This window comes from Pectinophora gossypiella, chromosome 23 (genome assembly GCF_024362695.1).
Source record: "Pectinophora gossypiella chromosome 23, ilPecGoss1.1, whole genome shotgun sequence".
NCBI lineage: Eukaryota > Metazoa > Arthropoda > Insecta > Lepidoptera > Gelechiidae > Pectinophora > Pectinophora gossypiella.
Window position 1 is genome coordinate 7,499,952 of NC_065426.1, and position 1,142,474 is coordinate 8,642,425.

The following is a 1,142,474-nucleotide window of genomic DNA, read 5'->3' on the forward strand; positions in this document are numbered from 1 at the left end:
TGCCACAGCCAGACACATACACATTTACACAGACACGTCAAACTTATAACACCCCGTCGTTTTTGCGTCGGGGGTTAAAAAAGTAACGTTCATACGTCACCTCCTCTCTTATTGCTCTGTGGTCAAACCCACACTCGAGGACTTCTTGGAATGACTTCCATGTACCTACTTCTATACGTAAACACGGGTTTATTTTCAGTATATAACTTTGTTGCCTTTTATCGGCTCAACTCACGCCCGCAATAAATTGGTGTGGGCAGAGAAGAAAGTCACCAGAAGATAATTGGAAAGAAAGAAGGAAAATATTACCGAAACACCATAGTCACGTCGACAACGCTGCCACACAATTATTGACAAGTATTAACACTTAATAATTTTATTTATTTAGATGTTATTACATCCACAAGTTACGTAATGAAAAAAAATATTGTAGGTTTGTACTGAGACACTTCAAAAGACAAATGCATTTTTGTCCAGCGCCTCAACATTCCATAAACAGACTTACCAACTGCTTCAGGATGTTGTTAGGGCTGCCACGCAGACGACCCAAAAATGATACTACTTTATATTGAAATGGCTTCGTTGCCAATGCCTCGCCAAAAGTCCCCTGCAATACATTGCACAAGGAATTGTTTGCCGATCGACTCCGGCGAAGTGGGCATGGTGTCTTGGTGAGTATTATGGTAGGTAAGTACGTAATATATTATTCTTTTTTTTTATTTCTTTATTTTTGTCCGAAAGTAAGACAATCCGTGCTTCGGAAGGCACGTTAAGCTGTTGGTCCCGGTTACTCCTTACTGATGTAAGTACGTAGTCGTTAAATTAGTCATGTCAGGGGCTTTTGGCGGCTCAGTAGTAACCCTGACACCAGGGATGATAAGGTTGGTAATCCGCCTCACAACCAACACGATATAAGAGAAGAAGATTCTTTATTTCATGGTTTTGACCCTATATTTTTAACATTCTATATACATATTATAGCCAAAGTATAAAGTTAAAGTCTGTGTCCAGTTATGTTATGTGTTAGGTACTTACATGTTTTTTTTTTGTGTAATATATTGTTTTTGTATTGAATGCCATACATACGTACATAAAATGAAATTAAATTAGTAAACATAGACCTCGCATGAGTTTAGAGTACGTTAGCGACCCGTTCAAAATGGATAAAGTTCTACCACTAACCACCGCTTTACATAAACTAACAGGCCCTGGTTGGGATGCCATTAATGTGGCTCAACTAACAACGACACACGACACTGGCCTATAGTTCATATAAAGGTCAAGAGCATAAAATAAAAAAAAAATAAAAAAAATATAAAAAAATGAAAAGGATGTAAAAGGAAATCTAATTCCCCGCAATAATTTGTTATTGGTTATTTTATAAATGATATAACGGCCTCCGTGGTCCAGTGGTTGAGCGTTGGGCTCACGATCCCGAGGTCCCAGGTTCGTATCCCGGTGGGGACATATCACGAAAATTACTTTGTGGTCCCTAGTTTGTTCAGGACATTACTGGCTGATCACCAGATTGTCCGAAAGTAAGACGATCCGTGCTTCGGAAGCGACGTCAAGCCAGTGGTCCCGGTTACTACTTACTGATGTAAGTATGTAGTCGTTACATGAGTCATGCCAGGGTTGATGAGGTTGGTAATCCACCTCACAACCCACACGATAAAAGAAGGATGGTGTAATTTACCTTTGAAAAAACCCACCGACCAGCAACCACAGTAACTTGTAACCCATTGGTGCTGATTCTTGTAGATACCTAATTTTATATTAAGTTACACCTGTCATTTTCTTATCCGCCGAAAAGGAAAAGGAGGGATGATTGAGAGCTGTTAATTTGAAAATAAATGGACCAATGTAATAAGTATCTTGGTGGTATGCAATTTTGTCGGGTCAATAGTAGGCAACCTCAGGGTTGATAAGGTCGGTCGTTGATCCAAAACTCACAAGAGAGAAGAAAAAGATTTTAACTTCAAAAATCATCCTATAGCTTGAAGCAAACTTCATATCGTAAGTAGAAGTAGTTCTAAGATTAAATTACTCTCATGTTCTCATTTTCACTTCATACAAGAGGCTTTTCGTGTGTCCTCCCTAGAGGAGACCCGGCCAACTTGTTAATATACACATAATTTTGCCGGCTTGCCTAATATTGTACAGGTAGCAATTCAATTTTATTGATCCCGAGGGACATACGGCTCAAAATCATGTTAATTCTCTCGGGAACTGCCTCGTCAAATAGTGTAAGTAACAAAACCCTTTTAAGAGGCAAAAACCATGTGGCTTTATTAAATTTTAGTTCTCATAACATAAGATCGAGGAGCTCGGTGGCGCAGCGGTAAACGCGCTCGGTCTGCGATTGTTGAAGTTAAGCAACTTTCGCAAAGGCCGGTCATAGGATGGGTGACCACAAAAAAAAAAGTTTTCATCTCGAGCTCCTCCGTGCTTCGGATGGCACGTTAAGCCGTTGGTCCCGGCTGCATTAGCAGTCGTTAATAACCATCAATCCGCACTGGGCCCGCGTGATGGTTTAAGGCCCGATCTCCCTATCCATCCATAGGGAAGGCCCGTGCCCCAGCAGTGGGGACGTTAATGGGCTGATGATGATGAACATAAGACGATACGACTATATCCCAATGGGGTAGTCAGAGGTACATCTATCGCAAGATGAACTAAATAACCACACTCAAGAACGTCAAACTAGGGAATGTAGGTGCTCTTCATAATGTTTTCCTTCACCACTGAGCACTTGATAATCATTGATGGACAATAATCATTGGTTTCTTCAGCCTCCGTGCTGGGATAAGAACCTGTGTCCTTTTTTTTTTGTTTTGGTTTTCCCCGAAGGGTAAGGCAAAGGGGACTATGCCCATACAGCCATGTCTTACGTATTTTTTTTCTTGATGATTAATGAAATGATGAAAGGTAATGATGATGAAACCTAAGCCCCCACCCTCGGAGTAGACTCCTACTCCGAACCCCAAACGAATTAACTCAAAAGTCTGTTTGTTTATTGAATACTCCGATATAATAACACTCGCGAATGTCTTCCGACTAACTTAATGCGATCATTAACCACAAAACACCACTTCGTATTAATTATTTAGATTATTCAATGAAGAAAGCAACTGTCCCGTTCCCGTTTCCCGCCAAAAAGCCAACCTGTGTCCTTATAGTGAGAGTCAAACTTCCAACTGGATTACCGCGGTTCCTTGAAATGAATTCGGATTTTAATTTCAAACCCAAACCGCAGATTAGGTACAGCCAGTATTTTCAAGGCAGATACAATCTCTTTTGTTCATTTCGGGTTCATAGCAATCATCTTTTTAATTAGGGGTCCACATCAAAGCAACCAGTTTTGCGATGAATCTTGTAATAATATGACGGGAATATTTGTTCGGATCGGAGTTTTCATTTTCAAAAGGAACAAATGCAATAAAAGATTAATATGTTCCTTTTATAATTTGTATTATGTGCATAATTGAGTTGTAAACAATAAACAATTAACATTTTCGTTAAAACTTTTTTTGCTCATATTTTTTTATTTGTTGTTTTAAAAATCTAAAAAAAATATTTGTTTAGGTAGGTACTGAATAGGTACTAAATTTGTGTATAGGCGAAATTACATTTCGGAGCCTTTTTGTGGAGATTCTAAATGTGGGTGGTCATTCAGACATCAGAATGACTGGCCATTTTTTAAATAAATTTTCTTATTTATTAATTAGGTAGAAAATATCTATACAAAGGTATTAAATAGTAGCTAATAGGTATTGGATGTTAGTAATATTTTAAAACTGATCTGTCGCATTGGGCAGTCATTCTGATGCTCACGATTTTGGTGATGAGGCCTTTTCAACCTCCCTGGGCACCCTTAGACCTGTTTGTTATCTTAATTTTTTCGTACCGAGTGAGTCCTTAGCACTCCCTATTTATCCGGCTAAGTAGTAAATGCCATTTGCGGCAAATCACACAAATAAAAAAAAACAAAAAAACATTTTAGTCACGTAAAAGAATGACCAAACAACAACAAGGCGCCAGTTGAAGTAGCATTTATACTTACTTTGCATATATTTGTTGGTAGCGCGTCTCTGGTCACGTCACTTAGTTCTAGGAGTCTTGTGCTACTTAAGTAGGTAGGATTACTTACCTTAGTCCAAGGAAAATCTGCAAAGAAACAGACAACAAAAGTGCTGAAAGTAATGAAAATATGAACTTGTTAAACTAGCAAAATATTGAGACAAAAACAGTTAGGAAGAATTTGAGCAAGAAACTTTGCAAATAAATTTTCTTGCGCTGTGAATTCTTTTCCAACAATTTAATTAGTTTGGCAGCCTTCAAAGGGTAATTGAGAGACGTTAGGATGTAAAATAATTTATAGGGTCGACAGGAGACGGACAGTGGAAAATATGTGGCCATAGGAAAATATTTAGGTGGTTCGAGACCTTGCGGCATGATGGGTGGGTATTAATTTGTTGACGTGCAATTTTTATTATGAATAAAGAATTAAATTGAATTGATGTAGTCCCGACATGCCGGCAGAGTAGTGTATTACTATTTATTTATTTATTTTTATTTGCTTTTTTATTTATGGATTACTAATCATCCATTAGAAATAATGACGAAAATAGTAACACCAACAGGAATATCCAGTTTATTAGTAGCACTTCACAAAAAAATTATAACGATGCTTAGATATAAGATACAGTGAAGAATTAATTATCACAATCCAAAATTAGAGGGCACGGCCAGAACTAAGCAGAAATATATGTTGCTCTTATGAATTATGTCGGGGATGCAATGAGTCAGCGTAAAATGAATGGAAATGCGGAATGGAATGAGAATTTCGAAATTTAAAATGATTGACGGTCAGAAGAAAAGGCCAGTATGTGCAGAGTTTGTACTCTGCTACAACCTGACAGAGCCTCTCATAATACAGTTTTTTTTTTTTTTCGATTAGTTTACGACCTCCGAAATATTATACCTAATTAAATTTTTTTAAAATGTCGTTTACGGCCACCCATTAAATGTATGAGTTTTATGTGGCCGCTAAGAGGTCTAATTCACAGGGCGGGTGTGCCCAATCCAGTTACTCCCCTGTAGATCCCGGGCTGCCTGCCAGGGTGGTCCCATCTTGGCTGATTTTGGCGCCCCCCCTAAAACGGCGCCCGGTGCAATCGCATCGCTCACACCGCCCTAGGGTCGCCACTGATCAGACGGAGCTAAGGAGTTTAACTACTAGAGGTAAATAGGTAATACATGCCATAATCTTTCATTCCCTGGGATTATTACCTACCAGCGTCGGTGGTATGGTGGTTAGAGCGTTAGGCTTACGATCTGGTCGGGTTCGATTCCCCATGGGGTAATTTTTGAGGCCTATTTGTGAGACTATCCTTTGTTTAGTAAAGACATTGCAGGCTTGAATCACCTGATTGTTCGAAAAAATAAGATGATACCTGAAAGAGCGTGTAAATTTTAATTTAGGTATAAGTTTCTGTGTTCGTTTTCCATATTTCTATATTAGAAAATATTTCGTGTGTGCGTTGACTTCTGATGTGATGTCATTATAATGTATATATAATGTAATCCGTGTCTGTGGTGTCCTAAATAATAAATGTTTCTTTCTTTTTTTTCTTTCTTTCTAAATAGCCCAATCTTGTGTGGGTGATTTACCCGAGCAAATTAATTATAACTTTAAGATTATGTGGGTTGCTTTAAGTCACACAAAACAGCCTCCCGTGCAAGTACAAAGCCACTCACTCACCTGCCTTGACAAGTGCTGCCTTATAGCTGCAGGAGGCGAAGATTCGACTCCTCTTCAAAGTAATTTTAAAGAAACTCGTTGCACAGTCACAGCGTGTCACAGCGTGGAAGCCGGTGACGAAAAAGTCAGGAAGATTGCGAGTACCTCGTATAATAACACACCACACACACGAGCACAAGTTTAAAAAGTTATTTGAAAGAAATCCGGTGGCTTTTTAGTCAAAGAACACTAAAAAATATTTATTTATTTGACGGAGCTAAAATTACAGCCGCCATGAAGCACACGAATTCGAGAGACCGCGTCGATCACGACCAATCAGCACGCAGTTTTTCATTGGAAAATGGTGTAACTAGCGCCATCTCTACGAGCCAGCCAGCAACACTCGCTACTCACCGTCAAGCGAGCGCCGTGCACAAACGGCGGGAATTTTAATAGGAAATATTTGAAAGAATTAATCGATCCTAGTGAGTCGATAGCGATAAGAGCTGAATGAGGGAAATCCTCAATCACGCCGGCTGGGTCGAAATCGGAGTTCTGAAGTGTTTGGTGTCGCGAGCTGATTGGCCGCCACTTAATGGTGCTTAACCAATACCGTTGATGTTTTTGACGTGACTTATTGGTTTGCCTCTGATGTCATTAACTTGACCGGACAAATGGGAAGCGCTGAGGGCTCTCACCCGGTACAATAATTTAAAACAAGAACAATCCAGGTTCTTGTTTTAAAGGTTCTTGGTTTCTCTAGTACAATAAAGGCACCTACATACATAATATACGTACATAAACTCACGCCTAATTCCGGGGTAAGCAAACACTATGGAATTCCATTTGCTTCGATTCTGACACACTTCTCTTGCTTCCTCCACATTTGTCAGTCGTTTCATACACGCACGCCGGTTCAGAGTAGAAAGAAAAGCACCTAAATATAATAACAGGGTACTTTCCAACTAGTCAATTCACTTATTTTTTACTAAACGTCAATACACGAAATTACTATGGAATTTGTATGAAAAAGCAACCTGTGACGTCATAGAAAAATGTGACAATAGGTCGCACTTATTATTATATATTTCTTTATTAAAATTCATAAATAAGTTAAATAGAAAATAAACGTTTTTGTCACCTTAAGATCTATCTTTATTTAGTAATCAGAATTTCATACTTAAGCTTTAACCTAGGAAAGTACCCAATTATGATTTTCGGAAAATAATATTCAAGATTGCCCGGAAAATAATAAGTAAGTATTCAAGATTGCCTCGCCACATTATCCTGCCTTAGCTATTTGCTCGCATATTTTCATTTCATATTTAGCCGCATTCTCGCTACGGGATTTGGCCTTGAAAACTAAATTAAATGTTTTGAATTCCTCGTAACCACCCCCAGGTGTGCTCGGGTAAATTCTTTAATAATACGCGCACTTCGTTAAGGCGCACGACTAGCTTCGGGAAAAGGGAAAATTTAAACTTTTTATTTGGTAGTCTTATTATGAAATCTGTGATGGCCAAGTTCGGAAAACGTAGTGTAACGGGTTCGAATCCTGTCATGGCTCTAAACCACTGAATTCGACTTCAAGAGTTGAGTTTGAGAGCAATGATCGACCTGATGAACCCACCAGGGTTAAGATTATTACTGAGCCACCAAAGACCCCTGACCCATGGCATGGTTCCATGGCTCATGTAACGGCTACATATTTCTCTCTCTCTCTTTATTTAAGAGCTGCGCTCTTGTCGGTGAAGTAATCGCCTTCATTACTCCATAGATAGGGCGTGTAGAACACCGAGCAATTTCTCAATCGGTGATGTTCTAACTAGAGCCCTTCCAGTATCCATTTCCTCGTCCTCCAACCAGTACTGATTCCGCTGCTGCCTGGCATCAGGGGTGCGCTTACATACATACATATTTACTTAAATTAAATAGTAACCACGACCGACTGCTCCCAGAGACTATACAGAACACCTTTATTTTACATAGACACTACACATTGACGTTATCGTAAACGCGCGTGTGTGTGTGTGACCTCTGACGCCTTACGATTGAACACTAAAGTAAGACCGAGGGGGGTAAACCTAGCTTAGCCGCTGGTGGGGAGTGTCTCCACTCCCTCCATTACTATTCTGTACGTTCCTCATTCTATGACGTAACCTCCGAAGCACAGATCGTCTTACTTTCGGAGAATCGGGTGATCAGCCTGCAATGTTCTAACCAAACTACTGGATCACAAAGTGATTTTTATTGTTAATGTCGCCAATAACGACCTCCGTGGTCCAGTGGTTGAGCGTTAAGCTCACGATTCGGAGGTCCCGGGTTCGAATCCCGGTGGGGACATATCACAAAAATCACTTTATGATCCCTAGTTTGGTTAGGACATTACAGGCTGATCACCTGAAGTATGATGATCATCTGCGCTTCGGAAGGCACGTTAAGCCGTTGGTGCCGGTTACTACTTACTGATGTACGTAAGTAGTCGTTACATGAGCCATGTCATGGGCCTTTGGCAGCTCAATAATAATCCTGACACCAAAGTTGATGAGGTTGGTAATTTACTTCACAACCCACACGATAGAAGATGAATGTCGCCAATGGGATATGAACAGGGACCTACGGATGATGAGCTATGGTTTGATTTTTGAAACCAATCATCATTATTATAAGTACTTTTAGACGTGATCTACCTTGTACTTACCTACACCTATGTTTCATCGTCTTGTAATTCATCGAAAAGAAAAAGGAAATACCGTAGGAGCAATGTACCACGCTCCTTCCAACCGACACGGGAATAGATGTTTATTTGGCTGCCCACCCTTTTTACCTTTCCCGGTCATTAGGGGTGTCGCAAAAACACATTAAGCGGCAAATTTAAGTGTTTTTCAACCCCTAATTACTTACCTCCCCTAACGCGCTTTCAGATTAGACAGCATAAATCGCCCGCGGTTACCTCGAACGATGTTTTTTACAAGAATTAGAACACCTTTTGTTTGAATCTGAGGGTAGATAATTTATGATCTAGATTCGAAAGGTGTGCCGTGGGTACGGAATTTATTATCGAGTTTGCTTGAATTCACTGTTACGAGTATTTAGGCTAACCGTCGATTAAAGAATAATACCTACGTATAGAACGGTAACTCTCCGCGCCACACTAATAGGCTAGTTTCCAACTAGTCAAATCAGTTCTTCATCATCACCAGCCCATCAACGACGCACGGCACGGGCTTTCCCTATGGATGGATAGGGAGCTCGGGCCTTAAATCACCACGCGGGCCCAGTGCGGATTGATGGTTATTAACGACTGCTAATGCAGCCGGGACCAACGGCTTAACGTGCCTTCCGAAGCACGGAGGAGCTCGAAATGAAAACTTTTTTTTTTGTGGTCACCGATCCTATGACCGGCCTTTGCATAAGTTGTTTAACTTCAACAATCGCAGACCGAGCGCGTTTACCGCTGCGCCGCCGAGCTCCTCATTGAGATATTGGCTGCTTTTATTTTTTTAAATATTTCTTGTACTCTGCTCTTATCTACCTAAAGGTTAGGTTAAAGCTCTCCTTACATAAGTATTCCGTCATTTACTGACGGGAACGTTCCCAAAGTAGGAACATTCTCAGGAACAGCACATCACTGTGGATGACGCTTTACGTACAACATAGTAGGTAGGTACTAGACATTTTTTTTTAAGAATGTCGACATATGCAAAAGCTAAATTAATATCTATAGGTTGATATTATCCCATGTTCATCTTGATCAAATACAAATATTCTTTATTGCACACACAATGGTTCTACAAAAAATACATTTATGTAAAAGTTGTTGGAGTATGCTTCATATCCGGTTGATTGAGGGGAGACCTATGCCCAGCAGTGGGACGTATACAGGCAGTTTGTGTTATGTTAAAGTTGACAGATTCAACGTGTAAATATGTTACCAAATGAATAGATATCTTTGAGTTTGTATAGGTATAGGTGTACAATGAATATTATACCTACCTAGCTACTACTTACTACTGAAGCACCTCTAAGAAGTAGGTTTCATAACTAGACAGCCAAGTATGACACCATCAGACAATAATTATTATGGAGCCATAAAATACAAGAGCGATAAAGTGATACTACTAATTTTTACTCGGCAAATGGCTGAAATATTACTCTGGTTTCATTCTATCTTATTACAAATGGACGACTAATGATAATTCCAAGTTTAAAATACAGTCCTCGCAAGAAAAAGGTGGCGTAACTAGACGAATCGCTTTCTGGAACGGTGGCACGGGGAACAGTAAGGAGTGAAAGAAAGGAAAGGGGCATTTGACCTGCAGTGGGACACAGATGTCTCATAATAATATTATTATTATGTTATCATGCGACACGAGCCACGCTTCTACACGCGCGTATGTAATATAGTAGGCTCTATGCAAAATGTATATTTACTTATACTTAAAAAATTAAAAAAAGCCAAATAACAAAAATGGTAGGAATTTTATTTTTTTCTTAAATGTTGCCAACATTTAGAAACTATTGAAAGAAGGCAGAAACGTGAAAATAACGTGGAAATATGTCGCAATACTCGGGCGCAGTAGGTATGTATTTTTTTCAATTTTAATTATTTTTGAATTATTACCCATGTAAACGTGAACATAATCGAGTTATTAAAAAAAAATGAAAAATACAGTTCACTCGCAAGACACCTAAGGCAAATTAAAAAGTAGTGTTACATTATCGTACACGCGCATATGTGCGTGTGACGTCTGACGCCCATATGATTCAAGTCTACACTATGTTCGAAGGAAGGTGAGATAAACCTAGCTCAGACGCTGGTGGGGAGCGAAAATTTGCTGTTCTATACGTAGTTTTGCTGTATTATTCCTTATTCTATAACATGGTGCCAGGAAGTGACGTTCTCAGAAAGTGACCTAGTCAGAAAACGACCGGCAAAAAAAGTGACATACATATAAAGTGTCTTAGGTCGCCAAAAGGATTCTACCTACTACTCGCACTTCTCGGGGCCCGATAGAAGTGCCTACGCTGTATGTCGTCAGCACATTAAAGTGATTTCGAGAGTTTGTTTGTTCGTCAACTTTGCCCCTGTCTCACATTACTCTGTCGTCATTATATTAATTCAACTTACCCCTGCCGTACTCCGAACTTCAAGACTTCAGCTTTATTGAAATATTCTGAGAAAATTACCGACTCGGATGCAAGTACCTAACAACATAGAGAGTTCGCACCAATTCATCTTTGTTAGGTAACTTCCTCTTAATATGTAGCTACCTGTTCCTATATTAAATATGTATTTATGACGAATTAAATGCTAGTTTTATTATTTTGATTATTTGAACGTTGATGATAATGATGATTATATTAATTCGCTAACGGCTGGGGCCATGGGGTAGGAAGAGTGGAGTTGAAATGTTCCTTTTATCCCACCTGGGTGGGAAGAGCGGCCGTAATAATCTCCCAGGTGGGATAAAAGAACATTTACAATTCCTCCTCTTCCACCTATCCCACCTGGGAGGGAAAAGTGGATTATTTTTTCCACTCTTACCACCCAGGTGGGATGGCCAAGTGGGATAGGTGGAATAGGGGCGTTTCACTAGCATTCCGCCCGTGACTGTCTCCATAGACTTCGGTTATCAGAAATAGCCTACATCACTCAGGAATAATGTAGCTTTGCTGAAAGATTTTTTCAAAATTGTTTCAGTACGTGACTTAGTCGAGACGATAAACCACTGAACGCATTTACATGTACAAATTATCATAAAATAAATGAGATGTTCACCCAAAAACAGGCTCGAACTTGCCTTAAGGAAGATCGGGTAAATACCCGATGAAAAAAAATAAAAAAATACCCGATAGTTCGGATGCCTGGAGGGCCGGTCACCGTCGGACAGTTGGTCTGGCTGCTGGCTCGTTCGTTAGACTCTACTATCATCATCATCGTCATCATTGGCCTTATACGTCTGTTTCAGACAATTTATGACGTCATTGACCAACCATTGTCAACCATTCCTGGTTTAGCGATGCTATGCGTCAAAACTGTATACTCAAAGTTTATCAAATAAATAAATTAAAAAAAAAATTGCCTCGAAGAAATGCACTTTCTTTCATGGCTGTGCAAGCCAATCCTAGAGCGGCAAACTCTACCGCACACTCTGCAAGAGAAGTCTCCAACTGGTGGATATCATCAATTTAAGAGCTACGCTCTTGTCGGTGTAGCATTTTCCATTCCAGTCTATCAAATACTCTCCATGCTACTTTTTTAGGGAAAAATAGGGCAGTGGTTTCCCTGTTGCCTTCCGCCCCGCAGTACTCTATCTGACGCAAGTGGGATGGCGCCCAGAGTAGTCTATTACAAAGCCATACTAGGACTCCTGTCCTCCGCCTCTGAATAGTACTACTATACTCACCTATATATTTTTTTTAAATGCAAGCAATCCGTCGGCTTCGTCACTTCATTCCCGTAAATCTATTCAGTAAATTTGGGGTAGTTTATGTTTAAATATCTCCTAATGGACAACCCGAACAACCAACCCGGACAACGGCACGGTACCACTAGCACGCCCCGGACACTTCATACAACAAACTTCGCTGTACACTGTTTTAGACACTACATATTGACGTTATCGTACACGGGCATCTATATGTGTGACGTGTCACGCCATACGATTGAAGACTAAAGTAAGACCGAGGGGGGTGAGGTAAACCTAGCTCAGCCGCTGGTGGGGAACGGAGAGTTGCCGTACTATACGTTATTATTCCTTATTCTACGCCACTAGTTCATGTTTGTGGTGACGGCTGAAAGATACCAGTGGTAGTAAGTCGTTTAGGAGTTTATTATCCCTCACACGTCGAGGGCGGATCGCCTCTCAAATCGGGCCGGTTTCAGGTCTCACAGGCCTAAAATAGATACTCATATTAACAATTCATGGTACAGTTCTACGAGGAGGTACTATACTTCCATTTGCAATAACTTAGCGAGCATGAAACTGCATCCAACTGCGAACTGCTAACTCGGCTGCTCGTTTCACTCTGAGCAAGTTATAGCTAAGTTAACACTTGCCATCTATCGCATACTTGCTTCACTGCCCGAATAACTTGAGCGATCAAGTTATAAATTATAATATTCTAAAGACGGGAACGAGTTATTTCTGTTATGTCTTTATTATTTGCTTCCAAGGGGAACTGGGAGCGAATAAAAACATAGCAAACATTTAGCATGCCCGGCATGTAAAAACTAATAATTAATGAATTGAATTTCAGAAGTATGTGATAATGGGACCTAACCTGAAATAGGCTGTTTTTCCTTCGCGGGTTGGAATTTCTGACGGGCAGTCGTTTCTATAAAAAACTCAACCTGTCAAATCAGGTTAGGTTAGCGGACCCTGTTGTAGAAACTGATGATAGAAGAATCCTTTCCTGCTCCTCTTTCGTTAGTTTTTAAATATACTTAAAGAGGAGTGCGCCCGCACTCCGACCGGCTCGTTGATTCCGCCGCGAGCGCATCGCATTATCTCACTCTAGCAAATGACAAATCTGAGTGACAGAAAAGGATACAAGCAGATGAAAGTGCGGTTTCGTGCTGCTAGAGGCGGTTCAACCCTAATTGAATTCCAATAGGTAAGCAATCTGGGGCGTTATTTTTGAATCGCGAGCATTCAAGCCACGTTCGAAAATATACACCCATTTCACGTAGCACATCAGAACCTGTCATTTACAAGATGAGACAGGTATATATTTTCGCACGCGAGTTGAAGGCGGGCGATTCAACAATAAGACCCTAGACCACGAATTCGAGAGGAACAAGTCAAGAACAATGGTGCTGATGCCAGTACCTTCTCCACAGCATCTCATTTTAAGTTATACCTATCATTTTCTTATCCGCTGAAAAAGAAAGGGACAGATAATCGACAGGCATAAAATTTATGGAACATAACGTCAATTTAAAGTGATTCGTTTTCCATACAAAAGTTGATGCAGTGCTACAGGAAGACGGATAGAGGAATATTGTTTTAAAACCGATAAATAGTAATATTTTGATATATTATTTTCGCTAACTAACAAAAAAATAGAGTCCAAATACGAGAAGTACCATATTTCAGACCCTCAATTTTGATCAATTCTACATTAGTAGTGGTGCAGATTACAGTGTATTTGCTAAGCGTGTAGAGGTGTCAATGTTAGTTTGTGTGCGTGATAGTTTTTTTTTTTCTCTAAAGGCTTTGACTGCTTGACAAGTGTAATACACTTCTCATCAAAAAAATCGAAACACCTTGCAAGTTTACGTTTTGTCAGGATTATCAGAAAAATGTGTACATTTAGGAATAAATGTTAAATGTCGTTTAATAGTGAGTAATATGAGCTTATCAAATCTCAATGTTAATGTTCTAAATTTAAATGAATTTTTCATAGGTTTCGTATTTTGTTAAATGAGTCATTTTTATTCCGTATGGAGTATAAAGGAAATGGATAAAACAACACACGTAAATGAAAAAAAAAGCTAAAAAACGTTTATTTAATAACTTGTATTCCCTCCCCGAGCTCTAATTACTGCTTCCATACGGTTCTTCATCGATCGGATGAGAGTCACGATCACATGCTGTGGTATATTGTCCCATTCCTCTTAGATTGCATCTTGCAGCTGGCTAAGTGTTTCTGGGGCAGGATCTCTTGCTCGAATTCGTCTCTTTAATTCATCCCACAGATGTTCAATGGGATTCATGTCCGGGCTTCTTGCTGGCCATTCCATAATAGAGATATCGACTTCGTTAAGATAATCTCGTACGACGCCCGCGGTGTGAGCCCTAGCATTGTCGTGCATGGATATGAAGCCGTTGCCAATAAAATGTGCATAGGGCATCACATGAGGCTCGAGACACTCTTCGACGTACCGATGACAGTTTAGTGCAGGCAGACGTGGCCCAGACACGAAAGCAAGCTCTGTCTTACCGTCGGCGCTGATTCCTCCCCAAACCGTCCACGAACCGCCACCATAGCTGACCTTTTCTTCAATGCAGCATTGTGCATAGCGTTCTCCGTCTCTTCTGTAGACCTTGTTCCTTCCGTCGTTACCATACAGCATAATTTTACACTCATCAGAAAAGAGAACTTTGCTCCACTGTAGGTATGACCAATTTAGGTGCTCACGTGCAAAGTTAAGGCGCGCTCTTCGATGGTCTGCAGTTAATTTCGGCCCATTTGCTGGCTTATGCGGTACCAGTCCACGATCCTTCAACCTTCTTCTAATTGTAGAGTCACTTACAGCCACCCTTCGTACAACACGAAGCCGCTGCTGCAGTTGAAAAGCGTTAAGGCGTCGATTTCTTAAAGAAGTTGTTACAATAAATCGATCATCTCGCTCAGAAGTGACCCGATTCCTGCCAGATCCTGAACGGCGCGTGAACAAACCAGTCTCCTCAACTCAGTCCAGTTTATAGACTCTATGAACAGATGACAGGCTTAGATGCAGTCTTGCAGCCACAACACGCTGACTAAGGCCAGAATCCAGCAATGCCACAACTTGGGCGGCTTCTGTGGGTGAAGTATCCATACGTTTTAGAAAAAAAACCTTTTTCCAGACGTCCCAAAGTCACAGTATTGAAATAAAGAACAAAAAGTTTAAGGATAGGCGCCAATTTTTAGTTTTTAAACGCTAAATGTACTCCAACCCTAAACACACATTTGTCTCAAAACAGTGATTCATTTCGTTTATAAATGAAATTCTAATTTTGAATTTAGAATTTTCGCTTATTACTGTAATGGCCAAACTGCCAGCTATACATTTATGTATTTTTTTTCATCGTATGAATTCTTTTTTGTGTTAAATTCGGACAGAAACAATGAAAACGGAAGTGTTTCGATTTTTTTGATGAGAAGTGTATAATGTCAGTGACAATTTATAAAGAGATTTTGTAAGAAGATAATAAATATAAATAAAAAACTAAAAATACTACAATCTGAAAAAAGGAATATTGGAAAAATATTTTTATTTAAACGCATATTATTTTAACATTTATAAATAATGGGTAAGTATGTACCGTGTTTTAAAAGAGGACTGTATGGGGACATTTAAAAAGCCACCGACAGAATTAAGTTGGTGTCAACAAGACAGCGAGATGTCTATTTTATTCGTTGACAATTGTTGTCAGTTGTCAATCATCCGTCCCTTTCCTTTTCGGCGGATAAGAAAATGACAGGTATAACTTAAAATATGTTTAGGATGTGTCTGCAGGAATCGTATGTTCACTTCGGCAAGGAAGTTGTTTGTTCGATCTAACAGCCAACAATAACGAAACTACGTGAACAAACTCGCAAGTTAGCCAGTTAGTTACCAAGCTATAATCACTGTCTAGACATTGTATAACAAGCATAACATTGCTTTACTGTTTGAGTTAATTTCTAAGAGCCAGCGGTTGCCAGACCTTCGTTATTAAAAAACCTGAAAGAAGGCAATGGTTATAGTTTTGTGTAATATTGTGCATCGATGTATACAGGGTGTTAGTGACATCGTAACGAAAACTTTGAGGGATGATTCAGATCATGAGTCTGAGTTGATATCAAATAGAATTTTCCATCGCAAAAGTATAAAACTGAAAATAATAAAAAACACTAAAACTTTCATGACCTTCCGACAGCGACTCTCGTAACGAATACTGAGGGGGATGATTCATGGGGGAGTTAATATCAAGTGGAATATTCCATGGCAAAAGTATAGAATTGAAAATAATTTTAAAAACTCAAAAAGTCAAGAATATTCCGACAGGAAATTCCACATCATATTAACTCAGAATCATGGTCTGAATCATCCACCTTAGTAGGTAGTATTCGTTGATGTCACTAACACCTTGTATTTTTTGCTGACACTTTTCATTTTCACATTTGAACACACCCGTAACGGTAACTCTTACCCGTTATCCGCCAAAGTTGCTACCGGGTTCAATAAGGAAGGTCTGGCGGCCGCTAACTCTTAGACTATAAGGTCTCCGAGACATACCGCTGGCACAACCTGGACACTCCATACAAAAATCTCATTTTTATCGTGTGCCGTTTAACGCGTAAGAGCGAGCGAGACAGACAGTCCGCGTGCTCGCCCATACTTCTACGTATGACGCGGTGGCGGTCGACGCCCGACTCAAATTGGTGGGGGACGGAGAATTGCCGTTCTATACATAGTATTATTCTATATTCTATAGTACTTACGCCAAGCTGCAGTAAACCATATAGATGTAATTCATTCATATACAGCTTGGCGTAAGTCCCCGGGACATACCGGCGGCATACTACGGGCACACCATACAAAAATCGCATTCTCATTCTTCTTAAGAGCGAGCGAGACAGATAGTCAGCGTGCTCGCCCATACTCCTACGAAAGACGCGGAGATCGACGCCCTACTCGAATTAGTGCGAGGCGGAGTTACCGTTCTATACATAGTATTATTCTTTATTCTATAGTCATACTTACGCCAAGCTGCAGTAAGAAACTGTAATGTAATTCACGCCCATAAACATCATCAGGGTGGGCTGAACTACAAGTTAACAAACTTGCAGCTACGCTTTGAACTGTGCTTTGATGAACATCTAAGACTATGGTCAGTCATGTCACGGCATAAGTTAATGAATTCAAAAATAGAAATTCTCCATTTTAATACTACTTATGTTACAAGAAAACAAACATTATAATGTAGTTTGACAGCGGTATGTGTACCTAAAAACTATGTTCTGAAAAAGGATTTTGTTTTTATAGCACTTGCCTAATCAAACTCGTAAAAAAAAACCGCGTTCGAGTCAGACTTCTTCGATTACATTTTCTCTATAAGTTCGTTGAAATTATTCTGAACTGTTCTAGAAATTAATTTTTTTTAAACTAAAACTGAATATTATTTACCCAATTTACTATTTTATTCCATCTTCGTCTATTTTATCCAACTTGGCCTTTACATAAAGGTGCCCTAGAGTGAACACCTCGTAATCGCCTTTTCACAAAATCTGTTTGTGTAATAAATATAATTTTGTATAATTTTCAATAACAATAAATATCATCTGTTCAATGTATGTACCAATATATTTTTTTAATATTTGCACGCTTGCACGCAGACCGAACACATCACAACTCTGTTATGCAACTTGTACTACCTGTTTGTATTTTTGTGTTCTCGCAAATAAATTGATTTGATTTGACCCGAGGGCGTATACCTTACCACAACATTTTCATAACAAAAACTCTCGGTATAGAACCACAGCTCAAAAATTAAATTATCTAAAAAAAAGCTTTTGCCTCAAGAGTGATACTCTTGTAAAAATGTGTAATTCCCTTTTTTATTTGATATTTTACACCTACACCTTTACCTATTTTTATATACCATGGCACAAACAACATCCCTATATATATTTTTTTTTAAGAATATTTTGGTGTTGGCTTTAGCGAATAAACGGGTTTTAAAAAATTAAAAAAATAAAAGTTGCTTATTTTTTCCGTGTTCGGGAACCGGATATTTTTTGTGTTTTAACATTGTTTTATGTTGTATCGAATGTACGGTCATATGGGAAAGGGTGTAATGGTTACTACAGTATACAGGGTGTTAGTGACATCGTAACGAAAACTGAGGGATGATTCAGACCATGATTCTGAGTTGATATCAAGTGTTTTTTTTCCGTCGCCAAAGCATAGTACTGAAATTAAAATACTTAATTAAAAAATACACTAAAATTTTCATGAATTTTCCGACAGCAAATTCCACTTGATATCAACTCGGAATCATTGTCTGAATTATCTCCCTCAGTATTCGTTACGGTGCGGTGTCACTAACACCCATACGTAATCGTACGCACTTGTACGGGGTGTAAGTGACATCGTAACGAATACTGAGGAGGGTGATTCAGCTCATTATTCTGAGTAAATGTCAAGTGGAATTTTCCATCGCAAAAGTAAAGCATTGAAAATAATTTAAAAAACAGAAAATCATGAATTTCGCGACCGAAAATTCCACTTGTTATTAACTCAGAATAATGAGCTGAATCATCCCCCTCAGTATTCTTTCCGATCCACTCTGTTTAGCCACGAGTAAGTTTAAAATTACTCGTGATCCACTGCCGTCTACGGGAGGTATATCATGTTTGCTGCACCTTCAGGGCGCTTAAAAATTCATAACATCTGTATCCTCGGAGGGTTAGGCAGAAGTGTATAGTGTATGCTTACACCCACTTCTCGCCAGATGTTTTAGTCCCATGTAATAGGAGGCGTGTCGTGAACCATACATAATCATGTAAGGTCACGAATTATCTGAATTCTGAATCACATTCCAAAACTGAAAAGTGTCATAGTTATATGAAATACCTATGGGGCAAAATACCCACAAATGGGCAACGTGCCCATAGCTGTCTAAATATAGGGTAAAAAACCAACGATGTTAGAATATGTGATTAGAATGTGATTCAGAATTCAGATAATTCGTGACCTTACATGATTATGTATGGTTCACGACAAGGCGAGCCTATTGCCACTAACCGGGCACATATCTTGGAAACCACGTGAAATCAATTATTTATGATCCAAACATGAATTCAAACTCAAAGTCTAATTAATAAATTAGCCATTTAGCCAAGCAATAAATTCGTTTTATGGTAAATTAACGAAAGTAATAAGCAGGTAATTTTATATTATACTAGTTTTTATTCCACCAACCCGTAGTGGAGCAGCGTGGTGGAGTACGTTCCATACCCTTCTGAATATCGGGAGTCTCATATCCCCATTTAAACGCGGTAAGAACCCGTTATTATGTGCTTTAATTATTATACCCTTCTGGTTGATTGAGGGGAGGCCTGTGCTTAGCAGAGGGACGCATATAGGCTATTGTTAATGGAAACAATGTATTCTATGAGGATTTTGAAAGAATTAACGTTAAAGTGATTTGTAACAATGGTGCTGATTGCAGTAAACACCATCTAATTTTATTTTAAATTATACCTGTCATTTTCTAATCCGCCGGAAACGAAAGGGACGGGTAATCGACAGGAATAAAATTTATGAAACACGTCAATTTTAGGCAGATATTTTAAAAAATCCTTCCGAAAGTTTATATTTGCCAATAACCCGACAGAATTAAGTTGACAGCACACCAGCCTGAAGTTGCATATCAGCCCGGGTTATTCATTAATTCACTGATACATTTAAAAAATAACAGTTGTCAATCATCCGTCCCTTTTCCTTTCATCGGATAAGAAAATGACGGGTATAATTTAAAATAAAATTAGGAGGTGTCCGCAGGAGCCGGGCCATAAGTCATTTTAAAATTTCGGTAAAAATCTACGTAAACCTGACAAGAGACAAAATAATATACACCCTTATTATTAAGCTTTATTATAGTAAGCAAAAAGCATTTATTCTACTCCATACCGCTGTCAACCTAGCCAGTATTGCGAAACATAGCGAATTTCTATTTTTTTTTTATATTAAACTTTAAACTATATCTTGACTATTATCTAACTATAACTTGACTATTTTACAACTTTTCCAACTATAAAAAAACTCTTTATTTTACAATTCTAAAATAAAGCCTGAAATCGTTAACTTCAGGCTATTACATAGTAAACTATTTTTAACGGGTCGATAAGGATTGAACGTCAGGAAAACAAAATTAGTAACGATCAATGACGTATCGACCCGTTAAAAATACTTTACTATGTATAAAGTGCGTGAAAAAGTGACTATTTCAGTCTAAAAGGAAACACTCTTTTACTCAACAATACATTTTGTAAACTATAAAATAATTCGAGACTATATTTTACAAAGGACTTTACAGGCTACGGTCCTCAAAAACAATATAGATGGCGCTGTATAGATTTTCCTTCGTTTAACCTTCTCATTTCATGTATAACAGACATATGCATCTTTTATCTTTGTTTTTGGGTATAAATGATGACCTTTTTTATTACACCCAAGCACAATTACATCTTCCACCCATTATTACATAAACAGCCTATATACGTCCCACTGCTGGGCACAGGCCTCCCCTCAATCAACCCACCCATTATTATTCTGATCAAAATAAAGAGAAGCAATATAGGTAGCAACATGATTCTATACATAATGTGATCCAAATATCAAACAACAATTATTTTTATACAGGGTGTTAGTGACATCGTAACGAAAACTTTGAGGGGTGGTTCAGGCCATGATTCTGAGTTGATATCAAGTAGAAATTTCCGTCGCAAAAGTATGGATTGGAAAATAATTAAAAAGAAAAGAAAAATTTTCATGAATTTTTTGACACAAAATTCCACTTGATATCAACTCAGAATCATGGTCTGAACCATCCCCCTCAGTATTTGTTACGGTGTCACTAACACCCATACCTACTTATATGGCTACCGTATGTACTTGTACGAGGTGTAAGTGTCATCGTAACGAATACTGAGAGGGATGATTCATCTGATTATTCCGAGTTAATATCAAGTGGAATTTCATGTCAAAAAATTCATGAAAATTTTTCTTTTCTTTTTAATTATTTTCCAATCCATACTTTCCATCGCAAAAGTATAGAATTGAAAATAATTTAAAAAAAACTATAAAAAAGTCATGAATTTTGCGACGGAAAATTCCACTCGATTTTAACTCAGAATCATGGTCTGAATCAACCCCCTCAGTATTCGTTACGATGTCACTAACACCCAGTATATATATTATGCTTCTGCCATTAAATTATATTGTATTAATTATGTACCCGACTAATGAGAAAGTAGGCAATTATCACGTTAAAACTGTACAACGCCATCTATATTGTTTTTAGTGAACGTAGCCTGGAAAGACCCTCATTAGGCTGACACTATCGGTGAAGACAACATAATATTTTATCTTTAAGTACGCACCAGTGCGAGCGAAAGCATCATAATTCTATCTCACTCGCACTCGTGCGAAATTAAATCCTTCATACAAAAATACTATATTTCCACAGAATGTGACAGGTATTATACAACAAAAATAGAATGGTATATCTAACTCAAGAATTTCCACTAATCCGCTCGTGTTGTAGAATTAGGAACATAAAAATCGCAAATTGACAAGTATACGTTCCACAATGGGACTTTCAAAACAGTCTCTATAAAATAGTCAAGCGTGTGAGGGCATTTACAGAAAAGGAAAACAATTTTTCAGGAAACAATATTTTAGTGTTTAACTCACATACAACCATAGGTTGCGTTCCAAAACATTCAACCATCTCCGTCTCCCTAGCGTTATGCCGACATTCACAAGATCCGCTTACCTAACCTGAAGATTTGGTAGGTCCGGTTTTTTATACATTAGTGCGTTTCAACACATCAAATAAACAATATTCCACACAACACATACACATTTAGAAACGATTAATGATAAAAATTTATTCCCTGTTAAACGCAACATGATTATACTCCCGTCTCTTTCGTACTAAGCTGTATACCATTAGTGCGAAAGAGACGAGAGATATATCTCTTTCGCACTAAGCGATGCACTATATGTCTATCCTGCTGTCGTTCTTATCATGTTACGTTTAAGTATAATAAGTCTTGAGTCTTACAAAAAAGTATAAAATTAATGGTTTGACTACGGATACACATTTTTTTTACCCAGTGCGGTTTTTATGTAATCTGTCTTTTTATACTTGTCCTATGTAAAATATACACCTTAACGATGCTGAGTCCAGAACACACCATCTAAGTTTATTTTGAGTTATACCTGTCATTTTCTTATCCGCCAAAAGGGAATGGGACACGTCAATTTTAGCCAGAAAAACTAGATCCTCCCAAAATTTATATTGGCCAATAACCCGACAGAATTAAGTTGACAGCAAAAGTCAAACGGGTTACATATCAGCGTGATGCCTTATTTGCCCGATTTATTTATTCATTCATACATTCATTTTGAAATTAATTTAATCATCCGTCCCTTTCCTTTTCGGCGGATAAGAAAATGAGGGGTATAACTTAAAATAAAATTAGGTGTCTGCAGGAATAGAGGGCCAATGTCACTATTAAAAGTGCAGTTTTGGCCGAATAGGCTACTTGACAACCTACTCAAATAAGATATTTTTTACGAAACATCATAACGAAAGTTTTCTTCGGAGTTTGTATGGAAATACTGTCCTGTGACGTCATCAATAAAAGCGGTCAAACGTCGTACTCATTGTTACAATTGATAATTAAAAATCGAAAATAAGTCGAAAAGTTAAATGAGATTGATTTTTGATCATCTTAAGACTGGCTTCTATTTCTTGATTAGCATTTTATATCTTTGACCCAGTCAAATACCCTATTGTCTTTAAACAAATACTCGTAAAATCCAGTAAACTTTGCATTTCATTGCGAATCTAGTGGTTGATATGTTTGTTTTGCTTGTGTATTTTGATTTTTTTCCCAATTAATTAAGAAGCATGTCAGATTTAAAACACTATAAAGAACATTACCATATTAAGAAAATTATTGTCTCTTTCCATCAACTTTGAAGCATAATCATATTCGATATTTTTTTTAAAGTTTAATAACTGAGATTATCAAATCAACTAGTATAAACTTTCCCGTTGCCAAATAACATTATGTAAAATTATACCGTCGCATTATAGCGAAAACCACGCAAGCGCCTTTTTGAAAAATCACATTGTGTTGTAATTTTCTGCAACAAAACCTTGATTTCTTTTAATTAATTTTATTCCGGGTGTATAACGGCCTCTGGGGTCCAGTGGTTGAGCGTTGGACTCACGTTCCGATGGCCCCGGGTTCGAAACCCGGTGGGGATATCACAAATATCACTTTCGGATCCCTAGTTTGATTAGGACATTACAGGCTGATCACCTGATTGTCCGAAAGTAAGATGATCCGTGCTTCGGAAGTCACGTTAAGCCGTTGGTCCCGGTTAGTGGTACTGATGTAAGCATGTAGTCGTTACATCAGGGGTGTTTGGCGGCTCAATAATAATCCTGACACCAGGGTTGACGAAATTGGTAGAAGAGAAGATTCCGCGTATAAATTAAGACCACAAACTTTTACCTGGATTGTAAATAACGCGTCTATTTTTCTCACATCCGTCTGTGATTTTGCAAAAAAAGGTTACACGGTTTTCCACCCTGCCTGTGGGTTTGTGTTCCAAATGTGTATATCGTACTATACCATACTCACATATCTGCATCACTAAACTGCCTTATTTGACTAACCTAATTTATAATTAATTTATTTACAACTAAATATTGCAGTAAAAATACGCTGATTTTGTTGCAACATTTATAACATGTTATTAAACATTGATGACTTTGATGTATGTATAATATGTTACATATTTGCTTATGTTATTTAAAAATGGGTATCAAATATTAAAGTATATAAGGCTTTGTTTATTATTAGGCACTTCCGATTTAGAATATGCTACTCGACAACTTAGCCAAATGAGATAGTTTTTACGAAACGTCAAAACGAAAGATTTCTTTGGAGTGTGTATGGAAATACTGTCCTGTGACGTAATTAATAAAAGCGGTCAAACGTCGTACTCATTGTAACTTAATTCATAAATAAAATTCTCGAATAAGTCGAAAAGTAAAATGAGATTGATTTTTGATTATCTCAGACTGGCTTCTATTTCTAGATTAGCATTTTATAATTTATCTTTGACCCAGTGAAATAGCCCTTTAAAAGTAGTGGGCGCCAACTTTAGGCTATCCCACAGAGATAAGGAGGGTTAAAAAGGCCAAATTGAAACTATTCTTCTAAGAAAGCAATATTGTTATTTGACACTTGTTGACTGTCAATTGCAATATTGCTTTTTAGATGAATTGTTTCAATATGGCCTTCTTAAGCTCCAAAATCGAACATCTGACTGGGAATCCGAAACCGGGAATCAACATACTGACTTTACAGATTTTTGATCAAATAATTCACATGGACAGAATGAGGACTGCAGTGGTATAATGGTTACCAGACTCATCCCGGCTTGGCATTGCGGGTTCGAATACCGTCCGAGTCAGAATTATTCCAACTTTTCTCTTGTAGGGTTCTCCCAAACACGAGTAAGTCTTATAAAAACAAAAATAACATCTGTTGAAGTATTACCATTTTGTACTTGGTTATGCAAGAGCAAGAGAGTAGTATATTACCTCTCTCTTTCTATGGGCAGTGTATCTATTGCGTTTCTCATATCTATCCCCCAATATACCTTACTATACTCAACCAATTACCAGACCTAATAAATTGTATACTCATTCTCGTATAGATCCTCCTTTTGCGGCATTTTAACATGATACAACAACATGAACAGATTGTAGTGTTGTTTACTCTTGTAATTTTTTTGTTTTCTAAAGCAGTTTTCTGGAGGAAAACTCAAGTTAATAACTCGCCTTAATAATGATTGAACCTCTTTTCCACACGCCGGACACTCCATTCAAAAAAAATATTGCTACCGTGTGTCGTGTAACGCGTAAGCGCGGAGACCCAGTCCCTTACTCCTTAGTGGCTTTCTGCCATTTAAGACTAAAGTAAGACCGAGATTGGGTGAAATCGGCGCCCGATACGAATTGGTGCGGGACGGAGTTACCATCCTATACGTTATATTATTCTTCATTCTATGCCTTTGGTGTACAATATAGAATAAAATCTACAATTAATAAATCTGAACTAGATCTGCAACGTTTATTTACTGCAATATTTCCACTTCAATACTATTTTACACTACACTTTACAATCACAGATCACCAAAACCTTTGCCGCGGGCCCATCCATCTGTTCGGGGGCCTAGGTCCGTTCCTGGGCCACATTTGGGGGCCAAACGGGGGTCTAAAGTTAGTCCTCGGCCCCCAATTTCTAGGGAACCTTTGGTTATTAAAAGGTCTTTGTTGCCACTCACTTTCATTGAAGTTTTCGAACTCTGGTGAGGGTTGATTCCTGCCCTCCAACTGGAGTTCGAGCCTACGTTCTTCTTCGTAGGCACTGTCGTTTGAGTTATCTTCCTTTTCTTCTCTCGGGAAAGGAGGGAATGACTTGTTGAAAGGTAATTGCATACTAGGCATGTTGAGGGTTTTGAGTCCTACAGGCATATTGTCGAATGGGTTAGATAGTGGGGGTAAGATCGGCGCTGAATGCGGCGCAATCACCGGGTCCCTATCAAACTGGTCACCTTCAAACTCCCTGTTTATTTGCACGAGGCTATGGTTCTCCTTATGATTCTCCCTATGAGTCTTCCCATTATCGCCTCCGACAAGAACCTTGTTGTTGTTGAAGCTATTGCGTCTGTGTTCGTTTTGATTCTGGTACATTCCTTCTGAAAAGAAGATGCAATTAGAATTATAAGAGTTGCTTCGAGGTTCTATAAGTCACCACACATAGAAGCAGTACTGTTCCGAGGCGGTAAGCGGGAGTTCGTATATCGCTCCGTTCGTATTCCATTCCGAGGCAGGAAGCGGGAGTTCGTATGAAAACTGAACTCTGAAAGTGTGTATACGAACTCGATCGGTACAAACTCCGCCTCTAAATACCTTAAAAGGTGTAATTATTCGACCACATACATACAGTTCAAGTCCATAAGCCCGACTGAAATAGGCAGAGGCAGATTTCAAAAAGAAAATAATTGTATACTGAAGGATATAATACGTAAAACAGAAGGTGCCCTTGCGAAAAGTTGCCGCTGAAACGCGTGCAAAGGCAGCGCCGGTAGCGAACACTTGTACTAACTGTTAGTGTTCATAATAATACGACATACCGTCACTAGATGGCACTTATTTCCATATGTAAGCTTATAAGGTAAGCGACATCTAGTTATTCCATGGCGAAGTAGATACTACGGATCCTACAATGCTACACAAAAAAGGGCGCGTAAAGAGCATTGGTTCTAAATCTAAAACGTATGTAAGAGGCCAGATATAGTAGGACTTACGTTGGTCTTCGTCTTCTGAGAGATCCATGTCCACACTCTCGACAATGTCGCTCGGAGGCACCATCGGGGGAACTCTGTAGTCCTGAAACATATTACATGTTAGCTTGTAGAACTGGTGAAAACGGATACATTGAAGCAATTCATCTAAAAACGGAATGTTGCTTTTTGACTTTTTTAGATGTATAGCACAATTTATTTATTTATTTATTACAACGTGGGCTTTTTAGCCCAAAATGAGTTTATATGGGAATGTTCTAGATATATATTTATTATGGATAAGACAACCGCGCATATTGATAGCTCGGTTGCGCTCAAACGGAGACGCACTCTATCTCTGTCGCTCCACTCTGTCTCTGTCACGAGCACAAAAGCCCCTATTACATCTTTTGTGCCGACGGAGTTCCGAAAAATCAACGTTATTATTACCGCACTGTGTTTCGTTATTTATGTGGATCGTGTACTGATGGCCAAAAGATTGACCACAAGCCATAATCACGGGCGGACGTTGATGATAAGATGGATATGATGAAACTTATGGTGACAAGGGATCAGCCCATCGTTAATTACAACTGCCCATCATGTTAGAAAGAACACATTCCCTCTGGGGTGACTTTTTGGTTGTTTTTTTTTTTTTTTTTTGGAATTCGCACAGACAGGCAGCCGCTTCTGTAAAAAACCGGACCTGTCAAATCTTCAGGTTAGGTAAACGGACCCTGTGAAAAACGGGATGACGCTAGATGGACTTCTTCGTCTATCGTGTGGGTTGTGAGGTGGATTACCATCCTTATCAACCCCGGTGTCAAGGTTACTATTGAGCCGCCAAAGGCCCCTTACATGACTCATGTAACGACTACGCACTTACATCAGTAAGTAGAACCGGGACCAACGGCTTAACGTGCCTTCCGAAGCACGGATCGTCTTACTTTCGGACAATCAGGTGATCATCCTGTAATGTCCTAACCAAACTAGGGATCTCAAAGTGTTTTTTTGTGATATGTCCCCACTGGGGTTCGAACCCGGGACCTCCGGGTCGTGAGCCCAATGTTCAACCACTGGACCACGGAGGCCATTAGGGATATGGTGATGAATGTTTTTGTCATTATTATAGAAAAATAAGCAAATGTGAGTAATAGGTAATTGTTTTACACTCGCATGGTCACTTACTTGGTCTATTTTTGGTGCAGCGGGCCTGAGATCAACGACCGGGGCGATCGGCCGAGGCGGCTGATGCGTCAGGGAAATTAGATTCCTATGGTCCACGTCTGGAAATATGAAGAATTAGTTTATTCGCAGTGCGAGCGAGACACAATCCGCGAGCTCTTCCATTTACTCTTTAGCGTGATACCTAGTTATAGCTAGAGGGGGTAAGGTAAATTCATAATTCATTTATTCGCCTTAAAAATGAAAGAACGAAACATTTATTATTTAGGACACCACAGACACGGTAAAAATGGTAGGTACAGTTTGCAGATGGTCAGCATTTAGCATTAGGTCAACATTTTTAATTATGAAAATTATAACATGCAAATAATAATGACAAGAAGATATTAAATTATTAAACTAAAATAAATTAACGAATATAACAATTATTATTTCCAAATCAAAAAGTCATTCATTACAAAACAATACAGAAAAACAATGTCATAGAATAAAATCGATAAAATAATAATAATTGACCGGCATTATCGATATCAACCGATCTTAGTTCGGTCTTATTCGTCATTCGGTAACATCTACGGCTGAACCGAGGCTTTTCTTGCAGCTTCTAGGATAGTCTCAAACTAGACAAATTAGTTACTTCTTACTAAACGTCAACACACGAAATTACCATGGAATTCGTATGAAAAAGCAACTGTGAAGTCATAGAAAAAAGTGTCAAAACTTCGCACTTATTATTACATAAGTTGAATAGAAAAGTCTGCCTGCGCAAACCTTAACGGAAATAGGCGTGAGCTTATGTATGTATATAAATAGCAAGTTATCAATGTACCTTGTTGTCCTGTCGGGTGTCGCACGGCCGCGTTAGGAAGCGGCGGCGGCGGCAACGTCGGCAGTAGTCTATGGTCGACGTCTTCCATATCTATAACACATGTACTATTCACAACGAGAAAAATACTACGCAACCATTAACGCGCAACATGTCACGCTCAACATGTATGGCAACGTTGCACAACAGCGCGCGACGTTGCCAGCTGAAGCGCAACATGTCACGCTCAACATGTATGGCAACGTTGCACAACAGCGCGCGACGTTGCCAGCTGAAGCGCAACATGTCACGCTCAACATGTATGGCAACGTTGCACAACAGCACGCGACGTTGCCAGCTGAAGCGCAACATGTCGCGCGGTTATTTGTTTAGAGATCATTGTTAGTTGAGCATCAGTTGTTGTCGAGAGGAGACGTGACGCGCAACAACTCTAGTTCCTCTGGCGATATATTGTCGACGACAGAAGTGTATGAGATGCGTAGAGAGACAACGTTGTTAAATAAGTTTCGCGCTAACTTTCAACATGTTGGGCAACATGTTGCGCGCCAAATGTTGCTAAGTGGAAACGCAGCTTAAATGGTGTAGGAGCCCGTTCTTAGTTTAAGTCTGAACACCCACTTCTCTTAATATAGTTGATAAGGTAAGTTAATGAAAGACGATAATTATTCAGTTATTTAGTTTACAAGATAGAATTAAGGTAGAGTATCGCTTACGTTGAGATTAATTATTACACTAATGATTATTACTAAGTAAGTGAAATAGTCAAGCAGCCTGAAAGTAGGTTGTGCGTGACGTAGGTAAACTGTGCAGTTCGAGACCGTACAAATGGAAAAGTCTGAATCGGAGGGTATTTGAACGCGTAGCTCTTGTCAAGCCGGGATGAGAGTGTACGTGGCCAAATATTCTCTAGGAGGTAAGAACTATGTCGCGCTGCGCCGCGTGTGCGTTTCGATACTATTGTCTAGTCTATATATATATAAAATCGAAATGTCACGGGCTGACAGTTTCATCACGAAATCTCAGAGACTACAAGTGCTAGGAGTTAAATTATACTTATAAGAGGTTACTTTGAGGACGTAGATGCTGGACTAATACGGAATTTTGAGAAATTCAACTAGTAAGAGAGTAAAAATGGGGTGGCAACGTTTGTATGAAACTTCTATAGTTTTAAGAGAAAGAATATTTAGCCGCGCCACACCGCGCAAGTGCGAATTGAGCTTTACACCACCGCCTCATATTGTCCATGTGATTTTATTTCGGCCAACGCTAGTGCCATCTATACGAAACATTAAGTATTAAGACTTCTTGGATCGATAACTTACACGTCGATTTCAACCTTTCAACTTATCGCATTTCCGGACTCGGTGAATATGTTTTTCTCTGTTATGTTACGAGTTTTGGCAATATTTCTCACTATATGTACTTACTCCCTAATAAAGGCAAAACGGGCGGCGGCGGCGGCGGGGGCAGAATCCCTCTATGATCCACGTCTGCTGGAGGTATGTCCTGAAATATATAACAGTAATGATAATCTTGAAAGTAGCATTGCGCACTTACTTTATATGCGCAAATGTCAAAGCAATATTGCTAATATTGCTTTTTAGATGAGTTGCTTCGATGTGGCCTTTTTAACCCCTGTTTTGACAATTCTTTAAACAAAAAGACTTGTCTTTTTCGCCTAAATAAGTACCAACGCAGCTGTGAAAATAAAGAATTTTAATTTGTGTGTCATGCACCTATCACGTTGGTCTTACAGAAATTTGAGTGTGGTGTGATCTAAGTACCCAGATCATTTTGGGATGGATGACTACCCCAATTGGGATAGTCGTTAGCTTATGTTCTGTTATTAAAAAACGTAAGACGATCCGTGCTTCGGGACGCACGTTAGCTGATGTAAGTACGAAGTCGTTACATGAGCCATGTTAGGGGCCTTTGGCAGCTCAATAATAACCCTGACGCCAGGGTTGATGAGGTTGGTAATCCACCTCACATTGAAGAGAAATAAACGTAATAATACCTACCTGTGTGTGAGGGTAGACGGGCGCGCGCGGCGGCGGTGGCTGCGGCGGCTGCGGCGGCGGGGACTCCGGCGTGTCGGGGAACACGCCGCGCAGCAGCGGCGGCGGCACCGGCGCCGGCTGCAGGACATGGTGACTAGTGACGGGCAACATTGTGGCTAATGGCGGGCAACATTGTGACTAATGGCGGGCAAGATTGTGACAAATGGCGGGCAAGATTGTGAAAAATGGCGGGCAAGATAATGACTAATGGCGGGCAAGATTGTGACTAATGGTGAGCAAGATTGTGAAAAATGGCGGACAAGATTATGACAAATGGCGGGCAAGAATGTGACATATGGTGGGCAACATTGTGACAAATGGCGGGCAAGATTGTGACAAATGGCGGACTAGATTGTGACTAATGGCGGACAAGATTGTGACAAATGGCGTTCAAGATAATAACTAATGGCGGGCAAGATTGTGGTAAATTTTGCTTGCAGCAGTCCAGTCGGTGAGATACAGGCAAGTTTATGGATCCAAAGTAAGTACGTAGATACATGAGCTATGTCAGGAGCCTTTGACGGCTGAACCAGTGGTGAAGTATAAACAATTTTGAATTTATAAAGTGAAGTAGACGCGTTATGATCATCACGTTGAAAATAATTGTACAAAGTATATAACGTAGATGTAGACACAAACCGGAATACTCCACGCGCTGTTATTGTTCCATTGAGTATTCAGTTCAGGGTGGTAGGGCTCTGGATCATCTGCAATCAAAATACATAACTGACAAGCGTTCTTCAACTGGATACGGCTCTACACTAATGAAGCTGATCATCATCATTGGCCACAACATCTCGACAGACGATGGCAAGATTGGTACTGGTCTCTTGGCGTTAGCAATTTATCAGAGCATGACGTCACGTGGCAACCGATGGGGGGCGATACGATGAACATGTCCAACGAACAACTAATGAAGCTAATGAAGTATACTTACCAGTGATGGTGGTGGTACCGTAGAAAGACGTGGGCGGCGCCGGATTGGGCGCCCCATCGGGGGTGAGCAGATCCAGCCCCGGCAGTGAAGCCCCCTTCTGTGGTAGCGTCGAGCTATGCACTACAACAACAATCGTCATTACAATAAATATTTTAGACGAAATGTATACAACGCTAATAATGACTATGGATTACTTTGATTTAGAACCTATATTATTATACAGCTTCAAGAGAAGATGCTTGCAATTTTGGCGGCGAGGACTTCTTTTGGCGGGGGGGGGGGGGGGGGGGGTTGGTATTTTGGTATGGTTTGATTATTGAACCAACATAAGCGGTAAAATATGTTGTATAATTAAGAATGGCTATGGAGGAGCGGATCCTGTCGTCACAGGTGTTTTTGCACTTACTAGCAGGCTCCAACCCTGATTATTGTTAATTAAGGTTATTGTAAACGAAATAAACTTTATTTTATTTTATAATGTGGCGCCATCTGTTGCGTGTAGGCGGAACTTGCTCATCAACTAGTTGGGTCCGCCACACACACAAGTATTAGATGTTAATTTCAACTTGATACCGCCACGCGTTCCCGAGAAAAACAGACATACGGACAGACGGACGGACATAATACATACATACATAAACAGCCTATATACGTCCCACTGCTGGGCACAGGCCTCCCCTCAATCAACCGGAGGGGGTATGAAGCATACTCCACCACGCTGCTCCAATGCGGGTTGGTGGAGTTGTTTTTACGGCTAATAGCCGGGACCAACGGCTTAGCGTGCCCTCCGAAGCACGGGATCAGACGGACGGACAAGTGATCCTAAAAGGGTTTCGTTTTTCCTTTTGACGTTCGGAATCCTAAAAGTAGATGGACTTACCCATTTCCTTTTATGAAAATAAATTATCACAACATTCTAGAAAAGGGCTTTACTAGTAATCTAAGTAAATTAATTACCTGAACTATTGTCCGAATTCGACTGGTTACTTTCGTTCGGTACTAACGTCTTCAAAAAATTGTTGATGTCAAAATCTTGCTTCTCATTTGGCCTTGAATTTATTACTTCTATTTTGTTGGCTGTAAAATAAAACAAATATCATTTTAGTATATTTAAACTTGCTTAGGTGGCTAAATAAAAATTTGCTAATCGCGTTTTGTCGCGTTATCGCGCCAGCCATATACGTATGGCTGTTACTCCGATTGTGATCAAACTCCAAGTCGTAAAATCTGACAGAGAGATTGTGTCCTCTAACATGATGGACTAATGTTATGGGCGACAGGCTGATCCCTTATCACCATAAGGTTCATCATATCCATCTTAGGACTTCGTATCAACAGTGGCTGCAAGTTGTCTTTGATTACTTGTGGCTCTGCCCACCCCATTAGGGATTACGGGCGTGAGTTTATGTATGTATGTATACAGGGTGTTAGTGACGTCGTAACGAAAACTTTGAGGGATGATTGTGACCATGATTCTGAGATGATATGAAGTGGAATTTTCCGTCGCAAAAGTATGGAACAGAAAATAATAAAAAGAAAAACAAAAATTTTCATGAATTTTCCGACGGAAAATTCCACTTGATATCAACTCAGAATCGTGGTCTGAATCATCCCCCTCAGTATTCGTTACGGTGTCACTAACACCCATACCTACTTGTATGGGTACAGTATGTACTTGTGCGGGGTGTAAGTGACATCGTAACGAATACTGAGGGGGATGAAACAGATGATTATTCTGAGTTAATATCAAGTGGAATTTTTCGTCGCAAAAGTATAGAATTGAAAATAATTAAAAAAAAAATAATTAATTTTGCGACGGAAAATTCCACTTGATATCAACTCAGAATCATGGTCTGAATCATCCCCCTCAGTATTCGTTACGATGTCACTAACACCCTGTATAAAGCTTTTTCGAGAAAATAAAATATTTTAAGACGTATAAAATAAGCATTTGTAATTTTTAAAATACTTATCCGAAGACTGCCAACTAGCCAATTATATATACACCTGATGCTCTGTTGCGGGTTGGTAAGTGACGAATTTGTCCCAACATTCTACGTATTGATAAACACTCTTACCACTAATATCAGAGTCATTGAAGATCGCCATGGGGTTGTCTGAGGTGAGGAAGGAAGAGAGGCCCAGGTTGTAGAGAGACCCGTCCGCAGACATAGACGTGTTGAATGTTTGATCTATGTTGTATGATACTGAAACAATACAATATTGTCATCTTATAAATAAATAAATAAAAAGAAGTTTATTCAACCACAAATATTTTTACAAAATTGCTTAAACCTAATTACATGTAACACATTATCAGTTGTGGCCGAAAAGGAGTAGCCTCAGCATTGCTGCTGCTTTCAGTCACCCCCTGTATGTAATCAACAGAGTCGCTACACTGGACGCCGCGAGAACATCTTACCAAAACAACAACACAATTAAAATTTAGACAGAAACATAAATATAAACCATGCCGCAATTTGGTCGACCAACTGGCGAGGAATAAACGGAAGTACTTTTCGGGGAAATCAGGTTTTTATTTCCAATTGCTTGAGGTTTTTTGAACCTCAAGTAGCCACTGTTTACACCTTATTTTAAAAGAAAGTATAGTACAAGCCTCGTCATCACTAATTTATGAGCCACGCTTTTGTCGATGTAGCATTCTCCATTCTTTCTCTATTCTCAATTTTGAACAAGGTTTTGAACACCCTGATTGTGCCAGTTTCATAGATACTTTCGCGTAGTCCTTACGCAAAGAATTGATCAATAAGATGGTATCAGTTAAAAGCTTTGCTTCATAATGGCTATCATCATCATCAGCCCATTAACGTCCCCACTGCTGGGGCACGGGCCTTCCCTGATGGATAGGGAGATCGGGCCTTAAACCATCACGTGGGCCCAGTGCGGATTGATGGTTATTAACGACTGCTAATGCAGCCGGGACCAACGGCTTAACTTGCCTTCCGAAGCAGGGAGGAGCTCGGGATGAAAACTTTTTTTTTTGTGGTCACCCATCCTATGACCTTTGCGAAAGTTGCTTCAACAATCGCAGACCGAGCGTGTTTACCGCTGTGCCACCGAGCTCCTCCGTAATGGCTATGCCAACCGTCAATTAACTTCTCCACTGCCAAAGGTCATGTGGTACACCAACTTGCTTCGAAGCCTGGTATCAAACTTGTACTAAAGAGTTATTAATTTATCTTAAGTGCAGTTTTCACTAACACAGTTGGCTCGACCATTATAGACGGCGATACGGCTCACCTATCACTTTGATCTACCAGAAATCTCGGTGAGGTATGGGTACCTAGTTCACCTTACGTAGGATGTACCTTTGACTATCCCATTGGAGTCGTGAAGTTATGACATTTTGACTTGGCTACGTTTTTATTGGAAGTATCAACTTACTGTCGTCCTCGCCTTCATTCTCCCCAGCGGTGGGCAGGTCCAGGTCCTCGTCAGGCCCGGGCGACGGCACGTCCTCATCCCGCTGAGGGGGCGAAGGCGCCGCGTTCGGCAGCGTCGGTATCAGCTCGTCCAACTTACGCTTCAACGCTCGAACGCGCGCGCCAAAGTTTTTATACGCCTGTGGATTTAAAATGCATAAATTCAAGTCGGTAAAAAGAAGACAGCCTCAGTGGTCTAGTGGTTAGTGCGTTAGGCTAGGAGGTCCGGGTTCGATTCTCGATGGGGACATTGTCGAAATCACTTTGTGAGACTGTCCTTTGTTTGGTAAGGACTTTTCAGGCTTGAATCACCTGATTGTCCGAAAAAGTAAGATGATTCTGTGCTTCGGAGGGCACGTTAAGCCGTTGGTCCCGGCTATTAGCCGTAAAAACATCTCCACCAACCCGCAGTGGAGCAGCGTGGTGGAGTATGCTCCATACATCCTCCGGTTGATTGAGGGGAGGCCTGTGCCCAGCAGTGGGACGTATATAGGCTGTTTCTGTATATAAAAAGAAGACTGCAACCACTTTGGATGTGAATGTTGGTATAGGCATATACTAAAGATTGCAGGTTCGAGTCCTGTCACGGTCGCCAAACTGTTAAGTACCTTCCTACTTGCTGGATTGTCTGCTTGGTGAAATTAATAATAACTCCAAAATATGTCTTCAAAACGATTATAATCGATTCTTAGTAATGCAAACAATGGTTTCAACTGACACTGGATGGTAACTGGCCATGTAGGGAACGGAGAGGCGCGCAGGCGCGGGTTGCAGTGCGCAGGCGCGGTACGGCGGCGGCGGGGCGGAGCGGGCGGCGTGTGCGACGACGGTAAGTATATACTTTATAACATTAGCTATGTATTTTTGTTCTTTACTAATTTTAATCTTTTTCTTTTCAGGTTTTCTTTCTTACAGGTATTTTCTTCTCTTGTGTTAACAATTCTACTTTGATACATTCATGATAACCCTAGCATTATCCCGTTTTTCACAGGGTCCTCTTACCTAACCTGAAGATTTGAGAGGTCCGGTTTTTTATAGAAGCGACTGCCTGTCAGACCTTACAACCCGCGAAGGGAAAACCAGCCCAATACAGGTTAGGTCACATACCTCCGAAAATGCATTTCTCGGGAATGTGGGTTTCCTCACGATGTTCATCAATCATTTATGATCCAAACATGAATTCGAAAACAAATTCGACAATCATTGGTGCAGGCCTATTCTGGATTCGAACCTGGGACCTCAAAGTGAGAGGCAAGAGTTCTACCAACTGGGCTACCACGGCTTCACACAGTCAGTTTAGTCAGTCAGTGTATTCAGTTGGAAGCACAGATAAAAAAAAAAAAAAAAAAAATTGTTTATTGTCATAGAAAAGATCGACACAAGATTGGGTACTACAGCTAGGACACACAAATGCTACAGAAGTATAACCCTGCTACCTGAACTAGGAGACCTGTATCTCAGGGAGCAGTGTTCAGCAATTACATCTTTTATAACATCAGTTTAGGCAGACCATTTTTAAACTGAATTTATTTGACAATAAACTGTGCTTAAATAAGAACAAATAAACATGCATTTTGTATGTAAATTGGGTTTGTGTGTGTGTGTGTGTGTGTGTGTATGTGTATATATTAGTGTGTGTGTGTGTTTGTGTGTTGTGTAACTGTGTGAGTGTTTGCGATAGCCCTACGACTTAAATGTTGTCTTGGGTTCAGAAACTGCTATCATGCTATAAGCAGCTTCCACTAATGCATGTACGTGTGCAATTAAAAAAGATTACTGCTATAAAAATGATTTTATACACTTACATAAGCTACAACTTTGACTTCGCCTCTCTGCGTGGAATAGTATTGATTAGCAGTTGTCAGGAGAGCTAGCAATGCTTCTCTTGCCACTATCTCCCTCTGCAACGCCTGCGTGTACCGCTCCACACATTGGATTCCCTCGTTTAATTCTTTCTCCACATCGTCTTTGTTACTTCTATCTGTATCGGAAGGAAGTTACAGTAAATATAATTTGAATAAAAATTAAAAACATAATGGCACCCACGTTGCCAGCACAGCACAGAACACAGGCAAAATTAAAGTTTTCAAATACTATAGAATACTCAGCACACCCATAGTTGAATTTCATGACTCAAATAAATTATTTTTTAATATATTGTTATGTATGTTGTTTCCATATCTCGAGACTCTAAGAGTCCATTAGTATATAGAGACCATTTTGGTAGGTGTGTGTGGGGCCGAAGTATTATAAATCAAATAACTTTGCCACCTGTTAGGGCCAATATATAACTCGAAGTTTATAAAAGCTGCATGTTTTATATTAGTAAACTAACATCTGAGACTTTTCGAGCTTATGATGAGAATGCTGACTGCAAAAAGATTAAAATATATTTAAATCCTTAAAACTTTTAATACAAATTAAAGAATATTGTATAAGAAAAGAAAAAATAAGAAAAAAAAGGAGAACCTGCTTACTAAAAAAGTTAGTAGATTAAGAAAATCTCTTACCCTTAAGACTAGCACAAAGAGCATCAGCGTCAGAGAGCTGTAAATGGCTCTCATGTATATACTTCAGCCTCAGGTCAGTGTCCGCTTCTAGGACTGTGCATTGCTTTATTTTGTTAACTAGCTGCTGTGGCTGAAAATAAATTAAAAAGTTTTTACATACATACATACATAAACTCACGCCCATAATCCCTAATGGGGTGGGCAGAGCCACAAGTAATCAAAGACAACTTGCAGCCACTGTTGATACGATGTCGTAAGCTGGATATGATGAACCTTATGGTGATAAGGGATCAGCCTATCGCCCATAACATTAGTCCATCATGTTAGATGACACAAAAAAGTTTTTAGTTATTCATTTATACCTGGTTCAGTTCATGGTTCATCAGAAACATGGAAGTACATGAAATACTGAAGGCAAACACTGTGCAACAGGAAATAAGATCTACTGCGGCACAGTACAAACCCCCTGGCTGAAACGCTCACAAAGCCTACCCACCAAAGACGACTGAAAAAAGCCGCAGTAATGGACTTGAGCAAATAGACTGCATTACCTTAAAGAAGAGAGCGTTCCATTGAAAATATCTCTGCACTGCCCTACCAACACCTGATCTGCTTATAGTCGACTGACTGATCGCAGATAAAAACGAAAAAAAAAAATTATACCTACATAAACATTTCTCAACTCTCTTCATTCCATACATGAATATATTATATACCTATGTCACATGAATGGAGAAAGTTAAGAGATGTTGCAAATTAATTTATTAGCCAAGTAATTTGGGAATTACAATCATCTCGAAAGAAGGAAGGAAGGAGTTATAAAACTGGCGATTTTATATATTTTGGACTGCTCTTTTTTTCAAAATTTGAACTTTGCCACTTCATATCTTTGCCTTTTGCTTTACTTTTTTGTTAGTATTTCTTTTCCTTTAATGTAACTCGCCTAACACATTAATTTATTGTTATGATTTATGATCGATAATTGCTCTAATAAAACATATACTGTGAAAATTATATCAGGACACCTATTATGAAAGTCACAGCTCTTCAAAGTTTGTCATACAAACAGTTATAAACCACCCACCTATTCTCCACAATATATCTCAAGAGATATATGAAATGGGCACTATTTCATATATTTAACATACAGAAATATAAAAAAAGTAAAAATAATTTGAAAATTTAGTCCTCTACAACTTTAAAATATACTCCACGGCCAGTTAAAGGATTAGACTCACCAATTTACAAACATCAGGTTAACTTTCGGCAAAATTATGCGATATAGATGTTACAATTACAACAATTACTATGTCAAACTATGGTTTGTAAACATAAACAGCCTATACATACATATACGTCACACTGCTGGGCACAGGCCTCAATCAACTGGAGGGGGATGGGGGAATGGCTTACACATCAAGACATTATAAATGACAAAGACATAAAATTTATTCAGCGGCTCCCCAGTTATATCTAATATTATAGATTTATTTTATAGGAGGCAGGACATCCATTTAAGGATGTTAAATCATAAGTACTCCGTGTTTTTTTAGTATGTGAACCTGTTTGGAAGGATAAGGTGACTCAATATTTGTAAAACATCCAACAAGACCTTTGTAAGTTAACTTTTATCAAAAGTTAGTACAATATTACATGAGAAGCTGTGATCGTGAGTTTAAACTTTCTGTATTGATCTTTTCATACAAAAATGTAACTTCTTTTCATACAATAATGTATACTTGCCACATATAGTTGTTTTCTTTATATATTTACTTTGGCTTTGGCTTTTATATATTAACATTTTCAGAAAACAGAAATCATTTATTCGCTTAGGATAGGTAGGTACAGAGTCACAATATGGTATAAAGCAGTGTTACAGCATCTCTATCCTGCTAATTATTATTAGCATGCAAATGTCAAATATTCAAAAATTCTCTAATACTATAAAAACTATTAGTAATAAGCCATTCGCGTAATTTAAAAGTCATAACTGTAGTGGGTCCGTTTTTAAATTTAACAGGTATCTTATTGTATACTTTTATGCACATGTTATGAGGACTTTCTAAACAGAGTATAGTTTTAGGACAGTAGTCCCTTGCTAGTTCGTGTGGTAGCTGTCTCCTTCTAGGATTAATATCAGCTGCTGTCTTAAACAAATGTCCATGCTTTTTAACAAATTTAAATACTTCTAGTATATACATACAAGGGACTTTCTGAGAAATTCAACTCACTTGGAAGTCTAAAGGATCATCATCTGTCTTCTTAACAGCTCCAGCACTGAGAAGGCCGGTCAAGTCTGACAGGAACTCCTCATCGTACACCGACCGTTGCTCCCATATTTTAAAGATGCGTAAGATTTTATGCCGTACCTTCTCATCCCTGAAAAGTAATAAAAGAACCATCAATAAAAAAAAAGGTTACAAAGAACATCTTTAAAGTCATAAGACCGAATGTTCTTTTAAAATCCAAATCCCATTGTTTAACTATTGTGTCTGGAAATCTCGGCCTTAGGAGGTTATATTTGGATAAGCTTGAGTAGCAACTAATCTGTCACTGTAATATGTTTATATTCATATCAATGTCTTGTGGCTGCAATATTCACTAATATGACTCTCTGTATATAACTAAATTATCATAAGCTAAAGTTCTGCATAACTATTATAATAAGACATACTACTTGACAATTTAATCAAATGAGATACTTTTTTAGAGACATCAAAACTGACAAAATTGGCCATTGTACTAGGCAGTTTACGTTATAGCGGGAATGAGGTTATAATAATTAGATCCGTAACTCACTAACCTGACTAAAGGTGTAGCCTTTTGCAAATTCAGGCCCCAACTTTCCACAAACTCATAGTTCTTCCTCTTACTGTACTGTATTACATCGTTTGCCAGGTAAAACAGTACCAGCCTCTGTTCTACCTTCACACGCTTCAATACGTTCAACCAACTCGCCACTATTTTCTTATGGTGCTCGCGTTGTTTCAAACACCAAGAAGACAAGGACTGTATACTCTCCTGTGTGTCCTTCAGCTGCGCCAGCCTCTTCTCAAAGGCTAAAGTATTGAATTCCTCAGTGTCACCCATTGTTATCAAACGAAAGACCGGATTTAACACACTTCACCCATTTGTATATCAAATACACGTGAACTGGAAATACTTAATTTACACAAGTATAACTACCGTTTTCAGGTTTTTTCAAAACAAAACCACATGTCGTACATAAATTCATACACAAATTATACACAGAACAAGTCGATTATTTGATAAAAGCTACAGAAAATTGAGTTTGTGTTTGGAAGCTTGATAAGGCATTTAGTTTATTATTCACTCAGCACATTCAAGTCACAACCATTTATATTTGAGAAATATAATTGGATTAATAAAAAGAAGATGGAAATAATACTTTTCGCTACTTTTATACATGGAAATTAAGTAATTATCCCGAAATATTCGCCAAGACAACAACCGCCATTTTCTATTAAGATTTTTTTTTTAATCCAACCGAGGAGCGCCGACTCTTTGGAAACGTCTGTTTAGTAGTCACATGATTCTCACTCGTTTTTCACTTATGTTAAAACGTTTTTGTATTTCAAGCGGTTTATTAAACGCCACATGCATGTACTTCTATTTTTACTTGCATGGCATGAAAAGATTGTAAAAATAATACCTTAATTAAATACAAAAAAGCTTTTGAAAATTTCGTTTTGAGGGTGGTTTATTTTTGCTACTTTGAAATCTGTGCGACAGGAAATCTGAAAAATCTAATTTCATTCGTTCACATTCACTCATCTGTCAAATGTTGGTCAAATCAACAAATGATCAAATGACATTCTGATTCTGTCAAATGAAAATTCCTTTCATTTTCATTCAGTTTTCATTTCTTTCATTCATCGGCCTGAGAGGAGTAATAGTGTTCTGTGCTGAGAGGCCTGAGAGAGGGCAGTTCAGGCGTAGTTAATTTGATATTTCTGCACTTGTTCTCAGTCAAACGTAGTGAAATATTTGACTTTGTCTCAGTCAAGATAAACGACTCCACGGTAAGTTTTTACATGGATCTATCAAGGTACATTAATTCAATATTTTATTTCACAACGTCTTGAAATATGTTGCATTACAAAAATAATGATACCAAAAATAAAAGGAATAGGTACCTAAGTCACTTTCGTCGTAGCCACGCCCAAATGACATCATTCTACTGTTGCCTATCGATATTTGAATGAAATCCAATAGAATCGATAGGAACCAATATTTCGATATAAATACGAGAGACTTTCCAGGCTACGTTCACCAAAAACAATATAGATGGCGTTGTACATCTTTTACGTCATAATTAGGTACCTATTTTACATAATTATTCCAAAATACAATAGGCAGAAGCACATACCTATAAACATAGTTGTGTCTTGATAGGTATTTGAATCACATTATGTATAGAATTATGTTGCAACCTAGGTACCTATATTACTTCTCAGATCAGAATAATAATGGGTGGAAGATGTAATTGTGCCTGGGTGTAATAAAAAGGGTCATCATTTATACCCAAAACAAATAGGTATAAAAGATGCATATCTATGTCTGTTATCCATGAAATTAGAAGATTTAACAAAGGAAAATCTATACAGCGCCATCTATATTCTTTTTGAGGAACGTACCCTGGAAATGCTTCTGACTATTGCAAGAACAATCGATAATCCATCAACAATAGTGTAAGTACACCGATTTGAAGAAAAAACTAAAATTATAAACTTTATATGTATCACACTCACGAATCACCATTAGATGGGAGATTTGTTTCACTATTTACCTCTTTTTTGGGCACAGATTAATCGATCGAGTCGATAAGGTTGTTGTTTTCCCTAACATGCGTGTCACGCTACGAAATTAATTACGCCGGGAAACAGATGTAGCCGTTATGTAAAATAAAATATTTTTTTTATTTTTTTTGGTTTGCCATGTTAGCAACAATCGTTAATCGTCAACATTTGTTATTTTAATCTAATATATATATATATATATATATATATATATATATATATCATATTAATCTTGATTTAAATATGTACCTAGATAGGTAGGTATACATATATACATATATGTTATTAGATGTATACGATGTTTTAACATTATTGTCTCTTTAATTGCAGATAAGCAAAAATGATACTAATCGGGGAGACACTAGGCGCGAGACAAAAATATCTAAATTTTCAAGTGAATGACGCTGCATCGAACAATGTATCCTTCCAAGAAATTAAAGAAAACCCCGAAGAGAATGATGCGGACAAATTGTTCAAGATCGACTTAGCTGGTAAATATAAAAATGTGGACTACATCATCGAAGTATTGAAGTGTGCCGACAGTTTATACATCTCAAGGGCGCTGAAATTCACTTTTCTTTACGACGATGAATTTGCATCTATCATCAACCCAGCAAATCTGCACGATAATATACTCCCATTTATGTCGAGAAAAATGAAGAAAAAGTTGCTATCAACAATTTCCATGAACGTCAGGAATGAGGAACGTGCTAAAGCCTTTCACCAGTACTGCATTAAAGCCAAACTGCAAAAGATTGCGTCCAAATTTCTTATTTTTACATCGGGTGAATATAAAACCAGTTTTCTTGAAAATGATTTCAATACTTTCCAGACTAATTTTCAAGAAGAAAATGATATTAAATTTTTCATCGGAAATAATACTACCTTAGCAGGTCTTTATCTAGAAAAGATTCACGAAAACCGAAGGCCCAGGGCGCTATATATACTGCGATACCTTTATTTAATCGATCCTAATCTTTACCTGAATTGGGTGGAACAATATTGTCAAAAAAACCGTTTAAATACTTTGGGGCTCAGAATTTCTAAAGATATCATGAAGAATCACAAGAATCGGGTTATTGGAAATTTTCCCATGTATTGTAATGTTGTGAATAAAAACATGCTGGTTAAATATATGTCATCCGACGATGCTAAAGTTTGTATACCCACTCTTTTGCCAGATACAGTAGAAAAGTTTTGGAATAGTAACTTGGGAAATAGTTACGAATTCATTATCAATTTGATTCCTACTGATGAAAGGTATATGTTTATCAAATCCATGTTTGTTAATAAATATCCAGGGAAAGCGTTTGAAATGTCATCTGAATTTTACAACTCGAAGTATTATAGATATATGTCCGTCGAGGAGAGAGAAACTTGGGCACTTCTTAAATTATCCAGGCAACACATACCAGATTATAAATTGTACAGATTTGTAAAGTATGACAAAGCTATCATTGAAATCAAGAAACTCATATATAAAACACCCAGTGCCGACAAACGATCTGACATCATAAACGTTTTGGTTGAATCTGCAAATAATCAACGCGATTTGGAAAACCTTTTTAAATATTACTACGACAGACACGTGAATGAGAGACAAACGTATAAAGAACAATTCTTAAAAAAAGTTATTTACAAGCACAAGACGTTTGAGTTCGATGAAAGTTGCTGGGCTGCCTTTGAAAAATTTATTGACAGTCTTGATATTTACAATTCCGAGAAAGGCCTTAATCACTATCAAAATAATATGTATAGGTTGTATTTACAAGTTTCTTTACTTTACTATATTAGCAATGGCAAAGAATTGACAGAGAGATTAAAGAATTATGTTTATTCATATGAATTTTATCTAAAATCAATAAAAGAACATGTACAAGCAATGGATGAAGACAAAGCAATCCTGGTTTATCGTTATTTGCTAGAAGAACAAGTAGATATACTCAAGCAATTAGAAAGTAAACCGTACGATTGTAATATTCAGGACCGTGCACGTAATGTCATAAACAATATTGAAGATATAACCGCAATACTTGAGGAGAAGGAACCTGATATTGTGACAAAGTTTAAACAGCTTGATTCCAATTACTTTTTCCCAAAAAAAATTTCACTATCAGTGACCGAAAGTGATTTATTAAAGTTATTGAAAAAAGATCCCTCATCGATTAAGAATAATCTGGAAAAAATTAAACACAGCATCACCAATTGGCCTTACATAAAACTTAACGTATTTCTAAAGAAGTTAAAAATTTACTTCACAAATGATCTGGCTCAGGATTATTTAAAGTTTTTAATAGATATACTGTCAACTGAGGAGTCAAGCAGCACAGAAATTATGGCGGCAGTATTCGGTATATTCCAATTAGCAGATGAAACATACAAAGCTGAGTTCATGGCAGAGAAAGCTCCTTCTGATGGTAAAATTGATCACAGCAGTATAAACAGGAATCTCTTGTATACTCAGGGGGCCATATGCCGCTTTGCGGGTTATTCGAGAAAGGAAGTACCTCAATCTGAATTGTTGAAGTACATAAAGAGAGACTATGTTAGTTATTGTTTACCTCTTTTCAACATGTATCCGGCAAACTTTCCATTGGCAACTTGTTTGAACTTCGTAGAATCACTACTCGATTCAGCTGTGTCTGTTCAGAAGCATGCTTTGCGATTAGCCTTTCAATGTTTCAGTATTGAAAACTTAAAGAATCTTATTCAGAAAATTTGGAAAACGTCTAAAAATATATCTTTACGTATGGTTATATACACTTATCTTTTCAAAGACATTTTGGGGAGAGATAACGAGAGTCAATGTGATATGTTTGATCTCTTGTTGGCTTTAACCCTGGATTTGAATAAAGACGATCATCCAGATATTATAGATGTAGTCACTACTCAATATAATAGATTACCATGTACCGAACGCTTACGTGGTGCATATGTTGTAGCTGCTTGGAAAACACTCTCTCGATTTTCGACTGCAAGTAACCCTGGAATTAAAGAAAGAGCGATACGCAATATTCAGGAGAACATAAATTTGATAAATAAAGAAATAATTCGAGAAATTCTAGATGACTATTTCAACACAATCTTCAAGAAAAATTACATAGCACCAGTACAAAAGGACGTAAATACTATTGAACAAGGTCAAGGCGATGGGTCAGTGTGCGATGACCGGGGATCTATATTCGACCCGTTGAATATGCGGAAGTTTGATCTTGCCGTAACGTATATTAAGGTTTATAATGACGAAGAAAACTTTAAAAGCAGTGCAGACTATGTTAATTTGGTTGTAAGTAAATGTCTGGAATATTGGAATGTAACATTCGGATACTCTTACTTATACCGGGATTATTGTCGGCGCTTTATAAATGCTCTTGTCCTAGAAAGGTACTTACATGGTAAATCCTCTTACACTGGTATGACCAAAATATTTGAAAACATTTTACATTTACTACAACAGTCTTTACCTTTACATAAAATTTATATAATTACATGGAGTCTTCGTCTTGTAATAAATGGTAACAAAATATTAGTGAAATGCATAGAAAACAAGGACAAAGGTCGTATTGAAGTAGCCAAAGAATTTGCTAAAGAATACGCCATTGCAATAAATGAAGCGGTGACAGAATATGTACAGACAGATACATTCATCTGGTTGATGGTGAACGAAATGGTTAATGAAATTCAGAAGGTAACTAATGAAATTGTCAATGAATTATATTACCCGTTTATTCGGAATGAGTTGCCTGCTGAATATCTACAAACATACATAGCTTTGGAATTGTCTGCAGTCAATACTAATAAAACTATAGCTGCTGTATTTGCACTTAAACTCGTAAGGGGTAAAATGAAAGAGGCAGAAGCCGTCTATAAGAATCTTAAGGCAATGGATGACATCACCATCCAAACTTTGTTGTATATAAATAATAAATAATCTGTATAAGAATAAATATTATTACTGACTTGTGATAAGTAAAAGGTTTTACAATAAAATATAATTTACGATTATTATTTAGTTTTATTATGAACAAACTTGAATATGACGTAACGCTTAAATGTAACAATTATGCTTTTCTTCTCGGTCTTTATTTCGTAAAAACCGACAGTGGGCCTCTCTAACATGATGACTGATCACCTTTTCTGATTACTTGTGTGGCATCTGTACTTTTTAAAGCACATCTACAAACACGCAGCGGACAGCCAATCAGAGCCCCCCCCCCGCCTACTTGATTGAATGTTTGTTGGCACTACTTACTACCTTTTCCGGTTGTTTTCCGGTACCATGTTTTTTTTTTCTTTTCCTTTTGTTGTAATGCGTACTTAGAGTTCATCGGATGTGTTATTGTTTTTAATCTTGTCAGATCTTGCTCAAAAGCTATTGAAATTAATACTTGTGGGGACAACCTAAACTTGTGGCGCTGTGTGTGAGATCAGAAAGGTGATCAGGAACTGCCCACCCGATTAGGAATTACGGGTGTAAAATGTATGTTTGTAAGTAACCAATATGATGTAATTCAATTAGACTGTTCTTCCCTTGTGAGGTCAATGACCGACTTCGTCAGTTCTGGTATCAGTATTACTATTTAGCCGCCGTTACGCTCCTGTCTCTTGTGACGACTACAGATAGCCGGGTCCGCCCGACTGCTTATCGTGCTCTCCGAAGCACGTATCATCTTACTTTCCGACCATCGGGTCATTAGCCTAACCAAACAAGGGATCTTAAAGCGGTTTTTGTATCTCCAAACCGGATCGTTGGCCCATTGCTGAACCCTGTGGCTCAAGTCGGCTCAACCACTGGACCACACCACACAGACCATTGTAATACTGTTGTAGGCAAAATACATCATACCTACTAGTCTTAAGTTTTCTAGTTCACAATACGACTATATTCAATACTTTATCCCAAAATGACTATACCCTACATTCTGTGAAACAAGGAACAACTTATACTTGGTATAAGTGGTGATTAAATAATTTGTTTTATTTTTGTAGGCAACACTGACTTCTGATCATTCATTCAAAATCTATACAAGGTCTTTGTTCCAAATTCATTCACTTCATTGGAGAACGTTCATAAAATTTTTGATAAGTACCTAATAAATAAAAGTTATCACGAGTGATTTTCAGACTAATTGTGTTAAAAATTAAAACATTACAGCATTTAATGCATTGAAAAACATGTTCTTGTGGTGATCATCAACGAATAATTGTTTTATTCAACACGAATTGGAGTAAGACCGCTTTTTTATCTAACTACCTACAAAGTTCAACTTTTACTTTAATTGTTTGTATAATTATAATAATTATAGTGAAAATTACATCGATTAAATATTTTTTGTAAGTAGGTACCTACCTATTAACATAATACCTATCGGCATAGAATAAAGAATAATAGATATTACGCTGCTATTTATACGAACATAATTTAGGTAGGTAGGTTACTGTATTACCGGGATATGAAGATGTGGAGACCTTCAACATTATTGTCCGATTTCTAACTATTACAATAAATAAAATATAAAAAGAGGCAAGTTGAATAGATAACGACATTGTCCTAGGCACATGGCGCCGTCGACACTCCATCATCAGACGTTTATTTCAAAATTACGAATAAAGCGCCAGGCAGGATGATGTGCCTCAAACAGGTCACATCATCACAGTAATGTGTATTCCTCCGTAAGTTGTAGGGACTGTAAGTCTTTCATCAGTCCGTCATGAATAACGAAACTACCTATAACGGCTTCCGTGGTCCAGTGGTTTGAGCGTTGGGCTCACGATCGGGAGGTCCCGGGTTCGAATCCCGGTGGGGACACAACACGAAAATCACTTTGTGATCCCTAGTTTGGTTATAGGACATTACAAGCTGATCACTTGGTTGTCCGAAAGAAAGATGATCTGTGCTTCGGAAGGCTCGTTAAGCCGTTGGTCCCGGTTACTACTTACTGATGTAAGTTAGTAGTCGTTACATGAGCCATGTCAGGGGCCTTTGGCGCCTCAATAGTAACCCTGACACCAGGGTTGACGGGGTTGCTAATCCACCTCACAACCCACACGATAGAAGAAGAAGACGAAACTATTATTGTTATTCAAAGAAAAATCGCAGTTATTACCTATTATATTGTAAGTACTATACCTAACTTAATAATTATTTGTATGGGCCGTATACTGAAATTTGGGACTGATCAAAGACTGTAATTTGATGACAGTCTTTTACGGCGCCGACGCGATGAAGTTACGACAAAACTGCGCACCAATTACAACCTGCCGAGAGTGTTTGCCAAGACAAAGCAAACGAACTCAAACACGATAAGGGTGCGTTGTTTTATGACAAGAGTTCCGCCTTCCGGTTCCATCTTCAAATTCGGGATATCATTTAGCACCAATTTCGAATAATTAATTTCACCGAGATCTATATCCATCGGAGAGCGCCATCTCACGTTCAGTGGCGGAATTAAAATATTTTTTAATGTTTTCTATGTCATCACTTTAGAGTAGAATATTATAAGTCTATACCACACCTATACCTAGTACTATTATTCCTTATTCTATGCTTATACGTATTATTATTCTCTATTCCATTATTTACATACGTAAAGACTGTAAAACATTGTCATTCATCATTCCATTTCGCAAGAGGTTTCTTCAGGTTATGTCGCTCCCGATAGGAATTACCAGCGTGAGTTTATCTATGAATAAACAAAATTTAAAGTAGGGTTTTCTTGGTTAATTAATACGAACAGAAGATCACGCCTATTTCCCATAGGACTGGGCACGGACTACGGAATTTCATTTACTACGATCCTGACACACCACTTTCTTTTTGATTCAAGGTAATCCAAAATGCTTCTAATCGGAGAGACTCTAGGCGCGAGACAAAAATATCTAAACCTTCAAGTGAACGAGGCTGCATCGAATAATGTACCCTTGCAAGAAATTCGAGAAACACCAGAAGAGAATGATGCGGCCAAATTGTTCAAGATCGATTTAGCTGGTAAATATAGAAATGTGGACTACATCGTCGAAGTATTGAAGTGTGGCGACAGCTTATACATTTCAAGGGCACTGAAATGCACTTTTCTTTACGATGATGAATTTGCAAATATCATCAATCCACAAAATCTAAACGATAATATATTTCCGTTAATGTCTAGAAAAATGAAAGATAAATTACTTTTATGCATTTCCTTGAACGTCAGGAATCAGGCACGTGCTAAAACCTTCTATGAATATTGTATTAATACAAATAATCCAAAATTCGCGCGCAAATTTCTTATTTTTACGTCTAATAATTTCAAAATCCATGTTCTCAAGAATGATTTCGTTACTTTTACGTCTGTCTTTACGGATGATGACGACATTAAATTGATCATCGGAAACAAAATTAATCTAGCAAATCTTTACCTAAGGCTCACAAATTCCTCTAGAGGACATACGTTGTACCTGCTGCGATATTTCTATACGATAAATGCTGACCTTTACTTGAACTGGGTGGAAACAAAGTTAGAGGGATAGGTACAATATCAAACTGAAGCCCATAGGGCTGCGTATGTCTAAAGATATAGTCGAAAATCACAAAGATCGCATTAGGAAACATATCCACTTGTATGTCAATTTGGTAGAAAAAAAAACGTTGCTTAGACATACTTCCGTAGAAGAAGCTAAAATGTACATAAAAGATCTTTTACCAGCAAAGCCTCAATGGTTTTGGAACAATGATTTCTGTACAAAATACAAATTTCTTCTTGATGTAATTCCCTTAGAAGAAAGATACAACTTTGTGAAATCTATTTTCTCTGAGAAATATCGCAATCAACATTTTGAAATGACCAGTAATTTTAACACCTATAAGTACTATAATATAATGACTGTCAAACAAAGAGAGTCATGGGCACTACGTTATCTCGCCAATCAACCGGAACCAGATTACGAATATTATAGATTCGTAACGTACAACAAAGCTTTTGTTGAAATAAAGAAACTAATATTTATAACGCCCGACGCGGAGATAAGATCCGGGATGGTCAATGTTTTAGTAGAATCTGCACGAAATCAAAGCAATTTAGAAGATCTTCTCAAATATTACTACGAAAGACATATAAACGAGAACAGATACAGAAAAGACAGTTTTTTAAATAAAGTTATTAACATACACAACGTGTTTGAATTCGGCGAAAGTTGCTGGAATGCGTTTGAAAAAATACTTAACAGTCTCGATATTTATAATCCTGATACCTACTATCAAAACTGGACGTATCTACAAATTTCTTTAGTTTACCACATTGCCAACGACAAAGAATTAACGGAAAGTTTAAAAAAGTTTGCTTATTCAAATGATTTTGGTAATTATTGGTTTAGATCGTTATTAGCGATTATAAAAAACAAGTTGAATGAAGAGAAAATGGACGTTGTCTATCGGTATTTACAAGACGTACAGCTAGATAAACTGAAAGAACTAGAAGATAATAAGCAGGACACGTCAGTAGAAGATCGTGCAGCAGACATTGTCCGTGTTTACGATGAAATAAAAGCAACTCGCAAATTACCGAAAGATGAACCTGAAATCGTAACAAGATTTAAACTATTACTCCACGACGGTGAAAATATTAAAGAAATTATGTATTTAAATGAGGCAGATTTGCTAAAATTTTTAAAACAAGACCCGTCATTGATAACGAGCAATCTTGAAAAAATTAAGTACAACATCAGTAACACATATGACTTTAAACCGAACAAGTTCTTGAAAAAGTTGAAAATATACTTTCCAAATGACCTAGCGCAAGAGTACTTAAAATTTCTGACGGCGTTACTGTCGGATGCTGATCCACGAAGCGACGATATCAAACCGGCGGTGTTCGGCATATTTCAATTAGCAGACGAACCATACAAATCGGAGTTTATGGCGAAACACGCTCCTGCACATGCGAAAATTGATCGTGGTAACATAGAAAGAAAGCTGTTGCATATACAAGAGTCCATATGTCGCTTTGCAGGCTACTCTCGGCCGGCAGTGCCTCTTGCTGATATACTACAATACATAAAAGGTAACTACATCCATTACTGTTTACCAATTTTCAACATGTACCTAGCCAACCTTCCGTTACCAAAGTTTTTCAAGTTTGTGGAAGCACTGCTAGATTCGGCCGTGTCCGTGCAAAAACACGCTCTCCGGTTGGCCTTCCATTGTTTCAATGCTGCAGATTTGAAAATTCTTATAATGAAAATTTGGAAAACAACTAAAAATATAACAATACGCTCGGTCATTTATACTTCTCTGCTCCAAGACATTGAGACGAAACGTAATGATAAAGCTAGACAAGCCGGAATGTTTGAACTTCTACTGACTTTGACTTTAGATATAAACAAAGATGATCACTCGGAGATTATAACTATATTAACTAGTTTTTATAGAATACCCAATATTGCAACATTCCGTGGTCGCTATATTGAAACTGCATGGAGAACCGTTTCCAAGTTTCCAAACGAAGGCGCAGTGAACCTCGAAAGAAGGGCGCTAGTATTGCGTAACTTGAAATTGTACGTAGAAGTAATTGATAAGAAAATGATTCGAGAAATTGTTGATGAGTATTTTCATACGGTCTTGACTAAAGACTACATAGCACATACTTTGGCTGAAGTCATGTTTGAAGGGCAACAGAATAGTAGACATTTATTCAGTGATTTGAATCAAGCGAAATTTGAACTTGCAGTTGCATTTATTGTCAAGTTCAGTGACGAAGAGGACTACTGCGCAGAATATGTGAATTTTGTCTTGAACAAGTGTTTGGAGTTATGGGATGAAACATATGGCGATACGTATATCTTTCGTGATTATTGCCAAAGATTTATATACAATATCATTGATTTACATTATGAATCTGGCAAGCCTAGCATTGCTATGAACCCGGTGTTTGAAAATATGCTGAAACTTTTGCAAGACTCTTTGCAATCTCACGAAATTTACATGATCACATGGGGACTTCGTTTGACAATAATGACAAACGAAATTTTAGATAATTATCTGAAACACAGACAGGTCAGATGTTCCAAAGATTTAGAAAGAGAAATAGCATTAAAATATGCGACTGCGGTGAACGCAATGGTGTTAGAATATGTTGAGAAGAAGATATTTTATTGGTCAATGTTAGACGAAATTGCGGGGGAGATTAAACACAAACTTCATAAAATGGCTGATGCGTTAGAGCGTTCTCCTGGAGGCAATTCTTTGCTTAGAAGGAATATAGAAAGTCTAACGGTATTAGAATTGTCCAAGATTAATCCTAATGGAATTGAGACCGCTGTGTTGGCGGTCAAATTGATACCGGCACCGTGTTACACATCGCCGCTGATGAATATGGACGAAATTTTAGCAGATATTTATAATAATCTTAAAAAATTCGGCAACCTTGAGGTCCAAACTTTCCTGTACAAACAGTTTGTACGGAATGGCTTTAAGCATACAACATAGTCCGAGTAGAATTGGAGTCTGCGCAATAGACATTTTTACTTATTCTTTTTTTTTAGTTTTATATTATTAAGTATTGTTTTATTGTAAATGTAGCATGACCAGTGTGTTACATTCTTCATTACCCGACTGCGGCGAAGCAAAAAGGAGGGTTATGTGTTTTTTTTTCAATTAGCTTTATAGTAGTCGCATAATATTTGTAATATAATATATATTATATAAGTCTTGTCTCTATGCTTTGTTGGCTAATGAAAAACACTTTTTTACCTACCATTTTCTGTTTTTGTTAAATTTTTTTTTTTTTTTGAGTTTTATATTGCATGCGTTTATTCTTTTTAAAATAAATCTTTGTTGTATTTTAATGTGATTTTTATTTTCGTTCACATTTAATTGTATTATTTACTTAATTTAACAACATAAATAATCTATAAATAATAAAACACGGTAATCATTTTGCAAACTTAATTTTAATCTACTAAAAATGCAACATTTATCAATATTCCGTATAAAAAATAAGTGGATAACAACGAATATTCAATTTGCTACGGACACAATGCTACGGCAAAGCAGCTTACATAATTATTAATTCACCCCTCTTAGGTACCTAAGTGCACCAGATTTTTCGTAGTATAGTTTTAAAGAAAACTTAATAGGTAATTAATTACATTTAAAGTAAAAACTAACTTTTTTAAGATTTTTTAAATTAAATTACTTAAAACTTAATTTATTGCCCGAAAACTAACTTATTTAACTTTTCGTAAAATACTGCTAAATATTTTTAATTGAAGGAAATTAAGACTAGAAACATAAAATACTACAGTAGGTAACGATTGTATTGCTACTCTGCAGGATTAATGGTAGGTACTTATATAAAATTAATAGATGCGTTTACCTGTTTACCTGGTTCCCACCCCATGTATGTCGCGAACAGTGATAAAGCGGGAATGTTCCGTTGAACATTTAACTTTAATAGAAAGGACACTGGCTGCTTTTTTGAAATTGTTCTTTCTTGTACTCTGGTCTTATCTGCCTAAAAGTTAGGCAATAAAACTTTTTTTACATAAGTATTATTGTGGGATGAGAAGGAATATTGTTCCTATCACTTTCATAGTAGGTTGGTATCGATCGACTGCCGAAATGAAATTATTTTTTGTTAGTAATTAACTAATTACGTAATGTAATGAGTTTACTATTTACGTCGTGTGTAGCTTGTTCTATAAATGCATATTTATCAAAAACAAACTCAAATTAGAAAAATATTTATGTTACAGATAATAATTGACTGCTTTCATGCGTTTGAGCAAACGTTTAAATTAAATTATTTAATGCATTATATTTAATATCAAACAAATACATTGATATGATTTTTGGTATACAAGGTTTGCAATTTATAATTGTACGTATTTTCGTGGCAACACTTAAAATTTTTCTTAAAAAATGTTTTAAAAAAGCATTTTTTAATGACGTTACCCTATTTGTAACATACATAACGGATGAAACACGTACATTTTAAAGAGTTAAAATAAACACAGTTTTTTTCGACCAATTAAAGCTACCAGACCAGTCGAACAACATCGGCCGACGTTGATGGATGCCGTCAGTCGATGGTAAACACCCTTACGCTACCGCCTCGATGTGGATTGACTATAACAGTTATGAAACAAAAGTCTTTCTGTAAGAAATAATCGTAGAGGCCGAGCCACGAAAGAAGTAACGCGGCCGAGTCGCTGGCGTCGTACTATCTCCATAGAAAGATAAAAACTGCCCATTTCTCACATCAGGTGTCGCTACTGTTGAGTGTTCTTAAATTTTGACAGTGCTCCGTACTATACGTATTTGAGTAAACAAACAATATTGTTTTGGTTATATGTTTACACTATAACCCTTTGCGTAGCGTTTGATTGCAAAATCATAATTGTTATATTTATTCTTAAAACTTACTTTCAAACAAAACTGCTGTTTTCCAACTGATGGGATACACTCCACGTTGCTTTACATTTTATAGTAGTCATTTATCATGTATGTCAGTTGGACAGTTTGGAGAACTGTCACAATTCAGGAACACTCATCAGTGCTGCCGCTTACATTTGAGCATCTAGTATTTTTTCTCATTATTATGACAATAAATAAATAAAATAAAATGACTTGTAATTTAGTTCCGCTGAAATCCGCGGGACTTCTTTCTCAGGGCGCACTCTACAATTATCTCTTATACTTTAGCTGCCATCACACTAGTCTGTACCTAACAGTATCGACATTTTAACTATACACTAAGTTTATTAACATTTGAGTATCATTTTGTACCTGTCGTTTGGTTACATGACATGACGTCACAAAGAAATGGAAGACTTCGATTGAAAAACTAATTTCTACTTCAAATCGTTAGAACCGTTTTATTTTTCTTTAAAAATATGTTTTTATAATAATAAGAAATCCATAACTTCTTAGCTGTCAGTAGCCTAGTATCACTAGCTATAGCTCCGATTCGTGCAGACATCCCTTAATTTTAATTTAAGTTATACTCATCATTTTCTTATCCGCCGAAAAGGAAAGGGACGGATGATTTACAACTGTTAATTTGAAAATGAACGAATATCCCGGGCGAATAAAATAGGCATCTTTCTGATTTTCTACCTGCTTAACGAGCGCTGTCAACTTAATTCTGTCGGGTTATTGGCCAGTATAAAATTTTGGGAGGATTTTTTGAAATTTCTGCCTAATTTGACGTGTTCCATAAATTTTATGCCTGTCGATTATCCGTTCCTTTCCATTTCAGTGGATAAAAAAATGACAGATATAACTTAAAATTAGATGGTGTCTACAGGAATTAGCACCTATATCAATCTATAACTTTCTATTTATATCCCCCTATGACGTCACTAGCATATACTATCATTATTAATTTATCTTAAAAGTGCAGTTTTTACTAACACAGTAGACTCGACCATTATAGACGGCGATACGGCTCACCACCTATCACGTCGCGTCGGTCTAACAGAAAGCTCGGTGAGGTGTAGGTACTTAGTGCATCTTGCGAAGGATGTACCTCTGACTACCCCATTGGGATATAGTCGTGAGCTTCTGTTATGTTGACATTACTAGCTATGTAACAGTCTAAAATATCGTTGACTGTTGAGTTCGTGTGACAGTTGATAACACTTAACCCAAATAGAGACTTGGCTTAAAGGTTATGTAACCAGACCAATAAATTAAATAAATAAATAAATAAATAATATATAATTAAAAAAAAATATATATAATAAAATAATAAATAATTAAAAAAAAAGAACTATGTGACGTCATAGAGGGCGGCATAGAGGGATATAGCTCGTGACATCACTAAGCCACTAACAGCGAAGGCAATTCCTTTTCATAATTTGTTACGTAACTAGACAATTAATTAATTAAATTGACGTAAACCACAGACCTCTGTCCAATAACGTTGCTCTTTGACGTATTGTAAAAGTAACTGACGTAAACACAAATAGTTCGGCCAAAAAATGTAGAATTGTGATTCTCTATATCATGACATGTAACCAAACGGACTACCCTACAACAATTAGGAAAGTGAAGAATCTAGCCGTTTAGAAAGATCTATAGGTCTTAGACAGTGTAGACAATACAGAGTAATAAATTCAAGCTAAGGTAAACATGTTTTGGAAGAAAATACTTGTGGGTATTTTATCAAGCACCATAGAGTACAAATCGGTTTTTTTTAAGTGGCTGCAAAGTGCAAGTTCTCTTGCCCTTCTTGTTAGCGGACGAGAGCTTATGTTTTTTTTTAAATAATATTGACATTAATTTTATTTCCTGACTGCCAGGAGTTACGTAATTTTAGAATAAAACATATATTTTTGTAGCTCGGTGAGGATACTCAGTTCATCTTGCGACGAAGGTACCTCTAACTACCCCAATTGGGTCGAATACTAGGTTCAAGATAAGTTATATTAAATTGTGATTAATACTAAATTAAAACAGATCTGAAACCAAAATCATTTTCTTTTTTCTATTTAACTTATTTATGAATTTTTATCTAAAAATAAGTCCGATATTTTATTACGTTTTTCTATGACGTCACACTGTGCATTTCTATGATTGTGTCACATGATTTGACTAGTGGAAACTAGCCAATTGGAATATAGCCGAGAGCTCATGTGTTATGTTGTTTTGCGTTTCCTAATGGCGGTAATTAATTAGTACTCTAACTCTTTAGTACATTTACATTTCACAGTTTTCCACCACACAAGTAATTTCTTCTCGCACAATAAAACTTCTAGAAGGTTAAATATGTAAATAAACTTTAAATGCCTCACAAACACATTCGAAGAAAACATTAAAGATTCTGTACACATTGTTACGAAGCGACGATAGAAAAGTATTTACCTATTGTACTGCTACATACTATGTGATGTTTATGAAGAAATTATTGTCAAATGATTGCTTTTTTTATCATTCTTATTAAAAGCGAAGTGACGTAATAACAGTGATGAAGGCGTTAACACACTACATCCGAATGACGTGTGAATAAGCGTGGGAAGTGGCCGTAGAACTTGCGCCACGTTGATGAACCACGTTCATCAGCACCTCATAGCATTTTCCTACCTTCTATCGTGTAGGTTGTGAGGTTTACTAACCGCATCGACCCTGGCGTCAGGGTTACTACTGACCCGCCACAAGCCAATGACGTGACTCACGTAACGATTACTTACATCAGTAAATAGTAACCGGGACTGGCTTAACGTGCCTTCTTAACACGGATCATCTTACTTTCGGACAATCAGGTCATCAGCCTGCAATGTCCTAACCAAACTAGCGGGCCTAGCACCATAAGCACGCGACTCTTTCTCGCCGCGACAAAGATCGCCTGTCTCTTTCTGTGCAGTACTGTGAGAGAGTGACGGGTGATGCATGTCGAGGCGAGAAAGAGTCGCGCGCTTACGGTGCTAAGCCCGCACACATTTGATTTTTAGTGACGTCTTTACTGAATCGTTACTTATGCTACTATCCTTTTCTGTTACTCAGAACAGTCATTTGGTAGAGCGAGAGAGTGCGATCGCACGTGGCAGAATCAACGAAGCGATAGCGTGCGATCGCTCGCTCTCACTCTAGCATTTTTTTTTGTGATGTGTAATTTGGATAATGACATTGTAAATATTTTTATTATTATTTCATAATTAATGTTAGGTACATGATTGACATTTTAATTTTAAATTTTATTTTGTTTAACTATTTGCATGTTATAATTTGAATAACTAAAAATGTAGACCAAATGTTAAATGCTGACCATCTGCAAACTGTAATACTATTTTTATTGCGAATAAATGATTATGAATTATGACTCTGAGTAACACAAAAGGAAATAGAAGTACAGGAAACTGCAATGGGAAACTGAATGACCCTTAGTACGTCAGTATATAATTCTACGACCACATCGAATCCCTTATTTCACGCACTTGGATCAGATAAGAATCAGAGTAGTGCGGAAATACCCCCTGATGCTTTGCGTTTACCGACGATAAAATAATAGATATTCTTCTTGAAACATGTTTATCATTTTTTCGCCCTCACACCGCTACAAACAACGGTGCAAGATAAAAGGACAATATAATAGAAGACCTTTTCGCAAAATGTGTCTTGTGTTCGCGTATGTATCTTTACAATACATATACCGAAAATTGCAAAAGGAACTTTCCGCAAAAGGGGCCTTTTTAAAAGGGACTTTCTGCGAAAGGTGCCTTTTTACAAAAGGGACTTTCTGCAAAAGGTGCCTTCTTAGAAAGGATTGTTGTGAGACGAAGCTCATTTATCGCCGGTATACGGAAAACTCAAAACGGAAAACTTTAACAGCATTTAAAAATTTCTTCAAAAATCTGTAATAAAACATATAAAAGCTTAATGTTGCTAACAGGTACGAATAACGCCATAGCAACGTATTTTAATCGTTAATACTAACACAGGTAAGTCTAATATCCAATGTTCAATGGTACAAATACAATACATGTCTCTGTACAAGTAAAAATGTAGCAACATTTATAACTACTGCGTTATTAATGTTGCCAATTAATAATTGTAATAATGCGACATATTATTAATAATAACAATTTGACAATAATTATCAAAATTCATTTAAATAATAGTCGTTTTTCATATGAATTTCGATAACTAGTTTCACATATTTATTTTCCAAAGTATGTTAAATATGAAGAAAAAATAATGAAGTATTTTATACCATTTGTCCGGCCAAGTAGTTAATGCCATCGGTGACAAATCTACTCTATAAGTCACGAAAAAAAAGAAGTATTTATCAGTTATCACGTATAAATACAGTACTAAAAGTAAGTTGTACATTTATTAGCTATTGAAAGAAATAATTACGATTTCGATTTTACGAACTATTTCTAAGTTCTAAGTTTATCAGGCGTTAACAGGTATTACAGTGCTTCTAATTTCCAATTTCCCTCGGCAATAATCGTATTTTCGATTACAAACGAATGCTAATTTTCTTTCTTTCAAGTTCACATCAAAACAAAACAACAATAAAGTACTTAGTTCTGAATTCAAATTCTGGTACACGATAATAGTATTTTATGCAACAGTTGTATAAGAAGGGTCAAAAAATGCGAGTGGCGTGAGTTGCGATGTGAGCCTTGGCGAACATCGCAATAAGAGACGCCACGAGCATTTTTTGACCTACTTATACAACGTTGCATACAATACTTTTTCTACGACGACGTAATTTTAAATGAAACAAAAATTTTCCAATTTATTTTCCAACGCGCGGGAAAATGGCGGCAAATGTATACTTTTTTTTTATAGTATATCTATGGCACCAAACAAAGTAAAGGTGCCAGTTTCCAGGCCAAAAAAAAAAAACAACAACAATGCTTTTTTGGCGACATTATAGTACAGTTACACTTTGTAAACAATGCTTTTATAGGCCATAGAGCGTACACTTTTTCAAAGAGTTTAATTATGTATGTACTTATATTAGACTTTTTGGTTATTTAAATGCCAGATTAAAGTAGAAGAGTAGAAAAATATAATAATTGATGGACATTACTGACCCCTAATAGACGAACAGAACCCGGCAGCAGTAACTGTCAGTACTATTCAGAGGCGGATGACAGGAGTCCTAGCACGGCTTTGAAATAGACTACTCTGGGCACCATTCCACTCGCGTCAGACGAGCAGAAGGCAAGACGGAAACCACTACTCCATCTACTCCATTTTTCCCTAAAAAGTAGCACGAAGGACGCTACACCGACAAGAGTGTGGCTCTTAAATTAGTGAATAGATGAACATGGAAATTAGCATTCGTTTGCATTCGGAAATACGATTTTTGCCGAGGGACATAAAAAAGTAGAAACAGTGTACTATGGTGTATTGCTAACTAGAATGTTGTACTTTATTTTACATTGGAACTATCTTTCGTTTCAACTTTCAACCGACATACCGACGACTTAGAATTTCTAACGTGTTGAATACGTTCTTGAAACGCGGCTACTTAGGAAGTACCTTCGACTAGGCCAATAGGGTAAGTACTGGGTCATAAAAGGTAGAATTATTTATTAGACTATAGCCGAAAACGTACAACTATGGAAATTCTGGGTCGTTTCATCTTGTACTGAAGTATAATTTGGTATTGATTCTAGTCGCGCAATGAATTGATACATGTCCCTAGAGTAAAATTAAAAAAGTAAAAGTAATAATCTTCTTCTATCGTGGGGTTATCGTGAGGTTGTGGGTTGTGAAGTAGATGACCAACCCCATCAACCCTAGTGTCAGGGTTACTATTGAGCCGCCAAAGGCCCCTGACATGGCTCATGTAACTACTATAATACTAAACTTACTTCAGTAAGTAGTAAAGTAATAATAAAAGCAAGAAATTAAATAAAATCTTTAAAAATTAAAAGTAAATAAACTTATTTATTTTTTTCTGTTAAAAAACGGCAACTTGCGTCTTAAACCAACGAAAAAGACCACATCGTTATTGTATTTCAATTTTAAATTACATTTTTACTCCATCAACCAGCAGTGTAGCAGTGTGGTGGCGAATGTTCCCTACCCTCTCTGGCTGATTGAGGCTGCTTTATTTATGTTATGTTATAATGTTACATAAGTTATGCTATGTATCAACTCTCTGCGCGACTACAAATATTAAACTAATGTTCCTCGAATTATTATAGCCAATAGCAATACGAACAGTGGACCTTATTCGGGAAAACATTTCCTATACGAGGCCTGAGGCCTTATTTTTAAATCACTAGCTTGCGAAAATATAAACCTGTGTCATTTTGCAAATGACAAGTTCTGATGTGATACGTGAAATGGGATATGTTTTAGAGCGTGAGTCGAAGGCGAGCGATTCAAAAATAATGCCCTAGGCCTCGTATGGGAAATGTTAGCCGAATAGACGCCAATTTCTTCGTATTGCTATTGGCAAAGAATTCGATGTACACGAGGCCTCAATTTCTTACGTAATTCAGCAATGTCTGAAAGTAAACCACTGTTTCATGCCGCTTTAATCATTGTAGAAATCTGCCAATGATAAGAGAGTATAGTCAAAGTTTCCACTAGCGCTAACGCCTGTAGAAAACAAAATGTATAGGACTGACTTTGATCACATGACATTTCCATAGAATAAAGAATACCGCGTAGAACGGACATTCCACGCCCCGCGCCAATTCGTATCGGTGCCGAGCTAGATTTACCTCACCCCCTCTGGGTCTTACTTTAGTCTATATAGCCGTAATTAGCTAAGGAAGCGCAGACTGTCACGCTCGTAGTTTCGTGGCAATGCGGCACATGGTAAAAACGAGATGTTTTGTATCGCGAGAAATCTTACCGTGTGCCGTCTCACGCGAAAGTGCGAGTGAGACACAGTCCTCGCGCTCTCTTCCTTACTCCTTAGCAGCTTATAGCCATTTAAGACACACAGGGGGTGAGGTCGGCGTCCAAAACAAATTGGTGCGGGGCGAAGAGTTACCGTTCTATACGCAGTATTATTCTTTGTTCTAAGATTCTACAGACGTCAACGATCGGTAATCGAAAACACTTTTTCCGTGGAGTTGGTAAGACTCATTCAATGCTACCAACGTACCGACCTACGTGGGTCGTTTGCTGGCCTCTGCGTTGCGTTTCACGTCATCAACTTGAATTAACTGCTCGATCGGTATGAGGGACAGTTCGCCGCCTAACATTGGAGCTGGTAGGCCCTGAAATTTGAAACAAATTAAATATATAAGTAATAATGCTTGGATACACTGCGCTGCACACAAAAACCAGTACAGCTGACGTTGGCAAGAAGACCGCCAGGCTAAAGTGGGACTGGGCTGGACACGTGTGCCGCATGCATCCGGAACGATGGGCAAAGATCATCACGCACTGGGTACCACAGGACAAACACCGTAGACGTGGTAGACCCCGGAAACGATGGCGCGATGATCTCGACGGTTATCGAAAAGACCGGATAGAGCTCGCACAGAACCGGGATGCTTGGAAAGACATGGGGGAGGCCTTTGCCCAGCAGTGGCCTCACTCGGCAGGGCCCGCAGAATACCAGCGTCGTGGCTCACGCCGCGACTTATGCTGAGCGAGGTCCTTTTATTCCGGACTCCACCGCCGATGATCGGGCCGTCAGTGCGTTGCATTTAGATACTTTGTTTTATTATTATTGTTTTTATGAATTTGGTTTGTTTTTCTTTTTGTTTTGGTATTTTTTTATTTTATATTTTTTTTTTGTCTGTGTACTTATTGATTTCCGTGTGGTTTCTGTCCTGTGTTAAATGTAATGTACCTGTCTGTCTGTGTCTGTGGTGTCCGGAAGTAATAAATGTTTCTTTCTTTCTTTCAGTGGGATCATACAGGCTAATAATAATAATAATGCTTAGATAACGTTTCTGTTCAGGGAGCGAATAAAAAAGGTATGGAATCCTAATAACAAAGCCTATATTCGTTCAGTTGCTCGTCAAGTTCCAGGGTATCTATAACCCAGTACGTTTTTTTTTAAAATAGGTTTTGTTAATTATTGTAAGTTTGTTATTTTTTTTATTAGATTTGTATTAGGTTAGTTAAGTTAGTAAATAGATTTATATTAGTTAATAAAGTACCTACTTACCAACTAAATTTTCGCACTAAATTTCGGATCATGTGATACTTAGAACATAAAACCTACCAACTGTTGACAAAACCATGAATCCTATGCGAATAAATGATTTGATTTTGATTTGGTACCTATAAGTCGTCGGAGTCACCAGTTTACCGTGCTGTCGTCAAAGGATGTTTTCGAGGTACCGAAGTGAGCGTAGTACCCCGCTAGTTGGTAACGTAACTAGGGATCGACGACCCATCGGTGATGTTGGTAATTGTATCTGCGCCGCGCATTGTAAACTTCGTTAGCGCGTTCTATGACTGCACTGAATGTGCGCGCCATCTGTTGACTATGGGCGGAACTGTCTGATCGAGTAGTTGCGTCCGCCACTGTATTATCATAAAACACTTCGTTACAGACACTACCCATTGACGTTATCGTCCACGCGCGACGATGCGATGTGTGACGTCTGACGCCCATATAATTGAAGACAATGTAAGGCCGGGGGGGTGAGGTAAACCTAGCTCAGCCGCTGGTGGGGAGCGGAGAGTTGCCGTTTGGTATTATTGAGCTGGAAAACCCTTACCAAGGAGTTGAGTTTATCCGGCGTGTGCGGGGTGTGCGCCGCCTTCTCCGCGGCCGCCTCGCGCGCCTTGCGCAGCCCCAGCGAGAACACCGCCACCGAGCGCACGCGCTTCACTAGCGCGGCCTTGGCGCGGGAACGACCTGTACAATAACTTAGCATCACGCCTGTATCACCGAAGGGGTAGGCAGAAGTGTATAGTATACCTACTCATCGCCAGTCTCTTTCATCTATAGATCGACCTAAATTAAGTAGTTAGGTTAGGTAATATAAAGGACAGAAAAAATGGAAAACATATACAGGGTGTTAGTGACACCGTAACGAAAACTTTGAAGGATGATTCAGATCATGATTCTGAGTTCATATCAAGTGGAATTCCTGTACACATCATCTAATTTTGTTTTAAATCATACCTGTCATTTTCTTTTCTTTTTGTCGTACGGGTAATCGACAGGCATAAAATTTATGCTATACACGTCAATTTGAGGCAGAAATTTAGAAAGCTCTTCCAAAAATTTATATTGGCCAATAACCCAACATAATTAAATTGACAGCACACACCTATTTTATCGGTTTAATAATTAATTTTAAAATTAACATATGTCAATCATCTGTCCCTTTCCTTTTCGGCGGATCAAAAAATGACAGGTATATAACTTAAAATCAAATTAGGATGTGTTCGCGGGAATCGGGGCCAATATTAGTACTAATATAACTTACTGCCTTTATCCTTGGTTTCCTTGGGCTTGTCGTCCTCGCTGGAAGTGGCACTGACGTCGATGGGCGCCGCGGCCGCCAGGTCCGGCTCCGACCCGCCCGCACTCACGCTGCCGCACAACTCCTGACAGTTACACAAATATTTGTGTCAACATAAAACACTTTCTGACAATGCGGGACTCTCCAGGTTATGTTCAAAATATATAGATGGCGCTGTACAAATTGCCTTCGTTTAACCTACTAATTCGAATTCAAAAAATCTTCATTCAGTTGGTAACAGTTCAACTTTGAATCGTCATATTTTACATAACGAACGTCTCATCCGCCTAAAACTACTGCAGCTTCTCACAACCTATAAAGCTCGGGAAAAGAAGCTCCATGAAAAACCTCGGCACAGGTCCCTAGACGTTCTTTTACTTTAATTACATGGATAACAGACATATGCATCAATTGTCTTTGTTATTAGGTATAAACGATGACCCTTGTTATTACACCCAGGCACAACACATTTCCCATCCATTATTATTCTAATCCAAAGAAAGGCAATATATAAGTATAGTAACATAATTATGTACTTGAGCAATGAGAAAATAGGTAATTATCACGTTAAATCTGTAGACTCACAGATTCTAACTTTAAAAATAACAGATTTTGTATGAAAATTTTCAACCCTTTTTTTAACCCAAATAGACTAAAAAAAGGGTCCGACCGTGTTGTAAATACGTATACATTAAGTTATGTAGATAGTATAAAATCGTTCCATCAAATTATAATGTTATGGCTGTTCAAATAAAGTGCAATATCGGTTGTACAGTGTCGTTACACGATTGTGATTGTGAAATTGGTTGTTTACAGGGTGTTAGTGACATCGTAAAGTAACATAAACGGAATGATTCAGACTATGATTCTGAGTTGATATCGTGTGGAATTTTCCGTCGCAAAAGTATGGAACTAAAAATAATTTAAAAAAGCACTAAAATTTTCATGAATTTTCTGCCCTGGAATTCCACTTGATATCAACTCAGAATCATGGTCTAAATCATTCACTCTGTATTCGTTGCGGTGTCACTAATACCCTCTATTAACATAACCATAACAAATACTTTATTGCACAAACAGGAAAAAACAAAATACAAAACAAAAGAGAAATATAATGAGTACAATAGGCGGCCTTATCGCCAAGTAGCAATCTCTTCCAGGCAACCTTTAAGTATAGGAGATATCCTCCATACCTCGATCCATTTTTTCCTCTATTGTTATATATAGTTTGACTTTGCCAGTCACATTCGAGCGCACGAGAGAAGAGACTGAGGTCGCCGTTGTCGTATACGACAAGGACGAAAGGTCAAAGCGAAGATTTTATATGGAATTTGTATGCAAAACCTAGTTGTGCTATCATCAATAAACTTGGTCCAATAGTCGTACTCATTGCGACAAAATGGGCGATTTTAAATTCGTAATTGGATCAAAAATAAATGTGAGATTATCATTTATTAAGCTGGCGTCTATTTCTAGATTACCACTTTACAACTTATCTTTGACCCTGTCGTCATCTCTATTAACACCGAGATTTCCAGACACAATAGTTAAACAATGGGTTTTGGATTTTAAAAAGAACACTCGGTATTACGACTATATTACTCTATTTCATATTTGATTCCACCCGCACTGTTTTTACTTTTTTTTACTTTCATGCTCCTGTCAAGCAGGCAGGTAGATGACACTTACCCCTCGTTACATATATGTTCAATTTTATTTAATAATAATATGTGTGTAAACCTTTGTATTTATTTTTTATCTATTTTTATATTCGTAGTCTCTAACCTATGCCCTAATGCGAAACAGGCGTGATCATATATTATGTACCTAAGTATGTATCCATTTTTAGTTCGATTTGTTTGCGCGCACGTACTACTCGCGACAGGTACTAGCAGAATAACAGCGCTGCGACTCGTTCCGCGTTTCCGCAGCAAATGCTGAGCTAGGGCCTATTTTGGGACGGCGGTACTTAACTAGATTACTCTTTCTGACTTCTAAGTGGTTTGTTATTGTTATATTTCAAACTGTATGTTTTACTGATTGTTTGTAACCTACTTGTACTGTTGTCCCAAATAAACGTTTTATCTATCTATCTATCTACCTATATAGTCCACCCCTAGGTGTTAACCCCCGTACCTGCAAGGCGGGGTGCTGCGGCGCCCTCGTTGTGGCGGGGTGCGGCAGGCAGTGTGCGGAGCGGTGCAGCGGCTCCGACCGCAGCCCGCGGACGCCCAGCAGCGACAGCGGCGCTCCCGGGACCACCTCCTGCGTGATTTTACGTTTCATCCGGAGGTCCCGGGTTCCATTCCCGGTGGGGACATATCACAAAAATTACTTCGTGCTCCCTAGCTTGGCTAGGGCATTACTGGCTGATCACCAGATTGTCCGAGAGATGATCCGTGCTCCGGAAAGCACGTTAAGCCGTTGGTCCCGGTTACTATTTACTGATGTAAGTAAGTAGTCGTTACATGAGCCATGTCAGTTGTCTTTAGCGGCTCAATAGTAACCCTGACACCAGGGTTGATGAGGTTGGTACTCCACCTCACAACCCACACGATAAGAAGATAGGTTACATCATAAAGGCGATATAGATCGACTTTTTTCTGACGTGACTTACTGTATTTGCCGCAAATTGTATTAACTATTTGGCCGGACAAACGGGGAGCGCTGAAACCTCTACAAAATTTAAGGCAACAGGCGTGAGGGTTGGGCGCGAACTTCGCCTCAGGGCGTCAAAATTATTCAGTACCTAAGCCTATATTCATGAAATACAGGGCGTAAGTGACATCGTAAGACCATGATTCTGAGCCGATATCAGGTGGAATTTTCCGTCTCAAAAGTATAGAACTCAAAATAATTTGAAAAATACCAAAATATACATGACTTTTCCGACAGGAAATTCCACTTGATATTAACCCAGAATCATGGTCTGAATCATCCCGCTTAGTATTCGTTACGATGTCACTAACACCCTGTATTGAAAATGTACTCAAAAACGTTCATACCTTACGACGTATAGGCTTGGTAGGGCTAACATCCTGGAGTATTTGCAGAGATCCAGTATTGACTACCGGCTCGGTTATCGACGCCGCTTTCGGTCTGAAACCACCATAACAATATCACTATATATAAGAGAAACTCGCAAGAGAGAAGAGAAGCTAAAAGGAGATAGAAAGAAAAAAGAGAAGATTGGTCTACGAGTTACTTGGTAAAAGATGTGCCGTGATGGAAAATAAAGAAGAGATATTTCGTAGAAGAAGACTCTAGTAAACGAAAGATGAAAGAGTTTTTTTTTATTTATCCGTAGTTCTATGATATAAGGAGATTATATGTAACGATATGATTGGTTTTGTATTGGTTTATCAATCCGCACTGGGCCCGCGTGATGGTTTAAGGCCCGATCTCCCTATCCATCCATAGGTAAGGCCCGTGCCCCAGCAGTGGGGACGTTAGTGGGCTGATGATGATGATGATTTGTTTAATGTTATATGAGTGTTAACGTTTTAATTTGTGAGTGTTTATGATATAAAAAAACCCAAAATTTCTTGATTCTACATCTATGGGAAATAAAAATCTGCGCACTCCTTATTTTAATAGCAAACATATTTGTAACGATAAGTACTAGGCATAAGTGTATATTATCATTTTAGAAACCCAAAAACAGATTTTTTTTCCTCCGGACTCGTGGTCACACCAGGTTGTCACACCAGTATGACAAACAGGAATTTTTTTCTTGTTTGTCACACCGCTAACAATGCAACACCTTTTATCACACCATTGTTTGTTGCACAGGAATTTTATTCTTGATTGTCATACTGGTGTGACCACGAGTCCGGAGGGATGTTTTTAATGTAATGGTACAGTTCAGTCATTAAACAGGGGGTCTAAAAGGGCCACATAGTTGCAATTCATCTAACAAAGCAATATTGCTATTTGACATTTGTTGATATTGCGCACTTACTTTTATATGCGCAAATGACAAATTCCAATATTGCTTTTTAGATGAATTGCTTAGATGTGGCCTTTTTAACCCCCTAGACAGCTTATTTTTGTAATAAGATTCCCATTGACATTCAGAATTTGCCTTTCAACTGCTTGATTATTTAGAAGATATGAATGCATGGGATTAACTGTCTGAGAACTGATATTAGGCAGCTAAATTACTCAATTGTATATCAATATTTTATGTTTATATTTATTTTTTTTAAAGATCGTCTAGGGCCCTGTGCCGAGGTTTTTCTTGCAGCTTCTTTTCCCCGGCTATACAGGTTGTGAGAAGCTGCAGTAGTTTTAGGCGGATGAGACGTTCGTTATGTAAAAATTGACGATTCAAAGTGTAACTATGTTACCTACTGAATAAAGATATTTTTGAATTTGAATTATTAAAAAGCTTATGAAAAATGACATCAATTGTTACAACATCAAAAAAACTGAAAGGACAGAAAAAGATTTAAAAAATTAAAAAGCTTGGCAACCCTAAGGCTATTTTAAATTCTACGACTTTCCAACTTTCGTTTGATCCATTATTTAAGGGACACCCTGTATATTTCAAGAATAATTATATTTCAATTACATCCATAACTTCTAAACGAATGTTTACTGCGTTTTATTACAATATATTTAACAGATGGAGTTATGTTAAGCATATTCTTCACAACTTTCGTTTACTAGACATGAAAAAAATAGCAAAAGCGAAAAGAATAAAAAATATAAATTACCTTCTTCCTTTGAAAAGGACGCTGGAAAAATTAAAGCGAATAAAACTACATAATATTCGACGTTTAAAAAGTTTATTGCAAATAAAACTTTATAAAATAAAAATATTACTAAAGCATTATGAATACTGATTGGAATGAAAATATGTGCTCTTAAAATGTAAGTTATTTTTATTTTTTACAACTACACACCCATCCAGGCACTATACTTGTCAAATTAACTGAAAACAAAAAAATGAGAACAAAATTATGATCTTAAATATAATAAAACAGAAATTATTTATTATAAAAGGACGCCACACACAAAAACAAGACAAAAATATCACTCAAAATTTTCACAAAAACAAAATAGCATAAAAGATGTTCCTCGGAATGATCATAAGGTGGTGGTGGATCTTCCGAATAAAAACTAATATAAAGCACATTCCAAATGTATTTAACTAACATGCATTGTAAACGTTGCTTTTATGTTATGTGTGTTGCATGGGAATGATAAAACTACCTATTTCTCCCCTCAGGTGTCGCTACTGTTAGGTCTCACAAAATTTTGACAATTCCCCATAATAGTATGAAATAGTTGAGTAAACAAACATATTCTTTTGTTTATATTTTTACTCAGTAACCATTTGCGCGGCGTTTAACTGCAAAATCGTAGTGTTATATTTATTCCCTAAAGATCGGAAAAAATAAAACTTAAAAAAAACTTATTTCCAATAAAAGAAGCCTTTCGTTTTCGTAACTCAACCTTCAGACGGGATACACTCCACGTTATTCCACATTTTAAAGCAATTTATCAAGAATTTTAGCTAGAAACTACCCTAATGTAAAAAAGCAGCTCTGTGCAAAAGGGACTTCTTACGGAAGGTCTGCTAAGGGACATTTGGGACAATTATTCAGGAAATCTTCAGAAAATAACCATGCTTAAACCACAAATATTCGTCTTACATCTCAACTGACCTGAAGGGCGGTATCTCTGGTATCTTGCCGATGTTAATCTTCTTCTTGTCCTGTTGTTTGGGCGTGGTCGGCGTGCCTGTACGCGGGGTGCTGCGAGCTGAAGGCCTGGAGTCGTCTGACGGCAGGTCGGTGAACAGCTGCTCGCTTGACTTCTGGAAGCCGGGATTCATAGGTCATTGCTGGCTGGAGTTCTTATAGAGTTGTAAGGGGGATGACAGACAACAACTCATCAACGGCCTCCATGGTCCAGTGGTTGAGCAAAAGAACAATACAACAGGATCCTCTTACTTTTCAGTCTTCAATTTTCCAACTAAACAAAAGATACGTCTATAACTCTGCATCGGGAACCGAGCCCGGATTCCTAGGTAACAAGCCCGCACGCTGTTCACCAAACGATCCGAAGAGCGGAAGTCTGTTGTTCGAGCTGTACATTCGAGCAGGGGATAACAAAATAAAAATGAAGAAAGAGACATATAATACGTTTCTTTCTCACAACAACTTTTCTGTTTCTTCCTTTTTCGTCGATCTTCTGTTATAGAAGAAGAAAGCAATTGTTACCATGAGCGGCGCGTGCGCATTCTTGATGGCCTCCCGGCGCTGGAACTCCACCTTGGCCATCTCCGTGGCCAGCCAGCCCGGGATGGAGGGGATGGCGATGCGCAATGCCAGCACTATCACCAGGACCACGTGCTGGAACGTTTACATTACAATATGAAGTTTTCTAAAAGAAAAACGTTACAAAGAGAAATTTAATAAAAAAAAAGTCTGACTAGGTTGGGACTTGAACCCGCAGCTCTTGTCAAGCCGGGACGAGCATGTAGACCATTACACCACCGGGTCCATGCGAAATTCTTTGGATCTATGTTTCGTCATTAACACTCTCATTCACACATCATTCGTCATTAACGCTCCTCCCGGCTTGACAAGTGTTTCCCTAACCACGTATAAGTGCTATAAAAACAGAAATCATTTCAAAACGTTACATACAAAAGTTAGTTTCCAATTAAGTCAATTCAGCTACTTTTTACTGAACGTCAAAACACGAAATTACTATGGAATTCGTATGAAGAACCACACTGTGACGTGATAAACTGTCGGACTTCTTATTACATTTTTCTTGATTCAAATACATAAATAAGCTTAATAGATAAACAATTTATTTTTCGTCAGATTTAAATCTGTCTTTATTTAGTAATCAGAATTTCACAATTTATATTTGAACTAGGAAACTACCCAATTGTGTCGTGAGCTGTGTTGTCTAGTTTGTCTGTAGTGGTTACCTCCAAAGCGACGATGAAGAGTATCGTCTGTGCGGACGTGGCGTCCGGCAGCAGGCGGTGCACAGGCCCAGACAGCCCTATGAGCGCGCAGTTTACCAACACTGCCAAGGCTACCATCGCTTCCATTGCATGCTGGAACAAATTATTAATACAAATGACCGACTTCTTAACGCCTACAGGGATGGACTACTAGAGCATATAATAAAGAACAATACTACGTATAGAACGGTAACTTTGAAAAATTAAGAAAAAAAGCAGCACCGTAAGATTTGGATCAATGCCAAGGAGAAAGAGAAAGTGAGAGTGAGATAGAACTCACCCCCTCTGGGTCTTACTTTAGTCCAAATGGCCGTAAGCTACTAAGGAGTAAGAGAGCGCGCGAACACTTCACGTTACTTTTTATTTTTATTTTATTTATTTAAGATACACCATCGGTATATACATAAAAATTACATGAATAAAATTCAACGGACAATGACCGTATGTTATACCATTACAGGCGTACACAACATTCAAGTTAGTTTTAAACAAATAATAAAACAACACGTACACGTGTTTGAGTTAACTTAAAGCTAGAAGATAGAGAGAAAAAAATTGGATAAAAAGTATATACGTAAAATTATAGGAAATTGAGTGAATTTATATAATATTTGTAATTTTATATTTAAAGATGGTGAGGGTTTCGTGGAAGATGTCGATGTTATTTTTACATGCTTCATTATACGTTAGCATACAGCGGTTTAGTGGAGAGTATTTGCCAAGATTAGTACGATATCGGGGGATGTACAAACTGTTGCGAATAGGGAACCGTTACTCCACATTTTGTACCAATTTTTTATCACGAACTTTAACTGGACAGTAAGAGAACTGTCAAAATTTAGGAACACGCAACAGTGCTGCCTCCTACATTTGAGCTTCTAGTTTTTATCTCACCTGCCAGCTTCCGATGCTATTGACCCGCTCCCCGAAGGGCCTCTGGGCCACATGGCACAGCTTGAAGGCGTCTGCGCGCACCTCACACGCGTTGTTGACCAGCGCGCACAGCGCCGCTAGGGGGAAGGCAGACGAGAACAGCACCACGTGGCCCAGCTGCGTCAGCATCTCTAGGTACTCCGCGAATGTGCCTTCGTACTGGAACAAGAGACAATCGGGTAACCCCGCGGGATAATCTATAACAAATCAGGTATATCGACCACCGAAGTCTGGTCTTCGTAAATATCCGTAAGCTACTAATACTAATTTCGATGGAAATGGGTAAATTTGTCGCAGATGACCCCTTGTGCAAATGATCCCCGTAGGTCACTTTCGCAAATGATCCAAGTTGATCCCATTCTTATTGCAAATGATGGGGTCATTCTAAAGAAAAAATATTTTCAAATGATCCCCATTTTCAAATCTTTCTGTTAAAAAGAAGACAGATTATGATATGCCGATTCTAGATCAATCCCGGTCGCCATCGATATGGCGCCACCGTTTATTACAAGTCTGTCTGCTTAAATCGTTAGTCCTCATATTGAAACAAGTCGGTCCCTTACGCAAGTGATCCCAGTTATACCGTTTTGCTAATGATCCCAGTTAGTCCCAATGATCTCAATTATCCAATAGGAGATCATGAACTAAAATCCACTTCAGAATAGTCTGAAGTGGCCTTAAAGTGGTATCAAACACTTGCGCTCATAGACAGTTCCTGATGCGCAGATCCTACCCAATAGCTCACCTTAAACAGCTGTGACTCGAGCTCTGCCTGGTGTATGAGTTTCTGTGCGAGCACGGGCTCAGAGTCTCGGCGGTCCCCGTCCTTGTCCGCGCTACCGTTTATCACGCTCTCTGGAGGGTCGCCAGAAGAATCTGTCTTCTTCTCGAAGAGTTCTGTCAGTTGTGCTGATGTTGGCACTGGAATAGGTATTAAAATATATTCAGCATCCTCCCTTGTCCCACTCTTATTGGGGTCGGCACATCATGTAATCTTCTTCCATCCATCTCTATCAGTCGTCATCGTACTTATGAGTACTGTGACATGACCTTTCACACACATATTCTTCTTCACACAATCCATCCACATCAATTGATATTTTATTTTGGTATTCAAATATATTACAAGAAATAATAATGAGTGTCTTAGCGAATCCAAAACTCTTGAGGTCTGTTTTGTCTTGGTACTTCTTTAGCTAGCCTTGGGTAGCTGAATAGCCAAAAGTTATCAATTTATTGCAACCGACAAGTGTCAGCAATATTGCTTTTTGACATTTGTTAGCGTTGGGCACTTACTTATTAAAGTAATATAAATGCGTAAATGTCAAATTGCAATATTGCTTTTTCCAGATAGATGAATTGATTTTAGCAAACACATTTTCTTCGTCTTTTGCTACTTTTGACCCAATTCGTTGGCCAATTGAGACAGAGGATTGGTCAACGACAACAATCATCGACCTTTAAAGGGCTTTTTGAGATTTGCCGCAAATGGCATTAACTACTTAATTGAACAAATGGAGAGCGCTGAAATCTCCCAGCCGGTACAAAAATGAAAACAACAGGCCTGAGGATGCCCAGCTGGCCGCGAACCTCAGCTCAGGGCATCGTACACAGCAAGAGCACAGATAGCCATGTATTACCTTCACTTACTTTTATTCACGTACTTACTTTTGCTAGGACTCAACGCTCCGAAAACATCCTGACAAATCTTGGCCAGTCGCAAGTTTTCGATCAAATAAGGCAGCGCGGATTCTTTCAAGTTTCCTATGATTTGCCTTGTTATTAACAATACGGCCAGTTGCTGAAATCATATAAACAATAAGCAAGATGGCAACCCAATCAAACTTTTAACGAAACCTCAGAAGGAAACTTTCATGGAATATTGGAATTAGTATGGAAACAGTTATAATGTAGTGTTGCCCGATAATCGACTGTATATCGATTTAATCGATTATTTTTTAAGCCCCTAAATAATCTAAATATCAAAATGCCTATCGATAGTATTCGGGGTAAATAATCGATTAATCAATAATCGATTATTCGGCGACACTAGGACAATGTCATTCATAAACATGGACATTAGTACTCAATGGTGCCTATTCGGGCGGACACACACATAAACCTAACATTAGTTCGACAGCTCTTAAGTTAGTGCCGTCCTTCACTAACAATAAGTGCAAGAAAGAGATGGAGATAGCTTTAGTCCTAACAAATTAAGTTGGTGGTTGCCCGAATCGGCACCATTATTTACTAAGTGTTGATTAAAATTCGTTAATAAATAAAAACAATCTAGAGTATGCTCCATACCTCCTCCAGTTGATTAAGGGGAGGGCTGTGCCTTGCAGTAGGACGCATATTAGGCTATTATGTTTATATATGTTTAAGTATAAGTATTGCTGTATGTGTACCTAAATAAATAAATAAATAAAGTGAGAATTTTTTGGCATCTAAATCGAGTAGAGTAAATTAATAATGTATTTAGCTGCATATGACTTAAAAATCGATCCTGAAATAAAAACAAGCATAATAAACATAAAAAATAGTATCTATAACTCACCTCTTTTAACTTATCCATATCCTGAAGATAGAACGCAATGTAGAACAAGCTCATAAAAGAGTTGACGAATTGAAACTGAAAGAAAACGTACCATAATTTATAACTGTTTATTTCAAACAATTCTACACCAAAAGCGATTCTAGAAAGGTGTATATAATTGTGTAAAATTGTGCGTGAAATGAAACATAAGTGTACTTGGTCATGGAAAGCGATGCAAATGTTAAAAATAAATATATTTCAATAATTTTCGGAAATGATTTTATTCAGAATTCCATAACAGTTATAGTCGGAAGGCAAGAGGGAAACCACAGCCCTATTTAAGCCAAAAAAGTAACATGGAGAATGCTACACCGCCAAGAGCGTGGCTCTTAAATTAGTGATGTGAACAGTTATAATAAGGGAAGAGTTAATTAACGCCTGTTTCTACAAAGGGGTAGGCAGAGGTGTATAAATCTCGCTCCGAACAGGGCTATCACGGAATCATTTATTTGCCCAATAGTTTATTGTAAACAAAAGGCAACAAAAACAAAAAAGGCTTATTTCGAGAAGAAATTTCTTCCAGTAGACCTGAGAGAGTGATATATTCAACTAGGGGGAATCTAGTCATCATTGGTTAACCGATTGGATCCAAAAACGCATTTGCAACAATTTCCAAGACGAAACAGTATTAGTGATGAAGTGTACGTAAGAGTTACAACTGAAAACACATGAAACAATTGTAGAACAACTCATTGAGTCATGCGCGATATTAAACATTTACTTTTTAATAATGAGGGTCTATCCAAGCCACGTTCCCCCAAAAACAAAATGTAAATGGCGCTCTTTGACTCCAACGGGATAATTACCTATTATCTCATTGCTCAGGAACATAATTATTCAAAAATAGAATGTAATGGCAGAGGCATATATAAAAATAAACGTTGCCGAATTATGTTGTTACTTATAAAGAAAGAAAGAAAGAAAGAAAGAAACATTTATTACTTCCGGACACCACAGGCACAGACAGACAGGTACATTACATTTAACACAGGACAGAAACCACACGGAAATCAATAAGTACATAGACAAAAAAAAATACCAAAACAAAAAGAAAATCAAACCAAAATTATAAAAACAATAATAATAAAACTAAGTATTCTAAATGCAACGCACTGACGGGGGGTTATATTGCTTCTCTTTATTTTGATAAATGGTTGGAAGATGTGTTGTGCCTGGTCTTGTGTGCTACACACAAGGGTCAGAATTTATACCCCAAAAACAACGACATCATCATCACCAGCCCATTAACGGCCCCACTGCTGGGGCACGGGCCTTCCCTATGGATGGATAGGGAGATCGGGCCTTAAACCATCACGCGGGCCCAGTGCGGATTGATGGTTATTAACGACTGCTAATGCAGCCGGGACCAACGGCTTAGCGTGCCTTCCGAAGCACGGAGGAGCTCGAGATGATTTTTTTTTGTGGTCACCCATCCTATGACCGGCCTTTGCGAAAGTTGCTTAACTTCAACAATCGCAGACCGAGCGCGTTAACCGCTGCGCCACCGAGCTCCTCAAAAACAACGACATAAGAAGCATATCTAAAATCCATTAAATTAAAAGGTTAAACAAAAGTATCGCTATACAGCGCCATCTTTACTTTTATTAGGGAACGTGGCCCGGAAACTCCTTCATTTAATTAATACGTCGCATGCGAGCCGAATATCTAAACCCATAATGCGTGCTCTGACGTCCCTGGTGCTTTTTTAAAACAAATTAATAAATATACCAAACTCTTTGGTTAATAACCTGTTCCGTAATGGTAGTCTATGGTAGCGAAAGCGTGATGAAGCTTTGATAAGCTGGTTAGCGTGGCTTTACGGATTTTTTAAATACAAACCAATGCTATTTTCACAATCAGATGGTTCTCATACTTGGTCTCGAGTCTGTAGTTTTCTGTCGGTGTTACCATTTAATTAAATTACGTGTTTTTTTTGGAGTCCATTCCGTTTTGGGGTAAGCGTTAAAGAGAAAATTTGCGCTATAGTATTTTGACTACAACTGTGTTTAAAGCTATTGGTTTTGGTCTAACAGGCGCTGATTGGACGAAATTTGCTGTTGGATAGTTTTACGTGAAATTAGATTCAATATACACAGATCATCTGCCTAGCGTTATCCCGTTTTGTACGGGGTCCGCTTTCCTAACCTGAGGATTTGACAGGTCCGGTTTTTTATAGAAGCGACTGCCTATCTGACCTTCCAATACAGGTTAGGTTACGCATTTCTCGGGAATGTTGGTTTCCTTACGAAGTTTTCCTTCACCGCTGAGCACGTGATAACATTTAAGATCAAAAGCTAAATTCGAAAATCATTGATTTTGGGTCCGTGTCGGGATTTGAACCTGCGACCTCACAGTGAGTCGAACGTTCTTCCGACTGGGCTACCACGGCTCACGGCAGACTATAAAAAAACAAATGCGTGTATAAATTATAGCAAGCTGACAGAGATGTATGAACGGTCACGTATAATAATACGTATATGTATTTTAGAACCTATTTAACAAACTTTTAGTGAGACTTAGATACTGATTCCAGTCATCATCATCATTATTAGCCGTACGACGCCCACTGCTGGGCATAGGCCTCCCCCAAGGATCTCCACGATAATCGGTCCTGCGCTGCCCGCATCCAGCGGCTTCCAGCGACCTTCACCAGATCGTCGGTCCACCTTGTAGCTATTCCAGTAGACACCTTTTATCATTTTATGTTACACCCGTCATTGTCTTATTCGCCATAAAGGAAAGAGACGTGTAATCGACAGGGTAAAAGCTATGGAAAATATCACTTAAGTTCAGTTATTCACAAGCAAATTTCGTCTACCCAACGTTCCTCCTAATAAACTAAATCTATTTATTTATACCAATTTAATTTACTATTTACTTTTGAGAAATTAGTTTTCTAATAGAAGTGCTATAGTATAGAGATTTGACTAGAAAATGACTTTTATATAAAAACGGTAAACTATACATGCAACAAATGTTCAAATCTAGAACAGTGTCAGATTTCAGAGAAAAAAACAAACAAAATATCACTCGGGAAAACTTTTGCACAAATATTTAGTGGGCCTTTTTCACAAAATGAGACTCAACCATTTTTCATTTTATTTTGGATGCATTACAAATGTTATCATCACTTACGAATTGTCAAGTGTTTGTATCGTCACTGTATTCTGAAGTTATGTTATTACCGAATGAGGTTAAAAACTGCCTATTTCTCCCATCAGGTGTCGCTACTTTTGAGTGTTCTTAAATTTTGACAGTTTCCCATACTTGAACAAACATATTGTTTTGGTTATATATTTACGCTATAACCCTTTGCGCAGCGTTTAACTGCAAAATCATAGTGCTATACCTATTCCTTAAAGATCGGAAAGAAGAAAACTTCGAAAAACTTATTTTCGTAACTCATCATTCAGACGGGATACACATTTTATAGCAATTTATCACGAATTTCAGCTGGACAGTATGGAGAACTGTCAAAATATGGGAACACTCAACAGTGTTGCCGCCTACCTTTGAGCTTCTAGTTTGAATCCTCATTAATAATGCAAAAAAATAATCATGTAAAAAAGGTCCCCATTAAGTGCTCATATAATTATCATCAAATCGATACAGTGCGCATAAATTGCAAAACGTTGACGATCAATCGCCGGATAAGTCTCTGATAGCAGTGAGATGCATGGATTAAGCATCGCGCGCGACGCGACAAACAGGAATATACGGGATAGATGTACCTACGATGGTAGACAACGCTTTCTGTATCGTAAGCGTTGCTTATCGCATCACGCGCGATAACGTAACCTACAGCGGTCTCGACAGGCTATATATATATTTTTTCTTTTTGCACAGGCTATCAGACAATTATCAGCAAGTGAAGAAACATACTCCAATGCTTCACAAGTAATATCAACCATCACACAGCACTCCACACTCACACAAACTCGTATAGAAACTCACCTTTGTCGTTAAGCCATCTCGCAATGCGGGCATATACCTCCTCTTCAACTGCTATCAGTATGGCGAGGAAGCATCGAGGGATCCATGTCAAGTACATTATGCGACTCTCCCACCAATCCTGAAGATGAAATTGGGAATATTATTTAAACAGAGGGGATTGAACAGTTCATATTGAATCAATAGACTAGTTTCCATCTATTCAAATCAGTTACTTTTTACTAAATGCCAAAACACGAAAATACTATGGAATATGTACGAAAAAGCACCCTGTGACGTCATAGAGTAACGTGATAAAATGTCTCATAAATGATATCCTCCCAGACGTATCCGTCGACGGCGACACCCTTAGCTATTGTTAGCCTGGGATCTTGCATGGGCGCGAGCGTGACTAATAAAACCAAATTTGGTTTTGAAAGTCCTGTTGTAAGAAGCACAATAGAGAGTCCCACTTTAGTTATAAGTATAGTCGAGCCCAAGCCCTCCTATGGCTTGGGCTCGACCCAATCCATTTTCAGATGTGGCGTTTGGAAAAATATATATCCATCGACTGTAAAACTATCGTTATCAAGACAAACCTGAGCCCTCAGCAGCGCGAAGGTGGCAATGGTGGTGAGCGTGAGGCAGCTCAGCATGACGGGCACGGACACCGCGTGCCGCCACACGCGGCGCCGCCACGCCGGGTACTGCGGCTCTGGCCGGCCCGTCACCGCGCTGGTGCCCATTTCACCCTAAACGTACAGCAAACCATTGATGTATAGTCATGAGCAATATAATGTACCCACTTTAGGACTCTGTCGCACTAACATATTTGACATTTAGTGAGACTTACAGTTTAAACATTGTTTTAAGTTTACGCGGTTATTGGCCCCGATTCCTGCAGACACCGCCTAATTTTATTTTAAGTTATATCCGTCATTTTCATATCCGTCGAAAAGGAAAGGGACGGATGATTCACAGCTCTTAATTTTAGGAAGAATGAGTAAATTAATGTGTCGGGTTATTGACTGACGTAAAATTTTTAGACGGTTGGTTTAGATTTGTGCTTAAAATTGACGTGTGTTCCATAAATTTTATGCTTGTCGATTACCCGTCCCTTTCCTTTTCGGCGGATAAGAAAATGACAGATATAACTTAAAATAAAATTAGATGGTATTTACAGGAATTAGCACCATTATCATAATTAAAGCACATAATAACGGGTTCTTACCGCGTTTAAATGGGGATATGAGACTCCCGATATTTCGACACTGTAAGAACCCGTTATTATGTGCTTACAGTTCAATTTGTTCAAAAAGTTAATGTGACATGGTACCAAAGTGTATATATAATAATGCTCACGGTTTGCCGCACATTGCGAATCTAGTGTTACAATAGTATATAGTCATGGATGTATATTTATGTCACTATTGTAACACTAGATTCGCAATGTGCGGCAAACCGTGACCACTAGTTAAAAGCCAAGGCTTCTAAGGTTTCGTTTACCAACTTGTAAACATGTGGTTAGCGTCACTGCATCAAAAATAATAACAGAAGCTCAAGACAGCACAAAACATCCATCGCAAGATGAACTCTTGAGCTTTCTGTTAGACCAACGTGATAGGTGGTGTATCTCCGTCTATGTTGGTCGAGTAAACTTAAATGAATAACTCGTTGGCGCAAGTCCGGTACCAGGGTGCCAGTACTCCCCGTTGTAACATATAGGACAGTTACAACAAGCACATTTTTTTTTTGTTAAGCACATTATTGAACAGCCTCCGTGGTTTAGTGGTTAGAGCGTTAGGCTCACGATCTGGAGGTCCGGGTTCGATTCCCGATGGGGACATTGTCGAAGTCACTTTGTGAGACTGTACTTTGTTTGGTAAGGACTTTTCAGTCTTGAATCACCTGATTGTCCGAAAAGTAAGATGATTCCGTGCTTCGGAAGGCACGTTAAGCCGTTGGTCCCGGCTATTAGCCGTAAAACACCTCCACCAACCCGCATTGGAGCAGCGTCGTGGAGTATGCTCCATACCCCCTCCGGTTAATTGAGGGGAGGCCTGTGCCCAGCAATGGGACGTATATTGGCTGTTTATGTATGTTTACATTATTGCTAAACAGCAATTTTGGCTGAACACATAGTTGAATTTTACTCTACTTGGGTTATTTTCTTCGATACAGCGCTATTCTGGTGTACGAAATTTTGTTAATGGTTTGCCCACATACCTGAAACAGCGGTCTTGGCTCCACTAATAGTTCATCTCTTTGGTCTAATGTACCCCATCTGTATGCCAGCACATTCGAATATCTGAAATGGGAAAACACAGCTCTTACTTCATAAGTCAACAACATCTCCCTGGCGTCATCCCTTTTCACGGAATTTGACATGTATTGTCTTTTCCCAAAAAATATATAGCGTAATATTTATTTTAAATATAGAATCATCGGATGAATCAGATTATAGGATGTACCTCCACCAACCCAAAGCAGCGTGGTGGAGTATGCTCCATACCCCCTCCGCTGGATTGAGGGGAGGTCTGTGCCCAGCAGTGGTATGTATATAGGCTGTTTATGTTTTATGTTATAGAATCATCAATTAGAGGACATTTATTACCTACAAATCTACCACTTACCACTACTTCCGAACGTGTTATGACGGAGAAGTGGCGCGAGAAACTCTTCGACGAGATTGGCTAGCGAAGAAGTAGAATAATGTAATACAATATTCTCTATATACATACCTTTTCCAAGTCTCCAAATAGACACACGCCCACAGAACATTGAACAGAGAGAATAGTACATGAGCTATGTCTTTCCAATTGTCGTTTGCTGTGCCCAACCAGATCTGGGGAGTTGAATGAAATCTTTGCAATGTGTATGGAGCATACCAAGCTTCCTAGAGCAAAAAGGCAGGGTGAAAACAGAGGGGCAAGGTCATTTTAGTCATTTTAGCTTATCATGATAAGCACCACTGCTGAAACCCTCTTGCAAAATCACTTCAGAAAGTATCACGCCATAAGGGCCGCGACTCCCCCAATGCGGAGATGTGCTGACAAGAGATAAGATGTGTTTTTATGTAAGTCCCGGTTTTCCGACCGACTTCACCCTTACAACTTTAAATAACCAACAGAGGATTGAAAAGGCCATATCAAAGCAAATCCATCTAAAAAAAGCAATATTGCTACTTGACATGACATTTGTTTCTATTGCGCATTTGGTTGAATATGCGCAAATGTCAAAAAAGCAATATTGGTTTTTTTAGATGAATTAGAAATAGAAATACTAATTTACCTTTGAAAATGGTACATTAATAGATGGATGTACATAGAAGTTCGTTCTTATCAGCTATCAACATGCAAATATTGTTACAATTTAGGTGGTATACTTGGTATTGCTTTGATGTGGCCTTTTTGACCCCCAGATCTTCGTTATTGACTCCCGTACACATCTATCAATCAATACCAATGAGTTCTTAATTTATCTTAAGTGCAGTTTTTCACTAACACAGTTGGTTTGACCTTTATAGTCGATACGGCTCACCTATGGCGTTGGTCTAACAGAACGCTCGCTGACTGGGTACTTGGTTTAACTTGCGATGGATGTACCTCTGACTACCGCAATCATGATATAGTCATGAACTTATGTTATGCGTACGGTCACGAGTACTAATATGTATACACTTTGAAACCATGTCACATTAACTTTTTTGACAAATTAAACCGTAAGTCTCATTAGATGTCAAGTATGATAGTGCGACAGGGTTCCAAAATGAGTACATGATATTGCTCATGACTGTACATCTCTATCTACAGCACATGTCCGCATTGGTGAAATCCGATCCGAGACAAACAATGAATTCATGTCTTACCCAAAATATAAAACCTACGACGGCGGGCACCGTCAAAGACTGCGTGTAGTGGCCGAGCCAGGCGAAGTACATTGCTATCTTAACACCGAAGTATTCACTTATTTCATCTGAAAACATTAAAAATAGTTTCAAAAATTGGAGATGCCCTAAAAAAAGGTTTTGTTAGATCTTTTCTGAATCGGCGTGCGTGTACAAAACGGCTGATGAAGTATGACAGGACAGAAGCACAGGGGATTCCATAGTCTCTTATCCCGTTGGGAAATGGGAGAGTATGTGTGGTATCTGAATGTCTATCTGACAGATAATAATCGAAGCAGCGCTGTACTAATCTGTGAGCTTTTCCACGTTTCCATTACTACTCATTGACTAATAGCCCTGACATCAGGGTTGATGATGCTGGTCATCCACCTCATAACCCACACGATAGAAGAGATTAATAGCAAAATTTTAAGAAGATCCCAGCTTCGTAAGCCATGCCGTTGGACCCGGTTACTACTTACTGATGTAAGGACGTAGTTGTTACTTGAGCTACGTCAGAGGCCTTTGGCGGCTCGGTAATAACCCTGACAGCAGGGTTGATGAGATCAATAATACACCTCACAACCCACACGATAGAAAAGAAGAAGCAAAATTGTGTACTACTTTTTCCCACGCTCATATTATCCAGTGCTTCACCAGGCCTCAAATGTTCAAATGTTAACTCACCTAAAGGCTGTGGGTTGAAGAAGGTCTTAACCCACTTCTTCCGTAGGCTCTCCAAGGCTTGTCGCTCGTGCAACGGGAACATGCTCGCTACCACGCCGCGACTTACACATGCTGGCACTGGAGCAACAAATAAAGATGTCAGGAATATAGAAGGCAGGATTTGCTGTGGATGGGTTTCCATCTAAGTCTAGAGGAGCGGAACAATCATAGGATGCCAGTGAGCGAGAGAGAAGACGCTGTTATCGCCCTCGCGGTTATTGGTCGACTCCTGAAGACCTCCGCTCCTCTCTCTCTGCTTTTGGTGGGGCCCGTTTTTGTTCCGGACGAGAGAAGAATGGGTGATGAACAGCCTATCACTTATAGATTTTTCGCTGAATATAAACACTCATTGCCGACAAACGGAACCTCATATTCATCGTTTATATTTCAATGTAGATAACATTTTGCAATAGCTTCAATGCGCGGTACGAATTAGATCTGTCAAAGTAAAGTCAGTGTGACGTTCATTAGCATAGTGATGTATCAGTCGACATTAGGCCGATCGATTCTTTTATATCTAACAGTACGTACCAATACTCTGTCCTGGACGCAAAGTCAAAGCAGGCTCGAGAGCATGTTCATCACCTGGCTCCGCTCGCGCCGACTCCAATACATGCTTCACCAACGCACCCCTCTCTTGGGAGTTGAGCAGCTCTCCTGCTGACGTGCCCTGGTGACAAGACAAACATACTGCATTACCAACAGACAGTTACGTCATCATCATCGCCCTAGCGTTATCTTGTTTTTCACGGGGTCCGCTTACCTAACCTGAAGTATTGAAAGATCAGGTTTTATAGAAACGACTGCCTCTCTGAACTTTAAACCCGCGAAGGAAACTTCAAATTCTAAAATATCTTTATTCAGTAGATAACCATTTTTTACGTAACGAATGTCACATCCGTCCATAACTAGTGCAGCTTCTCACAACCTGTATAGCCGGTATAGAAGCTGCAAGACGATCGGCTCTCGGAAAAACCAGCCCAATACAGATTAGGTCACATAAGCAAAAAAGCATTATCATACTAATTATAAAAATCTACTTCAAATTTGGAAGCTTGAAAGAAAATATGTCAAGATGAATTATAACGTCTTCTTTCACGGAGACTTGAAGCTAAAAATGTTCAAACAAAATTTTTTATCATTATTATTATTATTGCGTATGGCAGACAAATATCCTGCTTGGATCAAATATCCAGCTTAAGCTCCCCTAACCAAGTCTCTGCTGCATCCGTCACACAATGCAGTAAATGCAAATGTAGTATGCAGTATGCAATGCAATGCAATTTTTATCATGACACGCAATAACCTAACTTCGATCCCTCGCTACACTAAGGGCTGTTCTTTTTGTGCTCGCGATCCCACTTGGCCAATTGTTGACCTTTATTTCACCCAAAAGAGGGTTTCGAGGGGATATTTCTAAAAGCATTGCCGTATCAGTGCCGAGCTTGGGAATTTACGAAATATTATCTGGCTTTGTTTTTAAATGTAGAAGGCATTTTATTTCAAAATATGCGCCATATCAAGTGGCTATTATGGATAAGGTCTTCTTCTATGGTGTGAGTTGTGAGGTGGATTACCAACCTCATCAAGCCTGGTGTCCTGTTCTTCCTAGTGTATAATTGAGCCGCCAAAGGCCCCTAACATGGCTCTATGTAACAACTACTTACTTACATCAGTAAGTAGTGAAAGTGCCTTCCGAAACACGGACCATCTTACTTTCGTTAAATCAAGTGATCAGCCTGTAATGTCCTAACCAAACTAGGGGTCACAAAGTGATTTTTGTGATATTTCCACACCGGGATTCGAAACCGGGACCTCCGGATCGTGAGCCCAATGCTCAAACACTGGACTACGGAGGGATTAGGCAAGCCTGCACGTTTACACATTTCTTTTTTTTTCGTCCTTGACCATAGACAAAGCAAACATTAAAACCAAAAACCCAGTATACCTACATGCCTTCATAGTAAAAGCAACGATTTTCCCTCAGGACGTGTTGTTTGTCATGTAACGGGGACCGCGCCGGCATACTAGTTCCTAACTTATATTTATGCGATTGAACTAGAGAAATGCATTAGCAAGTTTCAGACGCAAAATAGGCACATCGCGCCCGTAATACCCTTCTGGGTACCTATTACGGGCGCGATGAACACATGAGACACCAGGGATCCCAGGGAGGACAGAAACACAAATCGGCAGAAGGTAATTTAACGTTCAAAAATATATATCTATTTCACGTAGCACATAAGAACTTGTCATTTGCATGATGAGACAGGTATACTATATTTTCGCACACGAGTGGATGGCAAGCTCTCGCGCATCGGTTTCCACACGATGTTTTACTTCACCGCTTAGCTAATCATATATACCAAGCAAGAATTCGGAAATGATTGGTTTAGGCTTGTGCTGGACTCAAATCTGGGACCTCAAAGCGAGAATCAAGCGTTTTTCCAACGGAGCTACCACGGGTCACACAAACAGAATCATCTAGCCTATTTGCAAGTAGTTTCCGTGCAAAATGTGGCTCTAACTAGCCAGTAAAGATAACGAGCGCGATTTTATGTATGTATTCATTGTTCTGTGTGCCACCAGCGCCACCGCAATTGGCTTTAAAGGATTTACATTTTACCAGCGCCGCGTGGCGTGAGGTGTAAATCTACATTCTGTTTCTAAAGCCCTGAAGTTCACTTGATATATACTGGGTGTAAGTGACATCGTAACGAAACCTTTGAGGGATGATTCAAACCATGATTCTGAGTTAATATCAAGTGGAATTTTCCGTCGCAAAAGTATAAAACTGAAAATAAATTAAAAAAACACAAAAAATCCACTTGGTATTAACTCAGAATCATGGTCTGAATCATCCCCCTTAGTATTCGTTACGATGTCCTGTAGGTATATTGCGACTGAAATAAGGCCGCTTATGCTATCTCTTTTGTCTGTTATATATTTGTTATTGATTTATTATTATTTACAACATGACAGTTGCACATGGCGTTATAAATATACAATTAATCTTTTTTTTTATTATTGAACGAATGTCGTATTCGAGACTGAATTAACACACTAATATTGGAAACATCACTATTCTCGTAAAACACTCTGAGGTTGTGTTACGTTATATTTCCGTCATTCGATTCGGTAATGGCTTACCACGGGAATTCGTCGCCCTAAATAAGCCGAAAACTAGAGATTTAGCGCGATAAAAGCGGCGATACACTTAATCCTAAAGGCTGATTGGACTACCGAAACGCGTACTGTAATGTGTAAGGGACCTAAACCAAGATTACTGAGAGATTATCAAGAGTTAAAAAGCACCGTTCAAATTGCTTTATACAGTGCATCAAACTATATAAGTTTATTTTTGTTTAGTTAATGTTTAGTAGTGGTTGCCTGGAAGAAATTGCTCCAGAGCATTAAGGCCGCCCAAATGGTATTCATGTGTTATATCTTGTTATTAAAATTAAGTTCTGTGCGATAAAGTGTATTTGATTTGATTTTACTTATTTTATTTAAATGAAAGCGAATGAAGAACCCAAATTGTCTCCAAAAGCCTGAATATATCACAAAATTCTCTTTGTGATCCTTAGTTTGGCAAGGACATTGCAAGCTGATCACCCGATTGTCCAAAAGTAGGACGATCCGTGTTTCGGAAGGCATGTTAAGCTGTTACCGATTGCTACTTGCTTAAGTAAGTACGTAGTGTTTACATGAGCCATCTATCAAATATGAAAGAAAAAAATAAAGTTTCAGTAAAGAAATAGACTAATTAAAAACTGAAAGAAAAATCAAATCAGAATTTAAAAATATAGATTCATTTATTTATACAATATATAAATCGGTAACAACATAAATATGATCGTAAAGTAAATCTATCAAATAACTTGCATTAAGAATACTTATCAAAGAATGAAAAAGCAGTGCCTTCAGAAAGCAACGCAGGCAAGCATTTATACCTTAAAAGGCAAACGACCTGAACAGTCACTTCCGTTGAGTTCCGTTTCGACATCGTTTCGGCAGCGCGTCGACAATAGGCTAGTTTCCAACTAGTCAAATCAGTTACTTTTTACTAAACGTCAAAACACGAAATTACTATGGAATTTGTATGAAAAAGCACTCTGTGACGTCATAGAAAAACGTGACAAAATGTCGGACTTATTATTACGTTTTTCTTGATTAAAATTCATAAATAAGTTTAATAGAAAAAAGAAAATGTTTTTCGTTAGTTTTAGATGTGTCTTTATTTAGTAATCAGAATTTCATAATTTATCTTGAACCTAGTACACGACCCAATTCGGAAGAATCTTGACGAGCTTTCAGTTTATGAAGTTGTATTGTATTGGGTCGTGTACTAGGTTCAAGATAAATTATGAAATTCTGATTACTAAATAAAGACACATCTAAAACTAACGAAAAACATTTTCTTTTTTCTATTAAACTTATTTATGAATTTTAATCAAGAAAAACGTAATAATAAGTCCGACATTTTGTCACGTTTTTCTATGACGTCACAGAGTGCTTTTTCATACAAATTCCATAGTAATTTCGTGTTTTGACGTTTAGTAAAAAGTAACTGATTTGACTAGTTGGAAACTAGCCTATTGTACGCGCTGTCAAAATTATAGGTTATACAGAGACTTACTAACACTACTCGTATATTACATGGGGGTTAAAAACGCCACGTGAGACAATTAATGTTCGTCCAATCACGTACCTTTCGACGTGTTAAGAATCTTGAGTGAGCCAATCATATCGCTTCATTACCTCGACTAGTTGACAAAATTAAAAGTGTAGTTTCCAACTAGTCAAATCAGTTTTCATTTTCATCATCATCATCAGCCCATTAACGTCCCCACTGCTGGGGCACGGGCCTTCCCTATGGATGGATAGGGAGATCGGGCCTTAAACCATCACGCGGGCCCAGTGTGGATTGATGGTTATTAACGACTGCTAATGCAGCCGGGACCAACGGCTTAACGTGCCTTCCGAAGCACGGAGGAGCACGAAATAAAAACTATTTTTGTGGTCACCCATCCTATGACCGGCCTTTGCGAAAGTTGTTTAACTTCAACAATCGCAGACCGAGCGCATTTACCGCTGCGCCACCGAGCTCCTCAAGTTACATTTTACTAAACGTCAAAACACGAAATTACTACGGAATTTGTACGGAAAAGCAACCTGTGACGTCATCGAAAAAAGCGACAAAATGTCGCACTTATTAAAATTCATAAATAAGTTAAATAGAAAAAAGAAAACGTTTTTTGAAACCTTTAGATCTGTCTTTATTTAGATAGAATTTCGTAATTTATCTTTGACCTAGGAAACTACCCAATTATAACGTAAACTCGAGACACTAGGCGTCTACGTGGTTGTATGGTCTGTGGGGCATCGATTGGGCCAACATTTCGGCAATGTTTGGGCACCCCAGCGTTCGATGCTAATGGCACGAAGGCAGCCTGTTATTTGGGTCAATTATTCGTGATTAACAAGAGTTCGCCTTTAGGAAACTGGGATAACAAACGTTTACGACACAATGGGTAAGTGCTTGTAACGTGTTTAGGTTGTAAATATACGTGTTAAAGTCTAATAGGTAGGTTTGTTTTGGGTAATAATTTCGAACGAGCCGTGGTAGCCCAGTAGCCCGCTTGCCCTTCACTTTGAGGTCACAGGTTCGAATCCAGCACAGGCCTAAACCAATGATTGTCGAATTTGTTTTCGAATTCAAGTTTGGAACATAAATGATTATCACGTGCTCAGCGGTGAAGGAAAACATCGTGAGGAAACCCACATTTCCATGCATTTTCGGATGTATGTACCTAACCTGTATTGGGTTGGTATTCCCTTCGCGGATTGGAAGGTCAGACAGGCAGTCGCTTCTGTAAAAAACTGGACCTGTCAAATCTTCAGGTTAGGTAAGCGGAGCCTGTGAAAAAAGGGATAATGCTAGGAAGATGATGGTTTTAAGTAATATTCTCTACATACAAATAAATATATTTTTAACGTGAATAGGTTTGCTTCAGATGGCATTATTTTAAAGTGTGATAAGATGGCCAGTCGTTACTTGGCTGAACAAATGGGGTTTCTTTTTATTTTTTGTAACACTCACGCGTGCTGGTGAAGAGTGTCAGTGGTGTGTGCTGGGCCCGTTTCATAAAACTTACAATTGTAAATTACAACGACAATTTGGTGTTCATTACGTAGCTAATTTGAAACTGCAAAATATTTGTGATCACACGCTCCGCAATGTACATCAAATTGTCTTTGTAATTTACAATTGTAAGTTTTATGAAACAGGCCCCTGGTGTAATGGTTAACGCGCTCGTCCCGGCTTGACAAAAACTGCGGGTTCAAGTCCCGTCCGAGTCAGATTTTTTCGATTTCCTCTTTTTTTTCAAAGGTGCCCCGGCTCAGGGCGTCTCCTGTATACTTGAAAGAAGGGCGCCTTGAGTGGCGATAAAGCTGCGGGGGAGGAAAAATGAAACTCAAGTTCAAATAACTCTCAACTGCGAGGAGCGGCAGCCATTTTTTGTCGAGGCTTTTCCACTTGTGTCCGTACTTATGCACGGTTCACAGGGATTTTGTTTCGTCGGTAAACAATAAAAGCCCATAGACTAAAGAATAATACTACGTATAGAACTGTAACTCTCCGATTCCGATCCGGTCTGCGATTGTTGAAGTTAAGCAAAAAAAAAGTTTTCATCTCGAGCTCCTCCGTGCTTGGGAAGGCACGTTAAGCCGTTGGTCCCGGCTGCATTAGCAGTCGTTAATAACCACCAATCCGCACTGGGCCCGCGTGATGGTTTAAGGCCCGATCTCCCTATCCATGACACTTTATTGCACCAACATAAAAATAAATAATTAAAAAAAGACTCTTAACTAAGTAAACTCTCTGGGTCTTATTTTAATCTTAAATGGCCGTGCGCTAAGAAGTAAGGTCTTCTTCTATCGTGTGGGTTGTGAGGCGAATTCAACCTCATCAACCCTGGTGTCAAGGTTAATATTGAGCCGCCAAAGGGCCCTGACATGGCTCATGTAACGATTACTCACTTACATCAGTAAGTAGTAACCGGGACCAACAGCTTAATGTCCTAACCGAACTAGGAATCACAAAGTGATTTTTGTGATATTTCCCATCCGGGATTCGAACTCGGGACCTCCGGATCGTGAGCTCAACGCTCATCCACTGCACCACAGAGGCCGTTAGGAGTAAGATGGAGCGCGCGGACTGTCTGTCTCCCTCGCACTTGCGCACTCAGTAAGAATGAGATTTTTTGTTATATGATGTGTCCGGGAATCACTACATAGTATAAAACAAAGTCGCTTTTTCTGTCCCTATATCCCTATGTACGCTTAAATCTTTAAAACTACGCAACGGATTCGGATGCGGTTTTTTTTTAATAGTTAGAGTGATTCAAGAGGAAGGTTTATATGTATAATAACATCCATTAAATAGTGGAGAAATACTGTTATTTTTGAGATTTTTAATGCGATCTCGTAAATAATTACATTTTTCCCTCAGCATTGCACCCGAGCGAAGCCGGGGCGGGTCGCTAGTTGATAATAATTCATAACTTAAGAGCTAGCTTATGCCTGCGTGGTCTTTGGTTTTCAGTTAACTTTATTCGTAACCTACATACGAGCACTTTTTTCTAAAAGTATTGATTTAATAATACAGAACACGGAGCCAAAATATAGTCGCTTGCTCGCTACTATTGTAGAGGCGAAAGTAATAATTAGCAAGTAGTAAGCGACTTTTCTCACGGCGCAAATTGATATTGCATTTAACTACGATATTAAGGTAATATTTTCAGATCATATAAACAGGTTCGTCAAAAAGAAAAAAAAAGTTAACGTCGTGTCTTAAAGGGAAGTCAAGGAATTGGCCTTTGATAGACTGGAATGGAAAATGCTACACCGACAAGAGCGTGGCTCTTAAATTGACGATGATGAAACAGGTTCGTACATTGAACATTAATCAATGACGTCATAACTTATTATTTTATTCGAATTCCGTAGTAACATTTTGACGATCATCTATTCTAGGACCATAATCTGTGGCGTCCTAATAGGTACATAATAAAAGTTCCTTTCTGTCAGACTGTGTATTGTTTCCGTGATCTGTAGTGTTAGTACATGTGTGTGACTAACAACACGCAAGTAGGTGCAGTCATGAGCAATATAATGTACCCACTTTAGGACTCTGTCGCACTAACATATTTGACATTTAGTGAGACTTACAGTACAATTTGTCAAAAAAGTTAATGTGACATGGTACCAAAGTGTATACATATTAATGCTCGTGACCGTACATATAAACACACATCAAGAATGTAATGTATTACGAACAATGCTTGTTGAATGCTTTCGTTTACATATTTTCTTATTACTACGAACTTAAATAATCTGTTAACCTATAAACGCTAATTTATTAACATTAATGTGTAATAAAAATAATAGAGCCGTGGTAGCTCAGTTGGTAGAACGCTTTCCCCTCACTTTGAAGTCGCAGGTTCGAATCCAGCACAGGCCTGAGTCTAAAACCTATGTCCGACAGTCGCTTCTCCGTCGAACGGTTCACCGACAGAACCTTTCATTTGCGGGTGATTGTCGAATTTGTTTTCGAACATTTTCGGAGGTAAACCTGTATTGGACTGCGTTTCCCTTCGCGGGTTGTAAGATCAAACAGACAGTCGCTTCCATAAAACCTGACAATTCTTCAGGTTGGGTAAGCGGATCCTGTGAAAAACGGGATAATGCAAGGGGGATGATGATGTTGTCGAAAAATCGCTTTGTAAAAAGTATGAAACAAGAAAATAATTCTCCGACATTCTTCTGAACAGTAGTAATGTTTAAGAGATACCTGTCGTGGCAGTATGCCAATCTGCATACGAACACATAACCCTCCTTTTTGCTACGCCGCAGTCGGATAAAAAATAAACAAACGTCACTCACCTTTTGAAAACAGTGCATGTCCCGAACTGTAAACTCTTTGTAGCCTCCTCCGAATTCTGGCTTCAGCAGCTTTGGTAGATGCACCTCCTCTGCCGTTTGTAGGAGGCTGAAAATATCAACTATTAAATAAAGAATAGTACGGCGTATAAAACGGTAACTTTCCGCCCCGCACCAACTGGTATGGGGCGCCTACCTCACCCCCTCTGGGTCTTACTTTAGTCTAAATGGTCGAAATTCGCTAAGGAGTACGCGGGGGCATGCGAGGATTGTCAGTCTCTCTCGCACTTACGCGGTAAGGTGGGACACGGTAAGAAATGGTTTTAGTGTAATAAAATATTTTTTGTATGCCAAAATGCGGCAAAACATGAGATTCTTACCTACTTACTAAAAGTTAATATCATTATTGTAGCATGTTTTTTTTGCTAGAACATCACCGCCAACCACCGTTCCACACGCCCTATTTATGGAGTAATGAAAGTGGAGGCGATTACTGCACCGACAAGAGCGCAGCTCTTAAATAAAGAGAGAGAAGATGTTTTATGCAAAATATGTTGCATTTTAATTTAGACTGTTTGAATTTAGATAGATGACCTGCATGCCTGATAAAAACTGATCGCTCGGGTGAAAAAGTGAGGGGGGGGGGAGGCCGTTGCCAAGTAAGCCACCTTAGGTTAGACAACACTCACACTTCATCATCAGCTGTGATGTAGAAGGCGGAACACTGCGAGGAGGCGTGCTGGCGCACACAGACGCGCAGCCGCGGCCGACTCCCACGCAGCTTTTGTAGCAGCCACAGCAGCATGCTGTCTGGCAGACCTGCCGGTAAAGTCAGTGTTCAATTCCCACGCATAAAGATTTTTTTTTATTGTACAGAACTTAGTCGTATATACGCGCCCCCGGCACGGCTTCCGCGCCGATTATACCGTGAGCTTCGAGCAATAGCCGTACGATATTTGTCTACGTAGATAGCATTCGCTCATCTATTGGTTACATCATAACTCGAGGGTTACATCGAGATATAATTCTCGCCATTTCGTCTGTGTTAAAGGTAAGTCGCCTTATAGCGAAAACCACGTATGCGCCTTTTTGAAAAATCACATTCTGAAAAAAAAATTATCGATTCTGACGATATAGATAATTATGTCGTTTTGTCGATTGGTGCATATTAATGTGACCACATATGTATAAGTCATGGCTTTCTGTCAAAATACGAACAAAATCACGTGATGAATTATATCTCGATATAACCCGCGGGTTATCATATGATCAACAGATGCAGCGAATGCTATCTACGTAGATAAATGTCGTACGGCTATTGGTCGTAGCTCACGATAAGGCAACGTACACTTTAGCATTGGAACATACTTGGTTAAGACAGGTAATGGCCCCGATTCCTGCAGACACCGCCTAATTTTATTTAAAGTTATATCCGTCGTTTTCATATCCGTCGAAAAGGAAAGGGACGGATCATTCACAGCTCTTAATTTTAGGAAGAATGAGGGAATGAATGAATAACCCGGGCGAATCAAAAGGTACGTCGCTGGTATGCAATCCGTTTGACGTGCTGTCTACTTAACTGTGTCGGGTTATTGACGGATGTAAAATTTTTAGACGGTTGGTTTAGATTTGTGCTTAAAATTGACGTGTGTTCCATAAATTTTATGCTTGTCGATTACCCGTCCCTTTCCTTTTCGGCGGATAAGAAAATGACAGATATAACTTAAAATAAAATTAGATGGTATTTACAAGAATTAGCACCATTATCACTACATAGTATAAAACAAAGTCGTTTTTCTGTCCCTATATCCATATGTACGCTTAAATCTTTAAAACTACGCAACGGATTTTGATGAGGTTTTTTTAATAGATAGAGTGATTCAAGAGGAAGGTTTATATGTATAATAACATCCATTAAATAGTGGAGAAATACTGTTATTTTTGAGGTTTTTAATATGATGTCGTAAATAATTTCATTTTGTCCTCAGCCGGGGCGGGTCGCTAATACAATACAGGGTGTTAGTGACATCGTAACGAAAAAAAAAATGGAACGCCTATTTTATTGTACTAAAAACGATGGTGGGTGTTTTTCTTGTCGCAAATGTTTAATTAAGATTTTCAATTTTTACTGTGCCGCAATGTAAGTCGAACAACGCGCCACACAGACGCTAAACTTACGCGCGGCTACGTTACGCGTGTGAGATACGATGTTGATATCTAGGTAGGAGTTTTCATTCTCTTGTATTTAGATGCTTAGTAGTGGTTCAACGTTTAAAAATGTTGTTTGTTGAAGTAGAACACCTACTGCCACGATTTTTCACGCACGGTACCTACCTACCAGTTATTAAAACGTTCCTAACTTATTAACAATAAAAACCCTACTCTTGCCTTACCTTAATTGTTATTCCTTCGGATGAAGTACCTAGGTAGGTACCCTAGAACATGTCACGTCACGTAGGTATGCAACATCGCGTTTCCTCCGCGGTAGGTAGGTATCACACGCACTCACAAACACAACACCTTGCTCTTTAATAAACATCAACAATCTTCCATACTTTTGCGCAGTAAATGGTCTATGATCTATCATCATAGTCGACACTACTCATTTACAGAATGAAACAAACACTCACAAACACGAAAAAAATATCCTCGAAAAACATCACGCGATTCGGGTCAAGCTTAGTATTCGACTGAGCGGAAGCGCGCGGCGGCGTTAGCGCAAAGCATCAAAGGCGCCGACTAAGGGCGCCGACGACGCACCGGCCGCGGCCGCGTCGAGCCGACGACTAGAGAGAGAGAGAGAAGTATGTTTATGGTGCAAGTGACAGAGAAAGAAATAGTATCTGTTCGTATGCCTACTTTATTGGCGAGCGTTGCCCTTGACCCGTGCGCCGGCTATTCACCTGCGCATAGCTGAAGTTGTAGATACGTTATTATTATTATTGATGACATTGATAAAATTTAATAATTAGTAATTTTTATTTGTTTATTTTAAATGTGCGTTCTATGCAGCTTAAAACACAATATGGGACTGAAAAAAATCTATTATTTTTATGAATTTGGCGACAGGAAACTTCACTTGATACCTATCAACTCAAAGAAATACCTAGTATCTGTTCGTAATGCCTACTTTATTGCCCTTGATCCGTGAGGCTATTCACGTCCGAGTATCCATCAAGACAGATCAAACAAGCCCTAACTCGGAGGTCTTGCGTCCCAGGATCCTTTAATTATGTCTTAGAACCTTCTTGGCCTATGTGGTCCAGTGGTTGAGCGATGGGATGCGGAGGGTCCGGGTTCGTATTCCGGTGGGGACATATCACAAAAATCTGTTTATAAGGCCTTTGGTTGGGACGTTACAGGCTGATCACCTGATTGTCCGAAAGTAAAATGATCCGTGCTTCGGAAGGTACGTTAAGTCGTTGCTCCCGTCTACTAGGTACTTATGTAAGCACGTAGCCGTTACATGAATATTGTACACAGAACAGGATAGGTTTAATTAGTTCTTTACTGATGATTTAACAATGAGATTTAAAACTACGAATAACTTAGTACTTAGTACCTCGGTACGGTACCAACATGTAACAAGAAAAATAAGATCACTCCACTCGGACAATTTTTTCCTTTGAACATGCCGACATTGCCTACGCGGCGGAGTTGCCGAACTATCGATAGGTAGATTATCAATTGTTGAACTTGAAAATTGTCTAAACTATCGAAAGTAGTGATAGTACATTTAGATCGATACTAGCGATAGTACCGATAGGTCTTGCTTTGTAACAATAATGGGTATTGATCTAAAAGATTTATTTATTTTCGATTTTTGTGTAGCGAGGTTTTGCGTAGGTACTTACATACTAAGTTGGTGGATGGTTGACATAGTAGGTAACTAATTACCTAATCTGTGGGGGTTGTGTTAGTTGGTTGTTAGTTATTCTAATGACAACAAAGAATACAATTATTTACTGTTTCAACTGTTTTAGGTAGATAATGGCCCTGATTCCTATGAGTAAATGAATGAATAACCCGGTCGAATCAAAAAGGTATCTCGCTGGTAACTTAATTCTGTCGGTTGTTTTAGATTTCTGCTTAAAATTGACGTGTATTCCATAAATTTTATGCCTGTTGATTATCCGTCCATTTAAGAATAAGAATAAAATAAATTTATAATTTACGATAGACAGAGAAAGAAATAGGATCGGTTCGTAGTGCCTACTTTGTAGGCCGCGCCGCGCGCCGCCGCCGCGCCGCCGCCGCGCCGCCGGCGTGCGGCGCGGGGCGCGCGGAGCGGGGTGTGCGGAGCGGGGCGCGCGGCGCGGTGCGTGTGGCCGTTGACCCGTTCGAGCAGCTGTTGTCTCCATTACATCGAAAATTTTCGATAATTTGTCATTATTGTTTTTTTTATTGAAATTTGGGTTCTATGCAGCTAAAAGCACAATATGGAATTGAAAATAATTAAAAACAAAACTCAAAATTTCATGAATTTTGCGACGGAAAATTCCACTAGATATTAACTCAGAATCATGGTCTGAATCATCCCTTTCAGTATTCGTTACGATGTCACTAACACCCGGTATAGCATATACGAAATGTACCGTGCCGGTTGAAACTTTGCATCGATACATTTGGGAACCAAATAGCTGACTAGCCAGCCTTACTGCCAAAATCGCATGCCAGATAACAATAAAGAATACAGAGTTGCTTATGAGTATCGTTTTCTGTCACCAACAAACTACGATCAGTTGAATAGACATGCCTAATATCTTTTGAATTGTTACGGACAAGTCTATTTATAGAACTCTGTACTTGAAACTTGGACAAGGAGAAAGTACGCTTGATTTTTAAAATACAAAGTTCGAAATCAACATCGTTCAGGTAAGCGCCAACGGCCTCCGTGGCCCAGTGGTTGAGCGTTGTGCTGGCGATCCGGAGGTCCTGGGTTCGAATCCCGGTGGGGCAAATCACAAAAATCTCTTTGTGATCCCAAGTTTGGTTAGAACATTGCAGGCTGATCACCTTATTCTCCGAAAGTAAGATGATCCGTGCTTCGGAAGGCACGTTAAGCCGTTGGTCCCGGTTACTACTTACTGTAATGTAAGTAAGTAGTCGTTACATGTGCCATGTCAGGGGTATTGGCAGCTCAATAATAATCCTGACACCAGGGTAGATGAGGTTGGTAATCCACCTCTCAACCCACACGATAAGAAGCTCTTTGTTAAAAAGTTATTAACAAAACCTCGTAATAGATGAGGTATGTTTCCAAATAGGTAATAATTTGTGCTTACATTTAGCTAGAACTACGTTCTAGACTACTACGGTCGCAAGATTCCAAATAGGTACCTACATAACGTAAGTTGACCTATTTACACAGGCACTGTCTTTACGAAGCCAACCTTTTGCCAAGAAATAGAACCTACTTTTTGCCTTTTAGTTTATTAAGAATGACTCGAGTAAAATCATTTGGTCTGATTTTTATGATTAGTAGGTACTTACTCATAAAAAATTACCAATAATAATTTTACATTCTACTCGAGTTATTTCTTAAATAGTACAGTCATGAGAAATATCATGTACCAACTTTAGAACTACGTCGCGTTAGCAGATTTAATATTTAGTGAGACTTACAGTTCAATTTGTCCAAAAAGTTAATGTGACATGGTACTAATGCTCGTGACCGTACCTATTAGTGTTTGTTCATTGACATAACTATAAATCGGAAATTCGGTAGCAATGTATAGCTAAATTTGAATTAGTCCATAATGAATTGATATTACCATTCACTGCCTTACTTGACTTTTTGAAAACAGTACAGTATAGTGTGGGCTGTTTTAATGCAGTAGATAGCACAGTGTCGTATAATTTATTGTGCAAATTATTTTTGAGCAAATTATGTGCACATAGCTTTTTCTGCAGTGATTTTATTCGTTATCAAAACGATACAGTAGGTAGTGCAAGTGCGGCACTGTTCCCCAAACGATGGAACATCTGACATCGTGTCCTGCGTGCCCGAACACCTGTACGCAGGAGGATCTGATGAGCGCTGCAGATAGCGCTATACTGGTTGCCAAGTTTTGGGCCGATACAATTTAGTTTGCCATCGCCACGATAAGAAGAAGAAGTAGGTAGGTTAGGTATTTACTTATCAGATCAAAGGACAGATCATTGTCGATAAAAAAAAGAACGACCCATCTATCTAGCTGTTCCAATGTTTTGCATAACACTAATTCAATCTTGCTTAAATGTGTTATAGCTGCTATACCTATAGTTTAGAACATAGTTTTTTCGAAGGAAAACATCGTGCGGAAATTCTTATACCTACCCGTTTATTTATTCAAACTTGTGATGTGAACCTAATTAGTGCAATAAAAGGTACATACATACATACATAAACTCACGCCCGTAATCCCTAATGGGGTGGGCAGAGCCACAAGTAATCAAAGACAACTTGCAGCCACTGTTGATACGAAGTCCAAAGATGGATATGATGAACCTTATGGTGATAAAAAAAAGGTATGGTATGGTGGTATGGTGGTAGGTGTGGTGCTTTTATGGTAATAAAAGGTATTTCTCATCAAATTCGAAAACAAATGTTTCGCATGACGTCACCTCACCATATTTACGATAGGCAATTGTTACATCATAGTACTGTGCTTCATTGCATTCCTCGTTAGTCATATGACTTTAAATATGTTTGACAAGTTACAAACATTATTAGGTAAATCTTTCTACTGAGAAACAGTAAATAAAACAGATGTTTAGTTGGAGGATTTTGGAAGAAGGTCGTCTGTGATATGAGCACCCATTCGTAAGGGTGTTTCCCGTTCGTCCGATTATCGACCGGTCAATCGGCCTAATCAGATCTCTTTTTCCTTTTTAAGCGACGCGTGTCAGATTAGGATGGCGAACGAGAGATAAAGAGTCAATCCGGGTCGATTTATCGGTCGAACGGGAAACACCCTTACGTATTAGTATTAGGGAATGTATTCCCTATTCGAGATCGTAAATTCGAAATCCCGCGGGATTGGAAATATCATTCCCGCGAAATCCCGAAATTTTCGTGATCTCGTCTAGTTCATAAAAAATGTAAAGTAAGGATGGCTGAAAACGATGAAAACTACTTGTTTGTGATAGTGAGGTTAATTACAACAAAATATTTTTTGAGAGAAAACAAAATCCTTTATTCTTCAATATTATTAACTAAATAATTCAGTTTTCTTTGAAAATCAGCATAATCAAAACAAAAAATATAACTCAAGGAGATTCGCCCGATCCCGTCAATTTCGAATCTCGTCATAATTATGCTTCGGGATTGATCCCGAAAAAATAGACGAGATCTTGCGAAATCGGGATTGCATTCCCTAATTAGCATCTACGCGTGGGAGTGCTACACAGTATCCACCTTTTGGGCAAAGAAACAGGGCAAAACTTAGGCTCAGGCACGTAAATAACCAATAAAAGTAAGGGTAAGGTACACACTCTCTCAAGTAATTGATGTATTACTTATCTATAATTGGTGTACTACTAATTGAAATTATACAGTTACTTGAGACTGCATAATGAAACATACAATACATAATTAAGATCACACATTTCAGATTACGCAGAGACCACGGACTTCCACGGATTCTGGTTTAGTACGATCTACTCTGAACCGGCGTTTGTATATGAAACGATTGATGAATGTAGAGGAAGCAAGAGAAGTGTGTCAGGATCGAAGCAAATGGAATTCTATAGCCTCTGCTTGCCCTAGTGCGAAATAGAGTTTATGTCTGGCGCATCACTTTCGCTTTTTCCAGTCTCATCAAAGTCTTCATGCATCCTCGCCGGTTTAGAGTATTTTTGAAAACTTACATCGTACATTTAACATAAGCTCACGACTATACAGCCCAATGGGGAAGTCTTAAGGTACATCCATCAAAAGATGCGATCTACACGAGCTCATTCCACCATCCCCCTTTTATCTTCCGACTTCCAGACGTACGGCCGGGCTCCATCCCTATTTGGTGGATATCCCAACTATTCGCACAAAGCGCTTCGCATCCTTCATTATGCGCACTGCTAAGGAGTGGAATTCTCTGCCGTCTTCTGTATTTCCGAATGCGTATAACCCGGGTACTTTCAAGGCCAGAGTGAACAGGCACCTTCTGGGCGAGGTCTATCTTAGGCCTCGTCAATGCCTTCGGGCAAGTCTGGGGCCAAGAGCAAACCCATCAAAGGTAAAAAAAAGATGTACTAAGTAGGTATCCACACCTGACCGAGCTTTCTTTTAGACCAACATGATGAGTGGTGACCCACCACACATCAACACAGACACGTCACATTGAACATTTCATTTATATATGAAATTGACTACCATCCACCCCTTATAGAGGGTACATATAAAAGCAGACAACGCCAAAGGGTTAATGACCTATATCGACCTGCTTCAGAGTACTAACATTCTTCGTCATTCGTTATTACGAAGGATGTTACTCCTTGCCAACTTTATATACACTAATGTTATAAAGTAACTCTGTCTGTCTGTTACCTTTTCACGCATAAACCGCTGAACCGATTTAGTTGAAAGGAGATCATCGGCTCTCCATACTTTGGCCGGCCCAAATTCGAAAGTGCCGGCCAGAGAAAAAAAATGTGTCGAACCTTTCGAGTACATTGCTGTGAACATTTTTTACTATGACACCAAACGTGTATGACCATTAGTTTGGCTTTAATTGGATTTTAAAAATCTCGATTTTTCATACATTTTGTAAAAAAAAATATTATGTCCGTTGGGAATAAAAGGGATACAAACGTATTACAAAGGACCGTTAGAACATTTATTAGTATGGCGCCAAACTTCTATGACCATTATTTTGACGTTTATTGGATTTTCCGTTTTGGTTAATATGTTAAAATGCCGGCCATCGAATTAAATACGTCAAATCTGTCTAATAGTTGCTTCTCAATATTTTTTAATATGACACCAAATATCTATGACCATTATTTTGACTTTTATTGGAATTTACGTTTTAGTTCAAATGTGAAAACTGCCGACCACCAAAAATACCATGTTGAGAGTATCGAGTAGATGCCTGTTAACATTTTTTTCTATAGCGCCAAACGTGTATGACCATTAGTTTGCCTTTTATTGTATTTTAAAAATCTTGATTTCTTTTTTGTTTTGTTTAAAACTAAAGTACTTTAGGCAAAACTTGCGGTACGGCGGATTACAAAGGACCTTTAGAACATTTAATAATCTGGCGCAAACATTTTTGACCATTATTTTGACTTTTATTCGTCTCTCTTTCCGTTTTGGTTCAAATGGGAAAATGTCAGCCAGCGAAACAAAATAAGTCAAATCTTTTGGTAAACGACTTGAAACGTATTTTTTTACTATATTACCAAATATCGACTTTGGCTTTTATTAGACTTTTTAAAAAAATCTTTTTTTTATATACATTTTAACAATGACAATAAGCAGAGCTTTCCCTATGACTAGTTATTAGTCAAATAAATACTTTGTGTTTTTGTTTTGTGTGTTGTTAGGTGAACTTCTATATTAATACTATCTGATTTTAGATATGACGTTGGCTGTAGTTTTTGCATTCGACTCAACGTTACGGCCTAAGTTTAGGTCGAATTATGGTATTGATTCATCTTGACCGTAGATGGTTACCACCCTCCAAAGATAAGCTTGCCATCTAGTGACGAAACTCGTATTTTGGCATGACGTCTGAAGTAGCTGTTAGGGAAGACAGGAGTCGGGCAGTTGTACTTTGCATGTATGCCGATCACAATGTACCTCACTTTTCTTAAAAAAAAAATAAGCTCACCATCAGGTGAGATAGTGGTCAAACGAAAACCTATTTTTGATTAATAAAAATGTGTCCAAAGACGACCACGATATTACGCCTTTACCTGCATTATCGTCAGATAAAACTTTTTTCGCCAAAGTGTAGGTATCTATTATCTATGAAAACTCCAGATTTTTGAGAAATCTAATTGAGTTCAAAATAGTGGTCATAGACGTTTAATGTCATAGTAATAAACATTCTGACGATCTTTTAAATAACGCGCCTGTCATATTTTATTTTATAACAAAATAAATCAAGAATCGAGATTTTAAAAATCCAACAACAGCCAAACTAGTGGTCATACACGTTTATCGTCATAGTGAATAATGTTTACAGGTATCTTCTCGATAGTTTTGACATGTGTTTTTGCTGACCGGAACTTTTCACTTAGAAACTAAAACGTAAAGTCCAATAAAAGCCAAAATAATGGTCATAGACGTTTGGTGCCATAATAATAAATGGTCAAAGGGATAAGTTTTAGCAGGATATACCAATATTGTTTCTTGGCCGGCACTTCACATTTTCACCAAAATGTATGAAAAATACAAGTTTATTTTTTAATTCGAATAAAAACAGAAATATTGACGCTACGGCTTTGGCGCCATAGTAATAAATGCTCAGATGGATAAGTTCTAAGGATATAAACCATTATTGTTACTTGGCCGGCACTTTACATTTTCACCAAAAATGTATGAAAAATACAGTTCTTTTAATTCGAATAAAACCGAAGATATTGACCCTACAGCTTTGGTGCCATAGTAATAAATATTCAGACGGATAAGGTCTAACGGAATATAGCAAAATTATTTTTTGGCCGGCACTTTGACTTCTGGGCCGAAATCCGATGATCTCCTTTGGCAAAGAGATAGTTCGAAACCTAGGGGAGAATATAGGGTAGCTTTTATGGCGAAAGTGACCCGATAAGAAGTTGAAAAGGGGATGGAAAGACGTGTCGAGCGCGATAACCAATGTCCACGCGGACCAAATCGCGGGTGGAAAGTTATAGATAAATGTAAGCAAGCACAATCCGTCTGACAATGACGCGGGCTTTTTAGGTCATAAATATATAGGTCTTTGTACCTTTTTACCCAAATAGTTATTGTATTGGAAAAAAAAAACCGTTTTGTTGCAGAGTTTTTTGCGCCACTTCTCCTCAACCATAACGCGTTTGGAAATAGCGCTTGATTATAAGGATTGAACTAAATTCTATTTCTATTAGTCGAACTTTTAAAGTCATTTATTTACATTAATATGGCTCTAATTAACAGCAAACCATCTGATAAACACTTTGAACTTGATGGCAGATTGGAAATGAAGAAAAAAATAGTAGAATTTTCACATTCAATAGTGTTCTATTGGATGATACTACACTGATAATAAATAGTTTTTAATTTTTGATTTGATTGCGGATGTGTATTTCAATTTGATTTTATTTTGTACCAGTTTAGCGCCCGTAGTTTATTTTGTGTAAATGTCGTAAAAACGCGGTAGCTCCACTAAGTACGTCTCTAGATCTGTACAACATTTTATCCAAATCAGCCCAACGATTTAGGTGTGAAAAGGAAAACAGTTTAATCATGTCAGTGTGATATTTTTGTTACTTTTTTAGTTTGAGCTCAATAAAGTATTTGTATTATATTATAAGTATCACAACACAACACACTCTACTCTGAGTGCCATCCCACTCGCGTTAGACAGAGTACTGCGGGGTGGAAGGCAAGAGGGAAACCACTGCTCTATTTTCCCCTAAAAAGTAGCATGTAGAATGCTACACCGACAAGAGTGTGGCTCTTAAATTAACAATGATGATGATCACAACACACACATTTCAAACGTCAACCTTACCTTTAGGGAATATAAGCACAACATCCGTGTGTTGTGTGGGAGTGGAGTGAAGAAGTAGCCGTCGAGGGTGTAACAGCTGTGCTCCAAGCTGCCCCGCCATGGGCAGACGTCTTCGAAGTTCTCGTCCCGCTGATGGACATTCAAGATTTTGATATGTATAACACATAAGCTCACGACTATATCCCAATTGGGGTAATCAGAGGAACACTCAATGCAAGATGAACCAAGTACCCACATCTCACTGAGCTTGCTGTTAGCCATAACATGTTTGATTTTTTTTCTTTTTTTTTACATTTTTTTATCATAACACTTCCATGCTTTACCTTATTCAATATGGCTTGCTTAGAATGACAGCAGGACTGAAATGGGTATATGAAAAAATCTAGTAGAAAGGAAAAATCACAAAAACTCACAAAGAGAAAATTAGATGTATTTTCTAACTTAGCTGCCAGCATAAAATTGTACTGTATTAAGAGTAGGTACCTCTAAAAAGTATAATTTAAGCTGTGTCAGGGTAGGGGTAGTAACTATTTGTATTTTACATGTCAACACAATTAAACTTAAATTACTGGTTAAGATTCAAAGGGAAAAAAGTTCAAGATTCTTTTAATACTTAATACATGCAACTTAGATTGTATTAAAATACATTTAGCATTACATGCACTTTCTATGTTCTTATTTTAATTTATAAATTTAGGGCGTATTATTTATTCCGTACGGGACTAAAAGCTATTACTTACTACTGCAATACAAAATTAATTTATTTCTGCTATCATGTGTAAAACAACAAAAACAAATGGACTTTATTTTATGGAAGTTCGTTTTGAGAGCATTAAATAATATAACAATTTCAACATTTGGTTAAACTTTTCGTAGCTACGTTAAAAAAAATGTTTAAGTAATATGTAAACTTACCGCTATCGAGCTTATCTTTTGCGAATTCCGCAAAAGATCGGTGTTCTTGGGGCGTCGAATGAGAACTACTCTCATATTCTTCTTTTTCCGGGCTTCCGAAGCCCCCATCTTCACCCTCCATCGTGAAAACACTCACAGTTCACAAGAAAACAATAAACTGCACACAAAGAGTCCTTCAGTTTCTTACATCATCGACCACAATAGAGTAAACTAAACAAATGTTCTCGTATTTTATAAACATATGCAAATTACGACTTTAAATAAATATCAAACATAATATTACAAAACTTGCACCCAAACACAGCTGCATACACCGATAAACAACACAATACGTCGAGAAAATTTCCGCAATACGACCTGTCACATTTCAAAATTGATTTTTGGCCGCCATTTTTCCGACTAGTGTTGCCATTAAATCTATAACAAATACCTATAAAATATTTTCAACAAATGTACCAAAATTTTCATTATTTTTATTTGATCTCGTAAAACCGCTGGCAAAACAATTCTGCTTCTTGCATGCATTGTAAAACATGCTCAGACTTCGATAGCATGAAAGAGCTATTTGATTGAAGGACTTTTCAGGCTGCGTTCCACAAAAATAATATAGATGGCGCTGTAGAGATTTAATGTGATACCTATTTTCTCATTACTCAAACACATAATTATGAAAAAATACAATATAATGACAAAAGCATATATATAAATAATTGTTGCTTGATATTTGGACCACATTACGTCCTTCTCTTTATTTTGATCAGAATAAAAATAGGTGGAAGATGTGTTGTGCCTGTGTATAATAACGAGGGTCATCATTTATACCCAAAAACAAGGATAAAAAACGCTTATGTCTGTTATCCAGGAAATTAGAAGGTTAAACGATGGCAAATCTGTTACGTACGTAGCCTGAAAAGTCCCTCCTTGAAATAAAATAAAAGAAATGAACTAAACAAAACAAGTTATTGTGAACAAAAACTCAAAAAAAACCTACTTGAAACTTGAACTTCAAACAAAGAAATAAATGACATGGTGTATATTCGAAAGAATAAAAAACCGTATTAATGTTCGATCAGTTTATTTTCTTTTGAATGACGATTGACCCTACGAATACTTTGGAGGAAGAAATCGATATCCTTTCTCCAAGACGAATACCATGTATGGAATATTCGACTAATTATTTTTGGAACAATCGTTCATTACCTTTTATCTTGGATTTTGGTAAATTTAATATGGCTAGCAACACTAAACTGACAAATAAAGGTACACTGATTCTTGGCGGGAACTTCAACAAAGGCGCAACTTTTGAATTTTTTTTGAAAAATTTTATTAATTTCTTTGTTAAAAATTGTATAGAACTTCAGTGTATTATAGTGTAAATAGTGTTTCTGTCCTCCTATCATGGAGGGAAATGAGGATCAGGGGGATGGTCCCCCTAATCCTGCTAAAAAGAGGAAGGACTTGTCCCTGTCCTGTAGCGGCGTCGGCGGTGAGGATAGTGACTTATATAAACCTTACTTGAAACCGAACTATAAAAGACAATATCCAGAAAATAGTTTCATGACTGAATATAAAGTGTTTATTGAAAGTTTGGACAAAGAACGCTTAGGCAATAAAAGTCCAATATACTTGAACCATATTTTTGCAACAGAAGTGAAAGGTGTAATGGCAATTCGCAGGATTAATGCCAATAAAATTGCGGTGGTATTTAAGCAGCACAATACTGCAAATAATTTATTGAACAACAGTGCTTTTTTGGAAAAGTACAAGCTGAAGGCATATATTCCGGCAGCACAAATTGAGCGCGTTGGGGTGATTCGCTTTGTCCCAACAAATATCTCTACCAAGGAATTATACACTAAACTGTCCTCTGTGTACGACATTGTCGCAGTACGGCGCTTCACGAAGAAGGTGGGGCAGAACCGTGTCCCACTGCAGACCGTAAGCATAACGTTTCTGGCGAATTCGCTTCCTGATTGTGTACAATATGATTTATTTTCGTACCGTGTGTTCGATTACATCCCACCTCTGCAGCAGTGTTTCCGCTGCTTTAAATTTAATCATTCAGCCAAAGTTTGCAATGGCAAGCAAAAATGTAGTATCTGTTCCGGGGAACATATTTACAAGGAATGTGACAGGCCTGATGAGCTTTGTTGCTCGAACTGCGGCGGACCTCACCTGGCCGTGTCTAGGACGTGTCCGGTAAAGGTTAAGAAGATGCTTGAAAAGAAAAACAAAATTACTTATGCAAGTGTAGCAAACACGAAAACATATGAAACAGACTTCCCTCCTTTACCAGACAAGTCTAACACTAATAATACTATAAATAATAACAATGTAAATAAACCTACAAAAAAGTCCCCTGTAAATAAAACCAACCCTGTGAATATTGTAAATAAGGCTTTCCCCGAGGAATATATGGTGTCGTCAGCACCCTCCACGAATATTCGAACTCAAATCGTTGAGAATAAAGACGTGTTACAAGCTCTCGTAGCTACAATAGTTCAGTTAGGTAACAAGACTGATAACACGCCGATTACGGCAGTGTTAATACAAGAAATGCTACTAAAAAACTTACCTACTAATAATGGATAATAGCTTAGTATCACAGTCACAATTACGTATTGCGCAGTATAATATTCAAAGTGTTTTTAGCAAAAAAGAACTACTAATAAATTTTCTACATAATAAAAATATTGATATATGTTTGCTTAACGAAACTTGGCTTAAAGATCATCAGCACTTTAGTATACCAGGGTATAACTTTTATAATAAAAATTCTATTAATAGTCATAACGGTGTCGCTATATTAATAAAGCCATATTTAAAATATAATATCCTAAATACTAGATTTTATGAGGACATTCAAACTGTTGCATTGTCTGTCTCTTCAGTAATGGGTAACATTACTATTCTTTGTGTCTATTGTCCACCTACAAGTAGCCATATCAGGTTAAATAGATTGCGCAATATTATAAGGGATCTCCCGAAACCTATATTAGTTAGTGGCGATTTTAACGCACATCATATTGCATTTGGTTGTATATCCACCCAGGGCCGAGGTAGAGATTTATATGATGTAATAGATGATTGTGATTTATGTATTTTAAATGATGGAAATTATACCACTATTAACTATCCTACACGTAATCCATCAGCAATTGACGTTACTTTTGTAAGTTCAAATCTTGCACCCCTTTGTGATTGGTTGGTACATGACGATGCTATGGGAAGCTATCATTACCCTACTATAACTACTATTGCGCTATCTATAGACAGATATCAAATAAATCCCCCTGAGGAAAAATTTTTATATAATAGAACGGATTGGAAGAGATTCCAAGAGCTCTCAGAGTCACATTTTCGGGACATGACGATAGATGAAAGCAATCCTTTAGATTCGTATTTTGATTTTTGCGCACGTCTTGATTCACTGAAACTAATATTGATACCCCGTTTTGTAAGAACAGACAACTTTAGAAGTAGGATCCCCGCCCCTTGGTGGAACGACACATGTCGTAAAAGCGTTATTGCTTCATATGATGCTTTAAAAGTTTACAGGCAGGAACCCACTATAGAAAATTACATTAATTATAAACGATTAGATGCCTTGAAGAAACGAACTTTAAAGGAACAAAAAAGAAATGCATGGAATAATCTTTGTGAAAGCTTTAACAGAACCACTCCATTAAGCAGAATATGGAATCTTATTAAAAGATTTAGGGGTGTTAGGAAGTCTAACAATTCATGTCAGGATGAGTTTATTCAACCTTTTCTTTTAAAACTGTCTGATAATACTAATTTGATAAACTTTAATGCAGTTGGCACCTACTTTAATCTTAATAATGATAATCCAAAATCTAGATTTCTGTTAGATCGTTTTTCTTGGGAAGAATTCATATTTAGTCTACAATCTAGGAAAAATACTACTCCAGGTCTTGATAATTTTCCATATTTACTTATAAAAAATTTACATATTACTGTACAGAAATTATTTCTTAAAATTCTAAATAGTTTATGGCTTCAAAAATCTATTCCAAACTCATGGAAAACGCAATGTGTTGTTCCAGTATTAAAGGCTGGTAAACCTCCTGATCTTGCAACTTCATATCGACCTATTTCATTGTCGTCATGTCTGGGAAAGATATTTGAGAACATGATTAAAAATCGCCTTGACTGGTATGCAGAGTCGAATTGTGTCTTTCCATATTTTCAGTATGGATTTCGCAGAGGGCGTAGTTGTGCTGATAGTTTTATCTCACTTATCACGGACCTGAAAAAAGCCAAAAATGCTAATTTAAATACAATTTGTGTCTTTTTAGATGTGCAAGGAGCATTTGACTCTGTTGATCCTGGCATACTAGTCAAGATTTTGACTGAAAGTATTGAAATACCTGGACAAGTCTCTAAATGGATTTATGACTTTCTCAGTAACAGAACATTATATGTTAAATACAATAATGTCCTTCATGGTCCTAAAATGGCATCCAAAGGGACAATGCAGGGCGCTACACTCTCGCCCTTGTTGTACAACATGTACACATCGGAGATATGTAAATATGTAGATACTAGTAATGTAAATATTTTACAGTTTGCTGATGATTTAGTGGTGTATAGCTCTCATTCAAATTTATTAATTGCAATGCGTAATATTAATACGGCCTTGTGCCAATTGGACAATTACTATAGTAACAGATTACATTTAAAGATAAATGCTTCTAAAAGCAGTTTGATGATATTTGGTGATGACAGTCCTACTGTAGATATTAGGTACAGTGGGGATGTCATACAAAGAGTAAATCAGCACAAGTTTTTGGGTGTAGTTATTGACCAAAACCTTAAATTTGAGGACCATATTAAATATATTAGTAAGAATGCTTTAAAAGGTCTCAATGTTCTGAGATGCCTTGCAGGAGTATCTTGGGGTGCAGACCCTAATATATTGTCAATGTTGTATAAATCCATTGTACGAAGTCACTTTGATTATAGTACTTTAGCATATTTGAATAGTTCTTATGTACATAGACTAGATATTATACAGAACAAAGCTTTGAGAATTATATCTGGAGCTATATGTTCAACACCTATAAGAGCCATGGAGGTTGAAACCAAAATCATGCCTTTGGTTTTGAGAAGGATTGTGTTAGCTGAAAGATACTGTGTAAAATTGTTGTCATCTCAAAACAATTATGTAATTGAAAGAGTGGTTCCTCACCTGATACCAGTCTCGGGTCCATTGGCTGATGCAGTTGACATCTTGCAAAGTGTCTCTCCACATTTGTGTCGTATTTATCTGGAAATGCATAGAAAATGTTCTAATATCATTAAGCAGTCTAAATGGCCTTGTTACAATCACTCTTTTAACAGTATAATACATCCTATCACAGTTATCAAATCCACAGTATGTTGTAATAATGACCTGTTAGCATTTTTAGATGATAACCAACCATTTTATACTTTATACACTGATGGTAGTAAGGGTGATAATTATGTAAGATCAGCTGTTTATAATCCCCAAACTAAGTTTGCTCAAAGCTTTGTTCTTGATAACCAATGTTCTATATTTACAGCAGAGGCTTATGCAGTTTTAGAAGCTATAAAAATGATTCGACTTGTAACTATTAGTAAAAGATTTTTAATTTTAACTGACTCTTTGAGTCTTATTGAAAGTTTAAAAAAGATAAATATCTCCTTTAAAACTAATTATTTGCTGTATATAATTAAGCACTATATATATGAACTATATTTAAAAGGAATAGACATAGCTTTTATGTGGATTCCTTCACATAGAGGAATTTCTGGCAATGAAATAGCGGATAAGACTGCATTTGAAGGGATTAACGCATTAGATGTTAAATGTATTGTAAAGGTTCCATTAACTGATTACTATGGTTTGATAAGAAGCGACGTACAACAGCTCTGGAAGGACGCGTGGAAAAAGGATCAAGAACAAAAGGGCAAATGGTATGGAGAAGTACAAGAAGACTTACCAACTAAGCCATGGTATTCGAAGCCCGAATACAAACGTGCTAGCCGAGAATTCATATGTACCATCAATAGACTGAGATTTGGCCACCATAAGACACCAGCACATCTTACAAGACTGCGAATAATTGAGCAGCAAACTTGTCCGTATTGCAATAGTGAAGACTCGCCCGACATAGAACATATGATTTTTGTGTGTCGTCAATTTTCTATTCAAAGATTAGTGCTTGCGAGTGAAATCAGTGACATTATTCAAATTGACAATCAAGTAACTTCCTCCCGCCGCCTTATTGACCTACTACATAGTGAAAAATGTCTCGCTCCATTATATAAATACATAAAAAACACTGTTGTGAATTTATAAACATATTTTGTGCTGTGCTTGTGCTACGTACAAACTAAAATAATTTAAAAGACATGAAACGAAGACTTGGCCCAAAGGACTTGATTCCAGGCCATAACCCTTATAAAAAAAAAAAAAAAATAAAGGTACACTCAGAAACTGTTTTTATCTTTGTTCGATGATTTCATCTGGATGAACCATTAGAATTTATTTACATTTAAGCAAATGAGTAAATGTTAAAAAAGAATATAAAATATATATTTTATCTGTATTCAAAATATTAAAAACCATTGTGTGGAATTGGAGAAAAACATAAAATCATCTACACCGGCAAAAAAATACTAAAAGAAACGTGTCTTGTTTTTGAACTTTAACTACAAGGATTTAAATAAAATAAAACTCTGTGACCAATGGTTAAAGTTTATTTTAAAATAATATTTAATTTTGTGCTGCGTTTTCACATTGTTAATTATGATTGTTATTTTAACTATTTTGTTTACATAGCGCGCATATTATTCTCACATGGTGAAAATTAAAAGAAACGTACGCATTATTGACTGCAACTGCCGACGGCGGCGACGGGGGGTGTTTCTTGACGGTCTCATAAATTTTGTTGGCGTAGACAGAGAATGGTAATTTTTTTACCAATCTCTAGACAAAGAATGGTAAAAAATTGCCATTCTCTGTCCGCTTGTTGTCCGTACGCTTGTTGACCAGTATTCTATGAGTATTCTTGTATACAGTTGTATCATTTATATCCAAAAACAAAGATAAAAGATGCAATGTCTGTTATAGTTAACTTAGTCAACTTTAAATGACGATATTATATATTTTTTGGGGAACGTTACCTGAAAAGGTCCCTCATTTCGTCAACGCGCGATGTTGGTCGTTCGTTAGTCGCGTGAGTCGAAATAACACCTTTTATTAAAGTGTATGGGCAGTGACGGCATCGCCGAAGAAGCTGGTCAGTATTTATTAATAATTTGAATATGTAACTAGTTTTTTTTTTTATGTGAGACGGCGCTTAGAACTTGACATTTATGTCGCAAGATACATTTTTGGTGTAGCTGTCTAAGTGTGCCTGTACCATCTCATGCACACTCCACACTGAGGACGTGATAACCAAGAGCCCTTAAAAACGTAGTGACTACTTGAAATGAGTATAGTAAGGGGATAATAATTAGCATTAAAAAATATGATATTATTATTGAATGAAAACGAAGCATAAGATTTGACAGTAGCTGCTGACTTGTGATTGGTCGATCGCGCAAACGCACAAAGTATTAGAAAAAGTGGGATCGAATTTTTTGAGTTGTTCGAATCGTTAATTTGCGCGATATTTCGATTTACAATGGACGTGTAGACAACTGAACAGTCAGTGACTTTCTCTTGTTATAATTAGTGCTCTGTTAACAACGTGACTTGTGAACAAATATTTTTCCGTCATAAGAAATCGACAATCCAAGGTTTGTGTTTGACCTTTCTTTGTACTCGAAAAATCGTCGCAATTTTCTTATATTGCACTGTGCAACCTTGAAATGTACTTTATATTTTGTGTAAAATGCTTTTGGAGCGGTGGTAAACGATTTGGATGCAGTACTGATGCTTTTTACGCAGTTTGCGTTAGTTTTTTTATTCAACCCACTTTCTATCAAACAGCTGTTATGTCGTCACTATGCCAAATCAGCTGGGGTTAGTGTTTATTTGTTTCTTATTAGGGCTTGGCAGTTCGGTACTTGAAAAGGTGAACAGGAAATCCCTTTCATTTTGCAGCAGAGCTGTATACAAGTCCTTTCCTTGCCTTATTATTTTTTAATGTAAGTGCGCAATTTTGCAATCGCCTTATTTCCCTTGCCTATACATAGAGTTAGGTAATAGCTATGTTATAATAGTTAATCTAATATATTTTTTTATTATATAAATGTAGTTTTATATCATTATTGATGTTTGTTTGAGTTTAAATATAATCTTGCAGATTTAAGTTAAATATTATTCTAATTCATATCATAGGTACCTACTACATAACATTCAAATTCATGTAAACATTAAGAGAGATATGAAATAAGCTTAATGTAGGTTAATAGCAATAGGCTCACTCCCACTGACATGGAACTTAAACATAGTTGGAGACAAGTGGGTATATACTACGAATCTCTGCCTACCAATACAGGAGTGATGCTAAAAAATAAACAGCTTCTAATTTTAATATTTATTTATTTTCCATTTGAACCAGATGGCATTGGGGTGGGAATCCCTGCCTCTCCTCCCACTGCGGTGTGTGATGGACCACCTGAGTCTGGCCGACACCCTCACAGCCACAGCTGTCTGCCGCAACTGGAGGAATGCGCTGATTATGTTTGAGGGACACAGGTGAGTGCCCCTATTCACCCAACCCTACCCTATTCTACTTACCCTACTCAACTTTACCCCTACCCTTCTTTGATTATTTATTCTTCTCTTATTGTGTGGGTTATGAGGTGGATTACCAACCTAATCATGTGGGTTACCAACCTCATCAACCCATGACACCAGGGTTGATGATGTTGGTAAAGTTATTTATTTATCAGTTATTGTATGCGGAACAGTGAGGTTAAAGAGGCCACATTGAAGCAATTTATCTCAAAAAGCAATATAGCAATATTACACAGCACTTAGTTTAAATGTGAATAACTGAGCTCACTAAAATAAATAAAAAAATAGCCTTTATTCACTGACATTATTACATAGTTTTACTTTATTAATTCCCTAATAATAATAATTCATTCTCTTTTACGTATATTTATATGTTGGGTTGCTCTAGGACATAGGCCTCCTCCTTATTGCGCCTGTCTGTCGCCTGTTGACCTTCTCCAACCTTGTGGTAGATCGTCTTCCCACCTTTTGTTTCATCTCCATTTTCACCACTAACATATCATAAGTACAAATGCCATACAAAAGCTTCCATGTTGCCTTTTTAGACCCTCAGAACAGGCAGAAGGAATTCCCCTTATTAGGGAAGCTTGGTAGGGGAATTCCTCTTGCTTTTATTAGGATAGCTTCACAGTTTTCAATTTACTAATCTGCTGTGTGTCAGTCAATAGCAGATTTACAATGCAAATCATTTCATTCAATGAGGGCTATGTGCCTCAAAAATAATATAGGTGGCACTGTCTAGATTTAACAATGATAATTACCAATTACATATATTGTATATTGTAATACACACTTTACAGTACACACACACATACATTATTTAATCAAATCAAATAATACTTTATTGCACAGAACTTTTTTTTTATTTACATTGTAATTTTTTTTTCCCCTCTAACTTGCGATCGGTTTTCCAACCATAAGCTTTTTTTGCTAAGCAGTATTGGCGTGTAAGGCATGCCCGCCCATTGTTGGAATGCCTGCATGTAGATTACTGTAGATTGCTACAGGTTATCCAAAGTGTAGGATCTCCATTGTAATATTTCAACAATTTTGGTTAATATCTCATCTCTATAATGTATGTATGTATGTTAATGTGACAGATTGTGAATGCTTCAGCATACATACACTTTTACCACTGCATTAAGTAGAAGGCAATGAACCATGGGTAGATAATTTGAATACTGCAGTTCTGAGAGAGAAAAAAAACATACATATAACACTTTCAGCTGCTACTCGTATGTTATTGGCCTCTGCAGTCCGATGGTTGAGCGTTGGGCTCGCGATCCTGAGGGCCCAGGTTCGAATCCCGGTAGGTCCCTGGTTTGATTAGGACATTGCAGGCTATCTCCCGATTGTCGGAAAAAGCGACCTGTTTATATTATGTTTTAGGGCTCAGTTTCCCGCAAACCGATTGCTGAGTTGTGTCCTTTATCAAGTTGTATGATTAGTACTTAAAAAAAATAATTGTTTGTATTAAAATTGGCTGTAAGTTGTCTTTTGAATAAGACCTTCTACATTTACGATACACATATAGAAGAACAATTTGAAAAAAACAAGCAGCCAGTGTTCTTAATATTAAAAGAGTTTTTACGTCGGGAACATTCCCACTTTGGGTACAATCCTGGGAACAGCACATCACCGATTGTGCCCCATCAATCGCGTAATGGCTTTGCCCATTCTATTAGTAATGAGGGTCTCTCCAATCAGCGTTCCCCAAAAACACGATAGATGGCGTTGTTAAGTTTTTCTTAATTTAAACTTTTAATTTCATAGATAACAAACATATGCATCTTTTAGCTTTGTTTCTGGGTATAAATGATGACTCTTTTTATACAACAAGGTACAATTACAACTTCCACCCATTATTATTCTGATCTAAATAAAGAGAAGTAATATAGGTAGGAACATCATTCTATACATAATGTGATCCAAATATCAAGCAACAATTAGTTTTATTGCTGATGTTTTGTGCCTGGGTGTAATAACAAGGGTCATCATTTATACCCAAATTTAGATAAAAGATTATGTCTGTTATCCATGAAATTGGAAGGTTAAACGCAGGAAAATCTCTACAATGCCACCTTTTTTTTTTCGGAACGTAGCGTAGCCTCCTTGTGTGTATGTGTATGTATATGTGTGTACTATAAAATATTATTTATTTTCAGAGACTTAGTTCGCCTGCAAACAAAGCAGACAGAGAAAAACCTGTTCCTCGCGCGACTCTTCAGGAGGAACGTCACGAAACTTCACGTCCACATCGACTGCGAGGGTGAGCAGCTCGACAAGTTCTTCAGCATCGTACTGCCCGAGTGAGTCACAGACAGTTTCAACCTTTCAGTGTAAATTAACATCACATAAGCTCACGACTATATCCCAATTGGGGTAGTCAGAGGTACGTATTTACATTAGTAAGTAATAACCGGGACCAACGGCTTAACGTATCTTCCGGAGCACTGATCATTGTTCAGACAATCGGTCCTAGCGAACTAGGGATCACAAAGTGTTTTTCGCCAATTTGTCCCCACCGGGATTCGAACTCGGGATGTCTGGATCAAGAGTCCGATGCCCAATAAGCGACAAGCTGGAAAACTGCCATTATACGGTTCATCGTGTTTTTTTTTCTTTTATTTTATAGAGGGTTTTTTCTATACAGAATATGCCACCCTCATAATTAAATAACTTATAAAGTGCCTTAGCGTCGTCCGAAGTAGGGGAGGCCAAGACACTATTACATATACCAACCTCGCAGTTGTAATTGATTAACATAAAAAAAATGTATCTCTCAGCCTCATTCCGAACGCACTCCATTATTACGGTTCATCATGTGTCTTACAAACTGTCTTTTAATCTAACCTAACTTAACATGTATTGGGCTGGTTTTCCCTTCGCGGGTTGGAAGGTCAGAAAGTTTCAATCTTGTTGCTTATCACTCTGCCCACCCTTGTACCATTATAGGCGTGAATTGCGTCTGTCTATTCATCGTATTATAGCAACGTTGTTGATAAAACAATCGATCTAATCATCTATTACATCATTGCCAACGATTGCGTACGTAGCAACCAGTTATCGACCTAATATCTAGCGCGTTCTAACTCAATATTGCATAACAGGCTCATTGTTGCTTTGTGAATCATTTTTGTGGTTTATAAAATACTGTGGAAGATGACTTTGACCAGCCCATCTTACATTTATATTCTTATTCTTGCGTTGTAAAGTCATATATAAGTCTTACGTTATATATTTAATATTATATCCATTTTCTTTGCACACACACACACACATTATACAAACATTCTTTAATTGCTTATTTGTAAAACGTAAAGGTAACAAAACTTTCTTACCTATTTACTACTGTTATAGAAGAGCGGGGTCTCCTGGTACAGGCATATTTTGCTTAAAAGGAGGCTCCAGTAACTAGTTTAAGAAAAACATGTAAAAAATAAAATACATTTTTTTTTTTTTGAGCAGCATGTTGGAATATGCTCCATACCCCCTCCGGTTGATTGAGGGGAGGCCTGTGCCCAGCAGTGGGACGTATATAGGTTGTTTATGTGTGTGTATGTTGTATCCGTTTTTAAATGTTTTTTCTTTTATGGCATGCGCACATACCCGTTTTTATGGAAACTCATAAAGAGAAAATTTTAATTCAAATTCAAAAATATCTTTATTCAGTAGGTAACATAGTTACACTTTGAATCGTCAATTTTTACATAACGAACGTCTCATCCGCCTAAAACTACTGCAGCTTCTCACAACCTGTATAGCCGGGGAAAAGAAGCTGCAAGAAAAACGTCGGCACAGGGCCCTAGACGTTCTTTAAAAAAAAAAAACATAAAATATTGGTATACAATTGAGTAATTTAGCTGCCTAATATCAGTTCTCAGACAGTTAATCCCATGCATTCATATCTTCTAAATAATCGAAAAATAATTGTTTTTTCTTTCTTTTCGCATGAACAGGACGATGACCCTGTGGTGTAATGGTTGACACGCTCGTCCCGGCTTGGCGAGAACAGCGGGTTCAAGTCCCGTCCGAGTCAGAATTTTTTTTTCGATTTATATTTTCTCTTTATCCACATTTAATCTTTGCTCCGTTATATATTTAATTATCTGTGATTCCGTGATTGCCCTTTTCAGTGAACGCGTGACTTACATCTAGAGTCATAGGTTTGAATCCCGCCTTGTGCTATAAACCACTGAATTCAACCTTATGAGTTTGACATTTGTCTAGCGTAAATTTTCAATCAATCAATCAATCAATAATACTTTATTGCACAACGACATATACAAAGGACATAAACATACGAATAAAAACATAAGTACAATAGGCGGCCTTATTGCTAAATAGCAATTTCTGCCAAACAACCTTAGGGTGAAAGAAGTTAATGCATTGGAGCATGGGCTGGTGCAATAAACATATAATGACACGAACAATAATAAAAAGAAAAGAAAAAAAGATATGATGTTATTGTCTTTTTTGTGATAAACTATTTCTATTCTATTCTACATTTGAATTTATGTTTAGATCATAGATAATTTATAAGTACTCGTATTACGTGGTTTCCTGGATTTATGACCGGATAATGGCAATGGGCTTTTTTTTGACGTGGCTTATTGTAGATTTGCCGCAGATGGCATTAACTACTTGGCCGGACAAATGGGGAGCGCTGAAGGCATACATGGGACTTAAACATAGCTGGCGAGGACTGGGTGTACTTTACACCTCTGCCTACCCCTTCGGGGCTACAGGCGCGATGTTATGTTACTTACGTAGTTACAATTTCTCCATTATATATTTAACTAAATGATGGATGATTTATTAATTCACTAATTAGCTATTCTTTGCACGCACATTTACACAAGCCTCTGGCTCATTAGCAATTAATTAGGAGAAAGTTTATTAATAAATGGCTGAAATAAATTGGTTTATGCAAATATACATTCAAATTACGAATATTGCAATGTTTTATATGGAGATAAATTATAAGTGTTGTCTGAAAACAAAACAGAAGATTACTACTGTACTTGTACTGTACTTGATTGTACTGTATTCATGTGTTATGTCTGATTGTTGAAATTTTAGTTCTGTGCAATAAAGTATATTTGATTTGATTTGAAGATTTTGCAGACCTTGAGCTTGGACTTTCGAGACTCAATCAATCAATCAATAATTCTTTAATGCACAAAGACATAAGTTTAGGACATGTACAAAACGAATAAAATAAGCACAGTAGGCGGCCTTATTTCTAAACAGTAATTTCTGCCAGGCAACCTTAGAGTGCAAGAACTTTATGTACTGGGCGCGGGATGGCGCAGCGCAATACAATAAATAATAAAATAATAGAAAAATGAATAAATATTAATAATAGGAGGAGGAGCTCGGTGGCGCAGCGGTAAACGCGCTCGGTTTGCGATTGTTGAAGTTAAGCAACTTTCGCAAAGGCCGGTCATAGGATGGGTGACCACAAAAAAAAATAGTTTTCATCTCGAGCTCCTCCGTGCTTCGGAAGGCACGTTAAGCAGTTGGTCCTGGCTGCATTAGCAGTTGTTAATAACCACCAATCCGCACTGGGCCCGCGTGGTGGTTTAAGGCCCGATCTCCCTATCCATCCATAGGGAAGGCCCGTGCCCCAGCAGTGGGGACGTTAATGGGCTGGTGATGATTAATAATAGATAAAATAAACATATAATACCAACGTAAATCACTGACTCCAATAATGACTATGAACCATTACATGACATAGCTCACGACTAAATCCCAATTGGGGTAGTCAGAGGTACATCCATCGCAAGAAGAACTGAGTATCCACATCTCACTGAGATATCTGTTAGACCAACGTGACAGGTGGTGAATAAAAATGAAATTTTGTTTGATTTCTTGTGTCTTTTTACAGATTCTTCGACTCAGTGAAACTAGAGGAAATAATATTCATCGGACCAAGCTACTTACAGCACAATTACAGATTGTCTCCAGCTAAACTAAACAGGTATATATACATTAAATAAATAAATATAAATAAATAAATAAATTGGTGCTGATTCCAATACTCATATAATTTTATTTTAAGTTATACCTGTCATCTTCCTATCCGTCGAAAAGAAAAAGGACAGATGATTAACAACTGTTAATTTTAAAATGAATGAATAACCCGGGCGAATAAAATAGGCAACTCGCTCATATGCAACCCGTTTGACGTGTGCTGTCAACTTAATTCAGATGGGTTATTGACCAATATAACTTCTGCCTACCCCTTAGGGGATGCAGGCGTGATGCTATATTATGTTAATAATCTTTAATCGTGTGGGTTGTGAGGTGAAATATCAACACCATCTACCCTGGTGTCAGGGTAACTATTGAGCCGCCAAAGGCCCCTGACATAACGGCTTAACGTGCTTTCCGAAACACGGATCATCTTACTTTCGGACAATCAGGTTATCAACCTGTAATGACCTAACCAAACTATGGAGCATAAAGTGATTTTTGTGATAGTGTCCCCACCGGGATTCGAACCCGGGACCTCCGGATCGTGAGACCAACGCTTAAACTACTGGACCACGGAGGCCGCTAATTGATGTTAATAATGATACATTTACTTTTCCAGGGTAGTGACTGAGAGTCTTGTGTTCAAAAATTCGCACTGCATATCGAATCTGGCTCTGTTCTGGTGTGAGATGGACGCGGCGAATGACAACGATAGGTATATGGTAAGTAATATTCATACTTACAGCCTCCTTGGTCTAGTGGTTAGAGCGTTAGGCTCACGATCTGAAGGTCCGGGTTCGATTCCCGATGGGGACATTGTCGAAATCACTTTGTGAGACTGTCCTTTGTTTGGTAAGGACTTTTCAGGCTTGAATCACCTGATTGTCCGAAAAAGTAAGATGATTCCGTGCTTCGGAGGGCACGTTAAGCCGTTGGTCCCGGCTGTTAGCCGTAAAAACACCTCCACCAACCCGCAGTGGAGCAGCGTGGTGGAGTATGCCCCATACCCCCTCCGGTTGATTGAGGGGAGGCCTGTGCCCAGCAGTGGAACGTATATAGGCAGTTTATGTTACTTACGTGATCTTCAGTTCGCACCCTGGTATCGGACTTGCACCAAAGAGTTACTAATTTATCTTAAGTGCAGTTTTCACTAACACAGTTGGCTCGACCATTAAAGGCGATACGGCTCACCACCTATCGTTGGTCTGACAGAAAACTCGGGAGGTGTGGTTATCTTACGACAGCTGTAGGTACGTCTGACTACCACAGTTGGGATATAAGCAGCTGAAAAAAAAAACAAGCTAAGCAAAATAGAGGAGGAAGTTGACTGATGGCGATGAATGTTTTTTCACGGGCTCCGCTGGCCTAATCTGAAGATTTTTTAGACAAGCGCCTCTCTGACCTTCGAATCCGCGAAGGGAAAACCAACCCATACAGGTTTGGTCACATACCTCCGAAACTCATTTCTCGGGAACGTGGGTTTCCTCGCGATGTTTTCCAAACATGAATACGAAAATCGTTGGTTTAGACCCGTGCTGGGATTTGTACCTGTGAAGTCACAGTGAGAGTCACCACCGCTCTTAACTGATGATGAACATGAAACTTGTTATATTTGCAGCACGAACAGATAGAATACTACAGTCGTCCGCTGTCGTTCGACGAGATGCCCTCAATCGCGGACAGCGTGCTGTCGCGGAGCAACTCCAGCCTCATGGTCTTCTCCACCTTACAAGTAAGTTAAAAATAGAATGAGGAACTGTCCAGGGGCCTGTTTAATAAAACTTACAATTGTAAATTACAATGACAATTTGATGTACATTGCGGAGTATGTGAACACGAATATTTTGCAGTTTCATATTAGCTACGTAATGAACATCAAATTGTCGTTGTAATTTACAATTGTTGTGTATTAAACATGACCCAGGCCACTTCCCCTAATAAAAATATAGATGGCACTGTATTCATGTGTTATGTCTGATTGTTGAGATTTTAGTTCTGTGCAATAAAGTATATTTGATTTGATTTGATGGCGCTGTTTCTCGTTGTCTTCGTTTAACATTCTAATATCATGGATACCAGACATATGCATCTTTTAGCCAGTGGCAATTTCACTTAAAGAGATTAATAATAAAAAAAAAAAATATTCATGTAAAACCTACGACACACATATACATTTATAACATTAAAATATACACACATTAATATATTATTTATTCTCTTTACAATTATACATTGAAGTCATTAGATGCCAACCAACCCGGGACATCCGGAACCCATTTAGTAAGGATTTTATGTTTCATTCCAGCACATAGCAGTGGACTATGACTACATAAACACGTCAGCGCTGGAGACGCTGTCCCACCTGCCATTGTTCAGCCACCTGTCCCTCGTCATATCCGAGCGAGAAGCTATGCAGCCACTGCGCTGGGACCACATCGCGCCCTGCTACCCTAACGGGCTGGACGTCTCGCTTCACATTGTGAGTACACTATACTGTACACACTGTACTGTACACACTATACTGTACACACTGTACTGTACACACTGTACTGTACACACACATAGCTGCCGATTTTATAGTACCACGAGCCATAGTCCGGCCGACTTCACTTTCTCAAAACTAAAGTCATCAGGCATTTACTAGTTAAGCGTGTACCATCTTAAACCACATCTTCACTTGTGAGATTGTAGGCAGGTACCCAAAACTAATTTTATGAGTAATAAAAAAAACCAAGGGGTATATTTTCGCTTGTGCCCAAAATTATTGTGGGGTCGTGATCGAAATTTAAAAAAAAAACACCTTTACAGTAAACCGTTCTAACGTTCTTTCTTAATACATGTTTATCTCCTCTAACACCTTCTGTCCCTTTCATACTTCACGCTTTTATCCTCTTATTCACTCGCACACGTTCATACGTCATCCTTTTATTCGTAGGTCATCCTAATGTCGTTCCATTATTACATAATTCGCTGTTTGAGTTCCAAATTTACAAAATAGTAATATTTATAAGTTTATCCTGTAAATGTCTTGTAAATTTGTGTGCAATAAAGTGTTTTATTATTATTTTATTACAATAATAATAAAATAATAATTTACAATGTAATAAGGTTGTAATTATTCGTGCGCATTGTTTCCAGGTCTCGTTGCCGTTTCGTAAATTCAGCGAGGTGATAGACAACGTTCTACTCGAGGGAATGTGTCTGATCTCCATCAAAGTATACTTTTGTAAAACTGTAAGTATAGTAAGTAAGTAAGTAAGTAAAATGTTTATTTTTCATGAGAAATACAGAAAATATGGGTACAATAAAAACCCCACAAAACCAATTCCTCAGTTTGTCTGTGGGGGTGGAGTTCGCTTGATGTTATTATGTTTAAGACACCTTTTGCATGAGATGTTTAAATAAAGATTTTCTAAATTTATTTATATTGCACTCCTGACGTATGTCGACCGGCAGCATGTTGTACAGATACGGTATGCGTTTACGAAGTGTTCTGTCACCGAAGTAGTTGTTGACTCGTGGTACAACATACCTGACCGTCGACATCGTCCGCGTACACTGGCCATGCTCAACAAGTTCTCTATGGTCTGGTCTATAGGTGGAAAGGTGTACAAAATGATCGCTCGATAAAATGCCGAGCTGCATTGTGTGACGGATGCGGCAGAGACATGGTTGAGGCAGCTTAAAATGGACATAATTAAATGTGTTTCTCTAGTTATTAAATAACTTGTAATGTATACCTACATTGATTAAAAAAAGATGTGTTGCAGTTTCTTGTCCTATCTTCTCCTCTAAAATATAATTACAACTACTTAACCCTTCATAAAATTACAAAATACGATTAAGCAGTGTGTACCCCCTGGTTGATTGAGCGGAGGCCTGTGCCCAGCAGTGGGACCATATGGGTTGTTTATGTTATTAAGGGAGCTTACGGCCATATTTAAATGTCATTTGGTAAACTACCACAGATGTTAGGAACATTTTTAATATTAGGTAACATTTAGTCTAACCAACGTCTCAAAGCGGTTGAAACCGTTAAACTTGTTGATTTTCCTAGCCGTATATAGCAAATAATTATTATTAACATTGTTGTTGTTGTTATAACTATTATTAAATTGTACTGTATTCATGTGTTGTCTGATGCAAGTATACTGGACGTACGTTGATTGTTGCAATTTAGTTCTGTGCAATAAAGTATATTTGATTTGTAAAGTATAGTTGTATTTGGTCCCAGCTGTACGCGCCGCTGCTGACTGCCCTGGTCCGCTACAAGCACAGCCTCCGCGAGCTGGTGTGGGCGGACTGCCCTTACAACCATATGGACTCCTACCACCGCGTCGTCAAGAATCTCCAATACCCACAAGTTATTAAAACACTATTCTTTTATCCGCAAGTTCATAGTAAATCTTCTATCGTGTGGGTTGTGAGGTGGACCAACCTCATCAAACCTGGTGTCAGCGTTGCTATTGTAGCGACTACGTACTTAAATCAGTAAGTAGTAACCGGGACCAACGGCTTAACGTGCCTTCGGACAATCAGGTGACCAGCCTGTAGTGTCCTAACCAAACTTTTGGACCAGAAAGTGATTTTTGTGATATGTCCCCACTGGGATTCGAACCCAGGACCTCCGGATCGTGAGCCCAACGCTCAACCACTGGACCACGGAGGTCACGGAGTAAATAATCGTTAAGCTAATTTAGAGTTTAAGGCGCCTTGAAAACCCTGGTAAATAAGTTGATTGATTGGTCTGTCTCGTGTGGGTTCTGATGCCAATGACCGACCTAATCAACCCAGGTGTCAGGGTTGCTATTGAGCCGCCAAAGGCCCCTGACATGGCTCATATAACGACTATATACTTAAGTAAATAGACGTCCGACTCCGATTTAATTTTCTCATCATGGACAACAGGTTTCCATCTATATGAAAACTTTATAAAGGACATTCGATTTTAAACTTTGAAATGAAAGTTAAATCAATTGTTTTAAGTTTACGCGCTTATTATTATAGTTAAAACACATAATAACGGGTTCTTACCGCGTTTAAAATAGGGATATCACTTACAACACGGCACACCGCGGCGGCGGCGCCGGCGGCGGCGACTTTTGTCATGGCACTTGCAACAGTGTCGAAATACTCGTATCGGGAGTCTCATGTTCCTACCCAACCCAACCTAAGAACCCGTATTATGTGTTTTAATTAAATCAATTGTTTCAGATTGACGCTTGCAACATCAATCCATTTATATTGCTATGTTGGCAATGCGTCAACCTGAGGAGGCTTGTCATACACGGTATGTATACAGTCAGGTCTTAAGAGATGTCACAGGCGGTCAGGTTAGGTTTCAAGACGTCCTTGTAGCGTCACTGTGTCAAAACAGGGGTGGCCAACTTCGAGCAAAATCGTCTGAAAGAGCTCGACGAAAAACGCCAACCACGCAAGGATCGTCGCAAACCCATATGTATATACTCGTAACTACACTTTCAACTCGGATGGACAGCTATTCTGCCTCCAATGTGACCGTGTGTTTCAAATAAAGTTTGGCTTTGCCAGTCACATTCAGTCATATTTAACTTTTTCATGGGAATTTTTTTTTCTACATCATTGTTCCTAACCCACATTTTTAACTGATTTGGGGTTGTTTAAAAAAACATGTTTTTTTTATTTAGTCATAACTTTTTACTGACAGCATATTTTGACTGCGGTTTGGTATTTATTACTCAGTATTTAGGTCTATTTCGGTACATAGGCCTAGTTGGTGGTGGACATTTGGACCACTTTTGGTCAATCTCCTTTGAGATAGGTAATTTTTAATTTCATGTTTATTTATAAGCTTAACTGAATATCCAATGTTGTTTACTCCAGGTTACTGGATATGGCAGTACGACGTGCTAGGTTTCGTGCGCCTGCGCAACACGCTGCAGCAGCTGGAGATCTCGGCCATCTACGCCAAGCGGACACGCTTCCAGAGCAAGCAGGCGCCGCCCGACGTGGCGCTGCGGGTGCTGGAGCGGGACGCGCCCGGGGTCGTGCAGCAGCACTATGTGCAGGTTGGCATTACTGCGGAAAAGATAGTTCTGCACCATCTACGTCACATAGTTCTTGCCCAACTACGCTAAGTGGACGGCCCAACTGGGTACCTTCAGGCTTGTCCTAAATTTTTGTCCTCAGTTATTATAATTTTAAAAGTGTGACACTTATGTCCTTATTCTAAGATGTTAAGTCGATGCTTCTTCCTCTCTTACCTGAGCATTTTGGTATTTTACGTTGACATTTATATCCTCGACTTAAGGGCTTTTCTCACTGGAGTCGAGCATAATATTATACTGCCAACATAATAATACGAAATTAATGACATCATGCCTTAGTGAAGTAAACTCGAGTTAAGGTTGAGGCGCCGTTAAAGTATACCAATTTTGAGCTAAATGCGAGGAACATGTTGAGGTTGCCTTAACTGAGGACTGAGTACAGGAAGGTTGGAGTCTTCTTCTTCTACAGTTGTAAGGTTGATTACCATCCTCATCAACACTGGTGTCAGTGTTACTATTGAGCCGCCAAAGGCCCCTGACATGACTCATGTAACGACTACGTACTTACATTAGTACGAATGGTCTTACTTTCGGACAATCAGGTGATCAGCTTGTAATGTCCTAACCAAACTAGGGATCACAAAGTGATTTTTGTGATATGTCCCCACTGGGATTCGAACCCGGGACCTCCGGATCAAGGTTGGAGTGCACATCTTTGAATGCGGGTATTAATTTGCAGACCACTGCATATCTAACTTGAACTCTCCCTGGCAGCAAATCAACCAGCTGACAGAATTCGAGTGGCTCCCTCCCTCCTGGTCGTCACTTCACCGTGCGCTTCAAGCTCGCTCCACACCACCACAACGCGCTGAATACATTTCTAGCGAGGTCATGCGTCCTGTGCCGCCACCGTAAGTATGCACTATAAAAATTTCAGTAACACTACCACCATACAAAGAATCTTTCTGTATACACTATTATACAAAGGATAGTTCAGTATACACTATTATACAAAGGATAGTTCAGTATGACACTATTATACAAAGGCTAGTTCAGTATACACTATTATGAAAAGGATAGTTCAGTATACACTACAATATAAACAGATTCTTTGTCATTTCAGGCCGTTATAACATATCATCACGCCTGTTTCCCCGGTGGGGAGAGCAGAGGTGTTTAGTAAAAAAATCTTGTATTTTATCACGTGATTACTTTTTCCAGAGTGCAATCCATTATGTGAACAACTAATGCAAGACAGAGAAGATAAAAGGAGACAATAAGAAAGAGAAGCAGACGCATCAGCGAACAACAAAATTATAAACGAAGTAAGAAAGAGTGTACTTCTTGATTCTTCTTCTAGAAGGAGCAAAAGAAGATCTACGCGATTGAATTCTTATTATCCAAGTAAGTGGAGAATGACTGCTAGATCGAATACTTTGATGAGTTAGCTTATATTGGTTTTAAAAAAAAACATTTATACTGCCATACGACCTTTTATATGACAATCTTCTACACCTTTTATTGCGATCCACCTTAGGACGCTAGGGTTGGTGAAGACGGTAAACGTCCACTTTTCAAACCGAGCGATTATAACGCTTAAGTTTTCATTAGGTTATGTAAAACTCCTGAATTAGAACAAAAATGTAAATCTGTTCGATTTAAATTTTGAATTTATTTGTTCTTAAAAAAAAAACAATCGGTACCGATAAAACCAGCCTGTAATAATTTATTTTTTACGATATAGGATAACTTATCAAAGTCGTATATAATATAAGCTATAACTGCGTGAAGACGATACAATCCCACTAAAAAGTATATCTAAATGTGGACAAGTGGTGACTGAAAAAGTCTATTCCAATCTCAACTATAAGGACTTGTTTCGACTTCGAAATGTAAAAAAAATACTATCTAATAGTTTTTGATAAAGATAAGGGTTGATGGAATGTCGTATATGGTTGTTTGTGGTTACTTTCAATATTAATAGTGAGGTTAAATCCCTCATAACGGGTGCGAAGTTACATTGTCCTAGGTCAAATGTCAATACAGACATGGCTTTATTATACGAAAATATGCCATAATGAGGATAAAAACTACAAGCTTAAATGTTGACGGCAGCACTGTTGAGTGTTCCTAAATTTTGACAGTTCTTCATACTGTCCAGGTAAAATTCGCGATAAATTTCTATAAAAATGTGAAGCAACATGGAGTGTCTCCCGTATGAAGGATGAGTTACGAAAAAGAAAAGCCATCAATTAGTTTTTCTAAGTTTCTTCTTTCCGATCTTTAGGGAATAAATATAACGGTTTGAGTTTCCAGTTCAACGCTACGCAAAGAGTTACGGTGTAAAAAGATAACCAAAACAATATGTTTGTTTACTCAAATAGTACGTGGAACTGTCAAAATTTAAGAACACTCAACAGTAGCGACACCTGATGGGAGAAATAGACAGTTTTTATTCTCACTATCAACGCAAAAGATTTACATTTATGACTTCCCATATCGCTGTGAAAGACTGACAGTAATAGTTGTCTACTCTATGGCGACCGCTTGCCATAACTATAAAAGTGAAGTGAAGATTAAAGGACCCTATTGCCATAACCTATAAAAAGTATGAATGCGATGTTTTGCGCTTATATAATCCTGGTTATGCCGAACGTAACTGAGGAAGACAATAAAAACCAGGCTGAACATGGTTCACTGGCCACTGTCGTATAATATAGCAGGGAAAGCTCCTTTCTTCCATTAAATAATCCATTATTTTCATCCTTTCTTCCATAATATTTACCACCACGCAGGGTTTGCTTGAAGAGATCTCTTTTAGAGATAAGCCAACCTTATGTTATATGTGCTTATTGTCTTGTTTTCCCTTGCTATGTGTACAATTAATAGTATATAAAGCCTTGTTTGTCGACAGTTTTTTGTACAGTGTAAAACAGTTTACAGATTAGGTAGATAAAGTACCGGGGTGGTTAAAAATGTCACATCGAAACAATTCATCTGAAAAAAGCAACATCGCAATGCAAATGCAAAAATTACAAATGGCAATATTGCTTTTTTCGATGAATTGCTTCGTTATGACCTTTTTAATCCCCCTGGTGTGGATTCGGGCAACCATCTAATTTGACGGGACTAAAACTAGCATCTCCTTCTGGCACGTATTGTAAGTGAAGGATAGCAATAATTTAACGGCTGTCAAACTGATAATTGATATTTTTCTTCAGTATTAATATTAAAAGGTAACAAAGGGGGTAGGTAAAATGTATATTATTTTAAAATATGTATTTCTTTTTTTAAAATGTTTAGTAAAACATGTCTTAGGTATAAGTCATGATAAATAGATAAATGTTTAAAAAATATACTTCAATGGACCGTTTAAAATTTATTATTGGAAGTGTTTAGTAGATTTGCACTTTAGTCTGAATATGGCCTAAGCGTTTCGATTTGATCGGAGTTTATCGAATTATGTTACTTTAATAGTACAGGTTTTGTATTCCTGAGACGTAGATATTGCTCAAAGATTTATATTTTTACATCTAGAATGCCATAGATTCTCATAGTACTAAAAACAGTTTAAAATGTGTTTGTTTTTGCAACTAATCAGTACAAAGTATCAAAGTGGAAAGGAGTGGAATCCTCTGCCGTCTTCTGTATTTTCGAATGCATATAACCCGGGTGCTTTCTAGGCCAGAGTGAACAGGCACCGTCTGGGGCCAAGAGCAAACTCATCAAAGGTAAAAAAAGTCTTGGCATTTTAACTTGAAAGATTTTATACATTTTAGATAATGATTATAATATTTTTGCATGACGATACATAACATCACAACAATACGGCTGTATCTGTTATTTTTTCAGACAGAATTGGTTCTAATAACCGCTCGGAACACAAAACCTGTACATATTTAAAATACATCAGAAATATGAATCACAAGTAATCAGAATATAGTGCTTTAATCGAAATATTACGAAGTTCCTCAATAAAACATTGATTAGTCAACTTACGCGCCAATTACTTTGAAATATTTTTACGAGTTGTGATTGCAAAATTATATTTTTTATGATTAGCTCTGATGTGAGGTAATTGGTAAATCTCATTTTTTTTTGTAGATGAAAATATATAATTAAGACTTATGTGAAGCAGGACAGAATATAAAACATTTGAAGATATTATAAGGTTTGTTGCGTGGATACCTTTTGATCTTTTAAATATATTTTTTTTGTATCATAGAGTAGAATATCAAACAGATTTCTTTTAAATATTTTCTTATGTTTTAATCAGCCTGCGTCTGTTGCGAATGTAATATATATAATGTTAATAATTATATTGCACATTTATAATGTATGTGGTAATATCGCATGTAAATAGCTTAAAATACTTTATCCTATTAAGTATTAACAATGATGACAAGTCAAATTTAAAAAATAACGAAATCTTGACCGTCTATGGAGAATATATAGGACTAAATCGTGACAAAGTCAATTTCCACCAAACATGATATATTATTGGATATCTGTATTTATCACGGAATAGAAGAAAGATGTTGGAAGGGCCAAGTGAGCGCAAAACGCGCGCCATACAAGTAGGAACAAATAGTTCATACTTCAACTTTGCACTCCACTCGTCTGCAAACTTACTAACGCACGGAGCTCCGCGATAGTATATTAAAAGGTCGTCTTGTGCATAATAACTGCAGGGCAAAAAAACAAAAATTTACTATCATGCGAGGACATCCCTCCTTATCACAGGAAAGCTAAAAACCTTAGTATGACCGGCTATTTAAAAAAAAAATACTATTGTGCGCAGTATCTTAAAAAAATAATGATACAATTGCAGCTTATCACATAAAATATATATTGCCGGTAAATTGGCTATGGAATTTGAGAATCAGTGGAGCTATCGTAGTGGTCTGTTTGCAGGAGTAGTAGTAAAAGAGAGCGGGAACCGGTAGCATGTGCGACTGCGGTTCTCATATTAAATGCGCGTTTTGGGTCTTTCCATCCCCCGATACCGACTCCGCCGTCGTGGTCGACGATTTCCCTCATTCAGCGCTTATTGCTATCGACCCACTAGGGTCGATTAATTCTTTCAAATATTTTTCCTCTCAGACGACGCCCTGAGCCGAGGTTCGCGCGCAACTGGGCACCCTCAGGCCTATTGTCTTAAACGTTGTACCGGGTGAGAGCCTTCAGCGCTCCCCATTTGTCCGGCCAAGTAGTTAATGCCATCTGCGGCAAATCTACAATAAGTCACGTCAAAAAAAAAGGTCTTTCCATCCTCTTTATTCTATCTCGTGGTATTATAGTAGTTGATATTGATATACAAATATAATATTTGTTAAATTCCCACCTGAATATATTCAACGATAAAATAATAACAGTTTATAAATACAGACGAAATGAAAGCGAATCGTACGTGAATTTTTGTAGTAAATAGTATTCTAATATAAAAAGCATTGAGAAAGGCCGAATGATATGTTACTGGCAACATCTCTCAAAAATCGCGAATTTATCATCTAGTTGTAATAAGTGCAATGTTGAAGGTAATAAATAGCGGGGACCGGAATAATGTTATACTTTTTGTAAAGAAAACTTATACGAACGTAATTCTATTAATTGTTCACAAACACAAATAATGGTACTGGCGTTTCCGGCCCCGTTTTTAAAAAAAGAACAATCTCACGCCAAAGGCAAAATATGAGAAGGTAACTGCAGCACAAGTCCTAAACGATAGCAAACTATCTTAATTTGGCATCGCGTTTATGACTTGTGAGCCAAATTGTAGCAAGAAAAAGTAGATTTTACATCGTAAACAATTAACAAATAGCGCACAATGAACCAGTACTGTTTAAATTCTAAATAACGACAGCGATGTGCGATATCTGATATGATATAATGGCCCCGATTCCTGCAGACACCTCGTAATTTTACTTAAAGTTATACCCGTCATTCTCTTATCGCCCCAAAAGGAAAGGGACGGATGATTTACAACTGTTAACTTTAAAATGAATGAATAACCCGGGCGAATAAAATAGGCATCTCGCTGATATGCAATACGTTTGACGTGTGCTGTCAACTTAATTCTGTCGGGTTGCTGATCAGTATAACATTTTGGCAGGGTTTTTTAAATTTCGATTGCCCGTCGCTTTCCTTCACGGCGAATAAGAGAATGACAAGTATAACTTAAAATAAAATTAGATGGTGCGTACAGGAATCAGTACCAATTGCTATGTATTTGTACTTTAGCTAGAAAGCTTTACCTTGCGATAAAATCGACTTATGACTTATATCTTTTGGTGTGACGTTATGTAGGTAACCATCTAGTCAGGGATCCGTATTACTGTAAATATATTAGACCAAGATGCGTACGATACGGGTCCATTAAAACATTGCACAAAATAAGAACGAAGTATTACAAATACATATTTATATCATCCTGTATAGCTTTAAGACAAGTATGTCGCGATACTGTATATGATACAGTCGTTTTATATGAAGTGCCACTCTGCTATTGCAACAAAGAAAGAACTAGTTTTTTTTTTCAACTCGCGAAGTGTAAAGAAACGAATGTAGTGTTGTTATGATAAAACTATTATTGTGATCACCGAGTGAATAATACAGACTTATTTAGTTAAAATTTAAGATCAAATTGTTATGCGACTAAATAATAAAGTAATATAATACTACTTAAAAATGGAGTCGAAAATATCGAAATAAAACGTATAAAATGCAGACCATAAAATTTTAAATATCGAATAAATAAGCTACTTAATTTCATGTTAGTTTGAAGACCATAATATATAGAAAATACAAAACGATAACTTGATAATAAATGACTACATATTCTTTTAAAATATAATTTTATAGTTTACCGAGGCAAAGTTTAGTTTTTAATTAAAATTTACTTTTGATCTGAATTTAGCACCAAGCAAACTGAATATTCTGATAATTCAGAGGACGTATTTTAATCAGGACAGCGAAAAAGAAAAATACTTATCCAAAAATACAAGTATCTTTAATATTTTACTTTTGATATCTTTTTAACTTGGTTTAGTCACATAAAAAAATAAGTAGTCTGTATATAGTCGCCTTGTAGTGATATTACATGAGCGCCTTTTTGAAAAATAATAACGATTTTTTTTCAATTTATTTCTTTCTTTCAATCCGACCGAATATTTATACCTTATTTTTTTATCTGCGACATTTTGTTATCACAAATCACACCCGAATGTATTTTTTTAAATAGATGTTTACAAGGTTTTCTCTATAGGTTGACAATATATGTCCTACTGCTGGGCACAGGCCTCCCTCTTTCAACCGTAAGTGGTATGGAGGGTATTCCTCATAGGGTTTATTTCACTGCCACATAAAAGGTTTTGCTATTTCTTCCATAAATCTGTTCACTCCGAAAGACCTTTTATGACAAATCAGTTTGCTTGGAGCTACCATAAAATCCAATCCGTCCCTTGCGTTCTTTGCATTTGAAATATTTAGACTGATCCGCTTATTAAATTATGTTGTCAACAAAACCGCCACACTTTATTTTTTTACTAGTCATTTGCAAATTAACATCACCAGTCGTCACCTGGATATCTAAAAAGGTTGCAACGGAACAATTGATTTAAAAAGCAATATTGCTATGTGACATTTACGCATATTTAAAAGTAAGCGCGGAATGTTAGCAACTATCAAATGGCAATATTGCTTTTATAGATGAATTGCTTCAATGTGGCCTTTTGACCCCCGTTATGATTTCGTGATACAAATTTTATTACAGGAAATAATTGTAATGCCGCAAAAAATAGGTATATAAACAACTATGTATAAAATATGTTCGTATTGTAAAGAAGTTAAATGCAAATTTTATAATCATACATAAAAATGTCACGCACAAAAATTGTGATCCTAATTATGCATAAATGCCAAACAAGTAACTTGTCGTTGAACTACAGGAATGTCGTTTAAAGTGTTGTTGTAAGAAAAATACTTGAGGTTTTATTTACATACATACATACATAAACTCACGCCCGTAATCCCTAATGGGGTGGGCAGAGCCACAAGTAATCAAAGACAACTTGCAGCCACTGTTGATACGAATTCCAAAGATGGATATGATGAACCTTATGGTGATAAGGGATCAGCCTATCGCCCATAACATTAGTCCATCATGTTAGAGGACACCATGCAATCATCCATCGTCCATCATGTAAGGTTTTATTTTTGTGTACAAATACACATTGTGCCATCATTTTTCACCGTTGAGGTGCTCTTTTGTTCAATAAAATCCTGCGTGACCCGTGGTACAACTGCTTGGTATAACTCGCCGTACCACAGGGATGTATTCTCCCGATGGGCCAATCGTCCGATGGTACAACTAAACAGGAAAAAATAAATCAAGGGCCATAGTATAGAGAACGAAGTCAATGAAGCCATTCTATAATAATGATAAGGCTTTGTCTGTTTCCACTACCAGCATATATTGATTGTTCCATAGGGAATGTGTTTAGTTGTACCAAAAAATCCCTATGGTACGGTCACGAGCATTAATATGTATACACTTTGGTACCATGTCACATTAACTTTTGTGACAAATTGAACTGTAAGTCTCACTAAATGTCAAATATGTTAGTGCGACAGAGTCCTAAAGTGGGTACATTATATTGCTCATGACTGTACAACCAGTTGTACCAAGTGGTTGTACCACGGGTCACACAGGAATAAAATTAATAATGTGGACAATGGATATATAATACTTACACACTTACAGAGGTGACTTATGCCGCTTATTTGAACCAGGCCAGTACTTTTTACGTCTTGTTCAAGCCATGCCATCATTACAGTTTTTCAAACGGCATTTCTGTACTCACGCATCCAAAAATGTTACAAATTCCAAAGTATTACTAATTCTTCATGTCTTCTCAAACTTCTTACAAGGCCGATATGTAATTATATACTTAATTTTAAAAACTATATTAAACATAAAGCTTGACATAGTGAGTAGTTTTAAGTGAACCTTTAAAGAGAATTGTAGGAAAGTTAATCACATGAAGTGTACATATAAAAATGGTTTCCTTCAAATATTTTTTATGATATTTATAATCGTGAGACAACAATATATTTTGTAAGGCAACGAAGAGACTTACCAACATACATTCCCTGAGACTGAAACGTATAGAAGAGGCTAAGATCAAACAACAATACGTTACAAAGTAATAGTAAGAACAAGAACATAAATACTTATGACTATATGAACTAGTGGACGATATTCATATTATATTAAATTTCATATTCCTTCGCGGGTTGTATTTAAGGTCAGACAGGCAGTCGTTTCTGTAAAAACCGGACCTGTCAAATCGCATTTGTTTTTTGAAAGAAGACACTAGACAGTAACTGCTGCTCCCATAAATGTAAATAAAGTATTTGACTGAAAAATGATAAATATAATCTAATCTAAGATGAACAAAAATCAATCTCATTTTACTTTTCGACTTATTTCCCAATTTTTTTATGAATTAAGTAAGAATGAGTACGACGTTTGACCGTTTTTATTGATGACGTCACAGGACAGTATTTCCATACAAACTTCAAAGAAAACTTTCGTTTTGAGGTTTCGTAAAGAGTATCACATTTGACTAGGTTGTCAAGTAGCCTATTAGATAAAACTTCGGCCTGGGAAGCATATCTCATCTGCAGTGATTTGCAATAACATAGCATCATGCCTATATCCTCGGTGCGTTAGGCAGAGGTGTGTATACATAACTACTCCTGGCCAGTTATGTTGGGGTCCTATATAATAGGAACGAGCCTATTGCCATAACACATGAAAAAAAAAAAACTATTTGCAATACTGACTATCGTCCACTATTTCATTTAAATTTTATTTTACTTGACTAATATACAAAACATCGTATTATTAAGTGAATGCACACGGATTTCATTCCCGCCTCTTGTTTTATTGTTATCATTAAAAACTCTGTCCTATGCGTATATTATACATAAAGACAACACAAATACAAGCTTTAACATCATCAAAACTTAAAAATAAGGACAATAGTAACGTTTAATTATTAAAAGGTCGTAAGGGACTTAATCGCGAACAGAGTGACATTTTCGGCGGAAAATTCCACTTGATATTAACTCAGAATCATGAGCTGAATCACCGTCCTCAGTTTTCGTTACGATGTCGCTAACACCCTGTATATATACATATATTAAAATAATATATAGTTATATATCAGCCTAAACGTCGAGGTAAATACTAAATATAAAAATGTGTCTGTTCGTGATTCAGCCCTCTTAGTAATGTTGTACCTATTCGTAACTAAATACATAAGCTTGCAATAATATTTTTGAGTGAAGTATTTGGGTAGAAATTGCTATAAAAATACTTAGTAAACTTACAAGGAGTCGACGTGGACCTTTACAGTTGCTGTTATGCAAATAAAAACTATAATGCAACAACATAAAATGATATGACAATATGTCACTAGTAGTGACTCACTGCTTAAAAAAATTAAGTTTCAACTAATAAGTTTAAAATCTATATTTCATCCACCCCTCCTCCTTCCTTTATTGAGGATAAAATATAGATTTGACTTACGGAAGAAAGATACGTGGTCCACATCATTGTATAAGAAGATCAGGTATGCTCAAAAGTGACAGCTATCATTTCAAGGTTAACCCAGCTGACGTTATCCGAAGCTGCGTTGCCATTTAGTAAAAAATAAATTACCCACGACCATTATTTTTATATTAACTATGCAAGGAAATTTTGAACATTTAGTAAAAGAGTTACTTACAATTTTAATGATTTTTGTATAATTATGTGACAAGTAGTAGTAATTAAATACATTAGTCAGTAATTCACTTAATTTTCAATAATGAAAAATATAATAAACGTCCTTGGAATATTGGAGATACCAATTTAATGGTAACACAGTGGTAAGAGATACGCCATCAAAGGGCTAGCAATGGCGGCTTGTCATAGGATTGAGCATACCTGGTTTTCTTACACCATGGGCCACATTTCGGCTCTAAACGAAAGTAAAACAAGTCGGAAAATAACGCGTTTCTGATAATTATTTATATGAAAATATTTTGGATTTGACATTTTATAAACATTAATCGTATCGTATCAAATGTTTCATCGTATTCTACACGTAGTTTAACGATCATCGTTCAAAAAACACTACGTAACATTTGATGTGCCGTTAGCAACATTTAAAACGACTCAATGAGGGACTCTCCTACGTTTCTCAAAAGCAATACAGATGGCGCTGCAAAGATTTCCCTTCGTTTATTTGTAATTTCATGGATAACAGACATATGCATCTTTTATCTTCGTTTTTGGGTATAAACGATGAACAATGTAAAAACGATTCTATCCCACTCAGACACAATTATATCTTCCACCCATTATTATTCTGATCAAAATAAAGAGAAGCAATGTAGGTAACAATTATATACCATATCTGATCCAAATATCAAGCCATAATATATGGCTCTGCCATTAAATAATGTTTTTGAATAATTATGTACGGTTACTAGCATTATACAGGGTGTTAGTAACATCGTAACGAATACTGAGGGAGATGATTCAGGCCGTGATTTAGAGTTAATATCAAGTGGAATTTTCGATCGCAAAAGTATGGAACGGAAAATAATTAAAAAGAACACTAAAATTTTCAGGAATTTTCCGACAGGAAATTCCACTTGATATCAACTCAGAATTATAGTCTGAATCATCCCCTTCAGTATTCGTTACGGTGTTACTAACACCCATACCTACTTGTATGGCTACCGTATGTACTTGTATGGGGTGTAAGTGTCATCGTAACGAATACTGAGTGGGTGATTCAGCTGATTATTCTGAGTTAATATGAAGTGGAATTTTCCATCGCAAAAGTATAAAATTGAAAATAATTAAAAAAAAAACTAAAAAAAAAATCGTGAATTTTGCGACGGAAAATTCCACTTAATATTAACTCAGAATTATGGTCTGAATCATCCCCCTCAGTATTCGTTACGATGTCACTAACACCCTGTATATACACTTTTTTGACAAATTGAACTGTAAGTCTCACCTAATGTCAAATATGTTAGTGCGACAGAGTCCTAAAGTGGGTACATTATATTGCTCATGACTGTACCTGAGCAATGAGAAAATAGGTAATTATCACGTTAAATGTGAACAGCGCCATCTATATTGTTTTTGGAGAACGTACCCTGGAAAGTACCTCATTATTGTCAATGAACTAAATAAAATAGGACAGAGTCAAGAATCGACTAACCAAGACTTCATAAAGGCTGTGAAACAACTTGAATTCGGTTTGGCGGGTGATCTTATGATAAAAAAAATATCACTTAAATGATAGGGACGAATTTTTGTAATAAATAGATACTTATGCATATAAAAATCCTTACACAATGGATAATCTTGGAAAATATAGCTTGAAGCATTTTATAATACGAAGACAATGTACTCGGGGCTCAAAGAGCGAGAAATAAACATTCGTTTGTACTAGTTCCTATGTGTAAAACTCAGATTGAAAATAATATGGATTCAGAAGTCATATTTGGCTAAAATATGTAAATAATACAGTTAATAAAGCTCTCTTCATTCGATTAAGTGTGAACACATTTCGGTATTTGACAAATTAGCGAAAATTAATCAGACTACTGCTGCACAGATCATAAATATTTTTAAGGAGCTGGTATGTTAATTGAAATGTAGTTCGGAGTTAGAAAAATCTTGTAATACAATAATAAAGTCACAACGACCGCAAACTTCTTTAACAAAAAGCCATATAATATATAAATGTTATTATAATTATGTAAGTGTAAATATTTTAACTTAAACATTGCGTTTATGATCCGTTCGGCAGTTTTTCTGAAATTCGTTTATATGTCCTAACTACTCTTTGTATTTTACACCACTAAATCTATGATATTATTGATCTGAGTTCTAACTAAAGCCATATTAACCAACGTGTGAGGAATAATTGCTGAACCGAATTGCCTAGAATTAGACCAAAATTGTTGTACTTATCCATCTAATAGTGATAAAAAAGGGAATGTCAAAGGAGAGTTATGGAGATATTGTTATAACAGCTGTTATGTATGTGAGTTGAAGGTCCACTTTATATATTTTGTTTCTTATTTTTATAATATTTATATATATTGTAGTTAGTCTACTTGAGCGGAATACGAGCGGACGGACCGTACGAAGCGTCCTGGCCGGCATTTTCTAATTGAAAGAAAGACACAAGATACATTTATTATTTACGGACACCACAGACACAGACAGGTACATTACATTTAACACAGGATAAAACCACACGGAAAATAATTTAAAAAAAGAACGCTAAGATTAAAAAATATTAGAAAAAAAAACAAACTATAATCTTGAAAAATAATAATATAAAGTATTTAAAAATGCAACTGACGGCCCGATCATCTGCGGAGGCATCCGGTATAAAAGGACCGGACCGGAGGATGGAAGGAAAGGAGGAGGAAACCTTTGGAGAAGTTGGTGAAAGGTTTTCTTGCGATGGATGTACAGTCCTAGCCCAATAGGGAATACAGTCGTAAGCTTATGTTAAATACTGATACTCCGTTCGCTCTTATTCCGCTGAAGTGACCGCAGTTTAGTGTTGCATATAATCGAATTTGGTAGAAGAGTCAATGCTATTGAGCTACTTTGTTTGTAAACCAAGTAGTATTTCTACTAATAGTATTCCTGTCGATATATACTAGCTGATTAATAAGCTATCAATGCAACACAGTAGCTTTTATATTCACTATATTGTTAAAAGGTTCTGCCTTAGCGGCACAGCAACCGCGCCGCGGCGGCTTCGACCAATAGACGCGGCGAATGGTCTGTACGCAGAAAAACGTCTCGTGCGGCTATTGGTCGAAGCCTTCGATATAATTAGCGCCGCGAGCGACGCAGTTGCTGTGCCGCAAGGGGTGGACTACCAAAATAAATAAAGGACCCTCTTTTTGTACAACTGACAACGATACTCGTAATAATAATATGAAGTAGGAAGTTTATTTTTTCTTATTATATTATTGATATTATATATTATATAAGCAATAAAAAGTGGACCTTATTTTTTTATGAAAAATTTTTATGACCGTTCATTTGCGTTTAACAATTTCATGTGTACCTTGTGTTGATCTGTTAAAAATATCCGTTCTCTACTTATAATTTTAATATTCAGTTTTAATTGTTAAATAATTATGTAGATCTTTATGGCGAATGTTTTTGATTATTTTAGTTAATATATAAAATTTAATGTACTAGTATTAGATTCGAATTGAATATGCTAAAATTATTATATATACATAAGTGACAAGAGTCTATAACAAATACTATGAATAAATGTACAACCACCTTGCCTTGGATCGCTTCTAATAAAGTAGATATTTCTATAAATATATGTATAATCAATATTACAGTAATACTCCTTACTGCTGTTGTGCTCAGTTACAGAAAAGATATTTGTATGTGAATTATATGTAGCTAGGTTACAATATAGCACTTTTATATTCCAAAATTGAGTCGTTTCTGAAAACTGCATGATATAATATACCTTTGTATTTCTAACACTCTCATTGTTAACTTCTTATACAATTAATATATATAGTACGTTAATTGCCGCATTGATGTTAACGTGATATAAAAAATATGTATATATAATGCCATAGTAACGTAAAGAAAGATGTAAATCGTGTATTTTTTTAATCATATCAATCAGTTTTATTTAAACCACTAGCGCCGAGAATTCTTATTTAAATAAGGTACAACAGTTGAAGCAGAATTTGAGAACGTGATATAGAAAAGAAAGAGTGCATTGTAATGAGTCATTTAGTGATTTTATTTTCAAGATCTTTTTTTCTTTTAAAATGAATACTTAAAATGTAAATTACTTATCCTATTTTTTTTTGTCAGTTTTCACCAAGCACTTGTTTAACCTTCGACGAATATATTATATATTCAATACTATATTTTATCGTCAAGTTAGCATCAATGTGGTATTTTTTTTAAACCGTGTTCTGTACCCAAGGCCTGTACTTATGATCCACCTGAAGAACTCTGTTGCTCGATGTATAACTGAAAATATTATATAAATAAATATGTATTTCACGATTAAATATATTCGTATGTGTAGGTATGTTGAAGTTTTATTTTTTTAGCAGTTCCAAAACTAGTTCTCTATACTTGTGGAACCAAAATCAATGAATTTACAATGTATAGACGAAAAACTCAAAACCAATTTACGCGGATTTCGACGCCAGCTATGCCAACCAATGAAATAATGTAACAAAATCAGGTGATCAGCCTATAATGTCCTAACCAAAGTAGGACAGTAGGTAGTAGTGTGTGTTGTTGTCACATTTTAGTGATATGAACCCGGGACCTCCGGATCGTGAGCCCAACCCTCAACCACTGGACCACGGAGGCCGCTAAAAAGTAAGATGATCCGTGCTTCGGAAGGCACGTTAAGCCGTTGGTCCCGGTAACCCAACCACTTACACCTGTTTATATGAAGGGGAAGGAAGAAGTGAGAGAGATTTCTCTAAGTTTCCTCGTACACCTGCTAATAAAGAGAATTGCGCAAAACGTCATTGACACAATTCAACGGAACTCTTTAGTTAAACCTGCCTACACACATCAAAATTAATTGCAGATTGTCTGTATCCACCTTCTAAACAAATTATAACCTTAACCTAAACTTGAATGTGGGCGAGGATTCCACCTAAGTTAAGCCCACAGAACGTTGGTCTCTAAACCTACTTAGATCAAAAACAAAATAGTTTATTTGCTTTACATAGTACATCAAACATATGACCATTATTGGGACTTCCTAGTAAGCCTCATATAAAGACATGAGTGTGTCATGTGTAAGGAAGCCCCGCTCTTCCTAATTGCTATTACAATTTTGATAGTATTTATAATCTATTTATTTCTAAGTCACGTCAAAAATAAAAAGTAATAATGATAGCTAAGACCAGTTCACTTTCCCTGTTTCTCAAACATAATATCTCCACATGTTGGCAATTTCAAAAAAGGAACGTCACGTCACTTTTTAAGAGAAAAACGTTTTGGCGGGTGTTCCGTCTGGGACTACGAAGAAAAAAACAAGTGAAGACGATTATTGTCGAGAGAAGCGAAAACCGAAAGACTAGTTGCTGTATTCTTTTGTATAATATTTCTTATTATAATTTGTAGTTATAATATTTGGTTTCCGTAATAAGAGTGTTATTTGTGGTACTTAATTACTGATTAAAACTGGGTATGTTACTAATATTTACGTTTTAGCACGTAGTGTAGAGTTTTCTAACACACATAATATCAGCGTCGTGGTTCACGCCGCGACTTGTGCTGAGTGAGGCCCTTTTATCTCAGGACGTCCACCACCACCTTATGATCATTTCGCCAAACATCCTGCTTTTTTGTAATTGTTTTAGTGGAAAGATATGATGTTGTTGTCTTTTTTTTTTGTGTGTGGCGTCCTTTTATAATAAACTTTTTCTATTCTTTTCTATTCAAACTACCTCTTCATATATTTACTGGTAAGCAACCTAAATACCAAGTTCTGAGGCTAGTAGCTCCGACCGCAACGTAACGATGTGACATACTAGTCTCCATATGACATACGTCTACGTGCCAAGCATACGTGATACTACGTGACCGGCCAATATCGCCGTTTATGGCCCAGTTACCATCGCCACTTCCTTCGGCCATATCTGTCTGTGACATTAAAAAATCTATCCTTATTATTGTTATTATAAGGTAGGTACAGTCATGAGAAATATAATGTACCCACTTTGGGACTCTGTCTCACTAACATATTTGACATTTAGTGAGACTTAACAGTTCAATTTGTCAAAAAAGTTAATGTGACATGGTTTCAAAGTGTAACGTCCCCATTGCTGGGGCACGGGCCTTCCCTATGAATGGATAGGGAGATCGGGCCTTAAACCATCACGCGGGCCCAGTGCGGATTGATGGTTATTAACGACTACTAATGCAGCCGGGACCAACGGCTTAACGTGGCTTCCGAAGCACGGAGGAGCTCGAGATGAACATTTTTTTTTTGTGGTCACCCATCCTATGACCGGCCTTTGCGAAAGTTGCTTAACTTCAACAATCGCAGACCGAGCGCGTTTACCGCTGCGCCACCGAGTTCAAAGTGGCCGTATATTAGTATTCGTGACCGTACGTGTATATCTCACGCCCGTTATGTTTGTTAGGGTAGGCAGAGTCAGAAGTTCGTTCATCATCTTCCTATTGTCCCGTTTTCACGGGCTCCGCTTACCAAAGACAGAGCAGAAGTTAGAAGTAGATGTGAGTTCATTTGTAACTCTTGGCGTGGCTTTTACTTTATCAAGAACTACTTAATTGTTTTTTTATTTGTATATATTGCTTGTTGGGATGAGCAACATTACAACTTTTGAATTGAGTATAAAGCCTAAATTTTGTTATCTATTTTTATTTGAAGCAGAAATGATCAAACAATTCGCGCAGACAAAATTTTTACCGTATAAGAGCCATCAGCGCTCTCTATTTGTCCGGGCAAGTAATTAATGCCATTTGCGGCAAATCTACAAGAAGTCTAAAAAAAAAAGTTTGTAGAATGGTACCTATTTTAGTTAAAACAGCAATCATTAGTAAGTACATCTATCCTTGAATATTACACTTAGAGCTTAAATAAAGTGTGAAGGTTACAAGCTATTTTCCTATATTGCATCCAAAATGACTCAGTGTTTTCCCACGATTCAGAACAATACTATCTTCTATCCTTTTCTGTTTCACTAGTCCCAGTAAATAAGAAAGAGAGGGAAACATGTAGGATTCACAATTGCATACAAACACTTACTTACCTTGGCTTGTAAACGACGAGTCTGAGAAAACATTAGGTCTTTGTAGGAGTACTTTGGCCCACTTGTACGTACATACCAAGGTCCTAAGAAGGAGAGGAAATGGACACTGAGGGGGAAATCATTTCGAAATTTAAAATCCCGACAAATTCCAGGACATTTCGTGTGTGCGTTGACTTCTGATGTGTTGTCATTATAATGTAAGTATATATATTTATGTAATCTGTGTCTGTGGTGTCCTACATAGTGTTTCTTTCCTCTATTTAAAAAAAAAAACTAGCAATAAATCAATAATATCTTAAGGAATCCCTATTTTCCTTACTCACGCCATAACTTTACCGAGTTCATGGGGATTTCAAGTTTTTTAATTATTTGTAGACGGTTCCTACGGAGAACAAATAAATACGAAAATAAGAAAATGAAAACCAGACGGAGTCGGCGCCATACATACATACACATACATACATTAACTCATGCCCGTAATCCCTAATGGGGTGGGCAGAGCCACAAGTAATCAAAGACAACGTGCAGCCACTTTTGATACGATGTCGTAAGCTGGATATGATGAACCTTATGGTGATAAGGGATCAGCCTATCGCCCATAACATCCATACTAGTCTATATTGACTGAGCCCAGGAAGACGATACCGATAAAAATAAACTCATGTAGTCGTAAAATTTTAAGAAAATTGCACCTTAAAACTACTTACTGATTTATTCACTAATACAGTTGGCTCGCCCATTATAGATGGCGATATGGCTCACCATCATGTTGGTCTAACAGAAATCTCGATAAAGCTTAGTTCATCTCGCGATGGATGAAGGTACCTCTGACTATAGTCGTGAGTTTTTTATGTTAAAATAATCATAATTTACAAAAATATACTTAATAAAATTACTTATGAACACGTAGTACGTAGACCAGTGACCTGTGACAATGCCGAAAACTTCTCACGACCATTAGTAGGTTCAAATGACTTATTTTTTGTACAAAGGCAAAAAAGCTGGGATAATATTCCGCTTCTTAATTATTCATTCACTCGTAATAGATTAGACGACGTATTTTGTACGGTGTGTTTTTATTACATCATGTACGCAAATATATATGTAGAAGAACGTAATTACGGCTATCCACAAGCGGTCGACAAGGTAATATGGACTTGTATAAACCGTGAGACCCGTGGTAGCCCAGTTGGTATAACGCTTCCCGTTCACTTTGAGGTCGCAGGTTCGAATCCAGCACAGGCCTAAACCAATGATTGTCGAATTTATGTTTGGATCGTAAATGATTATCACGTGCTCAGCGATGAAGGAAAACATCGGGAGGAAATCCACATTCCCGAGAAATGCATTTTATTCATACTTCTGTAAAAAACCAGACCTGTCAAATCTTCAGGTTAGGTAAGCGGACCCTGTGAAAAACGGAATAATGCAATGAAGAAACGGGCCCCAAATTGAACATGGGAGGTCTCATTATCGCTAAGTGTAGCATTCTCCGTAGGTACTACTTTTTAGGGAAAAATAGGGCAGTGGTTTCCCTGTTGCCTTCCGATCTGCAATACTCTGTCAGACGCTAGTGGGATGGCGCCCACATTTAGTGTAGTCTATTCTACGTTATACCCCGTAGGTCTGGCCCCCTATCCGAACTCAGCCACTATCTGACTACGGTATATTGAAATAAGAGGCGCCCACCCCCGCGGCAAGGACTCGCCCAATAGGAATTGCCCCAGTAGAGGGCAGAGGAGATGACTCTGTCCCCCTGGGGTCGGGTTAATGGTCTTGTATGAAACCAAAATCAAAGGCAAGGTCTAATCTATGTAACTTACGCATAAAACTCAAAGTCGAGAAGAAAATACTTAAGTTGTCAGATATTTTCGCTTTAAGTATTAACGTATTGTTATTTGGATAGTTACTTATCTATTCAAATTATTTACGTAGTAAATATTATTACGCGGGTCCGTTAGGTAATATTACTCATTTACAGTTAGCATAAGCCAGTTTGCGTGTAAAGGTGTACAAAGTATGTATCATTGATTTACTAGCCCGCTGTGGGTGATGTTATGACTCAACCTTTTGGTGTAAGTAGGTAAGTTATATTCTTCCGCATTATTCGTACGGTCACGAGCATTAATATGTATACACTTTGGTACCATGTCACATTAACTTTTTTGACAAATTGAACTGTAAGTCTCACTAAATGACAAATATGTTAGTGCGACAGAGTCCTAAAGTGGGTACATTTACATTATATTGCTCATGACTGTACATACATATACTCACGGCGTCACGGCCATATTCACTATTGGGCTGGGCAGAACTACATTTAATCAGAAGACAACTTGCAGCCATTTTCGATACGTGTATGTTCTTTGTCTACTTAGTAAGTTCAAAAAATAATACATACATACATAAACTCACACCCGCAATTCCTAATAGGATGGGCAGAGCCACAAGTAATCAAAGACAACGTGCAGTGCAGCCACTGTTATACGATGTCGTAAGCTGGATATGATGAACCTTATGGTGATAAGGGATCAGCCTATCGTCCATAACATAGTCCATCATGGACACAATCCCTCTGTCGGATTTTACGACATGTTCGGGAAGACAAGCAGCTGTACGTGTTCTATGTTTGTATTTGCCCCCTGAACAGTGTGCGTCAAGCTAGCGGCCTCAAAAAAAAAATGGACACGAAAAAATAATTTGACCATACCAAAAAATAGTACTCTTATTGAAAAAAATAGTACCTGTTGTAAAAAAATTAGTACCATCACGGTTCTGGATTTATAGCCATGTTTTATTGCACTTGCTAGCTTGACGGTGAGCGAAATTTGGCGAGAGTTAACGACAAGGTCTTTCGGTTTGATTTAAACGCCAAAAAATAGTACCGAAATAGTACTCACCCCCTGCAAAATACCGAAAGTAATACTTCAACGGTTCCAAAGTTATAAAGGCAGTTCTTTGATCCCGCTAGCTTGACGTTTTGAAAATACCTATTATCTGGGGAACGCTTGCATACTTCAGTTTGTAACTAATGTCAATAAACTCGTATGAAATAGTACTCCCTACCATCATAATTTTGATCCGATTCTCTTTGTAGAAATGTTAAAAAATCATCATAACCTATGCCATACATTTGTTGTTGATACAGTCACGTAGACAATTACATAACCTCACAATTTATTCGTAAGTATTGCCATTTTAGAGGTCTACCCTACCATTTCTGTGCACTTCAGAGTGCTGCTATTACAAAAAATTCCTATTGCATACACCCGTATGTATTAATTTTAATAGAAAAGGCTGCATGGGTCTAGTTCTTATCGAAAACAATCTGTGATTTTAATACATCATAATACATTTTTAATCTGCTGTTTTATTTTATAATTCATACCTTCATGTTGAATTTGTTACGGATCGAAGTGTTTGTTAATAAACAATTTGCAGTATTTGTAGAATAACTCAAAGAGTTTCAACAATGATATTACTTTCATCTGACAACCCTGGCACTTCACCAATTTTTACCCAAAAATGGGGAAAAATACTAAAATCTGACAACATTCTTGAGCATGTGTAATAATTTTGTTCGCGACTGTACTTGTCTTGATAAATGTATGACATAGGTTATAATGACTTTTTGACATATTTCTACAAAGAGAATCAGGTTCAAATTATGATGGTAGGGAGTACTATTTCATACGAGTTTATTGACATTAGTTACAAACTGAAGAATGCAAGCGTTCCCCAGATAATAGGTATTTTCAAAACGTCAAGCTAGCGGGATCAAAGAACTGCCTTTATAACTTTGGAATCGTTGAAGTACTACTTTCGGTATTTTGCAGGGGGTGAGTACTATTTCGGTACTATTTTTTGGCGTTTAAATCAAAGCGAAAGACCTTGTCGTTAACTCTCGCCAAATTTCGCTCACCGTCAAGCTAGCAAGTGCAATAAAACATGGCTATAAATCCAGAACCGTGATGGTACTATTTTTTTTACAACAGGTACTATTTTTTTCAACAAGAGTACTATTTTTTGGTATGGTCAAATTATTTTTTCGTGCCCATTTTTTTTTTGAGGCCGCTAGCTTGACGCACACCCCTGAACAGCATAGAAGTAAAAAAATAAAATAATTTAGTTATTAAGTATTTGACCTACTTCCATTAACGAAACTAATAAGTGGGTTTTTTGTTACTTTTGTATTTCGTACATGTAGCAAACTAATAAGGTACCTACTTTAATCAGGTGTTTTACTTTTTTTCTAGCTGTTGTCAAGTTTTTATATTGATTAGTAACTAAACTGATAGTTTCAATTTCAACACTGACCGACTGCTCAACCGATTTAGATCAAAGGAAATTCAGTTCAGCTTGCAACAAATAGTTTTTGTGTTACGCCATATTCATTTACATACAAACCTGTTATAAACGTCATTTTGACATGTGCATTCCCGCGCTTTGAACACCAATCGCGCGCCAGTACCGTGGTAGTCGCTACAGCGCACGCGCGTTCCGCGTAAAAAAGAAAAAGTTTGAATTCTTTTGTTTTTAAATCCGTACAGCCAGTGTAGTCGTTCTTTTTTCATTTACCTTTTTAAATGAGTGAACAAAGTTTTTAATACAATAAGGTTGGTTGTGATTGTGATGCGATAGAAGATTTTTTCGGAGGGATTTGCACAAGTGGAGCTGTCAGTTGCTGTATGAGGTAATGCAAATATAAAATTATTCGTTTGCGAAATGTTTTTGTTGTGACCGGTCTAGGCTTGGTCGGAAAGGGTAACCTTTGTTAATGTAAAAGTAGGTTTTAATAAATTATAGCGAGGTTACGCATTTGATACAACCACTGAACAGAGATAATAAGGTCGATTTTTCTCTAAATATACAACTGATACAAGGCGGTCATATAAAAGACATCAACGCGCTACACGACGCTAAAACCTTTGTTTTTAAAATGTGGTCTGTTTCATCACTTGCTGAAAAGTGTCTGATAGCCTATTCAGAACTTACTTATCTATGTTATGGTTTTAACAGTTATATCAGACGCTTTATCTGTCAGGCAAGCTATAATGCTGAAGACCGAAAGGCACAAACTATGTTGATTTGTTTATGCCTTGTTTAACTCATTTTTTATGGCATGTCACTTCCGGGGTGGAAAGAGGTGTGCGGAGTGAGAAACTTACGATGTTTCAATAGATACACAGGTGCCTAGGAACTGAATTAAACAGGCTTGCGGTATAAAAGGGTTCATTCCTAAGGCCGAGATTTCCAGACTCAAAAACAGACCAGGACATTCAGTCTTACTACTTTATATGGACAGGCTTTCCACTTGTCACCAAAATATCAGGACTCAGGAGTGACTTGACGATTTGTATTAACTACTTGGCCGGAACATACAGGCGTTCTTTATGTATAATGCTTCTATTTTCATAATGGCCCTCGGCAATCATTCCATTAAATACATATAATGACAAACAAATTAAATTTCCATGTTCATCAATTATTAGATTTATCTTGTATCACGCTTTGAATTCAGAACTAGACATAAACTCACAATAAACCTTCCAAAAAAGGTACCTAAATGGCCGTTATGAAGTTTGTCCCATCTCTCTCTGTCGTTTGGCTTATGAGCAATATAATATACCCACTTTAGGACTCTGTCGCACTAACATATTTGACATTTGGTGAGACTTACAGTTCAATTTGCCAAAAAAAATAATGTGACATGGTACCAAAGTGTACGAGTATACATATTAATGCTCATGACCGTACGGGACCGCGTGTCTCCCAAGCACCGCTATTGATCATTATGGCTTCATTACAACTCGTTAATCGGCCTGCTGGTATAGAACGTAACAAATACCTATACATGGCTAATGACTACGTTGTGGCTTTTCTTGCGCTGATCTCAGCAGGCGTGATGCTTCGGAAACTGTAGAATATAAACGTGTATTTATAACACAAAAACATACATACTAGTCGTGGTGGTTTTCTATTGATACATACATACATACATAAACTCACGCCTATTTCCCACCCGGGTAAGCAGAGACTATAGAATTCCATTTGCTTCGATCCTGACACACTTCTCTTGCTTCCTCCACGCCGGTTCAGAGTAGATCGTATTAAACCTTTTCTAAGGACATCTCCAATTTGGTCAATGTAAGTCCTCGGTCTTCCTCTGCCAGCCCTACCATCAACTTTCGCTTTATATACCGCTTTTGCAATTCTATTATCCTTCATCCGCTCTACGCGTCCAAACCAACCTAACATTATCTTCTCAATCTTAGTTACTATATCGCCTTTTACACCACATTTCTGTCTTATCACACTGTTTCTCACTCAAACAGCCTATATTCGTCCCACTGTTGAGCATAAGCCTCCTAACCGGAGGGGGTATGAAGCATACTCCACGACACTGCTCCACTGCAGATTGGTACTATGTGGGAGCAATGGCTTGATGTGCCCTACGAAGCACGGAATCATCTTACTTAATGTGGACATATATTAAATATACTATAGATGTAATCCAACCAAATAGATTGTCCGTTACTTTAGACAAAACATAGGATCCAGTACTGAAATGGATACGTATATACTTACATACATATATTAATATATACTAACTTAATTAATATATTATTGCTCGTACTCCTGACAGGTATTCGCTTGTGTAAAAAACCGGACCTGTCAAATATTCAGGTTACGTAAACGGACCCTGTGAATACAAAAACGTGTATATTGAAACAGATGTTTTTTTATAGGACTTCGATGCGTTTATGTTTGTCGTTGTTCTTGTATCACAAAAAAATAGGTATAATGTTCTAGTTATATAGTCTTTCAATTTAAATATACGCTTTAAAGTAGGTTTGAGTTTATGTATTACATTGAACATCGAAAGAAAATATATTTTACTAATTACTTAATCGATTTATTTATTTTATCTACCTACCATAATGGTTTCAAAACTTTAATTGGTCGATTAAATCAACACCCACGTTTATATTTGTTTAAAAACAATGGTGTTAACGTACTATACATAATAATAATATAGGTATGTATACTTGTGTATCTTCTATGTAGAGTCAATCAATACCTACTATTAATAATCGGCGATGGATGATTCATTGAATATATTATTACTTCTATATTTGGACGAATATCAAGACTGACTGCGAGTTGTCTTATAGCTAAGTTGTGATTCTGTTCACCCCGATAGGGATATGGCCATGCCGTAAGCGTGGCCAGCAAAAATTTAGTATCGATCGCCATCTACTCGCAAAGAAGAAGAAGTGAAGTGAAGTTCGCTCAAACTTAACGTAGGAACGTAGGAGGTAATTCACTAGTAGATAATATAAAAAATCATTTCATTTTTTTTAATGTTATGTTTTTTTTGACGTGACTTCTTCTCTCGTGTGGGTTGTGTGGTGGATTACCAACCTCATCAACCCTGGTGTAAGGGTTACTATTGAGCCGCCAAAGGCCCCTGACATGACTCATGTAACGACTACGTACGCGACTTATTGTAGGTATATTTGCCTCTAATGGCATTCACTACTAGGTCGGACAAATGAAGTGTTTCTAGGTATCCATCACCTATCCAATTATGAAAATCCAAACGGAAGAAGTCGAAGGGAAAGCTTGTTTTTTATTCCGTGTAGATATACCATCGTTTGATGACTCATTGAATAACTGAATAAATTTTACTTATATAAACATTAATTATGATTCAATGTTTTGCATGCGATTACTTGATTAGACATCGGATGGCCTTCGAAATGTTTTCCTTATGTGTTACGTATGTGTGGTGCCGTGTTGAAAGAACTCTCGACTCTCAATGTGAGGGCGCAGGGTCGAATCCCAACACGGGTCTGAATAAATGATATTCTAATTTTCGAATTCATGTTTGGAACATAAATAATTACGTAGTTGATCACGTGCTCAGCGTTGACGGAAAAGATCGTAAGGAAACCCACATTCCCGAGAAATGCGTTTTGGTGGTATATGATTGTTTTCCCTTCGCCAGTTGGAAGGTCAGACAGCCAGTCGCTTATGTAAAAAACTGGACCTGTCAAATATTTAGGTTAGGTAAGCGAACCCTGTGAAAACGGGATAATCCTAGGATACACTTAAAACCGCTTTCGCCGTTCGCGTCGGTGACGGTGATGCGTGAAAATTGCCTCATGTGATTCGGGTTTCTATCTTGCTGTTAACTGTCTGATAGACTATTTAGAACTTATCTGAGAGATAGACTTATTTTTGTGTTTCTACGCTAGACTGGGAGCGCAATAAACTTGGCCTCCGTGGTGGATAGAGTGTTTGTATCGATCTGGGGGCCCAGATTCGATTTCCGGTGTGGATATATCACAAAAATCACTTTGCCGATGATCCGAAAGTAAGATGACCCGGGCTTAGGAAGGTGCGTATTAAGCTATCGAACTGGGCTGAATGTTTGCAACCGCATGAGCCATGTTAATGGGCCTTTGCGAGCCAATAGTAACCGGGTTAAGGGTTGATGAGGTCAGTTATTATCTCACAGCACCCCATAGAAAATTAGGTCTTTCATGAACCAGTAGCTCCTCCATAAGTTTTCTACTATTTAATAGATTAGGCATTATTACTAGATTTTCCCGCGACATCTCGTGAGTTTCTGTCAATAATCCACAAAGAGCAGATAAATCCATTCAATATCTTAAGCCGCAGCTGAACAGACAGACTGACTTTTGTATTATACAGCGAGAGAATAGAAATCACTAGTTTAATTGTTGGTTTATTCATAGGCAAAGGCTTATTATTCTTATGTATGCAGATGACGTAATTAATGGAACAGGAAGATGTGAAATTAGTTTCCTCTTCCGAAAAAAATATTAAATTATTTATTCGTACATAATGATTACATAAGTTATCAAGTTTATTTGTAACCTACGGTCACGAGCATTAATATGTATACACTTTGGTACCATGTCACATCAACTTTTTTGAGAAATTGAACTGTAAGTGTCACTAAATGTCAAATATGTTAGTGCGACAGAGTCCTAAAGTGGGTACATTATATTGCTCATGACTGTACATGCATAATAAATAATTTTGGATAGAGAAACATTCTTACTATATTCTGTTACTTAAGTGCATAATATTGTCATAAAATAAACTCACGCTGTTAACCCCTAGTGGTGTAGACACATGTAATCGGAGAACTAGGTACTTGCAGCAATTGATGATATTGATAGTCATTTATGATCATGATGAACCGTGTGCTTCTTCTTCTTCTATCGTGTGGGTTGTGAGGTGGATTACCAACCCCATCAACCCTGGCGTCAGGGTTACTATTGAGCCGCCAAATGCCGCTGACATGGCTCATGTAACGACTACTTACTTACATCAGTAAGTAGTTACTGGGACCCTGGGGCCTTCCTAAGCACAGATCATCTCACTTCCGGACAATCAGGTGATCAGCCTGTAATGTCCTAACCAAACTAGGGATCACAAAGTGATTTTTGTGATATGTCCCCACACGGGATTTGAACCCGGGACCTCTGGATCGTGAGCCGAACGCTCAAACCACTGGACGACAGAGGCCGTCTGTAAGTACTTGAGGGAGTGAAATAGGTATGAGAAATTTTCATAATCTCGGCTCAAAGTAAAGTAGAATCTTTCTGTACTTACTTATATAATATTTTATTAAAATATTTGATACATAGACGGTCCTGATGTTCACCGCAATTTGTGAAAAATCGTTGCGTTAAAAATATCAACAGCAGTATATGTTACCTTTCTTCTTATTTTATTTGAATTTCGTGCGTGGGTTTGCGATGACATTAAAAATGTAATGAAATGCAGCTTCGAATGGTAATAATAAAGCCAAGGTTTTATTGACATTTTAAACGAAAAAGTACCGCTTTATTTGACTTTAAGCTTGTAGTTAAAGGTTTACAAAATACTTGAAGATTCCTGTTTTTTTTTAAAAGGAAACATCAAAAACGTTGCTTTGAATCTTTACCGTTACAATACAAAACAAAAATTAATAAAACACCAAAAAAGGTCCAAACAAATCACTATTGTCTCTGGGTGTATGCGGAATGTTAAGGTGATGTGTTTCAGTCAGCTAGGTAACGCTGCGTCAGTAGATGGCGTTACTTCTGCAGTTTTCGTATTTTTTTCCATTTATTCGTTTAGTGTTGAGTTCTGACCCAGTGAAATGTTAGGTGGCGAAATCTTACATACATTATCTTTAAGTTAAGCTACAATTTTGAAGTATTTACTGAAGATATCATATTGAAACATTGCATCAAAAGTTGGTGTCATTTCAATTTGTGTACAAACACGAAGCTGTCACACACACATGCGAACTAGGTTAGCTATTAAAAGAGATGCATAATTTGAAGTCTACTTCTAACTTCTAAATGGCGCATTTGGTAAAGCAGTCGCCGCCATTCTTAAGGTTCACGGTTCAAACCCAACTGCATGTTTTAATTGTTTTTACTTTTTGTATTTTTTTTTACAATTGAATTTGGCGAACCCGTCTATTTGTTACGGAATTTTCAAAAAGTATCACTTTTACCAATAATATTATAATTAAGTATACAATGGTGCTAATTCCTGTAAATACCATCTAATTTTATTTTAAGTTATATCTGTCATTTTCTTATCCGCCGAAAAGGAAAGGGACGGGTAATCGACAAGCATAAAATTTATGGAACACACGTCAATTTTAAGCACAAATCTAAACCAACCGTCTAAAAATTTTACGTCAGTCAATAACCCGACACATTAATTTACTCATTCTTCCTAAAATTAAGAGCTGTGAATCATCCGTCCCTTTCCTTTTCGACGGATATGAAAATGACGGATATAACTTAAAATAAGATTAGGCGGTGTCTGCAGGAATCGGGGCCACAAATTTACTTTGCACTTAAGTACCTTCCGTAATTTCCGTATTTTTTATTTTGTAAAATTCTAACAGGCATTAATCGCATCAGTGAACATGCGGCTAACTAAAAAACTACTGAACGGATTTTCATACGGTTTTCACCAATGAGTAGAGTGATTCATGGGCGTGCTTTAGGGTTTATAATTTATACAAGTATTTTTTTTTGTATAAAATGGTTCAAAAATGATGATGAATGTCAAACATAATTATCGTTACAAATATAGCCGACTTGGAGCTTTCGGCGAAAACGCTGCCTGAGCCCATTGAGATATAACAAAACAACGTATGGTTGAATTGTTCCTTTTTTGTAGGTATACCGAAAAGTCCACAATATGTCATAATAATTATATTGTGTATAAAGAATTGTGTATATGTATTGTATGATTTTACAAATAACGATCACAGTACAGTAATAATAAGGTAGATTTTTCCTAAATTGCGTAGGTTCAAACTTTGTCGCATCGCGTTTGAAAGATGTAATAGCGCTTCAGGACGTCCCGCAAGCACGGCGCTGATGTCGCAGTATCCGCATATAATTATTATGACTTGTCATTTAGTTCCAATAAAATCCGCGGGACTTCATACGTATGTCAGTGACAGCTGGTGATAGCATGCGGGACACTTAGCACCTAATCGAATTCTATGTTGTTTTCGCGCCCAGTCCAGACGACTCACAGCGCATTTCTGGACATATATTTACGCGTGGTGTTTATTGTTAGGTTAGTTAGTTCAGGTTAGGACGTCTTTTTATAACGAGGACGTTAAAAAAAGACGAGGCTGGGACGTATTGAAGTAGTATTTCCATATATACGCGGCCTGAAATGGGCTGTTTCGGGGACTTGAACTGGTTGCTGTCGAACTTATTATCACGTTTTCTTGATTAAAATTCATAAATAAGTCAAATAGAAAAAAGATTTTATTTAGTTTTAGATCTGTCATGATGTCTGTGATGTTTGTTTATTATACATAAGAATTTCAAAATTTATCTTATTTTTTTTCCCAAAGGGCAAGGCAAAGGGAACTATGAACATACAGCCATGTCTTGTGTTTTTTTTTCTTGATGATGATTAATGAAATGATAAAACCTAAGCCCCCACCCTCGGAGCAGACTCCTACTTCGAACCCCAAACGAAGTAAGCGGCTTGTTGGCGCAAAGCGAAAAGAGATAGGTACACTTTGTTTATTGAATATTCCGATTTAATAATACTATCGGGAATGTTTTCCGACTAATGTGATCATTAACCACAAAACACCACTTCGTATTGATTATTTAGATTATTCAATGAAGAAAGCAACCTTCCCGTTCCCGGTCCCACCAAAAAGTCCGCGGCAAAGAGAATATAAATAAATCTGTATGTTGGATGGAAAAACAATTAATTATAAATGACTACTATTTAGGCCGACAAATGCAACAACTTCTTTTTTGATTTGGTTTTCCCCGAAGGGTAAGGCAAAGGGGACTATGCCCATACAGCCATTTCATTTTATGTATTGATTTTTTATTATAATATATGTCCTCTTTTAAAACACGGTATTTACCCATTATTTAAAAATGTTTAAATAAGATACGTTATTACAAAAATATTTTTCCAATATTCCTTTTCTCAGATTGTAGTATTTTTAGTTTTTTATTTATATTTATTCTCTTCATACAAAATCTCTTTATAAATTGTCACTGACATTCTATTACACTTGTCAAGTAGTCAAAGCCTTTAGAAAAAAAAATCTATCACGCACACAAACTAACATTGACACCTCTACACGCTCAGCAAATACACTGTAATCTGCACCACTACAAATGTAGAATTGATCAAAATTGAGGGTCTGAAATATGGTACTTCTCGTATTCGGACCCTAAATTTTTGTTAGTTTGCGAAAATAATACACCAAAATATTACTATTTATCGGTTTTATAACAATATTCCTCTATCCGTTTTCCTGTAGCACTGCATCAACTTTTGTATGGAAAACGAATCACCTTAATGAGATTTTTATAGGTATTTAACACAAGAGTTCTTATTAAGTATATATAAACTTGTAGCTTTCTTCTCTTCTTGTCAGCGCCCTACCTCATCAAGCCTGTCAGGGTACTGAGCTGAAAGCCCCCGACATGACTGACGTAACGACTACATACTTAAGTAAATTGTACCCGAGACCGACTGATTAACGTGTCCTCCGAAGCACGGATCATATTACTATCAACAATCAACTGACCAGGCCGACCTGGAAATCTTTAAATAGACTCCGCACACAGGTTGGCCGAAGTAAAGATAACCTGTCCAGGTGGGGTTTTCTCGTCGGGTCGGATCTGAGCTGCGTGTGTGGTGTTACGCCACAGACTATGGCTCATCTGATAACTTGCCCCGCGTGCCCTGATACCTGCACGCGAGAGGGGCTGATGAGTGCCACCGAGGATGCTGTTCGAATGGCGGAATACTGGGCTGAAGAAATCTAATGCCATCGAAACGACAAGAAGAAGAAGATCAGCCTGTGCACAATCAGCAATGCCCTAATCAAACCAGGGATTGCATAGTATTTTTTGTGATGTCTACCGGGATGCGAATCCGGGACTTCCGGATCGTTAGCGCAACGCTCAACCACCCGACCACGATGCCGTTTATCTAGTAGTAAGTATGATAAGATAATATGACAAAAGTGAACCAGAATGCGAAATATACGTATGTTTAGAACATAACCCGCATAGTTTGTTTATGACACACGCGTTTTAAAACGGTATTCATTTGGCAGTTTACCTAAATACCTTTGCTTTCTTTTTTAAAAGTAAAAACGTCGATTATTGCCACAAATATAGCGCTCTTACTGTTTAAGAAAGATTTAATCAATAACAAAAACGTTTAATTCGAACAAACCACAAGACAGACATACATTTAGGTACTTTTCAAGTTAACGACATTGATTACTTAACCTAAGAATGAAATAAAAAAACACAAAATATAAATGTACAATCAAAGTGCAAAAGTGCAGTCACTGAGCCCAGCGAATTATTTGTAAACAGTGGTGATATTATAAACCATTAGTTGTCATAATTATAAAATTTATGTTTTTGGTCTATTACAGAAACGACACGTAATCAGGACTACTAAGACGGTAATTTTACGATATTAATCCCCTAAGGGGTTACCCCCTAAGGGAGTGTTTTATGAAACTTCTACAGGCAGTTATAATAGTAGGCATTTCACTCGATCGAAGTCGCGAGTTAGTTACTTACCTATTATACAGGGTGGCCCAGAAGTTCAGGATCAAAATGAAAAATTAGATAGAGGGGCTCATTAGCTACCAGAAACACCCCCATGTATGTTCAGCAATTATTTACGGTTTAGGAGATATGACCCATTTTGTACCTTTTTCTAGATCTTCTACCTTACTTCAGAAATAATCATTTTGTCGCTATCCCTTTCTTAATAATTATTTTATTTTACTTCACAACTATGCCTAAGGCTATGTACCGCTCAATCAAAGATAAATCAAAGTCAAATTAAGTATAAAAAAAAAGTTATCGGAAGTCAAAGTGAGAATTCGACCAAAATTGTTACAGTTGTTAATACTTCGCCGAAGAATAATAAACACATGAGATTGTCATGGACCCTAAAAGTACTTCTAAAAACTGCTCCATTTAATAGGCTTTTAGAAACATCCAAAAAAAGTACCCTTAATACGGGCAAAAAACTAAGTAATTAGCCCTCAAAGGTTGCAAGACAGACAGATTTGAAGGAAAATTTGACATTCTCATACAATGTAGCTGCTACTTTCTAACGTTGTTAAAGGTGCTCAAAGACACATTTTATTTTAGTATCTAATAGTATGAATCACCAACAGTGTTTGGGGATAACTTTTTCCTTGAAATCTATGTACCTTCATTAAAATACGAATACCAAAAGTGACTGCAAGTTTTGTCTTCGGATTTTTGCTATGTCTACCCTGTTAGCGATTATAAGCGTGATTTTTATTTACTTTTAATTGAAAATGTGTCTTTGAGCACCTTTAACAACGTTAGAAAGAAGCAGCTACATTGTATGAGAATGTCAAATTTTCCTTCAAATCTGTCTGTCTTGCAATCTTTGAGGGCTAATTACTTAGTTTTATGCCCTTATTAAGGGTACTTTTTTTGGATGTTTCTAAAAGCCTATTAAATGGAGCAGTTTTTAGAAATACTTTCATGGTCCATGACAATCTCAATGTGTTTATTATTCTTCGGCGAAGTATTAACAACTGTAACAATTTTGGTCAAATTCTCACTTTGACTTCCGATAACTTTTTTTTTATACTTGATTTGACTTTGATTTATCTTTGATTGAGCGGTACACAGCCTTGGGCATAGTTGTGAAGTAAAATAAAATAATTATTATGAAAGGGATAGCGACAAAATGATTATTTCTGAAGTAAGGTAGAAAATCTAGAAAAAGGTACAAAATGGGGCATATCTCCTAAACCGTAAATAATTGCTGAACATACATGGGGGTATTTCTGGTAGCTAATGAGCCCCTCTATCTAATTTTTCATTTTGATCCTAAACTTCTGGGCCACCCTGTATATAGAGTTAGGCTGATTCAGGCTATGATTCTGAGTTGATATCAAGTGGAATTTTCCGTCGCAAAAGTATAGAATTGAAAATAATTTTAAAAAGACATGAATTTTGCAGATAGATAGAATCTTTATCTTTCTCTTTTATCTTTTTTTCTTTCTTTCTATCTTCTGTATATCTATAAACTCGTGAGTCAAGCTCGTTTGAGTCCATACAGCATATTAAGACAATAGGCAGTATATAATATTCCATCCACGTTCGTCCAATGAACCTTAGGACTCATTCGGCTCTGTCATACTCATGTGAGTCATGTCACGTCTCAATCCATAATGATGGAAAACTAACAGTACTGCGAGGGGAAGTCAGCCTTTTGGATCTAGAAATTGGGTTGATTATCCAGGTTAACGGGTTAGCGATGGCTAGGCTCGTGTCTGAATTTTTGGGGTTATGATAACGATATATTTGGTGGGTGAAATGGTTTTGAAGGATGGCTATGATAGGCACAAAGTACTAATAATGAAATGAAATGAAAATTTATTGTCATAAATGTGATAAGTATATCGATGGAAGTAAAGCTTATAGCGCTCAGCACATTTTTTAATCATGTTGTGAAATACAATAATAACTACTTACATAAAGTACTGAAAAATATTACAAAAATGCTTATCTATATAAAAAAAATGAATGAATTTGTGATTGATGAATTTTAAGTTGTTGTAGCGTCCTTACAGGGTTCCTGTTTGTACTTACCTCTATTTTTAAGACCTGTGTAAAAACATCAGGAATGCAATAATGATTAAATATGTATATCTACTTTGTTCATTTTTATCTCATCTAATTTGGTCTGGTTGGCCACAAGGAGATCTTTACGATGGGTTTGATGAACTTTAATCCTACTCATAATATAAGCTACATAATATGACTATATCCTACCGTTACCGTTATACCGTTTTTACTTTATTTTCACATATTTTCTTTTTTTATTTTTTCTCAATTTTCACCATAGTATATGTTTCTTTTTGTAACCTTAGAGTCATCATTTATATCCAAGGCACGGGGCCTGGTTACTTGTAGCACAGGCGTAAAGCCTTTAACAAGAACCAGCTCCCACAAAAATTTTATGTTCTAAGCCAAGACAGCACGAAGTTGTACATTTTTGTGGTGAGAGTAATAAATATATTTTTTTTAACCTAACTGGGGTAGTCAGAGGTATATCTATCGCAAGATGAACTGAGTACCTACGCCTCACCGAGCCTGTACCCCCACCTAATCTTACACTTGTTTATTATTTAGACCATATGAATGATAACATCAGCTACTGCCCAGCAGTAGTAGAACGTAAAAGACTACTTTATGTTAACTTTTATGATGCTTGCTTTGTGTTATATTGCAAAGTAAAGTCAGACAAGAAATATATCTAAGTACTTACAACAAACTTAAGTAGGTCAAACACTAACTCACATAGTTAACGAGTGCCCTCTACACCGGTTCCCAGGTGGCATAGCCGAGCTGCATCGTGTGACGGATGCAGCAGGGACTTGGTTGAGGGGGCTTAAGCTAGATATATGATCCACTCAGGATATTTCTGTTTTGCTGATTTTGTTTCGACAATAAGTATAATAATTATTAATTAATAATTATATTGACTGAATTCAAATATCGAATTCGCAGTGCCCTAACACCTGCACTATTAAAGACCTTTACGAAGCCACTGAGAATGCCGGAAGCGTGGCCAATTATTGGTCAGCAAAAATTTAGATCGATCGCCATCGACTCGCAAAGAAGAAGAATAATTATTTTTTCTTTCTTTCTTTTTTTCCTACATACTTATAAACTTACTTTACGAGATTCAGGACGACTTACCTATTAGATTTTATTTTTAAAGTACTTAACTAGGATTTTATTATAATTTTTTTTATCGTAAATTCTACTTTGAGTGTATGAATTACGCCAGCGATGCGAATTCGATATTTGAATTCAGTCAATAGAATTATATATCACTTTTGTCGTACAGCCAAAAGCGTTTGTTCACATATCGCGACGCCAGCGATATGCGTGCTCCATGTTATGGCTACTGGCCACTATAAGTAATTATGTTTCCTAAACTTTTTTTCCGCCATAAAAATTAAAAACAAAAGCGGGCAAGTGCGTTCTCATTGTTCATAACAAGTTATTAATAGCGTTACGCAGAATAGAGTTATTTAACCGTTACCGCTATGCCTTCCGTGTCCGACGTAATCTGAAAATATATGTTCGGAACTTTATATTACGATTGAAATGTAGAATATTTGTAATGAACGTGCTACTGTTGATGAGGTAATACTAATGATCGTACATAAAGTCACGAACGTAGTTCCTAACGGGGTAGAAGACGATAATATAGATCGAAAATTTATCGATATCAACGGTATAGATCGCATGGACAGGAAGAGGACCCGGTGGTGTAATGATGAATCTTTTTACGTTGACATATACTATATAACCAGAGATGTATTTTAATATTTTACTATAGTCACTACATAGTATAAAACAAAGTCGCTTTTTCTGTCCCTATATCCCTATGTACGCTCAAATCTTTAAAACTACGCAACGGGTTTTGATGCGGTTTTTGTAATAGATAGAGTGATTCAAGAGGAAGGTTTATATGTATAATCTATCTATCTATATCAGCCTAAATTTATATCCAATTTTGGACGTAGGCCTCTTCCATGTTTTTCCATTTCCGACGATCCTGGGCTATCGACATCCAGCCATATCCTGCGTGCCGCACAATGTCGTCCTTCCATCTCATTGGTGGTCTTCCTCTCGGTCTTGTGAATGCTCGTGGGCGCCACTCTAACAATCTCCGGGTCCATCTTTCCTTGCTCATTCGAGCAATGTGTCCCGCCCAAATATGTATAATAACATTCATTAAATAGTGGAGAAATACTGTTAATTTTGAGGTTTTTAATGTGATGTCGTAAATAATTTCATTTTTTCCTCAGCATTGCACCTGAGCGATGCCGGGGCGGGTCGCTAGTACCTAATAAAACTCACAATAGTGATGTGCCTTTCCCGGGAATTTTCCCAAAATGGGAATATTCCCGTTCTTCTTCTTTGCGAGTCGATGGCGATCGAAACTAAATTTTTGCTGACCAATAATTGGCCACGCTTACGGCATTGTTAGTGGCTTCGTAAAGGTCTTTAATAGTGCAGGTGTTAGAGCACTTAGGACAGCACAAAAGATGAGCCATAGTTTGTGGTGATACTCCACATTCGCAATCATCGCAACCATCAGATGAGCCATAGTTTGTGGTGATACTCCACATTCGCAATCATCGCAACCATCAGCTAGGTATCCCCACCTGCAGAGATTATCCTTTAATTTTTATAATTTAAAGATTTCCATGTGGGCCACGCTAGATTACTTCCAGGCGGGAGGCCCGTTGTAAAAACTCTTTACTAGGTTAATAGTAGTACTGGCAGCTTTTCTTTTTCAAATTGCTCTTTCTTGTACTCTTAGTCTAATCTGCCGTTTACTGCTCCTAGTTTTACGCCCTTTTACTGCCAGGAATGTTCCCGTTATAAAAAATCTTTACTATATTAATAGTAAAATAGAATAGAAATAGTTTATTATAAAAGGGCGCCACACACAAAAAAAAAAAACAAATTCCCACTAAACAATTACGAAAAAAGCAAGACGGATGTTTCTTTTCTTTTTCAAATTGCTCTTTCTTGTACTCTAGTCTTATCTGCGTTTGCTGCTTCTAGTTTTGCGCGTTTTTTACTGGGAATATTTGCAGGAACTGCACATCACAGCTCACAACGCACCACGCTGCTTATCATGCGGGCTTGTTAAGTAATCACATTAGATAACACAATATCTTATTCAGATCGAGTTCATCGCACGCACCACGCTAAGATAAGGACTTTCGTTTAAAAAAGCTGTGTCGATAACGTATCTTAAGTAGGTAGGTTTGTAGGTATATCTAGATATACCAGGTGCGTGCTTTGTGTTATATTACAAAGTAAAGTCAGGCAAGAAATGTATGTTTGTTTTAAGTGTAATAAAGAGTTTTTGTATTGTATTGTATGTACTTAAGTATAACATACATACATAAACTTTTGCTGCTGATATACGCTATGGTGATACGGCTCACCACCTATCACGTTGGTCTAACAGAAAGCTCGGTGACGTGGTAGGTGCTTAGTTCATCTTGCGATGCGTAGGTGTACATATCATCATCATCATCACCAGCCCATTAACGTCCCCACTGCTGGGGCACGGGCCTTCCCTATGGATGGATAGGGAGATCGGGCCTTAAACCACCACGCGGGCCCAGTGCGGATTGGTAGTTATTAACGACTGCTAATGCAGCTGGGACCAACGGCTTAACGTGCCTTCCGAAGCACGGAGGAGCTCGAGATGATTTTGTTTTTGTGGTCACCCATCCTATGACCGGCCTTTGCGAAAGTTGCTTAACTTCAACAATCGCAGACCGAGCGCGTTTACCGCTGCGCCACCGAGCTCCTCAATACATGTACATATGTATTATTCTATGACGTAAGTATTCTTTATTCAATGACAGCAGCTACATTACTTACTATCTCAGTCAATCTGTCGTCTAGGAAATGGTATAAGAAAGTTAATGTTACAAGGTGAAAGTGAAAGAAAATTAGCCAATGTAGAGTACCGATTACCGACGCGAGATTTTTTATTAAATCCTAAGCAATCCAGAGAGAAAATTGTGTTTTCTCCGTCGTTCATGAGCCTATAACACGCATTAACTTTTCTTACCGTAAGAGTTTTGTCTACGGTAAGTATATACACTACGAGCATAGACATTTATAGGATTCTTTTTTTAATAAATAAATAAAATAAAAAGAAGTTTAATTAAACCACAAATACTTTTACAAAGTTCCTTAAAGTGACATGCAACATACTCAAAAAATTGTGAGTTTAAAATGAGTTTGTTTTTGCAACTGATAGCAAAGTCTTGCCAATTTGACTCGAGATTTAACATTCAACATTTTACACAATAATGCCGTAATTATTGTAAAGATATTGCATGAGGACACAACGTAGCGACACTTTTATCATTATGCCTATATCCCCGAGGTGTATTGTATAGTACACCCACTTTCCGGCCAAGTAATTAATGCCATCTGTGGCAAATCTACAATAAGTCACGTAAAAAAAAAGTACATCCACTTCTCGCCAGCTATGTTTAAGTTCCATGTAAGTAAAAGAGGGCGAACCTATTGTCATTAAGCGGGTACGAATTCTGTAAACCACGTGATATCAATTATCTAAGATCCAAACATGATTCAGACTCATAAAACCGAATTCTAAATTCAACATTTTTGTTTTTTTAATTTTATTCTGTCGCTAAATGTTTTTTAAATGTTTGTGTGCAATAAAGTATATTTGATTTGAATTCTATTAAGTATAGAACCTTTGGCCTTAAAGGTGTACCGATGTAGGAACCGCCACGCTGAATAGACAATGCAAGGGCAATGCTGCCTCAATTTGTCACAGGTTGTCTTTGACAATGACATTCAATGTGTTGAAGTCGAGACATTAATTAATATCAATCAATGGTAGAATACACCTTAAAAAATATATAAGTATAAAGCGTATCTTCTATATTAAGTTTAGTTTTATTTTTGTTGCACCATCCCGATGTTAACTGGCTGCAGTTGAGTTGCCTAGTTAAAATTGCTTTGTAGCAATACGCCTGACTACTGGCACTGTAATACATGCGTTGTCTTTATGTTTCAATTAACCTGTGCAATAAAATATATTCGATTTGATTTGAGCTCCATATAAAAGACATCAACGAACACTCGAACCTCGTGAAGCAATCGCGAGTAGCAATTACGTGTTTTAACTACGCGATTTAAATATATTTTTTACGTGCGTGCGATAAATAAGACCACTACATAGTAATACATTGAGGTTGCTATAAAACCAATGAGAATTGCAGTCGCTGGCAATTTGAAAGGTTTGATATTTAGACCACTCGGAGTCTAAACAACTGAATTCGACTTTATGAGTTTCAATGAGGCATTTTCCAAGCTACGTTCGTCAAAAACAATATACGTGGCGCTGCAAAGATTTTCCTTCTTTTAACTTTCTAATTCCATGGAGTTACAGACGTATGCAAAAAATGAATGAATGAATGAATGATGATGAATGTTTTATATTATTCCTTATTCTACGCCAATACATACATAAGCTTTATTTTATTTTAGGTAAGTACTTATACAAGGGGGTTAAAAAACCCACATGGAAGCAATTCATCTAAAATAGCAATATTGCTATTTGACATTTGTTTGCATTGCGCACTTACTTTTATATGCGCAAATGTCAAATTGCTTTTTCAGATGAATTACTTCGATATGGCCTTTTTAACCCCCACAGTTCTAAAACTTATCCTCAATGTTGGATTCATTATGAGAGAAATACGGCTCTATTTTAGAGTTATAAAACTAAAATTAAATTAAGCACTTTAAATTAAGCACACGCACACGCACCCACACATACACACACACACACACACACGCACCCACACACGCACCCACACATACACACACACACACACACACACACAATATCACTTAATACACTACACATATTACTTACTACATACCTAATACTTCTATTGTTACATGTCTCTTTTATAACTTAAAATTTTGTTGTATTTTCATCTTGATCTCAATATCTTTTAAGATTGTTCTAAATGTTTTAGATTCTAAGATTTGTTATGTCATATCTTTCTTAATATTATTTTTAACTGTATTATTCTACTAGTAAGTTAAGTTTCCACCGGACTTAATGTATAATTTTATTAATATTAAGCGAAAATTATATCTCACTGAGCCACTGCGATACAGGGTGATCCTAGTGCAAGCCTCGCTGTTAACTGTTTAAATTGTACCTTGTTTGAGTAATAAATAATTTAAAAAAATAAAATAATAGAATGTCCAATCCATAGTAATTTTGTTAATGCGAAAGTGTGTGTGTCTGTCTGTCCGTTGGTCCATCTTTGACGCAAAACAAAGCGACGAATTGTCGAGATAGTTGAAGGGATGGAGGCTGCCTTTTGTCTCTTTAACCCCTCGCTTCCTTAAAATGGGGGGTGGAAATTTGTATGGAGTGACGAACAAAAAATGGTGCATAATATTTTTTTTACATTGCCTCCAACTTCTTCAAAGGGGGTGAAATTTTAACGGAAGCTAAAATCTTTATATCGCGAGCAAAACAACACACAGCTTTAGACATACGTATATTCCCAGTAATTTGGAGCCAAGCTTGGGACATTGTACCTAAGTTAAAAGAATAGAATAGCGGTTAACGATTTATCCCACATGGTCAACGTAAAGAAGTTATGGTCCCCTACTGCTTCGTTCACTTTCGCACAATATTTCTTCTGAAATTTCTCAGTAATTTACATTCCAAAGGTTTTAAATACAAAGGCTTATGAGAATAGTTCTTTAACAGACGTGTTCTTAGGCAAAGGGCACTCAAGCATAAAGCTCAAGGCACATAGACGCGGGACCCGAAGGTTCCGGGAAGTTATAACCACGCCTTATTTCCTATTAGGGTTAGCAGAGACCACGGAATTTCACTACAATCTTGACACAACACCTTCGCTTATTTCACTGGATTTTTTCGTGATATGTCCCCGGGATATGAATATATTATATAATGAATTTATTTTTGAGTCCGAAAGCCCGAGCGGTGATCAAACCCGCAACTTAGTGCAGTTTCATACAAATTTCCATTCCGGGCCCGCAACGCTCACGCGCCTCTGTCTACACTAGACTTAGTCTCTCAGGAAGCCATGAGACCTACGCGACCCCGTGAGAATCGTCAAACTGGTCTTTATAAAGCTCATTAATTGCATTCTTTGCTATTCATTGTCCTAGGAACTGAATAACAGATATAATGAACTAAAAATATAATAAATGTGTGGAAACTTCATGCTCACATGAACACACTCAGGTTTTGGCCTAAGGGATATTAACTTTTTTGATTAATACAATGAGCGACTTTCCAGGTTACGTTCCCCAAAAAAAATAAAGATGGCGCTGTACAGATTTTCCTTCGTTAAACATCTGTATCCCCGAAGGGGTAGGCAGAGCTGTATATATGTCGCAGGGATATGATAAAAACGGGGATTTGATTAATTCCCTAAGGGATTTCACCTGATTATCATAATTATGTAGGTAAATCTTACCAAATAAACCTTTAATATACCAAAGCAAAATTATTTTTGTCATTTCACTGAACCAATTTAGGGATTTGTTCAATTCACTAGATTTGTTTAGGGAAAAGATAAAATCGTGTTGTTATTTTAACATCCTCCGTGATTTGATCAAATCCCTTAGGGAATTGATCAAATCCCCGTTCTTATCATAACCCTGCGACATATATATACCCGCCCGTCACCAGCTATGCTTAAATTCCACGTAAAGGGGGGGGGGGGGGGCTATTGCCATTCTTCTTCTTCTATCGTGTGGGTTGTGAGGTTGGAGTACCAAGCTCACAAACCCTGGTGTCAGGGTTACTATTGAGCCGCCAAAGGCCCCTGACATGGCTCATGTAACGACTACTTACTTACATCAGTAAGTAGTAACCGGGACCAACGGCTTAACGTGCCTTCCGAAGCACGGACCATCTTACTTTTGGGCAATCTGGTGATCAGCCAGTAATGTCCTAACCAAACTAGGGACCACAAAGTAATTTTTGTGATATGTCCCCACCGGGAATCGAACCCGGGACCTCCAGATCGTGAACCCAATGCTCAACCACTGGACCACGGAGGTCGTTATTGCCATTAATCGGGCACGAATCCTGGATATCACGTGCTATTATCCACAGCTATTGTCTATGATCCAAACATGAATGAAGAACTGTTCAGGTTACGTTCCCCAAAATATATATATTTATATATATATAACTAAATATATATATATAAAGCTATATATAATAATAATAATATAGATGGCGCTGTTGAGATTTAACGTGGCAAACGACGCCCTGAGCCGAGGTTCGCGCCCAACTGGGCACCCTCAGGCCTGTTGTCTTAAACGTTGTACCGGGTGATAGGTAGTTAGTGCTATCTGTGGCAAATCTGCAATAAGTCACATAAAATAAAAACCATTTATCCTTTTTATACCCGTTCCTTTCCTTTTCGGAGGACACGACAAAGACAGGTGTAGGTATCTTAGTAGTTGATAGTAACTAGTAACCTTCCGGTTTTCTATACATCATCAAAGATTCATAGGTTTGTATAGTAACATTGGACCCTGGGAAACAGTAAATGGTGTTCAATAGTGGGAACCTACTATTGTTCTGCTATAAACGTGTTGTGTACAGTTTATCATGTTATTGTTTTTTAAAGATTCCTGATAGAATAGAAATTGCAGGGTTCTGTCGATAACAGAGTATAAATAATGTTTTTATTACCTAAGTAACAGACCCTTGAAGATTGTTTATATTACAGGCATTGCGTACCTATTCACGCGGTGAAGTGAGTATTGTACAGCCCTACGTTATATTCAGGGCCCTGGCCAGTGGAGACCGTTTTGGTGATCTTCGGATGGGTAGAAGACCTATACATTTTAGGATTTCACCAAGTTTTCTTTTTATTGACTCTTGGTAAAAGTGGCTACTGTTTTACATGACGTGTGGCTCTGCTCACCCCGACTAGGGTTACGGGCGTGAACTCTGAGGGGAAAAACCTACGTTGAAGCAATTTATCTAAAAAGCAATGTTGCTTTAATGTATGCATCGAGACAAACTTTTGCAGGTTTACCGATGTCTGTATTCCAATGTTTGTAACATTGTTTTTATAAGAAAATAAATAAATAAAAAATTTAAAATGTAATGTATGATATTTGATGACATTGCGCACTTACTTTTATAATAATTATGCAAATGTAAAATTGTTATATTGATGCGGCCTTTTAGATCCCCTGTACACTTTCCCTGCACTTGTAACTGTCGCTGGCAACACCAGTAAAAAAAATATAGAATATTTTTATGTAGCAATATTATACCGACTTGAATGGTGGACGCATCCCGCGAAACTGTAATAATGTGTTTATAATAACTAAGCTTAATAATAACCTTGACACCAGTGTTGATGAGGCTGGTAATCCACTTCATAACCCGCACGACAAGAAGAAGGAGATAATTTAAATAAATAGTGATAAGGAACAAAGTGGTGTTTACACTTGAAGTAAGAACTCTCGACCTCTGACCATCTACTATACTACACCAAGTCCACAGAAGAAGATCTGATAAGTAACTAACGACCTCGGTTCAGCTAACCACAGCTGGTATAAATGTTAGAAACTTCTCAGTTCACCGAACTGACGGCTCAACTGGGCCAATGCCATAACACTTACACTTAACAAGGTCAAACTAGATAGGTATATTGCATATTTTCCTTTTTAAATGGATACTTAAGAACATGTTAACTGCATGTAGGTACCTACTTAAGTAATACCACCATGGAAGCACACATAAACTTTTGTTTATGATCCTTAATGAGGTTCACGGAGCAATGCATGGCAGGAAGTGTGAAGCCAATGTGACTCGTGCAACAACGTTTGCACGTACCTTTTCAAGAAATGAAAATCTTCAGATTTCGATTTTTAAGAACACAGTGGCCCCGATTTCTGCGGACAGCTCCTAATTTTACTTTAAGTTATACCTGTCATTTTCTTATCCGCCGAAAAGGAAAGGGACGGATGATTGACAGCTCTCAATTTTAGGAACAATGAGTAAATAAAAGAATAACCCAGGCGAATCAAAAAGGTAGCTCGCTGGTATGCAAACCGTTTGATATGTAAACTTTATTATTATAATTATATGTGCTGTCAACTTAATTCTGTCGGGTTATTAGCCAATTCATATTTTTATCAGGGTTCTTTTAGATTTCTGCTTAAAATTGACGTGATTGTGTGTTCCATAAATTTTATGCTTGTCGATTACCCGTCGCTTTCCTTTTCGGCGGATAAGAAAATAACAGGTATAACTTAAAATAAAATTAGATGGTGTTTACAGGAATCAGCACCATTGCCTTTTAACCGGGAGAAAAAAAAACTGTGCCCTAACGCGCATTTAGTGTTCAACCCTGCTGCTGCAAACAGATATAAAACTACGATAGCTCTACTGCTTCTCGAATTCCATAGCCACTTTACTGGAAATATATATTTTATGTGATAGGCTGCAATTATATCATTACTATTAATAAATTAATTAATAAAGTAATATACTGCATACAAAAATATTTTTTGATAAATAGCTGATCATACTAAGGTTTTCAGCTTTTCTGGAGGAGGAGGAGGGATCTCCTTGCATGATAGTCGATATTTCATTTTTTGGTCTGCAGGTTATAATGCACGAGACGACCTGCGCGGAACTCTGTGTGTCGTAAAGTTTGCGCACGAGTGGAGTGCAAAGTTGAAGTGTGAACTATGTGCTCATACTTGTATAGCGCGCGTTTCGTGCTCACTTGGCCCTTCCAACCTCTTTCTTCTATTCCGCGGTTGTACCACAGAGTTTTTTTTTCTACAGATCAAAAGGCAATTTGCTCTTAAAAATGTAACTCTTAAGATTTATTGTGATTTCCTGAAAAGGTTCGTGCGAACGTATAACACAAAGCCATGGTGCTGATTCTTGTCATTCATTAGCCATATATCTTATACAACCCTCTCATAATTTGACATTGGCTATTGGGAGATATATCCAGGCTGTTTATGTAAATGTATGTATAAAATAATTCTAACCACATCGTAAGGTTATTATTATCTTCAATCAAACGTCATATAACTCAAGCGTTGTGGCGTTCAGTAGCAATAAGGAAGTTGAAGTAACTTGCGCTTTCCCAGGTTTACTCGGCTTTTCTATTGAGTATATTTTACTCTTTGTACGTCTGTAGTTGGATTGGTTGTAGAGACTGTTAAATAATAGTACTTAACAATAATTGCGTCATTATCTAAATAGTGGCCCCGATTCCTGCAGACACCTCCTAATTTAATTTTAAGTTATACCCATCATTTTCTTATCCGTCAAAAAAGAAAGGGACGGATGATTGTCAACAAGTTAATTTTAAAACGAATGAATAACCCGGCCGAATAAAATAGGCATCTCGCTGGTATGCAATCTGTTTGACGTGCTGTCTACTTAAATCTGTCGGGTTTTTGGCCGATGTAATATTTTTAGACGGTTGCTTTCGATTTCTGCTTAAAATTGACATGTGTTCCTTAAATTTTTTTTGTTGCCTGTCGATTATATGTAATAATAATAATAAAATGTATTTATTGTTCCAAACAACTTAAAAACTAATGGGTACAATTATATGATAATGCTAGAAGATTAACAATTTTAAAGCACTGCTGGCACTTACAATAAACAGGTACAGTCATGAGCAATATAATGTACCCACTTTAGGACTCTGTCGCACTAACATATTTGACATTTAATGAGACTTACAGTTCAATTTGTCAAAAAAGTTAATGTGACATGGTACCAAAGTGTATACAATACATATTAATGCTCGTGACCGTACAACCTGTGCTACTCTTACCCGTCCCTTTCTATTTCAGCGGAAAGAAAATTAGAATATAGGTAATTATCACGTTTAAACTGAACAACGCCATCTATATTGTGATTTTTTTTTATTTATTTATTTATAAAGTACAACCACATCACATATATTTAAACATTTTACACATTTTATTTTTTTAGTGTTTTTTTTAATGGTGAACGTAGACTGGAAAGTCCCTACTCACAATGTTACTCATACATCGTTCTGTTTGTTACAGGTTCATCGAAGAAAGCTACCGTCTCAATGACTTGAGATGATGTAGCGTTTTCAAGACTTCACCCGAATTGACAATCCCACAAGTAGATAATGTATTCAAAAACAAAATATAATTAAACAAATCTCAAAGTTAATTAACAGACATGACATAACAATGATATCCTACCTATTGTACCTACATAACACAAATATAATGAAAGACACGAATTCAAAGTTACGAACTCTGTGAATTTATGACTGTGACATAAAGTCATGGTAAAGTATTTCTGTCCTTGTTCAACATATAGGATATAAAGAACAGACGTCAATTTGATAGAGTATCCAGGGATGAGATTATAAACAGACAGGGAAATAGGTAGAATAGTAAAGATGTCGTCGAGTAATGAGATTAGTGATACGGAGACCCCTAGTAAGCTGAGGATGAAGCCTGCAGTCAGCAGGATATTTTGCTGTAGCGTCACCGCCGCCTCTGGATTTATTGCTGCTTATGCTTTGGTAAGTTCTTTGTTTGAGAAACTTTACTTCCTCTTATTGGGTCGTGTACTAGGTTCAATATTTTATTTTATTTTATTTTATTGTCTTAGGGAAGCTTATATTTACAATACAAGCGACTTAATAATAACTATAGGCCAATTACAAGCTGCCACAAATGATTGAAAATAAATTTAAACTAAGTAAGAAAGTAGCCTATTATTTAATTATATTCTCCGTAATTTATACCTCGTATACGCACTACCGTTTGTTTTGCAATGCATACGTAGCAGCTATGTTACTTCCTTTATTTCTCTCAATCTTTATTTTCTACACCAATTAATAAGACTTTTATATTATATGGTTCAGCAGTCGCCGTGGCCTAGTGGATAGAGCGTTGGGCTCACGATCTGGAGGTCCGGGTTCGATTCCCTATGAGGACATTGTCCAAATCACTTCCTTTGTGTGGAAGCTTCGGAGGGCACGTTAAGACGTTGGTCCCGGCTATTAGCCGTAAACCACCTGCACCGACCCGCTGGAGTTTGTTCCATATCCCCTCCCGCAATGGAGGCCTGTGCCCTTTACCATTATAAACATGTTACCAACAAACATAACAACAAAAAACAAACAAAACATATTATATGGTGTGTGTCATATTGGTGCTAATTCCTGTAAATACCATCTAATTTTATTTTAGGTTATATCTGTCATTTTCTTATCCGCCGAAAAGGAAAGGGACGGGTAATCGACAAGCATAAAATTTATGGAACACACGTCAATTTTAAGCACAAATCTAAAACAACCGTCTAAAAATTCGCCCGGGTTATTCATTTATTTACTCATTCTTCCTAAAATTAAGAGCTGTCAATCATCCGTCCCTTTCCTTTTCGGCGGATAAGAAAATGACAGGTATAACTTAAAGTAAAATTAAGAGATGTTTGCAGGAATCGGGGCCATTGTGTTGTTATAAACATATTATATGGTTTCCCATGGTCCATACCCCCTTTTATGTTATTCCCCAACATTCAGGCATTCATCAGTTAAAAAAAATCAGTCATTCAGGCAAAATGTATTTCTTTTGTGCATTATTATTGTTGAAATCTAGCTCGGCGCGGCAATACGAAATAACGAATTATTGCGGGAGGATAGTTACAATTCTATGTGTATTATTATTTATTCTATCGTTTAGGTAGTATGAGATGTCGGGACTAAGTAAACGGGTGTCCGCATATGGCAAGCACGGTTATCTGTCGATGACGAAACCTTCCTACTCGGTTAGTGAGAGTGAATAGCAACTGGTTCCCCGACCATAAGTTACGTCGTTGAGTACCCTAGTTTTTGCTTCGCCTCTTAAGATGTACTGTGGATAACTGACCGGTTGAATGCTTGTCGATCATACAATGTATGAATGTATAGAGCTACATATTACGGGTGTATGTTTGGTCGTGTAGGTATTAGGTTCAAGATAAATTATGAATTTCTGATTACTAAATAAAGACAAATCTATCTGTTTTCTTTGTATGTTTCTTGTGTCTGTTTCATTGTGTACAAATAAAAATAAATAAATAAATCTAAAAGTAACGAAAATCATTTTCTTTTTCTCTTTAACTTATTTATGAATTTTAATAATGAAAAACATAATAATAAGTCCGACATTTTGTCACGTTTTCCCATGACGTCACAGTGTGCTATTTCATACAAATTCCATAGTAATTTCGTGTTTTGAGGTTTAGTAAAAAGTAGCTGATTTTACTAGTTGCAAACTAGCCTATTATTTCACGCGCGAAAACGGTTGGTCACATGACATTTTGCCCAGTTTTTTTTTATCGTGTGGGTTGTGAGGTGGAATACCAACCTCACCAACCCTGGTGTCAGGGTTATTATTGAGCCGCCATAGGCCCCTGATATGACTCATGTAACGACTTCGTACTTACATCAGTAAGAAGTAACCGGGACCAACGGCTTAACGATCACAAAGTGATTTTTGTGATTTGTCCCCACCGGGAATCGAACCCGAGACCTCCGGGATCGTGAGCATATCGCTCAACCACTGAACCACAGGGCCGTCAAGTCACAGTTCAACAAACAAAGAAACTGTCAAACAGTATCACTTGAAAAGTTGAAACCTAACAGATAGTTTTTATTTTGTGAAATGTGACGTCACATGAAGCTGAATCATGGCCACCCGTGTTTCGGGTCTTGTAATACACAGATAAAAAACGCATTCTTATTTTCTAAAAATAAAATTATTTAAAAATGATCTTAATAAAAAAGAACTACTTATTGGATAATTATCGTTAAATGATAAACTACCATATCCGACATATTTCATATTTTATTGTTACAACTGTCAAGTAGCCAATTATACTACTTTTAGCTTCGCCGCTGTCGGGTTAAAAACCGGACCTGTCAAATCTACCAGGCGAGATCATGATGATGCTTATTGAGGAGTTTCTTGCGCGGCTTTATCTAGGCAGTCATAACTATAATTGGGCCATCTGTCCTTATTTTTAATAGAGAATCTTTCCAAAATCGCGAAGATTGTCCATTTAATAGCCCTCCCTAAGTAAGGGTAGATTATATATAGATACATAAACTCACGCCTATTTCCCACCGGGGTAAGCAGAGTCTATAGAATTCCATTTGCTTCGATCCTGACACACTTCTCTTGGTTCCTCCAATGGTCTTGCTTGTTTTAATGATAGATTATGGTTAAACATAATCATCATCATCATCATCATCAGCCCATTAACGTCCCCACTGCTGGGGCACGGGCCTTCCCTATGGATGGATGGATGGAGATCGGGCCTTAAACCATCACGCGGGCCCAGTGCGGATTGACGGTTATTAACGACCGCTAATGCAGCCGGGACCAACGGCTTAACGTGCCTTCCGAAGCACGGAGGAGGTCGAGATGAAAACTTTTATTTTTTATGTCACCCATCCTATGACCGGCCTTTGCGAAAGTTGCTTAACTTCAACAATCGCAGACCGAGCGCGTTTACCGCTGCGCCACCGAGCTCCTCAATATAAACTGAAATATAATTTTGATTTGCGAAAAGTGTCCTCCCCTACATATACTTACAGAAACTCAAAGTGGGCAGAGCCGCAGGTAATCCGAAGATAACTTGTAGCCTTTGTGATACGAAGAACCTACCTATGTACCGTATAGTTTTCATCCTATACTCTCAGACGACGCTCTGAGCCGAGGTTTGGGCACCCTCAGGCCTGTTGTCTTAAACGTTGTGCCTTCAGCGCTCCCCATTTGTCCGGCCAAGTAGTTACTGCCATCTGAGGAAAATCTAAAATAAGTCACGTCAAAAAAAATCACAAACTTACTTACGTGAAAGTTATTTTACACCGACACTACACATTGACGTTATCGTACACGCGCATCTGTGTGTGTGACGTCTTACGCTCATACAATTGAAGACTAAAGTAAGACCGAAGAGGGTGAGGTAAACCTAGCTCAGCCGCTAGTGGGGAGCGGAGAGTTGCCGTTCTCTACGTAGTATTATTCCTTATTCTATTGTACAAGATTTTTAATGTAAGCCGTGTTATCTTCCAGGTGGCGTATGCGATAGCGCTGATCTACGAGATAGTGTGGGTGGTGGAAGCTCAGAGCGGGCTGCCGGTGCCGTCGGCGTTGCTGATGATATGCTACTGCATCGTCATCGCGGCTACCGTCACTCTTGTTCATGGACTTATCTCCGTAAGTGACGTGCGATGTTTCATTGTTATTTCAAAGGCACCTTTGCATCAAGCAGTCGGGTAAATGACATGGCAACGTTTTGGAACGGTCAGACTAAAGAGCCGTTCCTGGGAATTTTCAAAAATTGAGAATGTTCACGTTACAAAAACTTTATAATAGTAAGAAAACTGGCCGATTTCCTTTTCAAATTCTTCTTTCTTGTACTCTCGTCCAAGTAGCTGAAAGATAGGTAATCCTTGGCACAAGGCTATTATTGGTTTTCATTTTTTTTGACGTGACTTATTGTAGATTTGCCGCAGGCCAATTGGGCTTGAACCTCGGCTCAGGACGTCGTCTGAGAGGAAAAAATATTTGAATGAATTGGGTCCCCTAGTGTGTCGATAGCGATAAGCGCTGATTGAGGGAAACAAGGCTATAGTCAGACGTTCTTATCGGTATGTAATTGATCTAAACATTTTTTTTTCTCAGAAAAACAACAGATACCTGCTAGCGTGGCTGATAGCAGTCATCCTAGTGCTGATACCGGAGTGCGTCCTGGTCTTCTACATGTCTATCTATTACTGGGTGAGCCTCTTATACTTTCATAACCCTATCGTTGCCACTAACCCGAGAGCAGCGTGGTGGAGTATAGGTACTCCATATCCTCTCCGGTTGATACGTGGCCAGCCTATGCCCAGAGGGACGTATGTAAGTCGTTATGTTATAGGAGTTACATGACTTAATCGGGATTAAAACGAAAAACGATGTTGATAGTTCACGGTTTGTGCATCAAATATAGGAACGCCTGATATAAATTAAAAGCAACTACAAGTTACAATGTTTTGCGTAAACAATTGGTACAGGCGTTTAATATAATATTGATAACTAAATATTTTTTGTGATGTTTAACAGTATTACTTCTGTGATGGAAGACGCATTAGGGGACTTTCCAACCCTCCCGCCCCTTCGAGGGAAAGAGATAGTTCATTGCGGTGAAGACAGTTGGAGGAAACAAGCATTAGACGGTCCATACAACTGATTATTTTTTTCTTATCTGAGAATATTGTGAATGGGTTATTTTTCATTTATTTTAGCCCAGCCTGTATCCGTTATCTGCACGAATCGGAGGTCGATGGGATATAATATGGGCGATGAGCTGCTCATCTCTCACCATACAGTTCATAGAATCTGATCATCTATTCCTAATCATCTTCATCAATCATCAATGGCCAATGACTAAAGGCCTTAGACGTGTCTGTCAGAAGATTTAATCTATGTCTCGTCCCAATATAAAGTTTAACACCTTGATACATTCGGTATCACTACATAGTATAAAACAAAGTCGCTTTTTCTGTCCCTATGCCCCTATGTACGCTTAAATCTTTAAAACTAGGCAACGGATTTTGATGCGGTTTTTTTTAATAGATATAGTGATTCAAGAGGAAGGTTCATGTGTATAATAACATCCATTAAATAGTGGAAAAATACTGTTATTTTTGAGGTTTTTAATGTGATGTCGTAAATAATTTCATTTTTTCCTCAGCATTGCACCCGAACGAAGCCGGGGCGGGTTGCTAGTGCTAAATAAAAGGCAAATCGAATGTTTGCCACAATATCGGAAATTAGGGCACACGCACGACCGACAAGTGATCGACCTTGTCGTGTCTGTGGCATATACTCTCGTGTAAACTCCACGCAAGAAATTACCATATATTGCAATACTTACTTAGTCATGTATATAGATGTAAGGCCGGTTTAAAACCATTTAAATCAATCCATTTAAAACAAAAAAAAACCGTTTAAAACCGAAATCAACCATTTATTTCGGTTTAAAACGGCTGCTGCTGATGACTATGTTTTTCTTAATTATATAAAGTCGTAACGCCGATAGTCCTTTTAAAATCCAAACTCCATTGTTTTACTATTGTGTCTGGAAACTTTATTGCACAAAACTTAAGTTTAACAACCAGACGTAACACAGTACAATTTGGGCGGCCTTATTGCTCTAGAGCATTTTTTTCCAGGCAACCACTATTTTTTATTAAATAGTGGTATTATGTCTAAGTGTGGGTACTTAGTTCACCTTGCAGTGGATGTACCTCTGACTACCCCGATTGGGATATAGTTGTGAGCTTATGTGCTATTTATTCAGGGTCTGCAAGGCGTGTACGGGGGCGCGGAGCTGGCGTGCTACGTGGCTCGACTACCCGCCATCGTGATCGGAGTAGTGCTGGTACAGTCTGCGTACGCGCTGAGGGAAGCCAGGTAATGTAGCTTTTATACATACCCCCTTCACAGTGGTCCTGAGGTACACACGGCCATAGAATAAACAATACTACTATGGAGCTCGGTGGCGCAGCGGTAAACGCGCTCGGTCTGCGATTGTTGAAGTTAAGCAACTTTCGCCAAGGCCAGTCATAGGATGGGTGACCGTTAATCCGTTGGTCCCGGCTGCATTATAAATAATAAACTGCCTATATACGTTCCACTGCTGGGCACAGGCCTCCCCTCAATCAACCGGAGGGGGTATGGAGCATACTCCACCACGCTGCTCCACTGCGGGTTGGTGGAGGTGTTTTTACGGCTAATAGCCGGGACCAACGGCTTAAAGTGCCCTCCGAAGCACGGAATCATCTTACTTTTTCGGACAATCAGGTGATTCAAGCCTGAAAAGTCCTTACCAAACAAAGGACAGTCTCACAAAGTGATTTCGACAATGTCCCCATCGGGAATCGAACCCGGACCTCCAGATCGTGAGCCTAACGCTCTAACCACTAGACCACGGAGGCTGTTCCCGGCTGCATTAGCAGTCGTTAATAACCATCAATCCGCACTGGGCCCGCGTGATGGTTTAAGGCCCGATCTCCCGATCCATCCATAGGGAAGGCCCGTGCCCCAGCAGTGGGGACGTTAATGGGCTGGTGATGACTATGGAACGGCAACTCTTCCGCTCCCTACCAGCGTCTCTAGGTATACCTCCCCCCCGGTATTACTTTAGTCTTCAATCGTATGAGCGTCACAGCGGGGTGTGACACGGCGCTAGTACCCGACTTGCACCAATGACTCATTTATCTATCTTAAGTGCAGTCTTCACTAACATAGGCTCGACCATAATACACGGTGGTACGGCTCACCTCACCACCTATCACGTTGGTATAACAGAAAGCTCAGTGAGGTGTGGATACTTATTTCGACCAAGTAATGTACAATAAGTCACGTCAAAAAAGAATGGTAAGTACTTACTTGCCCTGCCCCTAGTTCATCTTGCGATTGATGTACCTCTGACTACCCTCTGAGTTACGGAGCACGAAATTATCTGTCTTTTCAGAGGATTTGTCCATTAACACGTTCACTGTGTAACTTAAAATAAGATATCGACCCCTTACGTGCCATGTTATTTTTCGATAAACATATTGGATTTTATGTACATGAAAATAAAAAAACAATCTGCAAAACCTCCCGTCGAATTTGCCCATTTTCCCCAGTGCCCCACATATGGGACACCGTGGCTCACATATGGGACACAGTGGCCTACATATGGGCCATGCGTGTATGAGTTTCAAATGTATTGCGTCATATGTGGGTCATACAATGGACGTGTTAAAAGTGATATCGTTTTCTTCCCAGGAAAGCAGGGTACGGTCCAGGCGCGGCGGTGAGTGGCAGTGAGTTCGATGCCAGCCATTACGTGCCCGACGCCCCGAGTGCCTTCACTAACGACGCCTTCTTAGCGGACAATGGTAATTTCATCTCTTTGGAGCTTTTAAGCATTTTTCTTCTTTGCGAGTCGATGGCGATCGATACAAAATTATTGCTGACCAATAATTGACAACATTTCATTTTTACTAAGGTGCCTTAAATCGAAAACCATTTCGAGATATTTCTATGATTTACACAAAACACATTTTTTCAGATTTTTTAATTCAGTAATAATAGAAATATATTGAAAAATCCACGAGGTCAGAAGAGAAAAGCATAATAAGTTCAGACCTTTACATAAAAATTATAAAAAAAGTAAATGTCATATATATATTTTTTTTGTTTTGTTTTTCCCCGAAGGGTAAGGCAAAGGCAACTATGCCCATACAGCCATGTCTTACGTATTTTTTTTCTTGATGATTGATGAAATGATGAAAGGTGATATGATGAAACCTAAGCCCCCACCCTCGGAGTAGACTCCTACTCCGAATCCCAAACGAATTAACTTCAAAAGTCCGCATAAACTTTCGAGTTATGAAGCGGCTTCCTGGCACGAAGCGAAAATAGGCAGATACACTTTGTTTATTGAATACTCCAATATAATAACACTCGCGAATGTCTTCCGACTAACTTAATGCGATCATTAACCACAAAACACCACTTCGTATTAATTATTTAGATTACTCAATGAAGAAAGCAACTATCCCGTTCCCGTTTCCCACCAAAAAGCAATGTCATATATAACATGACACTTTGTTTGCGACTTGTTTTAAATACGCATGCAAAGGTACATTACATTATACTGCCTTCATTCTATCAATGGCAGAATCCAATTTTCAAAAAATATTTTTTGTAACTTCTAGTGGAAAAATCTTGAAAAGAAAAAATACGTGTCTTCTATTTAAACAAGTACTTTCGAAATAGCACAAAAAAACCACGGCTTAAAAATTTGAAATGTTGTCAATTGGCCACGCTTACGGCATTGTCAGTGGCTTCGTAAAGGTCTTTAATATTGCAGGTGTTAGGGCACTTAGGACAGCACAAAAGGTGAGCCATAGTTTGTGGTGTTTTAAGCATAACTACGCCAAGCGGCCGGTGGGAAGTAGCGTAGACACATTTGAGAACCAATTACAGAATTTTAAAGTGTGCGTGCATGAATGGTCTAACAGAAAGCTCGGTGAGGTGTGGGTTCTTCATTCATCTTGCGATGGATGTACCTCTGAGTACACCATTGGTATATAGTCGTGAGCTTATGTTATGAATTATATTGGTACTAATTCCTGTAAACACCATCTAATTTTATTTTAAGTTATATCTGTAATTTTCTTATCCGCCGAAAAGGAAAGGGACGGGTAATCGACAAGCATAAAATTTATGGAACACACGTCAATTTTAAGCACAAATCTAAAACAACCGTCTAAAAATTTTACATTGGCCAATAACCCGACAGAATTATGTTGACAGCACACGTCAAATGGTTTGCATACCAGCGAGATACCTTTTTAATTCGCCCGGGTTATTCATTCATTTACTCATTCTTCCTAAAATTAAGAGCTGTCAGTCATCCGCCCCTTTCCTTTTCGGCGGATAAGAAAATGACAGGTATAACTTACAGTAAAATTAAGAGGTGTCTGCAGGAATCGGGGCCACTATCTACCTCAGTACAGAAAATAAATATCTGTGGTGTCTACTGTACTGTCATGCCGATTTTATGCGGGAAATCGCGTACGAAGATTGAAGCTTTACAATAATAGTGCTCGTCGACCAAATTATTTTTAAATTACTTACTTATATAATCGTGTTTTTCGTCGTTATTTTTATCTTTTTTTCTCACGGAATAAGTGGGGACATATCACAAAAATTACTTTGTGGTCCCTAGTTTGGTTAGGACATTACAGGCTGATCACCTGATTGTCCGAAAGTAAGACGATCCGTGCTTCGGAAGGCACGTTAAGCCGTTGGTCCCGGTTACTACTTACTGTGTAAGTACGTAGTCGTTATAAATGAGTCATGTCAGGGGCCTTTGGCGGCTCAATAGTAACCCTGACACCAGGGTTGATGAGGTTAGTAATTCGCCTCAAAACCCACACGATAGAAGAAGAAGACGGAATAAGTAGGTTATTAGCTACTTATCGTTGTTCAGCTTATGTAGGTTAGCAGAGTTTCCGATGTTACCTAAGTGGCACCTAAAATAATAGCTCATGAGATGGCAATTGGTGCTGATGATTAGGTTTCTAATAACTTAGGAAGTGAAAGTTTGGGGAGACGTCTATGAGTGTATTACACTAAGTATATCGGTTTTCTGGCTTAAAGGCATCGTCTGGGATCTTAGTCCATCTGTTAACGTTCTAATGCTTGCTGCACATCACACAGAAACTACGCATTCTGTGTGCATGATGCATACTGCTTACATTTTTATTTATTTTACTAAGTACAGTCATGAGCAATATAATGTACCCACTTTACGACTCTGTCGCACTAACATATTCGACATTTAGTGAGACTTACAGTTCAATTTGTCAAAAAAGTTAATGTGACATGGTACCAAAGTGTATACATTAATGCTCGTGACCGTCATATTTACGTATTAAACCGGCGCTGGATGATGCTATAGCATGGTTCTATCACAGCACAAGCTGAGCCATTTCCTTTTGCCCGAAACAAAAACAAAGAAAAAAGACAAAAAAGTAAAGTTTTTTTTTTTAAAGAAAAAGTGAACTGTTACTGGCAATATTTATACATTTATTTTATTATTATTCTCAATCTTATGTTCTGTGCAATAAAGAAGTATTATTTAAAGAATCTTATCAATTTCCAGGCAAACCCGGCTCGATGCCAGACCTCCGTCGCCACCTCGCTTCACGGCAGTCCATCAACATGGGGTATCCACAGATGATGTTACCGCAACCACCGCCAGCTTACTGGCAACATTTAGCTGACAGACAATACGCTGCCAGCTTAAGAGGATACCCGAAAGCGTTCAGCGGACCACAAATGTACGGCACCTGGGTCGGACCTAGATCAGGACCTTACGATAACCCTTACAAACGGCGACATTCCATAGTCGGGGCTTTTGATGAATACCCCGCGAAAAACTACGATGTTTACGAAGACAGAATGGACTGTAAAAGCGAAATGGCGTATCCATATTACAGACAACAGTACTACGACCCAAGAATGTATCCTCCAGATTACGACCCAAGGTTTTACCCAGAATACAAACGTGAAGATGCATCTTATGGGGTCAACCTCTTAAGACATGACCCTTACCACTTCGGGTCGAGAGAACGAGTGTTCTACGGCCTAAGAAACAGTCATACCTCAGTCGGGAATGAGTCTGACGACTTGACGAAATACAAAGACGTTGCTTTGTGAAGTGATTTTTAAGGAAATAGTGTTTGAAAATGGAATGTTGGTGCTGTTACTAGAGATTTAGGCTCAGTTAAGTGATATAATGTAGGTACGTAAAGTACATATTGGTATGGCAGTAGGTATATGCCTACACGCAAATCAGGAACATAGAGTTCTAGATTGATACCTTTCTCTATAGATCGTTTTACTTTCTCAGGTTATTAAGACATTAAATCACTCATAAGGTTTAATTCATAAATTCCAAATACCTACCTAATCTGTTTCTTGACATCAGGATAAAGACAAAATTGAAAATCTAGATAGAGAGTAGGAAAATTTACTTATCTACTAGAATAGACACTTCTTTGAGTGTACACTTCTTAGGCAATAAGCGTTTATGAAAGGAATCGATGTACCTATTGCATGAGCCTGAAAGTTTTGAATAGCAATAATTTAATCTATTGTATATTATTTCAAGAATAATAAGTAAAATGTTAAACATTGCGATTGCGACAACGTAGCGATCTCGAATATTTATCTGGCATTATTTTTTTAAAATTAAATTAGTATCTTTAGCCATAATAAGTATAATGCATTATAATGTTTATAACTTACTATTATGAGAAATAAGCTAATAATATTCCGTAAATAATATACGTTCTACGTAGTGTTATGGAACACGAAAAATAAAATAATTAGTTATAGTTACCTACCTAATTAACCAAAGGTGTAAATATGTTTTGGAAAAAATACTTTAATGAATTGAGTCACTAGGTACTTGTAAAGGAATTTAAATTCAGTAAACTATTTTCGTATGACTATTGTGTTTTATTGCTATGTAACCTTGTGTTCAAATAGGGTGGGAGTTAACCTACTTTTCTTCTTCTAACGTGTGGGTTGTGAGGTGGATTACCAATCCCATCGACCCTGGTGTCAGGGTTATTATTGCCATAGGCCCCTGACATGACTCATGTAACGACTACGTACTTACATCAGTAAGTCTTAACCGGAACCAATGGCTTAACGTGCCTTCCGAAGCACGGATCATCTTACTTTTTGGACAATCAGGTGATCAGTCCGTAGGTTCTAACCAAACTTGGGATCATGAAGTGATTTTTGTGATTTGTCTCCACCGGGATCTCCGGATCGAGAGCACAACCCTCGACCACTTGGTCTACTTTATTTAAGGGATATGTATTCCTATATCGACTTCCTGAAAGTTATTCAGTAAGTAAGATACACTCTAAAAAATACATTTATCCCAAAACGGCTGCTGCTAAAATAAACATAGTTATAAATACTCGAGGGCTCGCTTTACTCCAGAGCTTCGTGATAAACCAAGTGGTGACCTTCTATTCTTCGTCAGAAGAAAACAATATCAATAAAACAGTAAATGACGTAAGTAATAATAATCACTTCAATTCGTATTTTAGCGATCCCTCCGAAAAAAAAATTGAATGAAAGCGTTTTATTGTGTCGTTGTGCACTTATTTAATTTTACTTCGCAATCAAGTATGTTGAACTTTGATATTATTGTTTTACTGTAAATAGTTTTATCAACTAATAAATAATCCAGCCCGATTTAGTGTCACCTATCATAATTACCTAGGGTTGATGAGGTTGGTAATTCACCTCACAACCCACACGATAGAAGAAGAAGATCACCTATATTAGGATCTCAATGTCAAATATGTCAATAAATATCAAGCCTAGCCAGGTGAATATTAAAATACCTATCTCCCTCTTCTAATACTGTTCTCCCCGGTTGTGATGTAAGGTTCAAATAATAATGACCTTCTATTCTTCGTCAGAAGAAAACAATATCAATAAAACAGTAAATGACGTAAGTAATAATAATCACTTCAATTCGTATTTTAGCGATCCCTCCGAAAAAAAAATTGAATGAAAGCGTTTTATTGTGTCGTTGTGCACTTATTTAATTTTACTTCGCAATCAAGTATGTTGAACTTTGATATTATTGTTTTACTGTAAATAGTTTTATCAACTAATAAATAATCCAGCCCGATTTAGTGTCCGAATAGTAAATAATCACTATTTAGATAATCATTGCTTGAAAAATGTAAATTACTTTCTAGGAACATCAAAACGCATTACGTTTAGTGTTGCTATAACAATAAACCGAGATACCTTTACTTACAAAACTCAATGTTAAAAAAAAAGGCAGAATTAAAAAAAATCCCTTGGATTTCGTGGCAATAAGCAGTATTATTATAACACCAGAGATGTATTTTTGTTTTCTGTTGTTATGTTCAGTTCGGTTAGTGGAAAGAGGGACTTTCCAGGCTATCTATAAAAAAAGATAATAGCGTTGTATCTTTACAACGCCTTTGCCTTCGTTTTACCTTCCAATTTCATAGATAACAGACATACCTATGCATTTTTTATCTTTGTTTTTGAGTATAAATGGTGATTCTTGTTGGTAGCTCTTAAATTAGTGATGATGAGTCTGGAAAGTCCCTTTTTAGTTCACTATCTATTTTGTTGTTTTGGTCATTGTCTTGAAAAGGTACCCTGAAGTTTGAGATATTTTTGTGCAACGGCAACACTACACGGCGTTGGCTGTCATCGAGAAAAAAAAATAGAACGAAGTCGTCGACATTTCTAAGTTTCAAAGTTTTCAATAATCCTATTAAAAGTTACTTTGTAGTGTAGGAATAATGTAATAAAGTAAATATTTACGAAATCGGACATAACTTCTATCGTTGAAGTTGAAAAAAGTGAGTTTTGTGGTGTGATGAGACATAACTGTTTATTGTTTCGTGTAGGTGGCTACCATGGTTTGTGTCAATGTGAAAGTGTTTTAGCATAAAATTTAGACCCCATTGTTCAAATCTTTCCGGGTGTCTGTTGGGAAAAAGCCGCACGAGTGTTGCTTGCGCAAGATACGGTGGCATAGGAGACTTTTTCTGTGATGTGCCAACTTTGAAACATGTTAAGTTGATCCACTCAGATAAACCCCGTAAGTTGTAAATTATGTTTTCTTTCTGTTGTTATTACGTAAAAAGTCGGATTCGGTGTCCTTGTCCAATGAGGACACTTATACCGGTGCTGTAAAGTGAGAATCTTCCTTCTGGTGACTTTCTTTTGTTCAAAAGTATATATAAAATGTATAACCTAGATGATGTGTACCCCTATGCATTGAATGTTATTTATAAGTGTAACTTGGAAGTCTTTATAAGTGTCTAAAACACTATATCTACCGATAACAAGATTAACGTAATGAATATGTATTAGATTTTCATACAATAAACCATTAAATAAATATAAGCTACTCTTACACAATTCTGAGATTATGTTAATATAGTGTGTTTTTTAATATTTTCAGTATACCAATAGCAAGAATGAATGTGCCATCACAAGAGAATGTCGCCCTTCTGTCTTCAGGTTAGTATTTTTTCTTTCAATTTTTCAATCAACTTTCCTATGTTCATTTTAGTATTATTGCTTTTTTCGAATATTTATTGAAATTTTCCTTATCTTATTTATGATTTCATAAAGTACATTTTAATCTTAAAAATATGTTATGATAAACAAACAAATATATACTATATTTTTTAACTATATTTTCGCATCCCAAGTGAAATGACAATCAAAAACCAAACATTATTTAGTTTTTTCAAATAAAATTGGGAATATATTCTTGTCAGGCCCTTTGTACTTTTCTTGAGATTTTCAGTTGAGAACCAAATAATCTGGCAGAGCTAGTCTTAGTCCTGAACAATTAGGATAAAATTAAGTTGGTGGTTGCCTGAATGGGCACCAATTTGTCACAGTACATAATCACCTATCTTAGGATTTCAATATTAAATATGTCAATAGATATCAAACCTAGCCTGGAGAATATTAAAATACCTATCTCCCTCTTCTAATACTGTTCTCCCCGGCTGTGATGTAAGGTTCAAATAACAGATTACCAATCATCTCTATATATTGTAGCATCTGTAGTTTGCTTCCGTGACCTATAAATGAAAAAAAAAAAAAACAAAATCAAATGAAAACCGTTTTTGATTGGCAATTGAATGATTCTATTCTATACAGATAAAGCATAATTGAAAAAAAGTACCATCTGCTGCACAATAAAATTATGCCTACAAGAGTTATATTATAGAAATTCTAAGGATTCTTATTGTGGATTTCAGTTACTATCAAACATGTAATGTTTATAATAACCATCTATACTGGCTCCCTAGTAGTAGATGAGTCAGTAATGTAGTAATGTCTTTGTAAGTATGTTTGTATGTTTTGTAAGCTTTTTGCAATCGATAGTATCAATATATATATAATCAATTATATCTAACAATTATTAGATTATAATCGATATAATTGTGGAATTTGTAGCATCAATAGTAGTCTAGGAACTGATATTAGCTAGGCAAATGACTAAATTGAATAACAATATTTTTTGTTTATTATGTTTACTTATCAGCAGCCATAAGCAATGCTATCTTAAAAATGTACAACAACTTGATTATCAGCCTGAACTTTGTCACATTATTTTTCTCTTTTTTTTCTGAGGATTTTATTGCAGCTTCTTTTCCCCGGCTATAAAGATTTTGAGCAGCTGCAGTTTTTTTAGGCTGATGAGACATTTGTTGTGTAAAAAGTGACTATTGAAAGTGTTCAAACTAACTAAACTAAAATGTTACCTACTGAATTTTCTTCTATCGTGTGGGTTGTGAGATGGATGACCACCCTCATCAACCATGGTGTCAGGATTATTATTGAGCCGTCCCCGCTCTGCAGGCCCCTGACGTGACTCAAGTAACGACTACATAATTACATCAGTAAGTAGTAACTGGAACCTACTGAATAAAGATATTTTTGAATTTGCATATCAATATTTAGATTATTTAGGGGTAAATAATCGATAATCAATTATTCGGCAACACTACATCGGGGTTGATGATGTTGGTCATTGATCACAAAACCCACATGAGAGAAAACCATCTATCTCCACTTTGAATGCCAAGTTGTTTTTAGGTTCTGCCTACCCTAGCTTTGTATGTGAGTGTAAAAAATAATATGACACGGTTCACAGCAAGATCCAGCCACAAAACAGTGTTACAAGTTAACTAATTACTTGTCGCATTGCCTAACAATTCCTAGTGTTATACTTCCCACAGCTAATTACTTCATATTGTGTTATATTTTCACGCGATTCTCGTCTTTGTATTACTGTCTATAAAGCCTATGTAACCGTGAAATTTTTCGCGTTATCGACGCCTAATGATGTACAGTCGGTGAGAAAAGTAATGTGACGAAGTACAGACTGTGAATCAAGTTGTTTTGCATTTTTCGGATTGCATTGTTTATGGCTGCAGATAAGTAAATGTATAAAATAAATGCCTTTTGTCACACACTCATATAGCATACTAATCTGGCAGCTATGCTATAGTATGCTAATACTATGCCTGTCTTTGACGAGAGTGGAAGAAGGGAAAGTGGCGTGTCAGGATCGTAGTAAGTGCTCGCGACACCAAACACTTCAGGACCCGCCGTGGTCGACGACATCCCTCAACCAGCGCTTATCGCTATCGACCCACTAGGGTCGATTAATTCTTTCAATTATTTTCCCTCTCAGACGACGCCCTGACCCGAGGTTCGCGCCCAACTGGGCACCCTCAGGCCTGTTGTCTTAAACGTTGTACCGGCCAAATGGGGAGAGCCTTCAGCGCTCCCCATTTGGCCAAGTAGTTAATGCCATCTGCGGCAAATCTACAATAAGTCACGTCAAAAAAAAAGTAGAAGAAGCGAAAGTGGCGTGTCAGGATCGTAGTAAGTGGAATTCCGTGCTCTCTGCCTACTCCAACGGGAAACAAGAGTGTCTTATGTATGTATGTATATAGCATCACGCATATTAGTGGCTGGTAGTTCTTATCCTCATTAAAAACGAAATATTATATCGTAAACTATAATATTATGGTGTTTACCACATACCAGCCAAGGCCGAATAACTAGTACGTAATCTCAAGTCAATGTATCGATGAGATCATTGGCTTTTGTTAACAAAAAAATATTTTTAAACATACTTGTTTACGTTTACTAAGTTATAATCCCAAACTAACATCGTCCGTTGAAATATTTTCGTGTCTAGCAGTGATGGATGCATTTATAGACCAACAACTCGCCTGGGTTTTTATATGTTTCCGAAAGATTAGTAAATGACGTAACGGTTCAATATTTTTGCATATTACACTTCTCATCAAAAAAATCGAAACACCTTGCAAGTTTACGTTTTGTCAGGATTATCAGAAAAATGTGTACATTTAGGAATAAATGTTAAATGTCGTTTAATAGTGAGTAATATGAGCTTATCAAATCTTAATGTTAATGTTCTAAATTTAAATGAATTTTTCATAGGTTTCGTATTTTGTTAAATGAGTCATTTTTATTCCGTATGGAGTATAAAGGAAATGGATAAAACAAGACACGTAAATGAAAAAAAAAGCTAAAAAACGTTTATTTAATAACTTGTATTCCCTCCCCGAGCTCTAATTACTGCTTCCATACGGTTCTTGATCGATCGGATGAGAGTCACGATCACATGCTGTGGTATATTGTCCCATTCCTCTTGGATTGCATCTTGCAGCTGGCTAAGTGTTTCTGGGGCAGGATCTCTTGCTCGAATTCGTCTCTTTAATTCATCCCACAGATGTTCAATGGGATTCATGTCCGGGCTTCTTGCTGGCCATTCCATAATAGAGATATCGACTTCGTTAAGATAATCTCGTACGACGCCCGCGGTGTGAGCCCTAGCATTGTCGTGCATGAATATGAAGCCGTTGCCAATAAAATGTGCATAGGGCATCACATGAGGCTCGAGACACTCTTCGACGTACCGATGACAGTTTAGTGCAGGCAGACGTGGCCCAGACACGAAAGCAAGCTCTGTCTTACCGTCGGCGCTGATTCCTCCCCAAACCGTCCACGAACCGCCACCATAGCTGACCTTTTCTTCAATGCAGCATTGTGCATAGCGTTCTCCGTCTCTTCTGTAGACCTTGTTCCTTCCGTCGTTACCATACAGCATAATTTTACACTCATCAGAAAAGAGAACTTTGCTCCACTGTAGATATGACCAATTTAGGTGCTCACGTGCAAAGTTAAGGCGCGCTCTTCGATGGTCTGCAGTTAATTTCGGCCCATTTGCTGGCTTATGCGGTACCAGTCCACGATCCTTCAACCTTCTTCTAATTGTAGAGTCACTTACAGCCACCCTTCGTACAACACGAAGCCGCTGCTGCAGTTGAAAAGCGTTAAGGCGTCGATTTCTTAAAGAAGTTGTTACAATAAATCGCTCATCTCGCTCAGAAGTGACCCGATTCCTGCCAGATCCTGAACGGCGCGTGAACAAACCAGTCTCCCGATAACGTTTATAGACTCTATGAACAGATGACAGGCTTAGATGCAGTCTTGCAGCCACAACACGCTGACTAAGGCCAGAATCCAGCAATGCCACAACTTGGGCGGCTTCTGTGGGCGAAGTATCCATAAGTTTTAGAAAAAAAACCTTTTTTCAGACGTCCCAAAGTCACAGTATTGAAATAAAAAACAAAAAGTTTAAGGATAGGCGCCAATTTTTAGTTTTTAAACGCTAAATGTACTCCAACCCTAAACACACATTTGTCTCAAAACAGTGATTCATTTCGTTTATAAGATAAACAAATGAAATTCTAATTTTGAATTTAGAATTTTCGCTTATTACTGTAATGGCCAAACTGCCAGCTATACATTTATGTATTTTTTTTCATCGTATGAATTCTTTTTTGTGTTAAATTCGGACAGAAACAATGAAAACGGAAGTGTTTCGATTTTTTTGATGAGAAGTGTATTTGAATTCATCCCCATAACAAATGTTTATCAATCTGTTGCAACTTCAAGTCATGAAAATTCAAATTCAGAATTCGTTACTTCCGAACTTCATGTGATTCGTGTAACAGCGTACACGAGCGTGTCGAGCGAGTGATTCTGAGAACTGAGTGAGACTAGGTACTGGAGGGTTTCTGGATCGATTTCGCGCATGCGCCATGCTCGCGGCCCGTCCAAAGGCACGGCTCGAACGAACCCTGTCAAAATAAAACTTGCGATTTTGCGAAATTCGCACGCGATTCCCGCATTTAACTCCTTTATTTCAGTTTAATTACAATCGATAGTCTTTAGAACTATTTTCGTGTGACAAATTTCTTTTGATTTTAAATTATATCTATTGATCGTTCGTTTTGGGTTCGAAAGGAAAAAAGAAACAGTTTATTTTTTTATTGAAATATGTTTTCGATGTAAATTAAAAATGTGCGAGTGTTTGGTGGCCAGTATTTTAATTTGATTAGTGGACCCGTGCAAGATGTAGCCATTGCACCGCTGGATAGGTATGTATGGGAGACTTGTAGCATTCCTTTACTTGTTGCGCTCCTTTTACTGTTCCATTACGTAATGCGACATTTTAAAGCGGTTTTTAATCACTTGAACATTTCTATGAATAGACCTAATACTACGTTTTTGAGTAAGTTTAGATTTATAGTAATAATTCACGTGCACGTACTTGATTTTCAATATCAAAATGCACCGACATTATATGGCGCCCAACATGGGGCCTTCATTATCATAACATTTTACAGAAACTATATTGATTTTGACTTTTATAATATTAGTATTAAGGTTATTTGACCAGTCGACAATATTTTTTGATAAACGACTCTTCAATTCATATTTTTCTGAATCTGTATGAGTGCACTTTGCACTAACAAGCTCCAAGTAAAAAAGAAATGAAAAGTATCAGCCATTCTGTGTTTAGTATAGTACTAAGAGTAATGAATACATTAATCAATACTAGACTGTTCGTTTTAGTGTAACTATTTTTTTCTTAAACAGCTAGTGATGTTTCTTCAATACCACTACAATACGGAAATTATTGTATTGTAATCGTAAATAACGATCGATATAAATACAATACAGTGATCGTTATAGACAGGGTGACCCCTATTCGAGTGTTTAATAATCGGAGAAAGAGTAGCATATCATGTAATATATGAAGGTATAACTAAAAAGAACGTCTAGAACCCTGTGCCGAGGTTTTTCTTGCAGCTTCTTTTCCCCGGCTATACAGGCTGTGCGAAGCTGCAGTAGTTCCTTATGTAAAAAAAAAATCTCGATTCAAAGCTAACTATGTTACCTACTGAATAAAGTTATTTTTGAATTTGAATTTTACAGCCGTAATATAATGCATACACTTTAAAAAAAAGATAAGATATGTATTTATTTGGTCTCACTTGTTAGTTACAATCACTTAACCCTTTCACGGACAGAGACCATGGGCCATTGATGGTTCATAATAGGTAGTATGGAATCGGAACGTCCGCAGACGTGTCCTTGAAAGTGTTTAAAACATGTTCGTCACAAATTTAAAAAGACATACCATAGTAGTTAGGACTGCACACGGAATAGAAGAAAGAGGTTGGAGGAGCCTTGTGAGCGGGAAACGTGCGCCATACAAGTATGAGCAAATAGTTCATACTTCAACTTTGCACTCAACTCGTCCGCAAACATTACTACACACGGAGCTCCGCGATAGTATATTAAAAGGTCGTTTTATGCATTATAACATGCAGGGCAAAAAAAAAAAACAAAAAACGACTAAATAAACGACCATATAGTCAGAACAGCCCTAAATATCCCGACGTCAAAAAGAGGGCGTGGAAGACCCCCCGCCACATGGTTAACGACGGTCCAAAAGGACCTGAAACAATTAGACCTGGACGCCAAACTGGCCCAAAACCGACCAACCTATAGAAATAGGATAAGGAGAGCCGACCCTGTATAAGCGGGACAAGGCTTAGGAAGAGAGAGAGAGAGAAAAAACGACTATTATGCAAGATCTTTTCTTATCACAGGAAAGCTAAATTCGCCTAGTAAAACCTTAGTATGATCGGCTATTTATCAAAAAAATACTTTTGTATGCAGTGTCTTACGAAAAGGTTATGATAAATTTGCAGACTATCACATAACATATACGTGGCCGGTAAAGTGGCTATGGAATTTGAGAAGCAGTAGAGCTATCGCAGTTACCTGTTTGCAGGAGTAGTGGTAAAAGAAAGTGAGGTTGAACTGGCGACAGCGGTTTTCATACAAAATGCGTGTTAGGGCCTTTGCAACCTCTTCTATTCCATAGGACTGCCTCACCAACGAGTCAATTCTATAAGAAAACACCTTCAGAATGCTGTAAAGCTTAATTACCTGGTGAAATAGATAATTTAAAAAAATGTTGCCATATATACACGTGATTACTCCTATTTTTCTTCAGGGAAATTGGATAGTGTACATTTATCCAAATCAGTCACTTTTAACTAAACATCAAAACATAAAATGACTATGGAGTTAGTATGAAAACGTACACAGTGGCGTAATAAATAATTAACTTTAAAAAAAAAAAAGATTTTAAGTTTTGGATTTTTTTCATAATTATTTTTTGATCTAGGAAACTACCCAATTCTACTCGCTGCAATTTTGCCTCTTATCACTTTCGCCATATCAGAATATATTGTAAGGTGGTCAGAGTATGTTGTAAGGTGGACTACCAACCTCAGGAATCACGATATCAGGATTATTATTTAATAGGAGACACTAAAACACATGAGTAACGAATTTACCAACATAACAATATTAAAGACAACATAACAATGTTATAGTAAGCGATAAAAGTGGTCTTTCTATTACAAGCAGTAAGAGCCCTTTAGTGTCCTCGCGGGGCGGCATCGTGTTTATTATAAGAGTGAGTATAAATAGAGCGTTTTATGTAATACGACAATATTTAACCTTAAAGGCCTATGCCTAGTATACCGTATCATACTACCACCACCACAGTATCATAGTATCACAGTATCATAGTACTACTGGCCACACGATGCAGCTCGGCTATACCCCACCTGGGAACTGGTGCAGAGGGCACTCGTTCATTATGTGAGATATGGTTTGATCCGGGTGACCACATTTACAGTATGGCGACTCCTTTGAGCCCCATTTATACAGCAGAGACTTGGTTAAGGGAGCTTAAGCTGGATATTTGATCCACGCAGGATATTTTATTTGTGTCTGCCATACGCAATAATAATAAGTACTACTCGCATCGCCCGTGTTTCGGGCCTTAGGTCCGTATCACCGAAAGGTTGGTAGGACCATGGGAAGGTGGTGGGTTATACCGTATCATACTAGGACCGTATGGCCCACTGCAACGGAGCAACCTCGTTAGAACGGAGGAACTGTGTACTGGGAATTCTGGCCGGTCTGAGCATGGCACGCTACGGTTTTGGTCGGTGATGAAATGGTCTAGTGCGCCATAGAAATACATACAAAGAATATTTTTTTGCCAGTGTTGGGACGGATACAGTCCTGGTATGATACGGTGTAGTGGGCACGGACCTTTAACCGATAGGGATTGTGTCCTTAATAAGGTCGACCGTTGTATGGACGAGGGTTCTGATTCTGATCACCTGTCAAATATAAACTCACGCCTATTTCCCACCGATCGGGGTAAACAGAGATCCTATACTTCTCCTGATTCCTCCACATTCATCAACTGAATCATACACGCACGCCGCCGGTTCAGAGTAGATCTTACTGAACCTTTTCTTAGGACATGTCTAATTTGGACAATGTACGTCCTTCTAGGTCTTTCTCTGCCAGCCCTGCCACCTACTTTCGCCGACATACGGCTACCATACCTATTCAAGGACTTCGTCCAAAGACGTCACGTCACGTTACGTCACGTTGATCTAACTGCGATTCCCGAATTTGGTTGGTTCCAGAAAATTAAGGGAATTGGGTCGTGTACTAGGTTCAATATAAATTATAAAATTCTGATTACTAAATAAAGACAGATCTAAAACTAACGAAAAAACATTTTCTTTTTTCTATTTAACTTATTTATGAATTTTAATCAAGAAAAACGTAATAACAAGTCAGACATTTTATCACGGTTTTCCATGACGTCACAGTGTGCTTTTTCATACAAATTCCATAGTAATTTCGTTTTTGACGTTTAGTAAAAATTTACTGATTTGAATAGTTGGAAAGTAGCCTATTTGGTAGGTGAACAGTAAGCTCAGGAAATGTTGGTATTTAGTCCACCTTGCGACGGATGTACCTCTGTCTAGATTGGTTATGTTCGCACCAAAAGTGGCTGCAAGTTGTCGTCTGATTATTTGTGGTTCTGCCCACCCTATTAAAGATTACGAGCGTGAGTGTTACCTCTTATAATACTTACTTGGCTCTATGGAGGAATGTCCATCGCCTGTTTTATAGGTTGGCCTTCTGTTCCGTTTTATGTTTTCTCACGGGATTATTTACATTGTGGTCAGTTTTATATTCGTACTTGGAATGGAATGTAATTTTATTATGTAGTTTAATATCCCATACATCGTTTTGAATGAAAAGATTGACATCTCCTTGAATCCCGGCTCGGGTTCCATTGAATTCGAATTTATGAGTTTGAATTCATGTTTGGATAATTGATATGACGTGGTTACCAGGATGTGTGTCCGGTTAATGGCAATAGGCTCGCTCCTTGGGACTTGAACATAGCTGCCGAGGAGTGGATCTGTATAAAACACCTCTGCCTACCTTTGCGGGGATACAGACGCGATGTTACGTTAAATAAATAATGTTTATTCCAAGTAACCATTGATTTCTAGTGTTAGTGTATAATAAAAAGAACAGAACAATATCAAAAACTTATAATGCATTTGGGCGCGTGTAGTCTACTGCAGTGACGCAAATAGGGGCTCTCGTCCCCAATCGAACAGAGAGCAAGGTTGGGGCTGTCCCGTACGCGGGACGTATCCCTTCCATGACTTTCATTACTTTTTTTACCTTAATTGTGCAACTCTTTCATTGTTAAGGATTCCGACGACCCGATTACTCTAGCCATAGAGGCAACCAATCAGCTCGCGACACCAAACACTGCAGGACCCCGATACCGACCCCGCCGGCGTGGTCGACGATTTCCCTCAATCAGCGCTTATCGCTATCGACCCACTAAGGTCGTTTAATTCTTCCAAATATTTTTCCTCTCAGACGATGCCCTGAGCCGAGGTTCGCGCCCAACTGGACACCCCAGGCCTGTTGTCTTAAACGTTGTACTGGGTGAGAGCCTTCAGCGCTCCCCATTGGTCCGGCCAAGTAGTTAATGCCATCTGCGGCAAATCTACAATAAGTCACGTCAAAAAAAAAACAATGTTAAGGCGCCTTAACGCACCTGTAAACCGGCGTGTAAATCCGCCTTATACCTTCAATTTGCGTTGTAAAGCCTCCTCTAACCGGCACGTCCGACTATCCGTGTCATGAGCTGTCAGTAACGGTTAATTAGATTCCGGACGGATTATGACGGGTACGACGTCACGTCCGATTGGTGTCGTCCGACGTAATACGAGTTTTCATATTGTTTTATCAGCGTCACTTTCTTGTGCACTTCTTTGGCTTTTATGATGACAATATTTTTCTTGCTCTGTCATGATTATCATCTCGCTAACGATAATGCGAATAAATATTCCCATTACCTCTATAAATCTAGGTGTATTCCTCTTCCATCCATCTCTGTCAGTCGTCATCTCGGTACTCACCTTTCACGCACATCCCCCTTCACACAATCCATCAACACTTCCTTGGGTCCGCTACCCCCATAGCTGTAGGAAAGTGAGAATACTATGGAAGGATAATGAATGGGAATTTGATTGTTTATGGTATGAAAGGAGGATGGTTAATGAATGGTACGTAAGGCAGTTTTTTTTTAAATAAGAGAGGCGAGTCGATGGTGCAATGATTTGTGTAAAATATAAGGAGTAAAGACATTTAAAATAACCCGTGTTATTTCTCTATATACTCACACACATACACATAATATAAATAAAATAAAATAAATTTATTTTGTATCGACGCATATACAAAACATAAATATCTCATCATCTCCCTAGCATTATCCCGTTTTTCACAGGGTTCGCTTACCTAACCTGAAGATTTGACAGGTCTGGTTTTTTACAGAAGCGACTGCCTGTCTGACCTTCCAACCCGCGAAGGGAAAACCAGTCCAATACTGGTTAGGTCACATACCTCCAAAAATGCATTACTTGGGAATGTGGGTTTCCTCACTATGTTTTCCTTCATCGCTTAGCATGTGACAATCATTTATGATCCAAACATGAATTCGACAACAAATCCGACAATCATTGGTTTAGCACTGTGCTGGATTCGAACCTGCGACTTCAAAGTGAGAGGCAAGCGTTCTACCAACTGGGCTTCTAGGGCTTCATGACAATTGATAGTGATAAAAATATTATGGAATGGACATGTCACCTTATGTCAATTCCATTTTATCATTGCCACTGTCGATTGACGCCTGAAGGACGTAATATACGATCCCGACGACCCGATTACACTAGCCATAGAGGCGGCCAATCAGTTCGCGACAACAAACACTTCAGAACCCCGATACCCATTTCCGTCATTCAGCGCTTATCGCTATCGACCCACTGAGGTCGATTAATTCTTTCAAATATCCTCTTAGAGGACGCCCTGAGCTGAGGTTCGCGTACAACTGGGTACCCTCACGCCTGTTGTCTTAAATTTTGTACCGGGTGAGAGCTCTCAGCGCTTCCCACTTGTCCGGCCAAGTAGTTAATGCCATTTTCGGCAAATCTAAAATAAGTCACGTCAAAAACAAACTGTCGATTGTTAATCGTTCACGACTTGGTTAAGGCCCCTGTACCCAGCAGTGGGACGTATATGGGTCATTTATGTACGTTTAAGGTATTTTAAACTGCGTCACACCAGTCTTAACCCAAGCACTCAAATATCAAGTCACCATAACATATACAAATGCATGTAAATAAGTTCTCCGTTGTTCCCGTTTGGGAGCTGTCCGTTTTCCGAAGATCGGTGATCCGGTTTCCGGTTCCGGGCTTTTGTGCGGGTGTCGCGTCCGCCTACGAAATGGCCTTGTTTTGTGATAGGGGTGCGAGTATATTCGAATTGTTTGATTTTCTAGTCTTTTTATTTTACTTATTGCACTTAGAAAGAAAGTAACTTGTTTGATAAACTATGCGTAATTTTGCTCCTCTATGGCGCTATGGAGACAAAACGCGTGAACTGATATTCAATTACTTTTTTTTTTAATTTTAAAAATCATAAATTCACGTTCTTTATCTCTGTCACTCGAAAATCTACTCGTGACTTCTAATTATGATCCTAAGATAAATAATGACGAATTACAATTTACAATACACTACTACTTACTACTACTGGTTACTACTTACAGATGTTAGTATGTAAGTCGTTACGGGCCATGTCAGGGGCCTTTGGCGGCCCAATAATAACCCTGACATCAGGGTTGATGAGGTTAGTAATCCACCTCACAACCCACACGATAGAAGAAAATTTACAATAGCTACCAACGTTTACAATAGGACAAACGCAATATGATTTATGGTCTAGTTATTACCGCCTGATCATCTATAATTATTCCATCACCGTAGACAATACAGATTCCTTTAGCCCTTGGATGTACATTGGCGCCCAACATGGGACTATGGTAATCGTACCTTATTACTGTTGAGTCATCCTAATACCTCAACGGTATACAGGATTTTAGTGACATCGTAACGCCCAACATGGGACTATGGTAATCGTACCTTATTACTGTTGAGTCATCCTAATACCTCAACGGTATACAGGATTTTAGTGACATCGTAACGAAAACTTTGAGGGATGGATTAAACTATGATTCTGAGTTGATATCAAGTGGAATTTTCAAGAAATTCTAAGTGATATCAACTAAGAATCATGGTCTGAATCATCCCCGCAGTATTAGTTACGGTGTCACTAACACCCATACATACATGTATGGGTACCTGTGTGTACTTGTACGGAGTGTAAGTGACATCGTAACGAATACTGAGGGGGATGATTCAGCTCATTATTCTGAGTAAATATCAAAAGGGACAATCTTTTTAGTAATTAAGCAGAATCAAAAATATTTAAAATTGAAAAAAATATTTGGCACCCCTGTTTCACTTTTTCACATTGAAACTTTGAGCAAAAAAGTCAATAAAAGCTTTTCCATTACGTTTCAGAAATTTTACCTGTAAAAGGGAGTAGGGAAAACCAATTCAATTATCATGCCAACTTTTGTAGCTGTTCATGCGATGTGTCACTTTGCAGGGGTGGCGCTGGCGATGTAGCCGGGATGTTGGGAAGTCGAAATTACTTACTAGTTTTCTTTTTTAATATTCAGTTTTTTGTTGGGTTTGAAGAGGGGTCCGATAGCACATATAGAGGGCATATCACATCAAAACATCTTTGCCAGCTATGATCTTCGTTAAGCTGTCAGTCCTTACTATTTGGTTAATGAAGCATGTAGTCGTTACATGAGCCAAGTCAGGAGTGCTTGACGGCTCAATAGTAAACCGGACACCAATGTTGATGAGGTCGGTCATTGAACTTACAACCCACACGAGAGAAGATAGAATAAGTAGCCAGTAGTGTTATATATTATTGAATCTGAGCAAGTAGTAGTGTTGCCAAAGAGCAATAAGGCCGATTGTGCTATAATCTTTCTTGTGTATGTTTTATAATGTTATGTGTATGTGTGTGGAGTAAAGAATATATGGTTTGAGTATAACAGAGTTGCCTCGACCATTATAGACACCACCACGATAGATGACGACGACGATGATGGTGATGACGGTAAATGGCTCACCTATCGCGTTGGTCTAACAGAAAGCTCGGCGAGGCGTGGGTACTTAGTTCCTCTTGCAATGGACGTACAGTCATGAGCAATATAAACCCACTTTAGGACTCTGTCGCACTAACATATTTGACATTTAGAGAGACCTACAGTGCAATTTGTAAAAAAAAACATCATGTGACATCGTACCAAAGTATTGATGTAGGTACCTTTGACTACCCCAATTGGGATATAGTCGTGAGTTTATGTTATATGAGTATACCGCACGCCCCTGACACTTCAGCCTTGACCTACTGTGGTTCAGAGGCCGGTGCAGTTTCCTCGTGTGCTATGGATTACATACTTTCTTTGTTCTCTCGTATGAGGACCCGATTACTCTAGTTGTAGAGGCGGCCAATCAGCTTGCGACAACAAATACTTCACCTTAGCCCGCCGCGGTGGTCGATGATTTCCCTCTTTCCTCGCTTATCGCTATCGGCCCACTAGGGTCGATTAACTCTTTCAGATATAATTTCCTCAGACGATGCCCTGAGGTTCGTGTCTAACTCGGCACCCTCAGGCATGTTGCTGAAATTTTCTTCCGGGGTGAGAGTCCTCAGCGCTCCCCATTTACATAATAATAATAAAAAAGTTTTTTAGGTAAAACCTACAACGCACATATACATTTACAACATTAAAATACTCGTATACACACATTAATATTTTGTTTTAAGTTTACGCGGTTATTATCATAATTAAAGCACATAATAACGGGTTCTTAACGCGGTAAGAACCCGTTATTATGTGCTTTAATTATTAATATTTTGTTGGAAAACATAAAGGTATATATATGGGTGCCGCAGCTCACCAATAAAGGCCAGGGTTTAGTAAAAAAAACAGAAAAGTTGAATGTCATCTGTCGCAAATCTGCAATAAGTCACGTCAAAAAATCAAGGAATTCATCAACCCAAAAGTATTACTATTGAGCTGGTAAAGTCCCCTCACGTGGCGTATCGTTACATCTTGTAACGACCTCGTCTTCGGCGGATAAACTTAGATGGTGTACACTGGAATCAGCACCATTGTATGGATATGACCCACTGTTCCCCATTTCCTTGTCTTACCGCTTGTCCTTGACCCAGATTCCCTACTCAACCCATCCATGCATTTTACATGCCCGCTAATGTGCTTGCAATGTACACATTTTGTACGTTTAACCACGGGCGTTTGGCTTGCCCGCGCTAGGTCTTTAAGGTCATTACGTGCAATTGGTATTTTGTATTAGGGTCATTCTTCTTTTTTATCGACAATAAAAATACATTTTCTCGATATATCGGATTTAACACCTTTAAAATTATAACGACAATAAGTACTTTAAAACATCATATAAAAATGTGTCTATAAAGGACTATTTAGAGTTTCTCTTTATCTTGTTAACATACTTTTCTTTGCAGGGGCATTCAAAAAAAAATTGTGACAGAGTGGCCCTTTTCATCGGAGACATCATTTTGATTTACCAGTCTGTCACAGAATTTTGTGAAAAACAATCAAGCTAAGTTAATCACTAATCAAGGTACCGATTAGTATTTTGCTAGTATTTTGAGTATAATAAGATTACCTATATTTTTGGACAATGGAAAGATTAAATAAAATTCTAAAACATATAACCTATCAGAACTAAGTACAGATCATTGTCGATAAAAAAGAAGAACGACCCATTAGCATTTTAAATAAATAAATAAAAATAAAAAAATAAAAGTAAAAATCATTTATTTGCAGACAAAAAAGTCCATAGATGGTTAGTACAAAAGAAAATCTTACACACTATGTTAGATACAGGGTGTTAGTGACATCGTAACGAATACTAAGGGGGATGATTCAGACCATGATTCTGAGTTAATATCAAGTGGAATTTTCCGTCGCAAAAATTCATGATTTTTTTTTAGTTTTTTTAAATTATTTTCAATTCTATACTTTTGCGATCGAAAATTCCACTTGATATTAACTCAGAATAATAGTCTAAATCATTCCTCTCAGTATTCGTTATGATGTCACTTACACCCCGTACAAGTACATACTGATAGCCATACAAGTAGGTATGGGTGTTAGTGACTAAGTAACGAATACGAAGGGGAATGGTTCAGACCATGATTCTGAGTTGATATCAAGTGGAATTTCCTGTCGGATAATTCATGTTTTTTTTTTTGTGTTTTTTTTTAAATTATTTTCAGTTCCATACTTTTGCGACGAAAAATTCCACATGATATCAACTCAGTATCATGGCCTAAATCATCCCTCAAAGTTTTCGTTATGATGTCACTTACACCCCGTAGTATAATATTGAAAAAAATAAAATAAAATGTGAGTACACCCCAGTTAGACACCGGGACAACGAGAAGCCACTCACCGGCAGCTCACCGGCCTGCACAATAAATATGTAGGTCCGTGAACCGCCTGAAAACGGCCGCGTCCATCCTGTCCGCGATCATCTTCAAGATCACGTTGTCACGTCACGTTTTAGGACTATGAGAATATTCTAATATGATATGAGCCGTGGTAGCCCAGTAGGTAGAATGCTTGCTACTCACTTTTAAGTCGCAACCAAAGATTGTCGAATTTGTTTTCGAATTCAAGTTTGGATCATAAAAGATTACCACGTGCTCCGCGGTGAAGGAAACCCACATTTCTGAGAAATGCATTTTCGGAGGTATGACCTAACCTGTACTGGGCTGGTTTTCCCTTCGCGAGTTAGAAGGTGAGACAGGCAGTCGCTTCTGTAAAAAACCGGACCTGTCAAATCTGCTGGTTAGGTAAGCGGACCCTGTGAAAAACGGGATAATGCTAGGAAGATGATTATCTTGGAAATGACAAGTTCTGGTGTGCTACGTGATATGGGTATGTATTTTCAAACGTGAGTTAAAGGCGAGTGATTCATAAGTAAGGTCCCAGGTCGTTAGATATCGTCAAAATCCTAAGTTATGAACGTCCAAGCTTCGTGTGCATTTGCAAAGATTCAAATCTTTATTAAGGCTTACGTAAATATGCCCTATACTTTTTAGCTTTGCATACGTTCTGTAATCTCTAAAAGCGGTAGGTAGATCCCATTCTTTGCCCGTGGTCCTACTGCGTAGTCCTACTAGTAGCTGTCCAAAGGTAACTTGCAGCCCAACTTGGTATGATTCAAACTTAAAAACAAATTCGACAATCATAGGTTTGGGCCTGTGGTGGATCCGAACCTGCGACCTCAAAGTGAGAGGCAAGCGTTCTACCAACTGGGCTTCCACGGCTCCCATCCATTGTCATTTGCAGGATAAACTGGTATATATTTTCGCAAGCGATTGGAGGCCCGGGCGATTCAAAAACAAAGCCCCCTCTACGTAGAACATATCCATCATACGAATTATCATATCCATCGTGGACATCATACCTAGTATACCTGAAGGACGATGTGTCTTATGATGGTGATGTGATCCAGCCGAAAAAAGCTCTTCAAGTTCGGGAACACTAGGCATCACCCCCGGTTCTGCAAATATCCATAGGTGGCGGTGACCTCTTATCATCAGGTGGCCTGCCCGCCTGTGTATAGACCATGTAACATAAAAAAAACCGGTCAAGTACGAGTCCGACCCGCGCACCGAGGGTTCCGTACAAACTGCCTTCAATTACCAAACAATGAATCTTAAGGAGGCTTTGACTTTGACATAGGTTGAGATTAGTTTACTAACAGCAAATAAGTTTATAATTGCAATAACATGTTATATTGCGTTTAAAAACTCTTGTCTCCGTACATCGACATATGTCGCGAAGCGCTCCCCATTTGCCCGGCTAAGTAGATAATGCCATATGAGTCAAGATAAGTCACACAAAAAAAAGATATAGGACTTCTTCTTCTTCTATCGTGTGGGTTTTGAGGCGAATTACTAACCTCATCAACCACATATGATATAGGACTTATACACTCGCACTGGAAGTCAATATCCTTTTCCTGCTTCAGTTTCTATTGGCTCTTCTCTTCACATAGATGTACTTACCGCTTCAAATAGGTTTTGTGTTGGAGCTTTGACTTCAAAGGAAGTGCATCGCTGGTTCTTTGTGACTTTATGCCTTTATCCCATCACTTCAGAGCAGTAAGAAAGAGGATTCGGCTTATTAAATATGGAAAGGAAATCGCCGTGACGTCATTTCTCATTGTTTCGCGTACTTTATTTGTAGGCGCGTGGATTATTTGAGCACCCTCTAATAAAATAATAGGAATAAGGTACTATAGAATATAGATTAAAATATAAATAGTTTATTATAAAAGGCGCTATACACACAAAAATAAGACAATAAAATCATTTAAAATTTTCACAAAACAACTACAAGAAACAAAATGGATGTTCGTCGAATGATCGTAAGGTGGTGGACATGAGAGAAAAGGGCCTCACTCAGCACAAGTCGCGGCGTGAACGGCGACGCTGGTATAATGTGGACCCTGCTGGTTGAGGCACATAAATACGCGTTAATGGTGTACAAGTAGATAAATTATATAATACCAAATTACTTAATAGGATTAGTCATCATCAGCCTATTAACGTCCCCACTGCTGGGGCACGGGCCTTCCCTATGGATGGATAGGGAGATCGGGCCTTAAACCACCACGCGGGCCTGTGCGGATTGGTGGTTATTAACGACTGCTAATGCAGCCGGGACCAACGGCTTAACGTGCCTTCCGAAGCACGGAGGAGCTCGAGATGAAAACTTTTTTTTTGTGGTCACCCATCCTATGACCGGCCTTTGCGAAAGTTGCTTAACTTCAACAATCGCAGACCGAGCGCGTTTACCGCTGCGCCACCGAGCTTCTCAAATAGGATTAGTATTAGTAGTTAACTAAAACAAAATGCTGCATGACAACCAGTGCCTTGTCTATCAAAACTTACAAGCCCTGTATTACAAGAAATTTTCAAATTTACCCTTACCGGGTCCATGTTGATACTATAATACTTACTTCTGTATTTTTATAACACCACAATTTGTACTAACACATGGTCGCAATAAAACATTTCAATTTCTATTTCTACACGTACTTGTGAGTAACTTGTACTGTTGAGTAACGTCATGAATATGAGCGGTCAAAAGTCGTACTCATATCTAATTAAAATTCGAAAATAAGTCGAAAAGAAAAATGAGGTTGTTTTTTTTTTATAATTTTAAGATAACAATTTTATAATTTATTTTTACTCAGTTAACTAAAATAAAAATTGTTAAACCAATAATCTTATTATAAGGAAGATTAGATTAATCTAAGCTGATTTAAATATTTTTATTGATTTTGTGAACATATTAATACTCAATCAAGAAAATCGTTTTTAAATTAGTATTTTGATGGATGTTAATTGTGATCTTCTACTGACATAATTCTGATGAAATATTAATTAATTTATCATTAAAAATTGCAATCTGTAATAACCCAGTTCAGAAAAAACGTGACTTACATCGTAGAGTCACAGGTTCGAATCGAACCCCAGCTCGCAAACTACACTGAATTCGACTTTATGTCTTTGAATTATTTCGGTTGTAGGAGTTTGCTTTTGTATGTGGGTACATGTAAGTAAAATTGTGAGTGTATTTTATTTTATTTTGTATTTCTTTTGGAAACAAACAGCTATAACATTACAATTACACATTACATCTAAACTTTAGCATAAGCCAACAAGGTTTCCACCACCGAATAGAACAATTGTTAAAAGTGTACAATAAAAGTGCAACAGAATAAAAAGTATAAAGGGGTAGTTATTAATAATACAATTACCATATTTAAACTAATTAGGTCAAATTACGGACTTTGTTAAGAATAACTTTAATTTATAGTTGTCACAATTAATTCATGTTCCTAATTGACGAAAATATATCTGAAATGTTTTTTTTGCAGACGAAGGTGGCGGCAGCGAGGACTCGAGCAGTGAGGACGAGGTGACGGAGCACGTGACGTGCACGCCACCACCAGACATGGCCGCTGCCAGGGCGCAGGTAATAACTGTCGCTATCGGACCGCACACGCACACACACACACGCACGCACGCACGCAAGCACGCACGCAAGCACGCTCGCACGCACGCACGCTCGCACTCACGCACACACATGCACACGTGATGGCCAGTACACACTAAGATGGCCGTTTTGACGTTTGTCCCGCTCATAAGCATAAACAGTCTATACGTATATATACGTCCCACTGCTGAGCATAGACCATCCCTCAATCAATCGGAGGGGGTATGGAGCATACTCCACCAGTGCTGGTTGGTAGAGGTGTTTTTTACGGCATCAACGGCTTAACGAGCACGGAATCATCTTACTTTTCCGTACCGCCAAACAAAGGACAGACTCGCAAATTGGTAATCGAACCCGGACCTCCAAATCCTGAGTCCAACGCTATAACCACTAGACGGAGGCCGTCCGCTCATCAAGTTTCGTATTGATTAATAACTCTGTTTACGGAGCGTTTTTTTTTTTGACGTGACTTATTGTAAATTTGCCGCAGATGGCATTAACTACTTGGCCGGACAAATGGGGAGCGCTGAAGGCTCTCACCCGGTACAACGTTTAAGACAAGAGGCCTGAGGGTGGGTGCCCATTTGGGCTCGAACCTCGGCTCAGGGCGTCGTCTGAGACGAAAAATATTTGAAAGAATTAATCGACCCTAGCAGGTCGATAGCGATAAGCGCTGATTGAAGGAAGTCGTCGACCACGCTGGCGGGGTCGGTGTCGGGGTTGACGGAGCGAATTGTTGTACTTTATTATGTCAAAATGGCCGCATTAGTGTGCCGCTTGTTTAATTTGTATTGTCACTTTGCGACAATGATAGTCATGAATGGTCGGGAACAGACGTCTAGGGCCCTGTGCCGAGGTTTTTCTTGCAGCTTCTTTTCCCCGGCTATACAGGTTGTGAGAAGCTGCAGTAGTTATAGGCGGATGAGACGTTCGTTATGTAAAAATTTACGATTCAAAGTGTAACTATGTTACCTACTGAATAAAGATATTTTTGAATTTGAGACGTATGAGGCCCATGATGATGATGATGTGTTGTCGCGTAGGTGCCGACGATCAGCGTGACGCCGCACAGCCCCGGCGTGCTGGAGGACAGCCTGCAGCAGCTGCGCCGCCTGCACGCCGCCGTGCAGCGCATGCGCGCCGCGCCCGCACCGCTGCTGGTACGTTGCTCGTGTTACTCACAGGAGTCTCAGGGGGTAAATAGATGCATTGGAGGGGGACTGATCGGAACGTCGTTCAGGACGTCCACTACATCTTTTTTGTTTATCGTTATTTAAAAAAAAAATATAATGGAAAATTAAAAAGAAAAACAAGGACAGGCATTTGTAGACAGAAGAGTCTTTAATTAGGCTACCCAGCAGGGTCTGCACGACAATCGCGCCGCGCGCGACTCGAATTATATTACGGCTTCGATTCGACTAATAAACGCAGCAAAATAAATGCTATCTACGTAGATAGACGTCGTGCGGCTACTGGTTGAAGCTCTCGATATGTGCAGACCCTGCTGTATTTTATGTGATTTTTTTTAAATAACGACCTTTTTTAACTTACACCCCACAGAGCACAGGCACGAGTAGGCTGAGCACGTCGTGTCCGTCGCTGTGCAAGGACGGCGTCGAACCCGACTGCTCCTCGCCCACTCACCTCGACTTCTACCCGCAGAGCAGGAAGGGCAGCGGTAAGTATGCTTTACCTACTTTCTGGAAAAGGAAAGTCAAACCATCACCTACATAAATGGGGCTTAAAGGAGTCGCCATACTGTGAATGTGGTCAACCCTGGTGTCAGGGTTGTTATTGAGCCGCCAAAGGCCCCTGACATGGCTCATGTAACGACTACTTACTTACCATCAGTAAGTAGTAACCGGGACCAACGGCTTAACGTGCCTTCCGAAGCACGGATCATCTTACATTTTGAACAATCAGGTGATCAGCCTGTAATGTCCTAACCAAACTAGGGATCACAAAGTGATTTTTGTGATATGTCCCCACCGGAATTCGATCCCGGGACCTCCGGATTATACTAACCTAACCCAACGCTCAACTACTGGACCACGGAGGTTGTCAGCACTTGATATAATGTGGAAAAACAAAACAGAGGCTTAAATGTTGTGCAACAAGGCAAAAAAATCCAAAAAACCTATGTGACGTCATAGATGGCGGCATAACATTTTGATTGTTGTATGGTCCGTCCGGCAGGTGAGTCCCGACAATGGGGGCTGTGGGAGCGGCGCGACGAGGGCCGGCGCAGCTCGTGGGCGGCGCTGGAGCCCGGCGCCAGGCAGCCAGAGTCGCACCGACCCAGGAGGTAACACGCTGTTTGTTATATATGATATTTTTTTGTTTCTGCTCTACCGAACCCACACCGCCTCCTAGTGTTTCAAATAAAAGACAAGAGTGAAGGCGCTTTTTCTGCAGGCATAACTTGGAAGTGGTTTTCTTATTCTCCTTATATTATGTATTACATATATTGTATAGGCTATTTGTATGTATGTTTATGTATGCGTGTATATATGTGTGTATGTTTATATATATATATATATATATATTTATATATTATTTCTTTAGATAAGTATATATTATTTATTATTCTTTTTTTGTTATGTTGGTATCATTATATGTTTATTGCACCAGCCCGTGCTCCAATGAATAATCTTCTTTCACCCTAAGGTTGCCTGGCAGAAATTGCTGTTTAGCAATAAGGCCGCCTATTGTGCTTATGTTTTATTCGTATGTTTATGTCCTTTGTTTTGTTGTTGTGCAATAAAGTATTATTGATTGATTGATAAAGTCAAATCAGTTACCTACTTGTGATTTACTATTATAGTTCCTTGAAAATCTAACATCCGTATCCGAAACTTCATATCCGTAACATCTAAAGTCTCAAGTCAGCTGCACTCGCCTAGATGAGAGGATGATCAGTCAGTTCTTTCCCTCACTCTCTTCTTTTTTTATGAATTCTTTACTCTTAGGTTTAACAATAATTACTTAAATGTCGTAATGTGTATGTATTTGTCGTTTAATTGGGTTCATTTTTGGTTTAACAGTACTTTGAACGGGCACAGCGCGTCTCTTTCCTCGATGGAGTCGGAGGGGGAGGTGCCGCGTCCAGTGCGACACTCCACGCATTCGCTCAATGACAACGATCTCGCTGTAAGTACCAGCATAGAATAAGCAGCAGAGGCTTGGTCATCAGACCAAAGCCCGCGAAGATGCCTGCCACCTGGAATATGCGCCATAGAATAAGGAATAAACCGACAACTCATATAGAACTACTTGTATAGAACTGCAACTCTACCAGCGTCTGAAGGATTGTCAAAGATTAAGTAGGAAGATGAGGAGCTCGGTGGCGCAGCGGTAAACGTCTGCGATTGTTGAAGTTAAGCAACTTTCGCAAAGGCCGGTCATAGGATGGGTGACCACAAAAATTTTTTTTTCATCTCGAGCTCTTCCGTGCTTCGGAAGGCACGTTAAGCCGTTGGTCCCGGCTGCATTAGCAGTCGTTAATAACCATCAATCCGCATTGGACCCACGTGATGGTTTAAGGCCCGATCTCCCTATCCGTCCATAGGGAAGGCCCGTGCACCAGCAGTGGGGACGTTAATGGGCTGGTGATGATGAAGTAGGAAGATACCATCACCGATTTAAGTTAGTCTCCTGTAAAAAAATATAAAGAGAAAATTTTAATCGAAAAGAAATTCTGACTCGTATGATTCTGACTTGATCCCGCAGCTCTTGTCCGGGACGAGCGTGTTAACCATTACACCACCGGATCCTCCCCCTGTCCATGTGAAATTCTTTCGATCTATTAATATAATTTTTAACTGTATTATTCTACTAGTAAGTTAAGTTTCCACCGGACTTGATGTATAATTTTATTAATTTTAAGCGAAAATTGTATCTCATTGAGCCACTGCGATACAGGGTGATCCCTAGTGCAGGGCTCGCTGTTAAGTGTTTAAATTGTACCTTGTTTAAGTAATAAAGAATTTTATTATTATTATTATGTATCATCACGTCGTTAAACCGACACCGGCGCCATCTAACTAGAATATTGAGTACTAATATTACTTTAGACCGACAAGTCTACAGTTATTATGTAGATTTAAACTTCTCGTAAAGATGACACCTTAAGCTATTTTTTTTTATTTATTTTTTTTCATTGTGGGTTTCCCTAAGAATGAAAAGAAAAAATATTTAAGAAATAAATACTCGTGGTCGCAGAAGGACTTCGAGAAGGTGACAGCGGCGCTGAGGGCGGGCGCGCCCGCGGCGGCGGCGCCGGGCGGAGCGCGGCTGGCGGCGCGGCTGCCGCTGCAGAAGTCCGTGTCCACGCCCAGCATCGTGGCCGCCGTGCAGCCGCCGCAGCCGCCGCCGCCGCACGTGTGAGCACGCACCTCTACATGCTACAACACACGCACCACCATACGCACCACTACACGATACAACACACGTACCACTACACGCACCGCTACACGCACCACTACACGATACAACACACGCACCACTACACGATACAACACACGCACCACTACACGCACCGCTACACGCACCACTACACGATACAACACACGCACCACTACACGCACCGCTACACGCACCACTACACGATACAACACACGCACCACTACACGCAGCACTACACGTATCACTACACGCACTACTACACTCATCGCTACACGCACCATTACACTCTTAATTTTATTGAATTTTATTCAATTTAACGGACTTTCAACTCACACTTTCAACGGAAACAAATCATTTCTATGTGTTAGTGCAAAATATTCACCGAAACATAATATTATATTTGCATGATTTTTACGAAACTAAGGATTGTTCATTTCATCGTTGCGTTATAAAAATATATTTGTAAAAAATGGCACGTTCTGTAAAAGACAAGTTTATTATTATTAGTAAAAGTATTCCTTAAAGCCCTAACATCCAATGCGATGACATGAACATTCCCCGTTTTACCCGACTTAAGAAAAAGGCGGTTCTTAATACAGGTTTCGACACACAAAAGTGGCACCGAGAGATTTTGTTTAACTTTTTTAAAATTTTTGACTTGAACCAAAGGGCCGGGTGATCAGCTCACGACAACAGACACTACAGGACTTCGATACCAACTCTGCCGGCTTAGAGACGCATTCCATCTGTCAACGCTTTCGATTCTTTAAAATATAATCCTCTCAGTCGATGCCCAGATCTGAGGTTTGCGTTTAACTGAACACTGTTGTCTAAAATGTTGTACTGGGTGAGAGCCCCCGGCACTCCCCATTAGCTGGCTAAGTAGTTCATACCATCTGATGATGAAAAAATGAACTCTCTTGACACTGCTTCTGTGTGTGGATATCCAAAACTAGATTCTCTTTTTAATTTTGTGAACTGTGCATGGGATTCAATGTGTTTTCATTTATCAGCACTGTTCGCTTTGCAATAATTTCAACTAGCACTAAAGTCAATCAGGATTGGATTATATTTTTGTTGTTTTGTTTATGCAGTTTGCACTTTGGAGTGAAACTATCGCGATGTTTTATTGTTTATTACGGTCTTGTGACTCAATTCTTGCAGAATAATTCGAAGAGTTTTGTTTTAGCTTTTGTATAAGAGATTAAACGCAAACACCCCAAACACCTCTATCAATCCGCAGTGGAGCAGCGTGGTGGTATGCTCCATACCCCCTCCGGTTGAATGACGGGAGGCCTGTGCCCAGCAGTGGGACGTGCATAGGCTGTTTATGTTATGTATGTATAAGAGTTTTAGTTCCTGCGCCTCGTTTAATAGCGCGGGTCATCGAGAAATTGAGGAGCAACAGGTTAGCATGGTTTGGGCATGTAATGAGGAGGGATGAAAGGCATATTACGAGGAAAGTTGTGAGTATGAATGTGGATGGATATAGTAAGACGATCCAAGAAAGCCGAATGTGGATGGATTGTGTATAGAAGGATATGTGAGTGAAATGTGTGAGTACAAGTACAAACAAGTACAAGTCAGTCGATTACATAAGATTACTAAATCTTTTAAGGGACAATGTATACGTTTTTACAATAAGATTCCCATTGACATTCAGAATTTGCCTTTCACTGTTTTAAGACAGTAGTTAAACAAAAACTTTACAAAAAAGGTTATTATAAAGTTAGTGATTATTTTGAAGATATGAAAGCACGGGATTAACTGTCTGAGAACTGATATTAGGCAGCTAAATTACTCAATTGTATACCAATATTTTATGTTTATTTTTATTTTTTTTAAAGAACGTCTAGGGCCCTGTGCCGAGGTTTTTCTTGCAGCTTCTTTTCCCCGGCTATACAGGTTGTGAGAAGTTGCAGTAGTTTTAGGCGGATGAGACGTTCGTTATGTAAAATTGACGATTCAAAGTGTAACTATGTTACCTACTGAATAAAGATATTTTTGAATTTTGAATTTGAATTAGAATTTTAGAATTTTGAGTACCGAGATGACGTCTGACAGAAATGAATGGAAGATGAATACATGTTGTGCCTACCCTACCCAGAGTGGGATAAGGGCAGGAGGATGATGATGGGTTCCTGCGTCTCGTTCTGTTAATTGGACTCAATCAACAACTATGCCCCAATTTGGGCATATCTACTCCATTTGAGTTAAAAAATATGTTCCGTTAGTGAGACATATTTGCCTTCTTTAAACAAGAATTGCGTCACAAACAAAACCACCAAATCAAAAAACGGATAAAACACCGCGACAGTCGCGCTCCAGCATTGTATGTTCGTCTCGCTCGGTGTTAGTTTGACGGGTGTGTGTGCGAGCGAAACGGAGAGCGACGAGGACACGTCGGCGACGCTGCACACGGCGCCTGCGCGGAGGACCAACGCGCACCAGGAACACTTGGGGCTGCATCGGCTCGCGTTCTTGGAACAGTGAGTACTTATATGGAAAGAGGTCATAAAAGGCGCAGGAGGTCCGATTTAGGTGTCACGAACAACGCGAGGTCACATCACAACAGACATCTTCCAGAGAACTAGCGGGCAGGAGAAGTAACTTAACCTGTTAAAAAATATGTTCAAAGGTCTAATAGGAATTAGTTTTCTTTTTGGGTTCCACTATCTGGAAGTCTGGGTGCGATTCCCGATGGGGACATTGTCGAAATCACTTTCCGAGAATGTCTTTTGTTTGGTAAGGATTGTAGCCTTGAATCACCTGATTGTCTGAAAAAGTTCAGAAGAGCTTCGGAAGGCCTTTAAAAAGTACCAGCAATGGAGCACGTGGAGTATCCTCCCCCTCCAGCTGATTGAGGAGAGGCCTGTGCCCAGTGGGACGTTTATAGGCTGTTGATGTATGTATATGCAAAGCAGTTGAGGCAGCATTGTTATGGTAAGTAGACGCTCCTGAAAGGTTGAAAGAAATGGGAATTGCATGGTGCCGGGAAGCCAATATCTATATCCAGAACCACAAAAGTAAGTGTACTATAATTTATGCAAAACCCATGGTCCGATGGATTCTATAACTAAGTAAGTAAAACCGCAACTGTTACTACAGAACAATACTTTAACATCTAAACAATGCACTTAAATGCATAGTTATAATTAATTACTCAATGGTGCTAATTCCTGTAAACACCATCTAATTTTATTTTGTTATTTCTGTCATTTTCTTAACCGCCGAAAAGTAAAGGGACAGGTAATCGACAGGCATAAAATTTATGGAACACACGTCAATTATAAGCAGAAATCTAAAACAACCGTCTAAAAATTTTACATCGGCCTATAACCCGACAGAGTTAAGTAGACAACACATCAAACGGATTGCATACCAGCGAGATGCCTATTTTATTCGCCCGTGTTATTCATTCGTTTTAAAATTAACTTGTTGATAATCATCCGTCCCATTCCTTTTCGGCGGATTAGAAAATGATGGGTATAACTTAAAATAAAATTAGGTGTCTGCAGGAATCGGGGCCAATGGCATGTCAAATGCACAAAGCTTAGCTTTTTGTGTTCGTTTGTTTCACGAGTTTCGAGTCAATGGAGATTTTAATTTTCGCTTCAAGTTCTTCAATGTTTTTGCATGGAATAGATGAGGGTCGTATGATAGCTTTGTAGGGACATCGATGGTTTTATGTATATTGATGATTGTTTAAAATGTGCTTTGTTTATGGTACAGAGCGGCGTACGACCATCACGCTGAGAAGAGGCGGAAACGGGGTAGTTTGTTCTTCAGGAAGAAGAAGGTTTGTAGATAAATATTGCGTCATAGTTTTCTAAATATAACCGCTGGAGTGGAAGGAACAAAAATTCAGTTGAGTTGTTTATTACTTCAAAATTTAAGTAAGAATTTGATGGAATATTTACATGAGCGATACATGAAACCTGGATAGCAAGTTTGTCTCAGTAATGTGTCGTTCCCACTTTGGGAATATTATCGGCAGAAACAAAAATGTTACCTAACCTTTAGGCAGATAGGATCTAAAGAACAATTGAAAAAAAAAGCAGCCAGTGTTTTTACTGTTAAATAATTATACACCAGGGACATTACCACTTTGGGAACATTTCCAAGAACAGCACATCATTACAGGTCTCACTTATTGCATTCTCATTTATCTAACCAAGTTTCATTGTTTTTGTTTGAAAAAGTCTGTCTGTAATAAAATAAAAAAGATTTGCTACTACTGTCATTCCTCCACACCTGCTGCTGTCATTTGTTTTTTGTGTCCTCGGATGAGATGGCACGACGACTTGACGCTTGCCGCTTACCTAGAGGTACTGGCCAGAATACGCATAGGACCGCGAAAAATGGAAAGAGGAAGGGGAGGACTTTCCCCAGCAGTTGGATCTTGAAGGCTAAATTGTCATTCATTACATTACAATCATTACATCTTCCAAAGAAAGTGGTTTTCATAAAAGTATCTCATTTGACTAGAATATTACGTAGCCTATTAAAGTATTGATATGCAATGAGATGTGCGCGTACGCAGGACAAGTCCCGCAAGGCGGCGCATGCGTGGCAGGCGGCGGGCGCCGGCGGGGACTGCGACTGGTGCGGCCGCGCGCTCGCTGACAAACCCTCGCTCTACTGCGACAGTATGGACTTTATCTTTTATTTTTATTACAACATAAGTCAGAGGACAGTCAGAGAACATCCATCGGAAGATGAACTATGTACCCGCCCCATTGAGCTTTCTGTTAGACCAACTTGATAGACGATGAGCCGTATCGCCGTCTATAATGGTCGAACCAACTGTGTTAGTGGAAACTTCACTTAAGATAAATGAAAAACTCGTCGGTTTAATTCCGGAAATGGGGTCGAACCGGCGCACCCCGTTTGAGAAGCAAGTCGGTGGTCGGTTGGTTGTCGGTTGGTGTCGTCGGGTTGATGGGGTTGGTAATTCACCTTACAACCCACACGATAGAAGAAGAAGAAGCAAGTCGGTGTAACACAAGACCACAGTGATTAAACCCCTCAGATCTGTGAGGTAGGTAGCCAGGTGATGCTATGGTATACAGGGTGTTAGTGACTCGCGAAAACTTTTAGGGATGATTCAAATCATGATTCTGAGTTGATATCAAGTGGAATTTTTCGTCGCAAAAGTATTAAAATAAAAATAATTTTAAAAAATACTGATATTTTCATGACCTTTAGGTAGGTGTGCGCTTGGCGCTTCTCTCTCTCTCTCTCTCTCTCTCTCTCTATGTAAGAGCTGCGCTCTTGCCGGTGGAGTAATCGCCATTCCTCTCTTCTTCCCGCCAAAACCTTCACCTCCGCTTGGCGCTTGCAAAACAAAAAATAACCAGGAATACTAAGAAGTCTACTGACATGTCTTATTTACCTACGACAAATAAGTTACAAAGAAAGATGCAATGTTACAAATTTGAAATTATATCTTATTTATTAGTTATAACCTTAAAAAAATGGCGGCTGTATTAATATTTACATTATGTATTCTTTTCGATTTCAGATTGTACAATGACAGTTCACCAAAACGTCTGCAAAGACTATATTGTTGAATGCAACAAGCCTAAATCTTCAAAGGTATGCTTATTCACTTTATTTACACTAAAAGTCAAACCACATTTGTGAGTACCTCATCGCACTTTCCTATACTTCTATCCTTTTCTGTAACGGCCTCGGTGGTCCAGTGGTTGAGCGTTGGGCTCACCATCCGAAGGTCCCGAGTTCGAATCCCGGTGGGGACATAACACAAAAATCACTTTGTGATCCTTAGTTTGGTTCGGGCATTACAGGCTGATCACCTAATTGTCCGAAAGTAAAATGATACGTGCTTCGGAAGGCACGTTAATCCATTACTATTTACTGATGAAAGTGAGTAGTCCTTACATGAGCCATGTCAGGGGCCTTTGGCGGCTCAATGATAACCCTGACACCAGGGTTGATGCGGTTGGTAATTCACCTCACAACCCACACGATAGAAGAGAAGAAGTGAGTAATAGTTACATGAGTCATGTCAGGGGCCTTTGGCGGCTCGACGATCGACGTTCAAATATTGCTTCCGATTTGTTTAATAATTACACACTTCTACACACCGGAGATGGACGTTTTAAGTACAGAAGAATACTAAACATAACGATCTTTTTTACAGACTTCAGTCGGAAAATCGCTAAGCGCGAGCAGCGGGAAAAACAGCAAGCGGAGCTCAGTCTCCGGCCAATCACAAAACTCGAATAGGTAAGTGCACTCGATATTGGCCCGTTCGAAAATCGAATGCAACCATTCAAAAATCAAATAAAAACGAAACGCAATAACTGGCACGTTTGAAAACTAAATAAAATAATAAACGCTAATAGTGACATGCATTTTACAAGGCTTTTACGATTTTGGTTTTGTTTTAAGAATTTTAAGTATTAAGCTGGCTTATATCCTAACATACCGATTGACAAGGATGGTATAAGAAACGCTTTTACCAATTTTGTCATTGCAATTCTTTATATTTAATTCTTAATATGCGTGTAAAATGCTTGTTTCATCGACTCCCTTCTTTAGTTCGCATCGACATTATACATTATCTAAATTATCTGAGTAAAAACAAATGCCATCTTCCGCTGTCCTGTCACCTTTTGTTTTTTAATTCCAAGAATAATTTGATTTCGTGTATGAAAAATAAAAATAAAACATACGAAGTTGATGTCAGATTTCTAATAGAAATTAAAGAATGTCGCTGCGTCCTATTGAACACTCAAACAGGGAGTCTTCTAATGTGAAGTAAAATTTTCTATGTATAAATGGAGAAAGCCATGAGAGACGGGCATAGCGTTTTGGGTTATGTATGGCGTATATTTTGCTGCTTAATTTATTTGTCGACGCAAGGAAGAAGTGATTTTACGCTGATGCATTTTCGATTTGATTTGCGAGAGGCGCGACCTTTGTGGGCCGTATTAGTGGGCAATCGATCTGGTTCAAACCTGATGCTTGTGTAAAAACCCGATAAACAGTAAGTGAATTGTTACGGGTATTGGTCGCGTTCTTACCCAAATACCGGGTTTAAACCCGGGTGAATTGCCCAATTACAGTCTTGCTACAAAAAAAGTGTTATTACAAAACGAAGACTGAAATATAAACTGGGTTTAAAATATGGTCCGCGTTTTGTAACAACACTGTAAGTGTTTAAGAAAACTGACAGCTTAGCAAAATTCTACATTAAAAAATGGATTAAATATAGCTTAGCTGTCATTCTCGTTAAACGTGTAAACTAAATACAGTTTTGTAGTAAGAATACGTATATCTCAAGAGGGAATTTGACAAGTTAGCGCAGAGATTCGAATTGCAGAGCAGTTTTAAATCGCGTATTAGTTTATGCAACATAGTTTAGAATGTAGGTATAGCAATTTCTAGATCCCTTCCGCCTTTTTACAAAACGAAGAATAAAGATAATACCAGGTTATAAAATATAGTCCGCGCTACGAAATGAGTATCGTGGCCGCCGCGATAGTGTCTCATTTGCTCGTCACAGTGATAAAGTAAGGGATTAGTGCTGTGAACCTGTAGCTTTTTGAGCGTTCCTACTCTTTGGAATCCGGTTCTGTAATTGCTTCTCTATACTGGAATCAACTTCATTTAATAAATAAAATCAAACCGTTCTATATTTGAGTTATCTGAGAATGAGTATTTAACTGAAGTCAACAAAGCTCAATTTTAAATACACGATTTAAAACCTCTGCATCGTAAAGGTCCGCGACGCCAGTTTTTAAAATGTCAGGTGTAATGATTTAATTATAAGAAGATACACAAGTACATAGACACAGAATTTACATGTATTTTAAATTAAAATACACTGTTTTGATACTACACCATGTCTCGTTTTGCTTTATCATTGCTAGATTTCCAAGTTATTTTTTATTTTGTTTCTCTCTTAGGTTGATTTATGCTGTCCTCTTCGTTTTGGTTTTCTTTGAGCTGTTTTTGTTAATTTAATTTCGGTGAAAGAAATGTCTTCTTATAAAGAAAATCATACTGTGGAGATGTTGAGGTGACATTTTAAAAAGTATTCTTTCGGGTTTTTAATTTAGTTACGATAAATAATCTATTGAAATGTGTATCTAGTAAAAAAGTAATTCGTTATTTGATAATCATACAAACAGCGTTTCCGAAATGATAAGTAAGTTGCGTCAGGATGAAATCGTCCGAAAATCTGGAGTCAAAATTTTCACAAATTAAAAATATTTTTTGGCATATGAAAAAAATTGAAATGCCACCTCGATGTATTGTACACACACATAGATTATTACACGTGTGTTGTTGGTGTAATCCGATCGCAGCAAGAAGTCCGGATGCTACTCACCGTGGCGCCGCGTCGCGACCAAACTCGGCGTGCAGTAAGTTGAGCGGGAATGTTGCGATATCGCGCTGCCTCTTTCTTACTCTCTCATCATACATACATTCACCGTCATCGTCTGTCTCTTTCTCTCTCTGAGATCACCTGCGGCGTTATCAACTCCTGGTACTCGATTGTTTCGGCGTTTTTTTACAGGTTTTTTGGTTTGTTTCTTTTTTGTCGTTGTGATGTTTTAAGTTTTCAGGTTAGGAGATTTGTATTTTTCGTTTTTGTGTTCGATTAGTTGGTGATTTTATTCGCTAACACGACATGTTATTCAATTCTTTTAAAGTCTACAGTGATAAATTCACTTCGTTTTCAGTAGCAACGGGCTACTTAACCATTCTGAGTACACAATCAAATAAATAGTCAAAAACTTATCACATCCTGTTTATTTCACGAACATTATGCTTCAAAATTAATAGTGAAATACGCCAGTATTTATTAACAACACAATACCTTCTTATAGATTACAATTATTTCATAATTTATGTGCAATCGTCTCCGACCGCGCGAAAGTAAATGCGGCAAAACACAGAAACTCTTAATGCATATTCAATCGTGGGAACCAAGTCACATCGAAACATCGAGACATTCTCTACTGTTGCGCTTTATGTTTATATTCAGCCCACTTATGGAGCAGTGAGTAGAAGAGTTGGCTAATAAATGAAAACACGACACGTAAGACGAGTGTCCGCCAGTGTTTCCACTATAGTCTGCGCTAGTTCTTGTCACTGCCCGAAGTATGCTCACGGCATGACGAGAGTCTGCTGGACGCTGATTGGCTAACTTAGTCAGATTGACACTTAGTCCGCCAATCATACTATCTCACCGCGAGCATAGTTCAAGCGGCGACACCAACTTGAGCGCGGGCTATAGTTACCGCGTTTGTACGGAAATCAAAGGCTTCACTTTAAACGCGGTCTTAGGCGTCAATCGACCATAAAGCCATAAGACCAATTATCCTTTTAAAATCCAAACCCTCATTGTTTAAATATTGTGTCTGACAATCTCGACCTTAGGAGATTAAACGAAGTAATCTCACGTTAGCACTATACTGGTGTATTCCACATCTGTCCTCATCACACATACAGAAACTCTAGTAGTTGTCGATTCATCCACAAAGCCTTACTTGTGTATCTTTCTATCTACTCGTATGGAGGTAGTATCTTGAGAAGCGTTGTCGTAGAATTGATTTTATTTCGCTCAACTGTTCTTTGTAGGTCGTCTGTTTGGGAAGAATGGGTTTATGGTTAAAGGAGATGGTATACGTCGTTCCACGCATATACATAAAAAGAACCTTCTGAAGAAACTGGCATAGCGTCCATGTAGTGTTGCCTATCTATGTAAAAAAAAAAGTTTTTTGCAGTAACATTTGGTACATAGCATTAAGTAAGGGTTGGAACCTCCTTTTAAGCAGGCATATGCTTGTATTAGGAGACTCCGCTCTACCGTAACAGTATATACCACTATCGATAGTTCTGCAACACACAACACAACAAACACTGCTATATTAAATTACAAAAGCCAAACCAAATTGGAAACGTCCTTAGAAAAGGTTGATCTACTCTGAACCGGCGTGATTGTATGAATCGATTGATGAATGTGGAGGAAGCAAGAGAAGTGTGTCAGGATCGAAGCAAATGGAATTCCAAAGTCTCTGCTTACCCCTGTGGGAAATAGGCGTGAGTTTATGTACGTATATAACTAATAATTTGTTCAATAAATGATGATGATTACTTTAATATCTTAATGTAATTTCTGATGAACAATATCACATTTATAAAGTGGAAAGACCGATTGTCCTTTTACAATTTAAACTGCATTGTTTTACGATTGTGTCTTGTAATCTCGGCCGCAAGGAATACAATACAATACAATACAAATACACTTTATTGCACCAAAATAAAAATATATAGATATTTAGAAATTACTCTTTTTCAGAATAACTGTATGACGCATGTTGTTTTCGATGACTCTCTCATGAGCTCTGGGACATCAATAAAGAATATAATATACCTTAGCAATAGAGACACATGAAGAAACACTTCTACCAGTGTATCGTTTCCTTTAATCATAATAAGAAATCTTCCTCGAACAGTCTGCTTTTCTATTCGTTGGAAAGAAAGAAATATTATAATATTATCTGTTTAGGCAAACTTTTTCGCTGTATTGGAACCCTAAAAATTTTCGTACTATGCATGTTATATGGTGTGACGTCTTTTATAATTCGCTTCTTATTATTATTTAGCCTTTGCTGACTGTTAACTTAAACGATACTCTAAACCTGACTCCTTTAAACAAACTGTTTATCCTTACTTATGTATGTTGAATCTACTTTATTATTGTACGGTGTAAAAGGATATTTATGAATAAAGTGACCTAATGTTTCGCAAAATCATTTGTAATGTCGATCGAATATGACCCTGTCGTTACCTTTGTTAGAATTACCACAGCAGCATAGAACAACTTAGTCTTACAAAAGACATTCAAAAGTTTTTCTATGTAGCATGTGTTTGGGGAGTAAGATGTAATATGACACGTCTTTTTCAGCACAAGTCACACGTATAATGACGACAAAGACGGATCCGATCACAAACACGATCAGAGCAAGTGAGTATGGAACTTACACATAACAATTTTATTCAATGACATCTATCTAATAATGTCCAAGACCGATTGTACAATACAATACAAATACACTTTATTGCATCAAAATAAAAATAAATAATTACAAAAACACTCTTAACTAAGTACATGGCAAATGGCGGCCTTATCGCTTAAAGCGATTTCTTCCAGACAACCATAAGGTGAGGAAAAAATTGAACAACAAAATTGAATTTTTTTTTTTATATTGTTGATTGATTGGAATTGTATAATAATCTGCCGAATTACTTGGCTAACCAGTTTCAAAAAACGGATGTTTTGTAATGCGGCGGGTCAGCGATTAGCCAGATTGTGATTGCAACAACTTAAAATAAAATTAGGTGGTATAGGTGTCTGCTGTAATCAGCACCAATATCAGGTTTCAGTAGTTTGAGATTTGTGGCACATCCTTCAAACCGCGTTGTCAAAGGCGCTAAGCTACTAGTGGTATCAAGTCGAAGAAACCACTTCCCTAATATATTTTTAAACATTCCAGTGCATCAGACGAGGCCGGGTCAGTGGAGTGGCCTGAGGTATACTTGACGGCTGACCAGCTGGGAGACGAGGCGATCCGGCTGGGGTTGGGCGCGTCAGAGCCCGACACCTGGGCCGCTGGTGCACCTAAGGGACTCGCCAAGTAAGTGGAATATGGCAGTGCATCAGACCATGGTATAAGAAAGCCAGGTATGCCCAAAAGTGACAGCTAACATTTCAAGGTTAACCCAACTGACGTCATCCAACCCTGCGTAAAAATAAATTACCTACGACCAATGTTTTTATATTTACTTCGCAAGGAAATTTTGAATTTCTAGTAAAAGAGTTACTTACAGTTTTAATGATTTTTGTATAGTAATTATATACATTAATCAGTAATTCACTTAATTTTCAATAATAAAATTAACGTCCCTGGAATGTTGGAGATACCAATTTAATGGTAACACAGTGGTAACCTACCACCCTACAACCTATACCTGATTTTCTTATTTATACCATGCATCAGACGACGCCAGGTGAAAAGGCCCGAGGTATCCCTATATGGGACTCGCTATGTATTAATGCCAGACGTGAACTTTACACACTTTAATGTCGTAACACCGAATGTCCTTTGAAAATCCAAACCTCTTTGTGTAACTATTGTGTTAAATCTCGGCTTTAGGAGGTCAAACCCATTAAGGGAATGGAATTTTGTATTTAGTTGTAATAAAAGGAATAGATAGCTGAAGGGTGGGTGTTAGTGTAACTTATTGGCTATCAACACGATGTCATCACAGAATAGGGTTTCTAAGGTAGAAACTGTTACACAAACGCCCCATTGATTGCAGTGCATATAATGAAGTGGCTCTAAGTTGAAGGCCTATTCGTCGCAAGAATATCCCGTGGTTGCAGAATGTCCATACAAAAAGGTTGTCACAGAAATATGTCGACCAAAATTTTCTCAGTCTTGCGAATTCTGCTACGAAGTCATTTTAAGACAGCGCAGGGTGTTTAGACGTTATTCTTCTTTCATCAACTGCAACAAGGATTGTTATCAAATAACACATTTGTTCCAGACAACTCGGCGACAGAGAGACTAAACGACAAGAGCACATATACGAGCTCATTCTGACGGAGAAACATCACTGTCTTACAATACGACTTATGCAAAAGGTACAATATTTCGTTTCTTCATTGTCTTTCAATAGATACTAAAATGTTATATGTACTATGACGTCATAAATAAACGCAGAAAAATATCGAATCTATAATTATGTAATCAAATTTCGGTAACGCAAAGAAGTAAATACAAAATGATTTTACTTTTTATTTCTAGATTAGAATTTGTTGGACGCGTAGCTTAGCGCAGTACAAATGAAAATTCCAATGTTTTTATTTGATTCTTGTATTGTAGTCCGCGTGGTACATCCATCGCAAGATGAACTAAGTACTTCACCGAGCTTTCTGTTATACCAACGTGACAGGTGGTGAGCCGTATCGCTGTCTATAATGGCTACAAGAACCATATACTCCTCAAAGTTGTCCAGAAGACTGCTAAGTTGTTAGTGCTAAGGTTTTTTCTATGAACCTTGAACTTTCGGGAGCAATAAACTGTGACGTATTATCCTGGTGTGCAGATGTTCGCGGAGGGCATGTCCCGGCTGGGCGTGGTGTCGGCGGCGCAGGTGTCGCGCATGTTCCCGCGGCTGGAGGAGTTGTGGCAGCTGCACGCGGCGCTGCTGGGCCGCCTGCGGGCGCGGCAGGCGCGGGCGCCGCACGTGGCCAGCGTGGCCGACATCCTCGCTGACGCCTTCGCCAAGCCCAACATGAACAACCTCAAGGCGGCCTATGGTGAGTGCCGGTTGCTCTTGTGAGGTCAATGACCTGCACCAATCAAGTGTCCTGACGAGGCTCAAAGAAATAGCTGGCAAGAAATGGGCATGTTGCTATGTTATATTTTGTAAGTTTTACCATAGCGTCAGGCCTGTATCCCCGATGAAATAGACAAAGCTATATAAATCCCCCCCCCCCCCCCCCCCCTCTCTTTGCCACATATTTAAGACCCATGTAATGAAGGGCGAGCCTATAGCCATTACCCGGACATAAATCTTGGATTTCACGTGATATCAATTATCTATGTTCCAAACATGAAATCAAACTCATAAAATCCAATTCAATGGTTTAGAATCCGAGCCGGGAGTTGAGCCAAATCACGCGTTCTCCGAACAGAGCTATCACGGATTTTAACCAAATAATTATTGCCCGTAGGCGAATTCTGTTCCCGTCACCGCGACGCGGTGGAAGTGTTCAAGGAGTGCTGCACGCGCGAGCCGCGGCTGGCGCGCTTCATCAGGAAGTGCCAGCAGAACCCGCTGCTCAGGAAGAAGGTATAATACTAATAACGGTGGAAAAAAATAAAAAATTAAAGCAATCTTCAGACTTGCTGCAGTTGATCATTGACGCACACACTAACAGTCGCAATTGACTACATGACAGTTGTAATAATAAAAAAGGAAATATGTCGGATATGGTACTTTATCATTTAACGATAATTATCCAATAGTATTTTTGTATTAAGATTTTTAAATATTCGATTGCGATTTTTTCATCTTTGATACAAGACCCGAAACACTGGCGACCATGATTGAGCTTCGTGTGACGTCACATTTCACAAAATAAAAACTATCTGTCAGGGGTCAAGTTATACTGTTTGACAGTTTGTTTTTTTGTTGAAATTTGACGTCAAAGTTATTGATTTTATGTCGCTATTGGTCTGGGCTTAGCCACTTAAGACGTTTCGTAAATAAGTTGATATACCGATAAGTGACAAAAGGCGTGTGCCGATTTATGAATCACAGAGTACATATATATCAAAAAACGTGAATTTTGCGACGCAAAATTCCACTTGATCAGAATCATGAGCTGAATCATCCCCCTCAGTATTCGACACAGTGTCACTAACACGCTGTATAGAAGAACTAAAGTATGACGTCATCAATAAATATCTTTATCTTTATTTCGTACCATTAAAGCCTTAAATATAAAATTGTGGGATGGGGCAAGAAGAAAACGATTACTATTTCTAATAAACTTTGTTTATTTTGCAACGTTGTATGAGTTTGTACTTTTCCGTTATTCAAAAACACCCGTTCGCCATTTTTCTGTCATTCTCTACATTGTATCTATCATTTCCATTTATTCCTGTTATCTTGTAGGGTCCCAAATATTTTGCTTTTAGCTTCATAGCTGTTCCAAACTGTGTTCTTTTAATAGCAACTAAATCTCCTATTTTATACTTTGTGCTGTCTTTTCTTTTCTTATCAAAATTTCTTCTATTTTCTTCTTGTATGTTTAGTATTTGTTCTTTAGCTCTTTTCCTTGTTTCTTCCCTCTGTTCTATAAAATTACTAATATATTCTTCTTTTAACATATCTATAAGCTGTAGGTCTTCTTTCTGTCTCATTTTAACTCCAGTATGTAGAAAGATTCTACAGAAAATGATGTGCCGAATATTCCAAGTTATTTTCAATAGGTATAAAATATTGGGGGTAAGCTAACATTACTCTACTCGTTGCAGGGCGTACCAGAGTGCGTGCTCTTCGTGGCGCAGAGACTGACAAAGTACCCACTGCTATTAGAGCCGCTACTGAAGACAGCGGGAGACGACATGACCGAACGAGAGTTGCTGCAGAAAGCTTTGTGTGGAGTCAAGGTAGGTTTGAATATCAGATGCATTGATGTACAACTATACTGTCGTGTAGCTAAGTTACGTAACATAAGCTCTCGACTAATTCAAAATTGGTTTGGTCAGAGGTACATCCATCGCAAGACCATGTGGCAGTACTAATTAAATAAATAAATAAAGACGAACTATATACCCACACTTCACCGAGCTTTCTGTTAGACCAAATAGTTGGTGACGTATCGCCGTGTAAAATGGTTGAGCCAACTGCGTTAGTGAAAACTGCACTTAAGATAAATGAATAACTCATTGGTGCCAGTCCGGTACCGGGGTTTGAACCGGTGCTCCCATTTTAAGAAGCAAGCCAGTGTACTACAGGAAAACAGTGACGTACAGGATATATCTAAGTTAGCGTCAAGTGTTAGACGTATTTTCGTATGACGTGGATAGATAATAATCAGATGTTTCTATGCTGAGTAAGGACTGTCCGTGTAAGTCGATTTCTATCGTGACAGATTGAAATGAACATATTGATTAACCAATTATTCAAAAACTGAATGAAGATCAGCTGCTTAGGAAATTTTTCCCAGACATATTGTGAAAATCGACAGAATCGTCCTTTCTTACCTGAATCATGTTAGCATTGAGCTGATCTACTACTACTATCCGGTTCATGATATCTTAGGACTTCGCATCAAAAGAGGGTGACAGTACCAATATCAGAGATTACAGGAATGTCACATACTGAAAATTATTGTGTGTATAGGAAATCCTAGTGGATGTGGACAACCAAGTGGCGGCGAAGGAGCGCGAAGACCGCAAGTTGGAGATCTACCACCGCATCGACGCGAAGAGCTTCGCCAACTTCCGCGGACGCAAGTTCAAGAAGAGCGACATATTGCAGGGGAACCGGAGCCTCAAGTTAGTATTTATATTTCAACAGCCTCCTGCCCTTATCCCACTCTAAATGAGGTCGGCGCAAAATATATTCGTGTTCCCTTCATCTTTGTGAATCATCTCAGTACTCACACCTTTCACATACATATACTTCTCCCCACAATCCATCCACACTTTCTTAGGTCGTCCCCTGCCTCTATATCCGCCCACATTCACACTCACAACTTTTTTCGTAATATGCCTTTCATCCCTCATTACATGCCCATACCATGCCAACCTATTGCTCCTCAATTTCTCACTAACCAACGCTACTTTCAGACTTCCTCTCATATATTAATTCCTAATCTTGTCAATTCTGGTCACATCACACATGCATCTTAACATTCGCAACTCTGCCACGTATACTTTTCTTTCATTCGTCTCCTTTGTCGACTAACACTCGGAACTATACAGCACGACAGATAACAGATCATGGGAAGCAAGCAAAACTGAACTTTCTAATTGAACAGTTACGCATAATTAGTATGCAACAGGCGCTTTTGTGACAAATTTTCAAAAACAAATATGTGCTCCCGACCTCGCAACGAATCAATTTTAAAACTGATAAACCTTTTCGGGCAATGACTGCACCTACATATTGTATGTATTTGTTACAGGTTTGAAGGCGTAGCGACGCTTATGCAAGGCCGCAGTAAGATGCAGACGTTGCTGGTGATAGTTCTGACAGACGTATTGTTCTTCTTGCACGATAACAACAACAAGTATACCTTCTTCACGCCCGATAATAAGGTAACTCCACGCTCTTCTTTGTTCTTCTGTCGATGGGTTTCTGAGGTGACAGACTTCCTAAACCCACGTATCGGGGCGCCGAAACGCCTCTCTCCTTTGCAATAAAAAGCTGTTCCTTCTGTATCTTCTTGTGATCATGTAACTGGTGTTGTCTTGTATGGCATGTAATGTCCCTAGCATAATTCCGTTTTTCATGGAGTCCGCTTACCTAACCTAACCTGAAGGTTTGACAGGTCCGGTTTTCACAGAAACGACTGCCTGTCTGACCTTCCAACCCGCGAAGAAAAAACCGGCCGAATACACGTTAGGTTACATATTTCCGAAAATGCATTTCTCGGGAATGTGGGTTTCCTCACGAATTTTTTTTTGTATTGTACAGAAAAGTCTCCTGTGTACATGTTTTAGGCCGCTAGAATTCAGTAACCGCTTAACGTGCCTTCCGAAGCACTAATCATTTTACTTTCGGATAATTAGGTTATCAGCCTGGAATCCTCGTAGTAATTCCTAACCAAACTAGTGTTTACACAAAGTGATTTTTGTGATATGTCTGTGCCCAACGCTCAACCACTGGGGCCGTATCAAGGACTCGAGGGATTAAAGCGGGATCCAAAGATATGTGGTATATTCCAGACAGGAGTGGTGTCGCTTGTGAAGCTGCTAGTCCGCGAGAAGGCTGGCGCTGAGGGCCGAGGGCTGTACCTCATCTGCAGCGGGCCATCGGAGCCGGAGATGTTCGAGCTGAGAGTGCACCGCCCCAAGGACATACACACCTGGATCACTGCTATCAGGTAGGGTATGCAATCCCGACTCAAGATCGCAAATTCGAGATTCCGAGGGATTGGAAATATCAATCCCGCGAGATCCCGAAGTTTTCGGGATGCATTGGCTGAAGTCCTACGACGCCCACACCTAGGAGCTGGAAATTTAAAGAATCGTGTAAGTAAATAAACGAGTCATAATTCTTACCATTACTAGGCACGTCTAAGGTGGACCCGCCTATGTGTCCTACCATCTTCATGTGGAGCGCCATCTTCTCTTCGAGAATCGTCGCCTGTTCCCTTCAACCTGCCTCTGTTAAATAAAAATATACATTACATTTGTAATGTAATCCTACCATCTTCATCATGCGGTTTTTTGTACGAAGTTTTCGGGGTGTGCTCATAGACACTCTGTAAAAAAAACTGATTTGTACTGTATGCCGCCTTACCTATTGTAACTGTTTTGTTGCGCAGGGCGGCGGTGGCGGCGTCCCCATCGGAGGCGGAGGAGGGCGAGGCGAGCGCGGGGGCTGCCAGCGCCGAGGACCGCCAGCGGCTGCTCGACGCCCGCCACCAGAACATAACACTGATCACTGGTAACTATACGGCACCGTGCCAACTGTATAGCTCGGAAATGCGGTGCCATATATACCTAAACTTAAAAAAAAGGGGTTTTTTTTTTAAACAACATAAAGTTACGAGGCAACCCCAGGAAGCAAGGTTAATGCTTGAGTTGGGGACTTATGGAAACTTAGTAGTCCATAATAATAGAGTTGATATTACCGTTGATAACATCACGATGTTTCCAGGATTTATGCCCGGTTTATGGCAAAAGAGGGTATTTACTGTACACCTCTGCCTACCCCTTCAGAGATACAGGCGTGATGCTGTTATGTTATTACCGTTCACAGCCTTATCTGACCTTTTTGTTCGCCAGATGTTTGGACAGCGAATTTTTCATCGGCACGGGAAAGATTCAATTTTCTTTCTTTGTAATTCCTTATACAAAGGCTACGTGTATTCGAGCCGACTAAAGTTATTTTTTTTTTATGTACTCAGTACAGGAGGTTCCTACAACCTATATATCTGTAAAGTATAGCATTTTATCTTGCAGAAATTAGTAGTATTAACATTATATTTGACATAGCTACAATAAACATACGCGTTAACGAAATTTACACATTTTTTTTTGACGTGACTTATTGTAGATTTGCCGCAGATGGCATTAACTACTTGGCCAGACAAATGGGGAGCGCTGAAGGCTCTCACCCGGTGCGAAATTTACACAGTACGATGCACATATATAACTTCCAATGTAACACCGTCGGATCGTCGATCCCTAGTCACACTACCAACTTTCGGTACCTACCTTGAAAAAACCTTTGGTGATAGTAACATCTCTGCTGCCAAATATATAATTTACACCCCATACAAGTACGTATGGTTGTTAGTGACACCGTAGCGAATACTTAGGCGCATGATTCAGGCCATAATTCTGAATTGATATCAAGTGGAATTTACTGTCGGAAAATATATGAAATTTTTAGTGATGTTTTCAGTTGCATACTTTTACGACGGAAAATTCCACTTGGTATCAACTCAGAATCATGGTCTGAATCATCCTTCAAAGTTTTCGTTACGATATATGTTAGGGATTTTGTTTTCTTCTTTCTTTTTAGGGTATAAAATTACATATTTATACCCTAGTATAAAATTACATATTTCATTAAAATTATCATATAAAATTAGTATTATTAGCTTACGCCCCTTTCTATAGCCGATAGTATAATCCCGTATAGCTTCCAAAAATACTATTTACATACGATTTGTTTTATCATTAAACAGATGAAACTCCGTGGTGGCAAATAGAAGGTGATAGACTTTATTGATAAGTAATAAAACCTATGTTCGCATGACAGATTGCATGTGCCGCAGACGTTTTAATAGTTGGGAATGTATCTTTTATAAATGCGTATTTAAAGGTTTTGGTTTTTGAATATAAGGGGCTCGATCTTGGGACTTATGTACCAAAGAATGATCAGAAATCTAAATTGTTTCACCATATTCTACATTCTTCTTCCTTATAAACAAAAACCTCCGACCTCCGTGGTCCAGTGGTTGAGCGTTGGGCTCACGGTTCGATTCCCGGTGGGGACTTATCACAAAAATTACTTTGTGGTCCCCAGTTTGGTTAGGACATTACTGGCTGATCACCATATTGTACGAAAGTAAGATGATCCGTGCTTCGGAAGGCACGTTAAGCCGTTGGTCCCGGTTACCACTTACTGATGTAAGTAAGTAATCGTTACATGAGCCATGTCAGAGGCCTTTGGCGGCTCAATAGTAACCCTGACACTAGGGTTGATGAGGTTGGTACTCCACTTCACAACCCACACCATAGAAGCAGAAGATAAACAAAAACAATATAACATCATCATTAATTTTAGAGCCAAACTCTTGTGGGTGTAGCATTCTCCATTCTTGTCTACATAACATTCATAAACATAAACAGTCTATGTACGTCCCACTACTGGACACAAGTTCTCCCCTCAATCAACCAGAGAAGGTGTGGAGCTTACTCCACCGCGCTGTTCCACTGCGGATTGGTGGAGGTGTTTTAACGTGCTTTCAAGTACCAATTCTTTGACTTCTTTATAAGACACGTTCGTCTATAACAATATAAAAAAAAAACGAAATTGTTTCAACGTATCATTTTGTCTTTGCTTCTTCTGTCGTGTGAGCTGACTGACCACATCAATCCTGGTGTCGGAGTTATTGAATCACCAGAGGCCCCTGCTATGGCTGATAGTATATTTCTAGACTCGCATTTTTAATTTATCTTTGACCCAGTCACCTGTGCATTGGATTCAATTTTGCTAAGCTGTAAACAAGAAACATTTATTGAGAAGCTGTCAAGTACTTACACACGTTCAAGGCTTGTTCAGTTTTTATTGGTGAAGCGGTCAATCTACAGTTCTTCCAGATCGTGCTCCTTCATATATTATAATCTAAAATATTTACTTAGTCAAAACATATCTTTGTATAGACACTTAGTTGTACTTAGTAGAAGTTTAGCTCATTATTTTCCCCAATTCCTGCAGACACATCCTAATTTGATTTTAAGTTATACCCGTCATTTTCTTATCCATCAAAAAGGAAAGGGACAGATAATTGACAACTGTTAATTTCAAAATGAATGAATAACCCGGGCGAATAAAAGAGGCATCTCGCTGATATGCAACCCGTTTGACGTGTGCTGTCAACTTAATTCTGTCGGGTTATTAGTCAATATAAAATTTTAGGAGGGTTTTTTAAATTTCTGTCTAAATTTTACATGTGTTCCATAAATTTTATGCCTGTCGATTACCCACCCGTCTCTTTCCTTTTCGGCGGATAAGAAAATGACAGGTATAATTTGAAATAAAATGATATGGTGTGTACTGGAGTTAGCACCGTTAGTTGCCTAGAGACACACACATAACCCATCCCCTGCTTTCAAAACTTTCTATACCCTTCGTTTTATTTCAATACAAAAGTTAGTGATATTCTATGTTCAGAGAGAAATAAAAAAACACGTGATAAACCTCGTAAGGCCCAGATTTCCAGAAATAATAGTAATAATGCAACTGATGCCTTTGTTTGTTTGTATACTCTTTATTGCTTTAAAATACAAAAAAGAAATACATATAATTTATCGTTAGATAAAGCATAGGCGAGCTTATCCCTAATTGGGATTTCTTCCAGCTAACCTTCCAGCTAGCCTTTCATATTGAGAAGAGATTATATAATCTGTAACATACAGGTGAAAGCTCAGTGTGGGTACTTAGTTCATCTTGCGATGGATGCACCTCTGATGTCAATTGGGAAATTGTCGTAAGCTTGTGTTACGTAACTTAGCTATACACGGCGATATACTTGTACGGTCACGAGTACTAATATGTATACACTTTGAAACCATGTCACATTATCTGTTTTGACAAAATAAACCGTAAGTCTCACTAAATGTCAAATATGATAGTGCGACAGGGTTCTAAAGTGGGTACATGATATTGCTCATGACTGTACATCAATGCATCTGATATTCAATCCTATCTTGACTTCACACAAAGCTTTCTGCAGCAACTCTCGTTCGGCCATGTCGTCTCCAGCTGTCTGCAGTAGCGGCTCTAATAGCAGATAGGCTCTAATAGAGAGATATTTTTGCGTTGACGTTTGAAGAACTTCGCTTTTACCTCTTAAAACGTAGCATGATTAGAATGACAGCAGGACAGAGGTATAGTACAGAGACTAGTGCAAAAGAGACGAGTGATATGTATCTTTTGCACTATTGGTAGACAGCTTAGTACAAAAGAGACAAAATATATGTCATGTTTTTAGAAATATAAGACTATTTCTACAAAATTCTCTCTGATCATAGACTAAATCTAACTTTTTATATAGAAGTGACGAGAAATTATTTTTATATTATACACTTCCGGACACATGTATCGAGCAACCCTGTGTTGTAATGTTTAAAGAACTATTATCATAAAAATATTTTTTATCTCTTATTTTCTCAAAAGGATGCACACCGCTTATCTTTTCTTTTGTTTTTCAATATTTTGAATTCAAATTTGGAACAACAGGACATTAAAATTTATTTTGAATATGGCAGCTTCAAATCTGCATAAAAACTGTTTCTTTAACCAAACAATATTTTTATGATCTAGTACTTTGAAAAAAAAAACACAAAACAACACAAACAAATGTACTGTTACAAATGTAATATATTTTTATTTAACAGAGGCACTAAGGTTGAAGGACAGGGAACACGCGACGATTCTCGAAGAGAAGATGGCGCTCCACATGAAGATGGTAGGACACATAGGCGGGTCCACCTTAGACGTGCCTAGTACTGGTAAGAATTATGACTCGTTTATTTACTTATACGATTTTTTACATTTCCAGCACCTAGGTATGGGCGTCGTAGGACTTAGCCAAAGGCACACCCCGAACACTTCATACAAAAACCTCGTTTTACCAAGATTTCACATTGACGTTATCATACACGCGCATATGTGTGTGTGACGTCTGACGCCCATACGATTGAAGACTAAAGTAAGACAGAGGGGGTGAGGTAAATCTAGCTCAGCCGCTGGTGGGGAGCGGACAGTTGTGGTTCTTGTAAAAGACTTCCATCGTGTGTGCTTTGTACTGTTACTAAATGTTTTATATTTTTGATTGCCAGGGTTATTATTAAGCCGCCATAGGCCCTTGAAATGGCTCATGTAACAATTACTAACTAACATCAGTAATTAGTAAACCGGACCAACGGCTTACTTAACGTGCGTGGATCATCTTACTTTCGGTCAATCGGATGGTCAGCCTGTAATGTCCTAACCAAACTAGGGATATTTCTCCACCATAATTTGAACCCGGGACCTCCGTGTGCCCAATGTTCAGACAGTGGACCGTGGATGCCACGTGTGGGTAGTTCATCTTGCGATGAATGTACCTTTGCCTTCGCCATTGGGATGTATTCGCTGCTGCTCTGCTCATGTTTTGTTGTTATTCTATTTCCAGGCATAAACACAGTGTTCCCGGGCGGGCTGGTGTTCCCAGACTACGTACGGCTGGCGGCGCCGCCTGCCGACACGCATGCGCTGTGGCAGGAGGTCTGTCGCGTCGTCAAGGTGAGTACAGTCGTGACACAAGTCGCGATTTGAATACAGGGTAGGGGACAATACATACTTTTTATTACAGATAGTCAAAACATGTCGATAGTATTAAAATACATAACCCTCATTTTTGCTTCGCCGCTGCTGTTAGGTAAACCACGCAATTGGCAATGCATGACGGAAAAGTCGAGTCACAGGGACTGTAACCTAGAACCTGACAGAGGGCAGCAATAACTGTCAGTACTAATCAGGAGCGGAGAACAGGAGTCCTAGTGCTGCTTTGAAATATACTACTCTGGGCGCCATCACACTCGCGTCAGACAGTACTGCGGGGCGGAAGGCAAGAGGGAAACTACTGCCCTATTTTTCCCTAAAAAGTAGCATGGAGAATGCTACACCGACAAGAGCGTGGCTCTTAAATTAGTGATGATGATGCAGTTAAAAATGAGTTACGATGTCTAAGTTGAACTTTCTGTAACATCGCACTTCCCATACGATTTGCAATTTCCTATTTCTGTCTTCCAGGATGCCCTGGACGCGTCCAGCGGCACGTGGGCCGGCGGCGTGGGCCTGGGCCGCAGCACCAGCTCGGCCGGGGAGAGACACTCCTCCGCCTACGAGAGCCCCGCGTTACCGCGCCGCGCCGACACCTTCGCAGGCTTCGACGCTAACAGGCATCGCAGTGAGTCTTGGCATCCTGTAGGAACCACTCCTCTAGACGCCTCAAGCGACCCGTTAAACAGTCAATTCTGATGGTTAATTTATGTTAATTAGTGAAGTCACCGTGGTTCTATGGTGCACCGTTTTGCTGCTCAAATGGGGAGTGCCTGTTAACCGTGGTACCGAGTTATGTATTTATCTTAAGTGCTAACACAGTTGGCGCGACCTTTATAAACCGCGTAACGGCTCACCACCTGTCTCGTTGGTCTTACAGAAAGCTTGGTGAGGTGTGGCAATAGGCTCGCCCCCTGTTATATATGGGACTTAAACACAGCTGGCGAGGAGTGCGTGTATAATATTAAACCTCTTCCTCTACGAGGATACAGGCGTGTTGATATGTTAACAACACAGCCAGATAACAATACAGATGTAACAGTAATGTGTCCTGCAGGCGTAGTGCCCCGCATGTCATCAGACACGCCTCCCGAGGCGTCGGAGGCGGCGGAGGCGAGCCCCGCGCTGGGCGAGGCGGCGGGCGCCGACGTGGCGCTGCGGCTGCAGCACGCCATATACACGCTCACCTGCATCGCTTGGCAGCAGCTCACCACTATACACAGGTATCATAATCAGCATCCTAGCGTTAACACGTTTTCTACAGAAGCGACTGCATGCCTGACCTTTCAACCCGAATCAGCAATATTCTTCTATCGTGTGGGTTGTGAGGTGGATTACCAACCTCATCAACCCTGGTGTCATGGGTTACTATTGAGCCGCCAAAGGCCCCTGATATGACTCATGTAACGTCTACGTACTTAAATCAGTAAGTAGTAACCGGGACCAACGGCTTAACGTGCCTTTCGAAGCACGGATCGTCTTACTTCCGGACAATCAGATGATCAGCCTGTAATGTCCTAACCAAACTAGGGATCACAAAGTGATTTTTGTGATGTCCCCATCGGGTTTCGAACCCAGGACCTCCGGATCATGAGCTCAACGCTCAACCACTGGACCACGGAGACCGTTGAACCAGCAATGGGAAGCGCTGAGGATCCGGCACAAAATTTCAGATAACCGACCTAAGGGTACCTAGTTGGGCGCGAACCTCTGCTCAAGGCATCAGGTGAACGAAATCAGACACCTCTTGGACGCAGAGGTAGAGGCAGATGCAGGAAGCGTTAGAGATATGATCTGGATGCTTTTGAGAAAGAGTAAAGAGAGATCGCTCGAGACAGAGAAGGAGGGTAAACTAGGAGGGAGATCTTCTTGAACTGTTTAGGATAAAGAGACATGACATTTGTTTTTTCTGTTTTGAGGTGATACAGGAAAAAAAATATAAATTTCAATATTTTTGCTATTAACTTTGACTGTTCTGACAGAAAGCTCCTTGACGTGTGCGCACTTAGTTCATCTTGCGATGAATTTGCCTCTGACTATCCCAATTGGGATATAGTCGTGAGTCGTGCGTCTTTTGTTACGTTAACTTTGACTGGTTATATCTCCAACACTTTTCATCGTAGAGATTTGAAACAAACTTGGAACCGTTTGTAACCGAAGTGCTTCCTCCCCGTGCAGCCTGGAGGCGCAGGTGTGCGCGTGGCGCTCGGCCAGCAGCGGGGCGCACGCGGGCGCGGGCGGCGCGCGCGCGCACGACGCGCAGCTGGAGGAGCTGCGCCACGCGCAGGCCAAGCTCACGGCCGACCGCGCCGCCTGGGAGGCGCAGCGGGCCGCCGACACACGGGCGCTGGCGCACGGTACGTACGCCGCGCACACGGCCCGGGTCACACGGCACATATATCATGTCACACGTTAAGTTTACCATCTCACACGGTATGTATATCACGTCACACGGTACGTGTATCTCATCACACGGTTCGTATATCTCGTCACATAGTACGTATATGCCGTCCCACGGTACGTATATTATGTCACACGGTAACGTAATTCACGTCACACGGTACGTATATCACGTCACACGATACGTATATCATGTCACACGTTAAGTATATCATGTCACACGTTACTTACATCACGTCACACGGTACGCATATCATATTAAACGGTACGTATACTACACATATATGACACACACACACACACACACACACACACGACGCTTACTTACTTATTTTCCCAATTTAACTAGTCAGATGACATCCATCGCTTCCAAATGGTAGAGGGCGCCTATTACTTACAAATCAAATCAATTTATTTACGAGAACACATAAAATACAAAAAGGTGGTAAACACACAAGAACTATAATATCTTTTATCTACACTCCATAGAGAGGCGGCAACTGCAAGCAGCGCGACAGGAGCTAGCAGAACAACAGAAGGACGTGGAACAACAACGGGAGAGGCTGTACCGACGGCTCGAGCGGTTACAACAACATGGTGACTATTTGATATTTGTTGACATGGCGCATTTACTTTTATATGCACACATATCAAATTGCTTGTTTGGATGAATTGCAACATTGCGGCCTTTTTAGAACCCCATATTTCTATCATAAAACAAGGTCAGATTTCTGTAAAAAACCGGATGGAAGGAAAACATCCTGAGAAACATCCACATTTCCGAGAAATGCATTTTTGGAGGTATGTTTCCCTTCGCGGGTTGGAAGGGGAAAAACCGGACCTGTCAAATCTTCAGGTTAGGTAAGCGGATCCTGTGAAAAAGGGGATAATGCTATGGAGATGATTATGATGATTTCTATCATCAATTCCGGGATTTTTGGGTTTGATACCTCTAATCGTGTTTCAGGGGGATCGCAAGAAGAGATCGCGAGTGTAGGCACGCTGTCTCCAGACTCCAGCGTGAGTGACACTACGCGGCGGAAAGAACCAAAGTGGAGAGGTAAGTTTATACAGATTTATATTGCTAAGTCAATGACAATTGGGTATTCCTATTCATATTCTTATTACTAAATAAAGACGGATCTGAAGGTGACAAAAACGTTTTCCTGTTTCTATCTAGCAGTTTAGAATAATTAAGCATAATTCCCTGTGCAACAGGCATTTATGTGATAAATTTTCAAAAGGTGATTTGGTGCTTATGTACTCTCCGCAATTAATGAATTTGAAAACTGACGAATCTTTTCGGACAGTGACTGTACTTTTTCATGTTTATCTTACGATGGATGTATCTCTGACTATCCATTGGGGTATAGTGGTGAGCTTATGGTGAGTGCACACGCTTAATGCACTCCTTGCATTAGCGTGTGATCTGTTTGTGAGCGAGTGGATGAATGATGTGTAAATTATGTTTTGATGATGTTTGTTTTGTTTAAGTATGCATAGTTACTTAAGTCTGCGTACTTATATTATTATAAAAGTTTCACGGCGCATTGGCGCTTCTGCATTGTAATGTCGTGAAATGTAAATAAACGGTGGTCCGCAGGCAGCCGCGGGTCGACGGGCTCGGAGGCGGGCGGTGCGCGGCCGGCCGCGCTGCCCCCGCCGCAGCTGCTGTCGGCGCACAACGAGACGCGCGCCGCCGTGCGTGCTGCCGCGCCCGCCATACAGGTACCAACATCAGCCCACCATACAGGTACCAACATCAGCCCACCATACAGGTACCAACATCAGCTCGCCATATAGATACCAACATCAGCCCACCATACAGGTACCAACATCAGCCCACCATACAGGTACCAACATCAGCCCACCATACAGGTACCAACATCAGCCCACCATACAGGTACCAACATCAGCCCACCATACAGGTACCAACATCAGCCCACCATACAGGTACCAACATCAGCCCACCATACAGGTACCAACATCAGCCCACCATACAGGTACCAACATCAGCCCACCATACAGGTACCAACATCAGCCCACCATACAGGTACCAACATCAGCCCACCATACAGGTACTAACATCAGCCCACCATACAGGTACCAACATCAGCCCACCATACAGGTACCAACATCAGCCCGCCATACAGGTACCAACATCATCTCACCATACAGGTACCAACATCAGCCCACCATACAGGTATCAACATCAGCCCGCCATACAGGTACCAACATCAGCCTGCAATACAGTGTGTGGCAGCTATGTATGTATGTTAGTATGTACTTCTGTTGCTTCTTAATTTCCAAACCATCTGTCAGAATTTGACAAATGTTGTGTTACTAGAAATGTCCTGATTGTCCGCTTGTTATAGGCAATGTGACGTCACGCTAAATTCAATGTGGCCCCCTCTAGAGGACATAACCTGAGGTAGTTTTTTTATTTTTTGTCATCTCATCCTTCATCTGGATGGCTTTCATCGTAGTGTCATGAGTTTGAATTCATGTTTGAGTCATAGATACTTGATATCACAGTTTCGAGGATTTGTGCACAGTTAAAGATAATAGGCTCGCACCCTATTATATGGAATTTAAACATAGCTGGTGTCCTATATTGTGGAAAATTTCACTCCTCTTCTTCTATCGTGTGGGCTGTGAGGTGGATTACCAACCTCATCAACCCTGGCACCTCCACTCCCATCAATTCATCAATTCCAATTCCACTTTATATTAACTGAATAATCTGCGTCATTCGTATTCGACACGGCGTCACTAACATCCTGTATACCATAAACCTTCAGGGTAAAAGCATGATGCTATGTTATCTAATATCAATGTGTCAATTTCAGCAAATAGTGAAACAGCAGTTGCCACTGAAATTAGCGAGCGGCAAGACCCAGCAGCAACCGCCGCCCGGATACCACCGACTACACGAGTCTCCTAGCGAGGTAAATTATATCTCATTATATCATATTAAATACACACACATTTTGTTCAGTTTTAAGATTTAAATTATTTGTGAGAAAAAAGAAGTAAATATTAGAAGAATAATAAAAAATATATTTACTTATTAATATGTCAGACGCCACATTATATACTTAAACGAAAACACAAAAGAAAATAAACAAAATACCTAATAACACAATAATACAAAAAAGAAAAAGAAAAACACTTAACAGGTGTGTGTGGAGGGCGTCCAATATAACAAAAGGTCATACTCTGCAAAATGTCGTAGCACGGACCACGGCGGTTGTATTATATGAGTCCTCAAACCCAATGATTGCCATTCCCGGAAATTTTTCCAAAGTGAAAATGTTCCTGCTGTAAAAAGTCATTAATAGTATAGAGACTAGATGCTTTTTTGTGCAAATTGTTCCATTTTGTCTCAGATAGGATCTACGTAAAGAATAGCTAATAGAGCTCATTTTATATAATTTTTGCGCCATTTAATCTACTTAAATGACTGTTATTCTTCTCAAAACGTATTTATTTCGAGCATAATTGCGTCGATCAAACTCCAGTGTTGGGTAGAGAGTGGCATACGTTTATTTTAATAAAGCTACCAACATACAAGAATAATAATAATGAAACCACCTACATTTACTGTCTCTCTTTGGAAACATTTCCGGGAACGCAACATAACTGCTCACACCACATATTGGCCGTGATTCCTGCAGACTCCTAATATATTTTTTAAGTGATACCTGTTTCTAATCCGTCAAAAAGGAAAGCGACGTAAAGAGTGGGAGTGCTTCAATTCCGCCGAGCGATCACATTATTTGGCTCTAGCAAATGTCTGAAAACTGATATAAGGCAGCTAAATTACTCCATTGTATAAACATATTTTATGTTTATTTTTTTAAGAACGTCTAGGGCCCTGTACAGAGGTTTTTCTTGCAGCTTCTTTTCCCCGGCTATACAGGTTGTGAGAAGCTGCAGTAGTTTTAGGCGGATGAGACGTTCGTTATGTAAAAATTGACGATTCAAAGTGTAACTATGTTACCTAATGAATAAAGATATATTTTTTTAATTTGAATGACGATTGCGAGGAGTGGGAATCTGTTATTCGACCCCTACATCCCAGGGGACAAAAGGATTAAAAGAAGAGAAGAAGAAATTACGGTTCTGTGTGACCGAAAATGATAGAAGCATAGGGAAGTGCGATGCGGTACAGCAGATGTAGTTCAACCCGAGAGAAAAACACTAAACAGACTTTTTCGGAGTTGTTTATGGTTGTCAATCATCCGTCCCTTTCCTTTTCGGTGGATAAGAAAATGACAGGTTTAACTTAAAGTAAACAATCATAGCTGCATTCGCCTGAAGTAACGCATTTTTAATTCTTGACCAGATCAATCTTTTATAGTTACATCACGCTCAATATACGGCGACTCCAAATCCATTAAAAAAGTTTACATTGTAGACTGACTTTGTATCAGTTTAGCTTAAAATAACTCGATTCCAAACCTTAAAAATAATGTAGTCAACAGATAAAATGGTTGCTTGGTGTTTCAGGATGCAGAATATCCGAACGTATTTTAACAAGAGAATAGTTCTTTATATATAGTGTAAGTAGTCATATGTTTTGTAGTTAGATATTCCAAATTTCGATGTTGTCTGTATATAACACTATCGGCTTCGCGACAGGTATATCGGATATGAAAGACTAAGAGAATTGTGGACTCTTAAATTTTTACCGCTTATCAAACTAACATATTAGACCACTTAAGTTACGGGCCGAATGGAGTAAATACGGGTAGAATTACGGATAGTAAAAAAGACTGAGATACCGGCTGGATGTAGTGTACAAGCTAGCGGTAACCGAAATTAAACATGGAAACAAACTCTTCATACTCGCTGCAGTTGATTATTGACGCCAAAACACACTCGCAGTAGCAAAATAATATTCAAAAACACGTTAATGTTATAGATATTTCGCTGTTTCGTAAATAAGATGATATACTGGAAAGCAGCAAATGGCGCGCGCCGATTTATACCTTTATACCGCAATAAAAGCCAAGACGATTACGGAGGCGGTACGATTTCCTTTGCGTCATTTTTGACCCACAAAAATGCTTCCGTGTTTTTTTTTCCGTTCACCGCAAGCTAAAATACAATGGTCCTTTGAGACATCGGTTCGGAACATCGGCCTCCGTGGTCCGGTGGTTGAGCGTTGGCCTTCGAATCCCGGTGGGGATATATCACAAAAACACTTTGTGATCCCTAGTTTGGTTAGGACATTACAGGCTGATCACCTGATGGTCCGAAAGAAAGATGATCCGTGCTTCAGAAGACACGGTAAGCCGTTGGTCCCGGTTACTACTTACAGGGGCCTTTGGGTACACAATAATAGTCCTGACACCAGGGTTAATGAGATTGGTAAACCACCTCATAACCCACACGATAGAAGAAAATGATGCGATCGGATAAGAATTGGCCATGCTCGGTTTTTGTAAAAGTACAGAAAGCTGAAAACCATTTCGAGATAAATGAATTTGAAACAACTCCCTATATTTACTTTTCTTTATTTTTCAGTATTTTTGAAGATATTTTATTAAAACGATTGACCTTTATTTGACCTTTGTAGCAAGATGTATAAAAATATGCCTTTGCCTGCTTACAAAAAGTTCATTTATGACAAGTGGTATTGATAGTTGACACAAGTTGTTGATGAGGTTATATTCAAACGAATAACAAATTCGGATTATCACTGCTGTTATTCGTGCATGATGGAACAAAGCATTCTCTTCCTCCCATTTTGAAAAAATAAATATGTAATTAGGTACACATAAAGTAACGTTTCAACAAGTTTCATCTGAGTTTGGCGAGATGGACTGAATTGGACTGACACTCACTGACAGTTCAGTATTGAACTGACAGTATTGATATTGACGCTTTTTTTTTGTAGGCAAAGGCATTTTTTAATTCTTGCTTTAATGACGTCACCAAGGGTGAAATTTTAAGTGTTTCTAAAAAATAGATAGGATTGATAAAACACAAAAATATCGAAATTGGTTCCTTAAAATGGACTATATTTTCAAAACAAATTATAAAACAAATACATAAAAAAATCGTAGCATGGCCAATTGGAGTTGTTCAAAACGCCAATGGAGTCCACAGTTCTCATAATCTCTAAGCTCCTTGCAATATATTGGCTTTAAACTCTATTCAGTAGTTGGTTTTACAATGGTGCTGATTGCAGTAAACACCATCTAATTTTATTTTAAGTCATACTTGTCATTTTCTTATCCGCCGAAAAGGAATGGGACGGGTAATCGGCAGGCATAACATTTATGGAACACACGTCAATTTTAGGCAGACATTTAAAAACTCCCAGCATTTTATATTAGCTAATAATCCGGCTAATTAAGTTGACAGCACGCGTCAAACGGGTTGCATATTAGCAAGGTGCCTATTTTAATCGCCCGGGTTATTCATTCATTAAAATTAACAGTTGTCAATCATCCGTCCCTTTCCTTTCCGGCGGATAAGAAAATGACGGGTAGAACTTAATAAAATTAGGTGGTGTCTGCAGGAATCGGGGCCATTATTGTAATAATTTAATATAACAATACAACCATTTCGTCTGTTTGGCTTTTGTTTGTTAGAGCATGTTATTTTGTAAGTAATTAAAAGTAATTAGGAATTGGGTCTCAGGCTCAGGGAGAAAACAGGTGACTCCCGCTCCGGCTCGTTCCTGGTCCAAAGGCTGGCCATTGCCATTCAGCGCGGTAATGCGGCTAGTGTTGTGGGCACCTTTGCTCGGGGAACAGTGTGGGGCGGGTTATTTAATGACTAGTTTTTATGTTTGTATTTGTGACGTATTGTAAGAAATGTAACATGGAAATGTAAAGTAAGATTACGTATTGTACAAAAAAGGGAAATAAATAACATCCGTGATGATCACGGGATGACTGATGAGATTGGACTGGAGTAGGTAGATCCATAATTTTCTACGGGCAGACATATCTGTCTACCCTCTTTCTTTGCCGCTTGTTTATGTTTTTATCCGTGATAGTCCTGTTCGGAGAACTCGTGTGTCACGGGTTCGAATCCCGGCTCAGGCTATTATAAACTATTCAATTCGGCTTTATGTTTGAAGCTTAAATACTTTATATCACGTGGTTTATGGCCATTGTCTCGCCCCCTCATATATGTGCCTTTAACACAGCTGGCGAGGAGTAGATATGATTACTATACCTCTATTTATATACCTCTGCCTACCCCTTTGGGGATACACGCGTGATGCCATGTTTATCATTAATTTAAGAGCCACGCTCTTGTCGGCGTAGTTCTCCATGCTACTTTTTTTAGAGAAAAATAGGACAATGGTTTCCCCCTTGCCTTCCGCCCCGCAGTACTCTGTCGACGCGAGTGGGATGGCGCCCAGAGAAGTCTATTTCAAAGCCGTAGCAGGACTCCTGTCCTTCGCCACTGAATAGTACTGACAGTTACTGCTGCCCTCTGTTAGGTTCCAGGTTACAGCCCTGTGACTTGCCCCTTCCGTCCTACATTACCAAACCGATGGCTCCCATCTCCGCCTCTGCAACCGTTGAGGTCTTCACCCGTATCTTTGGCCAAGGGTTCTAAGTTATATCTACCCCGTAGGTCTGGGTCCCTATCCAAACTCAGCCACCATCTCATTCCGGCCTAACACATATTTTTTATCGTGTGGGTTGTGAGGTGGAATACCAACCTCATCAACCCTGGTGTCAGGGTTATTATTGAGCCGCCAAACGCCCTGACATGACTCATGTAACGACTACGTACTTACATCAGTAAGTAGTAACCGGTGCCTTCCGAAGCACGGATCATCTTACTTTCGGACAATCAGGTGATAAGCCTGTAATGTCCTAACCAAACTAGGGATCACAAAGTGATTTTTGTGACGTGTCCCCACCGGGATTCGAACCGGGGACCTCCGGATCGTGGGCCCAACGCTCAACCTGTGGACCACGGAGGCCGTTATTATAATTAATTATAACACATACTTAGAACATGTAACATAAGCTCACGACTATAATGTAAAGGCTAGTTAGAGGCACATCGTCCATCGAAAAAAAGCATCTACATTATAACAGCCTCCGTGGTCTAGTGATTAGAGCGTTAGGCTCACGTTCTGGAGGCATTTTATAAATAAATACACATTTAAATACACAAGTAATCAAAGTCAACGTGCATCCACTGTTGGTACGATGACCTAAAGATGCACATTTTCGTCATCTCGTCACCCCACACGAGTTACCAGGAGCACATGAGCTAATGAGCGTGTGTCTGCGACAGAGCCAGCAGCTGGTGGCGTCGCACCAGCGCACGGGCAGCTCGCCGGCGCCGCTGCCGTCGCCGCAGCAGCTCCCTAACAAGGCCACCAGGTAACAACGTAAATATCACGCTTTGCATTCAGTCTTACCGTACAATAAGGAATAAATACATACATAAACTCACGCCGGGTAAGCAGAGACTAGAGTTCCATTTGCTTCGATCCTAACACACTTCTCTTGCTTCCTCCATTCATCAATATTCATTAAGGAATACTACGCATAGAATGGCAACTCTCCGCTCCCCACCAGCGGCTGAGCTAGGTTTACCTCCCCCCCTCGGTCTTACTTTAGTCTTCAATCGTATGGGTGTCAGACGTCATACACACAGATGCGCGTGTACGATAACGGCAATGTGTAGTGTCCGTGTAAAACGAGGTTTTTTGTTTGAAGTGTTCGAGGTGTGGTCTTACGCTATTCCTAAGTTTTATCTAGAAGATAATAATAGACCAGTTTCCAACTAGTCAAATCAGTTACTTTTTACTAACGTCAAAACACAAAATTACTATGGAATTTGTATGAAAAAGCACACTGTGACGTCATAGAAGAACGTGATAAACATGACTTATTATTACGTTTTTTTTTTTCGATTAAAATTCATAAATATTTTTTTCGTCAGTATCAAATCTGTCTTTATTTAGTAATCAGAATTTCATAACTAATCTTTGATCTAGGATACTAACCAATTGTTGTGTGTATTTCAAAATCTTTCTTGAATGTTGGGGTTTGATTTGATTTTGATCGTTACAGAACTAATACGTACCCGAAGCTCCCCGACAAGTTCCGGGTGCGGCCCGAGAGCGCCCCCGCGGCCGCCGCCGAGGAGGAGGTCATCTACTTCTGACAGCACCGGGACTCCGCCCCGCACACGCGCTCCTGAGACTGCCGACTGTCGTAGGCCGCCGCGGTACATATGGACTCCTGGTACACTACTCCCAAATTGCTTTGAAATCGTCGTCTTTTCCGTTGTTTCTGCTCTGTGTAATAAGTAAACCAAGGTCTAGAGAGATAACTTATGTCACTTATATCAGAGCCGTGGTAGCCCAGTTGGAAGAACGCATGACTCGTATTGTGAGGTCGCAAAATCGAATCACAGAACGGGCCTAAACCATGATTTTCGAATTCATGTTTGGATCGTAAATGATTATCATGTGCTTAACGGTGAAAACCCACATTCCCCAGATATGCGTTTCGCAGGTATGTGACCTAAACTGTATTAGGCTGGTTTTCCCTTCGCGGGTTGGAAGGCCAGACAGGCAGTCGCTTTTGTAAAAAACCGGACCTGTCAAACCTTGTGAAAACAGCATAACGCTAGGGAGATGTACAGAAACTGTAGTATAAAAAGAGATGAACTATGAACACTGCCGACTCTCATAGACCACTCACTAATAAAAAAAACGGGTATTGGCCCCGATTCCTGCAGACACCTCCTAATTTTACTTTAAGTTATACCTGTCATTTTCTTACCCGCCGAAAAGGAAAGGGACGGGTGATTGACAACTCTTAATTTTAGGAAGAACGAGTAAGTGAATGAATAACCCGAGCGAATCAAAAAGGTATCTCGCTGGTATGCAAACCGTTTGACGTGTGCTGGCAACATAATTCTGTCGGGTTATTGGCCAATGTAACATTTTTAAGACGGTTGTTTTAGATTTGTGTTTAAAATTGACGTGTGTTCCATAAATTTTATGCTTGTCGATTACCCGTCCCTTTCCTTTTCGGCGGATAAGAAAATGACAGATATAACTTAAAATAAAATTAGATGGTGTTTACAGGAATTAGCACCATTTTGTCTCTAAAGTACTTATTGACTCAAAGTACCTTGGTATCACGTTAATATATTAAAAAAAAATCCCTCTCTATATTTTAAGATCTTAAAGTCTCGACTTTACTAGCATATTACTGTATTAAATGTGTGACGACTTTAGTACCATGCAGCGGGCGGTCTACCTATCCTATAATTAGTCATATACATATTTATCAATATCTAATACTAATACATCTCCGAACGCATTTAGATCAAATCATCAGAACATTCCACTCGAATATGATCTCTTTCTAACGTATATACAACAAATATTATTTTTACTATAACAGTATTCTAAAGGCAGCTAGATAGAAGCGACTGTTTTAAAATCCTATTTTAATCAAACTTCTTCCTTTTTGGAAAGAAATTTAAAAATCATTCCATATTGTCTCAAAAGTAAATTGATATTTTACTTAGGAATAAGGTAATATTAAAATATCGGATGTGGTATAAATAAGGCAAGTTTCACAGGTTAGTTGCAACCGTTACCTAAGGCATGTTTTATATTGTAGAATGAAAATGATGTAAATACAACGGTTGGCTAACTTGTGGCATGCTCAAACCCTGAAATTGGGAACCTTGCTCACTGTAAAGAGTAAAAGACGTAATGTTATTACTGTTCGTGTTATAGCAATATGTTTTGTTTCAAAGACGAGAAATGTATAAATCGATTTCAGATGTTTGTAAATAAATTGTCTTAACAAGACGTAGGAATAATTATGAAGTAAATTAAATTTGAAAAACCAACTGGCAATGAGAATATTCACATTCGATAGAACATTTAAAAAAAGTAAATTCAACGGATGTAACACTCGGTCGGCTCAAGTAAATTAATTGTGTAAATTCAAACCTAAGAAAATTTCTTGTTTTTACCGAGTTCTATGCAAATAAGTTATTTGACGTTCGCTGTATCGTATTATGTTATGATGCGTGTATGTAACATCGTGTTATTAGACAATTCTGAAAATAACGAACAATACTCTATCAACAATGTTTTTATCGAAAATAGTAACGGAAAATTTGAATCAATCTGAGTATGTAGTCGATAAACCTACAGCGCCATCTGTGATCAACTCTAGTAAAAAAACACCTGACGTAAAAGATGGACAAGGTTCACACTAGATTTCGCTACAGGTTCGTGGATGACCGAAATGCTACGTTACAACTTAATGTTGATATTTCCGTTAAGAAGTAATTTCAATCGGATTTTAACTTATAGACGCGACATATACAGTCGTTTCGTAAACCACATAAAATAAATAATAAAATTAGGTCTTCGGACTAACCATTATAATGCACGTACGGTCACGAGCATTAATATGTATACACTTTGGTACCATGTCACATTAACTTTTTTGACAAATTGAACTGTAAGTCTCACTAAATGTCAAATACGTTAGTGCGACAGAGTCCTAAAGTGGGTACATTATATTGCTAATGACTGTAAATCTAATAATTTCTTTACATTAACAAATCAAATATATTTAATTGCACATGTTTTGCTCTAATGAAATATTGATTGTTTCTACAGAACCTGTTTGCAGTACGTACACGTGTTGTATATGCGGTGTCTTACCATTTAATGGTGTACTCTCTTTGAAGTTATAATACTGTTACATAACATTTTATACATAACAAATGCTCAAGACCACTTATATACTTGATATATACTTTAACAGCATAATAATTTTGTTAGTATCCAGAAAATTTGTAATATTTACTGACTGTGTTTGGGGGCTTGTTATGTAATGTTATATAACAATTTATAACTTCGATATAGGAGCACCATCTGACAGGACTGGCTATTACCAGATAAATAATAGAGCTTATATTAAAGTTGTCGTCTAATAGTCTATAGTGAGGTAGAAATTGTTATTATACATAGATGTTTTTGGCATAAAACAATTGATTCTTGTTGTTGACTTATATACTTACATTGAAATGTTATATTCACATTTTAGGTAATGGGATCGGTTGTGGTTGACGTGTGTACGTCCCACTGTTGGGCACGAGCGAGTTTCTATTTGAGATTAGATTTAAAAAAGAAATTATTGCCTCTCCGTAAGAGCTAATAAGAATTGATTCCTTACTTATAGAGGGTACAAATGAGGACACGTCAAACTGGGCCTGAACTTGGGCTAAGACCAATACACACGAGATATTGTTTTTGGGATAGGTCATTACAGGTTGTGAGAATCTGCAGTAGTTTTAGGCGGATGAGACGTAACTATGTTACCTACTGAAAAAAGATATGTTTTTTAATTTGAACACATACCTAACAAAAAAATAAAATAAAAAAATTAATCAACCGGGTTCTTGTACAGTCAAGGTAAAAAGTTTTATTTATTTCTCTATTATTTTGCAAACAATAATGGTCTTTTAATTCGAGTGAAGTAAATATAAGCCTAAATATATTTCCCGTAATGTATGTGTTATGATCTATCATAAAAACTCAAGTTCAGGCCCAACTCCCTAAAATACCCATTCTCCTTTAAATACCGTTTGAAATGTATTGCTGTTGGTATCAAAAAGGTTTAATACAAGAATGAAAAATCCGTTGCTGCCTGCCCTTATGGGTAGAATCATTCCAATAGAACTAATTCGATACGAATAGTATATTTAAAACAATTTTACCTATCATGCAGTTTGACTATCGCCGATCTGTCGATTAGTAATATAATATCATAGAATACATAATAAAACTACGTATAGAACGGTAACTCTCCGCTCCGCGCCAATTCGTATCGGGCGTCGACACCCCCCCGAAACCCCCGCCACCTGGTGTTTGTCACCCCCTTCTGGAGCTTAAATTGCCGTAAGTCGCTAAGGAATAAAAGGGAACGCGTAGTCTGTCTCCCTTACACTTTGATAGGTTAGGCGGCACACAAGTAGCGGCACAGTCTACAACACAATTTAGGAACTGTGTTAGGCCAAGAATCAATATTTATTTTTTTATCTAAAAGGTTCGTAATACAGCCTCTAAGGTTGGATACTTGTTGTGGCATTGGGACTATTAAATGTTAGATGTTATCATGTGTACATTCCTACGGTAAGTGTATAGAATGTGTAAAAATCGAGGAAAAGTGTGATATTGAGGCAGTTGTGCCTTACTTATAGTGTACTTTTAGGAAAATCTTGCAGCGGGCGTACATACGACACTTATAAATATAATCATATAATAATTAAAACCGTTTCGACCACCACCGATCCCATATAATAGTAAATATAAATTAATGTCTGTGGAAATAGGTTTAAAAACATATTATTGTCACTCAAAATTTTATCTTTCTGATATAGCACGCTATTTTTCAATGGGACATGTCTAATGCAATGCACACAAAGGCGGTGCCGGAACAGCGCGGAGATATTTATAATATTCGAGTTGTATGAATCCGTTAACACAGACATGTAGATAGGATGAATGTGTCATGTTTTTAAACAAATCAAACATATTTTGTAACACTTGTCAAGTTATCAGTTATTAATCTATGCTCTAACAATGGTATTTAGTTATAAATCTGCGGTATTTAGTCTATGATTAGCAGTGGCGCCATCTGTAGGGATATTAACTGTGGAGGTAGCACGCGATTGGCGAGTTACATTCCCGTCAAAAAAGTTACATAGACCAGACTGCGCAACGTAATCAACAACCGCTGTATTTTTCAATCGCTGTTCCGTCACGGTTTCAAGAAGTATCTAATTGGTAGATCGCCGGGAACTTGGGTCTAATCAAGTTGGCCACACCTGCAGTATACTATACACCTATGTTATGTTACGTTCGTACGTCGTATAAAGATGTTGATAGACTTGAGCATTCACTTGTAACAGAACATCGAGCATTCGCCGTTTTTATATTTGTCGAACTGAACAACGAGCCAAGCCAAGCATAGAGCCAAACATTGCTATGAACGTTTTCATGAGCAAGAACGCTCGATAGAATACTCGCTATAATGTTCTCGTATTTTTCTCGTGTTGTAACATTCGCACAAATGCTCATTACAAGTGAATGCTCAAGTTTATCAGGACCTTTACGGTCACGAGCATTAATATGTATACACTTTGGTACCATGTCACATTAACTTTTTTGACAAATTGAACTGTAAGTCTCACTAAATGTCAAATATAATAGTGCGACAGAGTCCTAAAGTGGGCACATTATATTGCTCATGACTCATGACTGTACGTATGTTACGTTCGTCGATGCGGTTTCATACGACATCCGACCGCAACGCGCAACGGTCTTGGTACTGCACAACAGCCTCTGTGTGAATTGTGTTTTATATTGGGTTTTGTACTATGAATTATGTAAAATGTACTTGTAAATACAATTATTACGACAGTTTGAATGTGAGGCTTTTCGATAATTTACGCATGTTTATAATGTCTGTTGGCGTCAGATCTGGCAACCTCCGTTGCCTAGGTATTGTTGATGATATGGCGCATAGCAACGGGGGTGTAAAGTAAGGTTTACACCCAAGTAAGGTTTTTTGAGGACCAACTGAATTAGCGAGCGAAATCAAAGATGACCTACTCAGTATTAACGTATAATAAAGAGTAAAAGATCACAAAATTATAATAATGTAAAAACCCTTACTTTACACCCCCGTTGCCCGTTAGTGGAAGCTACAATAGCATGATAGCAGTTTCTGAACCCAAGACAACATTTAACTCGTAGGGCTAACGCAAGCACTCACACAGTCACACACAAACACACACTAATATATACACACACACAAACACAATTAACATACAAAATGCATGTTTATTTGTTCGTATTTAACCACAGAGTCCCACAGTGATATTGTCAAAATCAGAAATCAGAATCATTTATTCAACGTAATTATCATGGATAAACTTGTTGAACGTCAATGTAACATTTTTGAATCTACGTCATTTCGCAAGGAGTTATGGCTGAGGAGAAGAAATGACAAGAAACTACAACAGCAACACATCTTTTAAAAACCAATGAGGATAAACAATACCAGACATTTTTATCATTTAGGTAGTCATTAATGTTAAATAAATTCAGTTTAACAATGGTCTGCCTCAACCGACGTTATAAAAGATGTAATTGCTGAATACTGCTTCCTGAGATACAGGTCTCCTAGTTCAAGTAGCAGGGTTATACTTCTGTAGCATTTGTGTGTCCTAGCTATAGTACCCAAAGTTGTGTCGACCTTTTTCTATGACATAAACAATTTTTATTTTTGCTATGCGCCATATAATCAACAATACTTAGGCAACGGGGGTTGCCTGATCTGACGCTAACATATGTCTATGAACGTGGAGAATTATATACTAGCTCACATGATCCTAATGCTGGGCAGGCCTCCCCTATGTCTTTCTACAAGTCGCTATCCGTGCGCGAGAAATTTATAAATTATCATTATTTAATTATATTTATGAATTGAATATCAAAATTCGTTGTACAAAACTCGACGGGAATTGAATTCGGATTGTTGGAACTAAATAAAATATATACATACATACATACATAAACTCACGCCCGTAATCCCTAATGGGGTGGGCAGAGCCACAAGTAATCAAAGACAACTTGTGTATAAATAAAATATATAAATAATAAAAATATATCCTTTCTCTATGATTAAAGTAATCGATACGTTGTTCGATGTAAATATGTTGAAGCGTTTATTAAATTTAATAGGATGTTATATTCACAACTGGGTAGTTTCCTTAGTCAAATCAGTTATAACTGATAAATGTGCAAGATAGCACAACTTTTAATAGAATTTTACCTCTTTTTATATAGTTTTTTATGCTTTTTATTGTCTTTGTTTTTGATAATCACTTTTGTTGTTTCTTCTTCTTGAAAATATATTAAATTGCTGCTTGCACGAGAACCGTTTTTATTATTGGTAGATCGCCAATAAGTTACTTAACGTCAAAACAATAAAAATTAGGGGATTTGTATGAAAATTATAATTGCGTGTTTTTCTCATTAAAATTAGTCAATAAATCAAATATAAAAAGAATAATGTTTTTCAAATATTTTTTTAAAATTTTAGACTAGTATTAATATATATTTCTTTTTTTTTGACGTAGGAAGCTACCCAGTTTTATTACTATTTACACTATGATGTTTGAGTAGCGATCGTATATACGGACTGCTAAGATCGATAAGCGAGCTGCACCGTACAAAAGCTCACGACTATATACCTAATTAGGGTAGTCAGAAGTTACATGTCATCACAAGATCAACTGAGTACTCGCGCTTCACCAAGCTTTCTGTCTTAAAACACGTCTTTATGATTTTTAAATTTGACAGTATATAAAGATTTTAATTTCTATTGCATTAATTGTTATTATATTTTGTTAAAAATTATTAATTGGTCGTTTTCTCAAATATTATTCGGTGCCATAACAAATGCGAATACGATACGATTCTGCCTAAAAAGGTTGAGACGTTGACGTAAGTCTACATTATACGGTTGTTATCTCAATCCGTTACTCTAGGATTGTGTGCAGACATTCTGAAGAAAGATTTTTAGCATTATCAGTACCTTAAAGTCTTACCTACTAAATAAAATATACCGAAAATAATATTAAAATGGACATGAATAACTTAAAGGCTGTTCAATTAATGAAAGTGTATATGTAAAAGTGGTCCCTGGGTCTCTATATTCCGCGGCGTATAAGTTGAACAACCTTGAATCGCAGTGGCAAATTATTGGGTCCCAATTGAACTGCGGCAAGAGGTGAGACTTGAGGGGCAGCGCGTTACCATGACAACGTAGAAACGCTATGCACGCATGACCGCCATTGTTAGTCTTGGCTACGCTTCTTTCCTTTTCTGTCACTCAGAAACGTCATTCGGTCTAGTCGTATTGCGGTCGCACTCCCGCTCTTTATCTCACTCTAGCAAGTAACGGTTCTGAGTGACAGAAGAGGATAAAAGATAGTGCAACCCTTAAGCCGCGGATTATACGAGTTTGCTTGTACATATTCGACTAATGTCTGCACGCAACAGTTGTTTAGATCACTAGAATACTGTTGTTACAAGAACCCATGAGACTATGTAACTATTTTTCGTGCATTTACTGTAATCCTTTTTACTATTTAGATCTTTAGAAATGGTGATATTTTAACTATTCTCTCGTTTAAGATACTTTTCATACTGTATGTATATAAAACGTTGATGTTTGAATATAATGTAAGATGTAACTTAACTGAATGAATTATTGGATAGGGCGGGCGGATCTTAATTCGCAATAAATTGCTTAAATTATTTTCTAAAAACTAGTAAAATCATACTTAGTCTGTACTTAAAATGAAATGTTTGTAAATTTGGCAAATGGTGATTTTATAATTTTTAACGTTCGTCGGACGACGTGTGACCGCAAAATATCATGACAATAAATATATAATGTTCTATTTTTCTGGAATATGAGAGGCATACGGATTATTCTAGTTTATATATTCAGTGTCAAAGGAAAAGTACTTAATGACTTTGACATCTGATTTGTTTCGTTTGGAACTATGTTTGTCCTCACGTCACCAAACTACGACTGAACCTTATAACTCAGATTCGTGTTAAAGTATTTTGTTACCCCCCGTATGAGAGTTAGTAATAATTTGCACTTTACGTTTATAAGACAAATTAATGATATCTATATAATAAAATAATAATCTTAAAAGTTACAATTTTCTTGTTATATAAAATTATGCTGTTTTGGGGCGCGTATACATAAATACATTACTGTACGGGACTTTTCCGGGATTAATGTCCCGTTTAGTCCCGTAACAAGTGCATATTCTCTACTTCCTTTTATATTTCGGATCTAATTAATGTTCACTATCAATGGCCAGAGTTAATGCATTTAAATAATTGTTCCTTAATAGGATAAAGTTTTCTTATTCATTGGATACTTTTTCTAATAGATATCTAAGCATAATAATTGCATTTAGCTAATGAACGCATTGCAATGTAACAGTGAGTGTGATATTTTACGTCGTGGGTAGAAATCGAGACGGGCATTCATCAGGGCTTGTATGTTTTAAATTTAGGCTATGTGAATTAAAATATATACATATATGTAAATAATATTAAACCTGCATTATACTGGCTTCCAAGAACACACAGGATGGTATTGTGATATATTGAATAGGCCTTAGAAATGTTGAATATAATTAAAGCGACCTAAAATATCAGTCTCACTGTATCTACAAACAAATAATACGCTTCACAAAGTGCTTCTCAATATTTCAATAATTCCTAAAGTTGCCATTTAAATTATACCAGCACCATAATATAGATTCCCGATTTATTTATTTATAACTTCGGGTATAAGTCTCGTGTATGACTTTCCGTGCCTTCTAAACTGTATGGTTTCCATTTACAATATAGAGGATTTTCTTTTATAAGATTTCAATAGGTCGATGTATTCGTTTCACGATAATATTCAGTATTTTAATCACTAGATTTATGTGTTTAATACGGCACAAATTCTCAAGATGGCGGATTTCGGGTTCGCAGTGGCAAACTTTGTTCCGTATTGAATTCATATTAAAAGTTACTTTAAAACATAGATTTACTTTAGTGAGAGAATGTACTTAATAAAATGTAGCCCGTAATATAAGTTCTTCGTGGCAATATAAATGATGTATAAGCTTTAAAACGTTTAGTTTAAAATTTAAATTCCCTCCAAGTTTATTTTACTTATCGAAGACAATACACTCTTATGTATTGCTCAAATTATGCTCATTTCATGATATTATTGTATCTGTTTTGCTTTTAAATATTTTGATATTACTCAAAATTCAGTGGAATAATGAAATTTCGAGCGAGATCAGAATATTTGAAGGTTTTGAGCGTGTACTTCTGCTGAATGTTTAGAATCAAATATATTTTGTCTGACCTGTGACAGTTAAGGCTATGCCTGCTCTGTATTTAGAATAGAAAATGAAATAAACATTTACTTAGAATCACATTTTGTTTTACTTCCGTTTACCTTATTTTATTGATTGTTCAGTGCATTAGTTGAGTTGCGTGTGAGACCAACATATCTACACTCAAATCAACGAAATACAAAAAGAAAACAACAGGGTATTCGTGTAATAAAAACATTTTATTGTTTGAAGTAGGAATGAGTAAATTTTGGATTGTGAACACAGAACTGGGGGGTTAAAAATGCGACATCGAAGCAATTCATCTAAAAAAGCAATATTGCTATTTGTCATTTGTTTGCATTGCGCACTTACTTTTATATGAGCAAATGTCAGATTGCAATATTGCTTTTCTAGATGAATAGCTTTGATGTGGCCTTTTTAATTCCCCTGTTTAGTGAGTTATAATTTATTGGCAATACTTAAGACTAGATTTATTTGTGACCAAAGAGCATTATGTTAAGAAAATGTTAGGCTCGAGACTGAGATCGTCCTGTGGACTTTGCGTTAATATATGACCTTTGTTGACCCTTTCTGTGCGGCGGCGTTGTACTAAAATATCTGTCCCACATACTGATTAAGCGAAAGTGTAAATTCGTTCACCACATATAAGTTGACATTTTTAGGAACGAACACACACCTCCATAGCATTGAAAGGGTTAACGATGAAAAGAAGCTTTATTTCAAAACACCCGTAAGATGACCCTAAGATGTTAACTCCCTTCCTCGAAGGAAGACCTCAAACTCTGTTCAAAATCCGTTTTTTACGCGTCGCCTCAACCTTACTTCCTGTTTACTCCAGTGAGGTTTAGTGGAGGCATGAGGAGGAGGCGTCATTATCGACGTATTATTTTGTTGACAATATATGCATGACTTCAGTGAGTAAAATTCTCGAATTAAAATACCAAAATGCTCAGCCGAGGCCGAGTCGAGTGGAGGAACTTTCGAGTTAATCTTACGGGTGTTTCTTACGTTTGATTTGACCAACAGCGGGCCATATCATGTACCCACTTTAGAACCCTGTCGCACTATCATATTTGTCATTTAATGAGACTTACGATTTAATTTGTCAAAAAAGTTAATGTGACATGGTTTCAAAGTGTATACATATTAGTACTCGTAACCGTACATAAGGCCGTGTTATGTTCAGTAGCTTTAGATCTCGTCTAGGACTATTTAAATTATTTAGATATTCTCCTATTTTATAATAGAGCAGGCACACTCTGAATTCCATCGTTTTACAACGTAACTATTAACTAATATCCTGCTTTATACGTTAGGGTTGAACTACATCTCTATTCTTTTTTGTCACTTAGAACTGTCATTGGCTAGAGCGAGACAATGCGACCGCACGCGACCGAACCGTCGGGGCGGCAAAACATGTGGTTCAACTCTTAGTCATTGCTATAATTAAGAATTTCTAATAACTAACAATAAACAATTCACTGAGTAGGTAACTATGATTATTAATATTATCATTAATTCATTACTAATATAGGCAAAATAGTTCTTGGCGGAACTTTTATTATGGGTAGGTTACCAATGGTTCCGATCCCTGAAGACACCTCCTAATTTTATTTTAAGTTATACCCGTCATTTTCTTGTCTGTTAAAAAGGAAAGGGACGGACGATGGACAACTGTTAATTTTGAAATGAATGAATAACCTGGCGCCTAAAATAGGCATCTCGCTGATATGCAACCCGTTTGACGTGTGCTGTCAACTAATTCTGTCGGGTTATTGGCCGATGTAACGTTTTCAGAAGGTTGTTTTAGATTTCTGCTTAAAATTGGCGCGTGTTCCGTCTCTTTCTTTTTCAGCGGATAAGAAAATGACAGGTTTAACTTAAAATAAAATTAGATGGTGTGTATAGGAATTAGCACCATTATACATGGGAGTAATTATAATAATAGTCATCCGTAAGCTCGGCCGGCATAGTATGTGCTTATACATGAATATTTACCTAATAAGCAGTCTTGTTTACGCGAGAAGGTATAAATGGGATAAATTTAGAGCCATACCTCAGCTTTCATTTAAAGCTCATTGCACATAAAGTCGGTACCAGGAACGTTCCGGAGTGCGGGTATTTTGTGATGTTTCCACTTTCCCGCACTCGCTTTGAGCCTCGGTATCTAATCTGTGCAGATCTATCTTATTTTTTTTCGTATATCTACAGTCCAGATTGACTGCAAGGCAATAGCAACACTGAATTCTTAGAGCAATTTTGGACAGATAATTAAAAAATGGTTTTTCACATTTTAGCAGAAAAACTAGTCCGTATACAATTATTAGAACTGTCCAAAAATATGTTTTATGAATGATGAATGACTGATCTAGAATGTGCAACCATTTTCGATGTAGGACTTCATAATTGCAGGAAAACTGTAGTATTGCACTTGCCTTGCAGTCAAAAAATTCTCAACCACCCTCATACAATCAAGGCACTACTTTCAAAATTATCAACAATCCAAAATATAATCTTTAGTCTTAAATGCAACGATACATAAGCATAAATAAAGAATAATTTACTACTATGTAGAGAACGGTAACTCTGCCCCACACCAATTGGTATCGGGCGCGGATCTCACCCCCTCTGAGTGTTGTTTTAGTCTTAAATGGCCGAATCCACTAAGGAGTCAGGGGGAACTTGCGGAGCGTTTGTCTCCCTCGCACTTGCGCGTTAGATTTTTGTAAGGAGTAACCGGGGACAGGACACAAAAAGAAAAATAAAATATCCAATAGGTACTTCTACAATGTAAAGGAAAAATAATAGACAATAGAGAGGGAAAGAGAGCCTAATACTCTAAACATAAAGTTAAATTCTAACTTTGCTCACAACATATAAAAATATTCTAGCTATAGGTAAATAAAAAAATAATCTTGTACAATCTTACTGCTTGTTCAACACAACACAACCCTTACATTTTATGATACTTTGACCCTCAAATGCTGAGAATTAACACCATTTTAATTATCATAAGTTATCCTTCTTTCCTGGATTTGTTCAACAAACAATTCACTAACCATTTTGTTTTACAACATGTCCCTTACAGTTTCACTTGATGTTTTTTCCCAGATTTGACCGGAACGGTACAACCTGTACACCTTATCTGTCACTAAGGTTTGATCAAACTTCAACATAGCACCTTCGAATTTGTGCTGGAACACCTGCATTTGTGTTTCATTGTATCCCGCACCGTTTGTATGGTAACTCTTTGGATCTCTACATACCATATACTTATGCAGTCCTAGTATTTCCAAAGGTACTATTTCACTAGCGCCTAGTTCAAATATGTCATCAAAACTTGTCATAGAATCTAAATTCCTGATATATACTGACTTCAGATCCTGCTGCAACATAAAATAGTGAGTTTTCCTCATGATATCAGGATGTCCAACTTCAGAGTTATCATCGTCAGCTTGGTTCAAACAGAATAGTAAGGGCTGTATTTTAATAGATCTCATTTTTCTTCTTGGATCAAAATCATCAATAGTTGCTTTCAAATTGGTATGAATTCTTGGTACCATGAACTCATCCCAAGATAGTACCATCACATGACTTGCTTTATCAGTGTCTTCTTTGTCAATTCTGAAGTGTCTGAACAGACAATCAAGTTCTATGGCGTTTCTTATTATGCTGTATGACTTCGCGAAAATGAAAGGGTAGTTGAGTGGAAAGAATTGAATGTTCCATTGTGTGATGTCTGCAGGCAACAAGTTGAGCCTCCGGATTATGTCTTCGGACATCATGCTGTCATATATCGTAAATTGGTTCACTCCCATCATGTGGTGAAAGACTAAGAACTCTATAAACGAGTCTCTTGCAACTAACGGTACCTGGTTTGGTATGACACACACAGCTGGTTCTATACTATTAACAAATTTAATACTACTGTTCTTTCTTACTTTCCTCTTTGTATTGACTTGAATTAACCTATTTATTGGTGCATGAATAGGATTTATGTTGTAATCATTGAGATAAAAACTTACACCTTTAGGTTTACCCAAATTTTGATTCAAAGAGCATTCAAACACATATAAGCGGTATTCATTAATTGGTTCAGACATGACTTTGTAAGTAAATCGGCCCGCTTTTGGTGTAGCTAAGTTTTCCAGCCAAATATTACATCGAAAGTTAGGTCTAAAATGCGCTTTTCCTATAACTATAGTGTCTATTATGTGTGCGTGGGTCGGCGTGAGTTTTTCGTATTTCTGATAAGATCTTAAAAATGAGGAGTAAGAGTAGAAGTTGTCATCAATCTCTTGGAACAGTGGCGGTGTCTCACGGACCTCCATTGAAGAGTTCCGCAGTATCTCTGAGAGCATCGTCGCGTTAAACCCGGGACCGCAAAACTCAATCTCCGAAAGGCCGGGTTTGCCGAAAAAGTTGAGCACTTCGAGTACATACCTCAGCCTATAGTATTCGTGGCGGTAGATGAGCAATGTAACTATACTGATACAACACACTATGACGAGAATCAGCTGATAATATTTCCTCATGTTCCCTGACGATTTTCGAGGAGTCTTCATTTATTAACAAACATCTGTAGACAATAATAAAGTACGTAGGTAAAAGGCTATTATTTGACTTATGAAGTTATAATGTATAGCCGAAGAATAATACTCACAAATTTGATTGTAATTTCTTAAAAACACAAAGTAAAAATTATCTACTGCGGCTGCATTTATCATTGAACGTCAGTCAGTTGTCAAAAGAATGTCAAAACAAAACAATAAAAACTCGGATACCTACTTCATTCAACACTTCTCGCACTTTCTGTATTTCTTGTTTGATTTCAATTTGATTTGTTTTGATGATTATTTTGTTCTTCTTTTGTTTCAATATTTTGAAATTGCGTACGTTGCTGCCGTTGCTGCGGCAAGAAAAGTATTTTTGCCCTACAATTTCTGCCAAAGACTTTTCTATTAGTAGAATAAAGAGTAGCACTTCATCATATTAAGAGAAGTGTATCCGAACAAATTATTAAAGTGACTTATATTTTCTAGATATTGGCTAAACTGAATACCGCAATAGAGTTGCTCAAGTCGATTTTCACACGAAAGTTACATTAGTGGATTTTTATATTTTAAAGTTACATTTCATTATTTTTATTTATTTCGTTTTGTGCCTCATATATATAGTAAAGTATAAAACATGAACCTAATAATATAGGTAAGTTATTTGTAAAAAAAAAAACAATGTAGTTAACCGCTAACTAACCGGTAATAAGATTGTTTTGTATCAGCTCTATTTGATATTCACGATCGCCAACATAAGATAACGAATGAAAACGAAAAGCAAGCAAGTCAGGCTTTTCGGCGGGAAACGGGAACGGGACAGTTGCTTTCTTCATTGAGTAATCTAAATAATTAATACGAAGTGGTGTTTTGTGGTTAATGATCGCATTAAGTTAGTCAGAAGACATTCGCGAGTGTTATTATATTGGAGTATTCAATAAACAAAGTGTATCTGCCTATTTTCGCTTCGTGTCGGGAAGCCGCTTCATAACTCAAAAGTTTATGCGGACTTTTGAGTTAATTCGTTTGGGGTTCGGAGTAGGAGTCTACTCCGAGGGTGGGGGCTTAGGTTTCATCATCATCATTCATCACCTTTCATCATTTCATTAATCATCAAGAAAAAAAAATACGTAAGACATGGCTGTATGGGCATAGTTCCCTTTGCCTTACCCTTCAGGGTAAACCAAAACAAAAAAAAAAGCAAGCAAGTCATCGGCGTTTTCATTTTCTGACTGACTAATTTCTTGAGAAGATTTCATAGAAAATTCGTAGAATTCATTAAATTCCCGATGTCTGTAAACAAGGATGATACGTTGCGGCAGTTCTGTGATGTCACAGGAGCTGACGAAGCTCGAAGTCGATTCTTCTTGGAATCTTCCAATTGGCAGCTAGAAGTAAGTGCAACGCATGATTTTGATTATTTTTCATTGTTTGCATCACTATAATTTGTATTTCATTAAATTTGTAGATATTCGTCGTAGTTACTGATGATTCGACCTGCCGATCACTGGTTTACATGCTCTACTATCATAGTTCAAGATGTTTCTGTGATACACACAACTATGTAAAGGGGTTTTACTCTTTTAATTCAATTTAAACGTTTGTTTTCCTAATCTACTACACCTCCAACGCTCGCTCTAAAATGGGACACCTTCAGCCAAATACTAATACTATTTAACCTATTTACCAATAGATATTTTAAAAAACTTTATTAATGTAGGTGGCTTTGTCAAGTTTCTACGAACATGGTGGAAACGCGGACGAAATGGCTCCGAACCCGGCTGCGGCACCGCCATCCATGCCCGTGCTCTCAGATAGTGACATGGATTCACCACCTGGGTCCCCCCTAAGGGTCCAGAAGAAAGATAAGAAGAAGTCCAACACTAACTTCGCTACACTGGGGTCCCTTCAACAAAATGATAGCTCCAGTGAAGATGAAGAAGGTAAGAAAAAAAATCTGTAAAAATAAATAAATAATAAATAAGATGATGAATTGATGAACTAAGTGTTTAGTAGCCTATCAGTGATGAATCAAACAAGCCTTAACTGACATTAGATTGTTATTTTCACAAAGTTTTAGTTGTAGAAAGGATATTGTAAAAGCATCACACATTTAGTTCTTCAGTACTAGCCCCTATAATACAGCCATTACATTCTACAAAATATTATTGTTCAATTAAAGAAAAATATTTTAGATGGTAGGTAGGTATACAATTTTATTTGCAATTGCAAACTTATAGATCACACTTGATTTTTTTTAATAGAATGAATGGAAATTATTTATTGTCTGACTAAGTAGGTATGTATATATAAGATGGTAATCATTAATTAATATTTTGATAAAGATTCAGCCACATCTTTATGGCTATTATGACCATTTCATGTCAATAAGATACTACAAGACAATACTTATTTCTATGAGACTACAAACTTCACATAAAATGAGAAATTACCATACTTTAACTATTATAAAAGTGTGAAGTAACATTATATTTTACATCTCTGCAACCATACTCAATAATGAGACATATAGCAGATACTTTTTTACAATTAAACAATTTTATTTTTGGCTTGGCTAGCACGCAGAAGAAGAGCACTCAAAGTGGACAAATATTTCTGCGATGAAGCCTCTTGTTCTAAAAGTCTAAAAACCAAGAAAAATACCTCACAGTATCAATCTGAGAAAGAAGATGTGGATAGTTTGAAAAGAGAAATTGAAAGGTTAAAAAGAGAGAATAGTGCTTTGAGGAAAGAGATAGCAAGCTTGAAAGGGATGCAAGATGTGAGTGATCAAGGTCCGTGGTTGACTGTAGGTTGAAATGTCAAGGCGTAGATTTTGTTTAGATGTGTTTGGGTGTTGATAATGTGTGGTGACAGCTGGTACTAAGTGCCAAATTTTGCCTTACGTAGACAAGACTGTTTTTCATGTATAAGCTTTACAAATTTATTAAACATCTCATAAGTAGTCCAAGGATTGTACATTACATATATGTGTAAAAACTACGTATTGAAGTTTCAAGTATAGATGTATGTTAGAAGTATTTACATGTAGATGTATGTATGTATAATTATTTATTTATACAGTTATATACATTCAGCCATTATTGTAAAAATGAAGGTGATTAAAAAACAATCATTTTACACAAATAGATATGTATAGTTATGTCAGTTTGGTAAGTTGTGTAAGTTGAGCATAGGCTTGGCAATCTTTGATCGTTCTATTCATACATAGATAAGCTCACAACTACATCCCAAATAAATAAAAAAAATCTGTTAGACCAACGTGACAATAATGTGGTGAGCCGTATCACCATCTATAATAGTTGAGCCAATTGTTATGAACACTGCACTTAAGATAAATTAAAGTCTGGAACTGGGGTTGGAACCGGTGTTCCACAGTGACTATACCATTCTACAGTGTAATATTATTCTTCAATCTATGGCTGCACTATCAACTGAACTCGTGTTGTGAGAGACTATCATTAGGGTAACCAATTTCTTTTGTCTATGGTTATATTCATAAATGTGTTTGTTGGTTACAGGACAAGCTTTCTACGCTGGAGGATCTGAGCGTTCTGGACAACAGATTCTGGGCCCTGGCAAAGGTCGGAGGGATATTGTCACTGAGATGTTCAAGAGTGTCAGGGAGTAAGCATCCTTATTCACTTGTATTTAAATAATCACTTTATATGTAGAAGACTATTTTTTCGGGTTGATATTTTATACTTGATTAAATGTTAAATAAGGTGAAAATTACTGTTCGGCCCGTCCTCGCCGCAGGGTGGGCGCCTCTTACTTCAGTAGGAGATGTTGGATGAGTTCAGATAGGGACCCAGACCTACTGCATTTTCCATGCTTTTTTTTTAGGGAATAATAGTGCTTTCCCTCTTGCCTTCTGCCCAGCAGTAGGTACTCCATTTGACGCGAGTGGGATGGCGCCTATTTCAAAGCCGTATTAGGACTCCTGTCCTCCGCCTCAGAATAGTACTGACGGTTACTGCTGTCCTCTGTCAGGTTCCAGGTTACAGTCCCGGTGACTTGCCCCTTCCGTCCTGCATACCGTACCGATAGCTCCCATCTCCGCCTTTGCAACCGTTGAGGACCGTAGTATTATTCTATGTCTCATCTCACGCCGTACGTTTTATACCTACACCTTTCACTACACCATCTGCGTCAAACCCGATGAATCGCGTAATGTAATAAGCCCTTCAAACGTTGTGCAAAGTGCGAAGGCTGAATTTCCCCTTACGCGAAGACTTGATTGGCCTAAGACTGACTGATATCATGTGTTCTGTATCGTATGTTTGGTAGGCAATGCAATGCAAGTTATATCGTGCGGGTACGCGATGTTAACTTCAACTTTTTCTTCTTTATGGCTGCATCGTTCAGAAACGATGATTCTGCCAACGTGAAGGTTCTAAAGAAATTAAACATTAAAATATAATTTTGATCAGTTAAATTAAAATAATCGGTAAATAGTCCATGGTTGTAGAGAATAGAAGAGATGTCATAGACAAGATAGACCGCCGGAACCGGAACGTCGGTGTTGCCGTCGGTCTAGCAGTATAGAATAAACAAAAAAAAAACAACAACAGTCAACTAAGTCTAATGAGATACTTGTTACGAAACGTCTAAACGAAAATTTTCTATGGAATTTGTATGGAAATACTGACATATGACGTCATCAGTAAAAGCAATCGTAGTAAGGGTGGTATTAATAAACGAATCTCAGCTGAGACTGCCCTCAAGATCATGCTCAAGTCTCTGTGTTTATATGAGAACTGTCACATTGACATGATCTTGAGGGCAGTCTCGAAGCTGAGGTTAGTTTATTAATACCAGTGTTATTGTTACTTAATTCAAAATAAGTCACCCTTGATTGCACACGGTAGGAACAGAGTGTCCTTGCTGGGACGTTAGCGTGAAGAAGCTCTGACGCTCTTTTCCTTTACCAAAGCAATTATAAAAATAATGAATAATATCCATACTTATTTCTATTATATCACTGGCTGACTTATGATTGCTAGAATTGTGTAAATGTCAATGTTGTCAATGACATTGCAATTTTTGCAAGACGCGTTTTGTATAAGTCACACTAGTCCCCGAAAATGTAGTTGCGAAGTATTCAAATTTATCTTTACATGCCCACCCGTTTTTAATACAATTTTTTACATAACAAAATGGAGATCCCTTCTAATCAAAGATAAATTCTTTTTCCATACATTAGCATCAAAATTGCATTCAAATCGACCTTCTTTAAATCACGAAACTTTCGAAACAGCAATAACATTAAAAAACCATAGAATTTCCTTATAAAGTCATTCAAATACTTATATAAACAAAGTGCAATATTTAAAAACATATAACCCACCTCGCAGTCGGGTAATAATAGTTTATCATGAAGAAAAAGGTGAAGAAGAATAATAATAATAAGAAAATTCAGACTGCAGATTACCCGCTACTAATACTGTTCTATCCAAATGCCAATAAAATTAAGTATGTATTTTATAGATTATCCATACCTACTAATATTATAAATAGGAAAGTGTATGTGTGTGTCTGTCTGTTTGTCCGTCTTTCACGGACAATTACACGGACAATCTTTGAAAACTTAATATATGTAAAAAAACATATAGGACTATTTGCAAAAAATAGCGATCGGCACATTGTTAATACCCGGAATAAAAATAAACTTGCTTTACAAGTCAGTCGATTACATAAGATTACTAAATCTTTTAAGGGGCAATGTATACGTTTTTACAATAAGATTCCCATTGACATTCAAAATTTGCCTTTCAACTGTTTTAAGACAGTAGTTAAACAAAAACTTTACAAAAAAGGTTATTATAAAGTTAGTGATTATTTAGAAGATATGAATGCATGGGATTAACTGTCTGAGAACTGATATTAGGCAGCTAAATTACTCAATTGTATACCAATATTTTATGTTTATTTTTGTTTTTTTAAAGAACATCTAGGGCCCTGTGCCGAGGTTTTTCTTGCAGCTTCTTTTCCCCGGCTATACAGGTTGTGAGAAGTTGCAGTAGTTTTAGGCGGATGAGACGTTCGTTATGTAAAATTGACGATTCAAAGTGTAACTATGTTACCCATTGAATAAAGATATTTTTGAATTTGAATTAGACGTGATTTTTAAGTGGAGATAGTTTGATGAGATGGAGAGTGACATAGGCTACTTTTTCCATAAAATGGGGGGTGGGAGTTTGTATGGAGCATTCTGCAATCTTCAAGGTAGAAAGTTAAAAATTGGTATGCGGACTAATTTACTTATATATATAACCGACGCCAAGCCAAGCAAGTTGTAGCTTGGTTTTTATATTTTTTTAGTCACTATTCTAACTTTATTATTTTTTTAAAGTTAGTATAGTGACGCAGACGAAGAGAGAATAATACTTTGTTCCACCAGGCGAGGGGCTGTGGTGTTCGAGGATGAGCCGTCCACGGCGGGGCGGAGCCGCGGGGTCTTCTCTGGTGTCGGCTACAGACTTGGTAATATATAAATTATTCTTTCGTTTTTATAGAACTTTATCGTGCTTATTCGATTAAGAGTACCACATCTAGATAACGAGTTAAATCGTTGCTCTAAACTCGGTGAGGTGTTGGTACAGTCATGAGTCATGAGCAATATAATGTACCCACTTTAGGACTCTGTCGCACTAACATATTTGACATTTAGTGAGACTTACAGTTCCATTTGTCAAAAAAGTTAATGTGACATGGTACCAAAGTGTATACATATTAATGCTCGTGACCGTGCGTAGTTCATCTTACAATGGATTTTGTAATTATTATTTTTTAATGTGTAATGAATGACACCTAATGAACTATTCTACTAGTAGAATGTAACCTAGATTATATACGAAATATAACATGTAATATTTACCCGACCCGACAACCTTAGACAGAATGTCATGGCGCCGCAAAATTAGGAGAGCCGACCCCACTTAAAGTGGGATAGCGCAAGGAAGAAGATATAACATGTAATATGAACTACATATTATGAATAAATGAATATGAATATGGATGTACTACTGAATACCCCAATTGGGATATAGTTGTGAGCTTATGCCAACAGTACTACATCTAGGTAAAGAGTTAAATCGTCAAGAATTGCTTGGGAAATAAGATCCCACTGAGGAATAAGAATTTAGCATTTTTGAACTAGCGGTAGTAAATAAATAATGGTGCTTATTCCTGCAGACGCCATCTTAATATAAATATAATAATAATCTAATTTTATTTTAGGTTATACCTGTCATTTTCTTATCCGCTGAAAAAGAAAGAGATGGGTAATCGACAGGCATAAAATTTATGGAACACACGTCAATTTTAAGCAGAAATGTAAAACAATCGTCTAAACATTTTACATGACCCGACAGAATTAAGTTGACAGCACACGTCAAACGGTTTGCATACTAGCGAGATACTTTTTGATTCGCCCGGGTTATTAATTCATTTACTCATTCTTCCTAAAATTTTTACGACTGTCAATCATCGGTCTCTTTCCTTCTCGGCGAATAAGATGACAGGTATAACTTAAAGTAAAATTAGGAGGTGTCTGCAGGAATCGGGGCCAATGTCTAGTTTTGTTTTGGTTTTTGGCATTTTCATTTAGTTTACTTATTTTATACGATATTTCAGGTCCTCTCAATCAAGCCCAGCAGTGGTGGTTGAGGAGGCCTGTGCCCAGCAGTGGGACGTATATAGGCTATCTATGTTCTGTATGTTATGTATTTCAGGTCAAACGGCAGACGACCACGAACAAGTGACGCCGACAAATACCACAGGAGGGCAGCAGGTGATTATTGTACCACCCTATACGGATATTACGGAGTTTGAATTAAGACTTCGAAAACTCAGACTCAGGCACACTCCAGACACTTCATACAACAACCTCGTTTTACACAGACACCACACATTGACGTTATCGTACACGCGCATCTGTCTGTGTGACGTCTGACATCTGCTCATACGATTGAAGACCAAAGTAAGAGCGAAGGAGGGCGGGGGTGAGGTGAGGGGGGGAGGGGGGGGGGGGAAACCTAGCTCAACCGCTGGTAGGGAGCGTATAGTTGCCGTTCTATTCAAATTCAAAAATATCTTTATTCAGTAGGTAACATAGTTACACTCTGAATCGTCAATTTTTACATACCGAACGTCTCCTCCGCCTAAAACTACTGCAGCTTCTCACAACCTGTACAGCTGGGGAAAAGAAGCTGCAAGAGAAACCTCGGCACGTAGTCATCATCATCACCAGCCCATTAACGTCCCCACTGCTGGGCCACGGGCCTTCCCTATGGATGGATAGGGAGATCGGGCCTTAAACCACCACGCGGGCCCAGTGCCGATTGGTGATTATTAACGACTGCTAATGTAGCCGGGACCAACGGGCCTTAACGTGCCTTCCGAAGCACGGAGGAGCTCGAGATGAAAACTTTTTTTTTGTGGTCACCCGTCCTATGATCGGCCTTTGCGAAAGTTGCTTAATTTCAACAATCGCAGACCGAGCGCGTTAACCGCTGTGCCACGCTGAGCTCCTCAATGAGTATTATCCCTTATTCCATGCCCCAGGCGAAGATACATTCGCCGCAAGCAGGGATGTGCTATAAAATAAAATTGTGTTGCAGGGACAAGAGCAGGCCCGATCGGTGCGTCTGCGTCTGTACCGCGAGGGCTTCACCGTGGACAACGGCGCGCTGCGACACTACACCGACCCCGAGAACGCAGAGTTCCTCAGCTGTATAAGACGCGGGTGAGTTTATTCCCTTTGCGGCAAGATGGGTGAGGATGGAGTCCCGCCGTGCCGGCAGAGTAGTGGTATTATTGGTAATAACGACGACAAAATAACGTTTTAAATTCAACAGAAATATCCAGTTTATCCAACACTTCACAAACAAATTATAACCATGCTTAGATATAAGATCAAATCCAAAATTAGAGGGCACGGCCAGAGCTAAATAGTATAATATTATGTTGTTCTTATGAAGGTCGGGAATGCAATGAGTCAGTGTAAAATGAAAGGAAATGCGTAATGGAATGAGAATTTCGAAATTTAAAATGATTGACGGTCAGAACGAAAGGCCATATGTACAGAGTTTGTACTCTGCTACGCCTTCATATATCGACTGTCTAGATGTGACACCTCGAATACACCTCGGAACAGGCGTGTTATGTTTGCTAAGAAGGGTTACGTGCAATAAAGTATATTTGATTTGATTTGATTTACGTACGTGTATGACGCGTAACTCAAAAAGTTACGCGTCACGTAAAAAATAAATAAAAGAAAACACCGAATGCCCTTTTAAAATGCAAACGCCATTATTTAAATACAGTTATATTTTATTGCACCAAAATAAAATGAAATAATTACAAAAGACTCTTAACTAGGTACACTAACACTACACTACACTAAGTAGAGTTTAACTATTGTGTCTGTCAATCTCGGCCTTAGGAGGTTATAACGTGTTTGCAGTGAGATCCCGCCGGAGTTGTCTGGCGGCGGCGGCGAGGTGCGCGTGAGCCTGGAGGACCGCCGCCACGAGGACTGCCCGCGGGCCGCCAGCAGGCAGCACGTGTTCAGCGGGAAAGGACAGATGCTGGGCAGGTACCCCAACTAACTATCATTATTCTAAACCTGACCCCCGCGCCAGCTCGTTCCTGGTTCAACAGGTTTCCTTAGCAATAGTGCGCGGTAACGCGGCCAGTATAATGGGCACCTTTGAACCAGGTACGAGAGGGGGCGGTATTTTGAGACTGACCTGCAGTGATTGTACTGACTAATGTATTTAATTACTATTTTCACATGAATAAAAAATAACCTCTTTTTTAGGCCTTAGAGAAGTTATAGATTATAGTTGCCAAGCGCATACGTTCTCTGCCGAACTACGTGAGCGATAAAAGAAAAAAACATAACATAAACAACCTATGTACGTTGTTTATACGTTGTAGTCTCATATCCTTGATTAACGCGGTTAGAATCCGGTATTATGTGTTTTAACTTATTTACGTTCCACTGCCGGGAACTGACCTCCCCTCAATTAACCGGTCCCGGTTGGTCTCTGTTACTACTTACTGATGTAAATAGTCCTTATATGAGTCATGTCAGGGGCCTTTGGCGGCTCAATAATAACCCTGACACCAGGGTGGATGAGGTTGGTAATTCACCTCACAACCCACACGATAGAAGAAGCCGGGACGAGCGCGTTAACCATTCACCACCGGGTCCTCCTGGCCATGCGAAAGTCTTCAAACCTATGAATCTTCATTCAGTCGAAGCAGGAGGTGGACCCAGTGGTGTAATGTTTAACACACTCGTCCCGCCCAGACAAGAGCTTCGGGTTCAAGTCCCGTTCGAGTAAGATTTTTTCGATTTAATTTTCTCTTTGTGAGTTTCCCTAAGCACGGGTAAGTGGTATACAGAAATATTTCTTTATGTTATTCCCAGCCCCACGCCGGCCGTGGTGGGCGCCACGTCGCCCATAGCGGCGTCCAGCACGGACCGCGCGGCCAACATGCGCGCGGCGCAGCAGGCCGTGAGGCTCGACGAGACGCAGCCCGTCACCACCGTGCAGGTAATATAGGGCCTTACGACACCTTGGCTGACCTACTTGGGCGAGCCGGCCCGGCCAATGTACACTGCAAAGCCAGCTCGGCCATCGTATACTGGGACCACAGACCGTGGCGAGTCAGCTCGGCCAACGGACATTGGGACTACAGACCGTGGCGAGTCAGCTCGGCCAACGGACATTGGGACTACAGACCGCGGCGAGTCAGCTCGGCCAACGGACATTGGGACTACAGACCGCGGCGGGCCAGCTCGGCCAACGGACATTGGGACCACAGAGCGTGGCGAGTCAGCTCGGCCAACGGACATTGGGACTACAGACCGCGGCGGGCCAGCTCGGCCAACGGACATTGGGACCACAGAGCGTGGCGAGTCAGCTCGGCCAACGGACATTAGGACTACAGACCGTGGCGAGCCAGCTGGGCCAATGTATACTGGGAATATAGACCGCGGCGGGCCAGCTGGGCCAACGTATACTGGGACCACAGACCGTGGCGAGCTAGCTCGGTTAACGTATACTGGGACCACAGACCGTGGTGAGTCAGCTCTGCCTACGCACTCTGGGACCACAAATCGTGGCCAAGCAGCTCGGTCAACACATACCCCCATGTCATACGTTTCACACATAGATGCGCGTGTACGATAATGTCAATGTGTAGTGTCTCTGTGAAACGAGGTTGTTTGTATGAAGTGTCTGGGGTGTGCTAAAAGTAATAGAAATCCCTTTTTCCAATTCGCAGTTCCGTCTGGTGGACGGCAGCCGCATAACGGGGCGGTTCAACCACACGCACACAGTCGCCGATCTACAACAGTACGTGTCGCGAGCAGAGCCCTCATACCAACTGCAGCAGGTATTATATTGTCATCATCATCATCATCATCATCATCATCAGCCCATTAACGTCCCCACTGCTGGGGCACGGGCCTTCCCTATGGATGGATAGGGAGATCGGGCCTTAAACCATCACGCGGGCCCAGTGCGGATTGATGGTTATTAACGACTGCTTATGCAGCCGGGACCAACGGCTTAACGTGCCTTCCGAAGCACGGAGGAGCTCGAGATGAAAACTTTTTTTTTGTGGTCACCCATCCTATGACCGGCCTTTGCGAAAGTTGCTTAACTTCAACAATCGCAGACCGAGCGCGTTTACCGCTGCGCCACCGAGCTCATTATATTGTATAAATTATTATTACTAAGCCCCTATTCCGTGCATGGTTGGTTGACATGACAACCAACATCAGCTCACCATACAGGTACCAACATCAGCCCACCATACAGGTACCAACATCAGCTCACCATACAGGTACCAACATCAGCCCACCATACAGGTACCAACATCAGCTCACCATACAGGTACCGACATCAGCCCACCATACAGGTACCAACATCAGCTCACCATACAGGTACCAACATCAGTCTGAAGCATTTGTCGGGAATGTGGGTTTCCTCACGATGTTTTTCTTCACCGCTGAGCACGTGATAATCATTGGATTCGAACCTGCGACTTCAACTACTTACTGATGTATACGTGTAGCATTATTGTTTATTGTATGGTGAGTCACCTTTATGCAGATTCTGCTTAGGGGAAGATGAGACGCTACTACATTGCTGTGCAGCTGTGAGGCTCTCATACATAGTAGAAGCCGTACACTTGGGGGCCACATGATGGACCCCCAGGATGTCATGGAGATTTCTCCCAAAAAGGCGTTGGATCTCTTCGAACGGATCGGTCTAGAGGAGGATTTTTTAGATTTAGGTCACAATAGATCTGACAAGGTCGCAGTGATCTCGCGGGATGTATTCAGTTCGGCCCTCACAATTCTCAAATACTAATAATAATAGTGTGTTTGTCGGTGTGCCAGTTCTCGCTGCTGGCGGGCTACCCGGGCGCGGAGCTGGCGGATCCTTCGGCGTCCCTGGCGCAGGCCAACCTGCTCAACTCGACCGTGCTGCAGCGGCTCAAGTAATGACCTGGCACAGGTAGCTCCCTTCGACGACTCACAGGCGCCTGGCTAAACAGTGCTACCTACTAACGCCTACGTACAGATAGCTTAAGGCCTTGTTACACTACCCAATCCATCTGGCGTTTTCTTTTTATATAATATAATCTCGCGTTTGACCACAATCTCACCTGATGGTAAGTGACGATGTGGTCTAGGGTGGATCACACTTACCTAGCAAATGCCTATCCACTCTAGCCTTGAAGACTCCCAGATTATGTCGAGTTGGAAAAACAGACGACGGCAGACATTTCCTGTCCTTTGCTGTTCGCATCAAAAAAGAAGATGCAAAACGTTTAGTGCGGATTGGTGGTATATCCACAATAAGCGATAAGAACACTCCTGAGAAGACTCTTAGTTTAGAGTCTTTTTGGAATTATTTCTTTTTATTTTATTTGTATTGTAAGCGATGCGTGTGCGATACATTTGTACCTACACCCGATGGATTGGGCAGTGTAATAAGCCCTGTACCTAGCTCTACTTGCGTTCAGCGGGAAAGTTGTAATACGTGGGTCCATATTTCCATGATTATCTTCACAGGCGTTTAGATAACGCGCGTTATATCGGAACACGGGTTTGCCGTTCAAAGTAACAGACTTAACGCTGCCTGTCTACCGGATAGAAGCGACGCAGCGGAGCGGAGAGACGGAGTAGCGAACTAGTATATCGTCGTTGCCAATTTAAAAGCTCTTATGTGTCTATCTTATAAGCTCTAAATTTCTTTTTTGTCAGGATCGAATAGTATTTTGCTCCTAAAACATTCAGTACAAACTCTTATGTACTTAAATATCAGTTGTCTTTCAATATTTTTTAACACACAGTCCATACACTAAAATTTTTTTTTAATTCGGTTTTGCAAGCGGTTTTTTTTAATTTCTGTAAAATTTACCCGATTGCACATAATAGACTTTAAATTGCCAACGAAGATATGCAATCCTATTGGTTAATATTTCTCCGTTTTTCCGCTCCGGTGCGTCGCTCCGCTCCGATGGTCAGGCTGCCTTAGAACCGCTTTATTACTCTACTAAAGGCCCAGGCGCTAAGTAAGCCTGGCAGTTCGGATGTAGCCTCATGGTCTAAAACGCCAAACACCTTTAAAGCTTGATGTATACAGACGTGGTACCGCGAGCGTGGTAAGGGAAAGTGTAAACGCGTGCATACAAAAAAAGTTTCCTTATTTCAAAACTCTTAGGTGGCTAAGAGTTCCCCTTTATGTAATCCTGTAATCCTAAGATACTTATGGTGACAATGTCCCTCAACTTCCTTGGGCTACAGTATGATACAAATTCGAACATTGCAAAAGATACTTCTCATCAAAAAAATCGAAACACTATCGGGAAAACATCGAGGTCTTCGAAAATTGCTCCGCATCAGACACCCTTCGGCTTGACGAAATTATGACTTTTGGATCATTTCTTTTTCACATAACCTATTTAAACCTTGGTTAAATTCTATTGCTAGTGAAAAACAAAAACAAAATGTCGGAAAAACAAGATGGCCGCCATACAAATTGTATATTTGCACGGTCACGTTTTTAACAACAACAATTACAATTTTACCATTTTTTGGTGGCGGCGAGCGCATCGAGGACCATCTAATTCAGAATTATAAACCTTATAACACTCACTGTAAAGTGACATTTATTTTTTAATTCAAATACTTGTATTTGCTACTATTAATACTTGTTACTTTAATACTTGTCTTTGTTTTTTTTTTTATGATAATTATTATGAAACGTGAACTTGCAAGTGTTGATTTTTATGATGAGAAGTGTTTTTCAAGCCAGTACCGCCTATGGTGCCACTTCTGTGCGCATTGCCTTAGAAGATTCATAAACATAATAACAACGCACATAATAACGGGTTCTTACTGCGTTTAAAGCAGGGATATGAGACTCCCGATATTTCAGTGACCCACAATGAGTGCGGTTTGTCGTAGTGAGTTTGGTGCGAGTTCAGATGATTCCGAACACTCCGATATCAAATACATAAACAAGCTGCAAAGAGGGTAGACAGATAAGTCTGAAGAAGGGCAGAGGTGTACTTTTCCCTACTCTGCTACTAGCGAAAACTGGGTATTTAGTGTAGTATACTTTGAGATTTTATATCGTGGTCTATAAAACAAAAAAAACTATTTCTTATAGGGCAACAGAACAAGTGGGAAAAAATATGACAGATGAAGTGACAGATAATAAAAGTAGTGTCATAGAGATGCTTTTTTTTATTTTATACAAACTACCAATACTCCCCCCACTCCTCGCCGGCTATGTTTTAGTCCCATGTAATATAGAGCGAGCCCATTGCCACTAACTGGGCACAAATTTGATTGCATCTACACAAATATCTATTCGAAAATCGAATCAGGGGGGTTAAAAAGAACACATCGAATTAATTCATATAAAAAGCAATATTGCAATTTGACATTTGCGCATGTAAAGGTAAGTGCGCAATGCACGCAAATGTCGAATAGCAATATTGCTTTTTTAGATGAATTGCTTCGATGTGGCTTTTTTAACCCCCTAGAACATGTGTATGAAATTTGCTGACGTACATATTTTAGACATTACTGTACAGTCATGAGCAATATAATGTACCCACTTTAGGACTCTGTCGCACTAACATATTTGACATTTAGCGAGACTTCCAGTTCAATTTGTCAAAAAAGTTAATGTGACATGGTACCAAAGTATACATTAATGCTCGTGACCGTACAAACAACCTTTATCAACAGCGCAAGTAATGCCACATAGTCAACTGATTAAGAGGTTCAAGAGCGTCTACTTCGTCCTGAGTGCCACAACGTAGCGACGCATCATATAATGTCGTTTAGAAAAATGTTTTTCGGGACTTAAATATCATGCTGCACTCTCGCAGATGAATCATACAAGGGAGTATCCTTTGGGCTAGCTTTACACTCCATTTTTTCTGCCACTTTTTGAAGTAAGTGGAAGTGAAAGTTTTAAATCGGTTGTTTTACATCTATACATACGACACGAGGGTGTCAGCGTTATCGACGACAACGTACGGCGCGTCTGACGTTCAATATTGCTCCTCTATAAATAAATATTATCAGAAATACATTTCCTGTCGTTTGCATTTGCGATAACGTTACGGTCACGTCTAAAATTATGTTTATACTTAATAATATTTGACATTTACAAACCTAGCTGGAGAGGAATTTTATACTATACACCTCTGCTTCCCCCTTTCGGTATACAGGCGTGATTTTATGGTATGTTTGTGTTTGATTTTAGCTCCTATTGGTTCATGTTAAAGATCAGAGGAGGTTAACGGGCCACATCGAAGCAACTCGCCTAAAAAGCAATATTGCTTTTTGACATTGCACACTTTTATATGCGCAAATGTCAAATTGCAGTATTGCTTTTCAGATGAATTGTTTGGATGTGGCCTTTTTAACCCCCCCAGGTCTCAACTACTACTTTTAGCTTACTTAGATTTTGTTTCAATTTGTCACAAAAGTTAGTGCAAAATCAGCTTTAACCTTCGGAATCCTTTATCACCCTGACCCTTAATATTTTTAGACGTGAACGTGCCATTAAGCTAATACACATGTTATAGAAAATGGGCTATTTTAGTTGGTATGTTTATCGGATTGCGAGCTTTGAAAGACTAATATCAAGTTCTTTATTTGGAGTCTAAAAGCGGATCGTAAGATATCAGGCAGTCCTATGGATTTGATTTGGAGAGATCCATTCCCATGGCTAAATCCACATGTCGGGAAACAGAGGCAAAAACTTGTACGTTTAGTAATAAAACGTACACATTTTCAAGAACGTTCTTTGTCTGCTTGGGCTACATTACTTAGTCCCTTTTTTGTACTTGTAGTATATTACGAACGCACCGACAGGCCAGATGCGCTCCTCATTTTTTATTGTAAACTATGAAACATTAGAATATTAATAATAATTTTTGTATTCATTAAAAATGAAATGTTCGTTTTTAATGCATTGAAGATTATCATTTTTTTGTTTGTTATTTGCGGGCTGTAAGTGTAAATATGTCGCAATAAGATACAGCCACTTATCGTGGTCTTCGTTAAATTAGTTAAAAAATAATAATAGAGCGACAAGGATCTTCTGAGCCGTGGCCATAACGACGTCAGTTTTGATAGTTCTAAATGGAGAAAATAGTCACCGTTTCGCTGTGACACCGGGTTGTTTCTCAAACGGAGAGCTCCGGATCGAACCCCTGTACTGGCCTTGCACCAATGAGTTATTAATTTATCTTAAGTGCAGTTTTCACTAACACAGTTGGCTCGACCATTATACACGGCTCGCGCATTGGTCTAGCAGAAAGCTCGGTGAGGTGTGGAGCGGGTAGTTCACGGTTCACCACTGATCACGTTGGCCTAACAGAAAGCTCGGTGAGGTACTTCTTCTTGCAATGGATGTACCTCTGACTACCCCAATTGGGATATATTCGTGAGCTAATGTTATGTTTTAGCCGTTGTTGGCAGCTGCTCCGACTGTCAATGTCATTGAAGTGCCATAAGATGCTTGTCGCTTTATCATTTGCTCTTTCTGGGGTAATATGGTTAAGATTTGCCCCATTTTTAGGGTACTTACGATTTAAATCACTATTGCACTTTTAATACATTTTTATTATCTATAGCCAATCGCGGGAACGATTACTTATTGCGACGTACGTACAATGTGATGCGCTGAGAACTTTTAAATGTAATAACTTAATATGTACACAGTCCGAGACAATGTATAATAGTGACTGTCAAACTGTAAAGTTTAGCTATAGTACGGGCCTTAATTTTAATAAATAAACGTTTTTAATTCAATAAACAACCGTTTTATTCGTTATACTCAATATATCAACTAGTTTAGATGGTAACTATAAAAACAGTACCTATCCGTTTATTATAGTGACAGCTAAATATGAAAACAATGGGAGGTTTTCTTTTTTAGAATTAAAAAAATATAGTTCTCAAGAACTCGTTATATGGCGTTTAATTCATAAATAAAATGCGAAAATCAGTCTAAAAGTAACACCTCGGTGCTATAGGCTGCATTTAAGGAAATGTATCAGTAGACGACTTCCAGCTGACATGACAATGATTTGTATTATTTAATCTGTTTGTATTTACTATTAATTTTCTTGCAGTCGAATTATTTAATTCTCACTAGTTCGACGATCGAACTAATGAATCGAACTAGTGAGAACAAAGGTATTTTTGATCGTGTTAGACTGGCTTCTGTTTCTAGATTAGCATTTTACATACCGGGTGTTAGTGACATCGTAACGAATACTGAGAGGGATGATTCAGACCATGATTCTGAGTTAATATCTAGTGGAATTTTCCGTCGCAAAATTCATGAAATTTTGAGTTTTGTTTTTAATTATTTTCAATTCCATATTGTGCTTTTAGCTGCATAGAACCCAAATTTCAATAAAAAAACCAATAATGACAAATTATCGAAAATTTTCGATGTAATGGAGACAACAGCTGCTCGAACGGGTCAACGGCCACACGCACCGCGCGCCGCGCGCCCCGCTCCGCACGCCCCGCTCCGCGCGCCCCGCGCCGCACGCCGGCGGCGGCGGCGCGGCCTACAAAGTAGGCACTACGAACCGATCCTATTTCTTTCTCTGTCTATCGTAAATTATAAATTTATTTTATTCTTATTCTTAAATGGACGGATATTCAACAGGCATAAAATTTATGGAATACACGTCAATTTTAAGCAGAAATCTAAAACAACCGACAGAATTAAGTTGACAGCACACGTCAAACGGTTTGCATACCACCGAGATACCTTTTTGATTCGACCGGGTTATTCATTCATTTACTCATAGGAATCGGGGCCATAATCTACCTAAAACAGTTGAAACAGTAAATAATTGTATTTTTTGTTGTCATTAGAATAACTAACAACCAACTAACACAACCACCACAGATTAGATAATTAGTTACCTACTATGTCAACCATCCACCAACTTAGTATGTAAGTACCTACGCAAATCCTCGCTACACAAAAATCGAGCGAGATCGCGTCTAGAATTCGCGGCGGACACTCCGCCAGAGTGTTGCTTATCGATATTCTATCGATACCTAGTTAAAAAAAACCAATAGTAGGTACCTATCGATAGATCTTTTAGATCAATACCCATTATTGTTACAAAGCAAGACCTATCGGTACTATCGCTAGTATCGATCTAAATGTACTATCACTACTTTCGATAGTTTAGACAATTTTCAAGTTCAACAATTGATAATCTACCTATCGATAGTTCGGCAACTCCGCCGCGTAGGCAATGTCGGCATGTTCAAAGAAAAAAATTGTCCGAGAGGAGTGATCTTATTTTTCTTGTTACATGTTGGTACCGAGGTACTAAGTACATACTAAGTTATTCGTGTTTTAAATCTCATTGTTAAATCATCAGTAAAGAACTAATTAAACCTATCCTGTTCTGTGTACAATATTCATGTAACGGCTACGTGCTTACATAAGTACCTAGTAGACGGGAGCAACGACTTAACGTACCTTCCGAAGCACGGATCATTTTACTTTCGGACAATCAGGTGATCAGCCTGTAACGTCCCAACCAAAGGCCTTATAAACAGATTTTTGTGATATGTCCCCACCGGAATACGAACCCGGATCCTCCGCATCCCATCGCTCAACCACTGGACCACATAGGCCAAGAAGGTTCTAAGACATAATTAAAGGATCCTGGGACGCAAAACCTCCGAGTTAGGGCTTGTTTGATCTGTCTTGATGGATACTCGGACGTGAATAGCCTCACGGATCAAGGGCAACGCGCGCCAATAAAGTAGGCATTACGAACAGATACTAGGTATTTCTTTGAGTTGATAGGTATCAAGTGAAGTTTCCTGTCGCAAAATTCATAAAAAAATAGATTTTTTTTAGTCCCATATTGTGTTTTAAGCTGCATAGAACGCACATTTAAAATAAACAAATAAAAATTACTAATTATTAAATTTTATCAATGTCATCAATACTAATAATAACGTACAACTTCAGCTATGCGCAGGTGAATAGCCGGCGCACGGGTCAAGGGCAATGCTCGCCAATAAAGTAGGCATACGAACAGATACTATTTCTTTCTCTGTCACTTGCACCATAAACATACTTCTCTCTCTCTGTCTAGTCGTCGGCTCGACTCGGCCGCGGCCGGTGCGTCGTCGGCACGCCTTTGATGCTTTGCGCTAACGCCGCCACGCGCTTCCGCAGTCCGCTCAGTCGAATACTAAGCTTGACCCGAAACGCGTGATGTTTTTCGAGGATATTTTTTTCGTGTTTGTGAGTGTTTTGTGTTTGTTTTATTCTGTAAATGAGTAGTGTCGACTATGATGATAGATCATAGACCATTTACTGCACAAAAGTATGGCAGACTGCTGATGTTTATTAAAGAGCAAGGTGTTGTGTTTGTGAGTGCGTGTGATACCTACCTACCGCGGAGGAAACGCGATGTTGCATACCTACGTGACGTGACATGTTCTAGGGTACCTACCTAGGTACTTCATCCGAAGGAATAACAATTAAGGTAAGGCAAGAGTAGGGTTTTTATTGTTAATAAGTTAGGAACGTTTTAATAACTGGTAGGTAGGTACCGTGCGTGAAAAATCGTGGCAGTAGGTGTTCTACTTCAACAAACTCAACATTTTTAAACGTTGCACCACTAAGCATCTAAATACAAGAGAATGAAAACTCCTACCTAGATACAACATCGTATCACGCACGCACGCGTAACGTAGCCGTGCGTAGGTTTAACGTCTGTGTGCCGCGTTGTTCGACTTACATTGCGGCACAGTAAAAATTCAAAATCTTAATTAAACATTTGCGACAAGAAAAACACCCACCATCGTTTTTAGTTCAATCAAATAGGCGTTCCATTTTTTTTTTCGTTACGATGTCCCTAACACCCTGTATAATTTATCGTTCACCCAGTCAAACACACTATTGCCCATAAACTGCACTACTTATAAAAATGAAACTCCTGAAGTGAGCAAGCAAAGTATACATTTATTTCTAACACATTACATTTCTTTTCCTACCAAAAAATATATATCAAAAACAAACTTAATTTAAAAATAACTTGACCTTCGAGTGCACTCGGACTTAACTAAAACACGTTTAATTTTTACAATATATTGACTGGCAAGTGATGAAGGCTTTGAGTTTCTATTTCTACAATCGTTGACGTGTGCGTGCGAATTAGCCTTATAAGCCTTTATAGAATTATTGAGTGTTAGCCCAATGACGTCGATCTGTGTGCCATGTTTATCAAAACTTACATTCATACATAAACTCTCGCCCGTAATCCCTAATGGGGTGGGTAGAGCCACAAGAAATCAAAGACAACTTGCAGCCACTGTTCAAACGATGGCCTAAGCTGGATATGATGGACTTTATGGTGATAACAGTGATAAGGGATCAGCCTAACGCCCATAACATTTAGTACATCATGTTAGAGAGAGGACACAATCCATCCTCTGTCGAATTTTACGACATGCTCGGGAAGACAAGCAGCTGAACATGTTCTATGTTTTTCATTCGCTCCCAGAACAGCATAGAAGCTATCAAAATCAAAATTTACAAGCCCTGTATTACAGGATATTTTTGCTATCCTGTTTTCGCTCGACCAACCAACGCGGCCTATGTTTACGTACACCACTGGAAGCTATCTCGAAGCTATCTTTACCACAACACAAACAAATAGCATGGGTTAGCTATTGTAGAAATAGAAAGCGTTTACAATTTGTCATGTAAAAGAACAAAATAAATTTTAGAGATAAGCCCACCTGTTGTTGTGTATTTTTATTGTTTTGTTTTATCTTGTTATTTTTACAATAAATAATAATTATTTATTAGAACTTGTGGGTTGGGAATCAAGTCTCAAAAGGCACTAATTTCAACTTACATGAGTACAATGTGGACCGACGCGACGTGTTGTTCACTTGAATAAATGCAAAGGACAATTTTCTAGACAAAGAGGTGCATATTTAAATATATGATACACATTTTTGTGGCAGAGTCCAGGGGGATTAAAAAGGCCACATTAAAGCAATTTCATCTAAAAAAGCAATATTGCTATTTGACATTTAATTTCGTTGACAATGCGCTAATGACAAATTGTAATATTGCCATTTAGATGAATTGCTTCGATGTGGCCTTTTTAGGCTCCGTGATATCGAGAATTATTTAAGGAACATACATGTATAGATTCGGAAGAATGTCTAGGCGAATATCGCGATCAAATTCGGGATGACTTATAGAAAGGTCAGGTCGAGAATAGTACCTCAAGAGTAGGTGCTCTAAACCGCGCGGGCATGTATGAAGCCTTTGATAAGACAGTGAATAATGAAGTATACCTAGAAGAAGAGAAAGTGCTGTGTCTAGAACTATCTAGACTTGCAACTACGCAAGTAGAATTAAATGGTCTGCCTATATCTAAATAACAGCCGTGGTCTTATGTAGGTACGACCTGTAAAACGTAACATGATTAGATTGACAGCAGGACAGAGATATAGCACGTCTCTTAGTGCGATAGAGACGGGATAATGACTCTTTCGCACTAACGGTATACAACCCTAGTACGAAAGAGATAGTCGCTGTGGTACACCCCAACCCTCTCCGGGTATCGGAGTTGCACCAATGAGTTATTAATTTATCTTGAGTGCAGTTTACACTGACACAGTTGGCTCGACTATTATAGAAGGCGACACGGTTCACCGCCTGTCACGTTGGTCTAACGGAAAGCTCGGGCAGGTAGTTCATCTTACGATGGATGTACCTCTGACTACCCCAATTGAGATATAGTCGTGAGCTGTGCTATGTTACGAAAGAGACAAAAAGTATGTCATTATAATTATGTTACAGTTTACAGGTTTGACAAAGTTAAATATCTGCACAGCTACTGCACCGCGCGAGCCGCGAGATATATCAAGGCCTCCAATAGACGCAGCAAAAGCTATCCACGCAGATAAAATGTCGTACGGTTATTAGGCGAAGCCCTCGATATAATTCGCGTAGCGCGCGGCGCCGTTGCTGTTTAAACCCCACTGGTTTTTTCTATCGATGCTACTATACCTTCTTAAGGCTTAAATATATGAAATAGGAAGTCCAAATTCACGGTAATTCCACACTTCTTGAATTTCCTGAAAAAATGCTTCTATTAAGGCATTTTTCAAGACTCAAATGCAGGTATAATTTTAATAATTATGAGTAAGTATAAGTAGGTAATGAATGAACTATTAGTTAATAAAACATAGAACTATAAATTTCAAACACCGGAAATAAATATTCAAAAATATTCGAGAAAATCTTGTATAGTTTTGGAAATATCCCGTTGGAACTTCTAAAGTTTCTTTGTGTACTTACTTTGGACAAACGTCACAATCTTTAGGACATACCATCCTGAAACAAGATAAATTCAAATCATAAATGTCAGTAAAATGCAGGTAAACGTTTATTTAACTGGGTGAATTTACGCCACCGAATGTACCTACACGTAATGTCGGTGGCGCAAATTCTTTTGGAATGATAGGATCAATATTGTGCATTACTTAAATGGATATATTTTTGCCTGTCGAATCTTATTGTCAATGAGATTAAACACATGCTAAAATGCGCCACCGAAATTACGCGAACTTTCGATGGCGCAGACGCCCATTTTATTACTAGCTTGACTTGTCTTACGGTGGCTGCGGTTTTTTCTTAAAGAAAGATTTCTTCGGTTTCGGTGGTCCGCAATCGCAGTCAGCGCCTTTACCTTTTTTCCCTTTTTTTGCCTTCTTTTCTTTTTTACTTTCTTTTCTGTACAAAATACAAAAAGGCGTAATTAGTTATGACTTATGACCATTACTTTTAATGTAGCTTGACTAAAGTTTAAATAAAAGACCTTTCGTGTCTTTCGTACTAAGGTCTATATCGTTAGTGTAATATTGTTTTTTAGATGAATTGCTCTTACTTTTTTTTGGGTTCCTTTTCTTTTTTCTCCTTTTTCCCCATTTCCGAGAAGGTGGTGTTCTTTCAAACCTGAAAACAATACAACCACTTTATTTTGATCAGAATGATAATACGTGGAAGATGTAATTGTGCCTGGGTGTAAGAACAAGGGTCATAATTTATACCTAAAAACATAGAAAAAGAGATGCATATGTCTGTTATTCATGAAATTAGTTAAACGAACAATTTGGCCAGGCTTCTTAGATGCAGATAAGATGTCGCAGACGAAACACTTCCCTAATTAGGATTTTAACTATCAGTAAAAAAATCTTTTTGTATAATATGAAATAATTAAAACTAGACTACTGAAACTAAAAACAAAAAGAAACAAGTACACGCAAGAGGGCTCAATTAAAAATGCTCCCTTTTACCGCCTCTCGACCGAATGTGCCGATCACGCTCGCAGCGTTACCCCGTTGGATGGCGAGGGAAATATGCTGCGCTAAGTAATGCCCGGACCGGGAGAAAAAAAAAACATACATCCACGCCTGTTTCCCGTTGCAGTAGGCAGATACCACAGAATTCCACTTACTATGATCCTGACACACCGCCTTTGACCCTCCACTCTCATTAAAGCATGCATGCTTGTCGGTTTAGAGTACTCCTGATCTGGCGTTTCTTCAAACATCATCATCATCATCGCCCTAGCATTACCCCTTTTTTCACAGGCTCCGCTTACCTAACCTGAAGATTTGACAGGTCCAGTTTTTTACAGAAGCGACTGCCTGTCTGACCTTCCAACCCGCGAAGGGAAAACCAGCCTAATACAGGTTAGGTCACATACCTCCGAAAATGCATTTTTCGGGAATGTGGGATACCTCACGATGTTTTCCTTCACCGCTGAGCACGTGATAATCATTTATGATCCAAACATGAATTCGACAATCATTGGTTTAGGCCTGTCCTGGATTCGAACCTGCGATTTCAAAGTGAGAGGCAAGCGTTCTACCGACTGGGCTAGCATGGCTTAGAACACCATAATTACTATTTAGAATATCATACGAACCACGGAACTGTTTCACAGGCGAATCAACTGTTCTTGGCAGTACAGCTGCGCTAACCTCTATTGGAAAGTGCACTTTCAACAGTGCGCAGGTAAGTTTACAGTTTTTGTCAATTAATAGAGATTTCTTTGCAAACACCTTGTTATTTTTGTTATCAATATTACATCATAATGTTACACTATCAGCTTAGTTTACCATTATTTACATTACTCAGTAGTTTAAGTAAATGTAACATAGTTTGTTTGAGGTTAACAAAAGCACATTTAATTGTAACTTTTACATGTTCTCCAGTTAATTTTGTGTTCGGTTAGTGTTGTATCATTTTAAATTGTAGGAAACGTAATTTGGACGCGAATACACGGATATTGAAGTATTGACTGACAAACCAATGTCAATTTCAAAATGTTATCGTGAATGTCGTGAAAGAAGACTTTTGTACAGTTCATAGAGTTGTTAATAAAGTGGCCAGTTAAAATGTGATTTTGAAAATGATGTTAACAGACTTCAAAAAAAAAGGAGGTTACCAATTTGACCCGTATGTATGTAATATCGTATATTATGTTAGTCTTTTTTGGGCTTCTAAACACGTGTGCCAAATTTTACAGGTGTATGTATCTTTGTATGCATTGTTGTATGTTTGTCCACGCATTTCTCAGAAACTACAAATCTGTACAGCGCCATCTGTATATTGTTTTCGAAAGAAAACGGAGAAGTCCCTCCTTCTTGTCATTTCATTAATATTTCCTCCACTCCATTTTCTTATTTTTTAAACTCTTTACTAAACGAATTTTTGAATTTATCGTTAGTTCTTTTATCCTTCTCGCTCCAGACAGAAAAGTTGTATTGACAACTAACGCTACAATTCTTTTCAAATAAAAAACCTCTTATTAATAGGTAATTTTATTGCAAAATGTAGAAATAAAGCGAATTTAAAAATACAGATGCTAAAAATTAAGTTAATCCTATCAGATTTGTTAAAGATCTAGCTGTGATACAGTTAAAATCGTTGACAAAACTGACTTATTCTGTAAAGTTGTCTAAATTCTAATAGGATCAGATGCCGACTGCATTGAGATTCTCGGTAAGATATTAGAATCATTTTTAGACCCTTTATGACGTTAGTAGGAAGGTAGGTAGCAATTTAACCCCAACATGTATTACCACAATCTCAAGTTTGGTTACCTACCATAATCATGCAGTCGGCTCTCTGCCTATAAAATAAAACTACACTTATCACAATTTCTATAATCCCTCAAGTAAACGACAATAAAATAACCTTATTAGTAGTACAAGCTAACATAGCTAATTTTGAACTGCTTATCGTTACGGCAGCAAAAATAAGTCGAAAAACTCCCTCGCGAAGACATATGGCGCGCTTTTTCGGGCGCCATCTTGTCGTGACGCGGACGCGTAATGGCGGACGCTAGCTGCAGCAGGCGGCGCGCGGGAAATTACACGTGCAGGGATCTGTCGCTATGCATTGCGCCGGACACACACACGGACAAGCTGGAAAAACGAACCATATTTTAACATCATTTGAAGGGTGGCATGACAGGGGCCTATGGCGGCGCAGTAATAACCCTGACACCAGGGATGCTCAGGTTGATCATCCACCTCACAACCCACACGATAGAAGAATGGCATGGTATTCCACGGCTCAACTGTTATCATAAGTACGATTAGTTCGACATCTTTTAGATCTTTGAACCTGGATCGTAGATCAAAAAAAGACCCTACCCTCATTGTGTTTACGTTTAAATCTATACGATTACGGTGAGTTTACATAAACTCACGCCTATTTTCTTTATACATATGTATAAAGGCCTCCGTGGTCCAGTGGTTTGAGCGTTGGGTTCACGATCCGGAGGTCCCGGGTTCGATTCCCGGTGGGGACATATCACAAAAAAATACTTTGTGGTCAGGACATTACAGGCTGATCACCCTGATTGTCCGAAAGTAAGATGCTCCGTGCTTCGGAAGGCACGTTAAGCCGTTGGTCCCGGTTACTACTTACTGGTGTAAGTTAGTAGTCGTTACATGAGTCATGTCAGGGGCCTTTGGCGGCTCAATAGTAACACTGACACCAGGGTTGATGGGGTTGGTAATCCAGCTCATAATCCACACGATAGAAGGATGTATTTATGTGTGCTTACGTTTGCAGTCTCCGTATTGGCAAGGGTCCATGTATTCTGTGCAGTCCTCGCCGGGAGGCAGGAATGATGAGCGGTATATTGTCGTAGCTTCCAACTGGAAATAATTATGCTTGGTTAATACAACTAATAGGTAAAGAACATTTATTAACACGTACCTACACTGTGTATGAACCACATCATCATCATCATCATCAGCCCATTAACGTTCCCACTGCTGGGGCACGGGCCTTCCCTATGGATGGATAGGGAGATCGGGCCTTAAACCATATGGGCATTAACAGACTGCTAATGCAGCCGGGACCAACGGCTTAACGTGCCTTCCGAAGCACGGAGGAGCTCGAGATGAAAACTTTTTTTGTGGTCACCCATCCAATGACCGGCCTTTGCGAAAGTTGCTTAACTTCAACAATCGCAGACCGAGCGCGTTTACCGCTGCGCCACCGAGCTCCTCATGAACCACATATGAGGCGATAATTTTGAAACTCATACGTGCATGTCCCATATGTGAGGCATTAGGGAAAATGGGAAAATCCGACTGGAGGCTTTTCAGAATTTTTTTTCTTGCCATAGTGTGTACTTGTACTTACATAAATTTCAATGTGTTTATCGAAAAATAATGCACGTGAACGTGTTAACATTAGACCTAAACCATAGAATAAGGAATAATACTACGTATAGAACGGCAACTCGCTGCTCTCGCCAGCGTCTGAGCTAGGTTTAACTCACCCCCCCTCTAACAAAGTTTAGACTTGAATCGTATGGTATTAGACGTCACACACACAGATGCGCGTGTACGATAACGTCAATGTGTGGTGTCTGTGTAAAACGAGGTTGGTTGTATGAAGTGTCCCGGGTGTGCCTAAACATAATTCCCATATAATAAAGAATAATAGGTACTGCGTATAGAACGGCAACTCTCCGCTAAACACCAATTCGTATCGGGCGCAGAGATGAATAAGGCTGAAGCCATTTTTTTGTACCGGATGAGAGCCCTAAGCAGCCATTTGTCCAGCCGAGTAGTTTATGCCATCTGTGGCAAACTTACGTCACGTCAAAAGAAAAAGCAAAGACCATTAGATGCGGGATAAATAGCAAACTGCCATTATGCCTTTGGCGGCTCAGTAATAACTCTGACACCAGGGTTGATGAGGTTGGTATTCCACCTCACAACCCACACGGTAAATAGAAGAAGAAGAATAGCAATGTCTTTACTGAGAACTAGACGGTATATAGGTAGGTATATTAGATATATTGTTCTACTTCTTTAAAAAATAATATGATAGTCTCTCGAAGGTCGTAAAACGTGTAAACGTGGACGTACCTTCTGGCACGGTTTCTGGTACTGTCCCTTGCAAGCCCATGGCGGCTTCTGCGGCGTTGGGGCGCACACTGGCTGGTAAGACATCTTCTGCACTGTCTCGCAGTCCATTTTGGCTGTTAAATAATACATCATTGTGAATAGTTGTTACAATATTATTGCGTATGGCAGACAAAAATAAAATATCCTGCGTGGATCATATATCCAGCTTAAGCTCCCCTAAAGTCTCTGCCGCATCCGTCACACAATGCACTCGAATAGGATAGACATTAGTAGGGGAGCCCCGAAGAGGGCTGTTTGTGGTTGAGTCCTGAAAAGGACTGTCACCTGTGGAATATTATACTGAGTTTATACTCTATGGAACAACACTAATTACATTATCTATGGTTACGATGTAAGCACGGTATTAGGGTGTATCTCTGTTTCGTCCTACTGCTGAGGCCTCCCCTCAATCAACCCGAGAGGTTACGGAGCATACCACCACGTTGCTCTCCGCAGATTGGTGGAGGTGTTTTACGTCAGGACCAACGGCTTAAAGTGCCCTCCAAATCATCTTACTTAGGTATCTGAGCAATCAGGTGATTCAAGCACGCATGTCTTAAAAAAACCCATAAAATTATAATTCAAAAGAGGCCCTATAAATTAGCAGAGAGCTCGGTGTTAGCAAGCTTCCCAAGCGACAGGTTGGGTCATGGGTCACTACGGAGAAGAAAGTCTAGGGCCCTGTGGCGAGGTTTTTCTTGCAGCTTCTTTTCCCCGGCTACGCAGGTTGTGAGAAACTGCAGTAGTTTTAGGCGGATTTAGGCGTTCGTTATGTAAAAATTGACGATTCAAAGTGTAACTATGTTACCTACTGAATAACTATGTTACCTACTGAATAAAGATATTTTTGAATTTGAATTTGAGATAGGTTTTCTGCGACCTGGTGGTTCCCCCTCCCCCAGAGACAAATGTGCTGGATCTGCTCCTGCCGCCACCAGACTGGTCGGTAGTGAGTTTTAATTTAAGGCGCTGTTGGGTGGAAGCTGCGTTGGAGTACAGTCATAAAGTGTATAGTTAAACACTTCTTACCAGCGGGTTTCTCGTAGCATTTGATGGGAGCATAGCTCGGCGGGATCGGATTGCGTCCGGGGTCCAAATAGGACATCCGATTCACAGTGCGATCTGAAACAAATAATAAATGACACTAGTCGTTTCGAAGAAGTCGCTATGGTGAAATAAGAGAGCGTTACCTTCAAGTTATGTGTAAGTTTCTAGCATTTGTGCTAAGAGTTCTAGCAAAGTATAATCATGTGAATTAACTACACCGAAATGACGTGTAGGTAAGTATTTCTTATACGGTGGCAAGAATGTTTATGGATGTAGGAAACTAGGAACTACCACTTAGGTCAGGTCACTGTGATCCATGGTTCACCAGCTTGCTTCTCAGAGGAGCGCTGCCGGTTCGAACCAAGATACTGTAACGGACTTGCATCAATATGTTATTAATAGTCGACGGCGATACGGCTCACCACCTATCGCGTTGATCTAACAGAAAGCTCCGTGAAGTGTGTGTACTGTGTTCATCTTGCGATGGATGTACGTATGTTATAGACATAATGAACGCACATGTCGCCGCGAAATAACCTGTAATTAGGTACCTACCTAAGAGTTGTTTTAAATAAAACTAACACAAAAATATTTACACCTTTTTTACCTTCAAGGGTTCAGGCGTGACGCTATATTATGTCATAGAAAAATAATACGATGAGCTTAAAGTACCAGGAGCACATGAAAAGCAGCGACTTACTTTCAAACGGTTGCTCGACGCCGTGGAACTTGTGTTCCGGCTTGCACGACTCCCTGATTGAGCAGGGCTTCGGCACGTAGTCGTGACGCTGGGTAGTGAGGTTCTGCATAGGACCCTGACCCCACATGTCGTGGTTGCACGGTCGGATCGGCTGCGTCGTGCACACGGGGTTAGGAAGGTACGAGAGCTGGAAAGGAAAATGTTTTTTCAGCCACATTTCGGACATTTCCCTCATTCAGCGCTTATCGGTATCGGCCCACTACGATCGATTAATTCTTTCAATATAATCCTGTCAGACTATGTCCTGAGCAGAGGTTAGAGCCCACCCTCAGGCCGGCCTCAGGTCTTTTGTACCGGCTCAGAGCTCTCAGCGCTCCCCATTTATCTGGTCAAGTAGTTAAAGCGATATGCGGCAAATCTACATTAAGTATCGTAAAAAAAGTACCTTCTGTACGGTGTCGCCCTCCATCTGCGCAGTAGAAGGGACGAGGTTCGGAAGAGGCTTCACAGGCAGCGGTATAGGCGCTGATGCCGGCAGGTAACTACAAACCAAACATGTTTTACCAGAGATAGTTGCAACCCAAAACATGTTTTACCACAGATAGTTGCACCCCAAAACATGTTTTACCACAGATAGCTGCTCTCCAAAGCATGTTTTACCACAGATACCTGCTTTCCAAAGCACTGATGCCGGCAGATAACTACAAACCAAAATATGTTTTATCACAGATAGTTGCAACCCAACACATGTTTTACCACAGATAGTTGCAACCCAAAGCATGTTTTACCACAGATAGCTGCAACATAAAAAATGTGGCCTTTTTAGACCCCCTGTACCTGTTTTTATAGACTGTGCCAGAGTCAAATCTCCTGGACGGTGTGACGGGATTGAAGCACGTGTTCGGGATGATGGCACGCCGACGGCAGTCACTCTTGGCGTCCAAGTAGCTGCAAAGTAACCAGGACAAATGTGAGGAGAATCTCTCGAATCTTTGTCTTCTGCTGCTTTTATCCCCTGTTGGGATGTAGGGTTCGAATAACAGATTTTCACTCCTCGCAATTGACTGGGCGAAATACTGTGGAGGCTGATATTCCACACACGGAAATGGCGATGGATTGGCCATGCCCTTAGAAGACCTACGGAACACCTGTCTCGACGAGTCCTGACGTGGTGTGCGCGTTGAAAACAAAAGGGCTCCCAGAGAGACCTGGCGGTTTACGGTTGACCGAGAATTAAAAACTGTGGGCATATCTCGAATGAATATCTGAATGAAAATGTGGATGCTTTATAAGTTTGATGGCAATGGTGTTGGTGCCGCCAAAGGTTGTGATATCCATAACGGACTTTATCAACCCTGGTTTCAGGGTTACTTTTGAGCCAACAAAGGCCCGTACGGTGCGACTAGGTACATACGATGGAAAATTCCACTTGATATTAACTCAGAATAATGAGCTGATTCATCCCCCTCAGTATTTGTTACGACGTCACTTACACCCTGTACAAGTACATACACGTAGGTAGGGTGTTAGAGTTAGTGACATCGTAACAAATACTGAGGGGGGTGATTCAGATCATGATTCTGAGTCGATATCAAGTGGATTTTCCTGTCGGTAAAATTCATGAAAATAGTGTTTTCTAATTATTTTCAGTTCCACTTGATATCAGCTCAGAATCGTAGTCTGAACCATCCATCAAAGTTTTCGTTAGGATGTTACTAGATTGCGGCCACATTATACGTCCCACTGCTGGGCACAGGCCTCCCCTCAATCAACCGGAGGGGGTATGGAGCATACTCCACCACGCTGCTCCACTGCGGGTTGGTAGAGGTGTTTTTACGGCTAATAGCTGGGACCAACGGCTTAACGTGCCCTCCGAAGCACGGAATCATCTTACTTTTTCGGACAATCAGGTGATTCAAGCCTGAAAAGTCCTTACCAAACAAAGGACAGTCTCACAAAGTGATTTCGACAATGTCCCCATCGGGAATCGAACCCGGACCTCCAGATCGTGAGCCTAACGCTCTAACCACTAGACCACGGAGGCTGTTAACGATGTTACTAATACCCTGTATATACCTCATGCCGTAAGTAGTGTTACACTCCAGACTTTGGCACGGCTTCTGGTATTGTCCCTTACATGCCCACGGCAATGGCTCCTTCGCCTGGATCTGAAGAAAAAATATAAGAAATAGGGAGTTTCTTTGAAGCGAGATGACTGATAAGGTTACAACAGCAACAAAGACTGATCTAAAACTAACGAAAAACACTTTCTTATATCTAAAAAGCACACTGACGTCATAGAAAAACGATAAAATGTTGGGACTTATTTTTTTTTTATGAAAATTCATAAATAAGTTTAATAGAAAATATAAAATGTTTTTCGTTAGTTTTAGATCGGTTTTAATTTAGCAATCAGAATTTCATAATTTATCTTGAACCTAGTACACGACCCAATTGACAACATTTCAAATTTTTAAGCCGTGGTTTTTTTGTGCTATTTCGAAAGTACTTGTTTAAATAGAAGACACGTATTTTTTCTTTTCAAGATTTTTCCACTAGAAGTTACAAAAAATATTTTTTGAAAATTGGATTCTGCCATTGATAGAATGAAGGCAGTATAACGTAATGTACCTTTGCATGCGTATTTAAAACAAGTCGCAAACAAAGTGTCATGTTATGTATGACATTTACTTTTTTTATAATTTTTATGTAAAGGTCTGAACTTATTATGCCTTCCTCTTCTGACCTCGTGGATTTTTCAATATATTTCTATTATTACTGAATTAAAAAATCTGAAAAAATGTGTTTTGTGTAAATCATAGAAATATCTCGAAATGGTTTTCGATTTAAGGCACCTTAGTAAAAATGAAATGTTGTCAATTGTCGATCACGCCGGCGGGGTCGGTATCACCTATTCAACAAAGTTCAACTATAAGTTCAACCAATTGAACTATCTGCACCAAAAATTGCAGTTATTTCGACTCTTCTTCTTCGTGTGGGTTGTGAGGTGGAATACTAACCTCATCAACCCTGGTGACAGGGTTATTATTGAGCCGCCAAAGGCCCTGACATGGCTCATGTAACGACTACGTACATCAGTAAATAGTAATAAAAATAATAATAATTTATTCAGAAAAAGCATTAAGTACTTACTTATAACTATTTTCAAACAACCATCTTCAGACAAAGTATTGGTACTGTTATTAAACATTCTTACATGATTAGCTGTTACTCCTGCACTAGGCTAAAGCCCGTATCGCAGAAGTCACGTTCAAACGTTATCATTATAGTTAGAACATATTGGTGCTAATCCCTGCAGACGCCATCGAGACGAGAAATAGTAACCGGGACCAACGGCTTAACGTGTAAGTTATTTCAACTTTGATACTTTTTTTGTAAAAGTTGAACTCATCATAGAGCCACGCTCTTGTCGATGCAGCATTTTCCATGCTACTTAAGGAAAAATAGGGCAGTGGTTTCCCTCTTGCCTTCCGCCCCGCAGTACTCTGTCTGACGCAAGTGGGGTGGCGCCCATAGTAGTATATTTCAAAGCCATACTAGGACTCCTGTCCTCCACCTCTGAATAGTACTGACAGTTACTGCTGCCCTCTGTCAGGTTCCAGGTTAAAGTTGAACTATCGGGGTTGAAATACGCACCGGGTTAGGCATATAGCTCATCTTATGCGTGGTACACACGTCCATCTTGGCCGCGGGCCGCTCGTAACACCGCTCCGGCGCATACGACTTCGGCAACTCATACTTCTCCGGCGGGAGATACGACAGCTTGTTGATTGTACGGTCTGGGAATATAACAAGACATAACATAACGTAACGTAACATAACATAAATACTTTATTGCACAAACAGGAAAAAATAAAATACAAAACAAATAAGGCGTAGGGATGTGACGACCCCATCGCCCCCTGGTGAATTCATCAGCGAACCTGGTGAATTCAACAGTGCAGTCAGTCTTCGCAGGCCAGCTTGTGCGAGCTGTTGTTGAGTGACGACACCACGGAGCTGAGATCCCCCGAGAGTCGGTCAGGCGCTCCGTCTCCGACTTGCCTTCACTGGCCGGCCGGAGTGGACCCCAGCGGAACCGCAGGACTCTCACCTCTGGCTTGCCTTCATTGGCCGGCCAGAGTGGGGCGTTAGAGCTATACGCTCGCAGGGTGGAAGTGAAAGATGCATAAGTCGCGAGTTGGTGAGGCGGGTAAACCGCCTCGCAGAAAGCGGTGTACACCTCTCGACTCTCTGAGCTGCTCACGACCATGTTGCTGTCTTGCCATCCAGTCGCGTCGGCTAGATAGGTGGCCCATCCAGTGAGTGGCGAATCACCACCTGCTCATTGTATCCATGTTACCAACATTGGTCGAGCAGGCGCCATAGTCCTCCATAGCCCCAGTATCCGGTCCACTAACCCCCAACCCAATAGCCCATTTCCCTTTGTTCCCATAATCTCCAATAGTCTTACACGAACCGGGGATTGTCTTTGGGTGCACTCCCATAGTGCATACAGAGATAATCGCCGGTTGGTGTCACACAACATTTAGATTAAATTGTCTTAAGGGGCCTCTACTTGTTGGCTTCGGCCCCACGCATGCCTTCCAAAAACCCGGGACTCCATAGTCCCGAGATATGGAAATGACAAACATACATAATAATAATATTATTAATAATATTTTATATATTTTTTTTCAAAACAAAAGAGAAATAAAATGAGTACAATAGGCGGCGACATAACAAAGTTCGACTAAACATCTTCTATCGTGTGGGTTGTGAGGTGAATTACCAACCTCATCTACCCTGGCGTCAGGGTTGTTATTGAACCGCCAAAAGCCCTGACATGGCTCATGTAACGACTACATCACATACATCACGTACATCAATAAGTAGTAACCAGGACCAACGGCTTAACGTGCCTTCCGAAGCACGGATCATTTTACTTTTTCGACAATCAGGTGATCAGCCTGTAATGTACTAACCAAACTAGGGATCACAAAGTGATTTTTGTGATTTATCCCCACCGGTATTCGAACCTGGGACCTTCGGATCGGGACCCCAGCGGTCAACCACTGGACCACTGAGGTTGTTAATCGGACTATAACATAACAAGCTCATGACGATAACATAACAAAAGTTTACGACTCGCTTTACCGATCTGTCGTTAGATCATTCACTCACGTGAATGTGTTGAGCCGTATCGCCGTCTATAATGGTTGAGCCAACTATGTTAGTAAAACTGCACTTAAGATACTAACACATTGGTGCAAGTCGGGTACTAGGATTCAAACTGGTGCTCCCCGATTGAGAAGCAAGCCAGTGTACCATAGGACCACAGTACTCTCTTGGGAATTCATTATATGGGAATCCCTCGAGTTTAAACCGGGGAAATCAAATTAAAGTACGTATTATTATTTTTACTTAAGTATTAATGTTTTATTTTAGGTTTAATTTGAACTTAGGACGACAAATCTCGGATCGAGCAACATATTTTAAAATCTCCGGCGTTCCAATTCAAGATAAGTAAGTAAATTAATTTACCATTGTGGTCTAATAATAGCCATAAACGTACATCACTTGTAGTTTGGGAGTAGGGAAATGAAAAATTAAAACAACTTCATTTAATTCTTTTTTTTAGTATAGTATTTAATATGCCACAAACTTTTCAAACGTTACGATTGCAGGGAAGATATCAAAGTGTAACATAATACTCGTATGTATTATTAAATTTTTAGTGGGATGTTTGGCCCGCAAATTTAAGAGGAGTTGATTTCAGGTATATAGGAGCTTTAAGCTTAAGACTCCCGGCGCTTGAATACCAGGCTTTCATAAACTCCAAGAGACTCACTCTAATAAGTATATTATATTTTTTGTGGGATGTTTGGCCGGCTAACTTAGGAGGAGTAGTAATTCGAAAACGGTAATTTCAGGTATATAGGAGCTAAAGTGTCTAAACACACTATACCGAAAGTACGCGACCGAAGATCCGCGGCTGAGTTTACGTTCCGACCATGTTCCGACGTATTCGGGTAATATGACACACCATAAGCGCCGAACTTACACGGCAGAAATTCAGTTGCGTAAACTTGCGTAACTTTGTTCAGTGTCTCTAGCGCTGTCGTGGCGTTGTGCCGTATTATCTACACGGACAGACAGACGGGAAAACAAAGTGATCTTGCGTTGGTTCCGTTATTACTTTTGATGTGCGAAAAACGAAAAATGGACTATTTTACAGTAATAGCAATTGCTGAGGCTTTAGAAGAAGACAAATACAGGAAAGAATATTGGGTGCACCCATTGAATTCGAACCGAACTTCGGTCGCGTAAACTCGCGTATAATGTGTGCTCTACAGACTAAGTTGCCGCTGAACTTACGCCCGACCGAAGTTCGGCTGTACGCTATAACGCAACGTAATTTCGGCATAATGTGTCGTCGTTCATTCAAATATCATTGCTGGCGTAATCGTGCCGAACTTCGGTCGCGTACTTTCGGCATAATGTGTTTAGACACTTAAGCTTAAGACTCCTCGCGCTTGAATACCAGGCGTTCATAAACTCGAAGAGACTCACTCTCAAACGGTTGCTCGACGCAGTGGAACTTCGGCGGAGGCTTGCAACTGGTTCGCAGCACACACGGCTTCGGCACGTAGTCGTGGCGCTGGGTGGTGAGGTTCTGCATCGGCCCTTGACCCCACATGTCGTGGTTGCATGGACGCATCGGCTGCGTCACGCAAACCGGATTGGGCAGGTACGACAGCTGGAGAGCAACCCAATTGTGTAAGGTTTATGACTGCTTGAAGACTGATTTGACTGCGGCAGACTATATCGTGGTTTCTGGACTTGGAGAAGAAGTAGGTACCTATACAGACAGTTCTTGGATGTCGGCAGGGATTTATTGTAGATCTTTGGTCCAATGGCATGAATGATTTTAGTTACGCTAAGTCACGCTAAAAGAAAAGGCGTTACCTTCTGAACAGTGCAGCCCTCCATAGGCTCGCAGCTGGGCACCAGGTTGGGCGGCGGCTTGCGGGGCACCCCGCGCAGGTTGGCACAGCCCTCAGTGGGGAGGTACGACAGCTTGTACGTGGTGCACGACTCCACTGGGGCGGTGGGCTTCATGTAGCACCGCCGCGGCGCGTACGAGTCTGGGATCCTTGGCTGTTTGTAGCACTACAGCAGAAACCAAGAAAATAACAAAACATTTCGTTTACTTACAATAACATAACATACGAACGGCCCCTGTGTCCCAGTGGGAGAGCGTTGGTAGAGCGGCCCAGGGGAAATATCACAAAAAATACTTTGTGATCCCCAGCTTTGCTAGGACATTACAGCGGCTGATCACTGATCGCCCGAAAGTAAGATGATCCGTGCTTCGCAAAGCATTTTAAGCCGTCGGTCCCAGTTACTAAGTACTTACTGATGTAAGTAACTAGTCGTTACATGAGTCATGTCAGGGGCCTTTGGCGGCTCAATAGTAACCCCTGACACCAGGGTTGATGAGGTTGGTAATCCAACTCACAAACCACACGAGAGAAAAATAACATAACATAATAAGCTCACGACTGTATGTACTAACACCATGTCTGCCAACCATTACCCAATGGCTCAAATTAGCTTCAAAACGTTTTTTCGATTCTGCTCCGCACCACCCAAATCCCCTGGTAGTTGCGGCCTCCGAATACATCCCGCTCAGGGACGGTACGGAAAAGTATCGGCGTCCGAAGGACGTAATATACGATCTCGACGACCCGATTACTCTAGCCATAGAGGCGTCCAACCAGCTCGCGACACCAAACACTTCAGAACCCCGATACCGACCTCGCCGGCGTGGTCAACGATTTCCCTCATTCAGCGCTTATCGCTATCGACCCACTCGGGTCGATTAATACTTTCAAATATTCTTCCTCTCAGACGACGCCCTGAGCTGAGGTTCACTTGTTGTTTTAAATTTTGTACTGGGCCCTCAGCGCTCTCCAATTGTCCGGCCAAGTAGTTAATAGCAAATCTACAATAAGTCTCGTCAAAAAAAAGGTGTAAGTAAGTAATAACACCCTATGTACTTATTTCAAGGTGTGATATGTTATCGTAATTTGTATTTGACTCATGATGTAAATACTTTTATCGCTTTGGGCAACTGTAATGATAGTGATGTAATAATAAAGAAATATCAATGGCATAACATAACATAAACAGCCTATATACGATCCACTGCTGGGTACAGCCTCCTCTCTATCAACGGGACGGGGAATGGAGCATACTCCACCACGCTGCTCCAATGCGGGCTGATGGAGGTGTTTTACTAATAGCTGGGACCAACGCCTTAATCCCTCCGAAGCACGGAATCATCTTCCGTTTTCAGACAATCAGGTGATTCGCAAGCTTTTAATATCCTTACCAAACAAAGGACAGTCTCACAAAGTGATTTGGACAATGTCCTATCGGGAATCGAACCCGGATCGAGAGCTTAAAGCTCAAATTACTACACCACGTAGGCTGGCATCACATCACTAATTTAAGAGCCACGCTCTTGTTGGTGTAGCATCCTTCATGCTACTTTTTAGAGAACACTAGAGCAGTGGTTTCCCTTTTGCCTTCTGCCCTGTAAGACGTAGGCTGGCGGAGGACAATAAATGCCAAAGAGAGTGAGAGAAAGAGATAGAGTGTTAAGAACGCACGCACTGGTTTCACGATGCAGGGCTTCCCACAGCAGCACGAGCGGCACCGACACTGGCCGTCGTCTTGCTTGCCGTCGATGGGGTGGATGTCCCGAGGGCCCGACTTGATCCCCGCCGACGGGGCACACGGCGCCGCCGCTGGGCACGGCTCACAACACCTGTCAACATCAGCGTATTTTTTTAAAACATAACAGGCTCGCGTTTGCCACAATCTCACCTGACGGTAAGTGACGATGTATTCTAGGCTGGATCACGCTTGCCTATTCACTCTAGCCTTGAAGACTCCCAGACTATAGCGAGTAGGTAATACAGATGACGGCAGACAGTTCCAGAACTTTGCAGTTCGCATCAGAAAGGAGGAGGCAAAACGCTTAGTGCGGATTGGTGGTATATCCACACCATAAGGATGAAATGCCTGCCGACGTCTAGTTGTCCATAGATGGATGCAGGGGGTGGAATTAACTTGTGAAGTTCCTGCGCACACTCACCGAAGTGTATCCTGTAAAATGACTCATGTAACGACTACATAAACTGCCTATATACGTCCCACTGCTGGGCACAGGCCTCCCCTCAATCAACCGGAGGGGGTATGGAGCATACTCCACCACGCTGCTCCACTGCGGGTTGGTGGAGGTGTTTTTACGGCTAATAGCCGGGACCAACGGCTTAACGTGTCCTCCGAAGCACGGAATCATCTTACTTTTTCGGACAATCAGGTGATTCAAGCCTGAAAAGTCCTTACCAAACAAAGGACAGTCTCACAAAGTGATTACGTGAATGTCCCCATCGGGAATCGAACCCGGACCTCCAGATCGTGAGCCTAACGCTCTAACCACTAGACCACGGAGGCTGTTAGACCACATGTAACGACTACGTAAATACTTACATCAGTAATTAGTAACCGGGACCAACGGCTTAACGTGCTTACCTAAACACTACTTTTGGATAATCAGGTGATTAGCATGCAATGTCCTAACCAAACTATGGATCATAAAACGGAATGGAACGGAACGGAATGGAATGGAACACAAAAAGTGTTATGTCCCCACCGGGATTCGAACAGGGGCCTCCGGATCGTGAGCCCAACGCTCAACCATTGGACCACAAACAAATTCGGGACTAGTAGATCACTTTAACAGCATTACCGAAGTATCTAATGATTTGTTGCTAAAATGCTCCGACAGTCTAGTCAGGCCTCTGTGGTCCAGTGGTTGAGCGTTGGACTCACGATCCGGAGGCCCTAGGTTCGAATCCCGGTGAGGACATATCAAAAAAATCACTTTGTGGTCCCTAGTTTGCTTAGGACATTACAGGCCTGATTGTCCGAAAGTAAGATGACCCGTGCTTCGGAAGGCACGTTAAGCCGTTGGTCCCGGTTACTATTTACTGATGTAAGTGAGTAGTTACACGAGCCATGTCCGGGGCCGTTGGCGGTTTAATCATGACCCTGACACCAGAGTTGATTAGGCTGGTATTCCACGTCACAATTCACACGATAAGAAGAAGTGTAGTCAGGAGGCCGTTTTTGTTAAAATGCTCTTCTAAGGTCAATGACAGACCTCATCAACCCTGGTGTCAGGAATTATTGCACCGCATTATCACGACGACTAAGTATATGGTCTTAAGGCCCAAAGTCCTTTTAAAATCCAAATCCCATTGTGTCTTTTTTTTTTTTTTTTTTTTTTTTTTTTTTTTTTTTTTTTTTTTTTTTTTTTTTTTTTTTTTTTTTTGACGTGACTTATTGTAGGTTTGCCGCAGATGGCATTAACTACTTGGCCGGACAAATGGGGAGCGCTGAAGGCTCTCACCCGGTACAACATTTAAGACAACAGGCCTGAGGGTGCCCAGTTGGGCGCGAACCTCGGCTCAGGGCGTCGTCTGAGAGGAAAAATATTTGAAAGAATTAATCGACCCTAGTGGGTCGATAGCGATAAGCGCTGAATGAGGGAAATCGTCGACCACGCCGGCGGGGTCGGTATCGGGGTCCTGAAGTGTTTGGTGTCGCGAGCTGATTGGCTGCCTCTATGGCTAGGGTAATCGGGTCGTCGGGATCGTATATTACGTCCTTCGGACGCCGATACTTTTCAGTACCGTCCCTAAGCGGGATGTAATCGGAAGCCGCAACTACCAGGGGATTCGGGTGGTGCGGAGCAGAATCGAAAAAACGTTTGGAAGCTAATTTGAGCCATTGGGCAATGGTTGGCAGACCTAGGTCAATGTGCAGATTTTCATTGCGAAGGAACCACGGAGCTCCCGTGGCTTTCCGCATGAAACGATTTTGTATTACCTGTAGACGGTGGATTTGAGAGGGACTCGCATGAGCGAAAACTACCCCTGCATAGGTCATGATCGGACGGATGCAAGTCGTGTAGATTTTCACCTTATTCCTAAGGGACAATTTACTTCGCTTGTTAAGGAGACAATGAAGACGGCCCATTACAAACGCGGCGCGATCGCGCACACGTTTGATATGGGCCTTGAAAGTAAGACGTCTATCTAAGACTACGCCGAGATATTTGACTTGCTCCTCCCAAGGGATCGGCTTGCCAAACATCTTAATGATTTTAAGTTGACGGCGTGACCGTGGCGTGTTATAATAGCCCTTTGAAAAGTACACCGCTGCACTTTTCTCCGGGTTTACCTCGATTCTCCATTTGCGAAACCACTTGCCCAAGGCATTGGCCGCGCGTTGGAGGATTCCGGTCATCATAACTCGACCACGGCACGAAGAATAGATGGCTGTATCATCCGCAAATAAAGCTAATTCGGTATTAGGGGATTTGGGAATGTCACTAGTATACAATGAAAATAGTAAAGGGGAGAGAACGGAGCCTTGTGGGACTCCGGCATGTATAGGGTGCGGTGACGAGAGCGTCCCTTCCACGCGGTAGCGAAAGGTTCGATTTGAGAGGAAGTCTCGTATGATGTGCACGAGACGGTCTGGCACTCCCAGTGAATAAAGCTTGTAGATCAAGCCGTTGTGCCAGACTTTGTCGAACGCTTTCGCCACATCGAAGAAGAGCGCTCCCGTAGCGACAGGTTTTTTTAAGTTTAATCTACTAGAGATATGTTCAACAATACGGTGCACTTGTTGAACGCAGGAGTGTTTGGTTCTAAAACCAAACTGCTCTGGTGGAATAAGACTATTGGATTCGGCGTAGTCCCGTAATCTAGCAAATATGAGCCGCTCATAAACCTTCCCCATGGAATTGAGGAGACTTATGGGGCGGTAACTCGAAGGTTCGTTTTTAGGTTTCCCAGGCTTTGGTATACCAATTACAATTGCTTCTTTCCACTGCTGTGGAAAGACGCAGTTGCTCAAGGCGACGTTGAATATTGCCGTTAGTAAGCAGATGAGGGGAGCACCGAAGTTTTTAAGGACACGATTCGTGATACCGTCTGAGCCAGGGGCTTTTCGGGTATGAAATCTTTTGATAATACCTAGGACCTCTTCCTCAGTTACCTGTGGAAGAGGAGGATCGGTGGGAGGTACAGAAGCCCTACGCTGAACTTCAGAGTTCACCGTCGAGAGGTGCCTACGATCGATAGGGAGAGTGCTGGGCGAGCATTGGGCTTCGAGACTGTCGGCAAGGCATTCGGCTTTTTCGTCATCGTCGAAAGCGGGGGGTTGGTTAGGCCTATTGAGAGGGGGAGTAGGAACAACCGTATCCTTTTGAAGAGACCTAGACAGCTGCCAGATGGCCTGGTGGTGGGGCTCAATGCCGCTCAAAAGATTATCCCACCGATTCTGTCGCATGTCATTAATACGTTTTCTTACAGTATGCTGCAAGAGACGCAAATGACGGCGACATTCCTCGGTGCGATTGGAATCATATGCGCGAGTGGCTGCGTTTTTCTCCGTTAGCAGATCACGGATGTCGGTAGGCAGTTTCCAGCGATGGTCTTCCATCTCCGGAACCTGTTTTGAACTTTCGTTCAAAACCGACCTCACGTGATCCGTGAGGGAGTTAATAGCTGTCGAGGCCTCCTCTAAGGAGGTTATTTCTACTGGGATACTATCTAAGTACACTGAACTGGAAGACTGGAGGCCTTCGGCCACCTTCTCCCAGTCCAGCACTGTCTTAGGGGGTGCTGGATTATCAGGGGCGTCTAAACGGGAGCCTAGTTTTAATATAACAGGTCGGTGGTCGGATTGTAACTCGTGTAGTACTTCTATAGAACATAAACGTAAGTTTATGTTCTTTAGAAGCGCCAAGTCGAGTATTTCTGGTCTGTGGTTCAAGTCAGGGGGATATCTAGTGGGCTGCAATGGTGTTATTATATCATAATAGAGGGGCTCGGCTAGAGTTTCTAATACCCTGCCTCTTGTGTTTGTTGTTAACCCATTGTGTCTGGAAATCCGAGGATATAATTACTTAATCATTTTCGCACAATCAAGTGATCAACCTGTAATGTCGTCACAAAAGATATTTTTGCCCGACTGCCAAAGGGGGTAAGGCTTTTTTAATCATTATTTCCCCACTGGGATTCGACCCTCCAAATCGAGAGCTGGAAGTACTAGGCCGTGGAGATCGTCGGTATCGGTAAGTGAGTATTAGTAGATATTCGTGCAGGTAAGTACTATAATTAAAAAAATACTTACTCGGGCATAATTTAGCTAATCCCCTGGATCTTAGATAATAATGCACCACATAAAAAATAATAAAAATAAAACTAAAACCTAATCTAAAAATTAACTGAAAGGAATTTTATAAAAACATCTCAAAACCGGATCATAGAAAAAGTGACAGATTGTGGAAATTCATTTGTTCCATCGTATATTTGTTTGATACTTCAAGTTGGTTTCATTCTCTGTTTGAATGGTTAGTGAAAAAAATTGTTTGATTACTGAAAAAAGTTTATAAAAAAAATTATTTTGGTTTGAGGACATCCATAGAGCAACACGGACCTCCGCGGGAGGACATCGCAGACCATAGAGCAACACGGACCTCCGCGGGAGGACATCGCAGACCATAGAACAACACGGACCTCCGCGGGAGGACATCGCAGACCATAGAGCAACACGGACCTCCGCGGGAGGATATCGCAGACCATAGAGCAACGCGGACCTCTGCGGGAGGAAATCGCAGACCACAGAGCAACACGGACCTCCGCGGGAGGACATCGCAGACCATAGAGCAACACGGACCTCCGCGGGAATAAATCGCAGATAATAGAGCAACACACACGGATCTCCGCGGGAGGACATCGCAGACCATAGAGCAACACAAACCTCCGTGGGAGGACATCACATACCATAGAGCAACATGGACCTCCGCGAGAGGACATCGCAGACCATAGAGCAATACGGACCTCCGCGGACCGGTCGCAGACCCAGACCTATTGATGATAGTCCGAAAAACGAAGATAATTGGGTAGTTTCCTACATCAAAGATAAATTATGAAATTCTGATTACTTACTAAATAAAGACAGATCTAAAGGCGTCAAAAAACGTTTTCTTTTTAAGTAACTTATTTATGAATTTTAATAAAGAAAAAATTAATAATAAGTGCGACATTTTGTCACGTTTTTCTATGACGTCACGGGTTGTTTTTTCATACAAAAGTAAAAAGTAACTGATTTGACTAGTTGGAAACTACCCTATTCCGTGTTTCGGAAGGCAGGGCTGCTGGTTGTTAAAGAACAACGTTAGATGGAAGTAGCTGCAATGTATGAGAATGACTTTCCTTCTTTGTCTGTCTTGTAATCTTTGAGGGCCAATTACTTCGTTTTTGCCCCTATTAAGGGTACTTACTGTTTTTAATTTTTAAGATATCTCTAAAAGCCTATTATTAAAAGGAGCCTATTTAATGTTGTTGTTTAAGTAGTCAAATACTTTTTACGAAACGTCAAAACAAAAGTTCTCTTTGGAGTTTGTATGGAAATACCGTTCTGTGACGTCATCAATAAAAGCGGTCAAAAGTTTTACTCATTGTTACTTAATTCATAAATAAAAAAAAGCAAAATGTCGGCGTCGTTGCTGCAAAGGGTACGGGACAGCAGCAACTCTCTACTGAGAGCTATTACTGATATGGCTGATAGTCCGCTGATACGACACTTTGTTGCCATCACCAAGTCAAATCTAGTTTTACTTTACTAACATAAAATGAAGCAAATACTAACAACAAATAGATCTTGTTATCTTAAATAAATAATAATAATAAATAAAATTCGGATATAAGTCGAAAAGTAAAATGAGATTGATTTTTGATCATCTACGGCTGGCTTCTATTTCTAGAATATCATTTTATAACTTATCTTTGACCCAGTCAAATACCCTATTATTATAACGACAGTATAGTACGGTCACGAGTACTAATACTTACTACTAGAACTAGTACTAATACTCACGAGTACTAATACACTTTGAAATCATGTCACACTAACTTTTTTGACAAATTAAACCGTAAGTCTCATTAAATGTCAAATATAACAGCGCGACAGGGTTCTAATGTGGGTACATGATATTGCTTATGACTGTACTCTTATCTAAGCCATATTATTACTAATGCATTATTATTATATCTACTACCTATTAGATAAATAGCCTCGTAAGTAGTTCCATTCATTACGCGACGTTATCAGATCTGTGTCAGTGTGACATTTAGTGTTGATGACGCCAGTTCTGTGTTAAAACAATGGAGTGAGTAGATAATAATTATTAATAAGATACTTATTTTGTAATAGCGGTATTTCAGTTTTGGACCGTGAACCTAACGCTCAAACCACTAGACCACAGAAATTGTTGTGCGTATTTATGTTAATTAAAAATTGCTTCAGTTTCGATGCTTGACTGGGATCGAATAAAAACAAAACCCATTTTTTTTCTCGCTAATAGGGTATTTGACTGAGTCAAAGATAAATCATAAAATGCTAATCCAGAAATAGAAGCTAGTCTAAGATTTCAAAAATCAATTTCATTTTACTTTTAGACTCATTTTAGAATTTTATTTATGAATTTAATAGCTATGAGTACTACGTTTGACCACTTTTAATTGCAGTATATAATCAAATACAAAACTAAAGGAACCTTTCGTTTTGACGTTTTGTAAAAAGAATCTCATTTGACTAGTATATCAAGTAACCAATAGAGTAGTTCCCAACTAGTCAAACCAGTTACTTTTTACTAAACGTCCAAACACGAACTTTAGGTCTGTCTTTATTTAGTAGGTAGTCAGAATTTCATCATTTATCTTTGACCTAGGAAACTACCCAATTCCGTGTGTTAATTTTATGTGTATTGTTGTATTGTGTAAGTACATAAATAAATAAAATAAATAACAGACAAAAAGAAAAATGTAAAAAAAAGATAAAATAATAATTAATGATAATTAATAATTAATAATGATTTGTATGTGATAAAATATGTAATTTAATTTAATATCTCGTGGTATTATGGTGAAAAAATAATAGTCAATGTGGGGAAGACCGACTGGGCTGGGACCAATGGTTGAGCGTTGGACTCACGATCCGAAGGCCCCGGGTTCGAATCCCGGTGGGGAGATATCACAAAAATCACTTTGTGGTCCCTAGTTTGGTTAGGACATTACAGGCTGATCACCTGAATGTCCGAAAGTAAGACGATCCGTGCTTCGGAAGGCACGTTAAGCTGTTGGTTCCGGTTGCTATTTACTGATGTAAGTGAGTAATTTTTACATGAGCTATGTCAGGGGCCTTTGGCGGCTCATTACCCTAACACCAGGGTTGATGAGGCTGGTATTCCACCTCACAACCTACACGATAAGAAGAAGACTTACTTACTTCTTATGTTACTTTTACAGCGACAAAACAACCAATGTGCCATGCGATTGTGATACCACATTTCCGTGTTCTACAAGTACGGAAAAGCACTATGACAACTGTATCTCCAAATGGCAAGGACCTCGCGAGAAATATCCAAGGTACGCAGCTTCACGACTTGTCTTCTTCAGGGTAGCCAGAATAAATGGAGTACTTACACTTTTTATTACATACCTATCGTCTTGTTCAGTACGAACAAGGAAAGCATTGATTATTATTATTTTTATTTTTTTGTCTTGAGTTATTGTAGATTTGCCGCAGATGGCATTAACTACTTGGCCGGACAAATGGGGAGCGCTGAAGGCTCTCACCAGGTACAACGTTTAAGACAACAGGCCTGAGGGTGCCCAGTTGGGCGCGAACCTCGGCTCAGGGCGTCGTCTGAGAGGAAAAATATTTGAAAGAATTAATCGACCCTAGTGGGTAACCGATCCTGAGACCGACTTCGTGCGTTTCTTTCGTAAAAACGTGAAATCGTATCGACCGATTTTGATGTAATTTCTTGCATGCATATAAGTGACTGAGGATGATTTTGATTTGAAAACAAAACAATAAAAACCGCAATCAAATACTCTAGATTAGTCCCAACATGCAAAGGGCAGACTTCGTATTGTAATGAGTAGGTATGCCATGATTAATAATGACTGATTACATATGATATCATATCATGATATATCATGATATATCTTTCCAACGATGGTATTTATCATATGTTTTGGAAATTGATTTTGCTAATCTGATGATAACGACCAAAAACGAAACTTTGGTCAATTGGTTTCCTACCTAGGTCAAGGACAAATTGTGAAATTCTGATTAAGTACTAAATAAAGACAGATTTAAAGGTGACAAAAACTTCTTCATTTTTCCATTTACCTTATTTACGAATTTTAAGAAAGAAAAATGTAATAAGGGCCGCTGTTTGTCACCTTTTTCAATGACGTCACAGGTTCGAATCCTGGTGGGGACATTATCACAAAAATCACTTTGTGATCCTTAGTTTGATTAGGACATGACAGGCTGATCACCTGATTGTCCTAAAGTAAGATGATCCGTGCTTCAGAAGGCACGTTAAGCTGTTGGTCCCGGTTACTCCTTAATGACGTAAGTAAGTAGTCGTTAGATGAGCCGTGTTAGGGGCCTTTGGCGGCTCAATAGTAACCCTGACACCAGAGTTGATGAGGTTGGTATTCCACCTCACAACCCACACTATAGAAGAGAAGACCGATTTGATGGATGCGCCATCAGATAAAGTTGGGTCTAGCCGATATCGTTCTAACAATCCTTTGACGTATCGGCGCGTGATACAGTTTTGATAGAGAAGATTTCAATATACCTCATTATCATCATCATCAGCCCATTAACGTCCTCACTGCTAGGGCACGGGCCTTACCTATGGATGGATAGGGAGATCGGGCCTTAAACCATCACGCGGGCCCAGTGCGGATTGATGGTTATTAACGACTGCTAATGCAGCCGGGACCAACGGCTTAACGTGCCTTCCGAAGCACGGAGGAGCTCCAGATGAAAACTTTATTTTTTTTGTGGTCACCCATCCTATGACCGGCCTTTGCGAAAGTTGCTTAACTTTAACAATCGCAGACCGAGCGCGTTTACCGTTGCGCCACCGAGCTCCTCAATACCTACCTCCTATATACCTAGTTTAAATTTTTCCCGGATGTAATAACAGGAAAACCGTACATAAATTAACAAACAATAAAGTAACATAAGTTTTGCCCTCAGCGCTCCCCATTTGTCCGGCCAAGTAGTTAATACCATTTGGGGCAATCTACAATAAGTCTGGTCAAAAAACTATGTGTGGCTATTTATTTATAGTACCTATTTCACTGCAATAATATATCTCTCTCTTTATGTAAGAGCTGCGCTCTTGTTGGTGGAGTAATCGCGTTCATTACTCCATAGATAGGGCGTGTAAAACGGTGGTTGCCCCAATCAATTCAGTGCAATATGGCGACTAAATGCAATGTGGGATTTTGGGTTTGCTCAATTAAACAGTCAAGTACGGTTCAAGCACTTATTTTTATTTTAACCTCCGCGTATTGTATTTCACCACCATCGTTTTCCGTCCGCCATCCGCTCTCCCCTCTCCTTCCCTTCTCACTCCTTCTATCACTCTGACTCATTCACACTCCTTCACTCAATCTATCATTTCTCTATGCATCCCTTCTATACTCTATACCTCCTGTACTACTCATGTTTTTATAAGTATTCATTTTGTAAAAAAGGCTGTAAGCTACCCAAATAAAATAAAATAAAAATAAATAAATAAATGTTTCAGAGATGTAGACGGCAACATACGTCTTCAGAATGACAACTTGTTATCACTTGAGAACGATGTGCTGTACCATCTCGGTATGGACACACAGAACTATGATCTGCCTGCCCTGTTTGGTGACGTTAAGGTGAGAGCGCGTTAAGATTTTTTTTAGAAAAAAAAATATTTGTGTGACTTTGAATCTATACTAAATCCACACTAACCGCTTTTTTTTTTAATTCTTCGTTCTTGGTCATGGCCATGAGAAATATCATGTACCCACTTTAGAACCCTGTCGCACTATCATATTTGACATTTAATGAGACTTACGGTTTTATCAAAAATCACTTTGTGATCCCTAGTTTTGTTAGGAAATTACAGACTGATCACCTGATTGTCGGAAAGTAAGATGATCCGTGTTACGGAAGGCATGTTAAGCTGTTGGTCCCGGTTACTACTTACTGATGTAAGTAAGTAGTCGTTACATGAGCCATGTCAGGGGACTTTGGCGGCTCAATAGTAATCCTGATATCAGGGTTTATGGGGTTGGTGCTCCACCGGACGATCCACTTTTTTGAACATTTTTATATACAGATTTTTTAATTACTTATTTTAAAATTGTTTTTAATAATGTGTGTGTTGTAACAATTGTAGTTGAATAGAATGCCTTTGTTTATGTATTTTAATTTATACTTAATAAAATATTTTATTGGTCAAAAAAGCACATCATGAAATGATCAATTCTAAGATCTTATGATCCTATCTGCCTAAAAGCTAGGTCATCATCATCAGCCCATTGACGTCCCTACTGCTGAGTCACGGGCCTTCCCTATGGATGGATAGGGAGATCAGGCCTTAAACCATCACGCGGGCTCAGTGCGGATTGATGGTTATTAACGACTGCTAATGCAGCCGGGACCAACGGCTTAACGTGCCTTCCGAAGCACGTAGGAGCTCGGGATGAATTTTTTTTTTGTGGTCACCCATCCTATGACCGGCCTTTGCGTAAGTTGCTTAACTTCAACAATCGCAGACCGAGCGCGTTTACCGCTGCGCCACCGAGTTCCTCAAAGCTAGGTATTAAAGCTGTTTTTACGTTACTTTGCGCCATGTTTCCAAAGTCATTGATACTGTTTCAGTTCGTCTGCATGGGTGGCACTAAGTATCGGATGCGGGAATTTGCTGACTACATGAGAGGGATCCTCGACTTGCCACGCGACACCAAGCTGGTCAACCTGACTAAACATTCTCATCGCTATGCTATGTACAAGGCCGGACCGGTGCTGTCGATCAGTGTAAGTTGTTGCCTAATAATTAAAATTACGTAATCGTGGTCTAGTGGTTAGAGCGTTAGGCTCACGATCTGGAGGTCCGGGTTCGATTCCCGATGGGGACATTGTCGAAATCATTTTGTGAGACTGTCCTTTGTTTGGTAAGGACTTTTCAGGCTTGAATCACCTGATTGTCCGAAAAAGTAAGATGATTCCGTGCTTCGGAGGGCACGTTAAGCCGTTGGTCCCGGCTATTAGCCGTAAAAACACCTCCACCAACCCGCATTGGAGCAGCGTGGTGGAGTATGCTCCATACCCCCTGGGGAGAGGAGGGGAGGCCTGTGCCCAGCAGTGGGACGTATATAGGCAGTTTATGTTATGTACGTAATCGTGGCTTGTACCCTGTTTATCAAAACTTACAAGTCTACACGTTCACAAGTTACAAGTTACTCACAAGTACGTGTAAATTAAGTTTATCAAAAAATTAGAGAGATTGTAAAATATACTAATGAAATAAATATTGACACTTGTAACATGCTTGTAGCGAATAAATTTCATTTCATTTCATGTAATTTACATGTGTAGTTTGATAAACACATTCTTGTAATAATAAAAATTCTTACAAGAAAATTTCTTGTAATACAGAGCTTGTAAGTTTGATAAACAGGGCACTGGTTAAAAAAGCCACATCGAAGCAAGCCTAAAAAACAATACATATTGCTATTTGACATTTGTTTGCATTGCGCGCTTACTTTTATGCGCGCTAATGTGAAATTGTAATATTGCTTTTACATGAATTGCTTCGATGTGACCTTTTTAACCCCCTCGATGTGATTTTCAGTTCCATACTTTTGCGACGGAAAATTCCACTTGATATCTTAGAATCATGGTCTGAATCATTCCTCAAAGTTTTCTTTACGATGTCACTAACTCCCTGTATATTAAACCGAAAGGATACTGACTGTCACATTCATCACAAAATCTCAAAAACTACGAGTGCTGGGAATCTCAAATTTTGCATGTGGGTTTCTTTTTAGGAAGTAGGTGCTCACTAAGATAAGAGTTTGTGAAATTCCCAAGGGGTTACAAAAAAGGTATTGAAAGTTTTTATGAAACTTTCTCATTTATCACGAAAAAACACGAAAAACGAAACGAAATAAGCACAAAACACGAAAACCAAACGAAATCACGAAATTTCGCGGCCGATGTCGCGAGCGCGCGGCTTTTTATCATAAAAATGATATTGTTTTCAGCACGGCATCGGTATACCGTCCATGACGATTCTTCTCCAAGAAGTGATCAAGCTGATGTACTACGCGAGGGTCAGGGACCCTATATTCTTCAGGATTGGGACCAGCGGAGGTCTGCAGATACCACCAGGGTCTGTAGTCGTGTCCTCGTGGTGTCTCAATGGAACCCTGGAGAAAACCTACGACATTGTAAGAAAACTAAAGTCATCATCATCTTGCCCATCAGCCCATTAACGTCCCCACTGCTGGGGCACGGGCGGGCCTTCCCTATGGATGGATATATAGGGAGATCGGGCCTTAAACCACCATGCGGGCCCAGTGCAGATTGGTGGTTATTAACGACTGCTAAAGCAACCGGGACCAACGGCTTAACGTGCCTTCCGAAACACGGAGGAGCTCGAGATGAAAACTTTTTTTTGTGGTCACTCATCCTATGACCGGCCTTTGCGAAAGATGCTTAACTTCAACAATCGCAGACCGAGCGCGTTTACCGCTGCGCTACCGAGCACCTCACTTGTCTACTACCCTTTTTTATGTTATGTTATGTATTTATCCCAAAGTGTGCGTCGCGGCACCCTGGTGCGCCGTAGAAAGTAAAGAGGGGCGTCGTGAGTTCTACATTAATTTAATTTTGTATTTGTGCTATAACATTAGCTCACGACTGTATTCAATTGGGGTAGCCAGAGGTACATCTATCGCAAGATGAACTAAGTCCCACATTTCACCGAGCTTTCTATTAGACCAACGTGATAAGTGGGGGGTTAAAACAGCCACATCAAAGCAATTCACCTAAAAAAGCATTATTGCTATTTGACATTTGTTTGCGTTGCGCACTTACTTTTATATGCGCAAATGTCAAATTGCAATATTGCTTTCTTAGATGAAATGCCTTTGATGATGTGGCCTTTTTAATCCCCCGTTGTTTTATGCAGGTGTCATGAGTTATGTGTGTCTATGCCATGTTTGTATCGTGCTTACTGTCTGTGTGGCGTCCAGAAGTAATAAATGTATGCTTTCTTTCTTTATTTATTATTATATGTTTTCATAACAGCCAGTATTGGGCAAGATGCGGCACATTCCAGCATACTTCGACAAGAGGTTGGCTCAAGAGGTGTCGTCTGCGGCGGGGTTGGACGGTTTTCAGGCCTATATTGGAGGAACTTTGGCCGCCGATGACTTTTATAGAGGTATCTATATTCAATTATCATTTTAATCCATCTCTTTGACCAAGGGTCTGTTACATAGACACATTTCACAGGAGACTTTCTTATAGAATTATGGCTACCCATTAAGACTGCTGATCTGGAGGTGGAGGCCTGGAATCCTATAATACAGGGTATCCTACTTTAGGTTCCAGCCTTTACACATGATCACCTGTTGTGTTTAATCCTATTGTCTAAGATGTATATGTACACTTTGTATCATGTTGTGAGGGAAATAAATAATAATTATTATTATGTTTGTCATTTCCATATCTCGGGACTATGAAGTCCCGGACTTTTGGAAGGCGTGCGTGGGGCCGAAGCCAACACGTAGAGGCCCCTTAAGACAATTTAATCTAAATTATTATTATAGAACAGAATAGAAATTGTTTATTATAAAATGACGCTACTCACATAAACAAACATTAAAATAAATATAAAATAAACAAGAGAATGGTGCTAATTTCTGTAGATACCATCTAATTTTTTTTAAGTTATCCGTTGAAAACACTGACCGCCGTAAAAAGTGCTTTATTACCTAACCTTTACGCAGATGAGACCAATGTAAAAGAACGGACAAACTGTAAGGTCTGAATCATCCCCCTGAGTATTCGTTACGATGTCACTAACACCCTGTATAGGATGTTCATAACATTATTATTATGTATTGTTTTAGGTTTACGCGGTTATTATCATAATTAAACTACTTACATAATAACTGGTTCTTACCGACGGGGTCATCCCGTGATCATGGCACTTGCAACAGTGTCGAAATATCGGGAGTCTCATATCCCAGATTTAAACGCGGTAAGAACCCGTTATTATGTGTTTTAATTATTATTATTATGTTATATTACCTAGTGTATTATTATGTGAGGAGCTCGGTGGCGCAGCGATAAACGCGCTCGGTCTGCGATTGTTGAAGTTAAGCAACTTTCGCAAAGGCCGGTCATAGGATGGGTGACCACAAAAAAAAAGTTTTCATCTCGAGCTCCTCCGTGCTTCGGAAGGCACGTTAAGCCGTTGGTCTCAGCTGCATTAGCAGTCGTTAATAACAATCAATCGGCACTGGGCCCGCGTGACGGTTTAAGGCCCGATCTCCCTATCCATCCATAGGGAAGGCCAGTGCCCCAGCAGTGGGGACGGTAATGGGCTGATGAAGATGATGATTACAGGCCAAGCCCGCCTCGACGGTCCGTTCTGCGATTACACCGAGGAAGACAAGATGAGTTTTCTCAAGAAGCTGGCTGGTTTAGGAGTGAAGAACATTGAAATGGAAGCAACAGCGTTCGCTGCGTACACCAGGGAGGCAGGAGTGAGAGCCAGCGACGTGTGTGTCACATTGGTGAATAGGCTAGAAGGAGACCAGGTTAGTTCAAAAAAATAATAACCTGAATTAGGGAACTGAAGTGGGATTGGGCTGGACACGTTTGCCGGATGCATCCGGAGCGATGCGCACGATCAGCGGAATATACCCACTTTAGGAACGTTCCCTGCAGTAAAAAGGCGCAAAACTTATGTAAAAAGTGCTTTATTACCTAACCTTTACGCAGATGAGACCAATGTAAAAGAACGGACAATTTTAAAAAGAAAAGCAGCCAGTGTCTTTACTATTAACACTTTCAAGGACAGAACGTCTACGGACGTTACGATTCCAAGGTGTCATACTATCTATTATGAACCATCAATGACCCATGGTCTCTGGCCGTGAAAGGGTTAAACAGTCTTTGTAACGGGACCATTCCCGGAGACGGCACATCACTTGGCACGAGTTACCCACTGTACACTACAAGGCGGGCATAGAAGTCGAGGCAGCTCCCTGTTTGAGAAGGAAGCCGGTGACACACAGGACCATAGTACTATTATTATCAAATAATAATGTACTTATTTATTTTTACTGAAAAGCATTAATTATTTATCTGTTTGTGTGGAAGGCCTAGAAGGACGTACATTCACCAAATTGGAGATGTCCTTAGAAAAGGTTCAGTACGATCTACTACTCTGAACCGGCGTGCGTGTATGAAATGATTGATGAATGTGGAAGAAGCAAGAGAAGTGTGTCAGGATCGAATCATAGTCTCTGCTTACTTCGGTGGGAAATATACGTGAGTTAATGTATGTATGAATATCAATATTTGCGTCGTCTGAGAGGAAAAATATTTGAAAGAATTAGTCAACCCTAGTGGGTCGATAGCGATAAGCGTTGAATGAGGGAAATCGTCGACCACGCCGGCGAGGTCGGTATCAGGGTTATAAATATTTGCACACCTGTGTAGATTGAATACATGCACTTTTTTACTTAGAATAAGATCTTTAACTTTGGGTTCTTGCAAATAAATGAATGATTATGACTATGTATTTATATGTTTCAGGTCACACCAAGTAAAGCGACACTGCTGGAATGGCAACAACGCCCCATGTTAGTCGTTGGAAAATACATAAAAAAATACCTTTCCTATCAAAATAAATAATGGAAATATCTATACAAAAAATTCTGACTACAGAAACTGGCAGATGTAACTTAAAATAAAATTAAACGGTGTGTACAGGAATCAGCATCAATGTGTCTTGCGAAATCATCGACCAAGGGTTGCGGTATTTGTAGCGCTAAAATTAGAAACACTTCCAGAATACACCCACACAATGTTATTACAAACTCCCAATCTCCTTCGAGAACTTTTTTTTTAATTCACGCAATAAAACCTTTTAATTAAGCCTCCATGGTCCAATGATTGACCATTCCTGGTCCCGGGTTCGAATCCCGGTGGGGAAACATCACAATATAACACTTCGTAATCCCTAGTTTGGTTAGGACATTGTAAGCTTATCACCAGATTGTCAGAAAGACAGATGATCTGTGATTCTGAGTGCACGTTAAGTCGGTTCCGGCTACTGTTAACTTAAGAACGACCTCCGTAGTCCAGTGGTTGAGCGTTGGGAGGTCCCGGGTTCGATTCCCGGTGGGGACATATCACAAAAATTACTTTATAGTCCCTAGTTTGGTTAGGACATTACAAGCTGATCACCAGATTGTCCGAAAGTAAGATGATCCGTGCTTCGGAAGGCACGTTAAGCCGTTGGTCCCGGTTACTACTTACTGATGTAAATAAGTAGTCGTTACCATAAGCCATGTCAGGGGCTTTTGACGGCTCAATAGTAACCCTGACACCAGCGGTGATGAGGTTGGTACTCCCCCTCACAACCCACACGATAGAAGAAGACTGTTAAATTAAGTAAGTAAGTAGCTAGACGTTACAATGAGCCATGTCAGAGGCCTTTGGCGGCTCAGCAGTAACCATGACACTGGGGTTGATGAGGTTGGTCCTTGGTCTCACAACCCACACGAGAGAAGAAGTTAATTGAACTGAACTACAAAAGGCAGCTGCAGCACTAATATTCACAAGCGTAAAGCGAATGAGCGTCCTACGCAACCTGAAGTCCACTTTTACACCGGCTGCACCAAACGCAGCGATTGATGTTTTAGAGAAAAGCCAGTCGATGACAATCACGTTACCTTCGACGTAAGTCAGTCCCATACATTTTTGTGTTATGACACTGTCGCTTTTCCTAAATGGGTAAGCCCCAGGTCGAACGTTTAATTACGTTGTCTTACACCGCAAATGTTTAGCCTCATGTAAGTGTCCAATTCCTGATGTAACAGTTATTTTAATTAATATTTTATTATAATATTATAAGCTGTTGGTGTAACTTTTATAAATAAATAAATAAACGTCTAATCGGCGAGCATGTACGCCTATTTTTTATATATACTTTACATAACGTATATACACGCCTATTTCCTGACGCACATCTACACTAAACACACACTCACACTTTAGCGGCAATGGTGTGCTGCCGCCAAAGGATGTTTTCGGGGTACCGAACAGAGCATAGTACCCCGCTAGCCACAAGTAGGTAGTGTGACTATGATCGACGATCCAACGGTGTTATGTTGAAAGTTGTATATATATGCCTCTTGCTGTGAAAACTTCGATATCGCGTTTCACGACTGCTTGAAAACTGCATTATTGAATGTGGCGCCATTTGTTGCATGTGAGTGGAACTAGGTGGCCAACTAGTTGGGTCCGTTGCACACACTACACTTTTCGCTATATTTATCGGAGTCAAAAAAGCGAAATTGCACTTTCACTTCTTCCACCCTATTATATTTCCCAATGGGGTAGACAGAAATCAACTATAAAACCACCCCTACTCACTACCACCACTACGATCCTCATGTATCAGGACACCGTGGTATACCATATTCAGCGCAGGCCAAACGAAAATATTTTTTATTTTCATTATTTGTTTTCAATGTATTTTCATTAGATTTTTTGTTTTCGATAATTATACAAAACCACAAATATAGATTAAAAAACAAAGAAGTATTAATCCAGACGCTGCGTAACGCAGCGATTACGAGCCTTCTGTGTGAAAAAGGCGTAGCTGTGCGCAGTAGCTACCTCGCGCGCTACGCCAGTTCGTAGCAACCCGTCGTAACGCCCGGTCGCTACGTTACATCCGTAACACCCTTTTGTTATCACAACCCAACGTTTCTTTAATAAAAAATATTAAATAACACTTTATAATCAACTTTTGTTATGTTATTATTAATAATTTAAGAGTGACTTTAATAATTGAGCAGATTATTGTCATAATTTGAAGCACGTTACCCAAAATATAGCGGTTTGCTAATCGTGGAGTGAGATTAGGTGATTTTTTTTGTGAAATTTTGTGCTGTGCTGTTTATTCAAGGATTGTGTTGTGCTAATGTGTTGGAGGGAAATGGAGAGTGAGTATTGAATGGTTGTAAATTCGTCTACTTCACATGTATTTTTAACCGACTTTTTGTAACCAAATTTCGGCTGAATCGTTTTTTTTATAGAAGTGTCGTAATTTAGGTAATTTGCTGTTTTCATTATGATTGTATTAACATGACGCTTTTAAAAAAGAAGCTTAAAGGAAAAATAAATGAATATAAGTTAGGTTAGGTCATTCAAAAATATTTATCTAATTTATATTTCGGATTAGCTTCTTCTAACTTGTGGGTTGATAGGTTGACCAACCTCATCAACCCTGGTGTCAGGGTTATTATTAAGCCTGACATGACTCATGTGCCTTCCGAAGTACGGTATACCTCATATCTTCGCCTTATACTGAAAACCACGTAAGCATCAGCATCTATCTCCCTAGCGTTATCCCGTTTTTCACAGGGTCCGCTTACCCAACCTGAACATTCTATATAACACATAAACAGCCTATACACGTCCCACTGCTGGGAACAGGCCTCCCTTCAATCAACCGGAGGGGGTACCGGGGGGAGGGGGGTCTCTATATAAGTACCTACTTACTGTTTATTATTCCAAGTATATCGTAGAGTTCAGCAAAAGGATCACGTATAAGGCACTGTGATGGATTGACAAGCTATACGTAAATGATGTCAATAAATATCACTATTCGGAAAACTTTCAATGAAATATTTTGTTGATTCGTACCTTTTAAAGTTTGTCTGTACCCTGATTCCGGCCAAGTAGTTAATGCCATTTGCGGTAAATCTAAAATACGTCGCGTCAAAAAAAAATATTCTCTAATTTTTAAATAACAAAGGTTCATATAGAATCTACATTCTACCATCATCATCATCATCATCACATTCTACAACTACTTATACTCTTTGTGCCTTCCCACTTTTACCTCATGTATCATGGTATGAACCATGCGGTTTTGACGGGAAGAGATTCCTTTTAGAGATAAGCCCACCTTTTGTAACTATTTATTTTTGTTTACAAAAGTAAATGTGTACAATAAAGAGTTTAAAAACTTAGAAAACAGAGAGCTCTTTTAGACAAGAGCAGTTTTATTACTGTTTTTTGCTTTACATTTGAAACAGGTTAAATAAGGTTAAATAATTGAGGAGCTCGGTGGCGCAGCGGTTAACGCGCTCGGCCTGCGATTGTTGAAGTAAAGCAACTTTCGCAAAGGCCGGTCATAGGATGGGTGACCACAAAAAAAAAGTTTTCATCTCGAGCTCCTCCGTGCTTCGGAAGGCACGTTAAGCCGTTGGTCCCGGCTGCATTAGCAGTCGTTAATAACCATCAATCCGCACTGGGCCCGCGGGATGGTTTTAGGCCCGATATCCCTATCCATCCATAGGGAAGGCCCGTGCCCCAGCAGTGGGGACGTTAATGGGCTGGTGATGAATTGTGGACAGAGTGAACAGGCACCTTCTGGGCGAGCTCGCTCCATCTTAGGCCTCGTCAATGCCCTCGGGCAAGTCTGGGGCCAAGAGCAAACCCATCAAAAGTAAAAAAAAAATAGATAATAAAAAACTTTGTACGATTGGTCTTATAACAGCTTCCGTGGTTTGAGAGTTAGAATCATGATCTGGAGGTCCGCGTTCGATTCCCGATGGGGACATTGTCGAAATCACTTTGTGAGACTGTCACTTTGTGTCCTTTATGTGGTAAGGACTTTTCAGGGCACGTTAATAATAATAATAATAATTTATTTATTTCACGAAACATGTCTCATATGTGTTAGTAAACTTATTCTAGATGTTAGTAGCTTTATCTAATATTAGATGCTATGACATGCAAGTCACAGCATCTACGCAGATACGGGCAGTCGAGTCGCGCACCTATCATCAATCATTAATCAGTTGGTCCCGGCTATTGTTGTGGAGTATGCTCCATACCCCCTCCGGTTGTTTAAGGGGAGGCCTGTGCCCAGAAGTGGGACGTATATAGGCTGTTTATGATTATAATGATATGATTATGATTGTTTTTTATGGAAGAACCATAAAATTTTAAAATATGGACTCCCCTTTATTTTAATCCCGCGCATTTTGTTCCAACCTCTCTGATTGGAGCGATGTTAAATTTTCATTTTAGGTAGAATGTTTCCAGTAAAAAACAAGCTTCATTTTTCTGTAAAATGGAATAATTTAGTTTTAAATCCAGGTCATGTGTAAATCAGTTAGCTGTGTAGCTGCGTACACTATTACATACCTGTACATAATAGGCTAGTTTCCAACTAGTCAAATTAATAAATAAAACGTCAAAACACAAAATGATTATGGAATTCGTATGAAAAAGTAACCTGTGATGTCTTAATATTAAAGTAAATTAAATGTGTTAATATTAAATTTGTCTTTATTGAAATTCATAAATAAGTTAAATAGAAAAAAAAATTCGTTAATTTTAGATCTATCATTATTTGCGTTCTCTAACATGATGGACTAATGTTATGGGCGATAGGCTGATCCCTTATCACCATAAGGTTCATCATATCCATCTTAGGACTTCGTATCAACAGTGGCTGCAAGTTGTCTTTGATTACTTGTGGCTCTGCCCACCCCATTTGGGATTACGGGCGTGAGTTTATGTATGTGTGTATGTATCATTATTTAGTCAGAATTTCATAATTTATCTCGAATCTAGTACACGACCCAATTGTAACTTTGATATTTCCTGATAAAAGATATATCTTCGAGTAAGTATTTCATCCCGATATAAATTATACTCATAATGGTATGTTAATACAATACAATACACAATTATTTATTGCACAAAATGAATATATAACACAGGAATATAAATTATACAAACCGAGAAAAGGCGGCATTAATTAACTAACTTTATTAGTTCACTTCTATTCTGTTTCTTAAGTATGTCAGATTGGAAGCAGATGGACTTCCAGTCGAAAAAGGCGTGAGTTTAATACAGGATGTTAGTGCATAGTACCGAATACAGAAGGGGATGGTTTAGCTCGTAGTTCATTAGCTTTGCAATATTGCTTTTTAGGGACGGTACTGAAAAGTATCGGCGTCCGAAGGCCGTAATATACGATCCCGAGACGACCCGATTACTCTAGCCATAGAGGCAGTCAATCAGCTCGCGACACCAAATACTTCAGGACCCCGATACCGACCCCGCCGGCGTGGTCGACGATTTCCCTCATTCAGCGCTTATCGCTATCGATCCACTAGGGTCGATTAATTCTTTCAAATATTTTTCCTCTCAGACGACGCCCTGAGCCGAGGTTCGCGACCAACTGGGCACCCTCAGGCCTGTTGTCTTAACCGTTGTACCGGGTGAGAGCCTTCAGCGCTCCCCATTTGTCCAGCCAAGTAGTTACAATAAGTCAGGTCAAAAAAAAAGCAATATTGCTTTGTTAGATGAATTGCTTCGATTTGGCCTTTTTAATCCCCCTGTTCGACGTTTAATATTTTTTTGACTACGTCATATCTTAATAAGCCGGTTTGACACGTATACAATAGTGACGTAAAAATTCGATTTATATGTATATCGCAACAATATAATCAGTTAGCTTTTGAATTTAGAACTGCTATTGTAAGAAGATAGTACTGTTAAAAAGTTTCGATAAATTTTATAACCGATAAACAATAAAGTTCAGCTATTTGCTCCTTTAATTATTAATTAATACGAAACTTGAAAAGCGGGACAGGTGTTAAAACGGCCATCATGGCGTGCCGGTAGATGACAACCTGCTATATTAAATATTACTTACTTAACATATTTAATGTAGCAGGTTGTCATCTAAAATTCATAATTCATAATCATTTATTCGTAATAAAAATGGTATTACAATTTTCAATTGGTCAGCATTTAACATTCGGTCTACATTTTTAGTAATTTAAATTATAACAATGCAAATAGTAAAATAAAATTGATAATTTATAATTTAAATGCCATTAGGTACATTAATTATGAAATAATAATAAAATGAATCATTCTATATTTAAAATGTTACATTAAATTGTAACAACGATAAATAAATAAATAAAATAAAAATTCACATTGCACATCACAAAAAAACAAACAATACTTACACAAAAAAGAGGAAAAAATAAAATAAAAAGAAAAACAATGACATGAAACATCCAACGATTCATTCGATCGTTATAATAATCGATATAGTCATTATTCACATCGTCACTTGTTTCGGTATCGCACGAATTACATCGCGCTATCGTGGGGAAGTTCGCTTACATACATACAAAGGGGCCTAAATTATAAATACGTCCTACTAGACTCAATCCCCATATCGATCGGATGGACAGACGATACAGATGCAACTTAGAACACCTCTTGTCTTCAAGGGTAGGCAGGTATTGAAGTGCGGAATTCTTAAGACTAATATGACGAACCGTGCTTCGGAAGGCACGTTAAGCCGTTGGTCCTGGTTACTACTTACTGATGTAAGTAGTCATTACATGAGCTATGTTAGGGGCCTTTGGCGGCTCAATAGTAACCCTGACACCAGGGTTGATGGGGCTGGTAATCCACTTTACAACCCACACGATAGAAGAAGTATTTAGAAGTAATACAATTTTAATGGATACATCTACATGTACAAGTAGAAGTCAAGTCCCTTCTCAATTATTGTTTAAGTGGATACCTATCTACTTATATATAATATAAGATATGTACACAATAGAAGAAAAGCGATTATATCCCGTTTGGGGTAGTCATAGCTACATCCGTCGCTAGATGAACCAAGTACCCACACCTCACTGAGCATTCTGGTACTCGTAAAACTACGTGATAGGTGGCGAGCCTTATCGCCGTCTATAATGGTCGAGCCAACTGTGTTAGTGTACAACTGAATAGAACAAAATATAAGAAAGTAATTCTGTGAATAATTAATTTATTTATTTTAAATTATTTTATTTTTTTATTATTTTATTTTATTTATTTTTCAAGATTTTAGCTTCTTTTAGCTCTTTTTTTATTTAATTGAGATATTAGTAGTAGTTTGTAAGTTTTTGGAATGTGGAGTCCCGACGACCCGATTACTCTAGCCATAGAGGCAGCCAATCAGCTCGCGACACCAAACACTTCAGGACCCCGATACCGACCCCGCCGGCGTGGTCGACGATTTCCCTCATTCAGCGCTTATCGCTATCGATCCACTAGGGTCGATTAATTCTTTCAAATATTTTTCCTCTCAGACGACGCCCTGAGCCGAAGTTCGCGCCGAACTGGGCACCCTCAGGCCTGTTGTCTTAAACATTGTACCGGGTGAGAGCCTTCAGCGCTCCCCATTTGTCCGGCCAAGTAGTTAATGCCATCTGCGGCAAATCTACAATAAGTCACGTCAAAAAAAATAAAAAATAATGGAATGTGGAGGAAGCAAGAGAAGTATGTTTCTGCTTACCCCGGTGGGAAATAGCCGAATTTATGTATGTGAGTCTGTAACCTTACAACCCACGCGATAGAAGAAGACGAACCGTGGACAACATAACATAACATGAGCTCACTACTATATCCCAATGATCAAATGATCAAATCATTCACATCACAATCCAAACTTATACGGAAACAACAAATATAATACTTCCAATATTATTATATGTATCTATAATTACGACACGGCTCACCACCTACCTACTTTGTTCTAACAGAAAGCTCGGTGAGGTAAAGGTACTTAGTTCATCTTGCGATAGATGCACCTCTGACTACCCCAATGAGGGAGTTTACAGGCTACGTTCATCAAATACAGTATAGATGGCGTTGTAGGTACAGCTTTACCGTGATAATTACCTCATCATCACCAGCCCAATAACGTCCCCACTGCTGGGGCACGGGCCTTCCCTATGGGTGGATAGGGAGATCGGGCCTTAAACCACCACGCGGGCCCAGTACGGATTACGGTTATTAACGACTGCCAATGCAGCCGGGACCAACGGCTTAACGTGCCTTCCGAAGCACGGAGGAGCTCGAGATGAAAACTTTTTTTTGTGGTCACCCATCCTATGACCGGCCTTTGCAAAAGTTGCTTAACTTCAACAATCGCAGGCCGAGCGCGTTTACCGCTGCGCCACCGAGCTCCTCAATAATTACCTATCTTATCATTAATCGGGTACATAATCATTCCAAAAGACAAATGTAATGGCAGAAGCATACATAAATTATTGTTAAGTACTTGATATTTGGATCACTTTATAAAAAGAATTATGTTGCTACCTATATTGATTCTCTTTATTTTGATCATAATAATAACGTGAAGATGTAATTGTGCGTGGGTGTAACAAAAATGGTCATCATTAATACCACAAAACAAAATAAAATATGCATATGTCTTATCTATGAAATTAGAAGGTTCAACGAACGAATACCTGTACAGCGCCATCTGCATTGTTTTTGAGAAACGTAACCTGGAAAGACCCTCATTGGGTAGTCAGAGGTACATCCATCGCAAGATGAACTAAGTACCCACACCTCACCGAGCTTTCTGTTAGAACAAAGTAGGTGGTGAGCCGTGTTGTAATTATAGATACATATTGGCCCCGATTCCTGCAGACATCTCTTAATTTTACTTTAAGTTATACCTGTCATTTTCTTATCCGCCGAAAAGGAAAGGGACGGATGATTGACAGCTCTTAATTTTAGGAAGAATGAGTAAATAAATGAATAACCCGGGCGAATTTTTAGACGGTTGTTTTAGATTTGTGCTTAAAATTGACGTGTGTTCCATAAATTTTATGCTTGTCGATTACCCGTCCCTTTCCTTTTCGGCGGATAAGAAAATGACAGATATAACCTAAAATAAAATTAGATGGTATTTACAGGAATTAGCACCAGCATTATTATAATATTGGAAGTATTATATTTGTTGTTTTCGTATAAGTTTGGATTGTGATGTGAATGATTTATTCGTTTGAATTATCTATTAACTAACTTTCTACTCGTGACTCTGCCCGCGCGGACTTCAGTTGTCGTGCTCTCCACGTCATTTTGTCCAGGGATTTCGGGGAAAAAACTATCTTTCCTGTTTTCTTTTTATGTATTCTTCCCTTCCTTTCTGTTGTCCTTTGTTTGGTAAGGCCTTTTCAGGCTTGAATCACCTGATTGTCCGAAAAAGTAAGACGATTCCGTGCTTTTGAGGGCACGTTAAGCCGTTGGTCCCGGCTATTAGCCGTAAAAACATCTCTATCAATCCGCATTGGAGCAGCGTAGTGGAGTATGCTCCATACCCCCTCCGGTTGATTGAGGGGAGGCCTGTGCCCAGCAGTGGGATACTTATATAGGCTATTAATGTTATGTTATGTATTTTTCCCTGAGTCTAATACTATATCCGTATCAAATTTCATCTGAATAGGTTAAGCGGTTTAAGCGTGAAAAGGTAACAGACAGACAGACGGAGTTATGCACTATATTAGTAGCTATAGATATGGACAGTAGGTTCTATTGATTCCAAATTGTGGATTGTCTATTTATATTTACGACTGACGGATTGGGATTCTAACGCCAAGTGTGGACAGATATTCTTTTGATATTCTTTCTTCTGCATATACAAAACTACTTAGCGATCAAACGCATAGACTTCTTTTTGCGTCACCGTGGTCGGTTATGAAGCAGGGATGTTATGGATATGAAATAACGGATACGGATTGGATACGGATTTAAGAATGATTATTATACCGGATACGGTTACAGATAATAAGTTATTTCGAATTATCCGTTAGTTTCGGTTACGGTTATTATTTTTTTAAGGAATTTCGAAAGTAAAATAAATAGGTAATACAGTGATTTTATTTATAACAACTAGTTTTATTATGTTATGACGACATCTGTACGAATTAAGGTGAACTACGTTGACATTCGCTCTAGCGGAACGTCGTCTTGTCAGTGTCACAGTTCGGGAGACAGCCGCCTGCGCACCGTACCCGCGACGGATCGCTTTAAATCCGAGGAATCCTTAACCATTTCTGTTGATTAATAGTGATTTCTGTACCTTAATAATGTGATGCAAATACTGTAGAAGTTCATTTTTGTTTCAAAGTACTTTTAACATTAACATGTGATTAAGTAACTATTCAATTGTTTTAACTACCCACGTCCAGTGCTACCTTAGAAAAATGACTGATTCCGATGAAGGCCCTCCTGCGCCTTTATAGGTATGTTTGTCTTTTATTGTGTTTTTCATGTGTGTTTTTATCATCATCATCAGCCCATTAACGTCCCCACTGCTGGGGCACAGGCCTTCCCTATGGATGGATATTGAGATCGGGCCTTAGCCCATCACGCGGGCCCAGTGCGGATAGATGGTTATTTAACGACTGCTAATGCAGCCGGGACCATCGGCTTAACGTGCCTTCCGAAGCACGGAGGAGCTCGAGATGAAAACTTTTTTTTTGTGGTCACCCATCCTATGACCGGCCTTTGCGAAAGTTGCTTAACTTCAACAAACGCAGACCGAGCGCGTTTACCGCTGCGCCACCGAGCTCCTCGTGTGTTTTTATTATTCAAATATTTTTTTGCTAACCTCCCTTATGTTATTCCTTATTCAATGCTACTGCTACACTACCAAACTCGGACACTTCATACAAACGACCTCGTTTTACACAGACACTACACATTCACATTATCAACACGTGCAACTGTGTGTGTGACGTTTGAGGGCTGCCGATTACAATACGTCATATAACCGTCATTACTTGTTTAGGTACTTGTTTAGGTAGGTAGTACTACTTACGAAAGATGCTATTAAAATAATCAGTTAATTTTTATTTACTGCACAAATAACAAACAAGAAATTTTGAACAATGAAGGTTATAAATAAATTTACACTTGACTTAAAACTCACTAAAACGAATTAATTTCATTCCCTTTATTTTTACATTAAGCACTTAGCCTAGGTTTAAAATTATTGCGAATGATTATCATGTTTTAATGAACCATGAAAAATAAATATTTATAGGCGCCGCGCATGTGTACAGTCATGGGCAATATCATGTACCTACTTTAGAACCCTGTCGCACTATCATATTTGACATTTAATGAGACTTACGGTTTCATTTGTCAAAAAAGTGAATGTGGCATGGTTTCAAAGTGTATACATATTAGTACTCGTGACCGTACCCTGCGCGGGCAATTACTGTGAGATCAAATATTCGAATCCGATGAATGAACATCGGCGTTCAATTTCAAATTTCGAACATATAAACTAAAAAAAATAAAAACTACGGTCCGCGCGCAGTCTTCACGATTCAAGTCTAAACTGTGTTCGAGGCGAGTCGAGGTTCCTTATTCTATGACACTACTAATACCGCTACATCGTATACTATTTATACTAGGTTATATAGTGGGTTTATTGAATTGTATCGAATCAATTTGAATTTACTACAAGTTAAATTGCTGTGACCTCGATAACGACGGGGTTGCGAACAAAAACGCTTTTGTGTCATAGACTTTTTGAGTGACACTTAATTAAAAAGCGATTATTAAACTGATGGAAATAAAGTCTCAAAGAAAAATAAGTTTAAAAATAAAAGTATATTTAAATTTAATGGACAATCTTTCTGTTCCCTAGTAAGGTGTGAGACGAAAAGGGTTGATCTTCTATCGTGTTGGTTGTGAAGTGGAAGTGGATGACCAACCTCAACAACCCTGGTGTCAGGGTTATTACTGAACCGCTCCCCATTGGTCCGGCCAAATATATATACGTATAAACTGCCTATATACGTCCCACTGCTGGGCACAGGCCTCCCCTCAATGAACCGGAGGGGGTATGGAGCATACTCCACCACGCTGCTCCACTGCGGGTTGGTGGACGTGTTTTTACGGCTAATAGCCGGGATCAACGGCTTAACGTGCCTTCCGAAGCACGGAATCATCTTACTTTTTTTCGGACAATCAGGTGATTCAAGCCTGAAAAGTCTTTACCAAACAAATGACAGTCTCACAAAGTGATTTCGACAATGTCACCATCGGGAATCGAACCCGGACCTCCAGATCGTGTGCCTAACGCTCTAACCACTAGACCACGGAGGCTGTTAGCTAATGCCAAATGGCTAATGCCATTTAAAGCAAATCTACAATACGTCGCGTCAAAAAAAAGCTTTTCATTCGGCTGAGTACTGATGTTACTACTTCCAATCTTCTATCGTGTGCGTTGTGATGTGGATTACCAATCTCATCAACCCTGGTGTCAGGGTTACTATTGAGCCGCCAAAGGCCCCTGACATGGCTCATGTAACGACTACTAACTTACATTAGTAAGTAGTAACCGGGACCAACGGTTGAACGTGTCTTTCGAAGCACGGATGATCTTACTTTCGGGCTATCGGGTGATCAGCTTGTGATTTTCGTGATGTCCCCACAGGGATTTGAACCCGGGCCCTCCGGATCGTGAGCCCAACGCTCAACCACTGGCCGTCGGGTGATCACCTGCAATGTCTTTATCAACCTAGGGATCACAAAGGGTTCAGATCCCGGTGGGGACACATCACGAAAATCACTTTGTGATCCCTAGTTTGGTTAGGACATTGCAGACTGATCACTCGATTGTCCGAAAGTACGATGATCCGGGTAGGTAGGTGGTATCTATCACAGTCTCTGAGGCATTGTCTACTTGGCTGGACAAATAAGGACGTCACTGTATTACTCATGCTGAAACATTGGGCATTGATCTTTTGCCAAGACCCCGGCCTACTGAGGCGATAATAAAAAAACAAAGACAGATAATAACACCTCCCCCGGGTTAGACAGAGACGAAAAGAGGTTAAGATGCTGCGCTGTTGTCATGCGGTACATGAAATCAGGACGAATGTTAATAAAAAAATAAAACGTTAACATAACATACGCGGCTATTTTAAAAGGGTTTTCTAAATGTCTGCCTTAAATTGACGTGTGTTCCATATTTTTTTTGCCTGTCGATTACCCGTCCCTTTCCTTTACGACCTCCGTAGTTCAGTAGTTTGAGCGTTCGGCTCAGGATTGAGATCAGGAGGTCCCGGGTTTGAATCCCGGTGGGGACATATCACGAAAATCACTTTGTGATTCTTGTTTGGTTAGGACATCACAGGCTGATCACCTGATTGTCCGAAAGTAAAAAGATCTGTGCTTCGGAAGGCACGTTAAGCCGTTGGTACCGGTTATTATTTACTGATGTAAGTTCGTAGTTGTTACATGATCCATGTCAAGGGTCTTTGACGGCTCAGTAATAACCCTGAAATCAGGGTTGACGGTGTTGGTAATTCACCTCTCAACCCACACGATATACGAAGTAGGAAAACGACTTAATTTTCCGAATTATTTATGCCTTCGTAACATCAATTGATGGTAATCTCTGCTTAATGATGATGTTGATTTAGTGAACGGGGTTGTTGACTTGTTGAATAAATAACAACTATTGATTAACTTAAGAATATATTGCTGTGGCAATGAGGGTTCCCGACGACCCGATTACTCTAGCCATAGAGGCAGCCAATCAGCTCGCGACACCAAACACTTCAGGCCCCAGAACGGCTTAACATGGCCTCCGAAGCCCGGAATTATATTACTTTTTCGGACAATCAAGTGATTCAAGCCTGAAAAGTCCTTACCGAACCACACACCACTAACTACTTACCTAATCTAAAGATTGAAAATATCCAAAATTTATTACAAAAGCTCCTGCTTGGCTGACCTTCCAACTCGCGAAGGGAAAACCAGCCCAATACAAGTTAGGTCACATACCTCCGAAACTCGGATAAGTAGGTATATGGGTTTCTTGACGATGTTTTCCTTCACGTCATAATCATTTATGATTATGGTCCAAACCTGAATACTTAAGTATATATAATACTTAAGTAAGTAAACATCTTTGGATATGATACATTTCAAAGATAGGGGAAAGATTTTTTTTAATCTTCTTCTATCGTGTGGGTTGTGAGGTGGAGTACCAACCTCATCAACCCTGGTGTCAGGGTTACTATTGAGCCGCCAAAGGCCCCTGACATGGCTCATGTAACGACTACTTACTTACATCAGTAAGTAGAAAGAAAAAGAAAAAAAAAGATTAAAAAAAGAAAGTTTTTTTTTAAATGTGACTTAAGTACTAGATTTGCTGCAAATGGCCACCACGAAGTCCACGCTCCTTTTATTTTGTTTTTTCGTCCTCCAATATAACGTGAAACGAAATTGAATTCACAAAATATCAAGTAGGGGAAGGCTGGGCAAAGTGAATACCCCGGGCAAAGCGAATACTCTCCACTACTCCTAAAATATTAGATGTTAATTCAACACACCACTACTGTTACGTCGGGCCATCTTGGATTAATACGCGGCAAACATAGAAGCGAGAGGCCGCGTCATGTCCCATCCGCGGAGTGGAGATTTGTGTTTTCGTAAATAAAAGATTGATTTTACGCGGTAAGTACATTGATTAATTCTCCTATATTACTAGTTCTTGATTCTTAGGAATGTCTTAATTCAGTAGCATACCAAAGTAGGTTTTTATGGTATAATTAACAGAAAGTCAGAATTATTCGTTTTTGCATGAAATGTGTTAACCTCAAAATTTACCTAGTGGGGCAAAGTGAGTAGGGCAAAGTGGATACCATATCCACTGATGACTTATTATGTAAAAAGGTCTTTTACTAGTTTCAGTTGATGAATAAATATAAAAAAACTGTTTTCACCGAAGATTAAGAAAATATATATAAAAGAAGACGGTAAACTAATTGAAAATTGGATTCGATGTGACATTTGTCAACAATGGTGTCACGAAAATTGTTCTGTTTTTGATGGCACATAAGGGTATACCTGTGACAATTGTCAATCTTAATTTTATAATTTTATGGTCAATAAAAGTTATTTGTTTCAGTTAATCAAAGTTATTTCTATATTTTCAGAGTCTGATTAGGGGTATTCACTTTGCCCAAGTACTGTATCCGCTTTACCCGGGGTACCGGGCAAAGCGAATACAATCGTACTTTTTTTATTTGAACTGCAGTTGATTATTGTTTAAATATTCTTGGTTACTGAAGTTCGTATTTGTAAGAGCAATAAATAAAGATTGATTTGTGATAATTATTTTGTTTTTGTATTGTAAACCTTTTCTGCTATAACCTTAAATACCTTAAGGTATCCACTATGCCCGGCCTTCCCCTAGGTAAAATCCGAATCCGTCAAAATCCGTAAACGTATCGAAAATCCTTTTTATTTATTCCGACCCAAACCGCATCACTTTATATATAGCAACCTACAGAAACCATTCCCTTACCTGAATAACCTCTCAAGAACATCCGCCTCTTTTGAAAGAGGACCAGTTTTCCAAGACCCGTAGTGTTGAAAGAAAATAAGTTTTTTTTAATGAATAGACTTTAAAAGATTTTTTTTATGCACTCACCCTAGGGGCCACTCACAAAGTCCCAGACTTGGACGAATCACACTTTTTCGAATTAGTTTTCTCTTTTTGAATATACTTTTCTCTCTTTTTTTCTTACCTTTTTCTCTTTTTGAAGAGATGGCGTGACGACTTGGACGCTTGCCGAAGGGACTGGCCGGAGCACGCACAGGATCGCGAAAAATGGAAAGAGGAAGGGGAGGCCTTTGCCCAGCAGTGGGATCTTGTAGACTAGATTAGATTAGAATATAGTTTATCTGCGTTTTGAATATAGGTACTTCTTTCGTCTATACATATTTATATTATAAAGCTAAGTACCAAGGCGGTATAATATTATTAGGTACTTTAGGTTCGACTAACCTCATGACTATATCTCAATTGGGGTAGTCAGAGGTACATCATGAACTGAGTACCCACAAATCACCGAACTCTTTACTTTATTAACTAGAATCTCACCTGGTAGAGTGTGTTTCTAAAGGACATGAAGAAGTATTTGACTCACATTGGAAATCATTTTATCGACGTAATTATCAATGTAAAATGTACTTGACGATAAGAACATAACATAAGCTAGCTACTATATCGCAATTGGGGTAGTCAGAGGTGCATGTACATCCATCGCAAAATGAACTAAGTACCCAAGCTTCACCGAGCTTTCTGTTAGACCAACGTGATAGGTGGTGAGCCGTATCCTCTAGCCAAAGAGGCGGCCAATCAGCTCGCGACACTAAACACTTCAGAACCCCGATACCGACCCTCATTCAGCGCTTATCGCTATCGACCCACTAAGGTCGATTAATTCTTTTAAATATTCTTCCTCTCAGACGACGCCCTTAGCCGAGGTTCGTGCCCAACTGGGCACCCTCAGGTCTGTTGTCTTAAATTTTATATCGGATGAGAGCCCTCACCGCTCTTCATTTGTCTGGCCAAGTAGTTATGCCATCTGCGGCAAATCTATCTACAATAAGTTACGTCATAAAAATAGGTGAGCCATATCGCCGTTAGGAATGGTCGAGGCAACTGTGTTAGTGAAATGTTTTTTTAATATATAAACTCATTGATACAAGTCTCGTTTCTAACGACTTTTGTCTGAAGACCCTTAAATGACTGCGGGTTTGTTTCTGTACTTAAACAGGCGTGTCACTTCCCAGGGTACGAAAAGGAGTAAAAGTCCAATCAGTTTCTTGCAAAGTAATAAATTAACTCTTTGCACTTAAGACCTCCTGGTTACGTGTTGTTTCTGTAGTAATAGACCAAAACCATCAACAAAAACGTAAATTTTATAATTATGACAACTAATGATTCATAATTTCATCACACTTTATAAATAATTCGCTGGGCTCAGTGACTGCACTTTTGCTCTTTGATTGAACAAGTTATATTGGCAAAGTAGGAACGATAAAGTTTTGTCGTTTTGCGGAATCTGGTCACGAAACGATGTATTAGTCTCCAAACTGTCCAATTTAAAACGACAATGGCTTATTCTATGAATAGAAGCTACGAGGTCGAGCTTAGTGGGTAGTGGTAGAGACTATTTATGAAAATTCACACACATTAATATTTTATCCTCGACCACATTGTCACTTTCCATTGGGTGAGATCGTGATCAAATGCTTGCCTATCTTCCATAAAAATAAATTCGTAATATCAAAAAAGTTTATAAAAATCATCATTTCCGTTTTTACCTAACCTGAAGATTTAACAGCTCCGGTTTTTTTACAGAAGCGACTGCCTGTCTTACCTTCCAACCCGCGAAGGGAAATCCAGCCCAAATACAGTTTAAGTCACAAACCTCCGAAATTCATTTCTCGGGTATGTGGGTTTCCTCACGACGTTTTCCTTTCCCGCTGAGCACGTGATAATCATTTATGACTCGAATATTAATTCGAAAAACGGTTTCGAAAATAATAGGTACTTACCTGCAATCTTATAGTGAGAGTTAAGCATTCTTTCAACTGGGTTACCACGGCTCAAAAAATTTATAAAAATGAAGAAGTTAATTGATAGGCTGATTCCTTGATACTATAAGGTTCATCATGTCCATCATAGGACTTTGAAAAGGCGTGTATATATCCCCTTCTATCTTGGGGGGATGGTTTATCCTAATAAAAAAAAAAAGATTATGTGGATTGCTTCAAGTAACACAAACAGTGGATGTAAATTGTCTTTGATTATTTGTAGGTCCGGTCACCCCATTCATTTATAACAAACATCATAGAAGGAAAAATTAAAGGGAAGAGAGGAAGGGGTAGACCTAGGAGAACGCTTATGAAACAAATAAAAGAGAAGGTGCAGGTCGTGTCGTATCAGGAGGTGAAGGATTTGGCGGGAAGAAGAGAGGAATGGCGATTACTCCACCGACCAGAGCGCAGCTCTTAAATAAAGAGAGAGGTCACCCCATAAGGGATTAGGGACAATAATAAAAAGCAAAAAAAAAATACGATAAAGTTTCCTTCCAGACCGACAGAATCCGCGTCGGAATCCAAATAGTTTTATTTGTACCGCCAACTTTTCCATTTAGACCGATATTGGATTTCCTATACATAAATGGAGTTACAGTTATCTGTATTGGGGTGATCCTTATATTTATGGATATTTGTCAAGACGAATATTGATAAAAATATACAGATAAAACACGTATTCGCGAAGGAAAACATCGTAAGAAAACCCACATTCCCGAGAAATGCATTTTCGGAGGTATGTGACTTAAACTGTATTGGGCTGGGTTTACCTTCGCGATTTGAAAGGTCAGACAGGCTGTCGCTTCTGTAAAAAAACTGGACCTGTCAAATCTTCAGGTCAGGTAAGCGGACGCCGTGGAAAACGGGATAATGCTAGGGAGATGATGAGTAATGTGTCCGGTGTAGACAAAATGAATAAAACTTTATGATTAATGCATGTTTCTTCAACTGTGCTAATAGCGGTACTCAGTGGTACTCACGTAAATTGCCAACAACACGTGACGTCGCGTGGAATTGTGTACTGGCTGTTTCTAGTACTCACCTTCTAGGTCATCTAGTTATTTGCTGGTCCGCACTCACTGAAATAGTATGTTTTTGTATACGTTACAACTGATTACCGAACTATGTTTAAGTTAATGTCTAAAAAACATTTATTTATTCATAAAATCATAACAAACTTCGTTCAAGACTCGCAACCTCCCTTTGGATGGTACAATCGGTGAATAACAAAATAAAAACCGACTTGAAACTCGCAAAAAGAAAAAAATGCATGCAAAATTTTAGTGTGTGTGTGTGTGTGTGTGTGCGTGCGTGTGTGTGTGTCTGTGTCTGTGTAGAAAATCTTCAGGTTAGGTAAGCGGACCCTGTGAAAACACAAGATTATTTTCACAGGGTCATTTTCACACACCTCAACTAACTATTAGGGTTAGTAAAGTTATCTAACTATGATGATGATGATATAAGTAGGAGTAAAGTGCTGGTTAGTAAAGTTATCTAACTATGATGATGATATAAGTAGGAGTAAAGTGCTGGTTAGTAAAGTTATCTAACTATGATGATGATGATATAAGTAGGAGTAAAGTGCTGGTGCTAGCTAGATTATTTTCACAGGGTCATTTTCACACACCTCAACTAACTATTAAGGTTAGTAAAGTTATCTAACTATGATGATGATGATATAAGTAGGAGTAAAGTGCTGGTGCTAGCTTCTATAATAGACTGGAACCATACCGGTCATCATCATCATCTCCCTAGCATCATTCCATTTTTCACGGGGTCCACTTATTTAAACTGAAGGTTTGACTGGTCCGGTTTTTTACAGAACTAAGCGACTGCCTGTCTGACCTTACTGTCTGACCATCATATTATATTTTATTTTAAAGTAGGCTTGCGTTCACAGTCTCACTTGATGGGAAGTTACGATGTGGCCTAAGGTGGTACGTCACTAACCTGTATACCTATCCGTACATAGTAGAATGACGTACTTATATAAAACTGAATCTTTTTTATTATTGTTATTAAGTAAAAGATTTGTGTGAGTTTGACCAGGATCTCGCCAGGTGATGAGCAGTCAATGGTGAGCAGTGATGTGGTCTAAGGTCTAAGAAGGAACACGCAAACTGATATAAGTAGTGCTTATTCACTCTTGCCCTGAACATCCTCAAATTGTATGAATGGGAGAACAATATCTCAGTAAAGTTGTCTGTTAACATTTTGTGGTTTTGCGTATTCCGCTATTTACGGTTTGTAGATAGGCGTGTTGAATATTACATCGGATGGTAGAATTTGGTGGAGAAATCGTTTAGGAAAGGTTCCATTAAAGGGTAAATTGGTTTTTAGGCCCGAGCAAAATTTGTTCGCTCCGGCTTAGCGATAAAAGCAGTGGTATTTGCCTATTTTTAAAACCCATCAAGTTCTTAATACATTCTTATTTGCGTTATTATTAGGGTAGAAGGCTTGTTATTGGCATTTCATATCTTATTTAGTTACTGGTGCTAATTCCTGTAGACACCGTAAGTTGTATCATTTTCTTATCCGCTGAAAAAGAAAGGGACAGGCATAAAATTTGTGGAACACACGTCAGTTTTGGACAGAAATCTAAAACAACCCTCTAAAAATTTTACATTTGCCATTATTGGCAAATTTTAATCTATGACAGTTGGGCTATCCCAAGATTAAAATTACCTATTTGATTCGCACGGGTTATTAATTCATTCAATCATTCATTTAAAATTAGCATATGTTAATCATCTGTCTCTTTCCTTTTCGGCGGATAAGAAAATGACAGGTATAACTTAAAATAAAATTAGGAGGTGTCTGCAGGAATCAGGGCCACTTTGTCGATAAGGCTTGTTCTATGCACATTATTCTGGCGGGCAGGCGTATTATTTTATAAGTAAGTGAATCTTTGACTACTTATATGAACGTCTTGAGCAGAAAAACAGGCCTTAGGGTATCCAGTTGAGCGCGAACCTCGGCTCGGGGCGTTGTCTGAGAAAATAATATTTGAAAGATTCTATCTATCCTAGAAGCGCTGAAAGAGGGAAATCGTGGACCACTCCAGCGGGGTGGTACTGAGGTCCTGTTTGAACAGAATCTAAGTTGAAAGTAGGAACCTACGGCATTTAATGGCTTCTCCTGATACACTAAAGTAAGTACCTAGTGCTTACCTATAGTCCGTAGACTAAACGTATGCTAAGCCTTTTAAAACCTTCCTCTAAGTCTTCGTAAGAGTGAAGGCGATAAGTTGCAATTGCAAGGAGAATGTTTCATTGTTCTACCTGTTTTTGCTACTATATCTACACTTTGTATTGCTCACGCTGTATGTGGCCATTTTAACCCCCCCCCCCCCCAGGGGGTTTAAAAAGGCCACGTCGAAGCAATTCATCTAAGAAAGCAATATTTAAATTTGACATTCACGCATGTAAAAATAAGTACGCAATGCCAACAAATGTCAAATAACAATATTGCTTTCTTAGATGAATTTGCTTTGATGTGGCCTTTTTAACCCCCCCCCCCCCGTGGTAAGTGGACTTTGTGAAAAACAGACTAATGCTAAGGAGGTGATAAATACTTATCACTGCTGAGCACAGGCCTAGAGGATATTTTGGCTTAGCAAGCCAAGTAGGACTATTTAGCTATTTTTTGTCGCAGGAAGTTACCCAGTAGGCTTGAAATAAAGATATCGACAAAATCTCCTTTGGCACGAGGCCAATGTTCACAAGTGCCGACAAACATGTACCTAAGTTGTGCGCTTGCCTAAAACTGTTTTTAACTTTTTACATGAAAATCTACTTATCGCCGTTAACATTCATTTTGTCAAGTGACACACATAAAAATAGAACCATGCTGCTTTTTTCTCAACTAACGCTCGAAATTATTCCTCTGTGAACTCGTTAGTCGTAATAAATATAAATAAGTTAATACAACATAAAATAGAAAATAACATCATACACTGATAATTGAAATTGGTTTGGTTGTTGACATTGGTTTTTGTAATTGTTTTTAGTGTTGTGTTTATATGTACAATAAAGCGTTTTTGTATTATATTGATGTATAATAATAAATATGTTACCTAAGTACTAATTTAGTGGATATCATAAATTAAAAATAACATAATACATCCAACCGACTTTTCGAACACTATAGTAACATAATAAACATCAATGTATCGAAGAGTTTAGTTTAGTTGTAAGTACTTACTTTAGTTTCGTGTGGCATATAAAAAATGACTTGGTTTAGAAATTTGAGAAATATTATTTTCGTTTGTTGCAGGTGCAATCTCGAGTTAAGAGGTTAGCCTGCACGCATTCATCCCGCACGCGTTGGCTTCAGAACGCGTGCTCAATGATCGCGTGCGTGCGCTGCGACAGCTGACAAGAGCTGAAACACATCATGTCTACCAAGAAACATTCGCCGCAACCAAGTATGATTATAAACATTATAACCTTAGCTTAAACCCTTTTTTCTTCTCTTTTTTAGCTTTTTTTTGTTATTAATTAGACATCTACTTCCTTTATATTGTAACAAACATCATGAGCTTTCTGTTAGACCAACGTGATGGTTAGTGAGCCGTGTTACCCTTTATAATGGTGGACCTACATAGCTCAGGAGAAGCGTGGGTACTCAGTTCACCTTACGATGGAAATACAGTTGGGAAAAAGTCATACACTTATGTTATGTCATAATTAATCAGTTGATATACGCCCCGACACACTGCTTGGCTTGCTTACAATGTCCTAACCAAACAAAGGACAGTCTCACAAAGTGGTTTCGACGATGTCCTCATCGGAAATTGAACCCCGTTACAACTTGTAACAAACGTAGCGATTTTCATTAGGTAACAAGTGAAGCTCTTTGGTAAAGTTTGTTTGTCTGTTTCTACAGTGGAATTGGTTCACTGGAAGCGAATAAAAAATATAAAACGCAATCAGCAAGGAGCAGGAAAGAATAAAAGTACATTTATGAACTCCATTGTAACCAAAGGTTCATGTTTGACTGTACTACTACTTTTTAAAAACAGGCTCATGTATACAAAATGAGAATCTAGATTTTTTACATACAATGGAACACCTACACTACTGTTTATAAAGGAAAATACAACAAAGAACTCTGCAGGAAAAGAGAAAGCGCAATATTTAAAAAAAAAAAGAATTGCCTTTGTCAGACCAATGCATTTCAGATACATACGTCAACACATCTATTCTTACACGAAAGCATAGTATAAACAATAATGCACGAAAGCGTGCTAAGATATGCGTGTCACGAGATCGCGTGTGGGATAAACGCATGCTTACGGCATAACGACAGGGAATTCAACGAAGGGACTTTAAAAACATGTTTTTATGCAGTGTTTTACCCACTTTGCATGCATAATAGGTTTTTTTTACAATGCACTTTATTGCCTGCATATTAGTATAATAGAGGTTAGTATATTTTTGAAACTAATTATAGTCTTTCTTCTACCTGTGGCTTATATTTCGTAAACAAATTGCTCTATCATTAAAAAACGTACGCCACTGAAATTCTATAAAGAATAATGTACTTAGTTACTTAAAACCCACCGCGCGCGCGCCCAACATTTGCCCAAGGTTTTGGGCGTTGCGCCCATGGGGTCCAGAAGCATATCAGTTTTTAAAGACGATTTCAACTCGCCCTAGAACTTCCGACCCTAGAGCTGTCAGTTATTTTGCCCCCAGAGGGTCAGTTTGGCGGTACAGAGAGGCAAAGTGGCCAGTATCCTGGGGACTTTGCCTCGATTTGGTGAGCTGGAGGACATTTTTTGAACAACATACCTACACATTATTATAAAATTTGTTTTATAATAATGTGTATTATGTTGTTACAATTGTAGTTGAATGGAATGTATTTGGTATTTAAAATAATTTTTCGTTTCATTCCTTTGGGTCCAAGGCTCAACTTTATTAATTAACATAAGCCCGAGGCTTAACTGAATAATCCCTAGCTTAAGTACACTTTTTCAGGTAAAACAAACAAATTAGGTTAAAACGGTAGAACATTGTCCTCATACAAAATTAATTTGTTTTAGTGACCTCAAAAAAGCCTACAAGCCACCCTGTTTTTTTACTCTCATACCACGGGGGAAACATTGAATATACATAAACTCACGCCCGTGATCCCTAAAGGGATAGGCTGAGTTAAAAGCAATCACAGGGAAGAATGGAATGTGTCAGGTGATCAAACCCACGAGGTTAATTAAAACAAAATATTTTTTGAAAGAAAACAAAAGCTTTTTTTTATTTTTAAATTATAATAACAGAGTTTCAAACAAAATATCAAATACGGTGTCTCATAAAGCGGAGTAGGTTTTTCTGTACAGTCATGAACTCATGAGTAATATCATATTACCCACTTAAGAACCCTATCGCACTATCATATTTGACATTAAATGAGACTTACGGTTTAATTTGTCAAAATGGTTAATGGGACATGGTTTCAAAGTGTATATTAGTACACGTGACCGTATACACTTGTAAATAAAAACAGACCAGACGTGTTGTTTGTCTGTCCCCATTAATTCCTTAGGGTATAATAAGTTCACGTTTATAATGCGTGTTGGATTGTAATTTACTATGAGTAGGTACTTACAGTATATTTTTTCTGTTTCTGTATGTAAATTCCGTGTTTGACCACGCTCACGATCTGAAGGTCCGGGTTCGATTTCCGAGGGGGACATTGTCCAAAATCACTTTGTGAGACTGTTCTTTGCTTGGCTAGGACGTTTCAGGCTGAATCATCTGGTTGTCCGATAAAGTAAGATGATTAATACTAAGATTAGGTATAATAATATGTTAGTAATAAACAATGATGATGTTTTGTTTTTTCCTGTTTGTGCAATAAAGTATTTGTTATGTTATGTTGTTATGTTATGATGATGATGATTATGTAAGCAATAAGTATATTAGCTTAACAATATTTTCCATTCATCTAACGAAGGAGTGTTCTATGCAATGGTTCCGCAGCTGGGAGTAGGGTCCTTGAGAGAGTGACACATTGACGATGACTGGACAGTTTCATTTGAAAGCAACAGAGTGGCGACACAAGGGCTACTCTAATAGCACTATACTAAATTAACATTATAAGTAATTATTATTTGTATGTCATTTCCATATCTCGGGCCCATGGAGTCCCGGACTTTTGGAAGGTGTGCGTGGGGTCGAAGCCAACACGTAGAGGCCCCTTATTATTATTATTTATTTACATTTCACAACTTTACAGAGCAGAAGCGCCAATGCGCCATGAAACTTACATTAAACAATAATATAATTAAGTAGATATATGAAACTTAGATGTAAACAATCATCATTATCAGCCCATTAACGTCCCCACTGCTGGGGCACAGGCCTTTTCTATGGATGGATAGGGAGATGGGGCCTTAAACCATCACGCGGGCCCAGTGTGGATTGATTGTTATTAACGACTGTTAATGCAGCCGGGACCAACGGCTTAACGGCCTTCCGAAGCACGGAGGAGCTCGAGCTGAATTTTTTTTTTTGTGGTCACCCATCCTATGACCGGCATTTGCGAAAGTTGCTTAACTTCAACAATCGCAGACCGAGCGCGTTTATCGCTGCGCCACCGAGCTCCTCAAAACACTCTGTTAATTTAGTGTCGAATAAACGAAAAAGTTATATGCTAAATAAACTGGTGAACGTTATACTAAGAGCTTAGGTGCTTATTACTTTAACACATACACGCCTATTTCCCACCGGGGTAAGCAGAGACTATTAGAATTCTTATTACTTTAACTGACTTACTTTTATGTAAAGCGCGTTTTTTTTACGTTGATCTAGACATGGATTCGAAAATCATTGGTTTAGGTCCGTGCTGGGATTCAAACCTGCGATCTCAAAGTGAGAGACAAGCGTTCTTCCAACTAGGCCACCACGGCTCGGGGCTCGAAGTAAATTAAGTTGTCCTATACTAAAATTGTTGTTTAACGACTTTACGCCCTGCTAAATTTATTTCGCAACAGAAGTTATAAATCACAACTTTCTTCGCTTGAGTGTAATAATACCCGATAGGCGTGTCGTAAAACCCGACAGAGGGATTGTGTCCTTTCTGACATGATGGATTATTAGGACACCTGAGGTGAAATGGCGACCAACAGTGCGGTCAGGCTATTAACAAAATAACGGCCTCCGTGGTCCAGTGGTTGAGCGTACTTTGTGATCCCTTGTTTGGCCAAAAGTAAGATGATCCGTGCTTCGGAAGGCACGTTAAGCCGCTGGTCCCCGTTACTACTTACTAATGTAAGTAAGTAGTCGTTACATGAGTCAATTCTTTCAAATATTTTCCCTCTCAGACGATGCCCTGAGCTGAGGTTCGCGCCCAACTGGGCACCCTCAGGCCTGTTGTCTTAAACGTTGTACCAGGTGAGAGTCTTCAGCGCTCCCCATTTGTCCGGCCAAGTAGTTAATGCCATCTGCGGCAAATCTACAATAAATCACGTAAAAAAAACTAGGTTTGTTGCGCTGTGTTCTTTCCTAGTGAGATAGGGCTCTTATATGGGGCGATGGTCACCATTATAGTTTACCATACAGTCATGAGCAATATCAGGTATCCACTTTAGAACCCCGTCGCACTATCATATTTGACATTTAATGAGACTTTCGGTTTAATTTGTCCAAAAAGTTAATGTGACATGGTTTCAAAGTGTAAATTAGTACTCGTGATTAGATCCTTGAGTCCGCAACTCACTAACGTATTCACTTGTAAATAAAAACAGACCAGACGTGTTGTTTGTCTGTCCCCATTAATTCCTTAGGGTATAATAAGTTCACGTTTTAATGCGTGTTGGATTGTAATTTACTATGAGTAGGTACTTACTGTAATTTTTCTGTTTTATGTAAATTCCGTGTTTGACCACGCTCACGATCTGAAGGTCCGGGTTCGATTTCCGACGGGGACACTGTCCAAAATCACTTTGTGAGACTGTTCTTTGTGTCCGATAAAGTAAGATGATTCCGTGCTTCGGCAGGCACGTTAAGCGTCCCGGGCAGTAGCCCAAATGCGTCGACCAACCCGCACTGGACCAGCGTGATGGAGTTCCCCCCTTCAGGTTGATTGAGGGGAGTCCTGTGGAAGCCAATCGAATTTCATAGTCTCTGCTAACCCCGGTGGGAAATAGGCGTGAGTTTATGTATATAATAATAATAATAAAGATCTTTTTATTTGTTCTCCACAATGTACATAGGTGGGTTACATAAAATAATGCACAATTGACATACCCTTATGTACCAGTGGAGACTGGTGCCCGAGATAAGCCAGAGCCTGTGTTTCGGGATCACCAGTGCTCCAGATGTACTTCCCGGGTCTTAACATTAATAGAAAGTAAAATTATTTATTAAGAAAAAATACATTCCATCCAACTACAATTGTAACAACACACATATTATTAAACACAAAACATAAAGAATTAATTTGAATTTGAATTTTGAATTTGAATTTGAAAGCTATAAATTAAAAATGTCCTCCAGCTCACCACATCGAGGCAAAGTCTCCAGAATAATGGCCACGTTGCCTCTCTGCACCAAAATAACACAACAACACAACATAACATAACATTAATTATATGTATACTATACATGTTTATATAATATGTATTTGGGTGTATCACCACAAAAACAGCAGCGGGGCGGAGTGGTGTGGAAGTGTCCACTGTCTAGATTTACTTAAGTATAAAAAAAATAGTTAGAGTAAGTCGGTAGTTACCGCTGCCAATTAATTTAGTATTCCTATTTCATGCTGCGGTTAGACACGGCATGTTGCGTGCTCAAAACGTTATTAGTTTAAAGTTTACGATCGTTTAATGACAACATTGACAGCATGTTCGGAAAACGCGTGTTCGAGTCCTGGCTTGAGCTCTAAACCACTAAATCCGACTTTGGCCCCGTATCCTGCAGACACCTCCTAATTTTATTTTAAATTATACCCGTCATTTTCTTATCCGCCGAAAAGGAAAGGGACGGATGATTTACAACAAGTTAATTTTAAAACGAATGAATAACGCGGGCGAATAAAATAGGCATCTTGACGGTTTGACGTGCTGTCTACTTGACTCTGTCGGGTTATTGGCCCATGTAACATTTTTAGACGGTTGTTTTAGATTTCTGCTTAAATTTGTCATGTGTTCCATAAATTTTATGCCTGTCGATTACCCGTCCCTTTTTTTTCAGCAGATAAGAAAATGATAGGTATAATTTAAAATAAAATTAGGAGGTGTCTGCAGGATACGTGCAATGTTATTTTTCGATAAACACATTGAAATTTATGTACCACACACTATGGCAAGAAAAAAAAAACTGAAAAGCCTCACGTCGGATTTTTATATTTTCCCTAGTGCCCCACATATGGGACTTACTTTCAGTTTCAAATTTATTATGTCTCATTTGTGGTTTATACACAGTGAACGTGTTAAATACTGCAACCATTTTAAAAAGTCGTCGCTTTCAAGGTCCTTGGCGTAATCCCATTTAATTACCGTCGATGATAATTTAAACGGCGCTCAAAATTAACTCTAGTTACATAATCCTTTCAGATTTAACAGACAGGATAACTAACGCTTTCAACCGGGATTACTTATCTTTTCATTTTAATTCAAATTCTAATTCAAAAATATCTTTATTCAGTAGGTAACATAGTTACACTTTGAATCGTCAATTTTTACATAACGAACGTCTCATCCGCCTAAAACTACTGCAGCTTCTCACAACCTGTATAGCCGGGGAAAAGAAGCTGCAAGAAAAACCTCGGCACAGGGCCCTAGACGTTCTTTAAAAAAAATCACTAATCATTTGTAATTGTGAGATTACAAAAAGGACATTGCTTAAGTTCGGTCTCGAATTTGCCGTCTCAAAGTTCATGTTTTTTTAGGTTTTTTAAACTATTTTCAATTCTATACTTTTGCGATACAAAATTCCACTCAAAATAATGCTCAGTATTTGTTACGATGTCACTTACACCCTGTACAAGTACATACAAGTAGCCATACAAGTAGATAGGGTGTTAGTGACATCGTAACAAATACTGAGGAGAATGATTCAGACCATGATTCTGTGTTCATATCAAGTGGATTGTTCTGTCAGAGATTTGATGAAAATTTTTTGTGTTTTACGGAAAATTCCACTAACACTCTGTATATCGCTCTCTTATATTTTTGTGACTTTATTGTAACAACTGTAACAATACTTACCATGTGTCTTGTCGAGTAGAGTCAATGAAGGGTTTCATTTCTAATTTGCGAGGGACAGGACCGATTTTGATGATTTTTTCTTTTGTAGGCATTTATTTGAAATCAGAAAACGACCTCCGTGGTCCAGTGGTTGAACGTTGGGCTCACGATCCTGAGGTCCTGGGTTCGATTCCCGGTGGGGACATATCACAAAAATTACTTTGTGGTCCATAGTTTGGGTAGGACATTACTGGCTGATCACCAGATTGTCCGAAAGTAAGATGATCCGTGCTTCGGAAGGCACGTTAAGCCGTTGGTTCCGGTTACTACTTACTGTTGTAAGTAAGTAGTCGTTACATGAGCCATGTCAGGGGCCTTTGGCGGCTCAATAGTAACCCTGACACCAGGGTTGATGAGGCTGGTATTCCAGCTCACAATCCACACGATAAGAAGAAGAAATCAGGAAACATCTTGAGTAGGGAAAACATATTTTTTATAAGTACTTACACCCTAACTGGGGATAATAGGATAAGAAAATGAAGAAGATATTTTTCATTGCTTTCTCCGACAGAACGCTCAGAGGCGCTCAGCGGGCGGCTATCAAAGTCAGCGTCGGAGTTGTCCTGCGCGACCCCCCCGCACTCGCCTCCCCGCGCCCGTTCTGCCCACCACGCGCCCCTCTCCGTCGTGCACAGGACACAACACTTCTTCACCAACTTGAAGGTAAATACTTTCGACATGACTTAATGTAGAACTGGGGTGTTAAAATGGCCACATCGAAGCAATTCATCTAAGAAAGCAATACTGCTATTTGAGCACTTACTTTTACGTGCTTTTACATATTATGTACGGTCACGAGCATTAATATGTATACCTACACTTTGGTACCATGTCACATTAACTTTTTTGACAAATTGAACCGTAAGTCTCACTAAATGTCAAATTTGTTAGTGCGACAGAGTCCTAAAGTGGGTATATACATTACATTGCTCATGACTGTATATGCGCAAATTTATGTCAAACTGCAATATTGCTCTCTTAGATGAATTGCTTCGCTGATATTCGTCAGCATTGCAGTCAACACCTCAGATAAATTTTAGCCATAGTCACACACAGATACACATTCACACACACACACACACACACACACACACACACACACACACACACACAACGTAATTATCATGGATAAACTTGTTGAAGGTCAATGTAACATTTTTGAATTTACGTCATTTCCCAAGGTGTTATGGCTGAGAAGAAGAAATGACAAGAAACTGTAACAGCAACACATCTTTTAAAAACCAATGAGGGTATACAATACACACACACACACACACACACACACAGAACACACACAGAACACACACCACACACACCGAGTTTTACATACTTACACTACTTAGGTATTGAAGTTATCGTACTCGCGCAACTGTGTGTGTGACGTCTGACGCCCGTACGATTGAAGACTAAAGTACCTAAGGCCGACGGGGGGTGAGGTAAACCTAGCTCAGCCGCTGGTGGGGAGCGGAGAGTTGCCGTTCTATACGTAGTATTATTACTTATGCCTATGTGTGTAAATTGTCCACAGAGCCGCTGGCAGCGTAGCAGGAGTCGCGAGCGGTGTCCAGCTGGTGCTGTGCTCTCACTGGCTCCGGACAGCAGTGGCACCGAGTATGCAGACAGCTCAGAGAGCACGCCTGCCAACTCCCCGAGGCATCGCGGCAGGGCCAGAGGTAAGTCATCTATACTGGGTGTTAGTGACACCGTAATTCATAATTCATTTATTCGCTTTATAACCTACCTAGGGGGTTAAAATGGCCATATCAAAGCAATTCATCTCTCTCTCTTTATTTAAGAGCTGCGCTCTTGTCGGTGGAGCAATCGCCTTCATTACTCCATAGATAGTGCGTGTAGAACGGTGGTTGCCCCAATCGCCTTCCGTTCCGCAGCACACCGACCAATTTCTCATTCGGTGATGTTCTAGCTAGAGCCCTACCAAAATCCAAATCGGCCTTCAACCAGTACTGATACCGCTGCTGCCCGGTATCAGCGGTGCGCTTTTGAAGTAGCGGCGCCTACCTGCCTGCCTGCCTGCCTGCGGTTGCGGGGTGAATTCATTTAGATAGCAATATTGCTATTTGACATTTGTTTGCTTTGCACACTTACTTTTTATGCGCAAATGTCAAATTGCAATATTGCTTTCTTAGATGAATTGCTTCGATGTGGCCATTCTAACTCCCCAGGTACAGTTTGCAGGTAACGAAACCGAAACGAAAACTTTGGGGTATAATTTAGACCAAGTGGATTTTTTAAATTAGTTTCAGACTCTTATGCTTTAAGCTGCATACAATCCAAATTTAAAATAAAAACGATTATTAAAAAACCATCTAGGGTGTAAATCGAACAACGCGAACAGTCAGTCACACTATGAAAGAAAGAAAATCAATTATTTTAAAAATTAGTAGGTAAAAAATAGGTACACAGAATAGAGTAGTGAACAAAATAATGAATTTAAACCTTATCTCGAAAAAGGGACGTCAGTTCAGCGAAATGTTGATGACGTATATAGCGAATTGTTCGTGTTCTATTTCATTCGGCGCAGAAAAAAAACTGAAAATCTTAATTAAACATTTCCCACAAGAAAAACACCAACCATCGTTTTTAGTACAATCAAGTAAACTTTTTTTTTCGTTACGGTGTCACAAACAGAAACGTCGTCGCGAGAAACTTAAGCGCCTTTTTGTTGGGAAAAAATGAGAAATTAAAGAAACAATAACTTTTAATAACGTTCCTGCAAAGTACTTCTACCCCATTGAGAATATAGTCATGAGCTTTATTTTTTTAATGATTAAAGCTATGGAAATTCATAAATGATTATAACGTGCTCAGCGATGAAGGAAAACATTACATAACAGTGCCGCTAAGCAGAGGCTGCATAGGCCTACGGGTCTCCACCAGAAAGGGGTCATCAACACAGATAGACTCTTGTCATAAATGCGTACAATTGATTAAAAAATTGTGTAGGTACTGTGCAATGAGTGTCGAATTTGTTTTCGAATTCCTGTTCGGATCATAAATGATTATCACGTGCTCAGCGGTGAAGGAAAACATCGCGAGGAAGCCCACATTCCCGAGAAATGCATTTTCGGAGGTATGAAGACTTAACCTGTATTGCGCTGGTTTTACCTTCGCCGGTTGGAAGGTTAGACAGGCAGTCGCTTCTGTAAAAAATCGGACCTGTCAAATCTTCAGGTTAGGTAAGCGGACCCTGTGAAAAACGGGATAACGCTAGGGAGATGATGATTAAAGCTATGGAAATTCACGTCAGGGAAATCTCTTCAGCGCCATCTATATATTTTTGGGAGAACGAAGCCTGGAAAGTCCGTCTTTGAGTCGCAAAGACATTGAGATAGTTAAAAAGGAATAATTACGCCCAGAAAGTGTATTAGTCCTTTGAATTCCTGATGAGAAATTCAGAAAATCATTTAAGTAGTGCTTTTGTTTAATTTTGCTTGTTCAGCGAAATGTTAGCTGAATTTGCAAAGTTTATCACAATAGAACAAAAGGAAGGAAAACTGAGCGCCTATTTGATATCCATAGTGACTGTTAGAGATAAGCGAATGAATCGACAAGCAACTTGGCACATAATTTAATTCAGTGGTGGAGCGTTGGACTCACGATCCGGAGGCCCCGGGTTTGAATCCCGACAGGGAGATATTACAAAAATCACTTTGTGATCCCTAGTTTGGTTAGGATATTACAGGCTGATCACCTGATTGTCCGAAAGTACGACGATCCGGGCTTCGGAAGACACGTTAAGCCGTTGGTCCCGGTTACTATTTACTGATGTAAGTGAGTAATCGTTACATGAGTCATGTCGGGGGCCATTGGCGGCTCAATCATAACCCTGACACCAGGGTTGATGAGGCTGGTATTCGGACAATCAGGTGATCAGCATGTAAGGTCCTAACCAAACTAGGGATCAATTCAGCGGTTTAAGCATGAAAAGGTAACAGACAGACAGCGTTACCTTCACAATTTACAATATTAGATTTTAAACTGAAGAAATTGCGCTGATTACAATTCCCCTTCGGGCGGAAAATAAAATAAAGTTTTCTGTAATAACTCTCTTCGTCTCTTGTGAGTTGTGAAGTATCATTAGGGCAATCTTTGAATTTATTCAAGCGAAATTCAGTTCGTTCACGATGATTAGAAGTTTTTCGTGCCAAATCAGCTTTTTCTACATTTAAAAGGTAGTGATTTTGTAAAAAGAGTCGTAAGAATTTATCCGTGGTTTATATTAGCCCCTAAAGACACAGCAAGACAGCTCTCTTCCTTAAAGGAGGCGTGTACGATGCCATGACCATTCGATTCCTGTCACATAGGTAGATTAGTACTGTAACAATGCGACCCGTTTAACCTCCCCCCCCCCACGATCCCGACGACCCGATTACTCTAGCCATAGAGGCAGCCAATCAGCTCGCGACACCTGACACTTCGGGACCCCGATACCGACCCCGCCGGTGTGGTCGACGACTTTCCTCAATCAGCGCTTATCGCTATCGACCTTACGGGACTTACGATTCAACTTTCGTTTATCACATATTTGATTATGCCAATAGATAGAGCTAATCAAACACAATAAATGTTATGTTAGGTCATTTTTTCCTAAACTTTATACTTTGGTCAGAAAAAAACATTTTCTGTTTTTTTTGTATGAAACGTATCAAAGACAGTTAAATTTCTGCCAAGTCCATACCGATCCAGCCGCGAGACCTTATTTTCTGTAATCTTTGTCTAGTTGACTACTCAAATGCAAAATCAGCATCAGCCTAAAGTTGCAATTCTTTGAAAGAAATGGGTCAGAAAAGGACAAAAAATTCAACATTTCAAAATTCAGTTTTATGTTTTATTAATTTATTATAAGCTTAGTTCTATGTTAAATACTATACAGAAATACATTACAAAACAAGTGACAAAGTTAAAATGAACAAAAAATTATTTTGAAGGTACCTACCCAGAACATATAATTAATGAATAACCTTTACTTATGTTTTTTCGTTTAAAAATTTCTCAAAATTAATTAACCTCTATATATCACTATTGCTCGTCATAAATTTTGACAATACATTCTTACAACTCTTATGAATTGATTACCTACATAAGTTTTAACAAAATAATAATATAATCTTAAGAGATAAACAAAAATATACTACTTAACTTGTAAAAGACAAAAGATATTAAATACAAAAAAGTTAGCCATTATTTTAAAATGCTATTCACTTCACTATCACTAGAACTATCTTGTAAATTACTTATGTCTATAAATTCTATATCAGATTCAAGCGGATAATGCAGCAAAAGCTCTCTGGCTTCGGAAGAAAGAATCATTCCCTTTTGCTTTGTCATTCGAGGTCTAAGACTCGTTATCACTGGATCAGAAGACAATAGAAGATTATGCAAAATGTCTTCATTTGTCGCTGTCCTACTTATTTTTCTGGAATGGTTCTCTCTGTATTTCCGGAAATCTTTGTTACGAGCTTCTGCTGCTTCTTCAGATAGTTTTCCTATGGGCATAGCACCAAAATGTTTAATTATATCTGCTCCATGGATCAATAGCTCGATGGCATGTAATACCATGGATAAAATTCCACATACATCTTTGCAGTGTTTTTACAGTACCTACTGAGAAAATTTTGAATTTTATCCATTTTTTGGTGCTATGCCCATAGGAAAACTATCTGGAGAAGCAGCAGAAGCTCGTAACAAAGACTTCCGGAAATACAGAGAGAACCATTCCAGAAAAATAAGTAGGACAGCGACAAATGAAGACATTTTGCATAATCTTCTATTGTCTTCTGATCCAGTGATAACGAGTCTTAGACCTCGAATGACAAAGCAAAAGGGAATGATTCTTTCTTCCGAAGCCAGAGAGCTTTTGCTGCATTATCCGCTTGAATCTGATATAGAATTTATAGACATAAGTAATTTACAAGATAGTTCTAGTGATAGTGAAGTGAATAGCATTTTAAAATAATGGCTAACTTTTTTGTATTTAATATCTTTTGTCTTTTACAAGTTAAGTAGTATATTTTTGTTTATCTCTTAAGATTATATTATTATTTTGTTAAAACTTATGTAGGTAAGTAATCAATTAATAAGAGTTGTAAGAATGTATTGTCACAATTTATGGCGAGCAATAGTGATATATAGAGGTTAATTAATTTTGAGAAATTTTATAACGAAAAAACATAAGTAAAGGTTATTCATTAATTATATGTTCTGGGTAGGTACCTTCAAAATAATTTTTTGTTCATTTTAACTTTGTCACTTGTTTTGTAATGTATTTCTGTATAGTATTTAACATAGAACTAAGCTTATAATAAATTAATAAAACATAAAACTGAATTTTGAAATGTTGAATTTTTTGTCCTTTTCTGACCCATTTCTTTCAAAGAATTGCAACTTTAGGCTGATGCTGATTTTGCATTTGAGTAGTCAACTAGACAAAGATTACAGAAAATAAGGTCTCGCGGTTGGATCGGTATGGACTTGGCAGAAATTTAACTGTCTTTGATACGTTTCATACAAAAAAAAACAGAAAATGTTTTTTTCTGACCAAAGTATAAAGTTTAGGAAAAAATGACCTAAAATAACATTTATTGTGTTTGATTAGCTCTATCTACGAGTATTAGCATAATCAAATATGTGATAAACGAAAGTTGAATCGTAAGTCCCTGCAATAGCACTTTCGACCCAATGTGCGCTAGGGTCGATTAACTCTTTCAAATATTTTTCCTCTCAGATGACGCCCTGACCCGAGGTTCGCGCCCAACTGGGCACCCTCACGCCTGTTGTGTTAAATTTTGTACCGGGTGAGAGCCTTTTTTTTCAGCGCTCCTCATTTGTCCGGCCAAGTAGTTAATGCCATCTGCGGCAAATCTACAATAAGTCACGTCAAAAAAAAATGTTTAACCCCCTCATTCATCATCATCATCATCAGCCCATTAACGTTCCCACTGCTGGGGCACGGGCCTTCCCTATGGATGGATAGAGAGATCGGGCCTTAAACCATCACGCGGGCCCAGTGCGGATTGATGGTTATTAACGACTGCTAATGCAGCCGGGACCAACGGCTTAACGTGCCTTCCGAAGCACGGAGGAGCTCGAAATGAAAACTTTTTTTTGTGGTCACCCCCTCATTATCAAATTTAAATTCAAAAATATCTTTATTCAGTAGGTAACATAAGTAGGTAGTTACACTTTGAATCATCCGCCTAAAACTACTGCAGCTTCTCACAACCTGTACAGCCGTCTCATCTCCCTAGCGTTATCCCCTTTTGCATAGAGTCCACTTACCAAACCTGAAGATTTGTCAGGTCCGGTTTTTTACAAAAGCAACTGCCTGCCTGCCTGCCTGCCGAAAAATCAGCCTAATACAGATTAGGTCACATACTTCCGAAACACATTTCTCGGGTGTGCGGGTTTCCTTCTGAGTTCGTGATTATTATTTATGATCCAAACATGAATTCGAAATCAAGTTCCTTAAAGTGCTTGACCTCAAAGTGGGAGTCAAGCGTTCTCTGACTGGGCTACCACGGGTCACTTCTTTAACCTCCTTAGGCTGAGACTTCCAGACACAATGGGGTTTGGATTTTAAAATGACATTCGGTCATATATGTCTTTACAAAGCACGTCGTCTAGCTAGTAGATGCGTTATTTTATATCATCATTTAAAGAATGTTGGAAGCTTTTGTAGAGGTTACATTCCTTGGTTTAGTTTCTCTACGTTTATTAGGAATATTAACCGTAAAAATACTAAATTAAACAATTTATTCGATACTATGTAGGCTACATAGCCGGTATAGATACCTACCACCAAGTGTCTATCCTTACTAAGCACGATTTGTAATTTTTGTGTTTTTATTCCATTCACGCATGGAACGCTAAAAAAACATAAATCTCCCTAATATGAGCCACGTAGCAATCAACTTATTCCGTTTATCTACAATCGGACCCTTTCCGTGAAAAGCAGATCTCATTCAGATGGTTATCGTGTTTGACTCGCTCCGTGGTCATAATAGGAATCATTCCGATTTTCATACAAGCTAGCGCCATCTATGTGCAAAGATACATAGTTGAGTCACGCTGAGGGAAAGCTTCAATAACTTACCGCTAGGTGGCGTAAGTAAGTTTCAGCGCCATCTCTTGATGTAATATGATAACTACGGAGACGTTTTTAAGAACGGCGCTTCGGAAAGCTAAAAAACGCTGCTGCCATAGATGGTATTTCTTAAGTAAAGGAAATTGATACTGATTTTATTAGGATAATGAGATGTTCGTGAGTAATACGTCAATGCTGATTAAAACTAATTAATATGTAATTAATTGATGGACGAAAAGTAATTAATTAATTCAGTGCCTCAGAGAACACCACAAATTGGACACGGCTACTATCTGTACGCAAAACACCAACCCGCACTGGAGCCGTGTGGTGGAGTATGCATTGCTCACTTAGGTACTGTTATATGCGCAAATGTCAAATTGCAATATTGCTTTCTTAGATGAATTGCTTCGATGTGGCCATTTTAACCCCCCTTACTTTCTACTTAATTTTTTTTTTAATGCAGTATCCTACCTACACAATTTGTTTCGTTAAATTATCTTAGTCAACGTTCCTTTTTAGTGCGCTCGTAACATTTTTAGGTAACTACCGACCTAATAAAGTCCCTAATACAATTTACTAAACTAGGGTTTTACGGTACGGAATATGAACTGCGTGAAATTTTAGAAGTGAGGTCGTTATAAATGAGTATGACATAAGATTTCATAGCCGCGCGTAATTTTGATTGTATGCCAGGGGTGACAAATCTTGTATACTTACTCTTTTTTAAAAAAGCAATACAAAAGATACAAAAGAGTAATACAAGGTTTGTCACCCCTGGCAGACAATCAAAATTACGCGCTGCATGGTAGTCAGTAGTGAAAAACCTTGTAAGTATACTTACTCTTTTTTAGAAAAGTAATATAAAAGACACTAAAGAGTATACAAGGTTTGTCACTCCTGACTTATAATCAACATTTCAAAAAAACCTTTATACTTACTTAACATTGGTTGAAAAAGTAAAACTAGTGCTGTCCTTCATTTACGACGAGAGTTAGACAGAAATAGAGCTAGTTTTAGTACTGTCAAACTTAAAATTAAGCCAAGTCGGTGTGCGCCACAAATCGGTACTTTTCATGGGCCTTTGGCGAACTTTGACACCATAATGAGGTTGGTAATCCATCTCATAACCCAGACGACAAGAAGGTACTCTTCATACTTACAAAACGTAAAATCTTATATACATTACACATAGTACAAGAAACAGTCAAGTTAAAATTAGTTATACATAAACATAAATATAATGGCCCCGATTCCTGCAGACACCTCCTAATTTTACTTTAAGTTATACCCGTCATTTTCTTATCCGCCGAAAAGGAAATGGACGGATGATTGACAGCTCTTAATTTTAGGAAGAATGAGTAAATGAATGAATAACCCGGGCGATTCAAACAGGTATCTCGCTGGTATGCAAACCATTTGACGTGTGCTGTCAACTTAATTCTGTCAGGTTATTAGCCAATGTAAAATTTTTAGACGGTTATTATAGATTTGTGATTAAAACTGACGTGGGTTCCATAAATTTTATGCTTGTCGATTACCCGTCCCTTTCCTTTTCGGCGGATAAGAAAATGACAGATGTAACTTAAAATAAAATTAGATGGTATTTACAGGAATTAGCACCAATGTTAAATTTATGTTGTTTAAGATTTTTTTTACAAGATTTTAGAAATTTCTTTTGCTTCGAGCCATTAGGTTCGCCACACCTGTCGCAGACACTTTTTAAGTAGTTTAATTGAGTGTTAAGAGATGCCAAGGTGACATTCAGTGATTTGATTTGTGCAAATAGGAAGTCGTAAACTGATTAGGTACCCCATTGTGTCAGGATATGATGACAAGTAGAATATTTTGGTCACCATTTAGGTAGGTATTTCACTCCCAGAATATAATAACCACTTATTACTATACTTGTCCTCATAAGTAATACATTTAACATAACATCGCACCTAGCAGAGGTGTATAATATGGTTGTCTTAGCAAAATTATAGAATTGAAAATAATTTGAAAAACAACATTAAAACATGAATTTTGCGATGGAAAATTCCACTTGATATTAAGTCAGAATCACGAGCTGAATCATCCTACAAGTACTACAAGTAGCGATATAAGTAGATAGGGTGTTAGTGAAATCGTAACAAACACTAAGGGGAATGATTCCGACCATGATTCTGAGTTGATATCAAGTGCAATCCTGTCGGAAAATTCTATAAAATTTTTGTGTTTTTTTAAGTTGTTTACTGTTCCATAGTTTTCCTACGGAAAATTCCACTTGATATCAACTCAGAATCATGGCCCGAATGATCCCTCAAAGTTTTCGTTACGATGTCACTAACACCCTATCTATCCATATTGTATAGGTATACCTAATCGCCAAAGACATTCGCCCTTTATGACGCATTAGATTGTCAAGCCCTCGCGTATAAAACCATAAAGCGATTAACCCTGGTCAATTTATACAACCCGACATTCCTGGAATAATTATAGATGGGACAAGGAATGTATATAATCTTCTCTTTCCGTTCCAATGAGGGATTTTCTAGGCTACGTTGTCCAAAAACAATATAGATAGCGTTGTTCAGGTTTACCGTGATAATTACTTATTTTCTGGGATAACCAAAGGCCATGGTAGTATCGATCCTGACGTATTTCTCTTGCTGATTCTATAGAAGCATCTTCAGCGCACCCCGGTGGGAAACAGGCGTGAGTTTATGTGTGGATGTAGCTAGAGCTAGGTCCTAGACTAAACAAAGTGCTTCTTTAAAAACAAGTTGTAGTCATAGGTTAAGTACTCGTAGAGCAATTTAGTCTCGTTCGAAACAATTTAGTGAACAGTCGAGTTTTGGCGCATTTGCGTTTGTTTAGTGCTACGTAATCCTCTTTTTTAAATATAAATAGTGTTGGCTAAAGACAAAACTATAATATAGTAAAGTAAACGACATTGTTATCACAAGTTACCTATATTTAATTAAGTTATATATAGATAAAATGTACCTAATGTTATAATGTAGTCTTTTTTATTTTATTTTTTTGACGTGACTTATTGTAGATTTGCCGCAGATGGCATTAACTACTTGGCCGGACAAATGGGGAGCGCTGAACGCTCTCACCCGGTAATGTAGAGTCAAAAGTGATACATTTTTACTTAAAAACTACTGCGCTAGTGATACGACCGTTCAACATGGATTTTTTAAAAGTTTTCAAAGAAATAAAAGGTATTTTTTTTGGTATTTTTTATCTGTAATAATAATTCACACCCGTAATTCCTTGCGATTTCATCATCATCATCATCAGCCCATTGCAGTCCTTTGCTGGACATAGCGCCACAAAGCCCTATCCTCAGCCTTACGTATTCAATTGCTTCCAGCCACCTTCTTGCCAGGGGTTGACATGCACTGCGACGTGGACCCCTGGTCCCTGGACGTGGTCTCCACTCCAGAACACGCTTCTTTTTCTTATCGTTGTCAGGTGGAACACCAACCTCATCAACCCTGGTGTTAGTGTTATTACTGAGCCGCCAAATGCCCCTGACATGGCTCATGTAACGACTAAGTACGTACTTACATCAGTAAGTAGTAACCAGGACCAACAGCTTAACGTGCCTTTCAAAGCACGGATCATCTTACTTTCGGACAATAAGGTGATCAGCCTGTAATGTTCTAACCAAACTAGGAATCACAAAGTGCTTTTTGTGATATGTCCCAAACGGTATTCGAACCCGGGACCTCCGGATCGTGAGCCCAACGCTCAGAATACGCTTGCAGCAGCGGTTGAAGTGTCGGTGGGCTGGCCACATTTATAGCAGAACAAAAAGTATACTTGTTTGCCTTGCATCATCACATTATCACAGTCATCATCCCCTTAGCATTATCCCGTTTCTCACAGGGTCCGCTTACCTAACCTGATGATTTGACACGTCCAGTTTTTTACAGAAGCGACTTTCTGACCTTTTCCGACCAATACAGGTTAGGTCACATACCTCCGAAAATGCATTTCTAAGGAATGTGGGATTTCCTCACGATGTTTTCCTTCACCACTGAGCACGTGATAATCATTTTATGATCCGAACATGAATTCGAAAACAAATTCGAAACCATTGCACAGTACCTACATAATTTTCTAATTTATTTTTTTTTTTTTTTTTTCTTTTTATTTTGGTGCAATAAAGTGTATTTGTATAGTATTGTATTGTTTTCTAATCAATTGTACGCATTTATGTCAAGAGTCTATCTGTGTTGATGACCCCTCTCTGGTGGAGACCCGTAGGCCTATGCAGCTTCTGCTTAGCGGCACTGTTATGTAATTACTAAGGCAGAATTTTTTCAACCAAGTTATGAAGATCTGCAAATCAGTATCGCTAAAAAAATCAGATACGTCGTTTAAATTATAGGAGGTCGAATAGATTTTGCAGTTTTCCACTTCGTAGACAGTGGGCATTGCAGTACCCAAGGTGTAGCGACGGACTGTTGGTCCTGGGTACTAGAGTGACCAAAATGAAGCGAGCGGTTACAAAATGACCCACCGTTCTGGTACCGCCTCTGTTAAAGTTCAATATTTACATAACCCACATACGTTTTAAATTTCTAAATGTAAGTATAGGTGTGTGTACTTATTCTAAAGCAAATATTGAAATGTTTGTTTTAAGGACTTCTCTAGGAAAATAAACCGTCAATTTTTAAACTTTAGAATGAAGGCCCGAGAGAAAACGTGTATACAAGTACTAAACTGGAAAAAGTCTAATGAGGGACTTTCCAGGCTACGTTCTCCAAAAATAATATAGAATAATATAGATAGCTCTGTTGAGATTTAACGTTATAATTACCTATTTTCTCATTACTCGGGTACATACTTATTCAATAATACAATGTAATGGCACAAGCATAATATGAAAATAATTGTTGCTTGATATTTGGATCATCACCAGCCCATTAACGTCCCCACTGCTGGGGCACGGGCCTTCCCCATGGATGGATAGGGAGATCGGGCCTTAAACCATCACGCGGGCCCAGTGCGGATTGATGGTTATTAACGACTGCTAATGCAAACGGGACCAACGGCTTAACGTGCCTTCCAAAGCACAGAGGAGCTCGAGATGAAAACTTTTTTTCGTGGTCACCCATCCTATGACCGGCCTTTGCGAAAGTTTCATATATTTGGATCACATTATGTAAATTATTTTGCTACCTATGTTGCTTCTCTTTATTTTGATCAGAATAAATCTGGGTGTAATAAAAAGGGTCATCATTTATAAGTACCCAAAACAAGTATAAAAGATGCATATGTCTGTTATCCATGAATACACCTATACTTACATTTAGAATTTTAAAACGTATGTGGTTATGTAAATATTTAACGTTAACAGAGGCGGTACCGGGACGGTGGGTCATTTTGTAACCGCTCGCTTCATTTTGGTCGCTACAGTACCCAGGACCAACAGTACACCTTGGGTACTGCAATGCCCACTGTCTACGAAGGTGAGTAGCCTGGAGAGTCCTTTTTATTTAACTTTTTTATTTACCAATGCACAAATTCGCCTTTGTGCGTCCCACTGCTGGGCACAGCCGCCCCTTCGCCTTTGTGCGTCCCACTGCTGGGCACAGCCGCCCCTTAATCAACCGAAAGGTATGTACAGTCATAAGCAATATAATGTACCCACTTTAGGACTTTGTCGCACTAACATATTTGACATTTAGTGAGACTTACAGTTCAATTTGTCAAAAAAGTTAATGTGACATGGTACTAAAGTGTATACATATTAATGCTCGTGACCGTATTACTCAGGACCCTTCAAAGCTCGGGGATAATACGAAGATATTTAGCGTCCAACTGCCATCGTAAGCGGATTCTTAAGACAGATTGGTATAAGCCCACAGCTATTTCCTAAACTACACTAAATCGGAAGAATTTCGGAGAAACAATTTCTTGTTTCATATGTTTTAGAGCGGAATTTTTCCGTAGATGCGTTTTAATCTTCTTGTACTTATTTATTAATTTTAATTTCGACCGATTAGCGCAGCGAAACCTGTTTCCATATTATTATTTTTTAATATTATTTTATAAAACATACAATCTAAATCACAGGTTTATCTCCCCTGATGATGTCGTCTTCCTGCCGTACATTTTAATCCTGTGGAATTACTTGTCCCTTTCCTTTTCGGCGGATAAGAAAATGACAAAAAATAATTAAATTATTAGGTATCCATAATATCTTCTGGTAATAATAATAAAGGTTTGCATTATGACGAGTTTGGCTCAGCTTAAATCCTAAAAGGAAATTATGGTGTTTATATCTACATAAATTATACCTACACTCTCTATAATATGTATAAGCCAGACTCAACCAAATAAACAAAGCTATTATAGTTCGTCAAAGCCTAGTTTTTAAAGGGTAACCTATAATAAGACCATCTATAGTCTAGTGGTAAGGCAGCGACATTGATTCGGTGTTGCCAGACGGGGAGGAATGTTACATTTTGGGAGAACGTCCCAATTTCTCTGTCCTTGGCATAAATTGCATTATTCAATCAATCAATATAACTTTATCACACAAATTACATATAAGACAGGTACAAACGGATAAAATAATACAGTAGGCGGCCTTATTGTTAAATAGCAATTCCGCTAGGCAACCTTGGGTGAAAGAAGTCGATGTATTGTGGCGCGGCGGGATGGTGCAACAACTAAAATTAATAAATAAGAAATTGGAAAATAACCAAAATATTAAATATTACGTGATAGAGGGGTCTGCTTTTATGGTTTCTTCTTTCCACGCACACGATACGTCAGACAGAGCGTGACGTGTGCGGAAACGTTGCATAGACAGAAAATCTTTATTCCAATTGTAATACTTATAAAAAATAATAATAATTAATAAGTATTGTATTGTTGTGTTTATTGTATTGTAATTCTTTATTGTATTGTAATTGTCGTTGTATTGTTTTGTTTATTCGTCATTTTGTCGTTTATTTCGTCTGTCATCTTAGGTCTTACTCGTCTTCTTAATTTTGGGGAATGGTTCGACATTATAGAACTTTTAGAAGTTATAGATTTTTAGCTACTTACAAAACATGTCTCCTCACCACCGGGGCACAGCATACAATACACACATATATCAACTTACTTACGTCCAGTCAGCACAGCCACAAATAATCGGAAGACAACTTGTGGTCACTTTTAACAACATTGTTAAAAGATGACTGGCTAATGATGAATTATATGACAACATGTGATCACCCTGTCGCTCAGGATAATGGTTCATTATGTTAAATATTTTTTTTTAAACTAATTTGATATCTAAATGTGGAGGAAAGAAGAGAACAGATATAATTCCATAGTCTCTGCTTATTCCAGTGGGTTCAATGGGCGTGAGTTTATGAATGTAAGTTTACTGGAAAATAAAATCTAGTGTGCGAGGTTTTAATTTTCTACCCCTGGCAACACTGTCAGTTTTCGTCGCGCCAGCGCGGGAATAGGTCGCGTTCCATTTTCAAATAAATTACCCATGAAATTTCCCGCCTCGCCTTTGCCGCGTATACTATCGCTTTTTCTTTTTCTTTCGCTGTGAGATGTAGAAGTGATTTCGTAGGTTATTGTGCCAGTATTTATGTAGTGGTTTTAGTTTTATTTTCAGTGATCGAATAAAAAAGTTTGTATTTCATTAGGCTTGAAGTTTACTTATTGGTACTACGTGAGATACGTGATGAGATTGGAAAACGTAACATTAGCTCACGACTATATTACCATTTGGGGTAGATCATAAAAAAAAAACATTTAGTGTATTTTGGCTTATAGTTTATAGATTTCGGTTGTTATTCGATGAGAAACGCTTTCGAATATGAAAATACCTTATATTTTTTTTAATTTTTAACTTAATAAAACGCAGTGGAGCAGCGTGGTGGAGCATGCTCCATACCCCCTCCAGTTGATTGAGGGGAGGCCTGTGCCCAGCAGTGGGCCGTACGTAGGCTGTTTATGTTTTTTAATTAAACCTACTGATAGCGATTATCTAGAAGATAAGTACTCGTATGCATGGGCTTAACTGTCTAGGAACTGATATTAGGCAGTCAAATTACTAAATTGTATAACAATATTTTATGTTATTATTTTAAAAGAATATCTAGGGCCCTGTGCCGAGGTTTTTCTTGCAGCTTCTTTTTCCCAACTAGAAGCTGCAGTAGTTTTAGGCGGATGAGACGTTCTTTATGTAAAAAATGACGATTCAAAGTGTAACTATGTTACCACCTACTAAATAAAGATATTTTTGAATTTGTATTGATAGTAAAACAAATCCCTCTCGATAAAAAAATGTCGGTCCCAAATAGATAACCAACCGGAAAGCCTTCTATCTAACAGTTTTTATTTATACAATGTAATCATTACACAATACGTCATAATCACGCCCATTATCTCTATGAGGGTGGATAGATCCGTGTAGTAATCAGAAAACCAATTGAAACCACTTTTGATTCGAATTCCTGTGATGTATATGAATCAAATCAAATCAAATATACTTTATTGCACACAACAACACCCTCCGGTTGATTGAGGGGAGACCTGTGCCCAGCAGTGGGACGTATATAGGCAGTTTATATGATTTTTATGTATGCACACAACATGCAATATAGATTTACACAAATGGATCATTAGATACAGTATAATCTGGCGGCCTTATTACTAAACGTAACCGTAGCGTGACATGTGATCGAGGTGGCTAATAGGCCACATTTAAGCCACAAACATTTTACCTAAAAAGCAATACTTATTGATTTTTTATTTATTTTATTTATTTATTGTTGAAAACATTTTACATAATGATACAATTGAATCGCATTGCTAAACCTTGCAGGTTTGTCTCAATGCAATATTCCGCTATTGTTACAGTTTGTACTTCGAAAGTATACTACTAATTAATTACACTATTGAATAAATAAAGTATTATAAGTTAGTAAGTCAATCGCATACATGGACGAAAGAACCTGTAGAGAGTAGATATTTCAATTAATCACTTAGTTACTTACAGGATATCAAATATTGCTTTATATGACCTTTTTAGACACCCAGCTCTACCTATAATGATTATACGATTTTATATCAAAAACGGTTTTATATGTTGATATAATTATTAAAATGACTGTATTTAATATATTGCACCTCTTTTTATTCTTCCGCAGTTACTCTAATACTACCTCTGGGATGGCTGGAAGAGATCTCTCTTAGATATAAGTCCACCCTTGTAAATGTCCATTTCTTGTTTGTGATGTAACTAGTTGTTAAGTGCAATAAAATATATTATTATAGAATGGACACAATGCCACACGCAAAGATTTATAAATTATACATTACACCTCTGCCTACCCTACGGGGAAACAGGCGTGATGATATGTTTATCCGTCGGTTTTGTAGTGCCAGGAAACGATTTTTATGTTTCTTGAAGTAAAACAATAACATTAATAAGCTCACGGCTATATCCGAATTGGGGTAGTCACAGGTACATCCATTGCAAAATGAACTAAGTACCCACACCTCACCGAGCTTTCTGTTAGACCAACGTGATGGGTGAGCCGTGTCGCGGTCTATAATGGTCGAGCTAACAAAAGTATAACATAAAATATTCATAGGGTAGCTTCCAACTAGTCAAATGAGTTATTTTTTACTAAACGTCAGAACACGAAATTACTATGGAATTTGTATGAAAAAGCAACCTGTGACGTCATAGAAAAACGTGACAAAATAACGCACTCATTATTACATTTTTCTTTATTAAAATTCATAAATAAATTAAATTGAAAAAAGACAGCGCCTTTAGATCTTTCTTTATTTAGTAATCAGAATTTCATAATTTATTTTTGACCTTGGAAACTACCCAATTATCATTATGTTTATAACGGCCTCGGTGGTCCTGTGGTTGAGCGTTGTGCTCACGATCCCGAGGTTTCAGGTTCGAATCCCGGTGGGGACAAATCACAAAAATCACTTTGTGATCCTTAGTTTGGTTAGGACATTACAGGCTGATCACCTGACTTTCGTTTTTGAATTTCATAAGTAGGTACGATTTTACCACATTTATTGATGACTGTTAGCCATAGAGGCAGCCAATCAGCTCGCGACACTAAACACTTCAGGACCCCGATACCGACCCCGCCGGCGTGGTCGAAGATTTCCCTCAATTAGCGCTTATCGCTATCGACCCACTAGGGTCGATTAATTCTTTCTAATAGTTTTCCTCTCAGAGGACGCCCTGAGCCGAGGTTCGCGCCCAACTGGGCACCCTCAGGCCTGTTGTCTTAAACGTTGTACCGGTTGAGAGCCTTCAGCGCTCCCCATTTGTCTGGCCAAGTAGTTAATGTCATCTGCGGCAAATGTGAAAATATAAGTCACGAAAAAAAATTTTCACGAAAAGAAGAAGAAGAACAGAACTTTCGTTTTTGAATTTGATAAGTAGGTACGATTTTACCACATTTATTGATGACTGTTAATGCTTGCTGTTATTATTAGGTACATTTTATTTTGAATCTGAACTCCGCATAATCTGCCCTTTATGTAATCTTTCTTTCATGGTTACTAAGACACGCGATGCTCGTTTCCTGTTTATTAATTCATTAATACGTATCTATTCCATAACCATATTATCAATGCGATAGTAAGGCGAACGTCGTGTCTTATAAGGAAGTGAAGGAATTGGTCTTTGATAGACAAGAATGGAGGATGCTACACCGACAAGAGCGTGGCTCTTGAATCTTCTTCTATCGTGTGGGTTGTGAGGTGAATTACCAATCTCATCAACCTTGGTGTCAGGGTTACTATTGAGCCGCCAAAGGCCCCTGACATGACTCATGTAACGACTACGTACTTTGTAAGTAGTAACCGGGACCAACGGCTTAACGTGCCTTCTGATCATCTTACTTTCGGACAATAAGGTGATCAGTCTGTAATGTTCTAAAATCTCCCTTAAATTAGTGAGTAAGTAGTAACGGCCTCCGTGGTCCAGTGGTTGACCCTTGGGCTCACGATCCGGAGGTCCCGGTTTCGAATCCCGATGGGGACATATCACAAAAAACACTTTGTGATCCCTAGTTTGGTTAGAACATTACAGGCTGATCACCTGATTGTCCAAAATTAAGATGATCCGCGCCTTGGAAGGTACGTTAAGCGGTTGGTACCGGTTACTACTTACTGATGTAAGTAAGTAGTCGTTACATGAGCCATGTAAGGGGCCTTTGGCGACTCAATGATAACCCTGACACCAGGGTTGATGAGGTTGGTTATTCACCTCACAACCCACACGACAGACGTCAGTCCGTTATCTTTTTACTCTTTAACGCTGAACCAATTAACGGTCACGAGTACTAATATTTACACACTTTAAAACCATGTCACATTAACTTCTTTGACAAATTAAACCGTTAGTCTCATTAAATGACAAATATGATAGTGCGACACGGTTCTAAAGTGGATACATAATATTGCTTACGACTGTACATGAAAGGACATAGAGTAAGTACGAGTAAAACAGTGAGGGATTTTCGAGGCTACGTTTTTCAAAAACTATATAGATGGCGTTGTGCAGTTTTAATATGAAAATTACCTATTTTCTCTTTGCTCGGGTACATAATCCTTCAAAAATGCAATGTAAATAGCAGAAGCATATATAAAAATAATTGTTGCTCGATATTTGGATCAGTTACGTGTAGAATTATGTTGCTACCTATACCTATTGCTTCTCTTTATTTTGATTAGAATAATAATGGGTGGTAGATGTAATTCGAGGAGCTCGGTGGCACAGCGGTAAACGCGCTCGGTCTGCGAATGTTGAAGTTAAGCAATTTTCGCAAAGGCCGGTCATAGGATGGGTGACCACAAAAAAAAGTTTTCATCTTGAACTCCTCCGTGCTTCGGAAGGCACGTTAAGCCGTTGGTCCCGGCTGCATTAGCAGTCGTTAATAACCATCAATCCGCACTGGGCCCGCGTGATGGTTTAAGGCCCGATCTCCCTATCCATCCATAGGGAAGGCCCGTGCCCCTGCAGTGAGGACGTTAATGGGCTGATGATGATGATGATGATGTAGTGCCTGGATGTACTTAATATAAAGGGTCAATATTTATACCCAGAAACAAAAATGGATTTGTTCGTTATCCATGAAATTAGAAGGTCAAACGAAGGAATTTTTTTACAGCGCCATTTACATTGTGTTTCAGGATCATAGCCTGGAAATTCCTCTTTCTTTCAGGTCCGTACTTTGGTATATTTTAGTATTCCATTCAGTATACTTAATATTCTCGGCTTGGCATCTGAAAGCTGTTACATAATCATGAGAATGTAAAATTTTCTGAACTTAAATATCTGTCGAGTTCCGTTATTTCAGGATGCCATCACAATAACTTCATCCAGGCATCCTTACGTATATGGTATGGTGTCACATTAACTTTGTAGACAAATGAAACTGAAAGTCTCACTTAAATGGCAAACATATTAATGCGACAGGGTTCTAAAGTAGGTACTTTAATCATATTTGACATTTAATGAGAGTTACGGTTTAATTTATCAAAAAAGTTAATGTGACATGGTTTCAAAGTGTATATATTAGTACTCGTGACCGTACATGACATTATAAAAGATTAAACTTAAAACACAAAATTATAATTTAAAAAAAATAATGATGCTGGTCCAAATGGACATAAATGGTGGTGAACGTCTTCAATAAAAGGACCTCACTCAGATAAGTCGTTTCGTAGTTCCAAATAATATAAGTCACATTGCTTTTGACATGACTTTATTTTACAGTTGCCGCTGGCATTCAAGTAATGAATAAATAATATGAGTAAGTAATGAATAATGAGTAAGTAGTAATTATTTCTTTTTATTTTGGTGCAATAAAGTGTATTTGTATTGTGTATTGTATTGTATTGTAATGAAGTACACCTGGTACAAACAATAGTCTGCAAATCTAAAGGGAACCTAAAAAAAAACACATGAGAAGGCATACAGGGTATTATTCCTACTCTCTCTCTCTCTCTCTCTCTCTCTCTCTCTCTCTCTCCTTGGCATTTATTATTCCCATCTGATGGTGGGGTCTGCCTTCTTCGTACTTCTCTTTCACTTCGCTCTATCGGACGTGTCGTTCAGTTTTCAGTTCAATTCAGTTCAGTTACAGGGTATTATTCCTACAAATGTGACTATTGCGAAAAGCAATTCGTGAGTTCGACGCAGTAAGGCTGGGATTCCACTGACGCGGAGACGGGCGGAGAAGAGCGGATATGTAAGGATTTTATCAATCACAGCGTTCAGAGCGAAAAACGAAGACGCTCTGTCACTCTCTCCCTCACGGTGATTGGTCGATTCCTGCACATCTCCGCTCCTCTCCGCCCAGCTCCGCGTCAATGGAAACGCAGCCTTAAGCACATTCGAGTGTTTACACAGGCATTTTGTACCAGGGCGATCAGCAACTCTAAGTAAAATTTGCAGTCACTTTTGATAAGAGTAAGAAGCGAAAATCTGTTAGGTACGTAGGCTCGTAGCAAGCGGAATTCCGTGAATACTACCAAGCCCAAATGGTAATAGGCGTGTTCTTATGCATAATAATTTCTCAGCTGAAATTCGTGACCATATTGTTATTTAGAATGCATGACGGCATGTATTAAAATATTCGGTCTCGATATACCATAATTTGAGGTCAAGGAAAAGCCATATTTTTTTTATTTTTTTTTATATGGAGGGGCTACACTGGCATTGGCGCTGCGTTGCGTCGTTGTAACGCATATTACGCACTGAGTGCCACGACACGTCACAAACTGGGCACCCTCAGGCCTGGCGGGTTAAAAAAGCCACATCGAAGCAATTCATCTAAAAAGCAATATTGTTATTTGACATTTATTTGAATTGCGCAAATTTCAAATTGAAATATTGCTTTTTTTAGATGAATTGCTTCGATGTGGCCTTTTTAACCCCCCTGATCGTTATTCGGTTAAGTGAACTATCCTCATCATGAATTAAGCATTGCTGTTTTCAAAAAAAAAAAAATAGAAAGTAATAAAGAAAGTATTTCTTATTAGAGGACGCCACAGTAACAATACAAACACAGTAGGAAAAAAAACACAAAATCACAATTATTAACAATTAAAAAAAAATAATTCGCACAGAGTATAAAACACATTTTGCAGCCATTCGTGTAGCGTTTGGAGAACTTATTAATTGTAGGTAGTAGGTTCTTATTTTGCTTTTAACAAAATTAGGCCTTCGTCGCAGAATGTCTCTTTCGCAAAATGTCCCCGGGTAGCAATATGTCCCTTTCTCAAAATGTCCCTAGATACAAATTATAATCTCAAGTGCGCGGTGTAGTGTATGCAATGGGTCTGCTCAACCCGTATGGTAAGTAAGCGTGATTATATAGATATGTAAAGGGAAGTATTGCGAAACGGACATTTTCCGAAAGGAACGTTTTGCGAAAGGGACATTCCGAAAGGGACGTTTTGCAAAAGGGACATTAGGTACGCGACGAAAGGAAAATTAGTTGGGTTACTTACTAGTTTTCCATACATATACGTAAGTACGTATAAATCTAAATAGACATGTAGAAATTGGGTATTATAACGAGAAGCTTCCATTTTCATTATGTAGAAATAGGCTAATATGATATTAATAGCAGTAAATTATGTAGCAACGTAGACCTTATTATTATCACGCTACTCGTACGTCCGCTTCGCGAACATGCCATCTTATACATCTTTAGCTGCCCAGCCCATTAGATCAAGGGCGTGAGTTTATGTAATATACCTACATGAATACCGAAGCGATACATTCTACGAGATACGCGCAATACATATTTTTCTGATATTTGTGACGTTTCACGTTTGCATCCAATTTGCATACGTTGTTGGTAGGAAACTCAATACTGAACTCGACAAGGTCGAAGGTTTCCCGCCATCAGCACTTCAGTATCGATCCACTTCGGGTCTCTTATCTTGAGCTCAAGGTTCTAAAACCATGGGCCCTTATATTTTTTTTTGTACTGTGTTTTGGGTGCGGGATGGTGCAACAAGAAATAAATATATTGTTTTAATTAAGGCACATAATGGTGCTAATTCCTGTAAATACCATCTAATTTTATTTTAGGTTATATCTGTCATTTTCTTATCCGCCGAAAAGGAAAGGGACGGGTAATCGACAAGCATAAAATTTATGGAACACACGTCAATTTTAAGCACAAATCTAAAACAACCGTCTAAAAATTCGCCCGGGTTATTCATTTATTTACTCATTCTTCCTAAAATTAAGAGCTGTCAATCATCCGTCCCTTTCCTTTTCGGCGGATAAGAAAATGACAGGTATAACTTAAAGTAAAATTAAGAGATGTTTGCAGGAATCGGGGCCAATAACGGGTTCTTACCGCGTTTAAATGGGGATATGACACTCCCCATATTTCGACACTGTTTCAAGTGCCATGATCACGGGATGACCCGTTATTATGTGCCTTAACCTCTCATATGCCGAGATACCAGACACAATAGATTTTACATTGTGTCTGGTCGAGATCCGCGTTCCGGCGTTCGAAAGATTAATTAAGAAATCAATACCTAAAAGTAAACTAAAGTTAATATAATAAATACTCTATACTCTAAATACTCTATACGTCTGATCCATCCAATTTTATTTTAACTTATACCTATCATTTTCTTATCCGCCGAAAAGGAAAGGGACGGATAATTGACAACTGTTAATTTTAAAATGAATGAATAACCCTGGCAAACAAAATAGACATCCCTCTGATTTTCAACCTGTATGACGAGCGCTGTCGGGTTATTGGCCAATATAAGATTTCGGGAAGGATTTTTAAATTTCTGCCTAAAATTGATGTGTGATCAATTTTATGCCCGTCCCTTTCCATTTCAATGGATAAGAAAATGACAGGTATAATTAAAAATTAGATGGTTCATACTGGAATTAGCACCATTGTCAACAAAATGTCAAATAGTACTTAATATTACTTTTTTACATTAATGGTCTCCTTTCGTCTCCTCCGGAGGCCTTTTTAGCACCGCAAGTTTCTGTTTTGGTTCAGGATCAGTGCAGATCTAAATCCTAATGCATTCTCGAGTATACCACAATAATATAATCAAAGTTCTCTTTAGTACTTATAGTCCAGCATTCTTTTCGTCACAGCCAAGTATCTTGTCGCGGTGAACCCACGCGAAACTATACTAAAGCACTCTGTGCGAATAAAACTATCAAGTACTTATCATAAAATCTTCCCATCTTCTCTGTTTTTTTGCATTGACTCTGTATGAACTACAGTTTATAGCCCATACTTATATCTGAAAGTTGGTTAAGTTGAAGTTAGTTTTCGAATGCTCACAAAGTTGAAAAAGTAAACAAACGTAGGTATTGTCACTATGAAGTTTTATTGCACACAAATTATAGCCAATTTACAATATCGCGCGGTGCCTAAATGTCCGCCTAAGCATAAAGTTATGTTCGGACATGTCCCGAACAGACTCTATGCGTTGAATTTCTTCATAAATCCTTTCACTTTATCATAATGGGCATATGGGGACTTCAGAGTATGGATGCAGTGGCAGTGTCAAGTAAATGTGTTCAGTATGGCGCGAGAGAGTTATACCGGCGATCCTCAACTGTGTTCTGATGAAGAAACTCAAAACAGCTGTCAGGAAGTGGCGAAGAATGCGCCTCTTCAGAAAGAGGGACGGTGAGTGAGTATTATAAAGCTCACGAGTATTATCAGAGGTACATAATTGCAAGATGAAATAAGTACCCACACTTCACCGAGAATTCTGTCGCGTTTTTCTGTCAGGGAGTACTAAATGATGCGGTGCATTTTCAATAAGCTGACTGAGTGTTTTTCACGTGGCTAGGTCATCAGGAAAGTTAACTCCGGTGTTTTTGAAATTTTGTCGCTGTCTTATATCGTCGACAAACTCCTGTCTCCATAAAAAGTCTTAAACTAGTTCGTAGTACTTTCAGCTGACGCTAGGATGTATATTAGCGCCAATATAACGTCACCTTATAGTGAAAACTTTTTTAAAAACTATAAGTGAGTATCTTCAGTGTGGTGTTTGTCCGCAGATGTGTCGCGGCAAGTATCGACGGATCCGGCGCCATCCACGTCAGGCACTCCTGCGCATCACCCGCGACCGCCGCCCGCCGAGTTGTTACAACTGGTGAGATTTATTTTATATACATACATACTCTTACCATAGAATAAGGAATAATACTACGTATAGAACGGCAACTCTCCGCCCACCAGCGTCTGAGCTACACCCCCCCCCCTCGAACATAGTTTAGTTGAGCTTGAATCGTGAAGGCAGCGCGCGGACCATTTTTACTTTTTTTATTTTTTCTTCGTGAGCCCATCGCTCAACCACTGGACCAACCACATAGGTCGTCGACATTTGACATTTTTTTTCCTGCGATCAGTCAGTCGACTATAAGCAGATCAGGTGTTGGTAGGGCAGTGCAGAGATATTTCCAATGGAATGCTCTCTTCTTTGAGGTAATGCAGTCTATTTGCTCAAGATCATTACTGCGGCTTTTTTCAGTCGTCTTTGGTGGGTAGGCTTTGTGAGCGTTTCAGCCAGGGGGTTCGGAAAATTCGGACATTTGACATGACTTATTTATAATGTTTGCCTCAGATGGTATTAACTGCTTGGCCGGACAAATGCGGAGCACTGAGGACTCTCACCAAGAATCAATCTGTCACTTACCCATCGACCTACTTTACCCTCAATTCTTCGGAGAATGGAAATCGTTTTTTTTGTCTTCCATTCATTGTTCAGCCAATAGTACTTACCTACTTCCACTTCAAAAGTATTCTTACATAAGCGATTTTAGATAATTTTATGCTCCCTTGAGTTTTATTGGCTTTCAAACCCTGGTTTTAAATTTAAAGGTTTCCAAATTGATTTACCACGTCAGAGTCACACTTTATTAATGTAGGAAGGGCAAGGGTCTTTTAACGCGTGGTCGTGGAGTGCTGGGCTCATGATCTGGAGATCCTGGGTTCGTCCCAGTAAGGGCTGACCACCCGATGGTCTGAAATTAAGATGATTCGTGCCTCGAAGGGCACAGTAAGCAGTCGGCTATTGTTTACTTGAGTATGTATTCATTACATGAGCCAGTCTGACACCTGGGATGATGAGCTTGGTCATTTTGATCTCACAACCCACACGAGAGAAAAACTACGTGACTATAATAAGAACTAACGACGATAACAACAGTTATTGTGTTTTTCTCTTTGTGGATTATTGTTGTTTGTTTATTTGACTTCTGATTTTAAATAACATTAAAAATCTACCCCTACAAAAGAAAAAACATCAAAGTCGGACCTGTCCCTGGCAAATTATGTTACTTAGGAAGCTCCAGCATTATTGACTCCACTACTACGAAATATTATGTATAGATAACTTATTAGCAAAACGCCTGCAAAATACATTCGAGCAATGTTACTGCGGTGCGTAAGTGAATTGTACAATTTGTCAGGCGTTGAGTTGGCGTACTGGCGTCCTACTGGCGGCACGTTAAAATGATACGTCTATAAATCATAATATTTCTAGATTTCGTACACTTATAGTCGATTTTCCTACATTGTCTTGCTCTTTTGCTTTTATTGATCTCTCGCACCATGCGGGGTTGGCTGGCAGAGATCTCTACTTTTTGTACCTATTTCTTTTTGTCATTAAAAAGTCCCTCATTCTCGAAAATAAATTATTCGATTCTCGAAAGTATTTTTAGGTGTGTATGGTCAATAGCATTACCTACACTTTAGTACTATGTCACATTAACTTCTTTGACAAAGTTACTGTAAGTCACATCAAATGTCAAATATGTTAAAGCGGCAAGGTTCTAAACTGAATACATGATGTTGCTCATGACTGTACAGGATTAAGTGTTCAACTGCTGTAGGCTGATCCATTCACATTGAAATCAATTTTTAATGACGTTCTTTCACGTTGAAGACAATGGAGTGGCCAGTTACTATGTTACATTCATTTATTTTTCATCCAATTAACACTTAATTGTTCCACTCCTCTGGACTTTGCGTTATCTCCGACCAATCCCTCCAATAGTAATTGAGGTCATGAATGTTCTATAATACATAGTCCGGCCAAGTAGTTAGTGCCATCTGCGGCAAATCTACAACAAGTCACGTCAAAAAAAAACCCCATTGCCATTATCCGGTCATAATCCAGGAAACAGATCCAGTGGCTGCAAGTTGTCTTTGATTACTTGTGGCTCTGCCTACCCCATTAGGGATTACGGGCGTGAGTTTATGTATGTATGTATGTAATCCAGGAAACCACGTGATATCAATTATCTATGATTCAAACATAAATTCAAATGTAGAATCACGCCGTAACGGCCTCCGTGGTCCAGTGGTTGAGCGTTAGCCTCACGATCCGTAGGCCCCGGGTTCGAATCCCGGTGGGGAAATATCACAAAAGTTACGTTGTGATCCCTAGTTTGGTTAGGACATTACAGGCTGATCACCTGATTGTCCGTATGTAAGATGGTCCGTGCTTCGGAAGGCACGTTAAGCCGTTGGTCCCGCTTACTACTTACTGATGTAAGTAAGTAGTCGTTACATGAGTCATGCCAGGAGCCTTTGGCGGCTGAATAGTAACTCTGACACCAGGGATGATGAGGTTGATCAGGTTTACAAACATGTTGGTTTATTTCGCCTGTATCCACCCACTGTTGGGTTATGGCCTACTCTCTTTCACGACACCCTGTCCAGTCCAGAGCTTATAAAACTGAATAAAAAAAACGAAATAGCGTCTTTTCATCTGCTATATTATGACACTTATTCCCGCCATTGCGTATGTTTTCATTGCGTATCCGTTTCCTCTCGGTCAAGGATACGACTTTTTTAGAAAATGCCGCATTCACGCAATTATTATTATTCGGTCTAAGAGTTTACACATTTCTCTGTTGGTTACCAGGTTTGATTTCTTAGTGGTCCCCAACTATCCGGTCAAGTAATTATTATGCCACCTGAGGCAAATTTACAATTCATAGTGAGATTCGGGATTTGAAGTTTCTTGTCATTTCTCCTCAGCCATAACACCTTGCGAAATGACGTAAATTCAAAAATGTTACATTGGCCTTCAATAAGTTCATCCATGATAATTACGTTGACTAAATGATTCTGGTTTCAGAAGGAAACTCACGCAGTTTAAGGAAAAAGAGTTTTATTTGCAACACACAGGGTACAGGATGGTTTCAGCGACACTTCACTTTCCACTTCACTGAACACTTCACTACAATGTTACTTCAATCACGTCAAAAAACTCCGTTTTAAATATTGTTTATGGAAATCTGAACCTTTTAGGACTCAGGAGGAAATATACTATAATATAATATTATGCTATATTATAGTATATTTCCTCCTGAGTCCTGTATGTTATGACATAAGCTCACGACTATATCCCAATTGGGGTAGTTAGGGGTACATCCAACGCAAGATGAACTAAGTACTCTCACCTCACCGAGCTTTCTGTTAGACCAACGTGATAGGTGGCTGTATCGTAGGTGGAGAAATGATATTAGGCAGCTAAATTACTCAATTGTATTACAATATATAATGTTTATTTATTTTTTTAAAGAACGTCTAGGGCCCTGTGCCGAGGTTTTTCTTGCAGCTTCTTTTCCCCGGCTATACAGATTGTGAGAAGCTGCAGTGGTTTTAGGCGGATGAGACGTTCGTTATGTAAAAATTGACAAAGACTTGGACTTTGAAATTCACTTTTTTTTTCAAAGTGTAACTATGTTCTCTCTCTCTCTCTCTCTCTCTCTCTCTCTCTCTCTCTCTCTCTCTATTTAAGAGCTGCGCTCTTGTCGGTGGAGTAATCGCCATTCCTCTCTTCTTCCCGCCAAAACCTTCACCTCCCGATACGACTCGACCTGCACCTTCTCTTTTATTTGTTTCATAAATGTTATCCTAGGTCTACCCCTTCCTCTCTTCCCTTCAATTTTTCCTTCTATAACTATGTTACCTACTGAATAAAGATATTAAAATCGCTATTATCGTGACAGATAACTTAAATAATGTTATTTTTCAGGAACCAGATGAAGGACAGAGGTTGAGAGAGCAACATTTGAGACAGTACGCGTTCTTCCAGCTTAGAATACATTTGAAACGAGGCCAAAACTTAGTAGCAATGGACAAAAACGGTGAGTTTCCACAATTTTTCACCATCCATCTCACACACACACACACAGTCACTCACAATATATCTTTTCGAATGTCACTTTAAAACTATTAACAAGCTTTTCACACGAAATATTTAATAATATTTTATATCTATTCTTTAATTGTAATTATTGAGATTACTTATATTATTTATATCTAGTATACTTATTAAAATTTCAAATTTAATAAAAGTATTATTCACGTTCACTTTCGAATATAATTTTATGAGAAGCTTCATTACTTAACACGTTTACATTAATGATTTATTAAATTGTTCGACAACTCACGCAAATAAGAATTTGAATAACTTTACAGCCCAACTGATTTGTTTCATGTCCATTTCACTTTATGCACATCAATGGCGGGCTTAACGCCTTCGGGCGATTTCCACCAGCCAACTCAAAGGTGATGGCGAATGTCACTCGTTAATAGCCTAGGCTTTATAGAAAACCTATCACTGATTTTAATTTCTAGGTCTTCTTCGAATAGAAAAATGATTTTGCTATTTTACAAACACAGCAACACAAAGCAGATTTGAATTATTTTTCTTTGCATGTTAATAGTTCATTTACCCGCAATTAGTGTCCGCTTTTAAGTTACAATTTGCATTAAGGTATGTCCTGATTGTTTGCGTTCTTCAGAAAAAATAACTTAATATCCATTTCGACAGGATATTAGTGACACCACTGACATCGTAACGAAAACTTTGAGGGATGATTCAGACCATGATTCTGGGTTGATATCAAGTGGAATTTTCAATTGCAAAACTATTCAACTTTACCATAAATTTTATAGCGTCAAATAATTTTTATCCCAAAAATATTGAATTGTAAAATGTGGTGTAAATGATATAAATGATAATTATTGGAAATGTTTCTAAACTGTAACAATATATTTGCATACTATTGTTGATAGCTGATAAGAAGGGACTTTTATGAACATCCATCTATTAATATACTTACCCTTTTCAAAAGCAAATATAGAGTACATTGTTTTAAGTTTACGCGGTATTATCATAATTAAAGAAAGAGGGTAGACAGATATGTCTGCCCGTAGAAAATTATGGATCTACCTACTCCACTCCAATCTCATCAGTCATCCCGTGATCATGGCACTTGCAAGTGTCGAAATATCGGGAGTCTCATATCCCCATTTAAACGCGGTAAGAACCCGTTATTATGTGCTTTAATTATTAAAATAAAGAGTACTTATCTCTATTTCTATTAGATTTAAAAATAATAATAATAAAAGACTTAATATTAACTCAGAATCATAAGCTGAACCGTCACCCTCATGAGGTGTCTACAGGAATCGTTGCCATTTTCTAATTATAATTTATTTGACCTAGAGCACTATATTTTATTTTACTATTTATTTACAAAAACAAACAGGACGTATCTTATTATCCAATAATTAATAACTTCTTATACTTACCCTATTATTATTGTAAAAAGTATATGTATATGTATGGACCATATTAACAGGGTGGTCGCAGCAATTCATCTTAAAAAGTAATATTGCTATTTGACATAACGACGCTCCCTACGTACACTACGCTAACTGAAAAATCGTCACTTTACAGGAGAGCCAGAAAACCGTAAAACAGTCATTACTTTTTTCGTAATCGAGCTACAACCATAAAACTCATACAGTGTATACTTTTAACAATTTCCTGATGAATAGTTAAGTTATATTTTACTAAAATTTATTATTTTTGGATTTTTTGTAGATAGAATATTTTAAGGGACAATAAATTGCGTGTATACCATTCTAACTACCACATAGCATTCTATACGTGGATGGTTTTTGTGGCCCTTTTTTACGTAAACTATTCTATCTACCACAAAGAATAGTATTCTTTGAATAATTTTACTATTTTTTTAACGAAACTATTCAATGTGACACGTAGACTGATATACATAGGACTGAACAAGTCATTTATTTTTACATGATGTGATTAATTAATTGTGACGAAATTGTGAGTTTCTGTGTATTTTTTACTTTTTACTACTAAATATAAATTAGAAGGAAATAATTACTCAGATATCTAATATTTTCTGTAAATAGAATGGTATACATTGTAAAAATAAAAATAAGGCTTAAGATGCTAACAATTCTATTTGTATAAAAACGCAGTTGGTGAAGGGGAAATTTTATAAATTAAAACAATTTTAATAATCACGAAGCTTTTGTTATATTTTTTATTCTTAGAAACAGAAGTAACATTGAAAAAAGATACCAACAGTCTTTTTACGAAAGTTATTCTTAAGTATAGAGTATTTTTTTTGACATCACATAAATCTTACCCATCATAACGTTTAACATAGAGTAAGTAGAAAACATAAACATTATCAAAAATAACATGAAATTACAGGTGTTTATTTTTTTATTTACTTATTTATAGTTTAAAGTACTTGAGACAAGAAAAATGTTTACAAATACTTGTCAATTTTTACTTTAAATTTTAATTTGCAATATTAATGTAACATAATTTGTACTTCTCTCTCTTCTTTTGTTAGGTATTTTATAATCAAATCTAACATATTATAGTTATAGGTTGTTAGGATAGACAAAAAAACGTAAAAAACGTTTTTTTTCTATTTAACTTATATATGAATTTTGATAAAGTAAAAATAAGTGGTGTGAGTAGATGAGGGGCTCTTAAATTTAAGATAATCAATTGATGATGATGAAAAATAAGAATTTATTAAATCTTAATACTAAATATATAATTTATCAATAAAATTATTAAAAAATCTTAGTCCATAAATAACCCGCCCCTGACCGTTCCCGGTGCAAAGGTACCCATAACGCTCGCCGTATTACCGCGCTGAATAGCAATGGCGAACCTTTGCTCCAAGAACGAACCGGAGCGGGAGTCACCCGTTTTTTTCCCTGAGCCTGCGCCCTAACTCTGAAATGAGGATTCTGGTGTCTGCTCCCCAGCAGCCAAAGGTCTCCTCAGTGCTGCGTATTTTTCTCTTTTCTTCTCAGCGGCGTCCTCAGCTGCTGCTGAAGGAGAGTGGACGGTGCGACTAAGGTGACTGGAAGCGACAGTATTGACGCAGGTAGCATCCCAAACTAGGCACTTGCCATTTTTCCAAGGCACCAAAGTCAGGCCTTTCCCGTCGGACCTACATAGGTCCGGAGGCTCAAGCACGCAGGGAACACTCGCTGATACTAAGGCTCTCCGCGCAATATCATTGAGTGCATGGTGACGTGAAAACCTCCCCGCGCAACGTCGACAACTCAGTGCGTGATGGCCATCAGCCTCCACCATGGAACCGCAGGTGCATATATATGTGGGGTTCACACACCTTGCAACCCAGGCGGAAAGCGACCGCCACACGCAACGAATCATCGTCTAATAAGTGCTTAAGTGAGGGGAGGGTAATGCGTGCAACCATGCCCCAGATTCAGGTTGTGAAACCGCCCGGAGTCTAGCCAAATATGCCCCACTAGCATGAGCCAGGAGCTGACGCTCGATCCGCTTTGCCCCAACATCATCCCACGCACGCTGAATAGGGCAGATAACAGGGGCCGATACACCCGGATTCAGGCCACCCCAAACTGTCAAGGCATCGGACACATAAGGCAAAATTTCCCCGCCGCCATTAGAATAAAGGATAGTAGCGACAAGGTCCGCAACCCCATGCGCCGACGCCAAAAAAGCCGGCAAACCCACATCCCGTGCACACCGCACTCCTAAACCGCCATAACGAATCGGAAGAGCCTCCTGCACCCATTGATCTCATCAAAGGATACGTTGAGGACGGACTCAACCGCCGTTTTTAGGACTGCATCAAACGAAGATACCTCTACTGGACACTTTAACGTGGGGGAGGTCCTTATTTAAAAACTACAATTTTACCAAGAAATAAATAACATTTTATTAACGACTACAATTGATCGAGTTAAAAACACTGTGCTGCGCTCAAAAACCGGTATAGCTGATGTTGGCAGGAAGACCGCCAGGCTAAAGTGGAACTGGGCTGGACACGTGTGCCGCATGCATCCGGAACGATGGGCAAAGATCATCACGCACTGGGTACCACAGGACGGACACCGTAGACGTGGTAGACCCCGGAAACGATGGCGCGATGATCTCGACGGTTATCGAAAAGACTGGATGGAGCTCGCACAGAACCGGGATACTTGGAAGAATATGGGGGAGGCCTTTGCTCAGCAGTGGGATCATATAGGCTAATAATAATAATAATAACGACTACAAATTAAGAAAGTCATGAAACCCTAAAAATGTATCCGTCTCAAATAAATGCATTATCTCTCGAAAACTACCCTACGTATTTTGATAGTGCATGTTATTTATCACTTGTTCCGTTACATACACCGTGTTTTGTATGAAGTGCATTGAAACAGATTTGTTTACGGTACTTACCTATAGTACTTACTGAACTGTTTCTACTATGGGACAAATATATACATTTAATTTACTTTACGTAGCAAATATTGTTCAGTACCACGGTCTAAATAGCTAGCTAGCGTTTTTTTGTCCTTTGTTTCAAAGTAACGAATTGTTCAATGCGGTAACCTGAGTATGCAATGAGTCTAATTGAAATACACTTCCTGTATACTAATCCTACTAACCTGGTGTGTACTAATCTATTTGTCACTTAGAATAACTTATGTGGCTATATAAATATGAACCTATAAGGCACAGAATTCAATTTACTTACCAGAAATAATAATGCTCCTCGCTCGTCTGTGAAATCTCAAAAACGTAAACTATTCGCTCTACCAGATAGAATACTATTTTTTATACATTTACTACAAACATATTATAACACATACTATTCTATCTACCGGATCGAATAGTGTAGTTTGGCAATTAACTTAGACCCAAAAACGTATATTATTCTATCTACCAGGTAGAATAATGTACGTTGTTTTAGTACAAAATATAACATTAAAAGCAGTTACAGATTACCTAAAGCTAAAACGAATTAAATTTATATTAATTTGGTACTTACCATTACTTTTATCCTTGTGACGGTTTCTTAAAAAGCGATCTTGCTCTGTTTTCGAAACTTGAGACTTCTTTTTCGAGTCGTCCATAAAGCCTTCTTTTTCCCGCCATTTTTATTCCACGTAGACACTAATCATACGTAAATTTAAACTGAATTTTACACTTTAGCCATAAAAACAACCAATACAAAATATTTTTCTCGTAAGCTAACCTGTAACGACGTGTTCCCGCCAAAAGTGTTCGAAGTGTCAAATGTCGTAGTGTGCGTGTGAGTGAAAGGGATGGCATACGCGGTACTCCATTCTAAGCGGCAATTTGAATACTCTTTAAATTCCTTGATGCACTTAGAATGCACTTAGAATTATTTACGGGCTATTTAAACTCTAAACTATAACGAATTACGAAAAAATAAAAATGCCAGGAGATGTGATTTAATGTGTACATTGTAATGCAGTTGCCAGTGCAGTTCGAATTTTCTTTCACTTTGACTAGTATACGTAGGGAACGTCGATAATGTTTGCATTTGTCATTGCAAATGTCAAATTGCAATATTGTTTTTTTAGATGAATTGCTTCGATGTGAGCTTTTTAACTCCCCAGTATATACATATAAGTAATTACTTATAATCATGTTAAGTACCTGTATCCAATTATGAAAGTAGATTTATTTATAAAGGGACCATCATTGTAATTATGTAGAAGTATTACATTTTATTTTGGGTTGGGTTCTTATTACTTGATTACGTAAGTACTACCTATTGTAGATATTTGTTTTAAAATATACATATGTAATTATGTACATATAAATACAGGGTGTTAGGGGACACCGTAACGAAATCTTTGAGGGATGATTCACACCATGATTCTGAGTTTTTAGAACTCAAAATATTTTGAAAACACTAAAATTTACATGATTTTTCCGACAGAAAATTCCACTTGATATCAACTCAGAATCATTGTCTGAATTATCCCCAAAGTTTTTGTTACGGTGTCACTAACACCCATAAGTACCAGTATGGCTACCTCTAAGTAACTTTACATGGTGTAAGTGACATCGTAACGAATACTGAGGGGGATGATTCATGTAAAAAGTACGGAATTTAAAATATTTTAAAAATCCTTAAAAAAAGATGAATTTTGCGACGGAAAATTCCACATGATATTAACTCAGAATCATGGTCTGAATCGTCCCCCTCAGTATTCGTTACGATGTCACTAACACCTTGTATAGAATCGACATACCGTTGGTCCTATTTGCGTACATTTTTAAAATACCTATTATTACAGGTACCTAAAATCGTAGTTTTCAAATTTAATGACGTCAATTTACATAATGGTGTTAAGATAACAGCGATGCATTTAGGTGTAAGTAGGTTACGTATTTCGAACATATCGGTACCACAATTACTGACACTCAGTAGCGGCCTTAGGCGATGCGAGCGGTGTGATAAGCCCTTTAGCGTTATCCCGTTTTTCACAGGGTCCGTTTACCTAACCTAAAGATTTGACAGTTCCGGTTTTTTACAGAAGCGACTGTCTGTCTGACCTTCCAACCAAGACGATCAATGAAGACGGGACCACCCGGTTTGGGCACACCAGGGGCATGTTTAATAAAACTTACAATTGTAAATTACAATGACAATTTGATGTACATTGCAGAGTGCGTGATCACGAATATTTTGCAGTTTCATATTAGCTACGCAATGAACATCAAATTGTCGTTGTAATTTACAATTTTAAGTTTTATTAAACAGGCCTCTGGTCTGCCCATGAATTCTATTAGCTTCTTTGCGGCCACATACAATACAACTCATACATTTAATCGAAGGCCGTTAACGACATAAAAAAAATAATTCGGAAACACCAAACACTTCAGGACCCCGATACCGACCCCGGTTGCGGGTCGACGATTTCCCTCATTCAGCGCTTATCGCTATCGACCCACTAGGGTCGATTAATTCTTTCAAATATTTTTCCTCTCAGACGACGCTCTGAGCGTATTGTCTTAAACGTTGTACCGGGTGAGAGCCTTCAGCACTCCCCATTTGTCCGGCCAAGTAGTTAATGCCATCTGCGGCAAATCTACAATAAGTCACGTCAAAAAAAAACAAAAAAAACTGCATAGGTACATAATATGCATATCCTACATACGTCCCATAACTAGGCACACGCCTCCCCTCAGTCAGTCGGAAGGGGTATAGATAGAGCATACGCCACCACGCTGGTCCACTGCGGGTTGGTAGAGACATTTAGGCTACTACCCCTGGACCAACGGCTTAACGTGCCTTCCGAAGCACGGAATCATCTTTCTTTTTTTGACAACCCGGCGATCCAGCAATATCCTAGCCAAATAAAGTACAGTCTATTATACTTCAAAGTTATTTCCGACAATGTCCCGTCGGGAATCAAACCCGGACCTTCAAATCGGGAGCCCAATGCTCTAACCACTATACCACGGAAGCTGTTACTTACATACATAACCGCACTATTCCTATCCGCGGTTAGCAGGCACTACGGAATTCAATTTGGTTCGATCTTGACATACTTCTCTGTTCTTGCTTCCGCCACATTCAGCTTAACATTACTTTGAACAATCAGACCGACAGAGGGATTGCGTCCTCTAACATGATGGACTAATATTATGGGCGATAGGCTGATCCCTTATCACCATAAGGTTCATCATATCCATCTTAGGACTTCGTATCAACAGTGGCTGCAAGTTGTCTTTGATTACTTGTGGCTCTGCCCACCCCATTTGGGATTACGGGCGTGAGTTTATGTATGTATGTGTTGAACAATCAGAAGACTTCATCCAGTAATTTCCGAACCAAAATTTATTTATTTCTTTTATTCAGGTAGTCAACAGCTTACAATTATAATTGAGGTATTAACAGTGTTTAGTTTATTGAGGACAGTCACGTCACTTAGAAATAAAGGACCCGCGGTCCACTGGTTGAGCGTTGGGCTCACAATCCGGAGGGCCCGGGTTCGATTCCCGGTGGGGACATATCACAAAAATTACTTTGTGGTCCCTAGTTTGGTTAGGACATTACAGGCTGATCACCTGATTGCCCGAAAGTAAGATGATCCGTGCTTCGGAAGGCACGTTAAGCCGTTGTTCCCGGTTACTACTTACTGATGTAAGTAAGTAGTCGTTACATGAGCCAGGTAAGGGGCCATTGGCGGCTCAATAGTAACCCTGACACTAGGGTTGGTAAAGTTTTTACGTAATTTTTCGAAGTATAGAATTTATTATTTATTATTTTTTAGAAGTATAGAATTTAAAATTATTTAAAAAACTAAAAAATATCACTAATTTTGCGACGGAAAATACCACTTGATATTAACTCAGAATCATGGCCTGAAATCCCCCTCAGTATTCCTTACGGTGTTACTAACACCCCTACATATTTGTATGGCTACCAGGTGTAAAAGTACGGGATGTAAGTGAGAATAAAAAAAAAGGTACTAAGGGGGATGATTTACTTCATTCTTTTGGGTCAAGTGGATTTTTCCATCGCTATTAACTCAGAATCATGGTCTGAATCATCCTCCTCAGTATTCGTTACGATGTCACTAACACCTTATATAGTTCATGCGCTCTAAGATCATGCGTTAGGACAGTTATAATATGGCTACGTACGTATAGTTATTGACTCATTTTTTGACAGCTGTCAGAATACATAATATATTTTCTTGTTCTGTCTCTTTCGTATTAGGATGAGTTCTATCTTTCTGTCCTATGTATCATGCAGCGCACAAACTGTAGCACCTAATAATAGGTAGTACGTAATAGTATATTTTTTAATATTTTTGTTCGAGTGTGCGTACCGTTCCATCTGTGACCTGTATCATCATCCTCCTGTCTTTCCCCACTCTAAATGGGTTCGGCATAATACGTATTCCTTTTTCATCCATCTCTGTCAGTCATCTCAGTACTTACAACTTTCACACAAATATCCTTCTTCACACAATCTAACCACTTTCATGGGTCGCCCCCTACCCTAATCCATCCACATTCATACAAATCACTTTCCTCGTAATAAAGGTTTAATCTCTCCTCTCTGTGATCTGTGACCTGTAAATCTACTTTATTTAGATAGCCATAGTAATTATCAATAGGTAGCTATAGTTTAGAAGCTTTTCTTCTTTGATTTCGCTTCTTCTTTCTAACACGTTTCGTGTGGGTTACTCCAGGTTTGTTATCAGGCACGAGTGACCCGTATGTCAAGTTCAAAGTGGGTGGCAGGCTCCTGCACAAGTCCAGAATAGTGTACAGAGATCTGAACCCGGTGTGGGATGAATGCTTCACGGTTCCTATCGAGGATCCCTTTCAGCCAGTGCAAATTAAGGTGAGTAACTTTACCCTTCCCACGTATCTATCCTTTTCTGTCACCCAGAACTGTCATATCCCAGACCGAGATAAACTCAAACCGCCTCGTGGTTCCACCTGTGAACTAGTTCTACAGAACAGGCATCCACGCGCTACGCTGCATCACTCGAGTTTAATCCAGTAAGGTGTGACGTCATTAATTTTGTATTATTATGTTGGCAGTATGATATGCTCGACTCCAGTGAGTAAAGTCCTTAAGTCGAGGACGTAAATGTCAACTTAAAATACCATAATTCTCAGCTGCGCCTGAGCAGAGTGGAGGAAGAGTAGAGTTAACACCTCAGAATACGCAAGTAACAGCAATGGTTACTTCCAGGTCTTCGACTACGATTGGGGTCTTCAAGATGACTTCATGGGCTCATGTCTGCTAGACTTGACGGCCTTAGAGCTTGGTCGTACTCAAGACCTGGTGCTATGCCTCAAAGACCCGAACAAACCCAACCTGGATATGGGGGAAATAGTCATCAATGTTACACTCTGGCCGAAGTCACAGGAGGATAAGGAACAGGTAAGATACATAAACAGCTTAAAACCCTACTATACCCAGGTAGCAACGATAAACAACTATGAAGTTTAGATCATCGTGGGTTTAAAACACAGAGTTCATGTAGATAATTATAATACTCTTGAATCAGTACTATTTGTCTATATTTATTGATGGCGTCACAATTAAGTCACTAATTTAAGAGCCTTGTCGGTGAAGTATTCTTCATGTTAAGTATTTTTTTTTAGGGAAAAATAGGGTAGTGGCCTTCCGCCCTATATTGCTCATGACTGTACCGCTACTTTTCCGTTGTTCCGGCCTGTTTACATCAACGGTTGTAGCTAATAAGGTAATAAACGTGATGAGAAGATAGTCAAATGAGATACTATTAAAGAAACGTAAAACGAAAATTATTTATGGGTTAGGTTAGGTTAGTTAGGTTTTTTTTGACGTGCCTTATTGTAGTTTTGCCGCAGATGGCATTAACTACATGGCCGGACAAATGGGGAGCGCTGGAAGCTTTCACGCGGTAGGTACAACGTTTAAGACAACAAGCCTGATGGTGCCCAGTTGGGCGCGAACCTCGGTTCAGGGCGTCGCCGCGTCGCCTGAGAGGAAAAATATTTGAAAGAATTAATCGACTCTAGTGGGTCGATAGCGATAAGCGCTGATTGAGGGAAATCGTCGACCACGCCGGCGGGTCGGTATTGAGGTCCTGTGGGTGTAATAAAAAAGGTCATCATTTATAGGTACTCAAAAACAAAGATAAAAGATGCATATTTTATGTATGTTATCCATAAAATTAGAAGGTTAAACGAAGGAAAATCTTTACACCGCCATCTGCTTCTATTGTTTTTGGAGAACGTAGCTTGGAAAGTCTGTCATTGTTAAAATATTATACATTCTGTTCTCGTATAGTAATCTATTGGCCACAATAAAAATGGCTCGATGCCAAACCAACATTATACGCAACATTTAGGTATGTTTATGTGAACTTTTTTGATGTGACTTACTTATTGAACGGTCACCGCAAATGGCATTAATAACGGCCTCCGTAGTCCAGTGGTTGAGCGTTGGGCTCACGGTCCGGAAGCCCCGGGTTCGATCCTAGTGGGGAGTTTTGGAGTTTGTATGCAGATATTGTCCTGTGACGTCATCAATAAAAGCGGTCAAACGTCGTACTCATTGTTACTTAATTCATTAATAAAATTCGAAAAAACGTCGAAAAGTAAAATGAGATTGATTTTTGTTCATCGTAGACTGACTTCTATTTTTATATTAGCATTTTATAATTTACCTATGACCCAGTCATATACCCAATTAAAATAAAGTAGACTATGAAATGAGTTACAATATCAAGTGGCGTCCATTATATTTAGTACTTAGTCATTACCCCGAATTAAAGACTGTCTCAAAACCAAGGTCAACCCGTATTAGCATTATTCAAATGGGCTATTAGTGATAAAATTATTGACAATCAAACCTTGACCGAACATGACCTCACTATTTACAAGCTCAGTTGGTACTGTCTAGTTTATGTATAGGTACCTAATTACTTCACTTCACTTTTTAATGTTTATGGCTTTAGAAACGATGATTCAGCTTTTTTTTTGACGTGACTTATTGTAGATTTGCCGCAGGTGGCATTAATTACTTGGCCGGACAAATGGGGAGCGCTGAAGGCTCTCACCCGGTACAACGTTTTAAGACAACAGGCCTGAGGGTGCCCAGTTGGGCGCGAACCTCGACTCAAGGCGTCGTCTGAGAGGAAAAATATTTGAAAGAATTAATCGACTCTAGTAGGTCGATAGCGATAAGCGATAAGGAAGTCGTCGACCACGCCGGCGTGGTCGGTATCGGGGTTCTGAAGTGTTTGGTGTTGTGAGCTGATTGGCTGCCTCTATGGCTACAGTAATCGGGTCGTCGGGATCGTATATTACATCCTTCGGACGCCGATACTTTTCAGTACCGTCCCTACATCCCACGATGTATTCGGTAGCCGCAACTACCAGGGGATTTAGGTGGTGCGGAGCAGAATCGAAAAAACGTTTTGATGCTAATTTGAGCCATTGGGCAATGGTTGGCAGACCTAGGTCGATGATTCAGCCAACGTCAAGGTACTGAAGAAAAAACAGTATAAAAACATTTAGTCGGTACCTAGATACATTTAAATTGTATTGAAGACTGTTTGGTGCGAAGTCCAATAATGTATTCCAGAAGTTCCCTAAAAAAAAGACAACACAATGGTAAATTAACTTCACAGACATATAGGTGAATAGTGCGCCCTTGTGCACGTGACATTATTACTGACCATTGACATTTTACAAAATTCCCAATAGGCTACTTTTTATAGTTATTATCAAACACGTTGTGACGTCATCAATTAACGTGGTCCTTGGTCTTGGGTACTCCGTTTTTTTTTTTGACGTGACTTATTTAAGGTTTGCCTCAGACAGCCAGGCATTAACTACTTTATAGGTAAGTTCGTAAAAAAGGATTGTTCTTTGATCATTTAAGACTGCCTCGTATTTCAAGATAAGCTTTTATAATATTTATTTTTGACCCAGTCAATTCTTCGAATGATTATGAATAATCGTTTAGATTAAGTAGGTACCTATTCATTTCACTAACGAAGTCGTATTAAATTAAAAGTCAACCCCATTTTAAACGGAATAAATGTTAGGTCAAAGTAAAGTTAATTACTTACCCTTGTTCCGAGGGTCCTCCTATAATAATGATTTGAGCTTTTTTATTGAAAAATATAGGTGTAAATGGTACTTTTATTTTAGCTGCAAAATGACAATGGTATTAACGTGATGATCTTACAATTTAATAAATAATTATGGCAACCCAAACCTAAACCAATCTATTCATTAGAGATTGGACATCGTGGGTCATCTTTTAGACATAAAATAGTATCTACTACCATAGATGAACTCATTTTGATCTTTTAAGTTTTTCTTCGAAACCTTGACATTGGCAGAATCATCGTGTCTGCAAGAGGCAATGCAGGCATACCTATGTAGAAAATGTTGAATTTTTTGCAAGTATATATACTTAGAATTAGGCGGAAGGCAAGAGGGAAACCACTGCCACACTCCGGACACTTCATACGCACAAACCTCGTTTTACACAGACACTACACATTGACATAATCGTACACGCGCTGTCTGGCACCATACGATTCAGGTGTCTAAACTTTGTTCGAGGGGGGGGTGAGGTAAACTTAGCTCAGCCGCTGGTGGGGAGCGGAGAGTTGCCGTTTTATACGTAGTATTCATTATTCTATGCCACTGCCCTATTTTCCCTAAAAAGTAGCATGGAGAATGCTGCACCGACAAGAGCGTGGCTCTTAAATTGGTGATGATGATATTGAATTAGCTCAAAGAATAATTTCTCTGAGGGAAATAAGGAACACGTTCAATCCAGTAGCACTTTGGTATTAGTATTCGCGGGCCGGTTTCCGCAACTCGACGTCTGTGCGCCTATTATGCATGATACCTGAAACGGCTGGATTACTCCAGCCAGCCTAATTCCCCAAGGAAGTCTAACAGTCCTTTGACGTTGCTGACCACCTCAGGGAGGCACCCCGTCAGGCCGAGGTGCCTGGCCCGGTAGCTGGCGACTCCTCCACACTCCAGTAGAACATGAGCCGCTGTCTCCTCCGCCTCCATGCAGGCTCTGCACAGGGGGCTGTCTGTGACACCTAGTGTGAACAGATGTTTGTTGAAGGCACCGTGACCACTAATAACAGCTGTTACCTGTCTTAGTTGAGACCTCGTAGCACTTAAACAGCTGCTACTGCCACTGACTGCATCCTGCAGAGAGAGCGATGAGAAAAAGTGCCTCCTAAAGATGAATGAGGTGTATAATGATAACGCTAACAAAGAGTACTAACCTATATTTCTTGCCGGCCAGCGATTTGTGTGTTACTGGTCGTTGTGCACAGTGCTTATCCGAATATCGCAATATGGACCATGTGAACATAGCGCATAGCGTTACATACAACTTTGTACAAGCATGATTACTAAACTCGTTTCGTATGTTTAGTAAGCGGACGCAAACGGCGCAAGACGCACGCGGCCATGCCGCCATAATAAAAACAAAAACTATGTATAAAAGATAACCTCGCGCTCTAAGTAAATAAATAAACGTGAAGACAGATAAAGTACACGTACACTATTTCAAAAAGAGAATGAGTGAATTTGCGCGGGAATTAAATACGCCATTTTGTGTTTGGATACAGTTTCTTCTTTTTTAATCGCCAGTGATTTCGACCAGTGCGCCGGTACAAAAGGTCTTTTATTGTTACAAGTTCTGTATAAAGTAGATTTATACTTAGGTTACATGTTGTCACAATTAATTCCAAAGGGATTTGAAGGTTATTTTAATTACGTGTAGTAATTGTTTAAACGTGGCTACCTAAGTGTTTAAAATATGAGTAATTTCAGATGTAGACACTGATTTCATGGGGTAAAGTACCTATGAGTCATTGCAAATGAAGTATTGTTGTAATTTGTATGAATAAAAAACCTGTAACCAAATACTTCATACCAGAAGTGTCTGTAGCATTGTCTTTTGGTTACTTGTGGCTCTGATTATTTTTAGATTAAGACTGACCAGTTGGAAGCTACCTATACTTAAATAGTAGGTATCTATATACCTCGGACCTATATACCTAGGTACCTGTATACCTATATACCAAAATACATAATAAAAAAAAATAAAAACCGATCAAAAATATCTGCTCGACGAAGACAATATTGGGAGATATAGGTAATGGATACAATATATACTACCAATCAATATATCTACTTATAAATTCACGCCCGTAATGCCTAATGGGGTGTCTTACAACATACTTAGGGTGGTATTAATAAACTAATCTCAGCTTCGAGACTGCCCTCAAGGTCATGTCATTGTGACAGTTCTCATATAAAAACAGGGACTTGAGCATGATCTTGAGGGCAGTCTCAGCTGAGTTTAGTTTATTAATACCACCCTTAGATACAAACAGAAACTCAATTTCATAATAGAGATTCGAGTTGGTAAAAGTCACGGCGTGCGGGTATCTATGTTGATCTTTGTCACTAGGGCACGAAGTCTGCAACAAGTCTTTAACATCATACTTGCATAGTACCACAGTACACAGCCTCAGGCCTGTTGTCTTAAACGTTGTACCGGGTGAGAGCCTTCAGCGCTCCCCATTTGTCCGGCCAAGTAGTTAATGCCATCTGCGGCAAATCTACAATAAGTCACGTCAAAAAAAAAAAAAAAAAAAACAGTACACACTTATGAGCACACATACATACCTACATAAAAATCGAGTAGCCGCTCTTCATATTCCAAGATAATTATCAGAATCGCCCAATTACATTTTTTATCCACCCTGTCATTAAGACAATGGCCTATCATTAAGGCAAAAGGGATAAACAAGATAAAAAAAACTAGCCTATCGTGTCCCATTGCTCCCCCCTCTTCTAAGGAGGAGTACAATTCCTAATCCTGGCTGATTTTTTGCTAGTCCCCCTCAAAGATCCAGACTCCGTTTCCATCTTCTTTTGGGCCTGCCAAATACTAGGTCTTTACCTATAAAATTGCCGTTTTGTATCAAAAAATGTAAACTAATTTTTTTCATGTTACATCAGATAAGTAGTTCATAAAAATAAAAAAATAAACAGCCTATATACGTCTCACTGCTGGGGACAGGCCTCCCCTCAATCAACTGGAGGGGGTTTGGAGCATACTCTACTATGCTCCACTGCGGTTTGGTGGAGGAGATAGTTCATATATGTTTTTAAATGAAAGGGCATTGCAACCATGTTTTTTCAATTGCCTAGTCTCCTTTTGGTTTCACTTAGCACAGTTTCGTAACATAAACATCCAAATGGAGATCTAATTGACAGTAACTCTACTAATTTTCTTAATTTTTCATCTTTGCAATTAGAGTGAAGCAAATAACGTAACCTTAGCGATAGCATTATCGATAATAAGTCTTAGAGTTCATTCGGCTTTCTACAGATATGGCATAGGTACTAATATGTAGACACTTTGAAACCTTGTCACATGAACTTTTTTGCCAAATTAAACCGTAAGTCTCATTAAATGTCAAATATGATAGTGCGACAGGGTTCTAAAGTGGGTAAATGATATTGCTCATTTATTTATTTATTTTATTTATTTATTATTATTAATATACATTGCAACATAACAGTACACGACCAAATCGTTACAAGTTTACACACAAAGAAGTATACTTAACATTAAAAAAAAAGTTAAACAAATTCAATTCAAAACATAATTCCGAACTATTGTATCGTACTTGCAGGCATCATACTTTCAAACGTTCTCTTGCATTCATTCATCAAGCATGAGAGTGAACTAAAAAACACATCACAGTGAGGTGCACTGTCAAGCATGGAGCCAAGAAGTACGATGGCACGCGGTACGGGAGTCTGACTGTGGGTCTCCGTGTGTGAGAAATGCTGCGCGAATAGGCTCTGGTGGCGCAATCTTCGGTTTGGAATATACAGGCAGAGCAGACGCTGCAGCAGGTAGGGACAGTGCACTTCGCCTCGGATAATATACAGCGCCCACCTGACGAGCGCCAGATGCCTACGCAACTGAAGTGAGTCAAATCCCAAGTGACCCTGTAAAAATAGTGTAGGGTACATGAATGGATAGTACCCAAACTGCCTTTTATACAACTGTCTCAAAAAGCGTTTCTGGACTTGCTCCAGCTTAAGGGCATACTTTTTCTGATACGGATTCCATACAGTGGAAGTGGTCTCAAGTACACTGCGGACCAATGCTGAGTATACCGCTTTAACCGCTTGGTCGGACATCTGTGAGCAATTTCGAAGCACAAAACCAAGGCGGCGAAACCCGGCCTCAGTTACGGACACGATATGGGGGTGAAAGGTGAGCTTCTCGTCGAAGAGGACTCCAAGATCTCGTACCTGCTCCACTCGAGGGATAATCGTACCCCCCAGGGTGTATTGGAACATTATTGGCGAGCGTTTGCGTGTGTATGTAATTGTTGCGCATTTTTCAGGGTTGAAATAGAGCTTATTTGATAAACTCCATTGGAGTATGCGGTCTAAGTCACTCTGTAATGCGAAACAATTGTACTGATCTTTAACGGATATTGCCAATTTGATATCATCTGCGAAGAGCAGTACAAGCGAGTCCTTTACCACCTCAGGAAGGTCGTTTATCAGCAATATAAAAAGTAATGGCCCCAAATTAGAACCCTGACTGACTCCAGAATGCACTCGATAGGGATCTGACACGAATGAACCGTACTTAACAAATTGCTCTCTCTCTGAGAGGTAGCTAGCAAAGAGTTTTAGCAATCTAGGCGAGAAGCCCATATTTCCTAGCTTCATTAGTAGCACGTCATTGTTCACCCTATCGAATGCCTTCCTGAAGTCAAGATAGATTACGTCGACCTGCCTCCCCTTCTGCTGCTCCACTGAGATGAAGTCGAGAAGATGGGTAAGATTAGTTGCAACCGAGCGTTTGGGGAGAAAGCCGTGTTGGTTATCTGTAATAAAGGGAAGACATTGGGGCATAATAAAATTGTGCATAATAACCTCGAAGACCTTAGGCAATGCACTGAGGATAGCAATCGGTCGATAGTTCTCCACTGCGATTTTGGAGCCAGTCTTCGGAATGGGAGTTACACGTGACTGTTTCCAGGCCCTAGGATATGTGCCAGTTTTCAGCACCAGATTGTATAGGAATGTAATAGGTTTGATAAGAATGTCAACGCAGCCCTTTATAATCAGTGCAGGTATGGCGTCCGGTCCAGGTGAGGATTCAGCTTTCAGTTTTGCAATAGACTTTTTTACGTCGGTTTCAGTAACATTAGGTATATCTATATACCTAGCATGAGACAACGTACTTGCGCCTACAGACTCCCAGTCAAGATTCGGTTCATCTGCTAAGAATACGGAGCTAAAGTACTCAGCAAAGGCCGCTGCAGCTTCAGGACCTCGATACTCCTTGCCACGCATGGTAACTTCGGTCTCTATGCCACCCTTACTACGCAAGGAGTTAACAAAAGACCAGAACTTCTTAGGATCGGCGTGTAAGTCATTGGAAACATTACGTACATAGCTGGTATACGCGTTATGTATATTGAACTTAATTTCCCTTCGCAGTTCCGAGAACTTATCATAGGCCAAAGCATCACCGGTACTTTTCCAAAGACGATGGTAATTAGCTTTTATTTCGATTTGCCGAATAATATCTTTGGTGTAAAATACAGGATATACCCTACTAAGTGATTTTTTACGAAGTTTTTTAGGCACGCATATATCAAATACAGAGTACAAATTACCATTAAATCTTTGAACAGCAGCATCAATATCCCTCTCTTCGTATATGCTTTGCCAATCCAAATTCAAGATCATATTATAAAGCTGAAAAAAATTTGCTTTGGGGAAACACCAGTCCCGCCGGCGGTCGATGTTGGAGGCCTCAATCTTTAAAGCGGTTTTGGTACAATAATTAAATTGTATTACCAAGGGCGGATGATGATCGTCAATTTTTGTGAGCACCTCGTGCATAGCAGCCTCACGCACAGCGACTGCATCATCACCCAGCTCCATGCCTGTCAGAACCACATCCAACTCTCTACCATTCCTGTTACTAATCTTATTGTATTGATAGAAGTCACAAATAGCCAAGAAGCAATTAAAATACATATTCACATTATCACTAGCGCTATACAAATTCAAATCACCAAGAACAATGATTTTTTCACTTGAGTGTTTTGCACAAACTTGTTCAACGCTTTCGAACCATTCAAAGTAACTTTGGTCACTAGATGTAGGATTTAAATAGACAACGTTAACGTACATGTAGCTGCCATTTACCACAAATCTGGCCCAAAGATCTTCACCGCTCGCCGTTTCGTAGTTGGAGATTCGCTCGAGATGAAGTGGGGAGCGCGCTGCCAATAATACTCCGCCCCCGTCGCCCGTCATACGATCCTTTCTCAGCAGTCCCCATTCTCCAGGATCACACACCTCAGCATCATAAAACGACTTATTCAGATTGGTTTCAGTGATCGCAACCAAGTCAATATCGTTTGACAACGATAAGTTAGACCTGAATGTGAAAAGTTTAGTTCTAAGCCATCTTGAGTTTTGGTAGTATATTTGTAGACGAGACCCTCTTTCTACGCATTTAGCGACTTTTTGCGTTCGCCTTTTCTGTGCGTTTGCTCCCACGAAAGGGCTGAGACCAGGGTTTGATGCAAATGCCTACTGGCCAGCTCTCCGCAGCCATTACCATATCGGCTGTTGTTGAAGATACGCTAAGTTTGAAAGACGAGTAGTTCCCTCTAGCTTTCAGAGGTTCAATTGACTTTACATTGTCTAGCCCACAAATGTTAGTTAGGTGGTTTAGAATTTGTTCCGAAGTTGTGCCGATCTTAACGAAATATAGATGTAGATGTCGTATTCTATCCGAGGCTTCAATCTGAGAGGAACCTGGTGAAGCATTGCCACGGGTGATGCGAAGTCGCTGGTGTGTACCTTCATCCGATTTTATCGTCGCTTTTCCACGTGCTTGCCTTCTTGGACCTTTGGGCTGAACAGTCCTCCAACCATCCTGGTCATTATTTTGGCCATCAGTTACATTATGATCATCGTTGGCAGGAGACTGCGGTTCAAGTACTCGTGTTCTTATAGCGAAATTCCCATCCACCATACTTGGGTTGAAACTATGGTCTGGAATAGGCAAACTCACATCAGGTACAACGGCATGCTTCTTAACGGTTTCCCTGGGCTTAGATTTACTGCCGGTCTTAGTCGAGGGTTCTGTCGTTATTTCCCTATGAGTTGTAGTTTTGGCTTCGACTAAGGAAGGGGCCTCATCAACTTTCTCAACCGTATCTCCAGATAACTTACCGTTATTTGAATGCTTTGCAAATCCATTATTCGTTTTAGTAACTTCATCTAATTTTGCCTCGATTACAGTTAGTCTCTGACTCAGATCCATAATTTTATCACATAATGATATTTTAAAACTATCAAATTTGGAGGTAAAGAACTTTTCCAATTCATCGTGCATAATATCTCTAAGACTCTCAAGTTCGAAGAAGGTTTGGTTACGAACATTAGGAGTATTGTAAGTTCTTGCTCCTCTGGTCTTAGTGACGTTATCTGTACCTAGGTTGTAAGTATTTTCAAAGACATATGACGTGTCCGTAATATTATTTACTGATATCTCATTAACGTTCGTACCAGGATTCCCAATCACCAAATCACAAGGCATACTGCTGGATGTTTTTGTTACAACAGGAACAGACGGACTATCCTTTCGTATAGGTGTGTCGTCACTCTTAGGCGTGTACGTCTTAGCATTTAGTTTACATTGAGGGCAAACCCACAACCTATCCAGATTATGACGTTCTTTAGTAAAAATATCTTTATCCATATTCAAGCAGCCAAAATGATAATGCGATTTACAAGTAGTGCATCGTAGTCGTTCCATCACCGTAGTATGGCTACTACAAGCACCGCAATTCATTATCTTAGACATATTTATGCAAATATTCACTTCAAACTGGATATTATCTTATAGTGATTGACATTCCCGCGCTCAGAGGCGCGTAGAGTGTAGGTACAATCGTCCGCGCTGAGTGGACTACGTATTCTTTGGCCGCTCGTACGACGTCACACACTCGACATTAGCACACATTCACGCAAAAATCACCTGTTCGCGCTATGCGCGTAGAGGAGGGATTCGCTCGATCGCTTGTGGCAGACGAACACGTGCAGGCACACAATTCACTTGACCACCGTCAGATTGTAAAAAACAAATATAACTGGGAAATTACCTTTTAGCTAGTAATCACGATATATATTCACTAGTTGTTTAATTGTGACACTGTTCTCATGATTGTTTTACTATTAACGTCACGGATTTCCAGTTATGGACAATTTATATTATTATTTTTGATCCGTATGTGCAAATCCCTGTACCAACTTTCGGAGGTCTAAGACTAACTGAACTTTTATAAAAGCTCATGACTGTACTCAGCCACGGAATACTTAGAAGAAAGAGGTTGGAAAGGCCTTTATTTTTTTTTATTTGACGTGACTTATTGTAGGTTTGCCGTAGATGGCATTAACTACTTGGCCGGAAGTTGGAAAGGCCCTAACGCGCCTTTTGTATGAGATCCGTTGTCGCTGGTTCTACCCCGCTCTCTTTTACTACTACTCCTGCAAACAGATAAACAAGACAGCTCTACTGCTTCTCAAATTCCATAGTCACTTTACCGGCAAAGTATATTTTATGTGATAGACAGCAATTTCATCATTACTTTTCGTAAGATACTGCATACAAAAGTGTTTATTTGATAAATATCCGATCATACTAAGGTTTTTAGCTGTCTTGTGATAAGGAGGAATTTGTCGATATTTGATTTTTTGCTCTGCAGGTTATAATGCACAAGACCACCTCTTAATAACTATCGCGAAGCTCCGTGGGTCGTATAGTTTGCGGACGAATGGAGTGTAAAGTTGAAGTATGAACTATTTGCTCATACTTGTATAGAGCGCGTTTCGCGCTCACTTGACCCTTCCAACCTTTTCTATTCCGTGTTCTCAGACACAACTATCATCTAGTCAATTTATCAGAGTCCGTCAAGTGTAAATTGGTAATAAATTGGTTAGCGATTGACCACAACCTCATTCTTAATGAATCGTCTAAGATTAAGAGAATCTATATTTTTCGACTGACTAATGACGGACTCAGCATTCATTCCGGCCAAGTAATTAATGCTATCTGCGGCAAATCACATGCTGGGCACCCTCAGGCAAAATTTGGTGTTCTCCTGTAGTAGTGCATCAACTTTTGCATTGAAAACGGATCACCTTAAGCACTTTGCAATTGTCATCTGAGTCGATAATAAGTACGTCAGAAAGGAAGAGACAAAGTAATAAATTTACTTTTCTTTATGATCCAAATTATATAAATAACTCATTCTAGAGAATGGTACAATAGGGTAGTTTCCAACTAGTCAAATCAGTTACTTTTAATTAAACGTCAAAACCCGAAATTACTACGGAATTTGTATGAAAAAGCATCCTTTGACGTCATAGAAAAACGTGAAAAAATATCGCACGTATTATTAGGTACTTTTTCGTGATTAAAATTCATAAATAAGTTAAATAGAAAAAAATAAAACGTTTTAGTGACCTTTATATCTGTATTTATTTAGTAAACAGAAGTTCATAATTTATTTTTGGCCTAGGAAACTACCCAATTTCCATATCCAGGCTTTCGTCATGGTGATATCATTAGTTAAGCTTAGTTAATCCTAGATAATGTTATCATGATGGGCGGACTTTTGACTAATATGACAGAGACATAGATCAGTATTTATTTAGTAAACAGAAGTTCATAATTTATTTTTGGCCTAGGAAACTACCCAATTTCCATATCCAGGCTTTCGTCATGGTGATATCATTAGTTAAGCTTGGTTAATCCTAGATTATGTTATCATGATGGGCGGACAATTGACTAATATGACAGAGACATAGATCAGAGGGGTTAAAAAGACCACTTTAAAGCAAATCATCTATAAAGCAATATTGCGTGCTTATTAGGTATCCCCTCCGGTTGATTGAGGGGAGGCCTGTACCCAGCAGTGGGACGTATATAGGCTATTAAATTTATGTTTATGTATTAGGTATAATATGCGCATATGTCAAATTGCAATACGGCTTCTTTAGATGGATTGATTCAATGTGGCCTTTTTAGACCCCCGGAGTACCTAACCAATTTTAACGCTCTGCTAAGGAGAAATTGTATCGGAATGACATTAAGGATATAATTTACCGACATGTCACGTGATTCGCTTGTTTATTTATATAAATAGTTTGAGATTTACGCGGTTATTATTATAATTAAAACACATAATACCGGGTTGTTACCGCGTTAAAATCAGTGGGAGTCTCATATCCCTAGTTTTAACGCGGTAAGAACCCGGTATTATATGTTTTAATTATAAAAATACATTCTATATATATTTGGATTCCATAAAGCATTGATGTATAATAAAAACGGGATGGGTTTTGTATGTATGTAAGTTTTCTTTTGCATCTATGTATATGAAAATCATTAATTTCAATTTCAATCTTTCAATTTTTTTTTTACATTTTTCCTCACCTTATGGTTGTGTGGAAGAAATCGCTTTAAGCGATAAGGCCGCCATTTACCGTGTACTCAGTTAAGAGTATTTTTGTAATTATTATTTTTTTTATTTTGGTGCAATAAAGTGTATTTTTATTGTATTGTATTGTAATTTTGAAACTTCGGTTTGGTTAGCATGTTCTTTGTGCGGGTACTGTGACATTAAAGAGGAAGTCAGTTGAGCGATAACTCGAGTATTATGCTTATCTGTAATACGTTACCTATTTTCCGCGTAAAATATACGAACGCAACGTAAACATACTCTATTCTAAGTACGTGTAAGTACTTTTGTGTCCAAAAATATCTTTCATGTGAATGCAAGTCTGAAGAATCTACAAGCTTTATAAACAAATTTGTAGCTATAAATATCAAGATTGATTTTATTGCTTAGGTACTAAGGCCAGAATTATAACCTGCTTAACATCACTAATTTAAGATCCACGGTCTTCTCGGCGTCGCATTCTCCATTCTTGTACATTAAGGGCCAATTCTTTCACTTCCTTATAAGACACTACGTTCAGCTTCTCTTTAATCGGTCCCATGTAAGCTCTTCTTGGTATTCCCCTTCCTCTATTTCCTTGTAGCTTCCCTTCTATGATGTTTTTAATAAATTCGTCGTATCTTATTGAGTATCCAATCATCTTGTCTCTTATGTCCTCCATAACTAACCTGCTTACAATTGAGTCGTGTACACGTACAGTCATGAGCAATATAATGTACCCACTTTAAAACTCTGTCGCACTAACATATTTGACATTTAGTGAGACTTACAGTTCAATTTGACAAAAAAGTTAATAATAATAATAATAATAATAATCATTTATTTTCAGATTTACAATCCATAGTTGTTAGTAAAAAATGCAGTCTTAACCTATTGTTAGTAGAAGACACAAAATAAATTAACGATATTGATACATTATTTTAACGATTGCTAGATGTGTGCAATCGCATCCACCGCGCGAACATAGGCGCGTCCCACCTGCCGACCAGCACACCCAGACATGTGACATGTGTTAATGTGACATGGTACCAAAGTGTATACATATTAATGCTCGTGACCGTACTCATTGGCTTATACGTCTGTTTCAGACGATTTATGACGTCATTGATTTTAATCCATAAAAATGTAATAATAAGACCGACATTTTATCACGTTTTCCTATGACGTCACAGGGTGCTTTTTTATACAAATTCCATAGTAATGTCATGTTTTGACGTTTAGTAAAAAGTAACTTCATATTTAGCTTATTTGATTAGTTGGCAATTAGCCTATTGCTCACATATCAGGACTCATAGAAAGTATTTCGTATTTAATGTTCTTATTTCGTGTCGATTGTAAATTGAAAGCTCTATGTTATGATCGACTTTAGCAGTCTTAGTTTAAGAATAGGTACATATTGTACAAATTGTAAGTAATTTATATTATTGACATTAGAAAGAAAGAAAGTTTATTCAGTACAACAAACAAGTAACAATTATAAATAAGGTTGTATAAATTGTATTGTATAAATCATCTGGAAAAAATTTATGAGGCTTGATGTGATTATTGAATCGCCAAAGATTTTTAACGTTTAGAATGGTACTCGTTTATTTGAGCCCTAAGCTAACAACTCAGAATCCAGATTGCTGTTCGCAGCCAATACCAAGACAAACACTTATACAGGGTGTTAGTGACATCGTAACGAATACTGAGGGGGATGATTCAGACCATGATTCTGAGTTGATATCAAGTGGAATTTTCCGTCGCAAAATTCATATTTTTTTTTTAGTTTTTTAAAATTATTTTCAATTCTATACTTTTGCGATGAAAAATTCCACTTGATATTAACTCAGAATAATCAGCTGTTTCATCCCCCTCAGTATTCGTTACGATGTCACTTACACCCCGCACAAGTACATACTGTACCCATACAAGTAGGTATGGGTGTTAAGGACACCGTAACGAATACTGAGGGGGATGATTCAGACCATGATTCTGAGTTGATATCAAGTGGAATTTTCAGTCGGAAAATTCATAAAATTTTTTGTTTTTCTTTTTATTATTTTCTGTTCCATACTTTTGCGACGGAAAATTCCACTTCATATCATCTCAGAATCATGGTCTCAATCATCCCTCAAAGTTTTCGTTACGACGTCACTAACTCCCTGTATATTGATTGAATCCAATTCCAGAAGTTATTTGCGAAGTTTCGAGGCCGACCGAACGCCACGATTCCGATAAAGAGTTTGGTGCAAAATTCGACGGAAAAGGAAATTACGTACCTTTTATAGATACCTAACAGGGGGTAGAGGGGGGGGGGGGATAAAGGAATAGAAGAGGAAGAAGAGATGGATACCTTACCGGCTTTTCATGCAGAGTGTGTGGTAGAATTTGCCGCTCCAGAATATGAAAAAAAGTGCTTGACCCCGAGACAATGATAGTCATGAATCGTCTGATACAGACGTATGACGCCTATGGTGATGATAGATACCTAAAGTAGCATCGAGAATGCTACACCGACATGGCTCTTAAATTAGTTATGACTGTAGATACCCAAGTACAATCAAAGAGCAAAAGTTCAGTCACTGCAAATTATTTGTAAACAGTGGTGAAATTATGAGCCCTCAGCGCGGGTGAGAGCCCTATCACCGCTCCCCATTTGTCCGGCCAAGTAGTTAATGCCATCTGCGGCAAATCTACAATAAGTCACGTCAAATAAAAAATGATTAAAAAATAAGGCCTATTACAGAAACTACATGTAACCAGGAGGTCTTAAGTGCAACCAGGTAATAAATTACTTTCTTTAAGTTTACGCGGTTATTACCATTATTAAAACACATAATAACGGGTTCTTACCGCGTTTAATCCCGCCGTTTACCGCGTTTAAACCGCGTTTAAATTATATATTTTAATAATTTATTACTTTGCTAGAAATTGATTGGACTTTTGCACCTTATCGTACCTTCATACATAAAAATCGTCCTGTTTTTGCAACCAAGCTATAAAATCGCTGTGCAGTCAATTATGTAGTAGCGTATAGTTCAATTCTTCCTCTGTAATTACTAATGAGAATAAGACTAAATAATTTGAGAACTTACAGTCACTTCTGGTATACCTACAGTTCTAAGATGGATATAGGTATAATGATGAATCGTATGGTGACGGGCAGCCCATAAATGATCTATGTTTACAAAGACCGCAATTCCTCTGCTGCTTTTTACCCTTTTCTGTTTTTTATTCGCTCCCAGTCGAACATCGAAGTTAAAATTCAACAATTATAACTTACTTTAGAATATTTTGTGGTTTGCCTACAATAGCTACCGACATAATTCAATTGCGCAAAATGTAAGTGTAAAAGTGTAATAGGAACAAGCATAAGAACAAACACAACACTAAAACAGTTGTTGATAGTGCAAAACGATTAAAAAATTAAAAAACAATGACTGAAAAAGAGAAAAGAATGGAAAAAATAAAACTCCGTCTGCAAAGACTACAAGAGAAACTACATGACAAAGTCGAAGATTTCCAAGATCAAGTTCAAACTAAGATAGAAAAGGAAAAGTCAAAGCTGTCTAAATTCGTGTCCCATTTATCTGAAGACAAAAGCTCTGTTGAAGACCAAAACGAGGATGCATCTGATAAAGAATCTATAACAGAGACTGTCAAAAAAGAAGAGAAATCAAACAGTATACCTTCAGTAGTAATCGATGAGCTGGTGACGGATGTAGCTGTAGATGTGACGCAAGATCCCAAGGAGATATGCAAAGACTTCATCAAGATTGAAAAGAACGGAGTCCTGTTTCAAAGAAGATGTTTGTCGGCTACGAACTTAGCGTATAATGATAGTACAGATGCAGGCAGTTCTTCTGACTCGTGTTTCTCTTGCATGTCTTCAAGTGATGAAAGGTATTCATTTGTTTATTTTATTTAGTTGTGATTTTTACGTTCTTTTTTTGTTCTTGAAGTAAATTATGCGTGATGATTATGTCATCATCAATTTTAAATAAAGTAACTATAACGAGATCCACCGTGAATTTTTCTTAGGTTTTCTTGTCTATCTTGATTCATGATGTTGTATTGTATGTAGTTTGAGTCAATATAAGGAAAGTTTAGTTTTAATTTTGAATTTCATCGCACATCTAGTTCTTAAAAGTCATAAATGTCAAAAAATCTGAAATTGAGTTAACTAAGTAATTAACGTAGATATGGCAAAACACAAATCATTAAAGCGCTCTACTGTAAAATTTAAAAAATTACATTTATGACTTTAAAGAACTAGATGTGCGATATATTGTCACTCATTTTTTTTAATAACAATATACTTAAGTACGTAAGGAAAGAGATGAATGTCATGAGTGCGGAGGCATATGGACGATCGGAATACATGTCATGCCGACCGATTCGAGTGGGATAAGTACAGAAGGATGATGATACTTACATAAGTAAATAAATAAGTATTAGGAGTAACAGCTTAGCAAAGTTTTTAACTGTGACAAATAAAATTTATCAAGAGTTTCATCAGTAAAATATAAAAAAAATAAAGTATTCCAAAAATGTAAACGTCTTGTAAAAGCTTGGTTCCTGCTTAAACACCTTTTTTTTCCTCGTCAGAAATTCAGAGTTCCGTCCTCGGTCGGGCAGCTTACCCCCAGGTCCACAATTGGATCTTCTAACTTCGTCTGCGTCGGTATTCAGCACCTGCACAGATCTCGTGGAACGAATAGGCAACAGGTTCCCCAGACTCAAGAGTAAGAGTGATAGAATACAGAGGGTACTTAGTTTTGAAGATTTTCTCTATGGTACCTACTAACATGGGATTGGTGTTGGTGTTCGAGTTTCTAACAGTTTTTGTCTTTGGTACTAACAAAATTACGTTTCTAATCTCGATTTCTAACTGTATTTTATTTGTGGTAATAACTTAGAGGAATTATGGTTATAACAACATTAACTTGCCTCAAATGAAAACCACGTAAATAAGCGCCTTCTTAAAAAACACATTGAGATATGATTTTTGTCAACGAAACCTCAATTTATTTCAAGTCATTTCATTCCAAGTATAAATTGAGACCACTTTTTTACCTAGATTGAAACTAGCGTGTCTATTGGGATTTTTTTTTTAAATCACATCATAATGTGATTGTTTACAAAATCCCCTAACGTTGTTTTGGTATAAGACGATGATTTGAAGATAACGTTGGTTTTTATGATTATGCTATTTTCTGTGGTACTCGCATTTCGCACTAAGTTACCTACTAAGTATCTGTCTTACTGTCTTTCAAGCTACAACTTTACTATCTAACGAAGTAATGATTACTTTTATGAAAGGCTAGCTCGCCGGTGTATTAGAAGTGTTTGGTAATAACAAATATTCAGGACCTCCGCGATTCAGGGTTTCCCTAGTGCGGGATCCGCCAGTAATGTATACATGTTTAAGTTTTTTGAAAATAAACATAATTTCTATTCTATTCTATTTGTGGTGTTGGTAATTTTTATGCTCCACGCGTATTATATTAATACTTTGTTAGATTCTAATTATCTGAAAAATGTGGTGATCTGTGGATTTGAAAAAATTTATTACTTTTTCTCGTTCACCTAAAATATAACTATTTAATATAAATTTATTACTTTCTTTATTTGACTTGGTTTACTTATATGTAAATTACTTGGGGTATTAAATAGCAAACCAACCATAGACCTAAGAACTAAAAAAAATTATCTAAATAACAACTTAGCTTACGTTATATATTTTTTTTTGAATAACATTTTTGTTTCAGTACCTGCTAAAGAATACAAGACTAAGTGACGTGAACAAACGACTTAAGGCTCAAATTTGGAGTTCTGTGGTGACGATAGTTCTGGTGGAAGCCAAAAACCTGCCGGCTATGGACATGGATACTAGATCTAGTGACCCTTATTGTAAATTTAGGTGAGTTCTGGAGCGAGCAGGAACTTCTACGTGCCACTATTTATTTATTAGGCTCACAAAACAGGTTGGGATTACAACACTAAAATAGGTACCAAATAATTGTTTTGAACTAGATCCCAGCCGAAGATGTGTTGATCTCGCTTGCGCTTACTAGGCAGGCGACATACTAAGGCAGGGGTGTTAGGGAGCTCCGTAACCGTAACCGAAACTATCGGATATCTGATATAAAAAATCATCCGTAACCGTAAACAAATCTGAAATAAAAGTTTCGGGTAATATCGGATAGGGGCGGAGCCTAATTGAGACACATTATGACATATTTATGTTTTGATCGGCTGTCCGCTGCCAGTGCCGACTGCCGACACACAAGCCGCGCGCATTGTTTGACTTTTCTTCTTTTGTCGTCATAACATAATTATAATAAACTTAATAATAATAATAATAAACTTGTTGTTATAACTTTTGATGGATTATGATTTGTAATACAATGGTGACAAGATGCTTTCTATAGAATAAAACTGTAGAAAGAAGTCATCCCTCAAGTAAATTTCAAGGATAGGCTCGGTCCCTGATCATGCCAATATCATGGATCTATTGGTATTGGTATTCGCCGGCCGTTTTCCGCATATTTTGCCTGATACCTGAAACGGCTGAATTACTCCAGCCAGCTTAATTTCGTAAGTAAATTTAAGAGTCCTTTGATGTTGCTGGCCACCTCAGGGAGGCACCCCGTCAGACCCGGTAGTTGGCGACTCCTCCACACTCCAGTAGAACATGAGCCGCTGTCTCCTCCGCCTCCATGCAGGCTCTGCACAGGGGGCTGTCTGTGACACCTAGTGTGAACAGATGTTTGTTGAAGGCACCGTGACCAGTAATAACAGCTGTTGCCTGTCTTAGTTGAGACATTATGGATCTAACAAAGTCATATGTTGTTTTTCAGGTTAGGTAATGAGAAATACAAAAGTAAAGTGGTATGGAAGACACTGCATCCATCGTGGTTAGAACAGTTCGACTTGCATCTCTATGATGACCAGGAACAAACGCTGGAAGTTACTGTATGGGACAAGGACAAACAGACGAAAGATGATTTTTTAGGAAGGTAAGTGGCGAAAAATTTAAAACTGATCTCCCCGGGCAAGTAGTTAATGCTATATGTGGCCAATTTACTGTAAGTCATACCAAAAAGAAAAGACACATGAATACTTAGGGAAAAGAATTGTCGTATCTTTTCGTTAAAATATAAGCCAGAAAGATCATGAACGATGAAGCAATCACAAATTAAACAAGTCTAACAATCACAAAGCTAAAAATGTAGACAGAATTTAATTACCACATAGATATACATACCACGGAGTTCACCTCACTTAACTGAATAAACCATTTCCCGTGGTATGCTGCACGCATATCGCGCGATATATGAACCAATTCAATTCAATTCAACCATGCAATTCTATTGGTGGTAGCGATATATACATACGTACAGCACGCTATGGGGCTGAGGGGTTAAAGAGGCCACATCGAAGTAATTCATTTAAAAAAGCGCTATGAATATTGCAATTTGTCATTTGCGCATATAAAAGTAAGTGCGTAATGCAAACAAATGTCAAATAGCAATATTGCTTTGGAATTACCCCCAGATTCCATAATACTGCACTAGGGAAATCTTTGAGAATTAAAAATAATATTTTAGTATAGTACACAAATGCTTAATATAAATTGCAGATGTGCAATAGACCTGTCGAAATTAGAACGAGAGAAGACACACAGCATATGGCAAGAATTGGAGGATGGTAATGGTCAGATCTTCCTCTTGCTGACCATTAGTGGAACCACGCAGTCAGAAACTATCACAGATCTCACCAGTTACAAAGAAAACCCTAGAGATATTGAAATAATTGAGAGGAGATATGTAAGTATTTCTCATATATAAAGTAGCCACTTATATACCAAAGGTTTCTAGGGGAGAGAACACGAATAGTTGGTAGACTATCAGTCAGATAGAAGGTCTACTTTAAAGAAGCAGCTGGTGAGCCGTAGATGAAAAGACAACAAGAACGAATTCGAATACAAATTCGGAGTTAAAGAGTCCGATGCATGATTAAAATCCGTGAACTTACTATGAAAGTCTCGTTTTCTCCTTTTTACCACATGCATGACATAAACATGCACCTCCTCTCGATCAACCAGAGGATGTATGGAGCGTACTCCTCAACTCCTACTTCACCACGCTGCTACACTGCGGACTGATGGAGGTTTTTAACGCTTTAATTAAAAATCATGTCCTATTTAGAGAAAGTACGTGTCGCCATTATTATAATTATTGCGTATGGCAATTAAAGAATTATTAATTCAGAGAAATTAGACTCCTCTGACTATGATGTTTCGGTCTACCCGCGAAGCTATTAGCATCAATCCCATCGCTAATCACCGAGACAATGTCTCGGACATCATAGTCTAGCTCCAAGGGACTGATGGAGAGCCACTACAAGAAGATGTGCCTTCGCATCAAAGGCCGGTGCTACTGACCATCAAAGATCAGCAAACCATCGTTCTCCTTTTTTTCACATTTGGTCACATTCAAGTTTCCTCAAGAATCTTCAAGAACCTTAAACCCAAGGCTTATTTTTCATTTGAAGATGCAATTTCATTCTAATTTCATACCGTTTTAGGCGTGGCACCGCCTCAACGAAACTGTCAGTGGAGTAGGTTGGCTCTGTGTGAAGGTGTACGGAGCAAAAGGATTGGCTGCAGCTGACTTGGGCGGCAAGTCTGATCCGTTCTGCGTGCTGGAACTCGGCAACGCCAGGCTACAGACTCACACTGAGTACAAAACCTTAACGCCAAACTGGATGAAGATATTCACTTTGTAAGTTTTTTTGCTTTTCCAGTTATTATATCGCGCAAAAAATCGATAGTTTCCCTAATTATCTTTGCATAGTACATAAGTACGGGCACGAGTATTAATATGTACTTATACACTTTGGAACCATGTCACATTAACTTTGTTGACAAATTAAACCGTAATTCTCATTAAGTGTCAAATATGGTAGTGCGACAGGGTTCTAAGGTGACTGTACTCTCATGACTGTACATTTAACAAAAATCTTCCCGGGCATGTCGTAAAATCCGACAGAGGGATTGTGTTATTTCTAACATGATGGACAATCGTTACGCGCGATGTATCCCTTCCCTTCCTTCCCTTGTTGTGGCTAATCCCTTGGCACTAAAAGGTTCATCATATTAATCTTAGGACTTCGTATCAAGAGTGGCTGTTTCTGTTTTGTTGTCCCGATTACTTGGCTAAGCAGAGACCGCAAAACTCCAGTTCCTACGATACCGATACTCTACAATGCTTCGTATCAAGAGTGGCTGTTTCTGTTTTGTTGTCCCGATTACTTGGCTAGGCAGAGACCGCAAAACTCCAGTTCCTACGATACCGATACTCTACAATGGCTTTCATTAAATTGCGTACTTACCTACATTTTTAGCGCAATTTCACTTTATTGTCTGTTGTTTTGTTTTTTGTAGCTTATTTTTATGTTGTCGTCTTTCGAATTTGTTACTAAATACTAGGTTAAGCGTTCTGTTACTAACATAATATGGACTAGTTTCCGAAATAAATATTTTGAATTTAAAACTGAATCACTTTCTGTTTCTGTTTCTTTGTTTGTTTCTGTTTTTGTTTGTTTGTCTTTCTGTTTATATTTCGTGTGTGCGTTGACTTCTGATATGATGTCATTATAATGTAAGTATATATATGTAATCCGTGTCAGTGGTGTCTTAAATAATAAATATGTCTTTCTTTCTTTCTTACAGCACAGTGAAAGACATAAGCTCCATATTAGAATTAACTGTGTACGATGAGGATCACGATCACAAGGTGGAATTTCTTGGGAAATTGGCGGTGCCACTTCTAAGCATTAGGAACGGCGAGAAACGTTGGTTCGCATTGAAGGATAAGAAGATGCGAGCGCGCGCGAAAGGGAACTACCCTCAAATACTGCTAGAAATGACTGTGATATGGAACCCGGTGAGTAAACTTACCGATCTTGAACCTGCTTGCAGATTGAATACATGAATGCATTTTGTAATCCCTAGTTTGGTTAGGACATTACAGGCTGATCACCTGATTGTCACCTGATGTGGAAGGCACGTCAAGTACTGTGTAAGTAAGTAGTCGTTACATGAGCCATGTCAGGCCTTTGGCGGCTCAATAGTAATCCTGACACCAGCCTCCTCACAACCCAACTGATAGAAGAAGAAGGATCTACAAACTTATTTTGACCTTCTGCCGCCCAGATTTCCAGACACAATAGTTAAACAATGGGGTTTAGATTTTAAAAGGACTTTGGGTCTTATGGGCGCAAACTTGCGGATGGACGGACTTTCCCCGCAGACGCATTTACCCGCATTGACCATACTGAAACTAAAATTAACCTTCTTTGCAGCTAAAAGCGGCTATTAGAGCGGTAAATCCGAAGGAACCCAAGTACATGCACCAAGAAGCGAAGTTTAAACGACAATTATTTATTAGGAATGTGGTGAGACTGAAGGCTATCATAATGTGGTTTATTGAAGTTGGGAAGATTTTACAGTAAGCCCCTTTTTATGAAGTGATTTAAGTAGAGCGCTTTCGCATACTTATCTAGTTAGTCGCATTGCAAACGATTGTGGAAGAGGAAAGTTCCACATTACAGAGACTGCTTTTGGGTTCATCATCAGCCGTACGACGCCCACTGCTAAGCGGCTTTTGGGTTAATTAAATTCAATTCTTGATGAATGAATAGCTTTTGTGTGATCACAATTATTCTGCCAGTATCAGCTTTTAGGTTAGTAACATCTAGCATGGAATTGCACTTTCATATGCTTCTATTCTATCCTTTTCTGGTACCTAGACCCGTCTTTCGCTAGAGCGAGATAAAGCGACCCGTCCCCGCTCCTGGTCTTTGTCTATCTAAAAAAGGTCTACCGTCGAAATTTTTGTTTCATGTTGTCTGTTACTGACAACCTTACCTTAAAATCGTACATACGATACCCGATTACGCCATGAGGAACGTCAAACCTTATTGTCCATTTACCTTAAAAGCATTCAATACTTGAAGATAATCAAATTGTAATTTCTTTCAGAGATTGTTTTGAATGGGAGTCAAGACTGCTTTCGTTTTTCGGCGTGTTAATTTGGCTGGCATTTTGCTACTATTATGAAATGTGGATGTTACCCTTTCTTATTCTCATATTCCTCGGAAGAAATTGGCTCATATATAGACTCACTGGTAAGTAATTAAAACACATAATAACGGGTTCTTACCGTGTTTAAAATAGGGATATGAGACTCCCGATATTTCGACACTGTTGCAAGTGCCATGATCACGGGATGACTGATGAGATTGGATGATAATAACCGCGTAAACTTAAAACAATCACTGGTAAGTATTTTGAAAGTCTGGCAAGCCTTCATATCTGCCGAATGAAAGTCAGCAGCACTTTCTTATCTGACTTTATTTAGTAAACAGAATTTAATAATTTATCTTGAACCTAGTACAGTCATGAGCTATATCATGTACCCACTTTGGAACCCTGTCGCACTATCATATTTGACATTTAATGAGACTTACGGTTCAATTTGTCAAAAAAGTTAATGTGACATGGTATCAAAGTGTAGATATACTTGTTAGTACTCGTGATCGTACACGACCCAATTATTATGACTTCTCATTTAACGTAACACATAACATAAGCTTGCGTCTACATCCCAATGGGATAGTCAGAGGTACATCCATCGCAAGATGAATTAAGTACCCACACCCCACCGAGCTTTCTGTTAGACCAACGTGATAGATGGTAAGCCTTGTACACGATCTTGAACCTACTACACGACCCAATTGTAAAAAATCGAGGTTTTGAAGAAGAGAATCACATTAGACAATTTTCCAAAAGGCGCTTATTTGGATTTCACTATAAGCGACTATTTTCTATTGTTTTTTTTTTTTAAATCGACTGCTCCAGAAGTAGCGTTAGTTATATTTATTTTTTTATTTTATTTCATTTGTTTCTCTTTTAGTTCGTATAAAACATTTGGCTCGTAGATTTCGGAATGATCCGAAGGCCTACGTGTTACATGTGTTTCGTAGTAAGTTCTATATTTATTTGGGTGTTTTTTTTTGTAGTTCGTATTTTAATGGATGTTGGTATTGTTATGTAGTGATGTACTAACCGATTGCAAGTCGCTACTTATGTTGTAGGTGTTCGAATTATTATTTTATTAATATTTTAAATTCTATAACAACTAAAAACTATGGGTACATTTTTACTTTAGATGTACTTAAGTAAAAATAAGAAAATATTTTTCTTATGACGTTAAATAGGTATGGAACTCTATATAAAGCTCTAGGTACTAATTCAGTCTGTTAGAAATGCATGGATATTAACATTAACGTAACAAGCACAAAGTGCATTTTAATTTAGTTTGACAGTCTTGACCAGACTGACAGTTGCTACTGCCCTCTGCCAGGTTCCAGGTTACAGTCCCTGTTTGTCCCTGTTTCCATTGATGTATAAATGGTTACCTATTTCAGGAGGAAATCCCTTACTAAACCCAGTTGATGATGAAGATTTATTAGCAGAAGAAGATGATGAGGATGAAGCAGATAAGGTACATAATAATAACATAAAGCTTATATATATACGTCCCACTGCTGGGCACAGGCCCTCAACCAACCGGAGGGGGTATGGAGCATTCTTCACCACGCTGCTGCACTGTGGGTTGGTAAAGGTCTTTTGCGTGAGTGCCCTCCGAAGCACGGAATCATCTTACTTTTTCGGACAATCAGGTGATTCAACGTCCTTACAAAAGGAGAGTCTCATAAAGTCTTCTTCTTCTTCTATCGTGTGGCTTGTGAGGTATGACCAACCTCATCCACCCTGGTGTCAGGGTCAACCCTAGTCTCATAAAGTGATTTCGACAATGTCCCCATCGGGGTGGATAAAGTACGGGATTAAAAAAGCATTTATTCTATGCTGGACTGGGAGAAACTCTGTGGTTAACCAGCTCGCCTTTTGACCAGACTTGCTGATAAATTAATAACTTAATGGAATGAGTTATTACATCAACCGGAGCCGCGGGAGGATATGCGATAGGTAGGCATGTCACCACGCGACAAAACCGGTTGATGTATATAAAAAAGAAATTATGTTTCAGGAGGAAAAGAAATCTCTAAAAGAAAGACTGCAGGCAATACAAGAAGTGACGCAGACAGTTCAAAACGCAATTGGATACGTCGCGTCGTTAGGAGAGGCTGTTAAAAAGTAAGTACCTAATTCGTTTGATAGTCAAGTATTTTGGACCCATAATATTCAAATTAAAAAAAAAATAATTATTCAGTAGGTAACATAGTTACACTTTGAATCGTCAATTTTTACATAACGAACGTCTCATCCGCCTAAAACTACTGTGGCTTCACACAACCTGTATAGCTGGGGAAAAGAATCTGCAAGAAAAACCTCGGCACAGGGCCCTAGACTTAAAAAAAAAGATCACAGGTACCTGAGCTATGCATAATAATATGATACATAGGTACTTACTAAGCGTGTAGTCGTTATATGAGTTATGTTAGGGGCCTTAGGGGGCTCAATAGTAACCCTGTCATGGTTGATGAGATTAGTCATCCACCTCACAACCTACATGATAAAAAAATAGTGACATAATGTTAGTATATTAAGTGGGTAGTTATAAGTTATTAGAATAAGATGCGGGTGGACTGCGTTTCCCCCGGCCTGGCAGTCGAATACAGCTTTTAAACGCGTATGGTTGTATCCTTTGTGTCCTCATCGGCTCCCTCCCCTCGCGGTCTTAACAGTGGCGACGAGCGCAAATAAACATTAATTTCGCGTGCAAAAATGGCCAAAGTCTCGATTGGTGCGTTAGCAACGTTCAATCACGAACAGCAGGAGTGGTCTATATATAAGGATAGATTAGAACAATGGTTCCTAGCGAATGACCTTGGGGAGGTCGAGGACAAAGCCGGTACCAAACGTCGTGCTATTTTGCTAAGTAGTTTAGCGGAATCTACTTATAGGTTAGTGCGAGATTTAGCATTACCAGCTTCGGTCGGGACCTTAAATTATGGAAAGGTAGTGGAGTTACTGGATGGACATTTTCAAACAAAGAAGTGTGGGTTCGCGGAACGGTTTAAATTCCATAGTGCGACTCAACAGCCAGGCGAATCAATGACAGAGTGGGCGGCTCGCGTGCGCGGACTAGCGATCCATTGCACGTTTAGTGCCGCCTGCTTACCGGAAATTCTGCGCGACCGATTCGTACTGGGAATGACGATGGGCCCCGAGCGCGATAAGTTGTTTACAAAGGACTTGTCGGACATGACGCTAGCTAAAGCGCTGGACATGGCAGAGAGCATGCGCACAGCGCGCATGGGCGCGCAACAAACGGTGGCGCACGACGTCGCTGACGCGGCGCGCGACCCGCTGCAGGTCATGACGGTAGCGGCGCGCGCGCAGCCTCGCCCGCGCGCTCGCGAGCAACGCGGCGGTGGCGGGAGCGCTGGCGGCAGCAACGGCCGCAGCAGCGGCGGCTGCGCCGTGTGCGGCTACGCGAGTCACCAGGCGGCCACGTGTCGCTTTGCGGGTTTTACGTGTCGGCGGTGTGGAGAAAAAGGACACTTGAAGCGTATGTGCCCGAAAGGAGTGACTCGACAACATTTTGTCGAGTGTTGTGCGGATGATGATGATGACGACGGTAAGCGAATAATTTGTAATATTCGTACGTTGTATGGTGAGCCCATGAAGGAATCTGTTGTAGTTAACGAAAATGTCTTGAATTTCGAAGTAGACACGGGTTCTGCGGTCACAGTCATATCCGAAGAAATATACAATAAGTTGTTTACGAATTTTAAATTACAGCCAAGTAAATACATTTTGCAGGCTTATAATGGTGGACGCATCGAATCTCTGGGCACAATTTCATTGCCATTTTTATATAAGCAAATTAAAAATGATGTAATCGTGTATGTTGTTCGCGGTAATGGCCCGTTATTGTTGGGACGAGATTTCATTTCAAAATTCCGTCTGCAAATATGTTCAATTAGTTTGGGTGAAAAACATTTAAATGAACTATCAGCTAAGTTTCCAAAATTATTTTCTGACAAACTAGGATGTTGTAAAAATGTTATTGTTGAACTAAAATTAAAAGAAGGGTCGAAACCAATTTTTTGCCGAGCGCGTCCGCTACCTTTTGCCCTTCGAGAGTCAGTCGAGAAAGAATTAAATCGGCTGGTCGAGTTAGGTATCTTGGTGCCAGTTCAACACTCGGAATATGCAAGCCCTATAGTCCCGGTCCTTAAACGAGACAAATCTATTCGTTTGTGTGCTGATTATTCCGTCTCACTAAATAAGCAGTTAATAATTGAAAAATACCCACTACCCAGAATTGACGAACTGTTTACAAAATTAAGTGGCGGTCAGCAGTTTTCAAAACTAGATTTGTCGAGAGCGTATAACCAGTTTTGTTTGTCAGTTGACTCACAATTATTAACTTGTATAAATACGCATAAGGGATTGTATAAATACACAAGACTGGTATTTGGCTTATCTAGTGCACCGGCCATATTTCAAAGAGCCATGGAGACTTTGCTCGCAGGACTTGACGGGGTTCTATTGTATCTGGACGATATCTTAATCACCGGCAAAGATAAAAATGAACACTTGGAACGGTTATTAGAAGTATTCCGCCGACTAGAAGAAGCCGGGTTGGTTTTACAGAAGGAAAAGTGCTTTCTGTTCCAGGACTCGGTCTCATATTTAGGTTATATAATTGACAAGCATGGTATACACAAGTCTCCCGAAAAGATAAAAGCTATCGTTAATGCGAAAACTCCAACGAACGTTACAGAATTAAAATCATTTCTGGGACTTGTGAACTATTATCGGAGCTTCGTACGTAATGCTTCGTCAATTTTAAACCCGCTGCACGAGTTACTCCAAAAGCATTCACGCTGGGCGTGGTGTAAACAACATGATGAGGCCGTGGCGTCCATCAAGAGTGAATTATCTTCGGAAAAAAATTTAGCGCATTTTAATCCCGAAGCTAATATAATTTTGACAGTGGACGCGTCACCCACCGGTCTAGGTGCGATATTATCGCAAATAGATGACGGTGTGGAGAAGCCTGTTTCCTTTGCTTCGCGGTCCCTTTCGGTCGCTGAAAGGAAATACAGCCAAATACAGAAAGAGGCTACAGCAATCGTATTTGGCGTAAAAAAATATCACCAATATTTATTTGGTAGATCCGAACCATTTACGTTGCGAACAGATCACAAACCACTTCTATCAATATTTAATCCTTCTAAAGGCGTACCGGAAATAACGGCGAATAGATTGCAGCGTTATGCAATATTTCTATCAGCTTATAACTATACTATCGAGTATGTCAGTAGTATTCGCAACACAGCTGACTTTTTAAGCCGCTCGACTCACGAGGAACAGGTTTCAAATGCACACAGTGACGCGGAGGTCATTGATGACGCGCTGTACGTCAACTTTGTATATGAGGGTGACCGTTTCATATCAATGACGGAGTTACGCGAGGCTACGAAAACAGATGCAATTTTATCGCGTGTCATACAATACGTGTTAGATGGATGGCCTGGGAAATGTAACGACGTCCTAATTAAACCGTTTTATGAAAACCGTTTAGAGTTATCGTGTGAAAATGGTATCTTATTGCGGGGTCATAAGTTAATAATCCCAGAAGAACAAAAACATAAAATATTAGAAGAACTTCACAGGGGACATTTAGGGATCAAAAAGATGAAAGCTGAGGCGCGCGACAGATTTTGGTGGCCTAAAATGTCTTTAGAAATTGAAGCGCATGTGACGACATGTCACATATGTGCTGCGTTGCGACCCGCACCCGCGCACGCGCCGCTCACTCCGTGGCCCTACCCGGCGCACAGCTGGTCCAGAGTGCATATAGATCTCGCCGGACCCATCAATAATAAGACATTTTTAATAGTAGTTGATGCTTATTCAAAGTGGGTGGAGTGTTTCGATGTATCCAGCGGCTATGGTACACGTGTTATAATTGAAAAGCTTTGTGAACTTATGGCGAGATTTGGTATTTTTGAAGCGATATGTTCGGACAACGGAACCTACTTTGTGTCTGCGGAATTTAGTGATTTTTGTTTACGTAATGGTATACAACATATAACTACTCCTACTTATAGCCCTGCGAGTAATGGGCAAGCGGAGAGTTATGTTAAGATAATTAAACGTGCAATTAAATCAGTATTGTTGTCAGGCAGTAAAAGTAAAGATTTAAATATAAAGTTGCAGGAATTTCTTTTCCAATACAGAAATTCAAGACATTCTACCACAGATAGGTCACCATCTGAAATAATTTATGGACATAAATTAAGAAGTAGGCTGGATTTTATTAACCCATGTTTATCATCAACTTCCGATACGGCACTCGACAAAACAGTGAAAGTGAATCAGTCCTTACAGTGTGATCGGTATCGAGGTAATCGGAAAGTGAATTTCAAAATTGGCGAAAAAGTGTTAGTGCAAGTTTACCATAATCAAAAAACTCAATGGGCTGAAGGTACCATAATAAAACAACTTGGAATGTCCGTTTATTTAGTTCACGTAAATAACACTAATAAGACAATAAAAAAGCACAAAAACCAACTTTTGAAGTATAAGGGGGAGGAGTGCTCAGGTACGAATGAGTCATCACCGCCGGTTCCAGCATCGGAAAGGCCATTGGAAGAACAACTACCACCACTAGTTTTATCAATGCCATCGGTACTACCACAACAGCCGGTCACAGTGGAACAGAGCTCGAGACGCTCCGAGGATGAGCGCCCGGCCGCCAGCCCGGCACGCTCAGCGGGCGCCGACCTAGAGCTATGGTCTGAGTGCGACGCAACGGGTGACCAAGTTCTAGAAGTGGCACACCCCCCTCCCGACGTACAACCTGAGACTGTTCCAGCTACAACGAAACGGAACCGTAACATAGTGGACTACAGACGTTTCTTTTAGTTTTAAATAAGGGTGGAGGGATGTTAGTATATTAAGTGGGTAGTTATAAGTTATTAGAATAAGATGCGGGTGGACTGCGTTTCCCCCGGCCTGGCAGTCGAATACAGCTTTTAAACGCGTATGGTTGTATCCTTTGTGTCCTCATCGGCTCCCTCCCCTCGCGGTCTTAACACATAACATAACAAATAATTATATGCACATTATTATAATATATTAATCATATATTTTATCATATTATCATATAAATATGATTAATTAAAAAAATATTATTATCATTATTAAAAATTAAAATATTATTCTTATTATTGTTTATTTTTATATTATTGTTTTATTTTTCATATTTGCTGAATACACAGGAAATACAAAAGAGAAACGAAGAGTACAATAGGCGGCTTTGATACTTAAACATTGTACCTCTTCCTGGCAACCTTTTGGGTACTTAGAGGAGCTTATCGCTATCGACCCACTAGGGTCGATTAATTCTTTCAAATATTTTTCCTCTCAGACGACGCCCTGAGCCGAGGTTCGCGCCCAACTGGGCACCCTCAGGCCTGTTGTCTTAAACGTTGTACCGGGTGAGAGCCTTCAGCGCTCCCCATTTGTCCGGCCAAGTAGTTAATGCCATCTGCGGCAAACCTACAATAAGTCACGTCAAAAAAAAAAAAAGGAGTTATCGACAGATGGCGTTGTAACCTTTGGTCACAATTGATGTAGCTAGGTCGCAGTGGCCATTCGGGCTGCATCAGTTCGAGCCCACTCAAACACACAAATAACAATAACCTAAGTCTCTCTCTCCTTGGTATTTATTATTCCCATCTGATGGTGGGGTCTGCCTTCTTCGTACTTCTCTTCCACTTCGCTCTATCGGACGTGTCGTTCTCGGAGACATTGCACATGCACAGGTCCCTTTTGACCACATCCGCCCATCTTGTTTTTGGTCGTCCTCTTGGTCTAAGCCCTGGTATGAGTATGATAACAAAACCTGGTATGATAACAATAACCCAACGACCTCCGTGGTCCAGTGGTTGAGAGTTGGGCTCACGATCCGGAGGTCCCGGGTTCGATTCCCGGTGGGGACATATCACAAAAATTACTTTGGTCCCTAGTTTGGTTAGGACATTTCTGGCTGATCTCTAGATTGTCCGAAAAGATGATCTGTGCTTCAGAAGGCACGTTAAGCCGTTGGTCCCGGTTACCATTACGTGAGCCATTTCAGGGGCCTTTGGCGGCTCAATAGTCACCCTGGCACCAGGGTTGATGAGGTTGGTACTCCATCTCACAGCCCACACGATAAAAGAAAACAAGAAATAACAATAACCTAAGTATCTTTGTTTTATTTCAGCCTTTGCAACTTCACGGTGCCATATCTGAGTTATATAGCAATAATAATGCTCTTTGGAGCAATGTTAGTTTTGTACGTGATACCATTGAGATATTTACTTATGGCGTGGGGTGAGTATATTTCAATCAATCAATCAATCATAACATACATAACATAAACACGAACCTAGCCAAGCCCGTTAAAATCTTTGGCGGCGGAAGTGTTCTCCCACCCCTTTTATCGCACCATCGGAAAGTCTCCCGCCTGGAAGCAATCTAGCGTGGCCCACTTGGAAGTCTTTAAATAGGCTCCGGACACAGGTTTGCCGCTGCAAGGATAATCTCTGCAGGTGGGGATATCTGGTTGATGGTTGCGATGATTGCGAGTGTGGAGTATCACCACAAACTATGGCTCACCTTTTGTGCTGTCCTAAGTGCCCTAACACCTGCACTATTAAAGACCTTTACGAAGCCACTGACAATGCCGTAAGCGTGGCCAATTATTGGTCAGCAAAAATTTAGTATCGATCGCCATCGACTCGCAAAGAAGAAGGGATAACATAAACAGCCTATATACGTCCCGCTGCTGGGCACAGGCCTCCCCTCAATCAACCGGAGGGGGTCAATCAATCAATCAATAATACTTTATTGCACAACGACATGTATAAAGGACATAAATATACGAAAAAAAGCACAATAGGTGGCATTATTGGCCTTATTTTTTCTTATACAGGGTGTTAGTGACATTGTAACGAAAACTTTGAGGGATGATTCAGGCCATGATTCTGAGTTGATATCAAGTGGAATTTTCCGTCGCAAAAGTATGGAACGGAAAATAATTTAAATAAGCTCTAAAATTTTCATGACTTCTCCGACAGGAAATTCCACTTGATATCGACTCAGAATCATGGTCTGAATCATCCCCTCCAGTATTCGTTACAGTGTCACTAACACCCATACCTACTTGTATGGCTACTGTATGTACTTGTATGGGGTGTAAGTGACATCGTAACGAATACTGAGAGGGATAATTCAGCTGATTATTCTGAGTTAATATCAAGTGGAATTTTCCATCTCAAAAGTATAGAATTGAAAATAATTTAAAAAAACTTAAAAAATAACATGAATTTTGCGACGGAAAATTCCACTTGATATTAACTCAGAATCATGGTCTGAATCACCCTCTGAGTATTCGTTACGATGTCACTAACACCCTGTATATACTTCTTGTTACTATTCTATTGGCCGTTTTTTACCTACTGGACCATTTACACGTTAGCATAAAATAAGGAATAATACTACGTATAGGATGTAACTCTCCGCTCCCCACCGCGTCTGCGCTAGGTTTACCTCACCCCTATCGGACATAGTTTAGTCTTGAATCGTGAAGGCAGCGCGCGAACCATTTTTTTTTTCTATGGACTATGTCTCACAGTAAGAATGAGGTTCGTCCAAATCGTAGATGAAAGGTTCAACATTAAATTAAAAAAAAAATACGCTGATTCTAGAACTGCTGAGATAGATCATTAACCTTGCTATTTACTGCCGCAATGGCCTCCGTGGTCCAGTGGTTTGAGCGTTGGGGTCACGATCCGGAGATCCCGGGTTCAAATCCCATTGGGGACATAAATATCATAAAAATCACTTTGTGATCCCTAGTTTGTTTAGGACATTACAGGCTCATCACCTGATTGTCCGAAAGTAAGATGATGCGTGCTTCGGAAGGCACGTTAATCCGTTGGTCACGGTTACTACTACTTATGATGTAAGCGCGTAGTCGTTATATTAGACATGTCAGGGGCCTTAATGATTAATATTATCTATATCTATAATTAGGAAAATGAGGCATTCGGAAAATAAAGAAATGGTAAAATGAAGACTTTTCTTAAAGAAGAACTCGTCTCGATAATAATTAGCAAAATTTTACATATGGAAATATAGGAACTAGGAACTTGTCGCCGGAAGGTACTACCTACCTACTTACTTAATAAGATTGTTAATATTACAGGTATAAATAAATTTACAAGAAAAATACTGCGGCCTCATACGATTCCTAACAATGAGGTTCTTGATCTACTATCAAGGGTGCCAGATGATGAGATTTTGGTAAGCAACTCCGATATTTAGCATCATGTCTGCCGACTGAAGCGTAAATGCCATCTTAGGCAAATAAAAACAAAACTAGGTAAATCAAAATAAAGCTTCGTCATGGTTTCTTCTGCATGTTTGCTAGGCAAAGGTGTCGATCTGGCCAACCAACAACTTAATTTTAACTTAATTGCCAGGACTAAAATCTCTTTTCTTCTTTTTTATTTTTTTCTTTTCTTTTTTTTTTGCACGTATTTTTGTGCGTGAAGAACGGCACTAATTTAGGAGCTGTCAGGCTTTTCGGCGGGAAACGGAAACGGGACAGTTGCTTTCTTCATTGAGTAATCTAAATAATTAATACGAAGTGGTGTTTTGTGGTTAATGATCGCATTAAGTTAGTCGGAAGACATTCGCGAGTGTTATTATATTGGAGTATTCAATAAACAAAGTGTATCTGCCTATTTTCGCTTCGTGCCAGGAAGCCGCTTCATAACTCAAAAGTTTATGCGGACTTTTGAGTTAATTCGTTTGGGGTTCGGAGTAGGAGTCTACTCCGAGGGTGGGGGCTTAGGTTTCATCATCATCACCTTTCATCATTTCATTAATCATCAAGAAAAAAAATACGTCAGACATGAACGATGAATGAATGATGTGAGATACTAGACACTTATACATCACGTCCACAAGCATCGCACGAATTCAAAATACGCGCGTAAATCGCATCTCACTAACGCGCGAATCATTTCGCGTGAATCGTTTCGCGGTAAATTCGACCTTTGTGGACAAGGTTTTTTACCCGCACGTCCACCGAGCCGGCTCGCCGCGATCGGAGATCGACGGCCAACATTTACTGGAGGAACTGTACAGTTATTTCTATGATCATAGATAAATAGGCACCTAAGTATGTATAAGTACTTATTTTCATTGTTATTTTTGTCCATTTCAGCTCGACTGTCGAGAATTAAAAACACATTCCCCGAATGAACACAGACGCGATGCGAGGAAGAAGCACAAAGCATCGTAACATACCATTACTCTTATCAGGAGACGGGTTAAAACGTTTCTCTCGAAAATATTCTATAGGAAACCATGAAAAACATCGTTGTACGCCTTACAGACAAGCTGCATTTCAAAGCCAACTATTTATAATCCATTGGTACATGTAAAAAACACAAAGAAAACATGAATTTTGCCTGCTGACCGATTTGTTTGTTTCTTTATGTGCACAACACGACGCTCATCTGTTTTAAAATCTAATGACGGACTTTCCAGGCCACATAGATGGCGCTGTTCAGATTTTCCTACGTATAACCTTCTAATTGTTCGGGGTTATGGGTCAGAAGAGAGTAGAAAAACTTCAGTGAAAGAGAAGAGTTAATTAATTTATTACGCAACACACCCTACTACATTATCTGTCAGAGAGGCAGTAGTCAATAATAGACGCTATAGAGTTATAAAGTAATAGGGATGCGTCACAACCAACACCAGTGATGTGACATTGCTACTATAACACTAATTTCGTGGATAACAGACATATGCATATGTTTGTTTTTGGGTATCAATTGATGGCCCTTGTTATTACACCCAGGCACAATTACAACACCCATTAACATTCTAATCAAAATAAAGAGAAGCAATATAGGTACCAACATAATTCTATACATAATTCGATCCGAATATAAAAAACAATTACTTTTATATAAGCTTCTGCCATTTACATAGTGTTTTTGAAAAAGTAAGTAATTATGTTCCCGAGCAATTTAAATTCAAAATATTTATTTCGGAAACTAGTGCATATTATGTTAGTAACATAAAGCTTAACCTAGTATTAGTAACAGATTCCAAAGACGACAACATAAAAATAAGCTACATGAGACCGGCCCGAGTCACCTAAGCCGCGGACAGCTATTCTAAAATAGGTAATTTTCATATTAAAACAACGCCATCTATATTGCTTTTAGGGAACGTAGCCTGGAAAATCCCTCATTACTGAAAAATATGTAAGTAGCCTTATTCCGAAATCGATTCACAGAACTGTAAGATATTTCACTTTTAAGGTAGGTAAGTATGTTAAAAATCTGGCAACACTGTGACAGAATGGGCAGGCAGCAGGCATGTGAAGTCGGAATTCCATCATCATCATAGTAATATCTTATATGAAATGCCTTGTCGGTAGGTAGGTAGGTATCTTTATAGTATCCAAACCTACTCATTTTAAAATAGTCTAAAGTTGTTTGTTATTTGAATATACCTAGATAGATATCCAAAATAACCGTCTCGTCCATAATAATAAAAATTGAAAATTATGACGAAAGAAAATACGACATAGTTTTATTGTTATGAAAGTTAAATGACGTAAATTATATTTGTGTTTTATGAAAATATTAAACTCAGTGGTGCTAATTCCTGTAAACACCATCTAATTTTATTTTAAGTTATATCTGTCATTTTCTTATCCGCCGAAAAGGAAAGGGACGGGTAATCGACAAGCATAAAATTTATGGATCACACGTCAATTTTAAGCACAAATCTAAAACAACCGTCTAAAAATTCGCCCGGGTTATTCATTTATTTACTCATTCTTCCTAAAATTAAGAGCTGTCAATCATCCGTCCCTTTCCTTTTCGGCGGATAAGAAAATGACAGGTAGAACTTAAAGTAAAATTAAGAGATGGCTGCAGGAATCGGGGCCATTATCAATTTAAAAATATATTATTATATAGGTATATTAATTATAAATATCGCGAGGAGTGGAAATCTGTTATTCGATCCCTACATCACAGGATAAAAGAATTAGAAGAAGAAGAAGAATTGTCAAGATGTACCTATATATTTTTAAGCTAACTAGTTTATTGTCATTCAATTAATTGCCTAGTCCGTTAACGAAATAGAGTCGTGATGATGATTTTTTTGAAAGTCTCATGACTTTATATTATTTTTTTTAAAAAATGTCCTATTTAACTGCGCAAGACACAGAAGCAAGCGATAACGGAACGGGGAGTTAAAATGGCGACATCGAAGTAATTCAATTGTCTAAATGACTAAGTATCAAAAACTATTATGTCGTGAGGTAAGTGTAAGTGTCGCACACCATGCATCAAGTCCCAATTTGTACGTGTATAGAATTTGATAATGTTTATTAAATGCATAATAATAAATTTTACGTAGATAGGATTTTTAATGAAATTGTTTTTGTATCAAATGTTAAACTTGTTAAGTTTATATTTATTAGGTTATTAATGAATATCTTGACTTGTCAGATCCATTCTCAATGTCCTTTCAACTCATAGAATAAGACTGTGACCAATCTCATTAAGAAAAGAAGACAAAATAATCGATTTTATAATTAAATTATACATACAACAACTACCAAAATATGATTTTTAAATTCTGTAAATTGAATTCTGAATTGTTTTTATAGCATTTACTCGTGTTTAGAGAAACTCACAAAGAGAAAATTTAAATCGGAAAAAAATTCTCGTCCCTGCTTGACAAAAGCTGCGGGATCAAATCCCGTCCGAGTCAGATTTTTTTCGATTTTATTTTCTCTGTTTACTATCTAAAAGTCTAGTACTCATTAATCATCTAACTTCCATAAGTTGTTAACTTCTTCCTTTATTGTTGTAATGTTCTATGCAACAACTGTCTGTCTGTCTGTCGATATAAAAATAGACACCTAATAGAGTAGTTTCTTACATTTTTTGAAATATTCTTAAATACTATTAATCTCCTGTGTGGATAGTGTCTAAACTTTTCTCTCAACAATCTATTATTCCAGTTTATACAATTTTATCTTTACTATTGTGATGTAATTATTCTAGTATATATTTATTGAAGAAATTCTTCACCGTAATTTAGTCAATGGATAATGGACAGCGCAGAGTTTACGACCCGCCGCTGTTTGAGGCCCGCATAATCAATTAAAGAACTACTTCGTATTTATTGACGCTATTGGAATATCTTGAACGCGCTCGAACGAAAAGCGTCTTGTTGGGCTGCTATCTTCCAATTGGGTAGTTTCCTACTTAGGTCAAAGATAAATTATGAAACGTTTTCTTTTTTCTATTTCTTATTTATGAATTTTAATCATGAAAAATGTAATAATATTGTGTGCGACATTTTGTCACGTTTTTCTATGACGTCACAGGTTGTTTTTGCATACAAACTCCATAGTAACTTCTTGTTTTGTCGTTTACTTAAAAGAAACTCATTTGACTATTGGAAACTACCTTATTGTTATGCTACGTTTACATTCAATCCACTGCCAGCCAGCACGAATGGCAGAGTGAGTAACACGAGTAGGTATTTTATCTAACAATGATGGTAAAACGACGTAGGCGTAGGTATTGTCGTCTTTAAACACCTACTCGGATTGCCCATTTCTCTGATGGCTCTTCTGAAAGTGGGTATAATTTACACGTAGAGTAGAGATAACTTGTTTCCGGTAGCGATTATGGGGTTAGTCTGGCAAAAAAGGTAGAAATTACTAAGTAGAAAGTTTTTCTGTGATATTATTTTCTTCTATTTTTCGACGGGCTATGGATACTAGGTAAAAAAAAGATTTTTAAATTTGTAAACCAGAAAGTTCCTGCGCAGACAACGGGGCGGCGCGGTCTTTTTGGCCTTGTGCTTTGGCCGCTCTTTGTTTCTTCGTTCGCGGCAAAAATGCCGTCCGCGCGCCAATAAGTAGTGTGTGTTGCTATTTAAAAAAAATACGTAGTCGGTCCCAAAGTTCTGTCATATATGAAAATAGTGATAAAATAAAAAGTACCAATAAGTTTATAAAAATTTATATATCAATTTAAAGTATATTTATTAAGAAATGAAAATAACTTAAAATTATTCGAAATGACCTCCCTTGTTTTTAATAACTTCCCTCAAACGCCGCGGCCAGTCATCTATCGCAGCACGCACCATATTCATGTCTATTTCAGCGACGGCTTTAATTATGGCTGACTTCAGGCTCGCCAAATTTTTGTGGGGTTTAGCACAGACCTTGTTCTCTAAGACCTGCCAAATTTTATAATCCAGAGGATTAAGGTCCGGACTGGAGGAAGGCCAATCTTCGTGTCTAATAAAGTCAATTTTTTGATGGTCGAACCAGGCTTGAGTAGTTTTGGCTTTGTGTGCAGGCGCAGAATCCTGCTGAAACACGAAATGATGTCCTGAAAATAGCGTGTTGGGCAGATCTTTGACAAGCCGATTCAAAACCGTCTCTTGGTACACTTTTGCACTGGTTTTGACACCTTTTTCGCAGAAATGAACCTCCGTTGGCCCATAGTAAGAGACACCTAACCAGACCATCACTGAAGATGGATGATGCCCATGTTGAACCCGCGGAACTTTTTTTCCTGCTTCTTCAGAGTTCTATGCGTACACTCTATCGTTTTGCTTATTGTACTTTTCTTCTATATCAAAAATTTTTTCGTCTGTAAAAAGTATGTCACGGTGTCGGTTTCTCGCGTACCGTTTTAATAACAACCGGGATCTTTTGAGTCTAATTGCTTTCAGGCGGGCATTAAGTAAGTGTCCACTCTTTTTCTTGTATGCTCGCAACTTAAGGTCTTCGTTTAAAACCTTTTTGACTGTTTTTCTACTGACCCCCATCTGCAAAGCCATCAGTTTCTGTTTTCGGACAGGATTTCTTCGTATGCGCGCCTTTATCGCTTTGATCACTGCTGGTGTTCTTGCGGAGCGAGGCCGGCCAGTTCTTTTCTTGTCCTCAACACTTGAGACTTCATTATACCTATTTATGGTACGATACACAAACCTAAGTGTTATTTTCAAATTTTTGAGCAACTTGAAAATGGTACTCGGCGAGTGTCCACAGCGATGCAACGCTAAAATTGCGATTCGGTTTTCTTTCAAGGTCCACTCCATCGTAATAAATCACGGCAAATGATCATTTTTTGTTTTAAAATAATTGTCAAACATTCAAAAATGGAACGCCATAAAATTTTTCTAAAAGCATGTTCGAAATTTAAACTACGTATAATAAAGAATATAATTTTATGATACATAATTCTACTCTTTTTTGTCAAACTAAACTAATTTTATAAATTCCATCTTCCATCATGATAGTAGCACAAATTATATTTATCTATCTGTAGATATAGACGTATCTGTATCCTAAACTACGTATATTTCTAATATTGTAGCACTTTGTCTTGGGAAAACTATATTTTTTTTCCACCATCACGTTTGAATATCATTGCAAACGCTTTTAGGCATATTTTTGTACTTTTGATTGTTATGTATCTTAAAGTCAAGTGACAAGCATGTATGTGAGTGTCTTGTACCTACTTTTTATACTTAAATGCCTAATTATAGAAAAAATATTTAGCCCAAAGAATGAATTCGCTAGGTTGTCTTGACTATACAAGCGCAAGCTATGTAAATAAATACAAGTAGGTGCCTTATTTCATATTTCAGTCGTACGCTGGATCCAAGGTAGATACCTACACAGGTTTATATATTTTGCTCAAAGGCAAAAACTACTGTAAAAAGTTGTTTTTTTTTATAAGAAAAACGTGAGAAGTAGGTATCTACCTGCAACGCTTTTTATTTGTAAACTATATATTTATGTTTCCTGAAAAATAAGTTCCTGGGCAGAATAGGTAGTTCACTAAAATTTTATTTTATTACTCTACATAAACAAGCACTATGCTAAATAAGTACTTACTTACCCATCACTTTATTCTTAAAATATCACTTCTGCACGTAATAATATTTATAAATTTCAAATTATTGTCAAAGGTATTGAAATTAACGCAAAAAAATGTATATATTTGTGTAATAAAATGATACGAGTCATATTTAATTTATTTATAAACTAATATTTGGATATTTGAATTTTATTTAGTAAGTAGATATTTAAATTAACATTTTGTATTTATATAACTATTGTTATAAGATTGATTATTTTTACAGACGGTTAAGGTAAACAAATAATTTCTTCAATAATTGTATAAAGAGTAACTACAAGCATTTTCTTCCATTCTCTTTAATGTAAATTATAAATTATTTTTATGAGCACAAATGATGAGTAATAAATGTTGCGCTTTTCATATTTTAAAGAATAAAAAGTGATGAACATTTATTGTTATTTTTTATCCCAAAGAATGTAGGTGATTCAGTTCTTTTTACCTACATTTAGTAAAATTACCGGACTTCAACCACCGGAACTCAGTATCATTAGTGTTACCATAAAAAATATTGTAGGATTCATGACTTTTTGTAAATATCCAGTTTTATAACTTCTGTAAGTTGGTGACATTGCGCACACAAGTTCAAATCTGTTATTAGGAAAATGAAAAAATGCAGTAAGTATAATTATTTTTGTAGGGCCGCTAATGATATTGATAACCGATACCTACTCTGAAATTCACCTGAATCATCTCTATTGCGGAAAATCAGGTGATTTTGCCTAAATGGACAAGTTAAAAAAATATATGAATATGCTACAAAAGTAGAGTAATAGTAATCAGTTTCCAAGTAACTGATTTTCTACAAAATATATATTATGCTCCCATCGTCGTGGAGATCCTTGGGGGAGGCTTATGCCCAGCAGTGAGCGTCGTTGTACGGCTGATAATGACGATGCTACAAAAATATTATACTGTAGAGCCAGTATATAATGAAGGTATTTTATTCTGAAAGTCATTAATTTATTTTCTGAATCTTTTTTTTTTTAGGTTTCTGGCCTGATTGCAAAAATCTTTAGGCCATGTCTTCATGTTGGTGCTGGTTCCAGCAAACACAGAGTTATAAACGTATACATTTTGAAAGGTCTTAATAAGGTATGACTAAATAGGTAGAAAACACATCACATTTTTTAATAACACGTACTTCGGCGGATAGTGTGCGCTTGCATCTTCAGTCTTTATTGTCTGTGAGTATACAGATTTTATTAGTCCTATTAGCATTTGAGTTCAAAGGGTAAACTTAAGTTTTTTTATGGCAACACCAACATAAAAATGCCAATACCGGCGGCCATTATACTGTCATGTCATTGTCATTTTGTCAATGAGTCGTGGCCGTAGGTTGGTGCCAATCTCCTTTCCGTCAGCCCCTTGAATTAAAACACCATGAGTGCCAAGTTACAGGAGTACCGAGATACGGTCGAGCGCCACCTGCTTGACAAAAGCAAGCCATGGACCAAATATTTCGATAAAGTCGAGGCACAGACTGGAGTCAACAGAGTATACATTTTCGTCGGTAAGAAATTGCTAGTTGAATTTTTTTAATCAAGTTTATTTATATCCTTAGCTTGACGTTTGTTTTTTGTCGGCAGGTTTGGTGGCGTTCACCGGTTTATATTTAGTATTTGGATTTGGAGCTGAACTGATATGCAACGCCATTGGTTTTGTCTACCCGGCATACATGTCGATGAAGGCGCTTGAGTCGCCACAGAAAGATGACGACACTAAGTGGTTGACCTACTGGGTGGTGTTCGCGTGCTTCTCGCTCATCGAGTACTTTTCAGACTTCATTGTCGGCTGGTTCCCGTTCTACTGGCTACTGAAGGTTAGTTCTGCCATTCCATATGTCAGGGAGACGCCGGCGTCTATGTTAGGTCATTACGGATGTAGTCACTTAGCGTGTGACATTAAACTTACATGAAAATCAGTGTTTGTGCCCTGAATATTCAATGTTCTTCATGCAGCCTCATGCTTAGGTAAATCCACGTGACTTGACAGGCTCATAATGTCAAGGGTTACAAAATCTTTTATTTTAAAACCATTTACTGCAACATGGTTCTAAACTAGGTAAGTACACAAAAGTGCTTGTGACTGTGATTAAGCCATATCACATCTTGCAAATTGAAGTAGATTAATAAAATAAATTAAGAAATTTATATATGATAATATTTTTTAACACTTTCACCCAATTTATTTCCTACAAGGAGATTATGTTATCCAGTTTTAAAATCATCTGTTTTTAAATTTTATTTTCTGACTTTTCAATACAATGCTCTATATTGTACAACATGATAAATACAGAAACAATACACCTAGATCAATGAGAAACAAATCACACTAAGCTGCTATATTGCTAAAAAACAAGTAGGTACTTATCACTTTTATTGTACATCAATAAAAAAAAATATTACTTTGGTGTATGATTTGAATTTGGAAAAAACATTGTGTAAGAAACTACTTGTCATCCCAGATATAACCTAAAGATGTGATTCATTTCAGGATGTTATCTGCTCTAGACTATAATGGTACTTTATCTCGTTGTAAATTACCGTAGATATCACTGTTATCTGCCTTGGTAATAGGTTTCCAGTGACCGATATGTGATAATATCAATTCAATAAAAATGAATAATAAAATAAAATATACTTACTTCGTACATAGGTAATTCACTCTACATAGCTATACATAAAATAAAAGGTTTACATACAATACATCCACCTTCAGGAACTTTCATATCATAGCAGTATCGTTAAGGGGTAGGCTGAGGTGTACAGTCATGAGCAATAACTTGCACCCACTTTAGAACCCTGTCGCACTATCAAACTTGACATTTAATGAGACTTATGGTTTAATTTGTCAAAAAAGTTATTGTGACATGGTTTCAAAGTGTATACATATTACTACTCGTGACCGTACAGTGATTATATAATATACACCCACTCCTCGTCAGATATGTTGTATGTCCCATGTAAAACACATATTACAACTATTCAGGCACAAATCCTGGAAACCATGATAGCAATTATCTATGACGCAAACATGAATTCAAACTCACAAACTTTTGTGTTCATAATTTTTGTAGGATAAAGATTCTATTAACATACAAATTGCCAAACATAATCGTTCATTACTATGAAATGTTAATTAACTATTAATATATCATTTAGTCCGACCACAGAGTCATTGATTACTGATAAGTTTCAATTAAAAAGATATCAGCCTACATGTAGGACGGTTGAGTTAAAATGACTTTTAGTAATATTTTAAATGTAAAAATAACAGAAAAATATAAGCAAAATGTTCGACCACGTAATAGCAACAGACTCGCCCCCTGTTACGCGGGACTTGGACATAGCCGGATTCAATTTTATACTCATAGATATTGGTTTCTATTATGGCAGACTGGGCACCCTCAGGCCTGTTGTCTTAAACGTTGTACCGGGTGAGAGCCTTCAGCGCTCCCCATTTGTCCGGCCAAGTAGTTAATGCCATCTGCGGCAAATCTACAATAAGTCACGTCAAAAAAAAAAATATTATGGCAGACACAAAGTTTATTATGTTTAAAGAAAGAATTTTAACTTAACATTATGACACAATTTACCTAATAGGTAGATGACGTTATACGGCCCACAAGGTCACTTATTATGTTATTAACACACAGTGTAGTGTTCTATAGAACAGAATAGTATTAATACTGTTTTTCCTTATCCATACTAGTCCGTAATTATTTCGAAAATAGCTACCTGTTTTACATTTTCATGCCTAAACCGTTGATGAAAATTGGCGCATAAATCGAAATAATCTTACCAGGATTTCACTCAACGTTTACAGAATCACTTACGGTTATTAGTCGGACGTCCGCGTTATTTGTCGCGTCTGCTTTGATAGCGTAATCCATGCAGCTGGGGTCAATAGAATTCAATCTTTATTCAGTAGGTAACATAGTTACACTTTAAATCATCAATTTTTACATAACGAACGTCTAATCCGCCTAAAACTACTGCAGCTTCTCACAACCTGTATAGCCGGGGAAAAGAAGCTGCAAGAAAAACCTCGGCACAGGGCTCTAGATGATATTTTTTTTAATAACAAAAATTATTATACAATCGGGTAATTTAGCCGCCTAATATCAGTTCTCAGACAGTTAATCCCTTGCATTCATATCTTCTAAATAATCATTAACCTTATAAATCTTTAGAAGTCAACAGAAAAAAGACAGACGAATATTACATACCTATTACTTCAGTAATAATATCAGCCCAATATCAAAGGCCATATACCTCCGAAGACACGTTTTCTCGCGATATTGCGTATATGATAATGATAATATGACAAACTCACGAGTATATTCCATCGGAAGATGAACTAAGACCTTTCTGTTAGACCAACGTCGGTGGTGGGTGAGCCGCATCGTCGTCTATAATGGTCGAGCCAACAGTGTTAGTGGAAACTGCGCTTAAGATAAATCAATAATTCATTAGTGCAAGTCCAGGGGTCCGGAACATGAATTCGAAAATCATTTGTTTAGGCCCATACTGGAAAATACTTAACGTTAGTGTTAATTATATCCACAGTGTATCTTCGTGATATGGTGCTACCTCCCGACGGAGTACAATGGCTCGATGATAATATACCACCGCATCATTCGCCCGTACTACCACAAGCATCACGGACGCATCGATGACGTCACCAACTCTGGTAAGAACCTTACTTCGTGTACCATGAATACAAATTTCAAATGAGAAATTAATGGGTTTGACACATTAAAGGCAGAAACAATGCTCCTGCAGGGTCTGCATGACAACCGCACGTCGCGCGGTGCGACTTATATCGAGGGCCTCTACCAATACACGCAGCGAATGCTATCTACGTAGATAGACGTACGGCTATTGGTCGAAGCCCTCGATATAATTCGTGCCGCGAGGGCTGCTGTTGGTATGCCGAAGCCGTAAGTCCACCAAAGCGGACACAATGACAATAGCAAAACATATCACTCAGTTTCGGTGGAGATCGGCCTTAACGACCTTCCTTACGGCGCAATGCAATTCGAGCGATATCGAAACAAGTGACGATTTTAGTATTTCGAATGAGACATGTTATGTCAGACTTGTTTCGCATTGTCTTTTTTTATTGTCATTGTGGGATTACCTATAGTACAATTTTACATTTTTTGTTACGTTTACATACTCAAAATTACTCTTAAAACTATCCAAAGTGTACCTAGTAGTATATATATATATATATATATATATATATATATATATATATATATATATATATATATATATATACACTTCTCATCAAAAAAATCGAAACACTTCCGTTTTCATTGTTTCTGTCCGAATTTAACACAAAAAAGAATTCATACGATGAAAAAAAATACATAAATGTATAGCTGGCAGTTTGGCCATTACAGTAATAAGCGAAAATTCTAAATTCAAAATTAGAATTTCATTTGTTTATCTTATAAACGAAATGAATCACTGTTTTGAGACAAATGTGTGTTTAGGGTTGGAGTACATTTAGCGTTTAAAAACTAAAAATTGGCGCCTATCCTTAAACTTTTTGTTTTTTATTTCAATACTGTGACTTTGGGACGTCTGAAAAAAGGTTTTTTTTTCTAAAACGTATGGATACTTCGCCCACAGAAGCCGCCCAAGTTGTGGCATTGCTGGATTCTGGCCTTAGTCAGCGTGTTGTGGCTGCAAGACTGCATCTAAGCCTGTCATCTGTTCATAGAGTCTATAAACGTTATCGGGAGACTGGTTTGTTCACGCGCCGTTCAGGATCTGGCAGGAATCGGGTCACTTCTGAGCGAGATGATCGATTTATTGTAACAACTTCTTTAAGAAATCGACGCCTTAACGCTTTTCAACTGCAGCAGCGGCTTCGTGTTGTACGAAGGGTGGCTGTAAGTGACTCTACAATTAGAAGAAGGTTGAAGGATCGTGGACTGGTACCGCATAAGCCAGCAAATGGGCCGAAATTAACTGCAGACCATCGAAGAGCGCGCCTTAACTTTGCACGTGAGCACCTAAATTGGTCATACCTACAGTGGAGCAAAGTTCTCTTTTCTGATGAGTGTAAAATTATGCTGTATGGTAACGACGGAAGGAACAAGGTCTACAGAAGAGACGGAGAACGCTATGCACAATGCTGCATTGAAGAAAAGGTCAGCTATGGTGGCGGTTCGTGGACGGTTTGGGGAGGAATCAGCGCCGACGGTAAGACAGAGCTTGCTTTCGTGTCTGGGCCACGTCTGCCTGCACTAAACTGTCATCGGTACGTCGAAGAGTGTCTCGAGCCTCATGTGATGCCCTATGCACATTTTATTGGCAACGGCTTCATATTCATGCACGACAATGCTAGGGCTCACACCGCGGGCGTCGTACGAGATTATCTTAACGAAGTCGATATCTCTATTATGGAATGGCCAGCAAGAAGCCCGGACATGAATCCCATTGAACATCTGTGGGATGAATTAAAGAGACGAATTCGAGCAAGAGATCCTGCCCCAGAAACACTTAGCCAGCTGCAAGATGCAATCCAAGAGGAATGGGACAATATACCACAGCATGTGATCGTGACTCTCATCCGATCGATGAAGAACCGTATGGAAGCAGTAATTAGAGCTCGGGGAGGGAATACAAGTTATTAAATAAACGTTTTTTAGCTTTTTTTTTCATTTACGTGTGTTGTTTTATCCATTTCCTTTATACTCCATACGGAATAAAAATGACTCATTTAACAAAATACGAAACCTATGAAAAATTCATTTAAATTTAGAACATTAACATTAAGATTTAATAAGCTCATATTACTCACTATTAAACGACATTTAACATTTATTCCTAAATGTACACATTTTTCTGATAATCCTGACTGTTCAGAATTGTACTATATTTCGCCTGGCAACATCACAAACATAACTTTAAAAAAAAAAAAAAAATAACTTTTTGAAAATTTAGTTTTGGAACGTCTCCCTCACTCTCTTGCTTTCGTGTCGTTATAGAGGTCAGACGTGTGACCCTCGAATAATTTCGAATCTTTCGAACCATTGTCGTAATTGCCGAAAATATTCCTAGTGCAACAGTGCCTTTAGATTGGGAAGACAATCCATCGCTCGAGTGTTTTGCCACAGTTATAGGTAACTCGGTAATCTGAGGTAAGTCGGCGAGCTGAAGGTACTGCAGGAGCCTCCCTGGCTGTTGGTTCTCGAGCCTGCGTATGTCACAGCAGGACATCTAGGTGAGTCTTTCTCTTTTAAAGGCATTTTTCTCGTCTATTGTCGTATTTTGTATGTTGCACTTTCGTATCAATTGTTTACCCAAATTTAGTATATCGCAATTTTCCCAATACAGTCCACTTTTAATATTCATTTTTTGGTCCTTTGAGCACGATATTTCATTTGTAAGGCGATCTAAGGATTCCATAATCAAATTTTTGTAGTTGAAAATTAATTATAAAAAACTTGAAGGTAACTTTAAAACGACACATATTTTATTTTTTGTTAACCTTCAAAAGATTGAAGACCGTTTTGTTTCAAATATTATTATTTTTAATTTTTGAACTTGCTTCTGAACGCACCTTGTCAGTCTGCTGTCACTGTCATTCGTACGTCAAGTTGACTACTTGTCAATCGAGTCTAAAAATAACCTCATACATATCGCATTGTTATTCATTGTTTTTGTTGGTTTCGATTGTTTTTCGTGTTGTTTTTGTTAAAATAACTTAAATTAACGATGAGTAACGATGATAGTATGTCGGTTACTGGAGACAGGAACCGCATTGCTCGGGATTATGCATTTGCCCGTATCGAAAGTATGGAAAACACGGACTTGGTAGGATATACTTTACAGGACGTGAAAGAAATTACGGATGAGTTTCACAGAGCACAGATAGAAGTATTGGCGTCAGTTTCGAAAGAACATAGACCAGGCGAGTTAAATTTTTCGGCTCAGTTTGAAACAAAAGTGAGGTCAATAAAGTATCGTATGTTGAAGAAGTCGCAAGCTGATATAAAACCTTCAGTTTCAGTTTCGGATAATCAGTGCTTAAGTGTAAAGCTGCCTAAAATAAACATAACGCCTTTTGATGGAAGGATTGAAAATTGGATTTCTTTTAAACAGCTTTATGACTCACTTATTCATAATAGGGAAATTCCAGCAGTGGAAAAGCTACATTATTTATTGACCTATGTTCGAGGATGTGCATTGGATTTAATAAAGAATTATCCAATTTCAGATGAGAATTATTTAAATGCATACAATGTTTTGAAAAATCATTATGAACGTAAAAGAGTGTTAGCGTCAATATTCTATGAAAAATTATTACACTGTGAATCTGTGAAGTCTAAAAGTAGTACAGAATTAAATAGAGTTTTTCGTACTTTTAAAGAAAATATTGAAATTTTAGACAAATACCAGTTACCAGATAGGAATTTTATGCTGTTCCATTTGTTATGGTCCAAGCTTGATGCAGCTACTAGAGAGGCTTTCGAGTTACAATTAGAGTCTGATGTTGATATTCCGGAATATGCTGACTTGTGTAAATTTATAGAAAAGCGAAGTCAAGCCTTGGAAAATTCCAGTAAATTGAATAGTGTTACTACAAAGCCAGTGTCTAAAACAAAGTCATCGCTTATTGTACCACCTGTGATCAGCTGTACGTTGTGTTTAACGGTTGGCCATAATATAGACAAATGTCCCAAATTTTTAAAATTGACACCTCGTGAGAGATTTGCTTGTGTGAAGGATAAACGACTTTGTATTGTATGTCTTCATCCCTCTCATACAGTCAAACATTGTAAGTCTTCAGTTCACTGTGACAAATGTAAGTATAGGCATCACGCGCTACTTCATTTCCACACGTCTGCTGATGAAGACATTTCTCAACAATGTATCGAAGGGACTTCGTCGAATATTCCCACAGCGTTGACTGTTCCTGGAGGTCATTCCCAAATTTTATTTTCGACTGCTATGGTCTTAATTAAAAATAAATTTAATAAATTGACCCCTATTCGCATACTTTTGGACAGTGCTAGTGCCTGCAATTTTATTACTTTGACTTGTGCTCAGAAGCTTGGACTTGACATAAGGGACAATGCCCATTCTGTGAATGGTATTGGTACGGTATCGGCCGATACTCTTGGCACTGTCGAATGTGAGATAGTACCATCTAATGGTGGCTCCTCATGTAACTTTTCGTTTAATGCTCTCGTTTTGTCGCAAATTTGTACTGACATGCCGTCGGGACAAATTGATATTTCCTCTTGGAAACATATTAGGGGATTAGATCTTGCTGATCCATTCTTCCACCAGCCTGGGCCTATTGACATGTTGGTCAACGCCAATATTCTCGCTTCGGCACTTCAACCTGGTCTTGTCAAGGGCGAGTCAGGTCAGCCTGTTGCTATCCGCACTGTTTTCGGCTGGATAGTAATGGGTGAATGTGCAATTGATGTTGACACTTGTCGTTCTCGTTTTCGTAAAGGTTCCTGTGTTGTGACTAAGGACTGTCTTTTAGTGTCGAGTTTGTCTTTGGACAACAGTTTAAAGAAGTTCTGGGAGTTGGAGAATTTAGATCCTCCTAAGCCTGTCGTTTTTTCGAAAGCTGAATTGTCGTGTGAAACCTATATGGAGGCTTCTTATTGTCGTAACCCTGAAGGTAGGATGATTGTCCCGTTGACCTTTGTCGACCTTCAGGAGAAGCCAAGGTTTTTAAATTCTCGTGAGGTCGCACTTAAGCGACTTCTGAATTTAGAGAGGAAGTTTAAAATAAACCCTCTCTTTCGTACTGCTTATATTAACTTCATGGACGATTACCTCAAGTGTGGTCATATGGAAGAAGTTGAGCCGCCTCTGTCGTCTGAAGGCCACTTCTATTATATCCCTCATCACGGAGTTCTACGCCCTGACTCGGTTACCACACCCTTGCGTACGGTCTTTGACGCAAGTGCTAAGGATGCCGCTGGCGTGTCCTTGAACGATTCGTTGCTCCCTGGCCCTAAGTTACAGAAGAACATTTTCGATCTTCTGGTTAGGTTTCGTTGGCATGCTGTAGTCTTCACCGGGGACATCAAGCAGATGTATCGCCAATTCTTGGTCGAGTTGCGAGACTGCGACTATCAGCGCATTCTTTGGCGAGCGTCTCCAGAGGACCCTGTGAAGGATTTTCGCCTCCTTACCGTAACTTATGGGGTATCCTGCGCTCCGTACCAGGCGCTTTGGTGCATCGCTAAGGTAGCTGAGGAATTCTCATCTCGTGCTCCTCAAGGTGCTGCTGTCTTGGCGAGAGATACTTACGTAGATGACATTGTGTCAGGTGCAGACTCTATTGAGAGTGCTCTACTAATGCGCAAGGAGTTGCTGGACATCTTGTCGTCGTCTTGTCTCCATTTGCGGAAATGGGCCTCCAATAGCCCTGAATTTTTGAATTCTTGTCCGGACTCTGACTTATATTCCGACCGCCTCCGGAGTTTCGAAGATATAAGTGATTTATCGCTTAAAATTCTGGGTCTCTCTTGGCTCCCACAAGAGGACAAATTTACTTTTCGTACTTCAATGGATGATTCACGCTGTACTAAGCGATCTATCCTCTCGGATATCGCAAAGATTTTCGACCCTTTGGGTTTATTATCGCCGGTCGTATTTTTTGCGAAATATCTAATACAACTGTTGTGGTTGTCTGGAACCGATTGGGATAGCGAAGTTCCTGTTACTATCGCGCAGGAGTGGCGTAGGTTTAAGTCGCAGCTATCATCCTTGAGCTCGCTTTCCATTCCTCGTCGAATGGTCGAATCTTTTACGTCGTTGCAGCTTCACGGTTTCTGTGACTCCTCAGAAAAGGGTTATTGTGCCGTCATTTATTGTCGTGTCGTTAAAAATGACAGCACTATCGTTGTGCGACTTTGCTGTGCGAAGTCGAAAGTGGCCCCTCTTCGTAGGTGTTCCGTTCCTCGTTTGGAGCTGCTAGCTGCTGTTTTATTATCGAACTTAATCGCTTCGTTCAAAAAAGCTTTAGATGGTTTTTATAATTTTGACGACATCTACTGTTGGTCAGATTCAAGTGTCGCTCTGACATGGATCCGCTCTTGTCCATCGAAGTGGAAAACCTTCGTGGCCAATAGAGTCTCGGATATTCAGGAGAAAGTGTCCCCTCACACCTGGTACCACGTGCCTGGTTCTGAAAATCCAGCGGATTGCGGTTCTCGCGGTTTACATCCTGCTGACCTCATCCAGAACGTAACATGGTGGGCGGGGCCTAATTGGCTTTCTCAACCCCAAGAGTTTTGGCCACGGTCTGAGATACAGTTTGACCACCTTGCATCTGATGAACAGAAGATTTATAGCCTCTTTACAGCTTCTAACATATCTTTCGTAGATGAAATTCTCAATCGATATTCATCTTTTAAGCGGATTTTAAACATCCTAGCTTATTGTTTTCGGTTCAAAAATAATTTGAAAAACTCTTCTTCGAAGGATTTAAAATCACAATTGTCGCCTGAGGAAATAAATAATTCATTTCGCTTCCTCGTGAAGCATGTCCAAGAGTGTGCCTTTGCTACAGAAATTCGTCTGTTGTCGAAAGATAGTTCTTCTCGTCCCTTACCTAAACCCATGAGAAAGTTATCTCCGTTTTTGGATGAACATGGGCTTTTGAGGGTGGGCGGTCGCCTATCTAAAGGAAGGCTGACTTATGACGTTAAACATCAGCTATTATTGCCTCGTGATCATAGGCTCACGAAATTAATAGTTGATGATTATCATCAGCGCTTTATGCACCCTGGACTGCAAACTCTCCAAAACTTGTTGGCCCAAGAATTTTGGATCTTGTCTTCGAAAAGAGCAATACACTCTGTTGTGTCGCGTTGTATAAAATGTTTTCGCGCCCATCCGAAAGTGGCACCACCTCCTCTTATGGGTAATTTGCCAGCCTTTCGTATCAACCAGATAAAACCATTCTCGTCTGCTGCTGTAGATTATGCGGGGCCTTTTGATGTGTGTTTGGGTCGGGGTCGAGGTGTGCGCACGTTTAAGGCATATATTTGTGTCTTCGTATGTACAGCCACCAAGGCTCTTCATTTTGAGCTCGTGTCGGAGTTGACCTCCGAGGCCTACCTAGCAGCCTTGAGGCGTTTCATCGCACGGCGTGGTCGCTGCTCGAAACTCATTTCCGACCAAGGTAGAAATTTCATCGGAGCCTACAATATACTTAGTGACCTTATGAAAGGGGCTTCCGGAGCCGAACGAATCGAGTTCGTGTTCAACCCTCCTGGTAGTCCACACTTTTCAGGCTTGGCCGAAGCTGGGGTCAAGTCTGTAAAAACGCATTTGTCGCGTGTCGTTGGCTCGCAACGCCTAACTTACGAGGAATTTTACACAGTCCTCACGCAGATTGAATCCATGTTAAACTCTCGTCCTCTTTCGCCCGTTAGCTCAGACCCTAACGACTTCTCGGTATTGACCCCCGGTCATTTTCTAACTATGGAACCCCTTACTATTTTACCCGAAAACAACTTCCTTGATGTAAAGTTAGGTTCATTGCAGAGATGGAAATTGTTGCAACAAATCCATCAAGATTTTTGGCGCAAATGGCACCTTGAATATTTACACACTTTGCAACAGCGTCACAAGTGGTATAATAGTCGAAGGGAAATTTCGATCGGTACTCTTGTACTCATTGTTAACGAGCAATGCAGTCCAATGAAATGGAAAATCGGTCGCGTCTCGAAACTTCATCCCGGGACTGATGGTGTCTGTAGAGTTGTCACGGTGCGTACAGAAGGTGGCGAATTCAAACGACCTATCGTTAAACTTTGCCCTCTGCCAATGGAGGATTTGAAATAAAACAGTACTCTTTGTTAACTTGTAATGTCGTAAACAAATATTTTTTCGTTCGTGTCGTTTTATAGTTTTAATTTTTGCTTATATATCGTGTTATAATTTAACTTCGGTTAAAATACAATGTATTTTGGTGGGCGGAATGTTCAGAATTGTACTATATTTCGCCTGGCAACATCACAAACATAACTTTAAAAAAAAAAAAAATAACTTTTTGAAAATTTAGTTTTGGAACGTCTCCCTCACTCTCTTGCTTTCGTGTCGTTATAGAGGTCAGACGTGTGACCCTCGAATAATTTCGAATCTTTCGAACCATTGTCGTAATTGCCGAAAATATTCCTAGTGCAACAGTGCCTTTAGATTGGGAAGACAATCCATCGCTCGAGTGTTTTGCCACAGTTATAGGTAACTCGGTAATCTGAGGTAAGTCGGCGAGCTGAAGGTACTGCAGGAGCCTCCCTGGCTGTTGGTTCTCGAGCCTGCGTATGTCACAGCAGGACATCTAGGTGAGTCTTTCTCTTTTAAAGGCATTTTTCTCGTCTATTGTCGTATTTTGTATGTTGCACTTTCGTATCAATTGTTTACCCAAATTTAGTATATCGCAATTTTCCCAATACAGTCCACTTTTAATATTCACTGACAAAACGTAAACTTGAAAGGTGTTTCGATTTTTTTGATGAGAAGTGTATATGCAAAATAAATAATAGTTAGAATTTCAAGTATTGATATCACTAGTAAGATATACTTGGTTCCTATTTTAGAATTACTGAAGGACCTAGCCAAGAATGTCAACAAACAGATTGACAAAACGATGAAAAAAGTGAACGAGGCCATCGACAAAAAGCTGGCTCAAGATTAAGAGTACGTAGACACGTCTACTACGCTTAAGCCATATGTCCGGCAACCGGCGATTAACCGGCAAAGATATGCCGTGGCATGGGTGGTGCTATCGCGCGCGTCCCAACTTAACTTATACAGGGGGGTTAAAAAGGCCACATCGAAGCGATTCATTTAAAAAAGCAATATTGCTATTTGACATTTGTGGGCATTGCGCACTTTGCTTTTTTAGATGAATTGCTTCGATGTCGAGTTTTTAAACCCCCAGAGCGTTTTGACTAATAGATACTGCAAATGTTGTTTACGTGGATAATCGTGGTACGGCTATTGATCAAAATCAAGAAAAATCTAAATCGAATCGTCTTAAACCTAAATAAAGATTTTTTTATCTAATGTTCCCAAAGTGGTTAACAAATGTTCCTAAAGGTTGGGTAAAAAAGCTCATAAGTTCCCAAAGTGGGAACGTTCCTCGGAACGATACATTGCTGATCGTAATCCGTGATGTACACCGCGCCGCGCGCGACAGCGAACTCGCGCCGCGGGAGCAGTAGGGCAGTGCTGCTATTGTTGTTGACAGACGTCGGTTCAGTACCTTCTTTTTTTTGACATGCAGAACGCAAGCCAATGCTTGCAACAGTCGCCACCTAGGCTATGAGGATCGAACTGATGAATCTTTTTATCTATAGTGGAAAAATGTTGATATAGTATAGAAAAATAAGCAAAAATATCTTCCAAACCACTCGCCAATCGCTGGTATCTGGACAAATGGCTTGGTCTGCATGGTAAATGGCTTTAGTGCAATGTTGTGAGTAAAAGCTTAATTTCGGGTTCACATGTGTATAGAGATACTAACTCAAGACAAAAAGTGGTTCAGCCAATTTCTAGACAAATGCAAATAGCAACTTATAGTCAAAATGCAACCGTTCTATTTTGTTCTTAGTTGCACCTCAGTTAAACCTTTAGGTATAAGCCGGCTAAAATGTGTACTCACTTTTCGGTTATAAAATTGTACGGCTCAGGAGCTTTACCACACTTTACTACCATGTCACAGTGGCTTTTTTGATAAATCGAACTGTAAGTCTCCCTAAATAACAAATAATTAATACGACAGGGTTCTAAAGTGAGTACCTACGTGATATTGCTCCTGTCATGATCACGACTAATGAATGAATGAGTCTGAATCTGAACTAAGTTCAATAGAACATTCCCACTACAGTCTTATTCGGCTTGGCTTTTTAAATATTTTTTTTCTTTTTCTTCATGGGTTTAATAAACACAGGTGTTGGAAGACGATAAGAGCAATGCTTATAGTTTTAATTTCCCATACAATAGCCCCGATTCCTGCAGACACCCCCTAATTTATTTTAAGTTATAGCCATCATTTTCATATCCGTCGAAAAGGAAAGGGACGGATGATTCACAGCTCTTAATTTTAGGAAGAATGAGTAAATGAATGAATAAACCGTGCGGATCAAAAAGGTACGTCGCTGGTATGCAATCCGTTTGACGTGCTGTCTACTTAACTGTGTCGGGTTATTGACTGATGTAAAATTTTTAGACGGTTGGTTTAGATTTGTGCTTAAAATTGACGTGTGTTCCATAAATTTTATGCTTGTCGATTACCCATCCCTTTCTTTTTCGGCGGATAAGAAAATGACAGATATAACTTAAAATAAAATTAGATGGTATTTACAGGAATTAGCACCAATGTCACCACAAGGCTTCTTTCTAGCTATTTTTCGCTCTGTTTTGTCAATTTGTCTGTTCACATTTATAGTCCATGCCTAATGCCATCTATTTGAATGTACAGGGTGTTAGTGGCATCGTAACGAATACTGAGAGGGATGATTCAGCTCATTTTCATTCAGATTCTGAGTTAATATCAAGTGGAATTATCCATCGCAAAAGTATAGAATTCAAAATACATAATTAAAAAACAATAACTCAGAATCCCAGGAAGAGGAAATGACAGCTTGTGCTCCATCGCAGCACAAGCTGAGCCATTTCCTTTTGCCCGTATTCGCAATATTCATTATTATCTAGTTCATATAGCAAATGTAAATTGTTACTGGCAATAAATTTATTTTATTCTTATTCTTATTCATGGTCTGAATCATCCCCCTCAGTATTCGTTACGATGTCACCAACACCTGTATAAATTAGACCAGACGACAAGTCAATATCAACATTGTAGTGTTTTTCTTATCTGAAATGAAATCGCACTTAGCAATTTGAAATATTACATATTCTATTTCTACATTTAAAAATAAAATTATCACATCCTTTATGAACTATGAATGTTTTACAAGCGTAATTCACTCACTACGTCACGTAGCAAACTTCATTTCGATTATTTTTTTGGCACGTTCTATCAAATTAATATCATTACTACTGAACAGAGTTTACCGTGGAGTCTCCATTCTACTATATTTTTTCCTATTACACTTATGTTGTATGTTTCGCGTTTTTGTATAAATAATTTATTGCATATGTCTAATATTTACGTATAACTTTAGGTCTAACAAATAATCAAAGAAATGATTTAAGATTAAGTGTCCAAGAGATGGTGCAAAGCGCTAATGCGAAGATCGACCAGTCAATTCAAAAAATGAACAATAAGTAGAGTCGCGCTGCTCGGAAAGTCATAGTGCATTGCTTTTCTAAGTACGTTGCATTCCTTTTATTTATTTTTGTAGATAGCTTGTAGATGCACTTTAAAGTACACGTATTACATGCTAGAAAAATAAGCTAATAGCTGCAAAAGGGGTATTTGACTCATTCTACTCATAATAGTTTCAGATAGATCTCAGATAGATCTGAAAAGGTTATTTCGAAAAAGGCTATTTCGCGCTAAAAAGCTTTGTGACATCGAAGCAATTCATGTAAAAAAAAAGAATTTTGCTTTTTGTTAATTGTTGGCATTGCGCACTTGGTTTTATATGCGCAAATGTCTTTTTAGATGAATTGCTTCGATGTCGCCTTTAAAACACCTCTGAAAGTCGATTTTCAATGTCTCATATAACGCAGGAGATATTGGAAAAAATCTGTGGTGTGGAAATGCTCTATCCCGCCGTTGCCCCCGCAGCAAAACGCCATCACGTCGAATGACGTCACCATTTGCTTACTATTTCTTTCTAAACCTCTCGATTTCGAAAGAACTTTTTCAACAATTCAACCACTTTTCAACGAATTTCCGTACTGTTCTTACTTGGATTTTGAAATGATAATGAGAATAATGTCGGTAAAAGATAACAATAATTCTTGATAATTGTTGAATACTATATTAAGCTCGGACAACTTTAACGTCATATAGTTTGTTTTTGTACCATATCTATAGTTATGTATTGAAAACAATTCCATTTAAATTGAAAATTCAATTATTGAAACAATCTATAAGTATACTGATACAAAAATCCATTGCCGTGCAAAAAGTTAGTCTCGCTAAAACTAGAAAATGTCTCGATCGAATGTAATAACATAGCATCACGCCTATATCCCCTAAAGGGTAGGCAGAGATGTATAGAATGTTATTCGAATAAGGGTTATCCATGGAGCCATGTCAGGGGCCTTTGGCGGCTCAATAGTAACCCTGACACCAGGGTGGATAAGGTCAGTTAATAATCTCACAACCCACACGAAAGAAGAAAAAGAGCATTATGATTTTCATAGTCTATGTATTTTTTTAAATTTTAAATTAAGGTACACTCTGGCCCTGATTCCCGCAGACAACTACAAATTTTATTTTATGTTACTTATACACGTCATTTTCTTACCCGCCGAAAAAGAAAGGGACGGATGATTGACCGATGTTAATTTTAAAATGAATGAGTAACCCGGGCGAATTAAATAGGCATCTCGTTAGTTTGCAAACTGTTTGACGGCTTTGACGTGTGCTGCCAACTTGATTCTATCGGGTTATTGGCCGATTTGAGAGGGTTGATTAAATTTCTGCATTATCGCACATTGACGTGCGTTCCATAAATTTTATGTCTGTCGATTATCCGTCCCTTTCCTTTTCGGCGGATAAGAAAATGACAGGTACCTAAACCTGCCTTAAAATAAAATTAGATGATGTCTACAGGAATCAGCAGCTTAATTTCAAAATGACACGAAACACAGTACAATAAGTCAATAACACATTTCATCCTCATCTATTTTAGGTAAAAAGGATTAGAGATATCATATACGCTACTGCGGTAAGTCAAGTTCGAACTGAATGCTTGTTAAGACCTGGTTTTTATGCTTGGCTTATTTTTAACATAACATAAACTCACGACTATATCCTAATAGAGCTTATTTTTATTTGATGAAAATAGTAAGTGGAATATGATATAGGTAAGTTCACAATTTCTCGATCCCTATGAAAAGTTAAGGAGACTCAATTACAAACTAAATTAAAATTTTGTTCGTCATAATCAGTAGCATTGTACATTTATTGTTATCGTGTATTTTATAAGTAAATTAGAATCTAACAGGCTTTGCACTAACTTTTGGACGATTTTTTTGTTTCTAATTTTAATGTTGACTGTTGACTAATAATTTTCTGCCAGGTTTACGTGTGTTACAACACACGTCTGTAATTCCTAATGGTTAGGGCAGGTACACAATAATAGCACTATTGGTATCAAGTATTCATGGCCGGAACTAGTGTTGGGTTCTTACCCGGAAAATTCCCGCGTTTTGGGAATTTTCCCAATTCTGAGGGAAAAAACCCGAAAAATTCCCATTTCAAGGGAAAATATTTTTTATCGCATATATTTGTATTAAAAGTAAGGATTTCCAACAAAGACCATTTAAATATAAGGTATGCCTACTTATGCCCAATTTATCTTCTGTCGTAGTGTCGTATGAACTCTTAAAAAACTTAAAGGAGATCATCGGATTTCGGCCTAGAAGTCAAAGTGCCGGCCAAAAAATAATTTTGCTATATTCCGTTAGATCTTATCCATATGAGCATTTATTACTATGGCACCAAAGCTGTAGGGTCAATGTCTTCGGTTTTATTCGATTTTAAAAAACTGTATTTTTCATACATTTTTGGTGAAAATGTAAAGTGCGGGCCAAGTAACAATAATGGTATATATCCTTAGAACTTATCCGTCTGAGCATTTATTACTATGGCACCAAAGCTGTAGGGTCAATATTTTCGGTTTTATTCGAATTAAAAAAACTGAATTTTCATACATTTTTGGTGAAAATGTGAAATGCCGGCCATGAAACAATATTTGTATATCCCGTTAGAACTTATCCATTTGACCATTTATTATTAGGGCACCAAACATCTATGACCATTATTTTGACTTTTGTTGGACTTTACGTTATAGTTTCTGTGTGAAAAGTGCCGGTCAGCAAAAAACACATGTCAAAGCTATCGAGAAGATACCTGTAAACATTATTTATTCACTATGACAAAAATGTGTATGACCATTAATTAGTTTGGCTTTTGTTGGATTTAAAAAAAACTTGATTTTTGATTCATTTTGTATAAAAATAAAATATAACAGGCGCGTTATTTAAAGGATCGTCAGAATGTTTATTACTATGGCATTAAACGACTATGACCAATATTTTGAACTTAATTCGCTTTTCCAAAAGTCAAAAAAAAGTTTTATCTACGGATAATGGAACTATCTTGCTAAAGGCGTAATATGGTGGTCGTCTTTTGAAAAATAGGTTTGCGTTTGACCACTACCTTACCTGATGGTGATACACGCTTAAGAAACTACTTTTTTTAAAGAAAAGTGTATACAAGGAATAAACAGTGGGGTGATAGAGGTACCTACTATGTTATCGGCCGAGTAGCACCAGGACATTGTGATAGGCATACTTGCAAAGTACAACTACCCGACTCCTGTTTTCCCTAACAGATACTACAGACGTCATGCCAATATACGAGTTTCGTCACTAGATGGCAAGCTTATCTTTGGAGGATGGTAACCATTTACAGTCAAGGTGAATCAATACCATAATTCAACCTAAACTTAGGCTGTAACGTTGAGTCGAATGCAAAAACTACAGCCAACGTCATATCTCAAATCAGATAGTATTAATATAGAAGTTCACCTAACAACACACAAAACAAAAACACAAAGTATTTATCTGACTAATAACTAGTCATTGGGAAAGCTCTGCTTGTTGTCATTGTTAAAATGTATGAAAAAAGTTTTTTTTAAAAGTCCAATAAAAGCCAAAGTCGACATTTAGTAGTATAGTAAAAATACGTCGTTCAAGTCGTTTACCAAAAGATTTGACTTATTTTGTTTCGCTGGCTGACATTTTCCCATTTGAACCAAAACGGAAAGAGAGACGAATAAAAAGTCAAGAAAACGGTCAAAAATGTTTTGCGCCAGATTATTAAATGTTCTAAAGGTCCTTTGTAATCCGCCGTACCGCATTTTTTACCCAAAGCACTTTATTTTCATACAAAATAAATAAGAAATCAAGATTTTTAAAATACACTAAAAGCCAAACTAATGGTCATACAAGTTTTTGTCCGGCCAAGTAGTTAATGCCATCTGCGGCAAATCTAAAAAAAGGTCATACAAGTTTGGCGCTATAGAAAAAAATGTTAACAGACATCTACTCGATACTCTCAACATGATATTTTTGCTGGTCGGCATTTTTCATATTTAAACTAAAACGTAAATTCCAATAAAAGTCAAAATAATGGTCATAGATGTTTGGTGTTATTAAAAAATATTGAAAAGCAACTATTAGACAGATTCGACGTATTTTTTTCGATGGCCGGCATTTTAACATATTAACCAAAACTGAAAGTCCAAATATTGGTCATAGAAGATTTTTAAAATACAATTAAAGCCAAACTAATGGTCATACACGTCTGGTATCATAGTAAAAAATGTTCAAAACAATCTACTCGAAAGGTTTGACACATTTTTTTCTCTGACCGGCACTTTCAAATTTGGGCCGGCCAAAGTATGGAAAGCCGATGATCTCCTTTGTAATATATTTTGAATGGAATGTTCGATTTTAATAATTCCATGCAAAGATATCTACATATTATAGGATATATAGGATGCTTTTGGCACGAGAGAATGTCATCATCGAGGAGCAACATGGTTTTGTGCAAGAAATTGGGAGGCACGAATACCTACAGATATTATTTACTTGAACTATGAAAAAGCTTTTGATCGAGTTCCTGTCACACCATTGATTGCTAAATTAGAGCCCTTTGGAATCAGAGGCAATGTCGTGAAGTGGATTGAAGACTTCCTGTCAAATCGCACATTCTCTGTGCGCATCGGAGAATCATACTCTGTTCCCAGAAAAGTCCTCAGCGGTGTGCCGCAGGGATCGGTGTTAGGACCTATTTTATTCAGTATCTACCTTACAGATCTTAAACATGGTATAATGTCTGATATATCACTCTTTGCACATGACACGAAAATAACAGGGAATCCACTTATTAGCCATAATATAATCCAAGATGATCTTGATAGAGTAATTGCTTGGACCCGAGATTGGCTAATCACATTAAACGTAGACAAATGCACTGTGTTGCATGTTGGCAGTAACCACCCCACGTTGAGTTACACCATTGACTCAAAACCTCTCGAGTGTGTTAAAAAACAAAAGGACCTTGGCATAACGATAACACATAATCTAAAGTGGGACGAACACATTATTGGAATCATTAAGAAGGATAACTCCCTCTTATACATAATTAGAAAAGCTTTTTATCATATAGATACGGAATTGTTTCTTAGGCTTTACAAAACTTACTTACGTCAAACCGCTGTTAGAACATGGGTTTCAAATATGGAGACTTTACTATCGGAAAGACATTGCACTACTAGATAGAGTCCAAAGAAGAGCAACAAAGATGGTGACAGTACTGGCTGGCCGGAGTGGACCTTAGCGGGGGCCGCAGGACTCTCACCTCTGGCTTGACTTCATTGGCCAGCCAGAGTGGGGCGTTAGAGCTATACGCTCGCAGGGTGGAAGTGAAAGATGCATAAGTCGCGAGTTGGTAAGGCGGGTAAACCGCCTCGCAGAAAGCGGTGTACACCTCTTGACACCCTGAGATGCTCACAACCATGTTGCTGCCTTGCCGTCCAGTCGCGTCGGCTAGATAGGTGGCCCAACCAGTGAGTGACGAGTCACCGCCTGCCCAATGTATCTCTGTTATTAACATTGGTCGAGCAGGCGCCATAGTCCCCCATAGCCCCAGTATATAGGTTCACTAATCCCCAACCCAACAGCCCAGTTCCTTTTGTTCCCATAATCTGCAATAGTCCTACACGAACCAGGGATTGTCTTTGGGTGCACTCCCATAGTGCATACAGGGATAATCGCCGGTTGGTGTCACAACACATTTAGAGTAAATTGTCTTAAGGGGCCTCTACGTGTTGGCTTCGGCCCCACGCACGCCTTCCAAAAGTCCGGGACTCCATGACAGACCCGACCCGAGACATGGAAACGAGATACAAATAATAATAAGATTAAAAATAATTAAATAAAAAATATTTTCCCATGATTCGGGAATTTTTCGGGTGTTTATTTTATTTTCCCATATTTTCCCGATATTTTTTCTTTCCCACCCAATTTTTTCTTTCCCTGCCCATCACTAGCCGGAACTATAGCAGCTGAACGAATCCTCTTCTTTTTACCCCTCCCCCCGCCCCTCCTTCAGATTTTATATTTTTAATATTTAAAAGGCGGACAACACGTTAAAAAATTAGACAACACTTTACCGGGAAAAACTCACAAGGACTCCATAGTGGCGTAACCACGGTCAACACCAACAAAACGTATTCATTTGTATAAAAGTTGCCTCACCTGGTTCCCTATTTGTCCGGCCAAGTAGGTAATGCCATTTACGGCAAGTCTACAATAAGCTCACAAAAATGGGTGTCTTAGCAAGACACGAAGGGAACGTGGTGGAGTATACCCCATACCCTGGTTGATTGTGGGAAGCCTATGCCCAACAGTGAGAAGTGCTTAGGTTGCTTATGTTATGTAACTTCTTTTTTAAATTAGGGCTGTATTGCCTCATTCATTACTTATTAATACATTGTTTAACCCTTTCACGGACAGAGACCATGGGTCATTTTGATGGTTCATAATAGGTAGTATGAGAGTATGACAACTTGGAATTGAAACGTCATTAGACGTTGAAAGTGTTAAGAAGGATTTTGTTGACCAATGACAAGTCTATTTTCTAGATTTTAAATATAATTGCAAGAGTAAAAAAAGGCTTATTGTTAATGAATACTAGACTTCCCGTTTCACATTGCCATGCATTATGCACATATTGGTTGTTTTAGAAGCTTGGGATTACAATTAATATGCTTACAAATTTTGCAGAAAAACGCAATTTGTTAAGTGGGTGTCGTTTTCTAAAATTATTTCTTTTTTTTTCTAGCTACACGTCTAGTGGCAGATGCTATATGTAAGTTTTTTCTTTTCTTTTTCTTGTATGCTAAGATACTCCGTAGACACCCAATACCGAAGTGTATGGTGACAGGTGATCACCCCATCGCTCAATGCATGTTATAGAGTAGACAATCTCACGTGTCGGTTTAAACGACACGCGAGGTTGTGTTTTTTATTAGCCAAATATAGAAGTTTCTTGATATTTGCATGCTAGCAATAAATAACAGGATAGAGAATCTGTCTTTTTTTTTACTTTTAATGTGACACTTAGTTTAATACCATGTAGTGACTCTGCACCTACATATGAGCGAATAAATGATTTCTAATAACATCATCATCCTCTTGCCTTCATCCTACTCTAATATACATATATAGATAAACTCACGCCTATTTCCCATCGGGGTAAGCACAGACTATGGAATTCCATCTGACATATTTCTCTTGCATCCTCTACGTTCATTAGTCGTTTCATACACGCACGGTATCCTATTCTAAGGGGGGTCACAACATGTATTCCTCTTCCATTCATCTCTGTCTGTCATCTTCTCCGTACTCACACCTTTCACACACATATCTTTCTTCACACAATCCGTCCACACTTTCTTGGGTCATCCCCTACCCCTATATCCATCCACATTCATACTCACAACTTTCCTCGTTATATGCCTTTCATCGCTCCTCATTACATGCCCATACCAGCGATTTCCTCTTATACAATATTCATTCTTAATTTTGTCCATTCTGGTCACACCATACATTCATCTTAACATTCACATATCTGCCACGTGTACACTTCTTTCATTCGTCTGAAGCCTAGTTTCCAACTAGTCAAATCAGTTACTTTTTACTAAACGTCAAAACACGAAATTACTATAGAATTTGTATGAAGCACAAAAGCAAAATGTGATAAAATTTCGGACTTATACGTTTTTCTTGATTATAATTCATAAATAAGTTTATTATAGAAAAGGGAATATGTTTTTAGTTAGTTTTAGATCTGTCTTTATTTAGTAATCAGAATTGATGTTTTTTTCTTTATTTACAGCTAACGTTAGGAAGAACAACTAGATCCGCTTTAAACATATTTGGTAGCGAAAAGTACAAAAATGCACCTGCTACTACCACGAGCTTCGCACCACAACCATTGGCTGAAAATATAAGAAAAATCGATAAATGACATAACAAAAATGACGGAGATTTTGCTATAAGATAACGATAATAACCCTCTAAAACTTACAAGAGGTAGAACCCCTAAATAAGCATCATTAAGATCAATTTCATAAAGAAAATTAAAATTCAATTACCATAATTTGTATGGTCAATCAATATTTTAATTTTCCAAAAATGCTTTTTCGTCCCAATATCTCCGTCTTTTACTGTCAAAAAGTATTTTATAAAGTAACGAACGTATCAGTGGATGGTAATTAAAATAGTTTTGTTTATAATGTTGACCATTTAACAAGGACTGTTCTCTTTGTATTGTAAGAACATTTTCTACGAAAGGTTTTACGCTAAAGCTGGTCTAGGAGCGCTAGAAGCATATAATAACAATGCTCTTCTAATGGCACTATTAATTAACCTTTATATGACCAACATAATACATCACTCAAAAGCAAGACATGGGAAACGTTTATTTAAAAAATAAAATAAAGAAACTCGAAGTCAATAGTGCCTAAATTGATATGACTGACAGCATTCATCAGTAGATTTCTTTACGTCGTATGTTTCTGCGCCTCTAGTAGCAAATACTGTCGTAAAACCAAACTTGTGATTCAAACCCTATAATATACGTTCTAAGTAAGAACTTTCAACCTTATCATCATGTATTAAGCTAAGTTTTTTTTGTACAATCGTGTCCATTTATTTCTTCTTTTTAATTGTAGAAATTCCTAGTTGAATCTATCTTTTCTTTTATTGGGATTAAGTGATCTAATTTTTGGGATTTTAATGTTTTCTGACACTTGCAAGGATTGTGTAAAATTCTTGATGTGGGCGTGGGTTTTGAAGATTCGGCAACTGTTCAAAATCAATGTCGTTATTTTTAAATATTATAAGTACGATCATGCTGAGTTCAAGCAGGTGCTTTCTTTAGAAGAATAAGTGACATACATACAGTCGATTTCATTTTTCCCCTTTTCTAAGATCTCTTCGGAACAATGAATTTCTTTCCAATGTAGTTTAATTTGCTCAAGGAATGTTTGTGTATGTATTTTATTGTTTATATTGTTGGATATTTAGAAAACTGAGGAGTGTATTTACATATACCATTTACACTAAAATGTTCCGCTTTGTTCCAAAACATGAGTAAGTAATATTACTTAAGCTAACAGGAACAGAAGCACTATAGATTTTTGTACAATCCAGCAAAATCTTCGAGCGATTCGCTATTTTATATCTACAAAAGACATGTTTTGTATATTTTCGACCTAATTAGTGTTAGTTCACGTCGTGGTTGCACCATTTCTTCACGAACATTCTGAGTGGGGTTGCCAACAATAAAATCTTCAACATGTTTGTTATGTAAATTTTCGCAAGTCCTTTTTCTGTTATAAAAATCCTCGTTTATAGAAATCGTTCAAAGAATCATATTTGAGTACCTTTTTTATTTTATTTCCAATGGTAACATGTTTGGTGTTCGTGGAGTTTATTTTAAGGAATATTTAAAGACTTCACATATAGCTTGCCTGAAATCTATGTAAGTGTGCCTTCAACTTCGCTGGCGTTGTCGTTGTTAACGTATTTTTTTCACATAATAAAAGGAATTCATTGTATAATATTGTTTTATTTTAAATCATTAAAACTACTGGGGGGTTAAAATAGCCACATCGAAGCAATTCATCTAAGAAAGCAATGTTGCTATTTGACATTTTAACCCCCCTGTTCTATACAATAGACAACTAAATAACACTTTCTTTGCTTCTGGGATTGGTTTACTACCTGATATAAAATCAATATCATATTGCCTAATAATCAACTAATATAATACAAAAAGCTATTATGTTTTTACTGATACAACTGTAATTTTAATTTAAAAAAAATTGGATAAGGTAGCACAAAGAATTATGTTTCCAATAACTAACCAAATGCCATGTTACATTATTTCTGACCCTATTTTGTTTTAAAGGGGGTCGGACAGTTTGGCCTATGTGACCAATAAAGTTATGCGATATATCGTTAGAAAGGTTTTTTTATTTTCTACAACTTCCATTATGGCGGTAAGTTTCGAATCGCTGTGAGAAAAAAGTTATCCCAGCGTAAACACCACGAGTTTCGTAGATAAGCGGCGCGGAGCAACGGGAGCGGGGAGGGGGACGATAGGAATCTCCGTGCGAGACACTGGCTGTCGTCCGCAGTCGTTATTTGATGTTATGGATATCATTATGGACAATACTATGCATTAATATATAAATAACACGTTTAAAATCCTTTATAACAACTTATTATAATCCATAAAAGCTGTAAAGATATTGAGATGAAGTTTCATTTTATTTGCTCATAACGTTTTTCCCACAGCGATTCGAGACTTGCCGCCATAGTAAAAGTTGTAGAAAATAAAAAAACCTTTCCAACAACATATCGCTTAACGTTATTGGTCCATAGGCCAGGGTCCATGTAATTTTGCCGGTCCTCCTTTGATAGCTAAATGTTTTTTATTTATTTTATGAAAGACTTGTTTCAGATTGCTTTGCTTTCTCGGCTTCCTGTTTGGCTAAGAGTTCCATTTCTATCTTTCTGTTTCTCCATGCAGTCATGTAGGTCCTTGGGTGGATTGGGAAGAAACCTGACAAACCTGGACAAAAAATAAAACCTTTTTATTACAGTCAAAATGCTCAATCCTAAAGCCCTTAAAGAATCGCACAGCCCCATGAATATAATAAGCAATGTGTATCATGTTTTGTAATAAAAATTAAAGGATTTAAAAAATAGTGCTGTCCTTTGCTTACTATAGTGCTGTCGTTACATGAGTCATGTCAGAGGCCTTTGGCGGCTCAATAGTAACTCTCACAGCAGGGTTGATGAGGTTGATAATCCACCTCACAACCCACACAATAGAAGAAGAATTGGCCATTAGTGGCTTAAAAATAATGAATGCTTTTATGTTGGACTCAATTCTTTTTTGTTATTTTCAGTCCAGCAATAAAGCTAATTGTTTCACAAATGCAACTTTTATTTTTAGAATGCTTGATCTTACCGAGTAATTCAGCAACAGGAGGAGTGACATGAGCACCTTTGCCAAGCCAATATTTAATCCTTTCGAGGTTCAGTGCTACCAACTTCTCATCAAATGCATTTGGCATCGGGTCGTAGGACCCTAGTTGCTCTATAACTGGCTGAGAATTCAGTCTTTTTCTCTGGAAGATAATTTTAAATAATTAAACAATAGTTTTATTGTTTCAAAAAGTACCATAGCAGCGAAGACTAGGTTATAGCTGAAAAATTGTTCTTATTTACTAAGATTTTTAGGTTAGGTTAGTGTAGTACAATAATAGAATTATTTTTACATAACGAATCTATAAGGAAAGGTTCCAATTACAGTTAATGGCCTAAAGTAGACGTCTAGAATTGCTATTGCAATACGTTTGCTACAGGATAAATTAAATATATCCACTAAAACTTACGTGAGTGACTGAAATATGATAAAACGGCCTATTAGTGCATCCCTGGCGAATCAAGCGTATGGATTTTGCCGCTTTAGCGAAGAATCTGCCTGTGCCACTTGCTGGGGGCAGAGGCATTTTTAAATAATATAATAAAATATGATGAAAACAACTTTCCTCACTATACTTTTGATTTTGAGACTTAACTTTTTTTAGGCGTATCACAATAATGAGCAAAGGCTTCACACATCATACAGCCTTGTCTCTAGTAGCGAGATTTAAGTTATAATTAAATTGATAATTAATTACTTATAGGGTTTTATACACATACTTATACTTAATTTACATAAGTATTTAATGTTTTTCGAAAACAATTATACGGTTTCCCTTCAAGTCGCTGACGTGTATCTTGGTCCTTGATGTTTCAACTTTATTTTTTAAACGAAAACATTAATGTCAAAACTTTTTATACATAAAACAACACAGGCGCAATTTATTGAGCCCAAAAAATTATAAATGGCGCTGTACAGATTTTCCTTCGTTTAATCTTTTCATTTACTAGATAACAGACATACCTAAGCAACTTTGATCTTTGTTTTTGGGTATAAATGATGATCCTTGTTATTACACCCAGGCACAACACATCTGTCACTCATTTTTATTTTGATCAAAATAAGGAGAAGCAATATAGGCAGCAACATAATTATATACGTACGTATCTGATCCAAATATCAAGCAACAATTTTTATATATGCCTCTGCCTATGTAGGTACCCCGAGTTATGAGAAAATAGGCAAGTTTCATGTTAAATCTGGACAGCGCCATCTATATTTTTAAGGGAACGTAGCGTAGAAAGTCCCTCATTGTGTCTTAATAATGCCTTATAAAATGTAAAAAGAAAGTAAGTAGGTAGGTATCTTGTGGTATCTACCTAGGTACCTACTGTCGTGAACCATACATAATCATGTAAAGTCACGAATTATCTGAATTCTGAATCACATTCCAAAACTGAAATGTGTCATAGTTACATGAATACCTATGGGGCAAAATACCCTCAAATGGGCAACATGCCCATAGCTGTCTAAATATAGGGTAAAAAACCTGCGATGTTAGAATATGGGATTAGAATGTTTCATAGTTATATGAATACCAATGGGGCAAAATACCCACAAATGGACAACGTGCCCATAGCTGTCTGAATATAGAGTAAAAAACCCACGATGTTTGAATATGTGATTAGAATGTTTCCTAATTATACACTTCTCATCAAAAAAATCGAAACACTTCCGTTTTCATTGTTTCTGTCCGAATTTAACACAAAAAAGAATTCATACGATGAAAAAAAATACATAAATGTATAGCTGGCAGTTTGGCCATTACAGTAATAAGCGAAAATTCTAAATTCAAAATTAGAATTTCATTTGTTTATCTTATAAACGAAATGAATCACTGTTTTGAGACAAATGTGTGTTTAGGGTTGGAGTACATTTAGCGTTTAAAAACTAAAAATTGGCGCCTATCCTTAAACTTTTTGTTTTTTATTTCAATACTGTGACTTTGGGACGTCTGAAAAAAGGTTTTTTTTCTAAAACGTATGGATACTTCGCCCACAGAAGCCGCCCAAGTTGTGGCATTGCTGGATTCTGGCCTTAGTCAGCGTGTTGTGGCTGCAAGACTGCATCTAAGCCTGTCATCTGTTCATAGAGTCTATAAACGTTATCGGGAGACTGGTTTGTTCACGCGCCGTTCAGGATCTGGCAGGAATCGGGTCACTTCTGAGCGAGATGATCGATTTATTGTAACAACTTCTTTAAGAAATCGACGCCTTAACGCTTTTCAACTGCAGCAGCGGCTTCGTGTTGTACGAAGGGTGGCTGTAAGTGACTCTACAATTAGAAGAAGGTTGAAGGATCGTGGACTGGTACCGCATAAGCCAGCAAATGGGCCGAAATTAACTGCAGACCATCGAAGAGCGCGCCTTAACTTTGCACGTGAGCACCTAAATTGGTCATACCTACAGTGGAGCAAAGTTCTCTTTTCTGATGAGTGTAAAATTATGCTGTATGGTAACGACGGAAGGAACAAGGTCTACAGAAGAGACGGAGAACGCTATGCACAATGCTGCATTGAAGAAAAGGTCAGCTATGGTGGCGGTTCTGTAGGTATGACCAATTTAGGTGCTCACGTGCAAAGTTAAGGCGCGCTCTTCGATGGTCTGCAGTTAATTTCGGCCCATTTGCTGGCTTATGCGGTACCAGTCCACGATCCTTCAACCTTCTTCTAATTGTAGAGTCACTTACAGCCACCCTTCGTACAACACGAAGCCGCTGCTGCAGTTGAAAAGCGTTAAGGCGTCGATTTCTTAAGAAAGTTGTTACAGTAAATCGATCATCTCGCTCAGAAGTGACCCGATTCCTGCCAGATCCTGAACGGCGCGTGAACAAACCAGTCTCCCGATAACGTTTATAGACTCTATGAACAGATGACAGGCTTAGATGCAGTCTTGCAGCCACAACACGCTGACTAAGGCCAGAATCCAGCAATGCCACAACTTGGGCGGCTTCTGTGGGCGAAGTATCCATACGTTTTAGAAAAAAAACCTTTTTTCAGACGTCCCAAAGTCACAGTATTGAAATAAAAAACAAAAAGTTTAAGGATAGGCGCCAATTTTTAGTTTTTAAACGCTAAATGTACTCCAACCCTAAACACACATTTGTCTCAAAACAGTGATTCATTTCGTTTATAAGATAAACAAATGAAATTCTAATTTTGAATTTAGAATTTTCGCTTATTACTGTAATGGCCAAACTGCCAGCTATACATTTATGTATTTTTTTTTCATCGTATGAATTCTTTTTTGTGTTAAATTCGGACAGAAACAATGAAAACGGAAGTGTTTCGATTTTTTTGATGAGAAGTGTATTATTACCTATGGGGCAAAATACCCACAAATGGACAACGTGCCCATAGCTGTCTGAATATAGAGTAAAAAACCCACGATGTCTGAATATGGGGTGAAACCCCGCGAATGGCCTCCAAACCGCCCCTTACAGCCATCCCTGTCCACCTGATTGCCTTGATAAATCCATCTGATTACCTGGTAAATCACCACAACGATATCACCTACTGCAATGTTTTACTGTTTGTTTTACTGTTTACTGACTGTTGTTCTCTTTATCGATTTGTATCGGATAATACAAATATAGCATAACTGATATCTAAGTAATTAGGACAAATATATAAGTATTATAAGACTTAACTGAATATTCTTCCTGCGCATCGACAGGAAGTCTGATAAAACTGTTGTTGATTGTTATACCTGAAAACACACTGTTTCTTCTCTAATCTGTTTCTGAATAATCTGAATATTCACTGACCTCTGTTCTCTCCCCTCAATGCAACCTCACCCGCTCCCTTTGTCGACCTATACCAAACAATACAAATACCTATAGCATAACCGATATCTAAGTAATTAGGAAAATATATAATATCATAAGACCCAATCGAACACTCTTCCTGCGCATCGACAGGAAGCCTGGTAAAACTGTTGTTGACTGTTATATCCGAAAACACACTGTTACTTCTGCTCTGATCTGTTTCTGATTAATCTGAATGTTCACTGATTTCTGTTCTCTGTTCTAATGCACTTTCATTTGTTCTCTGAAAATTATTTAGTTTTTTCGTACTGACAGCCCGCCAAAAGCATCAACTTTTTTCTGGCCAGTATTGTTATGACATACATAACCTACAAATCGATTACTCACTCGAGTAAAAATAAAATCGATATGATGTATTTTAATATCATTATGAATTTGATTATTTAAATTCGAGAACTGATTACAGTTCGAGACACCTACCTATCCATTTACATTTTGTATCCTGAATTTCATACAATGAATTTACTTTGATAAGACTTCTGCGGAGTGCGATATTGAGGAGCTCCGAGGGGCAGCGGTTAATGAGCTCGGTCTGTGATTGTTGAAGTTAAGCAACTTTCGCAAAGGCCGGTCATAGGATGGGTGACCACAAAAAAAAGAAGTTTTCATCTTGAGCTCCTCCGTGCTTCGGAAGGCACGTTAAGCCGTTGGTCCCGGCTGAATTAGCAGGCGTTAATAACCATCAATCCGCACTGGGCCCGCATGATGGTTTAAGGCCCGATCTCCCTATCCATCCATAGGGTAGGTCCGTGCCCCAGCAGTGGGGACGTTAATGGGCTGGTGATGATGAGACTTCTGCGGAAAACAATAAGGTCAAAAATAGCTCGGTAAATTAGGACGTACTTAAAGCTAGTATAAAATACTGCCACTTTAAACGCGGTACAATCGTTGGCGTCAGTTTTACGAGGCGTGTGTTGAGCGTTTCTTCGCTTTTCATTCATCGTTGTGAGTAGTGCCTCAGTAGTGGTATAGGCATGGGAACTGAAGTGGATAAATAGTCGATAGATTCTTTGAGCCATTAACTTCTTAGAGTATTCTAAACACCTGTATTCTAAAATGTTAACTCCAACCTTCCTCGACCCCATACTCGCTTGACGCGACCTTTGGGCCGGGTTTCCACTGACGCGGAGATGGGCGGTGAAGAGCGGAGATGAGCGGATTTGACCAATCACAGCGTTCGAGAGGGCGAAAAACGAAGACGCTCTGTCACTCTCTCCCTCGTTTGTCATTGGTCGATTCCTGTACATCTCCGTTCAGCTCCGCACAGCTTCGCGTCAATGGAAACGCAGCCTTAGGTATCCCTCGAACTTGGTATTCTTAAACGGGACCTCAACCTTAACTCGAGTTTACTCCAGTGCATGACGTTAATTTCATATTATTATGTTGGCAGTATGATATGCTCGACTCCAGTGAAGTCCTCAAGTCGAGGACGCACCTAAATGCCCTTACCAGGTCCATGTTGATAACTATAATACTTACTTCTGTATTTTTGAAACACTACATTTTGTACGAACACTTGGTCGCAATAAAACATTTCTATTTCTAAATGTCAACTTAAAATGAGAGGCCGACTCGAGTGGAGAAATACGGGTGTACCTAAGTCCAAACCTAAGGTCGACAAGGACCTTCTCTAACTCGGATGATATTGACAGCAGGGCTTGTGTGCATCATGTCCATAATATGTACTTATAAGTATATTAGGTAACCAGATTAACTGCCCTTTTTCTTAACGTGACTTATTGTAGATTTACCGCATATGGCATTAACTACTTCATCGCGGATCGCTTTAGAACCCTGAGGGCTCTCACGGGTACAAAAATTTGCCCAGTTGGGCGCGAACCTCGGCTCAGGGCGTCGTCTGAGGGGTTAATATTTGAAAGAATTAATCGACCCTAGTGGGCTGATAGCGGTAAGCGCTGAATGAAGAAAATCGTCGACTACACTGCGCTGGTGGGGTCGGTATCAACTCACACAAACCCTTAAATCCTACCAGAGTGGATAAACTTGAAATTTACCAAGTTATAGTTTACTTATTCTACTTAAGTATATAAAAAAATAGTTGTTCTGTGATAACTTGTGTCTACCCCGTATTGATTACGGGCTTGTATTTATGTTTTACGTGGCAATAATTAGTTTATCTATGGTATATGTATTGTATCCGTGGTAGTGCAGTTGGAAAAATGCTTGACTCCCACTCTGAGCTTGCAGGTTCGAAACCGACGGGCCTAAACTTACGATTTTCGGATTTGATTTCGAATTCATATTTGGATCGTAAATGATTATCACGTGCTCAGCGATGAAGGAAAATATCGCGAGGAAACCCAAATTTTCGAATTGCGCTTCGGAGGTATGTAACCTATCGTGTATTGGGCTGGTTTCCCTTCGTGGGTCGAAGGGCTTGAAGCTCACTCAGGCCATAGGTATTAATGCTTACCTAAGTATTTAGTTTACGCATTCCAAAAACAAATTCGGATCTATCGGCCCACAACGGGATACGAATCTCAGAGCTTAGAATGCAAGCCGCGCTTACTGAGTAATCACACTTCCTACGAAATAATAATAACCATAAAACTACCCACAACTTCCTGAAATATATCGAAATGTCGTCATCTTCACAGCACTACGACTCTTCCCGATTTCTAGTTGCGTCTGACCGACATCGCGTCGACCTTACGACGAAAAGAGACAGTCTTATGTCAATCCCACTCGCTAGAACAGGACGCGAGACGTAAGTGGGTCATGGGATAAGAGGCATCTTGGTAACATTTCAGCAAGCGCTTCAGCGCTGAAATTCAGCAGGGGACACGATAGCTGCTATAAATAGAACGGCTAAGGGTGCAAACTTGTAATTAATGGGGAGGCTTCGCGGGTCCCCTTCTTCCCCTTCTGTGTGAATTTTAGAATGTGTTTTAGAAGGTTTTATATTTTTGAGGTGGTTATTATGTCGGTAAGTAGGTATTAATGTATTTTTCGTTCGCGACTAAGCAAACGTTTAAATCTTGTAGACTTGATCTTGCAAGACAAAGTATGTCTTTAAAAACCATTGTTTGTTATTAATTAAAAACTGAATCTTGGAAAAATTTTACACAGTTAAATTTCAGCACCGTGTCGGATTAATGAAGGGAACGTTCAGGATCAATCGTAAGCGCTACACCGCTTTATTGCTCGTGTGCGCATGCGTGGAGCGCGGATCGATGCGTCCGGCGGCGGGCGGCTCAGTGGTCCCGCGTCCGCACGGCCGATCGGTGCAACATGCCTCGCCACTGACGCGGGAAACGAGCCAAGCTGTATCTACGCGAGTACGCGGGCGAGGAGGAGCGGCCGTCGTGCCGGGAGGAGTGGCGGCGGCAGGAGTGGTCGGGCGGTCGCGGCCGCCTGCCGCAGGTGGACCGCAGCCCGTCGCGGCGCAGCCCCTACCTCGCGCGCGATGACGAGCCCTCGCCCGCGCCCGACGAGCGCGGCCGCTCCGCCTCCGCCGGCGCGCACCACCGCGCGCGGCCGCGGCCCCTGCGCTACCAGTCGCTGGAGCGCGACTACGACCGCTCGTACGCGCCGCCGCCCCCCGAGGATGACTACTACCGCCGCGACCCTCCTCCGCTATTCCTCGGAGAGCTCCAGTCCCAGAACTCCGACCTGCAGCGGGAGCTGGGCAACCTCAAGAAGGAGCTCGAACTGACCAACCAGAAACTGGGCTCCAGCATGCATAGCATAAAGACCTTCTGGAGCCCAGAGTTGAAGAAGGAGCGGGCACTTAGGAAAGAGGAGAGCGCAAAGTACAGCCTCATTAATGACCAACTTAAACTGCTCAATCAGGAAAACCAGGTCAGTGACATCCACATACGTTTCTATATAGGTCATGCTCAGCCCACCTTGTTTTCAATACCAATTTTTTACCCTTGGATTCTTGACTGAAATGTATTGAATACTGCAGGGTATTGAGTAGACCGAAGTAGTCCAAAAACTTTATCAAACATCTTCAATGTAATGGACAATTATATTAAGCGCTCAAATTGGAGCTGCCCTTCTGCGCAGACGACTGGCGTATCGGACGGGGTCATCTTTATATCTTGTCTGAAACGAGCAATTACTTTTGTCATCTGCAAAGCGGGTTGGCCCATTTTTGTGTTTCTCATTTTTTGATAGATTTGGTTTGAAGAAAATCTCTAAGCATTTAAATGTAAGCACTTTTTCCTTCAGGATCTGTTCTGTCCGCAGCACTTTTCTTTCTTCACATACATAACCTGCTAGTGCCCGGTACCTTTGGGTATGCAGTTGTGGAACATGTCCACTTCACGGGATAAAAGGGATGGAATCTTATCTAGTCGAGAGACCATGGTAGACAGGTTGGACATGTCACTCGGGGCTGGTTCCGATTGGGGCGATGACAATCTGATCAGGTTCAACGCTACCGAAACGCAGGCGTGTTTATTTACCGCTGAACGGAGTCCAAGAACTAACTCTGACTTTTCGAAATGTACCCGTTATCTTGATCTTGAGCTACTTGATATGAAAATTTCATCAAATCTGAACTTTGGACACTACATTGCGTCCATGACCAAAACTGCAGCCAAAAAACATGGTATCCTCTCCAAGGTTAGGCAATATTTTATACCGGAAAGCTCCTAAAACTTTATCAAGCACACGATCGATCGATGGAATACTGCTGCCATCTTTCGGATGGATCTGCCAAGTACAAGCTTGCTGTTCTGGACCCTGCGGAGAAACGTACCAAAAAGCTCATCAATGATCCTGCTCTATAGTTGAGGTAAAGCTGCAAAGCCTCGAGCACTGGCAGTGGTTGCTTGCTAATAGATATTTTAACGATTACTTTTCAGCGAGTATGCGTTGGAATTACACGAATTCATTCTGTCCTCCCCCTTCCATCTCGCGCAACTAGACGTGGGCTGGGATACCACCCTCGTCTGTTTAGGTCTGTGAGTCTCTGAGTCTGTTTACCAAAAATAAAACCTGGGTCTCTGTAAGGCAAGATAAGCATGTCATCATTTTTATTGATCACAAATAAAAAGAAGAAAAAATAAGACTGCAAATATTCTCATTAGTTATTGATCTGACCCTATTAAATCCCATGAGGTCACATATAATCCTAACGTCATGCATCAGCCCGTGAAATTGGGGTAAGCACCTCTGGCTATATTGTGATAACATATTGTATAGTAGGACCTACATAAGCTTATGTTCTTATACATACATAAGTACAGGATGTTAGTGACTACGGAGACATTGAATACTGAGAGGGATGATTCAGATCAATTCATGAAAATTTTTGGGCACTTACTTGCAATGTGCGCAATATGCGCAAATGACAAATTGCAATATTGCTGTTTCAGATGAATTGTTCGATGTGGCCTTTTTAACCCCCCTGGTATCTTTGAGCCGCCAAAGACATGGTTCATTTGACGACTACGTACCTACCTACGTACCTACCTACGTACCTACCTACGTACCTACGTATCTTCAACAAGATGTACCTAGAACGCTATAAAACGGCCTTCTGAAGCAAAGAAGTAGCCAAACCCTCAATTCTTTGACATCTTCGTCAAAAAGTACCAGGTGACCCAGAATCGTGAACTTAAGGCCTAAGGCCTTATTAGACTACCCGATGCATCGGGCCCGGTGGATCGGGTGTAAGTATAAAATCTATGGCGTAATCATGTGCGCTTACGCGATGTGCTATTGTTATTACTCTGCTCAATCCCGACGAATCGAACCTAATCCATCGGGTGTAATAACGCCTTTAGCGCTCGAACCACAAGACCACAGACGCTGTTACATAATAATAGTTACCTACTATAGTAGGCTCTATAACCAAGTAGCTTTTGCGGTCAATAACCTATACAAATAAGCAGACAAAAACGAAATAGGCTCAGACTTTGAACTTATGCCAGATATGGATTTGGCACAACGTTTTCATAAATAACGAGACTGACTGAATACCATTAAGATCTCTGTTCTGTTCCTTATTATAACCTAAGTAGGTGATACTCAATAACAAAGTGCCTAGAGAAGTTGATTAGGTACGATAAGGTGCAAAAGAACTCCAATCAGTTTCTTGCAAAGTAATAAATTAACTGGTTGTACTTAACACCTTCTGGTTACATGTCGTTTCTGTAATATACCAAAAACACCTATTAAAACATAAATTTTAGAGGTATAATTATGGCAACTAATGGTTCATAATTTCACCACTGTTTACAAATAATTCGCTAGGCTCAGTGACTGCACTTTTGCTCTTTCATTGTACCTATTTATTTGTAAGTTATTGGCCCTGATTCCTGCAAACACATCCTAATTTTATTTTAAGTTATACCCTTCATTTTCTTATGCGCCGAAAAAGATAGGGACTGATTGACAACGGTTACGATGTCACTAATAGCATGTATTAAGCAGTGTCAAATTCGGACAGTAATTGGATGGGTGACCGTTTAGTAGTTTTTACTGAGAAAGAAATGTGATGAGTAAGGATTTGGATGGGTTTGGCAAGGACGACCCAATAAAGTGTGTGTGGGTTGTGTGAAGAAGGATAATGTGTGTGTATACTGAGATGTGGAATGACAGAGATGAGTGGAAGAACACATGTTATGCCGACCCCACTTAGAGTGCAGGATAAGACCTGGACAGGAGGATGATGTTGCTTTAGGTGATGTATTCCTTGTTTTATGGTGATGGACCCTCCCCCCCAAGCGACAGGTTGGGTCATTGGTGGCCACTGCAATTCTCTAACAAAAAAAACTAAACATCTAAGAAAAAAAATAAACTAACTAGATGAACTGAAATTTTATCTAATTCTCTACGGAGGTCGTCTGCTGCCTGATAATCCCGCCTACATAAAAGCTGGATCCGCTCCAGGTCTCCAGATAATTAAAACCTGAATAAACCTTTTTTTTGTAGATTTATAGATCTCATACAATCACAGGTGCCGAATAAGAACCAGGCAGTTCTTCTAATCGCTTCCAGTCCAGGATAGAAGCAATTAACATTCATGGGGCACAACAGGTGTGCTGTGCACCTAAACTGGCTCCCCGCCAAAACGTTACTAATGGCGGAAAATCGTGCAAACTGCAAACGACCGTAACACATCATAAACTACAAAGCTTGAAATCGCTTGCAAATTGCTGCAGGTGTAACTTAATCATTCGAATGTCGTAGGTAAATGGTAATAGGGTGTGAGTCTAGCCAAAATGTTTTACGCTTTTAACATAACGTAAGCTCACGACCATATCCCGATTGGAGTAGCCAGAAGTACATTCATCATAAGATGAACTAAGCACCGACACCTCACCGAGTTTTCTGTTACACCAACGTGATAGGTGGTGAGCCGTATCGCCGTCTATGATGGCCGAGCTAAATCTCTTAATCTCTTTATCTTAATCTTAATCTCTTTTTTTTGATCTTAGAATGATTTTAGACAACACAGTGTTGTAACTGTGTAGGGCGGTGAAGCCGCAGGGAGGGAGCGTTAGAATGGAAACGTTATTTCACATGATTACATGGATTTATTTTGATTGTATCTAATAGCGACAGAAAATTAATGTGGCACGTCGAGTGCAATTGACAAAGGAGAGAGAGGAATGTCACTTGACATTGACATTACCTGTTAGTGTTGCATGACGTAAAAATATGACACAGAGAATTACCACCTTTATATTCGAATTAGAGAATAATAGCCTTCAGCGACGCGCATCTACGTCGTCCTTCATTACTCTTCTGTCACTTTCTTTTTCATACTTCTCGCTCTTCCACTCTTGTTCAAACGAATACCTACTTCTTCACTCATAATCTTTTCCCTTTGACACACGTATCTTGCATCTGTTTCACATACTTGTCTCTGTCTTACTCGTTCATCGTATATTGGTGCAGATTCCAATACAGTACGCACCATCTAATTTTATTTTAAGTTATACCTGTCATTTTCTTATCCGCCGAAAAGGAAAGGGACGGGTAATCGACAGGCATAAAATCCATAAAATTTATAGAACACGTCAATTTTAGACAGAAATTTAAAAACTCTTCCAAAATTTTATATTGGCCAGAATTAAAATGACAGCACACGTCGAACAGATTGCATACGAGCTAGATGTCTATTTTATTCGCCCGGGTTATTTTTTCATTATAAAATTAACAGTTGTCAATTATCCGGCCCAATTTTCGGGTATAAGAAATTGCCAGGTATAACTTAAAATAATTTTAAGAGGTGTCTGCAGGAATCGGGGCCACTATCTCGATATTTTACCTAAACTTTCATACATCCTACACGTATGATAAATTAATAACTCATTCGTGCAAGACCGGTATCGGGTTTCGAACCGGGGATAAAATATATCGAGAGAGACTAAGTATATAATTTATAGAGCGACAAGCATATGTGTTTTAAACACACGAGGGCTTAGGTAAGTTGCAAACGACCATGACAATTCACAGTAGCAGTGATAAAAAATGAGATTGCCATAATCACCTTATGTTAATAAGCAATTCAAGGATTCAGGATGAAGCTCATTAGCTTTCTACAAATGCAGCCTCAGATTCTATAAAAATGCGCGTTATGGTGTCTCCGGATAATTAAGAGCTGAAAAAAGCTGCTGAGATGTTTGTCCGCTAGATATTTTTGCTTGTAGATTTATAGAGCCGTGGTCCGCGGAGGTCCATGTTTCTCTATGGCCGTGGTAGCCCAGTTGGTAGAACGCTTGCCTCACACTTTGAGGTCGCAGGTTCGAATCCAGCACCAGCATAAACCAATGATTGTCAAGTTTGTTTTCGAATTAATGTTTGGATCATAAATAATTAACACGTGCGGTGAAGGAAAACGTCGTGAGGAAACACACATTCCCAATAAATTTAATGTATTTTCGGAGGTATGTGACCTAACCTGTATTGAGCTGGGTTTCCCTTCGCGGGTTGGAAGGTCAGACAGGCAGTCGCTTCTGCAAAAAACGGGACCAGTCAAATCTTCAGGTTAGCTGTGAAAAACGGGATAATGCTCGGGGGATGATACATTTTATCACTGTCACTGTCGATTGTCATAATCGCTTGCCAAGTAGCTAGCCCCTTTGCCCTTAATCGGAACTAACGCCGGATCCTATGAAAACGTCACTTTTGACAGTTGTTATAAATGGAGAATGTATGGAGATGGTGCTCACTAGCGCCCTCCTGTCAATGTCATTCAAGTGATACATTTTTTTTGACGTGACTTATTGTAGATTTGCCGCAGATGGCATTAACTACTTGGCCGGACAAAGCAAGTGACACAAGATTCTTGTCACTCCAGCGGGCTTAGTACCGTAAGCACGCGACTCTTTCTCGCCGCGACAGAGATCATCTGTCTCTTTCTGTGCAGTACTGTGAGAGAGTGACGGGTGATATATGTCGAGAAAGAGTCGCGCCCTTACGGTGCTAAGCCCGCAGGTATATCTTAGGATTTTATACGATGTTCAAATGTTACGTGATTATGTTAATGTCGTTCATTTCACTCTCAAAAACTCCGGTCAAGTAGTTAATGCCATCTGCGGCAAATCTACAATAAGTCAAGTCTAGAAAAAATTACGAAAGCGAAACATTAGCCCTCAGAAACGCTGACACACTGTGAAAAACCCAGATTTCGTGTTTTGTTAAACACATAAAATTGAGTCAGTGACTGAGTCAGTTAGTGGGTAGCCTTTTACGTGGATTATTCACCCCTACTTTTCAAGAATAGGGTAGTTCCTAGGTCAAAGATAAATTATGAAATTCTCATTACTAAATAAAGACAGATCTAAAACTGACGAAAAACGTTTTCTTTTTTCTATTTAACTTATTTATGAGGCAATTATATGCCTCTTACACAAAATGCTTCAGGATTAGGTGAGGCAACCCTATAATTTTAGAAAGCGTTCATACAGTCTTCTATCGTGTGGATTGTGAGGTGGATTACTAACCTCATCAACCTTGGTGTCAGGGTTATTATTGAGCCGCCAAAGTCCCCTGACATGGTTCATGTAATGACTACGTACTTATATCAGTAAGTAGTCCGAGACCAACGGCTTAACGTGCCTTCTGAAGCACGGATCATCTTACTTTCAGACAATCGATTCAATTCAAATAGAAGAGAAAGAAGTTTCTTGGTTTTCTGTTTTCATTGTGTATAATTTTAAGTTTTTGTTGTAGTGCCCTTAACCTCTACTCTACTTTTAAGACCGCTGTAAAATCATCAGGAATGCAATAAATATCGTATCTTATATATTTTTTAACTCATTAGTACAAGTTCGGTAGGTACCTTACCGAGGATCGAACCAGCACTTCCCGCTTGAGAGGCAAACAGGTGAACTACGCTGGTAACGGTGGCTATCTAGAAAATTCACCCACTAATATTTTATTTTAAGAAATTTATATCCTCCTACAACTTAAGAGAACTGATAAGGAGTGGGCTGAATAAAAGAAAATTGAAGAATAAAAGTAAAAATATTCGGCTCTTTATAAGATAAGTCAATGTGGTGAAGACCGTCTGGGCTAAAAGACCGTATATTGCCAATAACTTCTAAATTGGAATAACTAGCGCCTTACGTCTCTGTCGATAAAACAGTTCCTAAAGAGCCAGTCCGAACTAAAAACCGTACATGGCGCTAGTATGATTAGTTTGGAAAATATCGGTCCTGCAATTTTTTTACCATTTCGCGCTTCAGAATGCAGGGACCAATGGCGGATTTTTGATCAAAAAAAGTGGTAAATCGAAGGATTTTCAGAAGTTTTTCTGATCACTTAGGTTATTTATTGATCCATTAATGTATTCGTTAAACATAATGCAGGAATATAGCTTTTATTTAGAATTTATACCCGTGTGAAATTTTAAATTAGAAAATATAATAGTTGGGAAGACCGTCTACATTAGGAGAGGGAAGTCCGTCATATGCCGATCTTGCCTCAATCCAGATATTGTCAACTATTACAGCAGCGCGTATTTTATGCAAGAGTAGTAAGATAGTATTTTGTGTCCCATTCTGTTAATATTTTGTGTTTGTGTGTGTTCACATTATAAATCTTACTGACTTATACCTAATATTAAGTAATATGTGTATGACACATAGTCTACCACCAGACAATCAAGACGCTTTTAGTGACACCTCATTTGTTTAACTCTGATAAGTGCTTTAGGGGTTAGGAGGGAACAAACGTGTATACGCACATACATACATACGTAGCGCATAACCCTCCTTCTGCTTCACTGCGGTCGGGTAAACAATATGATGAAATGTTTACAACCACTGTCACCAAAGACATGCCGGTCTTGCCTTGTTTTATAAAAATAATCATTATCTGTGTAATGAAAGCCTTATTCATAAATCAGCAAAGTACGTATCAGAATGGCATTGTGGGTTCACCGCCTGAAAGTATTTTCATACGTCTAGGTCTACGATTTCTTACTAATAATGCGTTTTTTCTTTTGTGGACGGACTTGCCTCATACTGCATTGGAAGACCGTCTACTTGACATGTTTTAAAAAAATGATTGTGTATCAAAAGATTACGGCGCTTTGGCGCTTATATTTAGAATTATAAACATAGCCAAGTAAATTCTCAGACAGTTAATCCCATGCATTCATATCTTCTAAATAATCACTAACTTTATAATAACCTTTTTTGTTAAGTGTCTGTTTAACTACTGTCTTAAAACAGTAGAAAGGCAAATTCTGAATGTCAATGGGAATCTTATTGTAAAAATGTATACATTGCCCCTTAAAAGAATCTATGATCCGAATATGATGAATTCGAAAACAAATTCGAGAATCATTGGTTTTCGCCTGTGGTGGATTCGAACCTGCGACCTCAAAGAGAGAGGCAAGGGTTCTACCAACTGGGTTACCGCGGCTCCTCTCCTTCCTCTTCTATCTGTATTGCGCCTAAAATAATAATGGATATTTATAAACCGCATACGAATTTATAATCAAAACAAAGTGAAAGAACTCGGATGGCGAAGACAACGCATCTAAAAACGACTATGAGTCACTCGTATAGAAATAGAATCGCCTAGCCGTGTACAATACTAGTTTTATAGTAAATTAATGTATTAATTGCATCTTCGCTGGAGTGGAAGCGGATAAAAAAGAGATAGCGTTCAGCTGTTTATCTTTCCGCATTATGTCGTAAATAAGTATTATATGCAAATGGAATTCTATAGTCTCTGCTTACCCCGGTGGGAAATAGGCGTGAGTTTATGTATGTAAGTATTATATCGCGTAAAGGGTCTTCTCTTCTATCGTGTGGGTTGATGAGGTGGGTAATACACCTCACAACCCACACGATAGAAGAAAATACCCTTTACGCGATATAATAGTAGCTTTAGCTGGTGTCAGGGTTATTATTGAGCCGCCAAAGACCTCCGACACGACGCATGTAACGACTACGTACTTACATCAGTATCTAAGTAGTAACCGGGACCAACGCGCAACGGCTTAACGTGCCTTCTGAAGCAGGGACTGTCTTACTTTCGGACAACCGGGTGATCAGCCTGCAATGTCCTAACCAAACCAGGATTACAAAGTGATTTTTGTGATCATCGTCATCAATTTAAGAGCCACGCTCTTGTCGGTGCAGCATTTTCCATGCTACTTGTTTAGGGAAAAATAGGGCAGTGGTTTCTCTCTTGCCTTCTGCCCCGCAGTACTCTGTCTTACGCAAGTGGGATGGCGCCCAGAGTAGTCTATTACAAAGCCGTACTAGGACTCCTGTCCTCCGCCTCTGAACAGTACTGACAGTTACTGCAGCTCTGTCAGGTTCCAGGTTAAAATCCCTGTGACTTGCCCCTTCCGATTTTTGTGATATGTCCCCAATATTCGAACCCGGGACTTCCGGATCGTGAGCGCGACGCAACCACTGGACCACGGAGGCCGTTATTATGTAGGTATGTTAACTGTATTCAGTGATACTTGATAGTTTTCATTGGACCGTAATGTTGGTAATTAATATAAGTAATCTTGTTTTATTTAATAATCGGGGTGGAACAATCGACACAGTTTCGATAGATAACTCTGTAGAATTAAGTACCTGTCTGACCTTCCAAGTTTAGACACATAATATACTGGTTAGGTCACATATCTCCGTAAATGCATTTCTTGGGAATGTGGGTTTCCTCACGATGGTTTCCTTCACCGCTGAGTACTTAATAATCATTTATGATCTAAACATGAATTCGAAAACAAATTTGACAATCATTGGTTTAGGTTTGTGCTGGATTCGAACCCGCAACTTTAAAGTGAGAGACGAGCGTTCTACCAACTAGGCTACCACGGCAATTTATTCCTCATAATAATATAATTGGTTGTCATTTGTTTTTTGTTATCGGTGAACATTGCGTTTACGAGACGCCTTAGGTATTTACTGTAACAAAAAGCTCGTTGAAATGTGTATCTCTGGCTAGCCTAGTTGGGAATATAGACGTGAACTTCTGCTCTAGGAATGTTAACGGAAACGTCGCCTATAAAGACGACCTATTTAAATTGTAGACATAATGGTTATTAATACGCTGCAGTCCAAAATAATGTCACCGCCAAAAAGCGCTTTAAAATAGGATGATATAAATATGAGTCAAATTTGACACGTGGATGTGACATAGTTTTTGAATTATGAGGGGGTCAAAAATGGCTCCAAATGGTTAGAGATTGTACTGCTCGCCAGGTCTGTTACTTGAATTTGGCTTGACACACTGCCGTGAGTCTAGATGATAGGTAGATGAACTGTCACTACAGAGAGAGAGAGAGTTCTTATTTCGTTAATTGTGTTCATGGAGAGATGCCGCGCGAGCATAGTCGGCAGAGACGAATTAATGTCCACAAAACGATATGTTACACATGCTTCTGTAAAAAACCGGACCTGTCAAATTTTTAAGTTAGGTAATCGGACCCTGTGGAAAAACGGGATAATGCTAAGGAGATGATGATGAACCAATTACATTATGATATGAATTCCAAATTGCCGGAGTTCGATCATAAGCAAGTTATTTAAAAAAAGAAAAAATATGCTATGAGTATGACGCATGTAACAAAGCTGTATAAGTCATCATCATCATCAGCCCATTAACGTCCCCACTGCTGGGGCACGGGCCTTCCCCATGGATGGATAGGGAGACCGGGCCTTCAACCATCACGCGGGCCCAGTGCGGATTGGTGGTTATTAACGACTGCTAATGCAGCCGAGACCAACGGCTTAACGTGCCTTCCGAAGCACGGAGAAGCTCGAGATGAAAACTTTTGTGGTCACCCATCCTATGACCGGCCTTTGCGAAAGTTGCTTCAATTCAACAATCGCAGACCGAGCGCGTTTACCGCTGCGCCACCGAGCTCCTCATATAAGTACTTACAATAAACTGCACAAATAGTCGTTAAGCTGAACTCACGTTATATTATGCGGGGGCTTATAAAGGTTTTGGTATAAACTTGAAACGGCGTACGTGTATGAAGCGATTGATGAATGTGGAGGAAGCAAGAGAAGTGTGTCAGGATCGAAGCAATTTGAATTTTATAGTCTCTGCCTATCCCGGTGGGAAATAAGCGTTAGTTTATGTACGAGTATGTATGTATAAAATAATAGGTCCTTATAAATACATGGGACTTAAATATATTTGGTGACGAGTGCCGACTTACCCCGTGACCCGAGGTTTTTCTTGCAGCTTCTTTTCCCCGGCTGTACAGGTTGTGAGAAACTGCAGTAGTTTTAGGCGGATGAGACGTTCTTTATGTAAAAAATGACGATTCAAAGTGGAACTAAGTTACCTACTAAAGATATATTTGAATTTGAGTGGGCGTATACTGTATACTAAATTCCACTGCCTAATCTTATGTTATGTTGTTAAAAAATTTAACATAATAAATAATAAAAAAAAACCGAACCACAAATAATAAATTACAAAGAAACTTAACTTATCTAATAGCTACAAGCTGTTTTTTTGTGGATGGCGGATGCTTAAACTAAGTCATCATCAGCCGTAAGACGTCCACTGCTGGGCATAGGCCTCCCCCAAGGATCTCCACAAATTCAAATTCAAATTTAAATTCAAATTCGTTTATTGCAAAAAAATGTGGTACATATATGGCAGTAAAAGTAGTAAAATTATAGTTTCACACAACGATCGGTCCTGCGCTGCCCGCATCCAGCCTAAACTAAGTAAACTTGTAATATAGGCCATCAGGCCTTCCCCTGTTTACTACGTTAACAACTTTAAAGATTAATTTTGAAAATTTACAAAAAAAAAATATATTATACAGTTTTGTTCCTTTCATTACACCTTTTTATGTCAAGCAATGGGTAAGTTTGTCTGAATGGCCGAAGCCTTTGTTACGTAACGCAGTTTATTTTTGGAGGCTCGAGCTTTGGATCAATGAGGGAACACTTGTTCGGTACCGCGCCACCTAGCGGCCGCTCGCGAACTACAAGATATTTATGTACTCCTGGTACTCGGCAGCATAACATAAGCTCACGTCTATATCCTAATTGGGGTAGTCAGAGGTAAACTCAGCTCAAAGTGGAACTAACTACCCACACCTATAATAAAATACCACTAGAAATAAGGTTGTGTAACTTAAGTCTATTTAGAAGAAAATTGAATCAGTTGTTAACTAAAAGATGTTATTATACGATAAATGAGTTTTTGAATGTTAAATTGTAATGACACTAATGTTCCAATTTGTCATGTAAAAAAAACATTAATTTTGTTCTGCAAATACTTAATGCTCAATAACTGTTTCCATTTACTATTGTCGTATTTTTCATGATGCATGTATTTATATAGATAATATACCAGGTTTACTTAAAATTTTGTACGCCGCAAGGCAAACATGAAGAACCTATAATGTGAACACTGTCATCTGTATTTATATTACTTATGTTTAAGCAAGTAAATTATCTTTATCTTATCTAGCTTCGTGGTGGGTGGTAAGCCGTTTAAACTGCACTTAGGATAAATAAAATACTTAATTCATTGGTGCAAGTCCAGTACAGGGGTTCAAACCGGCGCTTCCCGTTTGAGAGGCAAGCCGATGACAAACAGGACCACAGTGACTTTTTTAAATATACTTTATTGCACTTAACAACTAGTTACATCACAAACAGGAAATGGACGTTTACAAGTGGACTTATCTCTAAGAGAGATCTCTTCCAGCCAACCCAGAGGTAGTATTAGAATAACTGCGGAAGAATAAAAAGAGGTTTGGAGGTTTGGTTTGGTTTTGAGGTTTTATAAATGGTTGAAATGTAATAATAAAAAATATAGGTACCTACCAATGTCAATTGCTGTATGGAATGCAGTAGAGAATTTAATATTCGAGACGGTGTAATGGCGTCATTCTTACACGCAATAGCTTAGATTGAATATACGTACATTTATATAGTGGCCAGATCTTAAAATTCATCATTTCATGATGTGCTCGATCATTTTATGAAATGGTCATATTTCAATATCATAAAGTAACGGACTTGCACCAATGAGTTATTAATAATTTATCTCACGTGCAATTTAGGGGGGTTAACAAGTGGAATTTTTCGTCGAAACAGTATCATGGAACTGAAAATATTTATAAAAGACACTAAAAATTTCATGAATTTTTCGACAAGAAATTCCACTTGATATCAACTCAGAATCATGGTCTGAATCGCAGCATTTGTTACAATGTCATTATCACCCACACGTACTCATATGGATACTTGTACGTATTTGTATGGGGTTTAAGTGAGATGGTAACGAATACTGAGGGGGATGATTCAGCTCATTATTCTGAGTTAATGTCAAGTGGAATTTTCCATCGCATAAGTACAGAATTGAAAATAATTTAAAATAAATCATGAATGAAAAAGTATGGAACAGAAAATAATTAAAAAAAAAACACTAAAACTTTCAAGAATTTTCCGACAGGAAAATCCACTTGATATCAACTCAGAATCATGACCTGAATCATCCTCCTCAGTATTCGTTACGGTGTCACTAACACCTATACCTATAGCTACCTGTATGTACTCGTATGGGGTGTATGTAAGTGACATCGTAACGAATACTGAGAGGGATAATATCAAGTGGAATTCTCCATCGCAAAAGTATGGACTTTAAAATAATTTAAAAAATAAAATTAAAAAAAAACATGAATTTGCGACGGAAAAATCCACTTGATATTAATTTAGAATCGTGGTCTGAATCACCCCCCTCAGTATTCGTACCGATGTCACTAAACATCCGTTATATTAAGCTGTTGCTATGTATCGTAAGCAAAGCATCTGTTTAACCCTCAGGAAGGCGACTACGTCAGCTGACTACACGGGTTTTTAACTGAGTGCAAGATGGGAAGGGGTGTGGGGCAACCGCCATCCCCTCTCCCACCCCTTCTCCCCTGTCGTAGTTCCCGTGATCGTAGCATATCGATTTTACGAGCCGGCGCGAGAAGGTCTTCAACCTTTTGAAGTTTATGGATACCTGGTACCTATTCGTCGTTTCATGCATCGTTTGAGATGAAAAGAAAATCAGCCAGTTGCATGCAGAGGTAGTAGTTACCGATCAAATCAAATCAAATCAAATATACTTTATTGCACATGACTAGGGATGGTATTAACAAACTAATCTCAGCTTCGAGACTGTCCTCAAGGTCATATCAATGTGACAGTTCTCATATAAAAACAGATACTTGAGCATGATCTTGAGGGCAGACTCAGCTGAGAATCATCTATTAATACCACCCTAAATTTCAACAATCAGACATAACACATATGAATACAGTACAATTTGCGCGGCCTTATTGCTCTAGAGCAATTTCTTCCAGAAAACAAACCACTACCACACTTGAATGCGGTATGGTGCAACAAGAAATAAATACCTACCTAAAACTAAACTAAAGTTAATATAATAAACTCTATAAGTACATATATTAATAAATACTCAATAAAACATACCTAACCATAATGTAAGGAAACATACATACATACATAAACTCACGCCCGTAATCCCTAATGGGGTGGGCAGAGCCACAAGTAATCAAAGACAACTTGCAGCCACTGTTGATACGATATCGTAAGCTGGATATGATGAACCTTATGGTGATAAGGGATCAGCCTATCGCCCATAACATTAGCCCATCATGTTAGAGAACACAATCCCTCTGTCGGTTTTTACGACATGGCCGGGAAGACAAGCAGCTGAACGTTTTCTATGTTTTTTATTTGCTCCCAGAACAGCATAGAAGTGAAGAAACTATAATAATAAAAAATAGACTACACACACAAAATAAGTATTCTTCTTCCACAAGAAGAAGAAGAATAAGTATTGAAAGGATTGAAAGAAATAAAATACATCATAAATACCGACAAGAGCGTGGCTTTTAAATTGATGACGATGATCACAAAAATCACTTTGTAATCCTGGTTTGGTTCGGACATTGCAGGCTGATCACCCGATTGTCCGAAAGTAAGATAGTCCCTGCTTCAGAAGGCACGTTAAGCCGTTGCGCGTTGGTCCGGTTACTACTTAGGTACTGATGTAAGTACGTAGTCGTTACATTCGTCGTGTCGGGGGCCTTTGGCGGCTCAATAATAACCCTGTCACCAGCTAAAGCTAATATTAAATCGCGTAAAGGGTCCTCCCTTCCATCGTGTGGGTTGTGAGGTGGAGTACCAACCTCATGAACCCTGGTGTCAGGGTTATTATTGAGCCGCCAAACGCCCCTGACATGGCTCATGTAACGACTACTTACTTACATCAGTAAGTAGTAACTGAGACCAACGGCTTAACGTGCCTTCCGAAGCACGGATCATCTTACTTTCGGACAATCTGATGATCAGCCAGTAATGTCCTAACCAAACTGGGGAACACAAAGTAATTTTTGTGATATGTCTCATCGGGAATCGAACCCGAGATCTCCGGATCGTGAGCCTAACGCTCAACCACTTGGACCACGGAGGTCGGTAGAAAGCTAAAAATTGATATGCGTACTATTTGTGACTAAGGGTGGTATTAATAGATGAATCTCAGCTGAGACTGCCCTCAAGATCATGCTCAAGTCTCTGTTTTTATATGAGAACTGTCACATTGATATGATCTTGAGGACAGTCTCGAAGCTGAGATTAGTTTGTTAATACCACCCTAACACAAAAATCGTGCATCATTTTTTTTTTAAACACACCCGCAACTAATTCAAAGAGCTTTTCGAGGCTTTTTGCAGTTCTCAAGGTAGGAACATAAAAATTGGTAGGTAAATTAGGAAAGGAATTCTTTTCACTACGAATTTAATGCGAGGGAAGCTGCGAGCAAAAGCTAGTACCTAAGTACCTAATAATATCGAACTCTATCGTTTCACATTGTTTTAAGTTTACGCTGTTATTATCATAATTAAAACACATAATAACGGGTTCTTACCGCGTTTAAATGGGGATATGAGACTCCCGATATTTCGACACTGTTGCAAGTGTCATCCCGTGAACATGGCACTTGCAACAGTGTCGAAATATCGGGAGTCTCATATCCCCATTTAAACGCGGTAAGAACCCGTTATTATGTGTTCTATCGTTTCACGTTTAAAACATATCTAACGGTTGGCGTTTGACTGGTACTAAAAGTTGTATTCTACCTATAGCCTGTGAGGTTATCGATTCATTTAATTTAAGGAGGAAAATAGGGCAAAGGAACGCATGGGGTCGTTTAGGCTAAGGACTGAGTGACAGAGCGGAGCGGAAAGCGGGCAGACAAAATTCAGCAAAAGTTATACTTCTTTCACAATATACGTATATATAAGATGTTCTCTATTTCATTTACTTATGTTTCCATTTACAACAGCATAATTTATTTATTTATTAATCGTTGTTACAATTTAATGTTACATTTTAAATAGTTAACATCGGAAAACCCTAAAAGGGTTTGTCCCGACATTAATCCCACATATTACGAGTATACTAGTACATCTTATACTAAAGACAAGTATAATCAATCGCGACACCCAACGAAGTCATATTAGGCTGTTGTGGGTGGGGCATGTATAAAATATGTTTTTTTTTTATCGTTTTATCAGTTTAAGTCATTCTTGATCGATGGGGCTGGCATAATAAATTTTATTAAAAGCCCTTAAGTAAATAAAAGACCAAAAAAAAAGATGTTCTCTCGTGATAGCCCTGTTCGAAGACGTGACTTCTTTCGTCGTGGCACAGGTTCGAAACCCGACTCGGCCTCTAAACCATTGAAGTCGACTTTATGAATTCATGTTTGAAACATAGATAATTGATATCACACACGTGGTTCACACAATGAAAGTGTCAACGCATATAGAACACAGGTACCTACTTATATTTCAATCAACGTAAGGTGTTCCATGTCTGCTCAGGATGAAGTATACTTAAATAATAATGTATCCAAATTGAGATGTGTAACTAATAAGCAGGTCCCTTTTAATTTGTAATTAGTATGAGCCGATACGTTTATGTGAAATAGTTTTTGATTTATGAGGGGGTCAAAAGTGGCTCCAAATGGTTCGTGTAATCACACGGTGCGTCTCGCCAGTTCTGTTTCTTGGACTTGGCTTGACACGCTACCGCGTGTCTAGATTATAAGTCTCGGAATGTTTGTAGTTCAATTAGTCAAACTCCAATGTTGTTTAAAACTACTCATATGAAACTGATTGTTTCTCAGTAAGCGAATCAAATGTATTCTTTTTGAGATATAAAGTATCTTAAACCTTAAACCTTGGTTTCCAGAATTCGTGCCCAGTTGATGGCAATAGGCTTACCCCTTATTACGTGTGACTTAAACATAGCTGGCGTGGAGTATACCACACACGTCTGCCTCCCTTAGGGGATAGAGGCGGGATGTTATGTTATGTCATTTTCTCTCGTGCCCACACGAGAATACCAGAGAGGGGGTAGAATACCAGCTTCATCAATTCTGGTGTCAGGGTTATGATTGAGCCGCCAAAGCCCCCTGACATAGCTACACTATAGATAAGGCTATAGATAGACACTGAGAAAGCTGTAAATGAAAACCCTAGGGTCACAACTTATCTTTGGTGGCTTAGTAACCAGCAACCAGGGATGATGTGGTCGGTCATTGCTCTCACAACCCATTGTGGTTTTCATTTACAGCTTTCTCAGTGTCTATGTATAGCCTTATCTATAGTGTAGCTATGTCAGGGGGCTTTGGCAGCTCAATCATAACCCTGACACCAGGATTGATGAAGCTGGTATTCTACCTCACAACCCACACGCTAAGAAGAAGAAGTGTCTATCTAGAACTTATGGCTGAAAGGAATACTGCCATCAGACACTTATCAGGAAGATAGGATATCAGACGAATATCAAGTGCCTCGAAGGTCTTTTAGTTAAAATTAATCTGATGATTTTCAGAGCTTATATATTTCAGTCTGCTATGACCTACATAAGCTGGGGACAGCATCATGAAGTGATATTCTGTTTGGTACTAATTAGACCTAGTCGTGGTTGCCCAGTTTGAAGAACGCTTGACTCTCACTCTCACTATAAGGTCGCAAGTTCGATTTTAGCACGGGCCTTAACCAACGATAATTGGAATCGCGGTGAAGGAAAACATCATCATGAGCTAACCCACATACCCGAGATATGCGTTACGGATGTATGTGACCTAATCAGTGTTGGGCTAGTTATCCCTTCACGGATTGGAAGGTCAGACAGGCAGTCGCTTCTGTTAAAAACCAGACCTGTCAAATCTTCACGTTAGGTAAACGGACCCTGTGAAAACGAGATAACGCTAGGGAGATGATGATGACGAATTGGGCTACTCAGAAATTATCCATCGTAAGATGAACTAAGTACCCACACATCATCGAACTTTTGTTAGACCAACGTCATAGTCATAATCGTCATAGGTCGCCGTACGTGTCGCCGTCTATATTAGACAAGCCAAAAGTTTAAGTGAAAATTTCACTTGAGATAAATTAAACTCATTGATGCGTCACCAGCACAACAGAATGCTCGGTGAGGTGTGGGGTTCTTTACAGAGTTCATCTTGCGATGGATGTACCTCTGACTACTCCAAGGTACAAGTCCAGGGATTGTAAAGGCGGCGTTCCTCATTTGAGTCTTAACAGCTGTCAAAAAGTATATGTTCATAGGATACGTCGTTAATTCCGATTATGGCCACGTCCCTAAAGATGCTAGGTCTGAAGGGCTGTATTCAACTTAAACAATGTATTGAACCGCCGCTTTACCGAACTTCTGTTCTTTTCAGAAACAAGCTATGCTAGTGAGACAATTGGAAGAGGAACTTAGACTGCGCATGCGTCAACCTGCTCCGGAACTACAACAACAGCTAGAGGCCTTGTTCGCTGAGAATGAACACCTGCAGAGGGAGATAGCTATATTAAGAGACACCATAAAGGTAAGCAAGACAGACGTCGTTTTATACTTCGATTAGTTAGTATCTCAAGGCATTGTTTTAGGTACCATTTTTCATAATGAGTGTTTAAATAATTAATTTATTATTATTATTAATAAATTAATTTAGTATCTAGTAGGTATTATTAAAGTATTGATAAAAATAATTTCTACAACAGGAACTAGAGTTGAGGATCGAAACGCAGAAGCAAACGTTACAAGCAAGAGATGAGAGCATCAAAAAATTACTTGAAATGCTTCAAAACAAGGGCATGGGTACGTTGAAATGTAAAATTTATTCTATAAATTGTCAGAGGTGAGTAAAGATCAGTAAAAGAAGAAGTAAACTTGAAATAACTTTCAGGTAAAGAAGAAGAAAGACAAATGTTCCAACAAATGCAAGCCATGGCACAGAAACAGGTAATTATCGAAGTGATAATTGTTGCATGACTTAGATATTTATTTTCTTACGCAAAGTTTCCTATTGTGATAATAAATTACAAAGTTCTGTCACAGTTGGAAACTTTGTCTACAACGTGAATGTTTCCTGCACATTGTAGTGTAGCGCTGCACGTCTCTTTGATTCCTCATATTTCTATAATACTAGTATTATAAACCACATGGGCGTTTTATTTTGTGATACCTTTATCAAGATCACTGTTTTTGTTAGAGTTGCTCTTGATAGTTTCATTTCATTCATTTGTTGACTCTAAGCCGAATGTGACTGTCGCGACGCCTCTTGTATGTGTATGTTCGACTTATCCGTTGGCTTCATAAAACTCTATGTCAACTCCAGCTTTTTGTCCACCGTCTCAAGGCCTGTCTATGACACTGTCAGCTTGCTCCCAAGCACCACTTTCGACTCTTCCCTCCACCACACACGTCGACGATAAATAAACAAATAAAATATTTAAATTCGGCCTAAACACCAAAATTTTTACAAAACGCGACACAAACTCTCGACGACGATATCACAACATCGACCGTCTCGTAAATCATTGGAACAATTTGAGAGTTAAAATTTTGACTCGCCCGTTACCGGGGCTGCGTGGTCGCAACGAGTGAGCTTCTCTCGTCCCGCCGGGGCAGCTCGCAGGCGGCAGTTGCGGGCACGCAGCCCGGCGGGCTCGAGACGCCGGTCGCGGGTAGTATAGGGCTGTGTTCGCCGCCGTCATGCGGTGCGGGGCGGCGGCGGCGGCTGACGCACTGGCGTGCTGCAGGAGTTGAAGGCGACGGCGGACACGCTGCGGGCGCTACAGGCGCAGCTGGAGCGCGCGCTGGCCGCGGCCGGCCTGCCCGGCGGCAGCGCAGGCGCCACGCTCACCGCCGTGCTCGAGACCAAGGAGGCGCGCATCGCCACGCTGGAGCGGCAGGTCGCGCTGCTCGAAGGCGAGTTGGCCGCGCTCGTGTCGCCGCCGCCGCCCTCGCTCGCGCCTTCCCACACCTCGCTTTTCGATAAAGTCGAACCCCCCTTCAAGAGACAAGTAAGTTTTCTGCTGAACGACGTCCGCGTGATGAAGGACGGGCGCACGAGCGCGCCTCCCGCCGCGCTGCGCCCGCGCCGGCCCGCGCTGCGCCTGGCGCCCGCCGCCGCGCCTACGCAGCGCTACTACAGTGCCACCACTCTATAGCTCTGCACTCCAACCGACGACTACCGTGTCAATTTATCGCTTTAAGTCCGAACTTAGCCGATCGTCGACTGTGTTGACTCGTATTTTTATGTGAAAATTGTTCATTGTTAAAAAGCTATATTTATTAAAATATAAGAGAAAGTTTATATTCTTGAAATTAACTGTCATGAGAAATTATTTTTGTTAAATAGGGCCTTAGGATGCGGATAGGTATTTTAGATTTAAATTGTATGGTTAGTAAAGTTGAGAGATCGACTACCTACGTTGACACCAAATCGACGATATAGCGTTAGACTGTTAATAAAAGACTGTTGAGGTCGAATGCATCGAATGAATTCTTCGAGTAAATTAACTTTGAGTTTGTATCATTTGATCATGTTGTGCTTTCGGTGTTCATCGTTGAGTGGCTTGTCCCGCGTCACCCATCCAGGTCACGAACTCTCCATGTAGAATCATCACTACGGTAGATAAATGTATCACAAGTAGGCGCCCGTGCAACATCAGTTCAGTTCCTGTTTGTTTGACTCTTGCAGCTGGAAAACCTTCTACCTGCGACGCGTCACTTACAACACTTTTATTAATTATTACTCTAGAAAGTTTTCCAGCGACTAACCATTTTTCTATTTTAAATGGTTTCGATACGTCTTTCAAACATTTTATACGGTCATTGAAGATTTTATTGGAGTTGCATGTAGTGGTTATTTACGAAATGTCTTCCATTGCACTGTTGTCTTCGTGTGTTTAGGAGTGCTGGAAACATTTCTCAAACATAAACGATATAAGCTTGAGTCGCTTTCATTCCCTAACGAACTAACATTAGTAATTTGACGATCATTTCTTACTCAGTATAAAGTAGATGTGTATTAACATCATATAATTTTCCGCCATCACTTTTTGCCTAACGTAGATAGTAAAATTTTCTCAATCTAAGAATATCTTTGATCCTCTGTCAAGAATACTGTGCCGGTATTCTTTTCATGTGGACGGGGTTGAATGATGTCTTCCTTGAAGTAATGGACTAATGTTTTTGGATTTTTAATTCTATACCGAATTTCGACGAATAATCAGCTGGATGAGTTCCGGTTGGAGATACAGCGTCGCGACCAGGAGATCCTGGCAATGGCTGCTAAGATGAAGGCGCTGGAGGAACAGCACCAGGATTACCAGCGACACATTGCCGTGCTGAAGGAGTCGCTCTGCGCCAAAGAGGAACACTACAGCATGCTGCAGACCGATGTAAGTTTATAATACAATACAATGCGAAGCAATGCAATGCAATGCGATGCAATGCTATGCAATGCAATGCGATGCAATGCAATTCAATGTAATACAATAAAAAGCAATGCATTATGATGCAATGCAATACCAAAACATTTAATTGCAAAAAACATACAACACAGCATTATAATAAAGTTGAAGGTTTAAAGAGCAGCATTATTGTAAAGGTACCATTTTCTCTAGAGTGGCTTTGGCTGTATACCTCTGGTTTTAATATAGGTAAATTATGATAGTTAATATTAAAAGTAATTAATTAAATTAAGCCATTATGTTAGGACAGTTAAATGTTGGGTATTTTGACCTTTAAGATAAATATATACACACGTTTGCAAAACTAAGTACCTACGTAGGCAGGTGAGCCGGTTGTGGCCACCGACCCCTTTGTGGCCATTTAGAACTTCAAATCGTTATAACTAAGGCAAAGACAAATATATTACTCTATGATTTACGGGAATAAAAATATCTAATATTGGCAATACTGATAGCGTTGACCGCTTTGATGTGTCAAACTTCACTTCAATCCAACAAGTCATTATTTTTTCACGATCGTCAATTGTTTTAAGTCTTAGCAAAAAAGCTAAGGCGAGCGGGTGAGTAATCAATCATTATTTTTTTAATCCTTCATATTTTTTTAATGTTTATGTTAATCCTTCATAAATAATACACTGTCTAAGTGGTACTAATGATATTTTATCGCTATTTGTTTATTAAGTGAGGTATGAGAGGTGGCCACTAGTGGAACGGAAATTAATGAATTTTCCCATCTTTGGCCACATGACTGGCCAAAAGTGGTGCTCGTAGAACCCCACTTTTGGCCATTTAGTTTTTATCGTGATTTTTCAACTTAATTACTTAGCTGTTTTGATATAAGTTATCTATTCATTTCCAGAGTTACGATTATAATGTCTCCATCGAAGCCAAATACTAAAAAAATCGGTGTCGTGAAAAGAAAATTGTTCCAGTACTCACCGCATAAAATAACATTAGCTTTGAACGCAATAAAGAATGGGATGCCCGTTGCCACAGCTAGTAGAGATTTTAACGTACCTCGAACGACTTTGCGTTTAAAGTTACTGAGATGGAAAAGTTTTTGCCCAACATTTATTTATAAAATCTTAAAATATAAGTACTTAAATTAAAGACTGCATACCTACCTGCAAGTATTATATAATATTTTTTTGTGATTTAGAACTATATTGATATTAATTTAAGCATAAACTTAAATTTAATAAGCAAATACAAATAAAAGTGTTATCACAAGTGTACCTAATTAATAAGAAGTAGGCTATAATTGTTTACTTTATTGCAAAGATAGGTTGCCAATATTGTTATTTAATTTTAAACAACGAATGTGCATCATACCTAGAGATAATTATAAGAATACCTTTCAAGACTGGTCATTATAATATTATAGATATCTACCTCGTATAGGTTAATGTTGATATCCTCAATTGTAATTTTAATTCAAGCTGAAATATTATATTTCATATTTGTCTTCAATATTATGTTAGCTATTTTTCTCTAAATAAAGACTGTTGGTCGTAAAATATGCGATTTTCGAATAAACTTTTTATTACTTTGAATTACCTGCTTTTTATTTTTGATGAATTTTGATGGCCAGAACTGACACATGACTGGGCCAGAAATGGGGTAAATCTGGCCAAAAATGGCACAAATTCCCATTTTTTTTTCTTTTCAACAGGATTATTTTTCCATTGAATCATTATGAAAAAAAATGTATCCTTAGGCTAGATTTATATATATTTAATCACTTTTTACAAGAAATATGTCCGTGATAACAAAAACTGCAAAATGATATAGCCTCAAAGTCTACAAAAGTCTTAAAATGGCCAAAACCGGGTCACCTGCCCTACTTACCACAATTTTAAAAATATATTTTTTCTAAAGTATAGATCTTAGATATGTAAATGGAAAACGTTTCATAACTATTAAAGAGGGTTTTTTGTTTTTATAAAATTCACCCGTGATTAGGGAAACTCACAATGAGAAAATTAACAATTGGTTAGTTTCTTAGATCAAAGATAAATTATGAAATTATAAATAAAGACAGATCTAAAGGTGACAAGGAACGTTTTCTTTTTTCTATTTAACTTATGTATGAATTTTAATAAAGAAAATGTAATAAAAAAGCCGACATCACAGGTTTCTGTTTCATACAAATTCCATAGTAATTTTCTGTTTTGACGTTTAGTAAAAAGTAACTGATTTGAGTAGTTGGAATTTAGCTTTAAATTTCTCACTTTTAAAAAATACACTTTTTATAACGAAAGTTTATCTTGTTGATTTTAAAAGTCTTGTTGATTTTTAAACTTGTTTTAGGGGTCAAAATACATAATATTTATCGTCCTAAAGTCGATTGTCCTAACATAATATTGTAGAAAAACTCGTGAGTATGTCAGCGGCAGATAACGTGAATTAAATAAAGGCGTGTTCACAGGTGGAGGAGCTAAAGGCTAGGCTAGACGAGAAGAGCAGGATTGTTGAAAAGAAGACAGCGGCAGCGCTGGCAGCGGCGCATGAGTTGGCCGAGCTGCGAGACCATTCCGAGATCAAAGACCGGAAGATCAACGTGCTACAGCGCAAGGTAACCAATACAAAGTTTAGAAAGGCCACATTGAAGCGATTCACCTAAATAAACTGAGCTATTCCACATTTTCTCAACAAATGTCAAACGTTTCATTAATTTGTATTTTGTTCAATTGTTGACAAAATGATAAATATCGCGCTTACTTTTATAATATGCGCAGATGTCAAATTACAATATTGCTTTTTTAAAGAATAAAGAATGGAATAGAAACTGTTTATTATAAGAGGACGCCACACACAAAAACAAAAGAATTACAAAAAGCATAGAGGATGTTCATTAGAATGATCATAAGGTGGTGGTTTTTAGATGAATAGATTCAATGTCTGGTCTTTTAGAGCTCCTGTACCAACTCAAAAAGAGATAGTTTCGAGAAAGTGTTTCAAATTTTACGATTTATAAGGACAAATTTTAAATTAAAAAAAAATTTGACTCGGATGGGACTTCAACCCGTAGCTCTTGTCAAGCCGGGACGAGCGTGTTAACCATTACCTGCGGGTTCAAGTCCCGTCCGAGTCAGAATTTTTGACGATTTAAATTTTCTCTTTATGAGATTCCTTAAGCACGGTGAAGTGCTATAAATAAAAAATCATTAACAATTTATAGTCCGGTATAGAGAAGATTATAGAGTTCCGACCAAGTATTTAATGCCTTCTGAGGCCTACATAGTCACGTCAAAAAAAACATACTTACTAAAAGAAAAATAACTTTTTGTTTTATTTTCTATTTTTTATACTATTATTATTTCTTCAATCGGTTGGGTTGTCGGGTTAATGACCTCCACCAACCCTGATGCCATAGTTATTATTGAATCGCCAGAGGCCCCTGACATGGCTTACGTAACACACTTAAGTAAATAGTATAGTCTCAATCAAGGACTATCACACAAGTGTCTGACAATCGCTAACCTCGGTCGGTCATATACACACGCACACCCATACACACACACACACACACACACACACCCATACACACACACACACACACAAACAAACATACACACACACACACACACACACACACACACAAACACATACATACACACACACACACACGCAAACCCACGCATACACACGTTCACCGCTTGTTTATTTTTTTTTATTGGCAAGGAGGTAAAAGTGTAATGTATTCATTATGCCTCTAGAATCCATGGGCGGTGGTTGCTACGTTAAACTATTGATTATTCATCAATCATGACGCTGGGCAACACAAAACAAATAGTTCAGTCAACAAACGACGAAAAAGGGGGTGGAGAGCGCGTGAGAGGGGACCGAAGCAATTCGTTCAGAAAATATGTTCTTGGTGTTTAGGAAGTAAACACACTAAAAGTCCCAGAGAAGGGGGGGGGGGGGAATATTTTTGGGATTGTGGCAAATAACTACCCGAGAAAAATGTTTTAACTAGCCTATGATAGTACCTATACACTAACCTAGTAAATGTGTAAATTGTCTGTTATTTTCTCTAAAATAGTGGGGGAGATAGGGAGGGTGACACCCGGCTTGGACGTCGGGTGTCACCCCAAGGACGAAAATTACCTTTGAAATTAATGAACATCAAATAATTATGAAGTATATGCCAAATATTCGAGATTAGATACTTATTTCTGAATTCAAATTTTGAAAAAAGATAAATTGAATTATAGGCTACTTTCCAACTAATCAAATCAATTACTCTTAATTAAAGCACATAATAACGGGTTCTTACCGCGTTTAAATGGGGATATGAGACTCAATTACTCTTTACTAAACGTCAAAACACGAATTCACTATTAAATGTGTATGAAAAATCATACTGTGATGTCATAGGAAAACATGATAAAATGATGGAATTATTACGGGTTTTTGATTAAAATACATAAATAAGTTAAATAGAAAAAAGAACATATTCTTTGCTAGGTTTAGACCTGACTTTATTTAGTAAAAATCAGAATTTTATAATTTATCTTTGCCCTAGGATTTTACCCAATTGCTGAATATGGAAAATTGCCTAGACAATGATTGAAGAAGGCAAAGAGTATAGCACTGTATTTTTTTTATTCATTGACAAAAAACTAGTACTATACCTTGGTACCAATAATTTAGTACAAACATTAGCTTATTGATCCTCTTAATGGTTTAGTCTTGAAAACCATTACAATGTGAAAGTTTTTTTACGGGTGTCACCCCCGAACGGTGACGCGGGTGGCACCCGGTACGGGGTGTCCCCTGTACCTCCACCTCCACCCAGCTATAATACGTCACTACGCTATAAGTATCGGGTACCATAGTAACTCACTTTTTAAATGAACGTATGCATTAAATGGGTCGATTGCTTACTTAATTAACATTCTAGAGGTATAGTTAGCAGTGAATACATACATACATACATATGTTGTGGCCAGATCTTAGAATTGATCATTCCATGATGTGTTTGACCATTTCATGAAATGGTCATATTTCATGAAGTAGCCAACCTAAAAACATCATAGAAGGAAAGAGAGGAAGGGGAAGACCAAGAAGAGCTTACATGGAACAGATTAAAGAAAAGGTTAACGTCGTGTCTTATAGGGAAGTCAAGGAATTGGCCTTTGATAGACTGGAATGGAAAATGCTACACCGACAAGAGCGTGGCTCTTAAATTGATGATGATGAGCCAACCTAAGTTGACCATATCGTTGAAACGTTGACGTTTAATGATATTTCAATCAACGTTTTTCCATGATAATTAATGTGGTGTAATAAAAATGCGAGTAGTTGACTAATTTCTTTGGTTACACTTTGAAACCATGTCACATTAGTTTGCGAAGTTCCAAATGCCACTTGATATCTACTTGATACTTGATATTGAATTTTCGTCACAAAAGTATAGAACCGAAAACAATTAAGTACTTAAAAAAAATACAAAATTTTCATGACTTTTCCAACAGGTAATTTCACTTGATATCGGCTCAAAATCATGGATCATCCCCCTTAGTATTCGTTACTCACTAACACCCTGTATACTATACACCCCTACCTACCCCTTCGGGGGTACAGCCATGATGTTATGTTTAAGTTTAATTAAACATATATTTTTAAAGTAAAAGGTTTCTAATTAGCAACTCTATGTTAATATGTGTTTCTAATTAGCGGTTTGTTATAAAGTATAATTATGTGTAAGTACTTTGTGAAGTTTCCCCACTGGTCCGTAGTGGTACAGCTTAGTAAATTGAGCTACATACATTCTCTAATTGAGGGTTGATAAGCAGGACGAGGCGTCCTAAAATATAGTCTCGACTAGTTTGTGAAATGGTACGGCAAGCGTATTAGATATTTTTTTTACGTGACTTATTGTATATTTGCCGGAAATGGAGTTTATGCTATTGTTTAATTGGAGGTCAAAAAGCAGGACATGGCGTCCTAAAACATAGTCTCGACTAGTTTGTGAAGCGGTACGACAAGCGCTTTAGATTATTATTTTTTTACGTGACTTATTGTAGATTTGCCGCAAATGGATTTTATGCCATTCTTTAATTGAGGGTCAAAAAGCAGGACGTGGCGTCCTAAAACATAGTCTGAACTAGTTTGAAAGGCGGATATCTTTTTTTGCAATTTTTTTGACGTGACTTATTGTATATTTGCCGCAAATGGCATTAATTACTTGGCCGGAAGCGTTATATCGAGTAGCGGAGGTTTAAATTGAAACGGCGAATTTCTGTGCGTGTATAAATATACGTACGATAAAATCAATATATATAAGATCATAACTTAAACTAAGTAGTGTCAGGGGTTCGAATCCTTTTTTTTTAACGTTGGGAAATGCGTTACGCATACCACGCCGCCCGGGGGGACGACGTGGTTATGTGGGACTCCCCGGGTGTTGCCACCCGGTATACCCACTAAAACCCAACGGTGTTCCTGCCTGCACCATTTGATGGGACACGGGGGCGCGCGAGCATTCGTCCGCGAAAGGGGTTCGAATCCCTGGTCAAGCTGAAACTACTGAATCTGACTTTATGACTTTAAATTCATGTTTAGATCATAGATATAATAAGTAATTATATCACGTAGTGTCCAGGATTTGTGCCTGGTTAATGGAAATAGGCTCGCTCCCTATTCAAATCAAATCAAATCAATACAGGAGAAGTGGACTTCTTCCTACCTCCAAACATGAGTTTAAGCTCAAAATAAGTCTCTTCTTCTTCTATCGTGTGGGTTGTGAGGTGGATTACCAACCTCATCAACACTGGTGTCAGGGTTACTAATAAGCCGCTAAGGCCCCTGACATGACTCATGTAACGACTACGTACTTACACCAGTAAGTAGTAACCGGGACCAACGGCTTAACGTGCCTTCCGAAGCACAAGTCGTCATACTTTCGGACAATCAGGTGATCAGCCTGTTCTAACCAAACTAGGGAACACAAAGTGATTTTTGTGATATGTCCCCACCGGGATTCGAACCCGGGACCTCCGGATCGTGAGCCCAACGCTCAACCACTGGACCACGGAGGCCGTTAATAAGTGGAATTAAGTGGTTTACCTCGAGCCTGAGTCGAGATACGAACTCGTGACCGGGTCATGAAAAGGTCTATTGAAAATTGTATACAGACTAATCTGATCCGGAACGCTTTCTGTACCGCCAGTGTGTGACATGAACTTTAATTTGCGGTCACACAACTCCGACAACAAAACACATACAGAGCCATTGGGAATCCAATCTGTTAACTTTGGAATGCAAGTTAAATTGGAATTGAGAGAAAACAGAGGAGACGATTTACCCCAAACCACAGCACGGACACTACATACAAAAATGACAGTCTTACACAGACACTACACAGATGTAGTGTGTGCCTCCAGTTTTCAGTCCAGAATATGATCAATTGACAAGTAAAAAAATGTGGCGAAGGTTGTTCTATGTTGGGATATTAGACTAAGTGGAGAGCAAAGTTGAAGTATTGGCTATAAACAAGAGTAATTAAGAGTATACAAACAAACAAACTATTTGCTTAAAGTTATATGGCGTGCGTTTCGCGCTCAATTGGTCGTTCAAACCTCTTTCTTCTATCCCATGTACATAACATATTGAGGTACATACATAAACATACACCCATAATCCCTAAAATACAATGTCCAGACACGACTGACAGTCACTAGTTTTAGAATAAAAAAATATTGTGCCTACCTAGAAAATAATACAAATATAGCACACTGTGCAACGATCCTTAATTACCTATGTTAAGTTAAAAAGCTAATTCCTTCTGAAAAAACCTAATAAATTAAGTATTATGTTTTATTTTTGTGTATTATACATACTTTATTAAGCCCCTTGTGTTTGTGCTAGCTTGGTTTTTATTTATATTCATTTTGTTTAGTTCGTAGTGACGTCTTGTACGTGCTAGTTTTCCAAGGTATGTTTTATTTTATTTATTTACTTATTATTTATTTAATTTTTTGATTTTATTTTTTTAATTTAAAAATAGAATATTCCATTTTTAAGCCCTATACTTTCTTACAGATTGAAAATCTCGAAGACCTGCTGAAAGAGAAGGACAACCAAGTAGACATGGCTCGAGCGAGATTAAACGCGATGCAAGCCCACCATTGCTCCTCTGAAGGTGCTCTCTCCTCACTCGAAGAAGTTATAGGAGACAAGGAGAAACAAATACAACAACTGAGAGAGCAGAGAGACAGAGCTGAACACGAGAAAAATGAAGAGAGAGAACTTCACGAGAGAGAGATAGCCGACTATAAGATGAAGATCCATGCTCTTGAGAGCGAAGTTGAAAAATTGGGTGCCAGGCTTGAAAGGGCTCAAGCGGAAAAAGACAGACTTGAAGCCAAGCTTGAAAGCTCGCAATCTGAACTTGGAAAGTCGAAAGCTGAACTCGATAAAGCTGCTAGTGAAGTTGGGCGGTCTGGTGCCGACTGGGAAGCGGCGAAACAACGCTTAGCACGACTCGAGTTGGAGAATGAGAGGCTTAAACACGAGCTCGAGAGATCTCAAACAACATTTGGTAGGAGCACGTTGACAACGTCGCAAGAGCTAGACAGAGTCCAAGAAAAGGCGGATAAGTCTGCAGCAGAATTGAGAAGGACCCTCGCAGAACTGAGGGTGACACAAGCAGATGCGGAGAGAGCCAGGTCGGAAGCAAGTGGACTTCAGGATAAGCTGGAAAAGTCTCAGGGAGAGGTGTATCGTCTTAAAGCCAAGCTTGAAAATGCACAAACTGAACAGGATAGCCTGAAGGAAGAATACGACAGGTAAACACAGTTCGATTTTATAATACGTGGTCAGTTACAAACTCCTAATCGTCATCTCAATTAGATATTAAGCTAACAATAATTCATAAAAGTAAAGTTTATTTCACCCTTTCACGGTCAGAGACCATGGGTCATTGATGGTTCATAATAGGGTAGTATGACACCTTGGAATCGGAACGTTATTAGACGTTATGTCCTTGAAAGTGTTAAAAGATAAAATGAGTTGGAACACTTACTTACAATATCATTGTTTATAATAATCTTACTTCCGGATTATCAGGTGATTCAGCCTGCAATGTTCTAACCAAACAAAGTCACATTTTACTCTTCTGAATACTATTGCTGATACTTATTATATCGTCCCTTGATGAAGATACATTTTCAACATTATACTTTGTTCGTTAGGATGAATTTTCTTGACAATTTTTCTCCCTTTATTTGTTTTTTTTTTTTTTTTTTAACGGTGAGAAGATAAGGATAGGTGATACGGAGTCCACCGGGTCATCTAGTAAATAATAATCGTTATATGATTTTACAGAATGCAGTCATCGATCAGTCGTCTGCACTCCGAGCGCGATAAAGCAGTGGCCGAGTTAGACAAGGCTAGAGAGGAGCTGGAGAGGACTCAGGCAACTCTTGGGAAGGCGCAGTTGCAGCAAGACAAGTTGCAAGCGTCCCTGGACTCCGCCCACTCGGAGATCGACAAACTGCAGGAGAAATTGGACAAATCCAACGTCGAGCTCAGAAAGGTAAAGATTTTTTTATTAGATAAGTGGGTAGATTTGGGGAGGGGATTCGAAGGGGGATTGGATTCTAGGAATAAAAGGTAGATAAGAAATACCTACATAATCAACCAGTGGTGCTGACAGCTGACATCTCCTAATTTTATTTTAAGTTATATCTGTTTTCTTATCCGTTGAAAAGGAGAAGGATGAGACAATAATCTGGACGAATCAAATAAGCATTAGGTACGCCAACGTTACAATTTTAAAAGGGACTTTTTAAGACTTCTTCCTTAATGCCATGTGTTCCACAAATGTTTAAGCCTGTGTAGGGGTGCTTTTCTTTTCAGTAGAAAAGAAAATGACGGGTTATAACTGAAAATAAAATTAAGGTGGAATTAGCCCCAGTGACTTCAGAAAGTCAACCAGTCCTGTACATAAAAAAGTATATTGAGTATTCGTACCGATATTAGGCAGTCAAATTACTGAATTCTATAACCTAATATATTTTTTTAAGACCGTCTAGGGCCTTGTTCCGAGATTTTTCTTGCAGCTTCTTTGTGAAGCTGCAGTAGTTTTAGTCGGATGAAACGTTCGTTATGTAAAAAAATACTTTTTAAAGTAAGTATAACATGTCGCCTACTGAGTAAAGATATTTTTGAATTGGAATTTTGTCCCAGCGACTTGGTATAGTGATTTCTGTTTGTTACAGTTGCAAGTGGATCGCGAGAAGCAAGCATATGACTTCGAGTCCTTACAGTCACAATTGGACAAGGCCTTAGGTCAGGCTGCGAGGCTGCAGAAGGAACGCGATACCGCTCAGTTAGACGCTGAGCGCTTCCGTGACAAGCACGACAAGGCACAGGTGAGCTTAATATTAAAAAAAAAAACACTTAATAGGGTGGACAGAGCTCCAAGTAATCAGAAGATTGCAGCGACTTTTGGTACAAGTCTTACTTCGAAGTATGCTGAATTGTACTTTTGATGCGATGGGAGTCTTCAAGGCTAGAGTGGATAGGCATTTGCTAGGTAAGAGTGATCCATCCTAGACCACATCGCATCGTCACTTACCGTCAGGTGACGTTGTGGTCAAACGTGAGCCTATATTATAAAAAAAAACATAACAGAATGTCATTTTTCATCATTATCATGGAATTATGAATAATTATTAGTTTGATTACATCGATTTCCAGTATCCTGGGTACCAATTTCATAAATTATCTTACTTATTAACTGGATAATTATATCATTATAAAGACCAAGTCAAGGAACTTTATTAGAAATGGTTAACAATCAGAAATTATAATGAAAGACCAATTAAGTATTTTTCTTTGCTGAGCCTTCAGTGTTCTCTGCCCATTTGGGATGGAAAGCACCACAATTAATCAGAAGGCAACTGCTATTTTAGAAATGATAGCCAAAGATGGACGATTTGTTGGTGTTTACTACAGTCCCGGGAAGCTAAAGCCGTCATCATCTCCATAGCGTTAACCCGTTTTTCACAAGGTCTGCTTACCTAACCTGAAGATTTGATATTTTTTACAAAAGCGACCGCCTGTCTGACCTTCCAACCTGCGAAGGGAAAACCAGCCCATTACAGGTTAGGTCACATACCTCCGAAAATGCATTTCTCAGGAATGTGGGTTTCCTCACGATGACGACAACCTGGCAGCACTTAATAATTTAATATTATATAGACAAATAACATAGTCACTACTGCCTACCCCGCTAGATAAAGTGGGCGTGATGCGACGTTACAATAGGCAATCAATTAATAGAACATGATGTATATGAAGCATCGAGTAAGCGACAAACTGGTTTTAGAGGGAATCTCGCATACGAGGTACGCCGCATTGATTGGCATTTATGCCTACTCGGTACGACAGTGCACTGTGTGTGTTTTTGAGTTCATTTCTTTGAATGTTTTCTGTATTTTTATATTATTATTTTTATTTTATTTTTTATTTTTCTGTTTTAATGCGACGAATAGGTGCCGAGACAAGCCTCTGTGGTTTAACGGCATCATTCAAACCATGTATTTAGATTAAGGATATAAAGAAAAAAATCAACATAATAATAATATTATTAATGGCGGTGATGGTGGTGACTGTGGTTCTGTGTTTCCGCTAGTTTGCAAATGGGGAAGCGCCGGTTCGAACTTCGGTATGGAACTTGCACAAATGAGTTATTATTTAAAGTGCAGTTTTCACTAACGCAGTTGGCTTGACCATTATAAACGGCGTTACGGCTCACCGCCTATCACGTTGATATAACAGAAAGTCGGTGAGGCGTGGGTACTTAGTTTATCTTGTGTTGGATGTATCTCTGACTACTCTAATTGAGATAATATTCGTGAGTTTATGTAATGTACTTACTTATTATTAATGAAGACGTATTTCCTCATGTAGGCTCAAGTGACTCGTATCCAGAAAGAGCGTGATACAGCCTTGGCCGAGGCTGCGAGTTGCCGTGAAAGGGCGGAGGCTGCTGCTGCTGCTGCCAACCGCGCCGCCAGAGACCGGGATAGCGCTGCCACAGAATTGGACGTCCTCAGAGAACGATGGGAGAAAGCACACCAACAACACCAGAAACTCACGGTAGGTAACGATAACATTAAAATAAGGTAACACAATAGGCTAATTTCCAACTAGTCAAATCACTTACTTTTAACTAAACGTCAAAACAGGAAATTACTATGGACTTTGTTTGAAAAAGCTCACTGTGACGTCATAGAAAGACGTGATACAATGTCCGACTTATTATTACGTTTTTAGTAACAGAAGTACAAATAGGACACAGTTAATACTACTTACTAACACAAATACAATAGTGAAAGAGCAATAAAATAAACAAAAGGCTAAACATTAAACGAATAGGTTTCTAGCGCAAGAGTGATTATAATCTAATCGATCCAAAGATGCATACATGTCCATGTAAGTATGAAGTGAAGCATGATCTCAGTAAGAATAATCCTATTTTCTCAGATGGAGCGTGACGATGCCCTGACAGAGCTTGAAATCCTGAAAGAGAAACTCGACAAAGCCCTTTACTCCACGCAGAAAACAATAGAAGAGAAGGAGTCAGCGCACAAAGAATACGAGAAAATGCTTGAAAAGTATGATAGGTACATTATGTTCATGTCGTCTTGTGTTGGTGGCGATGTTGTGCTTGTGGTAGTTGACAGATAGACGTGACAATACACGAAACTAATTCTGCCCATCTATTACAGGTCCCAAAACGAAATCTACCGTCTGCAAAACAAGATAGAAATATTAGAAGCGGATAAAGACCGTCTCGAGCTTGAACTAGAGAAGCACGTACATATGTCAACTAAGACTAGGGAAGACCAGAGGAAGTTGCAAGATGAACTAGCAAGATTACAAGAGATGTACGACCGCGCATCTCTGCAGGTGGCCAGAACGAAAGAACAAGAAGAGAAAGCCAAAGAAGACATGGATAGACTCTGTGTTGACATTGAAATGGTACGAGAGAGATATGAAAAGAGCCAAATCGAGTTAAGGAGGTTGCAAGCTGAAAAAGAGAAACTTGTTGCCGATAATGAGCGCTTGCAGTTCGAATACGATCGTGCGATGACACAATGTGGCAAAGCACAAGCTACTAACGAAAAAACTCAAGAAGAAATGGCTCGAGTGCAAATCGAACTCGAAAAAATGTACGACAAACACGATAAGGTATCTGCAGAGTTAAGAAGAGTTCAGGCAGAACTGGATAAAGTCAAACAAGATGCTAGCGGAGCCAGAGAAGAAGCGGAACGATATGCAGCCCGATATGGAAAGTACCATGACACAAAAGAAGAACATGAAAGAACTAAGATGGAGGTGGAACGACTACGTACACGGCTCGAGAAGACGACGTTAGAATTGGAACGAGCACGCAAGTTTGAAGAAGAAACGACTCGTCTACGTTCGGAGCTCGAACGCATCGAAGGCCTCCGAGGTAAATACCAATTCGAACAGGATAAATGGACTACAGAGCTTAACCGAATGCAGGCAGAAATTGACAAGCATCGCGAACGTTACGAAGCTGCGCAGGTTGAAATTCAACGTCTACAAGGGGAAAAGGATCAGGCGGAGACCAAGCTTCACGAATCCAATATTCAGTTAGAATTGTCTAGATCTGAAGTCACGAAGCTAAATGCGGCACTTGAAAAGCAACGAACAGATCTTGAACGCGCTCATATTGAGTGCGAGAAGTTTAGAGACCGATGTGAAAAACTTAAATTGCGTTCAGAACAGCTGGATAAAGATAACGAAAGGCTCAAAGGAGAGTTGCAACAGATTGAACGGATGAAATTGCAAGCGGTTGCAGGAGATAAAGCTAGGACTGAGGATCGACTTGAAATTGAACGGCTTCGTGACAAATTGGAGAAAGCAATACAAGCAAGGGACTCTACAGAAATGGAAGCAGGTCGCTTAGCGAAGGAACTTGAGAAATCTCAAATGCATCTTGCTAAGTACCAAGAAACTAACGAGACCACGCGTGTTGAATACGATAGGATGACGAATGAACTGGGCCGCATGCACGAGCGCCTTGAACGCACAATTCTAGAAATGAGACAGATCGAACAGGAGAGAGATGCTTTGCGAGCCGAAATACAGAACACTAGACGTAACATTGAACAACAACAGAGGACCCTTGATCATCGAACTCAGGAGACGTTAGTGAAATTGCAACAAGAACTTGCTCAGTCCGTAAGAGACAGAGAAAAGATGGCAGCTATTTTGGAACAGCGCGACAAGCAAGCTGACGCTATAGAGAAACAGATAGTCAAACTGGAAGCAGACACCAAACAGTTGACTATAGAACGTGATCAGCTGGTTGCTCAACTAGAAAAGTCACAAGACATGCTTGTTAACTTCCAGAGAGAATTGAACGCCTCGGAAGCTGAGCTGCAAAAGCAGCGCGAAGAAGTGCGCCGACTGAAAGAAGAACAGAGAAAGATGGCGCAAGATTCAGAACGTGGCACTAAAACCGTCCTCGAAAATCGTGATAGAGAAATCGTTAAGTTGCAACAACAAGTTCAGGGTCTTTCAAAAGAGAGAGATGCTATCAGACAGCGAGCTGAAAAGGCCGAGAAAGATGCTCAGAAAGCTGGCGAAATTGAAAAATGGAAGGTGGCTGTTGAAGCTGAGAAAACTAAAGCAATCGCAGCAGAAAAGGCCTTATCTGAATGCCAGCAACGTTTACAGTCTTTGGAGAAGCAATTCCAAATGCAACAGCAGCAACTGCAGCAACTCCAAGCCCGCGGACCTTCTGATGTGCGGGAAGTACAAAAGCAGCTTGAAGCGGCGCAAGCGGAGGCGCGGTCGGTCGCCGTGGAACGCGAGCGCTGCCAGGCACAGTTGGAGATGCTCGTTCAAGAGCTGGAGAAGAGCCAGGTCAGTTGGAGGATCGCCCCGCAACGCGCGGCTGTCGGGACCGCATCGCGTGGTTGAATCGAGTTCATGTTTCTGCTTGAGTTTGAGGTTACGTTTTGCACACATCGTTGTACCAGACAACGATGAGTTTGAACTCGATTGAATCGCAATCGCGTACGTCGTCTGCTTCAATCATTGCACCGGTGTCGAGTAGTCGTTTTATTTCGATGTTCATGTTTAGTTTTTCTTTGACATCATGATAGCCGGTTACCATCATTGTTGTTCAGTAGCATGCACCCACAGCCCGCAGGGCGTCCTCCAACCCCTCATATTAAATTGTATTTATTTTATTAGTTTCATTAAAAATGTCAAACATCATGGGAATGTCTGTTGTGTTTAAAGAGCAAATTGTTGCACCTGACATTTTACTTGCACAGAATGTAAATGTAAGACTTTGTGGTTGGTGTTTGGTGCAAGGAAATTGCAACAGCTTAGTGTATTTGAAATCGATTGTTAATTTTCTCTTTCAGCGTTTGCTAATGTGTTGTGTATCTTTGCGAATCATTGTTCATCGTCTGCCATTAAAGATGATTTTGGAGACTCATTTCTTATTATTGAATTATTTATTTGCTGCAAGAAAAACAATATATTTTGCCAACTATTTGTAAAAAGTTACGCTTTTGTAATGTACTTAAAGCTTTGGATTTCGATCAAGTACACTTTATAGACTTGGAAAGTAATCAGTATTCAGTATACGTCCAATGCATTAAATCGTTTTTGTGATTGTGACTGCGTTTTTGTTAAAGATATGCTCCTAATCGGATTTTTTTGTAACAGCTGGATCTCCACGAAGCAAACAAGAAGCTTCAAGCAGCTGGCAATCAGAACGCCAAAGCTGGCGAAGATACAGCCCAAGCTAGGCGACAGCTTCAAGAAGAATTCAAGAAGCTAGAAGACGCGAGAAGACAATTTGAGGAGCAAAGGAGAGCGTGGGACAACAAAAGAAAAGAAGTGGAGGAAAAAGAGAAAGCGCTTACAGAAGTAGACCGGCAGTTAAAGAAGAGGAAAGAGCAAATTGACCAAATGGAAGCATCTTTGAGGAAGGTAAATACACATTTTTAAGCAATCGAAAATATTAAAATACTATACTTAAGTATAATTTTAATTCTAAGTAAATACGCACGAATTTGTTTCTTCCTATTTCTATTATTTTCATGGATGAGACTTACACAGAAACGAAAAGAATGGCGTGGAAGAGAGGCTACAGCTTGAGTACGTAGATTTATATATAAGACCAAGAAGGCTCACTTTCTGTTTAATTTCAGACGGGTGGCACAGCCGCAGCGGTGACAGATTTGAACAAGAAGCTAACAGAGACGCAGAGGGAAGCAGAACAAGCGAAACAGCAGCTAGAACAGAGCAAGGAAGAAGCTAAACGACTGACGGCCGAGACAGAGCGACTGTTGCAACTGGTACAGATGTCGCAAGAAGAACAGGCGCAGAAGGAGAAACAAATGATGGACATGCAGCAGTAAGCAATCTTCTATTATACATACTTAACCTTATGACCGTGATCCGTAATGGAGTGGCCCACAAGTAATCCAAAAATAATGTATGACAGACAGCGCCATCCAGCGCGCATTGTTTGAACCTTCAGTTCATTCTTCTTCTTCTATCGTGTGGGTTTTGAGGTGGATGACCAACCTCATCAACCCTGGTGTCCGGGTCATTATTGCGCCGCCAAAGGCGCCTGACATGGTTCATGTAACGACTACGTACTTACATGAGTAAGTAGTAACCGGGACCAACGGCTTAACGTGCCGAAGCACAGATCATCTTACTTTCGGACATTCGGGTGATCAGCCTGTATTGTACTAACTAAACTAGGGATCACAAAGAGATTTTTGTAATACGGATTCGAACCCAGGACCTCCAAAACGGGCGCCCAACGCTTAACCACTGGACCATCGAGGCCGTTTGTTCAGTTCACTTAAATCGTCATACATATATATCAATGTCAAAGATTTTTAAAATGCAACGAAGTAGTCAGGGAAATCGATGTCGCTAAAAACTGACGCCGAAATACTAAGATAGAGCGACACGACCAAGCGATTTATTCTTTTTCCGCTCCCGGTTGAACATCATAATCAATATGCATCGTACTTCTTCATAGCAAGCTTTTAATACTTAGTCCTTAGATGGTTATAATTTAGCGTAGGGCGGGATGTAATCAGTCCATTCAGAGTGTTTAAACATACGCACGAATCGATCTAACTCGTTCAAATGATGTATCCGAAGTGGCATTAGATCTGATATCCGTCATTCGAAATCTCTAAGAAATTTTCTACAATTCATCATTCACGGACTGGGATCAAATGTATTTCACCATCAATAAACCTTCAAAAATATAAGTTCTTCAATAAAATAATATTCAAATTCTATAATAAAATTCGCTTTACAGGTCTATCAGAAACCTTCAGGCCAAGCTGAAAAGTCAACAGCAAGCACAAGCACAAAGAGAAGAGGTATATTTTTATATATTTATTAAGCTTTTATACAAATTAATACACATAAAGGTGGTACCGGGAGCTTTCTGGGGGTGGAATTGATGCCACGGACACTAGAACTGTTTTGTTCGGGCAAACGATGGCTCACCCTTTTTTTGACGTGGCTTATTGTAGATTTGCCGTAGATGGCATTAATTACTTGGCCGGATAAATGGGGAGCGTTGAAGGCTCTCACCCGGTACAACGTTTAAGACAACAGGCCTAAGGGTGCCCAGTTGGGCGCGAACCTCGTCTCAGGGCGTCGTCTGAGAGGAAAAATATTTGAAAGAATTAATCGAACCTAGTGGGTCGATAGCGATAAGCGCTGATTGAGGGACGAACGCGACAGTCAATGTAATTGACTCGAGGCAATTATCGTCAGCGCGCATTCCTTACGTCTAGTGACTCTCGCGGTAACAAATTTCGGGGGTGAGGTGAGGAAGCTCGGATTAGTGCGGGGCGGAAAGTGTGCATTCTATTGTACTTCTTATCGTGTGGGCTATGAGGTGTATTACCAACCTCATCAACTCTAAGGGTTATTATTGAGCCGCCAAAGGCCCTTGACATGGCTTATGTAACGATTACTCACTTACATCAGTAAGTAGTAACTGGGACCAACAGCTTAACGTGGCTTCTGAAGCACGGATCATTTTACTATCGGACAATCAGGTGACCAGCCTGTAATGTCCTAACGAAACTAGGGATCACAAAGTGATTTCTGTGATATGTCCCCACCGGGATTCGAACCCGGGGCCTCCAGATCGTGAGACCAACGCTCAACCACTGGACTACCGAGGCCGTCTATTGTACTTGTTATTGTTGTTTTTATAGTAAAAAATATATTAATATGCACAGGAATACCTGTACAATAGTTGTTTATACAAACTTTCGCTTTATGCCCCTGAATGCTCCCGGTATGGTTATCATCTATAATGCGTGCATTGAGCTTCAATAACCAAAAGGAGTTATTAATTTAATAATTAATAAAAAGGGAATTAATAATTTAATAATAATAATCATTATCATTGGAGTCCCGTGGGTCGTAGGCGTCGTAGCACCTGGCGTAACGGAGGCTACGAAATTCAAATTCAAATTCCTTTATTGCAAAAAAATGTGGTACATATATGGTAGTAAAAGTAATAAAAATTATAGTTTCACACATTTCGCTTAAAGTAGCATGCAAAAAAAAATGTTTACGTTATATGACTCCCCAATCCAATGTAAAAAGAACATTATAATTAAATTAAATGTCAGACGGTAAAATATAGTTTAATAACATTTTGAAATAAAATATTGAAAGATCTGATTTCCTGACTTTCTATAAGATAGGTCACTACCAATCAAACAAGAAACCACACCACTACTACCTATCTAGAAAGTCAGAATATTAAATCTGTATTCTTAAGTTTAGATACTGAACGGGCTGTGTTATCACATAGACATTAATATTATAATTAATTATCTACAACTCGAGCGAATTAACCTACTCGCAGGACATGCACGACACGACAAATAAGCCAATAAAATTACTTAATCCATCGCGTTGCTAATAGTTGTGTCATATATCGAGTAACGCACAAAAAATGCGATAAATGAACCAACGCTATTTTGGATGCGTAAGCTACGCGATAAAGGAGCCAATTGAATTGGTTTATTATTAGATCAATTCATTTATTACCAATTGATAAGCGTAATTTGGGTACTGGCTGAATATCAGTGTTGGTGAGAGTGGGTACTCGTACCATACTCTTAGCAACAATATTCTGAATCAGTCCCATTTCCCTGGGCAGTGTTGGCTACTAGTCACAAATTGTTAATTTTAATTTATGTAAATGCTTTTGTAACCTTCACTGTTTTGGGAATAATGTTATTCTATTATATTTTATTCTAGATTATTGTTTCGTGAGTTGATTCGCGCGGGTTGTACAGTCATGAGCAATATCATGTACCCACTTTAGAACTCTGTCGCACTATCATATTTGACATTTAATGAGACTTACAGTTTAATTTGTCAAAAAAGTTAATGTGACATGGTTTCAAAGTGTATAGATATTAGTACTCGTGACCAGGTAGTAGGTTATACAGGCTTACAATAATAATTAACACTACTAACTTTTCTGTTTCATGCTGCAGACAGGACCGGCTGGCTTCCTCAAAAGCTTTTTCTGAGTTAATCTTTCGCACCAAGACTGTCGTTCGTTTGTTTGCTCTATCCTTTACATTTATTTAACTGTCGACTTCTAAAGCGACGTCTCTTAACTCCACTAACACGTAAGCTATACAAAAAATACGTACAAGTAATCCAGAGATTTAGTCTTGAAGAATGTTATAAGGATTCGTTAAAGATATACGTATTTCATTTACTGCCATCACGCGATGAGTTACAGTAATTCTCTCACGCCGATTCATGTAAAATTTTTCAGGATTAAGTCCAAACCGCTCCTCAGTTTGATCATTGTAACCAGCACACGACTACTAGACTAGATAATTTGTAAGTGATGTTTAAAGAAAAAAAATAAAATTAAAAAATAATCGTGTTCAACGGGAATAATTTTTTAAGTATTGATAAAGACGTAATCAATATTGTAAAACTGTTAAGTAATCATGTATCTATGATAGATAGATTGAGTAAGGTGTCCACTAGTCGACGTTACCAGGCTTTCAATCTTGTTATGCGATATATCAATTATCTTATATAAAAAAATAAAAGAAAATCTATGTTGACTTTTCTCGAGTTATTTTTGACATTGTTAATTGTTTCGTTGTTGAAAGTAAAATGCTGTTTTATTATATTAATTTTTCCTTTTTCGTTACTTTTGTCTGTTTACCCTCGAACTAGGAACTATCGAGAGCGAGACAGAGTGAGATAGCAGCAATAGATGATTTGAATAACGTGCTTAAAGAAAGAGATGACTACAGAGATAGACTTGAGGAAAGCAAGATGAAACTAATTGACTTAGAGATAGAATTGAACGAGTCATCCCTTATACTGTCAGAGGTATTAAAAATATCGGACGGTCACGAATTGACTCAGATACAAAAGAGCAGGAGCTTTTTTGAGCTACAAAAAAGTGGCACGGTGGTAGATAGACTGGACAAGTTTAGCAGATTTAGTAGAAGTTTCAACGACATCAACGTACTTAAACAGAGAAACGGTAGAGACGACCAACCAATGAAAAGACTTACAAGTAAAATAAGTGACTTGTCCAAAGAGATCGGTATTAAGAACTCGAAAATAATTGAACAGCAACGATGTATATCTATTCTAGAAGAAGCTTTGAGGGAGAATAATAATATAGCGGAATTCGAACAACTACTGGCTGTTGTCAGAAGCAAAGATGAAAGAATCAATGAATTGGAGAGAATTGTGAACAAGAAAGGTGGGGTGTCGATCGATGAGAAAGACAAAAGGATAATGGAATTAGAGGAAGCTTTGAAAGAGTCGTTTATGATTGCTGCTGAAAGAGAAAAAGTTTTTTACGAAGAAGAACAGAGGAGAATCGCTACTTTGAATAAGGTAAGTTTTCAATTCAGTAAGTACTTAATAATTTTGTTGTCATTCCTAAATGCGCACAACCCTATAAGTATTTCCTTTAAAAAGTAGCATGGAGAATGCTACACCGACAAGAGCGTGGCTCTTAAGTTAGTGATGATGATGGTTGACTCACAAAGATTTCGTGATTTCAGATGAAGAAAATGGAACAGAGGATAAAATCGTTACAAAACGCTTCAGCGCTGAATTGTGAAACTTGTTCGAGTGTATTGAAGCGATACAAGCAGCTGGATCACGCCCTGCATGCTTGTAGGGAAGAAAAAGAAATGATACTGCGACAACTTTCGCATACAGTGTAAGTTTTTTTTTTAACTTGCTTAATTTTATTTTTTTGGCGTGACTTATCGTAGATTTGCCGCATTCACTAGTCGGCTGGACAAATGGGGAGCGCCGCGGGCTCTCACCCGGTACAAAATTTAAGACAACAGATTCAGATTTAATTATTTCATATTTAGTTGACACATTTTAAGTACAAAAATTCTACAAAAAGGTAACATAAATATGATTATTATTGTTGCGTATGGCAGACAAAAATAAAATATCCTGCGTGGATCAAATATCCAGCTTAAGCTCCCTTAACCAAGTCTCTGCTGCATCCGTCACACAATGCAGCTCGGCTATACCACCTGGGAACTGGTGCAGAAGGCACTCGTTCACTATGTGAGATATGGTTTGATCCGGGTGACCACATTCACAGTATGGCGACTCCTTTAAGCCCCCATTCATATAGGTAACAACATAAATATGATCGTCAGTTCTAAAACATTAAATGCAATTATTATTATAATAGAATGTCAACAATAGAACATAATGTCAACAAAAGAAATCCTATAAAAATAATAATATTATTATTAGATTCAATGTAAGATTCAAATTAATACACGTCATAATACTCATAATTGATAAAATAGTCTTAATTATTAAAATTTATAAAATTACAATAATGTAATTAATTACAATAGTTCAATATAAATATTTAATAAAATCGTCAACAGAATATAGCTCTATATGCAACATAAGGTTTTTTTGACGGTGACCGAATGAAACGTCACATTTCTCATTTTTAATACTAGTAACAGGCCTGAGGATGCCCAGTAGGGTGCGAACCTCGGCTCAGGGCGTCGTGTGAGAGGATTATAATTTGAAAGAATTAATCGACCCTAGTGGGCCGATTGCGACGAGGGCTTTAATTAAGAGATTAGCTTTTGATATAGACACCTATCAATTTGCAGACAAAACATCTTGGAAGCGGCGATTAGCGAAAAGGATGCACAGATAGCTGAACTTGAAGTAAAAGGGGTCCTGGATGAAAACGAGACGCAGCGATGCGACGCTCTGAAGTGCGAGCGAGACAAACTACTAGACAGACTGAAAACTGAGGTACTTACAGTAACGAGATTTTCGTTTAAGCCGCCAAAGGCCCCTGACATGACTCATGTAATCAGTACTCACTTACATCAGTAAGTAGTAACCGGGATCAACGTCTTAACGTCTTACTATCGGACAATCAGGTGATCAGCCTGTAATGTCCTAACCTAGTCCTAACAAAACTAGGGGATCACATGGTGATTTTTGTGATATGTCCCCACCGGGATTCGAACCCGGGACCTCCGGATTGTGAGCCCAACGCTCAACCATTGGACCACAGAGACCGTTAACTGTGTTAGTAAAAATTGCACTTAAGATAAATTAATAACTCATTGGTACTATTTCGGCGATTACCTCTAATATAATTTTAGCATCGAGATAAACTTTATCATGACTTTTGACCATTTCGTTCACAGAACGAGCGCCTAGTGGAGGTTCAGCGTTTGAAGTACCAGGGGCCAATACCTGAGCAGGAGGTTGTAGCCATTGCCCTGGCCGATGACGTCATTGCCGTCTGCGACGACAATGTAATTGTCTGGGTAACACACGTCTCCTGTCGAGAATGCGAGTGATCTGATTAGCTGTTGCACTAATGCCTATGAACCTGTGTGTGTGTGTGTGTGTGTGGGTGTGCTTGTGTGTGCGTGTGAACCTTTTAACGTATTTTAGGTTTTAACTGGTTTTAAATACTATACTATAAATGCGAAAGATCACTGACTGACTGACTCACTCACTCATCACGAAATATCAAAAATTACAAGTGTAAGGAGTCTCAATTTTTTTTCTTCAATTTTAAGCGCTAAAAAGGGGTTTCATACAGACTCGGTGAGACCTTAAAGCGTATTCTCTATTCCTTCACAAAAACCTTTCCTATCCATCGTCCATCGCACCCAAAATTGTAAAGGATATAATAAGAATTTTCTGTATGTGTGTGTGAGTATGCGCGCGCCTTTTAACGTACTCGTATACTTACGTGCGTGCGGGCCGGCGTGTGTGTGTGTGGGTGTGTGTTTGTTTTTTCTGTCAATAGTTAATCAATTAACTAATAGCAACTGATACAGTTTTGATACAGATTAGTAAGTTATGATTTAAAAATATTGAATTGCTTTAACTAATGAAATGAAAACTCTATTTGCGTTCCATGTGGTACGTACATAGAGATAAGGATAGTCTTCACTCATCATCATCAATTTAAGAGCCACGCTCTTGTGGGTGCCGCATTTTCCATGCTACTTTTTTAGGGAAAAATAGGGCAGTGGTTTCCCTCTTGCCTTCCGCCCAGCAGTACTCTGTCTGACGCGAGTGGGATGGCGCCCAGAGTAGTCTATTACAAAGCCATACTAGGACCCACTATTCACTATTTATTTTTGAGTCTTCACTATGTCATGTAAAGTCATGTTATAGTACAATTCCACATTATACTCGCCTGTAATCTGTGAGGTGAGTAGACCCATAAATACCTAATCTTAACCACCTCAAGATGATACTTCGGGTCTACCTAAAATAGCCTAAAACTCTCCATTTAGGCTATATTTACAATGAGTGTCATTATACGTATTGTCTTTAATGCAATGAAGTAATTGTATTGTACTTATTATATTGTACTAAACTGAACTTTATTGCTTTATTGTACTCTATCGTACGATATAATTTGCAATGAAGATAGCTGCCCTCGTGTTGTACTCATCTATTTAGATTTTATTTGTAATTTTGTATTTCCTGTGTGTGCAATAAAGTATTTTTTATGTTGTTGTATGGTATAGTGTGATCTGCTTCGCAGGAGGAGGACATCCCAGCCACGATGCTCTGACGAACGCAGCTAAGTCAAGTTGTTTCATCTGTTTGTGGCCTTAGCTCATCTCGCACTGTCATAGTCATTCGCTATCTAACAAATCATCGCTTTATCACTCCAGCATTATACAGCCAACAAAAAGCCCGCCTGCAATTTCTGAACGTGTCAAATTCAGAATGTTTTATAACCAAAGATAAAAGTCACTTTTTTAAAATTATATTTTTATTTATTTTGTAAACACAAATAAATTATTTTCCAAAGTTTTTCTTTTTCATTTAATTTCGTTCTTTATTTGAATTTAAACGTCTGTTGATATTTTGAAAGTGAATGATATTTTTCAACTGAACGGAACCAAATTTATTATAATTACTACCTATTAATATGTATTGAACAATTACTACACTTGTTAAAATGTATACCTGTTTAGAGCAATAATTTTATCTAAACAATGTTCTACATAGTTAAATCCACATGGGTGTCTATTTTTATCTTTAATACTAGTCAAATCTATAAATTTTTACTGCATCTGTGTTATTAATTACTATTATTTCGAATGTTGAAACATAGTTTAGGCGAATGAACCATTTAGTGGAAGTTGTTTTTAATGAAATCTTATTTTGTGTAGTCGTAAATGAATGAATTTCTGGACATGTGTAATCGTACTTACAAATACATAGACGTAAATCCATAACTATGAAGTTATATTTATACACCTGTTAGTTTACTTGGCAAAATTTACTTGTAGCAAATTGATATTGTGTTACAAATTCTACATATCATGCACAAAGTTATAAAAACACCATTTAAAAAAGCTTACAGACGGCATATCATAATTTATGTACCTACATAATAAAATTTAGCTTCTTATCTAAATCTCCTAGAAAACATGGGTGTTCTAAATATTTTTTTTAAGAAATGCTTGTACAATGTCAAATGAGCACTGCCTTACATACTAAGTAAATTAATGATATTTTTTGTTAAGCTAAAACATCCGTTTTGCTTGACGAAGGGCTTGCCTCGTAGATTGAGGAGTTTGAGTGGGCATTGTGTTTTACACGTATGGTCGTCGTGTTAACAGTTGAACGTACCGCGTCGTGGGTATAAGATGTGCGAGGGAGGGAAAAAAAGGCGAGTTCGAATAATGCTGTAGACAGACAGAGATAGACAGTGCAGGGGGTTACCGCGGAATATGGTAATGGTTCGATTTAGCCGTATAGGGGGGTTAAAAGTTTGACATTTGCGGATACAAAAGTAAGTGCGCAATGCACACAAATGTCAAATAGCAATATTGTTTTTTAGTTGATGAATTGCTTCTATGTGGCCTTTTAACCCACCTGTAATAGCGCTCCACTTTTGAATTCATGTAGTGTAACAGCGGAATTTTGACCGTTTCTTCATAAATAAGGCCATAATATATTGCACACACGGTGTCATAATATATTGCACTGTTACATAAAGCAGAATTGTGTTAGTCTCCATTATCATTTGCCAACAACTTTATTGTAAGTAGTTTACAGTTTAAATTAAACGCTATGACCCTGACTCTAGGGTTGTTGAGATCGGTTATCCACCTCACAATCCATAAGTACGAGAGAAGAACATTATGGAAAACTTATTACTATGCTGCAACAATAAGGTCAGGACATAGCGCCTAGATAAGTCATGGATACCCTAATCAGATAGATTATCAGAAAGTGTTGGAAGAGTCCTTATTTATAGTATTCGTGTCCAGTTGTAAACTTTGACATAGATTGACAGCAGTACCTATGTGAAGAAACAGTTTTATACGTTACCGGTTTACACGGAAGATGTCTATACGGTATAATGTTTACACGGTAGATATCTACACGGTAAAATGTGTACACGGTAGATATCTACACGGTAAAATGTGTACACGGTAGATGTCTGCTCGGTAAAATGTTTACACGGTAGATATCTACACGGTATAATATAATATTGCACGGTAGATATCTACACGGTATAACGTTTGCACGGTAGATATCTACACGGTATAATGTTTACACGGTAGATGTCTACACGGTTAAACGTTTGCACGGTAGATGTCTACACGGTATAATCTTTACATGGTAGGATGTCTACACGAGACACGTTCACACGGCGGCCGTACGGTAAAACACTGGTGACTTTGACAGGATATTAGGAAGTTCATAGGACTTACTCCGTCACTTTACGGCAGCTAAAATAAAAGCCACATCAACTTTTCTAATTATATATTACGAGCTTTATATAATATCTATACAGTATTGCATTTGTGATAAAAATAGATGTGGAAAAAAAATATGAAATAATCCAATTTATGAAAATCATTCCTCAGGTTTCTAAATAATTCAATAAAATAATTTATATCTAGTATAGTTAAGGAATCCTTAATCCTTAAGCCGCGATTTGTATGACCATGTAAAAGCTTATTGCTGTTTTAAGCAATTGTTTTTAATATAATATTTAAAATACCAATTTCATGAATTGGATTATGACCCAAGGAAAAACATCGAAAATACTCGTATTTTCTGTAAAACTCGCTACTCCCTTATATTTTAAGGACAATGGTCAATTTGATAGTGATATTTATAGGTAACGTAAATTCTATGTTTGAATCAGAATGAAAAAAATGAGTTTTTTTTTTTTATTCGAATGACCAATGTCCTTATAAGTTTCCAATAAACATGTTAAACATCCCTTCTTTATTCTAACTTGTCTATTAAAAAACCTTGTTGTATTTTTTAAACTCACAGATAATAAAATATTATATAGTGTTGGCAAATTATGGCTTTTTATACACAGTCGCTGTATGTAGTATGTATTCGTATGGTAGGTGGAATTATAGCTATCGCCGCGATGTTACGACGAAAGAAAAAGAAAAAAATGTGGAAACGTCAAACTTTTCAACTTTTACTTTTTAAACTAATGATTTTTATTTTTTAATTTAGTGTTGCAAGTGTTCTTACTTCATCGGAACGCCGCGGCCTGAGCGACAAACATTTTGTATTGACTCAAAAGTGTGTAGTTGAACTGTATGATCAAGTCACAATAATTAAAGTAAATTATATTAGTTACTTGTTACATTATATTATGGTATAAATTAAAGTGAGTGACATTGTTTCACACGTTGTATTGACCGAAATTATGCTGAGATATATAAAAATACAGTCATGTTCTTTGAAAATATAATATCTTCATATACGGAACTGTATTGTTTGTTTTCTTTAAATCTATACTAATAATAAATGTGAGAGTGTGTGTGTATGTTTGTTTGTTCGTCTGTCACGGAAAAACGGAGCGACGAATAGACGTGATTTGGAGAGTGGCATAGGCTATATTTTGTCTCTTTCTAACCAGTCACTTCCTTATAATAGGTGGTGGAAGTTTGTATAGAGCATTCCGCAAATTTCAAGGTAGAAAGCTAAACATTGGTAAGCGGACTATTCGTAAGTAACAAACAAAATCGTGCACTTCTTTTTTGGAAATCTGCCCCCAACCCTTTCATAGAGGGGATGACATTTTCAAGGTAGGAAGCTAACAATTGGTACACTAGGAAAGGAGAGTCGTGTTACCAATTTTTTTTTGTCGCGGGCAAACGCTAGTTAAGTATAAAATAAACCTAACGTCTGCTTTCATTTAAAAAATACAATACTTGATATGCCTTATTGGATAGTTTCCTAGGTCAAAGATAAATTATGAAATTCTGATTATTAAATACAGACAGGATATGGATGGTGCTTTGGCGGATGGAAGGCTTAAAATAATAAAAACCCTTATAACAGGTAAATAATATATATAATTTGATTTAATTTTATATGAATATAACAAAACATCACGCCTGTATCCCCAAAGAGATAGGCAGACGTGTACAATTCAGGTGTACGGTCACGAGCATTAATATGTATACACATTGCATATCTCTGTTATCGATGAAATTACAAAGTTATTCGAAGGTAAATCTGTACAGCGTCATCTGTATATTTTTTGGGCAACAAAGCCTAGAAAGTCCCATTGATAATAAATCTTTGAATATAAAAGTTATAATTATACTGATACACACAAAATGTTTGCAAAACAGCGCCCTCTGTCGTAGAATATTGTTAACTTAATGTAAGAGTTCTGTTCTAAGTTCCGCTACTCCATGGTAGATGGCGCTGTTTGCTATTTGTAGTTGAATAAAAACTTTAGAAGTGCCAGTTATTTCATTTGTGATGCTTGTTGCGGGAATGCATCAATAACGGATAGGTGACCGTTTAGTTTACTGCCTTTTCAGTCTCCTCTGTGTTTAAAGAGCAGGTACCTATATAAATCAATTGAATACGACGCAGGTGTTGGCTAAATTTTAAGACAAGCAAGAGCGACGCAGTGAAAGATGTGTTGGCTATATAGGTACCTACCTTTATAATAATAAGAACAAATCAATTTATTGCACACAAATTTACAGGATATTTACAGGATTAACTTATTCTAAGGTGGGCAACGGCAGCCTTATCGCTTAAGGGGGCTTTATATTGTTGATGAAGAGACTGATTCACTTCTTCCTTTTTAATGCGATCAGCTAAGGACAGGAACAGCTTACCCCAGTCTTTGCTTTCTATTTTTTGGCAACTTATTGCAGATTTGCCATTTTAATATTGGAGTTTTCAGTGTATAGGCATACGCTGGGTAAGCGTGTCTCACCCCATCATAGTCACATACCCACAAAGGAGATTGTGGTCACGCGGACCTGTTGTACCTATATTATTAAACTGTTGACATAAAAGTAAGAAATAAACAGCCTATAGGTACGTCCCGCTGCTGGGAACAGACATCCCCTCAATCACAGATCATATAATACTAACGTCCTCAATCAACCGGAGGGGGTATCGAGCATACTCCACCACGCTGCTCCACTGCAGGTTAGGATGTTTTTTATGGCTAATAGCCAAGACCAACGGCTAAAAACAACACAACGGCTATTAAGCTGTTGATAACCTGAAAATAAATGAAAAATATCTTTAACACACACATTTACAGGATATATACAAGGAAAACCTTAAAATAGATGAGTAAAGACTCCTTATAATCACGAAGCTTTGGAGAATTTTAGCGCAAATATATCTTTTTCATTAACTAGGTAGCTAGGTGGTTTATTTTGATATTGACAGTAAATATGAACATGATGATGAAGGGATAGAAATCAGAATCATTTATTCAACATAATTATCATGTATAAACTTGTTGAAGGTCAATGTAACATTTTTGGATTTACGTCATTTCGCAAGGTGTTATGGCTGAGGAGAAGAAATGACAAGAAACTGTAACAGCAACACATCTTTAAAATCAATGAGGGTACATTACAAGTTATTTAATAACTAGAGAAACACATTCAATACCAGACATTTTTATCATTTAGGTAATCATTAATCTTATAATAAGCTTTTTTACATAAAGTAAGCTTCACGTGAGCTTACTATTATATATATTATAGGTGTATGATCTCGGTCATAGGATGGGTGACCACAAAAAAAAAGGTTTCATCTCGACCTCCTCCGTGCTTCGGAAGGCACGTTAAGCCGTTGGTTCTGGTTACATTAGCAGTCGTTAATAACCATCAATCCGCACTGGGCCCGCGTGATGGTTTTAAGGCCCGATCTCCCTATCCATCCATAAGGAAGGCCCGTGCCCCAGCAGTGGGGGCGTTAATGGGCTGATGATGATGATGGTGAGGTGTATCTATGTATACATAATAAATCATCACCATCTTCTCCCTCCGTCCCTAATCTCAAGATTTGTCAGGTCAGGTTTTTTACAGACGCGCCTGCCTGTCTGACCTTCCAAACTGCGAAGGGAAACCAGCCCAATACAGGTTAGGTCACATCCGAAACGCATTTCTCGAGAATGTGGGTTTCCTCACAATGTTTTCCTTCACCGCTGAGCACGTAATAGTCATTTATGATCTAAACATGAATGCGAAAACGGTTTCGAAAATCTATGTTTTGCGTCCGCATTGGATTCAAACCTGCGACTTCACAGTGAGGGTCAAGCGTTCTTTCAACTGCGCTACCACGATACTTGCCTTTTCCAAGGATTTTACCTATAAATAATAAATAGGTAGTTATTGTACAGTCATGAGCAATATAATGTACCCACTTTAGGACTCTGTCGCACTAACATATTTGACATTTAGTGAGACTTACAGTTCAATTTGTCAAAAAAGTAAATGTGACATGGTACCAAAGTGTATACATATTAATGTTCGTGACCGTACCTACCTAACTTAGTCTAGTGTATATTATAATATAACAACCTTCGTAGTCCAGTGGCTAAGCGTTGTGCTCACGATCCGGAGGTCCCGGGTTCCAATCCCGGCGGGGACACGTCACAAAAATCACTTTGTAAACCCCGGTTTTGTTAGGACATTGCAGGCTGATCACCTGATTGTCCGAAAGTAAGATGATCCGTGCTTCGGAAGGCACGTTAAACCGTTGGTCCCGGTTACTACCATGTCAGGAGCCTTTTGGCGGCTCAGTAGTAACCCTGACACCAGGGTTGATGAGATTGGTAATCCACCTTACAACCCACACGATAGAAGAAGTAGAGTAAAAATGTATTTTTTTCTATTTTTTTTATTTTTATGTAAAAATAATACCCTTAATGAAAATAACTATTTTTATAGGTAATAACCGATTACCAGTCAATTGTTGGTGTCTCTCAAGACAGAGGTACCCACATGACGTCACAGCCAGACTGATAAGCAGCATGGAAACATTCTAAGTTCGACCCAGACTACGTATGGAACAAAAACCTATACAAGTATATAGGAGAATACGAAAGTTACTGTTATCTTGGCATATCCTCTCCAGCCAGGACGCCCATAAAGTAAACAATTTATTATCTCTTCTCCCACGAACAACGGTACTCGGTACTTCATGCGCGCGTATCTCCCCCCTTGGTGCTATTGTTACGAAGTTCCCATCAAGTACAGAATTCAAGGTGCATATTATTTCCATCTCTGGCGTCGATTTCTAACCTCAATAACTCCTAAAATACTAAGTTGATTGAGAACATTTTTACACAGCCGCATTCTATAAAAAAAGCTGAATTTTTCAGTATAGAAAACTTTGTTGTAAGTGTACGCTTTTGTACGGTAAAAGGGTAGAAGAAATAAATTCCTTATCTCTCTGGCTTGGATTTTAAATGCGCTACTTTATGGGCATGCGCGCCTATCGTGAACGGAGTTACGTTGTATGGCAAGTGGGCGGGAGAAACTCGGTACTTGGCGGGTCTCGGAGCAACCCTTCGTCTTATTCTCCGTCCTTGTCTTGCACGACAGTCGACTATACTCCTCTACGGATTAGGCATGCGATCCACGTCAGAGAAAGTAATATAGTACTTACCGCAATAGAAATAAGTAAGTATACTAATTCTATTATTGTTCTATTATTGTTCTATTATTGTTGTTATTGTTGTTTGTTATTATTGTTGTTATTCTATTATTGTTGTACTAATTCTATTTCTCTTTTGTTTTGTTTTTTGTTTTTTCCTGTTTGTGCAATAAAGTATTTGTTATGTTATGTTATGTATACTTACATTATTGTAACAAATACATTTACGAATATATAAGGCGTCCCGTAATCATGCTTGCCCCCTATTACACATAAACAACCTATAAACGTCCCACTGCTGGGCAGAGGCCTCCCCTCAACCAAGCGGAGGGGGTATAAAACATACTCTACCACGCTGCTCCACTGCGGGTTCTTCGGAGGGCACGTTAACACGTTGGCGTGCGGTACCGGCTATAACCGTTAATTTGGACTCACAAAATAGCACGGTACGGTCTCTTCCGCAAATAGTTGTAGTTCTTATAATCATTGCTACGGTCACTGCAGCCCAGTTTCGATACAATAATCACTTAGGCCACGCCCACTTCTTTTTTACACACAGACCCTTTTGTTGCTACTGTCACAATTGAGTAAAATATTTTAAGTTTCTTTGAGCCATAACTCACACATATGCAGTCTACTCACACATCCACACTACGGTTATGACAGTAATAGGTGTATGCAATTTTGTTCGCCATAATTCGGCTGAAGCTGTACTGAATCTTAGATTGGAGAGATGAGTTTCTCAACCGTGTAAATACGGCCATGACAGCACTGCGGTTGAAGCCGTACTTTGATTCACCTGGATCCTATATTATGCTAGGTAGACACAGTACGGTTATTGCGACTACGGTTTTAGATGTACTGATCCTAAGCAAATATTTTTTCTATATTACCTACCCTCATCAGTACGGTATATGCAGATTACTGTCATAGATGTTACTATCGTTATGTAGTATTTTGATTTCTCATAAATTTAACAGTACGGGATCGATAATTGCTACTGCTAATTTCCGAAAAAGTACCGCGCGCCAACGTGTGCGGGGATCAACGTCTTAACGTACCCTCCGAATCACAGAAACATCTTACTTTCTCGGACAATCAGGTGATTCAAGCTTGCGAAATTCTTAACAAACAAAGGACAGTCTCACAAGGCGGATGACAGGATTCCTAGTACGGCTTTGAAATAGACTACTCTGGGCGCCATTCCACTCGCGTCAGACAGAGTACTGCGGGGCGGAAGGCATGAGGAAAACCACTGCACTATTTTTCCTAAAAAGTAGCATGGAGAATGCTACACCGACAAGAGCGAGGCTCTTAAATTAGTGATGTGATGAATTTAAAAAAAAATAACGAATAAATGAATACCCCGGGGGAAAAAATAGGCATCTCGCTGATATGCAACCCGTTTGACGTGTGCTGTCATCTTAATTCTGCCTAGTAATATAAAATTTGAGAGGCTTTTTTTTAATTTTTTGAATAAAACATGTTCCATAAATTTTATTCTATTAGCCGTCCCTTTCCTTTTCGGTGGATAAGAAAATGACAAGGGGGGTTAAAATGGCCACATCGAAGCGATTCATCTAAGAAAGCAATATTGCAATTTGACATTTGCGCATATAAAAGTAAGTGCGCAATGCAAACAACTGTCTAATACCAATTGTTTCGTATTCGCATTCCTTATTCGAATTTTAAATTTTCCCGCTATTCTAGTAAGTAGGTTTTCATACGCAGCAATCTGGACCACTGATTTATTGTTGGAATGTCACCCAATCGCAGAGTGTCTGGTATGCGACACTCATACGCTCCGTCCAATCACAAGCCGTGTCTGGCTTGCTACACGGCGGTGACGAAATCGACGTCATTGAGAACGACTGAGGCTTTATGGGTCGAAAGATCTGCTCCGAAGCAAAAATCGAATTTATTTAAAAATCCTTAAATATCTTGACGCCGCGAGTGTTACGAATCATCAATGACTGTTTATATAAAGGTGTGGTGTATTTTCACGTGTAAATAACGTAATTGATTCAATCCTCGACTCCTGCTTGTGAGGCACGTGCCCGCCTGGATCCCGCAGCCGAGCTGATGAACGCAGACGCTGGATCGGAGACGTACATATGCTGATCGGGTAAGTTCCCAATATTTCAGTGATTCCCAGACGCTGCAGCCTCTTTACAAAACGTAGCTGCCCCCAAATGTGTATCGACCACGTTGCTGCACACCAATATTGCTTTCTTAGATGAATTGCTTCAATGTGGCCATTTTAATCCCAAGTTATGTACTGGAATCAGCACCCGAATACTAAGCATTTTATTTCATTTTATATAAACATTTTATTTAAATGAAATCATTTTTATTAATAATATTAATTTTATTTTATTTATTAGGACATTAATAATTTTAATTTTATTTGATTTTATATAATTTAATGTTATTTTAAAAATGGAATCTAATCTAATGTATTTATAATTATAGATATTAATCTGAAATAAATAATTTGAAATGAATCGAATTGAATAAGCGCGATAAAATTCCAAGTCTCTGAGTATCACACTATCGCTTGCAGTGTGTCGTGGCGTTAAGCTGTGCCGTGCCGTACTTACGTACTTATAGCGCGAATGTACTTTTGCCCACTTTGAAATATCTCGCCCCCCAAGGAGATGGTCGCTACTCGCACATTTCACTTTCAATTTACCATTTTTTTTATACTTAAAACAACGCGTAACATAAGGTCACGAGTACATCCCAATTGGTATAGTCAGAGGGAGGTACCTACATCGCAAGATGAACTAAGTACCCACACTTCACCGAGCTTTCTGTTAGACCAAAGTGATTGGCGGTGAGCCGTACCAACGTCTATATATGTATATATATAGTTTTTTTTTATAAATAATAATATTATATTGTATAAAAAAGTTATTAAGATCTGGATCTTATGTTGTCCGAATAAATAATTCTTGAATGAAGGTCCACACTTGATAGTTTGGAAAAAGGTACCCGCGAGAGCTTGCTGAGTCGCAAACGTTTATTTGAATACAATAATAATTGCCAACGTAAGTATAACCCATCCAAATTAAATGAAAATCTTGCGACAATGACGATAGGTGCCAACGAGGCGTCTCAAATTATCCGAGTTATACGTACTTTGTCGAGTGCATAATAAATGTTATGTACTTTCTTTTTCGGCGGATAAGAAAATGATTAATGACAGTTATAACTTCAAATACTTACTACTACTACTACTATACTGGTGTTTAGTGGAATCAGCACCGTTTTGGCTCATCAATTGGCACTACTTTCAACTTCTTCGATTAACATTACGTTTTTGGGATTTTTTAGCATTGTTCTTTATTATATTAATTATTAATACTGTATATTTATTTAAATATATTACATTTTTTATTAGCCACTTTCTCCTGGTACCATGTCGGTCTAGAATCGGGAGCTTTTTCCCCCAAGCCCGTCCGTTCGCAGGGAAAACAAAAAAAACTGGATTTATATATTTTTTTTATTATTTTATTTATTTCCCTTAAATTTTTGCATATCGCCAGTGTCTGCCAATTGTTTTTATTTCATGCCACACTTTCGAATTTTATTTTTAAACCGATGTTTTATCGAGTCAGAGATTGGCAGCTTTAACATACATAAAAACACGACGATAGTTCCTACTGGGGTAGACAGAGCTACCACTAGAGAGCTATCCACAAGTGTACCTACTATTTACATATTAACAATAACGGCCTCCTTGGTCCAGTGTGGTTTGGGCGTTGGGCTCACGATCCGGAGGTCCCGAGTTCAAATCCCGGTGGGGACACATCACGAAAATCATTTTGTGATCCCTAGTTTGGTTAGATCACCTGATTGTCCAAAGGTAAGATGATCCGTGCTAGGAAGGCACGATAAGCCTTTGGTTCCGGTCACAACTTACGGATGTAAGTACGTAGTCGTTACATGAGTCATGTCAGGGGCCGGGGCGGCTCAATAACTCTGACACCAGGGTTGATGGGGTTGGTAATCGACCTCACAACCCACACGATAGAAGAAGATCCTATTATCCTTCATCTGCTCTACGTGTCCAAACCAACCAACGATCCACTGATGAAAGTATTATATTTTCAAAATCTATATTAAGTATATATATAATATTTACTATTATTTGTATGTCGTTTCCATATCTCGGGCCTGTAGAGTCACGGACTTTTGGAAGGCGTGCGTGGGGCCGAAGCCAACACAACTATTATTATTAATAGCCCTCAATGTCCCACTGCAGGGCAAAGGCCTCTCTTCCCATATATAATATAACTTATTTAAAGTCTATACTATCTATATTATAATCTATAATAAGTACTACAACCATCTATGGTTGGTTGGCTCTAGCAACACGGACTTCTGCGGACCGAAGGGCAGTAGCCATAGCGTTAGTTGCCAATACAAAATTTTCAAATAGAAGAAGACATCTCTGCATACCTCTTGACAAGCGTGATAACATATTTTATGTTATGTGATCAATCAACAAGTACTGTGCTGTCTACATACGGGCTTTTCCTTCATGGGAATGGTGTGCTCACATTCCCGCTATGTGCGAGGATCTTTTCCAATAAGATTGGCTATTCAGGGTGTAAGTGACATCGTAACGAAAACTTTGAGGTATGATTCAGACCATGATTCTGAGTTAATACTACCATAATTGGGGTATTTATTTTCATGGGATAATAAACAATTATACATGATAATATATTAACAATAGGTGTAGGATTTTTTCACATAAGTACATGTACAATCAACCACATTATCCACGTATTAAGTAAGGGGTAGTCAGAGATAAATTCATTGCAAGATGAACAGAGTACCCACGCCGCGCGTATAAGTAGGCTCTTAACTTAATCTCTATGACCTAACGGAAAAAAGTGTTTTTTTTAATTAATAAATTAAACAATTATTACATACCCTAGGCCAGACTGTCTTGCAAAGTGATTCTCGATAGTGCCCTCACCGGGAATCGAACCCATAACGTCAGGATCGTGAGCCGAACACTCTGTCCACCGAGCTTTAATAAGTACCCTCCCTCTACCCTGTCGGCCATTTTTCATTCTGCTCATTACTTGCAACCCTTTGCTTTTCCAAGGTATTGTAGCGACAGCAGAAAAGATATTTATATATTTTATTATAACAAAAAAATAACTATACTTCCAACGAGGGACTTTCCAAGCTACGTTCCCCCAAAAAAAAAATGGCGCTGCATACCTTCAACTTATTAATTACCTATTTTCTGATTGCACAAGTAAATAATTATTCAAAAATATAATGTAATTTCATAGTTACATATGTATATATTTGGATTAGATAGAATTTGGACGTCTGTCGGATGCCTAACGACTTGTGGGTTAAGATCACCACAGAGTGGTCTCCGAGAAGAGACAGATGCAGGCGTGGCAGACCGAGGAGATGGCGCGACGACTTGGATGCTTTGAGGAAGCACTGGATAGAGTCCTGGAAGAAATGGAGGGAGGCCTTTGCCCAGCAGTCGGACACTTCAGGCCAGAATAGATAAGAAAGTATGTATAGAAATAATAATAATGTTGCTAGTAAGTACTTATAAGTATATTGTTTCACTTTATTTTGTTCGGAATACTTAATAATGGATGGAAGATGTGTTGTGCAAGATGTTATAGCAAGGTTTATCATTTATACCCAAAAACAAAGATAAAAGTTGCATTATGTCTGTTATTCATGAAGTTAGAAGGTAAAAATAGCTTCAATGCGCGGTAAGAATTAGATCTGGGGGTTAAAATGGCCACATCGGAGCAATTCATCTAAGAAAGCAATATTGCAATTTGACATTTGCGCATATAAAAGTAAGTGCGCATTGCAAACAACTGTCAAATTGCATTCTTAGATGAATTGCTTCGATGTGGCCATTTTAACCCCCTTCTTCCGTTCTCTTGTTTTTTTCCAGACAACTCTGAGTTACGGCTTTAAGTATTTTCCTAACTATTTCTCCATTTATTTTGCTGTTGGTACGTTAGTGTTTGCAGCCAAGCCCACAGGCATTTTTCATCCCGACTTGATTAAATCCGCTACGAATAGGTATAATAGTACTTAAATATATAAAAAACTTACATAACAAAGTGTGGATCAAGCCAGCGGCCTCAAAAAAAAATGGGCACGAAAAAAAAATTACCATACTTACCAAAAATTAGTACTCTTATTGAAAAAAATAGTACCTGTTGTAAAAAAATTAGTACCATCACGGTTCTGGATTTTTAGCCATGTTTTATTGCACTTGCTAGCTTGACGGTGAGCGAAATTTGGCGAGAGTTAACAACAAGGTCTTTCGCTTTGATTTAAACGTTTGCGTAGTACTAATTTTTGGTATGGTTTTTTTTTTCGTGCCCATTTTTTTTGAGGCCGCTGGCTTGACGCACACCATAACAAATGATAATAAGTATTAATTAGTTCGGCAATATAAATGGTAAAAATACTTACATCTCTTTTCTGATAAGTTATATATAACATAATATAAACAGCCTATATACGTTCCACTGCTGGGCACAGGCCTCCCCTCAATCAAGGGGGTATGTAGTATACTCCACCTCGCTGCTCCTCTGCAGGTTGGTGGATGTGTTTTATGTTTAATAGCCGGGATTAACGGCTTAACGTGCCCTCCGAAGCACGGAAGAAATATCAATACGTGTATGTACTTATAATTTTATTATTAATTGTATCTGTAGTGATTTCTTCTCTAAGTTGTATTTTCTGTGTCTCTGGGCAAATGCCTCTCACAGTCTTCTACTTAACACGTTCACTGTGTATGAACCACATATGAGCCAATAAAATTGAAACCTATACGTGCATGTCCCATATGTGGGGCACGTTTTTTATTGCCATAGTGTGTTTTGTAGATAAATTCCAGTGTGTTTATCGAAAAATAATATTGCACGTGGTGGGTTGATATCTAATTTTGACTTATACAGTGAACGTGTTAAGTAGAGATAGAGGTTGGTAATAAAAAGGCAAAACTTACTTTCCACTTCTTTATATACAGTACACTTATTATATACAACACATTTGTATAGGTAGGGTTAACATTAAATAGGTATTATGTAATGTACATTATCAATTTGAGTACCTAGCCAAACAGTGGTGGTTTGGACAAACATTTCAAAATCCCGACGAAGTCACACCCCGGACACTTCATACAAAACACCTCATTTTACACAGACACTACACATCGACGCTATCATATACGCGCATCTGTGTAAGTCCTCTGACTCCTATACGATTGAAGACAATTAAGACCGAGGGGGTGAGGTAAACCTAACTTAGCCGCTGGTGGGAAACGGAGAATTGCCGTTCTATACTTAGTATTATTCCTTATTCTATGATCAAGTCTTTATTCCTTTTTAATTATTACAGGCCCCATGACGTTTTAGAATAGCGAACATTTGTGTCTAAATAAATATATATAATTATTCATTAAACCAAATATATGGGCAAAAAATACACACCTAAGTATAATTACAATTTAAGCTTACATTTATTAAAAACACAATAAAGTTACAACTTATAGCTAAAATAAATACTTAGATCATCCTGGAACACAAAAAAAAAGTGAGTTTTTGGTAACTTACAATATGCTATGGAGTTATGTTTAGATAATAAACGTGATTAAATAACTAATAGTTCTATAGCAGCAGAGCTAACATGCGAAACGTGATGAAATTATCGATCGATTTAAAAAAAAAATTGCCGAAATCGATAAGTTTTTTCCCCCATGCCACGTGATTTTGTTCGTATTTTGACAGAACGACATGATTTATTAGGGTTGACAATTCACAAAACGAAAGAATTATATCGTCGGAATCGATAAAATGATCATGACAACATTTTATCATGCGCATGTTAGCCCTACAGATCTATTTCGTAACTCGACAACTAAGATCTGTTAAAAAATAACATCAAATCAATTTTTCACCAAATTACTTGGTAATTACCAAAGTTATGGCCTGTAGAAAATCAATTCTACGTTGTTTTTTGACTTTTGACAGTCTCAGTTGTCCGCCGAAGCTGCGAACTGCACAAAATACTCCAGCCATGGTGTGTGATGCGATAATGAATCCACGCTCTTGGCTACGCGATAAATAAATCAATCCTATTGGTCTAAATATCGCGTCGGGGGCGGTAGCTGAATTCATGTTAGGGCTGCTGATACAAAATAAGAAAGGTACAATATATGTGTGATTGTTCGTCGCCAATATACGCAGATTATCGTTGCCTCGCTCAAATACTCACATTCAAATTAAGAATTTAAATTGTGATGCAAACAGTATCATCGCTTTCTCACTCACTCGTCGATAAAACAGTTTTGCCGCTATTACATTACACGATTTCAAGGGCCCTAGTAAGTGCTAGTTACATTACGGCTACATCGGGATCCTTACTCCCTAAAACACTACCCTAACCCTAACGGTCCCTTGAAATAATGTAGTGTAGGAAAGGTAGAGAGTAAATGCTTCAAATTTCCAATGAAACAGTTACAAAAGTAAATGCTCTGTATAAAGGATTTTGATGCGTACAAACTGAATTTGACACAATCTTTATTTTGTATTCAAAATAAAGGTCTACAACATCGTTAGGACATGATGTACCATTATATAGACAAGAGGCTGATCACTTGGCGCTATCTTAGGACTTCATTTCCATACGAAAGTGGCCGCAAGTTGTCATCTAATTACTAACTTATAGTGTCCTTCCCATTAGGGGTTATAGGTATGTTTATCTATGTGGTTGTATGTATCTACAGGTCAGTTTCATCCATGTTGTAACCTATTTGAAAAAATCACCTCTCGTCGAGGTAAAAATATTCATTGTTGGACCATAATAACGTTCCGTTAAAAAAGGCCTTTCTAATAGCATTTTATTTTAAAGTCATGCTGGTTTTTTTTTAACAATTCATGAACAAGAGAATATCAATTCAGTCTCTTTGCTGTTACACAACAATGCAACACGGAATTATTTTATAAAAATATTTTGTCAATGAGCCTAGAACTAGACAAATAAATTAACACTATTAATTTACAAATACATTAAATATGAATCTAATTGTCAATTTTAGAATTCGCTCGTATTTTTCTGTCGTCAAAAATTATTTAAAAAAGTGAAATTTAGTATAACATGTTTTATCTGTTAAATATCTTAATACAACAGGGGGCTTAGCCAAGTTGCAAAAGATTACGAAACACGACACTAAAGACAGTACGAAAAAAATGTCTGATTGAAATGTCATTCTATGTCATCTTATGTCAATCCCATACATTTTTATCACTGACACTGTCGCTTTTCGAAGTCGTGCAGCTTGGCTAACCCTTCAAATCGACAAGGATTTTGTGGCACTTGTTTGGATGACATTGACATTACGGCGCGTTTTCATTGAACTGTCAAAAGTGATATTTTTATAGAATGCGGCAATAGTAACAATAGGCTAGTTGACAATCTAGTCAAAACAAGTTTTCTTCGGGAGTTTGTATGGAAATATAGACCTGTGACGTCATCAATAAAAGCGGTCAAACGTCGTAAAATAAGTCGGGAAGTAAAATGAGATTGATTTTTGATCATCTTAGACAGGCTTCTATTTCTACAATAGCATTTTATAATTTATCTTTGACCCAGTCAAATACCCTATTGTACATTTTTGATTATGACCACGTGCCAAAAGATCCTTGTCGCTATAAAAATAAAAAATGGCGATTGACTTTTTCTAGAAAACAAAAAAGCTACAAATCGATACATAACACATATATATCTGATTTTTTAATTAAATTACCTATCGTTGCTTGAGATCGAAAACCTCTTTACAGAAAAAAATCCTACATGGGTGATGAACATTTTTCGTTAAAACTGCAAAATTTCTGTTAATTGTCAATCCATTCCAACATGATGGATATGGTGGACGACAGGCCGATCCCCACCTGTCCCCCTTCGATTAGAGCTTTCTACCGTGTTTGCAAGAGGTCTTCTGATTACTTGCAGTTCTCTCCACCCCTTGCAAAATTTTAAATAGTTTTCAACGAGGTCTTCACTCGTCAACCCATTGATTTACCACTACCGTAGATACAGCGCTTGATACAAAAATGCGGCGAAAACATGGCGTTTGTTTAGCTATACATTCGTACACAGCGGTATATACATTCAATAAAATCGTGTCAAATTAAGTAGGCATCGTCTTATTACGTATATTAGCGCGTGGTGCTTCGTAACGTGGTCGGATTATACTGCGACTCAAGATTGACCGGGAGTACTTGTTTTAGTGTCTAAAAATAATAATTTTGGTGGGTTTTTCTGCGAAAATTAAAATGTTTATACTATGATAACATGCACAATGTCTTTACTTATTAGAAATACGATGTTCCATCCTTCTATTTTCGCTTTGAGCTTCTATTGTTGCAAGATTTTACCACGCACTTCCCCGTGTTGCCAGTTCGGCGCTTAATCGCGTAATGAGGTAAAGCACTGTCAACGCCGCTGTATTAACAGTAACTTTGCGTCCCACTGTTTGAGCGCTGATGTTCAATCTACGGTAGTAGTATATCTATGCGTCAACCACTCATCAACGCTATATCATCTGCACTGCCAAATATTATATACAATTATTCATTACTTCAGTATTGAATGGCAGTGCTTCGCTGGCTCCATATTCCAAATTCCATATCTACAATTATCATCATTTTAATTTCCTAGCATTAAATAAAAATAAAAACAAAAATAAACATAAATTACAAATTATTTGAAGTATCATGCTACATAACTTGTTTTACAATTACATCAATTAATTTAAAGCACAAGATGAAATACCTCCTTCGAATCGCTGTCGGGTAAAATGAAGCACTATTAATGACTCCTTACAATATCCACATGAAATCTGAAAGGGTGTGGAGTTAAGTTTCTAACTAAACTTTCAAAATAGATTCTTTCGAATCTGTGTGCGATTCTGTATGTTCCAAATTCAAAAATAATTATGAAATATACACTAAATGTTACTCTGAATAGTTTAAGTACATTTTTCTGTAACTAGATTTCGAATTAAATGATGCGCGCACAAACGGAATATTTTTTTAACCGACTTTAAAAAAGAAGGATATCAATTAGACCTGTGTGTATGTAATATTGTTGGAATTGCATAGTATCTGTATTTATGTTAGACTATGTGGGCTTCTAAATATGTGTGTTAAATTTAATAGGATCATAAAATATGATCGAAGGGTGTACCTATGTATGTTCATGCATTTCTCATAATTCACGTACTAGGTCGACAAGGATCTTGCGTCTCTTGGAAGACATTGCAGTATGACACTTCCATAAATTCTCCATTTCGTGCAAATCAAAGTATTTTTGCTAAAATAATTTGTCTTGTTGACAATAGCAAAAGGTGCAATTCAGATTCGTGAAAAATTTCAGATACATCCAGTTAGCGACGATTTATGGTAACTATGGGTTCCTGTGGTTTGTCGGCTTGATTCTAATGAGGTGCGCCGGTAAGAACCCTATTGCCGTGCCCTTGCAAGGCGTCACATGTAACTTTTACTATGTTCCTCCTTAATTTATGTTTGTGACGTGCAATAAATGAATATGAATATGAACCCCGGTACTGGCCTTGCACTAATGAGTTATTAATTCATCTTAAGTGCAGTTTCACTAACACAGTTCGGTCGACCATTTAGACGGATATGCGGCCACCTACCACGTTGGTCTAACAGAAAGCTCGGTGAGGTGTGGGTACTTAGTTCATCTTGTCCAATCAACCCACCCAGACCAACGTGATAGGTAGTGAGAAGAATGCAATCCCGATCTCGCGAAATCTCGTTTATTCTGTCGGGATCAATCCCGAAGCATATGACGAGATCCCATTCTAGATTGACGGGATTGGGCGAATCGCCTTGAGTTATACTGTTTTGATCAGGCTGATTTCCAAAGAGAACTTACTTATTTAATTAGTAATTAAAGAATAAAGGTTTTCGTTTTCTTTCAAAAAATATATTTTTTTAATTAACCTCACTATCACAAACAAGCAGTTTTCATCGTTTTCAGTCATCCTAACCTTTTTTTTTTCATCTTGCAAAGGATGTACTTCTGACTGCCCCAATTGGGATATAGTCGTGAGATTATGTTATAAAGCAGTTAATGAAGACATTTTCATAGGAAGGAAGACTATGGCTGAAGGCGCCAAAAGATCCTTGTCGCCCTAGGTGTTCATCAAGGTTTTGTGTGGATTTTGAGGGTTGACATCAGCTTACAGGGCACACCACCTGTCGAGGTACCAGGATATCATGGTCTCGCGTCGTTTGATGACTCCACGTCGCTCGAACTGCTTGAGACAGACTTCTTCGGTTTATATTCCGTTATGACTACTGTCACTCCGCTCACGGTTACCTGGTTAACACAGTCCACATGTACTAGGGTTGCAGGAACTTAACGCAGCTTATACATAAACTCACACGCTTAATCCACGGAATAGAAGAAAGAGGTTGGAACGGCCAAGTGAGCGCGAAACGCGCGCAATACAAGTCATCACCAGCCCATTAACGTCCCCACTGCTGGGGCACGGGCCTTCCCTATGGATGGATAGGGAGATCGGGCCTTAAACCACCACGCGGGCCCAGTGCGGATTGGTAGTTATTAACGACTGCTAATGCAACCGGGACCAACGGCTTAACGTGCCTTCCGAAGCACGGAGGAGCTCGAGATGAAAACATTTTTTTTTGTGGTCACCCATCCTATGACCGGCCTTTGCGAAAGTTGCTTAACTTCAACAATCGCAGACCGAGCGCGTTTACCGCTGCGCCACCGAGCTCCTTAATACAAGTATGAACAAATAATTCATACTTCAACTTTGCACTCCACTCGTCCGCAAACTTTACGACACACGGAGCTCCGCGATAGTATACATATTACAAGGTCGCCTTGTGGGCTTATACCCTGCAGGGTAAAAAATCAAATATCGACTATCATGTAAGTATAAAAGTTCTATAGTCTCTGCTTACCCCGGTGGGAAATAGGCGTGAGTTTATGTATGTATGTATGTAAGTATATAATTTATATAATTAGAATATGTCCAGTTGCGAATCTGTCTAGCTACGGAGGACCAATTTGTAACTATTACAATATTTTATCATTTATGTTCTTTTTAAAGAACGTCTAGGGCCCTGTGCCGAGGTTTTTATTGCCGCTTTCTCTGGCTATACAGGTTGTGCGAAACTGCAGCAGTATTAGGCGGATGAGACGATTCGATATGAAAAAAATGACGATTCAAAGTGTAACGATGTTACCTACTGAATAAAGATATATTTTAATTTGAATAAAAAAAGGTATAATTACCTCTCGAGTTTGAGCCGAGCTTCTATCGACATTGCTTAGCCGTGGTGGATGCCGCCGTTTCTTCTTGAGTGAATTGGCAGATCGCGGCCGTTTCTGTGAGCTAGTCGGCGCGGTCCCAGCCGCTTGCGCAGCCACTAGCGCCGGGTTGATGCGGGGTTTGCGCGTCGATGTACCTAACAAAACATTTAAACCCCTATTACACTACACGATTTCAAGGGCCCTAGTTAGTCGCGCTATTACGGCTTGACAAAATCGGGACTCCTTAACTTTTATTAAAAGTTTTAAACCACCCCAGCAGCCCTAACTTACGATATGTTGAATTTAAGTAGCGTAGTGTACTAATTAGTTTTTTATCGATGACTAACCTCATCAACCCTTGTGTTTGGTGACATGGCTCATGTAACGACTACTAGGTACATACACGGATCATCTTACTTTCGGACAATCAGGTGACCAGCCTATGTCCTTACCAAACTAGGGATTACGAGGGATTTTTGTGATGTTTCCCAACCGAGATTCAAACCCAGGACCTCCGGATCGTGAAGCCAATGTTCAACAACTGACCACGGGTTAATACGCGCTATATCCAGGGCACCGGACCCTATCTTACCTCTTTCTTATTACTTGTTGTTAAGGATAAAGTAGTGAGACCCTATTACTAACTTAGGGTCCCTTGAAACTGTTTCATGGCCTTTAAAAATAACTTTACCTTACTTTTTGGCCTTTACGGCTATCTTTAAGGGCTTATCAGAGGGGTTAAAAAGGCCACATCAAGGCAATTTGCGCATATAAAAGTAAGTGCGCAATGCAAAGAATAAAATGTCAAATAGGTAGGTACCTGGAAATATTGCATTCTTAAATGAATTGCAACAATGTGGTCTTTTTAGACCCCCAGGATTCGAATTAATCTGCCCTATTTTTCCCTAAAAAAGTAGCATGAATCTACCTACCTATCTGTAACTAAATTTAAAAATACAGCAAATATTTTTTTCGATTATACCGGCTATATCTAGATACATAAATGTGATAATAAACTAATATCAAGAAAAGGTCAACGGTCACTAACCGAACAAAAAGGAAATGACACTATAATGGAAATATTTCAATATCAGAGATATGTTTTCAACTTAGTCGGGTTACCGGCGAAACCAGCGCCACTTATGGTGTTGGACCGTTTTGGAACTAATTTTACGATGCAATTTGTTTACATTACCGTGACATTACCGTTTCAATGAGAATTATCATTTTTCTTATTATTCGCAAACGTGTTGTAGTACTTTTACCAATTAAGTGACTCATTTAAAAAGTGACTTATTTTGTTCTATGTAGGTAGTAGTTATTACAAACTAACAATTTGGGAATTAGAGAAAGTAGGTAGGTATTAAAGTACAGTCCTATTCGATTTTATTATTACTTCTATGTCTATCAATTTCTAGACAATTAATAAATTAAGCAGGTAGTAAAGTAACAGACTAAAAATCTAACTAGAAATAGGTTCCTAGTAGGTACCTACGAGCAAAAATCAATGCATAACTTGGTTAGCAAATTCGTTCATTGAACTCTGGTCGAATCGAACATCACTTTTAGCTCATATTCTACACCATTTAATATTTCGAAACATACGTTGGATTAGTAATCCAGGTGGATTTGCATGAACTAATACGTTGTTAAAGCCTTTTGGAATTAAAAATGGAAAGATGTTAATCTAAAATGGAACATACATTAATAGTTCATTTACCTTTTCTGACGTCACACATCGAGCATTTAAATGCTTCTGCATTGTTTCTATACGTGCAAACACTGCAGTCCCAATAATTTTCTTCCAGCACTTTGGAAGGCCTTTTGGCTCTCCGGACCGCATTTTTCTTGTCCATTTTTCACTATCACTCACTTCAAAAACTAACTACAACTACAGCACACGTTAATCATGATACTTTTGAGTGATTGTAATTGTTTTTTATACAATTGTTGGAATCTTTCCGTCTTAGAATCATTATTTATAATTTTACTGTACACAAAGTGCACCAATACTCGCCATGACAGCTCGTCAATGCGCGTCGGTAAAACAGCACACAACGTCAGCGCCATTTTGGAAAACTCTGTTTTACCAACAAAGTTATTCTACATGCTCAACAGATGGCGCAACTGACAATATATCTATCCTTCTATTAGCAATTTATATACTACATCCATCACTACTAATTCATAAATAATTTCCATATTTTTTAAAAAAGCGTGTGCCTGTTTGTTTTATTTAAAAAATAAACTTAGATATAATGGTGATATACCGCTGGAGTAGGTAGGATACTGGATACCTACCGCCGCCCCGCCGCCGCCGCACGGATCCCATTCCCATACACCATGTTTTCGCGTAGGACTTAGTAGGAATCTTGTAGGTACCTATTTGCCTGTTTCTTTTTACCAACTTCAAAAAAGGAGGAGACTCTCAATTCGACCGTATATTTTATTTGTATTTTAAAAGTTCTTTTCATTTTAAAAGTACCTACCTACTTAGAGTAGGTAAGTAAGTTACCTACCGAGAATTATTTTTTTTATATATAAATGATAATAGTAGTACCTATCCTATTGATCAGGAAAAAAATGTTAATGAAAGCGTTCGAATTCTCTTGCTACGTAGGGACCAAAAAAGGTCTATAGAGGAGCAAATTCTAAGAAGACTACCTTTTTTTAACGTCATGTCTAAATATGTGAGTTTCTTCGGTCTGGTTACCTGCGCCTATGGGCGTTAGTTCAGCTCTACCCTGTCGTTTTTCAAGTTTAATATCGGTATTCTGTACAGTCATGAACAATATATCTGCGAGGAACTATAATTGGCTTTCTGTTTTTACCATAAGTTGCTACTAAATTAATTATAGCTGTTGTTTCTCCGAACATTAAATAAATAAATAAATAAATAATGTTACCTACTTTAAGACTCTGTCGCACTAACATATTTGACGTTTAGTGAGACTTACAGTTCAATTTGTCAAAAAAGTTAATGTGGCATGGTACCAAAGTGTATACATATTAATGCTCGTGACCGTACCGATTAAATTTAATTTTAATTTAATTTAAAAAAGATGTATTGCTGTTGCACTTTCTTGTCATTTCTTCTCCTCAGCCATAACACCTTGGGAAATGGCGTAAATTCAAAAATGTTACATATTGACCTTCAACAAGTTTATCCATGATAATTACGTTGAATAAATGATTCTGATTTCTGATTTTCCGTTTCTGTCTGTCTAAAAGACAAACAAGTAAGTCTTTCCCATACACCTACCATGTAGGTACCTACCTACTTACTTATTATAAGACAATCAGAAGTGGCGGGAGACTTTGAATAATTACTGATTCTATATCATAAAAACAGCCTAGTGGTGATGATGATGGTGGTAGTACCTGTTAAAGACGTGGACGCGTAATGGTATGTTAATATTGGCCCCGATTCCTGCAGACACCTCCTAATTTTAAATTATACCCGTCATTTTCTTATCCGCCAAAAAGGAAAGGGACGGTTGATTGTCAACAAGTTAATTTTAAAATGAACGAATAACCCGTGTGAATAAAATAGGCATCCCTGGTATGCAATCCGTTTGACGTGCTGTCTACTTAATTCTGTCGGGTTATTGGCCGATGTAAAATTTTTAGATGGTTGTTTTAGATTTCTGCTTAAAATTGACGTGTATTCCATTAAATTTTATGCCTGTCGATTACCCGTCCCTTTCTTTTTCAACGGATGAAAAAATGACAGGTAGGTATAACTTAAAATAAAATTAGATGGCGTTTGCAGGAATAAGCACCATTGTTTTATGTATGCTATGATATGACATAAGGTGAAAATCCATCGTCGTGGAAAGGTTTACATAATCCGACAGCCTAGTTTTGCGAGTACTTACCTATCTAGATGTATACCTAAAATATATGAGTCAGTTGTAGCGATAAAATTGTAAATTCTATTTGATGTAGCTGGTGTGACACACGCCAGCGAAGGCAATTTTGTATAATACCAGGTTTTTAATCGTACCCTCAAGCTCTTATGCAGGTTGAAGGAATAATTGTACTAAACTGGTTGCCACGAGGCGGATAGGATTCTTAAATCAGTCACTAAATTAATAGTTACAGTATATTTCGTGCCGCACAAAACATTCCCGATTTTTTTTTACCTTTACTGACGGATCGGTTAGAAAAAAAATAATTAAAATCAGCACGAAAAGTTTGTACGATAAAATACCACCGCAGATTGTGATTTGAGTCGATTGGAGGGGAAAATAAAATAAGGATTATAAATTTATTTATTTAAATGTTCTCCAACAATGTTCAGTGCAAGATAAGTTTTATGTGCATGTTAAAAGAGTATGTAGGTATTTGAATATATTGTGAATTATGTAACTTGAGGAGCTCCGTGGCGCAGCGGTAAACGCGCTCGGTCTGCGATTGTTGAAGTAAAGCAACTTTCGCAAAGGCCGGTCATAGGATGGTGACCATAAAAAAAAATCATCTCGAGCTCCTCCGTGCGTGCCGGCTGCATTAGCAGTCGTTAATAACCACCAATCCGCACTGGGCCCGCGTGATGGTTTAAGGCCCGATCTCCCTATCCATCCATAGGGAAGGCCCGTGCCCCGGCAGTGGGGAAGTTAATGGGCTGGTGATGAGGTATGTAATGTAGGTAAAGTTATGTATGAGCAATATAAACCTACCCAGTTTAGAACCCTGTCGTTTTAACATATTTGACATTTAGTGAGACTTACACTTCAATATGTCAAAAAAGTTAATGTGACATGGTACTAAAGTGTATGTCTCTATTACGTTTACAAAGATTCTTGCGTCACGTCTTCTCCTGCCATAACGCATTCCGAAATGGTGTAAAAGTTATATCGAATATAGAATCGTTAAGGAAAAGAATATATTTAAAAATAGAATCTTGACTTTCAATAATTGTTAAAAAATGAGATAGAAATTTTGAAAGAAGGTAATATTTTTTTTTTCTATTTTGATTTCTAGATATCCTGTGGTTGCGGAGCATAAACAGTCCGCAATAAGGCAAAGTAGGACCACGACGTGCTCAGTATCTGAAAATATAGAAACAGAATGGGTAACGTAATGTGTCGACCCAATTACTCTAGCCATACAGGCGGCCAATCAGCTCGCGACTCTTCAGAACCCCGATACCGACCCCGCCGGCGTGGTCATTCAGCGCTTATGGCTATCGACTCACTAGGGTAGGGATTATACACTTTCAAGGACAGAAAGTCTAATGACTGACGTTCCGATTCCAAGGTGTCATACTATCTATTATGAACCATCAATGACCCATAGTCTCTGCCCGTGAAAGGGTTAAATATTATCCTCTCAGACGTCGCCCGAGCCGAGGTTCGCGCCCAATTAGGCACGCTCAGGCCTGTTGTCTTAAATTTTGTACCGGGTAAAAGCCCTAGCGCTCCCCATTTCTCCAGCCAAGTAGTTAATGCCATTTGCGGCAAATCTACAATAATTCGTCCCTGACGTCGCAAAGTGACGTATCTCAATTTTTTGGCGGATCTGATTTGCACCTTATGTTATTGTCAATAAGACACAATTTATTTTAGCAGAAAATTGCAGATACGTCTTTTTGCGACGTCAGGGACGAATTACGTCAAAAAAAGGTAGGTATATTCGCAGCCTTTTGCGCTTATAAGTCTATATCTAAGTACTTGTGTTAGTGTCTTACTTAGGTACCTAGGCACCTACTTACTATTGCTTTTGTCGTAAGGCAGTTAAGATAAGCGCAAACTAGGTTACGAACTCCTAAAAATAGTTGTAAAAGAGTTATAATTGTGTAAAAGAGTTATTATTTATTACCTTAGTAAAGGCTGTTAGATTGACGTCAGCATAACCGTAGGCAGTCAACTTGCAAGGTTTCTGAGCTCTGTAAATAGATTTAAAAAGAAATCAGGCCAGGTGACGCCTTGTATGGTCACGAGCATTAATAAATGTATACACTTTAGTACCATGTGACATTAACTTTTTTGACAAATTGAACTGTAAGTCTCACTAAATGTCAAATATGTTAGTGCGACAGAGTCCTAAAGTGGGTACATTATATTGCTCATGACTGTACACGTTGCGTTCGCGCCCTCCAGAGCACTCTCAGCCTTGTTGTCTTAATTTGTTACCGGGTTAGAGCTCTCGGCGCCCCTCATATTTGTCCGGTCAAAATAGTGAATGTCATCCGGATCAAATATACAAGACTTATAATACATACGTGCTTAAACAGCCAATACTTATATGTCACAAGTCGCACTGCTGAGCACAGGTCTCGCCTCAATCAATGGGGGTATGGAGCATACTCCACCACGCTGCTCCTCTGCGGGTTGGTGTAGGTGCTTTACGGCTAATAGCCGGGACCAACGACTTAACGAGCCCTCCGAAGTACGGAATCATCTTACTTTATCGGACAATCAGGTGATCCTGCAATATCCTTATCAAATAAAGAATAATCTAAAATATAAAAAATATCGCGCCATACTAACCTTAATCATATCATTTTCGAATCCTTCCCGACTTTAGGGTTTGTCACATACCATTTGCTACTGTACACAGCATCGCCCACATCTATGCTCTGAGAAAATAAACAAAATAAAAAAAATTAACAGCTGTCAATCACCCGTCCCTTTCCTTTTCGGTGGATAAGAAAATGATAAGTATAACTTAAAATAAATTAGGAGGTGTCTGCATCTGACTCGAGAGCGTCCGAATGGAGGACATTAATAGAAATGGTAAAACTATACGGCTCGTCACCTATACATAATGTCACGTTGGTCTAACAGAAAGCTCGGTTTTCTTCTATCGTGTAGGTTGTGAGGTGAATTACCAACCTCATCAACTCTGGTGTCAGGGTTACTATTGACCCGCCAAAGGCCCCTGACATGACTCATAATAACGACTACGTACTAACATCAGTAAGTAGAAACTGGGACCAACGGCTTACCGTGCCTTCCGAAGCACGGATCGTCTTACTTTCGGACAATCAGGTGATCAGCCTATAATGTCCTAATCAAACTAGAGACCACAGTAATTTTTGTGATATATCCCTACCGGGAATCGAACCCAGGACCTCCAGAAAGCTCGGTGAGACTTGGGTACTTAGTTCATCTTGCGATGGATACCTCTGATCCCAATTGTGATATAGTCGTGAGCTTATGTTAATTATGTTTATAAATAATAAAATTATATTACCGACGTCATCACCATATCCCCAAAGTAACAAAGCGTGAATATTTGTAGCAGATTCAAAAATAGGAAGGCTACAAACGATACCACGTACGGTTTGTCGTCGATAGTCTGTGGAAAACAAAAGATAAAAAATATAAAACCTACTTAAGTTTGTTTCATAGTGGTAGGTACTAATATTTTTTCGTGTTAAAAAGTTAATTTTAACGTGTGCGTTACCCCAACAAGAAAGTATCTCCTAGAGTTATATGAGTAGAACGTATAGTTGGTGCCTTATCTGCTGTAAATGTGCCCCCACATAAAAAATGTGTGCCCCCTGTCGTTTCGAAAAAAAATCGAAAAAACGATTCTTGCTGGGGTAACGTTTTTCTAGCAGGAAAATTCTAAACGAATGATCGGAGAGAGAAAAACTGTGCATGGCCAGATAGCTTATATGTGTGCCAAAATGTGCCCCCAAAAATAAAATCTGTGCCCCTTCAGATTTTCGAGATATTGCATTTCCTGCTGGAGTAACGTTTTGATGAATAGTATATCTCTAAAACCATTGCATGTGCCCCTGTAGAATAAACATACGCGAGTAGCTCTTAATGTGTGCCCCTTTGTGCCCCAATTAGATTTTAGAAAATATTTATAGTTTTCAAGTTATCGCGGTTTTATGAAAACCCGAAAAAACATCGCAGCGCCTAAATGAGACAAGGCATAACTTCGCTGAAAACTGTATTCGGTCTTTCTTGACGCTAATAATAACCATACAAAGTTTCAAAAATGTTCATGCATGCGTTTTTGAATAATCTTGCTAAAAGTAAAAACGATGGTGTCATAACTTTGACGGCAAAATACAAGGAACTGGCACAATCCCAGATGTGTAGGTGTAAACCAAAATCTTGTGCCTTTAGTCAAAAATATATGGTGAAAATATTGAGCTTCAAATGTTACGCATTAAGTAAATATAAACAAAAAACCAAAATATGTAAACAACGGCTGGTTATCCGACCAAATCTGAATGACTACTAAAAAGCGACGGATTCATACTTAACTATTGTGGTGTGGTGTTTACTTTTGTGGTTATTATTAGCGTCAAGAAAGACCGAATACAGTTTTCAGCGAAGTTATGCCTTGTCTCATTTAGGCGCTGCGATGTTTTTTCGGGTTTTCATAAAACCGCGATAACTTGAAAACTATAAATATTTTCTAAAATCTAATTGGGGCACAAAGGGGCACACATTAAGAGCTACTCGCGTATGTTTATTCTACAGGGGCACATGCAATGGTTTTAGAGATATACTATTCATCAAAACGTTACTCCAGCAGGAAATGCAATATCTCGAAAATCTGAAGGGGCACAGATTTTATTTTTGGGGGCACATTTTGGCACACATATAAGCTATCTGGCCATGCACAGTTTTTCTCTCTCCGATCATTCGTTTAGAATTTTCCTGCTAGAAAAACGTTACCCCAGCAAGAATCGTTTTTTCGATTTTTTTTCGAAACGACAGGGGGCACACATTTTTTATGTGGGGGCACATTTACAGCAGATAAGGCACCAACTATACGTTCTACTCATATAACTCTAGGAGATACTTTCTTGTTGGGGTAACGCACACAATTTTAACAATACAAAAAACACGGTGATTTTCCAAAACATTAAAATTGTAAAATGTGTAAATATATGAGAAACAATAAACCTTTCAAATATTACTTAATGTGGTCGTTTAATTAGAATACCAGCACTCAACAATTAAAACTAGAATGCTACATAAAATTATACCCAGTGATTGTACTATATTCATGTGTTATGTTATGCCTGATTATTGTAATTTAGTTCTGTGCAATAAAGTATATTTGATTTGGTTTGATTTGATTTGACGTGTCTTTCCCGGGAATTTTCCCAAAGTGGGCAGTAAAAAGGGGCATTTTTTTTTTAAAAGACCTTTATTACCTAGCCTTTGGACAGATAGAAACGTCATATTTAATAATGCAAACATGAATTCGAAAAAAAAATCGAATCGAATTCGAATCATTTTTTTTACTTATGCCGCAGATGGCATTAAATACTTGGCCGGACAAATGGGGAGCGCTGAAGGCTCTCACCCGGTACAACGTTTAAGACAACAGGCCTGAGGGTGCCCAGTTGGGCGCGAACCTCGGCTCAGGGCGTCGTCTGAGAGGAAAAATATTTGAAAGAATTAATCAACCCTAGTGGGTCGATAGCGATAAGCGCTGATTGAGGGAAATCGGTATCGGGGTCCTGGAATTCGAATCCAAAATCATAAAGTATAAGTGAGAACAATTAAAATATCTTACTGTTACGTTGAAGCCGCTGAGACAGATGAGAAACGAACTGACAACGAAGTTGAAAAGTATCGATTTCGAATGTGGGTCGTTCTTCTTTTTTATCGACAATGATCTGTCCTTCGTTCTGCTTCTGATAAGTTATGTTTTAGAATTTTATTTCATGTTTTGATTGTCCAAAAATATAGTTATCTTATTATACTCAAAATACAAGCAAAATACTAATCGGTTCCTCAATTAGTTATTAACGTAGCTTGATCGTTTTTCACAAAATTCCGTGACAGAGTGGTAAATTGAAATGCTGTCTCCGATGAAAAGGGCCACTCTGTCACAATATTTTTTGGAATGCGCCTGCAAAGAAAAGTGTGTTACCAAGATAAAGAGAACCACTAAATAGTCCTCTACAGACACATCTTTATATGATGTTTTAAAATATTTATTGCCGTTATAATTTTAAAGATGTTAAATCCGATAAATCGAGAAAATGTCTTTTTATTGTCGATAAAAAAGAAGAACGACCCATATATCGATTCCAGTAAGTTAACAGCACTGGAAGATAAAATAAGCCAGATAAATTCGAGTTATTCGTCAACTCGTCCCATATGCCTACGGCCCATTTGGGACGAGTTGCAGAAAATCAAAATAAACAAAAATTTCATTCTGCAACTCGGCCCACGTTAGTATCGACATGATAAAATGTACAATCAGAAGCAAAAGTGTAAGGATAGAAATAATAAACAACTATGTGTTTGTTACAAATTATTTAATCATACCGATTTGTCACTGAATGAACATAATAATAAAAAATTACAAAAGTAATAATTATAAAGCAATAAACAGTTAAAAAAGATTTTCATCACAGAGTTTACACCATTTAAACACACAAAGTAATAATAATCAACAATTATACATAAAGTCAAAAATGAAACAATGAACTATTTTCGCAGAAAATCTTTAAATCTTTAAATTTTATAATATTAATATAATCAAAACAATGTTGATAAAAAAATCTTAAGAAGACAACAGTTTAAAGGAATACATTTTATATTAACACTTGTCTTGCTGACAGTACTCAACGTTGATAAGGTTTAAAGTTCCACACAGAAAATAAATGGGACGAGTTGCACAATAAAAATGACATTTTTTTCTGTTTTCTTCAACTCGTCCCAAATGGGCCGTAGGCATATGGGACGAGTTGACGAATAACTCATAAATTCAGACTGCCTATCGTAACGAAAACTGAGGGGGATGATTTAACTCTCATTATTCTGAGTTAATATCGAGTGGAATTTTCAATCGTAAAAGCATAGAATTGAAAATATAAAAAATCAACAAAAATGTCATGAATTTTGCGACGGGAAATTCCACTTGAATTGGTGTGGGGAGAGTCGCCATTGTATACCTACATGGTAGCTTCCAGTCCAGCATAAAAGCTCCAGTAGATAAAATCAGGGAGGGTAAAAGGCCATATTGAAATAAATCACCTCAAAAAGCAATATTGCTATTTGACATTTGATAAAATTGCGCACTCACTTTCATATGGGCAAAAGTCAAATAGCAATATTGCTTTTAAGATTATTTGCTTTAACCTCTAAGATTTTTAGACCCTCTGTACGGTCACGAGCATTAATATGTATACACTTTGGTACCATGTCACATTAACTTTTTTGACAAATTGAACTGTAAGTCTCACTAAATGTGAAATATGTTAGTGCGACAGAGTCCTAAAGTGGGTACATTATATTGCTCATGACTGTACAACTCACCGTATCAGATCCTGGTGCCATTTTATTAACTCCACAAATCTTATCCGGAATTGATTATCGTCAAATCTAAAGTTTTCTTCGGAGATTAACGTGGATATATCGTATTGAAGAAGCTTGAACTGCATGCAAATGAACGTGTTGCAAACGTAAAATAAGTAATCGACACCACTTATTTCGATAATCACTATAACAGCTACAAAACGAATATAAGTAATTAAAATATTATTGCTGATTCTAGCAGACATCTCCTAATTTTAAGCTAAGTATACCACACCCAGCCGGGTCTGCATGACAACCGCGCCGCGCGCGGCGCGATTTATATTGAGCGCTTCGGCCAATAAACGTTACGAATGCTATCTACGTAGATGGACGTTAAACGGCTATTGGTCGAAGGCCTCGATATAATTCGGTTACCTTGCAGAGTCCACTGGCCATTCTATACATATTTCTAACGTGTAAGTGAGAGGGATACTCAGTCCGCGCGCTCCCCCTTACTCTTTTACACTTCTTTTAATAAAATAGGCTCGCGTTTGACCAAATTCTCACGACGGCAGACAGTTCCAGTCCTTTGCTGTTCGCATCAAAAAGGAAAAGGCAAAACGTTAGTGCGGATTGGAGGAATATCCACAACATAAGTATGAAATGTCTGCCGACGTCTAGTTGTCCGTAGGTGGAATGGAGTGGGTGGAATTAACTCGTGAAGTTCCTGCGCACACTCACCGAACTGTATATCCTGTAAAACTATACTAATGTCAAAACTAAAGTAAGACCCAGAGGGGGTGAGGTTGGCGTCCGATACGAATTGGTGCGGGGCTGAGTTACCGCTCTAATAAAGTAGTTCTATTTACCTGGCATTTTCTTATCAGCGGAAAGCCGTAATGCTAAAAGTACGAGAACATCTTTTGACATAATTTGTATAGCAAAAACACTTACTTTCCCATATTTGCCGCAAGTATGCCATGGGCCAATACTTGATGTCATACGCGTTGAAAGGATACAAGACATGAAACGGCAACTCGAATTTAACTGTCTTAGTGCTGTGATATTCAATAGCCATCAAACTCAAAGGCATAAGCGGGAAAGCCACCAAGAGAATCCAGTTAAAAAAGTTCATATATTTCAAAACGAAATACAAGAAATCCGTTTCTCTCTTTATAATTTCTTCTTTTTCAACAGATTTTTGGCGTTTTCTTAATTTAAATTCTAAATTACGAAGGAGGGATAGGACGTCGTTGACTATATTTTCGGAGTTTACGATGCTTAAGGATTTTGAATTTGCAAGGAAACACATGGTGAGACATGGCGCCACGTAGGTGAGTGTTGTGAAATTGGTTCCTCGCATTGCACTGTCGACAAACCAGCAAATAGAACCGATCACGTCGGTATTCAGCCAGATGAAATTAAAAATATAAAAAGCGAAATATTTCAAATTCTGCGATCGTGTATTTTTACTGCTTTCCAAATTCATCCCGGTCCAACGGAAGGTGTATTCGATTTTCTTTAGTGATTTATCGAAATGCAATTCTTCGCTAGTCATTTTGATTTCTGAGGATCTAAAAAAGCCGCATTGAAGAAATTTATCTATAAAAAAAATTTAATGCAAAATGTCCAATAGTAATATAGCTTTTTAAGATGAATTGCTTAAAAATGTGGCCATTTTAGGCGCTGTTAGGATTTTTATTTTAAACTTAAGTAACTTAGTTCACGTGCATATCCTATAAGCACAGATTAAATAACTGTACAAGAAAAGAAGTCTAAGTTTCGAACAACCAATTACTTAGATAAGCGCATTAAATAATTCACAAACCTATGATTACATATTCCGTTACAGTTTATCATTGTACAAGAAGAAGAAATATTATATCTTAGCATTACTCTGTACTAATTATTTTAACATCTATCTTCTATGTATTCGTGAGGAATGGAAAAAAATGTATGAAGCGAGTGAAAATGTTTTATATTTCCAAAATCTTGTAAAGCAAAAGCTTATAGCAAAACTTAAAAAATATTTTAGGGAAACTAACAGTTTTAGTTTGAATCTTTTTACTTTATTTTTATTTATTTTCTTTTTACTAGGAACAAATAGAATACGTCCCAAAGTATTGTTTTTACTTTTTTGTTAGAACAAGACTCTATAGTGTTTATTTTCCATAACTATATAAGTAGAGTTACAACATTTTGCTTTAGCCATCTTTATTGTGTATTATTATACGTATTTTCTAGAAAAATAGCAAGAAGTCGGCTACAATTTAGATAATGCTTGGTTTATTAACATTACGTTCCTGGCCAATTACTTTGAAGGATTTTTAATATACTAGTTCATGACGTGGGTTTTCTCAGGCTTGGTGGCTTATAATAGTTATGAAAAAAGTGACTCCTAGATACTGTATAAATCGCCTGCAAAAGATATAAAAGGCCTGATGATGATATTGTATTCTAGTGTCATTGAATAAGGAATAATACTACGTACAGAACGGCAACTCTCCGCTCCCCACCAGCGGCTGAGCTAGGTTTCCCTCACCCCCTCGGTCTTACTTTTGCATTCAATCGTATCGGCGTCAAACGTCACACACAAGGATGTACGAAAACGTCAATCAAATCAAATAATATACTTTATTGCACAGAACTAAATTTCAACAATCAGACATAACACATGAATACAGTACAATTTGGGCGGCCTTATTGCTCTAGAGCAATTTCTTCCAGGCAACCACCAAAAGGAAACAAACATTTACAAACAACTTGGATGCGGGATGGTGCACCAAAAAAATCAATGTGTCAATGTGTACTGTCTGTAGGTGGTAGTAAATAGTTTGTTGTATAGTTCTTCTTGTCTGTTAACGAATATGACCCACAATGGGTTAATCTATATTTATCTTACTTACCTTATGAAATGCGTGCAGCTGAATTAATTGTTCAGGTACTTAATTACATCTTCTTCTTTTGTGTGCGTTGTAAGGTGGATTACCAACCCCATTAACCCAGGGTTATTATTGAGCCGCCATAGACCCCTGACATGACTCATGTAATGACTACGTACTTAAATCAGTAAGTAGTAACCGGGACCAACGGCTTGACCTACCTTCCGAAGCACGAATCATCTTAATTACATTATTTTATTTTGAAAGAAGACAAATAAATCAAGTGAAATAAAATATATTACTATAAGAACATTTTAGGATTGCTAACATACACTAAATACATTTCCACACCCTAAAGCTAATCTAGAGAATCACAATTTCAAGCAAGTAATATGAATTTATTTAACTTTAAACAAAGTTGAGTATCTAGATATGCTACTTATTTGTGTTTGTATGTGTGCGTCTGTGTGTGTATTAAGAGAACTACATTTTTTTCTATTGGTATTATTGCTATTGCATATTCTATAGTTGCGGAGTATAAAGCGTTCGCAGCAAGGCAAAGTAGGACCACGAGGTGCTCATTATCTGAAAATTACAAAACAGACTATCAACATCTTTTTATGACAGCCATTTTTTTGACGTGACTTATTGTAGATTTGCCGCAGATGGCATTAACTACTTGGCCGGAGATGGCAGCCCAAAGCTGTACGATGCAACCTCTTTCGCAGGTTTCGACCAATAGACGCAGCGTAACTTATCTATGTATTTAATCGTCGTAGTCTAATAAATTATAATGTCGCGGCGCGCACGCTACGGACTGCATAAAACCAGCGCCTGATATGAACGAAATATATAAAAAACTTGGCGACTCTTATGGAATTTTAAATATAATTAAAATAGTTTTAAATAATTAGATGTGTTTCGTTCGTGATTATATTATTCGAATGACGCAATCTCGTCTTTGTTTTTGACGTTTATGTAAACACAACCGTCTAAAAATAGTAAGAAAAGGAAGGAGCCATTATTACCTTAGTAAAGGCTTTCAGATTGACGTCAGCATACCCGTAGGCAGTCAACTTGCAAGGTTTCTGGGATCTGTAAATAGGAATACTTGTACAGTTATTACACAAACATTTTTAATAAGAATATCGGCAAAAAGATAAAGAGCCATAAGTACATAAAGCTATTCAAATTCAAATTTAATTCAAAAATATAATGTCTTTATTCAATAGGTAACATAGTTACACTTTGAATCGTCAATTTGTACATAACGAACGTCTCATCCAGCTAAAACTGCTGCAGATTCTCACAACCTGTATGTATAGCCTGGGAAAAGAAGCTGCAAGAAAAACCTCGGCAGAGGGCCCTAGACGTTATTTTAAAAATATATATTTAAGTATGTGTGTCTTACCTAATTTGTATCATTTTTAAATCCTTTCCCACTTTAAGGTTGGTACGATACCATAGACTGCTATACACAGCATAGCCCACATCATTACTCTGCAAAAATATTTTGTTTTCTAAATCTTGTCTCTTTAATCACCAATCTATTAAATTAAGTTAGCTTGGCTTTGACAGTCTGAGAAACACAACGAAATATTCTTCATTGTATGTATAACAAAGAATCAAAATAATACAGTAACAGCTGCATCTTCAGCAATTTCGTCCAGACCACCAGAAAGCTCAGTGACAGTATTAAAACATCATCATTTCATACAAGTAAGAGACATCTGTACCTAGTTGTGAACTATTGTGTTTTGCCCACATAGACTTCGGTTATCACGCGCGGTATGTTTTAGTCCAGGCCCTTTTAATCTCCTTCGGGAGGATTTCCGGGATAAAAGCAATCCCTGAGTCTTAATCTATCGCTGTTCCACATTTCACCCAATCGCGCATCGGTTCAATTCAGTGGTTTAAGCGTGAAAAGGTATTAGGCAGAAAGAGTTATTTTCCCATTTGTCATATTATTATCAGTATGGATTTACTTCACACTTAGACCAATCGACAAAACGAATGTTGCTTAGGTGACGTCATAAGTCTATTGGTAGAACCCCACGATATGTGTCGCGTTGTCCACGATAACGTAACCCGTGCCGCAAAGGCTGGACACTCAAATTATATAACTACATTTTTTCCGCAATAAAAAATAAATAAATTACAATACCGATCTCATCACCATGTCGCCAAAGTAGCAAACTGTAAATATTTGCAAGAAGCTCGAGAAAAGGAATGCTGCAAATGATACCACGTACGGTTTGTCGTCTATAGTCTGTGAAAAAAAAAACAAAGAAGGTATTGCCAATGCTACGTGATTGCTTTATTTATTGTAGTAAAAAAAAATGCCACTCACCAGCCCATTAACGTCCCCACTGGGCACGGGCCTTCCCTATGGATGGATAGGGAGATCGGGCCTTATACCACCACGCGGTCCCAGTGCGGATTGGTAACGACTGCTAATGCAACCGGGACCAACGGCTTAACGTGTCTTCCGAAGCACGGAGGAGCTCGAGATGAAAACTTTTTTTGTGGTCACCCATCCTATGACCGGCCTTTGCGAAAGTTGCTTAACTTCAACAATCGCAGACTGAGCGCGTTAACCGCTGCGCCACCGAGCTCCTCATTAAAAAAAATGCATAAATAAAAATATCATGGAAAAAGATAACGCAATGAACTGCAGAGTGATTATCTAGGTACTGTCATCTAGCTTACCTATATGCGGTGTACCTATATGAAATCGACACTAGCGCCCTCCCTGATTTGACAGTTTTCTTTCTTCTCATAGATAAAATTAGAAAAAAAAGTTAAAGTTAGTGAAAGTTAGAGTTTGTCGTTAACGATTCGTCGACGAACGGCTACCGCCAGCGTTGATTTTAGAGAGTAGGATAGCAGGACTGCTTTTTGGAACGATCGCATAAAAATCTGGGAATAGGGAAGTGTAGGAGAAGAGAAGAGAGGTAGTTTCCTACAGCGGTACACTGTCGGCTTTTACCTACCTGACCTAGACGACCACACCGCGATATAATTCAGCATATTTTAAAGAAAGATCAGGCCTAAAGTAGATACTCTTAATTAGCTAGCATGCATGAATATTTTGATGAGAATTGAAGAAGCGAAACTTGTGTGAGGATTGTGATGGTAAGTTAGTGTATTCTCGCGGTCTCTGTTAACCCAATGGGTAATATGCGTGGTATGTTAGTTAAATAATAAAGAAATCTTACTAATACGTTGAATCCGCTCAGACAAATAAGGAACGAACTGGCCACGATATTGACAAGTGTCGATTTTGAATATATTGACTCCAGTAAGCTGACTGCGCTGAAAGATAAGTATAGAAACAAATGTAAGAGTTACTGGAACATCAGCATCCAAGCGTTTTGTCCCATATTTCAAGGGGTTCGCTTAACTAGCGTGAACGATTTGACAGGTCTGATTTTTTACAGAAGCGACTGTCATCTGACCGTCCAACCCGAAGGGAAAACCATCCCAGTAACACAAGTTACGTCAAATTCCTTCGAAAATAAACTTTCTTGGGGTTTCCTCCCGATGTTTTGTGCATCGCTAAGCACATGATAATTATCCACGATCCAAACATGAATTCGAAAAGAAATTCAAAATAATTCATTTACTAAACATGCAACCTCGAAGTGACCGAAACGTTCTACAGCTGGGTTTCCATAGCCGTGCTGCTGCTGCATTGAGCTTAAAGGCAACAAAAATATATATAACATTATCATAACTATAACTTACTGTATAAGTTCCTGATGCCATTTGATTATTTTCATTAATTTATCTCGGACCTGGTTATCGTCAAATGATGTGTTTTCAACAGAGATCAACGTGGTTATATCATGTTGGAGTAGCTTGAATTGGATACAGATGAATGCGTTGCAGACATAGAATAAATAGTCGACCCCGGCCATGAATGTCACCACCAAAAAAGCTAGAAACCAAAGTTAATTATATATAGTTCTTCATGATATTTTTTAGCACTTGTAGCGCTACGAGATGTCTCCAGAAAGCGATCTAAAGGAGACCTTCAAATGGTGGTAAAATTTCTGCTGGGCACATACCTCCCCCCTCAATTATCGTGGTATACAGCTCTACCACGTTGTTTCACTGCGGAATGAGATTTTTGGACTATTTGCTATTTGCTTTGAGCTTCCAAGCCAGTCGAAGGACTCCAACTTTTCATAGCCAAGACATAGAATAAGGAATAATACTACGTATATGCGGCAACTTTCCGCTCACCACTAGCGGCTGAGCTAGATTAACCTCACCCCCTCGATCTTACTTTAGTCTTCAATGGTATGGGCTATTTGGTGGAAGATCTCTATTTCAGACGCAAATGTTACCTATTTCATTCATTCCAATAAAACACTTACTTCCCCATATCTGTCGAACATAAGCTATGGGCCAAAACCTGATGTCGTACAAGTCGAAAGGATACAAGACGTGATACGGCAACACCAATTTCACTGTCTTAGTGTAGTAATATTCAATAGCTATCAAAGCCAAAGGCATAAGCGGGAAACACACCACAAGAGCCCAGTTAAATAAATTTATATATTTCAAAGCGAAATGCAGGAAATCCGTTTCTTTCTTTATAATTTCTTCTTTTTCAATCGATTTCTCGCGTTTCCTGTATTTTATTTCCAAATTACGAAGGAGAGTTAGGACGACGTTGATAGTATTTTCGGAGTATAAGATGCTTATGGTTTTCGAATTTGCAAGGAAACACATAGTGATGCACGGAGCGACGTATGTAAGTGTTGTGAAACTGACTCCTCGCATTGCACCATCAACAAACCAGCACACGGCACAAAAAACATCCATATTCAGCCAGATAAAATTAAAAATATAAAAAACGAATAATTTCAAATTCTGCGATCGTGTTTTTTTACTGCTTTCCAAATTCATCCCGGTCCAGCGGAACGTGTATTCGATTTTCTTTAGTGATTTATCGAGATACAATTCTTCGTCGGCCATTTTGATTTTTGTTCGGTTTTTAATTTTAAAAAGTGTTAGTTTTAAAATCTGTTCGCGTTCAGGATTTCCTGTGCTATGAACGAACCAAATAGGTGTACAAATCACTCTCAAATAGTTGAACCTAACACATTCGGTACAGGGTGTGATCGTGTAGAAGGAAAAGTAATGTAACTCATGTTTTTATAATACTTACTATAACACTTTTTTTTTCTGCAGCGTTTAAAATGATAATAGTTAAAGATACTACCTACACCTACTTGGTAAGCGTCAGTTCTCCGGCCAAGTAGTTATTGTCATCTGCGACAAATATACAATAAGTCCGGTCAAAAAAGGCAAGCGCCATCTTTCTTTTTTGAAAAGGGGCAGTATGTGCAACATCAATATCATACAAATTATTATAAGTAAAATTAAAAAATAAATATTTTGTTTCTCAAGAGCAGAAAATGCGCTTTTACTCACTGTTTTTACGCCCGACAAGCATGCTGAAGAGATAAAAAGTAGAATCATTCTTGCGTTATGATTAATTACGAAGAATAAAAGAAAAAAATATGAAAATTTCAAGGTCCTCAACTTGGTGTGAATTTTTATTCACATTTGAATTCATATTTCATATTTGAAAATGATCCTACAATACGTGTAACTACATAATTTATTTATGGTCACCTTAGAGGAAAAATAACATAGGCGCGTTTTTGAAAGATCAGACCCTGTGATTTTCTTCAAAAAAAAGTCTTCGTTATATTTAAAATTAAAAAATAATAAGATCAGAATATTTTACAAATAAAATTGTATGAAATAAGAATGTGATTTTTCAAAATGGCGCTTGCGTGGTTTTTACTATAAGGAAGGTTACAACATTTTGCGTCAACCGCCATCTTTATTTAATAGGTGTTTTCCAGAAAAATGGCAAGAACTCGGCTACAATTACGATAATAGTGGGTTTGTTAGCACTAAATTCCTGACCAATTATAATAAACGATGTACACACTAGCTCGACTCGGCGGTTTCATACATTTGCCCTCAATTTAAGTGTACTTAAGTATGTTCACACTCTTCTCATCGAAAAAAAATCGATACAAATTGCAAGTTTATGTTTCGTAAATACGATTAATATACAGAATAAGAAATAAACGTCTTTTTACAGTGGATAATAAGATTTTTTATTCCCCTCTAATTTAAGAGCCACGCTCTTGTCGGTGTAGCATTCTCCATGCTACTTTTTGGGAAAAATACGGCAGTGGTTTCTCTCTTGCCTTCTGCCCCGCTGTACTCGTCTGACGCGAGTGTGATGGCGCCTAGAGTAGTCTGTTTCAAAGTCGTACTAGGACTCTTGGTCCTCCTACTCATGAATACTTATTAATGTTCCTAATAGAAGTATTTTTTTATGTGAAGTAGATACATTATATTGTAAAAGGTCGTTTAGACTAAAGTAAGACTCAAAGGGGGTGAGGTAAATCTATATCGGCACCCGATACGAATTGGTGCGGGACGGAGATTTACAATACGCCCGGGATGATTAAGCACTTAAACGCATTCTAAGCATTATTAAAGGCGGATTTACTAAAACATTTCAAAAATAAGTATATTAATTTAAAACACACATTCGTGTCTCATTACATACTTGTCCCCTTTCCATACTTTGGCCGGCCTGAAAGTGCCGGCCAGAGAACAAAAATGTGTCGAAGCTTGCTCTGAACATTTTTTTACTATGACACAGCCGAAATCCGATCTCCTTTGATGGCCAGGCAGTGTCCAGGACAGTCAGTAGTCACGGGTTTGAGTCCAATTCGAGCGGATTATTTAGAATGTCTAAAAGAATATTTCTTTCCACGATAAATACATTTTCATAACGTTATCCCTCGTTGGCTCTTAGCGGACTTTTATAATAAATAAACACATACAAACAAACATGTTTTTACTTAGAATATTATTTCTCTATTCGTAATAGTAGGTACATAAATGTTACCTGAACACTAGAATTATACCACACTGCCTTCAATTTTTCCGCAATAAGTAACAGTTTATTAAATCACTGTTTTCTATACAATGCCTTCAGCTAAATTAGTTCCCAGTGTCACAAATGATACGCCAGAGTTTGTATTAATACCTATATTTAATTTTACTTCAATGACATGATATTGGTGCTAATTCCTGTACACACCATCTAATTTTATTTTGTTATACCTGTCATATTCTTATCTGCCGATAAGGGAAGGGACGGATGATTGACGGCTGTTAATATTAAGATGAATGATTGAGTGAATGAATAACCCGCGCGAATCAAATAGGTATCTCGCTGGTATGCAACCCGTTTGACGAGTGTCGCTGTCAACTTAATTCTGTCGGCTTCTAAACTTTTTAGAACTTTGCCTAAAATTGACGTGTGGTCCATAAATTTTATGCCTTTCTTTTTCAGCGTAAGGAAAAGGACAGATGATTGACGGTTGTTAATTTTAAAATGAATGAGTGAATGAATGAATAACCCGAACGAATCAAATGTTAAGGCGACTCCACATGTTTGATTCACAGCACGGTACGACAGTACTTATTTTATTTGTCGCGTATTCAAAAGAATACGTTAACATGTCGCATCGCTCGCTATATAGGTACCTATGCTTACGAGTAGCGACGGGTAACCACCCGTTCGCCGCTGTGTAGGTAGTACGTCTGAAAGAATCGTCCCGTATCTCAGAGGCACGCAACAGGTGGCTTGAACAATCCCGCTGTGGGCTACCAAAGAAACATTTTTACCCCCACTGTTTCGCTTTACCCTCCATCGCTACGTTTTTACCCTCACTCACTGTTTCGTAGTATGGCTATGAACTTTTCTGTGTAACTGTTTCTGTTTGGCGCTATAAAGTATGTCTATTTGTTTGAATTATCAAAAAATGACTATAATTATCTGACAGAAAATTGAAATTTATTTATTTATATCGTTCTGAGAACGATGCCCAAGACAGAGGGAGAGGCCTTTGCCTAGCAGTGGGACATCAATGAGGCTACAATATTTCAGGTAACAATGACACTTGATATTAACTCAGAATAATGAACAGAAAAACCCCCCTTAGTATTTGTTACGATGTTACTTACACCCCGTACAAGTAGTATGCGTGTTCGTGAAACCTTAACAAATACTGAGAGGGATGATTCTGAGTTAATATTAAGTGGATTACTTTTGAGTTGCTAAAGGCCCGTGACATGGCTCATGTAACGACTGCATACTTAAGTAAATAATAACCGGGACCAATAACTTAACATGCCCTACGAAGCACGGATCATCTTACCTCGACCACTCACCACCACTTGGTATAACATTAGTACAATTATGCAGTCACTACGCCATTTATATAAGAAATGTGCATTCTTAAGTAATTGTAACCGATATTATTATCGACGGGTTATTTTTTGCCAAAGAGAGATGAATTCCAAAAATATTGTTCACAAATCCAGACTCAAACGGTGTTCCTTTTGTGGAATTCCAGCACTCGCAGATAAATCAATATCATCTAGTGACGAGGTGCCAGTTGAGTTGAGTGAATCATTTGAATTTGGATCACTGATCTTATAACACTACCACGATTGGCTCGACCATTATAAACGGCGATGCGACTCACCACCTATCACTTTGGTCTAACAGAAGGCTGGGTGGTGTGTGGGTACTTAGTTCATCTTAGATTGATGTACCTCTGACTACCCTATTGGGATATAGTCGTGAGCTTATATTATGTTATGATCTTATAAATCGTCTTTTGCTCGTAATTATTTTGTAACAGCGAATTGAATAATTTCAATGGATGGAGGTGCCATTGATTCATTGATTTATTAACATTTTAAAAGAGTGAAATGAAAATACTATTTAACGTAAAATAATTAGGTACACCATTTTAAATATGCAATGTCCGTCGTATTCTCGTACAGTCATGAGCAATATAATGTTGAGCAATATAACTTTAGGACTCTGTCGCACTAACATATTTGACATTTAGTGAGACTTACAGTTCAATTTGTTAAAAAAGTTAATGTGACATAGTACCATTAAGTGTTTACATATCAATGCTCATGACTGTGCGTATGTTAGTTAGTCGCATCCGAATCCAGTAAATCACGCCAGAATAGAATAAGTAGCATCAGTGGTTGCTTATAATGTGGTTTTTTTGGCCCCGATTCCTGCTGACATAATGGCTAATTTTATTTTAAGTTATAAGTACCCGTCATTTTCTTATCCGCTGAAAAGGAAAGGGACGGATGATTGACAAGTGTAAATTTTAAAATGAATTAATAACCCACGCGTCTCGTTTGACGTGTGCTGTCAACTTAATTCTACCGGGTTATTGGCGAATATAAAAATTTTGAGGGCTTTTAAAATTTCTGACTAAAATTGACTTGTGATCCATAAGTTTCCATAATTGCGTCGATTAGCCGTCCTTTTCGTTTTCGGCGGGTAAGAAAATGACAGGTATAACTGAAAATAAAACTAGATAGTGTCTACAGGCATCAGCACCATTATAAATGTGACTGTTAAGTTGGTAACCCTGCAAAAAAATACTTACGTTCTTACTATTCTTTCTACATTATAACTAACTCGCTCACTCAGTGAGGTAACTTGACATCACTACAGGCTGAGTTTTTTCGGCCAGTCTCGGCGAACAGGTCGCTCGTGCAATGATTAATACTACGGCATGGCTGGATGCATTCGTAGCTTTGTGCACCTTTTTTATTTCCTTTAAATGCAACTGGTTGCTGCTTTTTGGACCTTCCCGACTTGCGATTACATTTGGACGTTTTTACAGTACTGGCGGTGTATTTATACCAGACAGTTTTTCACATAGTAGATAATATAACAAGAGAAGAGAGGAAGGGTAGACCTAGGATAACATTTATGAAACAAATAAAAGAGAAGGTGCAGGTCGTGTCGTATCGGGAGGTGAACGTTTTGGCGGGAAGAAGAGAGGAATGGCAATTACTCCACCGACAAGAGCGCAGCTCTTAAATAGAGAGAGAGATAATATAACATATTTAAGATATATATATCCGAATGAGGGATTTTCCAGGCTACGTTCAGCAAGAACAATATAGATGGAGTTGTACAGCTTTAACGTGATAATTAAAAATTGAAAAAATATTACAAAATATAATGTGACGACAGGAGCATAAGGTATATAAAAATAATTGTTACTTGATATTTGGATCACATTATGTACATAATTATGTTGCGACCCATATTGCTTCTCTTTATTTTGATCAGAATAATAGGTGCACCACAATACTACAGTGACTATAACTACTACTTAATATACTTACAGATATTATTTTATATCGATATATGTATACAGTCCTTCATTAGGAATATAATTTTATGTTTGTATTTTTGTCGGTATAGGTGTGCGTTTTCAACAGGGTTGAAAGTACTTTCGTCAGTCTGAATCTGTGTGCGTATAAATGTGAATGTGTGTGTGTACACTTGCCAACCGGCGCGACACAGGGGTGCACGCCACGCAAGGGGTGTGAGCAGGCCAGTTAAATAGGGTTGCTGCTGTGAATAACAAAATTATATTAAACACAAAATCAGGCCCGTACGTCATCCCTATAATATTAAAGTGGGTAGAATCACAACAGTCAGAAGATTTTTTAACTTTTTTTACACATAAGATAACGAAAGCACACAACTATAACCCAATTGGGATAGTCAGACGTACAGCCATCGCCAGATAAACTAAGTACCCAGAACTCACCGAGCTTTTGGGTTTTTAAAATTCCTGCCTAAAATACATATACTGTCGATTACCTGTCCCTTCTTTTTCAGCCGATAAGAAAATGACAGGTAAAACTTAAAATAAAACTAGGTAGTGTCTACAGGAATCAGCACCATAGCATAGAATAAGGAATATGACCATAGTATACTTAATAAAGATGGTGATACATCTCCTTTCAAATAATGGCAACCCTACGTCCAAAAGTATAATATAATGCACGCAGCAGGGGTCGTCTGTCCCAAATGACACACACACACACACATAACCACACTTACATATACGTTCACGTATCGAGGAACTGAATCCAGTGAAAGCGATATGAAATTATTTTCACACTCGTCATAAATTAACTTTTAATTAGGTCGTGTACTAGGTTCAAGATAAATTATGACATTCTGATTACTAAATAAAGACAGATCTAAAAGTAACGATTTTTTTTCTTTTTCTATTTAATTTATTTATAAGTTTTAATCAAGAAAAACGTAATAATAAGTCCGACATTTTAACACGTTTCTCTCTGATGTCACAATGTTCTTTTTCATACAAATTCCATAGTAATTTCGTGATTTGCGTTTAGTAAACAGTAACTGAAAACACTGCTGATGACATGAACGCTGACCCAGTGCTTTAGGATAGGCCCCATCCTTTCGGTCCGCTATTACTCCGGGTGAGAGCCTTCAGCGCTCCCCATTTGTCCGGCGAAGTAGTTAATGCCATCTGCGGCAAATCTACAAACAAAACAAAACGTCAAAAAAAAAGGTCCGCTATTACTGTTGCCACTGCCCCACACTCGGCGCATAAGAGTGGCCACTCTTACGTATTTGTGATGATTGTAGTACATCGCAATCAAAGGTTTAACTTATCGCTTAAGGTCAACGTGGGGAAGTCCGGCATACTATTCTAAAATTTGAGTTTGACTGGGTTTATTGAAGAAGATATTATTTGTAGATTAAGTCATATGATTGGGTATGATAGATAATATACTTGGCTATGTTTGTAAGTCTAAACATAAGAGAAAGCGCCGTAATCTTTTGACAAACAATCGTTTTTTTAAAACTTGGCAAGTAGAATAGAATAGAATAGAATAACTTTATTCCCAAAACAGTGAAGGTTACAAAAGCATTTACATAAATTAATTTTAACAATTTGTGACTAGTAGCTAACACTGCCCAGGGAAATGGGACTGACTCAGCATATTGTTGCTAAGAGTATGGTACGAGTGCCCACTCTCACCAACACTGATATTCTGCCAGTACCCATATTACGCTTATAATTAGTAATAAATGAATTGAACGTGCCAACAAAAAACCGTGCCGTGAATTGTTTAAACGAAAAAATAAATAAAAATATATATATAAATAAGTAGACGGTCTTCCAATGCAGTGTGAGGCAAGTTCGTCCACAAAAGGAAAAACTTATTAGTAACAAATCGTAGGCCTAGACGTATGTAAATAGTTCCAGGCGGTGTACCAACAATGCCATTCTGATACGTACTTTACCGATTTGTGAATAAGGCGTTCATTACATTATAGCTTATCGCTTATAGTGGTATAAGTACCTTATAGCACAACTCGTACACCGACACGCAAAGTGAAAAATCGGACAGTTTATAAATTAAAAACGAACCTGTTAGGGGTAGTTTTTTATAAGTTTAAACTGTCAAAAATCTAGGAATTTATGGCTTATTATTATCTATGAACGGTCCCTATCGTGAATGCCTATTGTGGTAGTTATGTAAAAGTTTAACTTAGAACTTTATTTACTTACGTGCGTTTTGTTTCATTCCGCACCTCTTCCAGTTGTTTTACTAATTTCTGCCACTTGTGGCCGAGGGTATAAAGATGCCTGTACTATATTCTTTCTTCTATATATTCATATAAGTAACATAACATAAACAGCCTAAAGGTTTTGTTTCGTAAAAAGTATCACATTTGACTAGGTTGTCAAGTAGCCTATTTGCCTGTTTAACACTTTCAAGGACAGAACGTCTAATGACGTTCCGATTCCATGTAGTCATATTCTCATACTACCTATTATGAACCATCAATGTCCCAACCATCTGTCTGTGAAAGGGTTAATAATAATTAAGGCCGGTATTGGCCTATTTAGTACCGATCGACTCGCAAAGAAGAAGAACAGCCTCCCCTTAATCAACCTTATAGAGCACCATACCCCTTCCAGTTACTCCACCACGCGGCTCTACTGCGGGTTGGTTGAGGTGCTTTTTACGGCTAACAGCCGGGACCAACGGCTTAATGTGCCCTTCGAAGCACGGATTCACCTTACTTTTTCGAACAATTAGGTGATTCCATGTCCTTGTCACACAAAGGACAGTCCCACAAAGTGATTTTGACAATGCCCCCACAGGGAATCGAAGCCGGACTTCTAGATCGTGAGCCCAACGGATGCTGTTATGTTCAAATGTCTCTTATAATAAATATAATCCCTAAGTATTAGCATTTTTTTGTAAGTATTAACCAGTTCTTTGGCTTCCTTATAAGACAAAGCAGAAAATTTTGTTTTCTATAACTTTAAGGGGGTTAAAAAGGCCACATCAAAGCAATTCATCTACAAAAGCTATATAGCTATTTGACATTTGCCCATATAGAAATAAGTGCGCAGTTTCAACAAATAGCAAATAGCAATATTGCTTTTGAAGATGAATTGCTTCAATGTGGCCTATTCAGCCTACCATATGGCATTCGCTAGCTGGCCGGGTCAAATGAATTCAAAATTAGTTCGAACAATGGGCTATTTAAATCAAATTAATGTGACCCGATGACATATTCGTAGTTTCGCCAGTCATGAATATAAAATATTTCGCAATGTCAATCTTGCCGCGTACATAATAAAGACTTTACACACGCGTAACCTCATAGGCCAATACAGGCCTTAATTATTATTAAACAGGAAAATAGGCTACTTGACAACCTAGTCAAATACTTTTTACGAAACGTCAAAACGAAAATTCTCTTTGGAGTTTCTATAGAAATACTGGCCTGTGACGTCATCAATAAAAGCGGTCAAACGTCGTACTCATTATTACCTACTTCATTAAAAAAAAATCGAATAATAAGACGTAATGTAAAATGAGATTGATTTTTGATCCTTAGATTGGCTTCTTTTTCTAGATTAGCATTTTATAGTTTATCTCTGAACCACTGAAATAGGTGTTTTTGATACTATGTTTTTACTTTTTACTTGTTTTTCTAAATTATGTTTGAATTTGGATATAGCGATTGTTTTATCTTTTTTGACACTATGCTTTTTTCACTGAACCGGAGTGGTTTCATTTTCAACATATTTTTGACAAGTTACTTTCAATCTAGATAAAAATGGAGGTCTTAATTTTATCAGAATTTAAATGAATGTATGACTTTCCAAGATTCGTTGCCCAAAAAAGCACATATGGCACTGCTGTAAAAAATGTAATAGAATTCAATAATATATAGAATTTCATGGATAACAGACATATATGCATATTTTGTATTTTTTTTGAGTATAAAACATGACCCTTGTTATTACACCCAGGCACAACACATCTTCCACCCATAATTATTCTGATCAAAATAAAGAGAAGCAATATAGGTAGCAACATAATTCTATACATAATGTGATCCAAATATCAAGCAACAATTATTTTTATATAATGCTTCTGCCAAACACCATAGAAGAAAACACACACACACATCATGGAACATCATATAAAGAAAGAGAGAAAGTGGGAGACCAAGAAGTGCTTACCCATGTAAACAGACCAAAGAGAAGGTGAACGTCGTGTCTCATAAGGGAATGAAGGAATTGGCCTTTGATAGACAAAAATGGAGAATGCTACACACTAGAGCGTGGCTCTTAAATTAGAGATGGTGATGCTTCTGCCATTACATTGTACATACATACGTACATAAACAGCCTATATACGTCCCACTGCTGGGCACAGGCCTCCTCTCAATCAACCGGAGGGGGTATGGAGCATACTCCACCACGCTGCTCCAATGCGGGTTGGTGGAGGTGTTTTTACGGCTAATAGCCAGGACCAACGGCTTAACGTGCCCTCCGAAGCACGGAATCCTTACCAAACAAAAGACAGTCTCACAAAGTGATTTCGACAATGTCCACATCGGGAATCGAACCCGGACCTCCAGATCGTGAGCCTAACGCTCTAACCACTAGACCAATGAGGCTGTTCCATTACTTACATTGTATTTTTGAATAATTCGTCCCTGACACCGCATAAGGGCGTATCTCAGTTTTTTGCAAAAATGAGTTATTTATACCATTTTGATCGTCTAAACAAGATCTATAACGTCGCAAAAGGGTGTAGCTTTAATCACAGTATTTAAGAATTTAAGGGAAGGGCTTATCTCAAATCACGTAAAAAAAGAGCAATGCAAAAAGACGTAATTGAAATACGCCATTATGTCGTACTTCTTCAACTTGAGATACGCCCTTTCTCAGTGACTTCATTATCGTTTATTTGTTTAGTTGCGCCCGCATGAAGTAAATATCTTCCGGTGTTATTAACGAAATATATATTTTTAAGTGCCTCCAAGTAAAATTTTGTGTGCCATTGAATGTCCAACACACAGGTAAGTTGTAAAAATTCAGGTAATCCTTTGACTTCTAATAAAGAAGATAATGAAAATGATTATGACAATTTAAACCATCTTTCTGTTTCATCCATTGCACTGTCGACATCTGAAGTAGAAACCTCAGACAGTATGATGGCAATTGCCAGTTTTATTACTTTCAGCTTAACTAATTTCGACGATGAAGATTTACGTGATTTAAGTAGGCTTGAATTTATAGAAAAAGACACAGCAATGCTTCGTACAGACAACCAAATTTTTTCCAATACCATACAACCAGTCTTAGATGTCACAACAGAAAAAAAACATTTTATTCAAATCAAGTCTTGGAACAAACAAAAATGAAAACAAGAGTTTTCCTGATAATATTCAAAACCTGTTAAAAATTCATGAAAATATGAATTCAGCTCAGCAAGTGGTATGTAAGATTATAGATCGTGATTACGAAGATGCTGAAACTTTCTGACCTCTAATAGTTTTACGCCTGAATTGTTTGGAGACCTCGGTTACCTAAATGATCCTGACTACATGCCTGAGTATATGACGTCTCATAAATCACCAATATATATATATCTGCTCCAGATTGCAACAACCACCAATCATGTGAAGTAGGACATTGTAAAGAAGTTGAGCTAATGTTTTCGATGCTCCGTTCTTCTCTGCAAAGTGCATTTCGAAGAAGACGATCTACAATGTACAACGCATGGATCCAAAAACTTGCACAACATAGGCTACGGAAACGATGTATATGTACCGAAATCATGTGAAGTCACAGATTGAATGAATGAAGTATTCAGCTCGTGTCATCGATGCTCTATCTAGACACGCGGTAGCGTGTCAAACCAAGTTCAAGAAACAGAACTGGCGAGCCACACCGTGTGTAATATTACACGAACCATTTGGAGCCACTTTTGACATCCTCATAAATCAAAAACTTTTTCACATAAACTTATCAAATTTGGCTCATATATTGAGACTTGCGAGGTACATATGTGTTCTAAATTTCATAAGCTTATCTCAAACAGTTATTTACTATTTACGGTTATTGACTGACTGACTGACCTATATATTAAAACTCTAACCCAGTTCCAGATGACCAAGAGAGTTAAAATTTGGTATGCAGATAGGTAATTAGATGAATACAAAGGAATACATAAGAAACTGGCTTTTCTTTTTTTTCAAAAACATAAATGTGATATGAGAGCCAAGTTCAATATAATGATAAATGCCTTGGTTGTTGACTTCAACGACAAAAGAAGTGAGATCTAAATGGGTGCCAAGTTCAATGGTCAGTCCTGGAATTTATGTATAAGTAACACTATAACATATATCATATCTTCTTATAACATAAGATAATGTATTGCAGCCTAAGGTCTGTCTGAAATTTTGATCTCTTTAGTTTTAAGAATATTTTGTTTCTTAATTGCACAGATCTTAGATCTTTATTGTTTTTGTTTTTTTTTGTACACGATATAAAATATTACATATGAAAGTACATTTAAACACAGACACACACACACACACACACACACACACGCAATCGCTTTTATATACAAACAAACAAACACATAAATACATACAAACGCGTACTCACACACGCACATTTTAACTTCTTATGTTCCTACGTTCCGTATTTTTAAGTGTTTTTAAATGATGACAAATTGTGTTTTCGACATCAACTATAAATAATTTGCCGTTCGTAATGAATTTGTTTTATTTAAAATATAGGATAATTAGTAACACTTTCTACTTGCACCCATATTCAACTCTCCATACCTATTAAAAGCGGCGCCACAAAGGGGCGTAAGTGACTTTCAGGCCTTTTTTTCAGGAAACCATGCATTTTCCGGAAGTGTAAGAACTATAAATCTATGCCTTAATTCAACCTTTATCCACCTTATAAATTTCATGGCTGTATCTATATTACTTTAGATTTTATGAACTGAAAACCTGAGGAACTCGGAGAAAAAAACAGTTTTTACGCTCTCCTGAAAAGTTAGAAAAACTGAGATACGCCCTTATGCTTTGTCAGGGACGAATTATGTACTTACTCGACTAATAAAAAAAATAAAGTTTTGGGGAAAGTAGCCTGGAAATATATGGTAACACTGAGAAGCGTCAGCTCAGTAATTTTATATAGACAAAGTCCCCCGACGGGCAAACAACCCAGTAAAGCACATTCGTAGCGTGGCAATTTTTACCTCGATTGAAATGAATTAAAATAAAACGAAATTTTGTTGAAGAAAATCAGGTAAACGAATACACATTAATAGTGATTTATCAGAAACGCGCTTATGTGGTTTTCACTACTAATAAGGTGACGGTACCTACTTAATCTAAGCAGGTATACCTGAGTAAGTATACATATTACTTTCCAACATATTTTCTTTTTTCTTTTTTTTACGCTGTCAAGTCACGAACGGTTGGTTTTTGTCGGAATACACGAAGAACTGTGCGTGGTGCGATACAGATTTCTCGAGGAAAAAAAAAGAATGTAAAAAAAATGGTCGGGAAAAAAGACAAGCGATGTCGGGCGGGCTTGCCTCATGTCGGCGGAGCGACAGCGCCCCGGGCGATGCTAACTTGACTGACCAACTGTCTCGAGATAAGTCTTAAGATGTCTCTTTTATTTTTATGTTAAATTACCTACTCTTAACCATAGTATAGAGGTGAGCCGTGGTAGCCCAGTTGGTAGAACGCTTGCCTCTCACTTTAAGGTCGCAGGTTCGAAATCCAGCACAGGCCTCAACCAATGATTGTCGAATTTGTTTTCGAATTCATTTTTGAATCATAAATGATTATTACGTGCTCAGCGGTGAAGGAAAACATCGTAAAGACACCCACATTTCCGAGGAATGCATTTTCGGAGATATGTGACGTAACCTGTATTCGGCTGGTTTTCCCTTAGCGTGTTGGAAGGTCAGGCTGGCAGTCGCATCTGTAAAAAACCAGACCTGTCTTCAGTTTGGGTAAGCGGACCCTGTGAAAAACGGGATAATGCTAGGGAGATAATGAACCATAGAATAAAGATTGATACTACGTAAAGAACGGCAACTCTCCGCTCCCCACCAGCGGCCGAGCTAGGTTTACCTCAACCCCCTCGGTCTTACTTTAGTCTTCAATTGTATGGGCGTCAGACGTTACACTCACGTCACACGCGCGTGTATGATAACGTCAATGTGTAGTGTCTGTGTAAAACGAGGTTTTTTGTATGAAATGTCTGGGGTGTGTCTTAACTTCTCCATTTGGCAGTCCGAGATAAAAACTTTTGTTTTTTTTCTTCAAATAATCGGTTATAACGTATTCGCCAACTTAGGTACAGTCATGAGCAATATCATGTATCCACTTTAGAACCCTGTCACTATCATATTTGACATTTAATGTGAGAAGAATGAGAGAAGAATCCAAAAGCTCAACGCGGGACCGATGAATTGGGTAGACTTTAGACCAACTGCCAACTTTAGACCATAAATATTTGGACAATAGAGTTCTGACGATTCCCTTTTTTATTTAACATTTATCTCGGGTAGCTAATCTCATGTAGAGCAGTAAGCTTCCATCGTTGCATTCCAACGCACACGACTGGCTTCCCTACCTTACAAAAACATTCACCCGCACCATACAAAAATCACCCTTAGGACCTTGAAATAAACTCTACATCAACCGCACAAATAAATTTGCTTCACAATAATACTATTACAAAATTACTTTGTGCCACAAAACAACTAAAAGCAAACCTTCAGGGGTTGTTTTAAAACGTATTTTGACCGTTCACATAACTGTGTCAAATGCAATTTGCTTTACAATATTATAAGTTTGCTGTTTTAAGGCAAATTCGGCCTTATCTATTAGAAATACGAGTTGTTTGAGCTTTGTTTTAACTTTGTCGACGGCGATTTAAAAGTACTTACCTACTGTTAGCTTCACAAGTCCAGTCGGTCAACAGAAACCGAATCAGCTTGCATAATAATATAATAACCATACATACATAAAGTCACGCCTATACACCTTAACGGGATGGACATAGTTATAAGCAGCCACTGTTGATAATATTCATCGTAATGAAATAAGAAGAGTACTTATAAAAAAGTTCTTTTATAAGTTTTTTAAAGGTTATATATAATATAGCCTGAAAACGTTTTAATATAAATTGATGTTTTGCTCGCTGACTACGTTTTGTGAGTCAACATTTATAATTAAATTATTATTACCAATAAAGAACCTTGAAAAACAAACTTATAAAAAAGATATTAAATAAATTAAATCAACTTGAAAATCTGTATAAAAGTGTGAAATAATATTCTTTTAAATCATCATCATCAGCCGTATGACACCCACTGCTGGGCATAGGCCTCCCTTCCATTTGATATCAACTCAGAATCATCGTCTGAACCATCCCCCTCAGTATTTGTTACGGTGTCACTAACACCCATACCTACTTGTATTCTTTTGAATACAACTTTAGAATCTAAATGTTGAAGCCAATAGTTATTTATTAATATTCAACAGTTTTTCTCTTTTTTTTTTTCCACGTTTTCACACTGAACATAATCAATTTTTCATCTTATTTTATAGTGTGGGTTGTTAGGTAGATTACCAACCCCATCAACCCTCAAAAACTAATTTACTTTGTTTTTTATTCAACAAGGAATTAAATACTAAAACACAGTTTATCTTCTCTACTCGGATTCTTACATTTTAATTGCAATACTTAGATATAAATAATACCTATATAGAATTTTACAAAACATATTTCCTAATAAACCAGAATACTTACAACAAAACTAACAGTGTCTGCAGTTTTTATTAACATAGTTGAGTCGACCATTATAGACGGCGATACGGCTCACCAACTATGACGTTGGTCTAACAGAAAGCTCGGTGAGGTGTGGGTACTTAGTTCATCTTGTGACGAATGTACCTCTGACTACCCCAATTAGGATATAGTCGTGAGCTTATGGGTCTACACTCTAGCAAACAGCTAACCTTCAGGGATGATTCAAACCATGATTCTGAGTAGATATCAAGTGGACTTTTCTGTCGCAAAATTATGGAACTGAAAATAATTAAAAAAAAAACACAAACATTTTCCATTTCATATCAACTCAGAATCATCGTCTGAACCATCCCCCTCAGTATTTGTTACGTTGTCACTAACACCTATACCTACTTGTATGGCTACCTGAATGTACTTGTACGGGGTGTAAGTGACATCGTAACAAATACTGAGGGGATGATTCAGTGCATTATTTTGAGTTAATATCAAGTGGAATTTTCCACCGCAAAGAATTGAAATTAATTTAAAAAATAAAAAAAAATCATGAATTTTGCTACGGAAAATTCCACTTGATATTAACTCAGAATCATGGTCTGAATCATCCCCTCAGATTTGTTACGATGTCACTAACACCCTATATACGACTTTTAACTTATTTTACTTACTTATATATAGTTCTAAGAAGGGCGAAGTATGACCAGGAACGACTTAAAATCTGAAAAAGATATTATTTTTAGTACTTATGTTTCTTTTGCGTTAAAGGTAAAGGTAATTTAAAACAAAAAACATGCATCATGTTGCATGTTCACAATCCCTCTGTCGGATTTTACGATATAATTGGAAAGACAAGCAGCTGAACGTGTTCTATGTATTTTATTCGCTGTTATACCAGCATAGAAGCAATGGTACTGATTCCTGAAGACACCACTTAATTTTATTTTAAGTTATACCTGTCATTCTATTATCCGCCGAAAAGAAAAGGGACGGGTAATCGACAGGCATAAAATTTATGGAACACACATCAAACGTTTTTAAACCCTTCCAAATTTATATATATAGGCCAATTACCCGACAGAATTAAGTTGACAGCACACAGGGAGATGCCAATTTTATTCGCCCGGGTTATTAATTCATTTTAAAAGTAACAGTTGTCAATCATCCGGTTCTCTCCTTTTCGGTGGATAAGAAAATGAGGGATGTAACTTAAAATAAAATTAGGAGGTGTCTGCAGGAATCGGGGCCATTACGTATCTTCATGGTTGTACTACGTACCGTGGTAAAAGCTGTCAGGTTGAGATCAGCAAAGTTGGCAGCTGTCAATTTGCATGGTTTCTGAGCCCTAGAACATCATAATGTTTGTGTAGATATAAACTTCTCCGGTAACATCTGTTTGTCATCTATCGATGGTTGTCTGGAAGAGATAGCTTTTGGCGATATAAGAAAGAAAGCTGTGGTAGCCCAGTTGGTAGAATCGCAGTTTCGAATCCCAGCAGAGGCCGAAACCAATGATAAATGATTTTCACGGGCACAACGGCGAAGAACATCGTGAAGAAACCCACATTCCCGAGAAATGCATTTTAGAGGTACCTATTTTGGGCTGGTTTTCCCTTCGCGGGTTGGGAGGTAGTCGCTTCTGTAAAAAACCGGACCTGCCAAATCTTCAAACGGCCTAATAGCGGTGATGATGATGATGAAAAGTGAAAGATAAAGATATAAATAGAGAAAGATTTAAAGTGAAAAACCTTATTAATACGAGAAATATGCACTTTTTCGTCCCAACATCTGTGTCATACCAACGACACTTGTAAATGGCGTCGCTTACTTTCGTACTCTGAAAAAAGGGAAAATATTAAAAACATTAAAGCGACACCTTATACAGAGTGTTAGTGACATCGTAACGAATACTAAGGGATTCAGACCTTCAGATTCAGATTCAGATGATTCAGACCTGATTCTGAGTTAATATCAAGTGGAATTTTCCCAACGTCGTTTTTTTCCCTTTGCTGTATACAGGGTGTTAGTGACACTGTCTTCTTCTTGTATCGTGTGGGTTGTGTGGTAGATTACCAACCTCATCAACCCTGGTGTAAGGGTTATTATTGAGTCGTCAAAAGACCCTGACATGGATCATGTAGCGACTACATACTTACATCAGTAAGTAGTAACCGGGACCGACAGCTTAACGACACGGCTTAGTGACACTGTAAAATTTTGGGGGATGATTCAGCTCATGATTCTGAGTTAACATGAAGTGTAGTCGCAGAGGTATGGAACAGAAAATAATTCTAAAAAACGGTAGTATTTTCATGAGTTTTGCGACAGAAAATTCCACTTGACTCAGAATGATGGTCTGAATCATCCCCCTCAGTATTCGTTACGGTGTCACTAACACCCTGTATTATATCAAAGTAGACAGTAGAAACCCTAGGAATCCATAAACAGCTGAACGTTTGTTCCAGGGTAGGAAACTGCGGGTAAAGGGAAGGTCATATGCCCAGCAGTGGATATCAATATAAGAAAAAAGTTACCGATCGCATAAGCATGTCTCCGAAGAAACACAAAAGAGATATCTGCGATAAATTCATCACCAGGAAGGTGAAGAAAGCAAACACTGCTCCAAGATCGTCCAAGACCTAAAATAAAATTTACAACATAATTTAGAACTAGCATTTAAATTGCCGGTTAGCAGTTTCCTGCAAAATTGCAGGACTTGCACCAATGAGTTATTAATTTAAGTGCAGATTTCACCAACATAGTGGGCTCGACCATTACAGACGGCGATGCAGTTCGCCACCTATCACGTTGGTCTAACAGAAAGCTCGGTGAGTGTGGGTACTTAGTTCATCTTGCGATGGATGTACCCCTGGTTACCCCTATTGGGTTATAGTTGTGAGCTTAAATTATGGTATGCATTGTTTAGCATGACTACAATTTAACAGCATTAAACAATTTAGCAGCGGTTCTATATAAATGTGTGATAACAGAACAAATCCTCAAGCAAAAGAGATCGCTTCGCTAAGCTTGAGAATTTGAAAACATGCTAATAAGCAACAAAAATAAAAAGCGACAAATAAACAATAAGCAAGAAAGGAGTCTTGGAGTCTTCAATTGCTAGGTAAGCGTGATCCACCCTAGACCACGTCGTCACTTACCATCAGGTGGGATTGTGGTCAAACGCGAGCCTATTTTATTTTTAAAAAAGGAATAACAAAAAGACAAAGAAGTCTAAAGGGATTTCTGGAAGAAGCTATGTTAGCTGTCACAGCCAGTAGAATATATTTTACCGTTATGTTAAATCCGCTGAGGCAGATTAGAACGGAACTGATGATAATGTTGAACAAAATTGATTTTGAAAATACTACCTCAATTTGATTCACCAATCTGTGAACAAAATGTAAAAAAGTGGTTAAAACAAAGCAAAAACATCAAAATAAGAATGAATTAGTATTGTCACTATTGGCAGGTCCAGTTTCTTACAGAAACGACTGCCAACCTAACCTAAAGCCGAAGGGGAAAATGGATAGGTTAGTAAGGAAGGTTAGTAAGAGAATCCATTGAGAGAGTGTGAGAATCCATCCCTAACTAAAATTAAAAAGGAACTCACTCAATTAACTCCTGGTGTCTTTTCACGAGTACCACCAGGTTCTTCTTGGTCTCTGCCGAGGAGTTGGAGATGACGTGCTCGTAGCGATGGCACAGAATACGGAAATGCATGTGAGTGTACGTGCAGAATGCGTATAGATAAGTATCTGTTCCGAAAACATGGAACCCACACACATAGGCTGGAAGAAACAAAAATATAAAATGCTAATTCAAAGTAAGATGATATTAATAAGTATCTGGGTCTACACAAAACAGTCCACAGTCTCTCCTGATAAACGATTTTATGTTTTCATGAAATTGATGAACCGCATAGGAACAAATCTCCAGGCCATCGCCTGCTATTAGTTTAGATTAGACGGTCCATAATTTGGTAAGGAAATTTTCGGATCCATTTCGGATTCACACTATGCTAATGAATTCTTTGTAATATGTTACTGTAGGTGTAAGAAAAGAAAAAATAGGTGGTGACCTATTTTCCTTACTCTTTACCTGCCATTACAAAAAATATGCAGTTACCAACAGGTGAGGTAGCGTTTATACAACTACAAACTTTTATTGTTGGTGGCGCAACCACAGTCGCGCCATCATCGTGTCCTAGTGTGATATATTATGGCCCATAAATACTTACTTGAGTAAACTTGATGCATGTAGACAAAAGGCCATCGCGATTTAGTAAAAGGATCGAAGAAGTATTTTATCAGAAACGGTAATTTCAGTTCCGTCTCACCTTCCTTGTAGTAATCGTAACCCATAGACACTATAGGTAACATAGTAAAAACTACAATAACAGCTGCGCTTGAATGAAATAAAAGGCGAATCACAAAATTTAATACTTTAATGGATTCCTTTACAATCTCGACCTCTGTTTCCACAGATTTGACTTCGAGATTATTATCTTCTTGATAATGTTTATCATTATTTTTGTCAGTGACTTCGGTTTCGTCGAATTTTGGGTGTATATTTTTTAGTTTCTGACAAACTTCAAGTACTGTGTCCCTATAGTAGTACACGGGGGCACATTTTGCCGTAGCCATCAGACATATAGTGACGCAAGGAGCGATAAAACTCAGTTCTTCGAAGCTCTTCCCCATTTGTATGCCTTCATAAAGCCAATATAATTCGCCAATCACATCGGTATAGAGCCACAGTAAGTTGAAGTAGAACAAGAAGTCCGTCGTGGAAGTCCAAAATCTGCCTTCTGAAGGATATATGCGGACGCCGGTTAGCAAAAGCGCTATTCTTGTCAATTTTAACGAGTCTTTGAAATCGTCCACCATTATCAATTTTATTAGGAATTTGTAAGAATTAATTAAATCTTTACCGATGATATATGAGTATTTTCTAATCGGAACTGATTATCATAAGAGAAATCTGCAAAACTACTGAATCGATTTTGAATAATATTGTATTTCTTATTTTAAACTTTAATGCAAGAAATATGTATATCCTTTTTCTTTGTAAGTTCCCAAGAGCACAGTACCTATGCCAGTGTACAATATTTTATTTAACAGAACGATCAGTTCTCACTGCTTACGATCAAATGAGGAACATCAGGCAGAAAATTATCAATTCAAAAAGGAAAGATAATTAAAAAGGCCGCATACCTAATAAAAACGTCAAAATGTTGATCTCAAAAGGAATGACAAATTAATATGATTAATATGCTCTTCGCCGTTTGAAATTTCATTTCTTCTAACTTTTAAGTAAGTAGTCTCTTTGAGACATCAAACTTCAAACGCATAATTAAAAAGTATATTAATTATCGTGTCAATTGTAATATTGTTGTCTTTATTTTTTCCTTGTTTACTTATAATACCGACACACAATAACATAACTTCACGCCTGGAATCTCTTATGGGGTGGGCAAAACAACAACTTTTTCATTTCACCGATTTTGTTGAAGAAAAGCATAATATCCGAATAATAATATGATTGTGTGAAGATTTACGAGTACTTTAGCTGTTCTCCGGCCAAGTACATAAATAGCCTATATACATACCAATGCTGGGCACAGGCCTCCTCTCAATCAACCGGAGAGGGTATGGAGCAAACTCCACCAAGTAGTCAATGCCAATTGGGGCAAATCTACAATTCTTCTATCGTTTGGGTTGTGAGGTGGATTACCAACCCCACCAACCCTGGTGTCAGGGTTACTAATGAGCTGCCAAAGGCCCCTGACATGGCTCATGTGACGACTACTTACGTACATCAGTAAGTAGCAACCGGAACCAACAGCTTAACGTGCCTTCCGAAACTCGGATCATCTTACTTTTGGACAATCGTAACCAAACTAGGGATCACAAAGTGATTTTTGTGAAATGTCCCCACCGGGGTTTGAATTCGGGACCTCCGGACCACTGGACCACAAAGAAATCTGCAATAAGTCACGTCAACAATATTTAAAAATAAACGATTAGTAGTTTTAAAGTTGGAGCGGAAGGCAAGAGGAAAACCACTGCCATATTTTCCCCTAAAAAAGTAGCAAGGAGAATGCTACGCCGTCAAGATCGTTCGCGTTGCTCTTAAATTAGTGATGATGAGCTTAAGAATAGTCAAACAAAAATTATGTCAAATAGCAATATTGTTTCTTAGGTGAAATTAGTATGGCCATTTTGAACTCAAAGGGAGGCTTAAAAAACCACATTGAAGCAATTCATCTAAAAAAGCAATATTGCTATTTGACATTTGTTGACAATGCGGACTTATTTGTATTATGCGTAAATGTCAAATAGTATATTAGGTATTGCTTTTTAGATGATTTGCTCTTTTAATGTGGCTTTTTTAACCCCGCCGGTTAGATTTAAGACCGGTTAACAATCCACGGACACCGGTTTTATATCAACAGTTTATTCGTCCAGTGCATCTCTAAACCTTTCTTTGTCAAATACCGTTTCTATACCTCTACATTACTGAATACCGGTACGAATATAGCGACCGATGCCACTTTGTCGGCAAACGGCGGCAGGATCAAACGCTCAGTCAAACTTCAAACTTAAACTTCACAGGTAACCGCGTTTTTTGTCTGCACGCCATGTCTGCAACGGGATAGGCAGGTACGTTAATAAATTACAACTTAGTCAAGTGAAATGTTTTATAAGAAATGTAAAAACGATACATTTTTATGGTATTTGTATAGTACCTACTGAGATTTGACGTCATCAATAATTACGGTCAAACGTCGTTCTCGTTGTTAAGTACCTAATAGGCTAGTTTCCAACTAGTCAAATCAGTTACTTTTTACTAAACGTCAAAACACGAAATTACTATGGAATTTGTATGAAAAAGCACTCTGTGACGTCATAGAAAAACGTGACAAAATGTCGGACTTATTATTACGTTTTTCTTGATTAAAATTCATAAATAAGTTTAATAGAAAAAAGAAAATGTTTTTCGTTAGTTTTAGATGTGTCTTTATTTAGTACCTAATCAGAATTTCATAATTTATCTTGAAACTTGTACACGACCCAATTCAAAATCGTAATTATGTCACAAAGAATAAATTGGATTGTTTTTGATCATCAGACTGGCTTCTATTTTCAAATAGACGGTTATTGATGACTTTATAACTGTGTGTTGTGTATTCCATTCAAATTCCATAGATTCTTTTTTCTTTGTATTACGTTATGAAAAAGTTACTCATTAGATTCAGCCGTCATCTAGCCTCTCAGCATTAGCGCATAATGTCCTTTTCCCAAAGTATCCTTTCTGGAAAATTTTGCATATTGAATGAATAAATACAAACAAAGAACAGGGGGGTTGAAAAGGCCACACCGAAGCAATTCATCTTAAAAAAGCAATATTGCAATTTTACATTTGCTCATATAAACAAATGTCAAATAGAAATATTGCTTTTTTAGATGAATTGCTTCGATGCGGCCTTTTTAACCCCCAGATACCTAAAGGGAAATACTAAAAACTGAAAGTATTAATGTGTGTGTGTAAGTATTGCGTGTGATGATCGTTTCACTCACATTTTTACATCGGCTTCTACGAAATACCTCAGTACATTCTAACCTATTTACATCCCAAGCCAAGCCGAAATCAGACCGCTTCATGCTTACAACCGAAACACGTTTTGAATTTAAGTAAAAACATTCACAATTTTAAACCCACCCTCGATTATCTGTCTCTACTTTAATGCTTTAGTGAGAAAGGGACAACATATAAATATGCATGCTGTCCTTTACCGTTAGGTAGCCATCTAGAGACCTCTACATATAAACGACTACCTGTTTTTCCTAGAAGCCGCGACCGTTTGAGCAAAGGACCCATCTAAACTTGAAGGTTGCTTTGACACAAGTTCTCTTGGAAAAAAAATATATCCAGAAATTGTTTTCAATGTTTCAATCCAAGTATCTTCAGTCATGAGCATAATGTACCCACTTTAGGACTCTGTCGCACTAACATATTTGACATTTAGTGTGACTTACAGTTCAATTTGTCAAAAAAGTTAATGTGACATGGTACCGAAGTGTATACATATTAATGCTCGTGACCGTAGTTGTTACATGAGCCCTTGACGCCTCAATATAAACCTTACACTAGGGTTGATGCATTCGGTCATTGATCCGAAAAGTTTCGTTTCGTTTATAGAGTTGATACAATAGGGTATTTGACTTCAAAAGATAAATTATGAAATACTAATCTAGAAATAGAAGCCAGTCTAGGATGATCAAAAAACAATCTCATTTTACTTTTCGACTTATTTTCGAATTGTATTTATGAATTAAGTAACAATGAGTACGACGTTTGACCGCTTTTATTGATGACGTCACACACACGACAGTATTTCCATACAAACTTCAAAGAAAATTTAGTTTTGAGGTTTCGTAAAATGTATCTTATTTGACTAGATTGTCAAGTAGCCCATACGAGAGAATATAAGAATAGAATAATTTTAGAATAGAATAGAATAATTTTATTTGCTTGGATACATGGTTGTTACAAGATGGTCACAATTTTATGTATAAGGATCTCATGATCCACCAAGTGTATGGCATGCAAAAACTTACAAGAAATGAGATAATCATAAATTATTACAATAATTATTACAATGAAAGACATAATTAACAAAATAATGTCAAAGAAATTAATATACAATATTACAATTATTTAAATTGATAACATTCAATGTCAATTATTACGGAATGTCAACGTGATTAAATAAATATATCAATTAATTATTATATTACACTTATAGTCAAAATAATCTTTAAGGCTATAAAAATTCATTTCTACTAGCCACTTACGCAGCGTTACGCTAAAACACTTTGCCCGAAGTTCTCTAATGTGACTGGGAATATGGTTGTAAACCGTAATGCTCATAATGTGACAATTTTTCTGGCTAAGTTTACTTTTGCATAGTGGCAAAGTAGCACGACTAAGTAAGAACGACTAAATAATGGATCTGGCTATTTTTTACTTTTATGTATGTACCAATACCACTCTTCTTCTTCTTCTATCGTGTGGGTTGTGAGGCGAATTACCAACCTCATCAACCCTGATGTCAGGGTTACTATTGAGCCGCCAAAGGCCCCTGACATGACTCATTTATATGACTACGTACTTACACAGTAAGTAGTAACTGGGACCAACGGCTTAACGTGCCTTCCGAAGCACGGATCTCGTCTTACTTTCGGACATTTAGGTGATCAGCCTGTAATGTCCTAACCAAACTAGGGACCACAAAGTAATTTTTGTGATATGTCCCCACCGGGAATCGAACCCAGGACCTCCGGATCGTGAGCCCAACGCTCAACCAGTGGACCACGGAGGCCGTTTCCAATACCACTAATATATGAATTGCTTCGATGTGGCCATTTTAACCCCCCTGGTCCTGCGCTCTACCGTGCGCTTAGGTATTTATTACGCGGCAGGGTCCGGAGCTCTAAGAAACGTTTTTTTGTAGGAATAGTGTGATATTGAACTGAATGAATAGTAAAATTCTTATAAGTCGAGGCCACTCTCGAAAGTGGGAACGGCTATGCTGTTTATTTTAACAATTTAGTAAGTAGCTGTTTTTTTACGTGACTTACAAGTATTGTAGGTTTGCCACAGATGGCAATACCTAGGCTAATTTCGAATTCTGATTACTAAATAAAGATAGATCTAAAAGTTACGAAAAACATTTTCTTTTTAAACGGTTTTTTTTTTTTTTTTAATTAAGATGCGTTTGCTCTTGACTTCGTTCTTCTACAAGAAGAACGGACGGACGGAACATACGGTTTTATTTCTATTCAACTTATTTATGAATTTTAATAAAAAAAAAACGTAATAATAAGTCCGACATTTCATCAAATTCGAAGTCCCTAGAGTTAATAATTACTATGGCGATAGAACTCTAAAAAAAATACTTCCCTACTTACTGAATAGTTTGCCTGAGAACATCCGTCTAGAACCAAATAAAAGTAAATATAAAAAAAATACATAAACAACACCTTCTAGACTCGTGTCCTAGCTAACTTATTATTCCTAGTTAACTTATGTTATTAATTGACTATTAGATATAAGTTCATATTATTAGGAGAGACTCTTTCCTGCAGACAAACTGTTTAAACAGTTTTGCAGGGCATTGATAATTGTATTTTTAGTATTAAGATTTAATAAATAAATAAATAAAATAAATAATCACGTTTCTCTATGACGTCACAGGTTGCTTTTTCATACAAATTCCGTAGTAATTTTTTAGTAAAAAGTAACTGTATAGACTAGTAGGAAATTAGCCTATTGTAAAAGGTGCAAATCAGTTTCGCCAAAAAATGCAGACACGTCAGTGCGACGAATTATGTACTGTTGTTGGCTACGGGTCTTTTTGGCGGGAACGGGACGGTTACTGTCTTCATTGAATAATCGAAGTGGCGTTTTGTGGTTAATGATCGCATTAAGTTAGTCGGAAAACATTCGCGATAGTTTTATTATATCGGAATATTCAATAAACAAAGTGTACCTATATATTTTCGCTTCGTGCCAACTAGCCGCTTTATAACTCAAAAGTTTATGCGGACTTTTGAGTTAATTCGTTTGGAGTTCGGAGTAGGAGTCTGCTCCGAGGGTGTGGGCTTAGGTTTCATCATTCATCGTCATCACCTTTCATCATATTAATCATATATACTTAACTGGTTCCCCAAGATACAGACACAGTCTGTTGAAATGCCGCTGTTTTTACTTAAATTGTAAAATTGGCCACAATATTGTATTTAACAAAAATATCTTTGTAATGTGTTTGTGCAATAAAGTTATTATTATTGTCATTAATAAAAAAAAGACATAAGACATGGCTGTATGGGCATAGTTCCCTTTGCCTTGTCCTTCGCGGAAAACCAAAACAAAAAAAAATGTTGTTGACTACTTGTGCTTACCAAACAATCGCGAGTTTTCTCACAAGATACGTACGAGTACATGTACAGTACTATGTTTGTTTTTGTCGCCTGTTTCTAAAGCCATTGTGTTGTGATCATTAGAACCGTTGGAATGGAACCCAGGTACCATTCTACTTCCAGCGATAATGCAATGGCTACAAAGTGTTAAGGTTGTCTATAAGAAACTGCTTTATAGGCCTTTTATATTATTAGGAGCTCGGTGGCGCAGCGGTAAACGCGCTCGGTCTGCGATTGTTGAAGTTAAGCAACTTTCGCAAAGGCCGGTCATAGGATGGGTGACCACAACAAAAAAGTTTTCATCTCGAACTCCCCCGTGCTTCGGAAGGCACGTTAAGCCGTTGGTCCCGGCTGCATTACATAAACAGCCTATATACGTCCCACTGCTGGGCACAGGCCTCCCCTCAATCAACCGGAGGGGGTATGGAGCATACTCCACCACGCTGCTCCAATGCGGATTGGTGGAGGTGTTTTTACCTGCGGCTAATAGCCGGGACCAACGGCTTAACGTGCCCTCCGAAGCACGGAATCATCTTACTTTTTCGGACAATCAGGTGATTCAAGCCTGAAAAGTCCTTACCAAACAAAGGACAGTCTCACAAAGTGATTTCGACAATGTCCCCATCGGGAATCGAACCCGGACCTCCAGATCGTGAGCCTAACGCTCTAACCACTAGACCACGAAGGCTGTTACTAGACCACGGAGTTTATCTATGATAATTACGTTGAATAAATGATTCCGATTCTATTTCATGGGACTTAAACATAGCTGACGAGGTGGTGTACTATACACCTCTGTCTACCCCTTCGGGGAAACAGGCGTGATGCTATACTGTGTTATTAGCATTGCGTACGGTCAGGATACTAATATGTATACAACTTGAAACCATGTCACATTAACATTTTTAACAAATTAAACCGTAAGTCTTATTAAATGTCAAATATGATAGTGCGACAGGGTTCTAAAGTGGGTACATGATACTGCTCATGACTGTACAAGTATGTGAGTAGATTAGGTGTTTGTAGTATAGTAGGTACATTTTCTGCGTCTGCCTCTTTTGCTCTAGGCAGTACACCATCTTTCTGCCCTATTGTCATATTGTTGCTGCGAAGAGTGGAGAAGTGCGGATTTGACTAATCACAGCGTTCGAGAGAGCGAAAAACGAAGACGCTCTGTCACTCACTCCCTCACGGTGATTGGTCGACTCCTGGACATCTCCGCTCCTCTCCGCACAGCTCTGCGTCAATGAAAACGCAGCCTAAGCGCCTTGTTGAAAAATCACAATCACACAAAATCACAAACCCTACATTTAATTCAATGAAGGACTTTCCAGGCTACGTTTCCCAAAGATCATATAGATGGCGCTATCAAGATTTAACGTTATTATTACATATTTTCTCAGTACTTAGGTCATTATTAAAAAATAAAATGTAGGTATTCTTCAATATTACTAACTAAATAATTAAGTTTTCTTTGGAAATCAGTAAATTTAATACAAAAAGTATAACTCAAGGAGATTCGCCCAATCCCGTCAATCTCGAATCCCGATCCCGAAAAATTAAACGAGATCTCACGAGTTGTGGACAATTTTTCCTCACCTTATAGTTGTCTGGAAGAAATCGCCTTAAGCGATAAGGCCACCATTTGCAATGTACTTAGTTAAGAGACTTTTTGTAATTATTTATTTTTATTTTGGTGCAATAAAGTGTATTTGTATTGTATTGTATTGTATTGACAATTGGATATTTGACTGGATCAAAGATAAACTATAAAATGCTAATCTGGAAATAGAAGGCAGTCTAAGATGATCAAAAATCAATCTCATTTTATATTTCGACTTATTTTCGAATTTTATTTATGAATTAAGTAACAATGAGTACGACGTTTGACAGCTTTTATTGATGACGTCAACGGACAGTATTTCCATACAAACTGCAAAGCAAACTTTCGTTTTGACGTTTCGTAAAAAGTATCTCATTTGACTTGGTTGTCAAGTAGCCTGTTGTCAAAAATTACATTTTCATAGGATGCAACGTTTAGTTCATAATATATTATGGCCGTGTGCAAAAAAGTCCTTGCTACTTGATAAAAAATACTCGGTTTTTCTGACGATCCAATGTCAAATACAATAAACGACGCTTATGAAGCCCTATTCTATTCTAAGTTGTGAACTCGAACTTTACTCGGCTGCGTTCTCAGTTGAAGCGACCTTCGTACAAAATCGGTAATATTCTTAGAAGGCCCCTGAACCTTAACTCGGGTTTACTCCATTAAGGTTGATGTAGTTGTCGTGGCCAGGGGGTTAAAATGGCCACATCGAAGCAATTCATCTAAGAAAGCAATATTTCAATTTGACATTTGCGCATACAAAACAAAGTGCGCAATGCAAACAAATTTAATGTCAATTGCAATATTGCTTTCTTATATGAATTGCTTCGATGTGGCCATTTAAACCCCCCCGATCGTAGAGTTGATCATTTCATTATGTGTTCGACCATTTCATGAAATGGTCATATTTTATGAAATAGAATATCACTGGTTGGCCACATCATGATGTAGTTTGGCCAGATCAATGAACACAAAACGTTTAACGATATGAGCAACTAAATGCATGAAATCGCTTTAAGCGATAAGGCCGCCATTTGCCATGTACCTAGTTAAGTCTTTTGTAACTATTTCTTTTTTATTTTGGTGCAGTAAAGTATATTTGTATTGTTTTGTATTTATAATGCATAATTACTTCATGATATGGCCAAACGTTAGCGATCATATCGTAAAATTAGTAACATTATGATGAAATGAAGATGAAATGGTCGAGCATATCATGAAATGATCAATTCTAAGATCAGGGGCAATTTGGTGTTCATTACGTAGCTAATTTAAATCTGCAAAATATTTGTGTTCACACTCTCCGCAATGTACATCAAATTGTCTTTGTAATTTACAATTGTAAGTTTTATGAAACAGACCCCTGGCCACGACATAAGCATGACGTCATTATTCATATTATGTTGGCAGTATGATATGCTCGACTCCAGTGAGTAAAGTCCTCAAATCGAGGACGTAATTGTCAACTTAAAATACCAAAATGCTCAGTTGAGAGTCGAGTGGAGGAAGTTTCGAGTTAACATCTTAGAATACGGGTGTTAAAGCCGTAGTCTCCAGAACCTTGACTCACTCCTATCCAACACCTACTTTATTACAGTACCCATAAGACTCAATTTCCACACATTTTGAAACTCCTGACTTTGTTTTTATTATTGTCCAATCGATCTCTACATTTTGCAAAGATGATCTTATATTGTATGCAATAACGTTGATATTTCCACGCTCAAACAATTGTTTCATAATACAAAATTACATTTGCGTTTGTATTCGTTCTTAAAGTGATGTTCTTTAGGTCTAAATTGAACAGTTTGGTTTCTTTTAACAGAATTATTCGCGTACGCTTCGTGGGCTCAGTAGCAAAACTGATCAGTTTTGCAGTTGCCTTGGACCGTATGCCTGAGTCGTTAAGGTGTATTTTGTATTTTATCAGTAGTATTAAAGTTCTACCCACATAAAGAGACTGGTTAAGTCTACTTGAGATAATAATCTGAGTTTTGCCCGGTAGTTTCGCAACGACCCTAATGTATGAAGCAAGACGGGTATTTTATAAGCAAACACCTGTTGCGTTTCCGCCTTATTAATTGTTTTCCTAACAATAAAAAATATTTGCCTACGCAAAACATAATATAATATCTTACGTCTCCTACTACAAGATAGTAGGCTGAGCTGTAGGCCATCTACGGGGTCCACAGGTGGCGGATAGTGGAACGGCCATCAGATATGATGGTGAGCTGCGAATATAAAAATAAGCAGTCCCCGACCAAACAGCGACAGGATTAGCAGAACGTAGTGGGTAGCTCACTGGGACGGGCTAACCTATAAAATGTTACTTAGGTTCTATGACGATCTTGTGACGTAGCGAATAGGCGCCGCTACTTCAAAAGCGCACCCCTGATACCGGGCAGCAGCGGTATCAGTACTGGTTGGAGGCCGAGGAAATGGATTCTGGTAGGGCTCTAGCTTGAACATCACCGATTGAGAAATTGGTCGGTGTACTGTGGAACGGAAGGCGCCCCGATGGGCGACCACCGTTCTATACGCCCTATCTATGGAGTAATGGCGATTACTCCACCGACAAGAGCGCAGCTCCTAAATAAAGAGACGTATCCATCTTAACTTAAGACTTCAAAGGTCCAAGTCACTGTGGTCCTGTGGTACGCCCGCTTGCTTCTCAAACGGGGAGCTCTGATTCGAACACCGGTACCAGACTTGCACCAATGTCCCCGATTCCTGCAGACACCTCCTAATTTTATTTTAAGTTATAGCCGTCATTTTCTTATCCGCCGAAAAGGAAAGGGACGGATGATTGTCAACAAGTTAATTTTAAAATTAATGAATACCCTTTGAATAATAATTTTAAAGTGTATGATGATGATCTCTCCGACCGATTTCGGCCATGGCGACCACTTCGACTCCTAGTCGGCACGACGCGACGCTGACGCGCCCGAAGATGGCTTATGTAGCCTATCTTGAACTCCCGCGCACAGTGAGGGCACCTGAGCACACCGTTTTGGTAATTGATGAATATGAAGCGATTGATGAATGTGGAGGAAGCAAAAGAAGTGTGTCAGGATCGAAGCAAATGGAATTCTATAGTCTCCACTTACTTGTGGGAATTAGGCGAGTTTATGTATGTAGGTATGTCCCAAACGATCAGAATATGCTGCAAATGTTCTCTGCAAGAAGATAATCATAAAGAAAATTGTATCTTGAAGACTTTTTATGAATGAACTTGCATTCATCATAGGTAATATCACGGTCTGTAATCCTTAATAGGGTAGGTAGAGTCACAAGTAACTAGAAAACTTGTTGCAGCTAAATAAAAGAGGGGCTTAATGTAAAATAAAAGTCACTTTCTCTTCTTATTTAGACCCTTCGTCCGAAGGTTGTCTGAAAACAAATGCTTCTAGCAAATAAGTTCTATTGTTCTTGTCTAACTTTTGTTAATTAGTCATGTTTACCCGGTAAGCATGAAAAAATATTTTATTATAATTGCTATTCTATATTCTATAGTAGGTCTTAGTCGGCAAATGCAAAAGCATCGTTCCCTTAAGTAAATAAAAGACCAAAAAAAAGGGAACGTAATAATTAGGAAGGTATTTAAGTTTAACTATTATATTATTTCCAATTGTCTATACTTTAGAACGGTTTATTTTACAGTTCAAATTGTTTGATTGCTGTTTTGTGCCGCTAAAGGACAAACGGTTATTGTTAACTACTTATTATATTTAACTGTTTAGAAAAAAAAGGTTAAAAGTCCTTGGGCCAAATGCAACTTTGTACTTACTGACACGCAAGCATTGCTGTAACCATTATTATTTGTCAAGTTAGTTGTTTAACCGACTTCTAAAAAGGAGGTTAGCTATTCGACTCGCCTATCGACAATAAAGGTAATACTTTAAAATGTAGAACATTGATAATATTTAGGGTGTTAGTGACATCGTAACGAAAACTTTGAGGGATCATTCAGACCATGACTCTTGAGTTGATATCAAGTGGAAATTTCAATCACAAAAATATACTCATACTCATTTATTCATACAATTTTTAAATTTTACATGTCAAATGTCTACTTATAAATATCAAGTACCCATAGTTAATAATACATAATAATATCAGTGATGTCAACATATTATCTATCCATTACAGAACTCATCCATGTTATAAAAAGCACATTTAACAAGCCATTCTCTTAGTTTATTCTCAAATTTGAAATCGTTTTCACAATTTTTTATGTCGGTAGGGACTCAAACTATAGTACTAAACTATGGGACTCAGGGACTATAGTCAGTGGCGGATTTACCAGTAGGCTGAGTAGGCTGAAGCCTAGGGCGGCAGATTTTAGGGGGCGGCAAATTTGGCCCAAATTTTTTTTTGTCTTACAGAAAAAATAAATTAATATTATATACACAAAGAAAGAAGTGACAAGAATTTTAACATTTTAGTAATTCACAGTAAACTGAACATTCTTACGTCTGTACGGGCTTCAACCGAACATATTTTGCTAACTTTGCGCCGTGCTTTTGGTAGCGCTGCGCACTCGATTATAATTAGTGTGTCAATATGAAACGGTCACTCAACATAAAGGATACGTACTAGCCACGAGCGCTAATAGACAAATTAATACTTAAACGAATCTTTGAGTTAACGATCAACTCCTACAACTGCAACTGAAGGTGGAGCGACGAAGCCGGAACCCAGCTTTGGCCCTTACATCGTTTGGTCCTTCGAGCTACTAGTGAAGTGTTGTGTTAGTGACTGTGATAGCGAATCGGTGCTTTTGGCCTCCCACAAGCAGGTCTCACCAACTGCATTGAGAAAGCGCACATATCACTGTGTAACTAGCACGTACTTCTTCCAGCGAAGCCACGATGGCAACTAACATAAATTCCTTTAGAAACAAAAGGTGATCTACGATAACATCAAGCAAATCACCTCCAACTACGCTAAAGATCCTGTTCAACGGAAGAATTTGGGTTATCGATAAAACGTGTAGAGGCTTTGGAGGCTCACTGGGCTGACTTTAGCATAAATCACGAGAATCTTGCACCACCAAACTGCGGGTCGTTTTTAACGCCTCTATTAAAACGGACAGTAACTACAGTCTCAACGATCTCATGGAGACAGAACCCAACTTGCAATAGGATATCTGCTCTCTCATTATCAAGTGGAGGAGCGATAAATACGCTCTCACTGCCGATATTGAGACGATGTTTCGCGTCATATTTTTACACGAACATCAAAGACCTCTGCAAAAAATCATCTGGCAGTCATCTCCCAACAATATACTACAGGAGATGGAGCTGTGTACGGTAACGTACGGGATGAAAGCAGCCCCGTTTCTTGCTATGCGCACACTAAAGCAACTGGCAGATAACGAAGGACACGAGTTTCCTATGGCAGATAAAGCAGTACGTCACCAATTCTATATGGATGACGTCATTACAGGGCACAATACATTAGAAGCTGCGCGCACATTACAAAAACAACTTTTCGAACTGTTACGGAAGGGTGGACTTACGCTGAGAAAATAGGCAACTAACGATACGAGTCAACAAAATGTCTTTAAGTTCAAACAGGATACACCAACAAAAATGCTTGGACTTGGCTGGAATACATCATGCGACCAGTTTTGTTCACGGACCGGGAAAATAACTAAACGGATGTTATTATCGGACATAAGCAAGCTATACAACCCCCTCGGGTGGCTTGCTCCGACAATTGTCAGTGCTAAAATATTATTCCAAAACTTGTGGAATAATGAACTTACTTACCTGGGATGAACCTATACCCGACGAAATGGCGAAAGAATGGAAAAAATCCAGTCAGAGTTGGAAATTTTATCCGAAATAGCAATACCCAGGTGGATAAATAGTGACAGTAAGCACATTGAACTAGTTGGATTTTGTGCGAAAAGGCCTAAGCCTGCGTAATTTACATCAAAACAACTAACGAGCACGGTGAATGCGTCACAAAACTGAACTGAACAAGAAACCTTCCCTGTCGAGACTGGAACTATGTGGAGCGCTTCTACTGGCGCGGCTTATGGAGAAGGTCATGCTTGAACTTACCATTCACTGCTGGACGGACTCCTGGGTCGTGTTGGCGTGGCTGCAAGGAGGCTGAACTGGAAGAAGCTGAGATACCAACGTGAACTGGGAAAAATATGTCTCTAATCGAACGGCAATCATTCACTCGATAATACCCGCTACACAATGGAAGTACGTCAAATAAAAGGATAATCCTGCCGACTGTGCTAGTAGAGCATTACTGCCGTCTCAGCTTATAAATTTCGATTTGTTGTGGCACGGACCTAGCAGGCTGAAAACGGGACATAAGGCCGACTTGGAAAGCAAGGATGTCCGCCTTAGATGTCTAAAATCCATTTTGCACATCAAGTGGCAGGATCAAGTTCCAAACACAGAAGTTTTGCGTCGTGCTGGTCTATCCGGAATAGAAGCGCTCATCATAAAGCACCAACTGAGCTGATGCGATCAAGTCTTGCGAATGGATGACAGCAGATCACCGCAAGCAGTTTTCTATTCCGAGCTCTCTAGCGGAAAGCGAAAACATGGTGGGCAATATCTCCGTTACAAAGACGTGCTTAAACGGAATCTCGTGGCATGTGAGATACCAACTGCAGTTGGGAGGAGGCGCCGCACCGTTCACAAGAGCGTCAATTTATTTGAAAAGAAGCGTTTACAAGATCTCGACGCAAAGCGTCAAATACGGAAGACTCGACCGAAACCCTCCTATAATTACACAATCAATTCGCCAGGCCAGCTTTAAGTCGAAGTTCGGTTTCGCCAGCCACATCAGAGGTCACCACAACAACGAGCCAAGATAGTTATTTAGGAGTCGCCGTCACCGGATACGGTTTGGACGACATGATGATGATAATTAGTACATGCTGCTGTTTAGCTCAACAGTATACACTTCACTAAATCTTCGGCTGTAAAAATAGTCTAGAAACTGATCCAACTATCCCCTAGTTTACAATCATACTAATAACGGGAAAAAGCCGATGTAATGAGGACGATAGAACACAAATCATAAAGTTGCAATTTCATTAACAGAATAAATGTAATTAATTTGATTTGATTTGAACTAGCGTATCGAATTTCAGAGGTCAGTAGGGGCGGCAAAAATTTAATAGCCTACTGGCGGCATATTTGTAAATCCGCCACTGACTATAGTACTGAAAATAAAAAAAAAAACACTCAAATTTTCATGAATTTTCTGACAGGGAATTCCATTTGATATCAAATCAGAATCGTGGTCTGAATCGTCCCCCTCAGTATTCGTTACGGTGTCACTAACACCCTGTATTGGCACGCTTTTGATCAATCTCACGTAATGATAAGTGACGATGTGGTCTAGGGTGGATCACGGTTACCTCATCATCAGCCGTACGACGCCCACTGCTGGGCATAGGCCTCCCCCAAGGATCTCCACGACGATCGGTCCTGCGCTGCCCGCATCCAGCGGCTTCCCGCGACCTTCACCAGATCGTCGGTCCACCTTGTAGTGGGCCTACCCACTGAGCGGCGACCGACACGTGGTCGCCATTCCAGAACCTTTCCGCCCCATCGGCCATCGGTTCTCCTCGCTATGTGTCCTGCCCACTGCCACTTCAGCTTTGCAATTCTCCGAGCTATGTCGGTGACTTTAGTTCTCCTGCGGATCTTCTCATTTCTGATTCGATCAGGCAGGGAAATACCGAGCATAGCCCTCTCCATTGCCCGCTGAGCGACACGTCGGGATCGGTGTCACGGTTACCTAGCAAATGCCTATTCACTCTAGCCTTGATATCAAGTGGCATTTCCTCTAGGAAAATTCATGTCTTTTTTTAATTATTTTCATTTCCATACTTTCGCGACGGAAACTTCCACTGGATATCAACTCAGAATCATGGGCTCAATCATCCCTCAAAGTTTTCGTTACGATGTCACTAACACCTTGTATTATTAAAAAAAAGTAACAATAAACCATTTTGTTTTGGCTGTCTGTTTATTGTAGTTGTAAACGAAAGTAAACTTAGCCATAAATGCCGTAATGTACCGTGATATAGGTACGGTCACGAGCATTAATATGTATACACTTTGGTACCATGTCACATTAACTTTTTTGACAAATTGAACTGTAAGTCTCACTAAATGTTACATATGTTAGTGCGACAGTGTCCTAAAGTGGGTGCATTATATTGCTCATGACTGTACTAATACAATTGTTTCATTCCATCATTGTTACTTTTAAAAACTTCGTAGGTACTTAAATGCTTTTACGAACAATCACATTTGTGAATGTCGTTTTCGAAAAATAGGATCGTCGTTTGTGGAAGTACGCGGTCTTTGCCCTCACGGCGAATAGGGGTGATCGTATGTGTGTACATTTTATTACCTAACTAGACATAGGACGCTTTCAGGTTTTGCAGGACGCAGGAGGTTTTATCTCAGGACGTTCAGGAGGGTTCGAATCCCGGTGGGGACAATAATTGCCGTTCTATACATAGTATTATTCCTTATTCTATGCTTGTAGAATGATATAAAGTAACATTTAAACAGCCTTCGTGGTCCAGTGGTTTGAGCGTTGGGCTCACGATCCGCAGGTCCCGGGTTCAAATACCGGTGGGGATATATCACACAAATCACTTTGTGAGCCCTAGTTTGGTTAGGAGATTACAGGCTGATCACCTCATTGTCCAAAAAGTAAAAAGATCCGTGCTTCGGAAGGCACATTAAGCCGTTGGTCCCGGTTATTACTTACGTAATACGTAATTGATGTAAGTACGTGATCGTTACATGAGTCATGTCAGGGGCCTATGGCGGCTCAGTAATAACCCTGGCACCAGGGTTGATGGGGTTGGTAGTTCACCTAACAACCCACACGATAGAAGTAGAAGATCTCAGGACGTCCACCACCGCCTTATTATCATTCCAATGAATATCCTCTATGCTTTTTGTACCTAATTATTTTATGTATTTTTTTAAGTATTGTTAATGTCTTGTCTTTGTGTGTGGCGTCCTTTTATAATAAACAATTTCTATTTTATTCTATACATACTAGGTTTTTCTCTTCTTTTAATCCTTTTAACCCTTGTTCGAATGTAGGACTCGAATAACCCCCCTGTTATTTAAAAAGGCCGCATCAAAGCAATTCATCTAAAAAAAGCAATATTGCTTTCTGACTTTTGTTTGCATTGCGCACTTACTTTATATGCGCAAATGTCAAATTGCAATATTTGCTTTTTTCTCTCCTTGCGATCTTTTGCAGTCTCGTGTGTTTGCGCTAGCCTATTTCTATGTTTTATTCTTCTATCTTTATGGTTTGATTGTCTTCTCTTCAAATTTTCGCTCTCTAAGAACGGTCGTTGTCATCTGTAATTTCTTTTTTCGCTTTTATTTTACTTTTCTATTGTGTAATTATTTAGTAAAAGTGTCATTCGTTTGGTTTCTTTTTATTTCCGTCCACTTGCTGCCGACCATTTACTGGGGGGAGCACAGCCTTCCCTTTTGCCCTGCTTTTGAGACGTAAGTATATAGGTTGTTTTTATACGTATTATGTTACCTTATATTATAATAATTTTACCTATTATTATTGTTAGGGTACGTAATGTTTATTTTATTATTATTAGATTATTTAACTTAATAACAGACGGAATAAAGTCGTGAATCTGTGTCACGACTTTATTATTTTTAATTTGGAACTAGCAAATTATTATTTTTTTGTTGTTATTTTTGAACTCTTTTGCGAACGGCAACGTTTTCCCGCCTTTTTAAAAGGCGGTGGCGGGAATTTTGTTCGGTTGCGGTAATCTGCTATGAAGAGTTGGAGAGTTAACATTGTTTATGAAAATATAACATTATTCAAGAGAATTGCTGAATTGTTTGATTAGGACGAGCACCTTCCCACCTGAGAGCAGTAGTATTATCATTATTACATTATTATATATAAAAATAAAAAACTTATTCTAAGGTGGGCAAATGTGACTAAGAGCGATCTCTTCCATATATTGTCATTATACCAATGTCAGAGGGAGAAATGAAATTCAATATTAATTTGTAACTTAAACGATGACTTTTAATACATTTCGTATGTTACATTCGTTCATAATTTGTACAAAACAATGTATTGCATAGTATACAACGTTAGAGTTCTCAGTTCGACCATAATGCTAACATCACAATTATTAATGATAATAAACAATTAAAACTAACTAATTAACTAACTTTACGTATCAATTGAGATCGTAGCTTTTGGGAGACAGGTAAAAAAATTACATTTTTAAACTGAAGTTGCTTATAGATAAATATAAAAATAACAGCGTGTGGTATGACCAAATATTACTATCACCTTGGACCACTTACACCAAAACATTTCGATTTAGGTTCTTAATTTGAAATGTATTTGTTTCGTGCGATTTTGTTTTAATTTTATAATTCACATAATGAATTAGACTCTCATTTGGTTGAACCGAAACTAGATAATTTCAGAGTGACGATTCAATTCAAAATTTAAAGTGAATTGAAACAAAAAATGTCTCTTTCCAAGAAAGTAAAACCCGTCATGTACAGTGAAAATAATTATCATTTTTTATCTTAAATTAAGAGAGAATGAGATGGAAACTTTGGATTTTCTGTCCCTTTCATAACCGTTACCGTCATTGATATGCTTCGGCTGAAAATATTTAATAACAAGTTTAACAACCATTGATGTGTAATACTAAATAATTATGTTACTATAGCGACAACTCAATAAGATTTTTTAAATTGTTTTGAGAAACATAATCACGCCCCATCTATATAGTAATGGCGATTACTCCACCGACAAGAGCGCAGCTCTTAAATAAAGAGAGAGAGAGATGTATATTTCTTAAGTCACCAGAAAAAATAAAATGGACCTACAAAATAGTCCGTAGTAACTATAAATCGCTTTTGAAGACAACAAAAATAATTAATAATGGCTACATTCAAGAAAGTTATCTGAAATCGCTGGGACGAACGGGGATTTTAGGTAAGTTACTTTTTAGAAACAATGTTTTGAGTTTACACAATTTCCAAAACACGTAATGTTTACAAAAACATGTTTAGGTCATTTTGAATGCCGATAAAGGCATAGTATTTTCAATGAAACAGTGTTTATAAACATCTGCTTTCCCAGAGAAAAACTGTGTTTAGTGTAGTTGGTCTATTATGACCTAAGTATATTAAAAACTTAACATGTTTGTCAGTTATTGTATGAATGTTTTTGAAAGTACCTACCCAAAATAATAAAAAACAAAGTTGAAAGATAGGTAGGTATCTAACAAAAAACATGCCTAGGTAGGTACTTTTAATATTAGTCAATGTACTGGATTACAGAAATGTAATAAATTATCTTATAATCTACTTAAGTAAGTACTTGTCTTATTTATGTACTTTCTCAAGAATAGACAAAAAACTTCATTTAATGAATGAAAGAATTGAAAATGTCATTCATAAGTTCAGTCAAAGATTTGCAATGCAATATAAATATCAATGGTTATGGAGTTGTATAATATGTTGTGATAAAAAAAATACATACGACATGGCTGTATGGCATAATTCCCTTTGCCTTGCCCTTCGGGGAAAATCAAAACAAAAAAAATATCAATTGTTATGAGGTAACATTGACATTAGGGCGCCATATTTGTAGGCGTTACTATTAGAAAAGAAAAAATAGATTGTAGGTTGCTATTACAACTTTGTTCTCTCGAAATCGCAGGCGAATGATGAAGAGGACAGAACATTTGTCTGTTTCTTGTTTATAAAATATGTTTACAGACGTATTGAGTGATATCTTTTAGAAACTTGTAATGATCATGCTGGCAGTTATTTTTTTTTTAAATGCTCAGCTGATTCTTGGGTTTGGGTACAGAGTTCATCTTAGGTACCTCTTCTGAGGTACCTCAATTGGGATAGTAAACTTAGTCGAATGAGCTTTTTATGTTATAGTTATGTGTTTAGTATGACAGTTCTAAAAGTAGCTATATATCTCTTTCATAAAATACCTATAAAGGATGACTCCACATTTTGAATTATTAAATTAAAATAAGTTTATTTATAACTGACATTTTCTATTCTGTAGAAATGGAAAGGGAGTAGGTATCTGTTAAAAAAGTAAACGTTTACACTTCCCGTCCCTTTCTTTTCTATTGGAATAGAAAAGTAAGTAAAGCACCTACCTACATGCTAAAAGTAATTAAAGAATTCATTTCAGAACCGACACATTTATTAAGTTGTAGGTAATTAAAGGCATTTAATATGAAGTTGTCTTTCAAAATGGCGCAGATTGTTATCGACACCAAACCTATTGGAATATTGATTTGGTGGAAAATATATCCAGTCAATGAAAAATATAAATACTTTAAATGCAAATGACTCAATGCTTCGGAAACTTTTGCAAACAATACTAAGTATTTTCTTCAATGTAAAAGAAAATAAAACATTTATTTACGTCTTTTAGTTAGTAGTTAACATACCTATCTATACATTATTAGGTATATGCCCATTGTCAATATTCACTTTGGCGACAACATATCTACATTTAGACAATTTGTGAAACTATTTAAATTTTAGATATACTAAATCGTATACATTATGCATTGTACCTTTAATATTTCATGAATTTGTTTAGGTTTTGAGAATAAATAAATCAAAATTCAACACAATAAGTCTCCCAAATTTACAGTGCTACAAAAATAATTGAAAAAACCTAATAACAAATTGGTTATTTCCCAACTTGACGCTTAAGGTCGAACTAAAAACAGTAATAATTTGAAGAATGGCTAAATGTCTAACTAATGGAGCAATTATATTGATAAACCAGACCTTTTTGTCATTGCAAAACTTGTAAAAGGTACATTAAAACTTAAATATTACGTCAGTGACAATAAAAAACTTAGAGCGAACAGAACAGGGCAACTTGAAAAAGGTCTAGCTCAACGTTGCGACTAGGCATTGGGGCAACTTTCCTTACAAACATAACACAACTGACAATTTACAAAATGACATAATCAAAAACATAAATGCAACATTAACAAAACTGGCCAAAAAGGAACGTTTAAAAAAGAAAGCAACCCCGTTCCCTAACAATAATTCGATAATATCTTAAATTGGTTAATTCATTTATTCACTGTCCAGATTATACAACCTTGGCTCGCTCACTACAACATGGCGGTCAGCCGGCGGGCCGGCGCGCACTCGATCGCTAGTGTGTGTGTGGTCACCGTACATGCCACAGCCCGAGGTTGAGTACACTAAGCTGCGGCAACTTCACAATGAAGTCCAACCCTTGCGGCGTGATGCACGTACACCCGTACAGGTCTATCGCCTTCAAATTTCTCAGCCCGTCCCCCAGAGCCCTTAGTCCCCTATCTGTGACCCTTGTGCACTGCCCTATATTTAGAGTTTCTAGTTGCGATAACCGCGCGACCCTCTCCAAACCTTCGTCCGTGAGTCTACACGCGCTCAAAGATAACGACCTCAGTCCAGATAACCCCAGCGTGGCGTGTAGCAGAGCCTCGTCGCCTACTTTATCGCAGAACGACACGTCCAAGGCTTTCAGTCTTCCGCTCTCGGCTAAATGCGCCACTCCGGCGTCCGATACTCCGTCACACGCTCTCAGGTTGACATCTTCCAGGTTCGGCAGACGAGCCAGGTGCCGCAGCCCTGCATCCGTCACAGCCACGCAGAATGAAAGATTTATAGATTTGAGATTAGGAAGCCCTGTCGCTGCGTGTTTTAACGCCTCGTCTGTCAACCTCTGGCAGTCTTGGAGACCCAAATACTCCAGCTCAGGCGTACCCCGCGCCTCCCCGCCACCACACAGGTGCGCTATCCCTGCATCGTTCACGTGCCAGCACGATCTTAAGTTCAAATGCTTTAACTTCTTCAATCCCCACGCGATAAGCAACAGTCCCGTATCTGTCACGTTACTACAACCACCAAGTTCTAACTCTTCCAAGTTTTTCAACGACTGTGCTATCCTCCCGAGAGAGGAGTCTGTTACTTGTTTACATAGGGATAAGTCTAGTCTTCTTAAAGCTGGGAGTTCAGCGGCGAATGCGCTGGCTAGAGCCGCATCTGTGACGCTGTAGCAGCCGCTGAGTGATAAAGATTCCAAGCCAGGTAAAGAGGCGACGGCGTCCCTTAGACCTCTTCTGAGGGAGAGCACTTGGAGCTTGCGAACTCCCCGCCTGGCCAAGGACTGGAAGAGCACCGGCGCGGGCCGACGGAGGTGCAAGGCGGCCTCGACCCCGCGCCACACCGAGCGACGGTCCGCTGCATCTCTCCACGCACGGCACACCTGGGCCGCCCGGCCTCGGTCGCGCACGGGCAGCCGCTCGAATATCAAAGCTAAAAGTTCCGGATAGAGCCTGGATATGTGCGTCCCTTGCGGCTCTGGCGGCGGCTCCGGCACGTGAGCCGTGGGCAAATGCGGCCGATGCAGTCTATACGGCGCACTCCGCTGTTTTCTCCTCGTCGTGCTCGGCAATTCGGTTAGGCCGAGGCGCTCGTCGCGCCAAGACAACACTTCCTCCGTCCACGCACTCATGGCGGTGACACTGCACTATAACATGACACTGGGTTACGGACCGGTTTTCGGTGAAACTCGTGTTTGTGTGGAGCGCGCGCGACGTGCGTCCGTCCAGCACGGCGCGTCCTCGTGTACTGGCTGCTGCGAGGCGCGCGCGGAGCGGCCCCCCTCCCGCGGCCGGCGCGCGCGGCGATTGGTCGCGCTCGCCCGCACGTGACGCGCTCTGTATCGATTCGGAGGCTCTGCGGCGGCATTTTTAAGTTGGCGGACCGAGAGCCCGCCTTCCCCGCGCGGCCCCTGACGCTTGACGCAAACAACACGCCGCACGCAGACCAGACAGTAGGTATCTGCTATAAATAAATATACAAAATACAGAGTTCATGAAATTGGGATGATTTTTATAACAGTAGAAACTAGTAGGAAGAAACAATTATGCCAGCAGGTATGGATTCGGTTTGGATATAACAAAGCAGAATTACCGAAACGGCAAGGTTTATGGAATCGTTGGACGAAAGAAATTGATCTTCTTCTAAAACTGCCATGCCATCGGTAACTACTGCAAAGTCATCCCTTTTCTGAGCCAGTCGGGTGAGCCAGGAGAGGGGAGCGTCCCTATTTTCAGTCCATTTTTTGTTATTATCCAGACAGTGTATCTTGCGATATTGATAAAAACACTTAAAATAAAAAACAACCTCTACAGCACACAAAAAATGAGACAGATTGAAACCTAAATTTGACTAATTTAAACGTAATGTCTTCAATATTTATGATGCAATGAACTCATTGACGTTTAATTTTCCTACAGAAATATCGTGTTGTTTCACTTCTTCTTCTCCCGCGCATACTTCCCATATCTTTTGTGGTCAGACCTCGTAGTCCTCTTCCATCTTTTCCTTTCGGAGCAGTTTACTAGATTCGTCTTGTTACAATGTCGTTATTTGAGCAGAATCTCATCTGATTATAGTGAAGTGTTTCTCTTGACAAGTACGTCAGCTCGAAGAGAATTTTTGTTTCCTATATAACAATTTATGTACCTATAACACTACTATTTTAAACTGATTTGACAAGGCAATAAAACACAATCTACAACAATACAATAAAACAACCTAGGTACCTACTAGATTTAAATGTTTTATTTTCATTAATTAATGCTAGATACTATATTTTACTGTGCAAGTAATATATCTACGTACTCACTAAAATTCCCCACAGTATATTGTCCAGTCTCTCAGAAGCATTCAAATAATAGGCACAATGTGAGTGCACGTATTCTCTACATAGTGTTTGACCACAGTGATAAGGCGCAAGCAAGTCGACGCGCCGTATATTTTCGTTCGCAGTGCACTTGCCGACGACTTGTGACCAGTTCAACCAGGCCCCTCGCTCCAACAACTCTCCTTTTATCCGCTCGCCATAAAATAAAGTTAGGTGTTCCAAGAGATCTCAATAAACTGGTCTTGTGATAACGTCAGCCAACTATTACAAGGGCGACCGGTCTCGCTCCGAAGTGTTCCAAATATGAAATTTGAATTCAAACGTGTTCCAGGGAATGGAACGCGATTGGCCGTTTTGAATTAACTTTGGGGTTTGGATACTCGTTGTATTTAATATTTTTTCTACTCCTCTACTTTAATCTGGCATTTAAATAACCAAAAAGTCTAATATAAGTACATACATAATTAAACTCTTTGAAAAAGTGTACGCTCTATGGCCTATAAAAGCATTGTTTACAAAGTGTAACTGTACTATAATGTCGCCAAAAAAGCATTGTTGTTGTTTTTTTTTTTTTTTGACCTGGAAACTGGCACCTTTTCTTTGTTTGGTGCCATAGATATACTATAAAAAAAAAGTATACATTTGCCGCCATTTTCCCGCGCGTTGGAAAATAAATTGGAAAATTTTTGTGTTTCGTTTAAAATTACGTCGTCGTAGAAAAAGTATTGTATGCAACGTTGTATAACTAGGTCAAAAAATGCTCGTGGCGTCTCTTATTGCGATGTTCGCCAAGGCTCACATCGCAACTCACGCCACTCGCATTTTTTGACCCTTCTTATACAACTGTTGCATAAAATACTATAAAAGTAAAATTTTACTTTAGTGAAAAAATGCGTAGGTAATATTATTTTAGAATACCTTTGTTTTGGTACATACTTTGTTTCTACTCTGGACTAGAAGCGAATAAAAACCATAGAACGCTATTCACCTGTCCCATTCACCACAACAGCCATAACATAAGACACAAGACACTTTCAAGAATAGTGTGTGGGCATTTTTCTTTGATACATCACTGTGGAAGGCTTTGTACATTCTCCGTATATATTTTATATGATTTATCTATATTATATGTATATTTTATGTAGGTAGGTACTAGGTCTGTTTCATATGTTTTATCTACACCACGTTTGTGTCAATTTATATTGAATTATTTACTTATACCTGTATTGCATTGCACTGTCGCCGATTCCAATATTTAGCTAGATCTTTCACACTAAACTTGCCTGGAAGAAATTGTTATTCATGTTACTTTATATTATACTACAAGCACATAATAAGAAATAATAAATACTACGTACAGAATGGCAACTCTCCGCTCCCCACCAGCGACTGAGCTGGGTTTACCTCACCCAAACCGAACATAGTTTAGTCTTCAATCGTGTGGTGTCAGTGTATTGTATTGTAAGACGGCGTATCTTCGTGGATGCAATATGTCTGATTACTTGTATTCTTTATTTGCATACTATGATAGTCTATAAGTTTATAAGTTACATATGAGTTTCACATCATAGACCCTCACCTCTGCCCACCCTTTATGGATCACGGGCGTGAGCTTATTATATGTAGGTGTAGGTTAGTCCGGAAGCCAGGTGGTAAATTGTAACGAAGCATTTCGGACCAACGAGCCTTGTAGCGACATCTTGTGGTTTCTGACGATATAACGTTGTTTTTATATTTTACCCGCAGGAAATCACAGATGGCGCTGCAGGGTTATCGATGGGCCCGAATATTTTTGATTATTTTATTTTCTTCTAAATTATTATATTAAAATTATCTGCAACATTTATTTTTGATATATTATAATTATATTGTTTAAATTTTGGGATCAAACAAGTCGATCGATTGTTGTCGTTGATTCGGCGAATTTATGGTTTGGTAGATTTTTTCTAGTTTGGCAACTTTGTTCGTGGTTCTTGTGTCAGACTGACAGCTGGCTGAGCTGAGAGACAGGTTATGGAAAGTGGGGACGTCGCGAGAGCGCCGGAGACTCCACTGCCGTAACAATAATGTGGGCAAATTAAAAGCCACGATTTATCGGCGACATCAAGAGCCGATGTCTCGATTTAAATAAACAACTTAACCGAGATGGTGAGTCCTCGCAATTCTTCGTGCATATTTTTGCACCAACTTTGTGATAACCTCGAGGTCCTTGTTTTCAGCAACATCACTGAAATCCCATCGCCTAAGGTCCAGTGGGTGGGTTTAGGTTTCATCCGAGCGATGCCCAACTATCCCGGATGAACCTGTAAGTTATTTTCTTTGTTTTACACTCGTGAGTTGCATTGCCACGCTGTCAGCTGAACCACATGCTAATCATTGCCATTCCTTGTTGCAGATGGGTTTTTTTTTTCTTTAAGTTTTGAACGTTTTAATTTTCTAACGTTTTGCAAGTCTTAATGTAAGAAGAAGTTTATAATTGGATCAGATGTTTTGTGAATGAAGATTCCTACTGTTTTCTTCTGCATTTGAGAGTTATTTCAAGCTTCATTTCGGCGGAGCTTGCCTTGGTTGTTTGCACGTCGAAGCTTTCCTTTGTGCGGCGCGCATGTGGATGTGCCGCGCCTCTCCTTTTGCCAACACTCCGGATAAGGCTCGGTGAAGGACTGCGAGGTTGACCGGTGGACGTGCAGCCCGCCAGCTGCGGAACAGTAGGCCCGCTGCGCCGCCATCGTCCAGCACGCCCTGGCCTGAGCCGGCCTCAACTCATCACCTGTACGGTATTCCAGAACGCCTCAGGTAGGCCTGATAGTCGGAGGTCCTCGAGTAAGTGAGGTGCCTACAAGATGGACGGAAAGATATTTTAAAACGCAGTGCTATCTTATGGTCATGTCACAGAGAGATACTTTACCTAACGGCCCACTTCTCTTTAATTGAATTCTATTGGAATTACTAAAATTTCCGTTTCAGTGGCGCCCTTCTTGGTGAAATTGTCGCTCTGTACAACCATTTTAGTATATAAGTGGTGTTGGCATAAACTTTAAGAATAAATTTTGTGAAAACAGTGTATTTTTTTTTTATTATTAAAAAGTGATGGGATTTTGTGTGAATTGTTTGTGTTTTGTTTGCATCTTAGGTTAAGTTGTGTTTGTTTCTTAGTATAAGTAAGGTTCTAGGCCTCCTAAAGAGACCTAACTTAAATACTTATTTTATTGCAATAAGTTTAACCCAATTCTAGGGCTTATTGTCAATTTTTATTACTACATTTGTGTTTTGTTATCATTTTATAAAAATAAACCATTTAGTATGAATAACAGGTTAAAAAGAATTATTAACATAATTTGATGCTAACTAGCAAATATTTTTTATCAGTATTGAGTTTTTTTTTGTTACAATTTGGACAAATAATATCCATATAGTACTGCATTTTGAGATTTCCCAACAATTGAATTTTGAAAACATATTGATTTAAAAAACAAACAATATCACTATTGAAAAACAATAATAAATTACTTTCTAGTTTATTAATTACATTTATAACAGGACATTGGTTTGTAATTGGAATTTTGTGACTTAGTTTCATCATCATAATATTGATAGTTGTGCCGCTGCTTGGCAAACATTTTGCTTATTTGTTGTTTTTTGGAATAATTTTAGATCAGTCTTTTAAAAAACAACTTTATTGAGTAATATTTAGTAGTCAACTTGCTTTACAATCTTTATATATTACAACTTAAAAATAAACATTTACTTCATAGTAAACATAACCTAAAACAAAATTTATATAAAACACTGTTGTTTCTTTTATTGTTTTGAAAGTTAATTACAGGAATAAACTAAGAATTGATGTTGTGTAATAATAACATTTATTTGGTCTATATTTAATGAAAATATTGTACATATTCTAGAAAATAAGTTTTGGAGGCAAACGGGTACATTTTGATATAAATTTGCTTAGTTAACTTCAGAACTCTTTTCAAACTTGAAATTATAACTAAGACACAACCATGGATATCCAAACTGTTTGTTTACAATCACTGCTCCGTGATGAGTTGGTTTATGGAGTGAGTATTCGTGCTGAAGCACCAGCTGATTCTGTTCTCAAAATGAAGAAGCAGCTTAGGGAGTTGATCACTGGTTTCTCTCCGAATGAAATACTGGACGATGAGCGGAAGCCACAGGCCGAATTCCCAATTATCACCGAAAAGCTGAAGGAGCTGCAGGCAAAGATTGATACTGCAGTGAAGTCTAGGGAACGTCATCGCCTTATGCGTGCTAGGGCTTTGTATAATCATCTTCATCACCGTCTTGAGCGTGTAGTATGCACGGAGTCTGTCGATAGGGACATCCAATCGAAGCAGAATGGGAATCTTAAAGCTTGCGGTCACTCATTGGAGAATTTTTCCTTTTCATGGTTAACATTCAATAACATTTAGAAAAAAATTTTGGGGTTACTTGTGTCATTAGGACCTAGTAACAACCTATTTATAACAAACACATTTTTTTTATGTAGTTAAAGACTATTAATTAGTCTTTTGATTTTAAAATAACTAGGTACATTTACCAATAGATGTTTTATGTTTGTTTATGTTAAATGTTTTTTTTTAGTGTGTTTATGGTGCGCTGATAAGGCCCATACACACTGGCGTCTGCAACGCAGCGTTTTTATGAACGCTCAACTTAGCGTTTTTATGTTTTTTTGTTTAGGCGGTTATAGCCAACTATTTAAGATAGTTTTTTATGTTGCTCGTGACAACATTTTTTTTAGGCTTTATAGTAGCCATTTATTAGAAATTCATTTAAATAGGAAACCTCATTAGGTTGACTATTTTTTTTGTTTTTCGACGGAGCGGGTAGTGACTCCTTAAATAAGCCTCTAGCAACTGTTGTTTTGTTTTTTGTCTTTGTCTTTAGAATAGGGGTATCGAGTGACACTATAAGAGTCGTCAGCTCAATCAGGGGTATGAATGTGGGTAACACCCAGTGAAATGGATACTGGGTGCTACTTTATGAAAGAAGTGAAAGGTGATCAATGAATGGTGAAGAATAACAGGTCGGGGTAATTGTTGTGCTTAGGGTTGTGCTGTTTATATGTTTGAGTTGTGCTTCGTTACGTTTTTTTTTATAAATTGTTTAGATGTCTTGTCTTTTGTGGCAGATTTTTTTTTAAAATCGTTAAAATTTAGACTGGTTGTGCGCTCCAGGCTCAATGGCTGAGGGCAGCCGTGTTTCTCACCCAGTTCGAAACCTCTCGTGGGTAGGGGGGTATTGTAACGAAGCATTTCGGACCAACGAGCCTTGTAGCGACATCTTGTGGTTTCTGACGATATAACGTTGTTTTTATATTTTACCCGCAGGAAATCACAGATGGCGCTGCAGGGTTATCGATGGGCCCGAATATTTTTGATTATTTTATTTTCTTCTAAATTATTATATTAAAATTATCTGCAACATTTATTTTTGATATATTATAATTATATTGTTTAAATTTTGGGATCAAACAAGTCGATCGATTGTTGTCGTTGATTCGGCGAATTTATGGTTTGGTAGATTTTTTCTAGTTTGGCAACTTTGTTCGTGGTTCTTGTGTCAGACTGACAGCTGGCTGAGCTGAGAGACAGGTTATGGAAAGTGGGGACGTCGCGAGAGCGCCGGAGACTCCACTGCCGTAACAATAATGTGGGCAAATTAAAAGCCACGATTTATCGGCGACATCAAGAGCCGATGTCTCGATTTAAATAAACAACTTAACCGAGATGGTGAGTCCTCGCAATTCTTCGTGCATATTTTTGCACCAACTTTGTGATAACCTCGAGGTCCTTGTTTTCAGCAACATCACTGAAATCCCATCGCCTAAGGTCCAGTGGGTGGGTTTAGGTTTCATCCGAGCGATGCCCAACTATCCCGGATGAACCTGTAAGTTATTTTCTTTGTTTTACACTCGTGAGTTGCATTGCCACGCTGTCAGCTGAACCACATGCTAATCATTGCCATTCCTTGTTGCAGATGGGTTTTTTTTTTCTTTAAGTTTTGAACGTTTTAATTTTCTAACGTTTTGCAAGTCTTAATGTAAGAAGAAGTTTATAATTGGATCAGATGTTTTGTGAATGAAGATTCCTACTGTTTTCTTCTGCATTTGAGAGTTATTTCAAGCTTCATTTCGGCGGAGCTTGCCTTGGTTGTTTGCACGTCGAAGCTTTCCTTTGTGCGGCGCGCATGTGGATGTGCCGCGCCTCTCCTTTTGCCAACACTCCGGATAAGGCTCGGTGAAGGACTGCGAGGTTGACCGGTGGACGTGCAGCCCGCCAGCTGCGGAACAGTAGGCCCGCTGCGCCGCCATCGTCCAGCACGCCCTGGCCTGAGCCGGCCTCAACTCATCACCTGTACGGTATTCCAGAACGCCTCAGGTAGGCCTGATAGTCGGAGGTCCTCGAGTAAGTGAGGTGCCTACAGGTGTACGGACAGTGTTTTTAAACATAGTGTTATCCCATGGTTGTTACGGAGTGACAATTAACCTGACGGACCAAAGCGCGACCTGTCTCCCTCCATAGGGTTTTTACCTGCCCATGGTTGTACTGTAATAATTATAACTGTAAAATATACATTGTACAAATTCAAAGGGAGTTTTCTTTGTCTCATGCTCGCCGGTCTATAACATCTAGCTGTGCCCTTCAGGTAAACACCACTTTATAAATTTCTGAAACATATCAGTATTATCATAACACCATTTTCCTATTTACCTACCTTTTATATAGGTAGTCAAAAATCTTTTGTTTCAAAATACACTGTTTGTAATGAATTTTGTATCATGACGGTTTCCGGTTCCGGTCGAAGGGTGTACCTATGTCCCGTGAATGGAACTGCTGGGGTGTGATAGTACTCTACTAATGCACTGTCGTAAGACAGTAGACTTACAAGCTAGTTTTGTATTTAAGTTACCTATAAAAACAAAAAGTTTGACTCGGGTCCCAAATGTTACTTCTCTTCTTTCTATTTATTTATTTCTCTTCTTTCTCCACCCCTGTTCCCAGTTTAGCTGGGGTCGGGTCTCCTTACACGTCTGCGCCAGAGAGCTCTGTGCTGGCTTGTCTCTGTGCTCAGATTTTCCAATAGAATCTCTTTCTGCATATTTGACCACCAGGTACAAGGCGGTCGTTTTTATTTATTTATAAAATTTTTCGTGTGGCTTCTTCTATCGCTGGGGCACAGCAACTTAAGCATAACATTTGTTAAGTGGTCAGTATTTACATTCATTAATAAGCTGTATGTATTATGTATTATTATTATTATATACCTATATTCTAATAAGTATTATTAACATTTTATCAAGAAATAAATATACTTTTAATAGAATTATACGAGTAGTCTAATACTAATAATTAATATTCGTTCAACTTATCAGAAAAAAGTTCTTTAACATCATAGTAGGCTTTCTGAATGAAGAACTTGTTTAGTTTGTAAATGGCCCCGATTCCTGCAGACACCGCCTAATTTTATTTTAAGTTATATCCGTCATTTTCATATCCGTCGAAAAGGAAAGGGACGGATGATTCACAGCTCTTAATTTTAGGAAGAATGAGTAAATGAATGAATAACCCGGACGAATCAAAAGGTACGTCGCTGGTATGCAATCCGTTTGACGTGCTGTCTACTTAACTGTGTCGGGTTATTGACGGGTGTAAAATTTTTAGACGGTTGGTTTAGATTTGTGCTTAAAATTGACGTGTGTTCCATACATTTTATGCTTGTCGATTACCCGTCCCTTTCCTTTTCGGCGGATAAGAAAATGACAGATATAACTTAAAATAAAATTAAATGGTATTTACAGGAATTAGCACCAATGTGGCGTCCAATATGGAAATAAATATATTATTTCTTTCTTTCTTTTCTTTCTTTTAGATTATTAGCGAATAACGCCGGTTTCTTCTTCTTCTTATAGGGGTTGTGAGGTGGATTACCAGCCTCATCAACCCTGGTGTCAGGGTTACTATTGAGCCGCCAAAGCCCCCTGTCATGGCTCATGTAACGACTACTTACTTACATCAATAAGTAGTAACCGGAGGCAACAGCTTAATGTGCCTTACGAAGCACGGATCATCTTACTTTCGGACAATCAGGTGATCAGCCTATAATGTCCTAGCCAAACTAGGGATCATAAAGTGACTTTGGTGATATGTCCCCACCGTGATTTGAACCTCCGGATCGTGAGCCCAACGCTCAAACCATTTATATTATATTATATTGCTTACATATTGCTCTTAACATAAATAAATAACACGAATTATTGCAAAGAATAACAATAAGAGATGTTTAAAAAAAACAGATTGTACCTCCGGGCGCATCGTAGTCACAGACTTTTTTTCTCGAGTCTGCCTTTAGCGGTAGACAGGCTGGTTTTTGCGCCTCTTTTTTTCTACCTGAGAGGCTGGGACCCAAAGCATCTGGTCGCCGCGGTAGGTAGATAAATATAACTTAAACGAGAGAATATCACGAATGAACTCTATCTTCTGTGCTCTATCCCATATTCAAATTCAAATTCAAAAATATCTTTATTCGGTAGGTAACATAGTTACACTTTGAATCGTCATATTTTATATAAGTAACTAACGTCTCATCTGTCTAAAACTACTGCAGCTTCTCACAACCTGTATAGCCGGGGAAAAGAACCTGCAAGAAAAATCTCGGTACAGGGCCCTAGGCGTTCTTTAAATAAAAACATAAAATATTGGTATACAATTGAGTAATTTAGCTGCCTAATATCAGTTCTCAGACAGTTAATCCTATGCATTCATATCTTCTAAATAATCACTAACTTTATAATAGGTAACCTTTTTTGTAAAGTTTTTTTTTAACTACTGTCTTAAAACAATTGAAAGCCAAATTCTGACTGTCAATGGGAATCTTATTGTAAAAACATTGCCCCTTAAAAGATTTAGTAATCTTATGAAATCGACTGACTTGTAAAGCAAGTTTATTTTTATTCATACAATAACATAAGCGACTATATACCAATGGGGTAGTCAGAGGTACATCCATCGCAATGTATACGTTTTTACAATAAGATTCCCATTGACATTCAGAATTTGCCTTTCAACTGTTTTAAGACAGTAGTTAAACAAAAACTTTACAAAAAAGGTTATTATAAAGTTAGTGATTATTTAGAAGATATGAATGCATGGGATTAACTGTCTGAGAACTGATATTAGGCAGCTAAATTACTCAATTGTATACCAATATTTTATGTTTATTTTTATTTTTTTAAAGAACGTCTAAGGCCCTGTGCCGAGGTTTTTCTTGCAGCTTCTATTCCCCGGCTATACAGGTTGTGAGAAGCTGCAGTAGTTTTAGGCGGATGAGACGTTCGTTATGTACCTACTGAATAAAGATATTTTTGAATTTGATGAACTAAACACCCACGTATCTCACCGAGCTTTCTGCCGTATCGCCGTCTATAATGGTCGAGCCAACTGTGTTAGTGAAAACTGCACTTGAGATAAATTAATAACTGGTGCAAATCCAGAGCCAAGGTTCGAACCAGCGCCCTCCAGAGAAGAAAGACGGTGAACCACAGGACCGGTGAACCAGTGACTCCCGTCTCTATCTCAACCACAGAATAAAGCGCTTAAAAATATCTTTATATAAGTAAGATGATAAAAGGATTAAAAGAAGAAGAAGTAAAATGATCCATGCTTCGGGTTAAAAACTGAAGTCCGACAAACTGTTATCCGACAAGATTTTACTTCGACAATATGGAAATCCGACACTTCTTTATTCCGACAATACATAATTCGGAAGGCGCTTTAAGCCATTGGTGGTTACTACTTACTGATGTAATCATGTCAGTCATTACACGAGCCATGTTAGGGCCTCCGGTGGCTCAATAATAACCCTGACAGCAGGATGATGATTTTGGTCATCCACCTCACAAACCACACGATAGAAGAAGCTAACATAGGTAAGTTTTTATATAAGTAGATTTATTTTTGACCTTAGCTATCGTCATAGAATAAACAGTAGGTAAGTAAATAGACAATACTAATTGTGTATATCGTACCAAATTGTATGGTATCTACATACAATTTCGAAGAGTAAATAAACTTATGCAGCTAACTTGCCATCGTAAAGATCTTATCCTGTTTGCTATAAAGGAAACTGCAGATTATGGACATACTTATTACACATGTATAACTAGACACTGATGATAGTATACAGGGTGTTAGTACCACCGTAACGAATACTGAGGGGGATGATTTATCTTATCATCCTGAGTTAAAATAAAGCGGAATTTTCCGTCGCAAAATTCATGTTTTTTTTTTTTGTTTTCTTTTTTTTTTTATTACGTACAGTTCTATAATTTGCGATGGAAAATTCAACTTGATTATTAAATCGGAATAATGAGCTGAATCATTACCCTCAATATTCGTTACTATGTCACTTACACCCCGTACAAGTGCGTACAGGTAGCCATAAGAGTATGGGTGTTAGTGACACCGTAACGAATATACTGTGGGTCTTGATTCAGAACATGATTCTGTAGGTATTCTGAGTTTATCAAGTGGAATTTCCTGTCGGAAAATTCGTAAAAAGATATATATTTTATTTTCAGATGTTGGACAATCTTAGACGATGACATAATAGGTACATTAGTATGATAATTATTAACCCACCATGATAAATAAATACCTACTTTGTCGTAGGTCAGTATCCCATCAATCAAGGAATCGACTTCAATCTCAAGTGTGACCGCAAATATTCTTTCCGAAATGTCACCAAAATGCTCAAATATTAATAATTATTAGTTATTATAGGGATTTCTTAAATAAAAGTAATGTGGAAGGTGGAAATTAACTCATTGTTCGCCATCTACCGGCGAGCAGAAAAACTAAAAAAGCGCCATCTATCGGCGAGTAGCACCATTTTCTCTAAAACAATGAAAATGAGTGTACTGTAAGAACAGAGACGTGATTGATATGATTCTCTATAATTTTCATAGAGGGCGCTTTATTTTAACTAGAGTCCATAGATTTCGAACTTTTTCGCGCTTACGTGGTGGTAGAGTCATTATTATTATAAGTAAGTATTGTATGTATTCTTACTATAGTGAATATTTTATTTTATTTTATATAACTTAGAATATAACTTAGAACAGGAATATCCGGAATATTTGCGGGACTCACAGCGAAAAAAGATAATGTTCAGCTGATTGTCTTTCCGGGCATTCACGAGCATTTCGTAAAATCCAACAGAAGGATTGTGTCCTTTCTTCTTTTAACATGATGGACAATTTTTATCAGCGATAAGCTGATCTCTTGTCACCGTAGGGGTTATCATTACCCATCAGTGATTTCAAATTGTGATTAGTTGTGGCTCTGCTCACCCCATTAGGGGTTATGGAGTGATGCTGTCAACTTTATTAAATTCTGTCGGTCCATATAACATTTTGGTAGGGTTCTTTTTTAATTCTGCCTAAAATTGACGTGTGTTCCATAAATTTTTATGCCTGACGATTTCCCGTGCGGTTCCTTTTCGGAAGATAAGAAAATGACAGGTGTAACTTACAATAAACTTAGATGTTGTTTACTGGGGGTTTAAAAAAGGCCACATCGAAGCAATACATCTGAAAAAGCAATATTTCAATTTGACATTTGCGCATGTAAACGTAAGTGCGCATTGCACACAAATGTCAAATAACAATATTAAGATAAAATGAGATAAGACATATATGCTTTTTAGATGAATTGATTTTATGTGGCCTTTTTAAACCCCCTAGAATCAGCACCATTATCTTATTTATACATAAATATAAACATTAAAAAAGAATAAGTATATCTACATAAAGTAGGTATCTTCAAATTGGGGAAGGCAGGGACCTCGGGATACCACTTGATATTCCTGACTTTCTTACAACACGGCTGGCTCAGCTCTCTCCTTTGTTCGGCCAAGTAGTTAATGCCATCTGCGGCAAATCCACAATAAGTCACGTTAAAAAAAAACTCAACTCTCTCCATTTACCTATCTAGCCAACTAATGACTGCCATCCAAGGCAAATCTACAATAACTAAAAAAAAACTCCACACGATGTTTTGTCTGACGAAAGAGTTCTTTAGTAAGTAGGTGAGCACTTCAAGTTCGTCTAAGCAAACAATTTTATTATTGTTTTATTATTTAAGTATTGTCAAACACTTACGATATTCTACGTTTATTGTTGTTCGTAACATCGATAAACAGAAAGACAATTCGTAAAATAACATAACATAAACAGCTTATAAACGTCCCACTGCTGGGCACAGGCGTCCCCTCAAACAACCGGAGCGAAGCGTCAGTTTCTGAGACTGTCCTTTATTTGGTAAGGACATTGCAGGCTTGAATCACCTGATCTTTTTCTTATCATGTGGGTTGTGAGGTGGAATACCAGCCTCACAACCCTGGTGTCAGGGTTATGATTGAGCCACCAGGCCCCTGACATGGCTCATGTAACAATTACTCACTTACATCAGTAGTGACCGGGACCAACGGCTTAACGTGCCTTCCGAAGCACGGATAATCTAACTTTCGTGAACCTGATTATCCGAAAGAGTAACGAGATTCCGTGCTTCGGAGAGCACGTAAAGTTGTTAGTCTCAGCTCATCTAATTTAAGAGCGTCGCTGCTACTTTTTTAGGGAAAAATAGGACAGTGGTTTCCCTCTTGTTGTCCGCCCCAGCTATTAGCCGTAAAACACCTCCACCGACCAGCAGTGGAGTAGCTCCGTGCCGCCTCCAGTTTTTTATACAATAATAAAAACAAACTCACGCCTATTTCCCACCGGGGTAAGCAGAGACTATAGAATTCCATTTGCTTCGATCCTGACACACTTCTCTTGCTTCCTCCACATTCATCAATCGCTTCATACACGCACGCCGGTTCAGAGTAGATCAAAATCAAAAACAAAATCTTTTACTTTGGGTTGTAGTTTTAAGGTCAATGACTGAACTCATCAATCCTGGCTGTGAGTCTATAATTATGATTCAATAATTTATTTCGGTGGAAAGCTCCTCAAACAAAACAAATTAAGTAAAAATATTATATTTTGTAATACTATAAGGGAAATAAAAAACATTCGTTATATTATTTCGAGTGGTTAGGTACTTGTATTTAACATTTGTTTTGACAATCCGCACGTTACACAAAATGGCGCGGTGTTTCGATTTTTTTTATGAAAACGGTAGGTAAGTAGGTATATTTGTAAACTCTACATTTTATCTGTCGTATATTACTAGAGCTTACTCGCAACTTAAGCCAACTTAGAGGTTAGTTTCAAATAAGTAAGCAAGTTTAGTAACTAGAACGAAATACTTACGTTTGTATTCTGTAGTCTGTCTCCAGTCTGGTTTCACAATCAGAGCAGGCCGCACGCCTGTACTTAACCTAACTTATTCGAAACTTAATCGTAACTTAACTCGAATTCTGAACAATCTTTCAATAGAAACAGTGTCAAAAATCGATTCATAAGCAATTGCAACGCTTAATAAAGTAATATTTAAGCAGTGAAAGTTTTAAGTGAGTTTAAGTTATAAGTAAGTTATCTGAGTGCGAACTTTTTGTGCTTTTTTCTTGGTTATGTTTTGATTGTACTGGAATGTCTGTGGCTCATTTGATTCGCGCGTCTGTTAATCGTTGAGAATAATCAGTTTCACATCAAATCAATCCTTTCAAAAGTTTTTAAGCGAAAAATCAATGAATGTTTATCAAGTTTTACCTAATTGCTAAAATGATACAATTGTCTAGTGCTTTCATATAGAGTAAAGAATAATAAAAGTGAAATAAGCATTATACTTTTTGGAAATTGAAAACGATTGAGAACTGTGTATTATAATTTAATATAGTATACACTATAATTAATAATATAGGTGTATATTACATATAGCTCAACATTACTTATCTTAACACTTTTATAATTTCGGAAACAATCCATAATTTATTTTTAATAGGTATATTCTAATATTTAAATTTAAATTCTATTTTTTAAAGACACAACGGGTATTCATTTCATACAATTCATATTATATTATTTGCATATTATATTATTTATGATACTTTTAGGGAAGCCCCTGTAACTTGTTTGTTATAGATTTACAGAAATAAAACCCACTTTTTTATTGTACGTACATTTAAGTACTTACCTATAATGCTTTAGGTATACAAAATCGAATCTCTTAAATGTCATTATATTATTATAGTCCTGTGTGTCACATGCCTGCTTCTCAAACGGGGAGCGCCGGTACGGGATCGTACCGGTATAGGACTCGCACCGATGAGTTATTAAGTTATCTTAAGCGCAATTTTCACTGACACAGCTCGGCCATTATAGACGGCGATACGGCTCACCTATCACGTTGGTCTAACAGAAAGCTCGATGGGATCTACATCAGGCTATTGGTGTAACAGGAAATAGGCATGTTTTTTTTATGTATGTAATGTTAGAATATCATACACAAATGTTCGTTCCCACTAAGGTCTCCAAGCCGCTTCACGCTATAATTATAATACGAAATATACAATAGACACCATGAATAGATGCCATCGAAATGATTAAAAAAATTGAAGTCAAAGTATCTCGTAGTAATTTTGACCACACAATGGAGCGAGCAAAGGCGGAACTAATGTCTACGTATAAGATATTTGGGAATTGTAATAACTTTAGGACGGAACAGGACAAAAGATCGGTGAAGTAAGAAAAAACATAGATAAAATTATTACGATCCTGCTTTTAGAAATGAAATGAAATGAAATTTATTCGCTCTAGAGTGGTACAAAAGATCTTAAATATACATACATTATATCAATAAAAGTCCATCACTCAACCATACAGCGTTCGAATATTAATATTAAATACATACATACATACATAAACTCACGCCCGTAATCCCAAATGGGGTGGGCAGAGCCACAAGTAATCAAAGACAACTTGCAGCCACTGTTGATACGAAGTCCTAAGATGGATATGATGAACCTTACCTTACCTTTAATATTAAATAATTTATAATTAAAGGAACATTTAATCTTTAATAAATCTGTCTCAAAAAAATAAATAACAATAGATATTTTAAATACACAAAAAACAATTAACCTTAATTTAAATAAACGGGTGTAACTTTAAATTTAAATATTCTTTCACTGAATAAAAGGTACTTATGGTGAATAAGAAATTTAAGTAAAGTTAAGTAAAGTTACTTAACAGATATAAATAGCTATAAAGCGAAGCGATATAAAGCGAAGAAAGAGGGTAGACAGATATATCTGTCCGTAGAAAATTATGGATCTACCTACTCCACTCCAATCGTCAGTCATCCCGTGATCATGGCACTTGCAACAGTGTCTAAATATCGGGAGTCTCATATCCTTAAGCGCGATAAGAACCCGTTATTATGTGTTTTAATTATATTAAGCGAATTAAACTTCAGCATAACATAACTTAAGCTCACGACTATATCCCAATCGGGGTAGACAGAGGTACATCAATCTCAAGATGAACTAAGTGCCCCCACCTCACCGAGCTTTCTGTTAGACCCACGTGATAGATGGTGACTGGTGAACCATATCGCCGTTTATAATGGTCAATAAATTAATAACACACAAAAAACAATTAACCTTAATTTAAATAAACGGGTGTAACTTTAAATTTAAATATTCTTTCACTGAATAAAAGGTACTTATGGTGAATAAGAAATTTAAGTAAAGTTAAGTAAAGTTACTTAACAGATATAAATAGCTATAAAGCGAAGCGATATAAAGCGAAGAAAGAGGGTAGACAGATATGTCTGTCCGTAGAAAATTATGGATCTACCTACTCCACTCCAATCGTCAGTCATCCCGTGATCATGGCACTTGCAACAGTGTCTAAATATCGGGAGTCTCATATCCTTAAGCGCGATAAGAACCCGTTATTATGTGTTTTAATTATATTAAGCGAATTAAACTTCAGCATAACATAACTTAAGCTCACGACTATATCCCAATCGGGGTAGACAGAGGTACATCAATCTCAAGATGAACTAAGTGCCCCCACCTCACCGAGCTTTCTGTTAGACCCACGTGATAGATGGTGACTGGTGAACCATATCGCCGTTTATAATGGTCAATAAATTAATAACACATTGGTGGAAGTACGGGTCCGGGATTCGGCCGGTTCGAACCTCCCCGTCTGAGAAGCAAGACAAAATAATTTAATTACTTAGTTATTAATAAATTATTATTCGTAAAACATAAATAGACCCAATTTTAAATAAAATCGAGTAAATTCCAAAAAAATGTGAAAAAACTAATAAACAAAATATCTGTGTGTAAAGAAAGAACTGCTTTAAAAATGTAAAAAGACCTACAAGCACTCGTATTTACCGAAATCGCGCAAACGCGTCATGTGACGTCGGCCATTTTGTGAGCGTCGTGTTCGACAAGATGGCGTCGGGGACAGTGTTCCGGTTCCTTGTGCTGCTGTCGGCCCTCGTGTGGATACTGGCTGCTGAGAACGAGACCAGAAGACGACGGGAACCCTGGACTAACCACAGCAGCTGGTTGTACGTATAACTATTTATCAGTCTTATAACCTAGCATAACCCCATCATCATCATCATCACCAGCCCATTAACGTCCCCACTGATGGGGCACGGGCCTTCCCTATGGATGGATAGGTAGATCGGGCCTTAAACCATCACGCGGGCCCAGTGCGGATTGATGGTTATTAACGATTGCTAATGCAGCCGGGACCAACGGCTTAACGTGCCTTCCGAAGCACGGAGGAGCTCGAGATGAAAACTTTTTTTTTTTGTGGTCACCCAATGATGAGTAATCATCACTAATTTAAGAGCCACAGATGTCTGTGTAACATTGTCCATGCTACTTTTTAGGGAAAAATAGGGCAGTAGTTTCCCTCCTGCCTTCCTTCCGCCCCAGTACTTGGCCTGACGCGAGTCGGATGGCGCCCAGAGACTCCTGTCCTCAGCCTCTGCATAGTACTGACAGTTACTGCTACCCTCTGTCAGGTTGCAGGTTACAGTCCCTGTGACTTGCCTATTCCGTTGTGCATTGCCGTGCCGATGGCTCCATCTCCGCCTCTGCAACCGTTGAGGTCTTCACCCATATCCCTGGGCAAGGACACTACTTACTAGTGGGTAAAAAATAAGTAAACTGTAAATATGAGGGTCCACAAATGTTTTTATTAAGCGTAGTATTATAATGGATGCAGGTCTTCGGTATACCATACAGCCAGAATTGGTACGACAGTTGTGTGACGCCAGGAAGCGTAAACGTCATGCTGATGAAGTCCTGAGAGAAAAAAAGATAAACATAGCATCACACCTGAATCCTCAAAGGGGTAGGCATATAGGGTATAAACATAAGCAGCCTATACAGGGTGTTAGAGACACCGTAACGAATACTGAGGGTGATGGTTCAGACCATGATTCTGAGTTGATATCAAGTGGTATTTTCAGTCGGAAAATTCATGATTTTTTTTGTGTTTTTTTTATTTCAGTTCCATAGGTACTTTTGCGACGGAAAATTCCCTCTATGTTTTCGTTACGATGTTACTAACACCTTGTACGGTCACGAGCATTAATATGTATACACTTTGGTACCATGTCACATTAACTTTTTTGACAAATTGAACTGTAAGTCTCACTAAATGTCAAATATGTTAGTGCGACAGAGTCCTAAAGTGGGTACATTATATTGCTCATGACTGTATACGTCCTACTGCTGGGCACAGGCCGCCCCTCAATAAACCAGAGGGGACATACTTATCCCCTGGAGCATGCTCTATGGAGCATTCACCACTAGGCTGCTCCACTGCGGGTTGGTGGAGGTGATTTTAACGTGCCTTCCCACGCACGGTAAAGTATATGCCTAAGTCCTATGTTTTAGGAGGCGAGCCATAGTGACTATAAGGCAAAGTATGTGCAGACATTCATATGCTTACTTGTAAATTGAATTTTAATATTATTATATTAGATCCTTACTTGGTTCATCCCACCCTCTGTGATATACCCTGAGCTCTGCGTTCCATCACAATATAGTACCACTTCCATCGACGTTAAGATGTAGTTAGTCTGTAAAGAAATTAAGTATGTATATAGAAAATACTTTATTTCATATACTTACTAAATCTATAGGGTGTTACTGACATCGTAACGAAAACTTTGAGGGACGATTGAGCCCACGATTCTGAATTGATATCAAGTGAGATTCTACATTTGACAGATTTTGCTTTTGACAGATTCTACATTTGACAGATTTTGCTTTTGACAGATTCTACATTCGAAAGATTCTGCTTTTGACAGATTCTGCTTTTGACAGATTCTACATTCGAAAGATCCTATATTTGGCAAATTCGGAAAAGAGTTAAGATGTTTAAGGGCGATAAATGAGCAATCGTCATTTGGCTGGTTCCACCTATATTCCACCTTTGACATCATAGTCTACATTTGACATATTCCATATTACACTCCACATTACATTACATTACACTACTTCATTACTTAGAGGTACTTACATTACTATTTTTGGATACTGGATAAGTGAGGGTGAGGTTAACATCTTGTTTTGGAAACCTCCAAGATTTAGTACCATAGATCAACTGGACGGATTCTGTAAGACAATTAAAAACAAGTACTTATATAAATACAGCACTTATAGTATTTATATAAATACAATCAAAGCCGTGGTAGTTGGTAGAACGCTTGCCTCTCACTTTAAGGTCACAGGTTCGCGACCAGCGACAATCCAATGATTGTCGAATTCAAGTGTCCAGGAAGGAAGGAAAACATCGTGAGGAAACCCACATTCCCGAGAAATGGCCCGCGTCCAGGTGACCTAACCTGTATTGGGCTGGTTTTCCCTTCGCGGGTTGAAAGGTCAAACAGGCAGTCGCTTCTGTAAAAAACCGGACCTGTCAAATCTTCAGGTTCGGTAAGCGGACCCTGTGAAAAACCGGATAATGCTAGGGGCATGATGAAGCATATAACGAAGTATACTTATATGGTGTAATGTAAATAATGTTAGTGTATTTTTAAATATCACATTCGGAAGTGATTTTGGTTAACAAAACCTCGCAATAGGCAAGCTAGTTTCAACCCAAGTAAAAAATTGTGGTCAAATTTTTTACCCGTATTCAAATTAATTTAAATAAATCGAGATTTTTTGGAGTCGTCTGTCGTTTCACCATATCCATGTTAGAATTATTTGTCATTCTGTCTGTGAGTCGCATGCGTAAGTTTATGACAGTCGCAAGTCAATATACTTATTTATGAAAACCTTATGTATGCACGTAAAAATGTATCTCTCCTTCCGAGAAACTGTGAAAAGCATACTTACAATACAAGGAATAAAATTAAGTAAATAAAATTCATCTTTTTTTGGGGTTATGTATACGTTTTTACAATAACATACCAGATAATATTTTGAATTTGTCAGAAAATAAATTTAAGGCCCATGTGAAGCTTCACATACTTTATGTAAAAAGACTTATTATAAGATTAATTCAATTCATTCATACATGCTCGCCGGTTTCGAGTATTGTATTCTTAACCTGGCATAATATAAATAAAGGTAAAAATAACAAAATAAAAAAAATGTAACTACTTGATAAATTTTGATTTTATTATAATATGAAATACCATACATTATTATTATTTGTATATTATAATAATATGTTAAATATATTGTATAAATATAAATATAATTAGTTATAGTTATTTATAGCTCATTGTACAGATAAACGTAAATACTTAATAAATGCTATACTTGAATTGCCGTGCCCTATCAGGGTGTCACAATGTACCTACTATATCTTATACCTACCACCAATGTAAAACTGTGACCTGCAATAAATTATGATTATGACTAATGATTACCTAAATGATAAAAATATCTGGTATTAATTCCTCTAGTTATTAAATAACCTGTAATGTATACCCTCATTGATTTAAAAGATGTGTTGCTGTTGCAGTTTCTTGTCTTTTCTTCTCCACAGCCATAACACCTCGCGAAATGACGTAAATTCAAAACTGTTACATTGACCTTCAACAAGTTTATCCATGATAATTACATTGAATAAATAAATCTGATTTCTATGCTATGTGCTTACCGTCTTCACTTGCTAGTTCTGAAGCACACCTATATCGTTTGATAGTTCTATAATGGGTTGCATTTATCCTGTTATCATTTAAAGATGGCATATGATCGTCACTAGCGAAACTCTCTCCATTCCCCAGCTCCAATACACTAGCGCATTCCAAACATTTGTAACTCAAAATTAAAAGAAAAAGAATTACTCTACACACTACCACTTTCATAATAAATCGAAACAAATAAGTTGAAAAAGAGTCATGGTAAACTAAATTCTTTGTAGATACTGATAATTAGGTAATTATTTCGGCCCTAATGTTTGATTAATTGAACAGATTAATTTATAATGACGTAGTTATCGCACGTTGTGGCGATAAGAGGTAGATAACCTGAGTATTTATCGCAGTGATAAGTTAAGAATAATAGTGTGTTTTAAAATTATTTTGGAGATCCTTAGGTAAGCCTGTAGTGAATATTCTTCTTTGCGAGACTTAGAACTAACATAATATGTAATTATACTCGCCCCTTGTTCGAGACAGTTAACAGTGTAGACTACACTCGTAGACTACACTGTTAACCGTCTCGAACAAGGAACTTCGTATAATTGAGGTAGAACCCCACTTACAGGTAAGTTCGTTTTATCTCTTTATGTATACTTCACCCTCTGACCTGATGTCTTAAATTTTGTACCATGTGAGAGCCCTTAGCGCTCCTGATTTGTCCGGCCAAGTGGTTAATGTCATTTGCGGAAAATATACAATAAGTCACTAAAGTCCTGTGGTTCATCGGCTTGCTTCTTAAACGGGGAGAGCCGGTTAGAACCCCGGTACCTACCGAACTTTCACTAATCAGTTATTCATTTATATTAAGTGCAGTTTTCACTAACACAGTTACGTTGGTCCCGGTTACTACTTACTGAAGTAAGTTAGTCGTTACATGAGCCATGTCAGGGGCCTTTGGCGGCTCAATAGTGACCCTGAAACCAGGGTTGATGAGGTTGGTACTCCACCTCACAACCCACACGATAGAAGAAGACTAACACTGTTGGCTCGACCATTATAGACGGCGATACGGCTCACCACTTATCATGTTGGTCTAACAGAAAGCTCGGTGACGCGTGGGTACTTAGTCTATCTTGTGACGGAAGTCCCTCTGACTACCCCAGTTGGGATATAGTCGTGAGCTTATGTAAATAGGTATGTAAAAAAAAAACAATCGTAAATGTATGTACTTACCTATGTATGTATTATAAAGTTTGAATTCTAGTCTAGTATACAAAATGCATGTTTATTTGTTCTTATTTAAGCACAGTTTATTGTCAAATAAATTCAGTTTAACAATGGTCTGCCTAAACCGATGTTATAAAAGATGTAATTGCTGAACACTGCTTCCTGAGATACAGGTCTCCTAGTTCAGGTAGCAGGGTTATACTTCTGTAGCATTTGTGTGTCCTAACTGTAGTACCCAATGTTGTGTCGATCTTTTTCTATTTTTATTTCTTTTTATTTATTTCTAGTCCTGTTAAAAAGGCCACATCGAAGCAATTTCATCTAAAAAGCAATATTGCAATTTGACATTTGCGCATATAAAAGTGAGTGCGCAATGCAAACAAATGTCAAATAGCAATATTGCTTTTTAGATGAATTGCTTCGATGTGGCTTTTTAACCCCCGAGGTCTGTCTAAGTTCTGTGGCAAGAAAAAAAGGGTCTGGCCCTTTTAATGTGGGTCCGTCATTAGGACTACTTAAATACTATTATGGGCCATTATATTCACGCCCGTCTTTATTATAGTTAATGTGGAATCCATAGATTGAAATTAACTCACGATATTTATATAGAGCTTGTTGACAATTGCAACATAAAAATAACTTAAAAAAAAAGTTATAAAAAATATTATTTGATTATTTCTTTACTTTTTTGTTTAATTAGTTTTATATTCATCGATCGGGCTTGAATCACCTGATTATCCGAAAAAGTAAGATGATTCCGTGCTTCGGAGGGCACGTTAAGCCGTTGGTCCCGGCTATTAGCCGTAAAAACACCTCCACCAACCCACATTGAAGCAGTGTGGTGGAGTATGCTCCATACTCCCTCCAGTTGATTGAGGGAGGCCTGTGCCCAGCAGTGGGACGTATATAGGCTGTTTACATTACGTTACATTACGATCGGGCAACCACGGCTCTTTTTTAACTATTCAAAAGCAAAAATAATTAATTACACTGTCTCTCTCTGGTACCATATCACCATCTAGTAATAGTAGCTCTATAAATGTCCTTCTCTTTCGCCGTCACAAATCAAGAGGCTATCTTCCAAACTTTTTATTTTATTTTGAGCCATAAGTTTCCTCCTCTTTCCTCCTAAAAGTTACAATGATTTATTCATATTTATACCCCACTAAAGTAAGAACGATTTTATAACTGAACGATTTCAAAAAGATAATTAATTACTTTATTACTGGTATTGTGACGTAATTCCGCCATTAAAATTTTATTTGACAGTCATTTAATTAGTATCAAGACTTAGACATTCTAAAGAAATACATTGATGATTTTAATTGGGTCGTGTACTAGGTTCAAGATAAATTATGAAATTCTGATTATTAAATAAAGGCAGATTTAAAACTAACGAAAAACATTTTCTTTTTTTCTATTTAACTTGTTTATGAATTTTAATCAAGAAAAACGTAATAATAAGTTCGACATTTTATCACGTTCCTCTTTGACGTCACAGCGTGCTTTTTCATACAATTTCCCTAGCAATTTCGTGTTTTGAAGTTTAGTAAAAAGTAACTGATTTGACTAGTTGGAAACTAGCCTATTATAGAAGATATGAATGCATGGAATTAATTGTCTGGGAATGGGAACTGATATTAGGCAGCCAAATTACTAAATTGTATAATAATAACATAAAAAGCTTATACACGTCCCACTGCTGGGCATAGGCCTCCCCTGAATCAACCGGAGAGGGTATGGAGCATACTCCACCACGCTGGTGGTGTTCTAACGGCTAAACGTGCGCTCCGAAGCGGGGAATCATCTTATTTTTTTTTTTAGAAATTGTATAATAAGATTTTTTTTTTTTTAAGAACGACTAGGTCCCTGTGCGGGGGTTTTAGTTCGTGCTGCTACTTTTCTTCGGCTATACAGGTTGCGAGAAGCTGCAGGTGTTTGAGGCGGATGAGACGTTCTTATGTAAAAAATGACGATTCCAAGTGTAATATTATCTACTAAATAAAGATTAAGTATTTTTGAATTTGAATCTTACAGTCCTGACCTTTCGGGGTAGGAGAACCAGTTTTTATACGAAGTCCCAGAAGGATTATGCCGAAAAGTTTAAGGTCTATGTAATGCCCATCATCTTAGAAAGGACACAAACCCTCTGTCGGTTTTTACGACATTCCCAGAAAGATCAGTGAAGTTCCGGTTTCGAATCTTTAAACGCCTGCTCAAATTGTAATAACGTGACGCAAGTATCGTCACAAAATGTCGTTGCTATTATTTTTATGTAGGCGTTTTTATTTGGCATTCACATTTTGTATAGTCATATACAAGCCGTTTTCTTCTTTTCATGTGGGTTGAAGGTCGATGACCAACTTTAACAAAAACGTGGAATATGGAACTATAATCACAAATAGTAACCGAGAGTCCGACTCTAATGCTTCCTAGCCCAGGGACCATATTGATTGAGGGCGTTAATTTCCGGCCAAAAAGTAACCATACAGGAGTAGGACGGGGTGGGAGTATGGGTAGGTATAGTAGGTAGTTAAAGTGGGTGTAATACTGATACTCTACCTTGACACATACACACTCTCCCACACATCACACGCACTCACCCACACATAGATACACACGAACTTGCTTGAACAATTTAATTGTAATAATTCTTATAATTCTATTTCACTTTATTGTTAAATTATATAAAAATAATAATAGGTATTAGAGCCGTGGTAGCTCAGTTAATATAACGCTTTCCTCTCACTTCAAGGGCATGGTATGGTGTAACTAGTGCCCTGTAACTACCTAATTCATGCGTAGATTTGAATAAGGAACTCTAGTCCAATGTCGACGTCTGTGCCCATCAGTTTAATTTCCACGTAGTCGTGACACAGGCCACCACGAACTATAGTTGCTTGTGCATCCTCGTTGCGCCTGCGCTTCTTGCTTAGATCTCGAACAACTATACCTTTCATCACAAAAAGAAAAAAGGTTATAAATACTTAACTATTTTCTTTTATTTTACGTGGGACGTATACTTATAGCATAGTATTTTAAACAGAATGACCAGTTCATTATAATTATTGATTATATTTCAATAAGATAACATTCTACAATCGTGTCAATGCGCGGTAAGAATAGTCTTGTTTCCAACTAAGTAGTCAAATAAGTTAGGTACTTTTTACTAAACGTCAAAACACGAAATTACTATGGAATTTATATGAAAAAGCAGACTGTGGTCATAGGGAAACGTGATGAAATATCTAACTTATTACTGCGTTTTTATTGATTAAAATTCATATAAATAAGTTAAATAGAAAAAAGAAAATGAGTTTCGTGAGTCTTAGATCTGTCTTTATTTAGTAATCAGAATTTACCAACCACCCAATTAGATCTGTCAAAGTCCGCAAGCTAGTGTTGTGACGTTCATTAGTGATGTATCAGTCGATATTAGTGTTGGCAACACCAACACAATTTAAAAATAAAAAATATAGTTTGTTAGTCTGACGTCACTTCCTGTTACATTTCGTCCATCATCGTTGTAAGCTCCATTGTTGCTCGCATAATTTACGCGAAATAAAAGTGTTTATTCAAGTCTCCGAGTGTTTTAATTAGTGCAGTGAAAGCAGCTCAACCTCACCATCTACACATACAGTCCACTAGCCCCAGCTGACATGGCATGTCGTGACGTCAGACTAACAAACTATATTTTTTATTTTTAAATTGTGTTGGTGTTGCCAACAATTAGGTCGACCGTTTCTTTTCTATCTAACAATATATACCTTTTATCTTTTGTCCTGGAAATGGTAACTTGTAGTAAACGTGCTGGGTTCGTCTCACATTGTATAAGGAATTCTTTATCACTCGTGTTTCGTACACTTTACTAAACAGATCTCCAGAAGTGGCACCAATATCCAAACTAGATGCATACACCGTAGTTGTTAGAGCACAGATTAAAAACAGCTTCTCGTGCATTTTGTAATTCGAACAAGAAAAGAAGAAAAACAATTTCTTTAGTTCATATCGCTAGAAAGCGATTGAAAAACTGATTGAGAATTTATAATCGTATTATTTATTCTTATTTTCTATTACACGTCCGTGTGGCGACTCTGGAGTCGACATTTGTGACAACTGATCTAAAGTATTTGTGTGAGGTAAGAAAACCTTTATAATTTTATTATAGTTTGCAATGGTAATGTAATCATGATCACAATCAGACAAGGCTCTAGGCGCGCGCTAGGCAGGAATACACATAACATGACATAACCTCATACCTCAATCAACCGGAGGGGGTACGGAGCATACTTCACCACGCTGCACTACTGCGGTTTGGTAAATACACATACCAGTAAACAGATATAGAGGTAATAAGTAAGTCATAAAAAAATAAAAATAACATACCCACATAACATAATTTTACTACTTTATACATTGTTACTACTGTCAAGTAGGTCTTATATAGAAAAATGCAAACTGTTACTGGCAATAAGTACTTAAATTTATTTTATTCTATATTCTTATTACAATTTAGTACTTCCGAGCGTATTGTCCATCATCGAAGTAAGGTTGTGAACCACCTTTGGAGTATAATCTCGCATTTTTCGACTGGTTGGGGTCATCTGCAAACACTTCTATTTCGAACCTGTACCCTCTTAGCACCGAAGGACTTCGTAGACCGATTGTGACGCTCTTCGTTCCTGTAATAATAATATTCTCTATTTTTATTTTTTATTAATCAGAAACAATAATAATAAAAAACAGAATGTAAATCCACCACAGACAAATCGCTTCGTCAGTACCAACATTCATATTAAAAAAAAATAAGGAAAAGCATATTCAATTCATACATAAAAAACCGCACAAGCTTCGTCATTTTTTATTTGTATTTTTATTTACTTTTTAATTTCTTTTTTCTATTCTTTTTTTGTCTCTTTTGTGTTGTATTTTGTATTTTCCTATTTGTGCAATAAAGTATTTGTTATATTATGCTATGTTATTTATCTTAATGAGAGACTTTCTAGGCTACGTTCGTCAAAAATTATATAGATGGCGCTGTCCAGATTTAACATAATAGGTAATTACCTATTTGCTCATTACTCAGGTACATTAGGTATTATTCAAAAATATAATGTAATAATTAAAGCACATAATAACGGGTTCTTACCGCGGTAAGAACTCGTTATTATGTGCTTTAATTATGATAATAACCGCGTAAACTTAAAACAATGTATAATAATTATAATGTAATGCAGAGCTTGATTTTTGGGTCAGATATGTATCGAATTATCTTGCTGCCTACCTATATTGCTTTTCTTTATTTTGATCAGAATTAAAATGCGGAAGATGTCTATCTCTGGGTGTAATAACAAGGGTCATCATTTATACCCAAAAACAAAGATAAAAGATGCTTATTATTATGTCTGCTAAATGAAGACAAATTTCTACGGCGTCATCTTTTTTTTTTTGGAGAACGTAGCCTAGAAAGTCGTTTGGTTGTACATTACGGGCTGATCACCTGATTGTTCTACAGTAAGATGATCCGTGCTTCGGAAGGCACGTTATGCAGTTGGTCTCGGTTACTACTTACTGATGTAAGTAAGTAGTCGTTACATGAGTTATTTTAGGAGCCTTTGGCGGCTCAATAGTAACCCTGGTGGGTTGATGAGGTTGGTAATCCACCTCACAACCCACGCGAGAGAAGATGAATTATTATAATATTAAGTTACCTATGCCACCACTTTCGATATATGCCTGTCCATCCTTGCCGTCTCTCAGATCTGTGACGTATACAGCAGTGATTACTTCTGATCCCACAGCATTCACTATGACGTCATCAGTCCTCGTCCACAACGCGGGATTAGCCTCTCGAATTTCGTTGAAGATTCTTCTAGAACTTCCTGTGGTGTAACCGAGTCTAATATCATTACACTCAACGGATAATATAGACACTACTACCAAGAAAATGAAAGACCACATTTTGGCTTTAATATATCGAGTCACACTGTAAACTTCAGGGGTATAATTAACAATAATATTAAACTTCGGAGTAAGAAAAGTTTAGAATTCACAGTTTCAAATTGTAATGAAGGTCTTTACAGCTATCATGGTATATATAAGAACGTAATAACGTATTTTGTTGTTATCATGACATCATCACCGATGACAAACAACTAACAATTCGAGTTACTTAAATAAGAATGATCAATACTCGGAAACAACTTGTTTACTTTATAGCTAGTATGGAGATGGAGAATTTTTGGAGCGAGTATAGACCAAGGAGCACGTGGCCACAATCAATCAAGAAGTAATTTTTGACACCAACCCTCGTTATGTAAATCAATCAATAATACTTTATTGCACAACGACATATACAAAGGACATAAACATACGAATAAAAACATAAGCACAATAGGCGGCCTTATTGGTAAACAGCAATTTCTGCCAGGCAACCTTAGGGTGAAAGAAGTTTATGCATTGAAGCACGGGCTGGTGTAATAAACATGTAATGATACCAACATAACTAAAAAAGAATAATAAATAATATATAATTAAAACACATAATAACGGGTTCTTACCGCGTTTAAATGGGGATATGGGATATTAAATAATATATACTTATACAAACATACACACATTATATAAACATACATTATGTCATCCAAGTGCCACAAGATTGTCGACATTCAGTATGCAGTCAGCCGAAAATATATAACAAGATGATTCACATTAATTCACGCCGCTATCGCTGTTGAGGGTGGGCAGAAACTCAAATTGTCAACATGACAACTTGCAGCCACTCGTGATCCATCTCCATCATCCTAACGTTATCCCAAAATTTACAGGGTCCGCTTACCTAACCTTAAGATTTAACAGATCCGGTTTTATTGGATTTTGCACCCATTCCTGATAAACATTTCATAGATAAGAAAGGTGCATATGAGGAACCGAACTAATTGAATGATCGGGCTGTAGCTGAACAGGAATTGTTCTGAGAATATCTAACAACATCGGATACAAAAAGTTATTTATTTATTGAACAAATCATGCGATTGACTACCTTAGAAGCTTTTGGTTATAGAAATGCTACTACAGTATTGAAGAATTTGAAAACGATAAAACAGCTTAAATTAATTGCTAATAATAGTACATATACTCACAGCTACGGTCTGACATTGTTGAGTGATCTATTTATTTTGTAACGCATTCCAACACAATGTATATTGTTTACGGAATAAACGAAATTGAATTGAATTGAATGCAATGCTCACTCTCATTTTATACAATCTTTCCACTATGTCGGCTACTTTGTTCACACCTTTGATATAACGCCGTTTAAGCATGGAAACATCATAAAATCTAATTATAACAACATTTTCGCGAGCTATTGTTAATAAATTGATCACATTTGGTTGAAAAACAAACTAGATTTTCAACCATTTGTATTTTCGAGCTATACCCGATAACATAGTCGACAATGGCGTTTAAGCTACTCATTTTAACTGTGATTATTTCAACAACTGTCATAACATGTCACGATTTGTTCCTCGGATATCCAGATATTTCAGCTAAGTTGATCTACAGTAAGGTGCATCAAGAAAATCCAGCGATCTGGGTTCGTTATGACGTGTTTACTGTGAACTGTACCAAGAATGAAGTTATAAGTGCTATCAAGATTATGGATTTAAGGGAAGATAAATGGGGGGAGGCTTATGTCAAAGGAGGGGGCATAGGCGACAAATACGTCACCATTGAGCTGGACAGTCCCTCGGTATTTAGAGGATACAACTTTTGGGTGGAAGTGTACGCTATAGAGACGAATATGTTCCTGTACAATCACGGCAGAAAGTGAAGTGTTCGTTTTTAGAGATAATATGTGTTATTTTTATTGTTTTTTTTAAATAAAGTTACGTTATGTTTCTTGTATTTTTGTATATTTACAAAGTAAGTAGCTACCTGCAACTTCTCTGCGGTACTTTTACCTTTTTTTCACGCGACTTATTGTAGATTTGCCACAAATGGCATTAACTACGCGTCATGTGTTTTTACCTATTACCTGTAAATATGAATAAGATATTATAAGTCAGCTTATTAGGTCCAATGATTAGAGCGTTAGCCTCACGATCTGAAAATGCGGCTTCGATTCCCGGGACATTGTCGAAATCACTTTTTGTGAGACTGTCCTTTTTTGGTAAGGACATTACAGGCTTGAATCGCCTGATTGTCTTAAAAAGTAAGATGATTTTGTGCTTCGGAGGGCACGTTAAGCCGTTGGTACCGGCTATTAGCCGTAAAACTCCACCAACCCGCAGTATGGCAGCATGGTGGAGTATGCTCCATACCCCCTAAAAATAGTTTTCGCCGCATTTTTGTATCAAGCGCTGTATCTACAGTAGAGGTAAATCAATGTATAGGATTTTCAAATAGGTACCGCAGTCTTCGTTTCAACCAAGACGCAGCAAGGAACGCGATATTAAAAATAATATTATGTCGCGCCGCGTGCGATAACGTAACCGTGCAGATTGAACTGAACAACAGTAATTTTCAGATAGTCCATCACGTTAGGTCAGAGAGGACATTTTCGTGAAAGGAAAGTTCTGGTATTCCCTATAAGTAAAAGTTAATCATGTTGTCTGTTTGTCCGACTTGACATTGAAACCCGCGTGATGTAACATGTCTAAATCGTGATGGATAGTATGAAGTGCCTTTGTCACTTTGTTTGTTCTTCCACACAGCGAGGGATAGGTTTATGCTATAAATGACAGTTGTTTTTTCCTCAATTCCTTTTGTTTTATATTTACTTCCTTACCGTTTGCAATACCACACAAAAGTGATCATTCGATCTTTATAAACAACTAGCGACCCGTCCCGGTTTCGCTCGGGTGCAATGCTGAGGAAAAAATGAATTTATTTACGACGTCACGCTAAAAACCTCAAAAATAACAGTTTTTCTCCACTATTTAATGGATGTTATTATACATATAAACCTTCCTCTTGAATCACTCTATCTATTTAAGAAATCCGCATCAAAATCCGTTGCGTAGTTTTAATGATTTAAGCGTACATAGGGATATAGGGACAGAAAATGCGACTTTGTTTATACTATATAGTGATGAGGGGCTTTCCCGGCAGCGTTCCACAAAAACAGTAAAGATGGCGCTGTCCAGATTTAACACGATAATTACCTGTTTTCTCATCACTTACGTAGGTACATAATTGGGTGGTTTTCTAGGTCGAAAATAAATTGTGAAAAGAATTTCTAAGATCTGTCTTTACTTAGTAATCAGAAGATTACTAAATAAAGACAGATCTGTCTTAAAGGTGACAAAACATTTTATTTTTTCTATTTAACTTATTTATGAATTTTAATAAAGAAAACCTACCAACCCGCAGTGGAGCAGCGTGGTAGAGTATGCTCCATACCCTCTCCGGTTGATTGAGAGGAGGCCTGTGCCCAGCAATGGGACTTATATAGGCTATTTATGTTATGTATGTTAATAAAGAAAGATCGAATAATAAGTGTGATATTTTGTCACGTTTTTCTATGACGTCACAGGTTGCTTTTTTATACAAATGGATACCTAGTAATTTCTTCTTTTGACGTTTAGTAAAAAGAAACTGATTTGACTTGTTGGAAACTACCGTATAAATATGCTTCTTAGGTACCTCTTGCTATATGAGGAGTGCTTCATGATAATTATTTTTCATTATAAGTAACTATAGACATTAAAAGTCACCATAATTGGCAAGTAAACTTTAAAGATGGAATATCCTATTTACATTATCTAATTATTTACAACATTTTACGTTGAGTGACGCAATGTTTTGTTCTGTAGAAGTAGTTATTGTTTCTAAATGATTCATCACCATCCCATGACTATTATGTCATGAAAAAAAATGTACTTAAGTGAATAATCAAGACATTTTTCAGAGGGTTTCCTTTTTTGTGGATGTACCCTAAAGTCGTCCCAATGATAAGATGAGTGTGGATTAATCTTTCACCTTTTTTTTTTGACGTGACTTATTGTAGATTTGCCGCAGATGGCATTAACTACTTGGCCGGACAAATGGGGAGCGCTGAAGGCTCTCACCCGATACAACGTTTAAGACAACAGGCCTGAGGGTGCCCAGTCGGTTAATCTTTCACCACCCGCAGACTCTAGTAAAAAATGCTGATTGTTTTGCCACTTCGCAGTTATTAAGTAAAAACATTTTTTTAAAGGTATTTTTATGTTGCAATTGTCAACACCCACGATACGCTTCACCTCCACTGTTTTATCAAAAATGGCAATTTTCCTCTCCTCTGGCTAAACCCCCCTTCTAGTAAGTATGTTAACACTCTTAACACCATGAACACATTTCTGATGAAAAACCTTAGGATCCCTCTTACGCATTCTACAACCCCTTTTAAGGCATAATATGTTGACCAAACTATTTAATGTAAGCAATGAAATGTTATGCTGTTATTGCCTTGTCACTGCAGCATAAACCCGTCCCGAACTATATAAAACAATGTCGACTAATTATCACTTCAGTGTAAAACGAACGAACGAGCGTGCCAAAATGCGTGTTGTCACAGTGCTTGCTCTGCTCTGCCTTCTGGCATCAGCCTCCTGCCAGAGCCACGATTTGGTGCTCGGTCAGGCAACATACGGGGACGTAGTCGTATTCAAATACAACGAATACAAATACGGTTTTCCCTTCATTGTTCGGACCAGCATTATCGAATACCCGGAACCAGGGCAGCATAACTTCGCCTACATTCGAGCTATATATGTGAAAGACAACGAAATTGACGGCACAGGAGGCTATCCCACGATCTCCGCCGGCGGTGTCGGGCAACGCTTCGTCAAAATCAAACTAAAAAGCCAAAGGGGATCCGGATTCAACTTCACAGTTACCATATACGGAAGATACTAGTGTTAGGTTTACTTCTTCGGTACTCATAACCGCCTGGTACTTCTCGTGAATCTGCCAAAATATAGAAATTACCACGGAGTATGTATTGGTGCCAAAGTTTGTAGTTTAAAAAAAAAATACTGTTATAAGTATATTGTTGTTTTCAATGACTTAATTACAAAAAAATGTTATGTTTTATTTATTTATTTGATTAAAAAGCAAATTACAAAAGGTAGTTCTTATTTGTTAGATAAGTGTGCTTTACTTGAGTGATTTTTCGGTGAAATGAAAACCTTTAACGATATTTCGAAGGAGTCTCTAATTTTGATTATAGCAAGTTTTCGCCATTGCAAAAATCAAGGTCTTATAAAACATCCAAATACTTACTCACACCTTTAATCCTTTATGGCTACAGCAGCATTTAGTGAGAGTTCCAGTTCTTCTTAGAAGGAAGTACAATGACCAAATTGGAGATGTCCTTAGAACAGTTTCAGTGCCATCTACTCTGAACCGGCGTGCGTGTATGAAACGATCACGAACGAACGGTGAGTGAAGATCTTGACGTAAAACGCCAAATACGGAAGACTCGACACTAGCCCTCCTACAACTATACGTTTAATTCTGCTGGCCAGTTATTCTGTGCGCCATGTGGCCGAACCTTCAAGTCGAAGTTCGGTTTTGCTAGCCACATTAGAGCCTATCATAACATCGACCTGGGAAAGACATTTAGGAGTCGCCGTCGCCGGACACGGCTTGGATGATATGATGATGATGATGAAACGATTGATAAACGTGGAGGAAGCAAGAGAAGTATGTCAGGAAGCAAATGGAATTCCATAGTCTCTGCTTACCCCGGTGGGAAATAGGCGTGTGTTTATGTATGTATGAGTATGTTATTATGTACAGTTCAATTTGTCATAGCAGTTAATATGACATGGTACTAAACTGTACTTATACTTGTCTTAACTACATAAACAATGCTCGTGCGTGAAAGGGAATTACCGTGTTAGACGTAAAGATTTCGCGGTTGACTAAGAAAAAAAGACGATCCGTGCTTCGCAAGGCACGATAAGCCGTTGGTCCCGGTTACTACTTACTGATGTAAGTACATAGTCGTTACATGAGTCATGTCAGGGGTCTTTGGCTCAATAATAACCCTGACACCAGGATTGCTGAGGTTGGTAATCCACCTCATAACCCACACGATAGAAGAAGAATTGGCTTAGGTGATAACTCACCCACTGTAAAACCAGCTTTTCAGATTATTACTGGTCAAATGAGCCCCTCAATCAATTTTTTCATTTTGAACGTGAACCTTTGGGCATTCCTGTATATAATTTAAAACATATCATAGATAGTACATAGTTTAGTTACAGTAAATACGCGATGAAAGTCTGCCTTATTGTTGATGAGAAGTGAACATTTGAATAGATGATTATTAATTTATACCTATCTATAGTATCCAATTGGAATCAATTATTACGTATTCTTTGCACTAGTCTCTCAGAGGTTGTCGTGAAGATCATATTCATCTTCATTGTCAGTCTCGGCATACATGCAAACTCACGCCCGTAATCCCTTATGGGGTAGGCAGGACCACAATAACCGGATCTCGACCGGTGGTGCCCGCCATACTGTTTGACGTGACTTATTGTGTAGATTTGCTGAAAATGGCATTAACAACTTGGCCGGACAAATGAGGAGCGCTGAGGGCTCTCACATACATACATAAACTCACGCCTTTTTCCCACCGGGGTAAGCAGAGACTATAGAATACCATTTGCTTCGATCCTGACACACTTCTCTTGCTTCCTCCACATTCATCGATCGCTCCATACACACACGCCGGTTCAGAGTAGATCGTACTAAACCTTTTCTAAGGACATTTCCAATTTAGTCAATGTAAGTCCTTCTTAAACAGCCTCCATGGTCTAGTGGTTTAAGAGTTAGGCTCACGATCTGGAGGTCCGGGTTCGATTCCTGATGGGGACATTGTCGAAATCACTTTATGATACTGTCCTTTGTTTGGTAATGACTTTCAGGCTTGAATCACCTGATTGTCTAAAAAAAGTAAGATGATTCCGAGCTTCGGAGGGCACGCTAAGCTGTTGGTCCCGGCTATTAGCCGTAAAAACACCTCTACTAACCCGCAGTGGAGCAGCGTGGTGGAGTATGCCCGGTTGATTGAGGGGAGGCCTATGCCCAGCAGTGGGACGTATATAGGCTGTTTATGATGATGGTGTAGACCTTCTAGGTATCTCACCCGGTATAAAAAGTAAGTCAACAGACTTGAGGGTGCCCAGTGAGGCGCGAACCTCGGCTCAGGGCGTCTAGGAGAATAATATTAATCAAAAACAAGCCCAAAAGAACTAATTGTGAACATGGGACACATCACACGCTATCAACGAATAAATAAATCGTGATTTGTTTCTGAATAGAAGAAAAGCAATGTTTATTTTAATGATAACACGATTTGTGTCACGGATAACGTCCAATTCTTAGAAAATTATGAATCATACCCAGACGTGGAAAGATGTAAACAACTTATTCCTCATGTCTTAACACGTTTACTGCGTAACTGAAAATTATACAGGGTGTTAGTGACATCGTAACGAAAACTTTGAGGGATGATTCAGGCCATGATTCTGACTTGATATCAAGTGGAATTTTTCGTCGCAAGAGTATGGAATGGAAAAAAATTTAAAAAAGCACAAAAATATTCATGAATTTTCCGACAGAAAATTCCACTTAATATCAACTCAGAATCGTAAGTATGAATCATCCCCTCAGTATTCGTTACGATGTTACTAATACCCAGTATATTGACCCCTCACATGTAATGTTATTTTTCCATAAACACATTGGATTTTATGTACATAGACACACTGTTAGGTCAGGCTTCCACTGACGCGGAGATGGGAGGAGAAGAGCGGAGAAGTGCGGATTTGACCAATCACAGCGGTCGAGAGAGCGAAAAACGAAGACGCTCTGTCACTCTCTCCTTCACGGTGATTGGTCGATTCCTGCACATCTCCGCTCCTCTCCGCACAGCTTCGCGTCAATGGAAACGCAGCCCTAACGACGGCGTCCTTGGTCTTATTAAGTTTTTTTTTATACATGCCAATTTTATTACGTTCTATTGTTATTTAAATGTTTTTGTCAGTTTTTCAATAAAAAATCGACACGTAATGTTTCTTTGCTTTCGATATCCTTTATGCGCTCTCAACTCACACTATGGCAAGAGAAAAGCAATTTGAAAAGCCTCCCGTCGGATTTTCCTATTTTCCCTAGTGCCCCACATATGGGACATGCACGTATGATTTTCAAATTTATTGCCTCATATGTGGTTCATACACAGTGGACGTGTTAAATCTCCAGTCCGAATACCTCTGACTACCCCATTTTTATTTTAAATTAAAATGGGTTTGATCTTGACTTCATTCTTCCACGAGGAGAAGAGATCGACGTTGGAACGAGCTTACCCAGAATATGCCTATTCACCCCTGATTTAAAGGACCCCAATTATGAAATAATCGTCTTCACTCACATTTAGTATTTTAAAACACCTTTACCTTCATTGTTGCAGTAACATGGGCTTACTGGAATTCGAGAAGTGGTCTAACCAGCCGGGTCTGTTCAGTGAGAAGTCGCGGCTCTGCGGCAGGATCCAGGGTTTGACTCCCGGGCAACGTCGCATCTGCCGACGTCACAAGGACCACATGCCAGCGATAAGTGCTGGAGTCAAACAGGGGATCCAAGAGTGCCAATATCAGTTCAAAGGACGTAGATGGAATTGTACCACCACTGCCGATGAATCCGTCTTCGGGCCTCTGACTTTGCTTGGTAAGTAACATCACGCCTGTATCTCCGAAGGGGTAGGCAGAAGCGCATAGTACTCCACGTCAGCTATGTTTAAGCCCCATGTAATAAAGGTCCAGCTCACTACCATTAACCGGTCACAAATCCAGGAAATCACTTGATATCAATTATCGGCTATACAGGTTGTGAGAAGCTGCAGTAGTTTTAGTCTTTTTTTTTGACGTGACTTTTTGTAGATTTGCCGCAGATGGCATTAACTACTTGGCCGGACAAATGGGGAGCGCTGAAGGCTCTCACCCGGTGAGTAGTTTTAGGCGGATGAGGCGTTCGTTATGTAAAAATTGACGATTCAAGTGTAACTATGTTACCTACTGAATAAAGATATTTTTGAATTTTGAATATCAATGATCCAAAGATGAATTGATACTCATAAAATCGAATTCAGTGGTTTGGAGCCCGAGCGGGGATTCTAACCCATGACACTACGGTGTAAGTCGCGTATTATCCGAACAGGGCTATCATGGATTACTAAGTAAGTGACTACTTACTTACTTACGGCCCGGCCTGCCTGGCGGCCATGTCAGGGGCCTATGGCAGCTCATTAGTAACCCTGACACCAGAGTCGAAGAGGTTGGTACTCCACCTCACAACCCACACGATAGAAGAAGATCACGGAAATGCAATTGTCGGGAATGTGCGTTTCGTCACGATGTTTTCCTTCACCACTGAGCATGAAATCATTTATGATCCGAACATGAATTCGAAAACAAATTCGACAATCATTGGTTTAAGCTTGTGCTGGATTCGAACCTGCGACCTCAAAGTGGACGCCAAGCTTTATAATGCCATAAGTCACGTCAAAAAATAGCGCTTATAATACTTTGAAGTACATCGCCAGCCCATTAACGTCCCCACTGCTGGGGCACGGGCCTTCCCTATGGATGGATAGGGAGATCGGGCCTTAAACCACCACGCGGGCCCAGTGAGTGTGGTTATTAACGACTGCTAATGCAGCCGGGACCAACGGCTTAACGTGCCTTCCGAAGCACGGAGGAGCTCGAGATGAAAACTATTTTTTTGTGGTCACCCGTCCTATGACCGGCCTTTGCGAAAGTTGCTTAACTTCAACAATCGCAGACCGAGCGCGTTTACCGCTGCGCCACCGAGCTCTTCAACTTTGAAGTAGAGATAGATTAAGTGCCACATAAGATATTTTTCTATTTCCCAAGCAAAGTCTCGAGTGACAACCAGAAAGACAATAATATTGTCAAGAGAAATTCTTTTGGCGTAACGACAAACCTCTTGTGCTTTACGATATTTTTATTACTCTATCTTGTCAACATAATATTCGTCCTTACCGCGGATATAGATTAGCGTCGAAATGGCGGGAAATTGCATACTGTTAGATAATTATACTACCTATCCACAACTATTTGATACCTAAACTAAAAAATCGAGTACCTTTCCCAATGTAAATAAATAAATAAAAATTAGTGGTTAGAGCGTTAGGCTCACGATCTGGAGGTCCGGGTTCGATTCCCGATGGGGACATTGTCGAAATCACTTTGTGAGACTGTCCTTTGTTTGGTAAGGACTTTTCAGGCTTGAATCACCTGATTGTCCGAAAAAGTAAGATGATTCCGTGCTTCGGAGGGCACGTTGAGCCGTTGGTCCCGGCTATTAGCCGTAAAAAACACCTTCACCAGCCCGCATTGGAGCAGCGTGGTGGAGTATGCTCCATACCCCCTCCGGTTGATTGAGGGGAGGCCTGTGCTCAGCAGTGGGACGTATATAGGCTGTTTATGTATGTACTTTTCCCATTCAAAAGATATACACTTTATGGTTCAAAATGGCGGGACCAGACAAAACGGCGCACTGGAGCTAGATAATAAAAGTATTTTGAGAATTTATTTTCATCAATTAAAAAAAAATACATGAACAAGTACATTCCATTCAACTACAATTGTAACAACACACGTATTATTAAAAATAAAATTTAAAAAAGAATAAAAAGCTATAAATAAAAGAGATAATTGCTACATACATATTTACTACCTATCTAGTACCTTCTAAAACTGCCCTCAGATTGTATATATATAGGTGTTTTTGGTCTATTACAGAAACTACACAACCAGGTACTTCGCAAGAAACTGATTGGACTTTTGCACCTTATCGTACATATAAGATACAAAATAGCAAACATGTTTTTCACTCTATATCCGTGGCACTCATACGGATTTATGTCCCTTTGTCTTGATATATGCCTATTGTTTATCGCGATTCTTGTTCCGATGGAACCTTCTAGAAAAAATAATTAACGGAACATTATTACGTATATGGGGAAATAAATTGGACATGAAATATTTCCTACGGCAATCGTAAATAAATTCCATTGGAGTATGTTATCACAACACGCAGACTAAAAGATAAACTAGGTTTAAAATACAGGGTGTTAGTGACATCGTAACAAAAACTTTGAGGGATGATTCAGGTCATGATTCTGAGTTGATATCAAGTAGAATTTTCAGTCGCAAAAGTATGGAAAGGAAAATAATTAAAAAGAAACTAAAATGTTCATGAATTTTCCGACAGAAAAATCCACTTGATATTAATTCAGAATAATGAGCTGAATCATCCTCCTTAATATTTGTTACGATGTCACTAACACTACTACTTGTAGGTATAGCTACTTGTATGTATGTACTTGTACAGGGTGTATTCTGAATTAATCAAGTGGACTTTCCTGCCGGAAAATTCATGAAAATTTTTGTGTATATCAAATCATGGTCTGAATCATCCCCTTTATTTCATTACGGTGTCACTCACACCCATATCTACTTGTATGGCTACATGTATGTACCTATACGGGGTGTAAGTGACATCGTAACGAATACTGAGGTGGCTGATTCAGCTCATTAATCTGAGTTAAGCAATTGGAATTTTCAACCGCAAAATTAACTAAAAAAAATCATGAATTTTGCGACGGAAAATTCCACTTGATATTTACTCAGAATCATGGTCTAAATCACCTCCCTTAGTATTCGTTACGGTGTCACTAACACCCTGTATAAGTAAGTAAAAAATATTTCAAATTAAGACTTGTTTTATCTAGAACTCCCCAGATATCCAGGACATAAAAGATGTATTTCCTAGACCGAAAGTGTAGTGGAAAACGGTTGTCTCCATAAATCTGAGTTGTCAGCTGGCTAGACGTAACTGAGATTTAGAGCTAAAGTACTAGGCACCCATACATATGTAGGAGCCTAGATATTTCTTACGTAATATGTGCAGTGGTTTAGTACCTAACGTAAATTCGAAATTCTTTAGTCCATGCAATGTATAAGGTGCTAAAAAGGCCATATCAAAGTAAGTGCGCATATAAAAGTAAGTGCGCAATGCAAACAAATGTCAAATAGCAATATTGCTTTTTTAGATGAAATGCTTCGATGTGGCCTTTTTAAACCCCCAGTAAAGTGTTAGATTTAAATCACACATAATCAAGTTACCTTTATACTTATTCGTTATCGTTAAGTTAAATTCCCGCCAAAACCGTTTTATCCGTTTTCTTTTTTATTCCGTCTAGTGTTGCAATTTTGGTCACTCATTTTACTCGATGAAAGTTCACGCAGAGGTATGCTGCGAGACGCAAAGAAAGAAATAATAGTGCCTATTTAACAGCTATTAAACTATTGCCGTCCTTTACTTACAATAGGTACAAAAAGAGATAGAGCTAGTTTTATAAGATAAGATATTTTTTGCCCTTACAGGGTTCCTGTTTGTACTTTCCTCTACTTTTAGGATCTCTGTAAAAACATCAGGGGGGTTAAAAAATGGCCACATCGAAACAAGAAAACCAAGAATAAAAATAATAAAGATTAGTTAATTTTTAAAAAATACGTGCATTTACAATAATCAGTAAGTATCTAAAAGATTCGTTGAAAACCTCCTGCAGCGTATAGAATGCTTATTCCTGTGAAATAAAGTAGGTGGTTGCTCGATTCGGCATCAATGTGTTTATATTTTTTTGTCAACAGCCTCAAGAGAGTCAGCGTTTACGCACGCGATCACGTCAGCTGGTGCGTCTTTGTACATCGCACGAGCGTGTCGAGATGGTCGGCTCACCAGCTGTGGCTGCAGTCGGTCGCAGCGACCCTCCACCCTACACCGCGAGTGGCTGTGGGCTGGCTGCGGCGTAGACCTGGAATACGGATACAGGTGAGGATATCGAGATGACCAGTTGTGGCTGCAGTCGCATCACACTGTATTGCGATTGACTGTGGTTCCTGGCTGCATGCGGGGTATACTTAGAATTTACTTACTAGTGCTTAAAGATAACTCAAAAAGAGAAACGACGGAAAAATTGAGATTCGGTGGGAATTTGAACCCACAACTCTCAAATCTAGTTTAGACGGATGGCCTTAGAAGATTTTCCTTACTTCGTTTAATTATTTTTTGTGAAGCAATTATGCATAGAGTTTTACGACTTCGATTAGTCGATGCTGAAACTCAGTTCGCGGTACAGACTCCAATACGAATGACTAACCTTCTTTAGCCTATGCTCGCCTAGTAATCGAGGGAGGATTACGTCACGGGCGATACGGCCATTTTTGATTGTCACGACTTCGCGTCTTGCGGTTACCATGGCAACGTGTAATGGCTCCATCTCTCGTAGGGGATGGAACGTCAAACACATGGAAGACAAGCGACAGTTTATGTTCTCCTGGTACTACAAAGTCAGCAGTTTCGTATTGCAGGGCACAAAAATCGCCGTATGCATAAAAATAATAAAAAACATTATTAAGTGAGTTATGATCATGTTATGATCGAAGCGTGTCGCATAAACCATCCATATTATTTTTCAAGTACTTACCTGATAATTAGTAATATTATTAAATTACAAACGATAATAATCTTCTTCTATCGTGTGGTGGGTTGTGAGGTGAATTACCAACCCCATCAACCCTGGTTACAGGGTTACTATTGAGTTTGCCAAAGGCCCCTGACATGGCTCATGTAACGACTACTTACTTACATTAGTAAGTCGTAACCGGGACCAACGGCTTAACGTGCCTTCCGAAGCACGGATCATCTTACTTTTTTGGACAATCAGGTGATCAGCCTGTAATGTCCTAACCAAACTAGGAATCACAAAGTGTTTTTTGTGATATGTCCCCACCGGGATGCGAACCCGAGACGCTCAACAACTGGACCACAGAGGCCGCAATAATAATTTAATAATTAGCAAGTAAAACATCAAAGTGAAATTCTTATATAATTTATATGGATATAATATTATAAAATATATAATTTATAATTATTTATAAGAACAAAATAATAAAATAATTAATATTATTTAAAATAAAAAATGGAAAATAAATCAAAAAGAAAAATGTGATTCATTTTTATCATCTTAGAGTGGGTTCTGTTTGAAGAATATAAAATGCCTTTATTACTCGTCAGTTAACAAGATGTACTTTACCGCCTACTTACTGAAACATCCACAAACTTATGTGATCCCCGTATTGTATACTACATCCTACAACAACTACGATTTGTCCTTGTAGTACCTAGTAGTAGAATTTCTATAATATACACCATCCCGCTTCTGCGCCCCTGTGCGGAGATTATTATTTTATTTAAATACGTCCTCGGTACGCGGAACGAAAGGTTTCCCTCTGCTTCTTTGATTCTCTGATCGCCTGGTACATTTCCCCCACTTTATCGAAAATTTTCCCCGCGTATCATGCGACAAATAAAATATTCGATTCAGAAAATTTTCGATTTTCTGTTGTTTGTTCTTTTACCTTGATATTTTTCATTATAAAAATTAAAAAAATAATTCACGTTTTAACTTTAATGAAAATAAAGAGGTAAGGAGAGGTAATTTTATTAAATAACATAACGAAGTATTTTTTATGAATAATAATAATTAATAAATGCAAAGAAATCATAAGCGTCATCCTGCGTATTGACCACACAATTTTTATTTTATTAAAATATCATCTAGTTAAATTGCTGAAACCTTCAGGTAAAAGCTCACCTGTTTCACCTCCTACCTGTCCACCAGGAACGCAACAATCACGTGAAGGTAACATTTACCTGAGACTCAACCTGAATTCACTCACACTACGACACAACGTTCCCAAATATTTGTGAAACGCTCCTTTATGAGTGAAAAGGACACCAAGTGGCGCATTCCCGTTTTTCCGAACGGGACGGAAAACTACCTGTTTTCCTGTTTTAAGTCACATGATTGGTTGCGCCAAGGTGTGCGTTTGAACAGCGTTCTATAGAGAGACACACGCACAAATGTAGTTTACCTGAAAAGCGCAATTTTCACGTAAAGGTGCGTTGTCATTTCTCCTATTACTTCCTTAAGTCCTGGTACGCAGGTGAGAAGCAAGACAGGTGAAAAATTTACCTGCGCTCTTCAGATATGGGATTGCACCTGGAAAAATTTCAACGTGTTTTTTTTCAGAATCGACTTTGTTTAACATATATTTTTAAAACATTATTTTTTTGAAACAATTTTCAAATGCAATGAATTGGGCATGAAACGGCTAAGTTTACTGTAAAAAAAAAACGATTTATTAATTAATCATTGCCAAACTAATTCATTATTTATATTACATTACGATGATGATACTATTGACCTCCGTATACATGAACTACCGACATTTTCCATAACATTTCTAACTACAAGTAGTTGGAATACAACAATATTATTTTGCAAAATCATATAAATTAACTAATTTGATCATTATAAAACTAGTACCTATTGCAAAACACTTCATGAATCTGTATCTCTGTAACATACCTTTCAAATTAAAACCAACCGCAAAAACAGAATAAAATCTTTTCTGTGTTCGATATTCAAAATTGAAAAATATTAAATTGTAAAAAAAAAAAATAGCAGGCGAACCGCAAACGTCAGTTTAATCTCGGTTGTCATTAATCAGCTGTCACCGAAGCTTCACGGGTGTCAAACCATGGCCGGAGACAGGTCGGGTACTAGGCGAGCAGAAACGACTGAGGGGTTGCTGGAAAAGTAGGGAAATGATACTGTTCGGTTCACGAATTCACGACACTTTTCACAGTGTGTTAGAGAGAGTCGTCGTTATGAACTTACGAACAATAGAAAATCTGTTGTATCTGGTATTCCGATACTTCAATAGTGTAATGTATTTCCTTACTACACATTAAATTTGATTAAAAGTGAAATCAAGTACTTTATACACAATTCCTAGATTCCTAGATCCTTTATACACAAAACTAGAAATGACATAAAACCTACTCAAATCCACAAAATGTAAATGAACACGATGACATTTGAATAATTTAGTGTTTTACTAATTTAAAAACAAAAAATATCAAAATAAATAATACCCTTAGTCGCCTCAAATTACAAACCAGGTTATATCAGTTACGGGGCGTGGCTACGCGCCGCGCCGTAGCACGTAGCACCGTAGCACGTAGGCGACCTCCTACGAAGGTATGCAACCCTAACTCCTTTTCACGTACTGAAAGGGTTAGGACACGCCTGAAAGCTGAAAATGCGCCTAAAGCGACTGAAGGGTTATCTACTGGCGAAAGAATTCTTATCAAAAAATCAAGTAGATTAAAAATTCTTTTGACATGGCGTAGTTAAAAAGTGAAGCGAATTTATTTGAGCGTAATCTGCAAAAATACCTCGCGACTAAATTCCCAATTCAGGTAGTCAGAAGTAAAGCTTATTACGATTAACTAAGTCAGTACCCACATTTCAGCGAGCTTCATTAGACCGACATGTAAGGTGATGCATTATAATAGTACATAGAAAAATACCTCATGTTTTAAAAAACAAAACTCTTTTAAAAACAGCTTGATTAATTTGACAGCTGTCAGAATAAAACATTTTCCGATTTTCCTGATAAATATGTCTCTTACAAGATGACTTAACACGCGCGATAAGCTGGTACTGTACGGTTTATCGTACTCATGGTAGGAATTCAACATTAAGGTGATTCGTTTTCCATACAAAAGTTGATGCAGTGCTACATGAAAACGGATAGAGGAATATTGTTATAAAACCGAAAAATAGTAATATTTTGGTGTATTATTTTCGCAAACTAACAAAAATTTAGGGTCCGAATACGAGAAGTACCATATTTCAGACCCTCAATTTTGATCAATTATACATTTGTAGTGGTGCAGATTACAGTGTATTTGCTGAGCGTGTAGAGGTGTCAATGTTAGTTTGTGTGCGTGATAGTTTTTTTTTTTTTCTAAAGGCTTTGACTACTTGACAAGTGTAATAGAATGTCAGTGACAATTTATAAAGAGATTTTGTATGAAGAGAATAAATATAAATAAAAAACTAAAAATACTACAATCTGAGAAAAGGAATATTGGAAAAATATTTTTGTAATAACGTATATTATTTAAACATTTTTAAATAATGGGTAAATACTTAAATTATAAATTATAATACTTAAATTAAAATAATTTAAATTATAATAAAAAATCAATACATAAAATGAAATGGCTGTATGGGCATAGTTCCCTTTGCCTTACCCTTCGGGGAAAACCAAATCAAAAAAGAAGTTGTTGCATTTGCCGGCCTAAATAGTAGTCATTTATAATTAATTGTTTTTCCATCCAACATACAGATTTATTTATATTCTCTTTGCCGCGGACTTTTTGGTGGGACCGGGAACGGGAAGGTTGTTTTCTTCATTGAATAATCTAAATAATCAATACGAAGTGGTGTTTTCTGGTTAATGATCACATTAGTCGGAAAACATTCCCGATAGTATTATTAAATCGGAATATTCAATAAACAAAGTGTACCTATCTATTTTCGCTTTGCGCCAACAAGCCGCTTACTTCGTTTGGGGTTCGGAGTAGGAGTCTGCTCCGAGGGTGGGGGCTTAGGTTTCATCATTTCATTAATCATCATCAAGAAAAAAAAACACAAGACATGGCTGTATGGGCATAGTTCCCTTTGCCTTGCCCTTTGGGAAAAAAAATAAGATAAATTTTGAAATTCTTATGTATAATAAACAAACATCACAGACATCATGACAGATCTAAAACTAAATAAAATCTTTTTTCTTTTTTCTATTTGACTTATTTATGAATTTTAATCAAGAAAACGTGATAATAAGTTCGACAGCAACCAGTTCAGGTCCAGGAAATACTACTTCAATACGTCCCAGCCTCGTCTTTTTTTAACGTCCTCGTTATAAAAAGACGTCCTAACCTGAACTAACTAACCTAACAATAAACACCACGCGTAAATATATGTCCAGAAATGCGCTGTGAGTCGTCTGGACTGGGCGCGAAAACAACATAGAATTCGATTAGCTGCTAAGTGTCCCGCGTGCTATCACCAGCTGTCACTGACATACGTATGAAGTCCCGCGGATTTTATTGGAACTAAATGACAAGTCATAATAATTATATGCGGATACTGCGACATCAGCGCCGTGCTTGCGGGACGTCCTGAAGCGCTATTACATCTTTCAAACGCGATGCGACAAAGTTTGAACCTACGCAATTTAGGAAAAATCTACCTTATTATTACTGTACTGTGATCGTTATTTGTAAAATCATACAATACATATACACAATTCTTTATACACAATATAATTATTATGACATATTGGTGCTAATTCCTGTAAATACCATCTAATTTTATTTTAGGTTATATCTGTCATTTTCTTATCCGCCGAAAAGGAAAGGGACGGGTAATCGACAAGCATAAAATTTATGGAACACACGTCAATTTTAAGCACAAATCTAAAACAACCGTCTAAAAATTCGCCCGGGTTATTCATTTATTTACGCATTCTTCCTAAAATTAAGAGCTGTCAATCATCCGTCCCTTTCCTTTTCGGCGGATAAGAAAATGACAGGTATAACTTAAAGTAAAATTAAGAGATGTCTGCAGGAATCGGGGCCATTGTGGACTTTTCGGTATACCTACAAAAAAGGAACAATTCAACCATACGTTGTTTTGTTATATCTCAATGGGCTCAGGCAGCGTTTTCGCCGAAAGCTCCAAGTCGGCTATATTTGTAACGATAATTATGTTTGACATTCATCATCATTTTTGAACCATTTTATACAAAAAAAATACTTGTATAAATTATAAACCCTAAAGCACGCCCATGAATCACTCTACTCATTGGTGAAAACCGTATGAAAATCCGTTCAGTAGTTTTTAGTTAGCCGCATGTTCACTGATGCGATTAATGCCTGTTAGAATTTTACAAAATAAAAAATACGGAAATTACGGAAGGTACTTTAGTGCAAAGTAAATTATTGTATACTTAATTATAATATTATTGGTAAAAGTGATACTTTTTGATAATACCGTAACAAATAGACGGGTTCGCCAAATTCAATTGTAAAAAAAATACAAAAAGTAAAAACAATTAAAACATGCAGTTGGGTTTGAACCGTGAACCTTAAGAATGGCGGCTACTGCTTTACCAAATGCGCCATTTAGAAGTTAGAAGTAGACTCCAAATTATGCATCTCTTTTAATAGCTAACCTAGTTCGCATGTGTGTGTGACAGCTTCGTGTTTGTACACAAATTGAAATGACACCAACTTTTGATGCAATGTTTCAATATGATATCTTCAGTAAATACTTCAAAATTGTAGCTTAACTTAAAGATAATGTATGTAAGATTTCGCCACCTAACATTTCACTGGGTCAGAACTCAACACTAAACGAATAAATGGAAAAAAATACGAAAACTGCAGAAGTAACGCCATCTACTGACGCAGCGTTACCTAGCTGACTGAAACGTATCACCTTAAGTTATTATTATTAAGTTAAAAAAAGTACCTCTTCAATTTTTTACGTGTAACGGTAGCAGATAAGTCTAGAAGTTATAATACTCAGAGTACTCAGAAATTAGGCCTTGGTTTCATACAAGACCATCAACCCGGTTTCAGGGGGGACAGAGACAAATTCTCTGCCCTCCAGTGGGACATTCCTGTACGGCGCGTTCTTGCCGCGGTAGTGGGTTCTGCCCAAGTAGTTAATGCCATCTGCGGCAAATCTACAATAAGTCAGGTAAAAAAGCGGATGTAGGCGCCTCTTACTTCAGTAGGCCGGAGTGAGATGATGGCTGAGTTCGGATAGGGACCTACTTAGAACCCTTGTCCAGGGATACGGCTGAAGACCTCAACGGTTGCAGAGGCGGAGATGGGAGCCATCAGTTCGGCAATGCAGGACGAAAGTGGCAAGTCACCGGGACTGTAACCTGGAACCTAACAGAGGGCAGCAGTAACTGTCAGTACTATTGAGAGGCGGAGGACAGGAGTCCTAGTACGGCTTTGAAATAAATTACTCTGGGTGTCATCCCACTCGCGTCAGGCAGAATATTGTGCGGTGGAAGGCAAGAGGGAAACCACGAAAGTGGTATGGAGAATGCTACACCGACAAAACCTTGGCTCTTAAATTAGTAATGACTCACTGGCTTGCAAATTGTAAAGTTAAAAAGTAAAGTATAATGGGTTATTTTAATACTTAAGTAGTTAAATTTTCTAGTGACGTCATCAATAAAATAGGTAAATCGCCGTACACTTAATTCATAATTCAAATTCGAAATTAAGTCAAAAAGAAATATAGATTGACTTTTCATCACATAAGACTGGCTTCTATTTCTAGGTGAACATTTTATAATTTATCTTTAAATAGCTCTATTAAGAGCTCGGTTGGGTTATCACTACTTCGGTGTTCCCACTCCTTTAACAATTATGATACTCAAATCCAAACTCCACTCTAATCTTACCATTTTGTAAAGAGCTATCCATAGCCAAAGGGAACTTGTACTGTTCACATAAGCATAGACAATTTTTTTAACCAATTCATTCCCACCTACCAGGGTACAATAAAGTGTACGCAGGTTTTACGATCTAACAAGAATTCGTAGCAAACTTACCAAATCGGAAAAAAATATTCAAACAAAAATAAAATAAATGAAAAACAATTTTTCCATAATTTTCTTTTAGGCACATTTCACAAAAACATGGAATTTTCTGCATATTTTGAGACGAGCCTACCAGGGCAGCAAAGAAGTGATTGGGTTCGCTTAAATAAAATGTCGCGCGGCGGCGGCGCGGGCGTAGTAGTAATTCGTAGAAAGGTTTAAAACGAGTACTTATGCATCTATTTGCCGGACGAAGAATAAGGTATGGTTCTCAATCTTTTGGCGATCACTAACTAATGTTGCACACTCATGTGACGATCGAGTCACTTGATCACTTCAAGGGACGAATGGCGGGACAGGAAAGACGTGAAATGCTCGTACGCCACGGCGCGGGTTTTTTCAATACTGAAACGTCACAATTTTGAGGCTGTTTTACCAGGAGACCAGAAGCAATAAGAGACGTTCCGAAATCAGAATCGCGTGTGGTTCCGAGCGGAGTCGAGTTGACTTGTTCTTCGCAAGGAGATTAGAAATGAAGACAAAAATACGATGGAAGAGAAGAAGTCGCTTATTTCTAAGATAGGGCTTTGTAAAAATCCATGCCTTAGTTACCAGGAGCACAGAAACTCTGCGCAGGTTTTAAAAGCTCGCTGGCCAAAAAAAAACCTAATACGATTTTGCTTTTGTGTGCCACGCGCACGTAAAGTGGGCGGAGCTTGATTCGCACACATGTGACTTGCTTTTTTATTGGTGGAGCTTTTTAAGTATTTTAGGGGAATACTTTAAAAAAGCTTTTCCGATTTGTCTGTTTGAATTTTCTTTACTGGGGTACCAGGAGTTTTAACAGTTCGAGAATGATCGGTATGTGGGAATGGAATGTAGAATTCGAGAACGGTGCTAAGAGAAAATGTTCCTTTTAACTTCATAAAGGAGATTTTCCCGCATTCGAGCATTTTTATCACCAGGCGCACATAGAAGGACGGAGCTTTCTAAGAATTCAAAGGATTCTTGGAATTTCGGCAACCCTCAAAATTACTTGGACATTATTTGAAATTTTTGAAATCGTTTTCGACCGTAAAAACTACTTGTGGTGTCATAAAATTAAAGCTAAATAAATACTGCGCCTATTTAGTAGTAGACATTGTTTAAACATATTTGGTATAGTAATTGTTAGTTCCTATTACAATTTCATAAGTGCTTATGGGTGATGTCAATTTTGATCAAAATGAAACGAACACAAAAATTAAATCATGCATGTCTACTAACACTAATGACTAGTTTATTTGTCATCTTTTATGCAAAAAACTATAGAAAAAAGACAAGGAAACAAAAGATAGAAAGAAACCATGTTCAAACGCTTTTCTTGAAACCTCAAGAGAGATTTTGCCAACGGATCACCTACCCGGATAACCCGGATTTAACATGTTAAGAATGCTTAAATCCGTTATCATCTACCAGGACATCATAGAGTGCAAGCGGTCACTAATCCAGGTTCCAACCGGGTTTTCCAAAGCGTATTCTTGATAGACTAACAAAAAACGCGCGTTAAATTACATGGAAATGGTTTCTCGTGTCAAGTCATCTTCTGTTGATAAAATACTCTTGTCGGTAAGAAGGAAGCCGCTGAATCTTAGCATGGGGTTCTAATGGATATATTTTTAACTTAGGTTTTATCGATTTCGTGTTCAACAAAAAATATTTTCAGTGATGTCAATATAACTATTGAAGTAAATTCGTTGTTTTTGATCATTGTCAAAAAATCATTTTAAAAATATAAGCATGACACGTTTTGCGAAACGGAACAGACTTTTCTACGAAAACGTAGCACTTGAAATGTTACCTTACCACCCCTAACCAAAGTCAGGGTAAAGCCGCGATGGACCCTCCGGCTTCAAACAGACCGTTTTGCACTTTATTTTAAAACGCGTAAGAGTGAATTCAGCACAATCCGTCAACTGCTACGAATCGATTGGCGTAGACCCCTCGTAGCAAATATGGACGTGAACTGAAACATATAGCTGTCTCATCGTCTGTCTCTTTCTAACATTGGGGAAAACTTTCAGAGTACCAGGAGCGCAGGTTGCAAAAAACAGAGGTAGCGAGCTTCTTCACGGGTATAACATAGGACGATTTGAGTAAATAGTCGAAGAATGAGAAAAGAGTTCCTACCTAACTTTTTTGCCTGCGACTGAAGTCTTATTTTAATGTTTTTTTTAAATTATTTAAAATTTTGAGTGGAGCAAATAAGTATTTCAAGCATAAAAAAACTTTTTTTAATCAAAAATAAGAAATGAATAATTATAAAGTATTTTTTGGTTCTGTACGGAGCTCGCTTCCAATTAATTAGTATACGTATACCTTAACCGTTCCTTCGTCTGGCCGTTTGACTCCACTAAAAGGATACACTAATGTATACTTTTTTACACTAAGATTCCCATCGACATTCAGAATTTACCTTTGAACAGTTTTGAGATAGTAATTAAACATAAACTTTGTAAAAAAGGTTAACGTTCTGAGAACTGAAATAAGGCAGCCAAATTACAAAATTGTTAGTAATTTGGAGCCAAAATACTATTTTTTTTGTTTTTTTTTTTTATAGTGTTGGCCTTAAAAAATAAACTTAGATGGTGTGTACTGGAATAAAGCACCAATAAAGTATTTAAATAAATAAATATTAACGGCCTCCGTGGTGCAGTGGTTGAACGTTGAGCTCACGATCCGGAGGTCCCGGGTTCGATTCCCGGTGGGGACATATCACAAAAATCACTTTGTGATTCCTAGTTTGGTTAGGACATTACAGGCTCATCACCTGATTGTCCGAAAGTAAGCCGTTCGTCCCGGTTACTATTTACTGATGTAAGTTAGTAGTCGTTACATGAGTCATGTCAGGGGCCTCAATAGTAACCCTGACACCAGGGTTGATGAGGTTGGTAATCCACCTCACAACCCACACGAGAGGAGATGAATATATATTATTGTTATTAGGTTCACAGAAGGCTTCATAGACATCAGGGAGCGAGAACGCAAGGTCAAGCGAGGCAGCAGAGAACAGGGTAGGCAGCTGATGAACCGACATAACAACGAAGCCGGAAGACGGGTGAGTAAATAGTACACATTGGCCCCGATTCCTGCAGACACCTAATTTTATTTTAAGTTATACCCGTCATTTTCTTATCCGCCGAAAAGGAAAGGGACGGAAGATTGTCAACAAGTTAATTTTAAAATGAATGAATAACCCGTGCGAATAACATAGGCATCTCGCTGGTATGCAATCCGTTTGACGTGTTATCTACTTAATTTTGTTGGATTATTGGTCCATGTAAAATTTTTAGACGGTTGTTTTAGATTTCTGCTTAAAATTGACGTGTAAAAAATATATTATATAAATTTTATGCCTGTCGATTACCCGTCCCTTTCTTTTTCAACGGATAAGAAAATGACATGTATAACTTAAAATAAAATTAGATGGCGTCTGCAGGAATTAGCGCCATTGTTACCAGCGGGTCTAAAAAGGCCACATTTAAATAACGAAGGTCTTTCCAGGCTACGTTCACCAAAATATAAATGGCGGTGTACAGTTTTTTTTTTTTAAAGAACGTCTAGGGCCCCGTGCCGAGGTTTTTCTTGCAGCTTCTTTTCCCCGGCTATACAGGTTGTGAGAAGCTGCAGTAGTTTTAGGCGGGTGAGACGGTCGTTATGTAAAAATTGACGATTCAAAGTGTAACTATGTTACCTACTGAATAAAGATATTTTTGAATTTGAATTTGAATAACGTGATAGTTACCTATTTTGTCATTACTCGGATACATTAATTATTCCAAAATTCAATATACTAATGGCAGAAGCATGTATATTGTATATGAATAATTGTTGCTTGATATTTGGAATTACATTTTGTAAGTGTAGAATTATGTTGCTTCTATGCTGTTCTGGGAGCAAATAAAAAACATAGAAAACGTTCAGCTGCTTGTCTTCCCGGGCATGTCGTAAAAACCGACAGAGGGATTGTGTCATCTAACATGATGGACTAATGTTATGGGCGATAGGCTGATCCCTTATCACCATAAGGTTCATCATATCCAGCTTACGACATCGTATCAACAGTGGCTGCAAGTTGTCTTTGATTACTTGTGGCTCTGCCCACCCTATTAGGGATTACGGGCGTGAGATTATGTATGTATGTATGTGTAGAATTATGTTACTAAGTACCTACATTGCTTCTCTTTATTTCTATCACAACAATAACGGGTGGAAGGTGTAACTGTGCCTGGGTGTTATAAAAAGTGTCATCATCTATACTCAAAATCAAAGATGGATATGTCTGTTATCCATAAAATTAGAAGGTTCTGGAAATCTGTACAGCGCCATCTGTATTGTTTACGAGGAACGTAGCCTGGAAAGTCCGTCATTGGTGTCGTGGTAAAGTCTAAAAAAACCAAAAAGACCGATTAGGGTAAACAATCTCGATTTGCTGCGGCCATTTTAGGGACGGTACTCAAAAGTATCGGCGTCCGAAGGACGTAATATACGATCCCGACGACCCGATTACTCTAGCCATAGAGTAGCCAGAGAGAGAGAGAGACACCAAACACTTCAGGACCCCGATACCGACCCCGCCGACGTGGTCGACGATTTCCCTCATTCAGCGCTTATCGCTATCGACCCACTAGGGTCGATTAATTCTTTCAAATATTTTTCCTCTCAGACAACGCCCTGAGCCGAGGTTTGCGCCCAACTGGGCACCCTCAGACCTGTTCTCTTAAACGTTGTACCGGGTGAGAGCCTTCAGCGCTAACCATTTGTCCGGCCAAGTAGTTAATGCCATCTGCGGCAAATGTAGAATAAGTCACGTCAAAAAAAAAGCTGCGGCCATTATGACTGATTAAATTTCAGGCCGTGATAAAGAAGTCCAGAGTTACCTGCAAGTGTCATGGCGTCTCAGGTTCCTGCAGCCTCATCACGTGTTGGCAGCAGCTGGCTTCTATAAGGGAGATAGGTAAGACTAAAATAACAAAAACGACACTAAAATTTATAACAAGAATAGATAATGTTAAGTTGGGTTGGACACGTAGAGCGGATGAAGCATAATTTGGTACGTTTACGAAAGCTGTATTAGCGGTGTGTTCATTGAACAAAACCTTTTTCCTAGTTGTATTTTTTTGTTTGTTTTTTTTTTCTTTTTTTTTTATAAGTGTAATTCGTTTTCTAATGTCAAGATATCGATTGCAAAAAGTATACGAATGTTTTTATTTTATTTTATTTATTTAACGAAAACATACAGCTTAAAATAACACATATTATGGTAGATATAACACACTTTATTATTATTATTTATCTTTATATATTGATAATTCTCTCCGAAGAGGTTCAAGTGGCACGGGCCGTAGCCAAGTGCTTTTATTGTTTCAGACATAAAAACTTCCTGACGATGCGGCATGTATTTAGAATTACTGCTTTTTGAAGAAGTGTGAGTGTGGATGGATGCATGTTGAGAGTTTGGAGACTAGTGTGGAGTGTTTTAGGTATGACGCCTGTGGTGGAAACAACGATGGGTACCGTTTTAACAGTTCTTACTTGCCACTGTGTTTGGATTTCTATAGTAAGGTCTGTGTATTTGGCTTATTATTATTATTATTACATTTATTTCAGATTGTACTCCATATTATTGTTAGTAAGAAAAAAACTGTTGTGTATTGTTGTTGTTGTATTATTGTGTGTTTTATGTAGTACAGAAGCCAATTAAGTTTTCACCAAAAATTAATGCATGCATGTTAGTTTTATTTTCATTAAGTATTATATTAAAAGGCGCAAGATAAATATTTATTTAACCCTACATTAAAACGAGCGAGCACACATTCGAACGTTTTTGTGACGCTTTGAAAAAATTCAGGCCATGATTCTATGTTAATATCAAGTAGAATTTTCTGTCGCAAAAGAATGGAACGGTAAATAATTAAAAAAAAATACTTAAATTTCCATTTATCTTCCAACAGGAAACTCCACTAGATGTCAGCTCAGAATCATGGGTGAATCACCCAAAGTTATCGTTACGTTGTCACTAACACCCATACGTACGGTCACGAGCATTAATATGTATCCACTTTGGTACCATGTCACATTAACTTTTTTGACAAATTGAACTGTAAGTCTCACTAAATGTGAAATATGTTAGTGCGACAGAGTCCTAAAGTGGGTACATTATATTGCTCATGACTATGACTGTACCCGTGCGGCTACCTGTACGTACGTACTTATACAGGGTGTTAGTAACACCGTGCCGAATACCGAGGGGGATGATTCAGCTCGTGATTCTGGGCGGTTAAAAAGGCCACATCGAAGCAATTCATCTAATAAAGCAATATTGCAATTTGACATTTACGCATATAAAAGTAAGTGCGCAGTGCATACAAATGTCAAATAGCAATATTGATTTTTTTAATTGCTTCGATATGGCATTTCTAACCCCCCTGACTGTTAATATGAAGTTGACTTTTCCTTTGTATAAGGCAATGGTCGTTGGTAGGGCCGGCAGAGGAAAACCTAGAAAGACGTACGTTGAGCAAATTGGAGATGTCTTTAGAAAGGGTTTAGTGTCTATGATCTACTCTGAACCGGCGTGCGTGTATGAAACGATTCATGAATGTGGAGGAAGCAAGTGTGTCAGGGTCGAAGCAAAAGGAATTCCATAGTCAATCAATCAATCAATCATTCTTTATTGCACTTACAACAATGATGATGATGATGATGATCTCCGACTGATTTCGGCCATGGTGACCACTTCGACTCCTAGTCGGTACGACGCTGATGCGCCTGAAGATGGCTTACGTAGCCTATCTTTACAGTGAACTCCCGCGCACAGTGAGGGCACGTGAGCACACCGTTTTGGACAACAATAGGACAGTAACAACCGGATAAAAAAAAACACAATAAGCGGCCTTATTGCTAAACAACAATTTCTACCAAGCAATCTTAGGGTGACAGAAGTCAATGTATTGGAGAGCCGGGATGATCTGCTCACTCTGCTTACCCCAGTGGGATATAGGCGTTTATGTATGTATGTAGGAAAGTGAGAATACTATGGAAGGATAATGAATGGGAATTTGATTGTTTATGAAAGGAGGATGGTTGATGAATGGGACGTAAGGGAGATTTTTTTTTAAAGTAAGAGAGGCGAGTCGATGGTGCAATTATTTGTGTAAAATATAAGGAGTAAAGACATTTAAAATATCCCGTGTTATTTCTATATCCCACATGTATTTGTGTAATATGTAATAACGAGAGTAAGTACTTCAACTATCAAATACTTGTGTATCAATCAGCTAATGAGCGTTATTGAAATGTTTGCTCTATAAACAGAGCTGTAAAGTCCACTTCAGACGCAATCACTTAGTGGTGACGGTTTGACCTCAAACACTGATAGACTAATATTGACACAGAATAAAGAATAATACCACATAATATAGACGTAACTCCTTTGACACACCCCGGACACTTCATACAAAAATCCCCTCCACTCAGTATTCATAGTTTCATACGATGTCGCTTACACCCTGTATAGATGAACTCGCGCTAGAAACACAAAAAAAAACACACCCCGGACACTTCATACAAAACACTTCGTTTTACACAGACACTACATATTGACGTTATCGTACACGCGCATCTGTGTGTGTGACGTGTCGTCCCCATACGATTGAAGACTAAAGTAAGACCGAGTTAACCTAGCTCGACCGCTAGTGTCCCCACTCCAGTGGAGAGTTGCCGCTCTGTACGTACATAGCACAGATCATATAATACGTACATAGTATTATTCCTTATTCTATGCCTCTAATGTCTTAGTTTGCGCTAAAGAGTAAGTGGGAGAGCGCACGGACTGTGTCTCACTCACACTCACGCGTTAGGCAGCAAACTTTAAGATACCTATTTTTTGTACGGGGTGTGCTATTGATACGATCTAGGATGTATCATCGAGTTCCCAATCTTTCGAAAGACGGGGGCATATCGAACTGAGCCCTGTCAGGGGCCTTTAGTGGCTTAATAGTAATCCTGATACTATAGGGTTGATAAGGTCGGTCATTGATCTCATAACCCACACAAAAAAGAATCGAACTAGGGTCTACGGTACATTCTACACGCGTATTTATTCATTATAAGGAAAACCTTTTTAATTTAATAGAATTATTTATTATAAATAGACCAACTTTATCGGGGTAAACTAGATTACTCACTAAACTTGACATTTGGCCTCTTCTCTCTCACTCTAACAGCCCATCTCTTTCACTCCCATACATACACTGACATTTATACAATAAGCTGGATTGGCTGACCGTGCCATCCACAATTCAGTAGTACTCGATATCCCATTTATTGTGTTCCTTTAATCTATGTAAGAACTATCCGATATCTAAAACAGTTGAATTGAAACCAGTGATTTTTATTCCCGGCAATATAAAGGCACAAAATTTATGTACAGTCATGAGTAATATAATGTACTTACCCACTTTAGCACTCTGTCGCACTAACATATTTGACATTTAGTGAGACTTACAGTTCAATTTGTCAAAAAAGTGAATGTGACATGGTACCAAAGTGTATACATATTAATGCTCGAGACCGTAAAAAGAGCTTTATTACCTAGTATTTAGGTAGATAGGATCAGAGTACCTACTACAAAAAAAAAATGTATGGAACGTTTTTTTAAAAGCAGCTAGTTCCTTGCTATTAAAAATGTACACAATAAGAACAATCTGACTTTGGGAACTTTGCGTCTGAAACCATAGAACGCTCTAGTCTGCTTATTTTCCTGGCGAATGATAAGAAAAAAAAATCTTTAATCGAACGAAATATTCATAGACTGCATGATTTGTCGATGGGGTGACAATTTTTAATGACGTCATATCATATATTATCATAACAAAAGAGTATTAGTCTTCATTTTCTATTCATTTACTTACGAATTTTAATACTTAAAGAAAATGTAATGGTAAGTGCAACATTTTGTCACGTTTTTCTATGACGTTCCTTGTTTTTCATACAAGTTCCATAGTCATTTCTTGTTTTGACGTTTAGTAAAACGTAACGGGGGGTTAAACATTGGCGCATATAAAAGTAAGTGCGCAATGCAAACAAATGTCAAATAGCAATATTGCTTTCTTAGATAAATTGCTTCGATGTGGCCACCCCCTTGATTTGACTAGTCGAAAACTAGCTTATTCTATGATCTGTGATATGACTCAACAAAACATATTCATCAACATTATCCAGTGTATTGTTTGGAGGTCAATGACAATTGTAACAACCTATCTGTATAGTTTAAACGATTCAGTTGTAACAAAATTTGACAGAAATAGGACGTTTACTAAAAAAAAAAAGGTTAAAAATGTATACTTACAATACACTGTTTGTTATTCTTGCTTTAGTAGCAACAGTTCACGCAAAAAGCGTAATAGTCGGCCAAACTTACGTTGACAATATTAACCATGTCAATGCGGCTATCAGAAAAGTATACGAGAGATCCGTGGAAAAAAACGCAATACCGTTGTTCAAGCGAGAGGAAGAAATCTACTTCGAATATCCACTGGGAGATCAGAGAATAAAAGGCATTGCTATTAAGGACTTGGACAATGGGTTGGCTGAACCATCGATCAACCGAGGAGGCCTTGGCTTAAACTTCGTCAATATAAAACTGAAGAGTGAAAGAGGTTCCGGTTATAGATTCCTGATCGAAATCTACGCGTGATGTGAATTAAATAACTATTAGTTAATAGTTTTTCTTTTTAAATAACAAAGTGTTTTCTGTGTAAGTTTAGTTTTATTTATGTGCGGAGATTAATTCATCAGTATTCGATGAGATCCACTGAATCCGATAAGTTTGACCCCCGATACCGACCCCATCGGCGTGGTCGACGATTTCCCTCATTCAGCGCTTATCGCTATCAACCCACTAGAGTCGATTAATTCTTTCTGAAATATTTTCCAACAAAATGATACTAAAAAGATGACGTCATGCCAAAACTCAACTTCACTGGAGTAAAGTCGAGTTAAGGATGCGCCGTCGAAGAATACCGATTTTGAGCTGAGTTGGAAGTCTTAACTAAGGGCAGAGTCCAGGAAGGTTTGAGTTATAGGTCATTATTCTTGCACTGTGTAAAGTAAAGACGATTTCTGATTCTCACGATTATTTTATTATTGCACTGTTTGATTTAGACACATGTATCATATTTTATGGTTTACTATAACACTCTTGACGCGAGTGTTCTGTACGGCGGTTCTTGATGGAGTGCCTCTTGTTACTGCGCACGCAGCCATCAGTCTTCTATATTCAAACTTGAGTCGCGCTGGTGGCCAGTTCTCTGTGTACTGGCACGCAGGCACTCGTCGATCGTCCTCATTCAACAACTATAACCGAAATCCATACGAACGACGCCACGGGCGGTTAGCCAGCTCATAAATAACAACAACAGTTTTCGATATAACAGCAGTTTAGCAGCGGAACAATTAAAAACTATTAAGGCTAATAACAGGTTATCAATCTGAAAGTACCAGGGCATCAGCAGAAGACAGGAGAGCGATGGGCACTCATTAATGTTTCCCGGGATAGTTAGGAAGACAATGGTCCACGGCCAAGTAAATTGAGCGGAACGAACCGTTCGTATCTGCACCCGATTTAGAGCTCCCGTTTGTTTTTGTTAGTCTAGAATCCCTTTTGAAGTGGGTACTGTATATGCTTGCTTTTGAAGTCCTAGTACTTTGACTGCTAATATTCGACACAGGCAGTGATAGAGTCTCCGAGAATGTTCCCAAAGTGGGCGCGTTCCTGTTGTAAAAACTCTTTAAAACTGGCTGCTTCGAGCTTTTTCAAATTGTTTTTTCTTGTAAGTACTCTGATCCTATCTACCTAAAGGATACGTAATAAAGCTCTTTTTACATAAATTTAGCGCCTTTTGTTGGAAGCAAGAGAAGTGTGTCAGGATCGAAGCAAATGGAATTCTATAATCTCTCCTTACCCCGGTGGGAAATGAAAAAAAGGCGTGGGTTTATATGAATGAATGTATGTTTTTCAAAGTGCGACGGCACGTCACTAATTTATACCCAAAGACAAAGATAAAAGATGCATATGTCTGTTATCCATGAAATTAGTTATGACGAAAAAAAACTCAACAATCTATCGTGTTTTTGGGGAACACCGATTGGAGAGTCCCTCAATGTTTAATTACCTTCATCATTTTAATAGTAAATTCCACATTACTAAAAAATAATATCATTTGAAATCATACGCCTAACAGACCACCCAAAATATTAATACAAGTATCTAAGTATTTATAAATTACCATAGAAATCGTAAAAATTAAAAGCCACTGTCATAAAAACTGAGATTTGAATTTTCATATCTTAATAGGGCGTTAACGGTTCCTCGTAAACTTAACTCGGAACCTTATAACTAAGTTAATAACTTACTTTATTGAGTCGTAAAAAAGTTTATTTATTCCGCTTAAGTTACTTAATAGGCTTCGTTTAGTAAGTACTATATACAATAATAAAGTGGGAATATTCCCGAGTACGGCACACCACTGGTTGGGTCACATATCTCCAAAAATGCATACTATTCCACTCTCTACTGTACTATGTACATACTTTTTCTTTCCATTGAGCATTATTAGTACGAATAAATCTTCTTCCAAAGAACCAAATATTTATGACACGCGATATAAATGAGGAGAAAACACATAATTCAAATAAAAAATACACGTTCTGTACGGCACAATAACATTAATTAGCAATAGTAACAATACCATACTCGACCGGGAGTGTAATGTAAATCAAACGCCTACATCACTCCATCATAGAGCTAAGAACAACGCTATGGGAGTTAGTATATCATCATCTCCCTAGCATTATCCTGTTTTTCACAGGGTCCGCTTACCTAACCTGAAGATTTGACAGGTCCGGTTTTTTACACAACCGACTGCCTGTCTGAACTTCCAACACGTGAAGGAAAAACCAGTCCCATGCAGTTTAGGTCACATATCTCCGAAAATGCATTTCTCGGGAATGTGGGTTTCCTCACGAAGTTTTCTTTCACCGCTGAGCTCGTTTGGAATACATTTATTAATATTTGAAAGAGAAAAGGCTCGAGCTGAAACAGCACGAATAGCCACTGTGGTTTAAAAAGGTCAGATTGTTGCAACCCATCTAAAAAAACAATATTCCAATTTGATAATTGCGCATTATAAGTAAGTGCGTAATGTCAACAAAAGACAAATAGCAATGTTATTTTTTAAATGTATTGATTCAATATGGCCTTTTAAGACTTATAATTTTGCCTAATTTTAGATGAGACGGCAGTCCACCTGTAATGTTATGAGCTGCGAGGCTCTCATACCCAGTAGAAGCCGGACACTGGAGAAAGAAACCACGCATGCGCCTTTTAAAAAAATCACATTCTGATGTGATTTTCTTCCGCAAAACATGGATTTCTTTCAATTAATTTCAATCTGTTTCTCAATTTTTCTGTCGATTATCCGTCCCTTTCCTTTTCGTCCGATAAGAATATAACAGGTATAACTGACTTAAAATATAATTGGATGCTGTCTACTGGAATCACCAATACCTTAAAGTTATACTTACTCCTAAAATCTTATTATTGTCATCAAAGAAAGGTGTGTTCACTTGCGCGTCAATATAACTAATGGTTAAATCATGTTAATCTTTATAGCCTTAAATGCATAATTATATTAATTTATTCGTTATAAATAGCTTTATCAGTTTAACTGTTCTTTTTATTGTTATAAATGAGTAACTAATACTTAGTTACCGTACCTATCTACCGTATCGTAGTTAGTTATCGTCGCCTTAGGTGTAATGCTCTCTGAAGGTAGAGATTAAGTAAATTTCATTTTTTTTTACCGACTTCAAAAAAGGTGGTGGTTCTCAATTCGACCGTATATTTTTTTTTTTTTTTTTTTTTTTTTTTTTTTTTATGTTTGTTCGGGCATATCTTCGTCGTATATGAACCGATTTTGATAATTCTTTTTTTGTTTGAAAGGAAATATACCCAAGGGGGTCCCATGTCAAGGAAGTCAGGATCTGATGATGGAAGACCAGAGAAATCGAGGGGAATTTTCAAAAATCGTAGGAGCGACTAGTGCGTTTGTAAAGTCATATTGATCGGATCGATCTTTAGGCTTCGGGAAAACTTCCCGACCTTCGAAAACTGGTCAGCATCAGGGAGATACCCTATGGCCTGGCAAAACTATACAACCTGGAGCAATTTTTCTTTCACGAAACGTATTTAAATCTTGATCAAATTCAATCGCTGGTGCAAAAAAACAAAATGGCGGAAAAAAAAGATGGCCGCCATACAAAATTTTGTCGATTTTGGAAGAAGCCCGTTTGAGTAAAAATAATGTATGGGGCGCTTACTCAAAATGTCATGTAGAGTACGGAAATACTTTCTGGTCACCAAAAACTGCTCCGCATCAGAGAGATACTCTACGGCCTGGCAAAACTATCGCACGTGAACCAATATTTCTTTCAGAGCACTTATTTAAATCTTGGTCAAATTCCATAGCGCGTAAAAAAAAAAACAAAATGGCGGAAAAACAAGATGGCCGCCATACACAATTTTGTTTTTTCAGAAAATGTCTCGGGATATAAAATATATATCGGGGTTGTGATCGGATCGTCATGTTAAGTATGGAAATACTTCCCGATTTTCGAAAACTGCTCCGCATCAGGGTGACACCCTACGGCCTGGCGAAACTATCACACCTGAACCAATTTTTCTTTCACGAAACCTATTTAAATCTTGGTCGAATTTAATGGCCGGTGAAAAAAATACAAAATGGCGAAAAAACAAGATGGCCGCCATACAAAATTTTGTTTTTCCAGAAAATGTCTTGGGGGTAAAAATGATGTATAGGGGTGTGATCGGAACGTCATCTTTGAAAACTGCTCCCAATCAGGGAGACATCCTACGGTCTGGCAAATTGATTGCACCTGGATTTTGTTTGTTTCCACGACACCCATTTAAATCTTGGTCAAATTCTGTCGCCGGTGAAAAAAAACAAAATGGCGGAAAAACAAGATGGCCGCCATACGAAGAGGGACAGTTTCGAATAAACAGGACACGCGAGCTGCTTTAGCAGCGAGCGAACCACGCGAAATCTACTGTATCTATATGTATGCGTGAGTGTGTATGATAGCAGCTTCCACTGACAACCACATGTGTGTATGTACACATACACATGTGTGTGTGTGTGTGTGTGCGCGCGCGCGCGTGTGTGTGTGTGTGCGTGTGTCTGTGTGTGTGCGTGTATCTGTGTGTGTGCGTGTGTACGTGCGCGTGTGCTCGTGTGCGTTAGCGCGTGTGTGAGTGTGTGTGTGTAAACATGTTCATCAATAATAATTGTGATCACTACTAATAATATATTATATTATTATATATGAATATAAATCAGAAAATCTGTCTGTCTGCATCCTTGCTCGGTCTAACCATCACTTAAAATCGTAAAATAAAATAAAATTTTTAACAAAAAAAAACCGACTTCAAACGCAAAACTAAAAAGCAATAAATAAATTTACTTCGCACAAAGTAATTAGTACGTATTTTCAATTAGTTAATTAATTTATAATTCTGAAGTCGGTGCCAAGTAAATGCTACAACAACCCTACTACAATATCAAATTACTATGTACACACAATATTGTTTAATACCTATATCAAAGCAATTACAAAACAATGTCAAACAAAAAATTACAAAACAATCAGTATTGAAAAATATATGAATCGGTACTTCGTTGTAGCATTTCCTTGGCACCGACTTCAGAATTATAAATTAATTAACTAATTGAAAATACGTACTAATTACTTTGTGCGAAGTAAATTTATTTATTGCTTTTTAGTTTTGCGTTTGAAGTCGGTTTTTTTTTGTTAAAAATTTTATGATTTAACGCTGATTCTCACTCGATATTACAGACTATAAATTACAGCGCGGATTACCGACTAAATTGTTTTTGTTATCCCCGAAGGGTAAGGCAAAGGGAACTATGCCCATACAGCCATGTCTGACGTATTTTTTTTCTTGATGATTAATGAAATGATGAAAGGTGACGATGATGAAACCTCAGCCCCCACCCTCGGAGTAGACTCTTACTCCGAACCCCAAACGAATTAACTTAAAAGTCCGCATAAAATTTTGAGTTATGAAGCGGCTTCCTGGCACGAAGCGAATATAGGCAGATACACTTTGTTCATTGAATACTCCAATATAATAACACTCGCGAATGTCTTCCGACTAACTTAATGCGATCATTAACCACAAAACACCACTTCGTATTAATTATTTAGATTACTCAATGAAGAAAGCAACTGTCCCGTTCTCGTTTCCCGCCAAAAAGCCCTAAGTAAACATGGATATTATTAGAATTTTTTTTTTAAATTAAGATGGGTTTGCTCTTGACTTCGTTCTTCCAATTAGTGCGGATTTCATGTTGGATAGATGTAATATCTCTCTTCTTCTTTTTATCTTTTTCTTCTTTATCTTCTTTTTTTCTTTTCTTTTTTCTTCTTCTTTTCTTCTCTCTTAGACTACGATTTCTTCCAGGCGATTTCCTTCACGACAAGTACGAGGGTGCGACTGAGGTGAAAATGTCGCGGCGTGGCAAGCTGCGGCTGAGCGACCCTCGGTTCAGCCTGCCCACCGCGCTAGACCTCGTCTACCTTGAAGATTCGCCCAACTACTGCATACGGAACGAATCACTGGTTAGTATTATTTTACATAGGTACATGGGTACATAAACTCACTTGGTAGCTTGGCTTGCGAGTCGCAGGTCCGAATAGCACCGGCCTAACCAACGATTTTCGAAATTGTTTTCGAATTCATGTTTGGTTCATATAATAATTCGTGCTCAGCAGTGAAGGAAAACATTGTGAGGAAACACATTCCCGAGAAATGCGTTTTGGAGGTATGTGACCTAACCTTTATTAAGCTTAGGTCACATACTTCCTACCTACCTACCAGCTTTTCCCTTCGCGGATTGGAGGGTTAGACAAGCAGTCGCTTCTGAAACAACTGGACCTGTCAAATCTTCTGGTTAGGTAATAGGTATGCAGAGACCCCTCAAAATGGAATAACGCTAAGGGGGGATGCTGCCGGGGTAAGCAGAAACTATGGAATTCCGTTTGCTGGCGACCCTGCCATACCTCTCTTGCTTCCTCCACATTCATCAATCGTTTCATAAGTACACGCAGATTCAGTGTACATCGTACTAAAACTGTCGTATTATTTTAATGCACTCATAATGCCAACGGACGTACAAGGATGGGGGTTCTTCATAATGTTTCTACGATATGACTTCGAACAGATTCGAAGAGAATTTGTGAGAAGAGATACATGCAAATTAAACATTACCTTACATTACTTCGAACTCATTATTCTTATTTTGTCGACGAGCCTTGCAGATTTTTTTGTTAGTCACAAATAGTCGGCATACCAATTTTTAGCTTTCTACCTTGAAAATTGCGAAATGCTCCATACAAACTTCCATCCCCCATTTAACCCTTTCGCGGACAGAGACCATGGGTCAATGATGGTTCATAATAGGTAGTATGACACCTTTGAATCGGAACGTCCGTAGACGTTCTGTCTTTGAAAGTGTTAAGGGAAATGGTGGATTAGAAAGTGACAAAAAGTAGCCTATGTCACTCTCCATCTCTTCAACTGTCTCCACTTTAAAAATCACGCCAATTCGTCACTCCGTGTTACCGTGAAAGACGGACAAACAAACAGACACACACACTTTGCCATTTATAATATTAGTGAGTGCTTATGGCTTAATAGACTTATTCCTTAAGTGAAAGAAATCGTTCACACTATAAAAACATAGTATAATAACCGTTTAGTTATTTAGTTTTTTTTATGTCCAGGGATCCCTCGGCACGACCGGAAGGGAATGTAACAGGACATCAGAAGGCATGGACGGGTGTTCCCTTATGTGCTGCGGCCGAGGGTACAACACGAAGAGGCTGACAGTGAAGGAACGATGTCGATGCAAGTTCCACTGGTGCTGCCGCGTGGAGTGTGACACTTGTATTAGGAATGTAGAAATTTACACATGCAAGTAGTAGAAAGAGAGAGAGGAAGCGTATTTTCGCACTACTCCGATCCCCTATGTGACCCGTGGTACGGTCACGAGCATTAATATGTTATACACTTTGGTACCATATCACATTAACTTTTTTGACAAATTGAACTGTAAGTCTCACTAAATGTCAAATATGTTAGTGCGACAGAGTCCTAAAGTGGGTACATTATATTGTTCATGACTGTACAACCGCTTTGAACAACTGGTACTTGTACCACAGGGTTTGGTTCTCCCGATGGGCCAACCGTCCGATGGTACAATCGCATTCCTATGGTACAATTGGGTCGTGTATCTATCTGCTAAATAAAGACAGATTTAAAACTAACGAAAAACATTTTCCTTTTTTCTATTTAACTTATTTATAAATTTAATAAAGAAAAACGTAATAATAGCAGGAGAATGAAACGCCATCAAACCGACAGCAATCCACCAGTTGGAGACTTCTCCTGCAGAGTGTGCGGTAGAGTTTGCCGCTCTAGGATTGGATTGCACAGCCATGATAGAAAATGCATTTCTTCGAAGCAATGACGTCATAAATCTTCTGAAACAGATGTATAAGGCCAATGATGACGTCACAGTGTGCTTTTTCATACAAATTCCATAGTAATCTCGTGTTTTGACATTTAGTAAAATAAAAAGTAACTGATTTGACTTTTGGAAACTATTATTAACTACGATATTTAGTAACAACAAGAAACAAGAAACATTTATTAAGAAGCAGTGTAGGTACATACATGTAGGTTGTGTCAAACATTATAAAATTGTCTCAACAGCATGTCCATGTCGGACGTACAATATTACAAATAAGTACTTACTGACATAGCTAAAGACTCCTGATTAAAAAATCTTAGTATATTAATAAAGTACCTCGTTATTTAGTAACTTTTCAAGTAGATAGGCTTCGTAGGTAAGGTAGGTACTTAGTAGTTATATATAACACCTAAGTAGTGTCGGATCGCAAAGTATTATGATCTCTTTAAAATTCTCATTACAATAAGATAAGTTTAATTTTATAGTAGGATACTTAATGAAGATTTATCGTAAGTATTTTTTGTGTAAAGTAGGTATTTAGAGGCTCAATAAATATAATGTTGGTACTTAGATATTTTGATTTGAAATCTAAACTTCCTTATTAAGTTATTTTTATATCGTATCCTAAACCCCGTGGATACCCCAAGCACTGCGGCACACCCCGGACACCTCATACCATGGTATAAGAAGACGGTATGCTCAAAACTTACAGCTAGCATTTCAAGGTTAGCCCAGCTGACGTAATCCGACCCTGCGGTGCCGTTTCGTAAAAAATAAATTACCCACGTCAATTTTTTTAACTTACTTTGCAAGGAAATTTTGTACTTTTAGTAAAAGATTGATTGATTGAGAACGTACAGTTGTAATGATTTTTTTATATGTGACAAAATAATAGCAATGAAATACATTAGTCAGTGATTCACAAAATTTTCAATAATAAAATTTGCGTCCTTGAAATGTTGGAGATATCAATAGAATGGTAACACTTTCGTCATCAATGGGCTAACAATGGCGGCTTGTCATAGAATTGAGCATAGCTGGTCTTCTTATACCATGCTTCATACAAACGATCTCGTTTTACACTAATTGACATTATCGTACATGCGCGTCAGTGTGTGTGACGTCTGATACCATACGATTCAAATCTAAACTGTGTTCGAAGGGGGATGAGGTAAACCTAGTTTAGCCGCTGGTGGGGAGCGGAGAGTTGCCGTTCTATACGTAGTATTATTCTTTATTCTATGACCGCGAGTTGATTGTGCTACACCCCAGACACTCCTTACAAAAAATTAATTCTTCAAAGACAGATAGACCGCGCTCTCTCGCAAAAATTAGAAATCAGAAATCCCCTCTTGCTCCTTAACCCTTTCACGGACATCATGATCATGGGACATTGATGGTTCATAATAGGTAATATGACACCTTGGTATCGAAACGTCATTAGACGTTCTGTCCTTGAAAGTGTTAACGGCTTATGGCTATTTAAGACTAAAGTAAGACCCAGAGGGTGAGGTCAGCGCTCTATATGAATGGGTGCGGGACGGAGAGTATTATCGTACTAAATATAGGTATTATACATAGTATTATTCTTTATTCTATGATAGTGCCTCGGGAGATTTTAAATTCGATGAACAATGATGAACGTGTACCGTAGAATAATCTAATTCGAAAATTCCCGCGCTTCTACTGTCTCTGTTTAACGAGGTTTTATTCGGATACAAGCCGAGGTTGTGGTTATAGTACTCATTGGTACATTTTTATATTTTTAATTTTAATCGTAAATAAATAATAATACCTTCTTTTCTTTTAGTACATAAGCACATGATTTGTTATTTTTAATCAGTAGAAAATTGTAAAGCTTTTACTGCTAGTTAGACTTAATGTTACCTCACGCTTCTATTTCAATAAATTATTGAACAGTACATAAAACATAGTTTTATTCTTTGATAAAATATATTTTTTTGAATATATTCCAATGGGGTGACTACCTCTGACCAAATAAACTAAGAAGGTACCCACATGTCACCGAGCTTTCTGTTAGACCAACGTACTAAATGGTGAGTGAGCTGTATCGCTGCCGTCTATAATGATTGAGCCAACTGTGTTAGTGAAAATTGCACACTCATTGGTGCAAGTTTGGTACCGAGAAATCTAACAGTTGCTCCCCATGAGAATCAACACGACAATCAGAATCATGTCTTTCCCTTCAGAGTGACTTCTCTTTCTTATTCTTTGTTTTATCCACGGAAAGTAGTACCTAAACTGAATACTTTTTGTATAGGTAAACGAAATCTTTACACTCCAAAAAAAACTATAAAAAATAGATCTGGTTAGTACTAGAAAGTATTATAATAAAAGTATTATAAAAAGTAACGATAATGTGTAGTGACGACGCTATTGTGGGCAACGCGCCTGTGTGGCCTCTCCTTCATAGAAGCACCGCAAAACATTTAACCTTAAATAAAACCCCAAATAACGAGTCTAAATATCGACCAAAATTGCACACATAATAATAATAATATGGACCCCAGTGAGGGCCAGAGCTATACGCTGGCAGGGTGGAAGTGAAAGATGCATAAGTCGCGAGTTGGTGAGGCGGATAAACCGCCTCGCAGAAAGCTGTGTACACCTTTCGACACCGTGAGCTTCCTGTCGCATAGGCTAGGTGGCTCATCCAGCGAGAGGCGAGTCACCACCTGCTCATTTTATCCACGTTTACCAACATTTGTCGAGCAGACGCTGTAGTCCCCCATAGTCCTAGTATCCGGTCCATTAACCCCCAACCCAAATAGCTCAGTTTTTAGCGCAGGCACCACGTCACGTGTTTTTAGCGCATATCAAATAAATAAAACAAATGAAAAGAAGCAGTGAAAACAGGATAAAAAGAAACTACAGTGAAACTAGGCACAAAAAGATTTTATTGAGCTATCATTTTCCAGAGCGTATATCCGAACGTTCACACGTTCACACAACGATTTTTTTTGGCTCTTTGTTGGGCTCTTTGTAACCAGGCCAAAAATTCAAGAAAAAAAATTTTTTTTGACTTTCGAGTCAGTCGGAAACTGTCAAAATAACGGCGCCATTTTTCCTTATAATTTTGTTGTTGTCTTGCAAAGGCAAAAATTAATTAAAGTTACATAAATATACGTGTAAAATTACTATAGTGTGTTACGATTGTTTTAATAATATAAAATGGGGAAGCCGTCGGGCTCTCGTGCTTGTGTTAGTGAAAATATTTGTTCTATTTTTGTGTAACACTTTATTTTGGATACCAAGTGGGTAAACTATAACTTTTTAAGCATGTAAGGCTTATTGGTGGAAAATAAAGTGGTGCATTCTGTTCTACGAAGCTTTACTTACACGCATATGTCGCTTTTTGTGTTTTCAGTTATTTTTTTTTATGAAGTAAGATAAAGAGAGATTTCAGATTTCCTAAGCTCCCTTAACCTTCACAAAATAACCTACAGATTGCAAAAACAACGTAATTAGCCGTGTTTGATATAATTTCCATTACTTTGTCGTACAACTAACATTTTGTTTTAATATTGTAACTGTTTGTATGGTATTATGGTTCACTTTCCCTGCATACTAGCTTTTACACCAAATCACTATCGATTATTTATTATTATTATTAAATGGCACGATCCTAATGCACTAAGATTGTAGGTCTTATAGGACATTGAGTCCTATAGATTGTGTAGTGCACCAATCTATAGGACTCAATGTCTGGGATCAGGCAATGTAGCCTCATTGGTGGATGGGGCAATTTCACCATACATTTTGTAGGTACCTACACCCATTGCATTGGGTAATGTAATAAGCCCTTATACAGCATGATTACACCCGATTACACCCAAACACCTATTTGTAATAAAAAATCTAGACCTGTTGAATATGTTTGCACTATAAGTGTTTTCATTCTGAGTATGTCAGATGTGTGGTTAACCACAATCTATAGTTTTTTATGCTGTGTAAATATAATATTATGTAACAAATTAGCAAGTCATTTAATCTTTAATTCCCATTATTTATTTGCAGTAACTAAAAGTAACACAGTATGAGAGACATAAAAAAAAGGGTTTATTTTGCTTTCTAACTAAAATATACAGAATGTATTAAATACATACACAATGCTCTCCTCTAGTCTGATCAAGTAGTGAAGACCATTTGAGGCACAATATGTCAGGAAAACATGTAATAATCTACATAGTATATCTTTTTAAGATTGAGCCTTTTAGTAAACAAATAACCGACACTGTTTCTTATGTTCTCGTTCACACACCATATTTTTCATGTAAAATGTTTTAAAATCATTATACATTACATAAGGCACACTTATTTTGATAAAAAAACTTAATTATTATTTAGAAATAATAACTTCAACCCACATAACAAACAACCACCACGTTTGTTTACTATAAGATTCAATTCCACCTTAAAAAGATATATAGGTACCTTGTATCCATCAAGCTTTAAACAAAATTCAATTTGCTATCTTACATTGGAATGAATGTTTGTTTGTTTGTGTGTGTCTATGTTGTATGGTCACGGGCATTAATATGTATACACTTTGGTACCATGTCACATTAACTTTTTTGACAAATTGAACTGTAAGTCTCACTAAATGTTAAATATGTTAGTGTGACAGAGTCCTAAAGTGGGTACATTATATTGCTCACGACTGTACTCTGCTGTATGTTTTATTTACATGACTTAGGTACATATTTTTTTGTCATTTCCTTGCCATCATGTATTTCCACACACAATAGTTACAAAAATAGTGATTAGATCTTATAATTATAACACTATAAACTAGAATTATTGTGTAAATAGCAGCATGATTTTAAAAAAGTTCAATATTACTTACTTTTTGGCATTTATGTCAGCTGAGTATTCCTCTTCTGCCTAAGAAAATTGTGATAAACTTTCTAATATTTCAAATAAAAAATGTCTAAACTGAATATAAAAAAATATATTTAGGTAGGTATTAAATATGGCACATAGGATAGCACATAAAGATACATACTTTGATTATAGTGTGTGAAAGACAGAACAAAAGGTTCAACAGAACTATCTTCCATAACTATAATTATCTTCTATTATAACATTTCAGAAAAACCCAGAATCAACCAGCACCACTTCGAATAGAACCAAAATGAATGTGCCAATGACCAATCTGAAAGCTGGGAAGAAGTTGAAGAAGACACGTCACAAGACAAATGCCAACATTAAGAAACTGTTTGACCATCTCCGCAGGGAGAGTCACAGTTCAATTTCCTCCGTAGACAATACTAATGACACTGTCATAGCACTAGACACTACTACACTAGACACCACGCCGCCACTACAATCGCATATCGCCGGAATATTCGCAAAAAAACGGAAACTCAATGATGCAGACTCCGATCCCGAATGCAAAAGAAAGAAAGAAGCTGTCAACGAGAACAACAACACTTTGATAGTTATCGATGACAGTACTTTGGTTGAGAACAACAACGAACCGGGAACTCCTAAAAAACCCTCGCAAGTCCACTGCTCAACACCGAAACACGTCCAAAATAAGGAACCAAGTTTTACACCTGTCAAAAGCAAAAATATTAAGAGATGTAATTCTTTAGTAACAACAGACATAACCACTGAAATAACTGATCTAACCAAAGAAATAAATCGCGATTCGTATTTAACAATAGATTTGACTACCGAATCGTTGAACTGTAGTTCTATAGATAAAAGCCAAACTACGGTTATAGATTTGGAGAATTCAGTTGATAACGCAGACTGTACAGTTGTATCAGTTAGCAACACAAATTTATCAATGAGTGGAGATTCTGATGTTACCGTATTGAATATGCCAAAGAATAAAAATAATCGTCAGATACGTAGATTTGTGAATGGTATAGCCAAGTTAGATCCCACTGAGAAGGGCAAGTTGTTAGAGCTTATAACGCAGAATATATTCAACGGTTGCAGTGTTTCGGATAAGGGGAAAGGCAGTTTACAAAGTCTCAAGGTAAGACAAAAGTTATAATTGTGTATTTCTCTGCTTTTCTTTTTCCCCTCCTTTGACTGGGGGGAGGCCTGTGACAGTGGGGATAGTCTGTTTTATTAACTTTTCTCTTGCACAGGAAGTGAACAAAAGAGAAAAAGCATGTTTTTAAAAAAGTCTGAATTTCATTTCATTTCATTTCATTTATTTCGGAAACAATAACAATATTGTGTTCGAACACATCTAGTAGTAGGTGAATCTGCCATTCACCAAAGTTCTCTGCCATAATATACAGGAATAGATCAACAGCGGGCTTAGCACCGTAAGCGCGCGACTCTTTCTCGCCTCGATATACGTCACCCGTCACTCTCTCACAGTACTGCATAGAAAGAGACAGAGGATCTCTGTCGCGGCGAGAAAGAGTCGCGTGGTTACGGTGCTAGGCCCGCTGCTCAGCATTTGTACCACTACAAAGAAGAAAAGAGGGAAAGAGATATATATTTTTATCATCAGTTTTTTCTTTTTGTTTCCTTTTTTTTTCTGATGTCCTTATTGCATATTTCAGAAAACGACAACATGTGCCACAGAAACCGTAGAGGACACTTACATTAAGGAAGTAATCCTAGGCCAGACACATTCGAGAAATAGTATAGGAAGCAACATTTATAACCCGGAACACGATGTTAAGAACAAAACTGGACTGCGAATGGTTGTCATTGACGGTAGCAATGTGGCTATGGAGTGAGTATTTAAACTTTGTATAATAGGTAAGAGTGAGTGTAGGGAAGAAGACAACTTTAAGCCAGCGCGATAAAAGTCTTGAAAGTTTTCTTGGAGTGCAAGTCTTTTGAAGTCTTGACCTTTGTTGTTTTCGTGGCTTATGCTGCCTCCACTCCATTAGGTGTGAGGACGCCCTTATGTTATCATGTCAAGGATATTTATTCAAGAAGTTGAAGTTGAAGAATATCCTGACGTCTGTAGATACTGTGGGCAGTAGTTCTGCCTGCCCTACATGGTACTGAGCGTGAAGAAAAATGAAAAGAAAATGTCGGCATTATCGTTCGTGGAAATATAGATACATTTACGAGTATAATAGAGATGCGCCGAATAAAGATTTAATCGAGTAACCCGAATATTAATAGGTGTGAGTAATACCGAACCGAATATTCGGTCGAATTATTCTGTTCCTCAAATATGCGACTCTAAAACTTGTACATTACGAATTATATACGAATATTCGGCGCATTTCTATTTTAATGTTGTGGTGTAAAAATCACACTTACTCGCTCATTTTTATGGGTAATGTAGAGGCGTGAAGGCGGCTAATAGGACAAACAGAGGGGTAAAAAAAAAAACCACAGAATCTCGAGAGTCAATTCATCTAAAAAAGCAATATTGCTATTTGACATTTGTTTGCATTGCACACATACTTTTATTTTAATAATATCAAATTGCAATATAGATTTTTTTAGATTAGTTGCTTCGATGTGGCCTTTTTAACCCCCGAGATATTACTATGATATCGTATGCATGGGCCTACAACAGGATAAAAAGGTAATGTAGTAGCAATATTTTTTCATCTTTGTCGTGTCGTCAGCCTAAATTGCTATTGGCGTTTGGGTGGCACAGAATAGATAATACTACGTATAGAAAACCGTAATTCCCCGCCCCGCACCAGTTCGTATCGGGCGCCGACTTCAAGGAGTAAATGGGAACGGGTATCATTTAAGCTATCACCAATTTAATTAGTTTTGTGTTTCTTAAATAATAGGGTTTGTCCTCAAAATAGTAGATCTGTCACCAAAATGTAGTCACCAAACAATGCAAAATCAGTTCCACAATAAATCACCTAAAATCCTGAGATATAAGGTCTAGTACCAAATAAATGTTTTTGTATGTATTATAATAGGTGTGTCCTAATAAGTATTTAAACAAACTAATTTAAAGAGATTACCAATAAATCATATTATGTTACTAGAAAATTGCATTAAGTTCAAATAAAAAATTAGGGTTGTCATCATCGTTTCAACCAAAAGATTCTGCTACTTAACTAGACTCCCAAGGTAGGTAGGTAGGTAGTATAAATTATATTTAGCAGAGTAGTAAATAAAACAATTAAAGTCAATATAATCAATATTTATTGTTTAAAATAATTACCACTGAACAATCAGCGCTGGTTTAAAATAGCTGGCTTATGGCACGCCGCCCGCGTCGCGCATCGTGTGATCGAACCTAGTTACCTACTACCCATCGTTGAGGCCGGATTAGTCAATTTTTAAAGCGCGTCAATTTGTCTCCGCCCCTTTGATCATTTTTTCATTAAAATTATAAATTGATGTATTAAATTGGTAACGAATACTATTAATTTAATATCTGAACGAAATAAAATGTTACTACTGTATTGGTGACAAAATATCAAATAAAAAGGAGTCGCAGTCAGGGATCGATAATCGATTTATTTGGTGACAGATCTACCATTCTGAGCACAGAGTTATTATTTAAGTAACAAAACTGTTATTATAAGAACGAAGTTTATATTCATGTAATGCAATATAATTTTATTGGTTATCGATCTCTTATTTTACACATATATTAACATTAATTTGATAATTCATACCTGGGAACAATTTTTGTTTATCTGAGAACGAAAATATTTCGTGGCGATAGATCTATTTATTAGGTGATACATCTTGATGACAAATATAAATTTTGGTGATAGAAAATATAGTCCCCAATGGGAACTCGCGCAGCCTGTCCCGTTCGCACTTAACGGTAAGAATGAGATTTTTGTATGGAGTACAGTCATGAGCAATATCATGTACCCACTTTAGAACCCTGTCGCACTATCATATTTGACATTTAATGAGACTTACGGTGTAATTTGTCAAAAAAGTTATTGTGACATGGTTTCAAAGTGTATACATATTAGTACTCGTGACTGTACCCGGGATGACGTGAACTAAGCAGTCTCTCTTCCTGTCTCGGTAAGTAAAAAAAACCACCAGGGCCCTGTTTTATAAAGCTGACAATTCGACAAATCTGTCAAAAAATGACAAAATTGTAGAATTGTCGCGCTTAGGCTGTTTTATAAAGGTAACAATTATGTCAAAAATCGACCGTGAAAACGTGACATATTTGTCATTTAAAAAAGCGTTTAATAAAACTCGACATATGTCAAAAAACCACAGTCAAATTATTACGTCACCACAATTGTGGGATTGTCGTGACAATTATGACGAATTTTGACATATTTGTAAATAATAATGTTTTATGAAGCTAAATGAGGGTAGAATAGAAAAAATATTAACAAAGTAAAAGAAAGAATCAATCACTAGTGCAACTTCGATTGTTTGTTTTGATCGCGTGTGATGGAAATGCACAAGAAACTAAGTATTTTGGGGATTATCTATGAAAATAGAAACATACTGTTTGGGAAGTTTAGTGCCCAATTGACTTTCACTGCTCGATGATAGTACCATTTTTTGTAATGCGTGTTTTATAAACACTTTCTTACTCCTTTAAAATTCAAAATAAAGTTTCGCGACAGAGGGTAACTCTCCTGTCAGAATTGTCGGACAATTCTACAAATATGTCAATATGTCGTGACAATTTTCTGTTTAATAAAGCTGATTTGACAAGTTTTTCACGACAAATTGTCACCTGTCACCTGTCGCCCAAAAAGTTTTATTAAACAGAAATATGTCGAATTGTCGCGACAATTCGACATATTTGTAAATTTTCCACCGTGACAAATTTGTCGCCTGTCAGTTTTATTAAACAGAAAAAATTTAGGATTGTCACTTTTTGACATATGTCGACTTGTCGAATTGTCAGCTTTATAAAACAGGGCCCTGGGCCTTGTCGACTTGTCGAATTGTCAGCTTTATAAAACAGGGCCCTGGGCCCTGTTTTATAAAGCTGACAATCCGACAAGTCGACATATGTCAAAAAGTGACAATCCTAAATTTTTTCTGTTTAATAAAACTGACAGGCGACAAATTTGTCACGGTGGAAAATTTACAAATATGTCGAATTGTCGCGACAATTCGACATATTTCTGTTTAATAAAACTTTTTGGGCGACAGGTGACAGGTGACAATTTGTCGTGAAAAACTTGTCAAATCAGCTTTATTAAACAGAAAATTGTCACGACATATTGACATATTTGTAGAATTGTCCGACAATTCTGACAGGAGAGTTACCCTCTGTCGCGAAACTATATTTTGAATTTTAAAGGAGTAAGAAAGTGTTTATAAAACATGCATCACAAAAAATGGTACTATCATCGAGCAGTGAAAGTCAATTGGGCACTAAACTTCCCAAACAGTATGTTTCTATTTTCATAGATAATCCCCAAAATACTTAGTTTCTTGTGCATTTCCATCACACGCGATCAAAACAAACAATCGAAGTTGCACTAGTGATTGATTCTTTCTTTTACTTTGTTAATATTTTTTCTATTCTACCCTCATTTAGCTTCATAAAACATTATTATTTACAAATATGTCAAAATTTGTCATAATTGTCACGACAATCCCACAATTGTGGTGACGTAATAATTTGACTGTGGTTTTTTGACATATGTCGAGTTTTATTAAACGCTTTTTTAAATGACAAATATGTCACGTTTTCACGGTCGATTTTTGACATAATTGTTACCTTTATAAAACAGCCTAAGCGCGACAATTCTACAATTTTGTCATTTTTTGACAGATATGTCGAATTGTCAGCTTTATAAAACAGGGCCCTGAAGTCAATATTTGTGTCACCGACAACGACAAAAACATCCTAGATTTTTTGTCTTTTCCAAAATCTCCGGTTTGTTCTTTTTTTAAGCCGGGGCTTTGAATCAATCAAATTTTCATGCTTTGTATTACTGCGACGGATAAGATCTGTTGTGATCGCCGCCTTATGTGTTACCAATTTAAACGGCTATCACATTGCCCTGTCCACCGGGCTAGATGCGTCAAGGTCTCTTTTCCGATCAGATCGTGTATTCTAATAGTAAATTGGCGGGGCGTAACCATGGTAACCACGATCTCGGTCACGGTTAGTGGGGAGTGGTTATGGTAACCATTCGAGACTCTGACGCATCTAGCCCGATGGACAGGGTAATAACCGCTATAAGTAAGTTCTAACTGGGACTGGTTATTGACTTTCGGTGTTTTGAAATACACACCTAAGGTGTTGACGTAGACACCTAATTTTATTTTAAATTATACCTGTCATTTTCTTATCCGCCGAAAAGGAAAGGGACGAAATCAACATGCTAAAAAAGTATAGCACATCTTTAACGACCACTTCAAAGTATCGTTGGTTTATAACGCGACAGATGCGTCCTATTGTTTCATTCACTCATTCATTTATGATTTAGAGCTGTAAATCTTCCGCCCCTTTCCTATTCGGTGGGTAAGAAAATGACAGGTATAAATTAGGTGTCTGCCAGAATCAGCACTGTAATTATTATTTTTCCAAATAAAAACAACTTCCACCAAAATATTCGGATTGAGTTATATTTTCCACTGATCTTATTTTTATTAAATATATTTTTAAACATATAAGCGATTGTATAATCTCTATATATATTATTGATATCTATGCGATGCGATATTTCCATTGTAACCTGTTTTTGCATAATTATAATCATAACTTATTAAAAGGAAGGTAAGTTTAGTTGTAAGGAAATCTGTCATATCATAAGACTTAATAAGTAAGTGCAGTATGAAGTGCGGGTTCGAATCCTGTGCCGAATTGATGATCTGGTTTTTTTCTTCAATCTCCATTTCAAAATCCATCAAATTCGTAGGACAAATTTTAATATCTTAAGTAATTCATTTTATAAAGTACCTTCATATTAATTATTATTTAATAAATAAAAAATGATAATTTGATATTTTTTAAATGAAAATTTAAAACAATAATTTTATAAAATTAAATTACAAGGATCAATACGCCAATGATTCTCAAAAATATTGCCGAGAATTTTATGTCAAATCTTAATTATGAAGAACTACTAAATAAAAGTAATATCTTTTCATAAATATATTTTTGACTAGATTGATAAAATGTATTGGCGAAATGTATTTGTTGGCGATTACTCCACCGACAAGAGCGCAGCTCTTAAATAGAGAGAGATAAAATGTGTAAAATAATAATTATTACTATTTATTATGGAAATTCACATAATATGACACACAATTGGGTATGTGTACGAATTTTAATATTTTTGCTTTTCATGCAGTTGTTTTTTACGATTTAAAAAAAATATGTCCTAAAGTAGGCTGAATGTGAGTGAAATTTTATATTGACATTTTGTAAGGGTAATGTGCCTAAACTATGGGCGGTCCCTAAGAGTACTTGGGCCCAATAAGATAGATACAAATAACATTTGGTTAATTTTTCATTTCTTTAACTAATTTTAAATAGCATAAGCTTCAAATAAACATGATGGGTGTTAGTGATCCTCATTATTATTGAAGTTATTAAGTTTGGTAAACGCATACTGATATAATTTATATACTTTATTGCACTACTAGTTTCGCAAACATGAAATGGACGGGGAGGACTAAGAGAGATCTCTTCCGGCCAACCCAGAGGTAGTATAACAATATCTGCGGGAGAATAAAAAGAGGTGCAATATATGAAATACATTATAATAATTATATTTACATAAAATAATAATAACTTATAGGACACCTTACCCTAGTGATGACTACAGATTATATTAAATTTTATTTATTATAAGCAGCATTTGGCAACGACAATTTGGGTAAACAGTCTACCTTTAGAGAGCGATTATTGCTAAAATAAAAACCACCTGGCTAATAATAAGGAAAGAGGAAGAAATAATTAAGACGAAACTAGCATAACTTTTTTCCCGAACATACCGAATTGTGTGTTAGTAATATAATCAAACCTTTTGTATGGAGATTTGAGAGCTAAACTCGTATTCGGCTTGGGTTAATGGAGATACAATCAGACATCACTTACTTATGTGTTTTTTCGTCACAAAAGGGACAATTTGTACGCCCATTAGACATGTTGACTTAGTTTACTTTGCAAGAAAATTTCGTACTTTTAGTAAAAGTTTTAAGTAATTAAATACATAAGTCAGTAATTCACTTAATTTCCACCCTAGCCATAGAGGCAGCCAATCAGCTCGCGACACCAAACACTTCAGGACCCCGATACCGACCCCGCCGGCGTGGTCGACGATTTCCCTCATTCAGCGCTTATCGCTATCGACCCACTAGGGTCGATTAATTCTTTCAAATATTTTTCCTCTCAGACGACGCCCTGAGCCGAGGTTCGCGCCCAACTGGGCACCCTCAGGCCTGTTGTCTTAAACGTTGTACCGGGTGAGAGCCTTCAGCGCTCCCCATTTGTCCGGCCAAGTAGTTAATGCCATCTGCGGCAAATCTACAATAAGTCACGTCAAAAAAAAAAAACTTAATTTCCAATAATAAAATCGTTCTTAGAATGTTGGAGATACCAATTGAATGGCAACACTTATGTCATCAATGGGCTAGCAATGGCGGCTTGTCATAGGATTGAGCATACCTGGTGTACTTATACCATGGATATAATAATTACATGTTATGACTACAGACTTTCTTTCTTTGGCGGCTCAATAATAACCCTGACAGGGTTCATGAGGTTGGTAATCCACCTCATAACCCATAGACGAGTAAGAATGCACGGGTCAGCCGTCGCCGATATAAGATACATTATTTATTTTTGTTGAAGTTAAGCAACTTTCGCAAAGTCCGGTCATAGGATGGGTGACCACAAAAAAAAAGTTTTCATCTCGAGCTTCTCCGTGCTTCGGAAGGCACGTTAAGCCGTTGGTCCCGGCTGCACTAGCAGTCGTTAATAACCACCAATCCGCACTGGCTCCGCGTGGTGGGTTAAGGCCCGATCTCCCTATCCATCCATAGGGCAGGCCCGTGCCCCAGCAGTGGGGACGTTAATGGGTTGGTGATGATGACATTATTTATAGTATATATGATTGTCTGTGATGGGTTTAATAGATGCCATACATAAATAAATTTAAAAATAAAAATCAATACAAAATGTCCCTTTTGTTACGTATGATATAGTTTTAGGAAATATTTTTAATGAAAGGCCGCTGTCTTTGTGAAATATGTTCCCCTTTTAACATAACTTTACGCCTATGATCCATATATGGCGTCTGCATTTTGGGTTCGAATCCCAAATTAAGCATTTTTTTGTTTAAATAATATTTAAATATTGTTTTTTAAAGCATGCGGCGTTTGTATAGGGATCCGGGTTCGGTACCCGTTTTGACAAGGGTTTTGTTAAATGAAAATTACTTAATAATAAATAATTACTGGGTTTTTATGCATAAAATTAATACCTCCCTTTACGTCGAATTCCACTATACATTATAGGATTTATAGCGTGATCAAAGCAAAAACTTAAAGGTATTCTTTCGGAAGAATTGTTATAATCGCTTTTCTTATTTTCCCAAAGGTTACAAAGTGAAAATTTAAATCGATAAAAAGTAATATTAGTACCAAATATTCAGAGGAGCTCGGTGACGCAGCGGTTAACGCGATCGGTCTGCGATTGTTGAAGTTAAGCAACTTTCGCAAAGGCCGGTCATAGGATGGGTGACCACAAAAAAGCCCACCTTTTGTAACATTTTTGTATTAAGAGTTTAAAGTCAGAGCGAACGTCCTTTAAATTTTTAAAATCTCGGCCTTAGGAGATTAGAAATCAGAATCATTTATTCAACGTAATTATCATGGATAACCTTGTTGGAAGTCAATGTAACTACTAAAAAATTTTAATAATAAAGGTCATTCGGCGTTAAGGAAATTATTGCTAGAATTAAGTTATAGTGGGAACCGACGTAAAGGGAGTCATTCAATGCTAAACACTAATTATATTATCTAATATTACAGACACAACCGAGGCAGGAACTTTTCAGTGAAAGGTCTCAAAATATGCATTGACTACTTTTTGCAGCGCGGACATGTAGTGAAGGCGTTTGTCCCCAGATTCAGGTAAACGATATAAACAAATATCCCATTCTACATAAAATCTTTTCACTAGCATTGACCCGTTTCCACGGGGTCCGCTTACCTAATCTGAAGATTTGACAGCACCGGTTTTTTACAGAAGCGACTGTCTGTCTGTCCTTCCAACACGCGAAGGGAAAACTATCACATTCCGGTTAGGTCACATATCTCCGAAAACGCATTTCTCGGGAATGTGGGTTTCCTCACGATGTTCACCATCACCGCTGAGCACGTGATAATCATTTATGATCCAATTCCTATTTAATAAAAAACCCTAAAAATTTCCCCGGTTCGAGGTCCCGGGTTAAAATCCCGGTGGGGACATGTCACAAAAATCACTTTGTGATCCCTAGTTTGGTTAGGACATTACAGGCTGATCACCTGATTGACCAAAAAGTAAGATGATCCGTGCTTCGGAAGGCACGTTAAGCCGTTGGTCCCGGTTACTACTTACTGATGTAAGTAAGTAGTCGTTACATGAGCCATCTCAGGGGCCTTTGGCGGCTCAATAGTAACCCTGACACCAGGGTTGATGGGGTTGGTGATCCACCACACGACCCACACGATAGAAGAAGACGGTTTCAGGTGCAAGTATGGTAAGAGCACGGACCCTCGGCTGCTGGACGAGCTGGAGCGACGCGGGCTGGTCGTCTACACGCCCTCGCGGGAGATACAGGGACGGATGGTCACCTCCTACGATGACAGGTTGGTCACACCGATGTGGGAGAGATAAAACTTAAAATTACCAAGGGTTGGGGCCTGGTGACCTGTAGTACGGTCACGAGCATTAATATGTATACACTTTGGTACCATGTCACATTGACTTTATTGTCAAATTGAACTATAAGTTTCCTAAATGTCAAATATGTTAGTGCGACAGAGTCCTAAAGTGGGTACATTATATTGCTCATGACTGTACAAGGGAAATCCGTTTACAAGCACCCGCTCCCTTAAAATACACTTGTATTGTATCACAATGCTAGCGTACTAAGAATTTTTTTGTTTTGTGTTTTAAGTGGAGAAATAAACCTTTTACTATTATTTATTATTAATGAGGGAATTTCCAATCGGCGTTCCCCAAAAACACGATAGATGGCGTTGTTCACTTTTAACATGATAATTAATTAACACTTGCGTGTTGTTATTTTTTTTTTCATTTACATGTTTTAAAACTCATCTTTCAGGTACATCGTCCAATGTGCCGCGGAATTTGACGGCGTTATTGTGTCCGGCGATAACTATAGGGACCTCCTATTGGAAAACCCGAGGTGGAGATTTGTCATAGAGAATAGACTGTTGCCTTTTACTTGGGTGAACGATATGATAATGTTTCCCAGAGACCCTTTAGGCAGGCAAGGCCCGTCTTTAGAACAATTCTTGAGGCATCCCGCCCCTGCCCAATCCGATAGACCGAATGTAACTAACTGCCAAATTTATCAGCTACAGACTAAACGGGGAGTTTAAACAGGCCACATCGAAGCAACTCATCTGAAAAGCAATTTGACATTGGCGCATATAAAAGTAAGTGCGCAATATCAAGAAATGTTAAAAAGCAATTTTTTTATGAATTGCTTCGATGTGGCCTTTTTAACTGCCCTGGTTGGTTTCCAACTAAGCGGAGAGGAGAAACTAAGAGTCTACCAATCACAGCCTGCCAGAAAGAGAAGACAGAGAGATGCATGTATTATTTCAGGGCGCCACACCAACAAATACAAACCTTACTGTCTCCCAAGATACAGGTTTATTCCTAATCTGGGAACCAAAGTATACCAAAGCTTTTATAGATAAACTACTAATTTTACTCTATTCATGCTAATTCCTGTAAACACCATCTCATTTTATTTTAAGTTATATCTGTCATTTTCTTATCCGCCGAAAAGGAAAGGGACGGGTAATCGACAAGCATAAAATTTATGGAACACACGTCAATTTTTTGCAGAAATTTAAAACAACCGTCTAAAAATTTTATATCGGCTAATAACCCGACAGATTTAAGTAGACATCACGTCAAACGGGTTGCATACCCGCGAGATGCCTATTTTATTCGCACGGATTATTAATTCATTTTAAAATTAACTTGTTGACAATCATCCGTCCTTTTCCTTTTCGGCGGATACGAAAATGACGGGTATAACTTAAAATAAAATTAGGTGTCTGCAAGAATCGGGGCCATTGTCTTCTTTTTAGGAAAAAATAAATTACATAAACACACATAACATCAATATAAAAGTAACAAACAAAACTGAAGATAAAAAGTAATAAAAAGAAAATAATTAGTAACTTAGGTATTTATTAAGCTCTATTTCTTTTTTTCTCGCGGTGATTGGCTATGCTCCTCTTTTCTCCGCTCTGGTGGAAACCCACCTCGCCCAGAGACTATTTAAACAATAAATATTTGATAATATAAAAGGACTTAGGGCCTTACCTACAGGGTTTTTGTCAATGAAAAGTGTACTTCAATGTAATAATACTATACAGTTGTAGTGTGAATTTTGCAAATTATGCGACTTCTTTGTTACTTCTACGGTAAACTTTGAAGAAAATATCTCGCCATTTCCCCGGCCAAGTAAATATAAAAGTGTTACAATGTTATCAGTTTGCCCATTCTATTTTAACAATATGTATTTCCCGGTTTTCATTGGCTAGACTCCCTGAGAAATAGTAATAAGTGATAATTATAATCTTTACTGTCAGTCGAAAAACGCCTATTAATGTTAGTAATACTATTTTATATAACCATAAATATTTTGGTACATTACCTTAGCATTTGGTGTGTTACCAAAGAACAATGCTCGCTGCACACAGAGCTGGCTAAACGGGATTTGAAAGCTCTAAAGAAAATCCCGCGCCCTACTCTGTGTGAGTCCAGCTTAACCTTATCTAAAGAGATATTGTGATATATTTGATGTATTTGTTTATATGAAAGGCAAGCTATGCTAGGCTGGTGCCATAAGGTACGAGATTCTCAGGTTTCCATGATATGCTTTGTAAGTAGGTAGGTATGTAGTCATGAGCAATGTGCCCACTTTAGAAACCTGTCGCACAAATATTTTGGGGTTGAATCACCTAAGGGAACTCCACAAAACACTTTCCTATGCATCTGTCCTTTTCTGTCACTCAAAACGGACAGTTGCTGGAGCGAGACAGAGCGACCGCGGCAGAATCCACGAGGCGATGGCCCATGCGTATGCTTGCTCTCGCTCTAGCGAATGACGGATCTGAGTAACAGAAAGTACGATGAGGTGCTTTCACATAATGGTTCGTCACTTAATGAGATTCACAGTTCAATAGGTCAAAAAAGAATATACATATTTAAAATATATACGTATTACACTTTGTTGTTCTACACAGGGTGTTAGTGACATCGTAACAAAAACTTCGAGGGATGATTCATGCCGTGATTTGAGTTGATACGAAGTGGAATTTTCCGACGCAAAAGTATGAAATTGAAATGCATTTAAAACAAAACACTAAAATTTTCATAAATTTCACGACGGAAAATTCCATTTGATATTAACTCGGAATAATGACCTGAATCATCCCCTTCAGTATTCGTTACGATGTCACTAACACTTGTATAGTGTATTAAAAATCAAACCCATAAATACCTAGGTTTTAAGATTTCATGGGATAGGATGTTATTTACTTGAGACTTAAACATAGGTGCTGGGGAGTATTGTTTATATACTTTATACCTCTGCCTACCCCTTCTGGGATACAGGTTTGATGCTATGTTTAAGATTTCCAGAACTTTGCATTTTAATTACTCATTGGGAAGACAGAAGTATTTGAGTAGATCGTACTTTTATAAAAAATACCATTCATACTATTTGGTGAACTTACCAACTTCGAAACCTATTTGCATTTGTTACTTGGTTTTATTTGGGATTTTTATCTCATTTAATATTCAATTGCTTTTAATAATATCATTCTTATTTTATGAGCCCGTAATTACTTGTATCGACAAATTATAATTGTTAAATATTTAAATCTCTAAATGCATAAGTGTGTAGATTATAATTATAATCATAAATATGTTTGTTTTTCGACAAACATGTTTTGCGTAAGTTGTAGAATGAAACACGAGATTCGGTTTAAAACGATCGTGAATATAAAATTATATATAGATGCCGATTCTAGCAGACGTAAATTTAATTTAGTGTGCCAGTTCCTAAACTACCTGTCTCTGTCTTGCACTATTTGTAAGTAAGGGACGGCAGTATTTTTAAAACGATCAAATAAATTCAAATTAAGGTTTGTTCGCCAGAATTTTGTCAACCGTTGAATTACGTAGGAGGTAACTGTTCTTATATTATCTATGTATGGTCTCATTTGCTATTATGCCTTAGTATTAATTTAACAATATTGTTTTTAACGTTTAGGTATATTGTAGAGAAATGGCGCCAATGCTCAAAAATATTCAAATGAAAATTTTAATAATTGTACTATTATTTCTTAGTTTATAATGTTGATTCTTGTAAATATTTTATTATACAAATTGCGGTTTTGATAGCGGAAACCCCATCAGTTTTTGTTTTATAAAAATTGTGCGACTTTTTGATTAAGTTGTACAAAATACATGATATTTTTTTAACATTTTCGAAAATTAAAGTGATTTTTGGAAATTATTGCTTTTTATTTAAGAAATCTGTTTTTTTTCTACAGAACCGTTTTTTTTAGAAATGAAAATGCAACAAAATACAACAAAATGTTTTTAATAATAAAAACAGAAATATTCCACTTCAAGAGTCTTGGAAGAAACAAATACATTACAGTTCACAATTTTAAAATTTTCGTTATTTTTTACAACTATAAGATTAAAAATGGCGCGTATTATGTTAATTATTCATAAGTGTTGCCAACGTTACTTATTTAATTATTAATTGTGGCTATTTTCGTAGATATACAATACAATAATGGACAATATATTGGATGCATGTTATGTTAAAATATAAAATCGAATGATTCCGTATACAGTTTTTCTCTGACTAAAGTGAACATAACCATTGCAATACCTAATAATACAACTTACAAGAATATGTGTTTTGGCAAATAAAAACGATACAAGATTTCATGGTACCAGGGACCTTTTTAAATTGCTTGTTTCAACTCACGTTCGTATCGTGGTCTTGAATCACCTCCAAAGTTTTCGTTACGATGTCACTAACACCTTGTATACCCATTTCAAGTAGCACATTAGAACTTGTTATTTGCAAGATGAGACAGGTATATATTTACGCACGCGAGTTGAAGACGAGCGCATAAAAAATAAGGTCCCACATTAGTAGCAAAATTAGACATTTACTCTTAAGCTTAAAGCATGAAATTGTAAAAATATACCTAATTAGCTAATTTATAAAGACAACTTTTAGCTTATCTATTCTAATCTCACTTCCCAAGCTCGACTTTTGTCCTACAGTCTTTCGTTCCTTATACAATGTGCGTATTTGATACGTTACATTTTTATAACTACATCGGTGCTAATTTCTTTAGACACCATCTCATTTTATTTTCTGTTATACTTGTCATTTTCTTATCCGCCTTAACGAATGAATAATCCAGGCGAATTAAATAGGTATCTCGCTGGTATGCGAACCGTTTGACGGGTGCTGTTAAATTAATTCTGTCGGGTTACTAGCCAATGTAAAATTTTTAGAGGGTTGTTTTAGATTTCTTTAGAATTTTATGCCTGTCGATTACCCGTCCCTTTCCTTTTCGGCGGATAAGAATGAGACAGGTATAACTTAAAATACAATTAGATCGTATCGGCAATGTGGCGTATACATTGTTAAATTTACCTTGATTAATTTGATAGCACGACAGAAAGACTGTATAGAAGCTAGTACAAAAAGGTTTGTCTGGAAGAAATTGCTACCTTAGCAATAAGGCCACCTTTTGTATTCCTAAGTTGTTGACATATATTATTCCGACAGCTGTCAAATTAATAACGCAATATTTAACGGAGCTCTGTGATAGTAGCATAGAATAATACTACGTATAGAACGGACACTTCGTCCCGCACCAACTCGTATCTCATCCCCTTTGGATTTCACTTTAGTCTAAATAGCCGAAAGCCGTTAAGGAGTAAGGGAGCGCGTGCGTACTGTTTGTCTCCCTCACACTTACGCAGTAACGCGGCACACGGTAAGAACGAAATTTTCGTACGGAGTGTCCTGGCCGCGTATTGATAAGCTACCAAAGACATTCAAGCTTCTTACTTTTGATATAGTTAGCGATTTGGTTACATTACAAAGGTAGCATTTGAGTAGTAGAACATTTTGGCACCACTAACAAATAAAAAATAAAGACAACAAGATAAAGTGCAAGAAAGGGATGACCAAATCGATTTTAAAGTGAAAAACAGTTTGTATCACCTTCCTTGCTTCGGTAAACATGCAAATAATTAAAAAAATATGCATAACAACGTAACAGAAGCTCTCGAGTATATTCCCAATGGGGATAAAAACTGCCTATTTCTCCCATCAGCCGGTCTGCATGACAACCGCGCTGCGCTCGGCGCGAATTATATCGAGCGCTTGAACGAATAAACGATACGAATGCTATCTATCTATTGGTCGAAGCGCTCAATATAATTCGCGCCGCGCGCGGGGCGGTTGTCATGCAGACCCGGCTGGTGTCGCTACATTAATTACTACTAATTTTATCATTATATTATTACATGGCGGAAGGCAGGAAACCACTGCTCATTTTCCATAGAAAAGTAGCATGCAGAATGCTACACCGACAAGAGCGTGGCTCTTAAATTAGTGATGATCAATAGATAAAATACATTAAAAAAACATTTTGAGAATGATTATATAATACCAATTGTTTGTTTGCTTATCCCTGTACTATAATCATCTCAAAAATGAAAAATATAATAATTAATAAGAATTACTATTAAAATAAAAACGTGCTAAAACAAATTGAGACTATTACAAAATATTATAAATAATAAAATTACGAGAGAATTCTTTTCACTTTGGCATTGTTGAATAATAAAAAACTAAAGATTCTGCCCGACACGCTAGTTAGGGTTCACTGGTTCACTCACACGAAACCGGTATGTTTAAAATGGTAAATATAAATCAGTGATGTTCCGACTATTCGGCAAAGCAGACTAGTTGGCCAATATCATAGTTGGCTAGTCGGCATTGACGTGAACTTTAAAATGCAGAAAGTTTCTTCTCACTATCGTCAATGAAAACTGGACAGACAAAATTAGGTTAGCGCCAAAAGGCCATTTCGAGAAACAGCTGTTCAAAGTTTTTTTTTATCATAATTTTCACTCATTTATCCAATTCTAAATCGGATTGCATTGGCAGCAACATGACAGGAGGAGGGTTCGGTGGTATAATGGTTAAACAAAAATCTATTTTATTATTATAACGTCGTCCATGTGGTAACCCTAAAAAGTTTAAGATACGTCCTTCGACTGCCGATATATCGTTGGAAGGTTCAATCACATTTAGTCAACATATTATCCAACCTCATCTGCTCTAGTTGTAGCTGTCTCCTTATAGATCCCAACTGCGTTAAAATACTAACATTCTTCCCTTCATCGTTAGGTTGTGATTTCAATATATTCTTCTGTACTGCAGGCACTTTCCACTTATTCTCTACTAATTGCATCCCTTCAATCGTACTATCATCATTCCTACTTACAGTCTCTTTGGGAGAATGCCTCAAAACTGGTATAGGCGTCTCATCGTTTTCGTCTACATTTTTCGAAAACCTACATTCGAATTTTGAATCTCCCCTATCTTTAGGACGTTCGTGTACTAAGGCTTTTTCTACAATAACGTTTTTATCACTAAAGTCTAATTTGGACGAAAAATCGTTTTTGGGGTTCAAATTTTTTCTTAAATAACTATCGACGTCGTAGTTTGGTGAGAATATTGACGTGTCCGGAATGTTTGTGGAGTAAGGTAAGCGCTCTTTAGGGTAGAATTTGGGTAGTAAAGTGTTATCGCTTATCGCCGTGGGGATGTTCCGTTTGGGCTGAGTAGTCGCTCGGAGAAGCTTCTGATGTTCGTAGTCGATTTCTTTTTGCAGTGTCGAACGTTTCTTGTCGAATTCCGACGCGTTTTCATTCATCTGTGAAGGTAACATTTTATTTATTAGAAAAAAGTATACATACTTTTAGCGATCAGAAGTGGAATTATTTAGAAAATAGAGGTTGCAATATCCTTAAATTGAACCAAGTAGGATTTATATACACAAAAAATGTGAACATAAATAACATAAACTGCCTATATACGTCCCACTGCTGGGCACAGGACTCCTCTCAATCAACCGGTGAGGGTATGGAGCATACTCCACCACGCTGCTCCACTGCGGGTTGGTGTTTTTACGGCTAAGAGCCGGGACCAACGGCTTAACGTGCCCTCCGAAGCACGTAATCAACTTACTTTTTCGGACAATCAGGTGATTCAAGCCTGAAAAGTCCTTACCAAACAAAGGACAGTCTCACAAAGTGATTTCGACAATGTCCCCATCGGGAATCGAACCCTGACCTCCAGATCGTGAGCCTAACGCTCTTACCACTAGACCACGGAGGCTGTTTGTAAAAAAAAAAGTGAAATGTAAAACAAAAAACTGACTCTAGGCTACGTATGTCCGCACAGCAGGACGTTCCGAATTCAAATGAACGCCATTGCTGCTCCTTTTATAGACTTGACGTGTGATCATAGCTAAAAACTATACAATACATACACATACATAATATTATGCCTATTTCCCGTTATACGTGTATACGTATTTTTTGTCGATTTAATTTAATCTATATACCGTTGTGTGAATATGACTTATTGTAGATTTGCCGCAGATGGCATTAACTACTTGGCCGGACAAATGGGGAGCGCTGAGGGCTCTCACCCGGTACAACTTTTAAGACAACAGGCCTGAATATGCCTAATTGGGCGCCAATCTCGGCTCAGGGCGTCGTCTGAGAGGAAAAGTATTTGAAAGAATTGACTCTAGTGGGTCGATAGCGATAAGCGCCGGGGAAATCGTCGTCCACGCCGGCGGGGTCGGTATCGGGGTCCTGAAGTGTTTGGTGTCGCGAGCTGATTGGCCGCCTCTATGGCTAGAGTAATCGGGTCGTCGGGGTCGTATATGTTACTAACCGCCGTGGCAATGTCCCGTTGTTTCCCGACCTCCCTCTCCTGGGCGACCCTGAGCATCCTCAACTGTTCCTCCAGGCGTCTCATCTCTGCTTGTTCCAGCATTCTGAGGAAGTACACAAAGTTTCAATCACGACCCCATGGAAGCGACAACCTCGTTTGGAAGAAATCACTTTAACATCGGAAAATAAAACCTTAATGTTGACAAGGTGATTTATCGAAGACACCGTCAGCTAGTTTAAGCTTCTTATTGTAAGTTAACTTTCTAAAAGTAATGTTTTTTTTCCACCATTTGCAATTAAGGGGTGACTACGGCCTCCGTGATAAAAGAAAATAATCATGAATTTTGCGATGGAAAATTCCACTTGATATTAACTCAGCATCATCCCCCTCAGTTTTCGCTACGAAATCAGAATCATTTATTCAACGTAATCATCAATAAAGAAACAACGTAACGCAACTATCATCAACGTAACCATCATCAGTATCATGAATAGAGGTCAATGTAACATTTTTGAATTTACGTCATTTCGCAAGGAGAAGAAATGACAAGAAACTGCAACAGCAACACATCTTTTAAAAACCAATGAGGGTATACATTACAAGTTATTTAATAACTAGAGGAACACATTCAATACCAGACAGGGTGTTAGTGACAGCTACGATGTCACTGACACCCTGTATTAGTGTATAAACTCACTTCTCTCTAGTTTTCCGTTCTTCACGTATTCTTTGTTGTTCGAGGATCTGATTCTTGAGTTCTTGTTGGTAGAACTGCCGTCGCTCCGCCGCTTCCTGCGATAAATAAATACAATTTATTATAATCATTTGCCAATTTACACCACACACCAAGGTTGATGAAGTTGGTAATCTTCAATTTTCTCCCATCTAGGGTAGGGTTCTAAACCACTGAATTCAACTTAATGCGTTTGAATTCATCTTTAGATCGTAGATAATGAGGATAAAAACTAGAAATTCAATTGTAGGCGGCAGCACTGTTGAGTGTTCCTAAATTATAAAGGATGCTTTTCGGGGTACCGAACAGAGCAAAGTACCCCGCTAGCCACGAGTTAGTAGTGTCACTAGGGATCGACGATCCAACGGTGTCATGTTGGAAGTTGTATAGTATATGCGTCTCGCTGTGAAAACTTCGATATCGCGTTTCAGGACGGCATTATTGAATGTGGCGCCATCTGTTACATGTGGACGGAACTAGCTGGCCAACTAGTTGGGTCCGCCACAGTTGTGTTTTTAATGTGGTTTTGTTTCCGGTGTCCGGACTGCATTGGTTGCTTTACTTGATTCGAGAAGTGGATGTATGTAGTATGTATGTCCAGCGAGCCGACTAGCCTACGACTGCGTGAGCACCAACAATGCGCATCATTTTATATATGTGCGAAACTACCCGCAATATTGTCATTATTTTTCTACCAACCACAGCTAACATTTTATGTACGCAAACTGTATAAATATGACAACGGTTCTAATAAAATATTAATTCTCCTCTGCACTATCGATCGTTTCACTTGCACTACCAAGCTGCCACTAGCAACTTTCCTTACATATGTATTGTACTGACCTTCTCCGCTAGAAGATTCCTCGTGTGTATGGCCTCGGCATCGAATATAGAAGGCATGTAGGTATGTCGCAGGTTAGATATCAGCTTGTCGCGGCTCGATCTCTTTATCGCTGGCGGTGATCGCTCTGGAAATTTGCAGCAACACTATAGTTATATATCTACTGTCTCACTAATCAAAAATAAACAAGCAGTCAACATATGTATAATTATTTGACAGCGAAGCAAAATTGAGTAATTCGATTTCACGTTAAGTCGTTGGTCCCGGTTACTATATACTTATGTAAGTACTTAGTCGTTACATGAGCCATGTCAGAGGTCTATGGCGGTACAATAAAAACTTAACACCAAGGTTGATGAAGTTGGTAATACTACTGCCTTACTGAGGTATTTGTTAAAATACTATTGATGATTTAAGAATTCCACCCAGATTACGCAACAGTAGTATTTTAACCGCCTCCGTGGTCTAGTGGTTAGAGCGTTAGGCTCACGATCTGGAGGTCCGGGTTCGATTCCCGATGGGGACATTGTCGAAATCACTTTGTGAGACTGTCCTTTGTTTGGTAAGGACTTTTCAGGCTTGAATCACCTGATTGTCCGATAAAGTAAGATAATTCCGTGCTTCGGAGGGCACGTTAAGCCGTTGGTCCCGGCTATTAGCCGTAAAAACACCTCCACCAACCCGCATTGGAGCAGCGTGGTGGAGTATGCTTCATACCCCCTCCGGTTGATTGAGGGGAGGCCTGTGCCCAGCAGTGGGACGTATATAGGCTATTTATGTTATGTATGTAGTATTTTAACCAATACCTCGAAATAGTCGATTATATTGCAATAATCGATAGTATTGCAATTGTTTTACAATCGATATAATCGTTTATATCTAACAATTATTAGATTATAATCGGTATAATTGTAGAATTTTGATTAACAGGCATATCGCTATTCAGATTATTTAGGGGCATAGAAAATACAATCCAGAACAGGCCTAAACCAATGACTGTCGAATTTGTTTTCGAATTCATGTTTGGATCATAAATGATTATCACGTGCTCAGTGGTGAAGAAAAACATCGTGAGGGAACCCACATTCCCGAGAAAAGCATTTTCGGAGGTATGTGATAGACCTGTATTGGGTTGGGTTTCCTTTCGCGGGTTGGAAGGTCAGACAGGCAGTCGCTTCTGTAAAAAACCGGACCTGTCAAATCTTCAGGTTAGGCAAGCGGACCCTGTGAAAAACGGGATAATGCTAGGGGGGATGATGTTTGAGCCACTTGTGCTGTCTTTTTATATTTCTGCTAATACGCCTAGCTACCCAAGGGAAACACACCAAAAAGACTTTATAAATGAATTAAAAATTTTTGGATGATGATGGGGGGGCTTAGAAAATAATCGATTACTAATCGATATGCCGTCGATTATCGGGCAGCACTAGTTGGTGATCCACCTGACAACCCACACGATAGAAGACTTCTGTAACATTGTTAGTGGTATGAGTCTCACCGTCATAATCCCCGTAGCTCCGCCGGCGGCCGCGCCCGTGGCCGGCGGGCGGCGCGGCGGCGGCCGTCGCCTCGTGCTCCAGCACGCTGCGCGGGGACAGCTCGCGCTCTGCTTGCATGAGCTTCCACCGCGGAGAAGGGGAGGGCTGGAACGTTAACAAAATAATACATTATCACAATGTCAACCACTCTCTATCTTGCGGGACTTGCACCAATAAGTTGTTTATTTATTTATAAAAAAAAGGTACACCAACAGCTTATATAATTAAACATACATGTGGGAATGAAAGCTTATTATGAACGTGATGTGTGTGAGGTGAAGTTTATGAACGTGTCCTGAGGGGGAGTGAGAGGGGAGAGAGGAAGGGGAAGGAAGATGGCGACGGGTAGATTTGGAAAGCGCGGTTGTGTTCTATATAAGATTATAAAGTGAGTGAAAAATATAAGAAACCTAGACCCTAAGAATATAAGAAAAGTATTGCAGTTGTTTCAATTTTACTTCCACCACCCTACATACATACATACCTATAATCACGCCTATTTCGACGGAATTTTGGTGCTCCCTTAACAGTTGCTCTCTATTCGGATTCTCCTGTTGTGGTATTTAAAGCAGCTCATTCAAATTCAAAAATATATTTATTCAATAGGTAACATAGTTACACTTTGAATCGTAATTTTTTACATGACGAACGTCTCATCCGCCTAAAACTACTGGAGCTTCTCACAACCTGTATAGCCGGGGAAAAGAAGCTGCAAGAAAAACCTCGGCACAGGGCCCTAGACGTTCTTTCATCATTAAGTGTTGTGGTGTACTCACTGGGTATAGTTCTGCATCATCTGTCTGTACGGCGACTGACAGCGGTCTTCCGATGCCCACCTGTACACCGGTGTCCACTTTACTGAAAAAATATTAACATAAACATCTTCTTCAATCATGAGGGTTGTGAGGTGGATTACCAACCCCATCAACCCTGGAGTCAAGGTTACTATTGAGCCGCCAAAGGCCCCTGACATGACTCATGTAACGACTACGTACATACATTAGTAAGTAGTAACTGGGACCAATGGCTTAACGTGCCTTCCGAAGCACGGATCATCTTACTTTCGGACAATCAGATGATCAGCCTGTAATGTCCTAACCAAACTAGAGATCACAAATGTATTTTTGTGATATGTCCCCACCGGGATTCGAACCCGGGGCCTCCGGACCGTGAGCCCAACGCTCAACCACTGGACCACAGAGGCCGTACATAAAGAACCTATATTATATACGTCTCACTGCTGGGCACAGGCCTCCCCTCAATAAACTGAAAGGGGTATGGAGCATACTCCAGCACGCTGCTCCACTGCGGGTTGGTGGAGGTGTTTTTATGGCCAGTAGCCGGGAGCAACGGTTTAACGTGCCCTCCGAAGCACGGAATCATCTTACTTTTTCGGATGATCAGGTGATTCAAGCCTGCAAAGTCGTTATCATACATAGGACAGTCTCACAAAGTGATTTCGACAATGTCCCCATCGGGAATCGAACCCGGACCTCCGGATCGTGAGCTTAACGCTCTAACCACTAGACCATAGAGGCTGTTAAAAATATTCAACATACATAAACTTTTTTTAATCATCAGCTCCCATGCATTATCCCGTTCTTCACAGGGTCCGATCACCTAACCTGAAAATTTGACAGGTCCGGTTTTTTACACAAGCGACTGCCTGTCTACGTTGTCACTAACACCCTGTGTGTGTGTGTGTGTGTGTGTGTGTGTAAATAAATAATAAATAAATAAGTAGTATTGTCAAGTGTAACACTTACTTCCTATACGTAGTGGTGGTACTAGCTACAGGCACATAGCACACGCTCGCCCGTCTCTGCTCCTCTATGTTATCTCTCTCCAACTGCTGCCGAACTCTCTCCCTTTCCTCTTCTCTCTCTCTTTCCCTCTCTTCTCGCTCCCGGCGTTCCCTCTCCGCTTGTTCTTTGGCCTCTTGTTTTATCTTTGCTTGCTGGAATGAAATAAAGGATAAGTATCAGTTTTTAATCTAACTCTTCAAATCAAAAATCAAATCAAATCAAATATACTTTACTTTACTCCCTTTACTTTATACCTACTATTAAACAGACCGACTAGTTGTAGAAAATAGTGATTATATTTCAATAAGATTTTACATTAGCGTCAATGCGCGGTAAGAATTAGATCTGTCAAAGTACGTAGGCTAGTGTTGTAGTAATGCACGTCATTAGCATAATGACATCAGTCGATATTAGGTCGATCGATTCTTTTCTATCTATTACTATGACGTGTGGCTTGAATCACCTGATTGTCCGTAAAAGTAAGATGATTCCATGCTTCGGAGGGTACGTTAAGTCGTCGCGGTTATTAGCCGTAAAAACACCTCCACCACATTGGAGCAGCGTGGTGGAGTATGCTCTATACCCCCTCCGGTTGATTGAGGGGAGGCCTGTGCCCAGTAGTGGGACGTATATAGGCTGTTTATGTATGTACTATGACGTATGGAGAAGAAGGATCACCTGATCGAGGTACTCCCTATACTGCTGCTGCCGAATCTTGCGCAGCGTGTTTCTTCGCCGCTCGTACTCTCCGAGGCCCAACAGCACGTCGCCCGGCGCCCGCTCGCTCCTCACCAGCGGGTTGTTGGGGGAATACTCGCCCGCCTTCAACATTACTGGCAGGCCGAGATAGCGCTGGAGATTGCAAAGAAAAGGTTAAGTGAGTAACTGGTAACTGGAAGCCGCTGGATGCGGGCAGCGCAGAGCCGATCGTCGTGGAGATCCTTGGGGGAGGCCTATGCCCAGCAGTGGGCGTCGTACGGCTGATGATGATGAGTAACTGGTAGCTCTTGCCTATTGTCATAGAATAAGGAATCTCTCTCTAAAATTTAGCTAAAATGTACGTACGTTGGTAACTATTGGCTTCTGGTGCTCTGACATTCTCCAGTATAATAACGCTTTCAGGATATTGTTGAGGTTGCCGCGATATTGCAGCGCCTCTGGTATGTTCGCTGAGGCCCACACAGATGGTTTTGCGGCGATCATGCGGAAACGTTGTGCGTCGCTTCTCACGCGGACTCGAGCCAGCCCCAACGGTATCCTGAAGACGTTATGTGATAGGTGGGACTCCCCCTTTCTAAAAAGGAGGATGGAGCTTCACACCCTATAATTTGTATTCATGATCGCCCGAATAATGTCCTACTAACACTAGTTTATAAGTCGTTTGTATACTAACATTCTATGGACTTTGTCCGAAATAAACGATTTTATTATTATTATTATATTGGCGTATTTTGTTTTAATATGTGAAAACAATAAGTATGTCGAATAAATATTTTTTCCTTCTTTCTTTCTGAAGTTCACCCGTGTAAACGATTGTTGCTTCTGGCATAGAATAAGGAATAATACTACGTATAGATCGGCAACTCTCCGCTTCCCACCAGCGTCTGAGCTAGGTTTACCTCACCCCCCTCGAACATAGTTTAGACTTGAATCGTATGGCGTCAGACGTCACACACACAGATGGGCGTGTACGATAATGTCAATGTGTAGTGTCTGTGTAAAAGGGGTGTGCTTATGGTTTATTCTCGGGACGATTCTAGATTACAACCTGCAATCAATTACTTTCCGGAAACATTTTTTTGCTAATTTTCACGCTATTCATGGACCGATGCGATTTGAATAATAATTACTATGTTAATTTTAATTGCAACTACAGAGTAGCCCAGTATGTTGTGGCCAATATGCAAATAAAGTAAAAAATATGATAAAACGATTATCTAAGTCAGTCACGGTATTTATTTTGACGGGTAATGGATGTGTGGGTGATTATTACGTGCTCGGCGGTGAAGGAAAACGTCGTGAAGAAACCCACATTCCTGAGAAAATCCGGTAATCTGGTATTATTCCTTATTCTATGCCGGGAGCAACAATCGTTTACACGGGTGAACTTCAGAGCACCGGAAGCCAGTAGTTAACCACCAACCAACCAACCAACCAACCAACCAACCAACAACCAACGCCAACTTATGTACATTTTAGCACATGTTTGCGTTCACGGTAATGATCGACCGCTGGTGTTCGAAGATCGTGTACTTAACCAGCTAGTTTTAAACAAGGTAAAAATTTGTGTACCGAATTTAAACCCGGATTTTTTTTTAAATAATATAGATTCGCGTTTGACCATAATCACCTGTTGGTAGGTGACGATTTGACCATAATCTCACCTGATGGTGAGTGAGTTCCAGTCCTTACCCAGGTTATACCCAGATATACCCAGGATGATAAGCATAGAAGATTACATTCCTTTCGTCCAGGGTGTATGGGACAAAGAACTCAAGTGCAAAACCACATTGGCTTATCAAAATCACCTGATAGCGTGTCTGGTACTCGTAAATCAAGATCGGACGATATTGCTCAATTATACCAACATTCTATGTTCATGTACCGTCTGCAGAGATAGCCCCGATTCCTGCAGACACATCCTAACTTTATTTTAAGTTATAGTGGTATAACTTACTAAGTTACAAAGTTAAAAGTAAAATGCTGAAACTTATCCACACCACTAATAATTTTATGTAATTTTATAATTTTATTTATTTATTTATTATTGACAACTTACAAGCTACACTCTGCACATGCAAAGTTACAGACAATAAAAAAAAGATTAAGAGCTAGCTCAATTACAAGTAGTCACAGCATGCACAATCAAGTGAACAAGAAAAACAAGATATAAACTATATTAAAAAATAAAAAATAGACATAATTTAACAAAAAGCAGCCAGTGCAATATTTTTATATGCATTTAAGGGCATGTATGTATTTAACCACCTATCTCTAAGTTTTATTCTGCAATAGTTTTAGTTTTCGTTTGATTTTTTCATACCATTTAAACGTTGTTGTGTTGTATTAGACGATTTATGTTATTTTCTTTTTTTTAATTTATTTTCAATTATTGTTCTTTTTAAGCTAAGTTTAGTTTATACTTTTTATTATCAGTGTTGTGTGCGTCTATAATTGGCAGGCATAGCGGAACTTTTCCTATGTGTATTTTATATTGTGTGTTTGTGTATGTACTGCTGTTGATGTACCATAATAAATAAATAAACAAATAAGTTACTTTTGTTAAAGTGTGCGTAGATTATTTCACCACTCGTAGACTGTAGTAAAGAAACGCTGATTGTTTTGCCACTTCACATATAATTCAGTTTTAGTAGATAATTCATTCATTCATTCATTCATTCATGACGTCCAAGCCGTGTCCGACGACAGCCGAACCTTCAAATCGAAGTTTGGTTTTGCTAGCCACATTAGAGGGTAACAACGACCTGGGATAGACATTCAGGAGTAGGTAATTACAAAGGTAACAAACACGTCCGCCAATAAGAGATAGATCGACGAATATAAAATTACATACATAAAATCACGCCTATTTCCCACCGGGGTAAGCAGAGACTATTACATTTGCTAAAAAAAATACGCCAATTGGAAATATAGTCGAGACCTTATCTTCTTCCCACACGGGGTTGTAACCCTGGTTTCAGACTTACTATTGAGCCCCTGACATGGCTAACATAACGACTACTCACTTACTTCAGTAAGTAGTAACCGGGACCAACGGCTTAACGTGCCTTCCGTAGCACGGATCATCTTACTTTCGGACAATCTGGTGATCAGCCTGTATTGTCCTAGTCAAAAAACGGGTTACAAGGCGATTTTTGTCCTATGTCCCTACCGGGAATCGAACCTGAGACCTCCGGATCGTGAACCCAACGCTCAACCACTGGACCACGGAGGTTGTGACCTTATGTTATGTATGGACTGTGTCCTCTTCTTCTTAATATCTACTACATAACCTCTTCCTATACGGTTCCTTATCTATCATTTTGCTCTAAGTAAAATCTTCTAGGTATACAAAATACTTAACTTTTTACCCTATAGCGGCGAAACAAAAAGGAGGGTTATGTGTTTGACCGCTATTTTTAATAATATGCTGGCTGTACTTTCTCGAGCACTGTCTCGCATAAAACATGCGATAACTTAGTGATGGCTCGATTCATATGGTTATGTGATAAAAATAATATGAAATGAAGATATGAACATACGTACATAACATAACATAAACAGCCTATATACGTGCCACGTGGAGGGGGTATGGAGCATACTCCACCACGCCATCATTAAGCCGCTGATCCCGGCTATTAGCCGTAAAAAAACACCTCCACCAACAATATAATACAATACAAAAACTTTTTATTGCACTTGAATCACATTAAAAATACACCCGCATTGGAAGATATGAACACGCGGTCATAATCTCTACTGGACTGACAGACACACTCACGCCGATAATCCTGAACGACCTAGATGATCCAGTGGTTGAGCGTTAGGCTCAGGATCCGGAGGACCTGGGTTCGAATCCCGGTGGGGACATATCACAAAAATCACGTGATCCCTAGTTCGATTAGGACATTACGGGCTGGCACTTGCAACAGTGTCGAAATACCGGGAGTCTCATATCCCAGATTTAAACACGGTAAGAACCTGTTATTATGTGTTTTAATTATCATAAGAATAATAAATTAAATGGGAAAAAGAAATTGCACCGTTTCCCATCACTAGCGTGCGTTACAGCAATCGAAGTGTCAAACAAGCAATTAATCGCTAATTAACTTTGCATTCTCTTCTATGCTGCTACATTGTTACATACTTGCATAAACTCACGTGATCCCTATTGAGGTGGGCACAGCAGTTTCCAACAACTCAAATCAGCTACTTTTTACTAAACGTCAAAACACGAAATTATAATGGAATTTGTATGAAAAAGCAACTTGAGACGTCATAGAAAAACGTGACAAAATGTCGCACTAATTATAACATTTTTCTTTACTAAAATTCATAAATAAGTTAAATAGAAAAAAATAAAACGTTGTCATCTAAAGATCTGTCTTTATTTAGTAATCATCATCATCATCACCAGCCCATTAACCTCCCCACTGCTGGGGCACGGGCCTTCCCTATGGATGGATAGGGAGATCGGGCCTTAAACCACCACGCGGGCATAGTGCGGATTGGTGGTTATTAACGACTGCTAATGCAGCCGGGACCAACGGCTTAACGTGCCTTCCGAAGCACGAAGGAGCGCGAGATGAAATTGGCTCTGATTTAGTAATCAGAATTTCATAATTTATCTTTGACCTAGGAAACTACCCAATTAGCAATCACTTTGGATAAGAGGTCCTAAGAATATGATAAAAAGTTCCCGTTTTTATTTGCTCCATATGAGACCAATGTATGTTGACGGCAGAGGGATTTTAACATAAACAGCCTATACACGTCCCACTGCTGGGCGCAGGCCTCAATCATGCGGAGAGGGAACGGAGCATACTCCACCACGCTAGTAGCCACGGACCAACGGCTTAACGTGCCTTCCGAAGCACGGAATCATTTTTCTATATCGGACAACCAGGTGATTCAGCCTGCCATGCCCTAGCCAAACAAAGGACAATCTCACAAGGTGAGTTTCGACAGTCTCTTCGTCAATTCGTCGTTCCGTTTTGCCGTGAAAGACGGAGAAACAAACAGACAGACACACACATAAAAAATACAAATAAAAAAATAATAAATTAAAATTATTAAAGTCCTAATAGGTAAATAAAATAAATATTATTAATAAAAAGTAAACATAAAAAATAATAATAATAATAATAAAGTTTATTATTATTATTATTATGTGTGTCGTAGGTTACATAAGTAACCTACGACACACATAATACATTTACAACATTAAAATATACACACATTCATATTTAGTTGGAAAACATAAAGATATATGGGTGCCGCAACTCACCAAAAAAGTACACACACACACACATTTTACCATTCATAATATGAGTATGGATATAAGTACTTACTTAGGTATAGACGTTGATATTGAATTATACATAGCACAAAGCTAAAACTGGGGTGTGGTAGAAGGCGAGACGGTACAAAATGGTAACACGAACGGATCACGCAAGACACACCCTACAGGGTGGTTAGAGTTACGGGCGTGTTTTATTTATAGCTTCATATATGATTCGGTATATCTTCAGTCATAACAATCAATCAATCAATCAATAATACTTTATTGCACAAGAACATATATAAAGGACATAAACATACGAATAAAACATAAGCACAATAGGCGGCCTTATTGCTAAACAGCAATTTCTGCCAGGCAACCTTAGGGTGAAAGAAGACAGCCGTTGGTCTCGGTTATAAGTACCCTTCTTCTTCTTCTTCTATCGTGTGAGTTGTGAGGTGAACTAACCAACCTCACCAACCCTGGTGTCAGGGTTATTATTGAGCAACCAAAAGCCCCTGACATGACTCATGTAACGACTACTTACCTACATCGGTAAACAGTAACCGGGACCAACGGCTTAACGTGCCTTCTGAAGCACGGTTAATCTTATTTTCGACACCGGCATGAGCGTGGCTCTTAAGTTAATGATTTTTCCACAGAAATGGAATCGGTGTTTCAAGGGCAAGGTAAATCAAGCTCCCGTCTAAATTCATATTCGTTGCCTTTCGCCCGCAGTACTCTGACGCGAGTGAGATGGCGCCCAGAGTAGTCTATTTCAAAGCCGTACTAGGACTCCTGTCTTAATTACTGCTGCCCTGTGTGAGGCTCTGACACTTGCCCCTTCCGTCCTGCATTTCTGTGTGTGACCTTCAAATAAACGACTTAAAGTCGTTTCTCGTAAGACCGAGATTTCCAGACACAAAAAAAAACAATGGTGGTTGGTTTTTAAATGGATATTGGCCCCGATTCCTGCAGACACTTCCTAATTTTATTTTAAATTACACCTATCATTTTCTTATCCGCTGAAAAGGAAAGGGACGGGTGATTGACAACTGTTAATTCTAAAATGAATGAATAACCCGGGCGAATAGAATAGGCATCTCGCTCAGATGCGACTCGTTTGACGGTGCTGTGAACTTAGTTCGGTCGGATTATTGACCAATATAAAATTTTGGGAGGGAAATTGACATGTGTTCCATAAATTGATGCCTGTCGATTGTCCGTCCCTTTTTTCAGCGGATAAGAAAATCACAGGTATGACTTAAAATAAAATTAAATGGTGTGTACGGTCACGAGTTAGTACTCGTATATGTATACACATTGAAACCTTGTCACATTAACTTTTTTGCCAAATTAAACCGTAAGTCTCATTAAATGTCAAATATGATAGTGCGACAGGGTTCTAAAGTGGGTACATGATATTCCTCATGACATGACTGTACTAGAATCAGTACCATTAGGTATCACAACTTCAAGCGGATTACAACTATGAATAAAAGTACAAAGAAAATACGGTTACCTTTACATTCACAACATAAAACAAAACTTGTTTTTATCGATCATTAGAAGTCTCATAATTAGAAAACCACACAAATGATTCAAATACATTTTATGAAAACACCAAATACACTTTTTTCTCTGCACTATGCTTAAACCTCGATATTAAATGACTTTATAAGTTCCCGTTTACAATAGTTATAAATCAACTTGGATATGCGCAACACTACCTACTGACTCCACCAAAGGTTATTTGCAGAATGAGCTAAGGGCGGGGTGGAGCGCTAAATTGGGGGTGTGTCTCTCACAGACTAGGTGGGGTTAGATAATTTATTAAAAGATAATTTATGTTTCGTATAGCACGGAAGAGGCGAGTCACAGGGACTGTAACCTGGAAACTGACAGAGGGCAGCAGTAACTGTCAGTACTATTCAGAAACGGAGAACAGGAGTCCAAGTACTTTGTAATAGACTACTCTGGGCACCATCCCACTCGCGCCACGACGACCCGATTACTCTAGCCATAGAGGCGGCCAATCAGCTCGCGACAACAAACACGTCAGGACCCCGATACCGACCCCGCCGGCGTGGTTGACGATTTTCCTCAATCAGCGCTTATCGCTATCGACCCACTAGGGTTCTTTCAAATATTTTTCCTCTCAGACGCCCAACTGGGCACTTTCAGGCCTGTTGTCTTAAACGTTGTACCGGGTGAGAGCCTTCAGCGCTCCCCATTTGTCCGGCCAAGTAGTTAATGCCATCTGCGGCAAATCTACAATAAGTCACGTCAAAAAAAGACCACTCGCGTCAGACAGAGTACTGCGGAAGGCAAGAGGGAAACTACTGGCCTATTTTTCCCTAAAAAGTAGCATGGAGAATGCTACACCGACAAGAGCATGGCACTTGAATTAGTGATGATTATAATACCTTTAATGCATTTCCTAAGACCTTCGATCATATACCTACATTGGTAGATGCTTTGTTGCCGCATAAAAATAGCACCGTAAAATTGGCGCGACGGATGCGCCACGTTTCGTTCCGATTCGCGTGCATTTTAGAAAGAAATAAAAAAAAACGTTTATTATAAAGGGACACCACAGTAACAAATATACAACAATACATGGAATAACACATAACTTACAATCAAAACACGCAAGAAAAACAACTTACACAACAGAGTGATGTAAAATTGTAATACTATGTTCAATAAAGATTATTATTATTATTAGAGTACAAATAAATAGATAGTAAATATTAAGACAAATTATCAAATACAAATAAATTATTAATTGATAGACAAATTTTCGTAGTTATCTCAGTTATTTAAGGTAAAAATTAGGTTAAACCGTACGACACCTTAGGACTTTTTCGAAATACTTGAAGTGGTGACATGAGAATTGACGCGCGGACGACATTTTGTTTGATTTTTGCTTGGATTCGCTTCTTCCTTCATTATAAGCTGCTAAAGAATGGAATTTTCTTGCTGCGTCATTGTTCCCCGATACATATAATTTGGGCATTTTCAAGGCAAGAGTGAATAGGCACTACTTATTTGAGTTTGCGTGCTCCATCTTAGACCACATCGCTGCTTTAGACAAGCCTGGATCGTGATCAGACGCATTCAAATTTTAATTTAAAAAAAAAACTGTTTATCTACCAATATATAAGATTGAAGCCCAAGACCTATAAGTTTCTTCAGTTTGTGTCTCGTCATAGAATAACGAATAATACTACGTATAGATCGGCAACTCTCCGCTTCCCACCAGCTGCTGAGCTAGGTTTACCTCACCCCCTCGAACATAGATTAGACTTGAATCGTATGGCGTCAGACGTCACACACACATGCGCGTGTACGATAACGTCAATGTGTAGTGTCTGTGTAAAACGTAGTTGTTTGTATGAAGTGTCCGGGGTGTGGTCTTGTCGAGACAACGCCGACGAACTGTGTAAAAAGAATCATGTCTAACATTTTGGCGACATGTCGCCTTCTTTTTTCTGTTCCACTCTTCGGTTGGACAGCATCAGGGCTATTCTTGGAGGCTACAGCTCGCTCGACTTGTCGACTTAAGAATTATGCGTTCCGCTGCCGCTGGTGGGGAGCGGAGAGTTGCCGTTCTATACGTATCTAGTATTATTCCTTATTCTATGTATTTTTATTAAGCATAATAATAAATGAGTCATGAAAATGAATCTACTCAATCAAAGAATAACTCGGTTACTGTTGACAAACTTTATCGCTATCGCATATCGCGGTTATAAATACGACCAGAGTCCATTAGAAGTTTTATTATTTCGCGGAATGAATCGGGGCACGCGACGGCCGTTATATAGGGTGTGTTGTGTTTCACCATCGGTTCGAAAGTTCAACCCGGTAGTGACGTATTCTCAGACGACGCCCTGACCCGAGCTCCGAGGTTCGCGCCCAACTGGGCACCCTCAGACCTGTTGTCTTAAACGTTGTACCGGGTGGGGCCTTCAGCGCTCCCCATTGGCCGGCCAAGTAGTTAATGCCATCTGCGGCAAATCTACAATAAGTCACGTCAAAAAAAAGGTAGTGACGTATCCCAAAAATCACTTTCTGACGTATCACAAACCACTTCGTGATCCTTAGTTTGGTTAACGGCCTCTGTGGACCAATGGTGGAGCGTTGGACTCACGATCCGGAGGCCCCGGGTTCGAATCCCGGTAGGCACATATTACAAAAATCACTTTGTGATCCCTAGTTTGGTTAGGACATTACAGACTGATCACCTGATTGTCCGAAAGTAAGATGATCCGTGCTTCGGAAGCCACGTTAAGCCGTTGGTCCCGGTTACTATTTACTGATGTAAGTGAGTCATCGTTACATGAGCCATGTCAGGGGCCTTTGGCGGCTCAATCATAACCCTGACTTCAGGATTGATGAGGCTGGTATTCCACCTAAGAAGAAGTTTGGTTAAGATATTGCAGGTTGATCACCCGATTGTCCGAAAGTAACATGATCCGTGCTTTGGGAGGCACGTTAAAAGAGATTATGTATGGGCACGTATGTATGTGTATGAGTCACCATGGTTCCGTGGTACACCGGCTTGCTTCTCAATCGGGGATCGTCGGTTCGAACCCCGGTACCAGACTTGCGCCAATGAGTTATTAATATATCTTAAATGCAGTTTTCACTAAAACAGTTGGCTCGACCATTATAGACGGCGATACGGCTCACGATGTACCACCATAGAATAAGGAATAATACTACGTATAGAACGGCAACTCTCTGCTCCCCACCAGCATCTAAGCTGGGTTTACCTCACCCCCCCTCGAACATAGTTGTAAACTTGAATCGTATGGTGTCAGATGTCACACACACAGATGCGCGTGTACGATAATGTCAATGTGTAGTGTCTGTGACGTTGGTCTACCAGAAAGCTTGGTGAGGTGTGGGTACTTGATCATCTTGCGATAAAAAATATTCGCCAACCCGTCTCTCTCTAAGGTTAGGTTACACAGTGCGAGCAGCTGATGTGACAATAGACAGCTACTGTGCCTGTGTACTCGTATGACAGTAGCTCGACTCGCCTCGCAGGGTCACACTATGCAAGACAGCTACTATACCAGTGTACTGGTATAATTCGTTTGTATCATGTCGCCCAAACAAGAAACACTGTACCCGGCGTGGGCCCGAGCGTACGAGCTACTGTCATTTCGTAAAATCGTGCGAGTTGACGACCGAGCGGCGTGCGAGTGGTGTGGTGGGGGAAGGCAAGTAGCGAGTAAAAACAAAAAATGTTGAAGTAACTCGAATGCGAGTAACTGTCCCACTCGCACATGACAGTAACTCGTTTGATGCGGTCACACGTGCTTAGTAGCTGCACCTCAATCACTGACTCGGTCAGCTCGCACTGTGTAACCTAGGCTTTACAGTCAACACTAATACAAAATTCAACACTAGGGGTGTGTCCATTTGGTTTATTGAGGTCAGCTCAATACATAACATGGTAATTAGGCTAAAGAGTAAAGAGCCGGCCACATGCAAACTGTGACGCCGTAACGGATACTTTTCACGGGCCATTAAACGCCTTTTTCTGATAAGAAATAAGGGTTGGAAGTACTATTTTATCGATGTGAAACGGCCTCTGTGGTCCAGTGGTTGAGCGCGGGCTCAAGATTTGAAGGTCCTGGGTTCGAATCCCGGTGGGGACATATCACAAGGTTTTTGTGATCACTTTGTGAGCCGTGGTTTGGTTAGGACAGGCTCATCACCTGAGTATTCGGAAGTAAGATGATCCGTCCTACGAAAGGCAAGTTAAGCCGTTGGTCCCGGTTACTACTTACTGATGTAAATATGTAGTCGTTACATAAGCGATGTCAGGCGCCTTTGGCGGCTCAATAATAACCTTGAGGGTTGATGATTTTGATTGGTTATCCCCCTCACAACCCACACGATAGAAGAAGAAGAATAGATGTGAACGGCTGCTTCTTATGCTGGACGGCTAACGAATACAAAGATATCTATCTGCCCGCGACTCTACCCGCGTGGACTTCGGCTATCGCGCGCGATTATTGTAGATTTGCCGCAGATGGCATTAACAACTTGGCCGGACAAATGGGGAGCGCTGAAGGCTCTCACCCGGTACAACGTTTAAGTCAACAGGCCTGAGGGTGGACAGTTGGGCGCGAACCTCGGCTCAGGGCGTCGTCTGAACGCGCGCGACACGTTATGTCAAAAGTGCAGTTTTCACTAACACAGTTGGCTCGACCATTATAGACGGCAATACGGCTCGAGACCTATCATGTTGGTCTAACAGAAAGCTCGGTGAAGCGTGGGTACTTAGTTACTCTTGCGTTGGATGTACCTCTGACTAGTTTATTAAATGATAACCTTCTTCTTTTTTGAAGTCGGTTAATAAAGGGAGAATTTCCCTTCTTAGTTATTTTATTCAGTTACGTACGAAATAACTCATTATGTTAATTTTATTATTGTTATAATATGACTGTAATGGCCCATATACCTCTATGTTTATAGTATTTTATGCAACAGTTGTATAAGAAGGGTCAAAAAATGCGAGTGGCGTGAGTTGCGATGTGAGCCTTGGCGAACATCGCAATAAGAGACGCCACGAGCATTTTTTGACCTAGTTATACAACGTTGCATACAATACTTTTTCTACGACGCGACGACGTAATTTTAAACGAAACACAAAAATTTTCCAATTTATTTTCCAACGCGCGGGAAAATGGCGGCAAATGTATACTTTTTTCTTATAGTATATCTATGGCACCAAACAAAGTAAAGGTGCCACTGTGCCAGTTTCCAGGTCAAAGGAATGGAAATAATTTAATAAGTTATTACTTATATAATACACTCACGCCAGTAGTTCGTAACGTGGTGAACAGAGCATAGATAATCGCAGGACAATGGCCCCCTTGGTACAGTGGTTGAGCGTTGGGCTCACGGTCCGGAGCTTCCGGGTTCGAATCCCGGTAGGGACACGTGTACCAATTCACTTTGTGAGACGTTGCAGGCTGAATTCCGTACTTCGGAAAGCACGTTAAGCAGTAAAACACATAATATGACAGGACCTAATAATAATTTCCCAAAAGGGCGAAAGAGTGGTGTTTGCCAAAATGTAATAAATTATAAAACAATAGATAGGCGCGGTTTTCCGGACGAGGCGCGGCGGACATTAGCCAAATTGAATACATTACTGTTCTGAAATATTGACGATATTTTATTTACCTCCAGTTACATAGAAAAGAATCTAAATAGAAATTTTATATTAAATTCAACTTTTTTGGGGTTTTATATACGTTTTTATAATAAAATAGAAAATAAATTTGAAGCTTAGGTATTATAAGATTAATGATTAGCTAAATGATAAAAATGCCTTGTATTAAATTGTATTCATCTAGGTATTAAATAACTTATAAGGTATACCTACATTGATATAAAAGATGTGTTGCTGTTGCAGTTTCTTGTCATTTCTTCTCCTCAGCCACAACACCTTGCGAAATGGCGTAGATTCAAAAATGTTAAAATCACCTCCTTCGACACGTTTATCCATGATAATTATGTCGAATAAATGCTTCAGATGTCTGTTGCCTTTGGGCCTTGAATGGGGAATTTATCTATAAAAATTAGGTGAAGGCCTAAAATGTTCAAAATAGCAAAATGTGTAATAGGCTGAAAGCACAATGGGATCGGATATTGCCATCCATTCACCTGCTAACAAGCCTTTGAGGTTGGCATTAGACAACTCTTTGTATTCTAATTCTTTGTATGAGCAAAACACCTCCTTTTACACAGACACTACACATTGACGTTATCGTAAACGCGTATCTATATAAGCATGTGGCGTCTGACGCCACACGATTGAAGACTAAGACCGAATGTTAAAATACATATGAAGTTTGTTGGAGATCCTGTACTTATGTTATATTAATATCAAAAACTGTATTTTTTAAAGAACAATGATAATAATCGTAAAAGATTTTTATTTGCTCCCAGTTCAGCATATATGCACTTCTTCTGCTCGGCTCGGCACCATAGCCAAAGCAGCATAAATGGGACATTCTTAATTTTTCTTAGCAAGAAATGTCATATAAAACTTACATTCATAACACAATATCATTTTCCTTGTGGCATCAAAAACACTTTTGGCTTCAAAAAAGTACCAGTATGGCATAGAATGACATAACGATTAATACACGCACTCCACACAATACTACTTAGTTGTTTTGAAACAATCAAAACACACTACCGCGCCGACATTGGGATCGTTTCTGAGGACGTTTCATTGTACCAGACGACGCCTACTCGTTTATGCTACCCTGGTACTTTCGGCAGAACAAGTTCGGTATTTTGTGCGGATATATTTTTATTTTATTTTACTTTGACAGTTCTAATATTAGATCTAGTAAAGGATAGCACTTTTTTCAGAGTTATCAAAATAAAATATATTTTTTTCATCAAAATTGACAGCAAATCGAAAAGGTCTCGAAAGCTCATCACAAAATCTCAGAGACTACAAGAGCTTGAAGTCTCAAATTTGTATAGGGGTTCCTTTTAGGACACAAGTTATTTTGCGAAATTCAAGCCCTAACTTCTGTAACAAGGGTTCGCTAAGTTTGTATGAAACTTCATTAGTTTTAATATTAGGGTTTCCAAATTACTAGAAAATAGTCATTATTTAAAGAAATCACAATATTCAATATCCACACACGGAAATGGCGGTGGATTGGTTATGTCCTTAGAAGGCCTGTGGAAAACCCGTCCCGACGAGCTCTGACCTGGTGTGCGCGTGGAAAACTCGAAAGGGGGCGGCCCAAAGAGAGCTGGCGACGGTTGACCGGGGATTTAAAACTCTCGGCATGTCATGGAAGCAAACTACAGAGGCTGCAAATAGTCGCGAGGAGTGGAAATCTGGTATTCAAGCCCTACATCCCAACAGGAGATAAAAGGATTAAAAGAAGATTCTTACAAAGAGGTGAAATGAAGGATGTAAGTTTTTATAGAAAATATGTTATTTTTGAATAAGGAATAATACTACAGTACTCTATATGTGCGAAGTTGGGGCGGGTCGCTACTGATAAATCAATTTTACTTTCATCACACCCCGGACACTTCATTCAAAACACCTCGTTTTACACAGACACTACACATTGACATTATCGTACACGCGTTTCTGTGTGTGTGACGTCTGACGCCATACGAATCATAAACTATGTTCGAGGGGGGGTGAGGTAAACCAAGCTCAGACGCTGGTGGGGAGCGGAGAGTTGCCGTTCTATACGTAGTATTATTCCTTATTCTATGCTTTCGTTTAAAACACATTCTCAAGACTCGTTCAGTTCAGTGGCATGTAAACAAAATTAAGACATAATAAAAACAGTTAAGCACTTTTTCGCATGACAGTCTTTGATATCATCAGTACATTCAATGCTAATCTTCTTTTTTGCTGCCGCTAAAACTAAAATGCGCTGTTGTTTGACCGTATCAGCGAGATAAGTATATAAAACATAACATAAACATTAAACACACGCCATCAATGCTTATCGGGGAAAGCTGAAACGCATACAGTGTTATTATTACAAAGCGAGTACTAAAGATAAACTTGTTTTAATGCAAGAATCCGCCCAACAAATTCTAGGGATTTTACACATACGTACATAAACTCACGCCCGTAATCCCTAATGGGGTGGGCAGAGCCACAAGTAATCAAAGACAACTTGCAGCCACTGTTGATACGATGTCGTAAGCTGGATATGATGAACCTTATGGTGATAAGGGATCGGCCTATCGCCCATTACATTAGTCCATCATGTTAGAGGACACAATCCGTCTGTCGGTTTTTATGACATGCCCGGAAGACAAGCAGCTGAACGTGTTCTGTTTTTTTTGTTGTTGTTTTTTATGTTCTAGGGATTTTAATGCAACTAATTGTCAAATCATATAATGAGGGATTTTACAGGCTACGTTCCTCAATAACAATATAGATGGCGCTTTAAAGATTTTCCTTCGTTAAACCTTCTACTTTCATGGATAACAGACATATGCATCTTTTATCTTCGTTTACCCAGGCACAGTTACGTCTTCCACCCATTATTATTCTGATCAAAATAAAGAGAAGCAATATAGGTAGCATTATAATTCTATACATAATGTGATCCAAATATCAAGCAACAATTATTTTTATATTATATATGCTTCTGTCGAGTTAAAAACACTGTGCTGCGCTCAAAAACCGGTATAGCTGACGTTGGCAGGAAGACCGCCAGGCTAAAGTGGGACTGGGCTGGACACGTATGCCGGAACGATGGGCAAAGTTTATCACGCACTGGGTACCACAGGACGGACACCGTAGACATGGTAGACCCCGGAAACGATGGCGCGATGATCTCGACGGTTATCGAAAAGACTGGATAGAGCTCGCACAGAACCGGGATACTTGGAAAGACATGGGGGAGGCCTTTGCTCAGCAGTGGGATCATACAGGCTAATAATAATAATATGCTTCTGTCATTATATTGTATTTTTGTATAATTGTGTACCCCAGTAATGAGGAAGTAGGTAATTATCACGTCAAATCTCAACAGCGGCATCTATATTATTTTCGGGAAACCTAGCCTGGAAAGTGCCTTATTCTATGCAGATTCTGCAAACAAAAATAAACCTATCTTATGCAGCTATGTAAAATGGAATCATTTGTTTAATTTGCGTGGGAGGTATTTGTCGGGTCATATCTATTAGTATAACATGTTTCCTTTTTATGATGCGAGCAACTAAACACAGAACATATTCAGCTTATCTCCCCGGGGATGTCGTAAAAACCGACAGAGGGCAGGGGATAAGATTTGTGTTAACAAGACTTCACAATAGACAAGTTAGTTTCAATCCAGGTAAAAAATGGAAGTCTCAATTTTTACCCAGATTGGAATTACTTAAAAGAAAGTTACTTAATGTATGTGTGTCAGAGGGATTGCGTCCTCTAAAATAATGGACTAATGTTATGGGCGATAGGCTGATCCCTTATCACCATAAGGTTCATCATATCCATCTTAGGACTTCGTATCAACAGTAGCTGCAAGTTGTCTTTGATTACTTGTGGCTCTGCCCACCCCATTTGGGATTACGGGCGTGAGTTTATGTATGTATGTATGTTAATGTAAGAAATTGTGGTTTTGTTGAAGAGAATCACACCTAAATGTGATTTTTCAAAAAGGTTTACGTTGTTTTTCACTATAATATTATGTAGTACCTAAGCCATCACCTCCCTAGCGTTATCCCGTTGTCACAGGGTCCGCTTACTTAACCTGAAGATTTGACAGGTCCGGTTTTTTACAGAAGCTACTGCCTGTCTGACTTTCCAACCCGTGAACCGAAAACCAACCCAATACAGCTTAGGTCACATACCTCCGAAACCCATTTGGGAATGTGAGTTCCCTCACGATATTTTTCTTCATCGCTGAGCACGTGATAATCTTTCATGTTCCAAACATGAATTCGAACACAATTTAGAAAATCATTGGTTTAGGCCGGAGCTGGGATTCGAAATTGCGACCTTACAATGGCTCTTAACCACCACCTAAGTATTATTATTTATTCAATGCCTGTGATCTTGACTTTCAATAATCTCTGATGATTCTACGTCGAAAATAAAAGTAATTTGATATTTTTTTCCTAACTTCCATTCACTCTAGCAGAGAAGTATGCTTAGTTTTAAACAAGCAGTGTTATACCAAACTACATTTAGTTACGAGAACAATCAGATGTGGGTGGAGTTGATATACTGTATTTGTATATCTGTCTGTCTGTATATGAAGACGATTAATAGTTTAATGCCCGTAGTTGATTTGGCATTACGAAACGCGTAGGTATTATGAAGAAGAATTGAATAAATCTTCCATTGAGAAGTAAATGTTATATGGAATTTTGAATAATTCCATGTAATGCTGGCTGAACACAGTGTTGAATGAGGACTCCTTCGACGAGTGCCGAGAACTGGCCACCAGCGCGAGTCAAGTTGTCAAGTTTGAATATAGAAGACTGATGGCTGCGTGCGCAGTAACAAGAGGCACTCCATCAAGCACCGCCGCCATACAGAACACTCGCGTCAAGAATGTTATAGGTAGTAAACCATAAAATATGATGTGTCTACAATCAAATAGTGCAATATGAAAACAATCGTGAGAATCAGAAATGGTCTTTACTTATAACCGTGATGCTCCTTAAGCGCAAATAAGCTAAAGTGCAAGACACAGAGAGGAAAAAGCGGCCGGATAATTTTTCGTCGAGTAAATATTATCGTTCTGATATAAGACCCAATGGTCTTCTTTAAAAGTAGAGTCTAGAGAATTACTTTTCATTCTATGCTCAATGCCTGCTGCAGGAGATTTTTAACGAATCGTTTAGGTACTGATTATTGTAAATGTACGTATTTTTTAACTTAATTTTTACATACATACATACATAAACTCACGCCCGTAATCCCAAATGGGGTGGGCAGAGCCACAAGTAATCAAAGACAACTTGCAGCCACTGTTGATACGAAATCCTAAGATGGATATGATGAACCTTATGGTGATAAGGGATCAGCCTATCGCCCATAACATTAGTCCATCATGTTAGAGGACGCAATCCCTCTGTCGGTTTTTACGACATGCCCGGGAAGACAAGCAGCTGAACGTGTTCTATGTTTTTTATTTGCTCCCAGAACAGCATAGAAGCGTACTTAATTTAATTTACTTTAAGCGAACTTAATTTTTTATTATTTTTATTATTGGTTTTCAATTTTCATTGTGTATAATTTTAAGTTGTTGTAGTGCCCTTACAGGGTTCCTGTTTGTACTTTCCTCTAATTTTAAGACCTCTGTAAAAACATCAGGAATGCAGTAAATATCTTATGCTATGTACACACACAACTAATTCGCATGACTGACGATAGAACCACATTATGTTATGGACCAATGGTCACCGACATCCAGGATGAAGATGGCACTTGAAAAAGATGCATGGGAATGAGCCAAGAAGAAGAAATTACTCAATAACTTTATTGCCATTCCACAATGTAGATTCAGGTGACCCGATAATCGACTGTATATCGATTAACAATATATAAATATCGATATGCCTATCGACAGCATCGGTATTGAAAATTCTACAATTGCCGATTATAATATAATAATTGTTTAATATAATCGATTATATCCATTGTAAAATAATTTCAATATTTATCATCCTCTCTCTAGCGTTATCCCGATTTTCACAGGGTCCGCTTACCTAATCTGAAGATTTGACAGGTAACCTTCCAACCCGCGAAGGGAAAACCAGCCCAATACAGGTTAGGTCACATACCTCCGAAACGCATTTCTCGGGAATATGGGTAAAAATAATTACTCGATAGCATTGCATCAATAATCGATTATTCGGCAACACTACCCATGGTCGTAACCATGGATGGCACAGCAGAAGTAGGAGAGAGGACAGCGTAGTCTTAACTTAGTGCAAATGTATAAGAACAGTCATAAGCAATATCACGTACTTACCCACTTTAGAACCCTGTCGCACTATCATATTTAACATTTAATGAGACTTACGGTTTAATTTGTCAAAATAGTTAATGTGACATGGTTTCAAAGCGTATACATGTTAGTACTCGTGACCGCATATTAAATATGTACCTATAGTGTCGGCAGCAAAAAATGTTTAGGTTTGTTTTGTTTAAGTGTACTTTAATGATACATAAACAGCCTATATACGTCCCACTGCTGGGCACCGGCCTCTCCTCATTCAACCGGAGGGGTTATGGAGCATACTCCACCACGCTGCTCCAATGCGGGTTGGTGGAGGTGTTTTTACGGCTAATAGCCGGGACCAACGGCTTAACGTGCCCTCCGAAGCGCGGAATCATGTTACTTTTTCGGACAATCAGGTGATTCAAGCCTGAAAAGTCCTTACCAAACAAAGGACAGTCTCACAAAGTGATTTTGACAATGTCCCCATCGGGAATCGAACCCGGTACTCCAGATCGTGAGCCTAACGCACTAACAACTAGACCACGGAGGCTGCATGGCGGCTTTAATGGTGTATTACTTCTTATTAATAGAAACTTACCCTGATATACCGCTCCAATCCGGCAGGTATCTCGTCCAAGGCCCGTGACTCCTCCTGGCCCTTGTTCTCATGATGCTCGGCAAGCACCTTCTCTGTCACCCTCGCTGTCTTCTTGACTGGCTGAGAGCGAGCATTCTCCTTATCTTCTTGATCTGGCAACTGAAAGAAGAATAAAGAGCTTAACCATCTGTCGTGTGGGTTGTGACGTGGTTTATTAACCTCATCACCCAGTACAAAATTTATGACATCAGGTCTGAGGTTGGCCAATTAGGCACAATTAGGCGTCGTTTGAGAGTATTATATTTGAAATAATTAATCGACTCTAGAGGGAAATCGTCGACCACGCCGGCAGAGTCGGTATCTGGGTCCTAGATATGGTGACAGATTATCGCAGATAATCTGCACCTTACGAGAACATAATCCAATAGTGCCAGTCTGACAAGCCGCAATGCTGCAGCTTGGTGGAGTATGCTCCACTCCACTCAGTTGATTAAAGGCCTGTGCCCAGCAGTGAGACATATATGAGCTGTTTATCCATTTAAGCAATAATATATTAGCGGTATATTTAGACCAGGTTTTCCTTGCCTTCAACAGCCATTTGTAAAAACAACTTAAGTCGACAACAAAAACTTAACTACCCTCCACTTAAAGTGTCATTACGTGGTATTGTACACGGCGTGGTCGGATCTTTGGCCTGAATCACATATTTATGAGGCAGGTAACCAGGGGTGAATCGACATAAGGGCTTAACGGCCTGCGCCCACGGCCCTGTGGATACAACGGAACCGCAGGCACAGAATAAAGAATAATATTACATATAAGTAGAACGAACACTCTCTGCCCTGCACCAATGAGGATCAAAACTCCCTATATCTCGCATCAGATGTCGCTACTGTTGAGTGTTCTTAAATTTTGACAGTTCCCCGTACTATTTGAGTAAACAAACAATTTCCTTTTAGGCTATAAGAAAATGACAGATATAACCTAAAATAAAATTAGATGGTGTTTACAGGAATCAGCACCATTGTTTTGCTTATATTTTTACACTAAAACGCTTTGCGCAGCGTTTAACCGCAAAATCATAGTATTATTTTATTCCCTAAGGTTCGGAAAGAAGAAATCTTTATAAAACTTATATTCAATCAAATCAATTCGTACCTCGTTCTTCCACATTGATCCAAATGTTATAGCAATTTATCACGAATTTTAGCTGCACAGTATGGAGAACTGTCAAAATTAGAACACTCAACAGTGCTGCAACCTACATTTGAGCTTCTAGTTTTTACCCTCATTTGTATCGGTGCTGAGCTAGATTTACCTCGAGTCGGAAGAGGAAAGCCTAGGTGCATATACCGTGTTCAAAGCCAGGCTGTTTTTAAGAAAGACCAGGGTGGTTAATAAGGCCACATCGAATAGCTTGTATTATTAGAAGCAAGCTTTTTTAGATGAATTGCTCCGATAAAATCAAGCTTTTTTAGATGAATTGCTCCGATAAAAGCAAGCTTTTTTAGATGAATCGCTTCGATAAAAGCAAGCTTTTTTAGATGAATTGCTCCGATAAAAGCAAGCTTTTTTAGATGAATTGCTCCGATAAAAGCATGCTTTTTTAGATGAATTGCTCCGATAAAAGCAAGCTTTTTTAGATTAATTGCTTCGATATGGTCTTTTAAATCCCCCAGGTCAAGAGTACTCTAAACCAGCGACCACGCATGAAGATTTTGATGACAGCGGAAGAAGCGAAAATGGTGTGACAGGATCATAGTAAGTGGAACTCCGTAGTCTCTGCCTACCCCAACGGGAAATAGGCGTGATCTTATGTATTGTATGTAAGGATAGGACCTTAGGATCTATTTCGTAGTCGAGGTTAAAAAGCCAAATCCTCATTGTTTAACTATTGTGTATGGAGGTTCGGGAGTATGTGTTATGTTTATTATAGTTTTTTTTTTGACGTGACTTATTGTAGATTTGCCGCAGATGACATTAACTACTTGGCCGGACAAATGGGGAGCGCTGAAGGCTCTCACCCGGTACAACGTTTAAGACAACAGGCCTGAGGGTGTCCAGTTGGGCGCGAACTTCGGCTCAGGGCGTCGTCTGAGAGGAAAAATATTTGAAAGAATTAATCGACCCTAGTGGGTCGATAGCGATAAGCGCTGATTGAGGGGTTTATTATAGTAGAAACTAGGTGCAGTTATAACTTAGTTACACCTAAGTTACTGCAGGGTACCAGCAGTGAGTGTTAAACTTTAATGGTTGATCAATATGTCTTGACATTTAAGACATCTTAAATGTCAAGACATAGATATTGATCAACCATTATTATGTACTCGAAACTCGAGTATGTATTCGAAAGATACAGGGGTGTTAGGACATCGTAATTTTGTTACATCAAACCTCCAAAACTAATATAAATACCTATTTCCTGAAAGGGTTTGTACTGAAGCAGCCTGACTGACCACTGCAACCTTATCAGATTTAATGTGGCGTCATAGAATAAGGAATAATACTAGGTAATAATAGTACTTCGCTCCCCGCCAGCGGCTGAGCTAGGTTTACCTCACCCCCCTCGAACATACCGTACCGTACCACCCGCCGAACGTACCGTATCGTACGGTGTACGATAATGTCTGCGTAAAACGAGGTTGTTTGTCTGAAGTGTCCTAGGTGTGCTTTTGGTTTATTCTCTCTTGTTTTTCTTTTCTAATACCTGGTGGGCGCGTGGAAAACGCAAAAGGGGACGGAGAGACCCAAAGAGACCTGGCGACGAGAATTAAAAACTCTCGGCACGTCATGGCAGCAAGCTAAAGAGGCTGCAAAAGATAGTGGATAAGAGAAAGAGGAGTGGAAATCTGTCATGCGGGCTCAACATCCCAACATTTGGATAAAAGGATTAGAAGAAGAGAGGCTTTGTACACCCTGAGCCATGATGACATGACAGGCATGAACCATTAGCTGAACTGTGTAATTGGATAATATTTATTGCAGCAATATTATTAAAATATTTCTAAATACAAGCGAGAGCGCCCCCCCTATAACTTACGCCCATTTAAGACTAAAAGATGACCCAGAGGGGGTGAGGTAAATTTACCTATGAACTGGTGCAGGGGGACAGTTACTGTTCTAATCTTGGAATTAATGTTTATTCTATGCTTTGGTGTACATCACTCACCCCTATTTACCCGACTGCGGCGAAGCAAAAAAGAGGGTTATGTGTTAATTTTATTTTTCACTGCACTCTATGATCTGCCAATCCAATCCAAAATTGAAAGTCTTTATCTTAATATGGTTTGTGGCAGTTTTTTTTTTTTAGAGATGCAGTCTATCCTCAAGGTTATGCATCCTATTTAGCATATTATGACCTTGTTGATAAGCAGCATGGTATATTTTTTTGTTTTATTTTGTTTGATATATGGTTAGATAATGCTAACAAAGCCTATAGCAAAGACAATTATTCTCATTGACAGACTCTACGTCCAGTAATATACAAATACCCAGGGGCCTTATACATATACATAAGTTCACGCCTATTTCCTGTTAGGGTAAGCAGACGCCACGGAAGTCCACTTACTATTGACAACAAGATTACAAGAAACAAAAAAGGAACAAACTTAACAAGAAAGATCTTTTCACAGCTTAGTTTATATATTTTTTATAGTTTCATCAAAAAAACTTTGTTTATTTATATTTTTATGCAAGAAATTTTAAAAATAGAACAGATTGTTCTTGTTTACATAACTTTAAAGTTGTGTATTTTACATGTCTATCAAAACAATAACAGAAAGTTTCTATAGAAACCTTAACTTCCTTACCTTCCTTATATATTATTTAACAAAAATCTTTCAAGTTTCACTTTGAAAACACTAGTATATCACTGTACCTTTTATGTTTACTGAGAAGAGCTACATTAGTAGGAAATGGTCACCATTTACTATTTATTTACCGCAGTTACGTATTGCAGGAACTTACAGCGGTCTTTCTACCGTTGAATCGATACACTGGCTCACTACGGACTGGTTACTGCCGGAAAATCGATATACTACGACTGAAGCTACACGCAACAGGTAGCAATTTTTTTCTAGTCTACGCTACTTACGTTGTTCGCGTCCGCCGCCGGCGATAGCCCAAGAACAATTTTCTCATTCTCAATCTCACGTCTTTTCTCTGCAATTAGCCTTTCTAAATCACCATTCGATAGCATTGTCTGCAAGGTGGGAAAAGTAAATTTCACTTTCGGTCGTGCGAAAATGAATAATAGTGTGTCAGAGAGACTTGAGTAATGTTAAAGTAAGTAGTTACAGAACTTTCACGAGACTTTGTTGCAGTCAATTAATATTTACAGAGATAATTAAAATTTTGATCAAAGTACAAAACCAATACAAAACAAAAATAAAGACGAAAGACGTTTCGATTTGAATTTGACATAACAGCTCAGTGTTGCAAGATGAAAGAATTATTAATGAGCCTAAAACTTTTTTTAAGACAATTTTGAGATTACAAATTCTCCGAAACTTGCCTTGTGTGTGAGTGGGTTAAATGGCAGAAGTTCTTTCTCCTTTCTCGGATAGCCAATTATCTTTAAGTCGTAGAGGTTACAGGCTTTCAGCACTAGTGTTGTAATGTGAAATGCACGGCTGTATGAAATACATTACATTGCCTTTGTTTCAGAAAATTCGGATACACGCATTGTGTTTTATTGACAACATTTTTGATGTAAATGATAATATAGAGTAGATAACAAAATGAAAGTAAAAATGTATTATTTATGCTTTTCTATAACAGTAATTAGCGATATAACCAAGCAAACAAAACAAGCCACAAACAACATAACCTATAAAAATTGCATTGTAAAATTAATTAAATAATAATTGTCGCTCGTGTGTGATTACATCAGATAATAACCACATCTGTGCTGTACAACCGGAAAATCTTGGAACTACATGATTACACGTGACACCGCGCATTATAATACCATACAACTTTTTCAATACTTGTACACCGTATTAATGAAAAATCTTTGAAATGGATACAGAATATGAAAATAAAATTGCTGAATTGAAGTCCAAAATTAAGAGCTTCCCTGATTTTCCTAAAGAAGGAATTTTGTTTTGGTAAGTTATGAGAGATAACTGCTCTGCCCATTTGGGTATGATAAAAAACTTGTGATTTACTAATTAATTTTAATTTTCTTTATTAATTTATTTTATTCTACCATATTGTTAATGTATTGTCTCCTGTGCTCATAATATTATGTAGGTATCAATAAACAAAAATTAGGCATTCTTGTCTTTGCCGCTCATTGGTTAGCCACACAACAAAGGACAGATGATGTGAGAGAAACATCAGCTCATTTGTCAGTTTTTGCATTAATATATTTTGTTAATTAGATTTATCCATAATAAAGAAACTTCGTTTTATTTTTTAATTATGACTAGACATCATCTACGAAATCGACGGTGAACGTGATCGATGCATGTTTTGTTACATGTAGTACTGTACTATAATAATTGGTGATCCCTGTACTAAAGTCTAACCACTTTTGATTGCTTCAGGGACATCTTCTCAGCAATATCCGAGGGATCAACGTGCAAATTGCTGCAGAGCATACTCGTTGAGACTGTCCGAAACAAATACCCGGATGTAGAAGCAGTGGTTGGCTTGGAGTCACGAGGATTCCTCTTCTCATTCTCTCTTGCAGCCGAACTTGGTATAGGCTGCCTACCCGTCCGGAAGAAAGGCAAGCTGCCAGGAGAAGTTGTGTCATATAAATATGATTTGGAGTATGGTTCGGTAAGCTGTTATTGGCTATATAATTTGCTTACAATAAAGAATAGATGTAAACTTTCCAGAGCCCAAAGTTCTAAACATTAAATGCCACAAAAAAAAAGTGCAAATGCATTGTAAATGATGTTTGATTGCCTTAATTGTGTCTCATAAACAGGAACATTTTCGCCATTTTCATTTTTTCGGTATTGTTTTTAAGTGCGCAATTTCAACAAATGGCAAATAGCAATATTGCTTTTGACTAATTTAAGTTGACTTGCTTTTATGTTGCCTTTTTAGATCTTCAGAATTTTGTTTTAGTGCATCCAACAGTCTGTACTAATTAGGCAATATCTAACCTGTTAATAATTATATAAATTATATTTTATTTTGGTGCAACAACTTCTACTGTTGTATTAGGTTAAGGTGATTCGTTTTCCATACAAAAGTTGATGCAGTGCTACAGGAAAACGGATAGAGGAATATTGTTATAAAACCGATAAATAGTAATATTTTGGTGTATTATTTTCGCAAACTAACAAAAATTTAGGGTCCGAATACGAGAAGTACCATATTTCAGACCCTCAATTTTGATCAATTCTACATTTGTAGTGGTGCAGATTACAGTGTATTTGCTGAGCGTGTAGAGGTGTCAATGTTAGTTTGTGTGCGTGATAGTTTTTTTTTTCTAAAGGCTTTGACTACTTGACAAGTGTAATAGAATGTCAGTGACAATTTATAAAGAGATTTTGTATGAAGAGAATAAATATAAATAAAAAACTAAAAATACTACAATCTGAGAAAAGGAATATTGGAAAAATATTTTTGTAATAACGTATCTTATTTAAACATTTTTAAATAATGGGTAAATACCGTGTTTTAAAAGAGGACATATATTATAATAAAAAATCAATACATAAAATGAAATGGCTGTATGGGCATAGTTCCCTTTGCCTTACCCTTCGGGGAAAACCAAATCAAAAAAGAAGTTGCATTTGCCGGCCTAAATAGTAGTCATTTATAATTAATTGTTTTTCCATCCAACATACAGATTTATTTATATTCTCTTTGCCGCGGACTTTTTGGTGGGACCGGGAACGGGAAGGTTGCTTTCTTCATTGAATAATCTAAATAATCAATACGAAGTGGTGTTTTGTGGTTAATGATCACATTAGTCGGAAAACATTCCCGATAGTATTATTAAATCGGAATATTCAATGAACAAAGTGTACCTATCTATTTTCGCTTTGCGCCAACAAGCCGCTTACTTCGTTTGGGGTTCGGAGTAGGAGTCTGCTCCGAGGGTGGGGGCTTAGGTTTCATCATTTCATTAATCATCATCAAGAAAAAAAAACACAAGACATGGCTATATGTTCATAGTTCCCTTTGCCTTGCCCTTTGGGAAAAAAAATAAGATAAATTTTTAAATTCTTATGTATAATAAACAAACATCACAGACATCATGACAGATCTAAAACTAAATAAAATCTTTTTTCTTTTTTCTATTTGACTTATTTATGAATTTTAATCAAGAAAACGTGATAATAAGTTCGACAGCAACCAGTTCAGGTCCCCGAAACAGCCCATTTCAGGCCGCGTATATATGGATATACTACTTCAATACGTCCCAGGCTCGTCTTTTTTTAACGTCCTCGTTATAAAAAGACGTCCTAACCTGAACTAACTAACCTAACAATAAACACCACGCGTAAATATATGTCCAGAAATGCGCTGTGAGTCGTCTGGACTGGGCGCGAAAACAACATAGAATTCGATTAGGTGCTAAGTGTCCCGCATGCTATCACCAGCTGTCACTGACATACGTATGAAGTCCCGCGGATTTTATTGGAACTAAATGACAAGTCATAATAATTATATGCGGATACTGCGACATCAGCGCCGTGCTTGCGGGACGTCCTGAAGCGCTAATTACATCTTTCAAACGCGATGCGACAAAGTTTGAACCTACGCAATTTAGGAAAAATCTACCTTATTATTACTGTACTGTGATCGTTATTTGTAAAATCATACAATACATATACACAATTCTTTATACACAATATAATTATTATGACATATTGTGGACTTTTCGGTATACCTACAAAAAAGGAACAATTCAACCATACGTTGTTTTGTCATATCTCAATGGGCTCAGGCAGCGTTTTCGCCGAAAGCTCCAAGTCGGCTATATTTGTAACGATAATTATGTTTGACATTCATCATCATTTTTGAACCATTTTATACAAAAAAAATACTTGTATAAATTATAAACCCTAAAGCACGCCCATGAATCACTCTACTCATTGGTGAAAACCGTATGAAAATCCGTTCAGTAGTTTTTTAGTTAGCCGCATGTTCACTGATGCGATTAATGCCTATTAGAATTTTACAAAATAAAAAATACGGAAATTACGGAAGGTACTTTAGTGCAAAGTAAATTATTGTATACTTAATTATAATATTATTGGTAAAAGTGATACTTTTTGAAAATTCCGTAACAAATAGACGGGTTCGCCAAATTCAATTGTAAAAAAAAATACAAAAAGTAAAAACAATTAAAACATGCAGTTGGGTTTGAACCGTGAACCTTAAGAATGGCGGCTACTGCTTTACCAAATGCGCCATTTAGAAGTTAGAAGTAGACTTAAAATTATGCATCTCTTTTAATAGCTAACCTAGTTCGCATGTGTGTGTGACAGCTTCGTGTTTGTACACAAATTGAAATGACACCAACTTTTGATGCAATGTCTCAATATGATATCTTCAGTAAATACTTCAAAATTGTAGCTTAACTTAAAGATAATGTATGTAAGATTTCGCCACCTAACATTTCACTGGGTCAGAACTCAACACTAAACGAATAAATGGAAAAAAATACGAAAACTGCAGAAGTAACGCCATCTACTGACGCAGCGTTACCTAGCTGACTGAAACACATCACCTTAAGTACAACAATTAAAAAAAAAAAACAAATTAAAAATCTTATCTGTATATATTTTTAATTTACTTAATAGGACCCATTGGAGGAGGCCTTTGCCATGAGGCACTCTGAAATAAGAGATTTAATATAAAGTGAACTGTAATTAACCAGACAATGTTTCGGAAGCAAGGCTTTTAAGATTCAAGATTCAATAGGACCCATTAAATTTTCAGGATATCCTAGAAATACAGAAGGACGCCATCCGTCCCGGCCTAAAGTGTCTCATCATTGACGACTTGATAGCCACCGGAGGCTCCATCACGGCTGCGAGTGATTTGCTCAAGACTTGTGGGGCTCAAGTCCTTGGATGCCTCGTCATCATTGAACTGGAGTCACTTAAAGGACGTAATAACATTCCACCAGGCATTCCTGTGCATTCCTTGATACAGTATGAGTAAGTGTTTTTATGGAATAAAAAAATCCTCACTCATTGTAAAAAATAAAACAATGTTCGAGTGAATCAATGCTAAATGCTGAATTTTAAATACAGTTTTTTCTGTGCCGGTATGTTATTGCTTGAGCAGTGCAATACCTTTGCATATGACGGATTTTTATATGACCATTATATAGTTACTATACAACTAATATGAAAGATAGAAGCATTTATTATTTTCATGACACCACAGATAAATACAGACAGGTACATTACATTTAACACAGGACGGAATCCACATGGATAAGACAGAATATGGATATGCAGCACTATATTGTCTGTATAATAGTAAAAGTAAAGATCATTTTACAGATTTTATGTTACTTGTTTGAATGTGGGCAGGAAAAAATGTGTTATGGGACTACCGAATGCTCCCATAGGTCTCAAAATTAATTTATGAAATCTGAGCCTAACAAATTTAAATGTGGAAGCAGTACTTTTAGAGAAAGACACTCCTACCACTGTTATATAGGTATATATTTAATTTTATATGTTTTTTAAAAATGTTTTAGTTGGTACCTTTAGAAGATGATTTTATAGATAAAATTCTAAGTATATTGTTTTGTTTTTTTATGCTATTAGCGAATTTAGCAATGAAGTAGATATTTTAGTGATTTGTAAAATGTTGAGATAATATTTTATCATTTGACTTTTGACTTGTGATCATAAGTTAGTACAACTTCTTATCTAAATATAAATGGCAAGGCATGAATTGTTTTCAAGTGATAAAACATTTTGGACCCAAGAACTGATTCCATTTTAAAATTATAAATAAATAATTGTTGCCAAGACCCGTTTAAAATGGATCTTAAAATTAGGAACAATGTAGGTAAGTAGGTAACTTTAATTCACCTAAAAAATAAATTGAAAGCAACATTTGAATGAGGGACTTTCTAGGCTACGTTCCCCAAAAATAATATAGATGGCGCTATTCCTAAAAAATGTTATCTAATGAATCTGTTTTATTAACATACTTGTAAGTACCGACAGATCTACTAAGGGTGGTATTAATGAACTAATCTCACCTGAGACTGCCCTCAAAATCACGCTCAAGTCCCAGTTTTTATATAAGAACTGTCACATTGACATGATCTTGAGGGCAGTCTCAAAGCTGAGATTAGTTTATTAATACCACCCTAGGGTAGATTAAAAATCTTCCACATGCCAAAATTATAATAAATTAATAATTAAATATACATAATTTTTAATTATAAATACTATGGTATTTGCAAAAGTACAATTTTTATGTATTTGTTACATATTTTACTGCTCAATATGATCAAGTTGTAAGTTGTAATAAATAGAATTAATGTACAAAACCATTCCAAGTTTTTGATGTTATATATTTTTAATAACAATGATATTAGTAAGTGCAATGTTTCTCAATAAAAAAAAAACAATTTTTACCATAATTCGTTATTTAAATACGTTTTATTTCTCCTTTCTATTATTTTTTAATACATACATACATACATAAACTCACGCCCGCAATCCCCAATGGGGTGGGCAGAGCCACAAGTAATCAAAGACAACGTGCAGCCACTGTTGATACGATGTCGTAAGCTGGATATGATGAACCTTAATATTTTTTAATAAAATAAATGAAAAGAGCTACTATCGCGTGGTGCACTACGCCTTTTTTTAAATAATAAGTATTTGTATATAAGTAGAAATCTGCGTAAGCGATAAGGACTCTTTTGATTTAGATTATCACATTTTATTTCTTGAGTATTCGTAAACTACCACTTTAAGCATCTGGATATCTTAAAAAAAAAATAAAGGGGGTGGGGATTGTCGAACGCTTATTGACCGGACGGACTTACTCTTACCATTTTGGCTCCGAAACCTAATAATAATGAAATAGAAAGGTATGGGTTAGGAGTTAGGGTATATGTAAGTACAATATTAAATGTAAGTACAATATTAAACAATTATGTGACAAATAATACTTTATTTCTTCACATATAATCGCTCAAATCACAAATAAAGCAATAATATATCCTCTAGCTAACAAGGATAATAAAGTCGATAATAACATAATTGGACGGCACAAGTTGTAATTATAAACCTTTACCTTAATACTAGAAAACTCAGTAATCATTTATGCTTGCTGCTTGGTAATTATCACATAATTATTACTTATGACCTCTTTCATGTTTAATTAAAACATAAAGTTAATAATGTAAATAACTTATTGAATAGATATCACAGGTTTCTTTTCATTCTGTCCGTTGGCTTTCGTAATGTCGTCTTCAAGGGAATCTTCATCGGACTTTGCTTTTTGGGGATTGATTTGGGTAGGACTTAATATGGTAGGTCCTTTGGCAACCGGGGCATTTTCTGTACTCCTACGATGTACTGAAACTGGAGGAACGTACGGCCTTGGTGTAGTTCTATCGGAAGTTTGGTCCCCAAAGCCAATTTTCGGAGCTACAACACTTTTTGGGCCATTGGAATCATCACTTTTTGGACTCACTTGTTTAACACCATCGTTTTGGATTTTAGATTCTTTTTCATCATTTTTGCCTTCACTTTCTGTGTCACGAGCAATTCTGGATTTCTCTGTCGTCGATGCCTTTCCTTCAAAGGTTCCGTATTGCGGCGTATTGTTAGATTCATTTACAGGAGCAATTAGCAAACCTTGGATATAGGGATTTACAGCAGGCCCTTTGTTGACAATATCTGAAGTTTTAATTTCGTCTTCAGTGTTCCTAGCTGGTCGTGATATATCTGGATTTGTTTTTTGATCTTTTTCAGGGGCCTGCGTAACGGTTTTGCCGACAATGGATGGAGACCCAATCTTTTTTTGGTAATCCTGAGTTTTAAGTTGATCGTCTTTCTCAGTGTCTCCAACCTGTCGTTTAACATCTTTGTTTGTTTTTAAATCTTTCTCTGGCGCTGGTGTAATAGGCTGGTTAGATTTACCAACAATCGACGGAAGTCCTTCGTTTTTTATTCCTTGAATTTTAGTTTGGTCTTCCTTCTCAGTGTCTCTAACTTGTCGGTGTAAGTCTGTGCTTGTCTTTACATCTTTTTCTGGGGCTGGTGTAATAGATTTGCCCACAATTGACGGAGGTGCGCCCTTTTTAATCTCTTGAGTTTTGCTTTCGTCTTCTTTCTCCGTATCCCTGGCCTGTCTTGTTAGATCTAAGTTGGTTTTTAAATCCTTTTCCGGAGCCGGTGTGATAGATTTACCGACAATCGCAGGAGACGCACTGACTTTTTGATCGTCTTGAGTTTTTGTCTGATCGTGTTTCTCAAAACCTGAAGCTTGACGTTTAACATCTTTGCTTGTTTTTAAATCCTTTTCCGGTTGCGGAGTGGCAAGAGTTTTACTAACAATATCAGGTAAATCGCTGTTTTTAATGTTTTGTGTTTTAAGTTCGTCTTCTTTCTGAGTATCTCTAACTTGTCGTGTCAGGTGTGGGTTTAATTTTAAATCTTTTTCTGGAGCTGGTGTTACAGCTTTTTCGACGATTGCCGGAGTTCCAATATTCTTTTGACCGCCTTGAGTTTTAATTTCATCTTCTTTCTCCGAATCTCTAACCTGCCGTGTTAGACTTGGGTTATTTTTTAAATCCTTCTCTAGAGCCGGTGTAATGGCTTTGCCAAGAATCGATGGAGGCGAGCTATTTTTATTATATTGAGGTTTAAGTGGATCTGCTGTCTCAGTATCTCTAACGTGGCGTGTGAGAGGGTTTGTTTTTAAATCTTTTTCTGGTGCCGGTGTAATAGCTTTACCGACAATCGCAGGAGAACCAGTGTTCTTCTGATTATCTTGCGTTTTAGGTTGCTCTTCTTTGTCAGTATCTACAGCCTCGTCGTCGACGTCTGTGTTTGTTTTTAAATCTTTTTGTGGTGCAGGTATGTGTGTACTGCGTTCGACGTTGAATACACCGAGTAAATCAGGGAACGGTTTGTCAGTAGGTTGGTCTTTTGCAGTCGCCTTTCCATCTGTAGAAGTCGCTTTTAAAGGATCTGTTGTAGTAATGTCGCTTCCGAATACTGACGGAAGATTCGGAGTGTGTTGGCTTTTTATTTTGCCAATAACGTCATGAGATTGGTCATCGACAGGACTGCGAACTTGTCTTTTGGCGTCTCCTACTTTGACATCTGTTGTTAATGGTGTCGGGGTCTTAATATCATCGGCGATGGTTTTCGGCGGCTGGACGTCAGGGTTTATTTTCGGTTCCTTCTCAGTGCTGCCGGGCTTGTTGTTCCCTCCAATATCTTGCGTATCAGGTACGGAATAAACTTGGATCTGGAAGTCGTATCCTCTTAATACAGTTGGGCTTTTTAGCTCAATGGTGACGGATTTCTGTCCCTCTCCGCCTTCAATGATTTTGGCATCGCCATCCTTGTCTGGCCTCAGATCAGTGATGACGATACGACTTATAACTTCACTATCAGTCGTGTTAACTGTAACGTTTTGTGTCTGTCTCCAAATAGCTGGACTGGCTTGGCTTTTTTCATCGTAAATTTTTCTTCCACTAGTATTTGAGCCTAGTATTATATCCTCACTGTTGACCACAGCAAGAATTGTAAGTAATGGTAGAACTAATTTGATATTCATTGTGGAGATTCGCAATGTACTGAGTGGTGACGAATCGACTCGAGCTTTTATACCCACTTGTGTTTAAGGAAAAATTAAAGCATGAAATCAGCGCATGAGTCGAGACAGTATCGTTATGGTTTTATTACATTAACGTATTCTTCCTACAGGAAAATTGTTGGTACAGTCAATGACAATAGGTGGACTTTGCTATTTACCTAGAAATTTCCAAAAAAATTTGTTTTTTATAGAAGATAGGCAAACATTTTTAGCACAATCTCACCTGTTTTTTTTAGATAAGTATTTAAAGTTAAAATAGTTACTTACTTATCTTTTAAGCATTTCGTATTTGAGATTGGAACGAATACTTAGATGCAGATTCACTTTTTTGATCACAGATTCACACTATTTTTGAAGATTCACTTCCTTTGTACACACACAAGAAAAACAAAGATGCCTTACTGCTAAGTGACAACAGGCAGCCTTTAGGTCCAGGCAACCTACAGTTCTTCATATAGGTACTTGATTCAAGGATTTTATGACTGACACGACGGTCTGCTCACCCCAGTGGGAATAGCGGAAGAGATAAGTGCTAGGTTAATAGTAGGTATAAAAATAGCACTTTTGTAAACAAAGGTACTCGGTCGCCGTGATGTTATCGACAGATCTGAGGGCCACGCGACACGAATGTCAAATTAGGATACTTAAATACAACAATACGAGAGAAGCTCATTACACCAGCAATGTGATAACTTATAATATTTAATGTAATAATGTTGCTAATTCCTGCAGACGCCATCTAATTTTATTTTAAGTTACACCTGTCATTTTCTTATCCGCTGAAAAAAAAAGAGACGGGTAATTACAATACCACAAAAAAAGTTTCCAGGGTGACCACAAAAAAAAGTTTCCATCTCGAGCTCCTCCGTGCTTCGGAAGGTACGTTAAGCCGTTGGTCCTGGCTGCATTAGCAGTCGTTATGCGTTACGCGTGGTGGTTTAAGGCCCTATAAAATGGGATTAGGAGATTTTGTTCGTATTTTGACAGAACATCATGATTTATGTGGGTTCACCTCCACATATTAGCACCAATCGACAAAACGTCATACTTAATTCTTTTTTATTCCCTTTTGCGCACAATCACCACCTTGCACCTTTGGATAATAAGCACTTCTTGTGGTGTATAGGTATCATTTTAGGTATTTAGGGCCTTAGTTGGCTAGATCCTGCGGCAGCCTCCTTCTTAGTCTTAGTTGTGTGTGCTCATCCATGAGCGGCCTGGCCAGAATATTAGGATGGGCTGTTATTTTGTTTTTGTAGGAGCAGCTTACATTTTTCAACTCTTCATATACTGTCATAATTCTATCGTCAGAATCGATAAAATGACCATGTAAAAGTTTATCACGTTGCGCATCAGCCCTACTAGAATTAGCACCAGTATGTACCTTACCTGTTACACCGCTTATATTTACAAACTGTGACAAAGGAATCACTCGCAAATCTTTTCCGAGAACTTATTATCCTTACGTGGTTAATCTACGTCAAAGGAAGCGGTTATAATGATAAACATGCCTAGACTTGTAACAGAGTCAAATAGATGACTGTTTTGTGATTATACTGAAGCACACTTGGACCCCGATACCGACCCCGCCGGCGTGGTCGACGATTTCCCTCATTCAGCGCCTAGGGTCGATTAATTCTTTCAAATATTTTTTCCCTCAGACGACGCCCTGAGACGAGGTTCGCGCCCAACTGGGCACCCTCAGGCCTGTTGTCTTAAACGTTGTACCGGGTGAGAGCCTTCAGCGCTCCCTATTTGTCCGGCCAAGTAGTTAATGCCATCTGCGGCAAATCTACAATTAGTCACGTCAAAAAAAAAAAAACTGAAGCACCCCGGACACTTTATACAACCTCATTTTACACAGACACTACACATTGACTTTATCGTACACGCGCATCTGTGTGTGTGACGTCTGACGCCATACGATTCCAGACTAAACTACGTTTGGGGGGGGGGGGGGTAAAGCTAGCTCAGCCGCTGGTGGGGAGCGGAGAGTTGCCGTTCTCTACGTAGTATTATTCCTTATTCTATGGCTAATTGGTAATTCTTATTAATATGGTAATTCAGCATAAGAGCCGTGGTAGCCTAGTGCTTGCCTCTCACTGAGGTCGCCGGTTCAAATCCCAGTTGTGAGACTAAACCAACGCGCTCTCTTCTCAAAAGGATCCGGGCAGGTTCTGTGAGCTTTTAAAACTTGTGTAAAAAATGATAATTTGTGAATCTGCCTAAATGTATAGGCAGATTCCTCCTACTACGTAAGTACGTAGTTATTGTCATGTGTCGTTACTCATACTCATATAAGCGTAGCTAACTACATAACACACTTTATAAGAAGTACCTACAGCCAACCATAGACCACAATTCACTCGTTAAATACATCGCGACATTGTAATTGACCACAACAGCCTAGGTGTTATTTACGCAATTACTAGTTTTTATATTATATTTATTACGTACAGTCATGAGCAATATAATGTACCCACTTAAGGACTCTGTCGCACTAACATATTTGACATTTAGTGAGACTTGCAGTTCAATTTGTCAAAAAAGTTAATGTGACATGGTACCAAAGTGTATACATATTAATGCTCGTGACCGTACCTGTCTGGGATAGGTACGTATAGGTGAGCTAACGGCCTCCGTGGTCCAGTGGTTGAGCGTTGTGCTCACGATCATGTCCGTATACACAACAGGACCCTTCGTCTGATTCGATCGACAACCAGAGTTTCACTTTCGTAATATTTAGTACCTTCCGAGTAGTGTAAGAAAAATAATAGTACCTTTACAGTTAAACAAAAAACTTGAATTAATTTCCAGCAGGACCCTCCGTGGTTTGAAGGTCTTCAGACCATTGGTGTATATCCCTGTATAGCGGTGCATTAGTACCTTCAGATTATCTTCGTTTTCTTTTAAAACAAATATTAGTTTATAAGAAATAAATCTACAAAATTTTTATACTGCCAGCAGGACCCTTTTTTGTTTTGGTGCTTTCAGTCCAGACATTCATATTTCCTAGCAGCAGTATATTAGTACTTTTCAAAAAAATATCGCTTAATTAAAAAAAAATGTATTAAAAAGTAATAAGACTGATTCTTTATCAGAGAAAATATTCTAACACTTTTATTTATGTGATGCAACCAATGAAATAAAAATCAGTTTTCATGTTATATTAGGTAGGTACGTAGTTTAATATCGTCAAAAAGAAAAACACAATGAAAATTATAACAAAAAATAAATTATATTTACAAAAATTTACATTAGGAATTATCAATCAAAATTACAATTACCAATCAAAATTACAATTACCAATAGAAATTATCAATCAAACGTTGTTCAGCGTGGGTTAATAAAGATCATAGTAGATCATTGGTTGCATCACATAAATAAAAGTGTTAGAATATTTTCTCTGATAAAGAATCAGTCTTATTACTTTTTAATACATTTTTTTTTAATTAAGCGATATTTTTTTGAAAAGTACTAATATACTGCTGCTAGGAAATATGAATGTCTGGACTGAAAGCACCAAAACAAAAAAGGGTCCTGCTGGCAGTATAAAAATTTTGTAGATTTATTTCTTATAAACTAATATTTGTTTTAAAAGAAAACGAAGATAATCTGAAGGTACTAATGCACCGCTATACAGGGATATACACCAATGGTCTGAAGACCTTCAAACCACGGAGGGTCCTGCTGGAAATTAATTCAAGTTTTTTGTTTAACTGTAAAGGTACTATTATTTTTCTTACACTACTCGGAAGGTACTAAATATTACGAAAGTGAAACTCTGGTTGTCGATCGAATCAGACGAAGGGTCCTGTTGTGTATACGGACATACGATCTGGAGGTCCCGGGTTCGAATCCCGGTGGGGACAAATCACAAAAATCACTTTGTGATCCCTAGTTTGGTTAGGACATTACAGGCTGATCACATGATTGTCCAAAAATAAGATGATCCGTGCTTCAGAAGGCACGTTAAGCCGTTGGTCCCGGTTATTACTTACTGATCTAAGTACATAATCGTTACATGAGCCATGTCAGGGGCCTATGGCGGCACAATAATAACCCTGACACCAGGGTTGATGGGGTTAATCCACCTCACAACCCACACTATAAAAGAAGACTAATATTGATGGTTTATTTTATTTTTAGTTTGATCATTCACATTAGTAATAAACAAATCAATATTAGTAATAAACAAATTATATTTCTCAACAATATAGTCACTTGCAGTAGTCCTGCTTGGAACACGGACATTTCTTCTTCATCTCCAGCCCTCCTGCCATCTGCTTCATGAACGGATGGACGTCGTCTACGAAGAACGGTCTGAAGAGAAAAATGAGGATCACATTCATTTTAACACAACATATAAACACACACACACATCAAACACACAACAACAAACAACAACACATTAATAACATATTAATTTTAAATTTTTTTTTGGAAGCAAAAGAAGTGTGTCAGGATTGAAGCAAATGGAATTCCATAAGCTCTGCGTACCCCGGTGGGAAATAGGCGTGAATTTATGTACGTATTTTTTTTTTCACCAACTTATGGACCTTTCTGAGCTTTCTGTTAGACCAACGTGATAGGTGGTGAGCCGTGTCGCCGTCTATAATGGTCAAGCCAACCGCGTTGCTATAATGGTAAGTAGGTAGTCGTTACATGAGCCATGTCAGGGGCCTTTGGCGGCTCATTAGTAACCCTGACACCAGGGTTGATGAGGCTGGTATTCCAAATCACAACCCACACGATAAGAAGATGGTCAAGCCAAATGTGTTAGTGAAGCTCGGTGAGGTGTGGGTACTTAGTTCATCTTGCGATGCATGTACCTCTGACTACCCCAATTGGGATATAGCCGTGAGCTTATGCTATGTGGGATTTATCGTAATTTGCCGCAAATGGCATTAACTACTTGGCCACACAAATGGGGAGCGCTGAGAGCTCACACCCGGTACAAAATTTAAGACAACAGGCCTGAGGGTGCCCAGTTGGGCGCGAACCTCGGCTCAGGGCGTCGTCTGAGAGGATAATATTATTTAGAAAGAATTAACCTGCTGCTGTAACTCAAATACATAATACATTTCGTCTTCTTCTATCGTGTGGGTTATGAGGTGGATTACCAACCCCATCAACCCTGGTGTCAGGGGGGACTGAGCCGCTATAGGCCCCTGACATGGCTCATGTAACGACTACTAACTTACATCAGTAATAAATTTCGTCAAAATCATTAAAAAGCATTTTTCTGGTTATGTATTATGTTATGACGAACTTCGATATAAAATTTTCTCTCAAATCAAATTAATCAGAATTTCATAATTTATCTTTGACCTAGAAATCTACCCAATTTAAATCACTCTAGGTACAAAACAAAACTTTTCTTTTTGTAAAAGTGGTGAACCACTGTTGTCGATAACAAGTTTACAACAATCGCCACTCATTCATAATACAATTAAATGACTCATTTCGAACTACGCGTAAGTTGTTATACGTAAATATAACCATGTTAGTAATAATAATAATACCTATTTACTGTTGTAAATAAATTATGTAACTGCCTTCCATTCAAGGGCAAATGCGGTTGCAAACCGACTAGCTTACCTACACGACACTACATATAAAAATCTTATTCTTACCGCGTGCGAGCGAGACAGGCAGATCGCGCGCGCTTCCTTACTCCTTAGCGGCTTACTGCCGTTTAGACTAAAGTGAAACTAAGAGGGGGTGAGGTAAGCACCCCATATAAATCCGTGCGGGGAAGAGAGTTCTTTATTCTATACGTGTTCTATACTTATACAACAGCCCGGACACTTCATACAAAAATCTCATTCTTACCGTGTGTCGCCTAGCGTAAGTGTGAGGGAGAGAGACCATTCGCGCGCGCTCCTTTAATCCTTATCAGCCTACAGCCATTTAGACTAAAGTGAAACATAACGGGGGAGGGGGAAGTCTAAGGTTAATGCGGGTATATTTGTTTTTAGGATGTCAGAGGTTACTGCGTATTAAATCAATTATATTTGTGATATTTTTTTTTACTACATGTTTATTTTTTTAGCCTTAGCGATAAGGCCGCCTTTGCCCACCTTAGGATAAGTTTATACTGTAAATGGCCCCGATTCCTGCAGACACCTGGCTAATTTTATTTTAAGTTATACCGTCATTTTCTTATCCGCCGAAAAGGAAAAGGTCGGATGATTGTCAACAAGTTAATTTTAAAACGAATGAATAACCCGGGCGAATAAAATAGGCATCTCGCTGGTATGTAATCCATTTGACGTGCTGTCTACTGGGTTATTGGCTGATGTAAAATTTTTAGACGGTTATTTTAGATTTGTGCTTAAAATTGACGTGTGTTCCAAAAATTTCATGCCTGTCGATTACCCGTCCCTTTCTTTTTCAACGGATAAGAAAATGACAAGTACAACTTAAAATAGAATTAGATGGTGTCTGCAGGAATTAGCACCAATGTCTTGTAAATTTGTGTACAATAAAGTTTATTATTGTACTGAACTAGCTGATCTGTTTAATACTCCTTACCTGCTTAGCATTTTTCTCATCTCGTTTTCGTATTCCTTTGCAGCGAGTTGACCTTTCTTGACCTGCTCCAGCTCTTCTTGCTTAGCTCGCTCCTATGAGTGAAGTAGATTTACAATATACAATCATTCTCAATAACTTGATAGTCCACCATAATAGGGATCTAGCATGAGTCATGAGTGATTCGGTGAGCATTCAGTGAGCAGTCATTGAGAGAGGCTGGAGTCGGTAAGTTAGCGAGCGGGGCAGTCAGTAAGTGAGTGAGGAAGCGAGTTAGTAGGTGAGTGATCGAAACAGAGAGTGAGATAGGCAGGGAGTGATTGAGTGACTAAATATTAATATCGGTCCTCTTTAAGCAGTTTGTTTTATTCCATCTGGTTGTGCTGGTATCTCATGAGTAAGCGAGTGAGTGAGTGTGCGAGTCAGTAAGCGAACGAGTCAGTGATTGAACGAGTCAGTAAGGGGGTGCGCGAGCGAGTCAGGGAGCGATGAAAAATCAAATTTTAATAGTAATCTATCTAACTTAAGCAGTTTCTTGTATTAGATGTCGATTTAGTCTTACTGGAATCTCAATGAGTAAGCCAGTCGGCGTTTAAATGAATGAATGAGTAAGCGAGCGGTCAGTCACGGAGTTTGCAGGCGAGTCAATTAGTCAGTGAGCGACGAAATATCAATAGCAAATAGCCTACGCTACCCTGAGCAGTTGTTTGTATTCGAACTGGTCGACGTGCTGTTGCTGGTATCTCAATGAGTAACCAAATCAACAAGCGAGTGAGTGAGTGAGCGAGTCAATTAGTCAGTGAGCGACGAAATACCAATAGTATTTACCTTAAGCAGTTTGTTGTATTCGATTTGTTCAATGAGGTCTTGATGGTATCTCAATGAGTAACCGAGTCAACAAGCGAGCGAATGAGCTTAGTGAGTGAGTGAGCGAGTGCACGAGTCAGTGAGTGACGAGATACCAATAGTATTTACCTTAAGCAGTTTGTTGTATTCGATCTAGTCAATGAGGTCTTGATGGTATCTCATTGAGTAACCGAGTCAACAAGCGAGCGAGTGAGCTTAGTGAGCGAGTGATTGAGTCAGTGAGCGACGAAATACCAATAGTATTTACCTTAAGCAGTTTGTTGTATTCGATCTGGTCAATGAGGTCTTGCTGGTATCTTTTGCGTGCTAACGCGTCCTGCTTGTTCTTGTACGCGATCAGCTCTTCTTGTTGCTTGAACACCTGATTGTGGTACTCCTCTTGCTCTACCAGCTTCTTCTCCAACTCTGCCTTGGCTTCTTTTTCTTTTATCTGCTCGATCATTGCTTTGCGTACGTCCTGTTTAGAGGGTGTTAAATGTTAGTTTGTCATTTTTTTTGTGACTTATTTTAGATTTGTCGCAGATGGCATTAACTATTTGGCTGAGGGCTCTCCGTGGTCTGAGTGGATTGTCAGCCTCTCCGGTTGATTGAGGGAGGCCTGTGCCCAGCAGTGGGGCGTATATAGTTTCATCATCTCCATAGCATTATCCCGTTTTTCACTAAGTCCGCTTACCTAACCTGAAGATTTGACTGCCTGTCTGACCTTTCAAGCCGCGAAGGGAAATCCAGTCCAATACTGGTTGTACAGGCTGTTTATGTAAATAGATTGTATTATATTCTGCTTCGAGGATCGCCTGCGGTTAAATGGAGGAAAATGGTTTCAACGCCATCTATGTTGTTTTTGAGGAATGTAGCCTGGAAAGTCCTTCATTGAAACTTACAGCGTTAGTCTTATGCGACCAGAGCAGATAGTCGCATCGCCTGCGGTCGTCGATGTCCTGTCGCCGCTTCGCCTCCGCCTCGAACATGTAGTTATGCGCGTTATCCAGCCCTGCCACTTCGTTCTTCAGCTGTGTCATCTTTCTGTTGCATTCGTCTTGTTCATACTGGAATGGTGGAAGTTCTTTAGTGATGTGGTGGGGGAAAGAGAGAGAGAGAGGGAGAGAGAGAGAGAGGGAGATAGAGGGAGAAAGAGCGAGAGGGAGGAAGAGAGAGGGAGAAAGAGAGAGAGGGAGGAAGAGAGGGAGAAAGAGAGAGAGGGAGAAAGAGGGAGAGAGAGGGAGAAAGAGCGAGAGGGAGGAAGCGAGAGAGGGAGGAAGAGAGAGAGGGAGAAAGAGAGGGAGGAAGAGAGAGATGGAGAAAGAGAGAGAGAGAGATGAATTCAACTAGTGTTACTTACGCTGAACACATATTGGTGCTATTTCCATTACATATCTTCTAATTAAGTTAAGCTGTACCTGTCATTTTCTGACGAGTATAAAAATGGAACACACGTCAATGAGGATAAAAACTAGAAGCTTAAATGTAGGCGCCAGCACTGTTGAGTGGTCCTAAATTTTGACAGTTCTTCATACTGTCCAGCTATTACATTGTCCAGCTATTATATTTCTTCATAATGTCCAGCTAAAATTCGTGTGGAGCAACGTGGAGTGCATCCCGTCTGGACGATGAGTTACAAAAAAAAGTCTTCAGTTGAAAAAAAATGCAGTTTTGATTGGAAATATAACTGGTTTTTTGAGTACCATTGTCCTTTGTTCAAACCCTGAAAACACAAACACGGAATATGACTAAGTACCTCTTTCCTTCTCATGAGCGCAATCTTGGCTTTTTCTTCGGCTATTCCTTGTCCGGAGAGGGAGTCCCACACCTCTCTGATCACATTCTCTTCAGCCTGAAACAAGAAAACAATTCAATACAGATACCTGATACGACTAACTCAATCAATCAATTTCAATCAATCTTTTTATGTGATTGTATCTTCCGATCAGTCTCATTGACTATGAATTGGGTTAAATGGCATGGAGGACCCTACTCACAGTGAAGTCAGTCCTTTCTTTGAAGTAGTCATTCAGCCTGACGTATGGTTTCTGGAATAGTTAGTTGCCCCGCAAGCTGATTTGGGTGTCAAATCAATATTTTTTTTAAATCGTATTGTAAGACTACAACTCAGGGAAGGGATTTGTCGTATAAATAATAACTTTATATTAGTATAACAAGTAAATCTTTTATTAAATAGAAATATAATTTTAACATTATCAATAACAAAGCCGTACGTTTTGGCGCTAACTACAGACTGCGAATCCTCGAGTTGACAGTTGACATCTCACGTCAAACGAGAGGATACGTTTACAGAGCGAGTTACTAATACGAGTAATTGAAGTTAAAATAATTTACAATAAGTATAACAATATTTTTATAACTAGGCATTTGTACATTCAATTATTATATTAATGCAGGAATAATTGAAACAAACATAAAGATAACTATTAATGTATACCAGCACAACTGTAATACTAGTGTTATTTGTAACAGTTTATAGCCCATATCATGAAGATCATAACAACTCGGCCATCCGATATATCAACGAGTCCCTTCGTTGTTCATTAGAGCTACTAACAATAAAATAAGAAATACATTTCTTTTCTTTTTATATAATGCTACACTCGTTACGCAGATTAAAATACAGTAGGAATTTTAAGTATAATGACAGAATTTATATGCTTATTTCTAGCGATACTCTTTGAAGTTACTTGACAATCTTTATCACTATTAAAGTACTGTAAATAATATAAACTTACTGATTTTGAAAAATAGATAACTTTAAGCTTAAACTTCGAACAAACTTGTTCTAATAACACTACTATAGATATATCTGTCGGTATCAACTGTATGTCTGAATAAATACATGCTAAGGCACATTTTGCATAAATAGAGATTTGCTTAATGTTAAATAAACTTAAAGCCTTACTAACCCTTGAAATTGGTTAGTTTATAATACATGTCCTTACTTGAAATTGACATGTAACTTTCTAATTTGAAAATAAATATCTCTTAGATTAACCTTCACACAAACTTCACAAGCTTTACTTTATTTACATATAAAATACCGTAGGTATATTTGACTGTATCAACTGTAAGTCTAAGTAAATGCACGATAAGACACATTTTACATCAATAAAGTTTTGATTAAAGTTAAATGACCGTAAGTCGCACTAACTCCTGAAATTGGTTAGTTCCTAACACATATTCCTAGGTACTTGTTATTGATATGTATCTAAGGATGATTGCTGATGATCACTCTGAGCCTATTACAGACCCTTGAAATTAGTCAGTTCCTAATACTCGTCCTTGAAATTGACAAGTACCTAAGGATGATCGCTGGTGATCACCCTGAGCTTATTACTGACCCTTGAAATTAGTCAGTTCCTAATACTCGTCCTTGAAATTGACAAGTACCTAAGGATGATCGCTGGTGATCACCCTGAGCTTATTACTGACCCTTGAAATTAGTCAGTTCCTAATACTCGTCCTTGAAATTGACAAGTACCTAAGGATGATCGCTGGTGATCACCCTGAACCTATTACTGACCCTTAAAATTAGTCAGTTCCTAATACACGTCCTTGTTAGTGACCCTTGAAATTAGTCAGTTCCTGATACTCGTCCTTGAAATTGACAAGTACCTAAGTATGATCCTTGGAGATCACTGTAATCCTATACATGTCCTTGAAATTGACAAGTACCGAAGGATAATCGCTGGTGAATATTCTGATTCTATACTTGTCCTTGAAATTGACAAGTACCGACGGATAGTCGCTGGTGACTATTCTGATTCTATACTTGTCCTTGAAATTGACAAGTACCGAAGGATAGACGCTGGTGATTATTCTGATTCTATACTTGTCCTTGAAATTGACAAGTACCGAAGGATAATCGCTGGTGAATATTCTGATTCTATACTTGTCCTTGAAATTGACAAGTACCGAAGGATAGTCGCTGGTGACTATTCTGATTCTATACTTGTCCTTGAAGTTGACAAGTACCGAAGGATAATCGCTGGTGAATATTCTGATTCTATACTGGTCCTTGAAATTGACAAGTACCGAAGGATAGTCGCTGGGGACTATTCTGATTCTATACTTGTCCTTGAAATTGACAAGTACCGAAGAATAATCGCTGGTAATCATTCTGATTCTAATAATAAACAGTTTATAATTTATACTGCTACCACTTATTATATTTATTGTCTCATTGCATAGACCAGTTCTGTCTTACTCGGCAATTTGTCAGTTAAATCATGGCATTGCATTGGTACTTGTTGACCCTTAAAATTGGTCAGTCTGTAAAATTATCTGTTGACCCTTGAAATTGGTTAGTCTGTCAAATTATTTGTTGACCCTTGAAATTGGTCAGTTGGTGAAATTACCTGTTGACCCTTGAAATTGGCCAGTCTGTCAAGTTATCTGTTGACCCTTAAAATTGGTCAGTCTGTCAAATTATCTGTTGACCCTTAAAATTGGTCAGTTTGACAAATTATCTGTTGACTCATAAAATTGGTCAGTCTGTAAAATTATCTGTTGGCCCTTGAAATTGATTAGTTTGTCAAATTATCTGTCGACCCTTGAATTTGGTCAGTCTGTCAAATTATCTGTTGACCCTTAAAATTGGTCAGTCTGAAAAATTATCTGTTGACCCTTAAAATTGGTCAGTCTGTAAAATTATCTGTTGACCCTTAAAATTGGTCAGTCTGTAAAATTACCTGCTAACGATTTCTATATTTGCAGGTTCTTTACTGAATAGAGTCAGGGTATTAAGTATATCTATTATAAATTAGTATAAACCGTAATCAGTTCCCATGTAATTAGTAAGAGTATACTTGAGTAGGTATACTATAAAGTATGCTTTAATAATTTTCAATAAATTAATTTTTGCCTCTTCCGAAACAAAATATCGGATAATTAAATTGATAAGTATTATCATCAAATAAATAACAAGTATTAATTACATAATGTACTTCTTTTATGTTTCTGTAATTGCTAAGATGACTGTAAGTATTCTTTCTTACTTGTGTTTATTTTCAACATCTTGTAGAGTTCGGAACAACTTTCCCTTTTAACGGAACCCCACATTAAATGATTACAAAACTAATCACTTGGATTTAAATAAGAACTACAGAATACTATAATACACTAACACTATAATTTAATTAGGAGCACCGTTTAATTAAAAGAAACATGTTATTCAACTTTAAATGTGAATACCTAGAGATACTGAACTTGTTCCATTTTCACACCTTTTTCTGACACTTGCATACGGACATGACATATATATCTGGTGTGGCATCCAATACTGAACTATAGTATTTAATGGCAGCCAAAACAAATAATTATGGGTACCCCTTTTGGCTTTTCTGTGAAACCTGTAGGTTTCACGGAACCTACTCGAATAATCGCTGTCGTAAGCATATTATTATGTTCGTCTATATCTCGCTATACAACTAAAATAAAGAGAACTGAATTAAGATTATATTCCCAATTAGTTGGGAGCCGTCGTATGATGAACCAAGTACACACGTCTAACCGAGCCTCATTCGAACAAAGCTCTGGTCTAATTAATAATGTTAAGTGGTGAATTGTATCGCCGTCCAAAAGTAGTGGTCGATAAGTAGCTGTCATTGTAATTTGATAAAACAAGTGTAAATAATTGTATCCTAATAAGTATGATTGTAATAACTGTAATAATACAAATATTGGGAATCCCTGATAAATAATGTATAGTATGCAAATACCCACTTTTCGCTAGTTATGTTTATGAAACATACAAATAAATATAATACTAGGTACCTACACATATTCTTCTGTCGCATATTCGAGTAATTATTATGTGATAGGTATTACGTTAAACTTAATCGACTAATATCATCATTTACGATTTATACACATATAAGAAATTATTATTATTATATCGATAAGGTCGCCAATTGCCGCGTATTGATAAGTCTTGTTTTGGTTCAATAACGAGTAATTGTATTGTATCCATATATTGTTGCATTCCAGGTTTACCATACATTATAATAGCTCCCTTTTTTATAATCATTACGAGTTCGTTTTTGAATCACTAAAATGCCCTCAAACTTAAGTGCTTATTTGGATAATATTCCTTAGGTATTTAACCGCAATTTATAACATCAAACCTTTCGATCACATAAAAAATATTGGTCTGACGGCTAGATAACATATTGTATTTATAAGTCTTAAATTTTTGGTATACCGCCTCATAACTATCTTGCAGTGGATAGTATTACATACAACGTTTAAGATAGGTATATTAGTGTTTTTAAGTACTAGCAAAATAGAGAACATTGATAATAAGCAGAAATCGGCCTCCATGATCCAGAGGTTGAGGTTGGTCCCGGGTCCGAATCCCTGTGGGGACACATCACAAAACCCACCTTGCGATCCCTAGTTTAGTTAGGACGCCACAGGCTAACCACCCAATTGTCGGAAAGCAAGATAAACCGTTGGTCCCAGTTACTGCTTACCAATGTAAGTAAGCAGTCGTTACATGAGTCATGTCAAGGGCCCTTGACGGCCCAATAATAACCCTAACACCAGGGTTGATGAGGTTGGTAATTCACCTCACAACCCACACGATATAAGAAGAAGTAGCAGAAATCGATAATCATAAGACACACAACAGGCGTTTAATCAAAGAGATTAGATCGCTTTATAATGTATAATACGTAAGGCCACATTGGGGTAGACAGAGATCATGGAATTACACTAACTCAATAGTATCGGGATATCGCTAGGTACGTTATTACGAATAATAAACTAACAGTAGTCGCATTAATTGAAGTATATACCGGTAGTAACCACATCATACATGTTGATGTTACTTAACTGTAATTATAAGAAGCTGAGATTCTTTTCATTAGGTTTACGTCACTATGATTGTGAATAATCCAGAACATTCAAGTTGAAACAACATTTTGATTAGTTACAAGACACTCTTACTTCGCGTCATTTATTATAAACTACTAGCCACTCTACCTGGCTTCCCCTAGGCACATTTTGTTTCTATTTTACTGGTGGTAACTTTCTAGCAGACGTGAAGACTATGACAAGTGCCACGCACAAATTTATTCGAAAGTTCTCGAGATTAGCCTGTACTTAAAGATATACTTAGCCTAGGTATCCTGATACTTGTACTATATAGGTTAGTAACTAGTCACCACAAAGGCTGTATTGGTAGACACATACTAACTAAAAGTCTCAACATTTCTTCTATTATTATTATTTTTTTTTTATAATGTGCCTGACATTATTATTTCAACTGGTTAAAGTACCATTATAGCACAATAAATAATTTGGTGACAAAATTCAAATAACCTGTGCAAAAAGTCAATAAAATAAACCATGAGAATAACTTCAATAGTGCTAAAAAATTAGGTGAGTGTACATTATTTTTATCATGAATGTTATGAAAGTTCAAGAATTAAATTATTATTATTATTTTTTTTATTAACAACCTTCGTGGTTAAATGCATTTGAATACTATTAAAAGTGTAGGCATGTAAGTAAAGTACCTACTTTGAAAACTAAACCCTATAATAATAAATCTGAAGGACTTGTAAAAACATTTTCTTTTTCTTTTCTACCAATAAGAATGAATGTGATGAATGGCTTTTGATATGTTAGACACATAATTAGGTCTTAATCTTATTTTAAATATTATAGTCTTAATTTAAATTTATTCAGTCTAGTTTTTTTTTTTCTTGTTGAATGTTTTGAATATTATTTATCACACATATTAATGCTAGAAGCCTGTTTTAGCATATAGAATATAACCTAATTATATATTTGGAATCAACAGTAAATGTATTTCATTTAGTCTACTAATGTATGAAAATAGGTAAGTATTTTATTTACTGGTGCATCTTTATGTGTGACTGAAGTGTAATATCATAAGATAAACCATGATAGCATAAGTCTACTTAAATTAACTTGCTAGAGTAAGTAACATAAAATTATATATTTTCAAACTTAAGTATACAAACTGCCTAAATGCAATACACAATCCAAGAAACATAGTGCAATGCCATTCAATAGAGGCTCAAAAGTCTGTAACTTTGTCAACTTGTTCGGTCTGTTTGGTCTTTGCAATGGTCTTTCTTTCATTAATGAATTTGAAGTCAGTTAAGAAGCTGTGTAACTTGCCATATCTGGATCTGTCTCCGCTGCTCTTGTGGAGTGTCAAAATACCTTGCTCTTGAACGGCGTTGTCAACGCACTATGCTGACCATAGTTGCAGCACCCATCTCTTTCCGCTGGGGTTAGACTATCTCTGTGACATGACAGCGGGGTGAGCACTCTCACTGTAGGCATCCTGTGTCCAGACTCCATCATTGCTACCCATGGATGATCGGGCATACCAGCCAGGTCAGAACTTTCACCGTGACTCATCAACATTGTTCCTCGAAAGAAAATATTGTATTAACAACACACTCTTAGTATTATTATATTTTTTTCATTAAAGGATAGGTGCATATAGTCAAATAAACACGTAGCCAATTGTGGTAGTAAGGTAACCATACCAAATGTACATAAATAGAAATAGTCTTGTAGTATAACATTGTTATATTTTCCATGTATCACTTTCATACACAATAATGTAATTATTTATGATGTTTTTAAATTAAAAGGAAAAGAAAAAAAAATAATGGAAAACCTAATAACTATTAACATATTTTCTCTTTTTTTTTTTTATAACCTATAAGTGTTACATACATGTACTCTTTACAAGAATAGTCACTCTGCACTATTCTACCACTACTACCAACTAATATTGAAATATATAACAGTACAGAGATGTTTACAGTACTATTTGCAGATTACTTACACTCTTTTTGTGGGCGAGAATACACCGATGTTTCAAAACCGGTGCTGATCCCACTTCTGAATTGTAAGACTACAACTCAGGGAAGGGATTTGTCGTATAAATAATAACTTTATATTAGTATAACAAGTAAATCTTTTATTAAATAGAAATATAATTTTAACATTATCAATAACAAAGCCGTACGTTTTGGCGCTAACTACAGACTGCGAATCCTCGAGTTGACAGTTGACATCTCACGTCAAACGAGAGGATACGTTTACAGAGCGAGTTACTAATACGAGTAATTGAAGTTAAAATAATTTACAATAAGTATAACAATATTTTTATAACTAGGCATTTGTACATTCAATTATTATATTAATGCAGGAATAATTGAAACAAACATAAAGATAACTATTAATGTATACCAGCACAACTGTAATACTAGTGTTATTTGTAACAGTTTATAGCCCATATCATGAAGATCATAACAGTATTGTGCGTCTTAGCTGGTTTCTAGTTTTGTACGGAGGGTCCGGAGTGGAACAGCGTGGTGGAGTATGCTCGATACCCCCTCCGGTTGATTGAGAGGAGGCCTGTGTCTCAGCTGTGTATGTTATGTATGTGGGGAGAAGGCAAGAGGACCACATCCCTATTTTTCCTTAAAAAATAGCATGGAGAGGAATGCTACACCGACAAGAGCGTGGCTCTTAAATTAGTGATGATAATGTTATGTATGTAGTTTTAAGTTTACGCGGTTATTATCATAATTAAAACACATAATAACGGGTTCTTACCGCGTTTAAATGGGGATATGAGACTCCCGATATTTCGACACTGTTGCAAGTGCCATGATCACGGGATGACTGATGAGATTGGAGTGGAGTAGGTAGATCCATAATATTCTACGGGCAGACATATCTGTCTACCCTCTTTCTTTGCCGCTTGTTTATGTTTTCGATATCGGAATGTTCGGAACCATATGAACTCGCACCAAACTCACTACGACAAACCGCACTCACTGTGTCCTCACGTTTTTTCACCACATTAGGCCGTTTCAAGCTTTTTTTTATAATTATTATAATTATTAACAATCCACAAATATTATCGACAGAACGTCATTACATCCCGAGACTCGTAAAACAGGCTATTGAAATCAGAAAACATAAAAATTTCAACAGGGAAGACGGGTTCAAATTATTGACCATGTGGAATCCAGTAGTAGGAGTTGTAAAAAAAAAACCTTGAAACGGCCTAATGTGGTGAAAAAACGTGAGGACACAGTGAGTGCGGTTTGTCGTAGTGAGTTTGGTGCGAGTTCAGATGGTTCCGAACATTCCGAATGTCACAACTAACTCACGAGACTACTTCCGTGCCTAATACGATAATTAATTTGTCTGGAAAGGAGGTGAGTAGCGCTGCACTTCAGGCGTTAGGAAAGGGCTTAAATTTCGTACCAACACCATCGCGGGTCCCATATGAGCAGGTCATAGGTAGCATAGAAGAGGCGATAAGCCGAAACAGGATTCCTCCAAGAGACGCGGACGTATTGAGACAGGATGTGGCTGTAATATTACGTCACGCTAAAGTCCCGCCGAATAATATAACTCCTGCGGAGCGTTCAGCTCTAAGGGAAGTTCGCGCTGATGAGGACATTCTTGTATTGAAGGCAGATAAGGGCAACGCGACTGTGATCCTGGATATTAACGAGTATGACGAGAAGATCAGAGCACTACTCGCTGACAATACCACATACAAGCAGGTCAATTACAATCCCACGGCGAGAGTAACTAATGTCACCTACCTCTTGCTTGGCGAGCATATTCTTTCGTTCCGTAATGGCGTTTTCGCGATCTATGCCCAGTTGGTTACGTTTGGCACGCCGTTTTCTGTCCTCTGCAATCAAAGGAGATGTTATATTATATTGTTACAATACTCTATGGACCTGATTTATAGTCAATGTGGTCCTGTGATACACCGGCTTGCTTCTCAAACGGGGAGCGCCGGCGGTTCGAAATCCGATACCGGACTTGCATCAATGAGTTATTCATTTATCTTAAGTGCCGTTTTCAGTAACACAGCTGGATCGACCATTACAGACGGCGATACGGCTCACCACCTATCACGTTGGTCTAACAGAAAGCTCGGTGAGCTGTGCGTATTTGATTCATCTTGCGATGGATGTACCTCTGACTACCCCAATTGTGATATAGTCGTGAGCTTATGTTATGCTCTATGGAAATCAACCGTCGGTCAGTCAATCAAAAATACCTCTTCCATGGTGTAAAAAATGTTGAAGAATATAAGTCCCATGTAATATGGGGCGAAGCCATTAACCGGGTACAAAAACTGAAAACTACACACACATACATAAACTCACGCCCGTTATCCCTAATGGGGTGGGCAGAGCCACAATTAATCAAAGACATCTTGCTGCCACTGTTGATACGATGTCGTAAGCTGGATATGATGAACCTAAATTAAAACAAATGCATTCGTCATAACTATGGTTTCTTTGTCCAAATTCTTCAGAATCGATGTCCTATAAGGCCACATACAGCCATCCCACTCGCACCTAAACAACTCAAATCTCACCTTCCTCTTCCTTCTTCTTATCCTCCTCGAACTGAGCTTGCATCGCCAGCTGTTCCTTCTTGAGGTTAGCCCTGTCTATCTCCTTCTGCCGCTTGCGTTGTTCTATTATCATATCGCTGTGCTCTTTACACTCTATGTCGCGGCGATACCGTTCTATGGCGTCTTGCTCCATTCTCGCCGTCTGTTTTAGAGTTTTTTTATTATTATTCGTAGGTAACTTCGCCTAAACTTATGATTTTCGAAATAGTTTTCTGAATTCATGTTTGGATCATAAATGCGTGCTCAGCGGTGAAGAAAAAACATCGTGAGGAAACCCACATACCCGAGAAATGCGTTTTGGAGGTATGTGACCTAACCTGTATTGGGCTGGTTTTCCCTTCGCGGGTAGGAAGGTCAGACAGGCAGTCGCTTCTTTAAAAAACCGGACGTGTCAAATATTCAGGTTAGGTAAGCGGACCCTGTAAAAACGGGATAGCGCTAGGGAGATAAAATAAGTGCGCAATGGTGCTAATTCCTGTAGACACTAAGCAGAATTTTAAAAAGGAATAAAAGAATGGATGAATAACCCGGACGAATGAAATAGTTATCTCAATGGTATGCAGACCGTTTGTCGTGTGCTGCTTAATTCTGTCGCGATATTGGCCAATGTAAAATTTTTAGAGGGTTCCATAAATTTTATGCCTGTCTCTGCCTTTTTCAGCGAATAAGAAAATGGCAGGTATAACTTAAAATAAAATAAGATGGTGTCTACAAGAATTAGCACTAATGTCTAGAATATGACAAATAGCAGTATTGCTTCTTAGATGAATGGCTTCAAAGTGTTTTTTTTAGTGTGCCTCACCAGAGCTTCGCTCTCCTTCATGCCGCACTCGTACCACATTTTCTCCAACTCCCGTTCAGATAGCTGCCTGGCCTCCTTCTCCCTCATCTGGTACAACTGGATCTGCTGGGCCTCCTTGGCTCTGATCTTGTAGATGCACGGCAGTACATGCACGCATTTCATTCTGCAAACATAATGTAACAAATGATCATCTTCTCTCGTGAACCAGTGACTCAGGAACTAACCTCAGTAACCCAGGTGTCAGGGTTATTATTAAGCTGCCAAAGGTCCCTCTTCTTATCGTGTGGGTTATGTGGTGGAATACGAACCTCATCAACCCTGGTGTCAGGGGTTATTGACATGATTTGTGTAACGACTACATAATTACTTCAGTAAGTAGTAACCAGCCAACAGTGGCCAACAGTGGCTGCAAGTTGTCTTTGATTACTTGTGGCTCTGCCCACCCCATTAGGGATTACGGGCGTGAGTTTATGTATGTATGTATGTAAGTAGTAACCAGGACCAGCGGCTTAAGCATTTGATTCACCTTACTTTCAGACAATCAGATGATCAGCTTGCAATGTCCTAACCAAACGAGGAATCACAAAGTCATATGTCCCCACCAGGATTCGAACCCGGGACCTACGGATCGTGAGCGTATTGCTGAACCACTGGACCACAAAGGCCGTTATCGGCACACATGCATAGTAAACTGCCTGGACCTCTTTCTTCTAGCAGTCAGTGGCAGACTTAGTTGAACCTGCGAATTGAGGGCTATGCGAACCAAGTCGCCAGCAACAGTTATGTCTATCTTCTCAGCCTATATCCACCCACTGCTGGGTATAAGACTCCTCTCTTTCATGCCATCCATTCCGGAGTCTCAAGTCTCATCCACTGCTTTCCACCTCACAATGTCATCCGACCATCGGGCTGGTGCTCTGCCTCGATCATTCTTTGGCCACCATTCCGTAACCGCTTTAGTCCATCTGTTGTCTTTCCGTCATGCCAAGTGTCCTGTCCATCTGCACTTAAGCCTGAGGATCGGATACTTACATCTTACTTTAGTACGCTGCCGAATATCGACGTTGAGTATCGATACAACGCGCTCTAATTAGTAAAGAATAAACGCGTTACTAACATGGGTAGATCCTTGTATTTCATTTCGTGTTCCTTCTTGCGCTTGTCCAAAAGATACTGCAGTCGGTTCAGTTTGTCCTGCCAGATAGCATTCGCGCCCGCCTGTGCTTGCACCACGAACTTGCGGATATCCTCTTCCTCCTCTTTTTGGAGCAGGTCGACTAGTCTGGAGAATCGCGCAGCAGGGAATCGTAAAGAAACATTAGGATACCACACACACGGATTACAGATGCATTGCAGTTAGGGAATGCAATCCCGATCTCGCGAGATCTCGTCTAATTCTTCGGGATGTGTCCCGAAGCATAATATAACGAGATTCCATTCGAGATTGACGAGATTTGGCGAATCTGCTTGAGTTATACTTTTTCTTTTGATTATGCTGATTTCCAAAGAAAACTTAATTATTTAGGTAGTAATATTGACGTTTTTTTTTTGAAGGTTTTTGTATTATTTCAAAAAATATTGTGTTAATTAACCTCACTATAACAAACAAGCAGTTTTCATCGTTTTTAACCATCATAGAACTAGACGAGATCCCAAAAATTTCGCTAGTTGCAATAACAAATCAAATTATCGATCGATTCAATAAATTCGAAATCGATAAGTTTTCTTTCTTCTAACATGCATTGCACTGGATTTTCTTCGTATTTTGACAGAACGACATGACTTACTTGGGCTACCATATTAGAACCAATCGACAAAACGACACGATTATACCTTCACAATCGATAAAATGACCAGAGCCCTCTGTTTCATGTAGTAAATTAGTTACTGGCAATACATACAAACCTCAATACGGAAATTCAGACGTTAATTTATATACGAATACCTATGTATGGTTTGAAACTAACTTCTTTCTCTTCTGCTTCAAATCTTCCTCGTAAGATCTCATGCAGAGGTCGACACGACGCGCCACGTTGTTTATGAGGGATCTGCAAACATACATACAACACAAGCTCACGACAATATCCCAATTGGGGTAGTCAGAGGTACGCACAACTCGCCGAGCTTTACTGTTAGACCAACGTGATAGATGGTGAGCCGTATCGCAGTCAATACTCGTCAATACTGCACTTAAGATAAATTATTAACTCATTAGTGCAAGTCCGGTATCGGGGTTTGAACCGGCGCTCTGCGACTGAGAAGCAAATCGGTGTACCACAGGACCACAGTGACTTTATGGAAATGCGGCGTGCGAATAAAAACGAGGCACATCGCTGCCTGTATGGCTACCAGTACGTGCTAGTACGGGGTGTAAGTGACATCGTAACGAATACTGAGGGGGATGATTCAACTCACGATGCAGAGGCAAAACGTATGAAAAGTCTGCGTCTGCGTCGAAGCCAATAGGAGGGTTATGGGTTTGACCGCTATGTATGCACTTCTGTTCCAAATTAACTTCTAAACCTCCTTTTAGAATTTAACAAATGTGGTGTCACTAGTAGCGTCTTGATTATCCGGTGGTTATAGGCTACGTGATGTCAGGCTAGGTAAGTATATGGTTAAACAATAAAACCCGACTATGGATAAATGTCGCTCTAAAAAGAATGAAACAAGAAAATAAGTAGGTATATTTCACTGAAATTCTTCCGAATAGTGATGTTTAATAGATAGCCGTGGTAGTATGCCAATCTTACAGTTTGATTACCACAGCATTATGTTTTTTATAAGTAATTATTTTCAATTATGGAATTGACACAAAAAAAACCTGAATTTTGCGACGGAAAACTCCACTTGACATCAACTTAGTCTTAGTCTAAATCAGCCACCATAATTATCAGTCCGGCGTCACTAACACTCTGTCTGATCGAAGCCATGGTATCAACATTACCTGCGGTCACATCGTCTGAAGAAGTCGCTGATCTGCTGGTCTACCAACTCCTTCATGTTGTTCGCGTCTCCTTTGCGCTGTTCTTCTTCAGTCGCGCGGAGTTTCTTCACGAACCTCACATATCGGAACGTAGAGTTCAGCGTCCGGGATTTCTACACAGCAAAAATTAATGCATGCATTTCTTTCTTTCTAAGAATTGCAATTTAAATACAATATATTTGCAAAAAACAACTACATCGAGAGACAGAGCACTCGCTAAATCTCAGATCCGTGCTTCGGAAGGCTTAACGCTCAACGTTGAACGTTGGGCTCACAATCCAGAAGTCCCGGGTTCGAATCCCAGTGGGGACACATCACAAAAATCACTTTGTGATCCCTAGTTTGGTTAGGACATTACAGGCTGATCACCTGATTGTCCGAAAGTATGGCACGTTAAGCCGTTGGTCCCGGTTACTACTTACTGATGTAAGTAAGTAGCCGTTACATGAGCCATGTCAGGGGCCTTTGACGGCTCAATAGTAACCCTGATACCAGGGTTGATGAGGTTGGTAATCCACCTCACAACCCACACGACAGAAAATGACTTACTTTATTGTTATTTATATATCTGCTCATTTCTTATTTCTATTAAGACTGTAAGATCTTTTGCCCATTAAAATGTTCAAAGCAGCATTTTGTTTACCTATAGTGTGTGTAAAGTGTAACAAGCTTGTAATTGGCCTTCTGCTAACTACCTTTATATTTATTTGTATTTGAAGCAGTTAGCTGCCTGAAGAAAATATAATAAATAAATATGATTTAGCGAGTGTTAGCCGATGTGTTGTACTGAAATCACTGTAATTGGTACTTACATAGTAGCAGTCTGGGTACCCTCTAGGCCCGATTCCATCGTTGGGTTCCCACCTCGGCCGCGGCGGGGGCGGCGGTTCATTACAATGCATGTTTAAGTTTAAATATTATAAAACAAGTCTATTATTCCATTCAAATCTTGAAAAAAAAACTAGGTACTCTAAATATTTCCAAATAAATTTTCAATGTCATCTGACTTCAAAGAGTTCGTTATAAAAGTACAGAAAACAATGAGAAAAAAATTTAAATTGTTTTGTGCCAGCTGTAAATGAGATTTAATTTAATTTTTATTTTCATTTTTTTTTAATATTTGTACGCCTGCATGCAGGCCGAACACATCACAGACAACAGTTATGTAAATTATTTAAGCATCTTTTTGTTCTTTTTATGTGTTCTTGCAAATAAATTGATTTGGTTTTTGGTTTTAAACCTGGCAAGATAGTGGTAAATACACCAAGAGTACTTGTTTTATAAAATTATTTACTTTTTTAAAGATACTAATGTATTGCTCTGGCAATAGTTAAGAGAATGAAGCTATATTTAATTAAGTATAACGCTTATATACAAAGTATTACAAAGAAAACAGTCCATATAATATAACTTTTTAATCAAAATCAACTGTGAAAATTAACAAAAATGAGATCAAAAATGTTAGGAACCGTCATTTTCTTATGTACACTTTACAATTATTTTGTACATGATTATTTAAACGTGATAAGTGCTACTGATATCATTTTCGCATTAAAACAAGTCAATAAAAACATATAAACGGATAGAATTGTATCAAAAATATATATAAATACAGTCATGAGCAATATCAATAGAACCCTGTCGCATTAACATATTTGACATTTAGTGAGGCTTACAGTCCAATTTGTTAATGTGACATGGTACTAAAGTGTATACACAACTAATGGAAGTCGAAAACATGTCTCTTTGAGTGGGATAAGGGCAGGAGGATGGTGGTACTAATGTGTATACACGTGTGTACAGTATGTGTGTATGTAGTGTGGGTGTATGTGTATGTGTGTGTATGTATAATGTGGGTGCATATGTGTTGTATGTGTGGTGTGTGTATGTATAATATGGGAGCATGCGTGTTGTGTGTGTGTGTATGTATAATGTGGAAGCATGCGTGTTGTGTGTGTGTGATGTGTGTGTGTGTGGTGTGTGTGTGTGGTGTGTGTGTGTGTGTATGGTGTGGTGTGTGTGAGTGGTGTGCGTGTGGTGTGTGAGTGGTGTGCGTGTGGTGTGTGTGTATGGTGTGGTGTGTGTGTGGTGTGTGTGAGTGGTGTGCGTGTGGTGTGTGAGTGGTGTGCGTGTGGTGTGTGTGTGGTGTGTGTGTGGTGTGTGTGTGGTGTGTGTGTGTGGTGTGTGTGTGGTGTGTGTCTCTGTATAATGTGGGAGCATGCGTGTTGTGTGTGTGTGTGAGTATTAATGCTCGTGACTGAACAAGATTAATATAAAACTACTACCGCTTCGGAAAGTGTTACGACTGAAGAGAAGAAGCGGCGCAAGAAACTCTACAGAAATAATCTTTAAAAGTTAAGTGTCGATACCGTTAACTAGAACAGGATCCACGGCCTAATGCCGACTGACACATCACTATGCTAATGAACATCAGAACAATGGGTCCTGTATTTTGACTAATAAATCACTATCTAAAGTCCTCAGATCATTTTGTACGGTAAAGAATCAGTCTTAACATTATTTTACACTTAAAAATATTATAGCACTTTAAACCTTATACTAGAAACTTTATAGTTCGTAATACCCTGCTATTGATTTAGATGAACTTCCTGTCATGCGTAATATCATATACTATAAAAGAATGAAAAAGAAAATTAACACAAAATAATTATAGTAAGGAATGCAATGGTGCCTATTCTGAACACAAAATTTAACCAATTTTAATTTGACAGCTCGTAAAGTAGTTCCTTCACTCAAAATAAGTGCAAGAAAGGGATAGAGTTAGTTTTAGTCCTGCCAAATTAAGTTTAAATTTCATTCTTTTTGTCACGTGACAAGGCAACCAAACTTTCTTTCAGTACTTGCCGATAAAATGCCCGGTCCAATCCAGAACTTATCTATCAGATAGCGCAGCTATCACACACTTATCGAACAAAAGACAATAAAGGCAGATTATCTTACAATAACAAAAACATAATATATAAGTCCCACTGCTGGGTACAGCGGGGTCAAAAAGGCCACATTGAAGCGACTCATCTAAGAAAGCAATATTGCTATTTGACGTTTCTTGACATTGCGCACTTACTTTCATACGCGCAAATATCAAATTGCAATATTGCTTTCAATTTTGCCTTTTTAACCCGCGAGGTGTCCAGTCATGAGCAATATAATGTACCCACTTTAGGACTCTGTCGTATTAACATATTTGACATTTAGTGAGACTAACAGTTCAATTTGTCAAAAAAGTTAATGTGACATGGTACCAAAGTGTATACATATTAATGCTCGTGACCGTACATCAACCGTATGTATGCAGCATACTCCAACACAATGCCTCAGTGCGGATTATCTTATTACAACTTAATTATAAAGAAACATATTTGAGTTCCTACATGACAAAAGGAAAACGACTTAATAACATGCGTAAGATGATAAAAATCTTAACAAACAACTAGAAACATTGACCTTATTAAAAACCGGCTAAATGCGAGTCGGACTTAACGAAGGGTTCCGTACCATTGACTAGGTAAACAACAGTAGGTGCACAGATTTCATATCGCCTACCTGTTGCTACTATTGAGGCTAAAAGGGCAAAAATTCGCGATTGTTGTATGGGAGCCCCCTTATTCTTTTATTTTTAGTCCTTGTCCAGAAGGCGCGACTTACTCGCGTTTTCATACCACAGAGTAATTTGATTACTTTATAGATTCCTACAAAGTAATCAAATTACTAGGGGATTAAGGGGAGAATGGAAAGGACACCTACATCCGGCCCAACTGCCAACCTCACCTGCGCGGGTCGGTGCTTCGTTATGAGTCGCTGGCGGCGGTGTCCCCTGGGCGCCGCGGTACTCCCTGCTGGATAACGGACGAGGCTCTGGCGACCGAGCAATGGCGGTATAACCATACCACCTTTTTTTTTGACGTGACTTATTGTAGATTTGCCGCAGATGGCATTAACTACTTGGCCGGACAAATGGGGAGCGCTGAAGGCTCTCACCCGGTACAACGTTTAAGACAACAGGCCTGAGGGTGCCCAGTTGGGCGCGAACCTCGGCTCAGGGCGTCGTCTGAGAGGAAAAATATTTGAAAGAATTAATCGACCCTAGTGGGTCAATAGCGATAAGCGCTGAATGAGGGAAATCGTCGACCACGCCGGCGGGGTCGGTATCGGGGTTCTGAAGTGTTTGGAGTCGCGAGCTGATTGGCTGCCTCTATGGCTAGAGTAATCGGGTCGTCGGGGTCGTATATTACGTCCTTTAGACGCCGATACTTTTCAGTACCGTCCTTAAGCGGAATGTATTCGGAAGCCGCAACTACCAGGGGATTTGGGTGGTGCGGAGCAGAATCGAAAAAAACGTTTGGAAGCTAATAACCATACCACCGGTCGGGCAACCGACCGTAGAGTTTCCCGTTGCCTTCTGCACCAGACACTTCAAAAATGTCTGGTGCAGAAGGCAACGGGAAACCACTGCTTCTATTTTCCCAAGAGAGTCAGCATGAAGCGTACAAGAAGCAACCCTGATGCTGACCACGATCCGCAGATATGAGGGACCGACCTAAGGGAGAGATAGATTCCTACATGCGGTGGTATCCGTATGGTGTTAAGTGCTCTGTGGTATATACAACGCGCGTAAAACGCCTCACCTGGACAGGCTCTTAGTATTTGTCGCTATGGCGGCAACAGAAATACATAATTTGTGAAAATTGCAATTGCCTACCTATCGCAGTTCTTAAGATACAGCCTGGTGACAGACAGACGGACGGACAGAGACAGCGAAGTAATAATAGTGTTCCCGTGTTTACCCTTTGACTACGGAACCATATAAAAAAAACAATAAAAATAAAACGTTACCAGTATTTTCTAGAGGAAAAAGATTTGAGGATTTGATTTGACATTTTTAAGGAAGTATTCTGTTGGAAAAAAAAACTATAATATAAAAATATTACTACGTACATAACTAGTACTTCTGAGTACTTATTTTGACGCAAGGAAACGTAAGTCATGAGCAATATCGTGTACGGTCACGAGTATTAATATGTATACACTTTGGTACCATGTCACATTAACTTTTTTGACAAATTGAACTGTAAGTCTCACTAAATGTCAAATATGTTAGTGCGACAGAGTCCTAAAGTGGGTACATTATATTGCTCATGACTGTACCCACTTTAGAACCCTGTCGCACTATCATATTTGACATTCTATGAGACTTACGGTTTAATTTGTCAAAAAACTTAATGTGACAAGGTTTCAAAGTGTATACATATTAGTATTCGTGACCGTACAGGTATAATATTTTGTGAGGATATAAAAGGGTCAATTTCAGACCTCCAGAAGCCAATATTTATTTGTCTCACATAATATAAGTTCATTCCCAATTGGGGTAGTCAGAACTAAGTACCCACTCCTCACCAAGTTTTCTGTTTTGATAATATAGCATTCGTATCACCACAAAAATATCCAGAAATGTTTTGTAATTTATTGAAAACTGAATTACTAACTAATGTGTTTAATATATAAGTAATAGTAAAAACATTAAATCTGTAAATAAATATTTTACTAATAGTTCAATATTATAATAAATTGCTTAACGAATATGGAATAACGGAGGAATGACTTAATTAGTTCATACTACTTCATACAAGTTTAAATCGAATATTTGCAAATGATCTTTGAACAGTTTTAAGGCGGTGATTAAACGGAAACTTTGTAAAAAATGTTACCTATTATAGGTTAGTGGTTATTTAGAAGATATGAATGTAAGGAATTAACTATCTGGGAATCAATATTAGGCAGCCAAATTACTGAATTTTATTATAATATTTTGTGTTTTTTTAAGAACGTCTAGGGCCCTGTGCCGAGGTTTTTCATGCCAGTTTTCCTCGGCTACAGTAGTTTTATAATCGACGTTCGTTATGTAAAAAATTGACTATTCAAACTATGTTACCGACTGAACATATGAATTAGAATTTAACAAAACATTCTTTGATACTTTTCGGGTTATACGAATGGTTATTGACTTCTAGTGCTCTGAATTAATAATATATCCAAAACTATTCGATTGATTTAAGCATTTTGCATCTTAATAAATATAATAATATGTATGTCATTCAGTTCAGGTTGTCCAACGACAACTTTGCTAGGCGAGTTTAGAACTAAAGACCTGTTGTGTAGTTTTATATTTGCACTGTTGGGTAAAAGTTCTAGTTTGGATAATTCGATTTTGAGGCAGTCCGGTCCATTTTCATAGGGCATGTTTGAGGGTAGTTGTGGTATTTCGCCTTGCCATGTGAAGGGCTCGCCTGTTACCTTGTTGTATAAGGTTATTGTGCCAATCCTGCGTTCTGACTCTGATGATAATGTCTGGAAGAGATATTTTAATTATGTAAATCCACATAATAATAATTGACAATAATAATAATAAAATAAAAAATAAATAAATAATAAATAATTGATAGATTGATTGATTTTTTTTTGATTGATTGATTTTTTTTTGTTTTTTTTTTGTATTTTAATTTGACATTTGACATGTAAAATTTAATTTTTTTATGAATAAATGAGTATGAGTATGAACTTGACAGTGTCAGTTACTTAGTGCTGCAATATAACAAACAAAGTGACAATCGACCAAGGGCGATAAAAAGTAGAAGCACAAATGTAGGCATTGATTTCCTATACCTAAAGGTTTCTTGGAGGCTGTAGTACTATCTAACTGATTGTCATCATCACCAGCCCCTTAACGTCCCCACTGCTGGGGCACGGGCCTTCCCTATGGATGGATAGGGAGATCGGGCCTTAAACCACCACGCGGGCCCAGTGCGGATTGGTGGTTATTAACGACTGCTAGTGCAGCCGGGACCAACGGCTTAACGTGCCTTCCGAAGCACGGAGGAGCTCGAGATGAAAACTTTTTTTTTTGTGGTCACCCATCCTATGACCGGTTTTTGCGAAAGTTGCTTAACTTCAACAATCGCAGACCGAGCGCGTTAACCGCTGCGCCACCGAGCTCCTAACTGATTGTAATTATTTATTTTTTAATATTTATTTTAAATGCAATAAAGAGTTATTGTATTGTATTATTGTAGGCAGCAATGTTTGAGTGTTCCTATATTTTGACAGTTCTCCATAATGTCCAGCTAAAATTCGTAATGAATTGTTAAAAAATGTGAAGCTACGTGGATTGTATCCCGTCTGAAGGATGAGTTACGAAAAAAAAGTCGCCAGTTAGAAAATGGCAGTTTTGAATGAAAATATGTTTTTTTTTTTTTAATTTTCATCATTCCGTTCTTTAGGGAATAAATATAACACGTTATAGGCACGTTAAGATTTACGTATCTACGGTTTTATTTTAAGAAATCCACTGAAGTACTCACAACGGCCTCCGTGGTCCAGTGGTTGAGCGTTAGACTCACGATCCGGCTTGGAATCCCGGTGGGGAAATATCACAAAAAAAAAAATACTTTGTGATCTTTAGTTTTGTTAGGACATTACAGGCTGATCACCTGATTGTTGGAAAGTAAGATGATCCGTGCTTCGGAAGGCACGTTAAGCCGTTGGTCCCGGTTGCTGTTCACTGATGTAAGTAGTCGTTACATGAGTCACGTCAGGGGCCTTTGGCGGGTCAATAGTAGCCCTGTCACCAGGGTTGATGGGGTTGGTAATCCACCTCACAACCCACACGAGAGAAGTACTCACAGATATGGAGGCCATGAAGCAGTCTGGGTCGTTGTACTTGACGCTCAGGATGTGTAGAGCGCCGTCTCGCTCGCTCACGTGGCTCAGCCACATGTCCTGGTTGACAAGGCTGCCCAGTTTGTATGTCACGTTCCATTCATTCTTGTCTTGTTTAACAATCTGTCCTGAATGTTCCTGAGAGGTGACATAAAAAATAATCCTTGATTTCGGGTTTTAATCTTTGACATGACATAAGGGGGTTAAAATGCCTACATTGATGCCTATATCTAAGAAAGCAATATTGCTATTTGACATTTGTTTGCATTGCGCACTTACTTTTATATGCGCAAATGTCAAATTGCAATATTGCTTTCTTAGATGAATTGCTTCGATGTGGCCTTTTTAACCCCCCTGGGCGTAAGGTTAATTTTAACCGACTTCAAAAAAAGAGGTTATTAATTTGATACGTATGTGGGTAATACTGTTGGAATTGCACAATATTCGTATGTTAGTCTATGTCGGATTCTAAACACGTGTGCCAATTTTTTTTTTTTATTAGACTGATTTGGAAGTTACCTGTCTGATGTGGTATTCTAGAATGATCTTGGGTCCAGCCCAAGAGCACAGAATACACTGCATCCTCACATCCATACCTATCCTCTCCAGATAGTCCTGTAAATATAATTTAAGATACTTATAAATAACATCTATACTGGTGCTGATTCCGGTATACACCATCTAATTTTAAATTATACCTGTCATTTTCTTATCCATCGAAAAGGAAAGCGTAAATTTTATGCAGAACTTAAAAAAAAACAGCTCTCAAAATTTTATACTGGCCAATAACTCGACAGAATTAAGTTGACAGCACACGTCAATCGAGTTGCATATCAGTTAGATGCCTATTTTATTCACCTAAGTTATTCTTTCATTCACTCATTCATTATAAATTAACAGTTGTCAATCATCCATCCCTTTCCTTTTCCGAGGTGAGAAAATGGCGAATATAACTTAAAATTAAATTAGAAGGCGTCTACAGGAAGAAACACCATTGTATCGTACAGAATGTTGGTGACATGGCACCGAAAACTAAGGGGGGGGATGTTTCTGAGTTGATATCAAAAGAAAATCCATGATTAGGATTTTCTAAAATTATTTTCAGTTTTACATTTTTGCGACGGAACATTCCACATGATATCAATACAGAATCATGGTCTGAATCATGCCTCAAAGTTCTCATTTCGGTGTTAACAACACCCTGTATTACATAAATCAATTGGTGTTCGTTTGCCTCGCTACAACTCGAGAACGACTGGGCCGATTTTATGATGTTGAAATGTTTGCATCATCAACATCCTCCTCAACATCAACAGCCTCCGTGGTCTAGTGGTTAGAGCGTTAGGCTCACGATCTGGAGGTCCGGGTTCAATTCCCGATGGGGACATTGTCGAAATCACTTTGTGAGACTGTACTTTGTTTGGTAAGGACTTTTCAGGCTTGAATCACCTGATTGTCCGAAAAAGTAAGATGATTCTGTGCTTCGGAGGGCACGTTAAACCGTTGGTCCCGGCTATTAGCCGTAAAAACACCTCCACCAACCCGCATTGGAGCAGCGTGGTGGAGTATGCTCCATACCCCCTCCGGTTGATTGAGGGGAGGCCTGTGCCCAGCAGTGGGACGTATATAGGCTATTTATGTATGTTATTATGTAGTCCAGGGATATCCGCTGATATACGCTCACGGAAAGAGCGGTGGATTGGTCATGTCCTTAGAAAGGACGGGTGTTCCACAGGTCTTCTGAACCTGTGGAACACCCGTCCCGACGAGTTCTGACCTGGCGGGCGCGTGGAAAACGCAAAAGGGGGCGGCCCATAGAGACCTGGCGACGGTTAACCGGGAATTAAAAACTCTCGGCATGTCATGGGAGCAAGCTACAGAGGCTGCAAAAGATCGCGAGAAGTGGAAATCGGTTGTACCTTTTAACAGGGGATAAAGGGATTACAAGAAGAAGTCTAGGGAACGTTTAAACGAAGTTCACCGAGTCATCTAGTCAATAATGTAAACTCACTCCATCTTGACTGATGATTTCGAGAGCGTCCTCCACCATTTCAGGTATGGTCGCTGATGTAGACATATCCTGACTTCTCAGTGTGTCTAGCGATGAATTCGATGTGCATAGCGCTGGAAAAGAAGAAATAGTATTTTAAAGTAGAAGAAAAACGTAATAATAAGTCCGACATTTTAACACGATTTTCTATGACGTTAAAGTGTGCTTTTTCATACAAATTCCATAGTAATTTCGTGTTTAGACGTTTAGTTAAAAAAGCAACTGTTGCACCTTATTGGTACCAATTCTGGTAGTAATTAAGTAAATTAACAACTATTGTAAACTAACAAAGGTGCGGACCACTGTGTCTGCAGTCTGTAGTGCAGAGGGGGTTTTAGTGGGCGCGAGTCCCACATAACAGAGTCGTTCGTGCGACTGGGTATGCATAAGGCATCTCACACTCTATAAAAAAAATGCTGGTAGTTTCACAGCTCTTGAACTAGTCCCGTCCTTCACTTGAAATAAGTTCAAGAAAGAGACAGAGTTAGTTTTAGTCTTGTCAAATTAAGTTAATCACGGGTGAATAAGCATTTTCTGGGTAAGCTCGTTCCAACGTCGATCTCTTCTTCTTGTGGAAGAAAGAAGTAAAGAGCAAACCCATCTTAATTCAAAAAAAAAAAGTGCTTGTATACCTTCATGATACCTCCGTAGGGTCATCTCTTGTTCAGCGAACCTCATGAGGTCACTGACTCGAGACACCTCGTCACTAGTACCCGCGAACATCGCAGACTGACTCGGCTGTTCGAACGCTGAAACATTGAACAAGTTTTTCCCCTATAAATAAAATTGTTCACTCTGCGTATTTGACTATGTACAGTCATGAGCAATATAATGTACCCACTTTAGGACTCTGTCGCACTAACATATTTGACATTTAGTGAGACTTAAAGTTCAATTTGTCAAAAAAGTTAATGTGAGATGGTACCAAAATGTATACATATTAATGCTCGTGACCGTAGTTAATTTGATGACTAACTTGAATTATGTTACCTACTTTGTTTATTGATATCTGATTATGTAATTAATTTAATATTAAGTATGTCTAAACATACTAATATACAATTTGTTTAGATCAGTCTAAACAAAGTCTAGTGTTGGGTGTTAGTGAAATCAGTTTCACTTTGACTAATGAATTAATTTAATAATTTATAGGTGATTGGTTATTTTTTGAATATTTGTATGTTGTCTAAATTGTCTTATATGCAATGATATCGATTTGGGATTGAATCCTGTATTGATACCATTTATTGTATAATGTAAATGTGAATAAATAATTAAGTTGATATAGATAGTTCAACTAAGTTGTGCGCGCGGCCCTATGCGTGCGTGGGTTTGCAAATATACAACTTTCATTCGTGTGGCAGTGACGCGGCAGTCGTCATCCGAGCTATGGTATAAAAAGACCTTTTTTTTTGACGTGACTTATTGTAGATTTGCCGCAGATGGCATTAACTACTTGGCCGGACAAATGGGGAGCGCTGAAGGCTCTCACCCGGTACAACATTTAAGACAACAGGCCTGAGGGTGCCCAGTTGGGCGCGAACCTCGGCTCAGGGCGTCGTCTGAGAGGAAAAATATTTGAAAGAATTAATCGACCCTAGTGGGTCGATATATAAAAAGACCAGGTATGCTCAATCCTATGACAAGCCGCCATTGCTAGCCCATTGAAGACGTAAGTGTCACCATTCAATTGGTATGTCCAACATTCCAAGGACGCGAATTTTATTATTGAAAATTAAGTAAATTACTGACTAATGTATATTTGTCACGTATACAAAAATCATTAAAACTGTACGTAAATCTTTTATAAAAAGTACTTTCCTTCCAAAGTAAATTAAAAACATTGGACGTGCTAACAACATAGCATCACGCCTGTATCCCCGAAGGATTTAATTTTTCTCTATTCTAATATCCAAAAAAGAATTGAAACTCATGGTTTCATTCATTGGTTTAGCGCCCGTGATGCTCTATGGCTCAGCATTTGTGGCTTTTTGGAGGGAAACGGGAACGGGACAGTTGCTTTCTTCATTGAATAATCTAAATAATTAATACGAAGTGGTGTTTTGTGGTTAATGATCGCATTAAGTTTAGTCGGAAGACATTCGCGAGTGTTATTATATCGGAGTATTCAATAAACAAAGTGTATCTGCCTATTTTCGCTTCGTGCCAAGAAGCCGCTTCATAACTCAAAAGTTTATGCGGACTATTGAGTTATTCGTTTGGGGTTCGGAGTAGGAGTCTACTCCGAAGGTGGGGGCTTAGGTTTCATCATCATCGCCTTTCATCATTTCATCAATCATCAAGAAAAAAAATACGTTAGACATGGTTGTATGAGCATAGTTCCCTTTGCCTTACCCTTCGGGAAAAAAAAGCTCTATGGCTCAACTCTATGAAAAGCCGCCATTGCTAGCCGTTTGATGACGTAAGTGTTACCATTGAACCTTTTTAAACCTAATCCCCCCCCTCCGCCCCCAACCCGGTTCCAGCAGTTGTCATTCTAATCAAGCTGCATTTAGTGAGTTATAGTGAGTAAAGCGTTAACTTACAAGACGTTTGGCAAGCATCGCCGGCCGGCGTCACGCTATGCTGCACCCTGCGAACCAAGCGACATGCAAGCTTCAAGCGTGCAAACTGTTAAACTGCATTTAGGTGCCCGAAAGCTCGGTCTTCTATCGTGTGGGTTGTGAGGTGGAATACCAACCCCATCAACCCTGGGGCCTGTTTATTAAAACTTACAATAATAAATTACAATGACAATTTGATGTACATTGCGGAGTGTGTGATCACGAATAATTTGCAGTTTCATATTAGCTACGTAATGAACACCAAATTGTCGTTGTAATTTACAATTGTAAGTTTTATGAAACGCCCCTGGTGTCAGGGTTACTATTGAGCCGCCAAAAGCCCCTGACATGGCTCATGTAACGACTACTAACTTACATCAGAAAGTAGTAACCAGGACCAATGGCTTAACGTGCCTTCCGAAGCACGGATCGTTTTTCTTTCGGACAATCAGGTGATAAGCCTGTAATGTCCTAAAACCAAAATAGGGATCACAAAGTGATTTTTATAAGTCCCTCACCGTAATCGAATCCAAAACCGCCAGATCGAGAGACGCTCTTACTACTAAACCACGGAAGCCGTTGAAAGCACATTAATAAGTTAATTTAAGCATTAAGGTAAATGAAATTACGTGGTATTTTGGCTAGGCGTGAGGCCTGTGCTGGCTCAATAATAATTTGGATCACCAGGGTTGGTGACGTCAGTCATAACCCCCACGATCCACACGACAGAAAAAATCAAATCGATGAAACATAGACCAGGGTTAGTAAAAGGCCACATCAAAGCAGTCCATCTAAAAAGCAATATTGCTATTTGCCATCTGCGTATATAAAAGTGCGCAATGCCAAATGGCAATATTGGTTTTTATATAGATGCTTTGCTTCAATGTGGCCTATTTAACCACCCATTAATATGGACCATTGAATTCCGAATGAATTTCTACGCATTAAATGAAGAAGTGCTGGAAGGAGGAAAAGAAGAATGGCAATTATTGAAAAGTTATCTAGCACTGAAGAAGCAAGATGATTGGTGAAGCCACTTAAGGCTGCAGTCTCCGCAAAATTGAGTCGTTGCGAGTTTTTAATGACAATTACTTATAAAAAAAATATTGCCAAAAAAGTTGGTACAATTCTTTCCTTAAAATAGCTTAGTCTTAGACACAGATATAAATAGGTAGGTACCATAGCTGACTAAGTATATGTTTTATTTGTGGTAGCTTGTAATTGGCATTTACTTACTACTAAGTGTAATATTGTATGAATTAAGCTGTAAGCTCCCCAAACAAAATAAAATAGAATAAATAAATAAAATAAATACTTGTATTATGCCTCTCTCCTGGAAATTTTCCTTTTTTATTTCTTTACCGAATGTTTGGACTAGTAAAGTAGGGCAACTTCAGGTATAGTGACGTCAGCGGGGGTGTCTCCCGAGAAGGATGAAAATATTATATTCCGAATTCTGCAACCGAAGACTGGGCCCTTAAGGAATTTATTAAAAACGTCATTGAAAATATGGAATGAAACATACAACAATTAATAGAATAAACAGTAACACAACACAGACATACAGCATAGTAAGTAGTAGTGGGCTGCGTTTTCACTGACGCGGAGCTGTGCGGAGAGGAGCGGAGATGTGCAGGAATCGACCAATCACCGTGAGGGAGAGAGTGACAGAGCGTATTCGTTTTTCGCTCTCTCGAACGCTGTGATTGGTCAAATCCGCACATCTCCGATCTTCTCCGCCCATCTCCGCCCGCGTCAGTGGAAACCCGGCCTACACAAGGGACATTCCGCACGGATAAGAGCTTGGATTGAGCTTGAGTTACCCTCTCCTGACTACCTGTCTCGCTCGCACTTATGGGGTAAAGCAGCACAGGATAGCGAAAAGTGTTATATGTATGTGTGTCCTCACTGTGGTGTGGTGATGGTGGGAGTGCTGTACACGAGGAAGGTGCTGCTGGTGGTGGACAGCACCTGCAGCGCCGGCTGCTCAGACATGAACTGCGCGCGCAAGTTGTACAGCCCTTCCAGTACATCTAGGCCGCGGGGGTAGGACGTCGGGAACTTTGGTACTGGAAGTGATAAAAAGAAACGCAAAAACACACTCATTACAACCACGTAAACACTCTTTTATTTGACGAAGTTTCAATTTATGTATCGCACCACCCCACACTTTGACATCTGCTGGTGGCTACCAATTGTTGGGTGGAGCAGCGTTAAAATAATAGACAAAAATAGATATTCACATTTTAATGATATTAATTATTAGTATTTTCCTCTCTACCAGTTGCAGTGTCCTTCCCGGGTCCATGTTGATACTATAATACTTACTTCTGTATTTTTATAACACCACAATTTGTACGAACACATGGTCGCAATAAAACATTTCTATTTCATTATTAGTATTACACTACTCGTATAATTCTATTAAAAGTATATTTATTTCTTGAAGGTTTAATACGATCTACTCTGAACTAGCGTGCGTGTATGAAGCGATTGACGAATGTGGAGGAAGCAAGACAAGTGTGTCAGAATCGAAGCAAGTGGAACTCTATAGTCTCTGCTTACCCCGGTGGGAAATAAGCGTGAGTTTATGTATGTCACTGTATGTATATATTTCTTAATAAAATGTTAATAATATGTGAGTTTATACTAGAATATATATAACATTCTTTCAAATATTTTTCCTCTCAGACGACGCCCTGAGCCGAGGTTCGCGCCCAACTGGGCACCCTCAGGCCTGTTATCTTAAACGTTGTACCGGGTGAGAGCCTTCAGCGCTCCCCATTTGTCCGGCCAAGTAGTTAATGCCACCTGCGGCAAATCTACAATAAGTCACGTCAAAAAAAAATAATATAATGTTACATAAATCGTTAAATAGATAATTGTTTATAGCTTATTGTATGAATGTAAATACTGACCACGTAACAAATGTTATGCTTAAGTTGCTGTGCACAATGTACCTACCATATCCTGTATACCACCTATGTAAAACTGTGACTTGCAATAAATGAGTATAATTATGATTACATCTTGTGTGAAAATTGTAAGAAGTAATATCATTAAAATGTGAATCTCTGTTATTTTACCGCTACGCCCAACAATCATCGACTTCTTTCACCATGAAGTTGCCTGGCACAAATTGCCGTTTAGCAATAAGGCCGCCTACTGTACTTTTTTTCTCCGTTTGTACCTATCCTATATGTTCTTCACCATTAATTTAAGCGCCACGCTCTTGTCGATGTAGCGTTCTCCATGCTATGTTTTTAGGGAAAAATAGGGTAGTGTTTTCCCTCTTGTTCCTCCGCGCAGTACTCTGTCTGACGGTACAAATGTCCTCCGAGGCATGTGCCGAACAGTGGGACATATATGGGCCATATATATTTTTTGTTTCCATACTTACACCTCTCACTCTCCTCGCTAACTTGCACGTACAGTGGCTGCATCAGGTCTCTGTCGGAGAACTTGCTAAACACATCGTTGATCTTCGGCAGGCAATGTTCGTTGGCCAAGTTCCTTGGTACTACCGGAACTGTTCTTTTGGTTCGAACCTGGAACGTTTATTAAGAAATACATAAACAGCCTATAAACGTCCCACTACTGGGCACAGGCCTCCCCTCAATCAACCGGAGGGGGTATGGAGCATACTCCACCACGCTGCTCCAATGCGGGTTGGTGGAGGTGTTTTTACGGCTAATAGCCGGGACCAACGGCTTAACGTGCCCTCCGAAGCACGGAATCATCTTACTTTTTCGGACAATCAGGTGATTCAAGCCAAAAAGTCCTTACCAAACAAAGGACAGTCTCACAAAGTGATTTCGACTATGTCCCCATTGGGAATCGAACCCGGACCTCCAGATCGTGAGCCTAACGCTCTAATCACTAGACCATGGAGGCTTGTACATATTAAGAAATAAAACCAGAAAAAAGTGATAGCTAAGTTGAGAGACCGCGTAACTTCCGTCGGGCTTCAGGTCAGGCGGTTAGGCTCTGATTAGAATTTATATTCGAATTCAAATAATTGATGTCACGGTGAAGGAAAACATTGTGAAGAAACTCATAACCGAGTTATGTTTTGTTTTAGAGATAATTAGGCTGGTTTTCCTTCGAGTTGGTAGGAAGATAAGCACTTTAGTGAATTTCAATGGAAAAAGACCCTTAAATATGACGAAGATTTCTACAATTATTATTGGTGGTGATGGGACCCATATTCCTGAGAAATGCATTTTCGGAGGTATGTGCCCTAACCGGTATTGGGCTGGTTTTCCCTTTGCGGGTTAGAAGATCAGACAGGCAGTCGCTTCTGTAAAAAACCGTACCTGTCAAATCTTCAAGTTAGGTAAGCGGACCCTGTGAAAAACGGGATAATGCTAGGGAGATGATTAGTGATGGTGGTGCTGGTGGCGTGACGTTGGTCTAAGAAAGCTCGGTGATGCGTGGGTACTTAGTTCATCTTGAGATGGATGTACCTCTGACTACCCCGATTGGGATACAGTCGTGAGCTTATGTTATGATTTGTTATTAATGGTGGTTTGTGCCTTCTTTCTGACCGTCGAAACCATTCATACGGACACGAGCATTAATATGTATACACTTTGGTACCACGTCACATTAACTTTTTTGACAAATTGAACTGTAAGTCTCACTAAATGTCAAATATGTTAGTGCGACAGAGTCCTAAAGTGGCTACATTACATTGCTCATGACTGTACATCTCACGTCGCAAAATAAAATCAAAACAAGGCTAAAACCTTACCTGTTCAGCTCGAATCTTCTTGTGATAGTAAACAGAATATGAATTCACAGATTCCTCTTCAGTGAACGAAGTCTTCTGACAAGGCATGACGTCACTCAGGCCCGCCATATTTGGATAATTATGGACACTCGAATCAGTTATCATATACTCCGACACATTTGGATTTGTAAATGTTTGTGCGTCAATGTTGCTGTTTATAATATCCTGTATAGTCACTTCCACGTTTCTGTAGCTGGCTTCGGTACCTGGTGTCTCGAAAGTATCAACATTGTAACTTGTACTTGGCTTTTGGACAACTGCATTTATTTTGGAGATCTTGCCGTCCGTACGTCTGAAACCTGGTCAGAAGAAGTAGTTTAAGACATACAATTTGTAAAATAGAATCTCTATTCTATTCTCTAATAGAAATGCATGGGAATACCCGTCTGTGACCCAATATTAGGCAGACAAATTGCTTAAATTGTATTCAATATTTTTTGTTCTTAAGAACGTCCAGGGCCCCTGCACGGATGTTTCTCTTGCAGCTACTTTTCCTCGGCTATACAAGTTGTGAGAAGCTGCACTAGTTTTAAAGCGGATGAGACGTTTAATAATAAAAATTATACACATTATTTTTGCGACGGGAAAATCCACCTGATATTAACTCAGAATCATGGTCTGAATCATCCCCCTCAGTATTCGTTACGATGTCACTAACATACTGTATTTATGTAAAAAAAATAAATTCAAAGTGTAACTATGTACCCAAATGAATAAAGAAAGTTTTGAGTTTGAGTTTAATAATGAACTTAAGAGCTGTGCTAGCCCAGAAGAACGCCTGACTCACACTTAGGTTGCAGCCTTGCAGGTACAATTTGTACAAGGATTTGTATCCAGCATGAGATTAGAAAAAAAAATACTTACCAATGTTAAAACACAATAACGCACTTGTGATCATGGCACTTGCAACAGTGTCGAAATATCGGGAGTCTCATATCCCTGATTTAAACGCGGTAAGAACCCGTTATTATGTGTTTTAATTATGATAATAACCGCGTAAACTTAAAACAATGTACTTACCAATGCTTTGTATGAATTCGTAGTTTGTCTTCAGCGGATGTTCAGGTCCACAAATAGGGTAGATGCCACTCAATGTCCGCTTGCGTTTCGCTGGCACAACTAGTGAACACTGGTGACAATAAATTTCAGATAAACACGATATAACAGAACAAGAAGAAGACATAAGAACAACACAGACAGAAGAAAACATATGTGAAACCGAAAGGCCGCGGACTGGCTCTCACTCATCACGAAATCTCAGGAACTATCTAAGTGCTAGGAGTCTCAAATTTTACATGGGAGTACCATTTAAGACGTAGGTGCTCACTAAAACGGGATTTTGCGAAATTCAACCCCTAAGGGATAAAATAGGGTGGCAAAGTTTGTATAAAACTTCGATAGATTGTAGTTTTAAGTTTCGTTTTTTTAGTTACTTCGATTTTACCTAAATCAACTTTTTTATTATTTATTTTTTTATAGTAAGGTTAGTAGTATGTTATTGGGCATTCTAGACCATCGAAGTGAAGGGATTCGCGAAAATGTTCTTGGGCATTCTAGACCATCTTCGTTCAGTCGGATCGCTCGAGCGCCAACGCGCTATCGCGCGCGCTCTCGCGGATCCCTTCACTTCGATGGTCTAGAATGCCCAAGAACATTTTCGCGAATCCCTTCACTTCGATGGTCTAGAAATACCCAATAACATCGAGTGTGGTTCTTAATATTACGATCAATCGGTTAGCAACTACAACACTCACCAGTATAGCACGAGTCGATTTCATATCACATTTTTTTGAGTCTAAATTTTTGTCCTGGCTTTCTAGACCACTTTATCGTTAAAACACAAAACTTCACTTCGTTCGCTTGCGTTCACTCCGTTCCGTGTGGGGTTTTAACAACCGCGTTGCCCCGCACATATGCGCCTTCTGATGTTACCGCACGTGCACACTCAAGAATCCCTTCACTTCGATGGTCTAGAAATACCCAATAACATCGAGTGTGGTTCTGAATATTACGATCAATCGGTTAGCAACTACAACACTCACCAGTATAGCACGAGTCGATTTCATATCACAATTTTTTGAGTCTAGATTTTTGTCCTGGCTTTCTAGACCACTTTATCGTTAAAACACAAAACTTCACTTCGTTCGCTTGCGCTCACTTCGTTCCGTGTGGGGTTTTAACAACCGCGTTGCCCCGCACATATGCGCCTTCTGATGTTACCGCACGTGCACACTCAAAATCGCTTAGGTTTTCATTGTCGCGTTGTATTTCACGTTAACAAGTTTAAACATGAAAAATGGAGACTAGCGATTATAATTAAAGGAAGTATTTATCTAAGTACTTATTTCATCACACTAATGTTATAAATGCGAAACCCCTAAAGAGCTGAACGGATGAAATTTGGTAGTTAGATATATCACATAGCTACCGCATTAACGCATAGGCTACTTTTTATCCTATAAATTTTGAATCTAGGGTGATTAATTTCAATGATTGTGCAAGACAATATAGTATACTTAGGTATCCAACATGTCGGTACTCGTTGAAACAGTAAGACCTTCGCCACACTTGGCGGAAATTCCGACGCCGAACTTCCGTTGCGGTAAATAACCTGCCTGTGTGTGCCTGCTATTTGTAATTTTTATAAGTACAAATATTTGTATCGGCGTTCCGTTGCGGAAGATCCACGACTTAATTTCCATCAAGTGTGACGAAGGCCTAAGTTACCTGTCTGGTGGTTTGGTAGGTATGAATAAATGAAACTATTATGTATATCATATTCTTATTTATTTTCTCCACTGCTGCTAACTTTTTATATAACAATCGTCATCATCTTGTATTATATTTTTATGTTTATAGGTACCTACTTACAACATAAAGTACACTAACCTAAGTATTTACAAACAAAGAGTTTTACGGATGATTCTTTCAGGGGTAATTGTTACATAGGTATTTTTACTTTTCTCTCTTAAAAACGAGCTTGCAATCTTCGAATAGATTATGAATCTGCTACATAAACGACTGCAATTCCTCCCACTGCGAAGAACAATTGACCTTGAAAGAATCACCTTAAGCAGTACAGCCAAAAATTGATTTATGACCCCAAGCAAGGGTAGTCACTTTGTCAGATTCTAACAATCGCTTATCATCGTTGCTAGAAAGAGCTATTTTATTTACTTTTTGAGTGAAAATTTCATGTTTAATTGATTTAAATAGAACATTTTTTTTGTAAACAACATCACCATTGTATAACACATGTTTATAGTCTGATACGCTCAAACCATTAATTACATTTTTTTTGGTACCCTTCGCCTTTTTTATTGTTTTGTTTAAGGTTTTAATACAGTAAAGCTTTGACCTTAATCCTACAAACTCTCTAATTATTTGTCCACCCATTTCGTCCTTGAATAAACCAGGAATCTTTTTATAAACAATAGGTAAACCAAATTCATTTTTTGGGTTGTAATTGCTTGTGTCAAAATATTTTAAGAAGTTAGTCTTCAAATCTTGGTAAATGTCATCTGTATGCACATTATATACGAAGCTATCAGTATCGGTATAGCACAACTTAATGCGGTTTCCATAAAATGGTTTTATTTTTGAGTAATGGAAATCGTACATATGACTTTTTGAGAGTTCAAGTACAGCAAAACCAATATAAATTGGTTTGTCAAGCACAATCTGTGAATGTTTCATCTGTATAGCTACCAAATTCTCAGAGAAAATTGAAGCACTATGGAAATTGGGACTTGCTATTAAGGTCTCTGCGCCAGTATATTTTTTAGTTAGATTATTTTTGTCTGACCACTTATTAACCAATCGTACATCTACTCGTTGTTCTGTGTTCTCCAAAGTTTTTCCAAATATGCTGTTGTTTAATAATTTAAAAAAATCTTGTTCAAAAGTAGACTGTGCTTTCTGGCGAAGTTGGGTGTTGAGATCTATGTATTTTTTTAAAAAGTTACTTTGATTAAATGTTATAGCTCTATGAATCTTTTTCAACACCAAGCCATGTTCTAAGCATTTTTTTAGATGTACGTAATGAATAACATAATTGTATTTATCATACAAATTAGGTATTAATTTTTTCGATTTTCCTCTGGGTGAAATAATTTTTTCAGGACAAAATGGAAAATCATTATGTTCATCATGTAAATGTGAAGGGTACGATAAGTCCACCTCAAGAATAAAACCATTTTCAGAGTCATCCATAATATTTAAAATATTCGACTCTAAAGTTTTTAATTCAGAATCGTTCACAAATCTGAAGTTTGAATGTGGTAATGTTTGGCACATACTGTATCCATATAAATAGTTACAGTCAAAGTAAACAATATATGAACTTGGGTGAGATGGATCAAATGTTTCCAGATATTTATTATTTGCTTTAACATGTCGTTTAGAACACATGCAAACGCCACCGCGTATACCTTGCTGTATCATACAGTAAATTTCTAAATCAGTTACAAGTTCTAAACGAACGCCTGTTTTAAGGAGCATTGCATCAAATGATAGACTCGGAGCCGTAAGATAGAATGCAGGATCGAGTTGGTAATATTGTTTACATGTAAGTCGAAAATTTTCATAGATATCTGTCAACAAAAGTACATCTGTTATCAAGTACAAATCAGTATATTCACCCATATTGGTTAATGAAAATTTTAACCACACTGATTGAGCGTGCTCATAATCCTCATCTGAGATCGGTTCATTGGTAAGAGAATTGTAAAAACAGTCTTTGGGAGGCAAACACTTTTCTTTATATCGTTCCCAGTTACACATATAATCGTAAGGGTATACGCCCTTTCGAGTAAGCAAATTAAAGTGTTTTTCATCGGGATAGTAAGATTTTAAGTATCTAAATTCATCGTTTTTTAAAGTCGGGGTTAGTTTTTCTAAGCTAGTTCCCAAAAACTTAAAAGAATCTACAAATCGTATCTGAAAGCTATCGGTATCGGATATAGACACAAATTTCGTGAAAGAAATATAATTTTCTTTGGTTTTAGGTATGACCTTGATGGGTCCAGGAACTTTAGCAAGCTCCTTAATAAAAAGATGACAGTCATAACCTGAAAGATTATGAAAGAAAACAGGTAAGAATTTGGGCACTTGAAAGTTCAAATTACATTGACTGTGAGCCGCACCGCGGTATTTACCAGTTATGTGACAATGGTCTCTAACTTTATCCATAACCAATAAACGCTCGCATATGTGACAAGTTTCGGCATTTTCAAAGTTTAACGCATCACTTTCTGTAAAAACTATAGGTACACTATTACTTAATACTGCGCTTATCCTTTTTGCATCGTTGCAAATTGAATCAACAAATTTGTCAACACAATCTTGTCCTCGGTACGATGTAATGTGATTATATCGTTCATCTACAGTACAAACAAGATGATAAGCAAAAGCTACGGGCACGTGCTGCTGATGAGTCACTGTGCTTGACTTGATAGGATCATTTTCACAAGTCTCGTAGGGTACGAGCATTGACTCAAAATCTGCATAAACAACAAAAGGAACATTTTGTTTTCTGTTATAATTTTTGAACTCTATAAATGACCCTTTTGGGGGTAATTTAGTAGCTACACCTCCACAACTATGAGAACTTAACTGATCGGTCGAGTTGAAAAATAACAAACAATGTTCGCAAAAATACAATTTACCATGATGTTTAGAAATTTGACTTCTAACTAGTCGCGGTAAATCCTTGATTAAACAGTAATGTGACATATTACCTTCCTGTAGGTACAGTAGATGAATTACTTTTTTATTTAATGGTTCAGATTTGTAAAGAGGGCCGATAACTGTATTATTATCTTTTAAACCGTAAACAAAAATACATATTTGAGGGTTGTTAATTTCAAATTTAGCTATGTCTGAAAAAGTAACTGGAAACGATATATCCTCTACATTTAAAACGTCTTTGAAATTAGGATATGACGATACTCTATCAGGATGAGATTTAACTGGGTATAAAGCAGCTGTAACTGACCACAAAAAGCAAAAACTGTCTTCGTTTTTTATGTTTACACATGCTTTTCTGGCTTTTATTGGTGCAGGCAAATCAATGTGACCTGACCCTCTTAATGGTTGATATTTATTAATATTCAATTCTAAATGGGAATTATGTAAGAAGGTCCAACCACTATCACGTTCTTGAAATTCTCATTTTTTTCTCATCAAACTAATTTTCACTTTGTTCATTAAACTATCAAAGTCATAATTTTTATAGAGAGTATAATTTTTAGTTCCAAAAGACTTTATTTCCTGAGAATCATTTTTTACTAAAAGAAAAACAGCAAAATGTTCAAAATTGAGTTTTATACAGTCATTTTCCTTGAGAGACAAATCAATTAATGTTTTGATTTTATTTTTTATATCATCAAGAAACCGATCTAAAGAATTATGACCATCCAAATCTGGTGATAATATTCTGTATGAAGCTATTCGGTTGCGAAATGCGGACTCAAATTAATTCAATCCCGTCGCTAAAAGGAGAAATATTTTTATTTTTATGGTTAGTGCTTCGTAAATGCCCCACCCAATGAACACGATCTACAGAGACTTTACAAACTGTACAAAACACCATTTTTGATAAGTATACTTTAAATATACAAAGAAAATGCCTCGCCTTTCATACGCTAACGACATAAAATTGCAATATACACAATGAATGTATGATTTACAATTATAATTTCATAGGTATTTGGTTGAAAATGCAGTGGAAAGTATCTTAAAGTGAAGTTATATCAATGAACAGCAGCAGTAAGAGAAAAGGTTGTAATAAGTACCTGAGTAGTAGGTACTTATTACTATTCGCTTATGAAGACGGGCTCACAATCTTCAAATAAATTATGAATCCGCTGCATAAACGATTGCATTTTCTCCCACTGCGGAGTCCCCCGATCTAACTTTACTTTAAGAGTAACTTCAGCCTCTTTCCACCGCTGATCTGGTTTAGAGGCAACAGCTTTCTCGGTGTTATACACCCGGAACTCTATATAGTACTCGCCAGACTGGTTGACGAGCTCCCGGCGCACTCGACCGTTGGGGACGCGGCTGGTCAAATAAGTCTGCAGCACTGCAGACTTCGACGTCCCCGAAGTTGCTCCCGTCTCAAACCCGAAGAGTCCTCCTGGGCCAGTACTGGAAACCGAAAAATACGAATAAGTAATAATTTATATAGGTTTAAAGGAACAAAGGAATAGCTGCACAAACGTCTTCGTCACCTTATTTTGAACTATGTTCATCATAATAATATTGTTCGTAATGTGTATAATGAATTATGGAGTGTAATAAAGATATCTACACAATTATTGAACCAGCTGTCCGCCCCGGCGTCGCACGGGTGCTCGGGTGGACAAAATACATAGGTATACGAGTAGCCTATGTTCATCAGAAATAATGTAAGATTCTAATGGTGAAAGAATTTTTCAAATCGATCCAGTAAGTTTCGGAGTCTATTCGATCCAAATACACAATTTGACAATCAAATCTTTCCTATTTATAAAATTAATAATGTAGACAAAATATGTAGAAAATTAGGTTTTGTTACATACCTCGATGAATACGTTGCGGTCGCGCCTGCCTCGTCGTTGGCGCTCGACCGCGACTTCTTTTTAGAACTGTAACAATAATGTTTATATTGAAACGATGCAAGTGTTACCGCCGTGCGCTACGATTTCCAATTAGAACGCTCATTATACCCATTACATTATTTTATATTACTTTTGTTACTATTAATCAAGATACATAACATAACATATAATTCTGCATGTATCTCAAAAGGGTAGAGATAGGGGATATGTAAGTTGTATTTGCAAATAGCGTAAAATTATCTCGAATAAAATAAAAGTAAAGTGATAGATATTAAAGTACCTATTTAATGTTCCACTGATGGGCACGACTGTCTCACTATTAACTTCTCTCAAAAGCACACAAGATTAAAGATAATCATGTTAATCTTACCTAGTAGGCGTTGGGGTCGACTCCGCCGGCTTCCTCTTGCTCGCAGGCTTCTTTTTCAACACTTTCGGCGCAGGCGTAGGCGCCAGCGGCAGTTGGGAGTCCGAACCGGATGAATATTCGTAGTTAGACCTGAAAATTAAGAAATCGGTTAGGTATATGGTATTTAAAATGTTGTGTAAATTTATTATGTAAAAAACTCCAACACAATACATGAACTAAAAGTAAATGTAAATACTTACTAACATTTTAACAAACTTTCTTGAAGAAAAGCACTGAAGATGAAAATAACACGGATGAGGATACCACAATTGTGGACAATTGGGAATCGATCAAAGGAATGAGTAAAGTTTAATGATTTTTCCTATTTTATAGAAAAACAATACAAATCCGTGCAAAACTGAATTATGCAAAATAAAACCTTAAATGCAAGACAATAACGGATTATGCATTGCATATTTCAAATTTTAGCATTTTGGACGCGTAGTCATCGCTAAAATGCTTAGTTGCTATTCTCACGAACAAACGAGTTAGTCGCAACACTTTGTAAAATGATACACCGCATATTCATATTAATTAGGTATTTATTACACAGACGTAAACTTACACCTATTTCCGATGACACAGTACGACGATGGCTCAGTGGTTAAGAGTTTGATGTTCAATGTAGGTATATGTTACAAGTTCGATTCTCTACATACATTTTTTTTTCTGACTACATTATGTACATTGAATATAAACGATAATCTTACGAAGAGGAATATCATGAATATACCTGCATATTGGTTGTGATGATTATGTAATCACGATCTAGTTGTACATTAGGTAGGTACCTAAGTTGTACTGAACAAGGAGTGCAACGTTTCAATACTGATATTTTAAATAATATTAACCTTATTTCAACCTGCTTTGAATCGAACAGTAAGTCGAACGTTATAATCACCATCATCATTACAGTTGAACAAAAACATAACAATATTTGAGTAAACGCAAAGCATTGATTCTGCATGATGAATCAAAAGTGAAAACTTGTTCACCTTCTTCATAATGTACGTATTGTAGGTAAAGTACCCTGCAATAAAAATAATTTATCAAGCGAAGTCAGTAACTGAAACTAGTTGTTTATAAAAAAGTTTCCCACGAGTCAGAGGATACCTGATTGATATAATATATGATATAGTATAGCCCACATTCCTCAATGCATACGAGGCACAATCTGTGCAATGTGTAATGTAATTCAGTATAGATTCTTGCCTTGACCGGGCATGACAAGTGAGCTAGAGAGTGATTTTGATTCTTTTATAAATAGTTAAATTAATTGATCACACTATTACGAAAAAGCTTCCGCTATGGGAATTATATCATGTAAGTCAAATTCATTATGTTATTACAATTTGCTGTCCTTGAATCTAATTACGACTCACGCCAATTTGGACAGAATTTCTGACACCCATGTGGTAATTTTTGGGTCACACATTGTATCATCACTTTTATGTCTAATTCTAGAGATCGTTGAGCCAATCTGGCATTGAATGACAGAATCGAAGCTGTTCTTGAATTTAATGACGACTCGCGCCAATCTGGATAGAATTTCTAACACCCATGTGGTAATTTTTGGGTCACACATTGTATCGTCATTTTTATATCTAATTCTAGAGATCGTTGAGCCAATATGGCATTGAATGACAGGACCGAAGCTGTTCTTGAATTCAATGACGACTCGCGCCAATCTGGATAGAATTTCTGACATCCTTGTGGTAATTTTTGGGTCGTACATTGTATCGTCACTTTATATCATAATTCTAGAGATCGTTGAGCCAATCTGGTATTGAATGACAGGACCGAAGCTGTTCTTGAATTCAATGACGACTCGCGCCAATCTGGATAGAATTTCTGATATTTTCGTATGGTACTTTGTGGGTCTCAAATTATATTATCACTTTATATCATAATTCTAGAAATCGTTGAGCCAATCTGGTATTGAATGACAGGACCGAAGCTGTTCCTGAATTCAATGACGACTCGCGCCAATCTGGATAGAATTTCTGATATTTTCGTATGGCACTTTGTGAGTCTCAATTATATTATCACTTTATGTCATAATTCTAGAGATCGTTGAGCCAATCTGGTATTAAATGATAGGACCGAAGCTGTTCTTGAATTCAATGACGACTCGCGCCAATATGGATAGAATTTCTGATATTTTCGTATGGTACTTTGTGAGTCTCAAATTATATTATCACTTTATGTCATAATTCTGGAGATCGTTGAGCCAATCTGGTATTGGATGACAGGACAGCAAATTGTATAGAGACATGAAGCAATCTGCTAATGAATTTGACTTACAGGAAAAAACTTGATTCGAACACGGACAGACCAAAATAAGTGAGAAGTATATACGGCGCGTATGATAAAGAAGATCGAGTGCTGGCATCCGCGCTGTACTCGTGTTACCTGATGTCAAAGGAGCTGGGTGAACAAGTTGAAACTTGTAGCGTAAATAAGTATGAACAGGTAATATTCGTTTATTGTGTTATTGTGTGCATAAACTACCTATTACTTTATTTTATATGTGTTGAGGGGTATAGTCTAATCTGTCATTGTATTTTCAGTTACTCGTGGAGAAAGACGTAGACACCGTTGACGGTTAAAAATCATCATCATAATTTCGAAGGTGTAGCACTAAAAGCGATGCCTGCTAAGTACTTTGGTAAGTACTGTGGTTTATTTTATAAATAAAATCAAATGTTTGTATTTTATTTTATACATAAATTAATGTGATACGTTTTATTGTTTCAGAACATGTCGAATAATTTAACAAACGTTAACGAAGATGATTTATTCTACCCTTACGCGCAAGATCCGCTTGCTGACTTCGATGAAAGGTATCCTGTTCAAGCGACTACCACAAAATCGACGGCGCCTCATGATAACAAGAGTCAAAAGCTGAAAAGTGATAAGAAGAGGAAGATAATTAAATCTAAAGTTAAATGCGGAAAATGGAAGCAGTCATCTTCATTTGTGCAAAATCGGAACGCGGAGAAAGCCACCAAGTTAATTAAAATCAGCATAGTGGATTTAGGTGCTTCAAATACAAGTGAAAATCAAGAAAAAAGTGATGTTTTAGTGAAAGCCCAATATGTGGTAAAAGATAGTTATGATGATATATTGGGACAGACTGAAAAATTAATTAACAATATTTCAAAGACATTGTGTAATTACAGTACTTGTATTTATATGTAACATGCGATTATTTCATAAATATGTTGGAATCGCATTTTCGTGTATTCACAACACAGTAAATTCCATCGCAAATAAAGTCTCTGACTAATGTCAGAGTACTACAAGCTATGGAAACATTTAATGTATATAGTAGAAATAGTTAATATGGTAACTGTTATTTCAAAATATATTTTTTTTATCTATTGTACTTTAAACAGTTTTATGAACTTAATAAATAAAATGTGTTTTTCAAATTTCGTTGTTTTACTAGAAAACCGTTAAATGAAACAAAATCATAAATCAATAACGCTATCATACTTGAGATAGACAACATAATTTTCAGTTTAGTCAAAAACTATAAATGTATCAAACATCTTCCTGTACCCCTTCATTTTTTCCACAATCTTTATTTATAACTACATAATTATAGTTGTTACTCCATACCTTTGAACACAATTCTCTAAATTGTGCCCACGACATGTCTGTGCCTACATGTTCATCGTATACATGTTTTAGATTGATATCGTCCTGTTTAAATAATACTATCAAATTTGAATTATCTCTAACAAGTTGTTTAGGAATCTTAGTATGTTAGTAGGTCTGATTTAAATAAAAGCTATCTATATTTCTATGTCTCCCCATAGCAAAATAATCCCGCATGTTGCTTTGATTTTCACAGGCCACGTCGTCGAATATAATTATAGAATTCGAACGAGCCTCCTGCGGGCTTAGAACTTCATTTTCTTCATGAAATTTATAAAATGATACACCCGGTACCATTTTAACACATTTTCTAAATATTCATACTTTGGTTGACAAAGAGACTTGGAATATACATATAAATTTCTATAACGAAGACCATTTTTATGCAATAAAAGTCCAATCATTAAATTAGTTTTGCCGCAATTAGATGGCCCACAAATAATGCACCTTATTGTATTCGGCAATAGTTTTCCATGACGTCGAGTGTCGGAGCTCGATATAGGACAGATTTCAGGTTTCTGTTTCACAAATTTCATTATAAGTATAAAGGGATGACAATTTGTCTATTGCGTGTTATAGCTTTTACCTACAGCAATGAAATGTATTTCTTGACGCAATGTTATTTAAACTTAAATATTGATGTGATATGCCGTCCCGTAGGTTATGAGCATTCTAATTCGAAATTGTGACAACCACAAACGGTGGTAATACAAGGATTAATAAATACTGTTTTGCGTTGTTGATTAGATAATTATTTTAAAACAGTTTATTGTTGTGTAAATATACCTGGTCTACTTTCAATTTGTAAATTGAACATTCTAAACGAGTTTATTGTTAAAATCCCACACGGAACGGAGTGAGCGCAAGCGAACGAAGTGAAGTTTTGTGTTTTAACGATAAAGTGGTCTAGAAAGCCAGGACAAAAATCTAGACTCAAAAAATTGTGATATGAAATCGACTCGTGCTATACTGGTGAGTGTTGTAGTTGCTAACCGATTGATCGTAATATTAAGAACCACACTCGATGTTATTGGGTATTTCTAGACCATCGAAGTGAAGGGATTCTTGAGTGTGCACGTGCGGTAACATCAGAAGGCGCATATGTGCGGGGCAACGCGGTTGTTAAAAATCCCACACGGAACGGAGTGAACGCAAGCGAACGAAGTGAAGTTTTGTGTTTTAACGATAAAGTGGTCTAGAAAGCCAGGACAAAAATCTAGACTCAAAAAAATGTGATATGAAATCGACTCGTGCTATACTGGTGAGTGTTGTAGTTGCTAACCGATTGATCGTAATATTAAGAACCACACTCGATGTTATTGGGTATTTCTAGACCATCGAAGTGAAGGGATTCGCGAAAATGTTCTTGGGCATTCTAGACCATCGAAGTGAAGGGATCCGCGAGAGCGCGCGCGATAGCGCGTTGGCGCTCGAGCGATCCGACTGAACGAAGATGGTCTAGAATGCCCAAGAACATTTTCGCGAATCCCTTCACTTCGATGGTCTAGAATGCCCAATAACATACTACTAAGGTTTCCAAATTACAAGATGGAAACAATTAATCAACATAAACAATTAATTATCATAATAACATTAAGAAGTGGAAACAATATTTTCTTCACTAACTTGTTTATTTTCGAGTTTTATCACGCTATTTCTCACCATGGTACGCAGCGCCGCCGGGGTGCTGGGGGGGGGGGGGGGTTCAACATTTGAAGAAATGAAACTGTATTTAATTATTTTTGTAAACTACTCTTACAGAGGGGTGAAATAGGGTTTGTTAGTTTGTATGGAAAATATGTTATTTTTAAAGCTATCGAGTCTAAACTCACGTATCTAACACTCGAAGCCGGTGCGGGTCGCTAGTTGGAAATATATGGTGAAAAGAATTCAACTTATCTCGATAATTACGACAATTATATTAATTTCCATCACAGTGAGGTGGTTGCGTAGCACCTGCAGTGTTGAGTGATAGAATAAGAACAGCTCTTAAATTTAATGCTGTCCTTCACTTACAATACTTACAAGAAAGAGATGGTGCTAGTTTTAGTCCTGTTTTTTGTCCAAATCGGCACCATTGTGCGTTTACCTCAATCAATGCCAATCAGCTCGCGACACCAAACACTTCAGGACCCCAATACCGACCCCGCCGGCGTAGTCGAAGATTTCCCTCCATTAGCGCTTATCGCTATCGACCCAGGTAGGGTCGATTAATTCTTTCAAATATTTTTCCTCTCAGACGGCGCCCTGAGCCGAGAATCGCGCCCAACTGGGTACCCTCAGGCCTGTTGTCTTAAACGTTGTACCGGGTGAGAGCCTTCCGCGCTCCCCATTTGTCCGGCCAAGTAGTTAATGCCATCTGCGGCAAATCTACAATAAGTCACGTTAAAAAAATGCGTTTACCTCAGCGACCTGAGGTGCCAACAAGCTGTCTTTCTTCATGGCCATGCTACTCAGGAGACTTGGCCGGAACTTCTTCACGACACACCGAGCAGCCACATTCAATCTTGGATACCTGTGACAAGATAAATATTAAAAAAAATCAAGTAACAAAGTATTATCGCGCGTCCAAACCGACATTTACAAATTGCTGTGGCTTTAATTGAAACGAAAAAGAAAAAGAAGGCTTGCTGAGGTGTGGGTACTTAGTTCATCTTAAAATAGGCTTGACAAATGTCCGCCCTGTAGTTCCGGGCGCAAGAATAGGGCTACGGTACCCCCTGCCTGTCGTAAGAGGCGACTGAAAGGGGACACTGGGGATCGTGAGTGATAAGGGCGGGGGCCCGAACCACTCAACACACGATCTCCGGGATGGACGGCAATGCGATATGGCCTCGCATCGCCGTAAAACTGGGATGGCGTAGGGGTGGGGATCTACCCCGGGACGCGTTTTAGTGAAAGCAAGTGCGAGGGGAGCACCGGTGCGTTCGACAGAGATCCCGGAGCTCCCCGACATGCACAGCAGAGGGCCATCGGAGGGGTTTTAGTCGGTAGGAGTCCGACATAACCTCGTCGCTCCCCCGCGTGGCGAGGTATCCATGAGGATTTCCCCTTCGTTACCAAAAAAAAAGGCTTGACAAATGTAGGTATGAACAATAGAAAGATCTAACTGTCCAAATAAGTAGAGATGAGTAGGATATAGGCATTAATCAGCTGTTTACAACTGCCTGCCTGCTGAATAATAGTAGATAAATCTTGTGATGGACGGACATACATACTACGTAAGTTACGTAATACCAACATACAGCGCAGAATTGGTTGAGTTGTGGATTACCAACCTCATGAACTAGCTCTCGCGGCATGGAAACCGCGTCGCGCGTGGCTCGAAGCCCTCGATATAATTCGACCAATAGCTGTACGCCGTATCCACGTAGATAGCACTCGCTGCGTTTATTTGACGAAACCCTCGATATAATTTGTCAAAATCGATATTTTTGTTTTTTAGACTAAAAGGCTTGCGTACCACGTGATTTTGTTCGTATTTTAACAGAACGACATGACTTATTAACAGTTTTTAACAGTTCTTAACAGTTTTTCTGAAGTGATACCCACGACACAGGCATGTCTAGTGTGGATATCGCAGTGTAATAAGCATTGTTATACCGTGTCTTTTTTTGAATAAATATTTTTGTATTTTTTTTTTGTATTTTATTTGGATTCACTATTAGCACTAATCGACAAAACGACATAATTATATCGTCAATAAAATGAATGTGACAAAATTTTATCACATTGTGCATGTTTGCTCTACAGGTGAAATTGTAGTCAAATGCACACCTACTTTTATAAAAAAAAAACAATAAAATGAAAATCAATTACTGTGTGTTAGTCTAAAACCTCGAAAATGATTCGACCGATTTTGATGAATTTTTTTGTGTTTGGGTGGGTTTTCGAATGGTTTAGATTTACAATTGGACGCAATAGATGGCGCTGCAACCTTGTATGTTAGTTCTGTACCGTCGGTGAAAAGTAATACAAGTCCAAAATTGAAGTTTTGAGAAAATCGAGTTTAAAGTTAAAAAAATTCTAGCTCGTGACTTATAAGGAATAATGGAACAGAAGTTAGATGTGTCGATAGGTGATGATGGAAAGTTTCTTTTCTAATATTTAGTTATATTTAGAACCTAAACAGAAATGGTAGAGGATCAAAATAAATTACATGTATCAGTTGACACCAACTTTTATACTGTGTAAATTGATACAAGTCTACATATACCTTTTTACACAAATAACTATACAAAAGTCATCGTTGATATATCATATTTCAATTGATAATTTTACAGTCTTATTGTACAAAAAAACAAAAGTCTTCGAAGAAAGTTTATTTTATAAAGTTGTAGAAAGGCAAAATTCTATTTATTTTCTTTAAAAAGTAAAGAAACGTAACTTATATCAATTGACACAAACGATAAACTATAACGAATTTGTGTCAAGTGGTATAACTTGATTTATTTTTTCGGTTTTATTGTGTAAAATGATACATGTTTTTACGAATTTCTAGTAATAAATACATATAAAGATGGTACACGTATATATAGTGTAAGGTGGCGATAATAAAATATTTTTGTTATTATTTTACTCTCAAAACTCGAAAATAACAGGTCAAAACCACCACTGCTGCCCGCTACAAACACATTTTGTCCACCACACTACGCCCGTAATCAAAACCACTATTGGTTCATTTTTGCAGTCAAAATCTTACAAATTCAATTATAATAATATTTCCAACCCTAACAAATGAAGGTAAGAGGAATCATATTAAGACTGGTCATTAGGAATGTTTCGGGCTAGCCTGGCAGCACGGCCTGGAGATAAAAGTGATGTACCTACGTACTTTTAAACCAAAATCATACAAACTGGTTAGTGTTACTTCTTTCCTGCTGAAACTATTTAAAAGATTACAACTCATTCCACAATCAAAATTCCCTAAAGTATACATGTATCACGAAGAAAATGAGCAAAACTTGCCCGGCGATCGAAGGGGACATTTCCACAGAGGTTTTGATAATTCAATACTTCGAATTATCAAAATTCCCGGTCTAATGGTAGCCCGCAACATTGACAGAACTATAAACAGAGTCGAATCAATGTTGATGATAATAATAGGTACTTAGTGAAAATGAAGATCATTGGTGTACCTTCAAACCTATAGGTTACACAGGGCTATCCTCAGGGTAGGTCTTATCACCTTTACCATAATCTGTTATGGTTAAGCTAAGTAAATGAGTTCGTTTCCGCAAAACTTTATACACGTAAGCACACGTTCCGCGTATCCTCGCGTATGGACCACTATTGTGAAGTGGGCAAACTTCCCACTATATCATCATCATCCTCCTGCCTTTACTCTAGGTGGGGTCGGCACAACATGTATGGGCAAATGTCCTATATCTAATGTTACTTTAATGGGCTCAGTTTTCCGCATAAACACAAGTGGTCCATTATGCGTGCTTTTGTTGACTATGTAAGCCAACTAACTCCTTTCAGAAGCTCAAATACCTCCTGGGGTTTTTTACAAACTTTGTGACCTGGTTTAATTAAGGGGTTGTGCCCGTGGTGTTGCCAATTATTTCATCACCAGCCCATTAACGTCCCCACTGCTGGGGCACTGGCCTTCCCTATGGATGGATAGGGAGATCGGGCCTTAAACCACCACGCGTGCCCAGTGCGGATTGGTGGTTATTAACGACTGCTAATGCAGCCGGGACCAACGGCTTAACGTGCCTTCCGAAGCACGGAGGAGCTCGAGATGAAAACTTTTTTTTTGTGGTCACCCATCCTATAACCGGCCTTTTTCTTTTCTGGCTTAACTTCAACAATCGCAGACCGAGCGCGTTTACCGTTGCGCCACCGAGCTTCTCAATTATTGCCAATTATTTATTCTAATCTAATTTATCCTACAAGATCCCACTGCTGGGCAAAGGCCTCCCCTTCCTCTTTCCATTTTTCAGAGTCCTGTGCGTAATTCTCTCTTATGTAATCAAAATACAGAAAAAAATATTAACGGTGGTGCTCAGAGTTCAGAGTAGTTATTCCCTTTATAAAGACGAGAAAGCTCGACAAATTTACACCATTCAACGTGTTTGAGAAACTGATAATCTTCTCTTGAGAAGATGTGGCAGATCCCGATGCTGCCGATGCCGAGCTGGATCCCAGTGGGACCTTAAACCCAAAAGTATGTACGATCATCTACAGCTGTATAGGTTCAAAAATACCACTACCGGCGCTTGCATCAAAGATCTAACCAGCGTGTATTGAAAGCAGCGTTCAATCTGCCACCGCTTAACCTGCATGTTATCATGAAAACTATGTAAAACAGCTATGCTTCGAGCTATGGGAAGGAGACTAATGACAGTTATGACAAATCTCAAATACCTCTTGACTAACCCTGCCATGGTGATAACGACGCCATGATCAGGACCCACAACTTATTTAGGTACTACAAGGTGGTTATAGCAGAAAGAGCAAAAACACGGTTTGGTCTGAAGTACTAACGTAATCTATACCCATTCGCAATGCGGATCAGGTATGGTTTGCTGTGGCTTTAGACAAAATGGCTTCCCATAGACAGATTTATGCGGAGGTCACCTTAAGATACACACTGGTGGTATCATTATACACGACACGTTATTGATATCCAAGATCGTATTTTCTGAAATATTTTGATATATATTAATTTATATTACTTTTCACGATAAAATAAATTTAGTGTTTGATGTTACAACTAAAATTATATCATTATACACGGACCGTGAGAATTCAAGGATGGCGTGTATTTTAATATATATTGAGTTGCATTTACTTACACCAAAATATTTAATGAAAATCTTCATTTCACTTTGATGCAAGTTAAGATGAATTATGTTACACGTGTTATAACAGCATGAATCCTTCACAAACAGTACTTATATCACTGAACACAAAAATTATCTCCGTATTTATAATAGCTACAGTTACGGGAATTAGACAGAAAGAAAGATAATTTTTTGAACATGAAGTGTGTGCTAATAACTCAAAAGTGATACATCTCGAGTTGTATTAGTTTTCACCGACGGTACAGAGTTATAGATAAGAACTTTGGTTACTTACCTTCCTTCGCGGCTCACAATACTAATCTGAGCTTCCTTCGGTTCATCATCAGCTCTCACTAAACCAATCATAGAGTTACTTATCAAAGAATAATTTGGTCTTCTATATGTCTTCATGTTGTAGCTTCTCAAGATACGGTCACTTCGGTTGTTTGGGGACCGGTTGAAAGGTTGAGGTTGCCTCGATTGGACTTTGATCAGGGTTCTACGTAGATTGGGTAGTTCTGGGCTGGTTTGTGATGCTGAACGTTTTGGTGTTAAGTCGAGTGGAGGGGAGAGGCAAGTGTTGTTTGTTGATGAGACTTCCATGGCCTGAAGAACAGACTAAGACATTTTTTTATTATAAATATATTTCGTAGCTTTAAATAACAAATGATAACTACAACGAATAATTATTGACTGTTAACTTCTAAAAGGGGGATTTTAATAGCAACAAGGGGTAAAGGGAAGGGAAAATGCAGTGGACATAGGGGAGGGAAAGAAAGAGAGAATAAAAGAAAGAGACAGGAGAAGAATGCCAAAGGGGGTACTGGTTGTTGATGATTACTTTCCTCTTACTTAATTCTAATTTTTAAGTTGAAACTCTTACATAGTGGTCAAACACATAACCCTCCTTTTTTCCGCCGCAGTCGGGTAAATATAATTGTATGTTAAGACATAGGTACCTGCAAGTGCATTTGTTTCTTATTAGCCCTCTTCTTGCTGGTGTGAGCTACTTGCTGTCGCTCCCATCGTACCCGGTGTACTATGCTCTCCACCTCCGCTTCAGTTTTGTTTGTCTTCGCATATACCAGCTGTACTAGGTATACTTTCTGAAACACACAGAATGGTCTAAAGACAAATTCTTTAAAAGGCTTTTACTTTTTAAATTGGAATGAATAGAAATTGTTTCCTTATAGAAATAAGTAGGAGGTCTACGTTTTTTATTTACTTTATTTAACAGTTAATTGTATACAAAAGGATATAAAGATAGACAACGAAAGCGAAACGGTTTTTTAAGTTGACTCAATTATTTGTTTGTTGCATAGTTGAGCTTATTAAATATATAAAGTCTAATTTAAATATCAGCTTTGAAAATAATGACAAAATCATAACAACCGCAACAGTCTGATAATTACATCACAAAACATAAAATCGCGCTAAGTTTACTTGTTCGATAAGACTAAAACTTTTCACTTACCTTTACGTTGGACGGAAGAGCCATAGACTTAGCTAATCGCTGCAAAGACCTGTAGGAAAGCCTTTGCAGCTCCTCTTCTGTATATTTTGGATATTCATCCATGTTACACGGCGATTTCAACGAAATTTTCGTTACCACGTGCCGACAAAAGTAAGTACCCTTTGCCAGAAATGGACGCAAAGAACAATGTAACAATTACCCTCTTTGATGAAGTAATGAATCAACCATTTATTTTATGACACCATATAATATTAGTTAACTACCCGTCTCTTTTAACTTTCGTTTAATAACTTTTTATAAGCATTCCATATCGAAAACGAAAATTCGAAAAGTTTGGAGTGTTTTCAATTTTGCAACGTTCCTTTCAATGTAATGCAAGAATAATAAATAATTGAACAGTAAAAATAATAAAAAATATGGTAACTAATTAAATATAAACGCAATGTTTTTCTTTTAATTTTAAGTAGTTTAATCCTTAATAAAGTATAATACTAATTAAATGTTATCAGTTTAATATAAATAAGTTCTGTTCTTTTACTTGAGTTGGTGCAAAAATGCGTAAATCGCAACTTTTCTTTTGCATCTCATACCAACAGATGGCAGTGGTAGTCGAGATTTAATAACATATTTTCTCAATAGATGTCGTTAACTAATTGTTTTTGTAAATGCTCATGAGATGGCGTTAGTATGTAGGAAAACTTTCAAGGAAAACAATAATTGTTTCTAATAATCATTTTATTTACAATTTATTTAGTTTTCATAAACATTTTCTTCCTATTAGTGGTAGCTGAAATGTTGAAGATGTACTATATGCCTGATGTTTTTCTATAACTCTTCGGAATGGATGAACGGGATTCGTGCTGGAAATAAATGGATGTAGGAATATTTACAAGATATGAAATTATTACTTAAGTGAATTGATTAAGCCAATAGTGCTACTAACTGAAAACACGACAGACAGACAGAGCTACAAATCGTTACAAAAACTATCAGAAACGTTAAAAGACATTAAGTATACATAGTAACAATATAATGTAATTTGTTCTTTACTAAATTAAATAAATAAAGTATTGTATTTTTTGTGTTGTATTGTATTTGTAGTAGTGCAATAAAGAGTTTTTGTATTGTATTGTATCTGAATCTGAATAATAACAAAAAAATATGGATGATTTACCTATCTCTACAAGGAGACTTATCGATCTTCTCCATGGCATCTTTGAACATCTCAGGTTTCTTGGTAAACGGACGCTGTTTGATTTCCATCGCATTCAATTCTGTCTCCTGCAATATAGGAGCACATAATTCCATTAGCTCTATCAATATTGCTGTTTGTGTATGTTTACTTTGCATATCGAGTTCATCATAATATATAATTCAAGACAGTTGATTTTTTCGTTTCTCTGATACTTGTCAATTTAGCTCATACACAGACGATACCGTGGCAGAGGCTCTCAACAGAGGTTCGCGCCCAATTGGGTCGTGTACTAGCTTCAAAATAAATTATGAAATTCTGATTACTAAATAAAGACAGATCTAAAACTTACGAAAAACATTTTCCTTTTCTTAATCACGAAAAACGTAACAAGTAATAAGAACTCGGGCATTTTATCACGCGTTTCCATGACGTTGCAGTGTGCTTTCTCATACAAATTCTGTAGTATACTTTCGTGTTTTGACGTTTAGCAAAAAGTAACTGATTTGACTAATGGAAACTACCCGATTAACTACCTGACATTAGGTACATGGCTCATTTAACGACCTCATAATTTAGACTGCTTAACGTGCCCTCCGAAGCACGGATCATTCTTACATGACATAAGGGTGAACAGCCTGCATTGTCCTTAGCAAACCACGGATCACGAAGTGATTTTTGTGATATGTCCTCATTGGGATTCGAACCCGGGACCTTCGGATCGTGAGCCCACTGCACTGGCCACGGAGGTCGTATACGTACCAAAACTCTCTGATTCTCTCTAATCTGATTGGTCAACCCGTTTCTATAGTCAATCTGTCTTCTCAGTTCATCATTGGCACTATCTAATTTCCTCTGCAGCTCTCTGACAGCTGTCCTTTTCACTCTCTCCATTTTTGCCGCTCTCTCGTGTCGCTCTCTTTCTAACTCTTGCTTTCTCTGTTCCATATATCTTCTGTATTCTTCTGCTGCTTTCTGGGAAAAAATGGACTTATGTATACATGATATCTTTGCCTTATGCTTATAATACTCTTTTTATGTCACATTCGGATGTGGCTTTTGTTAACAGAACTTCAGGCATAGAATAAGGAATAATACTACGTATAGAACGGCAACTCTCCGCTCCCCACCAGCGTCTGAGCTAGGTTTACCTCACCCCCCCTCGAATATAGCTTAGACTTGAATCGTATGGCGGCAGACGTCAATGTGTAGTGTCTGCGTAAAACGAGGTTGTTTGTATGAAGTGTCCGGGGTTTGCTTCAGGTAAACATTTACTTAGGTAAAAAATTGTGATCTCAATTTTTATTCGGAATAAAAATTCATCATCATCATCACCAGCCTATTAACGTCCCCACTGCTGGGGCACGGGCCTTCCCTATGGATGGATAGGGAGATCGGGCCTTAAACCACCACGCGGGCCCATTGCGGATTGGTGGTTATTAACGGCTGCTAATGCAGCCGGGACCAACGGCTTAGCGTGCCTTCCGAAGCACGAAGGAGCTCGAGACGATTATGTTATGTTTTAAGTATATAAATGAAAAAGAAATATGATGAGGAAGACAAACCTCTTTGTTCAATTGCTTCTCAGCAGCTATCTTTCTCTGGTACTCATCAACCCTGGTTTCCTCCTCTCGCTTCCACTCCTGGGCAATCCTGTCTGCGTCCTCTTCTAACCTAACCGCCATTCTTCTTTCGCGGTTGTAATATTCTGTGAATATCTGCTTTTCTATTTGAAGCTTTTTCTGAAAAAAATAATAATAATAAGTAAGTATATTTGTTAATTATTGAATTATCTACTGTCTTTCATGATCCAATGATTAGAACTTTAGCTCACGATCCGGAGGTCCTGGATTCGATTCTCAGTAGGTATACTTATGTGAAAAAAAAATATATTTCGTGAGACGGCTCCTGGTCTCGTTAGGATATTGCAAAAATAAAATATGTCTGACTAGGTCGGGACTTGAACCCGCTGCTCTTGTTTAGCCGGAACGAGCTGTTAACAACTACACCATCGGGTCATCACCCTGTCCATGCGATTTTATTAAGAAAATTGCAGGCTGAAATCACCTGAAGGCATGTCAACTTGTTGGTCTCCAATATAACGTAGAGTCGTTACATGACCCAGGTTGGGGGCAGTTTTGGTGGCTCAATAATAATAATAAAGGTTAACGGTTGCCTGGAAGAGATTGCTACTTAGCAATAAGGCCGCCTATTGTACTAATTCTATTTCTCTTTTGTTTTGTATTTTGTTTTTTTCCTGTTTGTGCAATAAAGTATTTGTTATGTTATGTTATGTTAATCCTACTACTTACAAGGTTTGGTGAGGTCGGTGGTCAACCTTAAGAAAGGAAGAATACTTATTTACCATGCCATCTCTTTCTTTCTGCTTCTCTTTTCGCAGTTCTTCAAGCGCTACTCTGATGGTGTTACTGTCCATTTCTCTGTCTGTTCTCTTCTCACTCCGAATCCTGGTTATTTTATCTCTGTGACCTTCTATGTAGTTGGTTTTGTTCGTCATCTGCTGCTCTTTCTTTCTTCTTATTGCTAAAAAGGAAAAAAAGAAAGAGTAATACATAAATAATAAATATAGCATCACGGATGGATCCTCGAAAAGGAGGCAGAGGTGTATACCCAGGTACATACATACATCCACATAAACTCACGCCTATTTCCCACCGGGGTAAGCAAAGACTATAGAATTCCATTTGCTTCGATCCTGACACACTTCTCCACCCAGAGAACTCAAAGAGTTCTTCTTCTATACCCAGGTGCATCCAATACAAAGACATCAAAGACAAATATCCGTCTTGCTTTTTTGTAATTGTTTTAGTGGAAATTTGAATTTATGTTGTTTTTTTTTGTGTGTGGCGTCCTTTTATAATAAACTTTTTCTATTCTATTCTATTACATTTCTACAAAAGGGTAATAAATAATTGATTAAAAAGTAAATTGTCTATGTAAGAATACCTTCATAATGGTCCTGCTCCATCTTCTTTCTTATTCTTTCAAGTCTTCCGTTCTCTTTCTCTCTTTCCTGCTGGATAGCTTCCTGTCTCTTTCTATTAGCGCTCGCTATTTGTTCGTCGTAAACTCTTCTTCGTTCTGCCATCTCTTTCTGTATTCTTTTGAATTCTTCCCGTTCTCTTTGTTCCTGCATTGTTTAAGGTATACTTGTAATATTTTCTCATACTGGGACTAGGTTCAATTCTTGGTGAGGCCACGTCAAATGTACGAAATAACATCTTATGATAGGACGTTATAAAATCGCCTGATTGATTGAAAATAAGATGTTCCGTGCTTCGGAAGGTAAGTTAAGTCTTTGGAGGTGTGTTACTTTATGGTTAAGCCGTTGTTGAATTAATAATTACCCTGACACTAGGGTTGGTGAAGTTCGTCATCGACCTTACAATCATGAGAACCACCGAACAGATTTGCATGCGGTTTTTAATGTTATAATCTGCACTTCTGTAAGAATATAGAGTAAAAATTTAGGGTAGTGTTGCCAAAGACAAAATAATGTAAAATGGGTAGATATTTATTTTAATATCAGGTACAGTAAGAGGCAGTTTCAAAAATTGATTGATAGTGAAAAATGCGAAAATGGTGTGATGATCGTTGTTAGTAGAATCCCGTGGTATCTGCCTACCCCAACGGAAAATAGGCGTGATCTTATGAAAGTATGTATGTACATAATACAATAGAAATCTCTTTATACACAAACACAAGAAAAAATACAATAGATACCTAATAATAATCACTTTTTTTGGTAAGGACATTGCAGGCTTGAATCACCTGATTGATCGAAAAAGTAAGATGATTTCGTGCTTCGGAGGGCACGTTAAGCCGTTGCGCCCGGCTGTTAGCCGTAACAAACACCTCCACCAATCCGTGGCGGACCAGTGTGGTGGAGTAAGCTCCCTACCCTCACCGACTTTCTATTTATTTATTCAAACTTTATTAATATGTTTTTTTTTTGACGTGACTTATCTACAATAAGATTTTGATGTGCCGCAGATGGCATTAACTACTTGGCCGGACAAATGGGGAGCGCTGAAGGCTCTCACCCGGTACAACGTTTAAGACTACAGGCCTGAGGGTGCCCAGTTGGGCTTATTAATATGACGTCCTTAAACCCCGACTGACTGAGGGGAGGCTTGTGCCCAGCAGTGGGACGTATATAAGCTGTTAATGTTATGTTTATGTTACCTTTCTCCTAACATCTTCCACCAAAACCTGCTGCCACATATTCTCTATCTCTTGTTGTTGTTCTTCTATCCTTCTCTTCTCTTCCATTTGCTTCTTCTGCATCTCTCTCAGTCGAATCTCATCTTCTTTTGTGTACTGCATTCCTTTTGCTCTGTGGAAGAGTACAATACAATACAATGCATATAAAATACAATGTGATTCATAGGTACATATGTATTGTAGTTTTTAAGTATTTTTCTTTTCTTTTCTTCCTAGCAGATAATTGTACGAAATACAGTATTTTTTTATTTTATAATTTCACGCCCGTATTACCAAACGGGTGGGCAGAGCCTCTACCTACCCCGACGGAAAATAGACGTGATCTTATGGTATGTTACGGTCACGAGTATTAATATGTATACACTTTAATACCATGTCACATTAACTTTTGTGACAAATTAAACCGTAAGTCTCATTAAATGTCACATATGATAGTGCGACAGGGTTCTAAAGTCAGTATAGGTCCCGGCAAACTTCTTGAGCATCGACCTTGACTGCGCACAACCGAATTTTAGATCTCTTTGGTGGTGCGGTACGGGGCGCGGGGGCGGGTGAGTTCCGCATCGACCGGCTATTGGTAGATCAGTCGATACTTCCCCCGCGCACTCTTGTCTTCGTCCCTTTGACTCCCGAATACACTTGCGTGCAGTGAAACTGTCACGATTTTGTTATTGCTCTTTTGTTAGTTTTTTTTTTGTTATTGCTCATTTGTTTAAGTTTAAGAATTAGTTACTAGCACGAGGTCTATGTCTACAGATTCAAAACCTAGCACCAGCTCCGGTATTGCTGGTTTCAAGTTTTCAACCTCATGGAAGGAATATTATACTTACCTAACGATTAGTTTTTTATTAAATATAATAATATAATATAAATTTTAATAAACTGTTATACTTAATATAAGTTTAGTTTTATTTACATAATTAAATAATATGATAATTGTTTTTTTTTTTTAATGAAGTTAAGAAAATAATCAAAAGTTATTTTTTTGCACGGAAGTGTACGTGCGCGAACTTTCCCCCACTACGACACTTGATGCTCAAGAAGTTTGCCGGGAGTTATACATGATATTGCTCATAACTGTACACAGCTACTATGTAAGTATGTAATCAATACATGAGCTGAACGGGTTGATGGGTCAGATCTTACACCCATACAACAGAAGATAACTACTTAGTCTACTTACATCTTCTCTCTTTCCAAGGCCTTCTGACATTCTCGAATCTTCTCTAACTCTAACTCTTTCTCATAATCTTCTACTTTATTCTCTTTTTCTCTGCATACTTTACACTTTTCTACAGCCTGTATCGTAGCTAGTTCTTGGATATATTCCTCTTGTTCTTTGGATAGAAGAAGTTTGAGTCGTTCTCTCTTCTGTCAGAGTTTCTTCTCTTCTTCGTTTAGAAGTTCTTTTACTTTCTCGCCGGCTCGATTTACGAATAGTCTGAAAGAAAAGTATTTTTCATCATCCTTAAGCCCTTATCCCACTCTAAGTGGACGGAGTACTCTTCACCATCCATCTCTGTCAGTCGTCATCTGAAGACTAGCTTGAAGAAGGTGGGATGGATTGTGTGAAGGAGTTAATCAATGTACAAAGTGTTAGTGACATCGTAACGAATACTGAGGGGGATGATTCACAGTTGATATCAAGTGGAATTTTCCGTCGCAAAATGCTTGTTTTTTCTATACTTTTGCGATCTATCTATACTTTTGCGATCTATCTATACAATATTCATACTAATCACTTTTCCTTTTTTTGTTAGAAATTCCTTAATATTAACGTGTATATATATTTTAATGTTGTAAATGTATGTGTGTCGTAGGTTTTACCTACATAAAATTTATTATTATCAAAAAAAAAAAACGATATATCACTCAGAAAATGTTGCAAAGTATGTGAACAGAGTAAAGTCTTAGCTTTATTGGTGTTCAATTCTCTCAAACATCCACTCTGAAGACGCCCTTAGTTACAGAAAAAATGCGAAGAAAAAAAAGTAGCTCGATTTACTTTTGTAAGTGCTGGGATTCATAGCTGACCACATCTTTTAAACTTTTCATCCCTTCCACATCTATTGATGGCTCCATTTCAATGTGACGACGTTCCTGTAAAATAGATATGAAATTATAAAAGTACATTTGTTCCGTCAACATACATACATACATATACAGCCTATATACGTCCCACTGCTGGGCACAGGCCTCCCCTCAATCAACTGGAGGGGGTATGGAGCATACTCCACCACGCTGCTCCAATGCGGGTTGGCGGAGGTGTGTCAATCAGGTGATTCAAGCCTGAAAAGTCCTTACCAAACAAAGGACAGTTTCACAAAGTGATTTCGACAATGTCCCCATCGGGAATCGAACCCGGACCTCCAGATCGTGAGCCTAACGCTCTAATCACTAGACCATGGAGGCTGTTCCTTCAACAAATGCCTCAAAAGGGGGTACGTCACTCACCCTGCGTGAGAAGAATCCTAAGAAAAAAAGGGAAAAATGGGACCGCATCATACGCGACGTGAGTTAACATGCGACATGCGGGCTCGTGTAATTTATTACTGTGGGCATCATCATCATCATCATCACCAGCCTATTAACGTCCCCACTGCTGGGGCACGGGCCTTCCCTATGGATGGATAGGGAGATCGGGCCTTAAACCACCACGCGGGCCCAGTGCGGATTGGTGGTTATTAACGACTGCTAATGCAGCCGGGACCAACGGCTTAACGTGCCTTCCGAAGCACGGAGGAGTTCGAGATGAAAACTTTTTTTTTGTGGTCACCCATCCTATGACCGGCCTTTGTGAAAGTTGCTTAACTTCAACAATCGCAGACCGAGCGCGCTGACCGCTGCGCCACCGAGCTCCTCCTTCAACAATCGCAGACCGAGCGCGGACCAGACCGAGACTGTGGGCATATCTCCTTTATTTCTATAATCTGTCTTCTTCTTATCGTGTGGGTTGTGAGGTAGAATACCAACCTCATCAACCCTGGCGTCAGGGTTATTACCGAGCCGCCAAAGGCCACTGATATGGCTCATGTAACGACTACATACTTACGTATACATCAGTAAGTAGTAACGGGGACCAACTGCTTAACGTGTCTTCCGAACCACGGATCATCTTACTTTCGGACAATCAGGTGATCAGCGTGTAATGTTTTAACCAAACTAGGGATCACAAAGTGATTTTTGTGATATGTCCCCACCGGGATTCGAACCCGGGGCCTCCGGATCGTGAGCCCAACGCTCAACCACTGGACCACGGAGGCCGTATAATCTGTGGTACTTACCCTCCAAAATTGGAAGGGATGCCCAAAGTAGACGGTAGGCTCTTTCGATTTCATTTTTGCTACTCGTCCCATAGTGCATGCAACTCCTGGGAACCACGTGATATCAATTATTTATGATCTAAAAGAATACAAACTCGTATGAAGTTGAAATAGGTAAAACTTTAAAAAAAAGTTCGGTAAAATTGCTGTAGGCATAAAACCAGTGATGTGCCATTCCCAGAAATGCTCCAACTCTGGGAACGTAAAAAGTGCTTTATTAATTAACTTTTAGGCAGATAAGACCAGAGTACAAGAAAGAGCAATTTGAAAACAAAGCAGCCAGTACCTAACTACTGGCTGCACATGTGCATTCTTCCCATTCTCACCTACGGCGCCCAGACTTGGTCTTTGACTGACATCCAAAAGTCCAGACTCAAGGTTTGCCAGAGAGGTATAGAACGCAGCATCCTTGGTGTTAAATTGATCGATCGGATCCGAAACACCACGCTGCGTTCCAAAACAAAAATAGCAGACGTAGCGAGAAAGGCTGCCTGCTTGAAATGGGACTGGGCTGGACATGTTGCCCGAATGCCCGATGACCTCTGGGCCAAAAAAACTACAGAGTGGGTTCCTGCAAGTGCTGTCAGACGTCGGGGAAGGCCACGGAAAAGATGGCGCGACGAGTTAGACCACTTCTCGAAACGGTGGCGCGAGCAAGCTGGGGACAGGGAGGAGTGTAAGAAGGGAAGAGAGGCCTTTGCCCTGCAGTGGGACATTGAGGGCTATTAATTAATAATATATGTATATAACTACTGGCTGGTAAGTGGTGTGCCGTTCCCGGGAATATTTCCAGAGTGGGAACGTTCCCGTTGTAAAAACTCTTTAGTAGTAATCAGAAATCAGAATCATTTATTCAACGTAATTATCATGGATAAACTTGTTGAAGGTCAATGTAGTAACATTTTTGAATTTACGTCATTTCGCAAGGTGTTATGGCTGAGGAGAAGAAATGACAAGAAACTGCAACAGCAACACATCTTTTAAATCAATTACACACATTACAAGTTATTTAATAACTAGAGGAACACATTCAATTCAATACCAGACATTTTTATCATTTAGGTAATCATTAATCTTATAATAAGCTTTTTTACATAAAGTAAGCTTCACGTGAGCTTTAAATTTATTCTCTGACAAATTTAAAATATTATCTGGTATTTTATTGTAAAAACGTATACATAACCCCAAAAAAAGATGAATTTAATTTACTTAATCCAGAATTTTGAATAGTAAATTTATTTTTATTCCTTGTATTGTAAGTATGCCTTTCACAGTTTCTCGGAAGGAGAGATACATTTTTACGTACGTACATAATGGTGCTAATTCCTGTAAATACCATCTAATTTTATTTTAAGTTATATCTGTCATTTTCTTATCCGCCGAAAAGGAAAGGGACGGGTAATCGACAAGCATAAAATTTATGGAACACACGTCAATTTTAAGCACAAATCTAAACCAACCGTCTAAAAATTTTACATCCGTCAATAACCCGACACAGTTAAGTAGACAGCACGTCAAACGGATTGCATACCAGCGACGTACCTTTTGATTCGCCCGGGTTATTCATTCATTTACTCATTCTTCCTAAAATTAAGAGCTGTGAATCATCCGTCCCTTTCCTTTTCGACGGATACGAAAATGACGGATATAACCTAAAATAAAATTAGGCGGTGTCTGCAGGAATCGGGGCCAATGTTTTCATAAATATATTAAAAAGTTATTAAAGTTTACTACTAGAGAACAGCCTCCGTGGTCTAGTGGTTAGAGCGTTAGGCTCACGATCTGGAGGTCCGGGTTCGATTCCCGATGGGGACATTGTCGAAATCACTTTGTGAGACTGTCCTTTGTTTGGTAAGGACTTATCAGGCTTGAATCACCTGATTGTCCGAAAAAGTAAGATGATTCCGTGCTTCGGAGGGCACGTTAAGCCGTTGGTCCCGGCTTAATAGCCGGGAACACCTCCACCAACCCGCAGTGGAGCAGCGTGGTGGAGTATGCTCCATACCCCCCTACGGTTGATTGAGGGGAGGCCTGTGCCCAGCAGTGGGACGTATATAGGCAGTTTATGTTTACTACTAGAGAGGAACCTTCCCACTCTGGGAATATTCTCGGGAACGGCACACCATTGCATACAACAAAACAAGATTGAAATATCGTCGCTTTATTATAATAAAAAAAATGAGAAAAATCCCGGCACGACACATCACTGAACATTGCCTCTTTCTCTTTTGAAATCGGTTAAAAATAATTATTGTTACTTACGTACCTATTATTGAGTTATTTATAGCTACTCACTTATCGAAAATGCACAAAGTAAATAGATATTTTGTAACAAAATTCACTCAACGAAATACGAGTATCACCTTATTAAAAATGTTTCGTTGTGTTAGGTTATTGATTCAACGTTGCGTTGGTTACTTTGTTCACACCTTCAAAGGGAGGGTTGTACAGCCGTAAATAAACCACGCTTGCAATCTCCATTGGGGTAGGCAGCGCTGTAAGTAACTAGACAACTTGCAGCCACTTTTCAAGCGAAGTCTTAATAAATAATAAACTTGGGTTAAAAAGGCCACATCGAAGCAATTCATCTAAAAAAGCAATGTTGCTATTCGACATTTGTTTGCATTGCGCACTTACTTTTATATGCGCAAATGTCAAATTGCAATATTGCTTTTTTAGATGAATTGCTTCGATGTGGCGCCATTTTAACCCAGTACTATAGGCAAGCACGTATGCATTACGCGCGTAGTTATATTTACGCATGAACGCTTTCTTACGTTCGTGTATTCTCAAGACTGCTTAGTTCGCTTTACGCATTCGAAATTATTCGAAGACTTGAGTGTTTATCCTGACACACTTCTCTTGCTTCCTCCACATTCATCAATCGCTTCATACACGCACGCTGGTTCAGAGTAGATCGTATTAAACCTTTTCTAAGGACATCTCCAATTTGGTCAATGGAAGTCCTTCTCGGTCTTCCTCTGCCAGCCCTACCATCAACTTTCGCTTTATATACCGCTTTTGCAATTCTATGTGTGTCAGGATCGAAGCAAATGGAATTCTATAGTCTCTGCTTACCCCGGTGGGAAATAGGCGTGAGTTTATGTATGTATGTATGTATGTGAGTGTTTATAATAAGGCGTAGTTAGGTAAATATCAGCGATACTTAAAACTTCAAAGACGTTTTTTTCTGATTCTGAGATTTTGATTATTTTAATAAAAGAAGAAGAAAAAGGATAAGGAAAGGCGGCGAAAGACGGGAAAGGTTCAGTACGATCTACTCTGAACAGGCGTTCGTGTATAAAACGATTGATGAATGTGGAGGAACCCAGAGAAGTGTGTCAAGATCGTAGCAAAAAATATTTTTTCTATTTAATTTATTTATGAATTTTAAAAAAGGAAAATGTAATAATAAATGCGACATTTTGTCACGTTTTTCTATGACGTCACAGGTTACTTTTTCATACAAATTCCATAGTCATTTTCTGTTTTGACATTTAGTAAAAAGGAACTGATTTGACTAGAAACTAGCCTGTTATACAACTCTGCCTACCCTTCGGGGGATAGGCGTGATGATTTGTGTGATATTTTATTGGATCGTTGCATGTTTTAGAAATCACCCATAAAATAATAAGGAACCAAAAAGTTAAAGTACGAGGCTAATCTAATAGTCTAGACTCGCTTAGCGTTCCTATGGGTAGTACTAGCTTACTTATATCGCATTTTACAGTCACGCGTGTCACGAACTATAAGTTTAGGGTTCCGCACATACATTAAAATTATTTTAAGTTGACCTTTAGGATTAGTGTTTTTTTGAATGTCAATCAAGGTTGAATACTTTCGCTTATCGCTTTCGTTAACTGCATAAAATATTTCATATTTATATTATTTAACCTGAATCCTAGTACGGCTTTGTAATAGACTACTCTGCGCGCCATCCCACTTGCGTTAGACAGAGTACTGCGGGGCGGAAGGCAAGAGGGAAACCACTACCCTATTTTTCCCTAAATCGTAGCATGCAGAATGCTACACCGACAAGAGCGTGGTTCTTAAATTAGTGATGATGAAAGTTTTTACCGGTCATGTAAAAAAGTGGTTGAAAACGCTACATTGAAAAGCTGTATTTGTCATTTTATTGAGCCACCCCCTTGGAATTGAATTGTAAAAAATACGTCTTAATTTTTTAACTGCAAAAATTGGAAGAATTTTATATTATTAGTCTGACCAGTTAATTACATTATTCTACGGAACCCTAACACAACATACTTATAAAATAGTTCCCCGAAATGGGTTTCTTGCGTGCCATGACTTAACAGGCAAATGTCTGGGTGAAATTGTATGTAGTAAGGCTTCCTAATTTGACTTTGTATTACAGTATTACCCGCCTATAATGCTTCACATTAAGTACTTAAGATTAAAAAGCCACGAAAACAATTTATTTATTTATTTATTCCAACTATAAGTTACCATACAGGCATATGCCCAAGGCGGTAACTTAGACACATAAGTTAATATAAACTTAAATTATTACTTCAATATTTACAGTATTATACCTATATACTGACTCCACATCCATCATCTACATAGCGATATCCCGTTCTTCACGGAATCCGCTAACCTAACCTGACTATTTGACAGATCCGCTTTGTTTGTCGACTACCAACATGTCCATCCATAAAATATTGATACCTACAGCAATACGTCAACTTTTGGGATCTATAATACCTAGTTACTAAACTTATCAAATATTTTTCCTATTATCACATATATTTTAATTATAGCCTCAGCGAACCTCGCCAATGAACAATTGAACAGGTCTAATTCCGTGGCATCCTCATTTAATATATTTAGAGCGGTGGTAACGGGATCGTGCCTCATTATATTAGTGCGACTCTTGGGTATATAAAAATAATCCGCGGACCTGATAGGTTCCGATAGAAATATCATTAAACGTTGACGAATCAACGATTTCGTCAACTTAAGTTACCTATTTCATGAAATATAACCAACATCACTAATTTAAGAGCCACGCTCTTGTCGGTGTAGCATTCTCCTAACTCTCCATGCTACTTTTTTAGGGAAAAATAGGGCAGTGGTTTCCCTCTTGTCTTCCGCCCCGCAGTACTCTGTCTGACGCAAGTGGGATGGCGCCCAAAGTAGTCTATTTCAAAGCCGTACTAGGACTCCTGTCCTCCGCCTCTGAATAGTACTGACAGTTACTGCTGCTCTCTGTCAGGTTCCAGGTTACAGTCCCTGTGACTTGCACCTTCCGTCCTGCATTGCCGTACCGATGGCCAAAAAAAAAACAAAATATACACACAAAAAATATGAAAAAGTCGAACACACCACCTACGCCTCTGCCAACTCTCTTGGGGATACAGGCGTCATGTTATGTTCTATATCAATAAACCTTTTAGATAAAAATAATGATATTACACCAGTGGTCCCCTACGCAGTCTGTCCCCTTGCTTGACAATATTGAATTAGCAGGTAATGGATATGCACTTATTTAGGGTACACTGGATAGATTAAGTTAGTGAGTATGGTATTTTTTTTTGGATGTAACTTATTGTAGATTTGCCGCAGATGGGATACGGTGTCATTAACAAGTATCATCGTAACGAATACTGAGGGAGATGGTTTTTCAGACCATGATTCTGAGTATCAAATCAGATGACTTGATATCAGTCAAGTGGAATTTCCTGTCTCAAATTCATGAACATTTTTGTTATTTTTCTTTTAAATTATTTTCAGTTCCATACTTTTGTGACGGAGAATTCCATTCGATATCAATTCAATCCCTTTAAGTTTTCATTACGATGTCACTAACACCCTGTATACATATATCTGCCTATCACTTCGGGGATACACGCGTGATCATATTATGTTATACAATCGCTTATTGTACTGAAGTGGACGTTCTTCTGAATACTATAAACATTCAATCCAGTTTAACATATCAATGTAAGACATCCCATAAAGGTCGTTGTACACTCCAGCGCATCGTATTACACGCCACGTTTAATACTGAGAGTGCATACTCAGATTTATGTGCACTGTTAGTGTGTAATTTACTTAATAGAGGGACGTAGGGTGAAGATAGACACTATGTGAAAAGGAATTAGTTTCATTTCGTGGCTGACTTTGTAACTCACGTACTTGTATTTTTTTGCTAAAGTGACTTGCGTCTTATTGACAATTATTATTGGCTAATTGACAGTTGTAACAATAAAATATGAAATATGTCGGATATGGTAGTTAATTTCACAATGATCACAACAATTTTGACGTTAAACTGGCGGTGTTGCAAAATATATTAACAAAACTAATCAATGGTACTTACTTTCATCATCATCAATTTAAGAGCCACGCTCTTGTCGGTGCAGCATTTTCCATGCTACTTTTTTAGGGTAAAATAGGGCAGTGGTTTTCCTCTTGCCTTCCGCCCAAACTTTACTACTACGTTTTATAAACACATGTACAACAACAAGTAGGTAAGTGGGTAGGTAGGCGGGTAGTTAATCATTTAAAGATGATTATCCAACAATTCTTTTTTTATTAAGCCCATCTTTTAATAGGTATTTTATTTTTACAAAATAAGAATACTTACGCTTTTTTTCTGTGTGTAACACCCGAAACACGGGCGGCGATGATCGAGCTTCGTGTGACGTCACATTTCACGAAATAAACAAAAGCTGTCTGTTAGGTCTCAAGTTATGAGAGATTCTTTGCTTATTGAAATGCAACGTCATTGGGCAAAATGTCACGTGACCAATCGTTTTCGCGCCAAATTTAAAATTAATGAAGTGTGTTTTTTTTCTACGTATATAAAGCATTTTAAATTACACGTTTAAGTCTTGGCGCCATCCTGGAGTTAGTCCCCGAGACATTCGGATACACATTATATTTATTTATAATATATTTATATTTTATTTGTGTTCGGATATGTATTGAATAGTTGTCCTACTTAAAGAAATAAAATAAATAAATTTTATTTATTATAAAGTAACGCTGCACTAAAAACAATAAGTAAATTTCATGTTTGCAGCAATTTGTAACTAACATATATGGTACTTCGACTGAAAGAAATGTTTTTTATTATTATTGCATGTCGTTTCCATATCTTGGGTCTATGGAGTTCTATTAGGTATTATTTTATAAAGGCGCTTAGGTTTTTTTTTTATAATATAGGCTCGCTTTTGACCACCTGATGGTAAGTGGCGATGTGATCTAAGGATCGTGCTTATCTAGCAAATGCCTATTTACTGTAGCCTTAAAGGCTCTCAGATTATAACGAGTTGGAAAAACAAACGACGGCAGACAGTTCCAGTCATTTGCTGTTCGTTTCGTTCGTTCGTTCAAAAAGGAAGAGGATTATGTTGTTACTGCTCGAATAACACATTTCCACTCCTCGCGAGTAGTAATTTAAAACTATAATTTCGGGCGTGGTACAGACATTATAATATTGCAATTGGGTCGTGAACTAAGTTCAAGATAAATTATGAAATTCTAAATAAAGACAAGATCTAAAACTAACGAAAAATATTTTCATACACATACATACATAAACTCACGCCTATTTCCCACCGGGGTAAGCAGAGACTATAGAATTCCATTTGCTTCGATCCTGACACACTTCTCTTGCTTCCTCCACATTCATCAATCGCTTCATACACGCACGCCGGTTCAGAGTAGATCGTATTGAACCTTTTCTAAGGACATCTCCAATTTGGTCATCGTAAGTCCTTCTCGGTCTTCCTCTGCCAGCCCTACCATCAACTTTCGCTTTATATACCGCTTTTGCAAAAATATTTTCTTTTTCCTATTTAACTTATTTATGAATTTTAATCAAGAGAAACGTACTTAAATAAGACATTAAATCACGTTTTTCTATGACGTCCCAGGTTCCCCTTTCATACAAATCCCTTCATAATAGTATGTGTTTTGACGTTTAGTAAAAAGTAACAGATTTGACTAGTTGGAAACTCGCCTACTATAACTGCAACGAAATTCTACGAACGCGAAATCGTATGTCCACGTTTATATTTCAATGGAACGTTCTATTTGGACGGTGAAATTTGGTCACTGTAGACTTCGGCCAGGTGGTAAACGCTATCCGAGGTTTTACATTAAATCACGTCATACATACATTCATATCACGCCTGTAATCTGCGGGGTGAGCAGAGCCACTAGAAATCAAAGATAACTTGCAGCCACTGTCCATGCGAAGTCCTAAGACGGATATGCTGAACCTTACGGCATATCCCGGACACATACAAAACACCTCGTTTTGAACAGACACGACAGGAACAACCTGCCTGGAAGAGATTGCTACTTAGCAATAAGGCCGCCTATTGTACTCTTTCTATTTCTCTTTTGTTTTTTCCTGTTCGTGCAATAAAGTATTTGTTGTGTTATGTTACATTACATAGTGACGTTTACGAAAACGCGCATCTGTGTGTGTGACGTCTGACGCCATACGATTGAAGACTAAAGTAAGACCGAGGAGGAGTGTCTCAGCCACTGGTGGTGAGCGGAGAGTTGCCGTTTTACGTGGTATTATTCCCTCTTCTATGCTCTGGGTGAACCAAATTCGCTCGTCGACGTGTACCTTATGACATCGCCAGATGTTAGGTTCGCAATAATAAACCTCAGTCCCCTAGCCTTTTGTTTTATGGGCAGCCATTAAAAATAGATTCTGTTGGTTCGAGGATTTTTATTAAAATTGAAAAAAAATGTACCACTCGGGTTTTGTAAGCGTTTCGGAACGGGTAGCGGGGAATACGAATGTTACGCATATGATACCAAACGAACCGATTTTTATGATAGTCTCTTTTTGTGGATGTTAAATAAATTCAATGCTTCCATTATTTTGATATTCGGTTCACTGGTTTCACGATACGTTGCATTCCCAGGGTTTTTAACATAAAACTACCGTAATAAAGAGTACTTTTGAGCGACGAACTTTATTTTCCAGGGTTAAATGTTTTTATGACGTCAAATAATTTTTGAATGAAAACTAATAGTTATTTCATAGACCTACTTTCCATTGTATATATTATTTAATAGTTTTTATGATGTTTTGTTATTTTTTATTATTGTTTTTTCCCTCTTATGTTATTTCATTACCTGTGTGAAATGTGTTATGCCTGCAAAGGCAAAATTTAGTGAGACGTAATTTGTAACTATAACTGCAACTATTATCTATAACTCTACCTAAATCTATGCACAATAAAAATCTTTAACTTTATCTTTACATTTCCCGAATGCAGAAAATATGACATAAAAGACAGTAACATTCTTATATACCGTCAAACTGTATCTAGTAAAAATAATACATACTTACTAAGGATGAGGAATTGCTAGTAAGACTAAGGGAAATGCAAATATTGAGAGTAATTGAGGTCAAAGAAGAGGCAAGATGATTGGACACTTCTTCTTCTCATCGTGTGGGTTGTGAGGTTTAATACCAGCTTCATCAACCCTTGTGTCAGCGTTATGATTGAGCCACCAAAAAGGCCCCTGACATGGCTCATGTAACGATTACTCACTTACATCAGTAAATAGCAACCGGGACCAACGGCTTAACGTGGCTTCCAAAGCACGGATCATCTTACTTTCGGACAATCAATGGGACACTTCATAAGACACGACAAAAATTATTAAAAACAGTAAATCCAAAATGTATGGAAGACATGCTTGTACTACAGAATGCCCCAAGTCGGGCGCCAGTTACCGCGGGCGCGGGGTTCGAATTTCGAAAGAGTAAAAAATTAAGAGTAAAGTGTTATGGCAGTTGCAACAGTGTCGAAATATCGGGAGTCTCATATCCCTGATTTAACATACATACATACATACATAAACTCACGCCCGTAATCCCTAATGGGGTGGGCAGAGCCACAAGTAATCAAAGACAACTTGCAGCCACTGTTGATACGAAGTCCAAAGATGGATATGATGAACTTTATGGTGATAAGGGATCAGCCTATCGCCCATAACATTAGTCCATCATGTTAGATGATCCCTGATTTAAACGCGGTAAGAACCCGTTATTGGTGCTAATTCCTGTAGATACCAACTAATTTCATTTTAAGTTATATCTGTCATTTTCTTATCCACCGAAAAGGAAAGGGACGGGTAATCTATAGGCATAAAATTTATGGAATACACGTCAATTTTAAGCAGAAATATAAAACAACCGTCTAAAAAATTTACATCGGCCAATAACCCGACAGAATTAAGTTGACAGCACACGTCCAACGGTTTGCATACCAGCGAGATACCTTTTTGATTCGCCCGGGTTATTCATTCATCATTCTTCTTAAAATTAAGAGCTGTTAATCAGCCGTCCCTTTCCTTTTAGGCGGATATGAAAGTGACAGGTATAACTTAAAATAAAATTAGGAGGTGTCTGCAGGAATCGGGACCCTTATGTGTTTAAATTATGATAATAACCGCGTAAACTTAAAACAATGTATAACTGAACGAGTGTGTGAATGTGTGCGTCACAGAATGTATGACAGGAATTGCACTGACGGCACTGTCAGCGGCAGTGGACGAGAATTCAGCGGATATACTGCGAATGTATTCGTCGCAATGTTGTTGATTGAGTGGCACGACACTAATTGATATTGAAGTTGAAAAATATTTGAAATTGGACGACTGCTAGCGGGACGAAACCAGGTGCACTATGGTATTTTTTCTGTCCAACCGAGAAACTAAAACAAGCAATTTGAATGAAATGTAATCTTCAACTTAATACTCAATGTTAGTTCCCAACTTCACCAACAGATGGAGCGACGGTAACTTAGGCTTAATCCACACTGACCGCTGTCATTTATCTAAGACGACGCTTAACGAACGACCTAAGTTAGGTCATTTCTCCTAAATGTAGCTAATTAATTTTGTGTAATACTGTATAGGTACATAGTATGTTTTTTGTAGTGGTCTGATGATTTTATCTTATATACAGGCTGTTAGTGACATCGTAACGAATACTAAGGGGAGTGATTCAGGCCATGATTCTGAGTTGATATCAATTGGAATTTCCTGTCGGAAAATTCATGAAAATTTTTGTGTTTTTTTAAATTATTTTTCTTTCCATACTTTTGCGACGGAAAATTCCACTTGATATAAACTCCGAATCATGGCCTAAATCATAACGATCTTTCCCTCCTTCCCTCAGAGTTTTCGTTACGATGTCACTAACACCCTAGGTGACTTGATTTTCACATTTTATTCTAAAGTCTATTTTGTTGCAATAATAAAAAGGACAGACAGTCACTTCTCTATGAAACCGGACCTGTCAAAACGTCAGGTTAGGTAAGCGGACCCTGTGAAAACGGGATAACGCTATGGAGATGATGATTTTGTTGCAATAATATTAAGGATCATTGCTTATCAGCTGAATTTTCAGGGTTACTCCGGCTGAGTAATCGTCGAGTAAACGTCGAAGATAAGTCTATGATTATTGTTATGTGCTTCTCGTCGTCAATTGTGACTCTCTCATGCCTACTGGAAAAAAATTCCTTTCAGATAGAGTTTTTTTTAATATATTTTTGTGAATGCCTATTAAATCAAGTGACAAACTATTACACTCCCAACCCTGGGCAAATAAAGGCGTGAATGGCCTATCATACAGTGAATAAAGAATTTTATAGAAGTGTAATCAAAGAGCAAAGGCCGGTCATAGGATGGGTGACCACAAAAAAAAAGTTTTCATCTCGAGCTCCTCCGTGCTTCGGAAGGCACGTTAAGCCGTTGGTCCCGGCTGCATTAGCAGTCGTTAATAACCATTAATCCGCATTGGGCCCGCGTGATTGTTTAAGGCCCGTTCTCCCTATCCATCCATAGGGAAGGCCCGTGCCCCAGCAGTGGGGACGTTAATGGGCTGATGATGATAATGATGATAATCAAAGAGCAAAAGTTCAGTCACTGAACCCAGCCAATTTTTGTAAACAATGGTGAAATTATGAACCATTAGTTGTCATAATTATAAAATTTATATTTTTGTGGTCTTAAGTTCAACTAGTTAATTTCTTACTTTGCAAGAAACTGATTGGACTTTTGCAGCTTGTCATACCTACCCAGTACACTACAGTTAAAATTAAGTATTAATTAGTATCAGAAGTAAGTAGGTGCTTGCATTACAATTTATTATATTCATCATCATCATCATCAGCCCATTAACGGCCCCACTGCTGGGGCACGGGCCTTCCCTATGGATGGATAGGGAGATCGGGCCTTAAACCATCACGTGGGCCCAGTGCGGATTGATGGTTATTAACGACTGCTAATGCAGCCGGGACCAACGGCTTAACGTGCCTTCCGAAGTACGGAGGAGCTCGAGATGAAAACTTTTTTTTTTGTGGTCACCCATCCTATGACCGGCCTTTGCGAAAGTTGCTTAACTTTAACAATCGCAGACCGAGCGCGTTTACCGCTGCGCCACCGAGCTCCCTTTATTATATTACAATACAATATATACAATAGCATAACAATTAATATTAAGATACATGAACATAATTAACATAAGTTAGGTACCTATGTACTTATTACATGATATCTGATCCTCGCTGATAAACAAAAACGTGACTGGAATGAAATACTTTGAAAGAAAAGCGAAACAGAAGACTTAACTTGGCCACAACTATTGACATTTGGATTACCACCCCTCCTAAGATTGCAGTCATAACGCAACGCGTAATGCCTCGAAGGAAAATAAACCTCTCATCAGGATATTTCGTCCGCACTTAGTGAAAAAAAAAGGAAGGAATAACTGACAAATTATGCGGCAAAAAGGCTGCCATTTTAAATCAGGCATTTCGAAATGGGATTTGGAAACTTAAAAAGGTTTCTTCGCTTCCAATTTGGGCTGGCATCAATTTTCTACCCTCATCACTGAACAATGGGGAATGACCTTAAGGAGTCGGCGGGGCGCAGGGCGCATGCGTACGCACCCCTGCTAAAACTGTCATGGCCGCTCAGTCCGCGTATTGACGCCGAGCCGAGTCGCGCGTTTTCCACTCGCCCCGTCAAAATTCTAATTCCCGACCCACAAAAAAGCCATCCATCGATAATTCCCCTGTCGATCACTGTGTTGAGTGTTAGTGACAGTTTACGTTCGCCGCGAGTGTTCCGAAAGTTGTACGTTTAAGGAGAAAAGTGCTAAAGAAAACCGGATTTTTCTGGAATAAACCGCTTCTAACCAACCGTAAGTAGTTCAGACGAATTATTTGAAGAAAACGCTTGTAATGGCCGATTTAGATTTGTGATAACGAGGTTTTCTTTTGTCGATGCGTTTTCAGGGTGTGTGTGTGTGTGTGTGTGTGTGTGTGTGTGTTCGGACCTCGGCTAGAATGAATGAGCGTGTGCGCGGCCGAAAGAAACATTACCGTCTGCTTAGAATGTTTACACAGTTTATTGATTTTGGAAAGTTTAACGTTATGGTGCCGTCTTCTGTTTGGGGGCGTCATTTTCCCCTTGAGTGGAGAAATCTAATTATATTTTTCCTTAGCGGTTGCACATTCTGTCGCGGAACGGCGTGGCACTTAGTTGGCTTCTTTGAAAGGGGCCGTATCTTACTTAATTACTTGGTTTTTTTACCACTTATCAAAGTCACGTTGGAGTAAGATTTATGGGTTCGGTACTTGACCTATGAACTTTGTAATTTAAGTACCTACCTACGTACCTATATAATTAAGCTACATTTTTACATTTATATTATATTAGGTAAGTATGTTTATAAAATAATTTAAATCTATATAGGTAGGTAGGTATCTTTATCATCATATTTATATATTAGAGAAGTAGTCTAAATATATCTAATAGTAGAAATTGTAGAAACGCAATCGCTTCTACAATGATCATTTTTATGTTTAATACAGCCTCGGTGGTCTAGTGGTTAGAGCGTTGGGCTCACGATCAGGAGGTCCAGGTTCGATTCCTTATGGGGACATTGTCGAAATCACTATGTGAGACTGTCCTTTGTTTGTTTGGTAAGTACATAGCAAGCTTGAATCACCTGATTGTCCGAAAAAGTAGGATGATTCCGTGCTTTGGAAGGCACGCTAAGCCGTTGGTCCGAGGCTACTAACCGAAACACCTCCACCAACCCGCAGTGGAGCAGCGTGGTGGAGTATGCTCCATACCCCCTCCGGTTGATTGAGGGGAGGCCTGTACCCATAAATATGACAGAGCCATAAATCGTAAGATATTGGCACTTATAATATCTACTGATAATTATATTTTATCACTAAGTCGGTAGCCAGCCGACCCGCCGGCGGGGAGCAGTGGTAGCCCAGTTGGTAGAACGCTTGCCTTTCATTTTGAGGTTGCAGATTCGAATCCAGCACAGGCCTAAACCAATGATTGTCGAATTCGTTTTCGAATTCATGTTTGGATCATAAATGATTACCACGTGCTCAGCGGTGAAGGGTTTTCCTTCATCGTGGGAAACTCACATTCCTGAGAAATGCATTTTCGGAGGTATGTGACCTAACCTGTATAGGGCTGGTTTTTCCTTCGCGGGTTGGAAGGTCAGACAGGCAGTCGCTTCTGTAAAAAACCGGACCTGTCAAATCTTCAGGTAAGGTGAGCGGACCCTGTGAAAAACGGGATAATACTAGGGGCATGATGACCACTATATCGGTAAGTAAGTATAAATCACTGAATGTGCTGAGCCATAATACTTACTTCCATGGTGTCGACGTGACGTCTTCCTAAATATCTAAGTAAGTAAGTACACATATAAAATGACAACGAATGTAGGTTCCGAATTAAGGGTAGTAACTATGTTGATCAACGGCCTCTGTGGTCCAGTGATTGCGCGTTGAGCTCACGATCCGGAGGTCCCGGGTTCCAATCCAGGTGAGGACATATCACAAAAATCATTCTTTGTGATCCCCAGTTTGGTTAGGACATTACAGGCTGATCACCTGATTGTCTGAAAGTAAGATTATCCGTGCTTAGGAAGGCGCGTTAAGTCGGTGGTCCCGGTTACTACTTACTGATGTAAGTGAGTAATCATTACATGAGGCATGTCTGTGGCCTTTGGCGGCTCAATAATAACCTTGACACCAGGGTTGATGAGGTTGGTAATTCACCTCACAACCCACACGATAGAAGAAGACTATGTTGATAATTCTTCATACATCCTTCCCATCGCACAAAACAGCTGCCTATCATTCCAGCTTATGTTAATGGTTAATTTATGTCCTAAATTAAGCTTCAAACACTTATAACATACTTCAGACTAACTCCTCATAAACATAAATGAAAATAAAACACCTTGCTCACAAAAAATAAACTTATTTTTCATGCAATCCAAACTAGACTCGTTAAAAAGCAAAAATAAACGGCATTCAAAATAAACGCCTGGGAAAATTAAGTTAGCAAAAGCGTAAAAGAGCGGTTTTGCAGCGAACTGCAAACAGGCTGGTAGCGACCGCTATCCAATGAATAAATTTGCGATAGCCTCAAAGAGAGCCTCGTAGTGAGCCTCTTGTACTGAAGTCAGGGATCAGCTTCGTTCTTTTTCAAATCTCGTTGTTTATGAGCCCTCTATCCCCGGAGAGAACCTATTTCCACAATGAATGCTGAACGTGTTAGAGCTCTTAAAAGATTGTGTTTATAAATAATTCGCTTTGGAGTTTTTTTGGGTCTTTAAAGTATATTAGTACCGATGGTACCTACGAGGTATAACATAGAACCCTTGCCCAAGGATAGGGGCAGCAGTAACTGTCAGTACTATTCAGAGGCGGAGGACTGGTTCTTAGTACGGCTTTGTCTAGATAAATAGACTACTCTGGGCGCCACCACACTGGCGTCAGACAGAGTACTGCGAGGCGGAAGGCAAGAGGGAAACCACTGCCCTATTTTTCTTTAAAAAAGTAGCATGGAGAATGCTACACCGACAAGAGCGTGGCTCTTAGATTAGTGATGTGAAAGTATTTTAGTTTTAAATTAAAGTAATTACTAGCTAGAAAAATAATTGTTCTATTGTGTATTCGATTACAATATATTGACAGATTGACATTCTAATAATACAATACAATACAAAAATACTTTATTGTACATATAAACACAACATAAGTACAATCGGCGGCCTAATACTTACAGAATATAAACCCACAGCCACTTTTGGAAATATTATTTTTAAATTCATCACCTCCATGGTCCAGTAGCTGAGCGTAGAGTTCACGATCCGGAACCCGGGTTTGAATCCCTGCGGGGACTTATAAAAATCACATTGTAATCCCTAGTTTGGTTGGGACATTACAGTTATCACCCGATTGTCCGAAAGTAAGATGATCCGTGTTTTAAAAGTCACATTAAATGCTGTTAATTCGTTGGTAAGTAGTAATACTTGCTGATGTAACCAACCAACCCTAAGCGCTTCCAGCGCTGGATGGTGCCATAACATGGCTCCATCACAGCACAAGCTGAGCCATTTCCTTTTACCCGTATTCGCAATATTCATAATTGCCTAGTTCTTAAAGGAAAAACGTAAACTTTTACTGACAATAAATTTATTCTTATTATTATGTAAGTACGTAGTCTTTACATGAGCTATATCAGGGGACTTTCATTGGTCAGAAGAATTCATCATCATCAGCGTTATTCCATTTATCACAGGGTCAAAAAAGCAAACGAAAAACGATCACTTATACGTAAAACAAACATAAACGGCCTATATACGATACGTCCCACTGCTGGGCATAGGCCTCCCCTCAATCAATCGGAGGGGGTATGGAGCACACTCCACCACGCTGCTCCACTGCGGGTTGCTGGAGTTGTTTTATGGCTAATAGTCGGGACTAACAACTTAACGTGTCCTCCGAAGCACGGAATAATATTACCATTTCGGACAATCCGGTGATTCAAGCGTGCTGTCACTGTCAAGTGATTTCGTCAATGTCACGATCGAGAATCGAACCCTGACCTCCAGATCGTGAGTCTAACGCTCTAATCCGAAGGATGTTGAGGATATTCACCGCTCTTCCCCGGGAGTGGACCTCAGAAACCCAAAATTGGATGTTTAACCACTGAACCAGTGGTCATGAGTTAACAAAATCAAAAATTAAATAAGCGGTCGTTAAGCAAAGCTACGCAATCCTGATTCAATATTAAAGTTGGCTCGGCTCGGTTTTGTTAAAGTTTTGGGTTACATTTTGTGGCCGCGTTCCGCTTCCTGGGATGGATCGACTGTTTTAATGTTCAAGGATTTTGGTTTAGGCTTAGGAAATTCGAGGTGTAATGGTTAACACGCTCGTATCGGCTCGTATTTTATTTGTTTATGGTATGAATGGAAGATGGTTAATGAATGGGACGTAAGGCAGTTTTAAAAAGTAAGAAAGGGGAGTCTATGGTGCGATGTCGGCCGGGTTAGAGGATTTTGTTAAAATATAAAGAGTAAAGATATTTAAAATATCCCGTGTTGTTTCTATATACCACATATATATAACAACCAATGTACCATATTTACTGCAAATAAATGATTTGATTTGATCATTTCAATCCGGGTAAAAATTGAGCCAACGATTGTGAGGTTTTGTTAACAAAAATCATATCCGAATGTGATATTTTCATAAGCCACGTGGTTTTCACTATAAAGTGGCGATATGGTATACGACGCACTCTAAAGTACACCCTTGGAAGGTACCTTAGTCTCCATATCCGTCCCTGGTTTTCGTTCTATGTTATCTGTCTGCCAATTTTCATCCAAATCGCTTCAGCGGTTTACACGTCAAACAGTAACTGTCACTGTGTGTCGTAGGACTTCCATCAGGTGTAGCTGCAAACTCTGTCTCCCTTGTAATTCATGGCTCTACCCACCCCCAAAGGAATTACAAGTGTAAATTGTCTGCCATAATCACTTTTTTTTGCTAGAAGTCGCTTATCGCTTTCTCAAACAATGCGTACAAATGTCGTAGCATTTCGTAGCAGTCATGAATTATTCGTAGCAACGTGTTACGGCGTAGCAAAGCTTGTAGACTAAGTCCCTGCTGAGTCCCTATTTTTTATTTAAAGATCATCTTTTTTGTGGTGTTAAGCCCAGGTGGAAGAACAACGCTTGACTCCCACTGTGAGGTTGCAGGTTCGAATCCAAGCGCGGGCCTAAACCAATGATTTTCAAATTTGTTTTCTGTGTTTCCGAAGGGGTAGGCAGAGATGTATAGTATATGTACACACATCCCTCATAGGCTATGTTTAAGAACATTATATACTCGCTAACTATGTAATAGGGTTAATAGGGGTTTCGAATTCATGTTTGGATCATAAATGATTATCGCGTGCTCAGCGGTGAAGAAAAACATAGTGAAGAAACCAACATTTCCGAGAAATGCGTTTCGGAGGTATGTGACCTAACCCGTCCTGTAATCAGGACCAACAGCTTAACGTGCTTTTCGAAGTACGGATCGTCTTACTTTCGGACAATCAGGTGATCGGCCTGTAATGTCCTAACAAAACTAGGGATCACAATGTGATTTTTGTGATATGTCCCCAACGGGATTCGAACCCAGGACCTCCAGAGCCCAACGCTCAACCACTGGGCCACAGAGGCCGTACGTATAATTAAAATACCGTCAGTAGAATACAGTCCTGCATGCATAATCAGATTCTTTTGTCCATTATCCGGAAATGTCCCAAACGTATTTTGCAAAACAAATTCTGTCGCAATGTCATGTTTTGGACCGAAGCGGAAGGGATTTGCTTTGCATGCAGGTAATATAATCAGGGTTGCCATCTTTGAAAAAAAATTTGACCTTTTTATAGCTTTGCCGCAGTGACTCGACGGAGGACGGACAGAAGACGGTAATCTTTTTTTAAAGGGTTTAATAGCACTTTGAGGAGCTCAGTGGCGCAGCGGTAAACGCGCTCGGTCTGCGATTGTTGAAGTTAAGCAACTTTCGCAAACGGAGGACGGACAGAAGACGGTAATCTTTTTTTAAAGGGTTTAATAGCACTTTGAGGAGCTCAGTGGCGCAGCGGTAAACGCGCTCGGTCTGCGATTGTTGAAGTTAAGCAACTTTCGCAAAGGCCGGTCATAGGATGGGTGACCACAAAAAAAAAGTTTTCATCTCGAGCTCCTCCGTGCTTCGGAAGGCACGTTAAGCCGTTAGTCCCGGCTCCGTTAGCAGTCGTTAATAACCATCAATCCGCACTGGGCCCGCGTGATGGTTTAAGGCCCGATCTCCCTATCCATCCATAGGGAAGGCCCGTGCCCCAGCAGTGGGGACGTTAATGGGCTGATGATGATGAATAGCACTTTTACGTCGATCTATTACTGTGGTTAATATCAAGCTAGGTAAAGCGTGGTTACCACAGACCACCCCTTTTGGAAATATAGTCGTGAGCTTATGTTATTTAACTTGACTCATCATCATCAGCCGTATGACGCCCACTGCTGGGCATAGGCCTCCCCCAAGGCCAATCACCACCAATTTAACTTGACTATTCTTATTAAATTATGCGTGGTCACAACGGAGGATTCAAAAAAAAGCAAACTTTATCTAATAAATTTAATTATAAAGGAATTACAATACAATAGACGTGATAATTGTCCGATATTAGGTACAAGAATGCCAGAACACGAGGAATTAAATTCGATGTGGCGATTGCTGTCGTCATGTGGCCCGTTGACGGGACACGTTCCCACGCGTCAGCAGTTTACTTGTGCATGTTGAAATTGAGGACGATGCTTATATAGCGGTGTGCATACGTTAAGGGTGCGTAACAATTATTTAAACCTGTTATCCCCTGCTGAGATGCTTGTATGCTGGACTGGTAGCATATATGAATGAATGAATGAATAATAATTTATTTCGGATTTGAAATCCATAGATGTTAGTAAGTACAAAGTAACTTAAACCTAATGTTAGTAACAGGTACATAAAACAAACAAAAGCAACAAAAATAAAATATGATAAATTTATCAGACCCGATTTTACCGGCGGACACCATATCCCGGCTTGACTGGTATAATATGGAGGTCCGTCCAGTATGCCCATATTGGGCAATCAGGTCTGTCACACAACACCTTCAGGACTATACTGGGGCTCCCGCGCACACGCCGCATTATTGAGGCAACTCTTTTCCGCACAATAGCATGAAAGCCATCTGTGTGTGCCTCGGCAAACATGCCTGATGCGCTACAGAATCTCGGAAAACCCAGTAGAATCCTGAATGCATTGTTGTACTGAATCCGTAGGGCGTTAAAGGTCTTGTGCGTATACCGTACCCACAGGCTGCACGTATAGAATGACTGGCAGTAGGCCTTAAACAAAGTTATTTTCACATCTATCGAGCAGCGTGCAAACCTGCGAGCCAGCATATTGCATCGTACCGCCAACGCCCTACGCTCCCTCTCCATATCCATATCGTCAGTTAGATCCTCGGTAAGTATATGACCCAGGTATTTAAACTGACTCACTCTGTTTAGAGCAATCCCCCTAAGTGTCACGGGAGGTACATACGAACGGGAGGTATATATGAACAGGGGGTTAAAAAGGCCACATCGAAGCATTTCATATAAAAAAAACATTGCGCAGTTATTTTTATATGCGCAAATTTTAATGTCAATTAGCAATATGTTTGTTCACGCCAAAACAAACCAACAATAGTACTTTTGAGAGTTCTGAATTCAAATACACGATAATTTTCACAACCTTAAATTTCTGGGCACCCTTAGCCACGTTGCCTTAAATTTTGTACCGGCTGAGACCACTCAGCGCTCCCCACTTGTCCGGCCAAGTAGTTATTGCCATATGTGGCAAAAGTACAATAAGTCACGTCACAATAAAGACAGTCAAGTTTCTCAATCAAATCAAATCTTATTTATGCTATATTAATTAAATAGGATTTATCGTTCGATATAAAGGGTGATTAATTCCTATTGTTCCGCGTTGGTTTTCATTTCCACCCTCTATAATTTACCTATACAGTAAGCTTGCAAAGCTGTCTGCCGGGTTGGAATAGGGAAGCGAGTATTATAATAGGTACCTAATACAGTATCTCTTAACGGCCTCTGTGGTCCAGTGGTTGATCGTAGGACTCACGATCCAGAGGCCCCGGGTTCGAATCCCGGTGGGGACATATCACAAAAATCACTTTGTAATCCCTAATTTGGTTAGGACATTACAGGTTGATCACCTGATTGTCCGAAAGTAAGATGATCCGTATATATTCATATATTCATATTCATTTATTCCTTGTAACAACTTTACATTGTGTTGGAAATTGGAAATAAAAAATAAATAAAAACAAGCTTAAACTACATTACAATCTAAAACAACAGTGGGACTATAACTTACTTACAATATACCTAACAAACTATTACAACAAACACATACAATATAAAAAAAAATATCTTACACTTCCATGGTTCGGAAGGTACGTCAATTCGTCGGGCCCGGTTACTATTTACTGATGTAAGTAAGTAATCGTTACCTGAGCCGTGTCAGGGGCCTTTGGCGGCTCAATCATAACCCTGACAGCAGGGTTGATGAGGCTGGTATTCCACCTCACAACCCACACGATAAGAAGATATAGTATCTCTTAATACCATTGCATTGCGTGCTTTTTGATGGTGTAATTTTACCGCATTACTACGTACAAAACGAAGAGTAAAGATAATACGATCACGAGTACTAATATGTATACATTTTGAAACCATGTCACATTGACTTTTTTGCAAATGAAACCGTAAGTCTCATTAAATGTCAAATATAGATAGTGCGACAAGGTTCTAAAGTGGGTACATGATATTGCTTATGACTGTACATAAACAGCCTATTTACGTCTCACTACTGGTTACGGGCCTCCCCTCAATCAACCTGGGGCATAATCTATCACGTTGCTCCATGGAGATGTTTTTTTCGACACAGCCGGCACCAGCGGCTTAAGGTGCCCTCCGAATCACGGAATCATACTAGGTCCTTTTTCGGAAGCTTGCATTGTCAAAACTAGAGTAAAATAGTCATTTTGTATGCCGTGTGTTCACTTTAGGCCCTAAGGTGAGATCATGGTTATACGCCACTCCACTTGATAACAGCTACTTCTTTATACATAGTATTTTCCAAAAAAAAGTACATTTCAAATTATAAAACGTAAAAATAACATAAACTAGGATAGTCAGAGTTACGTACAATCAAAGAGCTAAATTTCAGTCATTGTACCCAGAGAATTATTTGTAAACAGTGGTGAAATTATTAACCATTAGTTGTCATAATTATAAATTTTATGTTTTTGTAGGTGTTTTTGGTCTATTACAGAAACAACACGTAACCAGGAGGTCTTAAGTGCAACCAGTTAATTTATTACTTTGCAAGAAACTGATTGGAGTTTTGCAGCTTAACGTACATCGAAAATTAGTATTAAACGTATAATATAATATAAGCTGGGGTAGTTAGAGGTACATGAACACTAATACTAACAACAATCATGATTCTGAGTTAATATCAAGTAGAATATTCCGTCTGAAATTAATGTATTTTTTAAATTAAATCTATACTTTTGCGATGGAAAATTCCATTTGATATCAACTCAGATAATGAGCTGAATCACCCCGCTGAATCATTACGATGTCACTAACACCTGTATTTATACTTTCCCATCCCTATTCGTAGGTAACACAAAGGGAAGGTAGCTCTGTGGGAAGTCTTTTCAAATCCCTTTGTCTGGATGGCGGGGAACACAGAATGTTCTCGAGATAAAAAAGTGGTCAAGTGCGAGTCGAACTCGCCTTATCAGCCCTCCTAAAGAGTGTTCTAAGCGTCCTCCATGGGCCTATTGTAATACACTTTGATGTTTAAAAATTCTTACCTAAATCGTGATTTGAAATTTAAATGAAGAAGCGTCGACATAACGCACGAATTTTCTTCCTTAATCTTCCGTAATCCTTATCGGGTCAGACAGGCAGTCGCTTCTGTAAAATGTCGGATCTGTCAAATCTTGAGGTTAGGTAAGACCACGCCAGAACGGGATAACGCAAGAGAGGTGATGAATTTGAAAACTTCAGTGATTTTATGTAACTTATATTATACTTTAATGCACTGATTCATAGTACAAACACTTTAATGTTGTATCATCTTATGATGTGTTGTGAACGGGATAATGCTAGGCTAATGTTTATGAATTAAGTAATAATGAGTACGTCATTTGACCGCTTTTATTTATGACAGGACAGTATTTCCATACAAACACCAAAGAAAACTATCGTTTTGACATTTCGTAAAAAGTATCTCATTTGACTAGGTTGTCAAGTAGCCTATGATGATGATAACTACGTAACCTAATTCACAAGGACATGGTACTACTAGCGGGAAATTATTAGGGATTTAGTTGCCAGCAACAAATTTGTTGCGCATACATGGCGTCCTAGTGAAATAGTGTTCTAGGGAAGAAAAGTAAAAGAAAGTACCAACTCTATCAGACGATGGAACAAACATACCCCTTATTTTTCTATCATGTGGGTTATGAGGTCAGGGTTACTATTGAGCCGCCATAAGCCCCTGGCATGGCTCATGTAACGACTACTAACTTACATCAGTAAGAGTAATAACTGGGACCGACGGCTTAACGTGCCTTCCGAAGCACGGATCAGCTTACTTTCGGGGAATCAGGTGATCAGCTTGTAATGTCCTGGACAAACTAGGGATCACAAAGTAATTTTTGTGATACGGCCCCACCGGGATTTGAACTTAGGACCTCCGGATCGTGAGCCCAACGTTCAACTCACTGGACCACGAAGGCCGTTAACGTATGTAAGAAAAAGGACGATGAAATAAATGGTACTTTGAAAATGCAAGATGGTCGATTTTCCCGCGCTTAGGAGGAACCAGTCTATGATTTGTGGTGGGAACGCGTAATACTTTCTTGAAACAAATATTTATTAGGTTGTCGGCATTGTGAAATGAACGTTATAAAATTGGACGCAAGTTATACTTTTTTCGAAGGAAATTATATTTATGCACATTCTTTCTTTGTTTACTAAGTTTTCACGTCATAAGTTGACACTGGTTGCGAAACTTAGTTGCCATGGTGGAGAATGGATTACATATTCGCAACTGGTTACGTATTAGGACAAAACATTCTTCATTCACAACTAGTTGCCAACAAAAGAGTAAAATTCTTCCTTTGCAACTGGTTGCGAAACGTGGTTGCGATGGCGGCCGAAGGGACTTTTTTGACGTGACTTATAGTATATTTTCCGCAGATGGCATTAACTACTTGGCGGGAAAATTGGGGAGCGCTGAAGCTCTTACCCAGTACATGGGACAACAAGCCTGAGGGTGCCTAGTTGGGTGCGAACCTCGGCTCATGGCGTCGTCTGAGGGCTTTATTATTTGAAAGAATTAATCGTTCCTAGTAGGATGATAGCGATAAGCGCTGAATGAGGGAAAACGTCGACCACGCCGGCGGGGTCAATATCGGGGTCTTGTAGTGCCTATTTCCCACCGGAATAAGCAGAGACAATGAAATTCTATTTGCTTTTGCTTCGATCCTGACATGCTTTAAACATCTTCTTCTTTTCTTATTTAAGTACTAAGTATGCTTTTATGATGTATTTTTTTATTGTGTGGGTGACTTCGTTCGCTTCGGTTTCAATGGATCGCGGCCTAAGAGAAATTGTCTACGCAAATCCGTCCCCGAAAAGTTCCCCAGGTTTTGGAAAACGTCGACTTCCCATACACATTATTCTTTCTCATTCACACATAAGGCCTTCGTAGCCGGAAATAAATGATTTGTTATTAATATAATATCATGGTCAGTTGGCTCGACCATTATAGAGCGCGGTGATACGGCTCATCACCTACCATGTTGGTCTAAAAAAAGCTCGGTTAGGTGTGGGTACTTTTCATCATGTTCATCTTCCGATGGATCCACCTCTGACTACCCCATTGGGATACAATCACGAACTTATGTTATGTTATCATGCTGAGAATGAAAGGCTACACAATGAAGTGAATACAAAATGAATTTTTTGCACAAACGAATGTAATACATGGCTTTTTGCATCATAAACCAAGCCGAATTTTGTGCACAAACGAATGTAAAAATATGGCTGTGTGAACTCCATCTGCATATTTCATATTGCCACCTCGAATACAGTATTTATAATCTATGAACAGATATCCAATACCAGAATATTTTGTTTGCGAACTATCGGTTCCCATTCAAATACAGGTCGAGTTCGATATTCAAACAAGCGTCCACCAATCAAATTGGAGTAGACAGCCCGAGAGCCGAGTTATTAGCCAATGAGAGCTCGTCCATGATTGAATCAGGCAATCAGCATTCGCCACGTCAATCATACGACGGGAAATTAGGTCTTCACGACGAAGTATGTTTCGATTAATACCTGGTGATAAGGACAATAATTACGTATTTAATCAGCCATTGGATTTAAATGGTTACTTCTCTGCTTGTCTGGGAATGAAGAAAAAATAGATGCATTTAATGAAATTCATTTTGTCCGGCCAAGCAGTATACGAAAATAGTAAGGCAAGATAGTGTTTGTGAACTGTTCGCTCTAACATAATCCGCTCAAACAGCGCTTTGAGCAGAGGTTCGCGCTTAACTGGGCACTCTCAGGCTTGTTGTAGGCTATTTGTACGAAGCAACGCTCTCCAGTTATGCTGCCAAATAGTGAATGCCATCCGAAGCAAATATACAAAAAAATAACGCCATAAAAACGTCGGGAATTTCCAACATCACAGTAATAACGTAAAATCAATTACCACACATGTTTTTAATTGCAGGCATGAAACACCGCAGTGAGATAAAATGTTTTTTTTTTATATGAGTATTAAATTTATTTTATCTGTAAAGGCTCCATCTGCCACACTCCTCGTTAGCCGGTGAAAATATTCATGGATATGATATTTTTTGTGATATTTCAGCGATATTCATTTACATACTCCTGGTTATACATAATATACATGGTTACTTCATTAAGTACATACTTAGTCGTTATAATGAACTATATCAAGGACTGGCGGCTCAATAACAACCCTGGTACCACGATTGGTGAGGTCGGTCGTCGATCTGGCTTAGGGGACATCTCGTCCCAGTCTTAAACTGGGCCCAGGGACGAGTTTGCCCTTTTCTAATTTGATAATGGGTAACTGGGCCCACTATGATGCAATTGTTGGGACGATTACACCATTCACAATTCGCAGGATAAGTAGAAGAAGAAGAATATTGTATAAGTCGCTGGCGAAATGATAGTGTGGATATTATATTGGCCTTATTCCTGTTGACACCACCTAATTTTATTATAAGTTACTTATATCTGGTATTTTCTTACCGAAAAGGAAAGAGCTGTTAATTTTGAAATGAGCGAATGTATTGATGAATCAAGGAGGCATCTCAATGAAATGCAAGCGGACGTACGTTGCCATCTTAATTCTGTCGGGTTATTGGCCAATATACATTTTTGACAGGGTTGTTTAAAATTTCTGCCTAAAATTGACGTGTGTTCCGTAAATATGCCTGTCGATTACCTGTAAGGAAAGGTTCCTTTTCGGAGTATAAGATAGTCACATGTCAACAACTCCCTAGCATTATTCCGTTTTTACGAGGTCTGCTTACTTAACCTGAAGATTTGACAGGTCCGGTTTTTTACAGCAGCGGCTGCCTGTCTGACCTTCCAACCCGCGAATGGAAAACCAGCCCAATACAGGTTAGGTCACTACTTCCGAAAATGTATTTCCCGGGAATGGGGGTTTTCTCACGATGTTAACATGTCAGAAAGGCAACTTAAAATAAAATTAGATGGTGTTTACTGGAATCAGCACCTCTATAGGAATATTATATCCATCCATATGGGAGTAGGTTTATTCTTTATTTTCGTTAGTAATTTTGTTTAAAAACGGAATCCATTTAATTGACTAATATATACGGGCATAGTTTTTAATATAATTAGAAATACAACCCACACAAGTTTCCGACGTGGGCCGCAATATATACCAATTATAGTGGATCCCCGAGACCCGGGTCGGAACGGTTTCTTCCCGGGAGACCCATAACTTGTGCCGTTCGTTTGTTTGACTACTGAACCTTTTGTGCATACCTACGGTCACGAGTACTAATATGTATACACTTTGATACCATGTCACATTATTTTTTTAGACAAATTAAACCGTAAGTCTCATTAAATGTCAAATATGATAGTGCGACAGGGTCCTAAAGTGGGTACATGATATTGCTCATGACTGTACATACCTACATATTCATAACTTATCGACTGGACTTCTATGCTGGACTGGGATGGATAAAAAACATAGAACACGTCGAGATGCCTATCTTTTCTGTTAAGTGGCAAGTCGTCCACTTAATACCTGGCCTGCGGACGAGTTTACACATTTTATATTTTTTTATAGTCCCATCATCTCTCTAGCATTATCCCGTTTTTCACAGAGTCCGCTTACCTAACCTGGATATTTGACAGGTCCAGTTATAGTTTTTATAGTCTACTCACCTGAATGAAATGAAATGAAATTGGGCCAGTTTACTCCGAACGATTTTTCACAAAGGGGTAACTTGGTCCTAAAATGTTGTAAATTATATTATCTATGTGGGAAATCACGATAATGAATGGGTCCTTTATTCTTTGCAGAGAGTAAACTGTCTCATGAAATCGTTCAGGCGAGTTGACTACAAAAAATATAAAAGTGTAAAATCGTCCTCAGGCCAGATGGCCACTTGCCAGCTAACTCTATCTTAGTTGGCTTATAAAAATTGGTATGAGGTATGGGTCTTTTAAAAAAAAAGCACCGCGGCGATGCGTGGTTTATTTATGACTTTATCTAATGTACTTAGGTGTGCCTGCAAAGTTTTCTGTAAAAAAAGTAAACAATTATAAAAAAAATTGTAATGGAAAAGACATTATATTCTACTAGATTTTCTATCATTTTATCACATTTTTTGTGAAGTGTTTGGGAAGGCATTTGTATATCCAGGCTGAAAGCTGTTACGCGCTATTACATAATATTCAATAACAAAACACTCAGCCATTTTGCTTTTCCTAACTTCATTTCCCGCCAAACACTGTTGACATTACTAAATGCGCGGCATTGACAATTTACTGCAGCCCACTGCAGCGGACGCTGATTGGCTATAAATTCAAACGGTCCACGCTGATTGGTGGATTCATTTCTCAACTGGCGCTGATTCGACGATTCAATTTATTTGTGGGCTATTACTGTCAACTCCTTTCGAATGAGATATTTTATTCGATAACCTTTTTTGTTGCCGGGTTTCATATTTCACATATATTTACATAATATTATGTTACTGTAGTAAGGTACTTACTGTTTTTTGATATTTGATATAGATTTTTCTATTATCGTGTGGGTATGAGGATGATCCTGACCTGGGGGGCTAAAATGGCCACATACCTACAAGCAATTCATCTAAAGAAAGCAAAATTGCTATTTGACATTCGTTTTCATTGCGCACTCACTTTTATATGCGCAAATGACAAATTGCAATATTGCTTTTTTAGATGAATTGGTGAACCCTGGTGTCAGTGTCAGGGTTATTATTGAGCTGCCAAATGCCCAAACTGGATTAAACCAGATTGACTTAGTTATGAAAAACAAATGAACTTATCTATGCAATAAAATAACACCATTACTGCATCATTGTAAGTATAATTATACTAGCATTAAACTTATATTTAATACATAAAAGTACAAAAAGAAACAAAAAACAACATTTAATTATACAAATAAATAATTACAAAACATCTGAAGTAGGTACTATACTTACCTAATAAATACATTAATAATAGAAAAGTGAGTACAAGTATAACTTAAAATTAGGGGGTGTGTACCCAAATCAGTAAGTACCATTTTAGTCTCCAGTATCTTCAGCACAACATCGCTTATCGAAGGCGACACGATAAATGAGTCACTCAGTTTGTCTATACGTAATAAGAAATTACACTAAATGGTTTAAGGACAATCCAGGTCAATTCATGTGAATAAATAATTCATTTACAATCGAAAGGGATAGACTGTTATCCAAATATTTGAGGATACAATCAATAATCTTAAAGTGACTAAGGAAATCAGTGAATCACCAACCAAATGATTCACTACTTAAATATGAACGGACGGACGATATTTTGTAACAACGATATACCTACTCCTCATAAAAAAAGTAATTGTTACGACGAAACGAAACAAAACACAAGTTTAATATTTTTTTTTAATTCGGCATATAAAATTAGGAATTACAAATATTTATTTTAATATTAGTATTGAATATTTTTGTGATACATCTTACCAGACATTTTATCAATTTTTTTGATGAGATGTAGAGGTATACTGGGTGTTAGTGACATCGTAACGAATACCGAGGGGGTTGATTCAGACCATGATTCTGAGTTAAAATCAAGTGGAATTTTCTGTCGCAAAATTCATGTTTTTTTTTTAGTTTTTTTAAATTATTTTCAATTCTATACTTTTGCGATGGAAAATTCCACTTGATATTAACTCAGAATAATTAGATGAATCATCCCTCTCAGTATTCGTTACGATGACACTTACACCCCGTACAAGTAGTATACGGTAGCCCTATAAGTAGGTATGGGTGTTAGTGACACCGTAACGAATACTGAGGGGGATGGTTCAGACCATGATTCTGAGTTGATATCAAGTGGAATTTCGTGTCAAAAAAATCATGAAAATTTTTCTTTTCTTTTTAATTATTTTCCAATCCATACTTTTGCGACGGAAATTTCTACTTGATATCAACTCAGAATCATGGCCTGAACCACCCCTCAAAGTTTTCGTTACGATGTCACTAACACCCTGTATATTGAAAACGATATAAGTATGTCGAATAAATATTTTTTTCATTCTATCTTTCTTTCTTTCTATTAGTTTAGTAAAAGTAATTCTGGCAGATGCAAAATTTTATTTTAATCTGACTGCTTTGAATACGTATCTCATAAGCACGGATAATCTCGTCGTGTCATGGGAGCCAGCTACCTAAGCTGCAAAAGATCGCGAGGAGTGGAAATCTGTCATTCGAGCTCTACATCCCAAAAGAGGATAAAAGGTTTACGAGAAGAAGAAGAAGGTCTATATACAGTTCCGTCCTTTAATTATGGTAGGCGCTAGACAGAGACGGAATTAGTTTTAGAACTGTCAATTTTTTACCGACTTCAAAAAAGGAGGAGGTTCTCAATTCGACCGTATATTTTTTTTTTTTTTTTTTTTTTTTTTTTTTATGTTTGTTCGGGCATATCTTCGTCGTATATGAACCGATTTTGATAATTCTTTTTTTGTTTGAAAGGAGATATACCCAAGGGGGTCCCATGTCAAGGAAGTCAGGATCTGATGATGGAAGACCAGAGAAATCGAGGGGAATTTTCAAAAATCGTAGGAGCGACTAGTGCGTTTGTAAAGTCATATTGATCGGATCGCTCTTTAGGCTTCGGGAAAACTTCCCGACCTTCGAAAACTGGTCAGCATCAGGGAGACACCCTATGGCCTGGCAAAACTATACAACCTGGAGCAATTTTCTTTCACGAAACGTATTTAAATCTTGATCAAATCCAAACGCCGGTGCAAAAAACAAAATGGCGGAAAAAAAAGATGGCCGCCATACAAAATTTTGTCGATTTTGGAAGAAGCCCCTTTGGGTAAAAATAATGTATGGGGCGCTTACTCAAAACGTCATGTAGAGTACGGAAATACTTTCTGGTCACCAAAAACTGCTCCGCATCAGAGAGATACTCTACGGCCTGGCAAAACTATCGCACGTGAACCAATATTTCTTTCAGAGCACTTATTTAAATCTTGGTCAAATTCCATAGCGCGTGAAAAAAAAACAAAATGGCGGAAAAACAAGATGGCCGCCATACACAATTTTGTTTTTTCAGAAAATGTCTCGGGGTATAAAAAATATATCGGGGTTGTGATCGGATCGTCATGTTAAGTATGGAAATACTTCCCGATTTTCGAAAACTGCTCCGCATCAGGGTGACATCCTACGGCCTGGCGAAACTATCGCACCTGAACCAATTTTTTTTTTCACGAAACCTATTTAAATCTTGGTCGAATTTAATGGCCGGTGAAAAAAATACAAAATGGCGAAAAAACAAGATGGCCGCCATACGAAGAGGGACAGTTTCGAATAAACAGGACACGCGAGCTGCTTTAGCAGCGAGCGAACCACGCGAAATCTACTGTATCTATATGTGTGCGTGAGTGTGTATGATAGCAGCATCCACTGACAACCACATGTGTGTATGTGTGTGTGTGTGTGTGCGCGTGTGTGTGTGTGCGTGCGTGTGTGTGTGTGTGTGTGTGTGTGTGTGTGTGTGTGTCTGTGTGTGTGTGCGTGTGTACGTGCGCGTGTGCTCGTGTGCGTGTGCGCGTGTGTGAGTGTGTGTGTGTGTAAACATGTTCATCAATAATAATTGTGATCACTACTAATCATATATTATTATATATCAATATAAATCAGAAAATCTGTCTGTATCCTTGCTCGGTCTAACCATCACTTAAAATCGTAAAATAAAATAAAATTTTTAACAAAAAAAAAACCGACTTCAAACGCAAAACTAAAAAGCAATAAATAAATTTACTTCGCACAAAGTAATTAGTACGTATTTTCAATTAGTTAATTAATTTTATAAATCTGAAGTCGGTGCCAAGTAAATGCTACAACAACCCTACTACAATATCAAATTACTATGTACACACAATATTGTTTAATACCTATATCAAAGCAATTACAAAACAATGTCAAACAAAAAATTACAAAACAATCAGTATTGAAAAATATAAGAATCGGTACTTCGTTGTAGCATTTCCTTGGCACCGACTTCAGATTTATAAAATTAATTAACTAATTGAAAATACGTACTAATTACTTTGTGCGAAGTAAATTTATTTATTGCTTTTTAGTTTTGCGTTTGAAGTCGGTTTTTTTTTTAAAATGAGAAGTAGTGTAAATAATATTTAAATACGAAGTTGCCAATTTCAGACCCAGAGTGAACCTAAAGAAAATAGGAAGGGTTTATAATGTTTTTTATTGTTTGTAGGTTCTGTAGACTTTAAAGTAGAGGCAAAAAGGTATAGAGCTCATTTAGCTTAGTTTAGGGTCCGTCCATTAATCATGTGATGTTTTTTGGCATTTTTAAAACCTTGAGAACGCATTTTTAAAACCTTTAAAGTCTTGAGACTAACCCCCCCCCCCCCCTATCCTATATCACGTGTATTTTTAGTAGGTACCTACCAAAATAATTCCACGAAACGCCGCTTTTCAGTATCGCGCGTTTGCCGAAAAAATAAATACTCGTGATATATTACTACACCTCCCCTCCCTCCTTATGATATTTCGTAATTTCTTCATGGACCCCTCCCCCCTCTCGAGCCCCGCATGATTAATGGACGGCCCCTTATCTATGACAATTATAATAATTTCGATCACCGAATGGTGTAGCTACACTAACGCCATCTATTGTAGCCGAAACGTAATAGCAAGGTTGACAAAATAGAGGGTAGATGTCAAAATATCGACTAGATTGACACAAGATTGTTAGGAGGTGCGGTAACAAAGAAGTATGCGAGATTTTTTGTCATTATCCGATATTGGTGCTAATTCATGTAAATACCATCTAATTTATTTTAAGTTATATCTGTCATTTTCTTATCCGCCGAAAAGGAAAGGGACGGGTAATCGACAAGCATAAAATTTATGGAACACACGTCAATTTTAAGCACAAATCTAAACCAACCGTCTAAAAATTTTACATCCGTCAATAACCCGACACAGTTAAGTAGACAGCACATCAAACGGATTGCATACCAGCGACGTACCTTTTGATTCGCCCGGGTTATTCATTCATTTACTCATTCTGGCAAAAATTAAGAGCTGTGAATCATCCGTCCCTTTCCTTTTCGACGGATATGAAAATGACGGATATAACTTAAAATAAAATTAGGCGGTGTCTGCAGGAATCGGGGCCAATATTGTTTTAAGTTTACGCGGTTATTATCATAATTAAAACACACAATAACGGGTTCGGGGTTGTTGCAACAGTGTCGAAATATCGGGAGTCTCATATCCCTACTTTAAACGCGGTAAGAACCCGTTATTATGTGTATTAATTATCAGATATTGATTATTGAGGTCTTGTCTTGTTACTCTTGCTGGTAATGTCAGCATTGTTCACCAGTCATCATGTAATACCTGAAAAAAGAAAGAAGATCATATAACATACTCTTGTCATATACTAGTTAGACGAGTGTAGATGTCGGGTATATAGTAGAGTTGCCTATTTGATCTGTCCGGGTTATATTTTCATGTATTCATTCAGGTTGAAATTACCAGCTATCTGTTAGTCTTTTTCCTTTTGTGGATGACCTTATCAAACCTGGTATCAGGGTTGTTATTGAACCGCCAGAGACCCTTAACATGGGCTGTGTGGAATGCTTAACGTGCTTTCCCATTGTACTTTCGGACAATCGGGTGATCAACCCAGTGACCACAAAGTGATTTTTATGAGTATGTCCCCACCGGGATTCGAGCCCGGGGCCTCCGGATCGTGCCTTCAACGCTCAAGCACTGGACCACGTAGGCCTTCTGATTACTTGTGTTTCTTCTCATCCCGTTAGGGGCAAGTGTTTGGGTTTGTGTAGATACACAAACATCGTGCACAGAACATATTTTTAATTAATATTCTGTTACATTTTCCTCATAATATAATAATAATAATACTGATAATTTTGTTAGAAACTAGTTTGACCACTAACGCATCAGATATTTACGAGAGTTTGTGTGTATAGGTACCTACCTACTGTATGTCAATTGACAAGTGTGTAGACTTGTCCACCCCAATAAGAATTAAACAATAATTAAAATAAACGTCTTTCACGGCAAAACGGAGCGATGAATTGACATGATTTTTTAAGTGGAGATAGTCGGAGGCGTGGAGAGTGACATAGGCTGTTATTTGTCCCTTTTTAACCGCCAACTTACCTAAAATTGCTTCGAAAGGCACGTTAAGCCGTTGCGCGTTGGTCCCGGTTACTACTTACTGATGTAAGTAAGTAGTCGTTACATGAGCCATGTCAGGGGCCTTTGGCGGCTCAATAGTAACCCTGACACCAGGGTTGATGAGGCTGGTATTCCACCTCACAACCCACACGATAAGAAGAAGAACCTAAAATTGCGGGTGGAATTTTGTATGGAGCAACCCACAATTTTCAAGGTGGAAAGCTAAAAATTGGTATCCGGACTATTTGTGACTAACAAAAAAATCGTGCATTCTTTTTTTATTTGGAAATCTGCCCCCAACCCATATAAAGAGGGGGTGACATTTTAAATGTGACTTTATGCAGCAAAAAGGGATCCGTGTTACCTCGAATATATCGCGAGCGAAGCTTAGGACAAAAGCTATTTTAGGATATCGAACGTGTCGTTTTTCACTTTCCTTCCACCAATTGTAATTGGAATACCCTTGTATTTAAGTCTATAAATTATGTAATACAAACTGGATTAAAAAAAAAGAAAAGAAAGGAAAACCTCAAGCAGTAGGGCCCTGTGCTGGGAGGTTTTCTGGCCACGTCTTTCCCTCAGCGTTACAGATTCCGATGTGGTAGTAGTTTTACAGCTAGTTACATAATATGTAATTAAATTTTTTGACGTTCAAAAAGCGTTAACTTTGTAAGCCAATTTTGAAAAATAAATATTTTTGAATTCTTTTTTTGTCTGTACCCAAAGGTTGCCTATAAGTGATTACTACTTTTTTCTGATGACACCCACTAGCCGACTCAACTGTGTAGGTGAAAATAATCTGAATCGATAAACAAATATCCAGCGTTGACTCCGCCAATACAAGCTGATTCATACTTTATTATGTTCTAATGTCACCTTGGCTAACGGTGCTTAGTGAAAGGAAGATTTTAGGCATCAGAAGGATTATTTTTAAACAGCTCTAAATAATTCGATATTTATTTAGTTACTAAGTAGAATTCTATTTTTTATTCTACGCTAGAATATCTCCATTTTTTTAAAGTAATTACTTGTATAAGTGATTAGAAAAATCCCACGCAAAGGAGATTGACCAAAAGTGGTCCAAATGTCCACCACCAACGAGATCTATTTACCGAAATAGACCACTAAATACTGTTAAAAATATGCTGTCAGTAAAAAGTTATGGCTAAATGAAAACATAGGAAAATATTTTCTACATCATTCTTCTTCTATCGTGTGGGTTGTGAGGTGGAGTACCAACCTCACACTGGTGTCAGGGTTGCTATTGAGCCGCCAAAGGCCCTTGACATGGCTCACGTAAGGACTACTTACTTACATCAGTAAGTAGTCCTTACAAAAATTTGATCGACAACCGTAGCTAGAATCAGAGGTGCGCCTTATCGTTCCTGATTGAATCAGCTTGGCTATATTGTATGTTTACTTTACAGAAACAATATGCCATTGACCTTGCAAGGTCCGTCACGTTTACTTTACAATCTTTACACAGATGTTACACGTCATTTCTTTCATGTACGTCAGCCATAACAAATATTTGTAACTTGTGTTTGTGGTTCAGGAATAACATTAACATACTACTGTTTTGTGGGTGACAAAACGTTAACGGTAGTAGAAAATGTTGAACTTTGACATTTGACTTGTGGTTCAGTGGTTGTCTGTTGTGGTCACGGTCCGACGGTCCCGGGTTCGAATCCCGATGGGGACAAATCACAAAAAACACTATGTGATCCCTAGTTTGGTCAGAACATTACAAGCTGATCACCTGATTGTCCACGTTAAGCCGTTGGTCCCGGTTATTACTTACTAATGTAAGTACGTAGTCGTTACATGAGTCATGTTAATCATCTTAGGGGTTCAGTGATAATGAGAACACCAGGGTTGATGGGGTTGGTAATCCACCTCACAACCCACACGATAGAAGAAGAGTCAAGTTGAAAATATTGCCAGAAGTAAACAGATACCTCCAACGTCAACTTGACTGTAAATGAGACAGTGTCCAATAGAAGGGAGATTAAACATACGTATAGATTCATAACCGGTCGATGAGTAATACCTGAATACCTCGAGACTACTTAAGCGGTAGAATATCACATATGAAATTAAATATATTGAAAAAAAATGACATCATGAATGATTAAACAAATTCTTACTTTTTCCTATAATATGAGTAATCTTCAAACCGCAGACTTGGAAACATGACTACTTAACAATCAATTCATTTTAACGAATCGCGAGGGAAATGTAATTCTACGATTGTTAGGATGAATTATTGCGGTGACAGTGACTCCCCGAACGGCGATTCCCGCTACGGCGAGTGGCTTACGTCGCGCGATTTTTTTTTTGTATAGTGCAGTCATGGTAAAAACTGTCTGGAAATCAGCTTTTCATCAATTCTGTGGTGTGATATTCGTAATGACTGTAGAGGGCCAGTTGTTTGATTATTGTCAGTCAGAAGAAAACGTCCAAAATGCCGTAGAAAGCGCTGAATTTAATAATTTAAATTCGTTTCACGTTTACAAACAGCAGTTCAATGGAGCACAAGAACAAACGGAAGTGAAGCGACAAAATGTTGACATTTCAATAAAAAAAAAAAACAATTTAATGATGGGGTTGCCAACAACGATTGTAGCGGAATGTGTGATTTGATTACAAACCATATTATTTTTACATAAAGTAATTTTTGTTTTGGAACACTACTATGGATACCACTGGGATAAGTCAAATAATAATTATGTTAAGGTGTGGAAGAAGATTATAGATAAAATGAGAAAGGTATGCTTCGATCATTCCTACATGTAGAGAGAATGAATGAAGAGCAAATGAAATCGTAAAAAAATCTCGGACGAGACTTCATCATAAAAGCATACCAAGTCGTATTTTGATGAATAAATATGTAAAGAAGAAGAGGTTTTGAAGTATGTCAGGATCGAAGCAAAAGCAAATGCAATTCCATAGTCTCTGTTTATCCTCGTGAGTATTGGCACTACAGGACGATTCATCGACGATTTCCCTTATTCAACGCTTATCGCGGTCTGCTCACTAGGTTCGATTAATTATTTCAAATATAATGCGCTCAGACGACGCCCTGAGCCGAGGTTCGCGCCCAACTGGGCACCCACAGGACTGTTGTCTTAAATTTTGTACCGGGTGAGAGCCCTCAATGCTCCCTATTTGTCTAGCCAAGTAGTGAATACCATATGCGGCAAATCTACAATAATTTACGTCGAAAAGAAGCCGCGGGAAATAGGGGTGTATTTATGTATGTATTGTTAAACAGAACGATTAGTTCAGTACAATAAGTGATTATATTTCAATAAAGATAACATTTTACAATCGTCTCAACGCGCGGTAACAAATTGGATCTGTCAAAGTACGTAAGCCAGTGTTGTGACGTTCATTAGCATCTATAGTGATGTCTCAGTCGATATTAGGTCGATCGATTCTTTTCTATCTAACAGTAAGTATGTGAAATGGGTCGTGTACTAGTTTCAAGATAAATTATAAAAGTCTAATTACTAAATAAAGACAGATCTAGAACTAACAAAAAACATTTGCTTTTATCTATTTAACATATTTATGAATTTTAATCAAGAAAAACGTAATAATAAGTCCGATATTTTATCACGTTTTTCTGTGACGTTACACTGTGCAAGTTCCATAGTAATTTCATGTTTTGACGTTTAGTAAAAAGTAACTGATTTGACTAGTTGGAAACTAGCCTAATATATACTCACTGTTCACATGTGATGCAAAAGGGAATAAATGGTGGCATGATCATATCGGATGAACAATTACCTCCACCTTTGATAACACTTCGTTTCACTATACGATTATGATAACTATCACTATCACTTAAGTCCCGTAACTCTACAGGACGTGCTAGAACACGCGTCAGTATCAGGAATAAATTTAAAAATAAAAATGTTAACAAATATCCCGTCATTTTTTTTATCTTGCACATGACTTTGTTAGAACAGCGATAGTGATTCGGATCGGTCACGATTGTCAAATAATTAAAAAATAAAATACGAGTAAGCAGCGTAACGACTGCCCCGTTCAGCAGTGCTTACTCGACTGATATACCTACAGCTAGGTTCCTAGGGTAAAAAAACATAACATAAACAGCCTATATACGTCCCACTGTTGGGCACAGGCCTCCCCTCAATCGACCGGAGGGGGTATAGAGCATACTCCACCACGCTGCTCCAATGCGGGTTGGTGGAGGTGTTTTTACAGCTAATAGCCGGGACCAACGGCTTAACGTGCCCTCCGAAACACGGAATCTTCTTACTTTTTCGGACAATCAGGTGATTCAAGTCCTTACCAAACAAAGGACAGTCTCACAAAGTGATTTCGACAATGTCCCCATCGGGAATCGACCGCGGACCTCCAGATCGTGAGCCTAACGCTCTAACCACTAGACCACGGAGGCTGTCCGAATAGTCGAAATTGGCTCGCACTTAAAGTGCAAGTGCGGCACTGTTCCCCAAACGATGGAACATCTTACATCGTGTCCTGCGTGCCCGAACACCTGCACGCAGGAGGATCTGATGAGCGTTGCAGATAGCGCCATACTTGTTGCCAAGTTTTGGGCCGTATTTAGTTTGCCATCGACACGATAAGAAGAAGAGTCGAAATTAATTGTGATGATAACATATCGATACGAGTACTTCGATTATCGATCTATAAATAAGCAAGAAACTCAAATTACTACGATTCTACAATAACGGTCTCCATGGTCTAGCGGTTAGAGCGTTGGGCTCACGATCCGGAGGTGCGGGTTCGATTCCCGACGGGGACACTTTGTGAGGCGGTCCTTTGTTTGATAAGGACATTGCCAGCTTGAATCATCTGATTGTAATGTTTTAAAACACCCAGGCACAACACATCTTTCACCCATTAATATTCCGATCAAAATAGGGAGAAGTAATATAGATAGCAACATAATTCTATACATAATGTGATCCAAATATCTAGCAACAAATATATGCTTATGATTTTACATGAAATTTTTGGTTAACAGGCTAGTTTCTAACTAGTCAAATCAGTCACTTTTTACTAAACGTCCAAACAAGAAATTACTATGGATTTTCTCTTTATTAAAATTCATAATAAATAAATAAAAATGCATAGGTATATAGGTAGCAACTATTGAACTTGGCTCTCATTTCAAATTTATGTTTTTGATGGGATTATTATGATGTATGACTTTGTATGACTCAGAGCAACTTCCTACTCATGTCACTAAAAAAATTATCAATGCAACGATAACTATAATCTCACGATATTGCTCACAACGTAATATATAAATCTATAAATAAACATAATTTGTTTATGTTATATTGTATAACATCATCATCAAGAACGGCTTTTGTGGTCCAGTGGTTGAGCGTTGGACTCACGATCCGGAGGTCCCGGGTTCGAATCCCGGTGAGGACATATTACAAAATCACTTTGTGTTCCCTAGTCTGGTTAGGACATTAGATATAGACTGATCACCTGATTATCCAAAAAGTAAGATGATCCGTGCTTCGGAAGGCACGTTAAGCCGTTGGTCCCGGTTACTACTTACTGATGTAAGTAAGTAGTCGTTACATGAGTCATGTCAGGGGTCTTTTGCGGGTCAATAGTAACCCTGACACCCTAAACATAAACAGTCTAAAAGGCCCCATTGCTGAGTACAGGCCTCCCCTTAATCAACTGGAGGAGGTAAGGAGCATACTCCACCATGCTGCTCCAGCGGGTTGGTGGAGGAAACGTAGAGTAAATTATAACAATACTCACTGTTGGCAAGTGATGCACAGTTTGGGTAAAAAAAATGGCCTGATCATTCCATTTGGACATTTCGATGGACCCAACAGCTGGTGTTGTCGTTTCTGTCGCACGAGATTTGGTATGTCTTCCTCGTCACTCATGATGCCCTGGTGCAATGACGGCTCTGCACTGAAATAGGTGGTTAAAGATAAATTATAAAATGCAAACCTAGGAATAAAATCAAATCAAAATCAAATTCTTTATTTAGGCAACTAGGCCCACACATTGCATTACATTACATTACATTAAATAAAATATAATAAAAATAAAATAAATTAACATAAAATGGTTAGTAACTAAATAAATACTTAATAACTTAATAAAAATGGTGCCAATTCCTGTAAATACCATCTAATTTTATTTTAACTTATGTCTGTCATTTTCTTATCCGCCGAAAAAGAAAGGGACGGGTAATTTCATTCAGATTCATCCAGATTTATTTAATATTTAGCTGACACATTAAATCATCATTTTTTCATTATTTTGAATAGAGAGAAACCTAGTTATTTCAATACGCATTGTGACTTATGTAGGTAAATTCAGTTCATCTTGCGATGGATGGATGGATGTACCTCTGACTACCCTAATTGGGACTATAGTTATGAGCTTACGTTATGTCATGATCTCCATAGCGTTATCCCGTTGTCACACGCTTATCTAACCTGAAGATTTGTCAGGTCCGGTTTTTTACGAAGGGATAACCAACCCAATTCAGGTTAGGTAACATACCTCTGAAACGCATTTCCCGGGAATATAGGTTTCTTCACGATGATTTCCTTCACCGCTGAGCACGTGATAAATATTCATATATTTTTTTTATTGAGTTTCGTGAGCTTATGTTAACTATGACTTCAAAAAAGAGGTTAAATCTACTTTAAATAGTGATTTTAAATAATTATGAAACTTACCTTTGAATGTTATCCACAAATCTTTTCGTATCAAAAGCAGTAAAAACAGGTATTGTAAAAACCAGTATGATAATCAATTTACACTGCATGTTCGGAACGTCCGTTTCGCACAGAGGTCAAAACCAAACTGGGGCGAGAGAGAATAAAAAAAAAACAACCAAGTAGGGTCGAATGCGCTAACCACCTAGGTATATATTTTATATACTTTATTGCACTCAAAAACTTACATAACAAACATGAATTGGACATGAGGGAGGACTTATCTCTAAGAGACATCTCTTCCAGCCAACCCAGAGGTAGTATAAGAATAGCTGCGAGAGAATAAAAAAGGTGCAATATATGAAATAATAATAATAATAACAATAAAACACTTTATTACACACAAATACAAAAAAATACAAAAAAAAATAAGTACATTATAATAATTATATCTACATAAAACCATAATAACTATATAAAAAACAGACTATGGGAACAAATATATGCCTAAGCCTCTATAAATATATACAAATATAGGTATTTGTTTAAAAAAAGGAAAAGCCCTATCTTTTTACAAATAATATGTGGTGGAGTCTTCTCACTAAGTAGTCCTAGGCAAACATGCAAAGTATCTAGGTAGCTTAAATATACCGTTCATATAGGTTAGGGTTTTTTATCACTAGCCACTCGACCCGGCTTTGGCTGGGCACAATAGGGGTAGCTTCCAACTAGTCAAATCAGTTACTTTTTACTAAACGTCAAAATTTTAGATCTGTGTTTATTTAGTAAGTAATCAGAATTTCATGATTTATCTGGAATCTAGTAAACGACTCAATTATTTTTTCCTTATAATTTTCTTGTAACAGTATTAAATTGCAATTTGCTTTTCGATTCCTTGAAGTCTTTTAATTTATTTACATACCTACTACTAGATAGAATGATAGAAGTTCCATATTTTTTTATTAATATCGTATATTAATATTTATAACACCAGGGGGGTTAAATCAATTCAGCTAAAAAAGCAATATTGCAATTTGACATTTGCGCATATTAAAGTAAGTGCGCAATGGAATCAAATGTCAAATAGCTATATTGCTTTCTTAGATAAATTTGAAGCCCCCTGGTAGGTCCGCGGAGGTCCGTATTGCTCTATGCCTGATAGCCTAAGAGCTGGTGACTGCCAAACGCTCGTCATTTTAGAACAAAAAGCAGTAGAGTTCTTTATTTTTTATTTTCTTATGTACGCCTGCATGCAGACCGAACACATCACATTGTTATTTAAATTATTTTACCACCTTTTTTGTATTCTATGTGTTCTCGCAAATAAATTGATTTGATTTTTAGAGTCAATAAAGCAGGAGCTTTCTAACTTAACTGACCTCCTATTTATTATTTTTTTTCTATTAACAAGTCCGATTTTGATGATTTTTCTCTTTGAGGTGTATTTTATTATGTTATTTAAAATCAAAAACCTCTTGAGTGGGACACCAAAAGATTTCCGCATAAACCGTTTGTATGAAAAACGGAGAACAATATGCGACATCTAAACCAAGCAATCAGTACTATCATGTTATAGACTATAGATCAGGTAAGGAAATCTGACTCATAATATTATAGTAAGTAGTACACTTTATACATCAGAGATGTCGCTGCTCTTCTATTCATTCTTTAATACTTTATTTTAAACTTTTTCGCTTAATACCTAATTAATGAATAATCACTAACGGAATCTCCGACCAAGTAGTTAATGCCATCTGTGGCAAATCTACAATAAGTCACATCAAAAAAAAGCTAATGGAATGGGTGTAACCACAAGGTTCCAAGAGGTTAGAAGAGCATTAGATTAGCAGTCGCTTTTGACACATTTTAGGATATATTTTGACGAACAAAATGTTACCCAGCGCTCTTTATGCAGCCTTACTGCTAATTGCCTTCAATGTTGAATTAAGTATCTTATGAACATAAAAAACAAGACAAATATTTCAAATATTTTTATTATATTTTTTTTTTACTTAAATAAATACAATAAATTAATAACAAATAATACTTAAAAATACAACATGGTTGAGCTACCGACATGTAGTAATTACTTTTAAAATAAGTCGTCTTTAAAAAAAAAGAAAAAAGTTAAAATAATAGTTACACATTGTGCAATAATTAAACAAGTGCGACAAATAAAAGTAAAATGATATTTTTTTCTTTTCCTTACAAATGAATGGAAGCAATATCGCGGCAAAGAAGACCACAGAATGGGTGCCAATATACTACTACTATAAATGTCAAAAGGCATCATGGCCGACCGAGAAAAAGATGGCGGCGTGATGAGTTGGATGCATAGTTGACATCATGGAAAGAGAGAGCCCAAGATCGGGAGGAGTGGAAAAAGGGGAGAGATAGTGAAGGCTACAAATAATAAAGTTCTTTACAAATATAAAAATAAAGGAAATAAAATGACAAACAGTTCCAAAACATAAATAAATGTCAAAATAATATATTAGCTATTTTCTAGTCTATTTTTAATGTTCCTTAAAAACACAGCCACATACAAATGAAAAAAAAAATGCGAAAAATGTTCCTTCTGCACGTATCTTCTATTATAACTTTTACTATGACTGCAGTATGAATACGCGACATCAATGCAAAGGCTCGTCATAATATATTTGCTTAACACTAATAAGTACAAAAATGCACATACTCTGGTGAAAATACAGATTTTCCTTATTAATAACAATAAATAGTTAAATACCTAACTTGAAATTAACTTAGTATCTACTTAAAAAAATAGAAGAACAGGGGGTCAAAAAAGCCACATCAAAGCATTTCGTCCAAAAAAGAAATATTGCTATTTGACTTCACTTTTATATGGGCAAATGTCAAATTGTAATATTGCTTTTTTAGATGAATTGCTTCGATGTGGCCTTTTTAACCCCCAAGGTTGTCATGGCCTTATATTTTTATTAATAAGTGTTTCATTTCCATTTCTTCAAAAGTTTTTTTTCTATAAATCACAAACACTTAAAAATATTTTCGTTAAAGAGGTACCCTTTGAAATATCAAGATATATAATACATAAGTTTATCAAAGAGCTACAAATTCTTTAATCAGTCAGTCATAAAATGTAAAATTACGTTTGAGCAACCATAAATTACGAGTTATAATTACAGTTTAAATAACTATTTATTATAATACATTATAAATACGTAATTTGAATACTTAAATATTTTTTTGGTCTCAAGTTGCGAAAACTTTATCTCGCGTAAATGTTTTATTAACCTATACTTATATTAAATCCCTTGTTTTTTTATCGCAAAATTATAACTAAAATACTGCATAAAATTGAACTGCAAATTTTAAAGTGCCTACTACTATCATGTCTTCAAATAAATTACCTAAATTCTAATTTAAAAAATAACCTGCATGTTGCTATAAATTATATAATTTAAAACTACTTGCTTAGTGCATAACTTCTCTTTTCTTGTCTTCTCACAACTCAGCAGATATGTAGTAATTTTCGGAATATTTCACTTTTAGCATTTTTTTATTTTCCATATTCGCAAAGTGGTGTAGATTTTGAAAAAATGCTTTTATTTTACAAAACTTTTTCAAAAATTTCGAGTCACGAAACTTTTGCAAGCGCTGCCTTTTACAGGGATTTGCACACAGTCGAAAATATCACAGTTAGTTCCCGTGTTGTAATTTCAACTTAAACTGCGTTTTCATCATAGTAATCATCTTTCTCACCATCTCCGTCACATTCAGGATTGTTTTGTCTGTAACAAGAAAATACATTTATTATTTAAAGGCAACATTTTTTTAATTTATTTATTTAATAATTTACACAGAATTTATTTACAACAGGGGGGTAAAAAGGCAATATTGCTTTTTTTTAGATGAATTATTATTAGGTTAAAAAGGCTTCGATGTGTGTGTGTAATTTTATACAAAACAAAGAAACTTTATCTTTTTATTTTAATTATGCTGATTGTGGATTTATTTTTATTAGCTTAAAACTAATTCTAGTTCTACCTAAAATAAAATTAGGCATCGGTGCTATAGCTGTGTAAAGCATTGCTTAATTCTAGTTCTAGCTAAAATAAAGTTAGGCATCGGTTCTACAAATATGTTAAGGAAGTAAAGGTTTATTTAAACTGGAAATAATAATAATATATTCAATATACGAACAAGTTATCGGCCTTGAAAGTACGTAACATTAGTCTATCGTAAACACGCGGCTATCGTATTAAAAATAGGCAAAGAAGAGATCATTACATTATAAGCGCCGTGTGTTATATTATTTGTATGGCGTTTCCATATCTCGAGCCTATGGAGTCCCAGACTTTTGGAAGGCGTGTGAGAGGCCGAAGCCAACACGTAGTTACCCTTAATACACTATTACGAATTAATAATAACAATGACATGTGTCTTGTAATTAGTTTATAAATGACATCCATCATTATTGAACGATTTTAAAATGTTACTAACATTATATATTTTTTTTGTTTTCAGGTAAGTGTTCATTAACACATTGCGTCTATCCAGATGTTTAAGGGTATACATTCACAAGGTAACATTCCTGTTAAGCAGTTTTTTATCGCAACATTTTGGCCTTAAATATGACATGTTTAGCACAACATCCTGATTGGAAAAAAAATGGCGCGTTTTTTGCGACGAAAAAAGATGTTTGTTTCTTTCATTCATGAAAAAAAGAACGTGAAAAAAACTATGAATAACAAAAAAATAAAACTGACCCTTGGCAAGGAGCACATTGGCCGTTTGGCAAATGCCATTCCCCTTCAGGGCACTCTCCGCCGTGGATGATACCAGCTCGCTTGCTCCTCCTCACAATCCGATGGCTTTTGATCAAATCCAAATTCACTAGGGGATCCACAGGTGTATACACTGCATCTTGCACTATTTGAACTTCACTATTCCTCGCCAAAGGTAGACTTAGAGTATAAGTCACCAAGGTTACCAGAAGACACACGTGCGTAAAAGCCATTTTATTCAACTGTTTTTACGTTTGTATCGTTGCAACGTTCAGTTGGTACTGGATGAGCGGAAGGCCAGTCAAGCGTTTTATAGTGAATGCGATACTATGACTCGCCATGACGTATCCAACCTAGGGTATAACGAGGAAACGTAAAGTCCCAACGTAGTGGACATTTTCCCAGGTTGTGGTCGTAACTGGGTACTTGCTGAGTTGTAACACCTCAACGTAAAACGACTATGTGCTAGGCATGATTGCGTATGTATTTGCCAATTCATTAACATAATGTTATTACCTTTTATGGTCAAAATTTAAATATTTCATAATGAATTAAAATATTTTAGTACTTTTCTATATTGATAGTGGAATGGACCGATACTATTTAGTATTTAGATTTGCTGTCGTCACGAAAAGAAGTGCTTTGTGTTTAAGCCAGAAACTTTTAGGTGTATTTTTCAACGTGATTTCATAATTATCCCGTATATTGCTAATACATTTATTTTATGAATCGAGAGATATTGATGTGATTAGTCTAAGGTTATTATAAGTATTTCTTTTTTATATTATATTTTGTTTTTTTTTTGCTACAAAGTCACGACGTGGGTTCCGCCAAATGCTGTCAGACGTCGACGAGAATCGGAAGAAAAGGAGAGAGGCCTTTGCCTTGCAGTGGGACACACGTGTCATTGGTCGAGCAGGCGCCACAGTCCTCCATAGCCCTAGTATCCCGGTCCACTAACGCCCGACCCAATAACCCAATTCCCTTTGCTACCATAATCTTCAGTCCTACACGAACCGAAGATTTGTCTTTGAGTGCACTCCCACAGTCCATAAAGGGATGATCGCCGGTTGATTTACCATTACCTTTAGATTAAAATGTTTTAAGGGGCAGTTTACGTGTTGGCTTCGTTTCCACGCTTTTCAAAAGGCCGGGACTCCATAGTCCCGTGATATAGAAAAAACATTGGAAATAATAAGAATTCATACTTATTTTAATTTTTATTTAAACTTACATTTGATAATTGTACCATTTTTTAATGAAAATATATGATACTTACTTACTTAAGTAAGTACAGCATAAAAAGATGTGATAGTCCAGCTGAGACAACACACATCGTAAGTTCACAGGTTTGAATCTCGGGATGGACCAAACCATTGATTTTTAATTTATATTCGAATTTCAATCATTATTAATTGATATCACATACCTACAGGAAAAACTCGCGTAGAAACCCACATACTTACCCCAGAAATGCGCTTTCGGAGGTTTGTGATCTAACCTGTAGGTAATTGGACTGTTTAAGCTGGTTTTTCCTTAGGCTCACTTGTTTCGCTTGTAAAAACTTTTAGTTTAAGGGGCTGAGGGGTGCTTCTTTGAGGTCTCACACCACCTAAAATATTTTGCTAGGGCCGCCACTGGATACATCCATCGCAAAATGTAAACACAAATATATAAACCGTCCTACATACGTCCCACTGTTGGGCACAGAAAAATTGAAATATTTTTATCTATCAGTCGTCACGATGTCATATAAAAATAACATAATATTCATGAGGTCAAGACTATAGATCAAAGAACTGAAATGTACTAAACCGTGTTGCATGACGCGGTCAGGAGTGGAGGCCTGGTGACCTGTAACACAGGCTCACTGCCTAGCTTGGGCACCAGTCTGCCACAACTGAACATTTAGTTAATAGTTTTATATTTTCCATTGTCATCTACTTATATTGTCACATTTCATATTTCCTTATGTTGAGTTGTGGTGCGAAATAAAGATTCTTATTATTATTATTAAGACATGAAAGAGCTTTCGATTCAACGTCTCAACTTTTTGGTTTGACTAATAAGCTCCCGACTGTATCCCAATTGGGGCAGTCAAAGGTATACATCCATCGCAAGATGAACTAAGTACCTACGTCACCGAGCTTTCTTGTATCACTACATAGTATAAAACATAGTCGCTTTTTCTGTCCCTATAGGTATCCCTTTGTACGCTTAAATCTTTAAAACTACGCAATAAATTTTGATGCGGTTTCTTTTAATAGATAGAGTGATTCAAGAGGAAGGTTTATATTTATAATAACATCCATTAAGTAGCGGAGAAATACTGTTATTTTTGAGGTTTTTAATGGGATGTCGTAAATAATTTGATTTTTTCCTCATCATTGCACCCGAGCGAAGCTGGGGCGGGTCGCTAGTAATAATAATAAACATAGGTGGTGATGATAGTTAAATGCTGCGTTAGAGCTCACTTGGTAATCTTCTTCTTCACTCGAGTCGGTTGTGAAATCAATGAAAGATCCAACCCAACAGCCTAGTAACCCTTTCTATTGACCTGGTAATCATTTTAGGAGAACATTACCTGTTGCTGCCCTGATGCGCGTGGTCTGCACCAAACCCTGATGCGTGTGAGAGGCCTCAGCACTCCCCTGTTGTCTGGCCGAGTAGTGAGTGCCATCAGAAAAAATAGCAATCGCTCCCAGGCAACTTGTGACGCACACAGACGTCCTGTGTTTGGCGGGACGGTCCCGTTTAGCCTAAATGTTCCGCGCCAGACCGGTACAGTCCCTATTTTGGAACATTTCTCGACTAACTGAGTGATCAGTAGGGGCAGTAGGGCTAACGTGCGCAATGTGATAAAATTTTGTCAAAACCACAAACTTATCGATTGCGACAATTTTTTTTAATCGCTCGATAATTATGTCACATTGCGCATGTTAGCCCTGCTGGACATGCAATAGATATTCGAATTAACCGATTCAAACTAGACATTTTGACCATTATAGACGGCGATACGGCTCACCACCGCCTATCACGTTGGTCTAACAGAAAGCTCGGTGAAGTGTGAGTACTTAGTTCATCTTGCAATGGATGTACCTCTGACTAACTCAATTTTGATATAGTCGAGAGCTTATGTAATTTAAGTAAAGTGAGTGGTGGTAGTGGTGGTGGTTAGGGATTACGGGCGTGAGTTTATGTATGTATGTATGTATGAGTGGTCTGGATAAACAGTAGGTGAGTATTCGAAGTTTGCTTAAGTACAGTTTTCACTAACACAGTTCGACTATTATAGACGGCGATATGGCTCACCACCTATCACGTTGGTGTAACAGAAAGCTCGGTGAAGTGTGAGTACTTAGTTCATCTGGCGATGGATGTACCTCTGACTACCTCAATTGGGATACTCGTGAGCTTATATTATTTAATTGGTGAGTATTCGAAGTTTGCTTAAGTACAGTTTTCACTTACACAGTTAGTTCGGCTCACCACCTATCACGTTGGTCTAACAGAAAGCTCGGTGAAGTGTGGGTACTTATATCATCTTGCCGCTAGCTAGTTGTAAGCTTATGTTAGGTTGCCTGGAAGAAATTGCTGCGTGAGCAATAAGGCCGCCTGTTGTGCTTTTCTGTATATGTTGTCCTTATCTCTGTATTTTATCTATCTATGTATTCGAATTTATCGATATAAAATTGACATTTTTATTAAGTACTTACACACTAAAAATCTTTAAAAGGTTTCATTCGTAATCCCTTATGGGGTGAGAGGAACAACAAGTAATCACAAGACAACTTGGAGATTACGGGCGTGAGTTTAATGTATGTATGTATGTATGGTGGAGGTATTTTTGTTTTTATGTGTATTAATGCCGTAAACGTTGGTCCCGGCTATTAGCCGTAAAAAACATGATTGAGGGGAGGCCTGTGCCCAGCAGTGGGACGTATATAGGCTGTTTATGTTATGTATGTATGTGTATTAATGATATTTATTCAACTCAACTCTAACAGAGTTCGGTCAGGTGTGGGTACTTAGTTCATCTTGCGATGGATGTACAGTCCAAGAGCAAAAAAGCAGTCACTGAGCCCAGCGAATTATTTAACAGTAGTGAAATTATGAACCATTAGTTGTCATAATTATAAAATTTATGTTTTTGTAGGTGTTTTTGGTCTATTACAGAAACGACATGTAACCAGGAGGTCTTAAGTGCAACCAGTTAATTTATTACTTGCCAAGAAATTGATTGGACTTTTGCACCTTATCGTAACCGCCTCTGTGGTTCAGTGGTTGAGCGTTGGGCTCACGATTCGGATGTCCCGGGTTCGAATCCCGGTGGGGACATATCACAAAAAAATCACTGTGTGATCGTTAGTTTGGTTAGGACATTACAGGACGATCTCCTGATTGTCCGAAAGTAAGATGATCCGTGCTTCGGAAGGCACGTTAAACCGTTGGTCCCGGTTACTACTTACTGTTGTAAGTGAGTAATCCTTACATGAGCCATGTCAGGGGCCTTTGGCGGCTCAATAATAACCCTGACACCAGGGTTGATGAGGTTGGTAATCCACCTCACAAGCCACACGATAGTAGACCTTATCGTACTTCTGACTACCCCAATGGGATATGGTCATGAGTTTATGTGTTCAATTCAAGTCTTTATCACATGACAGACTAATTAATATCTTCACCTAAAAATCTAACCTAATCAAATAATTATTACACACAACCGGACAATAGTAGGAGGAAACATGGAAAAAATATACTTCAGTTGATTTTTTATTTAAATTAAATAACAAATAGGTACTTAAGTGGTACAATGATGGTGGATCTAGATAGACAATACTTGTACTTAGTGGGTAAAGGTATAAAAACCCATCAAAGGTGAATGAGTAGGGGTGGGAGGGGGGTGATCACGGGTGGCCACCAATTTTATCTCATTCTCTACGGAAAGGTTGTTTACCTGGTGACCTCCCCCCACCACCCGACTCCTGGTTGGAAATTGGAACTACATAATATAAATGCATGAACAATGAATGTATCTTTAGGAATTCTTCTGACACCAAAAGGATTTTATTGCCTTGTCAAGAATCGAATATGGCACTTTTATACAGGCACAACACACAATACTTTATTGCACAGAGGCAACATCACAAAATGAAACAATAATACAAAAGGCGGCCTTGTTGCTGCTAAGGTAGAAATATTTTCCAGGCAACCGGCAACTTGTAACTGCGTGTTTAATCTTAAACTATTCTACGTCCTTATATTATCAAGTACAAATGCACATACTCTGGCGGAATAAATTTTCCTTAATGTTACATAATAAATAAATAATTAATATACTTAAATAAATAAGTAACTTAGTTACTACTTAGAAACTTTGAAGAACTTTCGTGACTTAACTTAATTTTTTATACATTTCATCTAGCTAAATAATCTCTAAGTATATTGAAATTGATTTGCAATTTCATAGGTGGCATTTCAACCACCGAAATGACACGTATTTTCGGTGGCGTAAATTACCCTTGTGTTTTTTTTTTTATATTAGGTAAGTCATTGTTCTTCAAAACTTAAATTATACCTACTAATAACAGGTACATATAAGGCATAACATCCCACAAAGAAAAGATAAATAAATTACTTATTACAATTTCATTTGAGCAACCATATATTTTTTTAAATAATTAGTCTACTTATACTTAAATTATTTTTGGCTTCATATCTAAAAATATTATACTTAATTTTATCGCAAATTATAATAAAGAATGCCACATGTAAGTTTAATGAGTAATTAATACTCGTCCAATAAATACTTAAGTAATTAAATGCAGGTCTAAAAATAAGTAAGTAAAAATAAAATTACTCAGAAACTGCTTGCTTTGCGTAACACCACGCCATGTCTCTGATCCAGGGTACATAGTGTATTATAACGACTTCACAAGACGTCAATGTCTTCGTAAACTTTTATAAAGTATCATTGGCACCGACTTATATTTTCTGTTGATAACACAGAAAACACTTCGCTTCAATGTTTTCGACCCATTTCGAAACTCTGTCCGAAATCTGAGCTGTCGTTCGAAAGAGCTCTGCACATAGTCGAAAATATCACAGAGTTTAAGAACCATATCTTCGCTGGTTCCGTGCTATCAATTGTCATCATAATCATCTTTCACCGAAACTCCGCCGCATTCAGGAATACCACTATAACAAAAGAAAACATTTGTTCATCATCGTGTTCTAATTTTAAACAAGTGTCGTTTATTATTAGGTATTTTACTGACACATTGATTTAGCGTGACATGTATTGAGAGTGTTTATTATACGAGATATATTCATTCATATTTATTAATGGCTACACTACAATTCTATATATAAATAGGTCGTAAAATCCTGCTCAAGGCAAAAGCAACAGGGAAAGGATAATAATATAAACAAGAAATATCCTTCAATATATAAGGTAATAGCCTTGATAGTTTACTAGACTTGATCATATCGTTACAAAAATATCGTAAAATAAACTAACAATAAATAGTTTTACTCTGGAGCGCACTCAACTAAGTACGTTTGACAGTTCTAAAATTAGCACTGACTTTCTTGCTTAAGTGAAGAACTTCACTATTTTTAAAGCTGTCAAACATAGCTAAAACTTAAGTCTGTTGGAAGGAAACTTTATAATAAATAATATTGTTTTTTTTCTTTACTTGAGGTTGATTCGTAAAACATTCCAGTTCTATTGACTCTACATTTACAAGGTAACATTTTGCAGGTAAATATATTTATAAACTTGTTTTATTATAAACGTAATTACCTACACGTTAAAGTTCATTTTGGGGTGATGATGAGACAAATTACAGAATATTGTCATCATTTAAAACAAGTAATATTTGTCGTCACTATCGATTTTGCAACTTCGTCCACGTCATGATTCGAAATTTAAAAATAAAGTTTCATAATTAATTACTCTCAACCCCTTTTTTTAACCCCCTGGAGGTTGAATTTCGCAAAACCCCGTCTTAGTGAGCTCTTATGTCTAAAAGGAACCCCCGTGCAAAATTTGAGACTCCTAGAGTTTGTAGTTTTTGAGATTTCGTGATTAATCAGTGAGTGGTATTTCGCTTAGATTTAAAAAGTTATGAATTTAACAAAAAGTACATACCTTTGACACGGCAAACAAAATCCACTGTCCACTTTATATGAGCCCTCAGGACACATATTACCGCACATAACACCACATTCTTTACTTCTCTTGATCCGACTTTTTGTAAGGTCCAAATTCACAAAAGTATCTCCTGATGCCTCCACTGAACTTTCAGTTACTGAACTGTCAGAAATAGCTTGAATTTCCCCATTTTTCGCCAAAGGCAAACATAATGTATAAGTTATCAAAGTAACGAAAATAAGTGCGTGAATGGGAGCCATTTTGGTTTTAAATGTTTCGCGTGCGTTCGATTCAAGCGCTCAGATGCGACTGGTATAAGACACGAAAGTAGGCTTTATATATTGAATGGAAACTAATGACTAGTTTAGTGACGTATTAACCTGGGAACTAAAAGGTAACGTAAAGACCCATCGGTGACATTTTCCCACATTTGCGGTTAATATATTCAATGGTTAATATATTATGCAAAACATTCATTAATACCTATTATAGTAATTCATTCAACAAAACGTAATGAATTACGTATAATTATTATTTGTATGTCGTTTCCATATCTCGGGACTATGGAGTCCTGGACTTTATTATTATTATTAATATAATAATTATTATTAATAATTATTATTCAATAATCCTGCCATAGAAAGATACACATATATATAGATAATTTAATTTTGTCTCCATAGCGTTATCGCATTTTTCCCGGAGTCCGCTTACCCAACCTGAAGATTTGATTAGTCCGGTTTTTTTCAGAAGCGACTACCTGTCTGACTTTTCAACCCGCGAAGAGAAACCCAGCCCAATATAATAATATTATTATGTTAATTTTAATTCACACTAAGCTATGTAAACAATATATCAATATATCTTGGTTAGAGGAGCTTAAGCTGGATATATGATCCACGCAGGATATTTTATTTCTGTCTGCCATACGTAATAATAATATATCAATGAAGTCTTTGAAGGAGAAGAGTCAACTGTGGGACCTATATAGGCTGTCTGTAAACAGGTACTAATCGAATTGCCTATAATTAAAGTCGGTCTAGTTTGACTGGACAGCTTCTACAATTCAGCATTCCCAAGATCAAGGATCTGTTTGGAATTAAAATACCGTATCACAGACTTACAGATGCAAATTCACGATGTGATTGATCATCATCATGGATGATGACATGGTACCAGGTGACCAGCCCAATCTTCTTCTATCGTGTGGGTTGTGAGGTGGGGTACCAACAACAAAATGGTACCAAAGTGTATACATATTAATGCTCGTGACCGTTCACAATGCAGTACTTGTCCCTACGCTGAAATACGGTAGTGAATGTTGGGTATGGCAGAAGAAGCATGAAAGTAGGATAAATGCCGTAGGAATGAGATCGTTGCGTAGCATCTGCGGTGTCAAATTGAGTGATAGAATGAGAAACAGTGTGATAAGAGAAAGATGTGGTGTAAAAGACGATATAATAACTAAGATTGAGAAGGGAATTTTAATTTGGTTTGGATACGTAGAGCGGATAAAGGATAATATGATTACGAAATTACATAAAGCGAAGGTTAGTGGTAGGGCTGGCAGAGGAAGACCTAGAAGGACGTATATTGACCAAATTGGAGATGTCATTAGAAAAGAATCAGCACGATCTACTCTGAACCGGCTTGCGTGTATGAAACGATTGATGAATGTGAAGGAAGCAAGAGAAGTGTGTCAGGATGGAAGCAAATGGAATTCCATAGTCTCTGCTTACCCCGGTGGGGTTGCATATTTCGGTACTTTTTCATTGGTTATTGGTTTTAGGCGTATAGGATCGTGCGCCATATTCTTTTAGCGGGTGATTATTTACTTTTAGTGGGTGTTTGCATCCGACCTGCTTACTGCAGTAGCTCGCAGTGATCGGCGCTCGCTAGGCGTTGGCGGGATGAGTTCCACGCTCTTGTCGGTGTAGCATTCTCCATACAGCTTTTTAGAAAACTTTTTAGTTCCTTTTTTGTTTTTTCTCTTTTTCTTTTTTATGTACATATACTAAAATCTTATTTTTATTTAAATAATGCCGCCAGTGAGTCTTTTGGCATTTTTATAGTGCATATTATAATCAGATGTCTTGCCATAACAATATCCCTGAATCGGTCGAAATTAATGCCTGTTTGGGCGCACACTTTAACAGTTGTCAGTTGCTTGTGTAAAAACACGAACTTTTATAAAATTCAGCCAAAGTTTCCACTGGTGGCAAAGTTGGCGTATTTCGCCATTTGTAAAAAGATGAGCTTAAAAGTTCCACCACGCCCACGTGCGACTCGTAATGATTCATATCCTTAAACTTCGATCTTTGCACAACAACGGTAGAAACCGCAGCATTCATTGATCCGGTGTCCCTGCGTGCATTTTGCAGAAATTTTCGTAACCATACCTCATCATCATTAATTTAAGAGCCACGCTCTTTTCGGTGTAGCATTCTCCATTCTTGTCTATCAAAGAACAATTCTTTCACTTCTTTATAAGACACGACGTTCGCCTTCTCTTTAATATTATGTTCCATGTAAGCTCTTTTTGGTCTTCCCCTTTTCTTCTATCTTTCTATCCTCTCTTTCCTTCTATCTTCCCTTCTATGATGTTTTTAATAAAGGCGTGACTAACATCAAAATTAAAAATATTTATTCTTCTGTCGTGTGGGTTGTCAGGTGGAATACCAGCCTCAACAGCCCTGGTGTCAGGGTTATGATTAAGCCGCCAAAGGACCCTGACATGGCTCATATAACGATTACACACTTACATTAGTAAATAGTAACCGGGACCAACGGCTTAACGTGCCTTCCGAAGGACGGAGCATCTTACTTTTGGACAATCAGGTGATCAGCCTGTAATGTCCTAACCAAACTAGGGATCACAAAGTGATTTCAAGTAGGTATTATGTTTGAAATAAATATTTTCATTCATTGTTTCTTCAGTACCTATACGAGTATAAAACATGTGTTTTAATTTGTATAAAATTGTTTTTACCTTTTTAGTTTTTCAAGTAGATTTTTTCTTCTGTCGTGTAGGTTGAAATCAGCATTGACCAACCTCAACAACCCAGGGATACTATTAAGCTGTCATAAGGGTGACAGAGGTTTGGCTATTTTTTTAACTTTTATATTGTATGCACCTGTTCACACAGAAATCGGTCGCGGCGCGGTCGTATAAACTTCCGCTTCCCGCCACTGGACAATCCCGGTCAACGCTCTGTGTGGATGGGGTTTAAACCTTATGGGGTGGGGCCGTGGTAGCCCAGTGGGAAGAACGCTTGACTCTCACTTTGTGGTGGCAGGTTCGAATCTCAACACGGGTTTAAACCAATGATTTTCGAATTCGAGTTTGGATCGTAAATGATTACCACGTACTCAGCGGCGAAGGAAAACATCGTGAGGAAACCCACATTCCCGAGAAATACGTCTCAGAGGTACCTATGTTACTTAACCTGTGTTGAGCTGGTTTTCCCTTTGCGAGTTGGAAGGTCAGACAGGCAGTCGCATGTGTATAAAACCGGACCTGTCAAATCTTCAGGTTAGGTAAGTGGACCCAGACTCAGAGGCGGTGATTTTTGGCCTCGTTTTCGCTTAACACTTCATCACTTTTCCGGCCATCGTGGGCATTCTTACAGTATAAATGCAATTCTTCTTTTATAGTGTGGGTTGCAAGGTGGAGTACCAACCTCATCAACCCTGGTGTCAGGGTTACTATTGAGCCGCCCCTGACATGACTAATGTAACGACGACTAACTTACATCAGTAAGTAGTAACCGGGACCAACGGCTTAACGTGCCTTTCGAAGCACGGATCGTCTTACTTTCGGACAATCAGGTGATTAACCTGTAATGTCCTAACCAAACTAGGGATCACAAAGTGATTTTCGTGATATGTCCCCACCGGGATTCGAACCCAGGACCTCCGGATCGTGAGCCCAACGCTCAACCACTGGACCACGGAGGCCGTTTACGACTTGCAATTAGTCAACGGTGACCATCCCATAGCCTAAATGTTACTGGCTAAATCACATCATGATCCCTAGAAAATATGAGTCATGCAATCAATTTGTTTGCCTCCAGAAATGATCAATGCGGGCTACTAGGTATGACCCTGGAGCTATCAAATGAATCACAGGCAATCTTACAACATCCTGCAATTTATATACTAACCACGTCTGTTCTTCCTAGTTATATTATTGTCTTCTTCTTCTTATCATGTGGATTGTGACGGCAAGTTAAACACTTCAGGACCCCGTTGTCGTTATTTATTTTACCTAATGTATGTGAATTAGAGAATGCTATCCCGATCTCGCGAGATCTCGTTTAAGTTTTCGGGATCAATCCCGAAGCATAATATGACGAGATCCCATTCGAGATTGACGGGATTGGGCGAATATCTTTGAGTTATACTTTTTGTGCGGGCAGCGCAGGACCGATCGTCGTGGAGATCCTTGGGGGAGGCGTATGCCTAGCAGTGGGCGTCGTACGGCTGATGGTGATACTTTTTGTTGTGATTATGCTGATTTCCAATGTAAACTTAATTATTTAGTAAGTAATATTGAAGAATAAAGGTGTTAGGCTTATCATAAACAAACAGTTTTCATTGTTTTCAGCTATACTAACTTTAAATTTTTTATGAACTAGACAAGATCCCGATAATTTCGGAATCTCTCGGGATTGATATTTCCAATCCCACGGGATCTTGAATTTGCGATCTCGAGTCGGGATTGTATTCCCTAATGTACACCGTCGTTTTGCGAAGTACTACGTCACAGGGCCGTGACCAAGGGATTCGCGGTCGGTGTGTTACGATTACGAAGCGCGCGAATTGCGTCATATCAGAATGTATGTCCCCCTGGTTACGTATATGTGGTCCCTGATTCATGCCGAGACCGTCAAATGCATCATTTGCTAGAATTACTTACGCATACACACATAATGGAGCCGATTCCTGTACACACCATCTAATTTTATTTTAAGTTATACCTGTCCTTTTCTTATCCGCTGAAAAGAAAAGGGACGAGTAATCGACAAGCATAAATGGAACACACGTCATTTACGCAACCCTCTCCTTTACAACTTTATCAACTAAAATTATGACATTGACAATTTTAAAACAATGTTAGCTCCATTTTATAATCAGCATTAGACAACCATACACACACACACACACTCACACACACACACACACATACACACACATACACACACACACACATACATAACCCATTTCATATTTTATCGTTACACAATCAGGACCATTACCCTGACAGTAAAAAGGTCCAAGAGCGACGTAAAAAGAGCTGTATTACCTAGCCTTTGGTTAGATATTATAAAAATCTAAGTCGATTGTTTAATAACGGATTTTCCAGGCTACGTTCCCAAAAAAAGAAAGTAGATAGCGTTGTGCAGATGTAATGTAATAATTCATAATTGTTCAAAAATAGAATGTATTGGCAGAAGCATAAAAATAATTGTTACTTACTTGATATTTGGATCTAAATCTAAATATATATAAAAGGAGAAACTGACTGACTGACATATCAACGCACAGCCTAAACGGCTAAACGTAGGCACTTGAATTTGGAAGGGACGTAGCTTAGGTACCGTAGAGGTGCACTAAGAAAGGAATTCCCGAAATTCCCACGGGAACGGGAATTAGCGGGAAAATCTTTTTGTATGAAAAATTTTTACCGCTTAAGTTAGACGCTTGAAATTTGACATGCAGGTACCTTAGTTAACTTATAGCTTAGTTGCAACAGGATATTGCAAAATTCCCACGGAAACGGGAGTTAATGGGAAAAATCATTTGTATGAAAAAATCGAAACCGCGTAAGATAGATGTTTTCAATTTAGCATGCATGCAAACCTTAGTAAATATAAAGTTTAGTTATGGCTGTAAAAATGGGAGTTAGCGGGAAGAAAAAATTGTATGAAAAAATCTAAACTGCATAAGTTAGATGCTTGAGATATGCACTCCCACACGCACAAAGATCTCTCTTTCATAACACCCCACGCGGACGAAGTCGCGGGCAAAAGCTAGTATGGTATAGAATTATGTTGCTATCTATATTTGTTCTCTTTATTTTAATCAGAATAATAATGGGTGGAACGTGTGTCGTGCCTGGGTGTAATAACAAGGGTCATCATTTATATCCAAAAACAAAGAAAAAAGATATATTATGTTTTTTATCCATGAAATTAGAAGCTGAAACGAACGCACCCCACAGCGCCATTTAATAGTATTTTTGGTGTAGTAGTTTCGAAAGACCTTCATGGTATCATTGTAATTGTCAGGTCTGTGTGAGTGCATTTCTTCGAGGCAATGACGTCATAAATGGTCTAAAACAGACGTATAGGGCCAATGATGATGATGATTTGTGAGTAATCTGGTGATCTATAAGTAATACAGATATCCTTGTATCTAGTTTAGGCGTCAGTCTCACAAATTATAGCATCAAAAAGTTGTTCTTTTCTTACTATTCACTGTTCAGATATAAGATTTTTGTGTAAATGTCAGTGAGAAATTAATATATTTTACTTTACTTTTCTTCTTCTTCTTATCCTTTCATCCCCTGTTATCCACACGACACCCGTGCCAACGTGCTCTGACCTAGTGTCCTATTTTTTCCTAAAAAGTAGCATGGAGAATGCTACACCAACAAGACCGTGGCTCTTAAACTAGTGATGATGAGGCAACATATTTTCCAAATATAGTATAAATGAATGTACTATTAATCACAGTTTATTCCGTCTAATTTCGAGAAATATTGAATGAATTTGCATGCGGTTTTTACTGTTGCGAACTGCATTACTCGCGTGCATGCAAACGATCTCTCGCGTCACTGAGGTATATATGCAAATCGTACGCGTACCTGGGAATGTATCAAAACCAATTATTAAGAAAATTGCAGGGAAAATAAGGGGAAATAACTATAATTTACCAACATTTATAGATTAATTCTATTTGCATGTAAATGAATCACCTAACGGGTAAAATAAATGTCGTTAGATTTACCACTGATCTATGAGGATAAAAGTGTTTAGGATGGTATTTTTAAGTGACTTAAGTCGTTATTATTATATCCACAGATTACGCAGAAAGGATTTACCTAAGGTATTATCATAGAATAGAAATATATAGGCAGAAACCAGCATGCACGAAGTCTTTGACGAGAGTGGTAGAAGCGAAAGTGGTGGGCCAGGATCATACTAATCGGAATTCCGTGTTTTCTGCCTACATACATACATAAACTCACGTCGATTTCCCACTGGGGTAACCGACGAATGCGGGGGGGGGGGAGATAGGCGTGAGTTTATGTATGTATGTAGGCAGAAACCACGGAATTCTGATTATTATTCGCTTCTTCCACTGTCGTCAAAGACTTCGTGCATGCTAGCCAGTTTAGAGACCTATAGACCTGACTTTTCTTTTAAATATCCTGGATTTGATCACGGTATGCACGCCTAGGCATTTCTCTTCAATATAACATCACCATCATCATCACCAGCCCATTAACGTCCCCACTGCTGGGGCACGGACCTTCCCTATGGATGGATAGGGATATCGGGCCTTAAACCATCACGCGGGCCCAGTGCGGATTGATGGTTATTGAAGACTGCTAATGCCGGGACCAACGGCTTAACGTGCCTTCCGAAGCACGGAGGAGCTCGAGATGCAAACTTTTTTTTGTGGTCACCCATCCTATGACCGGCCTTTGCGAAAGTTGCTTAACTTCAACAATCGCAGACCGAGCGCGTTAACCGCTGCGCCACCGAGCTCCTCAATATAACATACATCGCCTATAATATGCGTCTCGCTGCTGGGCACTGGCATAGAATAAGGAATAATACTACAATGGCCTTCCTCCTCTTTCCTCAATCAACCGGAGGGGGTAAGCAGCATACTCCACCGCGCTGCTCCTTTACAGATTATTGGTGGTCAAATTCAGGTTCGAATTTTAAAACTTACTTCTTACATGCAATCAATCAATCAATAATTCTTTATTGCACAAAGATATAAGTACAAAAAAAGAAAAGAAGAAGGTGTAAAGACATTTCCCTCAATCAGCGCTTATCGCTATCGACCCGCTAGGGTCGATTAATTCTTTCAAATATTTTTCCTCTCAGACGACGCCCTGAGCCGAGGTTCGCGCCCAACTGGTCACCCTCAGGCCTGTTGTTTTAAACGTTGTACCGGGTGAGAGCCTTGAGCGCTCCCCATTTGTCCGGCCAAGTAGTTAATGCCATCTGCGACAAATCTACAATAAGTCATGTCAAAAAAAGGTAATTTTGATTACATAGCTTAAACTTTTTTATGTACTTAAAAAGTACGCCAGTCATAGCTGCTTACGTATCTGACCACAATAACGGAGTGGATAACATATGACTCGTAATTTGCACCGCTTACGACGAGAATGCACCTGTGTCCACTGACCTAAAAATTACGTTTTCTGAACTTCTGCGGGCATGAGTCAATCGGTGAATCATGGTGTCCACTCGGATAGCTTGGTGACCATCGATGCTAATTAATTTCTTTCATAAGATGATTTCATCTTGTCAAATACCCATATTACATCCGTGGAAGTAGGTTCTTCTTCTTATCGTGTGAATTGTGAGGTTGATTAACAACCTCATCAACCCTGGTGTCAGGGTTACTATTGAGCCGCCAAAGGCCCCTGACATGACTCATGTAACGACCACGTTCTTACATCAGTAAGTAGTAACCGGGACCAACGGCTTAACGAGTCTTCCGAAGCACGGATCATCTTACTTTCGGACAATCAGGTGATCAGCCTGTAATGTCCTAACCAAACTAGGGATCACAAAGTATTTTTTTTTTTTGGTAAGTCCCCACCGGGATTCGAACCCGGGATCTCCGGATCATGAGCCCAACGCTTAACTACAGGAACACGGAGGTCGTTAATGTCGGGTTGACATTGTCTATAAAAAATGTTTTTGGTTGACGTTGCCTTTTTCTGTATTTTAAATACATTATTTGGAAAGCAATATTGGCCCCGATTCCTGCAGACACCGCCTAATTTTATTTAAAGTTATATCCGTCATTTTTATATCCGTCGAAAAGGAAAGGGACGGATGATTCACAGCTCTTAATTTTAGGAAGAATGAGTAAATGAATGTGTCGGGTTATTGACAGATGTAAAATTTTTAGACGGTTGGTTTAGATTTGTGCTTAAAATTGACGTGTGTTCCATAAATTTTATGCTTGTCGATTACCCGTCCCTTTCCTTTTCGGCGGATAAGAAAATGACAGATATAACTTAAAATAAAATTAGATGGTATTTACAGGAATTAGCACCATAAACTTTTAATTGCTAAGTGGTAATTTATGATGCAAACGTGAAATTCAAACTCAATGATGAAATGACGTAGATACGAAAATGTTGAGTTGACCAACAAGTTTCCATTGAATAAATGCTTCTAATTTTTGAATGGTTTAGGGCCCGAACTGGGAGCAGCGTAGGTAATAGGTAACTATGACGTGATTTCGTAGTCAACTCTGGCAGCGATAAACAGGAAGTTTTCCATTTAGCCCTTGACCAATTTGACTATAATGTACCTGGTACTTACATACATACTTACACTCACGCCTATTTCCCACCGGGGTAAGCAGAGATTATAGAATTCCATTTGCTTCGATCCTGACACACTTTTCTTGCTTCCTCCACATTCATCAATCGCTTCATACACGCACGCCGGTTCAGAGTAGATCGTATTAAACCTTTTCTAAGGCATCTCCAATTTGGTCACCGTAAGTCCTTCTCGGTCTTCCTCTGCCAGCCCTGGTACTTACTGAATCATTCTAGACATACACTTACCTGGTAGGTACACATTGGCCCCGATTACTGCAGACTTCTAATTTTATTTTAAGTTTCGACCCGTCATTTTCTTATCCGCCGAAAACGAAAGGGACGAATGATTGACAATTGTTAAGTTTAAAATGAATGAATAACCCGGGCGAATATGCAACCCGTTTGACGTGTGCTGTCGACTTAATTCTGTCGGGTTATTGGCGAATATAAAAAAAATAGTAGGGATTTTAAATTTCTGCCTAAAATAGATGTGTTCATAAATTTCATCTTATGAAAAGAACTTTTTCATAAGTGCTTGAGATCCTAATTATACGTAGAACTTATGCATGATCCACGATCTTGACAATCCAAAAGGCTTGAAAAACTCAAGAGCTGTGAGTTCAAGTCCCGTCCTAGTCAGATTTTTTTCGATTGTTTTTTTTCTTCTTCTTGTCTTTTTGTGAAACAATTCGAATGGAAATCTCAATGCGACATAACGAAGCAAGCATGCTACGAGTAGTGTGTGACTTCGACAAAAGGAATCCTATTTGCATGTCTCAGACTTACACGTTGTAGAACTAACAGCTGTCGTGACTTGCAAATTACTTATTTAAGTATCTATTACAAACGTGTACATCATATTGTTCCATATTACAAAATTATCCGAATTATGGAAGAAATAAACTTTTGACAATCTCTTGAAATATCATTTTTTTTACCAATGTTATTATGACTTATATATTTACTTATATCAAAATCCACCGTTTTTGGACGTTACTATTGTAGATTTGCCGCAGATGGCTTGTTGTCTTAAACGTTGTATCGGGTGAGAGCCTTCAGCGCTCCCCATTTGTCCGGCCAAGTAGTTAATGCCATCTGCGGCAAATCTACAATAAGTCACGACAAAAAAAAGTAGTTTTGTAAAACTTTATCTACATATATTGAAATAGAAATAATATAAAAAAAAAACCTGCCTGAACAATACCTAATTTGTCCTTGAAGAATCATCTTACCCCAGAAAGATCAAATCGTGAAGATTACTCGCGTGCAAACTGCAGTTTTACACACACAATGATTCACGACCGCGTGGACTTTCCTTGCATTGGTATGCGCATGGGCAGTTATTACACAAAATGGCATGTTTTAGCACGCCATCTTCTGGACTTGCTGGGTTTTCCCCACGATTTGGACCTGTTTTTGTCAAGAGGCAACGGCCGTGAACTTTTGGGGAGGAAAACATGAATAAAGCTGCTAATAATAAAAACATCATCATCATCATCAGCCCATAACGTCCCCACTGCTGGGGCACGGGCCTTCCTTATGGATGGATAGGGAGATCGGGCCTTAAACCATCACGCGGGCCCAGTGCGGATTGATGGTTATTAACGACTGCTAATGCAGCCGGGACCAACGGCTTAATGTGCCTTCCGAAGCACGGAGGAGCTCGAGATGAAAACTTTTTTTTTGTGGTCACCCATCCTTTGACCGGCCTTTGCGAAAGTTGCTTAACTTCAACAATCGCAGACCGAGCGCGTTTACCGCTGCGCCACCGAGCTCCTGAATAATAAAATAAATAATAAATAATAATAAATATGATGAATAATTGCTGTTTAGCAATAAGGCCGCCTATTGTGCTTATTTTTATTCATATGTTTATGTCCTTTGTACTTATGTGTCAATAAGTATTATTGATTTGAATAATTTGATAAAGCTCTTTAATAGTAAAGGCACTGGCTTTTTTTTTATTGTTCTTTCTTGTACTCTGATCCTATCTGCCTAAAGGCTTAGGTAATAAAGCTCTTTTTACATAACTTGTCGCCATTTTAATTCCCATTTTGGGAACATTCCCGGGAATAACACGTTACTGTCAGACTGGCAGTCGTGTCTGTAAAAACCGGACAAATAATATCGGTACTATAATAAACATAAACATTAACATAAACAGCCTATACACGTCCCACTGCTGGGTACAGGCCTCCCATCAATCAACCGGAGGGGATATGGAGCATACTCCACACGCTGCTCCACTGCAGTTAGTGGAGGTTTTTACGGCTAATAGCTGGGACCAACGGCTTAACGTGCCTCTCAATCTCAGGTGATTAACCGGGTCCGAAACCGTAATACGAAAGACACTTAGTCGATGAACGCAATATCGAATGAATTCGTAAACGACAGTCTGTAGTTCGAATGGTTGCTTAAACGACGAACGGAATATCGAATGAACATTTCAACGACACATTGCAGTGCGAATGGTTGCTAAGTCGACTAACTGAATATCGAATGAACTACAAATCGAACTACTATCGGCCGATATCACGCTTTTTCGATTTCATGCGATTTTTAACATTAAATAAAGATTTTACAATACATATAAAATTACATGTTGTTATAAAATATTTAAACCATAAATCAAATCAAATCAAATATACTTTATTGCACACAACATACAAAACAGATTCACACAGATGAAGATAGATACAGTACAATCTGGCGGCCTTATTGCTAAGCAGCAATTTCTTCCAGGCAATCAGTGGAATGTTGAATGAGTTTACAATAAAACCAACCTATTTAGTTTCTATTCCACAGATGAATATTTTTATTTATGAACGTAAAAAGCGTTTAGGCGCAGAATGTCCAATTCGCAAAATGTCCAGTTCGCAAAACGTCCAATTCGCAGAATGTCCAGTTCGCAAATGGTCCAATTCGCAAAATGTCCAGTTCGCAAATTGTCCAATTCGCAGAATGTCCAATATTCGTCGTAACGTGATTAATTTACTAATTAAAAAAGTTGGGTTCTAATGCTAAGTCAAGTTATAAGTATATACATATAAGTGCTGGTCCACTGATTGTAATTTTAAACCTACAGGACTCTCTCCTTTAAATCAACAGGACTTTAAAAGAGTCAAACTTTTAACCCAACGCTCTAACCACTAGACCCCGGAGGCTGTTACTGTTTTATAACTACACATTTACTATGATAAACAAACCTTAATAATTACATAAACTCACGCCCGTAAACCCTAATGGGGTAGGCAGAAACGTAATGTAATCATAATTTGATTAGGTAGGTACCCAATTTCAAAGTCAAAGTGTATTAAGTAAATTGGGTCGTGTACTACGTTCAAGATAAATTATAAAATTCTGATTACTAAATAAGACATAAGACAGATCCATGAGCCATGTCAGGGGCCCTGCGCGGCTCAATAGACCCTGACACCAGGATTGATGGGTACTCCAGCTCACAACCCACACATACACAGATCTAACACTAACGAAAAATATTTTATTTCTTCTATTTACTTAACTTGTTTATGAATTTAAATCAAGAAAAACGTAATAATAAGCCCGATATTTATTTATCACTTTTTTCTATGACGTCGCTGTGTGCTTTTTCATACAAATTCCATAGTAATTTCGTGTTTACGTTTAGAAAAAAGTAACTGATTTGACTGGTTAGAAACTAGCCTATTCCTGTTATTACTGCATTTAATGCCATAATATTACTTTACTACACATATTAATTCTTTGAATTTGTGCATATAACGTTATTATTATATCAATTTGTGTAATAGACCGCTCGTACTATGAGGGAAGTCCAGCAAATAATGATTCATTGTGAGAAGTAGGTGTTATTTCACAGTATTCAGTTATATATTGTTTTAAGTTTACGCGGTTATCGTCATAATTAAAACACATAATAACGGGTTCTTACCGCGTTTAAAGCAGGGATATGAGACTCCCGATATTTCGACACTGTTGCAAGTGCCATGATCACGGGATGACTGATGAGATTGGAGTGGAGAAGGTAGATCCATAATTCATCCCGTGATCATGGCACTTGCAACAGTGGCGAAATATCGGGAGTCTCATATCCCTGCTTTAAACGCGGTAAGAACCCGTTATTATGTGTTTTAATTAGTATTTAGTTATACGATCTTCTTAGTTACGACCATCATCTCTCTAGCATTATCCCGTTTTCACAGGGTCCGCTTACCTAACCTGAAGATTTGACAGGTCCGGTTTTTTACAGAAACGACTGCCTCTCCAAACTTGCAACCCGCGAAGGGAAAAGCAGCCCAATACAGGTTAGGTTAGGTTCACATACTTCCGAAATGCATTTCTCGGGATTGTTGGTTTCCTCACTATGTTTCCTTCACGTGATAATCATTTATGATCCAAACATGAATTCGGCAATCATTTGGTTTAGACCTGTGCTGGATTCGAACCTGCGACTTCAAAGTGAGAGGCAAGCGTTCTACCAACTGGGCGGGATAATATTGTTATACGATATCGATTAGACTGAAACTGAGTCCGTAACCTAACTTAACATTCGTATGGTTATGGTAAGATAAAATGAATTACTACCTACGCTACCATAGCATGACATCATAGTTAAAGTTATCGGAGTTCGTTAACTGTATTGTTTCAACCCACGCACATGTTCTGATGATTACCTAATCTAGTTAGTTAAATCTCTGTATTGTAACATAAACAGCCTATATATGTCCCACTGCTGGGCACAGGCCTCCCCTCAATCAACCAGAGGGGGTATGGAGCATACTCCACCACGCTGCTCCAATGCGGGTTGGTGGAGGTGTTTTTACGGCTAATAGCCGGGACCAACGGCTTAACGTACCCTCCAAAGCACGGAATCATCTTACTTTTTCGGAGAATCACGTGATTCAAAAGTCCTTACCAAACAAAGGACAGTCTCACAAAGTGATTTCCACAATGTCTCCATCGGGAATCGAACCCGGACCTCCAGATCGTGAGCCTAACGCTCTAACCACTAGACAACGGAGAATGTTGTATATTTGTGTGTTTAATAAAATAATTTAAAGAAACAACAAAATAAATATGTTATATTTTTTTTTACTGTTCCGTTACCGACCTCGCCGGCGGCGTGGCGACGATTTCTCTCATTCACCGCTTATCGCTATCGGCCTACTAGAGTCGATTATTTTTTCATCAAATATTATCCTCTCAGACGACGCCCTGAGCCGAGGTTCGCGCCCAACTGGGCACCCTCAGGCCTGTTGTCTTAAATTTTGTACCGGGTGAGAGCTCTCAGCGCTCCCCATTGGTCCGGCGAAGTAGTTAATGCCATGGTATATTGAAGTAAGGTACACTCAATCCTGTGAAAAGCCGCGCAGCTGTTTGATGACGTAAGTGTTACATGAGTGTTACTATCAAATTGGTATCTCGAACACTCCATAAGGACTTCAATGTTATTATTGAAAATTAAGCAAAGACATTGACACTTGACACGTATATTAAGATCATTAAAACTGTAAGAAAAACTTTTACTAAAAGTTCAAAATTGCTGTCGAGAGTAATTTATTTTTTACAAAATGTCAACAGAGGGTGAGATGACGTCAGCGCGGCTAACCTTGAAATGGTAGCTGTCACTTTTGAGCATACCTTGTTTTATTATACCATGGTTAATGCCAGTTGCGGCAAATTCACAATAAGTCACGTCAAAACAAATGAAGTAGGGCTAACATGCGCATCGTGATAAAATTTTGTCACGGTCATTTTGTCGTTTCTGACGATATAATTGCGTCGTTTTGTCGATTGGTGCTAATATGAGAACCCAAATAAGTCACGTCGTTCTGTCAAAATACGAACAAAATCGCCAAGTGATTTTGTTCGCGCATGTTAGGGAAAAATAAACTTATCGATTTCGACAAAATTTATTGAATCGATCGATTACTCTATCACGTCGCGCTTGTTAGCCATGCGACTCTGTGGGAAAAAAATACCGGTCATCGCCGCACGCGACGTCGCGCAAGCGCGGTATTACCCGACGTTTACACCGCATTCAACTTGACTCACACACTTTAAAATAGGTTTGCTGCATAATTTACTTATTGTGACGTTTTGCAGGAAAAGGCTGATGAGTTGCCTAGTGAGGCAGGTTACGTCACGATCGTGTTAACTTAAGAACCGTGTCGCATTAGCATATTTGGAGAATTTGGATTCAATTCGTTAACTGTGTTATTGTGACAAGGTCCTTCTATTCTTAAGTATGTATCATCTGATCGTGTCGATATCGATTCAGAACTTATCGCTATAAGTCTACCAGAGTCGATTATTTTTTTCAAATATAATCTTCTCAGCCGACGCCTTGAGCCGGGATCACGCTCAACTAGGCACCCTCAGGTCTGGGTCTGTAACTTTAGTTCGAATGTCAGTAGTTCGATGAATGCTTATTCGACTGAAATATTTTTCGAAACCCTTTTTAACGAATGATCATTCTTCCGAGTCAACTTTGTATCGAACCCTTCTTTTACCGACGAACGGTTGATCGAAGCATGCATCGAACAACTGGAAATTCGAAATGTGAGTTGTTCGATAAATTCGAACTAAAGTCACAGATCCCTCAGGTCTGTGGTCTTAAATTTTGTATCGGGTGAGAGCCCTTTAATACGTAGGTCCAAAGATCGGTATGATAAACCGTTATGTTTGTCTTGGTTAAGATTTTCTGAAAAAACGAATAGCCGTTAGGTTTTCCCACAGTTTAGTCTGTCGACCGTCTGTTGGTATGTATAGACATAGGTACTTATAAACTTAAAACCCACTTGACTGGTTTCCATGACCAATTCACTGGACAATTATGGATTTTCCGAGAAAGCTTTAGTTAACTCTCTGCTCTCCACCAGCGGCTGAGCTAGGTTTAACCCCCCGATTTCAGGTAACACAGTGCCCTGTAGGAAAGTGAGAATACTATGGAAGGATAAAGAATGTGAATTTGATTGTTTATGGTATGAACGGAGGATGGTTAATGAATGGGACGTAAGGCAGTTTTAAAAAGTAAGAAAGTCGATGGTGCGATGTCGGTCGGGTTAGAGGATTTTGTTAAAATATAAGGAGTAAAGATATTTAAAATATCCCGTGTTATTTCTATATCCCACAAACCTACCCATCTTAGGACTTCAATAATGTGTGACTGAAAGATGTGTCGCAACCTTTGGTTCTTCCCACATAAAATGTGCGTTTTATAGTGTGTGAATCAATGTGTGATGTAAATTGTGGGTCGGGAAATACCGCCATTTGAGCGTCGCGTGCCGCCGGCGCACGCGACGCGACCGCTGCACGCTGACCTTCAGACACGAGCCAATCGTGCGCCGCATTACCAACTTAAATGTAAACAGCACATTTAGTTTGTGTAAAAAAGCCCGAATATTGGTATCACGAGTTTTTTTTTTCTATTTAGTGTTAGATAGGAAATAATCGATCGGCCTAATCTGGATTGATATTATTCTTTTTGATATTATATTATTCTTCTTCTTCTATCGTATGGGTTGTGAGGTGGATTACCAATGTCATCAACCCTGGTGACAGGGTTACTATTGAGCCGCAAAAGGCCCCTGACATGACTCACTATTCGAATGAATGTCACACACAACACTGGCTTCTATATTCTGACAGATCTAACTCTCGTATCGCGCGTTGAATTGGGTAGTATCAAAGATAAGTTATGAAATTCTGATTAATAAAGACAGATTTTAAACTCTAGTATATTTGTGGAAACCTATAATTGGCTCTTCTGTATCCTATACATAGCTTTAATAGGCTAGTTTCCCGCTAGTAAAATCAGTTACTTTTTACTAAACGTCAAAATGCGAAATTACTATGCAATTTGTATGAAAAAGCACACTGTGACGTCATAGAAAAACGTGATAAAATGTCGGACTTATTATTACGTTTTTCTTGATTAAAATTCATAAATAAGTTAATTTGAAAAAATAAAATGTTTTTCGTCAGTTTATTTATTTATTTACGTTTCGGAAAACCAACTTGAAGCTATGGTAAAAACATTATTTATTATAATGATATATCACTTATTGTATTGAACTAGTCGTTTAGATTGGTAGTAGGTATTTTGATATGAGTAATACAGTTTGAAGCTTTAAAAGTAAATTGGAACATTGAACAAAAAAAGAACTAAAACATGTTTGAACTTGAACAATATTAAGGTTGTAAGTTCTTTCCCTACGGTTTCCCCGCCGCGGGCTTCCCCACACTTACTCCATATTCGGTCACACCCATTTTGTATTGCCACACCTTTGGTAACATTAAAACGATAGTGTTTTGTTTAACAGTTATTATAGTAATAATCATCAATCAAACAATCTTAAATATATGCTTATTTTATTCATCTATACTAACAGATGAATAAAATACGTTCTGAGTTTATGTTTTGCGCAGTAAAGAATTATTGATTGATTGATAAATAACATGTCTTCTGTCACGTGGTAGGATACAACAATTTGATCACAGAGACTTTCCACTGCTGACATACCTATCGGATAAATACAGCCGTGGCGTGGGTTAGTCAGAAGTACATCCATCTCAAGATGATAACATTTTTGAACGCCATTTCGCAAGGTGTTATGGCTGAGGAGAAGAAACGTCAAGAAACTGTAACAGCAACACATCTTTTAAATGAAATTAAGCCAAACCAAATAAATTAAGTTAGTTAAATAAGATAAGTTAACCAAATTGGAGATGTCCTTAAAATATGATATACGATCCACTCTGAACCGGCGTGTGTGAACGAAACGACTGATGAATGTGAAGGAAGCAAGAGAAGTGTGTCAGGATCGAAGCAAATGGAATTCCATAGTCTCTCCTTACTCCGGTAGGAAAACGAGGTGAGTTTATGTTTGTGTATGTTAAACTTAGTTAAGTACTCACACTATTATACATTAGATAATATTAAAAGATGAAAGTCTTCTTCATATCGTGGTTTGTGAGGTGGAATAACTGCCTCATCAACCCCGGTGTCAGGATTATGATTGAGCCGCCAAAGGCCCCTGACATGGCTCATGTAACGACTCCTAACTTGCATCAATAAGTAGTAACCGATACCAACGGCTTAACGTGCCTTCCGAAGCACGGATCATCTTTCGGACAATCAGGTGATCAGCCTGTAATGTCTTAACCAAACTAGGGATAGGATAACAAAGTGATTTTTGTGATATGTCCCCACTGGGATTCGAAGCCGGGAGGAAAGTTATAGTTGAATATAGTTATGGAATAGGCAGAGGAAAATGATACTTATTTTTTTTTGACGTGACTTATTGTAGATTTGCCGCAGATGGCATTAACTACTTGGCCGGACAAATGAGGAGCGCTGAAGGCTCTCACCCGGTACAGCGTTTAAAATGATTCTCGGAATGTGCAATATAATAAAGGTATTGCAAGTTTTACAGGTTATTGACCTGTTACTTTAATCTTGCATCACATTACCTTGGTTATAAATTCGACATAAAACCTGTCCGTTGGTATATGTTTATTCCGTTCTTGACCTTTTGTGTGGGATTTGGGAGCGAATGGAAAACATAAAAGGCATCAATTTTAGTGTTAGTCGGTACTTACTTATTTTCCTAGACAGTATACTTTTTGATATGATAACTTTAGGTATATTCACCTCATCGCAAAAATCTTCGATAAAATGTCGGACTTATTATTACGTTTTTCTTGATTAAAGTTCATAAATAAGTTAAATAGAAAAAAAGAACATGTTTTTGGTTAGTTTTAGATCTGTCTTTATTTAGTAATCAGAATTTCATAAATTCATAATTTATCTTGAACTTATTACACGCCCCAATTGGAAAAAGTCATTTCTTAATTTACTTCTTTATTACTGTATTGTATTGATTTTATAATTAATATTTTTTTAATGTGTAATGAATGATACCTAATGAACTATTCTACTAGTAGAATGTAACCTGGATTATATACGACATATTTATGATATGTAATACGAACTATAACGAATAAATGAATATGAATATGGACGTGATATTATCTATGTAGTATGTGATAGACTAAATCTCTTTGCGCTATGGCCTCCTTCCTCTATGATTCCATAAATCGTTCTGCAGACGAGCAACGTGGCGCCGGAAACGGAAGTAGTCCCGGCACCGGATATGACGCAGCGCTGACAGTTAATATCCTGTTGGGACTTGTACTGAGTTGTCTCTGGTGATCTATTGCAGCTTGCATCAGCTGCTTCCAACTACTATCGGATCATAGCATCACGCCTGTTTCCCAGAAAGAGTAGGCAGAGGTATAAAAATAAAAAAAGTGTTTATTTCTTGTTTTCAAGCAGCATAATGTTATGAGGCAACCCCAGGAAGCAAGGTTAATGCTTGCGTTGGGGATGTCTCGCTCTTACCCTAGGTGTGTCTAGGTATATAGTCACCATCATCAATTTAAGAGCCACGCTCTTGTCGGTGTAGCATTCTCCATTCGTCTATCAAGACACGACGTTCGCCTTTTCTTTAATTTGTTCCATGTAAGCTCTTTTTGGTCTCCCCTTTCCTCTCTTCCCTTCAATGGTAGTCGTTACATAAGCCATGTCAGCCTTTGGCGGCTTAATAGTAACCGTGACACCAAGGTTGATGGGGTTGGTAATCCACTCCACAACCCACACGATAAAAGAAGAATGGTGTTTTTCATAAATTCGTCGTAATATACCCACAAGTGCATCCCAGCTGGCTTGCAGCTCAAAATGTGGGTAAGCATGCGAAGATCCGGGACTGAAAGTTTATTTGTTCTTGCAAGTTGCAACATAAGCTGACCTAACGTGAAGATTCTCTGGATTGAGTCATCCAATGTAACAATGACTAAGCGGCAAGCACACGCTAGAAAAAACCTGACTATGAAATTATATTTTTTCAAGTCACCGTTCGCACGAGGGGGATGGGCCCGAAAAATCTTTTTTTTTTTGACGTGACTTATTGTAGATTTGCCGCAGATGGCATTAACTACTTGGCAGGACAAATGGGGAGCGCTGAAGGCTCTCACCCGGTGAAGAATGGATGATCCCAGAACGGGGATGGACCCGGAGGGAAGCCACAGTCGGGTTATAAAATAACCAAATGGCAAAACACGGAACCCTTATGGATTCGTCATGTCTGTCTGTTTGCCCGTCCGTATGTAATACGGGTTCTATTTTTGACCATTTGCCTACGGAACTCTAAAAAGGAGAATAAGTACTTTTCTCCTTTCGTATGTCGTAATAAAATATGCAAACTTTTTTTCCCGAAACTATTAAGTACTATACTGGGTTCCCCATACTTACATAACATGACATAAACAGCCAGTACACGTCCCACTGCTGAGCATAGGCCTCCCCTCAATCAACCGGAGGCGGTATGGAGCATACTCCACCACGTTGCTCCAATGCGGGTTGGTGGAGGTGTTTGGGCTAGTAGCCCGAGACCAATGGCTTAACGTGCCTTCTGAAGCACGGAATCATCTTGCTTTTTCGGACAATCAGGTGATTCAAGCCTGCAATATCCTTACCAAACAAAGGACAGTCTCACAAAGTGATTTCGACAATGTCCCCATCGGGAATCGAACCCGGACCTCCAGATTCTCGTGAGCCCAACGCTCTAACCATTAGACCACGAAGGCTGTTAGTGTGGAGAGAGTCCCCATACTAATTCGACTTGAAATTTAAATTCATGTTTGGATATATGGCTGATATCAAGTATAGTATATCAAGTATAGGATTCCAGGATTTGTTCCCGGTTACAAAAGAAGCAATGTAATATTGTTATGGTGCGATTGAGTTCACTGACCACACACTGTCATCAACCCTGGGTATTCCCAAGGCCTGACTAAATATAGTACATATACCTTGAGAGGGAAAATCCCCACACGCGGGGAGGTCCAAGGAAGTCGCAAAGGAAAACATCGACATAATAAATACGCTTAGAAGACACTTTTTTATACAGGTTGTTAGTGACATCGTAACTCAAAAGTTTGGATCTGAATAATATTAAAAAAGACACTAAAATTTTCGTGAATTTCAACTTGATATTAACTCAGAGGCCGGTCGTAGGAAGGGTGACAAAGAAAAAGTTTTCATCTCGAGCTCCTCCGTGCTTCGGAATGCACGTTAACCCGTTGGTACCGGCTGTATTAGCAGTCGTTAATAACCACCAATCCGCACTGGGCCGCGCGTGGTGGTTTAAGGCCCGAGCTCCCTTTCCATCCATAGGGAAGGCCCGTGCCCCAGCAGTGGGGACGTTATTGGGCTGGTGATGATGATGATGGTTAACTCAGAACTCAGAATCATGATCTAAATCATCATTATTCTTTACGATGTCACCTAACACCCTGTATGTTAAATTGTACGGGCACGAGTCGTCACCCACTGGACACCTCAAGGCGGGCATAAAAGTCGAGGCAGACCGCGTAAAAGATGGTGTGACGACCTCAATGCTTATCGGAAGGATTGGCCGGAGATCGCGCAGAGTTGAGAGGAGTGGAAGAATCCAGGGGAGGCCTTTGCCCAGCAGTGGGATCGAATAGGCTAGATAAAATGAGATTTAAATACGACTCAGAAAAAAACACAAACAAAACAATAACAGAGGCATACCTAACTACGTTGTAAATAAATAGATAGGTAGGTTGGTAGGTACCTATTCTTTTTTTTGCAGAAGGAAAACCTCTGATACGGGTAGATGCTTACCAGGAATTTTAAGTGCGAAGAAGGCAATTTGTCTCGTGTTATCCTGTTGTAAATTAAAAGAAAAATGTACTCTTCTAATGATCTTAACAGGCTAGACACGAGCAGAAGCCGCAGGAATGTAGGTACCTACATCATCGTATATCGATACCTATAAAGTGTTATAATAAGATTAATTATTGTGTGTTCACAATAACACTTTATTACCCTTAATACTTGGTAACTATTAAGTAATCTGCGCCTTGATTGTACTCGACACGCACTCCTTAAGTGCAGTCTGATATTGTAAAAGAAATCCGACGACCCGACTGCCGTCTCCGATCTTTCGTTTCGTTTTTTCGCTCGTCAATCAGATGATAGGCCGCTTCTATGGCCAGAGTAATGGTACCTACTCTAGCCATAGAGGCGGCCTAGTGCTCCCGATGGCAAACATAGGATCTATAGCTTCTATATGTAATCGTACTCTAGCCATAGAAGCGGCCTATCAGCTCCCGATTGCAATCATAGGATCTATGGCTTCTATATGTAATCGTACTCTAGCCATGGAAGCGGCCTAAGGATCTATGGCTTCTGTATGTAATTGTACTCTAGCCATAGAAGCGGCCTATCAGCTCCCAATTGCAAACATAGCATCTATGGCTTCTATATATTATGTAATCGTACTTACTCTAGCCATAAAGGCGGCCTATCAGCTCCCAATTGCAACCATAGCATCTATGGCTTCTATTTTATATGTAATCGTACTTACTCTAGCCATAGGAGCGGCCTATCAGCTCCCAATTGCAAGCATAACAATCATCTATGGCTTCTATATGGAATTATACTTACTCTAGCCATAGAGGCAGCCTATCAGCTCCCGATTGCAAATATAGGATCTATCACTTCTATTCTATATGTATGTAATCGTATCTACTCTAGCCATAGAAGCGACCTATCAGCTCCTGATTGCAAACTTAGGAATCGTTACGAAACCCGCCGGCGTGGTCGACCTTTTTCCTCTACGTATAATTGCTATATCGCTAGTCGTCTGATTTTTTAAGACAGCATCACGCCTGTATCCCTAAGGGGTAGGCAAAGGTGTATAGCATAAACACCCACTCTTCGCCAGTTATGTTTAAGTCCTATGTAATATGGGGCGAGTTCATTTTATAAGAGCCTACATTTATAATTATGAAAGATTATATTGTGGCGCCTCGTACTAGGCGCAGTCTGTCATGAACCTGTTTTAATAAAAGTTGAGGAAAAAACAGCTGCTAAGTAATTATCACAACATGCAACTGTAATTTAATTGCATGTGCCAACAACATACGCACATTTTTTTTTATCTCTGAGCCCTTGATCGTCTAGTTTCAGAACTGTATACAAAAAGTGTCAAAAAGCAACCTGTGATGCACATCTGTTCCAACCTAACTTCTAAATCATTTGTCAGATTTTAACAAATGAGGTATCACTAGAAGCTCTTGAGAGCCAATCTGTCCTACGAGTTTGCTTAGCACGACATACGACCGCGGCCGTCCTCTAAACATCACTATTTGGAAAATTTTCAAAGGAATATAATATACCATGGTATAAGAACACCAGGTATGCTCAAAAGTGTCAGCTAAAATTTTAAGGTTAGCCCAGCTGACGTCATCCCACCATGCGTTGCCATTTCGTAAAAAATAAATTGAGTGCCCACGACCAATATTTTATATTTACTTTGCAAGAAAATTTTGAAATTTTAGCAAAAGATTTATTTAGTTTGAGTGATTTTTATATAATTATGTGACAAGTAATAGTAATTAAATATATTAGTCAGTAATTCACTTAATTTTCAATAATAAAATTTACCTCCTTGGAATGTTGGAGATACCATTTTAATGGTAACAGTGTTAACATCACGTTATGAAAGGGCTAACAATGGCGGCTTGTCATAGGATTTAGCATAAGTACCTGGTTTTCTTATACCACGATAATATAACTATTTTCTTGTTTCACACTTTTTAGAGCGTGATTTTTCCGTAGTCGGGGTTTAGTTTTTAAGGTCCTTATAGTCGCCAATAACCTTGACCTTCTTGTGGACCTTTTCGCCGGCTAATTTAGGAGGAGTAGTATTTCTAAAACGGTCATTTCAAGTATATAAGGATCTTAAACTTATATTTTTTGACCTATATACCGATTATTGCGTCAGATGTAAGAAGCGTGCTGTACTCAGTGATTCAACTGTTAGCAATTGGGCGCATACGTCCATTCATATTCAAGACGACTTTCGGCGTAGGATACGCGATATTGGCCGAGAGATTGACCGTCTAAGGCGATTCTCACACTGCCACTGACACTGCAGCGTTTAAGGTGATGTGTTTCAGTCAGCTACGTAACGCTGCGTCAGTAGATGGCGTTACTTCTGCAGTTTTAGTATTTTTTTCCATTTATTCGTTTAGTGTTGAGTACTGACCCAGTGAAATGTTAGGTGGCGAAATCTTACATACATTATCTTTAAGTTAAGCTACAATTTTGAAGTATTTACTGAAGATATCATATTGAAACATTGCATCAAAAGTTGGTGTCATTTCAATTTGTGTACAAACACGAAGCTGTCACACACACATGCGAACTAGGTTAGCTATTAAAAGAGATGCATAATTTGAAGTCTACTTCTAACTTCTAAATGGCGCATTTGGTAAAGCAGTAGCCGCCATTCTTAAGGTTCACGGTTCAAACCCAACTGCATGTTTTAATTGTTTTTACTTTTTGTATTTTTTTTTACAATTGAATTTGGCGAAGCCGTCTATTTGTTACGGAATTTTCAAAAAGTATCACTTTTACCAATAATATTATAATTAAGTATACAATAATTTACTTTGCACTAAAGTACCTTCCGTAATTTCCGTATTTTTTATTTTGTAAAATTCTAACAGGCATTAATCGCATCAGTGAACAAGCGGCTAACTAAAAAACTACTGAACGGATTTTCATACGGTTTTCACCAATGAGTAGAGTGATTCATGGGCGTGCTTTAGGGTTTATAATTTATACAAGTATTTTTTTTGTATAAAATGGTTCAAAAATGATGATGAATGTCAAACATAATTATCGTTACAAATATAGCCGACTTGGAGCTTTCGGCGAAAACGCTGCCTGAGCCCATTGAGATATAACAAAACAACGTATGGTTGAATTGTTCCTTTTTTGTAGGTATACCGAAAAGTCCACAATATGTCATAATAATTATATTGTGTATAAAGAATTGTGTATATGTATTGTATGATTTTACAAATAACGATCACAGTACAGTAATAATAAGGTAGATTTTTCCTAAATTGCGTAGGTTCAAACTTTGTCGCATCGCGTTTGAAAGATGTAATAGCGCTTCAGGACGTCCCGCAAGCACGGCGCTGATGTCGCAGTATCCGCATATAATTATTATGACTTGTCATTTAGTTCCAATAAAATCCGCGGGACTTCATACGTATGTCAGTGACAGCTGGTGATAGCATGCGGGACACTTAGCACCTAATCGAATTCTATGTTGTTTTCGCGCCCAGTCCAGACGACTCACAGCGCATTTCTGGACATATATTTACGCGTGGTGTTTATTGTTATGTTAGTTAGTTCAGGTTAGGACGTCTTTTTATAACGAGGACGTTAAAAAAAGACGAGGCTGGGACGTATTGAAGTAGTATTTTCCATATATACGCGGCCTGAAATGGGCTGTTTCGGGGACCTGAACTGGTTGCTGTCGAACTTATTATCACGTTTTCTTGATTAAAATTCATAAATAAGTCAAATAGAAAATAGAAAAAAGATTTTATTTAGTTTTAGATCTGTCATGATGTCTGTGATGTTTGTTTATTATACATAAGAATTTCAAAATTTTTCTTATTTTTTTTCCCAAAGGGCAAGGCAAAGGGAACTATGAACATACAGCCAAGTCTTGTGTTTTTTTTTCTTGATGATGATTAATGAAATGATGAAACCTAAGCCCCCACCCTCGGAGCAGACTCCTACTCCGAACCCCAAACGAAGTAAGCGGCTTGTTGGCGCAAAGCGAAAATAGATAGGTACACTTTGTTTATTGAAGATTCCGATTTAATAATACTATCGGGAATGTTTTCCGACTAATGTGATCATTAACCACAAAACACCACTTCGTATTGATTATTTAGATTATTCAATGAAGAAAGCAACCTTCCCGTTCCCGGTCCCACCAAAAAGTCCGCGGCAAAGAGAATATAAATAAATCTGTATGTTGGATGGAAAAACAATTAATTATAAATGACTACTATTTAGGCCGGCAAATGCAACAACTTCTTTTTTGATTTGGTTTTCCCCGAAGGGTAAGGCAAAGGGAACTATGCCCATACAGCCATTTCATTTTATGTATTGATTTTTTATTATAATATATGTCCTCTTTTAAAACACGGTATTTACCCATTATTTAAAAATGTTTAAATAAGATACGTTATTACAAAAATATTTTTCCAATATTCCTTTTCTCAGATTGTAGTATTTTTAGTTTTTTATTTATATTTATTCTCTTCATACAAAATCTCTTTATAAATTGTCACTGACATTCTATTACACTTGTCAAGTAGTCAAAGCCTTTAGAAAAAAAAAACTATCACGCACACAAACTAACATTGACACCTCTACACGCTCAGCAAATACACTGTAATCTGCACCACTACAAATGTAGAATTGATCAAAATTGAGGGTCTGAAATATGGTACTTCTCGTATTCGGACCCTAAATTTTTGTTAGTTTGCGAAAATAATACACCAAAATATTACTATTTATCGGTTTTATAACAATATTCCTCTATCCGTTTTCCTGTAGCACTGCATCAACTTTTGTATGGAAAACGAATCACCTTAACAGCGTCAACGGTCTAACACACAGAAAATGCATCCGCATGAACGCGCGTGGATGCATTTTCTATGTGTTAGACCGTGCGTGTTTTCTATACAAACGGAGATACTTACAAGCAACGGAAGAACACGCATCCATGCGCTACGCTGCATCATGCGGGGCAGTGTGAGAATCGCCTTTATACCAAGGTCGGTCATTCAAACGCCGACGGCCACTGACTTCGTATAACACACCGACAGCCCGTTGGTTAATGTTTTGTCTAGGGAATTCAATCCCGGCTTCAGGTCGCAAATTCGAGATCCCGCGGGATTGAAAATATCAATCAAAGGCAAATCTGTACGGCGCCATCTATATTTTATTTGGAGAACGTAGCCTGGAAAGTTCCTCTTTGATTTAAACTGCTCGCAATAAACTGCTCGCAATAAACTGCTCGCAATATGCAGATAGTAGTAAATTAGGTAACTAAAAAAAGGAACACCACTCGCATGACTAGCACACAACCATACACACACACACACACTCGCACACACACACACACACACACACACACACACACACACACACACACACAAATTTTTCAATAATTGAAATAACGTCGCCAATTTCATGTATATGTGACCTCCGGGAGTGGGAACCTGGTGACCTGGAACACAGGGTTATACCTAGATCAGGCACCAGATTCTCACATAATGTATTGTTATATTACAATGGCATTACTTTTTGTGAGAGTAAATAAAGATTTTATTATTTATTTATTATTTATTTAAAACATATATGTTGCTGTAGCACACTTAGCACCTTGCACCTTCGCGAATTGATGTGGATTTTAAAAATGTTAAATTGACCTTCAACATGGAATGAGAAATTAGAAATCAGAATCATTTATTCAACGTAATTATCATGGATAAACTTGTTGAAGGTCAATGTAACATGTTTGTATTTACGTCATTTCGCAAGGTGTTATGGCTGAGGAGGAGAAATGACAAGAAACTGCAACAGCAACACATCTTTTAAATCAATGAGGGATCTTTTAAATCGTGTTTATCCATGATAAACAAAAAAGCCGATAGGGCCGCCTATTGTGCTTATTTTTATTCATATGTTTATGTCCTTTGTATGTGTCGTTGTAGAATAAAGTATTACTGATTGATTGTTAATCACGTTGAATAAATGATTCTGATTACCACTTCTAGGCACGTTAAGCCGTTGGTCCCGGTTATTACAACTTACTGATGTAAGTACGTAGTCGTTACATGAGTCATGTCAGGGTCCTATGGCGGCTCAGTAAACCCTAACACCAGGGTTGATGGGGTTGGTAATTCACCTCACAATCCACACGATAGAAAAAGAACCACTTCTACTGCTGTTGTGTATGTTTTGAGGTCAATGACTAACCTCATCAACCCTGTTACTTAAAAAATGACGTATTTAAACACTCTTTTCACACATGCTTTACGTTTCCTTTTGCACTTAGCCCTCGTGTGAACTAAAACCGCAAAGTCGTCAGATCCATTGAGTCAATGGCAACCATTTACTATTACATATATTTACTATATTATCAATTGTATTACGTATGTTGTGGCCGAGTAAATATGAATGAAACAATACCACAGTTTGAGTTTAATGACGAAGGTGTGTAGGTAACTAACAATAAACATTATAGTACTGATTTCAGGAGGATTAAAAAGCCCACATCAAAGCTATTTATCTAAAAAAGAAATACTGCAATTTGATATTTGCGCATATAAAAGTAAGTGCACAATGTAAACAAATGTCAAATAGGAATATCTATTACTAGATTTTTATTATTAAGGTTTTACGGATGTAAGTAAGTAGTCGTTACTGTCACCAGGGTTGATGAGGTTGGTACTCCACCTCACAACCCACACGATAGAAGAAGATGAATTGCTTAGATGTAGCCTTTTTAACCCCCCCCCCCCCCCCAGAACGCCGTCTAAGTTTATTTTAAGTTATATCCATCATGTCCGCCGAAAAGAAAAGGGATGCGGAGGAATTCATTCTGTGCCATGACTTTACATGAAATCTTTAGGAACTAGCTTTATCTTTTTCTTGCTCTTATTAAAATTGAAGGACGGGAGATTCAGAGTTGTAAAACTAAGTTTGTGTTCGGATGAAAAGGCAGCGTTATAGACTAAATGAATTTGATCATGATTTCATAGGGTCCGCTTACCTAACCTGAATATTTGACAGGTCCGGTTTTTTATAGTAGCGACTGCCTGTCTTTGCCTGTCTGACCTTCCAACCTGCGGAGAGAAAAACAGCCCAATACAGGTTAGGTCACATACCTCCGAAACTGCATTTCTCGGGAATGTGGATTTCGTCACGATGTTTTCCTTCACCGCCGAGCACGTGATAATAATTTATAATCCAAACATGAATTCGAAAACAAATTCGACAATCGATGGTTTAGACCTATGCTGGATTTGAACCTGCGATCTCGAAGTGAGAGGCAAGCGTTCTGCCAACTGGGCTGCCACGGCTTCCATGCTTTTAATTTGATCATGATTTGATTTGTCTTTTTATTGTTTCCAGGTAAGTTCAAATTTTAATTGCTGACAAAGTTAATACTCTAAGAAGAAATACTAGAATGTTCTATGCTGAGAGTCATCTTTTTTTCATCACTGGTATGTCCTTATTAGAGAAATTTAATTGTTAATCTTAATTGTAAGCTTCTTATCATAAAAATCAAAACAACCGAATTTTTGTTCGACAAAACACGACTTTTATTTTCTTTTATACTTACTTAATCTGATTAAAGGATATTAATTTCTTATTCCAAAAATAATTTAATAGGATTATCGCCGGGGCTACACAGAGCTCGAAGCGTTTCATTTTTTTATGAGAAGTAGGTAGTAATAGATACTATAAATAAAATTAAATAATAAAGGCGAGTGTAATGGGGACCTGCGCCTGGAACAATTTGTAATAAATCATTGGATTTTATGTTTATATTATGTAACAATGTTTTGACGTTAATAATTTATTATGAATAAAAAAATCAATCCATCAATAATTCTTTATTGCACAACGACATATACATAGGACCTAAACATTCGATTAAAAACAAGTACAACAGGCGGCCTTATTTAAAAAAAAAATGAAAATTATACTAGGCCTACTTACCTACTTCTAACATGACGATGAATTCCGAATATTTTTGAGAAAATAAACAGTTCATAGATACTGATCTTGTAATACTTTGATTCAGCATCTATAAAATTATGAATGAAATATGCAATTGTCTGTCCGGAAATCGTGGTGACGTGTAAAGGCGGACATTTCATAGTATGACGCCCAATAAGGCCCTGAGTACCGAATTGACGCAATGAAGGTGTGATCATCGTGGGCGTATGAAGGTGACATACCTAGATGTGACCACATTACCAATTGGACACGTCACTTTCAACCGGAGCAAAAATTCCCCTCAGATTAGGTTTCCTCTTAACTATTCATCTACTTCTACTCTGGGTGAGAGCCCTTAGCGCTTCCCATATGTCCAGCCAAGTAGTTAAAATAAAGAAAATCGAAGAAAATGGAATTCCATTGTATCTGCTTACTCCTGTGGGAAATAGGCGTGAGTTTATATATGTATGTATGTTATCCTCATAGCGTGTAGGTATCTACTACAAACAGACTATAAATAAAGGCAAACAATTTCAAGCAATTATTCGTTACAATTTCCATGTAATTATTTACGCATTAGAGTATCATTTTTCCCTTTTTTATTATAACGTTAACAAAGGTGGGTTTTTGTATTTAATCTGATTAAATGTGATGTAAATGGTAATAGAGTAGAGTCAAAGATAAATTATAAAATGCTAATTCAAAAATAGAAGCCAGTCTAAGATAATGAATAATCAATTTCATTTTAAATTTCGAATTATTTTCGAATTCTATTTATGAATTAAGTAACAATGAATACGACGTTCGACCGCTTTTATTGATGACGTCACAGGACAGTATTTCCATAGAAACTCGAAGGAAAACTTTCGTTTTGACGTTTCGTAAAAAGTAGCATAAAAACATTTGCCACAGTTCACCGAAAAAAGGGTCAGGGTTCAGCGATACCACTGTAACATTATATATTGAGCCGCCAACAAAGGTCCCTGACATAACTCATGTAACGCCTACGTGCCTACTTACATCAGTAAATAGTAACCGGGCGGGACCAACGGCTTAACGTGCCTTCCGAAGCACTTTCGGACAGTCAGGTGAGTCAGTAATGTCCTAACCAAACTAGGGATCACAAAGTGATTTTTGTGATTTTTCCCCACCGGGATTCGAACCCGGTACCTCCAGGTCGTGAGCGCAACGCTCAACTACTGGACCACGAAGGCCGTTACTGGACCACGGAGGCCGTTCACAATGTTACCTGATGAATAAAGATATTTTTGAGTTTAAAAACTCACCTAAGATATCATCACAACATTAGTTAGATGAATCACGCAAAACAGGAAAATAATGGACGAGTATTCGTGTCAAACCCAGACAAAACTCACACAAACCAAAGGGTTTTCCGTTCTATTCATAAAATTCTACCTTAAGATTGAATCATTGTACCATGGGTTCTCATCGCGAACATTAGGAAACATTGTTCAAAAAAATTTCAATAGATGACGCTAATAGTACCGATAAAGAATTAAAGTTTCTTTAAAAGCCAATAATCGATAAATAGGCACTAAAATTATGTTTTATAATTTAAAAGTTATACTCCAACCAAAAGTTAATCAAAGATATTGGCATTTAATGGAGATTTTTATATTTTTAAATTTAGTGGTTACTCTAGCGGATTTACGTCGGAACTACGTCGAGTATGGAGCTTGTTGAGGGGTTGAACGGTCTCGTTTTTATCAACGCCATCTATAATTGTGTGTAAGAAGCTCGCTTAAAGTTGCGCCATCTATCGTTAATTATTGCAACATCGATCTAGCTTTGCCACAGATAATAAAATATTACGTTTTTAAAAGTTTGTGTTTATTTGCAAAATACATTTTTATTGAATTTATTAAATGTTAGTTGTAATTCCGTTGTAATAATTATGGGAGATACAATATCAAATTTTAAAAATAATATAACCACCTATAGATATCATTAGAAACTAAATTTGAGAACAAAAAAACGCAACTTTCAAATAACGTAGGTAGGTTAGTACCTACCTACCTATGTTTGAAAATGTTTGTTTTCGTTCGTTTGAATTCCGAGTCGAACGCGCCTTCTACGTTTTGTGTATTGTGATTTACAAACTGACCCTGGACTGAAATCGGACTTTGATTTGGCTTCATGAAACCTGCTTTCACGTAGCGACACAGGAACAGTGGTTATAGACAATTGTTCTTATTACAATTGTACAAATTCTTCGGAACAGAAGTCAATGTTCCGTTTTCCGTGGAATGACGTCAACCGCCTAAAAGTATGGCTTGAGAATTGCGGTAAGTAGTTAATTGTTTACTTTTATTTATTTTTAATATTAAACTGCAAAAAGTTATCAAACAAACAATTTGAAAGAATCAATGACAATCAAGACTGGAATAAAATAAAAAGAAATACCTACTTAACATGGTGGTAAAGTTATTGCCACTCCCCCTATTTGCTAGACTATTATTTTGACAATCGGTTTATCATTTGTCACCATTTAGTTTACCATAATTAATGTAATACTTAAAATCAAGCTGAGATCAACAGTTTAGAGCAGTAGAACAGGTTTTTCTGTCTGAAGAACATAATATAATTAGGTATTGTGCTCAATGTCAATTTGGAATTATTAAATTAACTTTTGTACAATTGGGTAATATAGCATGGCATATAGATATACTAATCAAACTTGAAAATCTTAATTAGTGATTTTTAACATATTCTTACTGGGAACTACTAAAGCACTGGAATAGTCAAAAACTTGTAAAATACCTACTATATGCCAATACTGTATGCGATGCATTTATATTTCCAAGTGAACTGTGGAATAAAAGGGACAAAAGTTAAAAAAGTCAATCAAGTACATAATTATTTCTGAATTTTGGACTGTTTTATTGAACAGTTTATAGACCAGGGCGGTTAAAATACCCACATTGAAGCAATTCATCTATGTAAGCAATATTGCAGTTTCACATTTGTGCATATAAAAGTAAGTGTGCGATGCAAACAAATGTCAAATAGCAATATTGCTTTCTTAGATGAATTGCTTTGATGTAGCCATTTTGACCCCCCAGATATCTACTTACACATTTACTTTTAATTTAAGTTGAAAATAAATAAAAATAAAACATTAATTTATTTCTTCTTATACAGTCTTAATAGGTACCTAAGATAAATTACTATCTACCAAACCTACAGTTTTATACCAATTTCACACATCGGGACTGTGTACAGAAGCCAGGAACCCAAATGAGGTATACCTAGTATCTTGGTCTCGCTCACGCACGCCTGACCACCTTTCAGCAGGTACCAATCTATACATACATTATGTATAGGTAGGTACCTACAAGAACTTAATAAGACATGTCAAAAGTTGCTGTTTTAGTGGATTCTGCCTCTGTGTATTATTGATTAGAACATTAGGCTTATGATCTGGAGGTCCGGATACTGTTCCTGATATTATCAAAATTACTTTGTGAGATTATTCATCACAAATCAAATATTTTTAATGATCACAAACAGTTAGAACATACAAAAATTTATGCAACATACCTACTACAGTACAAATGGGAGGCCTGTTTAAGCAATTTCTTCCAGGCAACCACTACCAAGATCCAACCATTAATCTTTGTTTAGTTATGACATTGCGGACTAAGTCACTTATTTGTCCGAAAAAGTAAGAGTAAGCTTTGCTTCAGAAATTATATAGTTGGTCCGGGCTACCACCAAAATGATTACCTCCTGTTATTTGAGGGTAGAGGGTAGAGACGATCCAGCAGTGGAACATCTATAGGCTATTTATGTTTTATTGAACATTATATTCTTTTCTTGTAGGTAATATGAACATTGCCCACTTGCCTGCAGAAAATTTGCGGTCAAGGTATTTATGCATTGACCATTTCAATATCAAGTATGTACGAAATGAGACTGGTCATAGAAAAAGACTCCAGAGAAGTGCAGTTCCAGAACCATATCAGACTCAAGACCTTCAAAATCGCTCAAGCACTTCCTCACCAGGTAAGCACAATTAATTTGTCAAGTTAGTACCTACAATTGGGTAGGTAGGTACTTACCTACCACCGAATTAATACAAATACAATTAAATTTTTATTGTAGTTTAGGTACCTACCTATTGCTTGAATATCTACATAATATTGGGTTTTAGTATAGTGATAGTGAGTTATTACGTGAATGATACCTACCGACCTTGAGTTTTTTGAAATGTTAGGTACCTAGCTAATTACAACTTACCTACCTACTTAGATGTAGACAAGTTAATGTAGGTACCTACCTACCTAGTTAAATGTTTAAAGTAGGGGATAGGTTGTTTGTATGAAGTGTCCGGGCTGTGATGATAGTTAGGTTCGATAGGTGCCTATAGACGTCTCGATTCCGAACCATTTTCAGTAACTAAACTATAATAAAGCCGTATTAACATAAATTGTAGGGTTTAAAATAATTAAAGACGTAAAATAATTATGAAAACAGAAATTTACGACTTTATTGTACCTATACCAAGATACCTACCTAATATCTATAATACCTACTTAATACCCTAATAGGTAAGTTAGGTAGCTATAGGTAGAAAAATTAGCTTTTCGCTTTCAACTTTACGCAGACGGCGATTGTCGTAGATGCGTAGGTAATGTAACCTACCATAACGTAACCATTTGTTTAAGTCTAAAGAGGTAACAAACGGCAGATTTACCTACATACCTACTACGCATCGCATCGCATCGGACCTATCATTTGCGTTAGCGCGACTCAGCCAGTAGGTAGGTACCTGCCTACCTACAATCGTAATAACACGTGACCTCGCGCAACGCAACAAGCCAGAATGGATCTTATCTTTATAATGACATAAAGTCTATAGTTGCTCGACACACGTAATTGAGACGTAGTTGTTTACAATCTTGTACAAAACAGTGCACCGCGCTTACAGGGCTTATAGGTATAATTATAGCGGTTATTAAACTACCCAAACGCGATGCGTCGAGCGAGATTACTCGAGATCGCGGGCTCAGGCATCGGGATCGAGCAGTGTTATAATAAATAGTTCATTGGTGGGCGACCCACGATTTCGTCATACATTTTATAGGTAGTGTATATCTGTCATTATTATTTTTTTATTCTATCTGTCATTATAATAATATTATAAAACAAAGCTCCCACGCCATTCGCTCGTCTGTTTGTTGGCGGCTAACTCAAAAGAAAAAAAATAATAATGACAGATATAACTTAAAATAAAGTTAGATGTGTTTACAGGAATTAGCACCAATGTCATGACTTATAGGAAGTGTTATATATTTTTTTCTTTGAGCTTCTATATTTGCAACTTTTTACCACGCACTTCGCATGTTGCCAGTTCGGCGCCTAATCGCGCACCGCGGAGAAATACTGTCTGTCACTCAAGTCGCTATATTAACAGTAACTTTGCGTCCCACTTTTTGAGCGCTGATGTTCAATCTATGTCCGAAAAAAATCAAGACTAGTGGGAGCTTTCATCGAAAAAGCTGCCTAATGGTTTTGAGATATAACAAAACAATTTATTGTGGAATTTTATAAGTACCTACCTATATCTATCTTTTAGGAATCACTTATCATACACATTTTATTTAATATTTATAAAATGGCTACGTTAATACGTTAGTTACCTACCTACTTTAATGAATGTTATAATTGCCCTTTTCTTCCTTTATGTTAGGTATGTTACCTCCAACAACTTTGCTTTACATTCACCTTTTGGGGCCTTTGGCGACTCAATCATAACCCTGACACTAGGGTTGATTAGGCTGGTATTCCACCCACGACAAGAAAATAAGATTCACGACATTATTTAATACATACTATTTTTCTTTTTAGGTTCATCAGGTACTTTTAAAGTACTGACACCGAAAAAGGTGTACAAAAATAAACGGCTTCGCGACTGCGAACTTGAAGAGCTCGTGGAGCCGCCAGCAGTAGCATACCAGTGTAACACGCCGAAGAGAAGACGGTTGTCAATTACTGAAGACACGCCAAAATGCAAAGTATTAAAAAAGAAATTAGTATTGTATCTAACAAAAACAAAATGTAATACCTTTTGAATTAAAGAAGTAGTTTAATTGAATATTTATTGTATTTTCATTCTAGTCATTAAAAAAATCCAACTTCATTAAATTTGTTAATTTTAATAATCAAGTAGGTATCTTAATTATCATAAACTAATACTATTTGTATATAAATTGTAATGAACAATTAATTATTTATAGTTACTTTAAATGATACCTATCTATATAATGGAAAGGGGATAGTAAAATAAAAAAGACACATTTCTATTGTTTAGTTATTTATTCAAAACCATACAAAAACTCAGTTGAATCAGAAAGGCTGGATCAGTGTTTTTCCCAGGAAAACCTAGGTAACTATTTGGTACTCAACTAAAACTCATTTAAACAGGCACATTATTGCCAGATTCACATTCGGCTGTTTGCACATCCTTTCCTTTACTACTTGAGCCACATTATCTTTCCACTTATTTTATATTATCTTGACTCAACCAGGGTACTCGCTACATTATGTTACCTACAAATGAAAATATAATAGTTATTAAAAGAGCACATTAATTTTGTTCGGCAATGATATTCAGAACAAAACATTTCTACCACCCATCAGGTATTATAGGCATTAGTTTATCTATGTATCACAGATAATATAATAACATAAGCAAGATCTTGCATCCCATTGAGGTAGTCAAAAGTAACATTCATCACAAGATGAACTAAGCACACGCACCTCACAAGCTTTCTGTTAGGCTAACGATAGGCCGTATCGCTACCTATAATGGTCGAGCCAACTGTGCTAGGTGTGAACTGTTTAAAATAAATTAATGCAAGTCCGGTACCAGGGTTTGAACTGGTGTTCATCGTTTGAGATGCAAACAAGTGTACCATTATGACCTATTTTATATTAGAGTAATAGTGACTGTATAATAATAATAGGTATATTGCAATGTATATACACCTTGTGTGCCAAAACTCTGCTCTGTCCGCCCTGAGAAGGAGACTTAAGGAGAGTAAGTGTGAGTTAATACTCTCTTATACCAATGAGTAGATTGGTGGAATGGAGTAGTAATAGTAGGTTCTATTTTTTACATTTAGACACATGGATGACCTATTACGCATGTAATCCGATGAGTTTGAAATTTATCTACTTTATTGAACATTTAGATATTCGGGCTCAAAGAAATGGGTTAATGGGATAATAATTTAAGCATACATACCTGGCATAGTGCGATTCTCATTTATGCAGAACAGAAGTCAAGATTAAGTTTTCACTATAATACCTACAACTCCAAAGAAAATATTTTTCTTTGAAAAGTAGTGTGGCTTTCATGAGGTAGACTTTTATCATATTCATCACTTGGTCATGGTCAGAAAATTGTTGATATGTGGTTCTAATAGCCTTTTCATGTCATTCTTCACAATGGTTATCATCGTCTTTAGAGATCTGAAATAAGTTACAGGCTTAAATTCACAACACGCTCACTACCTAACTAGACTTATTTAACTTTTTTAAACAAACAGTATATTATGATTTGTACCATAGATAGGTGACAGCTACACAAAAAAAGTATCTACTACATACATACTTATACTCACGCCTGTAATCCCGATTAGGCTGGGCAGAGCCACGAGTAAGCAGAGACCAATTTGGAAGCACTTTATACAAAGTCCTCATGTGCTTAACCGGTGGTCCAATGTAATGATTCATCATGCTAGAAAAGACTTGTCTTTTATAAAGGTTCTCCTCAGTCGGTTTTACGAAACGCCCGGCATGATAAGGGACGATTGCGTTCTAGGTAGGACCTTAGCTATGTTTTTAATTATCTTCCAGTTTTAGTAACTAATTAGATACTTACAGGAGTTGGAGATATATTTTTGCCAATACAAAATGAAGACCACCAAACATCAGAAATAATCGTATGTCAACTAACAACTGTCACCTTGACAATGTCACAGATCATTGTCACAGATTATAATACTAACATGTCAACGTTGAGAAAAAAAAATCCGTTTGCGCCATCTATTATCTTAATTTTACTCTAACTCTAAGTAATAATTATATTGTGCTTGCAAGAACTTGCACTCAGTAAGCTGAAATTTCACTAGATGTCGCTCGATTCGTTCGATCCCATCAATAAATGACCACTAGATGCCGCTAAAAAAAGGGCGTTTTAGCGGCATCTAGTGGTCATTTATTAGAACTAAAAATAGCCCGAAGAATTGCCCGAGTTAGAACGGCACAGTTTTGTTGTATGACGTGAGGCATCTGTACGTTAGTATTATATGATCTGTGATTGTACCTATCTTTTCACAATATAAAATGAAATTTCATAATGATACCTATTTCCTTGCCTTCATTTATCTGTTTCAGACAATTCATGACTATCATTGTCGCGAAGTGATGAACTTTATATTTAGGCTAACATACATACATAAACTCACGCCTATTTCCCACCGGGGTAAGCAGAGACTATAGAATACTATAGACACTAATACTAGAGACTATTTAGGCTAACATATTGGTACTAAATCCAATAGGTACGGTCACAAGTACTAATATGTATACACTTTAATAACATGTCACATTAAATTTTTTGGACAAATTAATCCGTAGGTCTCATTAAATGTCAAATATGATAGTGCGACAGGGTTCTAAAGTGGATACATGATATTACTCATGACTGTACACATCATCTAAAATTATTTTGAGTTAAGTCTACTTGTCATTTTCTTATCCGCCGAAAAGGAAAGGGACGGGTAATCTAAAGGCATAAAATTTATGGAACATTCGTAAATTTTAAACAGAAATTTAAAAAACCCGTCCAAAATTTGAAATTCGCCAATAACCCGACAGAATTAAGTTAACAGCACACGTCAAACGGATAGCGTATGAGCGAGATGCCTATTTTATTCCCCCGGATTATCGGGTTATTGGCCAATGTAAAATTTTGGAACGGTTTTTTCAATTTCTGCATAAAGTTGACGTGTGTTCCATAAATTTTATGCCTGTCGATTACCCGTCCCTTTCCTTTTCGACGGAGAAGAAAATGACAGGTATAACTTAAAATAATATTAGGAGGTGTCTACAGGATTCAGCACCAATGAATTGGGTATTAGCTCCAACACATCCAACTTCAAAACCCCATGGAATCAATCAGTGTTACTTTCACTGATACTGAACACACACATACAAACATTACACATAACATACGTATATGTACAGTCATGAGCAATATAACGTACCCACTTTAGGACTCTGTCGCACTAACATATTTGACATTTAGTGAGACTTACAGTTCAATTTGTCAAAAAAGTTAATGTGACATGGTACCAAAGTGTATACATATTAATGCTCGTGACCGTATGTGTATACATTACATTATAACTCGTCGATTAGCTTAGGTGGCGTCGTGATCCTTGAAAATCGATATTTTGATTTTTCGTTCATTCATTTGAAGATTATCTTTTAAAGGTACGAATAAGGGTTATAGAGGTAGCGGACGTCCCTAGAAAGTTTGGAGTGTTAGAAGGTGGAACCATTACGTAACACCAGATAACTAAGGACTTTAACAGATAAAGGAACACCCAGCTTATGTAAAGCAGATCTTGGTGTTCAACACCTCGAGAATTTAAAATAAGGCTTTTAAAGGCTCATTCACAATGAAATTTCGGACGAGAGACCGGCTGTTGAGATCTTTCAAGAACAACTATTTGTATCTAATCTAATCTAGCCTACAAGATCCCACTGCTGGACAAAGGCCTTCCCTTCTTCTTTCCATTTTTCGCAGTCATGTGCGTACTCCGGCCAGTCCCTTCGGCAAGCGTCATGAGGCACCCAATGTGTGACGATCCGTGCCCACCGCTCAGGGTGCATGCGACAATCCCATTTGAATTTGGCGGCGTTTTTTTTAAAATGCTAATTCAAAAATAGAAGCCAGTCTAAGATGATGAATAATCAATTTTATTTTAAATTTCGAATTATTTTCGAATTCTATTTATGAATTAAGTAACAATGAGTACGACGTTCGAACGCTTTTATTGATGACGTCACAAGACAGTATTTCCATAGAAACTCGAAGGAAAACTTTTGTTTTGACGTTTCGTAAAAAGTAGCATAAAATCCCATTTGAATTTGGCGGCGTTTTTTTATTTTTTTTTACTATTTGTATTGTTAACCTTTTTGCACAAATTACTCATTTTCGTCACTCTTTTAATACAAACATATACATAAGACCACGCCTATTTCCCGTTGGGGTAGGCAGAGACCATGGAATTCCACTTACTACGATCCTCACTCACCACTTTCGCATCTTCCACTCTTATCAAAGACTACATGCATGCTCGCCGGTTTAGTGTGCTCTTTTAATGGTGAAGAAAACAATAAAATTTTGTTTTTATTTTATAATTTTATTTTTATTTTATTAAACCTTATTTTTATTTTTTATGTTATTAAGTACATAAGATATAGATATAAAAATGGTGATATTTTATGGTTACAGCAGTCCCCGCGCTCTTGTGCGCTTTCAGGGTGGGATGAGAGACAGCCCTCCTTGTGTAAAGATCTTGGCAACCGTTTACCCTTGCATCCGGCATAGATTTGCAATCGTTTGCAAGTCTAATTCAGTTTTTGCTGCAAGACAAATGGTCTACAAATGGTACTGAGATATGGGAATAGACCAAAAATGGTAATTTAGACCGTTTTGGCAATGTATTCGAATGTCCTGGAGATTTATCGCTTTACTTGATCCTATTTTGCCGTCGTAGCCCAGTTGGTAGAACGCTTGCCTCTTACTTTGAGGTCACAGGTTCGAATCCAGCACATGCCTAAACCAATGATTGTCGAAATTGTTTTCGAATTCATGTTTAGATTGTCTTCTTTAGTTGTCTTTGATTACTTGTGGCTCTGCCCACCCCATTTGGGATTACGGGCGTGAGTTTATGTATGTGTCTTCTTCTATCGTGTGGGTTGTGAGGTAGATTACCAACCCCATCAACCCTGGTGTCAGGGTTATTATTGAACCACCATAGGCCCCTGACATGACTCATGTAACGACTACGTACGGTCACGAGCATTAATATGTATACACTTTGGTACCATGTCACATTAACTTTTTTGACAAATTGAACTGTAAGTCTCACTAAATGTCAAATATGTTAGTGCGACAGAGTCCTAAAGTGGGTACATTATATTGCACATGACTGTACTTACATCAGTAAGTAATAACCGGGACCAACGGCTTAACGTGCCTATCATAAATTTGGATCATAAATGATTATCACGTGCTCAGCGGTGAAGGAAAACATCGTGAGTAAACCCACATTCTGAGAAATGCATTTTCAGAGGTATATGACCTAACCTTTATTGGGCTGGTTCTCCCTTCGCGGGTTGGAAGGTCAGACAGGCAGTCACTTCTGTAAAAAGCCGGACCTGTCAAATCCTCAGATAAGGTAAGCGTTTGTATTTTAATTATAGCAACCCCAAAATTTATACACTGCCTCTCAAGATACAGGTCTCCTAGTTTGAGAGACAGGGTTACCTTCTGCGTTTAAATAGCCACCAACAAAATTATATTTTATTGTTAATGTAATGTTTAAAAATATGTAAATTGTTCTGTTGTGTGAAATAAATTTATTATTTATTATTTATTATTATTTATTAATTTTCAGTACTTGGAAGTTAAAAGCTAAAAACATGATAGGTGGTGAGCCGTATCACCGTCTATAATGGTCGAACCAACGTACTTACACAAGGTTTTTTTTTTATTTAACGAAGTAAAAACCCGGTATTACTTATGTGTTTTAGTGATATATTTTTTTTGTAAATAAATTAGGTACCAGAAAAATCAACAATAAATTTTTACAACTTAGAATAATCGTATGAATATGTACGGTCACGAGCATTAATATGTATACACTTTGGTACCATGTCACATTAACTTTTTTGACAAATTGAACTGTAAGTCTCACTACATGTCAATATGTTAGCGCGACAGAGTCCTAAAGTGGGTACATTATATTGCTCATGACTGTACCTACGAAATGAATAATACTATAGATAAGGTTTATTCCAAGCATTTTACATTCCTTATGCCAACATTTCGGCAGCTAATTCACAACTGGGGCACGAACGTAGGCCATGTTTGTGACAGCTGGCAACTGCTGTCTAAACCATAAAGTTGAGGAGTTACCGCTCTGTATTGTTGTCGTGATGTTATAGAGTTATGTAGATGTTGGAGAGTCTACAGTTCATTCTCAGAATTAAAGTACAATAGAAGTCATAAATCATAATTATTATAATAACTCAGGGATACATCCATCATAAGATGAACTCAGTACCCACACCTCACCGAGCTTTCTGTTAGACCAACGTGATAGGTGGTGAGTATATTAACGTCTGTAATGGTCGTGTTACCTGTGTTATTAAAAACTGCATTTAATGGTGCTGATTCCTGTAGACACAGACTAATTTTATTTTAAGTTATTTATACCTGTCATTTTCTTATCCGCAGAAAAGGAAAGGGACGGATAATCGACAGGCATAAAATTTATGCAACACACGTCAATTTCAGGCAGGAATTTTAAATACCCGTTGGTTGCATACCAGCGCGAAGCCTTTTTTATTCGCCTGGGTTATTAATTCATTTTAAATTAACAGTTGTCAATCATCCGTCCCTTTTCTTTTCGGCGGATAAGAAAATAACGCGTAAAACTTAATATAAAATAAAAAGAGGTGTCTGCAGGAACCAATATTACTCGGGGCCAATATAAACTAAACTATTACTTACTAAGATATCCGTTTTAGGGTTACTTTTCATAAACAAGAACGCTTCGTAAACGAATTCCGTAACTGTAGATACAACATGCTGCCGGTCGACATACGTCAGGAGTGCAATATAAATAAATTTAGTAAATCTTTATTTAAACATCTTATGCAAAAGATCTCTTAGCTATAAGTATTTTAAAACATAATAACTAAGCGAACCCCACCCCCACAGACAAACCGAGGAATTGGTTTTGTGGGGTTTTTATTGTACCAATATTTTCTGTACTTTTTTATGAAAAATAAACATTTTACTTAGGTACTTACTTTTGATAACATTATACATCAATGGTTCTATGGTATGATTCACGTATTTTTTTTAATTAAAAATAGCATCAGGAAAATAGCGGGACGTACTTATACTTAAAACATTATCTAATGTTACGTATCTTTTTACCGACTTCAAAAAAGGAGGAGGTTCTCAATTCGACCGTATATTTTTTTTTTTTTTTTTTTTTTTTTTTTTTATGTTTGTTCGGGCATATCTTCGTCGTATATGAACCGATTTTGATAATTCTTTTTTTGTTTGAAAGGAGATATACCCAAGGGGGTCCCATGTCAAGGAAGTCAGGATCTGATGATGGAAGACCAGAGAAATCGAGGGGAATTTTCAAAAATCGTAGGAGCGACTAGTGCGTTTGTAAAGTCATATTGATCGGATCGATCTTTAGGCTTCGGGAAAACTTCCCGACCTTCGAAAACTGGTCAGCATCAGGGAGATACCCTATGGCCTGGCAAAACTATACAACCTGGAGCAATTTTTCTTTCACGAAACGTATTTAAATCTTGATCAAATTCAATCGCCGGTGCAAAAAAACAAAATGGCGGAAAAAAAAGATGGCCGCCATACAAAATTTTGTCGATTTTGGAAGAAGCCCGTTTGGGTAAAAATAATGTATGGGGCGCTTACTCAAAACGTCATGTAGAGTACGGAAATACTTTCTGGTCACCAAAAACTGCTCCGCATCAGAGAGATACTCTACGGCCTGGCAAAACTATCGCACGTGAACCAATATTTCTTTCAGAGCACTTATTTAAATCTTGGTCAAATTCCATAGCGCGTAAAAAAAAAAACAAAATGGCGGAAAAACAAGATGGCCGCCATACACAATTTTGTTTTTTCAGAAAATGTCTCGGGATATAAAATATATATCGGGGTTGTGATCGGATCGTCATGTTAAGTATGGAAATACTTCCCGATTTTCGAAAACTGCTCCGCATCAGGGTGACACCCTACGGCCTGGCGAAACTATCACACCTGAACCAATTTTTCTTTCACGAAACCTATTTAAATCTTGGTCGAATTTAATGGCCGGTGAAAAAAATACAAAATGGCGAAAAAACAAGATGGCCGCCATACAAAATTTTGTTTTTCCAGAAAATGTCTTGGGGGTAAAAATGATGTATAGGGGTGTGATCGGAACGTCATCTTTGAAAACTGCTCCCAATCAGGGAGACATCCTACGGTCTGGCAAACCTATTGCACCTGGATTTTGTTTGTTTCCACGACACCCATTTAAATCTTGGTCAAATTCTGTCGCCGGTTAAAAAAAAAAAAATGGCGCAAAAACAAGAGGGCCGCAATACGAAGAGGCACAGTTTCGAATAAACCGCACCCGCGCGCTGCTTTAGCAGCGAGCCAACCACGCGAAATCTACTGTATCTATATGTATGCGTGAGTGTGTATGATAGCAGCTTCCACTGACAACCACATGTGTGAATGTACACATACACATGTGTGTGTGTGTGTGTGCGTGTGTCTGTGTGTGTGCGTGTATCTGTGTGTGTGCGTGTGTACGTGCGCGTGTGCTCGTGTGCGTTAGCGCGTGTGTGAGTGTGTGTGTGTAAACATGTTCATCAATAATAATTGTGATCACTACTAATAATATATTATATTATTATATATGAATATAAATCAGAAAATCTGTCTGTCTGCATCCTTGCTCGGTCTAACCATCACTTAAAATCGTAAAATAAAATAAAATTTTTAACAAAAAAAAAACCGACTTCAAACGCAAAACTAAAAAGCAATAAATAAATTTACTTCGCACAAAGTAATTAGTACGTATTTTCAATTAGTTAATTAATTTATAATTCTGAAGTCGGTGCCAAGTAAATGCTACAACAACCCTACTACAATATCAAATTACTATGTACACACAATATTGTTTAATACCTATATCAAAGCAATTACAAAACAATGTCAAACAAAAAATTACAAAACAATCAGTATTGAAAAATATATGAATCGGTACTTCGTTGTAGCATTTCCTTGGCACCGGCTTCAGAATTATAAATTAATTAACTAATTGAAAATACGTACTAATTACTTTGTGCGAAGTAAATTTATTTATTGCTTTTTAGTTTTGCGTTTGAAGTCGGTTTTTTTTTTGTTAATTTACCCAATGACTCAAGTGGTCATATTTTCCTTTGAGTAAGAAGTTGGGTCAGGAATATGCGCTCGCGTTTTTCCCACAGACAGCACTGTGGACATTGACCTTACCTGGCAATACTTCGGGAAAACCTATAACATCGTGGGCCATTTTATACCTTGAAATAAAAATCGAAGCGAACATACGCTGAAAACGCCTGTTGGTTTTGCCATAGCAATTTTCATGTGGCGTCGTTATACACTCAAGTGACACGAATTGTGTAGGAGTTTCTTGGCGCTAAAACGTACGATATTCGAATAAAATAGGGGGTGTGGAGTGTCAAGGTTAGGTCAGGATAGTAGTAAGTGGAATGAATGTACGTAGGCCCGTCAATAGTGTAATAAAATGGGGGTATTTTTTTTTCCATAGACATGTACATTTTTTACTATGCCATTTTTGACAGAGCGCACCTAGGTGCACTGTCAGGTGTGGTTTTCTAGTCTAGACTAGAAAATACCTAAAGATTATTTTGAAACGTAATTTGAGATAGGTCATTTGCGGGATTAGTCTTAACGTGGATATGCCTCCCAAATATTGAACCTGGAAACGCAATATTCAATTTTTATTAAACATTTATTTCAATAATTTTGTGAATTATCTTAGTAATGTGTATGTCTTGTTTTTTTTTTGGTAAGTAATAATGTTTTATCACGAAGGGCTTTCCTTATTTTATTTATTTATGTATTTTTGTTTTAGCCGTTTGTCTGGATCAACAAACTTTCACATTGATAATATTAGTAGGACGATATCTCAAACAGTTTACTTTTATTTAATATAAGAAGAAAACAATATTATAATGTAACGTAATCTCACAATCTCAACAATATCGTGGTCATATCCATAATTAACCACAACTGTCAGGGCTATGAAGCCCAAATGTCACTTAGGTACCTATCCCGATCACTAGTCATAACATAATTATACCTACCTGTATTATTAAATACTTAATGGTAATTATATGCCTGGGCCAAATGTGGGACATAAATTAAAAAGTTACCAACAAACTCAGCCCCATAACGGGAAACACCTTAACGCCTGCAAAAACATTCCGAGCAAAGGCATAATGAGGCGTTTTAACTTTACAAAAATTCTAGGCAGACTGGCGCCTAATTTGGTAAACTCTGTACACTGTATACAAATAGAAATGGTAGAGCTAAATGAGTCTGGGCGAAATTAGCAGGCGGGACAGACTTGCTTGTCACTAATTGTGGCATTCAGTGTACGCTTTGACAAGCGCTAGCTAAAAGGACGGTTTAAATTAAAACGAACTTTGTTTATTATGTGGCTTTATAAGCGTAGTCTTGTATACTGACTCATATATTAATAGATGCTAATATGCTGGACTGGGAACGAATGAAAATATATAACGCGTTCAGTTCCTTTGTCCTAGACAGTACAGCTTGGCACTACCCGTCGAGTCGCATCGTGGGAGATTTTTCTTTCCTGTGACCTTATCCCATTGGCTAATTACACTCATACATATTATTTTCGCTTATTTTCCCTTGGCATGTCGTTAAAACCGACAGGTGATCTGTCACCATACAGTTCACCATATTATAGGTCTCTCCAAAGCCGTAGATCCTCCGCCGCCGCGCCGACACATGCCGACGAGACTCATGTCGGCAACTTGCGCTCGCCGACATTTTCGCCGTCGCTTTAGTTTTCCAATTTTCAATGAGTGAAGCCCCAATATAGCCGCCGACGTATGTCAGCCGGTTTTGTCTTACAATATTTATTATTGAGCTTGTACTTATTGGTAAGTTGGCCTTACAGTTTGCACCTTTTTTGGTGCAATAAAGTATATTTGTATTTGTACAACAAATATATTTTATTACACCAAAATTAAAGGAAATATTTACTACAGACTCTTAACTAGTAAGTACATGGCAATTGAGTGCCTAAACGCGATTTCTTTTAGACAATCACAAGGCGAGGAAATATGTAAAAAAATTAAACATTACAGTAAATACTACATGCAAATTAATTGGGAATATTAGTGACAGGTGATCCCAAGAGGCGGTTCATAATTTGCATCATTTGGAAAGGACATTTTGAGGCTACAATTTTTGGTTGAAGGTCAGAAAAACTATTCCCGGCAAAAACATTCGGTCTACATTTTCCTATGAACAGTGATCCATCATCTTATTTCTCTATCTACCTCCGGTTCCGTAGATAATTGATGACACTGAATATTGCGAGGGAGCACGAACAGCGTCCTTAGGATGGTGGGGGACCGGATGGACTCCGCGCTGCTGGGCCGGTTCACCGAGCTGCACGTGTTGCGCCCGAGCGCACGGTGAGGTTGCCCATCTGCTTATTTTTATTATATTATCTACATTACTTGTTACTAACATAGCATGTAAGTTAGTCATACTAACATATCTATGGACTGTAGTCTGAAAATAAATGATTTTTTTTTTATTACCTATATAAGTATATATACCTGGAAGCTCGGTATATGGTCAATGATTAAATCACAAGTATAAGAAAATAGCTTTTTATGGGTGAATATCAAAATGTGCCAAGTTTGGTGGCGAACTTCATATTATTTTTTCGTGAAAATTGGGTTCCGACATGAAAAAGGATCCAAAAGGAAGGAACGAAAAAATAATAAAAACGTGACAAAATGTCGCACTTATTATTCCTTTTTTTTTATTAAAATGAATACCTAAATAAGGAAGTTACATAGAAAAAAGGGAATGTTTTTCGTCACACTAGTACTAACAGTCTAAAATTTTGCATGGAGTTCCTTTTGGTGCTCACTAAGACAGGATTTTGCGTAATTTAACGCCTAATGGGGTAAAAAACTATGTCTTAATAGTAGGGTTCACGCAAACGAAGTCACGGGTAACAGGTTAATGAAAATAAGTTTTAAAAGATCACTTTATTTAATTAAAGGAAGATCTAGAAGGTACATTGACCAAATTGCAGATGTCCTTAGAAAAAGTTCAGTACGATCTACTCTGAACCGGCGTACGTGTATGAAACGATTGATGAATGTGGAGGAAGCAAGAGTAGTGTGTTAGGATCGAAGCAAATGGAATTCCACAATCTCTGCTTACCCCGGTGGGAATTAGGCGTGCCTTTATTTAACTTTATTTAATGTATGTAAACAAACTTCCCAAACCAATGAAATATTAAGGTCGTCTTCTTTCGTGGCGCCTACTTACTCTTAAGTATAAAAAAAGATGATAATAGAAAATAAATTATTCCGGTCCAGAATAAACTCCAGAAAACAGCCAAGTTTTGGTTTGAGAGTCGACGAGACCGAATATGAAGGGTCTGTTGGCTATGAACCCTCGACCCATGGCTGCGGCGAATCCTGTACCTATATTGGTCATAGGACATGGTGATGGGGGAGTAGGGTCCACCCCCCCACAGTCCATACTGATAGAGACCCGCTGGATGAAGTCTGATGGTTTCGCCGGTGGGGATGATATGAACCTGGGGGATGGAAAGTGATAAAAATTATTTGTGTCATTTATCAGGTGACAGCCTCCGTGGTCCAGTGGTTGAGCGTTCTGCTCACGATCTGGAGGTCCCGGGTTCGAATCCCGGTGGGGACATATCAGAAAAATCACTTTGTGATCCCTAGTTTGGTTAGGACATTGCAGGCTGATCACCTGATTGTCCAGAAGTAAGATCGATAGTCCCGGTTTCTACTTACTGATGTAAGTACGTAGTCTTTACTTGAGTCACGTCAGGGGCCTTTGGCGGCTTTATAATAACCCACCTCACGGTGGATAACCAACCTCATCAACCCTGGTGTCAGGGTTGATGAGGTTGGTTATCCACCGTGAGGTGGATACCCAACACAACCCACACGATAGAAGAAAAAGATCAGGGGACGGTTAGTTTAAGTTAGTTTTTACTTTAATTTAGTTGATTGTTGTGGCACATTGATTTTCTCGTCGGTGAAAGGATGACTCTCCAGTGTATACCGGAACTGTCCGGAACTAACTAGGTTAATGGAAGTTACGGATATAATAGTGCGTCACAAATCAATAATCTAAACTTATCCTTCAATTTTATGCCACACACAATTTACAAATATGTAATTCGAAAGATTGGTTAGACATTGGCACGCATTGTGATTATTTATGAGGTGAATATGTCGTAACCAGATCACAGAATTGATAATTTCATTTTGTGTTCGACCATTTCATGAAATGGACATATTTCATGATTAGAATATCACTCGTTGGTTACATCATGATGTAGTTTCGCCGGCGAACCGGCGCTCCCCGTTAAGATAGAAGATAAGAAGTAGAATATAAACTTACTTGCTTGCATTTTCGTCTGACCAAATAGTGGCCAGTCCCATACGGTTTAAAGCTGCCTTCAAATCCAATTCAGAAGTCAAGTTAAACTTCGGTATGGCTACCTCTAGTGGGACCAAACTTACAGGAACAAGTAGCGGCATAGTTTCAAGATATCTCCTTAAGTATTTCTGCACGTTATCCATAGTTTTGTATATAGAGTTCTTTCTCATATTCATTATGAACAGCATTCTAAACCTGCCGTTGTTCCCCACTGGTAATTCTAGAAGTTTCGCTTGCAACCAGTCTATGTACGTCAGTCTCACCCGTTTCTTAACCCTCATCAAATCAACTTTGCCGATTTTCAACCCTTTATCGTTGAAAAAGTCCACGTTATCCTGGGTACAATTCTCAAAAGCTGTAGTCCACAGTGCCTTGTAGAATAATGAGTCAAGCAATATGGAGTTTCCTGTTAAATCCAGCTTCATGTCTGTCCAGTTACCTCCTATGAGTTTTCGTATTATTTCTGGTGCTTCAGAGTTGTTCTTGATGGGAAGTACCTTTGTGTCCACCAGGCCCATCGCACGCACTGTACTTGCCCATGTTGAGTTGAGTATCGTGTGATCATCAAGTATAAACATACGCCGTCTTTCCAAAGTAATATCTTCTCCAGAGGACTCCAAACTTGTAGCTATGTCGTAGTACTTTTCGCGCAAGCAGCTCGATTTGGGCAAATGGAGAATTTTCAAAAGGCTATTTTGTGTGTCTTCATCTGTTCCCTCAGCTATAGCCGCAAGAGCAAGCCAGACGGAATATTGCGAGAAGACAAAACTGCTATTCTGATCCTTAGCAACTTCCTCGAATATTTCTTCGGAAAATTCTCGAAAGTCATGCCGGTATTCGAGGGTTACGAAGCGCTGACATCCAAGCAGCTTCTCTGGCAAATTATTTTGCGCTATAATTCCACTTACGAGTGTTATAACAAGGATGAAAGTTAAACGGTTCATTGTTGAGGCACTTTCTACGTGTGGTATCGATGCGTGGCGGAGTACGACTAACAGATCGTCCCATTATTTAACATTCAGTTAGGAACCATAATGTACCATTGAGATTCCGATAACGTTTGACCGTACACATTGACGGATTGATGTATGGCGCTTTTAAACCGTGTGGAATGTGATTTAAATTGCATTTTAATAACAAGTAAACTCTCTTTTGTAAGTGAGAACTTTCTTGCTTTCTTTGCTCTGGTATGGTGCACCACAGATCATAGAAACAAGGGGGATATGCCCTCAGCCCTAAATTACACGAGTGCGCATATCGCCTGTTGACTCACGTCGACGTGTGAAGCGGCCGCACCAAGACATTCCTGGCTGGACCGCTACATCAATTTACCCGACGTTCATTGCGTAGTTTTGTTTTTACTTAAATGTACTTTATTTCATCATAAGTATAATTTAATTTGATAACATGACAATGGTGCTAATTCCTGCAGACGCCATCTAATTTTATTTTAATTTATACCTGTCATTTTCTTATCCGCTGAAAAAGAAAGGGATGGGAAATCGACAGGCATAAAATTTATGGAATACACGTCAATTATAAGCAGAAATCTAAAACAACCGTCTATAAATTTTACATCAGCCAATAACCCGACAGATTTAAATAGACAGCACGTCAAACGGATTGCATACCAACGCGATGCCTATTTTATTTGCCCGGGTTAATCATTCGTTTTAAAATTAACTTGTTGATAATCATCCGTCCCTTTCCATTTCGGTGATAAGAAAACGACGGGTATAACTTAAAATAAAATCAGGAGGTGTCTGCAGGAATCGGGGCCACTGTCTTGTTAGCAAAAATCTTAAATAATTAACAACGTTTATCAGGCTAATATAACACATATTAAAACTTACACTATAAATGGTATCACTACATTTACGATGTTGTGGTTGATAAATTTTAGTATGTGTGTGTGTTTAATTAGAAGACACCTTTACGTTCATCATCATCACTAAGTAATTTAAGAGCCACGCTCTTGTCGGTGTAGCATTCTCCATGCTACTTTTAAGGGAAACATAGGGCAGTGGTTTCCCTCTTGCCTTCCGCCCAACCTTTACGTTACGGCTACTGAATTAAAACAATATGAACAGAACTCTGACGATTTCCTACAAACTTTCTTAACATTTTTCCGTCGCAAGTTCAACACGGATACTTATCTCAGAAGTGTGGAAATTCAAACAATGGCAGGAATGCCGAGGTGGAGTTTATATGTGACACACGGGTCGACAGTTTAAGTACTTATAAAATATCTTTATTCTTCAGGTAACATAATTAGACATTATTTTTTATATGAAGTGTAGTGCGCATTTATTTATAATGGCCCCGATTCCTGCAAACACCTCCTAATTTTATTTTAAGTTGTTTTACTTAAACAGAAACTTTGCAAAAAAAAGTTATTATAAGGTTAGTGATTATTTAGAAGTTCTGAATGCATGGGATTAACTGTCTGAGAACTGATATTAGGCAGCTAAATTACTCAATTGTATAATAATATTTTGTTTAATTTTTTTAAACGAACGTCTAGGGCCCTGTGCCAAGGTATTTCTTACAGCTTCTTTTCCCCGACTATACAGGTTATCAGAAGCTGCAGTAGTTTTAGGCGGATGAGACGTTCGTTATGTAAAAAATGACAATTCAAAGTATAACTACGTTACCTACTGAATAAAGATATTTTTGAATTTGGAATTTGAATATACCTGTCATTTTCTTATCCGCCGAAGGAAAGGGACGGATGATTGACAATTGTTAATTTAGTATTTGTTACGATGTCACTAACACCCCGTATTTAATATAACATAACCAATACTTTATTGGACAAACAAAAGAGAAATAGAATGAGTACAATATGCGTATAAGTACTAATAAAAAGAGTTTTTTTTATACTGAGCAATGCTACAGACCGTGTGTATTATTAACTTCAGTGAATGCTGGAAAACTGGAAAAGTGTGGTGGTGCGACATTTTTGTCCCGGGGCGCGGTATTGTCGGAATTTCGGTATGCTTCAATAGGAATAGTTTTGCCCATAGCTTTCAAGAGATATGGGTATTTTATGCAAGCCTTTTGAGGTATTTTCAACGATATTGGGTTATTTTATTACTAAACTAGCGACCCGCCCCGGCTTCGCTTGGGTGCAATGCTGAGGAAAAAATGAAATTATTTACGACATCACATTAAAAACCTCAAAAATAACAGTATTTCTCCACTATTTAATAGATGTTATTATACATATAAACCTTCCTCTTGAATCACTCTATCTATTAAAAAAACCGCATCAAAATCCGTAGCGTAGTTTTAAAGATTTAAGCGTACATAGGGATATAGGGATAGAAAAAGCGACTTTGTTTTATACTATGTAGTGATGAGAACGATCTACTCTGAACCAGCGCGCGTATACACGAAACACGTTTCATACGAAACGATTGATGAATGGGAAGGAAGCAAGAGTATTGCGTCAGGATCGAAGCAAATGTGTTTTTTTTTATTTAACCAAAAAAATGTACATATACATGGAATAATGCAGACATACCAATAAACCGTCTTGGGTTTGTCCTGGCATGCCATCGCTTCATTACCTATATCTTGTTTTAGAAATTGTTTTACTTACTATTTTTAAACAGTGATGTGTTTTATTTCAACAGTTTTTCTTTAAATTTATTATTTATTTCCATTGTTATTAATTATATTAGTTTTAAGACAACACATATGTCGTGTACATATGTATGTGTGCATGTAGATATGTGTTTGGTTAGACCTTTAGATTCCGTAGTCTCAGTATACCCCGGTAGGAAATAGGCGTGAGTTATGTATATTATAACCCTGGTCGGAGAACCGCTGAATTCGTCTTTATGACCTCAATAATCACAACAAAGCATCACACTTGTATCCCCGAGGGGTAGGCAGAGGTGTATAGTATATACACCCACTTCTCGCTAGTTGTGTTTAAGTTCCATATAATAGGAGGCGAGCCTATTGCCATTAACCGGGCATAAATCAGGGAAACCACGACACGTGATATCAATTATCTATGGTCCAATTCGAAAATTTTTGATTTAGGCCCGAATACATCCCGCTTAGGGACGGTACTGAAAAGTATCGGCGTCCGATGGACGTCATATACGATCCCGACGACCCGATTACTCTAGCCATAGAGTCAGCCAATCAGCTCTTGACACCAAACACTTCAGGACCCCGATACCGACTGGTTGCCTGGAAGAAATTGCTGCTTAGCAATAAGGCCGCCAGATTGTACTGTATCTATCTTCATCTGTGTGAATTTGTTTTGTATGTTGTGTGCAATAAAGTATATTTGATTTGATTTGACCCCGATACCGACTCCGCCGGCGAGGTTGATGACTTCCCTCGATCAGTGCTTATCGCTATCGACCCACTAGGGTCGATTAATCTTTTAAATATTTTTCCTCTCAGACGACGCCCTGAGCCGAGGTTCGCGCCCAACTGGGCACCCTCAGGCCTGTTGTCTGAAATGTTGTACCGGGTGAGAGCCTTTAGCGCTCCCGATTTGTTCGGCCAAGTAGTTAATGCCATTTGCGGCAAATCTAAATTAAGTCACGTTAAAAAAAATGATTTAGGCCCGCGCTGGGATTCTTACCTGCGACCTCACAATGAGAGTCAAGCGTTCTTCCTACTGGGGTGCCACGGCTTAGCAACAAAGTATAACCGGGAAAAAAGAAAACGAAGTATGAATAACTTAACAGAAATAATTTATTAATTAGGAACACATTTACCGAGAATCTCATTATATAAAGGTTCAATTTTACCTTTATAACGGGAATAATGAATACATAATTACATCTGAAACAAAATTCAATATTTTAGTTGTGCTAAGAAAGCCTGGTAAAAAATGTAATTAATTACGAAAAATAACAAAAGAATAGTCGTACTGTAGAATAAAGAATAATATTAGGTATAGAACGGTCATTCCTCGCCCCGCACCAGTTGGTATCGGACGCCGACCTCAGCCCCTCTGGGTTTTACTTTAATCTTTACTTTCGCTCTTACTTACGCGTTAAGCGGTACATGGTGAGAATGAGATTTTTGTATGTGCGGTCACGAGCATTAATATGTATACACTTTGGTACCATTTCACATTAACTTTATTGACAAATTGAACTGTAAGTCTCACTAAATGTCAAATGTGTTAGTGCGACAGATTCCTAAAGTGGGTACATTATATTGCTTATGACTGTAGTATTCGGGGTATAAAAACGGTTTAAAAGTAAATAAACAGAAATTAAGCCCTTCCATTTGATACTAGAGATATACCCAGTACAATACCCTTGGAATTATTTCATCTTCCTCAGTTTATGTACTCTAGAGGACGCCATATTGAATTTAGCGTGACGTTCACATAGCCTATAACCATTGGACAATCAAGACGCTTCTAGTGATACCTCATTTGTTACTTATTGACAAGTGGTTCAAAAGTTAGGAGGGAACAGACCTACATTATACATAGCGGAGAAACACATAACCCTCCTATTTGCTTTTTGCTACGGGTAAAAACGGTACTTACCTTCCGGGGGCACAATAACCTCCATTGACGCGTACGCTGACATATTTTTTAACATATTCCCGGAAAATACATCCTGCGAAAAGAAAGAACACAATTTTTATTCGTCGTCCGCGTGGATGCGCGCTACGCGCGTATCATGCGGGGCAGTGTGAGAATCGCCTTAATTAGACAAATGCTCACCATAACAGTATAGTCGTCGGTGGAGTTGAGCCCATACCGTCTGGGCCTCAGAGTGACAGAGACAGACGTCGTCCCCAAGTTGACTATCGCAAACGAATACGAATAAAACATGTCCCCTTTCGAGGGTAGATGCAACTTCACCCATATCGTGACGTCACGTTGTATCTGTAAAAAAACGGATATTATAACGTCTGCAAATTAACTAACTACATAGTGGTGCTAATTCCTGTAAACACCATCTAATTTTATTTTAAGTTATACCTGTCATTTTCATATCCGCCGGAAAGGAAAGGGATTTTTTTTTTTTACGTGACTTATTGTAGATTTGCCGCAGATGGCATTAACTACTTGGCCGGACAAATGGGGAGCGCTGAAGGCTCTCACCCGGTACAACGTTTAAGACAACAGGCCTGAGGGTGCCCAGTTGGGCGCGAACCTCGGCTCAGGGCGTCGTCTGAGAGGAAAAATATTTGAAAGAATTAATCGACCCTGGTGGGTCGATAGCGATAAGCGCTGAATGAGGGAAATCGTCGACCACGCCGGCGGGGTCGGTATCGGGGTCCTGAAGTGTTTGGTGTCGCGAGCTGATTGGCTGCCTCTATGGCTAGGGTAATCGGGTCGTCGGGATCGTATATTACGTCCTTCGAAAGGAAAGGGACGGGTAATCGACAAGCATATGGAACACACGTCAATTTTAAGCACAAATCTAAAACAACCGTCTAAATATTTTACATTGGCCAATAACCCGACAGAATTAAGTAGACAGCACGTCAAACGAATTGCATGCCAGCTAGATGCCTGTTTTATTCGCACGGGTTGGTTTGGACACGTAGAGCAGATGAAGGATAATAGGATTACAAAAGCAGTATATAAAGCGAAGGTTGGTGTTAGGGTTGGCAGAAGAAGACCTAGAAGGACGTACATTGACCAAATTGGAGATGGCCTTTGAAAAGGTTGAGGACGATCTACTCTGAACCGGCGTGCGAGTATGAAACGATTGATGAATGTGGAGGAAGCAAGAGAAGTGTGTCAGAGACCTAGGACCGATTTCCGGCCGATGATCATGTTGAGAACGACCCCCGTGGTCCAGTGGTTGAGCGTTGGGCTCACGATCCGGAGGTCCCAGGTTCGATTCCCAAGGGACATATCACAAAAATTACTTTGTGGTCCCTAGTTTGGTTAGGACATTACTGGCTGATCACCAGATTGTCCAAAAGTTAGATGGTCCGTGCTTCGGAAGGCACGATAAGCCGTTGGTCCCGGTTACTACTTACTGATGTAAGTAAGTAGTCGTTACATGAGCCATGTCCGGGGCCTTTGGCGGCTCAATAGTAACCCTGACACCAGATAGAAGAAGATCATGTTGATAGAACTTACTTTGTGTGGGGTGGCCATCCTGCCGAGCGGGTCCTGCGCCACGGCGATGAGCTGCAGGTTCTGCAGCAGCCTGCGCTCGTCAGCAGTCACCTGTTTCATGTCGCAGCTGAAGATGAGCGGCGCCGAGAGCATCGCCCATATCGACATCTGGATACGGTTCTGATTTGGACTTAGAGCGTTTGTACCCACTATTAGCTGGAAGAAATTTAATTTATGTTGACCGGACATTTTCGCAAGCTTTTAACATAACATGGCTTCACTTTATTATTAGTATAGCCATACAAGGTGGTGGTGACATCGTAACGAAAACTTTCAGGGATGATTCAAGCCATCATTCTGAGTTGATATCAAGTGGAATTTTCCGTCGCAAAAGTGTGGAACGGAAAATAATTTAAAAATACACTAAAATTCTCATGAATTTTTCATCGCAAAAGTAAAGAATTGAAAATAATTTTGAAAAATAAAAAGAGCATGTATTTAGTGACGGGAAATTCCACTTGATATCAACTCAGAATCATGGTCTGAATCATCACCCTGAGTATTCGTTACGGTGTTACCAACACCCTGCATATTACCTTAATATTATCTTACCATATCAGGATCGTTCCAGTGGCCCGGCCCGTGGTACTTTCCGATTTCGGTGGCCATGCCCTCGTAGAACTTGTATATGTACCTGACGTGTCCCCACTTGACCGCTACGTCGTGGTAGTTGCGCCACATATTGCAAATCGGGACTATTTGGGAGTAAACTGGCTAGATTAAAAAAAAAACAAGTATTTTTTCATTGTAGGAAAGTCACTTACAAAGATTCTATGAAACGGGTCATTAAACTAATAAATTGCCTTCGTGGACCAGTGGTTGAGCGTTTGGCTCACGATCCGGAGGTCCCGGGTTTGAATCCCGGTGGGGACCTAGTTTGGTTAGGACATTACTTAATCTGATCACCTGATTGTCTGAAGTAAGATGATCCGTGATTCCGAAGGCACGTTAAGCCGTTGGTCCCGGTTACTACTTGTTGATGTAAGTACGCAGTCGTTACATGAGCCATGTCAGGGGCCTTTGGGGGCTCAATAATAACCCTGATACCAGGGTTGATGAGGTTGGTAATCCACCTCACAATCCACACGATAAAAGAAACCGATAAATCTTAAAATTACGGTAAATATTTTGGGGTTTTACAGTAACATACATACAAAGTAAGTTATAACCAACAACTTGCACTGTAGATTTTATTTTTTGTGATATTTTATCGTTCACACTGAAATCTGGATGCGGCGCGGGTCCATACAAACTCGCATTCCGACATGAAATGCTTAGGGTATCGCCTAGCTCGTTTCGTAGCTCGATTATTTATGACAATCTCCGAGAAGGGCGTGTAGCGACTCACCTCATGTTTGTGTATGTACTTCTTATAGTACGGCCAACTGCAAGAATACACCATAGGACGTCCGGTTTTGTTCAAATAGTGTCCGAGTTTTATGTATGCTGAAAAAATACGGTAACATAAAATTTAGCCTATACACTAACAGCCTGTATAGGATATTCTATTCTATAAATAGTTAGTACCGAATAAAAATAGAATAGAATATAAATAGTTTATTATAAAAGGGCGACACACACAAAAAAAAAACAAAAACATCTTATCAAATTTCCACTAAAACAATTACAAAAAAGCAAGACGGATGTTTGTCGAAATGATCATAAGGTGGTGGTGGACGTCCTGAGATAAAAGGGCCTCACTCAGCACAAGTCGCGGCGTAAACCACGACCCTGATATTGTAAATACTGAGAGGGATGATTCAGACCATGATTTTGAGTTAATATCAAATGGAATTTTCCGTCACAAAATTCATGATATTTTTTTATGATTACCAATATCAAGATATTCCTCTTCGACGAAGCATCCGTCGACTTTGACGTAATCCACGTCCCACTCTGCGAGGCTCTTCGTGTCCACCCTGAAGTGACCCCTCGACCCTGGATACCGCATGCACGTGTCCACAGCAATGTTCAGATACATGCCAAACTTCAAACCCTTACCGTGGATCTGCAAAATAGACATAGAATAAAGAATAATATCTACCCTAACCCTTTCACGGGACAGTGACCATGGGTCATTGGTGGTTCATAATAGTTAATGACACCTAGGAATCGGAACGTCCGTAGACGTTCTATCCTTGAAAGTGCTAACCTAACCTAACGTCGGGAAATGCGTTACGCATACCACACCTGGAATCGCCAAAGCATACTTCCGCGAACCCTAACCTAACGTAACCCTTTCTATAAGAGGTTGCTTGGAAGAAATGGCTGTTTAGCAATGAGGCCGCCGACTGTTCCTCTTCTGTCTCTTATGTACCTATTTGTTATGTTTATCTTTGGGCAATATTTTTGAATTGAATCATACTACTTAGGTACCTATAGAACGGTAGACTCATTGAGAGAAATGCGTTTCGGAGGTATGTGACCTAATCTGAAGTGGGCTGGTTTTTCCTTCGCGGGTTCGCGGGCTGTCTCCTTTCAACTCCGACCAAGTAGGTAATCCGGCCAAGTAGTTAATGCCATTCGTGGCAAACCTGCAATAAGTCACGTCAAAAAAAAGGTCTGCCATGGTCCGTGACCAAATCCATCCTACAGCTTGTATTAACAAATGAATTTCATGCTGTATCGATGCTAATTACACATTTGAATAATAATATGATATTATGATAACATGCAGTAAAAAACAATACGGTAGGATCCTATTGTAAATTTGTCGTGCGCTAGCGATGTGTTCGAATAGACAATGGGTATAAGAACGAATATACATCATATCATAGACAACATAACATAGCATCACTCTTGGGGGGTTAAAGTTTTTTTAGCTTATTGGCCGGACAAATGGGGAGCGCAGAGGGCTCTCACCCGGTACAAAATTTAAGACAACAGGCCCGAGGGTGCCCTACTGGGCGCGAAACTCGGCTCGGGGCGTCGTCTGAGAGGAAAAATATTACAAAGAATTAATCGACCCTAGTGGATCCTGAGGGTGCCCCGTGGTTAAAAAGGCCACATCGCACCGGGAAGGCGGCGACGGGCGCACTTGGTCGCGATCGACCGAGCGCCGCCTTGACGGGGACCTGTGGGCGGTGGTCGGCGGACCGCCGTCCACAACATAGGTCTCGTGCTATAGGGCTCCCCAAGTGTTCCGGGCAGCCCTCGGTGGAGGGGGAGGCGCTTGACGCGCTCCCATGGGCGCTGGGCCCTAAAGGGCATCCGCCGGCGGGGACGCGGTTGTGTGCAATTGCGTTCCCGTATCCCCGCCACGCGGCGGCAAGGAGGAACACCGTTGGGTTTTAGTTTATACCGGGTGGCGACACCCAGGGAGTCCCACACAACCACGTCCCCCCCCCCCCCCCCCGGGCGGCATGGTATGCGTAACGCATTTCCCAATGTTAAAAAAAAGGCTGATCACCTGATTGTCTGAAAGTAAGATGCGCATATAAAAGTAAGCGCGCAATGCAAACAGATGTCAAATAGCAATATTACTATATTTTATGTTCGCCTCCATCAAATTGTAAACCGAGGATAGTTATAATTGGCTTATAAATTTCATCTTTGTACTGTAACCTTAAAATGTAAAGCTGTTACTATCCCTACGAATAAATAAATAAATATTTGCTAAATTTTTAGATGAATTGCTTCGATGTGGCCCTTTAACCCCCCTGTATCCCTGACGAGAAAGAGAGAGGTATAGTGTATACACCCACTCCACTATACTAGCCAGCTATACTTAAGTCCCATGTAATAGGGGGCGAGCAAAATCCTGGAAACCACGTGATATCAATTATCTATGGTCCAGGCTTTTTGGCGGGAAACGGGAACGGGACAGTTGCTTTCTTCATTGCATAATCTTTATAATTAATACGAAGTGGTGTTTTGTGGTTAATGATCGCATTAAGTTAGTCGGAAGACATTCGCGAGTGTTATTATATCGGAGTATTCAATAAACAAAGTGTATCTGCCTATTTTCGCTTCGTGCCAAGAAGCCGCTTCATAACTCGAAAGTTTATGCGGACTTTTGAGTTAATTCGTTTGGGGTTCGGAGTAGGAGTCTACTCCGAGTGTGGGGGCTTAGGTTTCATCATCATCACCTTTCATCATTTCATTAATCATCAAGAAAAAAAATACGTAAGACATGGCTGTATGGGCATAGTTCCCTTTGCCTTACCCTTCGGGGAAAACCAAAACAAAAAAAAATATCTATGGTCCAAACATGAATTCAAACTCATAAAGTCAATTCAAAGCACGAGCCGGGATTCGAACCCCTACGATGCAAGTCACGCGTTCTCCTAATAGGGCTATTGTGGGCTTCGAGGTGTTGGCGATGCTTCTCACGTTGTGTTAGTTAAGAATAAAACAGCTGGACAATGGCCCCTACAGACGCATGCTAATTTTAATCCGCCGAAAAGGAAAGGGACGGATGATTAGCAACTGTCAATTTTAAAATAAATTAATAACCCGGGCGAATAAATTAGGCATCTCATATCTATGCAACCCGTTTGACGTGTGCTGTCAACTTAATTTTGTCGCGTCATTGGGCAATATAACATTTTAGAAGATTTTTTATATTTCTACTTAAAATTGACGTGTGTTCCATAAATTTATGCTTAAGTCCCGAGTACGATAACATCAATGTGTAGTGTCTGTGTAAAACGAGGTTTAGTATGAAGTGCCAAACAGGGAGTGGTGGGAGTGGGTGGTGAGTTGTGAGTTGCCTGGAAGAGATTGCTACTTTAGCAATAAGGCCACCTGTTGTACTACATCTAACTGATTACAATTTTTTATTTTTAATACCTATGTATTTTAAGTGCATTGACGAGTTTTTGTGTGTGGGTCCGGGGTGTGGTTGTAAGCAAAGTGCAAAGTCAGCCCGTGTCCTTATCGAGAAGAGCATTTTTCACAGTGTCCGCTTACGTAACCTGAAGATTTGACAGGTCCAGTTTTTTACGGCGACTGCCTGTCTGACCATCTACCCCGCGACGGGAAAATCAGCCCAATACAGGTTAGGTCACATCCGTAATGCATTTCTCGGGAATGTGGGGTTTCCTCACAAGTCAAGCGTTTTAAGTAAAACTCAGTTTACAACCACAAATCAATTAAGTATTTATTTATTTATTAAGGTAATCTATTCCGACGCGCACAGCTGATCCGATAGAATGTACGAGACGATGACGGCTGGCCGAATGAGTGAATGATTGGTGGCCCCGCGCTCCGCACCTCCGCCCGCTCTCGCCTTTGCCGCCTTCCCTCCGAAAGCAGCGATTAACATCGGCCATCCTACAAGTGAATACCACCGGTATTCACAAAACAAACATTAGTCATAAGCAGATAGTTTCATGTACATCGATCACATTAATTGGCTCAACCTCACGGATATTGAATCTCACCAACACAACTCTCTCTCTAACAGGTCTATAATCAACTCAACTCTCTCTCTAACAAATCTATAATTAGCTTAACTCTCTAACAGATCTATAAGGTCTTGCGTGTCCACGATATCACCATCACTATCAGAGTCAGTATTATAATTGACAGAGCTCTTGTAAGGCCGCAGTGCTTCAGCCGCAACAATAGCAACAAAATTGCGATACCCTTTCATACCCTTTACACTTCGAATCTTATAGCGATCATTCGGAAGCACCTGAGTGACCTTGTAAGGGCCTGCATATATCTTATCTATTTTGCGATTAATACCGGTATCTGAATTAGTAAACGCATTGTTCCATAACACCAACTCGTCTTTCTTATATCTTTTCGCTTCTTTTCGACCTTGGTTGCACTTTCTTTCCATATATTCTTGTTTTTTCCTAATATTCCTACTTGCCCTTGTACGTTTTTCATTACAATCAATGTCAGTGTCGTTAGCACTTGACAATCCAGGCACTAGTGTTTTCTTTCGAGCAAACATAAGTTCGTATGGGCTAAATTTGGTGGTATCATTAACTGTTTGATTAATACCCATTACTATTTCAGGTACATTTTTATCCCAAGTGCTCGACTCTTGAGTACTAGTCCGTATTGCATCCAGTAGCGTCCGGTTTAGGCGCTCTACTTGGCCATTGGCTCGTGGCATTGCAATTGCATTCAGGGTATGATGAATCTTGTGGCTAACGCAGAATTCCTTGAAATACCTGCTTGTAAAGGATGTACCCCTATCTGAAATTATTCTTTCCGGATACCCCAACACAGCAAAAGCCTCTCTCAACGCCGCTACAGTTTCTGTTGATCGCAGTGATTTTGTCAATTTAACCACAACAAACTTTGTGAACGAATCTATTATAGCAAGCACATATTGATTACCCCTTGTAGATTTGGGAAAGGGCCCCATGTGGTCAATGTGCACTGTATGCATAGGCCTGTCAGGCTTGGTTATGGGGTATATCTTACCAGATGCCTTTCCATAATGTCCCTTTTTATACAAACAGTCTAAACATGCAGTGACATATTTTTTAATAAATCTCGTCATCCGAGGAAACCAATATTCATCCTTTATAGCTTTATCACACCGCTTTAATCCTATATGCCCAACATCATCATGAAACATTTTCATAATCCGCCAACGAGCTGATTTGGGTACAGCCAGACGTTCGCCATTCAGAGTAATACGATAAATTCTTTCATTCCGGATACAGTAGTTGTTATTCACATCATTGCTTGGTTTACCACTTTTTAATTCATTGTACACAAGAAGTAGTTTTTCGTCTTGCATTTGAGCAGCCAAAAACCAATCGTCAACATTATCTATGTTTAATATTTCACGGACTGGATTTCGACTCAGAGCGTCGACGTGTTTCATATTGGTGCCAGGCCTGTATACTACTTCTATATCATAATCCTGGATTTGGAGCCACCAGCGGGCAATTCTAGGCACCAAATCTTTTTTCGTAAAAGTGCTTCTAACTGCTGAACAGTCAGTAACAACCTTGACATGAACACCAGTCACATATATTTTGAAGCGCTTAAGTGACTCAACCACAGCCAGCGTCTCCAGTTCGTAGCTGTGATAAACCATCTCCTCTTTAGTGGTCACTCTGCTAAAGTATATGACTGGCTTCAAATCACCGTTTGGTTGTTTTTGTAAAAGAATGCCTGCAATTCCGGACTTACAGGCATCCGTATGTATCTCTGTTTCATAGTCCCGGTTGTATAGAGCTAAAACAGGTTTACTTACAAGTATGGATTTCAGTTTGGAGAAAGCATCCTGTTGTTCATCGCCCCAATCCCATTTAGCATTTTTCTTGGTCAACTCTGTAAGGGGCCTCGCTATAAGCGCAAAATTTCGAACAAATTTCCGGAAATAGGAGCATAAGCCTATGAATTGACGAATTTGGTGCACGTTGGTAGGAACAGGGAAATTGTTAACAGCATCTAGCTTCCGGTCACCTGGCCGAACCCCCTCAGATGTCACCACGTGACCCAAATAGTCAATTTCGGACTTTAAAAATGCACATTTACTCAAATTTAATTTAAGACCAGACTTCTGGAATAGTTGCAGCACCTTTTCCAGGATGATCAAACCGTTTTCAACGTTGGTAGATGGTAATAGTAAGTCATCCATAAACGTCAGTACCTCCTCATAACGTAAGGCCCCAAGTAGTTTATAAATTGTCCGTTGAAAAACGGCTGGAGCATTAGCCAGGCCGAAAGGAACTCGTGTATATTCCCATTGCCCATCTGGTGTGATAAACGACGTCAATTTTGTGGATTCTGTTGATAACGGAATTTGATGGTATCCTTGTGCTAAATCTAAACTTGTGTAGAGACATTTTCCTGCTAATTTGTTCAGTTGGTCGTCGATATGAGGCAATGGAAATCTATCTTTTATTGTAATCGCGTTAAGAGCTCGATAGTCGACGCATAGTCGACTATCGCCATTTTTTTTCTTAACTAAGATTACTGGTGAGGCATAATTCGACTGCGATTCTTTCACTATACCGGCATCCAGTAAATCCTGTACTTTCTCTCTGACTATAGCTAACTCTTTTGCTGCTAATCGATATGGTTTATGAAAAACAGGTGTCGTCGTTGTCAAGTCAATCTTCATTTCTGATAGATTTGTCACACCTAAATCTTTTGTATTTTCTGCAAAACAATCTTTATACTTGAGCAAAAGTTCGAACAGACGGCACTGTTCATCTTCCGAAAGGGAGCCTACGTTGATCTCAGATAGATACATGTCTGCTACTCTACAAGAGCGTAAATAGTCTAGATTACGCGTTGCGGTAATACAGTTCACGCAATTGTTACTGTCTTCCTGCATTTCGCACCTCAAATATGTGACATCTGACCGCTGTGAAAGAAAAGAAACACCATATGCCAGTCAATATTGCCTCAAAATAAAAAGAAACGCAAATAAACTCTTTTCAATCCACAAGGTTCAGCCAATTAGGTAGAAAGGTATCCCTAAAAATAATCATACGCAAACAATACCAAATAATAGTATCAGTATAGCAAATATAAGTATTACAAACTATAGAACAATTAAATGACTCATTCAATTAATCAATAATAATACCAGAACCGGCAGAATTCAAACAAGCAGATATTTTTCCTTAAATACATACATAAGGACAAGCCAGTGTATACAAGAAAGTCAGACATCACGCGGAATGGAGTCCACAGACAGGTAAGTATCAGAACAGACCGGAGTCTACAGACAGGTAAGTATCAGAACAGATCGGAGTCCACAGACAGGTAAATATCAGAATGGACCGGAGTCCACAGACAGATAAATATAAGAACGGACCGGAGTCCACAGACAGATGATTATCAGAACGGACCGAGGTCCACAGACAGATTAATTAATATGTACAAACTTACGCACCTTACTATTACTGGCCAGAAGCTCGTCGGTGTTATCAGAAGCCTTATGAACTGCATCGCACAGAATGGCGCGAGTAATCAAGTCGCCTTGATTCCAGTTGAGTTGTCCATCACCCATGTTGTATATTTTCAAATATCCCTTTTCTCCAGTGAGTAGCGTCGCAGGTACAGCGAAAAACTTATTGTCCATGTCATAAATCCTGGGAGTGGTGCAAACATCACGATCCTTAATATTTCCCACTACAGCTACTTCCACAAATCTGGACTCTTTTGGTGGTATGAGTATATCTTCGCAAGTAGTCACTTTAAACTTGGTATCTGTTTCATCATCATTGATAATCATCATCAAATCGTTTCCTCTTCTGAGTTTTGCTGAATTTTGAGTTGTTATCAGTGAAACTCCTTCTGCATTGATTACAGGTTGTCCTACAAGAATATCCACATCCGAAGGAAGCTTTAAATGGGTTATAACTGCAGTCGTATCAAACTTTAGATCATCAACTTCTAGACACAGTTTGGTTTGTCCCAAAGCTGGTATAGTATCACCGGTAAAACCTTTGAGTACTGCAGTTGTTTCTGTTACAGGTAAATGCAGCAGTTGTACTAAATTGTGAGTTATAACATTTAACTGTGCACCAGTATCTAAGTATCCTTTAAATTTTTGTTCTCCAATACATACGTCTTTGCAGTAAATTCCATTTAAATTTTGAACTATGTTGATAGGTACAGTATCTTTTCTTCCAGTCTTCATGAAATCTTCTAGCTTAGAGCATTTAGTAATATTATGTCCAATTTGATTGCAAAATTTACAAATGCGGCGGTCAGGAACAGGACAATCTTTAACTATGTGATCTGTAGCGTTACATCGGAAACAGTTGAGACGACGCGAAGTCGCACCAGGTGTTGCTCTCGAGGAAGATGGCGTAGCTAAATCTTGAAGTCGTCTTTTTTCTATTTCAGATTTTTGTATCGGTCGTGAGTAATTGCCAGTGAATGTTTCAGTTCTTTTCACTTCAGGTTTGATGCGATAGTTTTCAAAAGCAGATAAATAGCCAGAATAAAATTCTTCAGGCGTATCGCATTTGTACGCCTTCGCATTATTTTGTAAATCTGAGGGTAAGCCTTTAATTAAGCAAGAAAGTGAAGCAGCATCATCTAAACGGCAGCGACGGCACATAGCTAGTTTGTCATGGTAGTAGTGTGTAACACTCTCTGTGGGCAGCTTTTTTCGAGCTACCAACTCTTCAAGCATATCAGCGTATTCGAAACTGCGCGGAAAAGCTTTAATCAATAAAGATTTCCATTGATCCCATGTATAGTCGTATTCTTCCAAACGGCTGAACCATAACTCTGCTTGACCCGCAAGTCGTGTTTGCATTATTACTATTTTGGAGTAATCGTCCCACTTATGCACCATTCCTAATTGATCAATTTTCGCCAACCAGTTTTTTATATTACAATCACGATTGTCGGGATCAAATGCAGGGATAATCTTCTCACCTGATACATTTCGCAACGGCCTTGAATCGGCACAATATTTCTCCACCATTTTCTCTAACTTTTGAGTAAGTAAACGTTCTAGCAGAACGTTCGGCGGTGTATTCTCGTCGGAGTCGTCACTTTCATCATTAATTGGACGAATACCGGGTAAATGCTGCACTTCTAAACAACCAGCACTCGTCGATGATGAAGAAAGTCTAGACTTCTTTCTAACACGTGTGTACTCACTGTCTTTATTTGGAATTGTTCTCTTCATCGTAGGTTCTTTTATCGCACTTCTGAATTTTTAAGTAAAACTCAGTTTACAACCACAAATCAATTAAGTATTTATTTATTTATTAAGGTAATCTATTCCGACGCGCACAGCTGATCCGATAGAATGTACGAGACGATGACGGCTGGCCGAATGAGTGAATGATTGGTGGCCCCGCGCTCCGCACCTCCGCCCGCTCTCGCCTTTGCCGCCTTCCCTCCGAAAGCAGCGATTAACAAGCGTTCTACCAACTGAGCTACCACGGTTCTCACCGAAGCAAACCATCTAAAAAAGCAATATTGCTATTTGAAATTTGTTTCCATTGCGCACTTACTTTTATAATATATGCGCAAAATGTCAAATAGCAATATTGCCTTTTCAGATGAATTGCGATGGAAAATTCCACTTGATATCAATTCAGAAGAATAACCTGAATCATCCCTCAAAGTTTTCGTTACGATGTCACTAACATCCTGTATCATCATCACCAGCCCATTAATGTCCCCACTGCTGGGGCACGGGCTTTCCCTATGGATGGATAGGGAGATCGGGCCTTAAACCACCACGCGGGCCGAGTGCGGATTGGTGGTTATTAACGACTGCTAATGCAGCCGGGACCAACAGCTTAACGTGCCGTCCGAAGCACGGAGGAACTCGAGATGAAAACTTCTTTTTGTGGTCACCCATCCTATGACCGGCCTTTGCGAAAGTTGCTTAACTTCAACAATCGCAGACCGAGCGCGTTTACCGCTGCGCCACCGAGCTCCTCCTGTATACATCCTGTATAAACCAGCATATATGTACAACTTGACATTGAAACATCATTTGCAACGACGAAAGAGAAACAAAAATGTTTCATAACATAAGTAGTTTGCAACTGTGTAAACTATTGAATATACATATTTCATGTTATACTAGTCATGACCTTGACAACATTACGGCAAATATTTTTTCCAACGAAAAGTGATGTTGTGTTATTTAGCTGGTATATTCCACACAACACGAATATAGACGAATCATCATCATCATCAGCCCATTAACGTCCCCACTGCTGGGGCACGGGCCTTCCCTATGGATGGATAGGGAGATCGAGCCTTAAACCATCACGCGGGCCCAGTGCGGATTGATAGTTATTAACGACTAATGCAGCTGGGACCAACGGCTTAACGTGCTTCCCGTATGCGTAACGCATTTCCCAACGGCTGAAAAAAGGCTGATCACCTGATTGTCTGAAAGTAAGATGATCTGCGCTTCGGAAGGCAATTTATTAAGGTTGGTAATTCAACACACAACCCACACGATAGAAGAAGAATTAGGTATTAAATTCTGATTAGTAAATAAAGATACCTAAAGTAAACGACAGGTTGACATGGCAATTCTCTAGTGACGTGACGTTTTCAATATCGATATATTTTTATTATGTATGTAACAAAATGTGAATAAAATAATACCACGTTTTCATTTAAGTTAATACACTTCTCATCAAAAAAATCGAAACACTTCCGTTTTCATTGTTTCTGTCCGAATTTAACACAAAAAAGAATTCATACGATGAAAAAAAATACATAAATGTATAGCTGGCTGTTTGGCCATTACAGTAATAAGCGAAAATTCAAAATTCAAAATTAGAATTTCATTTGTTTATCTTATAAACGAAATGAATCACTGTTTTGAGACAAATGTGTGTTTAGGGTTGGAGTACATTTAGCGTTTAAAAACTAAACATTGGCGCCTATTCTTAAACTTTTTGTTTTTTATTTCAATACTGTGACTTTGGGACGTCTGAAAAAAGGTTTTTTTTCTAAAACGTATGGTTACTTCGCCCACAGAAGCCGCCCAAGTTGTGGCATTGCTGGATTCTGGCCTTAGTCAGCGTGTTGTGGCTGCAAGACTGCATCTAAGCCTGTCATCTGTTCATAGAGTCTATAAACGTTATCGGGAGACTGGTTTGTTCACGCGCCGTTCAGGATCTGGCAGGAATCGGGTCACTTCTGAGCGAGATGATCGATTTATTGTAACAACTTCTTTAAGAAATCGACGCCTTAACGCTTTTCAACTGCAGCAGCGGCTTCGTGTTGTACGAAGGGTGGCTGTAAGTGACTCTACAATTAGAAGAAAGTTGAAGGATCGTGGACTGGTAACGCATAAGCCAGCAAATGGGCCGAAATTAACTGCAGACCATCGAAGAGCGCGCCTTAACTTTGCACGTGAGCACCTAAATTGGTCATACCTACAGTGGAGCAAAGTTCTCTTTTCTGATGAGTGTAAAATTGTGCTGTATGGTAACGACGGAAGGAACAAGGTCTACAGAAGAGAACGCTATGCACAATGCTGCATTGAAGAAAAGGTCAGCTATGGTGGCGGTTCGTGGACGGTTTGGGGAGGAATCAGCGCCGACGGTAAGACAGAGCTTGCTTTCGTGTCTGGGCCACGTCTGCCTGCACTAAACTGTCATCGGTACGTCGAAGAGTGTCTCGAGCCTCATGTGATGCCCTATGCACATTTTATTGGCAACGGCTTCATATTCATGCACGACAATGCTAGGGCACACACCGCGGGCGTCGTACGAGAGTATCTTAACGAAGTCGATATCTCTATTATGGAATGGCCAGCAAGAAGCCCGGACATGAATCCCATTGAACATCTGTGGGATGAATTAAAGAGACGAATTCGAGCAAGAGATCCTGCCCCAGAAACACTTAGCCAGCTGCAAGATGCAATCCAAGAGGAATGGGACAATATACCACAGCATGTGATCGTGACTCTCATCCGATCGATGAAGAACCGTATGGAAGCAGTAATTAGAGCTCGGGGAGGGAATACAAGTTATTAAATAAACGTTTTTTAGCTTTTTTTTTCATTTACGAGTGTTGTTTTATCCATTTCCTTTATACTCCATACGGAATAAAAATGACTCATTTAACAAAATACGAAACCTATGAAAAATTCATTTAAATTTAGAACATTAACATTAAGATTTGATAAGCTCATATTACTCACTATTAAACGACATTTAACATTTATTCCTAAATGTACACATTTTTCTGATAATCCTGACAAAACGTAAACTTGCAAGGTGTTTCGATTTTTTTGATGAGAAGTGTATTTATTCATCTGAATCATCTAACGTATCGCTACAAAAACTTAAAGAATCTTCGTCACTGGTATCTCCGACTTTTATAATAAAATCTTCCATTTCATTTTCCATTCCCATGTCTTTTTCCCAATATTCATTTTCAAGGTTCTGGACATGTTTTTCGAAATTGCTCCAGTTCAATTATTTTTCCGTTCAATGTCACAATTTTCTAACACTTTTCTAGCTAGTTCTCGAGCTTGAGAGTGAATTATTGTTTTTTTTTTTTTGCTTGAACACGCGACGAAGATGCAACCGTAGCCATTTTTAAAACACAATAGTAATAAATTATGTGAGCGAGATTATAATCGATAAACGCGGTCGATACGGACTCGTGCGACACTAAGACTAAGACGCCGCGAGGACCGCGGGTGTGCGGGGCGACCCCGCCTCCGCGGCTCACCTCATGCCCCGATTGCCATGTCGACCTGTCGTCAACAGTAGATCTTTAGATACTGTCGAAAAGCATTGTATATTTTCTATAATATATGTATAATTTATTTATGAATTTGAATGAAGAAAAATGTAATTTAAAAAGAAATATATATAACTGACATTTTAAAAGTCCGAAATTTTATTGATTAATCAAACTTTTTATTAAACGTCAAAACACGAAATCACTATTACATTTGTATGAACAAACACTGTCATAGAAGCAAAACGTAAAACATATATTTATTTTGGAAAACGTAACCTGGAAAGTCCCTCATTGTCAACAGCCACAAGTATCAATTAAGTTCATCATCTCCCTAGCATTATCCCGTTTTTTCTAGGGTCTGCTTACCTAACCTGAAGATTTGACAGGTCCGGTTTTTTACAGAAGCGACTGCCTGTCTGACCTTCAAACCCGCGAAGAGAAAACCAGCCCAATACAGTATAGATCACATACCTCCGAAAATAAATTTCTCGGGAACCCACCTTCCTCACTATGATTTCCTTCACCGTTGATCGCGTGATAATCATTTATGATCCAAACATGAATACGAAAACAAATTCGATAATCATTGGTTGGTAGCTCGCTGCAGATAGCGCCATACTTGTTGCCAAGTTTTGGGCCGACACTATTTAGTTTGCCATCGACACGATAAGAAGATTTAGGCCTCTGCTGGATTCGAACTTGCGAACTCGTCGTTCTACCAACTGGGCTACGGCTCGTACAAGTGTTAATTAAGTTAAACTTACATAATCAGCTAAAAACTTCATGCCTCTTGGGAATCTTTTGTGGTCAGGCACTAGTCTTCCTTTCTCATCGCGCTGCCTCTCCGACCAGCAGTCGTCGATGATGATGTACTCATACCCCGCCTCCTGGTAACCCTCGTTGTAGAACGCGTCCGCCACCGACATTATTAGCTCCTCACTGAAGACAAGTCATCACATCATCACTAATTTAAGATCCACGCTCTTGTCGGTGTAGCATTCTCCATGCTACTTTATTAGAGAATAATGGGGCAGTGGTTTCCATCTTGCCTTCCGCCTAAGACAAGTATCAACGAAGACAAGTGAAATGAAGACAAGTATCAAGATTTATAAAATACATACACACATAAACTCACGCCTATTTCCCAGTGGTCAAACAGGTTTATCACTAATTTAAGAGTCACATTCTTGTCGGTGTAGCATTCTCCATTCTTGTCTATCAAAGGCCAATTCCTTCAGTTCACCTAAACACGCCAAACAGGTTATATCTTCGTTAATATAGCTGCCGATCAACCACAGCAGAACTAACGTAGGTATAACGGAGCACATAACCTGACAGGAGCGGGAATCGAACCCGGGACGAAGTGTCCAGCTTCGTGGAACACATTTTTCAAAGAAAAACAATGACTGGCACCTTCTCGTCACGTAGGTAGGCTAATTTATTATATTTTTTCGTTAGAAAATAACGATTAATTATGTTACTGACTGGCAGTTTTACCTTGCATCAATCATTTATTTAAATTATGTGGCTCAACAACTGAAATGAATCTTTATTTAATATCATGGAAAACTATTTTTGAGGTCGTTTAAGTATGGGTAGTCACATTTCGCCGCCTTATAGTGTCATCATCGTCCTAGCATTATTCCGTTTTTTACCGGGTCCACTTACTTAACCTGATTTTGACAGGTCCGGTCCAATCCGCAATCTTAGGTCACATACCTCCGAAAATGCGCTTCTCGGGAATGTGTGTTTCCTCACGATGCTTTCACCGCTGAGCACGTGATAATCATTTATGATCGAAACATAAATTCGAAAACTTTGACAATCGTTGGTTTAGGCCTGTAGTGTTCGTCGCCTTATAGTGTAAAACACTTCTTCTATCGTGTGGATTGTGAGGTGAATTACCAACCCCATTAACCCAGGTGTCAGGGTTATTACTGAGCCGCCATAGGCCCCTGATATGACTCACGTAACGACTACGTACTTACATCAGTAAGTAATAACCGGGACCAACGGCTTAACGTGCCTTCTGAAGCACGAATCATCTTACTTTCGGACAATAAGGTGATCAGCCTGTAATGTCCTAACCAAACTAGGGATCACAAAGTGATTTTTGTGATATGTCCCCACCGGGATTCGAACCCGGGACCTCCGGATCGTGAGCCCAACGTTCAACCACTGGACCACAGAGGCCGTTATTGTTTTTGGTGAAAGTAGCCTGGAAAGTCCCCCATTAAAAAGCACACAATCCCTCTATTGGTTTTTACTATATGCCTGGGAAAGTACACAGCTGAAGGCGTTACATTGTAATATACTTTTCAAGTATTTGGTACAATGTAATAAAGTTTGAATGCCGGAAAACGATAAAGGTTGTGTGATAACGACTAATCTAAGGCTAGGTAAATAAGGCACAAAATGGTACGTTGTATTACTAACACTATCGAAATTCACAGAACATGTTAACTTATCAGAGTTACTTAGTTGTACCTAAAAAATAATAGCAAGCTCATGCTTATTCCATCACAAGATGAACTAAGTACCTACTCACACCTCACCGTGCTTTCTGTTAGACCAGCGGTTTTTTTTTTATCGTGTGGGTTGTGCCTCATCAACCCTGGTGTCAGGGTAACTATTGAGCCGCCAAAGGCCCCTGACATGGCTCATGTTACGACTACTTACTTACATCAGTAAGTAGTAACCGGGACCAACGACCTAACGTGCCTTCCGAAGCACGGATCATCTTACTTTCGGACAATCAGGTGATCAGCCTGTAATGTCCTAACCAAACTAGCCGCTAGACCAGCGTGATATGTGATGAACCGTATCGCCGTCTATAATGGTCAAGCCAACTGTGGCAGTGAAAACTGCACTTAAGATAAATTAATAACTCATTGGTGAAAGTCTGGTACCAGCTTCGAATTCAAATTCAAAAATATCTTTATTCAATAGATAACATACACTTTGAATCATTATTTTTTTTACAATAACGAACGTCTCATCCACCTAAAACTACTGGAGCTTCTCATAACCTGTATAGCAACCTGTACGTATATATTCAATCATATACAGGGTTTTAGTGACATTGTACCAAATACTCAGGGGGATAATTCAGACCATGATTCAGAGTTAATATCAAGTGGAATATTCCGTCGGAAAATTCTTGTTTTTTTAATCAAGACTTTCACCAGTTCTTTTCGAGATTGCCAAATACAATAAAAAAAAATATATACATAAACTTACGCCTATTCTCATGCAAGCAGAGACCTCTCTTGCTTCCTCCACACTCACTTGTTAACTCTTGGTAACTCTCTTTTAAATTGCTGTGCCTAATCCGGGTCCACATGTGTTACTCATCTTATATTACCAACCTTCTACTTAAAAGTTATTTAAAAAAGAAAAGATATGTACATTGTTTTAAGTTTACGCGGTTATTATCATAATTAAAGCACATAATAACGGGTTCTCATATGCCCATTTAAACGCGGTAAGAACCCGTTATTATGTGCTTTAATTAAAGATACATACTTCAAACACCGGTCAGGATTGGCAGAGCAATTATCCGCGCACATGTAATAGCCCCATGACATCCATCCCATCGGTGGAGTTTTTGCTAAACCGTTCTCCAGTAAACAGACTTCGTTCGTGAAGAATAGGATGAACAGCCCAAGAAACAGGATTCCATATGACACCATGTTTAAATCTAGACAAAAAAACATTACAGAATGTACCTATATTACAAACAAAACATAATATTATTGAACCTCGGTAGGCTGGGTACGTAGTTCATCTTGCGATGGTTGTACCTCTGACTACCCTAATTGAGATAAAGCTGTGTGTGAGCTTATGTTTAAAATTACACATGGCTTTACTTTACTTAAAAAGAAGCAGACATAAAAACTTACATAAAAATCATGCATAAGTACCTATTATTGTTGGGATGAAGCCGGGTTAAATCACTAGTATTTAATAAACAAAATATCTAGGATATTATTTAACATTTTCAATATAATTATGATCATTACTCATAACAAAATTTTAATTGAAAGTCTGTTAATTTAAAGTCCAATCATATTGTTTATAATACAAAAAAACATTGCGAAATCAAAACAAATTAAAATTGGCAATGGTTCAAATTACTGTTGAACGATAAGGTGCAAAAAGTCCAAACAGTTTCTTGCAAAGTAATAAATTAACTGGTTACATGTTGTTTCTGTAATAGACCAAAAACACCTACAAAAACAGAATTTTGGTTCATAATTTCACCACTGTTTACAAATAATTTGCAGGGGTCAGTGACTGCACTTTTGCTCTTTGATTGTACCTGTGATAAAAATGAATGAGAGAATTTTCAGGCTATGTTCCCCAAAAAAGCCATAGATGGCACTATACAATTTTGTTTTCGTTTAACCTTCTAATTTCATGGATAACCGACATATATATTGTTTTTGGGTATACATGATGACCCTTGTTATTACACCCAGGCACAACACATCTTCCACCCTTTATTATTCTGATCAAAATAAAGAGAAGAAATATAGGTAGCAACATAATTCTATACTTATCTGATCCAAATATCAAGCAAGAATATTTTTTATATAATTATGCCTATGCCAGGTAATTATAATGTTAAATCTGAACAGCACCATCTATATTGTTTTTGGGGAAGATACCTTGGTAAGTCCATCATCAAAATGGCTAAGTAGGTATGTAGTCTACAAAAAAAAAATATTGAACCTGAAGATTAATTTAAAATACAAAAAAAAGAAAAATATAAGAAAAGAAAAGAAATTCAAGGATTCTACATTACCAATATTTTTTTCATTTGTCCCGATATCACACAGCACTTCACAGTTAATAAACAGCTTTTATGTAATATTTTTGTATGATTATCTTAAGTAAGTACTTAGTTTATGATTCAGGTATCTTTATGTAAAAAAACCTTTTTTGCCTGAGGACAATGTCAAACACAAAGCAATTTTTTGTTTGTACAAATCACCAGACACTTTATTGAAAGTTTATTGTTTATTCAAACAAAATTTACCAGTTTTAATTAAAAAAGTATTTGCACCGAGAATACTATTGAATGATCGTAGTTTACAATGTTGAATCTTCTTTATAATTTTAATAGTTTCACACCAAAAAACTCAAAGAAATTTGCGTTAAAACCCTAAAGATAACACGAAGGAGCGAATTATCTTTTCCAAATGAACATTTTATCAAATTTTTTGAAGTTTTCATACTTCCACGTTTGAATTCGGATTGTTGTGTTGACATAAACACAAAGAAATGTATTGAAATTAAATAGTACTCCGTAAGGTTTGAATGCGCAATATGGGGCTGTATACGGAATTTTGTCGCATTATAACAATGAAGTTTGACACAAGCGTTCCGTTTTACGCAAAGCTAGAATAGAACTAATCATTTTCAACTTTTTTCAATAACTTGACTTCTAACTCGTAGGTTCTCAAACTTTTCGACAATATTATTCTTCAGTAATAATAAAACGATTTTTGAAGGTTTGGACAAGAAAATATTTCGTGAAAGGCGTTAGGGTTCGAATGACACATCAAAAAACGTGAGATGGCACGTAAGGGCGAGCAATTGGTGAACACAATAAAATGTAAGTGCAGCCGATATTCCAACGATTTAAGTAAAAGGTCGAACGGACCTTGCGTGTTACGGCTCTCTATGCCGAAAAAAGGTTGGGACAAGTAGTAAAACTTCGAACTAGGTAGTTATAAGCACAGAATATAGTTAGAACTTCTTTATATAGTACCTATTTTAGCGAGAGTTCTTGGGACCTCGGGATGAAACCAGTCCTTGAGAAATTAACGTTTTTAATCAGTATAGGTCACTTAAATTAGGACAACAAAACTATTTTTTTCGCGGCGCGCGGGGTGGGAATTTCGTATCAACTTATCAACTACTCGAGAATGTAGCTTTTGAACCGGGCCGGTAGGCGGCGCTCGCGTCGTCCGGTAAGACGTTCCGTTTCTCGCGCTACAGACTCCCCCTCCAAGACACCATTACGTCTCGTAGGTGGCTTGGCAACCCTAGCTCTACCTCGTCTCTTTGCAGACTTGACTTTAGGAACTTCTGTACCACGATACGGAGTTAGGGCACTGGAATGGTATTTACCTTTTACTACACCATCTTTATCCACCACTTCGAAGGTAGTTGGACTTACCCTTTTATTGATAACATAGGGGCCATCGCGGCGTGCAGCAAATTTATGCGTCACACCTTTTGCAGCGCTGCTCTGGGTATGCGTGCCTACCAGCACATGATCGCCAACAGTGAACTCTGGACCAGGACGGCGACTCTTGTCAGCATATTCCTTCCGTCGTTCCTGTTGTTCCTTGACCCGTAAGTTTACCTTTTCCAGGTCATCAGCGAAGCGGCGAAGATAAGGCGTAATTTGCCCTACATAATTGTGCGAATCCACAACTCCACGTATGTCATCCACAAGGTGAACAGGCGCTCGCATCTCGCGTGCGAACGTTAAATATGCAGCACTCTTGCCAGTGCCTTGATTAGGAGCATTGTTAAGAGCAAAACGAACAAGTGGTACTTTGCTTGGCCAGTCCTTGTGATCAGAATCGGCATGGAGGAGAATGGAGAGCATCAACTTCATCTCTCGGTTCTTACGTTCTGCCGGGTTAGCTTCGGGGTGATATAATGGGGTCAGACTCTGATGCACACCAAAAGCAAACATAGCCTTTTGCATCACGGCTGAAACAAACTGGACACCATTATCCGAAACTACCCTGCGAGGCAAACCATAACGTAGGAACACTTCCTCAATCAAAACCTTACTGCAAGATTCAGCAGTAGCATCAACAAGAGGAAAGATCTCCACCCACCTACTGGCGGTGTCTTCAATCAAGTAAATCCATCGCTCACCACTTGGGCCTTCCGGTAGAGGTCCGAAGAGGTCCATAGCGAGAACTTCAAATCGTTGCTGCGGTGCAGGCGTCTGCACCAATCCTGCAGACTTCAGATTTGTAGGTTTGTATCTCTGACAAAGGTCACAAGCCTTTACATATCTGTCAACTTTTCTCTCTCAACTGTTCTCTCTCTCTCTCTCTCTCTCAACTACTTGTCTCATATTAGGAAAATAATATCTTTCTTTCAGTTTCAGGAACGTGCGGTCAATCCCAGGATGGCCGGCAGTCGGCGCATCGTGAAGCTGTTTCAATACATCAGCTTGCATGGTCTCGGGGAGCACCAGCAGAGGCTCCTCGCTTTCACCTTCTGGGTCAGCTCTATATAAGACACCTTGTGTCATATAATACCCTTTATCGGTCCATGGAGTGGCGCGGGTAAGATCTTCGTCTTCGAAAGCATCAATGATCTTCTTACATTCAGGATCAGCCTGCTGCGCGTCGCGGATCTCCGTGGGATCTCGATGAGGTAAGTCCACAGCTATAGGACAGACATTGCAAGTAGGATTGGTCGAATCAGCTGGACGACTGAGAGTATCAGCGACTACGTTGATCCTGCCGGGAGTATATTCGACATCCAGGTTAAAAGATTGAATTTTTAACGCCCACCGAGCCAAACGACCACTCGGCGTTTTAAGAGACAACAACCATTTTAGCGGTTGATGGTCAGTGCCTATACGCACCTGGGCACCCTCGATATACCCTCGGAACTTGTCCAGAGCCCACACCACCGCCAAAGCTTCGCGCTCGGTGGTTGTATAATTACGCTCCGCACTCGTCAATAGTCGGCTAGCGTACTCAATTGGACGTTCAGAGTGTGTATCAGGTCCCTGCATCAATACGGCACCTATTGCATACGCACTAGCGTCGGTTCTCAAAACGAACGGTTGTTCAAAGTCTGGCTGGCGAAGGATCGGCGCGGAGGCTAAGCGTGTTTTTAATTCCTCAAAGGAACGCTTCTGCGGTTCGTCCCATTTCCAGACTTGATTTTTGCGGGTCAGTATAGTAAGAGGTTCGCTGATTTTAGAAAATCCTGGTATAAACTTGCGAAACCACGAACAAGTTTGTAAGAAGGTCTTGAGTTCCTTCAAGTTCGTAGGAGGTTCTCGTTTCAGGATGGAGTCCACTTTGGACGGATCAGGTTCTATCCCTTTTGCAGAAATGATGTGACCTAGATAGGTTACTTTGTCACGACCAAACACACACTTCTTGCGGTTGGCCCGAAGATTAAAGAGGCGCAAACGATCAAACACCTGTTGTAGATCTCGCAGGTGTGTTTGCAAGTCAGGGGAGATCACGAGGATATCGTCCAGGTAAGCAACAACTGTTACATCTTTTAGCCCCGCCTTAAAACGATCGATCATACGTTGGAACGTCGCCGGTGCGTTCTTCAACCCGAACGGCATACGGCGGAAACGGAACGTCCCGAATGGCGTGACAAAAGACGTCTTGTCTCTATCATCTGGGTGGACTTCAATTTGCCAATAACCAGACTTGAGGTCTATAGTAGACATGACAGCATTGGCCTTGGTAGAGAACAGAATGTCATCAATGACAGGTAGTGGGTACTTATCTGTCTTTGTGAGTGCATTTACATTCCTATAATCAATGGCAAATCGCCACTCACCGGGTGTTCCTTTAGGAAGTAACACGACAGGAGAACCCCACTCCGATTCTGCTTCTTCAATGATTTCATCCTCTAACATACTATCTATCTCTCTCTTCATCACTTCTTTCTTCGCTGGAGAAACGCGATAAGGTGGTACAGCTACAGGAGCATGCTCACCTGTACAAATCCGATGGACCGCAAAAGTCGTAGGGGCTCCCCCTGGCTGGAAGATGTCCGGATTTTTATGCAGGAGAGTGTTCAGTAACTCCCGGTCGGTAACTGAAAAAGACGCACCTTCTTCGTCGCGAAGATCAATGGAGGAAACTGCGGCAGCATTCCCAGCAGGATCAGCAGCTTCATAGGTAAGGCTAAAGTATCTGTGGGTGGAATTAAGGGTATACACATTACGTTTAAAGTCAAGTACCATTCCTGCCTCTTGTATAAAATTCATTCCTAGCAATGACTCGGTAGCGCCAGGTAGAACTACAAATAGCGTCGGAATTTCCACCCCCTGAACCTTCACATTTACTTTCACATTTAGTTTTAACAAGTTGTAAACGTTTCGATCCATCTGCTAATTTTATAGTCGTTCGAACATAATTAAATTTCTGGCCTTGAGCCACTAAAACCGACAATAAACTTTCGCTCGCGATCGATTGTTTCGCACCAGTATCAATTAACGCGGTACCATGTAAACCAAGTATTTCGATATTTAGTTTGGGTCTTTCACGCGGATCTATTTGTGCGTTTCCTATTGTAGAGACAGACTGGAATGCGGTGGAAGTCGACGGAAGTGACTCCGTTTTACAGGTAGGACAGTTTGATCGGATAACCCCAGGTGTACCACATCCAAAACAGGTAATATTAGGAGTTGATTCCTTTCTCATATTCCGCTCTTGCATCTCTATCTTCTTCTGTCCTTTCTGACATTCTTCCTTAGTGTGGCCAAATTGTCTACAATAGGCACACCGAACTCTGGGTTTCTTATTATTATTCACTTTAGAATCATGAAGTTGTGGAGGAATCGGCGGTCCTGCCGCACGTCCAGGATTTCCAGCTGTTAGCACAGGTTTGCTCTTTATAGGATCAGGAGTAAGCAGGCAACCTTCCTCAAACAAATCTTCAAATATACGGGCCTTATCAAGCAATTCAGCAAATGAGGTAAATGAAGAACGGGCAACTTTCCCCCGTATGCGACGATTTAGAAGTCCATATACCATGTCAAGTTGTACCTCTTCTGGTAATGTGTTTGGTGGTACTTGGGCAAGGAGAGCTCTCGCCTTACACACAAATACGTCGACCTTCTCCTCTGCTTGTTCTTTCTTGAAAAGCTCTCTATAAATTTTATGTGGTGGTAGCCTCGGTCCGTATGTCTGTTTCAGTAGTGTAATGGCCTCGTCCCAACTCATAACAGAGTGCTTAACTCCTTGCCACCAAGTCGCTACGATACCGGTAAATAACATGGGTAGTCCACGGAGCGCTATATCATCCGTCATGGATACACATTCTTTGTACACCTGTATTGCATTTATGAAGGCAATAACATCACTTTCTCTACCTCCATCAAAACGGTTTGTACATCCGGCAAAGTTACTCTGGTTATTCATCGCTGGCCCTGGAGTCGAAGTAGGCGCACTAAAACTTCCAATTCTGGACAGAATAAGGGCTAATTGTTGGTCTGTCATGATTACAGGTGTTGGTGCTGCAGCAGAATCAGGATCTGGAGGCGCAGGTGAGGATGACGAAGACATCTGTGATGTGGGTGCACCTTGCACCAAATTAGACAATGCAGGAGTGGTCCCAGTCTGTAAAACATCACCAGACGGGGCGGCGTTAGTGCCATCTGGCACTGCAGGGGTATGCTGCCCAGGGGTGTCTGTATGTGACCTTGTTAACACCATTCTGACAGTTTACTATAATGACACAACAAAGTTCTGTAGAACCACAAGTGGTGGTTCACTAAAATGTTTTCAAACACACAATATAAAAGTTAATTATTATTCTAAAAAGTTCACCAATTAAAATTCACTCTAAAAACAGAGTTCAAAAATAGGTCCTTTTACCCTAAATTCACACTAAATGTCCAAATAAAGAATATACTATAAAAATACTAGGCGAAAAGTTCGTATCGTCCATTAGTATACACAAGTTCACAACACTGTATATAGTGAAAGTTATGGAGTACTTTCCTGAGAAATCCACGGGTGAAATACGGCAACAGCAGGTAGGGATATGCTCAGCGCACCACAGCACCGTATGGGTCACGCCAGAGCTGATAGGGCACACCAGTGCCACTCGAACCAGCCGTTGGAACATCAGCCGTTTACAATAACTCGTTACAACGAAGCAACACTACCGCACACGTATTTTATAATTGTTTATACAGTTTTATACAGTCAAACACTCGCGATTTATACAGTTTCTTATTAATATTTATCCACAGTTCACACTATAACTTTTAAAGTAACTAACGAAAAAATTATTATGACACTAGTGACAGTGACAGTTCTTTCGCGGGAACACTAGGCCACGCCTACGGCAACTGTCACCCAATCAGCGTTAACGCACCGACACTTGCCCATATATGGTATGATAGTACCCTAGCTACCTAGCGTCCAAAGTTCTAGACTTTCGCGTGTCCTAACACTAAAATATGCTCAACATGAGTCCACACATATGTTTATATCACTGATCACTATGCGAATTGTCACTACAGTACGTAAATAATGTAAAAACACCCAAAGATCGCGTCATAGGTATTTACCAATATCTGTTCTAGAGGAAATTTCTAGGTCCTGAATCACAGTAGAAACTATAGCACTAAGTCCACAGAGCCAAGCTATCACTGTTTTTATAGGTACAGAGTACGCGAAACATATAATAACGAAAAGTTCATTGACCTCGTCACCGCACTTCGCGACCGATTTACGCACTTCTGCGACACAAAATCTATGGCAACGCGAAGGAAAAGGTGGAATCAACCATCACAAGTCCCGAGAATATCAGTCAGTCGTGATTTAAGTACTAAAACACGAAATAACTACTGCACTGAGCGGGCAAGATGGCGCACTGAGAAAACTCGTTTCTTTCACAAAAACTTGTCCGTAGGCCCCACGTTGGGCGCCACTTTTAGCGAGAGTTCTTGGGACCTCGGAATGAAACCAGTCCTTGAGAAATTAACGTTTTTAATCAGTATAGGTCACTTAAATTAGGACAACAAAACTATTTTTTTCGCGGCGCGCGGGGTGGGAATTTCGTATCAACTTATCAACTACTCGAGAATGTAGCTTTTGAACCGGGCCGGTAGGCGGCGCTCGCGTCGTCCGGTAAGACGTTCCGTTTCTCGCGCTACACTATTATGTATAAAATACTTTATTTTATAGCGCTTGGTATTCTTTATGTGTATCTCGCAGAATAGCTAGGTTTTCTATTTTCTAATACCTGTTGCAAAGAGTTGTCATCGAATATACTTAAGATGCGTTATTAAAATAACTTCATGTGCAAACAGGTGCTTACTTTCTGTTGGTAACCTTATCTGCTACCGTAGTGTGACAGGTGCGATTGCCTGTGTTACTTGACGTGTCGAGCCCGCGTGCTATGCCGCTGCTGCTACATTGAGACTACTGCTTTGGGAGCAAATATCTAAATAAAATGCATTCCGCTGTTTTTCATACCGAACATAATCGTATAAAAGTCGAAAATCGTTTCGTAAATAAGTCCGCTATGAATTTAAGCGGGTAACTAAAGTATTTATTGTTATTGTTACAGAGTAATTGTGTAGTGTCGAGTATGGGCGGAGATGGCGTGGCGTAGTGCGATGGCTGCGCCGCGCGTCGTGCCGCTCGTGATCCTGGCCGCCGCACTCGTCACGGCGACCGCGCCCGCGCCTACTCAGGACCCTGTGCAGTTTGAGGCCGCTTTCCAAGGTTTGTACTTACACAAACAAATATCATAACCAACCTCTTTACGTCCCACTGTTGGGTATGTGAAAGCCTTCATCAACAGGGGAGGCCGCCAGTTACAACACCACCACCGATGGTCTCCAGCTAATTGTAACTGGACAGGGTATGGAATAAACTCCACCAAGATGCTCCAGTGCAACTACGGCTTATAGCCGGGACCAACTGCGGCTTGACGTGCTTTGCAAAGCATAAAATAACCTAACTTTTTCGGACAATCAGACTCTCGGCCTTAAACCATACTGAGTGAACGAGTCTTGTGTCTCCTTATTTGTTATTGACGAGAGAGTCATGAAATGTCTACAAAAAATGGCGTGTATAAAAAGGCTACTTATCCATCCCCATAAGTGCACTGATTGGACTATACTTAACCTACCCACAGACATTCATGCACGTAATTCGCTACCTTTCATTGATTTAATAATACTTACAAAGAATAATTTTATTGATGAAACCACAGAACAGATACCTAAAGCCGATTTTGAAACCTTGAAATTCATGACGTATTTATCGGTCTGTTCATTCTATAACTCTTTAATGGTTCTACGCAATAACAAGCACCGTTTGAAATATTGACTTCGAAAGGTGTCGAACAATCCGAAACTCGCTCGGCTGTTTAATTTGATACAACTTCTAAATATAGAATGTGCCTGTTCCTTGAATTTTCTCCACGAAGGGTTTCTTATTCATACGCTGCGCGCACAAATAATGTGAAGATATCGCTTTTAATGATTTGTTGTTTGAATTATTTAGCTTTATTATTTAAAAGTTATATATGGATTTTACATACATACATATACTTAATCTCTCGCCCGTAATCCCTGATTGTATTGGTCACTTATGGTACGAAAGCCTAAATAATGGATTTTGAAATATAAATTTGGTAGGTATTTTAAATCCTGCAAACTTATTCATCTATCTGTATTATCTGTACTTAACCATTTTTCAAAGAATATTACTACCAATTTTATCTCATTAAAGCTTTAATAGCCGGTGTGGTAGGTTGTCGGCAAATCCCTTCTCTCCTATAATTCACGTTTAATTATGTCCCATCCCTTTAGCATCGCGAGTTTAAACAAAAAGTTGGGACAAACAGAGCGAACATTTTTAATCAACCACCGATCCGGCTCCTACCGAATTAAAGCTACTTTTGTAATTCGCCAACGCCATCTCCGAAATCGGATTTGAGTGTAAATACAAGCTGAGTATTTAAATAATGGACACGTATTTTGTGTCATTAGGTAATTTGTTTTCAACTTTTTTTATTTATTTAACAAATATTAATAAGTCTTACATGGCCCCGATTCCTGCAGACACCGCCTAATTTTATTTCCGTCATTTTCATATCCGTCGAAAAGGAAAGGGACGGATGATTCACAGCTCTTAATTTTAGGAAGAATGAGTAAATGAATGTGTCGGATTATTGACTGATGTAAAATTTTTAGACGGTTGGTTTAGATTTGTGCTTAAAATTGACGTGTGTTCCATAAATTTTATGCTTGTCGATTACCCGTCCCTTTCCTTTTCGGCGGATAAGAAAATGACAGATATAACTTAAAATAAAATTAGATGGTATTTACAGGAATTAGCACCATTATTGACTTATTAATTTTTGGGTTACTAATGAAGAAGTGCCAGCAAGAATAAGGGAAAGTTATTGAGGACAGAAGAGGCAAGATGTTTGGACACTTAATAAGACACGACGAATTTATTAAAAACATCATAGAAGGGAAGCTACAAGGAAAGAGAGGAAGGAAAGGCCAAGAAGAGCTTACATGGAACAGATTAAAGTGAAGGTGAACGTCGTGTCTTAAGGAAGTGAAATAATTGTCCTTTGATAGATAAGAATGGAGAACGCTACACCGACAAGAGCGTGGCTCTTAAATTAATGATGGTGAGATTATTGACTTAGTAAACTAAACAGAAGGACCTGTACTTCAATACCGACCCCGCTAGGGAAGTGGATGTTTCCCTCATATAGCGTTCTTCGTTATCCTTTAGCTTCTCTCTGACATAATCCTCTAAGTTCTCTTAAGATCCATGATAGCCCTGTTGGAAAAACGCGTGACTTACATCGTAGTGTCACGGGTTTGAATCCCGACTCAGCCTCTAAACCACTGAATTCGAGTTTATCAAACATTTTGGAGCTTAGATAATGGATATCATGTGGTTTCCAGGATTGGTGCCCGGATAATAGCAATAGGCTTCTCCTCTATTACATGGGACTTAACCATAGCTGGCGAGGAATGGGTGTATATACTATGCACCTCAACTTGCCTTGATGTCTCTCAAGATCTTGCCCGGTGGGCCGCTGTCCAACCAGGTAGCGAAAGCCACATGAAGATAAGTATATTATTATAATAAGTCACATCAGAAAAAAACAGTACTTCCAACGTCCAATGACATAGATTGTACATAGAATATAGCTTGTCTCCAAAGCCAGAGTTTTCTATGATTTTCTCGTAGACAGTCACAAATGATGATTACGGGCACACTAGCTTCCGTTGCCTTTCCGTTCATCTCAGATTTCGAGTTCTATTTGCTCGTAATGTGGTTGCGAACCGAGGATTCTGTTTGAAAAGGATTTCTGTTCCTCTATTGAAACCCGGTTATTGACGGTCGCTGGCTTTGTTTTACTTGTAGTTTGGGAAATTCAGTTTATTGGTATACACAAGGGTTATATTAAAAATTCCGAAGTCAATACAAAGTTAATATGCCTGAATGTTTGGGTTTGCCATTGATCAAATCAAATCAAATATTCTTCATTGCACACAAATAAAGCATACAAACATTTTTATTACATTTAGTAACAGTACAAAGGGTGGCCTTATTGCTCTGAAGCAATTTCTTCCAGGTAACCACTACCAGGAATGGGCCATGAAAAACTTGAATGTGAGACGGTGCAACAACAGCGGCTATAAACTATAGTTAATATTTATACAAATACACTACACATAATAGTACATTTCAATTAATATACATATATAATACATAATAATATTAACCTAATAATACCTATACTATAGATAAACAAGTATACAAAGTCAGAATAAAGAGGGAAATTATAAAGAATACATCATTATCGTGAATACACTAAGAATAGCCACATTGAGATTCATAATGAGCTCGCAGCAGGTTATTGAAACTCTGAAGAGAGTTCATCTGGATTTTTTGCATAATAAACGAGTCATCATCAATATAGTAAAAATAGTACAGATTTTTGCAGATTTAAACGTGAGTTATAAACGCAATCATAAATTTCTGTGAATAAAAGGAAAGTCGTTAATCATTTAAAATATACACTCGATTAAATTTTTGTTTTCTTCGCTTTTTGGCATTCCCTGGTGCGAAACTTCATCTTTTTTCTGGGTGTCCATCAAAAACCAATCAATCATTTCAATTTCGCGATGATAAATTCCGCAAGCGCCCACATGACACTAAAAATATGAAAAAGCAATAATCGAGCGGGAGTTCTGTGAAAATTACGAGCCATTTCCCATGGATAGGAATATAACCGTACTCGTATAGCCAATAAAACTTAAGATATGATGGGTGGAACGCTTAACATTTATGGTTAGGCGTTATCTGTGAAATGAATTCTTTGGGAGTCAGTTACGTACGGTGTTCCGAAAATCATTTTCGCTCTTAACGCCTTTTAAAGGAGTCAAGGGTCCGTTTTGATCTTTCCATTTCCCTCTCTTGTAAAATACATAGGTACTATGTATGTAAATATATTTTACTGTCGTTCTTTTTATTAAACTCCTAATGCCAACGCCAACCAAGGCGAGTTTATTTTACTAGAAGTCACATAAAAAAAATGTGCATTAAACGTTCATGCATTTTGAAAATCTAATTATGGAAAGCCAATCAAAAAGTCATCGAAATACCGGTAATAACGGGTATTTTCCAGAGCATTCCAGCACAAAGTGGAAGCTGACGTGTGCAAACGATGAAATAACAAGCGAGGGTTGACTCGAGAGCTGTTCACGTCGCGATGAGCACGTACCGACGAGATAAATCCATTCTTACTTCAATAGGTTACTTTTGAATCAGGGAGTTGGAGCTTGGAGTTCTTTGTACTTTGACTTAGATTAAAATTGCGACTTGGGTTTGATTTGAAGATTTGCTATTTATCATACAACATAAAAAATATGGATTTAAATAAACCTTTTAAAGTTGTGTGTGTGTCAGGATCGAAGCAAATGGAATTCTATAGTCTCTGCTTACCCCGGTGGGAAATAGGCGTGAGTTTATGTATGTATGTATGTAAGTTTTAAAGTTTATTTGTCATAAAAGCATAAAGCGAATTCAAAACACAAGTACAAGTAGGTACGTTTAAGTCATACCTCACCTACAGAACTACACTTTTGTTTGTACATTCCTTTGTACGATACAAGTTTGCGTCACTTTCCGTCATCTGTCGATTATATTATATAAAAAATACTGAAATTAATCACATCAAAGTAGAGTCTCAGGATCGTAGTAACTGGGACTCCGCGGTCTCTGCCTACCCCAACGGGAAATAGGCGTGATCTCATTTATGTGTATTAATCACATAACATAGAATCACGCCTTCATCCCCGAAGGGGTCGGCATAGGTGTACGTGAGGTAAGTACTGAAATTGAAAACGTTTTATTTATATATATATTAAATATCCTAAAGTTTGAGCATCACTGCACCGGCTAACCAATCCAATCTGACGTTAGTCGCATGGAAGCAAAGAAATTTTTCACATTACTTACCGATGACAAAAGAACGGAGAATATACAGCCTTGTCAAGTATGTTATGATTCAATATCCTCCTTTATTGGAAAATGGAAGTGTGATTTGTAATCAATCGAATTGTATCGAGATTATTAGGTTGTGACTTGTGAATCTCTCACGCCAATCTGAGAAACCAATTTCTTTACTAATTGAAAAATTACTAGTTATACAAACCTACATACCTCATAACCTTTAGAATATTATTTACACTTTAAATCTACTTAGGTAGGTACCTACTTGGGATCTGATTAGGACATTATATTACGGACTTACCTTTAAATCTCTGCTGTATTCGAAGTACTAGGTATAATATACCAGTCTCTCAAACCTCGCAAAAATATAGAACTGAAAATAATTTAAAAACATACTACAATTTTCATGACTTTTTCGATAGGAAAATCCACTTGATATCAACTCAAAATCATGGTCTGAATCATCCCCCTCAGTGTTTGTTACGATGTCACTAACACCCTATCTACTTGTATGGCTATTTGTATGTACTACAGGGTGTAAGTGACATCGTAACAAATACTGAGAGGGTTATTCAGCTCATTACTTATTCTGAGTTAATAATATCAAGTGAAATTTATATTGAATTAAAAATAATTTAAAAAAATACATGAATATTGGCAGCGGAAAATTACACTTGATGTTCACTCAGAATAATGGCCTGAATAATCTCTCAAAGTTTTCGTTACGATGTCACTAACACCCTGTTATGACGTCATAGAGTCTTTCCCATACGAGTATAACCTCTATTCGCTGCCATTTGCAATATACCGTCTTCCCGTCCCGTACGTCTCTTACATTTATTGTATTTAATTAAGTATGGTGTTGTAGTAAATTACCGTGGCGGATCTCACGCGCGGAGGGTCTTGAGCACAGAGAGATACCGCGGGAGCATAGTCAGTGAGACCGAAATATGCACAAAACGAGCATACTATATGAAGCAATGATCGTATTATCACGAGTCAATATAAATAAATTTAGAAAATCTTTATTTAAACATCTCATGCAAAAGATCTCTCAGCTGTAAGTTAACTTTAAGTATCTTAAACATAATAACATTAAGCGAACTCCACTCCCACAGACAAACCGAGGAATTGGTTTTGTGTGGTTTTTATTGTACCCATATTTTCTGTATTTCTCATGAAAAATAAACATTTTACTTACTTAAAAAACTTTCCACATCATTCATTGCTGCAACGACTACTACGAGCGGTAAATAGGGTAATTTCCAACTAGTCAAATCAGTTACCTTTTACTAAAAGTCAAAACACGAAATTACTAAGTTTGTATGAAAAAGCAACCTGTGACGTCATAGAAAAACGTGACAAAATGTCGTGCTTATTAATTCATTTTTCTTTGTTAAAATTCATAAATAAGGTAAATAAAAAAGAAAAAGTTTTTTGTCACATTTAAATCTGTCTTTATTTAGTAATCAGAATTTAATAATTTATCTTTGACCTAGGGAACTACCCAATTCGATATAGCGGTCCAGCCTTATTTTGAATCGCTCATCTTCAACTCGCGTGCGACAGTATATTTTTCTCATCTTGCATGACAAGTTTTAATGTGCTACGTGAAATGGGTATATATTTTCGAACGTGAGTTGAGTTGAGGCCCCAGAAATCATGCGGCATTTTCGCACGCCGCGCCGGCGCCGACGAGATAACAAGCGACATGCGGGCTCGTGTGATTTAATGCTGGCTGCTGAGGGCATATCTCCCTTGTTTCTATGATCTGTGGTGTTAAGTGGTGTGCTGCAGCCGTTAGTGCTCGTAAAATGAAGGTACTCGGGATTTAGGGCCGTTTATTTGACTGATGCAGGCTTTTATGGACGGCGCGACGGTTGATTATACTTCTTCGTAAATCCTTCATAATATCTTCTTCTGTCGTGTGGGTCGTGAGCGTTCCGGAAATGTTCCCACTTAAAAAAGGCGCAAAGCTTATGTGATAAGAACATATTACAAGAAATAATAATTTGACAAATAAAAATAGCCGGTATCCTTACTATTAAATCAGAATCATTTATTCAACGTAATTATCATGGATAAACTTGTTGAAGGTCAATGTAACATTTTTGAATTTACGTCATTTCGCAAGGTGTTATGGCTGAGGAGAAGAAATGACAAGAAACTGCAACAGCAACACATCTTTTAAAAACCAATGAGGATATACATTACTTACAAGTTATTTAATAACTAGAGGAACACATTCAATACCAGACATTTTTATCATTTAGGTAGTCATTAATCTTATAATAAGCTTTTTTACATAAAGTAAGCTTCACATGAGCTTTAAATTTATTTTCTGACAAATTTAAAATATTATCTGGTATTTTATTGTAAAAACGTATACGTAACCCCAAAAAAGATGAATTTAATTTACTTAATCTAGAATTTTGAATAGCAATTTTATGTTAAAGAGTTTTTATAACGGGATCACTCCCACTTTCGGCATAGTATAAGAAAACCAGGTATGCTCAATCCTATGACAAGCCGCCATTGCTGACGTAAGTGTTACTACTGCGTTACCATTAAATTGGTATCCAATATTCCAAGGCCGTAAATTTTATTACTGAAAATTAAAGATATAAAAACATACCCGGAAAGATAAGCTGCTGAGAAATTTTTGGGGTGTTGAAAACGGCCACATTAAAACAATTTGTCTAAAAAAGCAATATTGAAATAGGCTAGTTTCCAACCAGTCAAATCAGTTACTTTTTTCTTAACGTCAAAAGACGAAATTACTATGGAATTTGTATGAAAAAGCACACTATGACGTCATAGAAAAACGCAATTAAATATGCATACATTATTCTTGATTAAAATTCATAAATAAATTCAAAAAAGAAAATGTTTTTCATCAGTTTTAGATCTGTCTTTATTTAGTAAACACAATTTCAAAATTTATCTTCAACTTAGTACACGACCCAATTTGACATTTGCGCGTATAAAGGTAAGTGCGCAATGCAAAATGTCAAATAGCAATATTGCCTTTTTAGATGAATTGCACCAATGTGAGCGTTTAGACCCCCTGTTTTTTGTTTACTGCCAGTCCAGAATATACTACATTGGCAAATATGTAAATACGAATTTGTTTTTTATTCAAAACCTCTCATCGTAGTTCCTTAACAGCAAAGTTTTGGGTCGAGAAAATGAACCTAAAGTAGGTTAGAAGGCGACACCATTTTCATCTTTAAAGTTTTTACTTTGACTGGCTGGAATTTTGGGCTGTCTACTTGACTGATAAGCTTTATAAGGCTTTATAGTGGATAAGTCTATGTATCGAGAACATAAGGGATCTACATAATAGAAGACAGATTGAAGTTGTGCTAAGTATTTTTATTTAAGTTTTACTAACTAATTGTAACTAACTGTGTGTGTACCTAACTTTTATTTTATTTAATGTTTTATATAAGCTGTTGGTGTACATTTTTATAAATAAATAAATAAAGTGTTAAAGGAAAATTAAGAGTCTCTGCGGTCTAGTGATTAGAGCGTTGGGTTCACGATCTGGAGGTCCGAGTTCGATTCCCGGCGGAATCATTATCAAAATCATTTTGTAAGAATGTCCTTTGTTTTAGAATGCAGACTTGAATCACCTGATTGTCCAAAAAGGTATGATGATTCCGTGTTTCAGAGGGCACGTTAAGCTGTTGGTCCCGGCTATTAGCCGTAAAACAGCTCCACTAACCTGCAGTGGAGCAGCGTGGTAGAGAAGATAAATTATGAAATTCTGATTACTAAATACAAACAGATCTAAAGGTGATAAAACGATTTCTTTTTACTTATTAACTTATTTATGAAATTTAATAAAGAAAAATGCAATTATAACTGCGAAATTTTGTCACTTTTTTCTATGACGTCACAGGTTGCTTTTTCATACAGATTCGATAGTAATTTCTTGTTTTGACGTTTAGTATAAGTAACTGATTTGACTGGTTGGAAACTATCCCATTTCCTACCACATTAAATAGAAAGTAAATAATAAAAATAGAAAGAGACAATATTTAAAACATTCTTAAAACTTTAGAGGACATAAAATTTCAGTCTTTCATTCGAGGCGCAAATAAATGAAGAAAAATTAAGTTGGACCACTTGTTCGGCCTCCCAAAGGAAAACTTCGACAAAATCCGACTTCATTCGTTGTGAAAGAGAAGCTTTTTAAAACCAACTTCATTTAAAGTACATTATTCATTTTTGCTTTAGGCATTTCGTTATTAAAGGTATTAAAGAAGTAGGTAGGAAAGTAAAAACACCTCCACTAACCCGCATTGGAGCAGCGTGGTGGAAATGCTCCATACCCCCTCCGATTGATTGAGGAGAGGCCTGTGCCCAGCAGTGGGACGTATGTAGGCTGTTTATGTTATGTATGTAACCTTTTATTTTCTCATGACATGATTGATACCTGTTGTGTGTCATCATTATCAGCCGTACGACGCCCACTGCTGGGCATAGGCCTCCCCCAAGGATCTCCACGACGATCGATCCTGCGCTGCCCGCATCCAGCGGCTTCCCGCGACTTTCACCAGATCGTCGGTCCACCTTGTAGCGGGCCTACCCACTGAGCGTCGTCCGTCGTCCTGTTATGTGTATCTTTTAAATAAATAAAAATAAACAATAAATAATAAATAAACTGCTGATTACAACATGCTGCCTACACGACAACCGCGCCGCGCGAGAACAAGGACTTTAAACGCAATGAGTGCTATCTACGCAGGTAGACGTCGCAATGTTATTGGTCGAAACCCTCGATATAATTCGCGAGCGGTTACTGCGCCGCGAGGGCTGCTAGATAAATATAGTTTAGTTCCTATCTAGATAAATAAAGCTTCATTGAGTTGTATTTTACGAGTTCTTCGGAAAACTCTCTGTTACTTCCTTTAGTACCGTACCATAACTTCTTATATAATTTTAAAATGAAAACCCAGTGAAACCTCTTTTAAAATAATTTTCCAATCCTTTCTTTTTATTTTCAAAGGTTCTAGAATCTAGAACTTACGAGGCTCCATTGATATAGCTCCGAGGAACAAGAAAGTAGATAGAAAATACCAGGTTTGGACTTAGGAAAGTGTTTGTTGGAGGCCGAGGAAATGGATTTTGGTAGGGCTCTAGCTAGAACATCACCGATTGAGAAATTGGTCGGTGTACTGCGGAACGGAAGGCGATTGGGTCACTCACCGTTTTACACGCCTTATCTATGGAGTATTGAAGGCGATTACTCCCCCGACAAGAGAGCAGCTCCTAAATAAAAAGACAGAGAGAGAACGTCCTCCGTGGTCCAATGGTGGAGTGTTGGGCTCACGATCCGGAGGTCCCGGGTTCTAATCCCGGTGGGGGCATATCACAAAAACCATTTTGTGATCCATAGTTTGGTTAGGACATTACATGCTGATCACCTGATTGTCCGAAAGTAAGATGGTCTCGGTTACTACTTACTAATGTAAGTTAGTAGTTATTACATGAGCCATGTCAGGAGCTTTTGGCGGCTCAGTACACCAGTGGGGTTAATGGGGTTGGTTATCCACCTCACAACCCACAGGATAAAAAAAGATTTATTATTTATTAAGGCCGATAAAATAATCTTGATCCATCCCTGTGCTTCTCCATGTTCAATCGACTAAAATCTATCCTTCCTACTTTATTTCCCCGTCTCACAGGATTTACGTTTTTCTACCGCTTGTACAGTGAAAAGGTTTCTTTTAGTGACTAGAGGATTTTCTACTTAGCCGAATGATCTGTTTAGTTTTCGGATTTTGTTAAATGGCAGTAAATGGTATAACGGTGCTGATTTCGTGCTGATTTCAACACAACCAACGGAAATGCGACATTCACAGCAAACGGGTAAATCTATACAGGGTTTATTTATTCATTTGTTTATGTAAAGTACTGCCACGTGATAATGAAGAAGTGGTAGTAAGAGTTCGGGAGCTCAGTGGCGCAGCGGTTAACGCGCTCGGTCTGCGATTGTTGAAGTGAAGCGACTTTCGCAAAGGCCGGTCATAGGATGGGTGACCACAGAAAAAAAAGAGCTCCTCCGTGCTTCGGAAGGCACGTTAAGCCGTTGGTCCCGGCTGCATTAGCAGTCGTTAATAACCACCAATCCGCACTAGGCCCGCGTGGTGGTTTAAGGCCCGATCTCCCTATCCATCCATAGGGAAGGCCCGTGCCCCAGCTGTGGGGACGTTAAGGGGTGATGATGAGTGACTCACAGATTATGAGATGTATTAATCTCGCATGACTATGATATTTTTAAGTTGACATTTACGCTACAGCTGTGATATACCTAAATTGTAATTTATGATCTATTTATTTTATACTAGCGACCCGCCCCAGCTTCGCTCGGGTGCAATTCTGACGAAAAATGAAATTATTTACGACATCACATCATAACATAACATAAATAGCTTATATACGTCCCACTGCTGGGCACAGGCCTCCTCTCAATCAACCGGAGAGGGTATGGAGCATACTCCACCACGCTGCTCCACTGCGGGTGGGTGGAGGACGACATCACATCAAAAACCTCAAAAAAAAAACAGTATTTCTCCATTATTTAATGGATGTTCATCATCATCAATTTAAGAGCCACGCTCTTGTCGGTGCAGCATTTTCCATGCTACTTTTAAGGGAAAAATAGGGCAGTGGTTTCCCTCTTAATGAATGTTATTATACATATAAACCTTCCTCTTGAATCACTCTATCTATTAAAAAAACCGCATCAAAATCCGTTGCGGAGTTTTAAAGATTTAAGCGTACATAGAGATATAGGGACAGAAAAAGCGCCTTCGTTTTAAACTATGTAGTGAAGACATTTCAACACAATGTATATTGTTTATGGAATCGAATAAATTAAATTGATGGCCACAGCTTTTTCATCTCCAGGTGTGCGCGGACCCTAAACAGGTAACATTGAACATAAGGGGAGCGATACATTACATAAATAGTAAAATATATAAATAAAAGAGCAGGTTGCTATCATTTGATTATGGCGTCGTTTGTTGTTAGGGGACGTGATCTATTGCTGGCGAGGCTAATAGAATATTCACCAAGTCTTCTGCGGTTATTTACTGCTTAGGGATGAGGAAAAACTTAGAAAGACTTAGACTATCACATGAAACAATCTGTAAATATACGTAATATCCAGGGTGTTAGTGACACCGTAAACTATGAGGGATGGTTCAAACCCACCAGTGATATCAATTATGTATGTTCCTTCTTTTTGACGTGACTTATTGTAGATTTGCCGCAGATGACATTAACTACTTGGCCGGACAAATGGGGAGCGCTGAGGGCTCTCACCCGGTACAAAATTTAAGACAACAGGCCTGAGGGTGCCCAGTTGGGAGCGAACCTCGGTTCAGGGCGTCGTCTGAGACGAAAAATATTTGAAAGAATTAATCTACCCTGGTGGGTCGACAGCGATAAGCGCTGAATGAGGGAAATCGTCGACCACGCCGGCGGGGTCGGTATCGGGGTTCTCAAGTGTTTAGTGTCGCAAGCTGATTGGCCGCCTCTATGGCTAGAAATCTATGATCTAAACATGAATTCTAACTCATAAAGGCGAGGTTCCGTGAGTCGAACTCGATGTACAGGATGTGCCTATGATGTTGTCTGAACAGGGCCATCAGGGCTTCAATCGTCAAACACATTGCGGCACGCTGAGAGGTGAGGATATGGTATCCCGACGTGCCGGCAGAGTAGGGGAATGATTGGTGATGACGGGGATAAATTAGAAGCAAGCAGGAATATATACAGTTTATTAAAAGCACTTCACAAACTTAGTAACATAGTCACAAAAATAATAGTTCACAATATACACATTTCACAAAAGAATCAAGACTTAGGAATTAGAGGGCACGGCCCTAAACAGTATAATATACTTGTTGTTTTAATGAAGGTCGGGGATGCAGTGAGTCAAAAGTGAGTAGAATGAAAGGAAATGCGAATGGAATGGAATGAGAATTTCGTAATTTAAAATGATGATGGTCCGAACAAAAGGCCAGTATGTGCAGAGTTTGTACTCTGCTACAACATCCAATCTATAAGTTCCTCAATACGGATTAATGAACATTCTCATTAAACGGAGACCTCGGCACTCTGAGTTAATAAACCGGATAATATATCACACTTCATTTGGCCAATAATGGTCAGTAAAAAAGAAAAATGGCGACCGGATAACTCAATAACGGAAGCGGAAGTAGGTCGCGTATCGATAAATTATCGCGTTCGTTTCCGGTGCCCGTATTGGGTTAATGTGAATCTGGTTTGTGGGTAGTCGGGAAAACTAGTTGCGATTTTGCATGGCCAGGTAGCTTACATGTTACGTACGTGTGGTGAATTCTCGATCGAAAGCCACAATTTACGAAGGATACAATCCGAGACAGCCTCCGCGGTCTAGTGGTTAGAGCGTGGCGATCTGGAGGTCCTGGTTTGGTGCCTGATATCATTTTCGAAATCACGCTGTGTGACTTAAGGTCTGAATCATATCTCAAAGATTTCGTTTGGATGTCACTAACGCTCTGTATAGGTACTTTAATGCATCAAGATAAAATAGTTAGCTAAATACATAACAAAAGGCGGTCTTATCGCTTAAAGCGCTTTCTTCCAGACAACTATACGGTGAGAAAATATTTATAGATTCTAGCATTCTAGGAATATTGAACTGCCTTCCAGTGTTCTGAGATTCATCCAAGGGTTAAAGTTTTATTCGTTTGGATTTCTAAAATGTTCAAGAGGAAGAAACAAATTATTCTCTTATTTTACTTGAGAAATCCCTGTTGAAAGGAAAATTAACATAAAAAAACATCGCAATTTACGGCAGTAGATCTATTTGATGGTGAAACAAGCACATTTCAGCGAGGTTCGTGCAGCCCGTCATTACAGCTCTCGCAATTTTTCTTCACAAAATATTCATCGTACTGAAGAAAGTTGGGGCACTTCTTGTAGCGAATGTGAAGTTAGATTGTTGTAGCTTTTAAATAAAAAATGTAGAAAGGGACTTCGTCTTCTTCAATTAAACACTCATGCCTATTTAATTCGTCTTTTATTTTCTTCACACTCATGCTATGCCCTAACCAATCGCCATCTTATCTATACTATATCATTCAAAAATAATCCCACTTCCGCTTACTCTTTCCGTCTCTCTTTCTCTCAAACTTTCTCGCTCCAAACGTTCCTTTTCATGCATCATACTTTTCCATTCCCACAAAAATATTTATTTATTTATTAACCACTTACAAAGACAAAATCAGTCAAGACGGGACTACCCTGGCTGGCAGTCCCAGATTTACAGTGGAATAACTGTATTGGGCACACCTACCCACATTTAATAGGAGGCCGTGAACGACATTTTTAAAAGATTTGGTTAGGTACATTTCGGTGGCCGTAAACTAATCGAAAAAACTGTATTTTGAGTGGCGCCACTGTGAAGTCACGCACCACCTATATATTTTGCTAGGACCTCTACTGACTATTACCGTTACTTAGCCAAAAAACATGACATGACACGCAAATAAATTGATTTGATTGATTGAAATCCGCCTGCGTGGTTCAGTGATTTAGCGTTGAGCTCACGATCCGGAGGTCCCGTGTTCGAATCCCGGTGGCGACATATCACAAAAATTACTTTGTGATCCCTACTTTGGTTGAGACATTACAGGCTAATCACCTGATTGTCCGAAAGCAAGACGATCCCTGCTTCGGATCCGTCCCGGTTACTACTTACTGATGTAAGTACGTAGTCGTTACATGAGCCATGTCAAGGGGCTTTGGCGGTTCAGTAATAACCGTGGTGGTTGATGAGGTTGGTAATCCACCTCACAACCCACACGATAGAAGAAGCAAAATCCGCTTACACTGAAGCCTGACACCACGGTGGGTTGTAGTGGGCTGTTATATAGCATCACATTAGTCCACGTCGACGGCTGAGTCGGCTGCTTGTTTCAACCATCCACCATATTTGATTGTTTAGGTATAGAATAAACAATTACACTACGTACTTATACGTCGTCGTCATAAACGTGGTTCCCGTGGTCGTCTTCTTCTATCCTGTGGGTTGTGAGGTAGATTACCAACCTCATCAACCCTAGTGTTAGGGTTATTGAGCCGCCAGAGGCCCCGACATGGCTCATGTAACGACTACGTACTTATATCAGTAAGTAGTAACCGGGACCAACGGCTTAACGTGCCTTCCGAAGCAGGGATTGTTTTACTTTCGGACAATCAGGTGATCAGCCTGTAATGTCCTAACCAAACTAGGGATCACAAAGTGATTTTTGTGATTTGTCTCCACCGGGATTCGAACCCGGGACCTGCAGATCGTGAGCCCAACGCTCAACCATTGGACCACCGAGGCTGTTTGTGGTCGTCATCATCGTCACCTTTACGTCTTATATTTCTTGTGTGTGCAAAAAAGTATTCAAATCAAATAACGAGATGGTATAGTGGTATAAAGCTGAATTGGCAGTGGGCAGGACACATAGCGAGGAGAACCGATGGCCGCTGGGGCGGAAAGGTTCTAGAATGGCGACCACGTGTCGGACGACGCTCAGTGGGTAGGCCCACTACAAGGTGGACCGACGATCTGCTGGTAAAGGTCGCGGGAAGCCGCTGGATGCGGGCAGCGCAGGACCGATCGTCGTGGAGATCCTTGGGGGAGGCCTATGCCCAGCAGTGGGCGTCGTACGGCTGATGATGATGATAGTGGTATAATAAAACTGATCATGTACCCTGCTACGACACATCAAAGTATAAATAAAAATTACGTACATATTAAGTACTTTTGTATTTCCGAAACACAATTTGATAGAGAGATTTTGTTATTTATTTGTTAATTCACCATTTGAATATCAGAAAATTAATCTTTCGTTAAAGGAAATTCGATACAGATATTCTCATTATGAAAAAAGATATCCAATATTTTTCCACGAACATTTCACGAAAAATATCATTTGAAATGTAATTCTTATTTCAATAAACAATCTAATTCTGCTTTTTTTTAATGGGAGATATGAAATATCCCATTAACCGAACAATGGAGTAGTATGTGGTCCAGACCTCATTTGCCGGCAACAATAAAGCTATTATGCTGCAAAATTGAATGAATAATTAAATGTTCCGCCAGAGACCGCCGGTTGGCAACCACATTATCTTGCCGGGTTACCATACGCTAATTTGATTGCGTTTATTGCGGTGATAAATGAAGGACTTTCCAGGCTAGGTTCCTAAAAAAGAAATACAGATGGCTCTGTACAGAGTTGCCTTCGTTTAATCTTCGAATTTCATGAGTAACAGACATTTTTTTCAACAATGACTATTATTATTATTACACCCAGGCACATTTTATCTTCCATCCATTATTATTCTGATCAAAGTAAAGAGGAGCAATATAGGCAGTACATACATACATAAACTCACGCCTATTTCCCACCGGGGTAAGCAGAGACTATAGAATTCCATTTGCTTCGATCCTGACACACTTCTCTTGCTTCCTCCACATTCATCAATCGCTTCATACACGCACGCCGGTTCAGAGTAGATCGTATTGAACCTTTTCTAAGGACATCTCCAATTTGGTCATCGTAAGTCCTTCTCGGTCTTCCTCTGCCAGCCCTACCATCAACTTTCGGTTTTGCAATTCTATTATCCTTCATCCGCTCTACGTGTCCAAACCAACCTAACATTCCCTTCTCAATCCTAGTCACTATAATCGTCTTTTACACCACATCTCTGTCTTATCACACTGTTTCTCACTCTATCACTCAACTTCACACCGCAGATGCTACGCAAAGACCTCATTTCTACGGCATTGATCCTACTTTCATGCTTCTTCATGCTACTTTCATATAGGCAGTAACATAATATACATAATGGTGCTAATTCCTGTAAATACCATCTAATTTTATTTTAAGTTATATCTATCATTTTCTTATCCGCCGAAAAGGAAAGGGACGGGTAATCGACAAGCATAAAATTTATGGAACACACGTCAATTTTAAGCACAAATCTAAACCAACCGTCTAAAAATTTTACATCTGTCAATAACCCGACACATTCATTTACTCATTCTTCCTAAAATTAAGAGCTGTGAATCATCCGTCCCTTTCCTTTTCGACGGATATGAAAATGACGGATATAACTTAAAATAAAATTAGACGGTGTCTGCAGGAATCGGGGCCAATGTGATCCAAATATCAAGCTACAATTAATTTTATATGTGCTTCTGCCATTACATTGTATTTTGGAATAATTATATACCCGAGTTATGAGAAAATAGTTAATTATCGCGTTGAAGCTATACAACGCTACCTATATTTTGTTTGGTGAACATAGCCTGGTTAATCCCTCATCGAATGACCGTCGCTTCCTGAGAAAGTGTAGTAATAATTTTATATAATAAAGAAATTTTAAAATGTATCTCTCCTTCTGAGAAACTGTGAAAGGCATGCTTACAAGAAATAAAAATAAAAATGCTATTCAAAATTCTAGATTAAGTAAATTAAATTCATCTTTTTTCGGGTTATGTACATACGTTTTTACAATAAAATAGCAGATAATATTTTAATTTTTTTTTGACGTGACTTATTGTAGATTTGCCGCAGATGGCATTAACGACTTGGCCGGACAAATGGGGAGCGCTGAAGGCTCTCAACCGATACAACGTTTAAGACAACCAGGCCTGAGGGTGCCCAGTTGGGTGCGAACCTCGGCTCAGGGCGTCGTCTGAGAGGAAAAATATTTGAAAGAATTAATCGAATTGTAGCGTTGACAGCGACTTTCCGAACGGCGACCCGCGCTACGGCGACTCTCTTTACGGCGAGTGGCCTTATTTTCCCTTTACGTCGAGCGAGTTTTGACGTTATTGTACAGTTATGGTAAAAACTGTTTTGCTGTTTTCTTATACTTTTCAGTTTGTTGTTTTTATATAAGTAGTAGTGTTAGAACTATTCTTTTTATTTATAATTTGGTTTAAATAGACAAATACTTACAATTATTTTTCATCTTATTATTTTCCTAGTTACTTACCTTTTAAGAAACAAAATAATTATAGGTATGTGGAGAAAATGGCTGCAACTAATGAAACTCCGTTTTGATATAATAATATATTTTTATAAACATTGTTTTAAAAAGACCTATACCTTCTTTATATTGTGAAATAATACAAAAGTTCTACGGTAGAACTGATCAGTTAGAACTACAGGGAATAAAGGACATAACATAGCATCACGTCTGTATCCTCGAAGGGGTAGAATATTGAAAAAAAAAAAAATTAAGTACATTTATCATGTAAATACAGGCTAGCGCAAACATAGGCCTCGTTAAGTTAAATTCTGCTTTAAAAATCTTGTAATGGATATTTCGAAGGATGAAACTTCCTGCGTAGCCTCTGTGTGGGGATGAGCCCACCCTACCTCTAGGACGCCGTCGGCAGGGCATTGAGAAAGGGTTGGTCCCAGGGCATAGGTGTTAGTTGCCGAACTCAGAGAATAAAAGGGATCTTAATAGAGTGCAAAAAAATAGAGAGTAGGATTGGGCGCCTTGAACATGATACTCTCCTATTGCAAGCAAAGCAAAGGGGATGGAATTAAAAAAATCACTTTTAAAAAATGTATATTGACATTACTTCTTCTTATACAGCAAAGAGTTTAGCATGTCTAGGTTTTTTCATGATAACACAAATTTAGGAATAATCCTGTTATTACAATCAAGCAAAGCTTAGTCAAACCACTTAAACGCTAAAGTTTCACCCAAAAAGTGATATATTAAGTGCCTGGACGGCAGGTCTTAGGCAAAATCATGAAGCAAACCGCTGGATAGCAGGTCCTATACGAAAAGCATGATTTAGATGTAGAAGACAATTACTCCAAGTGTAAGCACAACATTATCTTAATGGGGAGCTCTCCAGGTAGCCCTTGAAGATAGACATCCAAGTTGGACTTTGAACCCTGCAACAAAACGACATATTACAGGTCTGCCTACCCCGTTAAGACGCGGAAACATAGGTAAACCACATTACGTGTGACGGTATAACAGCATAATCGATAGTCAATGTACTAAGCCAATGATTTTTAGGTGGTTTTACAGTTATTATTATTCTGAGGGTTTTACACTGAAAGAAAGATAGTGAGATTAAGCCATTGTCATGGACATGTGGAACTTATTTTAGCCAAAGTTCAGAGATAATAATCACAAAAAAACTCACCAAAAGATTTTAACATCATTTCAACATCATTGACGTGGCACACCACTTTAAAAATAAGGCATGCAAAGGGAGCTTAACCCATACAGCCTAGTCTTTGGTCATCTTAATCTTTTTTAAGTTGCCATCGTCATTCGATAAATGTTAATTTGACACAACTTTTTCCAAGCGCGGAGGCACACACTCGCATGCGATTACCGGGTGAGAGCCTTCAGCGCTCCCCATTTGTCCGGCCAAGTAGTTAATGCCATCTGCGGCAAATCTACAATAAGTCACGTCAAAAAAAAACTTGCATGCGATTCAGCCTTGTCGGAAGTCTAAAAACAGGTGTTACAAGAATACCAAACATTGATTATAATCATTAAACCCGTTGCCTGAATAATATAAAATGAATTTTGATTTACATAAGTAATACCTAATAAGTACCTAAAATATTTGTCCCTGGCTCCAAACGCGTGGAGAGTGTTTTCTATAGGTAGTACTATTTATTAGTTATTGCTGTGCTGTAACGTAACACACAATCAAACTCACATTCGAATTTATTCTGTTCTATTTATTAGTTAGGATCAAATAAAATTGAACAATTTTAATAAATTATCATAGCATGTAATCTTCTTTCAATCTAATTTATAGTTTTTGGTATGTATGTTTTGACTGTTTAGTATATTATAAGTAATAAAATTACAAATAATAAATAATGTTCCTGTCATGTCAAGCATTTGTCATGTCTATTGTTATTTTTATAGAATAAATTTCAATTTCATTGTAAAAATTCAATAAAGGTATCAAAAAATTGTGAAACAAGGATGAAACAAAGTACTCCTATTGTGTGGTTATCAGTGTTTGGAATTATTCGTTGATAAATTTTGCCAAATAATCAAGAAAAAGAATGGTCGATACTGGACTGGTCGAGTTACCTATATGCTAAGGTTGGACGAAATTCATTGAACGTTACTCTGATGTGAAAGTCACCAGTTTTTCAAAAAGTTGGAAGACAACGAATGCATCCGTTTACCGATTTCAGAGTTGAAGGAAAGGTTTGTCAATAAGGTAATTCGGCTATACTTACCTTTGCTATTAAAATATATGTAAATACCTAGGTATCCACTTTATTTATTTTTACATAAAAATACTCGAATAATCGAAATAATCGAATCATTGCTGCTTATCATCGTTATGTATCTTAAAGAGTGTCACTCTTCCCTGGGAACAGAAGTTGCTATTGATCTGTTAAAAGCCACCAAGATTGCTCATGATCCAACTGAGTGCGAACTTACTTGTATGCTGAGGTGGTGAGGTGAAAAGTCTTAGTCCGGGATAAGAATTTAGGCAATGCCTGAGAGTAACCACGTGGGCGCAGGAAGATGTTGAAGCGATAGCAGGCCGGAGTGGACCTATAGCAGCAAGCGCCTAACAAGTACGGTAAAGCTACGGCTGCTTGAAAGTACATCAGGTGGGATTCATCTATTTTTACGTTTATAAGTAATTGACGAGGTGATGCTCTCCCAGCGAACCCGCTGCAGAGTTCATAGGTTCTTCGAGTACTAGAGAGATAATGAGAATACGCCACACAGTGTACGAGAAGAACACGAAAGGACGTCGAAGCTTATGTGTGTGCGCCTGTTCTAGAATTATTAAAAATATAAACGTTATATATATAAATAAGAGTCTATTGATGACAATGTGTTTTATTAATTTAAACCTCTCCACATCGGTTCTTAAAAGTTATCACATCATCATCCATCATTGCTGCTACTAAAACTATCATTTATATATTAATTGATAAACTTAATTATATCCTATACCTAACAGCATAAAGTTCTAGCTACGCAATAAGGCCGCTTTTGTAACAACTATTACTCTGAGATTGTTTAAATAATGTGTTTCTTCAGTATCCAATAAGCACTTTGTATTGTATTGATGACAGACTTAAATGAGGTTGGGCCGGACATGCTTGTCGCATGCACGCTGAGCGGTACGTACGGATCGTCACGCGTTGTGTCTTATGATGGCGCAACGACATGGACGCTTGCCGGTGGGACTGGCTGGAATGCGCTCAGGATCGCGATGATGGGAAGAGGAAGAGGAGGCCTTTGCTCAGCAGTCGGATCTTGTAGGCTAGATTAGACAAGATTGTATTGATAATTGAGAGTAGGTGCCAGTAACCAGCCATCCTAAAAGATATAAGTATATATTAAAAAAAATATCGAGATAAGATGTAAGTATATATATACCTAGTAGCTTTGTATCACATATTTAATCCCATAAGATTACTGCATTTATAAAACAGGCTGGAAGGTTTTCAATATTATGAAACAAAAATGAACCAAAAATGCAATTATTTCAGTGGAAAAAAAATATTGTATGTAGCGTGATTAAAATTGTGTTTTGAACTGTACATGTAAATGACAGATGTGATGTCAAGCAGTCGCCGTTCCGGGAATCGCTGTCCACGCTACAATTCAAATCGACCCTACGCCAGCGGGGTCGGTATCGGGGTCCTGAAGTGTTTGGTGTCGCGAAAGCTCATGTGAAGCTTACTTTATGTAAACAAGCTTATTATAAGATTAATGACTACCTAAATGATAAGAATGTCTGGTATTGAATGTGTTCCTCTAGTTATTAAATAACTTGTAATATATACCCTCATTCAAAGATGTGTTGCTGTTGCAGTTTTTTGTCATTTCTTCTCCGAAGCCATAACACCTTGCGAAATGACGTAAATATTACATTGACCATCAACAAGTTTATCTATGATATGACGTTGAATAAATGATTCTGATTCTGAAATAAATAATCTTTGAAACAGCAAACTGGAGTTTACACGTGGTTAGAAGAAGTAGCCTTTACCTCTTACCACCATCTACACTGACTGTAGTCTACAGTCCACAAGAAGATACCAACTTTTTACTCCAATACCTAATCCAATCTCTGAGCTCTATCCTTGTGGTCCGTAACGCTGTCTCCCGTGGATTGCTTTCAGATGCATCGTCCTGTGTCGGTTTAATATGACCCCTTTGATCGCATAATGTCCGACTGGGCAGCGTGCATAGCAGACTGTAGAGATGTTTTACTCGATAGGTCTATACAGGGTGCCAGTGACATCGTAACGAATACTGAGGGCGATGATTCAGACCACGATTCTGAGTTAATATCCAGTGGAATTTTCCGTCGCCAAATTCAGTGTTATTTTTTAAACTATTTTCGTTCTATACTTTTGCGATGGAAAATTCCACTTGATATTAACTCAGAATAGTGAGCTGATTCATCTCCTCAGTATTCGTTACGATGTCACTTTCACCCCGTACAAGTAAGTACGTACAGGTAGCCATACAAGTACGTATGGGTGTTAGTGACACCGTAACGAATACTGAGGAGGATGATTCAGACCATGATACTAAGTTGATATCAAGTGCGATTTCCTCTAGGAAAATTCATGAAAATTTTCGTATTTTTTGTGACATTTTGTTGTGACACTCCGACATTGAGGGAGTGCCACAACGCTGATTTTCAGCTGAGCCCCAAAAACAAAAAAGTTACTTACCAGTACTAACATGTTTCTTCACGCCGACAGGTCGTTGCGGGGAAGGCAGCCCTTGCGAGCAGCTATGTCGCGAGCTGCACGACGGCACGTATGAGTGCGGCTGCGGCCCGGGGTACATACTCCATGTCAACGGATACGGTTGTCTAGGTGAGTACATGCATAAGTTCACGCATATCCTGTATAGCGTGAGCGCAGGACTGGTTCTTGCAGTCGCGTGCGCTGCGACGCGAGCCGCCACTCCTACGTATACGATTTCTTCAGACTTGAGTGTGTGGTGAGAAAATATATATAGATAGGAATTATTATTGAATTGACTTGACGTGTCCAACCTCATCAACCCTGGTGTCACGGTTACTACGGTACCGCCAAAGGCCCTTGATATGACTCATGTAACGACTACGTACTTACATCAGTAAATAGTAACCAGGACCAACGGCTTAACGTGCCTTAAAAACCCACATTGAAGCAATTCATTTAAAAAGCGATACTTACTGCAAATTGACATTTGCGCAAATAATAAAATAGATATCCCCAGCTCCGATACCTGACTTGCATAAATAACATAACATAAACAGCCTATATACGTCCCACTGCTGGCTACAGGCCTCCTCTCAATCATCCGGAGGCGGTATGGACCATACTTCATCACGCTGCTCCACTGCGGTTTGGTGGAGGCGCTTTAACGTCTAATAGCCCTCCGAAGCACGGAATCATCTTATTTTTTCAGACAATCAGGGGATTCAAGCCTATAAATTCCTTACCAACGTAGGACAGTCTCACAAAGTGATTTCCTTGCACCAAAGAGTAATCATTTCACTAACAGACGGTGATATGGCGCACCGCCTATCACGTTGGTCTAACAGAAAGCACAGTCAGGTGTGGGTATTTAGCTCATCTTGCGATGGATGTACCCCTGAGCTTATGTTATATTATGATCAATCAATCAATCAAATCAATCAAATGTACTTTATTGCACAGAACTAAATTTCAACAATCAGACATAACACATGAATACAGTACAATTTGGGCGGCCTTATTTGGCAACCACCAAAAGGAAACAAACATTTACAAACAACTTGGATGCGGGATGGTGCAACAAAAGAAAATACCTATGATTGTGACTTCTATTTTATTTTAATTCCGTGTAATCCTATAAAGAATGAACTGTAGACTCTCCAACATCTACATAACTCTATAACATCACGACAACAATACAGAGCGGTAACTCTCAACTTTATGGTTTAGACAGCAGTTGCCAGCTGTCACAAACATGGTCTACGTTCGTGCCCCAGTTGTGAATTGGCTGCCGAAATGTTGCCATAAGGAATGTAAAATGCTTGGAATAAACCTTATCCATAGATATATCCATACGATTATTCTAAGTAGTAAAAATTGTTTGTTTTTCTAATGGTACCTACCTAATTTAATTCATGTTCAAAAATAAACTTACAACTTTACTAAATATCATCACACATCACTAATTTAAGAGCCACGCTCTTGTCGGTGTAGCATTCTCCATTCTTGTCTATCAAAGGCCAATTCCTTCACTTCCTATAAGGAAGAGAGGTGTCTTATAAGACACGACGTTCGCCTTCTCTTTAATCTGTTCCATGTAAGCTCTTCTTGGTCTTCCCCTTCCTCTACTAAAATACTTACCTAAAATACATAAGTAATACCGGGATTTTACTGCGTTAAATCAACCCTTCCAACATGCGCAACGCGATAAAATTATCGATCGAGTCGATAAGTTTTATCGAAATCGATAAGTTATGGACAATCGCAAGAAATTTTAACAAGGCATGTTAGGGAAAATGACAACATTTTCCTCGATAGCTCGATAAAATTACCCTTACGATAAACGTTTACCACGTTGGGATATAGTAGTATGGTTTTACATTTTTTTTAAATACCCTACAGCAACAGCCCGGTATTTATCTTGAAGCTAATGGCTTCCCTATACGATCAATGAAAATACGTAATATAACCTTCCCACTCTATGCACCGGAGTCGTGATACGGCTATCTCTTTTCAACCTAGTCGCTTTCTGACAATATCCTGTTTAGTTTCGGTCCAAGTCTATGTGCTAAACCACTTAGCATAAAGAGATTTACAGCCGCATGTTCACTCGTCTCTTCCTCTTTTCGACTCTGCCTCAGCTGAGCATTTTGGTATTAAGTTGACATTTACGCCCTCGGCCTCGACTTGACTCACTGCAATCGAGCATTTCATACTGCCAACATGATAATACGAAAATAATACTGTCATGCATTCTACTGGAGTCAAATTCAAATTCAAAAATATCTTTATTCAGTAGGTAACATAGTTACACTTTGAATTGTCAATTTTTACATAACGAATGTCTCATCTTCCTAAAACTACTGCACTCTCACATCCTGTATAGCCGGGGAAAAGAAGCTGCGAAAAAAACCACGGCACAGGGCTCTAGAAGTTCTTTAAAAAAACATAAAATATTAATATACAACTGAGTAATTTAGGTACCTAATATCAGTTCTCAGACAGTTAATCCGATGCATTCATATCTTTTAAATAAAAGTAAACACGAGATAAGGTTGATCATCATCTTATTGTCGGACAATCAGGTGATCAGCATGTAATGTCCTAACCAAACTAGGGATCACAAAGTGTTTACGCTAATTATTTTAGGATATGTTTATGGCCATAAGCCTTCCCCAAAGTAATTACAGGTTGTGAGAAGCTGCAGTAGTTTTAGGCGGATGAGACGTTCGTTATGTAAAAATTGACGATTCAAAGTGTAACTATGTTACCAACTGTATAAAGATGAATTTGAATTAGAATTAAATAGATAATTGATATCACGCAGTTTTCAGCATTTATGCCCGGTTAATGGCAATAGGCTCGCGCTGCGCCTACAATCTGTGATACAAGAGTGATTCTATGTTGTTGTATGAGTGTTGTGTTGTTATATTCTAGTTTAGAAGCAAAGATGACTTTGTACGTATAAACTGGGCTAATTTGGTTCTAAATAGTGTGAACGAAACTGCCTTTCTTTACTCTTAAATACTAACCAACAAGCACTCACTTGTGAAAAGGTTTACATTTTCAATTTACTTCGGACATAGGAAGTATAAATTGAGTTCCCTTCGTGTAAAGTTACCGCGGGTAGTGTGAAGCGACGAAATTGTTGCACTCCCCAACACTTCCATTAGGAGGTTTAAATCGACCGCTTTTGTGGCTTCGAGCTGATGGATTTAAGTGGCTTTAAAGTGTAAAAAGTTTAGATTTTGTTACTTTCGCTAGCAAACTGGATTTTTCTTGTCTTAACACGATGAAGACGTGATCTATCTATTAGGTATTCTCAAAAAGACACGAATGTCGCTACTCCTATTAATATGCCTAACCAACTGCCTGCATGACCTTTCTTTTAAATGTTTTGTTGTCATCTCCCTAGCATCATCCCGTTTTCATCATCACAGGGTCCGCTTACCTAACCTGAAGACTTGACAGGTCCGGTTTTTACAGAAGCGACTGTCTGTCTGACTTTCCAACGTGCGAAGGGAAAATCAGCCCAATACAAGTTAGGTTAGGTTAGCTACATACCAGGGAATGTGGGTTTCCTCACGATGTTTTCCTTCACCACTGAGCACGTGATAATAATTTATGATCCAAACATGAATTGGAAAACAAAATCGACATTCATTGGTTTAGGCCTATGCTGGATTCGAACCTGCGACCTCAAAGTGAGAGGCAAGCGTTCTAACAACTGGGCTACCACGACTCACTGGGCTATCAAATGTTTTGTTGTAATTTATCTTGTTTGTTTACTCTTATGTACTTTGATTATAATATTTGCCTTCTTTGATTATATGTCCTCTCTCTGTCTCTCAAAGAAATAGAACCATTTCCCGAGCCGACACTACATTGGTTTCAGTTGGATGCGTTTCGATGTTTATATCTACCGCCTTTGTGAAACGCTTTCATAAATATCTTGACGGAATAGTTTGGAATATTTTAAGCTTTCTAGTTTATTCTGTTTGAAAATGTTCACAGACATATTTTGAAATAAGAAAAGTATTTTATCTATAAACCAGTCGATGGACTCGTTTCTAAGAGCTAAATAAATTGTATAGTGTTTGCTTCAGACAACTCATTTATTAGTTCGAATACCGGTAAAAAAACAAAGGGATTTTTGTGATCCCTAGTTTAGTTAGGACATTACAGGCTGATCACCTGACTGCCCGAAAGTAAGATGATCCGTGCTTCGGAAGGCACGTTAAGCTGTTGCTCCCGGTTACTACTTACTGATGTAAGTATGTAGTCGTTACATGAGCCATGTCAGGGGCCTTTGGCGGCTTAATAATAACCCTGACACCAGAGTTGATGCAGTTTGTAATCTACCTCATAACCCACACAATAAGAAGAAGATTAGCAGACATTAACTAAAAGCTATTCAGGAGGTCGGAAGGTCGAAAGCCGCAGGTCCCGGTTACTACTAAGTTAGGTCAGATATCTCCGAAAATGCATTTCTCGGGAATGTGGGTTTTCTCACGATGTTGTCCTTCACCGCTGAGCACGTGATAATCATTTATGATCCACATAATGAATTCGAAACCAAATTCGACAATCTTTGGTTTATGTGAGTATTGAACTAGTATTTCTACATAAGCGCAACTTTATTAGTCTCTAATAATAATAATAATAAAACAAGCAAAAAAGTAGGCAAAAAAGCACTAATTCTAAATACATGCTGTATCGTCAGGAAGTTCTTATCTCTGAAACAATAAAAGCACTTGGCCGGCCCGTGCCACTTGTACCTCTTCGGAGAGAATTATAAAGATAAATAATAATTATATTTATTAAAGACAAAACAGATCCATTTATTTGTTAGTACAATTCATTTAACTTATGTTAGTAAGTACCTTATAACTAGAGGGGATTTGACACGCTTTATGAGATCCTTGTATGAGAGGGCTGTCACACCTATTTGCAAAAAAATTAATGCCATTTGCGGCAAATCTACAATAAGTCACATCTAAAATAAATACTGGAAGAGAGCCCCTTAATCGTGTTTCAACCCACTAGTCTGCCAACTTTACCTACCTACAACTAAATTAAACTTAAAAAATCGATCTCTTATTTGAAGGTCAAGACGTCTAGCCAAAACACTCCAAATTAAAAGCTTCTAATTAGTATTTAAATGAAAAAAAATAACAACCCTCGTGTCATGGCAACCGCGTCCCGCGCGGCGCGAATTATATCGAGGGCTTCGACCAATAGCCGTACCCCGTCTATCCTCGTAGATAGCATTCGTAACGTCTTTTGTGTGAGAGCCCTCAGCGCTCGCCATTTGTCCGGCCAAGTAGTTAATGTCATTCGCGGCAAATCTATATTAAGTCACGTCAAAAAAAATACTAGTTGGAAAATAGCCTATTTGAATAATGATAATTATTACACACATATATAAACTCACGCCTATATCCCACGGGGGTAAGTAGAGACTATGGAATTCCATTTGCTTCGATCCTGACAGACTTCTCTTGTTTTCTCCACATTCATCAATCGTTTCATACACGCTGTGTATGAAATCACTGTGAATGTTTTATTGTCGTCTCTTCAGCATTATCCCGTTTTTCACAGGGTTCGCTTACCTAATCTGAAGATTTGACAGGTCCAGCTTTTTTACAGAAGCGACTGCCTGTCTGATCTCCCAACCCGCGATGGGAAAACCAGCCCGATACAGGTTAGGTCACGTACCTCCGAAAATGCATTTCTCGGAAATGTGGGTTTCCTCACGGTCATCTCCAATCACGTCTCATCATCATCATCCATTTAAAAGCCACGCTCTTGTCGGTGCAGCATTTTCCATGCTACTTTTTTAGGGAAAAATAGGGCAGTGGTTTCTGTGTTTACAGAGTACTGCGGGGCATGTATGCAAAATTCATTTCCTCACGGTCATCTCCAATCACGTCCAGGTGATTATTTACTATTGACTAACTGAAAGTTTTGTCCACAGAACTGAACGCAACTAAGGCGTCAGACACAACAGACGACGAAGAGGATGTCCTCTACCAGAAGGACGTCTCGTTCTCAGCGGAACTTGAAGTAGCACCGTCCAGTAGAATAAGTGATACCATAAGAGAAACCAGACTTACCACTACACTGCCCAAAGTTGACAAAAAACTAAACCCACTCAGAACAACCAAGCCGAGCTATACTTACACTGGAGAAAGGTAATAATAATCACTATAGTGACGACCTCCGTGGTCCAGTGGTTGAGCGTTGGGCTCACGATCCGGAGGTCCTGGGTTCAACGCTCAACCACTGGACCACAGAGGCCGTTGAAGGTGGAAGGCTAGGTAATAAAACTTTTTATATCTACGATCAGTTCTCAAATGATTGTAAATCCATACTGTAATTTGTAATAGTAGACACTCAAATGTTACAATCTAAGGTGATCTCTCAATTGAGCATGGTAGACGATCATATCTCATAATAATATAAGGCGTATGTATAAGATATATGTGTGCGAGAGATTACTACAATATCAAAAATTTTAGCATCATATTAATCCAATTTTAAAAGCCAGTTATATAATAATGATAATTCCTGCAGACACCATCTAATTTTAAGTTATACCTGTCATTTTCTTATCTGCCGAAAAGGAGAGACACGCGTAATCGACAGGCATAAAATAACAGTTTTTAATTAATATAATTGTTTTTAAAGGTCGAAAGAAGCTGACGGACTGAAGAGTCTTTTAGAAGATGGCGTTAGTAAAATTGATTTGAATATCATTGCTGATGAGAAAAAGGAGGGGTTTGAAGATGGTGAACTAAAGGTGACCACGCTTGGGCCCAGCTTAGAACAAAAAGTGAGTATCATTTTGTCTCTAATTACGCTTAAGATTTGACTGAACACCAATCTGAAATAGAACATCATAGCGTTCACTGATGGGTACTGAAAAGTATCTGCGTCCGAAGGACGTTATATACGATCCCAACGACCCGATTACTCTAGCCATAGAGGCAGCCAATCAGCTCGCGACACCAAACACTTCAAGACCCCGATACCGACCCCGCCGGCATGGTTGACGATTTCCCTAAATCAGCGCTTATCGCTATCGACCCACTAGGGTCGATTAATTCTTTCAAATATTTTTCCTCTCAGACGACGCCCTCAGCCGAGGTTCGCGCCCAACTGGGCACCTTCAGGCATGTTGTCTTAAACGTTGTACCGGGTGAGAGCCTTCAGCGCTCCCCTTTTGTCCGTCCAAGTAGTTAATGCCATCTGCGGCAAATCTACAATAAGTCAGTAAAAAAAAAAACTGATGGGTTTAACGCTATAGTACGGAAACGATTGCCATCCCAGTTAAGTCGATTGAAGGGCGGTACCAACAGCCTCCTGGACTCCATTGTGGATAGGTGGGACAGTCCTATTCTGGGTTTTTGGGGGAAACATTTATTATTTAATTATTTATTTTTTTATGGTTGCAAAATTAAAACAACCTTCCAATCCATAGGTCCCTGGAGCGACAGTGTCTCCTCCCTGGACGGCGGCAGTGGACAACTGTGATTGCACCAGTTGTGACGGCGCAAGATGCTCTTGCCCCCTTTCCACCAGCAAGTGCAAAACTGGTGAGTTACCCTGTACATAACACTGGCGGTCCATGTCTAGTTTCGCGCGGGTAGATTTTTAAGAGTCAATAAGTGAGTAGACAGTAAGACATACTATGAAAGAGGTAGAGGTACTATGGAAGGATAATGAATGGGGACTTGGTTGATTATGGTATGAATTTAGGTTGGCATAAGTGGGATGGAAGGAAGTTTTAAAAAATATAAGGTGGTTGTCTATCGTGCCCTCGGTAGCATGCAATAATTTCACTTTTTCTAAATATCAGGTGATTCATGCCTGCAATGTCTTTACCACACAAAATACAGAGTGATTTTGACAATGTCCCGATCAGGATTCGAAGCTGGACCTCCAGATCATGAGCCCAACGCTCTAACCACTAGACCACGGAGGCTTTGGAGAATCTCAAAGCATCGGAAGTCAATATCATTCAAGTCACAAAAATAAACTACAGCCTTTTGTATTTTTCAAATTTCCGGTCGGAACGTACGTAAATAGGCTAGTTGACAACCTAGTCAAATGAGATACTTTTTACGAAACGTCAAAACGAAAGTTTCCTTTGGAGTTTGTATGGAAATACTGTCCTGTGACGTCATCAATAAAAGCGGTCAAACGTCGTACTCATTGTTACTTAATTCATAAATAACATACATACATAAACTCACGCCCGTAATCCCAAATGGGGTGGGCAGAGCCACAAGTAATCAAAGACAACTTGCAGCCACTGTTGATACGAAGTCCTAAGATGTATTATGATGAACCTTATGGTGATAAGGGATCAGCCTATCGCCCATAACATTAGTCCATCATGTTAGAGGACGCAATCCCTCTGTCGGTTTTTACGACATGCCCGGGAAGACAAGCAGCTGAACGTGTTCTATGTTTTTTATTTGCTCCCAGAACAGCATAGAAGCTATATATTCATAAATAAAATTAGAAAATAAGTCGAAAAGTAAAATGTGATTTATTTATGATCATCTAAGATTGGCTTTTATTTCTAGATTAGCATTTTATAATTCATATTAATAATTATAAATTTTCTGACCCTGAGGTTGGTAATTCACCTCACAACCCACACGATAGAAGAAGAATAATTATAAATTTTCTGACCCCCCAAAATACAGGTTTTCCTAGTTTGGGGGACAGAGAATCACTATCTGTATCAAAACTCTGTACGATCAACCACTATTGTAACTTTTCGTTTGTGTTATTTTTGGAAATAAAAAACTTATTATACATACATATATACATACATAAACTCACGCCCGTAATCCCAAATGGGGTGGGCAGAGCCACAAGTAATCAAAGACAACTTGCAGCCACTGTTGATATGAAGTCCTAAGACACAACTTATTATTAAGAAAAAACTTATTATTATATTATTAATTTATCTTTGACCCAATCAAATACCCTATTGTTAGGTTATGTTAGGCAACCTAAACTAACAATGTTGCCAACATACAAACTCGTAATATAATCGGATTCGGGACAACCTCCAACTCAATAACAACTGCTAAGGGAACTGGGAACCGGAAGCGAACCGTAATGGCGGCCGGTTCACTTCCGGTAACATGGCTAACTGTGTGCCAATTTTCATGTTTGAGAAAATGTAAGAAATGTTATGTTAGGTGCAAGGCCGTCTGGCGTCTATTTAACATCAATATTACTCAAATTGGATAAAGGTCGTATTTACACCGTGGACCTTGTTTAAAACCACTTCAAACGCTTATAGTCCTAAACTGGGGGATTAAAAGGCCAAATCAAAGCAATTCATCTGTAAAAGCAATATTGCTATTTGAAATTTGTTGATATTGCGCACTTTCTTTTATTTATATAATGCGCTTTCAAATTACAATATTGCTTTTTACATGAATTGCTTCAAAGTGGCGGGTTTAGACCCTCAGAACCGTGTGACGAAAACTTAAAAAAAATAAATCAGATGGAACGTGATTAACATGTACTATTTACCGCCATCACTAATTTAAGAGCCACGCTCTTGTCGGTGTAGCATTTCTCTCCATGCTACTTTTTAGGGAAAAATAGGGCACTGGTTTCCCTCTTACCTTCTGCCTTCATCAACACTACCAAAGATAAAAAATGTACTTCTACACAATTATGAAACGAACTCGCTACCGTTGTGGCCCGCCGTCCGCAGTAGTCGGGGGCCTAACACTGAGTTTTCGATTACAGGGGGCCTTTGATCGCCCCTTGAAGAATGCGGGGGCGAGTCGTATTAAGTAGCTCCGGGGGCTTGATCTATAGCTGCGGGAGCAATCAGGTTGCCTTTTACCCTTATTGTAGACCTGTAGTGTCGTAAATGTATAAATTGAGGATGTAATCTAGCCTGTGAGTCCTCGCAGCTAGATGAAAGCTTGAAAGGCTGGATTGCTTGGAATATTTGAGCTGAAAAAGTTTTAAAACATCAGGGGGCGAAAATGGCCACATTGAAGCAATTCATCTAAAAAAGCAATATTGCAATTTGACATTTGCGCATATAAAAGTAAGTGCGCAATGCAAACAAATGTCAAATAGCAATATTGGTTTTTTAGATGAATTCCTTCGATGTGGCCATTTTAACCTCCCAGTACTACTGAGTAGTCTGTGACTTAAGAAATAGAACTGGACTGAGAGACAAAAGGAAAAGAAATAATATTATCTCTTATATAACCAATGGTTGCCTGGAAGATATTGCTACTTAGCAATAAGGCCGCCTTATACTTGAGTGTAGACACATAGCATAAAGAAACTCACGACTATGACCCAATTGGAGTACTCACTCACTCATCTCACTCATCCATCACAGATGAGCTAAGTACTCACTGAATGTAGAATAAATGTGAATTATTAAATAAATTATGTTGCGACAACCCTATATGACGAAAGGTGAAGCTTATTACTAATAATAATTGTACGTAGGTACATAGGTATAGAACACACAATGCTCTGTCGATTTTAATGACTGACAACGGAAGAAAACGAACTGGATTCATGCTGTTTTTGTTTTTCGTAAGTAGCAAAAAACAAAGAAAAAACGTTTATCAAAAAAAGCGATTCTATTTTAAACAAAATCGATGATTTTTCAATTTACGATTGTGCCTACAGATGTGAACCCTCCGATAAAAATCGCTCCTTACCTCTAGAGGTACCCTCAGGGTGGCGACAAAGGGATAAATCGACGGGGGGCTATTGAAAACTGATGAACTTTGCGCTATCAATCCTTAAAAGTAAATCTGCTTGGTGGAAATTCAGTGCGAATTTCTGTGCTTCTAGATTGTCTTTTGTTGGATAAAACGTTACTGAAAGGTTTATTAACATAACATAACATAACAAATACTTTATTGCACAAACAGGAAAAAACAAAATACAAAACAAAAGAGAAATAGAATTAGTACAATAGGCGGCCTTATTGCTAAGTAGCAATCTATATAATATAATAATATAATATAATATATTTATCTATATGTATTGTGTATTTTCTAAAAAAAATTAATATTCGACTCTCTCCGGCAAGAGTCTAAGACGTCGACGTTTTGTGATCTTCTTCTATCGTGTGGGTTGTGAGGTTGATTACCAACCTCATTAAACCTGGTGTCACGGTTATTATGACGTCCCCAAAGGCCTCTGACATGGCTCATGTAATGACTACATACTTACATCAGTAAGTAGTCTTCTTCTGTCGTCTATCGTGTGGGTTGTGAAGTGGATTACCAATCTCATCAACCCTGGTGTCAGGGTTATTATTTCGCCGCCAAAAGCCTCTGACATGGCTCATGTAATTGCTACATACTTACATCAGTAAGTAGTCTTATTCTATCGTCTATCGTGTGGGTTGAGAGGTGAATTACCAATCTCATCAACCTTGGTGTCAGGGTTATTATTGCGCCGTCAAAGGCCTCTGACATGGCTCATGTAATTGCTACATACTTACATCAGTAAGTAGTCTTATTCTATCGTCTATCGTGTGGGTTGAGAGGTGAATTACCAATCTCATCAACCTTGGTGTCAGGGTTATTATTGCGCCGTCAAAGGCCTCTGACATGGCTCATGTAATTGCTACATACTTACATCAGTAAGTAGTCTTATTCTATCGTCTATCGTGTGGGTTGAGAGGTGAATTACCAATCTCATCAACCTTGGTGTCAGGGTTATTATTTCGCCGTCAAAGGCCTCTGACATGGCTCATGTAATTGCTACATACTTACATCAGTAAGTAGTCTTATTCTATCGTCTATCGTGTGGGTTGAGAGGTGAATTACCAATCTCATCAACCTTGGTGTCAGGGTTATTATTTCGCCGCCAAAGGCCTCTGACAAGACTCATGTAATAACTACGTACTTACATTAGTAAGTAGTAACCGGGACCAACGTCTTAACGTGCCGTTCGAAGCACGGTCATCTAATTTCGGATAATCAGGTGATCATCTTGTAATGTCCTAACCAAATTAGGTATCACAAAGTGATTTTTGTGATATGTCCCCACCGGGATACGAACCCCTTTAAATGCAAACTGCAGCAGGTCGTCCCTTTCATTAAATGAAGTATTTCTAAAACTGATATAAGACACCAATCTGTGTACTCTCGGGGGTGTTTTCTTCTCTCAACGCTCACTACTTGTTTGACCAAGTAGTGAATGAGTGATACACACGTGTCTCTTAATGAGGGACTTTCTAGGCTACGTTTCTCCAAACTAACTATAGATGGCGCTGTTCAGATTTCACTGGATAATTACCTATTTTCTCATTGCTCTGATACAAAACTATTCAAAAATATGTATAATGTAAAGGCAGAAGCATATTATATAAAAATAATTGTTACTTGATATTTGAAATGTTACTATAATTTGAAGGAATATTTTGAACATAAAAAGAATTAATAATTAATTAATTAATTAATTATTTTTATGGCGTTTCATTTTGTTATGTAAATGTGTGTATATTTTAATGTTGTAAATGTATATGTGTGCCGTAGATTAAAAAAAAAAAAAAAAAAAAAAAAAAAAAAAAAAAGAATTAAATTTTATAATTTTTAATAATAAGTATTAATTTTCTTTTCAATGTACCATTTCTTCTTTTATGTATATTTGTACGCCTGCATGCAGGCCGAACATATCACAGCATTATTATTTGAATTATTTTGCCACCTTTTTTGTATTCTATGTGTTCTCGCAAATAAATTGATTTGATTTGATTTGGATCACATAATGTTGCTACCTATATTGCTTCTCTTTATTTTGGTCAGAATAATTATGGATAGAATAATAATTGCGCCTGGGTGTAATAAAAAGGGTCATCATTTATTCCCATAGACATCACTTACATCTAGAAACTAAGATAAAAGATGCATATGTACGTTATCCATGAAATTAGAAAGTTAAACGAAGAAATATCTGTACAGCGCCATCTATATTGTCTTTTAGGAACGTAGCCAAGAACGCCCCTCATATTCACGCGTCTTCAACAAAACGATTCATTTAACTACTCGTGTATGTCGAGTACCGTGTACAAAGTGAATTCAGGCTATTCAGGGTGTCAGTGACACTGTAACAGGAAAAATAGAACGTCTACTTGATTGTACTAAAAAAGATAGTAGGTTTTTTCGTGTCGGAAATGTTTAATTAAGATTTTGAGTGTTTGCTGAGCCGGAATGTGAATCGAATGTAACGCAAATAGTTTGGTTAGGACATTACAGGCTGATCACCTGATGCTTCGGAAGGCACGTTAAGCCGTTGGTCCCGGTTACTATTTACTGATGTAAGTGAGTAATATTATTATGTAGTTTATGTAGTCGAAAGTGTATTTATTTTTATATGTACAAGTATTCCCATGCTGCACTATCCCGCTATATTACATAATATTCAATATCTCCTATACTTAAAGGTTGCCTGGAAGAGATTGCTACTTAGCAATAAGGCCGCCTATTGTACTAATTCTACTTCTCTTTTGTTTTGTTTTTTGTTTTTTCCTGTTTGTGCAATAAAGTATTTGTTATGTTATGTTATGTAATCGTTACGTGAGCCATGTCAGGGGCCTTTGGCGGCTCAATCATAACCTTGACCTTAACCTTGACACTAGGATTGATGAGGCTGGTATTCCACCTCACAACCCACACGATAAGACGAAGAAGACTACATGTACAGGTTGGTGACATCGTAACGAATACTAAAGGGGATGATTCAGACCATGATTCTAAGTTAATATCAAGTGGAATTTTCTGTCGCAAAATTCATGATTTATTTTTTCTGCGATGGAAAATTCCACTCGATATTAACTCAGAATAATGAGCTAAATCACCCCTCTCAGTATTTGTTACGACGTCACTTACACCCTGTACAAGTACATACAGGTAGCTACGCAAGTAGATAGGGTGTTAGTAACATCGTTACAAATACTGAGGGGGATAATTCAGACAATGATTCTGAGTTGATATCAAATGGATTTTCCTGTCGGAAAATTCATGATAGTATTTTTTTAAATGATTTTTAGTTCCATACTTTTATGACAGAAAATTCTACTTGACATCAACTCAAAATTATGGTCTGGACCTGGACCTTCCCTCAAAGTTTTCGTTACGATGTCACTAACACTGTATACGAAATTTACTGACTGTTCGCGTTATTTGATTTATATTCTCTTTTTCTATCGTCGGGGTTGTGAAGTGAACTAGCAACCTCATCAACCCTGGTGTCAGGGTTATTATTGAGCTACTAAAGTCCCCTGACATGGCTCATGTAACGACTACTCAGAATCATGGTCTGAATCATCCTCCAAAGTTTTTGTTACGATGTCACTAACATCCTGTACACTTATGTTATAGCTACAGGTATATATTACGAGGGTGAAAGTCCCCTTTTGATCTCTCCAGCTTCCCTCTATTATGGGGAGGCGTGATGGAGTGTTATAGTCACAGTTCAACACCACCTTTCATGTTAAGAGACATTATTTTTTGTTTCATGTCGATACTCTGTCATTTTGCCGTGGTAGCCCAGCTGGTAGAACGGTTGCCTCTCACTTTGAGGTCACAGGTTCGAATCCAGCACAGGCCTAGATCAATGATTGTCTTTGTTTTCGAATTCATGTTTTGGTCATAAATGATTATCACGTGCTCAGCGGTGAAGGAAGACATCGTGAAGAAACCCACATTCCCAAGAAATGCATTTTCGGAGGTATGTAACCTATCCTGGATTGGGCTGGATTTCCCTTCGCGGGTTGGAAGGACAGAGAGGCAGTCGCTTCTGTAAAAAAGCGGATCTGTCAAATCTGCAGGTTAGGTAAGCGGACCCTGTGAAATACGGGATAATGCTAGGAAGATGATGATCGATAGTCTGTCATATTGCGTCGACTATTCAAATTTAAATTAGAAATATTTTTTAGACCAAATTGTCCAGTACAGATACTAGGGAAGTTTCCCACGTCTCAAATTAGTTACTTTTTAGTAAACGTCAAAACACGAAATTACTATGGAATTTATATGAAAAATCAACCCGTGACGTCATAGAAAAACGTGACATATTGTCACACTTATTATTATTACATTTTTTAAATTAAAATTCATGAATTGGTTAAATATAAAACAAAAAATGTTTTTTGTCGCCTTTACATCTGTCTTTATTTAGTAATCAGAATTTCGTAATTTATCGAAAATACCCAATTCGTGTACTTTATGTACTTAAGGGAAAAAAGTTCAACGCTAATACTAAAACTCAAAAAAAATAAATAACTTCAATAATGGCCCCGATTCCTGCAGACACCTCCTAATTTTACTTTAAGTTATACCCGTCATTTTCTTATCCGCCGAAAAGGAAAGGGACGGATGATTGTCAACAAGTTAATTTTAAAACGAATGAATAACCCGGGCGAATAAAATAGGCATCTCGCTGTTATGCAATCCGTTTGACGTGCTGTCTACTTAACTGTGTCGGGTTATTGGCCGATGTAACATTTTAAGACGGTTGTTTTAGATTTCTGCTTAAAATTGACGTATGTTCCATAAATTTTATGCCTGTCGATTACCCGTCTCAGTAAAATTAGATGGCGTCTGCAGGAATTAGCACCACTAATTAGGTATACTAAGCACTATTTTATTTTATTTTGTTTGGCATATTTATTAGAAGCATAAACTATATCTTAATGGGCCTGATTATTCTTAGAGACCGTCCACAGTTTGGGCACATTACCCTAACAAAATGTCAATATTAAAATTTGAATACAAACTAAGCAAAGGCAAAGTACCTATACACGCCATTCAGCTTACTTTTGGAGATATTTAAAAAAAATAAAAAAAATAACTGCTGCATAAAAAACAAAAATATTCCAATTAGTTTTTTATAAAAACAGCCTGTGCCCAGCAGTGGGACTTATACATATAGGCTGGTTATGTATGTATGTATCTATAAAAACATAACGTTTCAATTAAAAATATTTAAAATATACCTTACGGTACAATTATCGCCCAACTAATTATTTAATTAATTAAAACTCGCCCAATTAATTAAAATTGACACAACATTCTTATTACCTCCGGCGCTTTGTAAAAGGTGATACCAAAGGGACAGTGTCCTGAAAATTTGACAGGTCCAGTTTTTAACAGCAGCGACTGCCTGTTTGACCTTCCAACTCGCGAAGAGAAAACCAACTCAACACCGATTAGGGTACAATACAATACAATACAAAAACTCTTTATTGCACTTGAATCACATTAAAAAAACATAAGTATTATAATTAAATTGGTAGTACAACAGGCGGCCTTATTGCTAAGGTAGCAATCTCTTCCAAGCAACCTTTAGGATATGAATTTAATGAAAAATGTAGCGGGATAGACAGTGCAAAAAAAATAAAAATAATAATAAAATGTTGAAAAATATATGTACTTATAACTAGATAAACTATATTACAAACAATACATAGAAGACAATAAATAAAGTACATACCACCGAAATGCATTTCTCGAGAATTATTTACTGTAAATTGTTTCTAACAAATAAAGTACAAAACACAATAGAAATATACTTTATTGCACCAAAGAAAATTGTATCAAAATAAACGAAAATGGTTACAAAAGAAACTTAACTAGGTAAGGTGCTTGGTAAATGGCGGCCTTATCGCTTAAAGCGGTTTCTTTACGGCAATCATAAAGCGAGGAAATATGTAAAAAATAAAAAAAAAAAAGAAAGAAAGGAAGGAAATAAAACATTTTGTATTTGTAAAAACAAAAATAAACAATTCACATTTGACACATCAATCTCATACATTTCATTCGATTACAGTGTCGCTTTTCGAAATCGTTTGTAACCTGGCTAAGGCCCCTGCCATGGTAAAAGGGTAGGAGGGTTACAAAAATAGAACTCTTTGAAGTAGTACTTTGCTACGGCGTAGCGACTGCGTAGTAAAGTGCGTTTTGAACGCGTCTAATCGATAAACTCAATTATGCTACGCGCTTCTCAATTTTGTACATGATATTAAAGAACATTTTCCATTCATGAGTTTACATAAGGAAGTACAAGTATAAGTAGGTATAAATAATATATAAGGTGTTAGTGACGCCGCGCCGTAACGAGAATAGAATCATGGTCTGAATCATCCCCCTCAGTATTCGTTACGGTGTCAGAAACTTCCATACTTACTTGTATGGCTACCTGTATGTACTTGTAAGGGGTGTAAGTGACATCGTAACGATTACTGAGTAGGATGATGATTCATTGATGAGATGATGACTCATTATTCTGACTCATTATTCTGAGTTCATATTACGTGGATTTTTCCATCGCAAAAGTATAAAAAAAAAAACAAAAAAAATATGAATACTGCGACGGAAAATTCCATTTGATATAACTCAGAATCATGGTCTGAATCATCCCCGTTAGTATTCGTGAATTATAGTTTTGCCGCAGATGGCATTAACTACTTGGCCGGACAAGTGGGGAGCGCTGAAGGCTCTCACCCGGTACAATGTTTAAGACAACAGGCCTGAGGGTGGCCAGTTGAGTGCGAAACTCGGCTCAGGGCGTCGTCTGAGAGGGTAAATATTTGAAAGAATTAATCGACTCTAGTGGGTCGATAGCGATAAGCACTGATTGAGGAAAATCGTTGACCACGCCGGCGGGGTCGGTATCGGGGAGTTAAATAGGCAAATACTATTCAACGCTTTGAATAATCAGACAAATTAACCCTTACTAGACAACCAGACTAGGCGTGCGTGTCAATTCGTTCGCGCCCGTCAACGTTCTAATTAGGACACGAATTCAGTCAGCGTGACTACAGTACTGTAGCTTTGTTGTTTAATTATACATACTTATACAATATACAACTCATTTCTGTATTTACTATAAGTAATTTATTTGCAGATTCGAATCCAGCACAAGCGTAAAGCAATGACAATCAAATTTGTTTTCGAATTCATGTTTGGATCAAATGATTATCACGTGCTCAACGGTAAAAGAAAACTTCGTGAGGAAACCCACATCATCATCATCACTAATTTAAGAGCCACGCTCTTGTCGGTGTATCATTCTCCATGCTACTTTTTAGGGAAAAATAGGGCAGTGGTTTCCCTCTTGCCTTTCGCCTCGCAGTACTGTCTGACGCCAGTGGGATGGCGCCCAGAGTAGTCTATTCCAAAGCCGAACTAGGACCCCTGTCCTCCGCCTCTGAATAGTACTGACAGTTACTGCTGCCCTCTGTCAGGTTCCAGGTTACAGTCCCTGTGACGCGCCCCTTCCGTCCTGCATTGCCGTACCGATGGCTCCCATCTCCACCTCTGTAACCATTGAGGTCTTCACCCGTATCCTTAGGCAAGGGTTCTACGTTATACCCCGTAGATCTGGGTCCCTATCCGAACTCAGCCACCGCGGCAAGGACGCGCCGAACAGGAATTGCCCCAAGTGGAGGGAAGAGAAGGTGACTCTTTCCCCTCTGGGGCCGGCTTAATGGTCTTATATAAAATCAACACCAAAGCTGAAGAAACCGTACCTGTCAAATGTTAAAGTTAGGTAAGCGGGCCCTGTGTTAGCGGCGTAGGGAGATGATGATGATTGTTTTATGTATGTTGTTCGAATATGTTGTGATTTCCACAACATATCAATGCTTTGTACGCAGATGTCGCTCTGTCTGATTCTACTCTCGTGAATGTCACAGAAGCTTATACGACGGTTAGAGATTTGCTTGTGACGTAGTGACGTCTTGTGCCCTGAATTGTATGCGACGTCCCGATTTTCAAGAGTCCTGATTTCTGTCCGACAAAGACTGTACGAGATGGTAAATGTCCCGATTAGTAAATAATACAAATTACTATAAAACGCGCGTTCACACGGACAACATATTTATTTACGCTTTCAACATAACGACTTTACTAACTTTAGAGGTATTAAACAATGCCTTTAGTTGGGCTCAAATCCTGGAAATAACGTCATATTAATCAATCATTCTTCACATACATAAATACATAAACTCACGTCTATTACCCACCGGGGTGAGCAGAGACTATGGCATTTTATTTGCTTTGATCCTGACACACTTCTCTTGCTTTCTACACATTCACTAATCGATAAAATCAGTCATCATTCATCAATTAGTAATTCTTTATTGCACATATAACATATAGTATATTAACAGTCGGAGAAAATAAGCACATTAGGCGGTCTTATTGTTAAACAGAAATTATCATATTATCAATATCTATGATCCAAACATTAGTTCAAAGTCATAAAGTCGAATTTAGCGGTTTAGAGCCCGTTTCGAACCAGGGACACTGTGATGTAAGTCACGCGTCCTACAAACAGGGCTATTACAAATCGAATTCAAAAAAATCATAGCTTTAAGCCTATGCTGGGATTTGAACCTGCGATCTCAAATTGAGAGTCAAGCGTTCTTCCAACTGGGCTACCACGGTTACATCATAGAATAAGGAATAATACTACGTATAGAACGACAACTCTCCGCGCCCCACCGGTAGCTGAGCTGGGTTTACCTCACCCCCTCGGTCTTACTTTAGTCTTTAATCGTATGGGCGTCAGACGTCACACACACAGATGCGCGTGTACGATAACGTCAATGTGTAGTGTCTGTGTAAATTGACGTTTCTTGTGTGAAGTGTGAGTCCCGCTAAGTCCCGCTAATTTATCTCAATGTCCCGCTTTTAGACAGATCGATCATGACGACTCTACTTATTACGTCATTCATGACACATTTGCTAAATTGAATGCGTTGTAACAGCATGTGTTGTATGTAAGTGATTGCTTCACAACCCTCAACCCTCTCTGATTATGTAAGCTGAGTGGTTATGCGTGTAAGAGGAATGTTATGAATACTTCTTGTTTTAATACTTTAAGTTTTTTCATGTTGAATTATGGTGCAATTCAATAGCCTCCGTGGTCTAGTGGTTAGAGCATTAGGCTCACGGTCTGGAGGTCCGGGTTCGATTCCCGATGGGGACATTGTCGAAATCACTTTGTGAGACTGTCCTTTGTTTGGTAAGGACTTTTCAGGCTTGAATCACCTGATTGTCCGAAAAAGTAAGATGATTGCGTGCTTCGGAGGGCACGTAAAGCCGTTGGTCCCGGCTATTAGCCGTAAAAAACACCTCCACCAACCCGCAGTGGAGCAGCGTGGTGGAGTATGCTCCATACCCCCTTCGGTTGATTGAGGGGAGGCCTGTGCCCAGCAGTGGGACGTATATAGGCTGTTTGTGTTATGTTTTGTTATAATAAGAACAACAAAAATATAAATAAGACAAAGTTGTACCAATGGCTAAATGACAAAGTACATTATAATGATAATGAATTTATCCAATGATTATTTACTATTTTTATTTTATTTTTTATTTTACATATCTATTCTGGCGAAACATGCTGTACCTAAATGTAATATCGTTTCCTGTAAGTAAATAAATGATTGATTAATTGATTGAACAACTAGAAACTCAAATGTAGGCGGCAGCACTGTTGAGTGTTCCCAAATTTTGACAAAGTTCCATAATGGCCTCGATTCCTGCAGACACCTCCTAATTTTACTTTAAGTTATACCTGTCATTTTCTTATCCGCCGAAAAGGAAAGGGACGGATGATTGACAGCTCTTAATTTTAGGAAGAATGAGTAAATGAATGAATAACCCGGGCGAATCAAAAAGGTATGTCGCTGGTATGCAAACCGTTTGACGTGTGCTGTCAACTTAATTCTGTCGGGTTATTGACCAATGTAAAATTTTTAGACGGATGTTTTAGATTTGTGCTTAAAATTGACGTGTGTTCCATAAATTTTATGCTTGTCGATTACTCATCCCTTTCCTTTTCGGCGGATAAGAAAATGACAGATATAACTTAAAATAAAATTAGATGGTGTTTACAGGAATTAGCACCACTGTCTAGTTAAAATCCGTAAAAAAATGCTGTAAAATGTGGAGCAACGTAGAGTGTAATATCTCGAAAAGCAGACAGTTGGCAAAATTTGAAACAGTCAGTTGTAAAAAATGGAACAAAGAGTAATTAATTTATCATGTGCAGTTTCACTAGCACAGTTGGCTCGACCATTATAGACAGCGATAGGCTCACCATCTTTCACGTTGACCTAACGTAAAGCTCGGTGAGGTGTGAATGTACCTCTGGCTACCCCATAGGTATATAGCCGTGAGCTTATATTATTTAACTGCTAATTTTCAAAAATTCAAAAATATTTATTTTTCAAAATTGGCTTACAAAGTTAGCGCTTTTTGAACGTCAAACATAATTAAATTACATATTATGTTTTTATTACATACATATTTTGTCCGCAGACTCGAAGATCTCGACGCCACGCTTCTCAGGCTCGTCGTGGCTCGCGCTGCACGCATTGCGCGGCGCGTACAAACGCGTGCGGCTGCGCCTGCGCGTGAGACCGGAGCGCGCGCGCGGCGTATTACTGCTGACAGGCGAACATGACGACTTGTCAGGCGATTACTTAGCGCTGTTACTGAGGAATGGACATGTTGAATTGAGGTTCGTTGGGTTTTTAACGATCAAATATTTAGATGTAAGAAAGTTATAGTTTGCACTGCATGCAGTGCGCGGCATGCGTATTAATGCGTGCACCTATGACCGACCCGAGCGCGCTCTTGACTTATTGACTTATTGAGTGACTCATTGTAGATTTGCCGCGTATGATATTAACTACTTAACCGGACACATGAGTAGCGCTGAGGGATCTCAAAGGGTCACAATCTTTTGACATGAACGCTGCTATAAATCGCCATAATGTTTGAAATAATCGCTCGACGCCCCACGCGCACCAATAGGCTAGTTTCCAACTAGTCAAGTCGGTTACTTTTTACTTAACGTTAAAACACAAAACTATGGAAATTGTATGAAAAAGCACACTTTAGTGACATCATGCAAAAACGTGATAAAATGTCAGACGTTTTTCTTGATAAAATTCATAAATAAGTTAAGTAGAAAAATGAGAATGATTTAGATTAGTTCTAGATCTGTCTTTATTTCTAATCTAATCTAGCCTACTAGATCCCACTGCTGGGCAAAGGCCTCCCATTCCTCTTTCCATTTTTTGCGGTCCTGTGCGTATGTCTTTATTTAGTAATCAGAATTTCATAATTTATCTTGAACCTATTACACGACCCAATTCTCTATAAATATGGCCTAATTCGTAACTCCCAAGCCGTCTCACAACTTAATCCTTTAAATACAGTATAAAGTTAACAAGTGTCCAATTAGAACGACGAGCAATAAAAACGAGATCACGACTTAGCAAAGTGATTACCATTTTTAGAGCTTTTCTGAAGCCTTCGCTAAGTTCATTAAACTGCCATCAGGGCAAGCACTGAGACACTTTTCATACAATTTTGTATACTTAGTTAAGTATTCTTACTATTCAGGGTGTAAGTGACACCGTAACGAATACTGAGGGGTATGGTTCAGACCATGATTCTGAGTTTCAGAAATTATGCAATACAAACTGGATTTAAAAAAAAAGGAAGGAAAACATGAAACAGTAGGACTAGGGCCCTGTGCTGGGAGGTTTTCTGGCCACGTCTTTCCCTCAGCGTTACAGATTCCGATGTGGTAGTAGTTTTACAGCTAGTTACATAATATTTTTTTGTAATTTAATTTTTTTGACGTTCAAAAAGCGCTAACTTTGTAAGCCAATTTTGAAAATAAATATTTTTTGAATTTATAATTTGAATTTTGAGTTGATATCAAGTGGAATTTCCTGTCGGAAAATTCATGATATTTTTGAGTAATTTTTAATTATTTTCGGACGGAAAAAAAAATCCAAAAAATTCCACTTGATATCAACTCAGAATTATAGTCTGAATCATCTCTCAAAGTTTTCGTTACGATGTCACTAACACCCTGTATATACATTTTTAACTCATGCCCGTATTTATAACAGAGCAAAAAATCTATAAGTGTCAATAAAAACTACTTAAACAAAATCTTTTAGTTGACATAAGTGTACGACTTACCCGAAATCTTCTTAGTTCCTGTAATATCCTGATCCAACTAGGGATCATAAAGTGATTTTTGTGATATGTCCCCACCGGCATTCGAACCCGAGACCTTCAACCTCAACCACTGGCACGGGCATCAGATTATATCGTTGCTTTATAGTAAAAACCACGCTGCGCTTTTTAGAAAATTCACGTTCGGTTGTGAGTTTGGTGAACAAAACCTCACAATAGACACGTTAATTTCAATTCAGGTAAAAAATTGTGTTCTCAATTTCGACCCGGATTTAAATTAATTGAAATACATCGATGTTTTGTTGAAGAAAATCATATCAAAATGTACATACATACATAACCTCACGCCTATTTCCCACCGGGGTAAGCTAGACTATGGAATTCAATTTGCTTCGATCCTGACACACTTACAATACAATACAATACAATACAAAGACTCTTTATTGCACTTGAATCACATTAAAAATACATACACTTCTCTTGCTTCCTCCACATTCATCAATCGTTTCATACACACACGCCAGTTTAGAGTAGATCGTGTTGAACCTTTTTAAGGATACTCGAATTTGGTGAATGTACGTCCTTCTAGGTCTTCCTCTGCCAGCCCTACCACTAACCTTCGCTTCGATGTAATTTTTTTAAAACCGCTTAATACCTGGTCTTCACTATAAGGCGACGGATGTGAGGAACACTGTTCCACTGCTAGTTGGTGACGACGAGCAAAACGGATCATTTGTCACAATCACAATTTCAAGTATATATACTTCCCGGCTGCCCTTTCTGCAAATAAAATTCTGGTCCGGAACTTTCTACAAAAAAAAAACCCTAGCTACGGCTCTTTACGCGAAATGCTTTTTCTCCGTAAAAAACAAAGACAATTACCCCGTGACACTGGGGTGACGATAAAAAAAAGAAACGGCCATTTTGTGAGATTAAAAACAATAAACAATGCCATCTACCGTGCAGTAGCGCATTTACCAGCATTATACGGATTTTAGGGTTAATATGGTTATTCATTAGGAGTTTCAAAAGGGTTAACAGATTATTTGTTATTTTTAAAGATTCACGCACATTTCATATTGTGATAATAGACTGCTAGACGGGTTTATGCGTCTATTTCACAACATAACATAAACAGCCTTTATGCGTCCCACTGCTGGACACAGGCCTCCCCTCAATCAAGCGGAAGGGGAATATAATAGCTACCTTTAGAGACTTTGTTGTTTTGGGGAACGAAAATACAAATAAACAGATAGATACATAGATAACAGCGACAATAAACACAAATAGATAGATATAATAACATAAGAAACGAAAAACGAAAGAAGATGGACAGAACCCAAAACAACAAAGCCATCAACAGTGACGGCTGCCCTCAAGCCGGCCGACGGTCGAGCTCTTCCGCCTCTACTAGCTCGCGAGGATACGGCTTCCAGTCAATGGTATAACTCGTGCAGCTCATCGTCTTATAAGGGTTGTCCTCACCTACCGTACCTTGAACGTGTGTCGTAAATAGTGCAAGTTTTTGTTTGCTAGCCGCATCTGTTGTTTACTGTTAATACGATATTTAGATTATCAATATTTCACTAAAGCGAAAGCTTTGTATAAAATAGTTAACTGTGCTTTAAGAAGAATAGCTTAAGTAAATGATTTGTTTATGTACACACACTCATTTGTACTGAGTCTTTCATCGGGGGTGGCATTATCAGTCCCTGATAAAACCCTCTGTAATAAGAAAAAGATTTAAAAAAATGTATTTCACTGTTGCGCTATCATATATGTGCTGATTGCTCCATCATGTACCAGGTTCGACTGTGGTAGCGGCGCGGGCGTCCTACGGTCTCCGGAGCCAGTCAGACTTGGCCACTGGAACACCATCTCTGTGTACCGCCACCGTTGGGATGCCTGGCTACGGCTGAATAACGGGAAGCGGGTCCGAGGGCGGTCTAAGGTAAGCAGATTTACATACATACATCATCATCTCCCTAGCATTATCCCGTTTCTCACAGGGTCCGCTTACCTAACCTGCAGATTTGACAGGTCCGGTTTTTTACAGAAGCTACTGCCAACCCGCGAAGGGAAAACCAGCCCAATACATGTTAGGTCACATAACTCTGATAATGCATTTCTCGTGAATGTGGGTTTCCTTCACCGCTGAGCACGTGATAATAATTGATTATCGAAACGTGAATTCGAAAACAAATTCGACAATCATTGGTTTAAGTCTCTGCTCTATTCGAACCTGCGACCTCAAAGTGAGAGGCAAGCGTTCTACCGACTGGGCTCGGCATACATACATACATTATTTTTATTATTACTGAACGATTTGACTGCGTTTGACCACGTCGCGACGGATATCAACTCAGTATCATGGCCTCGTTACGATGTCACTAACACCCTGTATATACCACATGTATGACACAAGCAAATTCGGAACTTATTCAGGACCCCTCGCTGAGGGTTGCTTGACTCCAAACGAAAAATCTGGACCCGACTGAACCGGTGTAGGACCAACCATGGAAATTCAAACCATCACCTACATAAATGGGGCTTAAAGGAGTCGCCATACTGTGAATGTGGTCACCCGGATCAAACCATATCTCACATAGTGAACGAGTGCCCTCTACACCGGTTCCCAGGTGGCATGGCCGAGCTGCATTGTGTGACGGATGCGGCAGGGAATTGGTTAGGGGAGCTTAAGCTGGATATATGATCCACGCAGGATATTTTATTTTTGTCTGCCATAGTAATAATAATAATGACACAAGCGAGCCCACCACCAAAAATACTTACCATATCATCACACGTTTCGCTCTCCACGGAGCATTGTCAGGACTTGACCTCTCGGAGTCCGCCCCACCGACCTTTTAAACGTAAAACCAATTTAGTAATGTCTGCATCAAATCAGGATAATTTGAAAGTTTTAATTGTCTTCGAGTTTCGTGGTTAAAAGTTGCTAGATGTTGAAAAGTTATCTTTTTGGCATTGTCATTTATTTAAGCTTAGCAATAGGTACTTATGAAAGTAATTAAGCGGCTTGGGATGTCGCTAAAAAAACAGAAGGAAAGCTAGAAGAAAAGAGAGGAGAAACCCAAGCAGAGATGCCAGTCATTTTATCGATTTTGACGATATTATAATTATGTCGATTTGTCGATTGGTGCTAACATGTAAACCCAAATAAGTCAATATGTCGTTCTGGCAAAATACGAACAAAATCACTTGGCACGCATGTTTGGGTCGGGTGAGAACCCTCAGCGCTCCCCATTTGTCCGGCCAAGTAGTTAATGCCATCTGCGGCGAATCTACAATAAGTCACGCCAAAAAAACAAAGCATGTTAGGGAAAAAACAAACTTATCGATTTCGACAAAATGTATTGAATCGATCGATAATTTTATCAGGTTGCGCATGGTATCCCTGTAGGTGGGTTTAGGCGAATGAAAACGAATGATACAAAAATACGTCTCTAGCATAGAAGCAAGCCTATTAGGCTAATTTCCAACTAGTCAAATTCAGTTACTTTTTACTAAACGTCAAAACACGAAATTACTATGGAATTTGTATGAAAAAGCACACTGTTACATCATAGAGGTAGAAAAGCGTGATAAAATGTCCGACTTATCATTACGTTTCTCTTGATTAAAATTCATAATTAAAAATAGTAAAAGAAAATGTTTTTCGTTAGTTTTAGATCTGCCTTTATTTAGTAATCAGAATTTTATTATTTATCTTGAACTTAGTACGGTCACGAGCATTAATATATATACACTTTGGTACCATATCACATTAACTTTCTTGACAAGTTTAACTGTAAGCCTCACTAAATGTCAAATATGTTAGTGCGACAGAGTCCTAAAGTGGGAACATTTTATTGCTCTTGACTGTACACGATCCAGTTATGAATAAACTTAAACACCTAACGTCCGCTACGCCGATATTACACAGAATCTTTCTTTAAAAAAACCCAGGTTATTTCATAAAAGCTTTTTTACTCTTCCTTTGAACAAGAAAAGAAAATATAATTGAGTGAGATTAATTAATACACACTCCTTACTCCTTTAGATGTAGCCCAGACCAAGATTTTAATTAAACTCTAGAACTGGATTTAATTAAAAATACATTAGTTATGCTTTTATAGTGTTCTTTCGAACAGTTTAAAATTCAAAAGGTTTACTGTGTTCGTCAGAAGCAATAAAGGATACGAATACATTTAATCCACTTTTTTGACGTGAGTTGTATTAGCATCAAATACTTGGCCGGACAAATGAGGAGCGTTGAGGGCTCTCACCCGGTACAAAATTTAAGATAAGGCCTGAGGGTGCCCGGAGGAGCGCGAACCTCGGCTCAGGGCATCGTCTGAGAGGATTATATCCCGTAAGATTTAGTCGACTCTATCATTTATTAACCCGTAGTGGAGCAGCGTGGTGGAATATGCTCCATACCCCTCCGGTTGATTGAGGGGAGGGCTGTGCCCAGCAGTGGGACGTATATAGGCTGTTTATGTTTATGTTTTTAGTTTTGTGCAATAAAGTATATTTGATTTGAATTGATTTATGTATGTATCTAACACAAACAAAGTGTAACTAACTTTGAATCGTCAATTTTTTTTGTTGATACATACATAACTATACAAAATACATACACAACTGAACAAACACCTACTGAATAAAGATATTTTTTTGAATTTATTAATATCATTTTTTATAAAGGGAAAATACATCAAGAAGAAAAAATACAAACATAAATGACATAATTACATTTTTAAATGAATTGCTTCAATATGGCCTTTTTAACTACGCTTTTTAACCCCCAAGAGCGTGACTCTTCAATTAGTGATGATGATTCACTTGTCCAACATTATTATTTCGCTAACAGCAATATTAAACATCTTCCAATTTCTTCTTTCATCATTAAAGTACCTAACCTTTTATAATACGTGCCTGTTATTATAACGTAACTTTGTATCACTTGAGTAGTATTCCACCTGATTTGTTATTCACTGTAACAGTCAGTGCTTATGCAAACGAAACCGAAAGGCAAGCAAATAGTCTACCTTTTTGTTGATTCCCGAAAACTAACCAGGGACAAACTGTATGCAGCTCTGGGGCCCCCAAAGATTGTGCATATACATGTAGGGTATGAGTGTGTGTAGGTGTTTGAGGTGTAAGAGAGTAAGGTGATGGTAAGATAAAGGAGAAGGAATGAGACGGAATTGAAAGACAGAGAAACAGGATATGCGAGGAACAGATGTACGAGAAGGAGGGATACGGATACGAGCGAAGACGGAAGGAACTGAATATAGCGGAAGAGTGAGAGGTAAGGAGTGAAAGGGACGGGAGATTAGGAAAGATGGCGGAAGTGTGTGCGCGTGGTACTAGAAATGGTTTTTTCTAAATTACTCAAAAGTAATATTTAAGTGCATTTGTTGTAAAACTTTAAAAAAATAAACAGTGGGAATTGGGCTTGGATGTTTTTCTCCGCTCCCTCCCACATACATATAATAATAAAAAGCTCAGGTGAAGCTTAAAAAATTCCTGGTATGAAATGTGTTCCTCTAGTTATTAAATAAATTGTAATGTTCACCTACATTGATTTAAAAGATGTGTCATTTCTTTTCCTCAGCCATAACGACTTGCGAAATGACGTGACAATTCAAAAATGTTAAATTGACCTTCAACAAGTTTACCTATGAGGAGCTCCGTGGCGCAGCGGTAAACGCGATCTGCGATTGTTGAAGTTAAGCAACTTTCGCAAAGGCCGGTCGTAATATGGGTGACCACAAAAAAAAAGTTTTCATCTAGAGCTCCTCCGTGCTTTGGAAGGCACGTTAAGCCGTTGGTCCCGGCTGCATTAGCAGTCGTTAATAACCATCAATCCTGGGCCCGCGTGATGGTTTAAGGCCCGATCTCCCTATCCATCCATAGTGAAGGCCCGTGCCCCAGCAGTGGGGACGTTAATGGGCTGATGATGATGATGAAGTTTACCTATGGTAATTTTTCTTCTTCTTCTAAACCTTTCATCCCATGTTGGGATGTAGGGTTCGAATAACAGATTTCCACTTCTCGCGACTATTTGCAGCCTCTGTTGCTTGCTCCCATGACATGTCGGGAGTTTTCAACTCTCGGTCAACCGAACGTCACCAGGTCTGGACCACAGAGGCCGTTATCACTTGACTAAGTACATCCCTGTTGATTCCCCCACAGCCTGAACGTTCACATCATTATATTCCGACGTAACGATGTGTACTCGGCGATTCTCTGGGACTGGCCTCAGGCTTGGAATTAAATAGTAATAGACTATTTTGCCTTTGAGAGGTAAACGTAAATTAAAAAAAAAGGTTCTAGCATTATCCCGTTTTTCACAGGGTCCGCTTACCTAACCTGAAGATTTGACAGGTGCGGTTTTTCATAAAGCGACTGCCTCTGACCTTCCAACCCGCGAAGAGAAAACCAGCCCAATAAGGGTTAGGTCACATACCTCCGAAAATACATTTCTCGGGAATGTAGGGTTCCTCGCGATGTTTTTCTTCACCGCAGTGTTAATCATTTATGATCCAAACATGAATTCGAAAGCAAATTCGACAATCATTGGTTTACGTCTGTGCTGGATTTGAACCTGCGCCCTCAAAGTGACAGGCAAGCGTATCAACTGGGTTACTACGGCTCTCGTAAAATAGGTTCTAGATGCACTCTTTAAAAAATACAAAGGCTTATTTGTAGAATAATTTAGAGAGCCGAAAGGACGTTGCCGCTCCGTTCCATTGTCGCAACGCCATGTTTAAAAAAAATATAAGTAAGTTTAAAAAATAAGAATGATACACTCAAGACTAGGCAGCATGGTCTGATGATCTTAGCCTGCAGTTTTAAAAACTATGTTTCGCCAAACTGCAAAACAGTTTGTTGGCGAGCTTAAACACCCAATCCAAATTAGGCAACTTATCTATCTATATTCTTCTATATATGTCTAGTCTATTCTAATACAGTGTGAAAGCCGAAGGACGTAATATACGATCCCGACGACCCGATTACTCTAGCCATAGAGGCAGCCAATCAGCTCGCGACACCAAACACTTCAGGACCCCGATACCGACCCCGCTGGCGTGGGCGACGACTTCTCTCAATCAGCGCTTATCGCTATCGACCCACTAGGGTCGATTAATTCTTTCAATTATTTTTTCATCTTAAACGTTGTACCGGGTGAGAGCCTTCAGTGCTCCCCATTTGTTCGGCCAAGTAGTTAATGACATCTGCGGCAAATCTATAATAATAAGTCACGTCAAAAAAAATAGTGTGAAAGCGTCCTAACATCTAGCTCCATAAAGATGAAAGTGAGATCAGACATTAGATTCTACGGATTCCTCCTAAAACTCCGATTTCCCAAAAACTTCCTAACTTAGCACAAGAAACTTGTAAGTACTTAAACTGATCGGGAAGCAAGGAACGCTATTAACGAAAATCTTCGGGTATCGTGAATCGTGTTTCGTACAGGGTTGCTTGGTTGGAATAAAAGCAAAAACATGGGGTTTAAAAACACAGTGGGCGACGGGTAGGGTGTGCAGTCGGTCGCAAGTCAATATATTTATGAAAACATTATGTATGTACGTAAAAATGTATCTCTCCTTCCGAGAAACTGTGAAAGGCATACTTACAATACAAGAAATAAAAATAAAATTGCTATTCAAAATCCCTACTTCCTCTACTAACCCTACTTTTTGCTTCGCCGAAGTCGGGTAAAAACAGAAATCGTCCAAAAAAAGTCGTGCCGCTAACAGCCCTTCGGACGAAGTTTGCCGTCTGTTCAACCCAAGATCCGGGTTTGTCCGAGTTTCACCGGATAGGGTATTTTTAGATATTGGGCTGGTATAAGTACGGGTTTGTAGATGACCTTTAACTTTTCGGTAAAAGAACCGTTATAAATACGCGGTAAATTTAAGCAGATTCTATGAAGTGTGCTTCAGTCAAACCCGTGTCCAGTACAAATACAAATCATTTATTGGCCAGAATATCATCATCATCAATTTAAGAGCCACGCTCTTGTCGGTGTAGCATTTTCCATTCCAGTCTATCAAAGGCCAATTCCTTGACTTCCCTATAAGACACGACGTTAACCTTTTCTTTAATCTGTTCCATGTAAGCTCTTCTTGGTCTTCCCCTTCCTCTCTTTCCTTCTAGCTTTCCTTCTATGATGTTTTTAATGAATTCGTCGTGTCTTATTAGGTGTCCAATCATCTTGCCTCTTCTGTCCTCAATAATTCTCAGTATTTGTCTCTTTTCCCTTACTCTTACTAGCACTTCCTCATTTGTAACCCTTTCTGTCCAACTTATTCTTTCCATCCTCCTCCAACACCACAAGCCAGAATATGGCAGGTTTTATTTCTTTCGCAATCATAATGTGCACATTCACCTAGGTGTGCTCACCATTGCCGTTTTTCCGATTCTGTTCCGCACCATCCAAATCACCTGGTAGTTGCGGCTTCCGAATACATCCCGCTTCAAATTCGACAATCATTGGTTTACGTCTGTGCTGGATTTGAACGTGCGACCTCAAAGTGACAGGTTAGCGTTCTACCAACTGGGCTACCACGGCTCTCGTAAAATAGGTTCTAGATGCACTCTCTAAAAAAATTACAAAGGATTGTTGATGTCTTAGCCTGCATTTTTACAAAAACTATGTTTCGCCAAACTGCAAAACAGTTTGTTGGCGAGCTTAAACACCCAATCCAAATTAGGCAACTTATCTATCTATATTCTTCTATACTTATATGTCTAGTCTATTCTAATACAGTGTGAAAGCCGAAGGGCGTAATATACGCTCCCGGCGACCCGATTACTCTAGCCATAGAGGCGAATCAGCTCGCGACACCAAACACTTCAGGACCCCGATACCGACCCCGCCAGCGTGAGCGACGATTTCTCTCAATCAGCGCTCATCGCTATCGACCCGTTAGGGTCGATTAATTCCTTAACGTAGATATTACATACACTATTTAAGTGTAATGACTTATAAATTTACTCTTAATATTTTTTCGTTACGGTGTCACTAACATATTGTATAAAGCTAAATATAACTATTATCTTTTTGGATTTCCTTGAGCGTGGGAGGTCAGTTATTGAGCCACGTAACTAGGGATCCGTAACCAAACCGTAACCGTAACCAAACTAGGGATACCAAACTAGGGATCACAAAGTGATTTTTGTGTTATGTCCCCACCGGCATTCGAACCCAGGACCTCCGGATCATGAGCACAACGCCCAACCACTGGACCACAGAGGCCGTTAAAAACGAGGTATTTGTATGTGTGTGTATGTCTCTTGCTCGAATCATACCAATGCCTCGTTTGAAGTGTCCGGGATGAGGCTATAATAACAATTTCTTCGAATAAAGGGTAAACTTGCAATTCCAGTAAGCACACACATGGTGCTATATGCTATAAGTAGATCTGCAAGTAATACTGTTGAATAGGGGCTGGCACGGCGCCTGGCGGCTATCTATACATAATTGGATAAAAGGACCGAGCGAGGTCACAGACGATGGAAACAATTGTGCGTCTAAGGCAGGGGTCCCCAAAGTGTGCGCCTCGGCGCCCTAGTGCGCCGTAGAAAGTAAAGAGACGTGAGTTCTATCATTATCCGAATGTGGTGGCGATACACGCACCACGTCTCGCAGGAATATAGAAGCTTTGGCAGCACAACCGCCATGTATACACAATTTTTTGTGGCCAGCTTTAAGTCGTGCGAGCAGAAAACCTTGGAACGCAACTTCCCAAAGGCTGCAGCTGCAGCACTAATCCTATTACTGATCTCGGCATCAACATCGCACTTGAATGTTACAGTACTCCCCAGGTAACGGAACTTATTCACCTGCTTCAACATATCCTCACCAAGCGTAATGGCCAGTTTCTCTTGACCATCTGTGTCAGTGTCTCTTGGAGTTCACTGTAAAGATAGGCTACATAAGCCATCTTCGGGCGCATCAGCGTCGTGCAGACTAGGAGTCGAAATGGTCGCCATGGCCGAAATCGGTCGGAGAGATCATATCATTATCTGAAACCACAAATTTTCGCGGGTACCTATTTGAGCGGTCGTATCGGTAAATAATATAGCGTCTTGTCACTCTCGACCGTGATTTTAAATTTACAACGACGGTAGGTACCCTTATCTTCGCGCGCGTTTTCTATCTCCCTCGAAGTACTAACCTAAGAACTTAGCTAGGGCAGGGCGCCGTTACAAAATACTAAACTTGTAACTTGTAGCCGTTTCGGCACTATGTATAATTATTTTTTTTATTTTGTTAATTAGTGTTAAGTATGCCGAATAAATATTTTCTTCTTCTTCTTCTTCTTTAACTGCGCCGCAGGTTGTAAAAGTTTGGGAGCCCCTGGTCTAACGTATGTACTTCAGTAAGGGGCAATGAAAGACGTAAAATTGTGGTAAATAAGAAAGGAATGTTGTGGTTAAGGTACACAGCTGATTGTGCTAAGCAGCCACTTCTGATATAGACCCAGACCATTTCATTTAATGAACCACATTACATAGATTTCTCAATAAAACTAAAGCCCTATGTTGAAGGCCCATGTAATAGGGGGTTAGCCTTTTGCCTTTAACCGGGCACAAATCCTGAAAACCGCGTGAATTGAAACTCATAAAGAATACACTGGCAGTCATGCGTTCTTCGAACAGGAGAGGGGGAAATCCACTGAGCGAAGTTTCTTTTAGAGAATAACAAAGCCGTTTCCATAGATATAAGTAAAAGAACCAACGTCAACATTGTATACGCTATCTCGAAGTAGACCACAATCAGAAGCACGCAGAGTTCTTTAAATGGAATCGCTAAGGACTGTTCAAGAACTGTTCAACTAACGCGCCTTCAAGTTGTGGGCAACTTGTTTGTTGTTTGCCGCCCTTTGTGAGAAGAGCAAGCACAGTGTTTTGATCCCATGATAACTTTGATAGGTATACGTAAGGACTTATGCACATAAACCCACGCCCGTATTTTTAAAGCGGACAGAACCAGAAGTAATCTGAAGACAATCTAAAGCTGTTTTTGATACGAAGGTGTCTTTGTTAGCATTTTACGCCTAAACCGAAAGCTCTAGTGACGCGAGGGTACTCAATTTATCAGTCGATAGATGTACCTCTAACTGGCCGGATTGAGAATAATAGAGATAAGACACAACACAGTCATCCCGGGTTTGTCAAAAAACCGACAGAGGTCGCTTTCCGGACTCCGGCATAGAAGAAAACGTGTAATCGTATATTGACCCCGATTCCTGCACACATTTCCTGATTTTATTTTTAGTTATAGGTACTTGGCATTTTCTTATAAAGGAAAGATTATTAAACTAACACACTTGCGGCTCAACAAGTACCTATCGCGTTACTCTAATACAAATCTCGGTGAGACGTGGGTATTCAGTTCATCTTGTAATAAAAGTACCTTTGACTATCCCAATTGGGATGTACGTAGTCATGTGCTTATGTTATGGTATTTGGTTAACTCAATGTTCCCTCCCCCAGGGCCTTTTCTCCCGAATGACGTTCCGCGAGCCGGTATGGGTCGGCGGCGCTGGCAACACCACTGGTCTGCAGACCAAGCTCGGTTTGTCGGACGGTCTACTCGGCTGCGTCGACTTCCTACGAATCAACGGAGACACGTACCGGCTGATCAAGGATGCTGTAGCCACATTGGATATCGGTGAGTGATTATTTTTCTTAAAAAGATTTTTGTTTTTATAGCACTCACCCGTGCTTAGGGAAACTCTTCAAGACACTTCAAGGTTCACCCCGACACCGATTCCGCCGGTGTGGTCCACATTTTCCCTCATTCAGCGTTTATTGCTACCAGCACACTAGGGTCGATAGAATCCTTTCAGACGACGCTCTGAGCCGAGGTACGCACCCAACAGAGCACTCTCAGGCCTGTTGTCTTAAATTTTGTACCAGGTGAGCCCTCAGCAGCCAAATAGTTAATTCCAGTTGCGGCAAATCTACAATAAGTCACGTCAAAAAAGCTCTCTACAGCAGTAATCAGCTCGTCCCGCATACAGGTGTCAGGTTCGCGAGCACTCCATACAGAAATCTCAATCTTACCATGTACCTAACGCTCCATACAGAAATCTCAATCTTACCATGTACCTATCGCGTAAGTGCAAGTGTGTCTCACTTGACGGACGGACGGACTGTCTGTCGACAGTCCGTCCGCTCCCCTCACTCCTTTACGGTTAAAGGCGGTGACGTTGGCGCCCGATACGAATTAAAAAAAAAAACGTTTATGTTTGTACGTATTATTATGCATTATTCTATGTTATGGGACACTCCGGATACTTCATACAAACAACCTTGTTATACACAAACACTACACATTGACATTATCAACATGCGCATCTGTGTGTATAACATCTCACACCATACGGTTCAAGTCTGATCTGAACTATGTTCAAGGGGGGTGAGGTAAACCTAGTTCAGACACTGGTGGGGAGCGGAGAATTGCCGTTCTATACGTGGTATATTATTCCTTATTCTATGGTTACGGGTAGTGTTAGGTTCTTACCCGGAAAATTCCCGCGTTTTGGGAATTTTCCCAATTCTGAGGGAAAAAACCCGAAAAATTCCCATTTCAAGGGAAAATATTTTTTATCGCATATATTTGTATTAAAAGTAAGGATTTCCAACAAAGACCATTTAAATATAATGTATGCCTACTTATGCCCAATTTATTTTCTGTCGTAGTGTCGTATGAACTCTTAAAAAACTTATCTTTTGGTAGTTATAAATAAGTTTGATGTGTGAAATTACGAATACTTGTATCGGTAAGAATGAAAGGAAATACTTCTCTATTTATTTATATCTAGGCACTCATTGGCGAAAATGTGTCTTTTAATCACAAATTATTACAAAAATTGGGTGTGGTTTTTTTTATTTATTTTTATAGCGATAACTATTTCTACCAAAATCGGTTATTAAGGTCATTTTCATGGTTCGTAACATGGATACAAATCCACGAAATATTCTCATAAATTAAAAATTTAGGTTGCCAAGAAACTGCAACAAACAAAGATCGTCGCGTCGAGGTCGTTCTGGCGGTTCAACATGGTTAAAAACCCGCGAAAAACATTCATCCATAGTATAGATGTTTGACACACGATGGGATTTAATCCATGTAGAACTGACGAAGTGAGAACATCTAAAGAATTGAGAAATTTACATAATTGTAGAAGGAAGCAAGAGAAGACTGAAATGGAATAGGTATTTATATTACTGATATGATCGCAATAGTACTGTTATATTTCTAGTAAAAGTATAATTATTTGATTTTATGATGCGTGCAATAACAACTAAAACTGGCTGCCATCCCGTGATCATGGCACTTGCAACAGTGTCGAAATATCGGGAGTCTCATAAGTAAGAACCCATTATAATGTGTTTTAATTATGTATATTTTTTAGTTTTATAGCTACTAAGTACCACACTACAATAATCGGTCATCAAGGTCTGTTGTTAAAAACCACAAACATTCTTAATCATGTTAGAATTGACAGAATGCGAGCATCTGAAGTATTTAAAATTAAGGTTGCCAAGAAACTGCAAGAAACGAACATCGTTGCGTCGAGGTCGTTCTGGCGGTTCAACATGGTACAATTCTCGTAACACATCCATCCATAGTATGGATGTTTGACACACGATGGGATTTTATCCATGTAGAACTGACGAAATGAGAGCATCTGAAGAATTGAGAAGTTTACATCATTTAAGAAGGGAGCAAGAGAAGACTGAAATGGAGTAGGTATTGATATTACTGATATGATCGCTATAGTACTGTTATATTTCTAGTAAAAGTATAATTAATTGTTTTTATGATGCGTGCAATAACGACTAAAACTGGGTGTATATATTTTTTTATATTCATTAAGTGCCAACTCTACGATAATCGGTCATCAAGGTCTGTTGTTAAAAATCCACAAACATTCTTAACCATGTTAGAATTGACAGAAAGCGAGCATCTGAAGAATTTAAAATTAAGGTTGCCAAGAAACTGCAACAAACGAACATCGTCGCATCGAAGTCGTTCTGGCGGTTCAACATGGCTAAAAATCTACGAAAAACATTCATCCATGGTATGGATGTTTGACACACGATGGGATTTTATCCATGTAGAACTGACGGAATGAAAGCATCTGAAGAATTGAGAAGTTTACATCATTTAAGAAGGGAGCAAGAGAAGACTGAAATGGAGTAGGTATTGATATTACTGATATGATCGCTATAGTACTGTTATATTTCTAGTAAAGGTATAGTTAATTATATTTGTACTGTGTGTAGGAACGACTAAAACTGGGTGTATATATTTTTTTATATTCATTAAGTGCCAACTCTACGATAATCGGTCATCAAGGTCTGTTGTTAAAAATCCACAAACATTCTTAACCATGTTAGAATTGACAGAAAGCGAGCATCTGAAGAATTTAAAATTAAGGTTGCCAAGAAACTGCAACAAACGAACATCGTCGCATCGAAGTCGTTCTGGCGGTTCAACATGGCTAAAAATCTACGAAAAACATTCATCCATGGTATGGATGTTTGACACACGATGGGATTTTATCCATGTAGAACTGACGGAATGAAAGCATCTGAAGAATTGAGAAGTTTACATCATTTAAGAAGGGAGCAAGAGAAGACTGAAATGGAGTAGGTATTGATATTACTGATATGATCGCTATAGTACTGTTATATTTCTAGTAAAGGTATAGTTAATTATATTTGTACTGTGTGTAGGAACGACTAAAACTGGGTGTATATATTTTTTTATATTCATTAAGTGCCAACTCTACGATAATCGGTCATCAAGGTCTGTTGTTAAAAATCCACAAACATTCTTAATCATGTTAGAATTGACAGAAAGCGAGCATCTGAAGAATTTAAAATTAAGGTTGCCAAGAAACTGCAACAAACGACCATCGTCGCATCGAAGTCGTTCTGGCGGTTCAACATGGTTAAAAATCTACGAAAAACATTCATCCATGGTATGGATGTTTGACACACGATGGGATTTTATCCATGTAGAACTGACGGAATGAGAGCATCTGAAGAATTGAGAAGTTTACATCATTTAAGAAGGGAGCAAGAGAAGACTGAAATGGAGTAGGTATTGATATTACTGATATGATCGCTATAGTACTGTTATATTTCTAGTAAAGGTATAGTTAATTATATTTGTACTGTGTGTAGGAACGACTAAAACTGGGTGTATATATTTTTTTATATTCATTAAGTGCCAACTCTACGATAATCGGTCATCAAGGTCTGTTGTTAAAAATCCACAAACATTCTTAACCATGTTAGAATTGACAGAAAGCGAGCATCTGAAGAATTTAAAACTAAGGTTGCCAAGAAACTGCAACAAACGAACATCGTCGCGTCGAGGTCGTTCTGGCGGTTCAACATGGTATAACTCTTCAAACACATCCGTCCATAGTATGGATGTTTGACACACGGTGAGTTTTATCCATGTAGAACTGATGGAATGAAAGCATCTGAAAATTTGAGAAGTTTACATTATTGCGAGCATGTGAAGAATTAAGAATTTAAGAGTGACAAGCAACTAGAACAATCATAATTATATCGTCGCATCGAGGTCGTTCTGGCGATTCAACATGGCTAAAAATCCGCGATAAACATTCATCCATAGTATGGATGTTTGACACACGATGGGATTTTATCCATGTAGAACTGACGGAATGAGAGCATCTGAAGAATTGAGAAGTTTACATCATTTAAGAAGGGAGCAAGAGAAGACTGAAATGGAGTAGGTATTGATATTACTGATATGATCGCTATAGTACTGTTATATTTCTAGTAAAGGTATAATGAATTATATTTGTACTGTTTCTAGGAACGACTAAAACTGGGTGTATATATTTTTTTATATTCATTAAGTGCCAACTCTACGATAACCGGTCATCAAGGTCTGTTGTTAAAAATCCACAAACATTCTTAACCATGTTAGAATTGACAGAAAGCGAGCATCTGAAGAATTTAAAATTAAGGTTGCCAAGAAACTGCAACAAACGAACATCGTCGCATCGAAGTCGTTCTGGCGGTTCAACATGGCTAAAAATCTACGAAAAACATTCATCCATGGTATGGATGTTTGACACACGATGGGATTTTATCCATGTAGAACTGACGGAATGAAAGCATCTGAAGAATTGAGAAGTTTACATCATTTAAGAAGGGAGCAAGAGAAGACTGAAATGGAGTAGGTATTGATATTACTGATATGATCGCTATAGTACTGTTATATTTCTAGTAAAGGTATAGTTAATTATATTTGTACTGTGTGTAGGAACGACTAAAACTGGGTGTATATATTTTTTTATATTCATTAAGTGCCAACTCTACGATAATCGGTCATCAAGGTCTGTTGTTAAAAATCCACAAACATTCTTAACCATGTTAGAATTGACAGAAAGCGAGCATCTGAAGAATTTAAAACTAAGGTTGCCAAGAAACTGCAACAAACGACCATCGTCGCGTCGAGGTCGTTCTGGCGGTTCAACATGGTACAACTTTTTAAACACATCCGTCCATAGCATGGATGTTTGACACACGGTGAGTTTTATCCATGTAGAACTGACGGAATGAAAGCATCTGAAAATTTGAGAAGTTTACATTATTGCGAGCATGTGAAGAATTAAGAATTTAGAGTGACAAGCAACTAGAACAATCATAATTATATCGTCGCATCGAGGTCGTTCTGGCGATTCAACATGGCTAAAAATCCGCGATAAACATTCATCCATAGTATGGATGTTTGACACACGATGGGATTTTATCCATGTAGAACTGACGGAATGAGAGCATCTGAAGAATTGAGAAGTTTACATCATTTAAGAAGGGAGCAAGAGAAGACTGAAATGGAGTAGGTATTGATATTACTGATATGATCGCTATAGTACTGTTATATTTCTAGTAAAGGTATAATTAATTATATTTGTACTGTTTGTGGGAACGACTAAAACTGGGTGTATATATTTTTTTATATTCATTAAGTGCCAACTCTACGACAATCGGTCATCAAGGTCTGTTGTTAAAAATCCACAAACATTCTTAGCCATGTTAGAATTGACAGAAAGCGAGCATCTGAAGAATTTAAAATTAAGGTTGCCAAGAAACTGCAACAAACGAACATCGTCGCATCGAAGTCGTTCTGGCGGTTCAACATGGTTATAAATCTACGAAAAACATTCATCCATGGTATGGATGTTTGACACACGATGGGATTTTATCCATGTAGAACTGACGGAATGAGAGCATCTGAAGAATTGAGAAGTTTACATCATTTAAGAAGGGAGGAAGAGAAGACTGAAATGGAGTAGGTATTGATATTACTGATATGATCGCTATAGTACTGTTATATTTCTAGTAAAGGTATAGTTAATTATATTTGTACTGTGTGTAGGAACGACTAAAACTGGGTGTATATATTTTTTTATATTCATTAAGTGCCAACTCTACGATAATCGGTCATCAAGGTCTGTTGTTAAAAATCCACAAACATTCTTAACCATGTTAGAATTGACAGAAAGCGAGCATCTGAAGAATTTAAAACTAAGGTTGCCAAGAAACTGCAACAAACGAACATCGTCGCGTCGAGGTCGTTCTGGCGGTTCAACATGGCTAAAAATCTACGAAAAACATTCATCCATGGTATGGATGTTTGACACACGATGGGATTTTATCCATGTAGAACTGACGGAATGAGAGCATCTGAAGAATTGAGAAGTTTACATCATTTAAGAAGGGAGCAGGAGACCTACCTAGTACCGACCTATGATTTTTGACGACAGACGCTAGTTCATTATTGTTGTATGTATGTTCATAGTTCACAACATGTATTTCGATTATTATTGCCTATTTATCTGAATGATGTGTCTTCTTATGAAAATGGTTTCATTCTCTTTCTTCAACAAATATTTCATCACCTTATCTCAATACATGAGCAGCACTACAGAGACGGATTTACACCCGTATTCTAAGATGTTAAGACCAACTTTCTTCGACTCTTTCTTTGAGCTCAAAGTCTTCGCCTCAACCTTATCTCGAGTTTACTCCAGTGAGGTAGAGTGGAGACATGACGTCATTATTTTCATATGATTATGTTGGCACTTGGCAGTATGATATGCTCAACTCCTATGAGTAAAGTTCTCAAGTCGACGTTGTAAATGGCAAGTTGAAATATATTCAACTGAGGCCGAGTCGAGTGGTGAAAGTTTTGAGTTAACATTTTAGAATATGGGTGTTAGCCTTGAACATTTTTCTTCATTACATTGTTTTAAGTTTGCGCGGTTATTATCATAATTAAAACACATACCACATCATCATCCCGCGGTCATGGCATTTGCAACAGTGTTGAAATATCGGGAGTCTCATATTTTCCTGATTTCAACGCGGTAAGAACCCGTTATTATGTGTTTTAATTATTTTTCTTCATTCTTTTTTTATATGCGTATGTCCATACGTATATTCCCGACCAAAAGACTGTGCTTGTTCTTCTTACAAACAACAAACAAGTTGACCACAACTTGAACGCGCGTTAGTTAAAGAGTTCTTGAACAGTCCTTAGCGACTCCATTTAAAGAACTATGTGTTTCTGACTGTGGTCAAATAAGTCTAGAGTCGAGATAGCGTGTAGAATGTTGACGTTGGTGACTTACATATGGAAACAGCTATGTTATTCTCTAAAAGCAACTTCGTTCAGTGGATTTCCCCTGCTCTTTTCGAATCTCGGGTCGGGCTCTAAACCACTGTATTCGACTTTGTAAGTTTGGATTGATGTTTGGACCATAGATAATTGATATCATATGATTTCCAGAATTTTCAGGTTAATTGCAATAGACTCGCCTGGTCATATGCGTTAAGATAGTGTGTAGAATGTTGACTTTGTTGTAATACTTACACCAGTGGTTTTTTTTCGACGTGAATTATTATTGTATATTTGCCGCAGATGGCATTAACTACTTGGTCGGAGTACATCAGTGGAATAACAGCTATGTTATTCTGTAAAAGCAACTGACGCGGTATCAACGCGAACAGAAAGCTATTATTAATTATTTTCTCACTATGTAAATACCAACCCATATTCCTAAACAACATTGCACCCCAACGAAACAGGGATTTTGGTAATTTTAATAGCTCTAATCCTTTGAGGCGATTCCTTTGATACCAACAGATCCCTTCTGACCGTAAGGTCTCGATTCGCCTTGAGCGAACCGAGGGCTAAAATAAATATTTGCTGATAAATTAATAAGTATGTAAAAATAACTCAGAAATTTCTCAAAATATATACAATCACTTGCCGCGTTTTTTCTTTAAGCGGTTGCTGTTGACTATTAGCAGTAAAACACCTCCACCAATCCGCAGTGGAGCAGCGTGGTGGAGTATGCTCCATACCCCCTCCGGTTAATTGAGAGGAGGCCTGTGCCCAGAAAGTCTACGTATATTGGCTCTTTATGTTACGTTATGTATATATGTAGTATTATAATTGTATTAATGCCTCGAAGTTGCTAAAATAATGAACGACCAAAAAAAAAACGTAATAAAACAGCGACGGAAGCAACAAAAATAGTCCTTTTTATGAGTTCTTTAGGAATTCTATAGAGAGTTCCAGTTTTAAAAGAGATGTCTTTCCGTCTTACCAGTATTATAATATTATGATAGTATGAATAAGTTTTTCATGTGGAAAGGAAGGAAAATTTGTTTTATATGTTGTGTGCAATTAATCGTTTCATGCGGAAAGCCACGGGAGCTCCGTGGTTCCTTCGCAATGAAAATCTGCACATTGACCTAGGTCTGCCAACCATTGCCCAATGGCTCAAATTAGCTTCCAAACGTTTTTTCGATTCTGCTCCGCACCACCCAAATCCCCTGGTAGTTGCGGCTTCCGAGTACATTCCGCTTAGGGACGGTACTGAAAAGTATCGGCGTCCGAAGGACGTAATATACGATCCCGACGACCCGATTACTCTAGCCATAGAAGCAGCCAATCAGCTCGCGACACCAAACACTTCAGAACCCCGATACCGACCCCGCCGGCGTGGTCGACGATTTCCCTCATTCAGCGCTTATCGCTATCGACCCACTAGGGTCGATTAATTCTTTCAAATACTTTTCCTCTCAGACGACGCCCTGAGCCGAGGTTCGCGCCCAACTGGGCACCCTCAGGCCTGTTGTCTTAAACGTTGTACCGGGTGAGAGCCTTCAGCGCTCCCCATTTGTCCGGCCAAGTAGTTAATGCCATCTGCGGCAAATCTACAATAAGTCACGTCAAAAAAAAAAAAAATGTTGTGTGCAATAAACTATATTTGTATTTGTAAGATTTGACTAATAATGGCTTCTTGACTAATGTCTGTGATGATTCTTAACTAAATGTTAATAAAAAATGAACAAATTACCTTATGTTTTAGGTGGTGTTGTTGCTAATGTTGTGTATGTTTTATGTTGACATGTTTATGTCCGTTGCTGTGTTGTCTAATGTCACTAAAGTGTTGTTTGGGTGTGTTGTTGTTATGTTTTCTTTTTTTGACGTGACTTATTGTAGATTTGCCGCAGATGGCAATAACTACTTGGCCGGAGTTGTTGTCTGTTATGTTACACGATTTTCCCTGCGTTCTTTTCCAAGGATTCTTCAGTTTCTGAACCTTAGCTAGCACCGTGGTGCAGTCTTTATATCTCCGAGACAAATTGATCTACTTTAGACTCGGCTGAGCCTTCGCTGAGCCCTTTCTGAGACCGTTTGTGATGTTTTGACAAGCCCCGGTCAACCGCAATGAAATACTCGGCTAGAGATGTACCTAGTACTTATCTACCTACTTAAATCGCAAGATGAACTAAGTATCCACACCTCACCGAGCTTTCTGTTAGATCAAAGTGATAGGTGGTGAGCTGTATCGCCGTTGATTAACAGCCGAGCCAACTGTGTTGGTAAAAGCTGCACTTAAGATAAATTAATAACTCGTTGGTGCAAGTCCGGCATTAAGGGTAGTCATGTTCGAGTGTTTAGATAAGAACTGTCACATTGACATGATCTTGTTGTTGGTTGGTTGATTGTTGTGGGTTGTGAGGTTGGTACTCCACCTCACAACCCACACGATAGAAGAGAGAAGATTACTGTAAGTACCTATATCCGGATACTTGTGAAAACAAATCATACCTAGTACAAACTCGGCACAACACTAACCATCAAGTTTTAATTAATGAACTCTTTGAACAGTCGAGATTGTAGAAGATAAGGAAAGATATATCGTGTTTCGTGTTTTATATTATATATTTGTTATTTGTTTTATATTTGTTACTGTGGTTTCCCTTTTATTATAAAAACGTTTCTTTCTTTCTTTCTTTCTTTGATAAAAACCGTTGTACCTTTCTGTAGTTTTGAGGTGGACTATATTCACCGACTTTATCTTTCACGGTTATATGGCAATAGGTTCGTCTATTACATGGGACTTAAAGATACCTGGCGAGGAATGGGTGTATAGAGGTGAGGTGTTAGTGACATCGTACTGAATCAAATATCAAATAAATAAATAGAAAAAAATAAAAAAAAAATTGAGAGGGATGACTCAGACCATGATTCTGAGTTAATATCAATTGGAATTTTCCGTCGCAAAATTAAATTATTTTCAATTCTATACTTTTGCGATGGTTTTCACTTGCTTTTTCACAATTTTCACGATGTCACTTACACTCCGTACGAGTACGTACAGGTAGCCATACAGGTAAGTACGGGTGTTGAGTGACAACGTAACGAATACTGAGGGGGATGATTCAGACCACGATTTTGAGTTAATATCAAGTGGAATTTCCTGTCGGAAAATTCATAAAAAAATTATTCAGTTACATAGTTTTGCAACGGAAAATTCCACTTGATATCAACTCAGAATCATGGTCTGAATATCATCCCTCACAGTTTCGTTACGATAACTAATACCCTGAGTACTATACACCTCTGCCTACCCTTTCGGGGATGCAGGCGTGATGTTACGTTATGACAGATATGAGCTTTCAAAAATTTTAAATAACATCAGGTTTCAACATGAGTAGTTGAAAATCGTACGCGCAAATTACATTTATAATAAAATTTTAAAGCGATCCGCATGGAAATTGTATTTTCATATCAAACAGTACATTATGAAAGGATGTGTCCGTTGAATCACCGCCGTACAATTAAAATCCACTCCAGTTATGTCCGCATACAGGCTCGGATTCGGAGATAAATTACTAATGAAGATGACATTACAACACACAGGTATTTACCTATTAGGATTTTTACGAGTTTAAATTCACGTTTAGATCATAAATAATTGATATCTTTTGCTGCAGTTGCATTGCTGTTGCAGTTTCTTGTCATTTCTTCTCCTCAGCCATAACACCTTGCGAAATGACGTAAATTCAAAAATGTTACATTGACCTTCAGAATCAGAATCATTTATTCAACGTAATGGATAAACTTGTTGAAGTTTAATGATTCGAGTTTGATAAGTGTAATGATTCTGATTAAAGTATACATAAGACGCGTGGAACAGCCTCCGTGGTCTAGTGGTTAGAGCGTTAGGCTCACAATCTGGAGGTCCGGGTTCGATTCCCGATGGGGACATTGTCGAAATCACTTTGTGAGACTGTCCTTTGTTTGGTAAGGACTTTTCAGGCTTGAATCACCTGATTGTCCGAAAAAGTAAGATGATTCCGTGCTTCGGAGGGCACGTAAAGCCGTTGGTCCCGGCTATTAGCCGTAATAACACCTCCACCAACCCGCATTGGAGCAGCGTGGTGGAGTATGCTCCATACCCCTTCCGGTTGATTGAGGGGAGGCCTGTGCCCAGCAGTGGGACGTATATAGGCTGTTTATGTATACATAAGACGCGACATTCGCATTCTCTGTTTAATCTGTTACATGTAAGCTCTTCTTGGTCTTCCCCTTCCTCTCTTTCCTTGTAGCTTCCCTTCTATGATGTTTTTAGTCAATACGTCCTGTCTTATTAAGTGTCCCTACGCAGTGTGACAATATAATATTGTACTTGTTATTAAACTGAGATTTAACACATATAAAAACAAACACATAACTATAAAACACCTCCAACGCGTCACATCGAGGCAAGGTGCCCAACAGGCTGGCAGCATTGCCTCTCTGAATCGCCAGACTTATTCTTTGACAAAAATAATTACCAGCTCTTGCATCCCCCGAAGCCCAACAAATAATATATTTTCAAAAATGCAAAACCATTGAACTTATTTCGATAAATTAGTACCAATCTCGAGGGCTCCAAATCCGTCGCCAACACCCGGGTTTAGTTGGAAATTCCGAAATCCGGCTAATTAAGATAAATTGGTGACTGAGGGGTGATTTTGAAATTGATACACATATGGGAATTAATTATTCATGTATCACGTTGAATGGTACCTTTTTTTGACGTGACTTATTGTAGATTTGCCGCAGATGGCATTAACTACTTGGCCGGACAAATGGGGAGCGCTGAAGGCTCTCACCCGGTACAAAGTTTAAGACAACAGTTGGGCGCGAACCTCGGGTCAGGGCGTCGTCTGAGAGGAAAAAAATTTGAAAGAATATATCGACCCTAGTGAGTCGATAGCGATAAGCGGTGATCGAGGGAGTTGAATGATACCATCGTTTGTAAATTTCGCAGTCAACTGCATATGTTTTTCCGTCTTAAAAACAGACATAAAAAATGTTCTTTTATTGTTGTTAATTTAAGGTAGTTTTCAACTAGTCAAATCAGGTACTTTTTACTAAACGTCAAAACACGAAATTACTATGGAATTTGTATGAAAACGCACACTGACGTCATAGAAAAAAATGATAAAATGCCTGACTTATTATTACGTTTTTCTTGATTTAATTTCATAAATAAGTTAAATAGAAAATGGAAAATGTTTTTCGTTAGTTTTAGAGCTGTCTTTATTTAGTAATCACAAATTCATAATTTATCTTGAATCTAGTACACCCAATCGTTACTGTTGTACTTTTTATGTGTATTTTGATTAGTTGTGTCTGATCTCAACCGTTCTTTAGAGACTAAAAAAATAATAAAAAGTAAACGTTTATGTTATTGTTAACAGTTATTTTATAAAAACTCTCCGCCAAACTATAAAAAAACATCCCATTAATAAGTACCTAGTCGAAAATTCGGTGCCATATTTACCTAAACTTGATGGTAGTACATACTATAGAGTTGATATTACCGTCACCGTCTTACCTGATTTTAAAAGTTTTAAATCCATTTTCACAACACTCTCTTCTTCTATTGTGTGGGTTGAGAGGTGGATTACCAACCCCAACAACCCTGGTGTCAGGGTTATTATTCAGCCGCCATAGGCCCCTGACATGACTCAGAACACTAAAATACTTACTTAATACTTATACTTAATATAGCTGTTCCGAATGTTTTGCATAACCCTGATTGATTTCAAAAGTCTTTATTATCATTAAAAAAATACAATATTACAGACACAGTCTAACAATACTTTACAAGAATGAATTTAGTACAAATATTTCGCCAGCCATGAAGCCATACGGAAATTTATGACACATACATTGAAAACTAATTTAAGGCTGGTATTCCACACGATAAGAAGAAGACCAATGCTCGCGAACTGGAGGTCCGGGTTCGATTTCCGATGGAGACATTGTCGAAATCACTTTGTAAGACTGTCGTTTGTTTGGTAATGATATTGTAGGCTTGAATCACCTGATTGTCACGTTAGGCAAGTTACGCAATTGGTCCAGGCTATTAGCCGTAAAACAGCTCCATATGCTCCCTACCCCTTCCGGTTTATTGAGGGGAAGCCTGTGCTCAAAAGTAGGAGGTATAGGATGATGTCATATTAGACTTGTAGACAAACATATATAACTCATGAGACCATAAGCTCACGACTAAGTCCTTGGGGTAGTCAAGAGGTACGTCCATCGCAAGATGAACTAAGTACCTACACTTCACCGAGCTTTCTATCACACACACATCACGCTCATCTTTTATCAGAGTGAGCCGAAGCGTTACTCACCTGCGGCCTTAGCCAAGTTGCAAACGATTACGAAAAACAGTCTTCTTCTTCTTCTATGGGTTGTGAGGTGGATTACCAACCCCATCAACCCTGTTATTATCAACCCACGAATAACAGTGACAGTGATTAAAAGAAGCATTAATTTTTAACACTGTCACTGTTCTCATGTTCAGCATGTAATGTCCTAACCAAACTAGGGACCACAAAGTCATTTTTAGGATTTGTCCCCGCTAGGATTCGAACCCGGAACCTCCAGATCGTGAGCTCAACGCTCAACCACTGGACCACGGCAGCCGTTGCGTAAATGATAAAATCAAAGGTGCAATTTGACCTTCATAATCTGACACTAATATCCAATCTACAGAATCAATTCCAGTTTCCCTGTGTATTATTGATCTTAACAAGTAATTAGTAAACCAAACGCCTCAACCACAACCAACCGAGATTACCAAACCGCAACCTAATTGCAACCGTAGCGCCGAATCACGGCTTCAAATTAATCGAACCATAATCCGTACCTGTTCGGAATGTTCTGGTTTATTCTAGAATATTCCAGAAATAACCGGCAACTGATGCAACTAATAAATAGCCGGTAGAACTGTCCAAGTTGTAGCGAAACTGAATTAGTTGGAAACTCTGAACTGGATATTGAACAGCGTTGTCGCCACGAAAAACTTCGGCTAGCCCGTATTTCTGGTTACCTACTTAATTTAGGTGAAATGATTATGATCTTCTTCTTCTATCATGTGGTTTTGAGGTGAATTGCCAACCCCATCAACCCTGGTTTCGGGGTTATTATTGAGCCGCCAAAGGCCGCTGACATGGCTCATGTAACGACTTCTTACTTACACCAGTAAGTAGCAACCGGGACCAACGGCTTAACGTGCCTTCCGAAGCACGGATCATCTTACTTTTTGGACAATCAGGTGATCAGCCTGTAACGTCCTAACCAAACTAGGAACCACAAAGTGATTTTTGTGATATGTTCTCACCGGGATTCGAACCCAGAACCTCCGGATCGTGAGCCTGACGCTCAACCACTGTACCACAGAGGCCGATTATGATGAAATATTTTAATATAGCCCGGTGGAAAGAGAGTCTTTGCATTTTAAAGTATGAGATTCTATTCCGTAAGTGCTAGATATAGTACTTAAGTATCTTATCTTACTTTCTATTTTTTATTTTTTTTTGACGAAGCCAGTGGTGGATGCCCCTGTCTTTTTGTTTTTTTTTTTTATCAATGAAATGAAAATATTTAGTATAAAAAATATTGAATATTGAAGTTAGTTAGTTATAGTTTTTGAATTTAGAAATGCATCGTAAACCGTGATCTTAAACGTAGGTTTAAAAGTGTAATGTATTGTCGTATCTAAAAATTAGGAAGATTTTAAGTAACGTTTAACTAATAAAAACACTGAAAGACAGTGTTTTTCTAACTTAGGAGCCACGCTCTTGTCGGTGTAGCACTTTGCCTCTATATACCAAAAAGTAATACGAGGGGTGGGGGGACATACGCAGGCGTTCCCCTCTGCGAACCTATATGTCCCCAGAACAGGTAGATCTATACAGTAGTTGCAGTCGGCCTGCGCGCTAGTTCCGAGTTCGCGGAGGTCCGTGTTGCTCTATGCTATGTATAGTTAACATTAATTAAATTCTTTATAAGACGCGACTTTTACCGTACCTTTAATTTCTTCCATCAGCTCTTGGACTTCTCATTCCGTCTGTCGTCCGTATGAAAATACAGCAACTGTGCCAAAGTTATGTACATTGGTAGATAAAATCCTAGAGACATTCGGGCCACGTGCGTCTTACGAGGTAGAACTCTTCTTGTGCCATGATATTATGAAATCTTGAGGTACAGATCCCGTGGAATGACGGCGGATGGGGAAATTATAGGACCGGTATTTGGCCGTGATTACATTGCCACGTAATCTCCTGTTACATAAATTAAGTAACAGAAGTATACAATCACCGTCACTCAAAAAAACATTTGTTACATTGTCACAGATACACAAATACACAAACACTACACACATACATACACAAGGGTTTCTGAGGGGTTAGGTTAGGGCAGGGGTTAGGTTGCCTGTAATGTATGTCTATCTGTCTCATGACTATATCCCAATTGGGGTAGGCAGAGATACATCCATCACAAGATGAACTAAGTACTCACACCTCACCGAGCTTTCTGTTAGACCAGAAACTTGTGGTGAGCCGTATCGCCGTCTATAATGGTCGAGCCAACTATGTTAGTGAAATCGGCACTTAAGATAAATTAATGACTCATACGTGAAAATCCAGCACCGAGATTCGAACCGGCGCTCCCCGTTTGTGAACCACAGGTGCACAGTGACTATTGCACCGAAAGCCAAATCGAAATGGCACGTATAGAAAGTGGATTTAAACAATTTCAACGAATCCGCAAGCGTCGATTGAGTTCAAACCGAGCGAGTCCATTTGACTGGACAAATGGACTCGCAAGTGCGCAGGGTTGGGAAATACCGGGATTTTATTTAACGCGATTAGTATCTCATCGTTTCCAAATGTATTTATAACGGCCTCCGTGGTCCAGTGGTTTGAGCGTTGGGCTCACGATCCGGAGGTCCCGGGTTCAAATCCCAGTGGGGACATATCACAAACATCACTTTGTGATCCCTAGTTTGGTTAGGACATTACAGGCTGATCACCTGATTTTCCGAAAGTAACATGATCCATGCTTCGGAGGGCACGTTAAGCCGTTGGTCCCGGCTACTATTTATCGATGTAAGTAAGTAGTCGTTACATGAGCCATGTCAGGGGCCTTTGGCGGCTCAATAATAACCCTAATGGGTTGATGGGGTTGGTAATCCACCTCACAATCCACACGATAGAAGAAGAATGTATTTCTTAGCTTTTCAAAAATATATGTTTGGTGTATGTCTTCTATGTAGTGTTGCCACCATCAATAGTTAAAACACATAATGGCCCCGATTCCTACAGACACATACTAATTTTATTTTAAGTTATACCTGTCATTTTCTTATCTGCTGAAAAAGAAAGGGACGTATAATCGACAGACATAAAACTTATGGAACACACGTTAATTTTAGGCAGAAATTTAAAACAGAACATAAAAACAAGTTTATTATGAACAAAACCGACAAAAGGTTCACCTTTTCTGCAATAGAAATCATTATCAGACTGGCCATCTTGTTTTCGTATTTTTTAATTTTAATTAGGTATTTTGTTCATTCTTATGTTTCGCGTTAATAAATAAAAGGTATATATTTTCGCCCCTTATGGGCCGCTAAGGGAGCATTTATCGATGAATCAAGGAAAATATGTTTCTTTAGTTCTCTATTTTTATCAGTAGGCAACCCTGTATAAAACCCATAGGATTCACCCCTTTGCTGTGAATGTCGCATTTCCGTTGTTTGTGTTGTTTGTTGTCAACATGTAGGACTGTCGAATCAGATGGTACTGAACTATTAAAGCTTGCATTCTGTCAGCAAAAAAATTTAGTTTCCCCAAATCTGTCGGAAAGGTTACAAACAAATGTTTATATTCGTCATCTTATCGTGAGCGTCGCCGGATACAATACACCCAATGATTTTTGTGACATGTCCCCACCTCCGGACCGTGAGCCCAACGCTCAACTACTGGACCACCGAGACCGTATAACAGTACAAACACATCATCACCATTACAGGCGGACGCAATGCGATGATATATTACAAACCGTAATATTTTACCGTCTTATATTTAGAATGAGTTATTAATTTATCTTAAGTGTAGTTTCACTAACACAGTTGGCTTGACCACTATACATTGTTTTATTTTTTTGTGTTTTGTTTTATACATTGTTTGTGTTTGACCATTATAGACAGCGATATGCCTCACCACCTATCGCGGTGGTCGAATAGAAAGCTCGATTAAAGTATGGGTACTTAGTTCATAATTATATTAATTTAAAATTAGTTCGGGGGAACATACATACATAAATACATAAACTCACGCCTATCTCCACCGGGGTAAGCCGAGACTATAGAATTCCATTTGCTTCGATCCTGACACACTTCTCTCACTCTCTCCCCTCCCTCTCTCTCTTTTCTCTTCTCTTTCTTCTCTCTCTTTCTTCTTTTCTCTTCTGTTCGGGGGAACATAATTATTCAAAAATGTAATGTAATAGCAGAGTGCCAAATTATGCTGTGTGCAAATATCAAATTGTGTCGGCTTTGTGCAATTGGGAATATTATCGATTGTCGTTAAAGAGGAGCACAAATTTTGCCATGAAATTGGGCGCGAGCTGTCGATGTTTGGGTGTGCTGTGTAGTCCTCCACATCATGCTCAAGACTAGATCCAAGCATATGACGAAACAAAGAATAAAATATGAAATTGCTTTCAATTTCATTAACATTCAGATTAACATTTTAAAAAGTAAAATATGAATTTACTTACATAATGGTGCTAATTCCTGTAAACACCATCTAATTTTATTTTAAGTTATTTATGTCATTTTCTTATCCGCCGAAAAGGAAAGGGACGGGTAATCGACAAGCATAAAATTTATGCAACACGCGTCAATTTTAAGCACAAATCTCAAACAACCATTTAAAAATTTTACATTGTCCAATAACCCGACAGAATTATGTTGACAGCACACGTCAAACGGTTTGCATACCAGCGAGATACCTTTTTGGTTCGCCCGGGTTATTCATTCATTTACTAATTCTTCTTAAAATTAAGAGCTGTCAATCATCCGTCCCTTTCCTTTTCGGCGGATAAGAAAATGCAGGAATAACTTAAAGTAAAATAAGAAGGTGTCTACAGGAATCGAGGCCAATAGTTTAGTATTTTGGGACATTTCTCATATGACTGAGTGTCATGCTCCCTCTCTAAATGACACTAATAATTCTCCCATCAAGTCAGTCTGTCCTTTTTATGCAAATCGTCGGGTCTATCCCTTTTCTATATCGTTTATATCTGCTTATCTGTCACCAATAGTAAACCATTGAGGGTACTTCGGTCAAATGGGTAAACCATGAACGATTCGATCGCAACCAATCTATAAGTTCGGTGACCGACAGGGGTATTGTGTCCTTTCTAACATAATAAAACATAATGTAGCATCACGCCTATATCCTTCAAGGGGTAGGCGAAGGTGTATTTAGTAATATACACACACTCCTTGCCAAATATGTGTCATCTATGGAATGCAATCCCGACTCAAGATCGCCACGTGTCGGAAGGCACGTTAAGCCGTTGGTCCCGGTTATTGAGCTGCCAAAGGCCCCTGAATTGGCTTATGTAACGACTACGTAATTACATCAGTAAGTAGTAACCGGTATCAACAGTTCAGCGTGCCTTTCGAAGGAACATCTAACAATGTCCTAACCAAACTAGATATCACAAAGTGATTTTTGTCATATTTCCCCACTGGAACTCGAACCTAGATAGTGAGTCCAACGCTGAATTACAAGACCACGGAGGCCGTTACAATGAAAAGTACATAACATTTCTTCGTCAACTTAGGCCAATATTTATTAAATCTGTACCGGCTTCTTGAGCCCCGATAGATTTTCAATTTACCCACAAAATTGAAGGGATCTTCCAACAATATGTTGCGATTCAGGTGTGGTTTTCATATGCAAATCCTTTTATGATGGGACATGACCGGCTGAATCTGAATGTCTTGGAAATTGTGGGTAAAAATATGTATTTTTGACAAAAATAAATCTGCTAATAATATTCCTTTCTCATTCAAACGTGATACTGGCAGAATTGTGACCACACAGAAGCCATTCATCAAGAATTGAATTGAATTGAATCCTTTCTCATTTTTCTATGTGATGTGAAGCCGTGGTAGCCCAGTTCGTAGAACGCTTGCCTCTGGAATCCAGCACAGGCCTAAACCAATGATTGTCCAATTTATTTTCGAATTCATGTTTGGATCATAAATTATTATCACGTGCTCAGCGGTGAAAGAAAACATCGTGAGGAAACTCTTTTACTCGGGAATGTGAAATTCATTTACGGAGGTATGTGACCTAATCTGTATTGGATTGGTTTTCACTTCACGGGTGAGACAGGCTGTAGCTTCTGTAAAAAACCGGACTTGTCAAATCTTCAAGTTGGGTAAGCGAACCCTATGAAAAAACGGGATAATTTTAGGGAAATGATGATGATGATATTTCTATGTGATATAATGGTGGGTCTATCATGCTCTTGTTTACCAGTGATGTGGGGATGTTCCGGTAACTTTATTACGAGTACCTAACCTTAGAGTGCTAGAAAGAACAATTTTAAAAAGAAATGCAGCCAGGGTCCTTACTACAGGAACAAACACATTGCTTCTACCGTGTGGGTTGTGAGGTGGATTACCAACCTCATCAATCCTTCTTCTTCTTATCCTATCTTCTATATTAACCCACACGGGGTTGTGAGGTGGAATACCAGCCTCATGCACCCTGGTGTCAGGGTTATGATTGAGCTGTCAAATGCCCCAGACATGACATGACCATCACTTATTTACACCAGTAAGTAGTAACCGGAACTAATGGCTTAACGTGACTTCCGAAGCACGGATCATCACGAAAAAAAACTACAAAAAATCATCACTAAATAATTCACTAAGTTTCCTAAGCACGGATAAGTGCTGTAAAAATGAAATTCTTCAAGAATAAATTGCTACTGAATGGCTGCACCCATATCAATTTGGACAGCATAGAAATGTTCTTTTTTGACCCAAACCATTACATTTAATGGACCACATTCCAAAGATTTCTCAATGGAACTAAAGCTCAATGCACAAAGTTCGGTACCGCGAGCCAGGAAAACGGGTGAACGCGTGCTTATAAACTCAAAACCATTTTTACCGACTTCAAAAAAGGAGGAGGTTCTCAATTCGACCGTTTTTTTTTATGTTTGTTCGGGCATAACTTCGTCGTATATAAACCGATTTGATAATTCTTTTTTTGTTCGAAAGGAGATATACCCAAGGTAGTCCCATGTCAAGGAAGTTAGGGTCAAAGGGCCTGGTTGGTATTTAACAATATTGTGTGTACATAGTAATTTGATATTGTAGTAGGGTTATTTGTAGCATTTACTTGGCACCGACTTCTGAATTATAAAATTAATAAATTAATGGAAAATACGTACTTATTACTATATCCGAAGTCTTCATCATCATCACCAGCCCATTAACGTTCCCACTGCAGGGGCACGGGCTTTCCCTATGGATGGATAGGGATGACCGAAGTAAATTTATTTATTTTAGTTTTGCGTTTGAATTCGGTTATTTTTTGTTAAAAATTTTATGTCATTCCGCAACGCATATACAGTCCATTAGACATTTTGATTTTACACCCGCCCAAGCATTTTTGGTTTCGCCCCAATGACGTAATATGCGATCCTGACGAACAGATTACTCTTGCTCGTCTTTCAAATATAATCCTCTCAGAGGACGAGTTCAGCCGAGGTTCGCGTCCAACCGGGCACCCTCAGGCCCGTTGTCTTAAATTTTGTACCGGGTGAGAGCCCTTAGCACCGCGCACAGTAAATAAAAAATAAATGCATTTATTTCAGGTAGGTACCCATACTTAAAGCACATAATAACGGGTTCTTACCGCGTTTAAATGGGGATATGAGACTCCCGATATTTCGACACTGTTGCAAGTGCCATGATCACGGGATGACTGATGAGATTGGAGTGGAGTAGGTAGATCCATAATTTTCTTTTATAACCGCGTAAACTTAAAACAAGGTACCCATACTGTAAGATATAATTATGAGATTAAACGAACTTACCTGTAAGTGAAGTTCTATCTCAATTATACGAAGCTCCTTGTTCGAGAGGTTTTTTAACAGTGTAGTCTACGTCTTATGCTCCAGCATCGTCACAATTTTCAAAGCTCATATCCAAAGCTAAAAAAAAAAGTTAGTTTCCCGCTTCCGAGCGCACCTGTCAACTAATGTCATTATGTTTAAAGCATGTTTCATGGACAACTCCATCACCTGTGGAAGCTTTAGGGCGGGATATTAAAATTGAAGGGAGGGAGTCCTCTCGAACAAGGAGCTTCGTATAATTGAGATAGAACTTCACTTACAGGTAAGTTCGTTTAATCTCATAATTATACTCGCTCCTTGTTCGAGAGGTTTTTTAACAGTGTAGATGTTTAAAGCTTAGTTGGGAATGAAACATTTAAATTGAAACGAGTACCAATAATATGATTATTCATTAATGAATAAAGGATTTTTTCATTGTTATCACAAAGGCTAATTCAGCTGCCCATGACTTTAATCCCAATAAAGGCAGTCAGAGGCACAGCCGTTGCCTGATAAACTCAGCGCGGCGTTCCACCAAACGTTTTGATATTATCATGTAGAAAACAATAAGAATAATTACTGTTCGCTAAACAAGTTTCACCAGTTCTCAAGAATGGAATCGATATTATGTATGTTATATATGGTTATACTATACTGTACTAGAATAGATACATAGTTCTAAATAATAAAGTTGAAGTTAAGCAAGTACATTAAATACCTATTTCACATGACTATCAATTTCACAACAAAAGAACTACACAAGAACAAATTTCTGATGGAAGCTCAACATCACAATTGGCTATACGAGCCTCACAGGGACCTCACCATAGAGCAGATTTCCGAAGCTCTTGAACAACCACGATAGTTGTAGTCGAAAGGACTGTGAGAGTTTATCATATAGTGTAACACTCATTTTTCATTGGCACACCAAGGTCTACAATAATTATCAAAGTTACACATTATTTGTTTACATACATAAAAGAAGAAATACATAAAGAACGGGTAATGACGCGGGCACCCAGACACAAGATTGATTGTAACATCCTGTGCTAAGTTGGCAATTGTTGTCGACATTGAGTAGTTAAATGAATCCTAAGACAACATGTCAAATTGATTAGAGAAAATACAAATATAAGTGTAAGTAAGAATTTCGATACATTTATTCAAGTGACCTTTTTCATTAAGATATTCAGAACCACTGATCTAAACTTTCCTCTTTTATTATAAGATATTGTTAAATGAGGCTGAAAGTATAAAGAGGGGAAGTACATTTACATTATGTACTTGTGTGATAATTATCTTCGTGATAATTAAGATTTTGTTTTTATTAAAATAGATTACCTGAGCCCACGTTATTTTGTATTACCTAATATCGACCATATGGGCTTGGTAATAATATTTAGTATATTTTTTTTTTTTATGTGGTAATAATAAATATAACTTGTTGTGGAATCTTTTACTATTCCTCTATGCAACCTTTCACCCACCAATCAGATGTTAGAACAACGTACACACGACACATCAACACACGTAACATTGTTTACGCAGCTATCCCTTTAGTGTAATAATTATTAAATTTGTTTTTAGGACAGTAATAGTAACGTCCTATTATTTACTGGAAAAAATAAATAAATGGATAAAACATATTTTACCCTTAGGTATGCAGTTACATATAAGGATAACATTAATTTATTAATTATCGGTCGTGTAGGTATATTATCATTGTTTGTAAAAATCATCCTTTTTCTTTAATCTAACCTAACATGATCCCGTTGTTTGCACTGGGATTCACTTCTCATACCCAACCTGAAGATTTAATATGTCAGGTTACTTAGTGAAGGGACCTGCCTGATTGACCTTACAACACTAACCGAAAAATAAGATAAACATATATTTATCATAAAAATATTATTGTTACTTCTCCACTGCAGTTTGGTTCCGATTGATTGAGTGGAGGGACACATCCCGTATATTGCTGTTTATGTTATGTAACATTAATGTTGTAATTTTTATATAAATTGTAAATACACACCAACCCGCAGTGGAGCAGCGTGGTGGAGTATGCTCCATACCCCCTCCGGTTAATTGAGGGGAGGCCTGCGCCCAGCAGTGGGACGTATATAGGCAGTTTATGAATGTAATACTTGAAGGAAATTTTCATTGAAGTTATAATATTATCAGGTAGGTACCTCAATTTATACTGAGATTAGTATTGTTATTCCTGATTAACAAAGACAGGATTTGAATCCCATGTCTTAATGATAATGCTAAAACTTTTAGTGATAGACATTTGGGATTAATTTTACCAGAATTTTGAAAAGTAAATATCATGAAAAATATATTTGCTTGTGCAAATTTTCCCATTGTAACTTTGTAGGGAATTCTTCCTCCTCATGAGGTACTATTCTTAAACGGCCTTGCTGCCTGGGGCACTGTTGATACTAATGGCTGTGAGACTGCTAATACATCTGGTTGTAGCTCTGCTACTACTGCTGGCTGTAGGGCTGCTGGTTATGGCACTTCTGATCATGTCTGGTTGCATTACTGCTTTTATTGCTGGCTGTGGGTGGCCTGCTGATACTGTTCCTTGTGGGCTTTCTGTTCATACTGTTGGCTGTGGGGCTGCCTGCTGATACTGTTGTCTCTGTTCCACAGATCCTGCTGCTATCTCGTTTACTCACTCTTCGGGCAATGTTATTCATTATTATTTATGTGCTATTTGAATTTTATGATGTTGGTTGAAAGAATTGAATAGCAGTTAATGGTTCTCTAACCATGTCCTGTGTACAGTTATCTCTTTTGGAAGTAATCTCGGCTATTAATACTTCGATTTCTAGCACAGTTGAGGTTGATTAATAGAACAGAGGCTTTTAGGTTTTGAACTGTCGGTTATTTCTTCAGAATTTGTACTCTCATTATTTTATAATGACCAATTTGACATAATAGTCTATTGTTTCTCAGCATTAGTCTAATCTTGAGTTTCAACATGGGTAGGTAAGCCCCGACAATTAAATCGTTTATCTTCAATTCCACAAGTGACAAATCAAACATGAAAATAAAAGTATAAAAAATAGTTGGTCTATGTTCTAGCTATCTACTAGCGTTTAGCAAAAGGCGATACTTGTAGTGGTAGCTTTATGTTATTTGAGTTGATACCATAAAGTCCATTGTCTATCCTCTAAGTGATAGCTCTAGGTATGGAAATGAGAAATAGGTATATAGCGCTTGCCAATGCCGACCCTAATCGCGGTAGCTCTTATGTTAATAGGGTTCATACCATCAAGTCCATTGTCTATCCTCTAAGTGATAGCTCTAAGTATGGAAATGAGAAATAGGTATGTTAGCGCTTGTCAATGGCGACTTTCTTAGTGGTATCTTTTACATTCATTGTGTCTTCAAGTCCATTGTCTATCCTCTAAGTGATAGCTCTAGGTATGGAAATGATAAATAGGTATATAAGCGCTTGGCAATGGCGACCTTCCTGGTAGTAAATCTTTTGTTAATTAGGTTGATACCATCAAGTCCATTGTCTATCCTCTAAGTGATAGCTCTAAGTATGGAAATGAGAAATAGGTATGTTAGCGCTTGTCAATGGCGACCTTCCTAGTGGTAGCTCTTATGTTCATTGCATTGATACCTTCAAGTCCATTGTCTATCCTCTAAGTGATAGCTCTAGGTATGGAAATGACAAATAGGTATATTAGCGCTTATCAATGGCGACCTTCCTAATGGTAGCTCTTATGTGCATTGTGCCTTCAAGTCCATTGTCTATCCTCTAAGTGATAGCTCTAGGTATGGAAATGACAAATAGGTATATTAGCGCTTATCAATGGCGACCTTCCTAATGGTAGCTCTTATGTGCATTGTGCCTTCAAGTCCATTGTCTATCCTCTAAGTGATAGCTCTAGGTATGGAAATGTAAAAAAGGTATATTAGCGCTTAGCAATGGCGAACTTTTTAGTGATAGCTCTTATGTACATTGAGTTGGTACCATCAAGTCCACTGTCCATCCGCTAAACGATGGCTCTAGGTATTAAAATAAGACATAGGTATATTTGCGCTTTGCAACAGTCTTAGTGGTTGATTTTTAAGTTAATAGGGTTGATACATCAAGTCCATTGTCTATCCTCTATTGTGATAGCTCTAAAAGGAAACAAATAGTCTGTCTATCCTCTAGTCAGACAGTTCACTACTAGTGCTTAACTAGGTGACTCTCCAAGTGGTGTTCTCTTGTTGGTTAGGTTGGTACCAATAATCATCACCCATACGTTGGAAGCTTGAAATATAATAAGATTAGAGTAATTTGGAAGAAATTGCTTACTATAATAAGGCTATCTCTTGCCTGTATCCTCTTAACACTCTTTCTGTTTTTATTGTTAGGGTATGTTATCATCATCTTATATTGTAAGTATCATTCGGAGAAGATAACATTATTATCACCACTTAACAGAGACTGTGGGATGGGATTATGTACTGTTATAATATAGTATAATATCATTTTTAAGTATGGTTATCTTGTATTGAACCAATTATAATCCTCTAAATGTTTTAAGTGTTATCTTGAATAAGTTATGTATCTTGTCTACCAATGGTGTAGATGACCTCTGTAATATCGAGTACTACTGTCTCATAGGTACTTCTTGATGAACAGGGTAAACATGAAGTGCTTCTGTCATCTAATTATCTGAACTTGTCAAATTATTTCCGAGTTAATTATTTACTTTTCTATGCCATTCTGTGGTTATATTTCACTGGGTCTCTTCGTTTTATTACAAAACTGCTCTTTTCATTCGCTGATAGTAAGTTATCAACCACCACATAAGTCAAGAACACGAATTACGAAAAGAAACAAAAATAAAAATCTTTTTTTTTTGTGACAGATGAAAATAAAAACGCGGCAATCAGGGACTGAAGACAAGGCTTAGGCCTATTTTGATCGTGATTTTCGAATATTAAATTACTAAAGTCAAGACTGTATAGTCCTCAGATCTTTGCCTGCCTTATATAAGGCGAATTTAAACAACAACAACATCGGAACAAAGTATAACATTTAAATCACTGTTATAACACGAACACGATACAATTTTAATATTATTATTATTTCTGTTAATAAAACTAGTTACTTTTATTAGTAATAAGTGCCGACTTAAGTTACTTCTTCGAATGTTAGGATTATAAAATTATAACCTCAAAAAAAGTAATTTGTTTTCGACAATAAAAGGAATCGAATTGAATTGATCATAATTATAATCTTCTCTTGTTTTAGTAGATGGATAATGTTAAGACTTACCAGTTTAATCCACATTTTGTTTTATCAAAAAGAACTTACGCTCGTCGTCTTCCACATTTTTTCTTTGGTACTGTTTCTAGCTTATTTAAAGAAAAAAGCACTTGATTATGTAAGTAACAGATTTGTCGCACTACATCAATCATGTTTTTGCGTTAAATATTAGTTTTCAATTAGTTTAAAATACTGTTTATTTACGGAGGCGAAGTGACGCGCCGGTGCACAAAAACCGTAATGACATTAGTTGACAGGTGCGCTCGGAAGCGGGAAACTAACTTTTTTTTTTAGCTTTGGATATGAGCTTTGAAAATTGTGACGATGCTGGAGCATAAGACGTAGACTACACTGTTAAAAAACCTCTCGAACAAGGAGCGAGTATAATTATGTCCCTTTAAAACTAAAAGTTATTAAAATGAAAATAATAATAATAAAATTGGTCGAGCAGGCGCCATAGTCCCCATAACTCCAGTATCCCGGTCCACTAACCCCCAACCCAATAGCCCAGTTCCCTTTGTTCCCATAATCTGCAATAGTCCTACACGAACCGGGGATTGACTTTGGGTGCACTCCCATAGTGCATACAGGGATAATCGCCGGTTGGTGTCACACCACATTTAGATTAAACTGTCTTAAGGGGCCTCTACGTGTTGGCTTCGGGCCCCACGCACGCCTTCTAAAAGTTTGGGCCTCCATAGGCCCGAGATATGAAAAAGACATACAATAATAATAATGAAATAAAGTATAAAGTAATGCCATATAATGTAAGTATAATGCCATTTGCAATCTTATAGTCGTAACGCCGACAGTCCTTTTAAAATCCAAACTCCATTGTTTTACTATTGTGTCTGGAAACCTCGGCTTTACTAGGATATAGATTTGCCACATGCACGTCGAAAAATATAATACAAACAACAAGAATAAAAAAAAGTTAAATCTCGACCCGGAACGCCGTCTCTATGTGCCTTTATGTGTTCGCGTCTGTGTACATAATCCTTAATTCTGTTATAAATTTGACAAATTCCCTCTCGTCACTCCGGCAAGTGCAAAGGCAAACATTTTAGTGATTTTAGCCCCTCCGATAAATCACGGCTAACATAGTTCGCGTTAACTTTTAATATTCCCTACGAAATTGGTAGACAGAGGTCGGTTATTTATGTGGCTTGGTCTGGCTTGATTTATACGCCGCGGCTTGCAAGCTTGGGGTTGGGTTAATTGAAAGGAGATGTAAGGAAAATGTGTTAAACATTCAAGAATAACGAAAAAATCACGTGTCAAATACGGACTGTCATTAATCTTTAAAAGTTCTTTACGGAATTTTGTATACACCCACTGAAAAGTCGTAGGTTCGAATTATTAACCAATCAAAATCTTCTTCACGCTTATTTCCCAACGGAGTAAGCAGAGACTATGTAATTCCATTTGTTTCGATCCTGACACACTTCTTTTGCCACTTATTTTTCTTCTTCTCTTCTCTTCTTCTCCAAAATCTTCTCTTCTTTTATCGTGTTGGTTGTGAGGTGGATGACTAACCTCAAAAACCCTAGTGTCAGGATTACTATTCAGCCGCCAAAGGCTGACATGGCTCATGTAACGACTACATACTTACATCAGTAATTAGTAACCAGGACAAAAGGCTTAACGTGTTTTGGATCATCTTATCGACAATCAGGTGATTGGCCTGTAATGACCTGATTTTGTTGTCCCCACGAGGATTCGACTCCGGGACCTTCGGAAGTCCACCAATAGAAATGATTAGTTTTAACCCGAGCAGTTAGGTTACAAAAGGAACTTTTCTTTTAACTTACACCACCTCCTCCAGTTATTAGTCAGAGAGCGTGCGATCTCCAGATGAACGATGGGTGTTATGGATATGAAGAGCCCTTGAAACATGACGTTACGTCACGGATATTTGAATCCGGGACCTCCGAAAGTCGACCAACTAAAATAATTGGTTTAAACCCGATCAGTACGCATAATGAGCCATCTTAAAGTCTAAATGCGGAAAACAGAGCCCACTAACCAACTAAACCCGATCAGTTTGGTTACAAAAGAAACATTTCTTTTAACTTACACCACCTCCTCTAGTTATTAGTCAGAGAGCGTGCGATCTCCGGATGAACGATGGGCGTTATGGATATGACGAGCTCTTGAAATATGACGTCACATCGATAGGGGCTGATTTTCCAACCCTTGCATCTGTATGCTTAAAGGGAGAGACTTGTATAATGAGAATGGTGTCTAGTTGCGATGTATTTGTGTCTCGGTAGGAATTTAAAAAAAAGAAACCACTACTACTACTACTGGGAACGGAAGGCAAGAGAGAAACCAAATAAAAAATAATTATAATAAAAAAGTTTATTTAAGGTAAAATCTACGACACACATATACATTTACAACATTAAAATATACACACATTACATTAATATTCCAACCACTGCCCTATTTTTCCCTAAAAAAGTAGCATGGAAAATGCTGCACCGACAAGAGCGTGGCTCTTAAATTGATGATGATGAGGAATCTAACAATGTACGATAAGGTGCAAATATCCAAACAGTTTCTTGCAAAGTAATAAATTAACTGTTTGCACTTAAGAGCTCCTGGTTACATGTCGTTTCTGTAATAGACCAAAAACACCTATATATAAACATAACATAACATAAAATATATACGTCCCACTGCCGGGCACAGGCCTTCCCTCAATCAACAAGAGGGGGTATGCAGCATACTCCACCACGCTGCTCCACTGCGGGTTGTTGGAGGTGTTTTTCGGCCGGGACCAACGGCTTAACGTACTCTCCGAAGCACGGAATCATCTTACTTTTTTAGACAATAAGGTGATTCAAGCCTGAAAAGTGCTTAACAAACAAAGGACAGTCTCACAAAGTGAATTCGACAATGTCCCCATCGGGAATCGAATCCGGAACTCCACGCTCTTACCACTAGACCAGTGAGCATGTTTAAAAACACCTACAATAACATACAATTTATAATTATAATGGTTCATAATTTCACAACTGTTTACAAATAACTTTTACTCTTTGATTATACAGGTATGAGTAATATCATGTACCCACTTTAGAACCCTGTCGCACTATTATATGTGACATTTAATGAGACTTAGGGTTTAATTTGTCAAAAAAGCTAATGTGACATGGTATCAAAGTGTATACATTTTAGTACTCGTGGCCGTACAGACGCTTTAAAAAGGCATATCGAAGCAATTAATCTAAAAATCAATCAATAATTATTTATTGCACAAAGATATATTAGTATAGGACATAACCGTTGATTGTCCGGAACTTCTGTCTAAATTGCATTTACGCGCAAATATTCGTAGTTTGAGGCAACGTCCTATTTTATGGGCACCTTTTGCGAGAACTAACTATAGGCATAATACCTACTTGATACGATCTATTGACAGTTTTAACAGCTTACCTGAGTACGATCTAGACTTGTTTTGTTCTAAAGTATCCATGATGCGACAAAAAATTGCGAAAACTTTCTTTGAGACACAAGTGACTTACTAGCTCTAGTTTGAGAACGTCAAATGTTTGTACCTACCTTACTTAACCTGCTTTAACCTACTTATTTAATTCTTGATTTTTATGATTGTAAAAGGGTAAATAACTTAGCCACTGTTAGGTGGAGACTTGTAATTAGCCTTTAGTTATTGTCTGGTTATTATGTTAGAAAATGTATATGGCCGTAAGTCTTCCTCAAAATAAATAAATAAATAAATAAACAAACGGGTTGTGAGGTGAATTTAGCAACCTCATCAACCACGGTGTCAGGGTTGATGAACCGCCAAAGACATGGCTCATGTAATGATTACTCACTTACATCACCATCACATGCCTTCCGAAGCACGGGTTTTTTTAAAATAAATTACGTACCAACGTTAGCGATAAAGAAGCTTATAAAAAGCGAAACACGTAGTTTTATTTCGACGCTAAACAAGTACAAAGTCTTTTCCGCCGGCACTAAACAGATTTGAGTCAACATATAACCGATGATTTTATCTAGATCGAGTCTCAAACTGTACAAAGCTGGTCTTAATGAGAGCTTGAGCGAAACTTACTGCAACTTGTTCCGTAAGACCACTGGTTGCAGGGTTACTCAAATTCAAATTCAAAATTCAAAAATATCTTTATTCAGTAGGTAACATAGTTACACTTTGAATCGTCAATTTTTACATAACGAACGTCTCATCCGCCTAAAACTACTGCAGCTTCTCACAACCTGTATAGCCGGGGAAAAGAAGCTGCAAGAAAAACCTCGGCACAGGGCCCTAGACGTTCTTTAAAAAAAATAAAAATAAACATAAAATATTGGTATACAATTGAGTAATTTAGCTGCCTAATATCAGTTCTCAGACAGTTAATCCCATGCATTCATATCTTCTAAATAATCACTAACTTTATAATTACCTTTTTTGTAAAGTTTTTGTTTAACTACTGTCTTGAAACAGCTCGGCTGATACAAATATAAGAACAAATACTTTACACACAACATACAAAACAAGTTTTAAACATCTGAAACATCCCTCCAAAGGTTTCGTTTCGATGTCACTAACACTTATATTAGAAACAATATTTTATTATAATAATACAATTTGTCGCACAATCAGAAACATACGTAACTTGGTCACGTCCAACTAGGCTTCTGAATCTGACCTGGTCCAAACGAACCCATTACACTAGCGGCATGGCCCCGTTGCACAGCCACTGACAGGCGTTGGACCAGGTAAGACGCAGACGCAGGGGGTGACCCTAGACCCCCTCTGAACAATATATTTTCAAGTAGAGTCAGTACCTTGTGCTAGCCCTACTAGATGTTATCTTCAACATTAAACTTGGAAGTTTACAAGCTAAATTAAGTGAGATGTTTCCAGTCTCTTCATAGAGTAAAGATGACGGTCCGCAGACAACTTGTTAATCTTTTACGCGAGGATATTAAGTGGAGAGTCCTTAGCGTAGATACACTTAAGTAATATTATAATGAGAAAAAGTATAGAGGATAATCTCCGTTACTACAGAGCCGGTTTAGAAAATATTTTTCACTAAATAACTTTGTTTTTAAGCTGAACTGGGAGCGAATAAAAAAAGACGCGTTGAGCTGCATTAATATTCTTAAGAATATCGTAAAAATAACGTAATAATATCGTAAAAAAGTTTACACAGCGTGTCGCATATATACGAGTAGATACAACTTCCAACATTACACCGTTGGATCGCGTTGGATCAATTTTGACGTGACTCATTGCAGATTTGCCGCAGATGGCATTAACTACTTGGTCGGGCAAATGGGGAGCAACGGTTAAGACAACAGGCCTGAGGGTGCCCAGTTGGGCGCGAACCTCAGCTCAGGGCGTCTGAGAGGAAAAATATTTGAAAGAATTAATCGATCCCAGTGGGTCGATAGCGATAAGCGCTGATTGAGGGAAATCGCGGCGGGGTCGGCAGGGTCCATCGCGTTGGGTCGTCAATCGCTACTCATGATACCAACTTGTGGCTAGTGGAGTACAGTCATTAGCAATATAATGAACCCACTTTAGGACTCTGTCGCACTAACATATTTGACATTTAGTGACATTTACAGTTCAATTTGTCAAAAAAGTTAATGTGACATGGTACCAAAGCGTACTGTGGTAAGCTCGGTACCCCGGTTGACCATCCTTTGGCAGCAGCACACCTTCGCCACCATGACAACACTTCAGGGATATCACTGAATGGCCAAAGACCCCCCCCCCTGGCAAGGCTCACATAACGTGTACTTTTAGTCTTCTTCCATCGTGTGGGTTGTGAGGTGGAGTACCAACCCCATCAAACCTGGTGTCAGGGTCACTATTGAGCCGCCAAAGGCCCTGCTGACATGACTCATGTAACGACTAATTACTTACATTAGTAATGTAACGTGTACTTTTAGTAACTAGTACCACCATTAGGATCTGAAAGAGTAGAGACTTAATTTTGGTCGACCAGACTAAATTAGGAACATTTATGAAACAAATAAAAGTGAAGGTGCAGGTCGTGTCGTATCAGGAGTTGAAGATTTTGGTGGGAAGAAGTGAGGAATGGCGATTACTCCGCCGACAAGAGCGCTGCTCTTAAATAAAGAGAGAGAGAGAGAGACAGACTAAATTAGGTACATTCTCAACAAAGTATATTGAATGCAGTATATATTAAGTCGTATATACTAGAGGTCTCCCAAGGATATTGAGAGACCTCTAGCATATGATGACATAGAAACTTATCGTTGCTAAAGCAAATTGGAATCAAAGTTAAACCTAGATGTTCGTATTAAGTTAGCTCTTAACTGGAATAGTTATAAGACAAGTTAGTCGGTCTATTCGCAAGTACACTTCGATAGCATTAGCTTGTCTGAAGTAAATGTCTATTTGAGAATGTACGGTCACGAGCACTAATACTAATTAATTAATATGTACATACACTTTGGTACCATGTCACATTAACTTTTTTGACAAATTGAACTGTAAGTCTCACTAAATGTCAAATATGTTGGTGAGACAGAGTTCTAAAGTGGGGTACATTATATTGCTCATGACTGTACCTACTAAGGTAAACAGCCTCCATGGTCTAGTGGTTAGAGAATTGGGATCTGGAGGTCTCTTCAAACTTTTTATTCGGTGAAATTCGTAAAACTGATATCGACTTTAGTATTCGGGAACCACTAACCAAGTTTTGATCGCGATATTACGGACTTCCATCGACTTTACCATTCGCCACAGCGCACGCGCATAAGCGGACGCGGTAAACCATTTTTTTTGACGTGATTTGTTGTAGATTTGCCGCAAATGGCATTAACTACTTGGCTGGACAAATGAGGAGCGCTGAGGGCTCTCACTTGGAACAAAATTTAAGACAACATGCCTGAGGGTGCCTAGATGGCGGCTATTCAAAAAGTACAAACAACATGTAACAACAAAAAAAAGAAGAAAAGGTTACAATACAATAACTCTTTACTGCACACAAAAGAAACACACAATTCAATTACATCTTCCACCCATTATTATTCTGATCTAAAGAAAGAGAAGCAATATAGGTAGCAACATAATTCTATGCATAATGTGATCCAAATATCGAGCAACAATTATTTTTATAAAGGGTGTTAGTGACATCGTAACGAATACTGAGGGGGATGATTCAGACCATGATTTTGAGTTGATATCAAGTGGAATTTTCTTTTTTTTTTAATTATTTTCAATTCTATACTTTTGCGATGAAAAATTCCACTTTATATTAACTCAGAATAATCAGCTTGAATCATCCCCCTCAGTATTCGTTACGATGTCACTTACACCCCGCACTAGTACATACTGTAGCCGTACAAGTAGGTATGGGTGTTAGTGACACCGTAACGAATACTGAGTGGGATGATTCAGACCATGATTCTGAGATGATATCAAGTGGAATTTTCAGTCGGAAATATCATGAAAATTTTTGTTTTTTTTTCAAGTTATTTTCTGTTCCATACTTTTGCGACAGAAAATTCCACTTGATATCAACTCAGAATCATGGTCTCAATCATCCCTCAAAGTTTTCGTTACGATGTCACTAACACCCTGTATACTTTTGCCATTAGATTGTATTGTGGAATAATTCTGTACCATAGTAATGAGAAAACAGGTAATTATTATGTTAGTGATCCGGAGGTTCCGGGTTCGAAACCCGGTGAGGAAATATCACAAAAATTACTTTGTGATCCCTAGTTTGGTTATGACGTTACAGTCTGATCAACTGATTTTCCGAAAGTAAGATGATCCACGTTAAGCCGTTAGTCCCGGTTACTACTTACTGATGTAAGTAGCCGTTACATGAGTCATGTCAGGGGCCTGTGGCGGCTCAATAGTAACCCTGACACCAGGGTTGATGAGGTTGGTAATTCACCTCACGACCCACAGGAGAGAAGAAGATACAAGGCACCAAACGACTGAAGAAATCTATCAATTATCGCTTCCGCTCCCGCTTCCGCCTATTCATTATGGACGGGGCCTCAGATCGAAAATCTCATTCGACGTCACTCCCGAAAAGTTTCCTGACATCAAGTGTTGGTCACAGAAAGTGCCAGGAAATTTCTAGAACTCCGATGTTCCTAACTTTACCTATTTCGTTGTGATTTTCAATTTTAACAGGCAGGCAGTGTTATGTTGTATTAACTTTATTTGTAAGGAGCCATTTTTCGCGGTTATGTGCTCGTAGGAAAGGGAGGAAGGGGAGGTCTTTGCCCAGCAGTGGGATCTTGTAGGCTAGATTAGATTAGATTTTGTAAGAAGCTGCGTTTGACAGCTTTCTGATGTATAATAGAGGGGTAGATAATTGATATCACGTGATTTCCAGGACTTGTGCCCCCTCCGGTTGATTGAGGGGAGGCCTGTGCCCAGCAGTGGGACGTATATACAGTTTATGTTAATGGTAATAGGCTCACCCCCTAATACATGGGACTTGGTAGCGACGTGTTAGTGACATCGTAACGGATACTAGGGGTATGATTCAGACCAAGATTTCCCCATTTCTCCGGCCAAGTAGTTAATGCCATCTGCGGCAAATCTACAATAAGTCACATCAAAAAAAGGAAAAAAACAGACCATGATTCTGAGTTAATATCAAGTGGAATTTTACGTCGCAAAAGTATGGAACTGAAAATATTTTTCTGAAATACTTACTAAATTTTTCATGAATTTGTATATTAACTAAAATAAAGTTCGTGTCTTGGCAGACACAAGAATTGGCACAATTTTAATGTGTAATTTCTCAGGGGTGGACTCAGGTGGCTTTTGGGCGTGACTTGAGCCCCTTAGCCGCCCTAAATCCGCTACTGTTCGAAACGGTAAAACTTGTGAAAACGCAAGATAAATTACCGAGATCTCTTACAACGTCTTAAACGGTTTCCGATCGGAGGAAAATGTATGGGGTGATAAAAATTTATACTCACAACCTCAAGTTTTAGCGGTCCCGTGAGGAGTTTCCGGGGAAATACACGGTATGCTAATCCAGAACTTAGGCAAATCGGCTTTTTTAGGATTTTATGTATTCTTGTTATTGGATTACGAAAGCGGTATATAAAGCGAAAGTTGATGGTACGGCTGGCAGAGGTAGACCTTGGTCTACGTCTGCCATCTCCAATTTGGTCAATGTACGTTCTTCTACACATTCTTCTTCGGTCTTGTACGTTAGAAGAACGTAAATTGACCAAATTGTAGATGTCCGTAGAAAAGATTTAGTACGATCTACTCTGAACCAGCGTGCGTGTATGAAACGATTGATGAATGCGGAGAAAGCAAGAGAAGTGTGTCAGGATCGAAGCAAATCGAATTCCATAGTCTCTGCTTACCCCGGTGGGATAGACAGAGGTACATCCATCGCAAGATGAACTAAGTACCCACCCACCGAGCTTTCTGTTAGACCAACGTGATAGGTGGTAAGCAGCATCGTCGTCTATAATGGTCGAGCCAACTGTATTAGTGAAAACTGCACTTAAATAATAATAACATTTAGATTAAACTGTCTTAAGGGGCCTCTACGTGTTGGCTTCGGCCCCACGCACGCCTTCCAAAAGTCCGGGCCTCCATAGGCCCGAGATATGAAAAAGACATACAATAATAATAATATATTATGTTTTTACAACAACTCTTCTCCTTAACACACGATATTGGGTGGATTACCAACCTCATCAACCCTAGGGTGGTATTAATAAACGAATCTCAGCATTGACGTGATCTTGAGGGCTGTCTCGAAGCTGAGATTAGTTTATTAATACCACCCCTAGTGTCGGGGTTATTATTGAGCCACCAAAGGCCCCTGACATGGCTCATGTAACGACATTATACTTACATCAATAAGTAGTAACCGGGACCAACAGCTTAACGTGCCTTCCGAAGCACGGATCATCTTGCTGTCGCAAGTTACAAGCATTTAAGACATTGATATGCCCAATACCATTGACAAACGGTTCAGACTATTAACTGCCTTTGTAAACACCAGTTCTAACAACCATTATGTACACGAATATATCTTATGAAATCGTAATATCCCCATTGTCTCCCGCACAATGGATTCTCATTTCGGAATCTAATACACCGTGTATGTGGTGACTACATGCCTCGTTGTTTTTGGACTGTCCTGGAGGGGTTTATATCATTGCCGCATGGATGAGCGATATTAGGGCAATGATGCCAGTAACAGACGGTTGACCATTTTTGATGACGTCGTAACTCAGTATTTCAACGGCCTCTGTGGTCCAGTGGTTGAGCGTTGGGCCCACAATCCGGAGGTCCCTGGTTCAAATCCCGGTGGGACATATCACAAAAATCACGTTGTGATCCCTAGTTTGGTTGGGACATTACAGGCTGATCACCTGATTGTCCAAAAAGTAAGATGATCCGTGCTCCGGAAGGCGCGTTAAGCCGTTGGTATCGGTTACTACTTACTGATGTAAGTAATTGTTACATGAGCCATGTCAGGGGCCTTTAGCGGCGGAATAGTAACCCAGACACCAAGGTTGATGGGGTTGGAAATTCACCTCACAACCCACACGATAGAAGAAGACTCATTATGTCATAGAACTATCCGACAACAGCGACCTTAGTCTCTTCTCTCGTGCGCTCGAATGAGACCGGCAAAGCCGATCTTTTTTTGCACACGCGGTCACATTGGAAGCAGTAGCCGTCCATCCGAGTTGATGGGTTTGGGACCCGGCGTGTTTGGCGTTTTTAGTCAAGCTCTTTCAGACGATTTTGTTCAAAGTTAGCTACCATTGTTTTCACACAGTGACGCCATTCAGGTCTTAGCTCAGAGCACCGTGGTTTCCAGGGTGTGGCCGCTATAAATACCGTACAGCTACGAGGAGCCTAATGAAGAGATTCAGGAGCCACACCAAAGTACATATTATATATGGGCATCTCGGTGTTGGCGATGCTTCTCACTACGGCAACTCTGCGAGGGTTTTAATGTCATTTTTATTTTGGGTTTTACGTAGCTTAAACCACAATATGGAACTGAAAACATTTAAACATTTTATCTATAACTGTACCTAAATTTATGCACAATAAAAATCTTTATCTTTTTTATCTTTATCTTTAAAAAAGAAACTTGAAATGTCCGGGCTATGATATTACTAAAGTCTAACTGATGGGAATCGTGTATAGACGCTAAAATAGACAAAGTTTGCTCCATTTATCCAAAAACTATAAGTAATCCTGCCTCCCCTACCTGCATATAGGGGTGTAATGAAATTCCGCGGCGCGCGCTGAATCGCTGATCATTTGTCACATGTTGTACGCGTGACGTGTTAGATCCAGCGGTGGTATTTCCTTTAACAACATTCAGTTTTACTCTCCGACCTCCGTGATCCAGTAGTTGAGCGTCGGGCTCGTGATCTAGAAGTCCCAGGTTCGAATCCGGTGAGGAATTTCCCAAAAATCACTTTGTGAACCCTACTCTGGTTAGGACATTACAAGCTGATCACCCAAAGGTAAGATGATCAGGGCTTCGGAAGGCACTTTATTCCGTTAGTCCCGGTTACTAAGTGATGTAAGGAAGTAGTGTACTTAGTTAAGAGTATTTTGTAATTATTTATTTTTATTTTGGTGCAATCAAGTGTATTTGTATTGTACTGTAGTGGTAACATAAGCCCACGGTGGTAATAACCCTGACAGCAGGGTTGTTGAGGTTGGTTAACCATCTGACAACCCATACAGCAGAAGATTTTTTCTCCTCTCGATACATTTATTAATTGTATTATCATGGCTATCGTTCCATGATCGACGGACACAGAAAACTTACGCCTATAATAGGCAGAACTATACAGGGTGTTAGTGACATCGAACGAATTCTGAGGGGGATGATTCAGACCATGATTCTGAGTGAATATCAAGTGGAATTTTCCGTCGCAAAATTCATGATTTTTTTTTGAGTTTTTATTAATTATTTTTAATTCTATACTTTTGCGATCGAAAATTCCACTTGTTATTAACTCAGAATACTGAGCTAAATCATTTACGGTGTTCTTTAGTTATGTTGGCGTCATTGTATATTTATTGCACCATCCCGTGCTACAATGCATAAACTTCTTTCACCCTGAGTTTGCCTTGCAGAAATTGCTGTTTAGCAATAAGGCCGCCTATTGCGCTTATTTTTATTCGTATGTGTATGTCATTTGTACTTGTATGTCGTTGTGCAATAAAGTATTATTGATTGATTGATTGAACTATTATTCTTTAGAAAGACTTGTTACATTTGAACATAGAGTAAAGAATACTACGGGTAGACCGGTAACTCCCCGCACCAAATGGATCGTGTACTAGGTTCAAGATAAAGTATGAAATTCTGATTACTAAATAAAGACAGATCTAAAACTAACGAAAAACATTTTCTTTTTTCTATTTAACTTATTTATGAATTTTAATCAAGAAATACGTGTAAAGCCGGCATTTTATCACGTTTTTCTATGACACCACTATGTGCTTTTTTATATAAATTCCATAGTGATTTCGTGTTTTGACGTTTAGTAAAAAGTAACTGATTTGACTTGTTGGAAACTATCCTATTCGTATCGGGCGCTGCCATCACACCCTCTGGCATAGTCTTAAATAGCCGTACGGTCACGAGTGCTAATATGTATACACTTTGAAACCATGTCACATTAACTTTTTTGACAAATTAAACCATAGTCTCATTAAGTGTCAAATATCATAGTGCGACAGGGTTCTAAAGTGGGCACGTGTTATTGCTCATGACTGTACAGCTGCTAAGGAGCAAGGGAGAGCCCGCGAACGGAAGGCGAGGCAAGATGAGGTACTTAAGCTTTTAAGGTCAAAAGTGCAATAAAATACATAGTTAAACAATCATATTTATTTTAATCTTTCATTCATCATAGCACCTCACCATGTAACGTCATTAAACACATCACAGTCACGTGTCAAAGTAGTAGACAATATGACAAGAGGTTTGCATGAAAACACTTTTTTTATTTTTTTCGGACAATGTGCACTTCTGAAAAATTTGTCCCCGCACGACTGACAAGCATCATGGCGGCGCGTCATACGATGGATAAACGAATGTGATTGGTCAGTTTGAACTGCGAGTTTCGGCCGGTACCCCGTCTTACCCTCAACCCCGTCTTGCCCCCCCTTCCCCTTTGTCTCACTCGCACTAACGCGATAAGACTGAGATTTTTGTATAGAGTGTCCGGGGTGTGATCAAAGTTTAATATTAATTAGTGACAAAGTTAGCAAAACCGCGCGCGAAACAATCTTCTAACTTTGCAACTCCGAGCGAGGTGTAGGTTAGAACTCATTATAGTATTGATAGAACTTCTATGAACTGCGTGCTTCAGCACTAAATATACCTGGTACAAACATATACAGGGTGTTAGCGACATCGTAACGAATACTGAAGGGGATTATTCAGACCAAGTTTCTGAGTTAATATCAAGTTGAATTTTCCGTCGCTTTAGTGTTTCTTTTCATTATTTTCAGTTTCATACTTTTGCAACGGAAAATTCTACTTGATATCTACTCAGAATTATGTTCTGAATCTTCTCTCAAACTTTTCGTTACAAATACGTTACATTAACCTGTAACCTAACCTACGTATACCTACTTTGCCTCTTAAAAGATTAATGATTGTATGCAGTCGACTGACGTGTAAAGCAAGTTTATTTTCGTTCCGAGTATTAACAATGTGCCGATCACTATTTTTCCAAACCGTAGATTAACACGGACCTTTGGTCTTTGTTCCAAACAGATGATAAAATGGTTTCTAAAGGCGCTTACGTGGTTTTAACCATGGTATAAAAAAACAAGGTATGCTGAAAAGTGACAGCTAACATTTTAAAGTTAGCCCAGCTGAAGTCATCCCCTGCGTTGCCATTTCGTAAAAAAATATACACGACCAATTTTAGTTTTTTGAACTTTTAGTAAAATATTTAATAAAAATAATAAAATATTTAATTCTGATTGTGCATACATATTATGTTAGTACTTGAAGATACTTGCAAACTATGTTAGTACTTAGATTAAATGAAGTGGCATTACATGTTACTGGGCCACACGGCTTTCTTTTTTTTAAATTATTTAATTTTCAATTCAATAATAAAATTTACGTCATATAATTTACGTTGGAGATACCAATTTAATGGTAACACAGTGGTAACACTTACGGTCACGAGCATTAATATGTATACACTTTGGTACCATGTCACATTAACTTTTTTGACAAATTGAACTGTAAGTCTCACTAAATGTCAAATATGTTAGTACGACAGAGTCCTAAAGTGGGTACATTGTATTGCTCATGACTGTACATCATCAAACGGCTAGCAATGGCGGCTTTTGATAGGATTGAGCATAGGTACTCGGTGTTGAGGAGCTCGGTGGCGGAGGAGCTCGGTGGCGCAGCGGTAAACGCGCTCGGTCTGCGATTGTTGAAGTTAAGCAACTTTCGCAAAGGCCGGTGTCATAGGATGGGTGACCACAAAAAAAAAGTTTTCATCTCGAACTCCTTCGTGCTTCGGAAGGCACGTTAAGCAGTTGGTCCCGGCTGCATTAGCAGACGTTAATAACCATCAATCCGCACTGGGCCCGCGTGATGGTTTAAGGCCCGATCTCCCTATCCATCCATAGGGAAGGCCCGTGCCCGAGCAGTGGGGACGTTAATGGGCTGATGATGAGCATAGGTACCTGGTTTTGTTACACCATGGTTTTCACTATAAAGCAACGGCATGTATTGTATATGATGTAATAAACCTTTATCGCTACTAATAAGTTCTAACGCAATTACAAAGTTGTATAGTTAGAATATTGTTTCGCTGTGGTTTTGCTAACATTGTCGTAAAATTTAACCTCATATCGCCTCGTTACTCGTAATTTTGTTTCTAATTGTTAAACTAACTACAGAATAATTACTTATGTTACAAATAATTATTTGGAACTAGTGATGAATATAGGTATTCAGTCATACAGGGTGTTAGTGACATCGTAACGAAAACTTTGAGGGGTGGTTCAGGCCATGATTCTGAGTTGATATCAAATAGAAATTTCCGTCAAAAAAAGTATGGATTGGAAAATAATTAAAAAGAAAAGAAAAATTTTCATGAATTTTTTGACACGAAATTCCACTTGATATCAACTAAGAATCATGGTCTGAACCATCTCCCTCAGTATTTGTTACGGTGTCACTAACACCCATACCTACTTATATGGCTACCGTATGTACTTGTACGGGGTGTAAGTGTCATCGTAACGAATACTGAGAGGGATGATTCATCTGATTATTCTGAGTTAATTTTCCATCACAAAAGTATAGAATTGAAAATAATTTAAAAAAACTAAAAAAAAAATCATTAATTTTGCGACGGAAAATTCCACTTGATTTTAACTCAGAATCATGGTCTGAATCAACCCCTTCAGTATCAGATGATCCGTGATTCGTTACGATGTCACTAACACCCAGTATACCATCACATAAGCTCACCACTAAGGAGGAGGACCCGGGTTCGAATCCTGGTGGGGATAATTCACAAAAATCACTTTGTGCTCCCTAATTTGGTTAGGACATTACAGGCTAATCACCTGGGACCTGTTTCATAAAACTTACAATTGTAAATTACAACGACAATTTGGTGTTCATTGCGTAGCTAATATGAAACTGCAAAATATTCGTGATCACACACTCCGCAATGTACACCAAATTGTCAATGTAATTTACAATTGTAATTTTTATTAAACAGGCCCCTGATCGTCCAAAAGTAACATGATCCGTGCTTCGAAGGGTACGTTAAGCCGTTGGCCCCGGTCACTACTTACTGATGTAAGTAAGTAGTCGTTACATGAGTAATGTCAGGGGCCTATGGCGGCTCAATAATAACCCTGACACCAGGGTTGATGGAGTTGGTAATTCACCTCACAACCCACACGATAGAAGAAGACTGTTAGATATAAGTAAATAAATCTGTCTGTTATATTTTGATACTTAAACTGCTGAACTGATTTCGATGAAAGGTATATATATGTATAGTTTTAGACAGAACAGGATCGATCGGCGTAATATCGACTGATACACCGCTATCTAATGAACTGTATTCTGTATTTGACAGATCTAGATCGTACTGCGCATTGAAGCTATTGTTAAATGCTATCTATATTGATATACAGGGTGTTAGTGACATCGTAACGAATACTGAGGGGATGATTCAGACCATGATTCTGAGTTAATATCAAGTGGAATTTTCCGTCGTCCGATATCAACTCAGAATCATGGTCTGAATCACTCCTCAAAGTTTTCGTTACGATGTCACTAACAGCCTGTATTGTTCATAATTGTTTTAAAATAACACTGCTCTAAAACTCCTATACAATTTAAAGTTTCGCCTAACAAGTTAAAGTGATAAAGGTCACTTAATCTGCTTATCTTTAGACTATTAGAGCTAAGTATAAAAATAAACTTGACAAAAACAAATTAAGTATACATTGTTTTAAGTTTACGCGGTTATTATCATAATTAAAGCACATAATAACGGGTTCTTACCGCGTTTAAATGGGGATATGAGACTCACACAATCACACATTTAAACGCGGTAAGAACCCGTTATTATGTGCTTTAATTAAAAACAAATTATATTTTCCCTGGAAATACACGGCATACAACTAGTTCGAATACCTCACTGTCTATGACGTACAAAATGTACTTACAACACAACATACAAACTGGAATATATTGCGCTCCGTAAGCGCATTTTACTTCCAGAACGTATTCTCTCGAAATAGAATGTAAAAGGTTTTGCCTGACGCGTTTGCATGACTTACCCTTTTCAGAGCACTCAAATTCAAATGTAATATACGTGTAAGTGTTTGTACTGTACTGAACTATCTTTGCTTTTCTGGTGTGTCGACATGTCCTGGAAATGTGTGTTGTGTTGAAAACATTATAAAACGGTAGTGCAATCTGCCTAGACCTATTTTTAATAGGGAAGTATGTATGTTTAGGAAACATGTTTGTTGTACTTTCAAATTGATACACGTAAAATAACTATCCAGAGGACCCGGGGACGTATCCCTGTGGGAACATATCATGAAAATCACTTTGTGATCCCTAGTTTGGTTAGGACATTACATGCTGATTACATGATTGTCCGAAAGTAAGATGATCCGTACTTCGGAAGGCGCGTTAAGTCCCGGTTACTACTTACTGATGTAAGTAGGTTAGTCGTTAAATGAGGCATGTTAGGTGCCTTTGGTTTTAATAATCCCGACTCCAGGATTGATGAGGTTGGTAATTCACCTCACAACAGTCACAACCCACACGATAGAAGAAGACTTGTATAGACGACAAGTCTTTTCATTATGAATATCTATCTAGTTATGTGCTGTTACTTTATGTATATACGTATGTGACTCTAGAAATACTGGATCCTGGAGTATCCTTATCGAATTTGTATCTATCAAAACGAAATGAAAAATAAATCAGCAAGATACTAATTCCCGGTATCTACCGGGAACACAATAAATTATATCAGAAATCTTTCTGATATAATTTATTGTCAAATACCAAAAATAATTTCGATACCTACGTGTCTAAAAATTACAATAGTTTCATACTACCACACTCGTATCTTTAAATCTGTATCTTCTTCTTATCGTGTGGGTTGTGAGGTGGATTACCAATCTCATCAAGCCTGGTATCAGAGTTATTCAGCCGCCAAAGACCCCTGACATGGTTCATGTCAAACTCTAAATATATTCTGTCTTTAATGCAAAAGAACATTATCAAGACATTACATTATGAAGACGATATCAAAATGTATCTTTTTTGTTCCAGGTGAATGTGCCCCAACTCTTGCCCCTTGGAGGCCAACCAACGAAGTAACGACAAGCGAAGCAGTCCCAGTCCACCCCAACGATATTAACACACACGCCATATACGACATCAACGACATAGTTCACTTTGAAGACAACGATTTGGTCATGCGCGACGCAAAGAAACACGATCACAACATGCTTGACAATTCCGTTGAACAGTTCAAAGTCTTCACTGATATTAATAAAATACAACTTAATAGTAATAGTAAGAGTACAGGAGTAAATATTGACGTAGAAAATGATTTGAAAAGTGATGATCCAAAGACGATGCAAACGGATTTAGATGGAAAGTGCGAGTGCCAACATGGCGGCGGTTGCGTAGGAAAACTGTGCTTATGTCCGTTGGGCTACGCGGGTGAAAAATGCGAGATCACTTTGGATTTAAAGGTAAGTGATTTGAATTAAACATAACGTTTAATTGTATTCCGTATTCAGATTACTACAAAAGCTCTGTTGACTTAGTCGGATTATTCAGACAACCAAAGGAATTAGAATAAATTGCAAGAATCTTTGAACGTTTGCGCTCTGTTCTAATGTTGTGGTTACAGATTAAGAACTAAATTAGCTGACAAATATCTCAAAATCTTTTGATTACATAGGTAATACCTACTTTAACAAGCTAGAGCATAGATTAGCAAATCCAAATCGCCAAATGAGTGTACCATGACGACACAATAAAACTTCAGGACAAACCGAAGGACAGTACTCGTACAATTCTGACGACCCGATTACTCTAGCCGTAGAGGCGGCCAATCAGCCTGCAACAACACACATAACACTTCAGTACCGACCTCGCCGGTGCAGTCGACGGTTTCCCTCATTCCGCGCTTATTGCTCTCGGCTTGCTAGAGTCGATTAATTCTTTCAAATAACGTATAATCTTCTAAACGACGCGCGACGCCCTGGGCCGAGGTTCGCGCCCAACTAGGCACGCTCAGGCCTGTTGTCTTAAATTTTGTACCAGGTGAGAGCCCTCAGGGCTCCTCATACGTCCGACCAAGTAGTTAATGTCATATGCGACAAATCTACAATAATTCCGTCAAAATAAAACAAAACCAGGTACAATATGTATCATAATTGCCTCGTTATTTCACGACATTACATTATATGTGTGGGAATAACGTACAAGAATTTAAATCCGACCTTTTTATGTTCCACAAAGACAACCGTTGTCGTAAAACCATTTGAATAAAAGCTTTTAAACAACGGAGGGAATATAAAGCACTAAGCATACGATCTAGACGTCTGTAATACATCTTGCAAAGAATACTTAGGTACTTACATTGCGAACATCGCTCATCTCGCTACATTTCATTATCTCTGACGTGATGTGTCTGAGTGTCTCGGTGACGCAGCGGTAAACGCGCTCGGTCTGCGATTGTTGAAGTTAAGCAACTTTCGGCCGGTCATAGGATGGGTGACCACAAAAAAAAGTTTTCATCTCTAGCTCCTCCGTGCTTCGGAAGGCACGTTAAGCCGTTGGTCCCGGCTGCATTAGCAGTCGTTAATAACCATCAATCCGCACTGGGCCCGCGTGATGGTTAAAGGCCCGATCTCCCTACCCATCCATAGGGAATGCCCGTGCCCCAGCAGTGGAGACGTTAATGGGCTGATGATGATAAGTGGACAACAAAAGTGAAAAAATAAAAGTTTAAAACTAAAACCCGACCACGGAAAAAGTATTGTTAGATAGTAAAGAATCGATTGACCTAATATCGACTGATACATCGCTATGCTCATAAACGTCACAACACAACACTACTTTGACAGATTTAATTCTTACCACGCATTGAGACGATTGTAAAATGTTATCTTATTGAAATTTAATCAATAATTGTACCGAACTGGTTCTATTTAATAGTATGAAACAAGAAATATTTCTCTAAAATTCTTTCGAATTTAGGAGATAGCCGTGGTCGTTTACCGTAGTACGCAAACTCTCAGGACAGATCTTAGATTGGCATTCGAGGACGACAATTTAATGAGGGACCTTATCCAAAAACACGATAGATGGCGTTGTTCACTTTTAACGTGATAATTACCTATTTTCTCATTATTGTGGTACATAATCATTCAAAAATGTAATGGCAGAAGCATATTATATAAAACTAATGATGTTGCTACCTATATTGATTCTCTTCATTCTGATCAGAATAATAATGGATGGAAGTTGTAATTGTGCCTGGGTGTAATAAAAAGGGTCATCATTTATACCCAAAAACATAGATAAAAGATGCATAATAATATATGTCTGTTATCCATGAAATTAGAAGTTTAAACGAAGAAAAAACTTAACACCGCCATCTATCGTGTTTTTGGGGAACGCTAATTGGAAAGTCAGTGTAGTAGCTTAATCTCCCTTATTCAATGATAGTAGGTAACTTTAAACGCGTTTTGAAACCACACTCCGTCTCTGTTCTACCACTTTTATAAATTGCGCCACCGTTTTACTTGCCGAGCTCAAGAGAATATTCTTTTTATTTATACTACACTCGTTTAATTTATTAACGATGCGCCGGGGCCCTGTTTTATTCAGCTAATTTTATTTATTCTTCATCAGTGACGTAGCTAAAATGGGTGACACCCTGTCCGGATTTCATCCATCCGTTTGCATCCGTTTTGCTTCTTTTGGTTTGTGAAAAATGTAAATGATATTATCGTCTTGTTTTGTGTGTGGCGTCCTTTTATAATACATAAATAATTTCTATTCTATTCCAAAAAATGACAAAAAATGAAAAAAACACTTTGTGATCCCTAGTTTGGTTAGGACATTACAGGCTGATCACCTGATTGTCCAAAAGTAAGATGATCCGTGTTTTGGAAGACACGTTCGTTAAGCCGTTGGTCCCGGTTGTTATAATTACGTAGTCATTACATGAGGTCGTTCAAGGCCAGAGTGAACAGTCACCTTCTGGGCGAGCTCCATCTTAAGCCTTGTCAATGCCTTCGGGTAAGTCTGGGGCCAAGAGCAAACCCATCAAAGGGAAAAAATGAGTCATGTCAGGGGCCTATGGCGGCTCAATAATAACCCTGACACCAGGGTTGATGAGGTTCGTCCGCCTTTGTTAATCACCTCATTTTTTAATCATAAGGTTAATCCACCTCACAATCCACACGATAGAAGAAGAAGATTCTATTCCCTTTCGTAGTGTCATTTTCGTGAATATTCCGACAAAAAATTCCACTTAATAACAACTCAGAATCGTGGTCTGAATCATATCCCAAAGTTTTAATAAAATACCAGAAGTCAAATAACAGTTAAATTATGACCAAGCCCACGCTTTGACCTTTGATTTATTTCTTTTTCTAACTCAAATAATGTAGTTGTAAAGAACGAGGAGTGTTCATGTTTCCTCGATTATTCGACCACTATTTTGTTTGACTATTATGGCGTTCGGCAGCCGGCCAGCGCTGGCGTCGCGTCGCCGCGGCGTCGACGTCGTGTAGACGTTGCGCAGGCGCTGGCACGAAGACAACGCTCGAAAGACGCTAGTGTGGGGGGGTCTTTTTGAATGATATGGAAACGTTTTATAGAGTAGCTTCGTTTAAATACTTAATACAACTTATAACTTGAGTTCCTTTAAGGCAAGACTGAATAGGCACCCTCTGAGGAAGTCCATTACACCGTCAACACTTTCTTAACCTCTTGAAGAGGCAGAATGATGTCAAGAGCAAACTTATTCGTTTGAAAAAGATAGCTTGAAGCTTTAGTGACTGAGGTACTGTTGAAAATTGTTATACGCGCGAATGTGTTCAATTTTAATTTTATTACCTAGCTAGGTCTTTATTTTTGAATCGTTCGCTTCCATTTTGCATGCCAAAATAATATGTATATACTTTTTGATCTTGCAAATGACAAGTTCTGAATTGCTACGTGAAATGGGTATATATTTTGTAACATGACTTCTTATCGTGTGGGTTGTGAGGTGGAATACCAGCCTCATTACCCTGTCAGGGTTATGATTGAAAGCCAAAGGCCCCTAACGTCACTTGATGGCGAGTGATTTAAAAATAAGGGCCCGGGTGTCACCCCCAGCCGGGTACCCTAGCTACGGCACTCCTTCAGTTATTTATATTTATTTTTCATTGTTTGTCCCTGGAACTTTGTAAGGCAATAAGTAAGTTTCGTGTTTTAACGAGGCTTTTACATTTTTAAAGAGACATAAAAGGTAACAGACTTCGCTACTATTTTGAAAACATTAAATAAAGAACACTCAAGGTATATTAAAGTTCTTTAAACTGAGCGTAGCTTAGGGTGCTATTCTGGGTCCTTTTTTCTTTTTTTCTATAATAATTCCAACTAGAACTATTTCTGATACAGAGGAAATGTACTCAGTAGACTGCATAATACCGGAAACAGAAAAGTATTTTCATGTTTAAACTTTTTTAGAATGCGATTTTTCCGTAGTCGAGTTTTAGCTATTAAACTTTCTAGGTCTAGTTATTAAACTATCTAGCCCAGTTGGTAGAACGCTTACCTCTCACTTTGAAGCCGCAGGTTCGAATCCAGCACAGGCGTAAACCAATGATTTTTTTCGAATTCATGTTTTTGGATCATAAATGAAAACATCGTGAGGAAACCCACATTCCCCAGAAATGCATTTTCGGAGGTATGCGACCTAACCTGTATTGGGCAGGTTTTCCCTTCGCGGGTTGGAAGGTCAGACAGGCAATCACTTCTGTAAAATACCGGAGCTGTCAAATGTTCTGGTTAGGTAAGTGGACCCCGTGAAAACAGGATAATGCTAGGGAGATGATGAGGTAAGCATGACCCATCTTAGACCGCGTGTGATTATGGTCCAATGCATATACCTATCTCCCATGAAAAAAAAAACAATTTGTTTTATTAGTATCTAAGTGAGAGGGTGGTGATTAAAAGTATATTTTGATCGCAGGTTCCTCGTTTCAACGGCTCATCGTACCTTCGTCTACCGGGACTGGGCACCGCTGCACAAGCCTGGTTGGATATACAGGTAAATTGTTATTTTATCTTCTTCTTGCCGGTTCGAAACCCAGTACCGGACTTACACCAATATGTTACTAATTTACCTTAAGGGCGATTTTCACTAAGACAGTTGGCTCGACCATTATAGACGGCGATACGGCTCACGACCTGTCGCCCGTTAGTCTAACAGAAAGCTCGGTAAGGTGTGGGTACTTAGTTCATCTAGTGAAGGATGTACCGTACCGTATATATGTATAGAAAACCAGGTATGCTCAAAAGTAACAGCTAACATTTCAAGGTTAGCCCAGCTGACGTCATCCCACCCTGAGTTGCCATTTCGTAAAGAATAAATTACCCACAACCAATGTTTTTATATTTATTATTCAAGGAAATTTTGAACGTTTAGTAAAAGATTTACTTACAGTTTTTATTTAAATGTATGTTCTTGGAATGTTGGAGATACGAATTGAACGGTAACACTTACATCATCAATGGGCTAGCAATGACGGCATACCTGGTTTTCTTATACTATGGTATGTATATCAAAAGATGCATCTTACCTAATCTTGTGTCCTTTTTTTGATTGATTAGGTACCTACTTTTTTATTCTGAATTATTCGAAAGGCAGTCGCTACCTAGTGAAGAATTTAATAAGCGAATTCTTATATCTATAATCAAAAACTCCATTCAATATGCTGAATCAGGAGGAACAATGGATGAAAGTTCATCCCTTAATTTCAAAGGGGTTACCCAACCCTTTGTGCCTTTATGGTGCATTCAAACAAGAAGATATTGTGGATACCATGTAAGGACTAACTAATAGCGACTTAGCGAGTATGTAGGTATTGAATAAAAAATAATGCTGCATGTAGAAGGATAAAAAGATATTTTTATGATATTTCCCCACCGGGATTCGAACCCGAGGCCTCCGGATCGCGAGCCCAACGCTCAACCACTGGACCACGAAGACCGTAGTTTTTATTCTTTTTTAATATTGGCTTCTTTCAACTAAATGAAAAATACACATGTGCAGTGTACAGGAGATCCAGAAGTTTAGGCCAAATGATCGGTTGCGTAACCTAGGAACAAACAGACAGAAATACATGAGTTAGTAAATATAGTACTTTTTATAATACAAAATTAATAAGAAAAAACTAAAGTTTCAATGTAAGTACTTCAATAGAATATCTATAAAAGGGACTAAGTACATAAGATAATACATTGGTGCTAATTCCTGTAAATACCATCTAATTTTATTTTAAGTTATATCTGTCATTTTCTTATCCGCCGAAAAGGAAAGGGACGGGTAATCGACAAGCATAAAATTTATGGAACACACGTCAATTTTAAGCACAAATCTAAACCAACCGTCTAAAAATTTTACATCAGTCAATAACCCGACACATTCATTTACTCATTCTTCCTAAAATTAAGAGCTGTGAATCATCCGTCCCTTTCCTTTTCGACGGATATGAAAATGACGGATATAACTTAAAATAAAATTAGGCGGTGTCTCCAGGAATCGGGGCATTATACATATTAACACGACGAGGGATAAAGTTGGGCAAGAGATCATACAGAGGGTATTTAGGACAATTGTATTTTTCATACTGGCTCCCGTTTATTACGAGTCTGACTCTGTCAAATTATGTGATCTACTAAACTGACCGTCCGCATAGAATTAGGAACGCGGCTCAGCTAAGTTTACGTCACCCCCTCTCGTATTTAGTCTTCAATCATAATAATATAGCGTCAGACGTCACACACACAGGTGCGCGTGTACGATAACGTCAATGTGTAATGTCTGTGTAAAACGAGGTTTTTTGTATGAAGTGTCCGGGGTGGGATATTACTAAAGTCCACTGGTTTGGCATCGTGTGTAGACGCTAGTATAGACAAAGTGTGCTTCGTTTGTCCAAAAACTGAGTGGCGTAAGTTAAAACGCTTCAACGCTTGTAGTCGAATTGGTGTATTATACCTCTAATATAATTATGTGAAGCATCTTGCATAGTAAAGGCCAGGTAAAGTTTAGGTAAGGGACTGAAGTTTGAGGGCAGTGGCAGCCCTAGGGGTGTGAGACGAGGGGGGGGATAAAATCAGCCAAGACGGCCCACCCTGGCTGGCAGCCCCGGATCTACAGGGGAGTAACTGGTTTGGGCACACCTGTCCCTGTGGATCAGTCCTCTTAGCGGCCACATAAAACTCATACTTTTAATAGGACGTAAATTATATTTTTAAAAGATTTAACACGTTGAAAGTCCCCATACAATTTTTGACTTCCTTGTGTGTCCCGTATATCTATTATCATTTTAGTTTATTCAAAAAGTAAAGATGAATACACAGATATTTTTGATTATTATAATTTTAGTAACAGTGGCTGCAAGTTGTCTTTGATTACATGTGGCTCTGCCCACCCCATTAGGGATTACGGGCGTGAGTTTATGTATGTATGTATGTATTTACTAAACCTTCAGTGGATCAACCGCCCTTAGTGCGTGCTTGGTCGTTTCTAAGTGACCCATGTATGGGTCACAGACGTATGTAGCTAGTCCGTCATGACCCGTATATGGGTCACTGGACTGCCAACGCGTTAATTAGGTATATTTTGGTGGCCTCTCACCACCTAATATGTTACTAGGGCCGCCACTGTTTGTGGGTCCAAGTGGGTACCTACCCAAGGGGTGGGTATCTACCTAGATAGGGTTTAGGGAAATGAACCAAAAGTTGTAGCAACGACTTACATAAAGTCTCAATACCAAGGTACCTATTAGGCACGGCATAGAGAAAAGGTTGGAAAGGCTCTAACGCGCATTTTGTATGAGAACCGCTGTCGCCGGTTCAACCCCGCTCTCTTTTACTACTACTCCTGCAAACAGATAACTACGATAGCTCTACTGCCACTAAAATTCCATAGCTACTTTACTGACAATGGTGCTAATTCCTGTAAATACCATCTAATTTTATTTTAGGTTATATCTGTCATTTTCTTATCCGCCGAAAAGGAAAGGGACGGGTAATCGACAAGCATAAAATTTATGGAACACACGTCAATTTTAAGCACAAATCTAAAACAACCGTCTAAAAATTCGCCCGGGTTATTCATTTATTTACTCATTCTTCCTAAAATTAAGAGCTGTCAATCATCCGTCCCTTTCCTTTTCGGCGGATAAGAAAATGACAGGTATAACTTAAAGTAAAATTAAGAGATGTCTGCAGGAATCGGGGCCAATGTATATTTTATGTGATAGGCTGCAATTTTATCATTACTTTTCGTAAAATTGGGCATACAAAAGTTAAAGCACATAATAACGGGTTCTTACCGCGTTTAAATGGGGATATGAGACTCCCGATATTTCGACACTGTTGTTTAAACGCGGTAAGAACCCGTTATTATGTGCTTTAATTATGATAATAACCGCGTAAACTTAAAACAATGCATACAAAAGTTGTTTTTTTATTATGTTCACCAATAGATATTACGTCAGCACTTAAGTATTATAACAAGCTTGTTTTTTTTTTTACGTGACTTATTGTAGATTTGCCGCAGATGGCATTAACTACTTGGCCGGACAAATGGGGAGCGCTGAAGGCTCTCACCCGGTACAACGTTTAAGACAACAGGCCTGAGGGTGCCCAGTTGGGCGCGAACCTCGGCTCAGGGCGTCGTCTGAGAGGAAAAATATTTGAAAGAATTAATCGACCCTAGTGGGTCGATAGCGATAAGCGCTGAATGAGGGAAATCGTCGACCACGCCGGCGGGGTCGGTATCGGGGTCCTGAAGTGTTTGGTGTCGCGAGCTGATTGGCTGCCTCTATGGCTAGAGTAATCGGGTCGTCGGGATCGTATATTACGTCCTTCGGAACAAGCTTGCGTGTTAGGTATCTTAAATGCGTAAGCAATTATAAATAGGTAAACTCCGATTGTTGGTAGCTTTTTTGATAAATAGGCGATGATATTAAGATTTTTATCTTACCTACAGGATAAAGAGGGATCTTCTTGCATCATTGTCGATATTAGATTTTATTCCCTGCAGGTTATAATGCACAAGACGACCTTTTAATATCACGCGCGCTGCGTGAGTCGTAGTTTGCGGACGAGTGGAGTGCAAAGTTAAAGTATGAACTATTTGATCATACTTGTATGTGCGCGTTACGCGCTCTCTTGGGCCTTCCAACTTCTTTCTTCTATTCCGTGGTATTGGGAACTGTTAGGATTGGGGTGTAAGATTCCTAATGGCTGTGAGGGCTGGTTATCTGAGGCTAAAGCTGAGATGAAAAAGTCCAGAGAATTGTAAAACTCACTGAATTTAATTAAAATTCGTACAAAATGTTTACATTACAGTAGTTAAATGGAGAGCAAGAACGGAACTGAAGAGACAAAATGTTGTCACAGTAAAGAAAATATAAATTTAATGTTAGGGTTGCCAGCAGGTACCGGTTATTCACAACCATGCTATCATTATGTAGGTACCATGTATTGTGTGGATGGATTGGGTGAAGAAGGATGTGTGTGAAAGGTGTGAGTACTGAGATGACGACTGGCAGAGATGGATGGAAGAGGAATGCATGCTTCTTCTATCGTGTGGGTTGTGAGGTGGAGTACCAACCTCATCAACCCTGGTATCAGGGTTACTATTGAGCCGCCATAGGCCCCTGATATGGCTCATGTAACGACTACTTACTTACATCAGCAAGTAGTAACCGGGACCAACGGCTTAACGTGCCTTCCGAAGCACGGATCATCTTACTTTTTGGACAATCAGGTGATCAGCCTGTAATGTCCTAACTAAACTAGGGATCACAAAGTGTTTTTGTGATATGTACCCACCGAGATTCGAACCTGGGGCCTCCGGATCGTGAGCCCGACGCTCAACCACTGGACCACGGAGGCCGTTGCTGCACTGTGTTGCATGCATTGCAATGCATGCTGTGCTGTGCTCTTAGAGGATAAGGGTAGGTGGACGATGATGATTCTCCCACAACGTTGTGTTTCTATAATATGTATTTGTCTTTGAAATCGTATAGACATTTATTTTTAAACGTTTTGATATTCTTTTCCTGGAAATCCGTGCCAAAATGCCGCTGCGCCGCACCTGCGCCTACGACTTTATCCCAATTGGAAAAAAAAGTATTGGGATATACAAAAGTACATCCATTGCAAAAGGAACTAAGTAACCACGCCTAACCGAGCTTTCTTTTAGACCAACGTGAGAGTGAGCCTTAAAAGATCCACTTAAAACTCACGATCTTAAAGCATGTTAATATTAATCCTGTAATGGAGTTAAAAGCGATATTTTTTCATAAGTTTTCAAGTGAAACGAAGTTCATCGGGCGCCATGTTTTAAAAGGTTTCATAAATATAAATGCACGCTAAGAGACGCGTTTTTATGCTTTTAATAACTTTTAAGCAGAAGTTATTGCTTTAATTTAAGGAGCGTACTTTATTTATGCGATGGTGTAAACGGATTTTAGCGGGTCACGGAGTAACAGGCAAGATGGAAGGATAAAAAAAAAAAAAAAAAATTGTGCTTTAAAAACAAAAATCATTTAAAAATAGCTAAGGCATTATCTTTACGATAAGTTGAAGTCTACATGTAACTTTAGACTTATCGGTTTATGTAATATTAGTACTCAATATTCTAAATACCCGTCCGAGACAAAAAAAAAACAATTTTATTTTCACTTAAGACCCCGCAAACGATGGCGCGATGATCTCGATGGTTATTGCAAATAATGGATAGAGCTCGCACAGAACCAGAATACTTGGAAAGACATGGGGGAGGCCTTTGCCCAGCAGTGGGTTATACAGGCTAATAATAATAATTTTCACTTTGTGAGTTTCCCAAACAAAAAAAAAACATTAAAAATTATGTTTCAAAAACTAAAAACTTGACTACGAAAAAATCGCTCTCTAAAAAGTATGTAACAAGATGTATGTACCTACTCACATGTAATAACAGCATAACATAGCATAAGTTCACGACTATATCCCAATGGGGTAGTCAGAGGTACATCCATTGCAAGATGAACTATGTACCTCGATGATCTTTCTGTTAGACCAACGAGGTAAGCCATTATAACATATTCAAAGAGTTCATAATAACGTATGACTTGCTTAAGTAAGTATTAACAATCAATAATAATTAAAAACTTTTCAAATGTACGCAACAAGTACGGGACTTAATGTTTCATTTGAAATTATGAACTCAAAGTCTTTATAACTTAGTTTACAGACGGTTGCCTCTTACATAAAGTTGTTTTAAGTAATATTTAAGTAAACACAACGTTAGGTTTCGTTTACAATGAGTACACTTACGCGGCTGCGGAAGCGAGAGCGGACGAGACATTCGATATTTGAAATATTTTAATTCGGTCTTATTCTAGCCATAGAATAAATAAATTCTACATTTAAAACGATAATTCCCCCCCCCCCCCCCCCCATCTGGGTCTTGCTTTAGTCTTAAATGGCCGTATGCTACTAAGGAGTGAGGAGGAACGCGTTAACTGTTTATCTGTCTCACTCGCACTCACTCGGTTAGAATGAGATTTTTAAACGAAGTATCCGCGGTGTGTCCTCATGCTAATTATCTTATTTTTTAACGGCTAAGAGGTCTCAGTGTTCCCCATTTATTTTCAAGTGGATCGAATCCAGCACAGGTCCAAACCAATGATTGTCGAACTTGTTTTCAAATTCATGTTTGGATCATAAATGATTGTCACGTGCTCAGCGGTGAAGGAAACATCGTAAGGAAACCCACATTCCCAAGAAATGCATTTTCGAAAGTGACCTAACCTGTATTGGGCTGGTTTTCCCTTCGCGGGTTGGAAGGTCAGACAAACCGGTCCTGTCAAATTCGCAGGTTTTGTAAGCGGACCCTGTGAAAAACAGGATTATACTATGGAGATGATGAAAAGCCGGAGCCGGGTACATGCGACAACCATGAGCGGTGGGCAAGGAAATTCACGCATTGGGTATCTCATGACGGGTATTGGCGTCGTACTTTCCGGAGTTCGCAAAGGGAAGGCCTTTACCCAGCAGTGGAATCTTGTAGGCTAGATTATATTAGTAATTACCAGCCGAAGCAAATCGTCAAAAAAACATCTTTCTGATTATACGTATTCTTGCAACTAATCACGCCCCCGCTTCCGCTGGTAATGAGAATCACACTTATGTTGTGCGCCTGCCAAGATAGAAAAGCAAACTCGCGTTCGTGCACATATCGACGGTTGCGTAAACATTTTGTCAGGAGATTATATTAGGAGTATTTGGTGGCCGATACCTAACCACATTACAAGTAGAAAATATAGAAAATTGATAGATACGTTCGAGTTATACAGGGTATTAGTGACATCGTAACAAATATTGAGAGGGATGATTCAGCTCATTATTCCGAGTTAATATCAAGTTTTCTTTTTCAAAATGAATGTTTTTTTTGTGTTTTCTTTTTTAATTATTTTCTATTCTAAGTATAAATACTTTTGCGTTGGAAAATTCCACTTGAGCTGAATCATCCCCCTCAGTATTTGTTACGATGTCACTCACACCCCGTACAAGTACGTATGGGTGTTATTGACACCGTAACGAATACTGAGGGGGATGATTTAGACCATGATTCTGAGTTGATAACAAGTGGAATTTCCTCTCGGAAAATTCATGTAAATATTTGTGTTTTTTTCGTTATATTCAGTTCTATACTTTTGCGACGGAAAATTCCGCTTGATATTAACTCAGAATACTGGTCTGAATTAGCTATCAAAGTTTTCGTTAGGACGCGATATCACTACCACCCTGTATATATTTTCTTCGCGCAGCGACCCAAAAATTGGCCTTGGCCTCACAATACAATATTTCAATAATACGAAACCGAAATGTTATTTCCTGTATTATATTATTTACTTCTCAGATAGTTGGGAGAGCCGTGGTAGCCCAGTTGGTAGAACGCTTGCCTCTCACTTAGAGCTCGAAGGTTCGAATCCAGCACAGGCCTAAACCAATGATTGTGGAATTTGTTTTTGAATTCAAGTTTGGATCATAAATTGTTATCACGAGCTCAGTGCAAACGCACATTTCCGAGAAATACGTTTCGGAGGTATATGACCTAACCTGTATTGGGCTGGTTTTCCCTTCGCGGGTTGGAAGGTCAGATAGGCAGTCGCTTCTGTAAAAACCGGACCTGTAAAATCAGGTTGAAACGGAATAATACTAGGGGGATGATGTTATATCTGAATCTGGCTGAATATAAAGGCTTACTGCTCCTACTATAGCAACATATTATACATCAATGTATTTAAAACTACCCGTCTCTCTCTCTTACAGATCACCCTGAAACCCACCAGTGGAGATGGACTGGTGTTGTACAACGCGGAGCACGCGAGTGGAGATGGTGACTTCTTCTCACTCCACCTGCGCGACTATTACGTGGAGTTCGCCTTCGACCTGGGCTCGGGGATTGCTTTAGTCAGGTATGTCTTTCATCATAATGAGCCTATATGCGTCCCATTGGGCACAGGCCTCCCCTCTATCAACCGGAAGGGGGTATGGAGCATACTCCGCCACTGGTCTACTGCGGGTTGGTTGAGGTTTTTTACAGTTAATAGCCGGGACCAACGGCTTAACGTATCTTCCGAAGCGGAACCATCTTACTTTTTGGACAATCCGATTCAAGCCTACAAAGTTCTTACCTAACAAAGGAGTCTCACAAAGTGATTTCGTCAACGTCCCCAGGGGGGTTAAAATGGCCAAATCGAAGCAATTCATCTAAAAAAGCAATATTGCTATTTGACATTTGTTTGCATTGCGCACTTTCATTTATAAGCGTAAATGAATTGAACTGAATTGCTTCGATGTGGTCATTTTAACTCCCCTGTACGGTCACGAGCATTAATTAATATGTATACACTTTGGTACCGTGTCACATTAACTTTTTTGACAATTTGAACTGTAAGTCTCATTAAATGTCAAATTATGTTAGTGCGACAGAGTCCTAAAGTAGGTACATTATATTGCTCATGACTGTACACAGTCTTAACACTGAACTGTCAGTTTATTACTTTTATGTAAGTAGATAAGATTCCGTCGACGAACGTACATAAAAGCGACTTCCGTTCCTCTACGGAGGTCACAGAATAAAATATCTTCGGGAATTTGGACTGTTATTCCCCCGTACCATAGATACTTATAAATTTTCTTGAGGTAGGTAAGGACAAAATATTAAACATGTTTATATTCTTAATTCTACTGGACTAACCTAATATATCATCACGTTTGTATCCTCGAAGGGGTAGCCAGGAGTGTTTAATGCATCTACTCCTCGCCAGTTATATTTCAATCCATGGGATTACATGTAATGGGGGAGAAATATCCCATTGCCCTTAACCGGGCACAAATCCTGAAAACCACGTAATATCAATTATCTATGATCTAAACATGAATTCAAACTCATAAAGTCGAATTCAGTGGTTCAGTGGTAGCTTTGGACTAGACATTATGTTTAACATAACAATGTAGGCTATGGAGCCTGGCCTAATATTTCGCTTTGCAAGCTGTGCTCGTGGCTTGGAGCCAAAAGCCTGTACCACAGATTAAATAGACTGCTTACATCTGGCTGAATATAATGTAAGCCTTTGCCTAGCTTGGAAGATCCTTTATTTATGTTCCTCCCCCATGTTAGCACGTAACTACTACGCTACGGTCCGAGATTATCAATAAGTTTTTGAGAGTTCTTAGACTGTAAAAATAAATCGATTTTATTTTAAAACAAGATTGGAATTCGTACCACAGATTAAATAGACTGGCTGAATATAAAGGCTTACAAGCCTTTGCCTAGTTTTTTGTAAAAATAAATCATTTTTATTTTAAAACAAAATTAGAATTCAAACTTCTTATTTTAAATTTAAATGTTTATTTGTGAACTTTTCGTGTTTTGCCATTTTTAACATGAGCTGAATCATTTCCCTCAGTGTCTCTTTCAACCTAAGTTTTCTCATCTAAAACTGAGAGGGATGATTCAGACCGTAATTCTGAGCTAATATCAAGTGGAATTTTCTGTCGCAATACTCATGAAAATATTACTGTTCTTTTATATTATTTTCAATCCCATACTTTTCCGACTTGAAAGTAGCACTTGATATTAAGTCAGAATAATGAGCTGAATCATCCCCCTCAGTATGCGTTACGGTGTCACTAACACCCTGTATACCTAACATGGTTATAAACACAACTTAAATTAATTTGCAGATCAGCCTATACACTGGAGCCTAACACATGGCATCGCATATCAGTGAGTCGCTCGGGTCGTCGCGCGTCGCTGCGAGTGCGGTCGATGTCGATACACGACGCGACAGACGCTACGCGATCAGTCGTGTATCGGGGGCCGGCGCGACATCTCACGTTGAAGCAACCGATGTTGTTAGGGGGGGCGCCGCATCCGCTGCCGCCCAGACTGGCGTTGAGGAGGTCTTTCAGTGGGTGTGTTGGACAAGTAAGTTAAAAATAATACTTATACGTAATTTTAATGGGTCGCAAAGGACTTTTGACCTCCGAACAGAGATGTACCGTTCAAGAAAGTTCCCAGGGTTCAACATACTTATTAGCCTAGTTGCTCAGCCAAGGCAGCTTGGTAGCCCAGTTGGTAGAACGCTTGCCTCTCACTTTGAGATCGCAGGTTCGTATCCAGCACAGGCCTAAACCAATGAATGTCGAATTTGTTTTCGAATTCATGTTTGGATCATAAATGATTAAGAATCACGTGCTCAGCGGTGAAGAAAACCATCGTGAGGAAACCCACATTCCCGAAAAAAGCATTTTCGGAGCTATGAGACCTAACTTGTAATGGGCTGGTTTTCCCTTCGCGGGTTGGAGGTCAGACAGGCAGTTGCTTCTGTAAAAACCGGATCTGTCAAATCTGCAGGTTAGGTAAGCGGACTCTGTGAGAAACGGGTTAATGCTAGGGGGATGAGATAGGTGTACTTATGAAATACAGAAATGATTAAAAAATTATGATAATGCATTTCCAGTTGGTGATAAACGACGAGGAGCTGGCAGTGGTATCGACTGCTCTTGGCGGCGTCAATGTGGACAATTGTGAAGAACCACGGAACAACTCTTGCAGGTGATTGATCAATATATCTACGTACATACATACATAAACTCACGCATATTTCCACCGGGCAGAGACTACAGAATTCCATTTGCTTCGGTGTTGACACACTTCTCTTGCTTCCTCCACATTCATCAATCGCTTCATACACGCACGCCGGGTCAGATTAGATCGTACTAAAGCTTTTCTAAGGACATCTCCAATTTGGCAACCCAACCCAACCATTTGGCGAATTGGCATTCTGCAATTTGGGATTTCATCAATACAGGCTGTTAGTGACATCGTAACGAATACTAAGGGGGATGATTCGAACGATGACTCTGAGTAATTATCAAGTGGAATTTTCCGTCGCAAAATTCATGATTTTTCATGACGGATTTTCTAATCCTTTTCTTCTGTTACAGTGATAGAAACCTCTGCAAGGAAACTTTGGAACCGATACCTATCTACCCTCACAACATATCAGTAAACGACATCCACCACTCAATAGTCGCCAAAAAGGGTTTCAGATCAAAACCCCACAAATCCAAACAGAAGAAACACTCACAACACATCCACATGGAAAAGTACAAGAAGAAGTTTTACGCCATAAAGAAACACCAGTATATGTCGGACATGGCCAGAAGTAACGATATAGTGACGGAAGGACCAGGTTATGATGGACAAACGTACATGCAAGTGAAATATTTGAACGAGAATGAAATTAATTGGGGCGACACAAACACATATCCTAGTTTTATTGGAAAGGACAGCTTCATTCATATTGATGATGAAGAAACTATGAAGAGGTAAGTAAGAGGAAAATACTGATACGCTCAAAGTATAAGTGTAACCTTCGGTATAAAACTGATGTACCTACTTTGAAAGAACAGTGGGGTTAAAAAGGCCACATTGAAGCTAATAGAAAATCGAAGCTCTTGACATGTCTCAAAAATTTCGAATGAACAGGAGGAGGACCAGATGGTGCAATAGTTAACTTTAGTTAAATGCTCGCCCCACATTGACAAGAGCTTCGGGTTCAAGTCCCGTCCGAGTCAGTTTTTTTTTTGCGATTGAATTATCTCTTTGTGAGTTTCCCTATAAAAGCAAGTGCTATAAAAACCAAAATCACAGGTTGCCTGGAAGAAATTTCTGCATGACCATTAAAGCCGCCTGTTGTGCCTTTCCGTATCTGTTGTCCTTATTTCTATTCATATCTTGCGTCCAATGTGCTCAATAAAACATTTTATAGATAGATAATGGCCCCGATTCCTGCAGACACCTCCTAATTTTACTTTAAGTTATACCTGTCATTTTCTTATCCACCAAAAAGGAAAGGAACGGATGATTGACTGCTTTTAAGGAAGAATAAGTAAATTACAACAACAGAGTTACGAGTTAATGAAAAACCCGGGCGAATCAAAGAGGCATCTCGCTGCTATGCAAACCGTTTGATGTGTGCTGTCAACATAATTCTGTCGGGTTATTAGCCAATGTAAATTTTATAGGGTTGTTTTAGATTTGTGCTTAAAATTGACGTGTGTTCTGTAAATTTTATGCTTGGCGATTACCCGTCCTTTTCCTTTTCGGCGTATAAGAAAATGACAGTTATAACTTAAAGTAAAATTAGATGGTGTCTACAGGAGTTAGCACCAATATATATTATCTATTATTCCAAAATTCAAATTCAAATTACAACTACAATTTTATAATTTTTGACACCTGCATGTATGAACCTACACAGCTTCTCAATAAATGTTTCTTGTTCTTGAATTCAAAATTATTTATTTGTCCAGGTTACTAAGCTACACGCTGGATATAAACATCAGGTTCCGGTCGGTGTCCCCCAATGGGCTGCTGGTGTGGAGTGGCCGCGCCCCCCTGGCTACTCCTGGGGACTTCCTGTCCCTCGCTGTCGAGAACTCTGTCCTTGTGTTCAGGTGAGGAATGAAGATAGCCCTGTTTGAAGAACGCGGGACATACATCGTAGTCCTCAGTTCGAATCGCGGCTCGAGCTCTAAACCACCAATCACCAATTTATTCATTTATTTATTTATTATATACTACATCAACAGCAGTACATACACAAACACACAATATAAAATACACATAGGAAAAGTTCCGGTATGCCTGCCAATTATAGACGCAAACAACACTGATAATAAAAAGTATAAACTAAAGTTAGCAAATTAAAAAGAACAATAATTGAAAATAAAATTAAAAAAAAGAAAAAACATAGATCGTCTAAATTTTATTTTTTTCCAATTTGGTTTTTTAAGGCATTTTTATTTTAAATCCCATGTATAGTCATGAGCAATATAATGTACCCACTTTAGGACTCTGTCGCAGCAACATATTTGATATTTAGAGATTTACAGTACAATTTGTGAAAAAATATCATGTGACATCCGTCGCACTGTTGGGCACAGGCTTCCCCTCAATCAACCAGAGGGGGAATGGAGCATACACTGCGAGCTGGCTAAGGTGTTTTTACGGGTAATAGCCGGAACCAACAGGTTAACGTGCACTCCGAAGCCCGAAAAAAAAAAAAAAAAAAAATAATCTTCTATTCCGACAAACAGCTTAAGTCAGGTTTTCGGTCAATTATTCAACATCACTAATTTAAGAGGCACGCTCTCGTCGGTGTCGCATTCTCCATGCTACTTTTTTAGGGAAAAATAGGGCAGTGGTTTCCCTCTTGCCTTCCGCCCCGCAGTACTTCGTCTGACGCGAGTGGGATGGCGCCCAGAGTAGTCTATTTCAATTATTACTCATTTCGAAATAATTACAGACTAATATCGGAATGTTAAATTGCCTAGAGCAAAACCTAGAGGTTGTTATCTTCATACAAGAAAAAAAAGTAATGTAATTTGAACCACTAATAATGATATTTTCAGATACGACCTCGGCAGCGGCGAGGTGGTCATCATAGCCAACCACACCAAAGTCGACGATGGTCTGTGGCACAGAGCACGAGCAACAAGGTACTATTAATTTCTCTTCATTGTACACATAATATTTCATTAAGGACAAGAAAACAAAAAGTGGACTTTCTTCCAGGTGTGAGAGGTCAATAAAAGTGGGAAGACACAAAGTATACAGAAAAAAAAAACACATACACACACACATATACATACATACATACATACAGGGTGTTAGTGATATCGTGACGAAGTCACCAACACCCGTATAGTAACAGTAAGATGTTTTTTCCAGAAACCGCCAAGCAGGTGTTCTTGAGGTAGACGGCCTGGGTTCTGTTGGGAAAATATCGCCTGGGAAGCTAAAACAACTCAACACCGAGAACGGACTTTATATAGGTAAGTATTTCATCAAAAAAAAAACATAAAAAAAAGTAAAAGATAAAAATAAAGGATAAAAATTATTGAATTAAGTACTTGTTGTGCATTCTTCTACCGTGTGGATTATGAGATTACCAACCCCCTCAACCCTGATCTCAGTGTTATTATTGCGCCGCCAAATGCCCCTGACATGGTTCATGTAACGACTAATACTTACTTACATCAGTAAGTAGTAATCGGGACCAACGGCTTACTTTCAGACAATCGGGTGATCAGCAATTTCCTAAACAGCTTATACACGTCCCACTGCTGGGCAAAGGCCTCCCTCCCCATCAATCAACCGGAAGGGGTATAAAAAAAGCTTAAAAAAGAGTAAAGGATAAAAATGAAGGATAAAAATTATCGAATTAAGTACTTGTTGTGCATTCTTCTACCGTGTGGATTATGAGATGGATTACCAACCCCGTCAACCCTGATCTCAGGGTTATTATTACGCCGCCAAATGCCCCTGACATGGTTCATGTAACGACTAATACTTACTTACATCAGTAAGTAGTAATCGGGGCCAACGGCTTACTTTCGGACAATCGGGTATCAGTTCGCAATTTCCTAAACAGCCTATATACGTCCCACTGCTGGGCACAGGCCTCCCATTAATCAACCGGAAGGGGTATGGCGCATTCTCCATCACATTGCCTTGGAAAATGTCCCCACCGGGACTCAACTACTGGACCGCGGTACGTGCATTTAATGTTTTCTAATCTGTCGTTTTCTTTTGTAGGTGGTTTGCCTTCAATAGAAGTGAATACTTCGGGCAAATACAAGAGCGGCCTCGTGGGTTGCGTCTCGCAGATATCCCTGAGTGGAGACTTCGACATACCTCTGTCCTTGTCTAAACTCCCTCACACGATCACCAACAACGTCGGAAGGTGTACACCATAAAAGTGGGCCTTTCATTTAAATGAACCCTCATAGTTCATTTAAGTGAACAAGTTCATTTGTTATTAGCGCTAAAGATGACGGTTCACTTAAAACGAAATTCGAACTCATTTCTTATTTCATTTTTAAATGAGTTCTTCTCTTAAAAGTTTTAAATGAACTGTCTTACTTATTGCGTGTAGTGATAGGTGTGTTTTAATTAATAGACTCATTCATTGGTTTATTAAAATAAGTTCGTTTAGCATTTTTTGTTTGAATTTAACAATGAATGACCAATTAATTTATATACTCCGTACCTACATATCAATGTAAAAATTATAATATCGGAGGCAATAAAATAATAACAATATTATGAAATTTTACACTTTTTATAACATTAATTGCCATCAATACAATTTCAAATTGTTTCATTTTGAAAATGAATGAACATATAAATACTCTAGTCAATTTAGTATTAAGTCACTGTGAACTGCGACCTATGGATTCCTCTGTCTTGGTATATTTCCTTCGGTTTCTTTACTTTCCTTTTAAATGAACTTCTTTTAAATGAAAAAACCTATCTCTTAGTTTTTGTACGAACGATGAAATAACTTTTCAAAGTGCTTTACTATCTAGTAGATATGAAAAAAAAACTATTTGTAATGTTATATTAAATTAATATTAAATTCTAGATGTACGAGTGGTTTGCACGCGTTCCGATTTCATTTGTCATTTTGATTTGATAGATAATCACAATTTGTTACAATCGTGAGTGTATTTTATATAAGTAGTTCAATAAACGCTTTGTCATGGAACGGGTATTTACTTAGCTTATTTACAAAACTTTGATTTCTTTGGAATCTTTACGCTTAGCAGTATTTCCAGTAATTTTGTCCTGTAAACTTGAATCCTACAGATCACGCTACAGAAACGAGAAACAACATCCTTAAACGTCACATTAGCATTAGACTCTGAATGAAATTAACACTGACGAGAATTAATTAATTGTGAATCATATACATAGTATGATCTTTTCCTCTTGCAAAAATTGTCAAACGTATTTTTGTGACACAATGGAGTCTTGTACTAGATTCAAGATAAATTATGATTAAGTACTAAATAAAGACAAATCTAGAACTAACGAAAATCATTTTTTTCCTACTTAACTTATTTATGAATTTTAATCAAGAAACACGTAATAAGTCGGACATTTTATAATGTTTTACTATGACGTCACAGTGTACTTTTTCATACAAATTCCATAGTAATTTCGTGATTCTACGTTTAGTGAAAAGTAACTGATTTGACTAGTTGAAAACTAGCCTTTTTATATATAGTAGCAACTCTAATACATTTTTAAAACTCAACCTTGCCCGAGACGTTAGAGATTTGGAATCTGATATAGAAAATGGACCTCTTGGGTTTTAAAATAAACCTTCTGTAAGTATAATCATTAAAATTATTTTTTCATTATATTTTTCATTTTTAAAGTTAGAATCACGACGCAAACGAAGTCGCGGGCAGACATCTAGTATTTTAACCGACTTCAAAAAAGAAGAAGGTTAAGTCTAACAGTAAATCAATTCAATGTCTATTTAACTAATTATAATATGACTAATAAATATATACTTAATTTGACTAATAACATTTAAATGTTTTAAGATTTTTGGAATGACTTTTGAATGTATAGAACTTTATGATTTTAAAGGCTTAATTTAAAGAAAATTTAGAGAGAGATTCTGAAATAAGGTTTCCAAAAATCATAAAACAATATATTTAATTTATTTTTATTATTATTGTGAACAATGATCTTTTCTGTATTTTAGTTAGTAGATACCCTTTCTATGACACTGGACACAAGATAAAATTAATAGCATTTGTATATCAAAGTTTTCATACGACTGTGAATTAGATGATTGTAAGTAGCTAGTTCATGATACCATACGTACTTTACGAGCGAGTTTAACTGCTTCAGAAATCAGAAATCATTTATTCGCTTAGGATAGGTACAAAGTTCTGATACCAATGGTGCCTATTCGGACGGACACAAACTTAACCTAATTTTAGTTTGCTAGCTCTTAAACTACTGCCGTCCTTCACTTACAATACGTGCAAGAAAGAGAAGCAGCTAGTTTTAGTACTGTCAGGTTGAACTGTCAAACTAAAATCAGGTTAAAGTGTGCGCCCGAATAGGGTCCAATATCGCTCCCCATTTACTCGGCCAAGTTAAGCAAGTGTATAATAAGTCACGTCAAAAACAGCTTTGTTTTCATTAGGATTTGCAAAAGACAGATAATTGGTTACATGACTCTTCTACAAGTTGAGGTATATGTCTATAAATGTTTAGGTGATTTTTTTCTCTTAGAGTTGACAACTTATTAGTAAGAATGTCACTAAACTATGATGGCTCGACCATTATAGACAGCGATACGGCTGATACGATACCTATCACGTTGGTCTAACAGGAAGCTCAGTGAGGTGTGGGTACTTAGTTTATCTTGCAATGGATGTACCTTTCTCTACCCCAAATGGGATATAGTCATGAGCTCATGTTATGTTACTTAACTACGGCAAAAGATCGCGTGGTCGCTCACCAACTAGATGGACTGATCAAGTGAAAGACTCGTCAACATCCAAGTTCTACACAGTAGTAAGGGAAGCGCTGGATAGGAAACGGTGGAGGCAGATCATCCGTTCCAGGTGCAACCCTGATGCTGACCACGATCCTCAGATATGAGGGACCGACCCAAGAGAGAGACGGCTGAAATGAAATTCATAACTTGTATAGACAATCTTGATTCTTGGAAATCTGAAAATAGTCTTAAGAGATTCGCTCGTAAAGTCTGCCCCACAAATATTATTAATTGAGCTTTTTATACCATAGGTAAGTGTTAAGCTCTGATTTACACATGCTTCGCTTGGAGATGTTCCCAAGATGATAAAAATATTTTAGCACCACTCTAGTCAATAATCATAGAATATATTTATCTGGTAGATAATTTTAAATGCGCTTTATATGTATAAAATGGGATATACCTATCCGATTTTAGAGGAATAGGTGCTCTTACACGATGTATGTTCAAAAATTTGATAGAATTGTCGATATATAAATACTAATCAAAACTAATCATTATCTTATCAAACTAACTTTCATGAACAAATATCATTATGTACAGCCGAGTAAAAAAATAATAAAAAAACTTTATGGCATAAAAACTAAGACTAAGGCACAGAAGACAAAATGATAAATTTGACCTTATCGGTATCCAAGCAACAATCTCAACTAGTGACCTTCAAGATGATTGGAATGCGGTCTACGAAGGGTCTGTTGCAAGTTTTTATGCTCCGAAAATTCATGGGTCAGTAACGATATCATAAAACAATGTAAGTGCTTATTGTATTATGGCAGCCAAATAGGAAAAACACCGCCTTTTTGCTAGGCTGTACCTATTACAAATGAATATAAGTACTTCATACTTAAATTACAAATTCAGTTTTGATTACATTAAGTACACATAGCGCGTCTGAAATATATTATAAATGCTATTAAAAATGTATAAAAACTCATTAGTGTTAAGAGCATAAATTCCATTTAAAATCTCAAAATATATTTTCTCCCTATGAATCCTGTTAGGGCTTCATTTTCACCAATAATTTCTGTCAATTATAATAGTATATTTAACATTTCACAGGGTGTGGAAATTATTTACATAATTACATATCTTCATGTTAATTTTGATGATTGCAAAATAATTATTTGGCGTGTCTAAAATATGGAAGCTAGTATATGTTCATGTGAAATTTCTTTTCGTGTTTTAGATGTACCTACACAACACTTATATTCGCGTTTGTAAGAGCACAATAATTTAGCGCATATCAATTGTACTTTCCAGGCTACCTCACAAACAAACAACAATATAGGTGGCGCTGTAGAGATGAATAACAGACATATGCATCTCTTATCTTTGTTTTTGAGTAATAATGATGACCCTTTTCACAACACATCTTCCGCCATTATTTGGCTTACCTAAATAAATAATACACCCAGGCTAATAAGATACATTCAAGAAAGATAACAAGTTAATAACTCAAATAATAATCTATATATAAAAAAAAACATATTTCACAGTTATTTTACATTTTACCTGAAACCTGAAAAATGTGTTCATAATATTTCTCTATTGCCTATCTGTCCAATAAGTTTTTTTTCATTGAAAGAAGCTTATAATATGCACTCAATATACGTTAAATATCAAATTATTATCAACAAATATCATTTTAAATGAAATAATTAAACTCTGACTGCTTTTATATGACTTTTAAATGAACTTATGACGTCGCGTCGAAAATTTTATAGATATTGAAATAACCAATGGTGAGGGGTCTTATTTTTGAATCGGTCGCCTTCAACTAGCGTGCGAAAATATCTAATACCTATCTCAACTTGCAAATGACAAGTTTTGATGTGCTACGTGAAATTGGTATGTGTTTATTGATGAGTATTCATTTAAGGCGAGCTATTCACAAATAGGTCTAACTCAGAAGGCAAAGAAAATCGCAATTATCTTGTGGTAACTATAACTTAGATCAGCCTTCTAAAATAGATATCAGCAGTGTAAAAGTTATCACCCGGCCTTCTTTCTTCTGACTTTATCAGTAAGTTTAAATTTAGAAAGAATTGGCAAATAAAATAAAGATTCATTTTCGCCAACTTAACAAAAATTAAACGAACTCACACACAAAAGTTCATCACCGCAACTTCTATTAAATTTTTGATAGCGACTCTAAATTTAAGTTACGTAATTTAATTAAATGTAGAACTACATGTGAAATACGAATAGCTTGATTAGCGTTAGTTTTGTATGTGAAACCTGTCCGTTGTATTATACGCCGTTATTTGTACAAAATTATATCAATAAAATATAGTAAAAAATGTTTTAGACATTTTCCTTTCTGGTAGCATTTATGGCTTAAGTACCTATCCAGAACGCTAAAAAGGCCACTTTGAAACAATTGATTTAAAAAGCTTGCAATTTGACAGTTACCCATATAAAAGTAAGTGTGTAATGGGCAGGAGGGTGATGTTTTTTTTAGATGAATTGCTTTAATGTGGCCTTTTTAATCTCCTAAGTAGTTCAAATACGAGTTGGTAGGAGATTTTTGTACCAACCTTTCTTCTCAACCATAACTGGTTCTGAAGCAGTAGTAACTTGATATATCATCAATAATTTAAGAGCCACGCATTTGTTGGTGTAGCATTCTCCATTCTCGTGGGATCGACTGCTTAACGTGCCCTCCAAAACACAGATTATCTTGCTTTCAGACTATTTCAGACTATGAATAAATAAATAAATAAATATTGGGTGATCAGCATGCAATGTTATATCCAAATTTAGGGATCACAAAGAGATTGTTGTGATATTTCTGGTATTTGAATCCGGGGACATCCGAATCCACAGGCCACGGAGGCCGATAATTTACCATGTTGATCAGTGAATCAGCATTTTGGAAATTACTTCGCTAGGAATTAAAATCGGCAACTTCAGTAAGTAGGTAGGTATCAAATCTGAATGCAAGGGATTTATTTCTTTTGTCACTTAGGTAGCCATGCAAAACAAAAAGCAAAATGGATTTTTCCAGAGAAAATCCCACATGACAAAAGACACTCTTAATGCATTTCCCCATTTTAAAAAGCTTGACTCACTTGACTTCCTCTCTGTTCCTCATAATTGCATGCTAAGTGGTAAAACCCAGTGTAGCACACGACTAGACTACGTCATTCCATTCGTTCACCGGGGCTCACCACTAAACCTGTCAGTCCGTTGATTGAAGCGTGGGTGCCACCACCAACCGAGCCTCTAGCCGCATGTCATTCGGTCATTCACTCCCATAACCGCTCGCTTGGCAGCCCGGAGCGGGCGCGTCGTGTTCTACGTTTGAATTTACGCATTTATAAATCAAAAAATTCAAATAAGTTTTCAATTTAAAAAGAAACAGCACAATATAATATCTCATAGTTTAAAAAGAAATAACTTTTAAAAGTTTTATTCGTAATTTAAAAGTAATTCGAATGAGGAATGTTAGTTTTTCTGCTAATAAGTAACAAAAACAACTTACTGTGCAGTGTATCGTGTGAAATTGTGGGTTTTTGTGTCTTTTTAATTATTTAGTTTGTTAAAAGTGGTTCAAAACTATACAAGTTTTGGTGTGAAGTGCTTTTAGGACTGTGGAAGTACGTCGACAGTTGCTCAACCGGTTTTTTTCGTAAGTATTGAAAGTAAAAGTACAAATTCTTTGCCGTGTGTGTATAGAATTCTTATTAGCAATTGATGTTTATGTTTGTCACGGAGAGAGCACCGTTTTAAGAACGTTTAATGGACGCGCAGTAATTTACTTAGTGGAAAATATTTTATAGCATGTTGATACCTATTATGTCATCCCGTTATATATATAGGTACATATACCTAGTTATTTACGTGGAAATATTGATGTCTACGCATATCCGGGAAATAAATTATACGCATGTCTTCGAGCTACCTTACCTACCTACTAAGCCAGCGTTGCTACCCGTCTGTCTCGAATACGCAACATAGGTAAATGAGATAGATACCTTCTTATTTACTTAATACTTACTTAACTGTATATTATAGGTTGGTACGGTACTCTCGTTGCGCAAGTGCGCTACGCAATTGACTTTTTAAAATCATTTAGTATTTACTTGTCCGCTTTAATTTATGTTAATCCCTTTTCTGCAGAAAAAATAAAAATAAATATTTATTTTTTGATTTATTCACATAATATTAAAATAACGCGCATTTTAAAAAATACTGTTGTATGGAATTAACATAAGGTGACATGTCAAACCCATACATTTTTATCACTGTCACTATCTGTTAGTTTCAGTCGTTTAAAACTTGCCTAAGGTCCTGGTTTACGGCCAATTGGATCCGCTATCTTCCTCTTAACAAAGACTATTTTAATAGTAAGTACCTACTAATGGGTCGTGTCTTTGGTTCAAGATAAATTATGAAATTCTGATTACTAAACAAACACAGATCTAAAACTAACGAAAAACATTTTATTTTTTCTATTTAACTTATTTATGAATTTTAAACAAAAAGTCCGACATTTCATCACGTTTTTCTGTGACGTCACAGTGTTTTTTCATACAAATTCCATAGTAATTTTGTATTTTGACATATATTAAAAAGTAACTGATTTGACTAGTCTATTAAAAATATAAAAGACTTAAAAAAAACATAATCACAGAAACAAATATGTAGTGTGTAGTCGTTACACAAGTCTTTGGCGGCTCAATAATAACCCTGACACCAGGGTTGATGAGGTAGGTATTCCACCTCACAACTCACACGATTAGAAGAAGACAAACAAAACGTAGCGTGCATTCATCTCGCTGGTATTTAAGTACCTACCTATTGCAAGACCATTAATAGTATTAAATGCCTATTATGCATCGCATCTATTACCATAGCATTAGCATAAACATCATCAGTGATTGTGAAAAATATGTTTTTGTATTAGGTAACCTCGTTTCCGACTGGTTTTATTAAGATGAAACAATTATGAAGTACCTACGTATTGCGATACGGCCGAAAATATTTCATGCTGAAATATGTGATTCAAGATTTTTACGGGCCATATCTCACTAGGACATCATGTCATGACAGTCGCGCCACCATAAAATTGTATGCAGTTGACAGTGGTAAAAATGTATGGGATTGACATGTCATTTTATCAATCCCATACATTTTTATGACTGCCACTATCGGTGGTCATATTCGTATGCTACTTAGTTAAATTTCTTGTAATACAGGGCTTGTAAGTTTTGATAAACCGGGCATAATAGGTCTTATTAATGTTCTATCACCTGCATTAACTCTAAAGACCTCGTCCCGAGATCGTGCAGCAAATCTGTGTCATTGACACGTCCGCGGACCGTGACATGACAATACCGACTGACCTTGTACTGGCTTTTGTCAACGCGGACTTTTTAGTTTTGGTCGTTTTTGCCTGTAGGACGTTTATTGGGGTATTTACAAATATGGTTACGTTGCACTATACATATTCAGAGAATCTACGGGTTTGTTGTAGTAGCTTTACGTAGCCCCCAAGCATCCAAGTTCATGACCCCTCTTTCCTACTAGGTACTCTGAGTAAGTACCCAGGACACCGCCATCGATGGGGGGCCCTAGTTCTTGCCAGATCTTCAGTCGCTAACCGATATTTTAATCTCTATAATATATATAAAACCCATTTATAATCGCGCCTGAACATACCTGTCAACTAATGTCATTATGTTTAAAGCATGTTTCATGGACAATTCCATCACCTGTAGAGACTATAGGGCGGGATATTAAAATTGAAGGGAGGGAGTCCCGTCTCGAACTAGGAGCTTCGTATAATTGGGATAGAACTTCACTTACAGGTAACTTCGTTTAATCTCTTAATTCTCTCGCTAAAACTCGAGAACGGCTGGATCGACTTAGTTGATTTTGGATTTGAAATGGGATCCATCCCTATTTGGTGAATATACCAAATATTCGCACAAAGCGCTTCGCATCGTCCTTCATTAAGCGCACTGCTAGGGAGTGAAATTCTTTGCCGTCTTCTGTATTTCCGAATGCATATAACCCGGGTGCTTTCAGGGCCAGCGTAAACAGGCAGCTTCTGGGCGAGCTCGCTCCTTCGTAGGCCTCGTCAATGCCTTCGGGCAAATCTGGGGCCAAGAGCAAACCCATCAAAGGTCAAAAAAAGTGACTTTTTCACTGAACATGTTCAGAAAATAAGCAACTATACAGTGTTCGAGATATTTATTTCATTCGGTCTTAGTCCAAATAAAATATGAAAGTAATTAATAGCCATTAATCGGCTCGGTCATTGGCTATTTAATTTTCTTAGCTCATTGTGTGAAATCGTGTTGAAATTGCGTCTCACATATTATCACGATTTAGTTGGTTCAGCTGTTTAGCTAGCAAACAATAATTATATTGTTTATAAAGACAGGTAGGTAGTCTAAAATTCCATTAATAATGTTTTTTTAACTGGACAATAAGGCTGTTAGTAATAACAGCCTTAATTTGATATCTTAGAATCGTAAAAAAATATTGATCACTGTGGAAAAAAACAAATTATATAAGTTATTTATTTATTTTCTAGTAACAAAAGGGCTTAAGGGCTTAGGGGTTGTCCTTATCTCTGTATTTTGTGTCCATTGTGCTCAATAAAGTATTTTATCTATCTATCTTAAATTATTATAATACACAATATAATTATTTACTACACACGAAAAAATACCTATTAGAATCGTTTATTTTCAATGTAGGATCGTCAGAGAAGACTTAGTAAGTATTTGAATGTTGTCAAGAATATAAATGTTAGTTCTATTATTGGCTGCCATAAGTACTTACACAATTAAGTAACACAAAATATAAAAAAAACCTGATGCAAATTAGATACATTTTACTTATTTATCCAATGTAGTAAGTATATCATGAACCTTTCCGGGGAATTTTATTTATTATTTATTAACATTATAAGAATAATTTTACAACGACAAAAAATTACAATAAGTAACAATAGGTATCACAAACTTAAGACAAGAACAAACGGATGCTACATCATCACCATCCCATTAACATCCCCACTGCTGGGGCACGGGCCTTCCCTATGGATGGATAGGGAGATCGGGCCTTAAACCACCACGCGGGCCCAGTACGGATTGGTGGTTATTAACGACTGCTAATGCAGCCGGGACCAACGGATTAACGTGCCTTCTGAAGCACGGAGGAGCTCGAGATGAAAACTTTTTTTTTGTGGTCACCCATCCTATGACCGGCCTTTGCGAAAGTTGCTTAACTTCAACAATCGCAGGCCGAGCGCGTTAACCGCTGCGCCACCGAGCTCCTCAGGGGGGGGGGGAGGGTTTGCTACAATGTCAAGTTAATGTCAAATGTCAATTTTAAACCTACCCACCAGACAACATTTTCGAGGGGCCTAAAGAGGCCATATTAAAACAATAGTGCTATTTGATATTTGTTGACAATCTTTATATGCGCAAATGACAAATTCAAATATTGCTTTTTTAGATAATTGGTTTAATGTGGCCAACCGAACATTGTCACAGCTGAAATAAACTGAATGAAAACAAAATGAACTTGAAATCAGACGATGTGAAAACTTTAATATTCTACAGACCTGTATCTTCTCAGCCTACCCCGGAAATAACACAGAATGATGTTACATTAAGAAACAATGGGTACAAAAACGACAAATGCCTACCGGAAGCTTCTCACGATAAAAAAACTTCAATGTTAAATACCGAAGCCGTACCATCACACAACTCTAATAATCGTTTAACAACATAATTATAGCTTGGGAATAATATATCGCCTTATTTACACGCTAGAGATGTTCATAGGTATGACCTATAGACAATAACAAAGTAACAGGTATAATCATCAAAGTACCAACGACATGGTTCATGCCGCGGCATAGAAGAAATACTACGTATAGAACGGCAACTCTCCGCTCCCCACCCGCGACTGAGTTAGGTTTACCTCACCCCCGCGCGGTCTTACTTTAGTCTTCTATCGTATGGGCGTCGGACGATGACGTCCGACATTGACATTATCGTACACGCGCATATTATTATGTGTGTTCATACACACATAATAATATGCGCATACGAGTGTATGTGTAAAATGAGGTTTTTTATATGAAGTGTCCGGGCTGTGATATTAGTAAAGCACACCCCAGACTCTTCATACAAACAACCTCGTTTTACACAGACACTACACATTGACATTATCGTACACGCGCATCTGAGCGTACTAGTGAAGACTAAAGTAAGACCGAGGGGGTGTGGTAAACCTAGCTCAGCCGCTGGTGGGGGGCGGAGTGTTGCCGTTCTATACGTAGTATTATTCCTTCTATGACAGCAGGCCCGATGGATTGGTTAGTGTAATAACGCCTATTATGTACATAGAATAGTACTAGCTCTGCCCAATAGATTCATTGGCGTGAGTTTTTATATATAGATAGATAGAATCTTTATTTAGGTTTAAGACGTTACATAAATTTCTTAATATTAAAATTTGAACAATATGAAATGTAAGACTTAAAACTAAAAAGGGGAAAAAAAAATAAAATGTATGTAATGTTATATAAATGTAGAAAAGTGAGAATACTAGGGAAGGATTATGAATGGGAATTTGATTGTTTATGGTATGAAAGGAGGATGGTTAATGAATGGGACGTAAGGCAGTTTTAAAAAGTAAGAAAGGCGAGTCGATGGTGCGATGTCGGTCGGGTTAGAGGATTTTGTTAAAATATAAGGAGTAAATATATTTAAAATACATACATACATAAACTCACGCCTATTTGCCACCGGGGTAAGCAGAAACTATAGAATTCCATTTGCTTCGATCCTGACCCACTTCTCTTGCTTCCTCCACATTCATCAATCGCTTCATACACGCACGCCGGTTCAGAGTAGATTGTATTAAACCTTTTCTAAGGACATCTCCAATTTGGTCATCGTAAGTCCTTCTCGGTCTTCCTCTGCCAGCCCTACCATCAACTTTTGCTTTATATACCGCTTTTGCAATTCTATTATCCTTCATCCGCTCTACGTGTCCAAGCCGCCATAACATTTCCTTCTCAATCTTAGTCACTATATCGTCTTTTACACCACATCTCTGTCTTATCACACTGTTTCTCACTCTATCACTCTTAAATCCCGTGTTATTTCTATAACCCACTTAAACATGTGTAAAAAATAAAATGCAAACGTTCTCTAAGAATTGACTAGAAGACTATACAGACGCATGAGTTTGTGTATGTATGTAATACAATAACAAGTGAATTACGCGTATATCACTATGGTAGTGATGGCATAACCTGCGCGGGAGTCGATGACACCGCTCCATTGTTTGAAGTGGACTGGCGGAGATAGAAGTGGTTGGCAAACACAGGTATAGGTACTAACTACCTAACCTACATCAATTTTAACAATGGTACACACATACATACATAAACTCACGCCCGTAATCCCTAACGGGGTGGGCAGAGCCACAAGTAATCAAAGACAACTTGCAGCCACTGCAACAACAACACAACAACAATGGTAGTATATCAGAATCAGAATCATTTCATCATCATCAGCCCATTAATGTCCCCACTGCTGGGGCACGGGCCTTCCCTATGGATGGATAGGGATTGGTGGTTATTATGGGCCCAGTGCGGATTGGTGGTTATTAACGACTGCTAATGCAGCCGGAACCAACGGCTTAACGTGGCTTCCGAAGCACGGAGGAGCTCGAGGTGAAAACTTTTTTTTTTGTGGTCACCCATCCTATGACCGGCCTTTGCGAAAGTTGCTTTACTTCAACAATCGCAGACCGAGCGCGTTTACCGCTGCGCCACCGAGCTCCTCAGAATCATTTATTCAACGTAATTATGGATAAACATGTTGAAGGTCAATGTAACATTTTTAAATTTACGTCATTTCGCAAGGTGTTATGGCTGAGGAGAAGAAATGACAAGAAATTGCAACAGCAACACATCTTTTAGGCGCTAGGCTGTCGAACCACAAAGGGTTGGAAAAAAAAATACTGGCTGGAAACTTTCCAACTTATCATCTTCCTGCCTCTGGTCGCCTGGAAGGAATTTCTGTAGAGCAACAAGGCCGCCAATTATGCTGTAAACTTTATAATATCTCTTGTCTGTGCGTGCAGTAAAGAATATTTAATTGGATTTGATTTAATTTCCCGTACAATACGACTCACCGCTTATCGCGTTGGTATAATAGAAAGCTCGGTGAAGCGTAGGGACTCGGTTCATCTTTCGATGGATGTACCTCTTACCCCAATGGGAATGTAGACATCAGCTTATATGTTATGTTCTTCTTCTTATCGTGTGGGTTGTGAGGTGGAATACCAACCTCATCAACCCTGGTGTCAGGGTTACTATTAAGCCGCCAAAGGCCCTTGTCATTGCTCATGTAACGACTACTTACTTACATCAGTAAGTAGTAACCGGGACCAAGGGCTTAATGTGAATTCCGAAACACGGATCATCTTACTTTCGGACAATCAGGTGATCAGCCTGTAATGTCCTAACCAAACAAGGGATCACAAAGTGATTTTTGTGATATGTCCCCAAGGGGATTCGAACCTGGGGCCTCCGGATCGTGAACCCAACCCTCAACCACTGGACCACGGAGGATGTATATGTTATGTTGATGTTCCACAAATAAGTTATGTACTCAAGTGTACCGAGTAGATGTGCATTTGTTCCGTCTGCAGTTTATGCGTGAATCACTGTTGTACCAACAAACATAATTGTCTGATCTAACATTGGTATAGTTGGGTATAAACTAGAGAATGCAATCCCGACTCGAGATCACAAATTCGAGATCCCGCGGGAATTGGAAATATCAATCCCGCGAGATCCCGAAAATTTCCTATCGGAAAATTTATGATAGTGTTAGTGTTTTTTTATAATTATTTTCAATTCCATGCTTTTGCAACGGATAATTCCACTTGATATTAACTCAGAATCATGGTCTGCATCATCCTTCAAAGTTTTCGGTACGATGACACTAACATCCTGTTAACTTTGTTTTTTTTAATAGTTCTCGATGCGAGTTCCTTATTATATAAACTTCACTATTCTCGACTTACTTTTTTTATTAGCTCAAAATAGTCATAAGATCTTTTTTACATCTTTTTTTAAGTGTCTTATTTTAGTTTTGCCTCTTAAGGCTTTAACTACTTGGCCGGACAAATGGGGAGCGTTGAGGCCTCTCACCCAGTTTCTTTTATATATCGTGGTGAGCAAGTTATCATTGTAAAATTATCACAACTCGTGTAACTAAATGTTTGTATGCATGAGCATAGGGGAAAGTTAGTGACGACTGCATGTTTATAAGTTACACGGAATTCCGGTGTTAAGGAAATAAAAATAGAAAGTCAACTATATTACACATGCTAATTGCATAGAAAAGGGTTAACCCCTACGGAGATACAGGCGTGTTATGTTAGAAAAGGGTTATAATATGTATAATAAAGACTTAAAACACGTGCTTATAATTATGTGGTTTTTACTTGTATTTAGTTACATGTTAACATGTGTCATGTTGTGTACAATATTCAATATCTCCTATACTTAAAGGTTGCCTGGAAGAGATTGCTACTTATTAATAAGACCGCCTATTGTACTCATTCTATTTCTCTTTTGTTTTCTCTTTTGTTTTTTCCTGTTTGTGCAAAAAAGTATTTCTTATGTTATGTTATGTTTTGTTATGTTGACCTAATCTGTATTGGGCTGGTTTTCCCTTCGGGTTGAAAGGTCAGTTCTTTAAAAATCCGGACCTGTCCAATCTTCAGGTTCGGTAAGCAGATCCTGTGAAAAACGAAATCTTACTTACGGACAATCAACCTGCAATGTCCTAATCAAAGTAGGGATCACACTACGATTTTTGAAATATATCCCCACCGGTATTCGAACTTGGGACCCCTGCGATTGTCAGCCCAACGCTCAACCACTGGACCACGGCGGACGTTATTTTGAACGTAAGAACGTTATTAATTACAAAATCTTATTGAAAGTCAAGATTTTAATACAAAATCTCAATTTTTTAATAAATCAATAAAATATCCAGCTTACGACACCGTATCAACAGTGGCTGCAAGTTGTCTTTGATTGCTTGTGGCTCTGCCCACCCCATTAGGGATTACGGGCGTGAGTTTATGTATGTATGTATGTCAATAAAATATTGTATAAGTAATAAATTATTACCTTGCATCAGGTTTTCCAGTCCTATAACTCATTTAAAATATCATTAAAACATCACAGCATCACATTACGTATCAGAATACGTAATGTGTTTATACGAGTAATTGACTTATTAATTAATGGCGATATAAGTAACATAAAAGTAGTACAAGTGAAAGGATTGCTTGGACTGATTTTTAATTTAAAACTTGTTATTAATTAAGACCTAGAAACCCTACTTAACACAATGAACACAGTTTTTGAAAAATACGACCTTAAAATTAATATAAGTAAAACCAAAATTCTAACAATTTCCAAAACTCCAAAAATAGACAGCCAAATAATTAAGTTAAATAATATCCCGATTGAAAATGTAAAGAACTTTAAGTATCTAGGCAGCATAATAACGAATGACTCAAGATGTACTTTAGACGTTAAAACCAGAATAGCAATGGCAAAACAAGCTTTCCATAACAAAGGGTGCATATTCAAGGCTAGGATTGCCAAATCTATCAGAAAAAGATGTGTCAAAACCTTCGTATGGAGTATAGCCCTCTATGGATGTGAAACTTGGACACTGACACAGAAGGACAGAGAGAGACTCAAGGCCTTTGAAATGTGGTGTTGGAGGAGGATGGAAAGAATAAGTTGGACAGAAAGGGTTACAAATGAGGAAGTGCTAGTAAGAGTAAGGGAAAAGAGACAAATACTGAGAATTATTGAGGACAGAAGAGGCAAGATGATTGGACACCTAATAAGACACGACGAATTCATTAAAAACATCATAGAAGGAAAGCTAGAAGGAAAGAGAGGAAGGGGAAGACCAAGAAGAGCTTACATGGAACAGATTAAAGAAAAGGTTAACGTCGTGTCTTATAGGGAAGTCAAGGAATTGGCCTTTGATAGACTGGAATGGAAAATGCTACACCGACAAGAGCGTGGCTCTTAAATTGATGATGATGATGATATTAATTAAGTTACGGCTTACGCGCGGGTTAGTTTACGGACTTATTATTTATTCGTAGTTTACGGCTTTGAAATAGACTAGTCTGGGCGCGAGGAGCTTGTTGAAGTTAAGCAACTTTCGCAAAGGCCGGTCATAGAATGGGAGACCACAAAAAAAAAGTTTCATCTCGAGCTCCTCCGTGCTTCGGAAGGCACGTTAAGCCGTTGGTCCCGGCTGCATTAGCAGTCGTTAATAACCACTAATCAGCACTGGGCCCGCGTGGTGGTTTAAGGCTGGATCTCCCTATCCATCCATAGGGAAGGCCCGTGCCCCAGCAGTGGGGACGTTAATGGGCTAGTGATGATGATGATGACTCTGGGCGCAGTACAGAGTACTGCGGGGCGAAAGACAAGAGGGATCATAGCGTGACATATTGTACGTAATGATTAGAGAGGGATGAGGAAGGGATAAATAAATTACTATAGCGGTTACTACGGTCAAATCCGGTAAGAAAGGTTTTAGTACCGTAAATAGAATTGGTTAAGGAAGTAAGTCGTTTACCAAGAACAAGACCTTGATTTTGTGAATGTGTGACATTGTGTAAGAGTTATTTCATTGACATGTTGCTGAATTATAATTTGTCTTAGTCGAGACGGCCATTAAATATTTTTATTACGCACTATTCTCGTAATAGTGCTGTACAGTCATGAGCAATATAATGTACCCACTTTAGGCCTCCGTCGCACTAACATATTTGACATTTAGTGAACTTACAGTACAATTTGTCAAAAAAGTTAATGTGATATGGTACCAAAGTGTATACATATTAATGCTCATGACCGTACATATAATTAAGCAGATCGGAGATTAGTCTGTCGATTTCGTGTAGTTCTCCGAACATGAAGTCAATGGCATCTGTAAACGCAATGATATCCTAGAATATTTTGTCTTTTTAATATAATAATTTCATCACATCACTAATTTAAGAGCCACGCTCTTGTCGGTGTAGCATTCTCCACGCTACTTTTTAGGGAAAAATAGAGCAGTGGTTTCCCTCTTGCCTTCTGCCCCGCAGTACTATGTCTGACGCGAGTAGGTTGGCGCCCTGAATAGTCTATTTCAAAGCCGTACTAATACAAACCAATCATTTAAATAAAAAAAAAACATTTTAAAATTTAAATAACAAAATATCCAGTTATAACTTACGTTTGCCTCATATGGCATTAACTACTTGGCCGGGCAAATGGAGAGCGATTTTTATCACACATACCTTACACATTTATGACAGTTTTCTCACCTTACACACACATATCTTAGGCATCCTATGACACATATCACCTCAGGCATTTTTGACATTTTCTCACCCCATATGTCAATCCCATAATTTTTTTGTCACTGTCACAGTCGTTAACATGGTTAAGACCCCAGTTACCTAACTAACTACTTATACAATACATAAACTGGTAAGTCAAACTGTATCCACGAGAGGGACCTTGAACTAACCGGTTACTGTGATATTGTTTTGTGAAACACGCATTCTGTTGGATTACAAATATATAGTAACTTAATAGAGTTTTTACTGAGATTTTAATGGCGGCGGCGTTGTAATCAAAATGGAAGATTTTTTGAAGCGATTGTTTTTGTACTATAGATAGATAGATAAAATACTTTATTGCGCACAATGGACACAAAATACAGAGATAAGGACAGCATATACAGAAAAGCACAACAGGCGGCCTTATTGCTCATGCAGCAATTTCTTCCAGGCAACCTTTGGGTACAGGAAAATTTTGTACAAGTAATAATAGCATAATAGTAATAGTAGCATAGTAGTATTGTATAATAGCGGGTTAGTGCATTCTAACAAAATAAATAATTAAAAGAACAACCTACATAAAATAAGTACATTTAACTACATATTTATATTACGTATACATAAATATATAAAATTATTATATATATATATATATAGAGGAACGTAGCCTATATATATATATATATATATATATATATATATATATATATATATATATATATATATATATATATATATATATATATATATATCCTCATATACGTTCCTCAAAAACAATATAGTTGACGCTGTACATATTTTCCTAATTTCATGGATAACAGACATAATGCATATTTTTTCTTTGTTTTTGGATATAAATGATGACCCTTGTTATTACACCACATTACGAGTATTATTCAGATCAAAATAAAGAGAAACAATGTAGGTAGCATGCTATCCAAATATCAAGCAACAATTTTTATTATATGCTTCTGCCATTACGTTGTTTTTTGGAATAATTATGTAAGTACCCGACTAATGAGAAAACGGGTAATTAACACGTTAAATCTCGGCATTCTCGGCGGGAAGCAAGAGAAGTGTGTCAGGATCGAAGCAAATGGAATTCTATAGTATCTGCTTACCCCGGTGGGAAATAGGCATGAGTTTATAATAATAATAATAATAAATCTCGGCACCTATACATAACCTGGAAAGTCCCTCAATGTCCGACCAGTATCGAGTGCAATGGAATAGGTAAGTCGTATTTATTACTGAAGCGAGTATTCGTGAATTGTTAATCAAAATTCTGTTAACAATGAACTCTTTTATGGCTCATAACTTCATAAGTTACTGCGACCTTACAAGCCTTTTAGACACTTACCCATGTACCGAGATCTGTGTAAGGAGCTGATGGAATGAATGAACAATACAGTTGGATAGTTGAGGAGCTCGGTTTTGAGGTTATGGTAATGGGTGAGGTTTTCTTTTGGTTGCTAATCCTCTATGAGGTAGCGTCGTCGCTATTGTGGTCTAGTAAGAAGTGGAAAACACCACCAATTATGTAAAATACTTACACCGCTATAAAAAACACGTTAAAGGATGATGTTTAATTAAAAACTGATGCCTAAACTAGACTAATAAATACGTTTGTCCATCAAGCCATTAGGATTCCACCGCTCGGATTATGATTCCACCGCCCGAATTATGATTCAACCTCTCAGATTATGATTCCACCTCTCGGATTATGATTCCACCTCATGGATTATGATTCTACAAATACAAATATACTTTATTGCAAGAAATAATTACAAAAAGACTCTTTTAACTAGGTACATGGCAAATGGCGGCCTTCTCGCTTAAAGCTACCATTACCATTAGGACACCTCTTGGATTATGATTCCACCTCTCGGATTATGATTCTACCTCTCGGATTATGATTCCACCTCTCGGATTATGAATCCACCTCTCGGATTATGATTCCACCGCCCGAATTATGATTCCACCTCTCGGATTATGATTCCATCGCTCGGATTATGATTCCACCGCCAGAATTATGACTCCACCTTTCGAATTATAAATTACAGAAGTAAAGTTTGAGTAAATAGTAAAATGCGGAAGATATACTTGGCTTCGGTATGTTTTTGTTAACAATTCGACCGGTGACCTTACAACGAAATTAAACCTAGAAGTCACAAAAACTGAACATTTTTTACCACTTTACTTGGAAGGCAAAGTTTTTAGAACTCAGAATTAATTAATTAAAGTAGTTTTTAGCACTAGAATGCATGGTTTGTGACATAGAGACCAAATTATTGTCCATGATTCTTTTTATACCTACTGTTAGATAGAAAAGAATCGATCGACCTAATCAAGACTGATACATCTACATCAAATATTTATCTACATTTTCTAATTATTTTATTAATTATTATTTTTTAATAATTTCAATAAATTTTAATGTACGCTAACGAACGTCACAACACTAGCTTGCGTACTTTGACAGAGTAATTCTTACTGGCACCTACTACGCATTAGGCAGCATTAAGGCTATTGTAAAATGTTATCTTTGTCGAAATATAATCACTAATTATTATTGTACTTAACTGGTCGTTCTGTTTATACTACCTAATCTCAAGCATTTTTTTTAATGTGAATTGTTGTAGACTTTCCTCGGATTAAGTAGGCTTTTTTTGACATGACTTATTATAGATTTTCTGTAAATGACATTAACTACTTGGCCAGACTTGTGGGGAGCGCTGGGGCACTGGACATAGTACGCCTTAGATAAATACAGAAGGCTCATAGCGTAATACTAACAACCTTACCTCCTTTTTTGAAGTCGGTTAAAAACCGATGCCAATAAGCACGGCCTTTAAGATCATATCGGCTAGTGTTGTAGCAAGGTCGATTCCCACGCTAGGCAATTTCCCGAAATTCCGGTAATGTTATCGTATTAAATCGTCATTTTACGCGTAAATTGGTTATTATTGAAATTATTCATGCGTTGAATCCGGGGATTTACAGTATAATAATGCCCAGCAGTGGGCGTCGTACGGCTGATAATGATGAATATAATATATAACAGTATCACGCCCGTATCCCCGGCAGGTTAGGCAGAGGTGTACTTATTGTAGAAAGGCACGTTAAGCCGTTGGTCCCGGTTCGAATCCCGGTGGGGACATATCACCAAAATCACTTTGTGATCGATACTTTGGTTAGGACATTACAGGCTGATCACACAGAGATTGCCCATTCACAATAGTTAGGAGTGAGACAATATTATAACAACCCACATATACCTACCTACCTACATACTACTAATAAATATTTCAAAAAGTTGTAAATTATAGTTATTATAACTTGCGTAGTTACATGAGTCATCTAAAGGTTAAATTGAATTAAAAAAAAACATTTGACGAATGGTCAAACGTGAACACGATAAGTGGAGTGCGGGGTCCGTAGGGTATTTTAAAATGCACTCGTAGTTTTAATTACCTGTCGCATGATGCTAAGAAGGAAGCCTCCTATGATAGTGCCTTTTTTATAACATTAAATATCATAGACATTTTCATTTCATGATCTGAACACAGCCTCCGTGGTCTAGTGGTTAGAGCGATAGGCTCACGATCTGAGGGTCCGGGTTCGATTCCCGGTGGGGACATTGTCGAAATCACTTTGTGAGACTGTCCTTTGTTTGGTAAGGACTTTTCAGGTTTGAATCACCTGATTGTCCGAAAAAGTAAGCTGATTCCGTGCCGTTCACGTTAAGCCGTGGTCCTGGCTATTAGCCGTAAAAACACCTCTACCAACCCGCATTGGAGCAGCGTGGTGGAGTATGCTCCATACCCCCTCCGGTTGATTGAGGGGAGGCCTGTGCCCAGCAGTGGGACGTATATAGGCTGTTTATGTTAGGTTATGATCTGAACACAATGTTTTTGCACGATATTTGAACCTTTTAACATTGAACCCTAAAAGAGTGGGTTCTTTTGATTACAATGGAGGTTACATAATGTCAAGGTTATAAGGTGTACTTTCGTATTTCATCCTTGTTATTTAATTATGTATAGAAACTTAATTGTCAAAAACTCTAAAGGCTTCCTCTCATTTATTTTATCACAACTGTTGTTGATCACATATTAGCAATTAAACTCGATCACATTCACTTCTTATCGTGTGGGTTGTGAGGTGGATAACCAACCCCACCAATCCTGGTGTCAGGGTTACTACTGAGCCGCCTACGACCCCAGACATGGCTCATGTAACGATTACTCGCTTACACCAGTAAGTAGTAACCGGGACCGGGCCTAACGTGCCTTCCGAAGCACGGATCATCTTACTTTCGGACAATCAGGGGATCAGCCTGTAATGTCCTAAGCAAACTAGGAATCACAAAATGATTTTTGTCATATGTTGATATGTCCCCACCGGTGTCGGGATTCGGACCCGGGACTTCCGGATCGTGAGCCCAACGCTCAACCACTGGACCAGTGAGGTCGTTAGAATAAGAATAAACTTTTAGTTTAAATTCATGTTTGGATCACTTGCCCCAGCTGACAATCATAGATAATAGATTTTTTTTTATTTTTTTATCACGTGCTTTCCAGAATTTGTGGGCACAAATCCGTTTATTTATGGCAATAGGCTCGCCCCCTATTACCATAAAATAAGAAATAATTATATAGGACTTTTTTTATTAGAATAGAATAGAATAATTTTATTTGCTTGGATACATGGTTGTCACAAGATGGTCACAATTTTATGTATAAGGATCTCATGATCCACCAAGTGTATGGCATGCAAAAACTTACAAGAAATAAATAAATAAATAAATAAAATTGTTTATTTCGGATCAAAAAATTACATCCATATTATGTTAGTAAGATGTGACTTATGAAACTATTGTTAGTAAGTAACGAAAATTATATTTTGCACGCATTCATGACCATCACGTGAACGGGTAATTTCCCGTGATCGTCACCCTACGCACAAAACATCTCCAAAGCGGCGATGTGTATCGATCAGCTTATGTCTTCAGGATGCTGTTGGGGCTGTTTCTCAACCTGGTGAGCAGGGAGCCAGTTTTGAGAAATGAGATAATCATAAATAATTACAATAATTATTACAATGAACGACATAATTAATAAAATAATGTCAAAGAAATTAATATACAATATTACAATTATTTAAATTGATAACATTCAATGTCAATTATTACGGAATGTCAACGTGATTAAATAAATATATCAATTAATTATTATTATATTACATTTATAGTCAAAATAATCTTTAAGGCTATAAAAATTCATTTCTACTAGCCACTTATTATTATTATTATGTTTGTCATTTCCATATCTCGGGACTCTGGAGTCCCGGACTTTTGGAAGGCGTGCGTGGGGCCGAAGCCAACACGAAGAGGCCCCTTAAGACAATTTAATCTAAATGTGATGTGACACCAACCGGCGATGATCCCTGTATGTGTATGCACTATGGGAGTGCACCCAAAGATAATCCCCGGTTCGTGTAGGACTATTGCAGATTATGGGAACAAAGGGAACTGGGCAATTGGGTTGGGGTTAGTGGACCGGATACTGGGACTATGGGGGACTATGGCGCCTGCTCGACCAATGTTGGTAACATGGATACAATTATTATTATTTATTTATTTAGGACTTAAACATAACTGGCGAGGAGTGGGTATTGGTCTCCACCGTTAAGGAAACACTGAAATAAACCTTAACATACCACGTTCAAGGAAAATCTTTGCCCTCTCCGTCTCGTAGCCTTCTATGAGTCCTACGTGCGCGGGTAAACCCCAGGCCCGACATAACCGGTTGTGCGCAGTAGTTGATCTGTGTGTGGGATGCGTCTGTGACGTCATTTTATTATACTACACTACCGTTTAGGCATAATTGACTAAAATGATAAACAAACTTTTTTATAAGTAACTAAGTGTCATGTTTTGAAATCGGACTGCTTAGGCAGTTGTTAAAAAAGGAATTTTGATTTTGACAGCGAGTCCCCGAACGTTGATTCCCGGTACGGCGAGCCTCTTTGTAGCTGTAGAGCTATACAATGGCCCCGATTCCTGCAGACACCGCCTAATTTTATTTTAAGTTATATCCGTCATTTTCATATCCGTCGAAAAGGAAAAGGACGGATGATTCACAGCTCTTAATTTTAGGAAGAATGAGTAAATGAATGTGTCGGGTTATTGACTGATGTAAAATTTTTAGACGGTTGGTTTAGATTTGTGCTTAAAATTGACGTGTGTTCCATAAATTTTATGCTTGTCAATTACCCGTCCCTTTCCTTTTCGGCGGATAAGAAAATGACAGATATAACTTAAAATAAAATTAGATGGTATTTACAGGAATTAGCACCATTATACAATAGGCATGAGTTTATGTATGTATGTTCTTAATAGGGAAACGAGCGTTCTAGAACCATCATTCGATATCTCCCTACACCTACCAAAAGACATCTGACAAACACGTTGAACCCACTGATGTAGGCCGTGTGTATTTTTGTTAGCATATTGTTTAAGGCGATTCTCACACGATACCGCGAACCGACGCGGTTGGTGGTGAAGCGGTTTGAAGCCGCGTTTGCACTTGACAACATTTGGCGCGACGTGTTGAAAATTAGTGTGGAACTTATGTTTAACAACATTGGTGCTAATTCCTGCAAACGCCATCTAATTTTATTTTAAATTATACATGTCATTTTCTTAACCATTGAAAAAGAAAGGGACGGGTAAAGCTGAAATCCAAAACAACCGCCTAAAAATGTTACATCGGCCAATAACTCGACAGAATTAAGTTAACAGCACACGTAAGACGGCTTGCATACCAGCGAGATACCTTTTTGATTCGCCCGGGTTATTCTGATTGACTGTCAATCATTCGTCTCTTTCCTTTTCGGCGAATAAGAAAATGACAGGTATAGGTATAGGCTCTTTTAATGAATCATCTAACAGCATAGATTTATTCCACACTAGTATTGCATCTATTAAGCGAATTCTAACACAAGAATATTTTGAGACTCAATAAATTTACTCATGTTATAATTATACTCATAAAATAATAATGGTTAAGTTAAATTGGATTAGTATACTAACCCACCTGCATTCGAACTGACTTAGGGTTTTGTTTTCCTTTTCCTTGTTAGCTATTTATCTTTATGTATCATTCTAGCCACTTTTCTTATCTTATTTTAATTTCTCTCCTACCTTTTCATTTATTGGCGGGAACTTGTTATTAGCATTGTCTCATGTATATTTAGTTCATTTAATGTATAATTAGTCTGTAAGTTCTCCAAATTATATAAAAAAAAAAACTTAAAGTAAAATTAGGAGGTGTCTGCAGGAATCGGAGCCATTGTCTGTCTACGCATTTACTGCCTCGCCCGCGCGGTGCACCTCAACAAAATCCGCGTCGTGTGAGAGTCATCTTAAGGTGGTAGTAACAAACTAATCTCAGCTTCGAGACTGCCCTCAAGATCACGCCAATGTGACATTTCTTATATAAAAACAGGGACTTGAGCATGATCTTGAGGGCAGTCTCAGTTGAGATTAGTTTATTAATACCACCCTTAAAGTTGGTATAGGTAATTTGACGTGAAGCTAAGATTGCTAGGTGTAATAAGCCGTTTAATAAGCTTCACAAGAATACATTGTCACCTAGAATCCTCTTTTTAGGCTGTTGTGGGTGAGCCGTTTGAATTAAATATGATTTTTTATCAGTTTTAGTCAGTCTTGATCGATGGGGCTGGCATAACAAATATTGTTAAAAGCCCTTAAGTAAATAAAAGACTAAAAAAACAGAATGTTATTTGCAAGATAGGTACTTGCGTATTGAGATACTTGAAACGCATTTTCCTTAAACAAAACAATCTTCGTTATTATTACATTTAGCGGGGTGATGACATGGTTGTTTTGTCTGTAGGCTGAGATGAGTCACTATTTGTTATCTGTAGCGTTATTTTTGAATGTGGAATGCATATGTAGTACCTACCTATTGTTTCCTGTACGTAATAACTAACCTAACCTAACACCAATTACTCATAGCTACATACATACATAAACTCACGCCTATTTCCCACCGGGGTAAGCAGAGACTATGGAATTAATTTGCTTCGATCCTGACACACTTCCCTTGCTTCCTCCACATTCATCAATCGCTTCATACACACACGCCGGTTCAGAGTAGATCGTACTAAACCTTTTCTAAGGACATCTCCAATTTGACATATAACATTCCACGAAATAAGTAGAAAATTGAGAAGCTATCGTGAAGCAATGTTTGCGTTTCGCCGAATAGGTAAGTGAGGGTACCGGGAAGGGAAGGTTACTATTTATAATATATCAAATAAGTAAGTCGCTATCTTATTTTACAATGATGGACTTTCCTCATTTTCCTGGCTATGTTCCTCAAAAATAATATAGATGGCACTGTACAAATTTTCCTTCGTTTAACCTTCTAATTTCATGGCTAACAAAATATACCTGTGCATCTTATATCTTTGTTTTTGGGTATAAATGATGGCCCTTTTTATTACACCCAGGCACAATTACATCTTCCACTCAAAATAAAGAGAAGCAATATAGGTATTTATTTATTTATTTATTAGGTGTTTAATTACGGCTAATAGCCGGGACCAACGGCTTAACGTGCCCTCCGAAGCACTTTTTCGGACAATCAGGTGATTCAAGCCTGAAAAGTCCTTACCAAACAAAGGACAGTCTCACAAAGTGATTTCGACAATGTCCCCATCGGGAATCGAACCCGGACCTCCAGATCGTGAGCCTAACGCTCTAACCACTAGACCACGGAGGCTGTGTTACTTATTACAAAAACAAATATTTCTTAGATGACAGTTACAAATAGGTACCTACTTATATTTACCATAAGCACGTTACTTATTATAAAAACAAATATTTCTTAGGTCACAGTTACAAATACTTAGGTAGGTACTTATAAGTTACCAAATAGGGGACGACGCCGTCTTAACAGCATGTTTGGCCTACATTACTTAACTAGTTGTAACTTCAAGTTATTTATCACAAGGCTAAATTAGATCTGACTTCTAACTATTACTTAGTTCATTTTGTGTTGGTGATGGCTTGTCATGTCACGCGCAGTGATGTCCGGATGAGAGCCCTCAGCGCTCCCCATTTGTCCGGCCAAGTATTGAATGCCATCTGTGGCAAATGTGGTATGTATACATATACAATAAGTCACGTTAAAAAAGCACTATTATGTGCCGGTCCTGGGAATGTTTCCAAAGTGGGAATGGCTGCTTTTTTTTTTCAAATTATTCTTTCTTGAACTCTGGTTTTATAATAAAGGTTCGATAATAAAGCTCTTTTTACATAAGTGATGCGCCTTTTAACTACCGGGAACTGCCACATCTGTAGGTAAGTATTTGGGTTGCTGTATCAATCGCTCTGCTCAAAAGAGATGACAATTACTTACCTAAAACTTCGTAACTTTCAATCAAAATCAAGTAAAAGGCAGGTGAATTCTTCGGGACCTATTACATGAAAATCTATTCAAATGAAACAATAATATCTTGAACCCAGGACCCCGACACCGACCCCGCCGGCATGGTCGACGATATCCCTCAATCAGCGCTTATCCCTATCAACCCACTAGGGTCGATTAATTCTTTCAAATATTCATTTTTCCTCTCAGACGACCCCCTGAGCCGAGGTTCGCGCCCAACTGGGCACCCTTAGGCCTGTTGTCTTAAACGTTGTACCGGGTGAGAGCCTTCAGCGCTCGCCATTTGTCCGGCCAAGTAGTTAATGCCATCTGCGGTAAATCTACAATAAGTCACGTCGAAAAAAAAGATCTTGAACCCATGTCTACGTTAGTCTAACAATTTAAAAAAAAAAAAAAAACTTAACTTAATTTTTCTTAATTTTTTTTTTATATTTTGTTATTTTTTCTTGACCATGACTTTTTGGGGGTGGAGGCCTGGAGTCCTAAAACACAGGGTATCCTAGTTTAGGCTCCAGCCTCTACAAATATTGTATTTTTGTATGTAATTATGTATCCATGTGTTTTATTATTTGTGGAGGAAATAAAGATTTTACTTACTTACTTACTTACTTAAATATAATTATAACAATGCTAGTTATTTTAACTAGGCCACCTCGTTGTAAAGACGGTTTTCTTTAATAAATAACCAGCGTATTGGGGTCATCGTATGTAGGTTATCTACTCCCCTGATTGACCGCAATACATTTCTTATAAAGGGTCTTATAGTTAAGGGTTTAACGGCCTTAAATGAGGTAGCGTCTTAATAGAAATCTTCTTCTAGGGTTAGGGTTCTTGGTTAGGGGAGCTTAAGCTGGATATTTGATCCAAGCAGGATATTTGTCTGCCATACGCAATAATAATAGAAATACTAGTTTAGACAAAAATAAACTTGCTTTTATAATAATCAGTTAATATTTAATTATTTATTTACCACACAACACAAATCACAAACAAGACATTTTGAACAATAAAAGTTCACAATATGAATAAATAGGTATTACATATAACTTTAAAAAAAACACTGAACGAATTAATTGCATTCACATTAAGCACTTAGCCTAGGATAAATTTTATTGCAAATTAGTTATTAATTAAGTAGCATGTTTTGATGAACGATCACCATGAAAAATAAATATAATATATAGGCGCCCCGCAGGCGTGCCGGTGCGGGCAACAGGCTAATTTCCAACTAGTCAAATCAGAAGACACGTAAAAAGAAGACCTCCAGACTGTGTGGGTAACGTTACAGCCAATCTAAACATACCAGGGCTTAGACCAAGAGGACGACCAAAAACAAGATGGGCGGATGTGGTCAAAAAGGACCTATGCATGTGCAACGTCTCCGAGAACGACACGTCTGATAGAGCGAAGCGGAAGAGAAGTACGAAGAAGGCAGACCCCATCATCAGATGGGAATAATAAATGGCAAGGAAAGAGAGAGAGAGAACGGCAACTCTCCGCTCTCCACCAGCGTCTGAGCTAGGTTTACCTCACCCCCTCGAACATAATTTAGACTTGAATCGTATGACGTCAGACGTCACACACACAGATGCGCGTGTACAATATCGTCAATGTGTAGTGTCTGTGTAAAACGAGTTTGTGTGTATGAAGTGTTCTAATATTACGACAAAAACCGACAGGTGTGTAAGAAACTGCCATAGTTTTTGCACTATGCGTATGATTGATCACAGAGTGAGGTCAGCTGGAATACAACCTTGTCGTTACAATGTCAGAGTGGTCGTAAATTCAACCACGCAAGTTTAAAGTGGAGTATTTTAGTTAGATACGTTATGTATTTAGTCTTGAATCTTGGTAAATTTGTACAAGTTGTTAGTGATATCGTAACGAAAACTTCGAGGGGTGATTCCGACCATGATATTGAGTTAGTATCAAGTGGAATTTTCTGTCGCAAAAGTGTATTTCGTGAATTTTCCGAGAGGCACGAAATTACTGTAGAATTTGTATGAAAAAGCAACCTGTGACGTCATAGAAAAACGTGACAAAATGTCGCACCTATTATTGCATTTGCTTTATTAAAATTCATAAAAAGGTTAAAAAGAAAAAAGAAAACGTTTTTGTCACCTTTAGATCTGTCTTTATTTAGGAATCAGATTTTCATAATTTATTTTTGACCTATGAAACTACCCAATTTATAAGTAAAACAAAAGAAGTAAAAATGTATTACTTCGTCCTTTAGTCAAGTCATCGCCTGAATCATTTACCAGTCATTTCCTCGAATCATGACGTCACGATATAAGGTTCCTACTCAGCCAGCAACACCAGTGGAGCATGCCAACTGTTTCCGTTTCCGGCAAATTGACACTTCCTATTGGTTGATGCGATTATAAATTACAAATGGTTATTTCGATGGTGAGGAATAAATTAAATAATCAATCAATCAATCATTATTTATTTGCGGAAAACATTGGTAACATTAGTGCTTAAATCATTTATAATAAGGTTAACACATTGTGATCCGGGGCTCAGGGGTGAGGGAATTTCGGAGGTATTGGGCTGGTTTTCCCTTCGCGGGTTGGGAGGTCAGACAGGCAGTCGCTTCTGTAAACAACCGGACCAGTGAAATCTTCAGATTAGGTACACATTTATTATTCGTCATTATTAATCTTATAATAAGCTTTTTTACATAAAATAAAATTCACATGAGTTTTAAAATTATTTTCTGACAAATTCAACATACTGTCTGATATTTTATTGTAAAAACGAAATACGTACATACATCAACAAGTTACAGCCTACTAGATAAGGAATCATGTCAAATATTTGACATGTGATGGAATGATATGCATAGAATTTGGTAAAATGTTTTTTACACATTGTTTTAAGTTTACGCGGTTATTATCATAATTAAAACACATAATAACGGGTTCTTACCGCGTAAGAACCTGTTATTATGTGTTTTAATTATGTTTTTTACAGTTAGTTCAACATCAAAACAATTCTTGCACACTAAAGCATACCTACGAGTATCGAGTGTCTCCCTAGCATTATCCCGTTTTTCACAGGGTCCGCTTACCTGACCTGAAGATTTGACAGGTCCGGTTTTTTACAGAAGCGACTGCCTGTCCGACCTTCCAACCCGTGAAGGGAAAACCAGCCCAGTACAGGTTAGGTCACACACCTCCGAAAGTTCATTTCTCGGGAATGTGGGTTTCCTCTTAATCATACCTACTAGAAAACGGTTTATAGCTCATCTGCCCATCCCATTAGAGATAACAAGCGTGATTATAATATATTAAATAATGTAAGTATTGAAATGAAGTGGTTGTATATTGGTCAAATTGGGGATGTCCATAAAAAGTGTTCAGTACGATCTATTCTGAACAGTGCGTGTATGATACGATATAGGAGGAAGGAAGGAAGGATAGTTTAGGAAGCAAGAGAAGTGTGTCAGCATCGAAGCAAATGGTAGATAGAGTTCCATAGTAGATATAAAAAATGTTAAGTATGATAAAAATTTAATAAGAATTAAAAAATATATAATTTATAATCGATATAGTAGTTAAGTTTGAGCCCAAGTCACTACGTATTTAAATATTCATACGTTTCATAATGAAACCCATATCGATAAAATCAAGACGTTCCTCTAAACCATAAGAATGAAAAGGATAGATATACAAGACCTACCTATAGGAGAGAAGGAAATAGGTATAATTTCCAAGGTACATTCTGAACGAGGAAGTAAACTAAGGTCTTGAAGTGAAGGGGTTATGGTGACTCACGATTAACACATAAAGATATTGTTTCTGGTTTATAGCAAAGTTAACGGAGGTACGAAAAAAACTCGAAACTACAGATCAGGCTGTATGGCTGTGTTCCATTGCGTTCTCATTTGAAACAATGAAAATACGAAAAAAGATAAAATTCAAAATTCGATACCTACTTATTCGAAATTTAGTATCGATCGCCATCGACTCGCAAAGAAGAAGAAGCAAAGTTAACGGAGTAAAAAATTATATATGGCGGGCCGTGTTAGCCCAGTCGGAAAAATGCTCGATTCTGTAGTGTGGCAGGGCAGGTTTGGACAAATACTAACTAACTAAAAAATACTAACTAACCTAACCTAACCTAAACCAATGATTTTCGAATTCATACGTTTATCACGTGCTCAGCATGAAAGAAAACATCGTGAGGTAATCCATATACCCGAGAAATGCGTTTCGGAGGTATGTGACCTAACATGTATTGGGCTGGTTTTCCCTTCGGAGGATGGACGGTCGAGTGTCTCTTCTATACGTATTCATTACTCTATGACGTCCTTAAATAGAACCTGCATGACTGTTGTGGATCAGTGGTTGAAAGTTGGACTCGCAATCCGGAGGCCCCGGGTTCGAATCCCGGTGGCAACATCACAAAAACCACTTTTTGATCCCTAGTTTGGTTTGTAGGTATAGGTTTGGGCTGATCACCTGATTGCCCGAAAGTAAAACGATTCATGCTTCGGAAAGCATGTTAAGCAAACGTTGATCCCGGTTACGTAAGTAAGTAGTGGTTACATGAGTCACGTCAGGGGCATTTGACGGCTCAATAACCCTAACACCAGGGTTGATGAGGTTGGTAATCCACCTCACAACCCACACTATAGAAGACATAAACATAAAACTTAAACAGCCTATACACATCTCACTGCTGGGCCTTGCCTCAATCAACCGGAGGGGGTATGGAGCATACTTCACTACACTACAGAAGACATAAGCATAAGACATAAACAGCCTATACACGCTGCTCCACTGCGGGTTGGTGGAGGTGTTTGGGCTAGCAGAGAAGAAAAGCAATAAAATGTATGTATTATACTTGCTTATAACTTATATTCCATGTCTTTGCCCTCAGGTAATCCCATCCAACCATGGTACCGAAGAAAAGAATATTGAGGTTGGCGCTGGCAATACTGTTCCTGGTCAAATCATCAGAGCAACATGGGTCCGGAGCCCCTCCTGGTGTAAGTAAACTTTAGACATACAGGGTGTTAGTGACATCGTAACGAAAACTTTGAGGTATGATTCAGACCATGATTCTGAGTTGATATCAAGTGGAATTTTCCGTCGCAAAAGTATGGAACGGAAAATAATTTAAAAAAAAAAGTGGCTGTGACGTACGGACGGACAGACAGACATGACGAATCAATAAGGGTCCGTTACTGCCATTTGACAATAATATTTTCACAACAGCCTCCGTGGTCTAGTGGTTAGAGCGTTAGGCTCACGATCTGGAGGTCCGGGTTCGATTCCCGATGGGGACATTGTCGAAATCACTTTGTGAGACTGTCCTTTGTTTGGTAAGGACTTTTCAGGCTTGAATCACCTGATTGTCCGAAAAAGTAAGATGATTCCGTGCTTCGGAGGGCACGTTAAGCCGTTGGTCCCGGCTATTAGCCGTAAAAACACCTCCACCAACCCGCAGTGGAGCAGCGTGGTGGAGTATGCTCCATACCCCCTCCGGTTGATTGAGGGGAGGCCTGTGCCCAGCAGTGGGACATATATAGGCAGTTTATGTTATGTTATGAATTTTCCGACATGAAATTCCACTTGATATCAACTCTGAATCATGGTCTGAATCATCCCCCTCGGTATTCGTTACGATGTCACTAACACCCTACCTACTTGTATGGCTACCTGTATGTACTTGCACGGCGTGTAAATAACATCGTAACGAACACTGAGAGGTATGGTTCAGCTCATTATTCTGAGTTAATATCAAGTGGAAATTTCCATCGCAAAAGAATAGAATTAAAAATAATTTAAAAATACTAAATAAAAATCATGAATTTTGCGACGAAAAATTCCACTTGATATCAACTCAGAATCATGGTCTGAATCATCCCTTTAGTATTCGTTACGATGTCACTAACACCCTGTATAACACACGAAGTCAGAGGTGGTCAGAGCTGGATACTCCTGACACAGGTAAATTATTTTGCCTGCTAGGAGATCCCAATTATAGTAACTTAAACAAAATTACCACCACAGTAACCATTTTCACATCAAACGTTCATCCGAATTTCTCTGATTTCCAGGCCTGCGTAGACCAGCTGCCGAGACACTCCACGATCCAACCTCAGACGACCCCCCCTCCGTACGTGATACTGACGTCATCACCTCAAGTGCGACAGGGAGATATTCTGAACGTAACAGTAGGCAGCCCCGCCGGCGCACCCGTGCCCATAGGAGGATTCATACTGCAGGCCAGACAAGTTCAGGTACGAAAAAAAAACTTGAAACTACAGATCAGGCTGTATGGCTGTGTTCCATTGCCTTCTCATTTGAAACAATGAAAATACGAAAAAGATAAAATTCAAAATTCGATACCTACTTATTCGAAATTAAAAACTCAAAATTCCGAATTCAAATTTTATTCGGAAATAAATTTATTCGACGTTATCATAAACTAGTTGACGATCAAAAGCTAGCTTTATAATTATGTCCTAACTTATTATAGACATTGAATTCGTTCACCCTGTTGCCTGGCTGAAATTTCTGGTAAATAATAAGTTTATTGTGCTTATTTTATCCGTTACACTTAAGAATGATTGATTGATTGATAAACACATTGCGTGTCACCGATATAGTTCAAATTCAAATTCAAAAAGCACTTTGATTATAATTGAAAGCATGTATTAAGTGTGTAGAATATTTGTAAAATTGATATTATTATTTGTTATTGTTTTTAAATAATCTGTGTGTATGCCTGAAAAGGCTGTATTTCATTTCATTTCATTACCTCAACCCTACCTTACCCACCTATTTAGGGTTATCGTGTTTAAGAATTCATTTGTACCCTATCGAAATACACTTTGATAAGGTCTTTGAACTGAAGTGAACCGAAATACTTAGTAAGTTAGACGTAATTTCTAATTACTGAAACGATTACTCGCGGTCTGAAATAGACCATGTAATCGCTTGTTAAAACGCGACGCGATAGTTAGGTTTTATTTAAAAAGAAAATATATGAAACCTCTCCAAACAATGATAAAAAAAAAAATGATATGATTATGATTATGAAACAATTCTCATATTGAGAATATGATTTGAAAAAATGAAAAATGTTTATTTTCTTTTACAATAAAGCCTTAACTACTGGTGGATTGGGGTCTCCATTTAAGCGACATAGCCTGTGTTTGGAGGCCCCGCTCTTCCATTATTACAAATAAATTGTATGTAAATAAAGCAGTGTGGTAGGTTTAAAAAGAAGATAAGTACTACGGCATGCAGATAGAATATATATCAGCACACCCAGCCCTACGATGTATAAATCTTGGGATCAGCACATATTACTAGGACATAACAGGAATAGACTACTGGGTGTGCCGAGTATAACACTAGGTAACATATTGTAACATTGGTTAAGACGAAAAGATTTGGAAGACAAGACAATCTTTGATTCTTCTGTGTCATTCTTTGCCCGTGGTCCTACTGCGTAGTCCTACTAGTAGTACCATGGGGATTTTTTTTTGCCCGTGGTTCTATCAGTAGGACTGTAATATAAATATTATTATTTTGTATGGGCAATGGTCCTACTAATCGTCACCAATATTATGAAATGCATTCTTTGCCCGTGGTTACTGGTTCTGAGGTCCCAGGGCCCGTTTCGAAAACAGTAAATTCAGTGTTAGTTTGAAAATGGTATTTTTGACCAGAATAGTTAAAAAAATTGTTGGAATAAGTACAATTAACGCAGCTTGTCTAGAGCATGTAATACTATAATTTCTGAATTTATAACCTCCATCTGAACTTGCATTATGAAGTCGTCATTTTTAATCGACATTTGCGACCTTTTTTGGGGTTTTATTTTATATATCAAATTGGAAGTGGCTTCCAAATCAATCAATGTTTAAGGTGGTTAGGAGTCGCGGCAATGTCACGGTATTTTTATTTACGCATCTGTTTAATTTTGAGTGCCATCCCTCGATGGCATTGTTTGTGCAAAAACACTTAAAATTTGAGCAGTTGAACTAGGAAATAGGTGGTCTTATTATTCCTAGTTGAACTGCGGGCAATATTACTTGTCCGTAGTCCTACTGATAGAACCACGGGCAAAAAAAAATACCCATGGTACTACTAGTAGGACTACGCAGTAGGACCACGGGCAAAGAACCTTCTGTGTTTTCCGAACAATGAAGAACTTTCAGGCTACGTTCACCAAAAACAATATAGATGGCGTTGTACAGCTTTAACGTCATAATTACCTATTTTCTCATTACTCGGGTACATAATTATTCTAAAATACAATGTAATAGCAAAAACATAAGTAACTAAGTAAAAATAATTGTTGCTGGATATTTTTATCACTTTTTTTATCATGAGGAGCTCGGTGGCGCAGCGGTAAACGCGCTCGGTCTGCGATTGTTTAAGTAAAGCAACTTTCACAAAGGCCGGTCATAGGATGGGTGACCACAAAAAAAAAGTTTTCATCTCGAGCTCCTCCGTGCTTCGGAAGGCACGCTAAGCCGCTGGTCCCGGCTGCATTAGCAGTCGTTAATAACCATCAATCCGCACTAGGTCCGCGTGATGGTTTAAGGCCCGATCTCCCTATCCATCCATAGGGAAGGCCCGTGCCCCAACAGTGGGGACGTTAATGGGCTGATGATGATTTTTATCACATTATGAATAGAATTATGTTGCTATCTAATATATAATTCTGTACAAAGTGAACGTAGTCTTGAAAGCCCCTCATTCAAATGAAACTCTTTCTCAGCCATAACTCCTTGCGAAATTATGTCAGTCATCATCAGCCGTACGACGCCCACTGCTGGGCATAGGCCTCCCACAAGGATCTCCACGACGATCGGTCCTGCGCTGCCCGCATCCAGCGGCATCCCGCTACCTTCACCAGAAATTATGTAGGATAATAAATTTAAAAAAGATAAATAAAAAAATAACCACAAAATGTGTATCCCACCTTTCCAGAACCCAGACACGATAATCGGCAAGTTTATCGCGGTGCCGGACCCACGCAGCACTCAGATCATCAGTTGTCGCGGCGACAACGACACAGTGACGCACTCCAACCCCGAGGAGAAACCTGCGCTCACCTTCCAGTGGAGGGCGCCAGTGGACTTCCTGGGCAGCATAGAGTTCAGGTAGGGACCACTATTGTAATCTATAAATCCATAACATAATTATAAGTCACTGTCAGCGTTGCCAGATTTTTTTTTGCCAAGTCGGGATTTTAGAACTTTTTGAGTGAAAAAAGGCGGGATTCTTTCGTCGAAAGTGGGACATAGTAAAAAAACGTATATAATGAAAAAAAAATGAATAATTATCTTTTAATTTGAGTTTAAATTACTTTTACGTGACAATAGATATCCATATAAAATGTATTTTAATCAGATTCACCCTATCGTTGAATAGTTGAGTCTTATTCGTCTTCTGAATAAAAAAAAACGGAAGGGTTTTTGGGTTATGTCCCCACCGGGATTCAAACCCGAGTCGTTGGGGTTGGTAATCCACCTCGCAATCCACAAGATAGAAGAAGACTTATGATATGTTATGTTATGCTTCAATGTAATGCTGTATGCTTTAACCCCCCTTAACTTCTATGCTTGGTAGGTCGACAACCCTGACATTAGGGTTGTTGACGACAATTATCCTCACACGATAGAAGATTATTATGTAAAAAAAAATGTTTTTCGTTTTTCAGAGCAACAGTAGCCCAGGGCTACGCAACATTCTGGAAGGGCGTGGAATCTTCGTTGGTGGAGATCGTAACTAACGACACAGTCATCACCACGTCATCTCCACTGCCCACCACCGCGAACACCACGCCTGAACCACCTGTCATTTTGGGAGTTAGGGTAAGAGGCTAGTTTCCAACTAGTCAAATCAGTTACTTTTTACTAAACGTCTTTTTTTTAAGCGTGACTTATTGTAGATTTCGGCCCGCCCCATTAGGATTACCGGCGTGAGTGTATATATGTGTGTGTATGTATAAATACACTTCTTCTTCTATCGTGTGGGTTGTGAGGTGGAATGTAGTATTTATAAGCGTAACTTAGGTACTGGCAGAATATCAGTGTTGCTAAGAGTGGTATTTCTACTATCCTTCGCAACAACATGCTGAGTCAGTCCCTTTTCCCTGGCAGTGTATTTTTGATTTGTATACTTATCTTTATCTTCTCTACTATTGTACTGCACTGCTTTGGGAATAAAGTTATTCTATTCTATTCTATTCTAGAATACCAAACTCATCAACCCTGGCGTCAGGGTTACTATTGAGACGCCAAAGGCCCCTGACATGGCTCATGTAACGACTACTTACTTACATCAGTAAGTAGTAACCGGGACCAACGGCTTAACGTGCCTTCCGAATCACGTATCATCTTACTTTCGGACAATCAGGTCATCATCATCAGCCCATTAACGTCCCCACTGCTGGGGCACGGGCCTTCCCTATGGATGGATAGGGAGATCGAGCCTTAAACCATTACGTGGGCCCAGTGCGGATTGATGGTTATTAACGACTGCTAATGCAGCCGGGACCAACGGCTTAACGTGCCTTCCGAAGCACGGAGGAGCTCGAGATGAAAACTTTTTTTTGTGGTCACCCATCCTATGACCGGCCTTTGCGAAAGTTGCTTAACTTCAACAATCGCAGACCGAGCGCGTTTACCGCTGCGCCACCGAGCTCCTCAACAGTCAGACAATCAGGTAATCAGCCTATAAATACACTAATATTTAAAAATATCTTCTTCCAGCAAAAACCAACTGACGCGCCTTTAGACGTGATCTACCAGGGATGCGCGGATACAAAACTCTGCTTTGGAGTGCCAGCAAACTGCATCCAGACTGGCAACTGTCTGGCTGTTGTAGCAGTGTTCGTTGCTGGCGACACTTACACCTTCGAACTCCAGGGTAGTGGCAACCCGAAGTATGTAGCTGCTGGCCTTAGCATGGACAACAAGATGGGAGACGATAGCGCCATGGAATGTGTCAGAATGGACAACGGAAGAATCAGGTTAATATATTTCATACATACGCACATACATAAACTTGGTTTACGCCGCGACTTGTGCTGAGTGAGGCCCTTTTATCTCAGGACGTCCACCACCACCTTATGATCTTTGTAATGAACATCCTTCTATGCTTTTTATTATTGTTTTGTAAAAAAAAAATAAGTGATGTTATTGTCTTGTCTTTGTGTGTGGCGTCCTTTTATAATAAACAATTTCTATTCTATTCTATTCTATTCTAAACTCCCCACCGGGGTAAGCAGAGACTATAGAATTCCATTTGCTTCGAAACTGACACACTTCTCCTGCTTCCTCCACATTCATCAATCGCTTCATACACGCACGCCGGTTCAGAGTAGATCGTACTAAACTTTTCCTAAGGACAGCTCCAATTTGGTCAATGTAAGTCGTTCTAGGTCTTCCTCTGGCAGTCCTACCATCAAATAATAATATAATGGCCCCGATTCCTGCAGACACCGCCTAATTTTATTTTAAGTTATATCCGTCAGTTTCATATCCGTCGAAAAGGAAAGGGACGGATGATTCACAGCTCTTAATTTTAGGAAGAATGAGTAAATGAATGAATAACCCGAGCGAATCAAAAAGGTACGTCACTGGTGTATGCAATCCGTTTGACATGCTGTCTACTAACTGTGTCGGGTTATTGACTGATGTAAAATTTTTAGACGGTTGTTTTAGATTTGTGCTTAAAATTGACGTGTGTTCCATAAATTTTATGCTTGTCGATTACCCGTCCCTTTCCTTTTCGGCGGATAAGAAAATGACAGATATAACTTAAAATAAAATTAGATGGTATTTACAGGAATTAGCACCAATATCATAATATTTTCCATATGACTCTGTTTATGAATGTTGTTGATTTTATTGTTATCATTTAGGTAATCAATAATTTATCCATCTATTTATCTATCTATCAGGTTGTACACCTCTTGGACCTACCCAAAGAAGGAGCCGTATGTCAGGAGATCAGATTCGCCACAAGATATAGTGCAGTTGCAAGAATCTTCTATGATTGACGGGAAGCTGTATTGCAAGTTCCGAAGAGACACGGTCTCGACGGTCATGGGACAGACCTTCGATCTGGCGAATAATAAGTACAACTTGATGATCGTGTCTGGTGATTCTATGAAAGGTGAGTTTATTGTCTTATTTTTAGATATAAGTACAGGGTATCAGTGATCAATCCGCACTGGGCCCGCGTGATGGTTTAAGGCCCGATCTCCCTATTCATCCATAGGGAAGGCCCGTGCCTCAGCAGTGGGGACGCTAATGGGCTGATGATGATGATGATGATCAGTGATATCGTAATGACAATTTTGAGAGATGATTCAGCTCATTATTCTAAATTAATATCAAGTGGAATTTTCCATCGCAAAAGTATAGAATTGAAAATACACAAAAATACCATGAATTTTGCAACAGTAAAATCCACTTGATATCAACTCACGATCATTGTCTGAATCATTCCCCTCAGTATTCGTTACGATGTCACTAACACCCTGTATATTGTATTGTTATGTGTAAGTAGTGTATTTGTATAAATAAATAAAGAATAAGAATAAAATAAATTTATTGCCAGTAACAATTTACATTTGCTATATAAACTAAGTAATTATGAATATTGCGAGTACGGGCAAAAGGAAATGGCTCAGCCTGTGCTGCCATGGAGCCATGTTATGGCGCCATCCAGCGCTGGTTTTCAGTCATTAAAACTAATAAATAAGTATTCTTCTCTCGTGTGGGTTGTGAGGTGGATTACCAACCTCATCAACTCTTGTGTCAGGATTACTATTGAGCCGCCAAAGGCCCCTGACATGGCTCACGTAACGATTACTCACTTACATCAGTGAGTAGTAACCGGGACCAACGGTTTAACGTTCCTTCCTAAGCACGGATCATCTTACTTTCGGACAATCAGGTGATCAGCCTGTAATGTTCAAATCAAATTAGGGATCACAAAGTGATTTTTGTAATATTTCCCCACCGGGATTAGAATCTGGGACCTCCAAATCGGGAGCCCAACGCTCAACCACTGGACCACCATTCCTCATAAAAAACTATATTTACATTACTGACACCAGGGTTGATGAGGTTGGTAATTTACCGCACAACCCACACGATAGAAGAAGTGATTACCGCGGTAAGAACCCGGTATTACCTATGTGTTTTAATTATGGTACTAACAGCGTGAAGGTCAAATAGTGTAATTTACTTACTTTATTCCAGATGCCGATAGAGTAGGGTTCCACTCTCAAGCGTATGAGTCTACAGGCGAGCCGCTAGCGTTGGCCACTGTTGGTACTGCCGGCGCCAGTTCCAAACTGCTGCTCAAACTGCACGGCTGCTTCATGCTGACTGCCTGGCTGGGGACGGCCTCGCTGGGAATCCTCTTGGCTAGGTATGGACATCAGATCACGCTTATTTTCCATGGAATTATCAAACGATCTTGAGTTGACAACCTACTGTTTATACATTGTTTTAAGTTGACGCGGTTATTATCATAATTTACGAATTCACGATGCACGTCTCTGGTGCGCAGGGTGCGGGGCAGCGGCAGCCCCGCCCTCTCGATGATAGGTGCGCGACTCGACTGCCCGTATCTGCGTAGATGCTGTGACTTGCATGTCATAGCATCTAATAATAGAAAAGGCTACTAACATCTAGAATAAGTTTACTAACACATATGAGACATGTTTCGTGAATTAAATGAATTATTATAATTAAAACACATAATAACGGGTTCTTACCGCGTTTAAATCAGGGATATGAGACTCCCGATATTTCGACACTGTTGCAAGTGCCATGATCACGGGATGACTGATCTGATGAAAATTATGGATTTACCTACTCTACTCCAATCTCATCAGTCATCCCATTTATAACCTACTTAAGTACTATTTATTCTTCTTTCACTCTTTTCTTCTCTCAAATCTTCATACATACTCGTCGGTTTAGAGTACTCTTGTACTCGAAGTCTTCTTCTTCTATCGTGTGGGTTGTGAGGTGAATTACCAACCTCATCAACCCTGGCGTCAGGGTTATTATTGAGCCGCCATAGGCCCCTGACATGGCTCATTTAACGACTACTTACTTACATTTACATTATTGTTTACGACTGTGTCTAGAAAAATGGCGCAGGAGGATAAAGTTCTTTCATGTTTTTTTTTTTTTAACACAGGTACTTCAGACAGACGTGGGTGGGCAAACAATTAGGCGGCAAGGACATTTGGTTCGCTGTAAGTATCTACTTACTTAAGTATATTTACTTTATTTTATGATATTTTAATTATAACTTAAAGCAAATGAAATAGTCATCATGACGTGGGTTTATTGCTGTATTTATGCCTCTGGTATATAAAAAGAAATTGCTGCATGAGCAACAATAATGCCGTGTTTGTGCATTTTTTTTTCCTATTTTCCGTACCTTGTTTTCTTTATACATTGTTTTAAGTTTACGCGGTTATTATCATAATTAAAACACATAATAACGGGTTCTTACCCGTAGAAAATTATGGATCTACCTCATCACCATCATCACCAGCCCATTAACGTCCCCACTGCTGGGGCACGGGCCTTCCCTACGGATGGATAGGGAGATCGGGCCTTAAACCACCACGCGGGCCCAATGCGGATTGGTGGTTATTAACGACTGCTAATGCAGCCGGGACCAACGGCTTAACGTGCCTTCCGAAGCACGGATCACATGGATCTACCTACTCCACTCAAATCTCATCAGTCATCCCGTGATCATGGCACTTGCAACAGTGTCGAAATATCGGGAGTCTCATATCCCCATTTAAACGCGGTAAGAACCCGTTATTATGTGTTTTGTTTTCTTTATGCTGAATACAATCTCGATAACCTTTACTGTTAATAAATGCTATAAGTAAGTGGGTAGATAACTTTTTTACCCGATTGCAGCGGAGAAAAAGCGGGTTACGTGTTTTATCAGATGAGGTCTCATTTTCTCGATTTAATTTTCTCTAACAAATTAAATTTGTCCATAGATGAATAAAGATGGATGGATTGATCGCAATATAAATAATTTACTTAATTTTGACAATTTAATTTATTTTTACATAATTTAATTTATTTTTACACAATTTAAATTATTTAATTTATTTTTAAACAATTTACTTAATTAATTTTTAAATAATTTAATTATTTTTTAAACAATTTAATTTATTTTTAAATAATTTAATTTATTTAATTGTTTGAAATCACGTTAAAACTGACTTAGTACTTTCTATTAACATGGCATCTCTTGCATGCAGTACCACAGGATCCTGATGGTAGCGACGTGGGTTCTGACAGTGGCAGGGTTCATCCTCATCCTGGTGGAGGTGGGCGGCTGGTCCACCACGGGGGACAACCCTCACGCCATCACAGGCATCGTCACTGTCATACTCTGCTTCATACAGCCTATTGGTGAGTATCTTTGATTTAATTACATTGAGTTAATTATCGATGAGACGAACGGGCCCAAAAGCGAGCGCGCGATAAAAATGTATGTATGAAATTGCCAAACGGTTTTTCTAAGATATTCGAATTTTCTCCATTCGTCACGGCCTCATCTGAGCATTTATGTACGGTCATGAGTACTAATATGTATACATTTTGAAACCATGTCACATTAACTTTTTTGACAGATTAAACCGTAAGTCTCATTATAAGGTTCTAAAGTGGGTAGATGTTATTGCTCATGACTGTATTTCAAGTTGAGTATATTTTTTTATTTTGGGTTTGAATTTTGTTGAATTGGTATTATTGGTTTTTGTTAAACTGGTGTTTTTTACATTACAGGTGCTTACTTCAGACCACACCCCGGCACCAAGAAACGGCCAATCTTCAACTGGATGCACTGGCTTGGTGGTAACGCAGCACACATCCTTGGAAGTAAGTTGCAAATCTGTTGGTAATAGTTGGTATCAAATAATATTTTGGTTAATTTTAAAAAACTAAACTTTTTTATAAAACTGATCATAGCATTCTATTTATTATTAAAATACAGTAGAGGGGGATGATTCAGGCCATGATTCACGAGTTAATATCAAGTGAAATTTTCCGTCGCAAAATTCATGATTTTTAATTTATTTTCAAGTCTATACTTTTGCGATGGAAAATTTCGCTTGATATTAACTCAGAATAATGAGCTGAATCATCCCTCTCAGTATTAGTTACAATGTCACTTACACCCCATACAAGTACATACAAGTAGCCATACTACAACAAGTACATACAAGTAGGTATGGGTGCTAGTGACACCGTAAAGAATACTGAGAGAGATTATTCAAACTGTGATTCTGAATCGATATCAAGTGAAATTTCCTGTCGGAAAATTAATGAAAATTTTATAACGCATTTCTCGGGAATGTGGGTTTCGTCGTGATGTTTAACTTCACCATTGGGCACGTGATATCCAAACATGATTTCGAAAATCATTTGTTTAGACCCATGCCGGGATTCAAACCAGCGACCTCACAGAGAGTCACGCTTCTATTGTTAATTTTCTAACAATCCATTCTGAAATAATATTTTTTTTCTCGTTTCAGTCGCAACAATATTCCTGGCAGTATACCTGACGAAGGCCGAGCTGCCGCAATTCAGCGTGTACATCCTCGCAGCATTTGTCGCCTTCCACGTCGTCATGCACTTAGTCCTCTCGGTGAGATCCATCATTCATTAAATGCTGGAGGCCCGCAGCGTCTGCATGACAACCGCGCCGCGGGGTTAACTATATCGAGGGCACCAATAAACGCAGCGAATACTATCTGCGTAGATAGACGTCGAAATATTGGTTGGAGCTCTGCATGTAACTCCCGCTGCGCGCGGCAAAATTGCCGTGCATTCCCGATGAGGATATATGAAAAAAAAACATTTGTTATCCCCAGTTTGAAAAGGACATTGCCAGCTGATCACGCCACTGTCCGTAAGTAAGATCATCCACGCTTGGCACTCCAAGCAGCCGGCTATTATTTACTTCATTTTATTTTTTATTTTATTAAAACGGTACACAGACAGGTTATAAACGATACACGTATGACTGTTTAGTCATAGATTTTAGAACTAGTCTACAATCCAAAAATAGTGAACACAGCATGGCAAAATAGAAGGGACAGAACTTAGGATAAACAATACATAAACCTTTTTTTATTTTATACGTAAATTTTTACTATGTCCCGCTTTCGACGAAAGAATCCCGCTTTTTTCACTCAAAATGTTCCAAAATCCCGACTTGGTAAAAAAAAATCTGGCAACGCTGGTTCCATTGTTCTTGAGGAATTACGACTTCAGGTAGTGTTATAAATAAAATGTAGAATCGGAGTAAAAAATCAACGTCTATTTCAGTGAGATGTGAAAGTACAAGTGAAAGTCAACTTAGCGCCTACTAAATAAAAATAGCAATGCGTCTTCATCCTGTCGGGATTAATAAATATGAAAAGGCGTCGATCCCCAACGATTGATGTGGTTAGTTCCCTTAGCTCTTCAGCGATGGAAAGGAATAATAGTTAGATTTATTTTATTATTTTTTTCCTTTTATTTTTATTATGTTTTTCTTTCACCAGCTAACGGTATGCGTGTCAGAGGGCCGCATCAGCAACGGTCGCGTCAACTCGTTCCCTATGAAGGACATGATGGGGCAGCCGCGACAGGCCACACAGATTGACAGGAGCATTGATGCGCCGGTAAATATGCGCTCGCGCATAAATTATTTTTTAACATTCCACGACATAAGCTGACGATTATATGCCAATTGGGGTAGTGATAGGTCCATCGCAAGATGAACTAAGTACCCATGGCTCACCTGTGGGCACCTGAGGATGGATATCTTAAACGAGGTAGACTCGGAAAAGACGCTCTGAAATCTACTGGAAATATTGGCTCAATGGATGGAAGGATGAAGGGGAAGACTTTGCCCAGCAATTTTCATTCTTTCTTATCGTGTGGGTGAGGTGGAATACCAATCTCATCAACCCTGGTGTTAGGGTTACTCTTGAGCCGCCAAAGACCCCTGACATGGCTCACGTAACGACTACATAAGTAGTAACCGGGACCAACGGCTTAACGTGCCTTCCGAAGCACGGATAATCTTGCTTTCGGACAATCAGGTGATCAGCCCGTAATGTTCTAACCAAACTAGGGATCACAGAGATTTTTGTGATATGTCCCCACCGGCATTCGAACCCGGGGCCTCCGGATCGTGAACCCAACGTTAAACCACGGGACCACAGAGGCCGTTAGGAGTGCCTAGCAGTGTAGTATTATATTATAAACTACTTAGAAATAACACCTGGTATTAAATGTGTTCCTCTAAGTAGTTATTAAGTAACTTGTAATGTATATTGTATACCTACATTGATTCAAAAGATGTGTTACTGTTACAGTTTCTTGTCATTTCGTAAGCCATAAAACCTTGCGAAATGACGTAGATTCAAAAATGTTAAATAGACCTTCAACGAGTTTATCCATGATAATTACGTTGAATAAATGATTTTGATTCTGATTCTAACAGCCTAATTCTTTGTTTGTTCACAGTTCTCCGGCTTCAGGAAGCTCATGCTGTCGATCTACGCTCCAGTTATCGTGCTGTTCGTAATTGCTATGATTTGTCTGGTTGCGTTAGCGCCTATTAATGACACAATCAATAACATTATGGGTGCTTAATAAGGATATTTATATCAGTTGTTCCCAATTAATCATACGCTTTAGACGTGGGCACATACAGGGACACTCCATAGATGCAACTATGTGCTGCCTTACCAATTGCGTGCTAACGAGACAGACAGTCCCCGCGCGCTCCGCTGATGCTTACGTCAGACTGAAGTGGATAACAAATCCGGAGCGGGGTGAGGTAACTCGTATCGGTGCGGGGCGGAGTTTTGTCTACTCTTCCATGGGTATGCGTACTATTAAACGGGAACAACTAGACAAGAACCACAGATTTATACATTTTATCGGTTCCGTTTCTATGCTGAAAACAAAATTCAACTTTTGTCTCCTTCTTTCCTGTTTTCTTCTCATACAAAGCTTCATGAGGCAAATTGTTAATACGACGTTTTATTTACAGTCGGTCTTCTGTCGTTTCCATAAGCACCGTTTTAGAAAAACTTAGCAGAAGACCTATAAGAACAGCATAGAAATGGACCAGGGGGGTTAAAATGGCCACATCGAAGCAATTCATATAAGAAAGCAATATTGCAATTTGACATTTGCGCATATAAAAGTAAGTGCGCAATGCGAATAACTGTCAAATTGCAATATTGCTTTCTTAGATGAATTGCTTCGATGTGGCCATTTTAATGCCCCAGTAATGCTATCAACTTACAACGAATATGGTATTTCAACTTCTTACAAGCATTATATTTTGTGGATGTTACTCATGAAGTGATTATTCATACAAAAGTCCCGTTTCGTTTTACCATGTTGTGCTTTATACCACACGCGCGAGCGAGAAAAAATTTGTTGTGAACAAAGTTGACATAATGTTTTAATATTGTTCTATTTTTTGAAGATCTGACTTTTAACTTTTAATGTATTTAAAAATTGATCATATTATAACTATGATAATGTTAACGTGCACAATTGAAATAGTGTTGTGTTGTACTAGTTGTAAGAATAAATTATGTCAAATGATATTAACAAGTCCATTCTACAGACGCAATAGAAATTTTGTAAATTATTCTTTATAGGTTAGTTATTTTGTTAGATTTTATTTGTAATTATACTCTAAATCACATAACAAGTCCCAATTAATGATAATTACTATGTTAAGAATTTATTTTTAAATTATTTTAATGTAAATAGTTATTTGAGTAAAATAAACAAGTTTAGAACAGAATAAAATACATTTATTTCATTAACTTGTTACTTTCATATGAAATTGTTACCAGATTAAAAGTCTTCTTCTTTAGGTATTTGAGAATCTTCAACGGTTCTAGAAGATGGTACGTAAACTTTAAATGAATATTCAGTGCGGGGAAATGACCCAGGGTTGACAACTTGGCAATCTTGGTACGATCTAGTGTACGGTTGGAAATGATCACCGACAACTACTAAATCTGGCATGGGGTACAAATTTAACGCATCAGCATGCTTCCAGTACACCGGTTGCACTCCCAATAATAAAGGAGACAGTGTACATTGACTTAGCAGAGTCTTCGTTAGATGATCAGGAATATCACCCGTTTCAGGGAAATGTACAGAGTTCCTACACATTTTCGTGACTAAATCCTGCCTTAATACTACAATTTCCTGTGTGCAGTACTGTATTCGACAAGGATTTGTTGTAAATATGACTGAGTCGCCCAATTTATCCCTAATGTCTTTCGTTATAGAGTTAGGTATTGCTGGCCTTGGTAAGATATTTGCTGCTGCAGGATCCCCTCTTCCTGGTACAAATATGAACTTGCAAACTTCCCTCAATTTTGTAAACGGAAGAATTACATCTGCTAAGTTTGTCAAGGCTATTTTCAACTGTGTACTATGTTCGTACCCATAAGGGCAAGACAAGAATTCTCCCATGAAAACCATAGCAATTGGCGGGAAGTCATTGTACCCGTTAAACAATGTTTTGAGTTTCTCCATAACTTTTAGGTTATCAAACCACACATCCGATAGAAAAATAATCATACCATCTTCATTATCTTGTTCTATCTTAAGCAGGTTTTGTGAATTCTTCAATAATGTTTTTGATTTCCCTCCAAATGTATTTAAGCTTCCAAAATAAGGTAGTGACGTAGCTCTATTCTCTGACGGTGGTAATACTAAACCCATTACATGTAACGTTTTATCATCATAATATCCTTCGGCTAAAACAAAACTGCTTTCAGTAAACAGGCCGGAGTGATATCTCGTCTGAGACATGTCTAATAGGATACTGCCTGTGGGATCTTCTAAGTAAAATTTCCCTTCTGTTAATTGAGTGAGGAGTCCTAAGACTATAACCTCATTAATCCTACTTGAAGAACTGAGCAAAACCTCTATTTTCCGCAACTGGAACCTCTTTTCCTCCTCCATAGAGGGTATTATTTCTTGCGCAAAAAGCTTGTTTCTAAATGTCCTCTGCCAAATAACCGTATATCTATCAATCAAGAACTGTGCTTTCCATTTTGGTTCAGGGAACAAATTGTTACTTGTACTCACGTCTTTGACGAATCTTTTTCTCTCATTATCATAACATAACTTCGGCACAGTGAAGGCGTCAATGACATTCAAAACTGTCTCGCTCTCCTCTAGTCCTAAGGTAGAACATTCTCTGTACGCCACTTCCACGTGTTCCTTCTCCAGTACCGGCTGCGACAGACACTGGTGTAGAAGATGAGCTGTTAACTTATCAAGCATCTTCCTCCTTTCGACTGCAGACATGGACAAAATTTGTTCAGCAACAAACGTACTTGCATCTCTTCTTATCGTAAAACCACTGAGTTTAAAGGCGTTGTTCACTTCTAACCGTATTTGCTGTAGGTCTCCCATTATGAGGGCTTGAATTTATGTGTATTATATCGATTTGATACTGTCTAATTGCAATTTTTGCAATAAAAACATTGTCCGGAAAACCCGCGAAAATCCACAACAATTTACTCACTGTTAGTCTGTCAAACGTCAAAAATTGACAGTAACGGTTACGTTTATAAAGAACGGTACGGTAAATTTAATAAAATTATTTTTACTGGACACAGTCTCGTTGCGTTACGTTCGCGATGCCCAATGGGGTGGGCGCAGGTATATTCTTTTAATTTAAAATCCTAAATTCCGTGCACTTCACGAAAGTTGCGATGCAGAAACCACGACATTAGCGGCGTGGTCTTGGGACTTTCGTGTCGCGGACTTTACATTATAGCAAACTGCTACTGAGGTCAATTTGTAATAGTCAAATTGATAACCTCCTTTTTTGAAGTCGGTTAAAAAGTGCAGAGTAAGATTCAGAGTTACAATTTCGGCCACGCACGAAAACATCCATGTCGGGCTATAATATTTCCTACTTTTTATTTAGCATTTCCGCAAGTTCTTAGTTAAAAATAAAAAAATAAAAACCAAAATTTAGTATAAAACAACTGGATATATTATTTCCATTTACATATAAAAGGAAATTAACAAATTACGAAACTTATATAACACAGTACATCAAAGCTAATATTAATTAGGTATATTTCTAAACTGGCTGAATATTTTGTTAGCTTAGTAAGAATGAGGGACACTACAGGCTACGTTCCCCATAAACAACATAGATGACGCTGACAGATTTAACGTGAAATTACTTATTTTCTCATTTTACTGATACATAATTATTCAAAAATATAATGTAATTGTAGAGGCGTATATACAAATAATTCTTGCATGATATTTGGATCAGATATAGAATTATGTTATTACGTATTTGTGTATTTATTATTTATTTACGTATTTTTTTTCTTGATGATTAATGAAATGATGAAAGGTGATGATGATGAAACCTAAGCCCCCACCCTCGGAGTAGACTCCTACTCCGAACCCCAAACGAATTAACTCAAAAGTCCGCATAAACTTTCGAGTTATAAAGCGTCTTCCTGGCACGAAGCGAAAATAGGCAGATACACTTTGTTTATTGAATACTCCGATATAATAACACTCGCGAATGTCTTCCGACTAACCTAATGCGATAATTAACCACAAAACACCATCATCATCATCATCATCAATTTAAGAGCCACGCTCTTGTCGGTGCAGCATTTTCATGCTACTTTTTAGGGAAAAATAGGGCAGTGGTTTCCCTCTTGCCTTCCGCCCTAAAACACCACTTCGTATTAATTATTTAGATTATTCAATGAAGAAAGCAACTGTCCCGTTCCCGTTTCCCGCCAAAAAGCCTTATTTTGATCAGAAATAATAATTATATATTTTTTCTTTTGCCCATTTGTGGGCCAGGCTAAGATCATAAGACCATGCTGCCTAGTCTTCAGTAGAAATAGTAATGAGTGGAAGATGTGTTGCGCGTGGGTGTCATAACAAGGGTCATCATTTATACCCAATAACAAAGATAAAAGATGCATATGTCTGTTATCCATGAAATTAGAAGGTTAAACGAAGGGGAGGATAAAACCATCTATATTAGGGTATGTGGCCTGGAAAGTCCCTCACTAGAAATGTTACGTTATATAATAACTAATTTAAATATTGAAGCTCAAAATAGGCAGCTCAGCAACATACGTAAATAATGTATATTATGCTGAAGATTATTTATGTCTACTCACAGTATACTATAATAATATTTATCATCAGCTAACATTATACACTATACAGTCATCTAATCATACACCTACCTTATTAAACGTAACATGATTAGAATGAGAGCAAGACACATTATACAGGATGTTAGTGACATCGTAACGAAAACTGAGAGATAAGATAATTCAGAATATAATTCTGAGTTGATATCACGTGGAATTTTCCATCGCAAAAGTATGGAACTGAAATAATTAAAAAAAAAACACAATTCCACTTGATATCAACACAGAATCATGGTTTGAATCACCCCCTTCAGTATCCGTTACGGTGTCACTAAACCCATACATATTCCTATGGCTACCTGTACGTATTTGTACGGGGTGTAAGTGACATCGTAACGAAAACTGAGGGAGGATGATTCAGTTCATTATTCTGAGTTGATATCAAGTGGAATTTTCCATAGCAAAAGTATAATATATTTGAAAATAATTTAAAAACATATGGAAAATTCCACTTGATATCAACTCAGAAAAATGAGCTGAATTATCCCCTTCAGTATTCGTTACGATGTCACTTACACCCTGTATATGGTACAGTGTAGTGCGAAAGAGGTGGAAGATATGTCTCTTTCGTACTAGGTGTTATGCAGCCTAGTACAAAAGAGATGGGACATATTGTTACTTTAAACATGTTACGCTTTAAATAAGGTATATTTATGTAAAAAATATTACATAAAACTACCACCGAAAGTTAATACTAATATATTATAGTGGAAAATTATACAATTATACAGCACTAAAAAATAGGCATTATAAAATTTATATACTTGTCTTTTAAAATTAAAAATGCAATTATAACATTTCAATATACAAAAAATCTATTATAATCTAGATTGTTAACAAAAATAGTAATAATTAAAAGAGGCACGATACATTTCCAGAATTATATTGTCTTATTTTCGCTTAATATCTAATAATTATATTTTGTTCTGTTCGAGGCAAGAATATGTATGGCGAGCAAATATATAAGTACGGCATATAACCCGGGTGCTTTCAAGGCCAGAGTGCACAGGCACCTTCGCTGTCAATCATCCGTCTTATTCCTTTTCGGCGGATAGCAAAATGACAGGTATAACTTAAAATAAAATTAGGTGTCTTTTGGAATTAGAACCATTCCTTTTGTATATAAGAAACATGTAAACAATGCTATATAATAATATATACATACAAATTCTATAGCACTTTCTATTTGTACGATAAAAAAATACAAATAAAAAGTGCCCATATGCAATAGAAACATTATACTATCACAGATTATATATTTATTGCGTAATTGACATTTATTTGAATACTCTATTTCTACCTTACGCAACATAACTTCACGTGAAATAAAAAGTGTACGCTAAAAATAGCCTAATAGCCTAAAAGTTTGGATTACTAAGTACGGTCACGAGCATTAATATGTATACACTTTGGTACCATATCACATTAACTTTTTGACAAATTGAACTGTAAGTCTCACTAAATGTCAAATATGTTAGTCCGACAGAGTCCTAAAGTGGGTACATTATATTGCTCATGACTGTACGTATATTTTTAAAGAATAGGGGGTAGATTTTTTAAAGTGCCTCTTTACTTAAATAGCTACTTGACAGTTTTCGGATAAGTATTTTAAAAACTACAATAGAAAATCTTAAAATATTTTATTTTCTCGAAAAAGCTTTAAACAGCAGAAAAGAAAACACGTTTCTACAAGTAATTTAAATTTTCGCGCCAAAACTGACATTTTGCGTGACTCACGTGACCAACCACGTGACATTTTGCCCAGTGACGTCATATTTCAACAAACAAAGAAACTGTCAAACAGTGCAACTTGAAACCTGGCAGATAGTTTTTATTTTGTGACCTTCCAACCCGCGAAGGGAAAACCAGCCCAATACAGGTTAGGTCACATACCTCCGAAAATGCTTTACTGATGTGGGTTTCCTCACGATGTTTTCCTTCACCGCTGTGCACGTGATAATAATTTATGATCCAAACGTGAATTCGAAAACAAATTCGACAATCATTGGTTCAGGCCTGTGCTGGATTAGAACCTGCGACCTCAAAGTGGGAGGCAAGCATTCTACCAACTGAGCTACCACGGCAAACCATTCTTTACGTAGTATTATTCATTATTTTATGACAATGCTGGATGCCAATTTAGTCAAATGATATATACTGAAACATCCTTAAAAAAAATCCATGAAACGCGTGGCACTTTAAAAAAATCACCCTAGTTCATTATTATTACAAAATTTGTGTACATATTTTGTGCAGGTTAGAATATGTTTGGATAGTTTAAAAGGATTTAAGTTTCATGGGAAGGCATAATTTTTAATTACGTAAAAGGAGGGTGTATTTACTGTAGTAATAATTTAAATGTACGCCTATCGGCAGATCACAGCGGTCTTATTATCTTTGTAACATCTACCCACTGCACCTGTGTGTCACAATGATTTGAATTTGAGTGAATAGGTTTATAGTGGTGCTAATTCCGACGAACAAAACTAACACCCGGATCCTAAGATTTGACTTCCAACCTTCCTCCACTTCGTCCTTAGTTGAGTTGACCTCAAGGTCTTCCCAAATCAGCTCAAAATCGGTATTCTTAAACGCTCATCTTTACATGAAATACGTACTTGTATGGTTACCTGTACGTATGTCACGAGCATTAATATGTATGCACTTTGGTACCATGTCACATTAACTTTTTTGACAAATTGAACTGTAAGTCTCACTAAATGTCAAATATGTTAGTGCGACAGAGTCCTAAAGTGGGTACATTATATTGCTCATGACCGTATACGTACGGGGTGTAAGTGACAACGAAATCTGAGGGGGATGATTCAGATCATTATTCTTTACTTTTGCGATGGAAAATTCAACTTGATATTAACTCAGAATCATGGACTGAATAATCTCCCTCAGTATTCGCTGTATACATCCCATGCTGGGCACAGGCCTCCTCAACCGGAGGGGGTCTGGAGCATACTCCACCACGCTGCTCCACTGCAGGTTTTGGGCATTTGGGTTAGTAGCTCAACGTGCCTTCTGAACCACGAAATCATTTTATTTCTCCGGACAACCAGGTGGTTTAGCCTGCAGTGTCCTAGCCAAACAAAGGACAGTCTCACAAAGTGATTTCCGAAAGTGTCCCCAACGGGAATCGAACCCGAACCTACAGATCATGAGGCCAATGCTCTAACCACTAGACCATGGAAGCTGCTTCATTAACTCGTGTTTACTCCAGTAAGACATGACGTCATTATTTTCGTATTATTATGTTGGCAGTACGATATGCTCGACTCCAGTGAGTGAAGTACTGAAGTCGAGGGCGGAAATGTCAACTTAAATACTGCCGAGTGCCAGCAAATGGAGCAAATGGAAGACTATAGAATTCCAGGGTAGTGGTAACCCGAAGTATGTAGCTGCTGGCCTTAGCATGGACAACAAGATGGGAGATGATAGCGCCATGGAATGTGTCAGAATGTACAACGGAAGAATCAGGTTAATATTTTTCATACATACATAAACTCACGCCTATTTCCCACCGGGGTAAGCAGAGACTATAGAATTCCATTTGCTTCGATCCCGACACACTTCTCTTGCTTCCTCCACATACATCAATCGCTTCATACACGCACGCCGGTTCAGAGTAGATCGTATTAAACCTAAGGACATCTCCAATTTGGTCATCGTAAGTCCTTCTCGGTCTTCCTCTGTCAGCCCTACCATCAACTCTCGCTTTATATACCGCTTTTGCAATTCTTAGAATGCGGGTGTTCATTTTAATTTAGTTTGTCCTTTTAAATACTGCCGTCCTTTACTTACAATAAGTGCAGAAAGAGAAAGAGTTAGTTTAGGAACTAGAAAATAAAAATTATTGTGTAAATACAAAAAAAAAGATAAAAGACTGACTGAGTTTCTGTAAGTATGCATATGTGTGTATGGCCATCTACGTGCTAAGTGAGGCCGTGTACTGTAGCAGGGTGGCCAGGCCTGCTCTGCCGACCACTCGAGTGTTGTTACCAGTGACGTGATCATTTATATGCGCGTTGTGGAGCTCTGACACTTGCGTGGAGCAAGCTGCCGCCGGATCCCCGGAGCCATCGAGGCTGCCTATCCTGGAATTAAAAAAAAATACAACTATATAATGCACAGACTACACAGAGTGTTAGTGACATCGTAACGAAAACTTTGAGGGATGATTCAGACCATGATTCTGAGTTGATATCAAGTGGAATTATCTTCCCAAAAGTGAAAATAATAAAAAAAAAATACTAAAATTTTCATGACTTCCGACAGGAAATTCCACTTGATATCGACTCAGAGTCATCATCCCCCTCAGTATTTACTAACACCCATACCTACTCGTATGGCTATCTGTATGTACAGTCATGAGCAATATAATGTACCCACTTTAGGACTCTGTCGCACTAACATATTTGACATTTAGTGAGACTTACAGTTCAATTTGTCAAAAAAGTTAATGTGACATGGTACCAAAGTGTATACATATTAATGCTCGTGACCGTACTTGTATGGGGTGTAAGTGAGATCGTAACGAATACTGAGAGGGATGATTCAGCTCATCACTCTGAGTTAATATCAAGTGGAATTTTCCACAATTACAATACTACATAAATAATATTATATTTTTTACAATATTAACAGCGGGTAAATCGGTGTAGAGGTCCAGCCAGAAATGTCTGACGTGATTTTCTTTCTTCTTCTTGGTGCGGCTGTTTACAGCATTTCATCATCATCAGCCCATTAACGTCCCCACTGCTGGGGCACGGGCCTTCCCTATGGATGGATAGGGAGATCGGGCCTTAAACCATCACGCGGGCCCAGTGCGGATTGGTGGTTATTAACGACTGCTAATGCAGCCGGGACTAACGGCTTAACGTGCCTTCCGAAGCACAGAGGAGCTCGAGATGAAAACTTTTTTTTTTGTGGTCACCCATCCTATGACCGGCCTTTGCGAAAGTTGCTTAACTTCAACAATCGCAGACCAAGCGCGTTAACCGCTGCGCCACCGAGCTCCTACTAAGTAGCAATTTCCTCCAAACTTACCAGAACTCGTTTCCGGGATGCGCGTTCCCGTCCCAGGGGTAAGTCATGACGAGCAGCTTGCCAGCATGCTCGCCTGTAAGCTTGGCTGACGGCTCGCGGTTCTCCAGCTGCACGTTTATACCGCCTAATAAAAAAGTAAAGAAACTTTATTGGTTTTAATAATAAGCTACTTGACAACTTTTTTCAGTCAAAGTCAAACTTTTTATACGAAACTTTTTTGACCTGACTTTTTTATTTGCCTTGGCGTGAATTGGCTTCATTCTTTAAAAAAATCTGACCTGGCCATGGAGAGCGCTGCTGTCACCCGGTACAAAATTTAAAACAACAGGCCTGACGGTGCCCAGTTGAGCGCGAACCTCGGCTCAGGGCGTCGTCTGAGAGGATAATATTTGAAAGATTTATCGAACCTAGTGGGTCGATAGCGATAAGCGCTGAATGAGGGAAATCGTCGACCACGCCGGCGGGGTCGGTATCGAAGTTCTGAAGTTTTTGTTGTCGCGAGCTGATTGGCCGCGTCTATGACTAGAAGGACGTTGACCAAATTTGAGATGTCCTTAGAAAAGGTTCAGTACGATCTACTCTGCACCAGCGCGCGCGTAAGTATGAATCGGTTGATGAATGTGGAGGAAGCAAGAGTAACGTGTCAGACATAAAAAAAAATCAAGTATGATAAAAATCGAATTAGCATAAAAAATATAATCGATATACGTAGTAGTTAAGTTTGAGTCCAAGTCAGAATACGTATTTAAATATTCATACGTTTCATAATGAAACCCATATCGATAAAATCAAAGACGTTCCTCTACACCATCATCATCATCAGCCGTACGACGCCCACTGCTGGGCATAGGCCTCCCCCAAGGAACTCCACAACGATCGGTCCCGCGCTGCCCGCATCCAACGGCTTCCCGCGACCTTCACCAGATCGTCGGTCCACCTTGTAGCGGGCCTACCCACCGAGCATCGTCCGACGCGTGGTCGCCATTCCAGAACCCTTCCGCCCCAGCGGCCATCGGTTCTCCTCGCTATGTGTCCTGCCCACTGCCACTTCAGCTTTGCAATTCTCCGAGCTATGTCGGTGATTTTAGTCCTCTACACCATAAGAATAAAAAGGAAGTCAGGATCAAAACAAATGGAATTCCATAGTCTCTGCTTACCCCATATAGAAATAGGCTTGAATTTATGTATGTATGTACTATCGAAAGTCAAGGTATCTACAGTTCGACAGCAATATAAGACGGTAATACAACAATTGTACCTCTTGGATGCCTCTTGCTTTCGAAGAATATCTTCTTCTCCGATATCGGTTCCCCTTCTGGACTCGTAGCGTTTGTGAATAATGCTGTTGAAATAAAGAAATTAGATCCTTAAGAATAAGAATAAAATACAGAGAGAATTAAATCGAAAAATTAAGTTCCTTTTTTTTCCTTTTGCCCATTTGAGGGTCAGGCTAAGATCATAAGACGATGCTGCCTAGTCTACAGTACAAAATTGCGTTCCAATCATTGCAGAAATCAGCTTCATAATCATAATGCTTCTTTAGGTCTTTTATCGTCACACTTAAAAAATACGAATTTAACATTTTTTTTAAATCATATTTATATGTACTTTTAGCAATCCTTGATATATAAACGTATCTGTATTCTAAAATATAGTTTGAATATATATTTAAAGAAAAATTCAAGTAATATATTGCTATTATATTACTTGAAATTTATTACTACTACTTACTGATGTAAGTTTGTACTCGTTACATGAGCCATGTCAGGGTTGATGAGGTTGGTAATCCACCTCACAACCAACACGATAGAACAACAGCATACTTACCCAAGATGCCGCTACTGGGAGCGATGTAAGCGAAGTTGACATCAGAGACGTGGTTAAGGTGGTCCTTCTTCAGTAAAGCTCGGATCCTCTCCAGGAATGTAAGGACATACACATCCACTTGATGAGGGGATATCTTCCAGACTCCTAGACCTGGGGACGTGTTAACGTGTTGAATTACAATACGAAAAATTAGGTACAGTCATGAGCAATATAATGTACCCACTTTAGGACTCTGTCGCACTAACATATTTGACATTTAGTGAGACTTACAGTTCAATTTGTCAAAAAAGTTAATGTGACATGGTACCAAAGTGTATACATATTAATGCTCGTGACCGTACAGAATCACTGCGTCTACTCTACATTCATCATCTCCCTAGCATTGTCCCGTTTTTCACAGGGTCCGCTAACCTAACCTGAATATTTGACAGGTCCGGTTTTTTACACAAGCGACTGCCTGTCTGACCCAACCCGCGAAAGGAAAACCAGCCCCACCACAGGTTAAGTCACACACATCCGAGAATGCATTTCTCAGGAACGTGGGTTTCCTCACGATGTTTTGTTACCACTGGGCACGTGATAATCATTTATGATCCAAACATGAATTCGAAAACAATTTCGACATATTTTTGTTTTGGCCTGTGCTGGGTTTCGAACCTGTGACCTAAAAGTGAGAGGCAAGCGTTCTACCCTACATTGGGGGCGAACGAAAATTACAGAGCGCATTCAGTTCAGCTGCTTATCATACCGGGCATGTCGTAAAGATCGACAGAGGGATCTTATCCTCTTCTGTAAGGGTTCCGTTTTTCTTTTTAAGGTTCGGAACCCCAAAAAATACGTGCCGTAACAGAAGTCCACGATGACAGTCGCTGGCGAGAAGTTTCTTTTTCCGTAGCCTATTTTATGTCCCACTGCTGGTCAAAGGCCTCCCCTTGGTGTCAGGTTATTTTTTTGACGTGACTTATTGTAGATTTGCCGCAGATGGCATTAACTACTTGGCCGGACAAATGGGCTGGGCGTCAGGTTGGGTCATGGGTGGCCACTGCAATTTTGTCCAATTCGTCGCTGACGTCGCTAACTGACGTATCTGATTTTTTTAGCTAATCTGATTTGCATCTTTTGTCAATAAGACACAAATTAATTGTACCTAAAAATTTCAAATACGCCAGTTTGCAAAGTCAACCACGAATTGTCTACGGAGAGTCTGCGACCTGGACACCCCCTTCCCGACATAAAAGCTGGATTCCGTCTTGGGCGTCCCCTTGTCGAAGCGTAAAAGTTAGTTGGTAAATCAGACTCACCAGCCCCAATAATGTTGACAAATGCGTCCCTCCCCTCCTCGGCGGCTCTCGCCTCAGCCTCCAACAAGGCGCATTCACAAGTGATAGTCAACCTCTTGTAATACACCTCGTTGTCAAACAAGTGGTTGGAACGAGGCACCTTGACATAACGCTCCGTGTAGCGCGCCTCCTCTGGTTTATCTTGGACGGATACGTAGGATGTAAGTTCTTCGTATGTGTAGCTATGGACCTGTAAACACAACAGTTTAGTCAACGACATAATACACATCCCAACACCGACCTAAACCAATGATTTTCAAAACGATGCACTTTCCAGGTCATTAGATAGCGCTGCATACCTTTCACGTAACTGAATACACATAAACAGCCTATATAGTATGTAGTAGTGTTTATGTGTATTTAGTTACGTGAAAGGACGTATATAGTATATACGTCCCACTGTCACAGGCCTACCCTCAATCAACCGGAGGGGGTATGGAGCATACTCCACCACGCTGCTCCAATGCAGGTTGGTGGAGGTGTTTTTACGGCTAATAGCCGTGACCACCGGCTTAACGTGCACGGAATCATCTTACTTTTTCGGACAATCAGGTGATTCAAGCTCCGAAGCACGGAATCATCTTACTTTTTCGGACAATCAGGTGATTCAAGCCTGAAAAGTCCTTACCAAACAAAGGACACAAAGTGATTTCGACAATGTCCCCATCGGGAATCGAACCCGGACCTCCAGATCGTGAGCCTAACGCTCTAACCACTAGACCACGGAGGCTGTTAACTAAATACAAATATACTTTATTGCACCAAAATAAAAAGAAATCATTACAAAAGACTCTTAACTAAGTACATGGCAAATGGCGACTTTATCGCTTAAAGCGATTAGGAATTACCTAAATGATGTATGTCGAATTTGTTTTCGAATTCATATTTCGATCATAAATGATTATCACGTGCTCAGCGGTGAAGGAAAACATCGTGAGGAAACCCGCATTCCCGAGAAATGCGATTCGGAGGTATGTGACCTAATTTGTATTGGGCTGGTTTTCCCTTCGCGGGTCGGAAAATCAGACAGGCAGTCGCTTCTGTAAGAAACCGGACCTGTCGAATCTTCAGGTTAGGTAAGCGGACCCTGTGGAAAAACAGGATAACGCTAGGGAGGGGATGGTTTTCGATTTAATGTTTGAATCATAAGGTAATTTCGATTGATTGTTTTCAATAATTTGTCATATTTATTTTATATTTGGGATCTATAAAAAAAAATACTAAAATTTTCATGAATTTTCCGACACGAAATTCTACTTGATATCAGTATCATGGTCTGAATCACACCCTGTATAACACGCCAAAGGTAATGTAACTAACCCCATCCTGACAGCAAAAAATCAAATATAGTTTATTGCACACACACACAGAACATACAAAAATTTACAAAACAAATAACTACAGGACAAACATGCAGCCTTATTGCTCTGATGCAAGTTCTTCCAGGGGACCACCACCACGAATCGATTATAAAAAATACAACCACAGGAGCCGTGGTAGCCCAGATGGTAGAACGGTTGCCTCTCACTCTGAGGTCGCTTCGAATCCAGCACAGCCCTAAACCAATGATTGTCGAATTTGTTTTCGAATTCATATTTCGATCATAAATGATTATCACGTGCTCAGCGATGAAGGAAAACATCGTGTGGAAACCCACATCCCCGAGAAATGCATTTTCGGAGGTATGTGACCTAACCTGTATTAGGCTGGTTTTCCCTTTCGCGGGTTGGAAGGTCAGACAGGCAGTCGCTTCTGTAAAAAAACGGACCTGTCATATCTTTAGGTAAGGTGAGCGGACCCTGTGAAAAATGAGAGCCTTCCGGTACAAAATTTAAGACAACAGGCCTGACGGTGCCAAGTTGGGCGCGAACCTAGGCTCAGGGCGTCGTCTGAGAGGGAGAATATTTGAAAGAAAGAATCGATAGTGGTCGATAGCGATAAGCGCTGTATGAGGTTGGTCATCCACCTCACAACCCACACGATAGAAGAGAGTCAAGAAGTCCAGAATTAACCCCTCACCTGGTAGAACTCGGCCCACATCTGGCGCCACATATGCTTCGCCGACTGGTTGTTCCTGACATAGGTCGTCTTTAACACGTTCAGGCATGTGGTTGGCGTAACCTCTTCACCGTAACCGTTCTCTAGACAATTCTGTTGTTCCGTTATCAACACGTCTTCGTATTCCATTCGGAATTCCCTTTCAAAACGCGGACCGATTATACCTGTGTGTTTATAAAGGATGTTTTGGAAAAAAAAACAAAGTGACTATATATTGGGGATTTTTTTAGTAGGCTGTGTAGGGTTAAAAAGGCCACGTCGAAGCAATTCACCTAAAAATCAATATTTCTATTTGACATTTCTTGTGTTGACATTGCGCACTTACTTTTATATGCGCAAATGTCAAATTGCAATAATGACCCCGATTCCTGCAGACACACCATCTAATTTTATTTCAAGTTATACCCGTCATTTTCTTATACGCCGAAAAGGAAAGGGACGGATGATTGGCAACTGTTAATTTTAAAACGAATGAATAACCCGGGCGAATAAAATAGGCATCTCGCTCATATGCAACCCATTTGACGTGCGCCGTCAACTTAATTCTGTCGGGTTATTGGCCAAAATAAAAATTTGGAAGGACTTTTTAAATTTATGTTTTTTCAGCGGATAAGAAAATGACAGATATAACAAAATAAAATTAGATGGTGGGTATAGGAATTGTTTCGAAGTGGCATTTTTGGAACCCGAGCCTGACAGTTTTTCCAGATTATCCTCGTTTCATATGCAAGTTTCGCGTGTAGTGAATGTGCCTTGACCACGACGCAAAACGCTATATCCCAAATAAATGGTTTTCTTAGCGTCTGAAGTATACCGAATCGCCAGCACGGCATTTTCGAAAGGCAAATCGGTTTAATGTAGGTGTCGAATGAACTCTTTTTGTTTAGCTTACACAACATATCAAGTAAGTACTGCGCTTAATCGGTGCTTATCTGAAGTGAGGTATAAAATAATGTGTTTTATAAATATTGCTGGTTAAATAATGTAGGGTGTTAGTGGTATGACATCGTAACGAAAAAAGTAAATACATAATCCCAAAATGACATTTATAGAGCATATCCCTTGAGTACTTTGATTTGCCATCATGATAAATTCTTCGGGAATTTTTTTTGGTAGATAGCTTAGGGGCTTTAGCTAACTTACAAACAATTGGGTAGTTTCCTTTGTCAAAGATAAATTATGAAAATCTAATTACTAAATATAAACAGATCTAAACATGAAAAAAAAAAAGTTTTTATTTTTTTTTAACTTATTTATGAACTTTAACCCTGTCGATAGGTTTATGACCTGTCGATAGGTTTATGACCTGTCGATAGGTTTATGAGACACCGTTTTTGATTGTAAAATGTTTATTATTAATTTGAATAAATAAAAAAAAATTAAGAAAAATGTATTTCTATGACGTCACAGCGTGCTTTTTCATACAAAATCCATAGTAATTTCGTGTTTTGACGTTTAGTAAAAAGTAACTGATTTGACTAGTTGGAAAATTATTACCTCAAATCAACTTATGTCAATCCTATACATTTTTATAAATGTTACAATCAATAGGCGTGTTTTAACACTGTATTTGCAGTTAAATGCTGCGCAAAAGGTTATAGTGTAAAGATATGAGCAAAACAATATGTTTGCTTACTCAAATCGCATGGGAAACTGTCAAAATTTAAGAACACTCAACAGTAGCGACACCTGATGGGAGAAATAGGCAGTTTTTATCCTCACTCTAAAAGCAGGGTCTACCCGCTAAACGCGTCGCGCGCGGCCCTAATTATATCGAGGTCTTCGATCAATAGACGTAACGAGTGCTATCTACTTAGATAGACGTCGTAAGGGTTAGTGCAATTTCTCGAAACTGAGATTTTGCCTATCAATTGCAAGGTTTATGTGAACAAAAAAACAGACCAATGACCAAAGATGATTTGATGTCTGCAAAGGACCAAGGAAAAACCATTGAAAATCTTCAATTTTATAACCGAAACCAACATAAACTGGCAAAAACACAAAAGCAAACAAAAATCTGATCCTACCCTCAAATTTAACCGAACCTAACCTCAAAATCTTAACCTAACCCAGCACCCTTTAATCGCAGTGCTTACCTCATAGAACTCAGCCCACATTTTCCTCCAATTTCGCCTCTCTTCGCCCACTATTGGGCTTGGGCACTTCTTCTTGGAACCAGTAGGAGTAGGGGGGTTGTTACTCCCATAACCATTGGCTACGGTATTCTGTGGCTTAGTAATCAAGGCATCTTCGTATTCCATTCGAAACTTGCGTTTGAAACGGGGACCGATCACACCTGTAAGTCATTTTGGAGTTGTGCTTTTGAACCTCAACCTGACAGAGGGCAGCAGTAACTTTCATTACTATTCAGAGGCCGAGGACAGAAGTCCTTTTAAATTTACTAAACATAATTATAGGGTTGTTTTAGATTTGTGCTTAAAATAATAACAATACGAGCTTATTATAAATAGAATATCTCCTCCAGCGCGCCACACTGAGGCAGAGCGCCCAAAACTCTGGCTGTATTTCCCCTCTGAACTGCCAGGCCTATTCTCTGCGCAAAACAGCTGCCAGCTCTCGGCAGCTGCTTAAAATTGACGTGTTCTCTAAATTTTATGCTTGTCGATTAACTGTCCCCTTCGCTTTCGGCGGATAAGAAAATGACAGGTATAACTTGAAGTAAAATTAGATGGTGTCTACGATCATGTTGTCATCATCAGCCCATTAACGTCCCCACTGCTGGGGCACGGGCCTTCCCTATGGATGAATAGGGAGATCGGGCCTTAAACCATCACGCGGGCCCAGTGCGGCTTGATGGTTATTAACGACTGCTAATGCAGCCGGGACCGACGGCTTAACGTGCCTTCCGAAGCACGGAGGAGCTCGAATTGAAAACTTTTTTTTGTGGTCACCCATCCTATGACCGGCCTTCGCGAAAGTTGCTTAACTTTAACAATCGCTGACCGAGCGCGTTTACCGCTGCGCCACCGAACTCCTCACGATCATGTCTATTACCATCATATTCAGTATATCAAGCTGCGCCGACCTATCTAATTGGTATATATTTATCTTTATTAGTTTCGAAGTCACGGTAAGCATTCAGGCCGTTATGTTTAGTAATTTGGACAGAATAGCCTACTTGACAACATAGTCAAATGAGATACTTTTTATTTTTTTTAAAGTAAAATTCGAATCGGGGCCATTATTAGTTCAAAAATGATCAAATGTCCTTTTAGCGTATGAGGCTCCCCCCTATTTTTACCTTCCCTGGGTGATACCTAATCTAATCTAGCCTATAAGATCCCACTGCTGGGCAAAGGCCTCCCCTTCCCACGCTGAGCGGTGGGCACGGGTCGTCACGCATTGGGTGCCTCATGACGGGTACAGGCGTCGTGGTAGACCTCGAAAGAGCTGACGTGACGACTTGGACGCTTGCCAGAGGGACTGGCCGGAGTACGCACAGGACCGCGAAAAATGGGTAATACCTACTTACCAATAATAACTGCCTCAGTTTCTATGTCATCTTCTTTCACCTTAGCCTTGTTATGTCTCGTACCGTCGTTAATGCAAGCGGTATGCCCACTTACGTACACCATAGAGGAAATTTTGAGTTCATCATAGCTCAGACAGTTCTCTAGGACTAATGGTGGCTTCTGTTGGAGTGTTCCTATCGCTTCCCATCCGTCTTTGCTGGAAAAATAAATAAAATATTACACAAGTACATACAGGGTGTGTTAGTGCTACATTTTTAAGGAAAAATAGGGCAGTGGTTTCTACTGGGCAATGGTATATACGAGTATGAGCCATAATCATCATCGTTAATTTAAGAGCCACGCTCTTGTCGGTGCAGCATTTTCCATGCTACTTTTTTAGGGAAAAATAGGGCAGTGGTTTCCCTCTTGCCTTCCACCCCGCAGTACTCTGTCTGACGCGAGTGGGATGGCGCCCAGAGTAGTCTATTTCAAACCCGTACTAGGACTCCTGTCCTCCGCATCTGAATAGTACTGATAGTTGCTGCTGCCCTCTGTCAGGTTAAGGTTCAAAAGCACAACTCCAAAATAACTTGCTGGTGAAATCGGTCCCCGTTTCACACGCAAGTTTCGAATGGAATACGAAGATACCTTGATTACTAAGCCACAGAATACCGTAGCGAATGGTTACTCTCTGTCAGGTTCCAGGTTGCAGTCCCTGTGACCTGTCCTTTCCGTCCTGCATAATTACTATAAAATATCACACATCACTAATTTAAAGAGCCACACTCTTGTCGGTGTAGCATTCTCCATTCCTTCACGTCCTTATAAGACACGACGTTCGCCTTCTCTTTAATCTGTCCCATGTTTAATCTGTGCTCTTCTTGGTCTTCCCCTTCCTCTCTTTCCTTGTAGCTTCCCTTTTATAATGTTTTTAATAAATTCGTCGTGTCTTATTAAGTGTCCAATCATTTTGCCTCTTCCGTCCTCAATAACTCTCAATATTCTCTTCTTTCTCTTTTCCCTTACTCTGACTAGCACCTCCTCATTAGTAACTCTTTTAGTCCAACTTATTCTTTCCATCCTCCTCCAACACCACATTTCAAAGGCCTCGAGTCTCTCTCTGTCTTTCTGAGTCAGCGTCCACGTTTCACAACAGTAGAGGGCTACAAAATATATGTTTTTTTAAATATTTAATACTTACTCCTCCTCCCCAGTCAGCAGTTTATACTTGTCCCGAGGACCCATGAACACGACAGCTCGCTTCTTCAGGAGTCTGTCGATAAACTCAGGCACTGTCATTTCTTTGTAGAGAGCCTTCTCTATGCTTGTGCCGAATTCCCTGTTGAATGTAAAAACACGTTTTATTTTTTGACGTGACTTATTTTAGATTTGCCGCAAACTAAATACTTAGTAACTTAATGTACAGTCATGAGCAATATAACGTACCCACTTTAGGACTCTGTCGCACTAACATATTTGACATTTAGTGAGACTTACAGTTCAATTTGCCAAAAAAGCTAACGTGACATGGTACCAAAGTACACCCTATTGTACTACATGGAATGCAATAAATAATTGAGAATTGAGAATTGAATTGAATTGAACAAATTATAACGATGCTGCACAGCCTCCGTGGTCTAGTGGTTAGAGCGTTAGGCTCACGATCTGGAGGTCCGGGTTCGATTCCCGATGGGGACATTGTCGAAATCACTTTGTGAGACTGTCCTTTGTTTGGTAAGGACTTTTCAGGCTTGAATCACCTGATTGTCCGAAAAAGTAAGATGATTCCGTGCTTCGGAGGGCACGTTAAGCCGTTGGTCCCGGCTATTAGCTGTAAAAACACCTCCACCAACCCGCAGTGGAGCAGCGTGGTGGAGTATGCTCCATACCCCCTCCGGTTGATTGAGGGGAGGCCTGTGCCCAGCAGTGGGACGTATATAGGCAGTTTATGTTATGTTTATAACGATGCTTAGATATAAGATCAAATCCAAAATTAGAGGGCACGGCCAGAGCTAAACAGTATAATATATTTATGTTGTTCTTATGAAGGTCGGAGAAGCAATGAATCAGCGTAAAATGAAAGGAAATACGGAATGGAATGAGAATTTCGAAATTTAAAATGATTGACGGTCAGATCGAAAGGCCAGTATGTGCAAAGTTTGTACTCTGCTACACTATGCTCACCTTTTGTAAGTTAAGAAATGGGTTATTAACAGTAGCACTCGCTCGTGTATGAGTGGGTAAGTAGATGCTACATTCTTCTTTAGTTTGTCTATAGGCCTCCGTTCTTTCAACGTTTTCATTCTGAAAAAAATATGTGACAAGTTAACAAAGACCGTTATATTCTGATTCAATTCTTCTGTTGTAATTTCTCTTACTTGTTTATTGTATATACTCAATACTTGGTTTGTTTATTGTTACTGATGTAGTACATAGTCGTTGTATGAGTCACGTCAGGGGCCTTTGGCGGCTCAATAGTAACCCTGACACCAGGGTTGATGAGCTTGGTAATTCACCTCACAACCCACATGATAAAAGAACAAAATTTCTTTGTATTCTAAAGCAATAAAGAGTATACAAACAAACAAGAAAATCTTTAACTTTTTTTACATTATTCCTCACCTTTATGGTTGTCTGGAAGAAATCGCTTTAAGCTACAAGGCCGCCATTTGCCATTTACTTAGTTAAGAGTCTTTTTGTAAATATTTTTTTTTTATTTTGGTGCAATAATAATTGTATTGTATTGTCAGAATAAGTATATAAAAAGGGTCATCATTTATACCCGAAAACAATGATAAATGATGCATACGTATGTCTATTATCCGTGAAATTAGATGGTTAACGAAGGAAAATGTTTACAACGCCATCTATATTGTTTTTGGGGAGCGTACCCTGGAAAGTCCTTCATTAAAGACATCATCATCATCATCATCAGCCCATTAACGTCCCCACTGCTGGGGCACGGGCCTTCCCTATGGATGTATAGGGAGATCGGGCCTTAAACCATCACGCAGGCCCAGTGCGGAGGAGCTCGGTATCGCAGCGGTTAACGCGCTCGGCCTGCGATTGTTGAAGTAAAGCAACTTTCGCAAAGGCCGGTCATAGGATGGGTGACCACAAAAAAAAAAGTTTTAATCTCGAGCTCCTCCGTGCTTCGGAAGGCACGTTAATCCGTTGGTCCCGGCTGCATTAGCAGTCGTTAATAACCATCATTAAGGACATATTTTTACGTTTTCTTTTCTTTTGCACGCCAACTACTTACCACCTTACAAATAAAAAATAAACCAGGGATGAAGGTGGGTTTAAGTATTTGACAGCCAAGCAAAATTGAATCCAATTATCATACGATTCGACTGGACTTTGTTTGGTTAAACACTAGGGGTGGTATTAATAAACTAATCTCAGCTTCGAGACTGCCGTCAAGATCATGTCAATGTGACAGATCTCATATAAAAACAGAGACTTGAGCATGATCTTGAGGGCAGTCTCAGCTGAGATTAGTTTATTAATACCACCCTAGGACAAAGCTAACCTTGCTTCCTGTGGTTGCCTCAAAACATAATTCTGTTGAAAACAAGAAATAAACCCTTTTTTTATGGATGGGGCTTCGACTTTGCACTGCCTATAGACTATAGACGTTAGGAAAGATGTTAAACTTACCGCATAGTATCAACAGGGAATGGTATAGGGAATTCGTTGCTCTTCCGTATAATTTCCTCTATATCATCAGAGAGCTCCAACCGTGGGATCTCTGTGCACTGTTTCAGCAGTTCATTCGTCTCCTTGCCCATGCTTGGGAAACACCAGTCCGGTTTGCACCTGGAAGTTGATGGTTTAACATGTTCACTGTCTGTATAGTCATTTTGTTTCATTTGTGCCCAGAATGTAAACAAACGACAAAATCACTGAAATCTCGCAATCTTTTTACTTTTTCGCGACTAACCTGACATATATAGCTATAAAATAAACAATATTTTACGGTCACACGCAAAAACTATGAAATATTCACAAAATTACACCAAATTAATGATTTTTTTCGGAACACTAGAAAAGTGAGGTTATCTGTCAAGCATTTTTTTTTTAAATTTTATCGTATTCGTAGCGCTTTCAATGCATTTAGCTCATAGTTCATTTCACAAAATTGAGTGAGTCATTCATTATATTCAGATTGGTGTTGTGGATGATAAATTTATAGGACTGACATGTTAGGTAGACTTTAAAACAGATTTTATAAGGCGCGGTGTCTACTTTTCTTTCTCAAATCAGAACACAATGAAGAACGTATTATTAACGTATTTTTTTTTGGTCCGAGTCAAATGTACGTTTTATAAGACATTCCGCTATTTTTTAAATATTTTTTGAAGATTGTTTCGAAAACGATTATGCCCTGTGATAAAAAAATACATTTTAATAATTCATTACGTTCTATAATATGAGAAAAAAATAGGCACTTTATACCTAAAATTTGATCGAAGTCTAGGGATTATAAATCATGTCATGACAGTCCTACTAATTTATCATCCAAACCTATCTGAATTTATAATGAATGATTCACTCACGTAAGTGGAATGAACTAAGAGCATTGGAACCACTACGAATTCAATTAAATTTAAAAATAAGTTGTTTTTTTTTGTACATGTGTCTTATGAATTTAATAGATAAATGAATCAGTTCCTTTAGAAAGAAATCTAAAACTTTCCCATCCTTAGTTATGTCACAAACGTCACTGGCGGCCATATTGTTTATATTCTGGGCACAAATGAAACAAAACGACTATAGCGGACCCAACTAGTTGGCCACCTAGTTCCGCTCACATGCAACAGATGGCGCCACATTCAATAATGCAGTCTTCAAGCGGTCGTGAAACGCGGTATCGAAGTTTACACGGCAAGACGCATATATATACAACTTTCAACACAACACTAATGGATCGTCCATCCCTAGTCACACTACCAATTTGTGGCTAGCGGAGTACTATGCTCTGTTCGGTACCCCGAAAACATCCTTTAGCGGCAGCACATCCTTGCCGCCAAACTGTCTATGAACCACATGTGAACCAATCAATTTGAAACTCATATACGCATGTGCGTTTGTGAGACTGTCCTTTGTTTGGTAAGGACTTCTCAGGCTTGAATCACCTGATTGTCCGAAAAAGTAAGATGATTCCGTGCTTCGGAGGGCATGTTAAGCCGTTGGTCCTGACTATTAGCCGTAAAAAAACACCTCCACCAACCCGCAGTGGAGAAGCGTGGTGGAGTATGCTCCGTACCCCCTTCGGTTGATTGAGGGGAGGCCTGTGCCCAGCAGTGAGACGTATATAGGCTGTTTATGTTATGTATATGCATGTCCCATATGTGGGGCACATTTTTTCTTGCCCTAGTGTGTCTCTGTACATAAATCCCAATGTGTTTATCAAAAAATGTGAAATGAAAAATGAGAAAAATGTGTGTGTGTGTGTGTGTGTGAAAAATGTGTTTTGCACGTGTGTGGTTGAAGGTGATGGTGGTTTGATATCTAATTTCCAATAATAGGCTACTTGACAACCTAGTCAAATAAGATACTTTTTCGAAACCTCAAGACGAAAGTTTCCTTTGGAGTTTGTATGGAAATACTGTCCTGTGACGTCACCAATAAAAGCGGTCAAACGTCGTACTCATTGTTACTTAATTCATAAATAAAATTCGAAAATAAGTCGAAAAATCAAATGAGATTGATTTTTCATCATCGTAGACTGGCTTCTATTTTTAGATTAGCATTTTATAATTTTCTTTGTGGCAGTCAAACACTGTATATATTTTTTATAATAATATCCATAAACAGTGTGTAAGTGACACCGCACCAAATACTGAGGGGGTGATTCAACTCATGATTCTGAGATATCAAGTGGAATTTTTAGTCCCAAAAGCGATGGAAGTGAAAATATAGATAAAAAATCACTAATATTTTCTTCAGTTGTGCGACGGATATATAATTAGTTACATATTTATTTATTTATATTTAAATGTGTAAAATAAAAGAATCCAAAAACTTACCAGGAAATATTTTGAAAGTTTCTTAACAAGTCCATGTTGTGAGCTCTGCTCTGTAAAAAATAAAAATAAAATATTTTATAACTTAAAATAAAATATTATAGTATAAGTACAAAAAAGTCTAATCCAACAGAATCAAATTTAAATTTTATAAAATGTATTTTTTTTTTATTATTATTATTTATTATAAAAACATAAATGCAACCAAAAAACAAAAATGGCACTGGAAAGGCATGTTTAATGCCTAATCCCATTTTTTTATTTATTATGCTATGGCTAAAAGACAGATCATATATTGGCAGAACAAAAAAAAATAAGTTTTCATCATCAACTGTTAGAAACATACATACATAAACTCACGCCCGTAATCCCTAATGGGGTGGGCAGAGCTACAAGTAATCAAAGACAACTTGCAGCCACTGTTGATATTATGTCGTAAGCTGGATATGATGAACCTTATAGGTGATAAGGGATCAGCCTATGGCCCATAACATTAATCCATCATGTTAGAGGACACAATCCCTCTGTCAGTTTTTACGACATGCCCGGGAAGAGAAGCAGCTGAACGTGTTCTATGTTTTTTATTTGCTCCCAGAACAGCATAGAAGCAACTAAGCTCCCAGAACAGTCAGAAACAATCGTGCCCTTTGGCTTCTTGTTATTATATTAAATTGTGTTTTTGTAATCTCCTGTATAGAACATAAACCAATAAAAAAGCAACCAAACCAACCATAAGCGAACCATTACATATACTGCCTATATACGTCCCACTGCTGGGTACAGGCCTCCCCTCAATCAACCGGAGGGGGTATGGAGCATACTCCACCACGCTGCTCCACTGCGGGTTGGTGGAGGTGTTTTTACGGCTAATAACCGGGACCAACGGCTTAACGTGCCTTCCGAAGCACGGAATCATCTTACTTTTTCGGACGATCAGGTGATTCAAGCCTGAAAAGTCCTTACCAAACAAAGGACAGTCTCACAAAGTGATTTCGACAATGTCCCCATCGGGAATCGAACCCGGACCTCCAGATCTTGAGCCTAACGCTCTAACCACTAGACCACGGAGGCTGTTTAAAAACATTTTTATTTAAATACAGTAAGACAGGGGTTCCTAATAATTTTACAACCTGCGGCGCAATTACAAGTTTAGTATTTTGTAACGGCACCTTGCTCTAGGTAAGTTGTTAGGTTACTTCGAGGGAGATAGGAAAACGCGCGCGAAGTTGGTAGGTACCTACTACCTACGGTCCTACCGTCGTTGTAAAATCAAAATCACGGTCGAAAAAGAGTGACACGACGCTATATTATTTACCGATGCGAGCGCCCAAATATTTACCCGCGAATACCTATTTGTGGTTTCAGATAATGATAGAACTCACGGCGCCACTCTTAACTATCTACGGCGCACCAGGGCGCCCGGCCGCCGCGGCGCACTCTTTAAGAACCCCAGTAAGACATGGGTCTTGAAGAAATCTTTGTGCCTAGAGCAGTGATTTTGTGATGAAATCATATCTTTTTGTGGTTTAAGGAGAGCAGAAGTATCACAAACGTATTTTATAACAAAATATTCCATTAAAAAAAATCATATACAGATATTGCACTTTATTGCACATAGTGTTGCCAGAGAATAAAAAAAAGTGTTAATATTTATATATTTTCAACAGGTGTACCTCAGACTCAGCCTCTTGTGAAGTGAAACTGATAATGTACACATCATATAATATATACCTAGTAGAGTTTGATGTTTATCAGTATTTGAGTCATAGTTATCATTGATTAATTTGCAATCTGTTTTTAGACCAATAAGGCAATTTTTATGAGTAAACATTTTTATCTTATAGATAAAAGGAAAACGTAAGTATCGAGAAATATCAACCTGTAACAGCCTGTCCCAACATGATGGATCTAAAAGGAATTTCTTGAACTATACATTCCCCAATCCACTTATACTGATGCATCAAGGTCACATTGAGATTAGGAAAATCGACGCTATTCCACTAGCTCGGAGTCGTGGTTACCATGGTTACTTCTCAACAACCGCTCGAGATTGTAGTTACCATGGTTACGCCCCACAGATTTGATATTAGACTAAACGATCCTGATCTGCAAGCTCACATCCTTGACGCACCAGGCAGTATGGATTGTAAAGTGTAATTAATGTTTATGAATGTATTCACAACATGATAATACACATAAACAGCCTATATACCTACATCTCACTGCTGAGCTCAGTCCCCCCCTCAAACAACTGTAAAGGGGTATGGAGCATCAGCATACTCCACCACCCTGCTGCTAAGGTGTTTGAGCTTATATCCACGGCTAAAATAAATAAGTGCACACAATCCCTAAGTGTACTATCCAAATTGTTGATGGTGCACAAAGTCACAGAAGTGGATTTTTTATTTATTTATTTTGCAAGTTATATGGTAGGTATTACAGTTGTTGCAATATAAGTAACACCCGGTAAGGGCACCACAATTTTTTTTTTTTTTTTTATCACTGCGATCTGCCATCGACTTGTAAGTCTTTATCAGATAGTTTGTGGTTGTATTTATTTATTTAGAGGTGCAGTCCAGTAATTGCTATCCTCAAGGCTATGTTTTACCGGAATTTGATATTTATTTATTTTCTTTTTTCTAGTCTCTCATCCAGGGAAAGTATATTCCATCTTTTCAGACGTCTCAACTGATTCAGCTGTAGCAGATCTCTAGCTAGCATGTTGGTGTGGCTTTCAAGTCTTTCCTTGTATTTTATACTGTAGCTTACAACTTCCTCTTTAATAGTAGGCATTTCCAGGTATTCATAAATTTCGGAATTCCTTGTGTACCAGGACGCACCGCTTATATCTCTCAGAACCTTGTTTTCGAATCTTTGTAGGATTTCTAGGTTAGAATTACTAGCTGAGCCCCATAATTGAATTCCATAGGTCCAGATTGGTTTGATAATACATTTGTAAACAAGTAGTTTATTGTTTAGAGACAATGGAGACTTTCCACCGAGCAACCAGTAAAATTTTTGGTATTGCAATGCAGCTTCAGTTTTCTTCATTTTTATGTGATGTGCCCAAGTCAGTCTTCGGTCCAAGTGCAGGCCCAAATAGCGGACACAGTTTTGTTTAGGCAGTTGCTCACCTCCCATAGCGACAGAAGCGCAGTCCCCTTTGCGTAGAGTGAATGTTATTTGTACCGATTTTGTAGCACTTGATTTAATCCTCCACCTAAGTAGCCACTGATCAATCTCATCCAATTGTCTTTGAAGTCTCTGTGATGCAACATCAGGATTTTTATGGCTTGCAAGGCAAGCTGTATTATCAGCATAAGTTGCTGTCAGTACATCATTGTTGCACGGCAGGTCAGCTGTGTATATTGAGTACAGCACAGGTCCAAGAACAGAGCCCTGTGGTACAGAAGCTTCAATGTTATAAATATTAGATGTTGATTCACCAACTCTGACTTGGAATTTTCTATCTAAAAGGTATGATTTTAGCACCATGAAGAATGAGTTTGGCAACAAGGTTTTAAGTTTATACAAAAGGCCAGTATGCCAGACTCTGTCAAAGGCCAACAATAATAAAAATATAAGTGGGCCTATGTAACATTAACTTAAAAATTCTTTTACAAACTTAACATATACAATATTTTAGTTATATATTTTTTTTATTTAGTTTTTTTTTATATGTTATACATATATTATGGTTTTTTTTATATATAATAGTCTATTTTTTGTCATTGGCATTTGTTTGTATTTATAAGTATTCATTTTGTAAAAAAGGCTGTAAGCTACCCAAATAAAATAAAATAAAATTTTACAATATACTAGTTATTATCAAATACCTACCTATCTATTTTAAGCTATAATTTTATTATCATATAAAACAACAACTTCAACCAACAACAACAACAACTTCAACTTCTTGAATTTCGAGTTTCATACAGGCACCAAAATTTATATGAAAATATACAGTGTGACCCCATTGCAAAATGTGACGAAATATTAAAGTGATTGATTTTTGGTAAAAAAAATAGTAAAAAAATAAAATGTTTTTATTTGTTTTTTTTTTCTTGGTTATTAAGATTTTATAATGTATTTTTGACCTAGAATACCACCCCATTGTGGCTGCTAGATATCTCGGATCAGTGGATTTGCCTTGGCTTGATAAGCATAAAATGCCTGTCTCACAGGTATTTTTTTACAATTACGAGATTATCAGAAATCGTTATCGTTCTCAATAACTTACATATACATTTCAGAAGACGTTTCAAACTGTAACTACCACCTATTTGCCGGGTAAACTCACCAACAATAAGGGAAATAACAAATCGGTGACTCATAAATAAAGTAGATAAAAATCATCCAATAAAAACTGTTTACGCATTAGGATAAAGCTTTAAGGATTTAGTTCTCCTAATTAATAAATATCTCGTGTTAATTGAAGTAAAAAGATATATTTAAATGTAATAGTAAATAGGAATCTTATAGCGCAGTGGTTAGCAATAAACATGTTGATTTAAAATGTAAATAATACCTACAGCGACCTGCCGTTGGAAGATTAATGCAAAAGATAACAACTTCAATAACTTCATATAAGAAATTTTAAAGAAAATAACATTAATTCGGTGTAATTTGCGAAATTAAACACAATTTGCGAAGAATTCGCACAGATCCACTTTGATAACTTGACACAACTGTTTCTGCATTCCGTTCCAGCAATCGTCAAAAAACTACTTTATTTTCACATAAATATTGCGTGAAAAGAAACGTCAACATCAAATGTCAACATTTATGAAGATAGCTTAGCTTCGTAAATATTTCTGAATTCTTTGTAACTACATTTGGTGTGAAAAGTGCAATAGTCCTTGTAAAAGTGCGTTACGAACAAGTATTTGATGAACCGAGACAAAACCGAGATGACGATAAGCCCCTGAAAATCACAAATTCACATGGCCAAAACCTCAGTATCAAAATCAGTTATTGTTCTGAGAAATCAAATAGTTTCAATGTGACCAACCTTAGAATAAAATGGCGCGTTCGTTTAAATTTAATTAAGAGATTTCACGAATTCACCAGTTTCCCAAGACCGTATGTAAAACACCTAAAAGTAAAAAAAATGCTAAGAATATTAATTAATGGTGGGGCCCTGTATGAATAACAATTAATTAGATAATCAAGCAGTGGCGTCTAGCCAGCTTAGATCGTAAAAGCTAAAAAACAATTTGTAACCTTGAGCTGCATTGCTAATGTATTCAATAATAACTGTATTGTGCCATTCAACTTAGAATCATATTCAACAGCGTTACAGCCTTTTTCAAATGAACATACACTTATATTCCATTTACTTGCGTATTTATAGTGTGTAAATTTACTTCACTACACGCTTTTCTACAAATACCTATTCAAACAGATACCTAAATAATTTAGTATGGTTCACTTAACATAAATTTAAGGGAGTGGGTAGATCCGCAGAAAGAAGATAACTTGCAGCCACTTTTATATACGATGGATATGATATACCATGTGGTCAATAGTCACATCATTAGCCCATAGCCTATAGGTATTACTTGTAAAATGTATGATCCATCGTGTTACAGTTGACATTAATCCATTAAAAATAAATATGATTTACGAGTTTACCGAGATAAACCTCCGTTTTTTTCTTAGTCTACAGTGAGGTGCTTTTCAGTCAGAGCGCAACAAGGGCCTTAAAGTAGGACATCCAATCCGGAATTTCAGAGTTTCATAACTCCGGATAACTTCCTAACACTTTTTACGATATTTCAACTCCAATACTTTAACTCAAAAATTTAAATTCCGAATTTCCTGATCCTGAATCACCACAGATAAAAACAACACGGCCTCCGGGTTACGCGGACGGAACTCGTCTGTTTTTTTATTGTTGCAACAACCCATTGTGTTTTGCATAGTAGGTAACACAAATTATGCGCAACATCTAATTCATATCGTCACGTGTAGTCAACAAGTTGTCATAACTAACAAACAACAACAAGGAAGAGCAACGCGCAAAATAGTTGCAAAGCGGTTTCAAACAACATTGTAAACTGTTTACACCGTGTTTATACATCGGAATTTCAACATAACGATTTGTAATTTTGTTGTTATTTGTCCCAACTAATGCGTTGCAAGGTGGATAGGAAATGTGCCTTATACAGGGTGTTAGTGACGTCGTAACGAAAACTTTCCTGGTGTCAGGCAGGGTTACTATTGAGCCGCCAAAGGCCGCTGACATGGCTCATGTAACGACTACTTACCACTTAGTAATCGGGACCAACAGCTTAACGTGCTTTCCGAAGCACGGATCATCTTACTTTCGGACAATAAAATGATCAGCCTGTAATGTCCTATAACCAAACCGGGATTCGAACCACTGGACCACAGAGGCCGTATACTAACACCCTGTATAGTCATGAAAGTGCCTCCTAGACGCTGTATAACCATCTGGAAAAGATGTATGAGGTGTGAGGATGATAATCAGCAAAAAAGAGTTTGTTTTAGCTCTATGAAAGTTTGTCTCAGGGGCGACGACTCATGATCTCAGTAATCACTGATCTCGATCCGGTATTTTTGTGTTATTTATGAAGCAAGTATTTCTAGTACGAAGCGCCGCGCCGTTCTATTCTTAAATGATAATTTAGTATACCTACATACACTGTACTTAGGTATATGACTTTCGATTGATTGATAAAACGGTCCCATATTTAATCAAATTATACTTAGGTATGCATGAAGAATTCTGATAAGATTCTTCGTAAGTAGGGGGCCTCCTTTAGATTATATCTATTTTGTGGATGGATATCAATATTTTGAGGCAGTCTATTATATTTCGCTGGTACCTACTTAGTTTTAATAGAATAGGTACTATACTACCTCATCGTACCTTATTTTATCAGCTGACTACTTTATGAAAAACAAATAATTTCCCAATGCATAACGGTGACACAGTTTTTGTTTACACGCGGAAGTGGTGGGACTTGGCCCATTTTCAGACGATCATACGATGTTTATTTACAAATCGCAACGTTTTCAGCGGATCGTGGAGGTGTGGCCAACTCCGTCACCTCGCGCCATCATTGCACGTTCACTCTACGTCGTTTACGTCGTGCAAACATGTTTTGATGCTGCTATAAAACTAGTTACAGACTTATCTAGCGCTCAGTAATATTTCTACCCGTGCGCAAAACGTGACTATTTATAAAAACTTTTTATAGACCAAGGAAGTGACTTTTGAAAGTGATAGTGCAAGAATACGAGCGTACACTCGGACTCTATTATCGTTTGTTTTGTTTTGCTCAAGTTGGTAGCACTGATCGCGCGATTTGACGTCATCCGTCATTGATTTATTTATATTTTTCTGATTAGTTTGCCAAGGTTTTTAACGCCAAAGATACAGTAGTTGCAGCAGTGTTTCGCCGCGGACTCTTTGCCAGTGATAGCTAGAAAATCCAGACAGTTCTACGCGTGCACTGTGAGATAAAATACGAAAACAGTGGCCTACGTGACTTCAGTGTTTGTTTTTTGAATTTTACGTGTTTGTGAAGGCAAAACCAGTTTGCGAGGGCTTCTGTCTCTATTACGTTGTACACGGAATATAACAACATACTTTACATGTTTAAAAAGTGACGATAAAGTGGTGAAAATGTCTTCTTTGGGTGGTCAGTGGAGGGTTATCAGGCATTACTTGTCTCTGAGCAATCTGAATGCAGAAGTTGAGAAACTGGTTCAGAAGATCAAGCCAGCTTCTCCCGAGCAATGGGAGAGTGAGTACATTCAACTATCTGTCTGCCTATTCATAAACAAATTATCTTTTCATTACCTTCGCATGGTAGGTATGTTCTTCACAAATAGCTTTGGCCAATCAGACATAATCTCCAATTTAAGTCAATAAACTGGAAGTAGGTTGGACATGGTTGTCTCTAATCAAATAAGGAGATAACATTCTAAAAATAGCATTTGTAGAATATATGTATAAACAGAAAGAATCTGTAGCTATAGCATAGTTGTTTTTTAATTTAATGACAATTATTTAAGTACCTTTAGGTATACTGGTTTTTCTATATAGGGTTGGCAAAAACAAACTAAGCTGTAATTATTTGACAGCCGACTTTACCATGGGTTATTATTTACTTTTGTACTAGTTGTAAAGTCACTTTTGTCTTTAAACTAAATATTTATAATCTTTCTGATGTTCACAAGGCTGGGTTATCACACGGTTTTTAGGATAGGATATGTGCCCGGTTAATAGCAATAGGCTTGCTACTTATTACATGGAACTTAAATAGAGTTGGCTAGGAGTGGATGTATTATACTATACACCCCTGCCTACCCCTTCGGGGATACAGGCGTGATGCTAGGTATGTGTTTTGAGGACCATAAATTAATATTCAATATTTATAAAAATAAACTTTGATTATAATCTCATTCTTGATGCAAGTTATTGTCTAAATATTTATTGTCTGATAATTATTATGCATTGAAATCTATTTGTATTATTTAATGTTATCATATCTGAAATTTATTGATGATTATGGGTGTTAAAGAAGCAATTAACAAGGTTTGTTAATCCAGTACATACATATTATACATACATAAGATCGCGCCTATTTCCCATTGGGGTAGGCAGAGAACACAGTTATCCACTTACTACGATCCTGACACAACACTTTTGCTCCTTCCACTCTCTTCACTTCTTCCACACTCATCCAAGACTTTATGCATGCTCGCCGGTATAGAGTACTCTTGAACTGACCTTTAAAACTTCCTGAATCCTTCAGTACCTTCCTCCAGTACTTCTTCTTTTTATCGTATGGGTTGTAACATGGAATACCAACCTCATCAATCCTGGTGTCAGGGATATTACTGAGCCGCCAAAGGCCCCTGACATGGCTCATGTAAAGACTACATACTTACATCAGTAAGTAGTAACTGGAACCAATGGCTTAATGCGTCTTCTGAAACACGAAATTTTTGCCAGCCAACCTCCAGTACTTTTATAATTGTTTATAAATACCTACGTCTTTTTACTTTATGTAGAATCTAATCTAGCCTACAAGATCCCACTGCTGGGCCTCCCCTAGGCCTCCCCTTCCTCTAGATAGAATTTAAAAAAGCTTTGAGTTGTTTATTGTATTTATAGGATTTGTTCAGAACATTTTATTAAATATTAATGTCACTTATTAAACTCTATATTATTTTTGGAAAAGTAGGTACAAAATTTTAACACATCAAAGAAAGAAAAGCCTGAAAAAAAATGTATTGATGAATTGATGTTGTGTTCATTAAACAAACTTGATACTTAGCTAGAGTTATGCATATGAATTGATACCATAACAAACATGAAATTGAGCACACACCTATGTAAAGATATCTTTATTTGATTTAATTTTAACATAATATTTTCATAATGAAGTAGGTAGTTGCTATATTTTACATCTTCCATCCCAGAAGAGATTGCTACTTAGCAATAAGACCACCTATTGTACCTCTTCTCTTTCTCTTTTGTTAGTAACATTCTATTTTCTGTGTGTGCAATAAAATACGTGGTATATTATGGTATTATAACTATAGGTAAGTTTTTAAATAACATGATAACATAAGATAACCAATATTTAGAGGAGCTCGGTGGCGCAGCGGTAAACGCGCTCGGTCTGCGATTGTTGAAGTTAAGCAACTTTCGCAAAGGCCGGTCATAGGTCATATAGTAACTTGAATAAAGAATTTAAATAAAATAAATAAATAGGATGGGTGACCACAAAAAAAAGTTTTCATCTTGAGCTCCTCCGTGCTTCGGAAGGCACGTTAAGCCGTTGGTCCCGGCTGCATTCGCAGTCGTTAATAACCAACAATGTAATAACCAACAACGCACTGGGCCCGCGTGGTGGTTTAAGGCCCGATCTCCCTATCCATCCATAGGGAAGGCCCGTGCCCCTGCAGTGGGGACGTTAATGGGCTGGTGATGATGATTATCTTAATTTCCTTTCAGATCTAATCCGGAGATTTGAGAAAGCAATTTCAATAAGATTATCGCAGGAAGTAAAAGAAATAGACGCAGCAAAGGAAGGAATTAAAACCAGCAGATTGGAAGCAACAACTGTTGAAGCAGACTCAAAAACGAAAGACCTACAGAAAACTGATAAGGCCGATGAAAAGAACCAAGAGGGTTTGACGATGGGCTCGGAGGCTAAAGAGATCACCATCGAAGGGTTTCTGCAAGGTTTGAAGCTGAAAAAAGACCTGCATTTTGGGAAAATCTCGGAACAAAGTTGGAAATCGAATAAACCTATTATAACTAAGGTAAGATAAAAAGCCGTGGGCAAAAGCTAGTATTATTATTAAGTATTATTAGTAAATTACATAATGCCGTCAACCCGTTCACGTATTTGGGCTAGTAGCCAACGTAATTATGTGAATTTTGTAAGTTTTCTGATTTTGCGTAATAACTTTATGTACCAATCGTCTAGCCAATGGTCAATTGTATTTGATGGGTTGAACGGCCTCCGTGGTCTAGTGCTTGAGCGTTGGGTTCGTGATCCGGAGTTCCCGGGTTCGAATCCCAGTGGGGCCATTATAACCCGAGTGTCCGAAAGTAAGTTGACTCGTGCTTCGGAACTATTCGGCACGTTAAGCCGTTGGTCCTGGTTACTAGTTACTGAAGTATGTACGTAAACGTTACATGGGGCCTTTGGCGGCTCAATATCTCTGGCAACAAGATTGCTGACGCTGGTAATCTACCTCATAACCTACACGATAGAAGAATTGATAGGTACACTTCTGCCTACCCCTTTGAGGATACAGGCGTGATGCCATGTTCAATCATCATTAATTTAAGTGCCACGCTCTTGTCGATGTAGCATTCTCTATGCTACTTTTTTAGGGAAAAATAAACGATATATTACTTACTTGATAGTAATGGAAATTCTTAATTCAAACAAGAGATGTATGCTCATCACGCATGACATGTAGCACAAAAAAAAAATAACCGATAAAAAAGTTCAAATAAGATAACGGCTGGGGACATGGAGGAAATCACTTTGCGAGAATGTCCTTTCTTTGGCAAGGACACCACCTGATTGTCCGAAGACGTAAGATGATTCCGTGCTTCCGGCTCATCATCATCATTTCCCTAGCATTATCCCGATTTTTCACAGCGTCCGCTTACCTAACCTGAAGATTTGACAGGTCCGATTTTTTACAGAAGCGACTGCCTGTCTGACCTAACCCGCGATGGTAAAACCAGCCCAGTACAGGTTAGGTCACATGCCTCCGAAAATGCATTTCTCGGGGATGTGGGTTTCCTCACGATGTTTTCCTTCACCGCTGAGCACGTGATAATCATTTATGATCCAAACATGAATTCGAAAATATTCGACAATCATTGGTTTAGGCCTGTGCTGGATTCGAACCTGCGACCTCAAAGTGAGAGGCAAGCGTTCTACCAACTGGGCTACCACGGCTCCGTTGGTTCCGGCTATTAGCCGTAAAACAGCTCCACCAACCCGCAGTGGAGCAGCGTGGCGGAGTATGCTCCATACCCCCTAAGGTTGATTGAGGAGAGGCAGTGGGATATTATGTAAGAGTTGTAACAATTACCATCTGATTGCATACAGCTGTCGAGTTAACATGCAACTCTAAGATAACATACGAGTGATAACATTGTTTACATAGATACCTACATCTGCGCATTTACCGAGCTTGTGACGTTGATGGTATCATTATCACAATTTTATCAGCTGTTTTTCTCAAACTACTGTTTCATCGGCAGTAACTAATATAGGATGAAACACGCAATAGAAGGAGGTTGGAAGGGCCCAGTGAGTGCGAAAGGCGTAAATAGTTCATACTTCAACTTTGCACTTTTCGTCCGCAAACTTTACGACGCACGGATCTCCGCGATACTATATTAAAAGGTCGTCTTGTGCATTATAATCTGCAGGGCAAAAAAAAAAAACAAATAACAACTATATATAATTCAAGGAATAAGAATAAGAATATAATAAATTTATGGCCAGTAACAATTTACATTTTTACTATAAGAACTAGGTAATTATGAATATTACGAATTCAGTCGTTTTCTCTTCCTGGGATAATGAATAGAGATCCCTTGTTATCACAAGAGCTCTAAAAACCTTAGTATGATCGGCTATTTACCAAAAAAATACTACGTATATATTATGCAGTATCTTACGAAAAGTAATGATAAAATTGCAGCATATCACATAAAATATACATTGCCGGTAAAGTGGCTATGGAATTTGAGAAGCAGTAGAGCTATCGTAGATATCTGTTTGCAGGAGTAGTAGTAAAAGAGAGTGGGGTTGAACCGGCGACAGCGGTTTTCATACAAAATGCGCGTTAGGCCTTTTCCAACATCTTTCTTCTATTCCTTGGGGTGTACAGTCATGAGCAATATAATGTACCAACTGTAGGACTCTGTCGCACTAACATATTTGACATTTAGTGAGACTTACAGTTAAATTTGTCAAAAAAGTTAATGTGACATGGTACCAAAGTGTATACATATTAATGCTCGTGACCGGACGTCAGTTACACCGTGTTAGTGACACCGTACCGATTACTAAAGGGGATGATTCAGACCATGATTCTGAGTTAATATCAAGTGGAATTAATTTTTATTATTTTCAGTTCCATACTTTTGCGAAGGAAAATTCCACTTGATAACTACTCAGAATCATGGTCTGAATCAACCCTCAAAGTTTTCGTGACGATGTCACTAACACCCTGTATACATATAGATATGACGTTAAGGAAACGTCAAAATGGACTTTCATTTGTTTGGCAGCAACTCGTAAAAAAAGTCATTGAAAAGAAAATCATTAGTTGGCTTTTCGCCTTACAGTTCATAAGTGGTCGTATGTCTTGGCGTAATAATTATGTGCGTCATTAGCCAACACATCATCATATTCCCGATATATTTTACAACAGTTGCAGTAGCCGTAGCATGGTGCTCGTATATCGCTTGCACGCGATAAAAAGTCAATAGAATTGCTTTCTTTATCGCATGGTAATAGAGTTAAAAAGAAAAAAAAAGAAGCGTACCCAATTATTAGATAACAATACAAAGGAGTATTTAAATAACCTACATACTTAATAATCATTATAATTAATTCAGAAACGGATTCAGCTCAGTAAATGTAGCCTAGCTGTAGCTAAACTATGACGATGATTTTCAGTTACAGCTGTAAAAAAATAGGCTCTTAACTAACTGTTATGTTAGTTAAGAGCAACAGCACGCTTGTATCCCTGAAGGGGTAGGCAGTGGTGTATAGTATAAACACACATATCCTACTCCTCGCCAGCCTCTTGTAACAGGGAGCCTATTGTCATTAAACGGGCACTTCGCAACAACGTGATATCTCTTACGTCTATGCACGTCATTTTGTAGTCACACATAGTGAACGAGTGCCCTCTACACCGGTTCCCAGGTGGCATAGCGGAGCTACATTGTGTGACGGATGCAGCAGAGACTTGGTTAGGGGAGCTTAAGCTGGATATATGATCCACGCAAGATATTTTATTTTTGTCTGTCATACGTAATAATAATAATTTTGTAGTTAATATTATATTTAACTGAATAAAATCGACACAAAAAATATCAATACTCACATAGACAAAACCAGACTATTAATATCGTTGGCTCGTTTATCGCGTGTCAGGTGTCGTGTAGGCATGTTACAGATTTGAATTTTGCATCGAGAAAAGTCGTGACTATCACGCTGTGAGATCACCGGCTAATCGCATCCGTCTGGCCGCGACAATTGCTTACGTACAGTCATGAGCAATATAATGTACCCACTTTAGGACTCTGTCGCACTAACATATTTGAAATTTAGTGAGACTTACAGTTCAATTTGTCAAAAAAGTTAATGTGACATAGTACCAAGGTGTATACATATTAATGCTCGTGACCGTACAGAGCTATTCCTATTTGTGATCAATTTGATGCAGACAGTTGCTAGCGTGTTAGATAGAGAAAGAACAAATTAGAAGTTTCAACGAAGGCAACGATAGACACCGCCATCTATATTTATTTTTGGGAACGTAGCCTGGAAAATCTCTCATTATTAAGTAAGCAAGTAGGTTTTTAATTCACATTTCAGCTTTGTAGGTACCTACTTGAACTTTACATACTTAACAAATTTTAATATTTATAAATAGAATTACAAATAGGTAATTAAGCGTTGTAAGTTGATAATTATATAATTATTATTCAACACTAAAAAACAAATAGTGTGCCTTCCGAGCTACACAAAAAATAATACAAAATATATTTCAACTTGGGGGGTTAAAAAGGCCACATCGAAGCAATAGGCTAGTTTCCAACTAGTCAAATCAGTCAGGACACCAGTCAGGGTTACTATTGAACCGCCAAAGGCCCCCGACATGGCCTTTTTTTTATCGTTGGGAAATGCGTTACACATACCACGCCGCCCGGGGGGCGACGTGGTTATGTGGGACTCCCCGGGTGTCGCCACCCGGTATACCCACTAAAACCCAACGGTGTTCCTCCTTGCCGCCGTGTGGCGGGGACACGGGAACGTAATTGCACACAACCGCGTCCCCGCCAGCCCCTGACATGGCTCATGTAACGACTACTAACTTACATCAGTAAGTAGTAACCGGGACCAACGGCTTAACGTGCCTTCCGAAGCACGGATCATCTTTCGGACAATCAGGTGATCAGCCTTATAACGTCCCTTTCTAATGACCGTTTCTTTTTTCTATTTCAGACATCAATCCATTCGCGAACAGCGTATGTGATATCCGCAATAGTGACCGCGGAGACAGCGGAATGTCTACTCAAGAGGACTGAACATCTGATAGACCACCTGCAACAGTATCCAGAGGCGAGGGATTATGCTATTAAGGTAAGATAAGATTAGGAGCTCGGTGGCGGTCATCTCGAGCTCCTCCGTGCTTCGGAAGGCACGATAAGCTGTTGGTCCCGGCTGCATTAACAGTCGTTAGTAACCACCAATCCGCACTGGGCCCCGCGTGGTGGTTTAAGGCCCGATCTCCCTATCCATCCATAGGGAAGGCCCGTGCCCCAGCAGTGGGGACGTTAATGGGCTGATGATGTGTGTAAGATAAGATTTATCTTATAAGATATTTATTGCATTCCTGAAGTTTTACAGAGGTCTTAAAAGTAGAGGAAAGTACAAACAGGAACCCAGTAAGGGCACTACAACAACTTAAAATTATCATCACCAACAATTTAAGAGCCACAATTTAATCAATCAATAATTAAATCAATCAAATCAATAATTAAAAAATAATAAAAAAAATATAATAAAATAAAAAAAATAATTAAAAATCGAAAATAATAAAAAAAATTAATTTATTATTATTTATTTATTTTTTTATTAATTATTTTTTTTTATTATGTTTAATTTAATCAATTTATTTATTTATTTGTACTTAGTTAAGAGACTTTTTGTAATTATTTCTTTTTATTTTGGTGCAATAAAGTGTATTTGTATTGTATTGTAATTTAAGAGCCACGCTCTTGTCGGTGCAGCATTTCCCATGCTACTTTTTTAGGAAAAAATAGGGCAGTGGTTTCCCTCTTGCCTTCCGCCCCGAACTTAAAACTATACACAATGAAAAACAGAAGACCAAGAATAAAAATAATAAAGATAATTACATACATAACATACATAAACAGCCTATATACGTCCAACTGCTGGGCACAGGCCTCTCCTCAATCAACCGGAGGAGGTATGGAGCATACTCCACCACGCTGCTCCAATGCGGGTTGGTGAAGATAATGTTAAAAAATAAAAATAAAAGATACGTACATTTACAATAATCAGTATCTCAAAGATTCGTTAAAAAACTCATGCAGCGTTATAATGCTTTTTTTCTACTGCTTATGTTTTTTTGGTACTGTTCTGATTGTCACATACTAGCACACAACGGTGCTAATTCTTGTACACGCCATCTAATTTTATTTCAAGTTATATCTGTCATTTTCTTATCCGCCGAAAAGGAAAGGGACGGGTAATCGACAGCCATGAAGTTTATAGAACACACGTCAATTTTAGGCTGGTATTTTAAAAAACCCTCCCAAAATTTTATATTGGCCAATAACCCGACAGAATTAAGTTGACAGCACACGTCAAGCGGGACATCCAAAGTGACTTGTGATATTATTAAGTGTATATTCGAGTTTGAGCCTTGTTCGATTGCAGGAAGGCGCAGTCCGAGCTCTCCTCAGGGTACAACGAAGGCTAAAAGATGAAACGCCGATCACTAAAGAAGTCGGAGGCATTGTTAATGAGGTAAGCTTTTTAGATTGTTGCCATAGCAAATAATATACGTATATATTTTTTATAATTTAGAGGGCAAACAAGCAAACGGGTCGCCTTGTGGTAGTTTTGATTTGTACGAAGTGAACACACGGTCGCAATAAAACATTTCTATTTCTAAGCAATTGGGTATCCTAGGTGAAAGATAAATTATGAAATTCTGAGTAGGTACTAAATAAAGAGACTACGTTACAACTGATACATTGATAGATAGATAGATCGTTTATTTGCATGAACACAGTACAATGGTCTTAATAAGTAATAATTATGTATGTCCTTAGTGTATTCTGCTGCTTGCAGGCGTGCAAATATTAATTTACAATAAAAAGTATAATACAAATTTAGCTTGAAACAATTTTATTGGCAATTGACTCTCTACAACTGACGAAAATCATTTTCTTTATTCTATTTCACGTTTTACACGTTCTTCTATGACGTCACAGTGTGCTTTTTCATACACGTTCCATAGTAATTTCGTGTTTTGACGTTTAGGAAGTAAAAAGTAACTGATTTGACTAGTTGGAAATTAGCCTATTACTGTCGCCCATCTGACACCCCGGGGGTCACAAGTACGTTACCAGCCTTTCATGACCTCTCATCTCATGAGAGCATGTTTTTTAAAGGATACTGAAGGAAGAATACTGCGTATAGAACGGTGACTCTCCGCTCCGCACCTTTTCGTATAGGGCGCGGGGCTAGATTTACCTCACCCCCTCTGGGTCAAAATGGCTTGGCCTACTTTATTTTTATTCTAAATGGCCGTGAATCATCCAAGTTTATTTATGTCGAACTCTTGGTAGTGATTGCGTGGGAGAAATTGCTTTATAGCCATACCACCGCCTATTTATAGAATAGAAATAATTTATTTTAGATATAAGTATTGGTACACAGTAGCAGTGAACATAGTAATCATCACAAACTTATTTCTAAAAAGGTACGTCAGCTCAGCAATATGTTGTGACACTCCGACATTGAGGAAGTGCCACAACGCTGATTTTCAGCTGTGCCCCAAAAAAATACAAAAAAATAATTTAAACTATATTCATGTGTGTATCTTTCTTATGTGTCTCTTATTATGCAATAAAATATATTTCATTTGATTTAGGAAAAATAAACCTTTTTTCCCCTCAGGCGTTAGCCCTAATGGGCTACACAGGCCCCACAAAAGGCCCAGGCCCCAACATCCTGTCTATCGACGGCGGTGGTATCCGGGGCATCATCGCAATTGAAGTCCTGAGACACCTGGAGAGGCTCACCGGTCGTCGAGTACAGGATATGTTCGATTATATCATAGGGGTCAGCACTGGGGCCATTATTGCCGCTGTTATTGGTGAGTATATGTGAACGAGGCTTTAAATTTAGTGGATTTTTGTGGGGCCAGGCAGGTTAAAAAGGCCACAACGAAGCAATGCATGTAAAAAGGCTCCATATATACGCCTGTCTCCTAGCCTAGTATGTTAGCACATAACGTCTATTTTCTTTGTATGTTTTTTTCTATGTTCTACTGCGTCCAAATATATAAATAAATAAAAAGGCCATAAAGAAGCAATTATATTCATCAAAAAAGCAATATAGCAATTTGACATTTGCGCATATAAAAGTAAGTGCACAATGTCAACAAATGTGAAATAGCAATATTTACTTATGTCCATTGAACTTTTATGGGGCCTGTTTAGTTGTAGTCGGTCAGAGACCATTTATGGGGCCTGTGCTGTAATTTAGGCCCCACAAAAGGCCGAAATATTCTATCTGCCATCAAAGATGCGTCATAAGAAAAGTAAAAATTAACATCTTACTAATTTTTACTTGAATTGGAATTAGTTTGTCTATTGTGAGGTTTTGTTGACAAAAATCACATTCAAAATGGCGCCTTCTATGTACCTTCCGGAATACAGGGGTGATGTTATGTAAATTTTGTCACAGGTAGCGGTGTAGGGAACCTGGAAACTGCGAACCAGATGTATCACACGCTATCAAAGAAAATGTTCGGAAATACGTCGGTGATTGGCGGTAAGTTTTTTATAAAAACTAGAAGCTCAAATGTAGGCGGCAGCACTGTTGAGTGTTCCTAAATTTTAACAGTTCTCAGTTGACTGCCTCTGTGGTCCAGTGGTTTGAGCGTTGTGCTCACGATACGGAGGGACCTCTGGATCCAAATCCCGGGTTCAAATCCCGGTGGGGACATATCATATCACAAAAAATACTCATTATTTCAACGGCCCCCGTGCTCCAGTGGTTGAACGTTGGACTCACGATCCGGAGGTCCCGGGTTCGAATCCCGGTGGGTACATAACACAAAAATCACTTTGTGATCCCTAGTTTGGTTAGGACATTACAGGCTGATCAAAAGCAAGATGATCCGGAAGGCACGTTAAGCTGTTGGTCCCGGTCACATTCTTAGGCCCTTTGCGATTGCATATGTTTTGTTAACCGACTTCAAAAAAGGAGGTTATAATAAGATTTGTTAATATTTCAGGCACATCTCGCCTAGTATGGACTCACTCGTACTACGACACGGAGGCTTGGGAGAAACTGTTGCAAGAGAACCTTCAGGACTGCACTCTCACTGAATGCAACAGGCGTAATACACCTAAAGTAAGTGTGTAATGTGGTGACTACACCACGACTGCACAAACCACTGGCTTAAAGCCTTCCTGGGTTCGTTTCCCGTTGTATACATCATCCCTAGTTTGGTAAGACATTGCTGATCACCCGATTATTCGAAAGTAAGATGATCCGTCCTTCGGAAGGCACGAGTAGACGTTGGTCAAATCAAATCAAATATACTTTATTGCACAGAACTAAAATTTCAACAATCAGACATAACACATGAATACAGTACAATTTGGGCGGCCTTATTGCTCTAGAGCAATTTCTTCCAGGCAACCAACAAAAGGAGACAAACATTTACAACTTGGTCCCGGTTATTACTTACTTTTCAGAATTTTATACTTTATTTATAGGGCAACATATATTATACTGCTTAGCTCTGGCCCTCTAATTTTGGATTGTGATCATTAACTCTTCACTGTATCTGATATATAAGCATCGTTATAATTTCTTTGTGAAGTGCTACTAATAAACTGGATATTCCTGTTAGTGTTACTATTTTTGTCGTTATTACTAATCATCCCACTACTCTGCCAGCACGTCGGGACTCCATCCCCACCCATTGTTATACTTCTTCTTCTATCGTGTGGGTTGTGAGGTGGATTACCAACCCCATCAACTCTGGTGTCAGGGTTACTATTGAGCCCCCAAAGGCCCCTGACATGGCTCATGTAACGATTACTCACATCAGTAAATAGTAACCGGGACCAACGGCTTAACGTGCCTTCCGAAGCACGGATCATCTTACTTTCGGACAATCAAATGATCAGCCAGTAATGTCCTATAACCAAACTAGGGATCACAAAGTGTGTCCCCACCGGGTTTTGAACCCGGGACCTCCGGATCGTGGGCCCAACGCTCAAACCACTGTACCACGGAGGCCGTTATCGTTATACTATCTAATAATAACCAACACTTCCGACTTCTCACCAACAGATGGCGCTAGTATCCTGCGTAGTGAACACAGGCTCTCGTCTCACACCATTCTTGTTCCGCTCCTATGAGAATGGGTTCAGAGTCCGCTCCGTGTTCCCCGGCACGTCGCGGGCGCGCGTGTGGCACGCCGTAAGGGCGTCGGCCGCGGCGCCGACTTACTTCAACGAGTTCAGATTGCACGGATTGTTGCATCAGGTTAGTATAGTACAGCTATTCGCCGGTAGATGGCGCAATTCGAGTGGTAACTCTTTTCAAGGTTAGATGGCGCTGTTGCGAATACACAATGTTCAAAAGCCGGCCGCCATTAGCAAAGTTAACCTAGATAAAGTTAGTCATAATCAATATTATGTACCCACTTTAGAACCCTGTCGCACTATCATATTTGACATTTAATGAGACTTACGGTTTAATTTGTCAAAAAAGTTAATGTGACATGGTCTCAAAGTCTATACATTTTAATACTTGTGACCGTACACAGACAATTTTTCACTGTAGCTCGAAAAGTGTAAAAATTTACTCCATTGCGATCTTTTCTTACATCAAAATTATTAACCGAAATAATTTGCCAACAGGACGGCGGCATAATGGTGAACAACCCGACAGGCGTCGGTCTCCACGAGGCGAAACTACTATTCGGCGCGGACACACTCAAGAACGGAACAATAATCTCCGTAGGCACAGGACAAGCTTTAAACAAACACCTGGACTACCAGCTGTTGAGCAAGGGGCTAAGTAAAGACACGTCAGGGACAAGTTGGAAGGACAAATTCAATAAGATCTTGGATTCGGCTACTGATACCGAAGGTTGGTGTAAATATATAACTTTTTTATTGCTTTTTTTGTTTTGTTTTCCCCAAAGGACAAGGCAAAGGGAACTATACCCATACAGCCAACAGAAATGCATTCGGAGGTATGTGACGCAACCTGTATTGGGCTGGTTTTCCCTTTGCGGTTTGGAGGGTCAGACAAGCAGTCGCTTCTGTAAAAAACCAGACTTGTCAAATCTTCAGGTTAGGTAAGTGGACCCTGTGAAAAACAGGATAATGCTAGGAAAAAAAAATACTTATGCGTAGTAATTAGGTTACACATTTTTCAAGCCCGTTTCAGGTATGTTTTAAGTTCCTATTTTCGTATCTGACCTTGCTAATAAAATATCCTTTGTTTCAGGCGTGCATCTAGTTCTAAACGACCTTCTTCCACCGGGAACATACTTCCGATTCAACCCGCCTTTAATGCAAGAATGTGCAATGGACGAAATCAACCCGGAAAAACTGGCCAACTTAGTCACAGACACAAACGCTTACATACGAAGAAACCAACACAAATTCGAACAAGCCGCCGCTATGCTGATCAGGAAACGAACCATTACCCAGAGAATAATGGACTACGTACATTACCAGAGCCAAATTACAGGTGTAATACAAAATAACTGACGTTTAAGGAAACAGCAAGATTACACTTGCTGAATTTTCCATGAAATGAACGGTTCGAATACACTCCATAAATGTTTGCAATAAAACGAAAGCTCCCGTTGTAGTTTTTAAAAAGTTTGTGTCAAAATGGCGGCTAATCTAAAGAGCTGAATCGTTTTAAATGGTTTTATAGGTTAGAGTGAAAGTCAGTGTTAACTTAAAGTTTTTGTAGAAAGTTGTAGATGTTTATAGAATTATAGATGATAAAATGTTATCTATAAGTCTAGTATTGTCGTGATCGTAAGTGCAATAAGAAAATAAAGCAAAAACGCGGCAAAGTATGCTCAAAAATTCAAAATGGCGTGTTGACGTCAATTTTCGCGATTCATTTTGGCGCCTACAGTTTACAAAAGTTTTTTTTTAACACTTTGCTTATTTGTACTTTTACACCAATACTTTTTTATAAAGAAACTTTTGTACATTTGTTACAAATAAAAAAATCGTAAAATTATCGAATATTTGCAATAAATTTCGTTTATTATATTATAGACTTAGGGCAAGTGAATATTTGTTTAAATAGTATATAAATATATTATTGAACATTGACGTTTTTTAATGTTGTTAGAGAAACATTTCATTGCATTTTTGTAATTTTAATCAATCGTTGTACCTTAGTAGTTAGTAAAGAATACATATTAGAAATAGCAATACTTACTTGGAAACCTCGAGGTGCAGTCAGTGATGAAATGCAACTAAAAATACCTACTTAAAACTCCACTATCTTTTTTCTTAAATTGCTTGAATAGTTCAAGTATTTAAGGTCTTTTCACATTGACACTGTGATGTTTACTTTATTATTTTCATTTATGTAATAGTATATTGTATTTAGATTTAATGAGTAGTTATGTATGTATAAGGGTGAGATAAATTGATCTATAAAAGCGTTATTACCGAATCTAAAGATTTGTAGAAGAAATATTGACACGTTTTTAATACTGATTGCATCTTTAAAAGTTGTAATGTAATATTATTAAGAATTAAATATGACTATACCTGTAGATAATGTGTTTATAAATTCACTGTATTCTAGTCAACATAGAAACATATTAAATATGCTAATACAAACATTTTTTTTGTAAAAAAAACCAGATATAAAAATTTAAAGTAATATTTTTTTTGTCTATGACGTTGGCAGAATCATCGTTTTAAACGTTTTGGCCATAAAAACAATAGCTTTTTTTCATAAAAAAGTTTTATCACGGAACATTACGAGAGGCTGTATGATTTTGAACCTTAGCCTTTTCATAAATGGACGAGTATTGTAAGATTTAAAAACATATTTTATTTTTTTACAAATAGGTATGTTTGGGCTTTTCGGCGGGAAACGGGAACGGGACAGTTGCTTTCTTCATTGAGTAATCTAAATAATTAATACGAAGTGGTGTTTTGTGGTTAATGATCGCATTAAGTTAGTCGGAAGACATTCGCGAGTGTTATTATATTGGAGTATTCAATAAACAAAGTGTATCTGCCTATTTTCGCTTCGTGTTGGGAAGCCGCTTCATAACTCAAAAGTTTATGCGGACTTTTGAGTTAATTCGTTTGGGGTTCGGAGTAGGAGTCTACTCCGAGGGTGGGGGCTTAGGTTTCATCATCATCACCTTTCATCATTTCATTAATCATCAAGAAAAAAAATACGTCAGACATGGCTGTATGGGCATAGTTCCCTTTGCCTTACCCTTCGGGGAAAACCAAAACAAAAAAAAAAAAAATAGGTATGTTTGTTTCGTTAAATATATTTAGATTAAATCGATGGCTGTCAGAATAATAGAGTGTTTCTCGCACAAAGCTGTAGTTATACTCTTTCTATCCATGCTGTCAAATTAATCAAGCTATTTAACGAAGTATAGCCATTTCGTCATTAAATTCTTAATAGTTTATAGCCTATTTTAGAGTAGGTATAGAAAAAACTTGTGGAGTAGCTAAGCATCACTTTCTAGTTCCATTTATATTATTATAGTCGCTATGTACGTCGCTGTACGTATAAATAGTTAGATTTTACAATTTTGTTAGCTATCCAAATGTGATATAATAAATGAATAATAACGTAGAAATATTTTTTTCTTTATTGCATCCAACAGACTATCCGAAAAGATCGGGGTCTAAAAAGGCCACATTGCAACAATTCATCAAAAAGCTATATTTCAAATTGACATTTGCGCATGCATACCTATGAAAAAAGTAAGAGCGCAATATCAACATTAGTCACCTTATAAAAAAAAGTAAAACCACGTTATAATGAAAACCACGTGATTTTCTCCAACAAAACCTCGATTTATTTCAGTTTATTTCAATCCGGGTAAAAATACGTGGGTTTCACTTATAGAGTGACGATATATGTTATAGAAATATTTTTTGGCGCTATATAACAGCCTCCGTGGTCTAGTGGTTAGAGCGTTAGGCTCACGATCTGGAGGTCCGGGTTCGATTCCCGATGGGGATATTGTCGATATCACTTTTTGAGACTGTCCTTTGGTAAGGACTTTTCAGGTTTGAATCACCTGATTGTCCGAAAAAGTAGATGATTCCGTGCTTCGGAGGGCACGTTAAGCCGTTGGTCTCGGCTATTAGCCGTAAAAACACCTCCACCAACCCGCATTGGAGCAGCGTGGTGGAGTATGCTCCATACCATACCCTCTCCGGTTGATTGAGGGGAGGCCTGTGCCCAGCAGTGGGACGTATATAGGCTGTTTATGTATTATGGCGCTATATAAAAAAAATCTTCGTTTAACCTTGAAAAATTCATTTTTTATGTTTGTTTTTGGTTATAAATGATGAACCTTTTATTACATCCAGGCACAATTACATCTTCCATCCATTGTTATTCTGATCAAAATGAAGAGAAGCGATATAGGTAGCAACATAATTATTTTTATATATAGGGTGTTAGTGACATCGTAACGAAAACTTTGAGGGGTGATTGAGGCCATGATTCTGAGATGATATCAAGTGGAATTTTCCGTCGCAAAAGTATGGAACTGAAAATAATTAAAAAAACACAAAAATTTTCATGAATATTCAGACTGAAAATTCCACTTGATATCAACTCAGAATCATGATCTGAACCATCCCCCTCAGTATTCGTTACGGTGTCATTAACAGCCATACCTACTTGTATGGCTACCGTATGTACTTGTGCGGGGTGTAAGTGACATCGTAACGAATACTGAGGGGGATGATTCAGCTGATTATTCTGAGTTAATATCAAGTGGAATTTTCCATCGCAAAAGTATAGAATGGAAAATAATTTAAAAAGACTAAAAAAAATCATGAATTTTGCGACGAAAAATTCCACCTGATATTAACTCAGAATCATGGTCCGAATCATCCCCCTGAGTATTCGTTACGATGTCACTAACACCCTGTATGCTTCTGCCATTACGTTATATTTTTGAATAATCATTTACGTTATAGATTGGGGGAGGCCTATGCCCAGCAGTGGGCGTTGTACGGCTGATGATGATAGATTAGATTAGATTTTATTTGTGGTAGCTTGTAATTGGCCTTTACTTACTACTAAGTGTAATATTGTGTGAATTAAGCTGTAAGCTCCACAAACAAAATAAAATAAAAATAAAATAAAATAAAAATAAAATAAAATTAATTAAGGGTACTTAAGTAGCCCATCTTGCGATGGATTTACCTCTGACTACCCCAATTGGGATATCGTGAGCTTGTATTAGGTTTTGCTTGTTTTGGTATTGAAAGGCCTAAAGGGCAGGGAACCTACATGACTTCAAGCACGCAAGTGGAATCACGGACAAGCGCCAGTCAAAACAAGACGCGCCGACGTAAGAGCGAGACAACATTCTAGAGTCGAAGATGGTCGAAGTGAGGGCCGTGTTACGGTACATTACGATACTTTCACTTACTTGGTTCGCGGTTATAGCGCGGTGGGTATATGTTGATACTATATTTGTATTATTAAATTTAAGGAGTAGGTGTATGTTATACTTATACTGGCACTTCGGGGAGTGTGCCCGCGAGCACACGAGCTCATTCCATCCCCTTTTATCTTCGGACTTCCAGACGTACGGCCGGGCTCCATCCTTATTTGGTGGATATCCCAACTATTCGCATAAGTGCTTCGCATCATCCTTCATTATGCGCACTGCTAGGAAGTGACATTCTTTGCCGTCTTCTGTATTTCAGAATGCATATAACCCGGATGCTTTCAATGCCAGAGTGAACAGGCACCTTCTGGGCGAGCTCGCTCCATCTTAGGCCTCGTCAATGCCTTCGGGCAAGTCTGGGGCCAAGAGCAAACCCATCAAAGGAAAAAAAAACTCAAGGTGCATTACAATGATCTTAACATTAGTCTGTGTGGAATCATAAAAAGTCCTCAGTATAATACGTTTAATATACCGATCGCTACATGTAGTCGCGCTCGTAAAACTACGGTAAACACCTTTTTGTTAGAAACCTCGCAATCGAAACGGAAACTTAGCTTTTCCAGGTAAAAAAATGTGATAATTTCTGGGCTTGAAATTAATTGAATGAAATCGAGGTTTTGTTTAAATAAGGCGCTTAAATGGTTTTCACTATAAGGCAACGTGTTATGGCTGACACCGGCAAAGCTATGCCGTGGTGCTTAGTATATTTTGTGAGCACTAAACGGCCAAGACATGTAGAAAATAACATCGGGCACTGGCATTCAGTGAAAGCTCCAAATGAAATGTAAAACAAATTATGGCTTAGTACCTGTCTCTGTAGTGGCTCTGGAAGACGAGTGATTTAGGCCACATCGTTACTTATCATAGGGTGAGATTGCAAACACATATAAATCTAATCAAAATAAGAAAAGTTTATAATTTTTGCGAGTATCAAGACTATTTACTCCACTAACATACAATTTTACGTATTTCCTAAAAAAATATACGTATATAAAATAATAATTTTCCAAGGACTTTAAGCCATTGTTTTACAAAATATTTTTATGTTTACTAATTAGGAACTGCGTAAGATTAGTCGAAGTCTGCGACAGGTTTGTTAAGTAGGTCTCGGGATCATTAACATTCTATACGGGCGTTCCACCGCCATTCAATTCAGTTTTGTAACCGTTCTATCGAAGAACGCACGTATGCAGTCTGTATAGTTATTAGTGCCAGTGCCCCCAATTTTAAGAGTAAAAAGTCGAAGAAAAAGTTATTTGAAGTTTATTTTAGCGGGAAAGTTTTGTTATTCGTGTGCATCGGAAATGGCGAAGTGTCTCAATTATTTTATTTTGATGGTTAGTGGTTAATATTGGTATTGGTGTATTGTGTAATTTTTGTTATGAAATGGGTGGTTTATGTGTGTTTGACGGTCCAAGGATGAGGCCTTGTGAGCTGCTTTCACCGTGACTAATTATCCGTGGAAATATTTACATAATTATTACCCACAGAAATCTGATGCATTCCAATCATTTTTATAAATATAAATCCGAATTTATCTTAATTTTTTGAGTAGTGAAACTTATTAAATAAAAAAAACTTTTTATATTGAAAAAATGTTTTTAAAAGTACAAAGAACTGTTTCGCGCCATCTATTGAAATTATTGACTTGAAGTAATTTTCTATAGTTCTACTACTCGATAAGAGATGGCGGTATAAATCTATGTGCCAGTATTTGCCAATACGTTTTTTATGAAATATGAATATTTGCGAATGTAGATATTTTAGGATAAATTATAAGTATTTTTTATTTTAGCTCGTCGTGGTCGTATGCGTGCTGATCACAGTAGAGTCGACGATACCACAACCGAGGGCACCCAACTTCCAGTATTTTGAAAGGTATTTTATTATATCATATACATATACTTTTTATGTCTCTCATCACCAAGAGAGGTCTCGGGTTCGATCCCCGGTCAAGTTAGTTTAGAAAACGCACTGCCGACGTGTTTCTCTAATAATCAGCAGTGGTGATTTTTTTTTGAATGAATGCTGAACTTACTCTTGTAGACAGATAGAAGCCCAGAAGATGTCAGTTCACTCTGGTTTTAAAAGTTGTCGGGTTATATGACTCTAAAATACAGATGTCGGCATGGAATTCCACCCTTTGGCAATACACATAAAAAGATGAGAAGCGCTTCGTGCGAAGCAATGGAATATCCACCAAGTAGGGATGGAATCCATTCGTACATTTGAAAGTCCCATGATAAAAAGGGGAAAGTTCCGTATTCCCTCCGATGGGTAAGCACTCCCCCCTACTACCCGTTTTGTGATGTAGGTATTTAAGCTTTTTTTTGGAGATGTCCTTAGAAAAGGTTTAATACGATCTACTCTAAACCGGCGTGCGTGTATGAAGCGATTGATGAATGTGGAGGAAGCAAGACAAGTGTGTCAGGATCGAAGCAAATGGAATTCTATAGTCTATGCTTACCCCGGTAGAAAATAGGCGTGAGTTTTATGTATGTATTTAATCTTTTCAATGTTGGCAATAGCAATAAAAAAATACTTGATACTTTCAGGCCAAAATACCGCTACCCCTACTACGATGAAAACGGCAAAGGCAAGCTTCTGTACGGCTATGGAGGACCAGAACTTTACCAGTATAAGTCGTACTCTCCTTTAGAGGGTATTCATTAGTTTTAACAGACTTTACTTAGGAGTGTGGCAGATTAGACCAAGGACTTAAGGACTGTTCCTTTTTCTAATAAATGTTCTTGTAATAGGTACATAAGTACCTACTTCTCATAAAAATAATCGACACTTACAATTTTTTGTTTATCGAAACAGTAGTTTCATTATTAAATTTTGAATTTGAATTTGGAACATTAATAATATTGTCATATTAATACCCACTGTAAAATTACACTTATTTTTGTCTATAATATTAGTATTTAATATTTTTGTTGATAATCCATAAGAAACAAACTTGTAATATGAATTGATTAGATTTTTGATGAGAATTACCTAAGTATATATTTTTTTATTCTTGTTATGTTTTTGACTCATGGCCTTACACATAAAACTAGGTTTATTAAGTTTATTTGTAAGGCCGTTTGATATCAAGCGGTTATATTTGTCCTGTGGAAATCAGTATAATTTCTATTATTTTAACTAAATTGAACTCCATTTACTTCGCAATCGATATAATGACGTAAATGTATGTTTTAAGTGAAAAAATATATTCTATATACTTTGGAAATGGAAAGTATGTACTTAATAATAAGAGTAGTCTTTATTAATTTGTCCAACTCGTGATTTCTAGTGATACGTATTTAGTTTTTTCCTAGAATTTGTATTTTTTTTTGTATATATATACATTAATAAAGTAGTGTAGTAATTCCGTTGTATTATCTGTTTTATTTCTTCCTTACTGTTCTATTCTATTCATGACAATCCTGTAATAAAATATAAACGCATTATTTTAAAACGTGTTTAGATGTTATTACTTGACTGAATTATCTCTGACTCCCTGTATTAAGATGAAGTCTAAAAAGAATGTCTTATTTTCTTACACAACCATTTTTAAAATATTTTTGACTAACAATGAGACAATCGCTACCTAGCTACCAAATTTTATTGCTGTGTAAATTGTGTAATAGTTGGTGGTTCGATTTTCCGGCAAGGTAACCAACTTAGCGTATCTCTATTTCTTATGTAAAAATACATCTATATTTCCTACAGGGTTAGATAGATTTACTACATATAACAAAGGGTCAACATACACATAACTCAGCATCACGCCTGTCTTCCCAAAGAGACAGGCAGAGGCGTATGGTATTATACACCCATTCCTTGCCAGCTATGTTTAAGTCCCATGTAATAGAGGGCGAGCCTATTGCCATTAACCAGGAGTCACGCACGATATTTAATTTTAAAAAAAACCACTTTCTCAATCTCTGTGATGTTATGACTAGACATCTCGAAACATCTACGAGAATAGACATCTCGACGAAACTTTTTCTAAAAGAGTTTATACAATAATAGGTAATAATACTCAGTAAATTATCAAGTATATTATTGACAATCATAGCTATACTTCTTCCGTATTTACTTTCTGCGATCGACATATATATTTTTCTCAAATAATCCGCGGAACGGACGAATCTATCCGTATGAACAGACAGGAAGAACAAATTAAAGCTAACTTCGTCTTAATAAAACATCACACACAACAGCAAAGGCCTTGGACCGTGTTAACTCATCAAACAAACCGTATTTATACAAACTACCTACCTATACACTTTACGTTAGAATACCTCACATCTGTAGCGCCAACTTACAAATGCTGGTGGCAGAAATATGAACCACTAAATATAGTGCGAATTTATAAACAAACTATTTATCGCCAGCGCCATTCACAGCCGCAAAAATAACGTGGTTTTAACTTACCGTGTTTACTATGGAAGTATAATCTACGAGATTATTTCCCGCTTTTAAAATCACTTCAAATCAGCCTCTTGCATAATACACAGCTTCCACGTTCAAAAATGAATTCGAAAATTATTATTTGCACGTTGGTAGCCCTAGTTTGTTGTGAAAAAGTGTGCAGTGTGTACGTGTATTCTAGCTTTTGGGCGCCATTATTCAACCCGAGAATTTTGAACTATAGAGTGGATTCGAAATTTGAACCGAACGCGGGAAAAAACGACAGAGAGGAATACGAAAAGAAATATGGATATAGAGGACAGAATTTGATTGCCGATTTAGGAAATGGGAAAGGACCAAGTTCTGCGCAGAATGAGGTAAGTAAATACTTAACCAAAAGGGCTCGATGACAACCTAGTCATAAGAGATACTATTCTTGAAACGCCACAACGGAAGTGTAGCTACGAAAATTAGAAATCGATGACTGCATCAATAAACATCGTCAAATGATCAACTCGTATTATTCGTAATTAAAATTAATAT

The 1,142,474-nt window shown here is 38.4% G+C and overlaps 36 protein-coding genes, 4 long non-coding RNA genes and 1 pseudogene across 81 annotated transcripts; 19 read left to right on the forward strand and 22 right to left on the reverse strand.

Moving 5' to 3' along the window:
* Positions 1-20,083: 20,083 nt before the first annotated feature.
* Positions 20,084-41,148, reverse strand: LOC126377521 (regulation of nuclear pre-mRNA domain-containing protein 2). 2 transcript variants are annotated; one of them, XM_050025302.1, is made up of 15 exons: positions 40,368-41,148; positions 39,796-39,943; positions 37,565-37,694; positions 36,860-37,035; positions 35,017-35,194; positions 33,690-33,818; positions 32,569-32,688; positions 31,612-31,731; positions 31,314-31,381; positions 30,636-30,752; positions 30,042-30,120; positions 28,618-28,707; positions 27,792-27,889; positions 26,628-26,709; positions 20,084-26,012 (listed from the first exon to the last, which is right to left on the reverse strand). In XM_050025302.1, the coding sequence occupies exons 1-15, from the start codon at positions 40,652-40,654 to the stop codon at positions 25,447-25,449; spliced, it is 2,388 nt and encodes a 795-aa protein (XP_049881259.1). In that variant the 5' UTR covers positions 40,655-41,148; the 3' UTR covers positions 20,084-25,446. The 2 variants fall into 2 exon arrangements, with proteins under 2 accessions (XP_049881259.1, XP_049881258.1); XM_050025301.1 differs by having other exon boundaries at positions 20,084-26,015; positions 40,368-41,141.
* Positions 41,149-41,404: 256 nt separating this feature from the next.
* Positions 41,405-46,389, forward strand: LOC126377508 (uncharacterized). The gene is made up of 2 exons (XM_050025255.1): positions 41,405-41,607; positions 42,715-46,389. The coding sequence occupies exon 2, from the start codon at positions 42,725-42,727 to the stop codon at positions 46,313-46,315; it is 3,591 nt and encodes a 1,196-aa protein (XP_049881212.1). The 5' UTR covers positions 41,405-41,607; positions 42,715-42,724; the 3' UTR covers positions 46,316-46,389.
* A 3,393-nt stretch (positions 46,390-49,782) lies between these two features.
* On the forward strand, positions 49,783-53,072 carry LOC126377511 (uncharacterized). Its single transcript, XM_050025258.1, has one exon. It carries the CDS (start codon positions 49,928-49,930, stop codon positions 52,844-52,846), a length of 2,919 nt encoding a protein of 972 aa, XP_049881215.1. The 5' UTR covers positions 49,783-49,927; the 3' UTR covers positions 52,847-53,072.
* Positions 53,073-61,782: 8,710 nt separating this feature from the next.
* Positions 61,783-105,264, reverse strand: LOC126377523 (anoctamin-8-like). Of its 3 annotated transcripts, XM_050025306.1 has the most exons (24): positions 104,874-105,264; positions 103,959-104,087; positions 92,970-93,099; positions 92,284-92,389; positions 83,866-84,004; positions 83,296-83,412; positions 82,591-82,697; positions 81,464-81,567; positions 80,949-81,030; positions 79,322-79,474; positions 78,747-78,864; positions 76,632-76,687; positions 74,754-74,828; positions 73,865-73,997; positions 72,942-73,117; positions 72,158-72,355; positions 71,225-71,356; positions 70,503-70,634; positions 69,945-70,096; positions 67,278-67,371; positions 66,409-66,537; positions 64,237-64,357; positions 63,520-63,659; positions 61,783-62,058 (listed from the first exon to the last, which is right to left on the reverse strand). In XM_050025306.1, exons 1-24 carry the CDS (start codon positions 104,992-104,994, stop codon positions 61,948-61,950), a joined length of 2,955 nt encoding a protein of 984 aa, XP_049881263.1. In that variant the 5' UTR covers positions 104,995-105,264; the 3' UTR covers positions 61,783-61,947. The 3 variants fall into 3 exon arrangements, with proteins under 3 accessions (XP_049881263.1, XP_049881262.1, XP_049881261.1); XM_050025305.1 differs by lacking the exons at positions 61,783-62,058; positions 63,520-63,659; positions 64,237-64,357; positions 66,409-66,537; positions 67,278-67,371 and adding an exon at positions 69,044-69,208 and having other exon boundaries at positions 69,933-70,093; XM_050025304.1 differs by lacking the exons at positions 61,783-62,058; positions 63,520-63,659; positions 64,237-64,357; positions 66,409-66,537; positions 67,278-67,371 and adding an exon at positions 69,044-69,208 and having other exon boundaries at positions 69,933-70,096.
* Positions 105,265-112,455: 7,191 nt separating this feature from the next.
* On the forward strand, positions 112,456-140,788 carry LOC126377549 (uncharacterized). The gene is made up of 14 exons (XM_050025345.1): positions 112,456-112,664; positions 113,432-113,568; positions 115,776-115,919; positions 119,504-119,596; positions 120,212-120,314; positions 121,211-121,324; positions 121,898-122,071; positions 122,731-122,826; positions 123,827-123,955; positions 124,807-124,882; positions 125,455-125,639; positions 126,393-126,529; positions 126,840-133,604; positions 133,824-140,788. Exons 2-13 carry the CDS (start codon positions 113,432-113,434, stop codon positions 126,856-126,858), a joined length of 1,407 nt encoding a protein of 468 aa, XP_049881302.1. The 5' UTR covers positions 112,456-112,664; the 3' UTR covers positions 126,859-133,604; positions 133,824-140,788.
* A 7,162-nt stretch (positions 140,789-147,950) lies between these two features.
* LOC126377574 (uncharacterized) lies at positions 147,951-183,810 on the forward strand. The gene is made up of 7 exons (XM_050025378.1): positions 147,951-148,194; positions 171,782-172,275; positions 175,820-175,963; positions 176,432-176,527; positions 178,095-178,207; positions 179,570-179,682; positions 182,460-183,810. Exons 2-7 carry the CDS (start codon positions 172,150-172,152, stop codon positions 183,014-183,016), a joined length of 1,149 nt encoding a protein of 382 aa, XP_049881335.1. The 5' UTR covers positions 147,951-148,194; positions 171,782-172,149; the 3' UTR covers positions 183,017-183,810.
* Positions 183,811-185,590: 1,780 nt separating this feature from the next.
* LOC126377504 (rho guanine nucleotide exchange factor 2) lies at positions 185,591-245,705 on the forward strand. Of its 6 annotated transcripts, XM_050025246.1 has the most exons (34): positions 185,591-185,972; positions 186,339-186,397; positions 205,633-205,730; positions 206,795-206,911; positions 207,312-207,429; positions 207,948-208,056; positions 208,796-208,901; positions 209,973-210,133; positions 212,513-212,644; positions 213,888-213,954; positions 214,699-214,804; positions 215,680-215,753; positions 216,322-216,407; positions 221,104-221,163; positions 221,693-221,833; positions 222,747-222,843; positions 223,308-223,521; positions 223,939-224,057; positions 225,248-225,382; positions 226,119-226,273; positions 226,906-227,038; positions 227,669-227,826; positions 228,271-228,392; positions 232,580-232,693; positions 233,359-233,468; positions 233,979-234,135; positions 234,565-234,730; positions 235,686-235,864; positions 236,397-236,504; positions 236,875-236,967; positions 237,511-237,635; positions 238,757-238,855; positions 244,188-244,276; positions 244,973-245,705. In XM_050025246.1, the coding sequence occupies exons 2-34, from the start codon at positions 186,355-186,357 to the stop codon at positions 245,064-245,066; spliced, it is 3,885 nt and encodes a 1,294-aa protein (XP_049881203.1). In that variant the 5' UTR covers positions 185,591-185,972; positions 186,339-186,354; the 3' UTR covers positions 245,067-245,705. The 6 variants fall into 6 exon arrangements, with proteins under 6 accessions (XP_049881203.1, XP_049881207.1, XP_049881202.1 ...); XM_050025245.1 differs by lacking the exons at positions 185,591-185,972; positions 186,339-186,397 and adding an exon at positions 188,324-188,473; XM_050025247.1 differs by lacking the exons at positions 185,591-185,972; positions 186,339-186,397 and adding an exon at positions 188,324-188,473 and having other exon boundaries at positions 244,188-244,284; positions 244,973-245,067.
* A 9,389-nt stretch (positions 245,706-255,094) lies between these two features.
* On the reverse strand, positions 255,095-649,925 carry LOC126377543 (uncharacterized). 2 transcript variants are annotated; one of them, XM_050025336.1, is made up of 3 exons: positions 649,915-649,925; positions 259,561-259,590; positions 255,095-259,476 (listed from the first exon to the last, which is right to left on the reverse strand). In XM_050025336.1, the coding sequence occupies exon 3, from the start codon at positions 259,460-259,462 to the stop codon at positions 257,966-257,968; it is 1,497 nt and encodes a 498-aa protein (XP_049881293.1). In that variant the 5' UTR covers positions 259,463-259,476; positions 259,561-259,590; positions 649,915-649,925; the 3' UTR covers positions 255,095-257,965. The 2 variants fall into 2 exon arrangements, with proteins under 2 accessions (XP_049881293.1, XP_049881292.1); XM_050025335.1 differs by lacking the exon at positions 649,915-649,925 and adding an exon at positions 575,017-575,027.
* Positions 260,647-274,242, forward strand: LOC126377570 (NSFL1 cofactor p47). The gene is made up of 10 exons (XM_050025374.1): positions 260,647-260,844; positions 261,171-261,393; positions 262,993-263,098; positions 265,875-265,957; positions 267,208-267,266; positions 268,096-268,220; positions 268,941-269,072; positions 269,913-270,039; positions 270,773-270,883; positions 271,896-274,242. Exons 1-10 carry the CDS (start codon positions 260,740-260,742, stop codon positions 271,998-272,000), a joined length of 1,176 nt encoding a protein of 391 aa, XP_049881331.1. The 5' UTR covers positions 260,647-260,739; the 3' UTR covers positions 272,001-274,242.
* Positions 285,105-302,658, reverse strand: LOC126377541 (stabilizer of axonemal microtubules 1). The gene is made up of 13 exons (XM_050025333.1): positions 302,581-302,658; positions 297,982-298,135; positions 296,269-296,472; positions 295,873-296,059; positions 292,957-293,099; positions 291,376-291,467; positions 290,137-290,247; positions 289,745-289,841; positions 289,300-289,486; positions 288,582-288,674; positions 287,514-287,626; positions 286,193-286,286; positions 285,105-285,545 (listed from the first exon to the last, which is right to left on the reverse strand). Exons 1-13 carry the CDS (start codon positions 302,586-302,588, stop codon positions 285,463-285,465), a joined length of 1,566 nt encoding a protein of 521 aa, XP_049881290.1. The 5' UTR covers positions 302,589-302,658; the 3' UTR covers positions 285,105-285,462.
* Positions 304,484-315,510, forward strand: LOC126377579 (uridine phosphorylase 1-like). Of its 2 annotated transcripts, none has more exons than XM_050025387.1 (8): positions 304,484-304,621; positions 305,760-305,879; positions 308,075-308,198; positions 309,190-309,345; positions 310,575-310,760; positions 311,623-311,758; positions 312,949-313,142; positions 314,146-315,510. In XM_050025387.1, the coding sequence occupies exons 1-8, from the start codon at positions 304,617-304,619 to the stop codon at positions 314,242-314,244; spliced, it is 1,020 nt and encodes a 339-aa protein (XP_049881344.1). In that variant the 5' UTR covers positions 304,484-304,616; the 3' UTR covers positions 314,245-315,510. The 2 variants fall into 2 exon arrangements, with proteins under 2 accessions (XP_049881344.1, XP_049881345.1); XM_050025388.1 differs by lacking the exon at positions 304,484-304,621 and adding an exon at positions 304,707-304,725.
* Positions 336,174-418,100, forward strand: LOC126377515 (multiple C2 and transmembrane domain-containing protein). Of its 18 annotated transcripts, none has more exons than XM_050025270.1 (20): positions 336,174-336,295; positions 343,635-343,786; positions 344,652-344,796; positions 368,302-368,396; positions 372,294-372,405; positions 381,620-381,762; positions 382,120-382,311; positions 401,254-401,405; positions 402,346-402,504; positions 403,128-403,314; positions 404,075-404,271; positions 405,222-405,435; positions 405,854-405,999; positions 406,533-406,678; positions 407,467-407,535; positions 407,981-408,057; positions 408,604-408,710; positions 414,802-414,911; positions 416,788-416,885; positions 417,814-418,100. In XM_050025270.1, the coding sequence occupies exons 1-20, from the start codon at positions 336,265-336,267 to the stop codon at positions 417,889-417,891; spliced, it is 2,610 nt and encodes an 869-aa protein (XP_049881227.1). In that variant the 5' UTR covers positions 336,174-336,264; the 3' UTR covers positions 417,892-418,100. The 18 variants fall into 18 exon arrangements, with proteins under 18 accessions (XP_049881227.1, XP_049881226.1, XP_049881228.1 ...); XM_050025269.1 differs by having other exon boundaries at positions 336,175-336,295; positions 381,608-381,762; XM_050025271.1 differs by lacking the exon at positions 407,467-407,535 and having other exon boundaries at positions 336,178-336,295; positions 381,608-381,762.
* LOC126377604 (receptor expression-enhancing protein 5-like) lies at positions 424,871-449,417 on the forward strand. 4 transcript variants are annotated; one of them, XR_007567873.1, is made up of 7 exons: positions 424,871-425,084; positions 425,161-425,393; positions 428,143-428,266; positions 437,172-437,271; positions 441,408-441,443; positions 446,633-446,659; positions 447,689-449,417. XR_007567873.1 is itself a non-coding variant. In XM_050025426.1 (6 exons), the coding sequence occupies exons 1-4, from the start codon at positions 424,955-424,957 to the stop codon at positions 437,267-437,269; spliced, it is 585 nt and encodes a 194-aa protein (XP_049881383.1). In that variant the 5' UTR covers positions 424,871-424,954; the 3' UTR covers positions 437,270-437,271; positions 446,633-446,659; positions 447,689-449,417. The 4 variants fall into 4 exon arrangements, 3 of the variants coding, with proteins under 3 accessions (XP_049881383.1, XP_049881385.1, XP_049881384.1); XM_050025426.1 differs by lacking the exon at positions 441,408-441,443; XM_050025428.1 differs by lacking the exon at positions 437,172-437,271.
* On the reverse strand, positions 450,275-451,440 carry LOC126377619 (probable 28S ribosomal protein S16, mitochondrial). Its single transcript, XM_050025463.1, has 3 exons — positions 451,263-451,440; positions 450,836-450,995; positions 450,275-450,433 (listed from the first exon to the last, which is right to left on the reverse strand). The coding sequence occupies exons 1-3, from the start codon at positions 451,377-451,379 to the stop codon at positions 450,303-450,305; spliced, it is 408 nt and encodes a 135-aa protein (XP_049881420.1). The 5' UTR covers positions 451,380-451,440; the 3' UTR covers positions 450,275-450,302.
* Positions 458,235-507,334, forward strand: LOC126377498 (ELKS/Rab6-interacting/CAST family member 1). 3 transcript variants are annotated; one of them, XM_050025231.1, is made up of 20 exons: positions 458,235-458,500; positions 476,885-477,034; positions 477,210-477,306; positions 477,395-477,450; positions 479,730-479,897; positions 482,386-482,544; positions 488,019-488,764; positions 489,303-489,513; positions 490,199-490,351; positions 491,895-492,083; positions 492,471-492,610; positions 492,716-494,885; positions 495,702-495,968; positions 496,190-496,395; positions 497,326-497,389; positions 500,250-500,927; positions 501,098-501,258; positions 502,196-502,343; positions 502,748-502,858; positions 504,112-507,334. In XM_050025231.1, exons 1-20 carry the CDS (start codon positions 458,378-458,380, stop codon positions 504,139-504,141), a joined length of 6,027 nt encoding a protein of 2,008 aa, XP_049881188.1. In that variant the 5' UTR covers positions 458,235-458,377; the 3' UTR covers positions 504,142-507,334. The 3 variants fall into 3 exon arrangements, with proteins under 3 accessions (XP_049881188.1, XP_049881190.1, XP_049881189.1); XM_050025233.1 differs by lacking the exons at positions 500,250-500,927; positions 501,098-501,258; positions 502,196-502,343; positions 502,748-502,858; positions 504,112-507,334 and adding an exon at positions 499,544-500,242; XM_050025232.1 differs by lacking the exons at positions 458,235-458,500; positions 476,885-477,034; positions 477,210-477,306; positions 477,395-477,450; positions 479,730-479,897 and adding an exon at positions 487,876-487,911 and having other exon boundaries at positions 482,442-482,544; positions 502,748-502,870.
* LOC126377618 (YY1-associated factor 2) lies at positions 518,508-526,916 on the reverse strand. The gene is made up of 3 exons (XM_050025462.1): positions 526,597-526,916; positions 524,859-525,031; positions 518,508-523,913 (listed from the first exon to the last, which is right to left on the reverse strand). Exons 1-3 carry the CDS (start codon positions 526,730-526,732, stop codon positions 523,809-523,811), a joined length of 414 nt encoding a protein of 137 aa, XP_049881419.1. The 5' UTR covers positions 526,733-526,916; the 3' UTR covers positions 518,508-523,808.
* On the reverse strand, positions 529,856-542,906 carry LOC126377466 (odorant receptor 67c-like; annotated as a pseudogene).
* LOC126377560 (F-box/LRR-repeat protein 14) lies at positions 581,734-586,494 on the reverse strand. Its single transcript, XM_050025357.1, has one exon. It carries the CDS (start codon positions 586,251-586,253, stop codon positions 584,922-584,924), a length of 1,332 nt encoding a protein of 443 aa, XP_049881314.1. The 5' UTR covers positions 586,254-586,494; the 3' UTR covers positions 581,734-584,921.
* LOC126377650 (uncharacterized) lies at positions 592,717-594,066 on the forward strand. The gene is made up of 2 exons (XR_007567952.1): positions 592,717-593,363; positions 593,454-594,066. It is a non-coding gene; the product is annotated as an uncharacterized LOC126377650 (long non-coding RNA).
* On the forward strand, positions 603,770-653,723 carry LOC126377576 (protein Wnt-5b-like). Its single transcript, XM_050025380.1, has 7 exons — positions 603,770-604,003; positions 623,247-623,503; positions 627,514-627,694; positions 638,392-638,503; positions 640,300-640,402; positions 651,011-651,168; positions 652,333-653,723. The coding sequence occupies exons 1-7, from the start codon at positions 603,885-603,887 to the stop codon at positions 652,528-652,530; spliced, it is 1,128 nt and encodes a 375-aa protein (XP_049881337.1). The 5' UTR covers positions 603,770-603,884; the 3' UTR covers positions 652,531-653,723.
* Positions 604,569-613,025, reverse strand: LOC126377609 (uncharacterized). 2 transcript variants are annotated; one of them, XM_050025438.1, is made up of 4 exons: positions 612,547-613,025; positions 605,977-606,071; positions 605,444-605,533; positions 604,569-604,751 (listed from the first exon to the last, which is right to left on the reverse strand). In XM_050025438.1, exons 1-4 carry the CDS (start codon positions 612,737-612,739, stop codon positions 604,584-604,586), a joined length of 546 nt encoding a protein of 181 aa, XP_049881395.1. In that variant the 5' UTR covers positions 612,740-613,025; the 3' UTR covers positions 604,569-604,583. The 2 variants fall into 2 exon arrangements, with proteins under 2 accessions (XP_049881395.1, XP_049881394.1); XM_050025437.1 differs by lacking the exon at positions 612,547-613,025 and adding an exon at positions 607,570-607,856.
* Positions 613,163-614,873, reverse strand: LOC126377617 (uncharacterized). The gene is made up of 2 exons (XM_050025461.1): positions 614,491-614,873; positions 613,163-613,461 (listed from the first exon to the last, which is right to left on the reverse strand). Exons 1-2 carry the CDS (start codon positions 614,738-614,740, stop codon positions 613,292-613,294), a joined length of 420 nt encoding a protein of 139 aa, XP_049881418.1. The 5' UTR covers positions 614,741-614,873; the 3' UTR covers positions 613,163-613,291.
* Positions 653,724-656,141: 2,418 nt separating the features above from the next.
* LOC126377537 (NEDD4-binding protein 1-like) lies at positions 656,142-672,736 on the forward strand. 2 transcript variants are annotated; one of them, XM_050025327.1, is made up of 6 exons: positions 656,142-656,303; positions 658,195-659,091; positions 659,633-659,808; positions 667,995-668,096; positions 668,697-668,816; positions 669,296-672,736. In XM_050025327.1, the coding sequence occupies exons 1-6, from the start codon at positions 656,274-656,276 to the stop codon at positions 669,573-669,575; spliced, it is 1,605 nt and encodes a 534-aa protein (XP_049881284.1). In that variant the 5' UTR covers positions 656,142-656,273; the 3' UTR covers positions 669,576-672,736. The 2 variants fall into 2 exon arrangements, with proteins under 2 accessions (XP_049881284.1, XP_049881285.1); XM_050025328.1 differs by having other exon boundaries at positions 656,171-656,356.
* Positions 672,737-672,810: 74 nt separating this feature from the next.
* On the reverse strand, positions 672,811-706,631 carry LOC126377531 (RNA-binding protein 25-like). 2 transcript variants are annotated; one of them, XM_050025317.1, is made up of 10 exons: positions 706,336-706,631; positions 702,243-702,401; positions 682,835-683,008; positions 682,118-682,308; positions 681,128-681,209; positions 680,312-680,456; positions 678,816-678,940; positions 677,937-678,031; positions 677,240-677,342; positions 672,811-676,208 (listed from the first exon to the last, which is right to left on the reverse strand). In XM_050025317.1, the coding sequence occupies exons 1-10, from the start codon at positions 706,438-706,440 to the stop codon at positions 675,570-675,572; spliced, it is 1,818 nt and encodes a 605-aa protein (XP_049881274.1). In that variant the 5' UTR covers positions 706,441-706,631; the 3' UTR covers positions 672,811-675,569. The 2 variants fall into 2 exon arrangements, with proteins under 2 accessions (XP_049881274.1, XP_049881275.1); XM_050025318.1 differs by lacking the exons at positions 702,243-702,401; positions 706,336-706,631 and adding an exon at positions 696,243-696,409.
* A 406-nt stretch (positions 706,632-707,037) lies between these two features.
* Positions 707,038-712,737, forward strand: LOC126377610 (adenine phosphoribosyltransferase). The gene is made up of 3 exons (XM_050025439.1): positions 707,038-707,350; positions 707,792-708,029; positions 711,156-712,737. Exons 1-3 carry the CDS (start codon positions 707,262-707,264, stop codon positions 711,378-711,380), a joined length of 552 nt encoding a protein of 183 aa, XP_049881396.1. The 5' UTR covers positions 707,038-707,261; the 3' UTR covers positions 711,381-712,737.
* A 609-nt stretch (positions 712,738-713,346) lies between these two features.
* Positions 713,347-716,019, reverse strand: LOC126377522 (uncharacterized). Its single transcript, XM_050025303.1, has one exon. It carries the CDS (start codon positions 715,986-715,988, stop codon positions 713,607-713,609), a length of 2,382 nt encoding a protein of 793 aa, XP_049881260.1. The 5' UTR covers positions 715,989-716,019; the 3' UTR covers positions 713,347-713,606.
* A 4,217-nt stretch (positions 716,020-720,236) lies between these two features.
* Positions 720,237-739,570, reverse strand: LOC126377467 (apical junction molecule-like). The gene is made up of 12 exons (XM_050025201.1): positions 739,481-739,570; positions 738,630-738,781; positions 737,650-737,730; positions 736,800-736,964; positions 735,683-735,845; positions 734,842-735,022; positions 734,051-734,142; positions 725,164-725,259; positions 724,310-724,474; positions 723,676-723,885; positions 722,565-722,656; positions 720,237-720,350 (listed from the first exon to the last, which is right to left on the reverse strand). Exons 1-12 carry the CDS (start codon positions 739,568-739,570, stop codon positions 720,248-720,250), a joined length of 1,590 nt encoding a protein of 529 aa, XP_049881158.1. The 3' UTR covers positions 720,237-720,247.
* A 498-nt stretch (positions 739,571-740,068) lies between these two features.
* Positions 740,069-775,916, reverse strand: LOC126377524 (uncharacterized). 2 transcript variants are annotated; one of them, XM_050025308.1, is made up of 14 exons: positions 775,747-775,916; positions 775,232-775,378; positions 774,568-774,878; positions 769,885-769,996; positions 756,829-756,937; positions 755,770-756,107; positions 754,417-754,564; positions 752,926-753,085; positions 750,999-751,045; positions 749,085-749,201; positions 748,414-748,526; positions 746,922-747,017; positions 746,367-746,540; positions 740,069-745,034 (listed from the first exon to the last, which is right to left on the reverse strand). In XM_050025308.1, exons 1-14 carry the CDS (start codon positions 775,846-775,848, stop codon positions 744,738-744,740), a joined length of 2,271 nt encoding a protein of 756 aa, XP_049881265.1. In that variant the 5' UTR covers positions 775,849-775,916; the 3' UTR covers positions 740,069-744,737. The 2 variants fall into 2 exon arrangements, with proteins under 2 accessions (XP_049881265.1, XP_049881264.1); XM_050025307.1 differs by having other exon boundaries at positions 774,568-774,890.
* Positions 762,288-765,722, reverse strand: LOC126377602 (uncharacterized). Its single transcript, XM_050025423.1, has 3 exons — positions 763,780-765,722; positions 763,371-763,436; positions 762,288-762,957 (listed from the first exon to the last, which is right to left on the reverse strand). Exons 1-3 carry the CDS (start codon positions 763,989-763,991, stop codon positions 762,624-762,626), a joined length of 612 nt encoding a protein of 203 aa, XP_049881380.1. The 5' UTR covers positions 763,992-765,722; the 3' UTR covers positions 762,288-762,623.
* Positions 765,993-767,190, forward strand: LOC126377641 (uncharacterized). Its single transcript, XR_007567942.1, has 3 exons — positions 765,993-766,290; positions 766,389-766,486; positions 766,576-767,190. It is a non-coding gene; the product is annotated as an uncharacterized LOC126377641 (long non-coding RNA).
* Positions 775,917-776,916: 1,000 nt separating the features above from the next.
* Positions 776,917-784,521, reverse strand: LOC126377468 (reticulocyte-binding protein homolog 2a-like). The gene is made up of 8 exons (XM_050025202.1): positions 784,468-784,521; positions 782,367-782,554; positions 781,145-781,295; positions 779,906-780,089; positions 779,304-779,482; positions 778,504-778,680; positions 777,701-777,913; positions 776,917-777,027 (listed from the first exon to the last, which is right to left on the reverse strand). Exons 1-8 carry the CDS (start codon positions 784,519-784,521, stop codon positions 776,917-776,919), a joined length of 1,257 nt encoding a protein of 418 aa, XP_049881159.1.
* A 13,014-nt stretch (positions 784,522-797,535) lies between these two features.
* Positions 797,536-1,047,604, forward strand: LOC126377509 (pikachurin-like). The gene is made up of 19 exons (XM_050025256.1): positions 797,536-797,719; positions 920,638-920,795; positions 943,373-943,489; positions 949,335-949,551; positions 950,048-950,192; positions 950,841-950,955; positions 964,711-964,912; positions 968,197-968,341; positions 977,905-978,082; positions 1,022,387-1,022,814; positions 1,027,323-1,027,400; positions 1,035,689-1,035,834; positions 1,037,609-1,037,852; positions 1,038,388-1,038,482; positions 1,038,875-1,039,258; positions 1,040,246-1,040,389; positions 1,041,347-1,041,433; positions 1,041,666-1,041,769; positions 1,042,533-1,047,604. Exons 2-19 carry the CDS (start codon positions 920,669-920,671, stop codon positions 1,042,691-1,042,693), a joined length of 3,117 nt encoding a protein of 1,038 aa, XP_049881213.1. The 5' UTR covers positions 797,536-797,719; positions 920,638-920,668; the 3' UTR covers positions 1,042,694-1,047,604.
* On the reverse strand, positions 827,344-830,257 carry LOC126377639 (uncharacterized). Its single transcript, XR_007567940.1, has 2 exons — positions 829,976-830,257; positions 827,344-828,997 (listed from the first exon to the last, which is right to left on the reverse strand). It is a non-coding gene; the product is annotated as an uncharacterized LOC126377639 (long non-coding RNA).
* LOC126377634 (uncharacterized) lies at positions 873,741-875,623 on the reverse strand. The gene is made up of 3 exons (XR_007567934.1): positions 875,346-875,623; positions 874,707-874,933; positions 873,741-874,009 (listed from the first exon to the last, which is right to left on the reverse strand). It is a non-coding gene; the product is annotated as an uncharacterized LOC126377634 (long non-coding RNA).
* Positions 885,843-888,035, reverse strand: LOC126377565 (serpin B5-like). Its single transcript, XM_050025368.1, has 2 exons — positions 887,025-888,035; positions 885,843-886,185 (listed from the first exon to the last, which is right to left on the reverse strand). The coding sequence occupies exons 1-2, from the start codon at positions 888,005-888,007 to the stop codon at positions 885,948-885,950; spliced, it is 1,221 nt and encodes a 406-aa protein (XP_049881325.1). The 5' UTR covers positions 888,008-888,035; the 3' UTR covers positions 885,843-885,947.
* On the reverse strand, positions 891,768-913,597 carry LOC126377564 (alpha-N-acetylgalactosaminidase-like). Of its 2 annotated transcripts, none has more exons than XM_050025366.1 (10): positions 913,124-913,597; positions 911,842-912,016; positions 909,081-909,255; positions 896,026-896,200; positions 895,541-895,638; positions 894,745-894,906; positions 894,154-894,348; positions 892,777-892,941; positions 892,597-892,669; positions 891,768-891,875 (listed from the first exon to the last, which is right to left on the reverse strand). In XM_050025366.1, exons 2-10 carry the CDS (start codon positions 912,006-912,008, stop codon positions 891,844-891,846), a joined length of 1,242 nt encoding a protein of 413 aa, XP_049881323.1. In that variant the 5' UTR covers positions 912,009-912,016; positions 913,124-913,597; the 3' UTR covers positions 891,768-891,843. The 2 variants fall into 2 exon arrangements, with proteins under 2 accessions (XP_049881323.1, XP_049881324.1); XM_050025367.1 differs by lacking the exon at positions 913,124-913,597 and adding an exon at positions 912,987-913,005.
* Positions 1,047,605-1,048,550: 946 nt separating the features above from the next.
* On the forward strand, positions 1,048,551-1,089,063 carry LOC126377528 (putative ferric-chelate reductase 1 homolog). The gene is made up of 14 exons (XM_050025314.1): positions 1,048,551-1,048,933; positions 1,074,096-1,074,204; positions 1,075,279-1,075,461; positions 1,078,169-1,078,341; positions 1,078,902-1,079,055; positions 1,079,956-1,080,215; positions 1,081,149-1,081,363; positions 1,082,458-1,082,629; positions 1,083,410-1,083,467; positions 1,084,506-1,084,659; positions 1,085,035-1,085,127; positions 1,085,784-1,085,896; positions 1,086,798-1,086,917; positions 1,087,768-1,089,063. The coding sequence occupies exons 2-14, from the start codon at positions 1,074,112-1,074,114 to the stop codon at positions 1,087,894-1,087,896; spliced, it is 1,917 nt and encodes a 638-aa protein (XP_049881271.1). The 5' UTR covers positions 1,048,551-1,048,933; positions 1,074,096-1,074,111; the 3' UTR covers positions 1,087,897-1,089,063.
* On the reverse strand, positions 1,089,059-1,090,828 carry LOC126377538 (DNA polymerase epsilon subunit 2). The gene has a single exon (XM_050025330.1). The coding sequence runs from the start codon at positions 1,090,702-1,090,704 to the stop codon at positions 1,089,124-1,089,126; it is 1,581 nt and encodes a 526-aa protein (XP_049881287.1). The 5' UTR covers positions 1,090,705-1,090,828; the 3' UTR covers positions 1,089,059-1,089,123.
* Positions 1,090,829-1,091,270: 442 nt separating this feature from the next.
* On the reverse strand, positions 1,091,271-1,118,144 carry LOC126377533 (uncharacterized). Of its 5 annotated transcripts, none has more exons than XM_050025323.1 (12): positions 1,117,914-1,118,144; positions 1,112,283-1,112,332; positions 1,109,911-1,110,069; positions 1,108,435-1,108,554; positions 1,107,452-1,107,589; positions 1,106,271-1,106,467; positions 1,102,739-1,102,941; positions 1,100,681-1,100,909; positions 1,099,380-1,099,529; positions 1,098,811-1,098,894; positions 1,097,553-1,097,676; positions 1,091,271-1,096,600 (listed from the first exon to the last, which is right to left on the reverse strand). In XM_050025323.1, exons 2-12 carry the CDS (start codon positions 1,112,315-1,112,317, stop codon positions 1,096,432-1,096,434), a joined length of 1,608 nt encoding a protein of 535 aa, XP_049881280.1. In that variant the 5' UTR covers positions 1,112,318-1,112,332; positions 1,117,914-1,118,144; the 3' UTR covers positions 1,091,271-1,096,431. The 5 variants fall into 5 exon arrangements, with proteins under 5 accessions (XP_049881280.1, XP_049881277.1, XP_049881278.1 ...); XM_050025320.1 differs by lacking the exon at positions 1,117,914-1,118,144 and adding an exon at positions 1,116,812-1,116,976; XM_050025321.1 differs by lacking the exons at positions 1,102,739-1,102,941; positions 1,117,914-1,118,144 and adding exons at positions 1,104,874-1,105,073; positions 1,116,812-1,116,976.
* Positions 1,118,145-1,119,447: 1,303 nt separating this feature from the next.
* On the forward strand, positions 1,119,448-1,135,691 carry LOC126377532 (calcium-independent phospholipase A2-gamma-like). The gene is made up of 11 exons (XM_050025319.1): positions 1,119,448-1,120,054; positions 1,122,277-1,122,587; positions 1,127,042-1,127,179; positions 1,128,503-1,128,592; positions 1,129,751-1,129,949; positions 1,130,543-1,130,629; positions 1,131,096-1,131,214; positions 1,132,166-1,132,360; positions 1,132,738-1,132,969; positions 1,133,333-1,134,936; positions 1,135,353-1,135,691. The coding sequence occupies exons 1-10, from the start codon at positions 1,119,934-1,119,936 to the stop codon at positions 1,133,596-1,133,598; spliced, it is 1,758 nt and encodes a 585-aa protein (XP_049881276.1). The 5' UTR covers positions 1,119,448-1,119,933; the 3' UTR covers positions 1,133,599-1,134,936; positions 1,135,353-1,135,691.
* A 3,067-nt stretch (positions 1,135,692-1,138,758) lies between these two features.
* On the forward strand, positions 1,138,759-1,140,913 carry LOC126377625 (uncharacterized). Its single transcript, XM_050025470.1, has 3 exons — positions 1,138,759-1,138,867; positions 1,139,326-1,139,408; positions 1,140,086-1,140,913. Exons 1-3 carry the CDS (start codon positions 1,138,835-1,138,837, stop codon positions 1,140,201-1,140,203), a joined length of 234 nt encoding a protein of 77 aa, XP_049881427.1. The 5' UTR covers positions 1,138,759-1,138,834; the 3' UTR covers positions 1,140,204-1,140,913.
* The last annotated feature ends 1,561 nt before the right edge of the window (positions 1,140,914-1,142,474 follow it).

What these genes read in the sequence shown, in the direction of transcription:
- LOC126377543 (XM_050025336.1), bottom strand. Translation starts at nt 259,462, where the DNA reads ATGAAGACTCCTCGAAAATCGTCAGGGAACATGAGGAAATATTATCAG.
- LOC126377565 (XM_050025368.1), bottom strand. Translation starts at nt 888,007, where the DNA reads ATGAACCGTTTAACTTTCATCCTTGTTATAACACTCGTAAGTGGAATT. An exon ending in TCAGACGAAAATGCAAGCAA is followed by an intron (nt 886,186 to 887,024) that starts GTAAGTTTATAT and finishes TCCATCCCCCAG; the next exon opens with GTTCATATCATCCCCACCGG.
- LOC126377521 (XM_050025301.1), bottom strand. Translation starts at nt 40,654, where the DNA reads ATGGGTGACACTGAGGAATTCAATACTTTAGCCTTTGAGAAGAGGCTG. An exon ending in GAATGAAGGCGAGGACGACA is followed by an intron (nt 33,819 to 35,016) that starts GTAAGTTGATAC and finishes GTATTGTTTCAG; the next exon opens with TATCATACAACATAGATCAA. An exon ending in CGGTACCACCACCATCACTG is followed by an intron (nt 31,382 to 31,611) that starts GTAAGTATACTT and finishes TTTTGATTGCAG; the next exon opens with ATGATCCAGAGCCCTACCAC.
- LOC126377610 (XM_050025439.1), top strand. Translation starts at nt 707,262, where the DNA reads ATGGATACAGAATATGAAAATAAAATTGCTGAATTGAAGTCCAAAATT. An exon ending in AAAGAAGGAATTTTGTTTTG is followed by an intron (nt 707,351 to 707,791) that starts GTAAGTTATGAG and finishes TGATTGCTTCAG; the next exon opens with GGACATCTTCTCAGCAATAT. An exon ending in ATGATTTGGAGTATGGTTCG is followed by an intron (nt 708,030 to 711,155) that starts GTAAGCTGTTAT and finishes TTAAATTTTCAG; the next exon opens with GATATCCTAGAAATACAGAA.
- LOC126377541 (XM_050025333.1), bottom strand. An exon ending in AGGGCGACACCGTACAGAAG is followed by an intron (nt 289,487 to 289,744) that starts GTACTTTTTTTA and finishes TTTCCTTTCCAG; the next exon opens with CTCTCGTACCTTCCTAACCC. An exon ending in ACCAGAAACCGTGCCAGAAG is followed by an intron (nt 286,287 to 287,513) that starts GTACGTCCACGT and finishes AATTATTTCCAG; the next exon opens with TTGGAAGCTACGACAATATA.
- LOC126377576 (XM_050025380.1), top strand. Translation starts at nt 603,885, where the DNA reads ATGGCGTCGGGGACAGTGTTCCGGTTCCTTGTGCTGCTGTCGGCCCTC. An exon ending in ACTAACCACAGCAGCTGGTT is followed by an intron (nt 604,004 to 623,246) that starts GTACGTATAACT and finishes TCATTGTTGCAG; the next exon opens with TAACATGGGCTTACTGGAAT. An exon ending in CGGGCCTCTGACTTTGCTTG is followed by an intron (nt 623,504 to 627,513) that starts GTAAGTAACATC and finishes TTTTGTCAACAG; the next exon opens with CCTCAAGAGAGTCAGCGTTT.
- LOC126377618 (XM_050025462.1), bottom strand. Translation starts at nt 526,732, where the DNA reads ATGGACAAGAAAAATGCGGTCCGGAGAGCCAAAAGGCCTTCCAAAGTG. An exon ending in GATGTGTGACGTCAGAAAAG is followed by an intron (nt 525,032 to 526,596) that starts GTAAATGAACTA and finishes ATGTTTTGTTAG; the next exon opens with GTACATCGACGCGCAAACCC. An exon ending in GCTCGGCTCAAACTCGAGAG is followed by an intron (nt 523,914 to 524,858) that starts GTAATTATACCT and finishes TGTGTTAACCAG; the next exon opens with GTAACCGTGAGCGGAGTGAC.
- LOC126377467 (XM_050025201.1), bottom strand. Translation starts at nt 739,570, where the DNA reads ATGCATTGTAATGAACCGCCGCCCCCGCCGCGGCCGAGGTGGGAACCC. An exon ending in AAATACAAGGATCTACCCAT is followed by an intron (nt 735,846 to 736,799) that starts GTTAGTAACGCG and finishes TTATGTTTGCAG; the next exon opens with AATGAAATGCGTGCATGTAC. An exon ending in ATGAGAAAAATGCTAAGCAG is followed by an intron (nt 720,351 to 722,564) that starts GTAAGGAGTATT and finishes TTTTCTCTTCAG; the next exon opens with ACCGTTCTTCGTAGACGACG.
- LOC126377498 (XM_050025231.1), top strand. Translation starts at nt 458,378, where the DNA reads ATGCATAGCATAAAGACCTTCTGGAGCCCAGAGTTGAAGAAGGAGCGG. An exon ending in ACAGCATGCTGCAGACCGAT is followed by an intron (nt 479,898 to 482,385) that starts GTAAGTTTATAA and finishes AATTAAATAAAG; the next exon opens with GCGTGTTCACAGGTGGAGGA. An exon ending in ACAAGCACGACAAGGCACAG is followed by an intron (nt 490,352 to 491,894) that starts GTGAGCTTAATA and finishes TTCCTCATGTAG; the next exon opens with GCTCAAGTGACTCGTATCCA.
- LOC126377509 (XM_050025256.1), top strand. Translation starts at nt 920,669, where the DNA reads ATGGCGTGGCGTAGTGCGATGGCTGCGCCGCGCGTCGTGCCGCTCGTG. An exon ending in AAGCCTGGTTGGATATACAG is followed by an intron (nt 1,027,401 to 1,035,688) that starts GTAAATTGTTAT and finishes TCTCTCTTACAG; the next exon opens with ATCACCCTGAAACCCACCAG. An exon ending in TCAGTGGGTGTGTTGGACAA is followed by an intron (nt 1,037,853 to 1,038,387) that starts GTAAGTTAAAAA and finishes ATGCATTTCCAG; the next exon opens with TTGGTGATAAACGACGAGGA.
- LOC126377523 (XM_050025306.1), bottom strand. Translation starts at nt 104,994, where the DNA reads ATGGAGGGTGAAGATGGGGGCTTCGGAAGCCCGGAAAAAGAAGAATAT. An exon ending in TCGTAGGTTTTATATTTTGG is followed by an intron (nt 81,568 to 82,590) that starts GTAAGACATGAA and finishes TCAACTCCCCAG; the next exon opens with ATCTGGTTGGGCACAGCAAA. An exon ending in GAGATGGCTTAACGACAAAG is followed by an intron (nt 76,688 to 78,746) that starts GTGAGTTTCTAT and finishes TAACACCGACAG; the next exon opens with AAAACTACAGACTCGAGACC.
- LOC126377560 (XM_050025357.1), bottom strand. Translation starts at nt 586,253, where the DNA reads ATGAGTGCGTGGACGGAGGAAGTGTTGTCTTGGCGCGACGAGCGCCTC.
- LOC126377537 (XM_050025327.1), top strand. Translation starts at nt 656,274, where the DNA reads ATGGGGAAGCCGTCGGGCTCTCGTGCTTGT. An exon ending in CGTCGGGCTCTCGTGCTTGT is followed by an intron (nt 656,304 to 658,194) that starts GTTAGTGAAAAT and finishes ATAACATTTCAG; the next exon opens with AAAAACCCAGAATCAACCAG. An exon ending in GTCACCTCCTACGATGACAG is followed by an intron (nt 668,817 to 669,295) that starts GTTGGTCACACC and finishes CTCATCTTTCAG; the next exon opens with GTACATCGTCCAATGTGCCG.
- LOC126377564 (XM_050025366.1), bottom strand. Translation starts at nt 912,008, where the DNA reads ATGGTGTCATATGGAATCCTGTTTCTTGGGCTGTTCATCCTATTCTTC. An exon ending in TGAAGTTTTTAGCTGATTAT is followed by an intron (nt 896,201 to 909,080) that starts GTAAGTTTAACT and finishes TCTATTTTGCAG; the next exon opens with ATCCACGGTAAGGGTTTGAA. An exon ending in AGAGGAATATCTTGATATTG is followed by an intron (nt 895,639 to 896,025) that starts GTAATCATAAAA and finishes GTATTTTTTCAG; the next exon opens with CATACATAAAACTCGGACAC.
- LOC126377604 (XM_050025426.1), top strand. Translation starts at nt 424,955, where the DNA reads ATGAGTGCCAAGTTACAGGAGTACCGAGATACGGTCGAGCGCCACCTG. An exon ending in CAGAGTATACATTTTCGTCG is followed by an intron (nt 425,085 to 425,160) that starts GTAAGAAATTGC and finishes TTTTGTCGGCAG; the next exon opens with GTTTGGTGGCGTTCACCGGT. An exon ending in CGATGACGTCACCAACTCTG is followed by an intron (nt 428,267 to 437,171) that starts GTAAGAACCTTA and finishes TTCCTATTTTAG; the next exon opens with AATTACTGAAGGACCTAGCC.
- LOC126377528 (XM_050025314.1), top strand. Translation starts at nt 1,074,112, where the DNA reads ATGGTACCGAAGAAAAGAATATTGAGGTTGGCGCTGGCAATACTGTTC. An exon ending in GGTCCGGAGCCCCTCCTGGT is followed by an intron (nt 1,074,205 to 1,075,278) that starts GTAAGTAAACTT and finishes TCTGATTTCCAG; the next exon opens with GCCTGCGTAGACCAGCTGCC. An exon ending in ATGGACAACGGAAGAATCAG is followed by an intron (nt 1,080,216 to 1,081,148) that starts GTTAATATATTT and finishes TCTATCTATCAG; the next exon opens with GTTGTACACCTCTTGGACCT.
- LOC126377625 (XM_050025470.1), top strand. Translation starts at nt 1,138,835, where the DNA reads ATGGCGAAGTGTCTCAATTATTTTATTTTGATG. An exon ending in TCAATTATTTTATTTTGATG is followed by an intron (nt 1,138,868 to 1,139,325) that starts GTTAGTGGTTAA and finishes TTTTTATTTTAG; the next exon opens with CTCGTCGTGGTCGTATGCGT. An exon ending in AACTTCCAGTATTTTGAAAG is followed by an intron (nt 1,139,409 to 1,140,085) that starts GTATTTTATTAT and finishes TGATACTTTCAG; the next exon opens with GCCAAAATACCGCTACCCCT.
- LOC126377468 (XM_050025202.1), bottom strand. Translation starts at nt 784,521, where the DNA reads ATGAAATCGAAAGAGCCTACCGTCTACTTTGGGCATCCCTTCCAATTT. An exon ending in TGGAAGATGTTAGGAGAAAG is followed by an intron (nt 780,090 to 781,144) that starts GTAACATAAACA and finishes TAAACAATGCAG; the next exon opens with GAACAAAGAGAACGGGAAGA. An exon ending in GAGAGAATCAGAGAGTTTTG is followed by an intron (nt 777,028 to 777,700) that starts GTACGTATACGA and finishes CCTATATTGCAG; the next exon opens with GAGACAGAATTGAATGCGAT.
- LOC126377570 (XM_050025374.1), top strand. Translation starts at nt 260,740, where the DNA reads ATGTCTGTAAACAAGGATGATACGTTGCGGCAGTTCTGTGATGTCACA. An exon ending in AGCCCGTCACCACCGTGCAG is followed by an intron (nt 270,040 to 270,772) that starts GTAATATAGGGC and finishes TCCAATTCGCAG; the next exon opens with TTCCGTCTGGTGGACGGCAG. An exon ending in CCTCATACCAACTGCAGCAG is followed by an intron (nt 270,884 to 271,895) that starts GTATTATATTGT and finishes TCGGTGTGCCAG; the next exon opens with TTCTCGCTGCTGGCGGGCTA.
- LOC126377511 (XM_050025258.1), top strand. Translation starts at nt 49,928, where the DNA reads ATGTCTAAAGATATAGTCGAAAATCACAAAGATCGCATTAGGAAACAT.
- LOC126377508 (XM_050025255.1), top strand. Translation starts at nt 42,725, where the DNA reads ATGATACTAATCGGGGAGACACTAGGCGCGAGACAAAAATATCTAAAT.
- LOC126377522 (XM_050025303.1), bottom strand. Translation starts at nt 715,988, where the DNA reads ATGAATATCAAATTAGTTCTACCATTACTTACAATTCTTGCTGTGGTC.
- LOC126377538 (XM_050025330.1), bottom strand. Translation starts at nt 1,090,704, where the DNA reads ATGGGAGACCTACAGCAAATACGGTTAGAAGTGAACAACGCCTTTAAA.
- LOC126377524 (XM_050025307.1), bottom strand. Translation starts at nt 775,848, where the DNA reads ATGGATGAATATCCAAAATATACAGAAGAGGAGCTGCAAAGGCTTTCC. An exon ending in AGAAACAAATGCACTTGCAG is followed by an intron (nt 774,891 to 775,231) that starts GTACCTATGTCT and finishes AAAATGTCTTAG; the next exon opens with TCTGTTCTTCAGGCCATGGA. An exon ending in CCTACGGAGGTATCATGAAG is followed by an intron (nt 748,527 to 749,084) that starts GTATACAAGCAC and finishes CTTCTTTTCCAG; the next exon opens with CGCTATGCACATCGAATTCA.
- LOC126377602 (XM_050025423.1), bottom strand. Translation starts at nt 763,991, where the DNA reads ATGTATTGTGTTGGAGTTTTTTACATAATAAATTTACACAACATTTTA. An exon ending in TCGACCCCAACGCCTACTAG is followed by an intron (nt 763,437 to 763,779) that starts GTAAGATTAACA and finishes TTATTGTTACAG; the next exon opens with TTCTAAAAAGAAGTCGCGGT. An exon ending in ACCGCAACGTATTCATCGAG is followed by an intron (nt 762,958 to 763,370) that starts GTATGTAACAAA and finishes TTCGGTTTCCAG; the next exon opens with TACTGGCCCAGGAGGACTCT.
- LOC126377532 (XM_050025319.1), top strand. Translation starts at nt 1,119,934, where the DNA reads ATGTCTTCTTTGGGTGGTCAGTGGAGGGTTATCAGGCATTACTTGTCT. An exon ending in ATAAACCTATTATAACTAAG is followed by an intron (nt 1,122,588 to 1,127,041) that starts GTAAGATAAAAA and finishes TTTCTATTTCAG; the next exon opens with ACATCAATCCATTCGCGAAC. An exon ending in ACAGGCGTAATACACCTAAA is followed by an intron (nt 1,131,215 to 1,132,165) that starts GTAAGTGTGTAA and finishes TCTCACCAACAG; the next exon opens with ATGGCGCTAGTATCCTGCGT.
- LOC126377504 (XM_050025245.1), top strand. Translation starts at nt 188,356, where the DNA reads ATGCCTTTTGTCACACACTCATATAGCATACTAATCTGGCAGCTATGC. An exon ending in TGTTCTTCAGGAAGAAGAAG is followed by an intron (nt 213,955 to 214,698) that starts GTTTGTAGATAA and finishes GCGCGTACGCAG; the next exon opens with GACAAGTCCCGCAAGGCGGC. An exon ending in CAACCTCAAGGCGGCCTATG is followed by an intron (nt 223,522 to 223,938) that starts GTGAGTGCCGGT and finishes TATTGCCCGTAG; the next exon opens with GCGAATTCTGTTCCCGTCAC.
- LOC126377515 (XM_050025269.1), top strand. Translation starts at nt 336,265, where the DNA reads ATGTCTACCAAGAAACATTCGCCGCAACCAA. An exon ending in TTCAGCCAGTGCAAATTAAG is followed by an intron (nt 381,763 to 382,119) that starts GTGAGTAACTTT and finishes GGTTACTTCCAG; the next exon opens with GTCTTCGACTACGATTGGGG. An exon ending in ATGAGGATGAAGCAGATAAG is followed by an intron (nt 408,058 to 408,603) that starts GTACATAATAAT and finishes ATTATGTTTCAG; the next exon opens with GAGGAAAAGAAATCTCTAAA.
- LOC126377579 (XM_050025387.1), top strand. An exon ending in GACCGGTGCTGTCGATCAGT is followed by an intron (nt 309,346 to 310,574) that starts GTAAGTTGTTGC and finishes TATTGTTTTCAG; the next exon opens with CACGGCATCGGTATACCGTC. An exon ending in CGCCGATGACTTTTATAGAG is followed by an intron (nt 311,759 to 312,948) that starts GTATCTATATTC and finishes TGATGATTACAG; the next exon opens with GCCAAGCCCGCCTCGACGGT.
- LOC126377574 (XM_050025378.1), top strand. Translation starts at nt 172,150, where the DNA reads ATGTCGTCGAGTAATGAGATTAGTGATACGGAGACCCCTAGTAAGCTG. An exon ending in TTGTTCATGGACTTATCTCC is followed by an intron (nt 175,964 to 176,431) that starts GTAAGTGACGTG and finishes TTTTTTTCTCAG; the next exon opens with AAAAACAACAGATACCTGCT. An exon ending in CGCCTTCTTAGCGGACAATG is followed by an intron (nt 179,683 to 182,459) that starts GTAATTTCATCT and finishes ATCAATTTCCAG; the next exon opens with GCAAACCCGGCTCGATGCCA.
- LOC126377549 (XM_050025345.1), top strand. Translation starts at nt 113,432, where the DNA reads ATGGCATTGGGGTGGGAATCCCTGCCTCTCCTCCCACTGCGGTGTGTG. An exon ending in TTCAGCATCGTACTGCCCGA is followed by an intron (nt 115,920 to 119,503) that starts GTGAGTCACAGA and finishes GTCTTTTTACAG; the next exon opens with ATTCTTCGACTCAGTGAAAC. An exon ending in AGAATCTCCAATACCCACAA is followed by an intron (nt 123,956 to 124,806) that starts GTTATTAAAACA and finishes CAATTGTTTCAG; the next exon opens with ATTGACGCTTGCAACATCAA.
- LOC126377609 (XM_050025437.1), bottom strand. Translation starts at nt 607,777, where the DNA reads ATGAAAGTGGTAGTGTGTAGAGTAATTCTTTTTCTTTTAATTTTGAGT. An exon ending in CAGTATCCAAAAATAGTAAT is followed by an intron (nt 605,534 to 605,976) that starts GTAAGTACCTCT and finishes ATTTCTTTACAG; the next exon opens with ACTAACTACATCTTAACGTC. An exon ending in CAGAGGGTGGGATGAACCAA is followed by an intron (nt 604,752 to 605,443) that starts GTAAGGATCTAA and finishes TTTTTCTCTCAG; the next exon opens with GACTTCATCAGCATGACGTT.
- LOC126377531 (XM_050025317.1), bottom strand. Translation starts at nt 706,440, where the DNA reads ATGCTATCGAATGGTGATTTAGAAAGGCTAATTGCAGAGAAAAGACGT. An exon ending in GAGCTACGGGGATTATGACG is followed by an intron (nt 678,941 to 680,311) that starts GTGAGACTCATA and finishes GCAAATTTCCAG; the next exon opens with AGCGATCACCGCCAGCGATA. An exon ending in GGAATCTTCTAGCGGAGAAG is followed by an intron (nt 678,032 to 678,815) that starts GTCAGTACAATA and finishes TATTTATCGCAG; the next exon opens with GAAGCGGCGGAGCGACGGCA.
- LOC126377617 (XM_050025461.1), bottom strand. Translation starts at nt 614,740, where the DNA reads ATGTGGTCTTTCATTTTCTTGGTAGTAGTGTCTATATTATCCGTTGAG. An exon ending in TATCGAAAGTGGTGGCATAG is followed by an intron (nt 613,462 to 614,490) that starts GTAACTTAATAT and finishes TTATTATTACAG; the next exon opens with GAACGAAGAGCGTCACAATC.
- LOC126377533 (XM_050025320.1), bottom strand. Translation starts at nt 1,116,865, where the DNA reads ATGAAGTTATTGAAGTTGTTATCTTTTGCATTAATCTTCCAACGGCAG. An exon ending in TTCCCTGTTGATACTATGCG is followed by an intron (nt 1,108,555 to 1,109,910) that starts GTAAGTTTAACA and finishes TATTTTTTTCAG; the next exon opens with AATGAAAACGTTGAAAGAAC. An exon ending in TGTCAACATTATTGGGGCTG is followed by an intron (nt 1,099,530 to 1,100,680) that starts GTGAGTCTGATT and finishes ACACGTCCCCAG; the next exon opens with GTCTAGGAGTCTGGAAGATA.
- LOC126377619 (XM_050025463.1), bottom strand. Translation starts at nt 451,379, where the DNA reads ATGCCTCTGCCCCCAGCAAGTGGCACAGGCAGATTCTTCGCTAAAGCG. An exon ending in ATCATATTTCAGTCACTCAC is followed by an intron (nt 450,996 to 451,262) that starts GTAAGTTTTAGT and finishes ATTATCTTCCAG; the next exon opens with AGAAAAAGACTGAATTCTCA. An exon ending in TCCTGTTGCTGAATTACTCG is followed by an intron (nt 450,434 to 450,835) that starts GTAAGATCAAGC and finishes TTTTTTGTCCAG; the next exon opens with GTTTGTCAGGTTTCTTCCCA.